This window comes from Rhea pennata, chromosome 1, assembly GCF_028389875.1.
Source record: "Rhea pennata isolate bPtePen1 chromosome 1, bPtePen1.pri, whole genome shotgun sequence".
Lineage (NCBI taxonomy): Eukaryota > Metazoa > Chordata > Aves > Rheiformes > Rheidae > Rhea > Rhea pennata.
Window position 1 is genome coordinate 162,840,587 of NC_084663.1, and position 1,153,433 is coordinate 163,994,019.

The 1,153,433-nt window shown below is 36.5% G+C and overlaps 1 protein-coding gene across 1 annotated transcript; it reads right to left on the bottom strand.

Annotated features, from left to right (window-relative positions):
- Nucleotides 1–21,325: 21,325 nt before the first annotated feature.
- Nucleotides 21,326–723,806, bottom strand: GPC5 (glypican 5). The gene is made up of 8 exons (XM_062575916.1): nucleotides 723,638–723,806; nucleotides 701,541–701,702; nucleotides 593,265–593,959; nucleotides 571,519–571,652; nucleotides 567,354–567,479; nucleotides 469,869–469,989; nucleotides 328,831–328,993; nucleotides 21,326–21,486 (listed from the first exon to the last, which is right to left on the bottom strand). The coding sequence occupies exons 1-8, from the start codon at nucleotides 723,804–723,806 to the stop codon at nucleotides 21,326–21,328; spliced, it is 1,731 nt and encodes a 576-aa protein (XP_062431900.1).
- Nucleotides 723,807–1,153,433: the final 429,627 nt, after the last annotated feature.

Genomic DNA, 1,153,433 nt, shown 5'->3' on the forward strand with positions numbered 1-1,153,433 from the left:
ATGAGGAATAATAGAAAGTAATGAGCCAGAGATAAGACCATGTTCTTGAATCTGGAGGTAAAATAGCCAGTTAAAGATTTCAAAGTTCTCTACAAGCCCTGACATTTAAGAAAGTGGATTTTGTTGAATAACTAATTTCTCTGAGCAATATACTGGGAGATCTCATATCACCCAGACATTGCAGGGAACTTCTTGGTAGGGGCAATAGTAGAGATATATCAGAGATCCTGCTGTTCTGCAGAGCACTAGGTGTATGGGCTCATGAATTACAGATAACAGGTGCCTTTTCTACACTGTCATGATGGTGGACCTCTTCACTCTTATGTGACAGTGAAGAGGATAGAATAAGTGGTCAGTCAAGGTTCATTACCTTACAGACCAAGAAGCTTCAAATTCACATCTCTCACCTAGGGGAGCGTCTTCATCACCTTCATTTTCAAGCTTCAGAAGCTTCTGGGGACCCTGCACACTCTTCAGGCTGAAGCTTGCTCCTGCATGCACCTGCTGCTAGAGCAAGGGGCACAGAGGCTGAAAACAAATGCTGATTTTTGCTGGGTAAATTGCCAGCAGAATCAACAAGCTGATCTCCCTCACTGTATGGTGAGGTGACATGAGGGAGGTGGTGGGAACAAGCAGCTATAGCCACGGGGGAAAAGACTCTGCCCCCATCAGTGTCTCACTGTGCCACATGGGCTTGAGTCATTCCAGAAACCCTACTGCCAGCAATGACAGAGAGATCAGATTCTTTTCTGTCACATTGAACAAGCAGAGAAATGAAAACAAAAAAGAGAAAATGAGAAGCTAAAAACAGAGAAATGATACAAAAGCAAACAGTAGAAACTGAACTATTCTATAAAGGACATTTCAAACAAAAATATTTTGTGTTCTACTGTATTGAAGAGTAATAGAATTACACAAGGAAGCAAGTGGGGTGAGTAGATAGTCACCAGGAGTGACTGGTGCAGCTGCAAGTAGAGGCAATTTCAGACAAGAGTCACATAGCTTGAAATGTTTCATGAAAAAGCCTAACAGAGAAAAAAACGAGTAAAAACCCAGAGATTTTTATATTTATGTATCAGGAATTGAGAAATAAATGCAGAAGAACTATTCCCATTGCTGTATTCAGGTAGATACATAAAAAAACCAGCCAAAGAACAGAGATTTCCTCTTAGGCTATAATAGAGACATACAGAACTAGCCAGCAGGTACGGAAATGTATGAAAGTGCACATATGCAAGTTTGCATCAGTATTTGCACCAGACCCATGAATACTGACTACCTGAGACCTTTCTCTTTCTTTTTTATTTGAAAATCAATTTTGAGTTACTGTGCTTGGTATTTTTTTGGTTTTGTTTTTTACTAAGGCATAAAATCACATATAGGTCATGGAATGTAACATACGATGATAGATTTTTTTTAAAATCCTATACAAACAAACATTTACTTATAGCAGCAAAGGTTACCAATATTTAGAAGAAATCTATCTATAAGGCCCTGATTGCTATGCATAAGATGGATATTATATGACTGCACTAAAGGCTACTTACTCTTTGTGTAACAGGTGCATAAACATAATTTAAATACAGGACAAATTGGAAGCCATTTCAAAAATTATTTTTCAGATGCTATATAGAAGGGCAGCTGTCTTGGAAGTCTTAAGCTTGATGGCTGTTTTCTTTTTTTTTTTTTTTTTGATGGCAGACTTAGTGTATATCCTATCTAATACTCTTTTCCTTTTAAATTTGCCACTTACTTTTGACTTTGTAATCAGAATACAAATTTTCCTTCTGAATGACACTTCAAAGAGAAAAAAAAGCAAAAAGGAAGAAAAACAAACACTACAAACCTTCATTGCTTGCCAGTACCACATCTTGTTTTACATTTTAATTTTTCAGGGTCTTTTAAAGACAGATATGTATCAGCAGAAAATTATAGTTCCTAACACTGAAAGTCGATGACACAAATAATAATCAGAATCTCTTTGCAAAATATACACTGTGCTCATCATCAGATCCAGATGTTTGCATCAACCAGAAAACTGTGTTATAAAGAAAGCAGGCAATCAAACGAACAAATAACCTGAAGGAAAGATCTCCTTAGTTAGATTTATTAAGCAAGATCTTTAATATGCCATATGGCAGCTTGGCTCCTCCAAGAAGCACAGATCGGTGGATGAATGTACTAAAGTGTACTGACCAGCACTAGTGGAAAAATTGATGCCACCCAAGGGAAAGAAGTGTTTTCAGCAGAATTTTTCACTAGTGTCACTGGTGATGCATTTCCAGGTAGTCCGTTTTGCCCCAGTATGCTTTCAATCAAACCAACGATCTCCATTTAGCCTGCTGTTTAGAGGAATCTCTGGACATCTTGGTTACAAGAAATAGAGGGCATTTATAAGATTAATCATGTTATCTAACACAGCTTGCTTTTATCAGAATATTTCATGCAGGAAATCCAAACAAAAGGATTTACACAGGTTTTAAAAGCCATTATTCAAGTAGACAGAAAAAAAGGCACAGCACGAGTTGTTTAAACTACTGGGGAACTCAACAGAAATTCCCCTTTTACCTGAAAATAAGTGAATATAGTTGGTTTTACCTATTAAAGTTTTCTATCATCTGGGGATAAATGCTTTTATTGAAGTGATTTCTGGCAGAGCTTTGTGCTTCCCTTTCATTAAGTCAGTGTAGGATCGTATAGTTGTTTTTAGAAGAGTTTGTAATATATGCTGTAATACATCCTCAAAAATATTAAATATAGGCTTACCCTCTCTCTACAAACTGCTAAAGCTTATTTTGTATTATTTAAATGCCTTTCTTTTTATCACATTTTCTCTCAATGTTATATTACTTGACATATTTCAAAATTAAACAGATAGTGAAGATACAAAGGGGAATATTTAAAAGATGCCACCACATGTTCATTAAGAGGATAATCCTGTGAAGGCAGCAGCAAAAAGGAAAATGGAGGTTTAAATACCTTTTCTGACAGTGCAACAATGTAAAAAAAAATTCATTGCTTGTAAAACTTCACCAGCTTTAAACTCAAGTAAATTATTTTGTTAATTGAATGTACTTTCAGCCAATGGAATTTATTGTCTATAATACCACTAAGTTAAAATCTTACCAAAATCCAGAGAGATCAACATTTACGTGACCAAGAATATTCAGAATTCTGAAATACATGGCTGAGAGAAAGAGAAATGTCTTTTTCTTCCTTCCTTCCTTCCTTCTTTTCTTTCTTCCTTCCTTCCCCCCTTCCCCCCTTCCCTCCCTCTCTCTCTCCCTCTCTCTTTCATTTGTCAACAGCTGCTAATACATGTTACAAGGAAAACACATTCCCAAGTTTGTTCCTTAGCAGTTATGCTTTCCTAAATTTAGACTTAAAATAAGCCATTTTAGTAAAAAGCTATTTCTGTGAGTTATTTTAAACTCACACTATGTTTGTCATCCAAGCTAATCTTGACTGTTTTCAGAAAAAAACTTTGGGGAGATAAAACACAAACTAATGCAAACAACTACAAGGAAATACTTTGCTCACTTCTACTCTGCCATAGTAAAACAAGATTTGTTCAATGGAGTCAAAACTTTCTGCTGTTAACTTTTATATTTTTTTAAGAAGGCTCCTCCATCAACAGAGATAATAGTTGACAAAAAAAGTCCATAAAAATAAATATTTTATTTACCTTTTGAGCACTATTAGAGGATATTTGTATAACCGTAATTGCAGGAAGATTGTTGTGTTTACAAGTTGACAAGACATTAGCTATTCTTCCTTTCAAACAACTAAACTAGGAATCACTTGAAGATCTTACAGTTAGATTCTTTTTATTGCTATTTAGTCCTTTTTATTGTTCATTTCAAAAAAAACCCTCTATATTTTAGCATATGTTTCATATATTCAGTGATATACATAAATTGCAAATATTAATAATCCTGTCACAGAAATACTTAAATTATAACACATTTGCATGCCTTTTATAGCAATTGTTATTTCCCTAGAAACAACACTGTTGGAGTTCATGAGCTAGTGAATGAAGACAAATAACCAACAAATTAGTGGTAATGTAGACTTACTGTTAGCTTTGCCACTGGCAAATGTTTTCAGTAGTAGCAACAGGCTTATTAGCCTACGTGCAACACATCTGTGGTACTGAGTCAGATCCTGAAGCAGCACCACTCTCTGGTTGTGCCTTCAAGGAGGGCTTTAAAAACAAAAGCCTTTTCTTTTTGCCAGTTGTTTTGTTGTATGAGGCGCACTTGGTGCTTTCTGTATCGTGTTTTGATAGATGGAGACAAAGGAAGAAAGACTGGATCGTAGATGTTCAGATCTTCAGATGGGTAGCCAGTCTTAGGTATCTGTTTTAAAATCCATTCAGAACAAGCAAGGAACTTATTAGTCCTTTAGAAATGGATTGCTAATGTAATATTTAATCCATTAGATATGATGACTTTAATTTCATTAACAAAGATCTGAAATGCACCAACTCTCCCTTTTAGGTCCAGACCATCTCCATCAGTATCACTTGGAAATGACTTAGTGGTCTTTGAAGTTTGACAGCTAGTAGCAGAAAGCTGAATTTATGAGTGCTCCTGTCAAACTCAGTTCGTAGCAATGCTAATTATTAGATGGAAGGGTAGGTTGTGATACTTACTGCTATCTAAGACAGTTAGATAGCAGTGGCCTGCTCAAAATCTGGCCTGCTCAAGCCATGGCCCTAGGAATATGACCAGTCTGAAACCTGTTGCCAGTTCCTTCTTGTGACAGTGCTGATCTAGCTGCAGCATTGGTTGGTTGGGATAAACACATCAGAAAAAATAGCTATATTTATAGATTCAGCTAAGCCTGTGCTTTTTTCTTTAAGGGCTGTGCTTGGCTGTCAAATATGAAAAATTCTTAATCCCTAGACCTTGGAAAGGTAGCAAATGTTTTAATATCAACTTGACTTCCTTACATGATAATAATCATCCTCCTAATTAAGTTTTTTTGTTTTTGTTGTTGTTATGATAACTGTATTTATAATTCCTTTGCTTGACAGAAAGAGATGATTAAGACATTACTTCTCTCATTCCTGCTGGACATCTGGGGTGCGGATACATCTCACTATTTGCTATACAAAAACTTTGGCACATAGAGTAATTTAGTCATTTAGACTCTCTTTACAGTGAGTCAAGGAAGACATGCATCTCCAGAGGCAGTTGATCTTTTCTGTCATAGAAGCTTATCTTAAAATGAGATATACTGCATATTTCTTATAGCTTACTAAGAGAGAGCCTGAATGACAAGGTTGAACAAAATACCTTTCTTTTAGAAGACTGAGCTTTGGTGAAATAAATTCTACTTCTGTCTACAGGCTTACTTTATTTTACTTTTACAGAAATGTTGTAGTCTTTGCCTAGAAGTTCACTCAAAGGTTCCAAAATTTAAAGTTTGAAATAGTTTTCTGTGAATGAATTTGCTTCTTTTGAGGATGCATGTATCCTAAAACAATCCAAATCAGCCTTCTTGACATTCAGTAGAAAAGAGCTGTGACTTTCCCTTTTTAAATTGCTTTCTCAAAGCTTTTATTCAATGACTCAAAGTTTTTGTTCAGTGAATGGCACTCCTTCCCCAAGATGCTAACAGACTTCATTATTCTACATAGTTTTTGGATGAAAATCTCACACAATTTATTCATTTTTTTTCTTGCAGATATTTCTTTGAGAGAATGGATAACAAGGGTTGTATCTCAATGGTGGAGCTTCATGAGCAAAGGAAGTAGAGACTGCTGTTGCTTGTGGAATTAATAACAAAATAATTTTATCTGGAACGATATTATTTTTCCTGTACAGTCTTGGCGAAGAAGTGTCATTCAGAGTAAATCATTATTTCCTTTATGTAGAAATTCACAGCTGTCAACATCTTACAAAATGCAATGAATTTCCTACTGCATGGAGTTGGAGGTACATAAGGAGGTACATTCATAGATATTTTATTTTTTTGAATATGAAGACTATCTAGAAGCATTAAGAGCACCTGCCAAAATTTTTTATCCTCTCTCTCTTTTTTTTAATGAAATTATTATTCTGTATTGAAAGATTTCTTCAATCCTAGAGGCTGAGAAAATACTTTTTTTATTATTATTTTTATTCTAGGAGCCCAGAATTAAGAGTCTTTTTAATTTTACTTTTGCAATAATTTTATAGGCTGGTATTTTTTCTTTCTCTTTCAGTAAAAAGAAAAAAAAAATCAGAAGAAGCCCCCCAGCTATCATTTAGCTTGACATTTCTTAGTGACTATGGATCTTTTCATTCATTCATTCTTTAGATGCTCTGGAGAAGCTTACATACATTTGATATTTTTTATACACTGGTGATAGAATAAGGAGAAAGTTCAGAATGAGCTGGGCTGCACACCGCATTTAAGGATGTCTGGATATAATAACATCTGTAAAGATTTAGAGCAGTATGATCTAATGCACATAGGCCTAAAAAACAGAAACTTTTGACATTGATCCTATTACTGTAAGTTATTTATAAAGTTATTTTCAAAGGAAGCAATGGGTAAAGGTGTCTTTAAACTTTAATTGTAGCTGGGAGAAGGGGAATATTTTCAAATTCTGGAATGGACACTCATGCACAATGTCCTAACATAAATGTAAATTACTACATAAAGATAGAGAGACTCGTTAGCATAATTTCAAAGTTTTAATTAGAATATGAAATATAAAATGGATCAGGAGAAAAGGTACAAATTCTGAGTACTGACTACACACAATCATATTAACGATTATACACGGTCTTTCCCATAGAAGCACAAATGACATGTTTTCAATCTTTCCAGGGGATGAACCACCAGGCATTGTGTGCTTATGCCTAAAAATTTAACTAGTTAAGTAAAATCCTAGATCCCACACTTCAGATTTCAGTCATTTCATACTTCCTGAAATCAATAAATCCTAATTCAGGGTGTTGAAAGTCATTGGCACAACAGTTTTCAACCTTTGAACAAAATATCTGCTATAATATTGTGTGTGGCCTTCTGGACTCTTAATTGGAGTAATTATCCAGTTAACTCTATTTTTTTTTCTTTTTTTTTTCCTTCTTAAGCTAGGCATGAGCCTGTATGGCATCCCAGAGTGAACTGCTGATAGTCTCTTCTCTTAGATGGAACAAGATGGAATCTTATCAGGAGGTTTTATCTACTAGACTCTGGCAAGAAACAGGCTATTGCTTACACTGCCGATGGATTTTCTACCTCAAGTTACTTGAGTCCTACTGTGAAAGAAAGAATATAAAATCTCCAATATATATGCTCTGTCATAAAGGGTAGATCAACGTTTGGATGGGATGCTTGGATTTGGAAACTTCAATTTCATGCAGAGATTCTGGTAGTAGTACAGAATAAATGAGATACACCCTGAGGATAGAGAAATAAAGGACAGAGCTAGGTCAGTAAGCAACAGTTTTGTTTTTAACTTCACAATTTGAGAGACACTCCATGCACATATATCATGTAGCAAAGATATAATTTGGTGAAAAAGTCAGTGTCAGACTTTGATGTAAAGCTATTTCAATACAATGCACTGTAGATCACAAATCCTCAAGAACATTTTATTTAAACCAGCTAGCAGTGTTTGAGAAATGATAATTACTAACCTTCATGAAATTTAGATTTAATTTTGCCTTAACATTTGATAGTTTTATGGGTCTTTTATATAAGCCATTTTAGTGTTTGTGAAGTGTGTCAGAGTGACAGTGCAAGAGTCTAATGTCTTTTTTCTAGCCACAGAACACACAATACCCGCAGCAGCACGGCGGGCTTCCTGACATTGCCCTGTCAAAGTGCTGTCTCAGCTCCGTTTGGGAAGAATCAGTGATAGAGGCTGGTGTAGTTCAGCTTCTGCTTGTCCAGACCTCAGTCTCTTTGCTGAAACTGCCAATCAAACACACTGGTTTCAACGTGCTTAGGACTGCAGTGTTGTTCAATATAGAACAGCAAAAATCTAGCAAATAAAGCAACGATGTTGTTACTCATTTGGTTAAAGCTGTAGAAACAATCTAAAACTGAAACATCTCATAACCACCTTATAGTTCTTTGGCTTATCCAGTTCCTGTGATAATTAGGCTAAAGTCCCTGCAAAAGGCTGGCATAACGTACAGGTAAATTGCTCCTTCTAGATTGCAGTCTCTCTGATAATATACGTCTTATCAGCCTAATAAATAGCTGGACAAGGAGGAGAGAGGATTGTGGTGAAGAGGATAGTATATATAAATAGGAATACCAAACATTATTGCCTACAAAGATATTTTTGATGGATCTAAGCACAGTGTAACCTACTTAGCAGCCATATAGAAATGGTTAAAATAATGTTGTCTTCCCTCACTACTGAAAAGTGTTTGAACTTAATGAAATTCCCCAGTCTCACCTGATCTACCCTGAAGAGTTTTATATCTACTTATTTATTTATTTTTAACCACTTATGACTAATAAAATCAAATCTGTGACAGGCATTGTAGAAGAATAGAAATTGCAAAATGTGTGTTTCATCATGGAGTTAGAAGCTGCCAGGGGTGATATGCTCTTGAGAACTTAGGACTGGGAGGAATCCTTTGATTCATAAAAGATGGTCACCTACTAGCTCAGGCAATGGACTCATCTAGGCAAGGAGAAGTTGAGAAGCAAGAAGTCTGTGTTTCAGTTTTTATTTTTTTTACTCATTAGTCAAATCAGGAAAGCGAAGAAATTTACTGTTTTATGAATTAAGAACATTCTTCTAATTTCCCATCTGAAGTTTATTAAAATTACCAGCAGATGCCAAAGGAAAAGTCTGCTTCTGGACGTAACAGCTGAATTAGCTTACCAGGAATAAGAGATCCTGTACCTGAGGTCTTGATTTGCTTTCCCTCATATTAATCATTTTGTTAGTCATAGTAATTAGTGGAGGAGGCTCTACAGACCAGAATAACAGGGGATTCTACTTCATTAGGCCATGAACAAACATACAAAGAAACAGATCTGCTCTAAAGAACAACAGCCTCATTTGAAATAAAATGCTAAAATCAAGAAATGCACAAAATACTAAATAAAATTAATATGCAAAAGGAGGGATAGGCAAATGTATAAAAGAGAGACAACAAAAAGATTATGTGATTGCAGGGATGAACTAGTCAGTGGTTACACGTCTGTATTTTTACCTGTATTGCCAGAGAACTAGACAGAAGTTATATTTATGTAATGATTTAGTGAACATTAATAATAATGTTCTACATGCTGATTACTACTTTTGCCCAGTGCAGTGTAGGTGCAACTCAGGAAAATAAGACCAATTGATATTAATGAAGTCAGATTTTTCAGAGTTAGATGACAGCTATGCTTCGAAATTAGAGATTTCAGTGCACAAGTTATCTGTATTTTTCATTGACTATTTGTATCTGGACAATTGATGGAGAAAGCTAGGAAATGTACTTATTCCTTTAGAAACCAAGAAAGCACAGTGCAAAAAGTGAATGCGTAAATAGTCTTTCTTTCCTGAGAATTCAGTCTGTTTTTTGCCCTTTTTAATACAGAAAGATGTTCATGCAAAATTCTGTTGTTATTTAAAGGACAAGAAATTCTACATCTGAACAAAAAGATGGTGCTGGCAATCTTTAGCTGATATATAGTACATGTTTGTTTATATATATACATGTTTATATACATTAATGTAAGTTGAAACAGTTTTCCTTTTCTGATTTCTGCCCAAAACAGTACTTAGAATTTGAGCACTCGGAATTTTGATTCCCATTAGCAGTGAGTTTCAGCTAGGACCAGGGAAAGTACCGCCAGTCCTGGCTTTTCTTTCCTGGAGATTGCTGCCTTTTTAGTAATGAAACAGAGTATTTATCCTTGCTGCAGCAATTTAGATCCTAATATATTTCTGTAAAATGCTAGGCTGCAAGCTAAGGCAACTCAGGAACAGACTCACTACCTTCTAGGGGACAGCTTCTGTCGGAGGCAGATAATAGAAAGCTGCTTCAGCTATCCCATCATAGCTCACAGACAATGTGGTTTAGTCACAGACAGTCTGAAATTTTATGGTCTGCTCTCTGGACTGTGTCAGTATTTTATCCAGGAACAATCACATATAAAATGCACAAACCATTTAGGGAGCAGCAATGAGATTTCCCAGGACTTTCATCACAGGTTTCTAATTATCAGGCTAGCATCATATTCTCTCTCATCTTTTTTCTTTTCTTTTTTTTTTTTTTTTTTTTCTTTTTGGCTTTGCTTGCATTGAGTGAGCAGCAGTGAATTTGGCTTCAAGTTTTGGTGTTAAATTAACTGAAAAATGAAAAGAATGTCTCAGTAGACACAAGCAAATTTCATCTGCATTTCCTTGGTAAACCACAGAATTTGACATGGTTCTTTACTCTTACACAATCCATCTAAATTTGAAACAAGAATAATCATTGCTCAGATTAGCAAGTAGGTTCATGGAAATGGGTCCAATTATGGGATTATAAATCTCTCAAAAACACAACATAAAATTTCCAGTAGTGTTTCCAGAAAAAAAAAGGAAATAATGATTTTTGTGTGATTTACAGCTTTGCCACAAATATCTTGTGCAGATTTGTTATTGGGGGAGCCTTGGTTTCCTGATCAAATTTTCTCAAAAATTCAAAGATTTTGGAGAGCTAAATGACAGTTTGCTCCATATAGTATGATATTTTCCTAACTCTTCTTGTCTTCGCCTTAATTTTCAAATTTAGGCTGAAAAGAGAATGAGAAGATCTGGTGTGCTTTCTTTTGTTCTCCATTTTTCATTGGTGGAGGTTGTTAGCTTTTACACCTCCTGCTGTCATGTGTGTGAAACTGAAAAGTTTCATTTTTGATACAGTAAATCCCTGAGATTAGCTGTATTTTATCTCTGTATGTACTGGATGTGTCGCTACTGGAAGGAAGGAAAACATCTAAGAAAAACATATTGAAAAGTGTTCTGTGTGAGCACTGAACTGTAATTTACATGGCAGAAGTAGTGAAACCTCATATATGAGGTTTCATTGGCTTTCACTGGTCATCAAAATCCAACACTAGCTAAGGACAACACTTAGAAAACTGGATTAAAGACGAAATTTAGTGGTGAGAGAGGAGGAATTGATTTTAGCATTCATGTTGCTTATAGTAATATGTAATTCTTGTGCAAAAAACAAATTCCAAGCAACAAAGGCCAGATTCAATTTCTAGTACTCTTCATTAAATTCACAAACAAGTGTATCTTAAAACCCACCCAGAAGAATGGAAAATTCAGTCATACTGTTTATGTGCTCAGTGAACAATATTTCCCTGCTAGGAAGCAATAAGTGACATAAAATAGTTTACACATAAATAGGACTTTAACAAGGTTGAGGTAGAAATAAAATGTAAATTATCTGTCAGTTCGGCAAAACCTGAGAAATCTTCAAAAGATAAAGCTGCTGTTCTTCAAAGTAAACATGCAAAGTCCTGACTAAATTCTCCTCCCATAGCAGTGAGTGGTGGCTAAGGCAGATAGCCACTAGTCTCTCCAGCTGGGAATGTCTTATTCATCCAGCTCCCACCAAATTCTGTCCGTCAGACAAAGTAGTCCAAGGGTTATCTCTAAAAGAGGTAGTTTACAGGGCTCTCCTACCAATCTCAGCTTAAACCATGCTTGTCTTCCTGCTGAGCAGGGAGCCCTCGTGGGTGGCAGCTGTCTGAACTGCTCATCCTGGAGTTTGTGCCCTCTCTTGCTCGCATGATCAGTGCTAGCTGTTCTCCCTACACGTTTGCCACTTGTTGCCTTCACTTATTGCTTTAATGAGTTGCATGTCCGTTAGGTATTTTCACTAAATGAATTCTGTAGTTGTCTTTCCACCTAACTTGGCTCCCTTCTGGCCCCATACGTACTTAGCCATGTCTGTGCATGTATTCAGATTTGTTTGCTCCTGCAACAGTATCTTCTACTCTGTTCTAGCTCTGCTCTGCTCACTCAGTCTCCTGCATGCTTCAGTTCTGTTAGGAAGGGTTAATGGATTTACAGATTTTATTGACCCCAAATGGTGCATCTCCACAGCTTTCACAAAAATTAAAAAGAAGTAAAAACTCCCATAACTCTTGTCCCTCAGCTTCAAGGCTACAAGTTGCATAGTTTAGTAAAGATGTTCTTCATCTCAGGCATATTGCATGCTACTGTGGTTTTCTCTGAGTTTTTTTTTTTTTTTTCCTTCAATATGGCTGTAAATGTTATTTCTCCATCTTCACAGCTCACTTGTTCTAAACATAAACGTCCTCAAACATTACAAAGGATGAAAGATGATTAAATCTGTCTCTTCTTATCTATTTAGCACTTTAGGGTGGTTTATTTTTCTCCAAGATTTGAAAAAAGCCTATCTCTGAGGCTCACAGCCAGGCAGGAGGAAGAGACTCCTCTTCTGTTTCAGGGTCAGACCACTAAGTGTGTGCACAGTAAAACTGATTTCCCTATAAGAATAATCAGTAAATCCCCAAAGATTCAGTCTTGCTTTAAGGAAGTATTTATAACTTAAACCTTAAAAGAAGTTAAGGAAAAAAAAGGATTACGGTAATAATATCACAATTCAAAGGAGAGGAAGAAGTGGGCATCCAATTATTCCAGCAGCTAATCTATTTCCTCAAGTCTTTGTAATAACATATAGAGAGCCATTACTGGCATATGTTTTTTGAGAGATAAGAGAAAACCAAAGAAAAAGCAGAGGATAATGGGACCTGAGCAGAAGTTATAATCAGTTCCTCCCAATAAAGATGATCTTTTGCATTTTTATCAACTTCCTGTGAAGTATATTCAGATGGGATTATTGTGCAGATATGCATAAAATTCATAGGAAGTTATAAAATATCTTACTGTAAATCAGTGAAACAAAAGCAATTGGACAGGCTATTAGTGTTTGCTAATGTATAAGAATCTCCAAAGTAAAAGAGCAAAATGATAAATAACTTTAGAATATCAATAATAATTATGTTAATATTTAACACTTCTACGAAGTCCTTCCCCTGCAGATCTAAAAGCACACTGGAGTTGCTAATGGTTTAGACTATACGATTTCCCTATCTACAGTCTCAGTTCATTCTGATAATTTCTGAACTCTCCACACTATCAGGAGTTGCTAAAGCATGCAAACATCTTTTTACACTTTTCAGGTTGGAATGTGAGATTTAATTCATGTCAGAGTTAGATATGATGACATATTTCTTTAATGTGTATTTGATTTAGGTGAATAATCTAGGTCTAAGGATGTATACTATAACGCGATCTTCTAAATTTCAGATCATGTAGCAGACCAGTTTAAATATCTAAGTTGTCTGTGAGGCCAATGAAGAGAAAGAAATACGTTGAAAGATAATTTTCCAGAAGGAATTAGGCAGCCAGAGCTGGCAGGAGCAACATGGGACATATGCTGTGAAGACCCCTGGAAGAAAAGGGGCAGGCAGCTCAGGTGATCCTGGTGGAACCAGGTAGCCCTGAAATATGGTATTACCATTGCTAGTAACAGGCCAAAAGCTTTGCACTGAATTTTCAAGGCCTCAGGATTGAGGCTTGTCCAGCTTACTGTCTGAACTTTTCTTGATCTGTCTGTTGCTTTATTTTGCTTGGTTTAGCTGTAACAGCAATTTTTCTAGCTGATCAGGTGACTACGACAAATTTGCTTCATTTTTATTTATTTTTGTGGTACAACTGTAGTTTTATAGAGATAGTAGTTATTCTACAGGAGAATAAGCAGTTATTCTCTGTAGAATGAGATATTTACAACTATTCCGCAATAATGTAATGCAAAGAAACACAGGCCCACTTCAAGGCTTTGAGAGGTGGGACAGCAGGGACCTCAAAGGGTAAGAGATGGCACATAAGTTTGATCCTGGATAGCCCACTGCTGTAAACAACTCACTCATGGCCAGTAGAGACATGTAGACCTGGAGCTGGACAAAACTGGTTTTCATGGGTAATATAGAGGACAAAGACATAATATCTAATATGCATTTAAAGAGCATCATATACACTAAATTCAGATGTAGTATGGAACTGCAGAGCAATGAAGAAAGTGTGAAGGTGTAAAAGCGTGTTAGCAAACACATAAAAATGACTCAAGGTGAATTCTGGACTGAGGAAGAAGAAGACAACACCACCAACATCATATTCCTCCTGATGATAGGCTCCTGAGACTGGTGGCTCACTGAAATCCCCTCTCCTGCAGGCTGCAGTTACCAATGCTGAGACCCAGAGGAGCAATGGAAGGGTGAGCCAAGAAAAAGGACTAGAAAATAAGAAGTGTGTGCATTATAATTTTAATTGTGTTAGTACTCTTATTGAGGCTTTGAAAGTGTCCTAACTATATTACTTACTATTTAGATCTAGAGCCATAATGATTCTTGAATTAGACTCTTAAGATTTCAATTACACTAACAACACATATTTGGTTTTATATATAGGTGTGTTTCCTCTTTGCCCGTAAACAAGATTTTGAGCATAGCACTAGTTACCTATGTTTAAGCAACTGGAGTAAGTCTGGAATATAGAAAAGGGGTCCATCAGTCAGAATTATAGGTTTAGATGCACAAAGTAAAACAGATGACTTTTTCCCCTGTGCCAGATAGGGCTATAGCAACTTTTAGATTATTTGTTTTAACCTATGTGTTTGTGGTGTCTCCTAGGATCTGAAATCTGATAGATATTTAGTCTTTCATAAAACTGATCTTGTTTGTATTTTATTCATAGAACATCATAACTAAATTTGATGTAGTATGGAAATCTTTTTGCCTGTCAAGAGGATGCCTTAGCTTTCTCACAGAAGTTCCAATGGCTGCAGCTATGCTAGGGCCTAACGGTTTTACAAATTATTATAGAGAAATAGAATTTTCAGGGCAAGAGATGGAAATCAAGCAAATTAAGCCATTATTTCAAAAAGTTTGTTTTAACTACATATTAGTACGCAAATCTACTTACAAATTTGAACAATGATGTAGTCTTCTCTTATTCTTCCTATGTTGAAAATTTTCTGCTGAAAATTTTAACACCAAGCTGCATATTTAATAGGAAAATAAATTTTTCTTTCTTTCCCTGAGTCATGTAGATGAGAGTTCACAATATAAATTTTATAGTTTTATTTGTCTTAGTATACATATAATCATCTTAGAACAGGGAAATACAATTTGTTATCATCTGTAATGCTGTGATACCTATCTAAAAGTTATTGTAATAAATGTATGAATTCAGTTTTACATGTAGATAATACAAAGCCAAGCTATGCTTTCAACTATATCCATAGAATTTAATAGTATCACAAATGTAAAAATGTAAAGCTGACCCATGCACTAATTATCAGTCCTACTGATGCTTTGAAGGTACAGATACAATATTTTTATAGCTTACTAAAGTTATAGATATACATGACAAATATCATTTGCTCTTCAGGATCATGTTGCTCTTTATCAAAGGAAGGTTATCAAATATTTTGATTTATTTGACTAAATCTGTAACCTTTTTAAAAATAATAAGTGAACAACAAGGATTTCACAAACACTTCTGGCTGCCAAAAAGCATGAATGTGCAACAGACACGAAAAATATTTTTAACAGCCAGTACAAAGGTGCTGGTTACATGTAAAAAATAAAAGAAAGACTATATAAGTAAACAGGAAAGTTCTTTCTCCTACTATATAGTAACAGTCCCCTACAGACATAGTTCTAGGGTACAAAGAAGAGAAAATGGCTCAGGGTAAGGTATATTAATATATTTATTGGCTAGTATGTTTTTGCCAGGAGACTGAAAAGATTGGTCATAGTATTTTGTGTGTGGATTATATGTATTGCAATGTTAAGTTGAATGATACAAATAAAATCAGACTTTGTTTTTTTTATGGTCATATTTTAAATGCTGAAGTATGAATCCTTGCACAGGTGCAACTGTGAAGGCAGTTTTTTGCACCACGTGGTGATTTTTTTGCTCTAACTAGCATTGCACCCAGCTGCTACTGAACCTGGGACCGAACTGCCATAAGCGCTGTGACCACTTGCTCAGCTCTCCCAGCGCTGTTGTCTGTGGAGATGCAAAGTGAACTGGATCCCTGAAGCCCTCTGCGCCAGGAGTACCCCAGCCCATTTCACTACGTGGCCCTGATGCGGTTGCTACTCCTTCACCAGCAGCACAAGAGGGAGAGTGGGTGACACAGAAGAAAGCAAGGAAGCTGGAAACTGCCCCTGAGAAAAATGTTCCTGTGGCTTGAATTCAAGAGGCTAGCAATAGATTTGGGCTGTCTGACTAACCTGGAGAGAAATAGATGTAACACTTAAATTAGACACGCACAGTAGGAGATCCTGGCCCAGCACTGTGTGCTGTCAGCAGTGATGAGATGCATCGACCAAGTCCCCCCGACCATGGAAGCTCAGCATGTTATTCCTCTTCAACGTGAGCTGGTAAAAAGAAGTTCAGAGGGTACCAGGTATATTGTCTCTGGTATTTCACATTTACAAGTTCCCAAATAAAGTAGAAGATACAATTTCCAAGAGCCAGACATGCAAATTTTGTCTGGATCTGAAAGTCAAGCTATATCCTTTCATTCATTCATCGCCAGAAAAAAGGAATCAGTAGCTAGAACTTTTTTAGTAACTTGTTCAGCTTTACAAGAGCAGAATCTGTTTTTTTCCTAGGGCTGCATTAGCTTTTTAGCCTAATGGAGTTAAAAATAACTTTTTTTTTTTTTTTTCTATTATCATCAGTTATGACTCAGAACACACAGAAATGGAAACATTTGCTGAATAAGACTGATGTTTAGACAGTCACTTCAGAGTAGAAATGAACTTTAAAAGTTAAGCAGAGATAGCATCAGCCCCTTAAAATTTTTTTCTTCTATTTTAATTTGTGCTTCTGATCTGATATATGGAAATATTAAGATTAGTCTGGAACCTTAAATAAGTTCATCGAAAACAGGTTATAATCTGAAAAGGAATATTATCTTATAAAATATGTAAAATATAATTTTAAAGAAATAAACTATATATGTGTATCTCTCTCTCTCTCTCTCGAATCTGATATATGGCTACACTTACGCTTTACCTTTTAATAGTCAGTAAAGTAACAATGGCACTTGCTTCCTAAGGAGATAAATGCTTTTTGTCCTCTTTCACCAACTGCACTCAGGAAAGCTGTCACCTTAAAATATTTTTTAAAATTGTTTGGACATTATTTATTATGCAGTGTGCTTCAATAATTGTTTTGTAATTAAGTATATTTAAACATATAGATGCATCTAAAGAAAATAAAGATGAATATTTAAGAAGAGTGACTCAATCTTACTAACTAAAAGTATCAGGAATTTATGAAAAAAATATCCTTCTGTAATTATTCATTTTCTAAAATACTGTTTTCCAAGTAAATAACTACACTTTCTTCTAGAAAGCTATTCCATACAAGGCTTTCTTACCTTCTGCTCACAGTTTTTCTGTGGTGCTGAGACTAGATACACAGCTGTAATGTTGATATCCATTGCAAGTTCAGCATTTGAAAAAGTTGTCTATCTGAGAAATGATTTTTAGCATCCCTGCTTTAAACTCTATGAACTGTACTATATAAAGGGCTTAAAAAAACAACAAAATGAAAATCTTGCTCAGCAAAGGTTTTGTGAGATACAGAAAAGTTTTGGACTGTGTAGATATAATTGAAAATATTTAGAGTGACTTAAATGCCATTTCTCCGGTTACCTAGGAATCTTTGAAGCTCAGCAACTGTCCTGTGCTGCCTGTATGCAGGAAATAACATCTGCATCCCAAAGCAGTTGGCCCTGAGTGGCTCACATCTTTACTGCATATGGTCTACCATTTTAGGATGATAAGGACGAGTTTACACTGCATTGTCATGATCTCTGGTTCAGCTCTTTTTTTTTTTTTTTGTTTTTTCTCAGCTCCTAGCTTCTCTAACGTACTCTACATGCCACACTCAACATTTTCCTGCTAATGCTTACCACTATTCCTCATTTTGTTGTTGGCTTTAAGACAGGCAATGTTGCAGGGTCTTTTTTCTCCATTGCCATACCTGGAGCTATACTTCAGCATCCTGTTAGATTTCCAACCGATTTTTGCAATGCTAGCTCCCCAAGGCTAGCCTGAGACAAGTTTCCACAACAGTTTTGAACCCTGTGAAGCTGGTGTTCTCTCTTTGCTCTGAGACATTTTAAACAATTTCTTATGATTCTTTAAGAATCAAGAATATTTCTTTATGACATGTCCAATGTGATGAAAGATGTGAGGTGCAGCCTGGCAGACCCACGAGTCTTGGCCGTGACGTTGCACGGAGATAGATGACACATGAGGGTGAATGAGGGCACATGGCTTATGGGGCTGGTGGGAACTCCAGACTTGCTTTCATTGCATTCATATTGCCTATGGAAGCGGTCTCAACACCTAGATTATTCATGTGTGGTGTCTGAGAAGGAGAGACCTAGTTTTCCACTCCAGAAGGGATCACAGATCTTGTGTAGATGTGGTACAGAAAATAAGGGAAGCAGGGCATGAAAAAAAATGAGGCACAACACATACTAATAACGTATGTCTGAAGAGGCCTTAAATTCTGGTTAATGTCATTATTTGAAAATGGGGCTGTGTTTCCAAGGTGCTGTGGAATGAACTATACTCACCATGAATACGTGGTTCCATCAATAAGGTCTTAAACAATGCAGAAAAGTGTGGATGGAAGCAAAGTGCTTCAGGATATAGCCCAAATTCTAATTAAGGAGTATTAGGGGAAAATTTATTCCATTGATGAATCTTCTATTCAAAGCTTTTTCCGTTTGCCTTGAAGTGATTGGGAACTGATCACTGTTAGAATAAAAGGGGATGGACTAGATGTATTACTGGTTCGAGCTGGTATGAAAAAGGAAAATGATAAAAATGAGATTTTCTTTCCCTGAATTTCATCGTCATTGCAGTGTGTGCTGGGATAGCAACATAAGTGAATATGAAGAACTGATTTACAAAACCCGCAAAAGAAAAAAGAGGTCAAGTAGAATGTACACACTAGCACACATGCCTATTAATGATGTTTATGTAGGCATAGGATTGCTCTTAGGAATGTTTAGCTGCTTTTTTCAAACATTATTGCTGTTTACTTGTATGCTGTACTGTGTACCCTACTGATTAATGAATGCATTTAGGAATAAAATATTTACATACACTTCTTTATATTAGTCTCATATAAAATTAATTATTTTTGCAGTTGAGGAAGAGTTCTAGGTATAGTATGAGTATACATAGTATTACGTTGTGTGTTCCTTTGTTCTCTTACGATGGACTGTAAAGAGGAAATAACCACACTATGCTTTTAAATACTTTCTAGTTAAAATGACACGGGAATTAATCACAGCAGAACAGTCTGACTATAGTATCTTATAATAATAATACATAATGTACCATTAGAACTGTGGAAAATTTTGTCTTGGATCAGCTTACAAAGTTTAAGCACTTGAGCTAGGTTCATGTTGTGATTCAGGCTCTTGTATTTATGTGTCAACATGTGGGCTAAGTATTCAAGCTTGTGGGTTCACTTGCCCACATATGTGTGTCTGATGCCATTTGAGATATACAACAATATCCCACCTAGCCACCAGCTGCCACTGCAGATGACTCCCATTTAAGTAGCTTTCTGGAATTTCCCTTAAGTTTTGCATCACATATGCCAGTGCCATGAGTATATCTTGGATTCAGGGAATCTCTGATGGCACCAGACATTTATTTTTGGGCAAATGAGTTCTTAGGAGTCTGCTTTAATATGAGCTGAATAACTCACTAGGCTTCATTGACTGCACTGACAATGGTCTCATTTCAGTGGCCCACAGACAGTGGTAGGCTGGAGACCAGGTGGGTTTTCTTACTCAACTAGTTGCTTGTGTTTTGGCAATTAAATATTACCCTGTATTTTTACCAACTGCAACAACAGCTTAGATATCTCGCACATATATAAATGCCTATACGCCGACATATAAATTGAGGTATCTTAACCCACAATTGAGTCCTATCCTTGCTGTTATCTCCAAATAAAATGCAACTGCATTGTATATATCTGCATATCTGCATATACATAGGGGTATTTAATATGTAGTTTTTCCAAAGTAGGAAAAGTAATCTCCACTAAAATTAGCTCAGTTTACTCTGTAGACTTCCATTCCCCCTTTCTTGGAGAAGAGAATAAGGGCAAATTCAACATTTTCTGTTTTACAGGGATCACTTCTCTGAAGATAAGCATGGAATGGGTAGAGCAATCATATCAACAGTTGGTATTAATTTTATGCTGGCCCTACAGTTATGGCCAGCAGCTTTAGCCCAGCTGGAGGCCAGTTACTTGTGGTATAACCCAGGGATTCATACTGGGGCCAATACTGTTTAATATCTTTGTTAATGATCTGGCTGATGGGATCAAATGCACCCTCAGCAAGTTCAATGATGACACAAACTGGCAGGAGTGGCTGATATACCAAAGGGCAGCGCTGCCTTTCAGAGAGACTTCAACAGGCTGGAAAAAATAGAGAGGAACCTCATGAAGTTCAACAAAGTAAGTGCAAAGTCCTGCTCTTGGGGAGGAATAACCCCAGGCTCTAGGACAGGCTAGAGGCTGACCAGCTGGAAAGTAGTTTGCCTGAAAAAGATCTGGAGGTCCGGGTGGACAACAAGCTGACCATGAGCCAGCAATGTGCCCTTATGGCAGAATGTTGCCAGCAGATTGGTGGAGGTGAGCCTTCCCTTCTCCTCAGCACTGATGAGGCCGCTTCTGGAGTATTGTGTCCAGTTCTAGGCTACTGGTACAAGAAAGTCGAGGACATAAGGGAACAAGTCTAGTAAAGGGCCACAAAGATGATTAAGGAGCACCTCTCATGCAAGAAGAGGGTGAGAGAACTGGGATGGTTCAGCCTGGAGAAGAGAAAGCTCATGGGGAACTTATTAATATTTATAAATATCTGAAGGGAGAGTGTTAAGAAGATGCAGCCAGACTCTTCTCAGTGGTGCTTAGTTAAGGGATGAGAAGCCACGGGCACAAATTCAAATGCAGGAAATTCTATTTCAAAATGAGAAGAAATATTTTTGCTCTGAGGATGAACACTTCAGACAGATTGTGAAGTCTCCATCCTTGGAGCTATGCAAAACTTGACTGGGCACAGCAAACAATTACACAAACAGTTGTGTTAATATTCAGGCCTAAGATCAGAGGGGCTGATATTACACAAGCTATCATAAATATTGCTATATCCACCAGATCCCTTATTCCAGGCTTGTGAGTGGGGGCAAACATACGACAATGAGACACATATATCTAGACAGAGCTACACAGTTACCAAAGACTGAGAAACAGTGTTACCAAACTAATCAGCATAAATGTCATATAATCAGCCATTGTTAAACATCCTGCTCCAGTTGTGTCTAAAGTGCTGCCATCGCTGGTTTGATGGATTTGTTTTACGTCACTGAGGTTCGTCTTGTCTGGCATCCCTGCTGAGACAAATAAGAAAATACAGTATGATACATGCCTTGTCACTACTGGCAACATGCTACAGCTAGAACAAATTTAAATATCCTCAGCACACAGACTGTCACAGTTTGGTTTCTGAGTCTCATGTTACTGCCAAATTCAAAATCCTTTATAATTGCATCTAGAAGCACACACTATATGGCTATTCATCGCTGAAAGTAATTCAGAGGCCTGCCTGCTCTGAACAAAGTAGTTTTTGTAGAAATATATCTCAGCAAACATTTGCAGACTGAAGTGAACAGTTTTGCAAGCCCCAGTTATACCTTAATGTCCACTGCTCACATCCTTCTTGGATTTGAAGGAAAAAGAAAGTAATTTAATGTGAAATTGCTTGTGTCTTGCTCCTGATATTATTCAAAAACAATGTGTACCTGATATAAGGTGTACAGCAAAGTGTACTTGTTACTGTATAAAACATCTGTTTTGGCACTACTCAAACAGAGTTTACAATATGCTAGTGAAAATGTAAGACTAACTGTAAATAGAAACTCTTTTACTGAGTTCCCAAATGAATATTTGTACATTTAGGGACAGGGATAAATGTTCCTCTCTCTCAAAAAAGTGCTTTGCATGGATTAAGGAGGTAATCACCCATTGTAATTCCTGTGCCTTGTTAAACAAGTGGAAACAGAAGGTCTTGGAGATACATTCAGCTTTGGTAGCATTGTCAGCTGCTTGTATTTTCTATGCATAATTCTAGACTAACTGTTTTATCCCATATAATAACTTGTGGCATGCCGTTATCAATCAAAATTAACAAGTCTAAATTCAATGTTATTACATGCAACAAATATTGACATTGTAATTACACTGAGACTGAAAAAGGCTTCATATAAAGCAAAGTCAATATTTATGTAAATAGGTCAATACATATATAATTCAGAAGGTAAGCTCTACTGCGTTGAAACAGCAATACTAGAAAGAAACTCAGCTCTGCTGAGCTGACATATTGATTTTACAGTCTGAGTTTCTGCATTACTATTCATTGTTTAGGTACTTCTTTCTTCACTGTATCATTAGCAAAGATGAATAAAGTAGCGATTCTTTTTTTTTTTTTTTCCTTTTTTTTTCCCAAAGGGATTGCAATGGAGGATGGATGTTTTAGGCATGATGATATCCCCTTTGTTAAACAAGAGATTGATAGGAAGCCACAGAGAATCATTGTAAGTTCCTGGTTTTTAAAAAGATCAACTTTTTTGGTGCTTGTGTAAAAATACTCTTTTCCCTAAAAGCAGGTTGAAAGCTATTCTTTGTGAACTTACTGTATGTACTCAAATCTCCTTCCTGTGGCTTCAAAAAAATGCATTAAGGGAAGAGTCAGCAAAAGTCAATCATGTTGTCTGAAAAACCTGCTAGAACGAATTCACCTTCTTGGCTGCAGTACTTGTACAGCAGAATAGACTGCTATTTTATATGCATTTATTGATCCAGTGCTCTTGCCTGGAATTTGTGAAAATTAGCTCTATGAGTACAATCAAAGGGGGCAGACAAGGAGGCAGAACACCACCACCTAGTAAGAAGGAAGGAATAGAACTCCTCCTTGTCACGCACATTGAGTAACCTCTCTAGGAAAAGACCAGCCACTCAGCACCACATGGAAGGAAAATGTTTGATGGATCATCAAAGAGGGTAGAGCACATTTTTTTTTCTAGGGAGTATTGGAAGTAGATTCAAATAAATTTGCCCAGGTCATTCATCCAGAGTTTTAGTGAAGATTTCACCTATTTAAAAAGATTAGTTTCAACACCATGGAAAATTCAGCTCTGTTGTTGAACCTGTGCAACAATACAACTAACCAAGTGCAACAGATAGCACAAAGCAGATTTTTCTCCATGTATTTAGAAATACTCTCACAGCAATGATAGAGTGAAATATAAGGCCTTACCTTAAGTATCCAATACCTCACTTATTATGAAAGGTAATCATCATAAAAAAAGGAATATGTTCCTAGATCTTACAGCCGATATTCTGATTGTCAGTCTTCAATTAAAGAATGTGTTCTATATCTGAAAGCAATTTGACTAGATATTCATTGGAGGGTCAACTTTAACACTTTCATTGACACTATTATGGAAAATAGGAAACAGTAGATTTAATTTTTATGGGAAAAATCTATCCTAATATTTATTTTCTTTCCAATGTGAATGAAAACAACAAGTTTTGGCAATTTCCTTGAAAAGAATGTTTTTTAAAAAATGTTCAAATCTAGTGATATGTTTAATGATGTCAAAATACTATAATGCATTGAATATGATCTCTGATGTTAAATGTATATACTGTTAAGCCTGTAGTATAAACATATAGCAAACCTTTGACCTATTAAGCCCCATAGAATTATGCCACAATTCTGACTTCTTTCAAATAGGTAGTTCAAAAAATATTTTTAATATTACTATACTATACTTACACTAATATCGCTATACTAATATATTTTACAATAAAAATCACTGAACTGAAAAAAAATCTTAAAAAATAACTTAACAAAGCTGTTTTTTTCCATAGAATTCTGGTTTTTAATTAGTTCTAATAAATATACATTTAGTTTCTATATCTAGGCTATATTTTCTATTTAAATAAGTAGATTCTGTTGTACATTATATATCTATGTTTAAATATAGATGCCATCTTTCATGTATCATAATCAGTCATAGAAGTGATCCTTTTCTCTAAATGAATTTAATGGCTCACATAAAATTTGCAATGAGAGCTATACAAATATCTGCAGGAAAATAGAACAAAATCTAGAGCAAACTTGACTGGATTTGGTTCCCTCACATACTAGAAACTGAAATTATATTAAAGAAAAGCCATCTAAGTTTCCCATATCCTTTCAATGATCTGTGATAAGTGTCTGGTTTAATATGAAAGTCATACTAGAACTAATATTTTGACTGGAAAATGCTGAAGTTCAGAAGTTTCAGCTAAGATTCAGGGATTTTTTTCTGAAACAAAGCTAGAATTTCAAGGCAGAGCAGCAGATAATTTGGGGGGAATTAGAATCCAAATATAATGCTTGCAAGAACTTATATAAAGCAAAGCTGCCAAGTATCATATCTCTGTGCCCAACATCAGCTGTGAAATCCAGTCAGTGAATGTAATTTTAAATATTACCATGCTCTGTTTTAGAAAAGATTAATCAGTAAAAGAATTTTACCAAACTGTGTGATGAATATTACAGCATCTCATTACAGTATAACAGCTGCAGAGTAAGTTCTAATGCTCTTTAGCATCTTTTAAAGATATTTAAAGCGTATGAAAGGTAACTAGCAGCCTTGAAAGCTAGCCTGCGCTATTCTTCAGAAAAGCTGCAGCAATGACACCATTTCCTTCCAATACCAGACAACAGACCTTAACTCTGATTTGAGAGGTCAGATCTAAAGACATGGAACATTGGCATTTGGCCTGGACCTTTCCTGTTGAGATTGTCAAAATAGCACACAAAGGAGCTATGACTTTTTGAGCAGTAGATGCTTGCCTACAGAAAACTACTCGGAGACTATCATCTAGTTCATTTTAAACAGAAGATCCTGCAGCAATGGCTTAACTTGAACTAGATGAGGAAACATTTGCATATCTGGAGTGTCACCACAAACACCTTGCTGCATTATCTGCTCTCTACTCAGTAATATATGTCACAAATGAAATGGCTCTTCAAGGGAAAATGAAGCTGCCAAATGAGGTTTTTTTTACATTTTTTTTTTTTACGTCACAAACATTTTAATGAACCTCTAATAAGAGGAATAATCTGAGTGAGGAGGAGGTGGTGTTTCAGATAGGAAAAAAAATGATGGGATGTGGCTTTTACTAGACAATGTTCTTTTTAGCATCCTTTCTCCTTATGAACTTGTATACAAAAAATCTTAGCAGGGCAAATAATTATTTCAGTCATTATATCTAAGCAATACTCCAGCATGAGCTCAAGACATGAGCTGTGAAGAAAAACACCAATAACAAGTTGAAAATATGTCCCAAAATTCACAAGAAAGATTATGAAAAACTTATGTGAGGCTAATACAAAGAGATTAGACAAACAGAAGGAAAATAACTGAAGCACTTGTAGAATAATGCCTAAATATGAAGTTGGAAATAGAATTTACAATAATGAGGAGATATCTGGAAAAGGATGATATGTTACAGGCAGTGGGTTATGCATTTATAGATGGTAATAAGGGGGCATAAGAATTTTTTGGAAAGTAGAACAAGTTAAGAGATTTGGATACAGCTGATAAACTAACAAATTTAGAGGCAAAGGCAAAGAGAAGAAGAGGGTCATAATGATTAAGAAGAATGAAGGGTGAGTCATATCAGAGCAATCATCTCAGGAAATTGCAAATGACAACAGTGCTAGGACAATCTCCTTATTGTGTCAAGGAAACACTAACACTGACCAATATCAACACATTTTTGTAGCATTAAGGAAGATATAATATTAATTTGATTCTTTCAGTTCAGAATAATGAAGTCTCAATAATGTCTTTATACAGTTAAACTTGAAAAATTGCAGGCAAGACAAAACACAAAAAGGAATTACTTTGCCTTATTATTCCACAAATTAAAATGACAGCAGTTGTCAAACAGTCTTTAGATTTGACCAGTCTTTTGTCAGCTGAAAATTTTAATTTTATAATGGATGTCTTCTGCCAGGTTTTACTGCAAACTATATAATGTCAAGAAAACATTTTGAAAAACAGTTATGCTACATCAGAGAGCTATGTTTAAATACTTCATTTTATATGTAGCGGTTGCTGAGATAACTTTAATTTTCTATTTAAATAATATGTACAAGCTTTTGTTGAACAATAACTATATCTAAAGAATAATTTATTCAGTATAGGTCATGTCATACCTCATCCAGTGTTTTTAAATCATTAATCTGTTAAAAGTGCCACAAAACACCCTCAGTATCCAGTGCTTAGAAAGAACATTAAAGACAATGGGCAACATCTATTATTATTCGAAGATTTCTCCCTGTGAATTTCATCTGATATGGGCATTGAAGTCTCTATGAGGGAAAAAAATACGGTTGAGAAGAACTACATTTTGCATTAGTAAATGACTGATATCTTTAGGCCGATTTCATGTTTTTCTGATTGCATCTGTGCTTTCAAAAGCTAAGGGACGCCTCCAGTAAAAAAATATACCCTACATTTTGCTTGAAAAATGCAGTTCTTACAGTACACATACATTGCAGAACACATATTTACCCTATTTATGATTTCTACGTGTTTTTATGGTGTTGTGTGTCCTTTCCTTGTCCAGTAAATGAACTGAAAAAGAATAGCAAATTGGACTAGATGACCTCCAGAGGTCCTTTCCAACGTCAGCTGTTCTGTGATTCTGTAAAGTATCAAATGTTTCACAGTTCAGCACTAGTCATAGGAAACAAAAAAACTAACTTTCACTAAAAGTAATACAGACAGAAAGAAGCTACGTATTGCTCTATATATTGCTTCTATTGCATGGCTTTAGAAGAGGTGAAGAGTGATATGAGATGTCTCTGCTGAGAATGAAGTCAAAAATTAACCTAGTGAAAAATACATCTCTGCTTTATTTTGTTTAGTTTTCATTTAATGAAAGAGGAATTAACAGTTAATCCACTGAACCTAAAGAAATGTCAAAATTTTCAAGTATTTTTCATATGAGGCTTTGGGGATTTTTTAGACCATAATATTAAAGAAAAATCAATTATCTGGCATTACACTTGAGTTTTTCATATCTGAATTATAAATCAGTTTGCTCAGCTGAATTTCTTAATACTTCCAGCTTGTTCTTTTTCCATTAAGTTCTGTTTGCTCTGTTTGCTAGAAGGTTCATGAGAAAAGAGCAATGACAAAAACAAAGGCACTAGGGAAAAAAGAATGAATTTGTATGGCAGACTATGAATGAAGACTTTTGCATTATGGAATCTATTGTCCACATGATCATATACAATCAATGAAATTAATGGATTAGCACAGAAAACAGACCTCAGGGATACTAAAATTGTATGTCGTAATATAGTTTTAATTCCTGTCCCTTTTGTCTTCCTATATAATTTGAGTAAAGTATATTATTGTATGTGATTGTGTTAATCCCAATAGACTGACTGTAATGTTAAGGTGAGGGAGGAAAGAAGGTTCAAAACCAAAATAACAAATTTTGCCACAACAGCAAAATAGTGAAGGTCTCCATTTCATTGTTTGATTCTGCCTTTGACTATTGCCTGATGCTTTAAAGGTGAATGAAACAATAAAAGATAGTGAACTATTTAGATAGTCAGACCATTAGGACTCCTAACTTCTGACATTTAATGATTAATGGGCGCTCTGGAGCATAGAAATATATATTTATCATGCTTATAAAGTAGAGTGAATAATTCTCATAATTCACTTAAATTAATGCCAATATACTATATACAAGAAAAAAAAAAAAAAAAAAAAGAAAAGCCAAAATAAAAAAGAACAAAAAACTGAAAAAAAGCTTACACCTCTTCAGCTGCCTGAGACCATGTTTAATTTCAAAGGCTGGAATCCTTAAAATACATCCATTAAAAAGTCAATATAGCTTTTTTAAAATCACAGATGAGCTCATATCTTGTCAAAGCAGAATTCCATCTTCTTTGCTGTATTGGTTATATGGGTCAGTTTGTGTCAGAAACGATAAGCTTCAGCTTGATGTGCCATCCCCAACACAGCGTAGGATAGCAGTATGCCGATATTAAAGTCAAAAGTGATGTGCTTAAGAAGATAATCCCTGATGATACTTAGGGTGAGGTTCATTCCACTGAATTTTAGATATGTGTAAAGTCTACATCTATGAATGAGATTTGGTTGCCTAAATGTAGCTGCCTACTAGGAGAATTTCTTGGGAGAATTATAGGAGTGCAGTGAGAATATGTAGAGATGTTGTGAGGAAGGCTAAGGCCCAGTTGGAATTGAGTCTGGCAAGGGATGTCAAGGACAACAGGAAGGGCTTCTTCAAATACATCAGCAGCAAGAGGAGGACTAGGGAAAATGTGGGCCTACTGCTGAACAGGGCAGGGGCCCTGGTGACAAGGGGTACAGGGAAGGCAGAATTACTGAATGCATCAGTCTTCACTGCTAAGGGCAGCCCCCAAGAATCCCAGAGTCTGGATGTGAGGAAAAAAGTCTAGAGAAGGGAAGACTTTCCTTTGGTTGAGGAGGAGAGGATTAGAGACCTTCTGGGCAGGCTAGACATCTGCAAATCCATGGGCCCAGATGGGATGCACCCACAGGTACTGAGGGAGCTGGCGGATGTTGTTGCCAAGACACTCTCCATCATCTTTGAAAGGTCCTGGAGAACTGGAGAGGCACCCGAGGACTGGAAGAAAGTCAGTGTCACTCCAGTCTTCGAGAAGGGCAAGAAGGAGGACCCAGGCAACTATAGGCTGGTCAGCCTCTCCTCCATCACTGGAAAGCTGATGGAACAGCTCATCCTGGATGTCATCCCCAGACATATGGAGGAGAAGAAGGTGATCAGGAGTAGCCAGCATGGATTCACCAAGGGGAAATCCTGCTTAACCAATCTGATAGCCTTCCATGAAGGAATGACTGGCTGAGTAGATGAGGGGAGAGCAGTGGACGTTGTGTACCTTGACTTCAGCAAGGCTGTTGACACTGTCTCCCATAACATCCTCCTGGATAAGCTCTGGAAGTGTGAGTTAGATGAGTGGACAGTGAAGTGGATTGAGAACTGGCTGAAAGACAGAGCTCAGAGGGTTGTCATCAGTGGCACAGAGTCTAGCTGGGGGTCTGTGGATAGTGGTGTCTCCCAAGGGTCAGTCCTGGGTCCAGTCTTATTCAATCTCTTCATTGATGACCTGGACAAAGGGACAGAGTGCCTCCTCAGCAAATTTGCTGATGATATGAAGCTGGGAGGAGTGGCTGAGACACGTGAGGGCTGTGCTGCCATTCAGAGAGACCTGGACAAGCTGGAGAGTTGGGCAGAGAGGAACCTCCTGAGGTTCAACAAGGGCAAGTGCAGGGTCCTGCACCTAGAATCATAGAATCAGTAAGGTTGGAAGGGACCTCTGGAGATCATCTAGTCCAACCTCCCCCCTCAGCAGGGTCACCTACAGCATGCTAGACAGGGTTGCATCCAGTCGGGCCTTGAAGATCTCCAGAGAAGGAGACACCTCTGCAGCTCTGCAGAGAAAAACCTGGGAGTGCTGGTGGATGTTGATCATGAGCCAGCAATGGGCCCTTGTGGCCAAGAAGGCCAATGGCATCCTGGGGTGCACTGGGAAGACTGTTGCCAGCAAGTCGAATGAGGTGATCTTGCCCCTCTCCTCAGCCCTGGGGAGGCCTCATCTCGAGTACTGTGTCCAGTCCTGGGCTCCCCAGTACAAGAGAGACATGGAGCTACTGGAGAGAGTCCAGTGTAGGGCTAGGAGGATGATAAGAGGGCTGGAGCACCTGCCCTATGAGGAACGGCTGCGAGAGCTGGGCCTGTTTAGCCTGGGGAACAGAAGACTTCAGGTGTACAAGTACCTGAAGGGAGGGTGTCAAGGGGACAGGGACAAACTCTTTTCAGTTATCCCATGTGACAGGACAAGAGGCACTGGGCAGAACCTGAAGCACAGGAAGTTCCGCCTGAGCGTGAGGGGGAATTTCTTCCCTGTGAGAGTGACGGAGCTGGCACAGGTTGCCCAGAGAGGTTGTGGAGTCTCCTTGTCTGGAGATCTTCAAGGCCTGCCTGGATGCAACCCTGTCTAACATGCTCTAGGTGACCCTGCTGAGGGGGGAGGTTGGACTAGATGATCTCCAGAGGTCCCTTCCAACCTTACCGATTCTATGATACTGACATTTTAGACATTTGGGGGGATATTGCTTTTGACATACAACTGCCCTTCCAAAGGAAGCTTGTTTCTTGTAAAGCCATGTGAAGATTTCTTGTGTTTAGACAACTGAATCCTGCCCTTCAGCTGAGCTGGTTACTTCATCTACCATTATAGTGAATGTAGAGAAATAGGTAATTACAGAAACACGTATTCCTATAAAAGGAGTGGAGTACTCAAATATAGATATTTACAGTATGCTTTTGACCAGATGAATCCTATACTTATTCATAGAACAGATTCATTAGTGAATAAGCAGTGAATATTTTCTAGCATACTCCTGCCATTATGTTCTATATCTCTGGTGGAAAAACAAAGCAAAATACTGAATCCTGTAGCTCTGACAAATTGGTGGCATTTAAGGAATTCTAGGTAGGAAAGTTAAAAAAAATGGTAGGGTAGTTCATATTTGTTTTACCATTAGTCTTATGTTTTCAATTTTATACCTAAAATCCTAATTGGAAGTATTTCTTGCTTTCAGCATTGGGCATGATGAATCAAGGGAAAAATGACAAATTTAGGCTGCTATATTGCCATGAAAGCAGTGAATCAGTCTGATGTGTGCAAACATCTCTGAGGAGCCAATACTCCATGTAAGTGTTTCCTGCTAAAGTCAAAAAGAGTGAATGTAGCTATATTTACATAGCTAAATATACATCCCAGAAGGAGATCCTTCAGGCAAAGTGGTCCAGAGTGGCTTGTGTCTAACCTGCTCAGAGCTAGCAATACCTGGAACAAACTGCTGCACAAATCTCTGCTACACAGTACAATGCCTCTTCTAAGCTACACGTGGCGGTCTCCTTGGCTCCAAATACAACTATTGTTTTGTTTGTTTGTTTTTACTTCAAAGTGTCTGAAATAACACGAGGGCTGTGCTCCAACCCACCAGGTAGTGTTTTTACAAAATGAAACTGAGGGAGTGTATTACATGCTCTGGGTTATCATATCCAGGCATGGGAAAGTGTTTTGAAAATAAAAAGCCTGACGTTGAAGGGCTTTGTAGAGCAGAGAAATCTAAGCCTTTGGCCATCTGGTTTGTATTGCCTTTTGGGAACAGTCAATGGAATGAATTATCCACAGAACTTCAGGTTTGTTTTGGAGGGGTGGTGATGGTTTTCCTTAATGCTGAGCCATGGAGTGAACTAACATTTATGCAATGAGGACCAGGAGACAACTTGCAAGCTAAATTACTAGACAGTGTAGATATAGTCAGGGAAATTACTGAAATTCTGAGAACTGATTATTGTCATAGGAAAGATCTGTACTGTGATAAAAATTCTAGCAGCAAAATTCTTAACCTCCATACGAGTCTCACCTCTGGCATTGGCCAGTCGTTTCCTTCAGTGAAACACAATCATGTGCTTTTTTCATGGCTCTTAAAGAGAGGTAGTTCAGACAGTCTGTATCATACCCTAGGAGGGACCTTGGGTATGAATGCCAAAGCACTGAATCTGATCTCTGTTTGCTACAAGGCAATGTGGAATGATGAGATGATGTTCACTTAGCAGCCAAGCCAATTGAAGATTCGTATTCGGATGCTTCTACAAAGGGAGATCATCACTGACTGAGATTTTTGTTTCCATATATAATGTATCTTGATAAGCAAGTTATTATGAATCAATTGATCGCTACCGTGAGAACAGAATGTAAAAAGAAAAATACAGTCTTCATACACAGAGCAGGAAGAGCTGTTTTCAGTAGGTGAATCTGAAACTCTTTCCACACAGAAAGGGGAAGGACTCAAGGAGGCCCTACTAGTATGGTCTGCTACTTTTCACTAGATTACATTCTGCATTATTCCAGTGATTTTTTTTTTTCCCCAGATGACTTCTTTTTCCCCTTCAAAGTGACCTTTGTTATTTCTAGGACTTCTAATACTCCTGAGTAGCTAAATTTATTGAATAAATTGAGTTTTTGAAGTTAGAAATAGGTTTTTCTTGTCTTTAGAGTATCCTTTTTGTGCTTCATCCAGCTTATTCTTAAGTGACAGATCTTTCATCAGTTTTCTCATGGATGGATATGCCGCTGTCCATATTCTGTAGTACTCCTTAGCATGATGCAGCTAAGACCTCTTTGAAATAGCTTACTAAACTGTTATCAGTTTGTGCTCTCTTTCTGTGTACTAAATATAGTATTGTTATTCAAAAGTTTCTGAAATGGATAGTTAGTACTTATTTGGAGGAAATAATCTGATGTAAAACTCTCTTTTTAACATTATATATTTTAATAATAATTGCATTAATATACAAATCAACACAAAGAACAATTACAAATGCACAAAGGATCTCTAGATGCAAGTAATATCACTTAAAAACAAAGGAATAGTATTACTGTTATTGTTAGAAAGAAGTTTGCCTAATGACCTTAGCTAAGAGAATTCTGTATGACTAAACATGTATTAAGAAATGAATCCAACATATCATGTTTAACTGCAAATATTTTCTGAAAGCAGTATATATGAGAACTAGAGTGTAACCAATGATCTTAACATGAGTCTGGCAAGTCATTTTAGCTACAAGAGCAACAGACATTAAGACTGTAGTCTAATATTTGAAAGTTTTCTTTTAAAGTTCACAGTGGCATTTGTTTTACATTATAGATTAATGAAGTCAGTATTTCCATCTAGAAAACAAAGCTTTTATTAGTTAACATAACACAAATAAATGGTGTCATAAGCCACAAAAATTCATTTTATTTCACTCTTTAAAGAATCAAAAATAGATAATATTATTTATTGAAATAGTTAATGTATACTTTTAGATTAACTTCTAAGTCAATTTTAACATATAGCAAAGTATTATGTGTCTAAAATACGTGGTTTTATTTTGCATAGGGAGACTAAAACTTAACTATTTTCTTCTCTGAGCTAGAGAGAAACACAGTAACCTTAATTAGATCTACAGCTATTGCTTCCTCACCCCATCGTCTCTAAATCCATGTTCATTATAAAAATAACTTCAGTGCTCTAGAGGTCTGAAATCAACATTGTCAATAATACCTGTTTTAATTGGAGAAATCCATCTTTTCAATCTTTTTTCACTGTGGAGGAACTTCTAACCATTATCATTAACCTATGCAAAGGTCTTGTAATCAATACAAAATGATAATAGGACTAAAGTCCTATAAATCAGACTAGCTAGAAGTAAGCAAATTCTTCATTCTCTGAATTTTCATCTGATCAGTACTAATTACTATCCCATGAGTCAGAAAACCCTTATAAATTACAGTCTTTTGAAATGATTTACCCATATGACTCGTTTTTAATCTTTTTTCAATCTTCTGGAGGAGGTTTATTAACAACAGTTCTGATTTATATAAAAATGTCATCTGGAATGGGGAGATGAATTTGAACAGAAACCTCTGAAAGTAATACACAAACTTAAGAAAGTTTGGGTTGAGCCAGAATGTTAGGCCCACTAAGAAAATGAAGTATTCTTCTTTTTCCTTTTTCTTAAATCAGTCAGATTCCTAGGACTTATGACCCAATTTCAAAGCAGCAATTCATTATTTTACTTTTTATGCATGTTATTTTTAAAACAAAGGTAGAGATCTAAACTTTTGCAAACTTGAAATCAGAATTAATCAATTAATAATGTTAAGATGCTGAAGTAACTTTTGCAATTTATTCAGGTTAGTCCACCTAGAATTCTCATAATCTAATTTTATTTAAAAGGATATGTAGTCTTAGGTTACAGATTAGATTAATCCTCCAAAAAACTGATACGTTAAACCACTGTTCTTGTTTTTTTTTCTATAAAGCATACTTAATGACATGATTCCAACCAAAATGAGTTAAATTAAATGTTTCTCAAGAATTTGAATGCTCTTGAGTGGAATGCCCTCTGTTCTGTCTGTATAGGCTTAATGAGAGTATGGTTAAAGGGCACTTTCAGGTGACAGCAAGGAGATAATCAAGTGATGGAGCACGCTGCCTTGTGTAAGTTCCCGTAGTGAACCAGTTTTAGAGAGGTGAGGGATCAGAACTATGATTTTTCTTGCTAAGTGCGTTTTATTTCAGCTTAAGCTTACTTTTAGAGCTAGCTCACTGTGGGATCAGATAAGTGCTGGCAAGAGGAAGAAGGATCATGCTGTTATGATCTGGAGAAAGACTTAAACTGTCAGCTAACCATAACATCATAAAGCACCCAGAAGCAGACCGAGAAAAACATATAATCCACTGTTGATTTCTGGCCTGAACCCACATCAAAGACTGTGTTACTGACAAAAAGGAAGCGTGGAGCAATAAAGAACGTAGCTGTGTGTTTCTATTTCTTCCCCGTAAGTGAAAGCACAAGTTTTCTTCTTATAAATAAGAATGCAACATAGAAATTGAGTTCAGTCACTGATTTCTCTTCCTTCCTGGAAAAACTCTCAGTTCCCAGGTATAGGTATTGATAGCACACAAGTCAAAGGGTTCTAGTTCTTGATATCCTTTTAGAAGTGCATTTTATAAACAGATTATGAGGCTTAAAGTAGTACAACTTCTTCATAAAAATTTTTGCTTTCCCTTTTTTGATTCAGAGATAGTCCTTTCTGGCAGAGAGTTTTGATTTGTTTCCTGCTAGATAAAAATTTGTGTTAAGCACAGGGGTACATGTTGATGAATATTGATCATCACCCCGAGTGTGTTTAGTAATGATGTTATGAAGTGTCAGAGAAAGTTTTTTGTCTCAGTGCACCCCATAAGCATAAGATCTTTGATTTAATGCCACTAAAAGCTAACAATGAAATGTAAAAACAAATGCATTCCTTAAGTTCATCAGGCCATTCAAAGATTAAACCCAGTACCTGTAGCAATTTCATCTCTCCCTGGGAATTCTGGTCTGGCAGCTTTCTTATCAATATACAGATTTCACACAAATATACAGTTCCTATTCATCAATCTACAAACTTTGCTGCTTTTGTTTAGCTCAAAAGCATCTGGCCAGGCATAAAAGTAAAGCTACCTTCCCCGTCATGTTCCCACAGCCTAACAAGACCATCATCTTGATTGGCTCTGGTTGACTGACTGGGGAAAAGCAGTTTCTAACTAAAGTCATTAGTCTCCAGACTTGTAACAAAAATCACCAAGAAATATAATAACAAGCCTCAGGGTAACATATGCAGAGAATGGAAAAAAAGAAAGGTTGAGGGAAAAGATGATTTCTTTGTTTTTGAGAGGTAGTGTGGGTATGACGAAAGCCAAAAGAAAAAAGACAGCCAGTGTGGTTTCAAGAGCTTGTCTTTAAAACCTAAGCTATGTCTGCTTCTTATGTCTAACGTAAAGGGAAAGCTCATCTAACTTAAAAGAGAGTGAATCATAAAGAAAGAAACTAACCTGGCATATAGGCTCTCTATTTGAATAACTTTTCCCCAATACTTTTAGTTAAAATTTGATAATGTATACATGCTGCCAAAACAGGTTCTTAGTCACAATACAGTTCTTCAAAGAAAACAGAAATACAGATGGAAGAGAAACAGCTGAACCTTCACAATTAAGCTTTTTAGCCTAAAAATGTTGATCCAAGAGAGAAAGAATTGAGTAATCAATGAATGAGGTCAAATTTTCTCTTTGCAATGAAGCAAAGAGAGGAGAAAAGAGAAGTCTGACCTCTATATAGATCTGTAAACTAAAGATACTGTAAAACTGCAGTCTCCTTGCACTGCGTCTGCAAGGATGCTGTTGTTTGGCTGGGAAGCACTAATTTTTGCCCTAATGCTGCTTCCAGCGGGGAACAGTGAACTAAACTGTAACATTGTCAGGGAAAAGGCAAATTAAAAAGTGAAGGCATGTGAAGCTAGTTTTTCAGGTGTGGGTGGGTAGTGGAAGGTGAGGAGGAGTCATTCTGACTGGAGTCATTCTGTAAAGTTTTTTTTTTCCCTCCACTTCAGGCCACCGTGCCCTTATTCTGATCATTCCCTAATTGTCATTTTCTGCATAAAGTCACAGTGTGTGTCCTTTAAACATAATTAGCCATCTTCTTGAATCTAACAAACTATAAACAGACCAAGGCCACCTCCTAAATGCCTGTTCTCTGTGGAAAATCATAATTTTTGAAGTTATGGCAGAAGAAGAGGGACTTGATAACAGAGTGATCTTGGCAGAGAATGCAGCACTCTCTTTTCTTCTTCTTTTAGAGGAAGTGTTAAGCTAAAGCTTGTTTTCAGATCCCAGAGGCAGTGCAGCAGAGCAAGCTTTGCAAAAAATCTACATGCAAAAGCTTATGGCATCAAACCATAGTATAAGAATGTCAGACTATATGAGAAAAATAATTCGTATCTCAGTCCTTCAAGTATTTTTTATAGCTTTAAGATGAAGTGGCCTAGCTTGGTAAGGCTGTCATTAGTGGAGCAGATTAGTAGTTAGGAGGATTAGTACTTCACTAGACATTAGTAGTTCCAGTGGAAAAGGGCCTGACTGTGAGATAGTTTTAGGCATATGATAGCTCTCTGTGCCCTGAAACTGTTTGTTTTTAAGTCTTCTCGCAGAAACAGAAAGCTGAGCAAGGAGAGGACTGCTGTATAGACTGCAGAGATTATATTTTCATCTGACACCACAGATTTGTGATATATTCACTGGACTAATGAGGGTGAACAGAGAGGTTTAAAGCTGTAAAGTCACTGGGATAGGGTTGAATGATTGTCTATGATGGAGAAAGCAAAGCCTGGTGCAAATTATATCTATATATAGCAATTCAGTAGTTCTTGAAGCAACTTGTCTTCTTGAGCCAGTGGAGCTTTTTTCTTTGGAAGAACTCCAGTTAGCATATATGGGTGCCAGAGTAATACAGTAAAATAACAAGTAACCAGACTGAAAAATTAGAGGTGTTTTTTGAAGATTAACTCCATAGGAGTCCTTCAAGAAAGTATCTTAATGTAAAAAAATTAGTTCACTATACAATGAAAAAACCCTATGTTCTAGGAAAAAGTAAAGTATTTGCTTAGATCTTCTATTACATGCTGAATGTTAAAATAACATCTTGTCAGCTTGAAAGCATTTGATTTTGGGAACTTTCTCCAAGTTGAGTTTATTTTTATTTTACCACTGATGTGTATATTTTTAAAAGTTTATGGCAAAACTGACAAATGAGATCACACATTAAGGTAAGGCAGTAATAGAGACATTAACAAGTAGCATCAAAATCTACAAGCAGGGTAAGAAGACTAAGAGTGAAATTACACAAACTGAAAAGCGGGCATGGGAAGATGGAAATTCTCACACAACTGAAAAGGCAGAATTGGAGCAGAACACAGTCGAATGAATGAATGCATTCAGAAACTAATGTAAATTAAATGACAAAGGAAACCATCTCTAAAAATATTTCAGCAGAATAAATGGGTGAACCAAACTGCTGAAAAAGCTTAGTCTAGGTTTCTAATAAGTCAGTAAAACCGTAAGTCTGATGGTATCATGCAAGTTTAAAGCAGTCATGACACCTCTTTCCTCTCTGTCGTGTGCCTTATCCTTGTGCGCCCTTTGTTTCTTCCAGGCTCATCCATGAGTTATGTAATGGCATCTTCCTCCTCCACACAGTCCCAGAACATGCTGGTCATGTTGCAGTAGTTTTCACTGTCCTCAGGGAATTAGGGAGCAGCAGAGATGCTGTATGTTTATCACAGGGGAAGAGCATAAACATCCAACATCCTCCTGGGCACTAGATCAAGATGGTATCTCTGTTCATTTCCTCAAGACTGACAGCTCTAAATCTGTGAGGAGAGCCACAGTGGAAGGACGAGACATGAGGAACTCTCCAAGAGGTTATTTTTTAGGGTTATCTGGTACTGCTGGCATCTCTTGGACCACATCATTGGTGACACGCCCATGGTCAAGGGAATGTGAATGGAGACACCGAGTGTGGCTGGTCAGGGCCTTTACATCCAAGGTACATCCTGCTTAGAATAGGGCATTGGGCATACCTCTGTGGCAGGTGTCAGAGTTGTTCCAAACTTGTTTAAGTTGCTCAGCACACCTGGGCTCCCAAGCAGCATCTCAAGCCTCATCCATTCTCCGAAGGAGTGCTGTGCAAGGTTCATGTTCTGCTTGTTGCTATGAGTATGCCGCAGGCACACAGTACAGAGAGCAACTGGTACAGTGTTCCTCACACTACACAGTCTTTTCTCATTGCTCCTCATGTCTGCACCCACCTCTCCTGCAACTGTACCAACTATGGGCCTCTGAGCAGATGGATAGGTCATTAGGGCTAGCCCTGCAGAGTTCCAGCTATCATCAAGATACATGCCAGAAGCTGGTGAGCTGTCCTGTCTGAGGATTGTCTCCAACTAGTTTTTCTAGAATAGAATTTGCCAGTGAATGGCTGTAGCCCTGGCACAAGCATATAAACTGTGAACATTGTGTTCCAGATGAAGATACCAAGAAGAAAGTGGAAAGAAGTTGGGGACAACAGTACAGTAGTGTCTCCAGGCATTATGGAAGACTGATGTGCTGTCTTCAATTCTTTAGATATATCTTAAAGGAAAATCATGCCTCCAGCTGTCCTTGGACTGCATCTACATTTCCAGCCAGCATTCAGTAGGTGACTCTGAAGAATATAGTATTTCCAATGAAAATATATTACCAATTTAAGGAATGCATAACTCTCTTCCTCTACGTGAATTGTAGAGTAGTTGTGTGTGGTTCTGTTCTCTGCTGTGAAGAGTGGGTGTACAGGGGAATGGATGACAAGCGTACTGGAGAGGACCATGTCTGGAGATAACATGCATGTGGGGATGGAAGTGCGGAGAAGTGCTAGCTGCCTTCCTGAGAGAGCTGGCTGCCTAATGACAGGAACACAAGGTTGCCAGACTCAATAAAGCAATCTCCTGCAGGAACCAATTTTTTTTTCACTTAAAAGGCAATAGCCGAAATAGTTTCAGTTAGTTGTCAACCTCGTTTGAAATTTGCCTAATATAAACATAAATTGTAAACAGAAGAATGAAGACACAAACGCCTAAATAATTTATACATTTCCAATGATGTTCTTAGAAATGACACATTTGTCATATGTGCAGATATCTTACTACACCATGAAACTGGTGAAATTCGGCAGTTTGCATGATGCACAATGTCAGATTAAATTATAAAACTGGAATTCTTTTGGCTATAAGCCTGCTAATCTATGTGCAGATTGAAATCCTCTTGAATTGGAGTTAATGCTTATTAGCCAGAATTCCACATTAGCTCTCCAAATGAAAATTCTCTAATTATTCAAATTCAGGTATAATATATTTTAAATTGAAAACAATACAGATATTTCAAATACTCAATTTTGACTATAAAATTTCTATATTTATTCACTGTAGCATGTTGTTGAACTTTTATAGTTTGCAAATGAAAATCATCTTTTAAAACCAAGTACAATTTAAAATAAAGTAATTCCTATAATGAGACACTTTATGTCAGGAACACTCTGAATCAGAATGAATTTTTAAGTTCTGAAGTTATAAATTCTTGAAAATGGAGCTTTAACATCTGAACATTGACAGATACTTAACTGAAGCACTGCACTTAGCACTATTATAACTAAGTCCCCAAGCACAGTTTGGACACTAGAAATTCTATACCTCTTTCCAATGTCTCTTTCCAATGCTTTGTATTCATATGACATTTTTCAAAGGGTTTATATTTTCCTCTCTGTAAATACTTTCCTCTGTGCAAATATTTCCGCCAGAAAGATATTGTAATCCTCAGAGTGAAGGTGATTTTTATGCATTTGTTACTGGTGCTGAGAAACAAATGATTAAATATGAGTAGCCTTGCTCCATGCCTATAGCGCAACTGTCCTGTATCTTTGTCTTTACTTTTAAAAAAATATTCTAAAATAGTGCATGGTCTAAATATTCAGCAACATTATTAAAGCTATAGCTATGATGTGCTCAGTAGTTTTACCCTGTGGAGTGAATAGGAAGGAAGATAAGCCTACCTAAATCTTCATCTAGACCAAACTTTCAGCTACTTACTACAGAAAGTAGCTCCCCTCCCAATATTTTGTATTATATTACGGTCTCAGCATATCGGTGTGACTTGGCATCTGGCCATAGTTTTCTGGGAAATTTAAAAATATGCCTGGCTTTGGCTGAAATTTGAAATGAAGCAAAAGGTGATCATCTGGCTTCAGGAGTTTCACTATTGTAGTTACATAATCATTTCAGAGTTCCCAGAGGTATTCCCAGATACTTTGCAGGAGAAGTAAGGAATCATCTTCCTTATTCAAAAAACTCCCCCACAGCTGTCAAAATGTTGATACAAAGTCAAGATGAATTTTAAAGATGAAATGTGGCAGAAATGGGCAAGAGTTACATGCTGATCTAGTTTACTCACATTCAAATCACTTAGTTTAATTCTGGCTACCCCATATATCGCTTCTACATTGTCCTCAAAGAGAATCAGTAAAGACATTTACGGACATGCTGCCTCGACCACTTTGAACGACACCTGAGGGACTGAAAACCCCAAATTTCTAATCCAGTGGTCCCATTGCATGCACTGTTTTTGAGTCTGTTGGTGTTGACAAGACACATTGGCTGCCTCCAGAAAGTGTGAGAATGCTGATATTTTAGCGAAGATTGCTGTTAAGAGAAATGTGTAATTACTCTCAGGTGGAGTGCACTGACATTCCATACCTGAACAAAATTGTAAATTTGCATTGGGACAGAAATTCGGTAAATTTACAATTTTTTAAAGTTATAGGTTTAGTCAAAGATATATCAGTAGCAAATATATTCCTGTGCCACGATACATGGTTTCAATTTCTCCCCTTTTGTAAGTAATATTAATAGTAGCATTAAAATAACTCTCAATTACAGAGATCTTTCTGTACCACAGTTCAAGTTTCTATGTATGTCTATTTGATTAACTTTCTTATATGCTCTGAAAAAAATTAATTGAAAGAATTATCTACTCTTTTCAAAATAAAAATGGGGTATAAAATCAGCATGATAAGTATTGCTGTTACAAATTATTTAAATATCAAACATTTTACTATTTTGACTGTTTCTTTATCCATAGAAATAGTTAGTCTCCACTCTAAACTACTGCACTACAATATATTGTATAATCATTTCTGATTTATGTTCTTCTAATATACATTGTATCTTATGTGTAATATTCTTATGGGGTCCCACCTGAGACATTTCTTTGTGTGTGTGGTTATATGTCAGTATTACGAAACTGAACATTCTGTATCAGTTCGTAAGTGACACTAAAAAAAGGCTACGAAGAGAAAATAGTCAGTTCAAAAATACATGTAAAGTATCATAAAATATAATGATATGGGCACTTTTCTTGAAAAGTATTTTTGGCTTTGGAAGAATTTTTAGTAAACCAAAGTAATGTTAAAATTAAATCTCTCATTGCGGGATTCACTATAGTTAAAAAGTGTGATAATGTTAAATATGAGTAATTTAAATCTATTAGGGATAATGAATTTCTCATATCTCCTAGTCGGACAGAGTTCTTTCTTTCCATGTCAAATTACAAGACGAATACTACTAGTGGAAACTTTATACCAGGAGTATTTCAGCGTTGTTTGTAAAGACTTTTTTTTTTATTAAATGACCCCTTCATCTACAGGACAAGGCCTATCTGAAGACCTAAACCTGGAGCAAAAATGACATTTAAAGAATTCTCTTCAGTTTTTTTGGACAAACTTGCTGAGAAGCTGCCAAAATGCAGCTCAGTGAAACAGAAAACTTTTTTTTTTTTTTTTTTAAGTAAGGTTTTATAAATATTTCCATATTAAATAGACTTCATAGTTTCCTGCCAAAATTTATTTTTGGTTTACACAGCACTGACTAGCTGATGTGCAAGAATTATTAACAGCTGGTCTTTATTTATTTATTTATTTTGAGACTGAGTGATTGCTTTTTTATCTTGCATTGAATCTAAACAAGAGAATTTCCTGACTATAATATTTCTAAGTTAGATGCCAACAAAAGCTGGGTATTTATTTTTAAGAAAACTTTTTTTTACATTGGTATCACTTATATAATTATTTATGAATTGACAATGTTGAAATGTAATGTATTAAAATGAACATTTTCTCTAAATAGTGGCAGTTCTTTTCAACTGAGGTACAGCAATGACTTCTTTCCGTGAGTGGAATTCTTCTATGATCTTCTAAAAAAATATGAAGTGTAGCAAATACCAGTAATGTTTAGAGGCTTTTAGAATTCACTTAAATATTCAGAGAACCATGGTTTCAAAAATGCTTAGATGTTATCAAGTCTGCAGTAATAATATCTAGCTTGAGACAATACTTTGTATCTGTATTACTAATGCAATTCAAGCCACTAAACTATCCCAAAGGGAGAAGAACTGGAAGACTAGAAAACTGTTGTGAAGCAATTATTACTGGGCAAACTGCTTCATATCCATGTGTTCAGCACATCTATTTCAATTTGTTTCTGGCACAGAGTATGACAAAATCAGAGCTTCACACAGAAGAAGAAATAGGAATAATATTCAATCATTTCAAAGTACAAAATAAACCAATTTAGTCAATAGAACAACAACGGATACTTTCAGCTGAATGTAATTATGTCAGAGGATACAGAGGAAAATTATGGGAATAAGAGAGATTTCTAATATTTTACTGAGATAATCTTGATTTTACTTTTGAGGAGTGTATACATATATTTATCTTGCCTTCTGGGAGGCAGACATGTACATCAAGCAGATTATATTCCTGTTTGAAAGATTAATTTATTTTGGGAAAGTTTTTTTTTTTTTTTTTTACATTTGTTTCAATACTAAGTGAAACTGAATGAAAAACCCCTCCAACTAAAATGCAAACTTCATGATTTTTCTTTTTTTTTTCTTCCTGAAGAAAGATAAACTATCAAATTCTTGTAGGAAGGAACTGATAAATGTCTTGTGAGTTTACTGCCAGCCAGCTCTATATGAGTGCTAACAGTCAGACTACACTGCTGGGAACTGGGTAGCCAGACAGAGCGTGGACAACCCCAGTGCTACCTACTGTCTGTGCCAGGCTAATTTTGGGGACAAGGGTCCATCCATTCCATAGGGCCGTGCAAACTTGGGAGCCACCTGAACAGTCTACAAGTTCAAAACTTCAGACACTCAGAGATACACTGAATGACAGGATCAATTGTACCTGGAGATCCTGGGCATTGAAGGCACCCCTGCAGTTTAGAGCAAAGAGAAGTCTCCGTGGTGGAGTTACCTTCAAATCTTGGCCCCAGTCCATGGATTTTGAAGTAGTTTTTGAATAAACTGAAGCATGGCAGACTGAGGTGGACATGAAAGAGACAGAAGAGGGACGCATCCAACAGGATCTCCTCAAATGGAATAATTCTGAAGCTTAACAGCATTTGGCTGTAGGATGTTTCAGAAGCCCAGTGCTGTGTGCCTAATTTCTGGGGAGTGAGGATGGATTAGCCTCCTAAGCAACTCCTAGGTAACTGCTAGGCTAGCCTCCTAGGTAACTTCTGCACTTCCAGCACAGCACACCCAGTCCAGTATCTGAGAATTTACTGGGAGAGTTTGATATAGGCTAAACATATTTTGAGTACTGTTCAAAAAATTTACCAATGTCTGAATTTCAGTACCCAGAAGCATTCTCAATTACTATCGCGTTTACTAGTAGCCCAAGAATCAAGAAAAGACAACAGGGCCTTGAAGAATTTCTCAGAACATGAGATATCTCTGAACATCTCTCAGATTGTAGAGGCAATATGGGAAGATCATCATGGAGATCAATGAATGTAATAAGAACAGATAAAGTGTTATTATATGCAGGAAGTAAATGAAGTACTTAGATCAGAAGGAAAACCTCATTCAAGGAAATACATGTTTGTGAGTACATCTGGGGCTGGAAAAGAGGACATAATAGATTACTGTCACCGGCTATTGCCAAGAGGGTTTGCTTTAGGATGGGAATGAATAGGATTTTTTCTTTTTTATCCTATCTGGCTATTCTAACACTATCACCAAAGAATATTCTGTATCTTTTTACCAGATATCTCTAGCTGTGGAAGTATTCAGGTCTTTAACTGATATTGAAATTGCTGAACAAAGATACTAGAATTAGTGCTTTTAAACAATTCTCTGGGTGTTTTGACCATTTGAACCTTGTCATGATTCCATCCTGTGATTTATATGTGCTTTCGTAATCTGCTCCAGCTTAGTTTCCTTGCAATTCATTGCTAGGTGGCTTTTTATAGTGCGCTCATTCTGTGTTGTTTCTGTAGTCAGTATTCTAATTTCATAGCAAGCTTCTTACATCTTCAAAAAGTCTGTTATAGTTAGAAGGAATTGTGTATTGACTGTTTCCCAAATTTCTTATGTGTTGCAATAGAGGCCTTGGTGCATAAACTAATAAACCAATAAGGCCTTTCACATATTTCTGTAGGAAATATCTGACATTTTCAACCACATAGCAGTCGGAACAATGGAGTGAGGAATGAATCCACTGGAGGAATGAACAGTGCAATAGGACAATGCAAAATTTTGATGTTCTATGAATCCCAGATGAAGAATCATCAGTTTGAAAGAATGGTATTTATTTCCTGACTTATACATATATATGATTCAGTTGCTTATTAAGAGTTATTTTAGGCATCATCAAGTATCATGTTTAGCTGCTCATTGTCACTCCAGAAAAACGAGGATTTCCCATTAGAACTATGTCACGTCTGTCAGCCTTATACCTTGGACACCCTCATATCTCTTAGATGGTGCTGGATATCTGCAAAATAGGTATACAGATATTCCACTCTAGTTGTCTTCCACTCTGGTGCTAACTACAGTTACCTCTGTGTGACTAGCAGTTTGAATTGGCATCGTGATGATTTTTTTTGTCTTTAACATGTTTTTTCTGTGTGGCTTATCTCTAGTTATTGATGTTTATGGGTACCATAGATCTTTCTGCTCATTGACACAATGAGCTTATAATTTGGCTCTTTCTTTGCTTGTAGACAAAGCAATTTCTCTAAATGACTATTCAGTTGAGAGGAAGAGATGTCTCATCCAGACGAATATCCAAATGAACATTTATTAGAAGCAGAATGTATCTAAATTCCTTCCAAGTCTGTCTATCAGATCCAGCATCTGGAGGAATGTGCACTTCTGATTATACGACTGACTGCAATACTTGACTTCCATTAATGGGATCATGATGGATGCTGGTAAAACACCTACTAAGTCATGGGAGAGAATAATGACTGGTTGTCTGAAAGAGCTAAGGTAGATTCCTATTTTTCTTAGTTTCACAGATTACAAATATTAATTTGAAGATACTTTTATCCATATGGAAGAGTGTACAAAGGGACTCTGAATAGCCCATATTTGAGAGATAACAATGCTATTATCTCTCATATCTTTTTAGCTCAAATTTTTCTTATTTTTGGATTGCAATGCATATATATATATATGTTACTTTCTGTATCTATAGCTTGTGTCAATTGCTATAAATCACACATTGCATACTTACAGTTCCTATCCTGTAACTACAGACAAAACACTGATGTTAGAAACTCAGGCTCCGTTGCTTCTTACTAAGTGGTGTGTGATGATGATAAGAAGAATGGTGTTCTAATGTACTTATGTTACTGACAGCTGGATTTTATCACAGCACCCATAACTTGTTAAGTAGATCTAAATTTTTCTAGACAACTATACTGTGTCTAGTAAACACAGCTCTACATGAGGACATGCATTTACGCATAATAAAAAGGACCTGCAGATCCTTCCATTTGTAAGTGAAATGAATCCTACCCAAAAAGGGCTGGAAAGGAATTAAAGAGCTGAAATGCATCCTTTCCTTTTTTTCCCTTTAACCAGAATAAGTGATATATGAAGGAATTGGCTTCCACTAAAAAAAAAGTTTCAAGGATTGTTGAGACCTGTATCTCAGTCATAATGACCTTCTACCAAAGAGACCTTCAGAGGTGGAAAATGGTTGCTTATGCATCAGTCCAATCTTACAACTCATATAACACCTTAAAGTTAAATTCATACCCTTCCACAGACTGTACTTTTCAGAACATAAAAGAGAATACTTCTTTTGCAAATGCTTTCAATTTTGTTTCATGAACACATGTATAGCGTTATACTTTGCTGTCTTACGAAAGATCAGAGCATATGTTGTAATGACAAGACTGCTCTTTTTAGTCTACACTTCATTACACATTCTTTGATAGCTTTATAATCCTTTTGAATTTTATACCTGCACAAGAAACATCTGTTTCTTCTTTTTTTTTTTTGATGTACATTGTGATGCATGTATTATAGTAACTGATTTATTTCTGTCTTTCTCTCTCTATAATGCATGCACAAATATTGTACTCAAGAATAGCGGATAGTACTACTGCTAGGAGCGAGACAGGCATCTAAGGGTCTCATTTCTGCTCCAATTGCTTCCATATACAGGTCAAACCTCTGTTCAAAGCTTCTCTAGTATTTTCGTCAATAGTTCCTGTAAATTTAATCTCCTCAGGGGGTTAAAGTTACTTCATTTTCCACTGTTTTGTACACTGTTCTTTCTAGAATCATAGGCTGATTTTAAAGTGATATGACATCTCAAGTTGAACAGAGCTCCTTTATTGACATATCAAATTTCACTTATTTATTAAAACAGAATAAAAGTATCTTTCCTGAAAAGACACCAAATAATATTTTCTATTTGGAATATTTTCTGAATTACATGTCCTGAAAGGACCTTAATATTTCCTGCCATCAAATGATCATTGGTGTTGGCAATATTGCCTGTAATTAAGGCTTCCTGGGCCTTCCATTAAAGATGACTGGTTTCATTCTTGCCAAAATTTAATTATTTAGACTCAAAATATTTGAGTATCTGCTGTAAAATGAATTTCAACTCATTTATTTGGAAATTTTCAGTTATAAAGATTCAACTTTCTCTGAAAGAGATACTAAGACAAAAGGTACATTCACTCCCAAACACTTACGTCTTTTGTAGATTTTTCTTTTCTAGGATGATCAATCAAGTTGTGGCATGAAGGGGTTCCACTGATTAAAAGCATGCCTTTAGTGACTATATTTTTTCAGTATGCCTTTAGTGACTTGTGATGTCATTTTTTTCCTGCTGCAAATCTATGACTATACCCAGTTGCATTGTTTTCTGTACACTTGTTAGAATTCTTTTTTGTCACTTAAAATTTATGAAGAATCGTTCTCAGTTTCTTCTTGTTGTGACTAAACTGTGCACACACTGTTAAACTCAGATAACTGATGATATTTCCTATATAACACAAGTGCAAGTTCAAAACTTCCCTCTAGACTTTTTCCTTAAATAGCTATTCTGAGATGTCCTATGCAGAGCTAGAATTTGTAGCACGGTCTGGGTTTTGAAGAAGAAAACAAGGTTGGTCTTCTCACTATGCTATTGCCAGCATCAGATAGCACAGGATTGTGGCAGAGGAACAATCTAAATCAAATATAGGGGAAACATATCTTAATGAGAAGGGAATACACTGATTAAAGGAATTACTAAGACTATGAAATTGTGAAAGGAGAAGGAAGGACTTGGAACCTGAAAAAAAAAGACATTCTCATCAATAGAAGGAAATGAAAAGAGATACTGGGACTGAAAGGAAAATCAGACTTCAGAGTGAGGACAATAGCTGAACGAACAGTGACAGAACAAAGTCTGATGAAAGGGAGAAGCTTAGCTCATGGGTCAAGCAGATTCAGACATGAAATTAGAAAGGAAAAAGGAAAGAATTAGAACTATGTGGAACCTGGAAGAGCAGTGCATGAAAAGCATTAATTTTTGAAGCCAGTTGGGAATGAATGAAAGAGAGATCAAACAAAATCAGTTACTGTTGGGCCACATAAGCATTCAAGCTAGCACAAGAAAGGTGTTTTTTTATTTGGAAGAGATGGGAAGGTGGGATTGCCAAACCATTGTTGTGAACAGCAGATTTGTTGATCTGCCGCTGCTGTTGTCATCTCCTTTTGGCTCAAGCAGTAGAGTTTTTGGAGTAGATCGGAAACTTCAGGTCCCACCAGCAGTCATGTAAGTGTCTATATGAAAAACTAATGTCTTTTTAAATTTTATTTTGAGTTGATTTATTCTTTACAGTTTGTTTTTTAGACCAAAAAATGCAAGGAAAAACAAAACCCGGATCAAAACCATTTTGGAGCATTATTACTTGACTGAAAAGTCAGTTTAAATTATCAAATTTATGAATCAAAATTGCTTCTGAAGACTTAATTTAAATCTTTTGTTATATCTTTTTTTGCTGAATTACACAGTGCCAGGAAATGTTCTGAGCTCCAGAAAACTGATGTTTTATCATTCTACACTGTCAGAACAGGCCCTGGCAATTTTTGGCCTGGGCTAACCAGAACTCTCCAAAACTGCTTCCAGGAACAGTTTGGAAGACAACATGAACCAGTGATAGGTATTTTAAGTGTGAATGCTATTTTTGGAAGGTCAGAGGTTTCAAGTTTTTCATGCCAATTACCTTTAGTGCCATTAAAGAGTCCTGTGTGCATTTAATTTAGTGGTGTAGACAAAACCTCAGTGTCTACCCGCAGAGAATATTACAAATTCACATAGTATATTTTTACTGTGTCCACATTCAGGCATACTTAGAATCATCAAATATTGCATATGAGGATAATATGCAATGAGATATTGTATAAACAATCAATTGCATATATAGTTTACCATGAAAATACTTCTAGAATTGCTAACCAACTATTTAAGTTGATTTTTAATTATGAAACATACTCATAAAAGTAAGGGAAAGTATATTTGTAATAATCATCGTATATATGTCAGACTATTTTGTCAGATGCATATGAAGTGTATGAAGTGCCTTAAAGACTCAGATGTAGGCTCAGATTTGGAATAGAGAAGTTCCTTTACGACACTTAGAATAAGTCCAGTCCTCTGTTATGTGCCTTTTGTAACAGTTTTCAGTAAATCATTACAAGGTGACTATCAATGACATCAATCTGCTTGAAAAAACTACATCCAGTTTGAATACACTTTCAGTAGTGACAAATAGCATGGACTGGACACTCTGCAAACGGCAGAAATTGGAAGAAGAGCCTTTTTCTAAACTCAGCAAGGAATAATTGCTCATAGCTGTCCAACAGAGCCAGTTACTCTAGGAGGAAAGAACTCTGAGAATAGGTTTATAAAACATGCAATAAGTCTTCCCTACAGGTATAGCAGAGTTTAGATATCTAAATGTCTAAAAATCTGGCTGTAAGCTCAAAGTGAAGAAAGTAAATGTAAGGCTGCCTCTACAAGAGGAATCTCATTTTGTTTTGAAAAATCCAAGTTTGACATTGTCTTCTCACTGTGCTATGAAATAAATCTGAAGGCTTTGTTGCTTTCCACCAAAAAGAAGAAGAAAAAAAAAAAAACATAAAAACCATAGGTACCAGTCCCAGGATGAATATAGGTAGGTAGGTTACTTGGAAAGGAGGAGTTCACATTTCTTTCCCAAATCAAATACAACGGAGACTTGAATCTCAGCACCCATCAGCCCATACAAAACCCTAATCTATAGGCTATTGTACCTATTGTACTCCTTATTTTTTTTCCTTTTCTAACCCATTATAACTCTAAAAAATCTCCAGTAATATATTTTCTACCATTGTTTTATTCATAACAATATCATTTTCCAGGGAGAAAGACTTTATCAAAACCAAAACAACACAAAAAATCTTAAATCACTTTCTCAGAAAGTAATAGGGATGGCAGGCCTAAATCTCCTGATAAGATGGTTGCCGGAAAAAGTTGCTATGAATAAATCATCAGTTCTTCATTTCATTGCAACTGAATGAATACTTCATTTCTTGCATATATGTACATATATATATGTGTAAAAAAATTTTGGATGTGTATATTTCAGAAAATTAAGGAATATTCTTCATGGCCATTTTACTTATGGCTGTACTGTTTTTATGTATCTATTTTCACATATCTCTTGAAGAGCTGTGTGGATGATTTAATATAAAAATTATAGTTTAGTTTCTCATCTGCAGGCTACCATTTCCCATGTCACCGTGAAAGATATCGTTCCAGAAAAAAAAAATTATCATCCTAAATAGTCGGTCATTCTTAGAAGTAATAGCACAAGCTAAAGTAGCAGCATGTCTAGAAGGAACTAGATTACTTACACAGTTCCCTCAGAATCAGAGTATTAAAACAGAAAAACACTACTGAAACTAAAGTTGCTCCCTACAGAGGGATTGACAGCCATGACCTTGCCATCTTAAAAATCATAGTTAATATAGAGGGACTGATTCTGTTAATCTCACTATTTCTGAGCAAGTTCATAATTAAAAAAGTCCATTTGAAATTGATGACTTTTTAAAACAAGCTAATACTAAATGTAAGTAGACATGCTGGAATCTAGACCATATTTTAATACAGAGATTTTAGGCAACAATTATAGCAACAGTAGATGATACTGTTCACCAGCTTTTACCCTCAATATAAAAGCCAGAACTGTCATGTAAGTATCTTCCTTCATTATCAGCCATTGAGGTCAGTCAATCAATGCAGTTTTCTTTTCCATTGCTTTTAGAATGATGGAGGCATATTTACCCCTCCATATAAGGCTACTGGAATAATAATAACAACAAAGCTCCCAAACAAAAGCAAAGATTATAATAGATAAGGAGTGGAAAGAAAGAAAAGTACTGAATAGGACTCCTTCCTCTGTACTCTAACCCATCATCATGAAACAGTAGAACCAAGTGTTTGAAGATTCAGTGCAGTTTGATGCATTGTACTCAGTAAAATAACTTGATCTCAAGCAAGAATGAAAAATATACACCACTTCACTTTCATGAAAGGAAACTTGTGTGCTCGTAATGAAAGCTTCTTTAAGTTTATGTAGGTTTTCTTGTTATTGTTTATTATTTAGGAAGTGAAATAGGATGCTACAGACAACTGCAGAACCCTTAGTTTAAGCTTTTTATGTGCTCCGTGGCTACAATATTTTGCTAGTGTTTTGGACAAGTACATTATTTTCTGAATTCCTCTTTTCTGTTCTGAGAGGCTCCAATACTTCTCATTCTGCCCCAATCATATTCTTGAATAATGAAAAGTATCCAATATTTATCAAAAATACCTCAAGCTGTTGTTGTCTGCTTGCTTTGCTCATTTACTGAGGGTACTCTACAAAAATATGGCCAACCAGAGTTCTACGCCGTATAAGAAAAAACTATTAATGATGAACACTGAAGACAGATTTTTATACACAGTAATGAAGATCACTATTTCCCTTTTGCAGCTGTGTAAAGTACCTACAATTTATTAACTTTTTATATTTTATTAGACATGAAAACAGCATTTAAGCTCAATTCATTTTACTCCTCAGAAAGAATTCAACTTCCATCTTGAAAAATTAAAGCAAAATATTTATAATTGAAGACAGCTACATTTCTCTAGGTAAACTGAGACATTTATGTGAAAGAAAATTGTTTATATTAATTTCAGTGTTACAAGACCCAAAATGTTTCATGAAGGAGATCTTCAATATCTGTCATCAGAAAACCTCCTTCCAAAATATAATAACTATTTATTTCTGAAATAAATTTTTTCTCTGAAATGTTTTGGTCCAAAATGTCAAACAATATAGGATTCTATGGACTTAAGGATGGCTGCATTTTCTGTCTCTTCATGTTAAAGACTCCTTCTTACAAAATTCCCTGAGAATTTCCCATATTTGTATATTACAGGGAAAGGTGATTGAAAAAGTAACCGGATTTAATGACTAAAGCCTCTCTGTCTCTCTTAGCAATGAGATTGTTTGCATCTGTCTGATTGTATCAAACTCAACTTTTGCTTAAAGTTTTAGAACTATCTGAATAGACAGCTTTTCCCATCTTTATGTGTGATTTGTTTTTTTCTTGGGGGACAGGGAACAATCAATGTTTTCAAAATATATGCTCCTTTAAAGAGGCAGAAAAAGTATTTTGCTTAGTTCGATTTTCCACAAAAGATGTACAGGTCCCCAAAAACTTTGTAGAAAGCACGTCCAATAATGAGCCCATATCTCAGCCAAAGCAAGTTACATTTTAAATGACGTCCAGTTTTATTTCAAATGTCTTAACTAGGTTTAATATTTGTAATTGTAATGGTGATTTTATTGAAATACATAAGCTAGTAGAATAAAATTAGAAAAGAAAAGTAGGGTGTTTGAGAACACTAGCAGTTTGGGCATCATTTCAGGAAAGTACTTAAATGTGTACTTAAAAGGAAAATAACTTCATTCAAGACAGAGCAGACAATGCATGAGACAGTGTAGAAGACTGTCTCAAAAAGTAAAAGGTCCCAAGAGAGTTAGAATTTGGCAACAAAATAAAGTCATGAAAATCAAGTGGATGGAAATTGGCCAAGAATGAATGAGCAGAGTTTTTAGGCAACTAAGTTGTTTGGAAGATTGTAATTGAACCTGGGAGATGTGTTTCAAAGTTTACAACAAATTATGCGGGGAATATTGTAGATGCAGTAATTAGTGTGGAGTCCTAGTGGTTAGATAGGCCACTAGATAATGAGGCTGTCTACAAAATCATGATTAATTGACTAGAAAATGATTGTTCACTGTTCTTGCTAACAGAGGAAGTAGAGAGAATCCAATGAAGTTAGCAATTGCTAACTACAAAGCACGGTAAGAGAAAAGTTCAAGAAGCATCTAGGTAAAGTTGCTCCAGGAAAATCCAGCAGTAACTATTAAATACAATTCTCTCTATTCAATTGCTTGAATATAGGCATTTAGTGTCATTTCAGACACCCTACACACCTCTATGTGGCTATTATATATGACCTTGAAGCTGAAAGAAACTTTTCCTTTCAGAATAGAGCTCGTGAGATGCACTTGGGTATTTCACCCATGCGCTAGCCGTTTATGCTTAAGCAAACAAACCCCAGGTGTTTATTTTAGAATGAACTGAATCTCTCTTGAGATGCTATTGACTATCTTAACTAGCCAGTTCATTAACTATATGTAAATCCATTAACTATAATTGAAGCTTAAACATTTAGCTTAAACATAACATAAGTAGTTATATGAAGACATCTAAATGAAAGTGTATTGCTGCTTAGCTAAATGCAACTAAAAGCATCTACTTCTGTCTCAGGAAATTCTTGAATTGCAGACCTACAGGCACGGAGAAAATATTCCAGGAAATGATCAGTGATCACTATATATTTCTCCTTTCTATAAATCATTGCCTAAGCAGCTGCTGGAGATAGATGATAAATGAAACAGACAAAACTGATGGACCTTGACCTTGAGCTGTCCAAGTATGGCAGCACAGATGCCCTAAAGTTGTTCTCTGGGGACTAAGTGTGTTGTGTATTGCTAGGAGCTAAGATCAAGTTAGCATAGCAAAAGCCAGAACTGTACAACAACCAAACGAAAATCAGATGAGACAAGTAAAGAAGAGAAACTGGTAAACGCGAACTGTATGAAACGAATTGTTCCTCCTGAAAGGGTTGGGGTATTTTTAAAATTGAGGACTACTTCGCTTCAGGTAGGGTATTGATTTATCTGATCTGCTTCATGTGAAGTCATGAATACCTTCAAAATATCAAGAGTTCACCAGGTTTACATTTTAGAAACAGATTATTTTCCCTGTTACATCATTGTATCATCTAAATTACTTCCGTGATGAAAACTTTTGTGTCTTCACATCACAGCTATTTCCAGCACTCTCTTTACATGTTCCCTGGTGATACATTTATAGCAATAATTTACACAGAAAAGGAGCATAAATTTGATTGCTGGCATACGACTGTCCATCCTTGCTAGTGATTAGTTCCTCCATGGAAAAATTTTGATCCTTTTTTCTAAAGAGATCCTAGGCGTGATTTGAAGAACAGAACACACCGCAGACTGTTCCCAAAAGGGAGTGTGAAACGAACCCTTTTCTTCTGAGGGGGAAGTGAAGGAGGAGTTCAGCCACTTGACTTTAAAGTGCTTTGACACTTGTCTTATCAAACTCTCTCATTTACTAATAGAGATGTAATTGAGGTGTTTTTCCAAAAACTGTTTAAGCCACTCTTCAAGCAAGGCTTGAACTACTTGGGGCACTAGTACATATCATAGCAGTACATATCATAGTTGTCTTTTTTTTTTTTTTTTTTTTAATCTTTTTCTTATCTTTGTGATTTCTTTGTACTTATTTTCACATTTATGTTTTCACTATTCTCTCTGCCTGATCCTACTGTGAGGTTCAGGTGGTTAGGTCAATCTCACTGCTCTTACAAAATCTCACCGTGTTTTCTGTGAAGCATCAAGTTCAAATGTAGATCCTATGAATTCTATTACTGTAATTCTACTTCCTCATGAAGATAGACGGTTTTTGTTAACAACTACGTCATGATGCGGTACAAAGACCTTTAGACCTTTACAGAAAGTTACACTTTCTGTAACTAATGTATGGATTCTCAGAAGAGCACGCACCAAAAAAGTTATAGCTTTATCTCCAGAAGTAAAAAGATCAAGCTTTTTTGGGAAACAATTTCTTTTTATTTCCTTTTTTATAAATTGCCAGCACACTGATGAAATAATATAATATATTAATAATAAATAATAAAATAATATAATATAATATATATAATATAATGGAGATGAAATAAATCAATAGAGTGACTGGATTGCAACACTAGTATGTACAGTAGGTTCTATGTCCTATGTACAATATTTGTATGTTACTGTCATAAATCTGATCATTAGCTGCTTAAATGGACTGCCATTTCCTATGAATATTTATGTTGTTACAATTATCATGGACATATCTGACCATAAGAAAGAAGGATTTGCTTTTACAACAAGTTTTGAAAGTGCAAAGAATGAGTTACCCGCCCCCCCCCCCCCCCCAAAACTGCCGTAATGGAACTAATTTCTCAGATTGCTTCTAAGAACACTGCCAGAAGCCACAGGTTGTTCACTTGAGAAACTCGGGAATTTGTGATTGTAAGAAATATGACATCTATATTTAAATTCACACCTAGGGACCTATTATGTGATAATTTCATTTTCGTATAAATTGCTTTTCAAAAGTTCTGAACTATATGCAGTAGTTTCTGTGGCCTTCTGTGCCCTAAAGGAGGAGTGTTAACATGGTCTGTGACTGACCCTGCATGCTAAATGATCTAAACTGAATTTCATGTGATTGAATGCCACAAATATTTTAGAAAGTACTGTACTCAAATGGTGTCACAATACCTTTTTCTTTTATTTCTGGTGATACTTGTTAGAACTACTTGCACTTTCTAACCCAGCAAGGCCTAGAAACCTATGTAAAAGGAACAAGTAGATAGGACTATGAAATGCTTTGCTCGCAGAAAATCTTAGTTAATTGCAAGATGACTTTCATTTCCACTACAAGAATAATGATTTTCTTCGAGAAATTATGTGGTCTGACTAATTAAATGCATTTTTAGATCCACAGGGAACTTTGGTTACTTCTGCTTTCAAGGAATCAAACGTTTTTAGAGAGGCCTAGCATTTTTTCCTCTGTGTAAGTCACATTACAAAAAAAGAGATTTTAAAAAAGTATAAACAGTCTAGAAAAGTAGCTAAATAGTACTCTCTCTAGACAATGTCAAGTCTAAGATAAACAAACAGGAAATGTACAGTTAAGGAATACTCTCTTAACATTCAGTTGTATTATTGTGGTAGGTGACAGTAAAGCTACAACACACAGTGCTTTGTCTTTTAGGTAAATGAATTTCATTTAAATAGTCTAAATGTATCACAGTTAAAAATTATATGCAATTTTAAATATATTTACTTAATTTGCTAAAAAAAAGAAAGACCTAGTTTTAGGTTGTACAGCATATTATTTCTTCTATATGCTGTACTAATTGATCATTCAGTGTGCAGAGTTAGGATATTTTAGAAAGACTAACCTTCTTATCCTCTGCTGTCAGCAGAACTGTCTCAAAATAAATAAGCGCATGGTGGATAAAGGTATCTGAGCTGATTTAAATGGTATTCTCTCAAAAAGTTAAAACTGTAAACAACTAAACATAAAAAAGTATATTTAGAAAAGCATCATATAATCATCATCTCACGTAATATATGATGAAGAATGGACCCCTTGCTTGTCACCTCCAGAAATATCTCTGAATATTCCTTGCAAAATATATGCAGATACAGACACATGCCATTATAAGGAAGTCTGGGCTGCACTTTCTGTTTCATGTCAGGGACATATACGAGTATTTACACTTTGTCTCCCAAGTAAGTGAAAAACAATAACTATTTTTTGTTCCCAGAATGAGCAGAGTGATTGCTTCTGGAATGCAATTTTAATCTGTGTGTCACTGCTGGACAATCTGCTATAATGTTATGGTAAAGATAATATTTCTGACAAAAACACTAGTCCACCTGCTTAATTTTTCTCAAAAGAGGACTTGGGTTACAATATGCAAAACATTATTTGGATTTACTGTGTTTACATAAAATATTATTGAGAGGAACTTTGAAAATGTGTCCATACTAATAAATAAAATAGGACCAGGGCATGGGCTTGAGGCCTAGGTCATAGCTGTTCATATTGTGTAATTCCTAATGTGGTTCCTGTTATTGATTTTGGTCTGTGCCAAATGCTGTGGTCCCAGATGATGTCTGGGTATAGTGCATGAGCTAGGTGGTGCCAGGAACATTTCCCAAAAGTTTGGATATAGTCATCATTCTTTTTGGGTGCAAGAGTTCAGCTGTGTGGATATGAGCCAGGCTGTGAAATGTAACTTTATACTTTGTTCTTATTCTCTTTCAATTTATGTTGTAAGTACAGCTAGAGAGGTTGTCTCATCCATCTTTATACCCCAAAGAAGTCCCATCTGTATACATTAATTTAAACTTTTTTAGGCCCTTCAGTGACAGAATTGTACAAACTCCATAGCAATCTAGATTAGGGCTGGATTTTTAGGAAGGTTTTTTTCTGATATCTATTTTAACTCTTCCTGCTGCAAATCTTCATCAACTCTTGCCATATCCACAGAGAACATGCATAAATTAAAAATTTATTGTTACCTGCTGCAGAACTCTAAAGCTTGGTATGAATAGAAATGCATATTTGAAAGCACCAAGAGAAATAGTAGAACTTGCAGCTCTTTGGAGTTATAAGAATGGCCTGTATTGATAACAGAGGACACTGTTCCCAAGACACCAGTCCCAGCAGTAAGATTGTGCTGCTTATGTTGAAACCAACTGGCTTGTACTATGATAGCACCATAGCACAGATCTCAGCGAAAATCTTACATCAGCGTACACCAGAAGGATGGCAACAGGGTTGCAGTGTATCCCATATGTCAATCCTTTTCTTTCTAGTCCATTAGGAAAACAGATATATTCCCAAGAAGAAAAAATAGGTGTGCCCTAAAATTTAAGGAAGCTGAAGTAAGCAAGATTCTGAGGCCAAGGACACCGCAGAACAGCTGATGACTCCAAAGACTATGAAAGATACGTCCAAAGGTTAGGTTGTTGTCACCAATCAAGAAGAAACTCAGAGACCTGACAAGGACTTTTCCATTGTCCTCTGTCTCCCACACAAGTGATCCTGGACAGATCTCTTGGACACATGTCCTAATGCTTATGAGCATGTGAGTGTGTGAGTGAATGCAATCTATGAGAAAACAAATGTGAAAAAATCATTTTATTTAGAGATTTTGTGAGAAAAAATCAAATTCCTCTTGTGTTTTCTAGAGCTTGATTTCTTTTGGACCATCTTCAATACATCCATGTGCTGTCCTACTCTACCTGTGGTCCACAAGGTACCTGTAGCACAGAGATCCTACTTTAAGCAGCAGGTTAGACTAGACCAGTCTTTCCAGTCTAAATTATCCTGGTATTCTCTGACCCAGGAGAGGGCAGGAAGGAAGGGGAAAACTCCATTAAAAGTATTATGTATGCTTTTGTGATGTACGACCCAACAGAGAAGCTGTTTCTTCACCATGCTGTAATGAATATTGGTAAATGTTTGTTTTGCAGTCCATAATAACTCTCAGGTCTTTTACTGCAGAACTTTTTGGCTAGCTGGTTATTTCCCATTTTACATTCATCCCTGCATAAGTAGAGTACTTTCTTGCTACTAAGTTAATATTTAACTTAAACTTAATACTACAACTGATCAGAAACTTTTTAAAAGATTTTATCTTCCAAAGTACTTACAGACCTACAATTTCATAATACCTGAAAACTTAATAAAGGTGTTCTTTTTTCCACTCTCATGAGTGAAAAATATTATGAAGCCTTGAGTAGACTTTTTTGTTATCACACAATATACATCTTTTCAGTCTGACAATGAGCCATGGATAATCCCTCCCTAAAATAGTTTTCCATGAGTTTTGCCACCATATTACAGTAGTTTACTCTGAACAGTATTTCCTTTGACTGTTTTTAGGAATGTCATGTGATAACTTCCAAAGTCCTTCTAAAATAAAGATATGCAACACTGTTCTCCATCTATCCACAGAATGCATTAAAATGTAATGGATATTTAGCTGTATACTTCTATTTTCTGTCTGTATATATATTGTTGCCAGTTACAGAGTAACAGGGTTTAGTATTTCTTCCTGGAGGTATTTAATGGAATTCTAAATTCCTCCATTATTTTGTAGGGTAAAGAATAATTAAAAGTACTGCCCATTTCTTTGAATTAAAGGTAATTTGGCAGTATAGAGTGCTGACACCACATTAATTTACTTCATATTCAGTTTTCACTTGCAACTAAGTGGATTTTTCTTTATAATATACCTTCAATTTAACATTATATTCTGTGAATCAGTGCTAAAATGTAACTCAAAGTGCATGCTGCCTTCGCTCCAATGCATACTTTTCTCAGCAGTGAAAAAGTTTGTCTGTGCAGAGTACTAGAAGTAAAAAATATCAGTAATTTCTACTGACTCTAAGATGACATTAGTGTCTGAAGGAGAAATTACTGATTACATTCGATATTCTAAGAAAAGTAAAAATACAAAAGACACTCTCCACAGACTCATTTAACAGCAAAATATTTAGCTAAAGGGCTGAAAAAGCTTCTTTCTGTTATAGTAAGATCTGAATTATTTTACAATAGAATACGATGTCATATTCTATCAATGATGTTCTCAGCAAGGCTTTTGACACTGTCTCCCATAACATCCTCCTAGATAAACTCAGGACATGTGGGTTAGACGAGTGGACTGTGAAGTGGATTGAGAAGTGGCTGAAAGGCAGAGCTCAGAGGGTCGTCATCAGTGGCATGGAGTCTAGTTGGAGGCCTGTGGCTAGTGGCATCCCCCAGGGCTCAGTCCTGGGTCCCATCCTGTTCAACTTTTTCATCAATGACCTGGATGAGGGGACAGAGTGCCTCCTCAGCAAGTTTGCGGATGCTACCAAGCTGGGGGGAGTAGCTGATACACCTGAGGGCTGTGCTGCCATTCAGAGAGTCCTGGACAGGTTGGAGAGCTGGGCGGAGAGGAACCTCATGAGGTTCTGCAAGGGCAAGTGCACCTAGCAAAAAATAACTCTAGGCACCAGTACAAGGTGGGGGGCTGACCTTCTGGAGAGCATCTTTGCAGAGGAAGACCTGGGAGTGCTGGGGGGTGACAAGTTGACCATGAGCCGGCAATGTGCCCTTGTGGCCAAGAAGGCCAATGGTCTCCTGGGGTGCACTGCGAAGACGGTTGCCAGCAGGTCAAGGGAGGTGATCCCTCCCCTCAACCCTGGGGATGCCTCATCTCGAGTCCTGTGTCCAGTTCTGGGCTCCCCAGGGCATCTGCCCTATGAGGAACAGCTGCAAGAGCTGGGCCTCTTCAGCCTGGGGAAGAGAAGACTGAGGGGGGATCTTATCAATGTGTACAAGTACCTGAAGGGAGGGTGTCAAGGGGATGGGGACAAACTCTTTTCAGTTGTCCCATGTGACAGGACAAGAGGCAATGGGCAGAAATTGAAGCACAGGAAGTTCCGCCTGACCATGAGGGGGAATTTCTTCCCTGTGAGAGTGATGGAGCACTGGCACAGGTTGCCCTGAGAGGTTGTGGAGTCTCCTTCTCTGGAGATCTTCAAGGCCTGCCTGGATGCAGCCCTGTCTACCATGCTCTAGGTGACCCTGCTGAGCAAGGAGGTTGGACTAGATGATCTCCAGAGGTCCCTTCCAACCTTACTGATTCTATGATTCTATGTGTCACTTTATCCAGCTACATTCATATACCTGAAGATTCAAAGATACTGCATGTCAGAACACTTGCTGTGCATTCACACTATTAGTTATAATGCCAGCTCTTGCTCAAATGCAGCTGGAAGGAGGAGCAGGGGTATGCCTTCAGTCTTTTACTTGAGCTGTTCACAACACAGAGAAGGTAACATCAATAAGAATAAGAAAAGGCAGCCAGGTGCAACTCAGAACAACAGTTTGCTAGAACAAATCCATAATCTTTAAAGAACAAACAACAGAGACCGGAAAGCCAGGCAGTGACTCTAAGCAGAGCCATGATAGTGAGCAAACTGCATCTTTACTCACTCAATTATACTTCAGAGAACTTTTCTGGGCCTTTTTTTTTTTTTTTCCTCTTCAGAGTTGGCATAGGAAAGGCACAAGGAAGCCATTTACTGTTGGAGTAAAACAGGTGAAGAAGGAACAGAACTTGATTATTCCCTGGTATCTATTCCCATACTTCTCTGGCCTGCCACATATACCTTCAGTAGGGATCTAAGATAATCTGTGGTTTGTAGCATGCCTATTGTCAAACACTATGTCTCCAGACGAAGACGTTATAATGAGCTGACCTCTTCAGCCACAAAAACTATGGTCCAGCCACAATACCAGCATGTTCTCCCAGAGTTCTGCTGGAGAATCTATGGCTTACCAGAGCTGTACCCTCCCCTTTTGCTAGAGTTTCAGATGTTGCACAGACAGGGAAGGGATACGTAGAGGTAAGGTAAAATCATTTATCTTTCTGCCAAATGAGAATTTAGTGTATTCAGAAAGGCTTTCTGAGGGAAAACTGTCATTGTAGATAGGACAGGGTGAAAAAGTCAGGACGGAAAAAACACTTTGTGACTGGTGATAACCTGCCTTGTCTGATAATGTAGGATTTCCCAGATTTGCTGTGGGGACATGACTTGTCCCTATGGTAATGAAAGAGAGAGGCCGCGCTCTAGCATAAGCATTTTTAGATGCATGCTGGGAGTTCTTCTGATAAAAATATCAAAATGAACAGCTTATTTTAGGAGATTTTAAAAAAATATGTGGAGAGAACAATTTAATTTTTCTTCTTATTTTCAGTCTGTTTCTATTTAAGAGTTGGCAAGCACAGATCTACATTTTTTTTTAATCAAAGAAAGTAGTTGCCTCTGTGTTTACTTCCTCTTAAATAAAAGCGATTCCTCAAGAAAGGGAAAAGATGCTCCTTTCACTTCTTTTTCAATGAATGCCTTACTTATGTCTCACTAGGAAGAAGTCAATGCCTGCCCCAGGGTTCTCAGTCTCACAGTACAAAATACACAAATCTGAACAAGATGGGTAGCAAGGACAAAGGTACCCCCAAGAATGTACTTTTCTGATGCCCATGGGATGTCTTCTGCAGCTCAGCATTCTCACACATGCAGTTAACAACAGGTGTTTTTTTTTAATCTCTCACTGTTAGAGACAATGATAGATCCAGTAAACAAAGAGAGAATTACTATGGGCAACAATTAAAACCCTGTTCTCAGTGAAAAGTGGAAAAAAGAAGTGATTAGAGTTACATATCTTTTGCTCCATGCTGTTCAATGTGCTTATTAAGAAGAAAATGGAGACTGCTGCCATTTCATCTTTGTTAGGTCTTTCATGACCAGCTGCAACAGCTATAAGCATTTGATCATGTTACTTGGAAATAATTAGTCAGGCCCAAATTAAATACTTCTGTAAGCCTGTTTGAAAAGGTCAGGACATGCAAAAGCATGCCACTGAATTTTTGCTAGCTGTTTAGGGGAGCACAGTGAAGCCCCTTACCCTTTCCTGTTCCTCCCTTCTCTGTTCCTGATACTTCAGGAAATGGAAACTCTTTGAAATCTTTGTCAAGGTCTGAAATCAGATCCATTTATTCAGTGACCAGGTGCTTCCGTGCACTCTTTCCGTAGGTGCCTAATTTACTGCTAAGTTTCACAGGCAGACACAGCCCTGCCTGCTACCTCCTGAGCCACCCTTGCTGCAGAGAACAGGCAAAGGAACTTCCTTAGCAGAAAAACCCTGTTATGGTACTATGTAATGTTAAATAGCGCTTTTGGTAACTGTTTTAAAATTCAGATTTAAATTTTGAGAACCATCTGCTACAATACAGGTGCTTTAGACAGTCCATCCCATACCTCAGTGTCATTACTGAAAGACCTAGCTGTCTAACACCAGATGTAGAGTGCAACTGATTCAGAAATTCCAGTCCGATCTGAGCTTAAATAAAGCTAACATGATAAAGCTAACTTGGAGACATACTCCAAGGATGTAATAAGAAATGAACCTATTCTGAACATTGTCCTGGATTCCAATGTTAGTTAAAGGCCTACCTTTAGGTTACCTTGCTGTTTAAAAACACGCTATCTATGGCACACACACATGAAACACAGTGCAATGCAAATGCAGTCATTAGGAAAAGGGCATGCAACCCAGACCCTATTTCCAGAAGTCGGATAAATTTTAATATTGCACTGGAAGAAGGGAATTCTTCTCCATTCTAGCTGATTGTCCATACTGCTAAACACAGTCATCCGTGAACTCTCCATCTGCTCCTGTGAGTCCTGCATTCCTCTGTGCACTCCTTGCATAGTAGTCTATTGGTAGAAAATTATAAGGACTTGTCTTTCTGACTCGGTGCTCACCTCTCCAGGTTATTCTAGAGAGGGTGTAGAAGTATGGCTAGTAAGGAGGCTTCTAACATCTTGTCACTGGACACCTTTTAAATAGCAACATCAAACCAGCTGAATGAGTAAAAGTTTTTTGCAGCAAATACATACACAAGTCAAATTCTAGTGCCTGTATTAGGAAAGAACTGTGTCATAAACTTTTAAGACTTATTTCTTTCCTCATTGCTCTAGCTGTTGTCATTTGCAGCTCATTTTGCAGCAATGTAGCTGCTGCAAATCTACTGAAAAACACATAATTCTTCCCATTTCTTTCATTAGGAACCCTGGTGCCTAAAACAGGCCTAAAAGCAGCCAGATGCTGAAAAGGCAGGATATTTAGAATGGCACTCCACTTGCTGAATGAAAGTATGAGCCAGAAGCATCATCCAGGACAGACAAGGAAAGAATGAGGCATCCTTAGATGACATCTTAGCTAAGAGGGTTGAATCACACCTCCATTTAGGTTTCTTCCACAGTCAATGGCTCATTAGTTTAGACTGAGGTTACTAGTGTTAGAAAGCTAGTGGTGGGTGAGGTGTCTTAGTATCACAGTGGCCACTCTTCTTTGTGGTGCTCACCCTAAGGGTTTAGTGTTTTAATCAACCAGTTAAACAGGATTTAAATAGTACAGGCTTTTCTTTTTAATAATGTTACTTGTAAAATCTGGGTTGTTACTCGTTGCTGTTTAAAAACACGCTATCTATGGCACACAAACATGAAACACAGTGCAATGCAAATGCAGTCATAAAACCAAACCCTGGAGTGATACTATATTCACCTTCATCTTTTGAAGGACATAGGAAAGAAACTGTTTTGAAACAACATCTGATACAGACCAGAAAAAGAACAATAAAGTGATGGACAGTTTGCAGATGGTGGTTTATGGGGAAAAATTGAAAAAAATCTAATAGATTTTATAAGTAATCAGGAAAAAAAGGAGATATTTTGGTGATATTTATAAATGAAACTGTTAGACTTCTTCAAATATCTCAACACTGAAAAGGAGGTTATTTAATAAAGTACAAAGATACAAGATTATTGTCAATGAGGTGACAGGATAAATTGGGGTCAGTACTGTGGGAAACCTTTCTCATGGATGAAAAGCTTAAAAGAGATAGAAGAGTGGACATAGTGTAAGCTTCACCCCCAGTTCCATTTAGAAGACAGGCTAAACTTCTGTTGTTCCTTGCAGGCAGATGTGACAGGAAAGATGTTAAATGGATGGTCTTGGAGGTTACCAACATGAAGGACACTGTGCAATCAAGGTTTGAATTGTGCTCCCAATTAAACAAGGATAAGCACAGGATAATTCTGGAAAAGTTCACAGCATACGGTAACTTGATTTAGCTGAATCAGTTTTTATTTGTTTGAGACCTAAACCTGCATTATCAGACTGATGGTTTTCCTTCTATTCTATTAGAATTTTCAGCTTCATGTCTCTCTCAAAACTATAGAATACTTCATAGTTAACAAAGAACTCTGTGGGCCAGCACTGTCTTAGAAATTGATACTTTCTCCCCAAAAGTAAGTCACAAGAACTTCCAAGAAGACAGATTACTCAGAGGAAGAGTTTTCCCCTTTGAAACAGTTTGTGATTTTTCCATTGATTTCTTTAGATTTCAGTTCCAGGACTGCCTTTCCACATTAAAAGAACCTTGAAAGAACTGTTAGGTCAAATTGTATAAAATTGTTATTTTAATCCAAGATCAATGATCCTAGGTATTGTAGAAGGGAGACCATAGACATATTATAGAGGCTGAGATTTTTCCTTTTGAGATATACTTGTTTTTTCCCTAGAAGACTGTTTGCAATGTGAAGAGCTGTACCTTTCATGTTCCAGGAAAGCCTGCTTACGTATTTTTTAATAGCAAACGATCCTTTGGCAAATTTGGTATCCCTGATGCTTGTTTTTTTAATTTAATTGTCAAATGACATCTGAAATGGGCAAGAAACAGCTTTAATCATTTTATCCAAGTCATTTAAAAATTATGCATGTTTTGTTCAATGAAGCTGAATTATTCGTTCCTAACCTTCCATCCTCTACTCCTCTCTCTAGTCTGCTGAAAACTATTTATTTTAAGCTAAACCTTGAAGTGACTACTCAAGGTTCAAATCACTTCCTTTTAATTTAAGAACCAGTATGAGGCTTCTTTCAGCACCGTGAGACGAAATTGGGTTTTACTGCCCCCGGCACGAAGGCAAAATAAGCTTTTTCCTCCTCCTCTTGGACACAAAATACAAAGCTATGGCTGTAGAATGGACTTAGAGTTGAAGGGGGGAGGCAAGGATGAAGGATGGCTGAGAACAGGTTTCTAGAGAGGTATGACCAGGTTGAAAATCTGCAGCTGAGACAGTTGCCGGGGGTTTTAGAGGTTATTGATGGTAGGGAAAGAGGGACTTGGGTGCCTGAGGGCATCAATAGGTCTTTGTGGCCCTGGCCACTTTGGGACTCCCACTCATAGCGCTTCCCAGGGGCCCCATTTAAGCTCAGGCCCGGGTACCCCATCCTTGCAGTCCTCACTTTCTGCCTGCCAATTGCTCTTGGCTGCAGGAACAAAGGCAAAGTACCCCAGGCCTGTGGGAGACGGAGACCAGCTTTCTCGGCAGTGTACACGGCTAAAACATCTGATGCACAGCTCTTCTGGCAAAGGCAAAAAAGGCAGCTTTAGGGCACAATTCACTGCCATTGACAGCACATACGTCTCACTATCAGTTAAATTAATGTAACTAGGGTAAAGCCATCACTTACAAAATGTTTTTATTTCCAACATGTGTATTTGAAAGAGAGGTCAGCAGTAGGAAAGAATGGACTCAGAATGTTAAAAAAAATGTTCAGTAGATTAGTTTTAATGGCTCATTTAATTGATAGTAGAAACACTTTTGTATGTATTTTGTTTGTTTTTCTGAGGATATTACTCTAAAGGTAGAAGATTTATACGCATGTTTTCTGTAAATAGTGCTTTCCTAATCAGTGTTTTCTTACTTTGCTACTGGGAGGGTGGTGAGGAAGGGGGAAATATCACCTGCTTTAATACAAACAATAAAGTTTTTGAAAGCATAAAAAACAAATACCAAACCAATCAATACCAGGAGAATGAAGCAAGAAATCAGATCCAAAGTCAACAGAAGGAGTTAACTCTTCACAGTCTCAAAGTGAATCTGATCATAGTGTTCTTAATTGCACATTGTATCATAGAACTGTTATTTTTAAAAGAAACTGTGCCTTTGAATTAAGTGTGTTATATATTGCTGTTTGCCTAAGTGATTTACACAACAGAGTCTGCAAACTGTACTGGTAAAAATACAGTTTCTATAAACATGCCACTTGTGTAGGAAGCTCACTCCTAGGTGTTATTTCCCTAACATGAGACTTGAAAAGCTGCCTTAGCTATTTACATCTATTGACCATTCAGGACAGTACTAAAAGGTTAGAGCATGCAGTCATTTGCCAGTTGCTGCTGGCATCTCCTCTGAAGGTTCCTGCCAGTTCCTTCCTGACTGCAGCTGGTGAAGGAGTCCTCTGTTGCAGATTGTGCCTCTGGTCTGCTATCAATACGTGCTGTGTCCCCTCTCTAAATTTATAACTTCTGACCAGTTCAAAATTAATTAAAGTAATCATACTAAACATTTCCCTGGGTGTTCAGGCATGTTCTACAGCAATTTGTTATTTGTTTTTCTTCCTCATATACTGACGTCAGTTCCACTGCCTCAGTACTTGCCCTGGCACTCCTGCAACCACTGGACAAGTTTAGTTTTGTGACTCTCATTCATCCCAGCGCTCTGGCCTCTGCCTTATTCTCTAGAACTTGCCAAAACCTTGTATGACCCCATGGATTAATCTGTTTGCCAATTTTTTTTGACAGTCTCAAACTTTGATGAATAAATGCTTTAGATTTATAGTGTTCTCAGAAATCTCAACACATGCTACCTCTTCCACGTCCTTGATAAAGGAAATGTGTGTCATGCTCTCAGGTTACAGTAGGTGACTATTTTGATTTGATTCATTCCACCTGTTTCTAGGCACCTACCTAACAGACCTCCCTAGGACAGGAATGCAGTCATTCAAAGCTCCATTTATAGTCCATGGGAGGCAGTAAAGATCTCACCAGGGCAAATTAGAATGCTATAAATAAAGCATTTTTAGAAAAAGTAATGGTGCATTTCTCTCTTCATTGTCTGCTAAGAACATAACATGACTGCAGTCCTGACTGAAATGTTTATGTATAAGTGGAATGAACACCTTAGTTTCTGTTTGATTTCTTTTTTTTTTTCAGATTTGTCTTTGTATGATGAGGAATGACTTTTATGTTTCAAGAGCTAAGCTATATCCATGAGCGTGGACTGTGTTTATTTGGCTGTCAACAATTTTGTTTGCAGATGTCAACCCATATGACAAAAAATACTGAGAGTGTACCGTGCCTTGTTTGACCCATTTCATGCAGATTTCTATAATCTGTTTTGATAATACATGAGAACATGCATAAAAGCATAAAATACAAAATAGTGTATCCATGTATATATTACTTGAGCCTACCTGAGCAGTATTAATATTTATACTCCTATTTGTATTAGCACTGTTTTGTTTAAAAAATTACAGATAAAACATAGGATTTTTATGTTGCTATGTAATGGAAGTAAAACAAGCTATTTTGGATTTATGTTATATTTTCGTACTACAAATGTATCTTAGCAGAAACTGATTCAATCTAAAGTATAATATTTTCAGGTACATTAATACCAGATATGAAAGCCACAATAGTTTATACAAAATTCCTAGTAGAGATTTTGTTGAAACCGTACCTTCTTGAACAGCCCTGGAAGAATTTCCTTGAATATATATTTCCTAAAACAATTTCAGTATTATTACATTTTGATCACACATGAATATACTCAAACACCTAAATCTGTGAGGTGTATTTAACAATACGTACTGACACTGTTCCTCAAAATAAAAAGAGTGAATAAATAGAAGAAAATGTGTTCCCTGGTTCATATCCACAGAAAGACTCAAGCTATATACTATATATACTCCTATGAATATAGCATATATATGCTAAGGAATATGCTTTGACTCATTTCTATTTTTTATTCAAATTATTAATTAATATTTTATTTTGTTAAAGGTAGGATAGCTACCATAAACTGCCAGGCTAAATGCAGAGAGTGACTGGATGTCTTTTTTGTCTTATCAGAGGCATATTCTCTGACTGTCAGCATGTGTTGAAGCCCATAATGTCTTTTCAAAAGCACTAATATGTGTTCAGCAAGTATATGAATCATCTCAGACATTTGTGAGATAAGTTACATACTTCTGTCAAAATATAAGAAATTGAGCAAAAAAAAAAAAATGTATGTATAATTTAGTTTGAGGAAGAGAGGAGGACAGAGGAAGGAGTTTCTTGCAGTGCTTCCTGAAAGCCTTGCTTTAGCTCCTGGTGCAGCAAGAGCTGAAGGGCCAGCCATCAGGTCTACAGCTGAGCTGCTACCTCACCAACCTGAATAGCCTGCTGTGTTTGGGAAAGGGTGTTGGGGAGCAAAAAGGCAAGAAAGGCTTGGACTTGGCCTCAAGCCAGAGGCGAAGACTGACTTGCTGAGGAAAGATGCAGACTTCTAAATCCCATTGCCAATATCCTGTGGTGTAAGTGGGTAACTATCATAAGCTGCTAGACTGTGCAACATGGCTTTCTGTCTCCCCTTTCTATTGGTCCAAGGATGCTGAAGTCCACATGGTAAGAGCCTTGCAGTTACTGTTCCCCTTCTAGCTAGCTTAATCTAGCATGTCTATGCTAACAGACTCTTTGGTCATGCATGGTCACTTTTCTAGATAAGGACTTAAATCCTTTTGCACCAGTCCACCTGTTTTTCTCCCCTGTCCACAGCCCGTGTGTTATGCCTTCTATTCTTATTCTGCTTTCTGCTCTTCTCGCTGCTACACCTGTTCAGCTTCTCCTTTAGCTCCATATGGATGTAACATGGTCAATGAAAATATCTCATTAAGACAACTCAGCTGTCAAATGGACTGATGTTATACTGGCTTCATGTAAACATTATGACTGCTTAGTATAATTACTCTTAGATTTTTCCTTACAGTAACAGGTGAAAAGAACAGAAATTATTTTTCAAAGGAGAGGGGAACAAGTGTGAGAAAGGCTCCCAGTGCAGCTGTTCCTTTTTCTAAAGGGATATGTTTGGTACATTATAAGTAGCCCAGAAATATCTTGTTAATAGAAAATATTTGGCAAACGTTAGTTCAAATCCCTAGTCGTAACATCATCAGTGCTGTTCGGTGAGACTGGCACTTACAAAGAACTAATCAGTACAGCAAAATATGGAGTATCTTCAGTTCCTTTTGCAATCAGTGAGAAATGAAGTTAGCAGATCACCACAGAATATTTAACACATGATATATAAACCCAAATGGAGGAATTTGCACAGATATTGGTGACTAATTTGACTTGTACTAAGATTGTTTGTTACTAGGTACCCCTCAAATGAGCTTCCAAAAAAGCAGAGAATAATTCCAGTTTAATTAATGTCAGTACCACAAAAGAGTGTTTTCAAAAATGTATCAAATAGTTACTTCTGATCCTTTTGCCAATCTATTAATCCTCCAATTAAAAAAAAAAATGCCAGGGTTTTGCTTCCTTAGGGCTTAAAAGCAGGAGAGAAATAACTGCAAAAGAAAAAGAATTGCCTTGAAAATCAAAGACAAAACATTAAAGTAGTTTTTCAAAATAACATTAATGCTCATGAAATATGCTTAAAGAGGAAATTGCTGTGGGAAGTTGGGAAACGTTCACATAGCGCTAGATGTCACATACTAGATGTAAAGCACAATACAGTTAAAAAAGATACAGTGGGTCAAGAACACAGCTAAAAGCAGACCCAATACCAAAAGAGTAGAAAAAAGACAAAAAGCCCTGAAAAAGTTAATTTACTTGCTAATTGCAAGATCTTTTTCATTTTTAGCACAGTTTCTGATTCCCAGCCCCTTTGACCTTTTCAAAACAAATAAATAACAAAAGAATCATTTTAGTTGGGGATTACTCATGTTGGGTTGTTTCAAGCCAGGTGTTTGTTGGTTTGTTTATTTTGGGCAGGAGATGTTTCAGGAGGAGTTTCAAACTAAAGAACATCATTTAAATACTCTCTTTTCTGAGAGGAACGATGTGGGATATTTTCCTTCCATATTAGTTAAAATAACTTAAAACTAGTATAGTGAACCTGCAACACAAATTCATGAGGACTCTGGAAAATAGTTCAAAATCACTGATTGAAGGAGCTGTTTGTGTTTGGCCTTATTTTTCAATTGTAACAGCTGGCTTAATAAAAGATACTTCCCTACAGCCTTTCTTGAGCTGATGTTTATATTATCACAGCTAAAACAACACTATTATTAAAAATATTATTGTGCCAGAAAAGTTATTTAGATTCTCCCTGTTGTATGCTATTTAAGCAGCAGAAAACAACAGGAACTGGTGCAATCTCACCAGCTGAATATCTTTTTTAGTTGTTAAGGGCTTTGGCAAAATGGGTCCTCAGCAGGGCCTTATCATGAGATTGTCGTAGCAATAGAGTGGGAAGCTCCCATTCCTCAGGCACTTCCAGACCCCACCGGATCTGCAGCTTACTGACTGCCCCTTGCTCACTTGGCGCCCGAGTTTCCAGTTCCTAATGAGTTGTGTCTGCTCTGCTGTGGCCGTGCCCATGGGCACTGGTGGGAGTACGCACTTGCTACCTCATCAGTGGTGTCGGAGGCTGCTCTACATCCTGGTTATGCCCTAGCAGCTACCCTTCTGCTGTTACACATTTGCAGCCCCACTTTTGCAGCAGGGGCAATATACCCGTACCCTGGTTCTTGGTTAGTGAAGGTCCTATTTTTGCTGCCTGCACAAGTGCATAAAACTGAACCAGCGCATGGACTTCAGAATGGGAATGTGATCATCCCTACTCATCATTATTTACTGGTAAATCAACAAGTAACTTATAAATTACAAATTATTGGTGTATCATCCATTAATTACTGGTGAATTTCTAGGCATAGGTTTTGACCATGAAACTAGCTGTGTCTCAAAGTGTGCTTAGACACAGTGAGAGCCCAAGCTAGCAATTCCTGATAGCAGTCTGGGTGTAACCCAAAGCATCCTGCTTTGGTAGGAAAGAGAATTTAGGTACATGGGATGTGAGACAGGTCTTGGCTCTTAGGTAAAGCATGGTTCCTAGTCTCTATACTTTTGTAGTTTAGGCGCAGCCAAAACAAAGATGGATCCAGCTAGAGGATGGAGGAGTGAGAGAAGAAGCTGCAGGTTTCCACAATAATAATAAAACTCATGCTTTGCACTAGAAAATTCATGCTGAATTAGCACATGCTGTTTACAGAGTAAGTCTCTCTCTCTCATGCATATAGCACATATTACATTGTGTGATAAACTTCTGAAATCTGTTTGTAGACAGCTACATTGTGCCACCTGGAGTTTTAATAAACCAAAAAAAAAAAAATTATTTTCTCTCTATCTCGTATTACTTTAGTTATGAATAAAGTATTCAGATTTTGAGAATGAATTTACTTCCATGAATCATGGATACAGAATTCATGAATAGATTTGCAAGTGTTTTCAGGAAGGCTTATCAGCTCTCCAGAAAGCACTATTAAATGTGTAATTTGTCAGTATATCTTGGAGGCTGGAAAAAGGAGGAAAAAATGATGTAGAGATGGGTACAAGAGTATTAAAGAAGTGGGTGTTCCTGAATATTTTAGAATGCTAATATTGTGGATAAGAATCACTAGAATTACCATTGCAGAGAAATTCAGAAAAACAAAATACAGTAAAAGTTGCTGTAAAAGTTCAGGGGTCTTGCTCCTCTTCTTTCTTTTCACTCCTGCCTGCCTCAACACCTATTTTGGTGATTTCACAGCCTTAATATATCTTAAGATTTTGACTAGCTGAAGTACATTTAAATAATTGGGTCTAAGGCTAAGGTATTGCTACACTGATCCTGGTGTTAAGGTCCTTCTTTTTGGAACATTTACTCTTTTTCATCATACACTTTTATCTGGGGAAGCCACTAGCTGAGATGACAAAATTTCCACATTGAAAATATATTTACCTTTTTTTTTTTATAAGGAAAAAAATGACTACAGCTATTTTACCAGTTTTAGAACATAGAAATATAAGTACAAATATGTTAATATAATTATATTAATTTTCTTAGTAACAAACAAAATATTGCCATTTTAGTCACTTGAAGAAAGATGCCTACTTTAGCATTATGAACAGCTCTTGATATTGATAAAGGCTTTCCAAGATAAGAAAATTTCCAAATGAACCTAGAAGAAACCCATCCTTTCAGAAAATGAATATGGCTTTCAGCTTAAACAAAGAAAAAGAACTTCTCATGCAGACGGGATCAGCAAGCATAAACCAATAAATTCTTACCAATCCTGTGAGAATCAAAAACTCTCACTTGAACTGCCAATTTGTACACTCTATCCCTTTTTTTTCCTTGGGAAAGTCAAATTATTACCAGTACTGCTAGTTTCAGCAGAGATGTTAAAAGACCATTTTCATTTCTTCCTACTAAAGTAGTGTGATAATTTATATGAAAGCAGAAGGGTTCAAAACTTATACATATAGCTATGATTTTTAAATATGGAAGATTCCCGAAGTACGACTACCATTAAACAGTCTAGCCGAATGACATCCTGTGGCACACAGACAACGTCTGCGAGCACCAGTATCTCATTACAAGATGGCATAGTAGTAAATGAGACCATGACTCTGCTGTGTGCATTGCCATATGGAGTGTCACTGATATGCATATAAAAGAACAAATAATACTGTATCCAATATACAAATTCTCTATTAGAGATATTCTTTTTGTTAAGTACTTGGTGGTGAATCCTTGGTGGTACTTGGCCATGAATCTGTCTCAGGCTTTTTTGGTCTGTGGCCCAGAATGAGCTGGCATAGCACGGCAAAGATAGTCGATAGTTTGCATCCCATCACGTTTGCCGAAGTACAGGCCTTGTGGTGATAGCACCAGTTTATTCTCACAAGGCAACCTTAGCCTTGTGGAACTACTTAAAAGAATGTGTGGATAGGTGACCTCAGCAAAGCTTTTAAATAACTTATTTTTCTGAAAATATGAAAGTTTTTTTTCTTTTATATTTGTGTTCATTTTATTTTAATTGCATTGGAGCAACCTACGTAGAAATCATAAAGATTAGCACAGACTGCAAAAGAGAAGAGTTAGACACAGACCACGAGAAACGTCCCATGACATTTAGCATCATCTGTGTAGACAATTAGCTGGCAAATGAGAGAGGAAACACTATTTCACCTATTAAAAATCATCACAGTGTACCTGGAAGCCTAGAAAGGGTATGCAGCTTCACAGGGGAACAAAAGGTGTGCACTGATTCAAGATCACTCTGTAGAGCAATGAAGAAGTACTGCTTCGTTACCTGTTATGGAAGACTTGGTATCTGATAATCTTTAGGGCACAGGTTCGTTAATGTTATATCACAGAGAAGTCCTGGCTTGCTGGCCAAGATGAGCCTTTCAGTCATGTGACAGACTTTAGCGGGGTTGTAGCCCCAATGATATAGTTATGAATTCCTACGCCATCAGCTTGGCTACATCAGTATTGTCATAGAGGCAATAAAGGCTCCAGCCTCAGGCATCCAGGCCTCACAAAATTGTTTTAGGAGAAAGAGATGGTGAGGAAGAGACGATGAGGAGGGGAGCGTGATGCAGCAACTCAGACACTGCTGTTGGGAGCAGAAGTGTAAGCTGAAAGCACAAAAAAAAAAAAAAAAAAAGAACGAAAAAAAGAAAAAAATGGAGAAACAGTCTCTAGCTAAATTTAAAGAAATCAATAGGGAATAGTAAAACCTAAGGAATATGAAGAGAACCCAGCAAGCTGTAAGAAGACCTTCCAAGTTACATGTACATCTAACTCAAGCACTGAGCCAGCAACTATCACATGCAGCTGTAATATAAAACAGAAGCAAAAAGATAAATCTGAAAAAATAAAGGAAACCAGAAGGAATGTACTAGTCCTAAAATATTGCATCTTTGCCATACATGCGAAGATGCTGTGAAGTGGCTTAGAAAGAAGTGTGAAAGTAGCCCTGAGTCAAAATCAGTAGCCCTTAGCACTTGTTCCGCTCCCGTGCTTGCAGAGGACACATTCCCAGACAGAACTGACCATGTGCTGCACTCACGGACAGGGAATGGCTCCACCAGCCCCTCTGTGGGCACTGCGTTGATGCGCAGGCTGTGCAAAAGCCATTAGAAAACACCAGCGTGAAGCTGCTACTGCATGCACGCGAGCCGCTCTAGTGCTTATCACTGGGACTGAAGACCTATGATCTGAGGATAAAGGCCAGGAAAGTCAGCCCTGGTGGCAGACACTTCAGGCATGCCATAATTTCTTCCGCGGTATTAAGCTGTCGAACGGGAGGGAGGTCTGTCAACACGCCACCAGTGTTGACAGTGTCAACACACCAAATAATTTCCTGTCGCTGAGAGGAGGCAGGCAATCCAGCAAAGCGTCTAGCAAGCCTGAATGTCACAGAGTTCAAGCTTGGTCAAACTGCTGGGAGCAAGTGCCACAAGAGATGAGGATGATGGATGTGTACAAGATCGGATTTTGCTTAGAAGCTGCTAAGGAGAAATCCCATCAGCGTTAAGAGGAGATGGCTACATTGTAGGATGAAGGCAGACTGCTTCTAATGGCTAGCTGTGAGTGAGGTGTTTTGGCATCTGCCAGGATTAGAGGAGCATGAGCTTTGGTAAGGGGGTTTTAGCAGTCACTTATTTTTGAAAGGGGCAAGGCAGAAAGAAAAAAGGAGCCTAAACTATGCCTGACTACTGCAGTCATCTTCCATTAGTGTGTCCCTCTGGATTTTGGAAAAGAAGCTAATTCTCAAGTTCCCTGGGCTGGGCTCCTCCTTCCTTTGGCTTCTCCTCTTATTCCCAACCCCTTTGCACCTAAACACTCTTATACCTCCCAGTGCACTTGGGGAGGGAGGATGCTCACATGCCCTCACCTGGAAATATCTGTGCCACTGACACCACAGCACAAGGTCGCTGGTCCTGCTGAGACCCAATCCTTAGTGAGGCCCAATGACCCTGACTTAGGCAGTGCTGCTGCTATTTTCCCCAAAATAATCTCAGTGTTTCCAAGAAAAAAAACGCAATTTTAAAATCTCCACCTGGAGGCACAGATGCATGGAGCAATCAACTTAATGGTTGGGCGTTACAAGTGGAAAGTAGCTTTTCATCTCTGTTGTGTCAATTTCTATTTTCTCCTGTCTCAGAGCAGCAGTTAAGATATTTTATTGCAAAGGGCTTCAATTAACTTTTTCAGCAGAACGAAAAAAAAAAAGAATTATTTTATCAGTTACATTTAACAGAAAACAATATTTTTTGACAATAGGTCAAGCAAGATATTTTCTTCTTTATTTCAAACACTAGTTATTACTTATAAAAGTTAATGATTTCAAATCTAAAATCAGAAGTACTGCTGAAGTTCTCACTGCCTTCTCATTTTCATTTCATGTTATTTTCTCTGGTGTAAAATGGACAATTAGTTTGGCAATCATTTACAAGAAAAGCGCTTGCAGGTACTTTAGAAGGAAAAATAAGTTCACAAATGTGAAAATATGGGAAGTCTCACCCCTATTTCGTTAATGAATGTGTTAATATACCTTCTTTAGGGAACTGCTCAGGGTGAAAATATGTAAGTTCCATTATTTTAAAAAACACACACACACCCTGTTTTATACTAATAAAAAATAAAATATTGTAGAAAATAATATACAGTTCACTGGGGCATCACTGACCTATTCCTTTCTCACTTATTAAGTGAATCTGAACACTGTGTCTGGATTGTATTGATCATGTTTTAAAAATGACAGGTGACCTCCAGATCAGTTCACACACCAATGTCTTTTAATGAAAAACAGTGTTGCTTGTCAGTGATGCCCTAAGAATTGAAATAGACATTGACAGGCAAGACCTTCAACTTGCTGTGTAAAACATGCAGATTTCACTGATTAAACTGATTTTTTTTGTTTGTTTAATGAGCTTTTATTGATTAGGTGTTTATTGCTACAGTAAGTTTAAGGAATCTACACAAAGCCATAGACAAGAATATGTAATGACTGCCATTATAACATAAAGCTTTTTCCACAGGTTTATAAGCAGGTTAATGGTTTTTTTTAGCCATAAAAAATGCCCTCATTTACTACAATACAAAGTGTACAAGTTTGTTTCTTTTTTCTATTTTGAAAAAACGCATATGAAATTTCTATCAGTAAACAAAATAGGATGCTGTGTTAAAATATGCTGAAATAGCTCACTATTTCTAACATAATTTAGCAAGATTAGTTCTGGAGGAGTCAGTAGAGTCATAGTACGTCAAAAGTTTGTTAGAGGTTTTTATTTTTTTGGAAGATGAAAAGAAAAAAAAATGATCTATCATTTAGGCAACACTTATAATATTGTTACATGCATGTGGGTGGTCTACCTTAAATAGAGCAGCAGTGCAGAACAAATGCTTGCTTTAGAAATAGTGGGTATTATATACACTTTCTCAGTGTGCGATTTTGCCATTTTGACTTCCTTTGCCTGCGTAGTACTTTAGTATGAAGTACTATTCAGAAAATAGAGTCTTAGTCACAAGTACAACAAGAGTTCACTAAATACGAGCAAAGGAGGAAAAATCAGATTACTTGTAATCATTCCCTACTTCTTGAGTTACCCTGTAATGGAATTTTCCTCCTTTTTTTAAAGAGAAAAATAAATATTATAAAACACTCATAGAAGATTATAATTGAATCTAGGTTGAACCACATTAGCAACTGTTCCAGTTTACTACGATAATGCTTTTTTAAAACCTCTATCACCAAAATGATTTGCTTCAAAAATATTTACATTTCCTCTCACCTTCATCTTTCTTTGAATTAGATTATTTTTCTCTATGTTTCACCCTCATAACTGTTAATGCAAATATTGTCTTGTCCTGGACCCAGAGAGTACTCCTGTGAGAGGTCATAGAGCAGCACTTTCCAGATTGACAATTATTGTGTAGAACTCATACTTTGTGTGATTGTGATTTATATCACATATATTTACTTTTATTGCACTGCAGCTAAATCTGAAATAGCTCAGACTCTGTACTGAACTGTGCTTTTTTCCTTTTGTACAACATAACTCATACGATTTCCGACCTAATGTATTCTCACACTATTCCACATAAAACCTATTTATTCCATTTTAAATCCCATATTTTAGGAGTTCAAGTGAGGCCATGCTCATCACGTATTAACTCTGATGAAGGGATGAATTTCACCCTAAAACTCAGCTGATGACATTCAGACCATATATTTCATCCAAGACTAGCACATGCAAACACTGGACACATTTGTCCATGGCTCTAGACAGGTTAGGACAGACAGAAGCCTCCCTCTGGGCAATCCGACCTGGGCAACCACGGACCCACCCAGACGTTGTACAATTGCATTTATCCTGCGCCTGATATTTTGCATCTCTGTTATAGCACTCGTTAATGTGTGTGGAGCTTAAACCAGACCCAGTTTAAGTCAGACCAGCTTAGAAAACAGGCAAAGTAAATTACTGTTTATCTGCGTGTGAGTAACCATATTCAGAGCTGCAGAGGGCAATTCAGACTGTTTACTTTTTAAGTGTCACCACTTGCAATATGCAAATCAGTGGTTACATTACCTTTACCAGTCTTGTTATGGTGCTCACTCTAGAGGTAGAAAATCTGGGTTCCAGACCCACCTCCTTTTATAGCCTAGGAGAACTTGTATTAACAACGAGACTGTTCTAAACTCAAGACTCACAGCTAGAATGCCTTTCTTTTCTTATTCTGGGGAGACATCATTTCAGCCTGGGATGTATCAGTGATCACAAATAAGGAGCTTGTTTCTGTCACCTGGTTAAGACAGGCTACCTGGAAGAGAACAGTACTGGCTCCTGGTCCTTGCTTCAGGTACTACTTTGCATTTTCCTTTGCCACTAATAGGTAAATGGCACTGGGGACAGGAATGAGAAACGTGATATCCCTTCCCTTTATTCTACTGGGAAATATTACCATTTCTGTGTGGCACAAGCAGATTACTTCCTATTTCAATGAAAGAAAAATAATCTCAGTGTATCAGAAAATAAACACCACAGAGAACACAATGATTCATGTGTGATTTGTGTGATATATGTTTGCATCTTTAGCAAACTGTAAATTTCTTGCTAATCTCATAATGAGAGACAGAAGCAAATTCAGGAAGTTTAATAGTGGCCCTGAAATTAAAACTGCTGACAAACTCAGCAATATTAAGAAAGGAAAATGTGCAAGAAATAAACCGTCTCAGATACTGTCAAATGCTATACACAGTCTTGAAAAATAATTCTACATCAACAAAATGCCAAAATGCTGGCCCAGCAAAAGTCCTCTGAGAAAGTTTTGTAAAAGCATATGTTTTTAAGTTTTTCCAGTAATGAGAAAATGATGCTTTAGAATTTATAGGCAGGTGAATCAATTAATTAACAAACTTCTTTCTATCATTTCCAGGTTTAGAGTAGTTTGAAAATTCATTTGAAAAATATTATTTTATACTTGAAAAAGAACAGCATTTTCATGACCTTTCATTATACATTTTTTCAATTTTACTTGTATAATCACCATTTCTAAAGCAAACAATTCCATTCTGCATCTTGGAAGTAGCTGAGAAAATTATGTTACATACTGCTTGATTCTAAGACAATGACCAAAGTTAAGTAAAGGCCCTTAACTTGAACATGAAGGGGGGACTTCATAATGGAACTGTGTACGTAAATTAATTTTAATAGTTATTTCATTCTAACTAGTCACTGCAACTGAAGAGACGCTATCTATTGAATTACTAAAATTAGAAAAGGTAGGGATTTAGAAGGGTCCCTGTCAAAATTCTGATGTTATACAAATCTAACTTGGATATATTTACAAGATACAGTACAGGTAGAAGAGAGGAGGCAAAGTTTCCACTTGGGGATGGAAAAATATTTAAGTACTGATTTCTTCACAGATTTTTCTCTTAACTTTTTCTATTTAAAAATCAAAAATTCAAATTATAATAATTGACCTAAAATTACTGGATATTTTTCAGACTGCCATACAGATGCAACCAGCTGGGAAAAAAAAGGCCTTCCTGGCTTTTATAAAGATCAACACTTGGACTTAGGAAAGCCTAAATCTCTCTGATTCTCTCTCCTTGTCACAATACAAGAAGATTAAGGCTTATTTTCAAGTACATTTCATAGATTTTAATTTTTCTATAAATACAGTAGGTACATTATTTAAATGGCTTCAGAATGTATAAGCGTGCTAAGTCTTTGCACACCACTTTCTGCCCTCAAAAGATTGAAAAAACACTGAGTACACTATGTATGCTGATAAATTTGCAGCAAGTGAAGAAAGAATCATTGGAGCTAACAACTAGGAAGGATCATTGCCATGGCATCTTGAGCTACATGAGGATTAAAAATAGAGATGTAAAAAAAGTAAGACAGGGAAGTTGGCTGTAGAAAGGGAAACAAAATAAATTCCAAGAGGACTATACCTTTCAGCTACAACAGAGTTTGTGAAACAGTGTTAAATGAGTGGATAAACAAGAGCAAGAGTAGTTTGAGCAAACAGGGGGAAAAAAATACTGTTTAGAATTTCAACACTTACACTTGCAACAAACCCTGCTAAATATCTGTATGTGTTAGTATCCATTTCCCCTGCTTCTTTACACCCTAAGCTTCTAACGTATTTTTGCCTGTTTTGTTTAGCTTTTATTTGACACACCAAATGTCACAGGTCTCATCTGGAAAATTAATTACAGTTTTAGACCTGCTTCAAATTGACAAATTCAGGCACTACAGAGTGGCACAAAGATCATAAAATTGTCTTTAAAAAGTCATGAAATTAAATAAATAAATAAGAGATCTCTGTGTTAGTTGCTATCTCATTTTTGAGCTATTATTTTACACTTGCTTTTTACATTAGGCTTTTTCCCATAATCATGACAGCTATTTTTGAAAAATGAATAAATAAATGAAATATGAAACTCTTAGATGAAGTCAGCAGTCAGAGTTTAAGATTTTATTGAAATATTAAAATTGTGAGAGCTGATAATTTGCTTACTGAAAGAATAATCTTTACTTTTATGGTATTATTTTAAGAATTTGAAAATTTTTAAAGATCAGTTGTGAAGACTTTAGCTACGGTTGGCCAAGCTTATTGGTTTCAAAGAACTGAGGTCAACACATATTGCTAAAGGTTTCTCACCCTGAAGTTATTGTATGTCTGCGCATAATTAATTTGAATCACAGAATCACAGAAGAGTTGAAGTTGAAAGGGACCTCTGGTCAAAACCTCCTTCTCAAGTGGGGTCACCTGGAGATAATTGCCAGGAGCACGTCCAGATGGCTTGACTATCTCCAAGGATGGAAAATCCACCACCTCTCTGGACAATTTGTTCCACGGCTCAGTTGCTCCCACAGTAAAGAAGTTGTTCCCCATGTTCAGATGGACCTTCTTGCATTCTGACTTGTGCCCATTGCCTCCCATCCTGCCACTGGGTGCCTCTGAGAAGAGTCTAGCTCTGTCTTTTTTACACTCTCCCTTCAGATATTAGTAACAATTGATAAGATCCACTCCCCCACAAACACACACCCCAAGTCTTTTCTCCTCCAGGCTGAGCAGTCCCAGCTCTCACAACCTTTCCTCATCCTTAATCATCTTCGTAGCCCTTCACTGGACTCTCCAGTGGCTCCATGACTCTCTTGTACTGGGGAGCTCAGAACTGGATGCAAAACTTGAGATGAGGCCTCACCAAGGCTGAGTAGAGGGGGAGGATCACCTCCCTTGACCTGCTGGTAATACTCATCCCAATGCAGCCCATTAACTTTCTTGGACATGCCTCCCTATATGCAAGACTTGCCTTGGCTGAATTTTATGAGGTTTCTCTCTGCCCAGCTCTAGCATGCCCGGGTCCCTCTGAATGGCAACACAGCCTTCTAGGGTATCAGACACTCCTCCCAGCTTCATACCATCAGCTAATTTGCTGAGGAGACACTCTGTCCCTTCATACAGGTCACTGATGAAAACGTTGAACAGGATGGGACCCAGTACTGAGCTCTGGGGGATGCCACTAGCTATAGGCCTCCAACTATAGCTAGTGATTGATGACAACCCTCTGAGCTCTGCCTTTCAGCCAGTTCTCAATCCACCTCACTGTCCACTCATTTAACCCACACTTCCAGAGCTTCTCTAGCAGAATGTTATGGGAGACAGAGCTTTACTGAAGCCAGATAATCTCCACTGCTCTCCCCTCATCTACCCAGCCAGTCTTCCATCACAAAAGGATCTCTGGTTGGTTAAGAATGTTTCCCTTTTGTGAATCCATGCTGACTATTCCTGATCACCTTCTAATCCTTCATGTCCTTGGAGATGGCATCCAGGATGAGCTGTTCCATTACATTTCCAGGGATGGAGGTGAGGCTGACTGGCCTATAGTTGCCTGGATCCTCCTTCTTGCCCTTTTTGAAGACTGAGGTGATACTGGCTTTCTTCCAGTCCTCAGACACCTCTCCTGCTCTCCATGACCTTTCAAAGATGATGGGGAGTGATCTAGCAATAACACTTGCCAGCTCTCTCAGCACTCATGGGTGCATCCCATCAGGGCCCATAGACTTGTGGATGTCAGTTTTACCTGAATGGTCTCTAACCCAATCCTCCTTGTCCAAGGGAAAGTATTCCTTTCTCTAGACTTTCTCCCTGGTTTCTGTGGCCTGATACTCCTGAGGACTGATGTTAGCAGTAAAGACTGAAGCAAAGAAGGTATTCAGTGACTCTGCCTTCTCTGTGTCCTTTATCACAAGGGCTTCTGTCCCGTTCAGCCATAGACCCACATTTTGCCTAGTCATCCTCTTACTACAGATGTATTTGAAGAAGCCCTCCTTGTTGTCCTTGACATCCCTTGCCAGATTTAATTCCAAATGGGACTGGCCTTCCTTGTTGCATCCCTGCATATTTGACAATGTTCCTATATTCATCCCAAATGACCTGTCTCTGCTTCCACCTTCTGTTCACTTCCTTCTTCTGTTTAAGTTTTGCCAGGAGCTCCTTGCTCACCCATGCAGGTCTCCTGCCCCCTTTTCTTGACTTCTTACTCATTGGGATGCACCTTTCTTGAGATAATTTGCATTTATTATGGAATATTGCCAATTATATAAAGATATGGATTATTTTAGAAAGAAATATTAAAATATTGTCTATTGAGATTCACTTTCTAACTACATCTCCCAGAACACAAAAGAATTGGAACACGCTATGCTAAGTGATTTAGTGATTTCCCCAATGTCTTTGTGCACTTTCTGTTTATGGCTAGAGATTACAATAATCAGTCTTTCTTTTTGTTTTCTTTTTTCTTTTCTTTTCCTCTATACAAAAGCACTAGAAATACTGAGCTTTTGGAGAAGACGAGAAGTCATCCTGCAGTCCAGGTTATAAAATTTCTTTAACCATTTACGTTTTATAGAGTTAAATAAAATTGTTTTCAGGTTGTAAAATAGAAGCCCTGAATCCTGCTGTGATGAAACTGCATAGATATCCAACGTATAACATTGATCCATCTTAAACACGTTTTTATTTCTTTATTTAAATAGTAATGTGTATGGTTTCAGGCAACTAGTTACACAGCTGGCTAGGTGGTTATGGAATACCTAAAAAAAAAAAATCTGTCTGGAACGTCAGGGTGACGCAGACTGGAACAGCCTGGTGGGAAATCGGCATTCCACAAACGATACTCACTGGATAGTGGTTGTCTGAGCAGCGTATAAATTTTTGGTTTTGCTCTGTCAATCCCCAAGTGGATTGGCACTTGCTGTTTCATAACTTCCTCCTTTGTACCACAGAAATTGTCAGAAATGGATTAAACAATTAAACAATCATAGTCAAGCTTGGTTCTACTTGCTATAAAAGCAAGCAAGTTCTGTGTGAAGGACTGCTTCATTTGGGATGCTTGTTACCAGAGTTAATTTTTTCCAGCCAAAAACTTATGCTCATATTCTCAGTGGAAAGATCAACAAAAGAAGTATTCTCATCTCTTTTTTAATACTTTCTTTTTTTTAATGCTTTTCTATGCAAAAGCATCAATTGCTGTTGGTAGCATTATGGTTGTGCACTTAGAAATTTATCTGAAGCCAGAACCTAGAGGAATGCATGCGGTTTATAAGCATCTTGAATATATTTTTGAAAGTACAGCTTAGCTTACACAATTTATACCTTATATAAGAATGACAAGTAAATAACTAATCTTGAACAATATTACATATATTATTCACCTAGAGTAGAACCTCCTTCATTTTAATATTAACTGCAGTGGATCATTCTTCTGAGATATACTTCTATTTTCAGCCATTCTTTGTAGTACTGTATGGTTATATCCAATTTAGCAGCACAGAAGGAAACTACTGTAAACACCACAATCCATATAAGAAAAGTAAAAATAATTTACAGAGTTTCTAATCTAAGAAACAAAGCTGCGAGTGACCAAATGGTACTACACATGGAGAGTTCAGCTATACAGGTCATGCTGTGTTAAAGATTTACTGTAAAAAAAGGGGGGGGGGGGAGAGGGAGGAAGGGAAGAGTAAAAAAGTGGTTTAAATATCAGTAACTGGTCTCCTCATACATTCTGCCTGCCAGGAAATTTGTCTGGGGAAGCTGAACATTTTCCCAGTTAAGCTATATAGGCACAATTCCTATCTTTTGAAATAAATCATCTACAGGAGTGTCTTTGCAGAAAAAATCTTTACAGTGATTAAAATGTAATTGCTCACTGGGAACTTGTTGCATAATTCAGTATCTGTCTCAATAATGGGAACAAACTGTATGGTTTGAGCATGCTTTTAGATGCAGATTGAGCTCTTTTCTATATCCAAGATGAAAAGCAGCCTTGGACTTGCCTGATAACTGCATTTGATTTTAGAATGAAAGTAGACAGATAAATTGGGAAAGCAAAATTTCAGGATCAAAGCTCTATCACAGAATCTTTTACAAACCTGAGAAACAGAATACAATGGTTAAGGTGCTTTTATTCAAAGGTTTATCAAAAGTGGATGCTTGATTTTAGAGACAGATTCTCTTTATCCTTCAGCTAGTGCAGAGTGAATGCATCCTGAAGATAAAAACTAGATTAGAAGAGGAAAATAGCCATGCTCAGAAAAGTCTTTTGCTTGCTCATTCCTGAGGTCACAGATGTAAACTTCAAAGGAAGGTATTTATATCTCTTGTACTTTAATATATTATTGTTGTCTTTGTAACCCCTCTGCCAAGGGTCATTAGGAGATCAGGTCTGATGATGCTTAAGGGGACTCTATTTAAAAAACTATTTTATTAGACTCAGTTTCAGTCTATCATCTTTATTTTCTATTCCAAGTCTTTGGAAAAATAAAATAGAAAAGAGAGAAGAGGGAAAAGGGAAAGGTAAGGGATCTCCAGTATGCCCTTTTCACTTCACTGATACATATTATGATTAAATCAGTATTTAGATAACCCTAACCACTCACCTTTAAAGCTATTCTTTCATTGCTAGACAGTCCTAGCGAACATGAAAAAGAAAATAACTTTTTGTTTATATAAAAATGAAAGGGGTAAATAAAATTTCAGAAAAATAAATGCTCAATATCCGAAGTATATACATGCATATAATTATGCAGATCACAGCCTGGTGTTCTTATTTGTAAAATTTTCAGATTCTCAGAAATGTTATGTGAACCACAAATATACAGATTAAGACCTGCAGCTTGGCACTTACAAACACAACTATCACTTTGCTCTAGCCAGGGTCAGTCACACTAGGTCCTCAAAAAGCCAATTCATCAAGTGCAATCTTAGGAGTTACTGCATGCATAGCTGACCTCTAAGCTTATTTCAGTATTCTGAGAAAGCTAAGATAGGTGGAAGAAAATACTTCGGGTTTTCTTACATTTCTTTGGTGAGAAGATATGCCCTAAATTGTGAAGCAGCTGGAGTTTTATATAGGCTGATGGTTTCCTGCCCAAGCATGTTGCATTGTCTTTGTGCAGATGGTAAAACACACATGCCTGGGACCAGGTCATTGTCTGCTGGGCTTTGAGGCTGTTTCATAGCAACTAGATGCAGTGATGTTCCTACAGCTGGTGATATCTATGAGAGAGAACTCTAGAAGCCCTCCAAATTAATTGTGTCCATGAAATGTCCAGCTGTAGTTGCAAACACATCAGATATTTCCTGAACTCTACCTCTGCCCTATCTGGCTTCAATATCAGGTGCCAAACTCTTTTACTGTTTTTTGAGGTCTGGTTTACTTTGGTGGTATTGGTTATGTTTGCTAAAGAAGAGATTGAGTAGTATCAGTGGTATGTAGATGTTGCTGGCTCTGGAGACTGTATCGCTTCATAAACTTATATGTAAATTACGTTACTTGTTATATAGGGCCAGATCTGCACAGTGTCCAACAGTCTCCTCTTGGCTGCCACTCCATATAAACTCACGTTTGTGGATATAGCTGTTTGCAAGTACAGATGGTCTTTAGGAAGAAGAAAAATCTGTGCAGTCCCTGCTGCTTTCTCAGCAGGAAAAGGCTTGAATTTCAACTTCCAAAGGGAAGTCACTGAACATACTAAACAGACCAAGAGGAAATAAGGTAGGGAACTCACTTCCCTTAACCTCAGTGATATTAGGTGAAGGAGTTCAGCAATTGAATAGATAGCCTCAATATATGGAATATGATTTAAGCTAGCCTGAATAGAGAAAGGTATAACAATACCTATCAGCTTCTTCCTTGAGAATTTATTTGTTCCACTACGTGCTTTCAGGCCAATTGATGGACTTCAACAGTTCTGGTCACCTACTGTCTAATCTGAATGACACAAGCAATTTTTTACAGATCTGCAAAAATTTCCAACATAATTATTCTGTGACTTTGCAAATGTCAGTTGTGTTAAGGAACTGTTGGTGTTAGGAGTTCTGAGAAGTAACCTTAAATAATTTTGACAGAATAAAATGAACAATTTATTTAATCAAACAGAAAACAGGGTTTGGATAATACAGAGTTGGTGGTAAACAATATAAGAAATAAGAGTTTTTCCTAAGGAAAATGAATGCTTTTCATCATTTTTTTTAAATAAATCTCAATTTGAAGAGTACTGCTTACCTAAATGTCTCCTCTCCCTTTAGTCTTATTTCTTTCCATTTAACAATAGTGATTTGAGTCACAGCTGTTTCAGTGGAAAAACCTACTCCATTTCAATGCAAAGAAGTAAATCTATTTAAAACAACTTCAGCGGTAGATTAAACTAATCTATTTCACTTTGCACAGAAATGGACGGGAAATTAACATGATCAGTTATGGCATCTCAGCTGTGAGGCTGGTAACAGGCAGCTGGGAGGGATAATTTCATAAACTATTTCAGCTAGAGACATAAGAGCACTTCTGCTTGTACCCTGACATATTGAGAAGTCATGTAAATGCTTAGCGGGAACACTAGTTATAGGGCAAATGAATTTATTTATGTTTACATATAATTAATACTCAAATCACCACAAACCTATTGTGAAAGTGGATTGAATCTTGCAAATCACTAGGGATATTTGGATCCTCAGGGAGAACTTCTAGTGAAAATGCATCTGGTCACAAATGTATATCAAGTCATGAAAATGGAGTGTATGAGGCAGAGAACAAGGTTTACTTGGAACAAATGCAGAAGCACTTTTAACTATGCAAAAAGAGCTAGCACAAGGAGTGTGATATCAAGAAGTAAGAAAAGCAAAAATCAGTGATCGATCCTCTGTCAGAAGTTGAATATGATGTTTGCTTGCTGTAACCAACTCAATGGTTACACAAAAACCTGAAGGATATGGTTCAGTTATCTTCAGATAGCTGATGTCTAATCATAGATGTCTAACTCTTTGGGATGCCCTAGAATATCCTACCTGGCATTCAGCTGCTGCCTGATAAGGGTGCAGATCTCACATGGGTCCTGTGCCATTTTTACTAGTCTTGCTAGGTAGCTTAGAAACACCAAAATATCTGTAAAGGCACTCAGTATATTCCATTTAGACAATTTAGATATCTGAATCTGGAGCTGTATTCCACCCAAATGCCTCTGCCAGGGAGAAATACTGGATAAAACCAGGAGGGAGATTTGGACTCCAGGCAAGGGTTTAATTTTTGGGGAATGTTTTATGAGTGACAAATCAGCTCTCAGCAAAAGAATCCAACTCAGATCTGGGATTGTCTGATCTGTGGAAACAGTCCAAGAGTCAATAGTGTGTTATTGTGACTAAATACTGCAAAGATATGAAAACTTAAAATGAATCTATGAATTTCCAGCTGTGTGAGAAAATTTTTGTTTGGTTTGCTTAATGCATGCACAGTACAAGAGACTCTAAAACCTTGGTATATGCAATCTGAAACAAATGCTAAAAGAGTAAACTTCAAAACAAATAGATGATCACAGAATCACAGAATTACAGAATGGTTGAGGTTGAAGGGGACCTCTGGAGATCATCTAGTCCAACTCCCCCAGCTCAAGCAGGGTCACCTAGAGCGTGCTGAACCTTTAGCTTTTTCCTTCCTTGTGGAGAAGAGGAATTTTCCCCAATACTTCAGTTTTCTGAGTGAGTTTCTCAAGAGAAGATTACCATTCACCTAGAACAGAAGTACTGCTCTGACTGTATTTACACACTTTCAGTTTTCTCTTCACTCCAAATGCTGTCACATTAAACACTTATTTCACCAGCTAAGGTATGTTAGGCAACTAGAATAGGTACAGAGGAATTTAGGGCTGATATTTTACTAAGATGTAAGACTCTCTATAGCTAAGAACTGTCTTCAGGAATTATATTGTGATATCAGTAAGTAAATCATAATTTCATGTAATTGTGTGAAATGATCTTTTGGTATTCAGTAGTTGTACCAGTGGAGATCTATATTAAATGACCTTTGTTTAAGTCAGCGTCCTTCAAATTTGATGAGAAAATTTTGAAAGAAATGCATGTACTTACAGACTGCTGTATTGTTGCAGCAAACCATAGTCTTGGAATTAGAGTGAATGTATATATTTTTAAAACTTGTTAGGATCCATTCATTGATTTGACATCTTTGTCAATACAATGAAACAGGGCAGGGAATTGGCTGCACAGCCTACTTAGATGGAACTTAGTTTGTTGAGTCTTTGGAATGCAATGGGGATAAAGTGAAAAGAAAAGGTGTAGTGGTGCCAAAACATACACAGAAACCTCCTGGAAATTTTTATTCATCCTGAAGAACCACGTTCATTACTGTGGCAAGGAATTCTTCTTGGCTAATTAGCAGCCTGTACAAGGTCAGTTATTCCTGAGCATCACAGAGCACATTCTGCTTGCCAATGTGCCTTGGTTGTTGTAATTATTATTATTACTGCTATTGCTACACCTTTATGCAGTAAAATACACTATTTTTTCTTGAAAATAAAAGCTTTCTTGAAAAGTTGCTGTAACAGTGGGATACTATATGACAAAAACATCATTACACCAGCACATAAAGTATTATTTGAAGCCAAATATCTGGGGTTGGACTAAGCTCTGCAGTGGATATTATGTTAGCTGCTGAATCAGCCTGGGCATTCTTCAGCTTACCAAAATCTGAAATCTGCATTTGTTCAGCTGACTAATTTTCCAGATTTATTGCCTATATTAATTATAAGTCCATTAACTATAATAGACATTTAGATATCTTATTCACATGTAGGAACCTACATTCAAGTGTCCTCAGTTTGGAGTCACTTCTTATCTCTACAAGATGAATATCTGTATCTGATCTTGTTACTAGATTGTGAATGGGGTTCAGAGAAAGAAATATGTAAGGAAAACTAAACTAAACCCCAAACCAAACCAAACCCCAAACAAATTAAGGTAAGCCAAAAATGACTTAGAAGAGCAACTTGCTAAAAATCCTGAATCTATAAATTTGCCTTTTCCATATATAGAATTTATTCCTTTAAAGCACATTGAAAAGAAGGAGGCGGGGTCTGAAGGGCCAATAGATGAACAAGATGTAAAGATAAAGCTCAGAGGAAATAAGGAATAGCTGTGAAGTTAAGTGAATGCATTACATTGATAGTCACCATTATAGAAGTAAGGAAAATGTCAACACCTCACTTTTTTTTTTTTAGTTAGTTAGAGTATATAACTTAATACTTGACGCTACCATTAGGATTAGAAGAATGTAAAGTGGCAAATATAGCTCCACTTTTTCACAGTTATAAATTCAGCAAAATTGAATATTCTTCTAGTATATTAAAAAAAATCTAATTATAAAAGCTAAGTATGCACACAGATGAGTCCTGCTTTGTAGAAGTAGGATATCTCTCATTAAAAATCACATGAACAAGCATATTCTTATTGGCATCATATATTTTAAATTTTTGAAGAGATATTCTTGGGTCTCCTTTAAAAGATCATAGGAACTATATAGGAAACAAACAGTAAAATAAACAGCCTATTTTCACAGTAGGAGGCATTCAAATTAGGTCCCCCTTTTCCCCTAGTGTTTGTTGTTCAGTTTTGTCATTAATTATCTGGAGGAGAGGGTTAGTAGTGGGAATAAAATCTGCTGATCACCTTAAATTATTCAGGGTAATAAAAGTAAAAGATGACTGTGAAGATGTGCAGAAGGATGTCAAAATATTGACTGACTAGGCAATAAAATGGCAAATGAAATTCAGTGTTGATTAGTGCAAATTAGTACACATAGGAAAACAAGCCAAACTATGTACAATGACTGGTTCTAAATAGCTATTGCCACAGAGGGATGAGATCTAAGAATTACTAAAGAGAGTTCTATGACCATTTCGATTTAATGTTCATCAATTAAAAAAAGGAAATCTCAGAAATTATTAGAAAATGAACAGAAACAAAACAGAACAGATTATTATGTCACAAAGTACTGAATCTTGAATGGTATATTGACTTCTGATTTCCCTCTATGAAAAAAATATTGTAGAACCAGAAGAGGTACAGAAAAAGTAGACAATTATTGTTGAAGATTTCTATACGTGGTGGTTTCCATATAAGGATACATTCAATATGCTATACCTCTTTCAAAGAGATAGCTTGAAAATAATATGAAAAAGAATTACCTGAATGGGAAATGGAATAGGAAATTCTTATTCAGGCAGTTGTAGAGCAAGAATTATAGGTCATTTGGTTAGCAGGTATTTAAAAAAATACACATATGCACAAAAAAAAAGGAAAAAAGAAATTGTACATACTTAAACCGTGACATGCATTGAACCAGAAGTTTAAAAATGATTAAAGTCATGAAAAAAAATCCATCAGTAGCTATTAAGTATAAATATGCAATGCTGAAATCAGCTGCAGGTTACTAGAAGCAGGGAGTGTTTCTCGCAGGCTTGTATTACTGTACTGTTCCGATCCTTTACATCTCCCTAAGCATTGCGTACAGGACCCTGCTAAGAGACACGTTACTACATTAGACATGTGATGTTACAAACTAGGCGGAACCAAAGTAGCTGTTCTCATATCTGCACTCAGAAAATAATTAAATGTTGGCATTAATAGTGTTGGACCGAAGATCCATCCACCAAAAAATCCTCTCTTTGAGGGGGAAGCTTCCGAGGATGGGGAGGAGTCTGGGGCCATTTTGGGCTGGCACCTTCTGACTGCTGCAGATGAAGGAGATGCGGGTTTCCTTCTGCCTTTCACCACTCTCCCCAGCTCCCAGAAGAAGAAGAAGCAAGAAGATGTTAGTCAAAAGCAGATGCCTGAGAAAGAAGGAAATAACGGGGAAAGCATTTAATGATAATATTTCTCTGGAATACTCCCTCAGCCTGAAGCAATTTTGGTCTCTAGGATTTCTGAGCAAAAGTAGTGTCTTTCAGTTTAATAGCCCTGACAGATTTTCCTTCTATAAATACATCCACATCCCAGACCAAATCAGAGCTGCACTCAAAACAGGGAAAGAAGGAGTGCACAAGTGATTTAAGCTGCCTTCACACCCCAGTGCCCTGATCTTAAAGCATAAACTCGCACGGCTGAGAGCAGCTGCAGAACATTAGGATCCCCTCCAGCTCCTGCGCTAGTGCTGAGGCTGGGAGGATTGCGCAGCCTCACGCTGCTGGCCGTGTGCCGTGGGAGCAGTTCCCTGGTTAGAGGCCTTCATTAGTTCTCTTTGTGAAAATAAAGAAAAATAATAAAGTGTTTTGGCTGTGATATTTTCTTCTCTTAGGAATGATATCAGAACTCTTATTAGTGATTGTATGCGCTGACCTCTTTTGCCTCTTTGGAGGATGACAAGATTTGCAGAAAGGCAGTCAGTAATAGTGTGCACAGTGGAAGCAGCCCAAACTATAGGAGCAAAGATTTTGGAGCAAACACAACAAAAAGCAGACTGAAAACACAGTGAGAAGCTGCTTGTGGTTGCACAGTTTGTTCTTTTAAATAAAAGGCTAGTTACCTTGTAGAAGATTGAGTTTTCTCACATTATTAACTGAGAGGTGGTACCTGCTGTTGTGTAATATGTTTCACCCAACAGTCCAGGAATTGAGGGACCAGAGCAGTCTTCCCTGCTTCATTAGAACAACCGAGGGCTTTTATTTTTGGCTTGAATTTAAAATGGAAAAATATCTTAACTCATAATTGTTTTAGCTGTTCATATTGAGGCAGAAGCCAGACCAGGAAGGCTTATTCTTGCTTCTGCTTTAAATCTGCCAATTAATTCCGCGTTTCATTGACTCAATTATGTTATGTTTATTACAGAAACACTGTTTTACTTCAAAGTTAATGATGTCCCATTTTCCCACTTTTCCATTTTAGGATTTTTTTTCCAGAATGTTTGATTGTTGAAATAAATACATGGATATATAAAACAAACATAAGCAAGTTAAGCACCAGATAGAGAATCCGCACTCACATTGTATAAATGCTCTACTTTGGCATACTTCTGCAGCAGAGTGGTGATAGAGGGTGGGCCTTACGCTACTTGGCTGAGCTGAATTTGGAGACTAAATTCTACTACTTGTCTATTTCATAGATGACAATTGGTATAAAAGTACCTGAAAAATCTCTTTCTCTGAGCTGCATCTACTTTGGTAGTTGAAAACCTTTGCTGCAGTGCAAGATTTATGCTCCTTCAGGACAAATAGTTCCTTAAGGACCAGATCCTCTGACCTTGCAGTAATTTTGAACTGAGGTTTGGTGCAAAGCTTTTACATGATGTTTCACTTTGGATCAATCTGTTTACAGCCTTACTGGCAAAAGGAGAGAACGACACCCCAGACTGGAAGTATAAATCTGGATGTGTAAAATCCAAACTGTTGCTCTGTGAGCCAGCTCTCATCCAAATATAAGCCGTGCATGCACATTACTCATAACATGATAGTGGCCTAGTGCAGTGACCAGGTAATAATGTAATCAGCAACTTGCTAGGGTGCGGCAACAGGGCTGGTACACCCAGGGTGCATTTAGGCCCATGCTATTAAGTCAGCCTGGCACAGCACCTTGGATCAGGTCTCTGTTAACTCAGGTGCTGTTACACTCAACTCTGTAGTGCAAGCCAAGCACGGCTGATGTCTTTTCCCAACAAACAAGAATTACTTGCTTTTAAAATCAAAGGTAATGTATTTTTGCATCTTTTTTTTTTTTTTTTTTTTTTTGCACCATCTTGCATTTATGTTTATGTTCCTACTTTATGTGCTGCCATAAACCTTATTTGCATTATGAGTCAGTTTTATTCACCAAATTCCTTGTTTATACACCATTGATGATGCCCATATAATAGAATAGGGTTTTATTTTGTTTAGGTTTTTAAATGTTGCCATATAAAACTGAGACAGTCAGGTATTCTATATTTAATATACTCTTAGTTCATCTATATATGCAATATTTCTGTAATTTAATCTCTTTCTTGATATTCAAGTAGCAAACCACAAACACTCTATAAAATATAACACAAGAGCACTCCTTGAATAGACAGTACAGGGAAAAATTTACATTGTGGCACTAAAGAGAAGAGAACATTTATTACTTAACGTTAAGAAGGAAAACAATATTTGAACATGATAGTTAGAGGAAAGCATAGTGAATCCTTTATCTGTGTTTTTCTATAATATTACCTATATTTTAATAGTATTACAGATTCCTGACTAACAATGAAGCCCAGAAAAGGGCAGAAGAGCTCATCTTTTATGTCTTGTATTTCACCAACATTTTCACTCTGAGATGAGCAATCTGGTACACCTATAACGCAGGATGAAGAACATGATGGTATAAAATCTCTCTTCTAAGAACAGCAGTGTTCCCAGATTTCAAGAGGCTGATATTTGCTGATCTCCTTAAAGCCTTAGATTCCACAGTTGTATGAAAATCTCACCTTTCAGTAAAACAAATCCCTAACCTTCATATAACATAGAATCAGAATCACAGAATCAGTAAGGTTGGAAGGGACCTCTGGAGATCATCTAGTCCAACCTCCCTGCTCAAGCAGGGTCACCTAGAGCATGGTAGACAGGGTTGCATCCAGGCGGACCTTGAAGATCTCCAGAGAAGGAGACACCACCACCTCTCTGGGCAACCTGTGCCAGTGCTCCGTCACTCTCACAGGGAAGAAATTCCCCCTCTCGTTCAGGCGGAACTTCCTGTGCTTCAATTTCTGCCCATTGCCTCTTGTCCTGTCACACGGGACAACTGAAAAGAGTTTGTTCCCGTCCCCTTGCGTCAGAAGGATTCTTTACTGAGGATCTTGGTGAGAACTCATGATTATTGTATTCTTTCAAGTTACCAATTCCTGTATATTTCTTTTGTTCTCACTTTTTTTTAATCTTATTATTAGTCATTAGAAACAAAAACTATTGCTGTGTTTTAATTTGAATACCCCTGCACAAATTCAGTCTTTGCAAGCCAGATTCAACCTCAAGAGAAATTTTATGGCTGAGTTGCTTGTAAAGCTCTCAAATAATATTTTTTAGCAGAACTAGAATGATATAGTCTTAATAAAAAATCTGGAAAACAAATGGATAATCTTGTGCCAAAAATAATTTAATTTAATAATGTGAAAGACTTCTGGTCGCAAGCTAGTGTTCCCACTAAATGGCAGATATTCCAGTGGTTCATAAAGCTGTTGAATAGTAAGACAATTATTACTTCAAACCTAGAAAAGAAAGGGATAGGTCATTCTTCATTAAATAAATGGGCAGTTTTTGTGAATAAGGGACTAAAACTGAGACAACAATCTTGCTGCTGTTATTGCTTTAGTGTATCTTTTAATCAAAAATGGAGTAGATGACAAATATCTATAACTTGTCAAATTCTCTAACACAGCTTATAATCAACAATTTTTCTTTTTTCTCACGTAGTATCAATTGTAAAAACAGAATTTTTACATTATTTTTTTTAATTTAAATACCAGCAGCTTCACTAATGAAAATTTCAAATTAAATTTAATTATGAAAGTAAGCTGCATGTCTCTCCATTTTAAATTTTCATAGAGAAAACAATTTAAAACTTTTAGGGTTGTCACTCTACTACAATAAAAAGAGCTATATCAAAAATAGCTATTTTTTGGAGCAAAATATAAATGTATAAAGCTGTTCCCTCTTTCAATCATGTAACAGTATGCGGCGGTGCACTATACTGAAGTGTGAATAAAAATACCTACAAACTGCGCTAATCCTCTTTCAAAGAGTATTGTACCTAACTCCCGTTAAAGAGCAACTAGTGAATTGCATGTTCTATTCTTTTTTAATATGTACAATAGACATTAATTTATTGAGAAATAGTATGCTATTTTTCTCAGTGACTGCCTTAATTTCTGTGACTTACTTTCTACTATGAACTATTGAAACATACTTATCAGAGTTTTAGATATAATAATTCTGCAGATTAACTTCATGTGATGCCTCTGATAAGCCATGAACAACACCTCCACCCCCAAATTTTGGCATGTCTTTCAGCAAAGAATTAAGTAAGACGGCATTAGAAAAAAGGCTTTAAATAGAGGTATATCCAGCTCTGATTCGTCATTGGCCTTACCCATACATGAGCAGCAGAAGGGTAAGTAAATATAATTATATCCTCCCACTGCCTGGTTGTGCAGGAGATATTTAGAATGACAGTGTCTTTGTGCAGTATATTATTGCTTCTTTGCTGAAATATAAGAGGATTCTACAAAATGAGGTAATTGGAGAAGGAAATCAGTTCACAGCCCTGTATTTTAACTTAGTCCACAGGATATCAGGCTTCTCTGTAGGATGAATTCTCCTTCCAAGCTCACAAGAAGCTCCAGCAGAGAGTGTGGCATACAGAACTGGAAGAACTTGCTCTTTAACCTGTATCTCCCTAATCACAGTGAGATGCCTGACCATCTTACGGCTGTTAAGCAGCAACACAGTCTTCTCAGCTTATTTCTCAACGTGATAAAAGGTTTTTATAATGCACCGCATAGTGATAGTGTAGTCTCTACTACTGTGTTCTGTATTTTGCATCCTCAGATGGATTCTGGCAAATGTAAGCAAAGCAAACAAGCAAACAAAACTGCCTTTTATCCTCTGGCCTTTTTCTTTCAATAGAACATAGATGCCACCTTTTAGGGAAGCAAAACTGAAAACAACACGGTGACTAAAGGATGCTGTCTGCAGCAAAGCTCATGGTCTTTTGAGCTAAGTGAATAGACAATTAAAACCCATAAAGTAGTAAAGGAAACCATGGGGAAATCTAACACAAGAGTAAAAAGCAATGCAGAATCTGACATATCAGATTCATAATGGAGATCGCTCTTCTCTTTGGGGGAATAAAGCAAGCTACACAAAACATTTATACAATGTGCTGAAGTTTCTCTCTGGAAGCACGTGTGTGCACATTGTGAGAGTATTATTTTATACAAAACTGCATGAGATTAGCACAGGTCTCTGAAAATGTGCTTAGCTTAGGCAGTATAATAATATCAGAATTTTCATTTTTAAGAGACACTAAAATAACGCAATCAGAGTTCAGTCAAGATTTATTAATTCCATGACTGTGAGGTCTCCTCTGACACACATAGCTCCAGAAGACAGTCCTTCTTACAACGCCTACTGATAGAAATGAATCTGTTTTCAGATTCCTCTATCTATATCCTGTACTTCCTGTATTTGCAGGATATTGTGCTGCACATAGAGAACAAGATCAGCAAAATACAGTACTCTTGCTGAAATATCTATATCATGTCTGTCAGCCTCAGTGGTGTCCTAGGTACCCTAACATATGTCAGATAGCACTAAATGCCCATGTAGTCAGCTGTATTAATACTTTCATCATTCCATGTATATATTAATTTCTATAGTTTCTATTTATATTTCTTAGTCTTTTTTCATACCACAGAAAACTTGAATTTATTTTTGTTGGACTGTGTTTTTTTTCCCATATATTGATATAACATTCATAATTCAATAATAAAGGAACAGAGGCTTGAATGTAGAACAAATCACTTAGCAGAACAACATGTGTGAAGCAGGTCAGACCAAAGTCCATGTAGCGTCAGATCTTCTGTCCAATAATGGCTGGTAGCTGATGTTAGTGGAAAAGCAGGAGAAGAGAGTGATACTTTTCAGATTATTTTCACTGCTTTAAACAATCTACAGTTCAGGGACTTCCTCAAGCATAAGTGAGCGTTGATAGATTTTTCTGCCACAGCTATCAGAGGTCAAGCAATCATTTATTCCAAGTGAGTGACTTGACTGTTTACTAGGAGTTTATTGACAAGAAAATAAATGTTGCTATCAGGGTTAAGAATGAACTAATTGAGTAGTGCTTGCGATCTCACCATCTTCTTGGTACTTCCTTTTACAAAAGAAGGAAAATAGAATATAAAAAAATAAGAATTTTCTGTTTCTGAACAGGGTGGTCTTAGGCAATGTGACTTGGAATGCATAATTTCAAATGTCAGGATGCCATGGTGGTGGGATGTGCTTTATGTTGGTTTCATTGCCCAAAGAAGGATGTACTGCATTTTGTCAGGCAGGACACCAATGCCAGCAAAATGGATTACAATATCTGTTCAACTATAGCCCAGCAGAGAAAGAATATCAAAAAATAATTTGCAGTTGTTATACCGTGTAGCTGAAAGATAAATTGGTAATGATGTACAGCTTCTTTTTTATCTGGAGTCAGAATAATATTTCCTGACTAATAAGGAAATATCAATACCAAAAATATCAATAACTTTAAACTTTTATGGAAATAAAATAGTATTTGTACACTGTTTATGTGTAATTTACAGAATCATCTAATAAAATCATGAAATAATCTTTTTGATTCATTTTTTTTCACGCATTATAGACATTGCTAATGATTATACATATTTTTTTAAATGGGAACTTTAAATCCTCAGCTTACATGCTCTAAAAGCACTAAACCATTACACTTAAACTTACTATTTTTCAATGAAAAATTTTACTTAGCTAATTTTAGATGAATTACTTTGTTCATGCATAAAATCTCACTTTTTCCCTCTTTTCCCCAAGGAGAAGCCTAAGTGTGGCTCATATCAATCTAGCTCGCTCACCTTCATTAAAGCAGAAAGAAAGAGTGAGAGGAGGGAAGTCTACTGTGCTTTTCCATAATTATCAAACAGCACATTGTTTCATCCATATGGTTTATAGCCTTATCTTGGGAACATACACATTAGTTTGACCTCTGGATGACCTAAGATTAAACTGCTATAGGAACAGATAGGCAGCAAGGGATAGCTTAAAACAAATCATATTCCATGCAGGGAGATAAAGAGCCTGGTAACACATACAGTAGAAAAAAGCTGGCTGAATAAACCTCTCTCAGGGAGCAAACTGATGGCATCTTTCCCTCCCCTTTCAACAAGCCACATAAACTTTCCTCGTTCTTGCAGACTTTGCGCTCGTAAGGAAATGAGCTCTTGAAATGTTTCAGAGTTTTTACTGATAGGAACTCGGTATGATATTTATCCAGAGTGTATATACACTGTATCTTAAACACTATCCGACTGCTCCCCTGGAATACTGCACAGTGCCGGCATAGGATTAGCTTCCCATCGCCGTTGCCAGTGACAAGTGAGTAAGAATATATGACAACTCCTTCCTTGAAAGTCTCACAGAAGAACAATGATTACATTTCAGGATCTCTATGCTTGAAATATATGTCATGGCTAAGAAAACCATGTCAAGAGTATTTTTACTGTTGGATTTTAGTGTATAACAGATCATGAACCAACACAATTTGGTGAACTATAGAGTGGTGTCTGAATGTCTAGACTTCACAGTTACAGTGTAAGACACATCAGAAAGTTTCCTTCTGATTCAGATTTTTCTTTTTTTCCTTTTCAAAACTGAACTTCTTCAAGGTTTGAATTATTTGTTTCTTTATCTATTTATTTTGGATATTTTCAACTCTACTTTTTCTTTTCTTCTTTCTTCTTAGTTTCTTATTCTCCCTTTATCTATTTTTTCCCTATTCTTTTTGCCACTGAAACGACAACAGATGACGATGGTAAAGAGAAACAGGAAAAAAAATAGTCTCCTGTTTGAAGAATCAATTCTTTTGATGAATTATTATTGATAATTTTTATTTCTCATTTATATGAAGATAATTTTTATTCCTCATCTTATTTTTCAACAAGTTTTACTAGCTCTACTACTTTTTCCATCTCATACCGTGTGCAATTTGTACTGTGCTCAAATGTCTTTAGAAAAATATGAAGTCTTAAGCCCATATCTATCAAAAATGTAAGCATGCCCAAGAATAAAACTGAAATTATGATGTCCTTATGTTATTTGCTAGAATGAAAACTTTGTTGTTGAGGATCAGCTTCACCTCCAGTTCCATCAGTCCTTTTACGAGGACAGCAATCTCTGGAAGATTGGGCAGACAGTGAAGGGAAGTATTGATGATCCAGCACCTTCTGCCTGAAACAGTGTGTGTTGAATCTTTAAGTGAAATGCTGGCATCATGGAAAAGAACAGTAAAGCTCTTGCTCATTTCTGTGGAATGCGAATTTCACCACTGCTTTAATGAGACAACTAAAGTACATTACATTAAACACATCTTTTTACAGATGCAGGCTTCAGACTCACATTTATTTATCAATATTTAACCTACTCTTGTTTTATCATCTCAGAATATATTTCACTGAATGTAGCACTAAAAAGGAATTTAAATATTGGATGAATCATAAAAGCAAATCTTAGAGAGAAAAGTAATATAGGGAAAAAAAGATATTGATTTCTTCAATATAATCCTATTCACACATCTTTCTCCATATTCCATTTCTAGTTGTGATAGTATAGATTGTTTTACCCTGGTAACTTTTGAAGTAGGAGTAAATAAGTGTGAATGACTGGGAGTATAAAGAACATTATTCCATGCCACTTGATTTTCTATTACTACAGCAAAGGGACCGGGAAACTCATATTTACAATTTTCCATTTGTTCAATGTTTTTAATAAACATACATACACAAAATTAACAGCTCTCATGCTGTTGTCATTAATCTCTTAATAGCCAATATTTTACATAAATAACTAGCTCTTGAAAGAGATGATATTGTAAATATTTCAGATTTCACCAAAGAGGAAAAAAGCATGTCTAATGTGTCTAACCTTATAGCTCTAAAGATGTAAATAGGCCCACCTCACAAGGAAAAATAACAGTGTTTTATTCACAAAAAAAACTCAGTTTTAGACATTTGGAACTGGTAATGCTGAATATTTCAGCAATCTTCCTCTGTGTCGCAAGATCTGTTCAGTTAGGACTCTTGTTACTTAATTCTTCATTTCCAAATGTTTTCTTTTCCTGCCTATAATTCCTTTTTTTCATTTTCTTATACAATTTTGCTTCAGCATAAAGTAATACTTCAAAAAACTTGACTAGGTGTCAGTACTACAACGAATCCACTTATTGCCACAGAATTATTCATCTTCCATTCACACCGGTGTTAGTAAGATATGCATTATGTTTTAGGAGATGACAGCTCACAGAGGGTAGGAACACCCAAACAGCTCATCCCTTTCTGTCTTTGCATCAGTTTATTGGTACTCCAGCTACATTGGGCAAAGGAGTGGGGTTTTCTATTTGCCTCTTTTAATTCACAGGTTACATCATTGTACTTCAAGTGTTTTAAAGCTTCTGTAACCAATAAGTTAATAAACCATCTTCTGTTCCTTTAAATTGATAATAATAGGCATTGTCCTCTATAGAAACTTATTTGAAACTTGGGAAATTTTAAAGATGAACAGGTCTAGAACTTAGACCTTAAAGCTCATTGCAATGGTAGTAAAAATCTAACAAATTAAGAGAAAAAAATCTGTTGTACTCTATTCTCAAATGTGTTTGTGTATAAATCAACAAAAAGAAAAAGCAATTCAGTCACAGGGAATTTGCAATGCACAGTACTATAACAGAATCATCTTACTGTAGATTCTTATTGGCAATAAAAAGGGAATAAAACTCTCAATAAAAGGGAAAATGTGATAAAAAAGAAAAATCTTTTGATGTCTTTCCTTCTGTTATATCTGATCTGATATCATTAGAATTTTCAGTTTTAGACAACAAGTATGACTAAAGGAAATTTTTTCTTTTTGATTAATACTTTTTGTCATTACATATTTATTTGCTGCATGAATTTTTCTATTTTTTTATTAGCTACAATAGCCAGATTACTACACAAAAAGGGCTTCTGCTTTGTCAAATAGTATGTCTAAACAAATAGAGGAGTAATCTTTCAATTTTATGTTCCTGTTGCTATAAATGCATGTATGCATACATGCATACATACATGCATGTATAAACAACACAAATGATCTTCTTTCAATGGCATTTCAAAGCACTACACTGGGAAGTTTGTCTTCTTTACCCTTGACTTATGTTAAGTATTCCGCTCAGGTTAGGGAAGATGGTTGTCTGATTGTCTGCCCTATTTTTCTTTGCCAGAGCAGATAGAGTATGCTTATCTATTAAAAGCACTCCAGAGGTACATTAAGCTTGGACACCTGTGGAGCTTGTCGGCATAGGTTCTCAAGCAGGTCACTGGTTGCTGGGGAAGCTTCAAGAACAGAATAACAAGCACCGTTTGATATGGGAAACAGACATTTTTGTTTCTTTTATGATCAAGATATTTATAAAAATCATTTTTATATTGAAATAGAAAAGTAACACATTAATTTTTTTTAGGTTTGCTTTGTAGTGATTCGAATATCTAGTTATTTAATGAGTATAACCCTGGGCTTATAGTCGTTCATAAAAGTTGATATTCCCAGAGGTATCCTGCCTGATGCCTAGATGCTCATCTGGTGCTGGTGGCCAGGGGAGCCTGCGTCATGCTGACACACACATGTAGTTATCTCATCTGCTCTCGAACACCTCAAATAATACTAGATGCTGATGTGTAGGCAGCTGCATTAAGCTTCTGTGTGTATCTATCAATAAGCCTGTACTCTCTAAAGAAAGTAAAAACTGTGAAGATATAAGTAAATGCTTTCAATATTACACATGAGGATATTCTCTATCAGTCTGAATCATTCTGGAATAATGATAGGTATAGAATACAGTACTCATTTCCTAGGACACTGGAACTTACATATTCTTTCTTAACTGAACATTTTTATCAGTCTTCTGTACAAAAATGCTACCACAATAACCAAAACTGCTGCACTATCATTTAAACATCAGTGTATACATAAATTTATTTTCAAGACATGTCTGAAGTGCCATAAAGTCTTTACTTCATATGTGCCTGCTATTTTAAACCTTTGACTATTTAAAGCAAAAAATAACTGTAAATTTACTTATTAATGTAGTTTCTGGCACTTCTTTTTTAACACAAAACTCTTAATTCCAAACTGTTCAAGTTTCAGAGTGTAACATAATTTAGTTGTAGATAAATATTTATTCATATAGCTATAAACCATAGCAGATGTGCTATTAGTCTATGATGCATAACTCTGGTTTCATACAGTCACCTAAAACAGATTTTCTTCAATAATCTACCATTACACATCAAGCAGTGCCTGGTTATTGTCTGAAAGATAGTCTCTCATTTTGTATGTCTGTTTCTTCACTTTTTAATTGACTCATTTAAGATATTTTAGGAAGATTTTCACAAAACACCATTCCATTAAATAAATTCTGGAAAAAATACAATAAAATAAAAGTAAATGAATTATCATTATTTTGAATCATCTAATTTTAATTTAAAATTTTTAAGTTTCTTATTTTAAAGAACTAGTCAGTCTGACTCTTTTCTCCTCTTCCTTACAATTTGATCTTATCATCTGAGGCACTAGCACTACCACTGTTTATTTTTCAGCTATTATTTACATATCGTATGGATGAGATTAATCTCATCTCCTTTTAGGCACTAAATTAGGCACAGACTTCTCTCAACCACAGACCCATCTTCAGGTAATATATTACCTTCTGCAGGTGCTTACCTCTAAGAATAGATGACTAAGACTTTCCCATATCTAGCTTTCCAAGTGTTGGTTTCAAGTTGGCATTCACTTAGAAGTCTAGATAGATGAGCTGATTATGTCCAGCCTGCTAAATAAAAAAGGAGCCAGGCATCTGTTGCAGGGCTTGGATTCAAGTGGAACAGACTTGACCCAACTGTACTACTATCTGATATTCATACTGTTAAGGGCCATCATAAAAACAACTTCTCTCAAAAGAGCTAGTCAGAGTCAAGACAGAAAGGGAGCTAAGAGTTAAGCAGCAAGTGCTTAAGCTCACTCTCTTATTCTTTTTTACTTAGCCGTATAGGTTCATCCACCCATGAATGCTAAGAAGAAGCTGAAGGCATCACAGATTTGTACTGAAAAAATATGTCAGTGCTTAAGTGGGGAAAAAATATTATTTTGTTTCTTTGTATATACCTTTCCTAATAACTTTATTTTCAAAATTTTTCTGTCAGAAAATTAACTGTTGGGAATAGCTGAGTGTTGATATTGCTGTGGAAAGCAAGGATTAGGGACACTTTTTGGTTCTTGTCCACTCCTAACTTTTATAATGCTATTTTAAATTTAAGGTTCACAATAAATTTCCATTCCTTACTGTTAAGCACTGACCATGTGCTGGACATTGTTTCTGAAGATACAGGGGAAGAACCCTATCACACTGATAGTATAATCAACTTCTCAGTGAAAAGAGAACTAACAACTAGAAGGAAACATATTAAAAACATCATATCTTGAGTAATGCGTAGTTCAATACAGAAAGAAGCATAAGTATTAGCACACAGAGGTTATGGATTATCTCTGTACTTGGACATATTCAAAAGCTGTCTGGACACAGTTCTGGGCAATCTGTTCTAGGTGACCCTTCTTGAGGAGCAGAGTTGGACTAGATGATCTCTAAAGGGCCCTTCCCCCTTCAACCTTTTGGTGATTCTGTGATTAAGGGGTTGTTGTTGCTTTTCCTGGAGTAAAGATTTTTGCCTTACTTCTCATGGTGTTTGTATGACTTTACTTTTCTGAGTAGTTTTTCCTCCTAGCTGGCACACTTGAAGGTCTTCTGGAAGCTAGCCACTTTCTGCACATTATGTAAAGCAGTTTCTATAAGACAGTTTTTACTATGGTGTGTTAAGGACATCTAATAATTTTACCACACATTGAGACATCTATATCAAGTGCAAATATGAACTAAACTAAATATAAACTAAATATATTAAAACATGTTTAAGAAAGGAAGTCTCATAATCTTAGTTCAGATGAAAAACTTCAGGCCTACCAACTGGCCATCACATCACTGTGAGCTTTTTTAATTCCACTTTTCACTTCATAATTCAGAAACATGGGATTTTGACAACAGCGATTCACCTCTTCCTTTTTTTTTCTGGTTTTCATTATCAACCTTCTTCCTCAAGTCTTGAAAGGGAGATCTGTGAGATCTGGATCTGTTTGAGTTAGTAAGGAGCTCGTGAGGTCCTTGGTATGAGATAAGAAGGTTAATAGGGTAGTCATGTGACAGTAATATTTTGTCCAGAAAGCACCTTCATTAGGTGACTAGAGTCAGAAGAGCAGTGAAATGCTCTTAGTAAGCATATAACTTTGGGAGATGCACCAATGTGCACACAAATATAAAGAGCAATGGCCCACGTCGCCGTTCTTTCTCCCCATCATATTCATCTTCAGCAAAGTACAGGCAAAATGCTACCAAATCAGAGCAGTAACAACTAATGCTCTACAGATATTCACGGAAAGAAGAGCTTAGCTTATTCTCTAAGGGCCATACACAAGACAGGCTATGTATACTAACTCTGATGAATCTATTACAAAATTTATAAGACATGTATAGAGGTATACAACATTTTTTTAATAGTCTTAATCTCTGATGAATCAATTTGAGCTGAAAATGTTATGCAAATATTTACATGACCTTATAAACAAATTCTACCTTTACATGCACTTTCATTTCTTCCTCTGAAGCATATCTTTTTGATTCTTTAGGTCCCATATTTCATAAATGTCAGGTCACAGTTTCTAGTGTTCTATTGTCAGAAAACTGTTCACCTTCTATGATGCTATTCAGAAGTGCTTAACACTCAGCTAGAACAGTGTTCATATTAAATTGGCATTAATGAATAATTCATACTGTCCAATTTAACATTTTTTCTGGGCATTAGATGATAATTTAGCATAGGGTATAATTAATGATTTCTAATATACTGACATTCAAGGTTATACTGGTAACATCTAGAAAATGCACAAAACACACCTTCACACTTAATTAAATGCTGTAGGTACCCTTTGTCACTCTTATGCTATATAAAATTGTGCTGTGTGTGTTTATAGCTTCCCCAGACACTTAGAAGAGACTCAGCAATGCTAGCATTGAAATATAAGACGAAAGATTTCTTAATATTCCATCAGCAGGTTTTGACAACTTTGGCATTTCCACATTTGCTGTGAGAATAATTCCAGAATGGAAATTAATTTTATTTTTAGTTATATTATCTTTTTCTTTTTGCTTAATAATTTTATTTGTTACATCATACATGTCCTCAAATTAAGACCTAGGACTGGAAGAAAGAGGTTTACTATGGAATATTACTAATAATGCTATTAAGACAATTTATTTTGGGCACTATTTTAAAATGGGTCAAGATTTCTCTCATGTGCTCTGCCTAAGATACTGTCATAGATTTTGCACATGACCATGGGAAAGTAACTTGGGGTTTATCTTTCCATTTTTTTTTGTAATGCAGTTATTGAGTATGAGAGTATGTGGCTATTTCTCTTGAGGAAAATGATGATAATTCGTTCTCCCTGAAAAGCTATGAGACTTTGGGTGTTTGACATTCACTGACATTAGATTAAACTGGGACATCACAAGGCATGTTTCTCACCTCTTTGGAAGCTGAAAAACAAAGATAAAAACTGATGCAGGCTTATGTAAGCTGCTGTGGCAGGTACATTTTCACCAGCTGTGTGGTTGTCCCTACCACAACGCAGAACTTGGTGTACGGGGTTGAGCAGCTTGGGTGGTAACTGCTCCATCTGGCCTAACTTTTTTATGACACTGAATGTATATTGACTAGACTATTCTGCCACTTTTACTGAATACAGAATTTCACTTTTTTTCTTATGTTTTTTTCCAGATACTCAGAACAGGCTCAGCAGTAGACACATGGAAACATCAGATTAAGGTTCTTGTAGTATATATATTATCAGAAACTTCAGACAACCTTGAGGTTCAGGCATAATGTTCAAAACAGCTTTACTCTATTTCCACAGTTTTAAACCTATCTTAGGTATCTGATTTTTGTGTTCTTGCCGATGAATCCCACTGGTAGAGTTAAGAATTGTGTCATAAAATACACTTCATTATTATTCTCTAAAGCTTTCTATTCTGGGAGGTGGCAGTGAATGAAAAGTTTCTTTGAAGGACTATGCCTGTTGTGTTGCATAGGTCAGAGAATGATTTTGGTTTAGGGAGTGTTGCTGATGCTCATTTTTCTTTCTAGAGACTCATTTATCTTCTAGGAGTCAATCCCTCTCTGAACTAGAGTCAACCCATTAGTGATTGTCATCTGAATGCTGCTGAGCTAGCTTAGATCTGCTATCTCCTTGTTTTACAAACTATGATGAATGAAATGTATTTCATGACAGTAAGTCTAATGATTTAGGGCTGGAACTGCTTTGGAGATTTCCAAGAGAATTTATTTGCACGTTGACTTACACTATTAGAAAGTGTAGAAACTCAGAATTTGTTTGATGCCAAATTCTGTAGTTCTTTATTTTACTCTCAAATAAAATACCAAAATATCATATTTTTCCTTACTCTTCACATTGCATGAAAAGATGGTTAGTTAAATAGAATATAATAATTTGTATTGGTATGGAGTCTGAGAAGGAAGGAACTTAGAAACCTTGCTGTGATTTAGGCAATAAATGAAAAGCAAAACTGAGAACCAGGGAATCATTACTTTTAGCACTGTGCTTAATACAACAATCAAAACTTTCTTTGAAATGAAAGCTGAAACCCTGCACGGGAGGTGAACATATCAGCCTTTCACAGAAATATGTTTGGTTAGATTTTATATCATTTATAATGGTGCTTATCCTGCATTTTGAGAAATTTATTAATATTCCTGCTCAGAATAACAACAAATTTAAAGTGTCATGTGTAGTAAAACAGATTTTCAAAATATGGAATCAAACTAACAAGACTGAGTGATAAACAGCAAAATTAGATGTTCAGTGCATTGGTTGTTTTCTTTTTTTTTTTTTTTTTTTGGCATGTGTTTAAGGTTTTTATTCTGCCTTTGAGAGATTAAAATCTAAGATCCAAACTTGCAGCCTAATATAGGAGCAAGATACCTTTTGTCCATTTGTAGCCCCATTAAAACCCAAGTTTTGACAAGCAGGTCGGATTATGCCTGCGTGAGTCCATTTTCAATACCTTAAATGTAGGTTCTCAGCTCCTGATTCTTCTTAACTCGATGAATCTAGGGAATGTGCCTAATTTAGTGCTGTAGTTGCCTTAAGGTCTATCTATCGTCAATGCAGAGAGACAGGCAGCTTTAACTGAGTGATTATAGAACTTGTTTGGACTATTTCCCTCCATTGGCTGCAGAAAGAGATGTCATTACTTCCACTGGAAATAACAGGGCTTTACTAAGCATTTTTGAAGACTACGGGACTCAGTAGCTATATTGGTAGCCTGGTAGGTAGCTCTGCTAAAGAAAAATGTATTTAAACTCATATAGCTACGGAGAAAGACAACGCGGATGATCCAGAGAACTGAAGGTTTGAATGAAGAATCTCTTTAAAGAGACTGAAGAACTTGATTTGTTCAGGCTAATAAAAGATAGAGACATTTTCTGCCTATGAATATTTTGGAATATGAAAGAAGTAAACACTTCAGATAAAGAAGATTTACTTTAGTTGAAGAACATAAAAACTGGACTGTGAGTAAAATAAATCTGAACAAAAACTTAGAAAAAGCTTTTTAACCTTTAGAGTACTGTGATTATGCTATAGTTTTCTAAAAACCTTGTACTTAAACCTTGTACTCTCTTTCAGAGGAGAAGTACATTCAGGTAACCATATTTAAAGTCACATATGCATTCTTGTGGCACAAATTCAATCCTATCATCTGCCCTATAATCCAAAAAAATATATTGTGGATTACACTGGCTATATAACAAAACAAATGCATTTCTTCCACTGGCAAATTAATTTATGATTTAAACAGTAGTCTTTAGACTATAGCTATGTATCCATCTGTGTATCTATAATATATTGCATTTTTATATGTGGATATATTAAAAATATAATGTTTATAAACAGCTTTCCTCATTTCAGTTTCCTTAATTTTAGACCGTGACATCAGCATAACAAAATTAACCAATGTTTCTCTCTCTGTTGTTCCATCTCTTATTTTTCATACAAAAATATATTAGAACAACTGGAAAACTGGGAGATAAAACTGATTATTAGAGAGCAGAAGAGACTGAGGAGAGAAGATCCAGTTTAATCTGGAAGATTTTTCAAGCAGTTCTCAAGGACATCTACTATTCTTGTGAACCTGCAGGAATTTTCTAACCTTCTTTGAGGGACCAAAAGCAAGTGGAAGTTTATAATGTAAGGTAAACAATGCGACTGTTAAGAAGAAGGAGTAGTATAAATTATGTCAAAAGCAACCAAAAATAATTTAAAAAATAATCAAATTAGTGCTTACAAGTTGAAATATTTGAAGCACTTGTTGGTATTATGTGTCTCCAGTGGCTTGCTAGATCTGCAGCTAGATTTATAAACTTCAGTTTTGGCCCGATCCAACTTTATTCCCTTTTAACTGTTAAGAATTTACAATGACAAAATCTTTCAAAGAGGAAGGGACTGGGGGAAGGTCTTATCATTTAACTTTTTTTACTAATATAAAATAGACCGCATGTAGAGAGTCATATTAAATAGCCCTAAGTGGAACTGTGTTAAGTTACGCAAGCAGACAAAATATAAAATTGCTGTTTGTTTTAATGACATAGTCACAAAACATATATGCCCATCATGCCCTAATCTCCAGGTCAGAAATACAGTCAAGGGTAAACTTTCAAAGCAATCCATGACATTTTGATCACCCATTTTGGTCAGTCCCGTTCACATTAACAGGAGTTGGGCAGCCAGAGCCAGCAGACACCCTGCAGACTGCATAGGGAATGTCCAGAAATGTTTGTGAGATGCCTGCTTCCTGCATTTTACCTGACAGTGGAATCGTGTGACTAAAATAGCTCAGTGGGTATCGTGAGCAGTAGCATTTCACACACTGGTGGACTTCATACATGCTTATGCCTAACTGAAGGTACAAGAGAGAGGAGAAAATGTGTTATAGATAAAGAAGCTTGATCAAAATAGCAGTGACAGGTTCACTGTTGTGAGGCATATTCTCTACCTGCTGAAGAAAATATTTTGAGTAATTCTATACCTTTTTAAATATAAAATACTTTTCAATACTTTTTTCTGTTCAGTAAAAATTTGAAAAAGATATTCTACATACTCACTGGGGAGGCCATTCTTGCCAATTTCTGGCCAGTTGCCTTTTTTCCTTGTTCCAGAAAAAAAATGTCTAGGCACAGAATTACTTGAAGATGTGTCTCATAACAGTATAGATTGTCATTAAAAAAGGAAAATGACATAAAAGGTACTCCTAGCCCATTAGAAATCTTCCTAAGTAATATGCTGCATTTGAACACGTCTAGTGAAAATACAGACACTGAAGTCTGCCTAAAATTAACTCTGATGTAACAACAAGAGAAGTGAATTGTAGAAACCTATGGCTTTGCTCTAAAGAGAATGTGTCACCAGCCCATGACATTTAAATTAAATATAGAGGTTTAAATGTCCCAGCTGATCTCAACTGCTGATATAAAGCGAAGAGACAGAAGAGGTCTCTAAGAGACCTAGGAGTCAAACATTAAAAGGTTTTATGAGCAAAACACAGTACCTTGAACTGTACTTGGAAAAGAATGGGAAGATAGAGAAAATACCAAGACTAGTGCAATAATTCTTTGCATATAAAATACTTCCAGTAGGAGAATAATTGTATTTTTTTAATATACTCTCTGTGTGATTGTAAGATGCAGATTCAGCTTCTATTGTATGCATTTATAAATGGTCCACAAGCAAATCTAGATGCCTTTTGTAAAGGGAAAAAAAAAAAAGTATTTGCATCAAGACCATGTTCATTGTGAACAAAAGTTAATTCAAACATTGAAGATACTTCAGCTAATGCATTAGTATTATTGCTGACACAGTCTCATGTTTTGATATGAATGACCAGATGTGCAAAAAATACTGGCTGTGCAAACATTTAGGGAAATGTCTCTCCATTCCGTTCTCTGAAATCTACAAGATAAATGCCGTGCATGTATAACAAAACATTTTAAATCCTGTGAAACTTTTTGTTTCTAAATCAATCATAGGGAAAGCTAATATATAACCTTTCCTTCAGTATTTTGTACTGTACATTCCAAAAATCATTATCACTTATTGATGATAAGCTTCAAAAAAATGTTTTTTAAGAAGAATTCAAAAAGTCTACTTTACTGGAGGTCAGTATAAATTCATCTGTTATAAAAGTTGCTTTTTTTTTCCTGGAACCACATTATTACACAGCATCTCCACTTTAAAAAGATTTAAATAAAACTAGCTAACTAGCTGGAAGAACACCTCTGAATTATATTTTTGTTTTATTACGAACTCATCACTATCTGATATATTCAGCATTTATGATCCTAAGGTATAAGAACAAATGATTACTCTTATACAACTATGGAATCCCAGAAGCTGCTGAAGCCCAGTGACTTATCTGCTGCTGTAGCCTATTGTAATATTACTGTCGTGAAGGCAAAAGTATTGAGCTGAATCAAATTTCCTGGTTAAAAGGAGATGATCTCCCCCTTCCTAACTTTAGCCCTGAATTATTTACTTAAATGAAAATTTTATTCTCCATAGCCTTCCATCTTAGTAGCTAAAAGGAGGATGTAATTTGTCTACTGATTGGTTGAAGTCATGGAGCATTAAATCCCTCATTTATTTGCTAAACTTCTAAAGTTTGGCAAAAGAAAAGCAGTTTTACTATACTATGATATCAATGTCCTTCATCTTGCTTGTGGTGAGTTCTAATTTCAAAGGAAAGAAAGCTACTTCTGTCTCTAAGTTGTCCAGTGTGTATTTTAAGGTATTCCCCATTTAGTCAAATACTAATGCCAACTCATGGAAGTAGATGCCATGGAGCTTCCTAAGAGCTTTCCTTAAAAATTTCAATCTACTTTTTCACTTGTGCTTTTGCACTTGTTTATGATAAAAAGTGCTCATTTTTTCCGTATGTATTAGCATTCTCCATTTGTATGTGCTTAACAATTAACAGTTCCACTTTTCAGATGAGAAAGGTAAAACATAGGAAAAAAAACTCTCATCAAGTCTCACAGCTTATTAGCAGTAGAAATGAAATAAAAATTCCCTCAGACCTCTTGATTTCTGATCTCCTAATCCAATTAAAAATCGATCTTTGTTTTTCTTTGTAAATATTTGATGAATAGCAAATTACAAATGAAATGAAATGATATGTCTCTTCAAATATCCATACTCTGAAGTATCTAATTTAGAAGAAATTCAGGACTGTATAAAGGTGTATTGCAATTTTATAATTGGTAAATTTAGGTTGTTGTTTCTCTCTGCTCATTCTATTCAGGTGATTAGAGGTCATTTAAATGTTTCTTTCCTCAAAAAAATAATGTTGTCTCCATAGAATAAGTCATGTTAATTCATGGTCATATGGCCTTTCAATCCATTAATTAAATTAATGAGACTTCACTACTTTCCCCCATGCATCCTTAATTTAAAAGGAGGAGAGGGAGAGGGGCACAAAGAAACAACATACGGCATTATCAGTGTCATGCCCAAGAGAGCTATTTAATAGCAACTCAAGCTAATTTATTGTTAATAAAACTTAGGCACTCTCTCAAACTACTATGATAATGTGGCAAATCTGTGAATATTATAGCTTATGGAAATTTTTTCACTATCCACTGGATCAGCTGTGATGACTAATGATTCAAACCTCTCAGTAGCAGTAAGGTGGTGTATTCAAAAGCCACAATGAAAGAGCTGAATCTGACCATGTGAAAACACATTTTAACCTGCAGTCATGATATGTAGCTACTCTTCATTGCTACTGAGGACTTTCAGGTAGCTAAAGCTCTGTGCAAAGCTAAACATATGCTCTATACAGGTCTGCCTGAAATCTACCAAAGAAAATATTTACTCAGTATGGAATATGCTCCATTTCTTACTGGATCATATTTTGAGGATATTGATGTGACCTAAATAAAATAATAAATCTTAGAAACCAAAGGAAAGAGCCCAAAACAAAAAACAGACACATCCTGTGTCATGCAAACAACAGGCAAATGTAGGTATCTGGATAATAACAAACGACCCCTGGAGTTTCTAAGAAAGTGAAACAAATGCCTTCTCTTAAACTAACGGCCTTTTCCCTTCCAGTTTCCCGAGTCCTAAGAGAAATGAGAGTTCTGCACGAGCGCTACTGCAGTCTATCATGTGGGCATGCCCCTATCCTGAATAACTCCTGCTGGGAATCTACCTGGCGGCCGGCGCTGAAGCCCCGCGGCTGGGACCCTTCGAGGCGACGGGCGCGCAGCAGCGGGGAGCCGGCAGTGGCGGCATGACCCTGGAGGTGCTTAGGTAGCCAGAGGAACGGGGACGGAGAAAGAGCAGCTAGAAACGGCAAGTCTTCCACTTTCTAATCTCGACGTTATCTGAACTTGCCAGTTGTTCTGTAGCTGCAGCTAAAGAAATGCTCACATTTCAGTCACACCAAAAATGTTTTGCTCTTGCTTTCTCAAAGCTTTGTAATAGAGGCATAAGTCCCTCCTTTCAGAGACAGCATAATCTGTAATTTCTGAGTTGTCCTCATTCACACAGGAATTGTCTGACTTCCTCTTGGTAGGATTTCCCAGATTTCCCCTTTAGGAACTAAATTAATGCTTTGCAGATGCATTTTAGTGGCCAGATTCCAAGATTATTGTGTTCATTGGCAATCCATTATATCAGTATACATTCAGAATAGCTTCATTCAGTTCTGCTTTAAGAATTCATTGCTGTACTGCATTGCTACTAATACGGAGAATGTGCAAGCTGTTCACACAAGTAAAAATACGTTAATGCATGGAACTGGAGAAACTTAATTAAATAATTAAAATTCTGGTCTCTATATCTCAGAAAATAATAACAATTATAAAAATTAATAATGAGCTCCAGAGTGGATGTATTGCAGAATGATTTGTAAGCTTTTTTCCCTCAGGATTTTGTTGAAATATTTTTTCTTTATTATTAATAAAAAATACAAAGTTAATAACAAATTTTTAAAAAGAACAACAGGAAAATTCTTTTCACTTTCAGCTTACCGGCCAGTTTTCTAGTGGTGGGAAATATCTGTCTAAATATTGCCTTCTTGTTTTGCTTCCTGTTTTTTATATTTTCAAATAATGAAACATAATAAAAATGGTGAAAAGCATGATTTTTATCTACAACCAGGGCAGCACTTTTCCCTCTATCATGCTACTTTCCCTTATTTGTTAAGTTTATTGTATCCTGGATGAGGAGACTTCCTGAAAAGAATCTATATCAATACTTAAGTTCTAGTTGTCTAAAAATTAATACTAAACCATAATTTGTCTCATTAGATTATTCCAAGATGATCTTCCTCCCTGTACTTCCCAACACTATATCTTTTTTGGCCTTTCAGAGTATGTCCTTTTGCTACCTTGCATGACTAGCTTTCTGCTGGTTTAGTTCTCTAAAATAACCAATATTAAGGGCAGAAAAGTGCTAGAGCTAGTGCAAAGGAAGAGTTGGAAGTTCCCAGCCAAGTGTAGGAGAGAAGGTGCAGTTGCAGCAGCTCTACTTTAAATTTACTTACACTGTTGTACAATGATACTTTCAGTCATTTCAAATACCTGTATGTATGTATTTTATATCCACTTTTAATTTCCATCTGGAGAAGCTAAACACATTAAGTCATTTTAATGTTTTGCTCTACATCCATTTCTTCCAAATCCTTAACCAAGCTGTGGTTCTTTTTGAAACTTCATTTTACTTCTTTTAAGAAATCATTGCCTCCATTAAAAAGAAAAATACATTCATTACAGCTGCAGAATTTTCTCTAAAGAAACTTGTAAATATCTATCCAATATGTATCTGTCTATTTTGAATGACATTCAAAATAGACCATCACATTACTTGGGGGTTTAGGATGAATTATTTGCATTACACTAGGAAAGAAAATGAGAGTAAGAGCATTAACTGAATATGCTCTCTATTGCTTTGTATCCAAGGAGTGGATTAGATTATGCCTAGAATATTACTGATTTATTTATCTGATCACTTCCCTAGCACAAAAACTTTAGTCTAACAGTAGTTAGACTGAAAACATTTTGTCACGGATCTTTTTCCCTCCCCTTTTCAAATATCTGTTTTGAAATAATATTTGTCACCTAATGCAAAACAAAATTAGTGACAGTCTAAAAACAAAACTTTGAATAAAATGGCACCATCTGCTTTGGAGACCTAGGGCAGTTGTTTTATGAAAGAACTCATGCTGTACTGTGAAAACCCAGAATAATCTTTCTGACAAATACATACAGTAAATGTTCACGCTATGCAATATATGGGTAAGACAGCAGCCATTTCCAGCAAACACCTTGAGCAAATCAATTGGACAGTACCAGAATTACCTCCTGCTTCACCGTGGAATGAAGCCAGGATCCTGCTACTTGGCTGCCTCCCTTTCCTCCCTCATAAAACATGCACACGCACACCCAGCAGCTCACTGTCACAGGGGCTTCCACTAACATAATATATTTGCCAAGTAAACTAGAAGATTCCATCCAAGTTCTAGTATCTTGAAATATGAAAAGCAGGAAAAAAAGCCAGAAAGAAATTAAAAAGAGGCAAGGATCAAAAGTTAACCAAGGTGATTAGGGATTTCTGTTTTATTACTTGATTTATGACTTGCTTTAGAGCTTAGTGATACTAAATGAATATGAGCTGATATATAGAAGATTCTATATGCCTAATTGTGCATTTATTATATCTAATGTGTAAGAAAAAAGAGAGTAAGTTTTAAATTTCCTCTTCCTCCTCCTCCTCTCTCTACTTTCCCCTGACTCCCCCTCAAAAAAAAAAAAAAAAAAAAAAAAAAAAAAAACCACTTATGATCTTGAAAAGTTCAGGATCACTTTGTAGGGACAGATACTTAAATATGCAAAGTCAGCGCAAACAGAAATGAAAGAGATTTGCATACTAGGAGGGGAAAAGTTAGTCCCTGCAGATTTTCCAAATGAAGGCAGTTTATCTTACTGCTTATAGAAGTAGAGTGTCATATAATAAGACTCCAACGTGTCACTCACACACAGGAGCCATATGTAATATAAAGAAAAGGAGATTAAATAACAGGGTTTTCTATTTTCTACAGGGAGTTGTCTGGGATATGAGAAATCTTGGTTCAGGTCTCTATGTGACTATCAGCAAAAGCGTTTGGGGCTAGCTTTTGACATCCGCTTCCATCAGGCCATTGAAGTTATACAGCACCTAGGAGTACTTGGCTGGCCTGGGAAGTTCAGGCCACTAAAGATAGGTTTCTAAGCTCCCTCAAAAATCGTCATTGATGCTTAAGTGGGTCTTAAAAAAACAAGCATAGATGTTTAGATTAATATCTACGAGTGGAGAAATCTGTACTCTCTTTTTTTCTCATCTTAAACAAGTTCAAGTCCACAATATTTTGGTATGATGAAGTCTAAAAGACTAGACCAAGATGAAGTGTCAAATGAGACTATTTTTAACTCTGTTCTGAAGCTGGATGACTGTATAGAAATAAATGCAATATGCACTAATCCACGGGTATAATAAATAATGGAAGAATTGCTTCTGCATCTCAATTTTTTTTAAAAATAAAATAAATAAAAAGAACTGTTTATGGCATGTGTTCCAAAAGCTCTTTATAAATTTTATCTGGTAACAGATGGTAAATATATAAACAGTACTTATGATATGGAACAGCATGCACAGGATAGAAAGAGAGATACTGAAAGGCCAGATTAAAAGCCTAACGATGACAGTGAATCCTTTTTCCACTGATCTTTCTGAGATTTTGAGTAAGACCCCAAAAGGATTCAAATTCTGTGTATTTAGCATCTCAGATATTGCATGGCTCTTTCTCCATCTTCAAATTGCAAGATATTGCAGTGGAGGTAGAAAACGGGCAATTTTGCTTTTCTAATTATATAAACACTTATCTTTGTGCTCTTTTTCCAATGCTGGCTTTAGAATGAGACATTCATGTAACCATTCACTTGAGCTTATGTAAGGACCTGTTTTACTCACTCTCTTCAGGTGTTAATTTTATATTTAAAAGGTAATTATGATATTCCTAGTCCCAGATGCATTATTTTCTCTCAGTTGAAGATCATAAAAAGGGAAGAGTGGGGTGCAGCAGAATTTTATTTCTTAAATTAAAAACTTAGCAGGTCACCTTTTAATGATTTATCTATGCACAGGGATTTATATATATGCAGTAAAGACACAAAAGAAGAGATAGCAATTAAGAACTGTCCTATGGGATATTACTATGTGAAGCCTTCCTTCCCCTTCTGTAAAGAGCTAAGTGTTTTCTATCAGATGTCAAACACCCTAAGCACCACTGTCAATAGGCATTAAAGGAGCAATCAGTCTGTAAGCTGTTCACAGCCCTATGCAGGAGTGGATCTTAAATAGAATGAGTAACTTTCTCAGGTTTCAAATTATACTCAGGATCATACAAGGAAATCAGAGATTAAATAATGTTTCTTCTACTTATGGGCAAAAGAAAGAAGTGCTGGTACTGCCATGAAAATGCAACTGTGGTAAACCCAGGGATGAGGTTAAAAGAGAGGAACTGACCAGAAGTGTGTTTGATCAAAACAGCCAAGAATAAATGATTCAGCAAAAGAGAGTGTTCAAAAAATCAAATACTTGGGTTTCCTAAAGTATGGCTGGATGACCATACACTGTAAAATAAAATCAGCAAGTTTTCTAGGATAGAGGATGGGAATCATGCATTGTATTAAAACAAACACCCAATTTTTAATTAAGGATAAATGAGGCAAAATCTACCTTGGGAGATTTTCCAGTCAGTAGTTTTACTTTTTATTATAACTTTAGCTTTTTAAATCAGTCTTTTAATTTGTCCTTTGTAAGCATTCTGCATGGTACATCAGACAGGGACTGGACTTTTGCAACAATGCTGATTTGAAGAATGGTAAGTGAAGATATCTAGAAAAGCATTAATATAATCTAGGTGCTCTGAGACTGCAAATTACTCTGACCTTTATGAAAATTATTGTGGCCAACCCTTCATTCTTATAATTACAGGAGCAGGTGAAGAATTGGGCCTTATGACAAAACTCATAATTTCTTTAATCACTGATCTTCAAAATCAATAGTGTTGTTCAGACTTACAAAGGGAAAAAAATGAAATAGAGGTTTATAATTAAAATGCTAATGAATTCCGAATAGGGACAATCAAAAATAATGAAAATGGTACGTCAAAATATTTTTGTTCTTTCTTTTCTTGTTTTCAGAGTCAGCCTTATTCTTTGCTTAGGAGTACTTAAATGCTTATTTTGAATGATTTATATCTCTCTACCAATACATTTGATGTGTTAGTTGCCTCAATATATTTCTTTATAATGTATTACACAAACAACAACCTTCTTTGACTTTTTTTTTCATTAGAGCAAAGATACTTGTATTCATAAAGGCTCCTGAAGTAATTCTGAACAGTAAGTAGATGTACTGGGAGTTAACAAAGAATTGTGAAGTGCAGCTCAGATATAATAAAAGATTATACTACAGTAGATAAAAGATACAGCAGTGCTTTTCTCCCTGGGGTTTTGAAAAGGACTTGAGTTCAATTACAGAGTTAGGCATTTTAATCCTCATTCTCTATTCACTGTAAATAAATCAGAAACAAATTTACTTAATCAACTGACTTACAACATTCATTATTTTAGACTGCATTAACCCCTAAACTTCTACAGGGGTAGCAGTGGTTCTCCTAGATTAGTATCCTACATCCAACTGAGGCCATTACAAAGAGCTTAAGAACAACATAAAAAAGAAACACATATGTTTATGTATGCAATACTTTCTGCTTATTCCTAAATTACACAGAGAATAAAGACTTGGTTTTTGCTCAACATATTTTTTTTTCAAAATTCCATTTCCTGTACCATCATTATGAATGGCTTTATTATTAATACTTTGTCAGATTCACCCTTGGCACTTAGCACTTCACTAAGGAAGCTACATTTGGAGTCTAGAGTTGTCTTAGAGTACTCTTGTGGTCACCGAGAGAGGTACGTATCTCTAGGGTTTAATTTTGAATATCCTCTTGCATTTCCTTGTAGAGATACATATCTAATAATATCAGTGTCTCAGTCAGGGTGTAAAATAAAGTGAAATGAATCCAGTTGACAGTGTTTAGTATTTACATTTGTTTTGAATCTCAATAAGCATTTACATCCTTATGAAGTGATGCATTCCACAGGTTCCTGGCGTGCAAAACAACATCATGCTACACCTAAGGGAAAGGTGAGCAGGTTGGTTTAACCCTTCCTTTAAAACCAGTAAGTGCAGAACATTTCTCCAGAATTTACAAATACCAATGACCTAGCCAGAGAGGTAGCTTCAACTCTGATCAACTGCCAAATATTTAAATGTTCTGAGCAACAGATCGCTGGGCATATGCCGTCAGCACAATGCACCCAGAACACATGGAGCAGACTGTGCACATGCTGGCCATCTGGGCAGCTTATGTGCAATTGCTCAAGCCCATCCTGATGTGTCAGGGACGGTATCTGCCTTGTACATCACATACAATCCATATTTCCTGAAAGAAAGCAGTATTCCCAGCAATGCAAGAGATGCATCCCATACAACCCGACAAGGTTACACCAGCGTAAAGAGCCTTCTCCTCAGGGTGTTATCTTCACTGTACATGCAAATATCTAGCTTTGCTCTACTCTCATGAAAAAGGGTGAAAGACAGCGTAAGAATTACCTTCCTTATAGTTCACAGATCTGTTAAGTTTTGTCTGCTTCTCCTAAATTGAACTATTCAAATATGTTAAATCTTTCCTCCTTTGGAATCTTTTGCATATTTTAAACATTTTTAGAGATTCTTTTTAGATGCATGTGCTCCAGAGAACTGCAGGAAGCCAGATTTCCATGGACAGGGACTTTGTTTTCAGAACAGGCTACTGAGAACATTCTTGTCCTCAGCAGTGTCATTAGGACCCAGGGGTCCCTAATTATTAGGATAAACATTTCACTTCAGAAGTTGTGAACAGCCTGAGAATGAGCAGAAAATACATCATTAATGTATCTTGAGGGTTGCAATGGTTTCTGGATCCATTTACAATGAGGCTTTGGGGCATGATAGGAGATGATTTGTGTGACAATTACTCTTCTCCCCTCACAAATATCCCCTAGTAGACTCACATCCAGAGCATTGCTATAAATGCAATGTATGCATACTGCTACCACAAGTCATTGGAGAGTCCAATAAATACTCTCTTGTAACTAAAATGTGGACACCAACTCATACACTGCAATCAGTGATAAGATCCTGGTCATACATATTCTACTCATGAAAGCTAGTTTATTAAAAGATACATTAAATTAAGCTCTTAAATCTAGTATGCTATACAGCAAGACTCACTTCTCACCTCATGCTTCTTCCTCTCTGTGTGACTGGGTTTCGTTGGTTTGGTTTTCAGCTAGTCTGCTCTGAACACCATAATTTTCTAAAATAAGAACGCTTTCTCTGCAAAACTAATATAAGAAATGCCCACATTGGATCTAGTTTGCGAGACAAAATGATTCTTTAAAATTCTATGCTGCTTGTGGACTAAGACTTTATTACCTTGGATTTGGTCTGTGATTCTCATCCTGGTGTGTCTGTTCTAGTGCTGCTGGGATGGAAGTCACGCTTGTGGGACTCTGCCTGCCACATTCACTTCTTTTTAAAAAAAGAAAAAAAGGGAAAACAAAACTACCTAGATTTGTATTATATTTCTGCTACTGCTTCTCATTATCCATGACTGCTCAAAAATAGTTTATTTGTCTAGTAAGTACTCCAAAATATGCAGTCATTGAGCTTTTGACTATTGCTGACTTGCTGAGAACAAGACACCGCTTGTCCTTCACACCTTTGAAAATCTCTTCTATCTATTAAATGGTTCCATTAATATCCTAGGAAGCACAGCTGGCTGATCTGCACATGTTCAACCTTACCTTTACAGGGTTTTCTTTCCTTACTAATTATTCATATTACTTCTTTTCTGAAGAAAATTTTCAAATGGAAATAGCATGTCAGCTATTTTAAAATTACCATTTGTTTCATTGCCTGCACTATTTTATCCTCTTAATAGATCTGTGTTCTCCCTAGTAATTCATTTGCCACTGATATATTTGTAAAAGGCTCTCTTTCACCTTGACCTCTACAGTTAACCTCAGCACATTTTGATTTTTTGCTACCTTTATCTTATCCTCAACACCAATAATATGCATAATATTACCTGGAAATCCAGATAGCATTATTACCATTACAAGTCAATGAATGCTTTCACCTTAGATAATAGTTTTTGCTGGGGAGTAAATTCAGAGATAAGTGTGTTAAGAATGCATAAATGATTTTGCTTGAAGCCTCAGCAGGTACTGAGTCACAACCCATTAATCTTTCCATATACTTCACAGCACAAACAATTAATATCCCACTATAATGAGACTATAAAAATAACTCAAGTGATGTTAAATATTAAAATTTAAAACAAGCAAACAAAACAAAACTTGAGAGAGTGTTCAGTGAATCTTAAGCATTCCTAACAAGAACCAAAATCAGTTTGGCACAGATACACCGAGGCTTACCATTAACAGGAGATGATGTACTTTCAGCTATGAATACTGTCCCTGAAGAGCTAAATTACAAATATGAGCATAATTCATACTGGCGATAAACCAGATTTATACTGATCTAATTTTACTGACAGCAGTGAGGATACACCTGCATAAACCTAGAGTGATGCAGTATTATATGTCGTTCATTTTACTAGCAGGGGAAGTAGCTAGCTACGGAGCCATTAGTTCAGTTTTAGAAAACAGAACACTGGGAGAATCATATCCAGAAAGAGGATTTAATACTACAACACATAACAACTACCCTTTAAATCTCCCAGTAATCATTGCTGGACTTTTCATAAAGTCCAAACAGCACATTAGGCTAGGGTGGATCAACAGATCCTGTTCCATAAAACAGCTCTGGATAATTTGAGTTAGTTACTACTTTAAAAATAAAGTTATGTATCGTCAAATGTATGTGGATATACAAACCTTTGCAAAAACTTTTTTTTTTAATTAAGTCCATAAAAAATAGTCTCAGTCACTATTCTAAAAGGAATGTAAATCTATCTCCACTTGGTACAACAGTAGCAGAGACACTAGAAAACATGCTCTGGAATTAAATGTTGCCATTTACCCTTATGGTCTTGCAAAGTATTAAACTTTTGGAAAACAGGAAATTGGGTCTTATCTAATTTTGTCTCTTAATTAAATTTGCAATAAATAGATATCATATGAACATGGACAAGGATTTCCGATTGCTTGGAGGCTCATTTGTTTCATTTCGGAGATCATGGTTATTTCAGAAACTGTAAGAAACTTGGTAGTGAAAGTACTCACTGTGCCAAAGCAATAGGAGAGCCTCCATTGCTTTTTCTATGAGAGAGTCGATTTCCTAAGTTCATGTTTTGTAATGCTTATTACATTTTCATTTGAACTATAAAACCTTACAACAAATAAAATGAAGACTAAAAGTGAATAACTTCATACAGTGCTTTCAGTTGAGATAAATTTATACTTCAGGCCTTTTATCTCCTCTGTAAGTTCTTGCTGTGCAGGAAAATGGAAGCTGAGTTCCAGCTCAAAGAATTTTCTTCCATTATGTCTGGACCTTCATTAAACTCATATTAAAAGATTATACTAATATCATAAGGCTTTAGACCAGGTCCATATTTAGGACTGAAAGACTACTTTTCCTACCATTTAATTTCCTAAAATTATCCATTTCCTACAATTTAGGAAGATATATAGCCTTTGGACTACACATTTGTCCTCCTGCCTAGCACTCCTGAATGGCACGGCTTCTGTTTATGAAGCTATATGAAAGCTATGCTGTGGGAGCTATTTGTACTGCAGCAATATGCAAACTGACCTAACAGCTGAAAGTAGATTAATTCTCCCAGAAGAGTGGGCTAGGCAGAAAAATAAGATAATCAAATCTATTATGGGCATTGGAAAAGGGAAGATGAATCAAACACAGCATGGATATTGCCGATCCTACTCTTGCACTCTCAAAAAAATGAGACCATGTTATGCTTTTGTGCAGAATAAAGTAAAAGTTTTGCATGAATTTCACGGGGATGTATTTAAACAGCAACTGAGAAATTTAACTCAGGTATCTACAAGTTACATTCCAGGCTGTTAATGCCCTTTATCTCAATCCAGAGAAAAATGTCTCCTGAGACAAATAATCTCTGATTAGATGCCCTAAGTGCCCTGGAAGACTCCAATGACTGTAGAAGCTTAAGTCAGTAACCTCCTGAAATATGTAAAATTTTATTCTTCAAAACAGAGTGTACTTATAGAAAAAAATACCAAGGGATATTAAAAAATATGTGATTTACTAGGTTTCCTTTTCCTAACAATAAAATTCCTGTTTAAGTAATCTTGGAACATATGACTTTAATCAAATGACATATTAAGTTAGAACAGATGATTCACACTCAAAATATATTCAACAAATGTCACCATTTTGGTGCATGAATCATCTGTAATCCTTTAAGATATAAATTATCAAAATTATCATTCCCCAAGGAACTAAGAAAATAATTCTTGCTCAGCCATTTGTGAGAATTTCAGCACGATTCTAGGTTATTTTGGATAGAATAGTCAGGCCTCATGGAATATTTCTGTTCTCTCATGAGATGAATATAAATCCTGAGATCTGAGGAGCTAACATATCTCAATGTGAATTTAAAACTCACTTCTTGATTTATATGAAGGAGGTCATTGGCAGAAACATGTTAGAAAACATGTTTGCTAAAACAGACATAAAATTCAGAGCATTCCTACTTTTGAATTTGATTCAGTTTCAGTTTAAGCTATTTTTCATTATACAACTCTCAAAAAAGTAGTAGAAAAGAAAGAATCTGTGGTCCCACAGATGTGGCTCATGAGAACAAATACAGTTTAACTCTTAGGTACTGCAAAGAAAATACTGGGTTACTGTGGCTCTTATTCTCCCTTTTTGCTTCCATACCTTTTTAATTCTTTGTGATTCAGTTTCTACCTAGCCAGTGGTTACAGTATGCTTCTGGAGGATTCAAAAATCCAGCTTCCTTTTCCTGAATCCATGAGCTCGCCATGAAGGCTTTGCACAAAGAGGAGCTTTAATTTCAAGCTCCACCAGATAAGTAAGCACCTATCAAAGGAGACTCAGCTCGAGAAGTCCCAGATGGATGGCAGCAGGCATCATTCTCAGGCAAGTACCTGGTCAGTCATGTTTCAGTTCTTACTATTTTCTGTCGCTAAACTCACACTGGCCATGCAGAACCACTTGATAAAGACGCCCATTAACCACACAGTGACAACAGTTTTTTGTCCAGGTGGTAGGCTAGATCTTACTATTTGTGGGCACTAAGACCCTTAACAAGTGACTTCTAATTGGCAATGTGCTTAAGGCCGTATGATTGCATTGGTATTTTCATGGCTTTTTTTTTTTTTTTCAGTCTCACAATTGAGTTGAGTATGCCATTCCTAAGCCATATCCCAAGAAAATCTTAAATAAAAGTAGAAGAGAGATGGGCATAAAACAACAGGACACAGAGAAAACAGATTCATTAGCGAAAATTTGGAAGAACATCAGCAATCCTCTCTGTGCCCAGTATTTTCTTTTTCTCAGAAAGAGAAAGCCAAAGCTTGTCATATGTGGTAGACAATCACCACCCATTTCAATGGACTATCTTGAGTGTATCAGAGGCGAGACTTCGAGTCACATAGTTTAATTTCCCTATAACCTTTGTTTTTAAAATATTCTGTGAAATAGTATATCATAGTCTACTTTCTGCAGAGTCAACACTTAGATTCATTTTTTGTTGCCAACAGATCTTAGTCCAGTTTAAAGCTAAATTATATTTTGAGATAAAACAAACTGAAAATATTAGGGTAATACAAAATCATATGTACAGTTGTAAGTAGGACTGTAACTAATCAGTTTTATAAACTATGTGTTTAATTTTTCTAGAGTTGATTTAGTACAAAAATCAACTGAAAACAGTTCATTTTTGTAAACAATTTGTTCTCATTTGGCTTCTGCTTATTCAACTATTTTAGCCATATTTTCCATAATGTTTTATATTAGATTTCTTTCATCAGCAGGCAGAATCAAAATCAATGTTGTGGGTTTATTAATGTCTGTATAGACAGCATAAACCTCATGAACTAACCATAAGGACTGAATATAAAAGCCATTCAAGACATATAACTGAAAAGCTTTTTCAGGATGAAATTATGTATGTCAAAAGCATTTCAGTGTCTAATTGAAGATGGCTACTTTTAAATGCTATGTTTGGGGATAATAAAAAATATTTATTGTCTTGTCATTTCAAACTCTCTTATGTATTGGAACATAACACAAGAATATCCAAATAAAGGTCACAATATGCTGACAGTTATTTAGTAGGATTTGGATTGGCCTTTTAAAACAACTAGAATAAAATTCACTATTCACAAATGTGGCCATTTCAACATATTTTCACTGGGATTTGAATTGAAATAAACTGATCTTTCTAAGTGATCCCCACTTTTAGGGATATGAACATCAAGACGAACAAATAAAACTTTGTATTATATGTACTGAATCATCTTAGGACACAGTGTATTGGTAGTTCATCCCTGAGCTTCCTCTTTGCCTCAGGAAAAAAAAAATAAAGGAGTTTTTTAGCCTTTGAGCCATCAAAAAATTGCATAGGGCGCTCCACTCTCTCTTTCTCATACAAAATAGGTGATCACCTATAGACCTGTATACCAGATACACACTTTTGATATGCATGGGCAAGTCTTATGCAAGTATTAAAAGTCTTCAGTAGTAACAGTTATTATAATATACAATAGTGATTGGTACATGCTACTTTATTGTTGACAATGCTCCATGGAGCAGAGAGTGTTACTGCACTTCTAGAAAGCAGCAGGGTAAAGACACAAGTCAAAAGAAGATTAACAGGCCTCTCTGCTACCATACGAGGAATTTGTGACAGCTGCAGCGAAATCTGCTGCCACTTTCGGACCAATCAGCAGAACACGGGAAGGAGAAAGCGTGCTGCTCCACCAGAAGCATAAAATCCCAGGGAAACAAGGGACAGAAATACATACAGGGAGCCCAGCTACCTCGCTGAACGTACTCCGTGAAATAGCTATGATTAGTGTAGGTGCTGAGAAGCACCTGGAAAATGTTCAGCAGAGCAGGAGGAAATGTCGCTCATACTCAGCTGTTTACAACAGTACTGGCGTGCCTTCTGCTCACCCTCTCTTTACTCAGGATCTCTCCCAGATTTCTTCAAGGCTACACGTTCTCCTCCCAAAGATTGCTTATGTTCTCAGGTACTGGCACAACATTCCTACCCATCTGTCCATGCTTTCTAGCATCCTTACTAACAAGATCAAGCTGTAGGTGTGCGTTTTCCCTCCGCTGCTTTTCCCATTACACATATGTTTTCCCATATTCACATATGTAGATAGCCCTCATGCTCAGAGTAACTTCAAAACATGTATCCCTTTCTCACATGGGTCCCCATAGAAGCAAATTTCAAACCTTTCAATTAGCTGGTGTAGCTCTTGGCGTTGCTAGTCCTGACCTGATAAATATGCCTAGATTAATCCTGGAATGGGCAGAGAATCTGCTTGTGAAATGGAGAGGACAGTACAGAGTTCGGGCACAAAAAAATACAAGCAAGAACATACATTTTAAACAAAATGTTTAAATGGAAATAGTTCCTGATAATGAATAATGAGGATACATATATTTTGTATGGAATGATTTTCATGAAAGCTCAGTATCGCTTTACAGAAAAGGAGATAGAAGGTGAAAAGGTTAATTATTATGTCTCAGCGCAACAGGAACAAGGGACAGCGTTGAAAATCAGGAGACTTAACACAGGTCTTCTGAATCACTGTCCACCAGTCACACTAGATTGCACTGGCAATGGCAAAGAAGAGAGGCATACACTAATTGGTGCTCAACCGGAATTTATCCCCAGGAACTAATTTCACTACCTTTAAACTAAGAGTAATAATTACTGCTCAGCTCTGACGTACATAACAACATTACACTTACAGAGGTGCATTTGGCTATTGTTAGTGTGTTAAATAGTATGTGGCTGCTGGTACATAGATATAAAATTTCCAGCCTTTCAGGTGGAAAATGAAAATGGAGAAAAAAATATGAAGTTCAATGAATATGATTTTTCGTTCTGTGTTCTTATTTCTGCAGTGATATCAATACAAGATTTGTTTAAACTTTGGAAATCAGGATACTCCATTCATTGGGAAAACAAGCAGAACAATCATTTGTTCTCAGTCTAGGGAATCTATTGTATGGTGACATAAAATTTAAAATCAGAGAGCATTTATAACAAAATTGGAAAATTTTCACTTAATGTATGCTCACAGCTCAGGCCCTGTGACAACAGGAAAAAAATGAGGACATATGTTTTTTGAATATAGCAAAAATAAGTTATGAAAATTTAGGACTAAGGTGATGATAAGAGTCATATTTTTGCCAGTGATATTTGTGCTTATTCCTAAGCACGGTAAGAAATCCGAATTTTCTTCACTCCCCATTTCTTTGACCTGAAGTGCACCACTAAGTCTTAAGCATGAACTGTATAGGAGTTCCTTCAGTACAATGACTTTTGAGGACTTTTCTATACAGCCAAAACAGGAGAGTCCCAAATTAGAGGGGAAAGCTGCAAATGTGAAGTTTCCACAGGAAGGAGGCTGCAATTTTTAAGTACTCTTATTGACAGAATAAGGATCAAATTAATTCAATCACACTAGAAGTACTTTGACTTTGTGGCATCTTTTGGCATTTTTTTTTCTCATAGAAATAAGCTCATCAAAAAGGAGTAGCTGCATCCAGCATGCAGACTTCAGATATTAGAGCTTTTATATAGAAAATATCAGCTTGTTTTCATAGCAGAAAATGACAGCAGAACAACTCATTTTATGTGGTACTCCTAGCAAAATTGAGCACATGAGCACACTGAGCACAAAGCACACGAGACAAGCAGGCAGTGGGGGGTCTCTCTGAGGGCTCTGGTAGGATTTCACCAGTTGCACTTGCTTCCTAGTTTTGCAAGAACATGTATGTTTCAACAAATGTGGAGGCATCCAAAGTTTATATACTCATATATGGATCAATAGAATATGAAAACCCAACAGCCTTGATTGCGACTACATAATTAGCCTTTGTCAAGTACAGGACTTTTATTTCCCTTCAAAACCTCTTCACTCTTTGGATGAATAGAAATACTTTCAGATTAAACTCCCAATCATCCTAGTCTAGGAAAGAAAAAGACTGAATTAAAGAACATTTCCTGTTATCTCCTATATATCAGAAATATGTAAGTGTAGTTCGTGAAGACGAAGCAGTGAAGATAGCAATTAAAATGGAGAACAACTTTTTCCCATCACCTTTTTTAAATTGCTCCTTAAAAATTAGTGGCCTCTGAGCAAAGTGAAAATAAGTAGTAAGAAAACAAGTCCAGATTTATTTAAAGAAGCTGCTTAAAAAAAAAAAAAAACCTGCTTAAAAACAGTGTTATCTACCACAGAAGATGTTGTACTATACTAACTGCTTTGGTCAGTAAAAAGAGAAACACTATTATTTGTTAATTAGATTGTAGTAAAAGCCAAAATGTTCCAGGCAGCTATAGAGTCCATGCCCCAAAGAACTTCCAGATTAAAATTAATGTTGTGACCTCGCTAAACAAATACTGGGACAAATGCATTCTGTGCTGTTGGCTTATACCCGAAGCAGCTGTTCTTGAGTCAGTGGGTTCCACAGGCTGTAATAAAGATATGATATACACAGTCTATTTGTTTATAAAGCTTTGCATAAGTCCCCATTAACTCAATATAAACTGAATTTGTAGCGTAAAAAAATCAAATGTGCACATACACACACTCTCCTCAAAACTGAAAAGGTTTATTAGTGAATCAACTAAATACCTTTCCTTCTGTGGTTTATGAAAGTATTTTTAGAAAACAAGATTGGCTATACAGTTTGCTACAAAATGTCCTTATAACCAGATGCTCTTTAGAGACCAAAGTCCTGCTGACTGGCACAAGAAGCATCTGGCCAGCTGTCAGGATTGATTTGGCTCAGTGGAAACTGGCAGCAGTAACAGAATGGAGAAAGGCTGCAATTACAATAGGCAGTAACCCCTCCAACTCCAAATAAGTAGGGGCACAACCAAATATACTTGACACCTGATAAAAAAAGTGCTGATACAATGCTTGGTTCCTGCATTAGCTAGGAAGACTGCATGCAGCTGGACCAGCGCTACATCATCTGCATCATCTACACCAATCTTGCAGGAGTAAAAAGTGGAAACATTAAGGACAAAAAAGCTGTACTTTCTCCTTAATCCTTTTCACCAGCTTCTCTACTCATAAGCCTCCTTACTATATTCTGCATCTATTAGCAGCTTAGATTTACAGGGTCTTCATAGTCCATTTTTTGGGAACATTATGGACATTGCTTAAGAGCATGACCCTCCATGTGACAGGAAGTCCTGAGTTTAAAAAGTATTGAAGGAATCTTTCTGTCTTCAGCGAGAGCTGGAACAAGTTGTATTCAGCTGGCACAGGACAGACAGGACCGACTCTAAAAATTTGTGTGTGTCACTTGTGTGTTGTCAACTTACACTGACAATATACAGACCACAAGGTAAGAAGACAGAAGGGGAGAAAAAAAGAAAAAGTAACTCCCTTAGTTACAGTGGCGTATTTGAAATATGTCTGTCTGTCACTCTACTCAGCTGCTTCTTTTGCGTATTGATAGGTCTCTCTGGTATTGAGAACACCTGTATAAATATATGGCTATTTCATCTGCAGGGCTGTAAGATGTTAAGGGGATTTTAAAGAAAGAATGGACCTCTCGCAGACAGTGGGGAAGTGAAATACCACTAAATTATCTTTTGGAAATCTAGCTCCATAACCGAATATAGAGTGGACTATTTAATACTTCTCTGGGTTTAGCCTGTCTCAGAGCCAATGGCAGCATAATAACCTCATTGAGAGTATGTACTAAAGTGCAAGAGACTGCAAACTTCCTCTTGTCCTGCAGGAAGGGAGTACTACTCTTTCAGCAGAGTAACTACATTTTTTTATGACTAGTGTAACCTAGAGTATATTCAATTCCTTATAGAACAAGTGGAATTTTAAAACTTCTGGAAAACATAGATAAATAAGCAACTTGAGTAAAGACTAAGATTTTCCCCTTTACATAGCAAGTTTACGTCTTTTTTTTAAAAAATGGATAGCTTTCAATCTATACATATATCACTCTAGAACTATTTCCCTACTGCTATGTACTCAGACTGTTTTAATAGATATATGTCTGTTATGCCAACAGCTACACACCCCCATACATCTCCACCAAATGTGCAAATAATGCACTAGTATTTTTCTTTACTGCTGTTGAATATTGTTTTTCATTAGATGCTAAGCTGGATCTGTTCCATAAAACCTTCCTTTATATATAGGCATGTATCATATTTTGACAGTAATGCTGGAGCAAGCGTTTAAAAAAACTCAGGAAAACAGGTGAAGTACCCTGCATCATTGAAATCATGTGAATATTACCTCTTTGCTATTTATCAGAGGCTTGGAGCAGTAGGCTGCTGCCCTGGCATGACTACATCAGATGGTAGTGAGATGTGCAATGGGGACAGTGTGCTTCACTGCTACCAGTGCCATTGCGATAAACGGTTGGTGTTTTCCATGGCTAAGTGTGAAAGTGCTTAGATACCACCCCAAAACTCCATTACTTTTATTTATTGCTGTTAAAAAAAATCAAAGGAAAAATGACTTTTGACTTATTTACTGCCTTCTCTACCTATGCTTGTTTACTTTAGCTGCTAAAACACTTGTGACAGGACCCCATCATTGCATCTGTCTCTGAGGCAGTGTGCTCTATAAGCTGGGACTGATTCTGTTATGTATCATAACTCATGTGGACAATACACATTAAAGACTTCCCCATTTTGATAAAAATCAGTATTAACTTGCAGAAATGGGCTTTAACCAAAAAGTGACTAGTAATACAAATTCATATTATGTAATATTGAACTTTCATTAACTCCTTAATGTCCTCATAAAGAATATTCTCTGTAACTGAAAAGGATTATTGTATGATTACTGTAGATATTATTACTGATTCATTATTGGCTGGATCCTTAAGGACACAATGTAACATGTAGCATATACAAAAAATATAGTGCGGACTTTGAGTATATAGTCAGAATATTTGAATCGTTACAAAAATAAAATGTATCAATTTAAAAGCTGAATAAATCACCTCAAGTTATCAGACAGACAAGCAAACACACAAACTCAAATTACGCAGCAGCTAGATGAAAGTTTTCTGAAATCTTTTATTGGCCTAAGGTGTCACAGGGCAAAATACAGGTGTAGAAAAGGAAATGACACTATGGTCTATCTTTTCTAGAGTGGATTTTACTAAGCAAAGAATAAAGTGTCTGTTCACACCCTCTTAATGGATTTAAACCTTTGGATCAATAGTAAAGGATAAAACTAAACCACTTAAGAAGGTATTGAATTAATAAAATCCCTTGCACCTGTCTCTGTAAAAGAGGATAAACAGAGCAGAGTTTCAGGGGGTGATTAAGAGAGCATCAGGTTGCAGTGAAAGGCTTAAAGGGGGCAAATTAGCCTTTGCTGTGCGTGGAGATAAGGCAAAGGGCTGCAAGGCTCAGCTACATATTACAAGCTTTTACAGGCAGATTAAAGGTTCTGGGTTTTTTCTAAAGATACCATGGGAATATCATATGACAAAATATCTTGAAGCTGTTTATATAACTAATAAAAAAATGGTAAACTGCTGTGCTGGAACTACCCTTAGGGCTGCTTGTTGATCTTATTTATTGCAACCAGAATTATATTTGATTCATAGCTATTCTTGTATTCATCCTGTCGAATGCCCACTGGGACATGTGGGGAAAAATGTGAAGAATCAGTATGATTTTATTGCATTTTAATAATAAAATGTACTAGTTGTAATACTTTTATGAGCTTGTTAGTTTATAAATACGATCCTCCCTTTCTCAAGCCTCAGTGACTGAATCACTTATGTTCATGCCCTTCGTACTCATTCATTCTCAGATGGCAGCTAGCTTCAGAGGGTCATAAGAAGCTCTTCTGTCACCCACGGTGGACAGCCTCTCAGTTTCACTCCCATCTTGTTCTGACAGACTAACTTATTACTTATGACAAGCAAGTGCTAACGAAGATCTGGGGGACTAGGTGCCTCATCAAAGGCTATTAGGTAAACTGTGAGTAAGAGGTTCTTGCATCAATTTATAAATGATTATAAAAGAGTAACAGAACGTGGGAGTAAATGGCCAGTTTTCACTGTGGATGGAGGTCAGCAATGAAATGCCACAAAAAACTCGTGCTGGGACACATCTGGTTCAATATATTCATAAATGACCTAGAAAAGAGGGGAACAAGTGAAGTGAAAATGTTGCTGAGGATAGAAAGCCATTTGGGCAGCAAAGGCCAGGGACAAATATGAAGGTTTTCTAAAGACTGGGAAAGAAAATGGCTAATGAAATGCAATGTGGATAAATGTGTAAAATGTGATAAAAGTGATGCTGATGGGAAAGAAATGCTTTCATCCCTTAGTGCAAAGATCTTGAAGCTATAATGATACCATGATAATACCACAAAGATATTAGGTCAACTAATTATTAGGAATTGCTTATTAGGAATAGCTACTGAGCTATTAAGAAAGAAATACAGAAGAAATTGGACAATATTATTATCATTATGAAGCTAGGTAAATCATTTTGCTTATTGCTAGTGGTGTAGGTCTCCAGAAAACAGAAGGTTATAGAGAAACAGGAAAATGTTAAGAGAAGTTCAACAAAGAATATGAAAAGTATGAAATAGATTTAAATAAATAGGCTAGGACTCTTCAGCTTGGAAAAGAAATGACTGTGGGGGAAATGATAGAGCATGGAGAGAACTGATCTGATGTTCTCTGCCCTTGACAGCAAATGAAATAGTAGGCATCAAGCGAAGCTGTCAGCTGTCAAGTTCAAAACACAGGTACAGTTAGACTGTGCATCTCTGATACAGAGTGTTGTGGATCATAAATGGGCTTGTAGGAAGGCTAGACAAATTCATGTTGGAAAAGTCCACAGAAACCATTTCTGCCTCAGGTAGTCTTAGAGGCTAGGAGAAGCATTAGTATATGCTGGTTTTATGTTTTTCCTTTGGGCATTTACTTTTAACTGCTGTTGGAGACAAGTTCTTGTGCTAAATTCACCTTCGATCAGACTTATGACTTAGTACCAGTTGGCCCAGTGATGCCAAAATTCACATCTAACAGTGTGCATCTACAAGCAAAGAACGAAGAAGACAATGAAGGCATGTATTTAAAACAAAACAGAACAAAACAAAACTAATATTTTATCCTTTTTAAACCGCATTGGATAAAGTGGTTCACATAAGATTACTTTCAAATGACCTCATTCCCACAGTATTGCCTTAATGTTTGTGCTGTAATGTAGGTAACTCTACTATTACCCAGCCAAATTTTCCAGTCTGTACTGTAGGAATTTGGGGCATTAATGATAACTCAGTGTCCATAGAACAAAGAAGTAAAACATCTAATCTCAACTGTAGATGACAAGGGAAGACACATTTCTAGAAAAATGACTTGGGAGAAAGCACTGAGGGTGTGAGGTTCAACTTGCCTTAATGTTAAGAGGGTAGGTGTTTACACATGAGCTATGGTTGTCTAAGTGACCATTAGAGTCAACAGAGACTCACTCAATACACCCTTAAGGAGTTAGGGAATGATTCAACTAAAGAGAGTTTTCTTCAGATACCTAAGAAAAAGTATCTTGAGCCATTGGATTTGCCCAACAGTACCTGCACAGAGATGACAGATATGATGCAAGACCTACAACAGACCCATATTCTTCTGGATTCATGGCTGGAGGCCTGGAAGCATGTATCAAGGCATCTCAAATGTATAAGATGAGTTATATCCCATGAGTCTACTTGAAGTAGAGGAGCATCTCTACTTGAGGTGATCATTCCCTACACCAAATTGACAGCATCAGATACATCTTCCTTTATTATAATCAAAGCTTATATATCTAATGGATGTGTATATACCTACATTAATATGCCTCAAATTAAGGCAAGCTGGACCCATTTCTGAACTTCCAAAATGAAAGACACTCACAGAGCAAATTTACCTACTAATGTGACCTCTTTTCTCATAATTCTAGACCCTGGTTACAGATCATTTCTCTGCATCAGCTATAGTGTATGCAGCAAAGCCTTCTTTCTGGCATACTTTTAATACGGTGATTAGAAAAGACAAATATTATTGGTAACATGAACAGGTGCAATTAAATTTAAAAGCAGCGAAAAAACTAAAAATTGTAAGTCTAACCATCTACAGTGCACTTAGGGTTGACAAACAATTCCACTGTGATAACATAAAATGTATTTTCATATTTCATAATTCATCATAAATAGCTTGAATATATTTAAAAGATGCATGTAATGAAAATGACATTTTCTGAAAATGAAGTAAGGAGAGTCAAAGTGGTTGCTGGCAGGTTAGGATTAACCATAACACATTCAAAATGAAATAAAGACAGATATAAAAGCCAACTCATAATTCAGAAAGCCATTTGTAATGAAATATGCAACTCTTAAATAAAGAGAATGCATTAGCAGTAGTTAATATGTTAAAATTATTCCTTTCTGTAAATCTGTTGTAAGCTATGCATGTTTATAAAAGTATTAACTTTTCATAACTCGTTGACAGGCAGCCATTTAAAATACTTGGAGAAATGTACTTCTGATTTAAGCGTATTGTCTTCTGTAGTTAAAGTAAGGTTGTTTCTGGTCTAAGATTTCTAAATGGTATCATTATTTGGAACAAAAACACTTTATTTAAGAAATCTGTGAAATATGAAACTTGGAAGACTATTTATTGTAAACATGAAGATAATATAGTTGTAATTTAAAAAAAAATAATTCTTCTGGTATAATTTTCATGTTTTGAATTAAATTTTCGAGTTTCGATGGACACATAGAATGTTGATAAATTTGGGGATCCTGATCTCTGGAAACTCTAGAATACCTCCTTCTGATTCCCTATAAAATACAGAATATTTAGAATGTTCCTTACTTGAACATATCATCTCCCTTTGCCAAAGCAATAAAAACAGAGTATTTGCAAAGCTGCCTAAGAACCTTGGAAAATGATGATACCGAAATCTCAAATATTTCATGTTCTATTAGGTGACTTTGCTGAATATTCCCCTGAGTTCCTGTTTGCTCCTTATGGCACATAATAATTTATGACTTTTGCACTTCTGTGTTATAGGTATTTCAGATTAGTAAGACTGGAGAAGTGTTCTGTGGATCACAGCGAATGCAGAATTTCAGGAACTGGATGCTGTGCAAACACTTTGGGCATTTCCATGGTGTGGTTGCCTGCTGTGGGACATTTTCCTCTGTTCTGACCTTGCCCTTAAAGCCTTGTATCTTGAGGTGCTGTTTGCAAGGCCACGCTTAGTGGCTCTGCAGAAAAAAAGGTTTGCTTACTAGAGCAGCAGCCCACCTCTCACAGACACAAGCATCTTGGAATTAAGGCAGACAAACTTGCAGGAGGAGTACAGGGAGACAACCATTACACCTTATGCTACCTTATAGCATGTAAAATAGCATGTAATCCAGTGAGTTGCTTTTTTTGTAATTTTCCATCTTCCCCTTTCTTTCTGGATTCCTTTTCTTGTCCGTGGGGCTGTGAGATAAAGAACATTTGCTTCCAACACAGTAAGACAAAGACGACGGAAGGAATGGAATTGAGGTTTACATATTGTGGGAAAGATGTTGCTTTTCTTTTGTAGAATAACAGCCACAGATTCCTAAATTAAAATGATAAGAGAGAGGAATATTTCAGCCAATGTGGCAGAAAAAAGGCATGTCAAACAAATATAAATTTATTTTTTTCATAGAGCTCATACTTTCAGCCCTACTCTTTGTTAAACTGTAGTTCCTTAGCTCTACTCTATTATTAGTTTTATATATTTAAGTCATTTTTAATAACATGATTTGCTCTTTGTAGAATGTACATCCTTTATGTTATTCATTTCTAGTTTCCTTTAATAAATTGCACGTCTGATCTTGCTCTCAGCATATCCTATCAAAATTATAGGATTCCTGATTTCCCTCTGCCTACCTTAAAAGGTCACTGAACAAGATGTAGGGGCTTCATAACTTTCTTTTTGCCTTCCAATAAGTGCATAGGGACCCTCACTGTAGTTGTCTTCTAGTACATTGAATAATCAGAGAAATAACTTTCCTTTTAGCTCTCTTCAGCAGAAGAATCAAAATCAAATGACCACAAGCAGATAGCCAAGAATTTTATTACGAGTTTCACCAGTACAGTATTTGCATAAGGACGTCTCATTAATTTTTGTTGTGACAGTAATTTGGGAAAATAACGCCATACTTTTGCCTCTCTTTAGACAGCTTGGACTAGCTATGTATCTCTGAGTTATGAATAATGGCATTTTTACTTTCATTGCTCTTTCTAACAGGAAGATATAATAAGTGCTGAAAATACACATTTATCATGGCTTAGTTTGCAGCTACTTAAAACCTAGAGATGGGGATGGAGTCAATGTTAATTTGTAAGACCTTAATTATGGCATAATTTCATGCTGAACTCCCTTAGCATCAGACACTGCTGTGACCACATTATGGCCCTTTATTATACGTATGTGGCAGGAGGTGGAAAAAAATCAGGTACTTGTTTTATTTCATGTGATATTTTTCTTAGGGAAGGAAGCATCTAAAATGAGCTCAGATTACTTGAGCTCCTATTTAACGAAGATGATCAGGAGTTCTTTGAAGCATGTGAAGGATACTCATCTCTATAAAGTATATGGGGGGCAGGTTTAGCTCAGTTGGTTAGAGCGTGGTGCTGCTGTGTGCTATACGGACTCTTACATTATGAAAGGAGAAACCAAAAAAGGGATAAGGGGTAGACTTCATCTGATCTGTGCTCACAATATACATCATGGACACATTATAGAGATTTACATCTGAGTTAGTTGTTTAGGTTCCATCTATACTCAGTGAAAGAAACACTTCTAGTTGCAGTTCACGTCATGCTAAGATAAATGTGTAACAAAGCTCAGCTGAAAACTGTGTCCTAGGAGTGCTCTTTTCTCCCTATTGGCAGGTAAAGAGAAGCTCGTCCCTTGATACCTCAAGATAGATGAGATGAAGTCTTATCCAAGCTGTGTAGCTAAAAATGTTAGTGATCAATGCATCTTATTAAAGAGGAAGACAAGCGAATGTAGAGAATAAATAAATAAAAAGTAAGTAAAATAGATTGAGGCCATTCTCTCATACTGTGACTAATGCATTGACTCCCCTAAATTCACCTTCTCCAGAAAACATCTGAATTACTCTCAGGAAGAGTCCCTCGCATGTGACACCTCAGTATGTTTGGGAGAATGCAAGCTGGCATGAGCCAAACCTGTTGAAGTGCATATAAATGATTAAATTATATGGACTATCGCTGGACAGTGCTGGAACCCATTTGCTGGCCCTCTTTTATTTCCTAGAATGTGCATAGCTAAAGAATACTCCAAGCTAGAGCTAAACTTCAGAATATATTAAAGTACATTGAAAGAACAGGAGATTTTGAAGATAGGACACATTTCCTTGAATGAAACAAAATTGCAGCCTATACTTATATACCTACATGGAGTAACCAGTTCCCTTTCTCTGGAGTGTAGATGACTTTTCCATCCCTACAGTCCAAATAAATTCCTTTTGCAATGTCCCATTTCTTGGGTTTGCACAGTATATTGTGCAGGATTAGAGGTAAAAGATCTCCGTAAATTATCTATTGCAGATTAATTCTTCTCAGTTATCCGAGGTACAGATAAGTGTGATTACATGCTGCCATCAAGGAAATAAAATTGCAGTAAGGCAATTCAGATTCAGAAATATCGAACTGGGCCCTGCCTACTACCTCCCAAATGGACTTGCTAGCGATAACGCCCTACGGAAACACTGCATTGTTTCCTGACCAAACTAAGAAGGCCACATGGTGCTGCCACATGAATGGTCTGGCTCATATCTGAGTTTAATTAGAGATCTTAATTTCATGATATTATATCATGACAATGGCTCCTTTTGGTGAGTTAGACTCTCTTATTGTTAGTAAAGTGGACTTTGCTTTTAGGAATGCACTTAGGATAAATTCAGATGTTTAAATAATGTGGTCTTAACTCATTCTTTTGGATTCCTCTGATCCTATATTTCATTCTATTTCTTTGACCTTATTTTGCAACTTACCTTCGTTACTTATGCAGTCTCATTAAAAAGAAACCAGATATGTATTTGGAAAATGTTAATGACTAAATGATATTTCTATTTGTTCAATTCTGAAAAGTAGATAAGGAAGAAATAGTGCTAGAGATAATTACGAAATTTCAATATTTATAGAAACCAAGCACTTGTGTAGATAATAAGAAAATTCTCAATGTACTTTGATGATGATGAAGTACCAGTTTTCTGTAAATATTGAAATAAGGTAATTATCACTTGAACTATTCATTATTTATCTGCTTTCAAATCACAATGAATACAGTAAATTTGTCATTTTTTTCATAGAAATGTGAAGCTAAAAATAAGTATTGTATTAACATTTTATGTACTCTCACTTTGGAAATAGCTTAAAAGTATTTTACAAAACATAATGAGAGATAATCTGTGCATATACAAGCAAGGACAAATTTATCCATTTATTCCCAAAGTTAAGATAGCAAGCTTTCTATAAAATAAACAATCCAGTAATTATTATAAAATGGCTAAATAACTATTTTATCCTACAAACACTGACATCCAGAGATAAAGCTATTGGTCACTTATGTGCATAAGTCTAGGTACATGAGAACAGATGAATCTCCTGCATCACTGAGTTCTGTACCTTACATGACTGTATCTCATGATATAATTCAGTTTGGAAACCATCTAGATTCTATTTAAAACCTACTGTCTTTATTGTCTCCACTATTGCTATCAGAATGCTGTTTTAGAATTTCTTTACTCAAAAATTTTTATTTATCAATAAAATTAATCTTGAGTAGTTATTAAGTATTTGTTCTCATGCCAGTCTCATGTATGTTCTCATACATGCCAGTATGGTTAAACATGCATGTAAATGTTTGCAATGAAAGGTCTTGTCTCATACTGGTGTGTAAGGAATATCTTTGCTCAGTTTTAAATACAAAAATATTTAGTAAATGCAATATACTTTTCACAGATACTAAAACATTATTGCTCTGTTTGAAATTTTATATGCATTTATTTTTTAATGTTTCTGATAATGCATCAAGTAAAACATTGAATGAGTCAGAAATGAAGTTTGATAATTTGGAAATATAGGGATATAAGAAGCATTGAAATGGAAATTAGTACACCAAGTGAAAAATTTCACTTATGACAAAATCATGCCTATAGAACATTAAACTTTGTAGTATTTTAGTGTCTTCATGTACCATACTCAGAAGTATGTTGTTTATTCATTTAAAGCCATGCAGAGCATATATTTCTTTAGCCCCTGATTGTTAAGCAAGGAACTGGAACATTCTGCTATGATACCAGGTATACTGACAAAAGAAAAAATCGTTCCCCAACCTCTTGGAAAATCAAATGTGCTCATGTTTACAAAAAACAATCACATTTCCTTCAACTGTGTTGTTATGAGTTAAATCTGCAGCAGGAGGAGAGAGCTGCAGAAGGTAGGGTGCCCAGGAGGTTCTCCCGGGAAGGTATTTAGTTGGCTTGGAGCCTGGAGATGTGGAAGGGTTGTCCCTGCAGGGGCTGCATGTTGGTGGTCTTTGAGGACTTTTCTAAACTCACCAACCTTCTCTGTGTTATCCTTTCACAACAACATGCTCCTCTGCTTTTTAGCCACATCGGTGTGGGACTCTGACCTATTTGTGGGCAATCCAGTGAAGAACCCTTATCTGGGACTTTTTCTTTTTTGGAAAGAATTTGAATTTCTGTCAGGCAAAGCACTAAAATGTTACAAGAAAATCTTTCAAAAAGGAGAAAGTCTTAAATTGCCAGATAAAACCTTGCAAGCCAGTAAGAAACCTAAAGGTTAATAAAACTTACCTACAAGCTCATGGTTATAAGCTCAATCCTTTTCTAAGAAAAGACATCTTCATGTTCATGTACAATCCGGAGACCCTGCAGCCAACTTCTGCAATATGCTTTGGCCAACAGCTCTCTAGGATGCTGTCTGAACAGGGCGATGGATCTGACCGCAGAGATGGAAGACTTAACACCGCAGCCCCAAGACACCTGCACAAAGCTGCCGGATATTGCACAGGTCTTACGGCAAGGCCCATGTGGCAGCCAGCAACCCAGCCACAGCATCTAAAAAAATGGCACTAGATAAATGAATTTAAGCTGAATCTAAACCAGAAAGACATGATCTGCCATTGACATCACTGCCTGGACCACAGAGCAATCAACTGTGTGTATACTTTGGGCTGCAATGAATAGGTTGCTCTGATTGTTGCTCTATCAATGCTACATGATATAAAAATAAAATCCTACAGTTGCAATTTGCAAGTGATTGAAGCTTTCTTGTAAAAAAGCAAGGAACAGATCAAAAAAAATAACATTACCTATGTCTTAAGCACTAAAAAAACTGAGAGCTGGAAGCTACTTATTCTAAGGTTCACTATTTTCTCTCATGTGGATAATAATTACCTATTTTTATATATGCTGAAAAGTATAAATGATTAGTTAGTTAAGCAGTCTGTGAGATGGTATGCAAAATTAAGTTTATGGAATAATTTCCACTTTGTTTCTCTGGCTTTAAACACTATATTTTTTTCTAAGGATGTGTGACTTCTTCATACCTTCGCATTCACCCATGTGCCATGGCTCACAGGCACTCTTGTGTTTGTAGGTGTGCATGGGAGTATGTATACCTATGTAAAAACACATAGAAACCATACAAGAAAGAAATGTATATACTTGGATGAGTGGGAGGTGTAACAATAGCGCAGGAATGCGTAATGCAAATCTAGAAACAAAGAATACATAAGGAGAGTGTCTCAGGATGGGTGTATGAGTGAGTATGAAGGGAAAGCAATTTGCATATCAATATTAACTCTGCAATGTTGCAAGTAGGAAACATTTCTTATCCCTGTTTTATTAGTCAAAATCCTGGTTCTGCTCTGACTGCCTGCAGCCGAACTTTGTGTCAGTGCCAGACCCTACTGTCTTTAGACAAGGATCGTGACTGTTTGTAGCATATTCATAATTTTATAGTTTGCTCTAGTGTGTGTATTGTTGAAGCACACACAAAGTATACAGGATGCCCATTACACTCAGAATCATTATTTTAACAGTGCATTTTTCTTAAGTATGATATGATAAATAATAACTTTTGGATAGGTATAAATAACATTTTATTAAAGCAGATAGGCAAAACTATGACTTGCTCCAACCTGTGCTTCTTTCATTGTTATTAAAATAAAAATGATTTAATAATAAGTCTGCAATTGTACCAAACCTTATAGGTGCCAACCTCCTTTTCTAATTCTGAAATACAAGGCTTAAGAAGAATAGAGTCATATTGAGACTTGAGAGTTTGTATAATACTGAGCAGAAAGGAAATTTTTTGCAGAGTATCCCCAAGATATGTATTATTTAGATGAATCCAAGCTGCTAGATTTACATCACTTCCATTTGCCAGATGCATACTTGACCTTTTGGGTTTGTACACGTGTATATGCTACACTCAAAAATATGAATTTTCTAAGCGTGTGCCAGAGGCAGGAGAGGCACTGTTTCTCTGGGCTCACTCTTGGGCACCAGAGAAATTTTCTGACTCAGTTCCACCCTTTTCAAGTTAACAAATCTTTATGTCCTACATATTGGCCCATCTCTTTCCCCTGATTCAAGAAGAAGATGCATAAGGTAGGCTTACTGTGCACCATTTGACTGAGTATATAGTCCTGCTGCATGCAGCCTTCAAAATAGATATGAAGACGATCTGTAAATTAAATTGCCCTTAAAAAGTGTCTTTGCTTCTATATTAACATCTATCTCTGAAAATTAAAGTGCAAATAGCAATAGATAATCAAATCTTAAATCAAATTGTTCTGCCTCTAGTTTATTGCATCAGAAATATTGCAGGGTTTATATGCTCTGTTTTTAATGTAAAACACATTACACTGACAGATTTGTCAAAGTCAGTTTTTAATTGTAAGTTGATTTTTAAGAATAAGTGCTTGCTGAGGAACAGAAATTTTCTCATTTATTTCACTGAAGACATACAAAATTCAGTAGCTTGTTTATTAGCTTGATATTTTTTCTGACTAATAGCTGGCTGAATTGACAGGCATGTAAAGGTCTTTACTAAGAATTTCCTAAGAATTAAATAATTCAGTCCCACTGAATCAACTGATCTACTCTCCATGTCCCTCCTATGCATTTTGTGAGAGCTAGAAGTCACACTACTCATCTACCTATGCAGACCATGCTGTCCAAATAGTCATAGAAGAGGGAACATAATTGTTTCTGAAACAGTTACACATATTTTCAGGGGCTATTGTAGAAAAGCTTCAAGCTGACTTTCAAAGATGGTTAGTAATAGCAGATAGGTCATTTATGGATTCTTAGAAGTAAAGAGCCATAGATAATGAGAACAGAAATGCAATTGTTGAGAAAGCTGGAAAGGGTATAGTCTAAAGAGTAAATTAAATAAGTTAAGGTGGAAAGGCATGGATGGTAAAGAATTCAGGGAACAGAAACATTTCCTATGGTAATATAAAAAGTAAGACAATAATATTCTGTGTGACTTGACAGATCTCATTTTACTGTGAGGGAAAAGACAGCCAAAAATCTGATAGTCAAGAGGCTGCAACCAAAACATTCATCTTGAAAAATGCATGTACTCGAAGAAGGGCTGATAGAGAAGTACAACTCTTCTGAGCTGGTCCTTGCTATAGTCAGTTTAGCGCCAACTGTAAAATTCTGATTGTAAATGAAGTGAATCTAAGAGTGGGGTTATTGGGCTACGAATAGGTTTGAGTACCATTTTAGATGCAATGGGGTACCCACATGTCCTCCACCTGCCTCTGGAAGGACATCAAAGAAAGAGTCCGCATCACTGCAGGGAAACATTAAAATGAAAACCACCTATTTGCAAGCTTATATAACATAAAGTTCCCACATATGCACATACATTTATCATCTTTAAACTGAATGGTGTATATTCTATTTCTACATGTCTAACTTAAAATCCCAGAAGTTGCTGGAATTGTAACACCTGAATTCAGTATGACCATACCTAGTCACTCAGACCACCTCCCATACAGAATTGCTTTAGGCATCGTGGTTCCCGTGACAGTATTGAGAAGGTTCTTTTAATACGGCATAAAAAAATCACTATCCCCTTGATTTTTATACTACTAGTCATAATGACTGAAATGGTAGGAAGTGCAGATATGGCCCTTTCTGCATTTGCTTCCCTTGTGGTAAAAGATGGGATATTATAAAACCTACCTACTCTGATTGTTACTGTAAAGTTAAACAAATTTAAGTTTGTTTAATATCATAATGGAATGTATGATGTTGCTTTTACATTAATTATACATGGATGCCTTGAGGCCCTTTCAGAGAAGTGGAAAAAATATATGCATAAGCTATTTTTTAGTCAGAAAAGACAGACACTACTGGAAGAAAATTCAGAAGAGGAGCCTATTTTAAAAGTTCTGAATTCTTTCTCATTTAACAAGCTCAATGTCCATACTGACACACAAAAGAGGAAGGAGTAACCTAAGCATGGATTGCCCTCACAGACGTGCTGTCAGTAAGCTGCTTGGCATCGTTTTGACCATGCTCCCATGCTTTCAATATGCTCCCGGGCAATACCCAGGCACAGTTCAAGGGAGTTACTGTCAGTAGACAGTTTTGGTCAAGACTAGTCTATGCTGGGATCCTGCCACCCTTTCCAGTCCTCTACCACTATTCTGGCAGGCTTTGTGCTTTCTGGGATTCCCACGTGCCTGCTGCCACATCTGTGGTGCCCTGTATATCCCTACCCTCACTTTCACATCATGAAAATACCACTATGGTTGGCTACAGAGCAGTCCACATGCTACATCAGACACTGTGAAATGAAGATGCACAGAAAAGATAACTGTCATTTTCATAGAGCCAGAGGAGGCCCAAGGCTAAATCCTATAAAGTGAGAGCACAGCAAGTCTGTTCTCCAGTGCCAGGGAGCAGTCTTTAGGCCTATTTTATTTAGTTAGATAGTCTTTATGTTGTTGATCTTCTCCTTCAGCTTTCAGTCTGTTCTGTTCTTGACAGAACATTGTATTTATATCACGCTTGTGCCAGCCCTATTTATAACAGGATTTAAAACACCTGTGTGGAACTGATTTCAGGTCTTGTGAAGTTTGTAGGAGCATGCCCCAAAATACTTCCCAAATAATTCAGTTGAAACTACTTTCTTATGAAGGTTCGATTTGGTCCACAAACTATTTCAAATTTAAGCTATGAACACGTATATTTGTAAAATCTCTCAGGTCTATGTTCTGAGGATAAATATATAAGTATTCTTTAAAAAACAGGGACAGAAGTCCCTTATCAAAACAATTTTAAAAAGCATAGCAGACCATTCTTCCCCCCCCCCATAATATTCTTTTTCCTGATAGCACATTTAACTGTAAAACACAGATTCTTTTTTGAGGTTTGATATGTTTGTCACAATGGATCTATCAGGAGACAACATTGTCCCCCATCCTTATTGGATTTTTATGAACAAATAAATACACTAACCTGGAAAGAGACAAGACACAAGCTGCACCCTGTAATTCCTCCAACATATAGTTGATTCCCTTATCATCCTCTGAAATCTTCTCTTGACAGTTTGAGCACATCATTACCGATAATCCTGTTTACTTGAGTTTTCTTCTTGCATGACAGTCTCTTCAGTGTCCTCCTCCCCTTTGGGATTTGTTAATTTGGGTTTATCTGAAACTCAGTTTCAGCTTATAGCTCATGAGGATTTTCATTTTTAGCATCCTTCATGTAACACCAAACATCATTTTTCTCCTTGGAAATTAAAATGCTTTTCAAAAAGATTTTAGGACTAAAGAAAAAAATGTGGTCTCTTTTATAAAGTGGAATGTATTGTGTTTACTAAATTCAAAGATTTGTAAGTGCATACAGGTATGTTTAAATGACAAAGCTTTATTTTCTACCAATTTCTGATACAGTTAAATTATGTTTATCTTTATGAGAGACAAAATGTGAAGATAAGATGAAGTGATATATTAACTATCTTTCTCTGCTGATTAAAAATCTGACACAAAACCTCATATTTATCTTTGGGTTTTTTTGCGCATTTTGAAATGCTGGAGTTGTTGTTGTGTTCCTTTATTGTCTCAATGGCACAGTTTTACAAAACTTTAAAGTTAGCTGAGATCCAGCTGCTCATTTGTTTTGCAAGCCCTCCTGATAAGACAATGGTTCTGCAGGATAAGTAACAGCAGGAATTGTATTTTTATTATTTGTAAAATACCACTGCCTTGCCAGAACAGATTGAACTTCAAAGCCTGACTAAAAACACTACACATAGTTTATTTGTTTGGAAGATACAAAAACAAAAGCCAGAACTAGGGTTGCTGTAATGGCACTTTAAATAAACTATTGTGACAACCAAAGATTTGTCAAGGGCTGAATAAGCTTTTCATCAGCCAAACTATTTCTAGATTCCTGAAGTTAGTAATTGATGGCTAACTTATTGCTTTATTGCTGCTCAAACTGTAGTACTGTATCCAGAGCACAGGAAAAAAGAATTCATATTTTTGAATCTATTCCATCTTTTTATTTTGCTCAATATACAATGTTTCTACTAGTGGCCTAATAATAAATTCTAGTCAGACTCTTTTAATTGGTTTTTGACCTACATACTATTATGAGCCTGATTAACAATTCCCTAATCAAGGTTGCAAAACATTCTACTGTGTGTTCAATAATTTAGAGACCCATGTGGGATATGTATTGTTGCTCATGGTCTTAATGTGAATTTAGTTCATTCTGTGTATGCAGTCTTAAAGTTCACTTGAACAAAAATAATTTCAAATTCCAAAAAACTCGAAATGAATGCACTGAGTTTATTAAACTGCGCATCTCTTCTGTTGTTAAAAACACTTGCAAATTCAATTGCCAAGTATTTTACTAATTAGCAGAATGTCATGCTTGTTCTACCAGCAGCTCCTAGGATCAAGTCTTTGTGTGACTACTTTTGAACCAAGGGACCAGAGGGCTTTGGGCTGTAGAGCTGTAATTGGCAGCCTCAGGAAGAGCGTTCCTGTTCATGCCAGAGGCGCAGAGGATGACATACAATCCCCTTTACCACCCTCCTTCCCTAGTGACAGAAAAACAGGAGCAGGACAAGGAAATGTGTCCTGGCCACAAAATCCTGCAGTATTGTGATTAAAGGAGTTAAGGCCAAAGGTCTGTCTCAGTCTCATTGGCCTGTCAGACAGCACGGTAAATCGTACTATTTCTGTAGCCTCTGAAAAACAAGACCATGACGTGTCTACCTTAAAGCCCAGTTAGACTTCTCCCAGAGGAAGAAATGTGCAGTTCAGGAGGGCACAGCCTACAGTGCAGCTGAGGAGAGAGCCGGAAAAAGCACACCAGTGGCTTTGTAGGAAAACACCTGCAGACTCTTCCCGAGTGTGCACTTGTTTGGTTATCATAAGGGCTCTTTCTAAGCTGAGGACTCTACCTTGGCAGGAACCTCCTGCTTTCCCTTCAGTCCTTTTCCTTTCCTGTTAATCCGCACAGACAATTGTGATTTAGATTTGGAGGTGTTCTAAATTTAGGGATATCTTCCAGATCGTGTCTCGGTTTTGTTGCAGTTTATGCTGTTCGGTAAAAAGGCAGGCAAGCACTACGTGCATGATCACAGTCCTCTTATGTGCTTCCAGGGATTCTTTCAAGAAGTCAGAAAAGTTCTTTCACAATTTATTGGAAAAGAAACAGAGATTGTTGTAGCCCAAACTAGGCTTACATACACTAGCAAATGTAGAAACTCGAGGAAATGATAGTACTGTAGAGAAAGCTTTCCTCGGAAGAGGTACACATATGGCTAAAGACAAAGTGTTCCAACTAATTTGCTGATTACCTTAATTATCTGTTTGGTGAGTTAGAAATGCCTAAGCACGCCTAAGCGTGAGTTAGAATACCTCAACATCTTAAAAGTGAAAGATGAGAGAAGAGGGAACATCGTGTAACTTATCCATTCATAAACCAGTGATACCTTCTTCACAGCCACAGAACTTTATGTATCAGAACAGACTTTTTAAGAGATAGAAAATCTACCCTACATGCATATGAAGCCTGATGCCTGATGTTTTGCAAGTCAGTTTTTCCTTGGGGAACTGTGTCAAAATCCTTTATAAATATTCAGCTTCTGACATGTTGGCAGATAAATTAATAAAATCCAGCAGGTAATTCCTTTTTGCATGAATCAGACAGACTATTTTCATCACCGAGAAGACACAAAAGTATTTTAAAAATATATGCCTCTTGAATAGTACGTGAGCAGTAACACAATGTGATTGCAGTTCAGTTTCTTTTAAATAGTTTCTAGTGCAGAACATGAAATCTGAAAGGAGTTCTCATGCCCTACATTTTCTATAATCTTAATTTTCTGCAAAGTTTAAAAGTGTAATGAGCATTGGGTCGTTGTATACTTTTATGTATTTTTGTATAATCTACGATTATGGAAAGGCATTTGGTCCTTACTGTTATTTCCCTACATTATGGGAGAAATAAATTTTGCCACGTTTTTAACAAGCAAAACACATAGGGATTCTAATGTTATTTGTGGAATCAACAGGGATTCAAAATAACTAAGATATGAAATTCAGAGTCAACCTTAAACTCTGTAGAAATAAAACACTAATAAAATTTATACCCGACCAGACAGGAATTATCAACAGAATTGTTATCGCTATGCTGTTTGAATGTTTATATTAAAACCCCCAAACTGCATGCAAATGTTAGAAACTGTTAGAGAAAACAAGTGAAAAACCCAGCATGATATGTGCTTATATGTCAAGGTTATAGGAGCTACTCATTTATGTACCAGATTCAATATGTGTCTGCAATAAATTATATGCTATATAATTTAATTTAAAGCACACATTGTAATTTCTAAATCCTAATGAAGGATTTGAAAAAAAAAATCCTTCAGAGAGCACACTCAAAAATTGCCAAGAAATCAGTAGGGGTCTTAAATAACAGAAGAAATTGAATTGTAATTGTGTAAGATCATTATCTAGATATTTTGTTAAGATAATTGATGAAATCTACGAGCTCAAAACACATTCCTGCCCATTAAGTTTACAGGAGGTAAATGGTGATGGTGATGGTGATGGTGCAGGGTGTGATCACATTGGAAAAGCAACTGCAATAGTATTCTGTTCTACTCAACTGCATGTTAAGAATATATATACTCTGAGGCATGCCAAATTTCGGTTAATGTTTTGCACAAAAATTACTGAGTTCTTCGTAGTTTAACCCTTCACAGGAGACAGTGTCAGTTTTCAGAAAACATAAAGATAAAATGAAATTTTAAAAATATTTTCAAATAGTGAGGACAAAGATGACCATTTGCATCAAAACTACAGGATGCGATTTTATGAAAGCAAATGTTGTTTTTTTTGCAAAAATAAAACAACAGAAGGAAGTACTTATTTTCTCATGATTGTGTTAAAAGAACTTAAAAAAACTACTGTTCTCACTTCCTCATGTATTCCCCATATGTTTTTCCAAGTGTGCCTAAATAATAAATCATTTAGAATTTTGAAACAGTCATAGCTGCTTAGAATTAATATACTAGTAGAAAATGCATGCTCTCTCTCATATTATAGCAAATATTTTATTCTTTCTCATCATCTTATTTTCTTTTTGTCTTTCACTTTCATTCAAATTTCCTGTGAATATTGTAACAAAGTAACTGTCAATTTGCACAGTTACAAGGTTGTCCTCTATTCCTGACCATGTTTTTCAACTATATTACTATCTTTTCAGATGGAGAGACTACAGAAGAAAAAAGATAAGGTAGGTGTAATATAGCACAGATCATCCTATCATTAGGCAGAACTGCCGGCTTCAGGCATAACAGTAGATACTTAAACCTTTTTACCTTTGTGAAGACAGACGGTATCAGTGTTGAAATTATAGAGGTATTTAACTTTAACTGGATTCTCCAAGAGCACAATATCCAATATTATTCCCTTGCCTTTCACAGATGAATGAGGTACTTTAGAGGTAATGGCGTTCTTGGTAGTATCTATGTCAAAAATGATTCCACCTTGTTAAAAGCTCAGATATGGTGCAAGCTGAAACAGCCAGAACCATCAGCACCAGAGATCCTGAAAAGCAGCTGAGACTTCACATCCAGTAATGGAGTCAGGGGCCCTCCAGTGCTGTCAGGCGCCCTTATGTGAAGCAAGAGTCTGCAAGAAGACATACGAAGTTGCTATGCTCCACCTCCTCCCTGAGAGTGTGTCATTTCATGGTGGAAGTGCACCTTCCATCATATGACACAGCGGACATAGAAGACTTTGTGTCAAGACACTTGTTTCTGAAATGAAAAATACATATATATTCCATGACTGCTGGGATTTATGTTAAGTATAAGGTTTATTCTTGTGATAGAACTTTTAAAATTCACCTTTTCCATTTTGAGATAGAGAAAACAATCTTACTCTTTCTCTTCCCCTCAAGTTCAGGCATTCAAGAGATGTCCTGAAGATTTTTTTTTTCCCTTTTCTTTTTTTTTTTTTTCATTTTTTTTAAAGTTTATTCTAAATAGGAGGAATCTAGATTTAAGAAAGCTGGATATAAAAGACCTTTAAATATTTTTCTTAAAGTTGGTGACAGGTGTTCTCTGGAAATCAGTCTTCTATTAGAAATAACACTGAAATGTTTTAGAACTAGTGCTCTGTGAAAAGTGAGTTTTAAAATGTTTTGCTGTTTTGTTTTTAGACTCAATGATTGGCTTTTATCTCACAAAAACTGAAGGATGTAAAATATTTACCACACAGCCCACCTATAGCACTTCTGCCCTGGTACTGTAATTCCTATTGATTTAGCAAGTAATGCTGTCATATTTCACGTAAGTATAGAAATGATGAATAGAAAATCTTCTAGCTTTCAGGAAGATTAAATCATAACTCTACTTGGACTGTTCTTTAGTTCCAGCTATTTCACGCTAATGGCCACATTTTATTAACTCCCAGTAGTCCAGATGGGATACTTCATATCACTGGGATGAAATTGAACATGGACATATGACTGCATTTTATATCTGGAGAAATGTTCTTTGTTTGGGATTTGTAGATACTATGTTTTTCACAGACCACACACAGCTTACGCTGAAATTTTGTCCATATTTCAATTATTTTTCCATGCACTTTTGCATATCTTGTATCGTGAAAGAAGACATTGTGTACTATGAGTTTAAGTGAGAGAGAGAGAGAAAAAAAGACACTATGAGAGTTCTAGACTAAGTAACAGCCAATGGCTCTATTTATAGTTTGATAAAAAGCATATTGGATTTAGTATAATGATGCAATGAAAGAATTTCTCTCTGAATTATAACCCTATAGATCATAAAGTGGTATCTGAGAGTGCAAATAGGAATAAAAAGTATGAAAGATTTACCCAATAATTTAACTAATAGTGCATATTTATTACAGAAATACTACAGCAAATTGAAGTTATGCAAAAACTGTTTATATGAAGGGTATTCATGTGCACAGAAAAGGCCTTCCATGTAACCAAGTTCAATTCCCTGTTTTTAAAAACAAACATATAAAATAATCCTTTTTCCAAACTGATATTTTTTTTTGTTTTTACCATTGCTAAATACTACTCCTGTGTGCAAATTTCTGGTTTCAGATCTAAGTATACATGACTTTTAACATCAGCATTATCTTTTTAAGTTGGGGAACTCAGTTAAGTCAATGGGGAAAGGTATACTTTCTGACCCAGTTTCACAAATTTTTCTGTTTTTTAATTTTAATGTATACAGCCTTCTTGAGGCAAAGATAAGAGTCTACTGCACTAGATATGCTGCACAGATAAAGGGAAGAGGGTCCAAAACAATGTCTTGTATGATTAAACTTGCAGAAAAGAATTACATTTCAAAAGCTGTTGATCTAATAAAGAATGTGGTGTTATGAAGGTTTGTTCTTTAAACATTAAAAGCAAAGCTGTTCAGTTTCACATTTTATTGGCATTTGATCACAAAGCGCATTTGCAGCTAGAGTATTAAAGAACTGGGAACACATCTCTGTGATATGCAACGGTACCTTCAATAATACATTCCGCAACAAAAAGAGCTCTGTATGTCAGAAAGCTTTGTATTCAGAGAGTATTTCGTGGGCAGATTTATTTACAGCAAATCTTTCCCTTTATTGAGAGAACTGTCAATGGCTTGCAGGCAGAAGACAGAGTGAGAACACAACCCATGGAAAGCCATGCATATATTTGCTACAGAAAAAGAAGAAAAATCCTTCCTCTTCAAGCTGCTTCTTGCTTCCCCTTTCCCCTGCCCCTCAGTGTTATATCTCACTGTTCATAGCCCAGTGATGCAGCAGTTAGCCCGACTTAGGTCCAGTTATCATAAGCCAGGGAACTTGAACCAACTTTTTGCTGTAGTAGAACAGAATACTATCAGCCACATGTCCCAGACAACAGAATAAACCTTGACCAGTTTTTGTGTGCTCAAACAAATAGATAACCAAACTATAAAACCACCTGCTGATATCAAGGGGTGCAAACCTGTCCAGGAGTCCCCACAACAAGTGAATTGTGAGTGCCGGCAACAGTGACTTCAAATCAGGAAATGACTACACAATTTGAATAAACAAACCATCAACAAGGCATCTTCTAACTAGTTCTATAACTGAGGACACTAAGTACTGGGGACAACCCAGTGTATCCGAGGGATGCCGAGGGGAGAGGCTCCAGAGGGGACCCAGAAAAAGAACTCGAGAGACTTTGAGGGAATTCCATGATGTTGCACCAGGATTTGGGACCATCTCTCCAAATTCAGAGACCCTGAGAGATCTGGAAAGATCCCTGGGAGATCTCACACCTGGGATCGCTGCCCTGACCTGCTCGATTTCTCTCCCGGATTGTGTTGTCTCTCTTACGGGACAGGGAAGTCATGTAATTTATAAAATTGCAAATATCTGTGATTACAGTGTTTTGGTGCTCCACACTGGGTCTTAGACAGCAACAAAAAGATTTCTGTTTTCATTTTTTCCCAAGAAAGACATTTCAGGATGGAGGGGGTTGAATCAGAAGGGAGTTTATATAAATAATGGTTCAAGATGTTTTGGTCCCCCGTTACGTTACAAAACATGGCCAAAAAGTTCCTGAGAGCCTCAGATGACTATGATCTGCTTCAGATGATGAGAAAGAGAGACTGAGTGGCAGCTTGCAGAGCTACGCACTCATGAAAGCCGCCTGGGAGGCTGTTCTCACTTGAGCAGCCCTCTAGATAACTAGGGCTTCTCCTCCTCTCCTGGGCTGCAAAGGAGTTGTTGGTCTGCAAGCCTGAACTTATAATAAAGCATCATATCACACCATGCAGGGCTAGCTGCTTGTAAGACAGTCTGACTATATCTCCATTGCCCAGTGTTTCTCTGTGGGCCCGAGACACAGCAATTATTTTGTGTACTTTTCTGCATTATCTGGCATTCTAGGAGGAGTGTGTTCCAGCCTGCGAAACTGGATTTTACAGCATGAAACAAAGGTCGTGTGTGGTATATTTGAGATACGGCACAAAGTGATACAGTGTTTTTTGAAGGCCTAGAGGGATATGTTAGAAAATGAAGGAAAGCGGTGCTAGTATTGCCTCATTCATATCAACTGTAAATGCTACCCAGGAACAAAGTATCCTCAAACTGTTTTGGTGCTCTGAATCAGAAATAAAATTAACTGCCCTACTCCAGAGATTGGACCTAGTTATCTGACACATCCAATTTTGACAGAGCAGCCTGGAATTGAGCAATTATAAAGGGAATAGGTATATGATCATAAATCCTAGAGACTATACCTGTGTAGGCATAGCACATAATTTCGCTATGCTTAAAAGTACATCCAACCTTACTCTCATGGAATCAGGTCCTGTCTACACCAAACACGCTATTTAACGGTGGTAGGCTTGGGGCCCTATGACATCTTCTTGTAGTCCTGTATAGTTACCAGGTTAATGTGCTGAATAATTCTGTTTCCATTCGAGAACATTTTTAGGCATTCAAGGCTACAGCTAAGCTGTCACTTTCTATACCGTTTTTTACTGTATAGATTGTAAATTTCTTCCTTAGATAACAGAGAAATAAGTCATATCCTGCTACGTGACAAATTTTCACTTGTTTTTGCAGCAGTATATATTCTTTCAAAAAATAAAAGGGCCCTAAAAGATACAGAAACCATGTCCATACAAAGAAACACCTGATTCTTTCATACTTATTTAATTATGCAATAATCAATATTTCCTGCAAAAAAAACACCAGTTGGTATAACTCAGGCCTGGTTGCTTTTAATGAGTTTGTCTCAATTTTAAGAAGATAGAATCAATTTGCTTAAGTATTTAAGTAGCAGTTGAAAAATAGCAATATACTTATTAAGCCTAGTAAAGAAAACCTGAAAAGGCAAATCATGTTTATCATACTTTCAGAATTTATATAAATAATTAGCAGTTTGGCTATAAAAAAACCCAGCATTATTTAGAGAATTAAAGTATCACAAACAGACAAATACACTGGAAACTTAACTATGAAGCTAATTTGACAACAAAATTCTCCAACAGATGTGACATTTAAAAAGACTAATTTAATTAGGTAAATATCTATTGGAAATGTAATCTGAAGATATGAGAATTTTTCCTGCATTTAGCAGCACACAGAAGCAGTTGAAGTAACTAGAACTTGCTGTAATCATATTTCCAGAGGAAACTTTTCTCAGTTTGAATATCAAGTAAAGAAATTGATGCTTCGGAATTATATTCCATAGATGCATTCATATATTTTGTATCAACTCATGAATATATCATTATTAGGTAGGAAAAGAAAATACGCACATTTATCGTTGCTGTAACTTCTCTGATGTGCATAGCATTATGCCAAAGAGTCTGGATCAATAGGTACAAAAATATCAAAGCTGGAATAGAATTATCTTGGCTAAACTTCTGATCCATGGTTTGATCTGTACTTGAAAGCAAAATTCCTTTATAATGGAAGAACAAAGGGCTATAACCAAAATATGAAACTTGCTCTCTGACGACCTCAACCTGCCTTTCTTTTTAATGCCTAGAGAGCTGAAAACGTAATCCATATATTTTTATGAAATACCATAGTCTGTCTGTTTTAATTTCTTAATAACAGCACAAGACTTTTATATAATAAAAAAAATATTCAGCATGAAGAAACAGCCTTCTCCAAGTATAAAGGTAGAGTTCTTTTGACCTAAAACATTCTGACTTGATTAAACAGGTAGATGAAACATCTAAATTTTGCAAATACATATGCACTCTTTGGCAGTAACTTAGCTCACAGAAGCATAAAAATCAGCCTGCTACTGTTTCAGAGTTTTGGATTGACATGGCATTAAAAGAACTGTACATTTTCCTGTACAGAATCAAAAACACTGTGGATACATGTTATAAATCTCCAGTATTAGAATTTCAAAAAAAAAAAAAAAAAAAAAAAAAAAAAATCAGCAAAAATAACAGTTGGTGGATCAGAGGACTACCTGGGGAGGAGGATAAGAGGCTACTAGTATTCTGGATTTAGTTCAGTGCCTCTGGGATCTTCTTCTCAGTCTTTCACCTCCTCCCTCCTGCCATTTACATATCCAAGAAAGAAAGAGGAGTGAGTTAGAGAGCAGGGACATTACACAGTGGACCAGTAAAAAAAAAAATGTTAACTTATGCTAACTGTGCAAATCCCCTGTCCTGACCTATTAAGCTTGTTATCAACTTGTTATGAGAACTGGCTGTGTGAACTGGAGCTTGGTACCAGGTGTCTCATGTTATGATGTAGAGTTCAAGCATAATAGCAAATGCCTTGAAAATATAGTTGAAAACAGAGGACCCAGGGCTATAAACAACTCACAGATGGTCAATTAATTACTGGCCATTGAAGAAGTACAACCTTGACAGCATACTAAGGAAAAGAAGGAGGTAAGCAAGAAAAAAAAAACAGCTGAGCAACAGGATAAGGCACCTGCCACGGTCTGAGAAGGTAACACCCACATGGTGCAGCACATCGTCCAGGGCAAAGAGGCTAAAACTGCCTAGAAGCTCACACATCCTATAAAATGATAGGATTTTGACTGGGGCTGGGGGGAGGTGAAAAAATAGCTGTCACAGGGATTGCCTTTGTAGAGTTGGCGTGGAGTTGGTGGGGTGTGAGGATGCTCCATGAGCAGCAGCCCTCGCCCCCTCTGCCCGAGCTCCAGCAGCCCTTGTCTCCCTAGCACCTTTTCATCTGATAGGAAGCAGCCTAGGGCTGCGTGTGAAGCTGTGTGCATGTGTGTGTCTCTTCTCCACAAATTCTGTTTTTGTTTTTGTTCCCACCCCCACCTCCTCAAGCATTCCAGGCCATCAGTAAAGCCTTACTGTGTACAAGCTCAAATACATTTTTTTTTTGTTTCCTCCTTTGGCCTTTACCTGACTCTATACCAGTCTGTTCTCTCCGCATAGCTTTATGTTACACAGTTTGACAGTAACTAGGCTACTTTACATCCTAGAATACAAATTTTCTTGACTTGTAGCATCAGTCAAAATGTTCAGCATGCCCTATGACAGGAATTACCGTGAACTGGTGACGATACACCCCTCAGTCAGTATTTTCTAGCCAGTGCTGTAGTAACCTATAATGTCCTGGCTGTTGCTGATGAACTACTTTGAAAAACAGCCTATCTTCACAATCTCCCCTTGAAAATCATGGGTCAGTCAGAGCCAGGACTTTCTCTGTCATATATGGGAGATTGTCCTCACATCTTCCCCCCTTTTATGGGACTAAGATAATGCCTCATTAAGGTTCAGAAATCTTGATACATTAAATGAATCTCTTTGTTTTTAATCCACTTTCTCTATTTTTTAAATAAATCATACTTAAAGGAATTTGACTTTGAGTATTTCAATAGCTCATTTTCAAGGGCAAAGCAAACTTGCAACTATGAAGAAGAAATGCCAAAGGACAGCTAAATGACACTGCCAAGAGCAAGGGTAGAATTTGCCTCTACCTCAGGGAAGGGTGCTGGAAAATTCAGGAGGATTCAAGAGGAAGTGACAACAGTATCATGGGAAGAATGAGCTTTTAAGAGTAGTAGGATCCCCGGTTTGTAGTGAGCTCTCTTGCTCGCTTCTTTTCTAACCAATAAATATTTTTGCTTTTATTATGTTTTCCCCTTTTTCGTATTTCTGTGAAGGTGAAATATCGTTCCAAGATTGAACAGGGTAAAAATTCCCAGCAGTGAAATCTATTACATGGTGACACAGTCTCCAAAGGGAAATAATAGAAGCTTTATTGCTAGGTACATTTAAATCTAGATGAGACAAAGCACTGGGAAATATTCTTCAGGGAACAATCAAGTGAACACAGGAAACAGAAGATCAAATAGATATTTTCAGCTCTAATTTCTACTATTAACATCCATGTTACGGTATGAATTGAAGGTTATTCAGAGATTAATGTGTTACAGAGCTGCTCGATGAGACATTCATTATGTAAAAAATTCTGTATTTCACAACATTTTGCTCATTATTATAAATGCCAGGGTTAGTAATTTAACCATTCTTAAAAGGAAGCATATATTAATAAGGATTGAGCTGCAGCCAGAAATATCCACCTGATTCTAAGTGCTTGCTTTTCACATAGCAACTAGAAAGTCACATTACTAATCTGGCCTTTCTTCAGAATCATAGATGTTGCCTAGTAATAGCAACTCAAATAGCATGTCAATGAATACATCTCCTGATGGTCTAATAGGCTGGAAATGGACAACGGGGACAGAAACAAGAAGACATAGAAAATTGTAGGCTGATTAATATCTACCTAACAAAGGATATTTTTGAAGGATTGTATAGCTGGAACGGTTATATTGCTAACGACTGTAATTAAGAAATATAAAAACTGCGATATAGAAAGGAGATTTTCTCCCTCTCTTTTGATTTTCTTTCACAAATTCAGCCAATCTGGGTAGAAATGAGTGCTCCTGGCATAGCTAAAAGAATTTCCCCTAGTATCTCCCCCTCTACAAAACAAGATGCCTGTCTCCCCATCCCTATGACTTAGAACAGAGTGAAATGGACATAAGACTTACATTTTCATTTCAGATCTGAAATAAACTTGCTCAATGTTAGGAAGATACTTGGTTTTGTTGCTTGCTTTAGGCAGGCAGGAGTGATGGGCAGTTTTGGCCCTGCATTTTCCCTATGGTAAAAAAAATGACTTAATACATGAAAAGAGGCAAGAAAGATCAATCTTGCCTTCTTGGTGATAGGTAGTCAGAACTATTATAGCTTCAGGTGAATAGTAATTCTTGACCATGTCATAAGGAGGGACAGATGGATAAAAATCAGAGCAATGCAGTACCATTATACTGGCTCTGACGGTAAAAGCATGGTATGAAACCATAGTAACAGCATCCTATAGCCTTTCTAACATTCGAGAAGATCCACAGCATGTAAAACCTCTGCTATATCATGTAGGAAAGTTTTAGTGTTTGATGTACAGGACTGCTGGCAGAACGTCAAAGACAGGATGAGAAAAGACGTGGCCACGTGCCATCTGCTGGGAGAACGTGAAACCATTCAGCCCTCAGAGATGACATGGAGGAGGAGCAGAAGGAGGAAGGAAGGAAAGAACAAGCCTAATTCTTCCTGTGCACGGCTGTCTTCCTGACGTCTGTAGTGAGTTCCACGCTGCGGAAAGACTCTGCTGTCCTTACAGCACAGAGAAAACAACAAAAATTTGGAAGGAGTGGAATGAGTGCTTTGAAGCTTTTAGGCATACACTGACTTGCCCCGGTCCCATGTGTTGGCCTTGCTGCTGAACAGATCATTTGGCAGTCTAGGTAATGTCCTTGACTTTAGCTTTTGCCCGTGCCCCCTTTCCCTTAGCATCCTCCTGCAGCCAACAAATGCATATTCAATCAAAAAAATACGCACAAACTGGAAAAGAACATGTTATAGCATAGCTAACCAAGCTGTCTACTTCACGTTGCTTCAAATGTGGCTAGTGAAGAAGAAAGAACATTTTATTAATCCAGACCTAGTAATCAAATTATTTAAACTAGAGTGAAATTTTATGTTTCACTTACTATCATTTTTCTTACAGTTTAATTTTTATTCATTTTTAATGCCTAATTTGCAGTTTTTAACTTCAAAGAAAATATAAAAGGATTATTCTGCACCTTTTGTAGAAAATTGCCTTGGTAATTCTGAAGTTCCCACATATTCTCATTTGTAAAATGCTGTCCATTTATGGGCTGCTTATGATTCCCATAGGAAGCAACGAAAAATCTTTCTATTTAAATAAGGCTCTTACTGAAGGCTAAACCTAAAAGTCTCCTAATAAAAAATAGGCTCTGTTATCACTCTCTCTGTTCCTGGATAGCCTCTGCTTTCAAATAAAACATGTTGATTTACCAACCCAATCCTTTACTGGCAGAAATATAGTGCAGTATTAACTGAAGGGGTGGTGGTGGAGAAATCTGAAAGGAGCACTGTCAGGAAAGAGGTAGATCTCATCCAGAAGGATCAATATTTAAAATTAATCTTACAGTGGGGACTTACCCCTTTTTATTGATTTGTGCACGTGTGAGAGAGAGATTTCCATTTTTTCCAGTATTTGAGAATGGGGCTGAAGTTACTACAGTGATTCATCTAGGCTTATAAATAATAAGACTATGTTACATATAATAAATGGAAAGTGGGGGGAGCTCAACATTGGAAGTGTAACAGCTTCAGTATGCAGGTAAGTAAAAGCCACTGGAAGTGGGTAAGTGGTCTGCTCTGCTGGTCAAGTATTAAAGATTGATCTAAGCCAGTTCTACCTCCCTTCAGGACATCATCTGCAGGTCAGAGGAACTACTGTGTGAATTCCACTTCCTACAATGGGTACTGCAGTGTTTCCATGTCTACTGGCTTCTCATTGCTTTATGTTTCTCATAATATATGGTCCTATATATGTTGATTGTAATATACTATATAATATGCTCCAGGTCCTACAGTAGATATGGGTCCCAAGGAAGGCAAACACTGACTTTTGTAGGGTCCCCGGCACTGTTATTTAAACATCAGCCATGCACACATACCTAGCATTTTCTAAAAAGGAAGGACTAGACTACTGAGACACATCTACAAATAAATTATTTCCCATAGTTCTCAGATACACAACGCACCAAGATCCAAACAAGTTCCTAAACTCAACATATGCTTTAGTCTTCAACCTGAGAAACCAGAGAATTTCTATATCCAGAATTACTGTTAGGGATTTTGAATTTTGCTGGCTATTGTCTTTAGGAAAATTAGAATAAACCTACTTCAGACAGAGACTCACCTCATCATGAGATGGTGGAGAAAGAGTTAATGAAAATTTTATGTCTGTTCCCTGCCCAAATACTGATTTTTTTTTTAATTCATATATATAGGGCTCTTTTGAATTCAGAAAATAACTTGGAATATGCTATAATATTTGCTAGACATTTACAAACATTATCATAAAAAAAAAAAGATAGCTTTTGGCTTTCAAGGACAAAGCAGTAACAGAAGTAGAAGTCTCATCATCCAAAAATTCAAAAGTTTGTATGTGCATAAATTAAGATACCATTCACAATTATATTCTATATCATTTTCCTTCACCTTTTATAGAATGTCATTGTATTTTTTTGGCTCCTTGAATTATTATTATGATTAACATAACCATTCGTCTTGTTGGCATAATGAAAGGTATTACAAAGCATTGCTTAATGTAAAAAGTTTAGGGAAATAGATGTCGCTTGGGAACATGTAGATATTTTAAAGGCATTTGAAAGTGTATAGTCAGATGCCTTATTTTCCTGCTAAGATTTACGTTCAAACTGATCTTTTTAAAAGTTACTGAAAAACATAAGCTAAACAAAGATGCATGCTTTTAGAAGGAAATGATTCTTTCCCTGATGGTTTAGCAATATGACTGCAAATCAAAATGCTCAGTTATTTTTTTCAGATTATTTTTTCACTCTTTTGATTTTAGCTCTGCATGACCATGAGTTTAGTATAGAAATAAAAACTTTTTGCTGCCACTTAGTTAAATCTACATATATAGATAGTTATAATTTTTCAGTTACATTGTAGGAGGTACACTCCAGGAACCTGTAGAGTGCATACATTTATTCTTTTGCACCAAGGGAAATTTACTTTCTTTATTGGTTATATAAAGAAAATCTGAACCCAGAAAATATAAATATAACTTAGGTTATTTAGGCTCTCGCTCTCGTGCTCTCTCTCTCTCTCTCTCTCTCTTTTTTTTTTTTTTTTTAAGTGAATCTTTCAGAAACACTTTTTTATAACTTTAAAGTGCAACATGGTAACTCATGAGACAGGATTAACCTCTATTGAATGGTTAAGTATATTTCACAGTCCTTGGAATATGCACAAATGCAGATTTAAATCTTCCTAGGAATGATAGGAACTATATGTTATAAATTCCTCTAATACTAGAGCTATAAATATTACTTTATGAAGCCTGCTTCTGCCTGTGTTTTATAGCTTGCCCTGATTTGGCTCTTCCTTTAGAGATTTCAGATATTACCTGTGAGAGACATTAGACTTTTCCTTTCCAAAACCATGTGCTGAGAATCATTCCAGACACACAAGTATTTATAAACAGGGTTTAAACATGACATCAGTCATTGCTGAAACAAAGCTCATTTTAAGTCAGAACGGGAACAGAAATAATCAAAAACTAACAACAAAAGCTTCCTGCATTAGAAAAAATTGAACCCCAAAAATGTCATCTGGGAAACAAAGATAGGATATCTCCAGAATAAATCATTTCTTAGATTCTGGGCTACCTCGTCTTTACCAAATAAAGAGTATAAAGCCATGAGAGAAGTCGTGGCAAACTAGGTATGCAGCCTCTAATAGCAGACAATAACTGATACATATAGAAGAATATAAGAACAGGGTATGTACAGAGCCGTTCTTGCGCTTCCATCTTCCAGCAATCATCAGTGTAGGACTTTGAGAGCTAGAATTTGACCTGTCACGTCTGATGGCCACAGATAGACCATTCCTCTGTGAATTTGCTTAATCCTTTCTTGGCTTCTTTGACAGCCATAATATCTTATGCTGAGAGAAAATGTATTCAAGTTGCTTATTTTAAACATATTAGCTGAGAATTTCTTTAGATCTTTCCAAGTTCTCATATTGCGTGACATAATGATAACATTCCTTATTTACTTCCATGATTTATAGCACATTTTTATATACCCCCCAGGGTCATGTAATGTTTTCTAAAGGAGAGATAGAAGATAAATACACTGCAAGAGTTGCAAAATGGAAGCTTTAAACTCCACCAAACAGAGAGATTTCTCCACATGTCTTCATTAGACTCTCTGGGTAGAAGCCAGCTCTAAAAAGAATAAGAATTAACATCTATGACTCGCCAGCATTCTTCATTTAATTACCTGAATGACTATGGAAATGTCTTGTTACGGAAAAATCAGCTGCCTAGCCTAGAAAATATTCAAATTCTTGTTCTTTCTGGTTACTATCACTCCATGAACTCTCAGATTCACTTGCCATTATCCCCTGTTCTCTCCAGTGTTAGGCAATGTATTCTTTACCTGGAGAGTAGATTATATTTTTTTGATTTAGTTGTTTGATAGTCTTTCAGATCAGGACCTACTGGCTTTCCCTCATCCTCCAATATTTTTTCTTCTCTTTCTTGAGCTGAGTTATCAACATGATAGGGGTATATGGTCATCTACCTTAATTTATCTGCACTGCAATCACCCTCAAAAATTTCATAGTTATTCCCATGCATCTCAGGCCCATCCACAGAAATAAATGACTTGCCTCCTGGAGCTTTTCTTAACTTCTCATCTGTTTTTCAGTTTCTAGATCCTAATCTCAATGTATTTGTATCTACTTATTAAACACCTATGAGTTGCACCCACATCCTTCTGCATGGTTCTTTTGTCAAGTAGTTTAGTTATTTTCTTTAAGCAGTGTACTGATGCATGCATATTTTGAAATTATAGTGACTACTATATTCTCAAGCTACAGCTGGAGAGACTGTAACTATTATCCTGCAACTCAGACAATCTTTTAAAAGCCACGTTAAAAGTGTCTTAACAATGAGAATAGAAGAAAAGCGTTTTATTTTTTAAACACATGTTTTAGGGTCACCCTTCAATTTCTCATACAAGCTGAATCATTTTATTTTATATATTCAATTTCTAGTCATTTTGTATTGTGAAATGGATTCAGTACAACAGAGTAAGATATTACTATTCCCTTGTTACAAAAGTTAATTTAAAGAACTAAGGGAATGCATATAACTGAAAAAGGCAATAATATTAAACTCCAAATTTAAGTTCGATGGTATGCCATGCTTTCATGTTTGCTTTGGAAGAAAGTTTTAGATATGCTAGTACAAATAGCCAAAAGAAGAGATGTCTTATTTGAAGACATTTTTCATAAGAACAGAACATGTCTCTGTTCCCTGAGGAAATGTCAGTGTAAGCTATAAGATATGCATTTCCTCTCTTTCCTCCACATTTTTTTCACAGAGTGTTTTCGTTTTTTTAGCCTTCTCTTTTCCTAAAGAAAAATAGAATATTGAGGGAGCTTTATTTCTGCATATTAATAGCTCCTTATTCCCTGGAAATATAGCTGTAAATCACAATAAAAATGGACAAGATCTCCTCCTTTATAATTTCTCGTTTGTCTCCTCAACTGCTGGTCAACATTTTTCAAACAATAGTTGAACTCTTTCAAGTTCAGTCCTGACTCTCGCTAGACTGCCAGTAAGCTTCTGGCTGCCGGCTTTGAAAAGAATGGGATGCATTATTATGAGAGGAAAAATAAATGTCCCTTGTTTTGTAGCTAGGCATGAGAAGAGAGTACGCTGTGCTGAATAAAACACCTGACCCTGCTATTCCTCTTTCTCACTGAATAGTCCCTTATCTGCCAGTAAGGCCTAGGAGCATTGCTAGTGCACGCTACGGCAACAGAGTTGAAACAGATGTACTTTTATAATTCAATCATGAACACCACATTGCTGTCACTGGAAGCAACGAACATAATACCTACTCCAAAGAACTGATTGAAATGGGGGATAGAAGAGATGAAGGCTTACTCTGCATCGACTCCTTTATGCCTCGTTCTGCATAGCCAATTCGCTGAACAATGAGGGATTTGTTCACTCTGGGGAAGATTTTGATGTTTTGCAATATACTGAAATATTCAGTGTTTCAGGGGATTCATAACAACATGTATCCATTCACTTAATTAACAGTGAATTACACTAGAAATCCTATCAAAGTACTTGTGACAATTCCAGTAATACCAAATGAACACATCAAGAGTAATGTTATCACAAGAAATACTATATGAATTAATAATGGTTAGACATTCATTGCTGAATCCACAGAAAGATATTTGAACTGAATTAAAAAAAAAATCCTGATGTTCATTTAAGTTATGAAGAGATCAAATGCCATTTTTAGTTATTACATATGGAGAATGGTATAAATTAAATCTTACCTTCTACACTTATGTAGCAGAATACCCGTACTTCTCAGCGAAGCTAATGACAAAATAGAGAACTTCTGAAAAGCAATGTCAAAGCTGAAGAGAACTGAAGAGATTGATGAGTTCTAAATGTCACTTTGGCATTTGCCTCAAATGGGGAGTGCTTGAGAAAACAGGAATTTCTTATTAATCTACCTCTATTGGTTATAGATATGATCATAAGAAAAGCAGCTGGAGCCTTGTCAATTAAGGATGCCAAGCTTTCTGACAGTGCTTTCAAGTTGGAGACATTTAACCAAGGTTTGATCCGTGGAAAAAAGTTTGTGTACATCGCCTTCCTCTGTCTTTAATGGTGTAGGAAAAACAAAGAAGTTGAACGGTAGGTAAGTAGTCTGCAACGCACACCCTTGATAAAGACCCACGAGAAGGGAAGGTAAAGTGTCAAGTCATCTAAGAATGTAAGTAAGTTTCTTAGTGTTTTATCAACAGACACATTTTTTTATTTATAATTCAAATCTGGTCTGCAATTACCTATGCATAAAAGTTACTCATTCCTGACAATAGTCACACTGTCCTTTTTCAACTTTCTTTATGGACATTTACCAGACTTTTATTTCCTTCTTCTCTCAACCCCCTGTATTAGGAATACAGTATTTAGCCAAGCATTTGGCTATGTAGATAGAGGATGATTTGCTGTAGGGTCATGGGCAGAGCAAGCTGTTGGGAGCCTGTTGTCAGCAAGGAACCGAATTACGGTGAAGTTGTGTGTTACAGTGTGTGTATTGTACAGTAGTTGTGGGAATGGTGAAAAACAAGGTGTAGATTTTTAAGATCTGATTCCCTCAATAAGATCGGTGTACACAGCATATGACCTTTCATAACACTGTGAATGAGGAGTAAAAATCATTCTGCATATTCTTAAAAATAAAAACATCTCATTTAGATGCCTTAGAGACGTCTAACAGTTTTGCATACAGATTACATGCTTTTACTTATCAACAAAGCAAAGAAGGGGAAATGTAAGCCTAAGTTTAAATATTGGAAATTGAAAACATACAACGAGGAAAAAATATAGAATCAAAAGCTCTATAAAACAAGCTTTTAAATGAAAGTTCAGACAAACTAGTGCTTAGCATTTCCCAATTTAAGTCCATGGTAGCATGACGTGCTAACAACATAGTTACTAAAAATGTGCTCAAGAGTTTTGTTAGGTATCTAAATGTAGATCAGGTACCTAAGCATAAATTATTCATTAGATAATTCATTAAAAACTGACATTTCTAGATTTTTTTTTAAAGGCTCAGTGTGAATTACATGTTGATTCTTTTCAAGAATACTGGATTCAATGTATAACCTGAATGTTTGACACCATTTAACTGGGAAAGATCTTAGAAGTTAACTTATCTTTCCCTATTTAGTTTTTTACTACTACTTCAATTACTGCTAAAATATGAGCCAGATAAAAGAGAGTAAGAAGATAACAGAATCTATCTTTGACCAGAACAAAGACTTATAAAGATTTTTAATCCTATGTTGTTGTTGATTTTAGTAAACACGCAGTGTACTTTTTCAAATTTACCATGTTGTTCACATGCCAAAGGAATTGTAGACTTACTAAAGAACTTTTTGTCATGGGAACTCCTACTTATCTTGCAGTATATCATAATTTAATAAAATGATATTTTCTTCTAAAATGTGTAACAGAAACAGTTTAATATGGATATACCAATTAAATAGCTAATATTAAACTAAAACATCAGGTATTTCTTGATAATGAGGACACTAGAGAAGAATTGTTCAGGTCGTTTGTGACACAAAGTACTTTTCTTATTGAACAGACAGAGAATCTATTTCACTCCAATTGATTGACACTGCTCAAAGCGGAGATATTGACTTTTATTAGCCTCTTCTTGCTTTTGGCTTTATCTTTCACTCTCAAAGTCTTCAAATAAATTGTTTCAATTGACACACAAAGAAAGAAATAAAAGTCCCTTGCCTTGTGATGGAGCTTTTGCAACAGTAGTCATAATGCAGAAACTGCAGCAGAATAGTTCATATTGAAGTGCTAATTTCAGAGTGCTTGAAAAATGAAAAAAAATAAAAATGAGAAATATAGAAGAGTCAGAATGAAGAACTGCTGTAGCCAAATGGAGCCCTTATTGAAGATTTACAAAGTTTTTAATACCATCTCCACTTTTCCCCCAGCGTAGAAACAAAAAAGACTGTTTTTTTTTTTTTTTAAATAGGCAATTAATTGTTTATAAAAATGTGTATCCTCATTTGAAAACATTAAAGCACTAAGGAAACTACTTTCAGGAAGCTGTCCTTCTTAAACAACAGTTGGCTCAATGTATATGTTATCCTGTACAGTACAATTGTATCGGCAATGACAGCATCCCTTATGCTTTCTGATCATTCAGAGAATTGAAAAGGTTTCAAAAATGGTTAAAGTTTTCTTTTTAGTTATCCCAATTCATGGTACTAAATAGTTTAAAACAACTACTAGATGTGTAAGGAGCAAATTTTTGTACTCTTACTGATGGTGAATAATTGGTCATTTCAGGGACATTCTTTACCAAGGATAATGTTACTCAACGTGAAAAAGGCTAGAAGAGACTCTATAAATGTATATAAATAATTTCTCTAAAATAAACAGAATTAGGAGGAGTATTTAGAATAAAAATGGACCTTTTTTCAGTATTTCTGATCCTTTCTATACTTATGAAACCCTGTGCCTTCAGGTTTAATAGGAATGAATGTAATGACAGGAGTCAAAAACAAAAACTAATCTTTTATTAATTAAAGAAAGCTGAAAGAGCCAGAAGGTGACAGGAAGAGCCTTAGGAGGTTTGTAGCAGGAACAACAAACTGATACATTTCTGACTGCTTTTTGTATTAGTTTAAATCCTTTCCTTGTCACTGTAAGAATTTATGGAGAAACTGTAGGAATATAAATGACTGGAGATGAGATGACCCTGTACTCTGATGACTCCTGGGGAAAAAAAAAAAAAAATCTTACTTCAGTTCTAAGCACCTTGTTTCCTCACATCTCCTGGAATGAGAAGATTCCTAATGGAAATCTGAGGAGAGAAAACATATTGCAAAGCACAACAATCATTTTAAGTTTAAAGCATATGTGAAATCCTTTCTTTTCTTTTCTTGGCTGTAGAAATGTAGGTTGTCACTGTGAGAATTTACTAAAAATGTAAGTTCTGTGACATAAGAAAAACGTCTGATGAAATCTGCAAGATTATTGAAGAGGATAATAATATTTTTTTCTATTCATTCTTTAATTATTCATTATACTCAATATTCCAAAATAAACATTTAGATTTTGTTTAAATTCCTGAAGATCAGGAGTTTTTGTGATGAATGAAGTATTGTATATAGATACAGCCACACTGAACATTATTCTGAAGCTATCTCAGCCTGGCTTATGCTTGGATGGATACAGTACCAACACTTGTCCCTGGATTTTCCAATCCAAGATTTTAAAGTCTGTATAGGAATAGCAGTACATCAGCAAACCAAGACTTGTTTTGGGGTCTCATACAGTTAGAAGAAACAAGTCTAATTTGAGGTACCTCATTATCACTGGTTGCTTTTTGCCATGAATTTTCTCACTCCCTACGATTCACCTAAGTCCCAGACAACAACGCAGACTAATGTTTCCCTTTTCAGAACTGCCTAATTTTACTTGTGCCTATATTCATTAATTCTTTTCCTACTTCTCCTGAAAGTTCCCCAGGCACCTTGGAGTCTGCTGTACATGATTATATATACCTGTTTTGGAGAGATGCACTACTATCTCCTGCTCAGTATCTTATCTAAATACAAATTTTAAAGCACAGGCAATCAACTACAGTCTCATGCAGAAGCCTGTAAATTAAGCAGGTTTAGGATTACTCCTAACTTAACTGTTGATGAAGCTGTAATTCCCTTTAAAACAACAATTTGGACTTCAAAATAAAGTATTTCTCATTCAAGGAAAGCAATCTAACCACAGATATCCTACCTAAAAGTACTGGAGAAGAGTCATAGAGCCATACAGAGTGCAAAGTTAGTGGTCTGGTATGTAAAAATTGTGTTTTGGAATACTCACTTTTGTGGTATGCTCTACACTTCCATTTTTTATCTATTGACAAATAAAATCAGAACAGTCCTGGACCAGAGCACCATTTCTCTTCCCTCAGAATCAAATGCTGGTGCTACTAGGCAGGGCATTCCTGCAGGCATTCCTGCAAAGTGACTTTTGTTATAGCCTAAACTCCTGCAATCTTGGTTACATACTGGGTTGTCGTTGCAAGATAGGTTAGTAAATATTATTTGACTATAATTTGAATTATTATTTACCTACAACGGTGATTTAGTTGTTAGGACATTTTCCTGAGGGACAGAAAACACAGGATTATGATTCCCACAGCCAAAACAGGTGCAGCAATGCTATCTCCCTGCTGAATCCTCTAACAACATCACTATATAAAAAACCATTGCCGTTACCACTATGGTACCATTGGTACCACAAGTCTCTATCAGTGATCAAAATGAGATGCTTGAAAGGACAGCTTAAGAGTCCATTACATGATAGATTCCTTCCTATATTAAAGAACATTCTAGTTTCTAATAAGTAAATGTAGACATAATCCCCAAAACATGAATTTTACGTACTCCCTCCCAAATTAAATGACATTAATTGCAAGACGCTTAAGATCCACACAACTTCTTTCTGAATCTTACTATACTCTCTTGTAACAATGCATTTCATAGTTTAACTAGATACTGAGGTATGTATTAAAATACTCATAAAATAAACAATTCTGGTAAAAGAAACTTCTATAAAAATATTGCATGAAATTATCCCAAGTTTGTTCTCAGTCAAAGAAAGCAAGAGGCAAGCACCACTTTTCTTTTCTATGCTTTTGCATAAAAAATGTCTCAATTTATCCTCTTTCTTAAGACAGCAACTTCTACTTTTTATTACTAATTTATTTATAACATTTAAAGCTACACAACAAGTTTTAATGTGTTTGCCAGATCCTGGCAGAAGTGATAAATTACAGTTATTTATTTATTTATTTATTTAGCACTAGGGAGCTCTGTAGCTTCTGTTTCACTGGATGTTAAAGAATTCTTCTGGACAATTTCACCCCGTCATCATCAGAGCACCATAAGGCTACAAAAATATTGCTATATGACCTACTTCATAATATAATAAAGATTTTGCCCCTGCAAAAGAGACAGAAATGTACATATTAGAGTGAGAGACTGATATTACCTAGAGTAATCACAGGAACTAGCAGAGTAACAGCAGTGGTAGTGCCAATGCAAATGTAGAGGACAAGGACTAAACTTCAGGTCAAGCTAAAGGCAGCAATGCAGGCAGTAATCCGCAATTGCTTTAAGAACATCCCCGTGGATGGGTTAGGGTTCCTGGAACATAAGAAAAGCAGTTCCTCCATGAGTCAGTTTTACTATTTATTTTTTGTAAAATCTTGCTCTTTGCAACTCTGCAGCTGTCCTAGCCTCATCTTGTCCTCTTTCATGCAGCTCTCACTCTGACACATCAAGGGTCAGGGCTGGGTTCACCTGCTGTACTAGTGTATTTTTTTCCCAGACTTTCCCTATGAGTTTTAAACCCAGTTCAAGCCAAAAAATAGCCTGACTAATGTTGGTCATCATCAACAGATGTATGTTTTTTAAATGAGATCACAAACTCAGTCCAGACACATAAAAAGGAGAAATAAAACTCAAAGGAAAGACAAGCAAGTGTTTCAGGTTCTTCTTTTTACCGCAAACAACAGTTTCAAACCAGATAGTAGCTTATGAAATACCTGTTTCAACAGCCTTATCAGCCGACACTGGGAATGTCTGATTTTTTTTGTCAAAATCCTTTGCCCTTCTCATCCCATAATCAGAAAAGCTGACATTACAATGACAAGGAAGTCACTCCTGCCATTTGAAAACTACTATTGTTTCTCTATAACAGCCACAGAACGATAATGAAATAAAGGTATGCAATTCAAATTTTATTTTTCTTTCTTTCAATGCTAACTTGAGGCTAATTTTATTTAAAATTGTATAATTAACCCCGCAAATATAGCCTCTCAAAACAAGGAAGTAATATTACTAAAATAGTATGCTCAGTTTTATACACTGTAAAACTGTGTCTGTTCAATTGTTAATAGAGTTTCTTGTGGACGTATAGAAAAGTTGACACAGCTGACCTTTTTCAGAACTGTCACAGCTTGCAATGTAAATATGCATGAGATCCACATTTTTAAGCTGATAAAAGGCAAATTCAACATATTTGAATCGTATGGCTCAAAGGTAAGTGCTGAATCAATAAAAAGGCAAAGATCATCACAAAACACAATGAGAAAAGAAGATGCTTAGAATTTGTTCAAGGACAAACTTCCAAATAAAATGAGGGGCATTATATTTGCAGTAGCTAATTATGAAAAGGCAGAAAAAAGAGCAAAAGTTCCCATCTAATTTTGTACACTCTCAGTTACTTAAAATCATCTTAGTAGAGAAGCTGAATACATGAATGAGAAATAATCACAACACTGAAAGTACAATAAAAAAGGAAACTGCTTCACTGAGTAACATGCAAAAGCAGCCATGGTGATACAATAAAACACAATAGGCACCCCAGATATCACTGAATAGCAGTTTTCATCAATAGTCATTCAGTATCATCATTATAGAACTACTGTAATCAGAGAAATAAATTACAAGCCAATCCGTATTAACCTCATTATTACTGATTCCTGCTGAGCTTTGTGTTGTGACAACACCTTTCCTAGGTGTTATCATCGAGTGGAATGTTAGTGACATACCAGGCAGGGAGGACAGTACTTGTCTGGGGGCTTATGTATTTATTTATTTATTTTTGAATTGGTGTGGTTTTACCAATACAAAAGCTGCTAATGGGAAAGTAAAATTTCAGGCATGATGTTATATCTATTAACAGATTTTAGGAAACAAAGCAGAGTCACTGTTCTAAAAACACAAGAAAAAATAAACAAATGAAGAATAAGGACAATCTTTATCTGTGAAAGAAAACAGAGGAGAGGCGATGGAAAAAAAGGAAACTGTAGACTATGGTGAGAGAAAGGACCCCCCCCCCAAAAAAAAAAAAAAAAAAAAAGCAAAGAATGAGGAAAGGGAGTGAATGATGTAAAAGAAGACAGGAGATGCTAAGATATCCAACAGATAAAGGTTTTCATTTTTGCCATGCAGAAAGTACATGAAACAAAATGAGTGATGCTAATTCATATTAGCAATAAAGCAACCATTAAAACAAATCTGTAAACGCAGAGGAACTGTGCTACTGAATCAGATAAAAAAATCTTTCTTTGTCCAGCTGCAGACATGTACGTAAAGAATATAAGAGACAGGGCGTGCATAAATCAATCTTTCTCCAGAGTAACCCCCAACATCTAACAAAGAGATTTTTAAGAACTTCCTGGACAGAAGAAGATGTGTAAGAGTTACATGTAATAAACTATATCTCTGACATCCCTGCTGTGCGAGATGCTGCTGCTTTGGTGGTGCCAAATGATGAAGATACAGTGACCAGCAAAAGGGGACCATGCAAATCTGCTCCTTTAACTTTTATTCCTTCTATAGCTGCTACATAGGAACTGAATTCTGAACCAGAAAGTGGAGCAGGCAACAGGCAACTGACTGTGGGGGGAATAAATCAAAGATGATGTTAAAGCATTATGCTGGCAAGAATGGTGAAGGTATGACGAGAAACTAATTGGCCTGGGATCCATCAGAGTATGAAACTCTGGAGCCACTGGCCAACTTTTTCTTAACCAGCTCATCAGTCCTAGTGGGAAATAAGCTTCTTTCCCACAGTGTTTCTGATATGCATGATTACTATCAATACACAAAGTTAAATTTGGCAGAAACCACACAGATTAACACAATCTATATCCATATGATAATTCTGTGTGTAAAACTCCATAAATTTTCACTTGAGTTTCACACTAGCAATTTAACCTTGCTGTAAGTAGGAGTTTGTTTTTCATTCTAAAAATGTATGTCCTTTACTGCAGAGATAATTTATTCCTGTTTATGAAATTTGCAGATCCAAGATATGGAACAATTTGGGATAGTTTAGAGCAAATCCAGATCAGAGTTGTAGCACATATATTTTAGAGAGATTTAGTAAGCTGGAGTTTTTAGCCTAAAGAAGAGAAAACAGAGTGACAGCAGTCTTAATGTATGTAAAAAGCTACTAAAAGGAAGAACAAAATATTCTGTTCTTCGTATCCATGGTGGAAAGACAAAAAGTACCAGACTTAAGAGTAAAGCAAGAAAAAATTAGGCAGGCTTTAAGAAAGATGTTATCCTGGAAAAATTATGGAGACTTAAACACTGACAACCTTTAAAAACAGATTTAATGATATCTGCTAGGAATGACCTTGCTAGAGTTGATAAAGATCAACTTTATGAAATGAAAGGATTAGATATCCCTCCAACTGCTATAACTCATGCATATGCCCAATAAGCAACCAGAAAAATCATGTTAAACACTTCTTGAAAGACATTAGTGCTCAAATGTTGCCAGACATCCAGATATCACACAGCAGAATGAATATACTTACATAGTTACCTATTTATCTCACTTACACAATAATCAGTTCTCTTTGAAAAGTTGACTTAAAACTTGTAAACAAGCTGACCATGTGGCAAAATCTATGTAATGTAAGGTCTACTTGTGGTATAATGATCGTGGAGTGGTGGGGTGTCAGGGCTATGCCTGTGTGCATACCCAGCACACCCCATCATTAATTCCCTGGCTGGTCCGGGAACCTCATATTAGTGCAGAGGTGGGCAGGATCTGGACTGACTTGAGACAAGGTGATTGCCTGAGCTTCTAGCTGGTTTCACAGCAACACATTCAACTAATTGTCACAGTGCCTCTCCAGGTGGGATTTCAAACAGCCCAGGCAGCTCTGGCTGGCTCTGACCAATTGATAAGCACCATTTGTCTGCATAAATGTACTGAATAATATCACAGATAGAGAGTAAGGCAGTCCCAAGGACTTCCCCAGGCAGTTTCTCCTGCAGAATTGACCAGCTGTACATGGGCAAGCTAATTAGATATTTCTAAATAGTAGATATTTTTTCCTGTAGATGTAGAAATGTTCATGTCAGTCAGTCATTTGTACATAGTTAAGATTATGGTTGGATTATAATTATCAGGCAGAACAGAGGTTTTGGGAGTCTCATGCAATCTGGCTACAAACACAGTTGTAAGGACCCTTGCAGCGGAGACTCCTGCCACATCCCACAGCAGCAACTGACCATCCTGTCTGGGAGATTAGATTCCCCATACGAACATTATCTTCTGCAAAAGATCCCAATAAATTAATTTTCTTTCAGAAAACATTCTGTTCATTATTATCTGTGCAACTGACCTACTAATCTACAATTTTCAAATAAAATTCTCTCTTTTATTATGGTTTAGTTCAATTCTTCTATCAATATTATAATAGGCAATTAAGAAGGAAAGATTCCTACTTAAAAAAAAAACTGATACGTGAGCTATTTTCAAAAACAATAATAAATCTTCTTTTAACAATGCTCTGAAAGACACTTTCAGTTGTCTTTAAATGTATCATGGACCAAAAACACATACCGTTCATTGTTATTTTTGGACAATATAGCCTAGATTAAAAAAAAAAAATAAATGAATAAAATAAAAAAAAAAGCTTTTATCTTAAAAGTTCAGCTTCTTGTCTAAATTTTTTATTTTCTTGTGCTTTCAATGACTCATTCTTGAAAGTCTTCCCCTACTCAAGTGAAGACAAATGTAGAATTTGGCAACAACGTGCTGAACATCTTTTGATTCTTCAGCTACAAAAGGGGGGAGGGCACTGCTTGGCTGACACTAAATGCTGTCATAGAACATTGCCAAAAGAAATTGTGAGTTTGGCAAAAAGTCTGAAAGGTTGTAATGTTGCTACCAAAGGAAGAAAGTAAATTTGTTTAGTCTGCAAAGAGAACCTATAAACAAATCCATATCCTGATACGGTACAAGCTCTCATAAACAATCAGCTCTGCTGACCCAGTATTTTTAGGATCAAAAAAGAAATTTCTATACAGCAAGTAATACAGCAATGAGTACAATAGAAATCAATTATGGAAGCATCTTTTAATAATCCCTTACAATATACTAGACTACTTCATCCCACTAATAATTCCACAGTGAATACCTACAGAAATGGAAACCTGCTCTTAGCTTTTTTATATCTGTGAAAAAAAATGTATTTTTTAATCCCATTCCTTCCTATTCATTCTCATAAACATGTGTGTATAAACATGAAGACTCATCCATACAATAAATAAATAACAAGCATGAGGGAATGGAAGCAACATGCCATCAGTTACCCTCCAGTATCCCTACACTATCACTCCTTTCTCTTGCTCTTTATTCGTGTCACTTTTGTGACCTGTTAACCTTTGGCAGTGTCACTATCTTATGCTGAGTTTGCCTTTATTTATTTAATTATTTTTTAACAGCGCAGCTGGATTTGCATGGTACCACAAAAGATGAAATGAAAGCTCTCTCCAGGAGCGGGCACCTACCTCATTTCTCCCTGGTAGTGCTGTGGCGCTGTGCTGAGGGGCCACAAGTGCATCGCACTGCTGCTGCCCCATGACCACCCCCAGCCTGTCCATGTGCCACCACCCTGCTGGGGTCCTGCGTCCTGGCACCCAGGTGCCACCTCTGTGGTGCTCCTCGGAAGACCAGCTAGGTTGTGTGCATGTGAAGTCACAAGAGGGTCACAATTTGAATACTATGGAAAGAAAAATCCAGGATTGTAGTTGACTGATACTCAAATTTGTGTTAATGGACTCTCTTCCAATAGTGCATTATAATCCTATTGAGAGTTTATGTTTTATATTATGCTTTTCATGTTTTGGCCCTTAACGTAGGACTCACTGGCAGTTCTAGATTTAGTATAGTGACAAAATGGCAGTGAAGAAGTAAACAAGATGTTCACTTTTATGACATATCTATGTATACGTGAATACATGTATATGTTTATGTGTATGTGTATAGATATACAAAGAGAAAGAGAGATTATGACAAACCATATTTTGACATAAACAATGTTCAAGAAGGTCTTTGAGGTCTCAGAACTGTTTGGTAGCACCATTTGTTTGCCTGTATTATACTTCACAGAATCATAGAATCAGTAAGGTTGGAAAGGACCTCTGGAGATCATCTAGTCCAACCTCCCTGCTCAGCAGGGTCACCTAGAGCATGCTAGACAGGATTGCATCCAGGCGGACCTTGAAGATCTCCAGAGAAGGAGACTCCACAACCTCTCTGGGTGACCTGTGCCAGTGCTCCGTCACTCTCACAGGGAAGAAATTCCCCCTCTCGCTCAGGCGGAGCTTCCTGTGCTTCAATTTCTGCCCATTGCCTCTTGTCCTGTCACACGGGACAACCGAAAAGAGGTTGTCCCCAGCCCCTTGACATGCTCCCTTCAGGTGCTTGTACACATTGGTAAGATTCCCCCCTCAGTCTTCTCTTCCCCAGGCTGAACAGGCCCAGCTCTTGCAGCTGTTCCTCATAGGGCAGGTGCTCCAGCCCTCGGATCATTCTCCTAGCCCTACACTGGGTTCTCTCCAGTACCTCCATGTCTTTCTTGTACTGGGGAGCCCAGAACTGGACACAGGACTCAAGATGAGGCCTCATCAGGGCTGAGGAGAGGGTCAGGATCACCTCCCTCCACCTGCTGGCAACACTCTTCCTAATGCAGCCCAGGAGACCATTGTCCTTCTTGGCCACAAGGGCCCATTGCTGGCTCATGGTCAATCTGTCACCCACCAGCACTCCAGGTCCTTCACTGCAGAGCTGCTCTCCAACAGGTCAGCCCCCAGCTTGTACTGGTGCCTGGGGTTATTTCTCCCTAGGTGCAGGACTCTGCACTTGCCCTTGTTGAACCTCAGGAGGTTCGTCTCCGCCCAACTCTCCAGCCTGTCCAGGTCTCTCTGAATGGCAGCACAGCCCTCTGGTGTCTCAGCCACTCCTCCCAGCTTGGTATCATCAGCAAACTTGCTGAGAAGGCACTCTGTCCCCTCATCCAGGTCATTGATGAAGAAGTTGAACAGGATGGGACCCAGTACTGAGCCCTGGGGGATGCCACTAGCCACAGGCCTCCATCTGGACTCCAAGCCACTGATGATGACCCTCTGAGCTCTGCCTTTCAGCCACTTCTCAGTCCACCTCACTGTCCACTCATCTAACCCACACTTCCTGAGCTTATCTAGCAGGATGTTATGGGAGATAGTGTTGAAAACCTTGCTGAAGTCAAGGTACGCAATGTCCACTGCTCTCCCCTCATCTACCCAGCTAATCATGCCATCATAGGCGGCTATCAGATTGGTTAAGCAGGATTTGCCCTTGGTGAATCCATGCTGGCTTCTCCTGATCACCTTCTTCTCCTCCATATGTCTGGAGATGACATCCAGAAGGAGCTGTTCCATCACCTTTCCAGGGATGGAGGTGAAGCTGACTGGCCTATACTGCCTGGGTCCTCCTTCTTGCCCTTTTGGAAGACTGGAGTGACACTGGCTTTCTTCCAGTCCTCAGGCACCTCTCCAGTTCTCCAGGACTTTTCAAAGATTTTTAAGATATTTAATATATTAAGACTGGTTTTCTTGTTCTAAAAATGGATATTACTTCAAACAGTATGGTAATATGATGTACTAGGGACTTTGTACATGCCTATTTTATAGCTATTGTTCTATTTTGTTATATTTTACTTTTTTTTTGATTATTTAACCCTGTTGGGCAGCAGTAAATCATGGCCTTGTTCATAAGATAAAATATTCACATGCTTAACTCTGAGCACAAGTAACCTCATAAAAATCAATGAGCTAAGCACATGTTTAAAATTAATCATGACTATAAATCATTCCAGACTTCAGGCCTTTAAGTTATATGTACCAAAAATATTACAGTAACTTTCAAGGAATTACAAGAATTTTTATTAAAAATTGTAGCAGCACCAAATTACAAAACACTTCTTTATGCATTGAATAACAACTTTGGACATCTATTTTTTCCGTTAAAAATCCTAAGCCTAGGCCAAACCAAATGTAAGTTGTCATTTCTAAAAGGAAGAATTCTAATTAAGGGATAATATGTGGTGGAGAGAAGAAAAAAGAGGGGAATAGCACCCAGGAAGTACTTTCTTGAATTGAAAACAATTTCTTTGCACAATTTTCTTCAGAGACTTTTAGGGCTAGATTCAGAAGTACATTATAGTCAAGAAGTACAGTTTATGCAAAATTCAACACTTAAGTATGTGATCCAGATTCCCTCACCTTATATTCTATTTTGAGTTTTTGCAGATGCCTATATTCCTAGGACATCAAGTTACTTGCATAGTTTGCACAAAACAGACACTAGATAAAATTCATAAATGGATCTAAGGAACCAGACAAACACAGGTTCTTTTCCTGCTCCAAGTATGCCAACAAGACCTGTCTACAAAGTTGTATTTAAGCTTTTCTCCCTTTCCCTCTGGCCCAGACAGTCCTATGATTCCTGATTGCACAGTGTGGCCTGGCTTCAACCCATCTGTCGAAGCCCGCCTTTTGGCTGGAGTGGGAGAAAATGCACGTGCTTGGGCTGATGAAGGCATCAGACCAAGACCTTTCAATCCATGGCAAGAGTGGAAATATAAAAGGTGAGAAATAGTTGGCCTCTGCACAGGGTCCTTCTCCTCTCTGGCCGTACAGTAAAGGAAAGGAGTCAACTATCAGCACCTGAAGGGATAATTTGAAGTACATCAATATGGACTGAGTTAGTTAAGCTGACAGTTGCCCAGACTGGTGGAAGACAAACTACCATCACTCTGAAAACTGTGTAGGTGCATTCCTGTAGACGATAGCCACCAGAATGACCTATTAAGGTCAGGCTGACTGATTTATGCGCATGCACAGACTTAGCTGCTGTATATAGCTCATTTTTGGACTGGATTTATCTGATGTCCTGCCATCTCAAAACGTAGGTGGAAACCATGTATCATGCCTGTGCTTCTCTTTTCTAACATATCATTAAGTACCTGAATTTCCTAGTTTTTCTTATGAATCTCTCTGGACAAAGATTTCAAGGACTTACTTGGTTTTGTGAATTCTACTTCATGAGTCTAAAAATTACAGATAGGGACACCATTTTGCTATACTTAAGACTTCTTTGTATTGAAAGATTCCTTTCTATATGACTTCATGGAAGACATTCTACCTGATCACACTGGGAATTAAAGAGATTTTTGCTGGGACCAGGTACACGAGGAAGACTGAGTTTTTATTTCCTCATACATTGAAAAAAAACTTAAAGCAATAAAGTAGATAGGTTATTCATCAAAATTAGGGAGAGGAAGAAGTCTTGAATTCTTAAGGAATTGCCAGCTCTGGAATGGTTATTTTTTCCCACAAACCTGGTCCACAGCAACTATTATAGCAATGACTACAAGCAGACTTTAGACTACTTCATTATGACTTTCAGGGTGGCAACTTTCCTTTACGGCCCCACCTCCTGCTGTTATGGCAAAAGACATGCTGACATTGGCCTTAATCCCCCAAATAAATCAACAGGCCAGCCTTTGCCATTAAGTGGTGCAGTGTTAATTCCTACAGTCAAGAAAGAGATAAACAGGTACATTTGGAAAGCAGCATTAGGAAAGTAATTTCAAATTCACAGAGTGCTATTTGTCCTTTCCATTGTCAAGGCAATCCTGATAATGTGAAGATGTTTGCTACTGCCCGTTAATCTATTTTACAAAGAGCTGTCCATCCTCTAATCTTGCTCTATTTAGTAAAGGCATTCTGCTACCTGACTCCAAGGATTGCATTATGTACAGACCTTGTAGGTCAAAACAAAGCTCGTGGCACTTTTCAGTAATTTCTGGTCATAATCATGTCCACATAGTTTATCCAAATCCAGCAACACTACTTAAATGGAGAATTAGCATTACTTGATTGTGTATTTTCCATATAATTGCTGGTCACATTTGTTATTGTTGTATTGTTTAGATCTATATGGAAAGCATAAAAAAGAAAATTCTATCGTATGCTGAAAAGCAGAGGAAACTTCAGGTGTCCAAGCTCCATATGAGAGAACTGGGAGCCAAGCTTAAGTCTCTCACGAACTTCAAGGTCCCATATCTATGACAAAAAATGCTCTGATATTCCTGGATATACTAGACCGTTTTACTTCTGGCATCTAATGAGCAGTTTCCCTGACCTGTTTATCCCAAATTGCCTTGCTAGATGGTCTGTCCTAAAGTGATAGGTCCAAAGTTTTAAGGTGTACAAAGCCGGGACTTGTGGTAAACAGACATCTCCGAAGTCTAGAAATGTGGTGGGTAAATACAGAAATAAAATATAGAAATAAAAACGAATTTGAGATTCAGCAAATAGATTTTCTGACAAAAGTTGTCTCAGAAAATTTCCACTTAGTTCTATTCAATATAGAAATTATCACATAGCTGTTTACCTCCCAGTCATGGGAGATACAGCAGATTTGTCTATGCATGTTTATGTATAAACATACACGCTATATGTATCAGACACATTTACCCTTTTATGAAAATTTCCCATGTCTTTTTTGTGACTTTTTGTGACAGATACATAATTATCAAAGTCGGTGGGAACACAAACACATACAGAGAAAGAGATGACTATAGGCAATCAATAGGTTCAGTCAGGAATAAGAATAAATAAGCCAGAACTCCAAAACAGGTCTTGCACATACAAAACATGTAGCAGAGCTCCACTTGACAAAAGGCATTGCAGTGCCCAGCCCTCCTTGCCCAGCCTTAGTACTTACATCTGTAAGTTACAGCACTGAAATAAGCACTATCCTCTCACGATTCATGATTTTAAAAGAGGTTTTAACCGCAACGCTTTGCACACAGGAGGGATCTCTGGGGTAAGCAGACACATAGTAGAAGAATACAATCATGCAGTATAAAATAAACAGTGAAAATAAACAAAACAAAGATTAAATCTTACAGAAAATACTAGCCAAATATTACTGTGGAATTAGGATGATCATCTCTAATAAGAATTGATTGCAATCATTGACCCGTTAGCTAAACCTTACTTAGGCTGACACAGGGTGAACACCACAGCTAGCGGAGTGTGCAGGCTGCAGTCAACAGAGAAGATAGTTCAGGGAATACTCTGTTTAAATTAAAAGTCTGACACAAAGCATAAATACTGTGTCTGAAGACACTGCATGTGGAAGGTTCAAGATAGAGCACAGAATGGCGGGGACAGACTGGAAGGACTCAGTGGGCAGTGTCCTTGCCTCATCTGATACTGTAGCATCATGATTTCAAGGTCTTGATTATGATTTTGCTTAACCCTTGGTCAAGCTGGTCACCAATGGAGATATATTTCTTTGAGCTCCCTACCAGTGGCTGGCTAGCTGCAATCTCAGTAATCAGTAAATACTAATTTCAAAGCTACTAGTAAGGAATATTCTCAACCTTTAATGCCTATCCAGTGTTTGTACTTCATAGAATGATAATATGGCTATGGCAATATTTGCATTTTCTTGAAAGCCTGAAGTTAAATGAATATGGAATACTGTTATCTGCTTTCATTTAGGTAATAATAATAGTATTATTAAAGATCTGGATACCGTGTCAGAATTTCACTACAGAGAAAACAACTTGAATGTAACATAAAATCTTCTGATAATTATCTTCTGATAATCTTCTGAAAATATGTCCCAATTCTGGGAGCTTTTCATCATTAGATCTAAGAGCACTACAGAAAAGCAGCTGTGTTATCTCCAGCCAGAGAAACTGCAGGCATAGTCTCACCCACGGTTTCTTCAGTAGCAGTGCCATTTTATGGAGTTCTTATTCCTTGATCCTGGCTACCTGTGATTGTCCTTCAGAGGCAATATTCAAATTTACTCTGGAGAAAAAGAGGCTAGTTTCACTAATTTTCAGAGGCCCCACATATTTGTGCTGGTTCAAATGGAGCTGGGAAATGGTACCTAGGAGTGGCAGAGGGAGCAAGAACTCTGTAAGCCAGCACAGCTGCCGGGAAAATGGTTGAGGGGATAAATGTCTGACAAGCTGAATGGTGAAATGACTACCTTAACATTAGCCTGCTAAAAAGGAACATAACAGGGAGTAGATCATATAGCTTCACAGAATAATTTTCTCCTGATTGTCTGAAAAAAAAAACCAAGAGTAAACTCTACTTTTAGAAAAATAATAATAAAAAAAACTTTAGTGATTTAGGCTAATCTCTTAAATGCTAATATTTGGGTTTGACGGTATTACTTGCTCTTTGTCAGAGATAACTGACATAGACTTCATTAGAGAAAATAATTAAATCAATGACCTTCTTATTCATTTTTAGAAAGGAAGACAGATCTACTTTATAATGTATTAATTTCTTTAAATTACAGGCCCGCAGTCAGTTATACCAGCTTGCTGCTTGTCTATAGTGCTCTCTGGAAAATGTCTCAAGTAGAAATCCCATTCACTTATATGGTCGTTATTAGGCCTTTTGTCTCTGCTTCTTTCAGGAAGGAAGTACAGCGCATTTGCTCTCTATCTGTTTGGCACAACGTGAAGCACATGGCAAATCTGATGTCATTCAAGGGATTTCCTGTTACTTGTGCCCCAGGTCACACAATGACATACAGATCCAAAGTGGAAAGTTTTACAGATGTTAAGACTCCCTATCAGTGCCCTGCTATACATATGAGGGCTTTTCCAGTATTTTTTAAACCAGGATGTCAGCAAATTTGAAACATCAGACCTCAACTGGCAAACCCGCTGAGTAGCTGTTTAAAACATGTAATGGCAGCCAGCACAAAGGCTCCGATTCCAAACCAAATACAGACTCCTGGAATACGTACGCAGCAGGAAGTCTTATCTGAGCTATCCGAAAAGTGGAAGATCGAGGCTCAGTTCAGGTATCAGCTAAAAATTCAGAATGATTCCTACTTCATCCATACAAGTTCAACCAAGCATAATAGATCCTTCACAAACTGCAAAAGCATTTATAAGCTCAGTATAGTGAAAAGAACAGTATTGCTACTTGTCATCAGAACAGAGGATCATCTTAGATTGATTTTCTTCCTGAAGACTTTGAAAACACATGGTAGCCAAACCTCTGGCTGCTTAATGACAGCATGAACAGCTTGTAGGGAGTTAAAATATCCGCAATGGGAAGAAAGTTGTTAAAACAGTACAGTTTGAATCTCTCAGGCTAAATAAGTAGCATCCATTCAAATCATTTACAGTTCTGTTAATCAGAAAAATATTTTAAAGAAAAAGGTTTATGTGAGCATTATAATGGACAGTTATCTAAGACCCTCAGAAATAACTTTTTCAGCCTTGTCCCATAATCAGCCTTAACGTAAAACTTTTTTTCTTACACCGAAATTTCAGAAGTTTTGTGTAACCATCAGTAAACAATTACTTTAAGCCATAGACAGTGCATAACAAACCCATTTTGTATTACTATAACATTCCCTGAGCTACAGTAATCAATGTTTCCCTTTAGAGTGCTCTCCATGGATTACATCTGAGACATTTACTGTATGCTTATGTAACTAGGAATAATTAATATAAAATGTTATTCCTCATGTAGTTCTTATGTCATGTAATTGTGATTTCTATAACTCCCCCACACAGTTATTCTGAAGTGCAAAGTTAAGTGCTCTATCTGCTGGGTAAGCTAAGAATGTAATACAGTAATTAATGGAGTGTAGGCAGGTACTACAAGTATAGTGACTTAACCATTTATTTTCCCCGCAAATATTTACGAGGTGAAAGGATCCCTAAAGCAGGTGAATCATCATGGCAATGTAATTTTGGTAGCAGGATGTCCAAAGAGTTAACTTGTCTGCCCGCATGCAGGCTATTCTAAGGAGCAGGTTTCATTTAGTTTTAGAAACACAGGGTTTGAATAGTGACACCCAGAGAAATGATCAGTAGCTGTGAAATCAAAACTGTTATCAAGGAGAAATACCAAGGTTGAGGTGGTGTTCATACAGCACTATCAAATTTTGGTCCAGAAATGAAAAAGATTTTATTGTCCAACATCACCGTAAATAGCCTGTAAACATTGGCCTTTATACCTCAATAATTACCCTTAATAACCTTTAGGCTATGATACTAGGATGAAGCAGTATTACAATTCAAAGAGGTGGACTGGGAGATGTACCAAACATGATCAAAAGCCATAAATGGAAATATTAGAAGTACCTACTAGAAGTCTAGAATTTGGTGCTTTCTGCTTTCTGTCTTTACTTTTCCTATCTGTATACATCTGCATTCAGCTAATATATTCCTGCTTGCTAACCTGTACCCAGAGTAGGTTCACATATTTCCTTCCAGTACTAGGTAAATGATAGCGTAGATGACCGTAGGATCTCCTCTTCAGAAGAAAAACTGCCCACAAAACATCTGAAAACAGTCACAGTAAGGTTAAACACCACACTTAGGGACTATGAGTAATCTTTCAGAAGGATCTGCTCCTCTCCCAGCTATGCACCACCAATGCAGGTACACTGAACCATGCCTGTAGTTAGAACTACACAAGATCCAAAAAGAATGAGTACATTCATGGAAGACTCAGCTCATTTCCAGTGCAGAAGCTTGCATCCACTGTATCTCTTCAAATTAAATTATTCCAATGTACACATCCTTAAAGACAATCTGTGAAAAACATTTCGCGTGTTTTGTGGTGGCAGAGGAGTATGACAAGATGGCAGCCTCTACGATGTGCCTTAAAAGACTATTTCCTACCTTCTTCCTTCAGAATATATCTGAAATTGTCATAAACCTCTCCAGATGCTGATATACTCATGCTTCGTATGTTTTTTTTAATGTGCAGCTAGTCTGTATACTTTTTTGCTTCTATTTTCATTTGAAATTACCAACATATTTGCAAAGCCTGTCTACAAACTTTACAAACAATGTATGGAGAAAAAAGTAGATCCAGGCAAAATACGTTAGCTTATTTCACCAAATTGTTCCTATTAAAAACTGTTTTAAGTGTTTCATTAAACAGAGAAGCCTTTCACCATCACATTATTTCCAAGATTTTATAATATAAGGAGCAAGCTCTCCAACAGCAGCAAGCAGTCCTGAGACTGGGGCACATTTTAGCATGTAAAAGCTGTGAAAGCAGACCTTGTCAAGATTTTTTTCCGCTGATCTGCAATGTGTTAACCTATCAGTTTTCTTCAGTTCTTTGGCTCTGTTCTGCCTCCTCTCCGTCCTAACAGCACCTAGCAGAATTGAGCAGCCTTCTGGCCCTCTCGCTGGCTCTGTAACTACACTGCCCTCTGTGTCTTCTGATCTGTTTACTGACCGATAGTATGTGTTGGCATTTTGCGGCTTTTGGACAGGGTTTGTGAAAATATTTGCAAATATTCCCGCATCAGTGTTGCATGGCCAACAGTATGAGAAGCTATTTGCATTTACAGGCAAAAAAAAAAGATTTAACTTGTAACCTTTCCAACTCTCCTGTTCTACATATTCATTAAGGCCATTAATCATTTCTCCCATCTCCTCTCTCTTTTTTTTTTTTTAAGGTCACATTCAGTTTTACATAAAAAGACCCTTTCTTAAATATATATATATATATTTATAATATATATAATATATATAATATATATATTTATTTATAAAATTATATAAACATTGTCAAAGTTTGTAAGTAACATGTTTCATTTCATCAGCTTCACTAGCAAGGACCAAGCAGCACTTGCTTACCTTTCCATTCTCTTTCAGACCGCAACCCTTTTAAGACTGTTTTCATGGTCTGTGTGACCTAACTGACAGTGGTAGGAAAGAATTCACAGAATAACCAACAAGTATTTCACTAATAAGATGAAAAATCAGTTACACGTACAGACCTAAATTTCAAATCTTTTGGGAGCCTGAAATTTCTCTGAAATATATGCAATATACTATGCAATATAATATTAGGAAAAAAAAATCATCAAGCTTAAAGAATTTCCTATTGGTGTGTATTTTTTCCTATAACAAATTATATCTTCTCTTAGCATTTTGTGTTCTCTTTTAAGCTCCTTAGCCTGTGTGCAATCTTCTTAACTGAAGTGTCTAATTGAGGTTCTTAATCACCAAATGTTCTATATATAGTCTGTCACCCATCCAGAGAATAATTTAGCCCATCTTTGGAGTAGTTTATTGCTTCCAACTGACTATTGAAGTATCCAAAAGAGAAAACCTTTCTGAATAACATGCCTCAGGTAAGTGTTTAAGCACCATTCAAAGACAAGCATGAATTCATGCTTTCATACTGAAGGAAAATATGAATCTGTTTGTGTGTTCTACTTAGAAGAGCTTTGCAGCACAATGTTCACCTTACGTTATTCCTTCCCAGCTGGAGAAGGACAGCTTTCTGCTGCAAATAATATTCCTCTTTATTCTTACGATAGTAACTACAAAAGCATTGCTCAAGAGAGATGCAACAGAGCAATTCAGGGTATTTAAGCTAGACTTCCAAATTACCTTCTAGTGGTGCCTCTTTCCTTTCCCACTGACTGGTATGTACAGATACAAATCTTGTGACTGGTGTATACAGACACAAGTCTTGTGACTGAGACACCTGCTGTGGGATTCAGCTTCTGAGACCTGTATTTAAGTGTCTAAACCTTGCACTGAGTGGGAATGTCAGTTTTATCAATGTCATTAGTGCTTTCAACAGTGGTCTGTGGCCCTGCTGCTCCGGGCAGAGACCTGCCAGATTCCCAGATGCCCAGAGCTCAGGCAAGCAGGTTTCTGACAGCCTCAAGTGAGTGGACACAGTGCATATGTGCACATGACACCTTGTATACTTCAGCAACTCTGACTTACAACTTCATTGCACACGTAATACTATCTTGCTATAGGGTCTTCTGGATTTACTGAATTGCACAGGCACTGGGACTGATTGCTGAGGATACAGCAGTTCTATTGCAGTTTAGCCTGACCATGTTGGCAGAACAGTGTCAGGTGCCTGAAGATCTCCCAACACACATGATATGATCAACAGTGGGCCCTGTCCGGCCTACGTAGTCACATTACTGAAATCTGGTTAATTAGAAACTCTCCAACTGAAAACCCTCTCGTCATTTGACATGGACAAACTCTTTTCAGTTGTCCCGTGTGACAGGACAAGAGGCAATGGGCAGAAAGTGAAGCACAGGAAGTTCTGCCTGACCGTGAGGAGTTCTGCCTGACATCTCTCTCTGTGAGAGTGACAGAGCACTGGCACAGGTTGCCCCGAGAGGTTGTGGATTCTCCTTCTCTGGAGATCTTCAAGGTCCACCTGGATGCAACCCTGTCTACCATGCTGTAGGTGACCCTGCTGAGCAGGGAGGTTGGACTAGATGATCTCCAGAGGTCCCTTCCAACCTTACTGATTCTGTGATTCTATGAGTCTATGTTTTGTAAATTAGTTGTGTTTGTTTCTGAGTATGAAACTACAATTTCAAGTTTATTATATGCCCAGAAGTGTCTCTTTTTAATTCAAAATTATAAATTTACAGAGTAGTGTCTTAGAATATGTTCAAAAACTATTCTAAGTTCTCTGGCAGAATTGAGCAAACGGAATCACACGAAATAGGAATATTTTTTGCACTACTTTGAATTAAAAGGAGAAGTAAGAATTTTTTTTAAAAATTTATAGACACAGCCTCTTTCTTCTATTATTTTGGGCTTCTATTATTTTTGGCTTCTCTAAATTCTAAGCAACACTGGAAGTAAGAAGTTGTACTAGAGATTTTATAGGCAAGACTGTTGTCATGAGAGCTGTAGGTCAATCCCGAATTCTTGAGGAACTGAATTTTCACATGTGCTCAGCACCATCAGCCAGGCAAAATTGCCGGTGTCCCTCATTCCATTGCTCTCTTTGGGCATGGTTGTGTACTGAAGCCATAGGGAAGGCTGCCAATTTCAATTAAGAGGCTAAATGGGAAAATAATGGGAGCTTCTGTCCTTTGAAAATATGGCCAAAGAAGCTTAGAAAAATTGCCAATGTCTGGCCTGTGGGACCTTTTCAATTTTATGTTAAAGATAGATGCTATTTTTATATTGTTGCTAAGGAAAAAATATCATTAAAAATTAACTCAGTGTAAAGAATTTGCTTTCTGATGATGAAGTTGGCCATTGTCACTTTTTTGCTCTTGAGAAGAGTTTCATGGATGGTGCTAACCAGAGTCAATTGCTACACACTGTCTTGGGCTGACACACAGTCAACGGCCCAGGAGGACACTTGTACAGAGCACAATTGTTTGAGTTGCCGATCTTTGGGAGCTTCAAGTCATTACTATGAACGATGTGACATTAAACACCTGCAGCCAGCTGCTACCTCTGACAAACTACTGTGAACCATGAGTGTATATACAATTAATATTAGATTATACACCATTAAATTTTCCTGTCTGACTTAGGAATGAGTTCTGCCCTACAGGAGTGGGAAGAAGAAACGAGAACGATCCCGCTCTACCTTCTTTTGATATGTCTTCCCCTTAGACTTATAAAAAGACTGTTAATTACATTGATGATATAGCACCATATTTTTTTTTCTCCTAATAGGGATTTCAGTAAAAACTTACAGCTATTTATATCAAATATTACTTCTTCCGTCACTGACTGAAATTTATGTAATTTAATTAACTTATGCCTCAGTGATATTTTGGAAATGAAGTAGGTCTCTGAAGTAGGCATTGAATGGAAGCTATTTAATATTCCATCAGAGTGTACTGCAGAATAAACCTAATTCTCTCAATAAGATGACATTTTTAAGTATAAAAAGGTAGGAAAAGTGGACCTTTTTATTTAGTATGAAAAAGCACAAGCAATTCCCAGGCAAAGTAATTGTGCTTAACAATAAAGACTGATGAAAAACTAAAGTTTACTTGAGGGTAGTGGCTCCCCTAAAGGGTGCTTTAAGTGGCAGTGGCAATGCTGCGTATTTTGCATATTCAGCTTACTCAGAATTGATAAATTCTCATCATTTCTTGGCACATATTCAATGGCTAATTTCACTACCTTCTTGTTCATCTATGGACACAACTCAAAATATTCTTCTCAGTTTTCATTTTTCTTCATAATTTGCTCTATTTTCTAAACTTAGGCTCAGTTGTACAGGCTGTACCTGCTCTATTCCATTGTTTATGATCTTTTTCTTTCATTCAGTGAAGTCATATTTCTATGACTTTAGATACAACTGTGCAAGACTCTAGATACTGACTACAGGATCAACTTTTATTTTCTTTTTTTTTCTTTTAAGGAAAGATAACTTCTGTATTTCATGAAGCACATTCACAGAATCACAGTATAATTGAGGTGGGAAGGAACCTCTGGAGATCATCTAGTCCAACCTCCTTGCTCAAGCAGGGTCACCCAAGACCATTTGTAGAGTCACATTTTGAATATCTCCAAGGATGAAGAATGTCTCCCCAGCCCCTCTGGGAAACCTATGCCAATGTTCACTACCCTCAGAGTAAAAAAAGTGTTTTTTTTTTTTTATATTTGAGTGAAATTTGGCTGACTAGAGGGGGAGGATCACCTCACTCAACCTGTTGGCAATGCTCTTCCTAATGCATCCCAGGATACAATTGGCCTTCCTGGCTACAAGGACACATTGCTGCCCTGTGGGTTTTTGTCCACCAGGACTCGCAGATTCTTCTCTGCAAAGCCACTCTTTCTTCCTAAGTGCAGGACTCTTCACTTCCCTGTATTGAACTTCATGAGGTTCTTCTCTGCCCAACTCTCCAGCCTGTCCATGTCTCCCTGAATGGTAGTAGAGCCTTCTGGGGTATCAGGCACTCCTCCCAGTTTTGTGTCATCAATGAACTTGCTGAGGGTACATTTTGTCCCATCATTCTGGTCATTAATGAATGTGTTGAACAGTATGGGTCCCAGTATCGACCCCCGCAGGCCACCACTAGTGACTGGTCTCCAGCTGGATTCTTACTTAATTTTAAACTGACTTTTTCTAGAGCAGAATTTTTCAAATATGAAAATGAAGTTTCTATAGCATTGCAAACAAATCACACTATTTATAATAAAGATAATTAAATGGTTCCCACAAAACTAGGAAATTTCAGGAAAAATATACTATGTGAATATGAATAGACGGACACATGCGTAAACAAAGATGATTACTTTTTCTCAGACCAAAAGATCTAAATAATTCATAGAAGGAAGAGTATTAATTAGCACTGTGATGTTTAGTTTGTGCATTGGGGTACAGTGTATAATTTCTTCATTTTTTTCAAAATATATGCAATCTTGCTCAATACAGATTTTTACATTAATATTCAATATGAGTGTCCTAATTAATGGATATAAATGTAACATATACAATATGTCTAAATTAAAGTCCCTCTCTCTTTTTCCTTTCATTATTAACCAACCGCAGATTACCACCAATGTGATGCAATTTTCACCAACAGTAAAGCCTTGATCTTAATTTAATTTCCATGATTTCAATTAGTTATAGTAATGTTTGGGTAAAAATGATGTGTATTCATGCAGACAGGATCAGACATTTTGGATACTTGATGAGTATCAGCTTGAAACATGAAACAAGGAGTTGCAGTGTGACAGATCAGTGAACTGGATCTGGTGTCTATAGAAGACAACATACAGCGCAGACTGATGCAACCCAAGCTTTCTGTTGCCATCGTTCAGAGTGTCAGGCTGTTATTCCATCTTTCAGACATTAACAGGAAGGTATATGTGTGTTTAATTCGAAGCAAGTGCTTTGAGGTGTTTCAAGACCAGATATTCTTTATGACAGGCTTCTTATATATTTTCTTGAATCATGTCTCAAGGTCTGTGACAGTAGCAGAGCAGCTAAAGTAGTAGTTATGGTTGTTACAATAACTGCAAGTATTCCTATATTTACCTCAATTAGTATTGTTCAGTGCCATCTTTGCATCTAAATACTGTATAGAACTGGAGAGGTCGATGGGTTTTACCCTCTCCCTGCCTCCCCAACACACACAACATGGAGAGAAAATACTTCTCTCTTTGATTTTGTAACAGTAATCTCGTATATAACTTGAAACACTAATTACCAGAGATTGAATTTTCAAACTATTCACAATAAAATAAAGAAATTCATTCCAAATAGATTTGAGTAGGAGAAAAGCTGAGCATGGACCGATTATGGGCTGTGTGGACTAGGGAGACTGTCACCCTAGTCCTTTTTGGCACCCATGTTACAATGATCCCTGATGAGTTCATTTTAGTCCATTAAATAACTGGGCAATGGCAGCTTCCTTTCAAGTCAGGCAATAGAGTTAATGAAGTCTATTGCAAAGGTATCAGATAGGTATCGAAGGGTAGCCAGGTTGGCCATGAGAAGAAATAGAACATTAAGTCATCTCTGGTATGACTTGGTTTTTCAGTAATTGGTAGTTACCCTCTAAACTACCTGGCACTCAAAAGGCAACGTATTCTAAATTTCTGGCAGCCATTAGAATGCTAATGTTTAAGGTTGGCATAAATTTCACTTACTCAAGCCAATCTATTTCATGCTGCTCTTACATACTTTGGCTGAGTGGTTCATGCTTTTGTTACTGTTTGTTGTGGATTGCCACTTTTCCTTTATTGCTGTGCTCCAATACAGCTGCATTTTGTTTTAATTAAGTCATTACTGCTATCTTGTGTATTTGCTTAGCACTTTCAATGCTCAGCTGTAATCTACATCTGTAATCTTCATCTCTATAATTAATGTTATTTTTATGATTTTTTTAATGTGATATCACACAATTTCTAAAAAAGACATCCTTTAGGTGCTAATATAAGCTTTAAAGAGATAAAGCTCCACAGGCTGGAAATGACTTTGATTTTCAAGGCTTATTAACGACAGCAACATACTTAGTGTTGTGCTTACATACTCAAATACTTTCAGATAATCTGAGTTACATCTCAGGACTGTGCAAATTTGCATAAATGGTTCGAATTTCCAAAAGCTCAACATAAGCTAGCATCCTATTGGGGCTAACTTGAACTTCAAGTGACACATGAGGGATGATGCTGAAGCTTCAAAAATTTGAAACAACAGTTTGCAGTTGATTATTTTTAACCAGTAAAATGAATGAAACATGGACAATAGAGTATGGGATCAAATAGCTGACTCAGGATCTGCAAAAAAGTATTAAACTTTTGCTTTTGGAAAGAAACTCTTTCACTATGATAACTAATGCAAAACTACACTGCCTCCTGTAACCATCAGCCTGCTTTCCTCATTCATTTATACTTGATTTCCACTTACTTTGTTAACTACCTGGTGGAAATTTGCTGGAGAAGAAATTACTTGCAAAATGACAAGAAACTGGAACTGCATATATGCTCACAGGCATAAATGACACAAAAAGGTGCTTGTGTTTTGTGACTAATTCTTTTGACTCCTTAAGAATTCCTTACAACCACCAGATTCACTTTCATTTACTTAACACCATATGTCTGGGGATCTTTTCCGTCCCCTCTGAGCAGCTGCAATTTTTTTCTTAAAATATTCCCTAGCTCCTTATCTTTTGATTAGATTAGCTATAAAACAGATTGAGAATTAAATCTGGTATATAACAACTGAATGGATTGTGTATGCTGTGTGGCAATGTAATTTCTATTGATTTTATACTGCAGTTGTCCTAGAAACTTTAATCAGATTTCTTTCTTCCATTTGGAGTGTAAAAATATCCATTAATAAATAAAAGAACACCAAAATATACCAAAATCATACGTGGAAGCTCTTCTTTACAACCAACCAATTATTTTTAAAAGAATAGGAAGATACCTTGTAGTATACAGGACTTCTTTTTTTTCTGCTGGCAATTACTATAATACACTTTAAATTGCAATCCACTGTAAGTAAAAGCCCTTCAGCACAGAAATGTTGGGTGTTTTCTTCTGAGATTAATGGATGCATTTTCTAGATCACTACACAACCACTTACTAATATAAATTAATTTAAAACTATTATATATTGTCTATTTTTCATCATTCATATGAATGAAAAAAGTATACACATATATATTTCACTCTGGAATTTGACCACTTATATATATTTCAGTGCAGAACTGAAGGTGAAACTATTCCATCTTAGAATGAAAATGTAAGGTCTGAATAAACATCAGCTTTCTTTCCTACTCCGTACTGCCAGGTGTGTTAAAGCATCATTATTTGATTCCCGAAAAGTTGATTAGATTAGTACAACTTTTAGTATATTAAAATGCAAACACACAAATTATTTTGAGTTGTATCTCTACAAATGTTTTTAACAGCTTATGCAAATGATAGATTTGCATTTTTAATGATTGCTTTATTTATGCACAAGGAAGTAAAACTAAACTTTTATCTGTTAAAGTAGAACAAAAGGACACCTCTGCATCAGTAAATTTCTCTATTAAGCTGTCAGAATAACTGCTAAGGAATGCAGGAACTTTGTAATTGCTCTGTAAGTAATAATGAAGGTCAGATACATTGCCATTTGCTACTCAGATAGATTGTACTAATAATATATTCCTTTGGCAAACAAAAACAAACAAAAAAAGCCCCCTACATTCCTTCATAGGAAAGCAAAAAAGAGGTTTACGTGTAACTGCAGAGCACTATTGAAAGAAATTCAAACAATTTTTAGTAGCACAAAAGCAATTTGCCAGCTGGAGGGACTAGTTCACCATATAAACCTGTAATAGCCGTGTATTTTCTATGTACTATTACTTAACTGTTTTAATTTTAAGTATTTATAGTAAGAAGCAGCGGGTGTGCTGAAAGGCGGGTGGCTCGGGCTGCTTGCTTTGCGCTCAGACGGACGAGACCTCTTTTAGTCCGCCTGAGCAGGAAGCCAGGTCCCTCGGCAAAGGGCGGTCAATAAAAATAGTGCAATAGGTTTTGTCTGAAGGACTGATAGCTGGATAATTTGAGCAAAGGATGGAGAAGAATCATGAAAAGCTTCTGGATCAATGGCTATTAATTTAAGAGCAGCACATTTCCTGGAATGAAGCAGTGGATGCTGTTATGTGGGACAATTACCATTTTCAATTAACTGACATTTCACATGGCTTTGAGACTGGAGGAAGGCAATAACCCTCAGCACCTGATCTCAGCTCTGCTGCGAGGTGAGCCGTTCGTCAATACTTTTGTGGTGTTATTTCGGAGGCAGACCCACCGCGCCGCGAGCAATCGCCTTCTTTGCCCTCAAAGAGGGACGCGGTTCAGAGGGAGTTCAGACGCCGCCAGCGCCGCCGCAGCGCCCGGCTCTCACGCTGACGCGTGTGTCCGTCGGTGCTTGTGGCTTTATGTATCTCTGTGTACGGTGGGTTTTTCTGCGGTGGATTCGTCTTTCCAGGCCATCTCGCTTGCAGGAGCAGCTCGGTGAGCTTGTACAGCTCTTACAGTGTGTCACAATAAAGCGATAAAATATCAGTGAAACAGACAGTTACCTCATTAGAATTAAACGAAGTTGTCTGCTCATCAACAGTAGGTTATATATCCTGCTGTATAAACCACCATTTAATTTCCTTAATTCACTAAATACAATTACTGGGATAATTCAATGAAATTGTACCACACTGCTTTCTTTTTTCTATAGTAATATTGATAATACTTAAAAAAAAACAGAACTTGTGGTTCAAACTATAGATAATTTAGAAAGATAAATACAGTAGAGAGTCAGCAACTTGTACAAAAATATTAATTAGGGTATTAAATTATGCAAATGGGGTCATTTAGTACTGATATCCTATGTAATTATTGTTTATTTACAGCAATGGAACAAGAAATTAATGGTCATTCAGAGAATTATGCATTCAGTAATTCACTTTAGCCTCTAATACAATTTTTAATACAGTATTTGGTATAATCTCTACTATAATTTCCCCAACAAACTGTGTCTAGATCACTCACAAAAGCAAAACCCCAACCCTTGGAGACCAATGTTTTCAACCAGAGAGCAGAGCAGCATTGTGCAAAGCATTCACATGGCCAAAGGGTCTCTTGAGAAGTAACTACAGCCTGTTCCAAGCCCAGGACTGCTGTTTGTTTGTTTTAAGAAAATACAGGGAAGATTCAGACTGCACATTTAGCAGAATTAGGTATCTAAGTCAAAAAAGGAGATTCAGAAAATTTACTTTCTAGTATCCTGTGGTCCTGGAGGAGATTATTTCCAACTGGTGCTAATTTCCTTTGGCAGGAAAACAGCATTGGGCATTTAAATAAGCCCAATAATGTTCAAGAAGGGAGGTGTTCTCATGTGAACAGCAGTGATGTTCAGGCCCAAAGTGAGAGGAAGAGATCTACATCTTTAATTTACTAAGGATAAAGCATTTTTAAAGTTAAGATTTTTTTTTTTCAAAACTTGAAGTAATACTAAGACTATCTTGAAAAGTTTTAAAGGAAATAAAATGAAAAAGTATATTTATTAAATATATATTTCTATACATACTATTTTCAGAACAAAATAAAAATTAAAATATTAAAGAAATATAAGAAATTTCTGAGATGAGTCACAATGTTAAACAAATCAACCAATTTAACAAAATACAAAGCAACAGAAATAATTACCTGGGTTGTAAAATTAAAAAAGAGGATGAGCTGTTTTTTTCAGCCTTTGAATAAAGGAGAATACTGGAGAATTCAAATCTCCACCGAGGTGAGGTTTGACTATCAAGAAACATGATATAACTAATTGATTAATTTAAATATCTTTTTAATATACTGGGTCCACATAAAATCTGTAAGAACACTGGCTCTTGCTGCAGTGCACAAATTGGTGCAGAAATTCATCAGAAAAGGAACAAAATAAAAGATTTTTTTATGTTTAATTTATGTTGTTTTGAGTGTATTCAATAGCATTTTAAGTAATGATAATAACATCTGTCACAAATGTGCTCTTCACAGATGTGGTCTCTCATTCTCTCTTTAAGGAGAACACACATGCTGTTTCATTCTGACTGTTTCTAGTTTTGTTTTGTTCTAAAATCAGTGTGTAAACACACTTTCACAATGGAGAATTCACAGTGGGAGACAGGTGCTTTTTATTTATGAAAAAGGATGTAAGGTTTGTGATGAATCCTAGCTCCATTAGATGTTAGTTCAAAAACTTCTGAAACTTTTATATCCCAGCCTAAATTATTTCCCCTTTGAATGGTTTCTGCATACCAGAATTATGGAAATGTCAACCACAATTTTCACCTGAAAGTCTTTGATACTATTGGTTTGATGCATTGCACAGATCTTGAATATCACTCGGTATTTTTAACAGAAAATGATTTTAGGAAGGAAAAGACACATCTGATGTCCTGTAATCCACATGTAATCCATGATATATGTATCCATGTAACAGTGACATGTAACAGCGTCCTGTGAAGATATATCTTTGTGCAGTTAGTGAAAAAGAATAATGGTCATAAAGTTGTTGGCTTCTCTCACTGTGGGTGGAATTTCTTGGGAACTGGTAGAATTATAGCCCTTCATAGCAAAATTAGGATCCCAGGAGCCTGAGAACTGGAAGACCTCTCTTCAGAGGTCAAGACAGCCTCTAAGCTGTGATATATTAAATATTGAGAACTAAGCTGAAAGACAATCAGATCTAGTGTATTATTCCTTAGCCTAGCATTTCTGTATTCTATGTTATATTTCTACTCCAAACATCACAGCATCTTTGAACAAGTCACTCAGCTTTTACAGTTATTGCTGGTCTTCTGATCCTCCAGATTTATGTAATGGCAGCTATCCATCTGGCCAATGCAAAGGAAATGGGGGAATATTCTATTACCTTGTGAGTTCTCCGGAAAATAGACTAGATAAAATTACTTGTTAAAGTAACTTTTACATCAGATACTTGTCAAAATGTCCCAGGACTCTTGTTTACACATTCTTGCATTAGAAATGCTCTGCTATGTAGTTACAGTAAAATCATTCTGAATTCAAACAAAATTGATGTCAGATGAAACTAAAAGTAACTATTTGTAACATCTAAAATAAACAGTGAGTTACAAATATTTATAAAAGACACAGACGATAAAATGGAAGTCAAATAAATTTGACCTACTTACATAGAAATTAAATTGGAATATTCATTTTCCCCTTATCTATCTGTCTTTCTGCCAGTTTTCATGATAAAGTGGCTTTGAGCTATTCCCTCTTTCTGCATCCTTTGGATCAACTAGAGACAACCCTTTCTTGCTGAATGGTGGTCACCAATCTCCCCTTTGAAATCCTCTAAGGCCTCCTGCCAGATTTAATCTTTCACCCTGAAATGTTTATTTCTCTTTATCCACAAGACAGTTTGTTTATTCTTCTTGATTAAGGTAAGCATTATTTCACTTCCTTAGAGATATAAATATCCCTTTGTTAGATAAGACATCATCTCCTGTAATGTAGTGACTAATTAACATTTTTCGTCTTCAGTTAATAGTAAAAAAGTCCCATTCCTCTCTTCCCTCTTTGCCATTCAAGGTGAAGTTCCCCAAGATGGGCTGAGACAAGAGAAGTCAATGATTTCATATACATCTCATCCAGTCCCATTAGTTATAGATGCCAAAAGGAGGAGGTCCTCCTCCTCCTCTTCATATCCCACCTCCCTTCTTCTCTCTAGCCTCCATCCTTTTCTCTCTAACCTCTCAACCTTGCTTCCTCCTAAGCAATCTTCTTCCTCTCATTATGTTACATTGGCCCTTGTCAGACCTGTCACTGAGCTGATTTAACTCACTAAGGCAGTAGAGAACTGCTATGATAATTTTGCTAGATTAGATCAGCTCATAAGGTGGTCCAGCCAGAAAGTGAAGATGAGGAGAGTGAAAGCAAAGAGCAAAACCTCTTCTTTTTGGTACTGGTGAACTAATAAGTCAAATCTCCGTGTTACAGAGACTCTTTGCTATGAGACTAGACTTTGAAAGCTTGCCATTACTGAAACAGGAAGGTTCAGCTTCTCCATTTTCTGTCCTTTACCTCCACTTCTGCTAGAGGATCTGACTCTTGTTGGACTCCTCTGTGAGATGGTTTAGCTCACTAAACCAGTGGAAAACTAAATTCTAAAAACAAAATTGGATCATTTTTGGATAGATTTGTAATTTGATTCAAATCACCGCAGTGTCTGGCCATACCCAGCAAGGAGGAAGAGGTAAAACTACACAGCCAGAAGGACAGAGGAACAAGGAAGAAGAGAGGGGGAACAAATCTTCTGCTTTTGACCACATGCCATTACACTGACCCACAGAATCACAACTTTAACGTGCTTATTTCAGGAGAAAAAGGCTTTTATATCAAATCTTACTTCTGTATCATCTGGACAAGAACTAATATATCTTATATAAACATCTAAATGGGATAAGCACAAATAACTTAACTGATTCTTGGTTAAGATTGCCCACAACCAACTTGAGGTGATTATTCCTCACTCTCTTTCTTCTAACTTATTATTCAGATTATTACTCATTGTCTTCTGTGGGTGAGATTTGGCCTGCTTACATTTAGATGTCCACAATGTAGGTGCCTACCTAAATCAGTGAGGTGTGTTCAGCCAGCCAATCATAGGTATCTACTACAGTTTCAGATGATGATTCTGTGATATAAGATGCTTGAAATTTTCACAGACTGGCATGCATCACCCAGGACCTATAGAAGATGTATGCCCATATTGTAAGGTTCCAAAAATGATACTTACGAGACTTACGCTTTAACAGCAGAAGCTCACCCATTGAACCCAATTTGGACTGGACTCTCATTTTAGAAATTTTTATTTTGTAGGCTGCTCTAAATCTTCAATTCCTTATAAACAGGGCTGAATTAAACAGCAAAATAGAGGAAGAGATACCAGGTGTCCCTGATTCTCAGCTATCCTTTTTTTACTTGTACTGCAGAGTATTTTCCACTAGCTGGGAAAATTGTTAGCTAAGGACATATTTTTGTGACTATAGGTGTGTGTGTGCGCGCACACAAAATAATATATAAAAAATAATATAAAGATACGCACATACAAATATATAAATATGTAAGTATACAAATACATAAATATATAAATATTGCTCGTGCCAAACTATAGTTCTGAATCTGGCCACTGTGCTGATTTAAGTCTTGATCCCATATACACATATTTACGTTTTATAAGGAAAAATGAGTATTTACATGCTTGAAGCTAATCATGTATACATTACTTTGCAAGATCAAGATCTTAGTTAATAGGCACTATCATCTCAGACTCTGTTTTGCTAATATCCAAATTAGAATAAGGAAACTATCACCTTGAACCATAGCTCTTAAAGGCCATTTTTTTTTATGTAAACATCATCATGTTAAATTATAGGGGTCAAAAGCCTTCCTGATATACTAAAATTTAACTCATATTAGCAACTGAGCATCAGTGTAAAATGAGGCAAAACCAGTTCCCTCTTCTTTTCCTAAACATGAATTTTAATTTTGTATGTTTTGTAATTATGTGAAGTAAGCATAAAAGCGAAGACATCTTTAAATTTTCTCCATGTTTTAAATATATAAATCAGTTTCTTAATAATTTACACAGTCACATATCAATTGGTTTGTCAGGAGGATCTGATATTCTCTGTAAAGCATCATGTACTATTTTTACGATGTAAAATGAATAATAATCTGTCTTCCTATAATGTTATTTAAATTCTTACTTATTTCTCTAAATAGTCCTCTAAAATTCTAGTTGTTTGGATGAATGCTCCTCTGAAATGTTTCCTCTTTGCTGGGACTCATGCTCTATGTCTTTAGTGAAATTGCTGGTTAAAGAATATATATGGCCATTAACATTATGTCACAAAGGTCCCAATTCTGTCAGGAATCCCTCATGGAGTTTACATAGTCACAAATGTTCCACATTAATTAATTGCCTTTTTCTCAAAATTATTCTGCAAGATTTTTACAGGCACAGATGTTATCTTTTCCAAGTACACGCTTTGGGATATATCTTCCATTGGGGCCAAATCAACCAAAATGTTATTACACAGTGTGAATGGAAACAGTTCCAATGCTTCTAAATAATGGTACATAATCTGAACATCAGCAGAATTGAATGTTGTATACACAAATGGTTCCAATAAAAATGTGGAGGCAATTTTTATTATCAGAAGCAGTTACATTTAGCTGCATGAACTTCTCTTAGATGATGTAGTTGTACTGTTGGAACAGAGCCATATCTAATGTTACAAATTCACTCCAGGTGTTAGAGGAAAAACTCATCTCAGGAATTTATCCAGAACTATGCAAAACAAGAGCAGACAGATAATTTCCTGTTACTTGGACAGATGTTTAGGTCTGGCTGTTTTAGAAGCTTGCAGTTTTCATTCTTGCCACTAAAAGAGTTGTTTCCTCAAGGTACACAAGGAATTATAGAGCAACATGAAGGCAAAGTTAACATATATCAATTTTCTGTTGACACAGTAAGAGTTAAAAGTGGGTGGATCTAAGGTATGAGACTCCTTACAGAAGAGATCAACTACCACAAAGAGCCACCTAACAACAAAATTAGTCGGGGAAAGAAGTTGCAAATATGACCCCAAACCAAAAAGAGTCCCATATTACTTTAATACACTTATAAGCTGGGAAAATGGTTTCCTTCGTGGCTTTTGTAAGATTGTGGTTGGTATTTTAGAAAATACGATGCACTATTTGCAGAATAAAATGAAACAAGACAAGGCTTGCTATAGTGCTGGATTATATATAATCTAGAGTGGCTGGGAGGTGCTAATATACAGAGATCGTATTAATTAATGACCAGCTGCTCCATATGATACATTTTACTACAGAAATAGCCAATTTGCACCACCAGCAGCCTCAAGTATACACAGTACATCTAGTTCATAGTGATTATTAAAATACAACAGGCAGAGAAATTATGTAAGGTTCAGCTTATTGCACAAGTGTATACACACAATGCAGTAATGCCAAGGCATACTGCCACAGACACAGACTGCAATGGGGACAGCTGCAATTCACTCTGAGTCTTGGTACCTCAACAAGCAACTGAGTCTATCAATAAACCGTTCAAAAGCAGCTTATATGTAACCAACTACGGTCATATCATTAAACCCATGAATGATTGCCAGGGAAACAAAATGACACCTTTTCTTTCATTTTCAGAGGACAAAACACCCTAGATAGTGTGCAAATTAAAAAAAAAAAAAAAAAAAAAAAAAAAAAAAAAAAAAAAAGTTAAAGCTCATCTTTTCTACAAGCCCCCTATTTTACTTGTACATAATAGTCTCTTTTTTTCTTGTACTGGTTAAGACTTTTCATATCAGTTTCGCAATACTGCAAATAGAACCTGTCAAGGATATTTGTGCCTAAAATCAGAATTCTGCACTAGACTCCCTGAACATTAAGGGAATAAGGAGATAGTGTTAATAAAGGATTTGGAGAAAATTAAGTCCAAAACTCTATCCAAAACCAAATCACATGGAAATCTTTCTACTTATTATGCTCTGATCTATCCAAATTCAAAAGCCTTAATATTTATTTTACATCTAAATGAGTTGCATTGAGATGCAGCAGTGACAGTAGGATGCTCCCTAATTTGTGTCTTAATCTTAGCATTTATTGAGGACAATTATTAAAGTAAGTGTTTACATTTCTTGCACAATCAGCAAAAAGAAACAGCTTGCCTTTAAAGCTTCCAGCAGAAGGTTCTATTTTCCTAAATTAGATGTCTAAGAATAGGTGGACTAGATCCTCTTTTGGGGTGATTTATCGGGTCAACAGAGAGTTATTTTATCATTATGTAAATTATGCCTTTGACAAACTTATTCCTTCCTGGTGACTGCAAAGAGAACTTCAGGTAGCTGGCTTAAATGTGGATATCTAAACTCTAAATTTGGTCAAATGAATATTGCCTTCCACATTATTTTTTCTATTTCTCTTAAGAATGATTAGCAACAGCAAATTTATTGTGGTTGTAGGCATTTTCTTTTAAAAGGAATTGTGGAAAGAATGTTTACCCATTCATTATTAACAGTATAAATTACCATAGCTGGAACAGCAGCCCAAACGAGCCCCAATGCAGCTGTAATACTGACTCTCTTTGACTAACTCAACATTCAGCTCTTTGTTACATCTTAAAGAGGATGGTTGAAGAGAGCCCCATGACCAATGGGAGGTCAAGGGATTCTGGTAGGAAGAAGGAGATGCAAGTTTCCTTCACGATGTGTCTGAAGACAGAGCTGAAGCAGTAAGCGCTCCCTTTCTCTTTCCTCGTGCTCTGACCACTAGGACCAGGCCGCCTTTAGGAAAAAAAGCAAGAACTGCTACATTTTGTGGAATCTGATCATGCATCTTCATTAAGCATTCTCACCATACACAACATGTGAGGTACCTAAGGAGAAAAACTACTGATTCAGACCATAATTTTAACAGTCCACATGTGGCCTAGATATCAAATCTCCCTAATCAGGGAGACTCCTGATCTGGAGTTCAGTTCTGTTGCCTAAATAGGCTATCTGAGATATCTGCAGATTCTCAAGACTGTCCATTGAAGACAGTCCAATCCACTTAAGACTGTCAGGTTTGATACAGGACCTATGTGTCTAAGCCTTTTTGGAATAAGGTCTGAGGTTACCTTAGGTCAACCTAAGGTCAAACAGGTTACCCTATGGTCATATAGGTTATATTAGAGTATCTTAAATGGCCCTAAATGCCTAAATTGAGGCTACTGCATCAAGCTGTAGCTTTCCATTGCCTTAGGCACCTGGTTTACATGTAAACACTTAGATCTGAGTATCAATCTGAAAGCTTAATCTGTCCCTAGCTTCTGAAGCAAAGCAAAGCAGTGTTAAGTGAATATATTGTCAAATAACATCTGAGCAGAACTGCACTGAATCCAATCCTAGGTTCTTGTTACTTAAATTAAAACTTCATATATAATTCCGCTTCTCTATTGAGGTTCGTTTTATAGTCTTATTTTATCAGAACTGTGGATTTGTAAGTGGTGAAAATGGCAGTACTAGCCTCCAAAATATCATAGAATCACAGAATCAGTAAGGTTGGAAGGGACCTCTGGAGATCATCTAGTCCAATCCCCCTGCTCAAGCAGGGTCACCTAGAGCATGGTAGACAGGGTTGCATCCAGGCAGGCCTTGAAGATCTCCACAGAAGGAGACTCCACAACCTCTCTGGGCAACCTGGTCCAGTGCTCTGTCACTCTCGCAGTGAAGAAATTCCCCCTCACATTCAGGCAGAACTTCCTGTACTGCAATGTGACAGTGTTCCTGTACTGGGGACAGTGAGAACTTTAAGGTCCACACTTGCAACTGTAAATTTGATCTAAAACACCATCTTTTTTTAAGGTCAGTCTTTATGAAAGCCTCCACACCCTTCCTACCCACCATTAATAGATTAGTCTAAATGGAAAACTTGGGGGGGAGAATATTACAGAAAATTATAAGAGCAATTAATTTGCAGACACAAGTATCACAGCAAAACTATATTAAACAGCCTAGAAACATTATAGCTTTTATAGGAGGATGCATTACCTAGCCTGAAAATTATATCCCATAAACTGTGTTGGAACTTATTGAGGCTTAACTACACTTAGCCTTAGGGCCACACAGGATGCTTGAATTAATTAAGAAAACAATGCAAACAAGCTGGACAATCACGGATTATAGCTGTAGATGGAAACGCTAGCTTGGCATGTACTTTCTCCTTTTGGCAACAAAGAGTATCGTCATAGTGGCTTTCTATTCCCAATGCTTTTCCTAACTCAGTTTTTGTGTTGACCTTCAAGTGAAATGAATGCATCATGATTTATACAAACATATTTCCTGTCTTTCTCTCAAGGTTAACTCTATAAAAATTTGATGAGAACTGGGCTGTGACTGGCTGGGCCCAGTCTGGATAAAGAAATATTTTCCTTATTTTCATGGTTATTAAAAGATTTCATTTTCATTTTTACTTTTTTCATTTGAGAAGAAAGGAGTCTAATGGTTTTCTGAGGAGAAAAAGAAAAATAGCTTTCTTACCATAGTCTTATACTATTGTTCCCCTAGCAGAAAGTGAAATATTAACACTGGGAACAGTGTTAATGCATTTTTAACACAACATTTAATGTCTCTGGCATTTCACTACCTCTCTTCCCACCAGAGTTAATTAGAATTTGTTAGATTAAGAGAATGGAGAACACTTTTGAAATCTCACTTTTGAACTGCCTGCTATTCTTCCACTTCATACTCTGCTTAAATTATGCAGATCAAACCCTGGCTTTAGGGTCAAATATTCCTGTCAAAACCTCCCTTTGACAGCAATAAAACCTAACTATATTCATCAGGGAGAGAACTAAATACCCTGACTAGAGCCAAACCAGTAGAATCTCTATGTGGAACTCCAGATGTGCACCTCCTCAGAGAGCTCACTCTTAATTATCTTTTGCTCACAAACATTTACAATATATCATCATGAATCTTCTCTACAGTTGGTGTTCAGTGAGGAGGAAGCCTTACATTTTGCTTGCCTATCTTCTTAAGAACTGACGTCAAAAGGAACAAGAAAGTTTGTGTGAGCACATGTGGCATATTCCTTCCTAGGAATCATGAACCTACAGGAAATTCTTGTCTCATTGGTCAACATCTGTGACAAACATATGACATCGCTGTAGTTTCAGCAATGTCAACAGATGCTTGTAAACACTCTGTCCTTCTTGCATAGAATTGCACTGCTCTACAACTTGTTTTTCCTTGAAGAACTGACTTCTATTTATTTGAATATTTGGTTTGGGAATCACAGCTCTTCTCTTGAACAGAAGGACCTTCATCTAAGTAATGAGTGGTGAAACGGAGTAAATATATGCAATATGCACTCCATCACTGCAGTCAATGTAATAAGCATCTGTATTTTAAATATTATCAAGTGTTTCTTTTATAGTCTTTGTAAGTGTTACAAAGCTTAAGATCAATTTTATCCATCAATAACACAATGGAGAATATCAGCTGAATGAAGTAGCTTTTTTTGAGTTGATTTTTTAAAAATAAATGTGATTAAAATCTCTCTCTAGACTCAACTAAAAAAAATCAAAGTCATAGATGACTATATATCCATACTTTCCTACTACAGGAATGAAATCAAGTTTAATCCACTTGTTCCATTTAACTTAATTTCTTTGTGTTGGTCAGTTGTATGACCAGGTTTCATAGCTCTCCTTCAAACAAGCACTATTGCATAAAAACTTCAGCTCCTGTTCCATGTAGTCTTTCAAGAAAGTAGAAGGGTGTATGAAACAGAAGGATGTTCAGGCTTATTGAAAAAAGAAAGAAAAGTATTTGATCATAGCGGTATGTATATTCTGCTTTTTCACTCAACATCCAGCTTGTTGTATAGAAACTAAGGCTCATGCAGTTGTGTTTGTATTTGCGTGCTTTGTGTTTCTGCTTTTAATTGTATTCTCCTTGGTAATCTTTTAATTCAGTCCTAATTTCAGCAAAATGTGGAAGAAATTTTTTAAAAAAAATTTTTTTTTTAGATCTTTTGTTAAAGTAAGCAATCAGAGAGAGAAGACGGAGCCTGTTGTTGCCCTGGCTGTTAGAGAAGCTGAGTCACAGATTAATACCTCATTGAAGAGTTCACACGTAGTGCTGGGAAGAGAGAGAAGAGCAGCTATATCTCAGCTGACCTTCAGATGCACCCTGACATTTACCTCTGAAATTCTGATTCCTTGGTCATTCGTGAGGGAAACTGCTCGGGGTACATAACAGGGTTTCTTCTGAGTGGAAAACAGAGAGCGAAAAAGAATATCACCCTGAGATAGGTGGATGAGGCGCCCAGTCCTGGAATTTTGGACGTGCTTCTGGCTGTTGGACGAGATGTCATCCAGACATAGCCAGAGACACCTTGTAAACACTCCAGCCAACAATGAAAAATTCAGTCAGAAACTGCAATCAACCACAAGGGACAAAATTGCAGGAAATAGGCCTCACTGGTTCTGATGCTCATTGAAAAGAAAAACGTCTGCATTTTCTTTGTGAGAAGTTTGGTACTTCTGTTTTCACAGAAACTTGGGGTGATTTCCTTCTGCCCTGTCCAGATCTCACATAGCTCCTTTGCCATGGGAAAGGAGCAACTTTACTAAAAATGTGGAGCAAGTACAGTAATGTTAGAAATATGGCTTTACTAAAAATGTGACCCAGTATTATATCTTAAGCATAAACCATTTACTCCTCTGGAATCTTCAGTCCTTGCAATATTCTCTATTCACTGCCTTTTGCAGCAAAATGGTGATGTAAGCACTTTACAAAGTATTCCCCCAAACTTCCATGCTTAATGTATGTGTAAAACCATTTTAATTCTAATCAGGATCCTTTGTTTACCTGTTTACAGAAATAGAATTTTGTTCCTGTGCTGAAAGAGGTCAGTTAAGGAGCTTGATTAAGATCATTATTATACAAAACAAAGACAGCTCTTTTTCTCTGTAATAGATATAACAAAGGATAGTAATAGCTATAGAATATGTGATAACAATATAAAACCAGATTATCTGCATATAAATTGTCTATATTCTTTAGAATATATACAAAACAATTTGAATTTTTACTTCCTTGGCTTCATGTGGATATTTATTTTGATTAGAGCTGAATCACTTTCTAACTAACTCTGAAATTCTATTTAGTAGCTTGCATGGCCACCATCAATGCAATGTTTCTGTGCATAAACATTAGCCCATTTATTATTACAAAATCCCATGGAGACAGGAAAGTATCATCTCCACTTTTACAGATGTGCCCAAAGACCACACAGTTGAGGCTACATCAGACACTGGAACTGAACCAAAGACTCTAAGTCCCAGCCCAATGCCTTCCCGGTAAGACTATCTTCATAAATTTGCTTACAGACTCCCTTTTTAGTTGCCATTTCAAGCAACACTCTATGGCATGAAGTGATAATTATGTAACCTTATTTACAGTTCATCAAGAGTTTCCACAACTTGAAATGCTGAACAACATTTTCTTTGTTATAAAGGAAGTCAGTGTCAGATGTTTTCATCTTTCCTTAGATGTTTATCCAAGTAGAAATACTTTTAATATTGCTGTGTGTCATTAATGCAGCCTAGATGATTATTTGGAATGTGTGTAGCACCGTATGACTTATAATAGAAAGACAAGAGAGCATTTTAAAGGAAAAGACTTTGGAATAGTCACTAGCCCTTTTACTTTCCAAAATCTTTCATACCACCTAAGGTGGCTTTTGATGCAATAACTTATATTCCCAGAAAACTAAATTAGATATTTCTTAAAGAAAATAGACTTAAAATATCACTTTTGCAATACAGTCTTTTGTTGTTTTCTTCCATAAAGAATTCTTGTTTGTTTGTTTTTAATAGAAGAATTACATATATATGTACTAAGAATTTGCTAGAATTAGATGTCCAAGTCTGAGCTAGTTAACAATGGGGAGAAATCTGCAGTAGATGATTCATCTGATCTACCTTGGAATAAGGAAAATATGTCCTGGAATTGGGTTTATCTTTATAGTGAGCATATAAAGATATTTTTGAGGACTCAGATTTGAGATCTAACTTTTGGGAGACTAAATTAGGGCAGATTAATTCTAACCCCACTTGTAGAAACAGATATATCTGATCTGGCAGCAACATCCCAAAGCTTTTCCTCTTCTATGCTATTTTCCAGACCAGTATGCCTCTTACTGCTGAATACAAATACAGGTTTTAAACTGAACTGCTTTGTAGCACACACTTGATATTTCAGAGAAAAACTTAGAGATAATTTTACCTATTTCAATTTTTGTATACATTATGTACAACACTTTAAGTATTTTTCATTTTGTAAGCGGAGAACTGGCATTCTTCTTCTTCTGACTAAAAGATTATAGCACTTTGCAAAAGAAAAGCATTAAGAAAGATGGTCCTCCAAATTGTATCTATCATCTAATGTAGATAACTTCATAGTTCATATCTATACCAACAAAAATAAAAATGAGAAATCTTTTAAAGAATGCACTTTCAGAGCAAGACTGGATTTCTGGATTTTATCCTCTTTCTTTAAGAAACGGAATTATTTTGTACACCATGACTGGGGTCCATCTGGCAAACAATGCAGCAAAAATGCTTTCAGGGTGAGTAACTCAGATGATGAGCATATCCCACTGTATTAAGATGCAAATGCGTTCATGTCATTCTAAAGAGATAATTTCTGAATCATAGAATCAGTAAGGCTGGAAGGGACCTCTGGAGATCATCTAGTCCAGCCTCCCTGCTCAGCAGGGTCACCTAGAGCATGGTAGACAGGGTTGCATCCAGGCAGGTCTTGAAGATCTCCAGAGAAGGAGACCTCAAATCTGGTCTGGACTCCCCCATGAATTTTCAGGAGCCCTACTGTCACAACAGAAGGTGAACTTTAAAATATTACCAGTGTGACTGCTCTTCTCTGTTTAGTTTAGAATAAGGCTACTGCATGATCAGAGCAGTAGCAAGGTAGTTTCAATAAACTTTGCAAAGCAATAGACCAGTAAGAAGCCAGCTACTGTGCTTTCAGGAACAGTAATAAACAGATGATGGTATTAAATCATATAAACAAAACAGTAAATAGCATTCTGACCACAGTGTAACCTAGAGAAGCAGGTACATTAGGATGTAAAGTGGCAGTTCTGGGCTTCCCAGTACAAGAGAGACATGGAGCTACTGCAGAGAGTCCAGCACAGGGCTACGAAGACGATCCAAGGGCTGGAGCATCTGCCCTATGAGGAACGGCTGCGAGAGCTGGGCCTCTTCAGCCTGGGGAAGAGAAGACTGAGGGGGGATCTTATCAGTGTGTACAAGTACCTGAAGGGAGGGTGTCAAGGGGACGGGGACAAACTCTTTTCAGTTGCCCCGTGTGACAGGACAAGAGGCAATGGGCAGAAATTGAAGCACAGGAAGTTCTGCCTGAGCGTGAGGGGGAATTTCTTCCCTGTGAGAGTGACAGAGCACTGGACCAGGTTGCCCAGAGAGGTGGTGGAGTCTCCTTCTGTGGAGATCTTCAAGGCCTGCCTGGATGCAACCCTGTCTACCATGCTCTAGGTGACCCTGCTTGAGCAGCGGGCTTGGACTAGATGATCTCCAGAGATCCCTTCCAGCCTTACTGATTCTGTGATTCTATGATTTCAGTCCCATCCAGCTCCTTCTTGGCCTTTCCACAGGAATAAGGAAATATCTATGACAGTTCCTTGAGTAGCAGATTTTCTTTGATTTAGAGCAATCAGTACGTTGGACCTTCAAGACTGAATAGTACCAATAGAAAGCATCCATTAACTCTCAGTTCCACTTTGCTTTTCTCCTTCTGGGTATGTGCAGACATAAACAATGAAATATTCCAGTGGGAGGATCAATAGGAAAACACATAAAGAGACTAGCTTTATCACTTTAAAAGGCAAATCTGAGTATAACTGCTCCCCCAAAACTATGTCTGCTACTCACAGGCATTATATGAAGCTGTGGCGTGAATCTCACCTTGCCACTTTATGCTGTAAAACTGATTGGCTTTGTTCCTAGTGTACTACATATGGATATAATGCTGCCTTTTAGCAACTAAAAGATATTTCTTTTAGAATAGATGCCTGATGAAAATATTAAATGGTCAGCTGATTGATGAATGTTTTCCATATCATAAAATAATATGTCTAATGCTACTTTAGATCAGTGTTTAGATGTATTTCATCTGTCATTTGAACAGCTTTCAATATTTTGTTTTATAGAAAGCTTGAATTGTGTTTTCAATTTCCATATATTTAATATACAATTATATCTATTCTCAATACTGAAAAACTGGATTAGTTTAGTATTTTATTTAATTTCCATTTTGGATTTTTTTTCTTATGACTCACCTGTAGTTACAAACCAGAAAATAATACAACTGCTTCTAAAGTGTAATTAAAAGTAATATTGCATCTAGTAAAAAACAACTGCTTCCAGCTATAAACTTTGCTATATGTATCACTATCACACACTTCTATACTGATTTCATAAATAGTATTTGTAGTAGTGTTACATACGCTGGGTGTCATTACTAAGTATAACTATGAAAGGAGTTCATTAAGTTATGGACGGGTAGGTTTACTGAACATGGTACTTTTTCTTTAAAACTATATTGCAAAAAATATATTAGGATGCATGCTCAGAAGATTGAGGCTTAACTGATTATAAAAGGTAGGCTCCAAAAAGCTTTAAAATCTGTGCTTTCAGCTCTAAGGATGCATCTGCAAAGACATTTAATATTTTTCAGGTGTCCAAATACTAAACAATCCACAGGACCGGCTTAGCTCCCTGCATGTTTTTGCATCCTTAATTTTTTTTTTATGCAAAAGATGTTCATTCAGCAATGTTCTTAACCCATCTGTGTTAAGGAGTTTTATAGACCTGATCCATTAGGGAGCCGCATAACTCTAAGGCACTTCAGCCCTGTGTTAAAGTACTTTATCTCCTTGTAAGACCTGTCATATCACCAAGCTCCATAAAGGAATGTGACTGTGTAATTCCCAGGGATTCCAAGGGCATAGAGGGTCCTGAGGGATTTCAGGCACCTAGGCCTTACTTGGTAAAGCATTTCAGGATGTACTTAAGCACTGTGCTGAATCGAGGCCTAAAGTCTGAATTTTTCCCATTAATTTTTGGGCACTTCAAAGAAAGAAATAATAAGGTGATCCTGACTTTGAGTAAGCTTAATTTTCTTTTTGTCAAATATGGATAGCACAGAAGGAGTCTGAGCTCCTAAAGCAGATGGTCACTAAAGGATCGAAAGCTGGGTAGGATGAACTGAATGAACCTCATGCATGTCAAGCAGTAGAGACCTCCTGACTCTGATATGTTTTTAGGTACCCTCTTCATCATCAGAAATTGGTCATTTTGTTTTGACAAAATAAAATCCTCAAAAACTTCCTTTTGTTGTCTTGTGCAAAACAAAACCATTCTTTTAGGCAAGGAAGAAAAGAAACAGCAAAAGTCAGTTATAAATGTACACCTTGCATAATGAAAAAGCATTTTCTTTCCAGAACATTTTTATTGTAAATGGGTTTAATATTAGTACAGATTTGCTTTGAATAGGTGAATATATCCTTTTTTGCTAACTGGTACTGTATTTAACACGTTCATTTATCCTTTCCAATTTCCTCTGCCCATGGAGTAAGGAGCACCAGATTCTTTTTCCACAGCATTGCATACATGAAATTGTTTTTCATTCACAGTTTACTATCAATATAGTTTTGTGACTTAGCCTCCAAAGAGCAACCTTGGCAATTTATCTAAGAAAATCAGTTTACAGGGCTCATGACAATAATCAGACTATTTAAAAATTAACCCTTCATTCTGAAAAGCTAAATTCCTGTAAGCAGCATATGTTAAGAACATTTTAGCATAATCCACATTAATTTAAATGTTGATGAAGCAAGAACTGAAAAGATACTGGAATACTATAAAATAAATATTAAAGTTTATTGTCTTCTTAGAATAAGATGTCAAACAAGCTTTTATAAAAGATTAAAACGGTCATTATTTGGCTCAAAATGCAGCACAACACTCAACAAATGTTTTATCTTCCAGTATCTGACTTGTGGTCAAATCTTTGTGGTACTATTAACATCAATATTTATTAGACTACACCTTTAAGGAAATATGATATAAAATTACGATCATAGGATTTTAAAGGATCTCACGGATTACTTAATCCAATCTCTCTGGGATGCAGGTCCCCTATCAAAAATTTTCCAAATCTTACCTGAAAACGAATTAGATTTCTGGTTGCTACCATTTTTATTGGAAGGACACAGTACTAGAAATTTACTTACACACCGTTGGCAAAGCATCTTAAATTCTAGACTAAATTTATTCATGTCTAGTTATAAATGCTTCTTCTCATTCAACACCATCCTTCAGCTTAACACCTTCTTCATTCCCCAGTATATACTCCCTCAATGTCTTTATAATGTGACTATATCTCCTCTCCTTACCTTAATTTCAGTAGGCTAAGTAAATTAAATTATTTTGTTTTGCACTCATAAAGTAAAATGCCCTTCATTCTCCTAACTGGGTTAAGAGCCATTTTTTTGCATGTTCCTTCTTAAGTGAACATGAATGGCCAGAAGTAGACACAGGACTCCAGACAAGGTCTTACTAGTAGAATGCTTTGTACCACAGCACTGATGTTTCTAGTGCATATACCTCATCTAATACCTTTAGGATTGCACTTCGCTTTTCCTCACATGCATCACATTGATCATAAACCTCAGATTAATCATCATACCAAATCTTTCTTTGATTCTGTCACTTTCATTTGACAAACTCTCAGCTTATAATAGAACATCTTGTTAGTAGATATTTCTTAGTTGTATGTTCAACATCATCAGTTTTCATAACATTGCCCCTGTACAGCCTTCAAGGACAATGATATTCCTATTGTCTCCTATATAAATGATGCTTCCAATTTAGTCATCAGAAATTTCTTTTTTCCCTTATTTCTTGTGTTTAAACTCTTATTGAAAATATTAAGATTAGTCCTAATACTAATCATAAGAAACACCACTGCTAACTTTCCAGCCCAGTATTTTTTCTGCTGGATGAGTTGTTATCATCCATTTTATCAGCTCTTCACTCATTTTATAATACTTAAATTAATCTCCATTTTTTCACCTTGAGGTATGAATTCTCATGTGGCACCAAATCCTTGCTGAAACCCAGATGATGAAGTCTGGTGCATTTTATTGTTCTGGAGAGTCCATTGACTTATCAAAGAAAAGCATTACCTTATTCTAGAATTATTATTAATTTTTTTTTGGAAAACCAAGGCAGTATGTTATCCTTTTTTATTTCCAGGTTTTTGATTATTTTTTCTTTCCTGACATAATATAAAGCTTATGAAGGTCAACCTAGAGAGCTTTTCTGGATTTTCTTTCTGAGTTCTTAAACATTCACTATTCTCCAGACATATGACAAACCCCTAGATTTTTAGAATATGTATTTAAGCTCCTTTCAATGTCCAATGTCCGTTGTTTCAGAATGCTCAGAAAGAGATTATTAATTTTCCTCTCTTTTAGTGTACTGGACTCAACTTTATTTCTGTGTTGGCAGTAGTAGTTTTTGGTTGCATAAACTCATTCCTCTTAGTTTTACTGTCTTTGTCCCCCACATCTAATAGTAATTCCTTGTGGAGAACTGGGACAAATTTGAGGCAGAAAAAAATGGGCACTGATTTCCAGGTTACACAGCACTTAACAGATCCAAGAATCACCAAAATGATAAGCATGGAGAATCCTGAGGGACCTGAGGAACTGACCAGGGGAGACCATGAGGGAAGGAAGAAAAGAGGGAGGGAGAGAGCATAAACAACAAGTATGCATATAGGAAAAATGAAACTGGTTTGGTGGATGTAAAGAAGAACATCAAGGACAGTTATGATTTACTGGTACGAGGAATAGACAGTTTCGGACACTAAGCAAAATCTTTCAAAGACCTATTTCTAGTTTTGAACTTGGGTAGCTCAGATAGCCTTATAGTGATGAGCATTCACTTTAGATGTGATACTTTAAAAGCAAATAGCAGAAATAATATCAAACACATTACTCTGAAAGAAAAGATAATGTCCCCAGTTGTTAGCATCTAGCAACAATGCACACATTACGTAAATTACTTTCAATTTTTATTATAATTCTTAACAATATTTGATACATTCTACCCTCTGAACAATAGCTTGACAATTTTTTTCCTGTGGTAAATATTTATCCTGAGGCGTATTTATTTCAGCAATTGAACAATTAGAGTCTATCATACACCGCAGGTGGTTTCTTTGCTTGTTTGTTTTTTTCTTTGTCTGATCATAGCATCATACATTAAGCATTAGCAAGTATATTTTGTACAGTATGTGCTTCCTTGTGAATTACCAACGCCATTCAATTCATCTCATCAGCACGGGACATCTTCAGGGAGTGTTTGTACCTGAGCTCATTCCATAAGGAGCCTTTTCTACAAGGGAAGCACACAGAGCTCCACTCACCTGATGCACCCCAGATACCCTGTGTTGGCTGAGATAAATTGCTTGTATCTTTCTATTTACTATAGAACATAGGGGTGGAATACAGTCCTATATTTTAAACACTTCAGTTTAAGTTCACGTGTAGGGCTTTCATGTAGACTAGATGTCTAATTTTCCTTTACAATAAACAGAGATTTAGCCAAGGAGGTCAATGGAGCCCAGTAAGATATTCAGCTGACAAAATCTAGCTGTCTGCTCCAGGATGAACTGAGTAACTTCTACTTTTACTTAGACTTTAGGCTGAGATGTATATGTACTCATAATCTGGAGCAGAAGCTCAACATAAATTACTCCCATGATCAGCTGTATCTGATCAGGTGCCTTCGTGTAGAATTAAACCATTGTTTTGTTTCATTGCATAATTTTGTCTAGCTGTGTTCACATCAATTTGTTGCAGAAATAACAAGACAGGAGTGGAAAATGAAATATTACTACCAGTAGATTAAAGTGCGTGGAGCATCCATGATAAATCCTTAGTGTCAGTGACAAGCCTTACAAGGTTGAATATTTATTTTTATCCTCTAAATGGACAAATGCAGGCTGCATATCTGGATTGACAGAAATAGCTTAGAGCTCCCCAGTCACATTGATTAAAATCAGTTCTTTTAAACTGGAAAATTAGGTTCTGGTAATAGGGATGGATGTAGGAATGATCAATGGTGTGCTAGATGAATGAAGTCAGTAAGGAAGGTCAGGAGCATCATGAGCAAGGGAAGTAGGAGGAGTAGGAGAAATAGGAAGGATTATACAGCTTCTTTGAAGGGTTAACATGGGGATGCAGTGAGAAGTTCTGGAGAGCTAGAAAATAGAACGGAGGCTTTTGGTAGGGGAAAAAGTTGTATGATGCCAGCAGAGAAGAGTAGACGTATGGGACTGGGAAGAATTAGTGTAATCCTAGAATACACCTGCCTCTCCAGGGCTCAAGATGTGCTTCTCCTTCAACTTCCTCAACACGCCTTTCACCAGCTCGCTCTGTAGGTATCGGAATGACTCCCCATCTCAGTCCTGGAGGGTTACTTCATCCCATACATCCATTACTAAGACACTTCCTTTCTCTTCTTCCTTTCTCTCCCTCTCATTGCTGAACTTCCTCTTCAGCAATGCAGCAGAAGCACATGTTAGCACGAGATAAAAATCAGCGGTTAGTTTTTGTGGTGTTAAGCAAATGTGCTTTGTTAGCAGAGACTGTGAGGGTAGTGGGAGTCCAAGTAGCGCAGCACAGATCTCTGTCTCCTCAGACACAAAAAGCAGGCAATCTGCCACTTCAATTTTTGTGCTTACCCTTCTTCACTGCTATGATCAGGTTCTGGTGAGTGAAGCAAAAAATAGTACAAAAATGTGGATTGAGGCTCAGATTCTGGAACCGCTCTCTGCTATTTTAAGTTTATTCCAATAAAAAACAAATAAATAGGAGCTTCCAGCACTATTTTCAATTAAAGTATTACCTCCTCATGCATTTGGTTCCCAGGTTTTATGTAATAAAAATGAGATTTAACAGCAGGATGGGTTATTTTATGTTTGACTGTTAGAGAGAATATTTATTGAAGAGCTTTTTTTCCCATTTAGCATTATTACCTCTTCACTCCACAGTATTCATGCCCCTTATACATCCCTCTCTTAGTACCTTTTTATCTGGGGTACTCCAGTAACTCTCACCATCTGATTTTATCCGAGCTATTGAAGAACTTATTTTCTAGTAGAGATTCTTAAAGAGATGGGCAGGTCATCTTAGTTTAAAGTTATATTCACCTTTTTAAAATATAAATAAAATGTTAAAATCAGAAGCACAAGCAATTAATAGTCAATTCTTCCAGAAACAAGAGCAAAGCAACATTAGGAAGGTGTAAATGAAGGCTGGCGATTCCTTTTTTTTTTTTTTTTTTTTTTTTTTCCCAGTAGAGGAAGCATTCTGCTAGGACAAAATCATTTAATAATAGTTAAACAGCAAAGGCCACAGAAGTTTAACCTATGCAGTGATTTAATAAGAAGTGCATGTGGCCCTATATGAGACAGGAACCTTGATGTGTGAATTAATACAACACAAAGAATCTAACACCAATAGATGATACAATTTCATTTCTCACACATATATGAGAAATATTGAGAAAGAAATAGGGTTTTTGAAAAACAGGATTAAGAGAAAAAGGATATGTATTTAAAATAGCGAATATATCTTATATCTCCAAAATAAAATCAAGTTATTTCATTTCTTTTCACTTGGGGCTGAGTACATTCATACTGTCTTGAGAGATGATACAGTCTTTTTGAAATAAGTGTGAAACACAGGGCATGTCCACACTGAAAATAATTTCATGGTTATAGAAAAATAAAATAACTATAGAGCTCCTAGAACCAATTCCTCAAAGATCATAAGACCTCATTTTACCACTACTTTGGAAACTGAGGAAAAAGAATGAAGCAACGAAACATATTTTTTGTATGTCCATGGTATCAGAAGAGGGACATTCTAAATAGGTAAAATACACTTTTGATAAAGTTAAGAGAGGCCAGCAAAAAAGTGCTCCAATACATCACCAACATAAAGAGACTGGTATACTCCTGCACCTTCTTATGTAACAACATATTATAGATTAGATCTGGTTGTTTTCAGAAGTAGTGTAAGTCATCTAAAAAAATATTTACAAACTAAACTACATAACTAAACATGCAAAATTCATAAATGACATGCAGGTACCTCTCCAGACTTCCAGATATTTATTTGATTTGTCAAAATGACAATAATTTACCAGATTGTATAAGAACCGTAAAAAATAAAGTAGGAGTTTAAACACATGAGGCAACATAATAGCAGAAATTATGCAAGACCCTCATTGGTTGTCAGGATGTTTCCACACCAAAGAAAACTTTTGCTTCTCTTTACTTTGTCTTAACTGTGATCTTTTCTCTGATAGAAAAAAGACCAATTTACTTTAATAAGTACAATTCCCTTGACCTCTGGAGTTTCAGGAGGGAGAAATTGTATCAATTTCACAAACTGAATTAATCACAACAATTTATATGCATAACTATCCTTTAGTGCATTTCAGAACAACATTGCCATTTTTGGATTGGTATGTTTATAGTGTTCCCTATCCTTCAAAATAAGCTTCCGCACAGAAAGTGCTCATAGAACTTGCTGTTCAGCACTTGGTATATTTGGTAGTTCTCTGTCAAGATGTTGATTATAAAATGCCTATCTTGCTTGAATTATGTATCATTTCATCGAAAAATATATACCGAGTTAATCTCTTGGTTCTACTGCATTTATAAACAAGATTTCCACTGTGAAAAGAAAATCAGATGATAGGGATTGATAATAGGTGTTACTTGCCACAGTAAAATGTTCGTAGTATATTTGAGCTTTTTCTATTATTAAGAGGCTTGACTAAAAGATTATCAGGAAGAAATTTTAACACAGCCTGAGGGTATTTGGAGGAAAAGCACAACTTTTTGCATTATTGTCCCTAACTCCATGTTTAATGCTGAACAAACAAACCACTTGATTTTAACTGACTTATAAATGGCTTTGGTATTCAGAGAATTGAATTTTTTTTAAAGCTTTTACATTTTCTGCGGCTGGATAGATCATAAGCATTTTCTGTAATGATCAGTTAGAAGTCAATGTTCATGGTGACGTACATTAGCGTAACCAGTTCATTTAAGCCTGCAATAGGCCCAGAAGGTTCATTAACAGTCATATACTTTATGAAGGCACAGCAACCTCCTCAGACTGTCAGCCTTCCTCATTCTGCCCTTCTGCCGGTTCATCATATACAAACTCACCATATTCCAGTACCCTTCAGTTGTTTTTATAACCCTCTCTCCCTAATGACTCTGCTCCCCTTATATATTCGTATGTCTATGCCTGTCAAAATCCCATCTGTATTCCAAACCTTCCAAAACTTGAGATCTCCTTTTCAGCACTTGTCTGTTCCCCCACACAATTTGTAATTTAGTAGAGGTGATAGATGCTTTCCTCCCCCCTCCCTTAGAGATTTCCTGCATCCATTATATTTTGAGCTCCTTAGTCTGCGTCTTTTGACTTAGAAATGCTGCTCAGATGTTTGAGTTCATGTCGAAGGGACTGCTTTGCACCAGTGATTACTTTTCAAAATAAATTGAATCCCGGTCACTAAAGTCATGTTGCAAATTTGCCCTTTTTGAGGTGAAATGAATTCAAAAAACTCACACCACTTGGTTATAAACAATAGTAAGTCATTAAAAATATAGCACTGAGTTAAGATCAAACTCTATGTAAAGGTAACAAATAGGTACCCTTTGATACAACAGGAAACTCTGGAAGAACTGTGAATATTTTGAAGTCTGGTCAGGACTTTACATATCTCTGTCTGGAGCTAAATCCTACAGAAGAGGGTTTATCTTTTATTAGGCATTAGGTCCAGAATCATTCTTTCTATTTCTAGATATATGATTTAGATAACTATTTGAGGAGCAAATTTACCTAATTATCTTTATGAAGACAGGCACTCTTGATAAAAATTGACACCCCTCTGAATGGTTCAGAAGTATAAGGAATGTATGAAAACACGTATGTTGCTTCTATTTAGTGCCTCAGGTATGATGGGATAAATCTATGCTCTAAATATCATGATGCAGAGAGACACATGCTTGTTTAAAATATAGATTCATTTTTAATGTAGCCTCCAAAAATGACTTTTGCACTAAAGCCTGTCAACTTAAAGTCATGTGCAAATTTAAGTTATGGTATGGTGAAGTGAGCAAGTCATATAGCCTGGTATATAAAAAGAAAAGATATTCTAGCTCTAAAATAAAGTATTTAAATAGATATTTAATCGGGGCAGTTAACCAGTAATGACACCAATTAATCAAGAAGTGAAAGCACATTCACCTTGTAACCCCTCCCCCAAACCAAACCCATTACATTTTGAAAGAGATTAATTATGTTTATAAAAAAGCCAACACTGTAATTTAATTATTATAAAACAATGTCAAACAGCCTGTAAATTCTGTGAGTACCAGATCTACAGTCCTCACTCACACTAAAGTCCTGAACAGTCAATAGAAGTTTTGCTGTGTAAGGACTACAGGATTGGACAGTACTTGAATAAATAGGAGCTATAAATTATCCTGGAAGGACGGGATCAGAAAAAAAAAAAAAAAATCCCCCAAGAAAATGCAACATTAATTGTCTTCAAATTGTCTTTTTAACCATTCTGAAAACAGACTACACAAAACTTCAGCATATGTGCTTGCCAAGATATAGATTTAATCCTGAGACCCATTTTTATACACGTAATCAAAAAAAGATTTTACAGTAAGATAAGATCAATTTTTCTGATCCAAATACATTATGAGATTGAGAAAGCTGGATTTCTATAAAAAGGCAGAACTACAGATGACCTTACTAACAAGGCTGGCATGAGAATACACGTGACTATAGAAAATATGTGGATCACATGTCTCTGACAAGAAGTATGAAACTATGTTAGCATGAATCATAATTTTTAAATTGCAGTTTATTGCTACGGTGACTGCTTGGCTGACACTTTTTAATCCTTTTTCTCCTCTATACATGTTAATTAAGTTAGATTTATTTATTTGTGCCTATCTCCCTTGTAATAGAAACTCTGTGTCAACCGCTCTGTTTCTTCTTCAGTGATTTAATTCTGTTTATAACCATCTATGATCACAGTGTTGCCCTGTGATGACAGCAAAAACAAATACCACACAGGCACATGCAGGATACTGAGAAATATAAGTAATCAGGAAAGGTCACAAAAAAAGAAACAACTTAAAATTGGAATACACCAGGCTGACATACTGGGATGAGAAAAAGAAATCTGAGAAATATGAACAGAGCAATTCTCTCATCCTCCTTTCATTACGAAAAACTCCATAGTGTTTTATAGATTGCAGCACGGTATTCATAGAGGGGGGTATCGGACAGGTAATGTTCCTAGAAGGAGGAAGCAGATACAGAGAACTGATATGAGGTAGTCAAGGTGAAGAACTGAGAGCTTCATTAGAAGATCAGTTTGACCTGCATCTAAAATGCATCCAGTGCTGCAATAAAAAATGGTTGTTTCAGAATTTGCTCTTAAGTGTATAATGTAACAAGAGTACTCAAGTAGTACATATTGCCAAATGATAGTGAATGGCCCTTAGGGAATCATTGTTATTAATATTTTAGATCCTTATGGTTTAAATTTCTAAAAGAATTTAAGATATTTGGGAACTGTGATTTTCAGATGTTAAACTTAACACCTCTTAAAAGAGTATATTCAAGAAGTGTTCACAGCTTCATTCTTAAAATTACCCTCCACATCTTGACTTCATCATAGCAAAAGCCTATTTTCTAAAGGAGAATGTAACCCCAATATAAGTAAGAATTGAAAAAAAAAAAAAAGGCTCCACAGCTCTCCTTTCTTTTATATATGATTGCTTTATATGACTCTTCTTTTTTTATATATATATATATACACATATAGGAGATCATCACTATTCAGTGCAAAGGATCAGAAGGAATGTTAAATCCTTTCCTTTCCCTCACAGTAAAGTTAAGGTCTATAAAATTTGGCATCCTCAATTTGCATGTATGTAGATCTGAAACGAATGACTCTGTTCCCTTGATGGCCTTCCCTACTTCCAACTGACTATGAATAATTTTATAGTAAGTTCTCTGGGAAACAGAATGCGTTTCTTATTCCACCTAGCACAACAAGTACTATAGTACACCACAAAATTAATTTCATCTTTAAATATTTATAGCAGTATTGGTGATCGCTGAGGATGCAGAATCAACCCTTTGAATACAGGTTTACATGTAGTAAGTTCTAAAATTGGCCCAGAAAATCTTAGGAAAGACACTGAACAGACAAAATAGCTCTTTCCATCCTTACAACAACTGACTGCTGCTAAATTTAAGATCATTTGAAGTTTAATAGCTCTTGGCAAGAAGTTTGACATATTCTCCAGCAATTATAGTAATTTAATTGTAGTTATCTTCCAGTATTAAAATGTACTAGGCAGTTTCCTGTAACAAGCTTGATTAAGATACCTCTCATATATCTACTGTCAGACTTTTAAGAAGTCTGCTTTAGAATAAGATGAATCATGCCTCAAAGAACCTGTTTCTTTACATTGACTGTAAAGGTTGTCTAGATGATTAGCTCACAGGTAAATGACTAGCTTCTAGACGTATATATTTGGCCAGCTGGGGATTATCACTCGCAACTACTATACAACAGATGCAATGTTTGCACAGGAAAGATTCTCAAAATTTGAACAAATATTCCGCCTTTCTTTCCATGTAAGATGGCTCAGCATGACACAGCAGTATGACTTTCCTGTTACAGCAACCTACCTATTTACAAACATAGCACTTCAAGACCTAGCAAGTATAAGCCTTAAGCAGGCATAAAGTCAAGCAAAGAAACACAAAGGTGGGCTGTAAGCTTCACAGACTCAGAAGCGCTAGGTAAGTGCTATGTTTGTCGCCAAACATCCCATATCTTCAGAGGCCAGACTTTTTAGCTCTAGTGAAGATCTAAATCATGTAACACCTGATTGAAAGTCAGATCTTTCTAGTAGCTTCAATTACTAAAATGAATTACAGTAGAATTCCAGTCTTGGCAGCACCAAAGGATAATATTTCTGTATATAGAAGTAAATGTGCAGAAAGTTGGACGAATGCAAGTTTTTATGCCCTTTTAACAGATTCCATCATCTACTAGTCAATATAGTCAATTACAGGCTATATAGTAAGCGGAAGATATATTTGGTGAGGTTTTTCTTGACTTTTGTGTTGATGCTTTTTTCTGGCTGAGAGTACTAGGTGAGTAGTAAATCATTAGCAGCCTTATTTAGAAAAGGAAGGGCTCTTTGTTATTAAGGTCTTAAGGTGAGTATCATAAGGTGCTCAAATTTCATTGATTTAGACTGAATGAAAAAGCAGTGTATTGAATTTTTTAGAACCATGTCCTGTATTAAACTAGCTGTGACTATAGGAAGAAGATTTTTTAAAATTCCCTCAGATTTTAATATCCTTGAGTCTGAGCTGAAGTACAACTTTGTTAAAGGTCATTTTCCTATATATTTGCTCATGAAGTTACCTGAAGATTCCTACATTTCTGCTTCTTGTTTCTCATATTGCTATCAATGTTATCAATTTTCTATTATGATTCTGACTTCTGGAGGGTTAATCCTTTGACAAAATTGTGGATATCCTTCACATGTGGAATAAGGAACTATGACTGAGGAAAAGGCTGGCTTTGGTGCCTACACCATTTGTGCTTTGCAGTCATGAAGACAAAGGCTGAAACATGAAAGGCTACAACTGTGTACAGTTGCTGTTAGAGAAATTTAGCTCATGATAGTGAAGTAAAAGAATCGAAGTAGGCAATAATTCAAGAACTAATGTGTTTCATATGTATCCACTGAAAAGGGACTCTTTAGTAATAAGTTAGCTACCTTTTTAGTACTTATTTTATACTTAATGTTTGCCTTTTGATAATGGCTCGGTCTTCCCTAAAAACAAAATGATTTGACAAAGCCCTGAAAGGACTGTGACACAACTATTCTGAAACTATATTATGAGGTTTTTTTATTCCAACTGGAACTGACATATAATAACTGTATAAAATTATGCAAGAGAAAAAAAATCAAGTCAAAAACATTTGGCACAAATCTTTTCTCTTTCAGGTATTGGAGCTGGCTCATCAACTGTTTTGCTTTTTGATTTAGGCAACAAGTCTTTGACAATCTAGGACTTGGGAGCAAGGACACTATCTGTGCAAACGCTATGATCTAGGTTGAGATCTCTTTGGATCTTAGTAAGAAGCTAACGAAAGTGATCTTCCACAAATGAACAAGTTTATTAGCTGAAATCATTTCATTAGCTGTGTAAGCAAGAGTCGTATTTATCACTTGAGTTTTTAAAACTGATTCCTTACAGCCTGTTTGCATCACAGCGGAAAGCACACACTGCAACATAATAGCTGTCCTTCTTGGAAAAGAAGAGCAAAAGAAATTAAGTTTAAGGCATATATAGCACATTATCCCTCTGAGAAATCCTTAGTTTTACTATTGGTCAGCTACATGTTTCATCTCTGATATGTTTCAGCTAAAAGAAGAAAGAAAAATGCCAGTTTCAGATAAACTCTCATAAGCCTGTAAACAATATTACAGTGTACAATATGTACATTGTATATTCATAATGGTAGTGATATTGCTTTATAGTCTTTCATCATACTTCAAAGAAATAGAATAGTTTTAGAAATTAAAAGTAATTTCTGTCTCTAGGTTGCTGTTTCCCAATTTCTGTTTAAGGCCTGAACTGAACTCTTTGAGTTAAAGAGGTTCTCATTAACTAAAGCATTCAGGATCAAAATTTTCTTTATTTTATGATCTATGATTGATTTGTAATAAATATATAAAAGGAGAAGGGTAAGGGAAAGGAACAGGAGGGGGATGAAGAACAGGAGGGGGATGAGGAAGAGGAAGATGGTGTGGAAGATGAAGGGGAAGGAATGGGAAAGGGAAGAGGCAAGGGGAGGGGGAAAGAAGGAGAGGGGGAAGAGGAAGGGAAAGAGAAAAGAGAGATTATATATGTAGTAAAGTCATCTTAAGAAGTACCTGTTTCTTCTGCCTTGAACCACTTCTACCCTCTCCTACACTGCACTACTTTTAGTAGTGTTAGTAAAGTGGCTTTTGAGACCGTTCTATAAACTAAATCTATAATCTTATTAAAATAAGCATTTTAGAAGAGTTCTTTCTAAAAAAGATCATTTCCTTGACTTCGTTATCACGATTGTAGAAATGGTTGCACTGGCAAAACTTGGGACAATAATTAGATGCAAGACTTAAAGATATCTAAATTTAGCCTCTGTTGAATAAAATGTTTGTAGCAGCACAGAATAATTCTGGGATACTGCAACCAACTCGGAGTGCCCACATTTAAAATTTTTGCTAAGAGGAAAACTAATTTATTGGAATCTTGGAATAAAGTAACAATCTCATGCGAATCACGCCAAAAAGTATGCCAAAAAGAGGATTTTATAATGCATAGGTACTTTCACATAAAGTAAGTAACAAACAGCAAAAGATTATTTAATCTAGGAAAGGCAAGTATCATTTTTACTGTATTGGTGATTAACTGTTAGCATAAATTGTTAGGAGAATTGATAGATTCTCTATTCCTTGAAGTCTTCTGATTATGATTTCAAGCCTTCTTGGAATATGTGTCTTAGTCAAACACAGGCTAGTATGTTAATTACTGGTAATAATTAACAGTTAATATACATTGTATGTATAAGAGAAGGAAATTTCAGAACTCAATATATTAAAGAACCTGTGCATCTTTGAATATCCTGTGATATCATAAATATATTCTGGCCTTGCTACCACATAGTATTGAGTGTCATTCATATTTTTTACATGCAAAGTTTAGTACAAAACTTAGGCAAACTTAAACATTAGAGTATTCATACAGATCATCTTCTTCCAGTATCTTTCCTGGGAACATATGTGGGGGGATGAGCACAAGAATAAGACTATCATAAAATAACACTTCTTCAGAACTGTCTCGTAGTCTCTAGAACCATGATTCAGGGAGTTACTATGCTGAAGACATTGTGTTTGTATTTAACATCTTCAGCGATATTTTCTTCCATGGCATTTGCCTAACTGCTTTAAAAACTCATGTGAACTTACTATCATCTACTGTATCCTGTGGTGAGGAATTCCACAGAATATTGTGTGAAGAAGGATCTTCTTTTGGGTTTTAAGCCTGACTTTTGCTAATTTCATTACATGTCTCCTTATTTTAGAAGAGAAAATGAGCAGTCATTCTCTTCCCCTATATTCAGTACTACTCATGATTTTAGAGATCTATTTTAATCTTCTTTTTTTCCTCCTCCCTTCCTCTGCTTTTATGAGTGAAAATCCCAGTTCATTTACTGATCGCCTGTGCAGAAGGAACGCTGTAGCCTTGTGCTAACCGCTTGGTCTACTCGTTTTGCGATGGGAAGGTGGGGAGAAACTCTGTAACTGCACTCAATAATCAAGATGCCAGTGGGTTTATATAATATATTTCTTGTTTTTCTGCTTTGTCCTCCATTGATTTCCTAATTATTTTTAGAACTTGGTTTACTTTTTGTTCACTGCAACCAAACATTGCTAATTTCCTAGAACTGCGTATTAAAATCCTAAAATGTAATTCCTCAGTGATATCATCTACTACATTTTCACTAGTCACTTAATATCATGTGGTCCTTTTGCATTTCTCAGATGTGAGAATAATTTAGTGTTATTTATAAATATGCTCAATTTAAAACTCATGCATTTTCTCCAAACCTTTTATGAATGAACATCATTGGATACATATATTCAGATCCCTAATGACTTCTTCCTCTTGAAAAACTAAACATTTATTTCCTCTTTTTTATTATTTTTATTCTTGTATCTTCACTCTTATACTTTTTTAGAAGTATTTAGTGGGGCATGGTCAAGGGTTTTGAAAATCTAAGAGCATAGATCTGTTGACATCCTCAAAGAACTTGATAGATGTTGTGAGTCGTTCTACAAAGTAATTGTAAATTATATTTACAATTTCCTATGTATCATATCAGTCCAAGTGCTAACTCATCCATTCTTCTGAATCCTTTCTGCATGTTTCCCATCACAGATGCCAGGACTTTTTGTCTGTAGATTTCTGGATTTCCTTTGAAACTCTCTTTACAAATTAGTATCACATTTGCCCCCCGTCTTTACTGCCAAGACAGTTTTAAGCAGAAGTGTTCATGCCTATTTCATCCTTGAAATGCTTTAAAACTCTTAGGTGAGTACCATGTGGTCTTGGTAATTTGTTCTACTTTTTTTTTTTTGTTGATCTTTTCTGCAATGTCTTCCGGCAATATTTTTCAATTTGAAACAGAATCTCTAATGCTTTCCACATTAAGAAAGGTTCTCATCTGGGACTCTCCCCAAGCTGCTCTGTGTTGAACAAAGATTAAAAAAAGTCATACATTTTTTTCTGCTGTGGCCTTGGATTATCTGAGCACTCCTTTGTATTTTAATTGTATATTGATACTAAAGACTTTAAAATGTAATTAGAGTAGCCGAAAGTTATTCACAAGTAAATTTTGTAATGGAATTTGTAAGCAAATTTTTCTTGGTTCAGAACAGGTTAAAAATATGAAAATGAGGGTCATAATTATTTTTTTACAAAGCAAATGTTGGATATTGGCAACCTGAGATAACATAATAATAGTTTTATAAGGCATGTACTTGTATTATAAAAGTTTAAAATGGGACATTTTCTACTGAACTTTTTGAAGGGCTTCACTTTTCTGTTAACATTCTGGTTCAGTACACACAAACCAGCATTTTGTGATTCAGTTTTGGTGGAGAGGAAGAAAATGTACCTCTCAACATTTCATACTCATCCCCAAAGAACATTTCAAGCTGAAATCAGTCAAAAATGCATTAAGAGCACATGCCTAGACAGGAAAATTCACAGGAGTATTCAAAGAAATAAAACATCAGAGCAGGCCCTCTGACATTCTGACCCACATTGGGTCCTGTTCAATGTAAACAAGACCCGGTGGAGGTCAAAACATTGAAAATTCTATTCTGAATAAGCTTCACTTGGGTAAACAGGATGTTTTCTTTGAATGTTGCTGCTAGTTTTCCTTCTTGTGTAGTATACTCTCTAAGCATGCAAATATATATATAAATATATATATATATTCCAATCATCATATGGATATTTTTATTTTAGCTAAAAAAATGTTCTGGTGCTATTTTAATATTCAGGCTCCTCAAGGTAATAAGAACCTCCTCATTTCTATTTATTGTTGTAAAAATGGCTTTTCTAGTCATTTTCCTCCTTTCAGACTGTGAGCAAAGCTGAGACTAGATTCTAGCAGCAAGTATATGTCAGCTCTTTTATTTTGCCAGTGTATATGTAAATCTCTATGCACAAATGTGTCAAATATTGCTATTTTAAATAATGTAATAGAAAAAAGAATGTGCAGTTTCCAGTAAACCTCTATATGCATCAGCTAATTTTCAGAAGCTCTAGCCTTTAGAATTGCAGAATTTGACAGGCCTACTTATCTGAATTAAGTAAATATTTATTTATCTAAGATAAATTGTGAATGTGTGATTTCTGACAACAGATGTGTTACAGTTCAAAAACAATTTCCCATAGGAACTTTTTCAATGCATTAAGACTAATGAGCATCTTCACAGAAATACTTCTTTCTACCTGTGGCAGTAGAAAAGAAATTGATAAAAGGAGAGCTTGTACTCTATTTTGAAAGTATTATTTGTGACTACAATACCAGACCATCTTTAATTCACAGATCTATGACACAGATGTATGATTTTTTTTTAATTCAAATGAGATTTTAAAGATGTTACTGGAAGTCAATTAATTTAAAATAATTCTAATTAAAATTTGATTGGTTATGGTGTGAAAATAGGAAGTCAATTTTTTATCTTCCTGATTTTTCCTCAGAGATTACAGTAATTCTGCTACACGTCATTATAACTTTGAATAGTGCTACAACTCGATAATATTAAACAGAAGATGAAACAGAATAAAATGGAACACTGAGAGGTGTTGTGGCTCAATAAAACAGCAACATTCAGCTAATTTTCAAACTCTTTGAAAAATCTTTTTTAGGAAAGGTCTCAATTGTTTCTCCATTTTTAAAAAAATGCTGACAGATTTTTTTTAAACCATTCAACTTTGAGTTTTACATACAGAAAAAAAATCTGAAGATCAAATTTTTTTCTTAAGATTCCCGATAACTGCTGAAGTAAGTTTTACCTTGACAGATGAGTGTTTTGTAAGCAAGTAGATGAATTTACAGTAGGAGAGCTACTTCACTAGTGCTTTAAGCCAGTAATTCGAAGTGTGACAATATCTGGAGTTTATCCTGAACATTTAAGTAATATCTGTATTACTTTGTGAAGCTACCTTTCTTTATTGACCGCAGAGAGTCTTTGACCTTTTGTCTTCATCCGGATGTCAAACGTAAAGCCCTGAGCAACCTAGTCTGACCCCGTGGCTGGCTCTGCTTTGAGCACTTGGACCAGAGACCTCCTGAGGTCCTTCCAACTAGAATTATCCCATAATTCTGATAAAAGAGAAGAATGATAGTCCAAAACCACATTATGTGAGGTTCCTTATTTCACTTTGATGTTTATTGTGCTTCTGGTTGGATTTTTCAGTTTCCGTCTGGTCCACAGCCACATGAATACTAGTCTGTAAGATAGCTCATTTAAAACGAGTGTTAATGCACTGTATGTAGTCACAGAAATGTGTATAGTGGAAACAATCCCTGATAGCAGAATGGGAAGTATTTGGGGTGAAATAGCTGGCAGACAGTCAGATATTTGGAGCATACTGGGAGTTATTACAAGCAGAGGTTTTGATACATTTTTCCTAACTATATATTGTGCAACTGAAATTGCCCTTAATTGTGAAAAGTTTTGCCACTTAAATACTGAAAATGAGGCAAATATCCTAGAAATTATTTATGAAATCAGAAAATATCTAAAAGTATTTAGTTCACTGACTAGAAATATGACAATCAGATTTTGATTTAGGTACTGCTATTCTGCTAGTACCTAATATCTATTAATGTGTATTACTTCAGTTCTCAGAAGACACATTAAAATCTCATAATGTCTGTTTAAATGAAGACCTATATACAGAACAGTGTGGTGCACTATATGACAAAATTTCACCCTGCTAGGCAATAATTAATTATGTCTACTCATTTTAAATAACTGCCTATGATGGAAATGAGTGATAAACGATGCATGTGAACAGGAGCCAAGGGCTATCACAGTCCTCTGGCAAATAAGCTTTAATTACACGTTTGTTCATGCCTATAGTTTATGAGTTGGTGAAATTAAAGTAAATATGCTGAAGCTGAGTAAAATACTGTCATATAAGACAGAACATAAAACATAATACAGTACATAAAACATAAAATAAAGATCAACTACTACAATTTATGTTTTCAAGTAAAAAAGTAAATGTGGCTGCTCTGGTAATTTTTGGTCATGTATACGCGTGTCTGTGTTTTCGTGTGCATGACTGTGCCTGCATTAGTAACAGCAGCAAAACCACTGAAATCTTGAATCACAGATGCATGTATAAGCCACTCTTTAAGCACCAAATTTGGGGGAATTATCCATGTACACAAAAAACATGCATTTTTGATATATCAGCAGTAGGAGGTTTTCAACCTTCACTGAGTTTTAAGTTTGTCATTAACCTAAAAATTGTCTACTAAATTGTCTAACCTAAAAAATGTATGTTTTGGAGCCTTTATGCCATTTATTCATGTAACAATTCATCCATTATACAATTTTTTGTATAATGGCAATTATAATGGCAAGATACAACAAGATGATCTGTGTATATAGAATCATAGAATGGGTAAGGCTGGAAGGGACCTCTGGAGATCATCTAGTCCAACCTCCCTGCTCAGCAGGGTCACCTACAGCATGCATGTTAGAGAGGGTTGCATCCAGGCGGGCCTTGAAGATCTCCAGCCTCCACAACCTCTCTGGGCAACCTGGTCCAGTGCTCTGTCACTCCCACAGGGAAGAAATTCCCCCTCACGGTCAGGCGGAACTTCCTGTGCTTCAATTTCTGCCCATTGCCTCTTGTCCTGTCACACGGGGCAACTGAAAAGAGTTTGTCCCCGTCCCCTTGACACCCTCCCTTCAGGTACTTGTACACATTGATCAGATCCCCCCTCAGGCTTCTCTTCCCCAGGCTGAAGAGGCCCAGCTCTCGCAGCCGTTCCTCATAGGGCAGGTGCTCCAGCCCTCTGATCATCCTCGTAGCCCTACGCTGGACTCTCTCCAGTAGCTCCACGTCTCTCTTGTACCGGGGAGCCCAGAATTGGACACAGTACTTGAGATGAGGCCTCCCCAGGGCTGAGTAGAGGGGCAGGATCACCTCCCTCAACCTGCTGGACATGTCTTAATAAACTTTATGTATATAAGCACAAAGCCAGGACAATGAATGTGAATATGCTGTAAAAAATTAGAGAAGAATTACAGTTCTTCTTACAGAAGAATTTAAATAATAATGAGAACATCTTAGTATGCTACTGATTTTTTACACAGACCGAATGCCAATATTAAAAACAAAAGAAAATCTTATATTTTATTTTGACAATTACTTTTCTGTACTTCCTACTGTGCTTCATAAGAGATCACTACAATATCTTCTATTCAAATTTTGGAATGTATAGGACAGAAAATAAGTTTTTGTCTCTGTTAAAAATTACTAAGATTAGTGGGTCTTGCATATCATTGCTTGTTTTTTCCAAATATTTTTCCCTAGTGTTTTCCACTACATGTAAAAAACTGGATGGCCAGCATAAATAACTATGGCAATAGATGTCCATCTTATAGATAGCTATTAGAGTCCTCTGTATTTCTGTAAAAACAAAGCAAAATATCCAGATGAAAGGCCAAAAGCTTGTTGTTACTTGAGAAATTGTTATAACATACAATTCGTTTGGTGATGTGGTTCAGTGAGGTTTTTCATAGGTAAATTAGAAATAATACACAGAGTATATCCACACAGCACTTCTAAGTTAATTTTGTTTAACCAGGTTCTTCTGTGGTTTAGTCTATATTACAGGGGTTGATATTTCTAACCCTGAACACTAAAATCATGCAGAGTCAGAGCATTAACAGAAAATGCAACATTGCAGCACCTTCACCTTCAGGAGTAAGTTCCTGCTGGAATCCCTGGTGGCTGGTCATTGTAGCGTAAGGTTGTGATTCATGCGCTGTAAAAATGTACAGTAATCCTACTTTTTAAAATATATATGTTTTTTAATAAGACATATACAGACAAGATCCTTTGAGGACAAATATTCCCGACACATATAAAGATTGACCTTTGGGCCAGTCTGCAGAACTGATCCAGGCTACAGCCAACTCCAGTAAAACAGACACAAAGAGCCCAGCACAGCCCGATTTTGAACTGGATCAGTTCTTTGATCTGACTATGTTGTTGCAAGACATTGTAGAGTGTGAGACAGGAGGGAGAAATCAAGAAGAGTAGGGAAGCCAGGCTGTTTTCTTTTGATACAACTATTGCCTTATCCAAGATTAAATAGATGGTGAGTTGCAGGTTCCTAGTTTTTTAAAAAATAGCACTCTGAGAGGTGTCAGGACCCTTACAGTCTGGAACATACTCTAGAGGTATGTTCTTCATTTTATATTTTATTCAATGATTAGGAGGCAACTCTGGTACTTAATTTAGCTATCTGAAGTTAGTTGAGATGAAACTAAGCCTGCATGATTTGCAGAACTTTACATTTGCATGATGAATTAACTCTTTTTTCCTGAAGAAAGGGTAGATAGCCTGCTGATGGGCAGGTTACCTCAGTTCTCTGTTACAGTGATTGGGTTTATATCAACAATTTACAACATATGCTGTGAATTGTAATATATTATTTCAAATTATGAAGCGGCCATATTAAGAACTTCAGCAAACCTTTAATATTCCATCATGTTAAATTAGCATTAACCTTCTAAAGGATATCTCAGCTTTACATGGCCCCCTAAAGCAAAATATCTCATACTATGTAATAAGCATTCTGTAAAAGCTTGAATTATGAGCAGGGACTTTCCCAAAGCTACAAGTCCATATCTGAGATTCTCTAACATTAATGGCAAGGACAAACTTAAAGTATTCCAAAATTTGTAGTTGTTGGCATCTGAAAATTCTCCAACTTCTTCCCAAACATTATAGCATAAAGTTAAGAGCAAAATTATTCTTTACACATGTGCCTAGAGCACCACCCACTTAAAACTTCACTGACAAAGAAATATAACAAATTTCTTAGACTTTCCAGAGTTCCAAATCCACCAAAACATATTTTGTACATAGTCTCTTCCTCAATTGTCCCAGTGAGACGCTAAACTTCCTTCTCACTCACTCTTTCCTTGACCGAGAAGACACTAAAATTCAGACTTATTTTCCCAAGACAGAGGAGGGAAAAAAAAAACATATTTGAATGAGAAGAGAGAAAAGGTTATTTTAGAAAAGAATACAAAACATAAAATAAGTTAAAAATGAAAATAATACAGGAATAACAATTGTTTAAAATTGTTTAAAAATGTTTTTAAAAAAACACCAGTGTTATTAGTGGCACAAATCATCAATACCCCAAATATAACCATCTTGACTTTCGATTTTTATGGCTGACTGCAGTGATTGTAGCACTCAGCATTAGTTGAAATGTTCTGCACTGGTGAAAGCAGAGATATTCACCAGGAGGCTCTAAGTACACTGAGCAGATTGCGGTTACCACTTAAAAAACTTGTTTTATGGGACTCTCTTCCTCATCATCCCTGCATATTTTAGAAGAAATAAACAAATTTAAACCCTCTCTCTGAATTTTACACTACCATGCACAATACTATCAAGTAAGGGGATAAGACAGAGTATAGGATGACTATGATGGAGATTTACAGGTGCTTCAGAAATGAGAGTCCATTGTGCCCATTCATTTAAGCTCCATTTATGCACCAAGTAGTTATCAAGAAACTAAAAGTGAACAAGCCCTGCAGGGCCGATTCAAAAGCATTAGCAATAAACCAGCCCCCGCAGCATCACTTAAAAGTTACAAGTTTTAATTTCATGTGGGAGTTAGGGGGAAAGTTTGAGTCTATTCATTTTATCAGACTGATTTTATCCCCCCATCACACAAAGCCTCAAATTTTTTTCCATACATAATTGGCATACATCATGGATATGCCTCCAATCTACACAATTATCTACCCACACCGCTTTTCAATTAAAAGATCACAGTATGCACTGTGATAGCATTTTCTTGAAAAGGCAGTCTCTATATGCAAGCTAAGAGTTTTGCTCCTGGAAAGACGGTATGTGCTGATTTTTACCTGACATTTCATCTTTGGTGTAGCTCAGCATGTACAAGAAATATAAAAGAAGCAATCCTCCGTCTCTTTCACTGACAAATATTTAATAGAACAGCAGTAGCTGTAAGTGTTGGTGGCCTTGGCTCTGAATTGAAATGTCAGTAGTAGCACTATAATGCAGTGTCTATCTGTTCAGACACTTCAGAGAATAAAATCTGAGTGCTATCCTTATAACAGGACACTTCAACATTTATCAGTGCACACAGGGACAGAGCAAAGAAACTCTAATGTAACAAAAATGTTTGAATTATTGCAAGAGGTTTTGCAATATGTTATTAGCTACATTTTCAAAGGTCAAAAAGTTATACATACTGAACACAGAATTACAGACTGCAAAATACTACCACAGACTAACCAAGTTGAAGTATTTTTTAATAATGGAAACTTTGTCCCTCCTATGACAAACTCTGTATTCTAGAAAGTCAATAATTACATTATGAATGAACGTGATAATGAATTCTGCTTCATTTTTTTTCAGGAAAAAAAAAAGAAAAAAACTAGAGAAGATACAATTAAATTTTTGGAAGTCATGGTAGAAGAAAGCATTCCAAACAAGCTGAAGTCATTTTAGTACCATCTTGCTTCCTGTGTGATTTTCATCTTTAAGGTCAGTCACATTTTTCTCTATGAAGTCCAGCTTAAAGGTTAAGCATGTGACTCCACTTGCCTAGACAGACCAAGAAAGCAAGGTCTTATCGCCAGTGAAGCCCATCAGAGTCCAGTGTGTGAACAGACTCCATAGGAGAGAGTCTGTCCCGCAGGGAGGAGTGTGTGGGAGCCTGTCTATCCGTTCAGCTGGGTAGGAATAGACATGTGATTGCTCTCTTGTGCTCTTCCTTCTGTTTCCCCGGTTAGTCACCTGCTCAATTCACTCTCCTGCATATGCAATTATTAACGTCTTAGTTTCTGCTTTTTTCATTAACTCATTGTTCCTCTGCTAATTGACATGTTGTATATTTACTACACACTTGTGCTGTACAGGTAACTTCAATTTCTGTTATCCAATCTAGTGTACTCCATTACTCTCCATCTGAGCTTTAACTTTGCTTCTGCAGAACCTCATGAGCAAAACCCTCTTCCTCCCCCTTGCTGACTAATCTATGTCCAAATTGTGTGTCCATTTTTATGTATTTCATTTTTCATGCTGACTGCAATTTAATAAATGATATACCCACATCTTAATTAGTTCTTGTCACCTTTAGCCTAGGCTTAAAGAGGTTTAAGGATGTCAGATGTCAGTGTAGCTATGTACAGATTGGACTAATAGGTGACAAAAAGCCTTAGGCTCCTGCTGTATCACTCCCACTTGCTTTATTTAGCTTGAAGATATGAATTAACTCTGCAATGCAACAAAATGGTCATTCGTTTACTCTTTACTTTATTAAACTATGCCACTGTTATCATTTAACGACTGAGTTTATTCCCTCCAACCACTTCCTGATACAGCATTGCCTATTGTTATATTCATCTTCCTTTACATTTATTGTTGACTTTCTCTAGGAAAAGGTTATAAAACACTTCAGAGTTAAGAATTTTTATTTTGTTCAGCTATATTAAATTAATAGATTTTAGTGCACAGGTAAAAAGAGGGTAGATGTCTTGGATATTCTTCTATTCTTAATCTTATTAGTGAAGCATAATATGTTAATTTAATACCACTCTGGTATAGAATAGGTATAGTTAATGCACATAATGTATGTGTGGTTATTATGCCACTGCAGCTTTTTTCTCTAATTTATTATCCTGCAAATATTGTCATCAGCTTGTAATCAAGAAAGAAAGTGTTGTACAGAATTCTGCTTGCAAAGGTCTTAGTAGATTTTAGACCTTATGGGGAATTCTACCTATTGTCTCCATAAAAATATCATTATATAATTAAAAGCAATATAAAGCCGATTCTTAGGCCCAGATGAACGACAAAGAACCTACAGGGTGAGATTCCATGCTATTTTAGTTGTCTAAATGTCTGGAGATTGACTGTGTGCAAATTATCTATACAGCTATTACAATCAAAAGATTTCTTAAATACAGACATATAGTGTAATTTGTGATGCTTGGCCACCATTCACTATAGCTGTTGTTTCGTATCTAATACGAGGCACTGGACAACAAGATCCTAGCTCAGTTTTGATAAAGACAATTGATCCAAGGGCCTTTCTGAAAAAGAAAAATAGTTATATGTACTGTGTCAGTAGGAGAAATGTCTCTCTGATGCTTTTCCAGTCCCTATTACATGCAATCTATTTAAAATATCTGTTTTCACTGGTACTTTCACCAGAGAAAAAAAAATGAAGAGAAAGAAATAAACATTAAGTTGTTTTAGCAGCAATCTGTCCTAATTAAAGACATCTATATATGCAATAAATGAGTAAAATGGTAAGACTTAAAAAATTGAGTAAACTGAGTTGGGAAGAGAGAGACAAGAAAGCTGCATCTGCTGTACACATCATCATTTTTTCTGATTATTAGATCAAAAGAATAATCACTAACATTACATTTTAAAAGGGAAGTAAGTCCTTTTAATTCCAGATCATTGTCTGTGTAGCTATAGCAGATACAATTATGTAATTGTTCACACTGCAAACAGGGGTAAGAAAATGGGAAGAGAAAGATATTCTCAGGAGAGAAAGATACTGTTATCAGAAAACTTCAGATTCTTCTGTCTTTTTTTCTGTACTGAAAAACTGAATTTTATCACATGGCTAAGAGTATGGTTAGACCGACAAATGGCACAAACTACTTTGTACTGCTGAAAAAAAAATGACTGCAACAAGAACAGAGAAACCTTCATTTGTCCTTGTGACTCTAATAGCACGAGTACTATTCAAATAGTACTCAAGTAATATTCAAAAGGAAACCTTACTAAAAAGACCTGTTGTAAAGACCATGAGAATGAAAAATGTTAAGGAATTAACCCATTTATCTAGCAACTTTTATATCTTTGGCTGTGGTACTTTTCTTTGACTCTGGAAGTGGGATATTTATGACTCTACTTCCAGTTATCTTGCTCTTTTATCTGGTTAAAGATAAGAGACAAGAGCTTGCTGAACAAATCTAAACTGCCCCATTTCAATGATGCATTTAGGGAAAAAAATCATGTCACAGAGTCATTAATCAAAATTTAGTTTTCCTGAGATATTCCAAGAGATTTTAAAAAGTGAACAGCAATATTGAAGTGAAGAAGACGGTGAAGTGAGAAAAGAAAGTCACTATTTATATTACTGAGTGAACTGTATGAACACATTTATTAATTCCTTTCACCTCCAGAACACATTGGAAGTTACTTATCTTTGGCGGGACTCACCTCAGCTAACTTTAGCAGTCTTAAAAATTGGTTATTGCTTCAGCATTCATCTTAGATTCACTGTAGTCTTATTAGGAAATGCACATGTTTCCAGCTAAAAGAGACTGACTGAGCAGGGTCTCAATCAGATTCAATCTGTGTATCGTAGATGGCTTTCAATATCATTCATACAGTTGACACTTTAAGAGCTTACACTTTTGTCTCTTCTGGATGCCCTTCACTTTTTTTTTTTTTTTTTTTTTTTTTTTTTTTTTTTGGTAAGCATCCCCTCAATCTACAGGAACTACTTTAAACTAAGTAATTGTTTAATCTAACCCAAATACCATGATTTTACATATTAATTTCCTGATGAAGGAAATGGCAATGTGATTTCAGCTCACCTGCTAACTCACATCTTAGTCACATCTTTGTCACATTTTGTGACAAAGCTCTTAGACAGCCTAACATGCATTCTAGTCTACAGCAAATATGATTAATGATCAATCAGGAGAACTACCTGGGTTAGTAAACTTGGATTTTTTTATTAACATGTCTGGGTTTGACAATGTACTTTTAAAGGCATATATATGTGTGTGTGTGTGTGTGTGTGTGTGTGTATGTCAATATTCTCACTGTTACATAGAGAAAAGTCAAGATATAAACATTCTTATTTCATGTTAAAAGAAAAAGTAGATAAGAAAAAATAAACAGGCAATTCATAGAAGTTGTCCCAAAAGCAATATGCACTCAATGAATACTCAAAAGCTATATAAATGCTGCAGTGAAGAGGTCTGGATCACAAAACTACAGCTTTTTCCACTTTTTGACAGATCTCAAGCAATAACTGGTGACTGTAAATTTTTAAGACTTCTGTAAAGCTGTTGTGACAAGATGAGAAATTGGAAATCAAAAGGAATTAGACAGTGTCATTATAGGATTTTGTGATACAATACAATTTGCAACTAAATACAGTATTTTTGAAGGAAAATTTTATGCTTCTTAGCAAGGAATATATCTTCTGTTATTAACAGAAAGATATCAACTACATCTTTTCACCTGATGAAATTGAGAAAAGCTGTATGTTTTAATCACAACCCCAACTTTAAGAAAAACATTAATTGATAGGTATGAGTTTTTTAACACTCACATTTTTACAAAATGCAATGTGTGAATCCATTTTGGCTTCAGACTGTTATGTAGCAACCCAAGGAGTCTTTTCTATCTACAGATATCAAAAATCTGGATGCAAACTACTTGTTACTGACCCCAGTCCAGGCTTATTTCACGTTGGATGGGATTAATCTCACCTATATTTAGCTATTGAAAAGTTAGTAATATAATCTAAACTATCTGACTTTTAATTTTCCTTTACAAAAAGAGAAAGAAACACCTCCAGAGAGTGATTCATCCCATCTGAAGATAGACATCTAAAATAGTCGAGATGAATCATCCTCTGAAAGGACCTATTTCTCTCTCAGCTGCTATAGAGCAAGCCTGTATGACCAGTTTAGATAAGGTGCTCAGTTTTTAAATGTCTACAATTTAGAGAAAGAAATGCTAGCCATTGACACCCAAGTAAAAGAATAAGACATAACTCCACGCAGAAGACGCTGAAATACCTGAGCAGCACCATATGGGATTTGTGCCAAGATTAAAGCATCTTTTCTAAACTAGTATTCCAAGTTTCTTCTGTACACAAAGCCACTATTGCTTTTCTTGTCTCAGTTCTGAGGTGATGTTTCTTGATGTGAAAATATTAAAAAACAGTCACAGAACCAGTAAGGTTGGAATGGACCTCTGGAGATCATCTAGTCCAACCTCCCACAGATTTCCTGCTGCTGGTTCCACTGGGGCTTGAACCCAGAACTTTTGGCACGTAAAGCAGACGTGATAACCACTACACCACCCCTCTATTCAAATGATGGTGTCCCATTAATTTCAAAATATCATTATACAAAATCACACTATCTAGGACCTAAACACGTAGGGACTGCTTCCTCTTCCAGAATATACAGCTTAAGTCTAACTAGCATGTGCACAGGAACAACAGTAAGAAGTAAGATGTTCTTGGCATATATCAATTTTCTCCTCCCCCAAGTCTTTAACGATCTGAGCTTAACTGGATCAATACATACCTTTTCTCCTTTGGCTCTGAGAAAAAGTGAATAGACAAGATATTGGTGGTGCAGAATTCTAAGGAATTTGAGTCAATTATTACCTACATTGACATTATTTTTCAGTTACTCAAGGAGCATTAAGTCAGTTCTGCTTTACTACACTTTCCAAACAAAACAGTGAAAAATTAGTCAGTCATGTAATTTTCCAGGTTAAAATATAAATAGCTCTAGGAATAGGTATAGGTGTAGGTAAAGGAATACGCATGTAAGGATTTTCATTCCCTTTCTCATGTTTTGGTAAATACTTAATTTTACATATACACTCACTCAGTATTCAAGACCCAGTTCAATATTTTCTTGAACAGGCATCTGAATTTTAGAAGATTGTTCATGTGAACACCTTCTGTACTAGATTTTTGAAGCCTAAGATATTTGCTAAAACATCTACCACCACCACCATCACCACTATCACCCAGTCTCCAAAGAAACCTGAACTAACTTTTGGTTTTGCAGGGCACAGTTCACCTCTCTTCCTCTTCCCTTCTCCCCCCCCCCCCCCCAAAAAAAAAAAAAAAAAAAATCTGCCTACATTGACATAGCCAAGATTGATTCATTTTTAAACTAATAATAGCTAAAATAATTTCTGTAAATGCAAAATGAAATCTCTTGTATAAGTTTATAAGCAGGGCTGTATATTTGTGGGAAATCATGTTAATTAATGAAGGATTTACTATCTATTTTTAATTCCAGGCAACAGGACAAAACATTAAGAGTAGCAAATTAGACTGTTATATGTGTGATCCTCATACATAAGAAAATCGCTAGACAAGATGAGAAAGTATGAAGTCAGTATTTAGATATGGGTTAAGGAAAAATGCTTCTGTCCAAAAGAAGCATGGCTAGGCCATAATTCATTTTGAGCTTGTGTAGTGTGGCATTCACCTAGAAGCTAGATCATAAGGCAATGTAAAGGGAGCTAAAAATTTGTAACATTAATGACAGGTAAATTTACATACTTGATTCTGTAGTCTTATTCAGTGTGCGCACAGGAGTTTAGAGAAAACATTTTCATGTAGAGGTCAATTTTTATTGATCTTACTTAGCCTAATGAAGTCCCTGCTTTGCTTGAACAAGAAAAGAGATCCAGGTTCAGCCCAGTGTTTCTGGTTCAGAACTGAATTGTAATTACTGTGCACCAAGATAGAGCTCTGGGTTAGTGAGAAGTGACTCTCGGAGAAGTGACTGAATCAGTTTATTTATCACAGTGAAGCCTTCTTTAACTCAATGGACAATGAAGCATTCAGATCATCCAATAATTTGATTGTCTCTGTGCAAATTCAGATAAAATTGGGTAGGTTGTTCTTCAGTTTTTATTTTCAGGGCTGATTTTCAGGAAATCTCAGAAACATAATTTAAAAAAACACTGAAATATGATATAAAACTGAGAAACAACAAGCTTATCAATGGACTTTGATATATTTTGATATGTCGTTATAATAAATTAAAATGATTGTTTTATACTTCACAGTTTAATCTAATTTTCGTGACAATATTTCAGGTCACCAGACATCTCCAAATTTAATTTTTAAAAATGTAGTTTGTGTTGAATACAATACAGCAATAAAATGTTAGCTTACGTAGGGCCTCTATAAGAAAACCATTATTAAAGGAAAATGTGAAATCTAAGAGAAAAAATAAATAACTGGACAAATATATGCAGTACTTGAATATTTGTTACATTAATTGTTTATAACAAAACCAGTCATGTTGTGTCACTAGCAAATGAAGATCAACAGCACTTCTAAGGAAATGCCTGTAAATTAAGATCTATGGATAAACGTGCGTCCAAGGAGTTTCAGTGTCAGAAAAAACATCCAGCTTCTCACACAGCAGGGCCAGAGAAACAAGCTTTCCCTTGTATCACAGACACTACAATAGCAAGAAAGCAAGCACAAACACATGAAAAACTTCTAGCTGGAATCAGAAATAAAAAAAAAAAAAAATCCTTTTACCATCTATTTTGAGAAAGCAATTCTCAAGTCCACACCAATAATGAAACACAAAGTGCTCATTTCCCTATAGCAGAGAATTTCATGTGATCTTCTGAACTGCATCACCAATTAGTAATTTCCTACCTTCCATGGCTCCTGGGAGGAAGAGGCAGACATATTGATCAAAACGTTAGCAAAGCATCACTTGGCAAGAGATGTCTGAGTGGTATTTCAACACTGCCCTTTCATCAAATGGAGGGGGAGGTGGGAAGAAAATGAGTTTTCTATAGCCTGTCATTTTATGAAAATTAACCAGTGTTTTCTCCCTCATAAGTAAGTCAGAAATTAGGTTTTTTATTTTGCTAGACTAAAATCTATTCATTATTTATTATATTTAAAATTTTATATGAGATATAAAACAGCAAAAATTTTTAACTGTATTTTGCACAATTTTCTACTTCAAATTTTAAGAAATATAGCATAGCTTTATAGATACAAATTACAATGATTAGCCAGAGGGGAAAATGTCTTGTGACTTTTTCCTTGCTTCTGACTCTAGAGCCAGGAGCCAAGCAGAACATGTAACTGAGCTTTCTGATAGTACAAGACTCTGCAGCTGTATAGCATGGGAAATATGGTCTGGTCACTGCTAATAGCAAGGACCCAGGACTTCCCAGGCTTTATCTGGACTTTTCTGAATCTGCCTGAAGAACTGGCAAAAACGACTATTACTTAACCTGTTCTAGCTTTACCTTAGCTAGATAATGTGGTATAATGCTTTTTTGTTACAAGAACTTTGGTGAATTTCTGTAACTAACAGACTGTAAAGAACCACTGGTTACTCTGTGTAGTGATAACCCCAGCAACTGCAAAAGTTATAAGGCAACAGCTACCCAAAACAACTGGCCCCGGCCAGTTGTCTTAACAGACCCTGTCTATCACGACATGCATCTCACGTTTTGCATAGCACGTTGTTCTCTTTAGGACAACTACTAAGGTGAACCTCCTGGTCTATTTTTTTGCCTGGGATATTGTTGATGTGCTTTGGACATACTGATGGGGCACATTTAGGGTCCTCTGGGAACAAAGCAGTATTCGATCCCAGCTGTTTGTTTGCACAACACATATGTTACAAGCACTAAATAGAAAAAGTCTGATCATACAGCCATCAGTGAAATCATTCCCTGTAAGTATTTTAATTTTCAATGTGCTAAGTACCTGCTATCTGTTAGGTGCTTTAATAAAGTGCCTGATTATAGGAGGAATCAACTCAGCTTTAGCTGTGTAAACTCCATAATAAGAGAGAGAGACAATTCAGAGACCAGTTCATCCTATCCTAAGATTTGTCTCTTTCTCTCATTGATTATACAGGGACCTACACAAGTAGCTGAGACTGGCCATCTGTCTTTCAGATTATTGAAGTTAGGTAAGAAATATTCAATCCATAAACAAGAGCATTCAGCAGTCAGCTTTCCCCTTCATAAATGACAGATGTTGCAGAGCACTGACTACTTTTGAGTACAGCTGAGTTAATTTTGTTTGAGTATTTTAAACAAATCAAATTGTTTTGCAAAGCTGGCTAACTTTTATTTTTACCACTTGTATCAGTATCACCTATATGCTTTTTCTCTGTAGACATAGGATAGAATATAGCTTTTAGTTCAGAGATCCTTGTGATTTTTGTATTACTATTTTGACAGATTTGAACATTGAGTTTATAGATGTGTTTCTCCTCAGATGATCCTTTCTTTTTTTTTCTTTTTTTTTTTTTTCCTTTTTTTTCTCCACGGAATTTCTTATACTGCTCTGGAACAACAGATTTTGTAGTTTTGATTCTGTATAGAAGCATTAGGAAAGTTGAAATCGCTTCACATAAAACACTGAAAAAAATCCAAAATAGTATGACTGGGCAGAGTCTACTCACGTGTCTATCATTTGGTATGAAATATGAAGTCAAATTCATGGTGTTAAGATAAAGAAATTTTCTGGAATACATCTCATACAAAGTTGTATTGGTATCTTCAAAATTTAGAAGACTGCTTATTGTTCAAAAACTTTGCTATCCAGTGAATGCTCATAAAATCATCATATATCAGAATTAGGAGTTTTCTAATTAAAGTATCATACATCTTTTCTTCTTTTGGGCCCTTTTTATTTTTTCCACAAACTTTCACACAGCTGTAATACAAATGACATTTTAATGTATTCTACAAAAGCCTTATATGAGTTTTATGAGTTTTTAACATAAGAAATAAGAGGGCATAAGATGGAAGCTTATTAAGAGAAAGTAATTATAAATATGAGAAACACATTAGCAAGAGAAATGAAGATTTCGTTCTTAGTTCACAGAAGAAAAAGCTGTGTGCGTATTATTTCATTTTCACTATTAAGCACTCTGTCAGAAGACATTTCAAACCAAAGAACAGGAAAATACAATACAGCAATTTTCTTCCCATTGCTTTCACCTACTAAGCTCAAATTGACCTTTTGTTTTTTTTTTTTAATTCTAGACATTCATAAGCAAGGACCTGATTTCACAAAAATGGCTAGACTATAATTTAGAAGAACCAATACACTCTTGTATTTAATTTCATATTCTGATGGATTGATATCAGAACTTTTCACCAGTACAGAAAAAGAATGACTGTCTGAGTGAAACATACTTGTTACATTTTTAAGGAAATACTAAAATTATTAAAATATTAGAAATTCTGCATAGTATATTCTATTAAATTTCATTCTCTTTTCCCTTCTATAAGTGTTTTGGGTTTTTTTGAACTTATTCACTTAGTTTAGAAAAAATATTTTTAATAGTAATAACTTGCAGCAAATATATAATTTTCACATAATAAAATATGTCTTCAATAAGCATTTCCTCATTTACCAACATATTTAAAATAAATATGCATTTAAAAATCATAGATTACAGAAGGAGAGCTTTTCAAAGTAATTTCTCTTCTGTTTTGGAGAATACATATGGAAAATATGTATGGAATCAAAAAACACTTTTGCTACGCAATTATACTGGGATTCTTGGGGCTCCAGTACTTTCCCCAGAGATATGAAAATAATTTTGTGTATCTTCATTTTATTACCTCACCTGTTTCTTTCTCATTTCATTCTATTTCTCTTCTCTTTTTTATTATGCTATGTTAAAAGTAATCCCCTTTGTATTATGTGTCCAGAACATTTACAGATACATTCAGAACTCTTTTTTACAGTACCTTAAGGATTAGATAGTCTTTTACTTCTGATATTTTAAAAACAGTTCTTTCAATATCTGGCAGATATTCTGCTGATCAGATTCAAGGAAGATGAATAAAAATATTCCCTCTGTTGCAATGACTTACAAGTTTTATCACCTAACTCAATGAACTCAGAATATGTCCTGTACGTTATTGGACATCAGTGAGCTGTATGATATGAAGCGTTTTCTCCTAGTTAGTTTTGTATTATCCAGTTTAGAGACAAGAAAAGTTCAATTTAACTATCCTGGTGATTTCTACTTTATTTAAATAAAATAATGTACTTTAAGAAGAATTCTGCTGGAAAATTTGAAGATACTACAGTCATCTAAAAATAATATGGAAAATGAGAATGAAGGCTGGCATACTTATAAAACTTTTTTTTCTCATTTATCACTCAGCAGTAGGTCCTAAATCTGACCAAAGAATACCATTTTGATTCCAGGTTTAAGTGTTTTCTAAAAACTGCTGAGAAAGTAATACTTAATGCTAGATCAATACACTAAATGATGGATCATTTATCTTGGCACACTTATTTATGGAATTCTGTCTGCTAGGCATATGTATTAAGGCAATTACTTATTCAGCATCAACTATAAAATAATTGTCACTACTCCTGAGAAGTGCACCTCAATAAAAAAACTTGGAGGTGGAGTTATGTCAGTACCTAGAAATCTGGATGCCTATCCATCTCTGTTCCTAAATATACCAAGGCTGCACAGTTGATTATTGAGTTCTTCTTCATCAGTGCAAAATAAATACAAAAAAAATAGATATGAATAAACTCACCACTTTCTCATTCTAGACAGAGTAATGAAAAGTCAGTAAAATAATGCTGTCCAGTTTAGAAGTGGGAAAACCCTATTTATATTCATTTACCTCTCACCATCCATCTGATAGCCTTGTTCTCCTCAGCTCTATTGCAGTCCATTAATGTAAGTGAGTTTGGCAAAAATACAGGGTGCTCTGATCACAAAGTGCATTTGGAAGTCTTCCTCTTACTCAAGCCTATTCATTTTTACCACTGCTTTTTTTTTTTTTTTTTTTCCTTCCCCAGAAATTGGCTAGTCTTCCCACTTCTTCTGATTAAGGGTTAGCAGAAAAGTTTTGACTTCTAGTAAATCTTTTAGACTGTAATTTTTCCTTCTCATTCTTTCATTTCTGATAGGTGAGATGGTACTTTAGGGAGCGGAAGGGTAGATCTCCATTAGCAATTTATTTCAAACCTGGAATGAGCTTTTGCCAAACAAAAAGCACATTTGCCAATCACTGCCATCGTTTAGTCCCTACGGCAGAATAGTTTGGGAGAACAGAAAAACAAACTACTTTTTTGGATGAAACTAAACTGGAAGACTCACTCCAAGAGCGCACCTAAAGCACTTCAGCTGCTAGCAGGCATTCAACCTGCAGGACCAGGCTGGCACAATAAGCTCTCCAAGCTCACTGTTTGCACAGTTGCATCCCCAGAATCCAGCGTTTCTCTCCACGAATCCCCTCTTATGAGGCCATGTTTCTCATTACTTAGCATCAGCTTTCCATAAAGGTCAAATGTGTTCTTGCTGCTGGGCTCAGAGGAAAGGTTAGACGGCTCATGACTCTCAATCATCTGAGCATAAAAGGGCAGGTTCTTTGCCTGCTTTGTAAGAGCTCCTAAACAAACATGCTTTATATTTCAATTTGAAATTGAAAGTTGAAGTCCATTCTCTTTTTACATAAATTTAGATTCATAAGCACTGATGCCCTGGACTTGATTTCATGCAGACACCTACACAGTGACAGTACACTTTCCCATTGCTGGCATCTATTCCTGACTCTATTCCTCTTAAACTGTGACAATTCCAAAGATCATCTAATAAAATTTTAGGCATTTTGTGAATAAATAATATGTTTCCTTTGGAAATAGATAATCATTTCATAATCAGAATGTCATGCATCCATTTATTTTCATATGGAATATTTTTAACTGTAGCAATTACTTGAGCATACACTTGAACCCATCTGTGAAAATATAGTGATCTAATTTACCCCAGAGATTATTCTATTTTAAAGCGAACTTAAAGAAAACATTACAGGAAGACCCCTGGTGTTTTCCCATTGAGAGACTTATCTCATCTATGACATGCTGTTTCTATATGACAAGGTGCTGTACAGAATACAGATCAAAGCTGAAATAATAATGAATCATATAGCCTGAGCCAAATTTAAAATGCACAGCTCTATTATGCAAGAATTTTATATGTAGTTAAATGTGACTCCACATACTCTACACAGTCATATGCTCATAACATCAATGAAAAATGAAAATAGTTCATCTTCTTCACAGATACCAGTGGAACAATATTTGTGCCTATATTAATTCAAGACTCTAAAGACCTTAGCTACAAAACTTTCACAAATTAATTTAATTGATAATCTCTTCTGTCAGTCATATTTAACTAAACATAATTAGAAATTTGGAAAATATTTTTTCCTGCATTTTGATGTCATCCCTACTACTGAAATCCATTTGATCTCTGCTTTTATACTATTCTACATCTTAAGATTCAGTAACTTCTCACCTCTCAATGTCTCAAATACAGAATGTAATCAAAACTTTCAATACTTTATTACTTTATTTCATCTATAGCTCTGATTTATTGTGCTCCCCAAAACACATTCCAGCTTGCTCAACTGTACACTAAGTTTCCACCTCCTAGATTTAGAACTTCAGGTCTTCTACTCTTTCTCTCACATATTTATTGATGAAGACATCCCTCTTTCAGACTTCACATCCCTTCCAAACACTCATTTCTGGTGTATATGACAGAAAATGTGTGAGAAAATTGTACACATCCTAAAAATAAATCACAAAGTGTGTGTTATCTTTCCCACGGTCTATTGCTCATTTTGATGGTGTCACTTCTAAAACTGACTATGTAATCTTCTCGTGAGATATGCCTCTTTGGTCGCTAAAGCATGCAAAACACCTGTGAAACTTGTACACATATGCAAGTCTTTCGAAAAGAAAAAAACAAGCAAGACTATCCACATTTCTCTATCTCAGTACATTTAGAAATAGTGCTTCAAAATATATTTTTGCTTCTTCTTCTTAATCTTTAGAATGTTTCCCATGACTATAGTATATTGCAAATTAAGGAACTTGACTTCAGCATTCATGTTTTGTAATAAATTTAACATTATCAATTTATTATATGTCCAATATTCTTATAGTCTAATAATACACATATGTACATATATGTACATAAAAATATGTATACACACACACACATGCATATATATTTAAAAAAGTTCCATGGCTTGTAAGTAAACTCCTTAACTTGTATTATATGTTTTATAATTATTTTATAATACTTTCCAAATATTTGGTATTTAGGTATACATCCAAATTTACCACTAGAGCTTAATGTTATGCCATCAATATCTCCTTTATAACAATAATTTATAGAGAGAGAAGTTTTCAAGATTTGTTCTAGAAAGATTCTCTTTGTATTTGCAGTTTAGTGGCTACTATGAATTTTACTTTGATTTAGAACTAAAAATACATTGACCATTTTTTCAATCATTTTACCTTCCTGTTATTTAATCGCTTTAAGTTTTATGTCAGTGTAAAAGAAATCTATCCTCTAAACAAAAGATCATACTGAAGTTTTTGTATTTTCAGTACATATAGTTCCTTTTATTCAGAAAATGTAACTCATTATTCTTTCCAGTTGATAACTAAATTATACCTATTACACTTTTCATTCATAATAAGATTACTTTCAAGGAACAAGTAACTACAGCAAATGCTGCATTTAAGTGTTTAGCCTCCTAAGCATTCCTGCTATCTCATTTGTGTTTTCCTCTTTATTCTCAAAAAAATCAGAAGTGTGTCCTGTCTTAGGTAAAAAATGAATGATGTCAGTCCTCTATCATCACAAGCTTGTTCTGTCTACTGAAATACAATTCAAGACTTTCCCTCATGTGCCATAAGGAAGAATTTATGTCCTACAGCAAATGCTTTTGCTAAATCTCAGCAAAGACTCCCAGGACTAACGCTAACAAATCTGCAAAAGAACTTCACATAAAAAATCACTTTTTGAATCTGCCTTTTGTCTTGTCATCATTTTCCTCTCTTAAGCAATGACTACTGGCATCATGTCTTAGGACGAAACTCCAGTGGAATATATTCACCTCTGTTTACCAGTGCATCATTGATCATCTTGGTGATGATCAGTCCTTTTCCCACCTTTTCCCAGTCCTTTGGAGGGCCCTGCAGACCTGGACCTGAGAGAATTGTACTTTTAGAACTGGTCATCCATAGGCAATGAACAGTAACAAGTATGTGCCTATATTTTTTGTTTTACTGAAATATAACACCAAAATGAATAGCTGTAGGTAATGGTATGTTTTGTTTTGACAAGCTTATTTTATATATATATATGTGTATATATATAAAAGACTAAAACAAAATCTTTTGGTCTTTTGGATAGGGTCGAGCACTCATGGTCGTTTTGAATCTGGTAAAGAATAGAATCCCACTCTGAGGAGTTCTGCAGGAATTTTCCATGGACTGGCAGAAGTGATGTTTTTCAGTTCCAAAGAGAAGAAGAAAATGGGAATAGTAAGCTGTGCACATCAAACGATTAAGTCTCACTTTATCTCATGTTAATTGTTACGAATTAAGGAGCTGAGATATTTCATGGTCTGTATAAAGAAGGGTTAGTATGACGCTCATAAGTGAGCTATGATGAAACACTGTCAGGCAAAAGAATGGTTATTATACGATATTAAATGATAATTGCAACGTGCCATGAAGCTGCACAATGACTGCCTAGACTTAAGATTAGTTTTCAGAACAGTTCTGTTTAGTGGTGTCTCTAATAGTGGGAAGCTAAAAGCACTGGAGTAACAAGGGATTTGCTGCAGGACTGCAGATGAAGAAAGCAGGTGGCACATGGACTGGCAGTTCACTCTTTGTTACAGTGTTTAGGATTACACAGGAGATTGCTGCAAAGTTCATCTTTGTGGCTGCATCTAGCCTGAGAAGCACCTTCAGGTACTTCAATAGGAAAAGAGCATAAGTCCTTTTCAAAAAGAAAGTATTATTTTGCTTCTACAATTCACAGTGTCAAGAACTATTTTCAATGCAATTCAGAATTACCATTTTTAAAACCAAAATGTGGAGCTAGCTAATGGGCTTGTTTTAACCCTAAGGACTTGAAATATTCACTGATGTATAGGTCCAAAGACCTTGAGGTTACCACAATAAAAGAGAACTGAATAGGAAAGAGAATTCTTTAGAATAATGCAATTTTTTCATGAAATACTTTATAAGTTTTCTTAGGCATTTTTTTTTATTTGCCTGGCAGGAAAAATGCACAAGTGAAGTAGGTGGGACTTCATATTAAAGAAAAGATCAGTCTGTAAAACCCAGAAATAATCCAGGGTCATGAATTTAGGTCCATGATCCCTACTTGAGGCTTTTTTATAAAGTCAACAAAAAATAAAAAGATAAAAACAGAGCTTATGGACAGAACAACTTGCAATAATTATCAACTCTGTCTGGGTGAATAATGATAACACATCTCAGCTAAGAGTCTATTTACTAGTTAGAGAAACGTTACTTCACGGAGCTTTCCCCATGATTTTGTAAATCTGAAATTCCTGGATGCAAAGAGATCTGCCTTCAAGAGGCAGAAATACAGAGGCTACTCCCATCCACTGCACTTCAATCTATACCAGGAGTTGTGGACTCAGTCCTGATTTAGGCTAAGGAGAGTAAATCTCAGGTCCTTGCTCTTGAGAAACTCTCTCGCCACAAAGCTACTCCACAATATTTTGACAGCATCAAGACCACAAGCTGCCTTTTTAAAGTGAAATATGTCAGAAACGGTAAATAAAGAGCTCAATTGTCTGAATATAGGAGCGTTTCACATATTTGCACTCATAAGTTCAGAGGCTGAGTCCAAGCTAGCCACAACTTCAGAAATACTCCTCCCTTCGGTTCCTTGGGCATGCCAGCTCTGCATGCTGAGTGTTACGAATACCACTCCCTGGTACTCAGGTTACCTGATTCCACTCAATATGTTGAATTTATTATAACGTTTTAACTTCATTTCATAATTTTCACTACCAGAGCCAAATGCTGGAGTCTTATCTAGATTTGGATTTTACAAAAGGAAGTCAATCAGAAAGGCGAGGAAAGGAATTGATATTCTTGTGAAACAGTTCCAGGCATGACAGGCCTGTTTCTCTTACAGATATTAAAACAGGGTAAAGGGCTTTTAATGTTCTTGAGAATTAAGCCATACAAGAAATCATTTTGATCACTGGCCAGCTATAGAAACAATTTTGACACTCCTTCCAACTAATAATTTTCTCAATTATTTTGAAGAGATAATGGGATCTAACTCAAGAAGCGTACTGAGTGCTTCACTGCTCATTTGCCAAAGCACAGTAAGAGCAATTTTAGAGCAGGACATGGTTACATTGTGTAATGAAGTGCTAGATGTTGCTAAAAAAAAAAAAAAAAAAAAAAAAAAAAATTGTGCACTAAAAGTCCTGCCATACAAAACAGAACCTAAAAACTTATAAAATGGTATCATGTGGTATGAGGAAGATGGGGCAATAAATAAATGTAATTGGATATGAATAGGCATCTTTGGGTTGCAAACTTCCTGGGGATTTATCTGCTCAAATGTAGATTTTATATTGTGGATCATTATCTCAGCTGGTTTTGTTTCTAGTCTCTAGAAGAGAAAAGGCCTTTCGAAGAGTGTTTCATCTCATAATGGAGGTACCTAAAAAGGTCGGATGCTTTAAAAAGTCACTGCCTGGAAAGGTGGCCCAAGTCCCTCATGTCAAGTATAGATGTCTACACTTTAAATACCTTAGATTCCAAGAGATTAATCCAATCCATAGTGAATTTGAAAAATTGCTACTGCAGTATCAATGGTGCTGTGCATATTAGAAAGCATTTCATACATTAGAAATAAGAACCATTATTTTGTCTTACCCTGTGCTATAATCAGCTTTTCAAGTGGGCATTTTAAAAAAGTACATACTAAAGGCTTCACTTTCAAGAAGGTTCATATGCAGCACTCTCATGGACAGGATAATTTATTTTTTTGAGACTTTGTTTACATATCATGGCCTAAAGTTCTGTAAAAAAACTCAAGATTACTCAAGACTGGCATAGATTCCTTGGCATTTGACAGAAATGACAACCAACAGAAGAAAGGCTTTTCTTAAACTCTCTGTTAAAGGGAAGCTGAGTGTGGTGGTCTTTGGGACCCAGGGCTATTCTCCTTCCCAGTACACATGCAGGCTGCTGCGGCTGCCCAGCGCTAGGTCCAGCTGACAAGAAGGCTGAGCAGGTATCCCTAATACGCATGTACACACACACAATATACAGACAGGGCCAACTGAGATCTGTAGATCAACACAAATATGAGAATGGTGCCTTTACAACTGCTATAGATACAAAAAGCACTCACTAGTGTGAGGAATACGAATGGCCTGATCCTGTCCTTTCCCGCTGTCTAAGGAGCCCAAATGCAGCCTCACACCCATTCACACACAAGCACAGGTGAGACCAGACCTGTAGTCTCCCCAGTAGCCAGCTCTCAGGCCCTGTTTCTCCGGTAGCTGGCCTCCAGACCTATAGTCTCTCCAGCAGCTGGCTCTTTGACATACTATCGTCATCAGTTTGTTTACAGGCAACCAGTCCCCTCTACTCTTCTCCTCTCTGCTTCCCTACATTTGCTCCTCCCCAGTCAAGATTGATCCCTCCCTTTCCCCTTCCCTGACCTTGGCCATTCCCCTAAACATCCCGTAAGGGATCTTTCACAGTCTTTCACAAACCAACAAGTCCTTCAACTATCTCATCATAAGCCTGTCTTTTCCAGTGAGACCCATGATTATCTGGTTTCCCCCTTTCTATCAGTTACTGAGGGCTTTGAGTGGCTCCTTCAGAGGCCTGTCAGCCAGCGACTTTATAGCTCTGGTCTTCAATACCGTCTCACTTATCTCCTGTTTCTTAAACTGTCTGTACCCTTGTGCTTAATTTTACCTGGGTGCTTAATTTGTTACTTCTCATGCCTCTTGCCTTGGACTGAGTAGCCTTTCCCAAGCTATCCTTACAAACCATATTTCCTTCCTTATATGACATGTTCTTATAGTCAAGCTGCACATCTCTCTGCCCAGCTAGTGAGTCTGGATTCCTACTGAAATCAGGTAGCACACAACAATGTTCCAAATGAGATCTTTTTTAAATAAAATTAAGCCAAGAGAGTTAACAAAATAGCCGGTATTGTGTACAGATCCAAAACCCACACAAAATGGGAAACAAAACCCAAATGCAGCTGATTAAGAACTCTTGCCAAAAAGCTATCCAGCTTTATCCTTACTTTACCCTGGTTATCTGTTTATTAATTCTAAGAGTTAATACAGTCATGGTCAACTAAGATTACCTAAATAAGGCTAACATTAATGAATTGAGAAAAGAAATAAAGAAATGGATTAAATGTTTAAAGATGACTAACAGCCTGGGATCCTAACCAAACACTGCTTTACAGAAGTTCCACCCCTTGGGTCCATAGAATTCCCAATTCATTTTTTGAATATCTAAACTATTTACAATTTTGAAAAGAAAAACTATTTGACCACTTTACTCTGTATCAGTGACCATTTGGCTAACAATCCAAACCGCATGGTAATTAACTTTCGTGTCTTATTAGTAAAGACAAGTATTACTTCACTCTTTTGCTGAAAATTCATTTTTATAGTGTGAATAGCAGTTTTCATAGAGTTCTATGATCAGTGAAAATCATATATTACTCTTTATTGTATATTGTTATTGTGTATACACATATATAAATACATACATACATACGTAAACACTCAACACATATCAAAACACTCTGGTATTCTCATATTGGTGCAAAAGGACCTAGCTGAGCAGAGAAGTGCAGAATAACTCTGTATCTTGGGAGTCCTCTGCTACTGGAAAGGCAAATATTTTGTCTTCTGTCACAAGGAAATCCTTTATGAGACATCAGCAGCAGAAGATACACAGTAGGAATATTGCTATAGCATGGCACATGGAGGAGCCGAAATAGAGGGCCTCACTTAAGAGTACTTCATAACATTCATTCTCCAACAAAATAAGATCCTGAGAAAAAGTAGATAGAAAGAGTGAACACCAAAAAGTGAAGTAAAAATACAAAAAAGACTGCCTCTTATAGATAGTGAGAAACAAAATCCTAAACATTGTAAGCATTAACCAACTAAAGAATATATTGCAAAGAAGAAGAGTAAATAATCAGAAAGTAGACAGGCCTGCTCTATTATAGCTATGTCTATAAATGCCTGTATTTGACCCTTAGATAGAACAGCATGAACTGGCTGGTGTCCAAACTGTTCAGAGTCAGCCTCTGCAGCTAGTGTCTTCTAGAGAGAGCCACTGAAGCTGTCCAAAATAGCATCAGGGAATAACCTAGCAATCAAGCAATGAAGATGATCTTGGCTTCACCTCTTAATATTGTCTCCTGAGCTTTTTTATTTAGTAGTACAGACATGTCTAAAATATTATTCTAAAAAGACTAAAAGAAAAAAAAAAGAATAAAATGACTTTTACAAGCAACCACATTGCTCATGAAACTTACCCCTTTTATTAGATTTTGAAATCTATTTTTCTCTTTAAACTGAAGAATAGAAACAGTAAAATAAGGGGCTTCAAAAATACAAATAGAGCACTGTGATCTTCAGGTATATCTTTTTACAATAGAGTGAAAATTCTAAAATTTATCTTGTCTTTATATAGGTTGACCCTGCAGAAGAAAAAAAATGCTATTTGTGTTTAGCAAAGGTGTAGTAGTATTGCAATAATTTTTTCACTGAAGATGCAAATGCAGAGATACACTCTACCACAATGTTTTAAAAGTAGTTTAAAATACTGTTTCATTTTCTTTTAATAAAGCTAGAAAACTTTTTCAAACAAAAATATCAAGAAGGAGTTCTGTTTTTTTTTTAAGCAGCACTCATTCAATGTGTCTTGCTTCCTCACTGCACTGTATTTTTATGTTATTAGAAACCACTAGCTCTTGCTATCATTTTTTCATAAAATTTTGTTGCCATGTACATAATAAATGGCAACATAATAATGTTTGTACCATGTACATAATAAAACATGAATGTGTTGATTTTTAGTAACTTTGACAATCAGTCTAGGATTTCCACATCCAATATCAATTTCTGTATCTAATAAAAACTCTTGGATACTATAGACACATCATTAAAATGCTTGAATTTAAGCAGTCTCAGCCAGCAGATGAGCTGCACTGATGCACTGAATGACAGTCCATTGATAATTACTCTTATTGGAAGAATCAATACTTCTTATTGCACTTACCTATAAAACAGTTTAAAGAATAGCATATACATAATAAAACATGAATGTGTTGATTTTTAGTAACTTTGACAATCAGTCTAGGATTTCCACATCCAATATCAATTTCTATATCTAATAAAAACTCTTTAGTGTTATGCAGACTATTACATAACATATATATTTAACTAAAAAGTAGTACAGAAACAATTCTTTTCACATTTTTATTTCTCCAAAATAAAAATAATTGAGTACTACCAACCATTAAAAAATTGCCAATATTAAGTATGTTTATATATCTATTTGTGTAGCTAGTTCAAAGTTATTACATGAAATTCTCAGAAATCACAACTTCCTTTTCCTGCTTAAAATGCTCATGATTATGTTTCTGGTAGTTGATGTGCAGAGACAGAGCAGTATCTCTGCACATTAACTTTGACTTGCCTATCACAATAAAGTTTGCTGTACTGGAGAGAATCTAAATAATACTAGATTAAGTTACAGTTTTGAAAAATGGACAGAAGGCATAAGCACAACAGCTGTGTTGTAATAATACTTATATATAGTGCTTATATGCAGTTCACATATAGAACCTACTTTAAAATATCAACTGGATTTCTCAATAAATAAATGTTATTCAACAAATAGTGTTCTGTAGAAATAAGAGGCATTCTCTTTCTACAGGATAGCAGGCTGTCCTTCCAATTCACTATCTGCAAATTAATCAGTGTAGAATAAATGGTAAGCAAATTGTGCTTAATTGCTTGACTCCCTACTAAATTTAGATGTGAAATGTAAATAATAGTATATAGTTTTAAATTGTTTTATAGGTAAGTGCAATAAGAAGTACTGATTCTTCCAATAAGAGTAATTATCAATGGACTGTCATTCAGTGCATCAGTGCAGCTCATCTGCTGGCTGAGACTGCTTAAATTCAAGCATTTTAATGATGCGTCTATAGTATCAAAGTGTCAATTATTTCACAGCAGTCATTAGAACACACCTGCACCCATTTGTCTGTACTGTTACAGACAAAATAGGCATACAGCCTCAAGCTATAGATTTTGAAAATCCATCCCCTAATACAGTTAGCTTGCAGTACAAAAGTGGAAGGTTCCATTTTCCCTTGTTAGGGAAGGATATTATCAGTAAATTTGTGGAGTTTCAGCACTTTGTAGGAACAGGATCGAAGAGCTTTTTAAAATAGTATAATAGCTACAATGGGAAGAGCTCCCTTTTTGCTGGAATGTCTTATGCATCAATCACTATTTACTGAAACTACAGCTTTGAATCAGGATATATCAATGAAACTGAAATTACACGGTATCCTAAAACAATGATGAACTCAACAGAATTTTCATGAGAAATACTTAAGGCACAGGAAATAGTTTTATAGGAAAAATGCTGATTTGAAAGAGAACAGTGGAGCTAGCATAAAAGGTGCTTTCAAAAAATTTCTGTTGCATTAAAGAATTAGGTAGCAAGTTAGAGTCAGCATTGAACAATTTATTACTGTAAGAGAAAAAAAGGCACTTGAGTACTTTATTGGCTTTTTTGCTCAGGGTAATAATTTTGTTTTGGATATCACTTTTTTTTAAACATAAGAATAAGAAATCTGCTTATTCATTACAGAATCTTCTAAAGGTAGCTACAAGTACTTTGAGCAGGCATAATTCAGTGATTTCAGACCTTCTTGTTTAACTGTCTGTGTTTAATTGTCATTTAGTTGGATGTGAGTTGTAAGCTATGTGGTGCTGAAACAAACACCCACAAGCCAGATTTGCTCTCCATCTCCAGGCACTAATAGTCTGCTAGAAGGGATTTGAAGTATCATTTACTGCACGGTTGCTCTTACGGCGTTATACTGGTATAAGCAAAGCAGAAAATGATTAACAGAAATCAGCATGAATTTATTCTGAACCACATCATGTGAACCACATCACAATGCCATAAAGGACAGCTGTGTCTTATGCTATCATTTCAGCTAATAATAAAATATTCAGCTTAGATACTGACAGCAAGGTACCAAGGAGAGCTTGGAACCCTTCATGATCTAAGCTATCATGACTGTCAGGTGGATTTTTAAGACCACATATCCTGATTTAAGGTGTTCTCTAGTTATATTTATTTACATTGTTAGTTTAGCAGATTATCCTAGGATAACATTTTAAGGCAAATCTACATGAGCAAACAGGATAGCCCATTAGGATTGGGATTTCTAGAATGTAGATTTGTAGAACTGGTGCTGTGTATCCAAAGACAAAATTATACACATTTCCTAGTGTTTTATTTCAGAAAAAAAATATTTTATTTTGATCTGGCTAGATGTAATTTGTGATTTGTCTTATTTTCTCAATAGCTGCTGGAATGCACTAGCTGTGCTCCTCAAAAACAACTTTCAATTCAGTTTCATCTTGTCTATGTCCTGTAAAACAACTCCACCATAAAAAAGAAAAAGAAAAAGAAAAAGAAAAAAAAAAAAAAAAAAAAAAAAAAACAGTTACTGGGGCAATCAGGAGCTATGATTTAAAAGTGCATTCTTGATACAAACTAAAACCTTAAAGTAGGTGATGCTCATGACACTTTGCACCTAAAAGCTCGTTTGTATCGTGCATGAGAAGGCTGAAACTTTAGCATAGGAGAAACAGGAGAAAATCAAACTCTAGTCTTATGACTGATCACTTAAAGTCCAATGTTGAGCTGCATTTATTCTTCCCCAGCAGAAAATTCAATTTGGGAAATCTGAGTTTTGCCAGCCTGTGTCAGGGCAAAATTAGCTATGGCAAAAGAAGATTTAGGTTAACCTTGTTTGACTTATCTGTGAAATAGATAAAATACTTCTATGGGCATGAAAGCTGCTGTTAGTTACAGTCTCACAATGTAGAGAAGGTAAATGATTATATAAGTACTTCTAATCTATATCAAGATTAAAAAAAAATTCATTTAAACCAGCTAAATCATTTTTTCTTTCACATGAACAAGGATAGCTCATACACACAGTTACAGAGGAGAGATGTTTACAGAAAATGTTCCTCACTGCCTCTCTGCTATTATCTGTTATCAACTCATAGCTGAAGTGCAGTATCTGAATATTGCAATGTAAATGATTTTAGCAAACATTAACATATTAAATAGGGATACAAATTAGTGCAGTAGTAATGAGTTGTGATTAAAAAAAGGGCAAAAAGCATGATCTGACGTCTGCCTAGATTCATTTTCATCAATTTAAAGTCCTAACTTACAATGTGCCTAAATTATAGATGTTGGTCCATTGCGAACATAAGAAATCTTGCTACAAAACAATCCCAATTTTCTGTACAGTCAGTAAAGAGAAAGAGCCACTCACTTAGATTTCTGGAGAAAAATACAGTTAGCTTAAGCTAAGAGACTACCTCTTCTTGTTAAATGTACAAGTAACAATAGGAAATGTCTACCTTTACTCAAGATTTAAATCTTTAACTGAGAATATGCAACCAATTTAATCAGAGTAGTTCTTTTAGAAAAAGGAGAGAGCAGCAACATTCCCTCTCCACCACATTTGCACAAACATTTATTAGTTGCCATATTCACTCTAGAAGTTGAAGATGACCAGGTCCTCTTTAGCCTCATGAAGCAACAACCGACCTCTGAAGAATCTCCTGCCAAGGGGCACGCTCCTCACACATCTCTGCTAACATGGCCAGCCAAGGGACCAGAAGTAGGGAAATGAAAAGGCATTTGTGAGTTTTTAGAAGGGAATAGACAGTCCTGGAATGTGGATGTGATCCTAGGAGAAGGAAATTGCTGATTTCAGCCAGGCTTCTTTGCACTCATTCATATTCCAGCCACTCAAGCCATGGATTCTTCTCAGCTGTAATTACAGTACTAGCTGTCTTTGCCTGCTGGGTACACTCGTTCTTAAACCCCTATTCTCTGACTTTCTGCCTGAACCCTCTTGCCAGTAGATGCTTATGTAGAAGGGAGGCAGACTATACACACAGGCTTCCACCAGGGCAGACAAGTAGCGTTTTCATGTATTTTGCAGGGACGAAAATGTATTATAAGTTTATCCTTGCCGAAACCTGGGTTGCAAAGGACCAGGTTATATTGGAGATTCCAGGAAGTGTTTAGAAATTTGTTCCTAGAAAACTTCTAGGTCAATGAAATCGGTGCCTCTCAATCTGGAGGTAAAAAGGGATAGTTGCTGGCAAGTAAATAGGATGAAGGGATGTCTGGGACTTGGATGGAAATTTAGCTACCCAGTGTACAACTTAAGCAAGATTTAAGAGAATCAGATTTAGTCCTTCCTTCCTGTAAACAATGAGAACAAAAATCCCACAACTAAATTTCTCACTTCAGTTTCGACACTTGAAATTAATTCTGGCAGGTTTTTTTTCTTTCTTTCTTTCTTTTCTTTTTCTTTCTTTCTTTTTCTTTTTTTTTTTGATGAGTAGTAAATACTTTGATGAGGGCCAAACAGCTAGAGAATCTGTCCAATGGTCTAATGCACTGGCTTCAGGCTGATCTGGCTGCTGATCACATATAATTATTTGGCAAATGACTGAATGAGGAGGCCTCTACTCTGATTAAAGAGAGATTCAAGAAAATGTGGTTTAGTGTGTGTCAAAGGTCAATATATGAGGAAAAAGTTTCTTAGGGCACTCCAGCTGGAACTCATTACAACTGTAATAAAATACTTATGAGGAAAGAAATCTATTCAAGTAAAGACTAAAGTTCCGTAATCTTTTCAATAACTAAACTAACATAAGCAGTATAATTTAAAAATAATATGAAAGAAATAGTAAAGAAGGAAAATTAGCTGGGAAAACCACATATATAACGTTTACCTATACTGGAAGCTTATCCACAAAGATCCAGGGAACTAAAATGTGAAGTATTACAAGTAGTATAATTAGTAGAATGATCATACTTTATGTATTTGGGGCTTTCCATATATCAATAAATGTTTCTTCTTCCATAGAAACTACATAGAAAAGGAACATGTTAAATTGCTCACTGTATTAGAAAAGAAGGTCTTTAAAAGCTCTTTTCCTGTTAGCAGTATGAAAAAGGAAAATAATAACATGACATGTCAGCCTTGCATTTACTGCATACCTAGAAGGAATCACTTTGAGTCCCAGTAAAGGAAAGTCTAAGTGATTCTGACTCTAATCTATGTAGAGTCAAGTTCATTCAGTCTCTGCAATCTTGTCTTGGAAGAATATTTTTCTCCTGAAGAGCAGAATACAGCTAACTAGATTGGAATGAAAGCTGTGTGTTTTCATCTGCTAGAGGAGAACTGTAACTCAAATTGATGTAAGAAAGACTGGCAGAGTAAGTAAAATGAAGCAGGTATGGTACTCTGGGCTGGACAGCAAAACACCAAGAGGCAGCTAGGATCAACTCTTAATAAAATAAAGGGTAATCATTAATATATCAAAAGGGTAATCATTAATATATCGTTATGCAACTACATAGAACATGAACATTGCTCTGAACATGAGAACCATTATTTTAGGGCAAATCAAGCAATATTGATCTATATGCATTCCTGAGGTTTCAAAAAGTAGAAAAAACCAAAGAAATCTGCATTAGTTATGTGCAGGACATTATTAATTCTTGTGATGTTTGTAAACACATGTAAAGATTGTTAGAAGAGAATCTCCCTTTTTACAATGATAGTTTAGCAAAGAGCCATTAATACTATCTTGCAATTTTAACTAAGGACATAATGCTTTTAATTTATTTATTATGTATTGGTATTTATCCACAGGGAAACTGCATCTCTTGTAAAGGATATTGTGATGGGGGGATCTTTGCTATTCTTTCACCATGTATAATATGCTTTTTTATTATTTAGAATATAAAGTAAACGTAAATTAGACAACAAAAAGCAGGAAGGGCCTTGAGAAGAAACAATTTTACTGGCCATTTAGTTGACAAATTATAAATACTTAGTTAGACTTCAGACCGAATGGAATTTCTTTCCAAAAATATTTCAACTTCATACATTTAAGAAACTCTGTGCTTGAAATTCCATACAATAGTTTTTAAAATCGCTATTTAAAGAAAGCAAAGAGAATTTACTATATATTATAAATTTATCACTACCTTAGATTTCATTTTTATGAGTTACTCTGAATTCATATTAAAATTGGTATGTTTTTTTCAGACATTGTTAAGTGGTATATGTTCTCTTTCTCTCACATAAACACAGACCCATACCATTTTTTCTTTTTTGATAATTCTTAGTAGAATATACAGGTGTTCTAGTTTATGGACTAAACGATGAAAAATATTCTTCTTCCCTGCCCTTTTAAAAATAAGCCTAATTTCATGAATTGAAATAGTGTCTAAAATCTGTGATTTTAACAGAAATCTAATTTGATTGAATTTCTCTTCACTTTTATTATTTTACTATTTACATATTTTACTATTTCTGGCAAGCTAAAGCTATCTGCAAATAGAAATAAATAATGAGGTTACAGAATTCATATCTTGCTAAACTTAAAATTCGGTAAGGGAAAGAAAACTACAATAAGGTTTAACAGACTAACATGTTGGCAAAAAAAACCCTCTGTATGAGAAAGAAAAAAAAAGAAGAAATATTGCTCACAAAATTTGCAAAATAATAATAAGTATTCAAGGAAAAAGTTTAATTTGTAGTGAGGCTGTATATATGAAGAAATCCAGGTACAATTACCACATGAATTTTTAACAAATGGCTATATTGTGTGGAGCATTAAAAAGTAGATTTTTGCAGAATGCAAAATTTGAAGAATTTTAGCTCGGTCAACTTGTCAACTGGAGAAAATTGAATGGGTACCAATTTTTCTCTGGTAAATGGAAGGATTTATTAGGATTCGATCTCATCTCCTCCTCCGGTTTCTGCAGTCTAGCTTCACATAAGTGGAAACTAGGTTTAAAGCAATCAAAATAAGACATTATGATCAAACTTTTTTCACTTAGCTTCTTCACATTTGCAGATATACTACAATGAATTACAGTGAACAATGATCACCAGAAAAAATCTGCCTAATCAAACTGTTGCAAATCATTTCTTTTTATTGCGATAACTAAGAAAAAAAAGTCCTAAAAATCTAAAAAGCTATTAAATCAGTGTTTTGGCATTTAATGAGCTCTAAGATGATCTGAAAATCAACGTTTTATGAAACATTAGCTTTTTAAACTCAGCTGTAAATAGTGCAGTCCCATTTCTTACAGAAAAAGAAACAAACAGTGGTCATCATAAGAAACTGTATAAGAAAGTATATCTGACAAACCTCTTTCCAGAAGGAGAATGCTGGGTTTCTAAGGCCTGGGAGGAAAGTTCCTGGTTAAAACTAATGAAAGGAGACTAGAAAGGGTGGAGGAGTGTGGTTAGCACATTATCCTGAGAGCTGGAAGACACAGCTGTTGGGCCCTTGATCTCTCACAGCTCAGTGCCTGCTGTATAAACAAGGATGCCTCTACTTCTAGCCTCCTTCATCTGCTCCTTTGAGGGTATCTTTTAAAATAAAACATTACTCTCCTCCTCTGAAAGCACTCAGATGCTTAAATCAAGGTAAGGAGTAATGGTTATATATCCTTTGCTGACTCAGATCCCTGGAGAGAAGATGCAAACCCTTCTGTCATTATCCTCACCATTTCTATTAAACGGGCTTCAACAGTTCGCTGCTCAGAGCTAGGTATTGCTAATCTTATTCCAACAATTTCTGAGGACACAAGCTAATCTGTAACTGCTGCACCATTTTAGTTTGCATGTGTGGGTGAAAGTGATTTTTCTATTTGTTAAACTTTGGTCTAGAGTAGGCACATAACATCAAAGACAGAGATGTGAGACCAGATATAGGATAAATGATTCTTTCTATGGTAATTGCTCCTGGCTATTCCCAGGAAGTTATTTCACTGGTGATAATACATGGGAAGGTTCTCCTTGGTTATTAATTGGGACTTAAAGGAACTCTAGTCTTGTATATATTTTTTAATTTGAAAAATCTGTTTGCTACTGCAAAGTACTATTCTATAAACTTCTCGTATACTAGCTAGTATAAAATTATTAAATTTACAATAAGTTGCGCTGCACTGGAAAACTGATATGGTTTTAAAACCAGGTATATGAAATTCCTACATTCTGAATGCAGAAGATAGAAAAGCATGCTACCATGTTTTTTGGTGGAAAGATGTGAACACAAGTTGTAATTGTTTTCCCAAATCTAATAAATTAATGAAAATAGCTCAACTCAGCTCAGCAAGAGTGAATAAGATTTTTCACTCTTCTCAAACAATTTTATATATATTTGCATTTATCCTAGAATACTGATTCTTTATGATTTAATCAAAACAGGAAATTTAAGCTATAGTGGTCATTTTTAGAAGCTTGCAGGAAATTTTATTTAAAGGCTGCTGGTCTAAGGCAGTATGGCTATTTTTTTTTCCAATTTGATGTTTTTTTCTGACTCTTTAGATTAATTTGATTTTGATTAATTCTGATAAGAATTACAGTAGACACTTGATAATTAATTTAAAAAGTATATTACAAACATCTTCTGTTATAGTCATTCTTCTTCCATCACTTAGACTTCCTCAGACCTACAAAGGCTGCAGAGGTGAATGACCCTTCCTTTCTGGAACCTGGAATACATTTGGCTTACATTCAGTTCGAAGGCCTACTGCTCCAAAATGTTGAGGATTTATAGCTGAAACATTCTTAAAGATAGTATTATACTGACAACTTAATAATGTTGCTCCAAACTAGATCTCAGACAACTTTTATATTGGTGCATATTCGCAGATATTAATAGAATTGTTATAAAAGAGAGAAAGATTTAAATAAGCACATCGTTAGATGCTCCATAGATTCATTTGATAGAATTGAATGATTGCAGTGCTGAAAAAAACATTAAAAAATATCAGTTACTGGAGAGAAAATATGAAAAATTTTGCCTTGTAATATTACTGGCAGCTTTATGGATTTTGCCACTTTAAACTTGTAAGGAGAAAACCCACAAGATTTTTTTTTTTACCTGTTTGTGAATGTGCTCCACATTTACATAGTGATTTCTCCCCAAAGATGAAAGAATGCATGTACATTAATGTGACCTTCCTGCAAAATGACTTTACCTTTAAAGATGGATCATGTAAGGTAATGCTTGGATGCATACAATACATCAATATTTATTAAGCTGACAGAAAGTCAATTTCACCATAACTTGTTTTGTACTAGAAAGTAACAGTAAAAGATATGTCAGGATTTAAAAAGAAAGATGAAAAAGATGGACATTCAGTTCATACTTTCAGTAGATTTCATTATATCTTTTAATAGAAAACAAGTCTTGACAAACTTTAATGAATAAGTTGCACATTTTATATATATATATATATAATATATATATGTGTGTATATATATAGGTATATAGGTAGGATTCACTATTTAGAAGGAATTCGCCAACTTCCAACCTCAATGATATTATGAAGTCAAGCAGGTCAAGTGTTTTCAATAGCCAGATTTGACTGACGGGAATATGATTTCCGAAACTCCTAAAGTAATACTAGGAGCATGTGAAACCATATTATAGTCATTGCTACTAAAGAGGCATTTAGAAGGAATTGACAACAAAGGGCAGCCAAGATCTTCAGTCATGTGAGTAAATTACTTACAAGAATAAATGAAATAAATAATATTAGAGAAAAAAATATCATGGAAACATTCCTGAAGACAGCAAAAAATGTGCAAATTTATGTGTTAAGAATGGTAACCCAGGAATGAAGAAAACAGGACATTTTGTACTCCAAAAAACAAAAATACTATGTAGATTTGCAAAATTTTTACTACACTGAAATTAATGTGAGCTCAATGTATTTCTAGTAGCTCGATAGTTTTAATTAAACATGCATGTGTGTGGTGCAAAAAGAAGGATGACATAGCCATCAAATTATCTAGCATATTATACTAATGGGTTCCAAATGATGCAAAATACAATACTTAAACCTACTGCTTAGACTACAGTCACGTTATGAAGAAGTTAAAATTAAATAAGTGATAGTAAGAATTAGGCACTGAAATTCGGATCCCACTTTAACTGGTCCTAAAACTATAATCTGAAACGAATCATCTATGTCTGGTCTTGAAATACAAAATTTTTTCACAACTCAGACATTTTTGAATAGTTTGCTTCTAATGAGGAGAGTACCACAAACAGTTCACAGAGATCATGAGAGCTGAGCTTTGCCATACGATAACGTCTCAAAAACACCTTAGTAGGACACGGTCTTCCTGTGGATCCAGACACTCCCTACAGAGAAGAGAGAGAGCAGTCTTTCCCAGTTCACTATGATCAAGAATCTATAAATCTTTTATGGTTCACAGAGCATGGGCATCTTTAGATTTTGAGCTAATGTGATAAACACCATCACAAATATGCCATATCACAGCTGCTACTTGAAGTTTACCCTTTCAAGACTGCTCTTTTGGTGCTGACTTTTAAACTGCTTCCATACTAGTGATACATATGATTACTATTACATTAAACACAAATGATGCAATTGTAGGCCAAAACACAGTTCAGTGGAGTGACATCTGATTTACAGACAGACGATACGGGATGTATTAAAGGCGATAAATAGTGTGAAACTCACTGAACTCAATGGCATTTATACAAAAATCCTGCAAATATTTTTGTGGGAAGTGACAAATCCTCTGGCTTTTATGTCATTGCCAAAAAAGGGCCAAAACACAGTATTTTTTTTAAAAAATGAACAAAAAAGTGTTAATTATTGATACAATATTATAAAATTATATTAGGAATAATATCTCCCAGAAGAGGAAGGTCTAAAGGGGGAGCAGGAAAAAATATTCTGATGGAGTTTTTATGACAGTGCCCCACAAGAGAGACTAAGCTAATAGATGCAATCAGCTTTATTTTAGCAAAGACTTTGTTAAGTTGTCAAATACGAAACAGAACAGTCAAAGTTTATGTTGACTTGTTCATAAGCTTATTTGATGGAAACACTGGAGAAAGACACTAAATTCTTTTCACATTAAAATGAATGTAGCTAATATTAAGCTATAATAATTGCATAACATATTTGTGCTAGCAATTAAGTGCTGTGTAGCTGAACTTCTGGTTCCCCACTATAGTCGAGTAATAAAGGTAGACGCAACACTCCAGCATTTATTTGAGTTTTCATCTCCTACTTGTGATGCACTGAGGTTATGATCCTAAAACGTGCTCTTTAAAGTATATCTTTACTACAGCCTCCAATTTTCATTCTCTGGCTGAAGTTATTAAAACTCCATTATCCATGACTTATTACAAATATAGTATGAGTCCATATCAGTTTTCTTTATTTTCTCTTCATCTGATCTAAATACATCATGAAGACAACTGGGCACCACATGTATGCAAAGCTTTGCCCATAAGTGGACTGTTGGTTCTATTTCTCAGCAACCATTTTTAGGATTAAAGATATTAAACGTTTCTGATTAAATGACTTTGGCACAAAGCATAGGAACGTACTCATGAAATTTGCTGATGACCTTCTCATCAGTACAGAGAACGATTGGAATGTCTTACAGGAATAACTGGATGTTTCTGGGGACTGGAAAACAGTAATTGGATGAAAATCATCAATAGCACAGATTGACTGAAATACTTAGAGACCGAAAAGAAACAATAAAAATATCCGTGCATTTATTAGTTAATTGCAAGATAGCTGTGATCCACTAGCATAACACAACTGCAGAGAATAGTAAGCATTAATCTGGATGCATCACATAAGGTATTTTTAGCACAGTTCAACAGGGCTCTGTAAAACCAGCTCTAGAAGTTTAAGAATTATTACTTCAGACTAGATCTAGTATGGAAATGATACTTCATTGAGGAGAGAATTAAAGAGCTTATTTTACATAAAGAAATTAAAAGAGTTTGGCTTCTTTAGTCAGGTAACAGACAGGCTTGTATGAAATATCATTGTTTTCTGTAAATACTTGTAGTAGATAAAAGCAAGTAAAGGAAAAAATCTAGTCTGGCTTGTGACTTTCCCCAGTGTTTTGAATTGAAACCCTATTCATGTGTTTGGTAGTAAATAAAATGCCTATATGCGGGCAGCCTATTCGGTTATTCTGCATCTGTGCTAACACTCGAATTATGCCCAAGCGTTGTTTAGGAGAGTATTATCCAGGTCGGGCCAAAACTGTGCTAGTTCCATGCTAGCAATTTAATATTATAGACAGTCAAACATCAGTGTCCAGGCCCGAGCTTTGACTCCATCTATTGTACTAATGCAGATGCAATGAGTAGAGACAGTAAGATTTGTAGCTAACACTGCAACACAGAAAGGACATGTAAGTGCGTCAGTGACCTTCTCAGTACAGGTACTGTAAGGTAACAAACACCACACGTCTGTTAAGAAACTCTTATAAAATCTTTCAGTTAAACCTTTTCAGTCACAGAACTTCCACGCACTAAAATAATAGCAAAACAAGCTAAACCATATAGCGTTTGCATATATAAACCACCAAAATTATGGATCCATACTTTCAAAATACCTTTAGCTGACTCATGAGTGGCTTACAACCAAATGAAAGGATTTTTTTAAAAGTATAGAAGATTTTTTTATCTTATTTTTAGTAACTTAGACTAGCTAAAGTAAGAATCTGACAGATTTGTAATTTTCAAATTAAAGCCAAGTTTGACATCAGTTTTCCCTGAAAGGGCAGAAATCATTTTCAGCAAAACTATAGGTATGTGAAAAAATCATTTCAGGAAAACTTCTTGTTGTTGTTGTTAGCACTGTTAAAAAAATGATTTAGTTAAAAAGAAAAAAAATAAACAAATAAATGCAAAGCTTTGTTTTCATCCACTTCTCCTGTAACTTTCTTCTATTACTTTTAGCAGCAGAAATACATCTACTTTCTAGATGTCACATCGACTTAAAGATTGTGGAAGTCAAAAATTGCTAGCTACCGGGTGACCAAGAGCAAAAAAGTATTCTAGGTTAGCCAAATCACCTAAAGGATCCTTCTGTATGGAATAATTCAGAGATTATAAACGTTTACAAGTATATATGTGTTTATATTTGTACATACCCCACACACTTTGCATACAAATGAATCATCTTAGACAGAAAATTCTCATAGTTTTATACAAGGAACTAAGCATTACCATTTTTTACTGTCTTTCTTTCCTTTTAAAAAAGTGCTACAATATGCCACACAGACATAGTTTATACAGATGTTTAGCAAAGAAAATACTTCACTACTGCATTACTTTCAAATAGCATCTGTGATCTCCAGCCATTACATGCAGGTTTCCTGGATGCATTACATATTCATTTGACCTGTGTGCTCTTCAGTACTTCAAGTTTATCATGTGTAGTTTCTTTTGTTAGTTAAAATAATGTGGGGTATGTGCTATTTCACATTTGGTGATGGAAATTTACTGTGACTGTCCCTAATTCTAGGGCCTGTTTAGGGAATATCTCTTCAAAATTACTTCCCTAACATTTTAGGAGTGGTATTGGGGAAAGTATGAGTGTTTCTATATATGGACAATATAGCTTATCAAAGGCTTCCAGACTGATAGAAAAAACTGACCTTCTTCGCAGAAGTCTTTACTGAAGAAAAACCTTTTCTTCACTTTTGCTCATGGAATAGAATATTATTAACAATAAGAGTATTATCTTTGGTAGAAGAAGTAATATTATTAAGTTGACTTTCATAAATGTGAATGCTAATTATAGCTGTTAATCCAATGGGACACATTTCAGAGGTGTGGATAATCACCACATATTTCACCTCTCTGTGAATACACAATGAAGCATCAGAGCCTTATTTCTAAGCTTATCAACTTCTGTCAAGAGATTTTCCTTACATCAAGCATTGATCAAGCTAAACTTAAGTTTACTGTGCTGTAGATGGCTTTGAAGTGCTGATATTTATCATTTAAAATGTATCTTTGCGGAGATGTCTATTACAGTGTATACAAAGAAAGGAAGGGAATATTGCCAACTTGCATAATATATTTGCAGAAAGTTTTTATGCTCTTGTATATTAATTTAAATCTGGAGATTGGGAAAGAGTAGAGCATAAGGAAGTATGGAGATAATTGTAATTAGCACTTTCCATACTTGTTTTCCTTTATAACAAAGAACTGCTGTTAATAAACTAGAAAATACTTGTGCTATTGGGTTCTCTCCTAGAACAGCGTGTGGGCAAGAGCTGATATGCACACATGTACACAGATACAAGGGAATACTTCACTTTAAAGAGAAAGTCTTCATTAGTTTATGCAAGTTTTATCCATTGTAAACAGATAAATGTTATCCTAGTATCCATTCCATAGCTGGAGCTATCTCTGAAGCACACACATATGAGTGGATGTATGTATGTCTCCGTGTATGTGTGTGCGTGTTTCTACTTCCATGGACAGACTAGCAAATTATTCATTCAACCATGAGATATTTAAGGTGAATCTATTTTAGTCTCTGTGCCACATTTCTGTCACAGTAATTTCTGCTTGTTCATTTACTGAATAAAATATATAAAAATTATATATGCCAACATGCTATGTTGGATCGTTATCTTATTTATGATGAAATAAATAAGAATAAAAGCAATTTTTCAGTATTTTCCTGTGCTACATGTGTAATCGCATCTTTCTTTTTTTTTTTTACATTATTCACTTTACTGTAGATTTCAGTATTATATTCAGTATAAATCAAAAACTTCAAGTACTCAAAAATTCCAGTCAATATTTCATTAATACCCACAACTCCTCCTTTCCTCAAATGCCATAAATCTTTTGGAAGAAAATAGGAGAACGATCCTTCAGTTTTTAGGAGGATACTGTGATATGTTAGGCTCATTTCTCACAGAACAGAGAGACCTTCTGCTTTCACTAACTCCAGTAGTAATCAGGAGCACTATGGCTTGCAGGAATCAATGCTGTTGCTGCAGTGCTCATTAAAAACCTGCTCAGTGCAACACTGTGCACTAGGTAGTCTTACAACTCTTAGGATAGATAAGTGGTCAAAATAGTCTTCAATGCATCTGTTGTCAGATTGGGGCCTCGTACGTTACCCTTCATAAGATTTTCTAGCCCCACGCCTGTCACTATCCTGATGAACAGTGACGTCCTCACTAAAGACATTTCTGGTACTTGGTTCTTGTTAGGTTCCCCTTATATTGCAGCTACTGTTATTCTTACAGTCCGGCTCGTCCGTTAGGGAGAAATGCCAAGGTAACTGTGAGGAATATAAGGTATATAACTGGGAGGCCGCATTTTCCAGTTTGACCATAACACAATGGTCTGCAGTGGTGAGGAAGGACATCTTGTAACTTTGAGGAAGGATTCATCTGATCAAATGTACATCTGAGCTGAAAACCTTTACAGACAATGAAGAGAAACGGGCCCTTCCAGGAAATGACTCATCTCAAAGGCAGAGACTCCCATAAGCTGTTTAGTGACATTTGAGGTGATCTGCGATATCTCACCCAGCCTTCTGCTGCTGTGCCAGAAGGGCACAAGTCCATCACAGATCCTAGAATATCCTATTCTTTTTTTCCAGTGTCAGGAAAGCTGTTTTAAACATCTGTGAGCCTCCAGATTTTGGAAATCTTTGAGCACCTCAAATGACATAAAGTCCTTGTATTTAGGCAACAAAATTGAGTTCTAGATGTCTATGTTAGAAGAAGATATGTGGTCCCCTAGAAAAGCCTATTTTTTCCTTCAGCAAAGATATTCAAGGGTAACTAGATCATACACAGATGTCTATAATTAAGTGAGATGAATGCTACTTTCAGGGATAGTCAGATACTGCTTTGAAAAATTCTGACCAAAAAAGGTGTAGGAGCACCTCCATTATTAATGTTTCATCTTGGCTACACCTACATGCTGCAGAATGAAATTGCAGAACCTCCAGGTCATTATATTGGGGAAATCATGGGGTATTTGAATAAACTGGTTTGGGGGTAATTTGCTTCTGAGATGGTATAGTTTTATGCTAAGGATAGGGTAAGACATGTAACTACTGTATTTTTTTTTTTAAGGGCTTCATTATGAGAACTGTATTTGCAGACATGCAAGAATGGATTAAATGTTTTATTAACAATAATAAAGCTAGAAAAAATTAAATCAGAAAATCCCTTCTTGTTTTTCCCCCCTTCCTTCCCTTCTTTAATTTAACTGCAAATCAGCAGCAAATACAATGCTTCTCATTGTTCCTGTGAATCAATACTGTATTTAATACAATTCTGTTGATGTAATAAGACTATCTGACTGCCCAGCAACAAATAATACAGTCAGGAGGAAAAAAAAGGAATTAATTCAAATAGTCCCAGTTGATGGGGCTAATTATTGTGCTTGTAGATAATAGAGGAATTTTTGATTTTCTACTATTTTAAAAATAATATAATAATAGATAAAGGGCTCCTGATGTCTATAAAAACAGTAGAGGGTGGCCTGGAATGATACGTTTATCAAGTCTGTGTGTGCAGCTCTGCAATACGGAAATCCATAATACACACACTTTAGAAACTGAAGCATGCCAGCTGAGCACTGTAATGGAGTTCCACAATCTGTATTATGTTTTTTGATATAATTTCATGTTACAAAGTTTGAATGGCAGAGTAGTTTACTCGATAGGTCATTCCTGCTCCATGAAATGTTGCTGGGGCTGCAACAGATTTTCTAATAGAGTTTCTAAGCTAGCTTTAAAAGTAGTGCGGCTGATGCTTGGCAGAGGAGTTTCTGGAGCTTCAGTACTGTTCTACTTAATCCACAAGTACAGAATCAGGGGACTTTCAGAAGAAATTTCCAAAGCCCATTTACTTTTTTTTTGGACTTTATGGAATGCAGGCCTCTGTAAATAAAGACTATAACATCAATTCTTGGATGTTATCCTGGGATTTCTAATGAATTTCTTGTTTGTTACTATATTCTGTCCTGCCAATCACAGTCCAGAATGAGCAAGTTTATATATTTATGTAAATCTAAGCACGCAATGTGCAATTAAAATTCATGAAAAAAAATATTCTATTCAATCAATAATACCTTACTTTATGAGAATCCACATGACAAGGTAAAGTGCTGAAATGCCCCTTGAATGGTAAAACAAATTTTTTTCACAGAGAGGCAGTACCTTAGAGGATAATAGCTCTGTTAACAAAAAAAGGAAAGATAATTAAAATCTTTATAAAGACTATGACAGCCAGCTATATTCACTAGGGATTATAAAAGACCACAGAAGATAAGAATGAGAAAATCATAAGTTCATTTATAAAAATAAAGTAGAAACTTTAGGGGGAAAAAAGACAACATTCTAACCTTTACATAAATGCACAGATGTACTAACAAAAAACCCTAAACTTTAAGCAAAATTTTTGATGTGTAAACATAACACTCACCATGTAGCATTTACTGAGAAAAATCAGAATGGTGAGATACAGTGCGGATCACAGATTATTGCGCTTTAATTTCTAAATGAGCTTAGACATCTGTGAAATTAAAACCTCAGGGCCGACAATTTATGTGACACTATGTTGAGAAAGGAACAAAGCTTTGAGATGCAAATTCCAGCTTTACATTGCGTCAGAGCAGGTAACCTTGCAAACAACCTTCACACAGACCAGTCCTCTCCACTCTGACTGATGTCTCCCATATGTATCTATTTCTCCTCTCTGTTTTCCAATCAACTTGACAGCAATTCCCAGTTCATTTTCTAAAGAGACTGATAAAAGCCAGGCTGGACCTGTACCTGTTATTAACCTCTCTTGTAACATTATTACTTATTTTTCTCCTTTGAGATAAGCAGTTACATTGCACTTGCTGATCTTTGCATGTGATATGTTATTACATAAAAACAGTACTGCAAATGTCAGCCTATTACTGGGTCATTACAGTCAGGTCATGATATTTGAAAATTTGATGTTCTTAACCTTTTCAGGAGTTAACCAATATATATTACAGGTTTATTTTTCTTTGTTTTTTGTCACTGTTTTTATTTTTGCTGAGGACAATATTTATTCAGGAATACAAGGACATATATATTGCACTAGAAATAATGCCGTGAAAATGTGTATGTTATACTGAATAAACTATGACTTAATCATCAACAATATTTACGTAATTATTTTTGCTGGCCAGTTTGATATTCCCCCTTTATTTTGAAGGAATAACTTGGATCTGTATGTATCCACAAAGAATTATTCCAATCTTTTCCATATATATATTCCACAAATATGAACTCTATAAATACAAATGCTGCTGTTTTTTCTATAAGCAAGTAGGGCTTTCCTGCCTATCAGTCTCATAATTTGCATCTTATCAGTTGTGTACACCTTTATATTTGTTATGAAACAGTACTAAAGAAGATTTTTAAAAAATCAATGTAATGTATATACGAAAATAGGCCAGAATGCTATTTTACAGATATGAATTAACTGCAAATCTCAGCTACTGTCTGAAATTGATAGTATATCGGGGAGGCATGCTAAGATGCCCAAAACTGTGGTACCTTCTTATACAGCCTCAGTCCCAAAAGATGACTACCTCAAAAGTTCAGTGGTTTTTGCAAGACTAACACCACTTTGTGCCGACAGCTGGAAAAAAAAAGGGGGGGGGTCAAATAGTTGCCATGTTTGTCTTGAAATGGTATCAAAATTATTCTGGGAAGCCATTCAGAACAGAGAGTTTATGAACTCAGACTCTATCTTATACTCAGATACTGAAAGTCAGATTCTCTAAATGAATTACTCCAGGAATGTATTTTAATTTCTTGATCATATACCATAGGAGTCTACGATTTCTGCAGATAACATATTAGTATGAGTTATCAGGTGCCTTTTTTAAGGCATCACATTGAAATAAATCTCATATATACCATATATAGAAACCATATATAGAAAATAAAAGTTTTCTAAATGTATACCTTAAATTTATTAGTAAACATTTTTATGTATTCATTCAATAAATTAATGAAAAAAGGTCATTTAGAAAATGTTCTGTGAGAACCTTGCTAGCATAATCATTTTAGGAAGTTTCTGAAGAATCCTATACATATTTTTGTTTTGCTCCTTTTTTATAGATGCTTTTATGGATGAGTAATACCAATAGCATGCTGGCCATCTGCTGTCCAGCTTTAAGAACTAAATTGTCATTCTTTATCTAAGAAGATATCACTCTTTTTCTGATATATTACTAATCATGGACAAATGCTCTTTAAAACATAAAACAACTCCCAGAAGTGAGTTACTAGGCTCACTAGTCACCAGAGTGAATGGGTACAATGTGATAAACTAATTTTGAGTATGAATATTTTTATTGGGAAGCTTTTATTTCATGTCTGCGCAATAGGCTCTTGTCTCAATTGCTGGATGTGACAGAAACAACCAGGAGTAGTTGGAGCTATTAAGGATCTCCATCAGATGGTCATTCATCTGGTAAAATATAGTATTTCCTCAGTGGATTAGGATGGACAAGTTTTCTTCAAAATGCATGCAGTATGGCTGTTCAAGGAAGGCAGACGATGCTTGTTTTTCTAGGGCAGTTTCTGTAGTAAGCTTCTTTTGCCTTTCATTATTATGTTACTCTTATCACTGATATTTGAACTGTTTTCCTTCTTTAAGAAATCATCATCTTTTTTTGCATTGATCTTGTACCTTTATGCTCCCAAGGATCGTATAGTTTACTGGTGGCTTGCTCCCACGTCATCTATGAAAGCTTTTAGACCTTTCAATTTTCGTTAAAGACAGTCTCAGTTTTTACTTGACCTTTACTAGGATAAAGCTGCATAACCTGCCTTACTTTTGAAGTTAGTGTTTCTCCAGAGTTTTGACCCTTCCTTCAGGGAAATATTTTCCTGCCACACTTGAGAGAGAAATTGTTTAAATGAACTTTTTAATAACTTTTTACACAGTATCTAATTGTGGAGTAGCCTAGCAGGCAGCCTCAGCAGGTGCATTTCTATCAAAAATAATTTCACTGTATCTTCTATATAATTGAATTGACTAAATCCTGCTGCATCATGATGTTTTCTCTCATTATAATGACAGCTGTGATATATTGCAATGTAGTTGCTTGAGTAGAAGAAAAAGTAGGAAAAAGTGAGAAGAAAACTATTCATTTCAACCATAGTTCCTCAAACCAAACAGCTAAGAGGAAAAAAAAATAGAAAATCATTAACCACAAGGCAAATGGGAAATAATGCAGAATATTAAATATTTTTGTTAAAAAAGAACCTGGACTGTTTTTGGAACATTCAGCATAGTAGAAGTCAAAAAATTCTTTTAAAGTTACTACCTGCCCTCAAAATATTATTCCTTGTGGGAACAGAAAAAATATTAATGCGTTAAAGAAATTCAGAGTGTTCTTCAGTTTCTCAGCACTGGAATGAGCTCTGAAGTTCTGTCTGGTGATGCAAATGTGTTTTTCTTTCACATTTCTCACCAGGAACACCCATTTCAAAATATTTATTTAATATAAGCAGAAAATATTGTATGAATAATTTGAGTGTCATACTGCAAATGCAACTTGTAACTATTCAGAAAGTGTCCTAAGAATAACTTGCTTTTTAAAGATGGAAGCTTATTCATTAAAAAAACCCAATTAATAAAGTAACTGTTGCTACATCTATTTTCAAAAAAGTACAAGTGATTTATCATCACTAAGAAAAGTGACTGATGAATTAAATCAGTTCTTTGTAGTAACGACATCATAAATAGCTTTTGTACGGCATTACACTGCATTCAGATTTTTAATAACCAAAAATATCCTTCCTAAAATAGGAGTTATTACACTACTGTAATGGTAAATTGCCACTCTGAGTATTACTTTCTCTGTGAGCACATGACCCCCAGAAGTGGCACAAGATGTATTTAGTTGCCCACATCCAGACACTATGTGTTAGCACAACATGATTTTCTTGGGACAACCAGATCAAGGCCCCACATTTAAATTCCTGATTGAAAGCGTCCACTATCTGAAACTGAGTCTTACTTGTGCCATCACTTAATCAATTACTTGATTGAAAACTGATCATAGCTTCAAAAACCATGAAATCTGACTAATATTTCTTAGAATTCACTGAAAAGAAAATTAGAGTGCTATGAAAAAAGGAAGGGGGATTTATTTCAAAGTATCCTTTTAATGAAGGAAACATATTAAGAACAGTATTCTCAAAGGTTTTAAGAAAATTTTATGAAGTATTTAGCCATTTTTTTCCAAGCAGATATGATGTTTTCACAGATTTGGGGAAGAACACTGCATAGGAATCAATGCAAACTTCAGGGTGCACTGCACGACATCCTTGTTATCATTTCTTATAGACAGAAGAATTTATAAAAGGACAAGAATTTAAAAGATTCCACATCATTGCTTACCCTAGCAGATATACTTCTCCCTTCATATATATGTATTTCTTTTTGTTTGATTTATTTGATTTATACATTGACTAGTTGTAGATGAAGAAGCAGAAGTTTAGTGCACTCAAAAACCAGAAAAAATGCCATTTAAAGCATTTAATTAATAAACCTATTTCAATAAAGTTTTGGTACAAACCTTATCATTATGTATAAAATGTACTGTAATCAGAAAACATGTATCATAATTTTAAAATTGTTTCCTGATGTCGGACAGAATGTTAATATAAAAGCAAATAAGCTAATAGATTCTGAGACTTTTCTGACAAGTGCTATTATTGTTGAATCTTGTAAAGAGTACTATCATTCTTCCTCCATCTTCAGCTTTGACTTCTCTTGCTATCTCTAATTCCAGCTTTTCCCACAAGTAAATCAAAATAATTTGTCTGAATTATCAGAATAATTTATATTAATTCCTTAGCATTGCATATTAAATAATCTTGACTAAAAGGGAACATTTATCTAAAGGTAGCATTTTATTCCTACTATTTCTACATCTAATTTTGATTGTTACAGAATAAAGGCATTATCTGAAATACATCTGCTAGTATTATATAATCTTGGATATGTATGTTCATTTATCACTTTTTTGAAAAATATAGTAGTGCTCATATTTGAAACATGCCTTTGCTCAAGTTGTAATCAGTGTCAAGTTCAGTATCCACCTTGCATGAAAACCTCGGACTTCACTCAGCAGTAAAAGTTTTTCTATCCCGAGCTTTATCCATGACCAAGAAGTTTTTTTTATCCAAGAAGTTAGAGGATTATGAAAATTGATTTGTCCCTAGAGGACCTAAAAGCTCTGTGATCTTAAACTGGAAATGAATTTATTCATTAGAATAGATACCAAGAGTGTCATCTTTCAGCTTCACCTAACCTCTCAGACCACGAGGATGTCATCAGATGCTAAGGTCTACAATGAAGATGTCTACATTTGCTTTTATTTGTTTCATTGGGAAGCCTTTCGATGAATAAGACAAAGAAGTTATCTAGGGAACAGCACAAAATTATAGATTTTTCTTCTCTAACACCTGTTTTAGCCAGGTGAACTATTAGGCCTTGCATTTCTTGACTTCTCTTTGGTGCCTTCTTCCTACCATTTTTGGTTGCGCAGTGGCATGGCTTTAACAGAAAGGCACCACACACCCATCTGTAGCTGTAGTCTGTAGCTTGGCTACTGCCGGACTCTCAGGAGAATGTGCATTTAAGCCCCCTGAGGATAAGAAGAAAGTTCCCAATATTCCTGTCCTCAAGCTACTCCACCACTCAAGTAATAACTGTTTATTGAGAAAATTTTGGTATGTCACTATACGTTGTAACTCCTAAAATGCAAATTACATCTTAAAACATGAGACACTGATGAAACTCCCAGAGCGGAGATAAGAGCAAGCTGATCTTTGTGACCCTATCAACCTATCTGAACAGCTGATGTGCCATTTGTTTTCACATTTTGCCACAGGCCAGATGTGCTTTGATATACAACATGTTTGAACAGTTAATTAATATTTAAAAGTGCCATTCTGGCATATTCTGTGCAAACGTAGAGTTGGAATACACAACATTCTGTGCATCAGTAGTACCTGTCAAATATAACTTAAAAATCCCACAAAATCCAGCCCACTGGTTCATGTCAGTAAATTGGCTATGAAGCCTGTATTTTTGTATATGATGCAAATACTTCATGTCTATACAGAGAATTCTGTTTGATCTTTGTGGTTTTATTGTTGAAGAAAACACAAAATTGTTCCATTATTTTTGCTCTTTCTTCTTTCAGAAAACAAAGAACCCATAGATATATTTTCAAATATTTAAAATACACCGCAAACATTTTTATTGGTACAAAACAAATTATTTTCAATTAACAACCGTTGAAAAAATATCAGTTACATCTATCTTTGTTTGTATAAGAAAAGTTTATTTTTCAAAATTAAAAGCCATTTATAGCTGTTTTTTAAAATAGTTATAAAGCCTCAATTATATATAATTTCAAACATTAAACAATCTTCCATTGAGGCAAAAGACAACGTAGTAATAATTCAGCTTTATAGAAAGGTAACCAAAATTACAGCTCTTTTAGTTCTGAAATAGTACTCTATTCAAATAAATGTTTAGAATTGTCTAAGAATTGTCTAAATATCTAAGAATTATGTTTTCAGTAAGCTATAGCTACATGAGCAATTTCTAAAGGTGTTTGACCCAAGGGTACTCTTTTTTTCTAAGGTGTTTGTCAGAAATATTCTTGCTAACAATGTTATTAATACTTATTGAGAAATTAAATTAAATTCCACTTTATCTTAGTGTTACCATAAAAATTGTGTCATCTGCAATGATTTCTGTCAAGCTCTTTGGTTGCAGACAAAATTTACAAAAGAGAATTGTTCAGCTGCCACATTCCAAAACAGATTAGCCTTTAATCATAGCTGCAGATTTTAGAAGCACAGAGAATCAAGGACTAGACACGATCTTCTCTAAATCTGAATCTGATACTGTTTTTATCTGAAGGGCACAATATAACGGCAGGCAAGGCCGCCATGCTCAGGGGTTAGTTTCCATTCAGTCTGTACCAGTTCTTTGGGTTTTAACAGTTCATTAATGGCTGAATATGGATGTTCAATAACATGTTAACTTTTATAACCAACATCTTCAGGAGCTTTTCTGCAACACTGGATATAATACAGCAACAATCAAAGAAGATCAGCCATAACATTTCCTTTTATTTAACTGGCAAACTTTGAATATCACAGAGACATTCCTCTTTTCTCACTTGCTTTCTCAGGTAGTTATATACAAAATTTCAGAATATATCATTAAGATTTGCATTACTATATGCATATGCATAATCACAGGATAAATTTAAGAGGAGTTGGGCAAATTTAACATTTTCATCCAAAGCTACTAATTAATAACAAAAATCTGAAAGATAAAGCATCTAATAGTTTTTAATTCAATTAGGACAGTATGTGGAATTGTACATGTGGAAAATCTACTTTGTAATGAACAGATCAGCAGCATGGGAAATGGGGAGTGGTTTGACTATTTGTTTTAGTCGTAAACTCCTCTCTCTTATTCAGATCATGGACATTGACATTATAGCTGAATGGAAGCTTAATAGTATCACAACTGAATAGTTTTGTAGGCTAAATATTTTCTGCAGAGCCTACACAAAGGTGTTGACAAAGCAAGGTGAACAGAAAATAAATATGAGTTCAAGATTATAATAAACAGTGGTATTTTAACAACTAATCCTAATAACAAGCCTATATTTTTCTAAAGTATTAAATGGTAAATTGTAATACATATCATACTTTGCAAAAATAATGAATGGAAAGTAGTGATACATACTACATTTTGCAGGAGACAAACTGAAGTTAATCATTTAATTTGTCCTATATCACATATAGTATATATAGGAGGTGATGAAGACAACTTGTATGTTTTCAAGTTACATACTAAAAATCTGTCTTTCTCTTGAAATGTTAAATAGGTCAGAAGAATTGTTCTTTAAAATTGCTTATTTATGTCTACAGATTACAAAGAGAGTTGAGGGTGATTCACTTAAAATGTAGATATCTATATTGCAAGCATTAGCTCAGAGATATTAAATTATAATCTATTTTCTTAGGCAGTGTGTTTTATTTAGTCAAAGGTTTCCATCTTATTTTGATTTAACTGTCCAGTTAACAGTCATATATTCCTTGAGCAGATCTTGAAACCATATATGTATCCTCCTTGTCACAATTTCAGTACTTTTCAAAGACCTGCTTGAAGCTGATCATCTGGTTTATAGTTCTGTAAAATGTACTGAAAAATATACTGTTGAGTTTTTCCCAAGGGTATTTCAACAACAGTTTTTCCTACCCAAAATATATTGTATCCTATCAACTTTGTGTGACTTCCATTTTTAATAAAGAACCAGCAATGCACTGTACATAATGGTCAGCAGTAACTTATGTGGATACATTAGAAATCACACGCACTTTCTGACTTTCAGAGATACAGTCAGTTATATTATCATTCATTTATCTCTAATTAAATAGCTGATAAAGCCTCTGCTGTGACTTTTCATTAATCATCAAGCCAGGATTTAAAATAATCTTTTTTTAGGATGCAGCGGAGATCCTTCCAATCATACTTTTTTTTTTAAGTAATGGATTTGTCATTGTTCTTTAAAACTCACAGGCAATTTTTGCGTTGTCAAAATAAGCTTCACATCCTGCATTACCTATTACTTGTTTGTCTTGTTTATTAATTTTGTTCAGATTCATTCAGATTTGTTCATAATACAGCTTATATCAATTCATATTTTGAAATTTGTATCTCTTACTTTTTTTTTAATGAGGAAGGAAAGGGCTACTAGTAACATACATTCAGCCTCTTTCTGAGTTTTTTTTTTTTTTTTTCCCCCCTCAATTGGAAAACTTCCAACAAGAAATGAGGGCAATATTTTTCCCCGAGAAAAGAGAAAAAAACATATATTGCCAATGCATACACATATGTAGACATATCCACTCTGAGGGAGCTATACATCTGGATGAGATGATACAAACAGCATCAATAAAAAAAATTCTCTTAAATAATGCAGCTCTATTTTCCTACTCACTCAAGGAGCTTTAGGTACAAAAAGGCTCTCAACTGTAAATAAGAAAAAGATACATTGCAGCTTTTGATAGAAATTACTAATACAGGAAGAGATTAAAATTGGATCTATTATTATTAATCTATTCTAATTAAAAATGAGTGGAAGACCAGTCCCATTTTCTATGGCATCACTTTGAATATGCTTCATCTGAGCAAATATAATCATGTTTGCTCAAAGTAGACGGTTCTGAGACAGCCACCTTTATAGTTCCTAGACGTAAATAAGTATTGCTAGAGCACAATTCATTCTTATATAGATGTCTGAACTAAGTCCCAGGAGTTAATGATTCTGCAGCAGGGTGAGGCAAAGCTGAGGAAGGCTGGTGTATACGAAATAGTAGACCAGGGACGTGTTTGCAGATTCTTGTTGCATTAGAGCTTCTATAGCAGTCACTTGCAAATTTGTAACTTAGTCTAAAACATGTCCTAGGTTCTATTTGTATAACAAACTCTGCTCTATGAAGCATCCTCAGAAAACCTGAAATACATTTATATATATATAAAAATATATGAAATATTTATATACAGAGATATATAAATTATATAATTATAATTATAACATGTAATTATATACTTATATATAAGAATACATAATATATATAAATATAAATATAATAATATACATAATACACTACTGTGACAAGATTACCTCCGATTTTATCAAGAAATGTGCAATAGGTAAATGCTAGGCACCATGCAGAGCTCAGCCAGAGATCATTTCTCTGTGTATGTCTTCACTTTTCCAATATCGCCATTGTTAAATATAATACAAAGTTGTTTCATATTAAATTTTAGTTAAACTGTTAATTTAATGTGAAAAAAACTATCAAGACAGTTTAGACAAAGATTCTGAAGAGGTCAGACCAGACAATTTACAATATGCATCTAGTATGTCAGGAAAACCTATGAGAGATATGGGCGGATGGACCCTTAAAATTGAAAAGGAAAATACAATAACCTTTGTTCCTCTGTCACCAGACACATGCTGGACATATGACTTTGGGAGATACCCACCCACACTTTAACGTGGTAGTCAGACACCGTGAAGCTCAACTGATCATGGATTTTAAAGAGAGATCTTATTTAAGGAATACAGGCTGAACAGTGTAGAAGCCACTAATTGTGATGAACTTCCCATTCCAAAGAACATGAACCACTTTAACTTCTCATATTATGGATGAGTTTAGTCTGTTGTAAAGCAAAGAACTAATCTTTTAATTTATTGTAGCCAATGAATTCTACCTGCATTATTGTTTATCCTTTTTTCTGTCAAGAGCAAGTGCTCCCAATAATCTTTTGAGATGTGAAAAATAATAAAGATCCCTATTAAAAGTAGTATGAAATGTAGTATGAAAAAATGAACAAACTGATTTAGGTAAAATGCAAGACAAAAAATGATGCTGGGTATATCTTTGATACCCTTCCTTTCATTCCATACCTCACCACATTTTGCAATATCAATAGTTAAAGAATAAATGGGTAAATCTAAGCACTCACTAGTGTTACTATTATAGTAGATTAAAATGACAGATTGAATTTATTTTCAAAACATTGTAAACCAGACCTGTGACTGCTATAAAGAAATTCATATGAATTAATTTTGTAATAGACATGTACCGAAAAAAAAAAATCACAGGATGAGTTATTTCTAGCCATTAAAGTAAATGTGCTGGTAATTGTTTTAAACAATGTTTTCACTGTCATTTTTCCTCCTAACATTTTTATAATGTTTAATATTTTCATAATATGTGCTTTTCCTCCCCAAAACCCCATAGTTTTCCAGCTCTAAAATCTCTAACATGCTTCCTGAATTAGCTCATTTTCTCTCTTAGGTCAGCTGAGATCACTTCAGCCCACCTACCTGGCTGGGCTACTTTGAATATGAGGTACTGCAAAAGCCTTACCTATCTTACTAGCTATGCTTATATTGCTAAATGAAACAGGGACACGGCCCAAACGTAATCAGGCCATGTCCATGCTATATACTGCTTGAGCCTTGCATAGGATCCTTGATCCTATGTGTCCCTGTTGGATTTATTACATAATCATGACTTTCTCTCAATTGACAGAAATAATTTGAAGGCTGTGTTGAAGCCTATCAGCATAGCTTTTTCATAGCAAGAAGCACAATATGCACGAGCACTTGTAGGGACATTTCAAGGTGCAAAACCTGCTGGCATAGGATTAAACAACAGAGTAGGATGAAGTGAGGGCTCCCGGCCAGTCTTTCCAGTCTTGCCTGTGCTATCTACTGCTTACATGGCCTATGAGCCTTATGGATTTCTTTCCAGCCCTATTTTAGCAATATTGATATACTTTCTGAATGCATATTATTTCAGAGTTTGTATGTGTGTTTAGGGAATATAACCTATGGTTCTTTCTTCTAAGATGTTCCAGGTTTTTTTCTCCAGATCGAAAGATCACTTGCAAGATAAACCGTCTGCCCTATGGGAGAAGAGGTGAGGAGGATGCTTGAAAACACATAGGAAGACTGTTAGCAGCTGTCAGTAATCCCACTGATTTGCACCTTCTTTGAAAGTAGATGGCTTTAAAATGAGCTTAAAGTCTGCATAGAAGATAAGCTCTTAACTCATCATTCATGCAGGTAAAAAACAACCAGGTCAACTTCCTGACTCGCAAGACAACAGATCCACTTTAGATCTCCCCACTCAAAAGATCACTTACACACTTTCAGATAGAAATTAAGAAAAAGTAGTAAAATACATAAATAGACAGAATCTATGATAATATCACACTAAAGATTGTCTGTGCTAACTTCATATCTAAATTACATTTTGCAAGAGCATCTAAGTCCCAAATAAAGCTCATCTAGTACTGCTAATGCACCAAAAAACCTGAACCATCTTTTCCATACCTGAATGCAAGTCACTTCTACTACTAAGTATAATTTTTAATACGTAATGGTTTATGTGAGCCTCTGTAGTTTAATCAAAATAAATCTCACAACTAAAAACTCACTGCTTTTTTTGAGTAAGCTAAGATAAACCAAGTTAAATACTTCTGTAAATCTCCTGGAAGCATGATGGTTACTGACTTTCATTGCTTTTTCAAAAAAAGACATTAATGGTGGTGTATTTTTACTAAAATCTGTAAGGGATATATCCAAACTTTAAATACAAATTTGTAATCCTAAAATTTCGCTGGCTTATCTTGTTCATCTACCACACTCTTCCGTGCCAAAATAGCCACTGGCAACTGTTGAGCAAGTGAAGTCAACTTGTAGAATTGAAGCAGAGTATGCTGTGAAATCATACTAGTGAACACATCATTTAATGCTGGCATTTGCACCATTAGGTGCATGAGTTTTGCATGTAATTTAAACAAAATCGTCGCCATTGCACAGGTGGACAGAAATGTATGCCAAGATTTATGATGCATTTAATCTCAGCAGTTCTTTCTTCTTTCCAGTTTTTGCTTATTCTATTTCTATTTTCCAGTTTTTGAGGGCTAATATATCTCATTAACTTAACTGTAATGTAAAAAAAGATTCAGTCTGATGAAAAAAATAAATTTCTCTAATTTCATCTTGCACAGTATATCTGGCTTATTAATAGGTGAGCAGTTATTACAAGATATATGCTCATCATTTATTCAGGAACTTATAAATGTGTATGAATTAAGAAGGAAGGAAGGGAGATAATTTCCATTTCCACATTTTCAATATAGATAATACTTTATCAGATTTTATAAATCTAAACTGTTCCACATTTTGTTTCTGCTCAGATGTTCATCTTTTTCTTGGAATTAAATTTTTATTTATATATGAGCCTCCAAGGAAGTTTTGTTAACTTAAAAAAAATGATTGCTATATGCCTTCATAAACAGAACTAGTCAAACTTTTATTTGCTTTTATTAGTTTTCTGCATCAATACAGAGAAGATTATTTTTGAAAAGTACAGCTTCATACAGCCAAAGAAACCCAAGAGCAGAATATACCATTTCAAGGCTTAAATCCATTTCATCAGGATCTATTTTCAGAACAAGAGTTTGATTATGCAGAATCAACTGCAAATTAGAGGCTACAATCTAGGAACTGTTAGATTTCTTTTATTACATTTTATGTATATATATTTTTACATAGTGTCACCAGAAAAATACGTGTGTATTATAGTAATAAAATACTGAATTTCCTTCCCTTTACTTATTTCACTCTCTGTGGCTGTACATTTATATTTTCAGTGTATTAAACACACTGATCTCGTACTCTAGATTCTGAAAGTTACACAAAATATCTCGGTAAAGTATAATAGTTATAAGTATATGTATTTGATTGGATTTTTATAACAGCTGGACTAGATTTTCAATGCCCTCATCTGCATATAGCTATTTACACAGAATGCAACAATGTTTTATAAACTGGAAAACATTGTTTTAGTGGTGTTTGGCATGATAAATATTCTGACCTGTTTCTAACAGGTAACAGCGATAAATATAAACTATTAATGACATAATTTAACATTCTGATTTGCTAATTTCAATTTATTTTCCAGGATGTACAGTAATATTTACCTTATTATTTTTACTTCTTTGTACAACACAATATTTCTTAATAAGAACAAAATAATTCAAACTTGAATGAGGAAGATATGACATGTCTTTTTATCCTTCTTCATAATATCTTATTCTTAAATGAATTTCTGAGATCCTTAAAATAATCATTGAGCAGGTACGATATAGATGAACCATGAAAAATCACAAGTTTACAGTTTTAAATATTCTTGATACATATGAATTAAACTGAAGCAAGACAATATAATAGACTATTCTGTAAAATATACTTACAAAAAAGAGATATTCACATCAGACCATTATCACAGAGAATAAACTGTACACCAGATAACTTAAGAATTTTACTGTTGACAGTTAATGAAAAGATAAGAATTAGTGTACCAGATCTCCTAAAATTAAGATGAATTAATTTAAAAACCAGTGATAAAAACTAATGTAATAAACTTGAAATGTAGTAGAAAAAATAATTTACTTTTTCTAATTAGAGGTTTTATAAATTAGCATTTTTCTGAACAATTAACAAAAACTGGCCTGTGGCTAGTGGCATCCCCCAGGGCTCAGTTCTGGGTCCCATCCTGTTCAACTTATTCATCAGTGGCCTGCATGAAGGGACAGAGTGCCTTCTCAGCAAGTTTGCTGATGATACCAAGCTGGGAGGAGTGGCTGACACACCAGAGGGCTGTGCTGCCATTCAGAGAGACCTGGACAGGCTGGAGAGCTGGGTGGAGAGGAACCTCCTGAGGTTCAACAAGGGCAAGTGCAGAGTCCTGCCCTGATGGAGGAATAACCCCATACACCAGTACAAGCTGGGGGCTGACCTTCTGGAGAGCAGCTCTGCAGAATAGGACCTGGGAGTGCTGGTGGATGACAAGCTGACCATGAGTCAGCAATGTGCCCTCGTGGCCAAGAAGGTCTCCTGGGATGCATTAGGAAGAGTGTTGCCAGGAGGTGGAGGGAGGTGATCCTGCCACTCTGCTCAGCCCTGGAGAGGCCTCATCTGGAGCACTGTGTCCATTTCTGGGCTTCCCAGTCCAAGAGAGACATGGAGTTACTGGAGAGAGTCCAGGGCAGGGCTACAAAGATGATCAGAGGGCTGCAGCACCTGCCCTGTGAGGAACAGCTGCGAGAGCTGGGCCTCTTCAGCCTGGGGAAGAGAAGACTGAGGGGGGATCTGATCAATGTGTACAAGTACCTGAAGGGAGGGTGTCAAGGGGATGGGGAAAAACTCTTTCCATGAGACAGGTGACAGGACAAGCGGCAATGGGCAGAAATTGAAGCCCAGGAAGTTCCACCTGACCGTGAGGGGGAATTTCTTCCCTGTGAGAGTGACAGAGCACTGGCACAGGTTGCCCAGAGAGGTTGTGGAGTCTCCTTCTCTGGAGATCTTCAAGACCTGCCTGGATGCAGCCCTGTCTAGCATGCTCTAGGTGACCCTGTTTGAGCTGTGGGCTTGGACTAGATGATCTACAGAGGTCCCTTCCCACCTCAACCATTCTGCGATTCTGTGATAAGAAAACTAGACTCTTAATTCAGGTACCTAGGAGAAATAGGGTCAACTGTCCTACTTCCCCAAGTATAAATTTAGCATAGTTAAACAGAGTAAATGTCAATGAGTAAATAATGTAAAAAAAAGTAAGAATTTTGCGGTTTTACATCTAAGAGGCACTCTAGAGAAGCCAAAGGCATAAGTATTTTCAGGTGTGTCTACCAGCAGGAATAGGAATAAAAAATGTTTCTATGTTTTTTATTTAAAACTATAATGCAGGCAGTATCTTTTTTCCCCCTTCTCTTTTTCTTTTTCACTCTTTCTAATGATGGAGCTTATTTTGCTGTTTCCTTCCAGGAAAAGGTAAAAAAGAAATAAGAACATAGTAACATTTTCCTTATTTTGCTGCAGTCTTGCTCGAGGAAATAGCAGTAAACTTTCTATTTAGGATGACTCACTACAAAACATTTTTGTGATTTTTCTCTGTTCATGAGCATCTCACATCTCTACTGTAAAAATCTTCCATGTTTTGCATGAAGAGCTTCTTAAGTTACAGAGGTACCTTTTCCTCCACAATGTTATGTTTAGCTCCTACTAAGACATAAGCAGCAAATTGCTGTTTTATTTCCTGACCCTTGTTCTATTAGAAAAAGTTATCTGTTTGGCAGAAAACAACAAAATATATTAAGATTTTTGAGTTCAATTTGTTTTTTCCAATTTAACAACAATAGTAGTACTTCATATAGTAGAAACTGAGAGAGAGGATAGCAAAGTGAAAAAGGAAAACTATGTTCTTTCCAGACTCATACGGAAGGTCTGACTTTGCCTTCTCCATGAACAATAATAAGCCTAATATCAGTATTTTGGGGAAGCTAGAGCTCCTCTAAATCCAGAGCAGAGAAAGAATTGTCAAACTGAAACTTTCTTATGGCCACCTTGTTGCTAAGATATTCACTTGGTTGTGATACTCAAATGGTAAATGTCATATTTTTGTTTTATATGTGAAAACTACTGTTGTGTGGAGGGCAAGGGGCTACTTAAATTACATATAGGAAATGATTACTTTTTTTCCTGAAAGTATAAATGTTAAGATATTGCCCTAAAAATATGCTGTGTTGTAAGAGCTGTGCAGTACAGTGTAGTAAGTTTCCATTTTATGAGCACTTCCACAGGATCCCGGCACATTCAAGGTCATTCCAGCACCAGAGAAAAAAACAAACAAACAAACCCAAAATAGGTTCACATATAACTTAAAATATGTTATTTCCAAACTTCCAGATGCTTGATTTTGCAAAGCTAAATTAAATTCTTTTAATGTCTTTTTTATATACAGTACATTTTGGACCAAATAACTGGATCAGAAAGAGGTTAATAACTACACCACTGCAACTTCTTTGCTCCTAGGCACTCTTTATAAGTAAAAGTGGAAGCAGTTTAGTTTGAATGTTTCTTTTTTCATTAGAGGATCAGGGACAGCTCATCCTGCTACTGAATGAAGCCCACTAGTAATGAACAATTTCATTGATAGAATTATCATGCAAGCATTCAAAAATCTTGAAATTTGAATTAAATAATGTTTCTTTTATTAGCGGTCTTCTATTTTTAATACTTGAGGGATTATTTTTTCCTAGGTTTTCCTCATAACCATAAAGCTTTTACTACCTCTCCTCCTTGCTTTTAATGAAAACTGAGATCCCCAAGTATCCTCAGCAGATTGAAACTAAGAAAGTACCAAAACTCTGCGAGATTAAATAAACAACGACAATTACAGGTCTTTATCATGCTAGCCTAGCAAGCTTTTTAGACATAGTTTCAGCAATTAGTTGTTTCTCTGAGAGAAAATACACTAAGCACATGAGTTATTGATGGACACTGATCCAGCACAGGTAGACCAATGAACAAAATAAGGTTTTGACTAGACCCATAAGTTCACCATGCTGTCCTCTCTTTGCTCACTCTGTTATCTTAATGCAAGTTAGGATTCACATGCTAAGCAAAATAAATCCACAGCTAGAATTTATTAAGACGGACCTTTATATTACTGTGGGTGACATAGAAGTGACAGCACCAAGGTCTGCTACATATAAGCTTCAACAGATTTGATAGTACTACTCCCTAGAAACAGAGTAGGTGTTGGGGTCCTTGCTTTTATGTTATCAGCCATATCCCAACTAATTCATACCCTACAAAAAAGGTCTAATTAAAGACATCTTATATACCATAAGTCATTCCTTCTGAGGTCCACAGATCATCACAGTTGTCACAAAACTACATGTAGAGAGAGAGTTTTCTTTCAATGAAGTCTGAATGACAATACTTTAAGTAGGTTATCATCTGGGCCCCAAAAACTGCAGAAGGAAAAAAAAAACTGAAAAATATTCAAGAATATTTTTTGGACTAATGTGATCAAGTATTAACTGGGTTATAGTTACTACTATAGAATTTCCTGAACTGGTATCTTCATTTTAAAGGCAGTATGGCTAAATAAATGAGATTGTCTCTATTGCATTAGAAATAGAGTTCTATTCCTATCCTGCCAGAAATTACTTTCTGCCATCCCTGCAATCTATAAAATAAGAGACTGCTACTTGCCTGCCTCTTAAAATGAGAGAAAATGAGATCTTGATGAGTAATAAAAGGGAGAAATGTGAATATAATTTTCTAATCTCCTGTTCTGTTCCAGTCTCCTGCTCCTAATTCAACAAATATTCCCCTGGGCCAAAATATATAAAAGGTATTTCTACTCATGTTTCATCATGTCCTGTGTGGACAGTTAGCTTTGTATCTACATATATTTTAGCAACAAGCCACCAGAAAACTACAGCTAATGTGTGTAAATGCAGTATTAAGGACTTAACGGGCTTCAAGGGTTTAAGATTTTAAATAAGTCTGATCTGGATGGGTTGACAAAAGGAATCTTCTAATAATCAACCCATGAGCTGCTCCAAATTGCGGGGAGTCATCAAAGACCTCTTTAAGGAATAAATATGGGGAAATTGATCTCAATTATTTTCACTCTCTTGGAAATGGCTAGGATGGGGCGTTTTCTTCCTTAAAATTTTCACACACACAGAAAATAAACCTCATTTAGAGAAGTAAAAGGTCTGGCAAAGTTAAAAGGTGATATGAACAATGACTTATAACAGAAATTGTTACATAACGTTGATTACCCACAATTTGCTCAAGTGAAGATTATGGAGGATCTGTAAACATCCAAGGTTAATAAATCCTCATGCTCCCCTCTCCGCCCCCAAGTAAATTCTGAATTAAGAATACACATTAGAAGCAACAAATAGTTTAGATAGTTAAAAACAGTAATCATAACTTTATCCTATGGGAGAGATTTTTTATTCTGAGTAATACCTTCCCCTGGAAATTCTTAAACTGATTTCCAGGGGATTATGGAGGATTAGATGGCTGTTCGAGGTAAAATTGACAGAATTAGGTCCTATGAGATTTCTTATGCTGTGCTGTCATCCCTGAAGAGAAGGAGTAGGAGATCTACTATTAAAGTTACTTAAAGCTAAACAGGATTTATCATTTAATATATACTTTAAGAAAAACTATCATACTGGCATAGGACAGAGAAGATAACTTAAAACTATGTGTTTTTCCACTGCCTAATTAATGTGATACTTTTACCTTGGTCCTTGTCAAAAGTTTTGCTGTTTAATTTAATTTTTATATCAAAGGATGTATAATTATTTCTATCACTGAGATATATTAAAATTATCATCTCATACCATAAATTTATTTATAGTAGACTTTTCTTTTCATGGAGGTGGGGGAAGAGGGATAAAAACATGGAACATATAGTGGGAAAAAGGAGGAAGCGGAAAGTTATACTGTGATTTGTATTGGGAAAAGCAATTGTACTATTTTATTGTACACTGAAAATGAGACATTTGAGATACTGAACAAAATGAATTTTTCTAATACTTCATATCAATAAAGAAATACCAAAAGAAATAACTTGATACCTCAACCACTATGAATATTTTCATTGTTCAATAATTTTCATTTCCTTATATTTTACCTACTTCTGGAATATGAATAGTTTCTTATCAAAATAGTACAATATTCAAAAGTTATTTAAAATGCTTTCAGTAGGATTCTTTAAGAGAACAAGTAAAGCATTGTAGGTGTGCATCTAGAACACTTAGAGACCTTTGTAACTAAATATTTTACCAAAATGCTTCTTAATTTCACTCATATTTCTTCATGATTCTGAATAAAAGATAGAAGAAAATATATGTTGCAGCAAAGATATGTGGAAATAGTAAGTGTACAAACTCAGCTAACCTAAAATTCCCTTATCCTCATATTCTCTCCCTTATTTTTCCTTTATGTTACCATTTTTGTTTTGTTTTGGAATCTGTTGTCATTGTCTGAATTATTGAATTATTTTATTAGTCTTTGAGACTATTTTTTTATATCGCTGGGTACATCTAACAATCTGTTAAAACCTGCATAATTTATAACAACCTACTTAAACTACACTTAAATGTAAATCAGTGTTGAAGGGGAACATTTCTGGAACTACTATGAACTAAAGGGCATTTATTACTTATTGTAGAATTCAATGGCATGACTGAAGAAGTGGAATCTGTGTCTATAAGAAGCCAGCAGGACTGGCATGTTTCATAGCAGATGCTTCTTCAATAAATAATGTGACAGTGAAGAAGTACAAGGATGCCTGAGTAGAAAAGCCTGACCTCAAATCAATTTTATTTTTTGTTTCATTTCCTATTCACCTTGTTCTAGCTCTATTTTCCAAACAATTGAAACAATTATATCTAACTGAAGGAGATTTGTTTAATGCAGATATAAAGCACAATGTATGCAATCACCTCCTCTTGCAAAAAAAAAAAAGTCTTCAGAAAAACTGAAGAGTCGGTACCTCATCCAGCTAGCAATATAGGTAAAATATAGCCCATAATCACAAGTGTATGCCACCTGGTATGTGTTCAGAATCACTGTTACTGCATGCAAATCAGTTATTATCACATAAACACCCTCTTGAGTATGAAAATAACTCACCTGCATGGAAGAACTTGGGTCTCAAACATACAAGACAATTTTTAAAAAAATGCAAACAGGATTTGTGCACCTGCTTGACTCTCTAACCTTTAGAGACCTCTTCCTTTCTTTTTATAGCCCCTGTATTTATTGATTTTATTCTCACTGATCTTTATTTATACTCATTTTCTAGATTTCTTTTTTTTCTGGTTTTCATTTTTCTCTGCTTGTTTGTTTTGCTTATTTATTTTTGCAGCTCCTTTCTAAGAGCTCTGCCATCCCCTGTAACTTCTGCTGATTGCACTTCCCACTTTCCATTAACCCTTGCTTGAGGCATGTTGGATATCGCATGGCTGTGAGAAGTTTCAGAACGGTTGCAGATGCACTCTTTCTCTCTCTACCTATTCCTTACAAATAGCAATCTCAAGCAGCCAGATCTCAGACTGTGGGACTTCTTTCTCCAGGCTGCCATCTTTCCAAGATTTTTTCCATCTCCTCATGCCCTATGAGATATGTGATTTTCTTGCCTTATTCTGAGATCCACTACCTCACAAAAGACTGCTCTTCTCCAAAAACTGGTCTCCTCCTCCATCCAAGTCTTCACTGACAATATTTAGGTTTCCAACACACAGCTTCTCAAATAAGGTCAACACAGAGGAATGATCTGATTTCAGGCTGTTCACTTAAAGAGATGAAAAGGAAGAATAGCCTGGGTCACAGCCCTGGTGGAATCGTTTTCAAAACCCATATGGGGCTGAGAAATAGATGGTGATAGCATCAGCCAGTCACCAACCACCCATCTGTGCTTAGCTGTGCAAGTAGAAGGTGCAGGTCTTCTTTTTGGACAATGAACACTCTGTCCTCATCCCCTTGGACAAAATCGTCAAAACAGGCATTATTGACATTTCTACCTTTACTCAGATCAACCTTTTCCTGTGTAAGCTTGAGAACATTATGCCTCTGCATAGAAAGGCCCTGACTGTACCAGTAATGGTTTGTCACAATTTTAGTGTTTTTTTTTGGTAAGATTAATTAACCAATTTCTGCAGCTGCAATACAAAGAAAAGCTTATAGTTGTTTTACTGACGTATGTGTGTTCAGATATTATCTTCAAAACTGACTACTAGTTTTGACATTGCATTAAAATTTGACTACAAGAATTTTCAGAGAAATCAGACCATGCTCCATCAAATTCATTTTTTAAAGAAAGAAGATTTTGATTAAAAATCTTGTTAAATAAACTTTACTTTCAATAAACTTGATAGGAATTTTAAGTTATAATCAAATCTCTAAATTTCATCATGTTCACAGTCATGAGTGACTGTGCTTCTAAAAGCATGGAATATTTGATTTTACTATTGAAATAGCGATATGATAAAGTACAATTTAAGCTATTTTGGACTTACTGATAGTTCATTAGCCTATGCAAAAGTATTTTAGAGACAGTTTGTTTAATTTAATTTGAAAAAGAATAGCATAGCAACAGACTGCAGACAGATTTTTCTGATTTTCTTTTTAAATGAGGACACAGAAAAGAAAAAGTAATTATTTAGAAAACAGATTTCCAGTCATAACAGCTGGCATAGATACCGGTGAATCAGAATGAAAAAAATAGTTCCAGGTTCCTTTTCATGGTGGGTTGGCATGTTTAGTTTTATTTTACTATTCAAACTATCTGTAGCCTGACATGGAGCACATCCACTGTCCAAACTGAAGATTTAGAAAACAAACCAAGCATAAAATCACTTTCATTCTTGACTGTGTATCAGTATCAGATTATTCCACCCAAATTCTTTCTACACTGTGGAATTTAGAGCAGTCAGAGCATTCCCACTAGCTGTTTCCTCTCCTTTGCTACTTCCCTAAGTCACAATGATGGTAAAGTAAAACTAAGTCTTCCTCTAATGAGACATCAGTACTAAGCACAGGAGTAAAAAGACTAAGACTGTGAGCAGCCTACAGGTATGGAAAACTCACAGAATTTAGTAATTTATTTTAGAGTAAGGAGAAACCTTTGAAGAGAGCACAGCAGCTATGAGGGGAAGGAAGCAGCCAAATAACCTCAGCAAAAAGTAGAAGTTGAATGGGGAAACACAAACAGGGGAAGGGAAATCAATAACAGGGGCCCAGCAGAATGTACAGAAAAGAAATGGATACAAATATTTGAGAATAAATATGATAGAGCTACCATCCTGGCAAGGTGAAAGATAAGTAAAATAAAGAAAAAACAAACAAACAAACCTTTGGGGAAACAAGGCAGAAACTGGGAAGAAAAATCAAGATCCAAAACTAATTGTAAGGGGAGTCACTAAACAGATGTGAACTACCTATAACTTACATGCATCCTTTTCTACACACCTATCTATATATTTTGGCTTTATTTGCCTTGAGAGTACCCATTTTGAATGAGTACAGATTGATTATAATATAAGAATATGTCTTCCAGGAACAATTAAGAGAAATAAAACCAGTAAAATATTTAGGAGAAAACAAGAGTCAGAATAGTTAGGACGGAGCTGGGTTGGAGACACCTGACAATGTGTAAATGGTATGTACCACGCTCTGGAATCCAAACAGATGATTAACAGCATAACTTAATAAAGTGATCTGTATAATTCTGAAGTATTAAGCAGGAGTGGTAATAGGATAGCCTTGTGCATTTAGGCATTGAGAATACAAATTGCCCCTTCTTTGTCGTGTTTTTTTTTTCACCTTTTTTCTAAATAGATCAGTCAAATTTGGATAAAAGGTCATCCAGGATGATTTAAATGCATGTCTCATGCTGATATTCTTTCCTACTATGACTTAAATGCATTGAATTAGCTATGTTAATAGCGACAATTTTTTTTTCTTTCTTTTTTTTTTTTTTTGTATGTGCTAGAGAAGCAAGAACTGTCAGCATATGCTGTGTTCTTCTGACCAAGCAAGCAGATTTAAGGACTTCTGAGAAAACATATTATATAGGATAACAATTTATTTATGGCAAAAACATAGAAGAAGGTTAATGAATAGGAAGAGTACTTACCAGAAAACAATAAAAGGAAGGTCATCACCTAAGCAAAGGTGTTACTGAAATTTGCATGAGTATAAAATTCATAGCCTTGGCCTACAATCCTTGGTCTGCTTCCTTTACAAAAGTCTTAGGAATTCTTTTAAAATATTTTCATCATGAATTCCATTATAATGAAATTGTTCACACTGCTGTAATTAAGGTTGCATCAACAATTTTACCGTAACCCGTGGTATCAAGGGTTCATAACTGTATGGTAAACATGTACTCCAGACTGAAAGTTGGCATATCAAAGTGCAATCATGTAAACACTAATTTAAGTATGAAGAAAAATATGTTTGTTCAGTATCAAGTCCTGAAAGGAGAGGAGTTAAAATAAGTATGATAATGTAAAAGTTATTTGGTTCTTTTAAAACTGAGAGATATCTTAAATTTCAGTGGGTCCATTTTCTGTGTTTTTTCCTGATTTTTAATGAAAAGATGTTTGTCATGATGGACTAACTATATTCTGTAAATTTTCAGAAGTACTGTGAGTATTCATACATGTCCATTAGTTTGTGTCAGCAAATATTTTGCAGTAACTTTTTGCATATAAATAAATGCCCATGTGTACAAATGTTATTTTGTCAAGGTTGAATATAACAGCTTGAAGTCTCTGTTGTACCATTTGTTCAGTTATCCATGAAATAAGATGAATAACAGTAAGTAAAGGCAAAGATAAAGATGTAATACTGCACAGAAGAAATAATGGCCTTTCAAAATGAATACTATTGTTTTGTCATATTGATCCTCACAAAGCTGCTCCACCTTCATCAGATAATAACCGTACCATCTATGAAAATAGAGATGAGAATTCAAAGCAAATAAAGTGACTAATTACCTCAGAAGGAGTAAGACATGGCCTTGAACGCTCACCGAATGCAAGGAGTGGCTGACTTGACTGCAGTACGAGTCCTGCACTGGGCAGCAGGTGAAGATAAAGGGTCTGGTTCTATGCCAGGATCTCCGACAGCTATTAAGGGACCTTATATGTGGCAAGGGACATAATCTGCCAAATCAAGACGTACAAGAAATTCTGCCCCCAAAGAAATACAGGGCTTCACAATTATAACCTGGCTCCTTTCAATTTTATTTTATTCATAGTGTAAGAGCAAAGAATATTTTAATCACCTCACAAATTTTGAAGAACAGACATTGCTTAGAGGAATTTTGAATTTAAAGTTACTTTGCAAGTTTCTGTGTAAAATATAAACTAACTGTCCAAGATTACCACAAGATGCCACAAGATTTCCTTTCAAGTAGCAACACAGACAAAAGAAGCTGTAAAATACAAAGTTAAAAGGACACTGGCTGAATAAATGTCATATTTTTAAAGTGGATGTCATTTCCTTTGCTACTAATAACATTAGATTTATAAGGTTGAAAAAGGAAAAGGTAATTTAATTTTCACTATTTGTGTTGTCTGTTGGCAAAAGGTCAGTTTCTTCACAGTGCAGCCTCCATACATGTATCTGATAGTGTGTGAATAGTTCACAACCAACCCCACCAGCACAAACAAAGAAAGATGGCATTAAAATAAAAATTATTGACAAATTTATAAGCGATAGCAAAGGCACAACTCTGCAAAGCACTGAATTTTGGAATAATGCTAAGCAAATATACTGATTATAGGATACATATCCATACCGAACGAGAATCAATTATGCATTTAGTAATGACAAAGTAAGTCAAATTGCCTAATTTTCCATCTCAGTATGACTACTAAAGAAAAAGAACTCTTGCTTTCCACATAGTAACTGGAAGTTTCCAGAGAGTTTTGAAATGCTGGATTAAGGGTCATACATTCACTCATTCAGTTGATCTCGTTCTAATAAATACATCTGGGGCTGAAGGAAATCTTGTTCCCAGCTGGCTAATTATTAGTAGTAGTTTATTAGTGCTATTATTGTTGTTATTATTATTGTTATTATTGTTATTATTATGTAGATGGCAGTATCTTAATACAAAGAGATTACTTTTGGTGCTTAAGCAGTGCCCCAGAGTAACTAAGATCCATTATAGCAGTCACCAAATGCTTCACATACCATTGTCCAGAATATCACGCTACTATGGTATTAAATATTCCTTTCTCCACTGAAAAATTAAGGCATTCACTACAAGGAGCAGGGAAGATGACAGCACAAGAGAGCAGTGCGAGCTCTTGGCAGCAGATGCACTGAGCTACAAAACAGAAAGAACGAACAAAGGGGACCGATGCTGCTGGCGTGCAGCATGAGTGCATAACGCATTGCACAGAGAGATCAAAGCTGCTTACAAATTGGTAGCAAAGCATAGCTAACTCCAGTCAGAATCAGAAGCTCCAGAACAGAGCAGATGCTAATACAAAAACACAGAAGCAGAGGCACTGCACCAGCCAGGCACCAAGCTAAAAGGGTGAGCTCTAAATAGTTTCTTGACACTTGCATAGCACATTAGTATTTCTTGACACTTGCATAGCACATTAGTATCTCTAGCAACAAATATCTCTACTGCAGGACATTACTGGAAAGCATGCACATTTCTTCTCAGTTGAACAGACTCATAGATTAAAACACTTAAAACATTAGCAGATTTTCAGAACTTCATTAAATGTTATCAAACTTGTCCTTAGAATGATATACCAAATATCTGTTAGCTAGAAAAAGTTTCAAGAGCATCAATGTGGAATCTGGAGATGGAATCACATCAACAAATCCAAACAGAGTTTCATGAAGAAAACTCTTAAAATTCCAAGGAATATATATATATATTTAATTTTAATGAGTTTTCTTTCTATAGATATCTATCAGGATAGATAGATACCCAGGCTAAATGCTGCATAGAGTTAAAAACAACAGTAGGAGTGCTTCACTTCACAAGAGATGTCACAAAGTCATAAGGCTTACTCTCTCTGCATATCCATTACATAAAAACTAATCAACTTCCTGTAGGTTTCAGGTAACTGAGCACATTTTGACCTGTAGCAATGCTATGGCCTTGCACAGAAGGGATGATGAGCTTTATACCTTTATTTATTCCATAGGATCACCAAGAAATTCTGTGACTATTTCCCGGAAGCTGGGGCTGGTGGACTTCTCTGGCAAGTGCTCTGACATTAGATAGCACCTTAGCCCACGCCCTACTCTGAACACAGTAGCAGAACCTGGAAGGAAGATGCCAAGGCCATTTTCTTGTTTTGTCAGCCTGCCTCGGGCAAACAGCTAGCTGCTGTCAGAGTGCATCTGCCTATCCCTCTGCTCTGGGGTTATGTGCACCTGGTGCTGGGCAGGCCACCTTGTAAAACTCAGCTGCCAAGAAGCCAGGCAGGTGAGCTGTCAGCAAACCTGGTAGTCTGCAAGTCTGTAAGTCTGTCTATTAGATGCTGTTGGAACTTTTGCAGTAGTTTCAGCCTTATGCAAAAACCTATTAATTTCAACTATCTAGAGAACAACACAAAAATAAAAGGTTTCCACAATAACCTTTTGCCAAGTTAATGAATTTTGCTTAATAGTAGCTATTGGCAGAGGTTAACAATAAGAGTTAGCTCACTATATCAGCAATACAATATTTATCCTATAATTAAGTTGTTCCAGTCTTCTCAATACTTCAAACCCCTCTCAGTTAGCGTGTAAGAACTGCTGTTTCAGGATCTGAAAATCTTGTTTACAAGGACAGCAGGGGAATAGGTTATAAACTCTGACTTCACTTACTTTTGAACAGGAAAAAAATACAAAAAAAAAAAAGGCCTTAGACCAAGAACCTCCAAGTAATGGCTTATAAAAGTGTATATTTTGTCCATTCAGATAAAGAAAATATAATAAGCCTTTAAAATATAATAATATTAATGTTCATATCTGCACAAACATTCCCATTCTAAACTCAGAGTGTAACTGCTGGTTACAGAAAAGAAATCTGACTATAGCATAAATCATACCTGCATATGGTCTCTATTTCCTACTTTCATCAGAAAAAATTCTCCGAAATTCTGCCTTTATGTACAGATTTCAGCAGGAAAGACATATCTAAACAGAAAAGCAAAATACAGTACTGTATTTTGCAAACTTACTTGTTAACATGAAATTGTATGTAGATGCTAAGAATTTACTGTGTCTATGTAACCAGAAGAATAGAATTTCATTATAGGTCAAGTTTTATGTTCAACAAAAAATCAAGTTTCTTTTCATTGTTTCTGTTAGGCATCCTAGCTCTTAAGTATGATATGACTTTGTTATTTGAGGAACTGTTTTAGATAGTAGATAGCCTGCAGGTAATTGACAGGTCAAGTGTATGGGAGCTCCTCAGAGGTTGAAAATATCCTTCTGTATTTGTAGTATTAATGCCTACTTTGTCCTTTCAAAGAAACAAAGACTATCTTTCCTATTTAAGTTAGAAATCTTTTTTGGATCAATTATGCAAGCACTTTAAGTGCTAAGCATGGACTGGTATTGTCCAGAATAAGAAATGGAACACACTTAACTTGATTTACTAGGTTTTTGTAACAATTGTAGTTACTGGAACGAAAAAGTCTATGCAACTTTAGGCTGTAAATTCAGGCTGAAAAATTATATTAAAGGTATGAAGAAAATGACATGCATTCTTAGATTATATGAGACAGTCTCCAGATATTAATAATTTTCCGTTAGTTTACTTATGCTCTTAGAATTTTCATCATGAATGTATCAGAGAATCAACTCTCCAGTTTTGCTAAAGGAATTTACGTAAAGAGTGGGTTCTAGAAGGAATTTTCAGATATTAATAATGAGAACGGGGCAAGCATATCCACTACCAAAGTTTGGTAAAATAAATATATAGAGAGTTGTTTTCAAAAAGAAATACAAAATGAAAAGTTATATGCAAAGTTACGTGATGTACTGCATGCAAAATATCAGTCATTGTTTTTAAAAAATAAGAATTGCCTTAGACGAAAAACTATAGGCTATTACTAGCCTTGCCATCTTTACTGATGCAGCAAATAGTGCAGTAACACAGATAGTTTTCACCAACATGAACTTCCTTGATTAAAAATAGAAGAAAAAACAGTCATATTTATATAGTTAACCTCATCATACATTCAGAAGTCCAAGTTTCCCAAGACTTTTCTAAAAATGCTTTTCTATGTGATATATCTCTAATCACTCTTTGTCATTGTGCATGCTTTTTTATACATGGTCTTTTTCCTCCCTAAACTTCTGTTAGATTCTTTCAAGACTCCTTTTGATTTTCATCAGAAATTAAAAGAAATAATTTGTCTTGCTTTCTGTTAATTTACTATACATTATGTGCTTATTCACATAAAGGATTTCAGAAATAAGTTTAATTCCAGTCCCCAAAGGTAAATGCAAATTGCCTTTGAGGATGTGGGCTATAAGAACTCTAATTTCGATTAAAAAAACAAAACAAAACAAGCAAACAAACAGAAAAGCTTGGGCACTTAGGAATCAAGAGAACTTTAAGTTTTTTTTTTGAAATTAGGTTATTCTTGAGGCTGGAGATTCATCTGACCAAATTTAGTTGTCTAAGCCATCTAAATTCTCCCTCTTGTCTTCACAGACTAGTAGTTACATATGGAGGGCAATTCATCCCAGTTACCTTCGTTACCTAGCTTATGGTCAAGAAAATTTCATTTGGGGTTGCACCATTCTCCTGATAGAATATAAAGTGAACATAGATGGGTTTGGATTTAAGACCTAACTTTGAAAGTGAGACAGATCCTACCTTTTATCATTTACATTCACTATTCAAACATGAATAGAATGAAAAAGATAAATTTGTAAATCTTGTATACTTTACCTGAAGGTTAATTATATATGAGCTGATTAACAATAAAACTTGGAGGATATATTTCAATTATTTCTTTGGGAAAAAATAATAGTAAAGGTTGGTAAATGAAATAATTCAAATTTGTCTCTGAGAATAAATACTTTGGATTCTTTACAGTGGAATGTGTTGTTATTGTGGACATTATTTCTACACCACATTATTTCTACACCGCTGTTCTGTATACTTATTCATAAGGGCGTAGTCATCCCCTTCTGTGTATGCACTAAGAGTAAACTGCAAAAATATTATAGCACACTGCCTTATTTACTTTTTCTAGTAAACCAAGTAAAAACTACAAGCAGATTATCTTTTTTCATGTACCCAAGGACATAGCACAACATTAGATAGGATCTTACATTGCTCTCTGATTACCCGTGCTTCCTTCTTAATACTAAGAATAATGCAGAGTGTTGAGCTTTTATGCAAAGCAGGTCAGAATTTCTGTTGCTTTCTTGTGGGAAAACCACATTTGCAAGATAAATAATAGCTAAAAAAATTTTGATCAGAAATACCATCACATTGGTTTTTATATGCTAAATATGCATTATTTATATATAGGATGTATATATACATATGTGTGTCTATATGTATATATGTGTAAATGTGCAGATGCATGCTTGGGCTAAGCATATGAAATTTGTGTCAAAACAATTTCCCACTGAAAAACGGAATTTGGCAAAAGAAATACTTTCTTGTTAAAACACATTAACTTGAGTAAAAAATACAGAAATTTACTTTCCTTCATGATTTAATTTGCTGAAAAATTAGTTTTTTGCAACCACTATCTGTGACATATCAAATGATGTCATATTCAAATATGCAATTTTAAAATACAGCTAATTTCAATCAGTGATAAAGCAAATTCATATTCATTTTTAAAGCACTGGATTTTAAGACACTTTAGCATACTATGATACAGTTTTTTGTGTGATGTGAAAAATTGGATTCAGTGAAAGTCCTTGCATGTCCTATTTTACAATATGTGCAGATATGATCTTAAAGATAAGAATAATGCTGCTGTAACAACGTTACTGAACTATACATTTCTGAAATGTGCATTTGGTACAGAGCTAAGAGCTGATAGATTTATTGATCATTTATGTCATGAGTTGTATTCATCTGAGCAAATGGAGATGGCTATAATGTACAATTATTTCTGAGCTAGTCATCCTAAATTCCTTTTGTATTTGACAAAAGGAAATAGGCATTTTCTGAAAGAAGTAGCCATTTTCAGAGGGTAATTCATCTCCTCTTAAAAATAGAGACAATATCTACATTTGCTCGGATGAATCTCATTCTGTAAGTGCATCTCACTCTCCACAGACCCCGCAGATGCTGCAGGTAACTAGATGAAATGCAGATGTTTAAAGTGAAGTGAAATGAATCCCAGTGCTTGTGTCTGACAATGTGTTTAAAATGCTGTCAAGCCAGGCTGCCCCTGCCCTCTCCCGAGTGTGCAGAGTACATGAATAAGGAGAACCAGGTCCACCTCGCCTGGAAAGCAGCAGACCCCTAACACCATGGTCCGTGCTTGAAGTTCTTTCTCTTTCCTTCCTTCCTCCCTCCCTGCCTTCTTTCTTTCCTCCCCTCTTCCTTCTTCCTCCTTTGCTCCTCCTCTTTTTCCCCTCCGTTCTTATTATCTTCCCTCCTTCTTCTCTCCCTCTCCTTTTTCTCTCTTTATTTATGTTACTATTTGAGTCAAATGCAACCTTCAAAAGATCGGAAGGGCATTCAGCTTATGTTTGCAACGATGTGTACAATATACCCAAGAAAGCTAAATACATGCTGATAGAAGCGTGCTGGCAATACTTCAATCAAATCATCCCACAAAATTGCTATTAGGTCACATGTGACAGTCACAACATATTGAAGAAGAAGTAAGCTGAATTCAATATAATAAAGGAAAGCATATACTAGACAGTTTCAACTTTTCTGATGATCTGTCCTCTCCAGCTGACTATATGGATATATATACAATACATATAACTTTTAGTTATAACTAATATAGGTTTTGAAAGTATTTGAGTTTGCATAGATACTATTTCAAATTAAGTACACTCTATTATATTATACTACCAACTATACACCTAATTTCCTTAGAAAATTACTTAGAATGCATAGGTACATATTTGACAATCAAAACTAAAATATGAATGAATGGTTGCAAATGATTTTTTTCATTACTATTAAAATAGCTATTATAAAAGTAGTTAATACTGCACAGATTTTCAGGAAAGAGTTTAGAAATGTTTTGGATAGATTCTATACCTTCTAGTGATAAGAGGAATCACATTTTTATTCAGTACTTCCTGTAATAGGTCATATTTAATATAAAAGTAGATTAATATAAAAACTACATATACCTTCATACATGTAGTTTTTAAAAACTACTTTCTGATTTGTGATTTTTGGTTTCATCTATCATATGCTTCTTGAGCTTTCTGATTTGGGGTTTTGGGTTTTATCTATCACATCCTCCATGGGCTTTTTAACCAGTGTATAGCTTTAAACCACTCTGACACCACACCGTTTTCTTTGACAAGAATCCCAACAAATATCTCAACAAAAGTCTAGGTGAGTATCTAATCAGTATGTTTTCTCACTTCACGTTCAAGGCAGCCTTCTCATTATTGACACAGATGGCTGAAATGAATTTATAATGGCTGCAAGTAAGATTAATACAATGCCGTGGCGGATATGGAGATATTTGGTAGTCACAAAATTCTATTCTTCTAGGGGAGATTTATTTTTATTTCATGTAGCTTTGTTTCCTATACATAGCAAGTGGAACTTCAAATATATTTAGGTTATTTTGGTTTCTTTGCAAGCTAATAGTGCTTTAAGAGTTTGGTAAATCCTTCAAAAAATTTCACCATTAACTTTCAACTCCAAGCCAAAAATTTTTTCAAAAACAAGGATTTAGCAAAGAAACCTAACAAATGTTAAGCAGCAAATAGAAAACTTCCTATAACAGAATTACTGTACTAATGAATGAATAATCTATCCGTTTACTCTTTTAAGGGATAAACAGAAAGAGAGGAATTTTCCAAATAGAACACTTTCAGATGTTAAATGATGTATATTAAGCTGAGACTTACCCTTCTGGACTCCAAAATGTTCTATGGCAAATTCTCCATCTCATTCATATTTAAATTATATGGATTCATAACAACCACTGAGTAATCAGAATTTACTTCTTATTTAATGTCTACAAATTACTTGTTACATTACTGTCCTTAAATCTACTAAGACTACAGATCAGCCTAAGTCCAAAGGACAAGCAATCCATTACACCAAACATTTAAGTGAAAATATGTGATTCTGTCATTGACTTCAGTTTATCATATATTTCCAAGTTTGTTATTACATAATATTTCCTTTGCAGTAGCACCTCTGGCTGATACATATTATGCTATTCACCAGGAAAAATGTAAGTAAATATAAACAAGAATATGGCATTTCTCTAAAATTTTACCAAACATTTGCTTGTGCTTAGAGGTTTAGGACTAAAACACAGACTTTATATAGCCTTGCATAAAACAAGATATTGAGAGTGGCATTTGACATACCACATTTTATGACAGAATCCACTGTACCTAGAAACAGGAGAAGCAAAGAAAATTTGTAAAAGAAAATAAATGTATCCAATCATAAAAATTTCTTTTTGATAACCAAATACTTTATCCTAATATACTTATATTTATATGTTTATTTATAGATTTCTATGTACTTATTTTTTATTTTTATAATTTAAAAGAATTTGTTTACTTATGATTTCTTCTCCAGTTTTATTCTGATTTAATTCTATGCTCAGTTAAAAAAAAGAGAGAGAGGGGGAGAGAGAGAGAAAGATGAAGTTTATAGCTCTGATTTCAAGTTATATAGTGAGCAATAGAACCACTATGCCTGATTCCAATTTTGAAAAGTAATGAAGGTTGTTTTCAAATGATGTAAGTTATTTCATATCCATGGGACTTTGATAAGTCCTTTCAGTCTATCTAGAGTCAATTATTTCTTTCTAAAAATAGGTTTTCATACTTTTAGTAGAGACGCCAAGGTATATGCTTTTTCTCTGTAGTTCCATTCCATTAGAAAGACATGTCAGTGACACTGTCTAGTCCAGAATGTAATTCAGGACCTCAATAACTTCATATATCTGAAATGATACGGATATATAATAAAATTTCTTTAGGGATAAACTATAGAGAAATATATAAAACAAGAGAAATGGAATTATTTTTCACACATGTAACTACATATATTTAGGAGGCTTCTACTGCCTCTCAAACGGATCTTTCTGTCTAATACTCCATTTGCTTGACGATAGGCAAGAAGCTCTTACTGTCACAGAAAAGTATAGTCAGTCCTACACCTGCTGATTATTCGAGAAATAAATCTAAAAGTCTCATTTAGAGAAAACAAATCTTTTAAAACTCCCTTGATCTTTGTTGCCAAATACATTTTATAGAAGCTTCCTTACACTTTTAGACTATGAAGCACTTTAAGAAGGCGCGACAATGTTGTAGCTCTGCCTTAGAGAAGTACAGAAATGTACTCATACTGTCAAAGTTCACCATATGTTTCTTTCAGAGTGTTATAAGTCAGTTTAACTGACTGAGTAAATTTGAAAGGCGGGGTGTTTCCTAGCAGGGGTTCCGTTCCTTTAGATGTTCTTTCTGATTCATCAGTAAAAGTTTACTTCCTTCTTAGGATTCTTTAATTAGATAAGATTTAAATACATACAAACAAACAACAACAACAACAACAAAAAAACAGTTGAAAGTCAAAAGCATACTAGTCAGCTTCAATCCAAGAGAGAAGTCACGGACAAAACAACCAGGAATTCTGATTCAAGAAAAGTCTTTCAGTTGGATTTAAGAATAAGGACTCTTTTGTTAAGAGTAAGCTTTTACACAGAAAAGGAGGTTTACAGACAAGAAAGAAAGATAAGGAAAAAGTCTGGAAGAACAGGGAATAATTAATTAAAGATAAGGCACAGCAAGGCAATGTAAAAGATGCAGGAGTTTGAAGGATTAGATGATACACAGAAGATTAATGTAGAAAATACAATTTAATACCGTGTGAGTACAAGGCTGACACAGATTTATTGTACTTGAAAAGACAGGATAGGAGAGAAAGAAGTTAGTTTTCTTTATTTTTGTGTTCATAGGAGTATGCACAGCAGCCTCTCACCGTCTCTGAAGGACCAGTGTGATTATATTCAGGAATACGGGAAGCACAAATGAGAGGGGGAGATCTGCAGAAGTCATGCAGTAGCAGTAACAACCTTCTTTTCTTACTAGGATGTTTCCACAATATTAAAGCACATTTCTCCACTTTCACTAGTGCACTAACATGCTGTTTTAAAAAAATGAACTGCAAAAGATGGAATAAATAAACAAATAAAAGCAATAAAAAAGCAATAAATAAGTGAAAATGAAAAAAAAAAACTAAGAGATCTGATAACACTTGTTGATTAATTTGTGGAGGCACTTTCTTATGTGGGGGAGCAGACGGTGGTTACTGCACTCTCAGAAAAAGTAGAGTGTTTACTCATCCCCAAAAGCCATAATTTCTAGTCTTTGGAAACATTCATTATTGGTAGCAGATCCAGCTGGAAGAATTCTTGACTGATTGAAGGTGAGATGCCAGAGGAAAGAAGTCTTATTATTTGTCTATTTTATTATTTAGAATCTAGTATTCTGAGAGATAAAGGTAGGTTCAAACCAAGTTGTAATATTTTATAATTAGGGGACAGAGTGCCTCCTCAGCAAGTTTGCTGATGATACCAAGCTGGGAGGAGTGGCTGACACAGCTGAGGGCTGTGCTGCCATTCAGAGAGACCTGGACAGGCTGGAGAGCTGGGTGGAGAGGAACCTCCTGAGGTTCAACAAGGGCAAGTGCAGAGTCCTGCCCCGATGGAGGAATAACCCCATACACCAGTACAAGCTGGGGGCTGACCTTCTGGAGAGCAGCTCTGCAGAATAGGACCTGGGAGTGCTGGTGGATGACAAGCTGACCATGAGTCAGCAATGTGCCCTCGTGGCCAAGAAGGCCAATGGTCTCCTGGGTGCATTAGGAAGAGTGTTGCCAGCAGGTCAAGGGAGGTGATCCTGCCCCTTTACTCAGCCTTTGTGAGACCTCATCTTGAGTACTGCACCCAGTTCTGGGCTCCCCGGTACAAGAGAGACATGGAGCTACTGGAGAGAGTCCAGTGTAGGGCTACAAAGATGATCTGAGGGCTGCAGCATCTGCCCTATGAGATGCCTGCTGTGAGAACCAGGCCTGTTCATCCTGGGGAAGAGAAGACTGAGGGGGGATCTTATCAATGTGTACAAGTACCTGAAGGGAGGGTGTCAAGGGGATGGGGACAAACTCTTTTCAGTTGTCCCATGTGACAGGACAAGAGGCAATGGGCAGAAATTGAAGCACAGGAAGTTCTGCCTGAGCGTGAGGGGGAATTTCTTCCCTGTGAGAGTGACAGAGCACTGGCACAGGTTGCCCAGAGAGGTTGTGGAGTCTCCTTCTCTGGAGATCTTCAAGGCCCACCTGGATGCAGCCCTGTCTAGCATGCTCTAGGTGACCCTGTTTGAGCAGTGGGCTTGGACTAGATGATCTACAGAGGTCCCTTCCCACCTCAACCATTCTATGATTCTGTGATAATTAGCAAAGGCTTAGAGCCTATACTAAAGAATAACTACTGTAACTCAACTGAGAAGTGATATCTTGTCAGGCTCCCAGAATTCAATTATGTGGCTTACATTCTCCAGTGAGGGAAAAGGTGTACAGCGATTAAGTAAAAAATCCATTGAGTATTAGCTTTCTTAATTAACCTCTTCTGTTTCTGTATTTTCCTTAATAAGCATTTTATTTAAATTATTCACTAAGGAAAGATCAGTTCTTAATCTTATATGTAATGAATGTTAAGCTAACATTTGAGCAAATGAATATTTGAAAATTTCTCCAGATCCACATAGAAAAGATAAAAATAAATGTAAAATATATTATTCAAAATTTTATTTATTTAAATATGTAAGTTAGACAAGTACATGTCAGTTTACATTTGAGTGGTTTGGTTAGGTTTGAAGCTCAGCGGCAGAAACAGTCACTTCATTAAAATAAAAGACAATGTGGCCTTACTAGTTCCTCACGTCCATTTTTACTCATCCTCATTTCTAATGATCTCATCTAAATGTCATTTTTTTCTCTAATCATCTTTCTGCCTTGGGACAGCTTAAAAGCATATGAATACCTTCTGTCTGAAGCAAAACTGTATACTATATTTTTTTTTTAGGATCCTGTGAGGAGGTGGTGGATAGCATACCTTAGTATACTTTAAACATTTATATTTTAAGAGTAACATACCTGCATTAAGGAAAAATACAAATTTATTTCCATTGGAGAGACCTGGATTAAGCAAACCTTTCCATTCCCTTTAACAGATACTGGAAGTTCTCTTTAATAACAGCCCAAGTTTTGAAAGAAAATTACAAATTAGGCCTTCATTCTTATCATTTCTTACGCTTTCAAATTACCCATATAAATTTTGCAACTAACTGTGGAAGATAAAAAAAAAATCATTATTATATTCACTAAAGGAGTAAATAGGTAAGATTTTACATAGGTAATATCTTTCATTTTGGTTAGAGCTGTAAGACATTAGAGGAAAGTACATAGTTTTTGTTTGATCCCTGGGCAGTGTAGACATTACTGAAGTCTTTAGCTAAACCATATAAAGATCATCAGAAATACAATTTCCTGCACTTTGGGTATGTGATACAATTCTTTGACCTTAATTTGTAGAAAATCAAGAATTCTACCACACATACTTCCTCTTCCATGAGGAGAGGAGGTAAAAACAAACATGAGACACACTGTTAGCCACGTTGCTGCATGTAACTAGTGATCATGTGGTAATAACTATGATATAGAAATCTTTGTAGAACAGAAAATCATAGAAAGTTCTCCTTTCTATAATCAGCTAGTAGAACAGAATTGCCACTTATCTGCCTCTAGATTCAGTTTCCTCTCATACAGATACTTGAGAAGCTGTGCGGTCCCAAGCAGTCAAATCTAATGCACTTAGTTTTTTTCAGTACCGAATAAGCAATTGTCATTTTCAACCTTTCACTGCTTTCCATTATAAATATTATATTTCATAATATATCTCATCCATATATAGTTAATATGAAATGAATTGCCTCTGTATATTTACCTAAGGTAAATAAAGCAAAAAAAAGGGTGTACATGGCTTATCAGTGTATGTTATTGTATATATGCTGTAAATGACTCAAGTCAAAAACAATGCTATACACAGGATATAAATTTTGATGTAAAATAATAATTTCAATAAATACAATAACTTAGTTATTTTTTTACTGGGCTTTGTTATTAAAGAAGCAAAATATGGTAGCTGGAATAAATTTAATGCAGAAATCAATATTTGGTATTGTGTGCTAAAAAAACTTCATTTGGTTGCTTTTTGTATAAATAAGAGTATTCAGAACAAATGAACTAAAGTTACTATGTTTTTTCTTTATATTATATGGCTCAGAGCCAAATACTTTGATAATAAAAGTGAATTACATGAAATGTCCATCTTTATGAAGACTGGGTCAGTAAAGGATTCCTCTTTTCCTCTTCAATACCTAGCGCAATATCAAAAAAAAAAAAAAAAAAAGACAGTTCATTTGCTCTTTCTTCAGTTCTTGACAGCTACCTGTTATTTTGTTTAAATACACGAAGGGAAGGAAGAGGTTGGATTTGTGTGCTGTATAGTCATTGAATTCATCAATAAAATCAATACACATGAACTCTTTAACCCAATGTTTACTAAAGCTGTGGATGGTCTCCTTGGCTAAGGAAGGAATGGGACTTATTTTCCAGATTTTAGTGCATGCTGATGCCACCTCCTGCTAAGACACAGAAGTGAATTCACCTTTTTCTTTCTTGCCCTTCTCACACCTTGTAAAAGAAAGCCAGTGAATAGGAAGAAGTGAGGAAAAAGGCTATATTACTCTATGATTCCAAAGCTTGATATCTGTTCAAAGAATTTCAGTAGCTGAAGTTGTTTCAGCTGTCTCTTTTTTTTTTAACCACAGTTTCTGGATACTTACTGCCTCGTTAAAGGCAGAGCTCCACGAGTCAAAACATTACAAGAGAATGTCCTTTAGTACATTTTTTACATTCTTCACAATTGTGGAGAAAATGTGAAAAAAAATAGTATCTTAGAACAATAAAAGGGGACTAAAAAGAAACAAAATGCATTTAAATATTCCAATTAAAAAAAAAAAAATCATAGCAACATTGAAACCTAACATGATATTTAAATGCTTGGTACTGATTTTATGTGAGTGTAAGGAGGAAACCCCCTGAAAGTGAGATTTCTTAAAAAGTTATGCTTTGTGGTAGTAAGGCGAGTAAGGAGAAAAAAGTGGCAGAATGAGACAAAGGTCATTGCTATCTCACAAATTTATTCTTACAAGTAGAAACTACCAAATTTATAACAGCACTCTTACTGTTGTCCAAAATACTACCACACCAAAAGAGTTAATGTTATTAATAACACCTAAAAAGTTATTGTCAAGTAGTATCAAGTAGTATTGTCGGGTGGTATAAAACTTAAGAAGGAAATTCATACCTATTAGAATTTCAATTTTTAAATTGTTCTCTTTTGCAATGGATATTCAGTAAAACCTTGTTAAAGCAACATGAGAGCCTCCCTTTAGTTAGGAATAAAAGTACAGAAATAATAAACCTGGATTACAGTCAATAAATAAAAGAGTTCTTGTTCAAAACAGGACCAGGGAGATCATGTCTGAAGCAAAGGAAAGCTAGTAGCTGGCCACAGATTAATAAAACTGAAATGTTTTGTGATAAGAACCATCAAGGAAGGCAGCAGGAAAGCAAAAGATATGGTTAGAAAAAATACTGCTAATACGTTTCAGAAAAAGAGCCAAGAGGTAGAGCCCAGTGAACTAAGAGCAAAGCAAGCAAATAAATCTGATTGATTCCTACTATATTCAAGAGAATAGTAGGATATATGTAGTTCTGCTAATCACAAAAAAAAAAGTTAATAGCGATATCAGTTTGTCTTCCTAATGAAAATGAACTAATAAACTTGAAGAATCACTAAACACCTAGGTCACAGTGAGAAATGAAGCACAGAACATAAAATGAAAATCGATGAGTCAAAAATTCAAAGAAATTTTTCCAGTTTTCCACAGTTAGAGAAAAAAATAAAAGACCCACATTAGAGGCAAGGCTGGAGAACTAGAGAAAGCATATTTTTGCATATTTTAATACAAAAATAGCCACTCTAAAGACTGAAGATCACATGACTTACTAAATGCTAAATCTGCTAGTATGCTGAATGTACTGTTCATTCACTCCTTTGATGTTTACGATTCTCAAGCTTGCTCTGGTTTGTTCCAGTTCAGAATCCTGGATACAATCTCAGGATAAGTTAGTAGGATATCTTTCCATAAAAAGAAAATTAGATTGTTTTCAAGAACAATTGTTTTCAGACATTCTTGGTGAGAACTTAACCTTTACAAAACAATAGGCAAAAGAATCTGAACAAACAGTTTGGTTTCCTAGGTAATGCCATGAAATATTGACTACACAAAACCTTAATAAAATAGGCTATATACTTCTTTTCTTTTTATAAGATTCTCTTATTAATGTTTTGGAAAATAGTTCTCCGGTGAATATAATAGGTATATCTTTCACTGTGTATCCTGTACATAAGCTACTGGGTTAGCTGTTAAATGTCTCAAATCAGTTTGATAAGTAGAATTTGATTCCAGAGCATTTTGGCAAGAAACTGAATGAGTGAAAAAAAGAATGTGCAAAAAACCCTATTCATTTGTATTACTGTATGCCTTTGGGAAGTGTGATTAGATTAATGTAACCATTTGTTCAAAAACAGAACACCTAGCTACCCCTGGACGTTGAAGAGGTCATGACGATAATCTGCTTCCTATTTCCTGCATGTATATTACCTTTCATGTGGGAATGGCTGTAATTTGGAACAAGAATGAAAAAAGGTTTGATAAAATAAGGCAAATTATCTTTTCTTTGCTACAAGTATTCAACCACATTAACCTCGCTTCTTGGGTCTTCAGGTGTTCTACTTTCTATGTCACTTTTGATTCTTTTTATTTTTCCTCTCTCAGCAGCTTGAATGACCTCTAAAAACCATCAAAATCAAAAACTGTGTTAGGAAATACTCAAACTGGAAAATGAATTAAATATATATACAGTGTATATCTTTTTCTTCCTACTTTTCTTTCTACTTTGTATATCTATTGTAATTTAATGAAATATTAATGCTAGTGAAGTGTGGATAATTTCTCAGAAAAGAATATTCTGAAGTGGTCCATCAAAGTGTTTCATTTTTAATTACTTCCAATGTTTTCTTACAATATCTACTAGTGCGGTTTTCCAGAACAATAAAAGATTGAGAAATGAGCACAATTATGACTAAATGCTTCATCACAAATGATTCTGGTTCTATTATACTTTTTTATAGATAAGTATAAAGATGGAAACCATGTAATAAAAGTAGAAATAGGTAGTTTATCATTGCACAATTGATGTGCATAGCGACATAATAATCACTGGCCATCTCACTTGCCCTTCATATGGACCATGAAAAAATTATCCATTGCATAGTAAATTCCTCCGCCACACAGTACTCTGACTCATAGGTGCCTAATATTCGGTACTTCTGAATAATGTATGGATCACATCTCGCTGAACACCAGTGAACGTGGAACACGTGTATTAAGATGGAAAATCGTAGTATTATGTGTTTAGTAGTGTTAGGATAGACTTTGATCTCTATTGTATTTCCAAAATCTCTACTCTTGTTTCTAGACAATTTAAGCTGTACATAAGGTAGCGATATCTTTTGAATTAATCCTATTACACAGACAAAGTTGTTGGAGATACTGGTAAGAGTACCTTATGTTTGGAATGGATGAGTTGCATGATTTATTTACTGTATCATCCTTGCCAAAATACATTTACACTGGGATGTTTGTTCATCAAAACTAATTTCTGCTGGTGCATTTAAGCCATAATTTTTGCCTTTTATATATAAGTATAATTTAACTCTGTAACTGCATTTTACAGCTTTAACTTCAGAAGTATGTGCTTAGAAATCACAAAAACAAAAGAAGAAACAATCAAAAAAAGAGATGCTTTGGAGAGGTGATGAAAAACAAGAGTTACCCAGCTAGCAAGCCGAATAAAATATCACAATTCTATAATTACTGTACAACATAGTGAATCTAATAAGACTAAGGTAGAGTCCATAGGACTGCCATCATATAAGACTATTTTCTATTAGACCAATTCCATAAACGTATTCAAGTAGTGTCATTTGACTGTTTCACCAAAAGTATTGAGTATAAGAATATTTTATCAAAATTATAATGGGCACATAATATGTGAATTGTAGTTGTGTCTTATAGTAATCAACTGTTCAATATTCTCCCAGTTGATTAAATATTCCTTCTGGTTCCTCCCTACTTACTACCGTCCTATTTTTCAAGAAAGTATAGAGTCATCAGCTAGGGTTTTATGAAGACCAGGTAAGAAGGCATCATTTTCCATCATGTAAAAAGCACCTTCAATTTCCACAATACTTGAGAGTACTCAATGTGCCTTTCAAAACTGTGGCACAATGACCAGGCTTTTATTCCAAATAGTAGCTTCTGATTTCTGGTGACAAATTTTACAGCTAAAGAGGTGAACTAAACACACTGAGCAGGCTGAATATATTAACACACTTATCATAACTTTCAACTGACTAAAAGCAACCCTTCCTCCTTCCCTAACCACAAGAGTTAATTTGTGACTCCCTCTAATCAGACCGAAGCACAAAATACCAGTCTTTAGCTGACAAACTTGCTTAACCTCCACCCATGAAGTCTAGATACAATAACTGAAGAAGACATCTTTTTCCCTGATGATACATGAGGACATAGAATTTGTATTATGAGCTACTTGTGATTAATAACTTTTTATGACCATTTTTTAAACATTTCATAGCAGAAAAGCCTGTACAGATTAAATTTTAAGAATACCGTCTGGTAATCCATTTAGCCAGTTTTCAATCCACCTCACTCTCTGCTCAACTAGCTTGTATTTCATCAGCTTGTCTATGAAGATGTTATGGGAGACAGCATCAGATGCTTTAATAAGCTAAGGCAGACAACATTCTCTGCTCTTCCTTCACCTACCAAGACAGTCATTTCATCATATAAGCCTATCTGGTTGTTTAAGCATTATTTCCCCTTTGTGAACTCATGCTGACAACTCTTGATCACCTTCTTGTCTTTCAGTGCCTGGAAATGATTTCCAGGATTAGCTGTTCCATCACCTTCCCAGGGATTAAGATGAGGCTGACTGACCTGTTGTTCCCTGGTTCCTCCTTCTCACCTTTTTGAAGACTTGAGTGACATTTACTTCTCCTGTTTTCCATGTCCTTTCAAAGATGATCGAGAGAGGCAGTGACACTGGCCAGTTCCCTCAGCACTTGTGCCTGCATCATCTGGGCCCACGGACTTGTATATGTCCAGTTGGCTTCAGTGTTTCCTAACCTGATACTGCTCCAGCAAAGGTCTTTCTTTCTCCAGACTTTCTCCCTGTCTCCAGTGCCTGCGATTCCTTAAGACTGGACTTACAATAAAAGACTGCAGAGAAGGCAGCATTCAATACTTCTACCTTTTCCATGTCCTTTTTCACCAGAGCCCCTGCAGCGAGCTCGCATTTCCCCCAGTCTTCTTTTTGCTGCTGATGTACTTATAGAAACCCTTCTTGTTGTCCTTGACAACCCTCACCAGATTAAACTCCAGATAGGCTTTGACTTCCCTAGCCCCACCCCTGAATTATCAGACAATGTCCCTATATTTCTCCCAGGCTACCTCTCCCTCCTTCCAGCTTATATATACTTCTTTTTCATGTTTGACTTTTGCTGAGAGCTTCTTATTCATCCATGCAGGTCTCCAGCCACCCTTGCTTAACAGCAAGGAGCAGGAGCTCATTGAGATGGACTATTCTTGAGCTTGGAGGAGTGATCCCTGAATATCAAGCAACTCTCCCGAATTCTTCCATTTAGGGACCCATTCCATGGGATTCTTTTTAAAGTAGATCCTTGAAGAAGCCAAAGCCTGCTCTCCTGAAGTCTAGAGATGTGATCCTGCTTTTTGCCCTTCTCTCAAGATCCTAAGGCTGACCCCAACCTTCATGTCCCCAGTCAGCTTTTCCTTATCTGTAAGTATAAAGTCCACCAGAGTATATCCTCTCGTTAGCTTCTCAATCACCTGTATCAGGAAGTTGTCATCAGTGCTCTACAGGAACATCCTGGATTACTTGTGCCATGTTGTGTTGTTCCTCCAGCAGGTATCAAGGTGATTGAAGTCTCCCCTGAGGACCAGGACCTACGAATATGAGGCTATTAATAGTTCCCTGTAGAAGACCTCATCTACTTCTTCCTGACCAGGCAGAGCGTATGGTGAACACTCACATCAACGTCATCCATACGGTTCTGCCCCTTACTCCTTACCCATGAGCTCTCAGCTGGTTCATTGTCCACCCCACGGCAGAGCTCCATATGTTCCAGTTGTTCTCCCATAAAAAAGGTAACTCTCCCTCTTCACCTTCCTGGTCTGTCCTTCCTAAAAAGTCTCCCTTGCAGCACTCCAGTCATGTGAGCTATCTTATCATGTCTCTGTGATCACAATGAGATCATAGCTCTGCAACTGCAAATAGTTCTATATATTCCGTTTATTCCCCCATGTGCATCAACATACAGGCACTTCAGAAAGGCACCCAAGTATGCTGATTTCCCAGAAAGTGTGTGAGAGGCTTCTCTATAATGTTGCTTTGTAGACACTTTCTTGCTTACACACAAATGCTTGAAGCCTACTTAAGTCTTGTTCTGTTAATTATGTGTTTCCTTTCATTCACATCACTCCGGAGCTTTTATTGGTCAACCCTGTCTCTCACTCCCTCACATGGCTGCTAGTAACTCTCTCCATCCCCTGCTGTTCCTATTTTAAATGCTCTTTACCAGGTTGGCAACGTGTTAGCAAAGATGTTTTTGCTCTGCTTAGTGAGGTGCATCCCGTCTCTCTCAAGCAAATGTCATGCACATACACATACCCATGCATATGCACATACACTTTTAGTTTTGAAAATATTTGCTTTTTTTCTTATTTAGGCATCACTTTATCTTTTAGGATAAGAATTAATTAACAGAGAGCTTGTTCAAGGGATGTGCTTTTAAATAGACTTCTTCCTCCTATTCTATTTCTTTACAGATAATCAATTTAAGGTTTTTTAACTGTCAGTGAGGCTCCAGAGTCACTTTCCTCTCTCTTCTCCCCTGTCACCAGCAAGGAACATTGTTGCCAAGAGGTAAAATGTTCAAATTGTTTCCATCATAAAATAAAATAAAGCATCTTTTTAGATAGATTGTTGGAGGAAATAATTTTTGGATGTCCTGTTTCTTTATTACCTGGGGAAATGCCTAGTTTCTGAAGCTAGTGATGGACTGCTCACCACTAGAATTCTTTTTTAAGGGGAAAAAAAAAAAAAAAAAAAAAAAAAAAAAAGAACCATGACACCATGACACTGCAGTAGATAGATGATATTAGACCACTCTGTGATTAACGACATGTAGAAGAAGATGAAATAGTAACCTAAGGAGAGTATTTTTTTAAGTGATTTATACAGTATATTATACAATAGGGAAACACTTACTTTCTAGAAAAACTCTTCTAGGACAGAATATGTACTCATGTTGATGTTCGCTACAGTGTTGTTCCCATAAATATCCAAGTTAGAAAATACTGTACTAGGATTTCTGTTAATGAAATCATGCCATAAAATAATTATTTCCTTTAATTCCCAGTATCCAGTTGCTTTTATTTCTTTCTTGCAAAAATTACAAGTACTTCAGAGTCTCATCCTCTTACAAAATTAAAAGTCTTTCCTTTTAGAATACTCACAGTAATACCTATTCAGGAGTAATCAATCAGATGTTATATCTAATAATATTCACACCCTTTTCACTTGCCATCAGTCTTTGCTGTTTGTCAGCGAATGCTACAGTGGCATCTTCTGGCATACAGAAGAATTAATTGCCTTTACACTGTGAAAAAACATTGCCATTAAAAGGGTAAGCTAAAACATAAGCTTAAGGAACTGAGATTAAAAACACCTGCTGTTCTTCACAATTATTCTATTTGGACCAATTGAAATAATGTTGAATTATGAGAAATTAAAATCCAGTTCTTTGATAAGTGGCCATTTGGGCATGAGAGCTATGTGTGAGGTAACTGCTTCTAAGGAGATTAGTGTTCTAAACAATGATTTATAATTGTATGAGTTGACATAAGATGAGAAATGGTAATCAATTAGAAAAGGAATAGCAAAAAAAAGGAGAAAAAAAAAGGCAATGAATGGGACTGAATAAGAGAGAAAAAATATCTAATTACTCTTTCTTTTTGAATCCATCTCTCTAACCCCCCCCTTTTTTTTACATTTTATGACTTACTTACATTTTATAGAAATTGCTGCACATTGTTAATGTTTATGGATTTGGGAATAGAGTTAATGAGAGTTGTTAATGAACTGAATATTATATCTGATATTTTACCAGAAAAGTGCTTTATATCTTCATAAAAATCTTATTGAGTTCAAAGATTTTATTGCAATGCTTTTAATCACACATTTCTTTTTTTATAATATATACTATGACATTATACGTCACACATCTTGCTCACTGTTTTCAAACAACAAGTGAGCCTTGAGAAGCAGAAGTACCAAATTCCTCAACCCACCGAAAAAAGCTTTAAAATAAGATCACTGGGAGTGCGGTTATGAACCAGCATAAATCAAGAGAAGTTACACGTATTTCAGTCTAGCTTATATTGAATTTTTGTCCTGGTTGAGGAAGTTTTTAAAAAATTATCAATTACGGGATCATTTTTCACAATGTGAAATACTGGTTGTAGTAAGTTGGGATTGTCTCAGAAGAACCAGCTCTGCCTGAATCTTTCAAAAACGGTTCACGTAGGAACAGGAGTAGGTGAAGCCCTGACAGGTGAGTTACAAGTAAAAGGTTCTCTCTGATTTTTCCTTCTAAAAACCTGACCAAATTCAAAATACATTGAAATTCATGGACCAATAAAGCCATTAACTTGCTACAAACTGTTAGTGAAATGCCTCTCAAAACGTTAACAGATTTTGCCATCTGACATGCCAACCTTCAAAATGTTGCCTCTATGTAATGTGAGTGTAAGAGTAGACCTGCATTTGAGTCCACAGGACTACGCAGAGTGTTGGCTCAAGAACACAGTTGCATCAAGCACTGAATGATGAACTCAGTACTTCCTCAAACTATTTTCTTGGCCTCACTTCCAAAAGTGGGGGACAAGGACAGAAGAGTCTCATGACCCACCAGTGCCTAATGTGGTATATTAACATATACCAGCATCAAGTTTAGTTTACATTAAAGCATCTTATTTGTCTAAGTCTCTGCAGAATTAGAGACTAATGCATTGTAAACTGGAAACCTATTAATGTTTCTTATTATCTTCCTTAAATATATGAACACATATGTTTAATTATTGAATATAAATTCCCTGCTGTATACTTTTAACTAGCCAACATTTAACACACATTAAATATTTTAATAAATATCAAATACTTTTGCAATGTATGATCAATAGTTTTTTCTATATCTAGCTTTTACTGAAAGCAAACCTTCACCTAAATTAATAATTGCTTCTTATTTTACTAATGACTGAATTTTTCTAGGTAATGTTTCAACACAATATGTACAAAGTGATTATCTTACAATTATTTAATTTGTTCTTAACTTCTTCCTTCCAGAACAATCCAGAACAATTGTTCCTGGTATTTCAGACAGAAAACAGTCAACTGTCTCCACTCAGTGTAAAAGCAGACGTATTCTCCAAATGTCACTCTTAAAAACCATAGGACAGTCCTCTGGATGTTACACTTTCTATACCACTACATCCTGTATAAGTTTCACATATTGGGTTTCTCACACCCTAAACGATTCATCCTTTAGTTCTGTAACTGGAATGTAACATATATCAGCAGTTCTAGTCAGTCTACAAACTTCTCTTAAGAGTTATGGGAAAATGGTGGAAAAACACATTAAATGTAATGAACAAGGAAATTTCAGGCTGACATTAAATGCCAGACTATTTCGCATACACCCTTCTCTATTCAGACTTTTGCCTGTTCAGACATCCTGGTTAGACTTGTCTCTCAAAAAAATTTCCTTTCTCAGGCCAAATTTCTTGTTCTTAGGCATTTCATTTCAGTCTACCACCTTTTACCTGGGCTATACTTCCCCTCCTCCAAGTTTGGTCTCAGAAACATTTTATAAATTAAAATAGCACTGATTGGCTTAAGTTCATAATGATTTGAGTTAACTACCTCTGTAGCACACTCGTTTTGAGTAAGGTAGTTGAAGACGTACCTTTAAATAAAACCAGGGAGTGAGCTAACACTTGAGCTATCTGGAGAATTAGGGCTCATTGGCTCATTCTTACATTTAGCCACCGGCTATATAAATACATCTCAAGTTTTTGTTTTGTTCTTTCCATTAGTGTTTTCAGAGGAAAACGTTATGATATGAATTAAACCCTTCTGTACTTTTATACAAAAACTATTCACTTTATAAAAAGTGAATAAATTCTTAACTGTTCTCTCTGTAGTATTGCAATATAAACAGCCCTGGGTTAGGAAAATGTGATTTTTGTCTAATCATCAGATCAAGTTTAATGGCTTCCACAGTATTTATTGAAATAATGAAGAGCTTTTTAATAAAAACAAAACTTTTTAAAGTTACATATTTTTCTTTTTAATTGTAAGCATTCATTCCAGTAAAAGAATGCACTAGTATTATTTTTCATTTAATGATTGAAATTATTTTATAAGCTTTTATAAGCTTAGTCAACATATTTTTATCTTTTATTTTTATTTCTGTTATTGCTATTACTGCTGTTAAATAGACAGCTGCTAACATTCTAACATCTGAACTAGGAAAAAAATAGTATATCTTTCATTTTCTGTAGGACTCTCAGGTAAATAATCTTTCCAACTGAAAAATATTTATTAATTATTAAAAATAAAATAAACCAAGGGCTTCATGTCCTTCCCTGAAGCCTGGCATACCTTTTCATATGTTCTGTCCAGAATATTCAATAGAATATTGCCTAGAATATTCATAACAGCAAGTCCAAATCACATGTCTGAATGAAAAATGTAACAGCTGCTTAGGGAGTCAAAACAAGATTTTACCCCTAGATTAAGGTTATGCAGTAAAAGCAGTTACCTGGACTGCATACAGCATATACTTGAGAAAGGAAGCCAAATGGGAGAAAAGATCGATGTTACAGGGAACTAATGGATTCAACATTAAAAACACCAGTGATTATACGGTGCCACAAAAGATGACTTTGATGAAGTCTGTGTCTATTCTGCTATTGCATAACCTTCTATGCCTGCAACTGCATGTATCACAACAAAGCAAGAGGTTTTCCCTTCTTTAATAATCACTATTGGCCCTCAGCAGAATCTGCGTATTAAGGCACAAAGCAAGAGAAAGGGCTCACATTCAACATGCATAATCTCCCTACTACTGGCCAGTATCTGGCAAAGAGTTGTTCTAGCTAGCTAAAGACTTTGAAAATACAAGGAGTGTAATTTATCTGCAGATTGAAGTATCTAAATGTAGGTGCCCCCAATACAATGTTTGATGTGAACTAGCTCCACAGATTAACTGTGTGGAGACACAGTTAATACAGTCAATAGAAACTAGAGAGCTCTTCAGCGCATGCTAAAACAGGCTTCTAAAATGATCCTCTAAAATGACAGCGTGTTTAGGCAACGGAGTCCGACACCTACAATTAGACGCCTGATCCTTCCAAGAGGACCGACAGGTAGAGAATCCCTTTTCCCATGTACTCTTTATATACATTTCTTCCAGAGAATACATAACAATACTCCTGTCTATAACCAGGCTAATTATAGCAAACAGCCCAGGACTGTAGGCCAGATTTAAATTATGCAGACATCTAACCATTTCCCCTTAGAACAACAGCGGGAGAAGGAAATTCAGCTGCTGCCCTGCAGATACACTGTTTCAGAGGGTATGGGTCGGTACTGAATACTCCAGAGTAGGTTCACCCTTCTTTGGCAATCTTTTGTAGAATTTTTGTTTGATAATGACACACCTCTTACAGATCTTAAGAACTAGCTCTTGTATAGTCAGAGCTCCCATACAGACTACTTTCTAGGAAAAAAAAAAAAATAAATTTCCATAATATGCAGAAATTTGTTAATTCTATTTTATTTTAAAAGTTGAAAAATAATCTGAATATCAATTATCAAGAAGTAGTTTATTCAAGGCATTACAGTTATTAATAATGGAATACGAATGTGAAATTAATCTAATTTAAGTCTCTGCACAGCTTGCAAAGGGAACTCCCAAGAGATTTTTTTTTTTTTTTTTTGATACAATAAAGATTGGAGACATATCAGGCAAGTAGAGGAACTATCTTTGACTATAAACTGCCTTTGAGTATACAGAAAAGTGGCATTTATCACAGCTGCAATTTGTTTAAAAAGAGAGTAGACTGCAAGACAAAGGTCTGATATGGTTCACAATTTGAGAAAAACGCAGACTGTTTCATAAGCTGACAAAAATATTTGACAGTTCCTTTTTAATTCAGTGAAATCATTTCTTCTAAATATAGTGGTCATGAAAGTTTTGAATTGATGTAGTTTTAACTTTTTTTTCTGTATTCCAGATCTAAAAAGAGTAACTGTTGAAGAGAGTCTGATTGCAAAACAGACTACAGGATCCACAACCATTTCTACATCCTTTTGCATCAGTAACTATTTTCTACACTGCAGATGATGGTAAATGGATTAGTTTATTCTCATAATAAACAAGGCTTTTCAGATAGAGTGAATTCCATTTTACAGGCTTTATTGACTGTATTTTCAAGTAGCTCCATTATTTTACTTTGTTGTAACAAATCATTAGTGACCTTAATGATAAGCTGGTAAAATACTCTGAAAATATTGAATCTCTACCTAAAAGTAAGCAAAATCAAATCAAAACCAAAGCAAAAGCAAAATAACATAACTTTGAGAAAGACTTGTCTACTAAGTTTATATATCTGTAGTGAAGCTTGAGTCCTTTTACAGTCAAGAGAAGTAAGGATTTTATAGTGTAATTCTTCTCATTCTAACAGAGTTGTTTAATATAGTCTTAATGAATTGTGCCCTCACTGAGTTTATTTCTTTCCAATGACTATAAAAGGAGTCTAAATTTATTAGTTCAGGCATGGGTGTTTACATTAAAAATGCCTGACACAAAGTAGGAAAAATCCTGTCCCTAGCATCTATTGTTATTAAAGTAAATTACACTGAGGAAAATAGAGAAATGAGCAGTAGTGTATAGCTATCTGCCAACATTTATAGCTGGATTTCAATAAATGAAAATGTTAGGTTTTTAGTGTAACATTGAAGTAACTAATCTGCACAGTTTAGAGAAATGTTACTAGAATATGATGACCCTTTCAGACTACTTAGAGGATATTTTTTTTTTTGTATTTTTTTTCCCCTCAAAGTAATAAGAAGAGTCATTTGCAAAATATACACTTTTTTTCTGGAAATATTTTCTTCAAGGCTCTATGTCACCAAAGGAGAGAGATGATAGAATAGTGAGATTAGAAATGGATTATAAAAACTATCACATAAAGTACGAGAAATATGACATCAGCTATGGGATACTGCTCAGTTTATTTTCAAAGAAAATTAAATTAAACTATGGAATAAAAATACAGAGCAGCAAACCTCCTAAAGTAAATGTACAGATCTTTGCTAATTTTCTCTCCAATCTCAGTCTCTGAACCATGAATAAGAGTTTAAAGATCAGCTGTGATAGTCTTCAAAGATAAAATTCAAAATTGTGAATTAAAGGAAGATTTCTTAGAAATGATATAATCAGACAAGGGTGACTAGAGATGAGAATGACTCTTCAGCAGATCAGTTTTCAGAAGCACCTTGACTTTTTAATACTTCTCTGAAAGAAAACCTCATAGCCTTTTGTGGATAAGACATCACCACTCAGAAAAAAGGGACTGATTTAAATACAACTGCTTGAAATGAACACATTTTTGTGGGAAGGTTTTGTGCTCATTTTTCTTTTGTATAAAGGAAAGCAACATAAATTTTTCTTCATTGAATTCATGGAAGGACTTGATAGAATGATGAATGTGTTTTGGATGCAGTGATCACAGCATCACCTGAAGAATTATAAAAAATCTTTCCAGATCCCCAATATTTTATTATAAAATACATCTTTAAACAATAGGTTTAAAATGATGACAAGTGTTCATTCACTGAAAAATTATTAGAATGTTATAACTCCTACTAAAATCATTATGTAATCTCCCAGGGAAACCAAACACCTATCAAGTCAATGAAAGGATGCCTACTGATTTCAGAAGGAATTTCATCAGAGCTCATTTAAAACATAACATTTTTCAGCTTTGATACTATAATATATTGCATTTGGGCAGATTTTGCATAAACAGTGTTTTTTGAAGGAAAAAAAAAAAAAAAAAAAAAAAAGCAAAGATATAAATTCCTGTCAAACAGCAGTTAAGTGGTTATTCACTTAGGTTCCGTTCTTCCCCTACATACTAGCTGAATGGTTTAACCACAGTGCTGGAGATTCTGCCTGATTATCATCTCCCTCTACTTTTTACTGCTCTATCCAAATAATTAAAGGCTCATTGGACCAGAGAGAAATAGATTACTATGATGAGTAAAGATGGGAAGCAAGGTATTTGGGCATAATCTGCTACTTTTTGAAGAAGAAACCTAACCAATTTCCCATTGGCTCATTTGAAAAGTTTGGGCTAGTAAAACACACAACTGTGATTGTACTTAAATTGCCTAAAATATCAATAAAGTCCTCACAGGCTAATACTAACTGGGAGGCTACATTTATCCCACCATTCCTTCCCACAGGAAATATGTCATAAAACTGAGCTCTTCTCTCTCTTTCTTCTTGTCTTTTGGGGAACTGAAAATCTTTTGAAGAGAAAGATTTTATTGTAATCAGCACATTTCTGTGGAAAATTTACATTTCAATAAATCAACATTTTCTTCAGTAAAGTAAATACATATTTTCAACACATATGAAGTTCAAAGATTTTTCTGTAAGCATGATCAAGTGTTGGCACAGAAATGCATAAGGATATAAATTACTGAACTGCTAGGTAAAAACTTAGTGTTTTCAAAGTTGACTTGTATCTTATTTTAGCAGAAAGGTGAGACTTGCATATTCATGTTATACATTGGGAAAAATAAGCAAAGACATTCTATTTTTTGGCTCAGTTTCCTATTTAAAGAGTAACCGTTTGCCTTCTCGAACACAATCTCTTGTCAGGAGTCAAGATTTGTGTTCCTGAGTAACGTATTTAACTTGAGTAATGGATTAAAGCTGTACTGTCAAGTTGGATCATTAATTTAAAAAACAAATAAGGGTTGCATAGAATCTGCTGAGGGAATTAGTTGAGAGGCAGAAATAAAGTCAGCTAATGTAAGATCTTGTGAATTTCCACAGCGCACTGCCTCTTATTAACGTGCTGCAGGCAGCAAGCAGCTTAAGTTATGACAGATTCTACCGCAGCTGCGAACAAAAAAGCACAATTACTCTTTAAAGGTTTTAACAAGCATTCTCATTGGCCTAAGACACAGCATAGCAGGCCAGTGTAATCATTACAAATTACCTTAATTAACAATATGAGGTTAAAGCATTAATGGGAATTACCTTATAATAACACCACTAATTCTGAAGTTACTAAACAATTGATGCTTTTTACTACATACATTATTTTTTTGCAACCAGTGCCTAAATGTTACCATACCAGTTAGGAGAGAAACTTTTCAACAATGAAGCAATGTATATTGATTATTCTTTTTTTTTTCTTTTTAAATTTCTGGAGGAAAATGAATAAGCTAATAGCTATTATAGCTATTTATATGGACTGAGAATGGCTTGAGAGCTTTATTTTCACAGTAGCAGAAAGAAAGTAGGTGGTGCCGGCCTTACAGAAGTCTTAGTGTACACCGCCTGTCTGTTGAACAAATTCAAATTTATCACTTCTCAGCTATTAGCAACTTTCCCAAAAGCTCCTGCTTCTTGCTTTATGCCTCCTGAACAGTGGATATGCTTTGGTCAGTACCTTTGTTTGTTAAGAATTCTTTGTTGAAGGTTAGAGTTCTTCAGGAGCTCCTTTTTGGTCATAGAAATATAGAATACAGCATGACGTGGTCAAGACATGATGCAGCTTGTGTATCACCTGAACTGTCTTTAAACTAATTGGCTATACACAGGAATAAAGTTGGCCTTCTGGAGAAAATCGCTTTTTCTGGTATGAGGATTATAAAGGGGCAATTTGTCAGTCTGGAGGACACTGCGGCTCTGATTAACAGGACAGGTCGGAAACCTTACTCCTTTCTGCTGATTTATTCACTTCCTCTAACTTTTCCTTCTCACCAGTAGTGCATCCTTCAAACTGTTTCCTTGGCTAGAGAAAGGAAAAAAAAAAAAACAAAAAAAAACCAAATTCTTCTGATTGGTCTTGCAGATATGTAGAACACCCTTGGTCTGTTTGAGATAACAAGTAACATCCTGAACTAACAAGTAATATACTGTTTGCTTGTTTCACCTAAATTTAGGCCAAAAAGCACAGAAGCAATTATAGAGGACCAGAAAGCCAATTACAGATACACTCCTTGTTCAGTGAGGCAGGTACAAAGCAGAACAGATATGGCAGTTAATAATATGCCAAGTCTCCCACTGCAGAATATAAAATTAATTCTCAATGGTAGTCCTATGAAATGCTGAAAAAAAAATCAAAATCAAATCTCTATGTGAAAGCATGCTTTTGCCTGGAATTAGTGCAGAAGTCATAGCAGATGCTACAGTGGATTTTTTTTTTCTATCATTTCAAAATGGAGTGATTTTGTTTTGCAAGATCTGCTCTCTCTCTGCTATCATCTTTTTAAAATGTTCCCTCAAAGACAACTCCCCCACAACAGATAGAATTAATAGATGGGGAATACCTTAAGTCAATTTGTGGATAATTTCATAAAGTTTTTTAAAAAATCTGTGTTCAATTCTATTAAAATACAGCAAGTACCATCATTAAATGTCAGTTCTTCTAGCTGAACTATAAATGGCTGTATGATAATAATGAATTATAAAAGAAGTCCGCTATTAAACAGCTGTGCTGGAAGCACTGAAACATTTGAAAGTTAGCAGATCGAGATTGGGCTTGGCAAGCAGAAAAAAACTAAAAATTACTTTTGGGTCATTACAACAATTATTACTAATCATGTTTTAGTCTATTTTATTATTTTATTCATATATAAATACATTTCAATCTGCTTCCTGACTAAGGAGTTAAAATACAAATTAAGTTTTTATTTTAAGATTAAATTACAGAATTTTTTTTAGATGTCTAATAAGTCATCTGAGTGCTCTGTATTTCATGTTTGACATTCTGTAAAGTTGTATATCAGTTCCAATTCTGACTGTAAATCCTCGTTACTCATTCCTTATTCATTCCTTTAGTGAACCAATCTCAATTTAGTCTTGTGATTCTTCACTGAAGTCCTATTTACCTAATGGTAGACAGATTTTTAAAATAAATTCAATTCAAGATAAGTGCAGTCATTTTATTATATTTACTTTTTATTGCCTGAAACAGTCTTTGCTCTTCTTCTTTCCCAAATACTTTTTTTTTGAATGAACATTATTTCAGTGAAGTTGTGTGTTATTATAGCTAAAATTTACACTTAACTCAGTTACTTTGTTCAGTGAACAGCAGTTGTTCAGTTCCAGTACTTCTAGGCCAGGAATGGCTGATGGAACAACTGGGAGGAACAGCTGAACAAACCAGTGATACCTTGGTGTCTGTTGCCATTACACTTTCTTCCACTCTACTTTCTGTCATGAATTGATATGACGGTTCTTACTCTGATTTATGAAAAGATTGTGCCCTGCTCTGGGAAGGCTTTCCAATGGTAAGATGTAAAATGGAAAAGCCTCTACAGAATGTGCATATTTCTAAGTATAATATAGTTACTGAAGTTTATTTTCCTTGTATTAATGTAAATAATGTTTTACATGTGCTAAGTTTTAAGCAGTTCTGAAGATGAGGATGAATCACGTTTGTCTTAGAAGGTGCCATTAGAATCAGATTTATAAAAACGAAAAAGAAACAAAAAACATAGTGAAGGGGGTGAAGGAACAGAAAAAGAGAGAGAGGAAGTTTGGGACTTGTGAGTGCATTATAAAATGAGGTAAGAGGTAGAGACTATGGTTTACCTGAATCATAGTATCTTCTTTTTATATGGAGGTGACAACTAGAATCCTTTTCCAAATTATTCCCCTAGTACCACATAGTCCAAACAGGAAAGTAATGTTTAGTTATCTGAGAAATAAAACACTTTGGAGACTTTTTTTTCCCCTCAGAGAGGATGAAGACCGGGTGAGATAACAATTAAACTAACATGTGAGAGAAAAGACTTGCTTGTATATACCATAAGCACAAAGATGCCCTTGATAGTTCTACATATATGAGCCCTGAACTAGGAAGTCTGTGGTAAAAATACATTTTCACTGCATGTTAAAATGAGAAAAGTAGAAGACAGACAAAGCAGTGGGTACAGCACTTTCCAGAAAATTTGTGATCCTGCTGAAAGTCTTACGAGAATTTTCATAGATGGCATTGAGTACCTCAGAGGACTGATATCAGGATTACCTCTTCCTTGCACAGCTATTTGAAAACAGATCCAAACCAATATATAGGTGATAAGTAGTTGTTGTTATTACCTCTTGAATTCTCTAAGTTGTTCTTTTTTGTTCTTTTTTTTTTTTTTTTTTTTTTTTTTTTTTGAGGAGGAGGAGGAGGTAATTCACTGTGACACGTGAAATCGTCCTGTGGGAATTGCTGGCATAGTGTAGAATAAAACTAGCAAATGAAGTGTCAAGACTTTATACTACTGTTTATTTTATACATTTAAAGCATACTATCCTTTCTAGTATCATTCCTTGAAAGAACTGCATCAATTTGCTGTATTTTAAGGGTACTCACGAAGAGCAAAGCTCTCAGAACAATTGTAGGACTTAGAAACATTAAATATAATTTAAGGATTCAATGTTTAATCGGAAAACTTAACAAGAATTTTTCAAAATATTAGATATTGTAAGCAGTAGTGCAATGTTAGTGCCCTCATTTCTGAGTCAGAAATACTGTTCTCCTTCCTCTTAATCTCTTTATTGGCTTTGTGAAGACTAGAGCTTGTCACTACAGATTTGTTATCTCTAACATCTAGTGAAAGCATTTCTTACATCTGTAACATCGAGTGGAAAAATAAGTCATTTCTAACTTCTGAGGCTGTACATTCACAGAAAATTGCTAGAATTTTATCCTGGCAGAAACACATCTCCTTCCTTCCGCTCTATTCTTCCCAGGCCTCAGGATCATTCACTTTCTCGGAAGTGATGTAGCCTCAGAAGAGAGATTTGTCTTTATACTTTTTATTTTTATACAAAGCAATGTGTTCAAAAGAGATACTTCTTTGTCATCACACTCTATCAGTTTATTATTATAGACTTGCAGATGGCAGGACCATTTCCTTACTGCATGTGTGTAGAACAGCTAACAAAATCCGCCTTGGTTTTGGTTAGGACTTCCAGACCATACTACAATATAAAATAGGTAGCAATTCTCTTTCCTTCCCTGGCTAGTTATGAGAGAAGAAAAAGTTGCCCAGAAAAAAAAAAAAAAAAAAAAAAAGTGTAAGAAGTTTCTTTGGTGAGGAGAAAATCAGGCTATCTGTATGGCTTCATGGATCAAAAGAGTATAAGGTAATGTGAACTGGTCACGTGCATAAGGAATCCAGCTAGTGTATATTACTAAATCCCATAAATAATCTTTTCCACTCATTTTAATATGACATATTTAAAGGAAATAAGTATGAAATAACTTCTTCAGTTTATGTCACAATTTTTTTCAAGCTTCAAAAATCATAAACGCATTATAACATCTTATAATAACAATGCTTATCAACAAAATAAGTTTCTGGTTCCTGGAATTTATGAAGTTCCTTTGAGACAAAAAGAGTCTGTAACAAGAGCATGTGTTTAAAACTGCAATAGTAAAGGTTGACTCCATATTCAAATATTCAAACTATTTGGTGCTTCAATTCAATCTTGGTATCATTTAAATCTTTTAAATATCTAGTTACTTTCACTCATTTATCAATACAGATGAAGATTACATCACTGTACTAGAAAAAGAGAAAAAGGAGAGGAATTAGAGAAAATAAAGAGGAATGTGACCCACATTTACATTTTCTTTGCCCTGCATCATATCTGTGTTCTGCCTTTGTGGCTTCCTTACTGTTTTTCACAAATTAAAAGTTAATAACAATGAAATACCAAATAGCTAATAGATAGGCCATTGATATTTCTAATAGAAGTCATTTTTCTTATATTTTGCTGTGATTCCTAATTTGGTGTGTGGACAACGTCCAACACAATCAGCTCTTTTTCTACCTGCCTGATTCTACTGCAGCTGAGGTCTGTTTTTCTGTTTGAAAATATGGTCGTGTTACAGGGATAAGCTCATGTTTTACAATACATACAAACAGCACATAATAATGAACAAGTGAAAATCTGAACAAGGATCTGTTATATACCAGAGGGAACAGAGTAATATTGTACAGATGTCCAGCGATTCCTGAGTTTGACTTCAGAGTGAGACTGCAGTCGTTTGCAGATCTGAAGCTCAGAAAGGGTTGGACTAATTTCAGTTTTGTCCACTCTGCAAGTGTGATTTGCTTCTTTCTATATTAGTTAATTTAGACCACCAATGTATATTACTATATCAAAAATCAAATTTGATTAGCTTTCCATGACATAAGTGATGAAACCCAAACTAGATCTAAGCCCAGCTGAGTGGTCAGATAACATTTCTGACTATCTGTATGCAATTTTTAAATGTCATATGTTCAGAAATATGAAGCTACAATGAGTACCAAACAGATTGTAGTCAACTTCCAGACTACAGCTGATGTGCAGTCATCTTTTTCAAAACAGTAAAAAACATCATCAGAGTATATCTAGCATTTCAATTTACAAATAGATCTTGTAGATTTTCTTCTTTTAGAAAGAAATATGAGTCAATTTCAGCACTGAATTCAGGATCTGAATTAGTTTGTAGTTGGCTATCTTTTTGACATTCTGAAAAGATTACTCCAAGTATATCAGTATGAAGAAAAATCTAATGTGGTAGAAGAGGGTAAAAGAAAATGTATTATTCTTGCAATTCCTTTATCATTTAATACTTGCTTAATAGTTTTAGCCATTTCCTAAGACTATTTTACAGTCTGTCCATACCATAGAGTGTCATTACGGCCTAATATAATATGTCCAATATCCCAAAGTACTTCTCTTTTTAAATATTTGATCTCCAACTTCTTTTTTCAAGGTTAAATGTTCAAATGCACTCTGCGGAAATAAGTGTCCAAACGTCTTGCAGATCTCAGTCTTTTAATATCTCATTTAAGTAAACTATAACAAGACTTGAAAATGTATAAACTAGGCAGCAGCACAACAGCATCTCAGGCTGCACCCAGACTTGCCTGCTAAGGCCCCTCTCAGCATGCTCAGGGCCTCCATCCTCCAACTGTTTACATGGGAACTGTGTGACCATGCACTTCAGCTTCTGTACAGTCAAATTTCTAGGTTGCCGCTTTACCTTCTAGTAAGATACTAGACAGATCTAGGAATTCTATGCTTGGAAACTTGTAGCACACTCTAAGTCAGTAAATATAAGTAAATTCAGGGATCAACGTCAACCATGACTTCTTTTCTATCAGCACTGAACATTTAGAAATCTAATTTTGGTGATACCAGGTGTCTCTGTTCTCATGGTCTCTGCCCTTTATTCTACACTGGGGAAGAGAAGTAAGAGATGCAGAATGATGTCCTGATTCAGAGAAGTAGCTAAATTACTTATGCTTCAATCCAATTGCTCATGCTCACAGTTCAATGTCACTGAAGTGCATAAACAAAGGGTTTTATTAAAGAAAATTCCTACAAACGTGGTTCAGTGGTGACTTCAGAAAAAAAAAACACTAAGAAAAGCAGAAGGAAATATAGTGGCATTAAAGCTTAGTGGGCTACATTACATTGACTACAATAACTCTCTGCCAAATTCAACTACCACAACATAATGCTATGTTTTTCCCATAGTTCCATGACAAACCGGAAAAAATTTCTCTGCTTAACTGCCAAACATTACCTTTCATGTTAAACCAGTAACTCACAGGGGCAAGATGTTGTCCCTGTGTTATCTTTTAATTGATTAAAATAGTGTGTTGCGGTCAGTCTACAATATGCCAAATGCATATTAGCATGTATTAATGTTAATATCTTACCATATTCATAGAAATCCTATTATTGCAGTCCTATTTCTGTAAATCTGGGAATATTACACTGACAACTTTTCCATATCTTTTCCAAGAAAATTCAGTGTTCTTTCTTAATGAAAAATATGACAATTCACTTGAAATGCATGAAGGAAATAGAATCATGAACTTACAGTCTGTAATTTTCACAACTCTTTTTACTTCTCCACTTCCTGATTCTTCACAACCGTCTTCATCATCACAATCTCCACTGACTTGTTCATCCACACTTCCACCACTGCCTGTTTGTCGTAGATCCCACTGGTCATATTTAGGAAATGATTTGCCCTGCAACAGCTCAAGACAAGATATATTATGCAAGTTAGCAACATAGACAGGAGAACTTCAGTGAACACTTGAAATTTCGTATATGTCTCTCTAGTGCTTATCTGATTTAAAAAGAAATCTTATGGATCCACAGAAAGAAAATTCTGCCTTCTTTTTCCCCAGACACCTGAAGATTATTTGTTGCTTGTATATCTAGCAATGATCAGGATACCAGGATTAGCAAAAAGAGTTGTGCATGGAGAAATATACTTAATTTTTAATTTAAAAAATAATACATAACTACAGTGTCTATACTGCTAAATAAAAGAAGATCAAGCACCAATCCCTGGTCAAGAGATCAAGTGCCACAGATGATTGACTAGTCCCCTTTAGAGCAGATAGACTGCATCCATGCTACGTAGATCTTTTCTATGCTGTGTTTTATGCCACCTGGAAGACAACCTGCTTAAGAGAAAAAAATTCCTTTACATAGCTCTCCTACTACCTGCTCCTGGTCCCATCCATGCCATACTTCTGCCAACACAGTACTTGTGGAGAAAAAATATAGCCAGTTTAATGAACTACACCCAATTAAACAGAGTCACTTTCTTTTTTTTGCCCAGTTCAAATCACAACACAGCCCCACAAGTAACCGTATGTTAGGGTATTCTCTATCCCTGAGCTCAGAGGTATCAGCGTGGGAGTGAATCTCTAGTGAGGCAAGAGTTCTTATACAAGTGTTGCTGCCAAAGATTCCTTAATATGGAGACATTTATATACAAATACATTTTTCCAGTTTAAAAACATTCATTCCCCTTTACATTTTGTATCTCTGCCTCAGTCTTCTTAACTGTAGAAGAAAAAGATCTCAGTGTTAGTTCTCTACAAAGCATGGCTTAGCTCTTTTATAAATTCTTTATTAAATTTACACAATCATCTATTTAATTTGTCAAATATAGATTGACTCAGACTAGAAACAAAGATAAAGGTATATTAAATAATTATTCTGTTGCGCTGTTGCAAATTTTATTAAGGTTTTATTTACTAGGAGAGGAAACAAAGGTTACTCCTGCAAGTTTTTTGTTCCATACACGTTCCAGCTGGATAAGGAGGATTATTATCTGGATACTATGTGCCAGAAAAGTTAATACAAGAAATTCTCTTTCCTTTGTATTACAGATAAAACAATCTTTCTTTCAGCTATCCAAAAATATTTTCAGTTCTATAAAATTTGTCTTCTAAAAAAAAAATAGTTGCAGATTTAATCATCCTAAAAGAATTGTGGTCATTCAGTTTTAATAAAAATTGCAATAATATTTCTGACAATCATATTAGTTTTCCTGAGTTATGGCAAAGGGTGTAGCTCCAGTTTTCTGGACATGCAGTAGACATACTGGAAATCCAGGCTAGATTTGCTGGATCTTTTCCTTAATTATAGTGAAATTTTGTTGAACTAATATTCCAACATCAAAAACTTCTACTACTGCAAAATGCTACTTCTGGTAGCGTTTTGTTTCTGCAGAAAATGTACATCTTCTTACCACTAATGTATCTTTTTTTAAGTTGAGCATATGTACACATGAATGATTTAGTCAAAAATGAATGGAGAGGTCCTCATAAGATCCTATTCTATTACCTGTCTACAAAGCCTAAGGAAGTTGAGCCTCCAGCTTGAATCTCTCATCACCTAAATGCCCAAAAGCAGTTCTGGATTTTCACTGACGGTCTAGTGAAATGTTTTCTTTGATATGAACAGGAATTATGGAAAAAATGCTGAACAGTACCATTAATAACTTTTCTTAAATTTCACCTTTTAGGATGAAAGTCAACATATAACTTGGTACATTTAATATGCCAGTTAAAAAACAAGAGCAGTTTATAGCCGCTACATATGCATCTATGTATATGTATATGGATAGGATAGGATAGGATATGAAACCTGCAGACGAATCTCAAAGTGTAAGTATAATTAGGAAAATTATCAGTAAGAACATATGTGTCTTGTACAGTCCTTTAAGAACGGGCAACAGTCTCCAGACTAAGTTTTTCATCAATGACCTGGAAAGTGATATAAAACAGTCATGATCAACCTTCCACTGCTACAAGGACTGGAGAACTAGTAACAAAGAGGATAGACAAGCTGTCCAGTAGGATACCTTATCTAGTGAGCCAGACAACAGAGTTAATTTTTTAAAACATACTGCAATAAAATACAGACAAATGTAAATTTGCAAGTCTAAATATTGCATTACATGTGTATTAGAAGATAAAATATTTTATTCTGTAAAATAATTGTGGGTGTCCTGGATAGCCAGCAGAGTATGAATTGTCAAGACTAGTGTTCTGGCAAAAGTTTTTAAGGGGAAATCTTTGGAGCCAGAAAGAGCAATATTGTATTACTCCCAAGTTGTATTACTCTCAAGTCCAGTTCTTGTTCCTTCAGTTTAGAAAGGATGGAGAGCAAAGAAGTTGTTCTATTAGAGTGGTTAAAAAGTAAGAATATACTCTTGTTTTAAACCAAAGGGTTCATCCTTTAGTATACTGAAAAAAATCTCTTTAACCAGCCCTGTAACTGCTTACATAGGAAACAGATTTGATAGATCTGTGTAACAGACAAAGGCATATGAAAAATAAAGTGAATTAAAATTTTTGATTTTCACATTTACTCATCACACAAATCCATGTTATTAAGATCACATTAAAAAAAAGAAAAAATAGGAAAGCTTGTTCTCTATCAGTAATAATTTATTAATATTTGGGGTCACATTCTTTTTTAAAAACAATAGTTTGTATGTTCTGATTCAATCACAGTTTTTGGTCTTAAAGCAGAAATTAATTCATAGGTTCAAGACCATCACATGCAGGAGGTCAGAATAAATAAACAACATGGTTCCTTCTGGCTCTAAAAATATCTGTGAATCCACATAAGTAAATCTCATTTAAATGAGAAGACTGGATTCTTTTTGACTTTTCTGTGCTTGCAAAAAGTTACAAATGATTTCATCCCTCATGAGTGATGAACACCAAAAGGCAAAAGAACTTCTGTTTACCCTGGTGAAATGGATGTGATATTTGTTTCCTTTCAACAAAAATCTAGTATCTCATTACTTATCTTACACTTCATATGAGTTCATATGAGTTCTGCCATAAGCAATGGCTTTTCCTTCCAGTCATTACTGGTTCTGAGTAAAGAAGCAAAAGCTTGGCTCTCGTCCCTTGGTACAATCCCCACTAATGTAATTATATATGCTATTAACTTGAATTGTTCACGAAGTATTTAATTTTTTTTCTTTTAAAAAAAATGCCTGTTCTGCTAACATCTAAAGATGATTTAAATCTACAATGAGAAAATGAAGTAAATGAGTCAGGCATTTCTGAGATAACAAATGAGAGCAGAATTAAACCCCAGAATAATATCTTGTACACTTCTTTCTGTCCAGGTAATTGAAATAACAGAACAAAGTGACATTATATATGATTAATGTTTAGAAATTAATACTTTGCCCATTTTATGCATTCATGAAGATAGCATAGCTGCCTACAAAAAAAAATGATAAAATATCAATAATGAAAACATACAATTTTCAAAGCAAAAACAGGCCAATAACAATGCAGAAGAAGTATCATCAGTAAAATTTCATTTAAAATATTTCTAAAGCTATACTATGAGCTTTTTTTAGCCTCTGTTCTGTATAGTCATAGATCTGCTTTGATTTTTTATTTCACTGTTCATTGCTGTTCAACTGTTTTAATTGTATTCCTGTGAAGGTTATTAGAATACCCCCCCCCCTCACCAGACATCCCAAACAATTTTGGTTGTCAAATTTTATCTTTTATTTTAACTTTATGCACATTTTTAGACCTTTCTCCTTTGACAAGGATGGATACTAATAGACATGGCATGTATTAGACCAATTTCTTCTAACATAATAGTAGATTACAATAGCATCCCTCTTCAGAAGCTGTATTTCTGTCTTTCCAAAACCAATAATGTGAAACATTAGAAAGCCTAATATCAAATGATTTAATGAAAAATTTAATTCTAACAACAAAAGAAAAGATTTAAATAACAACACATACTGAATGTGATCAGACAAAGCTCAGTTGAACAAGCTCACCCAAATTTTGGGTAGCTATCAGCTCCAGGTTCAGATACCTCAGTGCCGATATCTAAACTTTGCGTGTTCACCTCTAAGTGAGGTGTCTAATGTCCTCAACAGTCATGATGAATTAGATATTAGAAATTTGACCCACTTGTGCAGACATAAGTGTCTATGGCCATTTGAGATGGCCTAGGTTATCTGGAACATTATACAGGATGAGAGATCAGAATCTGTACAAGACTCTCTGGAACAGCAGCTGGAGGCCAAGGGACAATGGGCACATGAAATGGCTCCAGATACCTATGTTTAGGCAACTGAACAAAATCCTATCAGTAGAACGAGGGAGCTCTTCAGATATCTGAGACTTACATAAAATAAGCAGATTTCAAAAATGTTTTCCAAGTGAATTCTTAATTCTTTTAGCCAGGCATCACATTTTTTTTTTTTTCGTAACAAGACAGTGTCTTGCATGATAGGGCCAAATAGACAAAAGAACATTTGGACCCCAACCATTAAGTAGTGACTACATCAATAAAATGGAAGTGTTCTTTTTTTTCTGTATGCCTTTTGCTCTTGTTCACTATATTCTTCTAACAATAATAAAGTTCAAATTGTGGGAATAAATGCTAATTAAAACTTAAATATAAAATTTTCTGGGGGTCTGAAAACAAGTTGCATACCAAACGTCTTTATTGCTAACTGGTAGAATTTACAGAACCTCAAGGAGAATTAGTCACAATTACACATATTGAAGTTAGACACTTTCAATTCATCTGATGACTAACATTATGCAGGACATCATTTGTTTCAAATAAGGGAAGAAACCCTTAAGCATATAAATTAATATTATATTTAAGCATATAAACAAAGCTGAAGAATGGAAAAGAATTTACAAACTTGCAAGAATACATGTATTAATATAAGTACATGAACATTATCTCATGATCATATGTTGATTAATATTAATATTAGTTTGGCTGTTTCCTAGAAATAAAAGCCATGACAGTAAAAAGACAATAAATATTTATTTTATGCTGTCAAGAATAAAATATGCAATTGGCTTTGCAATAATGCTTTCACAGGCATGGTTCCATAGAATCATAGAACCAGTAAGGTTGGAAGGGACCTCTGGAGATCATCTAGTCCAACCTCCCTGCTCAGCAGGGTCACCTAGAGCGTGGTAGACAGGGTTAATATGTTACTGCATAATAAGTTAGAAGAGGATTCTATAGCAAATTACCTCCGCTAAATCACTTGTCCATGTTGGTGCTCTCACCCTTTGGCAACTCTGAGAAAGGTTATATCCACAAAAGCAGAAGTTCCTCACTTTTATGACAAGGATTGTTAAGAAGAGTTAACGATCTGTAAACCCTAGTTTCCACTCACTAGCACTTGGTGAAACATAACACTCAAGTCACAGCTGAAGTGAATTAAACTTCTTAATAGATAATGAAAATTGCAGACACCATTTTGGTGTCTTACTTCTCCGAATACTTCATAGAGTTGCACGTGAAAGGGCATGCTATTAAGCTAGTTAAAGGAAGAATTTAAAAAATATCAATACCTTTTGGATTGCTTTTCACTTTAAAAGAATAACATGATACTTGAAATTTCAGCTGGAGAGCAATTCAGAACATATTATTTTAAAAAATGGCATTACAAAATGAGAGGTGCCATCATGAGCAAAATTATTGCCACATTATTAGAGGAGCAATGGATCTGCATTCTCATTACATTCCCTATTACTATCCTATTATGAGTGAGGAAATTGATGATTTGTCTAGAGAATCGATTTCAGTGAGTGGAATTCACTGAATCCTAAACACACTTCCATTTCCAAAGATTTTCTTTGTCAGTTTTTAACTTTTCCTTTTGTCTCCAATGCTGCATATTCCAAATCCATCTTAGCCAACCTATTTAAAAACTTAAATTTTTTATTTAGAAAGATTTCACTTTAAGATTCACTCTGATTTTTTTTTCTGAAATGAATGACTTCATTTATTTCTTGTTCCATGTAGAGCAAAGATGGAATTTGCTATTTTCCAATTTAAGGCCATCTTTTGTGTGTTAAAAGACAGTTAAAATGTCTCCATCTAGATAAGACTGGATTCTCAAATTATCCTTTTTTTTTTTTTTTTTTTTTTTTTGATTCCTTTTCTAGACCACATTTTAGATCTGTAGACTATTTGCTGTTTTCTTTTGGGCATTCACCACTAAATTTACATCTTTCATTAAACGTACTCTCCAAAATTGGAAATAGTACTCCACCTGAAACCTTATCACCATCAACAAGAGCAAAATATTTATTTTATAGGCTATCAACTATTCAAAGCTTTCATATTAAATCAAATTTTTCAAACAGTCTGATAACACCATTGACCCTTGTTTAGGTCTATTCCACTACTGATCACTTCTAGTGTTTTTTTTAATGCATGATAAGAATACATGAATACAAAAGTAATGTACAAACAAACAAAGACGTAAGCTAACTAGTCTAGTACACATTATTGGTTCTGATGTCAGCCAAATCCATCACTTGCGGAAAAAAATCTGCAGAATGTATTTTGACCCACTTTCTTTATGATGCCATAGTTTCTCTGTAAGACAATCAAACATTAAAAGACCTCAATCTATCTAAAAGGTCACTGCCAGGAACGGTCAGTAGAGGTGGCTCAGCAGCAGTACTGATTCACATACTGTTATTATCCATCAGCAGCATGATGAAAGCTACTTCCTTCTCTCTCTTGACAACATTACCAACCTTCATGTTAATGAATTTTGGAGCAAGTGACGAGAAACAATAGTTGATGTTTAAAATCCACAAAAAGTAAGTTGCAAGCAGGGCTAACATTGTATTTAAGGAGCTGTCAGCATGGTAACAACCATGTCTCTAACTGTTTCTGCTCTAGCATCCAAACACAAATTTAGAGATGAAAAGAAGAACAAATTTTAGATATTTCTAACTGAGTTACTCAGCCAGATATCCCCTGTAGTCAGGGGATAAATACAAATCCTTAGGGCCCCTCTCCTTTAATTTGCTTTAGGCTTTTCTTCCGATGAGATAGACTGCATCCTAGAATTTCTTCTCTCCTTTAGGTAGAAAGACTAGTTCAGATTTAAAAGTCTACATCTGGTACCCAGAGTCTAAACCTGAACACTGCTGAGAGGAGGTGCAGTGCAAGGAAAGCATCTCATAAGGGATTCCATCTTTCTGTAGCATCATGCCAAAAGATACCCACAGCTGATCTGGCTGGAAATTAGTTCTGATCATTTGATTTGGGGAGTCAGAGACATTGAACTTGGTGATTTTATTCTTTTGCTCCTGGCTTTAGAAATTCATTGAAAGCCCTGTGAACTGATTTAGCTCTCAGTGAGCCTCCCCTCTTTGTGCTGCACCGCATAGAACTTTGCCCTGGAGCAAAAAATCCACAAGAATCCTTTCTTTCTGTACCATTATTTGGTTATATGATAAATGTACAAATAGATGTAAGGCAACAGAATTATTCAGTTTCTCTCAGACAAAAAACTAATTGTATTTCAGTTAAATAGAGGACTTTGCAGCTTAATTTAGGACATTGATTGACTTATTAAATTCTTCTTAATTACTGTATATAGTTTGGGGAATTAAGTCATTTCTATCTATTTTGACATTATAATTGAGCCTTACATTCACCATTCTATAAATTGAATAAGCTCCTGAGACAGAGCAAAGTTTTGTTGCAGTTTGCTGAGAAAGTCTCTGTGTTTAGCATACAACAGTGATGAGGTCGCTTGGAGCCTGGAAAGAAAAGTAAAATCTGGAAAATAGTACAGCTATGTTAAGGAGGCAGTCACAGGATGGGTTCCTAACGTTTGTCATTTTCCAAAGTAGAAGTTCTTTCTACAGTTTTATGAGATATCTTCAGAGATAAAAATTATCCAGATTTTTGTGACAGAAATAGGAAGTCAAGAAACAAGGAAAACAAATATTTTTGTCTAAATGAAATGGAAGCTTTTCTTCCAGGAACAGAAGATGATCACTCATCTGAAAGCAACTTCTTTGATGCTAAAATGTGGATAATTTCACTGGAACCATGACTGTTAACATAATGCAGTATGAAGGACACAAGCATAAGGAGTACCAACACTTTCTAAGGAACAGTATAGGAAAGGACTACATAATCCTGTATCGGTCATATAGGGCAGTCAGGTCCATTTCGTATTTCTCAAACTATTAACCGCTTTCTGGAAATAAAATTATTAAAATAATAGTTCAGCAGGAAGAAAAAAGAGTCAGAAACTAGTAAGGAAGTCTGTTCTTGGACATGTATAATACCATATGATGCCAATATGCAGGCTGTATGCAGGTGAGTTATTCTGATAGGGATTCTGTACATCATAGTTCAGTTACGTGAATAACTCATGAAGCTAATGAATGGTCATAAAGCTGTTCTCTGCCGACTGATGATGCCATCATAAAATAATTCATCCTCGGTTTATCAGCATGACAGATGATAAGAATCATTATCATTTGTGCCTAGTATATAATGCAGAATAATCAACAAATTATGGACAAAAGGAACATCAGTAAATCTTTTCTATTCCTCGGGGAGAGTAAAACATCTTTCTTTTAGCCCTGGATAATGCAAACTGGAAATAAGTCAGTATGGCAAGCGACATAAGAAAGGCAGACTTCATGTACATACACACATACTACTGATATCCACAGTGAAAGTGAGTAGCTCAGAACACCAATGAACTGGGCCATAAGAGAACAGAGAGATTCCTATGTACACTTACCACTGCACTAGTAACAACAAAGACAACTTCATCTCATCCCATAATTACAAAATCTTATAGGTTTCTAAGAGAATGGTAATAGTCTTTCATCAAGAGAAAAAAAAAAAAAAAAAGAACAAATATTTCAAACTTTGTGCCTTTATATAATTGGTAGATTCCCAGAAACATTTGAAGCCAAGTTAAACAAAAAAAAAAAAAAAAAAAGGAGAAGAAAATAGAAGAAAACCACCATTTTGCATTCAATATTGCTTTTTAGATAATATACATTAAAATTGGTCGTTTATACTTAACAGAAGGTAAGCATTAAAAATAAATTTCCCTTATCACCAGCTGCACATGAACTTTTTTCTTTATGTGGAAGCATTTTAAATTGATCTGCAGGATGATGTGGGAGTACACACCTATAAAATTTAATATAGAACTCAATTACTATGGAACAAAACCCTTTAATATTCATTTATCTCACAATGAGCTATAACAAGGTTTACAATAATACCATTCTGGTGGGGAGGGAGTCGCTACACAAATGTAATTTCCCCCTCTAATACAAAGGAAATCAAGCAGAACCATAAAATAATTAATAAGTAGCAACCTCCTTAGGTTACCTAGATCAAGTATCAGTTACAAAAGCATACCACCAGCCCTTATCTGTGACTAGGTCTGGCCCAATCTTATAATAAGAGTGCAGCGTTTGTCTTCCACATAATGCCAGAGCAGAAAGAGATCTTCTGCATTATTTACCAAGTTTTTTTTAAGATCCTATATATCATCTTTCCATTTCCAGGATATATCCTTTAGACAGAAAATTAGTACAAAGTCTAGTGTATCATTTTTGTCCCACCTAAGTCTTACACTGGAGGTGTGTGAGTTGTGAAGATCCTGTGCTGGCCTTCTTCAGAAGGTGACAGAATTCTCAGCAAGGCCTTCCTGTCACACAGTTTGCCTCCCCCCCTTTTTTTAGCTGCTATTAGTTTTCTTGGCTTCTACATAACTATACTCTGATTATATTCATTGTGTAGTAAGGCTGTTTTGCATAAATTGAGACTTATCATGCATGAAAGGCTACATTTTTAAATCCTCTTTGCCTCCAAACTATTGTTAAAATAGTTACAATTGCCTAGTCTTGTCAAAATGCATCCTGCCTGTTTTTCAAAACTTCAAGAGAACTAAGGTATTCTTCAAGTATGGAAGGTGTGGAGGAAGGGACATTGTATATTCGTTGAGAACAGCTTTCTTTGTATATAAAGAATTGGACCATTTACAATCACAGCCTTCTCAGAATGGTTTGATAGAACTATTCTTCAGATCACACAGGCACTTTCTGTCTGTGATAAGATTATAACTTTGCTCAGAGAAGCTGGCTTCCAGTTCAAGTAGCAGTCTATGCTATTTGTCTGCAACATTACTTATTCAGATGCAATCAAATATCTTGCAAAGTATTATCAAATAGAAGAAGCCTTTTCTGAAATTCCTGAGAAAGCCTGGCTCATCCACCCTGCAGCTGTAATATGTGCGCAACATTCTAATTATAGTAATCTTAATCTATGCAGAGTATGCTATTAAATGTGACATATACTTTAATTGTTGACAGATGGCTTTGAACCTCACATAAATATTTATAAGGTCACATGTATTACTATAGCTAGCACACACAAAAATTCCAGGTATTTTAGTCTGTCTTTTCTGAATCCTTTTTATAAGCACATACAAACTCAAGATTTCAGGTATCATAACCATTCTACTGTTTAGGTTATCTGAAGTCTTTAAAAGGACTGTCTCCTTCTTAAGAGAGAAATGAACAGCACATCGATTACAGACAGTTTTGATTACTTTGGAAATCAGATAACTTTTTCAGCAGTACATTCTACTGTGTTAGCCCATATGCACTCAGTAATTAAAGATCTCCATTGTGCTGTTTATTCCTAATTAGCCCTGGCTTCACTGATCATCTATATAGAAGACATCAACAGAAACTTTCCTATGTCCAAGTGCAGTTCAGTAAAACAAGTAGGATCAATCCAGCAGCACAGATCATTGATATATGCATTTACTGCACTGGTTCTTCTTTTGTTAGAATGTAAAAATTCTAGTTTAAGCCACATATAGTAAGAAAATTGTTATTTGTGCATTAAAAAAATAAACAACTAACAAATAGGCAACATTTACAGAAGTTCAAAAGTTGTACCTATAGTTTTCAAAGTTGTCCTAGGGTAGGCTTAAACTAAAAGATAAGGTGAAGACTGAGGGGGTTTCACAAGTCAAAAAAACTGCTGAAGTATCCTTCATCTGTTAGGGTGGGTGTCACTTCATGTAACTTTAGCAGTCCAAACTTAGGCACCTGTCTTTGCAGAAAGACAGGCCCCTCAAGGGACCTCATCTCAACCTAAAGTATACTGAAAAAGACGATTGTCAAAGTCAACAGTCGGATTCCCTGCTCTATCCTCAGTTTTGCAAAAGCAAACATTTGTGCAGGAATGAGATCTACGATTTCTTCACTGTAGAATTTGTCTATCCAATTTAGACATCTGGAGGTTAGTTAAGTGTGTACTAATCACCTTCTAGAGTCACTAGACCTTTTATAGTCAATGGAAAAAACCAAGCATCTTCAGAAGAAAATCTATCTCATCCTAAAATAAGCTTCAGATAAAAACGTATGGACTTACTGATTTTGGAAGAATATTAGCTACATATTCCAAAGAGGATTAATTTGTTCTCTGAATTCTTACACTAAAAACTTATTCTGCCAAAAGTAATTCTTGGAAAATATGGGGGGGGGGGGGGAAGTTAAGAAGAGAGGAGGAAAAGGGAGAGGAAAGATTGATCATTTTAAATAAGAAAGCCAAAATGAGAAAAATAATGTTTTTTTCAGAACAACTATAATCATAGAGTGATAGAAACTAATCCAGTCAAGTGGAACACTTTCTTCCTTGAAATTCTGGTGATGGGATCAGTCAGGAAGGAAGGAAAGAAAATGTCAGCCTTATGATGGCAGACTCCCTATGCTCTTAAAAATGGAGAAAAAAATGGTTTAAAGGTTCTATCTGAGTGTAAATTATAAAAGAATTCATTTTATTCGTTTTGCTAACAATTAAGGATTTTTATAGTAAGTTTTATGCATTGCAAAAGCACAGCAACAGTAAGCTTTGAATTCTTTTCCTCATCTGGAAAATATTTCACACAAAGCATGCTAACAAATAAAGATCAGAAATAGATGAGTCAGCATTCTAAAGCTTTTATGAAACATAAAAATCTTTAATTCCTTTGAGATGAGCTATGTTTATTGCATTATATTTTCTCTCACAAAGAGCATCTAATGGGGAAAATACTAGAAACTCTTATTTAATGTAGTTACATATTTTTCCTTTTTATTGGAAGTATGAATTTCTAGCATTAGACTTTAATACAAAATTAAGAAAATATTGTTAAAGCTTAGAAGAAATATAATAGGACTTTCTGTAAGGCACTTTAGGGTTTTTTTTCAATTTATAATAATCCAATTACATATGTGCTTGTCGTAGCTGCTCTGAGGATACTATATGACAAATGGAATTTTGTTTCAACTGCTAGTAGAATTTATATATTGCACTTAACCTGATGAGGATTTCATTATTGCAATGTATTCATTTCAGTATACTTCTGAAGTATAAATTTCTATAAAGATGAGAATCATTAAGAGATTAGATCCACAGAAAAATCTGGAAGGTGTTTGATACAGTGTGAGTCTAAAATATATAGGTTAAATCTGGGGGTTAATTTCTAGAGTTCATTGTTCCCATTTCTTTTTGTATCTTAAAAATAAAGAATGTTTAATAAATTATAAGCCTAAAAGCTGTTAAAGTCTGTATCATTTTAATAATACAACACTTGGATGCACATACTATAAATGTTAGCACAGAATACAATACATTTGCATTTAGAAACTAAATCTCATTAACAAATCACCTGATCCATCAGATATAGTAAAACTTGGCTTTTATAGTTTTTTTTTTTTCTTTTGCATCCAGTACAGGGTTGTACCAACCCATAAATTACAAGGAAAAGAAGCCAAAGAAGCCCTGATTTGAGCTGGTACTCTGTTGTGCAGCACTGGGAACACTTATCAGGCTGGCAGCAAAATAATCCTCATGATGCTCCCAAGAGGCAAATTTTATTAATAAAAGCAAAGTGTTAAGGAAGAAGACATGGCTTGCAGCCCAATGTGACCTATAAGTCTCACCCTTCCCTAAAATTTAGGCAGTGGAAGAAGAGGTGTTGCTCGTTATCTATAACATAGTAGCTTGATTATGAGGGTCTTCATGCAGAAAATGGGAGGTTCAAATTGAAGCCTTTCCCCTGCCTCCTGTGATTCAGATCCATATCTTCTATTGCCCTAACCCTCATGCCATATTCTGGTTTGATTAAGAATATGCATTCTCAAGCCATTCTTATGAAAACATATCAATGAAGAATGAATTATCAGGATTTTCTGGGCCAAAAGTTCTGAAAACAAAGCATGCATTTGTAGCCTTAGAGTTAGAGATCTGAAATTTACATTTATGGAAGGAGAAATGTGATAAATGGTTCTTCTCCACCAACACAGAGGAGCACAGAGGCACAACAACAGGAAGGGGAGCCCCAAAACCTGGTCAAAGAAATAAGTTCGTGTCCTAGCCCTTTCTGGGATTGCTACATAAGCCCTATGGGCTGTGTGTGGGGGGGAGACACCCAGCACCATGACCAGACAGAGAGGATCTCCCTGCAACACCTCACAGACTGAGAGGGGTTACCGCATGGGGGTTACGGGGCAGACTATAGGATACAGAGGAAGAGCATTCGGGGTTTGTGCAAGACTAACTATGGAACATTTATGAGAAGGAGCAAAGACAAGCAAAGGAAGGATCAAGAGTTTGGGGATGAACAAGAGTGGGAAAACAGAGGCACAAAGACATAAAGGTGGTCAGTCATACACAAAGAGGTTGCTGGTCATTATGGTCGTCTGGTCATGCCCTGTGCCTCACCCATGCTGTCCATTGGGAATACATCCTCAGCCTTGCTACTGGCTGGACCTGGGGACATGCAGCTGCAGTAGTCTCACCTCTGTTCGACTACCAGATTCAGAAACCTCTAATATAGGGCAGTTGTATTCACATTCTTCAGGCCACTTGACTCTCAGTCTGTGTGTGTTCAGCAATCTCTGAGAACGCTTGCTATATTTAGCTTCCAGGACAGTTATGCAGAAAAGTGTCTTGTTTCTGTATCCTCATTAGCAAAATTAGAGTTGCCACAAAATTCTTCAGAGCAAGGCAATTTCAAAAACGCATAAAAACATAATCTTGGAAACCTAGGGAACTTCAAAGTGTCAATACAGCTTAGGTGTTTCTGAGGGAAACAGGAATTGAATTGGGGAAAAATGTTTTATTTCGATTCCTCTCTCCTGTGTCACTCTTGTTTGGGTCTATCACCTAGCAATGACAAACAGAACACTGATCACAACAGATATATTTATTTGGTCAGCAGTCAATGCAAGTTCTGTGGTTCTGTTAGTGCCTTGTGTAAGTCAGTGAGTACAAAGTGACCATACAAAATCAACATCAGAAATATAGCCATCCTTTGAGAGTCGCATAAACTTCCCCTTGGCTTGAACTCTAAAGATTTTGTCCAAACCAGTTCCACAGAACAACCACTTTGTCATCTTTTTAATTTATTGTAGTCTGACATATCAAATTCCATGATGAGATTCAAATTCAGACAATTTTCCTCCTTTTTTCAATTAATATAAACACATAGTAAGGGCATAAGTAACCTCAAGATGAAATCTGTGTGCAAAAGCATATTTCTGAAGAGTTCATACAAAGTATTAGAAAATTTGTTGTATGTCAATGATAACATATTGGTTGGCCCACTACATACCTTGATATTGCTCTGCTGGTTTAAACCAGTTTGATATAAGCTATCACACTTACACTATCACTCCCTGTAAAGGGTATCATTATCCCCTCTTTGTATAAAGAACACTGAAACATATAGTATAAAGTAATGTTGTAGTTTTAAAATAATTTTTCCATTTCTTTTTGCCTGGGCATGTACTCGAGATTTTCTTCCTAGTTCCCAAGTAATATCTAGTGTACATGATATTTGGTACAGATCATCAGCTCAACACAAATTAAGGTTAGTATATGGCCAATTAAGACCTAGAATTAATAATTTATTGGATATATTTATAATTAATTTTTAAAATGTAAATACTGGCAGAACTGACTATATTTACTGCACAGGTCCCAAGGACATGTTTGAATTTCAGCCTTAATTATTTGAAGTTCAACTTCTCATAGCTCTTTTTAATCTGAAACAATCAAGTCTATTACTGAGAATTTTCTGATTTTTTGTCTATATTCTGTACTGTATAACATCCAGATAATGTATTCTTCACTAAAAATAAGCTGTCAATTATGGGTAAAAAATAAACTCTGTATAAACAAATTGAAATCAAACCTTGATCTATGTATGATTTTTGCAACAGGACTATTCCAAAAAAAGGATTTTAGCACTCATTTATAGCAAAGATATAATATTTTTTTCAGTAAGTTTACTGGATAGTCTTACCAAAAACAAGTACAAGAACAACATACCCGCACACATTCAGCACAGACTCCTTCAAATATTTCAAATGAAGATTCACAAAACATCTTAAAATATTTGCCAGCTATACTTTCCAGAAAGAATGTAACTTAATTTTGACATAGTATCACCCCTCTGTTTCTGGCTGTATAGGCTAAGTCTTAGTTATCAAAATTAGGTGTAAAATATTAAAAAAAAAAAAAAAAAAAAAAAAAAAAAACTAATTTCTCTGGTTTTCTGCAAAGTATTCTTGGCATGAGCAGCCTGACAGATTTCCTCCTTAAATAAGAAAAATCAGTTTGGTAAGCTTAGTTGTGCCTATACAAATTTCCTGTGAGGGCGTGACTTCAGCAGAGAGCCAGATGTTTACAACTGGAATAAAAGAAAAAAATTATACATTTCACTGTGGAGTAGGATTTCGTTATCACTCCCTCCTGCATTAATGAAACTGAGCTCTGATTAATTAGAAGACGATAGTGTCTGGATAAAGGATGGAGAGGTTAAATCCTTTTCATACATACCTAGCTCCTCGTGTTCCTTTCCCGAGAAAATACGGACAGAGGCTCCAGAATTAGCATATCACTGGAGTAAAAGCTAAAAATAACAGATTTTACATGCTTAAAAGTCTAAATTTTGCCCTTTTCCACTTTCCTAATGGATCCTCTACTTCTCGGCTATGAGCATCATGATTGTTTCCCCTCAACAGCTGGAAGAAGTATTCTTTACCCTTTTCACTTTACTTTTCTTTGTATTAATTTTAGCTGAAGGGCAGCCTCCAGGTTAAATATTTCTGGCAGAGGTTGTAAAGTAAGGCAATCCCTGTCTTCAGTGTAGACCATTAACCCGTTGTTGCTGCGGGCATGCAGTCCTCTCCCCATGTGTATTACATTACTCTCTGGAAAACATATGTAACAGGATCCCTCACAGTTTCTGCTGCATGATTCCTAAATAGTTTGAGCAATTTAAGTATAAAAATGTATTAAGAGCATTTTGGAGATATGGTATTACACAAGAAAATCTACTCCACATTCTACTTCTGTGCACAGTGGCTACCCTTTTATTCTCCTATCTATAAATTGGACAATTTGCCTCACAGTTGGGTTCCTAACAACTACCACAGATTCCTTTCCTTCCCTCCCACACAGGGATTTAGCAGATGTAGATTAAGGTAAATGTTTCCTAAACCTCTGGAGTTCTCACAGTTCTTAAAAGCTTTGCCCATCAATTAACTTTAAGTTATAGTGCTAAATATATTTCATAATTTTTATAGTTAAATCATAAATTTGCAAAAAAGAAAATGCATTTATCAAAGTATTAAATGGTAAGTTATTTCATACATAATGGCAGGTATACAATAAGAAAGTCATTAAATAATAGTTACTGGTGTGATCAAAGAAAGCCCTGGTTTGATAGGATGATACAAATTTTAATTTAAAGATTTAGAGATGACACAGTCAAGTGCACAGATTCACTTCACTGCCCATGACTGAAATATGTATTCAATTTCTAAATCAAGAAAATGAAGAGCAAAACAATTACCAAGGACTCCAGAGGCAATGCATTTGTATTTGCTGTCTAATTAATTATAAAAGAACATATTAAGATGTGAAGCTGTGTTGTTCAGCACAAGCTTTCTAGCCCTATAATTTTGCTAGTGTCTACAGCTCAGTTCAATCACTGTTCGATATTAGTAATCTGAGGTAATTTAATATACAATAATTTGGTATTATTTCTGCTCTGGAGAGTTCTTTGATTATAGAAATACAAAGAATTAATAGTGGTGGATCCTGACATAAAAAGAAAGATTCCTCCAGATAAAGACAAAATCTGAAAAGGGAAGAAGCCTGAACAGCAAAATTCTTATTGTACCATCTTTTTCACAACCATCCAACTGACAGGCTCCATAACCATACCTCTCATCCATCCCTTACATAAATAACCAGGCTATGTTTCTTGAATAAATAAACAAGAAATATACAATATCAACATTAAAATAATGGCTACTTTAAGATGTGATTTAGGAATAATCCTATTTTTAATAAAATATTTGAAAGCCTAAAAATATACCACTTTCCCTTAATCATCAGTAAGGCATTGAAAAATAGGGCTCTAGACACCAATAAATGGACAAATGGCATAACAAAATTTCCAAACTTAAAGATATATGAACAAAAGGTATTTCATAGAGTAGACCTGAGGAAATCTTTCTTTTCTCTGAAAATGCATTCCACTTTAAACGTCATAACATCTTTTATATTTGTTACCTGTGAATGCCTCATTTACTGGGAGAATATCATACATTAAACATAATGTAAATATGCAACAATGATCACAGTATTTTTTTATTATTATTTAGAAGGGCATTAGCCCTTCTAAGCACACAATGAATGTTAACAAATGTTGACAACACCTTATAAACTCTCACAAGCTCTGAAAGACCCATTACTGCTGCATGTAAACCAGGACTTTAATCCCAGAAGCTGCTTCTAATCTGCAGGGAAAACATACTCCACAATGGATTTTACAGTCCTGGAGCCATGACTGTCCAGGTCAGGGGAACAACAGGGTGCAGCAGAGCCTCTTCTGTGCCTGTATGTCAAAGATTTTTCAAATGAGATAAGAATGCAGGGAAGACATAAAGTAAGAAGTTGAGCAGCCAAGTTTCACCCTGAAATGCAGTCCATGGGTAGCAAGAATGTGAATGTGATCTGTGACTCAAGCAAGCCTTTTCTAGATCTGAAATTTAGATGCAGCCTACAAAAATCGACCACAAACTAAAAGTATAAATCAGTTTCCAAAAGGCAGTAATACCTCACTAATATTTAAAAAATAAAAATAAAGGCCACTTATCCAATAAATGTTCTTTATTAGAGTCAAAATCAGTTCTCTTCCTAGAGGTTTTCATAACAGGTGAAAGAGTCCACTATACTAATCAGCTTAATGTCTACCAGAAAGGAATCCAGGTGAGCCTGCATTTGTTATCCTGCATAGGGAGCAGAGATAAAATAAGCTATCAGGCAGCACTTCAAGACTACAGAAACCTGCAAAATATGGGGAGAGATCATTAGTCTAATGCTCTATAGAAGAGTATCTTTCTCAGTGGATTCCAGGAATATTACTCTGACCACAATAACTGACCTAAAGCATCTTCGCTAGCCAAGTTATGTGCAAATTTTGCAACAAAGGCTCCTTTTTTCAGAAAGCAATATAGTGACTAGACATCTATCACATGGAATTATTTGGACTTGCAGAATCACAGGATCACAGAATCACAGAATGGCTAAGGTGTTTCAGTTTGTGCCCGTTGCCTCTTGTCCTGTCACATGGGACAACTGAAAAGAGTCTGGCCCCGTCCTCTCAACACCCTCCCTTCAGGTACTTGTACATGTTGATAAGATCCCCCCCTCAGTCTTCTCTTCCCCAGGCTGAAGAGGCCCAGCTCTCGCAGCCGTTCCTCACAGGGCAGATGCTCCAGCCCTCTGATCATCCTTGTAACCCAAAGCTGGACTCTCTCCAGTAACTCCATGTCTCAGTTGTACTGGAGAGCCCAGAACTGGACACAGGACTCCAGATGAGGCCTCCCCAGGGCTGAGGAGAGGGGCAGGATCACCTCCCTCCACCTGCTGGCAACGCTCTGCCTAATGCACCCCAGGAGACCATTGGCCTTCTTGGCCAGGAGGGCACATTGCTGACTCATGGTCAGCTTGTCATCCACCAGCACTCCCAGGTCCTATTCTGCAGAGCTGCTCTCCAGAAGGTCAGCCCCCAGCTTGTACTGGTGTATGAGGTTATTCCTCCATCGGGGCAGGACTCTGCACTTGCCCTTGTTGAACCTCAGGAGGTTCCTCTCCACCCAAATCTCCAGTCTGTCCAGGTCTCTCTGAATGGCAGCACAGCCCTCTGGTGTCTCAGCCACTCCTCCCAGCTTGGTATCATCAGCAAACTTGCTGAGGAGGCACTCTGTCCCCTCATCCACGTCATTGATGAAAAATTTGAACAGGATGGGACCCAGTACTGAGCCCTGGGGGACTCGACTAGCCACAGGCCTCCAACTAGACTCCACGCCACTGATGAAGACCCTCCGATCTCTGCCATTCAGCCAGTTCTCAATCCACCTCACTGTCCAGTTGTCTAACCCACACTTCCTGAACTTGCCTAGGAGGATGTTATGGGAGACAGCGTCAAAAGCCTTGCTGAAGTCAAGGTACAAAATGTCCACCGCTCTCCTCTCATCTACCCAGCCAGTCATCCTATCATAGAAGGCTATCAGATTGGTTAAGCATGGTGTCCTCTTTGAGCATCCATGTTGACTACTCCTGATCACCTTCTTTTCCTCCATATGTCTGGAGATGACAACCAGAATGAGATGTTCCATCACCTTTTGGTCCTTCTTCTTGCTTTTCTTGAAGACTGGAGCAACACTGGCTTTCTTCCAGTTCTCAGGCACCTCTCTTGTTCTCCATGACCTTTCAAAGATGATGAACAGCAGCCTGGCAACAACATCCGCCAGCTCCCTCAGTACCCGTGGGTGTATCCCATCAGGCCCCATGATTAGTGGATTTCAAGTTTTCCTGGAAGATCTCTAATCCTATCCTCCTCAATCAAAGGAAAGTCTTTCTTTCTCCAGACTTTCTTTCTCGTCTTCAGACTCTGGGTTGCTTGAGGGCTGCCCTTAGCAGTGAAGACTGAAGCAAAGCAGGCATTCAGTAATTCTGCCTTCTCTGTATCCTTTGTCACTAGGGCCCCCACCTCATTCAGCAATGGGCCCACATTTTCCCCAGTCTTGCTACTGATGTGTTTGAAAAATCCCTTCTTGTCGTCCTTGACAAACAAATCTGCCCTTGCCAGATTTAGTTCCAAATGGGCCTTAGCCTTCCTTGTCACATCCCTGCATACTCTGACAACATTCTTATAATCCCCCTAAGTAGCTTGTCTCCTCTTCCACATTCTGTGTACTTTCTTCTTCTGTTGGACTTTTGTCAGGACTCCTTGCTCATCTATGCAGGTCTTCTGCCCCATTTGCTGGACTTATTTCTCCTTGGGATGCACTGCTCTTGAGCCTGGACTCATATACTCATATAACAAATACTCTTCGTTACATGGACACATGGGAACAGGGAAATTGCCTATCAAGTAGGCCTTAAAAACAGAGCAAAGCTAAAACAGTACTTGACCTAAACTTTCGGTTACTCATATATCTCTTTCTATTAACATAATTGCAACTCCTCTTCTTTTACACAACTATTTTGTGACCATTAAGGAATCTAATTCTACATCTAATATCCTTACAGATGATTCAGGCTTGACATTATATATGGAGAAAATTCCTTTGACATTAAGTCTAAGTAGTTTGAGGTATTAATACAATCATTGGTTGCCAGTATACTACAACATGTTTTGAACTTACAGGTATCTAGCAGAACTAACACTAAGGCTTCATCTCTGCTAGTAGTCACCTGTAGTATACATCTAAGCATACACCTTTATCAGGAAACATTCCTAGGCACTGGAATGCAATTGTCTTACACTAATTGTTAGTATTGCTTTGGCCCATGAAATTATCAAATATCCTCTCTGATAAGAGCTTGAATCAACTCTAGGGTTGATTCGGGAGCTAGAAAAAGTCAGAAGTCAAATCACAAGAGTCATTTGGGGTGAAATCTCCTTGTTTTGAGGAGGACAAGAGTATCTATATGAAGCCAAGTTGTTCCATGGCAGCTAGTCTCAGCACCAGGAAACAGGCCCATGCATGATTATTTTATTGGCATAGCTATAGCCTGAGCGTCTTTCCTGCTAGCTTCAGGTCTGCAGAACTCCGATGACAACATCCTCTTCCTAAAAACTTCTTATATTTGAAAACTAAAACCTATCTCCCCACTTTTCAGTATTAACACAAGATCTCTTTAAGATGTTCACAAGCTTCTTTCATTTCAAGCGACATCAACATAGTAAGAATAAACAACATTAAATCCCACTTTCGTTAGATTGAGTCAGCTCACTTTCTGATAAATAAGCACATACATGATAAATAACTTCTTGAAGTTTTCCTTCTTAGCACGGATGTAATAATAGATCAAAAAAGTGAGAAATTATCTTATTGAGATATGCAAAGTGGTAATACCTGAATTTTGCAGATTTGTATCCTCATTACACATATTATAGAAGTAGCAAGATCATGAGCTTCAGCAAATGTAGAGGTCACATCTGTTTTTCTTAAATAGTAACTGCTACTATAATCAAGGCCTCTATCTCATAAAAACTGCAATGTACTGAATTGAGATGAATCCCACCCTAAATATCAGCAGATCTGTGGTGTTAGTGTGAATGATTTTAGCCAAAACAATGCTGCTTCAATTAGATAGATAATCTTACCTATCACTCATGTCCATACTAATACATTTTATCCTCCTGTTCTCTTGAATTAAGAGTGTATATGCTGACAGTCACTGTAAACAGTAACTAGTTCAGCTGACGCATAGCAATTTGTTCCTGTGTTTGAGGTCTACATACCTAACTTTCATTATGGATGCTGCTGTAGGGCTATGCCTGCATTAGCGAGTTGTGTGCATCAACAGAACTAGACCCACATAGCAAAATATTTAGTGTTGAGGGTCTGCTCCTCACTCTATGTACTTTTTATTTTCTACTCCAGCGTAGCCCCTTCAACTGAATACCCCTTTGTGGCTGCTGTGCATTAGGTTTGCTCCAAAAGTCTGTTTTTCAGTTTAATTTCATTTAAAAGGAATCAAATTCATATGCTCTAAGACTGCTCTGCAGTATGAAATTGATTGTGTTTGTTAATTTATATTTATTATGTTTTATTTCGTTTTCTTATATATTTATTATTTTGTAGATTTATTGATATAGATATATTTATTTATATTTAAAAACTATGAATATCTATCAGATAGATATTTGATAATAAATATCTATCTGATAGATATTTGTACATTTTTACAGAAGACTATCAATGCTGGAAGAGTGTAGTGTTGTAACATTGACTGGATGATGATGAGGAAAGCAACAGAAGAAGCAGAATAACACAATAATAAAATTTTCCAATTCTTATCTATCTTCCAAAAAGAAAGGTACAGAATGGAAGGAATGAAAATGTGTTGTCTTCTTTTGTTTAAATAAAAAGCATTTACTTTCCAATCTGGACTCACGGAAGATGATGAGGAGATACATGATAGAATGCTCAAGCAAAGTGTTCATTTTGGGGAGTTTTAAATACTCAACTCCAACAAAGTAATGAGAAATGTGGCAAGGAATGCAGCTTGCAGCAGCCCACCAGATTTGAGATACGATTTATTATTCTGGCATAATAAAAAACATCTGTTTCCACAATATTACCACTTCTATTATTTAATTGAGTCACAGCCTTGTTTTCTTTTATCAGACCATTTTTCTCAGATTCACAATCAGCAAGTAGCAGAAGTCAGGAAAATCAAAATGAAGGCCAGATATTACAGCAGACGTATTTTCTACCAAGAGACCTCAGAGCAATGGATGATCTAGGAGAACATAATTTCACCTATGTAGTTTAGACACTAGGGTTTCATTTTATGATTTTAATTATTCTGTTTAGCTATTATAGTTTTAAGTGTTTTGTGGTAATCAGCAGAAACTAATTAGACATAAAACTATAAGACATTCATTTTCAAACACTTTATCTTAATTACATTGTAAATGCTGATATTAACAGATTACACAGCAGTTTGTTTGGCTACTTCATTAAATGATTGCTGGAGAGTGTTTTAGACACAGTAATAATGCATACCGGTACCCTAGGAGTCCACAATAGATGTGGACAATTCAGAGAAAGATACAGAAATTATGTACCTTTACTTTCAAGCACAACAGACATAGAAAAGACAATTAGTTTCCTCCCAAGGCAGCAGAGTGAAAGCAGAGCCACCTTTCATCAGCAAGGACAAAAAAATGTCCCCTGACATGAATAGATTAACAGGCATCAGTCTAGTATATTAGCCCTGAATTGTTAATCCTCATAATTCAAAGCAAAACAAAAGGAAATCTAAGCAAACAGAAAAAAAAGCCTAAATAGCAACCAAAGTCACCAGTAGAGTAATTCTTTCAGCAGTGGTACTGTTATTTAAAGGGCAAATGCAGTCCAAAACTTGGAAGAATATATATTTTAATTATGTTCAAGTATTTGTAGATAATTTTCTAATTTTAAAATACCATCAATTTTCTTTGGTAAGATCTCGCTGCCAAATTACTACCCTGCAATTCAGATTTCTCCTTCTGCAACATGATTATAAAAACAAAGCAAAACATACCAATGTAACAGGCTATTAGGACAAAACATACAGGGAACCTTGACTTAACCCATGCGAATACCTCTTTGGCATGTTCTGTTTATTTCAGAAGTCCTGGTTTAACAAAAGAATAAAATTTTAGCAAACAAAACAGAAGACAAAACAGCTGGCTGCATTCCTTCCAGGCAGTTTCACAGTTCATAAAATCCAAAAAACAAATGAGATACATCAATTTAGAACAGTTCTTACATTTTACCAAAAAGCTTTACCTTCATATTTAAATTCTAGTGTAACTCCACTTTTCTGAAAAATGACCCACACTCACTTCAAAGTCTTTCTGCAAAACAATTAGCATGCTGAAAAGTTCACTGAAAACAGTAAGTACATGACTAATTTTACTATTTCACTGCCACTGGAAATCATGGGAAATCATTACAGACTGCAGTCAAAGTCTGAGCCACTTTATTTTCTCTGTTTTGAATGCACAACAGGCAAGGGATTTATCAAATTTTTGTACAAGACAAACATAGGAGATGTAGACAATGACAGTATGTCTAGAATTTTGTGAAAAGTTAGTACTTGATAATTGATACTAAGCAAGTACACTATTTGTAATTCTACATATAGAAGAAAACTCACCACATGATGACAAAGCTGAATTTTAACTATATCAATGATACATTAAATAAGAGGACACAGAGATCAGCTGGAATGAATAATAATAATCAGAACAGTTTCAAAGACTGTCAAGCACTGGTAAAGTGAATATGGGTTTCTGATTTCAGTAAAATGGGAATAACTACTGTGATTTAACAAAGAAATATTTGGAAGACTTATCACATTTGGTCTAGAAAGGAGCCCAGGCAAATAGTGCGTTAGCAGCAAAGGTAGTAGTATGGTTTTCCCTTCTTATTGCACAGCAATGCTTTTAATTCTGGTGAGATCTTAAAAGTCATTACTGTAAAGAAAGAAACATCTCTTTTAAGGTCGATAACTATTGTATTTAATTTTCATTTGATTGTTCAACCCTACAGGCTTTAATACCTCAAAGATATATTAATGTTGCCCTTTAATGATAAAAATACAGTTTTTCAGAGATCAGAATTAGCTAATCTATTTCCTAGTAAATGCAACATTTCTCTCTACGTAAACATATATACATACAAATACTGAGAAAGACTTAAGTACAACACAGCAGAAATTTAGACAGATATGATAACAGCATGGCAGAAGCATGGATGTAGTAACAGCAGATGCAGTTTTAGAGCGTAACTTTAATAAAAACAAAATCACAGTTTTTGCTTTATTAAAACTTTAATTTTTCATATTTCTACACAAAGTAACATATTACAAAAAGGATATTGACAAACAGGAGCATGAGATAGTCAACCAATATCATGTAGCTGTAGATACCCAGAATTAGATCCCCAAAAGTATCAAATTTCAAATTCACACAAAAGAGGATTTGGTAAAACTGATTAACAAAGTCTACACCTGTAAATCTTGATGGTCTACATCGCAATATTTAAGTCTCATTGAGGATTTAATCCCAAAACATTACAAGCAAAAGGCTTAATACAAAGCTTGCTGAAATCAATAAAAAGAATTTAGCTGATTACAGAAGCTTGTGAATCAGACTCCAAAAATGTGAAACAGGTGTAGTCTGACAGTGAGAGTTATAAGAAGAAAAGTATAATTGTTTTAAGTCTATATGGAGGCTTGAAACAATAAAGGCAAATGAATGATTTAGCTTGCAGGACTCACTCAAAACTAGAAGTTATTTTCAGAAATAAAAATCAATAGATCACAGAGGAATCACAGATAGACATTCCAGCTTGTGACTTACATTATATTAAAAGTATGCAACTCTCTCCATGGAGAAGAGTTGAAAACTAAATTATGTAAGACCTTTTTATGCAAAACATGAGGAAATACCAGTGCTAGCTGGACAATCAAACTTATCTTTTTTTTGTTTGTTTTCAAATTCACTCTTTGAGCTTTAGGTAAGCCAGAACACAAACTCATGATTCGTGATTCATATTGTTCTCAGTGAAATATTCCTAATCAGGCATTATTACCTATAGGCATGAAGCCAAAGAGATCAGCAGAGTAGCATGCATTTATTTATTTATTTTAACCAATGCAGCTAACGCCAGGACCTTTAAACCATCTGCTTCAGTTAAGGAAGAAGTATGGACAACTGGTGATGTTACTACTGGAAAAACATTTAGAGGAGAAACATATGTTCCAATGGCAATTTGCCTGCTGAGTGTAAATAGGCAAACATTTAAAATGTGAAGAGAACAGGCTCTGTGGTTATTCTTCCAGACTTCTGAATATTCTGAATTGCTTCCAAGATATTAATGTTTTTCAACATGTCTGGTAGCATTTGGTGGGGGGGAGGCGAAGGAACAACAGAAAACATTCTGCAATCTAAAATTCTTTTATAATGTGTATATAAGTGCAAGTTTCAAAATGAACACAGACAAATTCACATGCTCGGGACTGAAACAATTATCTAGTTGCTGAAACACATTCAGAATAGAAACTCTGGGAAATAGATCTGACAATTAACACTATGGTTTAATGAAGATGTAAACCTTTAACTTAACCTCTGTCACTGCTACTTTTATCATTTCTTGGTTTATCCACACTTCAGGAATTCCTAGGTAAAATGTCTGTATAATGCCAATAGCATGAGTAGAAGGTATAGGCTGTTTGTCAAGGCAAACAGAATTACTTTCTTTCCTCCATTCTGAACTGCCTTGGCTCAGGGCACAGACAGTGAAGTATAATGTGGCCAGCTCTCATGAGATGCCTTGCCTTGCCAGCATATCAGCTACAATGCTCTTGCTTCCCCTCCTACCTTACTGTAGCAAGAGACAAGACTGAGAGCACTTCTGCATTTCACTTGAGATGACACTGAGGTATGTTGTTCCATATGACATGTAAAAAAATGATAGGAGAAGGAATCTCCCATGGAGAGGGAACCGACTGGAAAATAATCTGAAAAGGTATTTTTCTATATCCATGTTATTGCTAGATAAATGAGGACCAAGAACAAGAGCCAGTCTGTCCTCTGAGCTTCACGTTGCTTTCAGCAAACTCACCTTTGACCTCAAGACATAACAATTCTTTTATGAGACTTCATTTTTATTCAATGTCTAGAATAACGCCAAGGGAGGGAATTGTGGTAGCCCATCAGGTTTGTTTTTAATGCATTTAAAAGAGAATGTATGAGGCAAGCTTCTGGCTGTGGCATGCATGAGTTGGTGTTGCGTGGTTCGAAGACTGCTGATGCATTGCCGAAAGACTGCAGAGACCCAAGGAGCCAGACTTCAGGGAATGATCAGTACTACCTAATATCACACTCCCTAGAGTGAGCTAATCTTGCTCTATGTCTAGGAGAAAGACTGTTATATTTACCTATGTACAAATACATTCACACAAATGTCATTTACACATTTATTGTGATTAGCAGTCCTCATAGACAACTACAATAATAAATCAGGGTACACTGTACTACTCTCAGCTGCCTAGCTCAGTATAACATCAGTCATCAAGAGACCATTCATGTGGAAGGCAGAACACTCATACATGGGATATACATAAAATAGTATACTATACCATTTTTAAATAAGAGTATCTTTTGACTTCTCAGTTTCTACCGATCATGAATGCTTTGAGTGGAGAATAACACAGCTGGTATTCATTCTATATGAGAACTGAACTGAGATGATTGTATGTCTTATGAGGATTCATTTATGACATGAGAACTGTCCTATCTTTTATTATACTCAGTAGGCATAATATGAAATAAATTAAAGTAATATGAAATAATTGAAATAATATGAAAAACATCCTAAAAAGAATTTTCAGACAAAAACACAATCAGAATCCTAGCTACAACAATTCTTGTGAAAAGTTCTAAAGAATATGGTCCTATCAAAATTAAAATTCATCAAGTGCCATAAAAACTCATTGGAAGAGAAAATATACTCATGCCTGAAGTATAAAGCCAGAATGGTGCATTTGAGATTTACCAGCCTGTAAAATGAAACAGAATTCAGCATTTATGTATTTAAGAATCATATTGCTTCAACAAGCCATGAAAATACAGGTGTCACATTACTGCAGAAAAGCAAGATTTGGGGAAGTTTGGTTTTTTTCATTCAACTGATTCCTTGAAAAATAAATAATGTAAGGGCTACTTTATCTTCAAGTCTGTAGATAATAACAAGTTCTTTCTGGCAGACATTGACATTGCATGACAAATTTGTCATGCAATGTCAATGGCAAGGCACTCCAGAATGACTTTACAAGACTAAGTTGGTGGCATATGAGATTTAATGTGGGTAAAAGAAAATAATGTCTCTAGAGAAGAATCATCTAAACCTTGCCTACGTGATGCTCAGAACTGGCAGTTACAGCTCAGGAAGAAAATTTTGAGATTAATATCGACAGTTCTCAAAGACCTACTACCTCAGAAACACAAGCAGAATTGGGTGCCATATTGAGACCAAGGAGACTTTCTGTTGCTATGTCAAATGTTGGCTCTCTGACATTTTGTATGTGTGCAGTTCTAGTCTCCATACTTCCAGAAAAAAATTATAGAGTTAGAGAAGTTACAGAGATAGGCACCTGCCACACCAGGAGACACTGAGTAGGCTGGCACTCTGCAATTTGGAAACAAAGGAAGAGAGATATGACTGAGGTGCACTGAGGTGGCAGAAATTGAGGTGTGATTGAGGTGACAGAAACATAAGGGAGGTAGAAAGCTGAATGTAGAGATGATATTCACCAAATCCTGCAATACTGCGGTTGCACAAAAATGCAGTCAAAGGAATGAGTGAGAGAGAATTTCAGACAAGTAAAAGAAAGTATCTTGCCTACAGCAGGTACTGAATTTGTGGAACTTTTTGCCGTAGGATATCGTGAAGGCTTTACAGAGGAACTAGATAAATTCATGGATGACATGAAATGGACAGCATATGCATGAGTACATACGAAAAGGAATAGGAATTTATCTTCTAACAGCTCTGGTATAACAGCTGTAGATGCTGGAAGAGTACAAGAGGAATGGAGCACAGGCAGTGACCAGAATCATGTTCTCCCTAAATATATCTCCTATTGCTACTGTCAGGGAGAGACTGCTGGACTCAGCGGACAACTGGCCTAAATGGAAAGAGTATTTCTTATGTTCTTAATCATTTGACATTGAAGCAATAGGCATTTGGAGAAAAATAACATAATAGAAATTCCTATGGATAGGATGAATTAACAGTATTTTTGTTTGTGGTGAAAAAAGTGGATGAGATAGTCACTGAAAAGCGAAAGAGCAGCTCTAGTTTAGGGTGAGAATAAAGGTGATGCAATATTTTCGTATATTTTTGTATATTTTCATATATTTTCATATTTGAAAGTTGTCACTGTAATTTGTCTATGATTGAGTAACATCTCATCCTGGTTCCCAGCCTGGGAATACGGACATAAATATTCTTGCTATACTGTGTTCCTCCAAGTGCAAACAACATCTGATGACTTAGATGTCATTATTGCATAAGCACCTTACTGAGCTGCAGACATTTGAATTAAGGTAGATAGGACACCTGTATAGAACAAAAATTTGCATAGAGGTGACTCAATTAGAACATTTGCATTTGAATAAGATTTTGAGAGTTTGGATTAAGAACCAAAACTGAGTGGGAGGGATGAAAGCAGATTAGATCAGAGGCAGTTGTCCTAGAGCACTATGCCTTGAGATGGGTAACCATAACATTTGTGAATTGCAAGAATATTTCATACTTAAGACATTTTCTCTTGAGAAGATTGAAAGAAAAGATCAGATCTCAAGAATAGCTTTCTTGATCCTTCACATGTTTTTCCCTGCTCTAATTTTTCTATCTCTAGTTTTTAATCTGATATAAAAAAGTAATGAGTCATTACACCAGTCACAACTACACTAATTAGCAGAAATGTCTTTAAGAAAGCACCACTCATTTACCTCTTTGGACATTTCTTTCACACAAAAAGTATAAATTAAAGGTCAAAAGAAGTAACAAGATAAAGTTCAAACTGCCTGCAATTTTTAAACAGGGCCAGATTGGGTGGTATTTTTCTACATAATATCTGACTACTTAAACTCAAAAAAAAAAACTTATTTTCCCACAGAAATGCCATGAATTTATGCAATACAACAGTAATACAATCCCTGCAAGAATTCTCCCATCTAGAAACAGTTGTTATGGTACAATAATCAGGATTTACCATTTTCTCCCTTCCCTTATATTTGGAATAATGAAGATTCAAGCACAATATGCTACAACACACTCCTCTAGATGATTCAGGTTTTTGGCTGCAAGGCCAAGCACACTACAGCCAATCCTGTGTTAAGTCTTCCTAAGTGCAGTATAGATATACTTCAGCAAACTTAAAAGCTAACAATATGGTTGGAAATAATTTAAACCTCGAACTCGGCATCTTTGAGCTCATCTCTGCTCACTGTCTTCAGTAACAGTAAGCATACAGCTACTCACAGAAAAATGTATAAAACCAAAATCTTTGCAGTCTAAGCCTTATATCCTCTATGGTGTTATCTTTAAGGGCTGATAAAGGCCTTTTAAAGGCAGAGGATAACCTCTGATATTGATAGTAGTATTAAACACAAAAATAGAACATATTGTAACCGCGTATACTAAAATACTGTCCTAAGTGAAGCAGGTATTTCAAATACTCTACTAGGTTAAAGTACCTGGTATATAAGGCAGAAAATACATCTTTACTTTTGCTAAAAAGGTGTTTAGAATTTATAAATGAGAATATATTCCCTAAAATATTTTATTAATAACATTGTAGTGATAGTATCAGTGGGACTAGTAATACTACTAACGTAAATAAAAAAAATTAAGAACAAACACCTGCTTTTCTTCAGACCAATCCAAATAAATAATTTTCTGAATTCCGTGACAGAGCTTTCATTGTCTTTAATAATGAATAAATGGGGCCCTCAGTCATAGAAAAAAGGCCATGTTTCGGTGTAGTACGAAGAGCGCATTTATGCTGAATCACCCTAAACAATGTTCTTTGTACATAATAGTTTTTATGAAAAAGACCTACCACCTAATTTCATTTTGACAGAAACCACACAATGAAATGGCCATCTGAGGGCAAATATTTCTATTAACATTTATTTGTGCTATTAACTTTAATTCTTAATGTAACTTAGTACAGTAACTTAGTTAGTATAATGAATAGTCTAAATATTTTGAGTCTGATCCTCAGTAAGTGCAAATTGCTATTACTGTGTAACTTTATTGTGACTACATGGATTTACAGCAGTTGAAGAAATAAGAACCTAAAATTGTCTAAACACAAGACATAGACGAAGGTCAACCATTTAATTATTATTTTCTCTAGAAAGCAGAAGGATTGTTTACAAAGTGCTTAGTAAGGTCATGGTTACAAACTGCTTTGTGATAATATTTCATTTACTTACAGTGTACAAGGTATCTCAAATATTTAAAATTAAGCTACTAGATGCTGTTAATCTTACCATGTAGTAAAAACAAGAAAAAATAGTTTAACTACTACCAAATTGTCTCAGAGATTTGAAGACATTCAATGAGCTAACAGGATACAAAAATCAAGGAATTTGAAAATGACATTGCTTAAGCACTGAAATAAATCATGTGCAGCAGCCACAGTTGAGAATATAATCTCGTCTGAATTTATTTCTTTCTTATTTTCTGATTAACTGTAGGAACTGGCCTCTACCAACATTCTCAAATGCTACTTTTAGAGTCATGCTATGGTTTAAATTATTCTAATTTGAATGAATTGATTCATGACCAATTTGTCTGATTTGCTTCACTGCCAGATGGGTACAAAGAGACAGGAATGTTCTGTGTCACCAGCTGTGCTACTGGGACTGGGTGAATGACTGGATTACTTTATGCAGGGCACCTGTAGTGGTTTCCAGTAATGAGAACTCCGTAAATTAGCTTAATAAACAAATTTAGCATTTAGTTTGCAATAATTATTGTTGTTTAGACTAGAGGAAAAGAAAAGTGTTTCTTGATTTGTGTTAGCAGTTATGGGATTACGCATTCCCCTCCAGGTATCACGAATGTACACTTCAAACAGAGAATCTCATTTACTGTGATCAAATATAAGAATGTAAGGAAAATCCTAATTAATGGTATCTAATACTAGATATATAAGCTTTGAAAATTCCAAAAGGTTAAACAAAAAAATTGAATCTGGTTCAAATTCTGCATTTCAATATGCAGTTTGGGAGAAAGCTTAATCTGACACCAGTTTTAGTTCCATCACAAAACCCCTTTTACTAATTATCTCTCACAGAAAAGAGAAATGCTATAAAATAGAAAATTCATCCAAAAGGAGAACACTAAAACTTCATAGAGTAAAACATAGATTTATTTTTTCTCTGTTTGTCTATTTTCATCATACACTGCTTTATAATAATTTATAAAGTGAATACAAGAAAGACAAAACCAAGATCTCTAACCCAGAGAAAATATAACACTTCAACATTTTCCTTATATCACTATCTCTGTGAGTAGTCTTTAAAATCTGCAAATTTATCCTTAAAGCTCACTTTGGATGCGCAACGTACAAAACATGGGGTCAGTGGGTGGCTGATTAACACAGAGTGATTCATTTTTATTATCTTAATTATAATTTTTTGTTCTCACTCTTTGCCTAATGTATAAATTTGGCATCTTAGTTTTATCTGTAGATTTCAATACTTTTAAGAACAGCATCTTCCCTTGTTGTACACATAGAAATGACCAAGTAAAAATGTAGGCATTACTACTATATAAATAATATTAGTAATTTTAATACAACTTTCATTTTCATTTTCTCTCAATTTTGAGGATCTTAGGATTTATCTTCTTTTTTTTTTTCTAAGTAGGGTACTTTCTTATGTGAAAACAATAATGAAAATCAGAAGATCAATAAAATGAAAATACTATGTTGGCAAAGAGAAAATCTAGAAAGAATGTGTAAAGGACTTCCAATAGCCTAAAACCTAAAACTGTCATTGATTTAGCTAGATGAGTCCACAAGCCCTGGGGAAAGAACAGCTAGTTAGAGTGTTTTGGATACCTCATCCATTCAAAACATCAAAGAGAGAGTGGGTTTTTTTCTAAAGCCGTGCGTAAGTGGGCATCTTGCTGGCGTAAAGGTAAGCAGAGAATATATTCATGCACCCTGTGGTCTAGCCAGGGAGAGCATGCTGCACCCACAGCAATCCCCTCTCAAAGAGTTCAAGGACAGATTCTTTTGCAGTGCTATTTATTAAAAGCCCTTGCTGGCACATGCCAGAATGGAACTGCAGTAGACTTGAAGTCAAAATCTTTAATACATGTAGTGAAAGGAAAAAGGACAAAGTGTCTTTATGTGTAATGCTCTCATTTGGGTTAGAAAAGCATTCTGTTCTTTATTTATAAAGTGCTACACAAATTTTTAAATGAGCTGAAGGAGCAAATAAAGTCTTGAGGTAGATCTGCTAGTATGTAGAATTGAGTTCTGTAATCATCACAATTATTATCTTCATCATGTGTGATTTATATGGTTCTCCAGAGCCAACTTTTTTTTTTTCTTTTTAATCTAAGAAAGGGAGAGAAGCACTGAGGAAAAAGTAATTTTCTGTTGACTCCTCCACCCACAACCTGAGAGCAGTGACGCTTTTGTTCTCCAAAAAGTAAACTGAATAATGAGCAGAAGTTGGAGGTGAAGAAAGCAACAGGTGAAAGGCAATCAAAGAAGAGGAATCACCTTGAGAGATCCACAATGGGAATGAAAGTGTCTTATTATAGCTCTAAGTAAAGTTGAAGGGCTGCCACTCATCCCACACTGGGGATGAAAAGGATATATTTCTGACATGAAAGCATAGAGAAGCAACCTCTGAAATGGGAGTACAGGAGTATGCTCTGAGGTATATTCTCATACTGAAACTAATGGAGCAGCAACTAAGCAATGTCAGAAACCACGGACAGAATTACGATTATTGCATGACTGTAACTTAAGAATGCTGCACAGTTAATTCCACCTAGAAGGTTCAGATGGTTGTTTATATGCAAAAATTAAAGCACACCTACATGTCATATATACTCATCTTTAAGAATAGGTATGACTCACTATCTTGGCAGTTGAACTCTCTAACCCATTTTTTAATCCCTTACACTTTATCAGATAAGTAAGTTGAAGAGTAAAAATGTTTTGTTTATACTATCTCTTCAGCATATTCACACACACACATCTAAGCTATATCTAGACTATATAGCATGGGAGCACTTTTGATTTCTTGGATTTAGGCATTAACATTGCCATACTGGCTCCATCCTTGGGGATGAAAAAGGTCCACATACAAGAGAAAACCTTTTCAAAGAAAAGAAATACAGGCATACAGTCCAAACTGACCTGTGCCATTTTCCAAAAGGCTTTCAAGTTGGGACCATCTGGCAACAAAGACCTAGCCTGCCTTAGCTTCTCCCAAAATACAAGCATAGCCATAGCCTAAATTTTATTTTGGCTTTAGACACCACTCTCAGTTGACTCAACTGATACTGTTGCTGTTTGTATACAGTAACAATACAATAGGACTTGGTTTCAGTGAATTCACATGTGCTTGTAACCGTCCAAATGCCAAAATTCTAGCAAGGTATACTTAGAAATAGTATTGAACAGGCATTTACTTTAATATCCTAACTATTTCTTCCAGATACTCTTCTTAAAACTGCATACATAATCAATTTCAGAAGAGAACAGTTTCCACATTTCACTGGCAGAGTACAAATTTAATCCTCACGATACATGGATTGTGTTCAGTGATCTGCCAAGGAACCATACATCAGGATTTTATTTTTACAGGTTACAGTTTGTTTTAAACTTCAAATAATCCCTATGATTAAACTGCTGACTTTCTGACAATGTACCTCTGATGATTGTATGTTTCTTCCTTGGGTTTCTCTGGGTTTATAAAGTATATCTCAATAAAGATCTTAATATGATCACCGTTCAGAAAACTAGTAAGTCTAACATTTAAAAAATTCTAAAATGATCCATTAACAACTATTATAACATTTTATTTACCAAAATAGATAGATTTTTTTTAATTATTATTTTACTTCCAGTTACTTCAAAGACATGGAAGAAGAGATCTGGTCTGTTAACTCAGCTTATGCAGAAAACTGTTCTGCAACAGATAGCACTCCTGTGAATTTTAATTGATTTAGTCTACTGTACTATCTGAAGACTAACACTATTATACTGATATTTTGAAGAGCAATCAATCAACCAGTGCTCTGAGTGAGTAGGAGCTGAGCTCTGGAATCCTTCCCCAGCAGGATCAGTGCTCCTATGTTTCTAAATTAAAGAATGGTTACTACTTTTCTTGAACAAAATGATGAAACTAAAATATAAAATATGAAATATGAAACTGAAATCCCTGTTGAAGGAAAGAGAAGAGAATGAGTAGATTCTTCATTGAAGTTCTCCTGCTTACATCTTTTTCTCTCTGAACAATGTAATCAATCCTCGGATTATCATATTCATTTTGCATTTACACATTTGACTGATTTTGAAATGGAATCGTTGTCACCTAAGAAGACTAGGCAGAATTACTATGCCTTTTCTGCTAGCTCCTGTGTTACATTTATTACAATGTCTAGCCATCATTTTTTCTTTTTTTTATGTACTTATTTTAGCTTGTCACTGACCAGTGCACCACTATTCCTAATTGCACTCTATCCTTTGCATGGACTTTCATTGTTTAACAGTAACTTATCTCCTAAGTGCTGATAATTCACAAAGTAACTGCACAGCATATTGCATATACATATGGGAATAGAATAACACCCTTTGAAATCCTTTGTTCCTGTCATATTCTGAATCTTACTCCCTGTGACGTCTTTGCTGCATTATTCTTGATTCAGGACAAGAAACAGCCTGTGCTAGTCTACCTACCACTAACACAGTTTTTCTGAACTTCCTCTTATTCCAAATAGCATTTGAAATAGTTGATTTTAAAATAGCTTTTATAAAGTGATGAGCAGCTTTTATACATATTTATCTTATTCTGCTTTGTTAGCAAAACTGAAAACTGAGAGGCTCAAATTTCAGCATGTCAAAATTATTTCTGATGCCAAGCCATGAAGTTATCAGAAAAAAAATATAAAAACAGAGCATGTTAGATTAAATAATTTCAACAAATATTTTCAAGTTTTCCTCTAAATTATAAAACCAAGCTAGATACAGTATTTCTAGGTAACATTGATGCTAACAGCTGTTGGTACTGGCAGGAAGTGAATGGATGGTTCCCCGATCTGTACCTCCTCACATGCACAAGAAAACCTTCACTCTCCTATCCTGTGCGCTCCCATTCCTACACAGGGACTCTACCCATGCCTTCATTTTATATTCCTCAAGTTTACGACAGGAGCTTAATCCTTCGCTCCCAGTTTGTTCTCCTATTTCTTCAAAAATGGTACTCTCTCCATCCTATTAACTTCCTACCTACATCCTTGTCACTGATCGGTTATAACCATGCATGGGAATCTTACAGCTAAAGTCAGCACCTACACCCAGTCTACTACTCTGAGGTCACTGAGTCTCAGAGCTTTAGGTTCAGGACCTCCACAAACACAGTTTTTGACCACTCTCTATTATCTATGTGATCCACCCTGCAGCTCAGCTGAGCTTCTTCACAAAGGCAATGGGGTCATGTGGACATGTTTCCTGTAATACACCATTTCAGGGCAAAAACAGACTGAGTAGGCTGTAGGGTCACCAAACCTTTCATAAATGATTTACAAATCAGTGGTGGTGTATGGTGAAAGTCATTTCCAAGGACTCCCAAATGTAATCAGGAGATTGTTTGAGACTCAGGGCTGGATAAGACTAGTGAAAATAAGAGTTTCTTAATGGGGGTTTTGGTATTGCATTTGCACATTTTAACTATTCTTCAAAGACATGAGAGCTAGAAATTTACTGTCTTTTTCAGGAGCAAAAAAGAAGATCTTGCGGTCTCATCATCAGACCGCCCATACACCCCTAATAATTCTAAACCCAATTGTGAGTTTCAGACAAATTCGATAGAGATACAACGGTTTAACCTTTACTGTGCAAGTCTTTGGAAAATAGTGACTAAGAAAGACATTCTAAAAGGCAGAAAGGAGAGTTTAGTTTTGGTTGACCATGATCAGTAATCACCTAGGGAAGCGGACACGTAACACAGGAGTGAGCTGAGAAGAGAGGGAGTGTTCAGAGGACATCTACCGTAATTTGCACTGTACGCTATTAACAGGCTTGTGATGGTCATGGATTAGAACTATGCCTGTATTAATGGTAACAAGTTCTCAAGGATCAAATTAAATGTCTAGAAATCTAGAAACTTTATCCAGCCTGATGAGCCAGATATACCTGTCTTATTCCTTCAAAACTTTAATCTCAAACTAGAAACTACAAGTTTGTTTACCTCTCTCCATTTTGTTTTGCTTTTTCTTTCGAATTTAGTGTCTAGTGTTAGACCTGGAAAATGTGAAGTGAAAGCTCAAATACACTTTGAGAATGGGCAAATCAGGTTATACATATCCAGAAGAATTATAGGGATTTTTTTAATTGCTTTATTCAAAAGTCAGATACTAGAAGGAAGAGAAATACTCTCTTTCTTCTCAAGAGAAGTATATTGAGCAGCTGGAATTCAAAAAATATCGTTATTTTTTACTTAATAATCTAGATTAGTACTGAAATACCATTTTCTCTTGAATGAAATATAAAACCACTCTGACTTGAAAAGACTCACAGAGCTTTGTTATGCATGGATGCCACCTACTGGAAATCAATAAAAGGACAAAAATTGAGACACCTCAAATCTGAGCAGTCAGTGCTTGTATATCTAAAGTGAAAGGGGCAAATTAATATCACATATAATCTCTAAATGTAGAAGCCTGTAGTCACCATATAGGCAAACACACTGCTAAAAATAAAAATATGATACTATTTAAGTCAGTAACCTAAGAGAACACTAACAACAGCATACACAGCAAACAAACCCGTCTGTTCCCAACCTCAAACTTAGCTTAGACTAAATGACAAAAATGATCATCAGTGTTTACGGGATTCTGCCCAGGCCAGTGATTCAAAAACTGGACACCAAATTTGCTCTAAGCACTTCTGTACAAGAGACAACCACACAAAAAATGTGACCGCAGGAGAAATTTCCTTATAGCCTTAGCTTAGCAGCAAAGAAATTTTCTTTGGAGAGGGTTGAAACAGACCTTCCAAACACATTTGTTGAATAAACCAGCAAACATACATTAGCTCAGATATAACTTAATGTCCTTCTGTAATAACATAAAAAAACCACACTGCAGCAAACTCTGTAAAATGAAGTCACAACATTATATCAAGAACCTAGGTAGTAGTTTCATTAGCTTATCCCTAAGTAGCAATTAGAGCAAAATTCAAATCTACTTGAACATTATTTATTGACTTGAATGGCATCTAGTATAGGTACCTAAGCAACAATTTATGTTCTAGAACAAAAGGGTAGTACTCCCATTCAAACAATTAATGTCCTTTGTTCTTTCTTCCTCTCACAGAAAAATTTTACACACACACACACAAAGAAACCCACAAACACACAGCATTTTAGGCACACATACCTTGTGACACTTCAAAGTGTTTAGGAAACCAATTCTATTCCAGGCATCCCACAATCACAAAGTAGTCTAATAATTAAAGCTATTCATCTCCTGGCTGGCAAATATCAGACTAATTTTTAATGACTGAGCAAAGTGTGAAAGTACAGATTATAATGGAATAAAAGCATCTTTGATGTTCTTAAAGACAACCAATTTGGAGTCAGTGCTGCAGCTAAAATAATGTTGTATGTTTTTGTGTACTGCACTCTGTAATAAAAATAAAACTCAACGGTCTTGCTTGGTTCTTAGTGTCTCAATTCTTCCAGTCACTCAGGACTGTTATAGATAACACATACAAACTCTGAACAAGTACATAATAAGCTACAAACAGGAATGACGAGAAGCAAGAAAAGACTTAGACTGTGTAAACTAGCTATAACAGCTCGAGTAACACATAAAATTCTAAAAAGTGAACAAAACAAAACTCAACAGGAGCAAATCCTGTATCAGATGTTTAATCAGTTGAGAAAGGGTTAAATTTATTTTAATAACGCACTAGAATTCAAATTTTAATAATAAAAAATATCCATTGCATGTCAATTCCCTAACAGATCCATCTAGAGGATTCCTATCAAACAAGACTTTCACTAATTTAATATAGTACACATTTCAAAAAATAAAGCCTAGTTCTGAAGAGAACTCTTGCTCTCTTAGTCTCATAAAATTTCAGCATTTCTACAATGCCATAGGCAAAGGCAGCAGTAAAATTTAGGGGAAAGATCTGGAACATGATAGTAGGCTACTAAGCTGTAATCAGACTCCAGTGAGTATTGCACAAGAAAAAATCTTTTGAAGGGTTACGTAAGGCAGAATAGAAGGTGTAAAAGCAAGAAGTCTGCTTCTAAAACTGTGGAGACTCTCTTTTATAACGATTAATTGGTCTCATATATGCAGTCAAAGTGCATTCTTGCTGGAGTAACAGAACAGACAGAAGAGGCAGAGGAATTGCTAGAATCTTAGAGTAGCTATAGCAGTAGTGGAACAGCTTTACCGAAAGTGCAAAGTGAGAGAGTCTTTTTCTTTTCTCTCCAAGCTTGCGTTCTCTGTGCATCAGGTTTCACTGATCTCAGAAAGAATTTTAGAAACGTAAGTGCAGCCAAGTCAAGCCCCATGCCTCCCTGTATAATGTTTTCAAGTATTACAGAACAGCAGAGCAGGTCTGACAAAGTACAAGTACCACTGAATATAGGGAATGCTCTGCGGCATAAAGCAAGGTCACTGTAGTTCAGAAAATCCAAGCAAACAATTAGCTCTGCAAAAGGAAAGGTAGGGAAAAGAAAATTTCAAAAAAAAACAAAAACAAAAAACAAACAAACAAACAAAAAAAACAAAACCAAAAATGCAACTATTGGATCAGGAAAAAATTGGCAGCTGCCTGCTCTCAAGCCTCAGCCAGTAAGTTCAAAATGTAGACTTCTCCCATCAGTAAACATTTTCATATCCTTGAACTTTTATAAATTGTACATAAAACTTTTTATAATAAAATTATTAATAAACCTTCTAATGTTTTTTTAAATATAGCTGGACGAAATAACTACTAAAATGATGCAATTTGATTTATTAGAGAATTTCATAGAACTGCAGTGCTCCATGTCATCTTTCTCCATCTAATTAACATTATTACACGCAGCTTATGACCCCACTGTAACTCCCTAACAGTTAGTAAACCTGCATTTACTTACACCAGAATAAAACTGAGCCTAGGAGTGCTCTTGCTCTTATTGTTTTCTCTTGCCCTCAGCCTACACAAGAACGTACACACACTCCGTGCAGACATCAACTCATGTCCTTTCTTCTGGGTCCTTAGCACTCTTCTCTTCGAAGGCTCCAGTCAGAACAGTCCAATCATCCTGAAATGTTTTAATGTTCCTAAGTCTTTGGTATCTTTTATTCTTCTCGTCTTTTCCTATTTCTATTTTTCTGCATTTTTTCCTTTTTTGATCTCTCATTTGATTCCCCTTTCTACCTTCCTTCCTGCCATCCTTCCTTTCCCCATTTTCTATATCAACTTTATCTCCCATGTGTACTTTCTCTCTCCATTTCATACCAATGTTTCTTTTTTGCGCTTTGGAGAGAATGTTTATAGTCCCAAGCTTCAGTCACTGTAGAAGACACTTATGTTAATCAAGACTTTATAACATTACTGATATATTGCACACAGTATTAGCTCTCTCTATAACAACCAATATAAATTCCAGTAAAAATATCATAAAGGAGCAAACAGAAATTGGCAACTTACTTTCAGTGATCATATGCCTGCTTCAGGCCCTCACTGCATATTCTTATCTGCATAACCAAAGCAGGATAGAAGGGACTAGAGAATAGTGATTTCTTTCATCAGCCCTTTCGCAAGGTAGCTGTGGCTAGCCTGCTTTAAACTTTCTTTCAGGAAGATGAATCTACAGCTTTCTCCCAGGGGCCAGCTGTAACAATACATAAAATTAACATGGCATAATCTATTTCAGGAAGAGTAATACTGATACTTTTGATCAGATAAGATTCATGACTTGAATAGTATACATGCTGCAAAGTGAGGATAGAATTTCTTTGCCTGAGCTGTTTGAGAGAAACTAATAAATGTATCTAACTGCAATATCTATGTTTTGAGGTTAATTTCCATAACTTTCTCTTCTTTATAAGACACTGTCTCTATGTTTAAAATGAATCACTGTCATCTATTAAAAGAGCATTTTTGCAGCAAAATAATTAAAGAACATTAAATTAAGCACATTTCTCTCTGTATCACACACACACACAGAGCTCTAGGAAAAATCACAAAAATAATAAAAAATATATATTTGTAATATGTATGTGTATATTATATAGACATTTTATGAATATATTGCATATATATTATATATAAAATAGTATATTATAAAAGTGTCCATTTTAGATTCTCTCCTGCATTTTATGTTATTTCACATCTCATTCTGTTTCTGTTTCTTATTCTCAAATTCTTCCTTAAATACACAATTTAACAGAAAATTACATTTTTGACTAACATATTTTCAAAGAAAAAAGATTTTAGCCTAGCAGTCTAACAGGCTTCTGTGAGAAGTAGTTGGAAGCATTTGTGAATTATTAAGAGAACAATATTCATCTCATAGGGTTCTTCTGATTGTAACATAAGTGGAGATCTGCAGACTACATACAGGACCAAATCAAATGCAGATCCCTTAAAGTCAGAACCCACCTCTAGCAGAACGAAGTTAAAGTTAGATAACTGAGTTCTGTATGCAGCACATGGCAGTAATTTGGTATCAGTATACTATGCTTAGACCTGTCTAGAATAGCTCATAGGAAACGCTGTGTAGAGAGAAAGGGAGGAGTATAAAATATCATAATTTTTCCAGAATTGCCCACTGGAGATTCTAACACTGAGGATCACCTTTTTTGTAAGTACTCCTCCAGATAAACAATTAAGTAAAACATGCACCAACTCATAGGATTCTGACTACTGTATCACATTATATTTTTATGGTACTCTTCATTCTATTTTTTGAACATTTTTAGTTGCTCAGCAAAGAATGTATGTTTCATAAGAACAGGGAGAGTTAACATATGAGGAGGTTGCTTTGGTAGGCAAATGGTTTCAGCCATTACTTGGTTAAGCAGATACCTCATATGAGTTCTTGGTTCAAGAATTTTTAGGTAGTGATGTTTAAACAAAGACTAATTATTCTTGAAAGAAAATGCCAAATATTTGTATATTGAAATGTTATTTAAGTGCCCTGTGGTACGATGCAACTGTCTATGGCTCTTAGGCTTGATTCCCCCCAGCCCCAGCTGATATCCAAAATCTATGAATGTAGGACAGAAACACACTTTAATTTTGTTCGTAGAAAGCAGTATCTTAATGCTGGAAATTTTACTCCATGCCATTGTTATCTCTATCTTACAAATGAAAGGCTTCTACATTGTCCCCTTAAACTAAGCAAGCCTGGTCTTCCATGAACTTAGGTTCACCTTCCCATTTGCTCCCTCTGGTCATGTTCACTGGAGTAAAACCAGATTTTCCCTTCGCCCTGTTCTTATCCAACCCCACTTCAATTCTTCTAGTCCCCCCTGCCAGTTCCCTTTCTCAAAACAGTAAGTCAGGTTCTCCCCATACCCTCACCTCCTGCTTGCCATATCTTTTCCATCACCAAATCCTCCTTACAATACTCCCAGCTCCCTCTAGCAGTAGGTCCTTCTGCTTTAATACCTCCAACCCCCTTCCTTTTTTTTTCATACATGAGTAAAATAATCTTTGCAATGTCCCATGGCTGAATGACATCTATTCCTTTATTAAATATGATTGAAGAAGGCTAATAGGTCTGGAGTTATCAAAAGTACTAGCAGACACACGGTGTCACTGCGTAAGATCCAGTTTCCTAGGAAGCGAAGAAAATGTTCGTGACTGATTAGCAAATCCATGTTACTGGTGGAATCAACATTTGTAATAGACATTTATTAAGGCAAAATCTACCTTTTGTTGTAAAAATAAACTTATGCACGTTTAGATGTAGTGCTGCTGAGGAACTCTTCATTACATTGTATTTAATTAGGTCAATGATTGACATGTATCTGTACTGTAGTCAGATATATCTGATAGTTTTTTGTATCTCAGCCATAATTGTATGCATCTTGTATATAACTGCATGTATCATATGCATGTCAGTGATGCATGCTCACTTTCCACACAATAGGGATGCATGCTACAGACATATCCATATTAAAGCAAAAGAAATCAACAAATTCACTCTAACTTAAATCCAAAGTGGTACTCAGACATGTTAGTCCAGTTATTAACACTGCCTGTTGTGCAGGTTCATCCTGCAACGTGGTTTTGTGCAAATTTAACCCACATCTTTCTCTCATTTTAATAGGCAGTTTCTTCATCTGAAAATAAATTATTCTTGGAGATATTTTGTTGAGAGAAAAAGTTTCCTAGCATTTCTCATGCATAAAACATATCAAGTCCATGTGAAATGCCTCAAACAGAACATTCAGCTTGTAGCAGAAATTTTCAATTTTACCTTTTATTCTCTGTAATAGTTACGAGCAGTTTTCCCCTTTTTTCTGTATCTGAATGGCATATTTCATTTCACACATCCATTGCTTTCTGCCTAGCACTGTAATTCTGCTGAAGTAAAAAGCTTAGTATTTGAAAATGTCAGCTGCCCAAAAGATATTTGGATATCTATGAATGTTAACCTTTCTAACATTTGCTTAAAGCCATCTGAAATTAATTCTCCTTTCTGCCTTTCCATATCTAAATAAGGAAAAGGCACTATTTTAAGATGCCTATTTAAGCAGAAACTAGTACAAAATGTATGATCTCTTTAGGGAAAATAGGCCTCCCAATACATGTAAATAACTCCCATTCATGTTACCAGAACTGTAAAGGGAAGAGATTATTGCATCTGAAGATTGTTATCCAGGAAATTAAAGTTATGTTCACACTTCAGTTCCTCTTACTATTCTTGTAAAAAGCATTTCTTTCTGATGTTGGTTCTAAGAACACCTTTCTTATTAGCTCATTGTGTATAAAAATAAATAAACAAATATTGATTTTTAAATATAAAATAAATAATTATTAAATAATCTTAGAGCTTAGGATATTTGTTTTAACTACTGCTTATCAATCATTGAGTGAAGATTGAGAGAGAGAGAGAGAGAGACATAACTCCTGAGGAAAGCGTTGAATGATTATCTTAGCAAATAATTAGGACTTCAGTTTAATCACAAAACACAATGGAATAACAGAGTAAAATACTTCAGTTTGTTGGCTCTCCTGAACATATATGTTGTATGTTTGGCTGAATCCTCTCAACATGAAGTAAAATGAAACTGCAGGTCTGATTTTAAAGAACCACCATGTAATTATCTCAAAGAAACACAGCAGAGATACAATTGTTTGTAAAGAACAAATAATGATCTTAAAATATTTTATGCTTGAAACAACTAACTTTTTGTTATTGATACAGTTTATTCTATCACTCCAGGGTCTTTAAAACTCTGCTTCCAAAAATAGATACAATTTTCCTGACATTAATAGGTCCCACTCTGATAAAATGATGAGTTTGTAGTCTCAAATCTGAAATGTTTAATTTTTTCCCCCCTCTGTGGTCTACAGAAAAAGAAAAATCACAGTCCTGGTGACATATGATGATAGCATCCTGTAGAAAAAGTATTCAGGGCAACATAAACAGAAAAAAATGACCATGATGTTCAGGACCAACAACATGAGACTACACACAAGATTGATATAAAGCTCTAAATTTTTCCTTCTGAAATCTTCCCTTTTCTTTTCAAAACCTAAACCCCATCTAGATCCTCACACAGCCTCTCTCATTTTCACATATAATTATTTTCACAAAACATAATAAAGTTTGGTGTCTCCCTTACCACCTCCACTATCTTACTTCAGATCTGTGTCCTCAACTCAGGTCATCTACATCCCAAGCTTTACCTTAGAAAGAGCAGGGCAGAGGATTCCCCTGTGCATAGAGGAGTAGTTTGGTTGCTAGGCTGAGCTTGCAACCTCTGGTAGCTGTACTCTCGGTCAGTAATAATCTATGGAAGAGAAGTATGCAGGGCAGGTAATATCTACGAGCTACAGTGTGCAGAACAGATATCTTGTGGTCATCTGACACTTGGCATGCAACTATAAACATAGCAGAACTTTTGTATATATAGTCTTCACCTAGTAGGTGACATAGTCCTATAATACCAGGGTGAAGGAGACCCCACATCTGAAATGAGAGATAGATGGTTATTGTCTTCCAAACAGAGAAATGCTACATCTATACTGTCTTGTTTTTTTTGTGCTAGGGAGCATGCCATTGCCCCTAAGCCTAGGGGCCAGGTAAAACTGGATCCGCAGGTCTGGCCTCCCTATAACCATACTGTATTTTGGAGAGTAGGTACTAGGCACACCCTGGCACAACAAAGAATCTAGTAACACTGCACACTGACATAGCATAGGTATTTCTATTATATCACAATGTCATTATTCATCTCTTTTATGTGCATCATATGATCTCAACCTCATGCATCATACAGTGATCCATATATCACATATGCTTCTGTTCAACATGTACTTTGAATACATCTTCTTGCTATTTCTACTCTTATTTTTCTGCTGTTTCTGTTATTAATAGTTATCTTTGCCATGAAACCAGAGCTTCCAACAGCCGCAGTCCAGGACAAGCCTTTAATGAAACAATGGATCTTGCATCCTGAAGCAACTTACACTCTGAGACAGGAAATAAAGGAATATCTGCCTGGTTTTAAATTGAAAGTGGCAACATTCAAGGTCTTTTTCTGGAACCACACTCTTCAACACAAACTTTCTACCTTCCAGAAACCTTTGTCTATTTAGAAAATGATCCCACTATTGCAATATATCAAACTTTGTTTCTTAGCAGGCAATGGACAGCCTTGAGGAGTGACCAAATTCAAGGTGCCTGAAGTCTATAAATACTGTCCGTCAAGTCCTTATACTTACACGATCTGCATCAATCACATTCTCAGCAGCATACCAAATGGAATTCCTAAACTCCAGACAGGACACTCAAAGCAATTTGCCTCATGAACACCATCTACTACCAGATTCAAGATATCTCAGTTTCTTTCACCTCTCAGATCTTCCAGCAAAGGCACATGAGTTTCCATTTCCCTCTGAAAACATCAGCCTTCCTGTTATCAGAATACCAGTGTACACTGTGAGCAGTACCCTCCTGCTGCCTTGTGCATATAGCTGTATCTAGATATCTGCAGTTTTCAGTCAACATGAAACTCATGTGAGGCTGTGATCTTCTATCCTACTTCCCCAGAACAAAAAGTCCTCCATACTTTTCTCATCTGCATAGAAAAAAAACAAGCTATCTATTAACAGGTCCCCACATCTCCCAAATTTCCATAAGGCAATTTTTCATCAACATACACACGTGTATGTAGATAGGCAGATGATATAAGCAAGGTCCCTGTAATCCCCCAAACATGTGCAATGTAAGCTGGGGCCCTCTCCCAAACCCTAAAAACCTCATAAATGCTGTCTCTTTTAAATTTAGCTACTGTTCTTACCTGAAAAAGACAATATTATTACCCCTCTGTACTGCTCCCAGGGGTTGATCCACTCAGACTGGGTGGTTCGGGACAGTGTGATATGAAAAATTTTGATCACATGGCAACATGCCAAATCAGAAACTCCACAGACAGGCAGAGAACACTTCTTTGTAGCTGCTTGCTTCTACTGTTTATGCACCTATGTAGATGTCAGGCCCTGTGACAGTGTTAATCTCTGTGGCACGTCTTCCAGGAAGGCTGCCAACCAATACAAAGAAGAATAACTTCAGGAGGAGAAAGAAATGAGTCACACAAGTTTCTAGAGAAGAAAATGATAGCACAGCACATACTATCAAAATGCAAATTGATTTAAAATAAACCATTCTAAAAGGTCACTCTAGCTTAAAATTAAGGCACTAGTTAATCTGACATTACCTTAAAGGATCAGCGTGTCTGGCTGCGGGAAAAAAAGAGGAGGGGGAGGGGGAAGGAAGGCACAGCCTGCCTATCTACATCAGCCATATGAAATAACAGCCTGACTGCTAAAACTGGATAAGCAATGGCATTCTTACCTCTGTCCTGTCCCCGGATTTCATGTGAGACTTCACTTACATTCCCAAATGTGTGTAGGCCTTGCTAGGGCTTTGGCAATGATTTTACATTCAAATATCTGGTGTAGCTTAATAGCATATATATACCTAGCATATATATATATATATGCTTGATAGCATATATACTTATATTTCCAAGTCAGATTTTTTTAGAGACTTCTTTTCTGCAGTCTTCAACTCTTTTATAGATTGGAAGTAGAACAGCTCATCATTTGGATAATGACTGTCAGGGCTGAGCTACTGGCTGCCAGGAAATCTCCCACACCATGAAGCTTGGGAAAGAGTAAGATTTCATCCAGGAGAAACCTGTGACTTGGTTCCTTCTGGCTCTCAGTAGCTTCTCCTGGGCATGACACTTTTGAATAAAGTTTTCTTCTGTGCTCAGGTTTTTTTCCCAAGTGAATTAAACAATCACTCCAGACTGGAGCCAGGGATGAAAACTAAAATATCTATACAGTGAATGGTTTGAGCCCCATATCAAAAAGTAAAACAGAATGCAACCCAGCTTGATAGTATAAATATTCTTAAATCATCAACCACTTAACCTGAAAATGGGAAAGACCCATATCTAGGACTTCAGCAAAGTCTATCTCTACAAATTTCTTGAGCTATGATGGCTCGCAGAAAAAAAAAAGTATTATCCAGTGCAGCTTTTCTTTCCTTCTCATTCACTCCTTTTCTCCCTCAATATAGCTAGATCTTCTGAACATATTGCTAGTTCTTTTTCCTTTTTTATGAAGTTTCAAATGATGGTGTCTAAAATAAATATTATAATTCTGTTTCTGGTTCTTTGCAAAGTAATTGGTGTTTAATAGTTGGCACAGATGATTTGGCCCGACATTTTCAAAATTGATTTATTGCACATCTTACAATAAAGTCAGCTCAGTTCTAATCTCACAAACTCAATAGGGCCATGCTGCACTAGTGATTACGGTCATACAGCCTATATGTTGCAGCCTTCTTTGTTTTTTATAATTATTATTTATCACCTATTTCTCAGAGAAATCACATCCCCAAAGCAATAGGCTCCCTTCATCAGGATCTTGTATGCTACTTCAAGAGCAGAATTCAGTAGCAATCATAAGCAGACACCATATAAAAAGTTATTGTCAAAATCCCTTAAGCTGTACATGGCAAGTAACTGATAAGTCATTTACATTTTCTCTATGAAATAGACAAAACTTCTACTTTGGAACTTAACCACCATTAACCTAAGATGTTTTGTATGCATTCACTGCATTTGAATAGGTGTAATTAAAGTCTCACAGAAAGATCTTGTGTAGTCATACTGCTACAGATATGCCTATCAATCAAATGGTAGTATGAAACAAATATACTGGCTATTCTACCTCAATAAAAATGAAAATACTCAAGTCTAACTATAGCTCTTTTTAAGATTGTTATCAGTTCTTTACAAATTGTACTGATTATATTTCTGTGTTATGACTACCAAGCTTTTTAAAGCCAAAATTCTCTGTGTCAGTTTTGTTCCATACTGGACAGCTTCAAGCCCTACAGCTACTTTATTCAGTACAGAATAAAATCTTCATGTGCAGTTTGATAACTGACACCATACTCAACTATTTCATTGTTAGTATGAGAACAGGTTGATTTTGATTTACTGTGCCCAGTTTTCATGTAGTCTTCAAATATGTGTGAAAAATGAGAAATGCTTTCTTTTTGTATGACTGATTGGAAAACAAAGTGAGTTTCTTTGTTGTGACACTACAACATCACATGACAACTTTGAAATTCCTTTCTGGTCGTAATGAGACCAAACATAAATTATGATAAAATTCTGATATAATTTAAAGAAAATTCCAATATCTTTTTTTTCTTTTCTACAGGAAATGTTAAAAATCTCATAATAGCAAATATGTACTGAAACAGATTGCAGACACCAGATGTTAAAGTATATTCATATGCAGGACTTTAGACAAATAAAATCCTTTACTTTGCATATCATTATTGTAATTATTATTTTATTCTAAAAAAACACAGAGGCTTATCACTCCTGACCTCATTGTTTACTTGCTTCTTTCTTGAGATATTAAGTCAATTCTCAGCCTTTTAGAACTGAAGAATGAAGGTAGTATTTCAACAACAAAATTATACTGTGATTATTTTTTCTTGTTCCTTTCTAGGAAGAAATTGCAAGTTTCGTTGACCTCTTTACAAAGTCTAATCGTATTTCAAATACGTTCATGGCTGAATACACACTAGCATGGCAAAAATGATGAGGTAGGGTGCACTTTGGGAAGAGTAGGTGGGATTCTGGCAGCTTGGATTTAGAATTGCCAAAGAATTGAGCTCTCAGGATGTAGTCTAATGTTCAAGTTACAGTAAGCGCTGTGGCCTAAAGGGGAGCTCCTCCTCCCATCCACTCCTCTCATGAAGGTTCCCGCTGCCCTCCTGTGTCAGATCTAGCTTCCATGCAGCTGAAGAGCAAATTAACTCAATCGGCTCAGCCAGCAGAACCTGTCAGAGCCTTTCTCTTTTGGCCGCTAGTTCCACTCACTTCATGTTGATTCTGAAGTTTGCTGTGTCCCTATATAAATTGATATAATTCTTTGTTCAGTAAATGCAGGAGGAAAGAAGGCAAGATTAATCTAGACCTTGCAGGTTTTCATGCTGATACCAGTTTCACAAATGCCTGAAGAATTATAAGCTTGCACTGCTACTGAAAGATGCAGTCTTGTTGCTCCCTTGTCCCTGTGCCCACTTTTTTGCCCTCACAAATGCTTGTGCAGGCAGAGAGCTGAATCTGAAAATTAGTGCTATAAGAAACCCTCCTAATATGTCAGTTTTAACTTGCATCTGTTGCCTGACTGAGTTTGTTATGTGTCTATAGGAATGTACATGCTGGTACAAAACACAGAGCTATGTTGGGCAAGGGAAAGGACGAAATGTCCCTTACAGAAGCTGTGTCAGTTGATATCGACTTAAAATGTGACAACCCAGTGAAAGTAGGAGAAGAGCGCTCGCTGAGTACTTTCGAAGAGAACTGGAAGGATACATTCATTGGTTTAGGAAAAGGTAGCTAGCTATCTGCATCTCATTACAGGGCAGCCTACTGAAAATGATATTTGGTTGCTCTGACATCCCAGTAATAATAATAAGCTCAAGTGTGTATTACTTTATTCACTGAGTATGTAATAAAGGTTGTTATGGACATTGGAAAACCTCTACACTATACTACCAAGATAATACTTGTAATGGTGATGGAAGGCACACAACCTTTTAACCTCATTTGGCTGCTCTTGCTCAACTGACTCACATTTTGAAACACTAGACTTTGATGATAACAGCAATAAAAAGATGTTTAGAGCACTACCCTCCTTCCTGCTTTCTTATGACAAAATTAGATTTTCTACAGATGACTTTGGCAAGATTTTATTGTAAAATGTAACTAAAAAGCTCTCAAATTCCTTCTTGAAATCATTTCTTCTGGAAATTCTCTCAATAATTTTTTTCATCTGACTTCCATCAAATGCGATTCTGAACCCTTTCAAATACAGTTTCTTATATGGCGACATGTCTGTCAGAAGACCTTGTCTTTAAATAGTTCGCACATAATTCTCATTTGAGATTAGTGTATGTTCTACTGTGCAGACGAGCGTAATGAATCAGATTCTTAGATAGTAAATTCATAGAAAAGAAGCACTCACTGTGTCATTTTGAAGTTCAATTTTTAAGGAAATATGCTATATATAATTTTATGGAGATATGATCTATAGAGCTGGGCAAGATTTTTAATGTACTTTTTTGGTGATTTGGAAAATAAAGTAGTCTTAGAATGAAAACACTTAAAAACAATTTTTTAAAAAAGAAAGAAGACTGCACTGTTTATTTAAATATACTATTTGGACAAAATACTGTGATCTGTCTCAACATTATGTTTTTTGTTAAAATTAATAAAATTATAGCTATGAAATGAAAGTCAATTCAAACTTAGAAATGAAAATCTTTCATTTTGAAAATGTTAAACTTTTTTGTCAAAATCAGAAGTTTAACGAAATTCAAAACTATTCATGAAACTGACTACTGATAACTTTTCATATTTTGTCAGGAAAAGTTTGGTACAAAAATTGCATTGAGTTTTAACAGTCTGCTGTAACGAAGCCATTAGGTACAAATGACAATCTTGTACACTGCAATCCTCTGTGAAAGAAAGATGTCAGTAAAATTGAGATGTAAAGTATATATTATGTTCCAAATGATGAACTCATTTATATATCAAAAGGTGAATCAGTAATTTTCCATAGAGGGTACGATTATACTGAAAGGGATAACTGATTACACTCGTGAAAACAGAAAATAAAATAAAACATAGAACAACCTTATAATAGATTACTCCAATTTCAGACATTTTGAAATAGTCTTAGCTACAAATATGGGCAATTTTCTGAAGTTCTGAAATTATACTGGTAAGGTAAATCTTGCAATTACAGTGGAAGGGGGAAAACTGGAAAGAAGTCAAGAGAGAGAAGAGGAAGAGCTCCGGATGACAATGAACTTCGCAGATACCACTCTACATGTCTGTTTGGCTCATGATGATGGGTAAAACTTAAAAATTTCTAATTCCAAACAGCGAATGGAAAGAAAAAAAAAAAAAAGTAGAGAAGCAAGAGGATGCTTTAATATTGCTACTTCAACATCAAAATGTGTGTGGACTCAGGGGTCCAAACATGTTTGAAAAGATAAAAATTCTATCATACTTGACATTGAGTGCCAGGGTATGTTCAAAACCATGAGGGAGATATTAGTGTAGCCGCTTCCATTTGCCTAAGAGTTCCATGGCACATCCTAGAAATGCAACACATTATCTCATCCAAATCAACTTCATTTTCCAGACTTCTCTTGATATTCTTTTATGATACAAAATAGTTTCTTCTTCTTTGAATTTTCCATTATTAGTGAAGTTCATGCATTGTTAAAGAGTTTTTAGATTACTGCAACTTAAAACTCATTGCCTACATCATTGGAGTGATGACTTTCTAAAAGTCTTGTGCTAAAAAGCGTGCAGCAACAATATGGCAACAGATTCATTGGTAACAACTGAAGAAAACCAGTAAAACCTTGGGATTTATGTGATCTTTTGATTTAAAATATTCCTATTATGGCAATTAGCAGGAAATCTGCATAAACCCATGTTTCTGAAAATGATAGAAGGAATTTCCAGCTTGAAAGATAACCATAAATTATTTCATAATATATACAAAAATATAATCTTTTTATGAAGTCTCATTTCAGAGTATTCACTATGTTAGCATTGTATTTAGCATCAAATTCTTAGTCTCCAAACTTATGATGATGATGTCAAGCAAAGAAAAACATATTAAATGTCAGATGTTACCAGCTGTTGCCTGAAAGGATCACTACTAAACATACTGAATATTTTAGATCATGAAAAACTTTGGCAATAAATTCATGCACTCACATACTCAGAGTAGAAGCTAGTAATTTCTGCTAAGCTTTTATTAAATTCCTCTTTGAGAATGAAAAGAAAGAAAAAGCATTTTGAAGAGAAATGAGGCAGTCCCCATTTGCATTCACATATCTGTGAATGTATTGCTTTTCTATGACTGACTACATGCAGATAACAACAAAACGAAGCAATCAAAGCTTTCCCAAATGAGGATATCTCATCTGAAAAATTCCTATAGATTGTGCACAGCCACAAGTCAAGCTCTATGCTAATAAAGCCATCTTGGTATACCCCACCACTGGTACTGTTGGGTATAATGTTTGTGCTTACAATTCCTGTATAGCATAATGTTTTATATTATGCAGTTAAAGATAAAGAAGACAAGCATCACAAGAGCTAAAAAGTGAATTTCCTGAAGTGATAGAAGCTTTCAGTCAATCATAAGAAACCCAATTCACTTCCAGGTACCAGAAATACGTTTTTGTTTTTAATGGCAGAATAATACTAGCTCTCCTCAGAGTTTTAGGGAAGAAAATATTCTCATAGGGTGTTGTTATGCTGTGGTGGATGGAACAGCTGCTCTCTGAGATCCTTCTAATCCAGGTATCTGTTGTGCAGCGGAGAAGAAGTCTCAGTGAACAATGTAACTGCTTCCTATCCTATGTCTTCATCCATCATTTGGATGTGGTGGATGAAATATACTTGCACATTTAAATGTTGTGCAAATATTGTTTGTGAGTAGTAGCACCAAAGTTTATCTTACTGCCGAAAAGATGCAATTTATGTAAATTTGGCTATCAACAAGGAATGGCATAAAGTTCACATAAGAAAGATATGAAACACTTTAAATGAGCACACACGAGAGAGTCACTTGTGAATAAGTAATATGTCTGTTCTGACTGTCAGCCTTTGCGTAATATATATGGAGTACAGAAGTTTTAGATGCTTGTCACAAGAGATTAAATCAAACATAACATATTCTTTCCACCATTTTTTTCCTTCTTACTGTTCTTTTTACCATCACTAAGAGATTAATGTAAAGGTCTATAAAGACATGTATTTTATATTATGGTTTCTGAACACTGAAAAGAGAAAATTAGAGGTCAGTCCTGCTGATTTATTTAAGATAATACCCATTTTTTATCTACATTAGTATACAAAAATCATTTCTATTAGAGACATAATCGTAATGAACAAAATAATAAAGTGAATTCAGTGTGAATGGAAACAACAATTAAAATGTAACACTTATAGGGAACTCACAATCCTCCTGATGAAGCAATTGGAGGTATTCATATAAACTCATCTTTATTTGAAGACCACTATAAAAATTTGGTTATGAGTCATGAAAGTAAGATACAGACTTAACTTACACATTTATTTATAACTGTTAGTTAAATGCTGATGTCTAATAGACATTCATCTGACATCAATGAGTCTACATTTTCAATTTAAAAAAGGCAATACTTTTAATATTTGTTCTGGCAAAGAAAAAGAGACAGAAAAGCAAGCTTTATTTTATTGATGGATGAACTCTGAGAAGTCTAACAGAGAGGCCTCCACAAGGCAACTAAAGTGGTGTTCTTGGCATTCACAATTGTGAATGCCAAGTCACATTTCTCCTAACAATTCAATTACAGAAGTGAACTTGTCAAGGAAATTCAACCAGAAGTGGAACTACCAGCAGAGAAAGTTCAAGCAAGTTTGCATTATAGGATGTTTCAATGCAAGAAAACACCTTGCATGTCTGAAGTAACACGCAAGGACTGGAAGGAAAGGTTAAAGAAAAAGGTTCCCTATGCAAGGCAATGGTAGACGTGGGTAGGTATTCTGATTAAATCTTAAGTAGATGCAAGACTTACTTACTTTTTCAGTAAATTATTTTGTGATCTAATACACACTATTTTTAAAGGGAAGGATGCTCACTTTTTGATGTACACTTGATATGCTTTTGGAAAAACAGTCCTATAGAATTCCACTTGAAGGGTTTGGCTAATGAAATCCAAAAGAGAGATTGTACTGTGCAGATCAAAAAGTTTGATATGTTAAAAAAAAAAAAAAATCAGTGGGTACCTTACCCACTATCCACTGAGAAAATCAGAACAAAGCCACAAGAAATCTCTGAGGACTTTGTGGGTGTATCTAAACTGTGCATGCTAATTTTATCTGCCTGCACATGAAGCATGTACCTGTACACTCTCCTTTCCTTCAACATGAAACCCAGGCATGTTGGCTAGAAGGGAGTCATGGTGCAATGCCATGGGCATTGGATACATGGTGTGCATAACTTTATTACTAATGCTATTGGCCACTCTGTAATGAATACCTTGCCCCCAATTTAGACATCATCATGGGTCGTAACCAATTCAGTTCCTGATCTTTGTCAGAATCCACCCCTACTCTAAAACATATATTTGGCTTTACAAGGAGAAATAAATTCTTCATAAATTAAGACTAGAAATGTAATTTGGCTTTTGTATTTCATCAGCACTTGTCATCTGTTACCAAACCAGGGAATGGCCATTACTTAAGTGTAACTTAAGCCTGTGTTAGGTTAATGAACGATATACTGAATAATAGTAAAATGAGGCTAAATTGATAAATGATACATATCACTTAGTCGGCTTGTAGCTATTAATAATGATTTTTATATTTTAAACAAGTTTTATTTCCACAGTGCCAAATTTCAGACCAATATTACAACTCTCCTTTCAACAAGGAGAAAAAAAGGAAAACCTAGGGAAGTATCTAGCAATTGATGATTTGACTTTTCAAGATGAAAGCTAGTTACCTATAGTATAATTTGAACTGAACACTTATAACCCTTAGCCTTCAAAACTGGCCTACAATATATCAGCCTGAACATATGAAAAATGTAAAATTCCTTAATCACAAAGAAGCTAAAAGCAGAATGACATTATAGAGTAGCAATGGGTTTGCTTGGGGCCAAAGAGAAATGTCACAGCTAAGCTGCTGAATTCTTACTCTTGTCTCTTTGCTAATTATTTTCTAACTTCACAATAGTTCTGTGCTGTATTCTTGAAGGCTTCCTAGTGGTTTAAAGTTCAGTTTAGAATACCACATGCTATGGAAATCATAGTTGCCATGGGCTTTGCATCTGTGATAAAAGAAAAATAGTCAGAGGCCATCACATGGAAGGCACTGGAGGTCAAAGCTGACCTGTAGGATACCTTACAGGCTAAATATGGCTTATATGTTAGATTTACGTTGAAGAATAAACTGGCACTTATTTCTAATGCAGAATCTTCTTCCCTTGACTTTAGACTTGACTAAAGTCTTGATTTGGAAAACAAAAGCAAAAATATCACAGAAATCTCAGTTTGTTCTTAGGTTACAAAATATTTTTGTATTTTCTTTACATGACAGTTAACAACAAATAAATCTTTACAAAATATTTTCCTTAAAAACAATTTGTGCAATGAAGCAGTTAGCTATAACAACCCCTTAGCTAAAGACAGCTGGGACTCAGGCTCTGCAGTTTTAATTAATAAATTAGCAAATGTCATATAAAATACATTTAAAAAGACATCCTGGCAATTAGAAGTAATTGCTTTTATTCAGAGGCAAAAGCTACATATTAATCCTTAGCTGTTAGAGGAAGTTTTTAAGTTAGTACACTAGCTTAATATCATCAACACTAACAATGTTAGACATCATGAAAAATGATGTGCCCCATTCACTTGCAGTAGCTATTTGCACAAATCGGTTTTATTTATAAGAAAGAAACTAAAGTAGCTTATAAGAGCTCTTTAAATGATTACAAGAAGAGATCTCCAGCTACCCCTAGCAAGTTTTGAGGCATAAAAGACTCTCCAGAAGACATAATACTTAACAGTTATTTAGTTGTGTGTATATAGAAGAATCAAATACAGGCTTCTACAGCAGTATGTCCAGTTTAACTAGAGGAAAAAATGAACTACTGTACTAAGAAGCCATATCACGGGTTATTTGGGAATAAGGAACATTTACCTCTGATTTTCTAACAGAATCATGCCAAGCTCTCAAGAAGAGGCTAAGAGAGCCAAGAGAAATCAAGAAAAGGTACCTCTTTAAAAAATGGGAGAATCAGAAATATTTTAAGGCAGCTCAGTGGGTAAGATCCCCCACTCTTTATTTCATATTTCTTGATCCCAATCTTATGACAGCGGTAAGAAACCCTCCAGACATTATGTCAAGTTCATTAACTTGAATCACCAATTAACTTGACGGACCCAGCTAAGGTGCCCTCTGTCCTGGTTTCCCTCAAAAATCAATCACAGGTGAGAAATGTTCAAAAGCAAATAAAGATGGTGTATTGAACTGCCTTCTGAAGATGTCCGTCTCTCTGTATAGGCAACTGTATTTGCCTACTTAAGGAGCAGATATAGGAACATTCCTGATTTAGGTGGTTTGGTTAATTATTTAAGGTAAGTGGAACAGAGCAAGGCCCTAGAATATACAGTAATTTTATGCAGGTCCTTTGTGATAGTATGCATAGGTACCTGTCCTAGCTCTAAAGTTGTCTCTAGTGCTTTATGCAATATAAATAGCACTGTTAAGAAACACGATATATTACCTGAGACAGAGAATCATGCTAATAAGGCTGGACAGCTGCCAGTAGAGGAGCCAATTTCGTATAAAACATAGTTATTGCTATGCTTCTGCACTGTGTGATATAGCATAACCCTTCTGCTTATTCTGTAAGTTGACCTTTGGTTTCCTTAAAAAACTCCACATTTTTACTTGAGCTGTAAGACATGTATCAGGCCCACCAGCCAGCTCTGCTCTTTGAGGGTCTTTTAAAAATATCTTTGTCTCAAATAACTCCATCTACTCCACAAACAGTAAGAGGCTTCAAAAATTTATTACACTGAAGACCCTAGACCCGTGTAGGTTGTATGTACAGAAGGAAACCATTGAGTTCCTAGGTCTAGGATCACGTTCTGAGTACATCCACATTCTGTATCAGCTGAATCTCTGCTCTAGAGCACAGCTTGCCATCCTGTTGCCAGTCTGAAGCCACAGTAATCTGCCAGATGTCAGCAGCTATTTGCTTTGGATGTCCTTGGAATGAGTAAATGCCATCGCAGATCTGAGCAGATGACAGAAGCAAACAAATGTAGCCACTACAGTGATCTTAAGATGGCTGCATAAGACACTATCTGTGTGCCCAGGATTGTTCAGAAGCCAAAAGCAAAAGGCACCAATTTAGCCCTGAATAATATTTCTGTTACCTCCTAACAAGGGAATAATTTAGTCTAAATCTCCATCTTGCACCTTAGGATGCGATTAGTAAGAGAGTAACTTCTTAATTTATGAGATGAGTTCAAAATAAAGTGACACCTTCTCAAGAGGAAAGTTTGAGTCGTTCTAAAATCACAGTTTCTTGAATGTAGGGAGTTAACCTAACTTACATCAGGTCAGGAATTTAGTTCCTGTATTGCAATTAAGAAAAAAAGAAGTATTAAGTTTGGTAAAACCAATAAACAGTGTCTACTACAGTAGAAAAAATATTAAAACATATTTAAGAGATATATTTTTGATTGTGACCTACAACTAGTGTCTTGCTGTTACCAGATTAATATACTTAATGTATTTAATAAAAAAATCTTTTAAAATAGCTACAAGAGCAACAACTACAAAGATAGCTTAAAAGATTTTCAAAAGATAGTTCATCTAACTCTTCCCCTCTCCTGAAGTCAGTAGTGAATCCCCCAATAAGTAGGTTTGCCCATATTACCCGAAAATGAATAATTTTAACAAATTTACAAAAATAAATAGCAAATGGATTTTTCAAAATAAGTTTACAGGACTTTTAAGTCCCACTGGAAGTCAATGGGATTTGAGCTTTCCAGTTGCCCGATTTTAGTAAAAGTCTTCCCAATCCAGTGGGGAAGTGGGAACAGTGTCCCTGCAATATGTGTCTCCTGCCATATCTATACTTTTCCACAATAAATTGTAGAAAAAACTTGAGGAATGAAAAATAATCTAGATTATGGATTGGTGGTATTATATTTATACCATCATACTAATATAGTGCATGCACTCCAGAGTAAAGCAAAATTGAGTCATGAATAGTATTTTTAAACATTTACTTTTACACTGCATGCACATCAAATCCTAAAATCCAGTTGTTTAAAATGAGTTTTCATCTATGACCTAATCGCCAAAAGATTATATTAATATTATGCTCAAACTTATCACTCCAAAGAGAGTTGGCTCTCAACTCAAGCAGCACATATAATCCAACTTTCCTCCTATAAAAGTTGCAATTGATTTGTGTATATAAAAAAGACAGTCCTTTTGAATTTGAATATATAAGTAAAGTAAATTTAGGTCTAGTGTATTCATATATCAAACTGGATGTTTTTACTTAGTTGGCTTGGAAATTCAATGACCACAGACATTTCCAGCCCTTCTCCAACCATCTTCCATCTAGAAGGAAATTTCATACTAGCAAAGCATAACAGAAATGAAGTTTCTGACTTCAAAGAGATTTAAAGAAAAGGTTTATTCAAAAAATGCTTTGTTTCTGAATTCAATAATGAAGGCGCACAGTTTCATAAGTGGATAACAAATTTTCACAAAATATATTGCTTCCACAAAATGTATTGCTTCCCTAGTTACAGCTATATCTATAGGTGGTCTATAATGAGAGCTATTTCCTCTTTTTCAATGAATTGCCAACAAAAAAATAACAAAAAAAAAATTATTGCTTTTATTCCAAAGCAATACATATATCACCTACTGTTACCAACAGCTTGTGAAATTGAATATATAAAGGAGTTTTGGGCATCACTCTCACCATTCACTCTGCTGCAGTTGTAGATCAACAGCAAAACTATGCATAGTGCTGAAGTAAATTTAAACCTTATCAGTGAAAGGTAGTATTCTTGTTTTATTTTAGATTTTCATATTCTACATTTATTGCAATACCCCTCCCCCCCCCCCCAAAAAAAAGAAAAACTGTAAAGGAAAACCCAGGTTTCATAAATATATAGCATATTTTAAGGATTTGAAAGGTATTTTTTGAAAGGTATTTCCCACAAATGATCTCCATGCATGTGGATAAAAGAGATCTGGAAACATGATATCATTTCCTGAAGGTAAATGAGGCTACGGAAAGAAGCTCTACTCCCTTCTTCCTGGCCAGAGAGAATGAAGAGTCAATCTTTTTAAAAGGACAATTATGTAATGTGCAGGGTCCCTCTTTTGCTGCCAAGATTGCTAAGTAACTTCTTGGGGGGGGGGGGGAGGTTCTGTCTATGATTTGTAGTAGTCCCTGTAAACTCAGTGACAGAATGATACTCCTTTAAATCCATCTCATAGAAATGTCAGTGAATCATATCATATCTTCTAATGATGCATGTTCTAACCTCAGGGTATTTCAGTTTTCTGCAGAGACCTCTTCTACACAGTATACTTCTTTTAGAGGCCTCAGCATATACTAGAATTTATAGCAAAATACTAGAATGTTTTTTCTCTTAAAGACCACAGCCTGTGAAAGAAAAAATATAAGAAAAACACATTACAAACTTGTGCATAATTGGGTGCTGTGTTTCATTGTCTATAAAGTCCAGACTAAAAAAAATACCCATACTTTAAACAAAATTATAGTTTTCATTAGAATACAAAGAAAAAAAATGTAGACTTGAGTCTTAAAACTTATTATACAGGAAACATAACAGTGCATAGTTTAAGAGGTCACTATCACACTTCTTGGCTGCTGGATGAAGCACAGGGTCAACTTTCGACCTTGAAACATTCATTAACAGTAACATAAAACACACTCTGAAACATCTCCTTGCAATTATACAAAAATCTCCTTCTATTTCCCCCCCCTCAGAAAAATAAATAAATAAAATTGTCCTTATTAACATAATAAGCAGACTCTTTCTAAAGCATGCTCTGAACTCCTATTAGTATTATTAAAATTTACACACCCCGGTGTGAGGCATTACAGAAATTGGTAGAGACTATGTTGGTAAGGAGTATTCCAAATACAGATTTTCACTTTAATCTGTGGAATATACAATGTGCAGTACTCAGTGATGTTTTAACTTCAAAGCTGTATTCTGGATCAGGTCATTCCTTTCTTTTAGTGGATATGGTTATTTTACACTATAATACATGACAGAAGCTCTCAGGTGTGTAAAGGGAAGCTTGGGTTTATTCTGTGCTCAGGGAACAGGCTATGTGCTTTCTCCAACGAGTATATAACCAGTTTCATGCTGAGCCCAGACCTGTATGTACATGACAGGCATGTTCTGAGGATAATTTTCAGAAGAGCATATTGAAGCTTTGAGCATTGAAGCATGAGGCTTCTGCCAGTCCATCCAAAATCTATATAATTTCAGCATTGACAGAAAAAGTAGTTTAGGTTAGACTTGGATTTGAGGAGAAAATGCATGGATTTAGGTGTCTAAAGTGTACCTAAGTTACATTTAATCTCTTCATTCCATTTTCAATGTGAATTTTAACTTTGGTGACCCATCTCCTGAATTCCAAACAAGTATTTCAACCACAAAACCCTTCTCTTTTCATACACAACCTAAACACCGTAGATAGTGAATGCACTTGATGTTAATATCTTTGATGTCCATGGTTCCTTAAAAAGCTTTATAGTTGCTTTCTATATGTACGCAACTGTATGTTATGTAGAAATCCCCTCCTCATCAGACAACTGCTGGTTTTTTAAATGAAGAATCAGCATAGCTTGTTCCAAAGGAAAACAGCCACCCTTCTGTCTTGCTGAGACATCTCATCATCTCATTTACGGAAGGGCAGCAGAGGAAGGTTTACCATCAATGGCTGTATTAGCATTTGTTTTACAAATAAAATGTCTTCTTCCCCTCAGATCCAGTCACAATCAATCACAACAGTGCTATTGATTTGTGGCACCACCAAACAAACACAGTACAATAAATAAGCCAACTGCAGAAGATTGCCAATTTGTACAGTTAACAACAGAGCATACCAAAAAACCCCAACACCCCAAAGCAAACGTACGGGAAAGGGAGTTGGCAAATACAAGTGAGGTTTTCATTTAAATACTATGTACTTTGTAAAACTTTGCCCATAGATCACAGCTTTTATGTCTAAATTGTGCTGAATACTTTCTTTATCACCAATTCTTTCTTTAATGCTATATGTTTTCCTGCTAACTACAGAAAATATTAAAGAAAATTTTTATGTTTTTAATTTGTGATAAATTTATCACTTTACACAAGAAAGCAATGCTCACGGATTCCCAAATTACTTTAACTGTGTAATGATTACCTTACCTACTTCTATCTTTTTCTCATACAATGTCCATATAATATCTCAAAATGAAAAAAATAGCAAAAATCCATAGAATCACTCCATTAAATGTGATTGTTGAGAATAAATTCCATTTTTACTAGGAGGAAAAATTAAAATTAATGCTATGAAATCACCTAACTCTATTCCATTTGATAACAGCAGACCTTATTAGCAGTTTCAACTATTATTCAACTGTGGATTAAAAATAAACAAAAAAACCCAATATATATAAAATATATATAAATATATATATATAAAAATATATAAAAGGTAGTACCAGTGGATGTTGCCTAAGCATTCCAGATTAGGTGATTCTATTTTTGTACTTGGAAGAAAAACAGTTTTCCTTCTTTGAAAGGTAGGGATGTCTGGGCTGATAAAAATTCAATTACTCAAAAAGAAAAGTGAAAGAATAATCTTTTTTTCAATTCATACTATTAACAATTTTTAAAAATGTGCAACTGCTCCTTGGCTAAACGTGTACAGACATTTAGTACTAATATCAATGATTAAAAATTGTGCTTCTATATGCAGAAGGGCAAGAAGGAGGACTCAGGGAACTATAAGCTATTGAGCCTCACCTCCATCGCTGGAAGGGTACCTTATCCTGGAAATCATTTAAAAGCACATGAAGGAGAAGAAGGTGATTAGAAGTACTTGGTGTGGATTCACCAAGGGGAAATCCTGCTTAACTAACCTGATAGCCTTCTGTGATGGAATGACTGGCTGGGTAGATGAGGGAAAGCAGTAGATGTCTACCCTGACTTCAGGAAGGCTTTTGAAACTGTCTCCCATAACATCGTCCTAGGTAAGCTCAGGAAGCGTGGGTTAGATGAGTGGGCAGTGAGGTAGCCTGAAAACCAGCTGAACAGCAGAGATCAGAAGGTTGTGATCAGTGGTGCAGTCCAGTTGCAGGCCTGTAGCTAGTGGTGTCCCCCAGGGGTCAACACTGGGTCCCATCCTGTTCAACTTATTCATTAATGACCTGGAGGAAGGGACAGAGTGCCTCCTCAGCAAGTTTGCTGACACAAAATTAGGAGGAGTGGCTGATACCCTTGGAGACTTGAGACTTTCTGAAGAGGCAGTTGGAGATGAGGAAAAATACTCTAGGGCTTCTGAGAGAGACAGAGATGCTTATTTTTAGGCAACCGAATCAAGCATTTGGGGCAGATTAAGACACTCAAATTGAGGTGTCATCATGTAATCTTCGTGAATATTGTCTCAACCAAGACATCCATGTAGGGCTAAAAATGTAACACGGGACAAAAGCATCATGCACTTTTTCATCAGCAATGATAAACTAGAACTTGTACCTAGAACATTTCAAACGTTATTGGATGCCTACATTTAGGCAGCTGGTTTGAACTCTTAATCGGTACCTCAGTACAGTGGAGTCTAGAGAGCATTCATCTTCCCCACAGCGGACAAATGATCTCTCTCACTGCACTCTGCCATCCAAAAGTCCTACAAGACAAGATAAATCTCAAAGGAACCAAAAATCCCACTAAAAGGAATTTTTAAAAAGGTTATGGGAAAAATTACAAGTGGTCACTGGCCAGATTTGAAGGACTAGGTGATTACGTCTCTCACAGGAGTCAGTAGAAGCTGTGGTACCTCAAAAAGTCAGGCACATATTCTTTTGAGACAGAACTGTCAGGTATGTGGTGCCATATTTTTCCTTTTTGTCATTCTGAATTAAATAACCTTATAAATACAGGTTAATTTTTGTAACAAGAAAATTTGTAATTATTTTCAGCCCCACAGTAGTGATATTTGTTGCAACATGTGAGCTTTGTGAATATGCTCCCATTACACTGCATAGAGATTTAGAATCTCATTTGAAATAAGCCTTTAATGACATCTGACTCTCTTTATTCCATTGACTGCACTGATTTAGTTCCTCACACATTTTAAAAGCTTAATGATGATTTTGATGCTTGAGAGTATTCCTCTGGTCTCCAGCTGAGGCTCTGGAATAGCATTAGGTTTTCACAAAACTTGTGTCCTATCTGCCACGCCTGTGTAGATATCTTGGACACACTGGAGTGTCTCAAATAGCACTAGGTGCTTAAGTGTGGGTAACTGCATTAAGTCCTAGATCACCACTGACTATAACAGGAACTTAGGTACTTAGTTTATCTGTAGGTATCTAAATTGATGGGTTTAATCTCAAGGTGAACAGTATCCCATGTTCATTGCTCAGTTCAATGTTGAAATTATTTTCCTGGTCTTCTCAGTGGTCACCGGAAATGTTCAGGTATTTCTGACCACAGCTACCTCTGTAAGTTCAGTATGCTGACAAAACTATTTCTTTCACAATACATTTAAGTCATAGCACAACCAAAGAAGTATGATGTATCAGAAGTAATACAATTAAATAAGATTAGCTTGCACAAAAGAAGATGCAAAGAATTCAAAGCACAATGACATGCTATAACATGACATGTCATAACAGCTCAGCGGAAAAATCAAACTAAGTCCAGTTAAATCATGGGAACACAAAACACTAGATGGGAAAAGACCTCCTAGTCATCAGGTAAATTATTATCCTCTTAAATAATTATAGCTTATAAATCTTTTTGGAGGAGTCTCTTGCTATCATTTAATTAAAGGATAGTTTTGCCTTATTTTTATTTATTTCTTAAAGTCAAGTCCAACTGAAGAAACAGTTAGAAAACCTGACAGGGCAGTTTATTTCTCTGAGCAGAAAACAAAGAGAATCCTCTGTGATTTTTGATTCGTTTGGTGACCAGGTGGTAAAGAAATCTACCAAACAGAGAAATTGATATCAGTGTTTGTCTGTCAATTTATACCTTAAAATACAAAGTTTCCTATAAATGGGATAATATTTTCAGTTCTTTTTGACAAAACAGGAGGTTTAGATTTAGATCAACTTTATGAAAATTGACATTTTTATTTTTCATTTTTCTCATTGATAATGAAAAGCATTACACACCCAAAGCTTACAAAATACCAAAAAAAAAAAAAAAAAAAAAAAAAAAAAGTCTAATAGATTGAAGCTCAGCACTCTTCTTCCAAGGCATTTTTTTCCATATGATGCCTGCACAATAGAGCTGATGTTAGAATGATGGTTATGAGACATAATCACTATGCACTGTATTTGTATTATCAACAAATACTTATGAGCAGATCAAAGATATAACTCTGAAAAATCACATGAGAAATCAATCAAAACAGAATTGTATTTTTCTTTTTTTTTTAGATGTTCAGAAAATCTAATCAGGATAGTCTACTTTACAGGACAAGTAGATTATCTGCTACATGGTGCTCCCTGAAGATTTGTTCCCAGAGACGACCTTTTTGGAGACACTGGGCTACACTCCTTTCTCTTATATATCTGCATTTCCTTTCAAAAAAAATCTAGAGTGAGTTCAAACAAGCAGGACTGTAAGAAGCAGGACTTACAGAATCAGTAAGGTTGGAAGGGACCTCTGGAGATCATCTAGTCCAACCTCCCTGCTCAGCAGGGTCACCTAGAGCATGGTAGACAGGGTTGCATCCAGGCGGGCCTTGAAGATCTCCAGAGAAGGAGACTCCACAGCCTCTCTGGGCAACCTGGTCCAGTGCTCCGTCACTCTCACAGGGAAGAAATTCCCCCTCACGGTCAGGCGGAACTTCCTGTGCTTCAATTTCTGCCCATTGCCTCTTGTCCTGTCACATGGGGCAACTGAAAAGAGTTTGTCCCTGTCCCCTTGACACCCTCCCTTCAAGTACTTGTACACATTGATCAGATCCCCCCTCAGTCTTCTCTTCCCCAGGCTAAACAGGCCCAGCTCTCGCAGCCATTCCTCATAGGGCAGGTGCTCCAGCCCTCGGATCATCTTCGTAGCCCTACGCTGGACTCTCTCCAGTAGCTCCATGTCTCTCTTGACTGGGGAGCCCAGACACGGTATTTGAGATGAGGCCTCACCAGGGCTGAGTAGAGGGGCAGGATCACCTCCCTTAACCTGTTGGCAACACTCTTCCTAATGCACCCCTGGGATACCATTGGCCTTCTTGGATATAAGGACAAAAGTACCACTAAATCTGTAAGACAAAATCAAGCTGAAGATAGATCTAATTCTTTTTTTTTTTCCCTCTTACACAAACCCAAGAAACCACCTGAGTTTTCTATTTGCTATTGAAATAGTCTCTTAGGTTGATCCTGCAGTTAGTTTTGCTAGGACCTTAAACTATTAATAGGTAAAATTCAGAACAGCATGTAAAATTTTAAGTGTGTTCTAATATCTTCAGTGCAGAAGTCTAGTACTCCTGTGACAGCAGATCTTGAAACTTTCAAAGGAAGTTTCACCTCCGTTGATCTTTCAAGACCTTACCAGAAGCTGCACAATGAGGAGCAGGAAATAACCTGATCTGATCTTTAGACTTACTAAAAAGTTAAGATAAAATTGATTCAAACTGCTAACGTAGGAGACTATTCCAGCATAAAAAACAATAGTTAGATATGATTAAACTCTTTCAATTTGATTCTGTAACAATTCTGTAATGCTGACATTTAACACTGACATTATCTAGTGAAGGCTGTATAAATTCAGTATCTTAGTTCTGTGACAAATCTTTAATATTTATCCCACCTGGGATCTGTGTTCATGTAAACTCGTTTTTCATTAATGCTGCACAAAATATTTTTCAATAATATCAATTGCTATAAAATGGCTGATCACCGCAGTGACTAGTTCACTAACTCAGCTGTGCTGGATCAGGCCCTAATTAATTTCTTAAAACTCTCTTTTCAACCAGAAAAAGTAAAATAATTTTGAGGGATGAGAAAAATTGCCATGAGTGCTGTAGTTTTTGAAATTAACATATTAACCAATTAAGAAAACACTGCTGGAGAATTTTAACTGCTAATTCATTAACATGAAGACAGTGAGCAAAATTCAGAGTTCTTGATGAGTTCTTTTTCTGTCTGCTTAAATTTGCAATGATTAGTTGGAAATGCAAACATTTTGCCTCTGAAATGAAATTTCATTGCCTTCAAGACGATAAAGGATTAAATTTAAAATCTAAAAAGCAGAATGGAAAACAAAATACGTCACAAATGTATGATAGAATTTATGACAGAATTTAAGATGTTTCCCCAGCTCCAGCTAACTTCTTATTCAAAAGGGCAATATACAGATTGACATTACGTACGTACTTCATTTAACAGGTTACAGTTACAACATATCTTTTAATTAAGTTTCCAGTTCTCATTTCCTCTTGACTCATGCATAGAGGCAAGAGGCAGCAGGAAAGCATGGGAGCTTTGCAGTTATAGGAGCTGTAGTTCTGTATTTATGTCAGACAGCACGTCCTCTTAATTAAATAAGCCCTTCGCAGTGAAATACCTGCACTGCCCAGTCAGTTGGTGATTTGTGCCCTGCTTTCCTCTGCCTTCTCCTCCCTGAAAAGAATTACTGAAAAGAGAATGTATTTATCCAGAAAAAGAAAGGAATACAATGAGCAACTTGAAACTGTTCAAAGTGATCACCTTGGCGATAAGCTTATTGACATATTTCTTGCACACTGAAATTCAAGATTTTTCACATGGTTTAGAGCTAAAATAATGAGACATTATTAAATTATTCTAATGTAAACCTCATATAAGTTTCAAACAGCTTTATTTTTAATCATTTTCTTCTGAAAAAGTAGTAGTCTTCCAAAATGCATGGAATTTTTTATTAGAATGTCAATGTATACGATAGAAGAATTTTTAATAGTGTTCCAGTTAGTAATGTTGTACTGTCCCCTGTGAAGATCTGTGTGTTGGGAATAACGACACTGCAATATGATTATATATACGGAATTTACTATTATGAGCTGTTTAATCATACAGACCTCTAACTCTTTCAGGCAATCAGTTCCAGAAATTCCTCATCTTCACCATTAAGATATTTTTCCTAATGTGTAATATGAACCTTCCTTGTAGGAATTCTAAGTTATTATTTCTGTTTCTATCCATCAGGGCAATCAGGACTAAATTATTCCCTTTCACTTTACAATATCTTTCTATAAACTTGACGACTGTTTTATTCCCCCTTACTTTCCCCTGTTTAGCCCACATACATCCACTTCATTCTTAGACTGCATTTTCATAAAGTCTACATACTCTTCTTGATGTGTACTTTACAGTGGTACTCAAAACTTGTCACGATACTCCAGCTGAGGCCTTATCAATATTTATATGAGAGTCTGAGCTAGAAAATCTTTTGCATAAATTCAGAATGATGAAGAGCTACAGGGTCTATGTAAATAAAACTTTGCGATTTTCCCCTTGCTATTTCTGCAATATAGTCCTCTTATGTTGTTATACAGTTAAGAGGTTATATTAAAAGCAGTGTGCATCAAGATGGAACTTCACATTCAAAGGATACTACAAGTAAAAGGCAATGAGTATATTAATGTTTATGGAAATATTCACTTAGAACTACCATAGTAAAATTATGTAAAATAAAATTATTCCCAAGGGGCATTCTATACTGATTGTTAGTGTTTGGGAATTTTGTATGAGGCTGTTAGACAAACAAATTCTATACTGTAAATATAAATGGCTTCTCTTAGTAGATATCATTAAGTCCAATTACTGAGCTCCACTCGCGAAATATTGTTGAACCAGCTGGCCCTTGTTCTTTTTAACTATATCTATGTCTCTATTGATGATTTATGATTCATTGTCTTTTTTTTTTTTTTAACTAGTGAGCCATAAAAAAACAATATTTTCTGAGGAGGAAATCATAGATATGAATTTATCATTCTACTTACCTATCTGTTACTGTAGGAGAAATATACCTTGGAAATTGAAAGACAAAGATCTGTTTTGTTTCTCTCTGACAGTTGTAAAATGTCTTCCAAACTAATAGGTATAAACATTTATTGACACCTATCATTACCGATTTTAATCTTGACAAATAAATACCATATTCTGTATAAAAGTTATCCATGAAAATCAGTTTACTAAAATACCTGAAGAATCTTTTTTCTTAATGTTTAATTAACGAGTGTAAAGATTTTCCATGTTTCTATTTTGCCAAAAGTGGGACAAATACAAAACATTTTGCTATGCTGTGACTCATGCTACTGACTACTTATCATGTCTACTGCTATGTCAGTAGTAAAGACAGAATGAAATATGCCTTGGCAAGTCATATATGTACCAGTGTCACAAAAGCCTAACTTTCATGGCTTTCTGAAAGCTGAATTGGGTTATTTACTGTAGGCATTTAAACTTTCACAAGAGTTTCACTTCTATTCAAATAAGAGCCATAAGAGTCCAGCGAAATCTCCACTCATAACAGCTTTGGAGAAGCAGCAAGAAATCCTGCCAATTTGGAGCATGTTCCAATTCCTGCAAAATTCTTGACCCACACACAAGCTTTGGCTTTTATATATATGTTATATAAATATATAATTTAAACAAATACGCAAATATATGATTATATATAAATAAAAATATATGAATACAAATAAATATATGATTTAAATAAACTATAAAATGAATATATTCTTGTTTTACTTACTGATTGTATTTTTTCACATAAATTCCACAGCTCAGCCTTTGAGGGAAAATTTTATTTCATATTTGCTATTAAAAAGCACTTAGTTTTTGTTCATGTTGGAAGATCTGGAGATCTTTTAGTCCCTCCTCAAAGCAGGTCCAGCTAGAGCAGGTTGCTCAGGACCATGTCCATTCTGGTTTTGATATATCCAAGGATGGAAACTCCCCAACCTCTCTGGACAACCTACTCTGCTGTTTGACCACTTTTACCAAAAAAAATTGTTTTTTTGTTGACTGTTTTTTCTTATGTTTAGGTGGAATTTTTTGTATTTCAATTTGTGCCTGTTATCTCTCATCTTTCCTCTGGATGCTGATGAGAACAGTCTGTCTTCTTTACTCCATTCCATCAGGGATTTATACATACTGATAAGATCCCCCCATGAGTCTTCTCTTTTCCAGGCTAAAAAAATCTCATCTTCTCCTCATATGAGAGAGGCTCCAATCCCTTAATCATCTTTGCAGTCTTTTGCTGAACTCGCTAGGATATGGTTTTGTCCTTCCTCTACTGGGGAGCTTCCAGACTGAGATTGCAGGTGTAGTCTCACCAGGGCTGAGTACCTGGCGACACTTTTCCAACGCAGCCCAGCACACTGTTGACCTTTGCTGTAAGTGTACAATGCTGGCTCATGGCCAACTTTTTGTTGCCCTTCCAGGTCCTTCTCTGCAGAGCTGCTTTCTAGCACTTCAGCCTGTACTAATCTGTCGTGTTATTTGCTCCCTGGCTGCAGGAGTTTGCATTTGCCTTTCTTGAACTTCATGAGATTCCCGCTGGCCTTTTCTCCAGCCTGCCGAGGCCGCTCTGAATGGCAGCACAGCTACACGAGAACCAGCCACTCCTCCCAATTTTGTATCATCATCTCAGCAGAAAGGCGCTGCCAGAGGCAGCTCCTCATATCTATCTCAGAACAAAACAAACAGTCCCCTGAAGATACCTGTGTCTCACCACTAATTATTGCAGGAGCGTACTTAACTAGCACATACTATACACAGAACTTTTCAACTGTCAAACTTAGGCAAGATGCTAGGTGCTTGCATTAAGTGTCAAAATAAAGAACTATGCGAAATCAAAAAGTGATAGGTATCCCATCAGAGAAGTTTTGCAGTTTTCTCAGCTTTGGCTCTTTAGTATTGGAGGCTTGGATTCCTTTCCAGTACAGCATTTGTCACATATAGCACCTTTAGATGTTTCATATAGTAAAAGAAGAAAGAAATATCCTCTCATTCTTCTTTACCTTGTGTAGCTTTGCACATTAATTCAATAATTCTATTTAGCTCCTTCTAAATTTCATTAGGGTATTGGCAGACAAATACTTACTTACCGAGATTTCACTTCCTGGGTTAGTCCTTCAGAGTGGGAAAATGATCCTGTTTGAGCAGGATATCCTAATGGAAATATGCAAATGTATCTGCAGTGTAAAACTTATGACAGAACGAATGATCTTCAAAGCAGCAGGCTTGCAGAAATGCAGTGGGCATATATGGTATTCAATACAGTCTACCTATTCCCACAAGCAAGTAAATTTTCTGTTTAGATATCTGAATTACACCTATTCAATATTATCAATATAAGATTTGGCCTCATCAGATGCTCCTGTTCTGATTTTATATCATGTTTTTTCAGTGACTGTAACTTTGAAAAACATCAGTCCTTCAGACTAAAAATTCCCAGACTAGATACAATACTGTCAATGTCAATCATAAAAAATGCCCAAGTTAAATCTCAGCATATCACAGTGAGGCTTACAAAATTTGAGATATTTTAAAATTTAAATCATAAATATTCTTCTAATCTTTAGTTCACTCTCCCATGTATTTCTGCCACATTAGAATGAATAATGTAGTATTTTCTTCTGCACTTCCCTGTCAATTCATTCTACAACCTCTTTCACAATACATGAATAGAGTGGCCATCAGTCCATCTATTTTATAAATTTTACGTCCCATCCAGCATTACATTTTCTCCTGGCCTTTCTTCATACCTCTTCTCTTTCCACAGCTCTGAAGGTTTCTTCATTCTCTCATGGTAAAAATCACAGTTTGGTGATTAAGGACAAAAAAGAGGAAGGTGGAAAGAACATCAAGTAACTGAATCATTTTTCAAAAGATGGACAGGGAAAAAAGAAAAGCTACAGTGCTGTATTGGGACCTTGTTGCTGCTCTTTTTCTAAGAAAAAGGTTTTCAGCTGCTCTGCCCGCATACCTCCCTGTTCAAAAACTGCATGGTTCCCAAAAGAAGAGTTTCACTTTACAGGATGTCTGTTCTTTTCTGTGACGTTAAAAAAGAAAGGCAGTTCAAAGATGGTTTTCCTCCTGATAGTCTAAAGATCGTGTTCAAGTTTCTAAATTCAACTGAAATTTAATGACCAGATGCATTTGAGCCTCTGATCAATGCCGTATTTGTCCTGAGTTAGGAAGAAGCTAGGGCAGCTATAACTTCTATCATTGGCATTGCCTAATATAGTACATGTGTTACCTGTTGCGTGATAGGCTTGTAACCATGCATCTACACAGCTTCCTCTTCCCACACAGCAGTGCCTGAGACCTTGCTTCTTCTACAGAAACCTTAACTGAAAGGCAGCATTCCTGGTCATAACTTGCAGGCTCACTCATTATCTGTGAAATCATTTAGCAAAGACTAAATCTTAAATGATATGCAAGTGCTCTACAGAGGATACCCTACTGCTGTCACCCATTCAGTGCACTGCATGACAGAGCTCAGTAATGTGGGCTGAGAAAATCCAATGTTGTTAAACTTAGGTGATTGCTAAAGAGACAATGAATTGAGCTGCATGATTCTATTTTCTTTCTTTCTTTCTTTTTTCTTTTCTTTTCTTTTCTTTTCTTTTTTTTTTTTTTTTTTTTTTTGAAAATAGCCATGCTACAAAGCACTTTTTCAAGAATTGAAAAGACAAGAGAAGTCAGATTTAAGATTGACACACAAAAGTGTGTCAATCTTGGAGGCAAGAAAATCAGCCATGGCAAAGGAAAGCTAAAGGGTTGAGACAGTAAGCTTGGGCAGAAAGGTGAGCGCTGTAATAAAGTGTCCATGTAGCAGCAAGGAGTGATCAATCAGCAGAAGAAAATTTGCTCTTTGTCTTGGATTCCTTTTGTTTTGCCCTCATATATTTTGGATACCATGTCCATCTCTAAGAATCTGGGAAATGGTTTTTGTTCAGACCACATTTCTGAAAACTCTTATGAGAATCACCACTCTAACCTAGTACCTGTTACCAGTCTTTAGGAACTGTACCATAGTTACCTTCTCCAGGTATATTGAGCAGGGGGGTTGGACTAGATGATCTCCAGAGGTCCCTTCCAACCTTACTGATCTATGATCTCCTAAAACAGGTCAAGCTTCTTTGGAAGACCTATTTTCACTCAATCCCTAATAACTGATATAAATAAAATCACTTATTAATTTTTTTACTGTCTATATCTGACTTCAGTCTTTCAAGTCTTTTGTCCAAGCTCTGTAACCAGAGAGTTGCCTATACAACCTAATTTATGTTTTTGAAAAATACTGGTACAACATTATCAATTTACTATCCTCTTCTAATACAAAAGGTAGGCCCTTAATATTCAGATAGTAGTACTAATACAGGGAAAAACAGTTGAGACAGTCAGCAATTCTGCATCATTTTATGACTGGGGTGATTGCCAGCATACATAACTGCAGTGCTACATGGCACGCTAGTTCATATAGATCTATTTGTGATCATCTTACAGTTTTTTATTTTTGCTTCTTTCTGGCTTAGTCAGATCATTTTTTAGCTGAAGAAGCTTTCTTACCTGAAGAATTGAGATTTTCTATTATATAATAAAGTTTCCTTAAATTAATTTTAAAATTCGTATTTTCATGATATATCTTTTCTTGCTCAATTTTGATCATAGTTCTTGGCACTCTTAAAATACTTAAATTTGTGGTATATATTTTTTGTCTTCTTTCTTGTCATTTGCCATGCCAACTTTCACTTATATCTCAATATCTGAGAAGACAAAAGGTTGATCTGTGAAAGTGCTGTATTTTCTTGCTGGAAATACGTGTATATCTTCTATTGATTAATAAAGCAGTGGACAAATAGTAAAGAAAAAAATGCTCATGACCTTCCAACAGTCAAAGAAGAAAGATTTAGCTGTTTTAATCAACACAAAAATGTATTTTTGGATTATTCAATGAGTGAAAGTAAATAAAGGAGATTTATTTTCACTGGAGGCAAGGGTAGGGAATGACAGCTTGGCTACCCACTTGCATATATATCCACCTAGCTGATATGCATCTGTCTAATTCAGATGCAGGTCCTTTTTCTGATAGTATATTTTCTTTGTTTTTGCAGGTGAAGGAAATCATAGGGGAGATGTTTAATTGAACTCTGGTGTGGAGGACAGACATGGGAAAAGCAGAATGGCTTCCAGCTTTCACTTACAAATTAAACAAAATCCTCAGGGATCTTTAACTGTCAGACATTTGGAGAAAATTAAATGCTAATGTGTGCAGTTGGACTTTTTACACCCACAGACATCAAATATATAAAGGCATTAACTTCTCTTCTGTTACAGCAAATTCATAATATATGCACAAAGTATAAGGTTAAATCTTATGAAGTAAGGTAGGAATTCAATATCAAATCATGCATTTGCTATATAACATGGGACCAGCCTTAAACTGTTTAAATAAATGACAAACTTTTTTAGTTGCAAAAATATGGCACTACTGAAGAATTAGAGAAGGTCCTTGTTGAATACTAGAATGTGAATTGTGTCCAAGAGAATACAGTAAATGAGGTTCTGAGAGGGTATGAAAGTTCTTATGCATAAGCTTTCAACAGCTACATCCAAAAAGAGAAAACCCTTTAAATGTTTCCCACTAAGAGAATAACAAGAGGCAATAGGCACAGACTGAAATAAAAGAAATTCCATTTAGACATAAAAAAAAAAACAATCTTTTTTAGAATGACGATGATCAAATGCTGGAACAGGTTGCCCAGAGAGGTTGTGGAATCCCAACCCGTGGAGATATTCAAAGCCTGACTGGATATGACTCTGGGCAACGTCCCTGGGCAACCTACTCCGATTGATTCTGCTTTGAGCATGGCTGTTGGGCTAGATGACTTCCACAGGTCTCTCTCCATCTCAACCATTCTGCGATTCTTCGAATAAAAGGTAATAAGACAGACAGAGTGTTAATCCAGACATTTAAGTAAAAAGCAGAACAGATTTTATTTGAGACTTCTCTTGCTGCTGAAAGGAGTTTCTTATCACACGTGATCAGACTTGCAACTGTCTCAGTGGAACAGTTTTCACTGAATCAGAGCAGGACCAAATAAGGCTCCATTTATCCTTCCTGAGCTTAATTCAATATCCAGAATGAAGGCTCTAAGTGCACTGGAAGAAATGTATTCTGCCACCTGAAAACTAGACCTATAGCCCTACTGGCTTGTGAAAGCTATTGTGAACTGGTAGGCCAGAATGAGACCTGTACTCATAGTGACATGAAGAGATAAGGACAATTATAACATCTCTGAAGATAGTTTGATTGACTGGCCAGAATTTATCTTTCCCTTATTGGCAGGACATCTCTTACTGTGGCCTCCCACTCCTTGCTACCTGGCTCGGTTTCTTGCAGTGTCTGGAAACAGAATCCTTAGGGCTGTCATTCTTTTTGCTCTTGTTTAAGAACGTAAAGTATTCAGTTGTTTGAAGTGTTTAAGGTAAATTTAGAGCCTACATTTAAGGTTGAAATGCACTAAGAAACAGTGCTACAAGGAAAACCACTAGGAGAACAGTGCTACAAACACAAATGCTACTAAAACCAAAACAACAACATTTGTATTTCTTGCATTCCTAACACGGAAAAAAAGGATGCAAATCTAAAGCAAAGCAACAAAGAAAATAAACTGCAGAGTACTTTTCCCCTGCCCGATACAAAATATCAGGGATCTCCTTTTCCTCACTAGCCAGGACACTGAATGGCAATGCTCATTTACTGTCTTTCAAGCTGAGAATTCTGAGAACAGTGTTATCAAATATGGTTAGCAACACAACTGAATGAGTGTTAAAACCTTTTTTAAGAATACTCTTCATTTTGCAAGCAAATTAAATCTCCTACCACAGCAGGCTTCATCTCACTTTCACGAGATATGTTTTAAAATACCAGACCAAGCTGCTAAAATAGGGGGCTCCTATTACTTGAAACTGAACCCTAATAAGTAATAAGTACATCTCTCAAATTATTGAGCATCTTTAATAACTTGAATGTAATCAGCGCTTCCATAATTAGGAATCAAAAAAAAAAAAAAAAATCTTTGCTTGAAGAACATTTGTGGGAGGAGCAAGAAAACAGTAAGGCTTGGTACGTTTCTATGGTATCAAAATATCTTCTGGTTCAGAGAAAGATATTTGCTTTACTAAAAGTTTCCAGAGTCCTTCCAGAACATTCAAATTATTAAATACTCCTATTCTTGAATAGTATTCTCTCACAATCATAGTGAATTAATGTCTTCACTGAAACTAAGATTCTAGCCAGACTGGATAGTCAGCTATCCAAAAGCTACATAACAGAACCCAGAAAAGATTTATGAAAGAGGACAACATCCATTCCTAACAAATGTCACTGAACTATCTGGTCTATATGAGAAATACATCATCCCATAACTATGGTATGTGAAATTCATATTCCAAGTCACAGTATATTTTAGATTTAGTTACAGCCATGTACTGACATACATCATCATTTATTTTCAGACCAGACATACATGCATTGGCTTTATTTTTGTTTAGGGATCTTACTTCCCATAGTATTTTACAGTTACTATAGAAAAGCATACAGTAATGCTGAGGTTGTGTCATGAAGTTTTGGTGGTTCATGTACAATTTAACTACCTTTTAGGAACCTAAATACTAACTTGTTGCAAACCTAGTCATGAAGGGTACAAAGAGCACTTCTTAAGATGACCTTTCCATATCAGAAATTTCTATTTCTCGAAATTCAAGAAAACTCTAGGATTCAAGATTTAAAGACGCTTCAATACTTACTTATTACCCACTAGCTCTGAAAAGAATAAACATTTCTCTGGACAAAGGATATTCGCAGCTGCAGTACAGTCAAAGTACAATCACAGAACAGAGTCTGCATGACACAGCATGCAAAAATGAGTAATTCCACCAAAACACATCTGATTAAAATGCAGATAAAGCGAAATGTAACTTTTCATCTTTGCATACGGCAGTGAGTTTTGTGATCCAGAGGATTAAATAAGAACTTGGCCTACAGAACCTTATAGGTGAGTCGCACAGAGGCTGAGCAGCTGAGACGCTGTCCCTTGAAAGAAAGGAAGGACCAGCTCTCTTTCTTAACTGGAAAGACAGGATAAACATCATCTCCAGGGCAGAGTTTGAAACTGTGAATATGGATCCCCAGGCTGTGCAAAACAGGAGACTGAAACCATGGTTCTGTCAGCCCACACATTCTGCTCTAGGTAGTTTGTGGCAGTTCTGCTGTCTCTACGCTGCACATAAAAGAGCTTATTCTGACATGCTTACTTATCTATGGGCAATATATTTTGCCCAATGATGTAAAATTTATAAGTTGCAGTGTCACCTCAGGATTCCTCTCTCAAACCAAAATAAAATTAATCCTTTCTGTCAAAATGCCTATCTTGATATGAGCTTTCTGTTTTAATTGAATCAAGAATATGAACCAGTATTTTCCATTTCCAGAAGAGTATTGTAGATTCTTAGTCACTGAGCTCTGTCTTTTCTGTTCAGCATTTCCTACCTCTGCTGGAACAGGGATACACAGTTGATTTGCACACTAGCTACGTAAGTGAGCTAACTTCAGCATGGTAGAGTGTTTTGCTCCCTCTCTAACCCAACACATGTAAATGGGATGGAGACACATAAATGTACACACATAATTTCTGACCAAGCATGAAAATAAATCATTTTTTTGCTTTCAAAATTCCTGCTGGATCAAACTCCACTAATAAGAAATCTAAAAAGATGTACAGACTGGGAATGGTACTGTGGGCTTATCTGTTTTTATATAAGCTTTAACTGTAGTTATTTGGCATGCTATTAACTATTTATATAGGTCTACTGATTTGGGGACCTAACCTAGAATTTATAGGGGACTCTACACGGCCCCCTGCTGCATAGATTTACCAGCCAAGTCAGAGATCTTGGAAAAACACTGCACGGATGTTATCTTTCAGTTTGCAAAATATCATTGTTTCCACTATTAGAACTGCAAGTAGAACTAGCCCTAGCACAACGAGATGAGCTGGGGCTGAAGAAGTGGCATGACTGTAACTGGGAGCTCAAGCAAACCAAGAGATAAGGGGAAAAGCACTGAGCAGAATCTGACTGTGGTACTGACTGGGCCTGAGTATCACAGAAGAAGATTTACCTCTGGAGTGTCTATGTATAGCAGTGTTGTGACTGGGGAAGAAAAAAAAAAAACGAAAAACATAGCCCTTGCCCTTACTAACAATTGCACTGTGTGTAGGAACAAAGCATATTTATAACAGCATACAGCACTATTATTAGGAAGGAACGAACTCTAGTTTCAGGGACAAGCAGAATCCTCTTGCTACTAGATAATTTGAAAGTAAATTATAATCAGCATGTAAGAGTTTCAGGGTTTGCGTTGTAATGCTGAGAGTGGTTATTTTACCTCAGAAGAATGAGAGTTGACTGTAACAGATGCTTGTACATACTGAATTAAACATTTTAAAATGTTTCACATACTTATACATTACAGGGGGAGGAAAATAATACAACTTCTGTTGTACTATTGTTTCCATAAAATATGACTGCTAATCTCCTTGAAAAATCTTTTGTCCTTTTTAATAACACCTTTCATTAAAAAATATCTTTGAAAAGGTATAAACCAATTGTATTTTTCAGTCCAACATTTTGGGCTTAGTTCAGCTAACGTAAGTGACCAGTGCTACTTGAGAAATCCCTGGTATCCAAGACATATTCCTTGGGCTGGCAGCTCCTGTGACACAGGAGCCACAGGAGACTTGAACCCTGTTGTAGGGACAGCTGGAAGCCAAGCAGAGTACTCGGAAGTATTCCAGATGGATCTGGATGTCCTTGTTAGGGCAAACAAATCAGTCCCGATGGAGAACACCACTGAGCAGAATACAACACTTCATTTACAGGAAAATACATTAAAATCCATTGCCATTCCATTCTATAGCAACTGCTACTACTGCAGTTGTTTTTGCACTGCTGATGTGTTTTACATTGTCTAAAATGCTTTTGGTAATTTTCCAAAATTCAGAAATATCTTAAATTCTTAATTTGCCCTGTTAATTTCCCACCTTGTTTAATAACTTAATTTAAATTGCTTTGCTCTCTGTGGTTTATGGGACAACTGTAATTTAAAATGGAAAGAACAATAATAAATTCTCAGACAGTAGTATGATGCTGTCTGGCTATTGAACTTTACTGGTTACAAAAACAAACAAACAAACAAACAACAACAAAAAAAAAAACAGTTAGCCAAATTACAGGAACCCATCATTAATCAATTGGAAAAACATTCAAATAAATAATTAATAACAATGCATGCTATTTCTAACACCTATAGCTTCTGTTATTTCTTAAAATTCTCATACTGAGCTGGCATTTAGTTCAGTACAAGTTCATTGCACAAAACTGTAGCATGACTGGATCCTGAAATTTTTTGCTCTCTTTTTTTCCTGTCAGAAATATTAGACAAACTGGATTGTAATTTTAGTATCTGTGATTCATATCTAATTATCATATTCAGTTTAAATCTCCTTATATATAAATATATGTATACAGAATAACATAATGACATTATATGACACTCAAATCTGAAATGCTGTCAAACAAGTTTCATTGTTTTTTAAAGCGATTTCTGTCAAAAAAAGAGCAAATTGAAAAAAAAAAACAAGACTGTAATATGTGTGACCATAATTGAGTAGCAACCATTTGCGTTATTTGCATCTTTTTGCCAATGTATTTCAGTGGAAATTCTCCAGAGTCAAGTTCTATCTGGAATAAGTAGACATAGAAGTATCTAATCCAATCTTCTCTCATTGAAACTGTAGACAGACTATTAATTGGGAAATCATACATTAGTCTATATTAGCAGTAGAATTTTACTTAGGTTAATCCTTTTTTATATAGTTTACTCTTCATTGCATACATTTGCTGCAGCAACAACAGTTCTAAATGTAATAATAACAAAAATATCTGGTTTTATCTACCTTTTCTATAATAAATATTCAAGGGATCAAAATTAAAAAGAAAATACAGAAATGTGGAATAGTGATAGCTTAGTAGGCAGAAGATGAATTACTGCATTGCTCTCTAAACCTCAAATTTTCCACATCAATTCTACTTCCAACTATTTTGCAAGTTCCTTCAGCATTCAAGTCACTCATGCACTCCAATACTTTGTTTTTGTGGAAACCTGGTAAGAGTTATCAAAATCATAGAGAGAAAGAAAAAAATATTTGTTGTCTGAGATTTCTGTAGGGAAGACATGATCAGAGAAATATGCAATAAATATTTTTTCCAGAAGTTGCAGTCAGTGTTAGCTTAATGACAGGGAACTGTCAACAACATACATCATCAATAAAAAAAAGAAGCTGACAGCGAAGTGTCTTCAGTCGGTTATAATGCAACATGTTGAAACAGTTTACCATTACTTCGATGTCTGGAACAAGCCAGGTGCAGTGCTCCTGGCTTAAAGTGATAAGAAAATACTTTCTATCCCATCACTAAATAAAAAGACCTTAAACTACAGCTGTTTAATGTTTTAAATTCAGTTTAGATCTTATTTTTAAATGATAAAATATAGGCACTCAACTTCACTACAGAATAAATTGAAAAACTGTAGTAGATAAGTATATATGTGTGTATATGAGTGTGTATGTATATATACATATACATATATATATTTATATAAAAATATGCACGCTAATCAGAATAACTTGCAGGTGAGAACATTAAAATAATGGGTTGGAGAGCAACCCATTTGCAACCAATTTTTTTTTTTGAACAAATTTCAGACTACAGCATAAAGGCTCAGAAATCTGAACAAGTTAACATTCTCCCCAACATTTTAAAAGACAAACTGGTTTACTAAGGCAACAGGGAGTGTTTTACCCTCACATCAATTTTATAAAGCAAAATTTGGTCTGGGATATAATCTATAAATACTTACCAGACGCAGTACAATCAAAACCAATTTAGGATGGTTTCTATGAGAAGGAAGCTTTGTCAGGTAAGACTTAAACCTATGTGTGTGTATATACATATACACTGCACTGAATGCAACCCTGTCTAACATGCTCTAGGTGACCCTGCTTGAGCAGGTAGGTTGGACAAGATGATCTCCACAGGTCCCTTCCAACCTCAACTATTCTGTGTGATTCTGTGTGTGATATGCAACAAGGTATTTATGCATGTAAGATTATCATCATTCCTTTGGATTACTTACTATTTGCATATAGAATTAAGAAGAAAGTTAATCTGTTTGTTTTTCACCTATCATCTCACACAGATCCAAAATCTTGTCTCATTAAAGTAGGCATTAAGTCACTGTTCCACTCAGAACAAGATTTGATCGATAAAGTTTGGGAGTGGGAGGGAACGTAGCTGAAGAAACTTATGGAGAGATTGATTAAATGATCTTTACTATTATATGCTTTCCCTTTTAATAGGTTTTGGTTCAATAGTTGCTCAACTTAAAAAAAGTCAATATTTAGAAATCAAAGTATTAATTCATATTTAAGATCGTGGTGTACCTGGGGACAAATGTACTAGTATGACATAAGCCTGCAAAAAACTGCAGTCACATACATTGCAGTGTTCTTATGCCTGTAAATCCCATGTAGAATGCTGTAGTTTGTTCACCTCTGAATAAGTGAAGTGTATAACAGAACAGTCTAAGTCTCAAAGGTAGTTTAAACTTTTTTAGGGAGTTGAGAAACTGATCTTTGAAGGTCCTTAATGAGATTACACTCACTCATAATAGCAAGAGGACAGATAATGTTTTCCAATTTTCCCTTTGCAGTCAACAGATATTTATAGAAAGCAGAAAGGCTTGTTCATACTATGCACATGGATTTCAAATTTTATCCTTTTTAGATAAAATGTAGATATTACTCCTAGAGCTCTTCACCAGGTGACTGGCAAAATAAATACATCTACTGAACAACATATCAAGTTGTGCGTAGTGTAACTGCAGTCCACACCTCAGTATTCTGCTTCAGAATTTTTGGAGGAAAAGCAGAGATGTCAAGGACTGACTGAGTTCAAAACATGTTTTCAATCAAACATGAAGATTAATCTCACATGCCATAAATTTCAAAACCTCTTATTGAGACTGAATAAAAACCAAGTTCAATTCTTCAACTTATTCAGTAATACACAGTAGTGCTTGAATTTATAAAATATGCCTATTTAGTCTAGTAAACTCTCTTTAGGTTTGTCCATTACTACATGTGTGAGAAGAAAATTCCTCCTCTCCTCTTCCTGTCAGTATCATTAAAAGTAAGATGAAATCCCCATGTATTAGATTAAACAGAACTTCAGAAAATCTTTTTAAAACTCCCTTTGTTTAAATAAATATTAATTTTGCTTTTGGCTTGGACTGATTTTTAGTTTCTTTTACTCTATCTATATTTTCACTGTGATCTCTATAGAATGATCTCCTTTTTCCAGTTCACCTGGTACAGACTGCTTCCATACTACCCACTGTTAGACTCCTCTATGCAGATTGACTAGACTCACACCAGGACTTGGAATTATTCTTAACTTGATACTATATCCACCTTACAGACCTTCATACTCCCCAGCGCCTTCTGCATGCCATGCACAATACATTCCTGTTCCACATATGCGACAAAATGTGCCACTACTTGTATTTCATTTTTATTTCCAGCTGTATTGCTCACACAAGTCAGCACCAACTTCTGCAGATGTGAAAGGAAATTCTTGAAGTTGTGAGCTGCTGAACTGCCATGAGAATGAGTGACAACCCTTTCTACTCTGAGACATTTTAAGGATTTTTAAACTATTTTAATAGCTGTTATTATTAAAAAACCTAGCACATCTGTGCTTATACAACATTAGTATAAATGTTCTGAGATTTATATGAAAGCATGGGATTTCACAAGGCTTAGTACTGGGATAATGTTAGGGTTTAGAGGGCAGAGGATTCTATTTTTTAACTTGTATCTTAGGCATAACTGAATATGTTGGACTGCTAACAATGTCAAACTGACAAACACAAGTCAAAGTCCTCTGGTAACTGCAAACTTTGAAGAAGTACAAATGCTTTACTTCCTCTCTTCAAAATTTGTTACTTCCTCTTCTAAAATCACACTGCGTATAATTTGGAGCTCCATAAAGATGGAGCCATCCAACTCAAAGTCAGATGTTTTGAGCAGCTTTCAAATGGAGGAGTCATTATACTGTCAAAAAGATATCTAACATAAAACAAATGACATTGAAATTAAGATAGAAAACAAGCCATATCCATTTCTAGATTAAAAAAAAAAAAAAAAAAAGGATTAAGGAAGATGCTCTCTTTTACTCATGCAATAATTTTATAATACTATTTTTTGCAGGACACTAAAACACTTGGAATAATATAATCAGAGATCACTAGAAACACAAAAATAAAATGACTACATTTAGAAATATAGATTAATCCTTCGACAAAGCCTCCTAGACAGTGCTCAGAGGAAAACATTCTCACAGCGCAGTGCTCTTGTCAGCCTACACTTGCCTCTTTCCACTTAGCTCACTTGAACTGCAGCTCAAGGCTTTCCCTCTCTCTGACCTAACCCCAAAACTTTTCCTAAATCTGTTAATTGATGAAATAGGTGGGTTTTAACTTCATCAGGCAGAAAAAAAACTGAACTGATAACCTTCCACTTCATCAGTCTGGGAAGGCCTTTGATAGTTACAATAATATGGGCAATACCCTTCCCTCATCATTAAAAATAGATGATGGAAAAAGCTGGGGGGAGGTATGTGAATGTTAGGTGTATTTTAGCATTTCTATTATATTAGGTCCTCAAAAAAACATAAGGAAAAAGATACTAGTTTATGGCATCAGTTTCCTTTATATCCAGCATAAGGCTCTATATGCATTTACTGATTCTTCACATTTGTATCATCTGCAGATTACTTTGCCTGGCCCCTTGTCTCTTTTCTATATCTTTGCTATATCTGTATATCTTTAGCATGAAGTCAGGCATCCAGGTGAGAAGGCAAAGAAAGAGTTTGTCCTTAGGAATAGTACATTGTAAGAAACAATTAGGTGGCTTATTAAAATGTTCATTTATATCAGATTTATAAAGGGGATAATTAAAATCCTAGTGACTGTATCAGTGGATTCTGTGTCGGCACATAATTTTATAGGCAAGGTTACTTAATTTGATTTGATAAAGACATTCTTGTTAAAAGGTGATTTTGATAATGTCAGTTCAGATTTTGCAAATCTGCTTCATATTGTGAAGGGACATGGAATATCAAAGACTTGAAATGAAATGATACAGTTTAATGTCAATATTCCTGAAACAGCAATTCTGCATCATTATAAAAAGCCCACATAGCAGTTTCTCCAAAAATATAGCAGTCACAAAACAGGGAAGTCAAAATATATAACAAAAATGGTCATATTACAGTATTTTATTATCATCAAAATATCAGAAAAGAACTCAAACCTCTTAGTTTTGCCCAAAATATTATTAGGACTTGACATAAAGAACTCAAATTCTTAACTCTGTATACCAAACAACTTCAAAAAATAACAATTTTTCACATATGACAAAAGCATTCTTTTCTCCCATATCTTTTAAAATCTTTTTCGGAAGAATGGAGGAAAACCTGATGGGGATCATAAATCCATAAAAACTGTAACTATGGTAAGTGGCCCACACTCAGGCACAATTTCTGTATTGTACTGACTGTGGACAGAGACTAGGAAGGGGTAATGCAATAAAAATATTGATATCTTCTCAAGGGAATTCTCCTCGCCAATAAGTAAATGTTCATAATCATTACATTACAAGGAAAGACAAATCTTCATTGCTACCATGGTAAGTGATAGGAGATTTTTACTGGAAAAGGGAATTTGTATTTTCAATAGATCGGCTGTAAAAGGATTTGTAAAACAACCACACTTTTTAAGGATTGCTTTAACCCTGTCCCCCTTTTTTGAATATAGACAATCATGAATAACGATGGAAAATTCATTGTGGCATTGTACACTATGAATTAGACATTTCTTTCTACTGATAGAAGGGAAAAAATCAACTTAATTAAGGATTCTAATATTTATGTTGAATAATGTAATATTTCACTCACTTGCATATCGCATTCAACCACTTTACCCATTAATGATTCATTTTTCATTTCTAATGCATACAGTATTTCCTAATTCACCCTGAAAATATGAAGACAAGAAATATGCGTGCAGGACTAACCTCAGTGGTTTGCCAGTAACTCAAGCAACGACATCGTTTAATGGAGATGCTGCTTAATCCTGTCACTGGGTTCTGATCTTGGGCTCACCTCCCTGAGGACAGCTAGCTACACTGTGGCTTACAGCAAGCATTCAGCAGGGACTCTCTTAAATTAAGCAAATTAAGATTGGTATTTTGAAAATATCACCCTCTTCCTTCGTATATTCCTGCTGGTATTTACAAGATTTTTAACAACCTCTTAAAACTCCACGAGTTTGCTTGATTAAAACCAACAAGAAAAACTTAATTGATCTGAGTGAACTTAAATGAGACCACGGATAAGAGCCCAGGCAACGCATCACGTTTTTCTCAAAAGTGATTTCTTCATTCAAAAAATTGGGAAAGAATATTTTGATAGACATAAAACCATGATGATAACTATTTTCCTTAAAAAAAATCTGTCAGAAAAAAAATGTTGTTTTGGATAGTGTCTTTTACCCCATTTGGTTTCATTATGCCGCAGTTTGTTAGCGGTCAGCTAGATCTTTTGCTTGTTATAGCAAATCAATGGGAAATGTATCATTGATTTCAGATAGAAGTGAGGGATAGCAGGGAGTCTGGGCACACAAGGGCAAAAAGAGACTTAAACACATTTGTTTTATTGATTACTGTTGACCACAACTGCAAACCCATTAACAACTTGATTATAGCAGATGGGGCCTTTGCTTTCTCCTTGTGTTGGAAAGAAAAATAGAGAGAGTGCACACAAAAGTGAAAGACAGTCCATTACAGAAATGAACTGTGGTTGTGAAAATTATATTTACTGAATGAGGGCAAGACTAAACAAGCATTACATACATGAGAAAGTCAATGCCTGTGATTTGGCAGGTACATTTGCTTACAATAGTCCAGTATTTTAAGTATAAACATACTTTTGTACATTTATACCCTTCAGGAGAAAGTAGATAATGAGATAAACTGTTAATGTCTGGTTACTGCTTCATTAGGCAGTATTATTCAATTTCTCTTTATAATGAAATTTTTGTAACATAATCGACAAAATAAAGTTATATAATACCTTGTATGATAAAAATACTGAGATTCTGATTAGGGAACTAAAACTTGGAAAGATTAACCCTTATGCAGCCTAGTTAATTAATACATTAAATGATAATTGAGCACTTCTATATACTTTTATTTAGTAAGTTAAAATGCCATAGCAGACTAGAATTTAGCAAATGACTCAGAATAGATATTCAGATAGTGTTTGAAATTTCAAAAGCAAGATTTACATGGGGGAGAAAAATAGATGGAAAAGATCTCCTTTCTGGTATGTAATCCTTAAGCAGTAGTCAAAATGTGGAGGTGGGAAGGGCTGGTAAATCTGAGATGAAAGCAAGCTGCAATTTTGGCAGAATGTTTTGATTGGTTTGCAGGTGCAGCTGAGAGATGGCTATCAGGAAGTAAGTGAAAAAAATGGTAGGGACATGTTTCCTTAATCCACATTGCACAATTAACTTTTGTTCTGCATGGAGAATTACTGTTAACGTTACTTCTGGATCAAACACTGCTCGTAGTTTCAGCAGCCTAATGTTAAATAACATGGCCCATGTTAAACCCACTTGGATCTGTATTGACCAGCAGAGGCATAAAGGTTAAAGAGATATATAGTTCTGGAATAGAGTATGAGCACACAACTTGAAATGCTCAACTTTAAAATGGGCTGCTAAGTTGAGAATTCTGTTCTGCTTTTATTTAACAGTGTAAAACAGGAAGGCCTAAAATACAAATTCTGGGGAAAGCAGTAGGTGGATACCCCGTTGCTCATGCTGCCCTGTAGCACCTTCTACCCTGCTGCTCAAACATCGCCAGTCCTGGACGCAGCCACAAAGTTGTACAGTTCTGCCTGCTTTTATTTGAGCTGAGTTTATCCTGAGCAAAAAGGAGCAATTCTCTTGATTCACCAATCTGCCTTTAAAATATATTCAGTGTCATGTGTCAAAAATAAAGAATATAGTACCAAAATGTTGTGCACACATGATACTCACAGAAGCTCCTATTGTGTATCATTAGCATAATTTTGTGACACAGGCTGAACAATGAGGCGATTGCTGAAACCATCTTGCATTTCGCAATCACCACTTCAGGAAACGTTTTGTATACACAGTCAGTCATAGTGTTTGGAAAAGAACTTACTCTCAGGAGAGACAAGGGCTGATTGATTGAAATCTCTGGTGAGAGTATTCTAACCAAGCACGCCTTATTACAGTTTATTGCACTGTAGTTTCTGTTTATGAACACGCAGTGCTGAGCATTCCTTGATAGGCAGTGATGGTGTCACTGCCTGACACAGCCAGGATGTTTTCTACTGCTGAAATCACTGGTAGCAAATCATGCTATTTGTAAAATGCAATTTGAATTTAAAGTTATCGTAAACATCAAATTAATTTAAAGTTAATTATAGTTTAAATTCATTTAATAGTCTGTAATAAATGTTATACTTGTAATGGATAGGCTTGGCCCATTAAAACAATAATTTTTTTAATTGGTGAGATGAGACCAGTTTAAAATAAAATTAATCTGTGGATGGAACAAGGACTGAATTCCAATAGTTTAATATCTCAGACACAATATATATTTGCCAAGGGCACCTCTATCAGTTTGCACCATATCATTCTACACTGCAAAATACACTGGACTGGAGAACCTTTTTTACTATTACTATAGCCTCCAAGCACTGGCCTTGGCTTTTGATAGCATAAGAACTGTTTTTCATCAAGTGGAATTTAAACATGAAAACCAGAGAATAAAAAAAAAAAAAAAAAAAAAAAAAAAAAAAAAAAAGAAAAGTTCACTTTTGAAAAAGTTTATTTTTCATTTCAAAAAGTTTCAATGAAAAATGATAGCCAGGTTCTTGGCCTGCATATAATTTATGTCAACTCATTCAGGTGAAGTCTGTGTTTTCTAATACATTTGCAGAGCACAGTGTACCTATTGTTGCAACACATAAACATTTTTAGTCTGTTTTTGAGAGAGGAATTAACACTGCTCAGCTTTTCTGCTGGCAAACTTCCAACTCTTTAGGAAAATGCTAAGAGAATTTGATGCATCACTCTTGCTAACTGATCAGTTCTTTCAAGACTGCCTCTACTGCAGAGTTTGATAAATATTTCACATTTACAAATTAATGTTTTTACTACCTAGCACCTCTCCAGAATTAGCAGTCAGGTATTTCACCTTCTTTTATAACCAGTCTCATATATAAAACTACATATCAGAAACCTTATTCAAATGTTACAGTTCCAAAATCAACCAGAATTAGGGCTGTCACATAAAATTATTTCAATTTCTTAGCATGCATGTTATGATCATCTTACCAAAATTAAAGTCCATTGCATAGGCAAGAAGACATCACAACTGTATAGGTTTCCTACGCTGTATCTGCAGCACCAGAGAACACAATTTCCTGTCTTAAAGCACACTAGCTCACTCATTTTGACCTCTTGCTCATCTTCAGTATTGTCCTTGAACAAAGGCATATTCCCCAAGGCTCCAGAAAATCCTGTTTTCCTGCATGAAAGTTTCAACTCAAAGCCCTTAGCTGGATTTAAGTTAAGCTTTTTATTTCACAAAAATAATGTTCTTTGCATCCAGAGCAAATTGTTAACACAGGATGGTTGCTTGTATGAAACTCCGTTGCCAATTTGTATCCTAAATCCAGAGTTATGTGATTAAAGAACTCCTCCACCCTGTGTGAAATGTTGACTCAATTCCCCTCAGCCTCAGGGTTTTAAATCCACATTTGTTCTAAAGGTGCTGTAACTATCAGGTGTAAGTATTTGGAATGGGGAAGACTGAGGGAAAGGTAGTTTGTACTTCCAGAGTTGAAGCTCATCTCACACACACAGGCACATGCACCCCTAAAATGAGCATGACTCTTTCCCAGTGATTAACATACTCAAAGGGAGAAGCCTTATAGCACAATCTTTTCTATATCTGTTTAAATGGGATAAAACCAACCATAATTTTTGTTTCAAATGCTGATTTATTTCATGGCCACGACCAAATTAGTTCTTCGTTCATGACTGACCTCATTCTAGCCATTCTCCTTTATTTTAGCCCTTTCATTTTTAGCTTTCTGGATAGGTTAATGTGTTATAGCATGTATTATGCAAGATGTTGGTACATCAGGAATAGGTGGTTTGTATCACATGGGCGGGAACAAAGAAGAAGAAGGTAAGAATAATTTTGATCTCTCCTCTCTTTTATATAGACAATGAAGCCCTTAATAAATCAAGAATACTTCTAGGGCATTGGACAAATACAAATTATCCTGAACTGATCTGATTCAAGCTTTATCTGATCATGTGATCGTAACTCTCAAAGGAGCATCCAAATATTCTTTGAACTTGTTCCTTCGGCTGTTTTTATTTGGTTATTTAAGTGGGGTTATTATGAAAACTTCCATGACAGAAAACACCCACATGTTAGGATGGGAATCAAAGAAAAATACTGTGTTTAAATTTTCTATTATACTGAATACACTGTTCTGCCTGTACTGTTCATCTATGAGACGTCTACCATTTCTTTGGCAGATTTTTTTTTCCATTCTCATAATGGTTAAAGTATCAACAACAGATGCTTCTTCTGTCTATGCCAGAATCAACAGCTCTGTGTTAGATAGAAACTATTACCTGGCTAGAAAAAATACTGAGATTTTTTTTCTCCAGACTTGAGTTCAAAACCTGTTTATGACAAGTTATCAGTTGCTCTTTTCCTTGTTTGATGTGTTTATTTAATACATATTGTTTGTGCTGATATATATTATAAAGCATTTGTTCTACTGAGGAATAGTACTGTAAAAATCAATAAATAACCAAAAGCTTTAGGTGAAACATATCAGAAACCCTTTTTATATATTAAAAAAAAAAAAAAAAGTTTAAAAAGTCTTTATTTCATTCCCTTTTACTCAAACATGCACACTTTCTCTGTGAATTTTGAAATGGTCTATTTCTGGATCACAATAGTTTTACTACAGTAAATAGCAATGTCTACTGAGTGATAGAGCTTATACTTGCATGCATAGCAGTGTTAAAATATCTCATGATTTACTCTTTAAACTACTTTCATTAAATTATATAACTATGTTCAAGACCAGCACCACTGAAACTAAAGAGCTTTCAAAAAGCAGATTTAACTACACAGTTGAAACTGTATTCTGAATTATATTCACATTATACAGCAAATTGAGTTAAAACACTAGGATGGACTGGTCTGACTGAATGCTCAGATCTATATCTCTGCTAGACATCAAAGTTATTTTTATATTTAAGCGAAGAAAAAGAGGGCTCAGTCCTGAGCTGTCAGCACCAGATGGTATTTACCAAAGAGATTTAGAAGAATACAAGGATAATATGGCTGAATTAACAAGTATGTATAATTTGTTACCTAAAACAACCCTGGTACCTGAGGATTGGAGGGTGGCAAGTGTGATGCCAGTGTTGAAAAAACAAGATTCTGGGGGTGCCTGGGAACCTGAAGCCTGTAATCCTGATTTCTGTCCAGCCTGTGGAAACTATAGAACAGAAATGAATTAGTAGGTACTTGGATAATCTGTACAGAAGAGTCATTTTGGCTTTTTTACATGGAAGTTGCATCTTAAAAACTTGCTAGAGTTTACTTCAAAAGGGTCAAGAAGCTTGTAGATAACACCGATTTCCCAAAGGCTTTTGACAGATTCTCTCAGCTGCAGAGACAAAAGCCTTGGCCACACAAAGTAGGGAGGGAAGGACAGCTGGAGGCCATGATCACACAGGTAGTAGAGGATGGGCTGTCAGGGTTGGGAAGGCTTGTGACTTCTGGCAGCAGGGTGAAAGTTGCTGCTCCACCTGCAGATCTGCAACTGAAAGATGCATTCAGTGCCCTGTGCACTGGGGAGAACAAACAAGACCTGTCACAGGGTTCTTCAGAGCTGGCTGAGCCAAACCTCATGTCCTCATGAAAAAGAAAAGGCGAGCAGTACTTACTGGAGACTCCCTCCTCCAGGGGACAGAGACTCTAGTCTGCTAATCAGATAGAGATGCTGTAGGAAACATTTGTTGCTTGCCAGGATCTGTGATGTGGCAGAGGGCCTGCCCAGGCTTATCAGGCCTTTAGCCCCAGGCATGAGCAATACTGCTTGGGATAACTTGGAGTGATGATTGCTAGTGGTAAGGATGAAAGGGCCCAGGTGGTGGTCTCAAACTTCCTAGTGAGGGAGAAAGGCTTGAGCAAAAGCGAACTAATTGTCAATACTTGGCTGTGTGATTGTTTCACAGGCAGCACTTTAGCTTCTATAATGATGGAAGCCTCTTTGAGAAACAAGGGAAACTAAGCAAGAATGGGAAACATCTGACACAGGCAAGAGTGTATTTTCAGACTTGCTAATCCAGTGAGGAGGGCTTTAAACCAAAACCAAGGGAAACCAACCTGAAGGGAAATGAGAGCACAAGAGGCAGTGTAGATGTGTCTGGGGGACAGCATGGCACTTTTATAGGAAAAGTAGTATAATCTGAGGCCCATCTCAAATACCTAATGACAGCCATGACGATAAGGGCCCATGACCATGAGGTGTCATGTAGCATGGGGAACACACTTGAGAAATTAGAAGTCCAGCCACAATTGCAGGGAAATGACCTCATCAAGCATGGGGGGATAGGTCCCACAACTGGCATACTGCAGTGGAGCTTTAGGCTCTTTTGGGTGGGCAGGTGGGGACAAAGGGTTGTGCTTTGTACAAGAGAGTGGCTTGAATGCATGGACTTTCACTTCAGTGTAGGTAATAAAGAAGTTGAGAGTTGGTAAAGATTAGAGGACGTAGCAGCACAGGTGATATCTGCTAGTAGATGTCTACTGCAGACCTGATCAAAAGGAGGAGGCAGATGAACTCTTCCTTAGATACATGGAGAAAGCCTCATGGTCATGGGCCCTTATCCTCATGGGTGTCATTAACCACTGGAAGGGTAATACAGGGTAAAACATGTTGAAGACACTTCTTGATGCAGATGATTGACAAATTGACTACGGAGGATGATCTGTTGGACCTACTAATCACAAACAAGAAAGAACTGACTGAAGATACAAAGGTCAACAGCAAGCTCAGCTGCAGCAAACACAAGGCTGGCTTAGAAGCCATTTCAAAACACCTGAAAGACAAGATGGTGATTGGGAACAACCAGCATGGATTTACCAAGCAAAGCATCCCTGGCCAACCTGATTACTTTTTATGACAAGGTGACTAGACCTGTAGACAAGGGAGCGGCAGCAAATGTTGTATACTTTGAGGTTAGTAAGACCTCATAGTCAAGTCATCATCAAATTGGTGAGATACAGGTTGGGTAAATGGGCTGTAATTGGGTGGAAAATCAGCTGGACTACCAGGCTCAAAGTGCTGTGGCTAACCAGAAGTGCGAAGTGCAGATGGCAGCCAGTAACAAGTGAGGTCCCTCTCTCAGAGATCAGTGCTGGGGGCTATTACAGTTTAATGTCTTCTTTAATGACCTGGAAGTTGGGATGGAGTCCACTCTCAGCAAGTTTGTGGTTGACACCACAAACTGTCTGGTGGAAGCAGACAAAATGCTAGAGGGCAGGGCAGCTATTCAGAGTGACCTCAACAGGCTGGAGAAATTGCTTGATGGGAACCTCATGAAGTTCAACAAGAGCAAGTACAAGTGTTTGCACATGGAATGGAGCAACGCCATGCAATAGTGCAGGCTGGTGGGAGAATCTAGGAGGCAATATGCAGAAAAGGACTTGGTGGGACTTGGTGGGACTCAGCAACGCTCCGCTACAGACAAACAAGGCCAAATGCATCCTGGGCTATATTAGTGAGAGTGTAGCCGGCAGGTCTGGGGAGGTGATATTCGCACTGTATTTGGCACTTGTAAGAGTATGTCTGGAATTGTGTGTCCAGTTTGGGGCTCCAGAATACATGGAGGACACAAGGAGTAAGTTCACCAGAGGGCCACCAACATGGTTGAGGGGCGGGAGCGCATGACATATGAGGAGAAGATGAAAGAGCTGGGCCTGCTTGGGGATTCAGAGAGGTGGAACCAGACTCTTCTCAGGAGTGCATGGTGATAGGATAAGAAGCAGCAGTTGCAAATTGGAACATGGGAAATTTTACTTAGAAATTATGAAAAAAAAATATCATGAGGGTGGTAAGATACTGGAATAGGTTTCCCATAAAGGTTGTGGGATATCCATCCTTGGAGGTCTTCAAGATATGGTTAGATATGGCCCTGAACAACCTGATCTAATCAGACCCTCTTCGAGCAGACAATTGGACTAGATGATCTCTGGAGGTCCCTTCCAACCTAAATTATGAATATGTGACTTTTCAGTGTATTCATGAAAACATACTGTGAAGAGGATGTGAGCAATGAAGAAAAGATTGTTTATGCTAAGAAGTTATTCAGAGTAACAAGGTCAAGGGTCAGCTATGATGATCTATATAAGTATCTTATGAGTGATTTGGTGATAAAGTGACTGGTGACACTTAATGTGGTCAGATGTAAATTGATTTGTATAATGGAAAAAAAAAAGAATCCTAACAATGTATAGAACAATAGGCTTTAATAGCATCAGCAGGAGCAGGATTTTAGAGTTATGACAAATAATTCCATCAGAACATCAGATCAACAAGTAAGATAAATGAAAAGTACAAAACAAATGCTAGAAATCATTAGGAAAGGCTTAAAAGACAAAAAAGCCTTAAAAACATGGCTCAATGCTTACAAATTCATGAGTCACTCATATCTTGAATGCAGCATGCGGTTCCTGTAACTACAACTCAAAAAAGAAAAAAACTAGAACTGTAAGAGATTCAGAGAGGGTAATGGCACGATCCAAAGTACAAAAAAACTTCAGTGTTATGAATGATTACTTAAGCTATAAGATTTTAGTAAGGTAAAAAAAATGTACTGGCAGGGGAGGAGATACAAGGAGACTTGTCTAAAAATGTCCAGTATGCGAGGTGTGGATAGAAATAACTTCGTCATCTCTTCCAAAGCCAGAATCAGGAACAATAAATTAGGTTAGGAGCCAGGTTCATAACAAGCAAAAGAAAGCACATCTGGGAATGAGAAGAGACCTTTAGGGCTACTTGACATATGATGTTGTGAATGCTAAAAGTTACATGGGTTGAAAGAGGGAAGACTTGATCAGTTAATGGTTAATGAATATATTTTATAAAAAATTACAGTTGAATGAGTGTTAAGGGAATATCTTTTTCTTCTTTGGGCATCTCTTTTAGCTAGTGCTGGAGAAGTCATATGAGTTATGTCCTAAAATATGGCTATTTCTTTCCATTAACTGTAAAGCAATCTTAGAGCTAGTAGCTGAGATGGAGCTGTATAAAGGTAAATGAGGTGATGTGACAGTGCATATGCATATATATCACAAAAACCTAGTGATAGAATTAATCTTAACTTTTTTTCCCAGTATTTTAACTAAGAGTAAAGATTTGGACTGCATCCTGACTCCATCTCAAAATGAGTTCAGACTGTTGTCTTCCTACCTGTCACTGTCTCCTCCTATTCTTTGATTTCCACAGAAGGGAATGTATCCCATAATTAAGCTGAAATTTCCTCCAGCAGGTGCCTGATCTGTATGCCATAATTTACCCGCTAAAACAAGGCACAAAACTGAAAGTACATCACTCTAAAGCAATTATTGTGTTTACTTTTGTTTTTATATTGCATCATAGTGAATGAGAAAGGAAATTTTCAGATGTCTGTTTATGCTGGATCACCAAAGGATGTTTATTAAATCATTGTAACTTAAAATAAAGCACTACAATGTTCTTGTTCAACTTACTTTAAAAAAAAAGAACTACTTATTTTACAACTAGAAACTCCCCAAGGGATTATTCCCCATGGAAGGGAATAATTTCACTGTAATCCTTGGATGGATAAATAAGAGCTGACAGATGATATAATATAGAATAAAACTTTCTATTAAATTCAGAATGCATATTACACAAACACAATACACATGTTTGTATATTCCCAAATGTCCTGATCTAGGTCCTAGTGAACTCAACAAGACTATTTCTATTAAATCTGTTCTATAGCATAAGAAATTTAACTTTTCTCATAATTTCATATTCCTAATAGAAAAAATGAATAAAATGTATTTTTATTGCTTGCACAGTGTATTGAGGTGCATTCCTTTTAGCAATTTATGATCCCTCTCTCTGTGTTTTATGCTGTTCAGGCTGAAACCACCTGATTAAGCTAACTATATATACACATAGTTAGGCCAGCCAGAATGCATAATAGATATAGTAATAGCAAAGGAAAACACCATATTCCTTTTAATCTGGCTCCTTAGGCATATATGAGGTGTCTAGAGGAATCTAAAACTTGTAGATCAATAAAAGAGCTTAAAAAATTAGATTAAATCAGTCACGGTTAACATGATAAAGAAGGGGGAGAGAAGGGTAGAAATTTATCTGGGGGAAAATGTCGAATGTCTTGAGAATTTAACCTATCACTACAACTTCTGTTCTTCTGGAGTTTAGTCACTTGTACATTGACTGTAAGCTGAACTTGATTAAGCAATGAAAAACTGGAAGATTTTGCTTTTTATACTTGGCAGAAAAGGGCATGTAAAACTAGCTATTTGTATTAAGCTTGATAGCAATGAGTGGGAAAAAGATTTCCTCAGGAAAAAAAAAAATATTTCTTTTCCTAGAAAAAAAGATTTTATTTTGAATAACCAGAGTAGAATTAGCAAGTTCAAGTACAAATAATAAACAATCATATGACAAAGATCTGTTAAGTTAAAACAGTCAGCTGATATACTGCATGAATGATAAATTACCAAACAGACTTTGCAATCAGAATGGAAGGGATGGATTGCATAATAGAAAGGAGAAAAATTAAAACAAGTATGTGCTTTAGTTGATAGAGACCATTTTAACAAAATACAATATAATCTAATGTCCTGTAATGTTCACCAAAAGAATTTGTGCCAGTCATCTTCAAAAGGTAACATTCATTGGAATGTTCCCCTCCCTCTCTTTCACTTACCTAATTCCATAGCTTTTCAAAAATCAGGAGATCCTTTAGAAAAATGAAATCGTTTGATATGACTATTTCAGCGAAATGCAATATTTAGCTCTATGTCAGAGTGCAGTGCCTTTCAAATGTCTACTGTCTTCTCTTCTTCTCTGCAAGTCTGTGAAATGCACTGTAAGAATTCTGTCTTTATAAAATAATTTAAAATAGGTAGAGCTGTCCTAGTGTGCACTTAGCTGTGGAAACACCAGCTTTAATGAAAACTCTTTTCTCTTGTAGCCAAATAGAGTAAACTCCCACGGGCATCCCCTATGTGTCATCCTGAGCGTGCTTTCTGATCTGAAAAAAATTAATTTTTCATGCTTGCTGAATACACAGGTGGTGTTTTGTAAAGTTGCCTGCTCCTTGGATTTTCTGTAGCTGTTTCTATGACTTATGCTTTCTTATGTTTTCAGTGCCTGCTGGGGCAAGCACAGCTCTACCTAGTTTAAAGTATTTTATAAGACAGAATTCTTACAGTGCATTTCACAGACTTGCAGGGGAGAAGAGAAGACAGTAGATATTTATAAGACACTCATTCTGGCCACTGAGTATAAGTGCAAGCTCAAGTATTTCATAAAAATGAAACTGTGAATACGTGAAAAAAATGCAATATCTAAGAGATATGTGAATATTTAAAGACTTATCATTAGCAGTGTTTCAGAGATGTACCTCTTTATACATCAATCTGTAAAGAAAACAGGTGAACCATTCCAAAATAAGATGGCCATGAAGTAGGAGTGGAAAAAAATTCTAGTTAGTTTAAAGAAGGTAACCTGAAAGAGAAAGTAGAAAACATAGACCTTGAAAAACTTACGTATTATGGTACTTAGAGGCAAAACAATCACTGAACTTTGAAATTGCCAGGAAGAGAATTACTAAAAAATTCTTCTGCCAATGCTAATTTCATTTTGTAAAGTTCTGTGATGCACTTTCTTGAGAAAAAAAAAAAAGTGTTTTATATTTTAAATTAAGTATAATAAACAGTTTTCAGAAGAAGGAAAGGGTTGTAAAAAATTTTGAGGGAAAAAATAACATTGACTTAGAGCAACTACTGATCCCCTCTTCGTGGGCTATTAGATTAACCTTTCACATCTTACATTTTTTATTCCTCAACTAAATACAGAGAAATATATGGGTGAGCTCCAACTCAAGGAAAACTGATCTCAGAAGGAACTATTCCATTTAAAGATTTAAGAACTCCGAACATTTTCTCAGTAGGACAATGAAGGTTGTTGGACAGTGAGCCAGCACTACTGGAGAGAACAAATTCTGAAAAAAGGGAAACTAGTAAAACCAAGATAGAACAGATCTCTCTTGAGAAGTTATTTTACACTGCCATCTCCACAGGATCTGGCAACTAGTAGTTACAGTATTGTAATGCATAGCTTTGTAGATAAAAAGCTTGATTTCCTCAGGCTTTTCAAGTGCAACTACTCAAGCTTGAACTGAATCCAATAACTCTGGTGCGACTGAAGCACACAATGCAGAAAGGCATTTCCTCTTGATTTACCAATCTCACAGGATGAAGAATTAACTTTCACTTTTTTGCACTGGTCAGTCACTTTCACTAATAAATGTTATTTTCCCCTCAAACTTTTCTAGCTCCATTTTCCAATCTTTTTTTCATAAATTTCTAGACTAAAGTTTAATTTCCAGGGTTTTCTTCTGAAAATAATTATAAACCGGTAAAATAATTCCTAAACTATCCTCATCTCTACTTATTTAAGTATTAAATTCAATATTTAGATTTCTCACTGAGGGTGATCTTTTCTAAACTTAGTGATTTATTCTGTATTTTTCTGTACTTGTCAACACCCCTTTTCAATGTTGACTTCAGCTTTGTATTGTAGAATTGGTCTCTTTAATGCCATGTGCAGATGAAAAGACTGTTTCCTATCTATACTATACACGCTTTTGTGTATTATTTCAAGGATAGCATTAAACCTGTTCAGAGCATCACTCTGAAAGCTCCTTTTCAGTTATTCATAATCTAAGAATTCTAAATATTTTTCAGAGGTACCATCAAAAAGGCACAGTTACCTGTTCTCTGGACGAACTCTACATTCTGTGAACATATACATCTAGTCTTACATTTAGCTATACTTTTTTTTATAATGGTTAGGCAATACCAAATTGAGACACTGGCTGAAATCAAGACACATCAAGGAACAGTTTGGGAGTTTTCTGCATGTTAGCAATGAAAAATCAACCTCAGCTAGTTACAAGGCAGAATTCCATTTTCATTTCACAGAATCATAGAATCACTGAATGGGGAAGGTTGGAAGGGACCTCTGGAGATCATCCAGTCCAACCTCCCTGCTCAGCAGGGTCACCTAGAGCATGGTAGACAGGGTTGCATCCAGGCAGGCCTTGAAGATCTCCAGAGAAGGAGACTCCACAACCTCTTGGGGCAACCTGTGCCAGTGCTCCGTCACTCTCACAGGGAAGAAATTCCCCCTCACGGTCAGGTGGAACTTCCTGTGCTTCAATTTCTGCCCATTGCCTCTTGTCCTGTCACACGGGACAACTGAAAAGAGTTTGTCCCTGTCCCCTTGGCACCCTCCCTTCAGGTACTTGTACACGTTAAGATCCCCCCTCAGTCTTCTTTTCCCCAGGCTAAAGAGGCCCAGCTCTCGCAGCCAAAATTTGTGGATACCTGTAGCAGTAAAATATAAAGGCACATGCTTTAAGGTTAATGGCCTAATAACTAATCTTTTTGCAGGTGAAGAAGCTGAATTTAATACTTTGGTTCTGTAAGTTTAAGGGTATTGGCGGCTGGATAAATTATTGCTTAGGACACTATGGCATTTTAAAAAACAAACAAAAACCTTACTTGCAAACTAATATGCAAAGATTTTCTGTCTGTTTCCTAGGCAAAGGAAGAAGAAGGAAGAGATGGAAGGAACTACTAATCTGCATCTCCCAGCTCCTTGCTACAGCACCATTTCCTCTCCCAGGTCAGAAATCAGAATTTTTCTCAGGACACTCAATTTAATCTACAGGATTTGGATGCCACTGAGAATTTTGTGAAACTATTTTAAAAAGAAGCTCTGCTTGTGCTACAGCATGATACGGACCGACATAAGAGGCCAATGCATTCCCCCAGCTAGAGCAGTTGTCTTCACTCCATTATCCACATGAGAAAATTCACTTGTAGCAGGATTCAGATCCAGCTAAAAATACCTAAACTGACACGTCTACAAGCACGTATTTAGCTCTGAGCTAAGTACCTAGACTGTTGTTATAGACAATGAAGATCCATTCAATACAGTCAATAGAGTCTAAAGAGAGATTTGTGTCGGTGTAACACCAGACAGTGACATTTGGTCAGCTACTTCCCTAGACAGTACTCTCTGCGCTGACAAGGGCTTCAATTTGGTTGACTGCAGATATGGATCTACTGTCATTTGAGATGGCAAAGTGTATCCTGCCTGGCCTCTAGCTGTTACTTGGCTATAAAACTCATAGTTCCTGTGACATATCTGTCCTCCACACGCAGGTGTCTTGAGATATTCTAAGTCATCTCCGAAGCCTGTGTGTGAGCAGCTGAATCAACCCTTCAGTGAGCATTTAAATTGTGAAGTAGGTGAATTCTGTGGCACATCTAGAATTCCAGCCTTTCCTCATTCTTTTCTTCTCCCCTCCCCAGCCTTCCAAACCAGACGATTTTGGGATATAGTGTCTTTCTTTCGCTATCAAGTACTGCGGTGGAAAATCGGAGGTTGGGAGACAATGAGTTGTATTCAGGCTACAGTCCCAGCACATACTTCTGATGTATGAAACTGAAACATAAGTACCGTTATTTAGACATAGCCTTGGAAAGCAAAGTCAGTGAAACTATTCATATTTGCCTTCATTTAGTCTGAAGTGTTCTCTTAGCATGCTACTAATGTACTTAGGATACAGAAACAGTCACTACAGGCAATTAAGTAGTCACAACAAAAGGCAAGACTAACTTACATCACTCAAAATTGTGTGTCTTTGCAGTGGTAGCTATTCAGTTAAGTAAATCAGGTATTTGAATTAGTTTTACTCTGCAGTGTGCTTTGGAATATACAGAAGTATTTTATTAGCTATTTAGCTGTTGTGAATTATGATGTACACATTATATGAGGCAGCTGTTTATCATTAACAGATGGGAAGCTTGGGTAAATTGAGAAAAAAATATTCTAAGTGAAAAGTATAAAAAAATGAGCAAATTTTCATTCGGAGGCTTTTAGAAAAACAGTCTTCTATTGTAAATTTCATGACTTTAAGTTTTAGTTGTGCTTTGAGTATTCAACTTTTTAAAAACAGCTATGTAGGACTAAGCACGACTAAATTAATCTACTCTGACAAACATCCATTAGAAACAAAATACAAATTCATTATAATTTACAAAATCTAACATAAAATATTAAAACAATATAGTAGACACTTTAGATTATTAAAACTTAAAAGAACTTCAGAAGCCTTATTTTTTCAGTGTTAGTGCAATTTGTGATTCACTTTCTGACAATGAAAATAAACCAGTCAGTTTTATTTTTGATTATATGTATTTGAGTCTTATAATTATTAGCTCAGTGCCTCATTGTTCCAACTGCAAAAAGGCATTAGAATAAATATGGCAGTACTTTGACCTTAGGACCTCTGAAACTGTATTTTTTTTCATACAAAAGCTGGATTTTGATATAAATTGTACTAAAAATTACAGTTTAGTATTTTTTTTCCTAATTCAGTATTTGACCTTGTAAAAACAGAGGCAGAGTCTGGAAATAATTTAGAAACTTAATTTTTAAAACATAAGCTGTAAGTTGTATTTCTATTGATACCAGTAAAACAAGCTATACATTTTTATATGCATTCCATTACGGTGATAGGGAGTTATTTGGATTAGGTTTGAATGTTCAGAATTATCCAACAAACTTGCTTCTTGGAACATGAAAACCTCATTTTATCAATTCTGGCTTTTTATCAATGAAAGATTTCAAATATTTGATTTTCTCTCTCTCTCTCTCTCTCTCAAAAGTTAGGAGATTGGGCCAATGTCTTTCTAGGGCAAGATAACATTGCTGTAAATGGATCATCTTAACGAAATCTTCTATCTCATTCAACTTCTCATCTTAAAAGCTGACTTCCATGTTGGCCTTTGACCTTAGGATTTCTTTTCTGGGTGATTTCTCAGTTCTGTAAGACCCTGCTACAAATACTCAATAGTTTCCTGACTTTCTGACTTTATGGAAACTGTTCAGATTTATGGCAGTCTAAATATTGATAACCTCATCTTTTTTTTTTTGCTATTTTATACTGAAATTATTTCAGCTGGAATGCCCATATCAAATGAGGGAAAAGGTTACTATTTCCAGAACCAGTAAGACTAACTCTGGCCCATAATAGCTCCTATATTCATGGAGTCATATCGATTTCTAAGCTGGTTTACATGCTAGCACTGCAGATGTTAACCTAAGCAATTTTTTTTTTAATCTACAAACAACGTTCAAACATTTCTAGCTTTCTTCTGAAACATCCATTTTCCTACTGCTAGCAATGCCTGTGACTTTTTGCCCATATCCCCTTTGCTAGAGTAATAAAAATTTCAATGAATGGCAACTTGTAAATAGTCTTAATCTAATATTGTTAAGCAGCATATCCTCTTTTCAATTATGTTTTTAGAGGAAGGGACAAAAAAAGCTATGAATAATTTCCACAGCTTTTCTCTAGACATGATCAGGACTAAGACGATCACCCTGGCAGACTATATTCTTCTGGTGGTTGATTTTCTGTTATTGAACCTCTTAGTATCTTATTAAAATTCTCTGTGGGTGTGCAGAGATATTTCAAGGAGCTTATTTCTTCACACTAATGTCTATCTGCCTGATTATCAGTTCATTTATGCTTTCCAAGGAATCATTTATTTTTCTAAGACAGTGTAATTTTTGTGCAAGCCTGACTGTTATCTCATTTGCTTGCAAAATGACAATTAATTCCTGATATATAGCCTCTAGTGTACCGCCCCTGTCAGTTACACAATGAAATGCTAAGTCATTGATCTTGAAATCTGTAGCAAAATATACTAAAACTTGTATGAGTTTTTTTTAATACAAATAAAATTAATGTAGCCACATAGGATTATGTATTATCTAGTGAGAGACAGTCTTCATGAATTGCATTCGCAACTACATTACGCTGCATCTGATGCTGCTGCTTCATTTTCTTCTTCTGAAATTTTCAAGCAGAATGTTTTAGGCAAAATGTTCATGTGTGCACTTAAGATGTTTGCTACAGAAATTAACTCTCAAACAAATGGTCATGTTAGACAGCTACCTGAGGTAGCAAATTTCTTTAAAACAGCAAATTATATTTAAAATCTTTAAAAATGTATAAGAAACTTCCTCATCCACTTAATTACTCATTAATGTGCTTATTTAGAACTCAGTGTGGCACGACTGAGATTAATAATTCTGCCTTTGACATCACTGAAAGCCAGAAAAGACATTTGGAGAAATCAAGGAGCTAGGAGTGAATCAGCAAACACAGCACTCATCTTTAACTGGATTGCCTGACTGACAAACTTTTATGCTAGGTAAATGAACTGCAACAATGTGAAGGAACAAAATGTGAGTATTGTTTTCAACTGAGGAAGAATTCCTTCAGAAAAGATACTGAGGCAGGCAGGCAGCCAGAAGGCAGCCTAAAGGAGCTTTGGCATGTCATGTAGAATAAAAACAGCGTGTGGAAAAGGAGAATGTAAGGTTGGGTGAAACTTATGAATTTGCACCAGTAGGAATAGTCCACACTGAAAAGACTGGAAAAAAAATTAATACTTTTCTGCAACCCTTACCTGAACTCTGTCCTTATCTTCACACCTGCCTGTGCATTACTCCTGTTTGCACACTGGAATTAGTATATCCTGACAGTTTCTTTTTGAGCCCCATCCCTTTCTTTCCGAGGCATATAGTATCTTCCATTTTTTTTCTTCTTGTCTGTTTATCCCATTAAATATTTACTAGCATTTACCTCATATTTCCCTTACTCTTTTCTTCAGATCTTCAGGTCTGTCTTGCAACACTTTTTATTCACCTTTTACTGAATCTTTTTCACATCTGTTCATCTTTTTGCTTTTCTGAACCCTCTACTCTTTCTCCTCCATTCAGTTCTTTAATTATTTTTAATTATTTTTATCCAACCTTCCACTTGTAATAGTCATATTTAAGGCTTTTATTTAAGGATTTTTTTTTGAGTCATGCAGTTCTTCCTGTGTGTTTGTGAATTACGTATAACACAAACTTACAAGCACCGCATGATAGTTTGTGAAGTTTAAGTTACACTTTAATTCATTTAAATGTGACAGCAATAGATGAGACCAGGCAGAAATATAATTCAGCCTCAGCATATTTGGCGGTTGAAGTGGGGGATATATTACCCTAATATATGATGTATTTCATTCGGCTGCAAGCATAGTCTGAAACATGCCCCGTTGTTATTCTGTTCCTGCTCTGCCCAGCGTACCGCTTCTTGCTGATCTCCGAGACAGTCAATAAGAGCTGCCGCAGCGCTCCATAGACCTTCTCTGTCTTTTGTTTTTTGCATAGATATCAATTTGTTAAACAACCTGAATCTTTGACGACTTACACAACAGTTCAGCTAATGGTCCATGCTGTAATGCATCTTATCAACTGCAAACATCTGCCTAAAAATGGCTGTGCTTTTATGACTGTCAGGCTCCAGGGGAAATGTGAAGTTAGATGTCATCTTGTGGATTAGGTTTAAAACAAGGACTAAAAGATAAAGATTCATGGCTTATAAGCAGCAATTCTATGTAGATAATTTATAGTCCAAAAATAATGTGTTATTCAACACAGGAAGGAATCTTCTATGTTTGTTTTATAACTGTTCCTTTAGAAGGATTCCAGTTAATATTCAAAGATTATCAACTTCCTATCGATAAATGGGCTGCTTATTAATATTACATAAGCTGTCCTCCTTTCTTCTGATGAGACAGAGCACAACTTGCTGTAAACAGTATTGACAGGAAAATACATGGCCTGGAACTGAAGTCTTTCACCATTCATGAAGTAATCTACTACTAATATTTGGCTGTTTGTGAAATTCTCAGTATGGTGCTGAAAGGAAAACTCTAATGTTAAGGTTTTAGCAGGACACTAAGTTCAAAAAAGAATAGTAATAACTTAGAACTGAACTCTTTTTGATATAACTACATAGAATACCATGCTCATTTTGAGTTGCACATGCACTTATAACACATGCACATTTTACAAACATATTACAAATGTTATCTACTGGCCTGATTTATCCAAAAATAACAAAAGGGCATCCTTCTACCAGTATGTCTTTGGGGGAAAAAAAGGAGAACTTTTACAATAAGAGAAATTTCAAACAATTAACAATACCCTAATTCAATGGGCAAAAGCTGTCCAAGTAAAAGGCTGCATTTCATGATGATTGTTCAACTAAAAGTAAAACAAAACAAAGCAGCCTACATCAATTTGTCCAAAGCATATAAAAATTAAACACAGTAGCAATAACTGTAAAGCAGTGACGTACTGAATGCAACTTCATAACTACATGCTGATTATTTTGGCAAGTTCAGCTGTTTAATATCGTGCCTGACTGCTCCTTTATGGTTGGTGGTTTTCTTTTGTTCAATATGACAGGTCTAAATGAATTTGAACCCAAATGAGTTAAAACTTTGATTCATTTACCCTGGATAAAATCGCTTATACACAAACCAAATGTATGTTTTTGCTTCTGTTAATTCATTGGTAGAAACATGTGACTATCTGAGTATATATCTACTGCATATGCCAAAATTCTTGTGTACAGGCTATGATAGGAGCTGAGAGACTGAGACATTATTATACATAGGAGTGGCCAATGTCATTTTATACCCAAGACATGTTATTTAGATAGGTTAAGAGTCAATAAAGTTTTAGTCTAAATTCAAATATGTTTTCGGGATGGTGTTACAATATCGATAAATATAGAATCATAGAATCGGCAAGGTTGGAAGAGACCTCTGGAGATCATCTAGTCCAACCTCCCTGCTCAGCAGGGTCACCTAGAGCATGGTAGACAGGGTTGCATCCAGGTGGGCCTTGAAGATCTCCACAGAAGGAGACTCCACAACCTCTCTGGGCAACCTGTGCCAGTGCTCCGTCACTCTCACAGGGAAGAAATTCCCCCTCACCTTCAGGCAGAACTTCCTGTGCTTCAGTTTCTGCCCATTGCCTCTTGTCCTGTCACATGGGGCAACTGAAAAGAGTTTGTCGCCATCCACTTGACACCTTCCCTTCAGGTACTTGTACACGTTGATAAGATCCCCCCTCTGTCTTCTCTTCCCTGGGCTGAAGAGGCCCAGCTCTCACAGCCATTCCTCATAGGGCAGGTGCTCCAGCCCTCTGATCATCCTCGTAGCCCTACACTGGACTCTCTCCAGGAGCTCCATGTCTCTCTTGCACTGGGGAGCCCAGAACTGGACACAGTGCTCGAGATGAGGCCTCAGCAGGGCTGAGTAGAGGGGCAGGATCACCTCTCTCGACCTGCTGGCAACACTCTTCCTAACGCACCCCAGGAGACCATTGGCCTTCTTGGCCACAAGGGCCCATTGCAGGCTCATGGTCAATGTGTCATCCACCTGCACTCCCAGGTCTTTCCATATAATGTTGATAATAAAAATGAGAATATTATCATTAGAATAATGCTGTCTGAAGTATATGAAAGGTCTGCAAAGCGATGAGTAGTCTCTGTTGAGGCAGGATCAGTAAACCATGTCAGCACAGTTTACTGAAGTTAACCAATGCCCTTTTGGGACGGGATGGGATTAGTGATGGCATTTCCTCTACTTCATAGAAACTTCAGTTTAATTCCTCTTAGAATTATCTCCGCTACAGTGCTGTCTTTCAGAAGACTTCCAGCATCAAAAATAAATTGAATATGGTCTTTAATATGGTCTTTTTTTTTTCTGAAATTAAAACTTTCCACAGTAATAGCAGACACACTAATGTGAGAATAGCATTGTTCTCTAAAGCAGCTCTGATTTTTGCCCAGTTTTTCTTATGTAGTTGATCTAAATGCTCATCTCTGTACACTGTCATTATATCACCTTCTATATTCCTTCTACATATAGCAAAATCTTGACTGAAAAAATGTAATAGGAGGTATAAAACAGTCATAATAAACAAGAATCTGAGAAAGACAAAGAACTAGAGGTATAAGGGACTGGGAGGTAGAACATTATGCAAAATAAAGAGGAAAAACTATTCTTTTTGTGTGATAATCATTACACAATTTTCAAGCATACATAAATATTCACCTAAAGCCAATAAACACTCCCAAATAAAAAAGCATAGACACACAAAGATGCATTAAAATGTTCCTATTTTGTTTTGTAAAAGAGCAGTGTTATCTTCCAGAAACATCCAGCAGCATTATTGACCTAAGTTAGACATAGGAGTTGGCCTAACAAAGAAAATTCAATTGTCAATGATAATCCTCCACAAAAATCCCTATCCATCTATCCCTTTCTTGCTCTCCTCTGAAAAATCTTCAGGTAGATAAATACACTTAATAGTGGTTCCTGAAGATAAGTATCTCAATCCATTTCTGGTCAAGAGGTAGGAGACCAACACATGGAATACTCTAGTCTCTGCTGACAGTCAGCCATTCCCATACCATGTGATCAAACTGCAACTTAGACTAGTCTTGAGTACTGTCAATTCAGTGTCATAAAACTTAGAATAAAAATATCAATTCATCTGGGCAATCGTTTTATTTTTTCTCAGATTTAGTCATGAAGGTAAGAAAAAAAAGGATGACAATAATAGCAGCGAAGTCTTAATAAGAAAAAAAAATCTCATGGAGAAATTCTGCACTGAATCTTGGAGATATTTTCTCTCCAAGCAATTTTAAAGCATAGTAAACATATGGAACATCTGCATTAATCCATTGTGTGATTGCTCATTTTTTTTTAATATATACTTGAAACAATATGGAAATGTACTGCATCAGGCATCAGCTCAAGCAAGGCGTTTTAGAAATAACAATATTTATTTAAAATACTGACATTCCAAAGGAAGATTATAAATTCTGCCATCTGACAGAAGCTCCTTCAGGAAACATCAATAAACTGGCATTATTGAACTAAAAGATTCTAAAAACAAAGAAGAATTCTTCAAATATTTTCATTTTTGGAAAGTAAATAGTAAAGTACTTCCTGCTTGTTTTTTTACAAAGTTTCAAGCAGTAAGATTGTTTCCATTTGTTTAATCTTCCCCTCCTTTCTGAGGAAATTAAGAGTTTTTAAATACTTTTTTGTGGGCTACATATCACCAAGAACTTTACCTACAGTCTTTCATTACCAATATATCATAAATGCTCTGCTATCATAGCCCCCTTTACCACCCCACGTTGCAGATGATTCCCAGAACTCCTTCTAATAAAGCACTACTCCATGCTTAGCACCATGACACCACGCAATACTACTGTGTGAAAAAAGCAAAATTCTGTCTAAATTAGCCCTTTCTTCTTCACTTTCCTCTATTTTTTTTAATTTGAATGTGAAAAAATGCAAAAGCAATCATATTGATACCATATCACATGCAGGAAGGGAACTACTCAGTAGAAAATATACAGATGCCTGAACAAAGGTACATTAAAAAAAAAAAAGTCTGTCTTTTGAGCTGCCTAGAATTTGGAAATCAGACATGCTTTTCACTCAGTAGAAATAATAGATAGTTTTGTTTACCTGAATAGCAGTTTCCTAAAGTGTTTCAAAAACATAGAAGGCATGGTCTTGCTCATCAATTGTATTCAGAAGTGCAGCTAGGTGACAGACTAATTGCTGCAACATGGGATTCATTTGTGCCCTTACAGAGCAAAGGGACATCTGGTATATATTTCTGTCACTTCCTCCTTTAACACTGTAATGAGCTGTGTCATCAATAGCGCATATGCTTGTTCCTAGGTTACAACTTTGTTTCTCCTCTACGTGGTTTCTATATCCCGCAAGTTATATAAACACATTTGGATGCAGAAGACAGCAAACTCATGTATAATGCTGGCAGTACTCCTGTGATTCATCTGTATTTGAACATATTGACTGAAAAACAAATGTAGTTTTGGGGAATTACAATTACAACTCAGTACAAAATGAAAGTGAAAATGGAAAGAGGAAAAAAAAAAACAAGTGTTCTTTCATACATACCTTCACTGCCCAGCCAATAAATAGGGAATTAACTTTGCATCTATTTACACAAACCTCTGATCTTGCAAATACTCTTATCACAGGTCAAAAAAGTCTTAGGTTCTTATCAGTTTGCACTGGGCAGACCCCAACTGATTTTAATTAGAGTTTTATTGACTGAGAATTAAGTAAGGCCCTCACATTTTAGCTTTATACTGTCCTGGAAAAAGGCTGAGTGTAGAAGCAGGCCCTTACAGGCTAATAATTATGTTAATAATACCGTAAGTGCTGCTATGGTTTACTATTTCATATGATAGAGACATAGATTTTTTGCTATTTCAAATATGGAGAAAGAGAATTTTGATAAGGTAGTTGGAGGGGCATGTATACAGAGAGGTGTAGATGTAGATGTATATACCTACCAATATGTATACCTATATGCACATACACAGAGAGAAATACATGGTACCATTTAAGAAAATAGAACACATTTGTCATACTCTGTCTTCTTCAACCATTCCAGATAAGCCCACCGGAGTGTTCAAGGATATTAGGTCCTGAATACTAAAAAGCAGCTATTTTCTTTTCTAAACAAATTTAAGAGTCCTAAGATTCCACGAGGATAGAAACAGAAGAAACAGAATCCAGTTGCTGTGTAAGGAATTATGCTTTCATTGTATGCTTTTTGCTTGTTTTTGTAGAGAAAGAAAAATAAGGAGATAGAAGGTCCATACAATTGCACCCAGGGATTCTTGAAACTCTGGTAAGGCTGTGCATTTCAAAATTCCAGTTAAAAGAAATATTATCAATCAGCTGCAAAATAATTTTTACTTGCATTAAATGAAATGACTTCTAAATGTCTTCTTTTAGAACTGGTGAAAAGATACTAATTTTGGCCTTTTTGATGTCTTCGTGAAAATCTCAGTGCCTGTGTGAGTGGACAAGAAGTAGAAGACATTAGTGTATTCCATACTGTTTCTCCCAGCTTCAGACCTGAGAGAGTTAGCATACTTAAATAAAATTAAGAAGTGGACGGGATGCTTTAAGTAGTAACAAGATGAATACAGTTTGTGCTGTCTTACTCAAAAGCATCTGCAGTTCACTTGAGAAGTCACAGCCTTTAATCAAATCAGATTAAAAATCCTATAATTCCCACTACTTGCGGTTTTTCATTGCGCGCAGGATCCATTAATTGTGGTTTCATTTCATAGCACACTGCAGGAAAACTAACTTTGGATGCTTAACTGTGTTTCTCATTCCTCAAACTAGAAAGGCTTAGGAACACAGCAGAAATGGTCCACTTACATCCTGGGGAGAGGAATTTCATTTTATTTGAAACTGACACTTTCTGGCCATTTGTAAGCAATATGACTAGACAGCTGAAGTGTTCACAGTACACAAGGAGAGAATGTATATGCATTCTCTGAAAAAAGGAGACTGGCCTTACCCTAAAAATAAATTTTTACCATAATATAAGGCAAAAAATTATTTTGTTAAGTAATCATATATCAGGAGGCCAGAGTATTTCAAAGTATTCCAACTTTAAGTGCAGTATAGGCATATCAGGACAATAATTACGTCCGTATGTTTATTTGGTAGAAAAAGTAGTCTATAACAGCTTATCTTAGCCCAATAGAAAGAATACGTGGGGCCAGCAATGAGATGATCCTTATGATAGGCTCTCCTCACATTCTACTCTGGACTCCTTGTCCCCATATACTCTTGAAATAATGTAAAAGTAAAGCATTACTTTCACTATTACTGTGAGAGAAAAGAGAATATACTTAAAAAAAAATATCTCTGAGACTTCAGGGTATCTTTAAATTCTACTAGTAAATGCAGCAGTAAGGTAATAGAAAATATCCTGGATTTTACTTTTAATTCTTAGCTTTTTCCTTTTAAAGAATCATAATAAATAAGTAAAATTTATTAATGCTAACATAATAATATAGTTGTAAAATAAGTTCAAAATATGTAATTAATTTTTGGATGAATATAGCATTTTAATTCCTCCTAAAATCATAATAGCTCATAATCGTACATGTGAGATCATGTAATATGCTATACCACATATACACATGAATTTAGGACACAGAGATCTGCATTACAGTGTCTCACTTGAGAAATACTCTAACACATTGTAGTATTAAAGATTGTAGGTCAAACTCACTAAAGTGGACAAACTGGAACATTTCTAAAATCAACACATTTTTCACCTCTAGCCAGTCAAATCCTTCTCTGTTTTATAATTAATTCTATTGTTGTAGAACTAACAAATAAATTTCCATCTCTTCTGATTTTTTCAGTGGAGAAAATAGCAGCTGCTGTCTTGACTCTCTGCAATCCAGAGTTTCCATATGTCATAAGAATGTCAGAACATCATATGGAGAACACTAAACATGAAGATACATGTAGGGAATGACATAGATATGATAAGGCAGGAAAACAAAAAACAAATCTGTTTCCAGAATTAGTGGTATTTTGTGGATATGTGGAAGGTTTTACATGTGACTAGTAAGATAAGGATAAAATAATTAGAATCCTGAACTTCGATTAAAACTCGTAAAAGTTCAAGGCTTCTCCTCAGCAGGAAGTTATTCTATTTTGTGAAGATTTTTGTCATTAACATTGGAGAAAAAATAGCACTTTTTTGAAAAAAAGAATGCAAACATATAATGATGGCTGCATATAAATGTAACATCTAAACATTTTATTTCCATTTTTTACAGTTCAAGTATTTTGATACTTTTTTTCATTTCAGCCTAAATCAGTATCTTTGAAGCCTATCTAATAGTTTGTATTATCTGATCAGTCTTTTGGATACAAGAGTATTATAGGAGACAGTGTTAAAAGCCTTGCTAAAGTAAAGGTAAATGACATCCACCGTTCTCCCTTTCTCCTCATACCCAGTTATTTTATTATAGAAGGCAATCAGGTTTTTCAGGAATGGTTAACCCTTGGTAAAGATGACTTGCTTCATGATTGTCCCAGAGACTGAAGTAAAGTTAACCAACCTGTAGTTCCTGGAGTTGAGCTTTTGGCCCTTCCCCCCCCCAGTCACTGTGTGCATACCCTGATCTCCACAACCCTCCAAATATGGTAGAGAGCAGCCTTGCAAGGATATCAGCCAACTCCTTCAACACTCTTGTGTGCAGCCCATTAAATCTCATCAACCTCTACAGATCAAGTTCTCTCAAGAAATAGCAGTCTTCATCCCCTGCTGATAGTGCTCCTCCTTGAGCACATAGAAGACCTTTTCAGTGAGAGTTAAGGCAGAGAAGGCATTGAGTAGCTCTGTCTTATCTGTGTCTTCTGTCACTAAATTCCCATCCCCATTCAGCATTGGTCCCACATTTCCCTTGATCAGCCTTTTACTACTAATGTAGCAGTAGAAACTTCTCCTATTGTCCTTGACATCTCTTTCAAGTCTCAACTCCAACAGAGCTTCAACTTTCCTAACACCATGCCCAGGTAATGTTTCTGAATAATTCTTCTTTTTAGCTTGTCCTTGTTCCTATTCCCTGTCTTTCTGCACTGGAGCTCTATCATGAGTCTGCTGTTTAGCCAAGACAGTCCATCAGGTCTTTAACAACAGAACAATGACACAAAAAAAAATGGAAATCCATATTATGAAAGAGGTCCTAAATCAACCCTTACTGATTAGTTCCCCCTTTATTCACAAAGTCTAACTCTGATGTACATACTGATGTGTGATGTATGTACTGATGTGCGTACTTGTTTTCCTGAGTATCATTAGGAACTGGTTTTGTGCTAAGAGGATTCTGTTCTTAAACACCTGCCAGCTTTCCCAAGCTTCTTTGCCCTTCAGGGCTGCATCCCATGGAATCCCACCTTAACAGTTTCGTGAAGAAGTCTGCTCACCTGAGGTCCAGGGTACTCTGCTACTCTCCTTCCTCACTCCTCTCAGGATCCTGAGCTCCACTATTTCATAGTGACTGTGGGCAAGGCTACCACTGATTGCTGTATCGCCAGACAGTTCTTGTTAATGAGTATCAGATCCAGCTGTGAATCATACCTAGCTGTTTCATATACCTGTATGAAGAAGTTATCCCTGATACCCTCTGTAAATCATTTTTACTGTTTGTATCTTAACAGGTTGCCCTTTCAGCAGCTGTCAGGGAGTTTAAAGTTCCTTATAAGAGCCAGGGTGTGTGATAGACTTCCTCTACTTATTTAAAGAAGAATTTATCTGCTTCCTGGCCCTGATCAAGCGGTCTGTAACAATTTCCCAACATGATGTCACTCTCACTGGCCTCTTCTCCAATACTCGGTCACCATAAGCTCCCAACCAACCTGTTTGCTGCATACAAGAGCTCCATACTTGCAAGATGCTCCTTCACATAAAGGGCAACCTCTCCTCCATTTCTTCCCCGTCTGTCTTTCCTGAGGAGTCAATATCCATACATTTCAGCACACTAGCTGGGCAAGTGGTCCCACCAACTTGGTTCTGGGTCTGCATGTGGAGTTTAGTTCCCTCTGCTTGTTTCCCAGGGCATGTACATTTTTGAGAAGAGCCTCCTTTTGCCCTATTTTGTAATTCCTGAGGTGTCTCTCATTCTGGTTGCCCTGCACCTTTTGCTTTCCACCCCTGTTCACTGCTTCCACGCTTAACTGTGGGTTGTAACCTCCTTCCCCCATAGTTCTTAGTTTAAAGCTGTCCTCACCGGCTTGACTAGCCTGTTGGCAAAGGTGCTCTTGCCCCACTTTGTCAGGTGAATCCTATCTTTCCTCTGGAGTCCTCAAATCAAAACCAAAAAAACATGGTTACCTTTACTGTGGTGTTGTTAAAAAATAAGAATGATAATATGGCATATTGTACAGAAGGAGTTCCTGTAAAATCATCAATCATAAAGGAAGTTGTCTCAGGCACAGGAACAGAAAAGCACATTCACAGAACTAATAGTAATCCTGTTATTGAAGTAAAAGAAACCGGGGAAAAAAAAGGGAGGACAAAGTTGAAAATTACAAAACACTAAAAAAATATACAGGATCAACAAACAGAATTTTGCCAACTATAAGAGTTTTTGATAAATCTCTAGCCTGAGTAAATGGGAACTTTTATTTTGGTAATATATTGCATCTTAAAAATGAACTCAGTTTTTATTGATTTTGAAAGCAACACTTGCAAGTATGAAGGTAATAGCTTTTTGATTGATTCAGTCAGGATGAGTTAGACTTTGTGAATAAAGGGGGAATTAATCAGTAAGGGTTGATTTAGGACCTCTTTCATAATATGGATTTCCATTTTTTTGTGTCATTGTTCTGTTGTTAAAGACCTGATGGACTGTTTGCACTGAGGTGAATGATTAAATGACTATAACTGAGAGTGACTGAAAAGTGAGGTCATCTCACAAGAATTAAAGCCTTCCTGAAATTAAATGCAACAATCAAACCTACTCTAAGAAAGTCTGCAGGCACCTATATAACAAGCAAGCAGAAAAGGAAACCTTTTCCATCCCAGAAAAAGAGCTCAGAAAAGAGGCAGAATAGAATCAGAAATCAACCTACAGAGAGAGAAAGAATTGCTAGGAGGCAACACATAAAGACATGTATTGAGGTATTTATGACAGGCATTCTAACAAGTAACACACTTCTAGGGTACATAATACTATTTTGACAAGAATCACCATATAAAGTTGTTCCATATTGGCATCTGAGTTTCTGTTTTCCCTCAGGGTGTAGATAAATGCTATCTTGGAAAGGTTAAAATATCGATATTAGGCTTACTAAGCAAATCCATGGCTGAAACAGAGGTTGTTGGATACTGAGCAGAACAAATAGACAAAGAGGGTTTTTTATTTGTCTTTTCTGATAAATAATTAACTATTCAGGAAAAGCTCAGCTATAGGAACTGGATATTGGTTTTAGGCCAAAATTCCTGAAAACACTTCGCCTCTTATTCTATTTGATTAGCTCTATTACAGAACAGCAGCCAATATAGGTACAACAAATAATGCTGATATTTCTCCCCTTAGAAAACAGAGGTGCCTGTCATCTGCTACCTTTCGGCAGAGGACAATACCACCATAGCTAGATATCTATAGCCATAGAGACATAGAGTGTATATGTGTGTGTTTATCTATGGGAAAATATTGATATACATATGCTCATCTATAAACACATACACATGTATATGTATACACACATAGAATATTCTATATATGTATATGCACACACACACACATACACACAGAGTATACCATAAAAGTGAACTCATTTCCATCTTACTAATGCCATTACTAAGCACAGAGCTGGAAGGGTGGACTCTTATCCCTCTATCCAGTGGCTTCTAACTTAAGTAGTCTATAAGGAAGCAGCACAAAGATTTTGGTGGTGAGAGATAAAGAAGTGATGCAACTGTAGTTATCCTTCAGCCTTCTACTATTTTCTTCACAAAATCTGATGGAAAATCTTAATAAAACAATGTTTTAAAGTCTTTTTTTTTTCAATCTTAATAAAATTCTGGAAATCTAGTACATTCTAGTACATATACTTTGCCATTTTCTTTGGTGTAGCACTGTTTGTGAAGCCCTCAAGGTTGTAGGCAGGAGTATAGACAGAAGTAGATGGAGAATGTTTCAGATGGCATACTCCTTTGTTGCTGACTCATTCACTGATTTATCATTCATTAGAACTATTTTATCTTTTTCTCTCAGTTTCTCATAAATCAGTTCTCTTCTACTTACTAACAGAAATACTTACTGAGATTAATGTGGAAATAAATATGATGGACCAGAAACATTGTCTAATGAGTACAATGTTATGTGCTCACTAAAAATCAGCACTAGATGTTTCAAGGGAAAGCTGCAGCAACCCAACCACGGGAAGAAATTCCACGATAAGCAATTTCAGACACACACTTAATTCTGTATATGTGTGTGTATGTGCACATATTTACAAAGTGTCAGATAAACCCACTGTAGTTTGCAATGTATGCATGATATTTGTACAGAAATTACAAAAGCTCTATTTCCTGGAGATAACTGCTGATTGACAATCAGTTCTTTTTAGTGGTCAGTCTCCTTTAAATCAATATATCCTAAGAAAAACAGTAAAATACAGCCACAAGATCAGGAGCTGTTGTGATATGGTGACATCAGATCATCTGAACGGAAAACTTGCTCCTGGCAAACAGCCTACATCACACAGAGAAACCACCCAATGTGGCTATATTATAATGGGGATAGTTCAGCCACAGAGTAAAATAGCAAGAAAGATGGATGATAAAACTTTTTCTCTTGTTGTGATAGATGGAGTAACAATTTCCTTGGGGTGTTATTTTGTTTTGAATTTTTGGCTTTGTTTTGTTCTTCCAGATTACTGGATAGTTACTGCAAGTTTTATTCACTACATTCTATTAAAAAAATCGTAGTTAGGCTGCTGGGAGGAAGTCAGCTTGTTTATGTTGGCTGACACCTTCCAGGCCAGCTGGATATATATGAAACAAGGCAGATATACAGAGTTCATACACAAGCAGAAGAAACATTGGCATAAGGATTTGCTGGACCACTCAGAGCTGTTTCCTGTGAACCAAAGATGGGAAAAATCATGAACAGCACTCTCAGCAATTATCATGGGAAGACTGCAGGAAGAGACAAAAAAAAAAAAAAAAAAAAAAAAGGAAAAAAAAAGTGCAATTCTTCACACTCTAAAAGAAAGTATTCATATAAGTAACCACACAAATGCAAATGATAAAGGTTCATTTTTCCCCTGATATTTTTCTATATGTTAAATAATTGTTGATTTTGTCTTCTGGATAGCATTACTCATATTTGGCACTGCAGCTGACCAATACAAAAGGGGAAGTGGGTTAATACAGAGAACAAATTGCAAATGCAAATAATGAAAGATAGGCCTTTAGAAGTTCTATTTAAAAAGTGTCAATACATTTGTTTTCCTAGAAGGTAAAATAAGAACCAGTATTAATTATTACAAAACACCAAGATAAATCTTAGATCATTCCTTGTTTCTAAATGCACTGGAATACAGATATATCCAGCAATTAAATTATTATAACTCTTTTCTCCAAAAAAATATCAAGGTCTATGTGAAGATTATGGTATGGTTCTTTATACACTGTCAGGGTGTTTTACAGCTCTTGTTCTAGTCAGCTGAGCTAATTAGGAAAAATTATACATAGGTTACATTATGAGTGACAACATAAAAGGTACAGAGAGCTCCTGAATGAGGCAGAGGAGTAATTTAAGCATTCAGCAGGTTTCCCTCCAGCTACCTCCAGATCCCTGCTACTATCAGAGTATGTTGAGTATGACTACTGAGAAACAGTCCTTCAAAATTTAGGGGATCTTCCAAATTATAGATCAAAGTATATTGCTGGTAAATGTCCAAGCATGCTCTTTGGACAGGAGCCCTTTTCCTCTCAATATTCTGTCACCTCAGTTTCCCAGGATGTGACGTTGCGCTGTACAGCACTCTGCAGAGAGCAGCTGCATTGGGAAAATCACCGCCTTGGTCCTTGCAAACCGCTCTCCAATCTACCACTGCTGATTATGTGTGGGTTTGCTTAAGTACCTCCCCAACACTCACTGTAGCTTGATTTCCCAAACAACAACATGTGAAAAATGAAACTTATATTTTGGGAAACTGCTTTTGGATATGTTATCAAAAAAGCATAAAACCAGTGCTAAAATCATAGAAAGCTGGCATGACCAGAAGCTAATACCTTTTTTGCTGAAGCAGGCATATGTTTTATGAACATTTTTCTAGTTACCTGAGGTATTGAATTAGTGATTTTTCGGATGGAATACTTTTAAAGCTCTTTTTTAAAATAGCTCCATTGTCTTGTTTGTTTTCTACTCTTCACTTTATTCTCTTTTTTTTTTTTTTTCCTTAGTAACAGTAGACTATTCTCTGTGACTATTCTAATAAAGGTCTAATGTAATAATTTTATCTGGTTATTTCTAGGAAAGAGCTGTGTTATAAACACTTGGACATGTACTTTTTTTCCCTCTTCCTGCCTAACAGCATATCATAGAGATAATAGTTTTACTAAACACTTCTTAGGAACACTTCTCAGTATTTTCTATTACTGATAGACTGGAATCAAGATAGGCTTTTTTCTTTTCTTTTTTTTCTCTCCCCCCCCCCCCCCCCCCCAGGAAACATGGGAGTGCAGTGGGTTGGAGAAATGTAGCTCCAGTTGTTCTGAGCTGGTGTTATTTGTTTTGAAACTCAAGGGATTGAAGACTGACCTAGATATTTTTCTCTTTTAAGGTACAACTTCTATGTTCACCATTTCCAAAAACATTTTAATGTATATTTTTAGTTGACTTATAGTCAGTGTTAAAGTATGTGTACTTACTGTCTATCTAAGTATGTGGAGGCTTTTCTGATAATAACGCACAATTAAACACATTTCCAAAAAAATGACTATATGAACTCCCTGAACTTACAGCAACACACTGCTCCAAAACATTTGTGAAAGTTACAGTCCAAAAAATATCTAAGAAAAGCAATAGTAAAAGTCAATGCTTTTGGTGAGAACATTTTACACTTAAACAGAGGGACTTCATTAGAGCAAGGGGAGAACCACACTAGCTGAGGACTGTGATCAATGATAATTTGTCTTCAGGTCCCATTTTTTTTTTAGTCTAAGTTCCACTAGCACAGTGCATATTGCTGTGATATAGCAATACAGTTTGAAGGATGACTGTGGTATCTAAGAGCATATTTTTAGCATTTTACTTATTTTGTAATGTGTTTTCCTTTCTTGGTACTTTTCTGAATCTTGTCTAATACAATCTCACTAGTGTACACATGCCCACCTTAAACATAAATCAAAGTTTGTCTCTCATCTAATGAACATTTGTCTCACTTCTTTTGCTCATATGTTAATGAAGTAACTGTTTTCCAAGCTGTAATACCATCCAAAATCCCAACAGAAATTCAAACAGCAGAAACACATAATCCATAGTCCAAAGAGATTTAATACAAAAAACACAACAAATCAAAACACAACTAAGTTGAAATGAAAACCTATGGCAAAAGTTATCAAAATGCTACAAGAAGATAAACCAAAATTCCAGAAGCCATTAAGAACCTGTAAGTCTTCCCTGTCTTCCAAACCTTATTAAGACTAGTGTCCTTTGGTAGCCTCTTTTCATCACATCCATATCACCTTGCCTTACTGAATACGTTTGACTTCAAACTTCCATTAAAGTCTAAAATGCAAGACAATCACTGAGTCTGTTCTTGAGAGTAAACAACTAATAATGATAAATAGATAAGAAATTGCACATCTTTTCATAAATAACAGGTTCATGTTCCTATTTATAAAAATGAAAACAATCATTAAAAGCACTGGATTTTCTAATAATAAGTGACTTCTGTTAAAGTGAAATATCAGTTCAAATATTGTTTCTCAAGAGAAAAAAAAATCTGATGAAAGTACCATGATTAGATTTATCCGTATGAATCATCCTTAATTCCACATGAATAATGCAAACAAGCACAAGATGGTCTGTACATATTAAAATAAATATTACAGAAAGAACCAAATTTTCACTTTCCTTCTTTTATTTCACTTAAGGGTTTGAAAATAGCTTGCAAACCTAGCCATTTTCAACTATGTTGATTTTATCATTGAGTAGTTTGGAGACCCTCAGTGGCAAAGAGATTTCTAAATGAAGTTCACATAGATTTTATAACCAAAACTTCACCAGCAGTTTGAAAAAGGTAAAAAGATATAATGAAAATTAGTTTTAGCAGGAACTGTTGGCATTCAATGACCACTGATATTCTATATTGTGTAAAACTGTGCCTAAGGAGTAATTACTACAACATCAATGCTTTTAATTCCAGTATTTATAATAATATTTGTATGAACCTTGCAACAGCTGAAAAATCCATCATCCAAAACAATTATTTCATAATTTCAGTTTCAGTATTTATTTATATAATATTTTCAGTAAAAGTAAATTCTTAATTAGTAGAGCTATCCAGGCTTTCGAAAAAAATAATTGAAACAGATTTACATTAAGCACACTCCTTTGACAAATAAAAAAATCACTGAGTGCCCTAGCTAAGTAGATATTATAATTAATCCTTTCCATTCTTACCAAGTTTTACACTCAAGAAGGAGAGAGAAATACAAATTTTTGATCAAGTCTCTTTTGAACGCGAAAGGCACAAGAGAGAAATTAACATGTAAACATCTTATTCAAAGCCTTTTTGCACTTCTTTTCCATTCACAACCACTTAATCACACAACTAAGTGCCAGAAAGTGCTCTAGGAGTTCTACTTTTTTTTTTTTTTTTTTTTTCTGATCATCATTGTATTTCTGAGAAGAAAAATAGGATTTTTATTTGAAGTTTTTTAAATAGTATTCAGTTAGGAAAAACTGTATATAGGTTTACCAAGAAATGACAAAAAAGGGAGATGAAATTTTTGTGATTTTGCAAAGTCTCGTATGTAAAGCTTTTAAGGAAACATGGCTCAAAATTCACCACTCCTATAGCTTAAAATGTTTCTGGCCATCAACATAGCAAAAGAAATGAAATCTATGCAAACATCTTTGATAAGAGGTTTTTATTGCAAAATTTATCAATGAGAAGTTCAATAGAGATAGAAAACCAATTATAGTTTAATTCTACTTTTCTTTACTAATATAATTGTAAAATTACACCTCTAAAGGGTTTCTGGTTATTTTGATGAATAATGCAGACAGCTGATAATCATGTGCAACCATCCATAGGCTAGAAAATGATTGAAATAAATGTACACATATACCCAAGGATCAGCAAATACAGAGCTTTCATAAGATTTTTCTAATATTTTGGAGGGGGGAGTTTGGGGAATTCGTATTTTACTGAATTTACTGGTAGCATGATTATTGACTCTGTCAAGGCAATAAACTCTGAAATAAAATCAGTTCATCAATAGCATTTCAAAAACATTCAGTAGAAAAAGGAAGATACTATTACAGTAATTTTTTAAGGTAGTTATTATTGATTTTTTTAAAGTCTCAACCATTACTATCATTTTGATTTCATGAATAGCCCCTCAAAATAACACAACCATCACCACAAATAAACAAGAAATTTTTTTCATCATTAGTACTGGAAAGCACATAAAAGATTTGTAATCTCCCGTTTTCCAGAAGCAGGCTATCATAACCAACTTTTAAACAGACCAAAATAGTTTAATATTTATATGTTGATTAGAAATACTTAAATTTTTAAGTGAAATTCAAATAAATGTGAATGTATACATTTGCACCAGCATCTCTTCCTCTTAATAATATGAAACACTGAAATTAAACATAGAATATGAAAAACAATTAGGAAAAATTGAAAGGAATTCTGTAGTTCGACTGGGTTCATGATACAATCAGATCTAACGTATTTACCTGAAGGTTCATCTGTCACGCTGACAGACACTGCCATATTAATAATAATACTATCTAAGCATTTAAAAATAAATTATAAAAAATAAAAAGTAATAGAGAATAGTATATTGAATTTGCAGATAAAATTTAGGAAATGTGATTTTTGTGTGATTTATAATTTTTTGGACTATTTAAACTTGCAGTAGCTTTACAAAAAAACAGTAATGTTACTTCTATCTAGTTATTCTAGTTACTTGCCAAATCAAAAAGCAGTGGTCTTATGTTGAATGCATATGTCATCATATTTGAAGAATGTATAGAAAATAGCTGGGAAGAAAATGAATGCATGATAACCATCACCTGGATCTATAGCTTGGTTATACCAAGGATAATAACCCTCCCACGAATCCAAATTACTGGGGAGTGTAGGTGGCTAAAATTCATTTTCTGATCAATTACCAGGCCCAGGTCTTACCTTTCTCAATTTTTTCAGCAGATGAGCTTCAACTGTGTAGAAATTCTTACTGCTAACTGGAAGGCTGTCCCTTATGCACAAGCTGAGGTTTCACATTTTATATTTCATCTTATTTCTATTGCTGCAAGCTTCACAGTCACTTAGTTGCTCCTGTATGATCTGACTTGTTTCTTATTACCAGTAATAAAAGTGGTTATAAAATATCTCCCATCCTCATATAATTTCCAAATATTTATCACATTTTCTTTTTAAGCCAAGGTCATTGACTTAAAAGTACTTGCTCAAAGTATTTAATATGACTAGTTGCAGTGTCAGTCTTTGAAGAACTCTGTTAGTAATCTTTCTCCAGCCTAATAACTGCTCTTTAAATACATGCTACTCACTTTTTTCTTTTGAGATAATTCATTAACTACTAGCTCTTTAATCCCTATCTTTCCATGCCAATTAAATGCATTTCATATAACATTATGACAACTGTCTTACTGACACCCAGATAAGTGTTTATTTTATGCTATGTCAAGCCTTTTGTTTGCCAGGAATATTACATTGCTCTGTCACAAGGAGATCTCTGTAAACTCCTATTGTCTCCTAATACATTTTCTGTTTTCTCCCTTCCTTCTCCATTTTTCCCTAAATTGTTTTATATTGTTGTGATCAGTGTACTAGGTGCATAGAAGTCTGAATAGAGACTTAATTTTTTTCCTTTCATTTTGATTACCCAGAAGTTATTTCTATGACCTCATTCCCATAATTCACCCTACGTTGCATTCTTTATTCATCATCACTTTTATTATTGGTTATACAGAAGTTCAGTTCTCTCTAATTTGCTTTTTATTAATCTTACTGAAGACTTTGATCACTATTTGTGGCTATTCTACTATTGTTTACTAGTTATTTACTACCTTCTGAAGGTTTAAGTCAGCTTGACTTTTGGCAAGTCCATGTTATCCCTGCATTTTCTAACAAAAAAAGATGTGTTTTTTTCATATCATCAGTCTTCCTTTACATCTTTCATTTCTTAGACTTTTGCATTTTTATTTATCCATTTTGATTTGAATACTCACTGTTATTTTACTTTTTCCTCTTATTTTTTGACATTCCAATTAGAGATAGTTGCTACAATTTTGATACATGCTGTATTTATAATCAAAATCATGAACTTCTCAGAACAGTTGCTTTCATATCCCTCACTTTTTCAAAATTTGCCCTTTGAGATAGAAGAATGTTAGCTACAGAGCCTTTGTCCATAAATGTGTCCAATCTTTTTAGCAGTATGTTAATTTAAAATGTCAGAAAGCTTGTTAAGGTGACTAAAGCTCTTCAGTAACACAGGACCCGATGTTATTGCCAGCAAAGCACGCAGGGCTACATTTAGTCCCTTCTAACAAAGAAGAGTCCATTTCGAGCGCCATCTCTTTAGGTGAGTAGGGTTTAGATTGTACAGAATTCTTCAGAGTGAGGCAACGTTTTCCCTTTTCTTACTCTTTGTCTATAAAGGAAGTATTTTTCCTGAGAAAGAGATGACACATCCAACTCTAAATAAGGAATAAATACATTATTGGACTCCTATTATAAACTTCTGCTGCTATAAATTTTATCTTTTTTTTTTTTTTATAGCTCAGTCTTTCCATCGATTCTATTTGGGAATTACAGAATCCCAAGCCTTTATGGATTTAGTTTGAGGTTCATTCTTTCTCTACTGTACAATAACCTAGAACTGAGGTTTTATGTTTCCTGGGCAAGCACTACAACTACTAAATTATTGGTAAAAGTCATCTAAGATGATGTCAATACTTTCTCCTCTTCTTTGTCTGCTTTGAAATTACTTCATTGCAATCACAGGACATAGTATACAACATTATTGACTTAAAATAATTGTGTCTTCATGCTAGCGGTCCTGCAATAGCTGTTTGGGGAGCTTTACTGTGGAGCAGAGCAGAGTTAGGTAAAAGCAATCCTCTCTTCCCTATCCTCTCACCAAAATTCATAAAAAATCTAAATAAAAAACTCTGCAAGTAAGAGAAAAGAAGAGCAGTAAGGTGTCTAGCAGATGGGACTCCTTAGACTGCTTTTTCTACTGAAGCCTTGTGTCAGGAAAATACATCCTACATTAATTAATTTTAAATTATTCCCTAAGGAATCAGCATTCGGGGGGCTTTGACGAAGTTTAGGTGCCTGGGAGCTGCTAATATGTTTTTAGAACCTACAAGGTTTATGTGGAAAAGTAGGCAGTCAATCTGTTCTTACAAGATAGTTGCCCAAGGTCCACCTAAGCGAGATGCAAACAGAATTTGGCATTGCCCACAATGAGTGAGATTTGTGCTATTGATTGTATTTATTTGATAAAAGAGGTAAAAGATTTCCTGATGTTTAAATTCAGACTGTGATCATTCTGGAATCCCAAAAAAGAAAAACGGGATATCCTAGAGTGTGATTCAAGCCATCTCAAGTCTGAATTGCCTGTAGAGGTCCCTTTTCACTTTTTTTTTTTTTTTTTTTTTTTTTTTTTTTTTAACAGGGAAAGTCTTAGGAGTCTTATGGGAAAGTCTCAGCACTCTTTTTTATGACTCAAGATGGTTTGTACCCAGGCTAGAATGTTGCCTTCAACATCAAAGGAATATCTAGCTATTCATGACATTTTTTTTTTCTAAAAATGCACACAAAACAAATATACTGTTTTCCTATCCTTGAAAACTTGCATATTTCACATCCTAAATAACGGAACTGTCATGCAAGCTAGAAGGCAATAAAGGTAGGAAATAATTATTGTAGTGCATGAAACTTTTATTATTTTAACTGCATTGGCAGACAGAGTAGAGAGGAAGAAGGAGGGGAAGAGGGAGAGGAAGAAAGAAGTTGGACAGCATTAAAAAGAATTTCATAAACTTTAGCTGAGCCACTCATCCCTGTACAGTACAGATATACAGCGGTAAAGATTACAGTCTCATGGTTTGTAGATGACATTATACCTTCTACAAAACTAGAATGTCTTACAGACAGTAGCCTTGAATGTAATCAGATGAGTTTTTACCTATAAATTCTAGGAAAAAAGTAGTAATGAAAATAATTTCCTGTGATTTGTGGTATTGATTCCTATAAACAGACTCAAGATCTCTATCTCAGAAAAACTAAAACATTTTAAAACTGTATTACAAGACCTATGCCCTAAATTTCATGACTGCAATCAGAATCCAAAAATTATACATACTCCCATGAACTTTGCTCTTAAAACAGGTCTCTTCCGTTATCTCACAATATTTACAGCCATGTTCATCTGGACAAATGACAGCAAAATTAAATAGAAACTTATTTAGTAGCAACAACAGTAACAAAAATGAATAACATATTTTTGGCCCAGCATGGAACATCAGCAATTTCTGAATCAGAATTTTCTGAAAATTCTTTGAAGGCTTTTGTTACAAATAATATCTAAGACTGCTATGGATGAAAAAGAATATATTCCACTTTCTCAATGTTTTTTTTTATTTTATTTTACAGCCTAGGTTCTTAAGAGAAACACTTCTTTCCCCTTTCTTCTCCTTCCCCTGCAATTGCAAAATTAGCTCAGCCAGGAGAATGCTCTGTAGGAGGTGCCCATCAGTACCATGGAGAAAGCTGCATTTCCTCCCACTGCATTTCCTTGTGCTGATTATGCTCTTCCCACAAAAGCCTATTTGTAGTGGAAAGGAAAGGAAAGTAACTGGCTGTACTGAAGATGAGAACCTGCTGACACCTGGAGTGCAGGGGATTTGGGATGAATTCTGAACAGCATTTGCAGGAGCTGATGAAGCAGTAAAGAAGCAAAAGGAATCTCCCCAGGAGGTAATGCTATCAGTTCTCACTGCAGGGTAAGCTAAAGCATGAGGTGAAAGAGTTTATATCCGAGGCATAAAGAGACGAGTAAACAGAGACTGCTACATTCGAGGGACAGTATGGTTAGTATGGAAAGTATGGTTAACATAGTATAATGTGTAGCATAACATAAGCATGTAGTGTAAACTTACTGGCATCTCTGCAGGCTGGGCACTTCAGAAAATTTTGAATAGGAATGGAACAGACAAGTTGGCAAAACTCAAAAGACAGATCGTTAAGCTACGCACAAACTGGAAAAATGTGGAAATGAAAAATTCGCAGCACATAAAAGAATAGTAGCAATGAGATTTTCAAAAGCTCCAGAAGAAGATACCTGACAGACATTCTGTGAACTGCACACACTATGTTAATATAGTCTCAGCATCAAATATAGTGTCGCGATAGCAAGCAATAATATTTTTCCTGTAAATGTTAGTTACAACAAAATAAATACAAATATTTGAAACCTTTCCTGGAAGTTATAGAAAGCTTTTTTTTTTTTACGTATTTCTTACAAATGAAAATTCTGGAATATTCAAAAAATTGCAAGTGATTTATTTTAAAAATAATAATGAAAACACAGAAAATTAAAGAATGAAACCCACATGCAACTAATTATAAGATGAGATATACAAATGTGTCAAAATTAAGAATCTTCAATTATGTCTCTTTTAAAACTGGATACTGAATCAAAAATCTAAAGGATGGCTGAGAGAAAAAGTTTTGAAGAGAGCCTATTGTACAAACATCAAATAAAAGGGAAAATATAATTGTAAATATTCACAATTTCTAATCTGTTTAGATTTTTCAATTATTAACATTTTCACTTAATTTTTTTTTCAAAAAAAAGAATATATTATTTCAATTCAATCATTTATCTTCCATGGGTTTTTTTCCTCTCTGTTGAAAAACAGTGTTGGGAAAAATAAGAAAGGGAATGAAATAGGAAACAAAAGAATGTAGTGGACAGTAGACAATAAGAAAAAAAAATCTTTTATATTGAAAGTCTCATTTAAGACAAATACTTTCCTCTTGGAAAAATTCTAAATAAAAGCTTCTTTAAAATATTCCAGAACTGAAATTTTTCATTGTTTATTGTGTTTATTCATACAACATCATTTCTCAATCTGGTTACCTGCTTTAGGGCAGGTACCAGTTTCAGTAAGCAGCCCATAATCCTAATAAACAAAATTTTGACTCCAGAAACCAAGATGATGTGCTGAAGAATTTCGGGAAGCACTCACAACAGCACTCTTTGAATATTCAAGGTAGCATCTCCACTGCTGTTGAGGAACAGTTTCTTATAGGCGATCCATAGTGGAGACCTGGGTAGAGCAATTGCCTCTGAGCTAGCAATGAACTATTACAGGCAGAAATAATCTCAGTAATAGACACCCCTCATCCTCTCTCCCTGATTCTCTCCCTGGGAGAAGAGATTCCTACTGTGGAAATGGTGGGCAAACAGACAGTTCAATGTGTGATGCTAGAGAAGAACTTACGATAAAATTACCTAGTTGCAGTGAACCCTATGAATTGTCTAGACCCGATGCCTAGGCAAGATACCTGAAAATTTCTGGTGAAGAGCCATTATAAATGATCCCTGTAGATACAAAAGAGAAATAAGAGCTCTGGAGACAACAGTTAGACTATTAGGATGAAAATTGAAGATCGAGCCCTCCACAGCAGCATTCACTGACATACTTCTGTATGTATCACACAAGTAGAGAGGCAGAGCTTTCCTCCACAGCTGAAAAAAACAAACAAACAAAAAAAAACAGTGCAACTGAAAAAATATCAAATTAATCAAGAACTAGAGACACTTCAGAAATGAAGGGAGCAGGTACAGGAAGGACTAACTGCAGCTGAACCATGAGGGAACCAGATGGCTGGCACTTCACACAAGGCTTCAAAAAGGTTGTAAAGGAGTTCTTAACAGAAGAATAAGGCAAAGCTGATAGCTGGCATAAAGTGTATAGTCGATGCAAAGTGAGAGTGGAAAAGAGAGAGAGAGGAGGACCTCTGGTCCTCTAGATAAGATAGAGGATGGCAACAGTCAAACAGAAAGTGGAGAACAGGCAGAATGGATTGAATTATTCTAACGTATAAAAGCATTTTCTGAATCAATACTGAACGTCATGCTGCAAGGTTAAGCTAATGCCTAACTATGCAAGATTAGCATGAGATTTACTTGGAAAACAAATTACTACCTCTCTGCCTATTACAGGGATCTAAAATCAGGGACTAAAGAAATGAAGAAAGTAGTGATGGTTACTATTTTGAACAGGCTATTGTATTTCAGTCTGATATGGCAGCTTGTAAATTTTCATCAAAAAGTAACATTGTTAAATTTGTATTGTGCTGCAGTTTTGTGTTTGCACAAATCTGTGTGCTTTGATGTTAGAGTCCAACAGAACAAATTTAGCATAGATTTTAGGAAATAGTTTTACATCAAGACAAAGTCAGAGCAAAACAGCTAAATTAAGAAGGAAATTACAGTCTATCTGTCTATATCTTTAGGGTGAGATTCTGCATTTTCATAGAGCAAAAGATCTTGCTAGAAGCTAGCTAGGATGCTAGAAACAGGAATTTGATCTTAGATCTTTTCTAACCTTATCGCTATGTTTTTATCATAGTCATTCATTATTTGTACTTTAAAATGCCTCCCCATCTCTCACTACAATTGAAACAAAAGTTTTGACAGAGGCTGTAACACACTTTCTTCCCTGGGTGCATCTATGAAGAGTTATTATCTGACAGCCACACCTTGACTCAGCTATTTAATCCTAGTTCTTTCTGTTATAGCCACAACTTACTCAGAAGCAACGTTTCCGCGTCCAAGCTGAGCTGTCGCTGCCCTGACCTTCGTACCGACTGGAAACACAGAAGGGCAGAAATCCACTAAAAGATATGCTGAGTAAGACAGTGAAACATGACGTGGAACTGGGTGAAAACCACAGAACCCTTTAAGAAGTCAGGATGAGGAACGGGGAGGGCAATTAAGAGGGTCGGAAACAAGAAGCTGAACAAGGGGAGACTCGTCCTGGGAAAATAATACTTTAAGGAATATGGAGGAAAGACGGGACATTTCTCTATTCCTATTTAGGGACAGGTTGAAAAGAGAGTGCAATGGCATAGTCCATTAGATCAAGCTGAATTGCTCCCTGAGAAAAAAAAAAAAGAAAAAAGAAAAAAAGAAAAAATGTTGAGGGAAAAGAAGTGGTGCCTCATCAGTATCCCACTACCAGAACAGTGGAGGGAAAGAAAGAGAAGGAGCTACATCCATTTGCTCTAAAAAGCATGATCTACAAAGAGCGAAATAACAGACCTTGCAAACAAATGAAGGTGGTTCCTTGGCAGCATGGGAACGACTAGGTCACCCCTAGAACTTGCATCTTTCCCCTTATAAAAAAAAGGGTCACCAGCAACAGGCAAAGGTCAAGAAGGGTAAAAGACAGGAAAATTTATGAACATTAAGGAACTGACAAATAAGCTGTCTTCATGCCAACAAATAAGTTGAAATTAACTTAGGATGTAAGGTCTTCGAAATTCACTTAAGGCAATGTATGCATTAAAGTACATTTAAATGAGATCTGTTTAATAAAGTTTATCACAGCTCATTTGGTAAAATATTTTCAGACATAAAATTTGAAAAAGATCTTTCAAAAGTAATAACTAACCTGTCATGTTAGTTACTAGTCATGAAATATATAAATATGAATATATAATTATGTATATATATATATATATGAATAAATATATATATGAAATATGTAAATTTAGTCATGAAATATATAAACATCTTTTCAATCATGTTACTAGAAAAGTCGTGACTTGTTATATAAGTAACAAATCTGGAGCAGTTTTCCTCTGTGAATGGATTTTTTTGTATGTGCTTATTTTGGAAGAAATTTTGAATAAGCATGTTTTGTAGTTTTTTTTTTTTTTTAATTGTGCATCAGCTGAATAAAGAAGCTGAATAAAGAGCAGTTTTCCAACAGGGAGCTGTTCCACCACAAACCTAAAAAATATCCCTCTGTCAGGAAATATTTGTATTCTTCTATATTAAAACAAACAACATAACCAACAAAATTGCATAGCACAGGTTGTTTCTGACATTTCACTTTAATCCATAACTGATGTTGAATAATTTTGTGGAGACTTAATGCAAGTCCTTCCCCTTGGGCTTCAAACCTTCAACCACTTGCAGGCCAGCTCCCTCAAGATAACACCAGGGTTGGGATAAGCAAAAAGTGTACCATTAAAATATGTGCTACAGTTTCTTATACGGATTGTGTCATCCACATAGATTGTACATGAACACATGTACTTACTATGCTGCTGTTTTCTGTAATTTCTTGCAGTGATGATGAAGAAAGAACTGGATGGGTGAGTTCTATGGAGCAAAAAGCAGCCCTCATAGATAACATGGGATATTCATTTATACAATTTCAGACTAACCAATTGTTTTCCAGACTGATATTCTTGTTCCTTCAGAAGGCATTGCTTATTGTACAGAAGTACAAGGAGAACAAATTATGATGATGCCTACAGCAAATGACTTGCTCTGTATTGCTGTCCACATGCCACTGACTCAGAGGATCTCCCAGGGCTGACTAGAATGAAATAATCTGGCTCAGATAGGATACATTCAATGTGCTCAAAAAGGATATATCACTTTTCAGGCCAGAAAGTCTGTGAACTTCAACTTTTGTTTCACAGCAGTTGACTATAGGATGATATACTGCTGCAACTCCTTTTTGCAGACTTTGCACTGCAGTGATACCTGTTTTGTTTTAGATATCATAGTTTTGCACAGTAAGCATTATACATACTTCAAAAATAGTTTTATGAGCACTGATGATAAAGAAGGCTTATTCCTACTGCATTGTGTTTTGTAGTTAATGTCAACCTTTGCTCATGGTCACAGCATTTATGAGGACTGTTCCCACGTGTGTTATCTGCTGTTAATAAATGCAGTGGCATTTTCCTCAGCTGTGTCACTTAGACTGACAAGAGGTAATATATTTTCACTTTATCAACACTTACAGAAATTTGATGATCTTTGCTGCTATACAGAATCCACACTGAGTAAATCAAAGTGCGGAAGGTATAGATCAGCAAGACCTAACATACAAACATACACAGAACATCACAGTTATCTTGCTTGTTTCTTTACTGCATCAGCCAAGAGGAACCACTCGCTCAGCAGTTCCCACAGTGCTGGTGAGACCTGTTTCTTGTCTTAATGGCACCTACTGTACCATGGTACCTTCGAGGTACTGCTCCACTCTTTTTTCCTTTTTACTAAGTTTGCTTGCATATAGAGTATTCTGTTAATGCTTTTGTGTTGTTTACAGGCTTACATATCTGACAGTAATTAGTATGAACAGGATTGTAAACTCAATTTTTTGTTGATACTCCTCCACCCTGATGCGATATTTAATATCTGGGCCTCTACTCAGAAGAGATTTTCAATGTAGTTAACTATATGATCAGTTTGTGTCAGATTTCAGTAAGTTAGAACTACTAATATAATTTTCAGTCCTGATTAGAGAGCTGATTTCTTGCTTGACTTACATCTTTTTAAGTCTCTTTTGATATCAAAGTCTGTAATTCCCTTTCTACCACATATATTGTTCTGAATATGTTAGTTTGGGAAAATTCTTCCGTCTTTTATTACTTCAACGTAATAACAGTAATTATTGCTTTTCACAAGGAGATACTGTAAGGTCTTTGCTTGGATACAAATAATGCCTTCAATTAGTTCAACTTCCTCTAAAAACACTTCTGCTAAGATAATAATTTGCAATGCAAATCTAAAATACCATTTCAAAGGCAATGACTGATTAAAATCTTATGCATAAAATCATCATAAGATTAATCCAACCTTTTTAGTAGCAATCAAGCTTATTCAAAACTTCATATAAAATATTTCCAAAACAAACTAGTCTAATACTTCAGAAGATATTTAGGATAAATGTAGTTTATAGCAGATTTCATCCCACTGAAAATACATTTTATACAGAAACTAACTAAGTTAAATGTAATTCTACTAGTCTAGAGGCATAACACAAGCCAGTATGAATACAATGTAATAGCCAAACAGATATTCACCTTTACTGGACATGTATGTATTCCAATATAGTTAGTAGTTTGTGGCAAAATGAGCTAGGGCAGTCCCAAAACTTATTTAAGTGAGATTCATTCTATCATTTATATCATTCAGTCATAAGACTTATTAGATTAGTGGTATTCTTATCACTGCTAATGTGATAATACCAGTGAATATGAATATCATTAAAAAAACTATTAATAGGATATGTTTTTTTTTCTGTTTTGTTGCTATATCACTTATATTTTAGGTCATTGTCAATCACATCTGTGAACACAGAATGAAAAACGCTGTATGCCCTGTAAGCAGCTGCGGCGTGTACGTATCCCTGTAAAGTCCAATTCGTGTTCCACATGAGAAAAAACAGATATGGTTCTTCAATCATAAGAAGAAGGATTCTTTACACAAATCTAGATCCCATTAGTCAGGTCACTTTCAAACTAAATTCCTAAATTCATTTCCAGTTGATTATACACTAATTGGCATGCTTGACTTTGCCTGACAATTGATTCTCTAAATGGAAAGGCCACCAGCAAAAGTAATCCAGAATACTACATGCTCCCTAAAACAGTCTTCTACTGAAAGTGGTCTGAGACAAGCCAATTGTTACACTGGCGTTCTCTCATAAATAAATGCATTTCCTACACTACTTTGCTTCCTCCTCCTCACAAGATATCATCAAGTTTAAATACAAGATATTATCCAATTAAAATGTGAAATGAGGCAGTGATAGCTTCTTTAACCTGTAAGATGATTTTAATATACAAGAAAATTAAGGAGGTTTTTGCCTTTTTTATATCTATGAAAAGACACATGCCAAAAGAAATCCCAAGATGTTTTTGATGACAGATTCTCCCAATTCAAGTAGCTTGTTAAAAATCTGGCAATGTATCTACTGTCATACATTATGCAGTATAAGTCACCATTTACACAACTAATGAGGTGCTGCCTCCTTGCCAAAAGAAGGGCTTTTCTATTCTTTGATGAAGTTACAGAAAGAAGAAGAAATTTCCAAGCTTCACAAACTGAGCCCTGAGCTTCTGGGGACTTCCATCGAAATTAAGAGGAGTTTGAGTGAATGCAATTATGACTATCAGATCAAGGCCCTAAAGCACTTTTGAACTCTCTATTCTGTCTCAATTATCTATCTATCTATCTATCCCTTTTCTTTCCTAAATTGAGATTGGGAATGAAGCGCGCCACATGCTCCTTTTCACTTTCAGCATTGCGACTGCTTTCCATGAGGTAAGTGGAGAAACCTCTTCTTGCTTTCTTAGAATAGAATAATAGATCTATGGCCACAGTTATGGGAAATTTGAAAGAAAAAGTATTAAAAATATTATAAAAAAAAAAAACAGTTTTAAGAGATTCATGGAACATAAATAATAAACTACAGATGGGAAAAATAATTTCCCTTCTACAGTTTCCATAGTAGAGCAAATAATAAAGTAGATCAGATTTTCTAAAGTAGGTATCAAAAAAAAAAAAAAGTGTTCCAGATTATATTGTTTGTCAAAGCCATAACTCTCATAACTGATCTGAAATCTCAAAACCCTTCCTTTGCTTCATACTGTATTTAAAAACAAGAAGCCACAACAATATTTCTCATTTGCTGACAAACACTAATGCAAGCATTTTGAACCAACTATAGCAGCAAGCAATTTAGGTGTAAAATTGGCTTCTGCAAAGAGCATCTGTACCATAATGAATACTTCGGTTAGTGTTACGAGTGACCTAAGTATCTAGAAAAGTCTGTCTTGTTTTCTGCGTCACTGTTGTCTATGGTTAAGATATCTCCCTGTCACATCAATATGTATGCTTTCTCAATATGAGCTACATGGTGCTTTATAATTGAAGGAAGAGAGAAAAAAAGGAAAAACACAAATGTTAATCTTTTTTGGCAGTTAGCTCATCATTTAGAGTTTTAGTTGAGTTTGGACCTTAGTCTTTTGTCCAGAAAGCTCTATACAAAGTATAGTTTTTCTTTTGATATTCAGATTTGGGAAAATCAAAAGCTTTTCATGTAAGCATAAATACTATTTAAAATATATTATACAAAGTAAGGATCATTTGAGCTAATGAATAGGAATCTGATTGACCTTTAATTGCTTTGATAACTAGTTAATGAAAAGTAAAACCAAAGAGAACAAAGATTACTGGGATTTCATTAAAGATACTGACAAAAAGGAATCTATGTCTGGTGACCTGCTGTGTTCAATATACCTCCTAGGAAGCTGAACACAGGGACACAAAGGGCTTAAATTTGTTCCTCCTCTGCCTTCCACCTGCAGATCACATAGTTTTGAGTTTACACATAATTTTTCCAGGGCATACAGTCATTTCAGAAAGTTTGTATAACTTTTACAGTTTTGACTTTCAAGCTGAGAAAGACAGACCATATTTGTGTGCAACAAAAAGGGCATATACCTTCATTATCATCACAGAACCATTAAGAAAACCTTTTCACTCCAGAGAGATACAAAAGCATCAGTAACAGCGCATTCTGATCTGTATTTTTGAGACTGGAATTTCAGGATTTGGAGGACATAGCTCAGAAAAGAATTTCCCTTCTCATTCCTATCTGTTGAGTCTCCCCACAGAAATTAAATCAATATCTTACATGCAATAGTAGTTCTCACAGTAATTAACATATCTTTGGCACTAGCTAGCAATCAGGAGCTCAGGTCAATACTGTGTGATAAGCCAGTTCTCCACATATGTGCCAAAAGAGAGGAATAGCTCATGCAACAAATATGAAATAGACTTGTCTGCAAAGGAGGAATATCCTAACAGTGGCTAGAATACTCTGCTATTATGCCTTTCATGGATGGAGTTTGTCCCAGAGTCTGAGTTCAAAATAATAATGGCATTGTATTAATTCTGGATGTAAAATAAAAGCAGGAGCCAGTGCATCTAACAAAAAAGGAGGAACCAACAAATCATTGGAAATAATTTAATTCAATTAAGATATTGAGCTGTCCTGTATTTGCAAGAGAGCTTAATCTGCTTCCAGAGAAAAAGTGAAAAAAACAGTCAAAAGAAAGAAAAAAAAAAGAAGTAAAATTAACAGTTAGATATACACATAGACTACTGGTGAGACAGTCCTTCCTATTTAAAAATAAACAAAATTAACAAATGGGTGGTTTAGGAGCAAACACAGTTGATAGAAAATCTAACACAGGTGAATGTTGAACGGTTGTTGCACAATACGCACTGAAATTTTACTGCCCAATTACCTCTACAGGGCGCCTATTATTTAACTGCAGCAAAGTGCCAAATACAGTATTTCAACAAAATACATTTGAGAATAGAAAGGAAAAAAAATTTTCAAAGTGAGTCTCAACAGCTTGTCACCGTTACTGAAGGCAATATCAAACTAAGGCCCTAAGTGTCTGAGACTGTTAAATGCCGTACTCTTAAGAATTCGCCTGTTCCGTGATAAAGAACTACATTTCAATCATGAATAGAGTCATCAGAATGTATAATTTCTTAAATTTATACAGCAATTTGAACTCTCGTAAGAGGCAGAAGGGTTTTAACTATTAGATAATCAACTTAATACTACAGAAGGCACAAACATGATATCAGTGATCAAAGGGAAGTGTAACTGCAAGTACAACATCTTGCATATGAATAATTTAAAAATATTGTTCTTGTATGTGCAGCTGAGAACTCAGGTAATGTATTCCATCACCAGTTCCAATACATACTTGAACAGCTCTTTTGAAAATATGTATTAATTTGCCTATGCTGCTGTGCATTGATGAAAGCTTTTAAAAGCACAGCTGGGAAGTCTAGTCGTTAGTACGACAAATCAGTGTCAAAACAAAATCCCATCTCACTGGTTTTGTAGCCTTTCTGAGATAGGCAAATGGGCAAACGGTGGTATGGTGAAACACAGTACTTACAACGCTGTAGTAATGAACACTAGAAGAGGAAAGATTAGTTTGTCGCCCTCATGAAGTGTTTTATGAATTCATGGCATCTATTCGGCTAAAGGATTTAGACATCGCTTTGTTCAGTCAAGACCCATGTCTAATGTGCACATGTAGTCAGAAGAAAGTTAAGGAGGAAAAATTAACCTCCTCTCTGTCACTCAGAATTTCTGAGATGTACCTAGAAATCCTCTGACAATAAATCCCAACCAAACATGACTCAATTATCCATAGGTCTGATCCCATGTAAAAAGTGTATATTCTTACAATTCCATACTGTAATACTTTTCTATTTGGCACAGCTGAATTTGACCCAAAACTTAGGGTTCAACTACTGAAACATAATTTTTAAAATTCTTTAATCTGGCATGAATTGTTTCATAAACACATTCAGATTTTTAGAGAGTTATAAATTAGTAGCTAGATATTGGTTTTAATCTATCTTTGGCTTCGAGAATTTGTATCAATAGCAAGAATATTATATTGGATTCTCATTTCAGCATAGATCTGACTAATTACAATTAGATAGCATTTCTATTAGTGACATTTTTCAGCCCTTTGCAGTGAAAACAAATACTATGCCAAATATCAGACAAGGGATATAGCAATATAGGATGAGAGCTCTTCTGGATAAGTTCAGGCATATCTTTTGTTGCACCTAGAACTAGGATATTGTTTATCCTAAGAATTTAAGTTTCCAGTATAGTCAGTGAAGAGTAGCAGGAGCCTCTGAAGATTTCCAGAGGAGGATTTTGTTGGCCAAATTTAAATGGAGAGATATAGTGGAATTTTCTACTATGGCAGGATATTCTAAAATTAGGAAAACTTTATTTCACTTATAAAAACCAGTTCCAAGAAATTTCTATTATTTTCAAAAGCATTCTTGGGGTTGTCTTTTGAAATACGTTGAAAGAATCAAGTTCCACATCTCCTGTAATCACAGTACCGAAACATCATATTTACTTCATAACCTTAGTATTTGTACTTGCAGGAATGACTAAATGAATCATACTTTTAAATTATTGGGGAAGAAGGAAAAATAATTACCATTATTACTTTTGCCATATGCAACTGACTTTGCTTGTCATGATTGCCTATTAAACAAGAGTGACAGTTTCAGATTAGAGTACATATGAGAATATGCACTGAAACCATTATTTGCCTACCGTGAAGAAAAATGAATGAGGAAGAGCCCATTTAAAAAGCTCTCCAAAACACTAGTCTGTACAAATAAGGATTTTTTTAAAAAAAAGAAGGTGACTTTGTCAAGCCATTTTCACCACTGACTGTCATTCAGCAAAGTTCATGTTAGTTCCTCTAATTGCACTCTGTTACGAGAAATATGAACCCATGGAGTCAAGAGCACAGATTATAGCAGTCAGGGTCCAACAGAATCAGAAAGTTATATTGATTTTTGGTAAATCTGCTACTTACAGAAAAGAAGGATTACTGTGAGCCTCTCAAAAAGGAGAAGTGTCATATGGGCCATTGAGGCATATAGTAAAAAAGTCTTTGTTGAAAAGTCCATTAACTCTCTTGTGCTAGCTTAACCCTAGCACAATAGCCCAGAAACCATAGCCTACTGGGAAGAGACACTTTAGATTATGCAACAAGTTTTATTGCAATGGTTTAAGTTTTTATAGACTAGAAAATAACAAATTAAGAATATGTTTAAACATCATATGTTTAAATATTTTAGAGCAGATTCCTTGCTAGAGATCTGTATGCACCTGTATATATACCTAGTGAGAAAAGAAGAAATATTCAGAGGCCTGTTCTTTTCTGGAGGCAGAATAGTCTTTAATCCATTCACTCATGTGCATATTAAAGATAACCAAAAATGTATTTTTAATGCATCTGTCTGTCTTTTGCTACTTGATGATATTTAGTCATGTGTACAATAAATATGTGCAGTCTGATTTTCTGATTGCTCACAAGGGTTAAGTGGTCCCTCCCTTTTATCTCAGCGGATTCATTTCCTTACCCTCCTGCCTGGATTCTTGAAAGTAAAAAGCATAATTTATTGCAGTTGGCAAGAAAAGTGATAATAGATATCTGCTTTCATTGAGGACAAAGGAAAAGGAGAGTTTTAGAGAACAAAGATTTCTAACACACTTTCTACTCTGGACATAGTAGAGATAAATATTGTTTCTGTTCTGGAAGGGCAAAAGTTAATCAGGATATATCTCTATCTGACATCAGTTCTGTAGTCTCAATGCCAGACTGGCCATCCGCATTGAAATAGTTCTATCATAGCTTGATCATCTTTTTTTATAATCATTGGAAAGAAATATTTAACCATAAAATTAAAATCTTTTTAAAAGCTCCCCAGATATTTGGATGTTTCTTTACAAGTTCCTTGCTGTCTGAACTATTTTCAAGATCTCTGAGTTGGAAAGAGTAATTTCAGAGAAATAAAAAACAAAAAGTTATTCTATGTATCTATACAGCTCGGATATGTGCAAAAGGATAAAGCTTCATTTTGAAGTAGAGACTTTAGTTTAGCTTATGGTTTGATGATCCTATGATCTGACATAACTCTTTGAAAAAGCAGAAGGTAGCAGTATGAGAAGATTCAGTATATTTGCTAAATATTTCTCTTTAGAAAATGATGCAGGGGTGAAATCCTTCAGTTCAGACACCTACCTGCAATCTACATTGTAGATGCCAGCATGTGGGCAATGCATCATCAGCTCCTTTTAGATTCTATATTGTGCCTAAAGAACTACTCTTCTCATCCTGAAGCAGACGCTTACATTTGGTCAAATGAACGGCTGTCTAGGCTCCATGGACTAGACTTACATATAAGGGAAGCTTAAATACCCACATGTAGGTGTCTGAATACAGAAATGAATCCCACCCCTACAGTAAACAAATATCACAAGCTCATCATTGATTACATTACATTTCAGTGCTTTTCACCATGTTGATTGTCAATAGTGCCAGAAGCGAAGATCCTGATTCTGCTGGAGGCTGTTTGTAAGTGGCACGCACCCTTGCGTCTGGAAGGCCTTAGTACAATGATGGGCTACACAAGCAAAAGAAAATCAGGCTGTACTTACCACTGATTCACAGACCTCTGGTGTGGCAGAGAAGGAAGGGCTATATCCTACGATGGCATAACGATAGAGAGAGCAATGCTGCTTCAGTATTCTATGTCTTCAAATGTTTAAAGGCTGATGTGAAAAGTCACATAAACCTGAATTATCACTCTCTTCCCTTCTCCTAGCACACAGCAAATGGCAGCATTACGTGCTCCATATGAATCACAACTAAATAACATAAATTAACTTGTTTTGCAAGCAAGCTTACAGGAATTACATATACATGGAGTTTACGGACAAATAATACAAATCATCTGTCATATGAGAAAAGAATGAAAGAATTGGGACTGTTCAGCCTGGAGAAGAGAAGACTGAGGGGGGTTTATACACATTATCAATGTGTATAAATATCTGAAAGAAAGGTGTAAAGAGGATGGGGCCAGAGTCTTCTCAGCAGTGCCCAGTGACAGGACAAAAGGCACCGGGCACAGAATTTGCACAGGAAATTCTGCTGGAATATACGGAAAAACTGTGAGGATGGTCGAGCACTGGAAAAGGCTGCACAGAAAGGTTGTGGAGTCTCCAGCTTTGGAGATATTCAAAAGCCATCTGGACATGGGCAAGGTGGATATACCCAGCCTGGGCAACCTGCTGTACATGACCTTGCTTGAGTAGGGCGGTTGGATTAGACCCAAAGGACTCCAAAGGTCCTTCCAACCTCAACCATTCTGTGATCCTTTGATTCTGTAAAATAAATGGTTGCTTACAGAGATGGAAAGTTACATATCACTGCTAATTTGTGTTACCTTAAAGCTTGATTAAAGCATACAAACCTCCATAGATTTCATGAATGATTAGTTCTGAAAATCAGAGCAAATATAATTTTTCTACCAAATAGGCTCTTGCAGTGCATTAATACTGCTTGGCTAGCATGTTGAACTTCAATTTGTAGAGACCTGTAAGGTCTCCACAGTACACTAAACTTTTCTTTATTTAATCTCTTAGGCTGGTGCATAGTTTGCTGAACATGTGATTCATCCTTTTCATATCACAAAGGACAAAAAGGTGATCTTTTGAACTTGAATCTCCAATTTACCCTCCACAACCTCCTTCTCCAAGCAGTAAATGATAGAGAAAAAAAGCTTTTCTGCAGTTTCATCAGCCTTTTTATCTGATAAAAAACATTTATATATTGAGTCTCTAAGGTATTTGATGTTCCCTTTATTCCCTAACCCTATTTCAATACTCAGATCTGAAAGAAAGGAAACTATCCCATAGAAAGATATTATATTTGCAGGTTAGTAAGACTTGCAGTATGTAAATTTTAAGTCCTTATGACCAAGATTTGTTCTAGTCTTTTGGGATGAGGTGAATAAGCTCTCAAAATGAAATACCTTATAATGGAATTGTTCTGTTGCATCCTTTTTGATCCTCATCTGAAGAGGAAACAACACAACTCCTAGTCTCGAGGGGAAAACAACACAATAAACTATAAAATGCAGTTTTAATATCAAAGGATGGCATTCCTGGCAGATGAAAGACCTGGAAGATTAGCCAGAAGGATTTACATTCTTTTTTTTCCCTTTGGAGGATAATTTGTAGTTCTTAATTAAGCCCTAGCATCCCTATGGAAGCAAAACTATGCTCACTCTCATATCATTTTAAGAAAGTAGAGACAAAAGCAGCGTGGTTGGAAGGCTGAAAAAGATGTTTGTTTCTAACTGGAAGAAAAAAAGATTCCTTTTCAGATCGAATCTGTATGCCACTTCTCCTAGAAGACACCCTGACCAAAGCAAAATATTTTTTCTCTGTCTTGTCTACTTCATTCTTTCATCTGTTGTCAGAGAAAACTTATTTTTCAAAAACAGAGAAAGAAGAACCAACAGAGTTCATCATATTAGAATGGCTTTCTTATTTCAACTCCAGAAGCTACTTGGGGAAGGGAGTTCAAAAGGTGCCAAGAAGATGGAAAAACAAAATTAAAGTCAGTTCTTAAATAGAACTAAATGAACCAGTCCAGGAATAACCCTCTAATATCCCTAACTCTCAAGCCTGAGGAATGCTGTAGAGAGGAGAAAGTTGCCAAGCTTGTTGCCATTTCTAAATAGCCTTTCCTTTTAACAATGCCGAATACAAGATATGGAACCAGAGGGATTACTGCCAAGGAGACCAAAGCCATTAGAGCATTTCTTTTATACTTAAGGCAGCTGAGTCTTCAGATCAAAGTAGAAACCTGTATTTTCTGACTGAAATATGGACTCATCAGCAAAACTCCTGTTGATTTCAATAGGGTCAAATTTTTATCCTGTAGTTCTGGCAATCTACATGTATCAATATACACTTTAACCATATAACAAAAGACAGCTGTAATACCTCTTAGATATATTACAATACTACAGTTACATAGAAACATATTGGAACTGGATGGCTTGTAAGTCTTAAATTCAGTACATCACACACAAGTACAGTAGGTCATGTACACCAACTTCTACAGCAAGCCTGCTGCTCTTGTTCAGACTTCCTAGTATTCCTGCTTGTCCTACAACAAACCGTTACAGCAAGTCTTGTTTAGAAAGACGTCAGATTTAGAAAAAAGGCATGGGGGAAAATTATTTGTTTTCAAACACCCACACCCTGCTAACACTCCTAAATTATACTGATTGCACTTCCATTTATTGCAATGACAAGCTGTACTCATAGGTACAGATGACTCAGTTGCCAGAGACTTACTTTCAACATTTAGCTACCATACACAAACCTTTTAACTATATAATTGTTAATAATTGGAGCTGAAATATTTTATGCAGAAAATAATAGTTTTTTTGGTGTGAGTGTGCATTGAACAATAATTCGAATTAACAGTTAACTTTCACTACCATATTAGGTTTTAGTGCTTAACTATAATAAATAGTACATATCCATAGGTAAAAGCAGCTTACCTGAATAATATGTTTCAGCTTGTCAATAATTTGACTTATTGCAGGATCTGTTCCTTTTACTTTTACTTCTGGATTCCCGGACTGAGCTTTGATTCCACTGCCAACCACACGATGAGTGTAGCTAGTTTAACACAAAAACACACACAAAAAATGATTAATTAAACTATTCTACTCTAAAAGAATCATCTTCTAGTCTAAATTATTTCAACCCTCATGGCACAAACGTTCCATTTTAATGAGATACATTCTTTTTATGCACATATTTTTAATAGAAAAGAAATATAGCACAGTATAATTAGTACACTCCATAACATAGTATTATTTATTATAGCTTTAATTTTACTACAAATTTTAACAAGAAAGTAGTTATATAAATTTTGAAGAGGTAAACATTTAGGAGTAAATGTGTTATACTTTTTGTGTGAAGGCCGTCTTTGTTAAATACAAACTGCACAGTGGTTGACTAAATGCATGACATTTTAGATTTCCATAAACTACAGATTCTACATACACTGTATATTCAGCTTACTAGATGTTTTTATGTGCACAGGCAACATGGCATGTTCAAATTCTGCAGAAACTGAGTTTTAGGAAAAATTTTGCTGGTCTTCTTAGCACCCAGAGAACCTTCTGTGCATGAAACAACCAGAGAAAAATTGGTGTTATTTGCTGCCTGAGTTTGCAGATAGCTGGAAAAAAAAATGTTTCTGAGGGGCAAGGACACCTCTTCCTTAGGCCTTAGGTCATATATCGACTGCTAAAGAGGATACTTTACAACATTGCTTATTTTATCACTGATTCTTCTGGCAAGTGAAATTGGGAAAAGGGGGAGGAGTCAATCAGCTGAATTACAGCTGGTGAAAATTAGCATAGAAAAAGGACTATAGAGAGAAAATCAGAAAAAAATATACAATGATAGAAAAGAAGAAAAGAAAGGACAGAAGAAAAGAAAAAGGGGAGAAATATCACTAGAAAAGAATGAACATGTTTTCCCCACTTTATAGTACTTAAGAGTACTAAACAATGAATGATGTTCATTAAACTGATATGGCCACATAGCAACAATATATTATCTTTGATATCTGCTTAAATATCAACTTGACTTAAGTAATATTCAGGGTAGTCCTAAGGATGCATACAATGACCCAGATGCCATTCCTAAACTGGCTCTGGTCATCCTCACAGAAAGATATTAACCCCTTTGTACAAAATGACCCTGTCTTCTTTAGGTGTCAGAAATTACAATTTGCATTATATACATGTGACAAAAATTGTTAGCTTCTTTACGCATTATAATGAGATATTTCATTCTGACTATAAGTTCTGCAACATGCTTGAAAAGCCAAATTCTGAGGCCCAGCAGGGCTTTTGCTGATTTTAAATAGATAAAAATCCAGCAGTCTTTCTTTGCTTAGGTCTTTTAAACATTCAGTTTTGCACAGAAAGTACTAAAATTTGAGACCCTCTACATACAGCTTTACACACACTATTTAGGGCAAGTGTACTCTCTATTTCTTCAGCATTCAGTCAAGTTCAAAGGAAGTAAACATAATATCAAATTTAAATTCAGTTATGCATCAAGATATTGCAGCAATGATCACCTAGGAATAGTCACAAGTCAAAGTTTAAAGGCCCAAGCTTTATTCATTCTTCATTAGAGAAAATACATTATCAGCTGTATTCAATATTCAGGACACACTATATCAGCTAAAGGTAAATACTAAAAATAATAAGCCTATTACTAAGGCTATTACTGAGGCCATTACTGATTCACTAGTCATCCTATTACTTGAAATAGATGTTAATGCTGCACAATCAGGAAAGCAAGGCTTAATGTAGTTAATGTAGTTCATTAGAATGTGGCAGTTGAAATGATTTTAAAAAGAATCTTCATAGCAGTATTGGATATACTGAATATATGAATGCTTGATGTACTCCACAGAGTGGTTTATAGCGGACGCCTTTTTTAGCCCATGTTAGTGATGGAATAAAACTTTTTATTGGGATGTGTACAGAATCTGCAGCCTATCTGCTAGACATGAGAGAACATTTAACAAAGCTATTTCTGTAGCATCCACAAATCTTTTGGGAGCTTCTTAAAAGAAAAATAAATAAATAAATAATAAAAGCCACATACTAATTTCCCTAGCTCTTATCCTCAGAAATCCATCTTTCATAGTCATTTATCTAAATCAAAATAGATAATTTGATATAGAATTCCTTATTTCCTTCCCCTTTTCAGCTGAAGTATACGGCACTATAAAGACAACCGGTATGGCAATTTCTCTGCATACTACAACAATATATAAAAAAAAAAATCTTAAAAGTTTGTGGGTGTTCATCGTTCACTTCTCTCGCTTTTTATTTCGTAGGATATAAAACCTATATTCTCACTTTCTGTCACTCAGAACTCCTGGATTAATACCTTTTCTCAAATGCTACAAAACCAACTATTACTTGCCAATGATCTTTAGAACTGTTTGGAAAAGAATACCATTTTCTTTCTGTAATTCAGTTGACCACATCCATTTCTCTAACCATGCTGGAAGAAATAAACCATACAGAAGTAAACTATATAAAATTTGAGATTTGACTAGGCTACAATTTAATTAATTTATCTCATTGGAGATGACCAGCTCATTCAAGGCTGGTCATCATTCCTTCCTCAGTTATTTCCACGTGGTAAGCGCAAATAAAGAAACTTTTGGATTCAGGATTGGTACAGTCATTACTGGTTTCCAAGGCCTCTGGTTTATTCTGAAGTCTACTAGATATTCCAACATGTTTCCAAGCCTACAGGGGTTATTATATCTTTCTCCAGCCTAAACAAAGTTCTCCTGCTTTTCAGGAATTGGATTATTTAAGATTTACAAGAATTTTACTCCTTCGAGACTTTTTAATTTTGTGTCAGGGAGAATCTGACCTTGGAATTAATTCTCTAGGATCTGGATGCCAATTTTCTCTCAGGAGCATCTCTTATAAAGCATCACATATGGAAAGTAAAAGGGTAAATGACAAATAAAACCTAATACTCATTTGCATGGAAAAGGAAAAGGAATGTAATACAATTTGGCGTTTGAAAGCAAAAATCCTTCTCCTCAAATTTTGTAATATTGATTTTGTGTATCAGTTCACAGCATAAATTTTGAACAACTCTTTTCATGTGATGCTGCATGGCTAAATGATACAGGTTGCAGTACAGAACCCTCAAGTGTTAATACATCCCACATACTGCAGTAAATGAACCCACTTGACGGCATTTTTTCCTGGCATTAGAAATCCTAACTCATATTAAATTTTCGTTCAATGAAAAGTGTTTTGGCTTTGAGCAATTTACATTAAAAACTATCATTTAATTTTGAGGTTTTTGTAATTACAGGAACTGACAAGGCACTAGTCAGGTCGAAAACACTTGTTTCTTCAGGTGTAAAATAAGGCATTCACAAAGCCTTATGAAACATAGTGTTATTGATTCTTACCATAAAAATAAGTTTATGAAAGTCAACTCTTCCTGCTTAATCTGCTCTTCTGATGATTGAAATATGGCATTTTTCTGCACACAAAAATTCTAACTTTATATTTATGTTGTTCTTTTATTTTCCAAATTTCATTATGTTTAATTAAGAAATGTCTACAAATATAACATCTTCAGACTTTCTAATGTGGACTAAATGATCTGTCAGAATTAAATGAGCTATTGGGAATCTACATATGATACATAAAACTTCATCCCTGTTGACTTTCATTTACATGCAAAATATGTTTCTCTTAAGATGGGGGAAAATGTAAAAATTTCAGACTCTTGGTTTGAGAGACTTCATTCATTATAAAGTTTTAATAGAGCATTAATCACTTTCTGCTTCTTTTACTCCTAATGTACAACCAATGGAAAAAAAAGATTTTAAGGATCCCCACAGAGGTAGCCTGACTTGAGCAAGTGTTGCTCCGATTTGAATCCCAAAGAAAAAAAAATGACAAATTTCTTGTTAGAGAAGTAATAGACCCGCCATCTGTGCTCATTTCTTCTGTGCAAGCATAGTAATGTATCACATCTCTTTAATAGGCAGTCTTAGTCCCCAAGTACTATTCATTTTCATCAACACTGGAAAAAAGGCAAGCAGTGATATATTTGTACTCTAGAAACATGTTTTAAATGATGATTAACAAGTTTCCTATTCTCTGAGTTCAATATATGAATATTCATATAAATTTCTTATTATTCTCTATTGTATCTATGAACATAGTTGTTATTTTCATTCGATTGCATTAATATCTCTGTTAAAAGAAAAGGTCATGTTCTATGGCTATTGCTGATTTCTTGGTTCATGCAATTTGAAAAGCTATTAGAAGTAATAAATATATGAATCAGCCATTTTTTGATATAGCGCTTAAGGCAGAGCTGTGTCTGTATACTACTTCAACATTAATAATCTATATTATATTGTGAAGACAGCAAAATACTGATCAATCACATTTCCTGTCAACACCTGAGCATGATTTTTTACTCCTTTATACTAGATTCATGGAGTTATATCAATGTAGAATGGATACAGTGGGTATACAGTAGAGTATAAAATCAGTGCTAAACATGGGTCTGACCCGCAAAGTTTTGATCCAGATCCACCTTCCCCAGTGGTGGCAGTGTTTTGCTTCAGATCTGTCACTGTTTAAATTTGGGGCTACAGATCTCCACATTACTTTAGTATTACTTCAGTAGCAAATAAATTTCAAGTAAAGCCAAATTTATTTAGGGCAACCTTTTGATAGGTAGAGCTGATAAAGGACTCTTTTAAGAAGCCAATTCCGTAACTATGAAAGGAAGGAACATAGGAATTAGGGAAATCAGGACAGATTTTCCACCTTTCAAATGGAAATTTCTGAAATTTAATTTATGAAAGTGTACAGATGTGCATTAGAACAAGAGCTCAAGCAGAAATAGAAATACATTAAACTTCTGTGCTTCACCCATACTAATATTTAGAAACAGTATAATCATTTCAGCTGAATCTCATTATACTAAGAGTTTAGCCCAGAAAACCAAATAAACAAACAACAAAAAATATTTCAAAATAAGTACTCCCAAGAGTGGAAGAGTCTGCATGGCACCAGGGCTTGCCAGAGACAAATGTGTATTAGTAATGTTTATAGCTTTCTGATGTAGGAAAGGGGAATTAAGTGTGTCTGGTGGAAAGAATTGAACAATGTTTGCCTGGAGACTAGTGATGGTGCTATCCTGAAAACAACATGAAAAAGTAAACAAACCAGTCTGGAGATCTTAACATAAAGAACAAATCCAGAGGAGTAGAAGAAAAGAGTGCTGTTTAGATGACATCATCTAAAGTATTATTTGATTAGGCAACCTATGTAATGCTCAGACCAGAAAACTGGCAGTATAAACCTGGAGTGGTAAGGCAAACTTGGTGGTGGGGAAGTGAGTGAGATATGTATGAGATATCCACATGGTGGGAGGGGTTCCTCCAAAGACCTGGATGAACAGCCACCAGAAGCTTTAAATCCGGTGTGGCAGCACTGGGGCTTCGCGGAAGGAGGCGCTGGAGTCTTTGCCTTGTTGCTGGACCTGTGACAAAGCTACACGGTGGACCCTGCCCTGGACCATGGTGAGCATGTCCTCATCCTTGCCAGCGGTCTGAGTGAACCACAGTTCCTCCCCAGCTGCCCATCAGGACGGGGGCACAGGAGCAAGGTTCCCCAGCACAGGCAGGTCAGGTGCGAGTGAGGTGTGTGTGTTGTAAACGTCATTTGCCATTGTTCTGATTTAGTGTTCTGCTCAGTACTATTGCTTTGATAGCTTTAGTTGTTATTACCTTATTAATCTTAGATAATAAAATAAGTATTTGAATTAAGCACAGGTTTATCTGTTTCCCTGCCATAATCACATTAAATGATAAACCATCACAGCCCCTCTCCAGAAAACTGTGGGGGCAGAAGGCATTGAAGGTAAGAGAGCTGCAAATGCTTGTGGTCCAGTGCCATGGCTGCACTGTGACAAACTGGTGGAGGATGTAGACAGCATGAGGCTGCCCTGCGAGGCCAAATATTTTAGGAAAAAAATAAAGACAAAGAATCATTTTGTTGCTGTTGAATATGCGTGTCTTTGAACATTTAATAGTAACAGACAATATTATCTATCGAAAAAGCCAGTGACTGACTATCTCAAAGACAGATTTCCAGCTTTAGAACTGCCCTTTCTTTACCCGTAGAAGGGGAGATACTCAAGCTATATTAAATCCAGACATAGAATCCTTCTTAAAACTTGCAAAGTATCAAGCACAAGAGCCTGGACTGCATACCTAGACCTTGCAAAGTCAAGAAACAGTCTGGCTGGCCCTAGAAGAAAAATCCTTCTAAATACTTGGACTTCCTGAGCAATCCTTCTACATAGAAAGAAGAAATACTTTAGAAAAGCAATCACAAAGGTGTACTTGTTGCCCAGGGAACTGCTTAGAGCTGGACCTGTTAGGAACGTGTGCTGACTGAGCTTTCTAAGTATTTGAGTGTCCGAGTTTGGAGAGTCAATAGTTTTGATAGTTGGTGAAAATGGGTACAAGACTGGCATGACCTAGACATGCAGTGCCGATAGCCCATTATTCACCATCAGTGGGGATATCTTGAACATCCAATCCCAGGTACTCCTTCTGGGATTCTGAACTCCTTTTCCTAAACTGTGTCCCCTTTTTTTTTTTTTTTTTTTTGGTTTGTTTAATTGATTTGTTGCTTGTTTCGTTTGATTACAACCTGAAGTTAAGCACTGAAGCAAAGAGCTGGGCTTTCTAACTTGGTTGCAGAGCCAGAGTAACACAGCTTCTTGGTCACAGCAGCACAGCATAGCCCAGCTGCTATGACATTTTACAAGTAAAATGAGGGCACACACCTTTTAGACTTATCTGAGTCTTAGGGACATTCAGAGAGTGCAATAATTCACTGGAGACTGAAAGCAGAGATATCAGTAAAGGGAGGGAGGATATGGTTAAGATGCACTGGTTTCTAAGAATCTGACATAAAGTAAATACATACTTCAGTGTCCTAAAAAAAAAAAAAAAAAAAAAAAAAGAAGAAAAAGAAAGAAAAAAAAAGAAAAAGAAGGAAAAGACCAAAGAAAACCTAGGAGGAAGGCCTCCAACTAGACTCCATGCCACTGATGACGACCCTCTGAGCTCTGCCTTTCAGCCAGCTCTCAATCCACCTCACTGTCCAGTTGTCTAACCCACACTTCCAGAGCTTCTCTAGGAGGATGTTATGGGAGACAGTGTCAAAAGCCTTGCTGAAGTCAAGGAACACAACGTCCACTGCTCTCCCCTCATCTACCCAGCCACTCATTCCATCATAGAAGGCTATCAGATCGGTTAAGCAGGATTTCCCCTTGGTGAATCCATGCTCGCTACTCCTGATCACCTTCTTCTCCTCCATATGTCTGGAGGTGACATCCAGAATGAGCTGTCCCATCACCTTTACCAGGGATGGAGGTGAGGCTGACTGGCCTACAGTTGCCTGGGTCTTCCTTCTTGCCCTTCTTGAAGACTGGAGTGACATTGGCTTTCTTCCAGTCCTCAGGCACCTCTCCAGTTCTCCAGGACCTTTCAAAGATGATGGAGAGCAGCCTGGCAAAAACATCCGCCAGCTCCCTCAGTACCTGTGGGTGCATCCCATCCGGGCCCATGGATTTGTGGATGTCTAGCCTGCCCAGAAGGTCTCTAATCCTTTCCTCCTCAACCAAAGGAAAGTCTTCCCTTCTCCAGAATTTCTCCCTCACGTCCAGGCTCTGGGATTCTTGGGGGCTGCCCTTAGCAGTGAAGACTGAGGCAAAGAAGGCATTCAGTAATTCTGCCTTCCCTGTACCCCTTGTCACCAGGGCTTCCGCCCCATTCAGTAGTGGGCCCACATTTTCCCTAGTCCTCCTCTTGCTGCTGATGTATTTGAAGAAGCCCTTCCTGTTGTCCTTGACATCCCTTCCCAGACTCAGTTCCAACTGGGCCTTAGCCTTCCTCGCAGCATCCCTACCTACTCTGACTGCATTCCTGTAATTCTCCTAAGTAGCCTGTTCCATCTTCCACAGTCTGTGTATTTTCTTCTTCTGTCTGAATTTGGCCAAGAGCTCCTTGCTCACCCATGCAGGTCTCCTGTCCCTCTTGCTGCATTTCTTACTCATAGGGATGCACCACTCTTGAGCTTGGAGGAAATGATGTTTGAATGGTCATGTTGATGGTCTGTAGGTTTGACAGAATTCAAACCTACAGGACAAACCTATAGGGCCTATCTAAAAAAAGAAAAATATTGTCTAGGCAGTTCCAAAAGTTGGGAACCACAGTCTTTGAAATTCAGGGGTGTCTCATTATGTTGACAAGGCTTTATAGAATCTGAATGAGGGTCTAGTACTCATGTTCTTTTTCTAATTGTTCTATTCTATGTCTTCCATGTTTACAGAATCATAGAAGGGTTGAGGTAGGTAGGGACCTCTGGGGACCATCTAGTCTAATGCCCCTGCTCAAGAAAGGTCACCTAGAACACATTGCACAGGATCACGTCCAGGTAGATTTTGAATATTTCCAGAGAAGGAGACTCCACAACCTTTCTGGGTAAGCTGAGCCAGTGCTCTGTCACTCTCACAGCAAAGGAGTTTTTTCTCAAATTCAGGTGGAACTTCTTGTGCTTCAGTTTGTGCCCATTGCTTGCATACCACTTGTCCTGTCGCTGGGCACCACAGAAAATAGTCTGGCCGTATCCTTTTGACACTCTCCCTTAAGGTATTTGTAGAAATTGATAAGATCCCTTCTCAGTCTTCTCTTCTCTAGGCTAAACAGGTCCAGCTCTCACAGCTGTTCCTCACAGGGCAGATGCTCCAGTGCCCTAATCATCTTCTTAGCCGTACACTGGACTCTCCCCAGTAGCTCCATCTCTCTCTTGTACAGGGAAGCCCAGAACTGGACCCAGTATTCCAGATGTGGCCTCCTCAGCACTGAGTGGGGGGGAGGGGAGGGGAGGGGATAACCTCTCTTGACCTTCTGGCTACGTTCTTCCTAATGCACACTAAGATACCCTTCTTGGCTACAAGGACACATTGCTGCCGTGTGGTCACCAGGACTCCCAGGCCCTTCTCCACAGAGCTGGTTGTACAAGTACAGTCCTGGTTGTACAAGAGTTCAGCTTCACCAAGAGGAAGACAGTGTGCCATCAATGATGTTTGCAGGGAACTGCATACCACCAAACTCCATGGTTTTCTATTTTATTTTTTAGTGAAAATAATTTCTTTTAATGAAAGTAACAAAGCTCAAAGCCAACAAAGACTTGAAATTTCTCTTAATTAGACTGTAGGAGAACTTGGGCTGTACCTATCTATCTTTCCAGAAAACTATGTTTCTGCATGTGCTCATACTCCTGGAATCTGCAGTCAAAAATGTAGTTATCAGTTAAGATAGTCAGTTCTTCCACTTACTGGCAGAAGTTCAGTTTAAGAACAGTTTATAATAATAAAATTCATTTTTATACATCTAAGCTTGAAACACTGTACAAAGAAGCAGATGAGAACTGCATTCTTCCTGATGATACTGAACAAAAAGAACTGAATGACAGACAGGGTAGCTCTGCCTTTAATGTTCTTAGGTTCCCTGAGTATGGTCAAAAGGACATCAAGCAAGTAAGTCCAGCAAAAGAAGACCTGAGGATTCAACTGAAGAATTCAAACTTGCTGCTTCCTCCACTGCGTGGAAGAAATGATGACTAGCTTCTTTTAGATATTTAGAACACATTCCAAGTGACTCCAAGTGAGACATTAAGGTAGCAAAAGGTGTGTTATCACTGCTAATCTCCAGCACAGTACCAAATATCTTGGCAGTCAAGCCTTTCCTGAGAAAAGTGGTGGTGTTCTGCACCTAAGAAATTTCAGCTGTTCCCCTCATCCTGATGTCTCTCTAGCAGTTGACACGTCTACCGCCACCTTCTTGGGCTTCGACAATGCTTGGCCTGGCTGACCTTATCAAAAGCTGCTCAGGTATAGCTATGTTAAGTTGCTCAGTGCTCCCTGTTATAGGATCAATGTTTCGAGACAACTGCTGTGGTTTTGAAGGGCTCAATCACTGGGTTACATTGCCCTACATCTGATATGTTCATGTGTAAGAAGTCACTGCTGTAGAAGATTCAGGTTGCTCATAGCTTCCATAACTGAACAGAGACACTGCTTGAGGAACAGGGGTTTTGAGGGTCATTTGGTGGCAGTAGGATTCTCACTTCCATTTTTAATATTTCATCTCAAAGTGAAATCTTAATTGATAGCATTACAGTCATCTCCATGACAACAAGCAGCCATCAAATATTAAATCCTTATCTGCTGACAATGGAGAAGTCTCTCCCTTGACTTTATTTTCTGCATTTGGAATTAATTAAATGTAAATGAAGCAATGCTTTTCATCAGCTGACCGTTTGGCACTACCTTTTATGAAAAATCAAGCAGGAGAAGAAATTGGGCAAGCACTGAAATCCTAGTGAAACTATTTGGAATTAGTTGTTTCTCTCTTGTGAATTCTTATGAAAATTCCAGTCAGAGAGAATATAATATGCAAGAGATCAAGCAATGCACTTTTAAAAATAATGTATTTACTATATTTGTCCTCATGGTAAAATATTGTATTGCTCTTATTTTGTCTCTTTTACTGGCACTCATACAGTGACCAAGATACAACTTTTGCAACATGCTCCTTCATGAATTGGATTTTTTTGTTTTTATATTCTAGTTTGGAAAACTAGGCGTTCATGTACAAGCATTGCTAAGGGACTCGTTTTGTTCAGCTTCTCAATTTGAGTTCTGAATTATTTCACAGCTTAGACTGCACTCACAAGATACAAGCAAATACCTGTTTGTATATAATTGCACTGTACTAAAGAATGGTATGATAGCAGTGTACCTACTTCATTTTACTTTATTTCAAAGTTGTTTGTTTTATAATTGCTGTTTTACACTTGCTGTTGCTAGTAACTTCATTACTGCTGGACACTTTAAAATTCCAAATAATTGTTAACAGAGAAACTAACAATTACCTGAATATTGTTACAAAGGAAATATGTGCAGTAACAAATGAGCAAGGGTGTTTAGAGGGGAAAATTTTAACTGACAAGCTGAACAAATCAAAGAGGTGTTGTGATCATCAAAAACACTTGGCACCTGGACAAAGTTGTTGGCTAGTTTTGTTTAGTGTATAGGCTAAGATCCATAGGAGTAGATACTATTACAAAGTAAACATCAGAAAAAAATCTAAATTTCAAAAATATTTTACACTTAGTTATCAGAGTAATTGTACTATTTCTAACGCATTTAGCACAGAAATAAACATTTCAAATACTTTTTCATTTTTAAAATAAAAAAAGGCTTTGCATTTTTGAATGAGCAATTCTTTTTAGATTTGAAATTTGTCAGATATTTAAAGAAAAGATTGCATACACCCCTTAAATTTATGGAAAATATTAAGATATTAAGTACAGAAAACAACTTACTAAAAATTATCTTGTTTTAATTTACACAAGAAATATTTTCTTCTAATCTTTTGGGCTAAAATGTATCTAATAAAAAGTATCTATGCATTTTTCTTTCAGTCACGATAACTGCCTTGTTAAAGGAAAGAATGCAGGTCAGCCTAAAAGCTTGTCTACACTTGAAAACTAAGTGTTGTGTGTTTGAAATACTCTTTTTCAAACAGGTATTTCAACTTGTTTATTTGATACTGGAATAAGGAAAACTTCACTAGTGTATATAATAAACTCTTGCAGATTCTTTCAGAATATATCTCTTAATGAATTTCCAAGTGTAATCTAGCCCAGTGTATCTCTTACTGAATTTCCAAGTGTAATCTATGCCTTAGTATTTCACATTGAATGAGAACAGTCACATCAATAATTTCCTTTCTGTTCTGATCCTAGAGCTGTTCTTCTAAAAGCTCAGAAAATAAATAAATAAATAAATAGCATACCGGATCTCAGTCACCAAAAACCTCAGAGATTTTTGGTGATTAGAAGCCAGTTCATCATAATTTGGATGCTTAGTTGCAGTCTCTGAAAATAAATTCCTAATAGTCAATAATAAGTGCTAACAGACATAAATAAATGTGCCTGAAGGCCTCGCTAGGCAGACTGGTCTCCACTTGGAGAATTCCAAAAGCATTAGTTTTTCTTCAGTCACTATGTATGGAACATGTTTAAAAGGCTTGCTTTAGTAGGCACCTGAAATTCAGTGCAAGATGTGTGCCTAAGTTAGATAAACTGCATCCTTCTCACAAAGACCTTGCAACTCCTGTTAAAGCAGAAACTACAAAAGCTAAATTTTCTTCATCAGGATAATATATTCCACACACTGAAAACTCATGTTTTGAGGCTCTCTTTTAGCACAATAAATAAATTCTGCTCACACTTTACATTGATGCAATATCACAGTTGTGACAGTTTTCAAATATACCAAATTTGACAGGATCTGCATAACTCATTAAGATACTCTATTTGAAACTAAGTTTATATAAAATGTTTTAAAAATAGAAACTTTTGCTGATGATTTTCCTTCCTCCTTTTCTTGGACATCATCTGAATAAAGCAGTCCACATTAATTCAAAGAATTCTTGAATAATTCTGCTAAAATACTTTGAAAGCTTAAATATATTTCATTATAGCTGCTGTTATTTTCAATTGTAAAAACAGTACCTGTTTAATGTTAGGATTATACAGGGATTTTTTTTATTATTACTGTTTCAAAATTGTTTCAAAAGTCCAGTAACTGGAAGGATTCTCACTGAAAAGATACCATGAAAAATAATCATCATGTCAATTAATGACTACAATAATTTATTAGTTATCTAGATCTACATTTCTCAGTATTATGTTCTTAAATTCTTTATATGTGATGCAAAAAGAACTCTGTAAGGAACAAGATAAAATGGCAAATATCAGCAATATTCTGCCAAACAAAGACATAAACTAAGAAAACAGAGTTTGTCAAGCACCCAAAATCACCTTAGGAAAATGGGAAACTGCCTCCCTCCAACGATCTCCCAGTTCTCCACAGAGGCAAGAGAAAAGGCATCCGAGAGGGAACTGCTATCAATCTGCAGTGCTCCTTAACAAATAAATGTGCTCTAGCAATTGCAAGCTCCACTGAAGAGAACAGAACTGAAGGTGAGCTCTGAGACAGATATTTCATTTAAACTAGGTGCCTTGGGTAAGTCACATGTTTAAAATTGAGAAAATAAATTCTTATTACATTAGAAAATAACTAAACCACAGACAAATACAAGTGCACTAAATCTAGATAACTAAGGACAACAACATTTCCTTCTTCTTGCAGTATTCTTGAAATCTTCTTACAGCCCTAATAATTCTACTGTACTTCTATTTAATGGAGCAATGAAAGGAGAGATATTAGTTATCATAAACAAGCACGTAAATGTTTATTGGGGATAGCTGGCAAAACAAAAGGAATTATCTTGGAAACAACACAAACAACTTGAAAATACAAAGCTGTCAAGCCTAATTAGTTTCAAACAGAGAAATCTGCTTCTTTTATTGGACACTAAAATATTTCTGCTTGAAATTGGCCGAAGTCTCTCTCTCTCTCTCTATCTCTCTGGAACTATTTAGGACACCAAACCTTGGAGGCAGTAGTCTTACATTTCACGTTTTCTCCAGCATGACACTTCAAGGTATAATCCAAGGTATCCTCTATAGACTTGGAATTTACTTGATAGTTTGGGGATTGGTACCTGACACAATGCTGACATGGTCAATACTCGTCTCGCAGCTGTGCGGGAACCACCGCACTGCAAATCACATGTCAAAGGTGCACTCTCACAATCCATTCTTTGTTATTGAGTGGTTTGTGTTTTCTGAGGTAATTTATGAAAATTAGCACAAAATGACAGGTAAGTTATGGTGAAGGACTATCAAGCAAATAATAAACTTGAATATCATTACCCACAAAAGAAAAGAAGTTCATTCTGCAAATAAAGGTCAAATGAAGGAATCGGCCTAAGTTGCTGTGTAATACAAGTATGAAATACAAATGCACTGACTGAGCCATTTCACAGACCTGTTCCTATTTATTCTCAGTTGTGAAATTCCCTGTAGTGGTGAAGCTGCTTTTTACTGACCCTTTTGGTAACACTCAGAGTTAGCAAAAGATCGATGGATTAATAATAAATACATTAATTAATTCATAAGTGGCCCATCTATCCATCCCTTTGGCATTAGATTCATTGTGTCAGACTAGTTTATTTAAGTTTACATGAAAAAAGATACTGCAAATTGGGAGCTGATGTCACATATCCAGCACATGATATTTTTGGTCTAAAATGCTTTATGAGTCCTATGTGCTTAATATTAATTCTCTAGATTTAGTTTTTTACAAAAAAAAAAAAAAAAAAAAAAATCTTCTGAACCATATCTGCTTTCAATACTTTAAACCCCCACAGAATGTAACATTATCTTCAGGAGATACTAGGTATAATTCTTGTATTATTTAAACCAGTTTTACCCCTGTGTAAGCATGTTGACTTCATGTACATATGCATGGCAGGAAAATTAGTCCCCTGCTATATCATTACACAGTTTGGGTCACTTTTATTTTTCTACAGAGAGTATCAGGCATTTTGCTGAAAAAGAGTTTTCTCAGCAAGCAAGCACAAATTTGTTCAGATACCAACCTGTAACTGTTTTCTGGTTTGTTATTCACCACACCTTCCCAGATTGCTTTTGCGTAACAAGAGCTGCATTGCCACTTTGCAGAGCACAGTAGGTAGCACATGTGAAGAACAAATATAGAGTTATGGGTCAGAAGCTCTGCAGCAGTCTGTACTCTAGCAAACAACAGGAGAAGAGCATTACAGTAAAATTCCAGTGCTACTGCTAGTACTACTTAACCTTTATGGGAAATTAAGCACACTTTTTAGCATATTTTATCAATTACAGTTATGCAACTGTTTACTCTGCACTGATCCTTAACTAGCCTTATACCAATCATAAATATGGTTGCCTTAACTTTTGACACTTTCCACCCTTCCTGATAGGCATGGTAGTTAATTTTTAAAGTGTTTCAGAACTGAGCACAAAGAATAGGCACTTTAAACAAGGTTGTTCTCAAGGATAGTGGCATATGTATGAAGAGCTCTGATTCAGAAGCCTCTCACAGCAGAGTAATCATCAGCTGAAGTGTCTAGAGGAGTCTGAAGGGTTGTGTGTGGAGTCGGTACAGAGGTAGTTGAACTGACCTATTAAGGCTTGTATCTTTTATCTCAAATTTTATTAGACACGCATGGGGAAAACATACTTTTAGATTATATTTTCTCAGAATGGGAATGATGCAGTGACTACGCACACAGTGCATCACAGTACAGGGGACATAAGAAGGGATAAAGACACATCTGAGAGTCTTTGAATGTTTCCTACTACACTTCCACCCAACAGGATACACTGGTTTTGGACATGTGTATATTGTATATCTCTTCATGTTTCTTAAAAAGAATAACTCATTCTTTGCCGTTTGTAGACATTACCAAAATATGTATGAATAAAAATGCTTCCACAGCCAATAGTACATTCTTTAAAGATAAGGATTATAGGGAGGCTTAAGAGCTTTAATATACCTTTTTGTTTTCCTTTTCTTCATAGCCTCCTCTTTTTGTGTCTTTTTCTATATATTTCACTCAGTACAGTAAGTTATTATTTTCTTTTAGATGTGAGTTGTTGTAGTTGAATGCATTTTCTTTTTAGTGGATAAAAGTTCAGTGGACAGCAGTAGTAAAAAAAATTTGTACAGAACAGCAGAGAAGATAGTATCTCCGACTCCTAATAAAAACAATGGTTCAATCTGAAAGTCACATTAACCTCATTAATTTTTCTTTCGTTTACTCTGCTGTGACAATATTACAATGAAAATGTGATAGTGATTCAGTTTCACCCTCCTCTTCCTGCTCCCTCAAAGTTTAACTAAATATAGACTTTATACAAATATGACTCAGCTTTCCCCTAAGAATACCCCCTTACAGGAGAAAAAAGATGATAAAATGATTATCACTGGGATTCTTCTGACCTATCTTTAGCTGTCTGAAAATAAGGAGGCTATTGCCTAAGTTTCTCTTACAGTCAACTCAGAGAAACAAGAGCCTCTTGAGAGAAATTGAGCACCTACTGCAGGATGAAATGATGACTCTCCATCTTCACTGACTAATGACAGTGCCCAGACAACTCGGCTAGACACAAAACCAAACTTTTAAATTACTAAACTGAAAGGAAATTGTATTAGTCTTGGGGGACTTGCATTCAAGCCGTGAGTTCACTGCAACAAGCCCATTACTCTCTCTTTCTGTTGTCTGTTTATCAAGTCATAATAACTGCTACATGCCTGCATCACAGAAGGCACTGTGAAAAGACAAGCTAAATATTGTGATGCATCTAGCTATTATCACAGTGGAAACTGTTATACCTGGGCAGCAGCAGTTGGATGTCAAAGAACTTTGAATTTTGGGTTTTTTTTTTTTTTTTTTTTTTGAACGTGCAGTTCAATATGTGCTAGAAAACAGTGTAGCTAATAACAAGTTTATCTTTCTTTTTGTTCCAAACGAAGCTCAAAGTATTTCACTTATGGAAGTATTTGGTAGATACTGACAAATTGAAGGAGAACACTTACGAGCAATTTATAAAGATTATAATGGACTGCTGGAAGCTAAAACTCTTCCCAATAAAAGAAAGGTTCCACCTTCATCCTTTAGGATCAAAAGGAGAGGAAGTCTATTGTTGGTTGTAAGTTTGGAAATGTCTGCAGTGAAGCTCTGTGTGACTGCTTAGTATGCAGTCTAAAGAGAGAATCAATCTAGGCAATGCTGTTCTCAGAGATTTCATTTTTAACTTCACTTGTGATATTGCCTTGGTTATAGAAATTAATGTCAAGTAAGTAACAAGGGGTTCAAAGATAATGTAAGTCAAACAGTCCATCTTCCCTATGGGAAAAGCTGTCAAGAGAAGAGAAGAAAATAGGGTCAAAGTGTTGCCAAAACAATTCTTGCTTCAGGGAAAAGCACCCTGCAGCAAGTATTACATGTCTGAAAATATTTAATGTATTTCGTGTTGCAAAAGTATATAATTCTACTCTCTCTCTCTCTTTCTGGGTGTATATATATATATATATATGTATATGTATATATGAGTATATATATGTACAGACATGCAAACATTTTTGTTATGATCTACAACCATTAGATTTCACTATTTCTGTCCAGTAGCATAGATCCTAACAAAATCATCAAAATGTTTAGGAACAACGGCTGGATTTTAAAACCATTTTGATAATGAAAAGGCTGTCACTGAGAGAAAAAGACATAGTTCAATATCATAGGACTTAAGAAAGCACAGTTTCCCATAGTTTCCCTTATGTCTATACATATTCCTGGTTTAACGCTGACCAATTAACTGGAAACTAGGTCCATAACACCATAAAAGTGTTGCAATGGTATTTCAACCATAACTTTTAGGCCACTGGCCAATGTCAGGAAAGCCACAGCCTAACTTCTTCTACAAATTCGGTGAAGAAAGAGTAGTATAAGAAAGGGGCTCACAATAGCCAGCACAATCAGTTTTAGTAAAGAGGAATTTATAAGTAAGACTTTAAATATAGGATCCTGTGAATGTTTAGTTAATGTCATATCATCTATTTTCTACAGAAAACTACTTCATCAGGCAACTTTTGTTCACATCTATATATCTATTTATTGCTAACAACAAATCGATTATGAATAATATCTTAGGTGCATGAAGATCTTAGGTGCATGAAGATCTTGGTAGACGGGTCACAGAGAGGAGAAAATTATAGTGTCAGCTCTCCAGTATGCCTTCAAAGTTGGCTATTAAGTGGGTCAGACCTTGGGGATGAAGTAAGAACAGTATCTTTGGCTGTGGGTTAACCAAATATTCAAACACCTGAAGCTCAATGTCAAGCATAAGTCTTAAATTCTCATTACATTATCTAGTTTTCCTTTATGTTGTGAAAACCTACTCTATGTCCTCCAGCACAGCAGATAGGAAGCTTGATTCAGTCCATCTAAGTTGAGAACAGTTTCCCTGGTAGCAATAGAGACTAATAGCAAGTGCTATATAAACACGATGAAAAATCTCAGAACCCAGAAGTATCCCTAATACATTGCAGCTTGCTTTGTCTATATCCTGAGGATATAACTTTATAGTTACTGCATACAGTGAATTAGAACAAATTCACTAAAAAAATCATATTAAAAATGGATTTCTTTTCAGAACCACTGGAATCCCTTAATCTCAAGCTTGTTCTCAAAACTGCAGAGTGCATATTCTTTGGAAAATATCTATGTGCATGTTAGTAAAATGGTCCCTGTCTCAAGCCTATTAATATTTTTCCAAGAAAATAAGTTAACAGTGAATACTTTCTACTTGTATGCAAAGCATTGACTGTAAATAAATCTTCTGAATAACTTTCAGAGTGACTAATAGCTTCTCAGAAAACTTCATAATATTGATGTAATAATTTTCAGAATGTAAATATGGAATAAAAAAGTCTCATTTCTGATTCATTCTCATACACTGGGACTTCAAAACTGCTTCATAAAGAAAACATGTCCCTCAGAAAAAAACGTAGCCTTGAATTCTACATTTCTTCCTCAAAAAGCTCCCAAAGGTTCTGGTTATTACTTATTTTTGATACTTTTGAATATGCTCCATAGAGATCTGAATTATAATTGCTAGTTCTGTTCAGTCTTTTGTTTATTTGTCCCATGTGGCTATCTCCACCTTTTTAGAAGCATATTCTCCTCATTCCTTCTCATGAGTGTGTTCTGTATTTCATCCTTGGAAATAGGGTGGTTTTTTTGTTTATTTCAGGCCACCTGGTTTTTCTTTCAGTGCATGAATATTTACCAGTCTTACTGGTATAGCCTTGAAATCCTCCCATGAGATATTTTCTCATATTGTTTAAATACCATGGTAACACTTGTAACTCCACAGACAACCAAAATTCATGATAGCAATCTTGTCTTATTTTCAGTTCAGTAACTGAGGAAAAATCCAATCTTGTTGCCCAAATTCCTACCTGCAGACCTGAAAGTACTTGGAAGGCTTTCACTTCCGAGATCAGATTTTTGCTCTTTTCTGAAAATTGTATCAGCATTGTTCTTTCCCAAAATGTAACATTTTCCTTTTGGTTGAAAGAGTCTAAGAAAACTAGCCTTTTAGCCTTTTCTCATACTCAAAGGACATTTCTTCTGACTCCTTCAGGAGTTTAGCTGGCTGTCTATTCTTGCTAAATAAAAGAAGGTCAGGACCGATTGATGGTCACAAGCACAATGGCACTTATTGGATTTGTGACCAAAGTGCTAAGGACTTTCTCTAGAGCAGGTTGGCTAGGTCCACATCACACTGAACTTGATCCTGGAGTCTCATTTTGCCCTGTTAATGTCCTGTGGTCCTCAAGTATAGTTATTATTTTCTATGATTTTTAAAATAAGTTGGAAATACTGTGAGAGAGAAGTGGTAACCTGCCACAGACGTGTTTTTATGGCATGAAACTGAGGGTATGCACTGGGATGGACCATGAGGGGATATGGAGGCATTTAAAGATGTGATGCCTCCTGAGATAATTCTGGAGGGGTGTGCAGTGTGGACACAGCGAGATTTACTGACATATTATCTTTTGGGAATACTTCCTGGAGTAAATTTTGTCACAAACTGTGCCTAGCATTGAATGGTTCAAAATAAAGCTAACAAATGACCAATGAGAATGAAAAGGGGAGAGTGCTTGAGTTTGCTGCCTAGATATCTTTTACTTGATGGTGTAAATGTACTCTTGCTTATTTTTCTGGTAGCTTCTTATTCTTCGATAGCCTCTGCAGACTGATGGTTTATCTGTCATTTCTTTTTCTCTCTCCTGACTTCGGCTCACTACCCACTTGTACATCTGCACCAATATAGGCTTTTCAGACAGGAGCCACACTGCAGTCACAGCACATGAGAAGGAAATAAAGTAGCGCTCTTTTTCTTTCCTTTTTTTTTTTTTTTTTTTTTTAGGTTACTTTAGTTTAGTTGTTGTTTCCAAGCTTATTCTTCTAATTTGGATGTCCTTTTTTCTGTCTGATACTGATCCATCTGTTGATATGCTTTCCTCTTTCGATGCAGTGCCACTAAGAATTTTTTTCCTCTCTCTGAGGGCTAGAACTGTTGTAGGATAATATGCTCTTATTTCCACAGTCTGAAGGCCATATTCGGACTTTGAGGTTTCCTCCATTTCATTTATATTTTTCTTTTTTTCCTTTTCCTTTTCCTACTCTTTTTTTTCCCTTTCCTTTTTCTTTGCTAGTAAAATGCCTGTTGAAACAACAGTATTCAGACCATTTAAAAATATATGTACATAAATGAAGAAATAAGGTCTTTTTCATGAGCATCCTCCTTTTAGCGTGAGATCTGATTCCATTGATTCTGCTGATTCCAACACCAACATGAGCTGCTAGGGACCCATTGTAACAAGTACTGTGAAGCACTGGAATAGGTTTTGGAGAAGTTGTGGAGTGCCATCCGTGATTTTTTGCTTGCAGTCTTGTATAGTCATAGGTCTGCAACAGATACTGCTATGAGGCTTATAAGCAGCAATTCCATCTGAACGCATAGCTACTGTAGTGGAAGACAACAAGGCAAAAATCTGCTGTACCCCATATCATAAGAATTATAGTAATGTGGTTTATTATTTTGACCTTTTTGACCACTTCCTAACTAATTTTGAGTGATCATTAGGATATATTTCTTGCACTAGCTTTTCAATCGATATAGAAGAAACACAACGAATATTTCACAAAAAGAACAGCTATGGTCAAAGTATTCAGGACACATCTCAGGAATATTCATTATTCAGATCTTCGATTCTGATACTTTGTTTTCAGAATGGATGTGAGCAACCAAACAACAATGGATAATTTTTAAGATTGTAGCTCTCACAGAAATTAGTATTAATGCAATCCATATTTTCTGACACAATCAAGACCCAATTTTGTGCTCCTTATTCAAAGGTATATTCAATTTAAGGCCCAGATCTTTCAATGAGTCTGTTCAAAGATGGCTCTCTCCTTGTAGATAGTGAAAAACGCAAAGAAGCAAAGAATTGAAGCCAAACTTCTCAGTTCTGATAGTGTTACCTAATATTTGGACCACAATTACCGTTTTTATGCATCATTAGACTATTGAATAAACAAATAAATAAATAAATAGGATTAAAACTACCATTTGTTAGTGCATCTTAATCAAATGTAAATTTTTTCTCTAGAGAAAAAAGTGCCATTGTAATTTTTAGATTCATATAAGATGACAGAAACATGAACCTCAACAGAAACTTTTTTTTTTAAAAAAAAATGAATTATTTTAAATATTTATCAAACATTCAGATAAAACTGAACCCTCAATAAAAGTTAGATATAGGGTCAAGATTTTGTTCTCTGTTATAGCTACAGTAAATTTACTTTTTCACTTGGATCTGACTTTATTTTTGTAAATGAAAACAGAATCTATCATTAATAAATGGGTCTCCAAGCTTTCTTTTTTCTGTCTTCAAGGAACCTTGTCATTTCTTTTTCATTTTTAACCTGAAGGTAATGTAATTAATTCCTGAGAAAATAAAAACCATGAATCAAGATTTTAACAATGTTTCTTGGCTGCAATTTCTGGCACAATTTCTAAATACATTTTAACTAGGTCAAGTTATGTAATAAATTACAGGAGTATTTCATGTATATAATATGTCAAATATATATTAATTTTTCTTTGTTGGTTTCCTCCTGACAAGGATGAAATCAGCTTAATGAGTATAATTTATACTTCATATTTGGCATGATATTTTTATCTTTTTTTCAGTTTGTTAAGGGTCACCACAACCTTTGTATGTGAAGGAGATCTGTCATATCTGAGTAAATATCTGGAAAGATGGAAACTGATGGCATGGCAAGGTCAGATTGACTATATTTGTCTTTGAGAAGTGTATTTTGAAAAGTTTGTTTATTGAGGGACTGACTGGAGAAACCTGTGATAAGGAAGTGCTTATTAGCATAAACCTTTCTTCTTGACCGCTGATGGTGGACTTCTGCTTGCATTTCTCTAATCTGTGGTTATTTATTAGTTTTTAATTGCCTCTGGAATGGTTTCCGACACCTGTGTTGCCTTACACTATTATAGCCTACACTGAGATCTATGGAAAATAAAAAGTCATGGGAGACTATTAATTACAGAGTCTCTTCAAAGTTTGGACTCACAAGTTTAGCTTGTAAATAGCATGGTCATTCAGTCATAATCTTGGTTACCCATTCGACCAGCATCTAAACAGCTAACTTCTTTCTGAACAGCCTGTAGATCTTTTAACTTAACTATACTTGAGCTAATTGCTTGGCCTTCTTTTGTAACCAAAAGATAGGAAGAGGCATTTCTTTATTTAGAAAGAGGTCGACCATATCTAGAAGTGTCATTTCTCTTCCTCAACTATACAGACAATTCAGACTGACTTAGGGTGAGTAGGGGAACATCTAGTGTACAGTCCAAATCCTCACGCATAAGTCCCTAGTGTTATTTCAAAGTTTGGATAACTTAGATAGACAGGACACATTTCAGATCTGGCAGAGGAGCTAAAGGATATCTGCACCCTTCTGGCATGACATATGAAGGCAGAATACTCAGCGTGTCCACAGTGGCACATAGCTCCTGTGGAGTGGCACTGATATTTAGGCTCCTCAAGCAACATCCACCCCATGCAGGCCATGTAGCTCTTACCAATATAGACAATCAAGTCTAGAGTACTATTCAGCTGGCCAAATGGAGGGGTCTACATTAGGATGAGAGAAACAGCTTTCTAGAGCTTAGGTTAGAGATAAATAAATCTATAGGTGACATCTCCCCTGACTATAATAGGAGATTTGATATCCACCTCAGATTAAGAAATCAGAGGCTTCATTCACTTGCCTAAAGATAAGCAACTCATGTCATTCGAAATGCTGCAGACATCCCACCTGGCTTCGAAATGCCACTCCAGATGGCCACAGATCTCTCCTGGCTCCTGTGCCACACCTGGGCAGACATTTGACTTCTAGAAGATATCACCTTACTTTAATACTCTGCAGATGCTGTGTCATACACACTTACACGTCTGAACTGAACCTTTACTCCATACTCTTACAATGAAGTGCCTGAAGGTGAGCTGACATAATGTACAGCGGAGAGCCAAAGAAATTAGTTCATTTCAAGTTAATCCAAAATGTTCCCAAATAATCCATTTAGTTACCCCTTTGAACTAGGACCAAAGAATTTGCACTGAAAATAGAACTTGTAATATAAAATATCTGTATGAACTAAGCATTGTTTGCTAATATAATGATTAGATTGCAATTTTAAAATATTTAAGTAGAGTCAGCCCTGAAGACACCCAGATTTAGATATGTATAATATCTTCCAGTTACTGCTTCAGGCACATCCAAGTACTCTGTAGCTCCAGTGCCATATGTGGTGGCCTGTGCATATCTCCAGTATCATATTGTTGGGGAAATGAATCACATCCTGCAGATCTAGTGACACTGTCAGTGGAGTCTAAAAAGCAGAAAACTACATTTTATCAGCTGAATCACTTTGTAAACATCACTAATTGTACTGATTAATGACTTGATTGAATTGTCTAAACATGGTTGTCTAATGCTGTTTGAGATGCCATCAGGTATCACACCTGGTCAACAGCTGCTGCTTCGGAATCGTACAAATCTCCCTTGTCTTAGATACTCTGGGATATATCAAATGGCACACTAGAAGCATTGTGTCTTATTCAACTAAAAGATGATGTTATAAATCCCTGAACTATAGTTGGGAAACAAAACATATTTAGCCATAGTTGTAAACTAATATTAACATGACTGTATTCAGCTGTTTTTAACATCTATATTTAATGGGTAGTTGATTTTTACTTACTTAACTAAATAAAGGTCATGCTCATAACAATATGAGGCAAAGAGGCATAAATTTAATCCTTGGATTTGGGTTTTTAATGCCTGTGTAAATTCCATATGTGAACTTCACTTATTTTTAATATTACACTCTGGGTCTTTTGCACCTCTTTTGCCTGTGCAAAGTTGGATTGTTACCAGCCAACTCTAATCCAAAGGTTGTGAGTTCAAGCTAATATAGTAATCCTAATGAGAGTACAGTACCATGCTAACAGAGACACACAGCTTTCGGATTGAAGCTGGCTGGTTTTTAGCCAGCTCTGAGTACAAGTAAAATGAGCATAGGCTTGCCAGCGAAAGACCAGGAAGATATGCTGTAACTTGCCAAAAAGCAGATTCCCAGCACTTCATAGAACGATGAGCTAATCGGCATAGCCAGGTGTCGAAGGGCAAACTTTCCAAAAACTTCTGTGGCTAATGTTTGAATAAATACGGTGTAAATCAAGAGAGTTTTGTTTTGACATAATAAGACTTTTAGCTTTACAGAAATCCAAGAAGGAAAAAATAAGTTCCTGTGAGATCTACGAAACTCAAAAGGGTCTATTTGGTAGAGGTATAAGAATTACACATACAGCTTTTTCACTCAGAGGGACTGGGCGTGTTTACTGGGGATAAGGTACAAAGACAAAAATGCTTGCTATTAAAATGTGTAGACCTGATTTCTGGACTATTTTGCAAGCTGGTATTTGGATAAGCCATTTAGTTAAGTTGAAATAATGATGTAAAGAGATTAGACAAAATTTTATATAGATCTGACAAAAAATATTGAGTGGCCTGTTTAATTAAGGAGAATGTAATTCTCTAATGCAATAACAATATGGTTCACAAACGTTTGGAAAATGAAAAAAACTGCAGTACATAAAATATGATAGGGGATGTTCTTAAAAATTGTATTTATTAGCATCATGCCATTTTGTCAAACCACATTAAAAGAGAAAACAAGATGTTGAGTATAAGCATAAATAACATGACTGAAGAGATTTTTTTCTGTTGCTGTGTGTTGTTCTTTGATGGAAGATACCAGTTTAAACAACCAGTAAACAGAAAAATGTTAACTCATGACTTTTGATTTCTGAAGTAAGGAACTCATGATTTCCTGCAATAATTTTAGACTGACTAATAAAATGATGAATCCAGCAAAAGTTCTCAGTTCCAGCTAAACTAATCTGAATCAGCCAAAAACTTCATCAATATTACTTCTATTGATGTTGACACTTGGGTAACATAGAAAATGGCAGTTTTGCTCTTTGCTGTTGATTTGACAGTATATATGTCTGGGTAGTGGGAATAAATGACACAAGTTCTTTTCTCCTTACAGCAGAGAAGGAAAAATAAAAATCCTAAAATATGTGCCTCCAAATTGTGTTCTTTCTTATACTTGTTTTTAAACAAGAACAAAACTAACCTGAGATAAAGGAATTTTGAAAAAGTACAAAATTTATCTGAGTATAAAATATTATGAGCTACTTCTGCCACAACTCACTCAAAAATGGCATAGAAGAACATGATAAACAATCAACTGTATTTATTTCTCACTAATTACAACACTTCTGGTTTTTAGATTTTCACCAAACAGTTGAGTAGAGCTCCTTATGTTTACAACAAAATTACATAAGCTGATGCCAATCAACTGCCTAATATTTAGTAGGCAAAAAAAAAAAAAAAAAAAAAAAAAAACAAACGAACCCCCCCACACACAAAAACCTACTTAAATAAATAATCCCACAAAAAGTACTGAACAAAAATATGCATCTATTGTAATAGGAGAGATACTAAAATACAAATATACATGCAGATACTAAAATCCTTTTTGTTACTCTTCCCTCGGACAGTGAAGCTTGTGATATCTCGTGATATCTTATGATATTTTCACTATCTAGCATATACAAAAATTCATCAACACATACACATGGTGTGAAGACATACATATTCAGAGTATGTATGTTCTTAAAAACACATCTGACAAAATGCAAGCAGGACTATTGATCACATCCCTAGTTGGAGAGACAGGTAAGATTCTTAATTAAGTTTAGATGAAAGAGGGCCAAATAAGACATTCAGAAAATCAAGGTCACTGTATTTTGAGTTAGCATGGTGCCTAACAGGTTTTCAGGGACCTACATGTATACAGATTTCTTCAGTGCAAAGCACTCATTTAGGAAAGAGGATAGTATAGTTACACCTTTAGCAGTATTTTCCAAACAGGTATCTTCCTCTACAGTGGGTACATTGCCATATTTTGGGATTGTATGATGTTATATATATGAACATCTTTTAGTAAATAGTAAATATAGCCTAAAAAGGCTAAGTGTGTGTGTGGGGGGAAGTCTCTTTTTCTCATTTGGGGCTTCCCCCTGTGACATAATAAATATATTCCCCGTACTGCTGTGAGCAAAATGGTGGACAACACAAATGCCAGAGAAGACGCAACTTTATGTTAATCACTTTAAAGAAAATGCAAGTGCCACATGTTACAATAAAAAAAGGGCAGACGTTACTGCTGGAACAGGAGTTGCACTTCCAGCCACTTCTGGCCATCAGGATGACTTACTCTAATAAGATTAAAGAGAGGAAAGAATATGCAACCATATATTATGCAGGGGAAAAAAAAATCATCACAGCATCATGTAATTTACATATCAATGAACTGACTGCCCTAGGTTCTTGAATTTTTAATTTCTTCCTTAATTTCTGCCAGTATAACTTCTGTAGTTCATGCCAGCAGTACACATATGCCACTCCATTAATAGCTACTACATACTTTCACATAATTAAGATCTAGACAAACTATTACTTCCTCTGCTGAATCAGCTGTATGGTTGAAAAGAACTGGCTCTGTATGCACATGCTTTTCTGAAGATTGCACTATGATTATGAGCAGGCTCTACCTATTAGGTAGGCAAAGAGATGTGTAAATGATATATTCGTGCTTATATATTCCCTTGAAAGAGGTTGAAAGAGGAAGAAATAGATATAAAATCTTTTCTAGGTAGAACTGTGTTTTCACTTAAAAAATACTTTTAGAAGCCATTAGAAATGAGAAGTAAGCAATTTAGCCAAAATAATAACGAAAACAAATATACAATATTGATTTTTTTTCTTCATTATGATGAACTCTAACATTATACAGAATTTTAAATTTTTATTTTAAAATAAACTCTAAAATATAAATTTTAGCATTAGTGGAAAGAAGGCTGGTGTGTACAAGAACTCAAAAGCCAAACAAACAAACAAAAACTAAAACAACTGTAATTTGTACTTGAAACTGATTTAAAACACTTGAAAATACATGGCTTCAATAATGAAAATTTTAAAATTCTCTTATCCAAAAGCTACAGAAAGAGATACTTACCTGCAGTATTATCATGTCTACATTTCATATCTATAATTATAAATTTTTTAAAATTATAATTTTATTATATTCACTTCAGGCTTGTTAATGTTTAAGCCACAGAAGCTATTTATCTGTTTGTTGATACACATATCTATAAGTGCTTAGGTATATATACTATTTCATACATATTTTAGCAAGTAATTTTCAGACTGTCACAATTTGCTCCAGCAAACCACTTAGAATCCAGTAAATAATTCAATGTAAATTGGGTCTTTTTTTCTGTTGTATAGAACATCTAACAAAAATAAAGCAAGAATAAACTTTGCTTAAAGATATTTTAAACCATCACAGAAAACCACAGGAAAAATACAATAACTTTTATTTCTTGCCTAGAAAAGGGATTTTCATTACAGTGCTAAGCTATTCAGCAATTATTTTAGAGAACGGAATTAACAGGGCAAGAGGCAGTTATCGCCATTTTTTAAAATAAAAGTGACTATTACTATTATGGTAGATGTGGATCTCATCCAGAAAGTGTTTGATAGATGTGTTGAGAACACGCCTTCAGATAGGGCTCCTAGAGGATTTAGTAAGAAGAAAAATATAATTTAAGGATCATTGTCGGGATTTGACACGACATAATCACTTAGCTGCTCAGCCTGCCTGAAATTGCCTAAGATAATTTTGCCTACGTATAGAAGCAGAATTTCAGGATCCCAGTTAAATTTTCTGATGGCTGTCGGTGCCAAGGTAGGTATTTTGATGATTACAGTTTCTTATATGTGCTTATAAATCCTTTTGTGGAGCACAGCCAAATTTATTAGCAGATTTGTGATGCAGCAAATCTCTGGCAGAGACAGGGATTGACTGGGTATCTGGGGGCAAAGGCAGTCCAGGATTACAGACCTGATCTGGAATTAAGGGAATGCTTGATTTAATTCCCTGCTCTGTCACAGACTTTCTGCGACCTTCACCAGGTCCTGCTGGATACATCTAGTTATTCATGTTGAAATACTCAGCTTTCTTTAAAATGAGTAAGTGTGAGCGTCTGAAGCAGTGTAGTTACACATACACAGACAAACCTGTGAAGTGCAAAGCCCTGTGGAAGCTAATTTGCTCCATTTCTCTTCCAAGATTTCCTTATCAGCCAGATTGCAGGAGTGAAAATATCTAAAATAATTAAGTTCCAGTAGCTATGAGATCTTTCTCAATCCGTATGAGAAAAGAAGAAATTCAATTAGCTTCTTTTCTTCTCAACATGAACCAAATAATTATTTGAAGAAACTTCCATCGTTCTGATTCAGAAACACAATCCAGATGTTTTTTTTCCAGTTAAATTTTACTTTTTACATAGCAGTTACTTCAACACTGTAAGTATGTTTAGAGAATGGGATATCGTATAGCTTCACTTAATCCCATGCATCAGAGAAGTAAGTTGTTTGTAAGTAGATAGCCACGGTTCCTGTGGTCTTTAGCATGACTGAATAGGATTGATCTATCAAGCTGCAATTCCCTGTTCTAATATCTTTAAATAAAATTAATGTAGTAGTATGACTACAATTTTATTTTGTCACATCTTCCATTTAAAGTTATAAAAACCATTACATTGCGATTGAAGGAATGACAAATTAAACATTTCAAAAAAGGCTGAAGAGGTTAAAGTGACAGTACAGATTTTCAGAAGATAGTACTGCAAAGGTGTTCCAATCAAAGGTCTTATAATCAAAGATAAGATTATCATAGCATTTCTTTTCCTACTGTATCATCTACCTTTTTTTCAGGCTCTAGAAGAGTTGTACAGCAAAATAACTGCGTAAATAAACCTGTCATTCTTTTCAGCTGTGTTTTCAGAAAAAAAAAATCGTGATAGTGAAATTGGAAGACCTAAGGAAGGCCACTTACGTTACCCAGAAGAATACAAATCAATAAAAGTTCATGGCTCAGAGGTTCTCATTGATTGAAGCATACTGGTAGCATAGTAAATTCAAAAACCAATGTAGGGTTTGCCAACCACACCACATTTTCTGATTGTACACAATAAAGCGTTATAACCTGAAAATAGCTCTCTATAGTTGAGGCCTTTAAACATCTTAATGTGCCTGACTCCAACATGGATCAGCTGAATACTGTCCATTTGAAATGTATTGCAGAGAATTTAAAACTCACATAACATACAATGTTAAATAGAAAAAACCCACAAAATGTCGGCTGAAGAGCACAGACATTATGAAGACAAGAGAAGAGTGTTATTTCAAGGAAAATTGTATTTTGTAAAAAGGCAGTTTAATACCACGTAAAACCCTGAAAAAAAAGCACCTAGCTAAACTTTTCTGCTCATTCATTAGCAGTTGAAGATATTATTGCCTGGCACAGCCTATTTGTACATGTCACCATGCCAGTAATTAACTTCAAGCCAACAAGGGCCAAGAGGGGAACAACCACTTCTATTCAGAGGCATAGCTCAGTTAAATTCACAAACAAAAATGGCCTACTCTGTCTCAGCTGCTGCTGTAAAAAAAGTCAGTGCATGTCTGAGCTGTATTGTAGCTCATTCTGACTAGTGGGACACACTGTGAATACAATGTTCACAGTTCCAAAGAACAGAGTTCTGTATTGTATGTTCACTCCTGTGGAATGAAAACGTATTATGTAGTTCAAGTATAAACAAATAATATCGCATTCTTTTTCCATTTAAATTGACTACAAGTTTAATTGTTTATGAGTCATTATAAAATATACTGCTTGGTAGTAATAAAAATTATTTTATATATTAAAAACATAAAAGTGATTGTAAAAATATAGGATATGGTATCTTTATTATTCAACTTTACTTCAAATTCAGACTAAATGAGAAGATTGTTGATTTTCAAACAAATTCTTAGTCTTGGTTCTTAGATCTAATGAATGGGTCAACGCAAATTCCAAGCAGTACAGTACGATTACTCTACTGAGAAACCTCATGACTTCTCTAGTAAATCCAAGAATGTGACTTTACCTCATTTTGTTTCATGTGTTCTTTCACCTTTGAAGGTGAACCAAAGGATATTGAAGTTAAAGAGTCTGTTTTCATTGGTTAAAACTTGCTTTAATAACACTGCAAGCAAAATAAGTGTATAATAAAGAAGAGAATAAAATTGTTTATAGAGCATAAACATCATTAGGATGGATACTTTGAAATGGGATGTTTCACTTGGGCCCAGAAAAAGCACTCCTAAGTCAGTCAGTTAATGGTTTGCAAATTACCTAACTACCTTTTTCTTTTTATGTTCAGTCCAAACAGTCCACCCCAGGGAGGTTATGTATGACACTGTGCGACAAGGAAGACTTTCATGGGATATTTGTAAAGAATAGTTAAACAGGTAAAGGAGCAGTCCTCTACCTAAGCCTGGTTACCCGTTTGAAAGCTCAGAATGGTGGTCAAGCATTCAGGGTTGCACTCCTCACTTCCTGGGAGGAAAAAATGAACAACTGTAGATCAGGAACCCAGAACTGTTGTTTTCCGTCTTCTATATACGTTTTTTGTCTGAACTGGCAAAATTAGATTTTGTATAGACAGAATATGGGAGTCCCCATCATGACATGCAATTCTGTGTAACCTGATCCTGCCTAACCTTCACAATTAAAAAGAACTCAGGGTCATGGCAATTCTCCCATATATTCCTTCACTCTCTTCCATCACTTGTGCCATCCCCACAATTTATATTCATATGAATATTGATGTTCTGCAGCCATTCTAAGATTAATTCCCAGATTATATCTGTGCCCAGACTAGATAAATGGCTTTGTAAGCTCCTTCTCCAGTAAAGTGCGCACCCTTAAGAAGACCTGACAATGACTATATCTTGTTTCCTTTAGTGTTTTTAGAAAAATGCAACTATCAGATTTCTTCTAGATACCTCACACTCCACCTATGTCTCTACAGCCATATAACAGTTGGAAGAAATTGCTAGTGCCCACGCATGTATCTACTGGTGAGTGAATCTGTTTTGCTTCTTATTTACTACCTCCACATCCCTCAGTGGAAGCACTGGCTGCCAAAAAAGGCAGATACTCCTAAAACATTCTGGCCTGATTTGTTTATTCTTCCTTATTTCTTTCAGATGAACATTTCAGGCTATAAAATAGCACAGTCTTACATAGTATACTTGTTATTTTTGTGTTTCACCCTTCTCTCTTTTCTTGCTGTTTACAATAATGAAATTGTATTTGTACGTTACCTAAATACACATTGAATCTTATACTTCAGCAATGTGCCCAAAGATTATTTGACTTCAGGCTATGGAAACAAATATTTTGATAGGTTTTTCCAATTAGTTAACTGACTACTTTCTATGGTGTTTTCCTCTCATCTGTCTGAGATGCCTTCTCCAACACATGTGGGTCCTTTCCTTGCACTGTATACATAGTCCAAATGGTCTCCCATCTTTCATCTTATTTTCACTTCCTCCTCCCTAGGACCTTTCATGCTTCAGAAATGGAAGACTGTGTGATACCACCTGACCCATAAGTATAGCTGACATTTTCTAAATTATATTGCAGAACATTCAAAGACCAGCAGAGATGCTGCCAGCAGAGTTTGAGAAGTTCAGTCATCTACCTCATTATGCTGTGCCCATGTGGCTAACCTGAGTGGCATGGATTTTGGCAGTGATCTGGGTGCACTTTGAAGAGGGTGGAAAGCAGGGCAGAAGGGATACGCTGTGCCTCAGTAAGAGAGAAGAGAAATAAAGACAAAAATAAGAGGGTTTTTTTTCTGTTAGTTCAAAGGATAGTATCTACAAGAATAAATGCTTTTTTTTTTTTTTTTTTTTTTTTTTTTTTTTTTCCCTAAGGCAAGTATGAGCATTGAAAGGAAGAAGATGGAGATCATAAGGTGATTATCTCAAACCAAGACATTAGACAGTGCAATTTATAGTATACATCTCCTGTAAGCTGATGAAGTGGAGGTGTTATGAGGCAACTTTTTAATATTTGTATATGCCACGTCAACTATTCCTAATAGTTTGTGAAATCTACCTCTTCTGCAGAAATCTCTTATTGTCCCATTCAGCCTCACATTATTTTACCATCATCATCATTATCATCATTAAAATATCTGTGCAGGTACAGAATGGCACTACATGTCTTCCCAGAATCACTGATGTTGCAGTTGGGCTGACTCTAGGATCTGAGCAGTCAAATTTTGAAAGAGACTTCAAAGAGAAGGTCCTTAGCATCATCTAGGCTGAGACCAAGCTTTTCCATAGAAATCCTGTATCTAGTGGATAACATTGATTCTAAGCCAGTACTTTCTGATGCAGGCTTTTCTGTGAGGATGGCAAACCTGAGCAGGCCTGGCAGCCATCTAGACACATCCTCACAACTCTCCCAGATGTCAGTGTCCCTAAAAGCAAACATTGACTAACTGAGAAAGCTTATCTTCAATATTCTTCAGTATAACCCGTCAAGGCAGTAAGTTCTTGCTACTACTTCTGTCTTACAATGCATTCTATGTTAAAAAAAAAATTAAAGTAAAAAAGATTAGGTTAGAAAAGGTGCCATCATCTGCAAGCACAAACTCAACATCCTGCAAATCATCCTTTTTTGAGTTTTTTTAAGCCAAAAGAACAACATATCCTATAGGATGCAAAGATATCTCTATTTCCAGAGTTAATTGGCTACAAGGTATATGGATTCCCAAATTAATCATGAACAGTGGAGATTTCCTTGCTCCAAATAATTATGACTTCTAATTACAATAAGGCTTCATTTGCATACACCCCAGCCTTACAGTGCAAACCAAGAACAGTTAAGGTGTGCTGCAAAAAGATATGGCTAAGAATAGACATCTAGGAAGGTAATTATAAAAAAGTGTTTCCGTATTGCCTGTCATTTCAAAGCACCTCCGCAGAAAGTCATGCTTCCTTGTGTCCCATTGCTCTTCTCATGCTCATGATCTCCTTTCAGGTCCTCTCCACAGTTACTTATGGTTGGAGCCTGTATGCATGGTGCAAATCAGCCTCTAAACTGGTCCTTTTATGATGCCTCATGCTGTTGTTGATCTTCTTACATCTTCTACTTCTGATGCTGCTATTTTGCTGTTTTACAGAACAAAAATGGTAATACGAATTTTGCAGACTCATCTGTTAATAAGTATTTTTGAAAAAGAGTGCAAACCTTTAAGAAATCCACTTTCAATGATACTTGTTTAGTAATTTCCATAATAATTTCCAACCTGATAGCCATTTTAGTCCTGAACGCTCTATGGAGCATTATTTTGCCACTGTAAAGTCATACAAGTTGCCAACAGTAACCTGGTATAATTTTTCTGTTTGTAGTTGAATTTCACATAGGAAACAATTTTACTGTTGTGTTATCCAGTATAATCAAAAGGCACGTGTTAGCCTCTTTATTATGCAAAAGCCATAGCAACTGGATCTCCTTCTACACCCAAATTTAAGTTTGGAGGAGAGAATTTGTCCAAATGTGTCACCTTTTTCTCGTGAAGCAACAACTTGCCACAGAACAGCCATCTAGTATTCTTGCTGTTATTTCAACTAATAGAGCTATTTAAGATGGGATGATAATTGGGCACATCATAGAGTCATCTGCTCTTTATTTCCAGTACTTGAAAGATTAACAAAATGAATCCAACTGGTAATAAAATCTTTAAGAGCTGAAACAACTGTTTGGAATATCGCCAGAAGTAAAGGTAGTGTATCTCTCATAAAATGCCTCATTTGTAAAGCAACTCTATCTTTACCTGAATGACATTTATCACATGCTTCCCATTTACATACTCAGAAAAAAACATGTTTTCTTAAAAGAGGCCATGCTCCTTTTTGGTTATGCAGGTATTTGGCTTTGGCCTCATCTTTTATTCTGCATTCGTAACTCAAGTAGAAATCTACATGGGCAGCTGTTTAGAGCCAAATTCATAACGAATTGCACCAGCTCTGTTTTAGTAAATCTTAGCTAAAAGAATCTTTGTGGATTGGTCTAACCTGAAGTAAATGATTTTTCACAAACAAAACACAAAATTATTTTTAAAAGAGAAAAAGAGAATCAAAGTACAACCAAAAAGATAGGTCTACCGTAACATTCAGTTTATTTCCTATTTAATGCAAGAACGTTCTCTTTTATATAGTTTCTTCTTCTGTTTTGATCCTAGTTAATAGGATAGTACTTGAAATTTCTCAGCTTTGTTATAAATTATAACAAGATATATCTCTCCAATAGGAATACATTTCATTTTCTTAATTTTATCTCTTTATATTCCATGTGATACACTGAAAAAAATCCTTCTTTTATCTTTAAATAAAAAAAATATCGTTACCACATCCAATTAATCAAAACTACATTGAATTTTCTGCACATTGGTCATATCTTTCTGATGTCTGAGCATTGAAAACTGAACAAAATATCCCTAGACTTTATAAAGAGGAATACAGCCTCTCTGCCTGATGATCATATTCTCTTCATGTGCATTTTAAAAAATCACAATAGATTTTTCCATCTGTCGTGTCAAACTGCAAGCAAATGCATAATTAGCTAGGTAGGAAATGTAACAGAAAAGAGAATATTTATATCCTGCAGGGTTAAATCACATTTTGAACTGTTCCTTGGCAAGGACCTTGAGTTTGCAATCTTCTCTTTAGTAGACTTCTAATTTTCCCCTGTCCTATTCATTTCAAATTCCTGCAGAGACCTTTTTTAGTCTTTAGAGAACAATTGAAACTTTCCATCTTTCATCAGGAGTCTTTGATGGTGCATTGACTACAATGAGGTGCAGAATTGTAAAGGCTTCTTCTGTCCTTCTCTGACCTATTCATTAAATGAGATATCACACAAGCAGCCTTTGGAACTCCTTCTGAATTTCTGACCACACAGGAAAGAAATATGGTCATAGAGAATAACAGTAGCTTCCTGCCTAGATGATCCGTTTTCAACCCACTCCCCTAAGGTTTTTCTTACATATCTATTGTAGTTGAATGATCTCTCTGGAATTTATTTTTCTCTATTATATTCCTAAACCTTCAGGCCCCACATTCTGCTACTGATCTTTGCCTTGAGAACCTTTTGCATTATTCTGCTTATAAAAAAATATATATTCTTTGAAGCATGTTGAGTGATAGTTTTATTGCCATAGTTTTTATATGCATAAAAATACCTTCCATCTAAAATATCATTCTTATCATCAAAACCAGTCCAAACTTAATAAACACAGAATTGCCTCTTTCTGATTATGATCCTTTCTCACCCCAGATTCTGCCTAGTGTTTTAAAAGAGTATTTGTTATATAATGTAAGACTTTTAAAATTTCAGCTTTGTGGAACGATGGTTATATTTTTGTTTTTCTGCACATGCTGGAACACAGCTGTAGGTCCTGCATAATATCTTACATAATGAATAGATGTAGGATTTATATTCTGCGTACAAACCATGAAATACAGTAGTGTTTATCGCACTGTGGGCCACAAATAAAATCACCACAATGAATGAACAGCCAGCTGAAAATCAGGATGCTATAGATCATGAAATAGAAATAAGGCCATTATAATGAGCTTTGTTCTATTTTGCTCCATTTGATTTTATAATGAACAATAAGAAAAACTATAACTAAAGAAAAACTAATAAGCAATAAGAAAAAATAAGAAAAAGTTTTAAAATTTGAAATAAAAAGTTATTTTAAAATTAAAATAAAAGTTCCTCCTTTCCATAAATATAAAGATTTTTTTTTCTTATTTATAAAAACATTTTAACACTTTGAATTTGGCAAGAAATGGTGAGTTCTTGAGGAAGGCTTCAATTTTCAAAAAGAAGGTTGGTAGTTTAAACTGAAATAAACTTCTAGAGAAAATTTGCCTTAGTTAGTAATCATCTATTGCATATTACTTTCCATAAGCCATGATATGCATATTTATAGAGTTTAAATATACCTGAATTAATTATAACTCTTTACAATGCAAACTCATTATATATGATGTGTTCATCATTTTATATTTACAAATGAAAGGGTTTTCATGAATACATATAGTGATATATTAAATCTTTCTGTTGATAGAGGATAAGTGCACATTGGTCTTGGCATATTTTCCCACATCCAAAAATAAATTTGTTCTCTATCACAAATACAATTTTGCAATCCAATAGCATATGATTTTTATCTCTCCACTTCTGTGTAAAAACTATGGTCATCAAAACCCAACAAGGTCATTCTGCATTATGGAAATACAGGAATTTAAATTCCAGCTGTATGTTTATTACACAGGTAAGAATGAACAAATGAATGAAAATAAATACATTAATACCTTTAAAATATAGCTATAGGTCCTAATCCTTAAATTTATACTAGATTCAATTCAAAGTAAAGGCAAGACTATCTTGTTCTATTAAATCAATAGCAGGATATCCTCTTAAGGAAAGTAGGATCATGCCCTCAGTAGTCAGAGAAACGAGGCATTGAACAACCTCATTTGAAATCAATAGAAATAAATGATGTTTAATTTTAAAGAAAATCAGACTTTTCTGAGACAATTCTATTCTCACTAAAAGACAAAATTCTTAGTTTGAAATTTGGAGTCTTACTCGACTGCCAAAGCTCTGTATGTGTGTATATGTGTATAGGAAAGATTTCTTAAATACATTTTTATAGATTAAACTTCTGTTGAATAAATGAAAATGAATTACTGTATGATAAGTATTTCCCTGAATGATCTGCGGATTAGATTTAATAGCACACTTTGTTGACTTGCTAATAAAAAGTAAATTCCAAAGCTTGAATTTTTCCAGCTCTTTGAGGAATATGTTAGTTGCCAGCCACTATCAGCATTACAGGGCCTACTGACTCTGTAAGCAATGCCATGCTTGTACTCCTGGACATGCCGACTTAGCCATTTTCAACACTGACTGCTCCACCGCATATTTTTAATCCCACCACTTTTAGGGAAGAGATTCACTTAGTTCAGGAACATAACTCATTAGGTCTGTCACAAGGGTAGGATTCAACCTGAGATGAGGACACCTAAACTTAATTGTCTCTATGTCGGGTATGTTATAGATAATGGGAGCTCCATTTACTTGCCTAATTATTATCTTTAAATACATTTATCTATAGATCTCAGTATCTATTATATGATACCAAGAGTATCCAGTATATCTACTGACAGATGTGACGTGGAGCCTAAATGAAACCTAGAGGCTAGGCAGGAAACCCAGTACCTCCAACAGCACAAAACAGCTCTGCTTGGACAACTCAGCAGAGCGATGAGTGTGTGACCAGCTGAAGCATTTTCTGGCACCACTGACTGGGCTGACAATCCTGCAGAAGTCCAGGTACTGAACTTACACAGAGACATGTATATAGCTGCCTAAATTAAGTATCATATCAAATGGCATCTCAGCCACAAAATTCCATATTTAGGGAGTATAGTTGAATATAGCAAGCACACCACTGTGTACTGAAATACAAACAGTAGGTGATGAGAGGAAACCTCAAAGCAAAGCAACCTCAAAGCGAAGCAACCTGTGGCTGTTTTTTTTACACACACACACATACACACACACACACACAAGTATATATGTAGGTATATAATCAATTCCTTGTAGTATTCTATAGGTTATTATGCTCATTTGAAAGTTAATCATTTTCCAATTGATTTGTTAAATTATCCATAAATTTAAGTATGCCACAACCTTGAGTAATAACACCACACATGCGGCTCATGCTGTTTATCTTGAAGTAGCCTACTTAAACTTCCCTCGCTTGTATACCCTTCTCCATAAAGTACTATACATTTCTGGTGGGCACCCCTGCTGGCTTTTGACGAAATACAGTCATCCCGTTCAAAAGCCCAGGGTTCAATTGCCTAATTAGCCTTAAGCTCATCATTATTGCCATTCTGTAAGTACAGTGCCACTTCCACTACCTAAAGGGGAGTTACAGCGAAGACAGAGTCACGTCGTTCTCAGAGGTGCGCAGCAGACGCGCAAGAGGCAGCAATCACAGCCCACAGCTGCTGTATCTGCATTTCCTCAGACTTGGTGCTGTGGTGTCAGTCATTTGGAAAGGCTGGAGCAGAAAACGCAGACACATACACACTGTTCCTTATAACTCTAATTTTCTTAACACCATTAAATAATAAACGATAACATTTTGCATACAATTGCTGGGTAGCAAATTCTGGCAAAAGGCAACTCAAAAAGCAGTGCTTTTCTCCCCCAAAGGTGAGGGAGGCCCTGCTGTGCTGAAGTAGGAGCATTGATCAGGATTGTTATCCTTAGCCAGGGAAGACAATGTGGGAACAAGTCCTTTTCTGTTCTTCCTCTGCTCTCATTCTTGAAGGCACTCTGTGTTTTATAATTTCTTTTATCTGCTTTGCATTTTTACCATACATGTGATTTTTTTATATACCTTTCATACACATTTTTTACTGTGTCTTAAAACTGGTCCTATCCAGTTTTTGCTTAGTGACCAGTAATTAACTATTTATGCTTGGCATTTACACACTTGGGACTCTTGGTATAATCACGTGACTGTACTTTAAAGGCTTCTGTTACTACCCACTGGCTACACTCTTAAGAGTCCCTACTACAAGCAAGGCATCTTACAATTGAATTTAAGGAAAAAAATAATTACAATGAGAATAGTTAAATTCTGGAACAGGTTGTCAGAAAGACTGGAAAATCTCCATCCTTGGTGACCTTCAAAACTCATCTGAGCAAGCCCTCAACTAATCTAATCTAATTCTGGAGCTGGCCATGCTGTGAGGACTAGTTTTGGACTAGGCGACCTCCAGAGATCCCTTCCAACCTGTTATTCAACGATTCTGTGGGGATTAAGAGATCCTTTTCTTGAGTCTGCATGATATTACTTTAGCCTATAGCCTGGAATAATAGATTTTCCCTGCCTAAATTCCAACAACATCCCAGTCCAGGCACCAACATTTCACACAGTATCTTCTACCGTTCTAAAAGTTTCTAAATTAATCATCATCTCTCTTTGTGCCTGATCTCTTCTGCTTTTGCAGTATTTATGGGGGATTCTAAACAACAGTAAGTAACGTCAAATTTAAGTGTAATTATGAGCAATTGTATTCATTCACACTTCAGTGCATTCAGTTAAAAATAGTGGAGAAAAATATATCATAGTGTCTGCCAAATATTAAATAGTAGACGTGTCAGATCCCTTATTCAGGTTATGGGAGCCCAGATTTCTGGCCTTATTTCAACATAAGGGACTTGAACCTACAGGTCTCTGAGCATATCTTATCTAGAGAAGGCAAAAGACTCCAAGAAAGTGTGACACTATTCGTCATTTCTGTTTCAGCTAGATCACCATTTGTTCAGGTACAGAAAAGCCATTCACCTAAAAATGTAACACATAGGAACAACTGATGAGAAGGAAAGCTCTTCAGTCAAAACGTAAGTTTTTAGACTCCCTTTCATAGGACAACCCTTGCTGTGCTGGTTACACATTAGAGGGCTTTGCTGGCTTGCCTTTTCTCTTGTTCTCTGGGCAATACTCTCTTTTGTCCAGCTTCAGCAGGACAAATGGAAATTTGACTTTCTAACACCAGCTGACAAAAGAATTGCAGGGGTTGTTTTTGCTGTACTTTCCTGGGAAGTGTGAGTACTGGAAACAAACCCATACAAGCTAGTGAAGGTCTACTGTTTCACCTAGGCTTCATCTGCTGAATAAAATAAAATAAAAGTACATTTCCTCTTCCGTTTGTTTTGTACAGGTATGTTTGGAGCAACACGCTGCTGCCAGCCAGCTACTAAGGATTTAAGCTATTTATGGTAAAAGCTAATGCCATTGGGAGCACATTAGATCTGAAGTACTTAACATTTTTTTTTTTTTTTTTTTTTTTGGCAGGACTTGTAATCTCAGGGATCCCAAGTAGTTCTTTTTACTGGTTTTACCTGATAGAACCAAGAATAAAGTATCTCTATATGTGTAAGGTAAACATGCTACCTGGCTCCCTCCAGCTCAGGATCTGCTGAAAGGAAAAGATTTTGTGCGATATTAATAAATTAAATGTCCTGACACTTACAGTACAGTGTAACATATCCATTGAATTTTCTACGTGAATTCCAAAATCCTCTCTGCTAAATATAACACATTTTTCTTTATCTACTATGCTTACTGTTGCAGAACTCTATTTCCATTTCACCTACTGCAAAGCCTGGTTAGATGTGCTTTGCATGTAATTTATGACAGGATTCATTGAATTCTACTGCCTAATTTGTGATTTAAAAAAATATGTATTTTCCAACTCTTCAGTAAAAATCCATTTTTCTTATCCGAATTATAGCAACAATCCTGCCAAAAAGTATCTTAATTCATCTATTTCTGTGAGAAGTCCTGTGCATATGTTGGTTCAGACTACCTGTATGGATCATTCTGTATGCATAACCATGTTTCTCAAACCTATCTTAAAAACTGAAATATTTTGTAGTTCCCCTGCTAGATGAATTCCATCTTGTTCATTTTTCTTACAAAACTAGCCCTATAAGAAATATATGAATATTGGACTTAAAAGAAGTATGACGTGTGCACCTATTTTAAATATGAGCAGTTATTTCACAGTACTTGTCTCCAAATGTCAAATTCATTCCTACCACACTAAAAGCTAGAAAGAGAAAATGTTGGTGATATTTGACAGGAGAAAGACTTTATTTTGGGAACCGGAAAGCAGATCTCAAAATGGAAAGGATTTTTCCAAAAAGATGCAGTAGTGTTAAAAACAATCCCATAGGGGGGAAAAAAAGTTTGTTAAATGCTTCTACGGCTTTTTTTTAAATAGATGCATAGATAGACAGACAGAAAGACAGACAGACAAACATATCTGGTAAATATTGACCTATATCAAGAATATTCTTGACATTTTGTATAAAAATTTGTATACCTTCCTCTGAAGGTATTTCTGGCTATTTTATAACACAAGTAACTCCTAAAAATCATAGAATGATAGAATCAGTAAGGTTGGAAGGGACCTCTGGAGATCATCTAGTCCAACCTCCCTCCTCAGCAGGGTCACCTAGAGCATGGTAGACAGGGTTGCATCCAGGCAGGCCTTGAAGGTCTCCAGAGAAGGAGACTCCACAACCTCTCTGGGCAACCTGTGCCAGTGCTCTGTCCCTCTCAGTGAACAAATTCCCCCTCACGGTCAGGTGGAACTGCCTGTGCTTCAATTTCTGCCCATTGCCTCTTGTCCTGTCACCTGGGACAACTGGAAAGAGTTTGTCCCCATCCCCTTGACACCCTCCCTTCAGGTACTTGTACACATTGATAAGATCCCCCCTCAGGCTTCTCTTCCCCAGGCTGAAGAGGCCCAGCTCTCACTGTCGTTCCTCATAGGGCAGGTGCTCCAGCCCTCTGATCATCCTTGTAGCCCTACGCTGGACCTCTCCAGTAGCTCCATGTCTCTCTTGCACTGGGGAGACCAGAACTGGACACAGTACTCGAGATGAGGCCTCCCCAGGGCTGAGCAGAGGGGCAGGATTACCTCCCTCCACCTCTTGACAACACTCTTCCTAACGCACCCCAGGAGACCATTGGCTTTCTTGGCCACAAGGGCACATTGCTGGCTCATGGTCAATGTGTCACCCACCAGCACTCCCAGGTCCTATTCTGCAGAGCTGCTCTCCACAAGGTCAACCCCCAGCTCATACATGTGCACGGGGTTATTCTTCCCTAGGTGCAGGACTCTGCACTTGCCCTTGTTGAACCTCACGAGGTTCCTCTTCACCCAGCTCTCCAGTCTGTCCAGGTCTCTCTGAATGGCAGCACAAAATATAAGGCTAAAAAATAAAAGGTTATTAATTTCTTTTTAAATATATAGTGAGAGATCATTGAAGATTTAATGCTGAGTATTTTATTCATTTAATAATAATTAAGAATGTTACTGCAGTTTGGGTAGTGTACATACTTGAAAAAAAAAAAAAAGGATCATTTTGCAGCAGTAGCCTGGCAAAGGCCAAAGTAGCTGGATGAGTATCAGCCATATTTGTTCTGTGGAGGAGGTCACAATTTCTACTTGACCCACTGTTCCAGATCTATACCAAAAACACCTGTCTATGTTTCCCTGTAAATAATTTGATTTAATAAAGCATATTACTTCCATCCACAAACTTTGCCTTAGAAATATCCTGAATGATATTTTTACCTGTTCATTTGAGATAGTTTTAATTTGTAAGAGGCCATGCACAGGACAGTGAGCATTAAAACGTACATCTTCTGATTCACATTAAAAAGAAGAGTCGGTCAAACTAGAGTCTCCCTAGCACAGGCATTTTAATTATTAGCCCAGCATGTTATGGTTCACACACAACTCTGAGGAGAGTTTCTAAAACATTTGGCCTTTTTCTGAGTGAATGTATTTACTCCATTACAGTATGTGGACTGCAGTTATTAGGATGAATTCTCTGAGTCTTTTTACCCCAGAGGCCAACAGAGGCATTTTTTCTCTTGGAGTTATATAATCAATAGATGTATTTCTTAGCGATCTCTTTCTTACACAGAATGTTCCTCACAATTTACTCTGCCATTTCATAATCTTTATTATTGTAAAAAAAAAAAAAAAAAAAAAAAAAAAAAAAAGATTGTGGTTCTTAGAGCACTAACTTGAACCAAACAGAAATGCCATACTTTAAATTGCTCTAATTTTTGCATTCTCATCCATTAAAGCTGCATATGAAAAATAATTATTAACAGATTTCAATAATGGTTTGATAGAGTAAACACAAAGTTCAGATTTCATCATTACATAATGCAGTACAGTATTACTCAGTTTGGCTTTCTCAGTTTCCAAATAAACACCTCCAGAGTGCTGTATGAGGTCCATAAAAGAGAAAGATTTTCTTAAAAGTACTCTTTCCACAATAACTTTAAATTTCATAATTCAACAAGGGAAAAGGGGAAAGGGAAAGGGAAAGGGAAAGGGAGAGACTGATGGTAAGGGTAAGGGAGAGGGAGAAGGAAAGGATTTTGTTACCTGTGCAAAACAACATTTTAAAGTTTTTTTTATATATATCTTTACTGTGTGTAAGCAAAACTCCCACTTAAAAAGTAACAGTGTTTGTATATTCAGTTCTCCATTTTGAAATACTTGCCTTTAAGATTCTAAAATTATATATATTTAAAAAAAAAGAAAGAAAAAGAAAGCAAAGCTTTGACTTCCTTAGGACAAAATTACATAGTAAGCCTGTTTCTCATTTATACTGAAGGCCATTCACACATTTCTGGCAGGGTTAAGGGGACTTAAAGTGAGTGTAAATATAATTTATATTCAGCTAAAATTGAAGAGTTGATCTCTCTCTGTTCTGCAGTTACATTCTAGTGCATAATTTAAGTACAGCTGAAACATTAAGGTCAGCTGAAATAATTAATTTTCTATATCCTATATAAACTCAGTATCAAACTTCACCCTTAAAAAAGTTGCTAGATGGCCTCTAATTTATATGATGTATAGTAACCTTTTCCACTGGTAAATCTGCAGTTTGATCTGTCAATTAAATTTAAAAGCTGTTCATGCCAGGGAAAATGCTCAAAGGATGAGTGCCTTCCTGACAGGCATACCTGTAAAACTTCTTTTCTTCTCAAAATGTAACAAGATTACATTTCATCAGTACCTAGCATTAACACCATTTTTTTGTTTAACTTTATCCAGTCCCTTAGCAAGTATCTCAGAAAAGAAAACAGACTGATAACAGATCATACTAACCACAATACTATCTAAACCAGACTGGTACTTGAGAACTTTCTTAAGTTATCATTACATTATCATATTTTATTAAATCAATTGAGTTCAACATCAGAAGACTGAGAAAAAAAATCAGCTTATTACTGAAAGAGGATGCTGGCAGTTAAAAATAAGAAAGAATAAGTTATTCAAAGGGGTAATATATAAAAATATAAACATAAATAAAAAATTAAAGTAAATTATGAAGTCAGTTTTTTGTCATCAGTATGGTAGGCCTCAGCTTTGGTCTCCTTTCTAAATCACAGCTCTGAGCATGTATATGCATGTGCACACATTTGTATGCCTTGCTCATTCCTTAGAGATCTGATTATTGAATTAAGAGAGTAAAACATCTCTAGAACGGAAATTTTTGTTAAAAAAAAAAAAAAATAGGAGACATGCAAATTCAAGAATAATTTTCCGACATGCCTAAGTGACAAGCAACCACAAGTAACAGTTTGGAAAATGACCAGGAATGCTTAAATGAAGCTTTGCAAATTCATGCATTAGTACCGTCAGTCAGTTCTGGACAGAGAATTCACTAAGTTTGATCAACTTTGATACTTTTATATTTTACTCTGGGTTTCCCTTGACTAAATTTTCAAAACCATGAAAAGCATGAAGGAGCCGAAACATGTACACTGAGATTGATCTAGACTTTTCCATGTTTCCAGTCTCAAAATTATCTTTATTGGCAACTTGAAACAGGGCTAAAAAATCCATTATATAGTGCAAATATTGCTGAGTAAAAAACGAACAGGTGCAATTTGTCTCTTTGTTAAATAACTGTGAGATCTGCCAGTTAGCATTATCTTTACAGCTTTTGACCTACTTCTATAAATCAAAACAAAACTGGTCAGAAACTATAAAAAAATATTTTGGAAGAGTAGATGAATACTTTAGAAAAGTAAATGAAAAATATAGATTTTTTTCTCTCATTTTAAGACAAAACATTAACTCATCATAGAGCCTTATTAAAACAGTACACCTAAACACAGAATTTTTCTATATTGCCAAAAAGAATTCATTCACCACTAATGAAAACCCCTTAAATATTCATAGTATCTACCTTTTAGAAGCACTCACACCTTTTTCACAAAACACGGTCATGTCAGTGACATTGCAGAACGATAGAGGTTTAATTTCTGGGAGGATTAGTTGCGTTGGTGTTCCTTACAAGACTGGAACAGGATGCAGCGCCAACGTACACCTGAGCCATCAGTGCTGGGAGTACCAGCAACGGCACCCAAAGGCATTGTGCACCACTGCTATGATCAGGCAGGGAGACCAGCAGACCCCTGCACGTGTTAGCAGAGGTACCGACATTGGAAGCCTAGATTATTTCAAGCAGCGTGCCAGATATGTTTTATTTAAATATTTCGGTACTCTGCTAAAATCAGCATGTTCTGTAGTGCTATAAAATTGCTAATGAACTTATGTATTATCTGAGAGGTGATGGAGAAAGCGGACCTGATGCAAAGGCAGAAGACCGAGAGAGTGTGACCAGGCCAAACGAATGAACTAAGAAAATGATCTTTTCAGAATGAATAACTGAGGCAAAATCAGACTTGTCACCCCAGTGGCCCTAGTTGGTATAGATATTTTATTGAGTATGTCATTAGCAATCTGGAGCTTTTTTTTTTTTTTTTTTTTTTTTTTTGAGAGGGTGGAGGGGGAAGAGTCTTGCAATACTCGGGCCAGTTTCTTACCTACTGTAAATTCACATTGCTGGTTTATACCAGATGAAAACTTGGTCTATTAGTTAAAGCAAATCCTTTCTACCTAGCTAATCTAGTCTGCTCTATTGAATGTGTTCCATTCCATTTATTAATAAGAAAAAGAAGATCTATGACCTTGGCTACTTTCCTAAGAAAACAATCCTTTCTCTCGGGATACAGAAAAGAAGTGTGTGATGTGAATAAAGCTGGTAAATGGAAACCTGAGCAAGAAAGTGCTAGATGGAAAACGTGGAAGTAGAGCATTGGGAAATCCCCTATGAGCTTCACAGACCTTCACAGCAGGTGTGACTGAAGGCCTTCTTTCTCCCAACTGGTGACTTTCTTAAAATCCTGAGTGTATGGAATAAAGTAGGCAGCTTCCAGGACAACAGTATTTTGATAGCTGCTAGAAGGTTAAGGCTGCGACAAAAGGTAAAAAAATAATAATAATAATAATAATAACAACACACTTATTTAATTTATTTTTGCTCCTAATGTTCTGAAAGCTGTGACTAGAATACTTGTTTCCATTATGCTGGAGTGTGTACAGGGATTATACAGAAGCTGTGTGGGTTTTTTTCTATAAAGATTGCGGCAATCTCTGTCCCAATTACTTGCTATAAATTTATATAGCACAGCTGGTGTTCTGTACAAGCCACTGGGCATTTGTTGACACTACACTGAACAGGTATATTTACAGTTCTCAAGAGCAAGTGGTATGGTATTTGTTTTCAAAAACTCCTAAAACATCTGCGAGGTACAATGAAAAAATAAATAAAGTCTACACCACCTCACTTCAATCAGCAAATGCTGACTATTAGGAATTAATTTACCTTCTACTATGCCCTTGATAGATTATAGCTATTTATCTTAACTGTCAGGTAAGGGAAAAGCAAAAGCAGATTAAAGTTGCTCCAGCAATCCAGGCATTTCAGGATGGTAAAAACTATATGAAAGTATAAATGGGAAATTCTAGCACTAGATAGTATAGTCCATCCTGGGATGAAAAATGAACCGACGCAATCCAGTACACTGAAAAATGGTAAGACTAGGAGATGTTATGCATCTACTACTTGAGGAAGCTATTTTAAATATCACCAGCTGAAATAGCACAAAATATCATCTTAACCTATTGAAAATGAGTGATGCCACATAAACTAAAGACATTTTTATGACTTGCATCATGTTACAACCCTGACTATTCAATAGTGAAGAGAAACTGTTAAGTTCATGTTTGCAAAGGAAGTTAATCAAAATGGTGGTAGAAAAGCTTAGTGCCCAGGAGGCAAGAAGCCCTATAAACATGAGTACTTCCGATCGGTCAAATGAACATCAGTCATGTTGTGTTTTAGTATGCCTAGGTTGGCTGAGGGTAAATTCTTTGTAATATTTTCACTTTACTTTTCAAGAGAGCAGAGGAATAAGCAGCCTATCCACCCGTTACACAGAGTTGATAAACATACAACAGTGATTACATGCTGTGACAGCATGGAGCTGAGGTTCATTACAGAGCGGACCTCTTTCAATCCTATATTCGTACGTCTGGCTAGTAGGGGTCTGATTAATCTGCCTAAAATAATAAGAGTTTAGTGCCATTAGAGATACCTACCTTCCTACCTTTTAAACTTTATCCTGATTACAGTAACTTGACTTACTGAATGAATTTAAGGGGAAAGTATGTGCTCCTTGATGCAGTTGATGGCATACAGAAGCTCCAGTCATCTCCTGCTAAAAGCTAAGCAGTAACACGGATCACATGCCAATGTACCTGCCCTGCTCAGCTGCCTGGTAGGGATGTGCCCAGACTGGGTATGTAGCAAACCCGAACCAAAGGGCATACCACTGCTACAGCACGGGAACTGATCATTACGGCACCAAGGAAGGGCCAGAGCCAACAGGAAAGAGGGAAATAAGCAACAGGCCGGCAGGGTGGGCACGGAGTTCAGCGAATTTCTCCAGCACTTCTTGGCCCCTTGCTATTACTATACTAGGTGGAAATAACTTGCTATACTAGCCTTACAATTTTAATAGGTAGGATCAAGGCCATTTTGTGTGCTTTAAGTGTATTCAGCCTAATACAGAACAATGATAGTATTGTGAATTCTGGTCTGAAAAGCATACAGGATTGTTTAAGAAGATTCTTCAAATACTCCTGTCAGTATAAAGGGATTGATTATTTCTTCCAGTATTTTGCAGTACCTGTCCTCTCCCAAGTCCTTGCTCATCCCAACATATGAAAATGACTTCTTGTGCATTAGCTATGTGTGTTAAAGAGGCACAGCAAACTTCTGTTCTTAAGGAAACAGATTCTCAAAATTATCTTATTTCCTTAAGAAAAATGGGACTGTATGTCTCCCTGGGTATACCATACTATGAGAAGCATGTAAGATGAGCTGCACATTCGTGTATACTTTTTCCAGATACAATTTTAGGGGTCATGTTCAATGCTCTTAAGAGGTTAAACAGAATGTTTCAGCATATTTTAAAGCTTGCTGATCTTTTTGTTGTTGCACTGCAGGTCAAAAGTGGAGCCTGACTGATCCCTAGTTCCCACCTGGTGGTATGCTGTAGCATCCATTCCATAGGAGATTTCACACCTACCAACGGAAAAGACCAATGCCTGGAGCCCACTTAGATGGACAGGCTCCACTATGACATAACTTCTACTGTTAAAAATGTTTAAAATATTATTCTTTGATATTTTACTCATTTTAAAATACATTCACTTTTGTGAGGGTCAGAAGAGCAAGAGCAGCATTTCTTCTTCCCTTTGAATTTATAAGTATGCTTGTATAGTTTCTAGTTTAGAGCAACAAGTCCACTTTCAGCTTTTGTAAATCAGAGTCCAGGAAGAATTTACTACTATAACCCAACATGAAAAAAATCAATAAATATTAAACTTCTGGGTGCATGCTAGACAACATTTATGAAAAATGCTGACACCAACAATACAGAGGGAGTCCATGTTTGTCTATAAGAAAAAAAAATTTTTTTTCCCCATTGCCTTGCATTCTGTTTCAGAAAATTGGTCCTCTGGATGTTAGAGCACTTCCTCAACTCCTCAGGTTGATTACTTGGTAACAGAAGTCAGGAAAGCAAGATTTATCAGCATAATTAATTATCTTTGCTTGCATACGGTACACTGATGCCATCTACAGACATAAGAGCGTTCCTAAATGCATCCAATTCACTCTGTGAAGCTTCTCTCCTTGATATTAATTAATATGTTTATTTCACCACCTATGACTAGCATATTAACAGCTTAGCCACTGGAGATCAGAATCACCTTGACTGAAATCAGATAAAATGCTTCAGCTGAACCTGAATCAGGCCTGAATCAGTACTTCAGCCATATAAAAGCGCCCCCATCCTCTGCAAAAAAACAAGTTATTTCCCCTAATTATACTGTAAAAAACAAAATGTTCCTTAAGGAGATGTTTCATTTTGTTTGATTCTGACAGACTGACCAAAGCCTTAGGAAAGGTAAACTATTTTGTTATATCTTATATATCGTTTTAGGAAACTGTCACTTACTTGCAATTATCCCATCAAAATACTGTTACCTGACAACTTCCAAGAAAAGAGTAGCATTGTAATGTCTAACCTCGGGCATGGCCCTGCCTTGCTTTTGTATTCACAGATCATCCAGCCCTTTGAAAGGTTCTCCTAACACTCACTTATCTCTATTTTAAGATTAAACAAATGCAGTTTGATCTGGTTTGGATTTTGTTTTACTGCTTTTTCTTTTCCTTTATATTGGTCAAACCTAGAATAAGTAAGGCCTTTTAACCTTCATTACATCCCTTGGGGAATTATGTTCTCATCTGTCACTAACATTTTGTTCAAGATAAACAGTAACAGTTTTTGCAGTACAAAGTGTATTTCTGGAAATATCATCCTGAATACAGACATAGTCAGCAGTTTGTTCCCAGCATACATGCATTTTTAGTGAACTTTGCATTGGAAATGCACTATCTACTGTATATTTCTTTGACAGCAGAAGGAGGCTCTAGGTGACATCTGAAACAATGCTATGAACTGCAGTGTTTTCTTTGAGACTGTGCATTCTTGAAGAAAAGATTATAAGTAAATTTAGCATTCTTTATTACTAATGATAATATGAACTATTTAAACAAAGCCAAACCTTCAGAAGTCCTTGTATTCACAACTTCTTTCTGGATGGGTAGAAACATGAGAAAGGAGCAGTAGTACATCCAGCATGGATGTACCACAGGCAGATTGTGCCTGACCATCCTATTAGTCATCCAAGATAAGATGACTGGGTCTGTGGATGAGGGGAGAGAAGTGAATGTTGTATGCCTTGACTTTACCAAAGCCTTTGAAATGGTCTCCTGCGGTCTTTCTTGGTTAGCTTTATTGCCAAAATGATGCCAAATTGTGGGAGAGCAGTCAGTCTGCTGGGGAGTTGAGAGATTTTGAGAGGCCGAAGAAATGGGCCAGCAGGAACACCTTTAAGTTTGAGAAGGGCAAATGCAAAGTCCTGCATCAGAGATGGAACCCACACAACAGTATAAGCTGCTGGACAACTAACTCAAAAGAGGCTTTAGAGAAAATCACTTGTGGGTGCCTGTGGATAACAACAACCACCTGAACATGAGCCAGCAGTGTGCCTTTGCAGCAAAAAAGGCTAGCAGCACCCTGGTCTTTGTTGGCAAGACTATAATCATTACAGCAAGGGATGAGATTGATCCTCTCTATTCAGCAGTTGCAAGATCACATCTAGAGTACTGTTCAGTTTGGGGGTCCCCCGTACGCCAGAGGCAAAGACATACTGGAGTAGGTCCCGCAGAGGGCCACCAAGATGGTTGGGGGATGGGGCACAGGACCTAGGAGAGACTGAAGGCTGTTTGTTCAGCCTGGAGAAGAGATGGATGGATCTTCTGGACCCAAAAACTTAAAGGGATTTTATTGTTGCCTAAGCTACCTAATGGGAGAGCATAGAGAAGACAAATCCAGTCTCTTCTGTAAAGTGCATAGTGTAAGGTCAACAGGCAACAAACACAAATTCTAATGAAGGAAATTGCAATTAGACATAATGGAAAAAATAGTGAATGTGGTCAAACAAAATCTCTTCTAGTCCTATTTTGGCTTGCCACAGTGGCTCCAAAACTGAAGCCTTATTTTATTCTAATTCTTCAGAAAGGAAGGAGGTTACCATTGCTGTACCTGAGGGAGTGGTTTACACTGGAACAGGATCTCACAGATACACAGATTGGTTTTGCAAGGATGCGTATTTTTAGGAGTTATTAAAGGCTCTTACAAACTTCAACCACTATGGAGTAAGATCTAAGGATGGAATCTGCGAGACAGAGCAAGAATTTTCTTAAATAAAAAAAGCCCTCAAAAGAGAAGGAATACAAGGAATTAAGAAATAAATGTCCAAGACTAATAAGTACATGAAGGTAATGCTTTTCTTTAAATACACTTTATGTAACACACAGAACTGATACCTACTGCTCCAACCTAAAATAGGAGCTATCTAGGCCTTACCACTGCTAGAGGCACTAGTTGTTCCACCTCTGCCCTGTTGTCCCTCATAGGGTGATGGAGATGACAAATACATCATCAGGAATTCTTAGAAAGAAAAAAATTCTTGCAGCTGGAAGAGTTAAGTCTAAGTCAATACTTAGACTGTTATGAAGCAAGTTAGTATTATTCCAGTGCTATATATCATGCTATTATGAAAATGTGTATGCTTTCTTAATGCACCTCTCTGGTTGCTAAATGATTGAGATATGAAACAAGCTTTTTCTTTCCTTTGGCAGAGCAAAGAAGAAAACAGCTAAATTTTCCCAGTTTGGATAGCTTTTGGTGAAGATTTTCCAAGTGAATGTGTGTATGCAGTTGGAATATATTTCAATTCCAATTGTGTGTGTGTGTGTGTAAAATGTACAAGTATATGTAAACTTTATACTGTGAATGAAGATGTGAACATAGCTGTCAGATACTCAGATGCAAAATGAGCAAACAGATAGCAAATGTGCAGAGCTCCAGCTCATATGAGTCTAAGCAACTAGGATGTTTTTTGATGAGACAGGCAGAGAGGCTCAGCTGGTGCACATGTGTATAAAAACTTAGTATAGCACAAATGTCAGGTGATTGGTTTCATTAACTGCACATTCAAAAAAGAAAAATAACTCCAAAATATACCGGCTAATCAGTTTGCTAAAAAGCATATTTAAAAATATTATTTTAAATTGCACAATTCAGACAAAATCTTGGTAAGGAAACATATTAACAGGAGAACATTGAAGTGCCCATTTGCACCGTGAAGTCTGTAAAAAGGAAAAGAATCCAAGAAACTACGGATGAACCTCAGAAGGAGTTAGCCTTTGATTAAAGAACTGGACAAAAGGGCAACATAATCATGTGACTTCCAGAACTATAAAGTGAAAGGTTGAAGTTACTATCTTGAATAGACCTAGATTTCAAACTGACACTTGTTGTGGTCAAATTGTCCTTGTGATGACAAAAGCAGAAGCAAGTGTGATTTATGAATTTCAAATGATCAAAATTGCTATGATATTTAAAATAATGATTAGTATCATCTTTTAGGCAGAAGATGATGAGTCCTTGATCAGCTAATTATGAAAGGTGACTTGGAAAGTTTTCAATTCAAATTTGTATGACAATTAATTTGCTAATGAAAGAAAAAACAGCAGAAATGCTAAAAGTACAGTGAAGCATGTATGTTACAAAAAGAGAAGATTAGTTTAAAAAGTCTACAGAAATTGAATAATTCACAAATCTATAAATACCAACAGATACATATATGCTTGCCAAGAATTGACCATAAGCAACATATTCTATCAAAATCAAAGTATTTATACATTTAAATGGAAGACATATCTCTAAAGTTGGACTTCTCACAACCGTGTTATTATATGGGATCCTTTTACTGTAAACATTCAATTATATTTCAAATTCTTTAAGAGATTACTTGCATAAGTATAGCTTTGGCACCAGCTATTTTCAATCTTTAGCAAACATGATTCAGCAACATCTTGAAGCTGGATGTTATAGAGATTGAATAATGTTTAGAAAAATCATGCAAACACTATCAGGGTCTGAAAGTCATTTTAAGCCATTCAGATGAATATGGAATAAAATGCTAAAAGTTCAACAGTTATTTACCAAATCCTCTCTTCAATTTCTTGGTTATAAACCCTGTAGAAATCAAAGCGCTTCAATAGGATTTCAGATTTATAAAATACTGGAAAAGATATATTTTTAAAAAGTTTACATTTGTGTACCCACTAAAACTATTATTTGAAATAAAATAAAATAATTCCCATAACCATTCTTTCTAAAGTCAGTTTCTCATATGATTTCTGAGAGAAAAAAATTATATTTATAAACACAAACATACAGTAGTGTCCACTAATGGCCGTAGTAATTTCTGTCCTTGGAAAAAAATAATCTTAACTTAGATTATCCTCATTTATTATTATATAACCATATTGGTAAGCTTGGGAGCAATCTATAAATGTCATGCAATACAACCTTAAAACCAATTTAGTAAGATTGTTAATGGTTTTATTTATCATTTATAGGTAAAATATTTCCTGCATATAATTCCAGCTGAAAATTCAAATTGTAGTCACATGATTTTCAATCCAGTCTTCAAAAATATCATCCAAAATTTAGCTTTCTAAACTCCAGGAGCAAGAAAATCAAACTGATGGCTGATTAGTACACAAATATTGTTCTATAACATAAAATATTTATTGCAATGACTTAATCGATATTAACAGGAGTACCTAAAATACTGAGAAAATATTAGCATACTCTGAGGAAATATTAGCATGAGTAGGAAGAGACACTATCCTAACTACTGTCCAAAAAAATCATGCAACACAAGTGAGTTCATGAAATAAAAGTGCTTAATCTACTTCTACATTATCTATATCAGGGTAAATTTAAGCGTTAAATATTTCATTCTTAATAAATTCAAGGACATTGTATATCATATATTTTTGCATTCATATACTCTTTTTAAAGATGATGTGTATGACCTCACATCAGCAGAGTATTTAAATAGGCGTAGTTTTAAAGCACAATTTAACTTAGCCTAAGATAGACTTTAACTTAGACTGAGGTAGTATTACCTGGGCAACAAAAAAATTCCGCTTAGCTCCTCATTGTCCAGAAAACCCAGAGACAATCTTTAAAACATTATTTTGCCCCCAGTTCTAATGCTTAGACCTTTACCTGCCTTCTCCTCTCACACAGCACTGGGAATTCCCAGGGTAGAAGCAGGATGACAAGGAAAAGATGCAGGCTCAGCCTGCCTCTTAACTGCAAACCCTTATTATAGAAGCACAGTTCAGCTGGTTGTAGAGCTGAGTATAGACCATAACAATAATTTAAACCCTTTTGTTTCTGGATTTTAAATAACAAATGAGAAATCGCCAGAAATAAAGAAATTAACTATCTACAGAGGAAGCATATTTAGATGTATGCTAGCTGGATTTTGATGTAGAATATAAAATTTTGGTTTTGATCTATAGATCCCCTAATGGCCTGCAATTTACCCGACAGACTGCTCTTCACCCAGGTTAAAGCAGTACTGTTACACTAAGCAATGGATATAACAGACTCCCTTTATAAGTAAAAGATTAGGCAGCATCACACACAAAATCTCCTTCCCTTTAAAATTATCCCTTTAATCCATCCCATAATCTTTCAAACATGCCACACAGTCCATCTTCTCAAGCCAGCACAGGGATGAAATTCCTTTTGGGTAGAAAGAAGGAATGCAGGAGGAGTTTTCTTAAGACTGCTAATGAGTGCCATCTGTAGCTGGAAGGCAAGCAAAAAGCTGTTGGCTTGATCAATTTTGTTTTGTACCTGCTTTTCCTTGTGTTTTGAAAATGGATATACCCAAAGCCTGGGACTGGCAATCTCTAGAGGAGAACTTCAGAAACTAAAAAATAATAAGTTTAAAAAATGCAGAAAAATAAAGGTGCCCTTCTTGATAGTGTTCTTAATAACAGTCACTTCCCCAGGGTACGTATGTACCATATGCAAGGTGATTATTATCAATAGTGTTAATCCTTCTGATCTACAGATGAAGACACCGTGCCTGCACACCTCATTTCCTTAGCTGCTCCTCCTGTAAATGCTGTCCTGCTCAAGCAGGAATGCAGCCCTGCTCTAAAGTGCGGTTGTGTTTGCTCTGCATAACAGAGTACCGCCAAAACAACTAGGCAATGAGGTTATAGGGAGGGAAATCTGCATCTGCTTTTTCTTAGTAGGTAACTACCTAATCTAATATTACTTCTTCAGTGTAAGCAAAGACATACCCAGAGCTCGTACAGACTAAGATGACTGAAATCTTGACAGTAATATATTTCTGCAGATAGGAAGTTAACTATTTATCTGGGTCTCTAGTCCTGGACTCCATGCTATCTAGTTCTATACTAGTTCTATATATGTGTGAATATCTATATGTGTGTGTGTGTGTGTGTGTGTGTGTGTGTGTGTATGCATACATATAAATATACATATAAATATATTATCTGCATATATATTCTGAATTAAAGTCATATATTTCATTGCGATATAAATATACTCCTTAATAACCCTATTGGCATTATTCATTCATTCATTTCAGGAAGATGTTTAAATACAATACTAATTCAGTGCTACATACCACATCCTTCCCTATTGTCGGGCATAATCCCTTCCATTTTTGCTTTCCTTTGACTTCCAACAGAATAAAACTGGTTTCAGTCACTGTTAAATCCAATGGGGCTTGCAGGGGGATGGGTTTTTTTTTTTTTTTTCAGAAGCTAGCTCTACTCCCACAGTAACCCATTAGTCCCCACTGTGCCACTAGCTCCTATGACGAATCAGGCAAGGGAAATGTTCCTAAAGAGTGCTGATATCATTGCCCCATTCTGCAGCTTCTCTCCCTCTGATCTGGAGTCTCAGGGCTGGCAGTACAAGATACTGCTTTAGCATCACCAGACTACAGCAGCAGAAATCCTGGCAGCCAGACAAAAGCTAATGAAAATTTCAAAGGTACAAGGCTCTTCCTGGAGCTGCAGAAAGTGACAGGGTTGTCAGAGGAATGGTAACAGGAGCATCGGAGTAAGAAGGAAAACAACTCCAATAAAGAAAGTCTTCTTTTCCAGAGATAACTAGAAGCCAAGTTTACAAATACTGTATATGTATTTTAAAATGAAAAAGTCCTTCCCAGTGCGCAGGAGGCGGCTGCTGTTAAAGAAATTGGTATAGGATGCAACGTGAATCTTTTTTCTATGGGCAGAAGAAATACCTCTCACATTAAACATTTAAGATCCTATCAGGCCTGAAGAGTAAACATACAAACATGGATGGCATTCTGTGTCATGCAGTGTAAACGTCTCCCAAACCACAGATATTTAGCTGTTCCACTGTCTGGTCTTAAGAAAGGGAGGTATGTTTTCAGCCTGTAGACCCAAAAGGAATTGGACACAACACTTGCTTATGTAATGTATTGTATTTTTTAAATTCCCTGTGCACTGCTCAGAAAAATTACTTTAAAATATTGTGAATTTTCATATAGCTGTGAATTAATTTTTCATTATTATTTTATATTTCTTAATTTATTAACCCCCAAGAGAGCCATACTTGAATGTGCTTAAGAAAATGAATTTGTATTACATACACTGTATTTTGTACAAAAAATGCTATACCTAAAACAGCATGTCTCAAGCTTAACAAAGCAAGCACAGTGTATCCTTTTGAAAAGGAAATAACAAATTACAAACAAAAATCAAAACCAACGCTTTCAGTTCTGTGTATGTAGGTATGTTTTATACAATACTGATAAAACTAGTGAGATGAAGGAAGCAACTCAATACAGAGAGAAAACTCAATTCTGTACGGCATGCTTCACTCTGGTCTAAGATGTCTTTTCGAGCATAAATCTCCTTGTAACTTCAGCAAGAGCAAAGCGTTGGTTAGAATAGAAGGGACGAGAAAGATCTCACTCAAATACCCTTCCTAAATCACCCCTCTGCCACTATAAATAAGCAGCACAAGGGATCCCACAGCTGCCTCTGCAGCGTGCAGCAAGAGCTCCCCCCTTTGTTTTCACAGGTTTTAACCACTTTGCTCACTTCTGAGAAGAATCTAGACAAAAAAAGCATAAAGAAGTTACTATGCCCTATCACAGAAAAAAAAAAAATATGCCCTGTTATTTATTTCAACTGAAAATACATAACCTGTATACTTTGGGAGCGTTACCTCAGTAGCAGCTTTTAAAAAGCAGGTGACTTGAAGCCAAGCAGGGCTTGCTTAGGCAACAGGTTGTTTTGAAGTGGTCAGCCTGGGGAGAAACCGTTTTTATGGCAAAGAGTTGAGAAAGCCTGTCTGATAAGTCAACATCACTTTGTTCTCCTACGATTAGAATGCAGAACCTTCTGAAAACAAACACCTGGCATTTATTAAAAGACCTGATTTTCTCCAAGCTGCTATCCCTTCAGCCAACAACCTGGCCACTGAGCCAGGGCCTCTCAGGTTCAAGTGGCCCTTATTGAAAACTGAAGCTGATGTTTAAAGACTCTGAGTACATACTGCAAAAATCAATAATGTGCATATATTGAAAGGAAGTAGAATAAAAACTGCAAATGATTCCGGAGCATCATCTAAGACATTATCTCAGAAAAAATTCTTAATTCTTCTCTAAAAGTGTGAATAAATGTTTGACTAAGAGCAGTAACTGTAACTCCAATACCTATAGCAATTACAGCAAAGGCAGTTAACTCTCCTTCTCTGGGCATAAATTGATGACAAAAAGGAAGATTTCCCCTAGTAGTATAATACTGCCCGCTCAAGGTGACTTACATTATGCTTGACCTCTTATCTTTTACTACTGCATGTTAGGAGAGAAGCTGAAGTGGACCTTATTTTTCAGGAGGAAACATTCTCACTGTCTTGTATATTCAAAATAAATAGACAATGCTTATATTAGCATATGGTTTTAAAGAAACAAAATCTCTCCTAATCAGTTTAAAATGTATTTGTGCAGCCATTACACTGTTTCATCCACTGGCTCAGCTGCTGCTTTTTCAGTAAACCTGGCAAGGTGTCTCTAAAAGTTTCTGACTCATTTAGTTGTAGCTCCACAATGTGGCCAATCTGAGAATATGTTGAAGGAAGAAGAGAGATTTCCAATGAATTTCCAGTTGTTATGTGCATGAATTCTCTACTTTGGCATCAATAGCCACATCTCCCACTAGGAAAGATTATAGGCTCATATAATGTTCTAATAGGCTTTTTTTCCAATATGAACTTTAGGAACTTAATATTATTAACTTCAGGAAGATTAATGTCTCGTATACCTTGTAAGATGATGATTTCTTTATAATACATGATACAACTGTATATAAATAAATATAATTAATATAGTACTAACCAAGGCAAAAAGTATATATGCCTAGTAGAGCTCTTCATTTTTTAGGTAAATTCATGGAGCGATAAGAGAAATTGTAGATATTTTAAGGTAGTAAACATGACTGCTTTTTCCTCTGGAACAGTCTGCTAGGCAAGATAAATATATTACTTTGAATTACATGTCATTGATCATTAAATTCTCTTACAAACAATTATCTTGTTATGGTAAGGTATTTCTTTGAGAAGCTTAAAGGTAAATCCACTGAGATGGTTTGTTGTAGTATCTATGTGTGTGCACAAGCTTGTTTAATTTAAAGTTGGACCACAGATCTAGATTCAAATATTCCCTGAGGGTGCTTGAAGACAATACAGATCTATTGTTCATTCAATATAAGTAATTGTTGAAATGAACTACTAGAATAAACACATTAAAAGTTCCTTCACTGTTAACTGCGAAAGTGATGAATGTTCTGTGGATTTAGGAATATGGTTAATTCTGTGCCACTATTGCTGAATTGATTCATTCAAGCAAGGATTTTTTTAAATTGGCAAAGTACAATGCAGTTAAGGTTGCCAATTTGCATTATTTTATTCTAGCTAAATTTTTCAAGCATTCATAAATTGACCATAAAGATTTGCTCTGGCCTGGGGCTGCTGTGATGTATATTAGGCTGACAACCTGTTCGTTATTCAGCTTGCTAAGTCCAGATAAGAAATATCTCACATTATTCTGAGTCTGCTTGCAAAATCTGACAAGGGTATGAAGTTAAGGATTCAATGACAGATTTTATCCCATCTTTTCTTATATCAGTTGCCAGCGGTCACATAGCTTGGATTTGGTCACATAGCTTGGATTATCTTCATACTAATTATAACAGTAATAATAGTTTCTTAGAATACTCTGCAAACATGATTGAATTAATATTCATTATAACCCTATGAGGCAGATAGGTAAGCATTATTATCCTTATTTAGGGAAATGGAGAAAGGCAAAATGATTTGCAAAAGGCTGTATAATGAATTAATATTAAGTCAAGATTGAGGTTAGGGTTTTCTTGATATAGTCCTATGCCCATTTTTCTAGATTTTACTTCCTCCCACATTCCTTAGTCAATCACATTTTTAATTCATAACCTCTAATATCATTTTATTAACATGCAAATAATTTTACAAAGCAAATTTACTTTTGTCATTTATGCTATTAACTTTTTGCACACTAATGAAATTATGCAGAACAGTATATTTCACTTTCTGGCTCTCTTATAATGTAACACAATTCTTTCATATTAAAGTCTTTCAAAATTAGGAATAATATTGAAACAACATATAAGCATATAAACATTATTACTGAGATCATGGCACCTTTTTGTTCATATTTGGTTCTACAATCTTTATTGATCAATAAAAAATTGGATGTGTATTACAGTTTTTGATATGCCTTTTGAAGGCTCACTAGCAACTTAAAAAAAGGCACTATCCTATCATTGAGCATCTCAAATAACTTCCTCTAAAGAAGACAGTTAAATGAATAGTGTTGGTTTATTGGTACCATTTATTGGTATCAATGGTTATTAGTTTAATAAATAACATTGGTCTTCTAAATCAGTTCATTCATTCTAAGAGCATTTTGGGTACCAAAAGTTCAGCTATTGTTACTGAACCTGCTCATGTCTTTTCAATGACTGAAAATGCCGTTTGTAAGAATGTTGTAACAAGATGCCTCTTTTTCTGATGTTTTTGTTATTATGTTGTATTTTATACTGGAAATGACATCTGAGATCCTAAAACATGAACTCTCCCTTAAATGTGCCCAAGCGTCTCCGATCCATTTAAAAATATGAATAAAAAACATCCATTTGTCAGTACCAATACAGACTACACAGATACAGTAACAGGCTACAGTTCAATTCAGTTTAGATTATTCCGCACAGACCAAATACGCACTGTCTGGCGCATGTAGAGAACTGTTGTCCTCTGTGTTGCAGCATGTTCCTTGCTATGACCTCGCTCACTCTGCAAACCATCATGATTTAAGGGACATAGGCCCATCTCCCTCCTGCTTCACTTAGAAGAATTTGCTTGGTTGCTTCTTTTAGAAAGACTTTTAGGAGAACTTAGTATAGCTAAAATGACAATCAATTTTTTGAAGGAAGAGGAGAGTCTGAGAGAGAATCAGCTTTAAAATAAATGTTTTGGATATTACTTTCGAGGAAGTAATGCTCAGAATTATGTACTAATATTTTGGGGGGATTTAATGGTTGCCAAAATGATCTTTAGCCAAGCGTGCATGTAGCCTTCTTGAGTTTTTAAATTATTACTATATATTTATCTGTGGATTTCCTTATCCAAGATAGCTACAGAAGTCACTGAAAAAAAGAGTATCTAACCTTTCCACAGATAATTGCAGCCACACATTTCTTTATTAAGCACTTCCTATTCCCAACCTTGTCGAGACTATCTTTCAACGGCAAAAGGTGGATCATTTTCTTTATTTTCCATTGTCACTTCTTGCCTTCAAAAGTTGTGAATGTACCTTGCATTTAAGTTTTCATAACTTAGCATTGCTTTTGTCTGAAAAGAAGAAAAAATATCAATTCAGGCTTTCTTTGTGTCTTTAAAGTTCAGACATTACAGAAAAAAGTTCTAACTAACACAGCAAAAATAGAAGAAAAAACCTTGATTATATTACAGGAATAATAGCACAAAAACAGCATCAGAGGAGGAAATCTCTCTAATGCCTTTAAAGGCTGTGCCCAAATATTCCGTCAATAAGAAATGATGAATAACAGAGGAGAAGGGAGAAAAAGAAATACCCCACATGGCTGAGTATTCTCATTAAATTGAAAAATCTGTCAATGAATATTTATCTTTGTTCTCCTGCCCAGAAGGGAAGCTGCAGAAAGACTGAGCAAAAACACTTATTTCTGTCAATGAAGCTTAGTAATCAGCTCCATCACTAGAAGTCCTCTTACTGCCAGCTGTCATTCAGATGACAGGTTATTTCAATATATCAGCAGAGGGCCAGCTGGCAGGGGGACAGAAATGACATCCTTGCTTGAACTGTGAAAAATGTTTTCAGCAGAATTAGCAAGGCTGAGATGTCTGCGTATGTTTGTGGATACTAGTGGGGCTACAGGAGGGTTATTAGAGCAAGCAAGCATATTTATTCTCTGTTGCTGGTTAATGTAGAGAAGTATTATTTTCCAAACAGTAAAAAAAGATTTCACACATAGGACACCTAATGTTTGCTCTTTTCACAAGATTAGCCTTCTCTTCTCTGTGTTTATCCTGTAGTGTTATTCTCTGCTCTCACATGCTCAGCTCTTACAGGTTTCAGCTCATCCATTTCATTACATGTCATACAGTGGTTACTTTGGACATTTTTTCTCCTTTGTGATTTTCCTTTTCCTCCTTTTTTTTTTTTTTTTTCCTAAGTCTCTAACTCTCATTTTCTTCATTAGTTTAGATTCTTCTCAGTCTCTATGATTTTCCCTATTGTGGATTCACCTGACTTCAAAAGCTCTTAGAGATTTAATTCCAGTTGGCTTAAAAATTATCTGCTCATGGATAAAACTCATGTTTGAAGAACTTCACCACCTGACTTTCAACATCTGCTCTGCAAACCATACAAAACTTCCACTGATTTGCCTGAAGCTGAAGGTATCAAAAAACTCTAGAAAATTAGATTCTACTTGTGTGTATAGGTAAATTAAAGCTTGACTTCCTTGTTACTCATCTTGAGCATTTGTTTTACTTCTCTCTTGTATTTCATCATACATGAGGTAATGAAAGTCTAAGTTTATAGCCTTGTATGACTTTTTGAGATGTATCAATTTTTGACATTTTCAAGTTTGGAGGTGTCTATGGAATATTTCTATTCAGTCCTGATTTTTTTCCATCAAATCCTTCACAAATTCTTTCTTCACTGGAAGCTTCCATTTTGACAAACAGAATGTGGATTTCAAGTGACAAAGTGCAATTAATTGGAATTCTGCATCCTGCTTTCTGATTTCAGTTATGCTATGTCGAGTAACAGTTTTCACTAATAAAAATAATTTGGTAGAATTCAGCATGAACAGTATAGGATAAATATAGTTCTATTTCCTCTGATTCCCTCAAAGTAAAAATATATCCTCTCCAAAATAAGCATTTTCTATACCTTTAGTCACCTGAGTTTGCTGAACTATATATCACATATTATAGAAAAAACATGAAGTTTTTGGAAATTGGTAAAAAGTAAGCACTGATCAGCACAGGTTGGACTGTGAGGAAATAACACCCATGTCTAAGCAGCATCTGGATTGAGACTCAATATTGCATTTCATTTTGTTCCCCCAACATCAGTCTAATATGCCATTTGTATATTCTTTAGGATGCCTCAAGGCATGTTACGTTAGTCTATTAACATATGCCTTGGGTACATTCAGAGACATACGGCAACAAAACAGCTGCCTTCAACCATCCTTAGAACATTAATAACCAATTAGAAATGCCCTGAAGTGTCTTAATGATACTGAGGTATAGGTTTTTAATTTTAAGATGACACTTCAATAATATACTATTTAAAACATAACATCTTTCCATTTTTAGAATACCTAACAAAAAAAAAAGTATAAGATAAATACCAGTACTGACAATTTTCCTTCTGCCATCTAGGAGTCTTGGGCTACTGAGTATTAACTTTTGGAAATGTAAAGCTGATGTCAGCAAAAGTCTGAATACACTTCAAAGCTGATTTCAGAATACACCCTGTGGTATCATTAACCAGTTTTTGAAGTTTATCTTCCTATCTTTTTCTTATTCAACATTCTCTTTATACACAAAAGTAAATAATAAAAAGAGATGTGATTCAGATGCAATAACAAAAAAGATAGTTACTTCTCTGTAGTATTGGACTTACATACTACAAAACCACTCAAAGTATGTCTTATTCAATGTGTCAGTTGAGTAAGCAGCAAATGACAGTCTGCAGTAGAAATCACAGAATTGTAGAACGGCTGACGTTGAAAAAAAACTCTGGAGATCATCTAGTCCAAGCCCCCTGCTCGAGCAGCGTCACCTAGGGCACACTAGACAGGATTGTGTCCAGGCAAGTTTTGAACACCTCCAGAGAAGGAGACTCCACAGACTCTCTGGGTAACCTGTGCCGGTGCTCCGTCACCCTCACAGTAAAGTTCTTCCTTATATTCAAGCGGAATTTCTTGCGTTTCAGTTTGTGCCTGTTGCCTCTTGTCCTGTTGCTGGGCACTACTAAAGAGTCTGGCCCCATCCTCTTGACATCCTCCCTTAAGATATTTTAGACACTGATAAGATCCCCTCTCAGTCTCCTCTTCTCCAGGCTAAACAGGCCCAGCTCTTGCAGCCGTTCCTCACAGGCTCCAGTCCTCTGATCATCTTTGACGCTCATGCTGGACTCTCTCCATTAGCTCTATGTCTCTCTTGTATTGAGGAGCCCAGAACTGGACACAGTACTCCAGATGCAGCCTCACCAGGGCTGAGGAAAGCGCTCGACCTGCTGGCAACAGTCTTCTAATGCACCCCATGATCCCATTGCCCTTCTTGGCCACAAGGACATGCTGCTGGCTCATGGTCAACTTGTTGTCCACCAGGACTCCCAGATCCTTTTCCGCAGAGTTGCTTTCCAGCAAGTCAGCCCCCAACCTCTACTGGGGTATAGGGTTATTCCTTCCTCGGGGCAGGACGCTGCACTTGCCCTTGTTGAACCTCATGAGGTTCCTCTCTGCCCAACTCTCCAGACTGTCCAGGTCATTCTGAATGGCAGCACAGCCCTCTGGTGTATCAACCACTCCTCCCAGCTTGGTATCATCAGCAGACTTGCTGAGGAGACACTCTGTCCCTTCATCCATGTCATTGATGAATAAGTTGGACAAGACTGGACCCAGGACTGACCTCTGGAGGACCCCACAAGCTACAGGCCTCCAATTAGACTCTGTGCCACTGAGCACAACATTCTGGCCTTGTGGACAGTTCTCAATCCACCTCACTCTCCACTCATCTAACTCACACTTCCTGAGCTTGCCTAGGAGGATGTTATGGTAGACAGTGTCAAAAGCCTTGCTGAAGTCAAGGTACAGAATGTCCACTGCTCTCTCCTCATCTACCCAGACAGTATCATAGAACGTTATTAAATTGGCTAAGCATGATTTCGCCTTGGTGAATCCATGCTGACTATTCCTCACCACCTTCTTATCCTTCACATGCTTAGAGATGGCATCCAGGATGAGCTGTTCCATCACCTTTCCAGGGATGGAAGTGAAGATGACTGGCCTGTAGTTGCCCGGGTCCTCCTTCTTGCTCTTTTTGAAGACTGGAGTGACACTGGCCTTCTTCCAGTCCTTAGGCACCTTTTCTGTTCTCCATGACCTTTCAAAGATGATGGACAGTGGCCTGGCAATAACATTCACCAGCTCCTTCAGCAGTCATGGGTGCATCCCTTCAGAGCCCATGGATTTGTGGGTGTCAAGTTTTCCTAAATGTTCTCTAACTCAATCCTCCTTGACCAAGAGAAAGTCTTCCTTTCTTCAGATTTCTCTCTTGTCTCCAGGGCCTGGGATTCCTGATGGCTGCCCTTAGCAGTGAAGACTGAAGCAAAGAAGGCATTCAGTAATTCTGCTTTCTCTGTGTCCCTTGTCACCAGGGCACTCACCCCATTCAGCCGTGGGACCACATTTTCTCTAGCCTTTCTTCTGCTACCAATGTATTTGGAGAAGTCCTTCTTGTTGTCCTTCTCATCCCTTGCCAGAATTAATTCCAAGTGGGCTTTGGCCTTCCTCATCACATCCCTGCACACTCTGACAACATTCTTATAATGCTCCTAAGTGACCTGCTCTTTCATATTCTGTGTACTTTCTTCTGTCTGAGTTTTGCCAGGAGCTCCTTGCTCATCCATGCAGGTCTCCTGCTCTCTTTGCTGAACTTCTTACTCATAGGGTGAGCTTAGAGGAAGTGATGCTTGAATAACAGCTAGATTTCTTGGACCCCCCCTCCCTTCTAGGGCGCTAACCCATGGGATAGGTTAAGTAATTCTCAAGTAATTCTCTGAAGAGGGTAAAGTCCTCTCTCTTGAAGTCCAGAGTTGCAACCCTACTTATTGTCCTGCTTCCTCCATGCAGGATCCTGAACTCCACCATCTCATGGTCACTTATCCAAGGCTGCCCCCACCCTTCACATCTCCAACCAGTTCTGCTTTGTTGGTTAGTACAAGATCCAGCAGTACATCTCTCCTCACTGGCTCCTCCACCACCTGTGTCATCAATACTCTGCAGGAGCCTCCTGGACTGTTTGTGCCTGGCTGTGCTGTCCTTCTAGCGGATATCAGTGTGGTTGAAGTCCCCCATGAGAACAAGGACCTGTGATCATGCGGCTACTTCCAGCTGTCTGTAGAAGGCCTCATCGACATCCTCTTCCTGATCAGTTGGCCTGTAGTAAACTCCCACAATAGCATCCCCCATGTTAGCCTGCCCTTTAATCCTTACTGATAAGCTCTCAACTTGCTCCTCATCCACCCTTCGGCTCAATACATTCCAGTTGCCTTCTCATGTAAGAGAGAGATGTCCTTGAGAGTTGCTCTCTCATCTCGCCTTCCTAGTCTATCTTTCCTAGAAAGCATGTCTACTCCTCCTCCTATCCTTTCCCTTCACTGGTAGGATTGAGGAGAAAATCACCTGGGCTCCCAGACTCTTGGCCACCATCCCCAGAGCTCTGAAATCCTGTTTAATGGTTCCAAGTTGCCATTGGTATCATTAATACCCATGTGAAAGAGCAGCAAAGGTAATAGTCCAACACATGAACAAGCCTTGACAGTCTTTGTATGGCATTTCATATTCAGGCCCCTGGCAAGGGGGAATTCATCAACTCATCAACAACAGCACACAGACAGATGTGTTTTTATTTTCAAGAGACTATTTTATTCTGCTGCTTGACAACAGTAGCTCCTTATAGTATTGGGGGGGGGGGGGATGGTGGTGTTTGTTTTGTTTTGTTTTTGTTATGTGAGAAGTCCTCTGAGGCTCTAATAAAGTACCTCTAATATGGTATTTGACCTCAAAATTTACAAAGGGTATGTTTCTCAGGGGGATCAGAACTGCCTCAGCAGTACTTTTCCCCCAGAAAGTCAACAGAGGAACCTCAAAGCCCCTAAACTACCCATTTGTGCAGAGCATCTGTGATACACAGTGAAATTAGTGTGTCTGAAGTCAGAAGAAGAACGAGTAGAACAGAAGAAAACAGCTGAACGTCTGCTAAAAAGTCACTCCTTAGGCATTTTACAATAAGAAGTATTTGTTAAAACAAGCAACCAAAGAAAAAATAACCCAATATTGCAGGATTCTGGTCTTCTCATTCCTAAATGAACATTCTTATAATGCAATTATGGTTATTTTCTCCATCTCTCCTCTGGCCTTAGAAACTTACGGATTCTTTCTTTTTCTTTTTCTTTTTCTTTTTCTTTCTCTTTCTCTTTCTCTTTCTCTTTCTCTTTCTCTTTCTCTTTCTCTTTTTCTTTCTCTTTCTCTTTCTCTTTCTCTTTCTCTTTCTTTTTCTTATTATTTCGTTTTCTTCAGTTCCAACACAATAATGGACAGTATCTGTAATCTAGTAAATTTGCAGCCTGCTGATTTAGGGTATTTTTCTTGTAAAATAAAAAATAAAAAAATAAAAAAAAAAGAAAAATAGGGCTGAAATTTCTGAAGCTAAAAAGAGGATTGAACCTGAGTAAGTGCTGCAAGTGTTATATGTCTGTATAGAAAGCCCCCACAGCACCCCCACTATCTTAGAACATGAAAGTGAGGCAGAATAAAAATCTTACGAACTATGAATTCTGACACTAGACCCCAGCAGTACAAATTTAAGAAAACTCAAGCAAATTTTCATGGTTGATGTTAGGTTATGTGATTAAAGGTTCATTTCGACCAACACAAAGGAGCACAGAGGCACAACGGGAGGTGGTGGGTCTCCAAAACCCAGTCAGAGGCACTAGCCCCTGCACTGGCCCCCTCAAGGTGATCCTGGGAGAGCATCAGCCCCATGGGCCAGGGAGACACCTCTCACCAAGAGTTGGGAGGAGAATCTTTCTCTGGAGCACTACACAGACTGGAGGGGCTTGCTGTCTTTCTGTAGTAAAAAAATCTCTAATTAAGGTTTTCACATGCATAAAATATTGTAATTCTTGAGTGTTTTGGTAAGAATTATATAACCAACAGAAAATTCTAGTACATGTTTTAGGATGGACAGCTGAAAAAGTAGCAAAGCAATTCCAGATGCCAATGTGATCAGAAAAGATTAATTGTAGAAAGGTTATCATAAAGCTGAGTAGTACTTGACAAGCAAAAATGTAAATAACTTACAAAGGAATTTTCACAGAGATCTCCCCTATTAACAGAATCTTAACTGGGAAATATCTAGAGTAATAATTGCAGTGTACCTCAAACACTTTTCTTTGTGCAATGAATTTTTTAATTTAGATTTTAATTTGATAGCCTTTGAGATAAAAATGATTGAGTACATTTATTTTGAAAGCAGCTCTGAAGGAATGAACACAGGTATCACTTAATATTCAAATCAAATGTTTTATTTTAAGAGGGAGGATGGATAGCTCAAATGAAAAAATAAAAAGCAATATAACAGATAAAGACTTTATTAGGTTATCTTGATTAGTTTTCTGCTATTGCAAGCCTCTTCTCTTTTATCAATTTATCTTTTTATGTGTCTGTGAAACCATAAGAAGTCAAAAATAACTTTTTTATCATTTTGCTTAGAACACTCTTCTTATCAAAAGACATTAAGATTTCTCAGAATTCACATTATTTTTTCCTTTGTCATTTTCTTACCACAGGAGTAGCTCTTCCCTAATCCTGATTGCCTCTTCTGCTTTCAGGACTATGAACTTCACCATTGGAAGAGGATTTAAAAAAAAAAAGCGATTTTAAACAACCATCTGCACAACTAAAGGCTTCCCAGAAGGTTTTTTAAAAACCTAATCTTTTTTTGATTTTTTTGTATTTTTGCATAGTGTTTACTTGTTATTAGCTTCTACATAGTGAATTCACTTGGCAGTTCCTCCATTTCGAGGCATTACTATATCAATATTTCCAAGAAGCTCAGTACCGGTACCTATTTGTTCATCCTTTCCGGGAATGCTGACACTGAACTCTCGCTATTCAGATTTACTTGCCATGATTCTATAAATGATCTGCACTGTAGAGAAGATGCCAGCAAACTGAAGCTTTTCTCAGTAAACTAATGAGCTCTCTTCCTAGGTAGAGGGAGGGTTGAGAAATCTCTAGGTTCCTAGAAAGGCCTGTTGCACCACACTTTTCCCTGCTAAATCCTCTTTGAGAATGGCCTAACTATATATTCTTAACAAACCTTTTCAAGCTAGCTTTCCTTCATGAGAGCAATGCTCCTATTTTAAAAAGTGAAACTAAGCAAAATAGAGGCACAACCATCCCCTGTTTATCAAGAAGATGAAAATTCTGCTTCTACTGCGACCTGCCAGTATTCAATATTGTTCAGTAGTTTGGCAGCAGAATGACAGATGTGATATAAATATTCAGATTTGAAAACAAACCATAAAAACACTGATCCACACTATATTACTAATAAAGGCACCTTGGAGATGATGTTACTGAAAGGTGAGACAAGTTTTGAGAACCTTGTTCCAGTTCTCTTGAGAATTTGTTACATTACAGAGAGAGGGAAAAGGTGGACTCTTCTGAGATTATGTATTTGAGATATCCAGGCTGCAACTTAAGGCATTGTCATTAGCATGTTATTTCAGGTATGAAATAAATATTAGAGAAGGATCTTATAGGAAAAAAAAGTTCTTCTACAGATGAAGTACAAAACATGAAATTAATTTTCGCTTTCCAGGAATGCATTTTTTTTCTTTTCCTCCTACCATCTCTTTACTAGGATTATCAAAGACTGCGTCAAGTCAAAACAAAATAAGACTAAATTTGATATTTGGGGCTGAAGTTAGCCTCAGTCTCACTGGGACAGCAACATATCATCTGTTCATCATGCCTGTTTCCCAGAAAGTGTGCTTCTACCACATGTGTACTATGTTACAAGACTTAAAATTCACATAGTGATACCTTTTGGGTAACAAGTGAAAAATAATACAAGAGAAAAAATAACTGATGTTTTTTATGAAAGTAAAAAATAATTATGCTTAGCAAAAACCCAAACAACAAAAAAAAAAGTGCTGTGGAAAGAACTAGATGTTCCAAGTCTTTTGAAGGAAATGACAAATAGATCAGTGAAGATAAACTTCAAGACTATTTACCTACCCAAGTTATTAAAGGTCAGTAAAAGCTGAACTTCATACTTTTTTTTTCTTTTTTTACAAACACAGACTTCCTTAAGCATTCTAGCGATCAGCAGCCATCTATGAAAAAGCATACCAAGAACATGTCCTAAGCCCATCTCCACAAATACACAGAAAAAGTATTTTAATCCATTGTCATTTAAACTGCTCTACAGAATGTGTCTTGCTATATTTAGGTGCAATAGTTAGAACTACTTAATATTTTTATATCCTTAAAAACTTCTCACAATATATATTTTTAAAAGCTGATTGAAAAATTATTCTCAATGATTCATGAAGGTCTAAGGCAAAAGCAGATATTACCAAGCAAAATGGACAGGCACCTGCAATGCTGGTATGACTGTCAGGAAAGCAACTTCTTAAATACATAAACTGGCAAAGAAATTAATAAAATTGAAGTCAGTAACCAAACACCTTCATATTTCACAGTAATGCACAAGTCTGCATTCACTGACCTAACATAAAACAGTTAAGGTACTAAATGCATATTTAAATACATTCTGAGACATATGTTCCTGTTTTTTATGACTCTGATCACAGCAAGAAATAAAAACAAGTTATGAAATATTAGTTCATGTAAATATTTAAGGAAAAGTGTATGTATTTGGTAATCTGCACATTATAGGCACTGTTGAATGCTCATTCAGGGAATTTGCGTAAGGACTTCTGCATTTTCTGCATTTCTTTTATCTGTGATATCCACAGGAAAGCAATAACATATAAATTACATATTTATTAAATCCACCAGATGTTAAAAAATTGATTTAATTTCTTAGAGTCTGCTGTAGTTTTAAAAACATGGATGTAGTCTCCTTTTTCACATTTCAGAGCAGTTGCAATTGTGAAAGAATGTCTTATTTATAAAACTGAATTGATTTACAGCTATATAGCGGCCATCAACACACAGGCTGACTTTCTGGGCCTTTTTCAAATTCACTTGCTTTCCTCCTCTTTCCACATTCCATATAGTTGGACGATCTGTCTTGTTAACAATTCACCTCACTGTATCTTTTATGTTTTGTACCCCTGTTTGAGCTGCAGTGAAAATCTAGACGTGGCATTTTTCCTGCCTGCTACAGCATGACCATAATCTTCAATTCTGTCTTTGCTCTAACTCCTAGCCTGTAATTATCCCATACATCCTGAGTTCTGCTTCAACTCAGATGACGCCTTTTTCCATTTCCCATGCCTGGACTGAAGCTGGAGCACAGGTGACCCAACTGATCAGATCCTCAGGTGCTGGATTCCTTTATGGGACCGGGTTTTTACCAAGCAACTGCACTGCATTGTGCACCTGACCCTATTCCAAGGATTTTGGCAGTGAACCAGTGATATTTGAGCTCAGATATATCTCCTAGTTACTCACACACAGCTAGCTATGAGTTTCATATTTTTTTTATGATGTGAGTTTGTAAAACTCATGGGATTATTGCTTAACTCTCTACTAATCAATGCTGTTTTGTAATGTCCCACAAACTCCCAAAATTATAATATTAAATGCAAATGAGAAGGCATGTGACTAAAAAACAAATCTGAACATAAAACAGCTTCTTACAGGGACTCCAGACAAATGATTCCTTAAGAGTGTGCTAAGGCATTTTTTTGTCTGGTGATGTTTCTGTGCAGATAGGATGCAAGACTATATGATTAGGGTCTGATTATATACCATTTGCTGTGTTCTCTAATTTCAATCCTTTCCTAGGCCCAGGCAAGAAAACAGTGTTTCTGAAGAGAAGTAAAAAGATCTTCAGGGTTCTATGACATTTTATACGTTAATCAAGGTATTTCCATTTTCTTTTCAGTGTACATTTATATGGTTTGACCAGTCACCACCTGACTCTTACCTTCTGACATAATCTGATATTTTCTATCCATTGCCCTTATGTGGAAAAGCCTAGATTTATTAAAACCGTTTTTAACAGCTTGTTTTGTATCAGACTTTTCCAAAAGATATTGTGTGTGGTAAGATATTCAGCAATCAAAGTTATGGAGAGTTCAGTAAAAGTAATTAAAAAGTTGTACACATAAACACAATTTAAATAAACTCATGTGATACAATGTCTAGTTGTACTTTGTACAAAAATCTTCAATGATTCAAGGCCTGAATTACTGCAGATAGATACAAGGACAGTTTTGCTGCTTTGTTACAGCTACACAGCACGAATAATTATATTGGCATTTTATGGTATTGTCAAGGAAGTAGAAAACAGCTGATATTTACAAATGAAGCTAGGAGACATATTTATTCATTTATTTTTCCAATCGATCGATTTAAACCAGAGTTCATCCAGTAACTTACGCAACCCAATGAGGTCCCCATTCTGCATGTTCAACAATTAAGAGCTTAACTAAAAATACTATGTAGATAATCTACATACAGGTATAAATGCATAAATAATTACATTTTGGCCTAAACAACTAAATTTAGATGCTCAGCTATTTCAGCTGTAAACATTACTGTTTCATAATACTCTTATACACATTCATAATGTTCTTATGTACCTGAATATACATATCAACACTATAGAGATTTATAATTTGCACGTGTTTGATTCTATTTTGATCTTTTTTTACCTTCTGTACTTTATTATTTGAACAATAATTAGCCTTTTGGGGTAAAGAAACAGGAAATATTAGTACATACTTTTCTCTATGTATATTCTTCAACAGGTAAGAAGAATGGGAGGAAGATAAGGGAAATGGGTTTAAGAACAGAATTTATGACTTAATGTTTGCCTTAGTTGGCTTTGTTAAATTAGTGTTTGATATTTATTCCTAGAATGGAGGAAAACCTATAGCTGAAAACTTAATGGCAAAATATAAAAAGCAATGATGTACTGCAACTCAGCACAAAAAGATTTTAAACTCATAAAAATAGATATACTGAAGAACAGAGTTTAAAATTTTCAAAGCTACTAAAGTATTTGAACACATAAATATTTTAATAATAATCCTGTGAGCACATTTGAATAACTCATGTAGAAAGTTTTAAATAAAAACTGTTGTCCATTGGTTGACATATCACCCTCTTGAATATTAATATTCTGAAGCATGTGGGTTTGGGTATAATTTCCCACTGCTAGTAATTTGTCAGGTATTACTTTTCTACTCTGCAAACCTCAATCCCTGTATCTGCATAACAAGTACTTAGAACCACTTCAAGAGTGTAATTGCATCTTCACATGAGTTAGTATTTTTACTGTTTCATTCCTAAGGAGAATGACATTTAAACTCCAATTTTTTTTTGTGTTGACTTCATTTGTCTTCAAAGATGTTTATTCTCTTAATATTTTCTAGCAAACAGTAATTCCAAAAGTCAAATAAATCATTCTTTACTATATAGATCTCATCTAACTACCAGTAAGGGTGGTGAGAAAAACTCATGTTGCTTTCTGTGACATCAGGAATAGCAAAGAATTTTAAAAGAAAGATATTCATTCTCCTAAGGAAAAAAATTAAGTTTTTGGTCCTTTATTACCGTCATCATTTTGAAATATTTTCCATCTCCTTCATGCCTTACAAAATATAGAGGACATACTTTCAGAACAAAATTCTGTTCTTGATTTTACATATGACAAGTGTATCAATACAATGAAAAGTAATTGCTCTATTTGTGAAGTGAATTTACATTGAAATTAAAGAGCTTGTGAAGAATAAATGGGTACTGGAGTCCTGCAAGGCCTATTTAATCTATAATATAAACAAAAATCTTTGAAGTGGTCTAAAATTGTTTTGACAGAAAGGCAAATAGGTATTTTTTTAGATAATCACAATCAGATCATGCCACACAAATATTATTTCATACTGGAAACGTAAATATTAACTTTATTCGGCCTAACTTGCCTGTATTTTGTCAGATATTTCTACCAGAGGTAATCACAGGTTATTAATATGGGTAGGGTAGAAGATACCAGCAATTGAGTAATGGAGCTCTACATCATTGTATTTCATGTCATTTCTACATTTCCCAAGATTAGGCTCATGTACTTCTTTTTAGGTCCCTATTAAATGTACTTTCATGATTCAATAAATCACACGAGCACTATAAACTATCAAATGTCATGGCCAGGAAAATATGATCTTCAGATATAACAGTAGATGGAACATTGCTAGGCATGACTTAATTTAAGAGGAATGCAGTATAAGGGGAGTTTCCAGGGACTGATGTCTCCAAACAGTGCCAGGCAGAAATGCCAGCTTGGACTTTGGGCTAACAGGAACTTTATGAAGTTCAACAAATGGAAGTGCAAAGTTTTCTTTTCTCTTCTTCCTGGGGAGGAATAACCCCATGCACCAGGACAGGCTGGGGGCTGACCTGCTGGAGAGCAGCTGTGCAGAGAAGGCAATGGTGGTCCTGGTGGACAAAAAGTTGAACATGAGCCAATAATGTGCACTTGCAGCAAAGATGGTCAGCAGACTCGCAGGCTCTGTTAGGAGAGCACTTCCAGCACAGGAGATGATCCTCTCCCCTCTAGTCAGCACTGGTGAGGCTACATCTGGTGTACTGTGTCCAGTGCTAGGCTCTCCAGTAAAAGGGGGACATGGAAATAACAGGATGAGTGCAGCAAAGGGACACAAAGAAGGGACTGGAGCATCTCTCATAGCAGGAAAGGCTGAGAGAGCTAGAACTGTTCAGCCTGGAGAAGAGAAAGCTCAGAAGGGATCTTATCACAGTGTATAAATACCTGATGGGAGGCAGTAAAGAAGATGAAGCCAGACTCTTCCCACTGGTGCCCAGTGACAGGACAAGAGGCAAAGAGGACAAGAGGTACAAACTAAAATACATTTAAACATAAGAAAAAACAATTTCACTGAGAGCGGACAAACATTGGAATAGCAACCTATTCTATCTTACCCTACTTTGAGCAAGGGAGTTGGACTAGATGATTTCCAGAGGTCCTTTCCGACCTCCACCGTTCTGTGATTCTGTGACCATCTCAGGGTGCAAACCATGCTGTGAGCTCCATGACTCATTCCAGACACCCAAGGACTCACAGGAACTGCTGACAGTGCAGGGTTCCTGCTGGCTCCATACTATTTCTGAACAATAATACTAGTACCCCTAAAAGATGTACACTTTCTATTGTAAGGAAAATGTGAAGAAACAGAACAATGATTTTCATCCTAAATTAGCTAAAGACTTTGCTGACATGCCCAAATGCCTGTGGAATAACTGACTTCCAGAGACAGCAAATTGCACCACTGAAGTTTTGAACACCAGAGAACTCAGAAAAGATTTCTGCCTTATTTACAGTGGCTTTACACCTATTGATTCTATTATATAGAGACGTAATTTACTATGAATTTCTGCAAAAAAAGGGAAAAAAAAAAGAAACTAAGGTATCTGAAGCCTCCATAAATCACTATTCTTTCTCAGACATAACTGGTATTATCTATCTAAGAAACAACTAGTGTTTCTTGCCGTCTCTTTCCTTTCCTTGCTTAGCTTGTGAAAACTTCACTTGTTAGTATCTACAGTGGCAATATTGTAATGAAACGACATAAGGACCTAACTGAATATAAAACAGACTCAAATCTCTATCAGCATACTGCATCTTGCCATTGTTGTATAAACACTAGTTCTTCAGGATTTCAACAGGAACTTGCTCTTTTTAGAGTTTAAGCTTCCTGCCCTATTTACCATTGACACAAAGTGCAATTTCCTTCCTCATTCTAAATGGCTTTTATATGTTGCCCATTTTTTTCTCCTTTAGGCTCCAGTACCTAAGCCTGGCCACCTTATCTAATGCTTAATGGGATGGAGCACACAATGCTATTTATCATAGTGAGATGATGCCATTTTCCACAACAGCATGCCATTGTTGACACTTATTTTCACTGACACAGTGAAACTTCTTTACCTTTTCTTGGGGAACTCTACCAGTTCCTAACTACCCAGTAAATGTACAGCTGTTGATTTCTGCCTACCTATAGTTCCTTGGACTTTTCTCTATTAAATTTCATCTTTTGTTTTCCAAACTATTTCTCCAGTATGTCAAAACCACTTCTGAGTTCTAGCCCTGTTCTCTACTGCATGGGCTAGTAGGGATCCTACATAATTATCCAAAGTATGGACAATGCAAATTAATACCAGAAAAAATTAAGCTGCATCAAACAAAGCCTGAAGATTTGGAGACACCACCTTACCTATGAAGAAATTAGCATTTGAAAACTAAAGTAAGAAGATATCAGCTATTAAATTCCTTTCTGAAGAGAGAGCTGAGATAGGGTGAAAAAAGAATGTCTGAGAGTGTAGTAGTTAGGACTGCAAAAGGATCTCATTCTATATTATGTTTGACTTGTATTGTGACCAACAGTCATTAAGTGATATGTCTGATATTTTTGAGAAATAAAAGTGCATGCAGTCCAAGTCTGCATAGACTTCCTATTTCACTATAATGACTTAAATTTTCCTTCCTATCTTTTGTCTCAACAAGCAACCCAACTATTGACTAGACCTACAAAATCTCAGTCCTGCTTTCATCTCCTGGATGAAGCTCACGCCAATAGCACAGGATAGAGGATGCATTTCTGCGTGCATTTTGTGAGTAAATACCAGAATTTCAGTTCCCAGGCTTATGAATATGGCTCCTTTTGTGACTACTAATTTCACTTCAGGAAAATAAAAGTATTTAGAAAAAAAATGCATTAACAATAAACCATTTTTCTCTCTCTCTTTACTTTTCATGGGAAAAATACTTTCTTTCTGTGTCACATTAAGACTTAATTTTAGTTGTTTTACAGCCTGCTTACAGCACCCACTAGTTCCAATGAGGATATTTAATAAACTGAAGAGTAAGTAAATCAGTATGGAATAAGAAAATAAAACAGCTGAATATATGTGTGTGTGTGTGTGTGTTGTCTGTGTCTGTGTGTACATATATATATGTATTTTTTGGTATGGGCCCACTTCTACAGTCCTTGCACTAGCAAAACCTCCATAGAAGGCAAGTTTCAACACAAAGCTATTGCCCAGAAATGTGCCAATGCTGTGTCTTCTATCCTGTTCCAGGGTGCCATTATACAGCTTAACCTGTGGTTTCTGTCAGCAGGTTAATAGCTGAGTTACCCATTCAAAAGAAAAAAAAATGGCACAGAACCTACGCTAATTTTATTTGAATAACAGAAAAATGATAATAAAAACAACTATTATTTTATAGAAAAAATTTTCCAAATTGACAGTAATCCCAGCTCTTACAGCCTGATTGAGTGCCTGACCCTCTCTCTCTCTCTTGAATAAGCCTTTTTATAGCTTTCTTCTAGGCATCCATAAGCAAGAAGGAGGGCAAAACCTGCAGTTATTCACCTTCTAGAGATCAGAAATAGGTCCTGCGTAACTGTCCAATATCTGAAAGAGTACAGTTGAAAAAAAAAAAAAACCAAACAAAAATAATGTCTCTAGCTATATGTATGTGGATGTGGCAATATAGTTGAAAATTCTTTATAGATACAGTTGTATCTATGAAATGCAGTAGCATATTTCTCTATTTATCATAAGACCCTTTACACAAAAGTAAAACTATAATCCTCTGGTGGAAAGCACATATAAAATATTTGAGTCACTGTGTGGCTTTTAAAATTTCAGTCCATCTTTGGAAGAGCTTCAGCATAAATACATTTTTTATCTAAACATAAACATGAAAAGAAATACTACAGTTATTGATTGCAAAAGTAGAGCCTGCTAGTTACTATTTATTTAACAGATAACTCTGCCAAACAAACTGAGGGCTTCTTCCTCAAAGGCTTCATTATCTACCACCCCAGCTTTGCAAGCACTTTTTGTATGTGCTTACACACATAAGTAGCTCCTTTGATTTTAGCAGTATTCCCTTGACTGCATTTACCTTCCAAAATGCCTTTTCATGGTCCGAGTTTAAGCAGATGACAAAGTCAGGGAAAGGGAGCCTGCGAGGACGGAAAGGCAAAGCAGGGGGATTTGGGCAAAGCTTCCTATATTATCACGGCAGAGAGGTAGGTGCTTCATCAAAAGAGCTGTTTAGAGAAAAAGCTCAGTTCAGGTTTCTGAATCTCCTTCCGTAAGAGCCTATCCAGCTCCATGTGCTATTTGGGGAGCCAAAGAGGAGTAACCAAGGAAGAACGACAAAGCCAGAGGCCTAAGGCACAGGTTAAATCGTTCTCCCCTGTGCCTGCACACCAGGAGCCAAAGCACATAAACAACCACATTGTGGCAGCACTAAAAATATTACTTATCAGGCTCTTAGTGCACTTCTCTGACTAGACTGAGGATGTACTGTCTTAGAGAGGCAAATGCAAAAGTCAAATTCACCCTCAACATATCTGGAAGGGGAAGGGGGGGGAGAAAAAGAGATCTGCTTTCTTTTTCTTTCTAGGCTGGGCATGGAGAAATGCTAGATTGTGAAATGCTTTCTTTCAGAATGAGAGTTCATTCTTTCAGAAGTTATAATGTATATTAATAGTGATTTTTGGTGCAGTCTAGTTCTCAAAACATGTCTATAACTAAGAAATACTGCAAATCAAACATTATTAGTTTTTAAAAATTACAGTGTTAGGCAATTGTAGTTCCTGCATGTTGTAGGCCAGGCAAATTTACTACTTAGTCTTTAGCACTATCCTAAGTAGACACACAAACACACACTTGGATATCATATTCATCTAGTAAGGTTTTTGTTGGTAAGTATCATGTTAGATCTCATTTTTATACTATGCCAGAAACTCGTGATATAATCTTACTTTCAGTCAAGTTGGTGAACATTCCAATAGCTGGAAAGGCTATTTCCAGCCTTTTCTTAATTCTTAAGGCTAATGATATCCTGGAGTGCATTGGGAAGAGTGTTGCCAGCAGGTCAAGACATGTGATCCTGCCCCTCTGCTCAGCCCTGGGGAGGCCTCATCTCGAGTACTGTGTCCAGTTCTGGGCTCCCCAGTGCAAGAGAGACATGGAGAGAGTCCAGCGTAGGGCTACGAAGATGATCCGAGGGCTGGAGCACCTGCCCTGTGAGGAACGGCTGCGAGAGCTGGGCCTGTTCAGCCTGGGGAAGAGAAGACTGAGGGGGGATCTTATCCATGTGTACAAGGACCTGAAGGGAGGGTGTCAAGGGGACAGCGACAAACTGTTTTCAGAGGTGCCTTCTCAGTTGTCCCATGTGACAGGACAAGACGCAATGGGCAGAAATTGAAGCACAGGAAGTTCTGCCTGAACACGAGGAGGAATTTCTTCCCTGTGAGAGTGGCGGAGCACTGGCACAGGTTGCCCAGAGAGGTTGTGGAGTCTCCTTCTGTGGAGACCTTCAAGGCCTGCCTGGATGCAACCCTGTCTACCATGCTCTAGGTGACCCTGCTGGGCGGGGAGGTTGGACTAGATGATCTCCAGAGGTCCCTTCCAGCCTTACTGATTCTGTGATTCTATGTATCAGCAGGCACTCAAAGAATATATGTACCTGAATGCCATTCTAGCTCTAAAATAAAGCATATTTTCATTTTTTAAAAAGAAAGACTTTATAGTCTTTACTATGTGCTTCTTATGGCTTAAATAATTGTTTTACGTGTTTTTATCTATAATTGCATAAATTTAATAACTGGTCACTTTTTGTGTCTCACATAATTTTTATTGCAACAAAACTCCCATATGCACAAATGCCTTTAAAATAGATTTTTTTTCCTCTTTGAAAACTACCTGTCAATTCATTTCTTTTTTCATGTTTTCAAATTATTTTCAAATCTTGACACCTTCTTCTTGCAAGCGCAGCCTGAAAGAAAAAATCTTATTGCACAGGCTTTACAGTCATTAAATTTGCATTTATTTTAGCAAGATACTTTCACTGAACAAGTAAAATAAAGAAAAGATCTAAAGAAGAAACTGTTCAATTCATATTAATCCAACTGAAAATGTAGCCTTATGAATGATGGCTTTTAGTGATCAGTCGTTAATTCAAAAACAAAAACAGGTAACAACGGTGACTGATGCTTTACACGGCTTCACTAAGAAGTTCAGGTTGTCAAAACTGAATGAACAGGTGATATGTCACTTCTTCTCTTAGTCAGTCACTTGCTGTTTCTACCAAAGTGCTCCTAGTATAAAATTTATTTACTTTTCTGGCTGAGGCTTTTTTCAGCACTGAGGAAAACACTGGAGAGTTTAATCCAGTCAGAGAGTTTTTTTCCCTTTCAAAGAGCAATGTAATCAGTAAGACTGCAGAAATGCAGAACAGCTGTATCAAAACAAGGCTAAATTTATTTGTCAACCAAAGTACTGCAATAAGCGTCTTTTCAGTAGTGGCAGAAAGCCAAATCTAACCTGCCCTCACAGCCCATAGCATTTGGCCATCCTTCTGTAAATCTCCTGCATTTCATCTTTTTATCAATCTGTAACAGAGTACAGCATCATCATATTTATTTGTGCAGCTGATTTGTCTCCTTTATTTATTTGTTTGTTTATTATTACATTTACTTTTGTTAAAGCAGGCAACCTTTTGATACAATTTAGTGAAATGAAAGGACTAGAATGATTCTCCTCAGTGTCCCTCTTCCAAGTTCATGTTTCCTCCAATTCCAGGCAAGAATTTGTCTGTCCCTCTGCTAGGATGATCCACTTGTTCTAGATGATCCTAGTGGTAGGATTTTAAAAAAGTTCTCAGATCTTTTATTATAGTAAAAGAGAAAAAAAGGAGGCAAATCTCCAGAGAGCAGTAAGCACAGACAAGATTCTAAAAACCACAGGTTTTCATACTAGTTACAACTTTCGTAATAACAGTAATTTTTTTAACCAGCACAACTATACCAATACGGCACCCACTATGGCTGCAGCTATTTCAGAGAAAATGCCTAATACAGGAACTATACTATAGTTTAAAGGAATAAACCCTTCTGCTGCAGGAATCCTTATACCTGTAATACCGAATCCACACTGAGTAACTAAGTGTACCCAGGGAGTATAACAAGTAAACCATAATAACAGACTCAGCAAGAAATCTCAGTCATCCTGGTATCTTTCTGTGCGAGACAGGCTGAGAATAAGCAAGGAGCAAAAGCCACAAGCAATTTGTAGCATTTCACAGTTACATTAACACCTCTAATTGTAACTGACAGAGCAATTAGGGCTGAAAAATATCCCAGTACAGTGGTTTGTACATGATGATTGTCCCACAGAAACAAGAGATCATGTATTCCATTTGGAGAAAAAGTGTTTCACTTTATTTTCCTCCATTGAAGTAGATGTCTCAGTTTATCATGTCTCATTAAGGGACTTCCGTTGCTATACACATGATTATTTCAAACAATCCTAAGCATTTATATTAAGTATATAATTTAACAATGATTATTTCAAACAATCCCAAGCATTTATATTAAGTATATAATTTAACAATTCATTTTTTGACTGGAATATCAAAATGCTGAAAAAAAGAGAAAGATGTTAATTGTTATATATAATTCCATTCAAATAACTCTTAAAATAATGAACAGTCAATATTCCACATACAAACATATTTAGGACATATTTCCCATTTTTTCTTTAACTAAATCCAGCCATGTGCCTGGGTTGTCCAGGTTTTGCACAGCAGTTTCCTCCTGTGGAGCTGGTACAATACTACCTCCCATCTAATTCATTGAACTGGCAATTCCCCCTGCATCCCTTCCTCCCACACACATGCACTACTCCACATGGTAAGCGTTGATGTCCAACATCAGCAAGTTAAATCCACAGAGACCGATTTACAGAAGGGTTTGCTAAGGACTAAGAAGTCCATTAGTAGTTAGGGTGTGTTAGGTGCAATCCCCAGCTACGTCTTCTAGTCAAATGTCATCTGAAAGAAATGCAGTTTATTTGCTCTAAGGCTGCTCCACAGCATGAGCTGAAGTGCAGCAGCTGGGGATGATTGAGAGATCTGCTTCAAAAGCACAGTCCTGCTCCAAACTAAAATGTTAATGGACCTACATTTGTATCTGCTTCTTCAAGTAGAAAACAGGTTGGTAACTTCTCCATAATTTAGGAGGAAATAATTCCTCTCCAGTTTCTGCACATCTATTCAGGATATTAGATGGATTAGATGGGAAAGTTTTTTTTTTTTTTTTTTTTTTTTTTTTAGAACTCTCCTACCTCTTAGCAGTTGACCATTTAATTTCTCAGTTGCATCCTTCTAATGATTTACTATACACATTTTATATAACAAACATTGTAATATGTATATCTGCCCCCACACCTTACACAGATGCTATTATAAGCATAGAGAGGAAAAACAAAACAAAATACTAAGTCCAAATCCTGCAATCCTGCAATCCTGTGTTGTAGTACAACTTTCAAGAACATATTTGAAAAAAAAAATTCTGAAAGCTAAATAATGAGATAAATACTTCTGACAATTTATAAAATAGATTAATAAGAAGTCTTACAAGAATATTTGGATCTATGGCCAAACTGTAACTGAGGTCATTTTAAAGGTTTCAGAATGTACTTTTGTAAGCTTTCTCAAATTACTCTCAAAACAGCACATCTAAGGGAAAAAAGTCTAATTGCAAAAGCCATGGCACCATCCAGACATTTACAGGCCTGAAAAACAAGGTAATCGTATTAAGATGTCACCAAGTTGATTAGAGAGTTGGGGAACTGGGTTTGTGCAGCCTAGCTGAAGAAGAAAGGCTAGGGAGCAGAAGGGTCTCATCACAGTCTTCTGTACCTAAAAGTAGTTACAGAGAAGGTGGGGATACTCTCTTCAGTAGGAGGCACAAAGACAGGACAAGAGGCAATGGACACAAGTTGCTTAGAGAAAATACAGTCTGGTGATAAGAAGAAATTCTTCACCGTGAGAACAATTAAGCACTGGAATTTGCTCAGAGAAGTGGTGGAGACTCCCTCACTGGAAATATTCAAGACTCAGCTTCACCTGTCTTCAGGTGAAGATTGGCTCCAGATGTCCATTCCTAACCTAGACTTTTCTATGATTCTAAGTCCTGAATAATGACAAAAGCTCTACACACAAGGTGAAAAAAGACTTTTTTTTCCCCCTTAGAATCCAGAACTGCTTCAGCTCACGTCTGTTTTTATTTTTAAAAGGCTAAATAGCAGTATGCATTTTTGGGACATACTGTGAGCAATGAGAACAATACTGAAGCACAGAGCTTATTTCCTCCAAATTTTCTACTTTATGTACTGCACCTAAGTTCCATCAGTAAGATTCAAAGGTATACCAAAGGCTTTAAAGAAATAAAGTCTCGTAAGACGATTTGGAAGCCCAACATGAGCCACTGCAGTCTGAACCAGCCTCGCCCTCCTCTCCTTCTCCCTTCTCACAAAGAGGAATAATTTGGAGGAAGAATAGGAAAAATAGAAATGCCAGTCATCTGGTGACATGTTAGAAATGGAGGCTGCATTTCAGCTGCAAATCTGTGAGGAAAAACTTGAAGAGAGTTTGGTTGCTTTTAATCGTTCTAAAGAAAGAAGTCTTTGAGATCATGCCGTGGAACTTGGCTTTGGTAAAGAAAATGACCTGCTAGAGCCTTCTAGAAGAAAGAGGGTTTGGCTATCACCTTACTCCACTTGTGTTTGTTCTTCTCTGGACTGACACCCTTAGACTCGTGGAGCTATGCTGAGTGCTGGCTACTCAAGAATTACTTCTAATATAGAAGCTATTGGTCACTGTCTTCTATTTCCTATGTTCCTTACAATGCTCATTATTCTTGCTTTTCTCCATACTCTACTTCGTCCTTCTGCAAAGTATCTGTACGTGTTATTGGCCTCCTTCCTTTAAATACTCAGTGATACACTAAAATACTGGTGGTTGCCAACATTAGCTTTCTATAGCTAATAGATAATTCAGTGAAATAAATCAGAAACTATTTTTTTCTCAAAGCTGTGAACTGCTTCTTTAAATAAAGCTAAGGCTACTCATCATTTTTGCTAAAGTGATTTTAACAGCACATGGCATAACTAATCAGGAGTCGATATTAACATAATCTTTTTGTAGAACTCAAAATACTGTTGCAAATCACAGCTCTAGTTTGCTGCCACATTAATCAGTTTTTATATTAAAATAAAATGGAGTTACATTGTTGCATTAGACTTTTCTATGCCACATAACACTGGTCAAAAACAATAACCTTCTAGAGAATACAGGCAAACCCCAGAGGCTTATACTTTAAGATTTTGTACTACTGCTAGTTGATCGTTTTCATCTGAATTAAAGCTAATAAAAACAATAAAACCAAGCACTGTGTTTACAAAAAGGCTATCCACAGGCTTTCCCTTGTAAAATAAAGTGCTGCCTGGTGGTAACAGGCTTCTCTTTTTGAGTATGCAACAGCTAGAATTTATAGTCTTCTCCACTGGGTGGCAACCTAGGATGCAGCAACAGAAGGAACAGCTTCTCCAGAGAACCACCAAAAAACCCAAATCCTCCACTGTTAATGTTTACCTAAAGTTTTTGCTTCTATTGGTGTTGTAATTGGCAATACTATGATCATGAGGAAAAGAAATTTGGAACAAAAGTGAATAATTATTGTCTAATTAGATTAGATGTTTTTCAAACAAGTATTAACTTAGCCCTAAAGAAATCCTATTTTTTGTTTAACTATTTTTCTTTAATCTTTTTAGGATCATGAAATGTGAACTACAATTGTCATTAGAAATGTTTGAAACTAATGCTGATTTCAGACAAGTTTTTTTTTTGCATAAATCATGACAAAAGTTCTGCTATTTTTTAGAAGGAATAATTTTAAGTCACTTGAGTTTATATTAATAAAATGTAAGATCTGAAAAAGAAAAAAATCCTGCGTTTAAAATGCAGACTGCACTTTCCTTGTCAATGTTCACTAGAACCAGAAGGCTCTTTTCCAGAGTACTTGTAAATAGACACACTTTGTTTTCTTAAGTTATTTTGAAGCTACCAGAATAAAAAATCAGGCATAATAAAATGACAAATTCCACTTTGTCATTGTTGTATTATGATTAATGTGACTCCAATGAAGTGAAAATAAAGAAGTGAAGTGCGAAAAGGAAAGGCCTGAAGTGGGAAAGAAAAGAGACAAGAGAAAAGAGAACATGGAAAACAATGGAAACTTGGAAAAAGAAAAGTGTGAAAAACATTGGATGGGCAAGATATGCAAAAATAAGGTAAACTGAAAAAGAAGTTAGGAAAAATGAGAGGAAGGTGTATTATAAGAGAGAAAAAAAAATCACATCAGTTTTTTTTTCAGAGAAATAATAGGAAATTACATACAACTTCATTCAGTTTGAAGAGTTCTAAGAAGAAAATCTAATCTATTCATACACTAGAGAAGCACGTAAGATTTCAAGCATTCCCGCTATGATCTCTGGCTCTCATTGCCTCGTTGTAAGCGATCGTTGAAAAGCAGGACATTGCAGGATCCACAGTACACAGGCCTAGAAGTGAACATGCCAGCACGAGTGCTCATTAGATTGTGCCTGTTTTCTGTTCATTTGGGTGTCCACCAAAATCTTTTTTTCTTTCTGTGAGAAGAAAACAGTTCAGGAATACCACGTCCAGTATCACGGACAAGGAGTGACATTAATTCACAGAGAAATGTCTCCACTCAGTGAGTGCCGATCCAGTTGATACTCACCACTCTCTAGGATTAGCCAGCAGGGACTTGGAAAAACATGCAATATTACACATTCTCATATAGCCTGATTGAGCATCTCTGACAATTCTTTCAAGAATTTGTCCAGCCATTCTTTGAACCTAGGTATACTTTTGGCTTTCACACTAACTTGGGACAGTGATCCTGTGATCTAATTATACCTCGTGTGAATAAGTACTTTTGTTTTTCTTAGTTGGCTGGCCAGAGGTCTTTTATTGTAGGTGACTCTAAATGATTACTGCCAATTCACTTTCTCCTGTTTATGAGGTGGAAATCGTTTTTGGTGTTAGATTTCCAGATGGTCCAGGAAAGTGACACCTCATTTAAACAGAAGACCATAGTCACAGCAACACATATCATTGCCTATGTTCTCTTGCTGTGCCATTTTGGGAGGATGAAAAGTGTCCCAGGACAACAGAAATGCCGGTTTTAATGTTGCACAACATAATACTTTGTAATGCGGATTTGCCATGAGTTATTTTCATTTTGATTATTCTTGTGCTGGATTTTTTTCTGAGACAAAATTTTGCAGGAGAAATTTTAGCTATTTCCTAAAATTTCTGACATTATCATAGTATTATAATTAATTTAAACTCAAGAAAAAACATGAAGATAGGAGAAAGATATTTTAAATTTATTAAATGTGAAGTTTTATAGAATAGCAATTATATTTGGATAACAATGTGGGTAATAAAAATATTATACCTTTCAGGAATTCTGGATTATTTTCCAAGTACTTCTTTGTTCCCTTCAATTACCAACTGACCTCAAGCCTTTTAACACAAATTTCCATAGCTGGAATCTACTGATTTGACAGTGTCTGTCCTCAGCTTAACTTCCCCACTATCTCAGTGGGTTTCAGTTGATGGATTTCATTTATCCCCAGGGTTTCCTAATCTCCCAATAATTAATTCAATTAGGGCACTAAATTGTCTCTCACCTCCCATATTCTACACTTCAGGAATTCATTCTGATCTAGCTTCACAGGTGGCCTAAAATACCTTTGAAAAAGCTCCTCTGCAGGGCATCCTTTTAACTATGCTTAACACCTACCTGACCGAAAACAACCTGACTGCAGTAGGTACACGTACCTCTTTGTTGCAAGCAGACATGTGAGGTGAGGTTGCATTACTCCCAGATGCCCACAAGTTTGGGCCATGAGCATAAGCTCAGGACTATTTTATATGCACATATAAATAAGAAAAAAATGAATGTGGTACATTATTACACTGCCTATTTATCAGAGAATGAGATTTTCTAGGAAATCATTTTTCTGTCCCTAAAGAGAGAATTTGTTCTCTCCTTACAAAATGATAATCTTGCTTATGCACAACAATGTTAAATGCTAACTCTTCTATTTTCAAGGTATCTTTCCTGTTCATGCAAAATAGAAAATGAGCAATATAAAGCCTAAAGAGTTTAAAATTTGTTACATCCTTTCTGGAGGTGATGGAGGTATTAGAAAACTGCTCATCCGAACAGCAACTGTAGAATCTCTTTACATATGGCTTCTCTTCGTGTACCCCACTACAATTTGTGTACACAGCTGAGAAGTGAAATTTTCTTGTCACGAGCATCTGTTTGACTCATAGATATGTGCTGTATCTACCGCCAAACTGTTCCAAGGGCAGTGTTGAAGCATCTGCCATGTAGGCTCTTTCTCTACAGCAGAGTTCAAAGTCTAGAGTAATCTGAAAGAAGGAAGTAGGGAAATACAACTCAGTGAGCTTCAGCTAATGTTCACAAAACTCATTTTTCTTCATTCTTCATTGGTTATCTTCTAGCGACAGTTACCTATGGATGATGCAGAGTGTGTGTTGTGGCTACAGCTCCCTGAGGCACAGAAGTGGCACATTTCTTTACTCTCTTTAATGTAGTTGTGGCATATTTTTGTCTTATGTCAGTATACTTTGTCTTGTACTTGTCCTCCAAGGGTGCAAATCTTCTTCCAGCATACCTGCACATCCTTGAGAGTAAAATTCAGATCATCTAAGCTAGGTATTTATATGGCACTTCTCATCTTGGCTTACTCCATAACCATGGGATAGAAACAGCAAGTCTGCCAGCACTAACTAGGATGTGTCACTCTCCATCACCTATACAGACTCAGATAGTCCAGATTAGATGCCTAAATTCTGTATAACTAAAGATAGGTCAGTTGAATCTTTGCCTCAGATGAAGTAAGTCTCCCTTGTAGACTTGTATATGGCATTATAAGTATATAAATCCAAAAGAATCAAGTGTTTACTGAAACATGAGCTGAAATTAATTTTTTTAAAAAAATATTTCATGAGTGTCTAAGTAAACAAACTTTTTTTGCTGTTCTATCAGACTTTTTTTATTTTTGCAAATGAACTTCTTTACTAAGCATCTAAAAGTGCAGAACAGAAACAGTGGCAAAGTATAACTATCAATTCTTGAACTGGCTGGTAAAAAAATCTCCTTCAAATAACTAATTCTCTAGATTAAAAAAAAAAAAAAAAATATGGGCTTGAAATGAAATGATTACTGCCAAGATCTCTGCAAATCCAATCTGTACTGTCAAAAGGCTGAAGGGCAGTACTCCAGAATGAGCTTTCATTGGTTTGGACCACAGTCAAAGCTTTTCTGTGTTAGACATATATGCAGTTGAAAGCCAGTTGCCCTGATCTTGGAACTGCTGTTCAAGGAATTGAGGAAAATGAAGTGACTATCTGAGAATGCAGGAGATCTTTTCTCACAAAATGGCTATAATGGTTTATGCAGTCTTTTTACTTTAGTTGCCCCCTACAACTCCCCTACCACTCAATCATGCAGCATGTTGTCTGACCACATTTCGAATATTTTCAAACTGAAAATAAAATATTCTTATATCAAAAAGTTTCTCTGTTAGGATGTTTTGAGTATTGTTTATTTATTTTAAACAGCTGCTGTACAAGGAGTTCAGTAGGCACTAGTAATATAGATATTCTTCTCCCCTAAGCAGAATATAGTATATTACTTTGATGTTTTTGCTGAACTGAAAGCAATAATCTTAAGTATCTGCCATGCTATCTTTGCAGCTTCCAGAAGTATTTCATTAAAAAGACAGTTTTATTAGACAGTAATAGGATGAGCTTATTACTTCCTCTATTACTGCTATCCTTATGTGTGATTCAGGGAAGGTTTTAAAGACATCAGGATATGAAATTGAGGCATAGTCAAAGTAGGATGAGTAGAAACATACCTGTGAACAGGAAGATAAGTTTCCCTTAAATTTTGTCATCACATTTGGAAAAAGAATGCAAACACACCAATTTTTTACAATAGTTTATAAACCCTCAAGATTTAAAACCTAGAGTTTTAGGTGTAATAGTACTTCTCTTACAGTGAAAATAAACTCAAGAAAAAGATGGGAGATTAAAGGAAGACTTCATATTCTTCCCATAACAGCCCTAAGTCTCTCCAAATTCATTCCCAATTTTATCTAGCTTTTTAAATCAACTTTAAGAAACTATGCAAAACAAAGTTTGATACCTTATTGAAGAATACATTCTATCTTCTACCAAAGACACTCAGGAAGTGCTAGAGTGGCAGCTGGTCCTGCACAGTCCTTTATACCATTTATCTCACATTCATCTTCATATGTCACTTTGACTAGAAGACCACCACTAGTAAAAAAAAATGATCACTGCTATATGATATTACTTCTAGTATATCAATCAACATACTCTAGTTTTCTGGTGAAATGACTCAGACACTTAGGCATAATGCTTTTGGATCAGTCTCTCAGATTTAATACTTAGTGTTTGAGGTATTTTGTTTTTTAATATCAGTGTAAGTATTCTGGTTTAGTTATTTAAATACATCAGAGTTTCTAGAGAGAAGATAAATTCTACCACTACCTCTAGACATCTACATTGATGACCTGTAGAGCCAAAGGAGAGAAACAAGCTGTCCTAGGAACGTCTATCCAAGTACTTTAGGATTGGATGAACTGAGCCCTACAAGGGCCCATTTATCTCCTCCACTGAAAAAGAGGCCAAGCTGAGACATGCTTTCCTTCACAAGAAACATGGAGGTAGGTGAGATGAAGAATACCTCAAATTTCAGTGCTTTAAGCTCTTATTATGTTAATATTGACAAAGCATGTGTTTAAAAACTAACATGAAAGAGATTCAAGTCTCAGTCTCCTTTGACAAATACTATTACGTAGCAGGATGCTACATATAATGCAATCCTTTCTCCTAAAAGGCTAGGCATGGGCTTTCCTCAAATACACATAACAATTCCTAAAAAAGTGAATGAAGAGCTTGCTGGTACTCCTGTCTATTGCAAGCCATGCAACAGAGGCAATCTGAAGCTCACCTCTGTTACTATGGAAATACAATGTATTCTCAGTATGGACTGTGTTTTATGCTTCCTATTTTCTTTCTCTGCCTTATGGCTACCAGATCTGTATTTGGGGAGAATTTACACATCCTCCTGTTGCCTGAGTGTAACAATTTAATTCTGCTCCTTGCTTGCACTTCACAATAATATTTTATATGGTATATTAGATGCTAGCTGAATGTGTAAGGAACACCTTTCAGATCTGGACATGACCATTTACACTAGTGCTTGATTAGGTCAATTACTAAGCCTGAAGTTCGGTATGTCTAAGCATATATATATTCATGTTTCCTTTACCGAGTCTTTTTCAGTAATAGTTCTCACTGAAGCACTCTTAGCAGATATTTAGTTGTCTACATGGCTAAGCTGATAAAGTCAGTTAGAAGCTACTAAAGATGTAAATGTATTAAGTGGGTTAGCAAAATATTGTTAAATTTGTATGGGGTACCATATTCTCATAATTAAAATTTTCTGAATTAAAGTGGCTTCAATTTAGTTTATTCATTCATTCAGCTAAGTCAAAATGAACTAGCACCACTAATTTCTAAATTCAGTCTTTGTTAATTCAGCCTAATTTTCCTGAGTGCCCTCATGTGGACAAGTGTTAAAAAACTCAGACCTTGTGAATGTAACATTAGAATAGGAGCAGTTAGAACAAAGCGATCATTTTAATGAACATAAGCCAACTTGTACCTCCCATTATATAACTCTAAAGGAATGCAAGAAGAAGCTGAGCTGCCAAGAAAGATAAGAAGCCTTACTTTTATTAAAAGGAACAGATAATATTGCATTTTGAAGTAGATGCCAGTAGATTCACAACCTGTGAATGAAAGATTAGTTTTACTCCATTAAAGATGAAGTAATCATTGTTTTAACTACAAGAGCAGCAAGAAGAATTTGATATAATTGGAAAGAATAACACCCATTTCTAGAAAAATGAGTGAACTGTCATTCTTTGAGTATGTTAATAATATATATGAATAACAATTTATCGTCTGTATTACAGAAACCACATTAACAAAATCAAACTACTCTACTATACACATAATAATTAACAGAATATCCACCAGAATAGGACTATATAAAAGCAAATAGTTCCTTTATAAAAAAACCAGCTTACCGCATATTTTCACAATCAGAGCCACAGGAAAATCGGTTGTTTACACATAAGACTCCCAACCCATTTCCAGATCTCTAAAAATATACTTGAGTGTAATGGAAGTATCTGAGCTTGTTGGGAAGACGCAGAAACAAAACGGCTCCCCAGCAGGACCTGAATTTCGCTAGTATAGCTCCAGTCCTTACAAGAAGCTCAATGAAAATCCGGCCGATACTTCTGTCAAGAGCCAAATCTTCAGCAGATGTAACGTGACAATACGAAGGGAGGTAAATGCTTGTAAAAGCTGCAGCGCTGAACATCTGCGCAATTACCAGGACACAGTAGTTTCCTGTCAGGGCTGATAAGCTTGCAGTGCTTATAACACCACAGAGAAAGAGGACCCCTGAGAAGAACTTTAACAACCCCAAATATTGTTTAAATAATTCACTGAGAGCCTGTGTATTAAATTTCTGTGGTTAGAGGTAATAAATATTTTTCCTTTAGAAATGTGAACTGTTTCAGAACCTCACTGTGTGCAAGGAGTCTCACTGCAAAATACTGCAAAACACATTATTTGACAGGATCCTGTATATCAAAGTTGAATCCAATTAGGTCATATTTCTTTTATAAGAACTTCAGTCAGGCATGAATGCATATATCTTCTGTCTACTATAATCTGTCATGATTCATAGTTATTTATTTTATGCTATGCTTGCTTTTGAACTATGCAGCAAATTCTCTTCCCTGAGTTTTCTTTGGTTTTAATGTGAAACCTCACTGTTTAAAAAGCAGATGACAGATTTTTTTTTTTTTTTTTTTTTTTTTTTTGCCTCTATTGTTTCATGTCATAAAGTATGGCAAATAGATCAGAATTCCTTTGGAATGTCTTTAAGAGTTGTAAGAGCAATAAATTCTATAATAAAATTATTTTTCTATGATTGTGTAAAATGAAAAAGAATAAACATGACAAAAAGGACAAACACTATAGAAAACTATATATAAGCTCATGTAATCAAAAGGAAAAAAGAGCATTTGTTTTGAAGGAATCAAATGTAATATATGTTTTGCTGCTTTTAGGTATTTGCCTAAATATTTTTCTGAAATGTCATGTGATTTATTTAAGCGTACACTGAGAACTGATGTTATAATTACAAAACTAGGAATGCTTTCATTTTTATACTTCATGATAAAATAGAGAGCAAAATTTATAAAACAATAAACAATGGAATTGTGTTTATTTTTTTTCCTTAGCACTAGACTTGGACTGACTAAAATCAGCTGACAAACGAATCAGAATTTCAGCTTTTATATACCAGACATGGTTTTTATGCAATCTATCTTCAGCCTGGTATTTTTCTTCTGTCTAATTTTTGTCTTTCTCTGGAATTAATACTTCAGATGATGTCCTCAAATATAGTTCCAAAATTCATTAACCTAACAAAAAATAATGTCTAGTATTTCTCAAAATAAAAATAAAAGATGACAGAAAATTATTCGTGAAAGTAGACTGTGTTTGCACACCATTTTATTAAAAAACATTGGAAGTAAATTGACCTATACGTAGAAACTTTTCAGTAATTTAAGTTTGATTTTCTTAGCAAAATATAAGCCTGCTTTAAGGCTTCTCATCAGCTCACTGCAGAATGTTATGTGTGCTAAAATTTTATGGGTTCAAGGGAAGACTGAGCATTTACGGAAGATAAACCCTTTGAGGACTGCTAACTGTAGTTTGGGTCCAGACATTTCCTAATTTGCGAATTACAGATTATTGTGAGGAAACATGTTTATGATTGCTCTTCTCCAAGCATCTGTTGTTGGTCCTTGCTGGCAACAGCATGTTGGGCAAAGCACTAACAGCCAGCATGGGCTATTCTGACATTTTAAGCTGCTCAGGCAAATCTATTGCATAGGTGGAAAGTGGTGCCTTTGACGACAGTTTAAGCTCTGCCTCATTATAAAATGAGGATTAGCTCAAACAGAAGAAAACTGGGAGGAATTCATTGTATCTCCTTATATTACCATTTATCTTCTTTTGTTGGCTAAGAATTGATTCAGAATTGTACTCTTGGTCCAAAATATTTAAAAATCAAAAGAGAAGAATTTCTTTCCTAGTCTAAGAGCTGTACTAAAGCAAAACATTTATTTGATGATAGATGCCTATTATAATCACTTTCTAACAGCTTGCTCAGCAATTAAAATCAATCATGCTGTTTAATTTCTCTTAATTTGGATACTTTCAATATGTGTTTCATACGAAATTCTTCCTTCCAAACTTGATTAGCTGTCTTTAATAATCCCCATTACTTTTGAATCCTTCAATATACAATTTCACTATTTCTTTTTCTTGCATCTATTTTTATTTCAGAGGAATCGCTGGTCTCAAGTAAACATTCTGCTCTCCTCTGTGGATTTTTAACCTATCTCTGTTTACATTCTAGGCATGTGCTTTGGACTACGAAATCTATATAAATGTCAATTAAACCACTTTATTTTCATGCATGAGAACGTTTCATTCTATTTGCACTGTTCTTGTTACTTTAGCTTTAATGTTAAGACACTACTGAAATTCTGAACTGCTGCATGCAATTCTTTTCCTAATGATGTGACAGTACATAGCTTTTTAATTGCAATTCCTCTTTTTTCCTATGAGCCTAATAAATCCTATAACATTAAAGTCTAGGCCCTTCATTATGGCATTCAATTATGCCTTTAAAACTAAAGTGTGAATTTAATGCTCAGTCACTGTAGTCTGACAATTGGGCAAAATATTTGGAAGGGCTGAAGGTATCTCTAAGACATCCTCTCCCTCGTTCTGCAGTGGCATGGACCTTGGGAGAGTGATCTGGTGCTTGCAAGTCCTGCCTCCTACAAATCTTATCTCACACTAATACAATAATTTGGAGATTCGTGTCTCGGTGTTGATAAAATGACCTGTGAATCTACACCATGCAACAGATTAGATTCAAAACAATACTAGTTTTGGAAGCAAGGACTACATTACTGTGTCAGTGTGTTAGGAAAAAAAAAGGGCAAAACAAAATTTTTAAGTCAGAGAGGAAACAGCTGAAGATGCAAACTCTTAAGTAAGATTTTATTTCAAAAATATCTTCTTTTCTCTTTTTCTAACCTTTTTCCATACAAGTTTGATAATCTTTCAGGTGGTATTAAAGATGGCAAAAACTATAGGATGTACATGATATATGATATTACTGCTGTTAAAATCTTAAACTACTTCAAGAAAAATGTGCAGAAAAGGAGAAAGAAGAACAGAAAAGATTTTTTAAAAACATATCTATCTTTCTCTCAAGGGTGTATTGCAGCTTGCAGCTGAAACACAGACAAAGCAAACAGTAATCTCTTCAGGTCCTGGTTTACCTGCACCCAGCATTACGTAGCTTATGGTATTGCTTTCAGCAATCCCTCCCGTGTCAGGCCCAAAATTACAGTCATGGCCAGCTAGGGCATACTGTTTTTAAACAGAAGGCAAAAAGTGGGAGAGACTGTGAAGAATCTCAAACTGGATAAAATCTATTTATCCTCAACAAATTTAAACAATATAGATTTTCCTCTCTGAGTGGCCTGGAATACCACACAGATGAATTCACCAAAATTTTTATTTATTACTATAGATAGGGGTCATGGGGGGGGGGGGGAAGAGAGAGAGAGAAAGAAAGCACACAGGTTTAGTTGTTCTGCAGGATTTACACAAAAAAAGTGCTGATGTCTGCTCAGGTCATTATTTGTTTCTAAAATGCTGCAGTATCCTGGGACCATGACAATACAGGCTGAGCAACATAGGATTTAGAAAATCCATCAGAAGGATGGAGGAGATCTTACGAGATCACCCAGTTCACCTCTGTGTCATCAGGTATGATCAGCTTTTGTTACATGCTTTCTGACAGTGATTTACCTTGCCTGTTCTCAAACATCTTCCAGCAGGAAGATGTCATGCCCCAAAACTATCCATCGCAGCACTTCACTGTCTTAACCACTGGAAAGCTCTCCCTAACATTTAATCAGAATCTCACTTAATGCTAACTACTAATCTTAGCCATTATGGACACAGATAGGTGATGCCTTCCTTCCCCTTAGCCTGTTTGTACGGTGGAAGACTATTACCCTTTTCTTCCACCAGGCATTCTTCTTTGGGTTAAGCAATTCCAGTTTCTTCAGTCGTTTTTTGTAAACTGAGTTTCCTAGATTCTAGTTTGATCTCGTTATTCTTCTGGGAATACTCTTCAAGTTTGCAATATTTTTCTTGAAAATGCTCAAAAAGGGGTTCAATCTGAGTTCTGTCAAGATGATTTTGAACTGTTTATCATGTTTCCTGCACGTTTCTAGTCCCTTTTAATTTTGTTTATCTGTACCGTAGTTAGGATCACTCCCTCCAGTCCACATTCCCAAGTCTTGATATCTTGATCGCCCTTTCAAAATATCTCCAGACACAATCAACTCTGAGGCTACTCATCTCCCATTAAATCTCTTTTCCATTTCAAAAGCTAGATCTAATCTAGTTCCAAATTTAGATTAAATCTAAACTAGATCTAATAGAGTTTTTCAACTAGAAAGATCTCTTTTCTAGATGACTAATACTTTGATCCATTTCCCATATGATTTTCTAGCACAATCCACAGAGCAGATCAGTAGCTTTGCTTGATCAAGTACAATCTTCTTGTTTTTAAATTTTCAGACTCTGTAGATGCATTTCTATGACTAAGTCGGACTTTTCATAACCTGAGACAAATCTCCAGTCTCCACACAACCAATGCTGTGTTGTTCCTGTCCCACATTCTTGTGTCCCCTATGCTTTACTTTCAGATAGGCACGCAGAGGTTCCCAAACACAAAAAGTGTTTTTCCTTAGCATAACAATTCTTAAGTCATTAGTAAAGTCCAAGTGCAGGGCAGGAAAGAACTTTTCTCCTTCAGTGATTTAAAATTACAAAAGCGCAAACATAAAAGAATAAAACTGAGCAAAGGACATCTTAACTGAGTAACGAGGCAAAATGAAGGGGGGGGAAGAGAATAGATGTGAGCACATTCATATAGTTACTAAGAGAATATGCACCAAGACATATCTTTTGTACAAACAGAGGTATTAAGATGTAGGAATTAACCACAGGTCTCAACTGCAGGGGATAAACTAAAGCAACTCAAAGTATCCTACTCCTCTGTTGTTAATCAGCAGTCTTTGTACTTCTAGATATTATATTACCTATATAGCACTGTCTAATTTTTTTTCAGAAAGTTAAACTAAAACTTACAAACTTAATTAAAAAATAAAATAGTTTAATAAGGAAGGTTAGGCATTAAATTAAGATCAAAGGGATCCTACATTTAAGATATGGAGCTTTTGTCACCATTTATATCTTTAGGTTGAGCCCAAAATAAATAAATTGCACTAATAAATTATTGTTAGTCAAATTAAAATATTTTTCAAAAACACTGTGGTCTAGAATTTAGTATTCCAGAATTCCATTGCTATGTGAGGACTGAAGCTTCTAATCATATTTCTTCTTAAAGGATACTATTATTATAGTATAGGACTATGCTATTGTAATAGTAATAGTACTATAGTACTGTAATGGTATAGTACTGTAATAGTATAGCATAGTACTATAATATAATAATAACTAAAATACAATACTATGATATAGTATAATGTAGCTTCAAGAAGATATAACGTTAATAGTGAGAAAGTAAGCAGTCAAAAGTAACAATGCAAGAAATTATTTTTTAGGAAGTCTGTAATTATAAGATACCTATTTCAAATTCTTAATGAAATAATGGCAGGAGTAACTTTTAATTCATCTCAGGAATGGCAGGAAAACAAAGGCCAGAAGGCAAGGTTCAGATGAAATGTGAAATATGGATACCTAAAGACATACCATCTTGAGAAGACTGTTGAAAATTAAGATCGAATTTTCCATTGACCCTGTTTAAAGTGAGTCAACCCCTCATTGGGTCTCAATGCTGCCAAAACACTGGACTACACAGGCAGATAGAGAAAAGCAGGCCTGCAGGTGTTTGCTGAATAGGCATTTATTAAAATGTCTTTAAATATCATTAAGCAATGAATTAATTCCTATATGGCATATATACGGACACCTGAGAATGTAGGTTGTCACCCCACCTTCTACACAGTACCAGCTATCTCCTGCTCACCTTTAGGTGAGTCTTCAGCCACCTTCTCTAGTACTACTTAAGTTTGGTATTAACAGTATTATCTTTTTAAAAAAATAATTAAAATGAACCTTTTTGATATTTCAGTCTCTTTCATCACAAGGACTCCCTGCTCAAATACTTGCTTTGGTGATGAGAACAATAATGCAAGAAATACAGATATCCCCTCTCTGAAAGTCTTTCTGACATCAAGAAATGTTAGCGTTTTGTAAACTGTGAAGGATATTGATTCCAGAGGTACACATGCACAGAGCATGGCAGTTTGTAATAATCACTTCTTTGCCATTGCTACTGAATGATGGCTCCCAGGCCACTGCTTCCATAAAATACACTTGTTTCACCTTTAAGGCAGTTTATCTTAGTGTTTTAACTTTTAGTCCTCCCCTGAGAATCTATATATATTAAGAGATTAGTTCACTCTTCAGAGGTAGAGAAAGTTTTAAGCAAAAAAGCTTGAGTTCGTTATCACACAGTTTGTATCAAAAGGAGCTTTTTATAAATACTAAATTCGAACAAAAACACAAATTCTCTTTTTCCAACTGCATTTTGTAAATATCAAATCTGCTTTTTTTCCTAACCAATGCAAGGTTAAGCTTCATAAGTTTGAAGGAGGAATCTCTGAGGAAGAGAGATACAGTGAGATTTTTTCTTTTTTATTGCTTATAGGTAAAGTCATTTTTAGAAAAAACAAGGAACACAAGAAAAATATAAAAGGGAGTAAAAAAGGTACCTTCTTACAACGTCTTCTCCATTCCAGCATGGGAGTCCATCGGCAGCTGCTAACTCGTTGGCACACAGCTGATCAGCCAGGCCGCCGTAAAAAGCTCTGTAGAGCCGGAGGTGGCTGATAAATTCCCTGCACAGAGGAACACAGGAAATAATTGACAGTGTCAATCAATAACATTAAACAGTACAGCTTTCATGTGTTGCTACAAGTAGATGAAGAATGTGCTGTTTTTAATACTCACTATCGGTTCCAATGCCTTTCTTCATCAATTTGTCAATTTTCCTTTTAGATAAACATGATTCTCTCAGATATATTTCAGGATTTTACAAACCTGATAATACCCTTAGTTAGACAAAATAATTTACTCATGCTCTGGAAAAGGAATTATTTTCCTCCACTTGAAATGTTCTTGCTTAGTTCTGATACAGCTTACAATGCTACCTTTGTACAAATATACTAGTATTTCCAAATAAAGCATAGCAATTATGAAAAGAGGCTTCATATGACAATAATTAGGTATACAAATAGGTTGTCTGTTTTTCAAAAGCTATCAACTAGATCCCTACAGAGTGTTACAAATACTACAAAGAGTATTTGTTAGAGTTATGGAACAATTCAAGGTTTACGGTGTAGATCTTAAATAATAGATATTTAAGCTACCATCTGAAAAATGACATCAATTTTATCGTGTGCTGTGCTAGTAGAGTATACTTTTATTTATATGTTGATTTTTTAAATAATTCTCAAGGTGCCCAGAGCTAACAATAGTTTTTATATTTAAATCAAAAGAAATGAATGCCTTTTCAGTTAGTTTGTTTGTAACTAGACTGTGATATTTATGTTTCATAAAGTGTTTGCTAATGTATTGAAAATCCTGAGAGACTAATTCCCGCTGTGAAAAATATAAATATTTATTTATCCTGGTCTAAAACATCACAGTCTACTGAGTTATCTATGACCCACAGGCACAAAGAAGAAAGACATCAGCAAATGGTGTACTCATTGCTCTGTAAGCCAGAAAGCTTCATGTAATGTTAACTTCTTGTCTAGTGTCTGGAACTGGAAAAAAGATGCTATAAATATTCTATCCATTTCCCAATGTTTAGCTAACATTAGTCTAAGGTGGCATAAGAAATTAAATTAAGTAATGCTGACTTGAAATTAGAACAGAAAAAATATGAGTCTATACACAGTCTGTTATTTAAAATCCGCATGTTCTTTCTTGACATTCTAGAGTAAACACTTTTACACAAAGCACAATGATTTAAATTTAGTACTCCTATCAAATGCTATTAAATGTAATATGAACACACTACTAAGTCTAAAACTGTAGTTCTGAAAATCTCAAGTAGAGTCATATATTGCATATGCAGAATATATTTTAAATACATGAATATGATACATCTATATTCTTCCAACCATGAATTCTGTATTACTCCAGCCCCAAACTGCATCACTGTGCATAGTATGTTTGCAATTTTCCTCCATTTTTCATCAAGTGGGATTTTATTTTAACTGTGCCTGGTGTCCTCTGGGTTTACATAGTGGATGAAAACTAGTGATTACAGGCTCTTCTTATAGTAAATAGTAGGAATTTCTTTCGCACAATCAGTCTGAGTATAATGCAGAAATGGAAATAAATACAGCTGCTGTAATATCTTGTGACAAACTGTATTATAACAGAAAGGTCAGTCATTCAGTTTATTAGTAAATATATCCTGAGGCAAAGCAGAAGTTAATATAGAAGTAATAACTGATTTCAACCCCTGTAGATATCTGACCAAAGTAGTTAGAAGGGCAGATGGTTTGAATGTCAATTTTCACATCATCATCTTCTAGACCAGATAGCATATAATTATAGGCAGCTGAGCACAAATGTGCAATTATAGTCAGCAGAAGCTACAGATATTTCTTATCTGCTTTTTTGGAAATGTTCACTTTCTACAGTTTTATTCAACTTGCTAAAAGCTTCCTACAATGTTCAATTCTGGAAGAAAGAGCATTATAATTTTTTAAGATTGTATACTATTATGGAAGGTTAGCATTCCTTTTCATTCATCACACAAATTCTAGCTTCAAAAGCACAGCAACATTTCCATTTCTTCTTGTGCCACACGGCACTAGAGAACATCAGCCAAGGACAGTGCTGTTTAAGCTGTCTGATTTTGAAAATAATTTAGGAAAAAGTTTAGGCAGAGATAGCCCAACACGTACTTCAAAATGTAAGACTTCAACTGAGGATACATTTGAAAAATATCAGGAAATTATGGAACTTTTAGGACACAGATAAGCAACGTTTTTAAGGATAACAGCCATTGACCAAGTCCTACACAGTTTGGGAGAAGCATCCTCTTTTCTGCTAAAGCTCGTGAGATCAGCCAAGATCCAGCTGCTGCCACCAGTCCACGGGCAGTAAATAAAGCGGAGTTTCACTCAGAGACTAGCGCTTCCTTAAAAGCAGGCTCTAACCATTTCCTGAAGTTACTCTTCCATCTGAGGAATTGTTACGGTTGCCATGGGAATGGCAAGCGGAATAGAAAGCGACTGTGACTAAAAGGGAAGGAGGTGATCCAGGAGGTAACGAACATGGAGACGGCGTGAACAGCGAAGTTGTTAAAGTGAAATCTGTGCCAGGGGATCTCAGACTCTTCCTCCTCCGCCCCCGCCATGCCTTTGGTGCAGGGCCTGCCACACTCCACAAGGTGGTCCCAGCACCTCAGGCGGAGGGACAACAACTGCTTTGTGCTGCCACCCGCTGCCACGTCTCCTGAGGTGTCTCTGAGTGCTGGTGAGGTCAGTCTGTGCACCACTTATTTGGAATCGGGCTACAGCCCCGGATTAAGTGAGATTTTAGAATATGGTCTATATTTGCAGGGCACTGGCAAGAGGAGGACAAATGACAAATGGATAGAGGAAAATGTGTCTGTTTAATATGTGTTGCCTGAGGAGCTTCTACGCCGGCTAAAACAGACCCCTGTTTTGCATCTCTTTCCCTCCCCACAATGTTCCTCTAAATCTCACTTGCTTTCACCACTATTTGGAACATGAAGGACCTTGCACTAGCTAGATTAGTGGCCTTTAAGCATATAGGTACTCTTTACTTCTCCAAAATCAATGCTGAGCAATTATTCCCTGCAACTGTTTCACTTCTTCCTTCTGCACTACAAACTGAAGTGAAAGGAAAAAGAGGACAAAATACTTTCTGTATTTTAGCAAATAATAATAATAAATGTCTTTAGTTTCAATTAAGACTCCTTAAGGCTAGTTACTCCTTATAGTCATTAAAGACTTGATTCATTTCCCAAAACGTAGATATCTGGTGCCCTGTGAGATGCTCTCAGGCATTCCGGGTATCTGCACAGTGCTGAAGCACACAACACAACTTGCAGGACAAATGCATCCTTCCTGGCAGCAGCAGATCAGCTGGGGTCACTAACGTATCCCCAAACAGTCCTAAATGCTTGCTTCTATGTGGGCAAATGAACCGAGTCCTCCTCTCCACTGACTACAACACAGCTTAAACACCCAGCTCATATGCAGACATCTGCATCTTTAGGTAAATTTTACCTTGTGATGCTGAACTGGGTATAAATCATAAAACCATAGACCAAATCCCAAAGTCCTTGCTGTCACCTGAATTAAACATATACTGGCAAAAGAACTAGTGAAAAATCAAAAGGATTTGCTTGGAGCAGGATTTCAAGATTTTAGCCCTAAGTGCTTAGTTGTCTCATTTTCAACAGAAAGGTGAGTATATAGGAACAAAATCATTCATTCTTTTATGTCTGATCAATTTGTACAAATAGTCTTGTGATAACAGTGGCAATCACTTCTTGACAGATTTAATAACACTTACAGATGTGCCGATTAAGTATAATCTGAAGACTAGCACACAAAGATATAGCTAACATTCATATTTTAGCAACACTACCCATTCTTTTTAAATCACCCTGCTCCTGTGTCCATTATTTCAGAAAACTTAATCTAATCATAAAACAACTCATTCAGAAACATACTAGAATAGATTTTGTTGTTGAAATGCTTTATTCCTTTCAGTCTCTATTTATTCTCCACTAATGCATGCCATTGCATTGAATATAATCTATTCTGTTGTAAAATTGATGGCTTACTTTATTCTTTCTTTCTGGTTGTAAAACTAATGCCTTACTTTCTTCTGTTGGCAAGGGTTTCTTCGCTGTCTCTTGAGAACATCTTCAACCTTTGATTATCTTTGTTCTGATCAAAGGAGCAACCTGGTGACTGCGTCAGCTTTCTTGCAGGAGGACCACATATCTTGTTCACCTAAAAGGAAAATAAGACATAAGGCAGAAAGAACATACATAAACATAAATAATTCTCTAGTTCTCAATTCAGTTTAAGTGCACTTTAATAAGAAAGGAAGCCTGTGGACAGCTCATGAAGATGAACTAAAAAAGTTTCATTAAGTATGACACTTGTCAACATTGATGTCCACAATGAATGCATTAAACACATAATTAGTCTTTATATAAAGAAACAATCAAACAAAAACATCTCCTGCTTTTAAAGGAATACAAAGTGTATAAGTAAGTCACCACATGCATTTTATTGATGGTGTGTATTTTTATTCCTATCAGGAAACTGTATTATGTAGATAGTAACAGCAACCTAAGAGATCAGGAAGTGTTGTGAACAACAGTGTATTTCCATTTTTCTGTGATGTACCCCAATCACATTTTTAATATGCATTGAACTTTGTGATTTCTTTCACAGTTGATGAATTATTATGGCGTGTTCAGCATAGTTACCCAGAGCATATAGTGAACACTTAGCATGATAGAAACTTGCATTACAACTTTGCAAGATGTAAATTTAATGATCCAAGATGAAAGTTTAATGGTTCAGACCATAGATGTTGAAAATATCAAGGGATTTTATATGTCTGGCTTTCTGATCTCAGTATCAATAGATACAAATTTATATCAACTCCCATTTTCCTCTTTACAAAATGCTCAGTACCACATTTTATACTATAGAGGATATCAATTCATGATCACAGCTCCTTATTCTTCCTAGTCACTGAAGAAAAATAATTAGAGCCACACATTTTTATTAAATAAGATATACTTCATGGTAAGGATCAAATCTGACCAGATATTAAGCAGTGAACAGCATATATCTTGTATAAGCTAGTACACATGCACTACTGGAAAACTAATATTGTATATGAATTGTTAAAACTTGGTTCCAATATGTAGTCAACCTTCTTAAGAGGAAGAGGGAGAAAGGAGAGCACTTTTGGCTCTAAGACAGGGATCCAATTTCTGAAGCAAAAGTATATTCAGAATGCTCCCACAAAAAAGAGGAAAGGGTGTGTGTGTGTTACGCAGCAAGGTTCTTTTTTTTCCTCTTGCTTATGTCCTCACATGTAAGAGCAAAGAAAATAAATCTGTTTCAGCTTATCATCACTTACATTAAAGTCTTACATAGAATACCTGAAAATGCAATAGTATTGGCTCAGAAATATAGTTTAAATTTAAAATAAAAGGAATATATCCAATCTTCATGCGTGTGTGTTTTGTTTTGTTTTGTTTTGTTTTGTTTTGTTTTGTTTTGAATGCATGGTTGCGTGGTGGTGCAAGCAGTGATAACCAAAGACTTGTAGAGTGTGCTCACTTAGGCCAGACAAAGGAAGAATGGATTCACATTTTTAGTTCCTACAGAAGAAATGTTCATTGTATGAACTGAAGAGTCACACGAATTTGAGATTCACATGTCTAAGTACAGGTGTCCAAATTATATTTTGAATCTCGGAATTCTCCACACACTCTCCAGGTTTCACCTATCCTTGTGCAAACATGCCAGTTAAGTGCCACATTTCACCATTTCACCTAAGTAACGATCTAGCCTTTCAGCCATTCTGTACCACTCTGATCTTCCACAGGAAGAAAATTGCTTTTCTTTTTACTTGTCTCACTTTGCTCCTATTGTTCCCTGACATGGCACATATTACACATGTGATCAGAGTTATATGACAAGGAAGCAACTGATGTTTTAGGTTACCTCAGTATGGGCTTGCCTTAGGGGGTTAGTCTTTGTCTTCTCAAGATTGAAAATAAGGGTTTAATAGACAGTGAGTCAGATCCAGATGTTTGGGAAGGAGGATCTTTGTCTTGTGACAGACAGGGGATAGTTGTGTAAATTGTATAGACTTATGTGCCTTGTCCAAGCACTCGCAGAGACTGACTGCAGGGTGGGAGACCACGAGAAATGGAGCAATGTGATGCAGATGTTCCGCTAGCTAATACAGCCTTACTATGCTCTAAGCAGATGAGTACCAGTCCTTTGGGTCAGGAAAAAGAATAGAACAGAACAGAAAAGAAAAGAAAAAGGTCTGGTTCCAGTTATAGCAAACTGAAAAAAAAAACATATACATTTAGATCTATTAAGAAGGCAATAATATTAACATCTATCTATACTTCTTGAATTTCTAATAAAATCTCTGTATATTTTACTATGGCTAGAAGGAAAAAACAAAGAAACTCAGTAAATTTTACAGGCATAGTGGTTTGGAGTATGGGCTATTTTGTTTTACATATTGTATATTTGTTTCAAAATCACTGTCTAATGCCTTTTTTATGTATTTATTTTCTTTAAGTGAAAGTCCCAGGAAAGGCAGTATGCAATATTGGGAATTTTGCATTCACTGACACTTTTATAAGAAAACTTCTGTTTCAAACATTTTTTTTCTTTAATCATAATCTTAGATAAATTTTGCATACATAAATACTAAGAGAATCTAGTCATTATCTGAAATATCTTTTTAAGAACTATTTTTTTTTCAAAAGCCATCTATAGAAAATTCTTAAAGCAGAGCTGCTGAAAACAGCATTAGTTAAACTTTTAAAAAGTGTTTGTACAGCACCATGTACACTTCCATCATCCCATAATGAAGTACTCGACAGTAACCATATGGCCGAGAACTCAGTTATATTAATGATATATGTGAGATGTGCTATGTTAATGGTTTGTGAGAGCTTTCAGCTCATTCACCTTTAGCAAAGTCACTTTTACTTCTTCAGACATAGTTTCTGCAGGATGAGCTACTTCAGTATGTACAAGCATGCACTCTGACAACATCTTCATCTCTGTCCTTTCTCAACTCTCTTATACTTAAAATCCTGGGACCACTGTCTGACTGACTGGCATCGTGTGATGCTAGTTCTCCTTTTTATGCTTTGATACATCACACTCGTGTTATTCACCCAGCTGAACCCAATCTGTCCATTTTTTCCAACTGTTCACTGGTGGCTGTCACTTTTATGTCATGTTTAAACCATTAAATGTATATGCATGTCAAAGGCCTCCCTCACTGGCTCAGTCTTCATTGTCACCCAGTTTTGTCATTAAACTGTTGCACACATAAAAAGGTCATATAGTCTTATCTTGCCTCGGGTGCCTGTTCTGCCTGTGAGCAAAATCATTTTAAAGGAACAATGTCTGAATTTCACTTTCCAGTACAGAGCAGGCTATATTCTAAAAAAAAAAAAAAAAAAAAAAAAAAAAAAAAAAAAAATAGACACACTTTCCCCTAAAAGCTTCTACTTTTCTGATGCACTATTTAGGTCTCTGGGAATGACTATATGGCATAAATGTAATGCCACTTAACTGCATTTCCAATGTTTTCATGAGGACTATTACATTCATTAACCACATCGTTTCTTTATTTTTAGCCTTTGGGCTGCAAATTTAACCTTCCTATTAAAAAATCAGTCAGTGCTATCAGTGTCAGTCTTCAGAGACATAGACTGACATGATAACTTTGAGACTAGGGGAATGTTCTCACTATGCTTTTGAGCTAACAAATGATCATTTTGCCATAGTATCCGATCATAACGCATTCTTACCCTCCTCCAGTTACACTGGAAGGGTATTCCCATTGAACGTTTTCACAAACAGAGTGTTTTCTTGGCTTCAAACATAAACCCCTACAAGAGCATGTAAAATGATTCTTTAAGGGGACTGAAAATTCCCTGAAAAAAGAGAGACAGAAAAAATCACCAAAAAATTACATAGGAGAGAATTAGATTTCAGGAAGATTTAGAGATGACTATAAAATCTTAAAACAGACAAGCCTAATAAACTTATTAGTGTTTTCAAAAAATATTCCTGTTTGATTGTTCTTAAACAAATACTACCCAATGTTTAGGGGCATAAAGACAAACCTCAGAATATGATAAAACTCCTCATTTCCACCATTCAGACAAACCTATTGTCATTATACTCAGCATGCCGTTATTATGCACAATTTGTATGCCACAGTATGATGACTGGGTTAATTAAAATCTCTTGTAATAACCATGCACTTAAATTGCAATTAGTGCCACATATGAACTTTATGGTAGTTTGATTTTGCTTGGTGTAATTCTGTAGAACTTCTGTGGTTGCTTATACTTTGTAAAATTGGAGCATCATAAACTTTTACTTTTACTAGATTTACATTTACATTTCCTATGCTGGATAATGATGTGAGCATCACAACAGTAATGGTGGGTAACTATCCTCTAAGTTCATATGTTCGATAGGAAAAACCTGTTACATTTTATGGTATTTTTTTCCTACTACAGAAATGGTTCTTTCTGACCGCAGCATTAGCACTGAAATGACAGATTATTTCCATTCTGAACATTTTTTCCACTCTGAACTGTGATGATCATGCCTACATTTATTTTAAAGAATGAAAATAAAGGTGGCATTTCCTTTTTAAGAAAAGAGCAGAAGGAAATATATATATATATATATATACACACATATATATACACACAAGCACACACATACTGATACACATGTGTGTATATTTACGTATGTGTATGTATGGATGAACATTCACATAAATATATCTTTTCCACTGCTTATGTTTGTATCTACAGCATGGAGACACACAGAGGAGCTACAAGCAGGCTGGGTTACGTACCAGAAGCGGTCTTGCTCCAAACCTTGAGAGTTTAGACTAACTTTACCAAAGCTAAAAAGCCCAGTTGGAAAATGATTGAAGTAAACTGGATGCCCTGTGCTACTGCACACTTCAAACTAGCCATGCCAAGTCTCTGTGATTAACTATACCATAATCTTTTAACCCCGCCACTGTGACAGAAATAAATCTCAGGAAGCCTGAGAACCATTGCTCCGGTTTGGGTCATGAGCTGATGTGAACTACTCTGAAAAGATGACTATCTCCTAGTCCTGCAGTGTTTCTGGTATTTAATTGTTAACACTTTTTTCATTAGGTTAATAACCTTTGTATATTTTTGACACATGCATCTCTCAGCTCTCCCATAAATAGGATATATGCCAAGTATTTGCTAGATTAGGACACCATGTCTCAAACCTGCAAGACATTATTAGTGCGACAGACATCAGTGTATACAAGCATTTAAAACTACTTGTATTTAATGCGTGTTTCCATTCAGTGTTTAGTTTGGTGGCCCTCAGTTCTAGCAATCACATCACAATTTTTCCAACATCTCTTATAGTTAATGAGACAAAACCCTTCAGATATTCAAATACTCACGAACAACTGGACAGCTGAAGTCCAGCAGTTCTAAAACAAGTCTAGAGATGGCAGGGAAGCACTGGATGATATAGATAGATAGAAAGGCAGATAGACAGAAAGAAAGAAAGAAAGAAGGAAGGCAGGAAAGAAAGAAAATTTGTGAATAAGTTAATTTTATTTGGCTTTCTAGGAATAAAAAAAAAAATGAGTATTTTCTTCAAGAGATGTATTCTTCATTAGCCACAAATATTTCTAGTAACAGACTGCTAATCAAAGAACCCAAAATATTTTTCCAGAAAAAGTGTCTTTAATGTTTATGAATTTTTCCTTGATTCATATTTAATCCTAGTAAGTGGATGTATAATATTTTCAGATAGATTGGAACGTGTCAAACAGAGGAGAAAAAGAGTAATACACCACACACTTTTCCAATAGCCAATCTTTGAGAGTAGCACAGGAAAGGATCGTTTCTCCGTTACCAGGCACCATAGGGTCTTGGCACTTTTTGATTGTCTAAGCAGGTGAAAATGAAGATGTCTCAAAGTAAGATTTGCTTCTCTTTTTAACTTCTAATAATCTCCAGCTGCGCTACGGCTACAACAGGCAATATAGCCCCACACTTAGCTCTGCTTCAGCTGATTGTTTTCTTTTAGTTAAACCACAAGAGGGAGCACCACCATTTCAATATCATTTCCAAGTGCTCGAGGTAGCTTCTATAGTTTGTTGCTTGTAGCAGACTATTTAACGTGAAACTTTAGTTGAAAAGCAAAATGTATTCTGATATGTGAGAGTGTGCATACATATGAAAGACAGAAGGACTTAGAATGAGACAAAATTCAAGTTTTTGAGTACAGGGACAACAAGAATTAATTTATTACAATGTGCTGTTTCTTCTTCAGAAGAGGAAAGAAGAAAGGGAATGGGACTGTCTTATGAAAGAGCAATGGAGTATCACCAATGCTGACAGTGCAGAGGAGTCATGCAAAAATAGGGTAATGTCCTTGTTTCCCTTGTAAACGTTGTGTGCTTTATTGTTCCTAAACTAATTGTTTCTTTTTCTCCATCATTGTTTCACAATTCCTGGCAATAGGTTTTAGATTTCCAGAATTCAAAGTTCTATAGCAATAGCAGTATATAATTTTACAAGCTTCATACATAAGCTTCATCATTTTACAGAATTTATGAGATGAGTCCAAGACAACTTAAAAGAGAAAAACATTGTGAAACAGCAGCCTAGAGATTTACAGACTAAAGTTGATACTTAGAATGATATTTTTATAAATTATTAAACCCTCAATTTATAATCACCTGCAAGACAAATCTTAGATGGACTTGCCAAAGAATGATCATTTCAAACCTTTTTTTTTTTTTTTTTTTTTTTTCAAAATTGTAATTAAAAGCTTGGCTGATACATTGAAAAGTACATTTATAAATTTTCCAACTGGGATGGAGCTGTAAGCAGTTTCAAGCATATGAGAGAACTGATCAAATTCAAAACAATCTTGTTACATTTAAAAATTTTCCCACACCCAAACAGATGAAATTTAACAAAGAGAAATACACAAAGCAAAAATACAAGAGGAAGACCTCCCAGCAAGGTAGTAAGTGCCTCATCAGAAAAAAAAATACCCCCACAAAAATACAACAAAAAAGAACATTGCAAAGAAAAGTAAATCCCCTTCATACACACACATGTATAAAGCACTATACTGGAGATACTTGAATTAATCATTCCACTGCTTGGCACTAGTGCAGCATCAGACTGACAGGTATCTTTTGGGGGACCAACTTAAGGCAAGACTTACAACCCAAGATGAAAAATACTAAGAGGCTGCAAAACAATTTTTTTTAAACAAATATTTTTTGAGGAGGGTTTGCAAAACATAGCATCCAAGCTCTTGTGTTTTGGGGGCCACAGTCCAAAACTTTGATGTGACTGGGACTCATATCCTACTCATTCTGTTATAGCTACCAAAGCCTAAGTTCTTGAGACTGCTCTCATATCCTGTGAATCTTTAATTATCTCTGATTTCCTTCATTGTTTTGCATGTTCTGCTTGTAAAATAAAATCTAATAGCCCATTAAATGTTACTTAATATAATTTTAATTTGCATCTTCTGCTCTTTAATTACCCAAATCTTCAATGTTTTTAATTCTGCTGCTCCTTTCAGGAGGCACTAACACTCAGCAGGTCTGGCAGTAAAACTAGTTTCTTCTTCTGAACGGGGGTGGGAGGGAAGGAAACGATTTTTTTTTTAATGGCTTAATGTTAGGGGAAATCCTAGTGTTCTTGGCCAAGTCACCCTGCAGCCAGAATACAGCACTGCCAGTTCAAACTCTTCAAAGGCAGTTCAACAAAACTGCTTCTTGTGAGAGGCTGCCAGCTCTCCTGATCCAAGTCTGCTTCAGTGGATGCCAAGGTGTTTCATTTACGCTCGGTGAAAACACTTTGTGGTTCTCCTCTGAAAAGTAATTATATAAAACCAGCAGTATTCCTATTCCCAAGATCAGCTCCCTCTGTATGCTCAGACTGATGTAGCTATGCTCTCTAGTGGTTAAAATATACTTTATTGCTTCTTATTTCTGCGCGCCCTGCAAGTGCAGCTCTGAGTTGGAGGGCTAACATTATGCCTTCTTGTCTGCTACTGGCAGAATTGTTCATTAAACCTAACTATAAGTCTATCCAGCGTCACCTGTGTAAACCAAACGAAATTCAGCAGTGTTGCGTGACTGCCAATGAAAGCAGAAATGGGGCTATATAACCTTTATCAGGCATGTTACCCACTTAAGACATGGAACTTACTGTAACTTACAACTGATAGAGCTTGTAGAAGCAAAATAAGTTGACTGTGTCAGCATATTTTCATGACGTGCTTACGCTTTCTGGCAGCCTGTGATTTATGTTCCAAAACTGTGAAGGAGAGAGCAGTTTTGTAAGTAAGAACTGTTATGAAAGCATGTAAGTCAATAAAATCATGCCCACTTACAATGGTGGTCATAATGCATTATTTCATTTACTGTAGGACACTATCAAGAACTTTAGATAATTGTAGGGTCAACTTCTCATGATAAGAAAGAATCAAAAACCATCTGGGAAAAAAATGAAGAAGATAGCCGACATTTCAGAGAACCTGGAAGTTTCTCCCCTCTTCCAGACTACGTTTTAGGAGACTGGTATTTTGCTTCCTGCGTCTGCATACAAACCTTCAGTGTTTCCTTGTCCTCTTATTTGAACCTAGACAAACCAGTTTTCTATGAAGATCTTGTACAATGTACAAGGCAGTCACTTATTCATATGTATCTATCATTTCAGGGACCAAAATAGTCTGAAAAACTCATTGGCTTCAAGACCTCCATATTTGCTCTCACCTAGTTCCTCTTTTCCAGTACAAAGAGTTGTTAGTGATTTAAGGGCTGGCTGAGACACCAGAAGTCTGCTCAGCTCTGTTGCTCTCTCTCTCTTGCTGTTTCACAAGGGAAAATGAGGAGCAGGGAAAAAGAATATGCAGACAGAAAGGAATCGTAGCTGTCTCTTTCCATTACACTTGTTTGTTCCTCCTTACTTGGCTGCTGGAAATGTGTGAGAATGTGTCCTTTCTTCCTCTGTAAATATGCAGAATCAGGCCACACCATTTTCAGCCTCTTGGAGCATCTTCCTTTCCTGCAGCTCAGTTCCCCAGTGGACACATTCAGACAGCTTGCCGCAATGCCAAAGCAGAGTTAGACATCTAGTATGCCATCTAAACTCAGAATGTGATGGCAGCCTAGACTGCTTATTCCAAATTTATCAGATCTTGGAATCCTTATGCAGTCAGTGGAAAGAAGAAGGCCATTTGGATCAGTGTTTTTGCCTACATTCTCTTAACTGCAAAAAAATTTAGGAAGGTGTGTTAAAGACTGTCCTCTTTCCTGACAAAACAGACTTCAGCTTTGGGAAGAAAGTGTGGCAAGCTACAATATTTAAGAGAAATTCTACTTAGTTCAAATTGTGAAGTGGTTTTGCTTTAACACATTGAATAGGATCACATTCCTACCTTATTTACTTGGCAGTCTAAGTAGAACTTACCTTATGCAGACCACGCTACTCAGCACTGCTTGCCAAAGCAATATCTGTGTTGACAAGTAGCTCCATTGTCAGAGTTTTAAGAGAGGAACCTGGGCAATGAGGCAATTGAATTGAAAAAAAGCAGTGTGCTTAGAATTTAGAAAGGTGTGCGACATTGACTTGAATCTGAGCTGCTTCTCACCACAGGTGAGAAATATGTCTACTCTCATTTCCACAAATGAAAGGGAGATTAACTGAAAGAAGAAGAGGAATTGGAAATGATGTATCTTGAAATGAACACTTGTGCCACCATGCTTTGAAATACTGAGATGCTGAGAAATGAGCGTAGCAACAGACTTTATTTAAGATAGACTTATTTAAGATAGCTTCATGTCCTACTATTACACTTAGGAAGTTCTTGGCAGAAATTAGTGTCTCTCCTGTCTACAACACAAAATCTGTCACATCATAAAACTTACAATATGGAAATTAACAGTATTAATAAGGAAATGGCCAGCAATAGTCATCAGTTTTATTTTTTTCTTTCTAATGTGCACTTGAGAGGTAATGCCCTGCTAAATGAGAGGAGCAAATGTATATACACTCACATATACTTTTTTCCAGGACGTCTGTATACTTACAGACATATTATTGCCTCTGTTAATATTCCATCCATGCTTTGAACACTTTTTTTCTAAATATTAAAAGCAAATAAACCAATTATACTGAAAAAGAACAGGCATTTTTGGCAGAATTCTACAGCACAGAACATGCAACAGGGATTCTGACACACATGAGATGCTGAAGGACATATTTATTACTATTTTATTGTTAAATATTATAGCACTATACATGTCCATGCTGTTTTACAGTTTTTGTAACTAGAATTGTTACAATTTCTAAAAGCGTTGTTCAAAGAACAACAATATCTGTAAAACAGCATGGACTCTTGTAGTGGTAGCATGTAATGTACCGTGCAGAGGGTGACACAGTAAGAAAGAACGAATGGGAAAATGGACAGAGTCTCTGGGAATTACTTTCTCTGTAAAATGAAATCGCATTAATCTACTGGATTACTCAAACTTTATACAAAAATCTTTCAACTAATGTCTGACATACGACTTTTTGTTAATCATTTCATACGATCAAAGAATAAACTTCAGAGTATATTTTCAAATTGTCTTACGGTAGATAACAGAACATTAAAGATATAAGAATGTCACTCTGGTTTCCTCTGTATTTCACTTTGGAAGTGGGAAAGCCCCGTAAGTCAGTTTTTATACCAGTACCAGACTTCCAGCTTTTAACTTTTATCATATTTTTGATGCTTTGGATAGCTTATAGTCACCTAATAAATCAGTCAATTGTGTGTCAAGAAATCGACTCCTAAAAAAGCTGAAAGTCAGTATGGAGGCATTTAAAGATGTTGTGTAAATTGGTAATACTGACAGTCTAATGGGTATAAAAATTAATTGTTATATTGGAACATAATATGCTTGAAAATGACTTTCAGGAGCTGATTTCTTGACATATAATCAACCGATTTGTTAGGGTACTATAAGCTATCCAGAACATCAAATGTAATACAAGCTAAGTCCTTTTCAAGCATGTTATGTTCCAATATAGCAATCCTTAAGGCTGCTGCAATCAATTTATTTGTGTATAGTAACCAGAATCCTTATATTTTGACACACACATATTTATTAAATATATATGCATATATTATCAACAATCATAATTTTCTATAATCCTCACAGTTTATGCAAAAATGTTTGTCAAAGACTGCCACAGGATGTTTGTACCCCAAAGAGGCTTGTGTATTGTAATTGCAAACTTGTAATTTATTTTCCTCTTAAATGCTGATTTTCTGTAATGTTTCTGTCAGATATATCCATGTTGTATCTGCATTTATTTTCCCTAACGCTTGCAAGTTGACTGTGAATTAGTTTACACATTGCTATATAAATATTTAGTGTGCACAGTTTCCCATTAAAAGTCTCTGTTTTCCCAGGTAATATTGTCACCTGGCACTGTTCATCACCAAACACCACAAAGTTTCAAAATCAGACACGAGGCTTTTCTTCTTGATATCATTTGGCACACTCCTCTGATGCTTCATAGGTTTTCTTTTCTTTTTAATTTTCAATTGGAATCCTGATCATAGGTTTTATTCCCTTTCTTTCCTGGGAAAACTCAATATGCTTCAAAACTTCCTTCAAAATTCTCTTCATCTGGGGCTAGTTGAAAAGGGTTTATGTGCTTCAAGCACCGCTATGAATGCAATGATGAGAAATGAAGCCTGTGATCACTTGGCCGGCCGATGACTTCCTCTGCTTTTATGTCAAGCATGAAACATTGCTTAAACCTTCCGCTCGCCCCGTGCTGCTCACCGGCTGCCTGCGAGCTGCAGCGGTGGCAGCAGCCGCTGTGGCTCTCTGCAGCGCTGGTGCTGCGAGCGCGCCTGCCCTTGGCATCCTCTGCTGATCTCTTCAAACCTCCATGATGTTCATGGATATGAGCGTCTTTACAGCACCCTGCTGTGCCTCTGTTTGGGTGTGTGGTAATGGGACTTAATCCTGCTAAAAACCACGGGAAGGCATCGAACTGCTGCAGCGACTCCACTGTGTTTCTCAGGACACAGACCATATTCCCAGCAGCTCCCTATTTTGGGTATGTTCTGGGGCTGTTTTCTGACCGAGCTGTGAAATGCCTGCTCCTGCCGTAGAGGCTCTGGGGCCAAGGCATAGCAGCCTACATCAGTTCTCCTGAAGAAGCAATGCAGGGAATAGATCAGACCTGAGAGTCAGCGTGGACTACTCACGGGTTTCCCCATAGGATGTAAGGGGTATGCTCAGCGCAAGTTACGGCTTTTGCTCTCCCCTGTAAATTAAACCTCCATTTCCTCCAGACTGAAATGGAGCATAAGGCTGAGAGACCTTGTTTGGGGCACTAGCTGGAGCATCTAATTTCATAAAAGCTAAACATTATCCTTGTCCTTGCCCATTTTTGATATCTTACACTTCAGATCTCAGCAGGTGCAAGCTACTGAAATATACGGCAATGACCAATCAAAATAGGAAAGATGGGAAGAGCAGTCAAACCACTAGGAAGGGTTAGGTGAGAAGATCAACCTACGCTTTAATGGAAACAACTTTTCACTAGTTACAAGCAGGCCAGAAGCCCTTGCTTTGCTGATTTTCTCTTTGTTTTCAAAATTTGCCACTCTTTTTTTCTGATGATTGAAACAGTTTAACCTCAGAAGGAGGCTTTTCACAGAAGCAAGAAGCATTTCCAATTTGAAAAGATGGAGAAATGAAATATGACATCACTGGAATCTGAATTAGATAGAGGGCATGACCGCAGTGCACTGCTATATTCAAAAAATGACGGATGTATAAAAGATGCCATACTTTATTATGTAAGCACCACCGGTTTTTTGCAACTACAGTAGGATGTGCATCTGTGAATGGGAAGGAGGAGGGAACCAGAAAGTGAGGGCGTTCAATGGCATGTTCTGCTGGATATCAAACCTTCTTTTACAACACAAAGAGATTAGAATACAACAGTGTATAAGAAGACTTTAAATTCAATTACTGTTTAGCAGCTTCCACAAATCAGTTTACACTGATCTTCTGAAGTAATTTAAATTCAACAAAGTAATGACAGCAAAGACATATGCCATAAGCTTCAAGCAGAACTCTAAAATTTTATTCCGGTCTGCTCTATTGACAATCATGTATTACATTTTTTACTTTTTTTTTCAAGAAGAACTATATGTATGTGGCTTACTTGCGGATTGTTTTACAAATTAGTGTTGGGAATATACACTCGCTTAAAGTTAATGGTGTACATGGCTGACTCCAGTTAGGTAGCCTGGTGATAGGAATAATATAATGAATAATATAATTCATTTTGTCATGGAATAATATAATTAATTTTGCCACAACATCAAGCTTAGGTTGTATTTGTGCAGTCTCTGAAAGAAGGTTCATTTCCCCTCCAGAGCTTATCACCAATACCTCCACTTCTCTTGCGATCAAAGGATACACAGGCCTCTGCGGAGTCAGTTTTGCAGTATACTGTGGTAGAGGACACCTTGCATGATAATGTTCCCCAGCCACCAGATGAAGCCAGTGCCCACACTCCCCACTAGAAAAATAATATGATGAACAGGTACGAATAGGTTCTTGCCTTGTCCATGATGCCAATATGTGGTTCCTATCCCACTTCAACTAATAATTCAGAGATAACCAGTTCCTTGGCCATGTTCCCCTGATGCACCCACCTTGTTAATGCTTCTTCCAAATCAACATTTGCAGCAAGAAAACCCTACCAGGCAGCACACCTACTTTCACCACTGCTATTAGCAGGATACAGTGCCTTCTATCTACAAGTTCTCTCAATTTTTTTTTCCTCCTCTTTTCTTCTCCCCATAGAAGATTGCATCTATTCCCTCCAACAGAGATTCTTCACCCTCTTCACCAAGTGTAAAATGAGATGGCAACCTGGCCCACTCATCCCATAATAATGAAGACTTTTGGCATCTTGAAAATATAGTGACACTGGGTCCATCAGTCTGGTAGTGCCAATGGTTAAAAGTGTCTTGCACACCTAGTCCCAGCAACAATAGGAAAAAGCATTATCTCTAGAGAAAATGAAAAAGGCCAAAGAGAATGGAGTAAGACCCAGGACAGGTTAAATAGGAACATTTGTTCCTGGCAGTCCTAGTAGATCCTGCAGCAGAGCACTGGTAGTAGCAGCACCACAGCGCTACTCAAAAGCTGGTATGCTGGATGAGAAGAAAACAGTGTCACACACTTTGTCATGGAAACTGGGCATGAAAACAATGAGAAAATGACTGCTTTTGAAGGAAGCAGCACAGGCAGAGAGAGAAGTCAAAAGCCATGTATCACATGTCATCTCAAAAATTGTGAGAACTAGCTAATGAAGAAGATACAAAAGCTCTGAGCTACTGTAGCTGTCAGATCACCCTTTGTCTCTCTGCCCGTGGAGGTTAGAGTTTGTCCTTGCCAGGGCTCTTCTGTGAAGAGCAGCGGTACCCTCCATGGAAGCAGCATGCTCTGGCCTGGAGGTGAGAACCTGGCATTGGGTACTTTGCTGACCTCCTGTTACAAACTGCTTACCCTTTCTGCCCTCCTCTACAGTGAGAGAGGTTTCATTTTGCCAGTGGCAGATTCTCCTTGGCTGATCTCTATGAGGTGCTTAAGAACAGCTGTAACTTCCCCCAGCTGCATTGTGCAGTGTGTCCTCAATACGTTGTGGATTGTTGTTGAGAGTCAAATCTGGCACTGTCATGGCTCTTGTGCTTTTGCTGTAACCAAAGCCTCCTGACAGGATGTAGGCGACCTGCATATCTTCCCCAGGACACACTATCCTTTTCCCTTATCCATCACATGCCCCTTCTCCCCAGTTCCTATATCTAATTTCAGAGGAAAACCTTCTTTGGGGTTAAATGTACTTGTTTTCCTTTTCAGCAAGAAGCTGCAAGGCAGTAACCCACCATATATGCAGGATGACTACATGCTACATAGTCATAGATCTATATGCATGCATGTTTGTGCACATATGCAAAGTTTGGCTGTTGAATGCCAAAGAGGAGTGTGTTGTTGATGTCCTGTTTCCCTGACATCTCTCTGACTGCCAGTGGCAATAGGACCGAAGCTTGGGAGAATAATTGTGATCTAGGCCAGCTGTCCTTAGTGGAGCCATCCCGAGACAAAAAGCTGTGCCTCTGTTTCCAGCACTGACAACACTGCTCCTTTCTGTGCAACTGGAGCCTTGCATTAGAGCATATCCCTTATTATTTTTTTTAATCAAAAGCCAGTTTTGATAAACACTACATTATATTTTCTTCTAGGCACCAGATATAGAAGTGTAACAGCAACTGGTCTGAATACAACTCTATGTGATAGGAATAACTATGTTTTTGAGTGCTCAATTTCAGATTTCTTTCATGACCTGATTTATCCAAAAGATTTATAGTCAGCATTTTCTAATATTAAAATTTCTTTAAAATAGAATGACAAAGACTTTTTTTAAGATTAGTTCAAATAGCTTGTGAATTTAGTTCATATGACTAATCCACTCAAAAGCAAGTAACTAAAAAGCAGTAGTTATGAAGCAGTAATTTATAGCCATATAATCATGTAAGGAAACAAAAGAGATTTTAGACACTATGGCACTGGGTTCACAGGATACTTTCTTCAAAAGATGATGATCTCTCATATCTTTTTAAGTTCCTCAACATATAATGCTATGGAAGTTGTTAAATATCATGGCATGGCACTCACCGATTAGAAATACAGCCAGTCTGGCCTTTTGTTGACAGTCAGGTATACTCCTTCTTCAAAATAAAAATGCAGTTGTATCACAGCTTGCAGGTATACAAAGTATTTGAGATAATCAGAGTATATTTTTCATCACCTGCTTTCCATACCTCTTTCAGAGTTACTTGGTTTAATGGACTTCTATTACACTTCACTTTCTGGAATTGCATGGAATATCTATAAGGGCTGTGTGATTTTAAGCTAGAGAAGCCCCAATAAAAAGTAACTGTATAAAAGAGATCCTGAAAGGAGTAAACAAAATTACAGAATATTCTATTTATAACAATATCCCTGTGTGAATACTGTGTGTTATTTATGACTCTCCATGGGAATATTAAATTCTACATGTCATTGCATTACAGCAATTTGAACTATTTAAGTGTTTATAGCTAGTTCTTTCAAGCAAAAATAATCAATAAGGAAATAAAGCTTTAAATATAGCCCATTAACTCCTCCTCACTGCTAGCCTTCTACAACACAAAAAAGATTTTTTTTTTTCAAAATTAATGATGGTTAAGAAAAAGAGCAAGACAAAATTCTCTTTCCATACAATATAATTATGCATATTTTTACAGAAAACGCATAACTTAGACCTGCTTTCAGGATTAGGCTAAGACCAGTGAAAGCAATTGAGAACTTCCAGAAATTTGGCATTTTCAGTATCATCAGCTATTTGGAAAACTTATTCTATTAAAATGACCATGAGTTAGAACATAAATAAGACACAGTGTTTTCGAACATCCCATTCCAAATTATTGTATGATTATATTAACTACAAAAATTCATAAATACCATTCATCACTTAACAAAATTAGGAAATAACAGAATTTGTCTGAACAATTTTAATCTTTTTTGTTGTGTTTCTGATTCCAGTATGTTTATAGCCATACACCGCTTTTAATATCATAGTCACATACTCCATTTTCATCCAGATCGCCAAATGATCAGTGCTCAGAATATACAATAAGCAACTAATCAATATTCTTTTTCATCTCTTTTATTCAGTATTAATCGCAAACACCATTGATCTTCTGGGATTTGAGAACAATAGTTTCATGTAAAGCCTGGAAGACAGATTTTAATTACAAAACCTTCTGCCTTTGCCCTTTCTTTCCTGTTCCCTCTCTGTTTTCCTTCAGCTCCTGCTGGCCCTTCTCGCCTCCATTCACTTCCTCCCCTCCAGACCTCTCAGCGTTGCATTGCCCAATGCATGGTAAGTCTTCACACACCAAAGAAAGCACATCTAAAAGAGGCTCCTTCCAAGCCGCTCCCTGACCCAGCGTCCCATTCACGCCAGGATGCAGCAATCACTCCGGGAAAGAGGTGGACACACATAGCTGAGGGCGGTTCCAGAGCAGGACTTGGACAACTGTGGCAGAGACAGGTGTACGCCATCGCTGAACCATGCTGACTGACAGAGGAGTTTGCCTTGGCAGGGCACGGGACCTTGCCATTCACCCACGCTTAAGGGGAACAAAATACTCTCTTTCTTACACTGTATTGTAGGGTTTGTATTGTAGGGGACTGTAGGGTTCATTCACATCAGAGCTTTATAAATCTCACTCAAATCTTTACTTCTCCTTCTGTCTTACTACCGTCAAGCAGTGGCAGCATGAAACAATGGAGGTAACAACAATTTATTACAGCTTGTCAAAAGTTACCATGTTTGATTTTTTCCAAATGTTTTACAACATTCTTGTGCGTTCATTATCCTGCCTAGTAGCCCTCAGTGGAGAGTTGCCTTGCTAGATGAAGCTCAGGGAGATAGGCATGTGGCAACACATGCTGAGCACAGAGAGACGCATAGGATAGAGTTACAAGGTCCTTCACAAAGTCGTGGTCATTTTTACCTGTTATCCAATACATATCAATTACATAATCTAATCTTTTTGGATTGTCTTAATTACCTATACTTGTACTGTTCTTGTCTTGTACAACGCTGTTCCCTTAAGCCTCTATTGTATTACAGATGAATGAACACAGACACAGAAGTTTGCTAAAAAATCTTCTCTTTTGATGCCTAAGAAATCATTGCACTGAGCATAGATGATATGCAAATGGATATATACAGAGTTCAGGAACACAGAACAGAGCTGACATATATGTCAATATATACAGAGCTGGCATGCATATCAATATATATGTGAACATATATAAATATGTGAATAGTTGCACAACCTATGTATCTCCAGTAGATTCTGCAGAATAGTGCAGAATAACATCCTGGTATAGAGATAAGAACTGGTGCTACACTTAGTCAGTCAAGGGAGTCGTGGGAGGCAGAAATTAAAGGGCTTGAATCTGAAATAGGAAGAACAAAGAGAAAGAGAAATTGCAACTTGAGACAGTGTGGCACTGCTCTGTTGACCCAAGGAGCTAGGGTATACTGAACAAGTTGTAAATTACTGGAAAAAGAATCTTGTACTGTGAGATCATGTGGTCCTTCCACACTATACAGTTCAGCTTAATGTGCTAATATATATTAAATTTGAATATAGATATCTCTACAACATATTAGACAAAATCCTTTAAGTATATTTATATACACAAACATACATATTATTAGAGAGACATATACAAATATATGTACCATTAAGAAGGATACACAGTTTTATATGAACATCTACATACCCATATTTCTATACATTTTTTTTTCTCTTTCTGCTTCTTTAAAACTCCAGTAAGTACTTTCCATGATGAAATTCAGTTCTAAAACTAGAGAGATTGCTTAGTGCCTAAGCGAGCCATTATCTGCTGGCTCATAATCATCTTTTCTGTATCTGTTAGAATCACTGATGCATTAATTGCTTATCAAAATTTGAAACAGTTCATGAGTCACTCTGAAGATAAAATAAAGAAATATTAATGAGCCAATTTCAACAGAATTCAAGTCTTCCTCTAAAAGCTGAAAGACTATTTATTGCATGTCAGAATTAACTCTTGATATTGAATATCTTGGCAAATTTGAAATACACTCAAGCTACACTCTGCAGATGAGAACTGACCAACTAGATGATTATGTTTCAAGGGATCAGTGTGTCATAGTCTTATTTGACAGAATTACTGATCAAAGAGAAAAAAGATCGATCGGCTGTAACACAGAGATTATGTAAAAGATGCCATAGGGTTAATGAACAGCCTAAATACATAGGCCTGACCCAGATTCAGTGGAGACTGAAATTTTCTTGTTAACTTTTACAGTTTGAAAGTGATTCTTCTATAGGAGAAGATCTTAACCTCAAAGCAGTATTGTAAACATCTGATCTTAAAACAAACATACTGGCTCCTAATATCACAGATAAAAAAAATTTTAGCGTTCTTTATATCTTTAACTTAGAAAGCTATCGTCAAATCACATTTTCAATATTTCTTTTACATACACGAAAATGAATGTGAGCATATTCAGTGGCATTGTGTATAAGGTTAGAAAAAGATGGTTTTTTTTTTTTTTTTTTTTGTTATACAATCTAAACTGGTGACAAAAGAGGAGGAGAACAAAGGTAAAGAGTTTTCAGGAATATCAAAATAAAACATCAATCAAATTAATCCAAATCAATCTAAAAATTTTTATTAAGCTAAAATGACAGGGAGGGGAGTTATTTAACTTATTGTTAAAATTGAATGACAGCAAGTAGAACTTTTCATTTGAAAAACATCAAAATGAGAGACTGTAAGCCTGAGGCAATGCCTGTACACTCTTCAAAATCCAAAAGTCTATCACTTGGGAGGGGATGTCTTTTCACACCAAGTGACCCAGGATGAAACAGGAACCAGAAGGCCTTTCCTTGTGCCTTTACTTGCTTATCTCGTTCCAGAAAAATTGTAGGCAAAATAACCAAAAATACCTGAGAAGGAAGAGGTAATATCTCTAAAAGGCAAATGTAGCTCTGTGACCAACCAACACACACCAGCAACGGAAGACAGCTCAGAGGAGATGGGCAAGGGCAAGGTGCTCGTGAAGCTTGGGAACAATGTAGGTGTGACTGACCTCAGCTGCTGCACAGAAAGTTGACTTCATCTCAACACAGAGGGGACTAGAGGATGGCCTTCATCTTGGATAAACAGCTACCTCTGCTGAGTGGATCAGCTGGTGTAAATGTTGCTCCCTGAGTTTATCAGAAAGAGTGGGAATGTCTCCCTGAGTATGCCAGACCAGCACTGGAAAAGTATATACACGGCTTAGCCCAATACAGAGTATAAAAACTGAACAAAGAAAAGAATTTTGAAGAGAGGAACGGGCTTGAGCTGGTTTCAACCCATGTATTCCTTCCCAGAGACTGGGGATGCCCAGCATCATGACAGTGAGCATATTATAGAGACCAGTAATGGGAATCATACTGGTACTGCAACTGAACCGCATAATGCGATTGCTATATTTTGCTAAGCGTATACACTTGTATTGTGATTTCAGTATATTGCTGTATCATGCTGCTAAATCAAGAATCCCATATAACATCAAATATCTTCAAAGAAGTGAATTTTGATATTAGACAGTGCACTTTTCCAGTGTGGAATATCTAAAAGAACCTGGTCAGAGAGTATGGGACTCTGACAAACACATTAGGAACTGGACAGACATCCGTGAGACACCTTTGAACCAACTATTAGTCAGAAACCTGTTTTAAAAAATCACATTTTTTCTCAGGAACACTCAGTAGCAGGAAATCCTAGCTAAAGCAACAGAGTGTATAAAGCAGATGAAACAGGAATTTCATGGAAAGGGTCAACTTCCCTATTACTGACTACAAGTAGGAAGAACTCTTAGCATAGTAAGAAATGCCACAGCACAGTGACACCCCACCACAAATTGACCTGTGCACTCTCTAAAAATAAAGGTATCTCCTTGGATCATATATATGTGACCCAGCTTAAAGTGCAGAATATGGCACCATCAGTGAAGTCTGTATATAAGAATACAGAGAAAAACATACTTGCAAAACACGTTGTGGATTAAATATAAAACACAGGAAGAATTCAAATCTTGCTTCTTACACAGCCTTCATAAATTTGCAGATACACTAGCTTTCTTTCTAATGTGTAGCTAAACACCATGCGTATTTTCTCAAACTATATCTAAAAATTCTTCACTTCATGCATTCACAGCTAAGATAGATCTCAAAAGACTTTTTTTTCCCCTGAAGCGTGCATAAGAAAATCTCCGCTCCGTGTTACAAACAAAATGTACAACGCTTCCTCTGAAACCTATAAAATCATTCAAATAATATACCTAAAGCTGCAGGTCCTTAAAGCAGCCCATTGGTACCAATAAGGAGACTTGCCTATGGCTTCTTATTCTTTGGTGCATATAAGGTAACAATCACATGATTAAACAATTTTCCTGTGAGGAGTTCATGAAAATCAGCCTTGCATGCTCCTAAAAGTTATATCCAATATGGCATATAAGATGCTTCTAATCTCTAAAGAGATATTAATGTTGAATTCGTATATTAGACTTAGCACTCGCATTTACCTAAACCTCTGCTTATTATTCTATTTTTAAAGAATATTTGTTGAACTGGCTATTCAGTGCATCTATTAAAAATATCAACTTGTAAACAAAAAGGGTAAAGGAGCAGAAGTCTCCACTGGTTTGTGCAACAAAATTTTCACTCATTAACATTTTGAAAAAGTTGTGGCTTCATGTGAAGTAGGAAACATTTTTCAATATTACTTCAAATGTTTAGATGATTCATGTAAAAATTTACACATATGAAAAAAGCTTTCCATTTTGAAAAGCCTTTTCTGTAAACGCTACCAAAATGTTGACTCCTTACTTGTTGTTAAACTTGTGAATAGAATATGAAAAATTAGCAATTCATGTGCATGATTAAAATAAAACTGACTGTGCTGGAGAACTACGTTGCCAAATGCAGCTGAGCACAAATGTCTTCATCAGCCTAGAAATGGCCAAACAACTAGTATTGGTTATCATCGCTGCTTTTCTGGTGTTATATGTTTGCACCGAGTATGGATTAAAAACAGCTTCCTACCTGCTCAGATAATTCTGGTCCGCTGATACGGGCTTGTACGAGAGCGTCATTAACAAGCGAATGAAAGTTTAAAAGCACGTGCTCGATGTCGTATGTCCCGCGCATGGCACTTGAGAGCTCCTCCAGGGACTGAATATATCCCCGCCAGTGACGATCGACCTCTGCCATGTTAGCCAAGCAGCCTCGAACGACGTTGAGGCAGTAGCCCATACACGGCTTGCTCCAAGTCAGCCCTCGGCAGTAGGGGCAGTACTGCATCCGCAGCAAAGCTCTGCTGCAGTCTCCGGAGAAATGCAGATGGTCTGTTGTATTGATCACTTCGATCCCCAAATTCAGAGCCTGCAGGAAAGTCCGGCCGGGCAAAAGGGATCTCCCCATCTGTCTTGCCGCTATTTTGGGAACGTTACCAAAGGGCCTGATGTCCCTTGTCGCCATTCGGAGGCACTCGGCGTACTCCAGGGAAACGTCTGTCGGACCGGGGTTAATCATGTGACTGTAGACTATTGGGAACAGGGTGTCAAAAAACCTGTTGACAAACTCCTCTGTGCTGATGTCTGTGCCAAACAGGAAAAGCCCAACATCAGTGAAAAGCTCCCGAACGTGTGTAGCAGCCTCAGCAGCCATGTTTCTATATGTGTTGCAGAAAAGCGTGCTTGTGTAATTCTCAGCCAGTTTGATAAGCATTTCAAAGGTTTCTGTAATAAAAAAAGAATTTCATTATTTTTAAGATTAAAATCATTAGAAATTAGAGTAAGAATTTAAACCAATCATATCAGGATATCTTATGTTTATCCTGAATGAATTTTTGCAAGGATTATTAGTTAGAATTTATGAAGCAATAAACTAGTCACAAACTGCAAAAACTATCTTTCTTTTGCAGGCAATATCTAATATCTTACAAATTACGTTACAAGATAGTTAATAATCCATGTATTTTCTTGGCCGTAGGAAAGGAAATGAATTGTATGCTATTAAGCTACAAAATACAACAAATTATTGCCGATCCGTTTGGAGCTATACCTGTATATACATACACACATTAGCTCTCATCTCTCAACTCATTTTGCAGGTCATAATAAAAGTGAAATGCCCTTAGTCACTCTACCTCAAGTCATTCCTTTTCTCTCTTACCGCCTTTAATGGATGGGTAAAAATGACATTAAACAATTGAAACAACTCTCCTGTTTCATTAAAACCGAACTTTTTAAAAGCAGTTTGTCTTCTTATCTTCCAAAGGAAGGAGATGTATTAAACACAGGCGGGAACTTGCTTTTAAATCATGCTGGTTAGTCTGGCAATTGCTATGGCCAAAGTGACGGGACTTGAAGAACTCTCTCACCAGGCACTGTGCTTGGATACACCCTCTCCAAGCCTCAACATCTGAATTACCTGTGAAGACTGAAAGGACAGGCTTGTACGTAGTTCTGTGTGTCAGGCAATGTTTAAACAATGCTTAAGTACACTGGCTAGTTTTTATCATGATTTTAAATATACTAGAGAAGTATTCTGTCCTGACTTGATCTGTTATTTACAGGTATGAAAAAATGCTTGTGTTCAAAACAGAACAAAAAATCTCTGTATTGAAGTATTTCCTAGATCCGCCTGAGAAGCTTGCACACCAGGGAAGGCAAAGGCGTAATATATAGATCAAAAGGAACTGACAATGAAAATGCATAGAAATACATTTTAAACATATTAACCCATTCTATTCACTGGACAATGATGACTTGGTAACTTTTCTTTTGTGTTCATTCAATATGAAAGCTAATGCCTTAGTTTTAAAATTCTATATAAAAACAAAAAGAAGGCAACTTAATGCATCTGATGTCCTGTATATTTTTGCAGATCAACATTTATTTATTTTTCACATTTGTTTTTTAAACTGAACTCTCTCTAACAATAAAATGAAGGAAAGCCTGAAGCAGTCAATATTGTCCAAATATCATTGGTAAATCAGGAAGAATCAAACTGTATTAATCTATGTCAGCCAATTATTGAAGCAATTTGAAGTCAGATATTAACTCACTAACTGAAAGGAATAGTGGAACACTCAGAATTATTTTCATCTAATGAACAAGACCACATCTTTCATATATATCTATGCATAAGAATAGATGTCTTATTTGTGATAAAAATCTCGTTAAAGTCAGTGAAATGATTCTCACTGACTCTGGTCAGTTCGAAATTGCACTTTTGTGAAGAGAAAAGATCACAGAGACATTCCCCTGATCTTATACTTTCTATACCTTCTCTGTTTCCTCCAATAAAAATGAGACACATGCTTATAATTCAGAGTGACATTATGTCACTGCCTCTATTCCTTTGTTATCTATTATCTATTAACCCTTAGTTTCATATTTCACATCACCCTGAAGACTGTGGAAGGATTTTTCTACCTTTCTTTTTCATTCTCCTATTATTCACATAAATGAGAGAGAGAAAAAAAAAAAAAAAAAGTCTGTTGACTGCTTACAGCAAAGAGAAGGGAAGTGCAATCAGTCTAACTTTCTTTTCATTTATCCTCCTGCTAGATACAAAGGCAGACCACTCTTAAAATGAATTTCACTACAGTGTTTGTATGTGCTCATTACCATAGTGATTCAGCAAAGAATATGATTTGTTTCAAAAGCCAAACTTAAAAAGTTAGAATTCTGCATGGAACTAGGCTCCCATCTTACTCAAGAGAAACCTAACCCATACCATAAAGGACATTCAGTTTATCTTGGTCGACACGTAGACGTGCCGGTGGTCTAGCTCCGTAGGCTACAACTCCCTGTGTTGACTGGGTGCTCTGTCAGTTCTCTGAACCTCGGCACCTCATGCCGTTTGAGATGCCTCCTCAGATCTGAGCCATCTGTGCATAATCCCATGTTTGCAGGAGTGTGGATGTGTACAGGAGACCCATATTCTTCTGGACCCACAGATGAGATAGCATATATCCAGTTGCCCAAGATGCCCACATTAAGACAGCTAAACTGAGCAGAGATGTCCACTGGCTGAAATGGCAGTTTGGATACTAGCTCACATGTAGGCACCAATATGTGGACACCTAAAATTCAGCTTTTAATATCCTACTGTAAACTATAAGAATGTGTCTCATTTTTATTAGAGGAAACAAGGCATGCAAAGAAAGTACAATCTGCTGTAGGGGCCTGATCCAGTTGCCTTAAGTGTTTGGTACCATTTTAGACAGTAGATGCCATTTAACTGCCTGTCCAGAAGGGTATGGGTATCCTGGAGGATTTGTGTCACATCTGCCAGCTTCATGTCGATATTTTGTAAATAGTACTTGTACTATTTACTTGTACTATATTTTGTAAATAGTACTTGTAATTGTAAATAGTACTAGATGTATTTAGACAACTGAATTAAATCCTAGATATGCACTTATGACAGACTAAAGAATCCTTCATTCAAAAGCTTGGCGCAGCCAGAATAACAAAGACAAAAAATATATATATATAAAAATTTATATATATATAAATACTATATATAAAATATAAAATACTATATACTATAAAAAAACTATATAAATAGTTTAAAATAATAAAGTACAAAAATATTAAAGCCCTCTAGAAAAGTGATTATTTTTAAAACTGTAGATTTAGTCCTTTACAAGGAATTCTACCAATGCTTCAGATGAAATTTATTAAAGCAGGCAATGTTAGTAAAATAATGATGTTATAATAATCTCTTTAGAATGACATAAATAGGAGGTTTATGATCCCTTACAATTTTTATTATTACTTTTTTCATAGATAATAACAATAAAATATGTGATTAAAATTCTGTTACAATCCATGGCTGCAGTATCCTATTACCAGGAGCACAAATATTAGATGAAAGAATAAATCATACTGCACATGGATAATCAATAGATTTTACAATGGAGCCTAAACAATAAGAAACCTTCAAGATTGAATTACATTGCTGGTGCCCCAGCAAACCATAGATGAATGAGTACAATACCTACGGCATGATTTATTGACTATTTGTGCTTTTCTAAATAGCATATGATAATATTGGCCACTTATGCTTGTAACTCTGCATTATGCTGTTTAATTGTCAATTTAGGATTTTTTACAAAATCTAATTTGCTAATCAGGTTTAGTCTACTGGCACCTTTGTTGCTAATTACTGCCAAAAGTATTTTAGAGATTTGTTTTGCCCTCAGACAGCTTGAGGAATGACAGGCAGCAAAGCAGACCTATGTTTACTTGGAATATTGAACAGCTCCTGTGAACATCTTATAGTGGCAATCTATGTCATTTACTACACTTTCAGAGACTTCAATGACAAATCAAGTTATGTTGGTTCAATACTGTGAGCATATCATAACTTTAACAGTGGGTTTCTGTATCTTGTAATGCCATAGGTAGTGACTAACATCACCAATCTTAAATTATTCTACCACAAAATAAGTTATGAGTTTTCAATAAGTATAAATCCAGTACATACCAAAGGTATTTTAAATACAACAAAGATGAGCCAGACAAGCTCATTTTATTGTTTTTAAATGGTCACTTGTTTTTTAATTGATTTTTTAATTTGTATGCACACAAATGCTCCGTGCCTTTTGTCTCCATCTTTTACGAGATTTGTGTGGTAAGAAATATACCAAATCCTAGAGATATCTTTAGCAGCACGACTGTGGCTAAAGACAAGAGTTTATCATAGGTGACATGTCAACATTATTTTTCTTTGGCTCTACTTAAAATTATGATTTGCACACTCCTAAGTCAAAAATCAGAGCTGTCAACATATTAACTGTAGAAGCATTTAAAGAACAGCAATATCTTTCTTGCTGTCTTTGCTAAGAAACATCAAAACACAATTCTAGAAAAAAATAAATGAGCATTTCTTTATTACACATTGCATTTGCTCAGCTGATTCTTCATATCAGTACTTTTTTTGTTGATAACAGTACATTTAACAAAGTGACCACAAAACAATATAAAATAATTATCAGGGTATTGTTTTTAAAAGAAATGCAATCTTTCATTCACTTCCCTTGATTTTCATATTGCTGAGAGCCCATAGATCATTCTAAAGTTATATAGATACCATAACATATCAGTCCAGTGGTTTATTGGTTTCTAAAGTGGATACGTAACTGTGCCTTGTTTACAGTAACAACTAGCAAAGAGAGCCTAAAGACATCTCTGTTTTTACTCCTGGATACTAATCAAATTTGAAGGAAATCTTACACTGAGTGAAATGGATTCGGATTGAATTTTAACCCAGTCCTGGAATTCTCATCCTTAGTAGTTTTGGGGAAGTATCTAATATAGCTTAGGCTTCTAATATATTTCTAACTAATCTTAGAGATTTAATTTAAAACAAATTTCTATGGAATCATATTGTTATAAAATTGATTGCATCTTCTAAAGTTTACCCTTTCTTCCTACAGATAAACTTTCTGTAGAAACTACCACATGAGAGGATGTATGGTGCAAATTAACTTACTATTATTAATTTTCAAAACATTTATACTACTTACCACAAAGATAGTCTAATATATTAAAATTGCAGTATTACTAGCGGGTCAACAAATTGCAAAGTCTTATAATTCAGTAGCAGTTCAACAGCCTGTGTTATATATAATGAATTAATTCACAGTCAGTCAGACTAAGATATAGAACTTTAATAAATTGTAATCAGACAGCTTAAAATCCCTCCTGGAACAAAGAATATATTTTACAAGAATACTTCATACTCCACAGGCGAATCCAGAAATGACCAGTGAGAATTACCAAAGGTATTAGCCCATAAGAAACAACAAACCAAATGACTAAATTCAAGTAAAAACAGAAAAACCTAAATGATATTAGGAATTAGATTCTGATTTGAAAAATCCTACAGAATTGTTCTAGTCTGGCCTTTGCATGTTGCCAGTTGCTGTTACTGTTTGATGATCTAATATATTTTCCTCCTGTTTATGGGCAGTCCAAATAATCCTAAAGCGTCAAACTCTCTCTTAAAGAGTTATAGTCCAGTCAAGTGTTTCTTGCATATGCAGAGTCCTACTGTAGCCTAAGGGAATTTTTGAAGTACAAGTCTCAGATCAAATTTACAGCCTAGAAAACAGAAGTCATTCCAAAATTGCAAAAACTGCTAAAATAAATCAGTCTGTCCAGTTTTATCTCTTTATTTAAAACACATACAATAGAGAAATACATACAGGAGGGGAAACTCAAGGTACACAAAGTAGTACAGAGTACCAGATAGACTGTAAAATCCCCTGATCATTTATCATAGAAGAAAAAAGGAGCTGGAAGAATAATGTCCCTGAGACGTATAAATGAATTATAAGTGATGAACTCACTAGGGCATTATTTGTGAAGGTTATATGGGAGACAGGTCTAAACAGTAACTGCCATCAGAAAACATTCGAGGCTCACTAAAACTACTCCTCATTAACACATATTTCAAATTAACCCACCTCACAGATTAATTGATTATACAGTCACCATTGAAGCCAGTACGACAATAGAACAGACTAAACCTGCAGCCCTGTGGCCCAAATAATTTTGTGCTGACAAGTGCTAGGGATATGCTTCAGGATTTACAGCCATAATTACTCATAACCAACTTCAGAATTTGTCAGGTCTGGTCTGGACTTGTCTGTTCCTGAATTTATTTTAGCTTGATTTTAGCTCCATTTAATTCCTGTATTGTTTAAGAAACTAGTATTAGGACTAGTAGACCACTGCCTAGCTTGTCCTGTCTTCAGTGGTAAATTGCCCAGTTTTCAAGAGTTTCTTACTTATTCTATGATTTCCATTTTGTTTTAGTTATAGTATTATTGAACTTTTTTAAAGCTTTTGTTTAGCTTTGCATACTTTTGTGGCTCTACCCCTTAAAAAGTACTATATGGAAGACCCACAGACCTAAACAATCATGCTGTAATGAAGCCCTTGTACCAAGAGGAGAGGGAAGAATCTACCCCATTAACAAATACAGGAAATATATATATATATATATATATATATTCAGCTCCAAGAGGGCCCAAGATTATTCCCCATCATCAGCATCATACCATTCCCAGTGAAGAACTCTAGAGTACTGATGATTCATCTCTCTCACACACACACACACACACACAAGACAGTATGGAGTTGGTGCCTGCACGTTTTAGTTGTAATATTAATGGGAATTAGCAATAATCAGGTAATTTGGGCTATAAGCATTAGTGTCACTATAATTAGGCTAAAAATAACTTTTGCACCTTGATTAGGCTGTTAAACATTAATCAGACAAAAACTAAATTCTCTTGAATCCAGATGTAAGGAGTGTTTCTCTTCTTACCAACACTGCAATTGTATGAACTCAGAACTCATTCCTGCTTGAACTAGAATGTTTCTTTTAAAAAATCAAATAACTTTTATTTGAAAATTGAATATGCTGCAGAATCTAAACCCAGCTTTGGCTAGTTGTTTCACTGCTAGAGGAGCATTTTTAATCTGAGTGTGATTATTACCACTTTTCAGTCATTATGGTGATATTTCCACGTCCTAATTCAGACTTTTGAAAGTCAAAAATCTAAATCTGGGCTGATCACTTGCATTCTAGTGGAAGGTAAGACAATTGAATTTTCCTCTGAAGAGGTCCACTTTCTTCCATGCACAACAAATTGAGAGCTGTAGCATGTCTAGCTCAAACTTACATGTCCTAAAGTCAGGCGAGATGAATTATACTCATGATTACATCACATCTTTTCACGAGTCTAAATCAATAAGCATATTTCTTATTTTTATTTCATAATCTACTTAATATTATCCCTGAGAGATAACCTTTTTTTTAGTAACCTAGATTGAGATAGCTATTTTACTATGCAGAATTTGTTTCCCAAACAGATCCGTTTTCTCTATTTCTTCTCCATCTTCCTATTTACACATTCAACAACAAACCCAGTACTGCAATAGGACACATGTTCAGCCAGTCTGACACCAGGAACTCCTAAGTGCTGTATTTACTTATTTTAATATTGGAATAAAATTATCTTTTTTTTTTTTTTTTTTTTAATAAATTTTACAACTTGGCAAAAATCATCACCAATGGTTTAGAAAATTCAAGTATTTCTTTTCAAACTTTTCAGTGAAGCTTATTCATCACTGATGATGTTAAAATATGTAGGCTTAGAAAATGCTATTTAATGTGCTTCTAAGCTGTAACTGGAATTTGAAATAATTAATCAAACCTTAATAGGTGATATTTTCATATTGAATGACAATATCGTATGATTACTATTTCATCTAGTTAAAAAACAGTGATTCCACTTCTTTCACAAGCCTTTTTTTTTCTTTTTTTCTTTTTTTTTTTGGGGGGGGGGGGGAAGGGAGGAGTTGTCTTTAGTCTTTGTTCCTGGCCCTGCCACCATACAAAACCTGTATCTGCTCTGTTGTTTCCAAAAATGACAAGATCCATGTTTCCACAGTCATCATTACTGAAAGGAAAACAACAACCAGCAGTATTTTCTCAAACACTTCTGAATTATCACTTATATTCTTCTACTTGAATTCTGTCCCACGAGAATGAGGAAATGGGATTTATATTTAGGCAGGTAATAATTTTTTCCATTTCATACCTTGATTGATTTTGTTCCCATCACCTAGATTTCATTTTTATAATTTGCTAACTTCGCCAGACTCTTTTCTGTAAGATTTTTCTGATGATAGTAAGACCATCCATACTTTTTGAACCATTTCCTAATTTGAGTGTGGGTTTCTTCTCCACAGAAACAAACCCCTCTATTTCATACCACTTCCTTAGCTTAGTTTATTTTATTGATGGATTATTATTGATAGATTATTACTGATAGTTTACTATCAATATTTATAATTATTCTTTTCTTTATAATTATTCTTTTTATTCTTATTCTTTTCTATTCATTTTCAGTAGAGGAAGAATTTTTATGTCCACCCAATTCTCCTCCTTTCATATATCCTTCCAGGAAGTTGTTTGTAAGCTGTGAGGTATTTCATAATCATTTTTTCTGAAGTTTCCACAATGTAAATCTGTGCATAACTGGAAACATTTAATTTCTCACATTCCTTCTCAAATTATCTTTCATAGTGAGACCCTGTGTGTCATATGCTTAGAGCTCTACCAAAACCTCTTTACCCTCTTGGATTCTGCTTAGCTTCTTTCTGATTTCATATTACTCCCTTTACTACACAGGAAAATCTTTCTTTTGTGAGGAAAACGTTTCTAAATTCTGTACACATCGTGTATTATCATGGAGTGAAATATGCTTGGAGTAACAAGTAGAATACTCCAGGGAATCACATATCTGACCTCCTTTTTGTCTGAACTGTTCCCGATAACTTGCTTATACTGGCTTATTTGCATTTCATAAAATAAGAAGAAAATAAATTGAACCACCAACAGCAACTAGCCAAAATTTGGCAACGCACCTATCAGCTAAATACCATGCCTACACGCTTTACATTATTTTATCATGAAAAAGTACCCCAGGCAATTTTTTCCTCTAGGTCTAAAGACAAAACATATTTTTGAAAAATCCCAGTATAGAAAAATAGCTACTAAGAAAACCGAAATACTTATCATCATCTTATTGTTTTTACTAGTACAACTGAAATTAACAGACAAAGCTTTTTTTTTTCAATACCTAATGAATTCATGAAGGAATTATGGTAAAAAAGTTTAAGATGTTACTTCAGCTTTCTTTAAAAATGACATCACATAATGAAGTTGTTTGAAAATCTCTAGATATAGAATGCTGCACATCATCTACAAAAGTTTGATAATGATTTAAAAATTTTTTTTAAAAATATTTTATTTAAATAAAATAATGATTTAAATAAATCATTATTTAAATAATGATTTATGATATGCATTTTTACATATTTGCCATAACAAATAGAGAAAGCAGGTCATCTCACATATATAAGAAGGGCATTTTTCTTTTAAGGGAAACTTAGAATGTAGAGTAAGATGATGTTGAGATAGGAAGGCCATAAAATGAATGAATTAGTAGGGTAAAATTCATCTCACATAACTTTAGACATCTATATGTGAATTAGTCATCCGAAGCTCCCTTTAAGTAAAGGGAGAGGAATAAGCACTTCTGAAGTGCGATTCATCTGTCCAACTTTAGATGTCTATTTTTGGTTGAGATTAATTGTTCTCTGGAAGTGCCTGATCCTCTCCCTTAACTATAAAGGGATGTTAGAATGAATAGCTCAGATGTAGACATCTACGTCTAGTCAGGGCAAATAGCTGACATTTTTATAAGGAACAGATATTAAGAAAAAGTGTCATCAAACATAACATGATTTATATGAATAAAAAGCCAAGATGATCATGCTTTTACAAAATACTCTTAATGGTAGATAAAATGACAAAGGTCTGATATATTTATTGAAAACTTTCCTTCTGCACAGCTGGGAGCATGTTTTTCCTAAGAATGAAATAAAGTATAGCCTTGGTTTCTAGAGGATTGCAGGAGCATCTTGAGTTTATATGACAGCCTTTTAAAAAATAATTATCAGGAAATCACAGAGGAATCACATATGAAAATAGATAACAGTCTTAGGAAGATTACCATGATCATTAACATCAGATGAAGATTGACCTTTATGCTTGAAAGTTTAGAACTTGATTTTTCTCTCACTTATCTTAATTTTATGCTCAACTTCAGTCAACCAGCTTTTGATTTATACAGGTACAAGTGAAATGATAATCAGATTCTATCAGATGCAACATTACAGATCGATATTTATTGCACATCAAACAAGTAAATATATTCAATTTGTATCACTGAAAATTTATTTTGACAGCTTTCAAGTACAAATTCCTGCATCTGAGAGGCTGAGAGGAATTCCACAAGATGATATTAACAATTGTCAGACTAACCAATCAAAGAAATATGAGAGGTTTTGTTACTTAAGATATTACTGGATGTCATAGATTTCAAAGAGCCTCCAAAACAGATTGGTAAGAGACTTATTCATTATCTTTCACGTTTTCCCTGGAAGATATAGAACAAGGAAGTTTAATTCTGGACCTGTATTTTAATAACATGCTGATATTAGTTTTATGTTCCCATTTAACTATTTGACAGAAGATAGAAGATAAAGATAAAAAATAAGATAAAGATAGAAGATAAAGAAGAAAAATTATGTGCCCCTCTGTATAGCTCTAGTATAGACATTATTATGACTGATATGTGCAAAATTCTACTTAATGTAGATGATAGCAAAAGTATTTTGTTTTATGCCACGTATTTCAGTATCTGCTTTACAGAATGCTGTAAACAGTAAGAAATGCATTTGAAGTATGCGTTTTCAAGTTTCAGACAGGTTAATAAATGTACTATTTTTAACTTGACGAGATAGAAACTCTCAGGAGGTGGATAATCAGGAAGACAAATATGCCCTTTCTCTACAAGAGAAAAATAGCACCTGTCAGCAAAAAGAAAAAAAAAATCTCTACATTGGTTAGAAAAAGACATACAAAAAATCAGTTTTATTATACAAATTTATCAGATTTAAGTGAATTTAAGAAGAATATTTCAAAACAAGGATCTCTCAGGAAAGAAAATATTTGCAGAAGGGCTTTTTTATCTCATTTGCACGTAAACTTTGTGTAGCTGCTCTTCATGATAACAGTTTAGGAGCAAATATCAATATGAATTTGAATAGTCCATTCTACTTTGATTTATCATTTCTTACCAAGTATTATTCCTGATTTTAACAAAACTCATTTCTACACTAACTCACAATCTGTTCTTTAGGAACTAAACAATATATTGTAAATGATCCGTGGTTGCTAGTAGTTTTGGCACGTGCCTCTAGCTCTACTTCAAATTCATATACTCTTTTGAATGTAGACACAGTTGAGGACAAAAACAGATGAGTCCCCTTCACTTGCATTCTGTTTGTTCCCTACTACTGACACTTTTCTATGTTTTTTTTGTGCCTCACTCAGGCCTGCAACAGAAACTTTTGAGGTGAACTATAAAGTTCTGGATATGCTCCATAACCTGGAAGCTATTTAAATAGAATGCCTTTTACCATGAAAAAAGGTAAAAATACACTACAGAATGCTCTATTGTAATGTTCTCACACAGTCTGTTAAGATTACTGAGTATACCCCCACTGAACACACCTACAGAGGTCAAAAAAAGGTGGCAGAGGGATGATTCTCCCTATATCTTCCGTAGGAGCAAGGCGTGAGTTAAGACGCTTCATTTCCAAGCACCTTCTAACTTGCATCAGCTAGAATGGCCATGGCCAAGTGGAAATTCCCAGCTGACTTTTCAGACCAGCTCTATGGCATCATGGCACCAGAGAACAAGGAGTCAAGATCTAGATATCTGCATGCAGTCCAGGTATGTGGTCAAAATGCAGTCTATTCTATGAAAATTTTGGAAGACCTCCTCTTTAGTAGCAATCCTCTTTAATAGCAATTTTCATTAGATTATCTCATGAATGATTATCTGATATTTGACAAAATGCTTTTTAATTATTATTAAAATTTAATTAGAGTTCATGTGATGGACCCAAGAACAATAGATGTGAAATTTAAATGCAAACCAATTCTGTTTACCAAAGTGTGAATAATTATATAAAATACAGGTTTATGAAATTATTACATAGAGCTTTATATTTTAATATGTCCTGCTGAACTCTTGTTTCACAGCTCCTGCAGCAGCATTCTCAACTTATGTATTCTTAAGGCATGCTATGGTTTCCAGAAAGGAGCTGGAGATAATAGCTGCTGGGAACACGTGCCTCTTCCAAACTATAATCTCACGGTTATTCCCATTCCATTATGCAATTCTGCCCCATCATGTGATCTGACAAGGATCTCTTCTGCATGCTTCTCTTGTATGACTCAAAATTGAGTGTTTTTTTGCCCACTACCATAACTGCTGTGTACGCCAGATTATGTAGCACTGGAATATCTTTAGCTAAATAATGAAACTACAGAAACACAGGGCTAGGAAGGATTCGAGATGTCCTCTAGTCCATCCTTTAAACCTAGGGAAGTTTCAATTATGTCTATGATTTCATATTTTAATATGTTTGTCTAACGTGTTCTTAAAACAATGCACAACATACAGAGACCACAACCTCCAGGAAAACCATTCTGGTGCTTCTCTGTCCTTGTAAGGAGGACAAATTATTTCATTCTTCCTTCCTTCAGGTATTTCAGATGAGATCCTCCTCACCTGACTGTAGACATCTCCAAAGTCCAAATGCAACTCCTGAATAGATGTCTACACCTCAGCTAATCAGTAGAGAGGAATGGGGATGATTCACCTGCCCTACTTAAGATGTCCACATGGAATAAGATGAATCATACTGCTTCTCTCCTCTAATTATAGAGGGGAAGATGGTGATTAGCTCAGAGAAGATATGTAAAGTTAGGTGATGAATCCCACTCATGAAAACTGTTAAAATTTCCTTTCTCTCCTGTTTTAAAAGGAACATTTCCGCTCCCTTCAATTGTAAATAGAGTCCAATCTGCCTGTATGTAGTCAAAGTTGGTAAGCAAGTCACCTTGGTAAGCACTGAGATCTCTACATCATTTCAACAGAAATACTATTGAGCCAGTCCTCTTAAACTCTGCAGTTGGTTATTTCTACCTAAATGTTGAATCTTCACAAGTCCTCATCAAATGGTATCCCATTATTTTGAACTCTTGTTCTATTTTCCAGCCTGCACCCAGGCCCTTATTGTCCTCTCTCATTTACTGAGAGTGCACTGCTCATTTCACCATTCAACACAATAATGAACACAGCGACTGTATACTTACCCAAGAACTTCAACTGAAGTGCCTAGTTTGACTGTGAACTCCGGTTAACTAATTATATGCAGGTTTCCAAAAAGTTTTGCATCTGGTTAGTGATAATCTAATCAATTACTACCTACTTAATAGTATAAAAAAGTGAACTTAGTGAAGACAAGTTACTTAATATTTATGCTCCTTCCACACACACAGTTTGATTATCTGACACACAGAGAATTTAGAGTAGCTTGACCTAACTCAGTAAATATTTATCACTGTTGCCTACCATCTTGATATGTTCTTGTATGTGGCTTCTAAGTATTTCAGTATTTTTCCCCCAAGAACTGAAAGTACACTCATCAGTCTAAAAGGCTCTAGCTTTCCCCTTTTCAGTTTAACAAAAACAGCAGTCATTTTCTACCTCACATATCCAAAGAAAACTACTAAAAGCACTTCTGAGAATGCAAATTGGCAAAGACAGCAATTAGCAATGACATTGCAGACAATAGAAATAATTTGGAAATGAAGATTGTAACTCTGCAAAGAGGTCCTCCATCTATTCATAGTTTTATCAACATTGGTGATATTTGGGCTTGTGCAGAGATAACTATTTCCAGTGGAACATGGCAGAATATGTGAGAACATTTTATTCTTGTCTACATTTTTGAGTGACTCTGCCTCAGAATCTGATTTATATTATTAAAATTTTAGAATAACATGTATTGTGATGTCAGGTATTGCTACATATCTTGTTTCTGCAGTACAACGTATAAGGCTCATAATCGTGACATTCAATTTATACCGTTTAATGCATATATAATCTTGACTGTATGCATGTGCCAATACTAATGAAAACAGTGATGTTTGCAAAATGGTGACAATGCCAAACACAAAACCTACAAGAAAGAGAGGAGCAAAAGATCACATCACTCTATCAAACGAGCATACAGGACTCATCCCACCTAAATATCATATTCTCTAATTTTTAACTGTAAAAAGTAACAGGGACTTTTAAGGCATGATTCATCTGACCTATTTCAGATGCTTATAAAGGGATGAATCATGCCAAAAAAGTGTCTCTCTCACTTCATTTACTAATAAAGAGAGATGATGGTGACTAGCTCAGCAACCTATTATTCCAGCCATCATTAGTTTTATTATTTCACTTGTAGAGCTTAGTTACCTTAGTTACATATTTACCTATAACATCTGTACATTTTACCTGTAATATTTTTAACTGAATTTGCACTGTAGAATACAAGATTCAACTCCGTCTCCTCCAGAGAATTATTTGTCCAGAGATTATTCCCTTGTAACTATATCTGCTTTTAAAATGTTATATTCATCTAACATTTTTATAGATGAATTATATTCATCTATATTCAACTGCAAGAATGCAATGTGAGTTAACATAGAGCAAATTTCTGATGATAGGAATGAACTTTTGGAGAAAACAAACATCCCGCACAGGAGCTGAACAATACACGTCAGAAATTTGGAAGTGATATTCCACTTCTTTATCATCTATAAAGTCAGCCAAATAGCCACATATTTTTACATACACAGGCTTGTATATCTGAAATACCTATATGCTATTCCTTTACTAAAGGAGCAATATTGAAAAAATGTAGTGAACTATTTTTTTTAACTTTCATTTGCGTCTCTGTCAAATTAGTTTGATTCTGTGTTAATAATTCAAAAATATCAAAAGAAAAGTGTTTTAAGACATAATGGACGCTATTTTTTTGCCTTTGGATGGATGAATTTCAATGTTTTTTGAACATCAGTGACTCAACCAGGAGAGAATCCCATATTTTTAACTGCTCTTCATACATAAAATGAGCCTTCAAAATGTGTCTCTTTTTTTCAAAATTTATCTTCTATGCACTCTCATCTCTGAGCATGACTATATTCCAGAACAACACCATGAAACACTCATATATTAATTACACAATCTAAATATGAATACATGAATGCAATAATAAGATCAAGAAACATCTAAGGTGGAATCCTGAAAGAATCACATGCTCGAAGTAATTATAAAAGAGGCATGCAAAAATCACTTTCCTTGGGGAAAAAAATATGTTTTCTGAGACACTGAAGAAAGCTAAAGTATTTGTATGATTCAGTTACATTGCACTATTAGCATTTAACACACTCATAAAGCTACCCACTAATTATGGATAACAAGACCACTGAAAAAAATAGGTTTAGGGAAAGAACTGACCACTGGAGCTTTCTCCCAAACTCTTTGTATCATTTCCACTAGCTCTTTCCAAGACAACCTGTGATAGATCATTACAGGGACCACCCCTAAAACAAAGCATGCATGAAATTGCACAAATTTTGGCTCCCTCCACAGTCTTCCAATATTGCTCCAGGAAGCCCTCCATCTCCCGATGACATACCCCTGGGTATATAGCATATTACCTTAGCTTTATGGTATTAAGAACAACATTTTGGTGGGTGCAGTGCATCCTTCATATTATCTCAAACAAATTATAAAAAAGCAAAAAAAAAAGTATTTTAAAAGCATCAAGAGCAGACTCAGAACAAAGTGCCATATGAGAAGGATGCAGTCAGTCTGCTCCACAAGGAGCTAGCCTAAAATGATGTGGACATGAGCCACACTGTATTATTTGGCCTATGTAATGATATAGCCTCCCTAGACCTCTGCAGCTAGCAATGCTGATATAGCTAATATGGCCAGTTCTGATCAACTTTCCTACTGTAATTTGGATGGGAGTGCAGTGATGCTCTATCCCCCTTTCGCTCCTTTCCTCTCACTTCTATGTTTTCTGCTTGGTTCCAAAACCACTGATAGGGCTCCATCACCCTCTATGAAGGGAGTTCAAAGACAAAGAAGTACAGGGTGGAAAAGTGATAAAAGTGGTGTGTCTCTACCAGTCATTAAGAGTGGCAGCTCTATTCTCTACTTCATTTAAGAGATGTCTTTTAACTCACTCCCAAGTACAGTTTCTCAAGGACAAGACCACATATTAAGCTATTTCCTGAACTGGGCACTTGTCTAGTAGCAATAAAATGGATGTGACCACAATTCTCTCCAGTGTGTAGTCCACAGAGAACAAGACAGAAACAAAAAAGAAAACTAAGCCCTCTAATCTGTTATGACGATCCAAGAAAAGAAACATTCCACTTCAGTTCCAGTGGTACATCTCTTATATGAAGACATATGCACATAAATCAGCCCTACTTTAATCCTAATTGCACCTCTTGATAATTGCACCTCTTGAACACGTTACTTTGAACAAAGGATGTTAAAAAGATGTAGAAGTCCTCTCCATGCTATGTCTAATAAACAAACAAACAAACAAACAAACAAACAAAAAACCCCTCTCTCCTCATATCCAAAGCATGTAGGAACTGTATGTTACCAAATTAGCAAATAAAGTACAGCAAAAACAAGAAAAGCGGGAACAGTCAGGCAGCTTCTCAGTCTGCAGTGACACTCTACCTTGCAAACTTAGTTTCTTGAGACTCATAGCAGCACTTGCCCCACTCTTAGCAGCACTCACTCCCTTCTCTTCTGTGAGCAGGTCGTATCAGAAGTTTGTGTATGTTAAATGTTATAGGAATGTTCTGCTGTGAGAAATAATTTTCCTTCTTCCTTCATTTGTGGACCTTACTGGGATGACATTTATAGTTGAGATACAGGAACATCTTGCTCTTTCTTAAGACTCCTGTGTGCTGTTATCAGTGCAAGAAGAGCCCTCAGACCACCATTGTTGCTGGTGCTGGACTCTCCTTGAGGAAGGGATCTGTGTCCAGAAGCTGTCATTTGACTAGGGGGCAAATGACATGGAAAAGTTTCCTTTCTGCTCTATCCGGCAGCTAATGCAAATTAATATACATAATGTTATTCTATAATAAATACATGGCCAGTCACATGCTAGGAAGTTCAAGAATAGAGTACACATGCAATAAACAGCTATTGAAGTATGTTTCTGAAGATGCAGTATCAGACCATTCTTTAAACAACTAATTCTTGGGTTTTATGGCATATTCCTCTCATAAGGATTTTTTTCTTTCTTTCATTTTTTTTCTACTTGACATCTTTCTGCATCGTTCGTTTCAGCTGTATAAATTAATTGGCTGTCTGTATGGCATGAGCAATAATCATCGGTCATTTTGGAACCACAGAAAAAAGTACCACTGCAAGAACCATCATGGATCAACTGGAAAATGAGACCCAGAAAACTTTCATCTACAGAGAGAAAAGATGACACCCATAACTACTTTTTGTGGAAAAATGCACCACAACATAAACCATCCTACTGAGCAGACACAGGTCTGTGAACACTTGTATTATAGTCATCGGTCTTTACAGATGGCACATACAAAAAAGGACTTAGAGGAATAATGGAAAAAAAAAGGTTAAAAAAAGACTTTACAAAAAGCAATATTGTATTTTTATTTTATTTTTTCTTCTACAGAGAATGTTTTCTGCTTATTAGGTTTTGTTGGTTTTATCTTTACTAAATTTACAACCAATAACAGCACAGTTTAAAAATTGCAGAGTTCTGACTTCATTGTGTCTTTTAGCTGCTGATGCAGTACGCTATATTTCATGCATCATTAATAACGTGCCGCTATAATCCAATAAAATCTGTAGTCTTCCATAAAAAAGTCTTAGTTTTAAATTTCTGCTGGATAGCTTAGTTTACATAAGTATGTATGACAATGCTGCAATTTGAATTTTCTGTTAATGATGTTTTGAGATGATAGAGGGAAAAATAAAGTGGATAATATTTTATCTTTTCCATTTGCTTAAGAATGACAATTTATTATATTATAATAAGGAGACAAATTCTGCAAAAGTGTTGTCTTTTTGAAGTATAAATCAGGATTCATTTCACCTAACTTTAGCCATCTAAAAATTAAACACTCAGTCTACCCTAGTTATGTGGATAATCAGCGGGTTCAGATAGCCACATCGCCATATTATATCCCTGAAGGAAATCTAGGATTACTGCTTAATTAAAAAGATGTTAGCTGTGCAAGCCATAGCTCCCACTCAGACAGACACCTTCAAAGGGCAATTCATTCAGATTACGGCAGTTATCCACATTAAGATGGGCTGAATTGCACTCTGGAGTTGCTTTTCTTTCTTCATAGACTATGATGAACCTAAATGAGGAGATAAGATTAGATGTAAATTTAGCAACTTTTAGATAACCAAAATTAGAAAAAATGGATCTCACTCACAGGGCCTGTAAACTCAACGATGTTTAGTGCTAGGTAAAATTTAATACTAAGTTTACCTACCTCATAGGTTTTCAAATTGTTTCCAAGGGATTTTCTTTACATTTGTGAATGAAATAAAAGTATGGAACATCTTGTAGTAAAGATTCTCAAAATTCAAGAATCCTGTGGAAAAAAAAATGGTAAAATCTGCTCCTACTGACTGCACCGATTTTGTGAAGCACTAATGAGATGGGCTGCCACTGGTAATTTTGTTCAGTCAAAACCTGAAACACTGGATACTACTGGAGCAAGGACAGAGGAAGCTTTTATGGATATCTTATTAAATGTATCCTATTAAGTCAGTTATATCTTATTAAATAAATCCTAGTAGGTGTGGAATTTTGTAATCATTTAGTATCATCTATCCTTAATATATTTATATCTAACTTTAGTGACTGTGTGTTGTTTGATATACAGATCTGTTATCATTTATTTCAGAAGCGATTTTAAAATACCCCTTTTCAATCTCAAAGGTACAGATATAGAATACTGTTATTTTATTTTTTCCTAAAGAATACTTGTACCATAATGACATGATTTTCTCCAGTTCATCCCATAGTAATAGGTAACTGGAAAACAAATACTTCAAAGGCAACAGTTCTGTGCTTACTTTATTTAGGCAACTTTTTCCAGTAATCAATCATTTCCAATGCAGTCCAATATGAAATGACTTTCTGAACTATGTTTAGCTCTAAAAAAAAAAAATCCCAAATAAAGTATTCTGAGTAGATTTTGTCTCCATGTATATTACAAATGCACAAATAATCCCTTGGGTCTGGCTATGTGGCCTTATTACACCTGTTCATTTCCTAAATCTGTGTGGGACAAAATCCAGGCATGTAGAAATTCCCTATTCCAGAAAATAAACTTCAATTCATGTCACTAATAATGTCCATGATCATAACATTTGGGGGATCAAGGCATGAAGGTAGGTGGCCACTGATTATTAAATAATACTACTTCATTTTTTCAAGGATGCTTGTATGTTGAGCAAGTTGGCTATACAGATTTCTAAACAGTGTTCTAGCATCACGAAGGTGAAATAAAGCCTTTTTTATGTAAACTGATGCTATCTGCTCATTATAACTTTGCAAGAAGTTTGCAAGTTTTACTAAAGCTTTGGCCAGCAGAGGCTTTTCCCTTCCTTGGAAAATGGAAAAAAATCAGCTCGCCTAATTCTTCAAAGCATCTCCTTTTCTGATCATCGCTTGCTTAAGTGAATGTTTTTTATCTAAAAGCCAATATCCCGAAGATACGCTGACCGTTAGTTATGTTGCTTCAGTTGACAATACGGCACAATGATGTAATGTACTGTTAATGTGCAAGTGTAGCCAAGGTTGTGGCCTCCATCTGTCTCACACAACGGTCTCCTGAACTGTGTGGGACAGGATAGATAGCCTGGTTCCAGTAGTGCTCCACAGATAATGGTCTTCAGCTGGAAGAAAAATTACCTAGTAACAGTTTCTGAGTTCATTTGGAGAAAAATGCTGGAAGCCACAGTTGGGTTAGGTCATCTATTTCTGCTTCATCATGTAGTCATTTTCTGATCCTTGATCTCAAAGGCCGTAAAGGAGAACAAACTTGAAAATCTCATACTTTTCACGTTGATAACAAAATTGTTGTTTATTGATGCTACTGGCCCTTGCTCTTTCTTGGTGCTGTGCTGTGGTCTGACCCTTGAAACGCACAGGAAGTTCATTCGTGCTGCATGTTGTTGGAAGGCAGAAATTACTTCGTCCTCAATTGTTCTGCCCAGGAATGAAAAACTGCAGATGGGATGGTAGCTGGAAATATTTTGGATCAAATGCTGACCAGAAAAACTATTGTATTTTCAAATAATGCTTTAAGTGTGTTTCCTTGACAGAAGCATCAATTATTTGGATTAATAGTGAATTCAGTGTTCTCTTACTCAGCAAGCAAGAAAGAAATCTATTTCAGAGTCTGAAAAGCTTTCAGAGCTGTTCGAGTTTCAGCCTGAATTTTCATGCTGGATTAGTCAAAAATAGTGTAAGAAATTTTTTTAATTCCCTCAGGCAGAAAGCAACAGTAAAAAGATCTACATTTTGCACGATATTATAGATTACTGGATACATTGGGATGGTGAGTACTGTAGGAGCTCCAAGAGAAGCCAGGGTTGCTACAGTATTTTGTAGTAAGCCCAATCCTGCACACTCTGTGAACATCTTTGAGATTCAGTATCTGGGGAGATTTAGGCAGGTTGATAGGATGACTGCTTGTAAAGACTTGGACGAGTCCTCTAACTCCCTCTATTCCTACTTCTCCATAATGTTGGAATGATATATGTACTTGCATGAGAAGGATGCTATGAGGATTATTTATTATTTGGTGATCACATGTCATATGTTAAATAATATAAATATTCTAGCCACTACTGAGATTATACTAGGCCATTAAGTCTGTTTGAAACATCACTGATATTACAACTTTGTTTTCACATTCAAACAATGAAGGTATATGACCTTTCATATGTCACTATTACGTTTGCTATTATTGATTGATTATTCTATTATTTGTTATCTTCCACAGTAATGAGGAAAGGAAGGTGGTGGTGGTGGTGGTGGTGGTGGTGGGGACTATTGCACTAGTGCCAAACCAGAAACACTGAAGAGATGATGATACTTCTTGTAAGCATTTAACAGAAATTGCCTGAAACATAGTAACACAGATAATTCAAAACTGAAACTAACTAAACATCATTTGGGAAAGGAAGACAGTGAACTACAGACTATCCAACAATTTCTTTGGTATGCTGATTATAATTTGTTACACAAAAGACAAAGCAAGAAGGACCTAAGCATTAAGAAAGAAGAAAGATAGCAAGAGATTCAGGTCAATGTCCATACAATTGTAGTATTTCCAATTATTAGAATGGGAAGGAGGAATAACAATAAAACAAATGCAAAAAACAAGGGATTTCCGAAACTCAAAAATGACAAGTAAAATCCCATGGGAAAACATTCAACAAGGAACTTCCTTAAAGAAACTGTAGTAATAATGTGATTGTACACATTACCTAAGAGGAGAGTTGGAAGATGTGTGAGACCAACTTTATAAAATCAAAGTCATGAATTATTTAATATATAAGAAGAACATGTAGAGAAAATGAATACTAATCAAATCACTAGGATGAGAAATGAAGAACAAAATAACAGAAAGGACAAAATCAGAAAAGTGGAGGCACGGAATGTGAAATACAAGCAAGGAACATGCAAGACAAAAAGACAATCATTAAGTACAAGCTGCAAGATGGAGACAAAAGAAAGAGATGGTCCACTACTCAACAGAGAAACAAGCTATCAAGAGATGGCACCAATAAAAACCTAAATGTTTAATGCATTTTCTGCTTCAGTCTTCACTAAAAAGGTTAGAGGCAATCAGGCAGATAATGCAATTAACAAAGCAGTAAGAACTTAAGATAGAAAAAGGAAACAGGTTAGAGAATACAAATGCAAGGCAGTCATTTTACATCAGCCAGGCTTGATGAAATTCGGATAGTTTTAGAGAATTTGATGAAGCATTTTCAGAAGCTCTTTGAAAACTCATGGATGACGGGTGAGATTCCAGAAGGCTGGGAAAAAAAATCAAACAAATTATCTATCTATCCCTAAAACAGAAAATAAAAATAGCTGGAAAGTTATTTACCAGTTAGGTTAAAACTGTCTTGGCGCCATGGGGGGCACATGTGCATGAGGGCCAGGGGGCCCCAGGAAGGGGCAGGGCCATGGCGGGGTAGCAACTGATGGTCCCAGGCTGTGCTGGGATGGATCTGGGACTGGGCTGGGGAGGAGAGGCCAAGGGGAGCAGGGACAGGGGGCTGGCGGCACCCGTGGGGCCCTGACACTAACACTTATTTTCAGAAAAATACTGCAATATATTATCAAACAAAAAGCCTGCAGCCCTCAGCAAAAAACTTTTGAGGACCAGGAGCCTAAACAGACTCTTGAGAAAAATTTATCAGTTTTGTGCGTGTGTGAAAGAGAGAGAGCACTGTAACAAGATTCGTAAAGGTTGAAGATCTCTTATATAAAGGCCTTTAGTGAGGCATCTGATATTAATATAGCATTCTCATAAATTGACTAGGAGGCTGGTCCAAATTAACTTACTCTTATATGCAAAACTACTTGGAAAAACAAGAAGAATATACTGATTTGAGCTCCCTGAGGATCTATTGTAGACCTAGTGCTAATCAATATATTCCTTACTGAACAGTAAGACAAAACAGAAGTATGCTTATGAAAATTGAAGGTGTCGCCAAGCTAGGTATAAGCTGTAAGCAATCTTACTGACAGAACTGAAATTCAAAATGACCTCAGTATATTGGATACATATATCCAATACAGAATATTGGGCACATATTCAGTAAAAGCAGGATGAAATTCAAGAAGGGAAGTGAAAAATACTATAATCAGGCAAAAGTAATCAATGGGACAATACAAGCTCTGGAATAACAACCTGCTAGAAAAAATATTTGGGGGTTTTACTGGATATCAAGTTGAGCATGAGTCTGTTCAGCCATGTAAGAAAGACAAAGAGTATGCTATGGTGTATATATTAAAAAAAAAAAAAAAAAAAAAAAAAAAAAAAAAGAGAGAGAGAGAGAGTATAGGATATAAAATATGTGAATTACCATTCTGCTGTAGCTGGCTCTAAGAACTCTTTGGCTGGAATATTATATTTGATTTTGGGCACCAGAATGGAAAAGACGTGTGTTATATAGAAGGAATAGAGGGCAAAGCAACAAAAATCATCAGAGACGATGATTTAAACATGACTTGCCATTAAAAATTTAAGTAACTGGGTTATTGAATCCAGCCTAGAACTGTGGAAAGTCATGATAAAAGGTAACTGTAGAGAGGAATAGAATAAACTATTCTTCATGTCCACCGTGGATAGGACAAGTAATAACAAGCTTTAACTGTGGCAAAGGAGATTAATTTAGACATAAAAATACACTTACTATAAGTGATGTCTAAGCTTTAGAACAGATTGTCTTATGAGGTTGCAGTGATATTCATCACGGGAGATTTTAACAAACAAATTAGACAAAAATTGTCTATTTTTGTCTGCTGTTTTCTGTTACCACTGAAATTCTGAAAAATTCTGTCTTGAAAATATTGCTCAGTTTTTGCTTCCTGGACTGTATGGTTTTCTGACTTCCTGAGCTTGTTGACATGCTTGGTGCCTCATGACCAAGCAGGTGGGAAATCTGGTGACCCACAAGACTATTTAGGGCTAGAAAAGTTGAGAGGAAATTATATTGGTCACACAGTGAAGGGAAATAAGAAGCTGAGATTGGCAGATGGATTAGCCAACAGCCTAGCAAATACAGACAGTGGTCTAAGCTCAGCAGTCTTTGGTAGGCAGGACACCTGAAAAAGTGGACAGTTAAGCATGGAGAATCAAGGGATACTGAGGAGTTTGAAAGACAGGTCACCATTGGACAAGTAGGAAATTAGTCATAAAGTATGAAAATTGAAGTTCTTGCAGACTTTAGTAGGCTAGTTGAAAATGAGACAGAAAAACAGGTAAACTGGAGAAGGATACCTATCGAGTGTTTCAATTAATTCATGTGTAATGTATAAATTGCCACTGGATCAGCATTTTTAATTGAAAATGCTCCCCCCACCAAACTAAATTTCTGTAATAGAACTAGATCTCAAAAAACTACAAAGGAGCTTTGTTGTTCCTGACAATAAAAGTCAGGATGAAGTCTTTCAAAAAACATAAAATGAGATAAAATATTTCTCTTTCTTAAAGATAATATTGCGTATGTGCTTATATAAAACTTGTGCTAGGTGGCAGTCAGTAAGTTTTTATTCTTTTCATATATGACATGAATCTCACCTAGGTGAACGAGAGCTATACTTGATGAAAGAAGTAAGAAAAAAACCTGTGACATTACAGATACGCCTATGTATCAGGGGTTCCAAAGAAATGAGATGAGCTCTTGGGACAGAATCTAACCAGGAACTTGGTGTAGTTAAGGTTGGGCAGATGTCAGGTAGAGCTGCAGTCTCAGTTAGGACAGAATTTGGACCAAGCTGAGAGAGAGGAGGGTTTAAGAAGAGTTCTGGGGCTGGAGTACAGAAAGATCTACGATTGAGAGACAGCAGGCTAAGAATACCCAGGGTTATGGTTAGTGGACCTCTGTGCTGAGAAGTTCTCAAGGATCTAGAGGTAGCAGTTTCAATTCAGGACTGAAGAATTAGGGGATGTGAAAGGCTCTGAATCAAGAGAAGAATGAGTTTTACATATTTCCTCCTCCATCTAATCATCTGTAAGAACTTTGCTATGTGGAGGGATAATAAAAAAGCACTGCTCCCCCACCGGCTGGCACAAGGCATCCTTTTACCTCCCTTCCACATTCTTTTCTTTTTTTTCATTTTTTTTGTTATTTTTTCTTTTTCCTTTATTTCCTCCTTTTTTTCTTCTTTCTCTTTTTTTTTTTCTTTTCTTTTTTTTTTTTTACAGGAATATGATAACTTTATCTCACAAAGGGCTCTGAATTTCACTCTGTGAGGGAGGCCTAAATTTCAAGAGCTGCAGTGATGAACTATAACGTATTTATGAGGAATATTTTTCTCCCCTAATTTTATGCATCTACAGTGTAAATATCAAGACATGAGCAAGTTGTCTAGTCTCTCTTTATAGAGAAAAATATACATTCTTGCATTTCTCCCACCCTAAAATATACAACCAAAGCAGAGTAGATAAGTCATGCTCAACAGATGCCCACTTCTCTCACCAACTATACGAATGAATAGCTTGACTGTAAACACCTACACCAAAAACATTTATAATTTGATGAGATAAATCCTAGGCATTTGTGCTACAAAACCACCTTTAAAAATTTTACTCAGAATCATCCACATACATTAGTAGTGAAGTCATTTGTCTAAAAAGTGTATGAATTCATGCTAAGATTAAATAGGTATATTTTCATGCTTGCCATAAGTATTAAACAGCACTAGGTCTCTTCAAACATATGATGAAGGATCACATTTTTTTCTGAAGTTAAATATATTATTATGCTCATATTTCTACATGAAAAATTACTCTGATTGCTAAATATAATAATATGAGCATAAGTAGCTCCTAGGACTTGTTTAAATGTTTACCAAAGAAGAAATTTTTTAAAAAGATGTAGATGGGACAGAGGCTGGGCATTTTTTCTATCAAGGAAAAGAACTTATCAGTTATATCACAAAAGCAAAGGATGTTTAAACCACTTCAGACTAGCCTATTTCATTTTCTCAGAAGCTATCAGCAAGAATGGGATAGAGACTTACTTACTGGAGTAGGTAAATAGATAATAAAGGCAGAATGCAATTTTAGTACAGATGAACTTACTAGTTTTGATATGAAGAAGAAATATACTCCATTCTTTTTATTCACCATTTCAATCCGTAAGAACACTATTGTTTCCTGTATCTGCTAAATTGTTTAATCATTTTTCATTAAACCTGTAGAATTACACTAGTAAGATAAATCTGACTTATACATAGTTTTTTTCATGGTAAGAGAATCTAAAGAAACATGAAACTATTGTGCACCTCTTGAACAAGGAATATACCATATTTCATGCAACACGGATTCAACAAAAAGTTTCAAGTAAGTTAATAAGCAAGTGTTTGAGACCTTTTGTCTCTTAGGCTTAATTTAAAGTTTAAGAGCAGATATTAGTGGTAATATTTTCAAAGTCATCTCCATCTGGTCTCCTGTACTATGTGCAAATTTTCTGTCCAAAATGCATATACTTGCTTGTACTTTGCAGCTAGATACGTAAATATTTTTGGATGTAAAAACTTATGACAATAAGGAACGTACAGACAGAATATCTTCTATTAAGCCAGCTGGAAATAACAGACAAATTTTCAGTCATACAATCTCAGTTTTATAGAAATAATGAGGTAAGTATTAATGATTTTTTAAGAGTAAGAAATATTAATCATTATTGTTTTTAAGTCTTCATGAGTTCTGATCATTAGCACATTATGTAGCATTAGCACATGTATATAGTACAGATTCTGGGACACCTTGGAAATGATGAGGGCATAGAATGTATACTTTTCTCTTAGTTATGCAGGCACAGTTCATAACTATAAAAAGATGATATAGATGGGAAAAATGATAGGAAAAAATGGAAGGACAAACTATAACAAACAACTGAACATATGCTCTATGTGATAATTATTATGTTAAATTGGGTATATTTAAGACTGGGAAACATATGAACATAGAACAATTAAAAGACCAAGGCTGAAAAAATATCAATGGTCTGAATAGATGAAATATTTTTTCAAAGTCATCAAGGGAAACAAGACACGCTCATCTCTTTTCTATCATGTCCTGATAAATGGAAAACAGTAGGACATGTGCATGAACGCACACATAGACACACACAAACTGAATATACATGTTTGTGTATATAAACTATTTCTTACATTATCAAAAAATGCTAATGAATCAATGAAAGATAATGTCAAATTTAATACACTAATGGCATTTTGAAATTTGCCTCTAAAAACAATCAAATAGGTCTGTCTAGATAAGTACTAAACTAAGGATACTTTACATATCTGAGAATGACTATTTGTACTCCTATGCAATGACGATGAGCTTCATCATGTAAGGAAAGTGTTGGCTATGGAGAACATGGACCCAGAGCCTGTAAAGTCTTTCTTTCCACTGATAGCTGCTGAAATTGCAGGTGAAACCATCATCTCTGCCATTACTTTTTTCAAATTACAGAGCTTATATTTATGCATTTCCTCTCTATTCCTTAAATAAACATAATTATTTGGTTAAATGTTTTGAATTGAGCTGTTATGAAAGAACCTGTAACAATGCTTTGCTTCTCTTGATTTTGTTTTCCCTGTTTTAAAATAAGCTCCTTCTTTTAGGTATTGTTTCTTATTTACATGCTACAGATTGTGTTCTGTAATGTTTGTCCAAAGAACTGTGGACCCACTAAAAACAAGTGCAGCACAAATTAAATACATTATATAAGAACATAATATTTAAACAGAAGATCATAAAGTATTGCTTTTGAACATAAACTACTTTCACCTATTAGTGCATGTACTGAATAACTACAAAAAAACATTAATTCCTCAGCCCTATTCTCCCCTTCTTTGAAAGGGAAAGCAAACTGTGACACTATCAAAAACACTTTTTTTTTGTTCAGTACTGTCCATGGATAGTGAATATTGCAGATAACTGCAAAGTCCATACCGATCTTGTGGAGGCCATTCTTGCACAAACAAGTAAGTGCTTGCCTTCAGCCTTGGATATCCACAATTCATACTACCAAAGTTGATTTTTAATTTTTTTTAAATGCTGTTCTTTGTCATACACGTCATTTGTCATCCAATACAATCCATTTGCATTCACATTGCCAAAAAATAAATCCCCATGAGATGTCTGGAGTAGAGCATAACTTCTGCATATTGCAAAAACCTAAGCCTGATGACAGTAAGTAGATCATGCTTCAGAGGCTGTTCTGTTTTGCATTCCAACAGCAGCTGTCAGTGCTCCCTCATGCATTCCTTATTACAATACTGGATTGAAATCTCTCTCATTAAATAATAACATTATGTTGTTTGTTTTATTACTGTCAGTTAGAAATACTGCTCTGCTGTGCTTTGCAGAATCAGTCATGTATGTAAACAGTTAATCAATGGGTGGCAACTATTTTGTAATGCTTGATTTCTACAGTTCTTCTATATCTGTTCCTTTTTCTTGTCAGAAAATGTCAAAAGCAATTATCAGCATTGTTTATGAAGGCCTTCGGCTGTATTTATTTACATTTTTTACTAGACATTTTCTATCTATTACTTACCTTGTACTTTAAAAATCCAAGACAATATCTTTCATGTGAAATCACTGCTCTCCATTTTGAAAGGAAACATTTTAGATTCACAAAATTGTACTCCTAGAACTTCTACATAACAGGCATAAAGCATAGTTGCTATTTATAGAAAACATTTGTAATATCATACTTGGATTTTTCGCATACTGAAAAATTCTTTGTTCATTTCTCTGTGTCATACAATCATGTTCTTGATGGCAAGATATAACAAACACTCACAGTAAGAACAATATAACAAACTATTAAAAACACCATAACCTGACTTTTTAAATGTGTGTGTGACTCAAAGATTCTAATTTGCTTCAGAAGTAATATTCAGAACATGACAAAATTAGCTTTTAAAATAATTAGATTACTAGAAAAAAATATGCAGGATCTGTTTTCTCCTTCAAACTTGCATGTAATTCCATTAGTTGATATAACGTGCTTGAACATAGAAGTCGTTAAGAGTTACCAAAGATGCCAATACCAGAAGCATTTCCACTACTTCCAGCTACTTCAAAACATTCCTTAGGTCTCCCAAGATGGGGAATGGGATGTGTACTGTACTGGATTTCAAGGTCAGATTATTATGAATTGACAAAGCCCTGCACAAATTCCTAGGGAAAAAACTCATGCTCCTAGAAAGAATGATTTGAGTAGGGTTCCTGTAGGCTATATAGTCAGATTACAAAACATATGTGGAGGAGGATCTGCCTCCAGAGCCCATGAAAGTTAATGGAAGTTTTTCTACTGACCTAAATGGACTTTGAATCAGCCCTTAAAATCGCTTGTATATACACTGAATACATAATATGTACATATCACCTTAAGAAATACTATTAGGAGAAGACTGAATTTTATTTTAAGAACATACTTCTAAATCATTTTCCAAGTGCCAAGCAGAAATTTCACACATTAAACTCATTTTCATGTTCAGAAAAGATATATAAAAATATATAGTTTAGGATTTATGTTACTGACATATCCTTGAACCATGTTATCACTGGAATGTGTCTTCATTATATGAGTCATGTAGTGAAGATTCTTTTGCCCTTAAATTCATATATCACAACTGCTTCATCAGTGTCATGCATTTTCTCGCATGACCAGCTGAAGAGCCCAGAGCAGCCTGATAGACACTGAATATGAGCAAATTTACATTCACTTTCTTCTTACCTAGCTGTAGCAGGCAAAAGGGATTTATCAGATGAAAAGTAATTTAGAATCTGGGCATATATGATTATTTTGAGGAAATGGTTTGCTATATGAATCTTTTGAATGACAAGAAACTTTTCAAGGTTCTTGAAGATTTGTTCCCAAGGAAGGGATTTTTTTTTAACATACTTGAAAAGAAAATAGATGGCCAGTTTAATAAAGAACATAAGTGATGGGGTATCTGATCTCACTTTGATTGTTAGAAAATGCAACAGATGAACAGTTCTATTTCATATAATGTAATATTTCCTTTCTTTCCTCCCAAGAAATAGTTTTGTAAGTCTAACTTCTACAGCATCTGGAGATATTACTGTACACAAACTCAGTGGAAACACATTCTGTAACACTTTATTAACTGAACTAAAACACCATCAATGTGATGAGCACATTAACATTTACATTAAGAATATATTTTTGTGAATTTTAGTTATTTTGATTCACATTTTCAACAGTGGTTTCAGGTTTCAAATAGTCTAGAAAAAGAAGATATAAGGCAAAAACTAAAAATGCATTCAAGGGTTTCAGAGAACTGAAATTTTTATTTATTTATTTATTTATTTTTTTTTTTTTGAGGAATGTCTTGGTATATATGCTGGTTACGCCAACTCTCATTTCCATAAATACTACCCTTATATGAAAGGCTTCACTATGCATAATACATTTTTCTTATTGAGAAATTCTATTAGCTTGCAATGCTATTGCTCTGAATAATTCCCCTTCACCTCTGGTTAACAGATGCAGCTAACATTTCCAGTCCTTGGGTTTTGTTAGTGGTTGGTTTTGATGGTGTTTCTTTGGTCAGCTTTCTAGTTTATCTTTAATTGAAAGCTTTCTTGATTTTTCTCCTCTGCTTCAACTCCTATCAATCTTTCTTTTAACCAAACAGAATTTCTTCTATCAGTACGTAGTATCACAGATAGAATTTCCTAGTTCACAAAATCAAAGGCTCATACAGTGCAGATGGACAATGTACGGCCTCTTCCTCTGCTACTAAAGGAGCAGATTGATCACTACAGTCTCAGGTTTGTAATACTGAGAAGATCAGGTATAAAATTCAGTGGGTCATTCTAGCACCTTTCTGGTATCCATATTATTCTGCATTTTTCCTGTTCCATATTATTTATTGTGCATAAGTACTTCTGATCTCTACTCACTATATGTTCTGGTATCTTACAATCTATAGGACCAAAATATTTTTAAACGGTCAGTATCTGTAGGCACATTATACAAAATTCATGAACATTTTGAGTGCATTTCTCAATAATGTTAAAAATCAATGTCATGTCATTATAAAATTGAATGTATACCACTCACAGTGGGATTAATCTAAGCAAATATAGACATCTGCAGTGTAGACATCTGTATGAGCTACCAATTCTAGATTTTTCTTACGGTAGTAAACAAAGAAGTTCCAATGGAGTATGCCAATAATGTGCTTTATTTTTCCCACTGACTACAGAAGAAGCAGGGACTATTAACTCAAAAATAGCTGTTTACATTAGAAACATGAAAGGCTAGATGTGAGAAATTCTAGACTAAGTTCTTGAGCATTATTCTTCCTATTGCTTGCTCTAAGGCAAACTTTCTGCTCAACACTCAGACACCTGTACTTCCATGCCTCTGTATATTGGAAGGTTTGTAACATGTTGGAGATAAAATGTGCTACGGTACACAAAGTTCTACGAGCCTAACCTGAGCTTTCTGAAATTCCAACATATTTCACTTTCTAGAGTTTGCTATGTGTACAATAAAATGACTTTAAAGGAAATTCACAAGAAGAATGAGTAAACGAGTATCAGTGAGATACCAATAAATTTAAATGTGGGTAAAATGTGCAGCAGCTCTAAAGGCAGTTTGTGTCAATAAAGTATATTAATTCATTCCAAATGTTATGCTACACTAAGTTATATGATTCTGCCAGATGTTTCTCTTTACATGAATTTTATTATGCCACAGAGGGCAATTTGTTTTAATGAGAATATTTTTTCAGAATAATATTTGTTCTGGAAAGCAGCACTTTTCTAGCTTCACATTCTAATGAGAAAAATTTCCTTTGATTCATTGGTGTCACCAGTCTTTTGTTGACTCAACTGAAACACTCATTAGCTGTACGCATGCTGCAAGAGTGGGAAAGCAGGAAAGTGCTGATTATGGGCCCAATTCTGAACATACTTGAGTGATATCGTTAACTTCAGCGCAGTTCTTTGAATGAATTTATTGCAAGATTAGGAGCTTAAAAAGTGAAAAAGTAGTGTATAACTCTAAGGATAATTTCAGATTCTGTGCTTTTGCATGGGAATATACTTCTCAAGTTCACTTGATAGCTATGTTTTTATGGAAAAAGTGTACCTCTATTATCTCACCCCTATTGTTTTGTATTTAGACTATTGCATCACCTTTAGCTTTATAACTTTCCAGGATTACCACTGCTGCAACCCTTTTTGTTCAACATTGCATTACTCAGGTAGTGCTTCAGATTTAGAATTTGAACTCTCTTGGATAGAGAGCTGGCACAAAGCTGAAATATAAACAATTATATACAAGATGCTCCATTAGGTCACCCACATCTCCCTGGATTTACTTGGGCTCTTTTGAGAGCACTAGCTCAAGAAGTCTATAGTAACCTAACTTACAGGCTGAAGAGCCAAAATGTAAAAGAAGTGATTTTTCTGAAGAAAATGAAATTATTTTTATTGTGCTTTAGCTTGCAGGTTTTTTTACATCTCCTCCTAGTTACTTGGGCCAACATAGGTTTTCTCAGAGAAGAATTAAGTGGGTGTTAGGTCTACAGAGATTCAGATGTTTGAGCAAGTAAAAGAGACATGAGTTTATCCTTCAGTGCAAAAAATGATTCTCCAGAATTTCTGTATGTTTTATGAAGTTTCTCCCATAAACTGGGGTCCTGCAAGATTTATGCAGCACATCTATGATGCATAAACTTAGAGATTTCACTCCTTGATTTAACAGGGAAAATAAAATTATTTTGTTGCTTACAGTGACTCCTAAAAGTAAAGCTGATGATAGTTATTAAAATTATATATTGAAAATACATTATACTTTAATAAGTAGAAAAACTTATTTTGTCACATTTTGAAATTTGATTTCTGAAGATTCGTCTGGCAAAACCGCATAACATCCACTTCCCCCAAATCTGGTCCATGTAAGAATCTTTTTGGAGACTCAAATTTGGCAAACAAACTTATAAATAGAAATAAAAATTATGCAGGAAGATTTCAGAATTTTTTTTCATTTTAAATTCCACTAACATTCATCAAATAGAAAAGAAATATTGACTTAGTGATGTTTTAGTATACAATAGCTCTGAAGCAATACCTGTAATAGCTTAAGACAGTTAACAGCTTTATAATAAACTTCGTAACATTATTATAATGTAAACAAGTTAAATCTGTTATCATGAATACATTAAAGTTTATTAAAAAGAACACGAACTTCTAGCTTTGGCAACTGTGATTTAACAATAAGATTCACTAAGGCATAATTTGAAAAAAATGATTTTTACTTCTGTTTTATCAATTTATTCTTTTCTTCAATATTCAAGATTAAACTTAATTCATCTTTCTCACTCAAAATTGACAGTTTTTTCCTAACTAAGTAAATCTTAATTTATTCAATTACAATAGCACTCATTCATTCTAATCAGAACATGAGACTTACTGTGCTAAGCAATATTAAATATACATTAGACACAGTTCATTGCCCAAATATTGTGCACTATACAGTCTAAATATATCACTTAATTCTATGCTTCTCTACAACTCCTTACTGAAGTAAATGGCACGTAACAGAATTTATGTATTCTGAATGGACTTTAAGCAAAGTAAACTTAATTCATAAAGGAAAACATGCTTAATAATATACTATATATATATATATAGCATGTGTTTGCTGCATATGTTATGATATGCAGAAACCTACATATGTGTGAAAATTTGGTTGATGATACATAGAATGTAGTTTTAAATTAAGAGGAATATTAATATAATTTCACAAGAGTCTACAGACACACTATATATTTATGTTAAACACCATATTTATTTTAGGTAATCTTTTCAGATAGTATATCTGTGCTGTCTATCTATACTATATGGATAGATAGTGTATCTGTACTAGCTATCTATACTATATAGATATATTAAATAGTCTTATAATATTAGGGACTTATGCTTTTTGAACCACTGGAATTAAGAATACAATAATTTCATTGTTTCTCTGTTTATCACATCAGATATAAATAACTCTGAGTTTCTAGTCTTCAGAAAGACACACGCTTCCCCTAGGCTTGTATTACACTTGTCATCCCACATGGATGCCTGAGCTATCTGAAACAATACGGATGCCCGTTGTTAAGCAATTCAACACTGTCCTCAGTTTCTAACCTCTTTCCTCTTCTCTGCTTTAATAGCATATCTCTAGTAGAAGGAACTATGGTTTTCCACTAGCTGCATCTTATTACTACCTCTCAATGGCAGCTGCAAACAGAAACTAAAAAGAAGAGACATCAGAAGCTTCTTTTTAGATTTTTTTTGTGGAAAATGAAATTGTACCCTCACAATCCTGCTCCAGGACCTCGACAGCCAAATATTGGTGCCTCCCTGTAGGCACCCACATAACGTGAGCTTGGTGTCCAAGCTCTCCAGGTAGCCAGTGAAAGTGCACCCCACCCCGGATGTCCTCGTTCTAAGCACGGCGCTGAACAAGACGGGCAGTCCTTGCTGTGGCCCTATAGTATAAGAAACTCTGAACTTCTTTGGCCCCGCAAAAGGGGACAGAGTGATGAGGAGCTTTATATAAATCTAATGTGATTTACATTTGTGGAAAAAAAAGCATAATGTACAGGGAGTAATGGGAAAAGAAATAGCACAGATGCAGCTTTGACACAATTCTTAGAGTATCCTTTTTCTACTCTGAGAACTGTAAGATGTTTAGAGCAACAGCTGATCTAAATTACATACTTCCTGCTCAGTACAATAAATTAATACAGTAGTATAGGGAAAAATTTTAACACAGACTTGTTTAACTTTGTAATATTATTCTACAGTGGCCAGACTGCTGTTTGTAGAGTATCTACATAAACTTGTCCTCAACCTGGTATCCCAGTATGCCTTTTCTCAAAGAACACTGGATTTTACGCATTTTTTTCTACAGGAAAATCAGCATCTAGAAGAATTTTTCAATATGGAAGACAAATGGTATATTCTTTCTAGAGTTACTTCATTGTGCTTCTTTAACAGTTAATTACATAATTACAGCAATTTTCAAAAATTATGTCTAAAGTCCATTAAATACAAAGATAGTTTATTTTAACGTCTGATGCTGTTCTCTATTTTCATCTTTAAATCATTGGGAACACAGATTATAAGGTAGTGACTGTAACCGCCAAGTAAAACTCAGAAGTAACCACAGATATAGACAACTGATAGCAATCAAGAAAGGTAACAAGAACCAAGTGCCTGAAGGCTTTTCAGTCATTAAGTACATATTTATAATAGTCTAAGCACTAAATATATCATGTTGTTCTTTGAGGTAAGGTAAGTCTATAATACTGCTACCTTCATTAGTACCTGCACTTGCTGTTTATTATGAGAGAATTTCCCACAAAAAGCAAAGAAGGAAGTAACTGGCAGGATAAGTCTATTTTCTACTTCTATCTGTGCTACTCAAAGATAAAACAGAAAGAAAAATACTATTACTCATACAGCAGGGCTGACCCTTAAGTAGCTGGCTAGTTGCTGTAGTTAGCATTTTCCCTAGTGTGTCATACGTTTGGCTGGCTTAACTAGAAAATTAGAAGTACATCCTTGTAAAACTTGGCACTGAGAGACATTCTGGAAATTTCAGACAGATATTTGAATTTATAACACTGATTTCCAGTATATTTGTCATTCTTAGAAACATTCCTCAATATTAATAAAGTCTGCAAAGAGATATTCTTTAATAGAATTTGCTAGAAAAGTAGTGTCAGTTTAAATATTTTTAAAGATCAACAAAAATATTATAGAAAGAAATGTAAGTTTAAGTTTTTTAAAACACCAAACCATATGACATAACTATAGAGGAGTTTATGTTGAAGGAAAGGCACAGTTCCTATGCCAATTCCAATAAAACTATTCTGCTTTCCAGATTTCTCACTCCTGCTGTGTTTAAGATTTTCTTTCCTTTTTTTTTGTCATTCAAAAATAATCTCTTTTAGTGCTATTGCAATATTGCTATCCAAACACACTCTGATCCTAAATATTATTAAATATGTCAGATAAAACTTGACCTAACACAAACTCACCTCTGTTATCCAGTGCTCCTCCTCACTACACGAGTAGGTTATTTTGACCTTTTATTAACACTTATTAGTCTGACTGTCCCATTTCAATTGCATAGTTTGGGAAATGTTTTGAAGAAAATATATATATACACATATACATACAAAGGGAAAGAGAAAAAATATAAATATACAGATATACCATGCATGTGAATGCAAATATATATACACGTATGCAAAATTAACTAGTACTGAAAAGAGCTGTTTTGACTACAGGGTGAGAGATGTCTTCTGGCTATTTGCTTATGAACTGCTTAGTACTTTGAAGAGAATGACCAGTACTATGAATGCCATCCAAGCGTGGAAAGAATTGTAAGTACATTATTCCCAAATTATCCTCTCCCTCTTAAGTCTTTTACTTTTTAAACACTGATAGCAATAACATTCAGGGAGCATGATTCATTACTTATAATATCATGCTACTTACTGCAGATGCATCTTTTTTGAACAAGATGCATACCACACTTTTTATTTAGCATTTTTTTTTTCTCCTTATGGATTTAATTTAGACTGACAGAAAGGATTTACGAAGATCATTTTCCCTTTATCCCCTTCTCTTTTTGAAGATACCCTAGCTTGCTTTCTTAATCCTCTGGGGACCTTCAGAGGTCTTTACTTTTTAGAATAAATTACAGTTGTAATCCACTATGCATAAATGCAAAGGGGCCTTTTATATTTAGACAATTTGCAAATTTCTTTTGGTCTGACTTGCTTTAAATCCAGCTGTGACTTATCCCTCCTATTTACTAATGGCTGGATCATGATCATGGCTATATTAGGGAGTAAAGCATCCTCCTGAAGTAAAGGTATCTCCTGATCACAGGCAAACAGGTATCCAACTGCAGTCAGTTCCTTCTGAGCCACCAGTTCCTCATCACCAGCCCATGGTACAAATCAGTGTAGCTGCAACAGGATGGATTAGGAAATAAACTGAGAGAGAATGATTTAAGAACAAAAAGAAAGCAAAGGCCACACTGTGGATCTCAATCTTCTAATCTGATACCTGAGATACCTAATTTGCCCTGAGATGTTACACCTGGGTCATGCCTGAGACTCAGGGTGGATTCCAGTGCAACAATCTGCTCATGTTGGCCTGTGACTCTTTTTTTTTTTTTTCCAAGATTGATTTTTTAAAAATCACTTAGACGCTAGGCCATTTAGAGTCATTAATGATTAATTTAATCTACCTTCTCTTTTATTAATAAGCTTACTTGCTCTCAAGTCCTTCATTTTCCCTTGATATTCTTGCAAAAATCTTTTTTATTGACCCCAATGCTTTGACTGACATTTACTCTTGTGTTTTGCTATCTTTACCTTCTCTCTGAATTTTACATGATCCTATATCCACATTTATTATGAAATCCCACTAGTTTGTTCACCTTTCTTTTGTGAACAATAAAAGATTATTTTACAAATATTTGTACTGAATCAACAAAAGATGCTTTCAGTTACTGCATTTTTACTCCTGATTCAATACTAAATTACAAATAGACTACAAAGAAAAGGAGAAAAGGAAAGAAAAAGATACTTTGAAGGAAAAGGGCTATTAGAGGATATGGCAAAAAGTTACAAAGATTTTTTTAATGTGACAGTTAAACATGAAAACAAAATTTTAGAGTAAAGAAAAAGATGTTCATACACTACAGGACAGTCATACTAGACAACATCACACTAATGTCACGCCATGGGAATACAGGTCCATGTTACATTCTCAGAAATTTCATAATAAATCTAAGGTAATTCTACCAACTTCAGGATCATCAGAAGAGCAGAGCTGTTTAACCGTCTTTCCCACTTGGATAACCCAGTGATGATATAAGACCTATAAGCCAGAGCAAGCGTCAGTAAAACCAGCGTAAGCAGTTGGCTTAGTCTGGGTATTATTATTATTGGCTGGAAAAGTACATCTGGCTAACCACAGAACCAGCTAGGAATAACTTCACTGCATCTCAGAAGAATATTATTCTAGCAAACGACTATTTGAGGCTGCCTGGTCCATTCAGAGGTACTGCAAGCAGTGACTGGAATAAGCAAATACCATTTCCTTTTGCATAGATTCATGCTTCCACGTTATGTAAAAGGGTGAAAAACTGCATTTTAATTACTGTAGTGTTATATACATTCTGCACCAATCCTTATTATCCACCCAACAAAGTGACTGCTGACTTACCTGCAGCCTGAAAACTGGCGGGGAACAGCAGATGAAGGAGATAGAAAGGTTTACGATCAATAACCTTGTTTTGGGGGAGCAGAATTTTTTAAAAAATTAGATAGACTGAGCCATATACAACTGAATCAACAAAAGATGCTTTCAGTTACTGCAGTTTTACACCTGATTCAATTATGTCTCATTCTTCAAGCAAGCTATAAATGAACAGGTAGCATGTTTTAACATACAAAATGTGAAATCAAAGTGATTTCAGTAAGAAAAACTTACAGGTATGATAAACTATAAAAATGATGAAAAATTACATTAAATTCATGCAGATTTCAGCCCTGCAGGTGTAAAAGTATACTGGTTCTAGGAATTAAGATACAATTTCCGCAGTAGTTCTTTGAAGTGAATTCTTTTATCTAGAACACTTGGGGCACTGAACCCACATACTCATGTAAGATTACATTTCTTTTCTTCCAAAAGATTTTTCTTCTTTTTTAAGGCATTCTCACATAAGGTTACTTTCATACAAATGAGATAATAAAATCACTATTTTCTCTTTGAAATAAAGACCTCAGCATTGAACTTTAAATGCACTAAAGAGTAAAAAAGCATTTTATTGAAATTCCTACTTAGTTTATTGGTTTATTTTCGTTTTGAAATTATATGCATACAGAAACACACACATATAGATATATATGTATGTACACTCACATTAACTTCATTCAATATAGTCATATTATCTTCAATTTAAACTGTTTCAGGATGTTTATGTCATCCCTGAGTGCATCACTAGGTCTTACCATCCCTGATGGCCCTTGGGACAACCCCAGGATAACATTGCCATGTTAACCTTGAACAAGAAAAAGGCAAAAAAGAACATGAAATTTTATGTGCAGAAACAAAGCATAAAAGATTCACATACAGGTTCTGAAACTACAGCTCTTCTAAAATATAATCCTACTAGAAAAAACAATTCTAATTTCTAGAAACATGACTGTCATATCAGCATCTTCAGTAGAGCCTGCCTAATATGAAAGGGAAGAGAGACACATTTTGGTGTTGCACACAACCTTGGCCTGGAATTTGGACTTGAAATTTGACTGTACTGAGATCAGCAAATAAACTTATAACAAGGAAACTATTGTTAATTTCTAAGAACTGATGAAGAAACAAAACAGCAACAAAGCATAACAGCCATCCTTTGTTTACATAAATATTTCAGGACCAGCTGATGCTGTTCCATGCTTCCAATGATCCCATAGCTTCCATGGATGTTCTACAAGATCAGCTGTTCTTTCAAAAGTATGAAATAATTTTTTTTCTCCTACTAGTTATAGTTACTATTATAAAAAACTTAAACAAAAAAGAGATGAGATTCGTTTCTTTGTTCCGAGAGCCTGTATGTCAAGTAAATATTAACAAAATTATATTGAGTTTATCTGAATGTTATCATCAGTGTCAATTCTAGTCTATGTTTTGAAGTAAGCAGCAATACTGCCTGCTTAAATTCATCACTGTTGCCAATGAAGCAATTTTTAAAAGGAAACAATTACTGTCAATGAATAATAGGCTAGCTGACTATGGATTTGTTTTCTGCTGCATTTAACTAATTTACTTAATAGTAGAGCTGAATTTATTTATCACTGCAAAAAACACTGACATGATATATTTTAGACTTTTATTTGATCCTTCTGCATATTGTTTTATATAGAATGAGAATGAACTGTATTTTTTTTTATGCCTTTGAGTATGAGCCTGAATTACTTGACCCTTTGGCCTTCTGAAATTTAGCTTTGTGCTGTATTCAATATTCTTGAGTTTCATCCTTATACAGATTTTAGAACAGTAATATATTTTGGTTCTGTTGGCAATCAAAGCTATGAAATGTCTGTGAGAGATGAGAACTACCTAAATATGAATTGTTATTTTACTGATACTTCTTGGCATAAAGGAGAATTATCATAGTAGGTCCTACTCTACTCAGTCAGATTCAGTTCTAGAGTCAGCAGTGCTCTGGAGCTGCAGTGCCTTGTAGATAAGCATGCAGGGATGGGAAATCTCATTGTACCCTGAGTCCTCCTGGTGGGGCTTCAAAGCTGTAATCTGTTCTTTTCCAAGCAAGCACTAAGTATTTATTTTTGATGGTACTATGTCTCACTTCTGTTCAGAGACTCTGATTTCATGCATTTTGTTTAAAAATTTCATCAAAAGCATGTGGTAATTTTAGCAGAAAGTTACAGTAGAAGTCACAAATGAAAAAAGAAAATCATGTTTGATAGTGCTACCTGAGGACAAGAAAAGGAAATGTAACATTTTTTTTGATCATAAGCAGGCTGCTATTACGAGAAGATATGAAAACAGTATAGGATAGCTGTGTGGCAGAGGGATAGGAAGGAATTATGGCTAAGAGCTGTATTTAGCTGTACAAAAGAAATGTTAACATGATGACAGAAAAAAAATGAGAGATAAGAGTACACACAGAAGTAAGAATCTTAAATTACTCGTGCAGCTGGACAATATAAACTATCCATGTTCTTATCGTTTTACTTCATAAAACCAAATTTTGATACTGCTTTTACAGCAAAGCCTCACTTTTTATCCTGTGGCTTCAAGCTTACGCTCTTTCATCTCTCCTTCCAGTCCTGGGACTGCAGAGAGTTTGTCCTTATTGTGGGGTGCACTAGTGCCAGACTGTCTGGACTGAGCACCGCATCTGCATTCAGAGTACCTACTCATATACCTATGTAGCCATAGCCCCTACAGATACGTGCCAGGACGTATTTTGAGGTTCCTGGACCATACTAAAGTAAGATACAACACCTATTTGGCCCGCAAGCCTGGGTTTCTTTTTTTGGCAGGTTGGGCCATGAGGGAGTTGATGGGACACAACCCAGAGCTTACCTGGTGAGAAGTTGGGACCGCAGTCAGGACCCAAGGTCCTCAGCAGCACTGACAGGTGTCTCAGTTTAGATGCAGATGCTAGTGTAGCCATTATTGATGTTACAGTTTCTAGGGGCTGTACACTGTATGGCTTGATGTTTCTCTGGCTTGGACCTCACTAGAATATTTTTCATTATATATTGAGGAAGAACTTGTCAAGTCATACTGAATTCTCTAAGGAGGTTCTCTTAGCCTAATAATACATTTTACTGAACAAGAGCTGACTTTTTATGTCCTTTCACTGGCAGGTCAACAACAGTTCTCCTCAGAAGATTGTAGCTGATATTGGAGAAGTTGCACACACTCCATACTGATCTGTTCGAGTGCAGAAGCTGTTAAAGGCTTCAAGCATTGCAAATTGTCAACGGTGCTTTTGCTGTTGAATAGCTACAGTTTTCTTGCATCTCAGAGTTATGCAGAGATGCAATCACCACCAGCAGCTCCTGAACTTCCACATGAGGAACCTGAGGGAAAATCCTAGTAGATAGCTATCACAGTCTCAATATTCCTATACATTCCCTTTTCTAAACTTTTCTTTCTAACAGTTTCCTATTTTCTGTAGGTAAAGCAGCTTAGAAAGCATAATTTTATATCTTACAAAATGTTTCTGCTAGACCTTTCAAAGTTGTCCACAGGAAATAAATGCATTAGATGAACTTGAATATTTGTCATATCAATGTGTTTGCAAAAATGCAATATTGTAAGCTAATAATCTTTGTTTTTTATAAAATGAATCATATCTGACTACTGCAAACCTTATGATGACAATTTTTTTTTCTTGTCATTGAACAAATTCAGTCAGTCAAATAGGTAGATTTTTGAAAGTTGTCTTCATTTCCTTCACTACTTTCTCCAATTACAGCTTCAGTCATCAGGATCTGCTATGCTGTAACAGTAACATTTTGGTAGCTTAGGCTGCAGTTTCACCAAAGAACTGATACTGTTGTAAAAAATAATTTGTCCCCAGATTCTGAGTGTTTAGGGCAGAGTCTGAAGCCCTGGGTTTGGAACCAGGGCCTGGGAACTAGGGTACTGCACACCTCTGGTGACCTCTTGGGACTGGTAGCTTTCATGGACTGAGGTCTTGGTAAATTGAAAAGACCTTCAGGTTTGTCCTGTTTCTGGCAGACTTCACCTGGTTATAGTTTTCTGTTCTCTGAAGGACTGGAAAGAAGCTGTTGATTAAATTAGTGAAGCAAAAAATTGCACTGAACTCTGCTTAAATGCAATGACAAGATCTACTGTATACTTCACCAGAAATTTTTAGATTTAGTGCTTTAGTTATGGTATGCCTCAGTTTGGAAATCGTACAGAAAATGCTTTCAGGGACCACATATCCTTCATCTGAAGCACACTGCAATTTTTAATTAAGATGGTTGTATCAGTTCTTAGGAGTTGTGTCCTATGAGTGATGTGGGAAAAACAGAATACTAAGTCTTCACAGAATCCAGGAGATGATAACCTCCACCTCTAAGAAAGACTGTAGTGGTCTGCAGAAGACATGCTCAAGGATAATGTCGGAGCAAAGGACAAAAGCAACCAGAAAACAGTGACAAAACTAAGGACTGAAGAGTAGGATTTGAAATAATAAATTCAGTCATAAAATGTCATTTGCATAATTGTAACACTCTTAGAATAATATATATGCATATCAACCTGCGGTAAGGTATTGGACCTTAGCATGTCCAAATGCATGATTAACATGCAAAGAAAGTTAGAATGGGCTTGTGGCATATCACTTAAAAAACAGGCCATGATTTATATGAGTTTCAAAATCATCTCAGAATTTTGATGACTTTTATCTGTCTGGCAAATGAGTGCACATGAAAAAAGAAAACATGGTGATAGACTTAACTTTTATTCGTCAAGAACGGAATATTGGAATCACTGTGATTCACTTGCCAAAAGCTTCAGCCAGTTTCTTGGCAACTATTGAAAATGAAATATTAAGAGTGACTGTGAAAAAGAAGAAAACAGCTAATATTGTAATTTCATGGCATAAGTGGTTAGGTTATGAAGTATTGCATATAATGAATACCGTGCAGAGCTCTTGCCATCATATCTCAGAAAGAATACAGTAGGATGGAAAGGGGTAGAGAGGAGGGCAAGAATGAACAAATCTGGAAGAGAAACCAACACAGTGACTAAATAGACTGGAAATCTTCAGTCTGGGACAGAGGAAGGAATGAACAAAGTTGTATAAAATCACGAAGATGACAAACAGAGAATGATTCTTCATAACTTCTAACACCACGAGGGGTTACCCAAAGAGGTCCCCACAAAGCGTATTTTAACTAATAGAAACAAATTTTTTTCAAACAGTACGTAACTAGATCTTATTCTTACAGGATACTGTGAAGACCAAAAGTACAAATGAGTTCCAAAAGCTGTTAGACAAATTCAGGGAGGATAGGTCCAGCAGCAGAAATCTCTGGATGCTGCCTTTGACTCATTTATCAGATGGCCTGAGGCTACAATATGAAGACTGTAGAATAATTTTATTTCTCATATTCTTTTCTGAAGCATACAGGAACAAAGACAGGTTACAGGGCTCAGCATATTTTTGGTCAGACTCTCTAGAACAGTCTTGATATGATTTCTTTATCACTTCGAGTATTTTTTGTAATTCATTATAACACTTCCTTTAATTTCAGTTCCAATACTAGAATACTGATATTTCATGGCTGATGAGAAGTTAACAGCAGAAGAGGGATAATAGTTTTGTAACACAAACACACGAAATGTTACCAGCAAGTGAAAAATGATGTTATTCTTTCCTCATATTTCTATTATGAAAACTCCACGAAATTTTTATTTCCAGCAATATAATTTCACATTAAAAATAAAAACTGAAAACAAGTCAAAAGCTAATTATTTTCACAGTCACAGTGTATTTTTTTTGTTTGTCAAATCCAAATAGCCTACAACAGTCTAGGTAAATCAGCTAGATCTTACAGCCTAGCATTTCATACATGGTTAAATAATCTTTTATTAAAAATATATTTGTATTAATCTGAATTTCTATATCTTTGCAGTCTCAGTGAGTGAAAATCTGATGTCTTGCAAGAAATAGGACTGGCCAGCACTGCAGGTTCCCTTCCAATGAAAGAAGGATACGTGCTGTGTCAGGACATAAAAGATAACTTGTTATTTGTTTACTGGTTGCTAATATCACCATTTTCACTGCAAGACTTTTTTTTGTACTGACAGAGTCACAAACTGTTACTGGAAATTCTCGTGATTATTCATGGTGATGTGAATTTTTCTACTATTCCTGGGTATTGAACAAAAGTTCCTGGTTATGCAAGGAATTCCATGCTCAACAAAAAAGTCTCAAAAACAAAGGAATAAAAAACCTCAGCCCGACACAGTTCAAAAGATGGAAAGGAATGCTCAGGGATTCTGCAATATTACAATGATGTCTTTGCTGATCTACATGAAGTTTGACAGGTATAATCCTAGTTTCAACAGGAAAGATTAGCAAAAATCCTACCACAAAGACATGCAAAATACCAAGCTATACTGCTATTACAACATCCCTTTTTAATATGCATGCAACTACCTTTCAAAGAAAGTAAATCACTAGTGGGAAACTTTACGGCATTTCTTGCAATATTACGTAGTTCTTTAATAATATGAGCTGCAGAACAGAATAACAGCAATACAGTATATGCAATGAAATCTAAAGAATGGACACTAGATTGAAATTTAGAAAAAGCTGGGTTTTGTTCTTTAATTTGCCCACTAACAATGTGTGGGACATTTTAGGAAATCACTTTACTGCTTTGTGTTTCTGCTTCTTTCTTGTTTATTTACATTGTGAACCTTTTATGTTTGAAACTTTCCTTGTTACTTGTCAATACAGAACCAGAAGCAAGGGAGTCTTTGAGAAAAGGTTACTTTGAAGTGACCCATTTTAGTCCTTACAATGAGCCATGCCATTTATCTTCCACGACAGCCTAATCTTACAGGTCCAGATATTCTATTAGGTGCTTCCTTGATTATCCTAAAAGTTTCCTGGACAGTAAACTTTGATATTCACATATTCTAAGTCAGAGGTGTCCTGAGCCAGGATCACAGTTAGCTATTTCTCTCTTAAACTCCAACATACTCTAATGACAGTTCAAATGATTCTCTTTTTCCACCTACAGGCCTGAAAGAACCACCAAAGTTAACCATGGTCTTGACCACCACTGCCTACATCACCTGCAAGGAGAGGCAAGATAGACATCATTTTGAATAACAGGGAAGTTGTTAGATCATTTTTCCAGAAGACAACTGTAATCCAAACTCGCAGCTTAATAAAGTCTGAACACAGATTTTCCATTATCACGTGGATGACCTAAATGCTGATTTGCACATGATACTGATCAAGAGGAATCTTCAACCTTCATTTTCACATTGGAAGTAAAGGTAGAAGTGCAAGAATCATTGTGGCAAAGGAGAGTAAGAAAAATGAGAATGTAGACAACAGTGTTGTAGTTAAGGCACTAAGGCGAAAGGGAGAAAACTAGAATTATGGTTTACTTTCTATCTAAAGATAGATGTAAAATACTTGTGCACTCACAGAAAGAAACTGAAGCACAGGCATGAGTCAGCAGCTTGCTTGCTTGCCTGCCTCTGGCTTCACAGAATCAGTAAGGTTGGAAGGGACCTCCAGAGTTCATGTAGTCCAACCTCCCTGCTCAAGTGGGGTCACCTGGAGTATGGTAGACAGGGTTGCGTCCAGGCAGGCCTTGAAGATCTACGAGAAGGAGACTCCACAACCTCTCTGGGCAACCTGTGCCAGGGCTCCGTCACTCTCACAGGGAAGAAATTCCCCCTCACGGTCAGGCAGAACTTCCTGTGCTTCAATTTCTGCCCATTGCCTCGTGTCCTGTCACACGGAGCAACTGAAAAGAGTTTGTCCCCGTCCCCTTGACACTCTCCCTTCAGGTACTTAAGGGATACTTAAGTATCCCTTCAGATACTACTGACTTCATGATTCCTTTTCTGATTGCATGATATAAAGCATTTTGCAAGCTATTACTACAGTAATTCTTCCTCACAGACTGGAATAAAAGGCAGCTAGCAGTAATGCATAGCTACAATGTTTTTTCACTTTTCTCTGGCAGCAGTTTTAAATTTTAGATTTTCACATTTTCATTTCCAATTAAAGTTAATTGCATATTATTATAGAAGTTAATGATTGTTCATGACAAAAGATAAAATGAATTTAATAAACAAAACCCCTGTAAGTTGTAAGTTATAACATATACAAAGTGCATTTGCAGCCACTGACAATTTGCTGGGAGAGGGAAGGAAAATACTGATTCATCTTTTTAGCCTAAATGGAATAAAACGAGTCATATGTAAATGAGAAATTGTGTATCTAATTCAGATAAGCATAGATGATGATCAGCAACTGAACCCCAAATATTTAAAGAATATTTCAAAAAAATCAAAAGCAAAATCATGCAAAAGATTGTCTAACAATGATTTTGAAAACATAACCCTCTGTTACACCTTGTATATTGCTGTGAAAGTTCATGTTATATATGCTATATTGCTAAAAGCTAAGTAAGGAAGCCCAAGTTCACCTTAGAGGTAAAAATTAAAATCTGCATATATAAAATCAAGGTTTTCCTTTACAGTGTTTATAGCAGTTTAATGCTGTTATTTTCTGTTTCTTCAAATATTCAATGCTTTAGAAAAAAAAGATGTTTTTAATTTTTTTTCATGTCAGTCTCAGGAAAAAAATTGCTGAAGCTCTACCATTTATCATCCCGGAAACCCTGAAATATGTTTATATTTGACATAACTATAAAATATCATGTCTTGTTTGATAATAGAGTCATTTTTAATTTGTATACTGTGCTTAAGATCCTGTGATGTCTGATGGTGACTTGGATGAGGTCAAATAAAGCAACAGAAAACAAAGAGAAAAAGTGAATTAGACAAATGCTAAGCTGGTCTTCAGCCGGTGTTAGAAGTCCACCAGTTTTAAATGACAATAGTAAAAAAAATGATCCTTTTATGTTATTTTATTCAACAATTTGACTTAATAGTGATTGAGAGACACTAGGCGAAAGAGGCTCATTAACCATACTCCCAGTCAGGGCAGAGAGCAGAATCTCACTTTGAAGATCACCAATGCTCAGGACTTTCTGAACTGTGTCTGGAAACTTCCTTTAATTATGTTCTGGTACATTAATTCTATTACCTTTCTTTCCTGCATTACATTAGTCTTACATTAGTCTACTAAAGTCCTTGAGTTTCACATAGAATCACAGAGTCAAAGAATGGTTGAGGTTGGAAGGGACCTCTGGAGATCATCTAGTCCAACACCCCTGCTCAAGCAGGGTCACCTAGAGCACGCTAGACAGGGTTGCATCCAGGTGGATTTTGAATATCTCCAAGGAAGCAGACTCCAAAACCCCTCTGGGCAACGTGTGCCAATGCTCTGTCACCCTCATAGTAAAGTAGCTTTTTCTCATATTCAGGTGGAACTTACTGTGTTTCAGTTTGTCCCTGTTGCCTCTTGTCCTGTTGCTGGGCACCACTGAAAAGAGTCCAGCCCCGTCCTCTTGACATCCTCCCTTAAGATATTTGCAAACATAGATAAGATCCCCTCTCAGTCTTCTCTTCTCCAGGCTAAACAGGCCCAGCTCTCGCAACCTTTTTTGGTTTGTAAGATTTAGGCTACAATTCAACTAAGTATTTAAATGCAGGTTTATATATATATCTATATTGCTTCCCAGGAATGGATTTAAGCACATGGTTAAGTGCTTGGTGTGTCATGCCATAATCCTTACAAACCCAAACTGTTGTGTCATTTTTATGCCACAAGCTCTTCTATATATTTCCAAAATCACATATAATAACCAATTGTTGCATTATTATCATTGGTTTCTAGCTTCCCTAATCAAGGGGATATAATGTTCTAAAGAACTTAACTAAGCGTCAGACTCTACAAAGTTCTATCAGGATAAAAACATGTAAATGTGCAGCTCTCCACTCAAACCAAGAGGCTCACTCCTTTCACAGTTTAGCCCTCTTCAGGACTGAGCCTAAAATGATTTAAAGACACAGTGATAAATCCACAATATGGATTCTTTTGGCATCTTTTATTTATTTAGTAGTATTATGGTTTGTTTGCCTAAAAAAAAATGCTTAAGAGAAAACCAAGACAAACAAACACTCCCAAACTAGCAGCAAATGTAGCTCATCTCTATTTACCTTGCTAGGTCACAAATTAATGTACTATCTTGCCTCTTGCCATGATGATTAGCTGTCACCTTAGACAGATATATAAGATAGAAATCTTTATGAAAAAAATAAAAACAAACTTACTAAAAGAATTAAGTGAGCACTACACAAAAATTCTCTCTTCAGAAGTTCTCAGGCTTTTTAGCACAATCTACTGGGCTTTGTAGTATTCTAAAAATCCACCTTCTTTTCCTGGAATACATCAAGCAGAAATTTTTCTAAAACAAGCAGGCATAATGCATGCTGTGATATGTTTCTCCAGGATCCACTCTACACAACTGTCACAAATTGGAGAGACATTGCCTCAGTGGCTTCCTATCTCCTGAAAAGCCAGATTCCTGCCCAAACACTGTGCAAGTCTGCCCCTTCCCACGCTATCTCCTGGTGCCTCCAGACATTTATCTGAAGCACAGAGTTGCCATCTGTGCCCATCTTCTTTCCTCCTGAATTCCCTCTCTCATTTACTGCCAAGAGGTCATTCACTCCGCTTAAGTGAGGTGCTAACTTGTTCCACCAAGACTATAGGGAACAAACAGGAAACGTCATACGCCCTCATTCTCCTGGACCAAATTCTGTCTCCCCTCTCATCCTTATGGGATGTCAGGGAAAAAGGAATGTAGACATCATTTGCATAGTAATAATAATATTTCCCTCATAATAAACCTTTCATAATTCAAAGCAACTCTTTCACACAGTATTTTTCAAGTTTAGAGCATTCAAGACAGAACAGAGCCGGGTTTGCATTTTTGCTCTTTGAATGCATACACTTTCAGTGCAAACAAAAGTATTACTTAGAGCAGAACCCTATCCTCCCTTTCCAAACAAAATGCATTCATCTACAGTGAAATCAGATTCTTACCTAGGCATACTACATTTGGGCTCATGACATTTGTATGCCTAGCTGGATAACAGCTCAGCTTCATGGCGAAGGATAAAAAAGGAGTGCCCTTCAGTGTAAGCCAGACCAAGGGTTAGACAACTCTTCTAGGATGTAAATACAATAAAATATTGACACGCTTGACCTCATTTAACTTACTGGCTTTGCAGATAAGAATTGGTAGAATTCATATGTCTCTGCCTCAGGCTGCATTAAAAGACAGTAACAGTGGGGCACCTACTTAGGCAGTGCCTCTTCTAGGGAATAAGATATGTGCCTTCCTTCCTGGGAACAGTCACTTATTAAGTACCAGATTAAATTTAAGCTACCAAGAGATTTTTCAGGCTAAATCAGAAGGTACTGAGTGAATTGGTCAAGTTACTGTTGGAAAGTAGGCAGACCGGACTGCTGTATGGGATTTAAGAAGACTTTAGGTGCTGAAGTCCCAGATAAACAAGGTTTAGGCAGACTGGGATACACCTGAATCTTGTGGAATGTTGTATTTCAGAGGCCTTCTAGCAAGCTTTCTAGAAAATCTAGAAAATCCTGCTATCGCAGAACGTCCTATACAGTTAATAGACTGTACCCTACTCTACTGTCATTCAAGCATTTAATCTGTGTACTTAAATAAATTGAATACATTTACACCTAACATAAAGGATTTGCACGTGTGGAACTGAAAATTAGGCTTTCTATGACTGTTCTGAGCTTTATCATTGTAAATCTCATTTCCTGCAGGACCATGGAATGGAATATTAAGATATTTTGTAATTTGTGTCTAAAGGGTTACTAAAGGCTTAAATAAAACCAATTAGAATGATTGTGAATCATTGTACTGAATATTGTGTAGGAAATGAAACTGTTCGTGAAATGAGAAAAAGTGGAATATTGATGCACATCCCTTGCTGTGCCACTGATGAGCTCCTGAGCATGATACTGCTAAGCTTCTGTGAGATAACGCATGTCTATCATGCTTGTTTGCTGGTATTCAAAATTAAAGATATAAGGATAAGGCACATCTGGCAATCAAGAAATATCATTAATGAATATAGGGTGAAAACAATGCCAAAGTCAAACAAAAATTCTTGAAAATGAAAAAGAACCCAAAGGTTACTACTGGTAAGAATCACAATAGCTTAGATTTGATAGGCAAAGCATAATTATGTAGATGTGTGCAATGTTTTATCCATTATATTTTACATTCTGCTGTCATTTTATTTCACTTCTTACTTTAATTGACTCCTTTTAAGTAATAGCTCCTGTGTCACTATGTGCTTTCCTGTAACAGACCTAAAAATGAGACAAGTGTGAATCAAGTAAGAAGCATCTATTTCATGAAGGTCAAATACCTGCCCATGGAGTCAGCATCAGGAGTGAATTTGCTCTTAGGGTGTTTTCCATTCCAACCCATCCTCTAAAGCTACTCCTTATAGATAACAGCAGAGCACTGAGTAGAAAATGGCTATGAGAACAGAAACAAGTTTCATTGTTTTGTTTGTATTCGATTTGCAGCCACTTGTTTTCCTTATAATTATTGACCTAGTTTGAACCTAGCACACAGGAATCAAAAGTAATAGGTCTGGTTAAGCTCTAAGCATCACTTACGACATCCCTACTGAATGAAACAAGATCAAGTTTGATGAAATATACTTAGAATAACGTATATGACGTAGAACTAGATCCATATACTATGTATACACATAAACATTCTTACACAAATGTCTTGGTTCCCATTCTTAATTTTTTTAAGTTGAATTACCATAATTTTGTGTAGTATAGATATTAATGAAATAGCTATTTTTTCACAAAAGGAAAGATAAAGCAAGCAACAGGATAAGGAACCACTGCTGTCACACCATCTGTACTGCACCGTAGAGACTGTTCTACGCACCAGAAATGATCCTTACAGCAACCCCAGACAACAAACAATACTTTAGGTAAGTAGCAGACAGATGTGCACAGTCCATTTAACAGTTCTAGGAGGCTACTTTGAAACAAAATGTTACCCTTACTTTTACTCACAAAATATACTAACTTTTAGATGGCTACCTAAAGAAAGAGAAGGTTCAATTAATACTGAAAGCCAGCTACAAATATCTGCATGCCTTAATTATTGGGAAAGGCTATACTATACCCCTTTCACAAGCAGTACACTTTTTTATATCCTCCATGAATATGCCACAAGGCTTGGCATCCACACTGGAGAGAATAATTTCCTGAAGAACTTCACAAATTGCCACAAATATTAAAGCAGAAATTAACCTGTTATTCAGTATAACTGACGCTGCAGTGAAAACACCTCAATTTGGATGCAACATGGGTTTTGTTTTATTTCAAAGTGTTATGTCAGTAAAAGACCACCTGAGGGGCATAACATATATACATACACACACACAAATATGTATACTAATACAAAATACATCTGGCAACTAGTTAGAATTTTTTCATTGAGAAAATATAAACTATTTGTATTCACTTTCCTATGTCCTTCTGCCCAAACAGTGACTGAACAGCTCATAACATACGCCTTTTTGGAAGAATGAATGATTGAAATCATTCAAATTTTTCAGATCAAAACTCAGATATGTACATGTTAATAGCACGTGGGTTACACAAGAAATAGCAAAGATGCTGTTTAGGAGACAGTGATATCAGGCTCTATAGGTATGGGTAAACTGTGGGTAAACCCAAGAGCATATCCAGCTCTACAGTGACATGCACTGTGGCTGCATCCCCGGCGCACGTTGTGATGACAGCTAAGTGTGCACTTCTTGGTTGCCCTTACCACCACTACCTGCTTCCCACTGGAAAAAATCACTAACATGCAGGCAAGAAAGGAGCCATGGGCAAGCACACCTGTCCTAAATTGAGATACTGACTGTGGCTATCAAAGTTCCAACACTACTCTGGAGAAATTTATAATCATCTCTTCAGTTTTCCCTATGTAAGAATTCCAGATGAAGAAGACTAGGAAGGTGAACATTCTTAAAAACATCAAAAGTTTTTAAACGTGCAATTCTCAATTGGAATAAATGCAGAAAATAAATCTTTCATATTCTCACATACTTAACAATGGATTAATATGCTGCTTCTCATCTTAAATCTCAGACATCTGTAAAATCTGTAAATTCAGACATGAGGAATTTTTTGCTTGATTTGCTACAGATTTTTTGCTTGAAAATTACACAACTTGAACAGAAGTTTCTGTTTAATAAAAGCAGCTGCTACTACTATCCTTATTGTTCATACATATGTCCATAATGTCTCTTTGTCTCACCAGTATATTGTATTTTCAAGTTTTCATTCTAGAATATTATTATAATCTGATTTTTTCAAACAGTTTAAAATCATTAAAAACACCCCATTTCTTAAGACTAATTTCCCACAAAATAAAAATGAATAAATAATTGTATACTTTCCTTTTGCAGAATGATAGGGGAAACTGAAAGGTGAAACAGTCTTTCTTATTGTGAAATTAATGATGAATAGTACAGAATGTGCACCAGCAAAAATGTTATCAAAATTATGATACCGTAATAACTGAGAGGCCTACTATGATTCGATCCATATTATTTTTCTTTACTGCTGCCATTAAATTAGCAGAAAATAGAAAGAAATAAGGTGATACAGCTGCCTATTAACAAACACTTGATGTAAGAAGTGGTGTACTACTTCAGTGAAAAACTACTAGACTTCTTTGACTTTTCTTTCATTTTTTATTAAATTAATTATTTCTGCAGCATCTAAATCCTTCTGAAACAATTTCCCTCTGGTTGAAGCAAAACCCACTGCTGGGAGCAGAATCACTTGATCCTTTGAAAGCTGCCTTGATGTTGAACATAGACGGTGTGCTGCAAAATTCAAGCAGATGTTTTCAGTTTCTTGGATTAAGGAAACTTTATATTAATGTCTTCTAGTGCCATTAGTCACAAAACCTGCCATCCTTCAGCTTCAGTGGGGTCTGAGGTCAGCAAGAAAGTGATACAAAAATACTAGGCTTGTTAATCACAAACAAGTAAACCTATGAGCTAGTACCAAACCCTGAGAGCACAGTATTTATATTGCTGCCTAACCCATTATTTTTACAGTGCACCAAGCTGAAAGTCTTTTGTCATCATGGACATTTGGAATGCACTTTTTGTAACTTAAAAAAATCGCACATTATATACCGAAAAATGAAAACTGAGTGAAAGTACTACTAAATATAACAAGAATTATCGTCAAAAACTCTAACAAGGATATATATGAAACTCTACCAAGTGAAATATTTTACATAGATCATTCTAATATAATCTTGGCTTTTCTCTCTGTTACATTTAGCTTATGGCAGCATACAGGAAACATAAATACTGGCATGGTAAACTTTTATCCTAAGAACATTGTGAGCCAAGTGATGATGAGGCATGATGGTTGCCACAGATAACTGCAGATCAGTCTGAGCAACAAAAAAAAGGAAATTGTAGCTTGTTCTCACTATAAGGAATTTTTCATCAAATTCTTTCCATAGTAGAATGTATTCTTTGCTTCTTGATGCATTTTCAATATTTAGAAAATTGGAAAGGAGGATGGAAGGCAAAAAGAGTGTGAGGGATGTTGTTTTCCATCGTACTGTCGTCTTTGGAAAGCAAAAAATTGTCACTTACTAGAAGGATGGCCATGAATACTAACTATTGATCGTATCAGCAAAGTGACAAGTCCTGAAATGAGAGCAAAAAGCCTACAATATGTGGATTCATTCACTGTTTTTGTAAGAATTTTTTCTTTGATTTTATGGTAGAAAATGGAGATGTTTATGTTTCTACAAGGTTACTAAAAAATGTCCTAGGCAGACTTTCTAGGTCTGCCTAACTTTGTGAGTGCCTAATTCATGTGACTTCCTTATTGCTCTGTGCTCTGGAAATTCATTTGTCATTTAACTGCAATCAGCTGCACTTGTTTGTTCCAGAGATTTGTGCTTGTTACTTACCCAGAAGGACTTTTCAACATGTAGGACCTAAGATCCACAGGGATCCAAAGATTCCCCTTGGGAAATCCAAAACATTTAAGCCATTTGCAGCAGGATGGGTACTGTTATTACCTACATTTTTCATAGTATTTTTGAGGCCAGAAATAGGATTTAACTGCTATGCAGACTGAAGGAATTTGAATCTTTTTGGACCCTAAACACTTAGAAGAACTTTGATCAAAGAAAGGACCTAAATTAGGCAGACTGGACTGCTTGCCTAAGGCCACTGTCTCCATTAATTTTATAGGAAACATACACAGTTTTGCACAACAGACTGAATTATCCTGTCCCTAGGGCCCTAAACATGCCTGGAGACACTGCCTGGATTAGTATCTTAAATTAGGCAAATTGTATTCCAACCTGTATTTCTTTTCTGACCTTTTTCTTTTCCATAGTTATTTTATTAATTAAAACTTCAAGCTGTGTGTGAGTTGGCCTTACGGGAATTGAAGGGATTCAAGTTCATTTTGCTATCCTAGGAGTGTGAATCAGCAGTTCAATAATTCAGTGTTAGCAGGAGAAGAACAGTAGGCAAATACCTTATCTTTTCCTAGCACAGCTAAAGACTATATACAAAGGTAAACATAGAGATTTGAACATTTGGTTTTATTTTGTTTTATAGAAGACACTATTTCTGCAAGAGTTCTTGCTACATAGGTCAGAGTGCAACCAGCAGCCTTTTAAAATCCTAGATTAACCCTTAACTTCTCAAAGAGTGTCACAGGAGATGACAGACAGTGAGAATTAAGTTTGAAAATGGAGAAACAAGAGAACACATACATATCAAAGCTACAAATTTGGACAAAATAAGATACCAGCATTATTCTACTGTCAAATTAAGTATTACATATCTGATCTATAGATGAAAATTTAGTAGGGACAACATTTAACATTTCCAGCCAATTTTGCAACAACATAGCATAAATCTATTTATTGACCAAGAATTTTTCTTTTAGAGGGAAACAAGTGACCTAATGTGGGATAATCTAGTCCCCACTATGCAGATTCTGCTTGACTTCTAGGGAAGGGAGATGACCCATAGTTAGCAAGAGTTTTGAGCTGGAACTGCCTGCACTTTTACCATAAAGCAAACACCTCAAAGACATTAAAATCTCAATACCTCTGTTTTATTAAAGCAGATAACTTTTTCAAACAAACATTAGAGTAAGGCACAATAGCACGAAAGGATTTGTAAACAAAGTGTTGCCACTATGGTTCCTCAATAAAAGTCTCTCTCTCTCTTTTTTTTTTTTTTTTTTTTTTTTTTTTTCCTTTCCAGCCCTTCCCTCAGGGCAGGACTAATCTCTAAGCATGCTTCTGATGGTTCAGCCTGACCTGATATAAAGCACTCAGAAATTCTTTTATTTTATTTTGTAATACAATCTGAGAGGAAAAAAAACATAATAAAATTGGGCTTAAATGGATTGTTGTTTAAAAAAAAAAAAAAAAAAAGTCAAATAGTTAAAAGGTTCCTCCTGTTCTCTCTAAAGAGCAAATAGAGCATCTTCTAGAAATCTGTATTAAGCCCTATTAAGCAGACAAATACATGTTGACCTCAAAAAATTTAGGGAAGGATCTTAAAAATTTGGATTCTCCTCAAAGTTACACAATAAAGCATAGTCCTATTATGACAATAAGAAACTATGTAACTATATAACAAATTAATACTGTCTCAAGCTAATCACTAAAACTAATACAAATTATACTACATGTTAACCAATAATGAGTTTTAATCAAACAAGATTTTAATTCATGCTTGCAAGTCATGTTCATAAAGTATTTCTCCAAAGCCAAATGAGAAAGCCAAAACTAAAGCAACATGTCAGCTATAAGAAAACTGCTTATTTTAAAATCATAAATATAAATATATAAAATACAATTCTATTGAAAATAATGTATTTGACATTTATTGAAAGTTTGAGGATCACAATACAAAGCAAATCTGAAGTAGCTTTAAATATAATTTTTAAATATAAATTTCAAATACGTAATAGTTTGCTACTTTTGTTTGAAATAGTTCTTTACTTTCTTTTACTTTTTTATCAAAATAAAGAAATGAGGAGTAAAATAAAATGAGACTTTCAGTTTTGATTTTTTCCCATTTTAATCATTTGATATATGCAGGAGTTTTATTTTATTTGTATTATCTTGAAACTCCTACAATGCAAAATTCAGAAACCATCACTAACAAAGAAAAACTAAAGGGGGGAAAGGAAATGATAACACTTATATCTGTGTGATATTCAGTGCTCTTAACTCCTTCCAAAAGATTTTTTTTTAAGTGGTTCAAAGCATTTCCCAGATATTTTGTACTATAAATACCTATAAAATCAAAGTACTAGAAGATTTACTTTTTTTTTTTTTTTTTGTAGTCTCCACTAAAAAATCTCATTGGTTTCAAAGTTTGCTTTTGCTACCTTGGAATGAACTGCAGTCAAATAACAGTAACATCAAACATTATAAATTCCTTTAATTACTTGATTCTGAGTTCATTTGAACTTTTATCTTCTACAGGTCAAATTTTTATTTTTGTTTCCCTCCATATAGCACTGGAAAACCTTAATTTATCATACAAATGAAAGGATAAGACCACCAACATGAATTAAAAGGTGACTTTGCTGACTAATTCTTGCCAAGTAAAAAAGCAGTATTACTTATCTTTTCCATATACATGCTTGCTAAGGTAAGTTAGTTTTCCGAAGAGCTGCATGAGCCAGGTTCTCAGCCAGACCTTTACTATAATTACCTCTATTTATAGCTACCAGGTGAAAACGGAGCCCTTAGTATTTCTTAAGTTAGTGAACATGCAGCAGAGGTCCCTTTAACATCAAGAAGTACAACAAGAGCATGTAATACAGTAAACCTTTTCCCTGAGCTTCCAGTTGAGAGCAATTATCTTTGTTACCAGCTGACAGCAATTGATTTACTGTGATCTCAACACTAATTATGCCTGTAGGGAGTCACTGTTCTGATAAATTACTATTTACCATCTCATGTGGATTCTAAACAACATGATCAGAGTTTTCTGAATAGGAGTGGCTTTTGGTAACATGCATGCACATTTTGCATCCTTGTGCACCTGGGCGAGGGCACCCAGAACAGATTAATTATGACTGTCCTTGTCATTATTCAAAGCCTTGGTGATGCTGGACATGGAAAAACATGAACAGAGGATCTGCAGTGTGACAGAACATGTAATAATTTTACCTTCCTTGAGATATACTCAGAAAGTGTAAATTAGTACACAGTATCTGTTAAATACTAAAATGAAGCTGCAGCGGTTTGAACAGTGAATTTCAGATTTTTTTACAGAGTTTTTACACTTGCAACTGACATCACAGTTGAAATTCAGTTTGAGTTGCTACTTGAGGGAAGATGCTTAGAAGCAAGTAAGATTAGTTAGATTGCAAGTTATATTGTAATTGCCACTATCACAATCCCCAGTGCCATGATCTGACCTTCAAAATGTCAGCCTACAGCTAAAAGCTAGAGTATGAACTATTGAACAGTTTGGATCCTTTGACCTTGTACCATAAAAATCTATACACTACCAGGACAAAAAGATTCTGTCTGCACAGACAGCATAGCTTCAAAACCAATGTATGAAACTGTATGTTTCAGATGAACCTTGGTGATCATTTTGGCAACTGATTTTAGATTCATTGTCAGCACTCTCTCATCTATGTGAACTTCTACGTAGGGCAGATCAGCTCTCAGTGCCTCTAATCTTTGATTGAAATAATGACAATTAAGAAAACTGTGAAGTAATACACAGAATATTTATTGCAAACAATGTAATGAGCTATGAACCTCATGAAGATTCATATCAAGATTTCTTGCAAAATTGGACTCTGATCTACACACAGAATGTGAGAATCCTTTAGAAAACTTCCATATCATTAGATAAGAAAAGATAAAACAGCATTGGTGACTAGAACTTGAAACTTAATGTGGAAGCCAAACGATCTGCAAATTTCTCACCCGAAATTATCTGCTCAAAACCTTGTCAAAATCTTTGACAAGCTTCAAATTTGAACAAAAAAATGAGTTTTTAACTAATGAGACAGAAGATCCATTTGTGGACTGATTAAAAATGAAAGTGCCTTGGAAAAAATCCATTCCCTTTTAATCTAAATCCTAAATAGCCTCCTATCTCAAATAGTGCATTACCAGGCAGGTAAAGGTATCTTTAAGATGTAAGAATCAGTACTTGCTAGAGTACGTTCCTTTTTTAAAAATTCTAGACATGCTACATCGCCAACATGGCCAATATGTCTCAGGTCTTATTAAAGAAACATAGTGAGATGAATGTCACTTAAACACTCCAGGGTTAAATCTCACAGCTACTGCATTCTGCCAGTGTGCTTTTCATATTTCCTCTCTTCACACAGTAACACAGAATCTTTTCACAGGTTTATATTAAAGGTGACAATTTAAATCACATACAACAGAGGATTTAAAACACAGGATTTTTTTGTAGCGAACATATTATTTAATGAAAAGCTATTATTTACTTCTAATAAGCTATTAAGGTTATTATTTCTCCAGGACACCCACAAACATCCTCTAATGAATAAAACACAGTATTCTTCAAACTAGAAGGGTAAATGACACACAGGAAGAAATTTATCAGCACTTAATGAAGGTCTGGCCTGTTTCAAATGAAGAAAGAACTTAATGGATCTTGGGTATCAATGATAGCATCCAATCCAGATCCTGCCTGGCAAATTATTTGGAGAATTCTAGTTTGAAAAGTGAGTTATTCTGGTCAATAATTTTTTTCTGTATAACTGTCTTGACTGACAAATAAACTTCTGTCCATGACACTAAACAAATTAACGTCCTGCCAGAAATAACTATTCTGTCTATAAAACACTGTTTTGCAAATCTAGGTCCCAAAAGCCTAGCAGAAGAAGGTGACTATAGAATAACATCAAATAAATTTATCATGGACAGCAGGAAACATGATTAATTTTATTCTAACTTGCAAATATCAATGTCACCTTACAAAGTAGTGTAATCACTGAAAGTCTCATTTCCCACCCCTAACCAACTTCTGAAATCACAGAATCACAGAATCAGTAAGATTGGAAGGGACCTCTGGAGATCATCTAGTCCAACCTCCCTGCTCTAGCAGGGTCACCTGGAGCATGTTAGACAGGGTTGCATCCAGGCAGGCCTTGAAGATCTCCAGAGAAGGAGACTCCACAACCTCTCTGGGCAACCTGGTCCAGTGCTCTGTCACTCTCACAGGGAAGAAATTCCCCCTCACGGTCAGGCGGAACTTCCTGTGCTTCAATTTCTGCCCATTGCCTCTTGTCCTGTCACACGGGACAACTGTCCCCATCCCCTTGACACCCTCCCTTCAGGTACTTGTGCACATTGATAAGATCCCCCCTCAGTCTTCTCTTCCCCAGGCTGAACAGGCCCAGCTCTCGCAGCCGTTCCTCATAGGGCAGGTGCTCCAGCCCTCGGATCATCTTTGTAGCCCTACGCTGGACTCTCTCCAGTAGCTCCATGTCTCTACAGTCCTTAATAGGCATCCGCAACTGAAGTAGTTTTGCTTATTATGCCATGAAAGACAGATGCAATAGCCATTCTTAATAGGTGACAGACCCACTGTTCAGATACATATTAGTTTTTTGCTCTTTAGCAGATAAAGAGTTATCACAATCATCTCATGCTAGGGATCCAAAGGATACCCGATCTGGAGATCAACACTTCCACAAAAAGGGAAAATAAGTGAGATCAGAGACAGTACAAAATTAAATCCCACACAAAATACAAAGTTACACAGACCTACTGTGACGGTCTGACACTCTGTGAGAGGAATACCAAACTGGTTTACCTTAATCAGTTAAAGAACAGTATCGAAAACCTTCCAAAAAACCTGAAAGGAAAAGTTCTGTTTTAGAGCTAGAAATTAAAACCTATTGTGATGAAGACATTTTATTCTACGTGATAACCATGCTAAGTAGCAATATTACATTTTATTAAATAAACACTACTACATAATATTCATCCAAGGTTGTTATAAACTGCCTGTGGAACAAATTAGTTTAATTTTTTAAAAAATATGTGATTCTGGAGAATTTCTAAAAGATTGAAAAAACTAATACTCTGATAATAAAAAAAAGTCTGAAAGGGATAAATAGCTCAGTCTTATAACTTATGCTACCTTAATATTGATGCCAGGCAAAATGATGGAATACTTCTAGAAAAAAAGCAGATTCAGGATGTTTTGAAAATATGTAGAATAAAAACCTAATTAATCTCAGTCAGCATGACTTTGTGGAAACTATATCTTTTGAGAAAGCTTGCTATTTTTTAATGAGATCACAAGACCTTTTAGTTGATAATGGTAAATGAGATGACAAACTAAAATTCTTGACATTATTAATTCAGACAAAGAACAGCAGTCAAAAAAAAAAAGAAATGTCATTTTTGGATCACTAAAATTAGCTGTGAAGTCCTCTAGGATCCTATGTAGTGACCATTTATTATAAAAACATATAAAATCATTGCTGACATAATTTGAAGATTACATAAAATTGATGGAGAGAAAATAATGATGTAGTTAGGCCAATAATACAGCTAAATCTTGACTGTTTGGTATTACACAGCTATTTGCACAACCTAAGACAAAACACAGGTGTCAAATGCAAGGCCATCGGTATGCCAGAGAAATAATGAGCTATCTTGAAATACACTGATACTGAGAAGGATTTAGGAATATTGGCACTCAGTGATTTGAACTTAGATTCCTTTTATGATAGTGTAATTACAAGGAACAACACAGTCCTTGAGAAAACATCAAGTCAGAATAAATGCACCCATACATAAAACCAGTTAAACAAGTATTAAAATCATGTGTCTCTTTTTTAAAGAGGTTAGAAAGGATTTCAAGAAAGTTAGAAAGGATTCAGAAAAGAGCGACAAGATAAAATCAAATCCACAACCCATGCTTTATACCGAGATATTTAAGCTCAGCCTAAATTAAGAAAGAGAAAACACAATCATGAGTAATACATTTCCATAGGAATTTCCATATTTTTGCACATTTATCTGCACATGAATAGTGACTCCTATGCCTCTTGAACTCATATTTAATGAGCATACACAGGTCAAGTGCAAGACATTTGCAGTAAGTTGTCACAGTAACTCATTACAAAGTAAATACACTCACTACCAGAACATTAAAAGTAGTTTATTTGCTCATGTAGAATGGACATGTTACTGAATTCCAGATACCTGAAAACTGTGCTACAGTTTTCAGTACAGAATATTGAAAACTGTTTGTACAAAATTTCCAGGAAAAAATCCTGGATATCTGGACATCCTGGATATCCTGACCTGCATGGGTAAGAGATGCCTCACCCATAACATGACAACATCAAGTGAATAGATGCTAATACTATCATAGATTAGAAGTAAGATTTCTTTTTTTTTCTTTTTTTTTTTTTTTTCATTAGAAAGGAAGATAACATTTTCATTACTCTCCTGCAAAGTTTCGTATTTTCTTTGTGGCGTTTAACAGTGACAGCAACCTCTACGGCAACCACTGTCAAAGATGTACAGAAATAAGACAAGAGATCAATCGGGCAGAGATTACTCTGTACAGATGACAGTAACAGATCTTCTCAATATCTCAACTACAAAGAAAATAGTAAGACATTTTAAGTCATCACTCTTTGTGCATGTAGTACTGGACAGGCATTCAAGGACTGAGGTAACATCACCCGATGAATCTAATTTTATGCATACTTTTTTTTTTCTAATCTCTTTCCAGGTTAAAGAAGCAAGCTTATTTATTTTCTTGCTGCTTTCTATTATTGGTAAATTGTTAATTTAACAGCAGGGTTGCTTTTTTTAACAGTGTAAATACATCCCACGAAAACAATCTTTATGACAATCACTCTGTCCAGTCAATTTTTATTCAGCAAGTGAGATGATTAGGATCAATTTGTTGGGGTAGCTGTTGTTTTATGAACATAACCCGATTTGGCTTGACCTTTTACTAGTTGGTCAGAGTGTATTTTCCGAAGTATATGAATACTTCATATTTTAATATTAATTGTAAGTTATGTAAAAATATTGTTAATAAAATGTAAGAGTTCAGATGTTCAGATGCAACAATGAAAGTATGTTATAAAGAAGCTAGTAAACAGAAAGACCAAATTACTTACATCCTACAGGCAGTACATGTATATAACTAGTTTCAAGAATGCCTAAAATATTTATTCTTATTGTACATTTAGACAAGTTATTAACATTCAATGAGACATTTTAAGAATCTCTCATGTGACTGCAAAAATTTTCAGTTACATGATTTTCTTCATTCTAAAGAACTGTTTCAGAGAATACATATTTTAATTTTAAATAAAATGTAGAGCTTTATTTTGCATCAGTCATTTCCAGTGCTTCAACTAACTTCAATAAATATATGCAAATACGTATCTTTTACATATGTTTGTGTATATATATATACATATATATACAAACACACATACACACATATACCACTATAGATCCTACGCCTGCTAAAGCTAAGAAGACTGACTACACTGATATATGCTTTCTCTTTATGCACATTATAGAAGTGATGGAAAGCCAAGGACCTCTCACACTTGTTTTTCCACATTGTCAGTGCAATGTAAGTTTTTGAGTTTTCCAGCTGTGTGGCAAGACTGTAGAGTAAGTTCTTTATCATTACACAGACACCATTTTCCCAGGAGGCTCATAAATCACCTATCCCATCACTTAATCATCAAGAAATAATTAAATAATTATTAATAATAATTTAATAATTATTAAATAAGCTATTAGACTTCCAAGAACTTACCAAGAAAACAAGCCAAATGTCCATGTACTTTTCTCAGTCACAGATGACTTTTCACTTCTGAAGCAGATACAATTCAGCACTACTGTTAAAATACTACTTTTTTATTAGGGTTAAGTTTAAGAATTAGTTGCTTTTATGTTAGAAATGATAGGAGGATTATACTTAACTTACAGCAACTCTGAGCTATAGTTTATCACAGGCTACTTAGCAAATCTTTTCTGAACAATGTCAGATTTATTTTTGGATTGGGGATAATTTTAAAAGCCTTTATGAAATAACAAGCATATGATTCACTATATTTCAACAGTGATTTCTTCAAATAATGACAAACTCCTTGCAGAGCTGTTCGTTGTTAAGTAACTTTGTGAACCCTTCATGTTTACTGAGAATATTCTTTTGCAAAGTTTGAGAGATCGATCTAATAGACCAAGATATGGCTAAGTAGCAGTTTCATAGTTTGATTTTTTTACCAGGAAGATTAAAACTATAGTATTTCATCATTGTAGTCAATTCCCACTATAGTGAGTCAAGAGAGCAAGGGCAATGAAGAAAAGAGCTAATCTGAAATTCACATTAAAACAATTGCTAATCAGATGCAGCTTCTGATAAAAAACCCCACATGAAAGCTTTTTGCTTTATATATCACAGGGAAGAAGAAAGCATAGTTCAGCACAATATTAAAATATGACTTCAAACCTCCTGCGGCTCAGAAAAAAAATGCAAATACTGATAGTTAAACTTTCTAAGAATTTTAATTATTATGTGCTGGCATAACAGTATTTTATTAAAAGCAGACTATGAACACATTGATCAGAGTGATGCAAGAGCAATTGCCAGAACCTGAAGTCTATATTCACCATCTACAGGTATCTGTGACACTTTAGTTGCATCTGTACAAATAAATTAAACATGGCTGTGACTGTCCTTTGTCACTGAAGCCAATTTTCATGAAATGACCCACATCCACCCCATTGCAGGGTACGTTCTTGACCCAAATTAACTGCAGAACTACGCGTAGGAAATTTTTCCTAGCGTGCTAGGTGAAATGATTCACAAGCAATCCAGGGACTGTTCTGACAACTGAACAGCACACAGTCTGTTCTAGCACACAGGCATGTGCCCTGACATTCTTGGATTAATTCATAAAAACATTGCTTTAATTTTCAAAGACTTTAAAACCTTTAGTTGGGACTTTGATGGAGAACAGGACATAAATGGAAAACAAGTAGGAAATATACAGTGATGAAGAATCCAGAGACACCACTTTGACATCTTTAACTTAGACCACAATACTTGTAAGTTAGGTCCCTGACTTTAGAAAGGTGTTTCACATAGAAATAGAATTAAGTGTCTAAGAGCCCACACAAACAGTGGGGTTAAGTGAACACTTCTGAAGGGAAAATAACAATAATTATATGGGTTCTTCTGTTGGGCAACCCACAAAAAGTGACAAGCTATCTTCAGTAAACATTGGAAAATCCTGAAAGCAAAAATATTTCTGCATTCCTGTCTCTCTGTGGAGTTTAGATGCCTGACTCAGGACTTAATATTAAGTATCTCCACTTTCTTGTGGCCCATAACCAAAAATCACTTTCTGAAAGTCTAAATCAAATGGATTAAGCCTCAAAAGGTCACCAAAAGTGCTGTCGGTGGCAGTGTACAACACCTCTGTCTTCTTTAGGAAAGACATCACATGGCATTTATTCCCTATGTTCAAGAAAGTAAAAAGCTTGTGCTTCAAATTCTTAGCTAAAAGAGAGAACCTCCGACATAATAAAGAGAGAAGTCATGCTTTGACAGGTTGTGTTACAAAACAGCATCTTGATAATTCACAGTAGTATCTAGCTTACTAGTTATGAATACCTAGAACTGTTCAAATTAGCATAGGAATGTCACAGTAAGTATGATTCATCACAATTCTCCTTTGAAAGTTTTTGAATATTTGTAAATATGAAGTCTTAGTAACATGACCTATCACTACCTTATTCGGCTTTTAAAAGCTCAAATAAGGTCTTCAGTGAAACGTATGAAGTGCAAGTTACGGTAAATGTCCATTCTATTAAGTTCCATGTGAATTCATAAAGTTATCCCCTAACAGAATATAACAGCATTAAACATTTTTCAGTGCAGTGCTCAGAAGTGTAATAGTTAAAGAAAAATAATGATTTTTCCATTCAGAGTACCATAAATGGCATCTTGATTCTATTTCATCTCCTAACAGTCTGGTTGGCTCCAGTACTTTTCTATCATGATCAAGAGGATTGTGGAACACTTAATTTACTAACAAAAATGCAACACTTCTGTCTTCCTTTCTCTTTTGCACATTTGCGGCCAAAATGTTTTTCCATCTTAAGATACTCATACAAAGACATTTGTGGGGACTTTGTGCTCTGACTCTGCTTTGTGCTCCGGCATGTGCTTTTTGGCTGAGATAAAAGCTTTGTTGAAATGCTTCCCTTGCTGCTGATGTAGAGGTCAAATAGAATAATTAGACTACCCAGCCTTTCCAACGAAAGAGTTTTATGAGCTTTAAAGGATATTGCCCAGATCACCAAGCATAAGTTCAACATCTGGCATGTGATCCTTCCCATAAATCTGTGCTGACAAGAATGATCCTTCTTCAATAAATTATCACTTCCCAGGAAGAAGCTAATGGGGATTCCTGTTTATTAAGTTCTGTTTAGCAGGAAAAAAAAATATATGAGATCTATTTCAGACTGGCTACTTCATATTAATTTAAGGCAAGGATATGGATGAAAAAAAATTCTGTATGATTTGAAAACATGTTATCTCTGTTAAAACCATCAGCAGAAAAGCAGTTAATACACTGGTTTTAAGTATCAATGCTATTTAAATGTATAAGCTAACAATCACCTTATGATGAAAGGTCAGCTCCAGCTTATGAAGATACTGATTTCTGATTCTCTACAAGTCTATTAGAAAGCCATGTTATTTTTGATATACCAGTTACAATCTTTGTTCTATTAAAGCTGATGACAAAATCTACAGTAATTTCTCACACCTAACCTTCCTTTATTTTGGAGAAAGGAAAGGTGCGGGTGAAAAGTGAAAAGCTCATCACCATTTTGGATGGAGCTTCAGAAAGGAATAAGAGATTCATGGACCAAAAGTAAAAATACAAGAGATATCTGTGCCTAATGATTAGGGCATTCAGCTGTAAACCAGAGTACCGCGTCTCCCTCCCCTCAATTTTTTCGTTTATTGTTCTTTAAAAAGAATAGTGAGTTTTTAGAAAAAGAAAACAAGATAAAGATTCCTACGGTCAAGAGGCATGTCTAAACTACATTTTCAGGAGACTGAAACATCTCCTTTCTGTTTGGACTCTAGCAAACACACTATGAAAAAGCAGGCGATCAGATATACCTTTTTTGTATTTTTGATATCTTTTACCCATCACAGTAAAAAAATACCACGCAGCCCCCACACTGTACATGCACTTTCAGAATTAATTTCTTCAGACACCTAAAGTAATCTGCATTTAAGATTCTACTTTAAGGACCAGAGACAAAAAATTTACCAACTGCACTACCTGATTTGTGAGTAGGTGCTGCACACAGTATTTGATCTGACTCCACAAATTTAAATTATTTTTTCTACAGCTCATATTCAATATTTTAATATGCAAATTCAGCAGTATTATACAATGTCAATGCAAAATAAGTATTAGCAAATCCTTCATGTCATAATTATAATTTACTAAAATTTCAGTGTGTTGTAAATTGGTGGAGTTTATATTACACATGCATGACAAAAGAGTTTCACCCATGCAGCAAAATGCAAATAACAATAAATATCAAATATCTTCACATCTGGAGTGTGAACATTCCAAATTGTTATGGCTCAGGTAGAGATCTGCTTCTGGGCGAACAGAGTGTCTTAGCAAACAAGGCTCTAACAGACATGGTCTGTTCAAGCTTGGGAGCAATTAAAGATGTTAGAAATCCCAGCAGTTCATCTCATTCTTTTGCTGCATGCTACCCCTTTTGTAGACCTGCGCATTAGTTTAAACTGCTGAAGATCAGTTTCCTTTAAGAAATCAGGCTGTCAAGCAATGTGGTTGAAGATCAAATATCCATTTGTTTTTCCTCCCTACTACTCAGGATAGTCATCTTTAGTAAAAGGCTGAACTGACAGCTGAAGGCGATAGTGTCTTAAATCTATCCATAAAGATTTAGAAGCAACAGTATATGAAAATCTTATTGCTTTAAATAGAAATTGGGTCATACCCTATATGTTTGTTGTAAGCAAGAAAACACTAGAATATGCAGCTCTTCAGCCAGCTTGAAAATATCAACTTTATTGTTAATATATTAACATTAATTTTAACAGATTTGTAGCTATTTAATATTTATTGTTAAAAGTATACCTGCAAATGCTCTGAATATGTATTAAAAATAAATTTGGTGTCTAGAGCTGTACGAATACACTAGGTTGTGCTTAAACTCAAGAAATGCCTATGTAGACTGCTATATTTTAGGATCTCTAGTTCATTTAAAACTTTCAGAAGTCTGTCCCTCAACATATACTAGATGCACACTCAAGGCCGGGGTCTTACATGCCACAAAGTGGCAACACCCAATAGCAAAAATATAGTTATATTCTGGTGTATTTTTCACATGAGTATCAGCAATGAGCCATAAGGCAGGGAATGACAGCAATTGTAAATAGCACTAGCCCTGTTTCCCAAGCCCAGAGCAAATTAGGCTTGCTTGGAAGTACTTGCAAGGAATAAACTCCTGCCTGGACGGAGCAATTGCATGAGTTACAATTCCAAAACGCCATCTTAAGGGTCTTACAGTGTGATGAATAAGGTCCAGATGTGAGTTATGTTGCTTGACCCCATACCAGTCTAAGACTTTGAGCTTCGCAACTTATATCCATGCAGGTAGAACAATAGTACTTCTTTTACAGAAAGTACTTTTCATACTGTGACAAGTATGCTCAGTTTTATTATTGTCTACAAACCTGTATAAAAATTTCAAGATATATGCTGGAGAGATTCAAAATTTCTACAGAATCTAGGGCTACCATAGAATTAGTAGACTCAAATCTTGGACACTATCAAAAGTTTAATCTTTCTCACTACAGAATAGAATCCTTTCGGAATATACTAGCATAAATCATCAGCAGCTGAACTAAAGTTATTTGCATTAAAACAGCATGACTCAGTCTCCTCGTACGCATGCACAACTACTGTAAGTACCTTCTTCCAAGCTATCTTGAATTTACACGAGTATTTTTGAATGCAATAGTATGATATGGCTCAAAATAATTATTTTAAATTGAACATAATTGAGCATGAAGAGGCACTACTATTCTGAAAACATCCAAATTTCTACTTAAGCCATGGGAACTGTAAGGATATAAAAGATACTTCACACATTATAGAATCAATTCTTTTTAACAGATATTAGCAATATGCCTGTGCAAGATGTTACATACCTTGTTATTGGAATAGACCAGATCAGGCTAGAGATTAGATGGTTTTGCATGTTGTCTTTCAAGACAGAAAGCAATAAAAATATCTGGTTTTGGAGAAAAAGTAACAGTGCTTATAACTTAAAAAAGGTTATTCTATTAGGTATAAAGATTACAAAGCCCTGCTGTAAAATAAAGAGTTTTTACAGCCAGCAAAAGATTGGATAATGAATATACAAAGTTTTCTTTTGTATCTAATGATAATTAAATTTTATCCAAAATGACTAAACCAAAAAGGTAGAATCTTTATTATAATAGCAAAAATAAAAAGCGTCAGTAATTTTTGTTACATAAAAGTGCAAAAGCAAAAAAATAACTGTGATGAATATATTAGAATTTTTTATTTCCCTGTCTTTAAATAGTTGAGTTTAAAATTATGAGGTTATTGCCTTAATGTTATCTTTAATCTACTTAAACTTTGTGTTATTTTATGATCCATATCAAACAAAGGATATAATGACATTAGCTTATAATACTATACGGACAGGCATACTAGATCAAACAAATACCCATCTAAACCAATATCTTGTCTGAGGTGGTAGCACTGATACTTTCTGAAATGTATCAAAGTAGAGCAAACATCTTCCAGAATACATTGCAACTATTTGAGACTTGGAGACTTCCTTAGTGAGAAGTGGTAACTGGGCATTTCCTAGCGAACTACTCTATGAAACTGAACTGATGTTAAATTTTTCAGGCACTCCATCCTGATGCAATTAGTTTCACAGCTTAATTATGTGTGGTGAGACCTGCCTTCTAGTAAGTCCATTTGATGCCTCCTAGTTCTTGCATTAGAAGAAAGAGTAAAGAATGGATCTCAATTCATGCTCTGCATGCCAGTCAGGATTTTATAGATCTCTATTGTAAAGCTTTTTCCAGGCCAAAGAATTATTATTAAAGACTATTTCAGGACTGTTTTGTCATTCCTCATATAGAAGCCTTTCTGTACCTTGTGGTCATCTTGTTTCTCTTTTCTGAACCTTCTCAATTCTCCAATTTACACTTCCCATCTGGATGGAAAAGAACTGCAGAGTTTTCAAAATGCAAACCCACCATGGTTTCTATATCATGTATTCTAATATTCTTTGTTTTCTATTTTTTTCCTAATTCCTAGTACTCTATTTTAACTGCTACTGAGCACTGGACTGACATTTGTAGAATTATCTATCACAAACCCAGTGTCTTTTTACTTAATGGTAACAGTTAAACCAAAGCCACCACTTCATATATTTTTTTCTTTTTTCCATGAATATTACTAAATTTACCTTGAATGTCTTTTGGCTTTCTAACTTACAGTTGCTCAGTCTCTCACAAGATCTTTCTGCAGCTTTACACAGTTAATCTTTATTTTTACTACTCTTGAAATACTTAGTATCATAAGCAAACTTTACCACTTTGCTATTCCCCTTCTAGATATAGATAAATATGATGAACTGTATAGATCCCAAAACATATCCATGTGGAACAACACTAATAAGCTTCTTCCAGTCTGAGAATAGAATATTTATTTTATCCTCTATTCCTTATCTATTAACAAATTATTTATCCACATGAGATCCATATCCATATTTATCCACCTGCTTCTCATCTTATGGCTGAGTTACTTTGTGAAAGATTTTGAAATCCAAGGAAATTATATCCTCTGGACCTCCTTTATCCAATTACTTGGTGATTCCTTCCAAAAACTGCAACAAATGTGAAGAATGACTTCGCCTTACAAATACATGTTGACTCTTCTCCAGTATGTTTTAATAACCACGTATCCACTAACTCTACTCTTTATTACAGCACCTACCAATTTGCCAAGAAAATCTTCTCTCAGATGGAAAATATCTGCAAACCCTCACCTGACTGGAAAAGACTGTGGAAGTCTCTAAATATTACACAGAACCTTCAGAGCTCAGTAATATGATTCCTGATTTGCTGTGTAAGAAAAATGATACTAATCCTGGTGGCAAACAGAACAAGCTGAAAAACGGAAGTGTGAGTAAAAGCTTGTTACAGAGCCAACATGTCATGTTTGTATATGTACCCTTCATACAACTATATAAAATATTTACAACACACTAATTCAAGGACATACATTCTTCTTGTATTTATTCGTTAAAAAGAACAATATGCGGAAGCCATTAAGTATTAAAATGCAGTGTGGGGTACTCATTTTTGTAGCACAGCACCAAGCTTTTCTCTGAAAATATCCAGGATTCTCATTACACTTTGATGTGAAGGGTTTGTTTCTTGAAAGTGTTCTGCATTGCGCTGATAACACTATATACTATTTGATGCAAGGTTGGTTATATAAGTTGCCCTTAACGAATTCCCTTAGGGCAGCTATAACCTGTGCCCTCTTATTAAAAGAACAAACTTCTCAAACCAAGATGTTGAAACAGCAAATCAGTCTATAAGCAAAATAGTATATTACACTGAAAAACGTTCAATGATTTCAAATTTCAGTATTCTATCTTTTAAACTAACAGACTCTCAGCAGTAGTTTTGTCAGAAAATCATAGTACTTGGTACAGCACAAAGACATGGACAATTTTTCACATGTTATTTTACATAGTTCTAAAATATATGTCAGCACTTGGTCATACTTTCATTAACTGGTAATAGCAGCCAGCTTTCCAGAAAAAGAGCATCCTATAAATCACTGAAAAACATTGCAGTGGATTTCCAACAGACGCCAAGTGTGTTGAAGATTAAAACCAGAAATCAACAAGAATTTTCAGTTCTCAAGCAGTTTTTTTTTTTTTTTTTTTTTTTTTTATAATTCCTCACAGTAACTTCTTGATGACACCCTAAGAGAAGAACAAACTTCCCTTTTGTTCTGATTCAACACTGTAAGTCCTAGTATGTTTTATCAAAGTTCATATTATATCTTCAGCTCGAATCTCCACCACATTCCTTTGCAATAGTCTCTGGGAAGCTAAACTACATTCTGTCTTATGTTGACAACTGGGGTATACTATCACTGGTTTCACAAATCCTGTCTTTGAGTCAAAGTCATCCCCTCAGTATTGGAAAATATTACAGTAATTTGCCAGACTTCACTGAGTAGATTTTCATCAAGATGCAACATAACTTTATTTATATCATCTGTTATAAACAGAAAAATTCACAGTATGATACTTGCAGACAAATGATGGTCCTTTATACTATAGAAAAAGTAGGACAAGCACAGATGAATTCTGAACTAACGATCACTCCCAAATGCCATGAGCAACATTTCTTTCCATGCTTCAAGCACTCGCTTCTTTTACTATGCACAAATTTAAAAAACTTTGAAAACAGTGACAAATTATATAAAATTTGTCTATCTTCTCAGGAAAAACATCTTCTATAAACACTGAAACTGTGCTAAAGCAGATTTTGCTTAGTCTACTTGTTGAAAGGGACAGAACAATTATCATTATTGCCTGAGTTTTCTTTTAACTGTCAAATGAAAGGAATGTCCCTGAATAGTCAAAAAACAGTCATTTCAAGCGCACACAGTATTTCAGAAGGAAGATAAAAATGCTAGATGCCACAGACAGACTTTTTTAAGTTATTAACAAGTATTCAATAACTTTTGTAACTTTGATAAAAGGTCTATGGCTTTGAATACCTAAAGACTCCTCCACTGTTATTCAAGGCACAAGTATGAATGCCCTGTTTAACATACGATCCTTACAAAATGGTTATTCTTTGTATGAGTAGGATTCTTGGAGGTACAAGCAATTAGGTTGCTGTAAATAACCTAAAATGTAAAAAACACTTAAAAATAAGTATGCATTTAGAGATATCAATTAGTTGATGACTAAAATTGTTTCTAAACCATTCTGCATCTCACAAATGAATACAGAATATTACAAAATTCAAAACAAAATTACTATGACAATGTTTTACACACAATTGTAAGCTTGTTATAACAGTACTCTCCTTGGAGGTTTAAGCTGTCAGAAAACAAACTGATCTAGCAAGACTTTAATGAAAATAAAAGACTATATTTTCCCAAAAGAATTAGAATAGCTTTGTAAATTAATAAATAGAAGACATTAACATTAGCCTACAAAGGAAAGGTTTCTTTACTACGATGTATGCATAAATTTCTTTTATTCAGATTGTTAAAGGAAGATAAGCAACAGTTAAGAGTAAAGGTTGCACTTTCAAATAAAAACAAAGTGTAAACAGATGGGAATTAGATTAAGGAATTAGATGAAGTTGAAGACAGAATACATTCTTTGGAGAAAAGCTTGTAATAGGGATCAAAAAAAGAGATCTTTTAGCGGCCAAGCAACATCAATAGATTCATAATTGTCCTAACAGAGGCAGACAACTTCCAGTCTTCCAGTCATGGAATAAATCAGTGTGCCAAATTCAGAGAAGGAAATTATCAATAAAAAGTTGCAAATATTAAAAAAGATCTGTGAGAAATACAAATTAAAGGCTAAAGACCATTAATTTTTAGCCTGTGTAAAGCAACTGATCTGCAAGGAGTAAGTGATGTCGATAATACTAAGGTATCAATAAAATTTAAGGGGCAATAGTTAAGGAACCGTCAGAATAACCTGAATCAAACATTAGCTCAACCATAACATGTCAAGAGGCATTAGATCAATATTTTACAGCATATCCCACTTACTAGAAGCCAAAAATAGAGTTATAAATCCTAGTCAGTGGTCTGGAAAGCTTGATAAGGGTTACATTGATTGTCATTCAAATCGAAACAATGGGCATCTATAACACAGAGGCATATAGGAAAAGAATATGACCAGATTTGACTTAAAATGAAATTTCTCAAAAGAAAACATCGTGAGTGTTAAAATGCACTTCTGTAAAAAAATGGTTAATAGTTATACTGTTGTTACATAAAAATGAGTAACTTTTCTTAACATATCTCAGCATTTTAACAATGACAAATTCAACCTGGAACTAGAGTTCCTTATTCTCCCATTGATGATGCTCCTGTAAAACTGGAATAACACATTTGAAACATAATATAAGATCAGAATTTGACTGATGACGTAAGGTACTTTTCATTGCGTCCTTTGAGCAAATAAAAATCCTTGTGGTCACTGAGCAGAGGAGGAAGTCAAATAACTCCTTTGTCTGGAGCAATGAGAGTGGTCCACACAGGAAAAACACAGCTCTCCTGCTTCTGAACCCAAACAAATACACAGAAAGCTACGTTGTGTGCCTCGACACCGTGGTATATTTGATGTGTCTAGTTTCAGAAGAGCTTTCCCATCCCTGGGGCAGTGCTGCATAAATGCACAAGGTCAGTTGGTGTTCAGGAGCATAATTCATCACCCACGACTGTAACCAGACAAAGCAGAGCTGGCTTGCATGAAATCAGCTGCAGTGATTCCATGGTACCCTCAGATGCACTCACAGCACATAAAGATCAAGATAATTCATTTAGGAACTATGATGACAGAGAAGATACCAGTGGCTATAAAGTCACCACTATAAATTGACACAGTGAAACAGTGATACATCACACCTTTTGCACACACCATCCAGGTAACATTCGCCAAGGGGCAGCCAAATCTTAAGAAAATACGCCCAGACAGGAAAACTTCTTTAATTACGAATCAGCAAATTCCATAATATAAGGTGCAACAGATCTGAAAATAACTTATCTCTAGACATTCTGGCTCTATCAAAACTAGCAAACTAAACAGGTCAGACTTAGCCTCAAGCACTGGAAAATGACTATCCATAGCGTTTGACTGTGAGTGCAGTTCCTTGGACAGTTTTGCTCTCTGATAACTATTATTCTCCCAGAGAATATTCAAGCATGGTCCACGGAGTGTTCTAAGATGACACTAGGGGTAAAACTACCCTGCTTTGTGGGAAGAGAGTTGGGACATGGCTCTAAATTGTACTGTGGCATTTGTCCTCAGAGAAGAGGTTCTCCCTACCACCTTCGCTGGAGAAAAAAGGAATATGGATACCAACATTTCCTTTACATCTCAGAAATGCCAGAATTTTGTTTCGTATTTTCCAGGTAAAAAATCCCAGAGAGATTCTCCATCCTGTGCATGGGACGGGTAGCCTTATTCTTTCCTCAGGCCTATTAGAAAAGAGAATGTGGGCCTGATACTTCCTCTTCAAAGAAGGTTGGAAATCCTGGAAAAAAACAGGGAATTCTCCTCATTTTCTTGCCACCAGAAGATGATGGGTGTAATACAGGCACAGACATCCTCATTTCTTACAGTAGGGAGGGATGACGGGGATCATCATGCCCAATGGCAGTGAGAAGACACTGTTATTCCACCTGGCACACACCCCGAAGACACAAAGGTCATGACCATTTTTCCACAAACCCATAGTCTCTTGTTTTCAGGTGTCTTACAATTTTCTGGTTACAGTAAAAATTCACTATATTGGACTTATGACGACCATTTTATTAGTATACGTAATTTAGATGGGTTGGGTTTTTAGACTTTAGGTTCTCCTCCTGTGACTTTCTAGCCATATCAATTCTACCTTATATGGTTTCAGGACTTGTTTTAATCCAGTGTGGAGCAAAGTGACCTTATCTGTAGATTGTAGGTTTTTCAAACCATTGCTCCTCATAATTTCTCTAGAGGCTTCACTTGGTAGGAGGTGAAAGCTTTAAGTCTTTGGGACAGAAACACCATAGGTGACTCTGTGGAGGAAGAGGTACAGTAATCCCTCATTACCATATCCCTCTATACTCTGCTAATTCTGACAGGAAAAGTTGCAATACAAAATACAGTAACAAGTATTACATGTAATAATACAAGCAACAAGAGTAAAAAAGCAATAGACATGAGTTCTCAGTATGAATCTTTGACCAAGAAAAGCTGAGGTGATCACATGGCTTATAAAAGAGATACAAACGTATACAAACAGGTATTAATTAGTATGTAGTAGAAGTACATAGATAATTTTACCTCTAAGTATGGCACTAAAGTGACTGATTCCAGAATAATATATCTAGTTTTATATAGATAAATAGATACAGAGATAGATATATTTAGTTCTAAAACTAGAGATCTTGAAGGAAAGACACGGTAAAACTATTTCAGGACTGGATAAAGTTTTATAGTGAGGCACTTAAAGAATTCCTGAGCTTCCTAAAACAATTACTAAGCATCATTTCATTACATTCATATGAAGAAAATTTTATACATTAAAGGGCTTTTTAATTTAGTATAAAAAAACCAGTAAGAACCACTGTCTGGATGCTGGAAAATATACTGACATGAAGTGTGATCACCCACTAGGTCAAATTATCAAAGAACGCAGTGGGTTCATCATCTCCTCCTGATGTCTTCAAAACAAAACTGGATACCTCTCTGGAAAATCATTTTAGACAAATTTTAGTTATTATGCTAAATATAGAGGTAAATAGATGTTGTTTGATTAGATATTCTACTGATCATCTAGTCAAACCCTCAGACCCCTCAAAATCTGATGACAAGCCAGAGAGGGCTCCAGTTGTCAAAAACTACAAGTAAGGAATATATACAAACAGGTCAGTGAAAGAATATTTTTTTTTCTCATGTGCAGCTGGTGAAAGTGATAGTGATTTTCCAAAACCTAAAGAGGGTCATCAAAAAGTAAAACTTGGCTACACACAGCAGACATGCATTAGTAGTGGAGCAATACAACCAACTGACCAAAAGAGCAGTTTCAATATGAATCTGAAAACATTTGGATTTCTGCAGAAACAGTAATGGGCACTAAATGAGTAACTTCAGCCTGGCATGCTTGACCTCATTTATCATGCACCACCTTCCAAATTCACAGTCCAGAAGTTGTATATTAACACACTATGGCTATAAGTGAGTGAATACTGTGGTTATCACAAAAGGAAATAGAAATTTGCTTCCTCCTTCTTATTACATTTAATCTATCTCATAATGTTTCTTTTAAAGTTGATTTTCTCATATATTGATATTTCATCCCTTGGAATACTGGCTCATTTATTTTATTCTACAACACAAGAAAAAGAGGGATTTCTGATATTTTTAGCTATTCTAACAATATTTTGTGATTTGAACGGCAGATTTTAAAGCAATTTCTGCAATGTGCATGTGAATATACCTATTACATAGTAAGACTAAGAAGTTTAGTATTCTAGATTTCACATTTTTAATGTGCACTACCAGAGGCAGCATATAACTACGAATAGGGGGAAAAAAAACTTTAACCAAAACAAAAATAAAATATATCCCTTTTAGTGTGGCTTTATGTAAGGAGAAAAGGATAGTACAGAGCAACTGCAAGGGACTGTATTATCCTGATATTAAAAAAATAGTATTTAAAAGAATACTTCAAAATATACCATGCACCAAATGCAGTAAGCATAAAAAAGATTTGGATCAGGTTCTCTCTTTATCCATTGTGTACAAGCAATTTTGAGGTCCTCATAGTGCCTGATATTTACCACTAATTATTTTTTAATTTTATCCTCACCAGTATTACTCCCCTGGGTTTACCAATAATTTTCAACGTTTGTATTTTTAAGAGCACAGAGATTGCCTTGAATTGGTTATTTATTTATTAATTTATGAGACTCATTGTGATAGGGTAGTCTCTTGAGGAGATTTGATATCCAAAGTTAAAGACAAATAACATGTAACTATTGCCAGTAGTATTGCGAAGTTATTTAATAATAATAAGTAATTTAATAATAACTGCAATCACAACAGCAAACTTATGTTATCCACAATGGAGTGTTTTTCTCTCAGACTGGCAGCAATATGTCCAATGAGATGTCAAGAACTTATGTCAAGACATATCCTGTGAGATTCCTCTCATCTGATTTTAGATTCCTGGAATGCAGCCAACTATATCCAAGCTAGCAATTTTAGACTTCTTTTAGAATCAGTGAGAGATATAACCACACACCTTAGCTATAGGTGAGAGAATCCAGCCTTTTTTGGCTTTTGGAAATGTAAATAATTGCTGTTGAAATCAAATTAATGTGGTTGGCTATTCCAGTTGTTATTGCCTCATGCACAGATCCTGAAAAATGGAGATATTTATGATACTTTCACTTCTCCAGTTGATACCTGAAGTCCAGACCTCTATGCAAAGCCAAAAAGTTCTTACACCTGGTAGAGTGAAAGTACAGACATGAGAAGTCTACCAGTATCACTTAATCTTCCACTTTTTGTATACTCAAGAAGGTCACCATAGAGCTTAACACATTCAGACACAATAAAATCCAGACTAAGCTCATCTCATACTAGATGTTTGGTTCGGGTACCTAAATTACAATCATCATCACTCCAGTCTGCCCCTGCCATCAATGAAGGGAGAAAGGCACCTTGGAAAGCAAGTAAGCCCTCTGGCGTCCTTCACCAGTGTTCAAGGTGCAGGCTCTGCCCACCAACTAGCTATGAAATCCTATGGCATTAACACCTCATTTTCTTTTCTTTTCCTTTTTTTTTTTTTTTTTTTTTTTTTCACTCAAAGCATCAGAAGGAGCCAGTTGAAGTGGTTTTCTCTGGCTTTCTCTGGCATTATACAGAGGGTATCTCTAAGGACAACAATGCCTGTAGGGTGAAGACAACAAAACTTACTGCAGTCCCATCCAACCTGCCTTCAGTGATTAGTCCATGACATGAACTGTTTCAGAGAGTACAAGTTGACAGAAGCTAAAACTTTGCCAGAGAACATACTAACACTTTGGCAATACACGTGAATAATAGTTTGAATCTTTCTCCCGGTGTGCGTGTTATTTATCAGTAGAGATAAGAGATATAGATAAAGTCGTCGACCATATTTTCACCCTGGATGAAAGTACACAGATGCTGAGGTTATGGCCATGGTGTGGAGTCACATTTCTATGACTTCACCTCTGTGACTACAAGTTCAAGTCACACCTCTCTCTCACTGACAGCTGTCAATATAAGTCTGCCCTTGGGCCCTCCAGAGGAATTATGCTGCTGCATTTTTTTTTCTGAGAGAGAACTTGCAAATTTCCAGTCTTACTCAGTTGCTATATTCTTGGTAAATAGCTGAGAACTGGTGTATTTATAAACAACAGGGGCTTTTTTTGCTGGAGAAAAAAAATGCCTAGAAGGATGTGCCATATTCGGATCAAATAGAATGTTTACGACACTAGCGAACAAAAACATTGCCTTACCTGTTTCTCTTTGAAAATCTCTCTAGAAAAGGGTTTGCCTACCCTGCATTTTGTTGGGATTCTTGCTCCCTTGCCAGAGAAAGACATCTTTCATTTATTGGAATTGCAACCTTATGAAAAAAAATGATACTAAAGCCCAGCAGACTTAGGATAGGACATTACCAAGAAGCTTCCAGTCAGAGACTAAACAAAATAAAATGGACAGTAGTATTAAAAGTATTAAGAAATTGCCAAGAGACAGTAACTTTATGCCATATAGGTTTAGCTCAGTTGGTTAGCGTGTGGTGCTAATAATGCCAAGGTTGCAGGTTCAATCCCCATACAAGCCACTCGTTTGAGAGTTGGACTAGATGATCTCCAGAGGTTCCTTCCAACCTTACCAATTCTATGATTCTATGATAATATAGATTGATTAGTACAACATACATATATTAATTTACAAATAAAAATGAGAATACAAGAAAGCTTTTATATCCTGGTGCAGCATACAAAGACACTTCAGATACCCTTTTTAAAGTTTCTGCTGTCCAGAAGTTCCCCATGTTGAGTGTATGGGGTGAACCAAGAATGGGATGGAAAAAAAGAAGATAAATCTATAAAAAAAGAAACAAAAGTCAAAACAAACCAGCTTTGTTCATACTCAGGCTAATTTTTATATATGAATTTATTTATATGTTAATTCCTTGCTTCTCAGGTTTTGTCAGTCAACAATAAAAGGAAACCATTTTCTTTTTCCTGTAATTAATAACTGTCTTCTGAATTATTTACTGTTCATCACATTCATCTCCACTCTCTTAAAACACAGCATTTTGGTTAAAGAGAAGACCAAGAGTATGAAGGTCTAAACATGCTAAACTATTGCCACTGCTTGGTTAGTATTCTTTTATGAATGTTCATGTTTAGACTAATCACTACATTTGGGGTCAGGAGAGTATTTCACACTTAGTCAGACTGTCGTGACTATTCTGTCTTCTTCTTGTGGATATCTTTCTCCCTGCTATCTGTGATGAAGACAGCAATTCATTTCCCTTTTATTCTGAAAATTTTACCAAATCCCCTTCCTGTTGCTGCAAGAAACCAAATACACTGGCAACTCTTGCTCTCTCCTTCTTTCTTTCTGCAGTATATTATAACTGTAGCTTCTATTATTAAGTTACAAATTTTTTTAGGCATAGTATGTGGGGGGCATGCCAGATTCATGTTCTGTGAAACCTCTGTTGTATAACGACTGTGAGTCAGGATCTAAATTCTGCAACCTACTTTCCTCTATCACTTTTATGCACTTGACTAGTTATTTTTTGTATATATTGCTTCTTACCAATCTAATTTTTGGATCACTTGCAATTTATTCTAGAAATATCTAGTCAAATAAACTGTATTTTCACTTGTGTCTGTGTCTTGAAAGTAATTTGCATATTAAATTAATATATTTTCTCTACTATACAGAACTCATGCAATAAATGTGCAATGAAACTCTTATGAAGGAGAATACTGTTACTGATGCATTTCATTTCACATTTACTTGATTATAAACATATAACAAGAATTAAACTATTCTGGATAAATTGTTTAAAAATTTCAATTAAATACATTTTAGACTTACTTATACAAACCACTTGAAGTGGCAAGACTACACGCTACTTCCCTTGCCTAAACTTAACATAACCCATCTGATTTTCAGTAAAACTAACCTTATTAATAATTAGATCTCTGGGTGAACATAAATATCTATTCTTGCTGTATTATGTATTAAGAGAGATTGTGAAAATAGAAATCATGACAAATATGTAATCATAGCTGCCTTTTAATTATAAGCAGTGGAAGTAGCTCAAAAGCATTGTGTCTTAGGCCATGGTTTCACAGATCTTTGGCTGCAGTACCAGACATGCAACTGTTTGTGCAGCTGCTCCATGAAGCAGATCAGGGAAAGTATCCAATTTAAAAATAATCTAGAAGAAAAAATTACCCAGCATCAGCTTCTCAATCTAGATCATAAAGCAGCCACAACTGGAGGAGACAGCACAGGATGTCAAAGAGACAGGACACCAAAGCAAGAAATAGGAATACCTTAAAGCTCATATTGATGTTAAAAATCAATCAATCAATTAATTGAGAAGAGCTTTATGAAGAGAGCTTTTGCAATAAAACTTTTACTCTACCAAAAAAAAAAAAAAAAAAAAAAAAAAAAAAAAAAAAAAAACAGTCAGAGCTATCCTATCTTGCCTTTACAGAATGCTATTCTTCTACATAAAAGTTTCTGCCAGCAATCAAGGAAAATAAAGTGGCATAAGTCAAACCAGACAAATCTATCTGCTTTTCTTAAGAGCACCTCTGCTACTCCAATGCCTCACAAGCCCCTGTAAGTATTTTATTTTCCCACTACTACAGGTACTCATGAGGTAAGGAGGGACTATACACAAATGGAAATTGAAAATGTTTTAAAGGCAAGCTCACAAAAGCATGATACTCACACTGACTAACTGTAGGAAGCTCTGTTAAATGAGTAACTTGGGAATGCAGGGCACCTCACATAGTCAATAGAGAGAAGTAGATTCCTATTTGAAATATTTGAACCCTTATTTACACAGGGAGTCCAAACAGAGATGTTAGAAACCAAAATATTTAAAGAGAGTACATATACCTTCTTAGAACCTGAATTCACAAAGGCAACCAGCTCCTATCGCAATCAACAGGACTTGATGCCTATTACCTCAGTTGTCTTGTCTAACTTCACGTGCCAACTGAGGCATCCAAGAATCTGGTCTATGGAGAAAAAGAAGCAAGCTAAACCTTCCTCTGCAGATACCTTTCACTGTCGAAAACGAAGAAGCCCAGAAAAACTAGATTCCAAACTTAGGTATCTCAGTTAAGTGGAAAGAAGTTGGGTTTTGAAGCCTGTCTGGAATTCAGGCTTGCAGCTGAAATGCACTCTGCTTAACCACAGACATTTATGCATGGAGCCTTGCAGTGCTAGGCTCCTTCTGCGGCTAACGGAGAAAGGTATCTCCAGAAACTGATACAAGTAGGAGCCTGATTTCGGTGCACTGTGTTATCCTTTCTCTCTGCAGATTACATAGGGAGCTTATACACACAATTTAGGGCAGAATTATTTTTAAATAACTTTCTAAAAATTAGATCACTAAGTGAAGGAAGCTACCTCACAGACAATAGTAAGAAATAGGCACCGTCAAACACCAAAGCCAGATGACATGCCTCAGAAAAGTATTTAAGTGTATGCCAATGATTCTGCCACTGAGTTGTCTTGAGGAACTCAATTTCCTATCATCAAGCTATCAAGTTAGTGAGTGAGTTGAACCCTCAACTTTTTACCTTTCAGCTGAAATAATACAAATTCTGGACTTCAAAGTTTTTACACGTTCAGTGTACAAACATGGAAGTGAGAAAAACATCCATCCTTTCTTTGAGCGTTTTTAAGAAAAGATGTATATACAATATAAATATATACATATATACATATAAACTGAACAAAGTCATGCATGCTGTAAAAATTCCTGGATTTTCTGTACTGAGGAATATCACATAAATCAGAACTTGCTGGGTAACAGTTCTTGTAGGTTTCAGAGCTACAGTAGGAAAAAGTGTTTAGCTATAAATTGCTCCTCATATTATTTTTCTTATATTATATAGACTTATATTATTGCAGACATTCAATGCAAATATTTCTAACTTTTGAAGTAAAATGTAACATAAGGTTTGTTTATTCTTTTCAAAAGAGAAGTATTAGAGAAACTATATTAAAAAACCATTAAATGCAATCTTTCGTGGTTATTTTTAAGTGAGCTTTAAGTGAAAAATTAATACATAACAGAGAACACCAGCTTTCACTTTCATGTATTTATAAGTGTGAAGGAAAGGGTCAAAAGCAAGGGTAGGGTTTCACTCAATACCTTCGTTGTGAATAACAGCTGAGAAGTTTGGAAAGCAAACTAATTGCTTAACTTTCACATTATCTACAAAGCTGCCTTTTGAAAGCTCAGTTAAAATCTCAGTCATTTGTTATGTTTGATCAAGTTAGTTTTGACCGAAATGCTGTCACTGTCTAAAAAGAGTCCTGTTTATTTTCCTTAAAGAGTTTGGGAGACTCAAAAAAAATCCTGTTTTGACTTCTAAAACTTTATGGGAGAGGTTGCAGGAACAAAGCAACCATAATTATGCCTATCACATCAGCCTAAATGATGAAACAAAACAGTGTCAGACTAGACAAAAGTACATTGAAACAATGAATGCACACTTCTTTTGCTATCTTATGTTTCTGACATTTTAACATTAAACATCTTAACATCAAGCCTCTGATTCTATCACTATTGTAGGGCATGTTAATTAGAACTAATATTTTAAGCTCTGATCCACACTAAAGCATTGCCCAATACTACCCTGGACAGGGTCTGAATTGGGTTCCATAGGTATTTTAATGAGCAACGGTATCTGGAAACGGAAAAGGGAAATTGAGTTTCCCAAAAACATCTGACAAACTCTGCATAGGTCAATCTCTCAGAGGTCACTTCCCCCCCCCCCCACCTCTGATGCCCAGTCTCCCTTTGGAGATTTGCAGGAATCAAGACACTCTCTGGTGATTATGGGCCTTTGATTGCTGGCCTCTTACGCTGGCCAGAGAGTTGTGTAATTCCAGCAAACACCCTAAAAATATGCCCTTGTATCAAATAACTGCTTGCTATTACCTGCAAAGCCAAACTCTTGCATGCATTCCAGTGAACTACAGGCATATCATAAACTTTTCATTTCTGCTCAGTTGACGTCTTATTTTCCCAATTTCATTCCATTCATGTAATTCTTAAATAACAATATTAACAATGGTATTGTCTGTCAGTTCCACAACCAACCAAACTACTGTCAACAGAATCTGCTCTAAAGCAGATTTCTGGGTGGGATTCAGTTACATATACACAGACATACAGTGTCACTGGAAAAGCCACAGGGTAGCTGAGATAGCCAGGAAGATATGGCAAAGGATCAATGGGCAGACCTTCAGTTCTCCAGAGCAGCTATTAAACCCAGTTAAGATATTTCAGGTATCTGATATCATTATGTTATATATTAGATGTGAAATACTATGATAATAATCAGATATCTAATATCAAATATGACATTAGAGGCTTGTGTTTAGGAAACTAAATCCCAACAAATGTTTAATTTGACTAATATACAGGAATGGAATAGTTTTGCTTTAATACTATTGATTTTAATCTCAGACTCAAATGAAAGTATTAAATAGAAATGACTCAATTTTAAAAACATTAAAAATATAAAAACAGTTATGACTGTAAAAAGGCACACCACATAGACAGGAAATGTACATGCATGAATAAGAGAATGAAGTATTCAAGTTGAAAAAATGCTTAACTGATACAAAAGAAGCCAAAAGAAGGAAAAAAAGAGGACCTATGACTCCACACACTCTACAAGTCAGTTATGAACCTGTTATCTCTTTATGATTGGCTATGTCTTGGAATTTGAGTCGTTTAGTAGGCATTTTTCAGGTAAGGAACTCAGTACATCTACCAAAGAGGACACCAAGGATTCACTCTAACCTGAGAGTGACCACCATGTGTGTCTGGCAATATGACAGGGTTTATCTCTGCAATAGATTTACTTTCTGAAATTGGTTTAAAGATGATGCAGAGTATGATCTCTTTAAAAAATGGTATCCATAGATACAAAGGAAAATTATTAAAACAAACGGTCTGTACATACACCGTAGCATTATTCTAAAAAGTTACACATGTTGGAGCTTCCTAGTACTGGGAAGCTATTGTGGAAAGTATTTGGGAATTAAGTTTAATTTCCTTCCCTGCAAACATATCTTTCCCTCCAGCTTAAGCAACAGGCTGTTGCATCCCTTTTTTCTCTTTGTTCAAGCTCTCCATTTTGTAGGGGTCTGGCTTTGCCCTTCGCTGAGACAGTTGTCTGTGGCCTCCTCAAGCAAAGGAGAAAATGATGCTTGTGCTGTGCTTAGATAGAAAATAAGCAATGGCAGGTCTGGAGCTCTATGTTACAAAAATATCAAATATCTAAAACATTGCCTGTTTTCTTGAAGACATATTAAAAAAATTAGAACTGAACTCTTTGCACACATCACTCAAACAGAGGAGCAATAAAAAAAGATTAAAGCATGTATAGCATCAATTAAAAAACCTTATTTTTCAGAAAAGCAAAACAAAGGATTAGTGTTCTGTTCCCTTGTAGGTATTTTACAGTTTTTTTGATCATTGTCACCTCTTTCTCATACATTATTCTTTCTTGATAGGTTTCCACCTGTCCGTAGGCCTCACATGCCTTTTTCTTATCATCTTTGATATAGTAACCCACCATCACATTTGTGTTTTCCCAAAATGACAGTTGTTATAGGTCTCTGTCCTATGCTTTCTGAAGCTCATATTACTTCTATTCTCTCACTAACTACATTTTACAAGATTCCTTTATTTTATGCTAAACTAAGCCCAACCTATACTTAGTTGTGAGTCTGTTCTGAAGAACTAATGCTTGGATCAGGAATATGCTGGTCTGCTTTTAAAGGGACTTGCATACACATGTGCCATGTTAAGAACAATCTGTGCTCAAAAGGCAGTCCATTAGGATAACTTTCTTCCAGCACTACTACAGTCAATTTCTGATTTTGTTTCTTTTTCAATGGAGGTAGTAACTTTATTTACCATGGAAATACATTACCTACTTTTTCCACCATGCTTAATCACTAGATTTTTGCAAACCCTCCATATTAAAGTCCATCAGAAGATGGCTGAACCATAATGATAGATCACATCACGTACGTCCGGCCCTCCTTCACCAGCTAACTACAGTCAAACTGTAACAGTGCTTAAAAGACATACTTCTCAAGCATCAAAAGCCAAAAAACCACCAGTATCTCCCTCATGTTTAAATGACACACCTGTTCTGAAGGGAATCCCAGCTAAGAAGAGCTGCATGTTTTCTGTGAGCTCAAACAAGGATGCACAAGGCTAGGTGAAAGAACACAAGGCCTACTGGGGACTTGCACAGCTAGTCTATCACAGCTGGGTTAGGAGGCACAATGCGGTACATGAAATTGCCTGCTGGGCTGGTAATCTCAGCGGGGCAGGGAGAACAGGCTTGTGTCTGGTTTCCCATTTCATGAATGTCTAGGGAGTATTAGAGATCAGGAGCTTCGGCCATACAAACACAGACCTGGCAGTTGACGCAGCAGCCACTAGGGAAGACGGCTCAGAGGCGCCCAGAGGCTGCATGGGTCCAGGGAAGCCAGCATAACGATGACAGTGATGCTCCCCAGCACGCAGTTACCAGCACAGGGAATTTCCTCAAGAGTCAGAGACTTGCCACAGACTATGTGAAGCTGTGCGATAGTGGAGAATCCTCAGAGCACAGCCTGATGAACTCATGGGTAGTGGAGAAGGTTACTGAGGGGGTTACGAAGAGAGAGAGAAAGAGAGAGAGTGTGACACAGAAGACCCATATTCAGACAACTGAATCCCACCCTTATGCTTAGGTGTGCTAGCACACACAGATTTTGTACAATCAGCAGTGATTTTATGGAAAGGATTCACTTCCTCCAGTTCTCAACCCTTAATAGTATGCAACACTACAACAGTATTAGCTTTGTAAGAAGATCACTGCGGTTGCAATACATGCAGTCCATTTATATGAAAGCCTGTGCTCCCTTGGCAATGTGTTCCCATCAACTGGTCTGTCCTCCACTGAAACAGAACCACTATAATTAGTCAGTTCGTATCTATATTAAAATAGAGGATGATTCAGGTAAAATTCAACAAACAAATGGGAGGGGGAGCTACTCTAACACAGAACAGTGATATGCTAAAATGTTCCTTTACACTGTTAGAAGAAATGCTTGATTGTCTGCCCTGTCATTAGGCTTCTGTGTATGCCTGCAAAATTTGGCTGCGTAATATGAATAACAAAAAAAAAAGGACCTTCAATACTTTTAAAATAATAACAGAATATAATAATTGCTATGAAATTCTCTAATATTTGAAATGACATAAAAAGTGAGGAAAATAGCTTGTAGTGTTATAAACAACAGATGGATTTTTCTAACCTGTAGTTTTTAAGAAACCAAGTAAGTCACACATATTATTTTAGCAAAATAAATGTTACTTATGAACTAGTAAAAACAGACTCCCCCCCACAAAGAGACAACTCTTTTCTTAAAAGAAAACTCACAGGATAACAGAATCACAGAATAGTTGGGGTTCGAAGGGACCTCTGGAGATCATCTGGCTGCTTAAGCAGGTTGCCTAGGACCATATCCAGATAGCTTCTGAATATCTCCAGGGATGAAGAATTCACAACCTCTCTGGGCAACCTGCTCCAGTGCTCTGTTAACCTCACAGTATAAAAGTGTTTTCTTAGATTCAGACAGAACTTCCTGTGTTTCTGTGTGTGCCCACTGGCTTTCGTTCTGTCACTGGACACCACTGAGACGAGTCTGGCCCTGTCTTCTTTACACCCTCTTTTCACAAATTTAAACAAACTGATAGGATTGCCCCTACCTCTTCTCCAAGCTAAACAGTCTCAGATCTCTCTCTCTCTTCTCTCTGACAGATGCTCCTGTCCCTTAATCACCTTTGTAGCCCTTCACTGGATTTGTTCCAGCATGTCCGTGTCTCCCTGATACTGAGGAGCCCAGAACTGGACCCAGCATTCCAGGTGTGGCCTCACCAGTTCTGAGTAGAGAAGAAGGATCGCCTCCCCCAACTTGCTGGCAATGCTCTGCCTGATGCAGCCCAGGAGGCTGCTGGCCTTCTTTGCTAGGAGGGCTCATTGCTGGCCCACGTTCAACTTGTAAGCATGGCAAATTGCTTGCTGGATGGGGATATAAGTAATCTACTCAAAGTCACATAGGCTCGTGTAAGTCACATAAGCCCTGCACATAACAGAGATGGAGCTATAGATTGAAACAGTTGGTGCTGATGATTCAGTGTTCACATTGCTTGAAATCTGAAGAGACAAGTTCTAGTCTGATCCTGCAAGTCCTCTGCCCACTAGTGGCTGGAACAAACTGGATGAAGCACATCTTTCTGTTTAGATTCATCAGGAAGGTGACAAGTTTGTGAACTATGGAACTGTTCTGTAACACGATCTGAAGTAGAATCCATGAGGACAAGTGGGAGAGTCATTTTAAAAGAGCTCTCTTAATCCAAACTAAAATGCTACTGTAAACACACCCATAGATGACTACAGAGCACGCTTTCTGAGTTCTCTTGTCCTCTACTCTTATCAAGCCAGCTTTGCTTTCTTTCCTTCTCTCTAAGCAGAAACACATACCAAGAACTGACACACCTACCCAACTTAGGCTCCTACTCACTAAAATAGTGCTGAAAAGTAGATGGTCTGTATCACTTTTAGTTGCTTAACTCAAAGTTTAGGTAGACCTTATGAAGACTGCATCTCCCCATGGTAACTCTGAATCACTTAGTTTATATCAGAAACGTAGATATCATAGTGTTATCTATGGTAACACTAAGAATTGAGCACTGTGACCTAGTCTAGTACCTTACCAAAAGATAGTTACTGGTCTGATTTGGTGTGACTTTAAAAGAACAATTCTCAGATCCCCACATTAAACTAATTAAAAAAATGTGTTGCATTAAGCTTATATATCTATTATATATTTATAATCAATAAATAAGCAGATATATAAATAGATGAAATTACTAAATATACATACACTGACATATATAAATCCAAAAATTAAGTTCCTCTCACTGGATTCTGCCTGGAAACATACAAATTCTCTCCTCTAGATTTGGAGAGAGCCAGATGGGGCTCCTGGGTGGGGCTATCAAGCACTACAGGAAAAAATACCCAATCCTACTATAGTGGAAAGCTCAGCCACTCTCTGGCCTGGAATGTAAGATTTTTGTGGCCAGAAAGAAGGCAGGCAGAAGAAATCTAGCTGTAGCTTAATGATGAGAAACTTAGTTAAGAGCAGAAACATCTACTGTTTTAGTCCCTGCCTCCAAGACAGAGAGCAAGGATGTCATGTCAGTGTTGGAATCACTCCTAGTAGAAACTACTGTTGCTTTGAGTTCAGTCACTGTCCAAAATAAAATATATAAATACTACAGAGAGTAGGGTCCAAGTCCCCCTCTGGCCCATTTCTGGGTAGGTGCTTTTTCCCTCCTTGAATGCAAAGAGATGAAGTGTGTGTTTGCACCAATGTAGCATAACCAAACAAAGCATCATCAAAACCCCAACCACATCATGTTCCAAGTCCAAAGAAGATTTTTTGCACATGTTGTTCCCATCAGGTACATAATTAGAAGCAGCTGCTACATCTGACTTTTTTTAAAAAAAATAGTAAAGCAACAAGACAAAAAATTAAACAAGTTAAAATGCTAGTCTTTTCACTTAATTTATATCACAAAGGTCCTCAGATATAGAATTTTACTATGTTGAAAACAGCACTAGAGTAGAATAGCAACTAGGTCCTGGTCTTTATTTGGCCTCCAGATATTAGTATTGAAATAGATTTAGGGGTGGACAAAGAAAAACACTCTTTGAAGAAACTCCTGAAGCAGAATTAATCAAGACAGTATTGAACACTAGGACATTGTCTTTAGATTAATTTTCATACATACGAAGTATTCTATCTAATGTGGTACTGTTCTTATAACTCTGATGACCTAACAACATAGACAAGGCAAGAGTTTTCAGAGAGGCAGTATCTTTTCATAAACTCAAACAGTAGAGTGGTATGCTTGTACACTCTAAGCAGATCATAAGAAACAGTATCTCTGTCTACAAACATTTACCTACCATTTTTTATATAATAAATTTCTGCAGAAATTAGAATTATGAATTTACTATGACATAAAAGTTATACTTTCTCATCCTAGCATTTGTTTACCTCCTTCAACTAAGCATGTTCTCAATCCTATATACTTACCATAGTAACACTGAGTCATGAATCACAAAAGATAAAGTGGAAAGCAAGAAAGAACTGCTCAAAATTATATTCATTAGAGGATCATGTGCAAAATAACCAGGTTTCCCTTAATACCTGAGCAACTTACAATGCTTGTTAAATTTTAGCATGCTCAAAAACCATTTTGATAAAAAAGAAGGAAGTATTATTTCATGCAGAGAAAAGAACCATTTAACAAGCAACAATAAATCATAACTACTTGCTTCCAAGTTTATTCTTTTCCTGTATTCCTATACTGAAATCCTAAGAATTTCAACTGATAGTCTGAAAAGGACCCAGGAGAAAAAAAAATGTTTATAGTGAAATAATGTGACAATATTTCAAGATGTTGAAAGTACCTCAGCTTGGCACTGAGGAGCAATTGTCATGCACAACCTTCCTGCATTTGGGGTCAATAAACACAATTTTGATCTAAACTTTTTAACTTCAGTTTTCTAATAAAACTTGCTGGTTTGAAGTTCTATTGATGGATCCCAAGCTCTAAATTCTATTTTCTCAGAAACCAGAGCCAAATTCAATTAGGAAATATAAACCATGGTGGATCATGAAAAGAGAAATGTAGGAATTTAGGGGTATGCAAAGCCATTATCTGTTGTGTTTGTTTTTTTTTAAAAAAAATCTTATTGAATAATTATATAAAAACTGACAACAAAAATGTCAGTGGTGTGCAGGTCTGTGAGGCTCAAAGAAGTGAGGAAGCTTCAGGAATAAAACGTGTAACATAGTTTGATAGCTGTAAGACTAGTAATCCAGAGAGATAATTCATTTACTATGCACACAAAAATGCATAGGTCCCAAAGGCCTAAATAATAATCAAAAAAAAAAAAAAAAAAAAAAAAATCCAAATAATCCAAAGCAACCATAAACACTCTAAATGAAATTTATACTTGAGAAGAAGTTGTTCATGATACATATACCACACTAAATACCACTTAGCTGTAAAACTGCTTTGAGAATCTGAATAATTCTCTGTTTTTCCATTAATTCTCTGCATGAGGAAGAACACTGCAGGGAGCGGAGACTGCATTTAGTTTTTGTGATAACTGATAACTACTCATGTTTCAGGGAAACATTTTAGTGCCAGATTATATTGCTGTGACATTCACCATTTATAATGGTAGAGTAAGATCATAGAATCTGACTGTTGTATCACACCTCGGGCCTGCAAAATATTTCTTTACAAAATGAGGCCATTAGCTGGCAGTTGATTACAATACATCTTCAAAAAGTTTTAACTAAACTTGAATTGAAGAACTTGAGATGGGGATGATTCTCTATCACCCTCAGAGATAGTCTGTTCAGTGGTTAATCACCTTGACTGTTAACATTTACGGCTTTTTTTCTAATTTGAGTCCACCTGGCAGAGGTCCCAGACACTGCTATTGTTATGGCTTCAATTATTAAAGAGCTTTGTAGTACTCAGAATATTGTGGCTACTGATAAGTTTCAAAAATAAAATCCTAGAACAAAATATAGATTGAAGCAACTATGAGAAGTCATCAAGTCTCTCATTCTTCCCCAAAAGGATAAACCACCACCATAACTTTCCTGATACATGATGTTGAGGGTTGGTTTGTTCAGAAGTTAGAGAACTGCAATGACAGAGATTCCAAAGCCTGTCAGTTATCTATTGTGCATAGTGTTCAAAATGCAGAAAATAGATTTACATAGTGACATATGATGATTTCTGCTTTGCTATTTGTTCCTCTTCAAAAATGCGTAATATGGTATTAACTTATCTTAATTTCTACTGAGTATCAAGTTGTAATTTTTATGGAACTACCTATCATAACCATAACATTTTATTACTGGTCAACTCAGAGGCCATCATTTTATCCGCGAAGTGATGATTTCTTTTCCCAATATATATAACTTGATATAAAACTACAGTGGATTTCATTTGCCATTTTAACTCCTGTTTACTCAGTCTCATAAAGCCTTCCTGCAGTTTTTCATAATTGGCACTCATCTATATTACCCTGTATAACTTTTGATCATCAGCATTACTTTAGTTTTCATTCCCTTTTCCAGATTACTTTTGTTATATGTTGAACACCACATATCTTTGAAGAACACCTCTGGTGATTTTCCTCCACTGTGAGAACAAGTCATTTCTACCTGTCCTCTCATCAACTTGTTCTTTCTTTTAACAATTATTTACCCATACAAGGACTTTCTCTTTTACCTTGTCTGCTAATCACCTTTGTTAAGGAACCTGGTCAAAATCTTCCTGGGAAACTAGACTATAGCTATGCCTATATTGTCATGTAATTAGCTCCCCAGTTCATTATCATTATTCAGGTAGCCTTTGACACTCAAGTACGACCACCTAGCATGCAACACAAATTTCACATCATGGTATAAAAACTCTACTCTGATAGACTAACACTACTATTCTCAAGCCAAACAGAAAACCTGTAAAAATAGTAATTATGTCACAAAATAAAGGGCAGCACGTGGTCCAGAAGAGATCCAGAACTCAATGCTATGCACAAGGGTAAGACTAGTCTACTCTTGGAGGACAAGCTGGGATATGCATATGCAAGACACTTTGACCTGTCTGAGTACTTCCTCAAGGCCAAGGATCACCTCCCACAGAAGATGCATTTAACAGTGTAGATACACAGTTCAACAGGATCCATATGCTAATTAAGTCCTTTAGCTAATTGAATATTTAACCTGTAAAAAGTAGACACAAAATGAGAGCAAAAGAATATCACTAACATTTCAAAAGTTTAAGGTAATGGAAAATCCAGGTGTAGTGCTGTACAGCAAAACAGTATATATTTTTCCAGAATTTGTATAAGTTCTGTGAAGTTTTGAATTAGATTAACCTCTTCCTCTTTTCTCTGGGTAAATTCTCTCACCTTTATGGGAACAGAAGGAGGTCTGCAGTTTTTTGGAGAAATTATTTATACCTTGATTTAGACTTGGCATAGTCTATGATCTCCAGAGGTCCCTTCCAACCTTACTGATTCTATGATTCTATTCAGTGTGTTATTTTGATAGAACAGCAAATTAAATTTTAATTAATTTACTTGGTCTTATGAATCGTGATTTCAGTTTCTCAGGAAAGTTTTGTAATTCTGTTCTCACATTGCATAAGACAAATGCTAAGTCAAAAACTATCAGTTGCTCTGAATCCTCAACACCCACAGTGAGAAGATGCCATAGTTGTTCCTTTTCAGCTGTTACAGAGGATATTTGCATATAAATTGCCCAAGTCAGCGAACTATTCCTTACAGCTTCCAGTGATTATGTGTTTCACTAGGATTTAAAGCTAGATGACTCAGAGACAGGGGGGATTCATAGGATCTAAATTACAATCAGATTTGCTTCAAGTTGTAAGTAGTAATACCACCACGTGGAAGGTAGAAGGAAAACTTTCTGGATTCTCTATGACAACCAGCTCATTAAATCAATACTGTCTTCTACTTTCTCATTCCTCTCTGTTACTTAGTGTCAAGTTAGGTTGTAATCTCTTCAAGAAAGGCCTGTTTGTTACGGCTGTACACTGCACAGCATGAGAGAACTGAGGATGTGAAGATCTACAGAAAAGAAAAGAAAGAAACTGATCACATCTATCTTCCCACTTTCTCTATTCTCCTCTTTTCCTCCTAATGTCCTAATTCTATACCTCTCTCATCATTTCCATAAGGTTTTGCTTTACAGGATTTATTCATTTCTCGATTATTTTTTTTTCTTAATCTGTTTCCTGGCTGATTGCCTTGAGCAGTGCATTGATATAGGCTGATGCTTGCATATTTTTAATGATCTTTAATTGACATGGATATTTTTAATTATTTATGTCACTAGTACAAGTGCTCTTGATTAGTTTTATGAGATGAGCTGAATTTTGAGAACAGAAACAAAAAGCTTCAGTCAGAGTATATCTTCCCAAATCAGTCTGACAGTATGGTCCTGTTTCAGCTGCATTAGGTACCATAGCAACTGCAGGACAGAAAGCTGAGTTTCAAAGAACTACTTCAGCTCAAGAAGCACATCTGCAGTTAGAAGTAAGACTTAAGAATATGTTTTTTTTTTCCTATTACTACCTTGTCTGCTCTAGATTCAATTCAAAAAGCAGAATGTTCTTGATAAGCAGCAATTTGGATGACAATTTTTTTTTTCCTTTTTCCTCACAGGTTCCAATGATTTTTCATTGTCTAAGGCATTAATATAACTGATTCCCTTACTTCTAAAAATATAAATATACACTGGCCTACTCTGACAGCCTGTTTACTGACTAAACATAAGCTATTACCAGTATTTAAAACCCTCTACTAGAGACGGTTTCCCAGTACTTACAAAAACAATTTTCAAAATACAGCCCTACAAAATGGAGAAATTCAGCTTCAGATTAAGATACTTAAATTCAGGCAACTACACTGAGCATCAAGGTAATGCAGTTGCAGCCAGGGAAGTCCACAGAGCAATTTAACTACATTTAAAACAGACATATTTGATCGTACATCCTTTGACTATTATGGGAGCTCACATATAGACACCCAATGTAGACATCATAGTCTGAAAAAAATTGGCTTGAATGTGTTGTCCAGAACAGGCATTTGCTCTTCCCTAGGTTATGCAGGATGTCCCCCATAGGATCAGCAGATATGACACAAGACAAACTGGAGGCCAGCAGCTTTCTGGAGAGGTAGGTCAGGAGGACAGCCAGGAGGCCCTAGGACATCTAAAATAATATTAGACACCTGCTAACGCAACTGAATCAAGGGCTGACTCTCATCCCAGTGATTTGTTGTTGACATCTTTGTCTCTGGGAGGCTCATGCTGTTTGATATGACTAACACTTTTTGTGCTGATACAGTTATCATCTCCTCATATTCCCCTTCTAACTTTATTTCTTGTTGCACATTTTTGAACATTTCCTCTCACAATAACATAGCATAAAGAGGGCTGGGGGTATAGGGAAGAACTTGCTCCACAGAGGAGAGGAAATTGTATTATTTCCATTTGTTCATACATTTGGCAACTCAGAAACAGAATCCAAAAAGCAAGTCTGAATAGCACAGTATCATCCATTGGAAGCTTGCCTTTAAGTTTTTGAACTGTCATTCAAAAATCATTGAAAGTTTCTACGACAAAGCAAAGCAAACAAATGAGAGGAAAGAAAATTAAAGCCCTTTAAACCAAAGAGGTCATTAATCTATTTCACAGTAAGGACTAAGTGCAGTGAGTGAAAGAAGGGCTATATTTAAATCTTAAATTATAATAAATATCCAAGAAAACATTATCTTTAAAAGAAAACAGCAGGCTCACGATCAGTAAGTGTAAAAGAAGGAAAAAAAGCCAGCTTAGTGCACTATTAAATATAAAACGGAAATATTAAACAAAGAATTAAATCTTTCCCAAAGGGGTAATCACTGGAAATTTTCCTTCAATATTAGCCTCTACCTAATAGGATAGTAAAGTAAAAGCTCTTAAATGAAAGAAATTACAGCTCTTAATCCGTTACTCTAAAGGAAACACTTAAATTAGATGGCTGTTTCAGTTTATTTTTAAAACAACAAGAATAAGTCATGAAGAATTAAGTCCCTCATGGGACTGATCAAAATTGCATTTGCAGTCTTCTCTACTACATTGACAATCATTTACAATAAAATCAGAATGAGAAAGGAAAATTGTCTGTAGGGACGACTGAGCCAGGTAATAGCTTTAGTCTAACACAGTCACACAGCAGAAAGCAAATTAAAATGTAAATAGAAGTTTAATATAGTCTAATTAGGCCTTACCTTACTTACGGAATTAATGCTTGCTGCTTTTAAATGATGAATCAGGAGTGACAAAACTAAATACTCATTGGTGATAATCAGATATTTTATGTTTGCCAGCACTTTGTTTAAAATAATGTGAGCAAGACATGTGAGCAAGAAAACAAAGTAAGATTAAAACTGCCCCAAAATAATGGGAGCACAAAGCAAAGACATGTTATAACTTCAAATTTTCAGTTCCTCTCTGTACACATACAAACCTTGCAAATTATAATCAGAATCAGAGAAACTGCACACCTTTTAAGTGCAACATAAAGCATATGAAATAATTATGTTTATTTTTTAGATATCTAGCAATAATTAAATATATTTATATATATATATAAAATGCATTTTTACATACAAAAAGAACAAAGACATGCTATATTCCAGTATAAAGATAATAAATTAATTTGATTTCATGGAGTTTCTTCAGCCACCTAGTAAGCATAATCTTGCAGAACATCTGTGTTATACCTGGCCTAAATTTATCTCATCTAAATGAAGTAGCTGGGCACAATTATCACAGAATGACTATTCAGAATTTAAGTATATCTCTCTTAATTTCTAAAGAGAAGTTAGTTAACTGGCTCCCACTTACAGCATAATTCCTTTGGGGGCAGGTTTAGCTCAGTTGGTTACAGCGTGGTGCTGCTAATGCCAAGGTCACAGGTTCAATCCCTGTATGGGCTATGCTGAGAGTTGGACCAGATGCTCTCCAGAGGTCCCTTCCAACCTTACCATTCTATGATGATTCTATGATTCTCTCCAAAGTCCTGGTGATGCTGCAGAATCCATTGAAAAGCTCAACAACAAAATTTATGAGATCAGGACAATCAGAAGTATATTCAGCCCAGAGTTCATACATGCCTTGAAAAACTCTTGTTCTGAGATGACCCAGGCCTGGCAGATGAAACCATGCCAGTACAGCCTATATTCACAGACTGTATAAATAATTAAAAATATTCACTGGAGCGGGGACACACAACCTTCCTATGTTGCAGATGAGTACCATAACCACTAAACTACAGAGTCAATTTTTTTCCTTTGCTTCTGTCCCAGTGAATATTAACTAGTTATACAGAACAGAATAGCTGCAACAGGAAAGTCTAACAGTCATTCATCACAGAGTAAGACTTCCGCGGTGGAAAACTTTCAGAGTTTCCTGTTGCAGCTGTTCGGCTCTGTACAATGATAACCTAGGAAATAGCCCGCTCTCCTCAGTAATCTGCTGTATTTTCAGACATTATCCAAAAAAATCCCATGAAGTGGCTACAATATATGTGATGAACAGTATGCAGTTTAGGTACACTAAATCTGTACCATTATGTCCTATAACCTGCTATGCATGTGCAATTTAAATACGCTTACAGAGTGAACACAATGTCCTCTTCTGGACTTTTGAAAGCAGCAGAACTCTTATCGTGGCACCCCGCTAGTCAGTGAAAACTGAGTTCAAGTCCTTAATCCAAACAATTGGTTGTGGATTTGTTAAAAATTTATGCTACTTGTATCAATAGATTGTTTAAGACTTCAAGTAAAGCTCCCTAGGCCCGCTGACAAAGAACCACCTAGCATCAGTAAGGGCTTGGTTCCTTATCACTGTTAAAATCTCTGTGCCAGCTCTTCATTACATGGGATGGACATGTCTTTTTGCTTCATTCCAGAAAAATAACAGAAATAAATATAGATAAACATTTTCTATTTTGTATATAAGCAAGTTACCACATGATAAGCAAAAAAGTAAAAAACAGATTATACATTCCATGTATACAGTCTTAGTGAACATTTTTATCTCTCTGGCAGGAGAAGTATAGTTTCCCCTGTGAGCAGTAAGCCACCTTTCAATTACTTCAGGATAAAAGCAATCACCTCAAAGTAGTTGATAGGTTTAAACTTAAATATTAGCTTATTCCTCAATAACCTGCTTGTGTTCCCAGACCCCAATCATGTCCTTGAGCTACAATATACAGGGTGTCCACAAGATTTCAAAAAGTCAGGAAGTTCTGAGGGTTTTTATCTTGGAGAATAAGGAATATAAACACCAGGGTGCAGTTCCAGGCATCTCAGTGTACTTATCTAAATATCTCATATATAACTCAGTCTCTAAACTTCCATTACAGTCCAGGGTGACACAGGGCTGAGTTCAGTTGACCAACCATAGGTGTCTAGATCATGTGAATGTCCTATGCTATCTAGCAGTAACTCTGATTTTTTTTTTTTTTTTTTTTTTGATCCATTTTTTTTTCCACAACAGCAAAATTCTCTGCTCAGGTTTATGTTTGATGTTCACTTCATTTTTCAGATTTCCAAGATGAATTCTGTATTACTCATGATCTGATTTTTAAAGTACCAATGCAGTTAGTTACAGGATAAAGTCAATAATTACTTCTAAATTTTGTAATAATGTATTTTAATGTTTATTTGATGAATTCTGATTTGATGCAGTTCTACCCTCTCTCAGTTTTCTTTTTTCCCTTTCTTTTCTGTTTTGACAAAATAGTTTTCTAATTAGAGATGTAGAAATATTATTAAATATATCTGCTTTAGATATAGAAGTACTTTTTACTAAAAATTCCAACAAAACCAGCCAATTTTAGTTTAGTTTTCCTAAGAGAGATCTGTGAAAGAGAACTGTTTTAAAATCTCACAAAGCTTTGGTCAATGCAGTACATGATTCCATTTGCCCTAAGCAGTATGCCAAGTTCACTGAAATGCATTTGGAAAAATTGAGGACAAAAATAAGACTGCCTGTATTACAAAAAATGCAAAATTCCTTGAATTTCCTGTGTGGAGTATGAAATTTGTAATAGTATAATTACTATCTATTCAAGTGAAAATGTATAGGCTTAGGAGCTCCCAGTCTGTGCTCTAAATGCAACAATTCCGCTGTGAGAATAATAAATAATTAAATTATTTGTGTAAATTTTGGAACAGATTCATGTTCTTTTAATACTGAAATATAGAGTTCTAAATTTAGGTTTTATTACACTAAATTTTAGTATTCTAAATTTAAATTAAGTAAGCATCTTTATATCTGAAGTAGTCCATCTGATTATGTTATGGTAGAGGACAGTGTTACTATCTTGGGGAGAAATTAAAGAATGCTTTTTTTGTTAGATCACAGCACCACTGACTAAGCTTAAAGCTAGTTAAAACATTCAATTCCTTTCACTTTTCTTTGTAAATCATATTTTAACATCTATTGTAAGGCTGAGAAACCTGTAAAACAGTCTAGATCACCCTCTTGCCCCAAAGTAGGACCATTCATATCTGCAGTACAATTCTTGACATGTCGTCCTGTCCAGTTCGTTTCTAAGAACGAACATGGGGCCCCTCCAAACAGTTTAATCACAAGATTTTTTTTTTTTGTCATTGGAAAATATTTCCTTGTATTAAACCTAAACATCCTTTGCTATAGTATGAAACTACAGTATGAAAACATTGCTTTTTATCTACTATATGAGAGAGTACAGATAATTCCTTACTTCTAAGTACTTATCACTCGCCTTTTTGAAGGCATAGCATAATTCTTCCCCAGGTTTCTCATTTTAAAGGAATTAGGGTTGTCTATCTTGTAAATTATATTTTTATATCTCAGAATATATCTTTGCTCTTTCTCTTCCAATTGATCCACATTTTTCTTTAAGTAAACTACCCGAAAATGAACATAGTACTCTAGCTGAAAATTTATTGGTGCCAAACAGAAGTTTTAGTTCACAAATCTTGTCTGCTTTCTGTTTAAGAATACTAAGATGTTAGTTGCCTTTTTCACAACAATACGAAACTGCTGACTCTTGTCAGCTTTTGATCTGTCATTACTCCCAGATCTTTTCCCACAAAACAGATCCATATCAAGATATTCCATATACAGTCATTTTCCCCAGTTAGGTGTGCCTTGTACTTGTTCCTTCTGAACTAACACCATGTTTTTCAGACCTTGTCTCGAGCTGGTCAAGAATTGCCTTCTGCAATACTTGACTTAATGCCATTTTTTTGATTTTCAGTTTCTTAACAGAAACAAAAAGATACTAAATGGAAACTTAATTTTTCCACTTCTGATTTATTATATTGCAAATCTAGAAGTCTACAGAAAACACTGTCTCTAAAACACTAAACATCTGTTTCTAAAATACCAACTTCATACTACCTTCTTCTCTTGGAGTTTGGTCTTCCTTCAAACTCTTCTACATTTTACTATCAAATCAGCTTCCCAAATTTTTCAGAATAAGCAGGAAGCCAAACAACCACAGTTTTGTGAAAATACAAACTTCACAGACCCTTGTTCAGAAGGGAAGAACACTTTAAATTTGCACTTACATTTTTTTTCTAATGACCACTATGTAAAGTATAAAAACTCTAAATTAGTGTATGCCTACACTGACCTCTGTGTTGCATGGACTTAAACCAAAACAGTAATTAGCTAAATATGAACAATACTATCAGTATAACAATATCTTAGAATTTACCCAGTATTTGAGGTAGACACTTCATGATGACAAGACGACATAGGCACCAGTGTCAGCTTAATTCTAACTCAGGTATCACTGCAACTAGGATAAATAATTAAGGGACTGTATGTAAATACAGTTTTAGACATGAGCATCAGCAAGTGTGATTACACACTGAAAATGCAGAATGTAATAAAAGACTGACATGGTGAAAATTGTTATTATAAAAGTCCCTTAGTCCTTGTTTATATATACTCCAGAAATGCCTGTAGCACAGCATATATCTATGCAAATAAGTGTCTAAAAGAGTGAGATACAATGGAAGTAAATCCCTCTAGAATTATAAAAGACTTGTTTGCAATGCAGAAATAAAACTAAGGATTAATAATGAAATTCTAAGTATTAATCTAAATCTCCAGATTTCTGCACTTACAATAGCCCCTTAATGTTCTGTTTTATGCCTACATAGACATACTACATCCAGTTCTAATTTATACTAACATACTGCTTATGTTGCTTTTCACTATAAAAGAATCAAAATACCATCTCAATAGAGGACTTCTGAAGTTAATAAGGTTTCTTTAACTGCCTTGCTTCCTAGACCTACTAGTGGGTATAATCAGTTTACTGCATTATTAAAATTCCCTACTTCTTGAGCCTATAGGGGAACATAATTGTAACTCTGGGGGAGGTCTCTGCACAGTAACAGAAAATAAGCAGCAAAGCTTTGGTGAACCAAAGACATTTCTGAGACCCTCATCCCTCGGTACGATAACTGAGTGACTGACAGTTTGGTTTCTCAGTCTTTCCAGTGTTCCAACTCTTAATGGAATCATTCATTTTCATTTAATTAACAAAAGTTGAGATTCACACGTACTTGGATTTTAGCTTATTTATATCACATCTTAAATATAAGGGATTACAGAACAGAGAGAGAAAAAAAATGCTGGGACTTCAAAGGAGTTTTTTGCATTGCAAATTATCTAGAGGGCAATGTATGATCTGAAACCATAAGTGAGATACAGCAGCTCCTGCTGAAAGAGGTTTCTGATCTTCAAATCATTCTTCAGAAAACTTCACAAATGGAAAACAACTGAATCAATGCCAGAGCAGATCTAGTTTTACAAGGATGAACACATAATCCATTATTTGTTATGGCTTAGTATGCCACTAGAGAAAGCAGCTCAGAAGATTTCAACTATTTTCTAGTTCAAATAATTTATTTTAGCTACTGATTACAACTTTTTCATATTTAAATGTGGTAATTGTACCGAGACCTCAAATAATATTATATAACAATTTGACTTTACTTAATTAATTCTAGTCTAGACTTTGAACTATTGTGTAGTAATAATTTTACAGCAAATCATGAAGCAGTATTAGGACAGTATGATTCAATAAATTCCAGAACTTATATCACTCCAGAACTTATATCACAAAAGCATTAGAGTTTTCCTACGTAAAGTGTCAGGAAATGCTGCATTCAATAATGCAATTTATTACTGCTTTCTTACACAGGCATACTTGCCAAATCCACTGGTTTGGTGTCAGGCTGCCACATTCATAAGTCATCTAGAGCTCCATTTTTTAAATCAATTTTACAATAGTGGAGTTGCCAGATACAGTAGCACAAAACAAAGTCCATTTGCTTTCAGATTCTCCAACATAATTCTTACTCTCTCTAAATTTCCCATTCAAACCAGACAAGCTGCTATCTTGTTTTATGTCATCTATTGCCATTTTAAGAGAGTTATGCACTATCTGTGTGAAAAAAAAAACAGCATCAGCAGTGTGACTCAGGATCTATTACCCTGTTGCATGGACGTCTATGCCACTCTGAATTACCAGCTTCCTAAATGCCTATTTAGTTTTCTTCCAAGTTGTAATAAATGCTTGGGATTTTTCCCCACACATAAGCTGGCATTGCGTAGTGACTATACAAGGGCTGTAGATCCCTGGCCTGCTATGGCAGATGTCGGGAGAAAATCCTTTTCACAGGCATAAGTTCTTTCCAGTCATCTTTATTTGTCACTTCTGCTTCTTTATTTCAAATGTTACTACGTGTGCATTGGTGTTATGCAATAAAGCATTTTATTATATGAGACCTTGTGTTATTTACAATATACCATCAAGTATGGAAATATTAAGTTTCTGTTTCCTATTCATAATATTGTTTAGTATCAAGTTCTAGCGAACTCACCTGCAAGTATCATTTGGGGGACAGGATATTTTCCTCACCTCATTAAAAAAAGCCTGAAATATAAGGAATTTAAAACTTTTACTGCCTTCTCCTGCTGTCAAAAATAGCAGAAAGTCATCCTAGAGTAATTTAGAAATCACTTTTAGAAGACTCAGTGATAATCACTGATAGCACCTGGAAACCAGTATTTCTTATAAATCAGTATTTCAAACCAAGTGTTCACATGCAAAGAAGCCTTATTAAAGCCTTATCATTACGAAATCAAAATGCATTTTCCTCATAACACTAAAAAGGCTCTCAACTTCCTTAAGAACTACTTCAGTGCTAAAATTTAACTTCCATTCCCAAATCTTTTAAATATTAGAACTATTCAAGTCTTGAAGAAGTAGTTTTCACAGGAGATAAGTGATTTTTTAAATCTTTTGTTTTGTTTTTACAATGGCCAGGCCATGGCTAGGCTTGAATTAAACATACAAACTGTATTAGAAGAAAGCACTAATAAATCAGCACTTTTATCTTTATAAGAATGGAAAAATAAAATAACTGGAATTTTCAGACTGGATCCACTACAGTGTTACATACCTGATTCCTGAAATTTAATTCACAATTCTGTATTCAACATTTCTGTTTCCTTTACAAGGAATGAATGTAGGTCTCTCAATAGCCCTCACATTAATGGTAGGCAATAGCGAGACTAGTCAATAATAAACTTCTACAAAGTGATGGCTGAAATCACTTTTAGGCCCCAAACTTCAGCACTGTTTATCCAACAACTCTTTAATGCAAAATACATATGCAACTCTATAAACAGTGACTGCTAACAGTCTGCCCCTGCCTGGGCTACATCCGTGTTGCATTCAGCCTTAACAAAGCCAAGACATTTGGAGGTGGACAGTTTGTTCCAGCATCTTTCCCCAAAAGACAGCACTGACAATTCCAGTTTTGAATTCCTCCATCGTACACAATCTCAGCAGGCCTAGTTACAGAGTGTCTATAGCCCCATTATACATTTGCAGGTGTGCCACACAAGCCCTCATTTTGCACTATTTTGGTGGGCAGTCTTCAAATTGCTTCACATTACTATAGGCACTTTGAATGGAAAAAAGGAAAAGGAAAAAAATCTGCCTGCATAAAACTTGTCCCCGTGGAAACTAGGACATCAGGGCTCAAAGGAAATCTTTGGCTGAGTGCTGCAACAGAATATATAGTGTGGCTGCAAACCCTTTGTCCTACAGCAGCTAGCTCTCAGCAGGACAGACACAAGCCAGACCATGATAGTTGATCCCCAGTGACTCTTCATCCTCTTCTTTTTGGAGGGACAGACACAGATCAATTTGAACCTCTTCTAACATTTAAGAATTGTGCAAAATCAATGTATACATACTTAAGTTTATATTAATTATAAAATAAATGTTAGAGAAAGCAATTATTTATTTGTACTTATAGTTTTCACTAGAATGGAGATGCTAGATCAATCCCTGTACAGCATCCACAGAAATTTTCTCACTTATTAACATTAAAAAAGCCTAAAAATTCAGAGATGTACACGAATGTCATCCTACCAAAATAACTTGAAACAACATTATCATACAGTTCTCTAGCCAGCTTCTCCAAGGGAAGAAGCATTTCTTGCTCCCCATAATTTATCTCCCACTCATCAGATTAATATCCAGGTTAGCATATGTTATCTTATTTCACTTCCTCCTAGCCTTCTGTTGCCTCATAATTCCTCAAAGGTATTGAATCAAGATTCACAATGAAAAAGTTGTACACATGCTGCTATGTCCTAAAAGGTATGGGAAACATTGTGACAATACTTGCTTGGAAGCAGTACACAAGCATTTAACTTGACATGTTCTAAAAGATTTCAGATTTTTTGCAATATTTGAAAATTATCAATACATATTTTCGTTACCAGGCAACACTTACCGCCATATAGAATCACAGGATTTTAACAAACATTAAAAACCTCCCAGTCATGAACTTTTCCATCTCTTTAGCTCAACTGCGGACAAGTATTTCCCTTCTCTTTTGGAGAGAACACACGTTTATAACAAAAGCACCCCATAAGGCTAGAAACAAGGTCTATTACTATAATAGGTACTGGGGAAGCACACATGGAAGCACATGAGGCATGCTCAGATTTGAAAACATGGCTTTATTTAAATATGAGAACTTGGAAAAGGAGCTTATTTTGAAGTACAATGTAAGGAGATGCTTTAGTAGAATAGCCATTCTTTAGACTAAGTATTAAACAAGAATGATTTAGATTTTATACCTAAAATAGTTTGAAAAATATTTAGTGGACAACTACAATTTCCTAACAAATATTCCACTTGCCTCTAATAGAGCTATGGATTTATGTTGCCTGTATTTTGAAGCAAGAGCTGTCATCACCACTGTTATGTGGAAAGACTGGGCAGAACTGTAGCAGAAAAGTCATAATTTCTTTCTTTAGTTACTTTTAATTCTTTTAGTTACTTTAGTTCTTTATATGAGTGGCCAGTTGTCATACAGCATTAAGTAATTCTACATAGCTGCTGTCCATGATGAATTGCTCTTTAAAGGAACAGCTTTTCAGTTTGTAGAGCATGCAGCGTGACCAATTTGCATGAGCTTTAAAATTATAAAATTATTAAGTAGGGGCAGCTTCTATAATGAATATAAAACTACAGTTGTTACAAAGACTCTAATTTCAAATGAATATGCCTTCATAAAGTATTCAGGCCCAGACACACATGACTGGTAGAACTGATATAAGAATACACACAGGTGCACGCACATACAGATAGAAAGAGAGAGAGAGATGCTTCAGCTCACAAACAAATGTAGTCTTCCTAAAGTACTTAGGATCTCTAGACTTAATTTAATACATGAAGAACATGTATTTGAAGATCTCCAGAGAGAGAAACAAATGACTGAAGTTAACTGTGCCTGTTCCTCTCTACTGTAAGGAACTGAGAAAAAACATTAGCTATTTGTTCCATTTGGATCCAGTCCACTAGTTCCTCTTTTAAGTCAAAGCATCAAACTTCAAAAAGAAAGCAGTGACAACAGTGGCAGTCCAGTGGCCGTGGGAAGTCCATGGCACTTGCTACCCTCTCCACACACCGTGTAATTCCCCTTCACACTTTTTGTGTAACTGCTGAGAAACTTGAGCAGTTGCCAGAGTAGCAGGAGAGACGGGTTAAGTTTTCACTTTGAGGCAATTACATCCCAGGCCGCGCAGTCCAGCTTCATCAAGGTGAAAGGGGAATGCTGAAAGATTTCATCTTTAAGTGGTGAATGCTGAGATAATCATATAGTCGTAAAGTAATTCAGATTTAGAAAGGACCTTAGGAGGTCTCTAGAGCAAACTCCTGCTCAAAGCAGGGTCAAAACTGAATTCAGACCAGATTGCTCAGGGCTTTGTTCAGTCAGAGGTGTAATGTCTTACTATGTTTCTAGATTTCAAAACCCAAACAAACATCAGCAACACCTTTTCATGATTTCTGAATCTGAAATTACTTAGCTTGAATTAATTCTTCAAAAATGAATAGTATGCGCAACATCATGTTTTCTAAAAATTACTACTTCAAGGTCAAGTAAGGTTTTAAATCTCAACAAGTAATCTTTTAAATCTAATTTGAAATAATACCAGAAGCCTCAGAATATTCTCTCTCCATTATCCTTCCTTAGATAAAAGGAAATTCAAGATATAAGTACTAAAGCATATACTTTAAAAGCATGTCAAGTATATAGCATATATAAAGTATATATACTTCCTTTGAAAAATACTTGTTTAAAGAGAAATGATGAGAGCAAGCCAGTGGGATTTATAATTAGTCGTTATGCTACATATCTGGGAAAGAGGGCTTGGGTTCCTGCACCAAAGACTGCTTATGTACGTTGCATTGAAAATATTAAAAAATGTAATCCTTAAGCAGTCCTTGAACCATCCCTCTGTTTGGAGGCTATAATATCACTTGGCTATATAGGCAGAGTACTTTTTTTTGGCTCAGGGCTTTTTCACTGTAAATGGCTTTACTGGGAGTGTAAAGAGTGCATCTTCCACATGTTAGCTAATACCTTGGGAATTAGGGCATCCTAGGTAGGATGCAGGAGATAAAATCCTAGTTTTTACAAGCTAAGAAGGGCCTAGAACTCAGTTCACTCACTTCCTGAATAGCTGCTAAGACATAAGGAGGCACATAAGTGTTTCTCCTCGAAGTCATGCATTTGACTGTCTTTTATAAACAACTCACCTAGAGAGGTATACATTAGGCGCATACACTCTGAAAATAACCAACAGGTTGAGTCCCTCAGGTGATAAAAGCATGGAAAACACACTGTTTTGGGGTCTTGGTTTCACTTAAGCATAACTTAAGCCCAGTTCTTGACAAGATTGAACATCCTGGGGATTCAAGAAGTATACTAGCTAGATATCTGAGGTTTTGGAGGGTTTTCTTTCCTCTCTTTTCTTTGTTTTTTTCTGGAGGTGGCAGAAAGGAAGGGGTGATAAAATCCTAGCTAGCAGAGAATATAGCTTTCACATAAGGCAAGTACAGCTCAGTTTCTGAGCTCTGCAGAGTCTACAACTCCAGGCTGGCAAAGCATTATAGCATACGAGACCACTCCGATGCAAAACAGAGGGCTCATATACATACATTAGAAAGAGGGAGGCAGAAAAGATGGAGGGAGACCTTGTTTTGCACATTTTACCAACGATCTCCTGACCATGACAGCCATTCACAGCTATGTTAGGCAGGCTACACAGCCCTCCGAGCAGGTAGAGAGAAATTTATTTTCAGCATAATATAGAGCCTAAATTTGAAAAGAGGAATCATAGGGGTTTAGGACCTCAGAGTCAACTCTGCTACCCACTTTATCCCTAGACAGTCATTCACAGCTAATCATTTGAGCTTCACAGTTTAAAACAAGAGAGCCATCAGAAGGACAATGTCCTAACCCTGTAAGGGGAAGTTAATATTCTATTCTACCCAACTGAGTGATCATTAAGGCCATACATAAATATACATTAATGGACAAATGACAAGATCTAAAGACTTTGCATTCAGCACGTGTGAACTATATATCACTTTCCTTCACATACAATCACGTAGTCTCATTCTGCCATCTTCCCAGATCCTGACCAATTTCTGCCTTAATTTATGCCTTATTAATTCAGAGGAAACTCAAACGAGTATGCAGGGAAATTGCTGAAAAGATATCCCTCCACCAGCCTCCATAAATATTAATGACAACATCCTGTTGTGCATTTACTCCACTGAAACTCAACCCCAATGCAAAACCATTTAAGCCCATAAAACTGGAGCAAAACTTGACCCCAAAATGTAGCTCAAAAACGAATCACCAAATATTTTTATTAGAACAAGACAAAAGAATGTGGACAGAAATACTAGAATAACAAAATCTTTCTTTTGTAGCATTACATGCATTAATTTTGCACTTTAATATCTGAATTAAAGACATTTAAGAAGAAAGCCAAGTCAGTGGCTTACAGGTTTAATCAAAGCATCACCTTATTAGAATCATTCATTAATTTTTCTCAAAGACATTTTAAATAAGCCACAAATTCAAAAAGCAGTGCAGTTGCCAATCACCAATACGATTTAATACTTCTTCTCTGAAAGCATAAAAACATCAGGAGGAACTAAAAATTAAGAGATAAGTTTATCACAGGCTCAAATTGATCAAAAATGAAAATTAAGAGAAGTATGAACAAGTTCTGAAATAAAAGCGAGATTTACCTTGAAAAGCAGCTGCATTACGAGATATCAAAAATTTTAATGTAGTGCTTGATGTTTGAAGGACTTGCTGTATATCCTGCTTTGCTGCAGTCTGGTATCTTTCTTCCATCTTTTTTGTACAGCATGTTGGGTTTTTAGAAGAACAAACCTGGAGATCAACCCCTAGAGAAAAAAAAGAATACAATGATTATTGGAAAACATAAATACACAATGTACTAAGTAAGACATATAAAATAGTTGAATTCTTTTTTTCACACAGGTATATACCATAAGTAACTACTCATTGCTTTCAAGACACCTTGTCTTGTTACACAAAAACCAGATGGGGGTAGTGACTAAAATTCCATTGGTCATATAAAATGTCAGAAAAATGGTATTATAATGATGGAATCTCATTCCAGTTGGGAATATTGCTAACTAATGGGGGTAAAATACGCTGGATATATATTGTTCCTCATCTAGAATACTGAACTGCTGGGCTAGTTCATGACTGGTATACTCATTTCTGTATAAATCCAGGACTGAATGGAATTAACTACTACAAAATGTTAAATTACAAATATAATAGTGGAAAGTTTAGTCCTGATAGGTAATAATAAATACTCTCATATTAACTTTTATATGTCCTAAATCTGTGTCTAATCTCTCTTTTATGACCATTTACTGTTTCTTTTTCTAAGGTCTATACACTCCTACATACCAGATAACACGTCGATTCACTACATCACAAACAGGTTGGAAAATATTCATAGAAATGAACATTTATTCAAAATTTTGCATGCTGAAAGTCAAGAGGGGCAATTCATGACCATTATGACAGCTATCAATTTCATTTTTTATAATTGAAGTATAATCAAGCATGAAAAAACCTTATTTCTCACCCTTTATTATGACGTGGTATTTAAAATCTTCTTTATAGCATATCTAAACATTGCTTTCTAAAAATGAAGAAATAAATATTCTAAGAAAGAAGAAAGAAGTCAGAATTCAAATCACATTAATGCTAAAATTTTATGATCCAATTCAAATTCTGTTCTCAGATATACTGTTTCACTGATGAGTTCAGAAAATTCCTAGCAGATAGCGTAACTTTTTTTTTTTTTTTTTTAATCTGTTCTGTGGACAAAATTCTAACTCTGTGGCTGTGTACATATACATGGTTCTTTCTTCTTAACAGGTAAAAAAAAATCATGATGGCAAGAAAAAAAGCATGAAGTTCTGAAGATAAAACTTACACCTGCCTAGCCCTCAGCTCTTACACTCACTTTCAGCTACTACCCTATCTCTTTGTTTTTACCTTTTATTTCCCTAGCACTAAGTCTACAAGATTAAACATTCCTACCTACCTTTTAAATCATTTTTTCTAATCCTCGTGATAAATCATTCAAAGGTAGTATGAAGACATTTGGGGGAAAAGGAGGCCTTGCACATTTTGCAGTCTGAATAATCCATTAGTTACCATATGCAAATTCGATGTTTTAAATAGTATGTTCCAAAAAGCTGAGAAAGAAAAGTTAAGTTACAGAGGACTAGATCAGAGTATTCTGAAAGGATGGAAAAGTGTTTAAATTCATTATATCAAATGTACTCCTTTTACACCAGAATGAATCAAGGAATGAGTCTTCCGAAATCATTAGATTTATTCTGGATGTGCATTAGTGGAACAAAAAATTCACCCAACACCTTTAAAGTACCTATGTTAAAAACTAAGTAGGCATCAACATACATTAAAATATTCCTTGAATACTATGGAGTCGAACCAAACAGTTTAGTTTATCCCCTTTCCCTAGCGCAAATCAATACTACACTGGATAAAAGATATATGCAAAAAAGGGTTTTAATTGTTTTAGTTCCCTCTAAGAAGAAAGATGGATATTATCCATGTGGGAAAACCTGTAGTATCAAAACACGCCAGCTTCAATGACTACAGTTCCAGCTAGTTGCAATCAGGCATATCTCTCAGTTCAAGAAAGAGCAATTGTGTTTGTTTCCCTGCCTGTCAAATATACTACAACAGTAAGCTGAAGACATTCAAGCTCTCAAAACCAAGAAAGTATATTTTTTCCAGAATGAATTAAATCCACCTGACCCCATCACCACGCTATTTCCTAACTGGAAGAGCAGAATTTTGGTTGTTCTTAAATACAGCCTACATACATACAGTTTCTCACAATCACTCAGCACACAACAAACATCCTTCTTGTCTAACCTGCCTTCCTTTGGATCACTTGTAAATAGCTACTGCAGAGTAACCCATCATAATTCCTGGGTCCCAAACAGCTTGTCATTCCTGCTGTTCAAACTTGCACTGATAACGTACCCCACGCCATATCCATATGCCTACCAGAAAGAGGAAAGCCAACAGCAGAGACTCTGAAGCACAGTGAAGCCTCGAGTGGATCTGCTTCCACCACTGTTAAACAGATTTCCTACACACACAAAAAGTGCCGGCTATTGAAGAAAAGACTTGACAAGCAAATTTTGTCCCCTTATCTATGTGCTGATGACTGACACAGGATTCCCTGGCCCCAGGTTTTCACTTCAGCTACACCATGGGAAAATTCCTACTGTTTACACACAGCAATGCCAATTCTGAAACAAGAGTTGTTTGCATTATATTTAGACAGGTCATAAAGCTCCAGAAGATCCCTTAGAAGTTACGTTTAGAAAAGCACAACACCTGAATGAAATAGGTAAATTGTGTACCATAAGTAGTTTATTCAAAGCCCTAGATGAATATTTGTCTCTACAATACTCAATACTACACAGAGGTAACTTGATTGCCATGACAAACATAGAAACTTCCTTTGCTAATTGCAGATAATATGGGAAGACAGATGGCAGAGTGGCATGGGTAATCTCCACTGTTACAATTCCTTGTCTGTCCATCCCAACGCAGGTGTGGAAGGAAGATACACTTCAACCTACAGTATTGAATATTGAAGGGTTTCTCTTCATTTGTAAAGAATCTACTCTTCTTCATGCTTTAGGTCATATGGTGTGAGTTTTTAAGCAAAACTAATTCATTTTAGTGAGGACTGCTGTTCAGAAATTGATAATCTGATATAACTTTATGAAGACAAATGTTTTACTCCATATACACAAGAACAGTTTATTGCCCACAGCAATAAAATGTATCTTGAAGTAAATCTATTTCACAGACGTAATCGGAAATAAAACTCGTTATGCCAAAGGAAGAACACTGGATACTGTAAGAAATCCTACTCCCATACAGAATTCACACCTCTGAGGTTCCCTTCACGGTAGCATAAAAATGTGAGAGTGTAACCTCTAGATGCAAAAACAGACTAAGGCAAGTGACATCCCTGTAAATCTCTCTGAAGTGATTTTCAATTGAAAGATTTTCAATGAAAGGATAACACACGGTGAGTAGTACATCCACAAGCCACAGTCCAAGAAGCTAGAAACCTTCACTATCATAAGAGAAAGGTAAAATTTTATTCCAATGCAGATACGAATCTCTGAACTTCTGCAAATATTAAGAAATATTATTTCTGAAGCATTCTAGTATTGGTACAAGATATCTTTTCCACAATACCTTTTCATGTTTTGGAGGGCTGTTTATCTTCATTTTAAACATGTAATTTCCATACTCTGAAATATGACTGAGTACGTAAGTCCTCCTGACCTCCTGACAGCTGCCTCTACAAATCTCTTGCCTTGTGAAAATTTAAACATCCCATCTTCAGATATTCTGATTCAGCGGTGAAAATAAAAATGCAAAAATTAACGTGGTCTATTACATTATGTTATTTATTAGCTACTCTAGTATCTATACTCTGCATGCCAAAGAAAACAGTTAGGGTCAAAGTCAGCCTTAGACAAAGTTGCCTCCCACCCCAACAACACCGAAGAAGATCTTAAAACAATTTTTATTACAAGTAGTAAAAGGCTACCTCCTGCTCTACCATCTCAGAATCCTTGTAAGTGCATATATACAGTTTCCCTGTCCTCCATCTCTTACTTCTTCATGCCCTGCACCTTCACACTTCAAACCAGATTTAGACTTCAACCTCTTCAGCTGACTGCAACCTCTTAATCTGTACCAGCTCTCCAAACTGAGTACTGAGCTGCTTATCACCACCGTCCTCCTACAGCATCTGCACCTGCTCATGCCTAGATCACCCTAAAACTACCGGAGACTCCTCTCTTCACATCCCATTTTCCCTCTCAGGCCAAGCCCCGAATATGGCAAAGCAGATGTAGAAACTGCAATATCATATATGAAAACTATCCTGCGATTCTCATGGAGTTTTAGCTGCTCTGTGGCAACTGCCATCCGGAGAAAGCCCTGTACCCACAGCAGCTAAAACTCCATGAGAAGTGAAAGAAGGAGAAGCAGTGGGAATGGACAAATTCATGGGACCTCAGGCAACCATTTGAGATTCCTGTGCTTAAGGCTAACCACACCTAGGATTGAAAATAAAGCAGACAAAGCTGAAACTTCAATTGCATGCAAGTCTGTTTGTCTTCACCTATAGTTGTAACTCTTTCTAAATAAATGATACCAGTTAAAAAGTAGGGGGAAGGGAGGGGAGGGAGAGAGCTTTATCACAGTAGTGGTGATGGCTTCAGTAAACTTTCGTCCTGGAAAGAGACAGAAGGTTTCCCAAGGAAATGGGTCAAGAGAACAGTTAAGTGATGCACTACACAACTCAAGAAATTCAGGGATTACAGCTATGTTAACACAAACTCTTCCAGGAATGAGTTTTGTTATGCTGCATGTATATAAAACATACATAATTTCATGAGCAATAACCTCTAAGCAAAAAGTGTCTAAACTGACATTGTTTAAGGAAAATAAAACGGTGCAAGTTTATGTTAATCCTTTTAAACCATCTTGCTTATGATTAGATAAATTTACTGTCGTACTGAATACTAATTAATTTAACTACATTAAGTGAGAATTTTAAAATAACATACTGTGGAAACTGCAGTAACAAACTGGACTAATATACCACCTACCTGCAAACAAATTAAAGGAATGAAATAAGCCTGCAGCAATATTTACTAATCATACCAGAAAGGTCTATCCACAGGTATGACACACGGTTTGGTCCTTCCAATTTCATTTTTTTATTCACAAAGAAATTATCACACAGGGCACATCACAGTGGAGACAAGTCAAGGAATACTCTGCATTCTGCCAGCAGCAATACACTTGACAAGCATCAAGAAAAAGAATGTTCATATTGATAGTAATATTCACACTATTATGTTACAATGCTCTTTTCTTTTTTTATTGGTTACTAAATATTATCTCCTGTTTGTAACCAAAACCAAGTCACCATTGTTGAAAAATGTCAAACAGTTACATAATCACGTGACTGACACTCCCTGAAAATTGAGTGTCAGGAACAATCTTATTAAGTTGCTTGGACACATTTCAATACCATAACAATTCCAGATTTTCTATATTCTTTATTTATTCCCCTATATGCATTCTTTAGGCTCTTTACTAAAAGAAGGGGTTTTATTTATGTTTAGTTATTTAGAAATTGATTCTGTATTTAATTTTTTTAATTAATTTAAAATTAAAAACTCATATTTAGTAATATATCCATTTATTTAAGTACAGCTGAACCAGGACCTGACACAGAAACACTCTATCAAAAGAATATCTTTGCCCCAAGAAATAAAAGCTGAAAAGTCAGGCACAAATTCATCATTTTATCAATTCACCTGATCAGAATAACATCTGGATCAAATTATGACCGCCTATGTTGCAGAAATACCTATTTCTATTAGAAATTATAGAATGCAGTATGTGTTAAATTCATGTTTGACCTTGTCTAAAGTCTGTAGATAAGGCATCTGTCTTTGTCAGGAAATGTTTAGCACTTACTTAAGAGACTGACATAGAAGCCAACTCAGAACAGCCTGGAGCTTGGATTTCCCTTGAAGTTGCAACAACTTTATGGGGACAAAAATGTTAAATAAGTGGGTTTTTTTTCTAGATACTCAGAAGATAATCTACTACTACCACACTGATCAAAGACAGTTGTCTCCATTCTCTTGGCAGTTTGGTTCTCCAGCTTATCAACAGATCTGAGATTCCTCATAATGGCTTAGACTTCCAAAATACTTGATTTTATCAGATGCTGGAAACAATCACTCTCAATGTGCTCTTCTCAATTCCAGATTCACAAAGCAGACTGAGTAATAACTCTGGTCTACTCATCTCATTTACCATTCTTTCATATACATTGATTTTTTCTAGCACTTTAAAACAATTCTTAGTAACTTCCACATTTCTTGATACTTTTGTAATATTTATAACTATATTTTCTTTTTGACTACAGAATATTTAAAGTATGATCATAAGAGTCCACCAAATTTGTCAGAAGAAATATAGGAGTTGCTTGAATTAGAATTAAACAAAGAAGAGGAAAAATTAATCTAAATCAATTTTACTAAGCACTGTCTACACTTAGACTTTCCTGTATTTTTTTCATGTGCTGATACTATAACAGCAAAAAGGTGTAGTAAAACTATATACTGCCAAACTAAAGATGCATGCTTTCTACTGTGCTTTTCCTAACTTGTTTCTCTGCAGTAAAGCAGTGTCAGATATACACATTTTCCTCATTCAGATGCCCTTAAAGAAAAAAAGTTAGTAAATCCATATGGAATAAATTTTCAATGCCAAAAACACAATCAATTAATGAAGCCGATATAGTTTTAACAGCAGAAAAATACTGAAGGTTTAACTATTAATTTGCAGGTGGAACATAATTAATACACTTCAACTCTTATGTTTTTCAAGGCAAGATAAGCTGTTTTAGTGTAGTTGAAGTGCAAAGCATTAAGAAATCAGATGTATAATTAAAAAATTTAAAAATTTGATACCTTTCTATTTTCACCATTTAAAAGAATATAGATTTTCTAGATGTTCTCCAGAGGCACATACATAGAGATCAATCACAGCCTTTACTGACTATAGTTTTGAGGTAGGTCTATGCTTCTAAATGCAAGTGCATCTTTTTTACACCATAACAGAACTGCTTCTATGGTATTCAGACTAAGTATTAAAAACACCTAGTATTTCTTTATAACATATGCCACTACATCTGTTGACAGTTTGGTTTGTGAGTTGAAGCAACAAAGTTTCAAAGTGGTCTGAGTAAGTTTGATCCAAATGGAGCATGGAAAACGGTTTTATCCTGGCTTCTCTTTTTAACCCTTGTCAGTGCCGCCGCTGTGGGATCTCATGAAAAATTCATTCTGATATTTTCAGGAGTAGGAATAGGATTATCTTATGTAATTACTGCTACATGCTATGCCTGGGCCTAGGCATCTCTTAGCCGTGGGACGTGGCAGCACTTCGCAGGCACAGGCTCCTCGGAGGCCTGTTGGCCGCGTTTCGGTTCCACGCTGAGGTGAGACCTGGGCACTCAGCTCTCCCGTCTGGTGCCAGGGGTGGGAAGACTGAGCCACGCCGGCCAGAAGGGCACTGTGGTAGACCACTTGCTGAGCGGGAGAACAGGACTACAGCATCTTGCCATGCGAGTTTCAGATAGCCTCTTTATCTCCTAATGTTAAAAGGCATAAGTGCTATAGTTTCCAGAACTCATCAAAGTTAGAGACAATTAAATACACACAGAGCTGTATTTTTCCCCCGTTCCTCATAGTATAAAATGTTAAAGAGTATATCCTCTTGTTTGTCTTTAGGGTCTGGATTTCTTAACAGAACTAATTTTAGGTCTCTTTGACCTTCATTTGAAAGAATATTTATTTTTATCAAAGCAAGGTTGAGAAATAAAAAACAACACATTTTCCTAACACTATCTTCAGTTATAAAATAAACTACTTGATTTTATTAGCAACATAAAGAAAAGCATTCATATTTTGCAGCACTGAATCAGAGTTGTTAACTTTTAGAGTTTTTTTTTCTTTTAATTAATCCATACAAATTCATTGAAACTACAGGTTTTCTCAAATCTCACATAAAAGAGAACAGCAGTGCAGAAATTGGGCAATATGTGATGTGCTCTAATTTAAGTTAATGTATTTTAAAATTATTTAAAATTAATTTATTCTTATCCCTGTTTACTAATTTCAAAATGCAATAAACTATTCACTTCTTAAGTCCTCTTAGATATTTCATTTTTCATAAGCACAATCTACAGATATTTGTTTTTTGCAGCCACAGAATTAAAATAAATTCTGTGGTTGCTCTTTCATGAATTCTTAAGCGGTACAGTTAATTTTAGCAAATCACTGTATTTTAATATCATCAAAGAAAAGTGAGTGGCAATTAGAACTATTTTTTCTAAGAGAAGACCAGAATTGTTTTTTAATTAAGATACTGTTCCTTTTTACTCTTCTCAGACTTCAGTATTCCCACTTACCCTTATACCAAATGCTGTATCAATATAATTTTATAACACTGTGGCATATCAGTCTGTTTTTCTTTCAGCATTTCTCATCCTCTTAAAAAAGGACAGTGATCATTTGCTATAGCATTGTAGTAGCCTTTCAGCCTTTCCTCTGCACTAATTCCATTTTACTAACATTTCCATATATAATTGCTTCAAGTGCTTATTGAGTTTAGATTTTTTTTCTTGTAGATTTACTTATTTCCTTTCACAATTCTTCCATGGAATAAATTCTTTTACATGGCTTTTGTAAATAATTGGAATACAAGAAGACTAAGGATAGTTGCTTCCTTTAACTTCAGTTTTTTGTGATGAGAAACAAGGAGCTTTGTTAGTGATCTGTTTTAAAATAATTCCCTGAATTTACATAAGTTATAAAAAAAAATCTAGCAAATATGACAAAACTGATAGCTATAAATACTTTATTTAGCAAGCAGTGATGATGGCAGAACGCATGGGCTGTGTCAATGCTCCTAATTTTCAAGCCACATCTGTGGCTTAAAAGTCAAATGACAGGTTAGCTCACATCCACACTGCTGGGAGTTTGCTCCCCTTTTAGCAGGTTTATCTTGAAGAAAGCTAGTTGGAGATGCTTGAAACAGGTAGCAAATAAGTAATTAAGCAGTGTGAACAGTCAGTGGTCTGATGCCACTCACTGGCCCTTTTCTATTTAGCACTCTCTCTACTAAAGAGTTCACAAACTTCCCAATATTATATGTAGCAGTGCAGGTGTTAGTAATCCTGACTTAAAGATTCAAGCTGCAATTAATACTCTTACCCATCAAAAGCAAAAACATAAATCTGCAAAACAGTATCAGACCTACTTCTTGAAAACAAAAAAAAAACAACAAAAAAAATTACGTTGCCACCACTGACTACAAGGACAAGCAAGTTTTATCTCATATGGCTGACAGACAAAACTTCTCAACCAGTTATGACAAGAGGGCAACTGTTATAGGGATTTCTGATACCATTTCAAGAACAGGGAATATTTAATTTTATTATAATTTATTTGACCTTGAAATAAAATTTGTTAGGACAAATAACTAGGTTATATCCCATAATAGAACATCCAGATGATTCAAACTTTGTTCAAAGAATTTATCATACAGCAAACTCTCTCTGGCCAGTCAATAGTTTTTCTCAATAGAAGAACAAAGCCTTTCAACTCAAAAATAACTTTTCCTTACTAGACTCCTGATGTGCATGGTTTGGTGGAAACTTTCTTCTACAGTGATTAAGTAACAGCATTATACTGCAGTTCCAGTAGTTAGCATACTTGGTCTCAATTAGGAAGCACATATTTTTTAAATTAAGTTCCTTCTAGCTGGTCGTGATGTCACACCTGAGCACCTGCGTTTGAGACACACTAGAAAAATTCTTCATTGCCCAAGTAGAGAATGACAGTTCTGAGACTGCAAGGAAACTTACTCAAGGTTTAAAGGTAGAAAACCCCCTACGTCTACCTACAAGCAATTGTGACTCTCCAAGCAGAGCTGTGGTATTTAAGTGTTTCTCCTCAGGAGCTTGGACAAGTTAGCAATATGCATCTCATACTAAATGAAACTCAAGACTCAGTGATCTAGCACTGATGGATAATGGCAAAGTGATTTCCCAAAGTATCTTTATACCCTACTTTGAGAAACTAAATACCATGACATGAACGTTTGGCACTTGACATTGAATCTGTACAGCTAAACAAACCAGACCAAGGAATAGGCGATTCCATGATTATTCATATAGTTTTACTGTTGGCACACTCTGGGCATGGCTTTGACACATGCATGGATAAAAACAGTCAGCTCTAAAGTGCTAGCCTTAAGAGATATGGACCGGTTTCATTTAGCCTCAGAGACAGGATTAATGCCTGGTCACCTCTTAAAATTTAAGAGTAGTTTCCCATTTACCTGTCTGGTAGAGCACCCCGAAAGCAAGGGAGGGGAGTGGGCTCCAGAATGGCACATTTCAGAGCAGCTGGGCTGGCACCAAGCACCAGCACCAAAGGGAAGCAGGGGGGGCAAGAGCAGCAGAAGCACATTCAAGTGACTCCCAAGCACCAGGCGTGACAAAAGGACATGAGAACAGGGGGCTGCACTAGACCAGCAGGGAAACCCTGGTGCAGAGAACACCACTGTCCCAGCAGGTCTGCAGCTGCTGGCCCCGCAGCCCCCGCACCCTGCCTGGGCAGTGTCGCCTCCCCATGGGGCACCAGAAGCAGCCAATCCCTGGTGCAGGTACCAAGGTACAGAGCCCATGAACAAGGGTATGGAGGACGTGAAAGTGGCTTGTTTGTTACACTATCTAGTTAAGGACTATTTAGTATAAAAGAAATAACAAAAAACAAGGAAAGTGATAAATTAAACACAGACACAAAACCTAACAGGCAGATAGAAGGCAGTAACGAAGACCAGAACTTTTTAGCCTTTGACTGATGAGCTATTAAGGAACGACTCAGGCAAAGCCCTGGTGAGAGTCAACCTCAACCTTGTAACTGACAATAAGGGGAAAACAAGAGTAACATGAGTAGTATGGGATACTTGAGGGGGCTTGCGGGACTGCATGAAACTTATTAAGGGATATCAGAAGTGGGTTGTGGGATTCAGTAAAACTTACTAGGAAATATTTAGAGAAGGGTCAAAGGCAGACAAAGGGAGGAATCTGGGTGAATCAAGGAGGGATAAGCACAGGAAAAGAAAGGAGATAAAAGGGGTAACATGTAGGACATATAAGGAGATATGACTGAGCTCTGGGCCTGATCACTACAGTCTGTCCTATCTTATTAGATCTTTTTTTCTTAAATTTTTGTATGTGTAATCTCTCTTTTCTGTTTGTCTGTGCTGCAACTGGAGAAAGAGCCATGGGTCATGAGGCCCATGGGCCAGCAACTGGAGAGACCAGGGACTACGATGTGTGTTGTATGTGACAGGTTGAAACATCAGCAGCTAAAGCACGTTTATATTTTCCTGGTGAATTTAATCCTCTGCATATGTGTAATTCACTAGCAAACTTCAAGCTGGACTAGCCAGCAAGTAGCAGAAGACTTGCATCTGGAAAGACTCAAGGTCTGAGCCAGTGGTGGGTGAGGGGCCCAAGGTCTGGGTGTGGAAATCAAGCAGACTGAGAGCTCATGCTAATATTCAAGGGATCTGCAACTGGGGGGATGTTTGTGAGACAAATGCATGAGAGCACACATCTATTTGCTGGCAAACATCAAGCTGGACTAGCCAGCAAGTAGGAGGAGACCAGCATGCCGGGTAAGGAGACTAGGCAGGGATATTAGATGAAACAAGAGGTCATGTTGATATTTGGCAGATCTGTGAATGTGCTTGTGAATCTTGACAGTGAGAGAGTTTATGTTTCACTAGTGAACCTTGATCAGTCAAACAGGAAGAACCGAATTAGGCTATCTGTACCTATGTTTTAAGCAGCTTCTGGTAGTGATGTATGTGAGTGCTTGGTCTGCGGCAGTTCATGTATCCAGCCATGTTAATGTCCTCTGCATGCACATGTGTATGCACCTCTGGGATACATGCTTATGTTTGCTACTGGTTGAACCTGCAAATGCAAACAGTATCAGCTGCATACATTGGACTGGAACAGAAAGCAATATAGCTATCCCAGAGCACACCTGGCTGGACTTCAGAAACCAGGAAGAAGTCGTCCCTGGGTCCTGGAGTCCACTGGATTTTGAAGGTCTCATAACTTCCTTAACACTAGGAAATAAACACAAGGAGCTGGAGGACTGCATGTGCACACACAACTGTGACACTGTTGGAACTCCTGAGACAAAGGACAGATCAAGTGACTGGAGTGCTCTAATACAGACTCACCAGGAAAGCCAGGCAGGAAAGAAGAAAGACTGCCCTTTAATTTAAGGGTCAGTTTCAAGATACACAGCGGACAATAGGCTGCTTAACAGTTTGTAGTGATCCAAGATAAGAGAAGAGACCAATTAGGGTAATGTCATGGTGGCAAATTGTTACAGGATGAGGTCAGGATAAAGGACAAGAAAGTATTATCTTTAAGCAAGGCCCTGGTTCTCATGGGAGATGTTAAAACCCACAACAGTTGGTGAGGGGATGCAAGCAATCCAGGAGGTTTCTGGAGGGTATCACAGGTTCTAGATGTGCCAATTAGGTATGGTGCTCTTCTGGATTGATACTCACAGAAAAGGACTTAGTCATGGAGGCTGTAATCAAGAGCAGCATTCAGTGTAGTGACCATGAAATCACGGAGATTAAATTCCTAAGGGGAGTAAAGACGGTTAGCAGCAGAGTACAGATCCCGATTTTCATATAAGCAAACTTCCACTTACTCTAGAAACGGGTAGACAGGATTATCTGGGAGGCAGCTCTGAAAGATGTGTTTGCTTAGTAAAGTCTTTAAGGACAATTCCTCATCCAACCAGTCAAATAGTCAATCCCGATGCTCCAATGAGTTCTCAAAAGACAGGCCTGAATAAACAGGGAACTCATGACTGAGCTTCAGTGAAAAAAGAATGCATATGGCAAGCAGAGGCACCAGCAGGTTACAAAGCAGAACGCAGAAACATCACCCAAGCTTGCAAAAATGGTGTTAGAAAAGGCAAAGTTCAACTATAATTGAAACTGGCAAGAGACATCAAGGACAAGACAACTTTGTACATTAGCTGTGAACAGTAAAAGATTATACAAGGGAATAGCTGGCTTGCTGCTGAAAGGGACAAGTGATTTAGTGACCATGGATGCAGATAAGGCTGAGGCATTTGGTTCTTTTGTGGCCTCTGTCTTTGCCAACAAGGTCTCTCAGGCCTCTGTGCCCACAGTTGTGTTAAGTAGGGAGAGGAACTAGCAACAGTGGAAGAGGAAAGAGTCTGGGTTTTCTTGAAGAATCTTGACAAAAACCATCTCATAGAACCAGGTGGGATGAATCTGAGGGTGCTGAGAGAGATGGCTGAAGTCACTGAAAGGCCACTATCATTTTTGAAAGGCTGTGGACCCAGAGGAGGTCCCCAATGAAGTAAATGTTGCACCCATCTTCAAAAGGGCAAGGAGGATATTTGAAGGAATTGCAGGCCAATTAATCTTGCTTTAGTGCCTGTACAGCAGGTCTGTTAGACTTTTACATGGCCAAAGTTATTCAGCTGCATTTGGAAAGCTTGCTTTTTCTACTCTATGCTAGTCCACACAATACAGTGGACGAGTACTTAATTCCTCAGCAAACCTTTATTTCAGAAACTAGATACTAAAACACTTGAGAACTAAAAGCAGCTCTGAAAAGGCCAAAAAAAACCATCACAGCAAGATATTAGATGCTTTTTTTTTTTTTTTTTTTTTAATGTCACTGTAGTTTTACAGTTTTCTGAGTGGCTTATTGAAAGCCAATATTATGCATTAGTCTCCCCAGTAAACTGTTCAATCTTCAGCATAGCTTGTATACAGGTCTGAATGTCATCAGGGGATTTGGAACTATTCCCAGTGAAAAACATAGTTGCCTGTTTTTTTCTCTCCTACAAATATTTTTAAAAAGGTTAAAAAACCCTACGATTGCTATCTTTGAAAGATATGACAGATTATGTGAATTGTGTTTTTCAGGATAGCACTTTATTGTTACTCAGCTCTGTATGTGATCTGCCTTACTCTTCAAATCTTGGCAGGTAAAAACTACATCTAAATGATCTCTCTCTGCTTGAAACTGAAAATACAAACTCAAAGCTGCCCATGTACCAGTACAGGGTGGGGTTGACCAATTGGAAAGCAGCTCTGCAGAGAAGGACCTCGGAAGTCCTGGTGGACAAGTTGACCATGAGCCAGCAATGTGCCCTTGTGGCCAAGAAGGCCAATGGTCTCCTGGGGTGCACTGGGAAGAGTGTTGCCAGCAGGTGGAGGGAGGTGATCCTGCCCCTCTACTCAGCCCTGGGGAGGCCTCATCTCGAGTCCTGTGTCCAGTTCTGGGCTCCCCAGTGCAAGAGAGACACGGAGCTACTGGAGAGAGTCCAGCAGAGGAGTACAAGGATGATCCGAGGTCTGCAGCATCTCTCCTATGAGTAAAGCATGCAAGAGCTGGGCCTATTTATCCTGGAGAAGAGAAGACTGAGAGGAGATCTTATCAATGTCTACAAATAACTGAAGGGAGGGTATCAAGGGGATAGGGACAAACTCTTTTCATTGGTGCCCAGTGACAGGACAAGAGGCAATGGGCACAAATTGAAACACAGGCAGTTCCATCTGAATATGAGGAAAAACTTCTTTCCTGTGAAGGTAAGCTTGCACTGGAACAGGTTGCCCAGAAAAGTTGTGGAGTCTCTTTTTCTGGAGACACTCAAAACTTGCCTGGACGTGATTCTGTACAACATGCTTTAGGTTACCCTACTTGAGCAGGAGTGTTGGACTAGATGATCTCCAGAGATCATCCAACCTCAGCCACTCCGTGATTCTGTTATCAGATTGTCTTGCACCCAAATAACACTAAAACAATGCTATATGCAATACTTAGTCAATAGCATTATTGTATAATACATCATAATTCTGAAATCAGAAGTGTGTAACTGAGCTGTCAAGCCAAGACAAAATTAGAACTTGCACCATTCCTGCTTCTGCTACTGACCTGACATGCATCCCTTGCACAGATAAACAGTAGCTTGATTTTTCAGAAGCAATAACTACCCACAGTTTTCATTCATTTCCTTTTTCCTAGGAGGTTAAGAAAAACAAATCTTGCACAAAAAACCTCTGCCTTTTTGTATTTTTTTTTCCAATTTGTAAAGTACTGACCTCACAAGCATTATTTATTAATAACTAAAATACAATATACAGAGCATCTCTTCACAGGCAGTTCTGTGCACACACGTAAATTGCTTGTTCAATATTAAATTTAATAATATTACTTAGATAATTAATCGTATTATCCAAACTGTGCTTAATGTTTTAAATAAATGTTAGGCATTACTCAGCTTTCAAAGCTTTAGCCACTTTCCCTCTGGTGAAGTAGGACCTAATCAAAACTTTTACGTAAACTTGTTACAGGATCTTATATAGCATTAAGAAAGCAGAGCAAAACTCTAAAATAATAACAAATATTTGTTTATGGTTTCAGCTGACTTTTTTTTTTTTTTTTTTAAGAAGTGGCATCTTTTTAACATGGATAACATTCTCAATCCTATGGGAACACTGTTTTTACTTTAAGACTGCTAATCATGTACATATAAAGTACATTTTATTGACCTACTTCTGTTCCAGCTCATTAAACCCAGCTGCTTTCAGTAGTTGGGGAAAAGTAACTGAATGCAACATGTAAACTAACCCAACTGACTAAAAATGGAGTGCTTGCTCAAAATCTACAGCGGGACTTTGTACTTGTTCCTCTATAGAGCTGCAGAACATGCAGCAGTTTACAGACAATATTTTAGAAGAGCGTATGTGCAACAGCAAACGAAACAGGTCACTCCATTTTTGTACAACTAACATTAAAAAAATCCACACTCATTTTCTGTGTTTTCACATCTCAAAATCTTCCTAGCCTCTGCAGGAATTATTTTGTCAATAGTCAATTATATTGAAATATTGTGGGAAAATATTTTCAGCTCCAGGAGAAACACTGGCTCTTTTCAGTACCAAATTCTGAAGGCTTTACACTGCAACCTTTTTTTCCCCCCTTCTCTCTCCAACACAAGAAAGAAAAAAATGAAACAACTTGGCCTGCAATAAATATATATTAACATATGCAGTTGTAGCCTTGGGAAAGTTCTGCAATGGAAAACCATCTAGATGGTCTAGAAGAGTTCAGAAAGAATAAAATGCAGTTATTCTGAGGTATAGGCTTGCTTAATTGCAGAAGAGCTAGAACTGATTCCAGACTTTCCATTCATTTTCCAAGTCCTATAAGCCTGTACTTCCCATAATTTTAGATAAACAAGTGCTGGATGAGGATGTTAACTGCCAGGAAGAAAAAATACTGGTCGCTATTAGACAAATAGTTTTATGAGATCAAACTAGAATCTGAAAAATCCCCAAATCTCCTAGGATTGTCAAGATAACTAGCCTTGTAAAAGCCAGCACTGAAATGCCACTAGTCCCAGAAGCAGTTGTTCAAACCAGTTGCTCATTACAAAATGGATTTGCAAGCTATATCAGATATGAGTCCTTCTCAATCCTTTCCCTTCAATATCTGTTTCTTAACTCATCTTTGTTAAAAGCTGTAATTCCTGACTTAAAATTTATCATCATAAAAAGACTGCTGTGCCTACACTGCTAAATAAAAGACAGCAGGATTCAGACTCAAGTCCTTGACCCTGACTGTCCACACTGTTATCTCTTTCTGATGTTCTGTTTTGACGGCTCCACGATTTCTCTCAATATAGTGCCCAAAGGCACTTCTGGAGATAGTGAATTTCAGACACTGCTTTCAAAAGACACCATATACAAGACTGTATTAGGTTTGCCTCCTTCCTAATGTCATCCATTACCGTCCACCTACTCACAAGCGCCCTAGCACAGTATAGGCCTCTCTGCATGCTCTCATGCAACACCTCAAGGCCCACAAAACCTGCTTTCACCATACACTGTAAAGCCACCACACCGGCCAGCTGCAAAACAACCCTCCTGTTTTTAAGACTGCTTGAAACAGATGGGAGAAGGAAACCAAAAAAACCAAGTGTGCCATAGCATTACAGTGGATCTAGAGGAGACTCAAGGGCAAACCCCAGGTAGTGTGGACACAGGCATACCAGATACTAGCCTTAAGCAACACAGACATGAGCTAATCTATTACGTGCAGCACAAGAACTAGGGATTCAGCCCCTATCCTTATTCAGCACTATGGACACAGCCCTATAAGGATATCCTAGCTTGGTCAGGTCCTAAGGCTTCTGGGCACTACTGACTTCCTAGAAGATATGGAAAATTTGTTGCCAGATATGGAAAAGTTGCTACACAGCTAAACACATTTCATTTTTTTCTCTTATAATTCTAAAATATTTTAAGAATTTTCTTTCATCCTGACTGCTTCATGAATCCAAAGGTGAAATATTCCTTCAGGAACCAACAAGATACACACACACACACGTACCTGCGTGTGTGTGTGTGTGTGTGTGTGTGTGTGTGTGTGTGTGTGCGCGCGTGTGTAAAATATGAATGAGGTAGTAAGCAACAATCCTTACAAAATAGATGTGATAAAAAACATCAAAGGTAATATAACAGAGCAATTCAACTCTTACCTTTGGCTAAATCTTTTTCTGGAGATTTGATTCTTACCTAAGTTCTACATTCTTACATCACCTGAACTACCTGATTTGATTTGAAATTAAAAACAAATATTAGAATTCAAATCAGTTTACAAACACAGCTCAAAATTTAAGGGAGAGTTTGGAGTAGCATTAATCTGACACAGATTTTAAATTAACTTCTATTGTTTAACCTAGATTAGCAATATTTTTACTTGAATTAGCAGAACAGTATTACACACCAGCTTCTTCAGAGATTCTCTCACACTTCAAGTATAGATTTTTGCATCATTTTTCCAATTTCACAGGCATAACAGTTCTCCATCCAAAAAGGCTTTGCAGTAAAGTTTATACTCATCACAGAGCCTTCACTTTTACTGTGCTTCTTGTTCTCAGAACTGCATAAATGACCTCCTAAAGGTTGCTGAAAATAAGCCAAAACAATGACTCCGGGGAGGGGGAGGAATCGTGCTGAGGTTGGACAAATATCTCCAGCACTTAATCATCTTCTTGATCAGGAACTGATGGATTCCACAAGTCCAGGAAGTGTGACATTTCTCAATAAACCATGCAATTCAGCTTTTTGGTGTAAACAGAAGCCTGACAATTTTTTCACTGGCATATCTATTGAGACCTCTTCCTCAGCAAGGTGAGGGTGACAGGTTTATAATTCATCCCACTCCACTGTTCCATGGCATTTAGAGAGCAAGAAATCAGAGAAAAATCTTATTTGCAAGAAGAAGAAAAAAGGAAAAAAAAAAAGAATTGAGACACGAGCTTCCCATTTAATTTGCCTGGGAAAAAAAAAAGGCTACTAAATTCAGCTAAAAGCTCTAATTTTATGAGTCTTTTTGGAGTAAAAAGTTGGAAATCTTGAAGTGCCTTAGATAACAATACCAGAAATATAGCCAAAGGAGTAAAGAAAGTGTTTTGTGGACAATGTGGGGAAAAAAGCTTTTTTTCTTTCTTTTTTTTTTTTAAAAAAAAAAAAAAAAAAAGAACAGTATTTTTAAAAATAGTACTATATCACTTTTCTTTAATTTGATTTTGAGGCCCTTTTTATTTGATTTTGTGCTGTATACATTGCTAGGTCCTTCATTACAAATGAGAAGAGTTTTCTATAGAGTCTCACCATCAAGAAAATTAGGCATAATCCTAAAATCTTCTGGTACAGAACCAGATTTAAAAAAAAAAAAAAAAGAAAAGAAAAGAAAAAAAGAGTGTTCTGACAATTATTTAAAATGACTATGTAAGTTACAAATATTTCAACATAACATGTGATGGCTAAACGCAAGCATATACTACAGTTAACAAATCATTATTACCAAAGATTGAGCACACTTAGTCAAGATTTGCATTATTTGGGCTTTCTTTTCCCCTAAAGAAGCAATAAAAATCTTATTTTTGTAAATCAAAGAGATAGCAATTTATCTATTGTCAATTGCAATATCACAATATCCTGTGTTATGTGAGTGATAATTCAATACAAACTCAAATGTGTGGTTCCCATAATCCTCATAACTGTCTTCCTTGAGCATGTATTTTTGTATACAGGTATTTTTGTTCCTTTACAGACACATGAATTCTATACAATGGCTGCAAAACTAATACTTTTTCAAGCTAGCATACATTTGAAATATGGACAAGTAGCAGTCCCTGAATAAAACAGAATTACAATTTGCATGATCTGTAGATATAATGCTGCTTAATTTTTATTACCACTAAAAAGATAAGGAAAAAATACAAGAGGATCCTAAAGGCTTTCATCTGAATGCGCACAATGAAAAGAAAAACAAAGTAACTCAACTTCCTCCTTCTAATTTCACTGAATATAGAGGCAGCCTTCCACTGCACAGAATCTAAACTACTATTCCCATCCTCTTTCAGCAAGATATTCCTCTCCACGTGACAGCTGTGATACTGTAATTCATCTTCAGACATTTAAATGAAGATGCCCATACACAAGGTAGACCTCTAAGCTCTCATTACAATAAATGAAATGCAGGTAATACAGTAGTGGCAAAACAGGGGCTCAGCCCACTCTGAAGTTGACACCTAATGTTCAAACAGCTGAATAGCTTCTAGGCACCCCCGCCCGCAGTGATTGTTCAACTCCATTGCTCACATGGAGCATTTGAGATGCCAAGATCTTCTGCCTGGTATCCTACTGCCATTCCAGAAAGATGCAGGTCTCCCTGAGGCCTGGTATCATACCTGCCAGCCCTCTCAGATATCCCAAAGACTCTAGGGAATCTGAAGTTATGCCAGATTCTGCTGTTTAGGCAACTGAATTAAGCTCTATAAAGGCAGCTTTGACACCTATTTAACATGTAGGCATCTATATGAAGTGGTTTATACAAAACATACGCACACACACACAAACACACACCTCAACGTCATCAAAAGAGGTTTTAAAACATTTTCCACTTCTTGCCTCAAAAGGATGTCTTAATATAGAAGTTCAACAGAAAGAGTGAAGGTGACATTTCTTTATTCTTTATATTATGTTTCCAGCCTATGAGTATCTTTAATTACACCTGAATCTTCTAAAATATTCATTTAATCCCCATTTTCTTGTCATCTCCAATTGTGAACAATAAAATCTCTTCAGAATTATTTCTTTCATATACCTCTGGGAGCAAAAACTCGAAGTGAAAACTTTAGCACTTGTACCCAGCTCACTGCAGGCTGGTTTTTTTGGCCTGCCCACAGCAAGGCAGTTCCTAGGAAGACTGAAGACCATCCCGTTGTAACACATACCTCCTGCTGGCCCCTGTTTGTGGGAGCAGCAGCACAGAAAGGAATTTCTATCCTTATAATTTAAAACCAACTTGAGCTTCAGCAGCAACAAAAAAATCAGAAAAGTCAAAAGAAAAAAAGATCAAATAGAAACATTGCAGGTGAAGAGGGGAAATTAGAGAGCAGAGGAGGAGAAGAAACACTTGCATCAAAACATCAGCTGTTTCCTCTTCAGGCAACATGTTTCCTCCCCCTCCTCATTGACACCATACATTCACTTGTGTACAGTAAATTACAATAGCAAAGAAAGCTCCTCTTGGTTATAGAACAAGAACAACATCACTGCAACCGATGTGCCCTAACAAATAATCAGCACCAAAAAATTAAGCCACTGACAAGGCTTTGGCCCAGATCTAACTTGCAGAAAAAGTATTTTGATTTCCATAGTACCCTATCTAATCAGGCCTTCAAAATAAAATATTTTCTTTTTATTGAAGATTTTGCTATAATCTTTAGCTAAGGACAATATACAAAAAATGCTGTTAAATGTATTGTTAATTAAATACAATTCTTCAATTTTAAACCTAATAGCTATCATAAACTTATCACACTTATTACAGTACACAATTTACAAATTAGTCTCATTAAAATACTAAACTTTGAAATGATTTAAGAATAAACACAATCTGTGTCCTACCTCAACTTGCAGAGTCTAAAAACACAGATCAGCTTGAAAAGAAGAGGCAACTGATACTTTAAACGAGGTCTCTAACCATGGGAATACTGGGGTATACTGCGTTTTTATTGAGTAGCACCACTGAAATCAAGTGAAGCATTCACAAGACTGAAAACAAGAAGGGAAGTATCATTTACACACCTGATTTGCCACATTATTTGGTAACCACTTAAAAAAAAGTTTCATTGTTACTACAAACACTGGATGTACTCAGCATTACAGAAATGCCACTGAGCCACTACTTCCCTGGGAATTTCATTTAATTACAGATATAGGCAGACACCCATTACAGAGAATGGGCAGATATACCACTCGCACTGGTGTAAATCATTCTCATTTCATACAAGAGAAATTCCACCAGTCTAAGATACAGTTCAGTGAGTTCCTGCTTTTAACTACATTCAGGGTTTGCACGAGCACCAATACATCTATATTCACTGACAGCTGAAACTAGCGTAAACTCCCATTTCAAGCTGCTTCTTTCCATCTATCCCACGAGCAACACGGCCTGGAAGAAGGCGCATGGGGGCAAGAGTTGGAGAACTCCCTTTTTTTGCTGAAACTATTTCCCATGGAGACTATCTTCCCTCCTGAGGAAGGGGCCAGAATTTAACACCTCCCCTCCGCCCTGCCGAGAACTAGTCGAAATCCCTGATGCTGCTATTGAGCTATCTTCTACACGCTCCCCTTCCAAAACAACTGCGCACAGTATGGGGAGTGGAGGGGGGAGAGGGGAAAAAAAATAAAGGAGGACCGTATTAGCTGTCCAGCAAAGTTGCAGCTGGAGCAAGCGGCCGCACACGAGAGCAACCCGCGTCTCCCCGGCCCTGGCACCGCAGCCAGGCGCGCTGAAGCACCGCGGGCGAGGCGAGCGCGCCCTGCGCGGGCGGGAGACGCGCAGCGAGCGCGGCCGGCGCTCGGTCCCGCCCGGCGGGCAGCAGTGCTTCCCCCGGCGGCGCTCGGGGGGTCGCCCGCTCTCCTCCGGCGGAGCTTCCGCCGCTGCCGAGACGCCCCGCGCCCTTACCTGCCCGCGGGCTCTGCGGGAAGCCCCTGACAGGGCCGAGCTGCCGCAGCTGGAAAACTTTCCGGGCATCCTCGCAGCTCCGCAGCTCCCCGGCCCCCGCCGCCAGCAGCAGCAGCGGCGGCCGCAGCAGCAGCAGCAGGGCGCCGAGGCAGAGGCTCTTGGCGCCCATGGCCCCCGGCAGCGCCCGCCGCCCGCTGCCGCAGGGAGCGCGGCCGAGCCGCCGCCACCGCCCCCGAGCCGCCTCCGGGGCCGCGCCCGCCGCCGCCGCCGCCGCGGGGGGGCTGCGAGCGCCGCCCGCTCGCTCGCTCGCTCTCCGGGGGGAGACGGCACCTCCCCTCTCCCCCCCTCCCTTCCCCGCCGCCAAAATGAGAAGGGAAGGGGAAAAAACACCCACACGCGCGGGAAACAAACCCTCAAGTAATAACCCACGAGATAAGTAATAATCCCAAACCAGCATGAAAAGACACGAAACAACTCGCGGTACTCTGAGACTACTCACAACACGCTTGCAAACTGGAAGTAACGTCCACGGTTGGATTTGGTGGGTTTGACTTCAAACACCGATCTTTTGCTTGCCTTCCTTTTGCTTGATCTCCAAAAAACCAGTATCAAGTTATCGTCACAAAACTTCAGTTTTCATAAGCAAAAGTGGCAAAGGACTGGCTTGCAAAATACACCGATTCATAAAAACCAAAGTCCAATCGTGTCTGTCAGAACAGCCACGGAGGCAACTTGGATTCACTTTCTTTCAAATAGACTCCTTGACATCAGAATTAACAGTCCCCTCCGTGCACAAATTTAAATGGCACACACTAACCCCTTACAGTTGGAAATTCTTCCTACTAGGTTTTAAATCTGTTGGTACGTGGTCGGTCATCCAGCAACTTACAGCATTAGTCTAGCCCAGCTTCCACTTAAAAATCCACTTTTATCTATGGCAGCATTTTCAACATAAGCCTGTGAAAATAGTTCTAAGAAGCGTGAATTAATTCTATGCATCCATTTGAATAAGGGTAACAGACAAGTGAGTTATTAAAAGCTGCACTAGAAATCAACTATTTTGCTGCAGAACAATGCAGTAAAGGAATGGCATTATATCAGTATTACCTAGTCTACTGAGTGACAATTCAATTTGCAACAAGTGGAAAGGACTAGAAAGAAACACAGCACTTCCCCGTATTTCCTTTTTGGAGTCATCTGTACTCCACGATTCGACAATTTCCTCTGTCAGCAACTTCCAACTTATATTACTTGAAGTGCCCTTCAAGTGAAATATGTTTCCTACTGTTGTTACACTGGTAAAACAGGATCATGGAATTATATAAAAGAGTGAACATAGATGGCATGTTAATCTTTTCTGATAAAACAAACTAAAGCAAAAAGATCTTAGGCCTTTCATGAGGAAATAGAGGAGGATAAGGGAGTACAAAGTTCCATTGTGAATAAAAATATTTGTCTTACTTTAAAAACTAGTTTTAGAACTTGGAAGTAATTAAAAATATAATACCTTGTCAGGAAATTGTTATTAGACAGCAAACTCCTTGTCAGTCTGTGAAACACTCATTCTTAAAGCACACTCATTTTTAACTAGCAAAAAATATCACTGGAGAAATGATACCAATACGTGACTCAGAAATGTAAGATCTTATTCAGCAACTTGAATATGGCATAAAAAGCTTTGGGAATCATGAAATACTAACCTCAACCAGTAGAAGACGACACATGCAGCCCTCACAATAAACATATGAAAAAGTTATTAGATAACAGGGAAAAATTCTAATGAACTGTGAGAATATAAAATGTTTTGCAGGCTAAGAAATATACACAAATATTTTTACTTCCCCCCCTACAAAAAAAAAAAAAAAAAAAAAAAAAAAAAAAAAAAGAGCAAGTAAAAAAAAGCAAGTTCCTGATTACCTGACAATCATACAGAAGTCTGCAAACAACAAAATATTATCTAGAAAAGATTCTGGAGTTCCAAGGCTTTAAGTTCAACCAATACTACATCTCATCTGCTGCTAGTAGCAATTCAGAGAAACCTTTACTCTCCAACTCTACAGGTCAAGGAAAAAATGGAGTTTTTTTGTGAACCATTAAATATACATATTTTAACCAACTCTTCCAAGATTAAGTTTTTGTTTTGTTTTGTTTTTAATAACTAGCTTGGGGACTGGGATGGGAAAATTAACAACTTTGGCTTAATTAAGAGACTGAATTTAATTTTCTTGCAAGTTTTATGCTTTGAAGCTTCTCTGATGTAAAAAGAAATACATTCCAGCTCCCAAGTTTTCCAAATTAGGAGTATTCTGGAGAAGTTTTCTGCATATTTGCAGCTATATGCAGGAAAAATGGAAATTTCTTTTAAGGTAGAGAATATAGATGAACTCTGTAAGGGAAAACATCAACACTACTGTCAGACGTGTCTCTTGTCTTGACCAAAGTCCTGACCTGTCTCTGGCATCTCCTTTACAGATGTCTAGCTGTCAGTTCAAGAGGACGTAACAATACCACATCCACAGATTTTCCCTTTGCCTTTTGTTTCAAATCAGCATGGACAGTATCACTACAGTACCTGACACTCTGGCCTAATGCCAGAGGAGTTTCCACCTTCAACTGATCTCTGTTCTAAATCACATTAAACTAAAATGAAACTTTTTATTAATTTTGACATGCTTGACTAAGTTTTCTGCTGATCTACATAACTAAAGTTCTCCTTCAGACTATCATCTTTCTTGCAACTACTTAAAGCCCTTTATTTAACTGGGTAAACATGATCTTCAATGCTCAGATCCCTGTAGAGAGCTGCTACAAAAATCATTTTTGTGGCCATTTTGACAAAATCCACTTTTTTTCCTCTTCATTCTAGGCCACATCAAACACAAGACCTTGGCTTTTATTGGCAGTCCTTCTACAGTTTCCTCTCATTCAGGATGAGAATGACAGTTTCTGCTTCCAGTGGACTGCAGCACCTGCTGCTTCCATCTCCAGCTTCCAAAATTACCAAATACTTGCATGCTATCTCCTATTTTGTTTCTTGTGTCTGAAAGTAGCTCGTTGCAAACATCCATCAAGTTATCTCAGTTTTAAATCATTCTTTAAATCACTTTGTGACTCTATTGAGACTGTGAATCTTTCATAGTAAGCAAAAGTGTTCTATATTTTAGGTTTTAATTAGGCTGATAAACTGGGACTAAGAGCTATGCAGCATTTGGATTCATACCACTATCACACACTGCTATCACCAACTCCATAGTCTTGCAAAGAGATCAATAAAACTTCATACACACCTCCAAACTCATCTTGTCTAATGGTCCATTAACTACAGCACTGAAGGAGTTCATACTAGCATTCTGAAAGTGTGACCTGTATTTGGAGGCAAGTTCTAGAAAAGTGTGAAATTATATTCCTTTTCAGAAAGAATTAAGTTTTAACCCCCGATATTTAATAAAGTTTTAATGAGAAAACCTTGTTTAATGTTTGCAACTACAAAGAATTACCAGCCAAGATCCCTGTAAGGGTCTAGTAAGAGACAGTAAGAAAGCCGGAAGAAAGCCAGAGTGATGGCTACTAGCAGGTCACAAAGTGGCCTTGTGGACTATCAGTATTTCCTACTTCCCTGTCCATTGTTTGGGGGGAAGGGGAAGGGAAGATGTTTTTCCAATATTCTGTATTTCAACCTGAACTTTAATTAATGCTTACCTCCTCGGTGCTATGCCCCTAGCATCCCTTGTATCTTATTTCCCCAACTCTGCATAACTGCTTTCATGTTTTTCATATTCCTCGAGAAATCAGCAAGCCGTTATCTGCCAAAAACAGGTGGGGGTGGAACTGGAGAAATCTGCCCCTTCGCTCCGCACTCGGTTAAGAGACCTGCTGCCCCTTGCGAACGGGACGCTCCCACGGAGGACCCCGGGCGGGCGGGCGGGCGGGCGGGCGGGCGGGGCGGCAGGGCGCTGCCCCCGGCACCCCCGCGCCGCGCCGCCTGCTGCCCCCTGCCGGCTGTGCACCGCGCTGGCCGCTACACCGTGCTCCCCCCAACCCTTCCCCACCCCCCGCCTTTCCCTCTAATCTAGATCTGCGCACGCAGATCCCCGAAATTAGCCCATCAGACCAAAGCAAATATTCTACCAGACTCCAGGACAGAGCGCTCTGCTCAGGTGAGGGATTCCTCCCTCCCCGTTTCATTTCTGAATTTATACTCCCCAAAGCTCTGTATCACTGTCTTTTCCCTAAAAAGGAAAATGCTCTTTAAAAAAGTGCATACATTTAAATCTGCTTATGTAAAATAAGCTTTATTTCTTTGAAGTAATTCTAAATTCAGTCATTCACTCAAAAATATTGTATCCTGAGCACAACTGTATGCATTTTCTCCATAAAGATTTTATTTATTTAATAATTTACACTTAAAGTGTAGCTCAGTAGTCAGCCATTTACTTTCTGAAAAGTACTTTTCCTTACTGCTAGGTATACTGTTTCCATGGAGACCTCCTCAGATAGTCTAACATGCACATTCTTAATCTCTTCTTTCCTTTCTATTAGTATCACTTGTCTTGCTTTCAAGTCATTTAACTCAGCCTTGTACAAGTAAGACATTATCAGTCAAGAACATACAAAAGGTTACCCTAAGAAGGAAAGCCTGGTAAAGGAGAGTGCAAAGGCAGGCTGCAATTTATACAACACACTAGGATGCAGAAAAGACCCTGTTATATAGTTGGAAGCAAGTATAGTTCAACCTGAGCCTAATATGGAGGGAAAAAAGCCACATTCAGTATCACTGTTTTAGCATTATCAGAATTAAAAACCCAAACAAAGCCCTCTGTTGATATTTAAATAAGTTGCTGTTTCAAACAAGAATAAGGTTAATGTACTATTTTGGTCATCACTAAGCACAGATTACACAAGTCTCTCCTCCTTTCTCTACATGCCATAAAGTTAATTTGCCCATATTTTATAAAGTGATCTTGAAGCTTAATCCTGCCTAAAAAGTGAATTAGTTTGCGTAAGTAATATTTACAGTAATTTTTTCACTTCATCAAAACAATGATGTTCCAGGAAACCTGGCAATCAGAAGCTCTCTGCACGAGAAGAGAACCAGGCACCATCCGAACCAGTCAGCAGACAAGTCAACGTGCGTATGTATAGAGGCTCTTACTGTACGTAGGCATTACTCACAACTTCTGTGTTATTTACTATTCCTTATGCCCTCACAACTTGTGAGGGATCTCTAACTCTGTGAAGCATCTAACAGTTTCTGCTGGTGGGCAGAACACACAAGAACTATTTCTAAGCTGTACAAGCCAGATGCCTTACATCTAAACAGAATGCGCTAGATATTTTAGCCTTCTTCAGCTGGGACCAAAGTCTCTGTAAGTATACTGATTTTCAGTTCATCCAAAAAAAGAGGAAGACATCCAAAATAAGCCCCACAACAGAAAATTAACCTTTATTTTATTAATTTACTAAGTTAAACAACCATAAATCTCAAATGTCTCAGTTTAGCCTTGCAATTACATGGGTGAATCTTATCTATACAAGCTCCAAGTAACTTAACAAGCTGAAGTTTCATTCTACTTAAAACAACAGTGAGTGCAAGAAAAAGAAATGCTTCTCAGAATATTCCTGTAGTATAGTACCTCAGCTTACAGGGTGCGAAGGAGACCATTTTTACAGTACATGTGCTACTTTCACTAATCAGTCTTACAAACTGATACTCAGAAAGGTATTTCTGCTCTTTCTCCTTTAGTGAAAGTCTCTGCAGCTCTTAGTATACTGCTACCCTGAGTAGCCAAGTTTAAAGACAGTGTTTGCCTATAGTGACATTCCACTTCTCAAAGAAAAATTTACCAAGTTACAACCCTTACTTGGTATTTTTCATACCACTCCTACTTTTCTTAAAAAAAAAAAAAAAAGTGTGGTTTAGCACCTATAGAACAGAACTGGACATGATCTAGTCATGGCCCTCAAGTTTAATCCTGCAGTGAATGTTACCCTTAAAGATGAATTACTTCCCCCCTCTCCAACTTTTCTCCATTGAGCCCTGGTTCCAGACTCATGAGATTTCAATTGAGGCAGTCTGAGCAACTGACTGATACTAAATTCATAATTTAGTCCTTCAAAATCAAGGCAAACAGGGGCACTCCTGAAAGTAAAAAAAAAAAAAAAAAAAAAAAAAAAAAAAAAACACCACACAGGCATTTACAAATAGGATCCATAGTTTGGTTGCATCTTGCAACTAAGGATCAGAAGAATTTGAGTGCAAACACTCATTTCTTTTAATAATATTAACACATTCAGAATTCAAGAGACCACCTGTTTGTCTTGTTGACAGATTCAAACTGTCCAAACCTCCATCAGCTGGACACATGAGAAGTATTTTGAAAGTAACAGAGCTAGACAAAGTCTCTTTTTGAGGTTATTATAACAGTTGTAGCAACTGGTCTGGGGAAGAGCAGAACTTCAGTCTACCAAGTTGGGGTACTAGGAAGAGTACTGGGCTCCTATCTCTTTCTCTACTGACGTAAAAGTGTTTTATCTTAATGTGCTAACACAGATGTTTTTCTGCATTGTAACTACACAGAATATAGAGCTGTAACTTCCTCTTGAAGGGCTCTCAAGCATCCCTAACTACATCAGTTGCTCTCTTTATAGATCACTGTATATTTAGCAAGATGCAATTTGCAGCAGTACACAAATCCTTTATGAACTTGAAAATGAGAACCACAGTATTAGATGTCAATTGACAACATTATGTTTCATGAAAAACTCACTAGAATACTGTAAATGCTTATCTGCCTAAATTAACTCCCTTATTCCTCTATTGTTAGAGGTAGGAGAGATCAGAAACACCCCAGTCACAGGAAAAGCTTCAGCTGAACTTGGATCATTTTGGACACCAAAGCCAATCACAAGACAGTAAGGTTTCATGAATTCTGCTGCTCATGAACTACTTAAGCTGTATTTCAGCTTTACTTCTTCATTTCCATTTACTACTTCTGTTTAAGAGTTAGGCCCTGGCTCACACAGGCACACAGCGGTGCTTAATATACTGTGCTGAGATACTTAGGCACCACTGATTTTCATACCACACCTTACTATCACCTAGAGAAACCTTTATTTGCTCTTACATTAGAGCAGTCTTTTACAAGCTGAAACCGCTCCCAGTAACAAGCCAACTAGTCCTAGCTCAAGACATACCTTGGAAGACAACTTGTGAACTGTGCATTTTTTCTAGCATGGCAGTAACATGAGCACACATTTCATGGCAACTGTATTACATTGGAGGGAGAATATCAACTTTGGGGCTTGGAAGTTCACTTCACATATGAGAAATAGACATTACAGCATGTAAACATCTCTGGAAGGCCAGCCTGCTGTGATCGACTGACAGTTCCAAAGCACTATAAAGACAATATAAGCATATAAACCTAATCTTTGGTTTCAGTAGGATTTGTGAACATTCAGTTTTTTAAACTACAGAAATAACTAGGCAAAAAATGAACAAAGAATGTCTTTGAAGTGTTTTATCCACCTAGAAGATACAGTATTTACAGGAATCCTGAAGGAGAGTTGCTTTATCTCTAATTGCATTCCACCTTTTTTTACACTAAGTCATCTAAGAATTGCATTGGAAGACAAAAAATTAAAAACTTTTTTAAAAAAAGAAAGATGTGAGGGTGTTGGAATGATACTTTTTATTTTGCTGGAATCTACTGTTTAATGGAATACAGCAAAGACAGTATGATGATATACAGCAAAAAAAAAAAAAAAAAAAAAAAAAAAAAAAAAGAAACAAAACGAAGAGCCTTAACACAGAATTTTGTTTGCCATGGCAATGGCTTCCCCCCCCCCCCCCCCTTTCTCAAAAGAAAGCTTGGTCAGTGTATGACAGACTGCACTCATACAGTTCTGGGTCACTACATAATTTCATTGGCCTGTATCTTCTCAAGCTGCTCTGCCTCACACTAATTCTGAGGGCTGAGTTGTATTTGCAAGGTTACATTCCCCCTGATTGTCCTGCAGTGCAGTTCCCATGATAAACTACGGAAGTTTGAATAAGGAAACATGGTAATACAATCCAGATGAGGAACAAGGCATAAAGGAAAACAGGAACACAAGGTACCATATTAGTTCAGAATATCGTAATACAGAACTTTCAGTTAAAATAGGCAAACTAAAGTGTATTTTTAAGAAAGATAATTCACATTTTCATTTTCCCTGAACACGGACAATTCTGGGAGTGGTGTTCCATCTCTCCAATTTTACTTTCTGAGGCTAGAAACTTTAAAAATATGAGTAGTAATAGTATCATCACTGAAAGTCTCCAGTCTTATTTTTAGTTTTAGCCAAACTAGGCTTCTCTAGGCTTCAGGACTAACACCTTCTACAAAATTGGCCACTCTATTCAAGATCTGTTTACTATAGGTTCCTGCAGAGACTGAAATTGGCAGATAATCAGCACTTGCTCTTTTGTTAAGCAGTAATAATCTTACTTTGCCAAGCTCCAATGCCCACTAACCCTTTACTACAAAGTCTAAACAAAAGCGCTTCTCATTTTAGCATATAAGTAGCCAACTCTCAGTTTAAGTATCATCTTCATGGTATTCACTCGCCTCTCCGCCTCCTTCCTGTAAATGGATTCTCTTGACTGTTGCCCTCCCCCACTCCCTCCCTGTAGCCAGGATAGTTGTCATCAGTCTTGCCTATATAATCCTGCAATATGGAGCAAGAAGCTATGTGAACTATGCTTGTTTGAAGAATATTGCTGATTCTAAAGTACCAATTTGCAAGTATCCCTGTGTATTGTATCTTAAGCTTGTTAGCAATATATTGAATTTATACTTATTTAACTACCAAGATGGTGATTTCCATAGTAGCTAAAAATTCGAGTTGGGAGTGTTTGGCTGTTTACATAGGTTTATGATTCCAATTTTAAATTTCTGACTAGTTCAATACAACTAGAACTGAATTAACTTGCTTTGGCATTATGTATAGTGACAGCTGCAAAGCATTGGAGCCACCAACTGTTCAAACATGGCAACAGCTAACCAACTTCTATTCCAGGATAGTTTATACAAAATAAAACATGCAAAGTAACTTCTGTCATCACTGAGTTTCCTTCATTACCTATAACACATTAAGATATTTATCCTATTGAGAACTTCATATTTGATCAAAGAAAGCTGCATATTCATTTCAAACAACCATACTGTTACCTGTATTAACACAACATGAATTTGACAATCCAGAAGCTCTTCCAGTTCTGCTATTTTGGGTGTCAACTGAGGAAGAGTTCACAGAGAGAGGAAGTATCTCACTAGATCAACTCATACAAAAGTTTCAGAACACAAATCTTTCTTCAGATATTTAAGCTCTCTTAGCTCTACTATTGTATTACTATCTATTCCCTGATGAAGAATGTAACACCCCTGAAAATATAACAGTGTCTATGCCAGGGTCATACTACAACTCTATTCACTCAGTATCCCATCTCCTAGGAAATTGCGTATTTCCCCTCTATGTCCTATGTCCTTCCAATAATCTGCAACTTCAGATTAACCTGAATTCCCCCCCCCCCCCCAAATCAAGGAACATTTTCATCAAGTTTATCCAGTCGTACTGCCTGCCCCTACCAAATACACTTGCACCTCTTTCAGTGTTTGCATTCCCACTAAGGCAAAAAGCCTGCCTGCCAATGGTTAAGAGATTTCAAAAGGAGAAAGGGAAAAAACCTTCCACATACCCTCCAGGTTCAGCACCTGTACTATCCACAGCCGATTTCAATCATCAGAAAATGCATCCAAGCAGAAACCAGTATGTCTCCCCCCAACAAACAAGCAGTTTCTCCCGGAGTTCAGCTCCCTAGACATCACCACCAGCAGAGGACACATGACATCAGTATATTGTCAGGCTACAGGGATTCCTTCTCCTTTTTCTCATCATTCCTAGCAGGTGTTACACAGAAGTTACAGCATTAATGAGGTCATTTTACTAACCAACTTGTGCTTTGCACAACACAGGGCAGACACAACTGTTTGCACCCCTTTTGTATAGCAGTAACATTCCCACATGCATATATATAAACAATAAATGTGTATACATATGTGTGCAGAGGTGCATCAATTATATGACAGAAAAAGATGTTGACTAGGAAACAAGAAGCAGCTGTGAAGAAAGAACATTTCCTGAAGTTTTAAGAAACTAGAAAGGCTCTTGGTTTAACACATTTTTCAGCCCCGTCAAGGACAAAGCTGTAACGTCACTTGTAAATGTAGTTGGCTGTTGGCCTTGTACACTCAGAGAAAAAGCCAGGACTATCAAAGAAACTAAGTATCTGTAGCTTTCTTAAAAGCATCCCAAAATTTTCTCTAGAATAACCAGTTACATGAACTTTACATGTAAATTGTACTTAATAAAATTCTAAATAACATACAGCAAGTTAAAACTAAACTTAAGTATGAAAAAAATTAGTAATCGTATAAAAGGTTCTTGATTACTTATTCATGAACTGTGGGATGGGTGACTACAGACAAGGGGAACTTCGGCATTTACTTGCTTCTTGCAATGACAAATTTTTGTGGAGAAGCATGATCATGGTATGATTAGAAGAACAAATCATGGCATGAAAAGTTGACACTGCCTAGACCCAGTATTTTGACTTGATGATATTTGAAGTCATCTTCCAAAGCTGTATCCACATTTAAGAACAGTATCCCCAATATCTGTCAAAAGCAGCAGGATGTCAGAAAATTTCCCACATACTCCTAACCTCAAGTCTGGAATCCTGAAGTCACAACTGGAAAAAAGACACCACACTTTTCCCCAAAACTAGAGCAGTCAACACCTCCCAGAACCGGATAAAAAGTCTTTAAACCTACAACCTTTATCTTCATTGCCTATTAATTCTACAGATTAACATAAAAATAACCTGTTTGCAGTACTGGAAAACTTTTGATTAGAATATGATCAATTTGGCAGATGTTGCTGAATAAGGAAGGAACAATCTGTATCAAGTCTCTTCACAGCTTCAGTGTAACTGAGTTCCATTAAACAAAAGCAGGTCTATGCAATGAACACTATTTTCATTGTTTTTGGTTTATCTTCATTATAAATCAGGATCAGGGTATGTTTCTGGAAATACTTAGCTTACATGAAAAAGGCATTTGTTTTGTTAATCTTTACTTTTTAATTACGATTGAAATAATTAAACAACAGTTCATATTAAATACTGCATTTCTTTTATCCCTCTGGTCAAATTAGTTGAGAATTTGAAGGTATTGAATTTGAAGAACTTCAAGGCACTGGGGTTGAAGTGACATGTTGGATGGTACCAGTCTGTTGTCATAGCACCAGCTATCCTCTGCCACACTCTTATTTTATATTTAAAGTTGTCTTTACAAACAGCTCTACAGCACTTGCGAAAGAAAAAAAAAAAACACACACACACAACACATGAAAAGACTGTTTTCCCTTCAGCTTTACCCAAGTATGTTTAATATTCTGGTATTTTAGGCAGAAATCTTGTTTTTAAAAGCATTGCATACCATTGTGGAATAGAAAATTGAACAAAGAATGAAGCAACACTGTGCTTTCAAACATGGCAGATCTAAGAAAGGGAGTCCGAATACTCTTAGCAAAACATATAATCCTGATACTAGCATAGACACACCAGGTCAATCAGGATCATCAATATTATTTAGGAGACTTTCAGAGCAAGACTGACAGGAGATTAACTTCTCACCTATGGCTCAGCCACACTGGAGAGACCTGGACATGAGTAAGTTCTGATTTTGTTCAGGTCAAAAGCCAATAGATTAGGATGTCCCCCCCACCCTCAAAAAAGTCAAGATACATCTCCTATTGGTGAATGAAGAGTAAGCAGTTAGCTGCTGCTCTCACAGGGTGTTCAAATCATATGGAAAGTTAACCTGATTAACATACCAGTTCTACAGGTCAGAGCTACCACATGAAAGCACATCTCACATGCTCATCTGTCAGTGGATTACAGGGTGGTGATCTTGCCCTATAGAAGTGGCACTCAGGTATTCTGAGCACACTGCACACCACCTCACACTCCGGCATACTGAAGCAGTGCCTTCATTTCTCTGAATACCAGTCAACTTTGATTTTAGGCCAAAATGGACATCCACAAACTGGAAGTTCACCACAATCACAGTGAGCAGGAGAATTTGAAAGGTCACACTTCTGGACACAGGGCTAGTCTTATCACAATGGCTAGGACCACTTGATCCTAAGAGCGCTGCTGCCACAATAACATCATGTTCCAATCTGAAATTGTTAACTGCAAGAATCAGCTGGTAAAAGCCAAAACAAGGCATCTTATAAGGGTGATTAATCCAGAGCTTTCTTTCCTGGGCACAAAGCAAGAAAAAACCTTTTCAGGTTCCTCACTGTTGTTCATTGTTTGAGGCCAATATAAAATATCCGTTCTTCCTCAGTTTTTTTTTTTTTTTTTTTTTTTTCCACTCTCAGCTTAGGTCCATGCAACTTGAGTCTTCTCCTTTCAATTTTTAAGGTCACTTGCTGTTCTCAAAAATCTAGTCTTTACCAAGAAGAATCATTTGAAAGGCACAGTTAGGCTCTGCATAGATCATTTTAAAGACTCTGGCTTAATCACTACACTGGTAGTCTTTGCTACAGCATCTAGCCCTTAGTCTTTCCTTTTCCTCTCTACTTCTCAGCAAACAGTTATACTCAGACATTTTTGCATGGCTATTAACTGGATTTTGTTCCACTGCACTTCTTCCAGAACCTCTCTAGGGAATCCCTGGTAAACAATTTTTTCCTCCATGTTTGTTATTTAGGGCAGATTTTCCAAACCCTTCAGGCTACAAAGACTCAGTTTATCACCACCATATCTTAAGAAGATACATGCTCCATATGTTTCATGAATAAAGCATATCCTTTAAATCATTCCTCAATGCACAAAGTTTTGTTTTTTTTTCCAGGTTCTGCAATGGCTATAATACACTTAAGTTTGCCCCTCCATGCTTCTTATAAATGCATAAAGTGAAATATTAGCTATTTAAGCATCCTCTGAATCTACAGTCTTCTAGAAGTAGCTGATCCCTACTGCACTGTAGCCTTCCTTTCCCAAGAAAGGAGGTAAATTATATATACAAACATACTCTAAACTTTGAACTCGTTTAGTACTAGACAGACGCTTATCTAGCGAAATTACATATACGCATGAGTGGATTATTTTCAAGTGTAGTTCCATGCAGATGTAGATACCTGACTGTTATTCCAAGATACTGGATGCCTCAGTTCTGTTGACAACTCCAAAGAACCATTTCCCCAGGTAATCACTCATACATCAGAGCACGAAATATTTCTGTCAAGACCAATGATGCTGCTCAAGTCTCGATGGGAACTGTATTGGTAGATGAAGTATACAGCTCAAATTCCAGGTTGTATCCAGCCATTTGACAATCTCCACATGAAAGCAATCCAGAACAGCACCCTATCACTATGAAAGGTTAGCTTTTGACATACCAGACTACATTGGCAGAAAGCAACCTTAAGATTCAGAGAGAAAGAAGTACTCTCAATACAAAAGGGGAAGAAAAAAAAAAAAAAAAAGCCATCTTCAATAAGAATCCAGAAGTCTTAAAAGGCATCATCTTAAGATATCATATAATGGATCACTACAACTATGCAACTTTGATTATCTTTTAAACCATTATTCTCCACTCTCACAAGGAAGTTATCCAGATTGATGTCTTTGACTTCCTGAATATTGTTTTTTGTTGGTTTGGGGAGATGCGGGTTCTGTATTGTTTTTAAAGGTCCAATAATTGGAAGTAATGGTCTATAGGATTCTCAGTATCCAAAAAAAGTAGAACCAAGCCATGTCACATGAAAGGGGAACTTCTCACTCTTTTCACTGTTCCAATTCAAAATGGGAATACTTTCATATTTTCTCCTGTAAGTTTGAAATGAATCGTACTGTCACTCAACACATTTCATCACCACAGGAGGACTGGATAACTTCAATTCGTAGTTTTGGGCCCACTGAATATCCATGCTGAGATAACAAAATGGATAAGGTATTGAGAATAGTCCATTGGTCCAGCAAATCAAGCTCTGTAGGCTTTTTGAGGGAGAGGAGAGTGGAAAGGGTAAAAAAGAGAAGGGGAGTCGAGGTGGGCAGTTTTCCTCAATGCAAATAGTCTTGCAATATGTGTCACTGCTGTAGTACTACAGACTTGCTTATCACTACAAGTACAGTTCATCTTGATGGAGTTTTTTGGACTTTACAGAAAGCCTAACTGTAACCTCCCCAACATGCAGGCTCCTTATTCCAGTAGATATTTTCCTCCTCTTCCCTTCCCTGCTCTAGCCCTCCCTAAAGTTTCATAACCTACATCCATTTCAACCTTCTGTCAGGTTTAGAAATACTTGTATAAATACGCTATGAGTAAATAACCTGTCCAAATCGTAAGGGTATTACATATTTGAGACAGTTTATAGCAATAGCTTTCTACTGAGCAGCTAGAGAATTACCAGCTAATTAAGAGGAAAAAAGGCAGATCTTAAAGCAACAGAAATAACTTGAACAGCAGATACAAATAAGTTAACATTTGTTGTCAAAGCAATCTATAATCCTTAGACATAAACTGCAAGGAAACAGAAGTTAAAAAAAAAAAAAAAAGACACACACACACACTCTAATTCAGAATACAACTTCAGACAGGAACTGACTCAGGCCTGGCTAAAGCACATGCTCATTTTATTTGCCTTGATCTGCGTAGATAACCTGTATTGAGACTGAATGAGCAATCTTTACTCTCAAATGTTGCTGATTAGAATATGTTCATAATTCAACCATTTGCTTTTACTGGGGATCACTGGGTCTTCTGCAAACGGACACATCAGAGAGAAATAGAAAGAACTACTTCCCCTGACTTTTCCAGTCACTCAGATATTGAAGTACAGCAACTGAGGCAGAACAGACTCGAGACACTGAAGTTTTTATCAGTATCTCCAGTGCTATTTTCACCACAAAGTTAGGAATGTTTCCAGCTTACAGTCTTGACTGCTGAAAATACTCCTGTAACTTCTGGTATATTTGTAACTCATAACTAAATACATTCAAATGTTCATTATTACAAGTATGTCGATAAGCATATTTGGACTTTCCAGCACCTAGACAACTCCTACAATGTAGTCATCTATAGAGAAAACCTGTTCAGCACTTTTCAAAACATTAGTGATCTGCTATGGCAAGATCAGGTTCAAACCTCTAGTAGAAGATGCTGACAAAGAGCTTGTATTTAGTGACAGAGGAATGCTAAAATATAAATGTATGACCTTCATAGTGGAACCAAGTTATCTGAACAGGTCAGAGGGCAAAGCTTGCTCATGAAAGATAGCCATCCTGTGCAGTATTGTAATACAGTAAGATCTTGCAGAATTTCTATGGGACATTGAAAGGGGCATTTTATAACACACTTGAAAAAAAGTGCTATGTAAGAGAGAAGATTGCTTGCCACAGACCTTGAGAACACAGCATAATGTAATTTTGAAGAGATTACATGACTTGCTGGCAGAAGCTGTTTCGATAGACACAGATACATACTCATAATTTACTTGTCTTTCCTTTGGTAATAGAATAGATACCAAACTATTACACAGTTCCACCCTAGATGCTAATACTGTGTTATGAGTAGTTAATGTCTCAATTACTGTTTCAAACAGTAATTTTCAAAAGCCTTTAGTAATTGAGAATTAAGGAGTTTTTACCTAAAGCAAAGGTTATCATCCTACCCACTAGCGATTTACACACACTGGCATTCCATTACCCCATTATCTATGTTCTTTATCTTTTCTTTCGCATTTTAAAAATTGTTCCTAAGCTAGTCTCGTATCATTATGAAACTCTTCATTTGAATGTTTTAACTGAATAGCAATAAAAACTCAGCCACCTAGTAATGCCAAGTTCTACAAGTGTACTATTAAGAATCAGAAAAAAAAGCCTCTTTTCAAGCCACAGCATTTTTTGCTCTTTAGAAGGAAAAAAAAAAAAGACAAAAAACATCTTAAGCTTTTAGAAGCTTACAGGGCTTACAATGTAAAGATTTTTTAAGTTGAAACATATCTTTCTTAAGTATTACAGCAGGATTTTAGAGCTACAGAGTAAAGCTTGGTTTCCCAAACAATGGACCTTTGCCAACATACTGTGGAAAAACAAACAAACAAAAAACAAGTATCAAGACACAACTTTTACCCTGGTGACTCAGTGCTTCCTAAGTGTTCATTTTACATATCTGCAGAGAAGACAGTTAAAGAACTAGAAGTGCCTAGAAGAGTGTCAGTCCTGTACAACAGTAGGAACAGCCTTCCTTCTGCACTGAGCATATTAAGCAGGAACTAGTTATATTTGTTCTGTAATAGGAAAGAGTACTGCCCATAAACACACTTAAATGTTAGTATCTTTAAAAGATTCCAGATACATGTCACCCAAAGGGGTTCTCTTATTGTTTTATGTCTTGTCCATTGTTAAATTCCAGACCATTTCTATCCAAACTGATGACGTGCCCCACAGCAGGACAGTTGCTCTAACATTCTTGTCAGTCACAGCAATGCATAAGGCATAGAAAATACAAATTAAGTAATCCAAGCTGTACTAGTCTCCTGCTTTAACTGAGCCTTCTATTCTTTTCTTTCTCTCCATCTATTCTTGCACAGATCTTTTGCCATGTAATCTCCCAATCTTCAGGACATTCTTCACTTCCTTCCCTCAGGAAGTATCCCTACATTTTCCAGCAGGAAACAGTCATGCAGATTTCTACAGTTAGTAGAACACGACCAGCCAGCACTTATCTGCAGATGAAACTCCATGAAACAGGCTTCTCTGTTCAACCGAACTCGAGAGCAAGGACATACTTTACAATACAACTACAATATACTAGTCTTTGGACTAGTACCAAATCATGTCACAGACTTCACTATTTCACTACATTTTTTTTCAGCCACTGCTTCAATTACAGTACAGAATGCACCATTATACAAACTCAGCTGACAGTAATCAAAACCACAGTCTCAACCCTGGATATGCATAACCCCACCACCAACAACCAAAAGAAGCATTTCCTCTATTGTCCAACAATCCTATTTCACACATAGGATGCTGACAATACAGAAAAGCCATTACGAAGACTGTTTTTACAAACTACAGAAATACCTCCCTTCAGCAACAGCTTTTCAATCTCAGCCAGGTCCTAAGGTTGGTACACTTTGTGATATTTAGAGCAAAGGAGGAAAGAAAGTTCTCAGTAACAAGATGCTAATCTCAAATCAGAAAATCCACCTGAAGCTACCCAGACAATATATAGTTACACCTACAGCCTTATTCATACAGCTTGCTAATGATTTACATAACTTGACTGAGTTTCTAGAGAGCCTTAAGAAGTTAGTATATGGCTGTAACCAAGTATTTTGTATTCAAACACTTGAATTATCCACGTGTCACTCGTCCCTCAGTGCAATGCAGGGACAAGATATTTTTGGAGCAAGTCAGCAAGTTAAAGCTAACACAAACCCCCAAAACAAAACATAGTTGAGACAGAAATGAGATTGAACTCAAAGCTGTTTGACCATAAAGTAAGTCACTTTTGAGAAGCTACGCAGAACTAAGTCTACATAACAGTAAGAATGAAACATTGCGCAGTTCTTTTCTTAGAAAGATGAAAAATTTAGAGTAAGTGAGGGAAGACCCATTTTACAAGTCTCAGTCTCTAGTTACAAGGCTGCTAGTTCCCCCTCCCCACCCATTAGGGATCCTACTGGTTGTAGCAACTAATATCCTGATACTAAATCTGCTCTTAAAATTCCAACTCACTCAGTTTACACAGTCTATATACCATTTTTGTTTGCCCTCCATGTTTCAAAGCATCTTTAAGAACTGGCAGCATGAAAAGATCTTAAGATGTGAACACATTTCACCCTTACCATTTCCAGGCTGACAATTCTGATGCATGATGATAAAAAGATATCAATCTCAACCCTTCTCCTGCTGACCAGGCCAACTGAGAAGTGTTTTAACTGCTGCACAGAAGTAGAAGAAAAAAGTGTAGTGGAGAATCCACCAGTATACAAGAATAATACATAGTAAACAATTTACAGCAGAATCCCACTGACATTTATAATTCTTTTCATTATCTTCTTGTGTAGACCTCATCCAAAAAAAGCGGACATGGTCAATGACCAAAAACGAAGATTCTCTGAGAACAGGACTGGAGACTTCATAGCAAGCCTATGCTGAAGTGTCAAGACAGTTCATCACTCCATGATCAGCTGCTTTATCTCCTTTGATTAAAATGCATGGAAATATGCAAATATATGTATGCATATATGGCTATAAAAAATTGTTTCTATCCCCAATTTAAAAAAATGCATGTTTTTAAACACTATTTTGGAGACATGACCACTTATGAGCTAAGCAAGCAGAAGGGATGTAGTGAAAAGCAGAACATGAAGTGTTGCATTCAGTTCTCATGATAACATGTTAGCAACGCAAGTGATACAGCTCTGTGCTGCCACAGCAGGGAACGTCCCCTTCTAGTTCTCTGTTCGTTTGATGCCTATGAACCAGCTATTACTCAAAATGTCTGCTCCTGACAGTCATCTCTCACTACTTGCTTTGATATTTTAAAGTCAACATAAGAAAGCCAATTCTTTAGAATTGAACTGGTTTTTCCAGTATCATCCAGTGACAAATTAGTGAAAAACAACTTCATAATTTCCCAGCATGCTTTCAGATGCTAGGAGTGCAAAAAGAAAAGTTTTCTATGGTTAATAGACAAGATTTCCTTATAAGGTTAACTATAGTAGAACTTCAGACAAGTATTAATACTTGTTTTCTGTTTAGAAAGAAGGACTAAGTTATGCTCTTCCTACATAATGCAAATTCAAGAGCATCTCCTTTCAGACACCACTACTAAAAATATGTGCATGCTTACCTTCATTACTGCTAAGCTCACATAAATTCATAGGGTTTAGACTAATTCATAACAGGTGCTCACTTGAAAAGTGATTACCTGTATCAGAACCAACAGTAAGAAATCAGCTTCTCATCTACTGGAATGCTTTAACAGGTGCAGCTGAAGGCACCAGCAAAAAGTGCTCCTTGGTATTTTTGAAGTATTCTGGCACTTGTTTCAGCTATCTAGACACTCTTGGTCAACTTACTACAAATACCAGTGACAGGAGGTCAACCCATTCAGAAAAACCAGCTGAACTTCACAGCAGCATTATTTCTCTCCCTACTGTCTTCTGTCAGCTAGAGACCATCATCTTGACTTCACTAACATATGAAGAATTAATGATACTTTCTTAGAAAACACTGAATACAAGAACACACCCATTTACACATAATTTCATATACACGGCAAGACTATATCCACACATTATGCAGCCTTGAGAGAGCTACAGCCAGGCAAGAATGAGTTCAAACTAACTGTTTAAAAGTATTACAAAATTTTTCAAAAAGCAAGAGTAGGCTTCATTAGCTTGAAACTTCTAACACAAGTCAGTTAAAAAGCCAAGTCTGTACCAAACACATGTAAAGAATAAAACTGATAAAAGCTGACAGGCACGTTTGCAACTGTCCCTAAATAAAGTGAAGCTTACTGTGTCTTTGAAATGCTTAATGACAGGTAAAAAAATTACTTTTCAAACTTAAAGCCTGCAGGGTTTTTTTTTCTGAGAGATTTTTTTGAGTCTAGACAATCAAGATGCTAAAGCGAACACTAATAATTGTGATACAGTTCATTTTTACACAAAAGCTGTAAAACTAGTTGCTCTCCAACATACTTAACACACAATTTAGGACTTTATACCTATAAAAACCACTTCTGCAAGCACTCACTTGAACAAGCTTCGTTTTCTAACGGAAGATACATCTACAGGTATTTTGAAATGTGATCCTAATATGGCAGTGTAAAAGTGATCACACACTTACTTCCTGTATCTTAACCTTTCAAGACAACAACTTATATATGCAAAAATGAAGTTTAACTTGCTATCACTTGCAGATTTTTCCAGAAATTTATTGTACACAAACTAGGTCAGGGAGACAGACACCTGTCTTCTACATCTGCTGACTTCAGAGACAAGCTACTTCTCATACGAAAAAATTAAGAATTCTGAGCTTGGCAAAGAATACTATGTGAGCAATACATTTTGAAGTAGTAGCAAAACAAAAGGGGCTGAAATAAAGTAGCATACAGTAAAAGCAAAAGTTGTTCTGGCTATTTTGAAAAGAACCCTATAGAGATGCTAAATCCAGCTCAGAATTTTCTTCATTTGCTTGAGGACAAAGTAACATTCTGAGGCAGCATCACTATATGCACTGACTGACTTAAGAAAACCACCATTCAACAGTCCCAGGAACAAAGACGTGCTTAGCTCAATTTAGACCAAGAATAGCAAGGACAACATTGATCCAAATATTCTTATTTTTGCTACCACGTATGTGTTTTAAAATACAATGTAAAGCGAGAAACCTATAACTGGTAAACTAAATACTTTTTTTGGTCCATAAGAACCAATGGCTTTTTTTTGTCAGACATGCTGTTTGAATCACCAGGGGTGTGGCTTACTAAAAAAACAGCTTATTCAAAAAAAAAAAAAAAAAAAAAAAAAAAAAAAAAAAAAAAGTTTTGAATACTCCACTTCCAGATCTTACATTTGTACTTCCCTGTGAAGCCATGTTTAATTGTTTTACTAAACTAACCTTAGCTTCTTTTGAAGTAGTTACATGGATAAGCTTTTCCTTAGGTAAGTACATTTCTTGAGCTATACAGCTTTCATTGCCGTATATATGTTGTGTTAAGTGATCTACTCCAAAGCTTTTGAGTAGACCAGTGTTACACTTGCTATGAATCCACAAGAATTTCTTGCATTTTACAGGAAGTGTACATCTATTAAAGATTCCACAGTTCACAAATGATTAAAACCCTGCATGTAAGCTCATTTACTACTGAAGTTTGAGGAATTCTGCACACAAGAAATAGGCTCAGACTAGTTCTATTACCAACAGAATTGTAGAGTTTGAAGATAATCAGAAGTCATTATAAAAGCTGTAGAATTCCTCATTTAATCTGAGATGCAAGCTTAAGTTGAACAGATGACAAAGTTGATTAGAATTTGACATGCATCATTTGACCCATTTCAACAAATCCAATGGAGAAGTTGCAAACAAATATTCACCCCCACTTAATAGAAATTAGAGAGAATATCCTTAAAAAAAAAAAGACTCAAAGATTTCAGTTAATACGTATTATCAGCAACAATATCCAGTACATCTGTACAAATACAGCAGATACAGAAAATGAAAGTCTAGTTATACATAAAGTTACATGACACTTTTCAAGAAGAAACTTATTAACACTTAAGTTTCCTGGATCAGTCAAGGAGAAATTCCTTAAAGCTACTGAAGGTGTTTCAGCCTGTATCCCCACCAACCTCAACAGGCCGGGACAAGTGCAATACCACAGACACACACAGCATTGCAACTGATCCCAACCTGTGCAGAAAGGGGTACAATTTTCCACACTTACTGACTGACTTGTCACTGCCACAGTCAGTTTTGCATGGATTTGCACAGCAGAGTATCATACAGCTGGATGCAAACCTGCAAAACTAACCAGAGAACAGTGTTCAATTAAACAACAATTTATGACATGCTGCATATGTAGTTCCACAGCTAGCAGTACTTTAAGTGCTCATAATGCAGTAGATTAGTGAACACTACCTGCACTATAAGCACTTTAGTGCTACAAGAGCTGTCACTCACTAGACTGCTGTTAAAAAAGAAAGGTCACAAGATATCCCATAGCCAGCAGAAAGCATTCAAACTCCTTGATGTAGATCATAACAGGCCACCATCAGTTTTGCATAGATTTGCACAACTACATTCTTCTTGTAGTGCAACTATGCAAAACTAACAGAAGACTGCAAAGCAAAAAACTACTGGATCATCTATAGTCTTAACCTGATTGACTGGATGAAGACATAACTTCTTATGCCAGAAGGAGCACTTAGGGCAGTAGATGCTAATCTACTTCACTATCTGCACTAGATGCACCTTAGTACAAAAAGCACTTGATACCACCACACTGTACCTTGCCAGTTTCTGAAGTCCCATAACATCTCCTGAGGCAGGTGTCAACATAATGCTACAAGTGCCTTCACTGCAGTAGGTTCTGTATATCACTACCTGCACTGTAAGCACTTTGACATTACTCTGACGCAAACAGCATTTTTAGTAATTCAAGATATGTTGTCCACTGTGTACCTGCTGGAAGAAAACAACAAAGTGAGTATTTGATCTTTTTATGAATTGCAATGCAAATATCCACACTTGGTTTTCAAGTTAAAGACCCCCTTCAGTGTAATTTGAAGTGCATTTATTTGCCTAATCCAGGACTCTCACACACAGTTTTAGAAGTGTCAAAATCAATGCTGATGAGATGACAGCAAAAAAAAGTCTTGTTACAAGAATGAATCAAATACTACTCCCATATTGTTCTCACACTGCCACCATAACTTTCGCAAGTAAAAATAACTATTAGTTTTCAAAGATTAAGCTGATGCAAGAAGAGGGGGAAAACTTCCACCCTCTAATCCTAAATCAGAAAGAAGGCCAATACATAAGCCTGGTATTAGTTTATGCTCAAAGTAATTATAAATTTAAAAATTACTGACTTTGCTAGCAGATTTTAACATTTACTGCTGCTGCCACGAACACCTTCTCTCTCTCAAAAAAAACCTCCTTCCATTGCATTCATATTGGTCTGTCTTGTAATGAAAAGGAGTTTCTAATGAAAGTTGTGTACTATATTAGAACAAAATTATAGCTATTTATTACAGACACAAAGTTCAATAAAGCAGTAAGTGCTATATTCAGCATCAGAAAGCTCATTTTATTGCTTCTTTAATATGATGGTGGACTTAAAGGAACATATAAATGAAGTCTATCTCATCTGATAGATGAAGCAAGCTAAATAGAGTATTTTGGAAGTACAGGACAAATAGAGCTTCAGTTACACTGGAAAAGGAGTTTTGCTCAAAAAAAAAAAAAAAAAAAAAAAAAAGACAGTGCATTAAGAAATACTCTCAGAAATGCAATTTAAACATGTCTAAGACTCCCTCACAGGTTACTTCACTGTTTAGTAAGGGAGACTCCCTCCACACACTTTCCAGCTCCTTCAGACAAATTAAATGCTTGAAAAACTGTTATTCTCCTACCAATAAGCAGAATTGTGAACTGCTAAACATGCCTCCAAACCCAACCATGCTCCTAAGCAAAGACTCAGGCTCTGCCCTAATTCAAGAATAAAAGAAGAAGAAATAAAAAAAGGAAAAACTTACCATGAAGAGCAGCTTTCTCCACGAACACTCTGCTGCAGCATCCACAGAAAGATTCCTTATTTTCAGCCAAGCGCCTGGGTACGGCAAAAACATCACCAAGTTACTCGCTTTCTGCTCCCGCGGACCGAACAAAGTCGCACGCCGAGTTCCCGAACCCCGCGGCTCCCCCGGCCCGCGGGGCAGGGCCGCAACGCCCCGGAGCGGCGCGCAACGGCCACGAGGCGCCCCGCGGCGCCGGCGGGCCCCGCGGCGGGCGCCGGGGCCATGTGCCGCAGGCCGCGCCGCGCCGGGCCCGCGCCCCTCATGGAGCAGCACGTGCTCGGGCGAGAACACAGGGGCGGCCGCGCGCCCCTCGCCCGCCAGGGGGCGCCGCCGCCGCCGCCCGCGCCGAGGTCACAGCCCGGCTACGCCGTGACGCCCCCCCGCCCCCCCCCCCCCCATCCCCGGCCGGGCCCGCCGAGCCCCGCGGCCCCGGGAAGCGCCGCGGCCGCCCGCTCCGGAGGGCCGCCCGGGTCGGGACGCGGGCCGCGGCGCGGAGGGGGAGCGGCTCCCCGCGCCGCCGCTGCCCACACGCGGCTCCGGGCCTAACAGGGAACAATCGGCCCCAGCACGCAGCCGCCGCCATGTCCCCCGCCTCCCCAGCAACATGGCGCCGCCGAGGCCCCGCAGCTGCCGCCGCGCCGATTTCGTAATGAAGCCAGCGGCTCCCGAGCGGCGGCGGCAGCGCGGAGCCCGCCGCCCCCCACGCCCCGGCGGGCGCGCGAGGCGGGAGCGCCCGCGCCCCGCCGCCGCCCCCGCCCCGCGGGAGGGGGGAGGAAGAGGAGGACCCCGCCGCCCCCGCCCCTCCTGCGAACAAAAGCCCATGCGGAGGAGCCCGGGACGCGCTCGCCGCCGCCGCGCTGCCCCCTCCCCGGGGCCCCGCGCCCCCTCCCCCGGGACGGGAGCGGAGGGGGGGGTCGGCCGCGCACAAAGCGCCTCGGCCGGGAACTCCCCGAGAGCCCCCCACCCCGCTCCCCTCCCCGCCCGCCGCCTCCTTTTACCGCCGCTGCCGTTCCCCGCGCTGGGCGTGGGCGGCGAGCGGAGCCCCCGAGCCGCCGCGGCCTCTGCCCCATGTGCTGCTTTGTTCTGGTGCCGCCAACTCCCCCCCCCCTCCCCACACACACACACTCCCGCCGCCGCCTCCCCCCTCCCGCCGCGGCGCGCGCGGCACAAACTTTCCCGCACGGGCCTTCCCCGCCGGGCCGCGGGGCGCCAGCGCGCGCCCGCCCGCCCGCTCCCACCCGCGGCCCCCAGCAGCTGCCATTGTGCCGCGCGCCGCGCCGCCGCGGGGGGGGGGGGGGGGGGGAGGTCCGGCCGCCAACGGCCGCTCCCGGTGCCGGGCCGAGGCGGCGGGCGGCCGCGGGGGGGGGGGGGGGGGGGAAGGGGGCGGCGGGACTCACTGCAGCGGCGCGCAGCGCACACGCTTTTCAAATCTCCCTCATTCCGGCCCCTCCCGCCCCGTGTGCGAGCGCAGGAGGCGCCGCCGCCGCCGCGGCGGTGGCTGCCATGCGCCCTGCTCCCGCTTCCCCCCCCCCGCTCCTTCCCCGCCACCCACCCACACCCCCTCCCGCCGCCCCGGCCACTCACAGCGGCCCGCCGGCCGGCCGGCCGCCCCCCACCCCGCGCCGCGCTCCCGCCGCCGCCGCCCCGCTCACAACAGGTTCCCCCCGGCGCCGTGCGCGGAGCCGAGACACTCACCCGCGAGCGGCGGCCGCCACCATCTTCCCTCCTCCCGCGGCGCCCTACGCGCGGCGGCCGCGGGGCGGGCGGAGGGGAGCCGAGCCGAGCCGCGCCGAGCCGCGCCGCTGCCCGGCGGTTGGGGCGGGAGCGGAGGGGAGGGAAGAGGAGGGGTGTGTGTGGAGGGGGGTGGGGGGGGGAAGTGGCGCGAAGGCAGGTCCTGGCGGCGGCGGCGGGGCTGGGGACCATGTGGGTGAATGAAGGGCGGCGGCTCCCGCCTCAACGTAAATATCCACAAGCGCCGCTCCGCCCTCATTAGAATAGAAAACAAAGTGCTTCCGAGCGCCGCGCCGCCCAATCGCCGCCGCAGCGCCCGCCCCCGCCCCGCCACACACCCGCCCGCCGCTCCGCCAGGCGGCCGCCGCTCCGCGCCGCGCCGCGCCCGCCCCGCCCCGCCCCGCCGCCGAGGCGAACTTCAGCCGCGCCGCGCCGCGCGGGGCTCCCGCTGGGCCGCGGCGGTGCTGCGCGCATCCTGCCTGCGCAGGCGGCGGGGAAGGGGAGGGCAGGAGCGGCCCGCGGCGGGAGGCGGGGAACACACGGGCACACGCACATGGTGGCCCCGCGCCTCCTCGCCGCCCCGGGGGGCTCCGCGGGGCGGGAGGCCGCGCCGAGCCCACCCTCCCCCTCGCCTCGCCTCGCCTGCACTTGTCCCGCGCCGGCGTTGCGCCCGGAAAGGGTCTCTCATTTCATTTTTTTAATTCATATATTTATTTTGGAGGAGGAGGAGGAGAGGGAGCGAGGATGCGGATGGGAAACTCCTGTGAGCCCGCGGCGTGCCCGGTGCCGGCCGCTCCCCTCCGCGGCCTGCTGCGCGCCCCGCTGCGCAGCCGGACCTCTTCCCGCGGCCACCATTAGCCGCGGGGGGTCCCGTCCCCGTCCCCCGCCCCCGACACACGCTCACACTCGCTTCTTACACGCGACGTGAGCCGGAGCGCCAGGAGCTTGCGGGGATGCGCTTTGTAGCACAGCTCCGCAGCGGCGCGCAGGAGTCTTCAAAAACAACAGGCGCTTTAAAAATACACTTTTTTATCCCGTGGCCCTGTGTCACCGCTGCTTTCGTAGCCTCGAGCAGCCTCGTGGACCCAAGGTAAAAAAAAAAAAAAAATCGTGGCTAGAGGTCAACGTACTTTCTCATGGCAAGGCTGCTTCCTGATTTTACAAAGTTGTGTTCAGTGTTTCAGAAGGTGCAAATGCCTTTAGTTTCTTTATGCGTGTTTTACACTGCAGAAACATTTTATAGATCAACATTCCTGAAGTAAAATCCTCCTGTTAGTTGTTACAGGTGGAGGGAGAAATCACTTTATCTTCCAAATAAAAACATCAGAAAATTGCATACCAAATTTGCCTTTCCCGAAGTACTTCGAGTTTATTTGTTTGATATATTGCTACAGTGATTTCCAGAGAAAATAAAATATTTATTCTAATCACTTATTCTAGTTATCTTCAGTGTATGTCAGGAAAAGGATGCTTGTGCTCACTTTTTCTACTTTTGTAGTGGTTCAAACAGTACGTGTAATTTCAAGACTAGTTAGTACACTTTATAAAAGCTACATTGTATTTTAGATCACTTTACTGTGTTTGAGCCTTTAGAAAGTAATAAGCATTGAGAGGTGTTTTTTTTTAGCATTTATACGGGATGTTGAACATCAGAGAAGTTGGCTGTGGGTTTTTTTTAATCCATGTTCTTTAGTCTGATCTTTTTAGCTTGAATATATATTTACAGATACACTCACAAATTCATTTTAGAAGATTGTATTTGATAAAGGACTTTTTCAACCAAAAACCATAGCAGATTTTTAAAACCACAATGATATAAAATGTAGTTGTTTTTATATTGTATTTTAGTGATACTGATGTGGCTGTCCTTCCCAGATGAGATGTCCAGACTTCTTTCCCACTCCTTAACCTTACTTTTCCCCTCATCTCCTTCGTTTCTTTATCATCCCTTTTTCTCTTGCTCCTTTCTTTTTCTGTTTCTCTATTACTTTTAGCAGAAAGACCAACAAAAGGTAATCAATCAAATGCAAATGTAAGCATATTTTTGTTCTTACTGCTTTGGATGAAATCCAGGCCTTATCAAAGTTAATGGCAGTATTCCTGCTCATTGGTAGGTAGCATTTCAGTCCATATCTTTTATCCAAAGATTTCCAGATCACTTTTGCAAACCGGGACAAGTCTTATCTCAGAATCTAAAGTAAATGAACTGATAAGGTGATTAAAGTCACATTATAGCTTACTGTCCACTGGGTAAAAAGACCCCACAAAACTAAATGAAAAAGAACACAACACTGATTTTTTCAGTTTTTGCAGTTCCTGCATTTGCAACATAGGGAATATACTGAATTCAGGAACTAGATTTCTGTGTCCCTGTCATCACACCTGGAAGAAACATGCCTTGGATGAACAGAAAGAAATGTCTTAGTTCACTTATTCAAGTGTTTGAGCCCATTTAGCTCCCTCTGAAACTGGTGCAATGGTCTCCTGAACACACAGATCATCCACCAGCACATGTGCTCTTGTATTTTATTTCTCCTAGTTCTAGTGGTTTCTCCTACCCGTAACTTTCTTTGAATGTCACTTTTGAGTAAAATCGATTAAAATGGATTTCCTCAGAGGAAAACTGACAAGGCTTAAAGACAGTCTCTTAAAGTGGATACGTATGTTAAACAGCACGGTTCTGTATCTTGTGGAAAATGCTTAAAAATGAAAGTCCTAGGGTTTCTTTTAGTATGTACTAACTCATCTTCTGGTCCTTTATGGAGTGCTGCCCATCTTTCTTTTCCGTTACTATAGTAGCTGAGTGCATCACATTTGTCATAATATTTACATTCATAACACAGTTGTTCTCCTGTTACAGATGTAGAATCTGACAGAACAAAGTACAGAACTTTGCTCACTCAAAACCAGGGCTAACACCGTAATTGTGGCCAATTTGATCTGTTTTAATCAATATAAAGAATATAGAATAAATCAGTATCCTTTATACATCACGAAAGATCACAGGTAATAGATACATTAAGCAATATACACTATTAAGAAATCCTAGGAAATAAGAAATTTAGCAAACACTCACTACTCCTAAATACATACATACATATATATATATATATATACACACACACACACATACATACATATAATCTGTGAAGTGAAAAATTTAAACATAACATTTTATAACAAACACATCATTATTAAAAGTTCAATATTGATGCCAGTTTCTTGTCAAAATGCAGTTCCTCAACTAGAGAAAGTCGGGGCTATTCAATGAAAGTCTTCTTGGTGATTTTAGTGGTTTCTAATAAAAATAAATGAACCAGGTACTGACACGCTCAGAGAAGTGCCATAGTTTGTATTGTACTCCCAACTTTGAAAATTCACCTACTTTGGATTTATGTGATTTTTTTACATACTTTTCAAACTGTTTATCTCTTTGTATCTGTCTTAATCTGTAATCTGCAGAGATTACAAATTCAGTGAATTTCTATCAGAAAAACAGGAGAAAAAAATTACAAAAGTACCTTTTTATCTTTACCTATCATTGTTAATGTATGAGTCAGCTAAAACTGAAAAAACTTGGCTAAAATAAATGTTTTGGAGTTGCTCATTGTTTTTTCAGAGCTAATACTTGTTATTCCACTCATAGTTTTACAAGCACTAACTAAAACTGACTGAATAGCAAGCGAAATAGGTGTAAAGAGGTTTTTCTGGCTTTAGGATTCAAATATGCTTTTTTAGATTTTTTTTTAGACTCAAGCCTTTAATTCCTACGCATTTTGTCATAGTGAAGTGTACATGAATCATAATTTCAAATATTTATATTTAGAAAGAGTCACATACTCTGTAAGGAGGTGAGCTATAACAAGATGTAGGAACCCTCAGTCACAGACAGTTAAACATCTATATCTAATTATTCTTGGGGGTTTAGTGCTGTTATCAGTCACCATTAATTTTATTTCTCAGTGTTTATGATGTTATCATATTTGTATGCTATCTGCAAATAACTGTTTGTACAGACTCTACCTATTAATTTCACTTGTAAAAATGTTCCCCTTCAGATGTTAGTGTCGTTAGAGGTACAGAAGTCTTAATTTGTGGCTAGGGTTCATTTTTAGCATCTGTGGACCCATGAAAATTTAACAGCTGAAACAGCATGGAAAGAGGGAACATATATAACTGGAGAGTGTTACATCCGAAGCTTTGTTTCCATTGTTGCTGTCCTCCTCCCGAGCTGAAGATTTGCACGCTCTGAGCTGGGGTGGCTGCGAAAAGACAGGAGGAATCTTACCCCCACTCGGTCAAGCTGGCCAAAACTGTCCGCTTCTGTGATTTTTATAGAGCCAAGTTTTGCTACAAGGTGAGCTTTAAGCTTCTCGAGAATGCTAATGGGAAGCTGGAAATATGCCTTCTTGTTAAGAGGTTGGGCTATTCTGAAATACTTTGGAGAGCTGTTACTATTAGTGTGGTCTAAATTCAGCTCTAAGAAGCAGACATGTTGCTGGGAAAAAGCAGGACTGTTAGTCATAGCTGCCTAATCTTCAGCTATTCTGTCCTCTGTCTCACAGTTTTACTTTCTTGGCTGTTGAAACTCTCTCAGTTTGTACTGCTTCAAGTCATTCACTGCCTTTCCTTTTCTCAGTTCTGAAGCATCTTCCCGGGGCTCTCTTAAACAGGCGGTCTGGAGGGAGACGGCAGTGAAAAGCATTGAACAGCTGGAAAATAGGAGAAGCCACAGGATTTACTTTTGGGCAAGCAGATATAAAACTGTGGGGGGAAAGAAGAGTACAAGTGACAGAGTGGTCTTTAAAAAGAAGGGATTTCAAAAGTAAGAAAAAAGATTCTAAAGAAGCAGCCGTGAAAAAAAAAAAAAAAAAGAACTACAGAGAGAGAGAGTCTCTCCAGAATTGTGTCCAAACACTTTTTATACAAATCTCCAGCAACATTTGTCTATACTTCAGTCTTTCTATGTACTGCTAGATCTAATTCTTGCCTTCTGTTCCCCATTGCATCCATGCAATAAATATGCACTTATTTCTGCTTTGTGAATATTTGCATGACTGAGAGCATGGTTTCCAGCCTAGCAATGCTTTACTCAGGCTAAATCACAGAACATGCCATGAGATACAAAGTAAAATCACTGGAGTACTGATAGTCTTAAAATGCCTTCCCCGAAATCCCTTCTCTGCACTTCTTGGGATATAGTTTATTCCACTATTGCATAGAAATAAATCCTGAAGCATCAGCACAAATAGTTAACACATGAGAATGATTATGGAAATAGAAGTAGTTACAGAGACGTGGTTCTCATGTAGTGATTCTTGTACCTGGGTTAGCTAACACAAGTGCTTCATGAACAATTACCCATCTCCTGGGTTAACTTGACAATGAAGATGGACAATGAAGAAGTGGAAAAGGATGACAATGGTGGGTGGATGGACAGGACAATGTACTGCAGGGATTTGGGAGCAGGATGATTAATGGACTGAGGGAGAAAATTAGTGTGTAAGAGGGCATTATTGTATAACAGATAGAGGGAAGAGGAAATTACGAGTGTGAAAAAAACTGAGAATTGGAGAGGCTTTGTACGTTCATGTGAGAGCAATAGCTGTAAGACAAGGCACAGTGAGACCTTTAGAATTTTAGAATAACATCTGTAATAATATCTATAAATATATTTTGATATTTTTATTTGAGAATTTTGCACCTGTGGTAACTTCAAGGCTGTTCCCTGAATCTGCAGTACTAATGTAAAGCTGTATCTCAGATCTTGTTTTGAGATCCCTGCTCTGCTGGGGCCTTTGAACCTGCAATTAGTCAATGTATAAAGCACCAGTACAGCACCGGAACCAAAGTCATGTCTCAGAGCAGCCAATGTTCGCGTTTTTTTGAAGCACCATCAAGTTTGTTGGCCAAATATAACCCCATTGTCCAACCAGAGGCCCAAAGAGGTTGTACAATGGACCCAGATGACTTGAGAAACACCCATTTGTGGTGGATATGCAATAATAAAAGCTATACCTGTACTTACTGCCTGCTTCTCTAAACACGCATCTAAGTCATCCAGATAGCTTCTCTTCAGTGATGCCTCAGGAGCTGGGCAGACACACGGCGTCTTCATGCCAAGGGAGAACAAAGCTGCTCAGTCTCTGCAAGCTGTGGGCTCTGCCTCACAGCACCCTATGCCCTTACTTCACACTTCTGTGCCCTTCTTGTCCTCTGCAGTGCCATCCTCAGCTGCTACAAAACCTTGCAAGGCAATAGTTCCTTCTTTGGAGACAGGGAACTATGAGAAGGATATAGATAAGGATATACATAAAATGGTATTTTCTTCTCATTCTAAAACCTATGGAAATTAATTTCATTGGTCAAAGTGGGAACAAACTTCAGGTATTTCTTTCCTCCCCTTTTAATGTAGCCTTAGCTCAACTGTCCTACTTTATCAAAAAAGAGATAGTAATTTCATCCTTTTCAGTGTTACCCTGGGCAGCTGTACTAGCTGTGTAGTCTTTTAAAAAGCACTCTCTCTTGTTAGGGTGAAAAGGGGTTCGGTAGATTCAAGTAGATAGCTGCTCATATCTGTACAGTGGAGACCACAGTGACTGCTCATCACTTTAGGAGTAATCTTAAAATGCAACTCATGCATACACCAAAAATATGACTCACGTGTACAAGCATGTATACACCAATAAAAGTAGCAGTTTTTAGTAGTGATGGCATAAGCATTCAGGTTACCTTAGTCTACTGCACAATATTTGTTTAAGTTTTTAGATTTCTCTGTAGTTTTGTGTCAATAAGACTAATAGTTCTTGCTGACATCGATGTGCCCGTAGATGAATATCTTTTGTTGGATCAGCAGCTTGCGAGAATTTATGACTGTTTCAAGCTGTGTTGAACAAACTGATTCTAGAAGAGTACAGCAACAGGATCTTTTAAAAGAAGAAACTCTTCTGCCTTGCTTAACCCCTATTTTAAGTGGCTTCAGGTATCCAACTAATCTTTTGTGTGTGTGTGATTCAAATGATTATTTATCAACTAGTTGTTGATAAAAAGAAGTTGTCTGTATTGCTCTTGCATGCTGTTCAGCTAACATTAGCTGACGAGTACTCTGTTGCTTGCAAGGTATTCTTAAGAAGCCCGCAGTCCTCAATTAAAGGAGAGAGTCTGGGAAAGACTGAACTTGTATTTGTGGGTGAATGTGTAGCAAGTAAAAGTGGACAACTACTTCTCTAATTCTGTGATGACTCCATTCCTGTTATGGAAACAACTGAGAGGTTTAAAACCAAGATATTGGACCAGATGCTGTGACTTGTGCTGACAATATACAGCTATCTATTCTCCATGTCTCCTTTTCTATGATTCATATTACTTCAGTAGAAAAGATTATTTAGTAGCTGCTAGAGAGGGAGGCTTGGCTGAGAGCTAGCTGGTGGGCTAACATAGCAGTATAGAATAGGGAAAAGAGAAAAAAATGGTACTGTGTCTGTACCTTTGATTAATGAGTTTGACTACCATTTGTGACAGACATATTTTACACATGCAGTTAAATCTAAGACTACTCATGCATACTGATCCATAAGTAATAGAAGCAAATAAATATATTCTTTTTAACTAAAACTAGGCAAATTGTATCAGCTTTTGTCAGCAAACTCTTCTCTAGTTGTGCATATCACTGTTGTACCTCAATTACATTTTTGCAATACAGTCTGCACTGAGCTACTCCAAAGCTAGTCCAGCTTCTTTGTTGAACAGAGATCACTTTAACTGAATATTTGTGTTCCAAGAGCTGTGCCAAATAGTTGTGTGGAACTTAAAATATTAAACTACAGCAAAACAAATGTCACGTTCCACAAGCTTTCAGATACTACAAGTCATTTTCACGCCCTTTACATATGGTGTTTATCAGCATTTGAAAAAAAATTTGAATCTGGCTCTTACTGGTCTTACAGAACAAAATAAAACGTTTTTTTCATCTCATAAATTTATCTGAGAATAACACAGTATAGGAACAATTATAAGTATTAATTTCTTGAGTGAATGAAAATACAGATATAATAATACTACAAACAAATGTTGTTTTGAAGGATTCAACAAATACTAAAATTGAAAAAATCACAAGTTTTATACTCATGAAGAGTATGGGTTTATTTATTAAATGATATAGTAAAACTTGATTATTTTAAAAATTCTTTCATTTATTCAAGTATGCTGTTAACCACTTTGATTCAAAAGACTCATTCACATTCTATTGCAAATACTTTATAGGCTTAAAATTTAGCATTTGAACATAACATGCTTGGCTCCAAAGAAAATGAGAGTCCACAGTTCAATTTAGTGGAAGGAAGCAAAACTCTGTAAAGCTTAGGGAGTTCTTCATATTACAATAGGACTGAACTTGACCAAGGTATTTTATAATGTGAAGTGTTACTATAAAAATAGAATTTGCTTATTCAGTGGATCTGCTCCTTGCATATAATCTAAGTTGTATCTACTCACTTGATTAACAAATATGCTTGATATAATATTTACTCATTAGATCTGCAAAAAGAATGAGGCACCAAGAAGGGCTGTATTTTTCCCTGTTTTAATTGAAATTGCTTACTTCTCCAGAGACATAAACTAACACCACCGAGAATCCACTACCTTAAGATCAGGCTGCATTTATAAGTTGGTAATTAAAAAAAAAAATCTCTTATGCAACCAATTATATTTGATATGCTGATCTTTTCATTCAACAAAATTCAACTACCTATATTTTAAGTGATGAATTTGCCTTAATGAAAGGAAATATATGAACAAAGTTAGAAACTTGCAAGACATTTATGTATTTTAAATGTTAATCTTAACTGATGAGTTAAAATTAAAAGCCAGCAATGATGAGCCACCAGCATTATGTATGTTGGGATATAGAAAGAAAGATACAGAGGCTTTAAAATGAATGAACTGTGGAAGGTTCAATTAGTTTTTCTGCTCATTTTTTGTAACGACAAAGCATCTGACAATAATGTTTGATTAGCAGAATATGATCATTCAGGAATATTAAAATGAAAAACCCTATAGATGTTAAACAGCGAAGAAATCTGACATCTCTTTCTCTTTGTCATGAGAAAATGTACTAAAAGTTAAGAATGCGCCTTAGCCCAAGTAATTTGAAATACTTTGATTTTAACCTAACTTTGGGATTTAATTGGAGCAAATACAAGACAAATGCAGAGGCAAAACCAGACTTTTTTAGGAGGAGAACGAAAGAAAAATAGCTAAGGAAATTCTTGTAGTCAGTAAGTCACATACCAGTTATGACTGTTAGATATATATTTAATAAAATGGTTTGCACAATTCTAGATTAATTAGGCTTAGTTATGTTCATTTTGCAGCAATAGTTAAACTACTTTTGACCTCAGCTGCACTGATTCAAAATGTGAGCAAAACAATATTTTATTCTATTTTATGAATGCTGGTGGAAAGCTAATTGTCCCAATTTTTCCCTTTTTTTTGGAAACATTAATCAAAACAAGTAAGTCTTGTTTCACCTTGTAAGATAAAGTGTTTCAGTGAACACATTTTCAAGAAAAGTTTCAAATATGTACTTCCTCTACTTATTCTCAAAATATTCTCTCATTTTATTTCATTCCATCATCTTCTCTTATTCCATCTGCATCACACTCTCTAGGTTTTTCCTCAGAAAGATTTTTCTGCTATAGCCCTATAATTAGCCCAAGCATAATGAACAAGATGATACTGTTTCTGGTGCACAAACTAAGCTCACTAATAGCTAATTTAGGTATCAGAGCATCACACTGCATTGTAATACCCTGCTGACACACTTGCAAGGCACATTTTTTTTCAAAAGTACTGAACACTGGTAACTTGCAAAATGCTGAGCACCCTGCTCCTGATTGCTCACGCTGCAGTGTAAGCACATTGCCTCCCAGTGTAACCAAATGAGAATAAATCCTAATCCTGAGCACAACATTTTGGCCAAGGCATATTACTTCAGAAACATACTTAGAATATTTATCATATAGTTTTATTTGCACACTGATATGATCACATGATCAGTATATCTTACTGCGTATTATCTTGATGAGCAAAAGTGGTGTTTCAATGTAACATCAAAATGAAAAATATAAGAATTTATTTTAACAATGTGCATATGTACCTGTTACATGCTATTGATTAAATAATATTGATGACAAGACATATGCAGTGATAATTGTGGTTAGAAGGCTAAATATTTCTTTAGAGATTGCCTCTTTTTCCCTGATGAATGCAACACACAAAGATTTCCATACTTTTTTATTTTCAAAAAGTGAGTTCAGCTTTGGTCAGTTACACTGGTTAACTTCCTTCATGGAGTAAGTGGTAAGTCGAGACTGGTAAGTCAAGAACCTATGTTAACAGCTTAAAAGTAAACTCAGCTTACACTCTTGGTTTTGGTCTTGGACTAACTAGATGTATTTGTATTTTGAAGTTTACACATCCCATTGTGGTAGCTGCAAAGATTCTGAAAGTTTACTTTTTATCACAATGATCAAGTTTTTCAGACCTCTGAATGGAGAACTTGAGGCTCAAACTTTTGTAGTGAATAAGTAGCGTAAATAGAATTAAATATGATTTTGTACAAGATGTCACTGCCAAGACTACTGATCAATTTTTTTTAAGTTGCTAATTTAAGCCATTTTAAGATACTGCTTTCAAAAAAGTTGTACAGCTGCTTCTTCCTTTTTTTTCCCCCGCCCCCCATAGTCCAGTATCTAAACAAAGTATTTGATGTAACACTGATTCTTCTCAATAGCTTTTTCTGGCCAGTAACCATGGGACAGATTTATCAATAGCATAAATTTAGTAGACTTGTGTCACCTTATGGTAGCTAACAACTTGATCCAACAAACGCAAGACTGAAGAGAAAAACAAATTCGTTGCAGAATGTAGCAAAGGGTGTAGTCAAACTGATATTGACAATATAAAGTGAATTATAGCCCTAGTCCTTATGCTCTATCAGACTGAGGAATCAACTCATAAACAACATAAAAGCATGTTGTAGGTTTAATCAGAATATAAGGAGAACTAGACAGAACAATAGGAGAAATGTGATAACATTTAAGTATATTTTGAAAAGATACGAGGACGTTCTGTTAGTTCATCTTTAATATCTTTGTCTTTATTCTGATTTAGAAGATGATGGTTAGTGTGAGATATGAGTTCTCCCATTTCCTTTCCATATGCTCCTAGACCAAAAATAGTTTCCTCTCTTCATATGGATTTTTCCAAATAAGGAGTGAAGAAACTGTAAATTAACTTCTCATTACTACAGAACAAATGCATACTTCCAATATGCTTATTTTGGGGGGAGAGGAGGAATGAGGAGACAGCTCTTTGGAAAACTCTCTTGAAATCTGTCTTCTAGAAATTTCCCCCTTAATTATAGATTTTTTTAATAACATTTAATTATTTATCTTATACATATGAAAGCAAAAAATCTCTCAAACTGCCAACTTCAGCAGAAGGTCAATAAATTAATTAAATTGGATTTTCTGATAGTTTCATTACATTAGTGAGTCTTTGATTCTGATTAGAATGTAGTAAAACAAAGAAGTAGGATGGTATCTGTGACCTCAAAAATGCCCAACTATGGACAATATAATTAAAATAGCATAGCAGATAGGAAACTAAGATAAAAATGTCAAGCGAGAACTGAAATACAGACTCTGTTATATAAAGATCCACAACATAAAGCTAAACAGTTTGCTTGGCATTTGCTGTTATCCTATGCTGTTACACACCTGTGGATCTCAGGAAATAATCTTTGGGAATGACAGACTCTACCTCCTCCTTCTGTTTTGATGATTTCTTTAGTGCCACTTGTACTTTAATGTATAAGAAATACAGCATCTGTTACAAGGTGTAATAACATCTGTTGTCAGCTATTGAAGGAAAATAGACAGGGCTAGGTGAGCCAGATGATCCAGAATGACGGCATTTATGGATCTCTAACACAAATATATGCAATTAAAATTCATAACAAACATAGACTTTTACATATACTAGGACATTAATTTCTACCATTCTTCTCTGAAAACAGATGATACATGGATGGATTTTTTTCAAACGACCATGCTGTAAATTTATGGAAGCCAAAATCCCAAAATTCAATCAATTCAGGAAATTATGTATGCATACACATGGATATCTTTAGATTTAACGATGTTAGTATATTATGACAGTGTAGGCTGTAATGTTATTATCTCCTAGAAAGTACTAGTAGTATTTTATTCCGTCCATATATAGATAGATAGATAGATACAAACTTAGGTAAATGAAGTTAATATTCAAATGGGTAATCATAATTTTTTCTTTTTAATTCAAATGTTTTGACCTTTACAAATAGTCTATTTTCCTGACATTCTGGCTTGATATTCCAGTTGAGTTCAAAAACAACATCTGCTTCCCCATTGTTTTATAACAAATCTTCCGCAGAACAAGTAAGTGCTACATTCATTGCAAGCATAGAAGATAAAAACAAGTTCCTGACCTTAAAAGTCAGTAAACAGTTATCTATTATAGTCTGTTATTTTTGTCATCTTTCCTCACATCAACAAAAAGCATTTAGTGTCTCATCTTCTTTAGTGCTTCTTGTGCTTCTTGTTGATGCTGCTACCTTTCCTGGTATCTTTATCTTGCCTATTTTGATACCTTCAATTTTTTCAGTATTAACACCTGTGTACTTTTCAAGTTTTTCAACACAAAATTTTCAGACATATATTTTAATTTCCCAAGTATAAGATTTGCTTTCTTTGTTCTTGCATCTTATTTTCCATAATCATCAACCTATCTCCCTGAAATGTATGGAAGTTGCTGTATATAAGCTGTTGCTTATGACATATCTCTGGATTAACTGTTTTCAGATCATGTTTTTGAGAATTAGGAGTTCTCAGATTATCAATTGCTACTAAATAAAGCTTAATATGAGAATTATATAGTGTCCTATCTCATTATTTGATTCCCAATCTTACAAAATACTGTCAATTTTTGTGGGAGTTCTATTTTGGTGCCTCTTCAGTCAGATGATGGCTCAAGTTTCATTTTAAAAGGTTTTAACTTCCTTGGATACACAGTAAGACTTTAAACCCTACATGCTATAAAACTGAAGGTAAATAAGAAAACAATACTTTTTATTACTTGTATCAGTGGGTTTTCTTTAGGGGACTGATTTTTAATTTTTTAACAATTTGGACTTTCAGTGTTATTTCAGGTTTTGACTAATGTTTTAGCCTTTGCAATTCTGTGAGCTTGTATTTTTTATTTAGTACTTATGTTCATGTCTCATCTCTGCTAAATGATGAATTATGTGATAAGAAAAATAGGTATGCATATGTAACTTGACGTAGCTCAAAACATTTATAAACCCTGAAAATGGGAGGAAAAGGGAGAAAATTACTAATTATGATACTGGGGACTGTGTCATTAAGGATTGAGCTTCTCAGACATGCTGGACAGGCTGCTTTAATACTCTGTCCTTCTGCACCCCTAGCTGGAACTAGATGGCAAATAAAAAAATTACCCTCAATCACTTCAAGCGATGAGTGTCATCAGCTTTTGGATACTACATTCAAATCCTTATAATGTTAGATTATGTAGCAAAATTAGTTCTATTAACATAGGCATTCCAACTGGCAATCAGACATTGTTACTGTGCGAATATATCCAATGAAAATGAAATGCAAGTAGTAAGATTCACATCTTCAGCTATGAAGAGCTGTTTGAGAAACTGAAGGCATAATTTAGATGCACCAATGCTGACATAATAATAAAATATACGCAATTTTAAAAGTTGCTCCTGGATGACTCTGGGAATGTTTAGAAACAGTCTTCGTTTGGTCCGGATGAAGTAGAACAAAAATGGCTTATGCATTAATACTAACAATACCTGAGCATCAGGTAAGCCAGATAGAGAATTTATTTTTTATTTCACGGATATTCATTTTTTTATTTCATGCATATTCATTCATGTAAATTATCTTTATTTCTGGAAGGGCATGTGCTATTAATTGACGTTAATCATAAAAAAGTTACTGCCATTGCCAAACAAGCTGTATCAAATACTTTGATTCACTCTGAGAATATGGCAATAATTTTTTCATAGTTCCAAACACATATGTAAATGCCAACATATGAGTGAAAAGAGGTGAAAGAATCCATGTAGATAATAGAGGAAAAATGCTCTGAAAGCATTTGCTTGTGTATATTTTCTGGAAAATTAAAAAGCTATTTTAATTGTTTTTATTATGTGATATGAAATAGAAGTTTAGATCTGAAAGTATAAGACCACATTTACCCTGTCAATAGGTAGTCATCATTATCAAAGTGCTTGGTAAAAGAAGTGATACCAAAGCAGTTTCTAATCCATACTTAGCAATTTTTATTTGTGGAATGGCACTTAAAAAGCATGGATTGTATTCTCTTGACATTTGTTTAACAAAAGCTGAAAATAAGAGTACCAGAGTCATCTATACTTGTGGAGAAGTAACTGGACAAACAAAATATGATAGTGCAATCTATGTTCAGGCACTGTTAGCAAGATTTGATTTGGGCATATTGTGTTTTTGTTTGGTACAAAAGACAGCATGGCACATCTCATGGCCAAGGTTTAAAGATGGGAACCTGCAGATGTCAGTATGAGGATTGTACCTTCATCCACTTGGAACAAAGACATAGTAAAAGAGAGCTCTTGCAAGTACCATCAGTGATAAAGGTGAGATACAAGAATGTGTTTTCATTTTTGTTGCTAGGCATGCTTATATAGCTGAATTTCTAAAGCCTGAAAACCCTGAAGTTCAGGGCAGATCATTTAGTCACCTACCCTGTCTGCAGCTATTTAAGACTAATAAACAAAATATCTCCACTGCTACATGCCAGAAGAATACCTACATTGATGACATTACATTTAACATTAATCATTGCAACCCTGACTTCTGTCATTCAAAATGGTTGCTGGTTCCTGTCTTTTGTGAATGCTAAATTATAATACCACTAGCTAGGGAAGAGAGTCTTGGGTTCACTTTCCTCGTTAAGCCTAACAAGAATATAACCCTCTGTTTTTTTAGAAAGAAAGGGAAAAAAAAGAAAAAAAGAAAAAGAATTACCAGATAACTGAATAGTCCTGTCATGAAACACCTCCCCCTCTTTTATCAAAATGTCCCTTCAGTGTATTTGATAGTTGAGCTCAGTCTTAGGAACCTAACACTGAGGCAGCCTAGTGTGGTTTGTTAATTCTATACCATGCATCCAAAAGTTAGACATGAAGATGTTAAGTTTTGCCATACAAAATTACTTTTTGGACATAGAATCAGTGAACACTACACTGCCCATTTTTTATCTCACCACACAAACTGGCAACTTGTTTTTGGATTTGTGTGGTTCACTGTCAGGTGATTAAGGCATACTGAATCTCTGGGAAATTCCCATATTTTTTGTCTTGGTGTCTGAGCAGAATTCACCGTAAGTTTTCCCTAAAGCCTATGATGTTTATTTCTACCTTATCTATAATCTTATTATGAAGTTAATTTGTTTATACATGCCAGCTTTGTTGATTCTTTTGCAAGGATTATCTATCCATGTTCATACTGCAAACTAGGACAAAAGAATTGCTACATGTTTCCTGTACCAAAAAGTAATCAAAGAGTTAATGAGAAATCCAGGTCATTTCTTCATCAGTCACTAACTGAGAAACAATTCCAATGTTTAGTTACTATCAAGTGGTCAACCAATTAAGTCAATATTTCTGTTGGCCATAGGTGAACTTAGGTCCAACACTGTTGTTGGGATTCACTTTAGTAAATATATACATAAACTGTAGGTGTCTACACCTGAGCTAGTCACCGAGGCTCCCTTTTAGACAGTACAGCCAGTTTCTTCCAGAGTAGACTTTCTACATCCTGAAGTAGAGTAAAAAAAGATCCTGAAAGTGCCTATTCCTCCCCTTTGATCAGAAAGGAAGTCAGTGATGGCTAGCTCAGGTTTAGATACTGTAGGTACCTAAACTTACATGAGATATCTTTACTACTTCCTGGCAGGATGCTCAGCTATGCTACTCCACTAAAAATAATGTGTTCATATATTTACATATCAGCAATCAAGATCTAATCTAACAAACAGTAGCTTTCAGCCCTGCAATCACAAGTAGCTTTTATCACACTTTGATCCCCAAAGGTGAACACTGTATAGAGACATTCATAATAACTGAGGTAGTGGATATCCGTATCTATTGAACAACATTTTTCTACGTTTTGCCATATAATATAATGCATGTAACCTGAACTCTGACTAAATATGATCCAACTTCTGGACTTTTCTTAGTGTTTACATTCATGTTTTGGTTGATTTTTCTTCAGGCTTTATATCTCTAGAGTTTGAAACACAGAATTATTGCCTCTACATTAGTGTATCAACTGTCTAAATACAGCAGAATTTTGTAGAGCTTCAAAATGAGGTAAGAAAACTGTACAGCTTTAAATGTTCAAAGGGGAATATTGAATTATGTCAAAATATACCTTAGCAGCTCAGTCTCAGGATTTCACTCTAGGATTACACACACAGGATGTTACTGTAGAAAAAGAGATAAAGAAGCTCAAGGTATGTTACCAAAAAGGAGCAGAGATGGAAGTACTGATCTTTTGGTGCCCTACCACTGTTAGTTTTATAAGTACATTCTGTACATTGATGTGAGCAGAGAATTCCATTTAAATTGATAATGCTGGGAAATACATAACTTTGTAATTTGTATGACTGTGAAGATGCAATACAACCTAACTTTTTAGAAATTGTTCAAAGAGAAAAAGAAGGCAAGGGCTTAGACTCATCCTCATAAAAAGAATATGTTTGCTTTATAAATATTATGAAGAGTTTTATGAAAATTTTGGCATATTATTAACCTGCGATCTTACCATCAGATGAGGATGGATGAGGTACCAAGGAGCTTGTCCTCCTCCTCTCTGTCCCATTTCTTCTTCCTTTCATTTCTCTTTCTTTCAGCCATACTGTTCTGGCTAGAGAAAGAAAAATATATTCAAAAACTACTTGGAAACTGAAGACAGCAATAACACATTAATGGAAAGAGCATCAATGCTTACATAAAAATTAAAGCATATATGGCTATGTCCTTAGCAAACAATAAATTACAAGAAAAGTGTGGTTAAATAAAGTCAAGCCACCTGAATAACAGCAGTCTCTCATCAGCATAACAGTTGTTCTTTGTTCTCATTTTGGCCAGTTTCTGAATGGTAATTAAATATGGTTTTAACTCAGTAAGAGATCCACGAGGGGTGAGATTATTTCATAAAACAAGCTTCCTTTTGCTTGAAATCCTTACCTGTTATTTATTTTTCCCAATACTCATAGAAGATGTCTAGAATAATTACTCTTGCTTTTGCTGGTTCTTGAAGTAGAACATCATGTTAAGGTTGCAGATGCAACTAGAATTATGTATTAGTTGCCTAGGTTCCCTTTATAGTCTCTATACAGACTTTATATTATGTGTGATTTTTCAAATAGTTGATTACTGCCTTCTAAGATAGCTGTTTAGGGTAGCTGGCACACAATACCTCTAGATATTCCTGTGCTGTACACTGACAAACCTAGATTACTAATATAGGCCAGCTACAGATTTAGACTGCTACAGTTGATTTATGCTAATTCCAATCTCATAATTTAGACTCCCATTAGTTATCCTTCCCAACCTTCTTTTCCTCCAGAAATATTCTGGATAGACGGAAGGTAAAATAAACGTCCTATGTCTTCATACTGTTTCTGTGGAGAATGACCATAAAACTCTTTTGTTCCAAAGCACCTACCATGCATATGACTCTGCCATCAGAAACAAGTTTGACAAGTTTGTGAGGATCATAAAATGAAGGTTTGGCCACTGGATCATCACTCAGTTGCAGCGACTGGATAATGCACTCACTTGCGTTGAATGGATAATAAACTAGAAGCACAGCAATAGAGGAGGATGGATGACTTGACAATGCTGCCAGCAATCAGACAAGCCAATAAGATAAGAAGTAGTGAGGGAAAGAACGAAATGTAGGAAAGAGGACCAAGAGATTGATCAGAATCACAAAAAGACCATAAAACTCTCAGAATATCCTCACCATTATTATGAAATGAATGGATAAGACAAGGATCTTTTGCGGAACACGCTTAAGAGACCATGTAGTTAGAAGAGGGAAACCTCAGTAATATAAACATCTGTGGTTTTGCTTCTGCACAATCATGGACTACAAAATATGCAAGCTGCATTTTGGAGAGAGAGAACCAGACAATGAGCCACAGACCAACAAGCCATTAGCAATATAGGCTTCATTCTATCTTTATTCAAGATTCCCAAAAAAGCACAGATAGAGTATAATGTTTATAGAGCCTCTAGTTATAAGGTTTTGTCCGAAGATTTGCACATAGTGACATGAGTCTAGCATACAGTTGCCCACTTTTCCAGCTTCACTGAATTTAGATGCAAGTGAAGAGAAAGGAGGTTTTATTTCCTTAGTAAGTAAAAAATATTTGAGTTAATATAAAGTAGTGGACTCAATGTACCATAAACAGCTCAAATCTGTAATGCCACCTGATTATTCGACCTGATTATAGTCTCCAGGCATTTTGTACCTAAGACTCAAAAAAGGATCTCTTATGTCTGTGTAGTTACAGACCATGTCAGGAAGAGATTCAGCTGGTGGTAATTTTTATGTAAATGATAATTTGGTACACTCGTAACATCCTAACTTTAGGGAGGTGAACCACCCTCCCTAAAGATTGTAAACATCATGATGTACATACCATGTCCCGATCAAATGAAAGACAGCAATAATGCTACAATTCAAACGAGGCAATTAGAAATGTCATCTTGCCAGAGGGCACCTTTCACTACAGTCTGCACTGCTCAGAAAGCAGTTCAATTAGACAGATAATGCAGTCCAAACAGAAAATTTCCCAGCTGTCCTGTTAAGGCCAAATTTAAAATTGGTGTGCGTATCTCATTTTAGATATGTTTCTAGCATGAATTTCTGCTGAAAGGCATGAAAAGTTTGTGTTAAGGAAATGTTTCAATGATATATATTCACTTTTTCCAAACATAAAGGACAACATGTAAGAAACCACGAAACTGAAGGTAAGAGCAGGAGAAAGTGAATTGTTTTAGACAGAAGTTTTATGTGGAGGGAATGGAAACAAACAAATTCTCTTCCATTCTGCTTATGTTAAGATATTGCTGCTTCCAGCTGGTTACAACATTTTTGGCCTTTGGTCTTATGAAATGGTAAAAACGAACTAGCTGAAGTTGAAAGGTCTCAAAGAGAGTCAGTAACCTCACAGCATGATAAGCTGGGAGAAAAGCACATTTTAGGGCTTTTGTGTGTTTTGTGATACGTGAAAAAACTACAGTTGAAGCTCCTATTTTGCTGTAACATTTGAAAGAATTTTACTGCTGTTTGGGTCAATAATCATCCTGTTGGGCTCTCACTTGCACTAGTCCACAAACACTTGGTCTAAATGAATATATGTAGAAAACCTTCCCAGTTACATGGCTCTTAAGGACAGAGATGGCTGATAATCACTTTTGACAAATTACATTATATTTTGTTTGATACTTTTCTGTATATGTCTTATTCCAATCGTTTTTCTCTTTCAATTCTTTATTAATATACCCCATTTATAAAAATATTGATATAAGTAAATGAGCAGGGCACAGGGTAGTAAATATCAGACCAATTGTATATGCATGTTCACAAAAGCTGCAGGCATCTTGAAAGAACACAGTTTCTTCAAAATATCTGAAATATACTATCAATAAACAGACAATGCCAGAAAGAAAGCTGACAAAGGTCATATGGTCAACTATGGTCAGTTATTAAGCTATAACATTAAATTTTAAAGTTTGCAAAGTGAACAAGAGCATTTATACTACCACAGTAAAACAGTTGCAATAGTTAGCATTGTCATTGCCTTTACTGATTATTTGTAAGGAGTCTTTAGATGATTTCCTAAGGAAGTAAGTGATCACATTCACTGTGTGGGTATGGTAGTGTGTACGCTGCTAAATTCTAAACCCACTACTAATTTCAGTCATGTCTGACAGAGAGCAGGAAGTGTCAAAAATAAACTTAAGTTCTTACAGGTTTCATAAAAATAGGCATTTGGGGAGAGAAGAGAGAAACCATATCAGCCTTATTAAAAGAGAGGCTTCAGCATGAACTCAGCCCTTCACAGAGGCCAGGGAACGTACAGGAGAAAAGGGTGTATGAGTGGAGATGTATGTAACACTGAAAAAAAACTTCAGAAAGGGCTCCCAATTCAGAGACACAAATTCATTAGAAGAGCTGTAGCAGGATTCAATTTACCTGACTTAGACACCTTATTTCCACCTGCAACATAGATAAAGAGTTATCTCCCCAGCATTAGCTATTTGAAAGTTATTTAGCCCAAATTAGTCATACAGATTCTGCCTATACTGCTAAATGAAACAGGGATACGGAACAGCCCGGGTCTGAACAGAACTGTGCTGAATTCCAGTGACAAATAGCACTATAGACTAGCCAGGAAACATTGGTATTTGTTTTAGGACAGCTTCTAGAAACACATGAAACTTAGGTGTAAGATGTCTAATCAAGGTGGAATGAGTTCTACTTTGGATTTTATTAGTCCTGTTGCTTACTAAAAAACTTTAATATCATTAACTGCATTCACACTCTTTGGTGCTAACCTCTTGCACAGTGGATTTGCCTAATAGAAAACAAGATGTGGCAATCTAAAGCACAGGTAGAAAGATAGTTAGCAATGAAGTAGCGTACAAAATAAGTATTCAGTGGTTGAGCTCCTTCCCTTACCATCTTTTATTTGGCAGCAGGGTCAGTGGAGCTAAGAGGCATCTCCAGAGGATCATAGCAGTTATTCTCTGGGTGTAGACTTACCTCTACTGTTGATCACAGTTGAAATCTGGGCAATAAGCTTACATTAGACAATTAGCTTTTAAACAGTTTAAATTAGGTACAACTAATCCTGTAAGCTACTGAACTGTTCTCAGGGCACCTGCGTTACTTGTACAGTCAATGAGGAAGGCTAGGTGTTTTTGAGGTATCCATAAGGATATCCAATTAGCCTGTGGCTGTTAAAGATAAGCAGGCAGGATCACCCTCTTGAGCCTTCAAAAGAAACAAACTCTTACTACCGACTATCCATGAAATTTAGGCACCTGTTTTAGGACTGCTTCAACAAACACATGAAACAGATGTAAGGCATCTAAGGTATCTAGACAAAGTTCTCATTCAGATTTCACTAGTTCTGGGGCTTAGTGAGCAACTTTAATATCATTACAGCTGTTAAACTATATTATTTAATGTTAAAATTTATGTTGATACTGTCATCTTTTAGCATCTGTTATCATGATGGCAGAAGATCAAAAACTAACAAAAAGCATACTGGAGGAGACAAAGCACTCTAAATGCTAATTTTTTACCCATATTATTAACATCATCTATATTACTAACATTATGAACTTGTCTAAACTGAGAAATGTGGGAACATTTCCCAGCTAGTAGATCCATGTGTATAATCCAGCTGCTTCTTAATTGCATGACAACAATTATAGCCTTCCGAAAGCAAATGTGGGTGCATGAGTAGGGTAGGAGCTGAGGTACATTCCGAAGACCCCTTACTTTGCACACTTTCCTCATAGGTTAGACTGTGAGGTTTTAAATAAGTTAGAAGAATGTGAGTTTGGTAAGACATATAAAGAGACAAAATATTTCTTTAAATGTATTCATAAAACACTAAGAGTTTTGAAAACATTTTGTTAACTAGAAGGTCATTTAAGCTGGAAGTGATAAGCTAATAAATATTACAATGGGAATCAATCTACCTCCCTGAAAGTAAGATGGTCTACATGATGAATTAGCTTTGAATAGTAGGCTAAGTTGGGCTGAGAATATAAGCAGATGAAAAAGACATAGGATACATTTGGGACAAAGGGAAGAAAATTGCTCAAGGCTGCAGCACTGTGGAGGCTTAGGAGAAATGGGAGTGTTTTCCCAGTCCTTAAGTTTGGAATTGATTCTAAAAGGCAATACTCCCGGATGGACTACACCTGAATTGTCTCCTCAGTTTTTATAGGTAAGATATACATTAGGGAAATCTTTACTGACAGCCTTTAAGGTGTTATTTTAAGGCATATTCTAAATTTGCCTTTTACTGTTTTTAGGATTTTTTGTAACTTTGTTTCCAACTCTGTCACTGAGAACTTTATCCTTTCTCTTTGCTAGGACAAATTTGTCTTCTCCCTTAAGCTTGTCTACAGTATTATGAAGAATCCCAGGTAACAAACACGAATCACAAGCATCCCCAGTAAAGCAGTGGTGCTTTATGCAGCTACCCTCTGGCTACCAATAATCTAGGGCACACCCTGAGGCTATGTCTATATAAATAAACAAAAAGGACGAGGGGCAGTCTGCTGGCCCTGATAGCAGTGGCAACACAGTTCACACTCATAAAGCTAAAACCTTTTCTCATTCCAATATGGAATGGCCTCATCCTTACTGCCTAGGAGAGAACAGTCTGTCCAGTGGCATTTCCTGGACAGCACCTAAACATTACCTGACAGAGTGTTAGTTAACAAAGACCAAAATCATGTGAGGTTATGTGCTAACAACTGATTTGCATGGGAGATCACGCTAGTAACACTTGATATGCCATGTGCCCTCAACCTGTTTAATATTAATAGACATAGCAACAGGGTCCAGATATGATTCGGAAGAGGGCATTTTTAACAATTCTTGTTCCTGAAGTTGTTGTAGCATTTTCATTTGTTCTATAATAGAACTTATTACTAGAAGCTGAAAAATAGAGCTAAAGGAAAAGTAACAATAAGCCCCTCCCCCAATATTTCCCTTCCAACCCTTTTCTCCCCTCCATCGCCCTCCTCCAAAGGCATAGTAGAAAATAAAATGGAGGACAACAGTGCCCTTTAAGACTAGAGCCACTGTTTCCAATATAAAACAAAACCCAAAGAAGAACAGCAATGGAGTTGTGTAGAAAGTACTTGCCTTTTCACACACAAAAATAATTATGATCGAATTAACTATTGTTGTTAAGCAAAACCACATTAAATTACATTATATTACAGAGAGTTATCTCCTTAAGCTATTTAGAGTAATCAATTACTTTGGTTACTGATGTACGACAAATTACTTGTCTACAGTTTGTCACAAAATTGGTCAAATATTTTAAAGTAGTGTTATTCACAAATAGGTGTCTTCATCAAATTCTATACTGAAGGAAAAAATAATGAAAAGCACAGAAGAATAGACATGTTTGGGCCTATGTTTTCAACAATGTATTTTCAGTAGTGCAATTTTTGGCTGCAAAGATCCTCATAGGTTTCTAAAGAATCTGTTTCAGATAAGCTGCCACTGTCAATGCTATTTCAAGGCAGAGATTCTAACTCTCAAACCAGGATTTCATCTTATTAACTTATAAAAACATTCAGTAGCTTTGTCAGGCTGTACTATTTGGGATCGCTTTTTTACTTACTGGAAAGGAACAGCTAATAAACAGTTCAACTGGAATCCAGTTTGGATAGTAAAGTTTTGTCTGCCGTGTCATATACACAATATTTTCTTTAATAAATTCAAACACCCTTAATAGATACATGCGATATAGGCAGTACAGTTCCTCTGCCAACTGCTTGACATCAGCAAATCTTAGGCCACTGTGTAAACTTCAAGCAGCCTAAAATGTAGTAAAACCAATCCAGCTAGTTTTTGGTTTCTGCACAAGTATTTTTTTTAAGAATGAAGAAATCTGAAGGTGAATGAAGTATGTAGGCACAAAGCCAGACAAATTGAAATGACTTTTCCAAACAGGCACTGCACATACTTTGATGGTTCTATTATTTTACTTTCCGAAATCAGGAAAGCTGGTGAGTCAAATAATAAATTTTTTGAAAGTTTCTATTGACAACATTTTGCTAAAGATGACAAGGGAAAATGATAGTGCTACTGAGAGAGTGCTACTTAGAATTACAAGAATGTGAAATTAAAGATTCAGCCTTGGAAAGTTGTATTTATTTATCTAGGAAGCCATAACGTCCCAGTCTTTCCTTCCTATTGATATTCAATCCATACCTGTTATGACTATCTCTACAGTAGATTTCAGTCAATAATGACCCAATATTGCAGGTTTACCACTAGAGGAAGTAGTAACAGAGTATATGTGATGTATTATCAAATGAAGTCTAAACTGGCTTCTCATGCTGATTTAGTAGATACTTAAACACGATTAGAGTCTCCTACAAATTTGAAGGGCCAGAAAAATCATTCAGAAGATGAGTACTTATCTGAACCCTTTGCGCCTGGAAACCTGGGTTAGAGATTTTATTGAAATAAATCTGATGTAAAGGGGATAAAACAGAAAAGCAGCTAAAGAGAATGCAGTCAGAATCTGCATGGATATAGCAGATATAGGGAGGAAGGAGACAGTAGGAAAGAGAATAATGTGAGTTTCCTTTGTTGTCAGGCAAAAGTCAGGTTTACTCTGCTGAGGATTCCTCTATTTTCTCAGTACTGCTCTAGAAACACAGAAATGGGTCTATAGAATCTAGTCAAAATGAATCAGGCTAGAAAGAAAGTCAACTGACATTAACCATAGGGGTTTTTTTTAAGTCAGTGAGCATCTTACTATTTTTTTTTTTTAATTTTGGTGGAGTAGATTTTCTAACACAATTTCACATCTATACTAAGAGAAATCTTCTATCACATTTTTATTTTTCAGCTTTTTCTACAATAAATGAGATTTTGCTGATGTACAATGTAATGTTGATTCTTCACAAAAGCTGTCATATATAACTCCCCTTTACCTTAACAGTCTGAAATAGCTTGGCTCATATTTTTTAGCTTTGGCTGCAAGGTAGTTATAAAATAACGTTCTATGAACTGCTATATGTGTACTTTAAAGATGCCAACAGTGAGTGTTGTACTGTTTTTATATATGTTTTTGAAGTAGTGAAGACATTTTCCAAGCACAACAGTACTCTAGATAAATTGAACCTTCAAACACTACTTTGTTACACTATGACTTTCCCAAACCTAATATTTAGTACAATGCATATTCAAATGCTTATACATATAGCACAATGCCAGTTATATACATAGAATATATATATTGCTATTCAGCTGTCTCTGTGTGGATTTTGGTTTCCATGTATGCATTCACTCTTTTGAACTAATGAAGATTTCCATAAGAGACATACAGATGTAGACACAGAAATATAGAGACATAGGTTTTACAGTATCTGTAAATATTACAAACCAAAAGGTAAAATATCACAGGGAAGAAAAACCTCAAATCAAGGAAAATTAGAATGCTAGTATCCAGTAATCCAAGGTACTGTAGATTAAATTAATACTGGTATATTTTCACAGTGAGTATAATTAAGGCTGTGATAGACTTAACTCAAATGATGATGAAGCTAAGACACTTAAAAAATAAGTAATCCAAAAAACCTAGACTTCTAGGAATGCAGGCAAGGTCTACTCCACTGATCATATTTAAACACAAGGCAAAGATCTAAAGGATGGTTAGCGTGACAAAGGCTGGGATCTGTGCTAGTATTTCCCTTGGCAATCAGTGGAAAGCACTAGGTGTTCCTTAAGTGTAATTCATCACATATTAATGAAGAAATCTAAAGCTAGTCAGATGAATTGTACCCCAAAAGTACTTCTCTTTTTTGATTATAAAGAGGGCCTAAGATGACTAGCTCAGATGTAATTGATTACACAACTGATGTCTAAAGTCTTCTGATAGGAATCTTATCATAAAAGTCACTGTAGAACTAAGCTTCATCTACTGTGTATATATGGAGGTTTTGAATGTAAAAAAATTCAAACCTTTTAATCAATAATTCAGAAATTAATTTAATGTGCAAAGTAACCTATTTATGAAAAGAATAGTTTCTGTTACAGTTTTAATTTTAAAAAGCAATGTGAACTGATGCTATTTCCAGCTGGGTCTTAAAAGTAATGCTCATAATGTATGGAGTGTAATCACGCTCTCTGTAGGGCTGGGATAAAGTGGGAGTATTAGCTTTGTTTTATTTACACAGACATGAACAATGCAATGTTAAATTTAGCTAGAACAATTTCTCCAAATGTGTCTTCTTCAAAATTCCTTTCTTAATTACCACTTTGTCCACATAATGGATAAGGACTGTTTGGTTCATTTTCACGAGGACTACATACATAACACAGTCTGGAAAATTATTTCTACTATTTAAAATTATTATAATTCTCTTTATGTTCTAAAAAGATCCAAACTAATATTTTACTTTTCATTAAACCTAATTTCTTGCATCTTTATATGTAGATATTTTCTTTTAGTAAACTTCTAACAAGGTACTTTTTACATTAATTTCTTACACCTTAAGCATAAGGCCTTTGGCATATTCTGAAATATAAAAAGTAACCCTTCTGATCATCAGAAAATTGTTCAAATTTTAATATATGACAGATATTGCAATTATTAAGTAATCACTGAGAAGCTTCCAAGATAAAACTACTCTGCTTATTTTTATGGACTCATGGATTCAAAAAGTACATTCTCACATAAACAAGTAGAAGCAAACATTATTAAAGCAAACGTCCCCCACCTGAAGAAACTGGGAAAGTGATCTCAGTCAAGGTGTCATTAAAAGCACTGGTCTAAGCTACTCAGAGGTCAGTTACATCTAATTCCATGAGCGCTCAGTCCATTATCCATTATAAAAGTTAAGTATTGACTTGATCATTCCTGTTGTGGTATTTTTCTTACCATTGTGAAAAGCTGAAAAAAAAATAAATCATTCAACTTATTTAACTTTCATTTTGGATATTTGTGGAAATCTTAAAAAATCTCAAAAGCTAAATCTACATTGTCAAATGGCATAGCTCCCCAGTTGACTCCTGAGGCCTACTCTCCTTCATCATTAAAAAAAATGTAAATGTTAGTTCAATTATGGGCTTTCTTTTGGGAAAAAAAAAATCACCCCTTCCATACTTTCTTCTGAAACAAAACCAGGTACAGTTTTGTAGATAGTTCCCCTTGTGGCAATTCAAATGTTTTTTAAGTGATAAGGGACTTGTCTATACATGCACACACATATCACACAACAGAGATTTAAGAGAATAATACTATACAAAACTAACAGTACTGGTCAGTCGTTATCAAGATAATACTAGCAAAAAGATTTTTATGTTAGAAAACATAAAAAATGGCCCTCATCCTGCAGACAGTCTTTCAATCCTCTCCTATGCTCCCATTTTCATGCTTAGCTTGAGTTGCCACAGGCCTCTCTCCGTGACTTTGGATCTAGCCAGTGAAATCTCTGCTGAAGACAACAACTCAGTATACGCCCTTTTTGGTGTATATATCCCATTCTGGTGGTCTTGTTGTGCTAGGCTTGTTCCTAGTGCACTGTCTGCACATAGCACAAGAGGAAAATAAGACTTGGAAAGATTTTATTAAGGTTTATGAAGGTCAGATGTGGATGACCCCACCATATCCAAGGTTAAAAACACCCTCGATTCAATCCAGAAGTGGTATGGATGAGGCCACAACCCTTCCACCCTCTATACTTATCTAATGTTACTCCAGCAGACACTGTGATCTCAAATATTTCCATATACCTCCATGTATTTCAGGGATGCGAACAGTTTTGTCTTCTGTCTACCTCAAAAACTTAATGTCACTAGTAACACTTGAATAAATTTCATATATATTTTTTATGCTTCAGTACACGACTGTAGAACAGTAGTAAGAGCATTAAGGTGAAGAAAACTGTCACTCGCAGTGTTTTTTTCTGTCACCACTTTGCTTTCAGAGAGGACTAAGAATTGCCATCACTTCCATGGTAAGGAATTCCCATAGGTCATCTTTCACCTTATAGAAATGTGTTAGTACATGTTCCTTGGTTGGCTATATTACATCACTGAAGAAGGAGATTGCATAGGTAACATCTGCTTTCTAAGGAAAACTTCATGTTCACAGTCTTTCATTGATGAAGTTGACAGACCAAGTCATGGCACTCATGATGGAAAACAGCTGCTAACTTGGAGCGCAGAGAAGATGTAGAACGCAATAGTAAACACTACATGTTTGGCATGAGATTTGATGTAGGATGAATTCATTCTTACCTCCAGTCATTTCCAGTGAAACAGAGAAACTAATACTAAAAATTTCAGGGGGTATCTTCATGTTGAAGAAGCAGGTATTGCAAGCTGTGTTATGTCACGCATATATATATGATTTCTGAAGAATGAGAAAAATACATTCTGAGGTGTAAATTTAATTTATAAGGTCTTTTATTAAATCCTTGAAAAGTATATTTAGTCCTTGACTGTTGAATCATAAAAAAGAACTTTTCAGAGCAGATCTTTGTTACTTCAATCATAAACTCTTTCACACTTTTGAAGCTTATAGAAGGCACCTTTTTCCTTTGTATAATCTAAAATGAAGCAAAGTTGGGATGCTCTGTTCATTACCTTATTGAGCTGTAATCATTTGTGATTAACACTCTAGTTGCAGAAATGTAAGATTTCAGCACTTACTCTTTCTTTCCTTGTTAAATATTGCAGTTGTTCATATAATATTTTGCATTATAGCTGCCGTGTTTATTATCCTAGTAAAGCTTCAAATCTCTACTGTTCACTAAGGCTATAGTTTCTGAGGAAGCTCATAATCATTTTTGCACCATAAGATGAAGAAGTATAAAATAAAGCCTTCCAGGACTAGAATGAAATTTTCAGGATTAATTTTTTGTTGTTCAAGACTCATGCCTGCTTCTGGAGGTGACCGTTTGAATATGGTCGGTTGTATTACCACAGATGAAATTAATTTTATGATTTATATGACATCTTGGTAAGTTAGGCTCTGTGGTCAGGAGTTAATAGTTACACTTTTCATTGGTATTGCTGGTCCTTGGTGATACCGAAGCAAAATTTCCTTGTAGTCTAGATTCAGATTTGCCATTTGAATACTCCCAGTATATTCTCTATTCAGAGATCTACATCTTGTAACCAGGAGGCACAATGTAACACCTACTTCACAGAATTATTATCTTCTAACAGCATGTAGTGTCTGAGGCAAAGTTATGATCTTTTTAATGCTAAGATTTAAAGTGCTTTAAAAACCTTACCCATGCCTATTGAGCCAAGAGATTCAAAATAGGTCAACTAATTTATTTCATAAGTAGTTGCAGGACAGGAATGCTTATGAGCCAATAACTCCTGTGTCAAGGTTTATCCCAAAGGAATTTTCTTCCATCACAGGAACAAATGAATGCTTAATCTCATTCATCCAGCTATAAATGCTTTATAAATGCAGTAACATAAAGCTGTACTATGCAACAGTAATGAACCAAGTGTAGTACCATGTTACAAACACTTTGTACAACAAAAACACAAAAATTATTGATAAAATCTATTTTTCTCCTACAATTTTGTGTAGAAGGCCAGAATTGTTAAAGATGAAAAGTATAAAAATCATAGACTCACTAATTAACAGAAATGTTCATAGGAAGAGGTTCCTGGGGATTACTGAGTCCAGCTGCCTACTTCAGATGGGACTGTCACTCCACTCTCAGGTCAGCTGGGGCTTTGAGGTTTGAAAACCTCCAAGGACAGATTCTCTGATCTCTCTGAGCAACCTCTTCTAGTCTTGATGATATTTTTCCTGACGATTTCTTTCCCCTGAACCTCCCAAGATGAAATCTGTAGCACATTGCCACTCATTATATCACCTGGCACTACGGTCCTCTTTGTAACTGCACTTTAGGTAGTCATAGGCTACTAGTAGGTCACTCCTTAGCTGCCTTCACCAAACCAAAGCCCAGCCCCCTCAATCCTTGTTTTGTAGGGTATGTTTAAACCCCTGACTATCTTGGTAGCCCAGCACTAAACCAGTTTCTCCTTGTCCTTCTTTCACTGGGAGGCCCCAACACTGGATGTAGTACTCCCAGTGCTGCTTAACAGAGACAAGCAGAGGGAAACAGCACCTTGCCTCAATCTGTTGGCCATGCTTCTCATAATGTCACCTGGTCTGCCTCCTTCACAAGGAAAAAACATGTTCACCCTGGCACTCACTGTAATGCCCCAGTACTTTTCAGCAGGGCCAGGACTGAGCCAGTTTGACACCATCTCAGGAGCTTAACATGGAGCTTTTCTGTACCGAAGCCCAGGAGGTTTCTGTCAACCCCACCACTCTTGGAAGTTTTCTGGCTCATGACCTAACACGGGAGAAATAATTATTCTGGCAGTATTAACAGATGGAAAATATTCGAATGATTATTGTCTGAAAGTAAAAGTCCTTTGTTCTTAAAAAAGAAAGTAGTGTGATGTCAGGATATTGGTGTGCATCAACGAGTAGTATTTTTATAGATTTCATAGGCTCTACCTCATGAAGCAGATGTAGGAATTGCTTTTCACTCACATAAGGAGCAAACCTGCCACGGCTTGGAAAACACTGCCCACTGCTGACCCCGCAGAAGTTTTCCGTCTGCCTAACAGACCCACCAGCGCGCTGTGCCAGCGTTTGCTCCTCCTCGACGGGGCGATGACGCAGTGCCCGTGAGGGCTCGCTGTTACCTGCTGGAGACGAGACAGGCATCAGTGCCGTGCCCAAGGGGGTGCGAAATGGCGGTCCCTAACCACCCCCCGGGGCCGGGGCTGGCGCCGAGGCCTTCCCCGCCGCCCGGTCCAGTCCGGCCAGGCGCCGCGCCCTGTGCTGCCCCCCAGCGGCCCGCCGGAGCCCTGCCACAGCCGCTGGCCGGTCGGTAGCCGCCAAGCCCGCGCTGCTGCGGCTGCCTCCCCGGTGCCGCGGCCCCGGCGGCGGGCGCTGCCCAGACCGGCGCGAGGGGAGCGCGAGAGGCTCGGTGTCCACGCCGTTACGCCGCGCCCGGACCGAGGGGCGACCGTTAGGCGCGGCGTCCGAGCCATCACGCCGCGCCCGGACCGAGGGGCGACCGTTAGGCGCGGCGTCCGAGCCGTTACGCCACGCCCGGACCGAGGGGCGACCGTTAGGCCCGGCATCCGCGCTGTTACGCCGCGCCCGAAGGACCAACGCTCCTGCCTGGGAGATTAAAATCTCCTTTAAGGGATGCAACAATAAACCCCCCTTTCCCCTCCTCATCCCCAGTGAATGAAGTGCTACAATGATGCTGGGCTTTCCTCAAAAAACAAAAGCAAAACCAAAAAAGCAAAAGGAAAACCAGAGGGCTTGAATAAAATGGAAGAATTAGGCTGAAAAGGAGTTTTGTCTGCAAATTGTGACTGTCGTTATTCAGAAGGAACTCAAACCACTGGCAGCATAATAATCTATATACTGATTTTATATCTAGATTGGTTGATACTGAGAAAAGTGCTGGTGTAGTAATACTTCTTATTTATTTATTTCAGAAAAACCTTCCCCTCACCCTGATTATTTAAAGGGAGGATGCAATTCATTGTGTACTGCCTCTTTAAAACGCTATATGTAAAGTTTGGTTGCCAGGTCCCATCTTTTATGGGTGCCAGATGTAGGGATAAAAGTGGTTTATATTCCTGCAAGTCTACAGAATGCATGTATGCTTTTTAGCTGTTAGGAAAACACTTGCTAATTGTAAAACTTATTCCTTCATTCTCTGTAAAAATGTTAAGATCTTACAGAGTGTGCTTTTTGCTTAACTGTAACTGGACATCAGGATATCAGTGCTATTAAAAAAAAAAACAGTTCAGTAAATATTGAAAATTCAAATAAATTCAGTAAATAACTTAATTGAGATTGGGAAGAACAATTTTTGTTTTTGTTTTCCCAATCTGAAAGCTAGAGAAAACGACATCCGAGTTGTGAACAGATGGCATAAATCAGTCAACACAAATCCTGCCTAACATTGATGTTATCATATAGTACTTTACTCAAATTAATCTTAATTTTGCACATTGAAATGATTTTTAAGGAAGTTTGCAAGAGCAGATTTCTCCACTTCTGGTATATTGCTTCAGTTATTAAACATTTTTATTTTTGGAGTGTCTGAGTAAACAAATAATTATTAACAAATATTTACCATTTTCAAATAGATGGAAGTTCATGTATCGTTTAACAAGCACAAGTTTTAAATAAAGCATCTGATAACTATATGGTAAGAATTAGCAAATGGATCATCTCTATTCTTCCCATATATGCCTGATCATGTACACTAGACAGACTGGTCTATCTTTACCATCGGTCTAGCTGTTTTTTTTTTTTTTTTTTTTTTTTTGGCCCTATTTATCTTGCCTTTTCACTAATGTATCAATCAGTCTTTCTCCTATTTTTTTCCCCATGCCAACCCACCCTCTGCCCACATGCATGGAAAAGGGGAAAATTGCCTTGCATATTCTTGTTCTCCCAGCAGGCAAGTAGGAGGTGTTTTATGATACCTTATTCCTCTGTAATAGGGAAGCCATATATTTGCCCTACTACCTACACTCATTTATATCTGGTTTTAATCCAGAAATGTGTATATACATTTAGGGAAAAAGCTAATTTTTAACAAAATAAGCAAAATGTGTAATTTTAGTCTGAATCTAGCTTGCATATACATGATTTAGGGGTTGTATTTCCCCTTTTGTCCATAAATACTTAAAAATAATTGCAGTAAATGCTCATTGTGCTCTGTTTTATTTCCCATGTTAGCTTCTGTAGGCTGCTAAACAGCCTATTAACATTTCTCCTCTCAGAGTCCTTCTCCAGGACAGGGGGAATTCATACAACTTTCACTGGCCATGGGACACAGCTTAATACCCTTTTGCTTGTGCAAAACAGTGCTTTGTCACCACCTGGTAACCCAGAGAAACCCCAACTTTCCTTCTACTCCAGCTCCTGGAGCTCTGTAATCAGAGTTGTCATCTACCCTATCCTCCTGAATTGCACCATCTCACATTTCTCACAGCAGCTACCATCACTGCTAGCTATCATGTTTTTATTACAAGTCACAAGCTACTTGCTGTTTTCAGTTATTGTGACCAGACCTCAAGACTTCCGCTTTCTCACAGAATAGCAGTAGACCAAAGAAAGAGGCTCCTTCTTGCTTGCTTTTTCTCTCTAGCTTATTGTATTATTTCCTGTGTGGTGGCCTCACTGCCTTTTCCATATATGCTGTTAGGGTGCCTTCCAGGAAAACAGAGTTGTTGGCTGAAGCATCCCCTGAGTGGGGCTGGCAGTCTCCCAGGTCCTTCGTTCCTGGGTACATGCTCTACCTGGAGGGCTGCAACCACCCATGCTCCTAGTCTTCCTTCCTGAGGAGAGGATTTTGCCATCTGAGTGGAGAGAGGACTGGAAAGCCTTGAATCAGAATCTTTCTCAGCTGCACTCTTGGCCTGTTTTGGGGAAGTCACTGTGCAGTATGACAGCACTGTACCACTCTGCAGAAACATCAAGGCTGCATAGAGAAAGACCATCTCCTAACTTAGAGCTTTGAACTGGTTTTTGTAGGATCTCAGAGGTACCTTAAGAGGTCTACAGACTTTTCTTCACTGATAGACGAGTAAGAAGTTTGAATTAATATTTTGAACTCTGCTGAGTGTTTCATAGAACAGCAGGTAGGAGAAAAACATTCAGGAAAAATGGCTTCTGAGGGAACGAGAAGGATGTCTCAATCACCTTGGCTTCTAACATTAAGAAACAACAGAGAATTTGTTATAGATTGTTCTAGTGGGTGGTAAATTTCAAGCAAATATCAAGCAAAGCTCTTCAGGAACTAGTTACATTGGGGGCTTTTTTTGCTACTGATTATATATAGAATATAGACTTCTAAGTTATGTGCTAAGAATCAGGTGGCTGGGTTTAGATGGCTGCCTTTTGTGTCCTGCAACGCAAAAATAAAGAACCTAGATGAGGAAGTTTGAACTTGATCCTGTGGCAGCTGGCTATTAAAGAACAACCTATTTAGATCCTCTCCTGGCTCAGTATTCTTGATACTGTATTCAGCTCCCAGTATCAAATACAGGTACCATATATAATACACCTAAAAAAATACCAGCTGCACAGTTATTATACACAACAGTCTCATCATAAAATTACACTTGAGGTTCACATTTGTGGAATTTGAATTTCAGAATATTTTAATAAGAGAGAAAAAGATTTCTTCTTACAGTATACTTGTTAATGTGGATCCAGACTAATGTTAAATGACAAGAGGAATGAGGATTTTAGTGGATGTGACTTCTTTAGGGGAAGTTGTAATACGCTTGATAACACTTAAATAGGAGAACAACCAGTAATTGCATTTAAAAAGAGTAGTATTTTCCCCTTCAGATGAATAATCTGAAAAGGAAACAAAGTTAGAGAATGAGAAAAACAATTCAGAGTGCTCGACCATAAGCAAGCAAGAGGCCATACATTTTTTTCTGTGTATTCCAGATGTTACTGTTGCTCTAATCCCACATTTCTGACTACTGAGGAAATAATCTAGTCATACTTCTTCTGTTTTGAAGCTGTTCTTGACCAATCATCAACCCAAAAGTTTTATTCCGTAGCAAATGATTTCAAATTGATTTGAGAACACTAAACAAAAAGCTCTGTGTATGACAATACTCAAGAAAATGATTAAAATGAAAAGGTTAGAATAAGAGAAAGAAATTCTTTTCCATAACAATGACTTCTACTGTGAACAGGGTTTCTTCTCAATTGTATAATATACATGTATATTTGTGCATACATGTGTGCCTGCAGACATGTGCAATAACTATAACAATGGAAATGCATTTTCATTTATGCTGTGAAAGGATAAAATAATGTTTCTAAATTGCTGGTCAATCTAGTCATCTGTGTTGTAATCTAAAGAATATGAAAATATCTAGACTACAGTAAAAAAGAATAATCTAGAAGGAAATATAACCATTTTCCTTGTATATCAAAAAAGATTATGTATGTATGTTTTGTTTGCATTAAAGCTAACCTTTTTCTATCTACAAGAAAAATGCCAGTAAAATATGCTAGAAATAAGAGCTAACTTCTATGGATATTAGCAACCTACCACATTTTCGTGGATCTACAATAAGATCAGAAAGAAGGAGGAATCTGAAGGAGATTTTAACTTGCACTAATAATAACCTGAAAATGTTGAAAACAAGTGTTTTAAAAATTGTGGGTAAAGCTTATTTTTTTATCAATCACTCCAAAATGAATGTGTCAAATTGAACAGAAATTCCTGGAACCTAAAGTATCTGAACATGATGTAGGTAGAACAGATATATTCTTACCTTCATTCTTAAGAAGAAACAGTCACTTTGATAATGTTCTTCAAGTAGTAAAGTAATTCAAAACCAACGTTCGCAATTTTAACACAAGAGCTACAACTTAGCTCTTTATTGAAAACACAAAGTGAAATGGAAGAAGAAATACACTGGTGCAGCAACAATAGCAGGAAACCAGAAGAAAAAGGAGGGTGGGTTCTACCTCTTGATCTGAATATAATCAAGATAAAAGTAAATTTGATTTGCTATGGTAAGTAATTGCACCACAGATGTCCTACCATTTGGAATATTTTTTTTCAAAGTGTCTAATAGTTAAAATTTGGCTTTTTCAGCTCTTTGGCAATTTTTATTTAGATCTGGACTGATCTGGTATCCTGAGCAATAGGACTTTAAGTCTGACTCCGAATGGAAGAAGCAACAATTGAAGTGTCCTAGAAAATGATCATTATGGTGCTGTCCCAGTTTACCTATGTCTTCAGGCCCCTGAAGGCAAACCTTCTAGGGGCCATGGACATCTAGGAAACAGTTCTCCTTCCCCTTCTTCTGCTTCTTCTCAAAATTCTCAGTTCACTGGAAATTTGGGAAAGTTTGGTCTTACCCCAGTTAGGAATGAAAACAAATATTAGAAAAGTGCATTCTTTTCCAAAACTAGAAATTGGTTCTGTTTAAGGTTGGGACTATAATCATTTCCCTAAAGCTTTCCAGTTACTTTAGAAAGTATGGCTTCTGCAGTTATTTTAAAGAATGGCAGCTATGTAAAAACTGTAATATTACCTTAAATTTAAAGGTCAGTTTTGATGTTGCTCATTTCTTTTGGGCAAAATCTTTTTTGGAGGATATACAAGAAGTGTGTAAAATGGGAAAGGAGAACATATCTGTATCCTTCACGCTCCACTGCTGGTGGATTAAAAGTTTGTTAGATTGCATGCTGTCTCCAAGCTGTGCAGGCCATGTGTGTATGTAGGAATGTGTAAGGTATTAATACTCTTTAAACTTCAGAGTTTTGCTGTAAAGAAACATATATTCTTCTGACACTTACCTGAAGTTATATGTATATAAAAAAAAGAAAGATGTCAGAGCACTTCTCCTTTTCCTCCACTATATTTGTGTAAAATGCTCAAAAACATGAAGGACTGAGTCTCTCCACACCTGTACTATACAGCTCCAGCAATTCATTCTATCTTGACCAAAAAGGAATAAGGATAGAAGCTACTGAGGTTTGGTCACTGTTGCTATTTTGTTTAACTTGTGCAGGTCAGGAAACTTGGGATCTAGAGAACAATCTGGAAGAGTTTTGGACTGGAAGAGCTAAGGTTAAGTTTCTACAGAATTTACAGGATAGCATTCCTCAATGTTCTTGACTACCTTAACACTTAGAATAATATTAATTATTTATTTTGCCATACTATTTACTGAATTTTCCTTGAAAAATATTTATTTTACCATACTATTTACTGAGTTTTCTTTGAAAATATGACCACATGTTTAGCTACACTAGCTATGGACAAAGATGGCCTGATTAAATTATTGCAAGTGGCAAATTAGATTTTCCTGAAGGTTTCAAGAGCTTCCATGAAGTGTAAAGTGTAACGTGTTAAAACTTGATTGAAGGAAGGTGTTGACTGACAGTTTTGGTTTCATGTCTTTAAATTGGTTTTCTGTCATCTCTGTTGTGGACTTCTCTCTCTCTCTCTCTCTCTCTCTCTTTTTTTTTTTTTTTTTTTTGTGTGTGTGTGTGTGTGTGTGTGTGTGTAACTACTAAGCACAGGAAATCTAGTCTTCCTAGGGTTTCAATCTGTGCTAATTGTCTCTCGTCCTGTCACCACTGGACACAGCACTGAGTGTCTGAGTCTGACCCTGTCTTGTTTACACCCTCCATCAGATATTTGTGCACACTGATAATATCTCCCTTGAGCCTTCTTTTCTGCAGGCTGATCTCAGCTTCTCCTTGTATGACAGATGCTCCAATTCCTTAATCATCTTGGTGGACCTTTGTTGGACTCACTTCAGCAGGTTCATATCTTTCTTGTACGGAAGAGCCCAGAACTGGACCCTGCACTCCAGATGTTGCTTCACCAGTGCTGAGCAGAGAGGAAGGATCATCAACCTTGACCTTCTGGCAGCACTATTCCCAATATAGCTCAGCAGACTGTTAGCTTTCTTTGCTACGAGGGCACATTTTTGACCCATATCCAACTTACTGTCCACCAGGACCCCCAGGGCCTTCTCTGCAAAACTGCTCTACAGCTGGTTGGCCCCGTGTATGGGTGCCTGTGCAAGGTACATGACTTTGCACTTCCCTTTGTTGAACTTCATGAGGTTCTTGTCTGCCCATTTCTGCAGCCTCTAAAAGTCGCTCTGAAAGGCAGCACAGCCACTCCTCTCAGTTTTGTATCATCAGCAAACTTGCTGAGGGTGCCTTCAGTCCAATCACCCAGTTATTAATGAAGATGTTAAACAGTACTGGACTCAGTATCCACACCTGGATAATGGAGGACACCATTAGTGACTGGCTTCCCACTGGACTTTGTGCCACTGATCACAGTTCTCTGAGCCCAGTTCAGCCAGTTTTCAATCCATTTCACTGTCTGCTTATCTAGCTCGTACTTCATCAGCTTGTCTATGAGGATGGTACGGGAGAAAATGTCAGTGTATCTCTAGAGATAAACAACATTCATCCATGTCTCTCCCCTCTTCCACTAAGCCAGTCATCTCATTGTAGAAGGCTATCGTGTTGATTATTTTTGCTTTGTAAATCCATACGGGCTACTCCCAAGCAACTTCCTGTTCTTTAGGTGTCTGGAAGTAGCATCCAAAATTAGTTGCTCCATCACCTTGCTAGAGATAGAGGTGAGGCACACCAGCCTGTAGTTTCCCAGATCCTTCTCCTTGCCCTTCTTGAAGATAGGGGCAATATTTGCTTTCTTCTAGTCTTCTGGAATCTCTTCTGCTTGACATGACCTTTCAAAGATGATCAAGTAGCCTCACAATTACATTAGTCAGCTACCAGTTCTTTTCATGGAATACACAAATATAATAGTTAACTACTTAAGCAATGGTGGGGATGAGTTCAGTTCTAATATTTAAATCAATTCTTCATTGTTCATTTAAAAATGCAGTTAAAATGACATAATATTAAATAAAATAGTAAAAATATGATGAGTAGTTTCAAAAATATATATATGTATCTGCCTAGGAAATGTTTCTAATTGTATTTTTATATTGATTATGAAATTTAGTGGATTTTTTCTGATGCTAGCAGTACTTACAATGTTAGTAGCAAAAGAATAAAATATAGGTGAAAAATGGCCAATGCTTCAGTGTTATTGTGAGTGACATGGTTTTATGTAAGGTTTGTGTGTGTTGTTTTTTTTTTTTTTAACTTGATTGTAGTAACAGAAGTGACAGGATCTCTCTCCTGTATGCCTTTACTAAAACAGATGCTTTTACAGCATCTTCAACTGAACTGAAACTAGGTTTCAGATAAAACTGACACCTTTTTCCCACTTCAAAGAAGCAGCAAATTGGGTTTCTACTACGAAAAATGGCCACTACAGTAAATTGTTTCCAATAAGTTTGCTACAGACTGTCCCTCATTACAGATGTACAGTGAGGGCAGTGAAGGAGCAAGACAGCTGGAATTTCCCAGCAAATAGAGTCATAGGGGAAGACTGATGGTGTAAAGAGAAGGTGGCATGAATAACATAAGAAGGATAGAGAAAAGAAGTCAGAGAACAAAATACAATTTGCCATGAAGCACTTTGAAGAAAATACTGCCGGAACAGCAAGAAGGAGAAGATTACTTGTTGTGACATGCAGGACTATATTAGGAATAAAACCTCATGGGAGTCTTAGAAAGGTAGCTGGGGTTGAGAAAATATTTGAAGTTCTCGGCTTTCACATCTTTCTTTGGAGCCCTACGTGAAAGTCAGTTATTCATTATCATATGGTTAATTATGCTTATAATCTATACTGAATTTAAAAAAGACATTACCTCCATCCTAACCTAGATGTAGTATGATGAAAGAAGAAACATATAAAATACAGTGCATGAGTGTGCTTTTTATGATGTAAAACATGCTAGTTCTCACATTATTTCAGAAAACTAAGACAACTGATAAGGAAGTAGGGGATGCTTTCAGAGAGTTTGTGAACTGATACAGGTTTTGTGATGGAGTCTGAACAAGGAGAAAGAGCATAGATTGCAAGTATTCCGAGTGCACTTCAGTCACAGAAAGCTATATTCATCTTTGCTTTCAGGCACATGCAATTTGTATTTATATCTGTTTTTCAAACTCTGTGCTTATCCTGATCTTTTCCCATATTGCCCAGTGCTATTATTCCATCAGTCTTTGATTTGTGTTCTCTAGAGCAGTTTTCCCCTTCTTATCTCTCTATTACTTTTCCTGTGAAATTTGGTCACCTTTAAGTCCTTTCCATCTTTTCTTAAGCAGGCTATTGTCCCAAGATTTCTGTCTTCCTCCTCTTCATTTTGCTCTTCCTTTTCCTCTTTGTCTCAAGAATAAAGCAGATTAAGTAGAGCAATATATTTAACTCTGACTAGTGACATTTTCCTTTTTTCTCAAATTTGGTTGCCTGCCTGTGGCCGTATTCTGATTTTCAAAATTAATTCTCTATCAGTTAGTTCCTGTCACAGCATTTCAGTTTTGATATTGAACAGCCAAGATACTACAGACAAAAACTTCTGAAAAACTTGAGCTAAATTAAGCTTCGAGTGGCTGAGATTTGATTTTTATAAAACATCAGTGGTATTAAATTTAGGGAAAATATCAAACAATATCCTATCTTTGATATTAAATTCACTTGCCATCGGAATATAAATGATTTATTTTTCTTCATGTTTCTCTTCATGTGTATAAATTAACAGATCCTGTGTTGTTGTTAACCAGTCTTGGTGGGTTGAGGGTGTGTACAGCTAAGACCTGAGTGTACATTACCCTTGACTTCTGCGCACCCCTGAAAAAACTACAAGAGTGAAAGCACGCTGCAGCAGACCTCCTGGTCTAGACAGGTCAGGACTGTAGAGCACATTATGAGTGCACTTGTCCATCAGTTTAGATGTGACTATATAACTGCTATATGGCAATAACAGCTACAAGAATAAATAAAGGATCTAGATTCATAGATCAACATAGTTTTTGTGATATTTATTTTCCAAATAAGGGCATAGTGTTGCTGGAAATTTTAAAGAATCACAAAGTATGGCTATTCCAGCTTTTCAAAACTGCTGTTTTGCATGCTTAAGCTAACTCCTAGCAATGTCCAAGCACCTACAGGCAAGATAACAAACCAAAGCTGACCATTTACAAAAATGCATTTTTTTGTCTCTCTGTTTAGGTAGGTACTATGTCCATTTATATCCACAGAACAGTAGCAGAAGCTATAGTCAATATATCTAAATACACACAAGTGCTAACAATTAGAAGAATGAAAATGTATTTCAAACACATAGTGCTTTTCATTAGTCTCATAACCTGCCTGTTTATATTAATATATATTAATTACAAGAACTAAACAAAAATATAGACTTTTATTTGCTTTAAATTTTTCTCTTTTTTTCTGTTCTTTTAACTAGCTATACCACTAGCAGCAATTTTTACTGACAGAAAACTGTTATTACAATTTATAAACTGTATAATTATTTATTACTGTTTATAATTAACTGTATATTATACAGTTGAATTATAATCTCAAAAAAGTGTTATTTTTTGGATTATTTTAAGTCAATTAGACTTAAGATTTGATGTTAACTGACTGTTAATTGAAAGCAGAACACAATTATATCTTTATGATTAAATTTTCTTACATTATTAAAATTAATATTACTGCAAATAGATACTGGAAAAATTTAACAAAAATGGATATCATTGTTATTTTATTTACCTAAGTTATCCTGAATATCTTAGGAAAATATAAGGAATATCTTAGTAAAGGTAGGAAAAGTGAACAAAGTATAATTGGAATAATTTAGTTTCCAGAAATCTTACAAATATTATACTCCTGCTTGCAAAGGAAAGTCTTTTTTTTTTTTTTTTCTTAATTCTAAGTGTTTTAATCCAAAAATCATTCAGTTAAGCTCCTGTTAAACTACACAGATGTATACTCCTTTGTGGCCCTTTTTTTTAAATTTTGGAAGTCTAATAGCTTCAAGTGCAAGGAAACACTCCAGAAAAGACACCTGCTTTGATCACTTTGTGTTTTTCAGGAGCAAAATGACCTCTGACCAGACTCCTTGCTGTGAATGCATAATTTTCTCTGTTTCATGACAAAATATAAAATCATATGCTTGTATTGCTTTGCCTCGGTGGAAAAGAATTTCATAAATTTGTAAGGTAGGTCTCAAAAGGAGACCGGGAGTGAAAATTAATGAGCTCTCCATCTCCTCTGAGAGAGATATTAAGACAATAATAAAAAACAATGGAAGCTGAGGTTTTCCCAACTGTCTGCAGCAGTTGTCAATAATTTTTTTTCCCCTTCTTGAAGTGGCAGATACTTACTCTCTGTACTTGTATAGTAGTGTCTGTATTTTTTTATTGGTACAGAAGTAATGCAGGTTCTTGCTTTTTTGAAATAGTTAATACAATTTTTTTTGCCAATACTTTTTGCCTTGGTTTTGAGTATGTGTTGGAAAAAATGAGATCACTGTTTTGCCTGTGCAGATCTGCCTGTACTTACTTGTACTTTAGGAATTTGCATTAAAACAGAGTGAGTTAGCTTGCAATAACTGGCCTCATACTGGATTAGGGTTTCTTACACTAAATTTGATATTTTCTTAACATATTCTGTTATACCTGAGCTTATTTTTAAGTCATTTAAAACAATAACTAGAACCTATAATACAAAAGAAATTGTAAATTATACACAGAAAAATTCTTCTACCATTAGTTAATATCTAAATATAATTCATGTAATCATATCTATGATCAAGAACAACAATGGAAATTGAGGTCCCAATTCAGCGAAGTGCTTAAATACATAACTTAATTATGATGCTTTGATAGTCCCAATGAATTCAGTATCTAAACTGCTTCAATACTACAAACAAGTGTGAATTAGTTCTGTATGTTATATGAAAATCAGAATAGGTAGCTCCTACTTAATATGTTCAGATATCTGGATTGGATTTGTATAGCCCACTTATTTCTGTATATAATAAATTTCATAACTATACAGCTAACCTATCCCATTTCCATTCTTCTAAATAGTTAGTTTAATATTTTGGTGCCACTATCTGAAAAGAATGCTACTTAGCCTAAATTAGAAATTCAGTTTTAGTTTCTAGATGCACAAAATGAATTATTTTGAAACTCCTTCCCTTTATTTCTTGCAAGAGACTGAAAATTCCAATAAGATTTGTTTAGCTGGTTCTGGGTCTTATACAGTGCTCAGCATATGCATGCATGTCTGCATACATGTTATTGCACTGTTTTATGCTTACACATTTAGGCTTTTTATTTCTAGCTGATTTTGTGAGTAAAGTACATCACATTGTCTAGGAAATACAATGAGTGTTTTTCAATATAAAATATATAGGGATTACAAAAAACACACCTAAGCCCTTATATTTATTTTACAGCAACATACATTTTTTTCCTCTAGATGGCAATATATTGCAAGAAATATTGTCAATCTGTTTGCAGCAGTTTTAAACATTGAATTTGACGGTCTTCAGAAGGTATTTAAACTGCTTTATGTTTTCCCTTAATTTTTTTTTTGAGGCTGATAAGTATACCACAATAAATAATGAACAAGATAGGAAAAATTAAATAAATTAAATAAAAACATCAGTCATAGTATTTATACTACTTAAATACTTACCTAAAACCAATGGTCACATGGACTTTTATACAGAGATATCCAAAGCAAGTATTTCCTAAGCAAGTCAGTATTCTTCATATACATTGTTGTAAGAAATGAACCTTTTACATTTCCATATAGAGACTTCAGAATTCCATACTGGCCCAATAAAATACAATATAGCAATATAATATTCCAAAAAATGTGATCAATACTTATATGGAAAATGGCGCACAATATATTGTGGATAATGATGATGTTGTATATCTGATGATTAAAGAATATAGCAAGACCTAATCTTTTTCATCTCTAAAAAATCTATCTTTTTTATACCATTTGACATAAGAAGGGAATTAAAATAGACATGTTTCAAGGTACCTCAGGTCTTCATCATAAACATTAATTTTGTACTTTCCCTTTATCCATACATTTTTAATCCTGACTTTTTTTTTCCTAGTCTAGCATAATATAATAAAATGATAAACTATATTTTCTTGGAAAGGTTAAATAGAAACTCAGAGCTTTCATGATAGTGATGCATCGATGTATAGAGATCTGGAGCTTATATGTTTATATGTGTGCTTTTAGAAAATAGTTTGTGTATCTACTGAAAAAGAAATGAACTGAGACATCATTTAGATTCACCTGTACCAATTCATTTGATATACAATTTCTCTATATGCACAAGTTTGTTTTTTTCTATATAAAAAGAAAAATAAACACTGATGCTTTATCCGAAAGAGTTTTTGCCTTCACTCTTTTTGGTAGAATCTGACAGAGCAGTAAATCAGCTCAGAAGATTTATTCACAGTTTATCTTCCCCTGAAACCTCTGGCAAGAATTCTTGAGGAATTACTCAAAGAAATATTTTCTCCTACATTGAGAGTATGGATGTTGATATCACTTTTGTTAAATGAACAGATCAGCTGGTAGTGTGATCATAATGAGGACACCCGGGATAAGCTCTGTAGTTAGAGAGGTTACCCAGCTGTGAAGTATGACGATAAGAACAAATGGGAAGGGGCAAGAAATAATGACTGAAATACTCAGTTTTAGGGCAATGTGTCTGCAAATTGTGTAAGTTTATCATATCTTTGCCTGAGGAAAATTATGTGGGTTTAGGACTAGATTTCCCATCACAGTATGGCTGTCATCTTGAAGAGGATGTGTCTCCGATATTGTTTACCTATTAGATCTCATTAGGAGAAATAACTGATTCTTGCAGCTGATAAATACAGAAAGGGAAGGCACAAATAAAGACAGCTGGGTATTGGTAGGATATTGATAGTGAAAAAGCTGTGTGTATTTCCTTTGAAATGGCAAAAGGATAGTGAGGACCTGACTGTTGACTTTCCAGATTTCAAGATGACTCAAGCAAGGAAAAGACCAGAAAAAGGTGCTAGCTGATTTCACTGTAGCAAGCAGATAAAAGCTGCAGATAGCTGAGAGCTAAGAGTGCAGTAGAGGAGTTTGCTAGCTGGTTTCTTTGAGATAAAAAGCCGAAGGTTGAAAGATTAGTGAAGGGGCTGAGCTGTTGAGGATGAAACATAAGTTGCATAGAAAACATTATACATCTTTCTATGGAAGAAAAAAACACTGATGGAGAAACAGGAGAGTTAGTGCTGGAAGAAGCAAAAAGGGCAGAACTCCAGAGTCCCTCTTACCTAATTAGGATGGAGAAATTTTGAATGGTGGCAGTTTGAGGTACTGTGGAATGTAATGAGTTAGTTCTGGTTTTCTCAGACTTCTGAAGCCTGTTTCAGGTGTTCAACAACAAAGTATTGCAAGAGTGGGCAATACTGGAGCTAAGCTCTGTGGTGAAATCCTTGCTGGGCTATACAATGAAAAGCAATGTGACATTGGTGCAGCGTTGCATCTTTGGCCGGGGCGGTTTGGCCAGCAGTCTGAATGTGCTTCATGCAGTAGTTGCCCTTTCTTAAACTCCTCAAGACTCTAGGCTGGTACTTGAGCAACACCACTTGCTGTTAAAAGCCAATGCTATGTTCTCATTGTTGATCATAGGAACTGAAGATCTTCCATTAATCAAATCTGCTGGTTAATCAAATCCTTGATGATAGTGAAAGATGCACATTTATAGAGAGAGCAATGAGACTCTTTGTATGACTCTCCAAGTTTGCAATAGTATAGGCATGTCATACACTCTACCTTTGTGCTGTAGCATCCATCTAGTGGAGACTTCTGGTTGTGCAATATTATTGGAGAGGGACACAGGGTAAAAAGGGCTAGGAGTAAGGAAGTGTCCAGCCCATGGGCTGGAACAGAAATATGTAACCGCTGGAAGCCTGTTCTTCCTGTTGGCTTCTTTCTTCCTCCTGTGAGTCAAGAGACTACTTTCTTCAGGACTTAGTGCAATGTAAACACTGAGGTGTGATACAGTTCTTACAGTATAGCCTTTTTTCATTCCTAGCCTAAGTGAAATGAACTTGGAGTTCTGCCATGTTCTGATGATCTCTGGCTACTGGGTCAGCCCTGAAGGATAACTTACAAATCTCAGGATTTTCTGAGCTGTACTGAGAGCTGAACACCTTTCTCTGTCTTTGGAATTAGTGAGCTGTGTAACAAAAGCATGAAACTTTCTTTGCCACCACCATCTTTGGGATTTATGCTGCATAATGGAGTTAAGATGGGGAACTATTAAGCCAAAGTGTTAATCTGTATTTATAAAAATATATAATTCTTAATGTGTATTCTTAAAAATTTGCCCATAAATCAGAGATAGCTGCAATAGATATAATGATTGAGATTTATCTAGCTAAACTAGATTTCTAAGAGTTAGTCATCTATCATCTGAACTGTCTACCTCAGACTTCTTTAGTACTAACTAGGGAAAAATAGGTAGCTCCAAAAATTATTCATCTCATCCTAAAATAAGCATTTAGGATGGATCTGATGAATCATCTTCTGGAAGCGACCATTTCTCTTTACAGTCTGGCTTAGTTTTTGATATCTAAATTTAGGTGAGGTGATTGTCACTCATTTTCAGCTCTGAAAAGCCCAACTCTGTGACATCAAGCAAAACTCTACCTGCTCTAAGATCTCTCTCTATATAAGGGCTTCTATTAACACTATAATGAATTTATACCAGCAGTTTAATGGGGGGAGAGCTGTCTTGCAATGTTATAATGTTTGCTATATTATACACAGTCATCCTATTTTACTTGTAATAGTACAAGTTCTTAATACATACCTGCTAACCTGTTATAAATTGGGGGTTGTATTAAGGCAACTGAATTTGGTAGGCATTTTCATGTGCAAATTTCTCTAATGAAGACAGACCCTTAGATACTGTAAAAATAATACTCTGTTGCATTGAAGCTTTTACACTCATTTCCATCTGTGCTAAGTTTGAATGTAAAATGCTGTAAAACAGCAGTATCTATTCACTTAATACTTGTTTTGAAAAGGGGTAATAAATTAGGCAAAAGGCAAGAAAGATTATAGTAGTGATATTACCTTGCATTCACCTTGTATTATTATTCATCTGCAACTATTTGTACAAATTTAATTAATTCAATAAAGAATTGGTTCTGTACTCCATATTCAGAGGAAAAGACACTATTTATACGAACTGTTCCTTAAGAAATTTTATTTTTGATATAATGCTAGAACAGTTATCATGCACTTATTCCCTGAGAAACTTGTCTCGTCCTTTCTTTCCTCTTGAAACAATCCATTCTCTTCACAATATCCTGTAGATTCCCTCTCAAGTCCTGTTACGTTTCTTGTTTCACCTCTGGCTGATGTAACAGCGAGTGTATCATTCTTGAAATTCAGAATCTGTTGTCTATATTTTTAAAGACCGCATCTATACATACTTATACCCCATCTGTACATATTTAGGGACCTGTTACAGTTTTTAAAAAGTAAAAACCATCTTTAATTCGTTTAGAATGAAAGCAAGATGGATGCCAGAGCATTTAGAGAACAGTAGCATATGGATGAAATAACAGCAAAAACTCCATATAGCTAATATGTGTATTCTGGATGCTTAAATCTAAAATGTGTTTTGTGCAAGTTTTAGGCTGAATTGTGAATGATTTCTTCTTTAACAAATTTCATGTGAAAATGTGATTAATCATGACAGCTTTCCTCCCCCAAAACTCTAATGTCTGTCCTCTCCTGCCTGAGCCACATTTTCTACTACTTGCTTTTCCTGGTACTAACGTTTACAGGATCATTATCAGATCAGGCAAGTACTCTGGCAGAGAATCAACACCACAGTAAAAGAATTTGCCAGCATAATTCAAAGTTTCACATAGCCAGTGTATGCTTCTCATCATATTGCTGAAAATCCTTGTGGAAAAAAAGTGTTAAAATGTTTAGAATAATGTTCATTCACACATTTAAAGGAAGATAAATCAGCTAATAAAACATTCTGACAATATACCTTTAATTTCAAGAAAAGAACAATCCCAGTGGGTCAGACAGCATTCCCTGCCTTGTTTTCCCATTTGCGTCTGTCTACTAATATTGATTAGTACTGTTACTTTGCTAGGGTAATTATAGGTGACAGATCATTACAGCTGTCTATAACGAGTGATGGAAAAAGTTATAACTTCAGATTTTTTTAAAGAAAATATTTGTCAAAGTGTTCTGTTTCCAATACTAAGAGACAGATAATAAGATACAAATTATTCTGCCGTCACACAGAGACAATAAATAAAATGTACTGGAATAGTTCAATTTATTTTTGCTGAAATGTTATCAAATGCTGCTTTCATTCTTAATGGAGAAAAATAAAATTCTCTTATTTTCAAAACACAGACTTAGGATACTTGAATTTGTTTCTGTAACTTTCTTGCAAGGATCTTGGCCTGAGTTTCCTCAGCTATAAAATGAGAATATTTTTTTCACAGAAGTAAAATGAAGCTTAGTTAATTAATATTTAGGAAATACTTTGAAATGCACAGATGGAAATTCTTTAAATTATAGCTATGTGAATAATGTTCCAAAGAATTGAGTACACTGCCTCTGCCAAATATGTAAGTATCAATCACTCTTTAAAAGTGAAAGCAAATGCAGAATTACTGAAACTCTGTAGGTCGTGGAAACTAATTATATTAACAGAAAATGAAATAAGATGTTTCTGATATGGAACAGAAACTACCTGACTTGTGATTATTGTAAAAGAAAATGCTTCCTAAATATGCTGAGAAAGATTTTTCTTTTAGAACACAATAACGAAATCTAATGTTTTGTATTAGAGCAGACCATTGCAGAAGATTTGAACACATAATTGTAAAATAAGGGTTTTACTTGGATTAGCAAATAAACAGGCATTTTGTCTCTAACAGTACTTAAGTACATATCGACCCATCTAAATTTAAGAGAAGTGCCTAACTGAGAGTGTAGTTGTTCAGACCTCCCTGGGTACCCAATCAAGAGAAGTAAACATCTCCTCAGGACAAGGGTGATTGGAAATGGGCTGAAACACCCTTTGAAACTGCCTATTCCTCTCTACTACGTGGATTAGTCTGATTGTATTCCTAACATGGTGCCTCATTTAGTTGCTTAAATCTTTATCTTGAAAGATATCACGTATTAAAGGAGAGGAAAGCAGCATTAGCAACAAGTCTTACTATTCCACCTACTTGCGAGAAACAAAAACTAGAAAAAAGCAGAATGTAAAAAAATTAAAAAGACAATGTCGGCTTTCCTATTATTGAGAATCTACTTTATTTTTACAGTGTTGTCCTGTTCATGACAGGGAAATCAGTAAAAAATATTAAAAGAACCAGACAGAGTATAAGCAGTGCATGAAATCCTGTGCCAAAGTTCCATTTGGTATCGTTTGATACATATTGGCATACCACATCACAGTTCAAAAGCACACTGATGAGCCCTTGGTTTGTCAAGAGTTTAGGGAATAAAAAAGCAGCCTGCAGCTAGCTTATTCCACCTATGTCTGGCACAAACACATTAGCTACATCCTGAATTTTACTGGTAAATAAAAAGAACCAAACAGTGAAATTTCAGCAGCAAGCAAGAGCTAAGCCTGGCAGAAGAAGAAAAACAATAATATTCAAAGAAATAACAGCAAGGAGGGGGTAATATGGTCCAAAAATGAATAAAAGAGAAGGGATCATGTCCAAGAAACATAGAATAGGTTATAAAACGTGGTTAAAGATAAAGTGTTCCCAGTGGAAGTAAACAGGAGAGGCAGTACATCTCATATGTGGCCAAATGAGTATTCTGCAGATCATCTTTTGTGCTGCCACCAAATACTACATTGTCCCTTTACTTTTAACCCTTTTTAGGTGCTGTATATTTCTTCCCATATTTTTCCTGGGGTACTATTTTAACCTTTTTTCTATTCTTTATAGACTATTCCTTTCCTTGACCGTTACATTCATTTCTAACGTGCAATTATGAGCAAAGATTTGTAAGGTGGCCGCTTGTGGTCTGATGAATCTGAGCACAGTTAATTTTGAATATGTTAACCTACACTGAATAATGTGTGTTTGTGAAGCCATTGTCCTTCATTTAACAGAGCTTTAAATCTCTCATAAATTACTTCTGGATGATAAAGCAGAAAGAGCCCTCAGTTAAAATGCATCTGCATGTCAGCATCCAGAACGGACACAAATGTGAGTAAGTTGCAGAAATATGAACAAGACAAGCATAAAGACTTTGAATATTATTTTAGTGGAAAATTTTGCATGTGCGCAGAGGCACTTCAACAGAATAGCTAATGTAACATTCAACTTTCACCAAAATGAGATAGTTCTGCTCCTCCTCCCTTACTGATTACCCTGCATCCATTCTCTCCACTTATCAGACCTTCTGCTGAACAGATTCAATCTGATAAATTGACAGAAAATTAACATGATGAAAAAGTGTCCAGCTCTTTAGAGGTTGGAATCAGCTAGGAGAGCACTTCCAGGAAGAGCCAGAGACATGGCAAAAGAGAGATGCCAGCTGCACAGCTGGATATGCAGGCAGAAGTAGAGGACAAAGACTTTGTGTCCACAGCCGCCTCCTTTAGCAGCAACTGGCTCAGCTCTGTCACTGAACTGCACCTTTAGAGAGAGAAAATCCCCAAAAGAAGTAAGTAACAAAGCATGACATATAACCTTGATAATGTAACTGACATTGCACAAAAGCTAAAAAAAGAGCACTTTAGTGCTGGATGCTAATATTTCCAACTTTCCAACTCAGCCTTCTCTTTAGCTGATTCATCCTGTGATCTAGGAAACAAGACCTGGTACATCCTTTATAAGAAAACAATAGGATTACACCAAAGAAGTGACCGATTCTACCATCAGTTTCTTTTCTGAAAGGAAACAGCTCTATGTTTTGTGAATTTTTGCTGTCTATTTAGTTCACAGAGGTGATAACAACAGTGTTACCAATTGGACTTCATTTAGAAAGGGGACGTGTGTCGGAGGCGGGCTTGCGGAATCATAAGACGACCCAATATGAGCTAGCAATATGATCCGTTTATTTCAGCAACTTAACCTGCTTATATACCATCGTATGCTGTTCACACACTCAAGCATCCAGCTGGCTATATCTAATTGGCTTACTACTATAGTTCACGCTGCAAAGCTCTGTGCTATTGGCTATCCACATATTCACTGTCCCGTCTCGCCAACCCCTTCATCCTGTTTTCACACAGCATTCATTCTTACTCCCTCATTACTTGTCCTTCAAGGTGTCTCCAAGGTTACTCCATATCAGCAAGTCAGGGTTGCTCATTTGCACGGCCTGATATCCATGCTCAGGCAGCCAATTCTCTACAGACGTGGAAGCAAGTTCTGCTGAATCAAGATGGATAGGTGATTCAGGGAAGGTGTTTGGGGAAAGGTAAGACAGTCGAAAGAAGCTAAAACAATATTCAAAATGGAGACTAAAATGAATTAAATGGGTGCAACAAAGTCTTTGCTGGAACAGCCTGTTGGATAGCATCTGCTTTATTTGTTTTCTTGATATATATTTTATATTCTGTCAAATAATTGCTCTGAGTAGGCAGAAAGACTAGTTTGCCTCTTTGCCTTGTCTGGGCTGGAGCACAGTGGGTCAAGGTAAATCCCAGGATAACAGGACAGAGAGCATGGTCCCTGAGAGCAGCTTGGCAGGGCAGGACAGGCTGAGGGTGAGGCTTTTGCTCTACAGTATTATGGAAGTGGGGAATGACAGGAAATAAATACGGAGATTCGTGAGAAGAGAATAGATGAGTTGCTCAAAGGGAGCAAGAGACCTGTCCAAAGGATGAAGACTTCAGATGAATTGTGTATGATTTGTAGTAACCCAGGAAACAACTGAAAGTTGCTACATTGAGAAAGGAGGTATATTGTTCTAGTCAGTGTGTCAATAAGATCGGGTATGTGTTTTCTTTAGGAAAAATTTCTCTTAAAAGTTCTAGCTCAGTGGAAGTATTTTGTCTGGCTATCTAGAGAAGTAGAGCTGAAAAGCTTCAAATAGAAGTTCCAGCATCCTAACTGCCATGAAGAAAATGTTTTCTTCAAAGAAAGCTTTGGCCAACTTGCTAACAAAGATGAGTGGCAGCAAAGACTGAAAGAGTTAAAAGTTTGGACAGTCATAGATCTCCATGGAAAGAGAACCACTTGGATTTACAGTTGGACCAGCTAAAGAGTTTGTAAAGGATTGGATGTTTTTGCAACTGTTTTTGTAAATTCCGATATCTTGCTGTGGAAGCTTCAATTTACAGTGAACCAGTTTTAAGTATTTAGATAGAACTAGAATTCCACTTCAAATTGATAGAAAATAGAGCTAGGTCACTCTCTGAGTTATGAAATTTGCTAAGGAATTCAAAACTTCCTTGGACCAGGAAAAGAAATAAATAGCCAGCAGTAAAGAAGATGGAATCTAATGGTATGAACCTTAGAAATACAGCTCTGTGGCAGAATATGATTTTTTTTTTTTTTTTGAATGATTAGAAGAATCGTGTTAAATTCAGTTTGTGGAACAAAGGTGTCTAGAAACAATGTAAAATTAACATTTAAGTGTGGATAAGTGATGAAAATGTATTCCCCAAAAGGGCTATTGAAAACATGAAGTCTACCAGAACAGAGCACTATTACTTTTTAAGAAGTCTTCCAGCCTCAAAAACTGAAGGAGCAGAAGTTGGTCAAGAATTTTCCTTCTGTCATTATTTATTTATTTAAGATCTAGTAGCTGAATGATAAGAACATGTAGCAAAATCTCAGAAAACTGCAGAAATAATGAAAAATCAAGGAAACTGAAGTTATTAGACTACAACTTATTCATAAGCTATTTAATAATAGTTATGAAACAAAACCGTTCAACTGGTCTCAGGTGGAAAGAGCAAAGGAAGAATGTGACCTACATGAAAGTTTGTTTTGCAAATAGACCTTAATTTAATTTGAAGGGAAATCTGGATAGATGAGATAAATAGTTTGACAGTCTTCCCTGGGATTGTCAAGGTATAATCTTATGCCCTAGTATCTTACTGCATGCTAAGAGTCCAGTCCTTGCCATAGTCACTGGAAGACACTAGTACCTTGTCTGATTCTGTTCTCCTACTGCTCACCTGAGATGTCTCTTTGACTATGGCCCATGATGTGCTGGAGAGCCGGGGCACCCTGCATGCTGCTCTAACTCTTCTCAGTGGATAATGTTTTGTTATTATCTAGTTATTTTAAATCAAACTAGGCTAAGGAAAAAGGCAGATAAAAGCATTTATTCATAATATCCAAATTAAAGTAACATTTTTTTTTTGTAAAAGACATAAGCAAGGAAATGAAAAAAAATATGAATTTAATCTGATTATACTAAATTATATCAGGAAAAATCTCTGCTTTAATAACATATCTTCTCAGTTTCAAACTTCCTGATTACTGCCTTCCTCACAGTATCAAATATTCCAGCTCCTACAGGCAGTCTCCTCTTCAAAGTATTCTAAGGAGTGCAAGCAAAGATAGCATGACCATCCTGCTAATTAGGGTTCTTTTCCCTTTTGGAGATATGTAAATCTTTCTTCTCTTCTTCCTTCCTTCCTTTCCTCCTTCTTTCCTCCTTCTTTTCTTCCTTCCTTCTTTCCTTTCTCCCTCCTTCCCTTCCTTCTCTCTTTTCCTTCCCTCTTCTCCTTCTTCCCTTCTTTTCCTTCTTTTCCTTCTTTCTTTTTCTTCCTCCCTCCCTCCCTCCCCTCTTTCACTTCTTTCACTCTTTCTTTCTCTCTTTTAAATAGCAAGATTTATCTCCTAAACTTAACTGTTTAGTAAGCATTTTTTTTTTTTTGCTTAAGGAGAGGTATATATTCTCTTACCTTCCTAAATTGATGCCAGGATAACTGAAACTACCATATATTCCATATACAAATGATGAACTCCTAGTTTAAGGATCTTCTTTTTAAAGAATCTTTGAGGGTCTAAACTGCCAAAACCTTAACAGATCTAAAATGGGGAACAAGTTACACTCTTAGTTTGTCTGAATATTTTCACAAGATGCAGTTATTTATAAAAAGAACATTAGTTGCAACTATCAGATCATACAATATTGTTGGAAAAGAACTGCTAGTAGTAGCCCACTTTAATACCCTACTGTTAATCACAGACAGTTTTCTAACCTGGAGTTAAACCTCAAAGCGTAAGCTGCTGCAGGAAAAGGAACAATCTATGAGAAAGTCTTTTTCACCGACACACATAAAAAAAAAAAAAAAAAAAAAAAAAGAAGAAGATGGAGGTTTGGCAGACCAAGTGTACTCTCAAATACTCTAGATATGAAGAGTTTTGTAGAAACTGTTACAGAAACGGACTATATGAATTTGTCCATATTACAAAACTACCTCATGGGCTGATCTTCCATGTGTGGGAGACAATACCTTTAAAAGATTAAAGTAATATTTTTAGATTTGAAAAGGCTATCACTAGTACTCTTGTCTGTGTTTTGGGAAATTGTTTGTATTGGTAACACATATTATTATTTAAGGTTTGAGAGCACTTCCAAGAACGATGGATTTTTATAGCAAAATTCTAAATTATCCTAAAATAAATGATTATGTTATGGAATAGAGTTCTCAGCAGGTCTGAAAGCTGAGGAACACTCTTTTCACTGTCTGCATGAGAGGAAGCTTGTGGTGAGGGGAAACCGTGCATCTCAGCATGGATCTTTAAATACAGAATTAATGAGAAGTGCAGCTTACGAAGAAACTGGAAAAAATACAGTTTAATGATTAAAAAATTATATAAAAACCTGATATAAGGTTAATATTGTTAGGACATTAATTATAATGCCATAAGCAAGAAAAGCAGGTAAAAAAAATGCTGAAAGAGATATTTAAAGCTCTTGATAGTAAAGCTCTTGTCTTAAAATTTCAGAATTGAAAAAATTTCTGGTTTATCTTACTGATTGCAGGAATGGTGTTCAGAGCAATCAACCCTAACCAAAGGCAGCACTTTACTAGCAAAACTGTATGTGATTGAAGGGGTTTTGGTAAATAGCCACCTAGAAATCACTAGAGATTTTTTCACAGGAAGAAATTTTGCCATTATAGTGTGATGGCGCTTAAAAAGGTTCAGCAGGATTTGAAGAGTTGAGGTGACCCCTTTCTCTTGGAGAGAGTAGAAGGTACTAGGACCAGCACGCTGCGTTCCTTGTCATTGTATTTCTCAAATATAGTCAACAGGAACAACAAGTGTGTAGCACTCCACTGCCAGTCTACAGGTTTGACTGAAGAAACCCATCAGCTCTGCTGTCTGGAGATACTGAAGGGATCAAAGAAATAGAGGCTTTGGAAGAACCTCCTATTTCCAGTCAGAAAAGTTCATGTTTTTGCCAGAGATTGACGTTGATCTATTAAGGAGAGATGATGAAAAACTTTCAGAGGGAGATAATGAGAAAGTTTAAAAATAGGAGACAGTCCGGCCATTAGCTGAACAAACTTTAGAAGGGACTGCAAACACTATCGATCTGAGTATGTAAAGTGACATTACAAGAATGGATTGGACCCTTAGTTTAACTCTGCAGATCTATAAGAATTATCTAAATGATTGATTGTCAGCATGACTGAAAACATAGCTACAGGAACTGAGATTAGCTAAGATAGGACAGGCTTTATTTAAAAAATAAAAAATCTGTGTCAATAATTGTTCAGAAATTGATGAACATATCATATAGACTTGTTGCAAGGAGGCTTCTCAGACCATTGTCAAGGAACGACTCCGTGAAGATTTTAATGTTATATGATTGTTATTGACGAATGGTGAAAAATGCCCTTACAGAAAGACAGTATAGATCTGTGAGCAGTTTAGACCAGAATTTATTAGGTTAGTCCTTCTCTTTTTGTGTGTAGATCAGAAAGGGCAGTTTTTCTCAAACAGCAAGTCAGGACAGCTTCTGAAGTTGCTGAGAAGTTACAAAGTGGTAGAAAACTCTAGATTATTTTAAGAGTCAAGAAATAATTATAAAAAATATAGAAACAAAAACCAGAAATAATATTTTCTGATTTATTTCTAGAATAAGGTTCAGAGTGAGGAAGTGAAAAACAGCTTTAACTACTGGCCAGGGTACAGCTAATCACTACCAGCAGTATAGCTACTTCAGGGAACGGAGCATTTACATCTGTAGTCAAGAATTACAGTTTCCCACTGTGGAATGACTGACTTAGCACTACTTAGTGTCAGCTTTCTGATTACAGCATCTTACTCTTAAGGATGCACCAGATGCAGAGTAGTCCAAGAGAGAATCATGTCTGAGCAATGTCTTAGACCTTCCTCTTTGCGAATGAAGACAAGCTGACTTGTAAGCGAAGCTACTGTGACTAAAAGATTAAGGCCATGTGTCTATGTTTTGAGCTTTTCTCCTCATATTGTGGTTATACTTTGGTGCTTTTCTTATGATATTACAAAACAAAATAAAACATTTCTATTGTCAATGATGAATATACTTTCAATATCTGCTTTAGTCACAATATTTTTTGGTTGTTATAAAATGAACTTTTTCTGATTCATGTTATAGGGAATAGTAAATGTCACTGTGGTATTTATCTTGTCTATTTTTTTCACTCACATAATCTTATTACTTTCCTAGATCTAGATAATTCTTCCTCAGATAAGAACTGCCTTTTTTGTAAGCAATCTCTTTGATTACAGTGGGACCAGTACTATGTACTCAGTACGAGTAAGGGTGTTGCTATCTTGTCCTTAATGTGTGTCCTTTCCATAACTTCTTTATACAAGATCATGTTATTTTTTTTATTGGTGTCTCGGGAAAAATGAACAGAGGAACAATTGTGTATATATTAAATTCTTTATGAAGTACCTAAGAGAGAGAGGAAATTTTCTAGCATTGTTTCTTTATGTGTTTAGTAGACATAGATTTTCACTTGTATTTTTCTAAAGCAGTGCTTTATTCTATCATATTTGGTTGATATAGTAGTTATTAAAAACCAAAATTAGTGAAAATGTTAATGTTTTCTAAGTGACTACTTAGGCAAAATGCAAGAACCATTATTGTTAAAGCTTCTGCATTAGCAGAAAGGATGGCAGATAAACTGGAATGTGTCAGTACCTCGATTCAATGAAACTGAAATGTAAAGAGTCCAAAAGAAGCTTTGTTAGAGTTTTAAAAAGCTAGCACTTGGGTTCATACCCAGCTGCAATGGCACAGTGCAGCACTGTCTATTACTAGTGACAGTTAAATGACATTGCGCAAAAAGGTTACTGAATATTCCTAGCATCATTTGGTCTGCAAAATGAAGCCCTCACTCAAATGAACATGTCTTCTCTCTTTGTTATGCAGACAGTACAGTCAAAACATTTACTAATTCATTGTCCTTCTGTTGTGCTTAATTATCACTTTCATTCTTTTTTTTTCTTTTGTATTTAACTCTATTTTCCTCTCCATTTTATACCTTAAACATAATAAGGTTCAATGTGATAAAAAGGTGTTTATACGTATTACCCTCCAATTACACACTTCACACACCAACATTTACTGTGATAAATTTCTGCTTAAGTCATTAAACTGAATGGTAGTCTGCATATTATGGCTTTTAAAAAAGAAGCCTCTGGCTCCATGCAAGAGAATGAGGATAGAAGAGATTTAATTTGAGTTCTAGAGAGTTAGCTGTACCTTCTAGGACAGTGACTCAAATATTGGGGGGGAAGTGGCTAGGTTGGGTCTAACTCACTCATTTTTCCCAGAGTCTGCTGTTCTCATGGCATTGTACTAAACAGAATTGCAGTTGTTCCTGAGCAGGTGCAGTTTACAGTCAGGCATGTAAAACAAAAAACACAACATTTTAAGTTCAAGTTCACAGTTATGTACACTCAGGAGGCATAATTTACCCATATTGTTTTCTCTTACAGGTGAGTGTGGGTAGGAGTGGGTCATTTGCTTCTTGTATTTCCCTTTTCCAAACAGCATTCTGCCAGCAAAGAGCAATTTTGAGTTGTAGTTGGATCTCATTGATTTTGGTGAAACCCCATTTGTCATAATGAGGAAATTCAGTTGCAGATCAAGCTCTATATTCTGTCACTGAAAAATTCAGAGTTGTCTTGCTGTACAGAGCAGGGAAGTGTGGAAAAGCAAACTACAGTTTATAGGGTGGTAAAGTTTTTAGGATGTTAAAAGAACAACTGCATGACTTTAAAGCAGTCTCAACATTTGAGAGTATTTCAGATGGAGAGAAAATACAGTATTGCAGTAGAATTTTACAGTAGAATCAAGTGCAATAATGTAACTCTATCTGAAATACTAACAAAAGAAAAGTGCCTTAAAAATTTATGAAAAATCTATTTCTGCCCATAGATGGCTAAATGTAATGAGCTAGTGGTAAGCTAGTTTTCCCATGATTTATGTTTCTCAATAGTATTGTTGTCAACTGGAGTACATTTATGATTAAAAAAACAAGCAAACTGTTGCGAACAAAACAGTAATCTGTTTTCAGTGTAAATCTCAACTATGCCTTTAAGTGAGTTCCAGCCTTATTCTCTGGAACATCTTATGTGATACCTCTGGTTAAGCACAGGCTATGGACAAACTCTAAATTGTAAATTCCTAGCAGTAGAAGCTCACATGAGGCTTCAGACTAGCAGATTAAATGAGGATGTATGTATGTCATTCTACTAAGGTATATCATAACGTTATACTCTCTCAATATTTTTATATTTGTGATTTTTTAAAAAATCCTGTTACTGACAAAACTGTAAATACCCAAAATGAGGAAGTTGGGAGGAGTGCCCTTTGCTTGCTTCTGGGGAACAAAGATATGCCTTGTATTTTCTTCTATATTTATTGAATACTAAGCACAGTGGGATGCTGATCTTTTGTTGCTACCTTCTATAAGCAATTGTATTTATTTCAGTATGGACTGTTTTGCTTTTGATGATATAACTTCTTAGTTTATATTTATGCTCACATCCTTACATGAAAGGAACACTGAAAGTCAATAAGAATTGTATGGTCTTTCTACATATATGTATATATACCTAGAATAAAGTGTGGGTTTGTATTTTGAGCAGAATTGTTCTATTGTTGTATCCAAATTATGTAATTTTAGATGTTAATTTTGGTTAGCTGATTTGTTAAGAGTTTAAGTAGAACAGTTGCTCATTAGTGTGTGAGGCTGTGTAAACAAGTCAATTGAAAAAAAACTACTCAAAGAAGGCAACTAAGTCAATGTATTTTTCTCTGCTTTTATGTAGTTTGGACATATTACTGTCCGAAAGCAAAGGTAAAAATTAAGTTGGATTAAATGCTGATTTGTTTGGAAAGGTGCTCTACCTACCCCTCCTCCCCTCCAGGCCAAAAAGCATTGATTAAATATATTGAAACAAAAATCTTGACAGTTCCAGTATCCTTTAGGGAAGTTCCTATGGAAAGCATCTATGAAATAATATAATTTATTTTTTTCTCTGTAGCTCTGTCCCCAAAGTGGGAAATCCCATCTGTGCATATCATCTGCTGCCTGTTAAATTACTTTACTCAAATTGGTTTTGGTTATATCCATCAACCACAGGCTTAATGTAATTCCTGAGGAGGTGGTTAACCTTAATATCAGCTACTGGCAACAGTTTAAATCATCATTGTTCACGAGGTACTAGGACAGATTATTCTACAGGAATATTGTAGGTTTATTCCTGCTACATTTAATACTGAGATATAGGTCCACACCCACTGATTCAGGAAGGTACAAGTTCACCTCAGTCGCAGCAAAGAGTAATAAGACAATCTTCTCTGCATTTAGAACAAGATAGAAATCCTTGAAAGGATTTATGTAATATTAGCATTTCAAGTTTTTAAAAATCACTCTAAGTTGTTGAAGTACAAGAACAGGTATCTCACCACCCATAGAAAATATATTACAGTAATTTTTAAGCAAAGAACCATTGGTGAATCTTACGAGAAAGTGACCAAAACCTGACTTTATTGAACTAACAATGACCAAAGTTCAACAAATATTTAACGAGGGCCTCTAACCAGCCAATACGCCTCTTTGGATCAACTCCTTCTCTCAGGTAACCCAAAACTGAACTTCATAGCAGACCCTTATTTTAAAATTTGATCTGATCGGCTAGGATGTATTCATTTTCAGATATGGGCTGCTATCAAATCACAGATTTGAACCCCCTCATACCACTAAGGCTCCAGTGAGCTGGCAGTGACAGAGTTCGTTACTAGTACATTTTGTCAGTAGCCCTCTATTTTATTTTCAGATTGTAATAACCATGAGTTCTAATGGCAACACAGAAAGTAGAGGGTATAAATCATTCCTTTTCCTTCCTGATGAACTTTTTTCTTATTTGTCAAAAGGCTCGTATGATCGAATAATTTACTTACTTTTTTACCTGTGTATTAAAAAGAGTTCCATTAAAAGAGTGAAGTTTTAAGATAGAGTATCAGATTAGGAGTAGGCAGCAAAGGTGATGCCAAATTGTAAAAAGCAAGACAGTTCAAGTTAAACATGGACTGAATGAACAGTTATTTAAAATAAATCAAAAACAAAAGAGAAAAATTATTCTAACTCTATTTCATTGATTTTAAGAATGACTTAAAGGATGATTTAAGGATGACTTAAGGAAGATTGTGTTGAAAATATAAAGTTTTGGTTATTAACTTGAGATAATTGCGAGAAATAATTTATGAAATTGCAATTTCTTCAAGTTTACTGGTCTTCATTTCCAAAGAACTCTGAACAAATGTATATAAACAACTACTCTCAACAAGTATATAAAACGTAAGAGACTGGAAAAGGTAGCATGGTAAAATTTATGAAAAAAAGTGCACAGAGCATACAGATTAAAAAAAGACAAACATCTACATCAAACTACATAGTGCTCTGGAAGGAAGTTAAACAGTGTTGAGGCTCACCCAGAGGGATGTCAGAGATGTAATCTGATACATACTAAGAGGTCTGCCTCCACAGAGGCCTTTGAAAGAAAATGTGTTTCCTCTCATTCTCTCAAGATTATACAATATTTAGAAACAGTCAGCAGTTCCAGCCTTAGTACTTCCAGTTGGTCCCTGATGTGGGTTAGTCATGTATTATTTAAGACTTCCAACACTGGTATAGCAAAACTCTGAAACAAATTTGCAGGATAATAAGTAGCTAATGTAGGCTTGAGTATGAATGTAGGCAGAGCTGTACAAAAGATTCAGTTTGAAACTGAAAATACTCAAAATTAGTCTTTAACTTCTTGACAGCTAAATGTAGTAGACTTTGGAACAGTCTCTCAGGGGAAGCAGTGAAAACTCAAATACATGGGTGTGTTTAAAAGTAGATTTGGCAAATACTAGTAGATGTTAATAGCAAATAATACTGCTTTGGCAAGCAGAAAGACTACATAACTGTCACCAAAGTGCTATCTCATAAGCTTGAAGAATTTAGTTTCTGTTAACATTGGCCCCAGCATGAATCTGTTGCTCAACTAAGAGCAAATAATGCAATCCTGAGACTATTATAATGAGTTCTGTGGTTTCAAAACAACACAGATAGAATTCATCAGATCCAGTGGAGCAAAGAACCTTTTTTATACATGTGAAAAAACTTGCAGAATCTGCCAGTATGTTACTTTTTTTACTCCCTCTAGGTCATAGAACAGATCTTTTTTTGTTTGTTTTCCTAGCTCCACAACCTTGAGGTTTCCTTCTGCTCTGCTAAGTTTGTCCCTGTGATGTTTTGAGAATCCGTTTATGAAACACTTCTCAAACATGCATTTCAAAGACTGACCCTTGGCATTCTCATAGTCAAGACATTGAAACTTTTTTTTGTCTCATGCCATAGGCAGAGCAATGGGAATTACCGTCAGCATACTCTTCCGCATGACCATTGCTCAATAGGATATATCAAATGAAGATCTTACAAGTGTCTCCCTGTTGAATTGCATTTGACTGTAGGTCAGGGCATATATTACTCCCAAGAGGCAGCAAAGTATAGACAGTCTTTGGGCAGCTCCACAGATTTTTGTTGGCCGGTTTGCTACATAGGTAAATTGAATAGTTAGTATCCTTTCTTGATTTAATTTTAGGGGTGGCTTGAAACTGTCACTGTTTCTCCATAGTGAGGCTTATGTCCCTGTCTATGAGAGGACAGCCATCAGTTTCTTTTACCTGGTACCAAGACCCAGTTTCTCTGACACACTCCCATGGAAAAGCACCAACAGATTCCCTGCTGTGATCTCATCTGGCAGGTCTTTGCCAGCTAGCCAAGGCGTAAGCAATTATTTGGCATACTTTTGCAACTTGCCAGCTAGCTCCCTGTTTGCAATGTACTCCCATGCTTCAATTGCACTGTCAACCTTTTTATGTCTGTTTTTTCTTAGTCACTCCCCAAATGTCCTCTTCTACACTTTAGATAGAACTGAAGCTTGCTTACAGGATTTTTAACAATCTGCAGTCAGTCTGCAGTTTTCTAACACAGGGATAATGCAACACGCATAACTTCAGGAGAAGCCATAAGCAGTACCTGTTTAGCTGCTTCAGTCCATCACAACTGTTAATTCATAAGATACTTGTCTCTTAGGCTTTATGTCTGATAAGAAGGAAGGCATAACTGGCACTGTCTAACTTAATGCCTTCAGCTGAAGCTCTATTATTAGCATCAACAAAGATTAAAAATTTTAGTGTTTAACCATACATTGGGGTATTACAGGCAGTCTTAGGAGTCCTGCTGTATTTACCAAAACAGGCAGTCTGTTGTACTGAGAAAAGATGAAGTTTGTGGGTAGAGGTAATATATTTTCTTAGACTAGCCAGTATAGTTGGAAAAAGTACATACAAGCCATTCTTAAGTCTGGTATAAAAGCAAAAGACTTCAAAGCTAAATATGAGTTGACAATACTTGCTCAGAAGTTTAATATGTATTGTTTTCTCTTTACATTTGTGCCAAATTACTTGCTAGCAGTGGCAGAAAAAGAAAATAAAAATAAAAAAAGAAAGCTCTCTCCTTTTTAAACAGTTTGTTTGTTTGGTTGGTTGGTTTTTTGCTTTTTTGCTTGTACCTTCTTCTGTTTGTCTCTCAACTTCATTATTTACTTCTCCCTTGTGCATGCTTTAGCATTTTGTATTATTGCAGCAGATTCAATTCAATAATTCTTGCCAATCTCCATCCACAACCCCTGATACTTAGTCTTTTCTGCAAAGTTAGCTTACTGCCATGTTAATGAAGTGAATCAGTTTATTTTGTGATCACGTTAACACCAGTGCCTGTCCAAAATAAGCTGTAGGAATGTGGGATAGTGGAAACAGAAAGGAAAAACAAAAATTTCTCTTTTGAGAACAAAAAAAGCTGTTCAGTTTAGGCTACAACGTCAAACAACACTGAGATATGTTCTGCTTGATGTTTTTCCTCAGAGGCAATAGAAACATTTCTGAAGCTTATGAACATAACTTCTGTCATATATTCAGGATATATGTAAAAGCTAAATATTTGTAGATTAGATTACTGGAAGAATAGGAACAGCCACTCAAAATACAGACCAGCTGCCAGAGATGGAGTTAAATTGTGCTGTCAGAAGAGTTTTCCTTAACACACAGATTCAAAGGGGGCACTGTCCCAACAGTTGCTGGAGCTATACATGCGAGAAACTAGATGGACACATAAGCCCCCATCCTCTAACCCAGTGCTTAGCTAGGAATGGCTAGGGGGGCTAGGAAAAAATAGATTTGGGATTATAAGTATTGGTGCTTCTTTTATACTGTTGATATTTAGAGAAACAAGTGATAATTTAGATAATTTAGAAATAAATAAATATTGTATTGTATCACAAAAATATCATGTTCTCCTGCTAGAAGAAATGTAAAACCCCAGGTATTGTCTAATATCTCAGGTAATAAAAAGAATGAATTTTTGTTATGGCCAAAGCTTTGGACTCAGATCCTGCTAACTAATACTTATCTTCGCAAGACTTTTTTGAAAAACAGATACTGTGATATTTCAGAATTTGTTCATCTAATCCCTGGCATCAGTATCCTCCTGAAAATTAAATTTCAGCAGATCTCATATGGGGAAAAGTATATAAAATAAATTCTCTCTCTCTCTATCTTTTTCTCTGACTCTCCTGATTGTAAAGTAGTTTTGTTTGTTCCTTCAGGAACATATGTTCTGATCAGTTGCAGATATGAATGTCATTGGAATGAGCACAGTAGTATAAACTGGATGAGAATGGTAAATCATATCAAAATATTCCAGTCTTTTTTTTTTTTTTTTTTTTTATTTAGATGGTAAATAAACAATATTTTTGAAACAGAATTAAAAATGTAATTGTTTTTAAAATCACAAATTTCTTGGAAATTTTCACCTTTCTATTGACTCCTTTGTATCTTGTGATTATTTTTCATTATCTTAAAGAGGAAGCTGTATTTGTGGGAGAAAGTAACAGAAACAATTGGAGATTTTAGTTGTTCTCTTACTTCTTCTTTCCATGTTTTCATCTTTTCTCTCTATACTCTGGAAAATTGATTCAAAAATATTCCTTTCAAATCCTATTTCCATCCTTTAGTTCTCATCCTTGTTCTTTGGTCTTTGTACTTTTCTTTCTCTTACTCGCTTTTTTTTTTTTCTCCCCTCCCAATAAGCAAAATGGGAATAGGTAAGTGCGTCTTTTTTTGTTTGGCTTTCTCTAACTTTATTTTTATTAAACTTGTCTTATAGTTTCCTAATGGAAAAGTGAAAGTGAACATGGAAGAAAATAAATTCTCTTTTAAGCATTCTCCTGTTGTTTCATAATTAAAAAATATTAAAATCATGCTTACATCAAAATCTTTCACAAAGTTATTTTGTGCAATTCCTATTCAGCTATATTACCTTGCAAATGAAAAAAATATTTTCCCATTTTGCTCTTAACTTTTTCCTGTGTTTAGCATGAGCATCACAGGTCAGGTAGTCTTATTATTGTATATGTATAGCACCCGGCACAGTGGAATCTGGAGGATGTTTTGAACCTTAGATATGCCAGAGGTGAATGGCTAATAAATGGAGTAACAAAAAGAAGTACAATCTTTAATTATTCTCTAGAGGACCAAATTTGATAGAAATAGTAATATGGAAGCTATATATTTAAAATGTGTGAAACTATCCATATAAAAAGTTTTGTAATACTTGAAATAAATTACAGTTATAGAAATATCTTTTTTACCTAAAAAAAAAAAAAAAAAAATTGGCAGCAGTAGTATTTCAAACCACTACATTTTTATAACAAAGTTTTACCCTTGCTTTAAAAGAAATGCCATCAGTTGGGATATATGATGCTAATTACAGAGAACTGAAGAAGCATACCCAGAACTGATTTTTTTTCTTATCAAATAAATATTCACAAAAATTAATATACAACCATGCCTGAGAAATGAACATGCTGAATTTCTTCTCATCAAAACTTGGTGAGGTGAGCAGTTGTTCTTAATGCTGTAAAAGACTTACTTAACACATTTGTCTGAATTTATATGCAATATTTTAGTCCAAAATCATAAGTGCTTTAGAGTCATATTAAAATTCTGGCGCACTCTGTTGCCACTCAGAGCAGCACTGCTCTGCCCCCTGCCCCATCCTGCTCTGTCAACAAAGAGCTTGTTTTTTCTCCTCAAAGCAGCTTCCTGCTTTTCATGAAAGCACTTCTTTCAGCTAGCACCTTAATATCCCTTTTTCTGAAATAATTTGTATAGAGTGTAGAGTTCCTTTGAACAGCAGAGAGAAGCTATACAGAGAGCAGGGCTGCGAGAAGAACGGAGATAGCTGCCATCTGCCACTTTAGCTGAACTGAAGCAAATTGAAAAGCCTCTTCAGCACAAGTTCTTTTTATTTATTTGTTTAAATTCATCTTATGGAGTAAGAAACAGAACCCCTTCAGTAAAAATATGCCTTTGTCTAGCACTGCATCTAGCGTTTACCGACTGGGCAGGGATATTCCAGGGAAAGAATGTGCTGTGCATGACACCAAATGTAGCTGCGACTGGGAGCAAGGGGCCTGATCGAAAGCCCACTGACACCAGTGAGGTTTCTTTGCCAGAATTTAGAGGTTTGCTGAACTGTGTGCAAACTCACTCCCAAAGCTCTGTGTTCCTAATCTGAATATCACAATGATGAGCACCAAGAGTAGCCCTGTAAAGTAAATGCATATGCTGCTGGGTTAACGTAACGAGAGAGCACTAAGAAACTCTGCAGATGCCCATGTTAACCTACATGAGTGGTCCTATTGTGCTCATTCTCCTCGCAGCGACTAGGAACACAGAACATATTTATGCCTTTGCAGGAACGCAGGGTGTTGGGGACTTCGATCAGCCGCTAGCCATTGTGTGAGGCTTTTGTCCCTGCAAGCCACAAAGACTAAAATGACTGAAGGTAAAGCTCAGGCTTATTCCACACGGTTCTGAAAGAACTGTAATTTTTACATCATTATCCTTTTCAAATTTGTACTTTGTATCTGAAGAAAATTAAGCTAAAGGCAAATATAATTAAGAATTTATTTCCAGAGTTTTATTTCATATATATTGGCAAACATTAGGCAAATGTATGGGATCACAATAATAAAATAATAAGATGCAAACAAGTAATAATGATTTCCAGGGAAGTGTCTAAGAAATATTCTGTTTGTAGGATAATCAGTTTAGATGTCTGGATAAACTTGTACATATAACAGGTCATTAACATTAACTTTGACACTTATGAAAGAGTGAAAATTTTAAAATAGGAAGTATATTAGCTGATTCAATTTATGTAGCTGATAAATTATTTAATAGGAAATATGATCTTTTATGTAATATTTAGCATAATATACATTTCCTTTCTGACACATTCTCTTATTTTTCAGGAGATGATATCTGCAGAAGTAGTATAAGTCTCAGAAATATGATTCTTGATCTGAAGGTCAAGCATTAAATATAATATGGGCTATATAAAAATAGTAAATAATAAACCATTTAAACTCTCGTTATATGTAACAGCGTGACCTTAGAAATACAGTTATCTCTGAAAATCCCAGGAGTAATGGGAAAAATCTTAATTTGGAAGAACAATTCAATTTGTTATATAGTGAGTGACTGCAAGGTAGTCCACTTGATATCTCTCTAGGTGTCTTGAGAAGGCAAAGAGTAGGAAAATTGTAACTATCGTACTTTCTGGTTGCAGAATACTTTTTAACCTGTCTGCATCTCTGGATATATACATTTTTAATACTTTATATAACTATCACCAGAAAGAAATGCAATATGTTATGTCTTTCTTCATTGTTCTTAAGTTTGTGTGTGTGGGGGGGGGATAACTTTTTTTTATTTCCTGATGCAATTACTTCCTTATAGAGCCAAGAAGACTGGTTTCTCTTAGGAATATTTTATTTGCCAATTTAAACATATTTGTATCACACTACTTTTAAGAAGGAATGATAAATGTGAAAATTGAAGATAAAATATGTCCTGTCATTATCTGCAGGATAAACTCATTTTCAAGAAGATTTCTTTGAGCAGGGAGACAAATAAGACTATTTTTAGGATAGTCATTTGTAAGGCCTTACGTGTGAACACAGTGAAGAAAATTTCTATGTTGAAGACTCTAAAATTTAGATAAAATGTAGCTAGATAAAAGATGTTTAGAAAGGTGTAGGTAGCATGGCTGAATTTACATTCTTTGAGTAGGAAAAAAGTAGGAAAAACAGACTTTCATATTTTAAGAGATCTTATAGTCATAAGCTGGATGTAAAAATTTGGGGTAAACGGAGGGAATAATTTAAATACAGCTAAGTAATTAATAGGTACGATTTATTATTAGATTTTGCATTTATAGAATTTGATAGAGTACAATACATACAGTCAAATACATGCTTTCTGTTTTATATTGGGGCCTGTGGATAAATTCCTTTAATAACATGAATAGGCTAACAGATCTTACTAGGAAAACCTGTGCAGATAAAGTGTTTGCATTTGATTGATACCATATTCCCTAAAAGAGAATTCAAGCTGATTCTACAGACCATTGAAGTCAAGCTATTCAGCGCCAGTTGTGGAGAACATAAAGTAAAAATTTGTGGTGCATTGAAGTTATGAGCCTGACAGGTTTTTCGGTAAAAGTTATAGATCACAATAATATGAGAGGAGAGCAGTCTGAAAAGCTAATCATTATGGACTCAATATGACTTGAAAATGAACCACATGGAGAAATGTTAGTTAGTCACAGCACACAGACACTGGCAAACAGCAGGGAAATGGGATTTTTACATTTTTTATAGTGAAATCTTTGAATAGAGAATTAGTTAACACTTTTCTAACAAAATTATAATAGTCTTTTTTTTAAGTAGTTGTTAAATATTTTTCTCATGTGATAGAACAGGCTTGCACATGCAGGGTGGAATTTGCGAAGGGCTCTTAGTTTTGATCTAACTCTGTTTTGCTTGTAGTCAGTGTAGATTCTATAATCTGATTTCAAAAGCAGCAGTGATAAGCCATAGCTCAAGGCTTTTAAATAAGTTCTGCACAGGGACTTTAACACATGGGCTAGAATTTTCAAAGTAGCTTGGAGCATGACCTCCAAGAGGAAATCATGGGTGACAGAGGTTTGGAGAGTTTGAAGGCTTCACAACATCTAGGAAAAGACTGCCAAGGCTTGTCCAGTCCTTGGATAAGCCCTTGTTGCTTACCTATGTGGCTGTTACTGATGCTGCCAAGGAGTCCTGGAGCAAAACAGCCTGTGGAGCACCTGGGTGAACATGGGAGTGTTCCCGGTGATATTGTTGTCCTTCCTAAAGAGGAAAAGTGAGAAAAAGGTCTGAGGAAGATTGGGTGCTTCCTGTGAGTTAACTGTTTGCACAGCTAGTGTTGCAGGCAATGCTTTGGCTTTTATGATGGTAGGTCATAAAAATGGCTTTTATGACCAAGGGCCCCTCTTTAAGGAATGATGAGACAGGACCCATTTGATAAAGTTTACTGACAGGCTGGCCAATTGGTGATGAGGGCTTTAAACTAGCTGTGTTGGGGAATGCTGATAACAGTTTGCAACTAAGTGAGGAAGGGAGGTCAGGGATAGTACGTACACAGTGCAGGGAGACTGGAATGAGGAAGCCCTTGGGAAAGACTAAATACACTGAAAGCAGACCCATCTCTGCGCAGATACACAGTGACCACAAAATAGTGGAGATCTGAAGGGAAAGATAGTAGTGGAGTACAGATCCTGGACTTCATGCAAGCAGACTTCCCCTTATTCACGTAACAGGTAGAGGGGTTACCAGCTCTGAGGAATAAGGCTGTTCAGGAGAGCTGGCAGGTCTTTAAGGACAATTCCTTGTCCAAGGAGACAAATATTCCATCCTGATATTCCAGTAAGTAGACTTATCAATGGTCAGGCTTGAATGGGTCAAGATTCCTCTAAAGATCCCAGATTCAATCCTCTTCCTCTACTGCTGGCTTGGCACTAAATAGAATCATAGAATCAGTAAGGTTGGAAGGGACCTCTGGAGATCATCTAGTCCAACCTCCCTGCTCAGCAGGGTCACCTAGAGCATGATAAACAGGGTTGCATCCAGGCGGGTCTTGAAGATCTCCAGAGAAGGAGACTCCACAACCTCTCTGGGCAACCTGTGCCAGTGCTCTGTCACTCTCACAGGGAAGAAATTCCCCCTCTCGTTCAGGCGGAACTTCCTGTGCTTCAATTTCTGCCCATTGCCTCTTGTCCTGTCACATGGGACAACTGAAAAGAGTTTGTCTTCCTACCCTTGACACGCTCCCTTCAGGTACTTGTACACATTGATAAGATCCACCCTCAGCCTTCTCTTCCCCAGGCTGAAGAGGCCCAGCTCTCACAGCCGTTCCTCACAGGGCAGGTGGTCCAGCCCTCTGATCATCTTTGTAGCCCTAAATAGAGAACTTATCATTGAATTTTATTGCTAAAAGGATGTATAGGGAGATGGAGACATGGACAAACTTCAAGAGAGTATACAGAAACATTGCCCAGTCATGTTAGGAAAGCCAAAGGTCAAACAGAGTTGAGACTGGCAAGAGACATCAAGGACATGAAGAGCTTGTACTTCTATGTAAGCAGTACAAAAATGAACAAAGAAACATAAAAGATAATAAAATCACATAAAAGATAAAAAGATTAATTGAGATGATTTAATGTCCATGGACATAGATGAAATGGAGGTACTCAATCCCTTCCTTGACATAGTCTTCACTGACAAGGTCTTCCAGGGCTTCATGCCTATTTAAGTAGGTTTAAACAGGAGAGGAGCCAGCAGTACTGCAAGAGGATTGAGTCTGGGATCTATTGAAGAATCTTGATCCATACAGACCCTTAGGTCCAGATGGGATATATCCAAGGGCCCTGAGAGAGCTGACTGAAGTTATTGTGAGGCCACTCAGTTGTCACTCAAAGATGTGGAAATGAGGGAAGGTCCCCAGTGACTGGAAAAAGGCAACTGTTTCTCCCCCCTTCAAGAAGAGAAAGAAGGACAGTCTGGGGAGCTAAAGGCTGGTCAGCCTCCCTTTGGTCTCTGGGAAAATCATGGAGTGAGTTCCTGTGCAAGCTCTAGGTGTCCAGGTAGCAGTGAAGGTGAACAGCATACTGGGATGTATTAACATGACTGCAGCCAGGAGACTGAGTATTTCCCTTTGCCTTCCCCTTTCAGGCCACGTACAAAATGCTGCATGCAATTCCCCCCACAGTTCAAGAAAACCATTGACAAACTCGAGCGAGTCCAGTGGAGGGCCACCAGGATGGTTGGGGCTGGAGCACTTGTCCTCTGAGGAGAGGCTGATGGACTAGAGCTTGTTCAAAGTGGAGAAGAGACAGCTGCAAGGGATTAACAGCAGCCCGTGGCATCCATCCCCTTCCCACACCAGGGCAGCAGCCATCCCAGCCCGACAGGGCCCTGGCAAGTATCCACGCTAAATATAAGCTGCTAGATTTTCTTACGTCTATGATCTGATTATCAAAAACATTCAGTCAATTTTTAACTCAGCCCAAAATTTACAGAAGTAGTTGGCCTCCTTAAGGCACACAGATTCAGTCTGCTCCGCATGGAGCAAATGCAGTCCACCGGGGGGCCAGAGTTCCCCGGGTGGGATCTTGCCTTAGGGTCCGAACGCTAAAGAGTCAGCTCAGGGATGTGTATCTGGGCAGCCCATTTTCTTAGGGAAAGAGCCTGTTTTGTGCAGCATCAATAATAAAGTTCAGTCTGTTCAGTCTTGGAACCTACAAAATGTTTGTTCTTGTTCAAACAAAGCTTCACTTCATAAGAATATCATGTCTAAATGTGTTTTGCTTTGTCTTACAATATTAAATCTAGCAATGTCTTTTTCTGGCATTAGAAGACCCTTTTAATTCCATTACAAATGTGATGGAAGCTTTGGAAGAACTTATACACAGAATTTTTACATGAATTACTGATGATTTGCTTATCAATTTGCTTATAATTAGTTTTCATGCAGAAATAAAGAGATAGAAAGTATGTCCCACACATACATCACGCACCCATTTTTGTTAGCTTAAATTAATCACCTATGTTAAGCATTTCAGCCTGAAAGGTTAAAATGTAAAAAAAAAAAAAAAAAAAAAAAAAAAACCTCTGGCCTTTCTTTCTGGTTCCTTCATTAATTAATTAGTTAAAATCCAAATGGCTATAGGTTATTGCTTAAGATTTTGTTGCTTTGCACATAATTAAGAGTTAGTTATTAAGAGTTAGTTGCCTATGGACCATGATATAAAAATTCCATACAGGGCTAACCCACATCCTGGAAGTGTTGTAGGTAGTTCCTCTTAAAGATTTATTATGGCTACTAACAGTATACCACATTGACCTGTGGTTTGCACTGAACACCAACTGCCATCTGCTCTGATGTATTATCTGCTAGCATCACTGTCTCCAGATAAGATAACACATCTAACAGAGAGTGGCAAGGCATTTCCTGTTTATGATATTCCAGGTTAAGGAAACTTATGAAAAGGTTAGAAGAAATAACAGGCAGTTAGGTGGAACTGAATTTTATTGAGCTGTGAGTTGCGATGAGAATAAAGAAAGCAGAAATATCGAAAATCTAATAATATTTTAATTTCTCTTTCACAAGTTCTGTATTTCTTGGGTTTGGCTGCAAAAAGAAATGCTGCAATAAGATGAGAGTTACATAATTGTGGTATCTCTGATTTAACTGAACAAAGAAACCTATATTCACACAAGACTTTTAGATTTAATTCCATGAGTTAGTTTAATCATTCTGTAATGGTGGTAGATTTACTTGGTCTTCATATATTAATGGCTAGTTAAAGTAAAAACAATGAAGTCAGTTGAGAGTGGATCGAAGGATATTACTGACTGAGCCACAGAAACCAGTACAAGCTCTGTTTATGCTCAGCCCCACTCCAAAAGTGCTGGAAAGAGGACCAGAGACGCCTGAAATTTCTTTTATTTTACTTTGGGCTCAGCCTGTCCCATAGTAGCAAGGTACTGTGCTGTAGTGAATTAAGCAATCAGGTTTTACCAACTTATGATATGCATTGAGTTTCAGCATGCTTTTGAGATACACCTTAGTTAATGAGATATAGGAAGTGCAGAGAGATGCTATATTTATCCCCATGGGGGCATAATTTAATAGACTCTGGTTTCCATGTGTAGGACAGAGTGCCACGGACTAAGACTAGAGCATTTCCTGTGAGATTTCCAAGAGGGGAATAGTGTGAATACTTTATAAAGTTCATGTGCAGTAAGTCTGAAATCTACAGACAGCATTAGCTCAGTGTGTGATAGTGTATATGCACCACATGGGGGCATTTCTTCGTGGCTGGCAGATCCAGCAAGAAGTGCTGAACTTCCAATGCGTATGTGGACAACCTGTGCACTGCTCGAAAAAATTTCATTCAGAACTTCTTTGGAGAATCAGACCCTCTGTATATATGCAACTTATTCCCCTGCACAGCAAATCTGATTCTTAGAGGACCTGTATAGTAGAGACACTTACCTACTGTGAACATTTGGGTTTGCCATATACTGTTGGAGCTACTGTGCATTTCCTGCACCATTTCTGGAATCCTATTCAAATATAAAAATCCTCCAAATCTTCCTGAGCGAGATTATAGGGAAGATCTGCAGCAACTAATCTCAGAAATTTGTGTTCTTCACTGGCTCTGGAGTCTCATCACACCCATCTTTCTACCTTTCAGGTAGAGTTGCCTGGTTGGGTTTTCTCTGACCTCTATTAGTAATCCAGCTGACTATCTGTTGTCAGGCATGGGCCTGTTATTCTTTTGCATTTAGAAAAATACCTCCCATTTCCACCCTTTTTCTAAATCTTGCTTTTTTTTTTATCTTATATGCATTTTATATGCATTATGCATATATTTATATGCATCTTATATGCATTTGGATCCCCAAAGAAGAGAAAAGCTAATATTTTGTGGGCTGATGCAGAAGAAAAGCATTTGGGAACTCAGAATTTTCACACTTTTTATACTGAACCAAGATTTCACCTTTGAATCTTTTTTTTTCTTTTTCCATTTAAGTTATTTTGTGTGGGGGAAAGGTGAAGTAGAAGCTAATATTATAGGCTATTTACATTGTAAATCTAAAATAAGAGTAAATGGAGAATGCAAATGAAGGTTTCCATAGCAATAGTAGTATAGCAGCATTGTAAATCCGAAGTGTTTGCAACTGTTGACTGGACTACTGTGTACTTTGGTGAATAGTCTGTGCGTTTGATAACTTAACAGCACTATGGGAACCTTTAGCTGTTATGTTTACTGACTGTAGTGAAACAAATTTGTTCATTTCCAACTTGGCATTGTTCTCCATCAGTTTACTTGCCTGGAAGAGCGGGGTGTATTTCCCTCTCTGTCTCCAGAGACCTTGTGTTCCTACCTTTCTTTTTCTCTGCCTCTCCCACCCCAAGTCAGTATAAATAGAACTAGTTGAAAAGACAATAATGGGCTGCTCTCTCTTCTCCTTAATAAATTAAAGCTAAGCATACTCAATTGGTCTTGTTAAACAAGTCTCCTCTATTGGTATCACAACGTTTAGATTGTTTTTGAAATTCATATGTAATATATATATTTATGCATACATAAACTGTTTGGTCCTCTTAATTATGGTCATGTTAACAACTATCCATTTAGCATCTCCAACTAAACTAAACATACAGGACTTTATATGTTTGTGCTTTAATTTCATCATCAAAGGAGGGGAGACATACATTCTCCCCTTATATGATGTACTATATCCCCTATGTTTTTACATTAACTACATATTCCCTTATATAATATACCATGTTGTATAAAATAACTGAACAGACAATCCCTCAAAACTAAGTGATTTGATAACCTGGGAGGATCCTCAGAGGATGTGGAAGGAGGCACATCAGCTACCATCAGAAGATGACTGTTACCACCACATCCGATTCCTGGTGGCTGCTGTCTCCAGAGGAACAGGTTGTTCCAGCTCCGCTATACACCATGCAAGCCATATCTCACAGACTCAGAGAGGAACCTTTTAAACATACAGACACTTTAGTCACTTAATGACATTTTAATATCGTACTGGTGATGAAAATGTTTGAGAAACTGGGATATTTAACCTTAAACACTTTTAAACACTTTTAAACTTTTTAACTCTTTTAAACTTTACAGCTGAGCATAGCATAGCAGCAACCACTGTTTGATTTTTAATGCTGGAGGAATGGAAGTATGGACAATCACCTAGAAACACAGAATGAATTTTCCAGAGACTTTCACTGAGCTGCATGGATCTTGAAGAAACATGCTTTTCTTTTCCTATTTTGTGGAGATTTTAGTTTGCTACTGTAATGCTCCAAACTACTGCTGTGTGTATGTATATGGACCTCTACATGCTGTTGAATGAATGAATAGAATATATTAGATTGTTATTAATTTTCTAAACCATATATTATCTCTCAATAAATGAAAAAATAATTTGTATTTTGAAGTACAGCCATTAGTTCATATGTATGAGCTCTTGAAAAGTAAGAGAATATTTTAAGTCTCTAAACTAGAAAAATGAAGAGAATGAAGTTTAGGACCTTTTTTGCTAAGCAAACCTGTTAATGATAATGAAGTGGGGGCTCTGAGTGGTATCCAATACCATGTTCCTTTTGTATTTCTGGCTGTATTTTGAAAATTAGACAATAAATGTGAACTTTCTATTGATATACTAAGTAAAAAGAAATCATGAGCTATTAAATTAAGAAAAAAATATTTTGTTTCAATATTCTTTAAATAAGCCCTTTGATTTTTTTTCCCATTGAAATAATCTTAATCTGGAAATTTCCAAAATGTAAAACAAAGATTTGATTTAAAAAATCCCTTAAATGAAGAATGTAGGTATACTTTTGCCAAAGCAAAATTAAAAGAAAAACTGAACAATTCTAAGTAGAGTTTAGAGAGACTCTCTTTTCCTTTTTTCCTTCTGTTGACAAGTCCCAGATGGAACTCAGGACTGTGCTTTCCTAGTAAACCAAAAGAGCAGTTATTTCTACTTGACTCATCATGAGTGGCTAACAATTACATGGCTAGTAAGTTTTTAAGAAATGTGTGTTGTATTAACTGTGCATAAAATAAAGCAAGACTGCACAAGCCATTATTAGTTTGTCCAGCATTCCTCATCCCTTTATTAAAATGAGTAACTCATACATCCTGTATATTTAGTTAATAAGAAAGAAAGCAATATCATATTTAGTCTAACTATATCAAATTAACTAGTGGGGTATGGATAATGGATAGTGATTACTCTTGATGAATATGGCATCCAACAGCTGCAGCAACCAAATTAATGCTTGTTTTTCGACAGCTTAGGAAAAATTCATAGCTTACTGCTATTGGTTCAAAAACAGAAAGAGAAGCTGAAACTTGTAAAAAGAAGTAATTTTATGTTCTATAAACCACTAGGAAACCACTAGGAATAAGATGCTGAATTTTTCTTCTCTGTACGTATTTTTATTCATAGACAGACATATTTTATGTATGTGCATATATATATATATATATATATGTACACACACACATATATTTGTCACTGGTAAAAGGCTGATAACAGCAGTATAAGGACCTCATTGACAAGGGCTGCTCACAGTAATTTCATTTACTTTTCTGGAGTCAATGGCTCTTAAATCAAAATAAAAATATAGAGGCAGCCTTAAATTCCCAGTAGCACAGGAGATAAGAAGATATTACTTCTCCCATTTTGCAGACTGAAAAAAACCCTCTCTCTCTGTGTATATGCACATAATAATGTATCCAAAGATACGCAAAATGATTGACAGGACAAGTTCAATGTATTCTTAACCAAAAATGTATCTGTAGAACAATCCTAATTCCCAGTAAACTTAAGGGAAGGATTTAAATTTTCTTCACTGAAAGTTGGACAAAATGATCTAATGTTCACGCGCTAAAATTACCTGTACTGATGTGACAGTCTTCAATGACTTAAATATTATAGTCATCATAGAATTCGTATTGACTACTAGAAATTCTGCTAAATAACTATTTGTATTTTTTATCTTACTGGCTCTGTCTCATTTTCTTAAAATCGACTCACGAACTTCCTTATTCTACAATAGCAGTGCTAGCCTAGCTTCTAGAAGACAGGAAAAATATATTTTAAGTAAGAAGAATAAGAAGTAAAAATAAACTCAAAGTAGTACTGAAAGACCACTGTAATGGGAATTTTTAGATAGGAAGAGTCAACAAAGGCACACGCTTCAGAGGAACTCAGTTAGGAAGAATGTATTTGAGAAACAGGCTGACAGTTTAATGTGAAGAGTTTCATTAATTTCCGCGATAACTTATTTCACTATTAAATTCTCTATTAATAATTCATTATGAAACTCTTACAATAAAAACTATGGCCATAGTAGGCTGAACTGCTAAACTGAGGAGTCCAAGAGCACTTTTGAACTTCTTGGTCTGAGTGCGCGTGGTGGTACAGGGAACTCTGTGGGGCTCAATCTGGCACGTACGCTTCCCGCCTATTCTCCCCTTCCAGGTGAACCGAGGGGTGCTCTAACAGTCCCAGTCCCCATGGCTGATTTTTGGAAGGCTGGGGACTAGCATTTGTGAAAATGTAAGTCTGTATATGTGCAGCCTAGGTGCACTGGTCTCTAAACAGACTGGGGCCCAGATGGGCTGCTCTCTAGCACCATAGTACAGGTACAAATCGAGTGTTGTGTCCAGGCATCAAGTAATTACTAGATTTTGGAAAATGAATTATTAGACTTTGCAAACTGACCTTTTTTGGCTAAAATGATGTTTAAGAAAAGAGAAAGAAGAGTTTAAAAGGCAATTCAATGAACTGGAGGACGAATTATTTTAAGATCTCGAAACTGAACGGTAACAGTTGTCTGAAAGATTAAGTTTGTGCTCATCTTTGGTTGGATTTCCCCAGAAGAGTGATACTAAATACAATATAATAAACATCAATGGTGGTCACAAAATTAAAGGTATTTTGTATGGTCTTTGCTAGATAACCTGTCATAAGGAATGATTGCTATGAGTTCTCTTTCCAGCAAGAAGTTGTTTTCCCCTGACGTAACCAAAAGATTTTGACTGGTGCCAAAGAGAACTTATCTTTCCAGAATTTCTGAAGCACAAGCTGTTATAGGAAGTATAGTATTACCTGTAGACAGACTACAGAAGTGTTATATTGTAGTCTACTTGCTGTGAATGGAAAATCAACTCATCACATGTTTTCAGGATATCCCAAGGCTCCGAAAAGGATAAAAACAACTTGCTGATTGCTATCTCCTTCTTGATTACCTGCTAATTATCTTATCTTGTCTTTCCCTGCCTGGCTGGTTCTTCTAGACACAGTGCAATCCTCATCCATGTTTTCTAATCCATTTTTCACAGTTCTCAGCTGTAGATCTGAGGCTGTGCTCATGGACATCCCAGAGAGGAGAGCTGAGCATGCACTAGTGAAAGACAGGAAGAAAAATGTGATGAGAAGGTGAATATAACAAAAGGTACCTGTCTCTTGCCATGAATCCCACAGTATTTTGTAATAAGAAAGTTTTGGTATATGGACGGAGATTTTCTGGAATTTGATGTCTAAAACTGTTTGTACTATTTGAGCTAGAGAATCTTGAAGGTCATCTGAAAATTCAACTGTTTTCAACCCTATGATCAAGAATCAAAAATAATATCAAAATAGAGGGTTAGAGCTAGAACACTGGTAAGGAAATAGTTTAAGGCTGCAACCAAGACTGAGTACTGATAAAAGGCTTTGAAGAGTAAAAAATTCAAATAGCCCTAAAAATGAATGAGCCTATGTTAAAGTCAATTATGCAAGTAATTGCATAGTTGCAAGTAATTTCAGGCTCTAGTTAATAGTGTTCTTTTTTTTTCCTTCCCTCGTTCCTCCCCATTTTCCTTTTCCCATTGATAGCATTAAATTACCTTTTTTCCCCTTGTTGTCTATGTCTTAGTCCACCTTAATCTACAATACAGAAGATTATTTCCTTTCTTCCTCAGAAGACATAAAAGTGTATACAGAGTCATAAAGACAGTACTTCAGTGGGGCTGGGCTGAGAGAAACACCCGCAAATCAGCAGATATACCCCGATCCAGAAACTGCCTTCTGAGGAGGTGCAGGGGCTTAAGAGGTGGGATGAAGTTGGAACCATGACAGCCACATTTGAAAACAACCTGCAGAGAAGAGGGATGGGACAGCTGAGATGTGCCCTCAGAACTGTGTTGCATTCCAGGCATACATACAATCATCATAGCAAATAACTAATTTGTAGTAAAAGACTAAGGCTAAAACCAAGTGACAGCTAAGCAATGTAACAAATAAGCTCCTTGTGACCCTTTTTTCCACCTTTATTCCACAAAAGTAATGAAGAAGACAAAGGAAACTTAGAGATAGATTTTTTTTTCAAGAAAATACCCCTTTGTCCTTGCCAGTAGATCTCCTTTCCTTTTAATGTGCTAATGAGATAAAAATTAGAACAACTATTTTATTGTACGCTGGTTGCATTTCACACTTTTCACACAGAGACATTTGATGCACCTTGCAAAACAAATAAAAGATTTTAAATACATGGCTTCAGGCAGATTTTGTAGAGAGATTGTCCTGCAAACAGAAAGATGAAAATCATGGTGTTAAAAGATTCTACAGCCAGTCTCAGGCATGGAATAAATTGTTAATTCCTGTTTTATTCAAATTATATGAAGACACAATTAAATACCCTTTCTTTACTGGTGCCTGAAACGCAAGGACATTTGTGTTCAGACAGAGATCAGCACAGGGAGCTAGGAACAGAGCTGATCTAAGTAGCTGAAGAGGTTTCCTGGTGACCATTTGCAAATATGAGCATGATAACTGCAATATTTGAATTCAAAGAGGAAAAAGCAATGCATATGCTCACACATCCATATCTATGTGTAAGCAAGTATGAAGACAGAGAATATTTATGTGGCTCTGAAAACAACTCAACAGCGAGGGAAACAGTGTGAGTGTCGCTCTGGGAGGAAGCCAGAAGAGAGACAGAGAGAGCTTCTTTTAGGCACAGAACAGACTGGAAGAAGAGGCTTGGATTTCTGAATAAAGAGATGGCCTCCTACTGTTTATTCTGTTTGAAGAAAGAAGACTCTGTAATCTTCCTTCGCAAATAAACAGAGTTGTACTAAAGAGACACCTGAAATAAGATTGTCTGTTTCTCTCAAATTTTTTGTTGGGAACAGCCTGGTAAGGCAATTAAAATTGGTTCATTTCCAGCTGCAATAGCAGCTTGGCTGAGATGTTATCTTTGTAAATAGCTTTGCATGTCTTGAGATTATCCACTCACGGTTGAGTCAAGATGCAAAAGAGCACTTTTCATGAATAAGACTTGAAAATAATTTATATTAAACAACACACATTTAATCATTGCACTTAAGCATAGTACATTCTTGCTTGTCATATGAGAATAAACAATTTATTTGAATAAACAATCTTTTGTTTCTGTACCTTTTTCCTTTCCACTCTGATATAGATCCCACATCATGCTTCTTTAAAGAGATATACATAGTCATCTGAGGCGAAATAAGCACGTCAGTCCAGCTTGCATGCAGTTCTTACAAAGATTTACATGAGAAGATCCATACAACAAAAGATTAGTATCTTCACTGAGCCATGCAAGTGATGACCTGGGGAGGAGGGACTGCTGACTCCTACCTGCCCTCAGGAAAGGAGATGATCAGAGATAAAACCGGGCAATAGAAGGAAGAGGACATTAAGAGAGGTAAAGTATACTTATGTAAAAGTGCTAGAAGACAGGTGATTTCTTGAAGGTATGGCCACTTGTGGGTGATGCTTGTGGTAGTTTGTCACCTCTGCTGATATGTCTACATGTATGTACACACCACACAAGCTTGTTCTTCCTGTGATTCAATAAAAAGACGAAGTATAACCTGGGCATATTATCCTGTTAATGATACAGGGTTTTCACTCAGTTCTAGTCATGCTGCTTGGCTGAAGAAAGTGTTGAACAAGATTTGTGGTAACTCCCAGGAACGTACACCTGTATATTCCTTCACATGGATAGAGCTGCTTGGGCAACACTGGCCAAGACTGGTGGGACGCTTCTTTTCTACTTAAACATATTGGGTCAGACTCTCATCTCACTGATAATGTTATAAATCAAAAGTAATTTCTGCTATCAGTGGAGCTAGATAATTTTTAAAATGGGCAACATGAAACATCAGAGCCACGACCATAAATCTTTGTCTTTTTCCTCAGCTGAGCAATAAGCTATTTCTCATGGTAATTTTGCCTTTTTTGTATCTGAGATGCTTATCCATTTATATATTCAGTGTAAATTAAAATGTTTCACATCATGGAAAAAAATGAGAGAAGAAGATGGAAGCTTGGAATCACGTAGAGCAGACAAGCTAAGATCCCTTTTACACATTATTAGTGCTTCTCTGTTTAAATTGTGTTTGCTATTAGCTACCACAGTGCTAAGTGCTTTAGATAATGTACTTTTCAAGGAAATTAAAAAAAAAAAAAAAAAAAAAAAAAAAAAAAAAAGGCTAGGGAGTGTGTAGGTAGCTTCCATTAGCAATAATGGGAGTTTGGGCACATTCACAACTTACAAAATACTCAGTTTAAAATCTGTTTATCAGATAATGGTTGCAGGCCTGGAGTGGAGGCCTGGGAACACTAAATTAACACAACATCTTTTCAGACCCCTAGTCTTCACAGGGAAACAATTTATTAGTGCTTCTCTGTTTTAATTCCAGAACATGCTTTCTTTTCAGGATTTTTTTAATCCTGAAGAACGTTATAGAAATGGACACAATAGTAGGACAAAAGAGCTTTGCTCCGGCTTGGTCTGTTCTGTTTTTCCACCTAACAAAGTAGCCACAGTTACTTTTACTCTTCCGGTGTTATTTAAGGCCAGTGTTCCCACACATGAGAATGAAAACCGTTACCGTAATGCTGAAAGTACCTTCAGTCTTTTTAAGGGTAAGACTGAATATTTTGTGTAAGACATAGTAGAGCGTGTGTCCTTCTGCACAGGAGTTGTGAAGCGGACACGCACCAAAAACCCGCTAGATGTGAGGAACTGTCTTGGGAGGTTACTCTGTTGAATAATTCACAGTAACCTGGGGCTGCGTATTCATAAATTGGTTCAGCTTAAGTGGATGTCTTAAAAAATTATTTACATTGGGTATTTGAACAACATTTTATGTAATAATGAAACTTTCTGCCCTCTGAAATGAGGAGCCTCTCAAAGCAGAACCGCACGAGTCTGCCACCTAGTGAGACAGAGGGAAAATACACCGAATCACACAGTAAGGTAATCCACCGTGTCAAAGACGTAGCTACTGAAATTTTCATATTTCAGGACAGATTAGGTGCATTCCTTTTCCTGCCTTTAAATTTAGGCATCGATCTTGGAATATCACCGATGTTTTAAGTCTTTTTGTCGGAGCAAGTCTTTAGATTTTTCAAAAGACGTATTTACAAAATGCCAGTAAGGGATCCACTTTTCTGGAATTATTGGGGTGTGCTTGACTTCGTTAGGAGGTTTATTTTGGAGGTGCTACTTAACAAATTTCTTCACCAAAAAAATCACAAATCTTGTTAAAGAAAAAAGTATGAGGTGGAGTTATCCCAGATTCAGTTTAAACAGAATTGAAAATTATGGCCATAGTTCAATTTTAAATTCTTTATCAATTAAATAAACCATTACTGAATCAACATTACTGAGAGTAAAATCAAGAGAGCAGGTCAGACACTTGAAAGTAGAGGCTATTTCTAATTGTTAAGGAGATGTTGAAATAACTGTTTAGAATTTGTGTTTCTTCCATACTCTTTTTCATGTTTTTCTGATTTGTCAAAGTTTTTCAAACTAGTAATTTTTTAACAAAATGTCATTTATATATTCTTGTAAAAGGCAAAAGGATGCCTTCAGTGTCATTTAGAATACAACTAAAACAACAACACAAATGGGATTTTGTTGTGCAGAAATCCATCAACGTACAAGTCTGTTTTCATGGAAGTTAACGTAACCGATGGGCCCGTTACTCTGCCTGTGATGCACGAGCTTAAACGAAGTCAGAGCGGCTGGCGGCAACGTGACCCAAAGCGTTAATTATCTTCTTTCAGATATGTATGATGGGAGGTTCTTCCCAAAACTCAACATCACAGCGATAGAAATTAGTCCACCTGCTTATTATCTCTGCATCAGAACTACGCAGAGAGGAAAAGGGGTACCCCGTTCGATTTTTGTCACTTTGCTTCTGCTGGACTCCTTAACAGCAGCAGCTGTTACTTGTCTCCACTGTTGTGAAGGTCAGGGAACAATTTCCACGGTATCCCAGCGTTCTCACAGCTTTCTGAAATGTCTGCCTTTGGAGCTGAAGTGTTTCATGCTTGGTGTCTGTACAGAGAGCAAAGACCCTGCAGTTAGTTTAAACTCCTAGGAGAATTAAAAGGAACACATTATTTTCTTTATAAATTGTCATTTTTTTTTTAACAGCATGCCAGGGAAGTTACACTATTCAGAGCAGCAGAGGAGCTGATTATGGATTCTATGGAGTGAACATTTTCTGTTATCATAATTCTATATGGGTACTAACTGTAATAGAAGAATATAAAATGTTAAAAAGTATTAAGAGGAAAATTACGCTCCAGAATATTTTTTTCCAATTTCTACCTAACAATGCATTAATATCTTGTGAGAGGAAACAACTAATGTACCTGAGATAAACTGTGGAGTCGTTATGCATATGGCCATTTCTGCTGTAAACAGGCACTGTGTACTGGCAGTCCTGAGAGCACTGAATTCTGCTAAATTATTCCTGACACCAGACTAAATAAAACTCCCACTATATAAAACAGTTATACTTAAAAGCTAGGTGCTTTTGCATTATGGCTAAAAATAGACATTGGATCCATTTGCTGAACCATTTTCATATTTTATCTCAGAGGACTTTAAAATCACATTTCCAGGTGTGAAAGGTTGGTACAATAATTTGATGCTTGAACTGGATGATTGTGGTTGAATGTGTTAAACCTAATTTCCAGCTGTTGCAAGCTGTAAATAAGAATTGAAAGGAAGCTGAGAAAAGGCAGGAAATTAAGTCTTTCCTCTTTTCCAAACCAAGTACTGAAAAAGTTCACATACGTTGCTTATCACCATGTTAACTCCTGGCTCATGTTCTTTGATGAGACACATCACTGGCTTGTATTTGTTCCTAGCTATGTAGTTTCTATACAGGGCAACTTGGGCAAGAAAGGAGATCAAAGAGGATTCAGCTTAGGCTTCAGTTCTGCTCTCATAGGAAGTATGAATGCAACTGATTTGATCCATAGTTTATTTCTTTTTCTTCTCATTATATTTTAGAATTACCCTGCTGTAACTTGGAGCAGCAGTGCAAAAGCAACAGTGTAATGTTGGAAGCTAAATAATACATTGCCTTTTGTATGAACCACAGTTTTATTATTATACAATTTAGCATAAAAATAAATTTAAGATATGTCTATAGCTTTAGTACAGCCAGCTTAGGACATCAACATGTAAGTTTATCAATTTTTATTTTCTGTGATGATAGGAATCTTGACTTGTTTGCTATTTAATAAAAGAATTAGAGAATAATTGAAAAATTTCCTAAATTTCTTCCCATTAGCCACCAAATACTTTATGCGACCCCCCCCCCCACACACACAAGTGCGAAATGGTATTCCTCTTAAAAATTAAAAAGAAAAACCTGCCCAAATCTGTCATCCAGCATCTTAATACAACAATGTCCACAACATAATACAACAAAACAATGACTGTTCTTTCTGAGATGCACTGAACATTACAAAAAATTAACTCAGCAAAATTAAACCTCTTTGGCATATTCATGTACCGCTCATGATAGAAGGTAAAGAGTTAAGGTCTAGAAAACTTGGCTTTACATCTGAAAAATCTTAAAACACTTAGGTAATGCAGAGATAACTACTTTATAAACTTTGTCCATGGGTATATTTAATTGGATATGCTGACTCCATAGTTATAATGGCGATTATTTCTTTTATATTGAATTCAAATATCAAAGTAAAATTCCAAAATTTCCAATCATTCAAGAGTTCCAGTGTCCTACACGCTATAAATGCACAACAGGTGACTGCTAGTTGTGGATAGCTTACAAAATACTCACTGGCTATATTTTTCAGGATTTTTCTTTTTCATCGTAGATTTGACGAAATAGGTCTTAGTAGCAGAGGAAAAATTTTAATTTATTCGCTCATCTGTCAGCTTGCACTCATTAGCATTGTTGCTTACACTCGGCTAACAAAAGGAGGTTAAAAGTAATTTACAATCGCAACTGCACACTCAGAAAAATGTTCTTTCCTTTGCAGCCTTTCAAAGAAGGAAAATATCAAAAGCATAATCTGTATGTAATGGGACTGCAAGGACAGAATGTGTCTATAAATGAAGTTAACTGTGCGGTACTCATTCTCGCTCTTCACACTGTTTGATGGCATTTCAGAGCCCTGTGCAGAGAATGGTGAAGGCCGTTGATTTTATATGATGCTACAAAAGCCAGGCTGTAAACAAAAATTATAAAAGGCAAGATGCAGTCCCAAAGCACATGCCTGGCTACGTTCATTGCTTCGGATTTGCTGATTCATATCAAATATGATTTCGGTTGTATTCTCATGATGATAGCTTATGATGATAACAGGATTCCCCCCAAAATTTCAGTCCTTGCATTTGTTCTGGAGCTTCCCTCCCCTCCCTCGCCCTCGTGGGAATTGTAGATAGCATTTGCAGTACTTGCTCCGATACATACGAAATAAATGGCTCAAAGCACAGCTGTTTGGAGTTCATTCTGCATCTCTGCCACAGATTACCTTTAATTTTCTCCTGAGTCTGTTGCACTGGGGATTGCAGAACCCTGCACAGGCTGTATTTTAACATGTGTATGCTAGAAATAGGACTGAGATTCATCTCACCTGTCATATTTTAGAAGTCTTTCTTGGCTAATCATTCAATATACACTTCTGGGATGCCATTCATCTGTTACTGCACTAGACATTTAAGGAAATTTGATGTAATTACACATTTATGTTGTGATTCAGCTCATGGTAGGCAAAACTGAAGAGTGAAAACCCAAAGATCCTGATAGTACAGCACAAAAAGTAGCTTTACAGGAAAGCTACAATTAGTTTTAAAGAGATGCCAGGTGGAACTGTTGTCTAGGCATCATCCTGTCAGGGCAAAATCACTTGCCTTTTACTTCCTCTTCTCCCCTTGAACTCGCTCTCCAGGAGAAGATAACAAAGTAGAATAGGTAATATAAATCCGGTTTTAATCACAAGGAACGACACTCAGCACGAGTCTGTTCCCATTGCTCACTGTTTCTGCCTAAAGAAGAAGTAAAGGACCACACATTATACCTGTCCTAAGCCCTTGTTTCTTTAAACTAGGCAAGCCCTGTTCTTTCGATCTTCTTTGTCTTCCTAAGCACAGATGATCTCCTCTGTATCTGTCCAAAGATTTGTTCCTTCATCTTCAGCAGGATGATGAGAATTATGTACAATACCCCAAATTAGTTCTCAGCCAGAGAGCAGAACTAATAGTTTCCTAGCTGAGAAGGATTACATTTGCCTTGGCTATACTACATTGGCAACTCACAGCATCCAGGGACATCTAATTGTTTTTTTTCCTCCTCTGTCATTTTAGGCTGCTAAATTTGCAGTTCACAATATATATTCCTTTACTGGTCTCTAAATCCATTATGTAACACTTTTCACTTTTATATTCCTTCCCCTTTCACTAGTCCAGCCTTCAGTAGCCTCTGTTTCCATAATACCTGTAGCTATTATAGCGCGTTCAGATTTTGCTGGTAGTGTTCAACTTTTTGTGTGAAGCTTTTATGATTAAAATGTTGAGTGAGATAAGTCTCAGCATTGATCTGCAGGAATTTATTCTTCATCTATTTTCTACCTGGCTGGGGAAGCTTCTCCTGCATAACCTGTTGCTACCTCCCCTTTTGCCAGTCCCTTAGTCAATTTACAAAATTATTTACTAAGCTCAAATCATTTACTAATTCATTTACTAATCTCAGCTTCTTCAGTCAAATGAATAACTTTTCACTGTGGCACCACATCAAATGTTTCAGAAAATTTGAGATAGATGAGATCTATTTCATCCCCTTCATCCAGTCCTCTGTCTGAGCCTGTCATGATCTTCTCATTTGGCAGCTGATTTTCATTACTTTGTTAAAATGGAGGAATTAAGTGTAGAAACAACCATTTTTCCTACCAGAACTTTTCTATGAACTTCTCCTTATGCTGCTTTTATTTTGATAGTTGTCTGGATAGAAGGAATAAAACACCATATTTAATGAAAGCCTATTTATTAAATGCAATTGACTATTTTACCCTCTATGTTTTGTGGGAGCTGTTTAGCACGCAGATAACGGTTCACAGCATTATGAATAGCTCTAAAAGTATCTAAAACATTTAAGATTACTGCTAAATTAACCCATAATATGACTCTATAAAACCATTCCATTGACATTACAGCAGTGTATAAAACTAAGGCTTTTGGAAAATAGATACCCTTTCCATTCCAAACATATATGAATTACATATAAGACAGATGACTTTATGATGGCAAGCAGCTGCACTGGCAACATTTATATTGTTTACTAATACGATGTTTGAAGTAAAGATTGGATTTCTAGGGAAGTCATCACTGAAATTTAGAGGGATAATCCTAAGCGATAATGTCCTTAGTGACAAGAAAGTTCTGGAATAAGCAAATTATAACCTCTTTAGGAGGAAAATGAGCATATTCTGCTTAGGCTTTTCATATTCGTTCAGCTATATAATTTTTCTATGGTCTCTCAGGCAGTTTATGCACAGAAGAGGCTCAGCAATTCCCATCTCTCTTTATTCCACCAAACTTTTGGCCTGCCAACCCATGCACTGACATACAAGCACTGACTGGTAGGGAAATGCTCTTAATCTATTCCAGAGCCTCTGAATTAGTGATAAAACCAGTGTAGCTGGGATTCAGTCTGCCTGAATAAGGCACTTCAAGCTTTAGCATCCAGTTCTTTTAAATCACCTGTGCTGTACCTATGCCTAAGTATCTACAAAATCAGTGAAGAAATACACATGTCATTGAAAGACTTCTGAGAGATATTTGGGCAATGTAAATTCAGGAATTACAATATTGCATTAGATCAGTGATCTGTATCATTCAGTGCTCTAACTTTGAGCGTAGACATAAGTAAAGTAATCCTGGGAGATTTATTCTCTTGAATGTGATTCATGAATATTTAAGACAGATTTTTTACCATGAAAGGTACATTTAGACTTATTCTAAAATAAAAATACATTAATTGAATAATTTTATTGCTTTTGAGATGAGCCTAGTGTCAGCTCCCTGAAATCAATGATATTTATTTGTCTATAATTTTCTTTTCACAGCCTGTAAGAAAGAAAAATCCTTTCTTGCATAAACTGTTGATGGAAAAGACAGATATTCAAGAAAACTAGGTATATACAAAATATTAGGATAAACATTCATATTCTCATTACATAGAAAAATGTTAATTTCTATTATTTTTTTACCTATATTACTTTATGGGAGAAAAAACATATTTCTAGTAATTTAATTATTTGGCACAAAAACTAAAGTCATGACATGAAACGAGAATATAATATTAAATGAGAGTTTTGGAGCTAATTCTTTACACACTTCACTGCATGTTTGCACTGAAGTAATTGAGTCTAGGAAAAAGCTAAAAGGGCCTTTCTCTGTTAGGGGTTTGGAAGACTAGGTAAATTTCAATGAAATGTTTTTGAATTTCTCCAGTGAACATTAGATGGCAGCATTAATCAAGATATTTAAGACTGCATTACATTATGGTATTTTACAAAGGAAAAAAAAAGAATTATTGTGTGAAACATTTGTTTATTGGCTTTGTTTTGCCATTCTGCAGGAGAATTCAGATTAAATATTTATAGTAAATAAAGTGTGAAGGTTCTAGGGTGTATGACTTCATAAAATAGTGTCTATTCATGTAAGAGATGCAGACAAGGGCAAAAAATGCTGTTATGGTGGTAAATGGAAAACTGAGAATAAGAGAGAAAAGGGGGCAAAGTCCTGATACAAGAAGTTGAAGGAATAAAGGATGTACAAATTACAAAATGAGAAATAAAGTTGGAGAGGTCACAAAGAAGGTCAAGTAAACAGTGGAGACTGTGAAAAAAAAACATGGAACATAGAGTTTTGAGTAAAGGGTTGGGATACGAAAGCAGATTTCATTTACTAGGTATTTGAATTATTGAGCTATTGATCATTACACTGACTTGCCTTCAGTGACTTACTACTTTTTAAACAACTTTTTGTAACCTTCATCAGTCTTTTCTGAATTCAAACTTTACATTTGTTCTATAATTGGCAATGATCAAATCGTAAGCTATGCAGTAGTTGCCCAGTGCCTGGCTTTTCAAACTGCGTCACTATAATTTATTTGTTTGACTCATGAGGGATGATGATGCCTGATGGCAGAACAACTCACCCAACTGAGTCACTCCCAGATCTTTCCAAACTTGCTTCAGAAGAAACTTATACCCTTAGATCCACTTAATTACATACCAATTATAAAACTTTGTCAAATTTAATTTCCCAGTAAGACATTGGAACAACCTTGTAAGCAGTCAATTGCTGAGCAACTAAAGCACATTAAACTGACCAAAACCTCTGAATTTCTTACAGCAAACAAGTATAACCTTCTCTTTGACAGCAGTCTACTTGTTCAATATGGAATAAGCAAGAAATGGGCTTATCTTGACCTAGTAAGGCTCTTTGTTTCGTCTCAACAACAACAACAAAGGGAATACTCCTTGGGTGAAATCATTTTACAATCTTGGTTGTAAAATTATACACAGAGAGAGGTTTCAGATCACCTATGGTCAAACTGGGAATAGATTTTAGGTTGGATCCCGGAGGAACATGTCTTAGGTTCCAGATCTGATTGATGTTGCCTTGTGGCCCTGCTGTAGCCCCTGCCCCGTGAAAGGGGTCTGGTGGCCAGTGCTGGTGGCCAGCTCTGCTTCTGTGGCCTCAGAGCAGACCACTGGGACAGCAGTGGAGAGACAAAGTTAGGAGAAGACTGGCTCTCCCTCTTCCCATGGGAGCTGCACCACAGCCAAGGCCCTGAGGCACACTGTGGCCATACCTCCACCCAGCCACAGGCCCTGCTGATCCTGACCACAGCAATTTAGTTATTAACATGGATGATGGAATAAAAAATACTCCTTAAAATTTGTGAGGCTACAAGACATAGAAAGCTTTGGAGAGTCATATTAGACATTTGAGTGACCACCATAAGGACAAGAGTGCTTTGATTTGAGTAAGGTGAAGTTCAGTAATGACCTTTAGTAAAGATATCAAATATAAAAATAAAAGAATGAGGAAAACCAGGCTCAGCAGCAGTACTGGAGAGAATAATTTTGAAATTATGCTTGAATACAAATTAGAAATGAGTCATCAATATAGTGTGCTGCAAAATAAGCAATTCTCATTCTGAGATGCACGAGTAGAAACATTGCATATGAACCATGGGAAGAAATTCATGATCACACTTTAGTCAGAACGGAATAAGCTTCAGATGGAGTATTTTTTTCTGTTTTAGGCACCCTAAATTAAAAAAGACGTGGACAGTTTAGAAATAAACCAGAAGACAGAAAATAAGTACTAAAGGGTTTAGAAAGCATTAACTGCGGAAAAAAGCATAGCTTGCAATGACAATCATTCAGATGTTTAAGAACATCATTATGAAGAAATGATCAGTTGTCCCCTCTATTTAGTAAGTAGGTGTAGAGTAGAACAGTATGGCATTAGAAAAAAACAGTTCGATATTTAATATTAGCAATATCTTTCTAATTTTGAGAACACTATAAAGAGGATGTTGAGGAGGCTGTAGAATGTAACTTGTTGAATTTTTTTAACATAAGTTTAGAAAAAAGTTTGCCTTTAAACTCTCTGGTCTCATGAAATATCTTCCAGACTTTCATTTCTATGATATGATAGATTTGAATCTACCTTTTTTTGTATATATATATTTTGTTCATATTCCAATAACATCAGTGGGAGTTCTGCAAGCATAAGGTGAGCAGAGCTCTGGAGATCCTTTAATACAAATCCTATGGTGGAATTTTGCCTTACAATGCATGCACAGCTCAAGCCCTCAAGTGCAAGGTCATCCATAATTTCAAGTCATTAAATGCTGTGTAAGTTCCTCTAGATATTGCAACATAGGTACCAGTAGCATTGAGTAGCTATCATTATTAGACACTCACTGAATTACATGAACTGCACAGGTTACAGCATGGAATTATAATAATTAGAAGCTCAGAGATACTTTATGGGGTCTGGAAATATACATGTGTGTTGAGTACGCTAAAGAGAGCTAGCTTGTTTAGAGGCTGAAGGTTATGTTTATAGCTTCATAAAACATGGCATGGAGCTTTATTACAGTGATCATTCTTGCTTTTCTTTGTGACTACAGTTTATATTTTCCTATGGAAAATAAAACTATGCAGTTCAAGAGAATCTTTGTATCTCTACAGGTTTTTACACAGCTCAGTAACAAGAATACTTCATTCTGGCTTAAAACTCCATAGGAAGCCTTTTGTCCTTTTTATTCTTGACAATCTTACATACTGCAACAGAGAAACATTCCTGCTGTGGATTTCCTGCTGTACAGAAAGGTTGTTTTTCTATATTAAATCCCATGAAAATCTCTATCACGAAAATGTTGGTGCATATGTGTATGTTAGGATCAAGAGAACGTAGGTATACTAGAGTTAAGGGGAGAGAAAAGAAGAAGCTAGAGACTGAGGGGAGTAGGGAACAAATAACAGTTCTTTAGTTATAATAGTTCAGTTTTTACATTTAAGCTAAGAATAGGATTAAACGCTGTAATTCAGCTGTTATCTCTGTTTTCCTGCTTTGTAAGTATCTCCTCCATTCTTCCATTCCATTTTATTTCTTGATTATGAGATCAAGAATATTTTTACTATTTTTAACTATTTTTATTCTTTTAGTGCTGAAATGCTTATGATTTATTTCTGAAACAAATAAATATCTGTGTATTTGTTTCATATGTAAATCGAGTTTAATCCTCAACATAAAAATACGATCAGTGCTTGAAAGGACAAGTTTGTACCAAAAACATGATTTCTCTAAATTATGACAATGTGTGATTCTACGAGTAAGTGTAATGTCAGTCTTCTTAATAATCATCAGACAGCTGCTCTGCCACAAAATGAAAATGCTCCACAGACAGTTTTGTGAATACTTGTGCCAGTTAATCTCAAAATAACACTAGGTGGCACTGTTCACATGAGCGTACCATTGCAACACTGCTGGAAGCTTTAAGGTATTGTGTATTTCTACTCATTCATTTATAGCTTATTTTAAACATAATTGTTTTATCAAATTTCTACTTATTTTTGTTTTACATTACGAACAGAAATCACACATAAAAGCCTGAGGATCCTCTTCCTGTATTGTTATCCACTGCACCACTGCTTCATAGATTTAATTTAATCTTTATTATCATAGTTCCCCTAATAAACCTTCATTTAAGTAATCAGGGCAAGGCCAGGCAGACTATCAGGTAGTGCAGATTAATGCTCACCTTAGCTGTTTAATGAGGCATGAAGCAAAAGCACATTACCACCTCATCTGATTTGTTATAATGCAAATACAATAACTATTTTAGAAAATAAAAAGTAGAATTCTAATCTTTAGATCTCAGTATGGGCTTTAATATTCTTTTTAAAATGAATTATTTTACATTTTTAAAATGTGATAGCAAATAGCAAATAATCAAATTTTCCCACAACTCTTAAATTCTTTGATTACAATTTATTTTCGAGTGAGTTCATATTATTAATCCATTGATTTTTTTTAATGTTAAAAGTAAAAAGTTTTATATTAGACTGTTTTGTTGTTTATTTCTACTTTACACAGACTGAAAAGGCCAAAGATGTTATAGCTCTGATATCAGGCTTCATAATGACCTCACTGTCCTGATGTTACAGTGGTACTTCTGGAAAGGACTTTTTATCTTAGGTCAGTGGTCATGTTAATCTATAAGGATGATAAAATTTGGCTGCTACTAGGCAAACAAAATTTTTCTTAATTAGTTTTGTCTTTGGCTCAGATTGAATTTCAAAGGAAGCAGATAATTCACTGCTATAGAAAAAAACTGTCATCTTGGGAGAAAATATCTGAGTATTCTTCACAGTGATCGGAAGAGAATCATATAAAAAGGCAACATTATGAATCATTGAGAAAGCAAATACTCTAGAATCTGAAAATGAGATAGAACATTTTAAAACAGAAACTACTAGAACAGCTATATGTTGTAAATGCCAAAGATTGCAGTAAAGTTTTCTCCATTAAAAATGATAATAGATCTGAAGTATATAGCAGAAAATGAATATCTTCACTATGTAACCAAGTTGTCTTAAAAAGTACGAGCATTTCAGTTCTTGACTCTGCAGGGTTCTTCTGACTATGTGTAGATGTCCACAATATAAGTGTCGAGTTAATCATCTTCGGATCGTGTCTTAGACGTCCTCATTTCTCTTTGACTTTAGATGACTAACTCGGATATAGAGAGCCACATGGCAAATTACTATGTTTAGATTAAAGAATCCACCTTTTATATCTAAATTTTAAAATTTAGATTCAGTTTTAGCATTTTCATTCAATCTTGATTACTTTGTGAAGAGGAAGACAATCCATTTCATTGTTTACACCATCTGTCTCTATTCAATCTTTGGCTAAGAAAAACCTAGAAAATGTAGTGAAAGCAAAAAAATAAGAATTGAGGCTTTTCTTTTCCCCTACTGAATCCTCAATTTCTTATTTTTTCCCTTCTTTTAGTCAATCTAAGAACTTAGATTTACCTGTGCAATTGGTAAATCAGTTTGCTACATCATAATTCCCTAAAAAAAGGAGAATGTCAATCTTTCTTAAATGAAAAAATGTTTACTTTTAGTCTATTAAATTGAAAACACCTAAGCAAAGTTTCTCATAAGAAAAGTATATTAATAAATGATCTGTCACTGAAAAGAACACTCACCATAGATTATGCAAAGCCAAGACAGACATCTATCAAATATAGATTTTTTTTAACACTTTGGCAATATTTGCATAACTTGTCATGTCAATAAAATTTCCTGTCATTTAAATGTACTTGAATATCATTAACTACTAAGAATTGCATAGACTTCTCCAGACTAATAGACTTTTCATTTTATTTTCTTAAAAAGAAAGTCTTGATTAGGTGCACGCCACAAGCTTCTGGCTGATACTTAGCTTCCCTTAGCCCTCTAAGGGGAGAGTAACATTTAACATTTTTTTTTCCCCTGAGGATATTTCATCTATCAGAATAGAAAATACTCTTCTGTACTAAATATGTTCAAATGAGCCTTCCAAGTCAAGAAATAAAAACCAGCTAGCTACATTCTTCATTTCTCTAGAATTAATTAATCTCTTTAATCTCATCTGGTGTTAAAGCCTCCCAAAGCACATCAACCTACCCCTACATATGAGTTTGGGGCTTTCTCTTCCTAAAGGCCTATAAGAACTATTCAAATGAGTAGAAAATTATCCATTCAGAAGTATAAGGAAATACAGGGTTCAACCACGCTACCAACATATTTACTTGAAGCAGCTCTTCTGCAGCTGTAAACTTGTTTTTTTACTTATTGTGTAGATATGACAGTTTATGCCAGTCAACCATTTACACCATAAGGTTCTAGTTTTATTCATGAAGATTTTCTATCATTGTCAGTTACAGCTTTTCATGGAGATGTCAAGTATGAATGAAAGCGACAACCACAGAGAAACTGAAAAAGGTCTGGTAGTCTGCCTCTGGTAAGAAGTCCTCATATTTTTCATATAATGACAGGTAATAAGATTCTTTTGTTTTGTTTTGATTTTTAGTGCATATCAATACTTATCATAGAACTATGTTGGAAAGTGGCTTTTAGTGGTAAGTTTATACTATATGCACTTAAAGTAGCTTTTTAGTTCATTTAACTTTGAAGTGCTTGTGAGATTCAGCCTTTAGAAGTTAGTTTTGAAAGAGGTGGTTGAAAACTCCTCAGGCTTTCTAATGGATGATTTCCTTGGCTGCAAGTTGCTCTAGCACCTGCTGCTAGGGCTTTAAAGAAGCAGTCTCAGACAAGAGATAGGAAGAATCTGAAAGTGTAATTTTCAACAAAAAAATTAAGAATCATATTCTGCACCTAGTTTTCATTTCATCTTTGCTTGTAGAACAAGAAAGGCAATGCAATCCAGAAGGGAGGAAAACCTAAAATGTGATCAAAGCTACTGTATTCCACACAGAGAAGGTTATTAACTTAGTTTCCACAGTTTCTCTTTCAGCAATTTAAGAAAAAACTAATAAGATCCCTTGGCTCTATTTCACCACCTTTTTAGAAAATAAATCAGAGGAGAAAAATGTATGCATATAGTGTATATTATGCATTCAATTTTATTTCTTTTGGAAATAATACTTTTCTTTACTAAAATTTTTATTTTTTAGTTATTCCATAGTAATTTTAAATGAATGACCTATTCAATGGCACTTGCTATCTTTTAAACGTTGTTTTGAGAAAATGAGAACAGGTACAGCATAATGAAAAGAATCATTTACATTTTCTCAAATGAATAATGAAAACAAATGCAATCTATTGGGACCCTATCACACCTGGTCTTCTGAAACAACTATATGCTTGTGGAAAAAGAAGATGGGATAAGGCTTGTTAACATTGCTATGAACATTGTGGTCTTTGGGTGAGAGATGCTTCTTTATTTTTATTTTAACAATTTCATTATATGTTTTAAATTTATATGATTTGATTCTTGAAGGACAACTGCATAGGCAAACGTATTGCCAGGAAAGAGAGATATAAGTCTTAGGGGAAAATATTTCTAGTGACCTCTCTGTGATCAGAGGGACTGGAACAGTTTCTTTCAGAAAGAAATAACAAAAACCTAACTTGAGAAACATTTCTTCTCAACTTGGTCTACAAAGCAGACATAGAAATTTGAGCTAGTTCATCCTAGGTCACCTTAGTGATCGATGGAGAGAAAAAAGTCTCCTCCAAAAGACAACATTTCTATCTCACATACCTGTCTTAAAATTAGATGTATCTAGAAAGTGCTTATTTCTCTCATTTGCTAAAAGGGGTGCATGTGGTGACAAAGGGAGAAGTGAAGTTTTACTTTAAAATTTCCACGTAAAAACAGGTTGCTTATACCTTACTAATTCAGTCTTCTGTGTTATTCAAAGTTCAGGTTCACTTCCAAGATATGTTTACTTCAGACCATGTGTGGCCAAAGCGATGAGATTTTTTTTTAAGGACTTGACAGCTTATAATTTGCTAAAATGTGACAACCATGTTTTGTTGGTGCAGTTATCCAATTCCAGATGTGTGCTGGTGGCTCACATACATACAGCTCAGATTAACATCTCTTACTCTTGAGGCCCATGCAGTGTGGCTGTTGATTTTCATTATGTTATGATTATGTTGATTTTCAAAATGGAGCTTGCCCCAGTGGCCTCCTTTGAAACCGTCCCATATTGAGGAGTAAGACAAAAAGGTTTGGAAACTGCTTTGCTGCCTTCCTTGGAGGTCCTGTCTCCTACTTATTTCTGTATGCCAGAGAGGTCCCAGTGCCCATAATCCTGAAATACTCCCCTCAGCCTGCAGTACTCCCTCCATAGCTGAGCCATATATTTACTTTTGTACTTCCACCTTGTTTTCTGTATGGAGTTCTGCTCAGGAACAGAGGTGAATTATACTCTTAATCTTCTCTAAAGCTGAATTCTAAAAGGAAAAACATTATTAGTGCTTTTAGGTAGAATACATTTCCATTTTTTAATTCTCATTTTTATTCATACTGCCTCTTCTGAATTACATTAATGTTACTATCAATCTCTTTGAATTACATTTAGGAACACAAGAACTGCCATACTGGTGTTTTGTTTCCAGACACAGAGAGAAATTTTCATTTTGTAGATAAAATATTTTCAAATCTACTTTAAAATAACCCCCACTTTCCTCTATTTTTAGAGAATTTTTTTTTCCCCTGGGGAGTATATCCCTTTTTGGAAGTTCAAAATATAAAGTAAAACTCTTTGAGGTTTCCAGAGAATTGACGGGAATTTTGCAACTAGCTTTTTGAATCACTCTCACTTAACATTGTTTACTAGTTTAGTTCAATGCTGTTTGGCTTATGAGCTTACTATAGGACAAGCTTTTCTGAAATATCACATTAGATATGGTATGTTTATTGTCAGTTGTTACACAGGTAATAGAAAATTTAACTCCAGTAAAAGAGAAATAAATCTGAGTTCAAAAACTGTCATGCAGATCTATCCATGGGTCATTAAACTCAATAAAATGCATTCATAACATGTCAGCACACTTAAGAGATTTAAATCTATTCTATTTTATAGTTATTGTTGCATATGTTTCCTGAAAGAAATGAATCTACTCCTTACCCAAACAATTTTGGGTAATTTTGGGTCATTCCCCCTCTTAAGTACTACCTTAATATTTTCTCAAGGAAAGTAAAATGGACCTACACTCTGATACAGAAAACAGCTCACTGTGTAGCAAAGCAAGATCATTTTATTCACTCCACTAAGAAAGACCGGGCACAAACTTATTGGTCCTGAAGAGCAAAAAGTTCTTGAACTTCAAACCACGTTCCTCCGGGAAGGTGTGTAGGACCGGGCACCCTGACGCAGGAACAAATGCAGCGATAAGCAGCGCTGACCGTGCTCGTGCTTAGCGCTGCTTACTCAGGCACGTGAAGCAAGGCAGCCCGCACTCCGCAATATCTTACTGGAGATGATCAGGAGAATTCAAGTGAAAGGGCAAGCAGAAGATTTTAAACAGCAAGAGAGGTTGAATGCTAGAATAAATGTCCAAGGAAGTGGTATAATGAAGGCAAGCTGTTAGGATCGATAATAGCTATGTGAAAATTAGTGGTCTATGCTTAAGACCAAAGCTATGCCAACTCATCAAGTGTATGGGCTTAAAATACATTAATAAGGTCAATGGAAAGACTCTTGTCAGTTTTAACGAAACCTGCATATGACTTCTATAGCCTTCTTGAAAACCTTAGAATTTACCTATTGCTGTAAATCTGAAAGGTTTCCTGCTCACCGATGTTCTAATCTGAGTCAGAAAATGCAGGCATCCTTAAGAGAAAGCCTAGAGTGGCCCAAGTAAAAACATAAGGGAAGCAATTAAAATACTGTTACCACTTTTTATGCCATGTTCTTAAGTACAAAAAACTACAAGCGTTACCTAATGCCGAATAATATAAGAAGTAATTGCACTTTGTACTGAAAAAGAGAATATAGCATTTAGTGGCTATTGTCTTTTACAGTTCAGGGAGGATCTCAGGTGATCCAAAAAAGTTCATATAAAGTAGTATTTCAAAGAGTTTACACTTTGTTGGCTGAGGGATCTTGAAAGACCTACAGGAAAATGTCCCCTGCTGCAGTAGTCAGTGAAAAAAAAGAAAAGTTTTTATTCTCCTTATCACCCAACGTGACCATTGTCGCTTCAGAACTTTCAAGTAACTGAACAATCCACATTTCTCTTTTTAACACCAGCTAGATCTCTTTTAACCTCAGTGGGGAATAAAAAAAGTTATCCAAGGCTAAAATGGGTTGAAGAGGAAAGTGCAGCAGAACAGGTGAAGGTGATGATCTCTAGTGAGGTTCACCTGCATTTTCTCAGCCATCCTTTTCTGGATGACTTCTGTCTTTTGTGATGTATTATGTTCAGTGCTTCAACTTCTGATAGTAGTTTCCTGACTCATAGGTGACACTCCAGCAGAGGGTTATTTCTTTTTTGGGAGAAAATGATTGGCAGGCCACAGGACACTTTTGCTCAGCTGGTTTAATTCTGATACTATAAGTACAAAGTTCCTCCTACTATGTTTTTGAACAGAGTTATTAAGGTAACAAAAGCAGATTAAAGTTTATCAATCTAATCTCTGAAGCATAAAATTCTCTGAAATAGTATTTGTATTTCTGCTTTGAATTTGACTGCTCCTGACACAATGGACTCCATCCTTCATAACCCCTTAGAGAGATTTGAGACACTACAATAAAACAAGTAATTAATTATGTCCTCAGAAGTATAGCCATTGGAAAGCTTGCAATATCACCAAAAGTACTGACTCTGCTTCATTTCCCTGTCTTTTCTGGAGGGTTTAATTCATCCTACACAATTTATACTCACATGTGTGTGTCTCTGGACACTGAGAGAGCTGCAAATCACTAATAAGAAATAGATTATAGCCAGAGTTTGCTCTGCTAATAGAAGCCTTATTTCCAAAGGTGTTGATCACCTACCTTTCACGTTATTTGGCTGGAGCTTCTGCACCATAACATGTCTTAAGATCAAGCCCTAAACTTGCGCTACAAGTATGTGCTGGAGCTGTTTTTCTAAGATACTCTTTCTGGGGGGGGGACTGGTCAAATTAAGGCTAATCCTGAAAGGGTAGAGGTCACGTATCTGTAACTCTTTAAATATTCATGTCTACATATGAGGAAATCAAAAGAATCACATGGCACAGAAGAATCCTATCTACATTTTACAGATGTTTTCCTTTGAAGTTGTGAAAGTGTGAAGAATAGTAATGATTACCTAAATACAGGTCTTTATTGGATTTTTCAGCTTTGCAGTAGTTTTTAACTTTTCTAATATGGATTCTCCTTTGCAACATCAAGGAATGTGATACAAGTACTATGTAGAAAAACCTCCCTAAATTCTTTAGAATTATAATCTTCTGACCAGTTTTAATAATGCATATTTTTTTCAGCTTGGTTATATAAATGTGCACATATACACATGCAAGTCTAAACCTTTTCTTTGTATCTGGAAATAAAGACTGCATAGAAAGAGGGTTGTGAGAAGGAGTCTCAGAATAAACAACTCATAAAGAATTTCAAGCCTAACTGTCATGGGAGGAAACATTAAAACTGTCAGCCAGTTTCGCTTCCACTCCTGGGAGTAAAAGAGAAATATTTTTCGAGAGTATTAATTTTTTATCAAATAGTGGCTATGGATAAAGATATGTTCAAAAGCTGAAGGAATGGTTACAAAAAGAAGCCGGAATCAACCCTGCAACAAGCCCTACATAGACAAAACCTGCAGAGTCTGCCTGTAAATGGTTTGTTGCAGAATTAATGCTTTATTGAACCCCAAAACTATTCAGCTATTCAAGAGGTCCCTAAAAAGACCTACATAAGAAAGGCTTTTCATCAAGCATATCCAAGAACTGATTCTTAGAATTCTAGATCGTTCTAGAAACAGAGATAAATAAGACATTTTTAAGTATGTTTAACAGCCTGCCTTAAAACACTTTGTGCAAACTCCCTCTAGTCTCCCATGCACTCTTTCTCCAAGTTTCAGTGTCCTCTTACATAACAGAAAATAATCAATTATTTTAAAAATGTATTGTCTTGGTGATGAGAAAACAAAAAGTTGGCTGTATGTTGATCACAAGACATGTAGAAAAGTAATTTGGAGCATATCTTGTTTCACTTATCCTGTAGTCACCAAAAAATACTATAGAATGAAATAGTTACCCAATCAGTTGCACAATGGAAATTTTCCATTTAAAAAAAAAAAAAAAAAAAAAAAAATGTACACAGAAATTGATTTTTTTCGTCAGTTGCATTATCTTTCTTTCTAAAAGAAAAGAATTGGTTTGGGAATATCTATGTTTCAAAGCCTCACACTGATAACTTAAAAGATATTACCATGAAACAAAATTCAAACTTAGAATATCTGCTGTTTCTCATGCTCCTTGTAAGAAATTTCTCTATTCAAACAAAAAGTTTCCAGATGCCTATAATGCTATGGAAAGTATTTGTTAAAAGGAATCAAACTATAGTTTCTCAGATGTTATGGAACAGTCAGGCAGTCCTGTCTTAATTTCAAGAAAAGCATGCTTTCCTACTCTTAACCCTGTTCAGGGAAAGTTATTAGCTTTATCAGAAAGAAGTAGCACAAGTGACACATCATGACAGTGGTGAGGATCACCCCTGTGTGCCTTTTCTTTTTTTCTTTCTTTCTTTCTTTTTTTTTTTTTTTTTTTTTTTTTTTGATATAGGAGACAGTATTCTCCCACTCCAGGTGATTCTAGAGGATCCCTGTGAGGATATCTTGGTCTTTCTCTAGATTTTTTTTTGTTGTAAAAAGGGATGACTCCAGCCTATCTCATGAGATAAAGAATCTATCCATTTATTTTGAGACAGATTTCCAGTATTCCCAGCTTTTAAATCTTTGGGGGAACCTTTGCACCTTAATTATCAAACTATTTTTCTCAAAGAAATATTCTTGCACATTATGTCCTTTAACCTTTGACCAGATCTTTCAAAATGCTAGTGCTAGTGAACAAGATGCTTAAATTCATATTCCTACTTTTTACTAGTCAGACTTGTTCCATAAGGACTCTTCTGAAATGAAGGAGAATTTAGTCATTACTGAAGGAGAACTGATACTGGACTTTCTCATTTGCTTAGAGCATCTTTTAGGGCTGAGTTCAGTGATAAGCTCATTGAATGAATGGTGTAAATAGTTAAAAATCAATAGCAAGCAAGTCCAAGAAGAAAATACACAAGAAAAGGCTAAGAATAGAGAAAAACAGAAATTCTATTTGATTTGTTTTCTGTAACAGTTCATGGGGCAGATTTCTTCTATATAGCAATATATTTCAAAAGCATTTCCATTTAAATTATATTTACAGTTTTGCAATTCAGATTAGAATCTCTGCCCTTTTCATATTAGTAGCGCTCTATTTGCTAATTGGAAGTTCACTGTTTTCCTCAGTCCTATCAGTGAGGGGGAAAAGTTTGAGGAGGAGTGGATGGATCCTGTGGGTCAACAACTGGTTGCACAGCTAGTATCTGCAACATGAATATGGTTTTTGGAAGGATGGGACCCATCTGACCAAATTGGGCAAAAGCATTTTTGTCAACAAGATGGTCAATCAGGTGGGGAGAGCTTTAAACTAGGAGCAATGCATGTGTCAGATGATGACCCCCAGCCATATGAGGAAGTGGTGGATCTGGCTGGCTACCAGGTGGTGAAGGGTGATGTGGATAGGCAAGACCTCATAGTCAACAAAATAGGGTTGAACAGTGCCCATCTCAAGGATATGCACACAAATGAGGAAGTGTCTACAAGATAGCACAATGGGTCAAACTTTCATACGGTTTCTGGGAAATCAGTATGACTAGATGTCTCTCTGAAGTGCCTGTACACTAATGCAGACAGCACAAGGAACCAGCAAGAGAAATTATAGGTCTACACACAGTTGCAGGGTTATGATCTCTTTGGGATCATGGAGTTGTGGAGGGATAGCTCACATTACTGCAGTTCTGTAGCAGATAGCTACAGGCTCTTTAGGAAGGGCAGCCAGGAAGGCAAGAAGGAGAAGTTGTCCTTTGAGAGCAGCTGGAGACTAATGGATGGAGCTCTGCCTAGGGACAAGTGACGAGCCAGTTGATCATAGATCAACTAGCCACAGATCAAGATTAGAGAGCAGGCCAATGTGGATAGTATTGTGGTGGGTGTGTGCTATACACCATCTGATAGGGAAGAAGTAGTTGAGGCTTTCTTCGTACAACTGGATGAAGACTCATATGTGCAGGCCCTGGTCCTCTTGGGGGACTTGAACCACCCTAACATCTGCTGGAGGGACAACACTGCAGGGCACAAGCAAATTTTTTTGGAGTTCATTGATAAATTTCTGACAGAGGTGATTGAGGAGCCAATGAGAAGAGGTGCTTTGTTGCACCTCATACTTACAAACAAGGGAATGTGAATGATGGAGGCAGCTTCAGTGATAATATTGGAAGTCAGGATCTTGCAAGGAGGAAATAAGACAAACAGCAGGACTTCAGAACAGCAAACTTTGGCCTGGGACATACTTGGAGGAATCTGAGGGAATATGGCCCTGGAGAGAAGAGAGGTCCAGGAGAGCTGGTTGATCTTCAAGGATTATCTTTAAGCTCAAGAATAGTCCATCCCAACAAGCAGGAAATCAAGCAAAAGTGTCAAGAGACCTACATGAATGAACGAGGAACTGCTAAAAAACCTCAAACACAAAAAAGGAAGCATCCAAGAGGTGGAAGCAGGGTCAAATAACATAGGGGGAATAGAGAAACACTTTGATTATGCAGAGTTGGGGTTAGAAATGCCAAAGCCCACTGGAATTTGGTAATGGCAAGGAATGTGAAGGGCCTCAATAAGGACTTCTATAGATATTTTAGCAGCAAAAGGAAGAGCAGGGAAAATATGGGCCCACTACTGAATAAGGCAGTGGATATGGTGACAAAGGATATGGAAAAGGCCAAGGTACTCAATGCCTTTTCCTCAATCCTCCAGAAATCCCAGGCCCCTGAGACCAGAAGGGAAAATCTGGACCAACGAAGACTTACTCTCGGTGAAAAAGGATCAGTTTAGGGAATATTTAAACAAACTGAACATACACAAGTCCATGGACCTGATGGAGTGCACCTACAAGTGCTGAGGGAGCTGACCGGTCTCATTGCAAGGCCACTCTCAAACATCTTTGAAAGGTCATAACAATCAGGGAAGGTCCCTGAGGACTGGAAGAGAACAAATGTTACCCTTATCTTCAAGAAGAGCAAGGAGTAGGATCTGGGGAACTAGACTGGTCAACCTCAACTTGATTTCTGAGAAGGTGATGTAGCAGCTCATCCTGGATGCTATTTTCAGACACCTGAAGGACAGGAAGTTGTTTGGGAGTAGTCAGTACGGATTCACAAAGCAAAAATTACGCCTAATCAACCTGAGAGCCTTCTATGATGAGATAACGGGCTTGATGGATGAGAAGAGAGATATGGGTGTTGTTTATCTTGACTTTAGCCCTTACTAACAAACTGGATAAGTATAGATGAGTATACAGTGAAGTGGACTGAAAGGTGACTGGACTACTGGACTCAAAATGTTGTGACCAGTAGCATGAAGTCCAGCTGGAGGCCAGGCACTAGTGATGTCTCCCAAGGATAGATACTGGAGCCAATATTTTTTAAATCTTCATTAATGACTGAACGATGGAACCAAAGACACCCTCAACAAGTTCACAGATGATTCAAAACTAGGAGGAATACTGCCAACCAGAGGGACTTTGACAGGCTGGAGAAATGAGCCAACATGAATCTTATGAAATTCAACAAAGGCAAATGCCAAGTCCTGCACTTGGGGAGGAAAAAGCGCCATGCGCCGGCACATTCTGGGTGCCAGTCTGCTGGAGAGCAGCTCTTCAGAGGGTCCTGAGGGGGTGGATAGGAAGCTTACGATGGGCCAGCAATGTGCCCTTGTGGCAAAGAAGGCCGATAGTATCCTGGGCTGCATTAGGAAGAGTGTTGCTAACAGGTCGTGGGAGGTGGTCCTCCCCTCTACTCAGTCCTGGTAGGACTCAGGCCACATCTGGAGTGCTATGTTCGGCCCTGGGATTCCCAGTACAAAAAATAAACTCCCCAGTCATTGGCTCCCCAGTACATTGACAGGCTGGAGAAAGTCCAGTGAAGAGCCATGAGGATGATGATGGGACTGGAACGTAACATACGAGGAGAGGCTGAGAGAGCTGGGACTGTTTAGCCTGAGAAGAGAAAGCTCAGGGGGGATCTTATCAATGTGTATAAATAGCTGATGGGGGAGATAAAGACGATGGAGACAGACTCCTATGAGAGGATAAGTGATGGACACAACCTGAAACACAGGAAGTTCCATTTAAGTATAAGAATATTTAAATGTAAGAAAAAACATTTTTACTGGAAGGGTAAATATGATTTACTTAGAGATATAGAGTGTCTATCCTCGAAGAGCTTTAAAATCTGACTGGACATGGACCTGAGTGATCTGCTATAGCTGACCATGCTTTGAGCAAGAGGATTGGACTAGGTGCTCTCCAGATGTCCCTTCCAACATTCAGCTATGCTGTGATTCTGTGAGACAGAAACAAAGATTCTTCTTCTTCACCACTCACAGGAGCCCTGTGCAATTGAAACGGTACACACTGAAAAGCATGACAAACTGAATGACAAGGTTTCACAAGAAATGAACACTTTTAAATTACAAATAAATTAGCTCAGGTTTTCTGAAGAAGTAAGAACCGAATAGATGAATGATTTTGAACTTAACTGAATGATCTTATTGAAAAGCTGTTTGACATTTTATTATTTTTTTTGTTCTTACTAGTCACAGTTTAATAAATCAAAAAGACAGATGAAATTAAACAATACAAACCAACAGAGTAATTACTGAAGTCAATCATAACTTTGGCATTGTGAAATAAAAGAAGCAAAATATGGAATGTTCTTTTTAACTTGAATTTAATTCAAACTTAATAAAAATGACAGGAGCTCCATTTGAAATTGTAGAAGATGTGAATGAAATGTTTTGTACCTTCTAAGCAGTGTCTGGGAAATAACCTAATCATCTCAGTTCAGTTGCAGAGCGAGTTCACACTGTAGAAATCACTCACGAATGACTCTTTCCTGTTTCTCTGGGCCAGGGATTATCAAACAGAAGGTCTTTCCAAAACCTACCCATGACTGGATGCTCCTGTTGAGCCATAAGTAACCACCCACAAGCTGAAGTAGCTCACAAACTATTTTGAATTATCCTGGAGACTGCAGCAGCTCTCAGTTGCTTGGCCAGTTTTGCATGTACTTGTTTTGTGCATGTCTTCCTGGTAATGGCTAATCCTTCAAGATGTGGAGCATTTCCAATGGTGTACATTTCACACGTGTAGCTTGAGTTGGCGGTATTATATATATGTAAAACAGCAATGACTGCCAACCCACAGAGGAATAAAAAATCCAGATCCTGAAGGATTACAGAATCCTCAAAAGCTAACAGTAAGGGTAGACACCTTCTGTTCTTACAGCTGACCTACCTATTTAATCCTTGGAGCAGCATCATGAGCTTATATCAAGCACTAGTGATTTAAGACTGAAAGACCTTTCTCCATTCCAGAATGGACATTATATGCAGTAAATGTGCGTATAGTAAATGTGTGATGCCCAGTCATGGCAAGGAAACTGAATGAACTAACAATAAAAACTATTACCCCTATATTACCCATATATATGTGTGTGTATATATATATATATATACACACACATATATATATATATATAAAATATATGATAATTTTACATTGCTATTCGCTTAGCTGTAGTCAGATGACTGAGCGTTGTATTTGTACAGACATGGGTGATCTGTAAGGAGTGGTTAGAAGGACTGTGGAGACAATTTAAGCTTTCTTCACACTTGAGGTTTCCATATTTACCCAAATCAGCTGGGTTAGAATCTGAGAACTGGGAAAGCAAAATATGTGGTCTAGAAAATTGTGTTGCTCTCTTCATTCTGATAGTTTTCCCTGTGACATTGGTTTAGATTTCAAGCATAATTTTCAAAGCCTTAAATCATAGAAACAGATTTGAGAATATTTCTCAGACTATTTCAAAAAATTACATGATTTTCTGAAAAAAACTAATATTTTTTTTCAAATAAAATAAATTCATCCATTGTTAGGAGAACCAGGTCCAAACTTGAATTGCAGTCCAGTTCTTCAGACAGCCAAATAATTTGTATGTTATTTTTTTCTGTCATCTTTCATGATACACTAGCAGGGAAAAGAACATTGATAAGAAAGTCCACCAGACACATCTGATTTCAGTAAACAGCTCCTCAGGGCTACTAGAAATGTAAAGATCTGCTCAAATTCGGTACTGAAGTCAACTACCTTTGGAAAATCAGTAAGAGAGTCAGCAAGAACGTAGACAGTAAAGTGAGTTACTAGAGCAAGAGACTCAATCTCGGATTCAAGGGAATGGTTCTTTTGTTAAAGTGTTCAGCAAAGGTGTTTGTCTCATATTACTCAGGAATTGTGGTCAGAGTAGAGACAACAGTGGTTTCATTTGGCCTACATAACACAGGAGATGGAATAAATATTATACTTTGCAATCATGTGTGCAGCACATAAAATCAAACTGATAATTTGTGCTTGAATGACTTCTGTTAAATAATGGTCATTCAAATAGTCTTCTGTCAAACAGCAAAATCATGAAAAATATTGGGGAGATGTCTGCAGAATACATTTCTAATATATTTTTTTTTGTGAAAAAGGAGTGCTGGAAATAAGGAAGAAAATTTTTCTCTTAATTGAAATATTTCTATTTTTGTTCCTTCTTGAACTCATAAAATGTTTTAATTTTTTTTAAGAAATCCCAAATTTTACCAAGTTTTGATTATCTTTTTCATACACACAATTCTTGATCCTACTGTAACATGTCGCTGACTGAGGTGAAATGTTCGTGCAAGTGATTTCAGGGAAACTGCAGTCCTACCCAGAAGTTTTAGATACCTCATCTAAGCACTGAATTTGTTATCTGCATCTAGTATTCCCATGTAGATTTCTCTATTACATTTTCTTTTAATATTTTTACCCTGGTTTGGTCAGGATGAAAAATTCTAAGGTTAATGGTTAAACACTATGTGCAAAAAATTTTTTTTGTGAGGGTGTCAGCAACTCACAGTGGCTAGTCAAAATGTGAAGAAGTGCAACAATACAAAGATAAATGAAAGGATCTTGCCCGCTTCATGCTAGCTGTATGTCACTGTTTGTGATTTTGTGAAATAAGCAGGAGCAAGAGAGCTAATAAAGCACTCTCCTCTTTTCAGAATGCAGCATTATTCTCCCACTAGACCTGGAAGCTCCCTCTTAAATAATAAGCAATCGTTTGCTGGAAACTAAGCAGTGACCTTTTATTTATTTGACAGATGACTTTATAAATGCAATTTAGTCTTGGGAGACATGACACTGACAAGCTCTCTGGAATCTGAACTGGAAAAAATTACACTAAACGAAATAATGCTTTTGTCTATAAATGTAAAAGTCACCAAAAGGCTGAGTGCTGCAGAAACCTATACCAGCTCAGTCATTTTTAATGAGTAACAGCATTTTCCTTATATACATAACCTCTCTAATTATGGATTTGGAGGTTACATTAAACTTTTACTTTATTTCATTCATTTCACATTGTTATTTGAAATGAGTGCAAGTTCTGCAGAGGTAACAGTACGGTGAAGAACGTAAGCTGTAAAACTGAAGGCTTCCAATAGCAGCACATGAAAATTCCTTTTAGCTTCATTTCCCTATTCAGAATTAAAGTATATTAGAAACAACAAAACAAGCAAGGATCTAATTCTGCATGACTAGATTGCTTTTCAGTTAGCTGTATTATGTGAAGTTTCACATTTCAAGACCCTTCAGTTTTGCACCAACCTAAATGAACAATTACAGAACATACAATTGAGAATCAGACCTCTAAAGGGCTTGGAGCAGCAGCTGATTGCTATGTAATTCTTCAAATCTTCAACTGAGAAACGAAAATCCTTCTCATCGTTAAGTGCAAATCAAATGAACACTGTAAATACATACCTTTACAAACAGAATTATTATATATATCTTCACATATATATATAGGTATATATAACTCTGAGACATCACAACATGTCAAATTTTAGTTACAGGTCATTACCAGAGGTTCAAGATGCAGGTGGATTTCTCCCACTGAAACCTCTTTTTTTGCATTACAAAGAAAACAATTTTTTAAAACTCTCCTTCAAAGAGAGAGCACGCATTGCTCATTTGTTCTCAACTGTGATTTTATCACCTATGTAATTCTTTGAAGGGGCAATTTTGAAGTACTTCTGACCAACAAAGTGAGATGAAATAATATATTTGTGCTGCATGTGAAACTGATTTAGTAATTTTCTTCCTTTTCTGTTATAGTCTGGTAATTGCAGTGTATATGTTACTGGAATAAATACTGCAGTTTAAAAACTTCTGAGATCTATAATAATTTCTGATATTAGTAAACATCTTAGTAAATACTTATCTTTTATATTCCCTCCATTAATAATGTTGTTAAACAGGTATATAAAGTGAAAAATGAAAAATACTTTCTTCTTCAGAGATCTCTCCTCACCATACTCCTTTTCCTTTTAGAAACCCTAGGACCTCCATGACCTCTTGCCACCTTTACTAAAGAAGTATATATATTACACGTAAAAAAGCCTAAGGTTTATGATAGGCAAAGAAAAAATGAAACACATCTTGTGGACGTAGGCAATATTTAAGACCTGGGATGTCTATGGAGAATTTTCCGGTTTTAATGGAGCTCGTTGTCATATATACACAAATAAACTAAATTTCCTCACTCTTACTGTTCTTCAGGTTTCAAAGGACTGTCAGTGTTCTTGGTCATTTCTTTATAGATCTCTATACCGTCTCTGTAGAAATAGCCACAGTATCTAAACTGTAGAAAAATGTGCCAGTTTACTTTTCAACTCCATTGGTTCCTAACTTTTCATGAGCATTTAATTCCTCACATAGAAGGAAACAGTCACGCTGTAGAAGCCTGTGGACCATGAAGGGTAATTGGATAACATCTTTTGAAAGATTTACAAGCCTGCCGAGGATTTTGACAGTTTTAAAACTGACTGATTCAGTGTGAAAAGGTCTGAACAATTCTGACCTAAAGGTTTAAAGAGAGACCTTTCTGTGAAAGTATAATTTAAAGTCTGTAATAAAAGTGTATTGAAAAGCACCACAAAGAATAAAACAGCCCTAAATTGTACAGGTTAATTTTATTATTAATACAGGAAACTTTAAACGATGTATCCTCTTGTCTTGCAGTGTTGCTGTTGTCTCAAGGTGTTTTTAATTTAAATAATGGTAGCTTGTCAATGAGATAAGGAGAAAGGAATCTGTTTAATACAGCTGACAGTATTGTCTTGCTTTTCCTCTCCCTGTACATAAGCATACATGAAGGAAGAACAAATAATTGTACAGTTCAATAAGCAAGAAATAAAAGATAGAGCCATGAAGATAATTAGGCAACTTATGTCCAAGATGTTCTCAAAATTCCCATTCAACCTACTGTGCACTCAACAGTAAAACTCTCTGTGCTCCTTCATTTCTATTGCTGTGCAGCCATAACCCAGTACTGATCAGCCCAGTATCTACCTCATTGTGCAATAAGGGAATGTGACACTTTCTCCACTCTTCTTGCCTGCAAAATCACATTTAGGGTCATTCTCAGCACACCTCTCAGATAAATATGAAACAAGATCAGTTCTTCCTCCCTTGTGTCTTCACAGTTTCTCAGTGGAAGAGCACTAAAAACTGATGTGAGAGATCCACTAAATATCCTCTTTCCTCTTTTTCTGTGGCTGAATTGGAGCACTGACCTAAAGCCAGAGACAGGAGTACACGTGCATGTTGAGTATCAGGTTTTCCCCTTTTGAATAATCCTGTTGAAATTTTTCTGTGATGTCAGTCATGAGGGCATTTTCCTGGAAAGTCCAGGGCCAATTCATTCCCACAAATCATGGTATGAATCTCAACCTGTATCTTCTGTGTCCACCACTGCCTGCTACCTCCCTGCGTCTCTAGAAGAAAGCTCGTGACTGTGAAATCCAACTGAAGGGAGAAAACTCCCTCAGTGTGAACTGCATCTCTACCTGGTCCCAAGGAATGAACTGCAGAAGACGAATCTTCTGGAACCCATTTTCAAGAACTTAATTTATCCCTACCTTGTGCAGGTAGGGTGCCTGACTTAAGTTTCTACACCATTGAATCCATACTGTAGAAGGCATTAAGTCCGTCAAAGAGAGAAAATAGAATATTTTGCTAATCTTTGATTGCAAAAACTTCATGCATAAAATAGCTTTGAAGCTTTTACAGCCAGGTTGTATTATATCCAATGAGAAATACAATATAAATTGCCTCTGTAATTTCTTGGAGGTCTTCAAGTATGCTTAAAATTATATATATAATTATATGAATTTATATATTTGTAAGTATATATCTCCACGGTATAATCTCTTAATTTCCACTGGTTATTCATGTAATATTCGGATAGTTTACAATCCTGAATTACACTTCCTTGTCATGGGTTTTACAGAAGGGATCTGATTCTCGATTTCCTTTGAGATCCATGGTTAAGTCCCTCCTGGGCAAAATGTATGTGCAGGGATAGTGTCTCATCTGAGAAACTTTTGCACTGCTTTGCACTGTTCAGACACAAAATAACATCACTTTCACCAAAATCCTAGCACTTTTCTTCCATAGCTTTTTATTGCTGACCTTCAAACTGTATTTCCTATTTTCCCATTTTTCTTCTGGTTGTAGGACTTTTAGGGTTATTATTTGTGTTTTCTGCTTTATGATGTGTGCCCACGAGTAGAATTTTTGGAGGCATGTTACAGGAATATAGAAGTGAGTAATAACTTAATCAGGCTTTACAATTATTGAATTTCAAGCTAAGATCTACCCTCAGGCTTCTCTCTGAATTGCGCTGGTGTGAGTAACATGCCTCCAGGGTGGCCAGGAACAATCTCCACACGGCCACCATGGGAGCAATGTGTCCAGACACATCACAGCCGGGGCCTGCAGTGCTGCATGAAGAGCTGATCCTGTGAGGAAAAGATCAACGAGTAACTGTGAGGTGCAGGCCTAGGGGAGTCTCGGGGCATGTCCAATAGAAAAAAAAAAAAAAAATCAGAGACAACTTCACCAAAAGTGTTAGAGAAGCACCAGGAGAGCCAGTGAATCTGCTTGAAGAGGACAGACTCAGTTCATCTGTTTGTACATTTAGACTTTGAAATCGGAGATGGGAAATCCAGAGTGGTTGATTTGGTGTTTCCTACTGTTTTCTCCACCAAAATCAAGAAAAGTAGACTTCATTCTGATCTGATTTACACTAGTGTAAACTTGAACTACTTCCATTAAATCAGTACAGCTCCACTGGTGTCAAAAAAACTGAAAGTCAAATTGGAAACTGAACACACTGTTGAAATGTAGCAGTTTATTGTTTTATTGTTTTCCTGTAATAAATATAGTATCTATCTATCTATCTATCTTACCAGGCACATTTTTCTAAGCTACTTGAATCTACAAAGGCATGAAGGGAATTAGGATTAGCACTGTAAAAGATCAAGTCACCTCCTTATTTTTATATTCTGGCAAAATTTAGACAAAGTGGCACAGGGTAAAGATGACAGCTAAGCATTTTGTTTTTTGTGGATAAGCCTTCAGAGTGAAGGATTACTAGAGTCAAATCTGAGAAAAACTGTCATGGAAATAATTAGAGTTTGACATTTTACAGGTATTATATGACGTGAAGATTGCTGCTTTAGGAATGTTCTGAAGTGCATCTCTCAACAACAGACCATAAATCATTATCCATAGTTCAGTGGGATATTTCCAGATCATGCATTTTAGTGGAATTATTGTAGTTTGTCATATTGTGTACCTTTAGGGAGCCCTTAATCTTTGTATAATTGCAGTGATAATTGAGACGAGACATACTATCAGACACACTTGATGAATCAGGTTATTGATACTCTGAATGAAAGGAATTATACTGTATTGTTTTCATGATGTTTAGGCATATTTGCAGTAATAAAAATACGTTCTGCTATGCAATATTATTCAAAATAGTCTTTATTTACAGTCTTTGACTTCTGAAACATTTTAAATAACTATACTATGTATTACAATGTATTAGCTATAACTCTTCTGCTCCATGGATCATAGAAGTAACTATATCAATGACATGCGATACTGCAGATGTAAAACTGCGTTACTAAGCACTGTAAGCCTAATCCAGCTATCTCTTCTTTGCACTATTATAGTAAATGTGTTCTACCTCATTTTAAATACTGTAGAGAAAATTTACCTTTTCTGAAAATGAATCCCAGGAGGCAAACATCATATAATCAGTGCCTTTTTAAAATTACGCTGGATGCTAGCATTCAGGTTGACCGAACTCTTTATGGAGACTCCTAGCTAGCACACAGCACCACAGGGGACTGAGAATACAATAGTGAGCAGTCACAGGCTGCTCTGAAGATGAGCAGGAGGGGTGGAGTGGTGAACACAGGGAACAGAGGGGCTGGTTGCTTCCAGAGGCAGTAACTTGTAACCGATTTCTCTGCAGTCCACTGTTGCGCGTAGGGGAAACTGGGGTAGAGAAGCCTGAGAATCATAGTATCTGTAAGTAGAGAGATAACATAATCTTACATGTACTGAAAAAAGACAATAAGTAAATTCTCAATTCGGATGGTAACATCAAGTGATTCTTAATCTTCTGAATGAAGCGTTTGGGGAAAGTATATACAGCTTCCACTTTGGTAGTACATTTGCATTATTTATTGAACTGCAAAATGCTTACAAATTATTGTTTCTTTATGAACAATGGGGTCTTATTAGATATACTTTATGACTGCATTAAATACGAACATTCAAAACCGGGAGTTTTCAGTGGAATCATTTCAAAGCTACCCTACTATGTTAAACCACATATGCACTGCCTATTCTTCTTGTAAGCTTCTTGCAAATAAAAATCTGGGTGCAACCAACCAACTATCTCCAAATTGTGCAGAAGACTACCAGATGATCCTGACCATAACATTTAAAAAGCCCTATTTTAATTTCTTTTACAGGGCCGGTCCAGGATTTTTACTAGAGTTTCTTCTCTAAGATATTTCCGATTAAAGGTGAGAGTATACCTAGTCCAATAGGCCCCCCCCTGCTGAGCAGTACACAAGCAGAAATGCACAGAGAAGACAGGAAGCACTGAAAGATCCAGAGGATGATCTTAATTTATGGCCAGATTGTAGAGAGAATCTTGCTAAGCAAAAGAAGTGTTTGTTAACATTTCTTTCATTTTACTTTAATAGGTAGTAACAAAAAGTTACAGCAATGTTCAATCAGAGAGGCATTTGACAGAGGTTAACAATCTCAGAAATCACAACATTTGTAAAGTGTAAAAATATATAGATTGAGATGAGAAAGTCAGTCGTTTCCAAGGAGCACCATGAACTCATTTACAATTTGGGGTGTGTGTGTGTGGAAATAAAGCCATTTACACCTTGGTGACTTGATATTTCTGGGGAGTCACCTCTATGCTCTATGCTATGTTATATTTTGCTGAAGAAGAGCGAGTGTTGATATGCCCAGCTTGAACTTCAGGGCTGCCCCTTCTCAAAGTCCTCTAAAGGCAAAGAGGGAATAATAGGAAGCTTTGACAGATAATCAATAGAGATAAGGCAGAAAGAAGCATCCTAGGAAATTATTAGAAAAAAAGGGATTTAAATACCGACATATCATCCTAATCGTACTTCCTAGCCTTCTTTCTAGGACTTCTTCCCCATATTTGTACTTAAAATTTAAAGCTGCTAGCTACTAACTTCTTTTTCTCTCTCTTAGCAATTGTTTCTGATATTCTCTAGTCTCATCAAAGAATACAGTATATTCGTCCATAGTCACATGTGTGTAATTAGATGTCTGAACATTGTCGACTGCTCATCACAACAAAACACAGAGAGCCCTGTATTTTGTCATTCCCTGAAGGCTGTTCTTTCTCTTGTTCATTTCCAGTAGACCCTACTAACTAAAAAAACGTGCTTAAATACTACATCTCTTTGGGGTTATGACTTTCTTAGTAATCATTACTATTACACAAAAACTCAGAATAGGAATTATGCTCATGATTGGGGAGTGTTTTTAAAATGTAAATTTGTTTTCCCTGTGTTTCAAAATCTGAAGATTGCAGTAGAATCTTGCTCTTTCACAGCCCTTAGTTATAGTGTGTTAAGTAGAAATTTCTCTTCTATTTTTAAGTAATTATTTTTTATTATTATTCAACTAGTGAGTTTAAGACCCTTCTGAGACATTTGTACTTATTTTCTTCATATTTTTGATATATTTGGGCCCATTCTTTTTTCTCCCATACTTGAAGAATCCTATTGTCCTGGCAAGGACAATCCATTGGGACATTTCCAATGGGAAAACCCGCGCCCGGCACGCTGCGCAGATGGGTTATCTCACCTTGCAACCTGTCACGTAGATAAACGGGTAACGTCGTGAGGTGGCTGCTCTCTGGTCCTCTGCTCCCATGAGTCTGTGAAATAACAGGTCTGCAAGATACGCTAGTGACTTTGTGCTGTTTCGGTCTTCTGGTGAACAAGTCTGGAAATATCTTGTACAAAACTTAATTTGTGACAGCTGAGCGCGTTCTTCTTGCTCAAGCAAAGGAAAGCTGTGATCAAAAAAGAAAAAAAAAGAAGAAGAAGAAAAAAGCCCTGATCTCTGCACTGTGCTCAATGTCTTAAATGTATCCGGATGAGAAGATTCATAGGAATAATAATAATAGATTTTGAGGCCAGCTAGCCTGACCCCTTGCACAGAGCAAGTCGTAGGATTTAACTCTGCAATTTCTTCAAAACCATAAAATGATGTTGGTGCTGAACTCCTATGTGAAAGATTTTTGAATTTTTGAATTAACTGTCACACTTTTGCATTTCCTTGCTGAAGTTAATGCTGCTGACAGGGAGTGAAGGATAAGATGGGAACTCAGATCAGTGGATGTCCCAGGGCTGAGGCAGGAACGGGGACTAACTACATTGTAGCACAACACAAAAAGTAGCAAATCTGAAGACTGTTATCACCCTGGTGTCTGGTTTTCTGCTGATTTTTAGGTTCCTACCAAGCACTCATTATATGGCATTTAAGAATTTTCTGACTGCTGTCCTGAACACGTCAGTTACTTGGATGGGAACTAGTGTTCTCAAATACTTAACTTTATAAAACTGCACAGTTTACACTTTAGTTTTTAGCACGTCAATCCAGTTGCTCCCCGTGTACCAAATAATACACATTGATAAATTCTGAACCAGTATGACAGCTGCATGAATGAATACATAGAGTGCTTATTTTTTCTTAAATAAAATAAGTCCACGCAGGTTTATTTAATGGGCAGTTCATTTCTGTGTATGGTCCCAAAGTGCACAAGAATAAATAATGTGTAAACTGTGTAGGGAACAGGTATGAAAAGTAAATCACATGCTAGTTAAAGGGACTTTGAATCTGTAATCCACTATGGTTTTTACTGTACACAGTTGCAAAAAACACAAATTTAGACCACAGAGAGTATCAATTAAGTTTTGAATGAACTCTCAAAACAGGTTCTCTTTCACTGAACACATTTAGTAAATTCCTTTTCCATTGGTGGAACACTGAGGCATACATGAACTGTCTTTTAATTGTGTCTATTTCATTAAGATTTAAATCCTAAAGTTATATATTAATAGTACAGGTCATTTATCAGCTACTATTGCAAACTCAATTATCTCCTTTACTCTCTCAATCAAAATAATTTCAGTAAATTAGAAAGAAATCACAAGCCAGTTAAAATATGCACATTGTCCCATTATGCTGCTAAATGACAGAGGTGCTGGCCTGAAGGTCACACTTCCTTTGGTGATAACTTTCTGCAAAAATCTGTTTCTTATTGCCTTTTCTTTGGTTGTCACTAACTCCAAGAGGTTGTGTATACTTCCAGTTGCACTCCCACAGTTTTCTTCAGTAAATACTTAAACATCTGATGCTATTCAAGTGTGAAATTAATAAAGAAACTGAGTGATTTGTGTGGTGTTGGAGGAGGCATCGCCACAATAGGAGGAAGTAATGGGAATTATATTTGCTACTGAAGTCTGTCTGGGAGGATTTTAGGGTTACCTCAGCTTTATTGCAGCATTCTGCCCTATTGATATAAGTAAGCCACAGTTTGCTTTTTATTTGACTGCTAAATGATGAGTGTGCATGCATATACATTCATGCCCTTTTTATCCTCCATTCAGAACTCTCTCAGTTTTGACCTGTTAACACAAAAATGACAGCTATAATCAGAATTTGCTTAGATCTCCTGTAAGAAATCTTACAGAATTTTACTGCAACTTATACCACCTCTTAAAGGTTGTTGGAAAAAGCATCAAGAGAAGGATTAATCAAAATTACATTCTTAGTTATACTACCGAACTTGAATTGATTCAGTGCACTTGATGAAAAATAAATTCTTTTTATTTCTTTGAAATCAGAGAGAAAGTTTAAACATTTTTTTCTTCTTTTTTTTTTTTTTCATTATAGTTTCCCTATTGGAGATATGTACTGTTCATATATTATCTTGCATAATTGGATTATCAGTTTGAGCTCTCTTGCAGAGTTTGGCATCATAAACTAAATGGGGCAGAAAGCTTCAACCTCTTTAATAAACAAATAAACTTTAATAGTCACTTCTCTTACTGATGCAAGTTATAACTGTAGAACTTCAGGAAAAAAAGTATTTCATGGAAACTCTCATGCATCCTCTCTTGTACCCTTTGTGTAAGTTATTCCTTTCTATCCTAATACTGTAGCTGCCTTGTCCTTCCCTCCAGCTCCTCAATATTTCTTTCTCCTCACGACACATCAAATCTGCAAGTAGGAGTAGATTCTTTCTCTGTTGCTTGTACCATATTTCTCCTTGTCATCTCTTCACGCATTTGGCTCTTTGCCTAGCTGTACATAGTCATCTAAGTCCTTTCACAGAACGGGTAAAGTTGGAAGGGACCTCTGGAGATCATCTAGTCCAACACTCCTGCTCAAGCAAGGTCACCTACAGCATGTTATACAGGGCTGCATCCAGGCAGGCCTTGAATATCTTCAGAGAAGGAGACTCCACAACCTCTCTGGGCAACCTGCTCCAGTGCTCTCTCACTCTCACAGTGAAGAAGATCTAAATTTATGCTCTTTGGAAAGCTAAAGATACAAGCCCCAGTAGGATATAGACTATTATGATTGTGATTCCTTATTTTTAGGAATTCCTACATACAGAAATGCTATGGAAAGATACACAGGGAATTCTGGTCAAGAAGCAGCATAGCCGTGTTGCTGCAGTGGTTAGTGCAGGCTAACCAACCCTGTGAAGAAAATTGTATGAATCCAAATGAAAAAAAAAAATAGCTGCACTTCCAGCACTCAGCTTAGCTAGGCGTGGCAGTGCATGGAATCACTGGAGTGAGTTCGCTGCCGTTTGAAGTCTCTGAGGTATATCTGTGGCTGGAATTACACCTTCAGAAAGGCAGACTCTGAGGATAAGCTTAGCAAAGGTCATCACAGTGAGAAGGAAGAGATGTAAATTAATCAACAGAAAATATTAGAGAAAGAAATAGGCCTCAGGCTTTTCCTCAGTGAAACAGCAGCAAACAGTATTTAGGACAGTCAGTTTGGAAGATCAGAAAACTGGTTTTCAGTCTTTTCATTCCTTTGGAGTAGGTTCTTGAATCTCAAGATTCTTCTTGAATCTCTGGCATTCCAAAACTGCTCCTCAATTGCTAGGTGATCAGGTGTTCTGGGGCAGTTAATTCTTAATGCATCCCCTTGAAGAAATTAATTCCACTTTATATAAAAATGTAGTATCAGTGGGACATGATTTGAACCCTCTCTCCTAAATTCCAGCTCAAGCTTGTTAAATCAAGGACAAACTGCAAGACTATAAAACCTGTTTCATGTTTCCTTTCCCCTTTTTTTGGTTGGATGAATCTTTATTTCTTTTCCTAACAAGCAATTTTAAGAAGGACTGAGCATTCCTGCCTTAAAATAACCTGTATTTGTGGGTTGAGGATAGTCTGCATCTCTTCAGGTAGAGCTGGGAATTAAACCTGAGAATAGATTTAGTCTCACTGGTTATGGCTAGTCAATGATGAGTTAGGAGCCTCTGATTTACAGGACAGATGGCACTGACAGCCTCCAGGCTAGTGAGGATAGATTTATCCCCAAGCGGGTTAGGTGAGATGGTCTAAAATATGGCCAGAGGCAAGCTAGTAGGTAGTCCGGATCCCTTGGAGTGCAGTGCTGGAGCTGGTCCCCTGTGCGGCAGCAGAGATGTCTCCAGAGCACATCCTTGCTTGTGCCTCCTCACTCACCTGAGGAGGACCTGGTCTGTAAATCCCTACAGGACTTAGATGTCAAATAACTTTGGTAAAACCAGGAGTAGTTTGTTGCCTGAGGGCTTTGTAGGCACACCTAGGAGCAGAACACCTGCTGTATCTGTTTGGATGAGAAATGCAGGAGCACAGAGGATGCCCTGCAGCTGAGATGGGCTCCTGAGGACCCACCTTTTAGACTTAGGCAACTACTGCAGGAGAAATGACACTTATGTGGCTTTACGAGCCCCAGGTACCATCTCAGATTACTGCGGGCTGAAGCTACTAAGCTTTTCAAAGAATCTAAAATGGGATTTGACCACCACTAAGAAATCCCTAGAGATGCCAAAATATTTTGAATATATGCTTTTTAAAATGTTACCTTAATGTGAATTCTTATCAGCAGCAAAGAAATGCAGCTTTTTGACTCTAATGTAAAACACATGTTATATTTGATTATTCTCTAAGAATAAAACTCAAACCAGAAAAAATGCTTTTCTGTTTCAAACACAAAGCCCTGCCAGTCTGAGGCTGAAGTGAGTGCAAGGTATCCATTTGAGCTTAATTACCCAACCAGGTTGAGCACAGCCAGTCCAACAAAACCCCAGCTGTAGATTTTAATTGCCTTAAATGAGCTCCTAAATAACTATATGGAGTTAAACCATAGAACAGAGAACACAATATAAGTACATAGAAACTCTGAACACCCAGGGCTCCAGAGTGCTCAATTAAACTTTTCTTGATTATTCAATAGAACAGAAGTGTGCAAATTAAAGGCTTTCATGCTACAGCAGGCTACGACCTCATTCTCAAGTTTCAATATTGCAATGGAACTTAATTAAGATATTCCCCACACAAAGCATAACCCTAGAGGTAAGTTTTGTTCCAAATACCTCATACAGACATCACTCCTGCTGTGGTGGCTCTTGGTGGATCAAAATAAATATTGTTCTGGCATATACTTTCTTGCTGTGTACAAAATAAAAGTGAGTAACAGTTTGAAATCATTAAGACATTTAACTCACCATGCTGAAATACAGTTGCTGAAAAGCTTTGTTCTCTTTGCATTCAGACTGTAAAATGTCTTAAAAATAGTTTGGGGGAAGGCTTATACTAATTCCTAGTTTTGTGATAGGTGTTTGAATAAGAATAAATCGTATTTCCCTATGTATGGATAATAGCAGGTGTCAAATTTTGTCCCCATTTAAGTTAGTGGTAAATACACAGAAAAAACACTATTCAGTAGAAACAACAGTTTAAGCCCAGGATAGTTCTAGCTTCATCTAATGTCATGAAGTTTGTTTTTATTAACAAATGCAAAGTACACTGGAGTGTACATGAAAGTACCTTTTAAGTTCAAATGTATTATTAATTATAAGAACAATGCCAAACACATTAGATATGGTCATATAAGTATGCTGGTTCTGCCTTTCATACATTGTTTAGAACCACTGGGATATACTACTCTATCTCTTTTTAAACCACACTATTAAGATAGAAGTCTTACACAATAGAGCTATTTAATCTTATTGCCAAATTACTTTTCATACCAAAAGACTTTTAGTACTATTGGAACAAGTTGTGCACCTCTAAATGTCTGAATTATGTCCCAGCTCACATTGTTAATTACGATGGAAAAAGTATACTGCTGTTTCTCTTTAAACAACGATTTCTGAATAATTATTAGCTAAATCAAATATTGAAAGCAAAGAGACCCCTTAATTTTATTATGCATTTTGTTTGACCATGTTCATCTAATCAGACTGAGAAAGCCACACCACTTTAATGTTTCACTTCTGTCATTAGGTAAGTTTATTTGCTGCCTTAAGTTGTTCACAACCGGGTGGGCTTCAGAACTATCTTTTGCACATCTCTTGTCTTCCATTATCTTATTGTTGCCTATTATCTCCCATCCAAGAAATGACGCTAGAAACTGGCGGTTTCGCACCACTTGTTGATTGAACTGATCATTTCAGGAAATTAAAAAATAAAACAATTCAGCATCCATACAAGAGTTATTTCCTTTGAGACAATAACTTTCTGGTGTGGTATATTAGCTTAAACTATCTCTGACGCACCTAAACAAGGCACTGATTTTTAGGTACCCATATATTGTATTAGATCTAGCTACTAGCACTGGAGACAGAAGAGTCTCAGTACTCAGCTTAGTTAAAGTTCCCTTCAACAGCCTGACTAGATACAGACATTTTACTTTTGAATATTTTATGTTTCATATGCTTTGTAAAAAGAATAGTACTCTTTTTCTCAAACTGGCTGACAAATGATAAATTGCAATTGCATGAAAATATGTAAATAAATAAATTCAGATATCATTTTGTGACATTTCTCTTAAATTTCTGAATAGCCACTCCAAAGAGGCATAAAATCAGTAATTAAGAAAATAATTGTGATTCAAAATCAAAAAAATCAAAAAAAACCCAATCCAGTCATTAAAGTAAATGTTACAGTATGTTACATGAGCTCCACAGAGAAGAATATCAACTTTTTCATTAGCAGAACACAAAGATCAGAGTTAGTATCTCTTATTATAGAGAAAAATGTTTATAATGCTCATACCTCTCAACACTGGAGCAGATAAGAACACCTAGAGTAGCGTGTAGAAAAATGGTAGGGAACACTGTCCTGGTAAGAGGTGTCCTTATGGCAACATCAAGTCAGAGGAGAGGCAAAGAGTAGCTGTTGTGGTCCCACCTGAACCCTTTTCTTTGGAGCTACCAGTGCAATTAACAGCTGACAGCCATACTCTCTCACTTACTGTTTGGGTGTTAGATCATGTTATCACAGAACAGCACAGGTCTTTTCACAGTCTGTTCAATCATGCCAGTATAGTTCACACACTTTTTGAAAAGCAGATTGGACAGGGACACCAAAGGTAGAAGAGAATTAGGTTACAAAAAGAAAAAAAAAATCTCATAAAGTACAGATAAATTTCAGGTGAATATTTTATTCTGTGCAGATATTTCATAATTACATTCTACCTCTTTCTTAGAATAGTCTATCTGATCTATATCTATGTTATCCACCATATGAATTCTGCATGTAGACATAGGTCTACATAGGTCTTCTTTTTTTACAGAAGTGGGAGATCTTTCTTTTCAGATCACTGTCAGATTCTTTGGTGATAGGGTAGTCAACCAAAGGCACAAAAGAACGGCATTTCGATCAAACTGTGTGAGTAAAATGGCCTTTGCAAAAACAGAAAGCTAAGGCTTAAAAATTATCCTTGTATCTGCTATGGATTTAAATGTATATAATGCCAGCATCAGTCATTAAATAACTTTTCCGAAACTACCCTTTTAAGATGAGAATCATCCTTACAAGCGTAATTCCACGAAACATGAGACTGCCAGAGTGGCAATATAGTTCTTCTAAATGTTTCACCAGTTGAAAAATAATATAAAATAACAGATCATTAAAATATCTTCTGGAAAGAGAGAATAATACTAACCGAGATATTGTATCCTTAAGACTTGCCTAGGCCAGAAAGAAAAAGGAAGGAAAGCATATTCATTAAGTCTACAGCTGATTCTCTAGGAGGCCTTTTTTGTTTCCTTCATGATATGATGATTTCTTAAGAAGTTATAGCTGAGAAACCTTGTTTAATGTTCAACCAGTCTAACGAATAACTAGGCAATAGCCACCCATTTGGTGCTTCAAACCAGTGCACAAATGTTTAGAAATTATTTTTATTGTACAATTTTATATTATCATGGAGCTGCTAATTAAAGTATTATCACTAGCTTCTGATTTCTTTTATGAGTTAGCAGTAATGTAATATTTTCAGGAAAGCAAATGAAAAACAAGCATTCTCTGTTAACATAGAACCAATATAGAATTAGTGCTAAGGAACAGCTGCTCTTCTACCATTTCAGCTGCTCCAGTTACAACAATCATCCCTTTTAATTGCTAAACACCTGCCTCTTATTATATTTGACAGAAATTGTTAATTTCATTTAACTTCCAGTCTCTTTTATGATTTTTAAAATGTTTTATTTCTCTAATGTACACTTACATGGTTTATTACCTTAATTCTTTTATTTAATCTTGAGAACCCTAAAAATTATGGGGAGATTAATTGTGCGGGGAAGTAACATTTCTCACTTATAGCTTAACTCAGATACTTGCTCGACAGCCTTGCTGGTACAAGAAAAAGAAAAGAAAAAGCTGTCCTTAGAATTAACAATTTACTTAATTCCCAGTGATAAAGCTAGATTATTATGTAGATAAAATCGGCTCCTGAAACTAATGCCACCATAACATATCATTGACAAATTCACAAATTTAGAACTCCTAGAAGAGGTGTTTAATACAACAGTCAAGAAATAAAATTGGAACAAGATGACCATTTCGTTCAGTAAAGAGCTGCAGTGAAATAGAATCTATAACATCTTATTTTCACTTACATAAACTTTCTGTCACAGACAGACCATGAAACAATTTCTGTTTTTTCTATGAAAACCAATGACACAGTACCCATTTTTGGTATTTTGAATGACATTATTTTAAGAGACACAGCTGTTTCTCCACTGTACCTGAGTGCCCTTTGGTATGTGCAGAAGAAACCAATCAGTTATTTGCCCTTAAGTGCCCAATTTTAAATCTTCCATACGCAAATGTAGAATTAGGGTCATAGGAAGTGTCATATTTAGTTGTACTTGCGATATAGCCATTACTCTGCCATGAAAGTTGGCCATATGAGATACTTAGGTGAAGCTGCAGGAAATCTTTCAGTCACCAATTACAGTGTGCATAAGGGAAAAGTTTCTCCTCGGTCCTCATGGTTATTATATTACCTGAATAACAAAAGTTGTCATCTGTTTTAAACTCTTGTTTGTTTCTTCTCTTTAGAGTGTGGTACTGCATCCTCTTATGCTGCTGGCATGCGTGCATGCAGGTGTTGATGGGAGAACTATAAAAACAGAAGTGACAGAGTTTTCTTTCTTTATATAGGTAACTGTGTGATGATTAAACAGTAAGATACACACACCAGTGATGTGAAGAAAAGTACTGTATTCAGATCTAAAATTTTACAAGTTGAAAAGAGTTAAATACTAATATATTTATTTATTTGAAAGACTGTTGGATCTCCCATTATCCTTTTCATAACTGTGGAAATTTAAAATATAGAATAGCAAAAGCTCATTGGCCGCAGTTGCATGAAACTGTACTATTTTCAGTGCTATGTGCACTTTTATCTCCTCAGTGACATCTCTGAGATATGTGCTGTTAAACTTAACCTGAATAACATCATTATCTATTTATATAGTTGCTTGTACTTGTATATCTCAAATTGCTTTATTAAAAGATGACATAACCTTTGTATTATACATGCTAAAGGTATGCTAAAAAATGTTAACTTTATTGCTCTAAGACAAGTGGAAAAAATGGTAGAAGAGTGTTGCTCTCTAATCTGAATAATTTGCAATTATGAGTCTTCCAGTGCCAGCTGAATGCATAGACAGAGAAAGCACTGCTGAGAGCAGCGAATTTCTGGAAATAGCCTGGGAGCTCCTAGGCCAGCCCACCAAGGCCCGTACATCTGTGCCATCCCGCTGGTATTCACACCTTCCTGGAAGTCCTGCAAGGTGGAAACCGCTACCTACTGACTTCCAGAAGCATTTGTACCCGCTGCAGAATCCATATCCTGACACTCTCTGGCCCCACAAGTGTGGCAAGAAATTTGGACTATGAAATTCTCCTGTCATGTTTCACTTTCCCTGTACAACAGCAAGAGATATGGGATGAACTAGCCCTCAGAGGTGAAGTAAGCAGGAGCCAGCTTTTGCGATGAAGAAGCTGTGTCACATGAAGCTACGCACATGGTCACTTGTGTCTCTGAGGTCCCACTCATGCACTGTTACTGGACCTTGACCAACACGTCCTTGCACTGCAGCCAGCAATGTTGGCAAAATCCTTCGGAGAAATCATAGCTTCTCTGAAAAATCACTGATCCTTCCCACATCCTAATATGTGCAAATATCTTTAATCTGAGCACCGTCGGTCCATTAACATGGAAAATGACAGACAGCTGAGGCCTCACAATAGTAAAATGAGAAGAGAAGGCTCAACTTTTATTGAAGAATAAAACCATTTTTGCAAATCATCCTTCCTTGTTTTGAATACTCTATGCACTTTTTAACTAGAGCCTAGAATCAGTATCTAAATTCTTCCAGCCTCAATCCCAACACAAAGGTTTGTTTTGAAAACAGTAAAAGCTCATAGCATAACACTTTTAACACTTTTAAAATCTTCTCTCCAATTGTTTTGTCTCACAAAAAGAGAAGGCCTTTCGTGAGACCAGTTTCAGTCAGCATATAGTTGTGTTTATAGCAGCTAATAGCATTTTTTTATGTTACTTTTGCAAGATTTTTTTTTAAAGATTGTGAGACCCTAGAAAATGAATTTTACTGAGAGTAACGTGGCCTTTCCTGACCTGTGGGCTTTGTAGAGCTGCATATGTGGAGATAAAGCAAGTCACAGACTGCACTGGACCCTGCTCCTGGGCCTGCAGCACGCAAAGGTGTTCAGATGTCGTCACTGGCGTCAAAGGCAGAATTACAGTGGAGTCAGGATTTCACCCGCTTAAGTTCAATAACTGGACTAGTTTCATATCTTAACTGCTTCTTCTTCTCTCATCAATAAATGCCAATAAAATGGTGCCCTTCACATTTGATTAGGGAAAAGAAAATCACTAGTAAATAAAATGAAAAAAAAATGCTAATTATTTTCAGGGCTTTTATTGATGTTCTACTTTCCTAAATTTGCAATTGAATGTATAGAGTGTTTATTTCTTTTCTACTACTGGCAACCTGTTTTTGAGCTTTACTTTGTCATCATTACTGCAACCTTTTTTGTTCAGTTACAGACTTTCTTAGTCAACCTAATAACCATGAGTTATACTTCATTAACTGAAACTTCAGTCTCAATGTTTTTAATAAAAAAAAAAATCACTTCTTTAATCATCTTCAGATGTAGTTAGTTCCTTACAGAGGTGAATTTGTTCCTCTTCTACTGTCTTTCCATGTAAAATGTTAATGGTGATTTCATTATTAATAACCAGCAAATTGAAAAATGTTTAATGCTGTTTTAGTTATGGATGGCAAGTTGAGTGTATATCACGGCTAAAGTGAAATCTTAATCCTAGGCAAACTCATAAGGCTACAGCCCATGGTTTACTTTAAAAATACTTTTCTTTGGGTTATTTTATTTTTTCTCCTTCCACCACTTTTTGTGGCTTTTCCTGGTCACATAGCTGCTAATGAACTAAATGGGAGTTCTTCATAAATTGATTGGCAAAGCCCACTTAATTTAACTATTATCAGCCTGCTCATCTAAAACAGAAAGTAACAAGTTCAGATATTCACATGTTTTACACTCCTAGGTATTGCAAAGCAAATACAGGATGGTTCAGCTCTTCAGTTGCTCATTTGAGCATACTCATTAACTTATAAAGAATACTAACTAATTACCAGGAACAAGGTACCGAATAAATCACCAACATACTGAGTACTACCTTAGTCATCTTGCCTTGTGGGCTGATTTTGTTCTGAAAAATTTAAACAACAAACTTCAGAAATGTCTAAATGCATAAGCAGATATATTTATTTGTCTGAACGTTTTCAGTAATTTTAAATTTGCACATCATTTTTGAGCAACCAAATTTCCATTTAATTAAGAATTTGTGGAGTTTTGCATGTGATTATTTCCAAGAAGAAGAGAAGGGGAAGGGTGGAATAGGAGAGTGGGAGGAGAGACAAGGAGGAAGTGAGAAATGGAAATTACAAAAAAATTCTCGCAGTATATTTTCTCATTCCTGCTTCTGAGTAACACAGTTTGGCTTTGAAAAAGTATATTTTGAACAAGTGCACATTGTTAACTGTGATTAGTGCTGCCCAGGAGGTCTAGCTAACATTCTGGGTATTGAAAAAATGGAGTAAATTTAGTGAAAAGTTGATGATGTTGATAAGTTTTCCTGTGACTCAGATATGTGTTACAATAGCAAGTTGGTTAAAAATGATTGAGAAATTATTTTACCCTATGCTGGGTTCTAAGTACAAATGCTTCCAAAAACTTGTTATCTGCTGTCTTTTAATATGCTAATTATACCTAAGAAGTCTCTTTGGCTGTTACTGTTTTGGCCTTGAAAAGCCTGGAGTCAGTATGTAAATATGAAATTTGCTAACTGGGGTCAAATAATTCACTCATTTCACCTGGGGGAAAACTGTGAAAGTTAGGACTTGGTTCAACAAACAAAGAAGAACATGGTGTCCTTTACATAACAAGGTCATAGCAAACTAGAGACAATTTCTTCCCGATCTTAGATTTGAGCCTGCAACTTTCAGGCAGCGTGAGATTTACCATCTCGGAAAGATGTGTGTATATGTTTAGAAGGAAAAGGTGGATGCAGGTGGCATTTGACAGTCTCTCCTATTATGAAGAGATTGCAGAGAACATTGTACAGTGTTTTTCTATAAAATATTTAAATATGCATTGGTGAGAGGCCTTAAATTTAGCCTAGTAGCAAAGCTAAAGAATCAATCTTAATTCTTAACTACATGTCACATGATTGCTACACTCTCACTGGTAACTTTTCACTGATTGAAAAGCTCAGGGAATGCTGAACTTAATAGGAGGGCATCCCACTGGTTTTAATGAACTCTAGATCAGGTCTCTATCCACCAAATACATAGAGATCACTCGCATGAAACATTTTATTTTTTGTTTTCCAACCAAGCCACGTGATGCACTGCAGGCAATGCAAGTGTTGGTATATGTTACATAGTCATAGCTTACACATCATCAGGGAGAAAAGGCCCTCTTATGTACCTTATGAGCTTTGTGTTGCTTAACTTCACTGTCATGATTCTGCTTTAATTAGATTTACACTGTTACACATGTCAAGAAAAAGTAAGTTTTCTGATCAGTTAAAAAAATGAATTTTAGTTGACTGCAACTATCAGCTATCCAACTGGCATGACCACAAGAGTGGCCCTCTCTCCAAAAATCAGCTATTTTCAATGCAAGACATGTTACTTAGTCAGCTCCTTGTCTGAATTAGTCTTTGGACACTATGCAGATGGTTATATTAGAGCTGAATAAAACCAAACTGTAGAAACACAATACACAGGCCCTGAAAGCACTTGTATAATATGAAAAATGAGTTACTAAGTACAGATAGTTATTGCTTGATGGAATGTAATTCAGTAGAAAAGAAATAAAATGAAAGATGATTTTTTTTCCTTGTTTTCCTTGTTTCCTTGTTTTCCAAGTTTCCTTGTATTTTACATTTGAATTATAGGTTCAGAATAGGAAATTATAGAGTTTGATTAGGAAAGAATTTAATGAATAATTAATTTTTTTTTTGAGTAATGATTGAATGTTCTCTCTTTTCAGTTACTTTAAGTACATCTTATACTACTGATGTCTCGTAGGAATTCACTGTATGGGTCCTTAGGGACTTCTTTGGTCCTCCTTTTGGGAAATTGTCACACAAAACTTTGTTATTTTTTGGCTTTTGAACTAATGTTTATATATAAACCTCTAAGTCAAAAAAAAAAAAAGTAACAAGAAGAAGCCAGAAGATGCTGACTAAATAATACAATAGTTCTTTCCTTGTTCATACTAATTTAAAAGGAAAATCTTTTCTCCGTGCAATCTCCTTTAATATATATTTATTTTTTAAGTTAATATGTTAATATTGCTGATTTTAACCATCTAAAATGAAGTTATGTGGGTCAAAAGGCTTGTCTGGTACCATCCTGCAGGGCACATAGGAAGAGTTAATGAGAAAAGGAATGTTGCATCATGTCTTGTTTTTTATGAAGTTATTTGCATGGGTGCGAAGGGGAAAAAATGCTACTGTTTTGTTATGAGTAATATAGAGAAGTAAAAAAGGTGCAGCTGCACTATTAATGGTGGAGAGTTTTGCTTCTGCATAGCTGCCATTGTACTAGGTAACTAGAAGCTTATAGGTTGTATTGACCAGTCTGATACCTCTAAGTTAATCTGCTCCTGATTTATAGAAGGTGAAAATAGTGCAGAATCAACACCGAAGCATCAGCACAACATGAGATCATAGACTTGGAAGGTTAGAAGTACAACTGCTTAATGAACTAAAGTGTATGTTTCATTCTTGTAGATAGTTATTATTTGTTAAATGAAGTTACTAGGATGAGAAAAATCTATATTTTTGAGATAAAGATATAATCTCCTTGTACCTTGAGATTAGTTTCCTGGGCCTTTGCCATTCAGGTTACTAAAAAAAGGTCAGAAAAAGCAGATGGTTGATATAAAATTATTCAGAGTACTCAAAAATAGAATACTTTCAGAAAGATCTTGAGCTACTGAGTGATCTAATGAAATGTTAATAAATCCAAAGTAGTACATGTAAAAAAACCAAAACCAAAACCAAAAACCACTTTTCATATGTATACAGTGGATGAGTTATAATTTAGCTACTCCCTCTCAGAAGAGATCTTGGAGATGCTGTGGATAGTTCTGTGACAGTATCAACTCAATGCTCAATAGCAGTCAAGAAGGCAAATACAGTGTTAGGAATTATTAGAATTATTAAGAAAGGAATACAGAGCACTGTTTCGTTTTGTTGCATCCGTGGTGCACCCAAACCTTGACAAATGCATGAAGTTGAGAAGTTAATATGAATCAAAAATGACACAGTAGAAACAGTGACGATAAGACACATTATGAAGTATAGTCTAATGTATGCAAGAGTATCAAAGAGACCAGAAGCTACGTAGATAAAATCTCTTTCATGAAAAGAAAATGCCAGGTGTCAACCACGCACAGTAGAGTCAAAACAGGTAGAAAGATATCTTGTTTTCTACACTAAGAAAAACTAAATCATGGTGCTTATATGTGATAATCATTTTGGAAGCCAAATATATGTGTTAGTCCAAAAAAATGCACTGAATAAATTCAGCTATCAAATATAGTGATCTGGATACAACATGTGGACCTGGGAAACTTAAAACAGAGGATTACCACAAACTGGGAAGATATGTTTCTGGAAGCTTTTTATACACTTCTCCTCCAAACATCTGCTACTGGCTACTGTTGAAGAAAAGATGATAGGCTAGATGGATGCAATAAGTGCATCTCTTGTGCTAAAAAAAAACATGGCAAAGGACCATTCTCTGGCCTGAGGCCAAGTGTTACATCTTGCCTGTAACCAAACGTCACTTGGCTCTGGGTCTCCTCTGGGCTTCATGCCATGCTTTTTCATTCCTAGAACAAGGTTATCATTTTGTGTATATATATGCATTTTTTTAGTTCAAAGTGTTTGAAACAATATGAGGTCAGCCCACTGGATTGGCATTTTCGTAGCATAAAACCGACAATGCCTGTTCCAAGCTCTGAGATGTGGCATGAGGGCCAGCAGGGATGCTTGAGGCTGCAAATCCTGCTCAGATAGTGTTGGGATATGAAAGAAGCCAAACCCAGAGCAGTCTTGTTCAGATGACACACTGGGACTGGCAGACGACATGTACTGTCCCCTGAACTGTGCCCAGGCCTTGTCCCAGCGACTACTATTTGTCATAGTCCAAACTAGACCTCCAATAGCTAAGAGTTAAGTGGTTTAGATGATCAGTGGACCATTGCTCAAACTTCTTTCCTTGTGTGTTTTTATTTACTGGCAATTTATAGGCATAGACAAAATGAAGCCTTGTTTTCTCACTAAGGTAATAACATGGCTTATATTCAAATGTCTGGGGAAGATAACTTCAAAAACTGATAGACTTAATTTTTTCTGTAGTCCTTTTTTTCCCTTTAAGTTTTTTATGTTTAGTGAAGGATGGCTGAGCATGCTATTATTCATGAAGGCATGTTTATATTTGAAAGTTATTTCAGGTCTGTGTGCTGCTTTGAAGTTATCTGGAAGATGTAACAGGGTGCTGCCTAATCCTGACGGAAAGGTCCCTTGTGTAGCTGAAACAGCACATTACATAGGAGAATATAGACTGCTTGAGCTGTTGCTTTTGCCCCTTGCTGTCTGTTGGTAAATCAGTACCTGGCAAGTTTTGTGCCCAAACCAGTATGCGATCGTGTTTTTAAGCTCCTTTCAACCTTGCTCTGAAGCTGGCAAGCACGGAGATGGGAGTCTCCCATCTTCACTGCTTTGTTGAATTGTACACGTTTTGGGATTTGTTTGTGCTCTGTGAGGCGAAATCCTTCCCCATCCCCTCTCTGTTCCCTAGCTGGTGAGAAGCACCTGAGTTTCTGGAAGAAATGAAGAAATGCTAGTGATGGTCAAGAATAGCTCTTCTTGAAATGCTACTGTGTAGCCCAAGAACATGATATCTTTTCAGTATGACTTCAGAACAGCAGATTCAGACCTAGGACAATACTTTTGCTTACTTCAGAGAGCTTTTGCCCTAGATTTTTAAAATTTTTTAATGTGGATTCTGCTCTAAGCCCTACTCTTTCACTGCTTCTTCTTCTCTGAAGTATATAACGTTAATTTTATTAGTCTACTGTGTACTTTACAGTTTGTCTATAATAGCACATGAAAACAGGAATTGTGTATAGCTTGTCAGTAACTTTCACTGTGGTCTCTTTTTCTAACCTCTTGCATTTTCAGTAGTTATTTTATTCAGTGGAAGAAAGATTTCAGTCAACGGTTACAATTGCGTCTTATGCAGAACAAAGATGGGGAAGATGTTTAACAGACCATATAAGTGAAGCTGTGAACAAAATGAATCATTTTTCTGATCCATTTGTCCAATCCTACTTGTTTTAGGATATGATTGAGAGGGAGAATTGTAAAAAGGACACAACAGAACAAGATTTTGCAACCTTCTGAATACCAAGAAGGCTGGTATTCAGAGAAAAAGAAAAGAAAAAAAGAAAGCCAAATATTTGTATTTGGCTCAGAGTCTGAAAACACCTTCCAGGTGCTGAATGGAGCTGCAGGGACCCTGGAGATGGTGACAGGTTCTGAAGGAAGGAATCTAGTCCCCTCCAAACATGGGCTAGACCCTGACCTCAGGGAGGTCTTGGCCTTCACCCCCTCTGTACAGACACATGGCTTGTGCCAGTAACTTGCCTTGTGACTTGAACATCCCAAAGGCCAGAAGATACTTGGAGGCCAGAGACTCTCCACCCTTGTGTTATGAGAAATACAAAAGAAACAGATGCTTCAGAAACAGCTCTGGAGGCCAGTCCAGAAGGCTGCAGTCAATTCTTGCTTGCACTGTGCAGGAACAACTCAGGCTGAGAGCAATGTGTTAGGAATCATAACAAACACAAGAAAGGCGAAGAAAACATAGGGAAATAAAGAAAGAGGCAGAAATTTGAAAGAGACTGTTATTTACAGGCTATAAAAATGATGGATTTGTATACAGAAAAAATCCAGCATCTGGAAAAAACAAACAAACAAGCCCCCTGATGTTAAAAATTAGCCCAAAAGACTTGGTGTTTTATTCCGGTTTGAATGGCTTAGTTTTGAAGTGCGAGTGTTAGAGTGAAGTGCAGTACACAAAACAGTACCTCTTGCTCTGCAACAATGGGAAGTCTCTGCGGCAGCTCCCTCAAAATCCCTCAGTTCGCCCCGTGAAACGGCTGTCGTATTGTTCTTAGAGCACATTAGTTGTCTGCAGGCTCCATCTCAGCTATTCTTTGGATTCAGCAAGGCACTGAAGTACTACCCCAGGCCTTTGGCTGGTGATTCAAGACTACAGCAGGTGTAATTAGGCTCAGGCATGCTGTTAGAAAACCCAGGACTGCTCTTACAGTATGCACGCTCTATAAATGAAACTCCTGTTGTTATAAAAGAGTCTGTTTTCAGTTTCCTGCCATTCCCATTGCAGCACATGACTGCTCTGCAGCAGGAAATCCTTTTAGATAAGGGCAATAAGAAGGGACTACTATGGGTCAGCCTGACATGCTTTTGTATGGCCTGGGTAAGTAGTTCAGAAAGTAAGATTACAGGTTTTTGAAGCCATGAATACCTAACTTAACTCTTTGATGCTTATTGTGAGGATTTTCTCATATTTAAACAGTACCAAAATAACTCGTGTTAACAGTGGGATGGCTGGTATCCACAAAACTAGAGTTTGTACGTGAGCTACTGGACTGTATCAGTATGCTGTATCAGTGTGCACTGTCTGAGGAACTTAATGTTGAGTTTTTGTCTAAGGAAAGCCCTAGCTGCACGTGTCTATAGACATATATCTAAAGTGCAATTGTTCTAATTTAAATAAGTAGCCATTTACAGTAAAGTTAATTCTGTCAATTATGCATACTGATACAACTGTGCTGTACATTAAACCTAAAATCTCCTGACACACCAATTTAAGAATATAATTTGAAAAGCTGATAATTTGGTTTTCTTCATGAAAGTTCAACCATAGGATATTGCTATCCTTATGCTATCGCTGTCAGCAACTCTGATTTCAGATTTTTTAGAAGAGCTGTAATGTTCCCCTTTTACTCTGTGAATGCAACATCCAATAAATCGATCTTAGAGAGAGCAGAATATTTCCCTTCTTCAACCCCCCCCCCCAAAATTCTATGAGGATGCATAATAACCTTGGCATAATCAGTTGTATAATAACCTTTTATTCATTTAGGTCCAAGTTCATTGGGATGCTGAAGAAGGTTTCAAAGATGCACAAATGGTCCCACTGACATTAAAAAGCGTGTCCCTAAAGTTAGCTAGCTGCTAAAATTCCCTGGTGAGTAAAACTTTAGTATATGAACTGCTTTTATAGAGACTTGTTATTTAATTAACTTAACCTCTTTTATGCTACTGTGCAGCTTTAGAGCACTATTGAAATACAGCATTTGGATTGTGCAGACCTGAGAAAATAATTTGATTGCCATATGATATGTAGCATGTCAGTAAGAATTCAGACTTATTCTCTTTTCTCAGTACTGGACCAAAACTCCTCTATCCTCTGCATCCCCAAGGTGATGAACATAGAGCACTAAATATAAAATACTGTATATACAGATATACATTTTATATGTGGTTAAAAATACCAGTAATGACTTTGCTGCTGAAGATTGTATAGAAAGCAAGAGTGTTATGTTTTGCTCTCAGAGGAATGTTGTTTTATTTAATATCATCATAAAAAAGCAATCCTACAGCAATAGTACCTACTGCTCCCAATAAGTACATTAGCCACTGCTTTTGAAATAGCCTTATTAAAATGGAATAAACTGTCTAAAATGGAATAAACTTCTAAAATCAATAGGAAAAAACAGAAGCAGTCAGCAAACTACACAGGATACTCCCTGCTATTCTATTTCCTACGCAGAATCTCTATTAAAAATTTGGCTGTCTGGATCCAAAACTAGATTTCATCTATTCCATTTGTCTGGAACAAAACTACTGTCTCAACATTAGCAACAAATATAACTTCTGATCCTCCAAAGAGCCTTCAGTGTAGAACGCAGCTCTACATTTTGCAATCACAGGAATAGATATCATTCTTCCATGTACTCTATCCCTGCCTGTCTATCACGCTCTGATTTCATTTGAGTTCAAAATGACCATCAGAATCCCCAAATCCCAGACTTTTTCATTTGGTATCACTCTATCACTTTCATGATTAAGGCAGTTTGCAGAAATAGTTTCTGAGATGTTCTGAGTCTCCCAAGAGCAGGTAAATTGCAACCTTAATGTTCCGGTTGTAGAGAGGTAATGATAGTACAAATTGTGAGCATATTTGTAATCTGTCTCTACAGCTGCAGCAGGAAACAAGCCAGCTTGGAGCAAAATTCGAGGCAGAGGCTCTTTGATGAAGCATAAAGATGGCTTTAGAGCACAGGACAGCTGTAGAGATAATATCAGTTTATTAGGAGTTCTTATTTATTTACTTTTGGAGTTGGGACAAATTCACTCATTTAAGTTGGTATCTTTTAACTTAAATTAATAAGGACGCTATGGGCATTAGAAAACCCCAAATACCCAGTGTTTCAAGTGTACAGAGCAGCGAGTTGTAGGACCACAGATCTATTCCTGGACCTGCTATAATTTGTCTGCGCTTCAGCCCTCGCCCTTTGCCCGCCTCGTCTGTCGAGACGACAGGCCTCTGGAGCAGACAGCGTGGGTGGGAGTCATTTACTACATGTGGACTTCTGCGTCTGATCTAGTCTCCCTCAGTCCCTTTATAGGGTGCAGTTCATCTTGTCCTAATTTGTAGGTCTAAAAGAGGTCAGAGGGGCTGCTTGCGCTCTGGCACTGCCTATTTATCTCCTTGGATTATTATATACGTCGCCCAGAGTGCCCGGCTCATGCTTCTCCAGCTTCTTTGGTTAGGTGAGCTCAGCCCCATACCGGCTGCACAGTGGACCATAAGGTGCAGAAGGGCCAGCTCCCAGAAAGGTGGGGTGAAGGAGCTGCAGGGTTGTATGGTAGTAATATGGTTTCCTTTGTGATTTGTTGCCATTGCTGCAGGCTACATAGAGTTTCCTCTGCCTGCACTGATTTGCTCTTGCATTTGTGGAGTGAAATAAAGCCATTTTCTTTTTGTGTAGCTTTTTACATCTATGCTCACCAGCAGAGTCTCTGTGGGGCAGCAAAACATGTTGGTGTTGCATCACTGACTTTTAATCAGTAATGACAATAGGCAAGCAGTAGGCCTTTGGAAACGCTGATTCCAACACAGAACCATTTACATAGCATTTCTATCCAGCAGCATCATCTTTCTGTTCAATATAGTACTAATAATACCATTTCATGTCATAATTCTCATCTTTAAAGTAGAAACAACTGTAAAAGATCACTTCAAGCAGAGTAGCATCTTTCGAAGGTTTTTAATCCATGTAAATGGCTGCGTGTAGCTGCATATCTCTTTTTAATACACCATTATCAGTTTGATTTGTTCATATAGTAGATTTATGGATCTGGAGCGGAATCTGTCTCCTCTAGTCTCCTTTTTTCAGCATTGAAAATAGTATATATTCTTGTCCAGAACTGCCAACATGAAGTTGTACATTTATCATAGAGGTATATAGAGAAGACTCCATTGGCTGTATGAACTAATTAGTTTTACAAACTTGTTTTTAACAAGTTCTGCAGTGTTGTTTTCATCCCTAAAAAATAAAAATGCACACCAATTGTCTGTATTTGAATGTCCCTTCCTTGTCTTGCCCCCTCTGCTGGTTGATAGTTATTAACAGAAATAAGCACTGAGGACACATATCAGATGACCTTGGTCTTAAGCGGGTAGTGTTTGATATCTATATTTCACAGATGAAAATGCTATGAAATTCAGAGGAGTTTTGGAAAGCCTGTGTTTAAATGACATTCTTCTATTTTTCCTATCCTGTGCATTTTCACAGTAAATTTCCCATTTAAATGCAAGGCAAACCTTTAGTAACGCAGCTCATAAACTCCAGATGGTGAGAGCCTGGCAGTCTTCTGAGGACCAGCCTTCTCTTTGAGAGTATTCATGTTTTAAAATAAGGCTATATAATCAGCTGGGTTCTCCCCATAGCGCTGACCTCACCAGATGGTTTTGTGGTACAGGAGTAACAGCAAAAGGTATATGCCACCCATGTAGCATCCAGGGAAGGGGGCTTAAGGGTTTAAGCCCCTTAAGGGTTTCACTGATTCACTGACATAAAATCTATTTGACTTCAAAGGAGTAGCAAAAATTGGCTTTTTTTTTTTTTAGAATGGAAACTGTGATTCATGTGTGTGTCTGTGTTCTGCCTGAGATAATTCATTTATATCCTGGTGATAAAATACACACGTGGATTCTAGGGGAAAGTATCAGCATGGCTTCTTTTATCAATAGATGTAGAAAATAAAGTAAAGCATTCAACTTTTTAACTTCTTTTTTATAGTCTCATATTACACTATGAGGTGAATGATCCTGCTATGTTGCCCTGTAACTAGGAGCAAGAATGTTTCACTGACCAAGAGAAAGAGAAGAGAGAGTGGAGGAAATAATTAGTCTATTCTTTGGAGCATTTTTATTTCCATGGGATCTGTGTCTTTGTTACATTCCCCAGTAGTAACCCTGAGATCTGGTAATTTATTAGCGAAGAGTCCTTTTATAATGTGGTCCTGTCTTTGTGAGGCCATGATGCTCAGTGAGTTGATCTACTGCTCATGATTTCCTCAGTTGTAGGTTAAATTAATTGACATATTAAAATCACAAGTTGATCTGGGAGTGAGGCTTCAAAGACCTGATCAATTATTTTCATGTCTTATTTATTTATAATGTACTACTTATTTATTTATTATGTACTACTTATTTATTTATAATGTACTACTAAATGCATGTATACCAATGCACGCAGCATGGGGAACAAACAGGATGAGCTGGAGATCTGTGTGTGACCGCAGGGCCATGATCTCATTGCAGTCACGGAGACATGGTGGGATAGCTCACATGACTGGGATGCTGCCATGGATGGATATGTGCTTTTTAGGAGAGACAGGCCAGGTAGGCGAGGTGGTAGAGTTGCTCCTTATGTGAGAGAGCAACTGGAATGCATCGAGCTCTGCCTAGGGGTGGAGGAGGAGGAGGCAGCTGAGAGCTTATGGGTAAAGATGAAAGGGCAGGCCAACATGGGGGACACTGTTGTGGGTGTCTACTACAGGCCACCTGACCAGGAAGAGAAAGTTGATGAGGCCTTCTGCAGACAGCTGGAAGTAGCCTCATGATCACAGGCCCTGGTTCTCCTGGGGGATTTCAACCACCCTGACATCTGCTGGAGGGACAACACAGCAAGGCAAAAACAGTCCAGGAGGCTCCTGCAATGCATTGATGACAACTTCTTGTCACAAATGGTGGAGGAGCCTACAAGGAAGGGTGTCCTGCTGGACCTTGTCCTTACCAACAGAGAGGGACTGGTTAGAGGTGTGAAGGTTGGGGGCAGCCTTGGCTACAGTGACCATGAGATGGTGGAGTTCAGGATCCTGTAGGAAAGAAGTAAGGCAACAAGCAGGATTGCAACCCTGGACTTCAAGAGAGCAGACTTCGGGCTCTTCAGAGACCTAATTGGTGGAGTCTCATGGGTTAAGGCCCTAGAAGGAAGGGGGGTCCAGGAGAGATGGCTAGTATTCAAGCATCCCTTCCTCCAAGCTCAAGAGCGGTGCATCCCTATGAGTAAGAAGTGCAGCATAAGGGGCAGGAGACCTGCATGGGTGAGCAACGAGCTCTTGGCCAAATTCAGACAGAAGAAGAAAGTACACAGACTGTGGAAGAGGGGACAGGCTACTTGGGAGAATTATAGGAGTGCAGTGAGAGTATGTAGAGATGCTGTGAGGAAGGCTAAGGCCCCGTTGGAATTGAGTCTGGCAAGAGATGTCAAGTACAACAGGAAGGGGTTCTTCAAATACATGAGTAGCAAGAGGAGGACTAGGGAAAATGTGGGCCTGCTACTGAATGGGGCTGGGGCCCTGGTGACAAGGGATACAGAGAATGAAGAATTACTGAATGCCTTCTTTGCCTCAGTTTTCACTGCTAAGGGCAGCCCCCATGAATCCTGCAGCCTAGACATGAGGGAGAAAGTCTGGAGAAGGGAAGACTTTCCTTTGGTTGAGGAGGAAGGATTAGAGACCTTCTGGGCAGGCTAGACATCCACAAATCCAAGGGCCCAGATGGGATGCACTAACAGGTACTGAGGAAGCTGGCAGATGTTATTGCCAGGCCGCTCTCCATCATCTTTGAAAGGTCCTGGAGAACTGGAGAGGTGCCTGAGGACTGGAAGAAAGCCAATGTCACTGTAGTCTTCAAAAAGGGCAAGAAGGAGGACCCAGGCAGCTATAGGCCAGTCAGCCTCACCTCCATCCCTGGAAAGGTGATGGGACAGCTCCTTCTGGATGCCATCTCCAGACGTATGGAGGAAAAGAAGGTGATCAGGAGTAGCCAGCATGGATTCACCAAGGGGAAATCCTTCTTAACCAATCTGATAGCCTTCTGTGATGGAATGACTGGCTGGGTAGATGAGGGGAGAGCAGTGGACATTGTGTACCTTGACTTCAGCAATGATTTCGACACTGTCTCCCATAATATCCTCCTAGATAAGCTCAGGAAGTGTGGGTTAGACAAGTGGACAGTGAGGTGGAGTGAGAGCTGGCTGAAGGGCAGAGCTCAGAGGGCTGTCATTGGTGGTGTGGAGTCTAGTTGGAGGCTTATGGCTAGTGGCGTTCCCCAGGGCTCAGTACTAGGTCCCATCCTGTTCAACTTTTTCATCAATGACCTGGATGAGGGGATGGAGTGCATCCTCAGCAAGTTTGCCGATGATACCAAGCTGGGAGGAGTGGCTGATATACCCAAGGTGCTGCCATTCAGAGAGACCTGGACAGTCTGGAGAGCTGGGTGGAGAACAACCTTGTGAGGTTGAACAAGGGAAAGTGCAGAGTCCTGCTCCTAGGGAAAAATAACCCCATGGATCAGTACAGGCTGGGGGCTGATCTTGTGGAGAGCAGCTCTGCAGAGAAGGACCTGGGAGTGCTGGTGGACAGCAAGTTGACCATGAGCCAGCAATGTGTCCTTGTGGACAAGAAGGCCAACGGTATCGTGGGGTGCATTGGAAAGAGTGTTGCCAGCAGATCAAGGGAGGTGATCCTGCCCCTCTACTCAGCCCTGGGGAGGCCTCATCTCAAGTCCTTTGTCCACTTCTGGGCTCCCCAGTACAAGAGAGACATGGAGCTACTGGAGAGAGTCCAGCATAGGGCTACGAGGATGATCAGAGGGCTGGAGCACCTGCCCTATGAGGAACGGCTGCGAGAGCTGGGCCTGTTCAGCCTGGGGAAGAGAAGCCTGAGGGGGGATCTTATCAATGTGTACAAGTACCTGAAGGGAGGATGTCAAGGGGACAGGGACAAACTCTTTTCAGTTGTCCCGTGTGACAGGACAAGAGGCAATGGGCAGAAATTGAAGCACAGGAAGTTCTGCCTGAGCGTGAGGGGGAATTTCTTCCCTGTGAGAGTGATGGAGCACTGGAACAGGTTGCCTAGAGAGGTTGTGGAGTGTCCTTCTCTGGAGATCTTCAAGGCCCACCTGGATGCAACCCTGTCTGACATTCTGTGGGTGACCCTGCTGAGCAGGGGGGTTGGACTAGATGATCTCCAGAGGTCCCTTCCAACCTTACTCATTCTGTGATTACATGACTTGTCTTGCATAGGCAACTTGTTTTATGTTTGATTTCAAAGCTGTGGTAACTCAAAGAAAAAGCTCCCAAAATATAGATACCAAGAAGTTTATTGTCTATTCTAAAAATAATAGTAATAATTTGGAACAAATCTGGACCAAATTTAGCCCTGTTATGAATAGAATGGATCTCTCGGATGAAAGGATAGCCAGATTGAATAAAATCTAATTTATATGTGGACATAAGATACCAATAGGAGTTCTGTGTCAGAAATAGAGAAGTCAAGAGCTGCATCAATATTTAGGAGAGAAAAAGTAAAGCTAACTTTCCTCTCTACCTACTACCAAAAATTAATAAAGGTTATATTTCTATGACTTCATGAGTATTTCTTAAATATGTATCAGATAGCATTTTAAATATTTTTAAAATAACTTTGTATTTTTGAACTCTTTGTCAGTTATTGAAATAAGTAGCAAACCACACTTCATTTTCTGAGAGTTACATCAATTTGTTCTTGTTTTTAGTATTTAACTCCTTCAGTTATTATGAATTTTAGAAATTAGGTTAGCAAATTAGTGCTGCTAATTTGCTACTTTAAGGGGACACCGTGCAGACCAACAAATACAAAAAACAAATGGTAAGTGTGATTCAGACTGAGCTACTGAATACCCCAAAGTCCTTGTCACTTTATAGTACTAAATATGCTATAAAATTCAGTTTGTGTAGTCCGTCGATTTTAACTATTTTTTTTGGAGAGGAAACTGTTTTTTGGGGGGAAAAAAAAGAGGGGTACATGTACTCTGTTCACAGAACACTGGCAGTGAAAAACTTCATATTGTCAAATGTCTTTTCAGGTTTTTTATATGTGAAGGGAGAGAAAAATTCAGGCATATGCAATTCCTTCAATATGCTACCTTCACTTACATTAGTAACAGTGCGAGGAATCGCTTGTCCGTGACACCGGCTGTTTCAACTGCATTCAGCCGTGATTTTCAAAGCAAGAGTCTCTGTAAGTATTCAAGCTCCCGAAGTGTCTTGTTCTAGAAGAGAGGTTAGACTATAGAAAGGTTTTTTTCTGAGATACAAAGAGCAGATAGAAACAAACTCCTAATAAGGAAAACTGAGAGGTTATTTTTTAGGTGTTACATCTCCTGGTAGAGTAGTTTTCTGTCGAAATGAGTGTCTGCTACTTTAAATACGGAGGTCGTTAGTGGTGTTCCATTACGATGAGTTATGCTATCTGCAATTCAAATGCCATTCCCCAGGGAGAGAGGGAGAGAGAAAGAAATTCCTGTGAATGCAAAGCTTGGATAACAGCCTCATATGTAGTTATACAGGTCACTGCCTTCTGCATTTTTATGGTGGCAAATCTTTATAAGCCATGCTGTGCTTGCTCTCCTGCTCAGAAATATATAGTAAATCCCCTTGAGTCTACAGGGAATTTTTAGGACAGGTATGCTTATTGCAAAATATGATTGAATTATGAATATTCTCAAAATCTTCTAATGTACTTGGATTAACACTGAGCCTTTTTGGACATGTCTGTATGTTATAGACGTTAAATGAAGCATTGTATATGCATATATTAGTCCACGCATTCCCCTGGCTTACCTCAGCTGGAATCCTAATTATTCGGGTAATGTAGCTTCCTGTCATATTTGGGAGGGATTCTTGTCATGCAAAATTAATTCAGCCTCTCTGCTCATATTGCAAGAGATGGGAGAGAGTAAAAGATGGGCCTTTTTATGTCAGTATGATTTTTTTTCTGCATATCCTTTTTCAGTAGAAATGAGTGCAATGGAGTGTAAGAGGGGTTAGGATTTCGATGAGTACCTGAGAAGAGGCAGCAAGTGTAACAGACGTGTTGCCAGGCCTGAGACTACTTTTTGAGTCCAGGTCACTGCCTCTACCATGTCCTCACTTTGTATGTAAGCATGATGTGCAGTACACCTCACCTTCTGCTCTCCTGTTCCTTAGTCTTCATGGAACAGAAAAGGATGGATATCTAAGCTAGGGAGGAGTGGCAGCATCTCCCTGATCCAAATGAGTGGAAAACAAGGGCCTCGGAGGATGGAGAGCTATCAGATAACCTTGTCACGTTGGTCTGCCTTGTTGCCAGTAGCGCTAGCAAAAGTAAAATCTTTAATGTCGCTTGCCTTCCCAGGTGAATTGAAGTAAATAATGAAAGAAGCTTTGTTCATTTTGATGTTTCAGTGAAGTCTTATTGCTTCCTGAAAAAGGAACAGCGTGATAGTTGGACTTGGAGGGCGGGAACTGAAATTTAACCAAGAACAGAAGAGGAAGAGAACAGAATAAATTTTGCTTGATGTAATCCCCCCCAGCTGGCACATTGTATGTTCATCGTTGCAAAGCACTTCTGAGCAATATTTAAAAAAAGAAAAAAAGAAGCATAAGACTTAAATGCTCATATATAAATATATATATTCTATATATATATGCTTGAAACAGTTGAAATTTTTCAAATGAAACATCTTCCAGGAAAAAGTTGCTCTTTTTGTCATAAACATAAACATCTTTTTCAAGATAAAGGGCTCATCTTTCACCAAGCATTTACGAGACATCCACGTATACAAAAAATAATATAAAAGATTCAAGACCGCAGACTACCTGCAATTATTATTTACATAAGAAATACACCTTGAAAATGTAAAATATTATCCTTTGAGGTGAAATAGATTAGAAGCATATTTTGTGTGTTTTCTTTAAATTTTTGGTTATCTGCAATCTGGAATAAGTTTGATTCAACTAGTAGATGCTCTTTTTCAGTATGTGAAAGGGTAGCTTTAAAATTTGTAATGTGTGGTAAGATGAAGATGTCAACCTTTGAAGGCTTCAGAGAAGAGAAACTGAAGTAACATCTCTGTGAGGACTTGCCACAGTCTTATTCCAGGTTAACTTGATTTCATTTTGATGCTCTACTTCCGGTCAGATTCTAAAAATTGGCCTTAGAAGCCTAAGAAAGTCATCTTGGTTTTCCCCAGAGACAACAGTGAGAAATCATCGGGAGGAGCTGACTTCTGAAGGTGCTTCTTCACTGAACAGGATCCATGTTCCTTAATGGGTAAGCAACAGGAAGCATCCCCAAATCTGGCTGAAGTTGGGCACTAAAATTTTGCATGGACTCAGAAGAAACCTCTGCTAATACCGTGGCACTCTGGCACCTTTGACACCATCTCCTTTTCCAGCTGGTGTCATGACTGACCTGCCGAGGTGAAAGAGGTTGATTACTACATGCCACTGCAGTCAGTTCACACTAGGAGCAGTTTCATACGCACAAGTTGTGTCTCTACTGCTGAAAAAGAGTCTGAGCCAGATCCACAACCTCAAGGCCTACACTGCCTGGGCCAGTCCCTCTAAAGTAATTTGTCCGTATCCACAGCATATAATGCCTGGCTGTGGATATCTTCCAGTGGAGTGCCCTCATGCCATGGATCATGACATTATTATTTTTGTTATTGTTATTATTACCATTGTATTTTTTTCAGGTCACAGTGTTTGCAGCAAAGCAAGAGTGGTGTTGCATGTATCTCACTGAGTCTGTGTGGCATAAAAATGGATAAATGTAATGCACTCATAAGGCGTGCCATAAGGGGACACAGAGGTATTTGAGGTTGCAAAACCTAGCAGAATAATTTTGGATAGCAACATAAGATGAAGAAGCCAAACTAAGCACTGTCTTGTCCATTCAGGCTGTTTGAAGAAGTCCCTGAAAGATACTATCCTCAGGACCATACCCACTCCTTGTCTTGCAGAGACATAGCTGGACTGATCCAGCATAGATCCTGGGAGAAAGCTAGGAAATGATGTGGATGATAAAGAAATCTTCTCCTGGGACCTTCCAGTGTGGATGTATCTATTGGAAGTGCCCAACAACCAAACAGCTTAAAAAGTTTAGGTTATTTTTGCCCATGCTTTCTGGAAGATGGATGTACCAATGGGGTCTGAGGCTACCAACGTATACAATGAGAGCTGCACAAGTGTTGAAGAAAAGGTGCAACGGTTCATGCTTTTGTTATGAATCTTGTAGTGGTTACTCAATCAGTGTATCTCAGCAGTGCCACAGACTTTCAAACAACAAGCTTATTTCATTTGTGCTGGTTGAATCTCCATTTTTCCATTTACAACTGAACTGAAAATTTGGTCGGTTTTTGAAACAACGGACTTGAAGATATTTTTTAACTATATCTAAGCTCACATCCTGCCTTGTTTTATCTGTATGTATCGGAGTAAATGTGATCTGATTGCAGAAGTGGGTCTGAATGTTAAAGATAATCTAATAATGCAAGCAGGATAATATCTTTTTGTTTCAATTTTTGTCCAAGTAGAAGCTCTGCAGTATTTTCTTCTTACAGTAGATGGCAGACATAGACTACATATTCCTTTATAATTTAGTTTTGTTAAAATCTAAACAGGAGGGTTATCTTATTTTCTAAAAATCTATATTAGTGTTTAGGAGCATCTGCACGTTAAAAATCTTATTTCTTCTTAAACAGGCTGTTTTAAGTACAACTACATAGTTACAATGCTGAATAATAATAATAATAAAGCTCAGGTTAGAATGAGAATAGATTGGAATTAAATCATTTCTACTGCATTAACCTTGAAGTCAAACCTGTTTGTTTCTTATGTTTTCATTTTCCTGGAGTTAAACAAGAGCAAAAATGTTTCTGCAAAAGAGTAGCAGCTTTTGTACACAACAAGCAATATGCTAGATCTAGCATGCAAGAGGTTGTTTGAACCTGCTTTAATTTCTTCTGGTAGCTTTCTATAAAGCATTACAGAACATCTATTGATCAACACAGAGTTACATAGGAAGAATGTTAAAGAATAGATAAAAGTATTACAAAGATATTTTCACTGATAGCTAATGGAGATATGGCAGCACTGGAGGTGTCTTGCTGAGCCATAGATGATATCACAGAGACATTAATTCTTATGTGCTCTTGCTAAAAGCACAAGAAAAATTGAATCACTCAAAAAAAAAAAAAAAAAAAAAAAAAGCCTTGTGCTAGTACGAATGGCAAGGAAGAGGTATGGACTTTAAATTTTCTAATTTTGTTAAAAAAACATTTTCATGTAAATACGTTAACACTTACTTGCTGCTGCTGCTTTTAATTTATTCCAGTTTTGTCAGACTCTTGCAGTGTGGGTTGCTCTATTATTTTTTATATATGCTCTTACACTGTGCTTATCATCGTAATACCTAAGCGCCTTATGATAGTGCATTGAATAATTAACATCCACTGCATATTTGTACTGTTAGCTTCTCCCAAGGAGACAAGTGTGTGTGTAAGAGAGTTTCTTTTGGCAATTAAAACAATGCAGAGACACACAGTGATATGTGCTAGAGTAGGTACACTCCAAGAAATACGCCTTGTAATTACAGCAGTCTGATGAGCCTTTAGCTCCTGTGGTAGAGTAGATCATTCTTGTTTTCTGTTAGCTCAGGCTTTTGTACATTTGCTTTTGCTGCAAAAAGGTGAAGGGCCGTTGTTTCATGAGAACATGTTTACTGGGACTGTAACGCATGCATGTGATTACAGAAGGCATGCATGCCCATTCAATAAGTCTGCAATAGAATCAGTACAGATACAATGGGAAACAGAGGGAACTTTTTTACTGCTCTCTACACAATCTATACTCCATTAATTGTTGCAGTGTTGCTGTGCCAGTATTCTTGACAGAATTCTTTAAAATTCTACTGCAACAAGCAACTACGTTACCTTGAAAATGCATACTGTTTTCTTTTTTTGTTTCATCATTCCTCTGTCCTTGCTAATCAGATTGTTATATTGTCACACTAGCCAAGGGCAATACATATTTGTGTGACTGCTGTTGCTGAGAATCAAGGATATATATTGAAATACGTATGCATGATAAATTCTTCTTGTTTAGCTAACAGCTTGGTCACTTTATATAACTATTACCACTGTGAAAGGAGTGGATGAGAACTCTCTTCTTACAACCAAGAACAAATTCTGTTAAAGTGGTAATGGTGGATTGTATCTGAAATTGTTTCTTATATTACTTTAATTAAATAAAATTATTTAAAAAGAATACATTTTCTGTCCCTCTCTAGATTTTTTCCTCACCAGTTCTCCTTCCCAGACTCAAAATAATTCCACTTGATTTGACTTCTGATAATATTAGTTAATATTAGTTGCATATACTTATCTATCAATTACCAATGTTTTGCAATAGCAAGTACAGAGGAATAGCAAATTCTGTGATTATTTGTAAGTCGTATTTCCATTAGTGGCCATTTTGCAACCCAATTATGTTGCTTCAGCTAAAGAACAAAGAAACAAGTCTTTTGTTTGTCCCTTCTAAGAAAAATGGAACAGCTCAATCAAGGTTTTCTGTTTTCTGTTTTTCTTACTGATGATCATTTGTATTCTCATAGAATCTAAGCATCACAGTCCCAGTATTCCCATTTTGCACCCTGCCATAAAACACAGAACAAAAATCAGTCTCATAGTCTCAAAAATGAGTCTTACAATCAGTATAAAGAATAAGGTGCAAGATGTGGATTTGCATAAAGGTTACATTTTGAATGTCAAATGATCTTGACTTTATGCTCTGTGAAGGCTGACTTAGAGATTTATAGCTTTTAAATCACATTTTAAATTTAATTACTGTGAAAGTACTGCAATCCTGCCTTTTCATTCATCCAGGGAAGAGAGAAAAAACACACGTAGTGGAAACGATGTCTGTAATAATGTTAAACCTACTTCCTTCATGGGCCACTAAGGCTGAGACATCTCTCGTTTCTGTTTCTTTGCACCTCTGCTGACTCTTTCAGGTACTAGTTTCTTTACAAGACAAAAATTTCCATGAGCAATAGTGGAATAACTAGATCTCTTTTTGTAAAACATAAAATGGCCTCAATAAGAAAATAAAATAATAATTGCATTCACTACTTCCATCTCATTATCTTTTATGATAATTGTAAGTAGTTGGCTTTAGACTTGTCTTGAAAAAGTGTAGAACTAACAAATGTTTATTTAAAAGCTTTTCCTTATTTTTGAATTCTGAATTCTAGGTTTCATTAAAACTGAAACTTACACCAATTTCTCCCTAAGCTAGCTGAATATGGTCTTCAGTCATTAACACTTTCCAGTAGTGGTGAGTCAAAATATAGGAAAAAAAGGTTAATAATAGCATTTTCAAAACTAGCTGCAGATTTTAGTTACATCAGTTTCTATTTGCCTCAGAGAAATTTTCTCATGGCCAGCTAATGGCAAATGCATTAATGATTGTCCACAAAGAGAAAGAGATTTGACCTAGTTCTTGGACTGGATTCATTCTTATTTACCTCGTAAAATACATGGTAAAATTGTGGAGCGTTATTTAGAACTGCATTCTACTTTTTTCCCTTTGGATTACTATCCAACTGTTTCTCATTTTTTATTTTTTCTGATTCCAGTTAGACCCTCTGTTCATTACTACAATGATTACAATACATTTGTATCACGTATTAAAATGTTACTGCCAACATTTATATAAAATTGTTAGAATAAACTGAAAATATGTGATTTATTTTAAATTAAACAACCAGATTCCTGTGAATCTAGTCCATTTGGTTTGAAATCTCTGTGTGACAGAGTCATGCTAACTAATTTAATCTTGCTGACTGTATTTAAATTCATGAATGTATTTCGTTCATGATCATCCTTCAAGAAAGAAGATAATTGTCTTGTGAATTTGAAAGCATCTGTGGCTATTATTCTGAATTAGGTCTTGGGAAGTGCTTTAGATGTTTACATAAGTTTATTTTTTAAATACATATTTTGCAATGCTTTCTGCCAAGCAGGACGGTTAATACTTGCACCGGAGTGACCTTATAGTGAAAAGCTGTGCTAAACATATGCATACTGTCTTAGTTTTAGGTTTGGTAATATTTAAATACACTTTCAGAGGCAACTGCTAATGTTGGGTATTAGCTGTTATCTCTTTACCCCCAAACTTATGCAAAATCATCCATTTGTGATCACTTATTGCTGTATTTATCCCATTCTTTATCACTGGACTGTTATATGAAATGAAAATAATGTAACAGTCCTACAATTCAGACACCTATGGCACAGTAGCCTGTGATGCTCATGGTCATAGCTTCAATACACCAAAAACTGTTCGGTCTCCTTCTCTCCATAAATGCCTAAATTTGCATGTGCTATTCAGACATTTAAAAAAAATATCTAACTCATCTAGAAAACACTAGGAATAACTAGGAGAATTCATTGTCTATGCTATGTGGGAGGTGGGAGTAGATTATCTTAATACTAGATTATGTGACACTGAAATCTAAGACAGTTATGAATTTTTTCAGACATTCCGAACAAGCTCAGGATAGTTGAACATAGCAACAGCATGAGAGCTTCATGTTTAAATTTTATTTAAATCTATTGACCTGTTCACAGGTCACATTTAGTACATACAAACTGAGGCCAAACATATCTTATCTTAAATTCCTTTACTTTTCAGAGTTACTTCATTCCTTGATATTGTCTGCTGCATAAGGCTCTAAATCTATTTTATCAGGAATAAACTAGGAAAAATCTGAAGGGCTAGGTGCTTAATTGTAAATCACTGCAGCTTCACTGTATTCCATCAACTGAGAATCTGATTCTAGATCTCTTGATTTATAGCAAAGTGGTTGAAATATTGGAGTATGTTAGCAATGTATGACTTCTAGTTGAGACATCTCAGAGTTACTTTTTAATTTAAGGTTATAGTCCCTGTGTCATCATCTCTCCTGTACCCACAGAAAATATCCTTATACATATGCCTGAAATTCCTGGTATGTAAGGTTATGCTTTGAATACTTGTCCAGTTGTGATATTTTTATCTTTTTTATTTCCTCCCCTGAAAAAAAAAGGTCGAAGAGAATGAGGCTTGAATATTAGCTTGAGACTCAGTAGACTTGACTTGTGTCTTGATCTCCCAACTGTAGAACAAAGAAAATATCCAGTTTGCTATGAAGTCAAGTACTCTTAGAAATTGTGGTTTATCTTTTTCTAGTTAGAAAGAACCATAGATAGAATGTCTCTTCTGTAAATCAGTCTGTTGGAAGTCATACTGAAGAGTAGATTTATAATAACCATATAAGCTTGCATCAGGAATTGAATCCCTATAACTGCCTGTAGCCAAGCTCTGGGGATTGGGAGTTAGGTCACAGAATAAGACATCTACATTTCACTGTCTGCAATGTAGGTGTGTAAGCTGTCAGTCCACTGAGTAGATGTCTCCTCAGTATGATCAGCTCAGCTGATTGAAAGTAGATATCTAAATTTGCAGATAAAAGTAGTCTTTGACTTTCATTTAAGGGCCAGATGAGCCTAAATTGCACAGCACCTTGGTTTCTCTACAGTTCACAGAGGACTGTGGGCTTGCACGGACATGTTGTGAATATGAAGTGAGTTCAAGGGTAGTTCAAATTCAAACAGTCCATTTTGGGGATTTAGGGAATATATTTTAAGAAGTTGTTCTTTTTACTTGCCTGTGAGTATATTTAGTATTCTGGTTACCTTTTTATTTAAAAGTAATTTTTATTTAAAAGTAAGCACAAGAAATCTTTAATTAAGTAAATTATGTTCAGCAAGACCCAGTTTAGCCTATATTAGTTAGATAACTAACTTCTGGGTATCAAGGGTGCTGGTGCATAATCTCTCTAAGGGCACAAGAGCAAGGCATTTTCAGAGAACAACTCAGCACAACTAAAATCTGAATCAGCCTACAGAAATTCCTCCCCACTGACAATAGAGGAAATGTGTAATGATCACCCACCTAAGTTTAGGAGACTGAAGTTAAGTGGAAGGAATGTGAGTGTGTATATATATATATATATGTATATTTGTATATATATATTTTACTATGACTGTTATGAATCACTACTCCAGTCCTGGTTTGAGTTGAACATAATCTTAGTTTGATCAGAGCTCAATTCCCTAAGAAAGAGATGAGAAAACAGTCTGATTAAAGAAAGAAAGGAAGTCAGTTCTTTCCCTCAGTGCTCTTAGATAACTTCTGTAGATTGCTGATGCTCTCCTACAAAGTTCATCACTGCTAGAAGCAGCAGTCTTTCTTAGTAACCAAAAGTCTTTCAGTGCTTTTGACAGATAGTTAAGTCACACACAACATATTTATAGAATTTTTAAGTGTGGCATCCAGAGACACATTTGTGGTTGTTGTTTTTGTTATTATTATGTGACTATTATTAATTATAAGAAGGGGATGTAATATTTACTGAGTTGTTCTATATCTAGAGACCTCACTGGCATCAATTATTGTTTATTATTATTGGCATCATTGTCTTCAATGATTATGGTCAATGGTAGGTTGAACATTTCAAGAACGTTTGGAGTCCCCAGCTGAGCTCGTAATCTCATTTTGCCAGGCACTGTAAAAACACACAGCAACAGACTACACCTGTCTTCAGCTGTAAACAGATGTGGAGTATAGAAAGCAATTGCAGGCCTGATCTCAATAGCAGAGGGAGCCTTCTAAGTAATATAAAATTAGTTTTTTTCTTTTTTTTTTTTTTTTTTTTTTAGTTGACTGAGAATATGATCTTAAAAATGCAAGTCACTGGCTTCAATAGAGCTTTGTCTTTTCTGCATTGTTCCAGAATATAGGGGATAACTACTATCATGTTTACTGTTCTACTCATTAAAAAAACAAACAAACCAAAAAAGATCAGAAGCACAAATTTATTTTGGAAGCTATAAAGGTCCGCTTGTAGAAGATCTAACGATTTTCAGCAGTTGAACTATTGATCAGATGCTGTAGAAAGACAAGCATAACCCTGTAGGACCATCTGTCTTGAAGTGTTCTGATTAGATCCTCAAGTGATATAGTATGAGTTTATTGGAACAGAGTAAGCCAATGAAGGATCTAGCTCAGTATGTTTATTTAGGAAGTCAGTGGTTTTTGTCAGGTCTTTGTGTTCACAAAGTAAGAAGACAGAAAAAAAGCTTAAACCTGTAATATCAATACCTATAGTGTTGCTTATACTCAGAAGCACAGAATCAAGCAGTACTAACTTAAGATTCTAAATGTAAACCATGCCTAATGAAAGCAAGATCTTTCGTCATAGATTGGTCATGAAGATATAAATAAGTGGTTAATCTGACTCCTTGTAATATAAGAGAGGAAGTGGAGTCACATCCTATCAGACATAAATCAAGAAATGTTTCCTTTCTCTGCTCCTCAAGAAGTCTTCTCTGAAGATTTAAAAAACCCTCAGGTTTGATCTTGTGTTTATCTGCTTCTTCTGCAATGCCTGCCTCCCTTCGCTTCCCTTTTCACTTCCATCAGACCTCTGAAAATGAGCAAATGCAGTTTTTAATGATTATTTTTATATAGGGTTAGAAATAATCTGTTATTCATAAGATTAAATTCAGATCATTTCCTCGACTATAGCAAAGCACAGCTTATTTCAAATTATTTCTTTATTTAATAACATGGTCTGGAAAAGTAAGCATTTGGGAAACACATTTTAACAGCAAGATGCTGCAGCCTGGATTGTCTGGGTAAAGCTTGTACAGTGACATTCTGCAAGATACGTGTCTCAACTCAGCACTCAAATGTTTTATTTTCATAGACTTTCACCTTATTGATTGCAGTAGAAAACAGCTAAATATTATAAAAGTTATTGCTGCTCAAATGAATACTTTCTAACCTGTGTGAAAACTCAGTTACAACTTCTGTAATAGGGTGGTCTTCAGAAAACATGTATATGTCACAAGCATGTATATCTTACAAAGAAGCATTTTATAGAATATTTGCATGAAGTGGTATAGAAAACCAAAGGAAGTCACAGCTTTATACCATGACAGTGAGACAGCAGTGAAATCTGAAAATGCTAAATGCAATTTAGCTACCATACTTTACAGATATCCTGGAGCATGCCATGTGCATTTTCAGTATATACCATAAGCACAGAAACTTTACATTTTCTGCAGATTTTACAGCAGTCAGATACCATGCTTTGTCATGTGCCTTGCTGTCTTTTATCACTTTATCTAGCAGTTGAAAAGGATATTCTGTGTTTGTACATATAACAGCTTTCGAATCTTGGATTCAAGTAATCATCCTTGGAGGATATTGGATAAAATGATCATTTACGTATGTTATCACCTTTGCCTCTAAGATTCTTAATGACCAGAAAATAATGCTTCTTCCATTACACTCTTTTTAGGTGTTTCAGTTGCAGTAATAGTGCCTACTAAAGCCATAGACAAATAGGATTGGCTTAATCTGTCCTAATTTAAGCATCTGAAAGGTTCTAAAATCTGCGCTAGTCACCCTAGACTCCCCTGACGGCTGTGAGGAAGATAGGTGCCTCCTAAGGGGTTTTCGTCTTACTCTCAGGAATGTTTAAAGCAGCTCTTTTGGGTAGAATTACCTCAAAGTGTGTCTTTCTTCCAGAAAGGGAGCCTCTGGCATCAGATCAGTGTCTAACTTTTAGAAGTCCAGAATCAGTTATGCTGAACACTTGAGCACTTCTGGATTTAGCAATCTGAAGACATCAGAAACTTAAGATGGTACAAGGGATCATGTGAACACTCTTTGCCTACCTCACATTAAAGACAGCTAAGTTTCAAATACTGATGAAGATGTTTTGTTTGTGTGGTTATTTTTTTTCTCCTGAAGTGTGATATGGAGGTCTCAGAGTGAGCTCTCACCATCTCCCTTGTGGGGCTGTCCGCAAATAGGTGAGCGCGAGTGGTGAGCGCTAGTACTTATTAGCTGGTGGGGATTTCAAAAGAAAATGTTGTGGAAGGTGTGTGCGTGTGTGTGCATGAGTACAACGCAGCGGAAGTTTAAGAGAACGGCATCTTACAAAACAAGAACAGTGTAGGTTACATATGTCGTCATGAAAATGCTAACAGAAGGAGAACACATGTTTGAGATATGTTGGAAAACAAACAAACAAAAAAAAATGTCCATGATCAAGGTTAAAGGACCTTGTTACTTTTGTCTGTTTGCCTCTTTTTGTGCTCTGCCAGTCGCCACATGTTTGCTCCTGCAGATTTGAGAATAGCCAGCACCAGGCAGCACTGTCGTCTGCAGGGAGGTGCATGAAGGCATGGCAGCTCTGTAGTGCCCTTACTGAACTTGTTTTTTAGCACCAAAAATCTATGTCATTCATCATCATCATAGAAAGGAGGATCAGAGCACACAGTTACCGACTAAATTCTCGCTACTCACCTCATGCATGAAATCACGGGGCAGCTGGGGTGCTGGGACCATGCAATTTTCTTTCACACACTGTTTGTCATGCTCAGCCTGACCTGCCACATACGCATCGCTGTGACTCTGGGGGTAGCCAGGGAGATCCCCAAGGAAGGTCTGTGTACCCTGTGCATCTTGCTCTGACGTGTCGTGATGTGGGGGCTGGTGCTAGCGTGTGCCATTTGCCCTTAGCGTGAGAGGGAAATGAAACTCAGAAAGCTTTTACTGAAGGTTTTCAGCTTCTGGTGGGGATGGTTCCCACTACTCCCAAGGTAAGAACTGCCTCGACTGACAAACGATTGGATGGTAGCAGCATATTTAAGTGCTACAGCTGTTTCCAACATACTGATTTGGGTGCAACTTTATCCTGGATGTCATCGTGATAGATGCATTACCTGCAAGCAAGGGCGCATGGCCTTAAGGTTTGCAATTTAAAAGGACAATTGAAGCAATGTTATGTCAACTGGAATATAAAGGACCTGATCCAGGGTTAATTCTTGGAATATTCTTGCAGAATTCACTGGAGATTAGATCATGATTAAATTAACAAGGCTATGAGTAGAGCTGAATTCAGAAATTAAATCCAGGTTTTCTAAATTCCAGCTTAATGTCTAAACCGTAAGACTTATTCTTCCTTTCCAATTAAGCATCTGTTTTCTGCAGCTGGAAGTATATTTTATTGGTACCAATGAGAAAAATTGGTAACTTTCCAACACTTTGCTGTTTAAGAAAAAACAGTGAACACAATAGATATTTCATACTTATTTTTTCCAGTTGTCTTATCCTTGAATATATGTCTGCTTTATGGTAAAGTCAGATATTAAAATAACGTGGGATACAAGACTTTATTACTTGTTCTGCATCAAGAGAGAATGCTATACTGACATAAAAAGTAATCTTTATTTTTATAAATCTGTCTATCTCACTGCTCTGCTTATGCAACAGACTGTCGGAAATACACTGAATTTGATGTTCAAAAGTAAAAAACTAGAGAAAAGGCAAAATATTTTTTTTATTCTTATCAAAATCTGATACCTCTAAAGAGATGTATCTTTTTAGTATGTGTATATGGGTTTCTTTTTTTTTTTTTTTTTTTTTTTTTTTTAAACTAGTCTAGATTTTACAAACTCATGATTGAAGCCTGTGGAAATCTTCAGTCTTCAGTTCTGTTTATATGTTCCTGTTTAATACGAAGCCTGTTTTTAAGTGTAACAATTATGAATAAAGTAATTATGGATTGTTATATAAACATCACAGATATTACAGCTATTTAGAATGTGATAAAAATCTTTGTTCTCCTTTTCTTTTGCAAACAGAGAATGCATCATATATTACAGATTCAAAAGGGAGTGAGTGTATTTAACGTTGAGCTTTCTTGAGATTACTGTGAAGTGTTATCATTTTTGACATTAAGCACCATGATTAGCCCCAAAATAGTTTTCTTTAGAAGTAATCTGTTAGTATTTATGTTAACATGTTAAAATGAAGGACAGCTAGATTTATTATTAGTAAATGAATATACTGCTAAATGTGCACATTAATATTTTCCTTGGAATCTTATCTATTTTAAATATTCTGTAACATAATTATATAAAAGCAAATTCAGTTTTAATATGTCAGATAGTGTTATCATCTTGCAGGCAGCACTCTGAGGTTAATAATGTCAGGAAATATAAAATGTTTTTGACTATAAGATTAGACTTCTTATTTGGAAAAGGGCTTTAAGTTTCATTTCAAAAGTAGATTTCATGCCCCATGAAATTTAAACTGTGACATTTAGAAAACATTCACTTTATTGTAATGCAGTAAAATATCATAGTGTACATGTTTCTTGCTCAATCCATTAAGACTGCTTCTTGATCAAGACTGGAAATCTTTTCTCAGGTAAAAATGTGAAATTCACTAAGTAATCTATGCCACCAACTGCTCATGCTGAGGAGACAGATAGTTAGGCAGAAATTATTACTTCTTTAACAGTGTTCACTGAACTTTGAAAACAAAACCCACCAATGTATTCAAACATGTTTATGTTTAGTAACTTTCTCCTGAAAAGGTTTCAATTTCAAAAAGAAATTCCAGCAATATCCAATAAAAATTTAGCAATGTTGGTTACTCTCACTGTATGAATAGTTAAGATTGCTTTAACTTCACTAGATAATGCTGTGATCCTACATGATCTTTCCAGGAAGTAAGGATCATCTTATACAAGAAAGATATGTATTATATTTTTGCTACTTTCTCATACTGTTACTAAGACTTTCTGATTCTTTTTACTCTTTCCTAGAGAGTTCTTTGTTCATTGTAAGTCTGCATTTCAATCCCTTGAATCACTTGGAAAACACTCAGCATACCTTGTCAGTAACTACTTTTATGGGCTTGGACAAATTATCCAAATAAATTATTATTATCATGTGACATCATTTTTTTCAGTCTTTATTTAGAATTTTTTCTTCACATGTCCTAAGATCTCAATGGGCTTTTCAGAGACTCATCTGACTCATGATTCAGGTTTATTTTTTTTTGACCATGGCTGTCAACAACAAAAAAAAAAAAAAAAAAAAAAAAAAAAAATCTAGATTTATCATTTGATATTTATTGTTCCTCCAGATCAGTATTTATCATAATCTGCTTATTGATAGAGCTGAGATGTATTCTGATTTATTACTAGAATAAGACTCCTCATCTATGAACTAGTTTACCTGCAAAGTCCAAATAAGGGCAGTAGCATTTTCCCAAATGTTCTTTGATTTCTATATTTGAGGATCCAAGACTGCAAGGGATGACAGAGCTCATCTATTCTACAGTCTAGAAACAGTCGGACCAGCTATCAACATGCTAACGTTTGTAGGAGAGCCAAATGCCAGCAGACAAAATATTACCTATAGAACTGATGTATTAATGATATTTCTAAAGAAGTGTAGAGAACAGTATTCAATTATACCGACACAAGTCTGGTCACGAGGACTTAGAAAAGATGATTTAAAACCAGAAGAGATGGAGGAGAGGATTACTAGAATGGTAAGGAGAAGCAAGAGTTCATCTCTGAAGAAGTAATTTAAAGAGAGTATCTTTTTAGTGCAGATTGAGAAGACAACTGACTGCTGTCTTATACATATCAGAGACTTACTAAGGAAGCAGAAAACCTACTTAAAGCTATGCAATGGTTTAAGAACAGAGTTGAAAACTGCCAATTAATATATTTAGACTGGAGATTAGTAAGACTGTAATTATAAGTTGAGAAGAATGAAGTCCTGGAAAAGCCTTTTAATAAAAATATTAGAAGCCAAAAGCTTGACTACTTCTAAGAGGATCTTAGTAAATTAACAGCTGGATTATACGATTTGTTTAACATCAGTAACAGAGGACACAGGAAGTCTTTCCTTCAGGTCTGATGCTAAGGGTAAATGAATCAGGCAAGTGCTTATCCAGGAAGAAAGTTGAGAGTAGTTTTTTAAAAAAGTGAATTACGAAATATTAGAAATATTAGTAATACTAGTTTCCTATTAAAAATGAGACATTTTGTTCTTAAAAACTTTATTTTTTTAGCAGGGAATAAGGAGTGTTCTTTGTTTTCATAATAAATGTATCTGAGCACCAAGTAAGTGATGTAGTTAACTGCACTGCCATTGCCACTCTTTTTGTGGGAGTGGAGAGCTGCACCCAGCAAGACTCTGGCCGTTCCTCTGCCAAAACGGAGAGCAGAGGAGGAGACTACAGAGGAAGCACAGTTAGAAATTCTGCTTAGTGAGCTATCTTCAAGAACCATTGCTAAAAAGGGATTTGGTGGAAGCGGGAAAGAGACCAATTTACTCCTCTTCTTGTACCCTGGACATTCCTTGCATAGAGATGCATACTAAAAACTAACTTACAATACCAGGCTACCCTGCCAACAATTCATTTGTGTCAAACATGTAGAAACAATGCAGCTGTGTTCTATGATTAATTAGTTTTGCAGCTGAATAGATATATGAATCATACTGCTTCACTTAGCATCAAGCAGCAACTGACCATTCCTTTCAGGAATCAATGCTTGTGCCTCATGGGCTATTACTGATTACAATTAATGTTAAGTAAATGGCTAATAACAGCATATAAAAGCCTTGGTAGACATCGTGTTTCTCACTAGGCTTTGTGTTTTTTAAGGAAACAGATCATGCCTTAAAGGACTTTTTGATATGAATGAGAAAAATAAAAGGCAGAAGACTAGATATCTTCATCTGAAACAGAAAGTTCAAGACGCAGACCCAGTTAAGAACATAGATGTTCAGTCGCACCTTTTCCAGCCTTTTGATAGAGGGTACAAAAAGGAGAACGCTGTGCCATCCAGTAAGAAAGTGAAGAGAAAGGTTTGTTTAAAATCATCTCTTCTTCTCAGATACTACTGAGCTGAGAACCATGTGAGACTGGATTCACATCTGGAGCTGTCTGTTGCCCTCAAGAACACATTCCTTTGAATCTGAGTAATACATTCACTCCTCTGTTTTAAGACTTGTTTCTTGTGGTGTTCTTAGATTGCTCTTCTGTAATGGTCCAAATTACACCACAGTCAGAGATATGGAAAAGGTGAAAACTGGAGATTTGAATTCAGTGCCCTCCTAAGCATGAAAGTGTCTGACGACTCATCTTTACTAATAGTGCATTCGGTACTAGGTTATAAGTCACTGTGCACAGAGCTGAAACATTGTGCAAAACAGAATTCAGGACTGATAACGCCAGAGAGTAAGCGAGAATAAAAAGCAAGGAAGAATGAAATATAGGTCATATGTTCATTGAATAAAATACATGAATAGAAATGCCATGCGTTGTCTGGCCATAGAAACTGCAAATGAAAAGGGGGTAAACTCTTATACTTGCTTCTATTGGTAGTCAAGAGGAAGCTTTAGGACTGCTGAGGATCTTGCAATTGAATTACTATGTTGAAACCTCCATGTATAATTTTGATTGAATCAGTTCAACTGAGCATGAATATACTCCCCTGTTCCCAAAAGACAAGAGAATGTCCTCACTACTTTCAGCAATTTGCTTCAGATTATCTATGGCTAGATTGTCAAGTCAGATACTTTATCGTATAACAATAAATCCAGAGGGTTTGAAAATAGGAATAAAATTTTCTAGTTGTTGGCATAAGACTTTTATTTTTAGTTGTTTATTCTGTGTTCTGCATTTGAATCACAAGAGTGAAAAAATGAGGTTGCTGAAGAAGAATGTGATATTGCACATTTGATTTGACACAACTTGTACTTGAGCTAGAATTGTAAGTTAAGACCTCCAGTGACCTAGGATAATTAAAAACCTTTAGTGACAATAATCCTGATACTATTGATTCTCTGAGGGCAAGATAAGATTTAGAAGTAATAAGACTGTTCACCAGTCTCCTTCTAAGTTTATTCAAATGGATGTCTAGCTTCTGCTTGTCTTGAATCTCATTTTCTTATATATCTTCATTCTCAAATTATTGAATGAATGTTTTGTGAGGATGTATTTCACCAAACAAAAAGTTCTGTAACAGCCTTGACAAGAACAATGCTGCATTTTTGGTTACCATTCCTCAACTTTCTAAGTGTTTTGACAAAAATCACTAATCCAAGATTTCATTTTTTTATTACTATTTCACCATAGCTACATGAAATTTATCATTCATTTACCACTCCTGTTCAAATGTTTGATTTATATTTTTCAATCACAAGTCAATGTAATCCAGCACAATCTAGCATTCTTGTAGTCTGTTCAAGTCTAATTTGGATATGCTGTGCTTCATGTTGCTTGTCTTGAAAAATGACTAAATTTAATCACCTTACCACTCCTTTTTCTTTTTTTTTGTCCTGACATCATTTCAGCTCTCTCAATTGGTTTTTGTTTTTTATTAGTGTTGCACCTTTAGTAAGTGCTCTGTGCTAGTTACCCTGAGAATTATTCATACTAGATATCTTATGCACAGATGTGAAGAGATTAAATGCCTCTCCAATACTGTTATATATCAGTGACAGCATTGCTGTTGTCTCTTTGAACATCAATGATCTACCGTGCTCTGGATATGTGCTTTTTGTTTTAGTTAAGTGTCAACACTTTAATTATACATTGTTTACCTGGAGTGAACTTTATTTGGTGTAATTTTCAGCAGATTAAAAAACAACTAAAAAACATATCTTCTACTGATCAGATAATATTTACTACAGAAGATGCCAACTAAAGCATGGAGGACAACAACAATTACAAGCCCTAAGCTGGAGAGTGATTTGTAATAATAAAAGTCATTAACAATAAAAATCTTACCAAATACTCTGTTTAACAGAGTATAGAACAACACAGACAGAGTCCTATCTTCTACATACTGGGTTGTAAAAAAGGAACAATGAGATGCTTCATGACAGAGAAATCTCATCAAACCCATATATCATAGATATACTTCACTGAATTTTCTTCTCAAGACAGCTGCTTTGCAGCCAAGAAAATGATATACTTGGTTCTTTGAGTACTAGCTGGTTTTGATGCTTTTTTAGTCTACGCATTTCTCTCTCATTTTATTGTGGTTTTACTCTTGATATAAAAAAATTACCATCCTTATCACTTTGGGAAATTAATTTTTTTAAAGCATGGCTTAATAAAATATGGGTAAAACCCACTATGGTGTACATACAGCTAAAGTGAAAGGAAGTAATTTTACTCCTGTAGACTTTTTAAAGCTGCAGTGCTATTGGCTGTCTCACTCTCACTGATTTCCCTCATGCAAGCATTGGGGGTTTTGTGTTAGTAATGAAATGCCAAGGTTCAGTGTAGTGAATCTTTCATTAAATCTACAGTGATGAAATCTGTTTAATAATGTGTATGGCATCCTTCTCCACTCCCCCAGCTTTCATCTGGGAGAGAGATGCAATTGAATTGTGCTTCTTTCTTATTTTCCACACATAGCTAGTAAAATCCAAGATGTTTTTAAGACATTGTGAAATTCTACTTTCTTATCAAGTTACTGTTAAAAATTGGCTTTTTCATTTTTGTGCCATGTGGCTTAGTAAAGATATCATTTAAAACATCAGATTAGTAGCTGCAAATAATAAAATAAAAAGGAGAATTATTACTGAAAAATTGTAGACTCAATCTTCAATCCTAAAAGCACTTAAGCGTAAGCTTGTATATATAAGAATAATCTTTCTGAAGTTCATGAGATCATTCCTGTGCAAAAAATTACTGGCTTGCCTACGTCAATAGTGAAGTGATTAACTGTGAGTAAGTACACTACAGTTAAATCTCATGGAAAAATAAATAATTTTGTAAGATAATGTCTTCATAATAATGGTTAATAATACTTCATTTCTTTTTTTTACTGAGTGTTGGGAATATAAGCAGTGTTATGCAAAAATATTCAAATTGAATTTACAAAACAAAATTCTGAATCTTGGTCAGTACTTTAGATCAGTGATCATGTATTAAACAGAACTAGAACTTAGCAAAGACTTGAGATAAAAGCCCCTTTGCCCTAAATGCCCAAGTATATATTAGTCCAGAGAGAGGATTCTGTTAGGTAAAATACTTGAGCTCAAATATATTTTTTCTAGAATATCAAGGAATTACAGTTAAAATCAAAAAAAGGTTTTCTTAGAGTAACACAAAAGTGAATAATTTGTTTAAATATTGACCATATTGACTTATTAAGCATGTTAAGTGTATCCAGTTCTCCATCTTCCTCTAGTCTGAATTAACTTAATTTTCAGTATCTTCAAAGATAGCTCCACTTGTCCTCTCCTTTTCTACTAGTTACAAACTCACTGAGGTGATACACGTCTGGAAAAGTGGTCTTGTAAACTGTTGATGTAGACTGAAAATGTGGAAAAGCACATGGTTTAATCCAAGAAAGAAGAGCTGTTGCAGGCCAGGGGTTTTTAGGTGAAAGAAAGGCATTACATTACAGCACAAAATCAAAGAATCACAGAATGGTTGAGGTTGGAAGGGACCTGTGGAGATCATCTAGTCCAACCTCCCTAGAGGGGTGACCCTGCAGGGTCACCTACAACAGATTGTCCAGAACCATATGCAGTCAGCTTCTGAATACATCTGAAGATGGAGCTCCTACAGCCTTTTTGGACAACCTGCTCCAGTGCCCGGTCACTCTCGTCCTGTCACTGGGCCCCACTGAAAAGAGTCTGGCCCCATCTCCTTGACACCCTTCCTTCAGATACACACACCGATAAGATCCCCCTCAGTCTTCCCTTCTCCAGGCTGAACTGTCCCAGCTTTCTCAGCCTTTCCTCATAGGAGAGATGCTCCTCTCCCTTAATTATCTTAGTAGCCTTTTGCTGGACTCTCTCCAGTAGTTCTACGTTTCTCTTATATTGGGGAGCCCAGAACTGGACCCAACATTGCAGGTGTGGCCTCATCAGGGCTGAGTAAAGGGAAAGATCATCTCCCTTGACCTGCTGCAGCTTCCCTCCTCCTAATGTAACCTAGGATGCTGTTGGTCTGCTTTGCTAGAAGGGCACATTGCTGGTTCATGTCCAACTTGTTGTCCATCAGGACTCCCAGGTCCTCCTCTGCGAAGCACAGATGAAATATTAAAGTAGTTGTTTACACATTCTCTTCAATTGCATGAACTGCAAATAAGACAAATGGTCAGCTCTCTGACTTATCCTCCACAGGATGTATGTGTTCTACTGAAAAAAGCGGGGGGTCAGAGAGTGGACCCATGACTGCTCTCATTGCATAAAATTTAACTCACTCCGTAGCACTGTTCTGGGCTGCTCCAGCTAGCTCTCTGCAGGACAAAACTGGTCTACAGGGTATTAAAACTAAGCAGCATGGATATCAGCTAGTGCTACCAGGTTTAGGACCACCACTTGCCCTTTTATTATTACTGTAGATATAGTGCTGGAGGGTCTTCCAGCAGAAAGCTTGTTTAGCTTGCCTCCCCAGTGCTGAGGGGATGACACAAGGACAAGCCGGTAGGCATCGTGCAGTGAAGGAATTCATGGGGCAGCATGGACATACCTGAGTCTGTCGTTTCCATTTGTGAGTTAATGTGTACCTGGGCTAAGGGCAAATATCTAGTCACCTACCCTGTTCCTTACAGCTTGCTAAAGGCTTGAGATTGAATGAGTTTGAGTTTGGGACACAAGCACTCAGGCAAGTGCATGTAATACAGGATGGACTTATTCTCTGTATCTTCTCTTCAAGATTTTACATAGCAGCTCTTTTAAAAGTGGACTCCTAGAAATGTGATGAGTCTGAAGGCAGGAACATGTATGTTGTACATATCTATACACTATAAGTTTATTCCTCTGTGACTGATAATGCATAAATATTTCACAGAAACACAAAATGGTTGTTCAAACATAAGTGTAAATATTTTGAAAACATTTTATAACCTTTAAGGTGTTTTCTCTGTAACTGTTTCTGGTGTTAGTATATAATAGCCCTGACTAGGTTATGAGTAATTTCAACTGTTTTCAAAATTTTGTCAGGATTAGAGTAGGCCAACCCAACATTATTTTCCTATACAGACTTCTAACTTTCAGAATAGTTATTATAAGAGCCTGAGTTCTTATATTACCCTTTGTGCTCCCTACTGTTACTTTTTCTTTCCAGTAAACTCTCTTCAGAAATGACTAGAAATATGAATAGCACTTGCAATTCAGCCTCATTTAGAAGAATATCTTACTAATTTCTCTCTATTTGTATGTACTTATGTATTTTATGCACCCTACCATTGTTTACTTTATTACTCCTGTTAAGTATCACACTGCAAGCTTTGGAGATTTCTTCTTTTGCTTGTGTCATGAAAAGCCTGTGTATGTATTCCTTTTTCTCGGCCTTGGGTTTTCTTTTTTAATTCTTTTTTTTCTCTACATATAAGCCACTTATCTGAAAAATCTGAAGGTATTTTATACAAGCACAATACATACTCTAACAGTTACATCTCCCCTGTACACTGAAGAAACAATCATGAGAACAAATGTGGTTAAAAAAGAAAGAAAATGGTCTATCTCTATGCCTAGGACAATCAGTATGTTAAAATTGCTTGTAAAAGTATAACCACAATTATAATAACACAGAAATGTCATCCAAAGAAAAATGACTGCTTTATTAATCTTGAAGATAATCAACACAACTAGTTAGCAGATAATACATAAAACCCAACATTTCAAAAAAACTATGAATTTCAATCCCAAATCCTTCGAATTTCAAATATGGAATATTCCAGTATTTTAATCTGAGACTCTTACATGCTGTTGGAATCAAAATCAGAAGGACTCATTATCATGGCATTTAAAATTCAGCAGTATTTACTGCTGTGTTTTATAGACTTTATAGGAATGGCAAGTTATCAGCATTTACACATACCAAGAATTATTCTTTGCTGGTAACAAATCCAAATTGCAGCCTGACTCCAATCTATGTAAAATTTGATTGGAGAGACAGAAGAGTAACCAGCTGAAACAACTACCTCTCATGCAAATGAGACATGCAAATACATCCACACTTGGCATATTAAATCAATTATAATTTTGAACGCTGATTTCATTTCCATGATAGCTTGATTTAAAAGCCTTCTGTTGCCATTTTCCTTTTAGAATGAACTGCAGGTTAGTGGTGATTTTGGGAGCTTTGTGAGACATACCCCTGGTACTGATGGAACCAGAAAGGTACAAATTCAAGTTCCCATAAAGCTTAAATCTGCTCTGAAAGCATCTGAAAGAATCTGCTCTGAAAGTCCCTTCCAGAAGGTTTTGCAATGTGGTTATATGCAGCTCATGTGCTGGCTAGAATGCCCAATCAAAAGCTGCTGGTAAAAAAAAAAATTTTTAATCAAGCAACACAGACCCAGATTCAACAAATAGGTACAGTCTTGGATTTCAAGTTCCAGAGGAAATACATGGGAGTCAGGAACATGAACTCTTTGCTGGAGCTGGATCTGATATAGATCCTGAGTAAAGCCCTATATATTGTGCATCATTACAACTTCTGGCGTCATTTGGCTCCCATGTCATTTGAAGTTGTCATGTTAAGTTCAAAATTTCAGAGAGCTAGTGTACCAAATAGTTCAAGAGAAGCAAGAACAAATATGAGATTTTTGCTAGTGAAAGGGAAGGTTTTCGTGCTCTTGACAAAGAGCAAAACAGTTATGAATGAACAGCTTTTTGCTGCTGAGAACTTCTTTTCTGGAGAGGCATTTTGTCTTAATGCAATCTTAAGAAGGCACTATTGACACATGCCAGGATAGATGGCTAGAAGGGGGCCAGATCTTCATGAAGAATTTGAAATAATAAAAAGCAAAGAAAGTGAGGTTGAGGGGTGTTTAGAAGGACAGTATGTGTGACTTCTGCAAAAACCTGCAGTGCACGTCAATGTTTATTAAATGGAGGTGACTGTTTTGGATATCATGAAGCTCTGTATATTTAGAAATCTCAGATAGCCGTTGGCTTATTAAATGAGGCCAGGATTTAGTCAGAAAGATCCAGCCTTATACTGAAGGTAGGACTGCCTTTGGGACCCATGGCGCAGCTCTTAGCACTTATTATTGGTCGGTCTGGTAGGGCAGCTGGATAATGGTCAGTTTTCATATGCTGAGGCTATAGTGGAACAGGTGGAAGGCCAAATAGTTTGTCTCAAAATGCTAGCAGTTTGATGTGGGTTTTAACCCCTCAGTTACGCAGATGAAAATGAAGACCAAATGTGTTAGTTCCTTGTCAGAGGAGGAAGCAATACGAAGAGGACCCTGTGGCTACAGGAACTGAGTTTGTGTGTAGCCAAAGGAAAGCAAATGTTGCCACTTCACACCAAAGAGGACAAGAGCAGGGTAAAGGATAAACAAAAAGAGGTATGTTGCTGCTGAGCTGGAACGGAAGCCATTTTAGTTAATAGGCCAAACTATTACTGAAACGTGTATTTCTTGCTAATTTTGAAAGCTGAGCTGTGATAAAATAGAGATATTAAAATAAGATAGTCTGAGAAGTCTGAGGTAAGAAATTTAATATCAAGAGGTCTTCTGGGAACACTAAACAGTGAGCAAAAAATTTTGCATATTACTTTAAGCAGGGCTAATGTAAAGACTTAATTTTTCAAATTGCAAGGACATTTGCTGCACAGGGAAAAGCATTTGGTGATAAAGATATTCTTTTTATTTCTAAATAAAAAATATTCTAAATAAAGAATATTCTTAGAATCTGTACTTTAAGATTTGAAAAATAAGGGTGAACTTTTAAGGGAGGTAAAAGACTTGTAGCGAAGTAATGATACTATGTGTCAGCAGATCTCTGATCTTTCAAAAAACCTGAATGCACAACTAAAATCAAAGGTTGTTTTTACTGCAGCTGTCAGCTTAACATTTGATGAATCAACATGTATTAGATGTGTGGATCAGCTTTTTTAGGATTTGTTCTGTCGGTGCTAAAAGCTATAAAATCTCCGAAGATCTATTGTCTTTGCAGACTTTACACGCTAAGAGCCTGCAGAGAGGATATATTCAGTTCTATCCAGCTGGCTTATAGCAAAGGGAATGTCCAGCTAACCTCCACAGCTACTTAAGTCCAGACAGAGCCTACCGTCTGACTGCAGAAGTTTGTACCTTAGTTTTGTTTCACTGCTGTGCGGAAACAGTCAATCTAGATGGGCTAAGTTTACTTGGTTTATAGAGGCTAGGTGTGAGCCTCTGATCCAGACCAAACTCTTTTCATATAGAGACCTGTATAAATGCAGGAGTGTAAGATGGAGGATATCCTCATCAGAGAAAGAGTTTGGACTTGTCTTGGACCTCTATTACCTCTTAGTACAAAAGGAAATGTGTGCTTATGTGCTGTAAGCCATGAGTACTGCTGCCTACACCAGCCACCGTAACATCAATCCTTTGGTTTAGCCTGAAATCTCTCCTAGAATGGCAAGGTGTGTGGGTGTGCTTTTTTTTAAGCTTTAAGAGGAAATAGCATAAGGGCTCTGCTGTCCTTCTTACCTGAAATAGGGTAGCTCTCACCAGCTTTTTCTTACGGCTTCAGAAAACCACTTGCTGGCTGTGTCTCTGTTAATAAATAAAACAGGACAAGGACATGGTCTTCAGAACTAACTGGTGATTGTTTGGACTGTTTAATTTTTAGTATGATCACAGTTACTGTGACAAAAAGCATTATTTCGATTTTCTGAGCACAGCTTGAGAGGGCAGATGCCAAGGAATGCTCCCAAAAAGCTTTATGGACAAGACTGCTTCATGTTTGGATCCCTCTGCTCTGTTTAGTCCTACAGCACTATCTCATCAGATTTTGCATCCTCAAACTACACCCTCCCCCCATACTTATGCCACACTGCAGAGCTTCAGTATTATATAACGTCAGTTTTAGAATTGTTGCAGAGACTTTGAGCAGGAAAAAAATAGAAAAAGAAAACAGTCAGGTCCTGTTTTCAGAAATGCACCACATAAGGCCTAGAACAGATCTGCAGCCAGCTGCTCTGCTGTGTAGAGGTAGCCATGCCACACCATGCAGCCTCAGGGCCAGGGAATGGTCCCTTGCTCTGTTTAGTTTACTGATATTGATGCGCCTATGTCTGTTCATCTGCTGGCCACCTAACGAGCATTTGCTGTGTGTCAGCTCTCTAGAGTGGAACAAGTACTGCGCAAGTTCCCAGCTCACTTCCTGTGACAAAACAGACATTTGGTGGAGACATTTTCTATTTTTTTCTTTCTGGCACCCGTAACACCACACTGGTGGTGTTACATTCTCTTCTGATGTCCACCATTAAACATAAATAATTACTTTCTTCACCTCAGTTTAAAAATATTTATCCCAAACTGTAACAAATCAGATATGCAAGCAATCTGATGTATCCAGTCAATAGTCCTCACAGAGGGCTCCTTCCTTTCTGGAGTCTTTAAGGACTCCTGTTTCACTCTGCTACCCATGTAGCAAGAGGGACAAAAAGGGAGCTCTCCACACCTAAATACTTCAGGTCATAAACTCCAGAGTCTTGGGAGAAGGGACAGACTTTTCTGCTCAAGTATGTATAATACATACTGTTGATGAAACTATCAGCCATGTATTTCCTTTCTGTCTTCTTTTAGCTCAGTGAATCATCATTTTTACTCAAACTGAATCAGCTATAACATTAAACCAGAATAGCTGATAGTCAGGGTATGCCCCTAGGAAATGGGAAGCACAACCATCAGTCCTGTGAAGTGACAAAACAACTTAAACTCTGTTTCCTGCATGCTGGATTCAAACCACTGAGCTACCAGAGACTGGCAACAGCTCCTCCTCTGGCAAGGGAAAGTGATAGGCATCTTTTGTTATTGATGGAGTCTGATCTGGTATTTCTGTTTAGAAAACCTTCCTGACTGAGCTTCTTTGGGAAACTTAGAACTAGACTGAATTTGTGGAGAACAAAGAACTTATGTAAGAAACAGATGTCAAGACTGTGGGTTTGCAGAGAAATAAGATTTGACTGTTGATATCTTCAGTATAGAAGAATTAGGTGCCTGGAAGTTTTGCTAGATCTGCTAGGGAGTTTAAATCACACTATGATCATGTTATGATCTTAGGTAAATACATTTCTAGGGGCTAAACATAACAAAAATTTAGGCTCCTAGGTCCTTTCAGGGGCATGGACAGTAAAAACACACACTAGAACTTCTTTATTTAAGGGGGCATACAAAAGAAAGCCAAAAGACAGCCTCTATTGTTTCTCCACACTGAGGAATGTGAAGCCTATAATAAATAACTAGTTAATATCTGTGGAACACTCGTTTAAAGCTAAAATCCAGTAAAGTGCACAGAACTCCCATGACTGCAATCTATTTATGGGTTAAGAAGAATGAACTGGACTGGCAATGCATTTTCTTGAAAAAATGAATTCAGGATGTATTAATGAGAGGGTGGGGATTTTAATATGTATTTAGTGCTGGAAGTACGTTGTGGAGCCATCATTATGTAATTAACATTTACCAGTAGCAGAGCTGTTCAGAGCAATTAGTTAACAAGCAAATAAAAGAGTATAAGATGAACGAATTAGTTGCCCAGCTTTTCTGAGCCCTACTTCTCATTGCAGTGGCAAATTTAAATGGCAAATTAGTTTCATTCTTGATTTTTACTTCCTTTTTCATGTTAGTATTATTGGCAAGTGCTCAATGCCTAATTGACATTTTGCTTCTTTGGGAGAAGCAGTACTAAGAGAGAGATTAAACATATGTTAGTAAGTTAATACACATAAAACTGCTATGCCATTCTGAAAATTCACTGTTTGAACTACCAAAGTCTTTAAAGTTTAAAACAACTATCTGTTAAAAAAGGTACATAGCATTTCTAGCAGAAGGTTATTTTTATAGAGCAATAGGAAGAACGTGAGAGCACAAAAAAGTTAATAACCATTATCTCTTAACAAAAAAGTCTGAATTAAATATTGTTTAACATTCTGCTCATCTAATAGAACTGTTCTGTTCTTGTCAAGTTCACATTAGCTGTATAAAATAGCTAGTATTGTTGGTTTACAAGTCTGTGCTTTTTTCCCCCCATGTTTTTAGTTTTTGAATAAGATATAAATAGTTGTCTATCTATTTACAAGTACTAGGGACCCTCAGACCCTCTTCCATTTTATTCACATGAGAATTAAAAAAAAAAAAAAACTCTAGAGTTTTAAACTGTAAAGCATGAAGGACTAAATTTTGATATCCATACTCATAAACAACTGCATCTTTTATGTAGTCCCCCTGATTTCCAAAGTAGAGGGTGGAATTAGATTCAATATGATTATGAAAATGTCAGTCCTGAATACTAGTGTGATATGACTATTATAAATATCAAAACTAGACACAATAAGCTTTGTTCTAAAGACTCTGAAGACATGGAAAATTTTACTCAGATTTCAGGGGTTATTTAACTAAACTTAGTAATAGAGAAGCAAGAAATATGTATGTTTTTGAAAATTATTTTCTCTGTCTCTTTCATTTCAGTGCTTAATCTGTTAGATTCACAATGTGTTTAACTTACTACAGCTTTCTTACTTGCAGACTTATTCAAATAAGGTTTGCAGATATATGTGAACCAATGACAAAAATTGAAAGCAAACTGCATAATTGGAAAGAGAACTGCGTCATTCTGGACTGTTACTTTTAGGTGAATGTTCCAGCAGACAGTTTAATACAAAACTGCAAAGTTTTGGTGAGCTTTGAAAATCATTGGAAATATATATGAAGTTTGCAAGCTTCACAGAGTTTCATGGGATCACCTTTACATGGACAAAGTACTGAAAGTAAAGCCACCAATCCAGCTACTGTGGAAGGAAGGAAAGAATGGTATTTCATCATAATTTTAAAGCCATAAAAAAAACCCCACAAACTTTACTTATTCAAAAGACCAAATTAAAATTTTTTAAAAAATAATTTTGAACAAAATGGTTCAGATTTTGAATTATGTCTCTGCAATGTTTTTCTCTAGATTATATGGAAAGAACAGGGTGTTTGTGCTTTTTTCTTAAAGTATATGTTTTGAACTTTGAAATGATTAAAAAGATTTTGTCTGTATCATAAACAAAGATATTTCCTTGTTGAGTCTAAAAATAGAGAGCTATTTTTAAGTTCTCTATTTTTAGACTCAACATCCCACTAGCTAGTTTGACCAAATTATGGATTTTTTCCATTCATGGCATAACATAATGGCAGTGCAGAATGTTATGATCTGTGCTATGCTAGGAAGAAAAAAATATCGAAGAAAATTCTGTTCTGCTGAGAAGTAGTTAAAAAATTGTAATTTCAGTGATTGTTACACTAAGGATATATATATTACTATTGGGTTATGTTCATATTACTCATAAAAGACTCCAAACATGTAAACACAAAAATGTGTTTACTAAGAACTATTGAAACCCTTTTGTGATCTGTTGTTTTATCTCTTCACTCTTTCACTGTGTAGCAACTACTGTCTGGATGTTCAGACTCTTAAGTGTTTTTTTTTTTTTTTTTTTTAACAGTATTTTCATTACAAATGCCTTTTGCAATGTCTTTGTCAGACATAAAAATCATTGTTTCTGAGTACGCTGTCAACATGTTCCTGCTTGTATATAAAATCTTACAACTTTGAACAGCATGTTGCTTATATCCTGCCTGATTCTTCACACATATGCTTTCATTTCATATCTGCAATTTAACATTATTGCTCAGTCTGCTGTCTGCATTAGTCAGGAATGCAATCATTCCCTGATGTCCACCATCTGAATGTACAAAAAAAAGGTGATTCATGTTATATACAAATTTAGGGGAAATTGACATCATATGTTAGGTCTCAATCTGATAGTTAATAAATATCTAGTTTTTCTCCCAGATAAATGCGTGGAGATCATTTTAGAAATGTTTTGTCAATGTTCCCATGACAATAGTCCATAGAAATTGTATTCATAATCTATATAACGTATTATATTTAAGTGTAAATACTATAGAAAATATGCATGAGGAACAGAGAGCTTCTCTGCAGTAAATTATTAGTGTTTTGAGTGTGTCTGCATTTGCCAGCTGGAGTGAGTGACAAGCTTTATTCTCCAACCACACCCAGCATCCCAGCATGAGGACAACACCGGGCTCCTCTCTGCTCTGCACACCCAGGTTTCCAACCCGTGAAAACAAGGAGGGAATAGATGTGCATGTCCATGTCTCACATTAGTATCTCATTTCTGGGAACATACACATGTATGACCTGACAAAATCTCTTTGGGTCACCTGTGTTCATCTGAAGCAGTAGCCAGGAGGGTACCCTGCAGTATTTCAGATGACACTGAAGGCTTCTGCTTTGGACCCTTTCTCTCAAAATGGTTGCTCCTATCAGTTTTCCTTTAAATACTTTTGGGATGGGATTTGGTTGCTTACACATAGGTACTTAATGTAATTTGAGATGCAGAAAGTACACTACCTGGCCTCCAGCTGCCACCCAGACTCCCAGGCTGGGAGCTCCTGCGGGTCCTCTGTCATGTTCATCAGGCCCATGCAGACATCTCAGACACCTCAGGGCATTCCAGGTGGAGTCAGGAGTCCATATCCGAACAACTGAATCGAGAATCAGATCTCCACTGACTGTGGTAAGTGCTTATATTTAGCTATCTTTATGTAATATCTTCATACAGGTGTCTCAAGCAAATTCCATCCAACTTCCACATGCACGCACATGCTGAGAAAATAACCTAAAATAGAGGGCACCTTAAGGAAAAGATGGTCTATCCTTGGCTAAGAAGGTAATATTGCTGAAATGAAACATACTCTAATACAAATAATGTCAAATGTGTAGGCAGAAAAGGACAGTTTTCTGAGAACTATGTGTTTCTCTTTATTATTTCTTGTTAATATTTTGAGAAACATTATGAATTAGACTTTGTGATCATTCCACTTATAAATACCAAGCCTCATCCTAGCATGATTATAATGGGATGTACTCAGACTGTGCATATCAAGTACAATACTGACTGAAGACACTGCAGAGTGATGCTGATAACCTTATACAAGCAGCACAGCTATTAGGGATCAAATTAAATTTGATACTGTTGGACTGTCTCTTCACTAAATATTTTCTACATCTATACAGCTTGGGTTTGCATTGCCATACATTTACATCTATCAAGGGACTGCTAAGGCTGAGTCCATCCTTTCTGAACAGTCTTGTTCTGATAGGTCAATATACTGCTGATACTGACTGACATTTATGGAGTGAAGACCTATGTAAAGAAAACAAAAGTATCCAAGTCATGCTTCAATTGTGTGTCTTATAACAGGACCATTACACTTTTGTGTTTAATAAATGATATGATTAAATTGCAGTTTGCATGTTCCAGTTTTTCTACATAATGTTTTGAGTATGTTCAAGGAACAAATGTTACTTGAATTTGATGAATGCCTTGCAAATACTCCAGCTACAGTTACATAGTATGTTTCATTTAATATATTCCCTAGAGATAAGCTAGGGATGGTTTTTGACCCATGCTCCGTTTCTTTATTTGTGGTGACATTGACAAATGAGTTTACGGCTAAGAAGAAATGCAAAAATAAAATCCAAACCACATGGTAAGTAACACATAGTTTTTCAGTCAGACTTGAGATGTACTAACAGCTCTCAGCCTGGAAGAGATTACTATAATCAGTCGGCAGAGCTAGCCAAGCTAGAGGTCCTCCACCCTGAAAGAGGAGTCTTTTAGGAAAGTGAGGTAAGATTTTGGTCTGAGGTAGTGAAACTGGATAGAAGCTGCCGTTTGCAGAGGTGCAGAGCAGCTGCAGCTGTGGACAAATGTCAGTTCTGCGAACATGCTGGTCTCTGTTTCCAGTAATCCTATCTCCTTAAACTAATTTTCTACATTAAAGCTATTAGGTAAAGTGGCAGTAAATTCTGTATCTTGATGAAAAAGATTTGGAGCATTTCCCAGTTGTTACAGAAACTGAATTAGGTTGTTTCCTTTCAGCTTCACCTTTACAGCTTTGCTGAGAGAATGCCACTTCACATATATTTGCAAAGCCAGAGTATACATATACATTTATATATGTGCCACTGCATATGTTCATACATATCAGCCTTCAGCTTGGCAGATACTGGGAATCTGAGCTGGAGACTTCCAGAAATGGGAGCGTGAGTTTCTGTCACACAAACTCTAGAACTGTATGACTGAAATCAGATCTGTGGCTGTACTCTCTGATGAGATAGAGAGGTGTACAAATCAACATTCTACATCTGTATCTGAAGAAAAGGAACTTTCTTCAGCAGCTAAAACCCCTTTGGGTATCATCCACGACTTGAAATTGGATCACCAGCATTGATTTATTTAGAATTAAAAAAAAATAAAATCATGAAGTTCTGCCTGCTGACCAGAAGAATCAGTCTATCAACTTCAGACCCTGAAGAGCTGCTTTTTTATGCACGTAAGGTGAACAAGCCAGACAAAGCACATTCTAAGTGGAAATTAGACTGAGAGGCTTTGCTATGCCTCTTGTAATTTAAATATTGACTTACATCCTTCCATTCTCTCTCTTTGCTGAGGTAAAACTTGCAGCTAGGCTTGCATGGAGGTTGAGATTCAGCTCTACCCTTTAGAAACCTGATGTAGATGTCTTAAATCTGGAGCTGACCTCCATCCCAGATTATAGCTGCTAATAACAAGTTTGAAGAACTAAAATTTTTACCCTATGTTCACATTCCTGTTCTGATTTTGATATCTATGATTCTTGATAAGATTGTGACATTTGTCAGTGTCCTAGCTGTCAGACAGGACTGTAGATTTTGATGTATCTGTAGCAATATGTTTCAATTATTTTTGATTTTAAAAATTCACTAATCATCTATTTCAGTCAATTCAAAGTTCATTAATATCTTTTTCTTTTTTCCCTATATTTCTTGTTTATTATGGAACAAAGCTTATTTAACCTCTTTAAGATTTTGTGCCTTTTCACAACTTATTTAGTTAATTCATTCTATGCTAAATTTTGTTGTAAATCATTTGTTCTTTAGTATATTTGAAAAAAGGAATTGTATGTTGCTGTGAAAAACATGTTTTGTTCAGATTTCACAGAACGGCAATTCAGAGAGAAATTTTTGAAATATCCAAAAGATTTGTTTCTAAGACTCCTGTGTGAAAGTAGTAGCCTGAGAGCATGTGCATTAAAAGTTGCTTATGTACTGCAAGTGCTATGTCTTTCTTGAAATCTGTTTTTTTAAGCCTTTAAAAATGTCCAAATTGATTGGACAGTCTGAGCTAAAGAAAAGAAAGAAAGAAAAAAAAAACCTAACACGGAGAACTTTAACTGAGTATTGCTGTCTTTAAAGGCTTTGCAAAAGCCTGTTTTTGAAAAATATATGCTGTAACATAAAGCAATGTTTTCAGATCACCTCCCATAGGTGGCTCAATAATCCTCTTCACTAAGCATGACGACTTATCAGCATCTCTTTTGTGCAATCAGGTAAATTTTGCTCCCTTTGCATTAAATGAATGCTTCATAATTTATTCTTAAAATATACAAAATCATAAAGTGATGCCTATCCGAAGCATTAGGTACACCAAAATACTATAACTAAATAAAGAACCTGCAGACTGTTCTGAATATGCAAACTTGTGTAATGGCACATTAAGTAACAGCTGATGTACAAAAAATATGACACAACTTCTAGCAAATGTCTTTGTGTAGCATCATCGTGTTTCCTTGAACTTGAGGTTTTTTTATGTTTTAAGGTTAGTGTGGTATGTTTATTCACAAAAATTCCAACATAGGCTTTAAAAGGTACTGTCTGCATCATCACATACATTAATAAGTTAAAAAGCTTATAAACATGGCACTTTAAATGATATAAATTCAGTCATAGGGCATCATTTCAGGTGACAACTGCATGAGCTATTCAAGTAGTTTTGTTTGTAAGGTTGCACAAAATATGATGAATATTATAGTATTTAAAAATAAATGGATGGGGAAATTACCCATTTCTGTGGATAAAGACTAAAGGAAGACTACTACATAGTCTTCCTACATACTACAGTAGTGATGATGTTTCTGAAAGCACTAAAGCCTAATATAGGCAGAAGATCATAGAGAACATTCAAGGAGGACTCACTGAACCTTAAAATATGTCAGCGACATTTACTGTGTTGTGTACAAAGTAGCATATTTAAATTCACAACTGAACTTGGCTGTTTAGTATGAGGCTACATTTTTGCAGCTCACTGAGCTCTAGGGTTCAAAGGAAAAAAAAAAGCAACAACAGAATGGACAGGTTGGAGGTGCTAGCAAAATATGAAACACATATTTGAATGTTTTACTGTGCTCAGTGGTTTTTGTCAGCACTGTACACACACTATGCTATGGTGGTAAATCCAACATACTGAAGTAAGCAATAAACCCTTTTACCAAATTACATTCCACAAGTAAGAGGGAAAAATCAGCATAAAAGAATGGTTGGTAGTGTAATATTAAAACATGAAATGTATTTTAACTTCATATACCAGGATAAATTGGGAAAGTTGACAGTTTAAAAAGAAAAGAAATTCTCAGAAATGCTCTCTTCCTTAAAGAAAATAGTAGAAAAGTCTAGTGTTTTTTTTTTCATTTGGGACCAATATTACAAATTTCCTGGGCAATCTTAAGGTTCAGACATACTCTGTAGTATCCAGATACATGTTAAGAAGTCTGCATTTAAATTTAGTCACTGAGAGAAATCTCTTTAACAGCAGCATGTTCCTATTTCACAAAATGGTCCACGGTGATTATCAGAGGAGAAGAAAAAAATTATATTTAATGATTATTGTATGTCCTGGGTAGTGAAAGATGATGTAAAACCTGTATTTTAAGATTTTTTTTTTTTGTACATTTAGGAATGGAAGGTACCATTTTTTTTAATTTTATTTTAACCTCAAATTATGCTCTGCATCGGACAAACATGAGTACAAATAAAGCAAAAAATTTATTCTACATTTTGCATGTGCACAAAATAGTTACTGATTTAGAGATATGAACAGAGGAAACTCAACTTTATACCTGCATGTGCCTTATCTCAGCTCCACATTCATTCAACAAGCAAGTAACATAACGATGACAAAAACTTGAGACTGGCACCTACTGTCTTTGTCTTGAGTACCATTTCACTAAGACCTTGATTGAGGACTCATATATCGTGATATGCACTATTTTATGCTATTTTGTTTTTGAGATGTACTCAGTTTATGAAATCTGATTTCCATAACTAAACCAGAATATCTGGTCTAGCAGTCTTTCTGAAAGATTATTGACAACCATGCTTACTTCTTAGAAGTGATATTTTCTTTTATCTGTTTCCCACACCATTGCCATGTACACACTGGTGAAGCACATGCTGTCAGTTAGGTGGACTGAAAACTGGCTGAACTGGTTCAGAGGGTGGTGACCAGTGGCACAAAGCACAGCCAACCCATGTTATCTTCCCCCAGGGGTGGACACTGGGGCCAGTACTGTTTAACATCTTCACTGATGATCTGAATGAAGGGACAGAGTGCACCCTCAGCAAGTTTGCTGACACAAGACTGAGAGGAGTGACTGATATAGCAGAGCGCTGTGCTGCCAGAGGGCAGCCTGAAGAAGTGGATGGAGAGAACCCTCATGAAGTTCAACAAAAGGGAAGTGCAAAGTCCTGCCCCTGGGGAGGAATAGCTCCCTGCACCAGGGCAGGCTGTAGGTTGACCAGTTGGTGAGCAGCTCTGCAGAGAAGACCGTTGTGGGGGGGGTCCTAATGAACAATAAGTTGACCATGAGCCATCAATGTGCCCTTGTGGTGAAGAAGACCAGCAGCTTCCTGGGCTGCATTAGGAAGAACGTTGCCAGCAGGCTGAGGAAGGCGATTCTTCCTCCTACTCAGCCCCAGTGAGGCCACACCTGGCATCCTGGGCTGCTCACTACAGGAAAGACAGGGACCTACTAGAGCAAGTCCAGTAAAGATCCACAAAGATAATCAAGGGACTGAAGTATCTTTTATGCAAGGAGAGGCTGAGAGAGCTGGGACTGTTCAACCTAGAGATGAAAGGTCTCCAGGGGGATCTTATCAGTGTGTATAAATATCTGAAGGGAGCGTGTAAAGAAGATGAGGCCAGACTCTTCTCAGTGGTGCCCAATGACAGGACAAGTGGTAATAGGTGAAAACTGAAACACAGTTTCATCTGAACATAAGAAACTGGAGTCTCCATCCTTGGAGGTATTCAAAAGTCATATACTGAATTTGAGATTTACAACTCTAGCCTGGTTTTTGAGAGATACTATCAAATTCTCAAAATGTCATAATTAAAAAAAAATCTCATCTGGAAATGTACTATACAATAAAAATAAAAGCTGAAAAAGTGCTAGAAATATAATTAAATTCTGTAAAACCTGGTGACAAATGGACTAATTGTTTAACTTTATTAGCTTACTAAGAAGAAACTAAGTCATAACAAGATCTATGCTTTGCTCTACTCAGATTTCAAAAATCAAACCTAGATTTCAGATTTGAGTTATTACTGTAATATAGATCCATATTCCTATAGAAAAAATAATGACTTTATATCTCTAATAAGCTCAAAGTTTACTTGGTTCTGTGCCAGAATTACATATTTTCTTTTTCTCCTGAATGTATTCATTTCTCTTGACTGAAAATGCTACTATAAGTGATGTATTGTAATTGCTAGCTGAATGATTTGGATGTATGGTTTCACTCATCAGATCTTTCAAGTTTGAGTTAATGAGAAATCTTCTGATATTGTCAGAGTCACACAACAGCTTATGAAGCGATCTCTCATACCCATAAGCGAGTATAAATACAGAAGAAGTTCCATTCTGTTCCATAAAATGATTTCACATGCCATTACTGCAGTTAGGCCATGAACAATACTCAAATGAAATACTTATTGACACACTAATCAATACTAGCACCACAAGAGGCTTTAGAAGTAGTCAGAAGTGAGGGAGAAATCATTTCAGTTAAATGACTTTTTTCCTTTCCTTTTTTGTGTCCTTTGTGACCTCAGGACACAAAGTTGGAGGAGGGACTTTAAGCAGGTCAAGGAAGGCTTTATCAAAGAGATAGCAGACCATGAACTTCTGCTCCCTGCTAAACGACATGCTGTTTCTGAGGAGAAATGTGTATTTTCTGGGATATAAAAATCTATCACTTGGTAACCTGATAAAATCAGAGAAACTATACTCAGGTTGATGAAAGAGATGCAGAAGACAAGTAAATAAAAATGTTGACAACATGAAATCTTTTCTATTGCACAACCAAATCTAGAAAACTAAGTTTTCACTTCCTTTTAAAAAAATGAATATCATAATGAATACTTTACTGTTGATGACAAGAAAAACATGGGCTGTATTTGATCGATTTAATTGAAATGAAAAGAGTTAATATGTTGAAAAGGCAGGTTCTGCTAGACACGAACCACCAAGTAGCTGAGCCTGCTCAAACTTCCTTTGTCCTTGCCTAAAGAGAGAGAGTTTTGTTAGATTTATTCATTGGCACAGCTCCCAGCTCACTGATTAAGGCTCGAATCTTTGCTCACTCTTGCTGTATTTTACAAAGGATCATTCCTGCAAACACAACTAATCTTATGCATTTAAGAGCCTATGCAGTTCTAACAGAAGAGATCAATGGAAGAGTAAGCAGTACCCAGACAAACTATGGTTCCTCCCTGCATTTAACAGGGTCCCTCCCCGCTTAGACCTGGGAAGAGACGGTGCTCTTGATGAGACACAACAGCATGAGTGCATGGTGCTTTTCCACGCGCGGTGCAGCTGGCTGTATTCTGCCCAGATGACACGATATTTTCTTCAAATTGACAACATTCCAAGCAGTTTTTGAAATGTCAGAATGATTTCAGGAAGTGTGAAAGAGTATTGCTGAATGAAGTGCAAAATATATAAAAGTAAAATACAATCCTGTATAAAGTTCAAGTGCTCCAGAGTTAGTGGGCGCATGCATTAGGGATTAAATTGACAATGTACAGCCTCAGCATTTCCCAAACAGAAAGAAACACAGAAAATGTTCACTACTAAAACTTACACTAATATTTTCAGAAACAAAGGGTCCTAAGAAAAGTAGTAGTTCTGTAGCTCAAATAAAGAAGTCATAACTGCCATAATAGTTCATATCAAAGTCAATATTTTAAAATTTTCAATTTATAAAGTCAGGTTGCTCAGTAACTATTTTGTACTAGCTAGAAACTAACAAATTACTTGCATGGGTAAGTGTTGGCATGATAAGAGTCATAATTTTTATTGTTATCTTTTTGGATCGTGCTAAACATTTCTCAATGTTCATCTTGAAAGGCAATAGAAATTATAAGTCTTAAATAGATGAATAATCAAAAAATTGCTGTATCTCAGACAATCAACACCTATGTATGTTACACAAGTTGTTAAGCCATATGCTAGCAGTTAAGAATTAGATCTAGAATTAAGTGAATCCCTTCTCATGTTGTTCAGAAATGGTTTCCAGATCCTTTCAAATTCATCTAATTTATTCTCTAAAACATAAATTATCTCCAGATAGACACAGTGGGTATTTCTGTCAAATCTGCAATTCATTGCTTCTTGCTTAACTCCGTCATGTCTGCAAGTGCCTGAGCAAGATTTATATTTTCGACTCTCATAGAATAATTCATTTACCAACTCAAGAATATCTTTAGAATTTAAATAATATGTTAATGAAAGCATATTAACACTGTAGGTCTCCTCTTGTGTAGACTTTTTTTTTTTTTTTCGTGTGTGTGTGTGTGTTAAGGAGCTTCCAGTTACCTTTACTGAAATTTACTTTTTTTTTTTTTGTCTCTGAAATTTGTAGCAACTTCAAGGTTCATGGAAAATTAATGTGAAGGGAATCTTGGTTAAGTATTTCATAAAGTATTTTTACATTCAGCAAACCTCTTTTACCTTCCACTGAAAATCCTGCCTGAGAATCTGGTATATTAATATGAGGACAGTACAACTATTTTCTGGCTTTTTAATAGCTTTAATTCTATGAACTGAAATGCATACACCTTACAGCGAATCTAGACTGTGATATAGACTTTTATATGATTTATACGTGGTCAACTATTAGGACTTCAGGATATGATAAATATCTGTCTGAATTCCATTGACTGTACTTATTAGATATGCACTGAGTATAATAGCGGTATAACCACCTATATTTAAGCAAGCTGAATCCTACCCCCAAACTTAGGAAAGACCAGGCTCAGTTGCTAAATGTTGTTATCTTATACGGCACAAAGGCACACAGGCTACTTGCAAGCACCAAGCTTTCTGGAACAACATTGGAGAACTACGGAGGATAGAGGGAAGCAAACCTGGGAGATAAGCTTTTGAATTGCCCAGTACTGAAGTTATCAATCTTATCTACTAATCTAAAGCCTACTAAGACTACAGAAAGCTCTCAAAACCAGAATGTCACCATTCAGCCACAAAAGATCTTTTATAGACTTGCAGAACTTAGTTTATTCAACATTGCATATATTTGCATTTGAAATTAATACAATTTAGCCTATGGGCCTGATTAATGAAATTTAGTTATACTGACACATGGCTCATTCCTGCAGTTTATGCACTTAGCTACAAAAGGCACATCAAGTCAATAAGATTCTTTGCTATGCATATGTCTAAATCTCTGATTTGCTTTTGTTTTTGAATAGAGAGGGCAGCCTAGGATCTGAGTATACAAACAAAAATGTCTTTGGGGCTGCCACTCTGAACTGACGTGTATTGGCAAAACGTGCAAGGAAAGCTTATAAAAGAGCTACCTACTTTAGCAAGTCTCAAGACAGCATTGTTTAATTGCAAAACTACTAAATTCATATCGATTTTATAAGCAACAGAAATGATTCACTAGTCAATGTTGGTAGTTTAGTGACAAGAATGGCTGTTGTTTTATGCATGTAATTTTTTAAAAAGTTAATGCACAACATTGTATAAATTAACGCATATACACTGTTTACAGAACATTTGCCATCCCTTATTGCCTTTTCTCTGTAAGAAGACATAAAATGTAGAATAAATAGCTAACTAAAATGGTTATATTTAGCTTAACTATAAGAAATGTTTCCCACAGGACTTCAAAAAATTATAACAAATTATGCTGAAAAAATGATGAAAGGTATATTCTTAAATAATATTATTTTAAATGACCATTTGCTTATTTATGCTGTGTCCATGGGATATGCAGTACAGATGATTTACTCTGACAGAAAAAAGCACAAGAGTGTTTGAACACCCATGCTGAAGGAGTTTCTGTAATAGAAACCCTCTACAAAATGCTTAACTGGCAATTTTGAAGCTGAGAGAATGGTGGTTACTGCATTATCAGTCTAGCAACTACTGTAGCTTATGGCAGAAACCATTCAATTTAATGACTTAGATTAGTAAGTCTTATTTCATTAGTTTTTCCATGTTTCCATCCATTGAAAATACTTAAATGAAACAAAATTATCCTTTCCCAAAGGCTCCACAGCTCATATAGCAGCCATGTAAAATGAAACATATCACATAATTGAAATGACACTTTTAGTATTGAAAAATGAAACTGTGACATTATTGTGACATAAGTAAAACTGAACTTTCAGCATCTGGCATAGTGGCATGGACAACTGACCTGGGAATCATAATCATGACACTAATTACTACTAGAAAAGGAATGCAAAAAGAAAAATGGCGGTTTAAGGTAACATGCTTACAATCCCATTATCTCTTTTCCAGAGTTTACCCACACAGTGTGCCCCTTACCTTACTATTCCTCTATTATATTGTTACCCCTGGCATGTAATGCCAAATCATGTATTTAGAAATTTTATTGCATTCACAATCATAGAATCACAGAATCAGTAAGGTTGGAAGGGACCTCTGGAGATCATCTAGTCCAACCTCCCTGCTCAGCAGGGTCACCTAGAGCATGGTAGACAGGATTGCATCCAGGCAGGCCTTGAAGATCTCCACAGAAGGAGACTCCACAACCTCTCTGGGCAACCTGTGCCAGTGCTCCGTCACTCTCACAGGGAAGAAATTCCTCCTCACGGTCAGGCAGAACTTCCTGTGCTTCAATTTCTGCCCATTGCCTCTTGTCCTGTCACATGGGACAACCGAAAAGAGTTTGTCCCCGTCCCCTTGACACCCTCCCTTCAGGTACTTCTACACATTGATAAGATCCCCCCTCAGTCTTCTCTTCCCCAGGCTAAAGAGGCCCAGCTCTCGCAGCCGTTCCTCATAGGGCAGGTGCTCCAGCCCTCGGATCATCTTTGTAGCCCTACGCTGGACTTTCAATATTTGAATAAAAAAGGACTATGTGTTTTTCTTTAGAAATATGTGCAGAGATTGTAGAGAATAAGTACTCTGAAAATAATTTCTACCAAAATTTAATCCTAGAGTTTGAGATCTTCATCTTTCCTGTACTATCTAAAATCTCTGATTTGGATTCCATAGGATCCTAAGAAAAGGTCAGACTCTCACAGATTTTTAAAAGAGATAGGGAACCATAGGTCCCCCCAAAAGTCCTATTTCCTTATTTACTGGTCAGTGGCTCTACTGTGAGAACTACTTGTTCTTGGAGTACTATTATTTAGTGTTTCATGAATACAATTTAGAAATAATGATCACTTTCTTTGAAATAATTTTCCTGCACTTTTTTAATGCACAAAGGCTGAAGAGTCTGCACAAGAACATAAAAATAGCAAAGTCAGATCAAAGATGTCTCAAGTGTAAAGATAATGAAAAACACTCATTGTTCCTCGTCTTTGTGCCATTCATGACTACAAATCCCATCATCATCATCATCATCTCTCTCTCCCTCTCCCTCCCTCTCCACTTTTCACTTTTCCAGTCTAAAGAATCTTACCTCCACCTTCCTCCAAATTTTTCTTTGATCATCCTTTTGTCCTTTTCTGAACATTTTCCATTTTATTATATCTCTTTTTTGAAATGGAAGGACAAGAGCTTTATGATTAAAAATCAATGTGCACCACAAATTTGTTGTGGCATTCTTTTTCTGTTGTTATCTGCTGCTTATTTCCTGATAACTCCTAAAACACAGTTAAAATTTTGACTACTACTGAACACTAGGTTGATCTTTTCAGAGAACCATGCTTTATAATCCTGGGGTCTTGATCCTGAATGGCAATCATCAATTTAAAGTTCATCATTTTATAAGTTAGGATTTTTTGCATATAGGTATCATCACTACATGTTTGTCTACACTGAATTTCAGTTCAAATACATGAATTGAATCTGAGTGTAAAGTTAAGTACAAGAGCAAATGTTCTGAACAGAGAGAAATTTCTCAATAACATCCTTGTTTCCATAAGGGCAAAAAAGGACACTAAACATTTATCTCTACAGATACTTTATGTACTAACTATAATCTTAAGAATAAATACAGCTGCTAAAATATATTGCAAAACCAGAAGAGTCTGACTCATAAGAGAGTTGCAAATAAACTTTCACAAGGGATTGATTCATATCTATTTTATTATTCAGCTAATTACAATTTTAAGAACACATTTGATTTTTTATAGTCACGTATAAAATGAACTCCTAATTTTTTTCAGTAATAAGTCACGTGGGATTCTAATCTTAAAAATACAAGAATAGTTTTCAATGTCAGCTAAGCTTCTTTTTTTTCTCTACTCTTCTACGTTTGTCTAATTAAATCTAGGTGACATGACAAAACAATTTCTCAAAGGACGATCTGATATCTCTTCTTTATCAGCATAATTTCACTGCATAGTACAACTCATCTTCAGAGAACAAGGCATTCCAAGGTGGTGACCTCAAATCTATTCAAACTACCCATATACCCTAGAGAAGAAAAAAAATCTTAGCTGGAATAAATCTGGAACTCTAGAGAGCATTATCTCTATTGATGTTAATGGATCATGATGACTTATATCAGCTAAAAATCTAACCTATTTTCTTTTCCAAGATCCTTCTTAACTTGAACTACAGCTAAGTAATTTGAAATATTATTTTAAACCAATCTCAGTTATTTGCACATAGAGCAGTCCTAATTATTTATATTGTCTAATTATCCTTAAAACTAACCAGTAAAAGAATTCCCCTTAAACAATGTTGCTTATGTGATTTTTCAAGAACTTACCTATACCAGGGTTTTGTCCTGGCCTGCAAACTAGACTCTGATAGTAGACTCTAGATTGACTCTGATAGCAGTAATTCTGACATAAATCCAGTCAAGCCACTGGAGTTACAGAATCACTGTATAGTACTTCTAAATGCAAATTAACAGTCTGTTTGAAGAAATCGATTAGACTAGGATGACATTTGATATGTATTAATGAATAGATTAACTGAAAGAAGTGGTAGCAAAAAGTATTTCAGTGAGATACATGTAAATCCCAGGATATGATGCCTAGAAGGTACGGATCTGTCTGTCAGGGGCTCACCAATGATGTCTTTGGATGCAGGGATGAAAAGCACCTCCTTAAAATCTTGATGTAATGACTCCCCTATGTGAGGAGAGAAGGCAGCAAGGCAGGGAAAACACCATGCTGTTGTCCATCGGTTCCAACAACTGCTTTGAACCAGAATATTCCAATTTCTTCAAATGTTTGATGTGTGGATCACAATTCCCAACTGAGGTTTCTGTGCTAACATGGCTGTGTACTCATGCTGGTAATTTTCCAGATGTCTAAGTGGAGGCTCAAGTTGTTTAAATGTTTACAGAAAGAGCCCTTGGAAATTGACCCTCAGCAATGTGGCTGTCAGTCAGAGTTTGGCAGAATGGTCAGTCATGCTTGTCTGTTCAGTTGTCTTTCCGTAGGAATTGGTCCCTCTGTAGAATCCGAGCAATCTAATCCCAGAGCCTAGTAAAATGGATTCTTGATAAAGGAGAGCCAGTGAAAAGAGGCGAGAGGAGACCCCAGTAATATGAGCAACTACAGAAGTATTCAAAACATTCTTTTTCACAATCAAATCCTGACTTAACTATAGGCCAGTGGTTTTGTTCAAAATATACCATGGCTAAAAGAATACTTGGATTTATAATCGCAGAGCTTGGAGCCAAGTCTTCTGTTGTGACTATGGTTGTCTGAACCTATTTTATCCTGTGCATAGGATATTCTGTAATAGTTTTATTATAATCCAAAGTTGTTTTCCTTTTTCTGAAACAATTGCAGTGCGATTTCTTTGGTTTGGGTCCTTGTGTCAATGGTGAATTACATATTTAATCAAAGATCACTATATGTGTGTTTGCATGTGTGTGCATATATGTGTCTGTCTATGTAGCTAAAAAGGCAAAGCTACTTATAGGGCCAAACACTGGAATTGAAATCTTACTTCTAGCTGCTCCTGTAATATTTTAGAAGAATATTATTGATATTTAGAAGAATATTTTAGAAGAATATTAAAATATTTTGTATTTTAAAAGAAGAGACTGAGATATTAATTGCATAGTATTTTTCTCAAATTTGTAAATTCTGAATAAAGACAGAACATGTTGTAAGGTTCATATGAGTCCTCCTCTGATCTGGTGTCTGAAAGTTAGCTCTTCCTTTGTATTCAGAAGAGAGAAAGAGCCACCCTTAGGAGGCGATTCATTGCCTCATAAGATAAACACCTGAGAAAGGACAGGTGAATTAGCCTCTGAACATATCTATTTCTCTATAGTGATTACAGTGGGTTAGTAGCTCTGACAAAAAAGCAGATGAATTCTGTCCCCACTGTCCACTTTAGGTGACTCTCTCATAGCATGCAGGCTCTTGTGAATTCCTTCCTTAGTCATTTAACCCTCTTCATGCACAAAGTGCACAGCCTGACTATCTAACCTAGGTGTTCCAAAGTCCACTAGATGAAAAAAGTACAGCATGTGGTAATATATCCAAAGAAATCTTAATCAAAAAGGGGCAATTTGCATCTAACGAAGGTAGATCTAAAAATTTCTCAGAGAGCCCAGAACATCTACAGGCAAAGCATTTCCAATTCATTGATTCTAGGTTAGCCATCAAATACCACTGAATACATAAAGAGATAGAACTGGGAATTACAGAGTTCTGGTTGGTTTTATGCAATAAGTGCTACTGTCCCAAAGCTCCAAAGTAGACTACATATCTATTGGGAAAATATGGTGGAGCACAGTATCAGTTTGCTCTGGTACTAGTGATTTGTTTCTTGAGCACAGCTACTTTGGTGAGCACCTTCACAGAGCAGTGAACAAAATAAATAAATAAATAAATAAAATAAAATAAAGGGGAGAAAGTACTAGTCTGAAAAATTTCATCTATAGGCAGAGAAAATACTGTTATATATGCTTTTAATTTACAAAGTTGATAATTTGGTTATAAAACTGTACCAAGTTTATAGCTGAGTTTATACAGAAAGTATGACAAGTTTAAAAAGACACGTGTAATGATTGTTTCTGTTTGAAGCAGTAGAGGCTTACTTTGTTCCTCAGTTAGCCTTTACTGCCTTTGATGTGTTTGATGCAGGAGGGGTAGAGATATTAGAATGGTAATTGCTTCACTTAAAAACACCTATTGCTAGTAGAGGCAGGTTCAAGCAAAGACTTGGGAGAGGGTACACAACATGGCACAGACAGGGCAAAACCTGTTCCCTGCTTTCTGCATTGGACCCAGAACTTTACTTTATAGGGTAATACTTTCCTCCATCCCCTTCCCTACAGTGCAAACTATTGTGACTGGAAACAAGAGCCAAAGTGATATTTGCTGGAGATGGCTGTGGAAAAGATTCCAGTAGATAAGTATATATATATTGTGGAATTAGCCAAAACAGGATACTTTAGATATTCAAGGAATATGTATAGTCTTTGCTGGATTAGCTCGTCTTGATCAGCTGTTTGATCCACTTTTTTCTGTTACTTCCCTCACATTTTCATCTTATTTTCACTCAGCATCTTTGACCTGCTTTCTACTTTGTTGTCATCCTCAACTACATTCTTTCTTTTCTTTTTCCAGTTTGCTTATCCCCTTTCTCATTCAAATCCAGCTTAACTCATGTTATCTATGTCGTCTAGTATGCCATATGCTGCCATCAAGTTGTTTGCTGTTGCTTCTGTTTTATACATCTTCCTTTGCTTTGAGTGAAATTCATGCCATTTAGCTGTAGACATCTGCATGTGAGATGCCTACATCAGAGCTGGTGACTTCCCATGCCCTTTGTATTCAATTGAAGAAATAGGATGCAAATCATCTGACCTGTTTCAGATTTCTATATTAAGGGGAGATGAATCATCCCTTCAAAATCACCCATTTCATTCCATTTAGTCAGATGAATTCCATGTTTTTTGTCAGTAAGTGAGGACCAGATTCAGTAAGGGTTCAGCTAAGCAAGAAACTCAAGTATAAGAAATTTATGGCTTAAAGAACAAACTAGGTAACTGTAGGACTGGATAACTTGGATTGGCTTGGAGAATCAAAAAGCTGACAACATTATTACACATCAGAAGGTTTCATTGTGAATGTATACTTAATAATTAGCATTAAGCCAACATATTTCATAGTTTTCTGTTATGTGATATCTAGAGTGATTGCTGAAAGTCTTACGGTATTCCGTTGTGGATAGGATATAAAATAAAATAAAATAAACTCAGTTGAGAATGAATTAATGGGCTAATTCAAGCCAGATGCCTCATTCATAAAAGTGAAAAGGGGAAAAAAATTGTAGTAGAAGCAGATGACCCTGGAGGAAAGATGCTAAAATCATTTATGGAGTATGAATGGCAGCTGAGGTGCCATACAATAAAATAAATGATTAGACTAGAACTAAATACTCCTGTAAAGAGCAAGAACCGTTATATAAAGCAGCAGAATAGAATATTCACCGGCTACATTTGCTGGGCAGTTAAAGGATATAGTCTTAGTAATAGTTACTTGAAAGATTCTGTGCAAAAGGTGAGTGTTTGGAAGCCCAGAGTGGAGAAAAGGAATTATAAGGGATTAGATTTTAAAAAGTCTGAATAAACATCACATTTTACAGATGTTTTAAAGTAGAATCAACTGCATATCATGTAGGTATGTAAGTATTAATTAAAACTATGTTCTATTTAATTCTTTAGAGATTTGCTATTTCATGGCCAGCTGCAACATCTGTAATATGATATTGACAAAAATCAGTTGTTCAAATTAAAAGTTAATTTAAATTCTATTAAGACTATACTTCTTTAAAGATTCCTATAATTACCTTAATAATATGATATAGGGAAAAATCTATTTCAGTACCTTGGCTATATTTAACTGAAATGAAGTCAACAGCTGCAGGCTTAGCATGAAATATTATATAGTTCAGCATACTAATTTAATTATAATTGCTATTACTAAACAAAAAGTTAATTATAGAGCAAAGGAATAATGTTGGAGATCATTCACTGGAAAAGTACACCAAAGGTCTGTAAATAGATACTTAGGTATTGCAAAGTGTAAGCAAAAGGTAGATGAGATGTCAGAGAAATAAAACACTTTACAATCGTATTTGCTTTCTTTAGCTTGTGGCTTGGATTAACAAAATTATATGCTATTTTTAATATTCATAGCAGAATACATCTATTTTGAACAGAAATAATATGCTATACTGTTTGCCTTTTAACTGCAATAGAATGTCTTGTACTTTCCTCATGAATTCCTTCATCAAGCTGTTATAATAACATCTGCCAATGCACTTGCATTTCAAACATGAAAGCTGGTGGCACAACAAACGGAGTGCACTTCTTGGCTTCTCAGTACTTAGCTATAAGCAATAGGATTGCTTTGCTGTCTCAGACCAAATATTGGCTTAATTTATGTAGATTTCTGACAATCGTCAGGAAGAGATGTTTAGGGAAGAGTATAGCAATATGGTATCTACTGTGAAATGTTAATTTTATTACAACACTCTTATTTGGAATATTAAGAGTAGAATATGGAAAAGGAATGAGAACTTTTGCTTTGCTTTCTATTGCTCATGAACCTCATAATGGTTTTCTCGGTGACTCAAATTCCATTCTCAGCTACGCACGTATGACTTCTTCTTGCTGCAATAGAAATTCTCCATCTGCATCTTTAAGTTGATTTTGTTCCATTGATTTTTCTTGGCATTTTGCTTTAAGCCTACAGGAAAAACAATAAATACAAACTTAAATGTGAGCATACTTGTGAATTTATTGGCAGTGTGAGACTTGGAACTATTCAAAGCAATTTTCCACCTTCGCAGTTATTTTTGAGGAGAGGGCTCTTTGAATGCTATTAGACTAACTGTTTTTATTTTGGAGAAACGGAAGCCATGGAAACCTGCTTTTAAGATGATCGTTAAAGAATTTATCTTAGCGTAAGTTAAAACATTCCAACAATGACATTGACAGTTACAATGAGATACTTCCAAGATGACTGTTGAAAAATAAATTTCCTTTTGAGAGCATCAATAAGGTCAAACCAGTAAGAATATTAAAAACACAACACAACACAAAAGCCCCAAAGGAGCCTAAAACTCTTCAGTATGTCTTGAATGTGGTATTTTGGAGAAACAGTTGAAGCTACAGGTCTGTCCAAGGTATTATTTTCCATTCCTTAAAATTTCCTTCCATAGTGATTAGTTTATTTGCAAATAGACGCACTTGAATTAAAATAGATAATATACCTCAGGTCCTTAATTAAAAGAATTGCACTGTCAAGTATCACTCATGCTTCATTTTCACTCAGATGTTTTATAGTATCGAGAATCTTTTTCTGTATAGACTGAGGCTACAGAAAGATGTCATGTGCATTTTCTGGGAAATTTCCCATTCTTTGTTATTATTTCCACCTGTTGCAGATGACAATAGTATCCCCACGGAGATAAACAGAGGAGAAATCCATGGAAGCAAATCTGGGAACTGGAGGAAAGCCACTGAGAGTTTTAGACAAAGACTGTATGATATGGGCTGGGCAGAAAGCCTGGTTAGAATTAAAGCAGAACAAACCTAAGTGGAGAAAAACACCTTGGACAGACATTGGATAAGAAAGAAACAGAAGAAAACAGACTAACAAAGAGAATCAGTTTTACAAAGAAGGAAGGTGAAAGTGGAAAAGGGATGGAAGAAGACCAGCATCAAGTTTAGAATTTCCTACTTTTCACCCCTTGTCGATTTTCACTGTACACTGTAGGGTGTGTTGTACAGTTTTTTAGTGCTATTTATTGTTAACTTTACCCTAGAATTCTGTAGGCTCCTGAAATCCAAGGGATTACAAGAGAAAGGATTTCTCAATATCATTCAAATAGTCAGGGAGTACTTTAACTTCTTATAGTAATGCTTCTATCTTTCTTTGCCCTTGTTCTTACTGCCTTGAATATTCCGAAAACTCACATGGATGTAAAGAATTCTAATTATGTGCATATATCTCTAGCCACTCACTACTTGCTATTGATTTTGACATCTTATTTTGACTTGCTAATGTCATCCATTTCCACTAGTATTAAATATTGCTAGACTTCAAATTTTACAAATTAAATTAAAATTGAATTTTAAAAATGATGCTTTGATATTATTGAAAGGATTAATGAAACATGGAAGTTATGGAAGAAGCTGGCAAGAGTATAAGAGTTTTCAATTCAGAAGTGGACACTGCTGACCTTATTTGCACATGGAATTTACACTGGCTTCCCATAGACAAGTTTTAAAAACAGTTTAGTTACACTGACAGGAAGCACTTTATGAACACCATCAATTCTAATTAAGAATGCCTTTTCTGCATTTAGTTTAAATATATTTCTGACCTAATCTAAATGAAATGAAAATAAAACCTTCTTTTCAGCAAATGTCTACCTGGACAGTTGTTCAAGTTAGTAAAGCTACTTACCTACGATAGGACTGTTTATTCAACTGTACTCATGTCAATCTGTTGCACTTTATATCCCACTACTCTTCTCAACCACCTTTTAAAATTCTCTACTTTTCCATTTGATTTTCTCAAATATTTCATACGCATGAATTATGCTTCACAATATCCCTTCAAGATACCTAAAGAATATGTAGAAATAATGTGATTAGTGAAATTCAGCCTCAGTAATATCTACTAAATAAGGCCAGTAGCATAATTATTTAATATTTCAGGGAGGGAACCGAAGAATAGTGACATCTAATAGAACTCTCAGAGGAAATTTAGGTGTATGTAGGTTGCAGTTGTTTGAATTAGGATTTAGTTAGCTTAATGACGTTGCTTGAAAAATGTTGCAGAATCTGTGACAGTCACCCAGGATAATATTCATTGACTGAACTTAAGCTGTCCAAAATTTAGATGAATCCTGCCAGGTGTTATTAGCAATGCAATTATGCTAATAATAACACTTTTTGTAAGATCTCATTGTGGCAATCAATTCAGTTCAGATTTCTGGTACCATCTTGCTCATCCTTCCTTATCTGCTGGCCCAAAAAGGCCTTAGTCTTCCATAGGAGCCATGGGCTTCTGTCAGGATACTTGGCCTTATGAAGAATCTCATTTAAGCTGTTCCCTCTTAGAGCACTGAAATATTTCTTGCACTTGCTTAGATCTCACCTGTTAGATGTAAAATGTAACATGTAATATAGATGCAAAAAAGCTCATCCCTTATTCATCTCCCATACTTGCTGGGCTTGTGTGGATGCCTTCAATACCATGAGCATCCAAATGAATCTAGATGCCTACGTTTACACATCTGAAGATGCCAAGCCCTATGTAGATGGCCAGAGTGAGATTCAGTTCCACATTAGAATATCTAATGTAGGTGACTTTATATGAGCACCTATTTGTCAGTTTGGTATGTAGGTTCTTATAGTTATTGGAAATCAAGCGCTTAATTCACTTTTCCAGACACAGGCATTTAATACATTTTGAGAAACCCCAGAGTATTCTACTCCTCTTCTAACTCAGACAAGCGTAACAGCATAAGTCTTTTCTTGGTCCTGGGTTGTATCTGTAAATTTCTTTGGTTCCCCAGAGTAGTATACACAGGCACTAAATACTCATGTGAGAGGAAATAAGTCCTAGTTAATATAGTCGATGGAATCTAGAGAGATATTTAGCTGACAATCTATGGGTATTCAATTTCAGATGCCCATAATCTGGAGCAGAATTTTACCCATAACATCTGATGAGATTAAACTTACTAATATCAAGAATTTGGGCTTTGCATCTCTTCTGGAAGTCTACATATTCTGTCTCCTAGAATTATCCTACTAAACTGGTTAGTACAATTTCTCAAGCAAAAACATCCCCTACCCATCCATTATTCATTACAAGTATTTTCCAACATTTGCGAATGTCATTGTTGCTCAGTTCAACTTAATAATAGCCGCAAATGGCTGACCACCTCGCTAGTCACTTAGTGTCATATTAATAGGGTTTCTTAAGGGCAAAAGAAACTTGGGCATGACTTGAAAAACTTCCAACTTCAACCACCTGAGGCCAGCTGGTTCAGTGCAGCTCACCCACTCGCTGTATAGAGCTAGCGCAGTCTAGACCAGATTCTTCATGTCTGTGCTCCATAATATTTGGTCCTGGGTCTTTTCTGGGCCCTGTGTGGTATCCTTCTGGCCTTAGGTCATCATTATCAGTGTGTGTGTTTATGATTTTTCTTAGTTTAAAGTGCTTGAAATAATGTAGGACTATCTTTTGGCCTATCAAAATTGCATTCTTACAATATGAAACTGAAGGTATTCCTTCTATATGCAGAAGTGTGGCATAAGGGATAGGAGAGGACATCTGAAGATGCCAAGTCTTCTTTATGTCCTCACTTTTTTTTGGGGGGGGGACTGTGTGAGATGAAGGGATAGAAATTGGCTGTAGTTTTGTCCGTATCTACTCTCCTCTCTTTTGTCCACATCTATTGAAAATTCTTGGGAGTGAATTCTCCTTCGAAATACGAATTTGTTTCATCTCAATAAGAACTAGTCTCCTCCAAACGAGAGGCTGGCAGTGAGTCAGTTTTCAGCAGAGAAAATTGTGAGATGAGGACTGAGGGGATCAGGATTCTCAATTAAAAAGGGAATTAAGTTATTTGACAGACTAGACATGCCCCAAAATAATCACAAGAGTGATTAAAAAAGACACTGAAATTTTGGGATTAAAAAGTAATCAAGTATAAAAATGTAGACAGTGTTAAAATAATGATATAGATCTTCAATTAATGTCACACATGGAATATATTTTTTTCAGTTGTTATAGTTTATAGACTAGAAAAAAGAAATGAAACAGTATTTGCCGAAGACAGGAATGTATCTCTCCCTGTCCTTCTTAGTCCACCAGATCTCATAGACTATATGAGTTAGAAGATTTAAAATACTAGAGACAAGAATTGTTAGGACATAGTACATTTCATATATAAAAAATTGGAAAAGATTCAGGGTGTTTACATTACATAGGACAGATTCAGAAGTTAGACTAGACATTTCTGCTCACTCTTTCTCATAACAGGAAGGGACAACTACATAAATTGAAAGTGAAAAATTTGAAATCAATACAAGAGTATTTTTGTATTCATGGACCATAGTACATTCTACTAAGACAAAAGGTTCAGTAAATTTCTACAGTAACTGGACAACTGTACAGATAATGAACATAGTCATAGTAACAAAAACAAGAGCAAATGTAAAAAAAATTAATATTTCTGAAGAAATATTTCTCTACTCACCTTGATACAGTAGTAGAGGTTAAGAATCTTTTCCATGGGAATATATTGCCCCATAATGGCTTATAGAAAGCTTTTTTGCAGATTTCTTTGAAATATTTGTTATGGGCTTCTGTCGGGATACTTGGCCTCATGACAAATGTCTCTTAAACTGTTCCCTTTTTGAGCACTGAAATATTTCTTGCACTTGCTTAGATCTCACATGTAACATGTAAAATATAACATACAACACAGATGCAAAAAGGATCATCACTTTTTCATAATTCCTTTTTTCTCGTCTGAAAGATATTATTAAAAATAATTCTCCAACCATAAAACAAAAATATTCTAAAATCCATGGATTTGCCTATCACTTTCTTGTTAGGATCAGAGTTTGTCTATTTATGCAGTAAAGTGAACAATTAAACACTGAAATCACCATTGCCTTTAAGAACTCAATGATAAAAAATATTATCTGAATTAGAGGGTTTTTATGTATCCAGATTTTGTTTCAATTCTCATTTCTACAGGTGTAAACCAACATTGACTTTACTATCCAGTAAGAAAGTTTTTATAAAGCCAGGTATGTTAGGGCGAGAACCAATCTAAAAAGAGAGGAAATGAGCTACTTTGTAGTGATACAAGGGAAAAAGAGATCTTGCCTGTGGTAATAAATCTCTCTCTTACCTTTACAATTATAATTCTGGATGGATCTTCTCTAAGTGGTCTATAATACATGGAACAATAACCATACATATTGTAATTTGTGCATATGTCACTGTAAATACTACAACCAATCAACATGCCATTTTTTAAATTTGTATTCAGAAAGATCAAAAAAAGTTTTAATGATGAGGTAGATGAATAAGTATATCACATTTTTATTTCTGTTATCATTCTGACTTTATAAAAGGAATATAGTAAAAATGTCTGCCCTACTGGAATGGGAGGAGAAAATGTGGTGGAAATGTAAAGACTAACTTAAGATTGGAATTTTTCGTTTGCATTTAACTTATCACTAGCATCTAAGAAACATTATTTTTGGGAAAAATTCAGCAAGTTTTCAAAAAATATAATAGACACTTTTGGGGCTCTAGGGGTAGAAAAAAGGAGATAGGGTCTTAAAAGCAAATGTAACTCAGAAATAAAAAAAAAAAAGGAATAACAAGTTTGCAGGAAAAGAAGTCAGGAAAATGGACTTAAAAACCAGCCACCTGAAATGAGGGAGATCATATACACAAAAGGGAGGATAATCTAAAAGGCTTCAGAAAAAAAAGTGTGAGAAAAGCAGAATAGCCCTCCTGAGAGAAAAATGTCAAATGCAAAAAATGGCACTAAAGCCAACTGTCTATTTGTACTGATTATGGCATCAGAAAGACAGTATTGTGCAGTGCTGTCATATAATCAAAACCGGACAAGCAAGAGATAAGAATTGGTACTTACATGCACCAGGCTTTGATCCAGACTTCAAACTACCTGAAGAGCTAATGCAACAGCTGTCTTGGGAGGAGAGACTCTATCAGAAAATGCCTCTTATGTTTCTACTGCAGAATGTGGCTGATTTGATTGTTGCTTCCATCATTATTTTGTACAGCAGGAAAGAGGATGGGAAACCTATGACCCAGTGTCAGAGGTTGCTTTGACACTTTAAAAGCCTGGGGAACAGTGGCATCCATAAGGTATCTACTGATTGTGTCTGCTGCTGACTTTAATGTTTCATATCTTGATAATGTGCATATGCTGAGACTCCCTGAAGTTCGTAGGCTTCCACATATGCTCAACTGAAACTTTGATCCTATGGATGTTATACACAGATTATAATCCCATCATTGTAATCCCAGTGCTGAACCTTTTCTGAAGTGATCTTTGGAACAGAATTGGAGAAGAGAAGACTGAGGGGGATCTTATCAATGTCTACAAATATCTGAACAGAGGGTGTCAACAGGATGCAGCCAGACTCTTTTCAGTGGTGCTCAGTGACAGGAGAAGAGGCAATGGGCACAAACTGAACCACAGGAAATTCTGTCAGAATATGAGAAAAACTTCTCTGCTGTGAGAGTACAGAGCATTGGCACAGGTGTCCCAGAGAGGTTGTGGAGTCTCCTTCTCTGGAGATATTCAAAACTTGCCTGGATGTGGTCCTGTGCAAGGTGTCCTAGTCACCTCTGTCTGAGTAGGGAGGCTGGACTACATGATTTATGGTGGTCCCTTACAACCTCAACCATTCTGTGATTTTGTGATTCTGCGATTTATTAACACCTCCTCTACAATTCCTACAATGCATTTGCATCATTTCATACAGAAAGAAGTGGCTCTACTTAGATGGATTCCATCAGACCTTACTTTAATTCCCTGTGACTCATTTGTTTTCTTCATTTAGGGATTTAGCGACAAGACAGAAGTATTATGCTTACCAAATCTAACCTTCTAAAAAGAAAGTTTAATCTTCTTGATTAAAGACTGACCCGCCGTTTCTAAGGTCAGTCTGACCTTAGTTAGAATGTCGATCACGTTTGCTAATTAGAAATCTTTCTGTTGGACTCTCAGTGTGGTGCTCTGAGTAACTATAAATGTGCAGACAGGCAACACTGTATTAAAACTAGGAGCATATCATTAACACTGTTCCTGGCTCTAGAGTAACTATTCCAGGGGCATATGTGAAAAAATCTGGAATAGATATTCTGAACACCAGAAAACTTGCTTCATATAGACAGAAAGAAAACCAATCTGCTTAATTTATCTTAACAAGATAAAAAAGTAATTTGATCAGACATACTTGCAACAAAAGAATATTTCTGATTGCCTGCAGCTCATTGGTTTCAGATACTATGTGGTGTTTTGTGATTTTTCTTTAATCCATGACTTTGATACATGTGTTAACAGGCTAAAGAAAACGATCATAAAATTAAAATGATCATAATTCCTTTCATTGAGTGACATGGTGAGCCAGCAAAAGACTATCTAGTTAGTTTATAGTTGATAAAATAGTTCTATAAGTTTATGAAAATATTTCTTATTTTCAGTAAATAAAGGATCCTGCTTTTCATGTGCACATTCTGATTTTGACATGTAAACTCATATTTAAGCTTCTAAATAAATAATTTGATTTTCTTAATACTGTAACATAACTACAATCTCTAGTAGCTTTACCTTTGCTGACTGGATAGTTTGCTTACAGATCCTAAATATGTCTTTAAAAGCTTAAGCGTAAGCATCTAATTTACAATTATAATGAAAACTTATAACGTATGCTGTATATTACACCTTCAACCTATTGAAGCTCTACCTCTTGAAAAAGAATACATGTAAGAATAAAAATATTTTTTGAGTTATTGCTTAACAGAAGTTTAAAATGCTAAATAACAGTTATTAATTAAACCACCGCACTTCTAAAGATGCATGGGAAGGCAGAACCTGGGAGAAGTAGAAATATGACCACACATATTTAAAAAGAAAGTTCTAGCATGAATCAACTTTCTGTTGGCCTCAGGAAGGAGTTCAGTGGAAGATTTCTTATTAATATGTATGGATGTAAGGTATGGCTTATGGTGAGCAATTAGGAACATAGCAGAAATTTTTTCTTTTTTATTTTGGGGTAGAGATGGAAAGGATGTGCCCATGGCTGGGCAGCGACAAGGCCATGGGGGGGAAGGGGGGCGCTGGAGCCAGCACTGCTGCAGGGCTGTGACATATTCCTTCCTGTTAGACATTTTGCTTTGCAAACCCAATCCTTCAAATTCCATCTAATCTCACTTACTTCAGCTAGGGTTTTACATACATAAGCAAGGCAGAGGTAAATACTGAGATCCCAGTACTGAATTAATTTCCATACGGACCACACTCTGCAAAGGCACAGCTGTTTCCAACACATTAGCTGGTATTTCACGAGGACATGCTTGATCCTTTAAAAAGGAGCTTGTTTGTGCTTTGTGGTCCTCTGATTTTTTTAAAAAAGTACAGACTGCTGTCACTTTTATAGACTTAGATTCAAGAGAATGTCTTAATGCAATAAATTGGTCAAATATAAAATGTATTACTTTTCAACCACTGTGTCTGCTCAGGTCCTTTATAATCATAGTGCTAAGACTACAAAGAATGATGGATTATATAGTATGCAGTACACAGTGCTGAATATGCATAACTAATCATAGAATCATAGAATCATCGAATCAGTAAGGTGGGAAGGGACCTCTGGAGATCATATAGTCCAACCTCCCTGCTCAGCAGGGTCACCCACAGAATGTCAGACAGGGTTGCATCCAGGCAGGCCTTGAAGATCTCCGGAGAAGGAGACTCTACAACCTCTCTGGGCAACCTGTGCCAGTGCTCCGTCACTCTCACAGGGAAGAAATTCCCCCTCACGGTCAGGCAGAACTTCCTGTGCTTCAATTTCTGCCCATTGCCTCTTGTCCTGTCACATGGGACAACTGAAAAGAGTTTGTCCCCATCCCCTTGGCACCCTCCCTTCAGGTACTTATGCACACTGATAAGATCCCCCCTCAGGCTTCTCTTCCCCAGGCTGAAGGGGCCCAGCTCTCGCAGCCGTTCCTCATAGGGCAGGTGCTCCAGCCCTCTGATCATCTTCATAGCCCTACACTGGACTCTCTGCACTAGCTCCATGTCTCTCTTGGACTGGGGAGCACAGAACTGGACACAGGACTCGAGATGAGGCCTCCCCAGGGCTGAGGAGAGGAGCAGGATCACCTCCCTCCACCTGCTGGTAAGAGTCTTGCTAATGCACCCCAGGAGACCATTGGCCTTCCTGGCCACAAGGGCACATTGCTGTTCTATGGTCAATTTGTCATCCACCAGCACTCCCAGGTCCTTCTCTGCAGAGCTGCTCTCCACAGCGTCAGCACCCACCTTGTACTGGTGCCTAGGGTTATTTCTCCCTAGGGGCAGGACTCTGCACTTGCCCTTATTGAACCTCAGGAGGTTCCTCTCTGCCCAACTCTCCAGCCTGTCCAGGGCTCTCTGAATGGCAGCACAGCCCTCAGGTGTGTCAGCCACTCCTCCCAGCTTGGTATCATCGGCAAACTTGCTGAGGAGGCACTCTGTCCCCTCATCCAGGTCATTGATGAAAATGTTGAACAGGATGGGACCCAGTACTGAGCCCTGGGGGCCTCCACTAGCCACAGGCCTCCAACTAGACTCCACGCCACCAGTGATGACCCTCTGAGCTCTGCCTTTCAGCCAGTTCTCAATCTACCTCACTGTCCACTCATCTAACCCACACTTCCTGAGCTTCTCTACGAGGATGTTATAGGAGACAGTGTCAAAAGCCTTGCTGAAGTCGAGGTACACAACATCCACTGCTCTCCCCTCATCTACCCAGCCAGTCATTCCATCACAGAAGGCTATCAGATTGGTTAAGAAGGATTTCCCCTTGGTGAATCCATGCTGGCTACTCCTGATCACCTTCTTTTCCTCCATACGTCTGGAGATGGCATCCAGAAGGAGCTGTCCCATCACCTTTCCAGGGATGGAGGTGAGGCTGACTGGCCTATAGCTGCCTTGGTCCTCCTTCTTGCCCTTTTTGAAGACTACAGTGACATTGGCTTTCTTCCAGTCCTCAGGCACCTCTCCAGTTCTCCAGGACCTTTCAAAGATGATGGAAAGTGGCCTGGCAATAACATCCGCTAGCTCCCTCAGGACCCATGGGTGCATCCCATCTGGGACCATGCATTTGTGGAGATCTAGCCTACCCAGAAGGTCTCTAATCCTTTCCTTCTCAACCAAAGGAAAGTCTTCCCTTCTCCAGACTTTCTCCCTCACATTCAGGCTCTGAGATTCCTGAGCAGTGAAGACTGAAGCAAAGGAGGCATTCAGTAATTCTGCCTTCTCTGTATCCCTTGTCACCAGGGCCCCAGCCCCATTCAGTAGCAGGCCCACATTTTCGCTAGTCCTCCTCTTGCTACTCATGTATTTGAAGAACCCCTTCCTGTTGTCCTTGACATCCCTTGCCAGACTCAATTCCAACGGGGCCTTAGCCTTCCTCACAGCATCTCTACATACTCTCACTGCACTCCTACAATTCTCCCAAGTAGCCTGTCCCCTCTTCCACAGTCTGTGTATTTTCTTCTTCTGTCTGAATTTGGCCAAGAGCTCGTTGCTCACCCATGCAGGCCTCCTGCCCCTTATGCTGTACTTCTTACTCATAGGGATGCACCGCCCTTGAGCTTGGAGGAAGGGGTGTTTGAATACCAGCCAGCTCTCATGAACCCCCCTTCCTTCCCGGGCCTTAACCCATGGGATTCTTCCAGTTGGGTCTCTGAAGAGCCTCAAGTCTACTCTCCTGAAGTCCAGGGTTGCAATTCTGCTTGTTGCCTTACTTCTTTCCTGCAAGATCCTGAACTCCACCACCTTGTGGTCACTGCAGTCAAGGCTGCCCCCAACCTTCACACCTCTAACCAGTCCCTCTCTGTTGGTAAGGACAAGGTCCAGCAGGACACCCTTCCTCATAGGCTCTTCCACCATTTGTGACAAGAAGTTGTCATCAATGCATTGCAGGAGCCTCCTGGACTGTTTGTGCCTTGCTGTGTTGTCCTTCCAGCAGATGTCTGGGTGGTTGAAGTCCCTCATGAGAACCAGGGCCTGTGATCCTGAGGCTACCTCCAGCTGTCTATAGAAGGCCTCATCAACTTTCTCTTCCTGGTCAGGTGGCCTGTAGTAGACACCCAGGCAATGACTGCTGATGATGTGCTACTTGTTTTTATTAGTTCCAGATTTTGACTTATAATATTAATCATGCACAAACATTTATTATCTTAGACAAAGGTATCTTTTTGTAGGACTAAAACTTTCCTTTTGGGTTTAATAAAGGCTGTTCTTTTAAAATAGTCTTGGAAAAATGTCCACTCCTTAAAATTCCTTTAAAATTCTCCAAAAACGTCAGAGAAAATGACAGAGGTTTTAATCTTATTTTAACCAAATTATATACTATTTTAAAATATAGACAACCTGTCTCTTTTTCCAGTAAATGTTGATATGTATTCAGAATCACTGCTATTTTGAATGCATATCTCTACCCCTTGGGATGGTGAAAATCTTTGTTAAACATATTATTCATTATAGGAACAACTAAAATAAACCATTCAATCCAATAACTCCAATATCCCAAAATTCTTGTGGAAGCTACTCTGCAACCTCTCCTATAGCAGAATCAGAGCTTTCACGTATGTGTTGAAATAGGGTGGATTTAGACTGCAGCCATTTGAATAACCTAAATCTGGTTTGTCTTTAGCTGGTGTAGCAAAGAAACTGCTGAGTGGCAGAAAACCTCTATATATGTTGGAAGAAGGTGCTTAGATATGGTTAGAGATGTCTGCAGTATAGGCATAGGTTTGCCTCTGTCTAATGTATTTGTGGAATGATTGCAACTACGAAGACATCTGGAAATAGCAGAGCAAAACATGAGATATTTTGGTAGGTAGAAATATTTGGGAGGTAGGTCTTTTATGCAGAAAGCCCAAATCTGGTGAAACTTACTAGCAAGTTATAAATTTGGGAGCAGGGTATTTGAAGAAAAGGGTATCCTTATCCAATCTAAGCATATTTTCCTAATTTTTTTCCAACTTGTTTGGAAAATGATGCGGGCCTTCCTGATTTTACTTCCCTGATTTCGATTGCCAAAAATCTATTTTGGTTGAGGAAATAGAAATTGGGGAGACACTTTTTTTCCCTTTTTTTTTTACTAAGATTTGAAAACAGGAGTTAAAAAAATCAGATATTTTCAGTTTGTTTCTTTATTACCATAAAGATATTTTCCCATTCTTTTTCTGGGGCTAGTAAAGTGTCAGTGAGACTGTTTCTGCTACAGATTTGAGGGCTAAATATGTGTTGCATTTTAAATCAGATTATAAATCTTTTTCAAGAGCTGGAAAATAAATGACAACCTAGGGTTTACAACAGCTGCTGTAGTTGAATAAACCATGAACTTTATATTGTCAGGCAAGTATCTCTGCTGAGGCTTTAGGCACATCTCAAAGCTGTAGGATATTAAAAAATAATTTGTTTTTTATTAACCATGCCATCCTACTGAATAAATTAGAAGTAACTTTTGATGGATGCTGTATAAGAGTTTTTGCTGTGCTTTAAAATGCATCATGCATTTCTTTCAGATTGACGGGGTTATACACTACCTAGTTATCATATATGTCAGATTAGTATGCCTCATTGGTCTTACTAAAAATTAGAATTTAATTCCTCATTAGAAAATAATGTTTATGCTTTTTTTCCCCCTGAAAGTACAGGTACCTGTTTATCTGTTCATTCTTCATGACTATAATTCACAAAATGATGGGGAGGCTTTTGCAGAAAGGCCCAGAAGAAGATTTGTTAAGTTTTTGAGATCAAAGCAGAGGTACTGTTGATGCATTTTCCATGTGTATCACAGACAGCAGGACTGATATTAATGAATCTAAGGAAAGTATGTCATACTTTTATTTGCTGGGGAAGGTAGACTTCCACTACAAGGTGAAATGTTTACAAAAAAGAAGACTAAGTAAAGATGATGTAAGGACTATTAGCTTCTGACTGTCTTTCCCAGGACATATTCCACAATTAATTATCTAAAACAATATAATTCAGTTGGAGACACATATCTCAGAAATTAAAGAATAAAACATAAAATATAAAAATCCACAGAAAGAAATAAAATGAACACTTACTGTAAGACATCAGTACAGTAAACTAACTGAACAGTTCTCAGAAGCCATCACCATAATCTTAATATTTCTAATAATATCTTACTATAATCTCAAATCAGAGTAAATATTGAATCATTTGCTTTAATATTTTACTAAAATTATAAAAAAAAGATAGGAATCAGCAATTTCATGGATGCACCTACATGTGTTTGATCTTTTAAACAACCAGCTAATTTATTCTGGAAGAAAAATCTGTGGATAAAATACATGATTAGCCATCAGTCTTCTTTGAATTTTCTCAGAAAGAAGTGTCACTCAAACAAGGACAATTGTCAAATACTCTTGTGATCTGCAAATAGATTAATATTTTATTTTTCAATAGTCTGGTAGGTTAAGTACATTTGTCAACAGTCTTACTGTGTTACTTGTGAGATACAGGTGAGAGTTGTGCATATATATTCATATAAATGCTTTGCAACTCATGATCATTTATGTGTACATGTATATGTTTTTCCATATTTACTTGATAGGTCATATACCTTCTGTTCCTCCATTTTATTCACAAAGTATTTGCTGAAGTGCTGTTATAGATATTGCTGTTACATATGCTATTTTGCTGTTTCAATGAAACTGTGAAGTACAAACAACGCTAGATACAAAGGCATTTTGTCTATGGTTTTAACATGTGGCTTGTGCAGTTTCTGAATTATTAGGATCCAAAAATCTATACAAAAATTTCCATATAAAACATGAATTTCTTCATCTTAAGCATATATTGTTAATTCTTTCCTATAAAGCAATATATAGCACAAGGAAGAAGAAATTTCCAGATTTCTTTCTTCTGAAATATACCTAAGATTTAATGATATTATCTCTTTTCATAATAACCCTCTAAACAAATATGGTAGAGAAGACTATCTAGTAGAATTTTTTGCCATGAATGTGCCACACTACTCAGCTCTAGAAACAAGTGATATGGTTTAGTTTTCTCTTATGATTTTCTGAGCCAGCTGACTGTCATTTATTTCATAGCATACTAAATTAATCTGGCAAAATGCTGCTCAGAAGTTTGACTTTTAGTTCAGTTTTTGTTTTTGAAGCAAAAATGTTAGTACATCTACTAAATTAGGACAGTTCCTGGCACAGTAAAGGAAGCAAGAACAGTGCCCTTACGCTGCATCACTCATTCAGTTTTATCACAAAAGAGCTCTCTCACTGTCCAATTAAACCACATGAGAATTAGCAATCTCTTCTATATGGCCTATATTGCCTAGTCCAATAGTCTGCAAGTGAGCTACACGCATTACCCATTCATTGGAAAATCTAATGTCAGGAGCAAATCACTGTACCTCTGTATGGGAAAATGCAGAAGACCGTTGATGCGACAGGCGATGGAAGCTAGCCAGACCGTTCCATGGGAAAAAAGCATCAAGAGGGCATGTTGTCCCATAGCCATGGTCACGCAGCTGGGCCTTTGCCAGTGTGGTGCTTGCATCAAGGGCCTTGCATTAAGATTAGTGATGAGCTCAATATGCTCACTGCGCATCCGTATAGTACATAAAAATCTCCTATAGTGCCCCCTCCGCATTTCTTGCCACGCTCAGTGGTGCCAGGGACTCTCCCGTGCTTTATCGCCTAGATTGGAAATCGCTGGGGAGTCCTGCTCAGTCACAGAGATAAATAAACATTCAGTATCAACCACAGTGCACCTTGTGTTTGCGTATCTGTCCCTGCTGAGGGTCCAGGCATTGCCTTCGCTTCACCCTTACAACCCCTGATCCTTCAGATCATTTTCCTGAATGTTGCTTGACCCAGTTTTGATCTTCCAGTTCTCCTCATTGCAGGAAGTTTGTTACGGCTCTTTAAGTGCTTGTGCAGGACTATGGAGATAGCGCTAAGCTTCATTGTTGTTGATATTTGCAAATGAAGACTGTAGTACCCCCTCCTTAACTTGTACCTGAGTCATTCATATAGGTTTGATGCTACCTATCAGTTCCATGCTAAGCGAAACAGTCACATGAGAACTTGACCTGTTCTGTCCTCAAATGTTTGACTATGCCAGGACAAGTAGTTCCAGTATTTTGCTTTAAGATATTCCAATAGTTTTATCAATATTTAAGCCATGTGTGTCCACAAAACAAGTATCAGTTTTAACCTTGTCTAAGATTACCTTCAGATCGAAGCACAAAGGTATATTTGCTGGCAACTTGCAACCTCTTCTGGCTCAGTATGCTCTCAGGTCATCTTGACAAATAGCTCTAGCATCTTGATACCCATTTAGAAAATTGAAGAAAATTATACATAACTGTAAAGCAGACTGAACTTCTTCCAGGTACAAGCAAATTGAAACTGTGCATAAGCAAGTCTAGTTTTATGAAAGAGTAGTATGGTGAGCATGAAGTTAGGAAAATATAGCAAATGTACCATATAATGCCTTACTTTCCAGAAAATGTGGCCATAATACATTTTACCTTCTTGATGTGTGGTTGTGTGGCTCTTCTTTGTGTCTTTCCTGAAAGCTGCAGGGAAGCCACTAAGAGGTTTCAGATCCCCGGCCGCCTGAGGATGCCTCTTCATGGTCAAATAACAGCTCCCCAGTTCATTGGACCCTGCTCCTTTAATTATCCTTGTTGGGTACGTGTTGGCTCACTTCTGGCTTTTCTTTTTTTCTTTTACATTAGCAAACTAGTTCTCTCTAAAAATAAATCTGTGCATGGCATAGGGATGTGAATACATTACTCTGATGGACATTACTTTATTTGAACATCAACTTGAAAACACATCTGTGTAAAGTAATAATTGTGCGAGCACCAGGAGAGCTGCAATCAAGAGCTGTGCAGTGTGGACATTTACAGCAGCTCCAGAAGGGGCTAGGCCTGAGAAATGTGAACACAAGCTACCCTGCACCTCCTGGTCTAACAGCAGTGGTCGTTCCCTCGATGGGAGTCATTGCCTTTCTGATCACACATGTTCACAATAGGCTGAACAAAAATTGAACAGGGAACAGGAAGATCAGAGAAACAGGCAGCCAGTTCTATAAAAAAAAAGACTGAAAGAGTTTGGTTCATTTTCCCAAGAAAAAACAACCCTGTCAGTAAATGCATTAGGAGGGCAATCACCAGGGAGCTAGCCTGAAGGATAACATTGGCAAAAAAAGAGCGGTTACAAAATGGCCCCATGGTGGATGGGCTCTGCCTCAGGCTCTCGGCCCTCTCCACCACGTCAAGACGTCCATGTACGGAGATCCCCGCTCTGTACCGAGGAGATGTTGTTTTGACTACTTATTGCTTTCTAGGTTCGATTTAGGTTCGAGACCTCACTGACCATGTAGCCTCAGGTGAAGCTCTTGGGCTTTCTCCATATCTATAGCCAATTGTCACTGGAGTTTTTACCACCCTCTTGGACTCCTGCCCCAAATGTCTTACAAAAAGCATGAAATTAGCAACAGTTACATAGCATTTGTCTATTGCTGCTTTGTTTTCAAGCACATATTGGACTAATCCAGTCAAAGCTACGTGGATGTAGTCAAGGTCTCACTGAGCTGAGCTGTGCTTTTGGGTAGGTTTCATGTCATGACAAATATTAAGATAAAAATGAAAAGTAAAAGGGATCCAGTAGTGGTCAGAGGAGTCAGTTTTTAAAACAGCCTTCCAAAAGCAATGGGAGAAGGACAAAAGATAGGGAAAGCTAATGACTGTTAATATGGAGCAAGGTATGTTTACGGAACTGGCTATATGATGTACTGCCTGCAGTAAAAAACTCTGAATTGATAATCCCGTAAACCCCTTCTAATTCTACACTCCATTTTTCAGTGTCATTTTATAATTCAGCAATTAATACTTGCACCTTAATGAAGAATTGAGCTGCTTATGGAGGCTTTGCCTGTCCTCCCCAGGCACACTCATGCACAGACTTTCCAAAACAGTAGTTTATTTTCATTTTACATAACTTATATTTATGCAGTCTCAATAATAGTGTCTATTTGAGAGATTGCCTATATTGGGGGGGATGTAGTGTTATCATAGAATGGCACTGAGTCTCTTTCTGGCTTCTTATTTTATTCAGTCTGTGCACTTCCTTGGGTCTCTGCGGGTTTTTCTTTAGCAGAGTGATAATTTTTCTGTTTCATAGTTCAGCGTAAAATAAAAAGGATCTTGAAACTATTACTACTCTTATTCTCCATGGAAGATGAACATTATTCACTGTATGCTGCCCCACCATCTGTTTTCAGAGTCCTTGTTTTATTTGCTTTATCATTTGTATTGTATAATATTTACCAGCAGAATTTGGTCTTTGTAAAAAAATCTCAAAACTATTGGAAAGATATATGCTTATAGATTCTAGAAAAGATTTATTTCCCCTCTCCACATTTATTTTTATATGTGAAGAAAATGTAGGAAAATAAAAGGTAAAATTTACTTTCAAAACATAAGATGTAAGGAATTCTTCTCAGATGCAGGATTATATAATAACTTCTGTTTAGGAAAGACTAGCCAATGATTTTTTTACTCAAAAACCCAAACACTTCTCAAAGTTGTTTGCATGCATATAAAATTAGCATCAACTTGTGAATCCCATCAAAAGAGAAAAATAACAGCAACCACTTGGTGCCTAAAAGCAGGAAGATGAATGCATGTTATAAAGTACTTAACTTATTTAGTAGGGACTCCGTTAAGTTTCTCGGCAAGTCTACAGAGCAGCAGAGAAGCAACAGATTGTTACTGGTAGGGGGTTCTGGTGATACCACTGATTTTGTTCATCCTTATCCTTTCCCTGACAGGAATTGTCAAAAGTAGATACTGCAGGATTAGTGCAGACTCAGGCTACTTAACAAGCCTTGGAGAAAAATAAACAAAGTTAAGCAAGCGGTCGTACGTTTGCAGTCGCAGCTAATCTCCCAGGTCTTAAGTCCCTACTGAAACAGCTCATCGGCTTAAGTGCAAGTGGTTTGTCAAAATCCAGGCGTGGAAACCACAACTTTCTTACTATATATACCTTTCGACACTGACTGGAGGAATTCCTTACTGTAAACTTCCAACTTTATAAAACCTTCTCTAAAATAATTTGATATATTGAGAAAGTCACACAACAATAAACTGATTAGCAATCAAACAGTTTGCATTTGTTTGCATACATGCCAAATGATTATTAATTTGGGAGTCTCACTGAAATAGAAAAAAAAGCAGGCTCTGGCTTTAGTAGAATAGCCTCTGTTTAGAAATTTCTGGAATAGGATTTTTCTGGTACATAGGAGACCAATAGAATGTAATAGATATTTTTTACACTGCTTTCTAAACATACACACAGATTTTGAGGAAAAAGGACATTCTTACTACCAATGCTATTGGGTTTTATTGCATTACCCAGAATGTTTCATAAAGGAGAACTCTAACATAAAAAGTTTAATTAAGAATGCCAATTAGCTGAGCTGTCCTGTGGAAATGCTCCTCTCTCTATTGACTTATTCCAATTAGTTGATTAAAGTTAAGAGATGTGAATCAAAATGATCTTTAAAGGATCAGCAATACTCTAACTGAAGATGCACAAGTGAAATATTGCATTCACTCCTTAGAGAATGAGGGGTCACAATTCTGTTCTATCAAGTTAAAACCAGGAAGTTTCATCCTTCTGTGTTCAACTCCCGCTTTCGAGTTCAACCCTAGCTGCTTTAGATTCAAGTTTAAACTTTATGACAATTAGACAGTAAAGAGATTATCACAACCAGACACATATAAAAAGCCTCTTTGAGTTCTCTCTCTTCTACAATGAGATTTTAAATTCAACCCATAGAGTATGAAATTAGTGATACCCCAAGTTCATAGCTATCAGCTGGAAAGAGGAGCACGGGTTTAAGTGAAGGGCAGAAGGGCATGGCCTTCATAACACACATCAGTGCGTCTGCATTTGTATTAGTGTACTGTTCAGCAACATAACAGCAGTAAACCATTGCTACGACACTCCTGCTTAATGGAAAGAATCTTTTTATAGTAATATATGGTTGATTATTTTCAATACACACCACTAGTCATATTTTTATGTGCTAATGCATACCACACTAGTCATGACATAAATTGTACATTGTTTCATCCAAGCTGTTCAGTAAATGAATTGTGAATATATTCATGAAAATCAGGACTCGTTTGCAAACAAATTAATAAGAGAACAAAGAGATAAAATTATCGAAAAGTTTCTTCGCAAAGAATAATACCACAAGTACAATTTTAGTTCTTTTTATTCATTACCTTTTATTATAAATGATTTAACAGCGTTTAAATAATTAGTATGCAAATATTGATAACATGCTAAAATGGAAATTTATCATAGATTGTGGCAACTAATTTTTGTTTTTCAAATGAATATAAATAATGCTTTATAATTTCTAGTGTGCAGCAGTCAAAGATTCTAGTGATTAATATGAGCTGGGAATTGTTCTCTGGTTCCAGGGCCAACTGACGTGGTGCGGCTCATATCCATTTAGCTCATGGATATGCACCATGTTCATATTTTCTTATCTTCCCCAAACAAGGCAGCTTCATTCATATTGCCTATTAGTACTGCTCCTATCTCAGAACTACCTGGACTGCTTTCTATTTGAGAAAACAATTATGTTGAAGTTGCATAGAGTCCCCATCATCTTGATCACATTGAAGGTTTTAATTACTTTGGTTTATTAAAAGTGACAGTATTTCAAAAGTCTGATTTACTAATATTGTGAGTGCTTCTCTTCACTGAGTAGCTTAAGTCCTAGTGGCAGACAATCCTTGCTGGGAGGTAGTCTAAATATGTGCTCTCTTCAGCTGTCTTCTCACAGCAGTCAGTATGCTTCAATTTCTAGGAATTGTTTTGAGTAACTCCTCTGACTATTGTTAGATTCCTAAATAAAGATCTTGTTCCTCAGACATAATAATTTTTGCATTTACTTTAGGGAGGAACCAAGCCTTTAAGATTATCTTTCCCTTAAGAAAGTGCTTATTGTTGTGTTAAATAAGGAAAAAGAAAATAATTATGCAGGAGAAGAATACACAGGAGATGTGGCTTAGTCTTGCTCTTGATCAGGGTTCAAAACCACATTGACTTCAATGAGAATTCTACATGGAAAATTATTATACTTTTGGATCTCCAGGATTTCTACGTGCAGAAAAATTATTACATTCTGCCTCAAATCACAGAATGTAGACACTTTGCCCAGGAGACCTAGTTACAACCCTACTATATTTCTGAAACCTTGTTAACTTGTGCACTTTTTTGTAAGTCTGTTGAAAATGAAAAGACTTTTTTTTTTGAAAGAATATCAGTATTTAATTTGCAGAAATAGAACAGAGAAAGTCATTCCAAATGGTTGGGACATGCAGAATAAAGCCTTAAATATCTGGCTTTCAATTATATTCACAGAGGTGTGAAAAATAATGTGTCTATCTCTGTTAATTACATCAAATGTATTCTGAATCATAACAAAAACCTCATTTTGTATAGATATGTAATTAATGAATAAAACATAAGTGAATTTGTGTCTATCAAATACAGTCACTAAGTTTAGAAACTGGCTAGTACAGAAGTCAAACACATGTGCTTTTAGGCTATCTAATTACCAAACAGCTCCTACCCTGTACTTAAGTGACTGAAAATTATTTCCTTCTGATGTTGTTAAAATAGCACTTTGCATCCTAATGTATCTCACATTATATGTTATATAGAGCTTTTGATCCTTTCTTTGATGATGACTAATGTGGCAACATTCACCCTTTCACATCATGAGATTCTAAGGCTGAGAAGAGAGAAAGGAGGAGCTAATTCACACCAACAGAGCTAGTCCCAATAGCTCAGTGATAAAGTGTTTTGACAGGATGGTTCAAAAGTCACATTGAAGCAATTTTTCATTGCATGTTTTATGCTTTATAACCTATCAACAAAAAAGGTTAGAAATCTTTAAGCTCATATATGATAAATTGCCTTTAAGATACATATATCATCACTGAAGCCAAATAAACTTTGAACTGTTAATACACTTCTAGATTAAGTAACACAAGCCTTAAAGAAGTGTGCAAACAACAAACTTCAAACTGGGCAGAAAGAAAAAGTTAAAGAGAATGGTTATACCTGAAATCCAGACATTATTTTGTATAGTCCCTTCCCAGTATATTATTCATCATTTTTTACCTTAGCTTTGCAGCAGTTTTGTTTACTGTTTATACACCAAAAACAAAGCAACTCCCAAAGGAAACACCTAATTTCAAGATTAACATAAAAGCTGAGAGACAGCAAGCAAGCACTGAATAAAAATTATTTTCCCAAAACTTCAGATAAACAAGTTGAGACAGATGGAATGAGAGTCAGCTACTTAAAGACAGACACTGAATGTTAGTCTAAATGCCTAAGGTATCTGAGGAGTCCACACAGGGCTCACAGCTATGGACTACAGGAGACTCACACCTTTCCTGGAGAAGCAGCTAGCAAGGCAGTCAAATACCTTTAGACAGCTAAAATACTCTAGTCAGGCCACTGAATCACTCCAGGAGTGTCCTTAGGGCCCAGCTGCATGGTAGGACCTGTAAACCTTTGCTGGGCCAGAGGAGCCTGTGCAAGGCAGAGTCCCTGGAGAAGTAAAGTTCCCAGCGAAACCCCAAGAATGGCTTTAGCAGCCAGGTTGTGCTCACAGACCTGGCCTGAAGGAGGGAGCACGTTCTGTCTCTGGAGTAGCTAGTGTTGCCAGGGACGATGTTAGGAGCAATGCTGGTATTAAAAACACAGCAAATGAGACTAGTGGCATTTCTTGATGTCCTCTCTCTCTTTCAATGCAAGTAAATGTTGATCGGGCATTGTCTGTCAATCAGTATGGGACATGAAAAGTTTCATGTAATGTTTTTGCAGATTGCCAGACTGACAACATTCATGACTGCAGTTCTCCATGTATTTATAGAGTAATTATACTGAGGGGATTGCACTGCAAGTTACTTAACACAAAGATACTTTAATGCTAACGCTGGCTGTAGGGGTTTGCCTGCTCATCCCTAATCCCCCTGATGACACTGATGGTAGCTTTAGTTTTTGTGGAGCAACAGTGCTGCGGGAATTGAATTTCAGTCACTAGTTTGTTTCACGCAGATCACTGAACAGCAAAAAGGCCATCTGAAAATAAATGATTCTATATTTCAGGACCAGTCCCTTGAGCTAACTGAGTTTTTGTGCTGGAATGAAGACAAAGTCAGGGAATGGAAGGAAATATTTAAGAGGATATGAAGGGCACAGCCTGGATACCCTGTAATACTGGAAAACTATTGGAGTGGAGAATCATCCTAGGTGGTGGTGTGCAACCTGCATCTGCTCTAGAGATAGAGCAGGTGACCACGTCGAAAGAAGTGCTGAAGCTACCATGAAAAAGAGAATCTCAGTCTTTGCACCAAACTGGTTACAATGCATGTACTCAAAGTGCTAGAGCCTCTATAGTAACTAGAACAGAACTAGTTAAAATTAGGGCAGGAGGAATAAAGTTACATTTCAAACTACTTATACTTTTCAGTTAGAGATCATTTTTATATTCTTGCTCACTGTAGACCAACTGGAGTTAGCTGCATTGAAATGCAGGACCACTCTCCAGCTTTGTCCCTTATGCCACCATTTTGGAGAAGAGTGTAAGAGCAGCTACATCATCCAGGCATAAGGATTTCTCCCATGACTTATTATGTGATCCTTATAGTTATTTTGAACTAGTGAAGAGAAGCCACAGAATATCCAGACCCTCAAGCCTTTTCTTTGGGTTTTTCCATTTTGCGATGTTATAGATGAGTTTCCTGAAGTGATTCGCTCTAATGCTATTTTTAGATCACAGCTTTGTCCTTTTGGAAATTGTATGGTTGTATTGAGAAGATACTGCTATGCCACTCTTTCAAGGAAATCTGTTCTCATCCTGCTTCTCATCTAACACTTCCAAGTGATAAGTCTGTGCAGAGGTTGTGTGTCAGTGATTAAGGGCACATCCATTAACAGTCTAACACTGAGCAAGATTAATTTTGGAAGTGAAAATAGTAACTCTATTTGACCCCACAGAGGGCATTTTCTTGTGTTGATTCTGATCATCCATTCTCAATGGGAGATAATTATTTTGATAACCTGTCTAATAAATACAGTCTAAAGCAGAGAAACTTCTGCAGTCTCACTTGCTGGAAATAGCACGCACTGTAATTATATGAGATACAAGATGATAGTTTGAAAGATCATTTATTGTGATTGCTGAATAATGGTTTGATAAGTATACATTTGGTTACAATTCTTTTTGTCAGCATCTTCACTTGCAAGATTGAGCTCATTAATCCATATTGATGTAAATTATTTTTGTTTTATTTTTGACCTATACCAACTATAAGGAGAAAGTTACTGCTGCCATAAAATTTACCACAATGTAGGTCAGATATTTTTTGAAATAATAAAAAAAATAAAAGCTCTGATAGATTACTTCTTTCAAAAGAAGCATCTATAGAAAATTAGTATATTACGAACTGAAAGACCACCTAATAACGTGTTGTGCCACAACTCTATTATTTCTATTGGTGGCTAGAAAAGTATTTTCAGGTGTAGAACTTAAAGCTCTAACAATCATGGCTCCTTTAATTCCTTAAATAAATTATCTGGTTCATTTTGAATTTGTATTTTTGTACTTTGTTTAATATTGTTATCTGAAAGATTTCTAACATCTTTTTTGAATGGCATGTCAGTTTTGAAATACTGATATTTAAGTATGAAATTCCTTTATTCTTATTTTCAAAATGGTCAGATGTAGATATGTATATTTAATATAATTTACTAAGAAGCAAGAGTGATCATAGAAAATCCAGGTGTTTCTTTTTTTTTTTTTTTTTTTTTTTTTTTTTTTTCAAATATTTTTGCAAAGACTTTTTATGGAAGAATTTCACATCTGTTAAGATACTTTTGTTTTTTTATTTTGACCTTGCTCTCCCTAAAATAGAACTGACAGAAGCAAAATTTTATTTGACAGAGAAGAATGTTTAGCAAAGGCATGTTTACGTGAAACTTTATTTTGAAAAGAATAGCAGCCATTTCTGAGCATGTTGTCACCTAGCAACTGCAGCACGCTTAGCAATATTAATCAAACAAAGCATATAGTCAGATAGAAATATAGGGAGTTAACACTTAAGTTTAATTTCATCTACAGGTTGAAACACAAGGACTTTTTAATATAGTGTCAATGCTCTGTAATGAATAGACAAAAATACTGAAGAAGAGACAACAAGACAACATATAAATAATATTTTTAAAAAATAAAAAGAATTTTCTAAAGCATACTTTTTAAGCATGGATTAATAGGGCAATTGTTATGAATCAACATTTTGAAGTTTATTTTTACTTCATTAAATATTATCTATGATCCAAATATTTTCCAGAATTAGCTCAATAGATTTCCATTAATTCTACTGAGTCTCTGTACAGCTCTTCCAATTATTGTTTGGGTTGCTCAAGTATTTTCTGTCTCTTCAAATTTAAATCTTGTAGCAATTTAATAGCTATAATTAAAGTTTGATTCTAGTTAAAACATAGTTTTACTAAACCTGTATCCCTTCTGGTGTAGACACAAAACAATAGGATCTACAGTGCTGTAATTTGGAGACATCTTGGAATCCTGTTTTAGGTGGCTTATTTAAGCACACATTACCTAACTAAATGGCTTATTTAAGTACACATTGCCTAACTAAAATGTTAGATGTGACGCCTGAAGGGGGTCATCCATTCTACTTAAAACAACCACTCAAACCCTTGTAATATCCAAAGAAGGAAGAAGGTATCTCTAAAAGCAGAGAGGAATAGCTCCTTAGGCAACCGCTCTCCATTGACTACTAGGAACACAGATGTGTCAGGATGTTCTCCCAGACACGTTTAAATGAGTCCTCCTCTGAGGATGAGCATCAAATGAAGCAGCATACTGACAGCATTGCTCATCTTTTATATAATAATCCAGTTCATTGAAACTTTCCTTCTGACAGTGGAAAAAAATCGAATTCTGCATTGTTTTCTACCCAACAGTAAACCAAAACCTCTGCTGTAAGCAGGTATCATGGAGTCAAAACAAAACAGAAGTGTGGAAGAGCCTGTAGCATGTAGGTCATTCATCTGGGCGGTGAAAGAGGCCTAGGCTTCTGCTTGACTCCTGAGAACATTTTTGCTCTTCATTCAGTTATCATACAATGCAAAATGCATTCAAGGGAGTGCTGTCTGGAGCTCCAGGTCACTGTTCTGCTGTGTGTCTTCAAGCACGCTTAAAGGTGGAGGAAATCTTGTGTTCCCAGTACTCACAGTATGGGGACTCCAACCATAAGACTTTTTTTCGCAAAAACATGGCACCGAACATAGGTGCCTCCCTTCCTACAGCTGAATTTCAGCATAGTTCTCTCTAAGATACAGATACATCCATCCCAGAACAAGTGTATCTGAGCCTGGTGGCTGGCAGCAACTAGCTTTTAGCTAAATGGAATAGGGGGAATTAATAGCATTTGCTAACCTGAAGAAGCAGGTAGATTGACCTGCTGTTTGACAGCAGCGGAGCTTTGGGCAGCCTATGCCTTCCTATCTCTACAGGATGACAAATTCATCAGGAGACTGGAGAGTTTTTAGGAATGGAGAGATTTGGGGAATGGTAACTATTTTTTTGAGATAGAAAAAAGCTGCTTTATTCTGTTAATTTGCTGCCCCAGAATCATAGCTGAATACTTATCAGTTCTGTACTGATATTAGTGATGGAGATATAAAAACTTCCCAGGGCCTATTCCATTTGCTTTGACAGTGAAAATAGATATTCACTGGAATTTCATTCTGTTTTCTAATTCTGCCTTCATTGGTCAGGTGTTGTAACAATATTGATCACAATGAACTTACCTGATACTAATACAGATATGTAAAACAGACTTTTCACTTTAATTCCTAATTAAATGAATTAAATATTAATTACCATTCCATAAGAGCATAGTTAATTTCTGAAAACCTGTCTATAAAAAGCCACAAAGAATGCATTTGCAGCATATAAAAAGGAGAAACTATGTTTTTTATTTATCACAGTTGTGGTTGGAAGGGTCCTCTGTAGATCATCTAGTCTAACCCCCCTGCTCAAGCAGGATGACTTAAAACACGTTGAATAGGATTGCGTTCAGATGGATTTTGAATATCTCCAGAGAAGGAGACTCCACAGCCTCTCTGGGCAACCTGTTCCAGTGCTCCATCACTCTCACAATAAAGAAGTTCTTCCTCATATTCAGGTGGAACTTCCTGTTGTCCATTGCCTTTTGTCCTGTCACTGGGTAACATTGAAAAGAGTCTGGCTGCATCCTCTTGACACCTTCCCTTCAGATATTTGTAGAAATAGAGAAAATCCCCTCTCAGTTTTCTCCAAGCTAAACAGGCTTGCAGCCTTTTCTCATAGGGCAGATGCTCCAGTCTCTTAATCATCTTTGTAGCCCTGCACTGGACTGCCTTGTCCTGGGGAGCCCAGAACTGGATGCAGTACTCGAGATGAGGCCTCACCAGAGCTGAGTAGAGGGGCAGGATCACCTCCCTCTGCCTGCTGGCCTCTCTCTTCCTAATGCACCCCAGGATACTGTTGGCCTTCCTGGCCACAAGGGCACATTGCTGGCTCATGGCTAACTTGTTGTGCACTCGGACACTCAGGTCTTTCTCCATAGAGCTGCTTTCCCGGAGATCAGCCTCCAGCCTGTCCTGGTGCACGGGGTTATTCCTCCCTAGGGGTAGCACCCTGCACTTGCTTTTATTGAACTTCATGAGGTTCCCCTCCACTCAACTCTCCAGCCTGTCCAGGTCTCTCTGAATGGCAGCACAGCCCTCGGGTGTGTCAGCCACTCCTCCTAGCTTGGTTTCATCAGCAAACTTGCTGAGGAGGCACTCTGTCCCCTCATCCAGGTCATTGATGAATAAGTTGAACAGGATGGGACCCAGTACTTACCCTTGGGGGAAGATACATAAGAGATACGTATATCCTGAGTGTTATTTTTTTGTGAATTTGCACCAGTAGCTTCCATACAACAGTCTGTGCTGTACAGAATCTTATGGAAATCTTTGTAAGACTAAGACCTTCCACATTACCGATTGAAAGAGAGTCAGGGAAAAGTATGCAAAAATGTAGACTTATTGCTGAGACTTATCCAAAAATGTAAAGTGTAGTCTTGTCTGCATATATCAGTGGCTAATTGTTTGTAGGGGGAACAGTGGTATTATCCAATGAACAAAGACTCTGGACATTTTATTTCCAGTTCTGCTACTAGTTGGCTATCAACCCTTGAACAAATTTCTTAACCCCTCTCAGAATCTTTTTTCTGTCTTTAGAAAATGGGGATATAATCACAGGGTTTAATTAATTAATTAATATTTGACAAGTATTTTTTTATTTTTTTTAAAAAAGAAACTACAACAAAAGTAGGAAGAATTATTGTTAAAACCTCTTTCTGTAATTACATTAAGTAAACAGAATTACATTAATTCACTTTTCCTTTTGAATTGTATGTTATTATGTCATTTAGATATCATTTGTTCTCATTTTAAATATTGAAATATGATTCAGTTATCCTGAAGGGCTGAAAATATTCAGTCATATATCTTACGCTTAAGAGTCAAACTAATATACAACTTCATTAGAAAAAGTTGATTCATACAAAGGAACTGGGGTTTCCATCAGGAAAAGCCCAGTTCAGAAAAGCATGCCAGAACACAGCATTAATTTCACATGATTACAGATTCAAGTTCAAGGGGGAAATTAGTGTAGTCTAATCTGTATTTTGAAGTGAAAATGAATTACATAGATTTTTTTCTATTAGCTTTGAGAGAATAAAAGTGCCTACATCTGTACCACATTCCCCAATCTTTAAATCAGCTAACAAGAAACATTCTTTTAACTAGTAAAACAATCTGTTAATTTGTGACATAATTAAGTATGAGTACTCTTTATGAGCTCAAAATTATAAGCATATTTAATGAAATTTGAATGGCATTTATTTTGCAACTCTAAATATGTTATTAATAAACCGAGTGATTTAGAACTAATTTACATAGTAAGCGAATATAATTAAAATCATTAAAGAGTCATAAGAAATATTTAATCTCTAACATATTTGTAAGGAAGTAACCAATCCAGATTATTTCAAGAATAAACCTAATAGGGGCAATTAATACACATAGGAGTTACTGACTTTATGCTGCATGTGTCAAACTATGCTAACTACGGAAGATACACGTGATCATAATTTTTACTTTCTAGAAACATTCTAAGATGTTACACAAACACAAAACTAAATTTTTTGATTTTGTAGTTGAGATGCATTTAACCATAGAATTGAAAATATCAAATAGTAAGAATGGTCAATTTGTGAAATTTCAAAATATTTTTATGAATGGGTAATACTTGAAGCACTTGATGGTTCTTACAGTCCAGGTATTTTCTTTGCAGCTATGCCATTATATTCCATTAGAAAAAGGCAAAGAAAAATATGGAGAGTTTTGAATTTTCCCAAAATCCAAGGAGGTTGGGCTTTAAGAAAAAAATATTAAATGTACTGTTATTCACAATAAGGACATACTTTTTCCCAATATAGGTAAAAGCTATATGACTGCTCTCATATGTGTAAAGTTACTATCTTCTCACTATCATTGTTAAGGAAGAAAAATGAATTTGGTAAATAGTTCTTTCAAACCATTCTTCAAACAAATTAGACGAAGTAAATCCCTTAAGTCAGTGAAATTCTACTGGCTCAGTCAAAAAAGCCTAATAAACTACTTTCCACTCACAGAGATAATGCTTCCAAAGTATGAGCTAATACAAGGATATCCAAGCTTTCCTTTTTAAGTGCAATAGGATTCATTAAACTCCTGGAATAATGTTTGCATACCCTTCTAGATGTTCCTACTACTAGTGCTCTATGTATAAGAGATTGGAAAGCCTAGCACTAGTTCTTTACATGGCTCCCTAAGAGGAAAAAAAATAGTGTCTGTGCATTGTTTGCTTGTTTGTTTTTCCAGGACCCTGGACAATTTTGTGCTTTGTGTATTAAGCAGGCAAAAGCTGGAGGAACTCGAGCTTCAGCCGTATCTCAAAACAGCAGTGGGGAACAGGAACAGGCGAAGCAGGCTGGGAGCGATGGCAGACTAACGGAGAAGTGGAACCATAGCGCACAGTGTGGGGACATCATCAGTTTATGAACATTTTGTGAACAAAGGTTCAAAACCGTATGCAGAAGTTACCAGTTAGGAAGGTGCAGCTGAAGAAACTATGACCCCTATAAACTAACAAAACTATTCAGACCTTTCTGACTTCTGCCTGTTCTGTTCCAGACTTGGATCTTTACTGGCTCTGTCTGATTCAAGGAAGGTTTGGATAATTAATTTCTACCTCCAAAAGTTTTTCAGACCTCAAAATGAGAAATAAAATCACTGGAGACTGTTGGGATGAATCCTGGAGTCTAAACACTTGCGAAGTTTTTAGTTTGCTCCAATTTATAATATTGCTTTGGGCTTATCTATAACATCAAATAGTATAAAAATAAAAGGGATAGCAAACTAGCTGCCTTGATGTGATTTTATCTTTTGGTTTAATTTGCTTCCCTTGCAGTCTGGATATCAAATTCTCTTTTGAAATGGAGACGGGCACATTTCAGTTTCAATAGATTTATTTTCTATTGTAATACTGTTTGGCACAGGGCAAATGATTACTGAGAAACTCTAAGAGAAAAAGAGAGATGCCCAACAGCACCACTACATTTAATGGTCTTTCAGCATTTCTATTATAAACCCTGTATTTGATGCTTTCCTTACAATGTCTTACAAGAAACTGAGGATGTCAGCTCAGATGTAGTACTTTAAAACAGAACAAAAAGCATGATAATTGGTAAATTGATTCTGCAGTTAAAGATTCAGAGATAACAACATTATAAAATGATTTAACTAAACCTTTACCCACTAAAAATGTCATTAAGGTTTATTTCAGAAAACAATGGCAATGGAGACAAAATGTACACTTTTCTCATCTTACTATTACCCATCATTATAACTGGCATAAATAAACCATTATGGAAGTAGAAAGTGACTTCTACCTCCTGTAAGATAAAATTGGTGCGGCAAGCTCAGTCTTGCAGCTACTTTCACATGTACTTATCTTTACTACCTGGTGAATTTACTTTCAACAGTAAGATTAAGTACCAAAAAAAAAGTTTGCAAGACCGAAAATTCAGTGACAGAAAGGTATAGATAATGCAGTTACCATGTAAGAATTTCTATCTGCCTAAATAAAGTATGAATATCCTGTAAATCAGTCATCATTAAAACCAGGAAACACTGCTGCTGTTTATAAGGTAAAAGCAGATTTTATTGTGGTATTGAGGTAGAAGTTGTATAATGTATTTATATATGAAAATGTAGATTATTAAAAGCATTATTATGGTATTTATTTTCCTGAAATTTTTAATATTTTAATATTTTTATTCCCATTGTCCACATAGACTGCAGGAGTAAGAACTGAAGGTCATAATTTCCTCAGGTTTTTCCCCTTGTATCTATTAACACAGTACTAAAGAGAGTATTTTATCTGAGTTAAATACCAGTGTTTCTTGCTTAACAAAGTTTAAATGTGTGGACTCTGGAGCCTCCATGAATGGACTTAAAAAAGCCCAAGAGTTACATACGGATATGAAAATAAGAACCAAAAATAAAATACAACTATCATATGCCTAAACATCATATGATCAATTTGTTTGGAACATTATATATTTAATATACTATTCAAATTGCCATTTATCACAATAAACCTTTGCTATAATAACACTGATTATCTCATATGAAATCTTCTAAATTTTCTAGAATTTTGACTATGTTTTGGCCAGTGCAACAGTGATATTAAATCATGTAACATGTCTTACTTCAGAAAAAAAATCAAAATCTAGATTTTTTTCAGAATATTGAAGAGGAGAATATGAAATTAAAGAAAGACTGAGGTTTTCAGATTTATGCATGTAGATCTAGATGATTTCTATTCTAGACATTTATGTTCTATTCTTTTAGAAATAAACACAATGAGTAAGATCAAAAGTCACTGGTAATTCTGAGTATCTGAATAACCTAAGCTCAGGGAAACTTGATTTGCAAAGGTCAGCTATTAACCTATTCCCAATATCCTTTAAGAAAAAATCAGTTTGAGTACCTGAAAACTGAAGTGCCAAAAATAAAGATTCTTTAAAAAAATGTATTTGCTTTTATATCAATCTATATATTATCTTTAGAACTCCAAACTTCATCAGTCTTGCTGCATTTAATGGCATCAGTTCATATGTAATTTAAAAAACTGTATAATTGATATGATTTCAGTAGTGTTTCTTTAGAGAAAGTATATTTTCATTTAAATATGGTTTTCAGATTGCAGTACTGTTCTGAACACTTAAGATGAGACTCATGACACCAAATTTTTGCATCTGACTGAAATGCATAAATTTGTACAGATGTACTATATTCCCGGTATAGTCAGTTCAGAGGGCTAAAATTCTATTAAAATACACAGTTCCTCATATTTCCACTGGGAGGACTCAAAATCAAGGGAAGCTACTAATAGGAAACACTAGCAGAGACAACACAGGTAGAATTTAAACCATTTGAATCAAGATATGTCTGAGATGATGTACTTAGCATAGAGTTACTTGACCTTGCTTTAAATTAGTTTGCAAGGACATTGGTAGTTATTCTAGCTCTTGTGGAACAGTCATTCATATTACTATAAACTGCGACAACCAACACACATACCACTTTTTATTATTTCATTCATCATTAGGAAATGGATTGTAGCCCATAAAATTCTTATATTGTTCCAGTCAGTAATGCTGAAACACTAACTTACTACGACACTTTTTATATTTCTGGCGTAAATCAACTGTTTTTTCCTTGTAATACCACTCTAAGACAATTACTTTAACCCATTTTATGGATGGAGAAGGTGTATCCTATATTTCTAACTAGTAGCTTATGATGTTATCATTTTTATGTTTTGTTTTGTTTTTATGTTGTAATGTGCTAATTTTTTTCTCCTGTTAGGAGGGGTAATATCTTTTAGATTTGCAGTTAGTTATATTAACATTTGTAATCTGAATAATATTATCTATTTAATAATTTGCAAGAGTAATCAGTAAATAGGACTGATTCATTTTACTACAGAGATGCTGAAAAAAGAGTTTCACAACATAGTTATGAATTCACTTCCATACCTGCTATCTCCTAGTTATAATGTTAAATTAAAATGGGAGTGTTCTACAAATATTGCCCTTGAAAATGTTTGCAGTGTCCTTCATTTTCAGGCTGTTAACAATGACCTTTCATGGCTCATTTTACTCTATTTAACATCTTCTGCAGATACCATTGACCCTGGCATCATTTTACATCATCTTAAGTACCTTGTAAGTCTCACTAGAAGTGTTTTAGCCTGGCTGATATCTTTATCTAACTTGACCATATTGCTGTTAATTAATTATTGTAGGTATTTTTTTTCCTCAGCTCATTTTTGATTGCTTCATGGATTTAGATTGTATAATACATTTTTTGTTACATATATATTCCTTCCTCATATTTTTGTAATGCGTAATGGCATGCTAATGATGAACCAATTTTTTTCTGAACTTACCGTTGATGCTTCTTTAACTTAATTGTTTTACTGTACCACCTTTGAAAATGGAAAATGATATAACTTAAATTCAACATAATCAGATATTTATAAACTACATGGAGTATTTCAGTTAACAGTTTTCATTTAGGCTTGCTTTTTTATCTGGTATCTGTAACTAGAAGAATATAATAATGCAAAAGGAGACAATATTCTTGAGAAAACTGCACGGCATTATTTGATGCTATCTATGAGTTATTTCCATGATAAAAAAAAATCTTTGTGGGATTTAATGGTTCACCAGAGGTCCATTCAGGTATGGATCCAGGTGTGGCAGTGTATTTTCAGAATATTCAGTGTATTTGCTGTCACCCTGAATTTATAGCTCCTGTAGTCTAATCTCTAGTGCATAGTGATGTATCAAGTCTTTCTGTTACATTGCTTCTTCCCATTCTTTCTAATTAGGTTCTCCTGTGTAGCACATTCCCTGCCCAGGAAGATACCCAGATACTTCTGCCTAGATGATGGAAGATTTTTCTGAACCAGCTTCAAAGTTTGATTAAGATAGAAGTATCTCATTTCAAGTACAAACATGCTTAATAGTTAATAAACCTGGTCATAGGATCTTGCTATGCTTTTGTCTTCAAGACCAGAGAATTCTCAAATACCAAATTCCTTTTTCCTGTGCACGTATTTGTAAAGAATAATCATTTTCCTGTTAGTCTTTTTTTAGTAATTAGGTCAACTGACTTTCATAAGGCCCGACTTAACCTCACAGAGATCAATGAGGTTTTTGACAAGACGACTTGGCGTAGATGCCACTGACACCTTGAAATTTAAAATCCACTCTCACTGAACTTAGTTCAGATGCACAGGCTTTCTGGCTAATTTAAGATATATTTATGTTATGTTGCAGCTCTCTGAATTTCACCCTTGAAAACTTGTTAACTGATTGGTTACCTTGCCTGCATGCTAGTTCCCATCAGTTGACTTCTTTGGTGACAAGCCACAAGAGCAGAACAGAGGTGATTCACACTCAGATGGGATCTTTGCACACTGTAAGCAGCCTGGATGTGCCCAGTGACTCAGGGGTGAAAGCCAGAGACAGCCATATCCACCACCGTCCTTTCCTTCCTTTGTACTCCCTTACGGGCTGGTTTACCGAGTTTGCTACTCCCAGTTCCTCAGGATCTATCCTTAGCAGCTTTGCTCATATGACATACTGAATGCTGAGACATCTAACTCAGGATTTGGACTATATCTATACCCGTTTCTATATCAGACTCTGTATCAAGAATCTATATCAGTTCAACCATCTGTTGTTTAATCTATAATACTAAGTCCTTGTTTTTAGACATCCTAGTATACTTCTGAACCTTCTTCAATATGAAAAGGTGTAGGAGAAAAGAATTTTTAAGGGAAAGAGTGATACAGATGAACAGGAGGAATTACTGGAAAGAAAGAAAAGGAGGGAAAAAGAAATTGATATAGAAAACCATGAAATGAAAAAATAAAAAGAGTATACAGTTAAACTAGGCAAAACAGAGTATTTCTAAGGTAAATCAATGATGATTAAAAAGAAAACAGAAAGATTAGGGAAAATCAAAGGAAAAAAAATCTCTGAGAACCAAGAAAGGAAGATTATTTGCAACAAAGAAGTGCAATTTATATTAAAAAAAAGTTTAGATAAGTAAAAGTAATTAGGAAAGACAAAGAAAGAAAATAGGAGCCATGTAACTAGTAATAGTTGTTAACTGCATAATTATACTCATGGAGGACTTTTGGATTAGTTGAAATACTGACATTAAATGGGATTAATTTCTCTCTAACATTCAGGCATTATTGTCTTTTTAGTGTATTCACGTTTGTGTTACATGCCAGTTTCAGGATATCTCACTCTGCATACAGATCCTTGCCTTCACAACTTTCTGTTTTATTTTTTTCTCCTTCCATCTTCCGAAGCTTCTTATGTTTCTTCTGTTGCCAGCTAACCCAGCTGTCTCCCTGTCATCCCGAACAAGAGAGGTAATGACAATGTGGGAGGAATAAGGAAAAAAAAACACTCTGTGGGCAGGGAAAAGAGAAAAGAAGAGAGTAGAAGCTGTTGTTACTGGGAAATATATATACCATGGCACTGAACCCATAAAGTCTGCCTTATCTAAGCTGCAAAATGATGAAGCAGCTCAGGTACCGTTGCACTGTGCAACTGCAGCTGTGAGCACTGCAGAGTATGATGTAGAGGCACAGAAGCAGTAAGCATGAAACCCAAACAAACTGGTAGCACTTCTGCCAATGTGTGTATTCATTGGGGAATGGTAGGAATGAGTGCTGACCCTGTTTACTAAGGGAGGTGCAACACAATAGGAATGCAGCTTTATAACTTCTAGACATAGCTCAGGTCTAAAAGCCACTCTTATACCACTCCAGATAGGTTCCCAGAATGAGGAGCATAAAGGAGAAGAGCAGAGAGAGAGAGAGATCTAAGCACATCTCAAAGCTGCACAGCTTACTAGCTGTGGTTCTGTATCAGCCGTGCTGCTCCATGATCTCCGGAGTGTGAAGTTCTAAGCAAGTTGATTAGGTCAGTCGCAGCACTAGGCAGGAGCTGGCTCTGCACATTTTTGCCATGTCCCAGCAGGTAATGTGCTCTGCTGGCTCTGTGGAGCTTAGGAGAAATAGTTGAGTTGCTTTGCAAGAAGCTGTTTGAGCCTTGCATAGCTCTGAGACAGAACTAATAAGCTCTGCTGAAACAAAGATGACTATGTGTGCTAGGATGTCTCTGTACCCACTGTGCAGTTCTTTGGGGTTTGAGAATGTAACAAAATTCTCTTCCATATGGTGATGGATGCTATAGTAGCTTTATTCTCTGCTCATGGCTTATTACTTGCTTATTGCACAGCACATTTTCTTACAGCAGGATTAGCTGGGCAATGGAGAATAAGGGTGCCTGTTTTGTCTCAGTGTAGCTACAATAACACTGTGTGCATTTGTCTCACAACTGTTTGGCACCCATGTTGCCAAGAAGGTGATTTTTTCTTCTTCCCCTTTCTCAGCCCTACATTTCTTTCTTTTGGCACTAAATGTTTCTGTGGCTTCAAAGCAGTTGAATCGTGGAATATAATATATATATATATATATATATATATGTATATATTTTAGCGGGCCAGTTTGCAGCTAGATCTGCTCCTGGATTTCATGCCTACATAATTGCTGGTGGTAGTGCAAGGAAAGCAGATAGCAATATAAAGCAGCATAAACTTTGCTTGGCTTGATTTTTGCTTGATTATGAAACTACCCTTTTGGCTAACTGAACCTCTTCTGGTTCAGCTGAGAGCAATTGTATATGTTAGGCTGGTGGAACCTCCTGGAGTTCAGAACAGATTGAAATGCTGCAAGTGAGACAGCAGGCAAGAAATCTGCAACACAAGAAGGGGCCAGATGGCTCTCAAAAGTGACCAGTAGCCTATTTGCATTAGGAAGTAGTCCCAGAGCTAAGAAGTGTGTCTTAAACATGACAATAACAAAGATCAAGGCACCTAGAGAAGACTACATGGGGTTTATGCAGCCTTGAAGAAACCACGGAAATTGCTAGACTGAGCACAGTTGAACAGAAGGATCCATCCCAAGAAGACAGAGTCAGCAGGAGGAGGAACTTTGTTTTCCAGTCTTTTATCTTGTCTCATGCAGATCTGAGCTGTCTCAGCTTTAAGGAGTTCTTTTGTAGCCAAAGTAGAAGCCTCTGCCATCTATAAATTAAAAGTACACTAATCAGAATATAATTTAGTTTGCCTTGAAACGAAATACAAGTGTATTAAAATAGTGTAACCACCAAAAAATATATGTGTTTGTTAACACTGTGATGCCAGGCACACTGTATAAGCATTTTACATAAATACGTAAGTAATGCAATCACAAAGATGCAGTCATGTATAGTTGCATACAGGAGGCATCCAAGTAACAGAAGCTGCAAGACAGAAGAGACTATAAGCACATGGGATGGCAAATACACAGGACATGCTGCTGAATACCCATGAAGGATGACTAGCAAAACCCAAACCAAGACAAGCAGTATCATGAGCAGTTAAGATCCCCCTTTTTGAGGGTGGGGAGGTGAGAAGCATAAAACTCTAAGGATGACCCAGGAAATCTGGAGAAGAACAAAGTTTTTAATTTTCTTATTAAGCAGCTTTCAGGGCTGAACACCTTGGGTTGACCGTCCATGCCAACTATATGGCATCAGCTCTGGGGTACTGTATAGCCACCTCTAATTTGGGAAATAATTATTAAAGACAAATAGTTTTTTACATATAGAAATTATGACTAACAGCATATGAGAAGGAAACATTAGCAGAAGTGTGCTATTAATGAATTTAGTATTGTTTTAAAGTTTAAAACTTGCCTGTTTTCTTGTCTCCAAAACACTTCCCTCAGAGTCATCTCTAATTCCTTAACTGATACATGTATACAAACACATATACGCAGCTGTAAAACCTTGTTCTAATTTTGCTATTCAAAAAGAGATATTTTAAAATAATTAAATATATTATGTAATTACATAAATTAATTATTATATATGAATGTTTTGATTATCTATTTCATAGCTTTGGAGATTGTAAGTTCATTGGTATCTCTTGGTATGATCATTTTAAATAAAAAGTATAGCTAGTCATATATGTGTACTCCCACACTGAATTTCAATACTCCATTTTTGGGAGCTACCATTGGGCTGAGTACATGTAATGACACACACACACTCCTTGAGGCCAGATATATGTTTTCTATGGCTGTATGTAGTCTCTGAACTATGACCAGTTGGTCAACTCTCGTTTAAAGAGCATTTCAATTCAGTCCACATGTCTGAACTGCTGGACAGGTAAAAAAAAAAATGCTAAAAATACAGTAGGTATCAGAAATAAACTGTCTGCTCTGTACTATGTTATTTTACACTCTCTGCAGCTAGGTATTAATAAATATTTACATATCTCCATCACCTACTATCTGCCTAACAATTTGTTCTTTATTTATTCTGTTTTTTATTTGTTCTGTATCAGGTGGTATCAGCATAACCCTTCCCTACAAACTTTTTGGTATATAATCTTATCAAAGGAACAAAATATCCAAATTACAAACTTATGATTTTTCTCTTTGCTATTTCTTCAGTGGTAGGAATGATAATTGGGTTACTGTAAATCATCCCTAACCCACCTAAAGAGAAATGTTTGTTTTTCCCCCCCCCCTTTTTTTTTTTACAAATCAGTTTCAAAAGTCAGCTATGATGGAGAACATATATTAACAAGAAAGGCCACAAGAAAGTAGATTTAAAAAAAGAGAGAAAAAGAGTCTTTCCTTCAAGGATTGATTGTAAATACAAAGATTTGTGACAGCTACAAGACAAAGTTTTGAGGCTTTTCTTTGACAGACAGTGTCCCAGGTCAATCTAAGATCCAGCTGGATAGAAGCCCATCTCAGTTGTTGATTTAACTATCAATTTTTCCTACTGGCATTAACCACTGCAAAAAGCACTTGAAAAGAATCAAAAAATCAAAGCTTTATTCCAAGACTGCCTAAGTTACGCTGTTAAATCTGGCAAAAGCCCTGGCTATTCACCCAAAAGACTAAGCAATTGGAGAGGAAAATATGTTTTTTGAAATGGAGAGATAAAGAACAAGCATAGCACAGACAACTGAAGGAAAAAGTAAATCGCTTCAAGCTACTTGATAGAGATAATTCAGCAGAATTTTATGGTTTTGTTGTTTTTTCTTCCTCTCACCCTCTTCCCATGAAGATCTAGGTCAATTTCAAGTGAAGATATGGATTTCTTTATTTTAGAAATATTAATAACTAACTGAAATTATGCAGCTACTTGACACTTCATCAGAGAACTGATAGAGCTCCTGTTATACCTATGAATACATTTCAGGAATCATAATAAAACTCTCTGGAAGGTTAGGGTGGTGAAGGAATCACAAGATCACTGGAGACTGATGAGAATGCCATGGGTAGTGGTTGCCCTAAGCTGTCAATGAAAAGAATAAACAAATCAATGAGGTATAGTTGGTTAGACCTGGGAAACTTCCAGAAGGATAAAAGATCTTAAAATTATGTTAAAAAATGTCTACGTAAGTTGTAACGTTTAGGTGTTTTCAGAATAAAAACTATAGGATGCCATTGATTTTATTTTAACTGATAATTTTTGCATTCATTATTCTGATTAGGCAATTTAATGACTACCATACTATCAGAATTATAGTTTACTTAAAAATAAGTAAAACTACTAATGAAAATATAGATGTTACTACTCAGATTCAGGATTAAGTTTCTAACCATAGCCAGACAGATTCCCTCCAATTTGCTAATACCTAATTCAGAACATGGGTTTGAAATTCTGCTTCCTGTAGCTCCTCAGCTACAGGCTATTTTGCTGCTTCTATGCATGTATGTGTGTACCTGTCAATTCCATCAAGCTTTCTCCTGTGCTAACAGTCAGGCAGGTTGCTACTTAAGAGAACTATAGGGAAAATTTCTGTGTTTGCATCCAGTCTCAACAAATATCTTGATTTTCAGCCTGAAAAGTCTGTTCTAACCTCAATATATCATATTACACGGTAAGGCTAGGTCTATGTTGGTGAGTAGAAGAGAGACCAACTCCTGACCTCAAAGTCAAAAAGTCCAAACTGAGTACTAGCTCTCTGGCCCTTTTTGTTTAGTAGTGCAGGCATTTCTGTGTTTGTAAAATAGGTGAAAGAACTTTTAGAAGGATTATAGACTGACTGCCTGATACTCACAGCCATAAATAATTCTGACTTTGTTTAATTAGCTGCAAAGAACTCAAAATGGAAATAAAACACGGAGAAATAAAAGCCTTTGAAAGAAAATAAATAAGAAAGAACAAAAAGCAGGATTTGGAAGAATCAAATCCTGAGTTGCTTTATGCCATTTAAAAATGGAAACAGATATTTTATTTTAACAGCACATTATTTACATTGCAACTAAATGACTATGCAGTTGGAAATGGTAAAAACCATGACAATTAACTCAAAATGTCTTTTTTTTTAATTCCAGTCTCATTCATTGATTTGATCCAAATGCAAACTGCTATTGTAGGTTTTGTTTGCTTTCTTCAATATATTCAAACAAATTTGGCTAAAAATTTATGACTGATTATGGGTTGTATTTACTACAGGCAGTTGATAACCCTGAGTCACTGAAGCAGTTCTTGACCTTTTACACCTCAAGAATATATATAATCCAAAATCTAAATTCTGCTGACTACCTACCATATTCAGCACATGAGGAGGGTTACATGTCTTAAGACTCGTGTCCATATGACTCACTCAGTTGGACTTTAGATGGCTAAGAAGTTGCTGAGAAGAAATGCTTAGTATGCAGATTTGTTTGAAATCCTATCTTTCCTGAGAGCTTAGGTATTTAAATACCTGGGATGCACACTCCTGAATCTTTTCCAAGATGAGCACTTGCAACCATTCTTACAGAGAATTTAAGAGTTTTCTCTCAGCTTTCAGAAAAATATATATGCCTCTATTTTTTCTCATTTTTAGTACCAATGTGAGGAAGAAGTGCAAGGTCTTGATTAATTGCCCCTTTTCCCATATGTATTAGAAAATGAGGGATTCAAGGTCATGCCAAAAGTTTCCCTGTTTAGGCTGAGAAGAGCACAGAAGAGCTGACTGAGGACTGGCTACCCCTCTCATGTTGTAGATGAACATTCAAAATTCATAGGTCTGTGAAGAGAGAACACAAGAAAAAGTCTTTGCATAACCTAGTAGGCAAGGCACTCACCTGAGAAATAGGTGTTCTTATATTTACTCTATGAAGTTTTCTTTTTTCTTTTTAATTTAGTATCTGTAGAATAAGAAATGCAGTTTGTGTCTCTTATTGTGATCAGAACAAAAATACTTAAAATGAAAATCCCCTGTAACATTCCATTTCATAATGCCTTGAGAGTTTTTTCAAAGTTTTGACTCTTCTGGAAGAACAAAGGTGACCTACTGGGTCAGGGAAAACTACAAAAGCTACACTTTTATGACAGTAAAAACTGTAAACATCCTAGTGTACAGTTGCTGGCTAGAGAAGTGACTAAAACAGTATAGTTCTGGCAGGCTTTGTTTTGGGATTTTTTTGGGGGGTGATGCAATAAAAAACACATTTGAAGAAGAGGGGCCCAAATACATATATTTTCAAGCAAAAACTTAATTTGGGTCTGGAGAGGTTAGAGAGAGAAGAATTATAAGCATTGTAGGCCCAAGTAAGCAGAGTGCATGCTGACAATTCCAGTCAAGAAGAATGTAAATGAGTGAATTGGTTTTCTGTTAATAATTACTTCTGTTTAAAAACAACAGACAAATATTTACAGTTATGTATTAGATGCACAAGTAAGTATACAGAAGGGAGTTTAAATACAAGGTCATTTAATGATTTAAACATACACTTGCATATTTCTTGCAATCTCAATTTGATTTTGTTGGGTTGTACTGAGCAACAACATTCAGTCTTGCACAGATTAGTGTGCTGTGGGCCAAATGTTACAAAAGGTTCCCGCAACTCAGAAGTGCTGAGAAGATGTTATCATCACTCTGAAAAATAATACAACTGGAATACATCTAAGCATTGCAGATTGAAAAAAAAAGAAAGGATAAACCTGTTTTCAAGAAAAAATAAAGAACCACACATATGAGATACATGTGAAGGGTAGATTTTCTCATCTATAATTAGATTTTTCCTTGTATTACGAGAAAAAGGAACTACTGTGAAGAATGCTCCTCACTCCAAAAAACAGTTGCAAAGTTTAGTATTTTTTTGGATTTATAAACTATTCTATTTCTGCCAGCTCTTAAAAAATTCCTTTACCTACTGTTTCAACTATTCTGGAACTGGAGAAAATGACAAATTAGAGCTTGTTCAAAAATATAACAAAAATCCAAACTGTATCTGATTTTAAATGTATTGCTCACGAAGAAAATGGTCTGGCATTCCCCTGAGCCTTTCTTGGACAAGTTATGCTTCACATGCAAGAAGAGTCCTATTTGCATTTCATTTATTAACATCATCAGCTAAAAATAAATTATGCATGGATAAAGAGGTCCTGGGTTTGGGTTAGAATGCTAAAAAATTTCTGGAGTATTGGAAAAATGTTATTCCCTTCCCCTTCCCCTTCCCCTTCTCCTTCCCTTTCCCTTTCATCTTCCTCTTCCCCTGTCCCTTCCGCTTCCCCTTTCCCCTTCCCCTTCCTTTTCCCCTTCTAATTCCTTTCCTTTCTACCTTAATAATGGACAATCACCTTCTGGTGAGTGCACTCACTGGCAGAAAAGGTGTTCCTGAAGTTGCCTTTATTTTCTCTGTATGCAATTACATTTCTGACTGCAACTGAACATAGCAAAGCACATGGAATGACAAAACATGTTCACAATATTATTTTTTATAGGTTTGGACAGCATTGCTGATGAAGTTTGTCCGAGACTGGTTCTGTGTGTGCACACTTCATAATTGCACCTGTTAACAGTATACAGATGTAAAAACACTTCGTTTTTCACAAGCATCTCTACAACTTGCAACTCTGTAAGCAAAGTATAAATAACAGGAAGTAGAAAGCCACTACTGACACTCCTTTGACTTTTTTCTGTTTAAAAAAGTTCATGATGAAGTTATAAATGCTCCAAGATTTTTTCATATTTATTTATGATTTATACATTTATATATACATATGATTAACATATGATTTATTCATATATTAGTAATCAGCATAAATAATCTGAAACTGTCTATGTAAAGAAGTCTTCTTCCTATTTCATAATTTGTGAATAATGAAAATATGAAATAGTAATATTAAGGACAGTGAAAAGCAACTGTTATAGCAAAGAACAAGGAATTCGATACCAAAAAGCTCTACATGCCTATTGAAATGCACTAATAATTCACATCAGCTCTTCTCTGATTTGAAGTTTGAACAGGCATCACTACTCATTATATCTAAGTAGTACTATCAGTAAGGAGCATCAAAAATGCAGGAATTAAAAAAAAGAAATTATAAACGTGTTAAAGGTGACTAGCATACATATTAATTGCATTTAATGAAGTATTTAGCTGTAGGATAGGAAAGCATTATAGTTACCTTGTTTCCTTACCTTTTCCACATGAAAGTTTTATTTTACATGCATTTTTCAATCTGGTTGCAAGCAATCTTTTATTCTTACAACTTTTATTATTTACAACTTAATGTTTCGGTTATTTTATCAATCCATATAGCCCTATGGTGCTTTAAGGGATCTATTAATAGCTGATAAAACAGAAAATATTGTCTGTTCATAATTTTCCATTTAAATAACATGACATTATCTAGCATATAATCTGGGAAATGCACATTGCAGTAATAAAATGGAAATACTTTTTTCAGAAGAAAACCTTCTATTGGAATTTTATATGGAGATGAATCAGTAAATGAAATCCAATCACCTCCTCAGAAGTGAAGTCTCTACCTTGAAGGTAGCCTAAAATATCGTCACAGAATGTTAACGGGAAGTAATGATTGTTTCAGAAACTCCTACAACAGAGCAGTACAAACCACTCAGAGTTCAGCCATCTGTAGCACTAGTCCTTGAAAAACTCTTTTACTTGTCAAGAGACATGACATAATCAATTTATGTTGCACCTACAATTGAGATTAATTTAAAATCAAATGAAGTATTTCTCTTTGAAAAAAAAGATGGGGGAAGCACTAAGTGTGACACAGTTTTGGTGTCAAAAAAATGTTGTCACATACTAGTTTTGAACACATAAATACTTGTACTTCAAAAATATGAGGAAAAAACTCATTCAATATAATATTTATGCACATTCTTACATTGTAATATTTGAGCAGTCTCACTGAATTCAACAGAAATGTTCATGTATGTTCCTATTGCTCAAAGCTGTTTTTGTTTTGTTTTGTTTTGTTTTGCTTTGTTTGTCTATTAAGCTTAAGAGCATAAGAACTGGCACGCTGGTAAGATCAAAATTCCATTCAATCTTTTACTGTTGTTACTGGGAGACAGTAGCAGATGATTAGAGAGTAAGTAACAGAAGCTAATACAGACTGATCATCACATACATCCTTCCTTCTGGAAGTTAGGGGCTTCCTGTTCTGCTGAGCAAGATGTTGTGTCTTGTCCATTATGTCTAATAGGCACTTGTACTTTTTAATTACTCCTTGCTTGCTCTCTTGTATACTTTGAGTTCACAACATCCTGCAACTGTTAATTCCACACAAATTAACTCAGAATCAGTGTTTAGTTTCTTCAGTCTGCACAGAAATCTCATCCCATGTACCTAACTGAACTGGAGATTGAATTTGTTGGTCTTTGCTGTGATTTAGTAAGCTGGACCTTTGACAGTATTCTATACCTGGATAAACAATATATATGGAGGGAAAGAAATATAAAATGTACTGTTTCTGAATATAGGCAAGATTGAAAGCACCTTGAACCCGTATATATTCATATATATACGGAACTGTAATTATCTATTTCTTCTTAGCATGGTGCCTTTTTATATTATTAATACTCAAATTGTGACAAGCTTTTACTGGTAGAAGAATGCTTGTACCAAGGTTTCTAAACTGGCTGCTGATTTGGGGTTCCAGGTGTTTGGTTGACAAATATAAGACATGAGCATCCCAGTGTGATGACCAATAGCCTCCTTTCCTCGCGGTTGGCAGAGCCTGGTGAGAGAGCCCCTGGCTGGACCTTCTTTTGCTCACACCTTTCTTAAGTCTTGCAGGCACAGGCAAATGGCAGGACAGAACCAACCTGATGGGGCCTCAGATCCCCATAGAAGACATTTCTCCCAAGAATTTCTTCCTGCCTTTATACTGGGGGCACTAGAATAGGAGGAAGGAAGCACAGACAGCCTGTTGCTGCAAGTCACAACCAGTGTGAGCAGGACACTGCTCACAGCTGGGCACCTGCCATGCTGAAGGGGTGTGGAAAAAGCCTTGTATCTGGATGCAGCCCCAATGGAAACATGCACGGGTACCCATAGGGCACACCAGAGTGTCGTGGGAGAGCTTTTCCTCCAGCTACTCCAGACAAATAATACAGGAGGTTTCCCCAGCTTGCTCTGTCTGCACTGTTCGTTCTGGGAAATGTTCCTGGCAGAAGGACCTGGACAGAAGATGGAAGAGGTGGATAAGTGTAGGACATGCACAGTCCTTCCACTTTGTGGACAGGATAAAAAGGATGTAAAGGCTGGTTGCTCCCCAAGCAGGGTGTGCGTATCTCTCTTCCCATCCCTTTCCTCCTCATAGATCTGACATCTAAGGGTCCCAGTATTTATGGTTGAGGCCCAAGCAGCATCCATTGGAAGCAGGCCCTGTGCACTTGTGCCAAGGTGGGGACCATGCCTGCAGAGTGAAGATCTGATCAAGACACTGGTTTTGCAGCCCAGAGTCAGGAAGGTATGCCCCTGCTCCCAGGGATCCGAGAACAAGGGACTGCCAGGGCATGGCTGAGGACAGACCTTCAGACTGTGCGCCAGCACCTCGAGAGGCAAAGGGACACCAAGAAGTCCTCCATGTTCTGACTCTGGCAAGGCTCTCAGAGGATCAGTCCAGGACAGAGTAAGCAGCTTCTTTGTCGACTTTGCCAGTGCTGGCAGGAAAGTGATGGAGGCAAAGGCCGCCAAGCACCAGGGTTATCAGCTTTACTGTACTGCTCAAAGAACTGAGAGACACATCCATCCCTGCATTTGCACCACTTCTGCGAGCAGGTAACAGTGCCCACCCCTTTATGCTCACTATAGACACAACAGATCTGGAAAGAGCACAGCAACCCTCCATTAGAGACGTGCTCAGGGGCCCCAACGCCTGCCCTACAGCTTTGGGAATGGCACGGGCATCTAGGCACTGCTTGGCTCCTGCAGAATCACCTCTGGGACTGAGACGCCGCCTTATGCTGGAGCCTCTGAGTAACTTAAGTAGCTTGCAGGATTGTTGCCTGGAGTTGATGGAAAATATAGGGATTTCCTTCCCATGCACACGCTGAGCTCACAGAATCCCAGTCTGTCAAAAACCTCCTCACACCCCTATTAGGTCTTTACTTAGCAAGTTGTCCACTTCACTGCATGCCTGATTTCCTCGAGAAGTTACTCATAGATTCACAGAATGGTTGAGGTTGGAAGAGAACTCTGCAGATCATCAGTCCAACACCTGCTTGAGCAGGGTCATCTAGAGCATGTTGCCCAGGACACTAAACAAATGGCTTTTGAACCTGTTGAAGGAAAGAGATGCCACAGCCTCTCTGGGCAACCTGCTCCAGTGCTCAGCCAGTATCAGAGTAGAAAAAAGTTTTTCCTCATGTTCAGATGAAACTTCCTATGTCTGGCCATACATTCTTGGCACTTTCCCTTCAGATATTAGTACACATTGATAAGATGCCCCCATAGTATTCACTCCACCAGGCTAAACAGTACCAGCTCACTCAGCCTCTCTTTGTATGAAAGATGCTCCATGCCCTACATGCCCTTAATAGTCTCCATGGGCCTTCGTTGGAATCACTCCAATACATCCATCTCGTACTGCGGAGCCCAGAATTGGACAAAGTATTCCAGGTGTAGCCTCACTATGGCTGTAGGAGAGGGGGACGATCACCTCCCTCAGTGTGCTGGCAAGGCTCTTCCTGATGCAACCCAGGATACCATGAGTCTTCTTGGCCACAATGGCACACTGCTGGCTCATGGGCAACTTGTTGTCCACCAGGACACCCAGGTTCTGCTCTGCAGAACTGCTTTGCAGCAGGTCAGCGCCCAGCCTGCACTGGTGCTTGGGGTTATTCCTCCCTAGGTGTAGGACCCTGCACTTGCCTTTGTAGAACTGAGGGCCCCCTCTGCACATCTCTCCAGCCTGTTGAGGTCCCCTGGAATGGCACCACAGTCCTCTGGTGCATCAGGCACTCCTCCGTGCTTTTTATCATCAGCAGACTTGCCGAGGGTGCACTCTTTCCCCTCACCCAGGTCACTGATGGGTAAGTTGAGTAACATTGGACCCAAGACTGACCCTTGGGGGACACTGCTAGCGACAGGCCTCCAACTAGACTCTGGGCCGTGGAGCACAACCCTCTGAGCTCTGCCGTTCAGCCAGTTCTCAGTCCGCCTCCACACCCACTCATCTATCCTGCGCTTCCTGAGCTTGCCTGTGAGGATGTTACGGGAGACAGTGCCAAAAGCCAGGCTGAAGTCAAGGTAGACAACTTCCACTGCTCTCCCCTCATCTACCCAGCCACTCGTTCCATCATAGAAGGCTATCATGTTGGTTAAGCATGGTGTCCCCTCGATGAATCCATGCTGACTATGCCTCACCACCTTCTTATCCTTCACATGCTTAGAGATGGCATCCAGGATGAGCTGCTCCATCACCTTTCCAGGGATGCAGGTGAGGCTGACTGGCCTGTAGTTCCCCAGATCCTACGGCTTGCCCTCTTTGAAGACTGGAGTGATACTTGCTTTCCTCCGGTTCTCAGACACCTATCCTGATCACCATGAGTTTTCAAAGATGATTTAGAGTGGCCTAGCAATGACGTCCGCAAGCTCCCTCAGCACCCGTGGGTGCATCCTATCAGGGCCCATGGACTTGTGGATGTCAGGTTTGCCTAAATGATCGCCAACCAATTCTCCTTGGCCAAAGGAAAGTCTTCCTTTCCCCAGACTTTCTCCTTAGCCTCTAGGGTCTGGGATTCCCGAGGACTGCTTTAAGCAATAAAGACTGAAGGACAGAGGGCCTTCAGTATCTCTGCCTTTTCTATATCCTGCGTCACCAGGGCCCCTGCTCCGTCCAGCAGCGGGCCCGCTTTCTCCCGAGTCTTCCTTCTGTTACTGATGTATTTGAAGAAGCCCTTCTTGCTGTCCTTGACACCCCTTGCCAGACTCAATTCCAAATGGGCTCTGGCCTTCATAGTCCTTGAACAACGTTCCTGTAATGCTCCCAAGTGACCTGTCCTTGGTTCCATCTTCTGGGCACTTCGGTCTTCTGTCTGAGTATTGTCAGGAGCTCCTTGCTCTTTCATGGAGGTCTCCTACGCTATCTGATGCCTGACTTCTTCCTCGTTGGGATACACCGTTCTTCAGCTTGGAGGAAGGGATACTTGAAAATCAACCAGGTCTCTTGGACCCCTCTTCCTCCCGGGGCCCTATCCTGTGGCATTCTTTCAAGAAGGTCCCAGAAGAGGCCGCTGTCTGTTCTCCTGAAGTTCAGGGTTGTGACCATATTTTGTCCTGCTCCTCCTCGCAGGATCCTGAACTCTACCGTCTCATGGTCACTGCAGTAAAGGCTGTCTCCAACCTTCACATCTCCAACAAGCCCTTTCTTGTTTGTTAGTACAAGGTCCAGCAGGACACCTCTCCTCGTTGGCTCATCTGTCTTCTGCATCAGGAAGTTACCAGCGATTCTCTTTGGGAACCTCCTGGATTGCTGGTGCCTTGCTGTGTTGCTCCTCCAGCAGATACCAAGGTGGTTAAAGTCTCCCATGAGGGCCAGGCCCTGCAAACATGAGGCTGTCTGTAGAAGGCCTCATCTGCTGCTTCTTCCTCATCAGACGGCTTGTAGAAAACACCCACAACAGTGTCACCCAGGCAAGCCTGCCCCTTAATCCTTACCCATAAGCTCTCAGCTGACTCATCACCCACCCACAGGCAGAGCTCCATACATCCCCCTGCTGCCCCGCGGAGAGGGTGATGACACCCCCACCTTGTCTTCCTGGCCTGTCCTTCCTAAAGAACTTCTAGCCATCCATGGCAGCATTGCAGTCACATGAGCTATCCCACCACATCTCCTTAATCACAATGAGATCACAGTCTGCAACTGCACACAGGTCTCTAATTGCTCCTGTTTATTCCCCATGCTGTGTGCATTCATGTACAGGCACTACAGAGAGGCATCCAAACATGCTGATTTCCTAGGAGGGGTACAAGGTTTCCCCACAGTCTTGTAGGCACTTCTTTGCCTGCATACAAATGCTTGAGGTACCCCCCACATACACACCTTGAGGCCTCTTTTGCTGCCTGCATGGCCCCTATAGTTCTCTTCTTCCCCTGTCTTTCCGAGTTTAAAGCTCTCCTACCAGGTTGGCCAGCCTGTTGCCACAGACGCATGTGCCCTGCTTAGTGAGGTGGATCCCATCTCTCCCAATCAGCTGTCAATCTTCAGAGTCCCATGCTCATGGAAACCAAAACCCTGTGGCCGACACCGGCAGCACAGCCAGTTGTTTACTTGGTATGTTAGTCTACTCCTCCTCACATCCTTCCCCCTCACTGGCAGGATCGATCAGAAAACCACCTAGGTCTTCATGCCCCTGACCACTGTCTCCGGAGCTCTGTAGTCACATTTGATACACCTTGGCAGTATCTTCGGTGCCCACATGGAAGAACAGCAAGGGGTAATAGCCTGAGGGGCGGACAAGCTTTGGCAGTCTCTTCAAAACATCCCAGATCCAAGCCCCTGGCAAGCAGCAAACCCATCTAGAGAGGAGGTCAGGTCAACAGATGGGTGCCTCTGCCCCTGCAGCAGGGAGTCATCCACTAACATCACTCCCATTTTCCTTTGGTGCTTCTGCATGGTTCAGGGTTCATCGGCTCAAGTGCTTCACACGAAAGGACGCCAAGCTCCTCCTCAGCTTGGAGGGCACTGAACCTGTTCACTAGCTGCAAGCCTTCAGGAGAAGCTGGAGCCTTATTCTTCACACAGCAAGTGACCAGCTTCTGGTCTTCAGCTTCCTTTGGGTTATCACTTACTGTTCCATGAGGCACAGACTGCCTGTGTCTCCACTGCTGTTGCGAGTCGGGGCTCTTGAAACTGTAGGGTCTCTGAGAAGATCTTCTCTGTATCTTGCTTGTCCTCTCTGACTCTACACCGCCTAGTGACTTCCTCTTGTAACTCCTTTTCCTGGCAACACAACCAATCCAACAACAATAGCACACCTTCCACAGGACTGTCTGCCCCAACCTCAGGCAGAACCTGCAGCCGAAACTTGAAGAGCTCTTTCACCTCTCTCACTGCCTTGAGCCTTCACCTGCCCACAGCCCATGGCCTTTTTTGTACCACCTGGCTAGCTATGTCACTGACTGTCACTGTGACATGCCACTTCCACCAGGATGACACAGACCAACACTACAACACACTGCTGCTGGTGGTCAGGATAAAAAGCAGGTAGGAAGGCCTTTGGCTGCCCAGTGGGGTGGTACCTCTCATTCATCCCTTGGGTCAGCCCTGTCCATATATTGCTAACATAGAAGCTTGACAAATAACTATTTTTGCCTTGTTCCAACACACAGCTAGGGGCTGTTTTACAAGCCTGCTGCCCACACTTTGCCAGAGAATAAATTCCCGATGAGAAGTAGGAAGCTGATATATTTGGTTTTCCATCAGATATGATCCCAACTGAGGATGAGCCCTTGAATAAGCAGAGAAGAAAATAATCATCTCTGGCCAAAAGAGTATACAGCTTTAACTTGCATATCTCAAATTATTTCTTAATTCTCAGACTGATTTTTTCTGCAAATGTCCTGCATAGGTATTTCGGATATTGTGTGCTTCAGACATTATTTCTTCTCATTGTTCTGGTTACATGAACAACCTATTGCAAATCATCTTGTATGTTATTTTAATTATTTCTTGCTCAACTGGAAATGTCAAGTTGAAGCTTGAACATATGGTAAGATGAAGAGATGAATGAAAGGGCTGTTAGGAGATACAGCAGCAGCCAGTTTGGTCAAGTGAGCTCTCTCCATTTTGCATTATGAAGCGCTTCTGTGCCCAACCAGTGGTCCTTCAAGACCAAAGTGCCAATGATGATAATAGAATAATCATACTGTTCAGAAATAGTATACACACAGTGCTCAGTTTCTGCTCTTTTTCTATCTCACCTTTCCCCTGCTCTAGCTCCTAAGGTCAGGGATTTCATTCTGGAGGTGGCAAGAAGAAGGACATTATGGTGAGCTGGCAGCAACCGGAGTCTTTGGACCACAGGACTCTGACGTTCATGCTGATGTTCCTTCTTCACACCAGGATCCACTTTGTGCCACTTTGATAGGTTTGCTAATACCCCTCTATCAGGCCATTGTGCTAGAGGTATAAATGTGGCTGTACCATGCAAAGATATGCACAAATAAAACAAATTACCATAGCTAATGGTAGCAGTAGCGATGGCAGTGGCAGTGGATAGTCAGAGTGTTGGTCTATGTCACTTTGGCAATGGTAGCATGTCACAGTGGTGGTCAGTGATGTGGCTGGCCCAGGTGGTCCAAAACGGGCCGTGAGGCAAGGGCAGATCCAGGCTGAAGGCAGTACCTCCTAGCACAGGAGAGGTGAGGGCAGGGGAGATACCACTGCCCCATGCAGAGCCAGGCACGGGCCACTGCTCCAGCTCCACTGACCTTCAGGAGCCTCACTGCCCTTGCGCTGTCCCACTCCTAGGCCCTGCAGGAGACATGGAGACCCACAGTCTGCTGGAGGTAGGAGAGCCCCAGGACAGGGGAGAAAGGGGCTAGCCTGGGGCTGCTGCAGGAGGTGCGGGACCCCATACCTTGGGATTCTGGGGCTAGGATGGAAAGTCACCCTGGTTCTACTGCTCCCTCACAGCTGGTGCAGCAATGACTGGAGGGGAAATCATGGCGCAGCAAGGGCAGGGCTTTTTTTAGAGCACTCACAGTCAACCTGCACTGTGTCTGCCGTAAAGCTCAAAGCCTCCGGCTTGATTGAGAAGGGTGAAAACAAAGTGATCCCAGAGCTTCCTGCAGCCACGGCTAGGCAAAGGGTTTGTGGGATGGTCAGCGATGGCCAGATGGCTACGAACAGTGGTAGGAAGGCAGGAGTTGTGCAGTGTCCCCAGAGCAGAGCCTCCCCTCTGCACAAGGCCAGGGGGCACAGAAAGGGATATGCTAGGAGGGAGGGCTGTGTCGGGAGGAAAGGTCGGGGTTGCCCAAGGCTGGCTGGGAATGAGACGGACCACAAGAAGGGACAAGAAGGGCCAGGAGAAGCAAGGGAAAGGCAAGAGTAGGTCATGCATGGGAGCCCCTGAGGCTAGACAAGGAGCATTCCTTGAGCTAGCATGGGGTGTTCAGGGACCAGGGGGACAGCAATCAGTACCAGAAGGGCTTTGGGGCGGCATCAGGCCCTGCTGTGGGGCAGATGGGGACTGCATATGCAGGCAAAGCCTCAAGCAGTGCAGGGAAGTGCTTTGGCCTCAGAGATCCAGCAACAGCCACTCATACTCACTCACTGCTGTGCCTCACATTTGCACTTCTTGTGCCACATGCTCCTGCTATGCTCCCATCCTCTCCAAAGCCACTGAGCACCCTTCCAGTTGCTCCAGCCCTGTCTGTCTCCCAGCAAGGCAGGGACAGATCAGGGCACTTGTAGGGAAGTCCTTCGGGACACTTTCCCAGGCTCCAGCGAGGTTCTCAGTGATAGTGGCCTTTGCTCTCCTCACCTTGCAGCATGCATGCTGTGTCACCAGGCAGATTTGGACCCAGATATCTGTAAGAACTGCCTAAAGCACAGCTCTCAGAGCAGTGAACAGAGGCAGTAGTTTGTGCAGAAGAGTGAAAAGAAGGTGTCTTTGTCTCCATCATAGTAGTGTACACTACCTCAGATATGACTATGACATGCTACAGATTACGTTTTCCAGAAACTGCTGGAGTTGTTGCATGTCAGAGGCTTCCACTCAGACAGACCATTTGACAGCAGACATAGCTCTCTGGGTCTCAGGCTGCAGGAAATGCCTGGTGCCATTCTGTGAGGCTGAGGTGGACAGTAATTTTTTTCTGCAGAAGGTATGCTGCTGTTGATGGATTGTGTTGCCAGGTGAAGGAATTATGGGAGGAAGTCAGCAGGCTGTGTAGTATCAGAGAAGATGAATGAGAGATAAACATGATATTTTCAGAGACCATAAAACTTTAAGAGTCTCAATCCCCCCACAGTAGTGGAGATGTAGCTGGCCCCTGTATCACGTGGAACAGTAAGTGATAACCCAAAGGAAGCTGAAGACCAGAAGCTGGTCACTTGCTGTGTGAAGAATAAGGCTCCAGCTTCTCCTGAAGGCTTGCAGCTAGTGAACAGGTTCAGTGCCCTCCAAGCTGAGGAGGAGCTTGGCGTCCTTTCGTGTGAAGCACTTGAGCCGATGAACCCTGAACCATGCAGAAGCACCAAAGGAAAATGGGAGTGATGTTAGTGGATGACTCCCTGCTGCAGGGGCAGAGGCACCCATCTGTTGACCTGACCTCCTCTCTAGATGGGTTTGCTGCTTGCCAGGGGCTTGGATCTGGGATGTTTTGAAGAGACTGCCAAAGCTTGTCTGCCCCTCAGGCTATTACCCCTTGCTGTTCTTCCATGTGGGCACCGAAGATACTGCCAAGGTGTATCAAATGTGACTACAGAGCTCCGGAGACAGTGGTCAGGGGCATGAAGACCTAGGTGGTTTTCTGATCGATCCTGCCAGTGAGGGGGAAGGATGTGAGGAGGAGTAGACTAACATACCAAGTAAACAACTGGCTGTGCTGCCGGTGTCGGCCACAGGGTTTTGGTTTCCATGAGCATGGGACTCTGAAGATTGACAGCTGATTGGGAGAGATGGGATCCACCTCACTAAGCAGGGCACATGCGTCTGTGGCAACAGGCTGGCCAACCTGGTAGGAGAGCTTTAAACTCGGAAAGACAGGGGAAGAAGAGAACTATAGAGGCCATGCAGGCAGCAAAAGAGGCCTCAAGGTGTGTATGTGGGGGGTACCTCAAGCATTTGTATGCAGGCAAAGAAGTGCCTACAAGACTGTGGGGAAACCTTGTACCCCTCCTAGGAAATCAGCATGTTTGGATGCCTCTCTGTAGTGCCTGTACATGAATGCACACAGCATGGGGAATAAACAGGAGCAATTAGAGACCTGTGTGCAGTTGCAGACTGTGATCTCATTGTGATTAAGGAGATGTGGTGGGATAGCTCATGTGACTGCAATGCTGCCATGGATGGCTAGAAGTTCTTTAGGAAGGACAGGCCAGGAAGACAAGGTGGGGGTGTCATCACCCTCTCCGCGGGGCAGCAGGGGGATGTATGGAGCTCTGCCTGTGGGTGGGTGATGAGTCAGCTGAGAGCTTATGGGTAAGGATTAAGGGGCAGGCTTGCCTGGGTGACACTGTTGTGGGTGTTTTCTACAAGCCGTCTGATGAGGAAGAAGCAGCAGATGAGGCCTTCTACAGACAGCCTCATGTTTGCAGGGCCTGGCCCTCATGGGAGACTTTAACCACCTTGGTATCTGCTGGAGGAGCAACACAGCAAGGCACCAGCAATCCAGGAGGTTCCCAAAGAGAATCGCTGGTAACTTCCTGATGCAGAAGACAGATGAGCCAACGAGGAGAGGTGTCCTGCTGGACCTTGTACTAACAAACAAGAAAGGGCTTGTTGGAGATGTGAAGGTTGGAGACAGCCTTTACTGCAGTGACCATGAGACGGTAGAGTTCAGGATCCTGCGAGGAGGAGCAGGACAAAATATGGTCACAACCCTGAACTTCAGGAGAACAGACAGCGGCCTCTTCTGGGACCTTCTTGAAAGAATGCCACAGGATAGGGCCCCGGGAGGAAGAGGGGTCCAAGAGACCTGGTTGATTTTCAAGTATCCCTTCCTCCAAGCTGAAGAACGGTGTATCCCAACGAGGAAGAAGTCAGGCATCAGATAGCGTAGGAGACCTCCATGAAAGAGCAAGGAGCTCCTGACAATACTCAGACAGAAGACCGAAGTGCCCAGAAGATGGAACCAAGGACAGGTCACTTGGGAGCATTACAGGAACGTTGTTCAAGGACTATGAAGGCCAGAGCCCATTTGGAATTGAGTCTGGCAAGGGGTGTCAAGGACAGCAAGAAGGGCTTCTTCAAATACATCAGTAACAGAAGGAAGACTCGGGAGAAAGCGGGCCCGCTGCTGGACGGAGCAGGGGCCCTGGTGACGCAGGATATAGAAAAGGCAGAGATACTGAAGGCCCTCTGTCCTTCAGTCTTTATTGCTTAAAGCAGTCCTCGGGAATCCCAGACCCTAGAGGCTAAGGAGAAAGTCTGGGGAAAGGAAGACTTTCCTTTGGCCAAGGAGAATTGGTTGGCGATCATTTAGGCAAACCTGACATCCACAAGTCCATGGGCCCTGATAGGATGCACCCACGGGTGCTGAGGGAGCTTGCGGACGTCATTGCTAGGCCACTCTAAATCATCTTTGAAAACTCATGGTGATCAGGATAGGTGTCTGAGAACCGGAGGAAAGCAAGTATCACTCCAGTCTTCAAAGAGGGCAAGCCGTAGGATCTGGGGAACTACAGGCCAGTCAGCCTCACCTGCATCCCTGGAAAGGTGATGGAGCAGCTCATCCTGGATGCCATCTCTAAGCATGTGAAGGATAAGAAGGTGGTGAGGCATAGTCAGCATGGATTCATCGAGGGGACACCATGCTTAACCAACATGATAGCCTTCTATGATGGAACGAGTGGCTGGGTAGATGAGGGGAGAGCAGTGGAAGTTGTCTACCTTGACTTCAGCCTGGCTTTTGGCACTGTCTCCCGTAACATCCTCACAGGCAAGCTCAGGAAGCGCAGGATAGATGAGTGGGTGTGGAGGCGGACTGAGAACTGGCTGAACGGCAGAGCTCAGAGGGTTGTGCTCCACGGCCCAGAGTCTAGTTGGAGGCCTGTCGCTAGCAGTGTCCCCCAAGGGTCAGTCTTGGGTCCAATGTTACTCAACTTACCCATCAGTGACCTGGGTGAGGGGAAAGAGTGCACCCTCGGCAAGTCTGCTGATGATAAAAAGCACGGAGGAGTGCCTGATGCACCAGAGGACTGTGGTGCCATTCCAGGGGACCTCAACAGGCTGGAGAGATGTGCAGAGGGGGCCCTCAGTTCTACAAAGGCAAGTGCAGGGTCCTACACCTAGGGAGGAATAACCCCAAGCACCAGTGCAGGCTGGGCGCTGACCTGCTGCAAAGCAGTTCTGCAGAGCAGAACCTGGGTGTCCTGGTGGACAACAAGTTGCCCATGAGCCAGCAGTGTGCCATTGTGGCCAAGAAGACTCATGGTATCCTGGGTTGCATCAGGAAGAGCCTTGCCAGCACACTGAGGGAGGTGATCGTCCCCCTCTCCTACAGCCATAGTGAGGCTACACCTGGAATACTTTGTCCAATTCTGGGCTCCGCAGTACGAGATGGATGTATTGGAGTGATTCCAACGAAGGCCCATGGAGACTATTAAGGGCATGTAGGGCATGGAGCATCTTTCATACAAAGAGAGGCTGAGTGAGCTGGTACTGTTCAGCCTGGTGAAGATAAGGCTCGGGATGGGGGATTATCTTTTATATGTTTATCAATATCTCATGAGAGTGTCATAAATTTCACTCAATCAGTATAGCCAATATAAGAATTTTATTAATTACAGCAAGCAAGATATAGGCAAATATCAGTGCTGGGCGACAGGGGAGTCTTCGCTCTGCCAACTGCCGCGCTGGGTGGGTCCCAGTTCCTCTTTTTATATCATTCTGTCTTCCTGTTGTAACAGCATTCTGCGCATGTGAGTCCTGTTGCTAGGGTTCTAGTTTCTTCTCATTCGTTGGAGGTCGATCATTGACCTTTTAGGGTATAGCCAAGTGATTGGCCAAAGTTCCTTTAACTTCTCATTCGTTGGAGGTTGATCGTTGACCTTTTATGGTATAGCCAAGTGATTGGCCAAAGTTCCTTTAATCTTTTAAACCAGTTAGGCAAAGCATCTTTTTCACAATATGTATTACTAGGTTCTTTGTTGTTTTACAAAATGAAAACAGGATACCTATCTGGTTCTACTACAAGAGGGTGTAAACAAAACAGAGCCAGCCCCTTCAGTGGTTCCCAGTGAGAGGACAAGAGGCAATGGGCAAAAACTGTAACAACTGCTGCTTAAGGAAAACATTATCTTTTTCCAGATTTTTTTTGAAAGCTTATTCATAAAATATGTTGTTTTGTTATTTGGGACAAAGGCAGCCTTGTTTTGTACCTCTGTGTTCTTTAGGAAGTACTTACGAGTTCAAATCACAAGTGGTCATGCGAAGGGCCTCTCTCCCAAGAGGGTTCCCAATGAACAGAAGGCATGCCTCCTTCTGAAAGCTGGTAGAGCTGCCAGCTCTGGGAGGCACTGTTTCCTCTGCTGGGTGCTCTTTATCCTGTGCAGCTTAGACTTGAATGTCACCCAAGATGGTAAAAGGGGAAGTCATTAAAAACAGTGCAAGGGTGTTGACACAGAAACAAGAATAAAATATGGTACTTATTAATTTCTGCTCCATGAAGAAGTGGTGACCAACACACAGCTCCAGGGCTGAGGTTTGCTCTGAAAAGTCAGTACCAGTACTTAAGCGCAATTATGCTACAAAGTTTCCGAAACACCTTGTGTTGTGTTGTGCTGTGCTGTGCCCTGCCCCTCCATCCCCTCCGTCCCCTCCCAACCGCATGGCACCTGGGCGGGGTCTTTCTGCAAGGTGTGTGAGTCTGGTCGGGGCCGGTAGGAACCGGCCGGGGGCGGTTGGGGCGGCGCTCACGTGACCCCGCCCCGCCCGCCCGGCGAGAGCTGCCGCTCGCTCCGCTCGGGGAGCAGCGGCCCAGCAGGCCCCGCCCACCCTGCGGAGGGGGCACAATGACTCTTGGCGGGGCGGGGCGGGGCGGGGCCGGGGGGAGGCGGTGTCGGGAGCCTCCAGCGGCGCGGGCCGGGGCGGGGGAGGAGGCCGCTGCCGGCGCGGGGTCCCCGCCGCGGCCGTGCTGAGGGGGGCTGAAACCCGGCGGAAGGCGGATGCGGAGAGGCGGGAAGGGAGAGCGTCGCGGCAGAGGGAAGGGGTGGGCACCAGAAAGGCTCTTTTCTGTAACAATTCAAAAGGGATTATTAACGTGCCTTTCAATGATGGGACAGCGCGACCCTTAAAGTGGGGCTAACGGTAAATTCTGGGCTCCGGGAACATGGCGAGCTCCCTGTTGCCGGCACCAAGGCCCCAACGGTGGCCGAAACCGCGGCTCCGCTGCAGTCATGGTGCTGCACTGCTGTGACGGGCTCTGGCGCAGGCGCATCACTGGGAGCATCACCCCAAAATAGTGCCCTGATTACTTGTTAATAAGGAAAGAAAAGGGATGGTAAATATTGCTGGAAAAACCTCATGCACCTACGTAGTCACCTAGCAGAAATACAGCTGATTGATAGAGTTTTCAGATTCTTAAGCGAATGATTTCTAGGAAAGTAGCTGACAGGGAAGTATGACGTCTTATATGTAAATCATTGTGGTGAAATATTCTTTAGATAAACATCACAGGTAAGGACAGAGGAGACTTGTATGGATTTACCATCCTCTGGGAACAGCCATAGGTATAAATTAAAACAGAGTTCAGAATTTACAAACCTCTCAATTAAATGGTCATTAACTTCAATCCTTCAGAATTCTTTACACAACTAAAAATTTCAAGATAGTTTATTTTTTATATGTCATGCCATTCATTTTGAAATAGGAAACAACATATTACCTGAGTTTGATGAGCTTACAGGCAGGAGGAAGAAAAGGTACATAACTCTGTGGAATGATCACAACAGTCTCCTTTGCAGTAACTGTTGATATTATCTCAAGTTTTTAGAATGTAGTAACTCTACCTTACATATTTAGCAGCCTGAAACCTATCCATTTCCATGGATGGTCTTACACTTTCAAGCCAGCCTATTCCACCTGAAGAAGTGACATATTTGTAGCTACTATGTAAGCACTGCAATGACGATGTAATGTAGCTGCTGCATGTTTAAGTTACCTATGTTTATTCTTGAGATTGTCGTGGCAACAACATTCAAGTTTCTATCAGAATACTTACGTAAATTAAAAAAGAGCACAGTTGCCTTAAGAACTTGTGGTTTTGCTTGCTTACTAATTCCCCATGATTGGGAATTATGTTTTGCTTTGAAAATACCCCAAATGCTTCAAATTCCTTTGAGGGGAATGTTAATACAGTGAAGGCACCATGGACAGAAGAGATCTGCTCACTGTGAAAGGTCTCTCTCTCTTAAAACTTGCTGTTCGTGTGTCTATGTCAGATTAAGTATGGTTAAACCTTAGGGGAAAGATGAGCAAAGACTGACCATTTTAGCTTCAAGCAGGGCGGCTCATTCCTCTTGTGACCTCACTGAAAAGACCACATTGATCAGAACTTCAGCTGTAAGTTTTGAGTAGCACTGGTAAGGCAGCTTCTATCACTTACTTGTGACTGCCACCATGCTTTTACAATTTTTTACCAACCTGAGATAGGATTATAGTTACTCTTTTATCTAGAAGATACTTCCTCATCTCATAAAGTCATGAATTCTCTTTCACCATTGCTTATGAATTCATCTTGAGGGCCTGACAGTCCTTTTCTAATATTATACTTTCCCTTTTCCCTTCATTCTCTTTAAGCCTTGCTTTCTGCCTCTGCCTGAGGTTGTCTAAATGCTTATGGGCTATGTAATTCTCTTCAGCAAACTCACTTCAGTTGCATAAAAAAAAACATTTTGGTAGTCTGCTTCATCAGACCAGTAGTCAGGCAACTGATTTTCTTATATTTTTTTTTTAATACACATTTTGTAAAGAGAAATTTGTGAAAGATGTTTAGTACGGAGTCTGAGCAAAACTTTACACACAATTTTATCTGGAAAAGGCAAGACAATTAGCTAATGCAGAAAAGTTTCATTTAGATATTTTTAACAACCTAAAAGGGCAGTTTGGTTTTAAAATCCACCTAAAAATTGACTATATTTATCATCAAAAATAACTTGCAAGTGGAATTGAATGTTTCATTTTTGATTAACATAAGATGAATAATGATTTTTAGAACTTGAATTATCTGAAAGATAGTACTCTGATTTTTAAAGAAAGATTGAGGACTAGAGAAGTACACAAGTCTTTATGTTCCAGGAGCAAAAACATTATGTTGATTTATGCAAAAAACCTATATATTGAATTTACGTTGCACTTAGGATTATTTGACTGCTATTTATCAACTTGCTTTTAGAAAATTCTTTGTAAGGTATATTACAATCTGTGTTAAAAGCTCTGAACAAAATATTTATTAGCATATAATCAGCCCACAAGGGGTCTCCCTTGCTTTATTTTTCTGTGTTTCATTCTACATTAATGATATTTTACACAACCTAGTTTTCCTTGGAATTATTCAGGACTTTTTTTTTTAATACATAATGCTGATTGAAGGGTGGGTTATTCTATTCTGAAGGAGAGAAATACCATCTTACCATTTATTTCCTTTGTTTAAAAGAAATCATTTTTCTTAAGTTCAGCTTGCCACAAAACAATTACAAAAATGAAGTGCTGTTAACTAATATATAATAATCTGGTTTGTTTGAAGACTTTTAATTTTACAAATCTTTTTAGCCATATGGATGAGGTTACTCTGATCTTGACAAACATGTTCTCTTAGATGTATGGGCTGCCTTTGCCTTATTACGGAGAATTCTGCATTTGGAAAATGATAATAGCTTTCACCAAAGTAAATAGAGTGGATTAAATAAAGCACTCCATGATTACTTGAGCAAGATTGACGCCTCTTTTATTTTAGAAAAATAAAACCACAGCTATTGAATGACATAGTTACTCAGCCAGAGGAAAATAGCCAGCCACTTTCTGTATATCACCTGATTGCCTGTGTATAAACCCAAGATGTCTTGTAAGAGGATCAATTGAGTGTCTTTTGGTTTTTATTATTTTTTGCATGAGTCTGTTTTAAGCATGCAGTCCTTTTGTTTCTTTGACTTTTTGTACCAAACAGAATTGCTCTTTAGTGCCTTCTTTTGGTTCAGATTCTCTCATATTTATTTAAAAGGGCACAATATGTCATTTATCTATTAGCCATATTGCTCTGTGCCTTAATGTGACCATGAAAGAGCAGAACAAATTTCCGCGTGTTTCAAATTATCTCTTCCTTAGGAAGAAGCTTAATTATGCAGATTTTCATTCAGAGTATTTTCTGTGTTTTGATGGAAATTATTCTATAGATTGTAATTACAGTTTTAAAAATAACTGCTACTTCTGTAAGAGGTAATAAGATGCCATTTGCAAAATTCTGTGCCAGCTCAATGACAAAAAATACCATGTTTTCCCTCTTCTGCTCTTGGAAGTGTTAGTTGACTGATATTATCCCAGATAAATGCTGACATTTTCAGTGATGCTGAGTGAAAACAAAGATGTTGAGTCACGGTGAAGTGCTTCTGAAATACATGCAGTGAAAACAACTGTATCCATTTTAGGTTTACTAGATAAGCAGAAAACAGAACGTACATTTGAAAAATGGAAAAGGATAAAATCAGTATTAAGAAAAATATTTGCAGGACTCCCGGATCAAAAACAGAAGAGCAAAAATAAAGTTGAATTTATCCAAGTTTTAGAGAGATATTGGAGAATTTATAAATTTGAGTTTGATGATGAACTCATAACTTGTTTCTAAAATGCTCACACTTGTTGAAAACTGTACTTCTCTTTGAAACAAACCAGCTTCAAACAACCTACCTGTTGAGGTGCTGTTTGGTTTGATGCATCTGTTTTTGCAAAAGCTCTTACAAGTTTTAGGTTCCCTGGAGTCTTATAGTGAGATGGATAAAATATTTGAAACTGAGAAAAGAAATGTAGTCTATTAACAGTGGTTGCTAGGGAAAGACATGATTCAGCTAAGGAAAATAAGCTCTGAAAAAAAAATACGGCTAGTCTACTAAAATAAAAGTATGCTATTGTATTATCACATCCCCCTGCCCACCCAAGTAAGGTTAATTCTATCAATAGACAGTAGACATATACATACCAATACATCATTTAACAGCTTACTGATTTAGTTTTTCCATATCGAGATTCTTCAAAGATATTATTTGTATGTAGCTACAAAGGTCTATCACTGCACTTTTTCCTCAGGACATTTTCATTGGGTTCGTGAGACATTTTGCCGTAAGAAGGAGTTCAGGCTCCTGATTTTGAATACTCCTTTAGTTAAAATTTACAATTCGAAGTCTGGATAGAGGACCAAATGCTGAAAGTGTTACTCTTGATAATTATCTTAGCGTGAACATTGAAATCTTTCTTTTTAAACATTTAGAATATAGAAAGTCTGCACTGAAATGCTGTAACCTAAACAATACTTACCCTTTTCACAGCAGAGACTATGACTTTTATCAGGAGTTTCTTTGGTTCAGTAAGTACTGTACATCTGCTGGCAGAGAATGACTGCCAGAAAAATAAATGTAGTTTAGCTGATTGCATTCATACATTTGAGCATGCCAAATACCTGATGGTAAAAAAAAAAAAAAAAAACAAGAGCATAACAGATTCAGCTCAAATGCCTTACAGAGTTAAAGTAGATGGTGATAGGAGATTTGACTGAGCCCGTGGGACTTCCCCATCACATATCTATATAGGTCATCAGATTCTTCAATGATACATAATAAAATCTTGAGCTATCTGTAGACAACAAGAAAGTATTTTATAAATGATCTTATAGAAATAAGATATGCATGCTAGTGGGGAAAGAAGAACATTGGAGGACCCCTGCCTTCGCTTTCCTGGCTATTTACTTACATAATTTGACACAGAGATGACAGTGTAGCTAAGTGTCCTGCTAATTTAATAATTGCAGTGAGGATAGATTTTATGTCCTCAGTTGCTGTGCTCCCCTCTGAGATCTCAGGCACTGACAAAATCTAATGATTGGACTAATCCATCTGCCAGCTGAAGAAATCGCCCAGGTTAGAAGTGCTAATAAGAATATCTCATGTTTGTTTGTATTTGGTACCATTTATTTACAATCTACTTATCTAGTGAGCTGAAGAAGCTCCAATAGACTAAAGTCAAGCAGCCAAGCATACCAGTTTTCAGATTTTCCTCATAGATGACCCACTCATAGTTCAAACCACTTGGCTTCCTCTATACAAAAGCAGTCGTGAGCTGTTTGAACACCAATGGCTCATCAAATGTGCAAGGTTCTCAAAACAAAAGAAACTTCCCACTTAGCTCTGTTTTCTTCTTGCCTGAAGTTTTCCCTCCTTCCTCCATTACACTGTTCTTTTTTTAGGACTGTGTTTCAGCCTTCTCCCTGGTTACTGAGAACCAGGGGTCACTGGTAGTTACAGAGAAGAAGTACCAGTCTGGCAGTGTCAGGAAACTTTGATCGATCTGTTGAATTTTATTACTATAGAGATAAAATAAGTTCTCAAGAGAATGGACCTAGGTATACTTAAAAAATACTTCTAAAAATAGTTTGTCTGTGAATGATGTGCTTAGGCGTGCTCTGAAGAGTTCATAAGAACTGTCAGCCAGAATAAAAGAAATAAAGGTGCTTGTAGGAGCAGATGGGCATCCACTGAGATTTTCTATAGTGTCATTGGGATTTGGAGGTTTATACTGTCTTGAAAAATCCTATTAGGCACCTCTTTATGACTTTAGTCACCTGTATGTTTTAGAAAATTGGTCATGGATTACTTACTACTAGAGGCCATTGTCCTTACATTTCAATCTATGATAAATCTCTAAAACCTTTTCAATACTTTATCATCTTCTAATTTCAGAGTCTCTGGTTCTGCAGAATGTATTATGGTAAAGCAAATAATGCTACTGAAAAGCATTAGCAGTGTGTTTCTAATTTTGGATTCCTAAAGGAAAAAGTCCCTCATTTAATATTATGTAAATTAGGATAAATGCCCAAGTGTATATGTTTTATTGCTCTTTCAGTTGGTGAAGGACAGAAGTTGATACAGCTCTATTGAAATCCAAAGAGTTATTTTTATTTATGTGAGTTAAGGACCTTAGTTTAACAAGCATGTCGACCATATTATACTTTTAATTCCCCTGGTAAACTCAGAATGATGACATAGAACATGTCTACAGAGTGAAGTATAGTAGAAAAATCTCTGAATTAGTGAAGAGCTGGTAAGTATTAGTTGCATTGCACAGTAATGTCTGGACTATCAGAAATCAATATGATTGCGATTGAAGTGGATATGGGATTGTACTGTACTTATGTAGGCTTTCCCTCTGAATTGGTTTTACCAACTTCAGCACACTGTTATTCAAATACAGGTGTAGTGATTACAGGACTAAGCTGCCACATAGGTAGTTTGGAACCATTGTAAGTGTCTTCACACCCAATTACACACCATGCCTGAAGTATATGTGGCCTGAACTTCAGAGATGTTTTTATATCCAGGAACACAAAATAGATATTTTTGGGAAGTGGTATGGGAAGAACTACTGAATGCTTCTCAAAACATAAAGGTTAAAATTGTCAGATGCAACAGGTGAGAGTGTCATTAGAATCTTCAGTGATGTGTGAGAGAAATTTTGGCAGTGTATCAGAGAATGAACAAATGGTGATTCAACATGCAGATTTTGGAAAACCCTATCTAAACTCTAAGCTGCTATACTACAAACAAACTTTTGTGTGTCTGCCAGGTCTTAGAAAATAATTCTTTTGGAGAGCTAATCTGCAGACATTGATGACATAGTCTAAAGTAATTACATAGTGTTACAAAATTGCAGAGCAAATTTGTGCACTTTGTGGCTTTCAGATTCCACAGTTGCAGTGGATATCAGAGTGTTAGAGTAAACTTGACATGTTCTGCATTATAGAAAGTTGAAAATGATGTAGACTTCTCATCTGATTTTCTTGGCTCAATACTGCAGACATATTTGGGGGTGAAGGGGAACCCAAACTTTTTTTAAAAATCAAATTGATCAAATCCTAACAATTGTACTTCCTTGATGTAGTATATTTTTGTAATGCACCAGTGTGGCAAGATAAAAACATAGTTTGTAATTCTGAGGAGAGGTATCAAAAAAAATAGAACTTGCTTCAAAATTATAGTATTTATATTGCAATATGAAATTTAGAACTTGGTTTCTACAATGCAGATGGCAGGTCCTTGGAGGACCATAGCGTGTGCATGTACTACCAAATTTTTATGACCAACCCATTTTATGGATCACACTGAAAGGATATTGCAGGTTAACACTATCTGGAACATTTGTTGGTAAGCTGTAGTCAGTCTATGTATTTCTAGTAGGTATTACCATTTAGCATTGTTATAGGTAACTTTTTTAGTGTGCACATGAGCAAGTTATTAAGCTTAGAAAGATGTTCTTGGAAGGCTATTTGTTTACCTAAAAGTTTCCACACAAAAAACAACTAAGGAAATTATAAGAAAGAGGTTTTACTATCTGGTTAGAATCAATTTTTGAGAAGTGTTTCTTGGGAACTGATCATTCATGTTGGCCTGAGATCCCTGCAGGAGCAGCTTCTTTGCTCTGTATGTTATTTGGCTCTACCATTTCAGGAGTAAAAACATAAATACATCAAGGTAGCCTTAGTTTGAAACAGCCTGTGACATTGGTTGTCCTGTCCTTTGTAGTAGTGAAAAAAATGTTATGGTACAAAGACTTACTTTTAATCTGGAGTAAGTATGTGCATTCAGATATATATGGAAATAACTAAAGATGTGAATTACAACCAATTCATTATTTTAAAGGCAATTAGCATGTGGCCAATAATTAAATTATAAATCAACTCCATTGCCTTTTTTTCTTTTCTGTAACCACAGGACCAATAATTTTACTTTTTTTGGAATTTAAGTGTAATATTTATCAAACAGTTTTCTCTCTCCCTCAGCTCCCCAGGTCTGACTTATTTCCCTTTATAAGAATGCATTTTTGCTTTGAGAAATTTAATCCAGTGTTCGCCATGAAAGGTGAATACTGTAAGCTTAGTAACAGGTTTTTAATTTCCTGTATATCATTGTTTATTTTTTCCATTTCTGGTAATAGCTTTACATTACCTAGCTTGATATAGGTAAATTACTGCAACATTAACTAGAAATGAGAGAATTCAGTGTTTAAGCTAGATGGTTCAGCTTCCTCCTGCCTTCTATTCAGTGCTGTATAATCTGATATTTTCTCACTGAGAAAGTTAGAGTATTCTAAGGGTCCCAAAACATTTGAGTGTTTCAGGTGAACTATATGGAATTCTGAAGAGTTGGATTTATCCTTAGCTAAGTTATACCCAGAATGTTTTACATGCATTCTGTAACATTTACATTTTTAACTACTTCATGGTTTTGTTACCAACCTTTTTTATTATTATTATTTGAATGGATCTTGGACATTATCTTTCCAGAATTGCAGAACAGTATATTCTGCACCTCCAGAGAGGAATAATCCCATGCACCAGGACAGGCTGTGAGCTGACCTGTTGGAAAGCAGCTCTGTGGAAAAGGACCTGGAAGTTCAGGTGGACAACAAGTTGCCCATGAGCCAGCAATGTATCCATGTGGCCAAGAAGGCCAATGGTATCCTGGGGTGCATTAGGAAGAGTGTTGCCAGCAGGTGGAGGGAGGTGATCTTCCCCCGCTACTCAGCCATAGTGAGGCCTCATCTCGAGTGCTGTGTCCAGTTCTGGGCTCCCCAGTACAGGAGAGACATGGAGCTACTGGAACAAGTCCAGCAAAGGGCTCCAAAGATGACTAATGGACTGGAACATTTCTCCTGTGAAGAAAGGCTGTGAGAGCAGGGCCTGTTCAGCTTGGAGAAGAGAAGACTGAGAGGGGATCTTATCAATATCTACAAACATATCAAGGGAGTGTATCAAGAGGATGCAGCCAGACTCAGTGGTGCCAAGAGATAGGACAGGAGGCGACCGGCGCAAACTAAAGCACAGTAAGTTCCACTTGAATATGAGGAAAGTCTTCTTTACTGTGAGAGTGACAGAGTACTGGCACAGGTTGCCCAGAGAGGTTGTGGAGTCTTCTTCTCTGGAGATATTCAGAACCCACCTGGACATGATCCTGTGCAATGTGCTCTAGGTGACCCTGCTTGAGCAGGAATGTTGGATTAGATGATCTCCAGAGGTCCCTTCCAACCTCAGCCATTCTGTGATTCTGTAATTCTATGTGCAGTTACTCAACAGATGTCATAGAATCACAAAATCGAAAAGGTTGGAAGGGACCTCTGGAGATCATCTAGTCCAACACCCGCTCCTCAGCAGGGTCACTTAGAACATGTTAGACAGGGTTACATCCAAGCAGGCTTTGAAGATATCCAGAGAAGGAAACTCCACAACCTCTCTGGGCAACCTGTGCCAGTGCTCCGTCACTCTCACAGGGAAGAAATTCCCCCTCACGGTCAGGCAGAACTTCCTGTGCTTCAATCTCTGCCCATTGCCTCTTGTCCTGCCACACAGGACAACTGAAAAGAGTTTGTCCCTGTCCCTTTGACACCCTCCCTTCAGGTACTTATACACGTTAACAAGATCCACCCTCAGTCTTCTCTTCCCCAGGCTGAACAGGCCCAGCTCTCGCAGCCGTTCCTCATAGGGCAGATGCTCCAGCCCTCTGATCATCTTTGTAGCCCTATGCTGGACTCTCTCCAGTAGCTCCATGTCTCTCTTGGACTGGGGATCCCAGAACTGGACACAGGACTCGAGATGAGGCCTCCCCAGGGCTGAGGAGAGGGGCAGGATCACCTCCCTCCACCTGCTGGTAAGAGTCTTCCTAATGCACCCCAGGATACCACTGGCCTTCTTGGCCGCAAGGGCACATTGCTGGCTCATAGTCAATCTGTCATCCATATGTCTGGAGACATCCAGAATGAGCTGTTCCATCACCTTTCCAGGGATAGAGGTGAGGCTGGCTGCCTGGGTCCTCCTTCTTGCCCTTCTTGAAGACTGGAGTGACACTGGCTTTCTTCCAGTCCTCAGGCACCTCTCCAGTTCTCCAGGACCTTTCAAAGATGATGGAGAATGGCTTGTCAACAGTTGATGATTCATTACCATATGCTATAGTTTGTACAATTGCTGGAGATACTATTAGCAAAAAGTCTCGATCCAGTCCTGACAGACAAACGTCTGAGTTTATATGAGCTCTGAAAGCAAAGACCGCAGGCAGGATTCATCTTGCCTAGCATTAAGCATCTGGATCTTTGATGGTTGCCCGAAGCAACCTATTTCTTCAACAGAGAGAAAAACGTGTATCCATAGTATGGTTCAGCTGACCAAATGTAGATTTCCCCCTAGATGAATTGCACCCTAAAAGTTGTAATTGCAGGTACAGAGTGATGATCCAAGATGTACGTGTCCACACTATGAAATATAAAAGCAAACAGAATCCCTCATCTCACTCCCATTGCAAAGCTTCTGAACTTACTCTTTCAACTCGCAAACATTTAGAAGCACTGCTGGTGCTAGTGTTTTCAGCTCTTCTTTTTTTAATGTGGAGAATGATTTCTTACTATATCAGCTCTCAGTGTGATTGCAATGAGAAGCAATTCTTTGTCATTAATTAAAACTAATTGAAGAAAATGTGTTCTCAGAAATTCCACAGTCCCGTCTGCTGCTATCTGTGGCATCATTGGGAGACAGCATTGCATATTCAGGATAGAAACTTGAAAAATTTGATAATGTGATTGATCTTCCAAGATGCACCATAACTTTTCAGTGCTTTCTAAATAGTATTTTTAGAGAGACTCCAGACGAGTTTGATGTAGGCTGTGTCGCTGTCTCAGTGGTGTGCTCATGTTTTCAGAGGTCCAAATGAATGACTCAGTTTGTCAGTGCAGTCTATGAGCAAATTTCAACAGCAAAAATTATTAAACTCAGTTTTACTTACTGACAAGGTAACTGACCTGTTTCTATGACCCGTGAGATCAAATGTCCAAAAGCAATCCTGTTAGATTGATCAATGCTTTTAAATCATTTTAACTTAAAATGTAGCAAAATAAGAGCTTCTTGTCTCAGATTTCGATACCACCACACCAAGATTTAATTATAACATTATGACTGTGTAATCGTGTTAAAGGTCTGACAGGGAATTCAAGATATGGTTAGAGATAAATGATTACAGTTACATTAGATCTGGATCCTCTCTATTCCTCCAAAACAAAGCTAATGCAGAAATCTTCTAGTTTTGCCATGGCTACCCAGTGGTGGATACCTGATAGAATTTTCTCTCTTTCTGTGGTGTATTGGATCTTGCACAGTCTCACATTAAACTTCATGGTTCTGTGAAGTATGTGGTCAAAAGACTCTTACTGAACTAAAATTCTTAGACACTCCTAAACCCACCTGGTTGCCCTACCTGTGGCTTCCCTGTGGAACTTATCCTGATTCCAATGTTCTGACCTGAGGATCAGACTTAATGCCATGAAAGGATTTCAAAACTGTCATGATCCATCTTGGGCATATTTTAAAACCCTGTGGGTTATTCTATACTATCATTTTTAAAGGTATGTTTTTACCTGATTTTTTCAGCTTTTATGATGTCTGATCCCAGCTTTCCCCTCAAAAATCAGAGGTAAATTGAGTAATTAAACTTGTGAAAAAGCAAAGTACTGCTTCAAAGTTTGGTTCATTACCAAGATTCCTCTCCTCAATAGGATTCCTCTTCTCCTTCTCTTCTTGCTTTGATTACTAGAACTTTCTTCTCTGCAGCCCATAGATCTTATCCAGTATGTGCACCATATCTGTGAACAGTCAAAGGCATTTTTCATCTTCCTCAAGTTTTGCAGAAACACTGGATGGTACTCAGAATTGCCTTGAAACATCTGTAGATCACAATTGTCTTGAAACATTTGCAGATCAGTCTCTTGTCAATGACATAATGGTACTATCCACATACCATTTTACTTCCTAGTCTGGTCAAACCCTTGCATATTTTTCCTGGACTATGCAAAGTTATCAGACTCTGTCACAAAAAGAAGCCTACCCAAAAGCACCATTCAGACAAGTGAGACCTTGACTATACCTGTCTAGCTCTATGACATTAGATGATTCTGGTATGCAATGTGAAAACAAACCAAGCACAGACACCTGTTAGAGGACAGACTTACCAAAAGCTCTGGACTATATCTGCCTTTCTGTAATGGTTTAGGTACACCCAGGAGAAAAATAAAGAAGTGTAGATGAACTGTTAACAGTTTTGCAGCCTTGTAACACACACAGATGAGATTAAAAAGCCAGAGTGATCCTGGTGACAACTGGAATTGGCTTTAAATACGGAGAAAGTCAAAACTATGTCTGGGGTGATGTGATCAATGAGGCCATTGACAGCTTGTGTCAACCATCTAAGTTATACAGCAATAAATAGTGAAGAAAACTGCTCCTTGATGGGAACAAATCAACAAGTGCCCAACATCATATTGTAGCCTGAGCCTGAGGCAGAACTGCTGCACATGGAAGCCAGGCAGTGAATCAGGATGTGGAAACTGCGGCCAGCTGGAGCATCCTGTTTCCCAGAATCTGTGGTGCTGGTCACAACTGGCTAGGGAGCAGTAACTTATTTGATGTGAATATATATTCTGTACAGAATGTGTGTGTGTGTGTCATAAAACAAAAACCTTATAACAGAAAGTCTTCCACCTCCTATTCCCAGCTGTGTTAGTAAAATAAAATCTAGAATTTTTGTCACTGAGCAGTATGTTTCTGCTCTTGTGGCTTCTTCACCATTAACTTCCTGTGACATGCATCCAACCCCATTTATGTAGTGACCATCAACATCCACATAAAGATCCACCTGTATCTTACCTCTTCACTGAACTAATACTATTTCAAAGATTTTTAGATCAAACAAAGATACTACATCCATCAGTTGTAATTTATCTCTAGAAAGAGTTTGTATTACACAAATGGACACAAAACAAGCTATGGAAAGCCTTCTGTAATTAATAAACTAGGAAGCTGAAAATGTCCACAATAGAAATATCCAGAGGATGCTCAGAAGGAAAATAAAAGGGTAAAAAGTGGCAGATATAGACAGTAGCTGTGAGAAATACATTAATATCTGGAAAGTAGAATCATGTAAGTATCACTTGTGATTAAAACTATTGTGTAATAACTTCTACTTGAGATGTGTGTGTGTCCAGGCTGTAAGAATAGACCATGGGGGAATACAGCATGTAAAGCTCCAGGGAACTGCTCTGCTGTTTGTTTTGATGTACTAATGCCATGGAATTGGCTGCACACAACCTTCTGGTTTTCTTATTAGGGAATCCATGTGGTTTTATTCAATTTTGAAACAGAAGAAGCGAGTGAATTTGCCAGGAAAAAAATGATTAGCTGCAAATTGTTTACTCAAATTTACTACCAGGGCAAACTGTAATAAATGATTTTGTAAAGCAGTCATAAATTTTCATTTGCCTTCAAGCTCTGGACACTTAAGAGTTTCCTCTTTTTAAATGTGTCTGTTTAATTAATGTGCATATCTTACATATATGCCATAAATGGTTGGCTTCCTTTTATTGGACACTGCCTGAAGTTTATTACTTTCCAGTGCAAAAGTGAAAGGTCATCACTCATAAGTTAAAAAGAAAGTGAAATGAAATTGATGACCCAGAGACATATAATTTAAATGGAAACAGGGCAGAAAATCTAATTCTGAAAGTTACTTCATAAATAATTCACGAATTTTCGAGAAGTAGTCCATGAGCTTTTTACGACATTTGTAAGCCCTAAAGTTTTTATTACCATGAGTTCTATACTGCTGTGCTTGTGAGCTAGTATTGCAAATATATAAAATACATAATTGGAAGAGCAGTAAATACAGGGATCTTTGCCCTACAGCATATATTGGCTTAATTTATGTTGTATTCTCAGGCATTTCTAATTAGCTGACACATTCAGCTTAGAACTTAATTGCTGGTATCTTTGCTAACTAACTAGGAAAAAAATGATTAAATGAACTACATCTGGAGAAAGGCATAGAACTGATAGATTTGCACTAAGAATTCACAAGAAATAACAGATACAATTAGTTTTCAGATTCTTTTTCTTATCTAGCTTATCTAAGGCCAGAGTTTGATTTTGGAAAACCAGCTCTCCACTTTGTGTTTTATCTTTTCAGATTTATTGTGATAATTCAAAGCTTAATTCCTATTCCTTAACTATGATTGAGCAGATAAATTAAATAGTTCTGTGCCATGACTGGTTAAGCATAACACTCTTCTGACAGAAGTACTGTTCATGTGAATTTAAAATGAAGTTCCTGTGAAAAGCCTCATGTAAGATTTCACTGCCTGTAAACATTTTTACTAATGAAATTTGAGCTTTAGAATACTTGCAGAAATCAAACCTGAAAGAGGGAGAGAGAAAAGGATTTCTTTAAAAGTCCCCCATCTCCCTTTATTTGCCCAAATTCCAGTTAACAACAAGAAGATAGTTTGAAGAATCTTACAGAATTATTAGTGCTTTCAGGAAATAGTAGTAATAATATAGTATTCTCATTTGAGACATGCAAAACCAGGAATTCTGCTTAATCAGGGTATCTAATCTAAACTCAAAGATGCTGGGGCACATGTGGTAAGTTACCTTGGATTCATGAGCAGTACTTCAGTATTTTCCCAGACTTGCTTGCCTTGGGAATCCATTTTGAATTTTGCCCAAATTACATGAAGACCTACAGTTTTAACTGTAAAATTATAAAAGGTCTCCTCTTTTGTTTCTTAGTGTTGACAGAGAATAAGCCAAATTTCTCACTTTCATGGATTAATAAGGAATTGTGCAGTAAAGATAGAGTGTTCCAAGCTAGTTTTCCCCAAGCCAGTCTCTACTGGCTCCACTTAATTATTTTCTCTTAATGCCATGTCTGTTGCTTTGATATTTTTTCACTGCAAAGCATTCATATTTTTTTGTTTATTCATAGATACAATACATGTACTCTTTCTACTTTAGTTGTAAAATCTATCAGATGCAATTCAAAAAAGAACTCAATTTGGAAGACTACATTCAGTGTTTAGTCAATGGAGACAGAAAGATAGCTCTAGAGATAGGATAGATGAAAATGTGAAAAAAATTTAGAGCACCTAAATTTGGTGTATCATATTAAGGGCACTGCTTTTTGAGTATTCATCCTTCCCATATACATTTCTGAATGCAATCTGTTCCCTGTGCATTGCAAAAGAGTAATGCCTAGCATTTTTAATGGACTCTTCAGACACTAGCCTTAGACCTCAGTTTACTCATGGCTTTAAGCATTTTACTAAATTCATCCCTGTTAAACAAAACACTATAACCAAATTCTCAGTTCTGCTGAGAACGTGCCCAGCACAAAATAATGAATGCATCAACTTCTGAATTGTGACGTTAACAAGGATAATTCAGCTTTTCAGTTTCTCGTAGGTGATTTTTACGAAGATTCTTTTCTTTTATTCATCACTTACTTTCCTTACAGTGTACTTTTTTGTTCCTGGGCTTTGGCTACTGATTTCCCCTTTTTCATGTAAACCAGAAGGCTAGGTCCAGCGATGCTCTATATCTTGCAGACCCTCCAGCTGCTTGTGATGTTCAGGCAAAGGGGAGCAGAAATAGGTTCATTCTTCACATTCCATTCTCAGCCCATTGGCATGGCAGCAGATAAATAGCTCTACGTTTAGGGCTAATCTTTTTTTTTTTTTTTTAAAAAAAGTAACCAACCTCTTCATGTGATCATATGATTTCTGGTATAGAAATGGAATAGTTTCTTTCGTTTGGAAGAACAGCTTAAGTTCTGAGCAGAGTGTCTTAGAAAAAAAAAACAAGTCATAATGTGCTGCGTGGGCACTTAAGAAAATCTGTCTTATTTTCTATGGAAAAAGAGGCATCAGGTAAAACAGATGAAGAAAAAACAGTAAGAAAGATAGGAGATGACAAGATTGGAGGTCAGTTTTCAAGCCATCCAGGTTGATAGACAAATTAGATTTTTAAAAAAGATATGGAAGATAAAATAGTAACAAATTTAGTGAAATCTGGATGTGAAATAAAGAGAAAAATCAGAAATAATATCAAGGCAGTATGAGCCTTAAATATGTAAAATTTATAGTGTAGTCACAAGTAATGGGAAAGGAAGATTCAGGGAAGAAGGAGATATTTTGGAATAAGTAGAGGAGAGCAGAACTGAAATAGCAATGTATTTATTATTCCCTCCATCCAGCTGGCAGTCCAACCTCAGTGTGAGCAAAGCAAATCCTCGCTCACAGTAAACATATTATCAAGATCCGACTCAGAACTACATGGCCTAAATCTACACTTTCAACTGTGAGGAGCTGTCTGGTGGTAACTTAACTCTGTATGCTGTCTGCCTTGCCCTTTTGTTAATTCTTAAGCCCAAGCCTTTATCCTTTTTCACTCTGTCATCCCATTCAGTATGAGAGCAGCTGACTGTGGACATCCAGAAAGCTACCTCAGTGTTCCAAAATGAAGCATGGAACCATTAAATTCTCGTTTGCAATAGTCTGTTCCCAAAGCTTGAGGATGATTTTGCAGGTGCACAAAACCCAGGGCTTTTTGTGTTCATTTTTCATGTGTTATCAAACTGATGCACTTCCCTGTTTGTTTACTATTTTCGCTATGCCATGTGAGCAAAAACCCTTTACTGTTAGAGTTTTCTAGCCATAGATGTGTTTGTACAATGTGAATAAACCTCATATCAATTACCTGTTGATAGACTAGAAAGACTGATCTCCTATATATATATCAACATAAAGCCTTTCCCCCATTCTTTCTTCTCTTTCTGCTTTGTGCTAGCATCCCTTTGAAAATGGCGACACCAGAACGTTATTCCCATGCTGTCTCATCAATTATGTGTATAATTCTAAAATTCTTACTTTTTCTGACAGCTTTAAATAAGATATGGCATTTACTTACATGGCTATGGCATTGCCCTAGCAACTCATGTCCTGTTACATAGATAATTAGGGTTCCAGAAGACATCCTCCATTAGCTTGCACTGTTTTTTCCTAAATACACTGATTTGTGTCTTGTTGTTTTAGAAATAATTTTGTTTCAATGGGTGAATTTGTCTCATTTTGCTCAGTCTGACTTTTTTGTTTTCACTGTTGTTTACCTTTCTATCAGTCTTTTGCCATTTGGAAATTCTTTGTTACTGTATTTTCTTCCTGGCCACTGCTAAAAACGTAGTTACTCTTCTGGAGCCCAGGGAAATCATCTATTTGATGATGATTTCTCACTGATGACGTTAGGAGACAGCAGTCACTTCTTAATCTGTTGGATATAACATATATTGCATTTTATATTGAGAGAGATTTTAAATCAGTATGACTCTTTTGTAATAAGGCCTTACCAATGCCTTACAAAACCCAAGTGTATCTATGCTTATGTGACCTGCTTTTGATGCTCCCAAAGAAGAAGGAAATGTCAAGATAGAGCTTGCAAAAATATATACTAAAAAATTATTAGAGATAGTAGAGAAATCATTACAATAAGAGAGCAGACAGAATAATAATTTGCAATAAAGATAGTCTGGATCTGGAATAAGCAATGGCTGAAAACTAAGAGTGATCTCTTTTATGGTCAATTAGAGAGGAAGAGGTCAAATACTGTCCAGGGAGAATTCTGTTCAAGAATTAGCTGTAAAGGCCCTAACTGAAACATATCCAGAGAAGTCTGAAGAGATAAAAGACAACAGAGGCCAATTTAGTTCAGCAGCAATATCAAAAGTGATATCAAGCTGAAGACTCCTAAAAATTAAAGAACATGCTAGTGGGGAAGGTTAATGCAGAAACAAAAATAAATAAAAGCAAGTTTCAGTACCAAGTCACAAAGAAGAATGAATGCCTTTTTGCAAAATATTGTATGTTAAGTATTAATTTTTTTTTTGAATATATACTCAATAACTGGCATATGTAATATTTTCCTTCCTATAAATGTCAAGAAAATGGTTAGAGAGGGGACAAAGAACTTGCAGATCTGTCGACTAGCTATTTAAATCTAACAAAGTAAGAAACTAGCAAATTTTTCTGTTAAGAAGCATATTCTTCTCTCATGCTATGGCTCTATTAAGATTTTCATGTAGCTGCCAAGGAAGAAGTTTAAATCTTGCTTTGCATGCACCTCAGCATTTAAGTCCAGGGACAACCTAAGATCAGGAGTGTGCAAAAGATGACTCAAAACTCATTGCCATTTTCTCCTTCTCTAGTCTAAACTGACAGTTCTTGGAGGACTGCTCTATACATCTCTCGGGAAATCTCCTGATCCATTGCTGAGAAAACAGAGCTCAGCTTTTAAATTATGAAATAGAACATGTTCATAAAAGTGTGTTGATGATAACTGAAGAAATATTGTAAATGTCAGTGTAACAGCAATACAGTAAAAAAAGCGTAGAAGATTAGAAGCTTGAACATAATGTAACAGAAGTAACAAATGAGACTTCATCTTAAAACCAAGAATTTAGGATTTAATTATCTATTCTAAAACATTGATATTCAGTGTGAAAAAAAAATTGAAAATAAGAAACATGAAAAGATATGTTGAAAGATTGTACAGTAGAGTACAACTACAAGTACAAGTAAGGTGCACATATTTAATAGAAAAAAGATAGCATTCTTTTAGACTACTTTAGAGGTACAATTTTCTGTCATAAAAATAAAATGTTCTTCTCCAGCAGATTTTTTTTTTTTTTCTTTTTTTTTTCCCTGGTCCTGAGAACCTCTTTCCAGAATGATACTGACAAGTTAGACAGAGTTCAGAGTACAAGAACACAATCACTATCAGGAAACATGAAGCAATGACTTCTGAGGAGGTAACTTTAAGAAAAGAGTAAGATTTGATTGCAAGTGCAAATATTAGAAGACTAAATTCCAAGAAGAAAGTGAAATGATTTAAGGTGATAAATGAAGACTAATTAGGAGTAATAGACCAAAACTAAGAAAAGAAAAAATGAGAGTGAATATTATAAAACGTTTTTTAACAGAGGAATCTTAACCTCTGGGCTAACTTTCTAAGATAGTTGTAGAAGCTGATTTGCTCAAGACTGTTAATAAGTGCTCTGAACAAAACAATTGTACATTGGCAGTGTAATACATTTGATGAAAGAAGGGAGAAGGGGAGAGTCATAGAGAGAGGGTAGTTAATAAAACACAGCTCGCGTTGGGCAGCTTCCAATGGGTGCATGCGGCTGGGGATGTGTGTGTGGGACATGGCCATGGGGGACCCCCTTACACCCTTCCTGAGAAACCTGCAGACATGACCACCTCTTTGAAATGCCTGTACACCAATGCACGCAGTGTGGGGAACAAACAGGAGGAGCTGGAGATCTGTGTGTGATCGCAGGGCCATGATCTCATTGCAGTTACAGAGACATAGCTTGCATGACTGGAATGCTGTCATGAACAGCTACATGCTTTTTAGGAAAGACAGGCCAGGAAGGCAAGGTGGTGGAGTTGCTCTTTATGTGAGAGAGCAACTGGAATGCATCGAGCTCTGCCTAGGGGTGGAGAAGGAGGCAGTTGAGAGCTTATGCGTGAAGATCAAAGGGCAGGCTAGCATGGAGGACACTGTTGTAGATGTCTACTACAGCCCACCTAACCAGGAAGAAGTCGATGAGGCTTTCTATAGACAGCTGGAAGTAGCCTCATGATCATAGGCCCTGGTTCTCATGGGGGACTTCAACCACCCTGACATCTGCTGGAAGGACAACACAGCAAGGCAAAAACAGTCCAGGAGGCTCCTGCAATGCGTTGATGATAACTTCTTGTCACAAATGGTGGAAGAGCCTACGAGGAAGGGTGTCCGGCTGGACCTTGTTCTTACCAACAGAGAGGGACTTGTTAGAGATATGAAGATTAGGGGCCTTGGCTGCAGTGACCACAAGATGGTGGAGTTCAGGATCCTGCAGGAAAGAAGTAAGGCAACAAGCAGGATTGCAACCCTGGACTTCAGGAGAGTGGCCTTGGGGCTCTTCAGAGACCCAACTGGAAGAATCCCATGAGTTAAGGCCCTAGAGGAAAGGGATGGGGAGGTCCAGGAGAGCTGGCTAGTATTCAAGCATCCCTTCTTCCAAGCTTCCAAGCAGTGCATCCCTATGAGTAAGAAGTGCAGCAAGAGGGACAGGAGGCCTGCATGGGTGAGCAAGAAGCTCTTAGCCAAATTCAGACAGAAGAAAATACACAGACTGTGGAAGAGGGGACAGACTACTTGGGGGAATTATAGGAATGTTGTCAGAGTATGTAGAGATGCTGCGAGGAAGGCTAAGGCCCAGCTGGAGTTGTGTCCTGTAAGGGATGTTAAGGACAACAGGAAAAGCTTCTTCAAATACATGAGTAGCAGGAGGAGGACTAGGGAAAATGTGGGCCCGCTACTGATTTGGGTGGGGGCTCTGGTGACAAGGGAGACAGAGAAGGCAGAATTACTGAATGCTTTCTTTGCTTCAGTCTTCACTGCTCAGGAATCCTGCAGCCTGGATGTGAGGGAGAAAGTCTGGAGAAGGGAAGACTTTCCTTTGGTTGAGGAGGAAAGGATTAGAGACCTTCTGGGCAGGCTAGACATCCACAAATCCATGGGCCCAGATGGGATACACCCACGGGTCCTGAGGGAGCTGGCGGATGTTGTTGCCAGGCCGCTCTCCATCATCTTTGAATGGTCCTGGAGAATGGAGAGGTGCCTGAGGACTGGAAGAAAGCCAATATCACTCCAGTCTTCAAGAAGGGCAAGAAGGAGGACCCAGACAACTATAGGCCAGTCAGCCTCACCTCCATCCCTGGAAAGGTGATGGAACAGCTCCTTCTGGATTTCATCTCCAGACATATGAAGTAAAAAAAGATGATCAGGAGTAGCCAGCATGGATTCACCAAGGGGGCTTAACCAATGTGATAGCCTTCTAGGATGGAATGAGTTACTGGGTAGATGAGGGAAGAGCGGTGGACATTGTGTACCTCGACTTCAGCAAGGCTTTTGACACTATCTCCCGTAACATGCTTCATGAGATAAGCTCATGAAGTGTGGGTTAGATGAGTGGACAGTGAGCTAGATTGAGAGCTGGCTGAAAGGCAGAGCTCAGAGGGTCATCACTGGTGGTGTGGAGTCTAGTTGGAGGCCTGTGGCTAGTGGAGTCCCCCAGGGCTCAGTACTGGGTCCCATCCTGTTCAACTTCTTAATCAACGACCTGGATAAGAGTGCCTCCTCAGCAAGTTTGCTGATGACACCAAGCTGGGAGGAGTGGCTGACACACCTGAGGGCTATGCTGCCATTCAGAGAGACCTGGACAGACTGGAGGGGAACCTCCTGAGGTTCAGTAAGGCTGAGTGCAGAGTCCTGCACCTAGGGAGAAATAACCCTAGGTGCCAGTACAAGCTGCGGGCTGACCTTGTGGAGAGCAGCTCTGCAGAGAAGGACCTGGGAGTGCTGGTGGATGACAGGTTGACCATGAGCCAGCAATGTGTCCTTGTGGCCAGGAAGGCCAATGGTATCATGGGGTGCATTGGGAAGACTGTTGCCAGGAGATGGAGGGAGGTGATCCTGCCCCTCAGCCCTGGGGAGGCCTCACCTCAAGTCCTGTGTCCAGTTCTGGTCTCCCCAGTCCAAGAGAGACATGGAGCTACTGGAGAGAGTCCAGCATAGGGCTACAAAGATGATCAGAGGGCTGGAGCACCTGCCCTATGAGGAACGGCTGTGAGAGCTGGACCTCTTCAGCCTGGGGAAGAGAAGACTGGGGGGGGGGGGGGGGGAATCTTATCAATGTGTACAAGTACCTGAAGGGAGGGTGTCAAGGGGATGGGGACAAACTCTTTTCAGTTGTCCTGTGTGGCAGGACAAGAGGCAATGGGCAGAACTAGAAGCACAGGAAGTTCCACCTGAGCTTGAGGGGGAATTTCTTCCCTGTGAGAGTGATGGAGCACTGGCACAGGCTGCCCAGAGAGGTGGTGGAGTCTCCTTGTCTGGAGATCTTCAAGGCCCACCTGGATGCAACCCTAACATGCTCTAGGTGACCCTGCTGAGCAGGGAGGTTGGACTAGATGATCTCTGGAAGTCCCTTCCAACCTTATTGATTCTGTGATTCTGTATTTTTTTTTCTCTGTAATGATTACAACTTTTCGTAATTTACTCTCTATTTATGGTAACTGTTTCAAAAATAAAATAGTCTTCTATATTAGACATTATTCATCCCAGATACAGGAAGAAATTGAGGAGGGTTATACAGAAGAATAATAGAATGAATTGACACAGCAAATGTCCAAATATACTCATTCTGACTCTAGTTTAAGCAGTAAAAGACAATAACAATAATTCTCTTTGATAAAAATAATAGATACCTGGAGTAACCAGTATACTCTCCTGCAGACAACAAGAAATAATTGCTCTAAAGCATCACAACACTTTAAACAGAAAGCAAATGATTTCATGGTCAGTAAAACCCACTGAACCTTGCTTACCACAGATTCTTGTTCTTTATCCTTTAGAAACCAACTTCTTAGCATCTTCATATGTCTCTGTGTTTTTAATATCATTTCTTCGTGTCTACAGTTGCTGTCCTGTCTTTCTTGAACCCTTTCTCTTTCCTGCCTACTATTTCAGTCTGCCTTGATCACATCTGGTCCCACTGATGTAAGGACTCAGGTTCCTCCAGTTCCTTAATTCTCTTCTAATCTTCCCCGGTAACAACAATAAACTCCCTTCTAAATCTACTCTTCCCCTGCCAGTATCTCACATGCCCTAATTAGAGATTTGTTTTCTTGGGTGGACTGAAGGCTGTATACCCTCTCGTTATCTTGCAGCTTTGCAAGTGCTAATTGGGCAGCTGGAACAAAGGCATGTTACTTGGTCACTTGGCTGCTATAAAATGCAGTGGGTAATAATGGAACTTTTCATGCCTTTCTCTCAGTGGGGTTGTTACTTTGGACATCTCTTTTCTGCTTCTTCGCTTACATTCATGACACTTGTAGAACCTTAATGTCTTTCAGATCTTTACCGCAGGTCAAATAGTCATACTCAGTTGTCATGTGGAACAGAGGCAGGTGAGTGGAGTGACTGAAAGAAGAACAATAAGTAGGTAATAGATAGCTAAGTAGTTTGCATGTTTATTCCGTAACTTGAGTAAATCAAGTCAGTGTATTAAATTTCATATGATGAAATTAGCTACAGTTAACATAAGGAAAAGAACTTTTGTTGTTAGCACTCACCTAAATAATTTAAATAGTATTATATAGCTGCAAGGCTCCATGAGCCATTTAGAGGGAAAGCTTTTCAGAGTGATCAGTCCATCCTACAGAGGTTAATGCATGGAATCTGATACATCTCACCCAAAACCTTTTAAGCAGTGAAGCCTGTCATTGGCATTCAGGTATGCTGTCTCCTTCAGGTGAAGGGTTCTTAAATGAGTGGACCTCCACTAAGTTCATATTCAGCAACACTTCAAGGGGTGTGTATGTGTGTGCACGCACGTGCATGCGTGTGTGTGTGCACGTGTGCGCACATTGAGGTTATGAAAGCAGAGAGGCCTTTCTGTTTTCCCACTACCAAGATCTGTGTCTCATACCATAATCCTAGTCAAAGAGACACATAGTGTTTTAAGACAATCTCTCTTAAAACATGGATATTAAATGCTTGTGAGTCATTATATATCATTATATAATTTAAGCAGATTACCAGTCTAGACACAATGTAATTTTTTTGCTGAAGACATGTTTGTTTTATCAGAAGAACACCATGAATAAAGTGAAAAAAAGTTTTCTACATAGGTTACTTATACTGTAGTTCATTCTATTGGTATTTGCTGAAGAGACATGGATTATGAATAATTCATTCGATGCACACCTAGATACTGCCAATATGCATTCCTATGGGAATTCCCCTGTAGGGCAGCATCAGGTGTTCCATTAGGTTATAAAGTTTTGTTCAAATCTTGTACTCTCTATTGCATAAAGACAAATGAAGTATGTCTTGTTTTTGCATAGGAAAGAGTTTAATTCTATGAACAAAAAAGTAAACTTGTAGTGAAATAATTATTTTAATTTTTATTATATTGAGTACTTTTTAAAATGATTTGGGATAATATTTTATTATCCTAATTACGATTGGTGATGATAACCATAGAATTACTTAACGTTATCTACACAGTTGCTGTGGGTTTGTGGGACTTTGAGTTCTTTTTAGTTACAGCAGCTGCAAAAGGGCAGTTATTTTCTTGTTTCAAACTGAAGGTCTGATTCACCAAGAATTATTTATAAAAAATTGCTGTGATGTCAGCTGTATAAAACTGTATTGTCTGAAAAACAATAGATTCCATAAATTAGAAGGCACAATTACAATTACCTGCTATCACAATATATTGATGAGTTCTATTTGCAACGTTTTCTTCTACTTGTGGGCTGTTAAAACTGTTAGTTTATATTGTGATGCTCCATATTATTTGACTGCTGTAAGATTAATGATCATATCATTGTGTTAATAAAAAGTTGCTGATTTTAATTCCATGTGTTTTTTTTTTAAAAAAGACTTAATCTGACAAACAAATCAGTATTCAGTTCAGTTTAAAAACAACATTCTTGAATAGCCTATTGAGTGAAATTTGTTCCTGCTAATTCTTACAACAGACGCTTTATTGAAACAGTGGAAGTAAATACAGGCCCCATAGCAACATCTACAGAAACATATACTGAAAGAAGTCTTACTGGGGTACTATTCCTTTTGCAAGTTTTTCCACTGTATATTTTTACATGTGAACAATGTAAAAATTTCCCCATGGTGAAACAGAGCATTTGGTTCCTAAGTGTACTGGATCTTCCCAGAACATATAAGTCTAAAGGAATTGATTAGCACCTCTAACTCTAAGTACTTTGGTATTTTTAAGGTCTTCTCCAGCACAACTCTTCCCATTAACCTCTTATCAAAAGAAGGACAGAGTCTTCATATGCAGTTTTCTAATTCTTCTACAGATTCTTTGAAGAAATATATGGAGAATCAGATGGATAGAAGAAAGGATAAAATGATTGCTTATAAAGTACTGGTGATTCTACTCCTAAGATGTTTATAATGAGGAAGTCGTAAGAAAGGAATATTTTCAGTGCCTAGAGGCCCTCTTCCCTGGCTCCCTAAAAGGAAGCTAAATTTGTCTTACCAAAGTGCTCTGTGTGAGAGCCATCTTTCCTTACTGTTCTTTTCAGAAAATACTCTCACTCTAAGGATGCACTTTTAGTGGGTTATCCCTGGTATTATCTGCAGGAAGATCAAACATCTCCATTAGGACTGGAAATAACTGGATTTCTGGATTATTATTCTCATGCTTGCACTGTGCATTTGTCACACTGCAAGCAGTGTCACATAATGAATACTATCTACTTTTTAATTAATGCCAAGGGTCTGCTTTCCAACTGTTGTTACATTTCTGTTCTGTCTGCTTGTCTTCACTGGGCTGGAGTATAATTATCCTCATTGCACTAAGGGTTAAGAAGCTTAATGAAGAAATGACCAAGGATATTATTTTAGCAGACACATATTGCTTGATTGCCTGGGTGGTACTGAATATGGAGCTGACATTTACATTATTACCTGGTGTAAAGGTGATATTACCTAATGTCAACCTAGTTCTCTAAGCTGTAACATGGCTACAGCTTTCAGCAATCGGTATTTCTGTAAACAATAAGCTGACCTGGGACTCTCTTTTTTACAAAACTTTGCAACAGGGAGAATACTGGTTTCCCTGGGAAAAAAAAAAAAAAAAAAGGCAGAAAAGATATTCTTACATTCTTGGAAATTCTTTCTCTATATTAATATTTGCTCTATTAAAAAATCAATTCTTATGCTGTATTTTGTGTTTTTGCCTTTAAGTCTCTATTTAGTGATTACCATTATTTAGATATAGTTAATAGCCATTTTTCATCCTATAACAAATTAAATATTTATTCTTTAAAGGTGTTTTCTTTTATTGATAGCTGTTTCCAAGCCCTACAGTTCTTTCCTCCAGCTAGAAATCATCCTACGTCCTCCTTTTCATGAAAACATTGCAAAACCTTTAGGTCACTTAAGTGGAGAAGAAAAAGAAGTTATCTTTCTTCAGAAAGAGAATTTTGAGAAATTGACTCCTTTCCAAAAGAACAAGAAAAATGAGCAGAGAAAAAATAGTTCTGTAGTAAACTGCTTCTCAGAAATAGAGTGGGACGAGAGGTCGGAAGTTTGAGAGAATAAACACTCTTCTTAAATGGAGGATGTCATTCAGCACTTTGTAACTGAGCAGAGACTATGAAACAGAAGTCTTTAAGGACAGTTGCTTTGTTTTTCTGATAGTATTTTTTCTCTATTTCCTTACTATGATAATGTAATGCCGTATAGAAATTGAGCTTAAAAAGAGAAGGAAAGCTTAGTGTTGCTACCGTCTCTTTTTAGGTCGTTTTGTCTGGACATTTTTGTCTGTGTACAACAAAAGGATATAGATAGCTATAGATAGCTTAAAAGTATAAAACAATTATTTATTCATTAACATACGTAAAACCAGGTAGGATTTAACAAGCTAAGCAGGCTAAGTATTTCTATGGTTGTCACCCTAATTAGACACCCAGGAGCCTTTGCGCCTTTGACAAGGTATGTCCAGAGCACTTTCACTTCTGCCTAGATGAATCCTTAGTGTTACTAATTTTCCATCATCCACTAAATTTTGGCACTGATAATGCTGATGACACTGATCAATGACTGACTAACCCTCTTTTTCTTTTTTTTTTTTCTTTAGGATTTTGTATCTTTCCATTTTGATGGTTTTCCTTCTGAATCCTTGAGGTTCTGATGATTCCTATCTCAGCAATCCTACTTCTGTTTGTAATTTTACCTTTCTTATCTTTCCGCAGACTTTCTCACAGCTCTTTCTCACAATTTAGCAACTTCCTCAGAAGTCTGACTCAAGGTACAGCTGTGCTATTTCAGTTTTGGATCTTGGATCCTTCAGACACAGACACTGGCACTCCTAGAAGAAGATGGAGTGGGGGGAGGCCACAGAAAGGACTGTAAGAGAGAGCATTAGGATGTTAATCAGAAGCTAAATGTGTTAACTTCTTAGATAAGGCAGTGAATTCTGCAGTTTCTCACTGATGAAAAGGCAATGTTTTTTGTCCTGAGTGCTTGAATGTATCACTGGAGACAGAGAGGAAGAGAAGTTTCTTGTGCTGCCAAATCTGAGTTTTAGAGTAAAAGAATTCAGTTTCCCGAATAGCTGGAAAGAAAGCCTCCTTCTCTTTGACTCACAGATAGGAATTCGTCTTCATAAAAAGCTCATGTAGCTAGGCTTACATGTGAAATCATGCAAATTTGCTTATATATAAATATGTGACATGGCTGCTGCCTCATCTGGCTTGTATGACAAAGATAATTACTGAAGGCAGTCCTGTTTTTTCTTCTAATTCTATGAATTTTATCTCTGTTTATTGACAGGTACATGAAGTCAGCATCTAGAGTCATAAGAGGAGAAAAACTCAATGATATTTCTATAATGATTTAAAACAGTTTACTTACTTTCAAGCTCGATAGATACCCGTTACAAAACCAGTGTCAAAAAGAAGGCAAAGAGAGAAATCTGTTGGCATCTGGATTCAATTAGCTTGTATAGCTATCTGGTATTTGGTGCTGTCTATTGTGCTGAGAATTACACTTTTAACTGATAGAGCTTCACATCAGAGAGAAAGTCACTGAGGAAGGGATACTGCAGAAGCATATGTTCTCTTAAAGCAGTTAATACTGTCTGACTGTAAAGATAAAGGGGATCTCTGTGAAGTACCTTGAGCTAGAAAGTGATTAAAGAACACAACATCACTCTTCCCAGTGGTGAAGGTTGCATTATGTTCATTGAGTTTCTGAGTGAAAATCAGGGGCCGATATAGAAACACATTTTTTTTTTCAAGGATAGATTGAAGTACTTTGCCATTCGTCTTCATAAAAAGGAGAGGGACTCTATGAGAGAAGGAAACTATGCTGGCTCCTTTCCTGGTATCAAAATCAATAGTGGTGGCCAGAACTGTATGGGAATCTCCACCCACATACTATCTCCTAATAGCTTACTTTCTAACTCTTTAAAGCAGCTCTGATGAGGGTAGTCTGATGGCTATACTGTATCTGAAGTCACCGAAGAGCATCTAACTGGATTTTTGAAACCTCAATACAGTTAGTGGACCACAAACTCAGATTGGTCTGTGACCAAAGTGATGCCAAACATTACTTATCTAATTTCCTATTTATATGAACAATTACGCTGAAATTTCATCCTTGTCTTTTTGTATGGTAAATCATTCTTATTCATGTATGTGATCCTTCTTATTACAAAGAAGGTAGTCCTTTTTAAGTACTTTCCATGTTTAACCATGAATGTTTTTCAAGATGAAAAGGTAATTTTCTTATGCTGGCCAGAACAGAAACAAAAGAAAGGAAGCTGATTTTGTGCATATTTAAAAATAACTGCAATAGACATTGTGTTTGTAGCTGGTATTTGATTACTGTAATTGTATTCAAAACTGGACTGGTCACCCTGAGGAAAGCACATGAGGGCACTTTATTTAGACGACACGGTCTCTAAGATCTCTAAATAAGCTTTTTACTGTTTGTGAAGCCTGAATTAAATATAGCATTAAGGAAAAAAAGAGCTTGTCTGCAGTCATCTTAAAAACTTCTCTGTGGGCAAATAAATAATTGTCCTAAATATCAATTTGAAACGAACTAAAATACACCTATCAATTTACAGTAAATATCCTGTCCTTGTCAAAGAGTGATGAGTGTAATCTTTATCACTAGATCTGTTGCCATAGAATTTTTTTCTTTCTCACTTATTATGGGACACAAATCATCCTTCACTGATTCTCCGGAACTGTAAGAATATGTGGTAGCTTGAAGAAGAACAGATTTTATCCCTATTCAAAATGTTATAAATGTCCGGAGCACTGGAGTGTTTGTTATTTTATTCAGGAGTGTTAAATATGCTAAATGGCATGAATGGATTTGCATAGAGTGAACCCTTTTCCATTCTGGCATAAAGAAAAGAGACAACAAATCCAAATCCATAACCTTTATTTGTAGTCTCCCCTAAACTGCCATTTGAGGAACATGCAGCTGAAAGACAGGAAGGTATTTCAAAGGATCTTCTAATCCAAACCCCTGCGTTAATACAGCATCCATGCAATCACCATCAGAGACGTTTGACTAATCTTTCTTTTAAAAATGGCCTAGAAAGAAGACTAAGATACACTCTGCCAGTATTTCATTACCCTTTCCATTATATATTTTTTTTTGTATAGTATTCTATAAGCCTTCACTGCTGTCTGTCATCAGAACCTATGCTCTGTCAGCCTTTGCACTGAGGAAGCATGGCTGCACTACTCAGGCTCTAATATCTAATTTAAAACAGTATGAGAATGGGAATGAGAATTTCTGCCAGAGTAAGAGAGTTCACAACCAGATAACCCCACGAGGGATTCACCTGCCTAAGCATATATTGTCTAGTATTTTTAGATGCCCTAATAGTTTTTGAGACACCTGCAGGTTTCAGAAGATAAAACACAGAATTTGGGGAAGACCTGCAACTTTCTGAGTGGCAGCTGGGAACTAGGTAGGATATCATAAAGTGCATAAAACGCATAGACAGCAATTTTTAGAGAACTGAAGGTGTCTAAAATGTGTTTTTGTATGAGGCTAAGAATCTAAGTTAATGGAATCTAGAGAGGTGATTATTTTATCATAAATTTAGACTACACTGACTGCATTGATAATCTCCATTAATAGTGGAAACCCAGATGGTTGCTCAGATATAAATAGACATATTCTATTTATTTAATTTTAGGTGGGATTTAGGTGAATCCCACCCTAAATGTCCAAATCCTAATTCTTTAGTATGTGCTAGTGAGCATGCACAAATCATCTATCTCTTAAAATTATTTCCTAAGACTCAAATTTAATGTAAATCCCAGACTCCAAGGTAGGATTCCCAAACTAGGGAGTTTATTTCTCATGTTATAGGGCTCTTTACTGTATGAAAGTACCTCTTTACCTAAGAAAGCCAAAGCTGGTTATAGCCCATATTAATGGCTTTTGAGAATGAATATATGTAATTTTTCTGATTAGTCTTCAACTGGACCATGGAGAGCAATATTCAAAATTTTCTTTGGCTGGAAAAGAACATGAGCATGGATGCAGACTTTCTGAGGCAAGTGCCAAAATGTTGATAGGAAAGGCAACTATTTCCAACTGAAAAACAACCCAGTGCCCGGTATTTACATATAAGAGATACAGATCTAAATGATTGCTCTGAATCATCTAAAATACAAATATGACTGATGAAATTAATACCTATAAAGTCCAGTCAACTGAGTCTATTGAACAGCTAGTATTAAAACTGAATTAAAGACAATTATATATTATTTTGTCCTGACCGTGATAGCCTGTTACATAATTGTTGATAATAGTTTTATATCAGCAGTCCAGCAATTCTCCTCTCTGTTTCTTCTGAAGCAAATGTAATGATCACTGCCAGGTAGAAGCAATATCTAATGTAATAAACAAGTGTTTATTTAGTGCCTTCCACAGTGATGGAGCTTTTCTTCAGAAAAATACATCAAAAATCCTACAGAAATTCTTTAGACACCGCCTGTAAAGAATATCACAAAAATGGTCTTTTTGAATATTTTATAGTTTAGTAGAACTAGTTGCCCTTAAATTATATGAAAGACTGTACAGAATTTCTCTAAAGAAATTCTCTAATTATTTTAAATATGAACTATAGAAGTCTATTTATACTGATTGGTAAGATAACGACAGGATTGATAAGAATGATAGGAGACGTCTTTTTAGTTGAAAATGACTCTGAACCTAGCAGTTTATTGAAAAGTGCTTTACTTATAAAATTTCCTAAATACAGCATTATTAAGCCTAAAATAGTCACTCTTGTTCCACTACACAATATGAAAGCTTACAGAAAGCCCCACTAATCTACCTTTGTGAAGGTTTTTTATTAACATGGTTGTCCAGGGTATACTGTAGACTTAACTCCAAGTATACAGGACTACCCTGTGCCCTGAACGAGTGATGAGAGATGCAATGAAACTGAGGCCTGAAGCTAACTCACCATATTTAACAACTAATAGTTAATAATCTTCTAGATTGCCTCTAAATGTTTGCTGACTTGCATTTTCTTGATGGTAGAGCTTATAATAGCTTTGACGTGTGCCAGCCACCTGTTTGTTCTTACATGTAAACTATTTCTGATTGTATTTTACTTTGAAACTCCGTATGCTTTGTATCCCATTTAATCACCACAGACACTTCTGCATAATACAATGGCAGCTAATAGCAAAGGGAAAGACCATTAAGAATTTTTCAAAAACAACATTAACTAAGCAACAGGAAATATTTATTAAACCAGTAAAATTTTTCAAGTTGGTGAAAGTGTTTCAGGTACAAGTGTCATAGTCATGTTTTCTAAAATATAGTAAAGCAAATATTTTCTGACAGTGAACATGCTAAATAAAGATGATTGTGTCAAAAAATGTAGCAGTTTAAACAAAGGTTTTACATTGCTTTTTATTTTACTAACATGGGATGGCTTTGAAGAAATGTAAGAAATTCTGAAAGCATATTTCCCAGATTTTTAAGAAAACATCTTAGATCTGGTGTTCTGATAGAAACTCAAACTTTTTTGTAATTAGATGCATTGTAGCATAATGTTTGTCAGGTAATTCCAGGCAGAGATGTTGCAAGAGTAAGATGAAAGGGCTCCATAAACAGAGGTAGATATGAGCAAACCTTTGTAGGTAGAACTACTATTTACGCAGCAAAGAAGGAAAAGGAGAACATAGGTTCTAGAAGAAGGGGCAAGAGATGAAGAAAGCAAGCTATTGCTTTCTTTTCTCCCCAAATATTAGAGTGTTATATCTGACTGCAACTTCTTTACATGAGACTGATTAATTTAACAAGTTAACACTTAATTTAACAACTTGATCTGAAGCCATGGAAGTCTGGAGAAAATTTTAGGACACAAAACTATGCAAGGCCAAGTTATGGATGAATACTGGAAGTAGAAAAGTTGCCTGCAAAATGTGTATAGAAAATGGATAGTAGAATTAAAAGGGCAAAACGTCGTCCTAACGGAAAAAATATCACTTCAGTTATTTCCAGCCTAGACTTCTTGCAGGCTTTGCAGAAAAGAGATTGTCTTTGCCAATGGACTTTATCAGGGAACTCAGATTGCTGCAGATTAGGAAAACTGTATTTAATTCAAAAGCTGTTCACAATTTCCTTCTTTTCTGTGAGATAACTCTTTTGTCCAGTCTTCCGTATTTGAGCATATACACTAGGGAAATATCTTTTTCTATATAACATCACTATGGCTTCGTATGTTTATGTATTCATCGATATTCATCATGGTAGCAATTTAGATTCATATTTTACATTTACCCTTTTGGGAGTATTAAAGGTTTATTATGCTTCATGGATCAAAACCATAGCGATGTCTGATAAAAAATTACTGAAGAAGAACTCGTAAGATTTATTTTCAGTAAAGTTTTGAGATATGAAAAAGAACTTCACCAGAACCATGTGGTAGGACTGCAGATAAATTTTTACAAGAGATATAACAGACATGATTCTCATCCCTTTGAGGCACATAAGCATATAAAGATTAAGCTCTCAAAATATAATTCTAGGGGAAAAATGCGTTTCACACTGACTTATTTAATATCTAACATTTCTGCTGGGTTTTGTATGTCAAGCATACTATTCAAAGTTGAACTGCTCAGTTCAAAACATAAAGGAGAATTAGAAGCACTTTTTTGTACAAAAAGACTATCCACCTTTATGTGCAGCAGAATGAATACATAACTGATGTATTCCTCTAGTTTCAAATTTTGCTAAATTTCTATTTTTAAAATTGTTTTTAATTTTGAAATTTGAATTGAGACTTTCACAGAAATGGAAATAAAGACTAATTATGACTTCCAACATCTTTCTGGCAGCTAATTTACTACTGAGGCTGGCTTTGGATGTATATGGTTTCTCACATAAAGTGACAGAAATAGGAAAGTTTTTTTTTTAATAATGAAGTATTCTTCTGAGAAATTATGAATATGAGAAGAGTGCTCCCACTCCCTTAAATGTCTCTTAAAGAATTATCAAGGAGAGAAATGAACCAAATTATTGTTTTAAAAAATGCAAGATGAAATACAATTTGCAATTAGCAAATGACTTGTTTGTTTTGTTTTTTTTTTTTCCCCATGCAACGTCTTCCACTCTCTAGCATCACAATATCACTGTACCTGATACAGAGAATTGTGGTTTTTCTGCACTGTCAATGGGCAATTGGTGGGTTCAGCAGGTTAGGCACTGATAGGTAAGTAACTTCTAATCAGTCAGGAGGCTCTTCAGGCATTTAAATCTGGAGCTTTTTAAATTGTTAACTAAAGATCCTAATTATCAAATTCCTGAGAGTTAACGAATACCCCTTTGTATCCAAGTTGTGACCAGTGTTCTGTAAAGGAACCAAACTTTCCGGATGTGTTTTGTTTCCCAGGCATAGTTAGCAGAGAAATGTATCAACTGACGTACTATTTACTGCTTTGACAGGATTTAGCCTGGAAGTGATCTGATTCATCCTTCATTATCCTGTGGCTGGAACTTTCCTGTATCATGTTTCACTGGACTGAAAATACTTTGTTATTTGGAGAACTAATAGCTAAGCAAAACTGCTGCAATCCCATGGAGCTTAAAGTATTAATTTGGAAAGGATATTATCAATCTGATAGTTGGATTCATTCTGTAATTTGATATAATCCCTTTTCTAAAAAAAAAAAGAAACACGTAACCCTTCTGCCAAAACTTGACAGGCAGCAACATGGGCCAGAAAAATATTTAATGGATTGTTTCTAAAACACTGCTCAAACCTCTATCCATAATCATGGGACATTTTACCATGTGCAAATATGAGTTAAATGCCTTAATAAAGAGTATTTTTATTAAAAAGATGCAATAAAACTCTAACAAAGTTGTAAATAAATAGGGTAGTAATAATTAATTCTTAGAATATAATCATAATGGTTTCATAGCCTTTCCTCTGCAGAGCAAAGTGCTTGGCCATCCAGTTGACTTAGTCTTTCTGCAGTAATCTTCATTTATATATTAAGATTTTTAAGGCCTACTAGTGTGAATTGCTTTTGTTAGCTGTGTCTGCTCACTTAGCCTCTTCTGCCTACTACCAGAAGTTCCTTGCCCTACTAGCTATTCCTATTACCCATCCCTTACACTGCTCCTACATCTTCTAGCCATGCTTGTATCTACTACCTCTCTTCCAGCCACTCTGGAGAACTCCAAAATATGTACTAACATTTTCACATCAGCTTAGAAGAACATGCACAGAATCAGAAAATAAATGCCATCATCTATCTCAAAGGAGATGCTTAAACAGTTTCTTACATTTTCTGTTAGCTTAAAGGGACTTACAGAAAAGTTATTGCCTTCTTTCTCTTCCTCTTGAATTTTTGCACCTCAATATCACAAGCTATTTTTTTTAGGCTGGATAATACTTACCCCAGAACCATTAGGCAGAGTAAGTTGGCTTCTACACAATGCAAACACTTTGCTGTCAAACATAGTAACGAGTAACATGACACAATCAAAGCAACTGTGTTTTAGACCCAGCTACTGGCCTTTTCATTTGTTTTGTTTCCACACTCCCAGTTGTCACCTAAGTATCTCCCTTTTGGGGACTACTCTCTTCTCTACAGTTCTCTGAAATGAGAGTGGAGGATGGGAGAGTTTGTATCCAGTCTAGACCCTAGCCATCAAACTTATATATGTTTAGTGTTTCTGGTGATCATTCAGCTGAGATAATAAAATCTATAAAATAGAATCCTCTATGGTAAAAGTGCTCCCTTGACCAGGTCTGAAGAGTATTGAAAGAAATAAAAGGCAATTTTACATTTCATAGGCATTCAGAAATATTTCATCTAGAGATAGAGAAGTTTCTCTGTTACCCACCACTCCCCGCAAGCTGCTTTCTTTTCATGACAGCAACTTAGTAATATGAGTTGGTCAAGCTGAAGATGCATAATCAAAAGTCTATGTTCCACAGTCTCAGAGAGGTGAATCAGGAGAGTCTTCATTTAAATCAATGTAAAATTGATCTAAAATAAGAAGATAGTTTTAATGCACTTGATTCTCTATTTCTTCTGAGGCTGCTTTGTTTCCTTGGAAGCATTTGGCAAGTATGTGATTACCTCTTTCCCAAGCTGAAATAGGGGTCTTTGGGGTTGCTGTCTATCAGCCTGACTCTTCTGTAGGATCCTTAAGGCTGTGACAGCTTGCAATGTATAGGCCACTTCAACCACACTTTTACAGAATGCTTTGACAGATTGTATGACATTACCACAGAGAAGGTAGTGTTTAAACAAAAGCTGGCATTTCAGAAAAGGACCCACTTGTCTTTGATCATAGGTATATTTTAATAGGTTCAGTTCTGTTTTTCCATGATAAAAGATGTAAGCCTGACTTGTTTTGTTATATGATTTTCTGCAAATATACGTCTGCTGGATTCAGCCCAACACTTACTTGTGTAAAGTTGGAGTAACAGAGTGAAGGATCATAGTATTTTTAATTTCTAACCTATCAAGTTGCTTTTACATCCTCAAGCCAAATTCAGATGGGTTGTCAGCTGAATCTGCATTGTTAGTTGTAGTGACAGATGTAATGAGAGCTATTACCACCTCTCAAATGTGACAGCCATCAGCTCCCAATCCTCTAGTGCATTTATAGTATACTGAATGTGAAGTAACTAGAGCAAATGAAGAGGACACTACTGAGGCTTTTAGCTCAAATATTTCCATCTAAAAGGTCAGATCTTACCTAATTTGCAACTTGAAGCACAACCTGAAGGACAAAAGTCCAACCATTATGCTATGGGCTTCCCTGAAGCTGTTTTGGGTTGATCCTTGAATGTAGAGTTAAGACCTCTCTTACACTGCTTTAAATTTGTGTATTCCTAAACCAACATATCAGAAGAGAGCACTGTGACTGGGTCAGTCATAGACTAATTCTTGTTTGAGTGCAGTATACAAATAAGAGTGAGGGAAGATCCTCATCCAGAAACATCTTATTTGATTGTCAGTAATGGGAAACTGATAAAAAATGGTCAGGATTTTTCCAATGGACTAATCAAAAGCACAGATTCAAGGCAATAAGTAAGAGAAACTTCAGTTTAGGCTATTAGATTAGAACTTCAGTTTAGGCTATTAGATTAGAACATTTTGGTTATCCAGATATATGGAGGAAAAGAAGGTGATGAGGAGTAGCCAGCATGGATTCACCAAGAGGAAATCCTCCTTAACCAATCTGATAGCCTTCTGTGATGGAATGACTGGCTGGGTAGATGAGGGGAAAGCAGTGGACGTTGTGTGCCTTGACTTCAGCAAGGCTTTTGACACTGTCTCCCATAATATCCTCGTAGAGAAGCTCAGGAAGTGTGGGTTAGATGAGTGGACAGTGAGGTGGATTGAGGACTAGCTGAAAGGCAGAGCTCAGAGGGTTGTCATCGGTGGTGTGGAGTCTAGTTGGAGGCCTGTGGCTAGTGGTGTTCCCCAGGGCTTAGTACTGGGTCCCATCCTGTTCATCTTCTTCATCAATGACCTGGACAAAGGGACAGAGTGCCTCCTCAGCAAGTTTGCTGATGACACCAAGCTGGGAGGAGTGGCTGACACACCTGAGGGCTGTGCTGCCATTCAGAGAGACCTGGACAGGCTGGAGAGTGAGGTGGAGAGGAACCTCCTGAGGTTCCACAAGGACACGTGCAGAGTCCTTTCTCGAAGGAAAAAATAACCCTAGGCACCAGTACAAGCTGGGGGCTGATGCTGTGGAGAGCAGCTTTGCAGATAAAGACCTGGGAGTGCTGATGGATGACAGGTTGACCATGAGCCAGCAATGTGTCCTTGTGGCCAGGAACGCCAATGGTCTCCTGGGGTGCACCAGGAAGACTGTTGCCAGGAGGTGGAGGGAGGTGATCCTGCCCCTCGACTCAGCCCTGGGGAGGCCTCATCTTGAGTCCTGTGTCCAGTTCTGGTCTCCCCAGTCCAAGAGAGACATGGAGCTACTGGAGAGAGTCCAGCGTAGGGCTACGAAGATGATCCGAGGGCTGGAGCATCTGTCCTATGAGGAACGGCTGCGAGAGCTGGGCCTGTTTAGCCTGGGGAAGAGAAGACTGAGGGGGGATCTTATCAATGTGTACAAGTACCTGAAGGGAGGGTGTCAAGGGGACAGGGACAGACTCTTTTCAGTTGCCCCATGTGACAGGACAAGAGGCAATGGGCAGAGATTGAAGCACAGGAAGTTCCGCCTGACCATGAGGAGGAATTTCTTCCCTGTGAGAGTGACAGAGCACTGGCACAGGTTGCCCAGAGAGGTTGTGGAGTCTCCTTCTCTGGAGATCTTCAAGGCCCACCTGGATGCAACCCTCTCTACCATGCTCTAGGTGACCCTGCTGAGCAGGGAGGTTGGACTAGATGATCTCCAGAGGTCCCTTCCAACCTTACTGATTCTATGATTCTGTGATCAGTCTGGAAGGGTTCAATATCAAGCAAAAATTCACTCTTGGTGTTCTTTTTAGTTTTTATGCAAACTCACACAGGATTGGTTGCTGGGACATGAATAATGCTGTACTGCCTTTGGGGCCTGCTCTCTGAAACTGTCGCTCTGTGTTCCTATAAGCATGTGCATTTGCATGTTTGTGTAAGCATGTGTATTTGCATGTTGGGAGAAGGAGTCTAAAACAAAGCATCATGGTATGATGGAAGAGTATATTCTTCTTTTTCAATTCTTTCAGTAAGGATAAAAAAACAGCATTCATTAGTGCTAGTTCTTCCTTATGATATTGTGCTTTTAAAAAGAAAAATCAGGAATAATTATCTCTTCAGTGCAATGACAAAATGAGCAGATATGTTAATTAAACCTCATCCAAATTTTCATTAAAAGTGTCAATTCAGCTGAAGTGAATATAATATTGCACCATACTACTGAGACATGAGAAGAGTTTTACCAGAGGCAAAATTTTATTTTAACCAAAAAAGTGTATTCTGTTACATATAATGCTTGTATTAGTGCACTAATTTAGGGCTACATGTATATGCGAAGTACTGAACAATACAGAAAAACAAACAAGGAATATTTAATACTTTCTTCCCATAATACTTGTAACAAATTTACAGTTATCTCTATAATCTATAAGAATTTTCTCTCTATTTGTATGTGTATGTATGTGTATAAAATATATATCATATATATGTGTATATATATGTGTATATATATATATATATACACAGTCACATGCACAGTTATTACCAGCTTCTTCTTCTATAGATAAAACTTTTCCTACTTAGTGTGAGGAAGAAGTGAAGCACTGTCAGATTGACAACTTCTTGAGACAACTTGCTAGAAGTTTCAAAATACTGTAAAGATCAAGGGCTGGGGAGAGGTAGAGAAAAAAAAAAGAACTTGTAAAATCTCCAGTTTATTGATTTTCACAAATGTGGTTATTCAGCATACGCTGAAGAAAAGATAATGTTTTGCCTTTGAAACATCATTGCAGAGGAGCCTGATGGAGAGCAGAGCACAAAACTGAATTCTGAGTGTGTTAGTCAGTAATATTTTGCCTGTTAACATGCCATTCCAGGAGCAGTGAATTTCACAGGTGGCTTTTTTTTCACCACGTTCCAACATCTTTGTATTTATTCTAGATTCTAGATGTAATTCACCATCAGATAAATCCCATTTTCATATCTTTCTATAAAAAGAAAAATAACTGATCATATAACACCAAGAGAAAGAAAAATTCTTGAGTCACCCTCTAGTAACTGAGGCGAGGGTGAGGAGGTGTATGTTTGCATGTGTGTGTTAGGAGGCGCAGTTATGTGCTGAAACACCATAATGCGGTGCATATCTCAGAGACAGCAGAACCCTAAGGTTATGATTATACTGCTAAATAAAAGGGTTAATGATTAATCCTCAGTCTGAACCCAGATGAAACAAACTGACTTGCATGCACATTGCTGAGGAGTAGAATTCTCCATGGTATATTTGTTTTGAAGAGAACTCTTTGGAATAGTAAAAATAAGCAAACACCTAAACCACAGAAGGGATTGGCAGGGACCTCTGTAGATTATCTGGTCCAAACCCTCTGCTCAAGCAAGGTCACCTGGAGCAGATTGCCCAGGACCATGTCCAGTTAAGTTCTGACTGTCTCCAAAGATGGAGACTTCATAGCCTCTCCAGCCAATCTGTTCCACTGTTCAACCACCCTCATAGTAAAGAAGTTGGTTTGTTGTATTTAGGTGGAATTGCCTGTGTTTCAGTTTATGTACATTGCCTCTCACCTTGTCTCTGGGCATCACTAGGAAGAGTCCGATCCTATCCTTTTTATACCTACTCATCAGCTATTTGTACACATTGGTATGATCTCCCTGAGCCTTCTCTTTTTCAGGCCAAACAGTCCCAGCTCTCAGCTTCTGCTTCAGGAGATGTCCTCCTATTCCTTAATCAACTTTGTGACCCTCCATTGGACTACTGCAGCTGGGCCATGTCTATCTTTTACTCTGGAGCCTGGAATCCTCTCCTGGAATTCTCTCTGGAATTTCCCTACTGGATTCCCTCTTCCCTCCAGGGACATATCTCATGAAATTCTTCCAAGCAGGTCACTAAACAGGCCAAAGGCTGTTCTCCTGAAGATGAAAGTGCAGCTGACAGCTCATTAGCCACTGCTGGAGTGTCTCAGGAGAAGTCAAAGCCTCCTGTGTCTGCCCTTCCCTGGCTCTCCTACCTGTCCGCAGCAGGCACCTCTAGTTCCTCGAAGGGTTCTCCAGAAGCCCCTCCGTAATCTCCAGCAAAGTCTCCAAACAACCCATGATCCAGAGGGCAAGCTGACTGTTAAATACTATGTGTAAGGGATTCAACATAGGCAGCCTAAGAAGCCATGTCTGTGGTTAATTTTGGGAGTGACCTAGGAAAAAAAAAAACAGAGGTATAATCGAATTACTACAAGAATGTGGTTAGTAGAAAAAATGTAATTCAGATTCACACAAAGTCAATACCAGTATTGGTTACTGAATGTATTATTAGGTGCTATTTGATATAAGAAAGTCTGGAATGTTGTGATGTGTAGGGAAAAAAAAAAAACTCTCTTTTCCCAGGTGTATTCTGATTATGTTCTTTAAAATCTCATTTATTTATTTATTTATTTTATGAGGATAAGCATTGGATCAAACTTTTGAACATGTTATTGCTGAGCTCAGTCAGTATTCAGTATTAATTTTTGGTGCCAGTTTCTTCTTAATGTAATCTGTTGAATGAGTGGGACTTCCATAGTGTAATAGTTATCACATCTGCTTTACACACAGAAGGCCCTGGGTTCAAGCCCCAGTGGAACCAACAGGAAATCTTTGGGAGGTTGGACTAGATGGTCTCCAGAGGTCCCTTCCAACCTTACTGATTCTGTGATTCTATTAGATAAGATTATTTGCTTGCATTTGAAATTGCAGTTTGGCAGGAAGGTCCCTGAATGGAAACGCAAAAATGTTAGAATTAAGATGAAAATTATTATAAATCCTTTCACTTTTTGCTGATATTGACTTCCTACTAAATGTATCAGAATCTTAAAATTGGCTAATCCATTTAACAATTTACACAGTATGTGGATTCACAGATCAGTGCTTCCTGAGGTAGGTACCACAAAAAGTGACACATTGATGGAACTGTCAGATTTATGTATATATATTTTTTCCAAATAATGACCTCTCTTGTTTCAGTAAATAATATTTTGACAAATAACATATTTCAATGTGAGAGTGTCATTTATTATTTAGAAATAATTATAAAAGGAATTTTTTTATAGTAAGTATCCTGAACAAGTCAGATGAATTCATTTTGATGTTGCTTGCCTCAAGAACTGAAAATTATTTTTCACATGGGTTCATGTTGTAAAAAACAGATTTTCTACTAAGTAAATTAAAGTCTAATTCCATATGCTGCAGTATTTAAGAGGGCTTCAATTGCTGATTCACTGCTTGCAATTTGGAAAGAGGAGAATATCATGTGTGAATCCTTGAGTAAATCATAAAATATTTTTTAGTAAGAGTTGAAAATATAAGAAATTTATTTCCCAAGTTAATTAAATTCACATTTTTATTCATTTGTATGTAGAAATAAGGATGATCTGCTTAGAAATGTCTTGCTGTTTTCCTGTAGGTAAAATTTGGTTATAACTCATTATGTAAATAATATTTCACAAGAAGAAAAATAATATTTTCAGTAAGAGTAGTGTAAATAAAAAGTTAAAATGTTGAGAATTCTTCTCCTCTAGTATTACAATATTCCAAAACTGAGTGTTTATGTTTTCTACATAATGAGTACTGAGTTAGCCTCTGGTCTTTTATCTGCTTGCAGTTAAGAGACCTCTGTAAATTACTGATTACAGTGAAATCACATAACTTCCATTCATAGGCCAAAATGTAACATTTGTGTATATTGCATATCCCAAATTCTTTTCAGATTCAACTAAATTTTAAGTCAATGTTTGTATTTTCTGAAAATCTTGACTTGATTAACACCTTCTTCAAGGGAAAAAGCTTCCTTTCAGCTATTGCTATTTGTGATCTTGTAATTTCTTAATTTTGATCTAAAATACCTTTTGCATACAGTGTCAAGCTAGTAAGTAATAGGATAGAATTAATTTCAGATGATTTTAGCTATCTAAAAGTTAGGCATCTAGTCCAAATCAATCATTTAGGCTTTTTCTATAGTCAAAGGAAAGAGAGAAAGAAGAGAGAAAGAAGTATCTGTTGGGAGTAATTAAAATCTGTTTCTCTCTCTTTTGACTACTAAGAGCTTAAACGGCTTAAATTCATGGGCAGACTCTGTAGAACTACATCCTGGTGAGGGGATGCCCACCCTAAATTTCTAAGTTGTCTTTAGAGACTATCTCTAAGTAAAAGTGATCATATTTTTTGTGGTAATGTGGCATTATGTTATGAAGGATCTACTAGGAAAAACTCCATTATTTCTCAGTCTCCAGAAGCAACTAATTGTTCTTCTAACTTCATTGTATCTAGATTTTGGACTGTAGTTCAGTAAAACAAACAAAAGTTAAAATAGATCTTACAGTTGCTGAACACATTCATTAATGAAACAGTTGTAAACTTCCTTATGAATGCTATTTCTATATCACAGTAAACTGATTTCAGAAGGATTTTGTATGAGTTGCTAAGGACATCTTGCCACCCTGTAGTTCCTAAGCACTGGTGATTATAATATGATGATTTTATTATGTTCTGCACTGTGGTAGTTTTCCATTACAGAAATTAAGAAGGTTTGGGTTTTGTTATTTTTTGCAGTCAATGTGCTTCATTCTTTCCCCATTCTCCTTATTTTATTTGAAGTACTTTCAGATTTGGAGTACTTTGATATATATCTACATTTTTAGAACGAAATCTTCCAACAACAGACTTCAGAATTTTCTAGTAAATAATAGGTTGTCAATTTTTTTCATATCACATGCCTATCCTTTACCTTCTCTGTAGTTATTTAAGTTGAGGGTCATTGTATTTGAGTCTGGGTGAGAGTAAAAGGGCTAAGTCTTCCTGCCAAGAAACAAATTAGCTTTGTACATTGTTTAATAACTGCATCCAATTCCAAATGCCACCAAACAGCTATTAAGCAGCAAGCCCCTTGAACAAAAACTCAATGGTGCATAACACTTCTGATTAGATGCACTCTTTTCTGAAAGGGCCATTATTCTTAGCAGGCATATTTCATTACTGTTAATCTGAGTCTGAGTCCATGTACCCATAACCTGCTAACTCCATCTGAAATTGTCTAATGTTATCTGGCTACCCTTAGGATAAGTCTTCTAATGTACATGGGTTGTCTTGAAGCATTTGTGAAAGGCTGAAGTACTGTACTCGATGTTCTCTGTTAGTATTTCTTAAAACTAACATCAATTGCATCTAGGAAGAAAAAGGGTTTACTATTTAAATGCCTACTTTATATTTCTATTCAGTTGAAACAAAGCAGTATTCTCAGCAGTTTCCAGGCAACACATCATTTTCAGTTACTGCTTAGTATTGGATTCTGTTCCCAGATTGCTGAATGCCTTTTTCTTAAGTCATTCTTTGCCATTTGCAAAGAGTAACACAGTTATATTACTCCGATGACATAATCTGATACATGTTGTTTGTATACATCCTTCAATAAACAATATCAGTAAAATATATGTTCTAAAACAATATCAGATTGGATGAGCTGTTTCTCCTCTGAAAATAAATTAGTTTCATCAATTGAGAAGGAAGACTTGCTGCTTTTATTGGATCTTTGATTTAAATATATTTCCTGATTTGTTAATGAGCAAATACAAAAAATTCTCTGCAGTTAATTTTATTGAGCCAGCCAAACTCCCTAAGACAATCTTACTAGCAATTAAAAAGTGGTATGTTGTTATAAAGCAGTCACGTACAGTTTGTTTTAAAGAATAATTCGGCATTGTGTGAAATTAAAAAAAAAATCTACACTTTGTTCACATTGAATTTTTGATAAATTAATTTAGAACCTTATTAAAAATATAGCTTCTATGCAATGTTGATGTTGAGAAATAATGCACTAACAGCTGAGAAAGGCAGACTCTAGGGTCAAAAGATCGTCTGTTACCTTTCCCTATACAGCAGAGTTCACCCAGTACATGATTTCTAGAGGGCGTGTGTGTACATTTCTGTATCCACCTGGCTGTTGTTATAGTACAGACTTCCCTTCATTCCGTTACCTTCATCCTCAAAGCAGATTGAATCGACTTAGTTAGCTGAATCCCTGTTGTGAATATAAGTGAGTGCTGTGATTTTTACTTTTCTGGAAACTTTTAACGTTGTTAGTAGTTCAGTGACCCAACAGGCCTTATCTGACAGAGTGGTTTCAGAGGTGAAATCTGAATTATTTATTTAGATCAGGAGGAATGGTCACTATTAGAGAGAACTGCAGTATAAAGTGGGGTCTTGGTAACATGTTTCTGTAGCCTTTAGAAGCTTTCAGTTTGGCAGATGGGGGTTAGACTTGTTGGTTCTAAATTAATTTTCTTAACCTTGCTTCTTGGTTTGATTTTTTTTTATATATATATAATTCTCATTAGCGGAAAGTCTTTTAGATTTAGTTCATCTTACTTTCTTTTAGCTGTTCAGAGTAAAAACATAAAGTTTGAACAAGTTGTCTGGTCTTCTGTGATTAATGTATTTAGTGAGTCTATCATCTTTAGAAGGTCAATCATTTCATCTATGTAGACAATTATCTTGGGATGGAGGTTCCTATTTCTCTCTGATTTAGGAGAGAACCTAAGGACTTTATTCCTCTACCTAAGAATAAGCCTCTAGTGCTATGGATGTCTAGTCACGTGTCGTATTTGCCACTTCTGTCAACTCCGATAATATCCATGCAGTCTGGCAGATATGACATAGGGCCCTGGGGAGTCTGACATCTTTATAGACAGACTCCTGGATGCCAATATATATTTCTTAGAGCATCATCGGTGAGTAGTCATCTGAAATGATCTCCTGAAGTCAGGTAAGATATTTTTTTCATGTATATATTTAAGAATATTTAGACTGAGATTGGTCATTATGCCTCAGTTTTATATACACATAATGGAAGACAATCATTCCTCAAAAATTATTGATTACATAAAACAACCAAGAATATAAACAGAAGGAGAAATACCAAAGTATAGGATATATTTTGATTCAGCCTGTCTCAGAAATTAAGATGAAGATTCCTAACATGGACATTGAAATCAAAATTCAAAATGAGTACTTTAGACCATCCTCTGCCCGAGCTTGTACAGTCAATGAAAATAATAATTAGTCCTATATTAAGAACTTTTAGGATATCTCAATACTTGCCAAAAGATACAGTTTAACAAGTTTAATATCAGACATCAGTTTAACGGAGGAGTAGGCACTGGGGCCACATAAACCCTAGACTTACTCACTTAATGCCTCTTGCATGATTGCATAAACTGTACTCAAAGAACTGTGTATATCCCAAAGAGGGTTTGAATCCACAGTGTCTGCTTTACAGCCCATTAGGCCAATGAGGCTGCACAAAGAACTGAAACGCCTTTTAAAGCTTCATGAAAAACAGAAAGAAAAGAAGATCTAACGTGTATTAAAATCATAGCTGTACACTCTTTTTTATGTGTCATTTTATTTTAAGGATGACGTTTTTAGGCAATATTGCCCAGTACAGAAGTTTTCAAACCTTTTTTTTGTGGCATAAACTGTATTTTGTTAAAAAATATTGACTTGCAGAATTTTATTTACATTTATGTGAAGCTTCCATTGTAACAATGATGAATTTGGTGTATGCAAGAGTGTATTAGAAAAATATTTACGTACTCAGGACAGAGAAAAAATTGAAAGGTTAAATTAAATAGTTATATATATATATATATTAGAAAAAATTATATGTTTTTCTATGTCTCAAATATAATTTAATGCACAGAGAAGGGGAGGGGTTAGGACTATGTGGCCAGCCAGCTCTCTATAAACAGCAGACTATACTTGAAGCACAACTGAACTGGCCAAACATTTTGAAAAAAAAAAAAAAAACACATGAAATCTGGAAGGAAAAGGTTAGAACCCAACTCTTGAAGCATTTAAAACAATCTTCTGACATATATCTTCTTAGATATTTTGTAATACTCATACATGTATTGGATGGTTTTCATTAAGGGATAAAGGGAGTGAAAATCAGGGAATTGTTGGAAGTCACTATTAGCTGATTAAGAATGTTTTAAGCCACTGTAAGATGATCCTTCTACACTGTGAAATAGATTAATTTAATAGGAACATAATAAAACTTTGTCAAGGCCCTGATCCTTGATTAAGTATGTATGCCAAGTGTTCACTCCTGCTTTTGCTTCACATGTTATTTCTGTAATATCATAATTTGGTAGTTGCTAAGGACCTAATTCTACAGCTTACTCCTTATTGTCAAGAGTAGAGTTTGGGAGAAAGCTAACAAAATGCATCAAGGCAACAAGATGATAGTGACCATATTAAGAGAGGTTTTAAGGACCACCACCTTCAGCGGGCTTCAGGACTGGGAGGTCTTCCTGTCTCAGAACGATGTATGCTCTTCTGTTTGCAGGTTCATCCAGCAGCAAGGCTGAGCAGATATCCCAGAGACAGACAGACACACACACACACAAGACACACACAAGACACACACATGCACACACACACGGCACTGACACGGCTGGCTACGCAGACTGCCACAGACAAGCAGTTGCCTTCAACAACACCCGCACACCCCACCAGACCTCGCGTAAACAGGAGCACGGGGAGCCGAGTCTCCTCCTCCTCTCCGGCTGGCAGAGACTGAAGTTTGCTCGTGAAAGCACACGTGCCCTCGCGCTCCGGCTCTGACCGCATGCACATTCGCGGTCCCTCAACTACCAGCACGGCCCCTCTGTCCCACTGATGTCCCTGCCGCCATCCTTACTGCTCTAGGGACCTCCTACTCACCAGCAGTCCAGCCTGAAGTTTGTTGGCAAGTTACACTCAGGCGCCCCACGCACACCGGGCGAAGGGGATACGCAGACACGCGGCTGTCCCTGGCAGGTGTTGCCCTGGCACGCAGCCTGCAACCTGGGGTCCCTGTCCAGCTGCTGGCACTGAGACCCTCTCTTCACTCGCCCGGCTCCCAGCAGCTGGCCCACGGGACACAGGGGATTTACAAACCCAGGTCCTGTGCCAGGGCCTGGCCCACACTCATTCCCACACTCATTCTGGTTGGTGGCACCACAGACACGGTGGCCACCACCGCCTGAGGTCTCACTCCAGTTGCTGGTCCAAATTCAGTCACCCATGTCTCTCCACTTGCTGGCGCCTAGACCTGACTGCACTTACACGTGGGATAGAGACTGATACACTCTCTGGTGAAAGAGACTAGCCCTTTTTATAGTTTCTCCTCTTTATTCTCTTTTTTTTTCTCTTGTGGATCCACTTCCCCCAAACAATCTTTAGAAAAGTCCCACATAGTCCCAGAGTACCCCGTTTTATTGAAAAATCCTCATGTTTATCTTGTTTCCTCTTATCAGTTACAAAGCCCAGGTTGGTCTGCACTTTCTTAATGGCCAATCAATTAGCGACTGAAGGATTTAGTCTTTGCCACTGTCTTTTTATCCCTCCTCTGTCTGGTTTGTGCTTCTGTGTGTTTTGTTTCTGTCTTTTCCTGCTACTTATTATCCCATTTGCACTGGAAAGGTCCCTGAATCTGAACAGTGCAGGCAGTCTCACATTCCATGGATCTTTTCAGAACAGTGTAATAAAGTTCAGTGATTTACATGTGTCTTCCCCTACAAATATTTTTTTAAAACTGAAGAACCGAAAAATAAAATAGGAGGTGATGATCGGCACCAATGTTCTGAGCTCCTCTGTCTTTTTCATATGCTTCTCAGTTCTGTAAAACTAAGACTTCCCATATTAGGCTGCTTTTAATATTTTAACATGCATAGCCTTGTGGTGCGACAACTGGGCTACTTTTGTGAAGCTTTGTACAGGAGGATATGTGAGCTTCACAGCTTTTACTGAAATGTTTCACATGACTTTCATTTCCTCTTCCTTTTCTCAAAAAAATGGTTCTTGGTCACTCAACCAAATCAGATTTATCAGTACATAATATCACAAAAACAAGATATTTGTGGGTCTTAGATTTTTTTAGTGGTTAGTAGTAGCCAAAGTGTAGTTGTTTCTGAATGCAATAAAAAAGGTTATAAATATTTCTCTTGGCTCCTCACTATGTGAAATACTACTATCTTCCAGGCATACTTGGAAGTATTTATTCTGAGGAGATTGGTGCTTGTATATTCCTGCCTTTAACGTGATCTAATGAAGGCCACCTGAAGGTCAGCTAAGTTCCATTCAAAGCATAAAAAAAATGGAGATATAATTTGGCTAGCAGTTATATAACTCATAGAGCAAAAGGGAAGTCTTTGTTTGAGGTATTACCCACCTACGGAGATTGAATTAATTTTCCAAAGTGGTACTGGCATAATTAGGCTTTAAATTATTTCCTGGATAATTTTTCGTCCTTCCTGTTGAACCTTATGAAGACAAAACCAGAAAATATAAAGGATCCTGAATCCAACTGGGCTGGAGGAGAAGTGCTATTAGGATTCCTGAGCTGTTGTTCTGGTTTTATTTTGTTATTTGAAATCTTCTAAGCAACTGCTGTAAAATGACAATAGATTTCAAAAAGGAACATCTGAAATCTTAACTACATTCCTTTCAGCTGAGTCCCCACTAAATTTCATTTAATATTGTATAATAATTGCATCATTGCTAAGAACTGTAGAAACACATGATGAGACAATTCCTGTCCTTGAAGACTTTATATTAAAACAAACAAACAAACAAACAAAAAAGCACTTGAAGAAGTAGGAGGGAAATCAGAAATGCAGCAAGTTGCCAAAGATCACAGCAGAGGACAGTGGGAGAACCTGGCCTGGAAAAGGACTGATACAGCCTCCTTTTGAGAGGGAAGGAACACAGTGCTTTGACCTTGGCACATCGCACATAGCATTAAAAGGAGGCATCCACTGCCTTTAAGTAGTAATTCTGCACCCTTAAATATCCTTTGGCCTCAGAATAAATTTCTCTTACCATCAGAGGAATTACCAACAGAAAAAATGTTACTTATCTCTTATAGAACCTTATTACACGCCTCTAGAAAATAGCATGTCTGTATCCAATCCATATAATATATAGTGAGATTTTTCCCTCTGTTTATTAAGAAGTGCTAACTTTCTGTGCAAAGGAAAAAAAATGACTCCCTCCCAAAAAATTTTGTCTCAAAATAAGAAAAAGGTTATCTGATATTTATATGTAAACAAAATCTAAATGACTTTGACAATAGCAGGCTGCCTTCTTCCTTATAAATTTTTCAGGGCAGAGAAGAGAAGTCTAGCTCATTCTAAGTTTCACTGGACCTAAACACTGTATTCATGCTGTTCTTTTATCCACTGCAGCCTCATAGATAGCATGTGTGAAATTTATTTTTCTTCAGCTGCTTCTCAGTTAGCACCATGTTAAGCAGTATACCTGCAGCAGCTTTTGTCCTTCATTTTTTTTAAAATTGTAATCCTCTGTTAACAATGCTTGGGGAGAGTGGAAAATAAATCAGTAGTGGTTTGGTTATTGAGGGCAATATCACTAGTTGCCAAGTACTGAACAATCACGAAGTTGGAAACTTGTTTGGGAGGGATGGAAACGTAAGCTTGCAGTTGTCTTTTAGGAAGCTGGGAGTGTACAGCAGGCATGGTGGTTGGGTGGGAAAGACTTTGAGAGGACCTTGGGAAAGGAGACAGTTGGTTTTTTAGAGCACAGTTGAGGTTCTTGCCTGTAGTACTAGAAGTTCTGTGTGATCTTCTTCTGACAGATGAGTGATTTCTGTCAATAAACTGGAGGAAATAATAGGGCTGATATACCAATGCCAAAGCCACTGAAGGTCTCATAGTTGCAATTAGTTGAACACTGACCATATAATCATGGTTAAAGATATACCTGTACAAGCTCAGCTTGGTGCTATCTTTTATGACCAGCATCTGCTGGCTGACTCCGAGAAGGGGTAACATGATGTGTGAGGGAGAGAATTTCTTTCCCTGGTCTGCACTCCCCACCAAGGAGCGGGATGCCACCACTGATCAGCAGAGGGTTGCAAGTCCTTTCAGCTCTTCAGTTCTTCGACTCAGATCAAATCCACACTTGATTGATATGATTTCAAATACAAAAGCAGCAGAGAGATGTGCAATGGATTTGTGATCTCAAGCTTGTGCCTAGAGAGAAGGTACTCACACCACCATTGACACTGGCATTAAATATTTTTACTTAAAGGAAGAAAGGGAGGCTCAGAGTAGAAAACAGATAATATTGCTGGGAGTCCTGTTTAAAAACCTGAATAAGACTAGTCAAAGACTTGTTCATGCTCTTAAGCATGCAAACTTTGACTAGATCCACTGACATCAGTAGAACTACTTGGAGTATGAAATTAATTATATATGTGTATAAGAAGACCAAAACTTTATTTAACACGCAGAACATTGCGAGAAAGCTTTCGCTATGGATGCGCGTGTACTCCTTCATTAGAGAAAGAACATGGTTTTGGACTCCAAATCTAGTGATGTAGCACTTCAGTGATGTTATTGTTGGAATTAAAATGTCTGGCAGATTTTTAAATTTTGATAGGCCAGATACGGAGTAAGCTAATTTGGTGCCAATTATATGAATGATGTTATGTTGATTAATACAAGGTCAGGAATTTTTAAAGCACACTAAGATATACATAAACATATATATTCTCATATATGACTCATACTTTGCTGAGGCCTGCTAAGCAGCCTGTTGGATTCATTCAGAGCTTTATCTGCATCTACACTAACACCCATTAATTTTAGTAGGAAAATGATTATCCTTTTCCAATCCATACTTATAACTGTATAAATACAATTCCTATTAATAAACCAGAGAAGTAATAGCTTTAAAAATAGCTGATACTAAAGTTCAGTACTTTTCAAGGTCCTAGTTGAAATTTCTTACTCATAATACATTCAGGTGATAAAAAACTGGCCTGACTGCCCTAAGAACTAAATGGTAGGTAAATCAGTTTATCAGAAAAAAAGGAGAGATCTTTTAGTTGAAGCAAAGAAACAGGAAGAATAGAAAATGCTAAAAGAACAGCCTGCACTTTGGATAGGTCTTGAGAAAACAGCAGAACTGAAATGATAAAGACAGTTTTTGAAGCAAGTTTGTCCGCTTAATCCCCATATCTCACATATGAGGTTTTCACAATATCCTCTATATTTTTTTTTGAAATTCTGTACATACATATTTCTGTCAGCTTATTTCAGCAATCTCCTATTTTTTTCTTAAAGAAATGGCATGCTGTTATTCTAACTGCTTCTATACTGGGCATATCAGTATATATTTATTTAGGCATATATATTTATTTTAGGCATATTCTGTTTTTCAAACAAAGTTTAGTACATCCATAAAACATTATCTTAATAAAACTCTTTTAAAATGACGTTATTCACCAATTTATTATTTTAGTCTCATATCAGTGTACTGCAGTTGATGTACAATAATTTAGTTTGATTGCTGTTGGTGAATAAAGAACACTTTTTATTTGTAGCAGTTTAAATGACTTAAAAACCATCAGACTGATTTTTATCATGTCTATATTTTTATTTCATGAAATAATTGTGCAACTTTATTTTTGTAGCATTAAAGAGAATAAATAAAAATGATATTTATGAATTAATGTTTCCTATTCTTCTTGTTCTATAACACATTCTTTTCCATTATGATTTGGAGAAAATAAAATGTAAACGGAATTTACATATTCAACAGATTAAATAAAAAAGTTACAGATTTTTTTAAGTATTCAAGGGTTTGAATAATTTCTGCATTGTAAAAATAATACAGTTCATGCAACTCTACACAGCTGTTGGAAAGGAGCCAAATGTCAAAGTCCTGCCTGTGGCAATTGGGTTGACCTTGTGCCCATTCTTATTTACAGTGGAAGATACTTTCACATGTCCTGAGACATAGGCTCATAAATGTGGACGAATCATATATAACCTTCCTAAAAGCTAAGCCTGAGGAGAGGCTGATAATAATAATGCTTTCTTTTTTCCTGATAACCCAAAGACATAGCAGAGTCAGAGTTCAAGTCTCCTTTCTGCCCATAAAGGATGAAATCACATCTCTCATCTAGGAATGCCTGTCTCCCAGACTGGACGTGGTGGGACAAGGCCTTCTCCATTAAAAAAAAAAAAAAAAACACTTTTTAATTGATTTTTTTTTTCCAAATAGTGGGTTGCACAGGAGGGAGGAACAGATTTTTTTTTGAAAGTATTCACCTTTAAACTCTCTCAGAATGATACTGTTTAGCATGGGCAGAAAGGGAAGTACTGCAGCACTGAACTTCCAGGCAAGACAGGTAGAAGTTTTATGTGAGTTTCAGGTGTTACACCCCATTTGCCAAAGTAACTGTATGTAGGCCCACGGCACTTAAGCCCGTGAAAGACAGTTTTTGAAACATCTCCTTAGTGCCTAGTTTTACCTGGTTAGGCATCACTCACTGGACGTTACCCTTCCTGGATTAGCAGTCTAACTGCCTCCTATTTCACTTATGGTCCAGTTCAGACTTGTGGAATCTTCTCCTGGGCCAACTTTCAGACTTGGAGACCTGACTATGATGATGCCAAATTATGTTCCCAGAATTTGGCCTCAATTTTAAGAAGTCAGGCCATGTAGAACTAAATCACTTAAGGTTTAAAAACCGTAAAAATTTGGAACTATCTTTTCTTGAGACTAAATGGAAAAGGATTTTGGAGTGTCTTGAGAACGGGTTTATCTGGGAATGTTATCTTTGAAATTTTTTACAGTTCTCAATGTTTGGATTTCATATGAGTTTAGCCCTTTATTTTCTTCAGCTTTCAAGGCTGCCATATGCTTTGTTGTGAAGTTCTTCAAAGAAAAATTAAAAAAAAAAAAAAAAAAAAAAAAAAAAACAAGAAAAACCAGGCACAATACAGAACCACCAACTTTAACTTTTGAATACTAGATTTACATTCAGGTAGGTAGAATGTAACTAGAACTGGAAATGTTCATGTCATTGTCTCTTTTTATTTCTTTTACTCTGGTCAGAAAAAAAGAAAGGTATCTTCAAAATCAGATCAGATTGCTCATTACATCTTGCCCAGTAATCTCTGGAGAGAGGTACTTAATGGGTCTCAAAGAAACTCAAGGAAATGACCAAGATATCGAAACCTCTGTTATATAACGGATATAAACATATGCAATACCTGAACTTGGGCCAAAGTTCTCCTAGGAGAAGGTGATAATGTTACCCCATAGAAGCAACTGTAACTCTTTTGTTCTGGAGAACAGCATGTATTTTTACGTTACACACAAAGCTGACCCAGCAAACTCATCAGGAAGAGATGTTAACTTCTTTGGCTGAGCCCCATGACAGGATGCTTGGTGAGCTGTTTTAATACCTTATAATTTACTTTTTTATTATGTGGATCATGGATAAGGTGTTTGAAGGAAAAAAAATCAATACCTCTATGCAAAGAGATATGGAAACACGTTTTCCTAAATAGCTGAAAGTATGTATCATACAGAATTATGTTTTAAATATACTTATTTACAAGTTTCACTGGTGTTTTTTAATAGCTGTATTATCTGGCAAATCTTAACTTTACTAGATAATTAGTATTGTTTTGAACTGCAAAAATAGGTTGGCAGATATATATATATGTTTATGTCTATACTTACATATTGCCATGTCCTATTCCTTTGCAAAAATGTTTACTAAATGACAGACTCCATGGACAGCTATCACATTGCCAAATTATTCTAGTCTATCTTTTGTCCTTTTGTTATAAATCTACTCTCCTCTTCAATGGGCTTTCTAGTTAGAGAGATTAGAGTGCCACAGTTCTGTGTTACACGGACAAGAATGCACATTCTTTAGAATAAATATTTCTTTAATCTGTTCTTATCTATAATGTCACAAGTATCATTATCATCTGAAAGACAAGGAAATAGATCTTCGTACACACAAGTACCAATGGGTTTACTGATACCTAGATACCTGTTCAAAAATTTAATCAGCAGTATAGAAGATGAGCAAAATGAAAAGTAAATTTACAGACCCTCATGGAGTTTTTCTTTCCTAGTCAATGTCACGATATTCGTGTCATCACACAAACATGTTTTCTCTTTTCAATTTATATATTTTTCAGCCTTGTAAAAGCCTCTTTTGTATTTCATTTGCAAATTTTGAATATTGTTTAAAAAGTAGTCAGAACTTTGTAATTTTGTGTCAGGTATCACAAAATCCTTTCTAAATAGAAATCGATTATACCTGTCCTGTGAGATAGACGAGTGCTAAAGTGGGGTCATTTTGCTCAGCATGGTGTAGAACTCAGCAGCTGTGTCACAATCTGCGTTTACATAGTTTAAGACATTCAAGGATAATATCATATGTAATTGCAGCTCTAAAGTGGACAGAATGGGTTGTAAATAGAAATGATCCAGCTGGAATTTATAGTCGTATATGAAAACTAAATTGCACATTACTGCTTCAGAAGTGAAAATGCGAGGTCTTTAATGAAAAAGGTGATCAGAATCTCTTTCACATGTCTCCTAAAGACAAGTATAAAGCTACTTGCCATAACATAATGTGCTAAAAGTTCACTTTGAGAGAGGCACATCATCTTTAGAAAAAAATTGACTTTGTTACTGCAGTCAGGTGCTCATTGCACTGACCCCACTGTTTATGGAAAATGGATAAAATCTAGAAGAGAATCCTATATTCATAGGGTTATGCAACTCCCTCCTAGAAAGCCTTATTTATTATATGATTTGTATTTGTCGGATGTAATTTCGTTGGTTCCTTCCCTCCTCGGTGGGAAAAAAAGACAGGAGCCGTTTATAGCTACTATTGCTATATCCAGCTGCAGAATGGCAAGATCAAAGACATACGCCAGTCACGGAATAGAAAATGGTGGCAATCGAGACAATTTTTGGTTCCTGAAGCACTGGCCCTACCAACTTGGGCCAGCTCAAGAGAAAGACTTGTCTCCTGCCCAGCCACATGTTAATCTTGCCATAGACAGATGTATGGGAATAAGAATGAGATTATATTGCACTTTTCAAGGCAAAACAGGGAAGATGGAGAGAAGGGAAATGCTGAAACAAACAAAACCAGGGCACTGTTTTCCATGCTGAAGTAAAGTATTTTAGCTAAAGAAAAACAAATATTGCAAATCCATACATTTATATTAAGCAAGTTGTTCAGTAGTATCCCTGAAATTTTCTATTTAAAATATTCCTTGGGCAAAGCTTAGCATTTCCAGTAATTTGAATACAGATCAGAAAAGCTGATTTCATCTGTGCATAGGATATTCTTTTGGTCCTAACTAATCACTATAATTTTGATTGTTAAAACTGATTAAATTCTCTAAGAAGATATCCAAGAAGAACATAAGAAAATTACAGAGAAAATAGATCTACATTGCATTATTATCACCCTATATCAAGAAAATCTTAAAGAAATAGATATATAGCCCAGTGAAGATTACTCTCTGAAGTTCAGACTCCTAATTTGCCAATGTTGGAAAGATAACATTGTTTATCCTTTTCTTTTATTTTTCTCTGAACAAATAGATGAACTCATACACATTGATCCTTTCTTGTTCTATAGTACAAGGTCCTGAAATGGAATCAATTCATACAAATTCATTATTTTACAACTGAGTGAGAGGAGACTAAAACCATGATTTTTAAAGGTAAAAATGATAAAAATCTATTTATTCTCAGGCCTCCTCACATACTCCCCAGTTAAATTTGAATTATTGATGGAATCTTTCTATCATTTTAAATATCTGTGAAGAGAAACTAGGCATTTGTTCCAACAGTCAGTGGAGCTAGGGGAAGTGATAGCATTCTTTGTTAGATTGCCAGAGATGCTGCTTATGAACTACTGACTTTGGATTTGTTTCTCCAAATTTTTACTCTCTGAATAGTAGAGCTATTGGTAGCTTAGTACATTTTCTATACTAACAAATACCATCTTCCTAAGAATATTTTACATTTATTTCATGCAAGGTTATACATCTATTGATATATCCTTTATCCTTTCCCTTTGTCTTCTTTGTCTAAATCAATTTGAAATAAAATAATCCCCACAAAAATATTCCACTCCTTCACCGTCACAGAGATACTGGAGAGTTTATTCTGATTTTGTGTATTATTTTAACATAACACATAACATTCCCAACAATGAAAAAAACTTGAATTTGCATTAACAAAGTACATTATGTAAAAATAGTCCTTTCTTTATATTCATATGTGCTGACTACTTCATTAGAAATTTTTGGTTTTAATTACAATACTCTAAAATAAACTTAAAAAGTTTAAAGAACCACTGGACAATATAAAAAATGCATATCAGATTATGTACTTCTGTACTCTTCAATATTCTCTTTTCTGAGCATTATTCCTATTCATATTTCCTATTTTCCTATTCATTCTTGAAGATATAAAATATCTTCAGGATATTTTTTAATGCTAAAGGACAGTGAGAGCTGAGAATACACTGAAAGATATATAATAAGGATATACTGAACTACAATAGTAGGGCTGTTGACTTCAGCTTTATTAAGAACTCACTTAGATGAGACTGATAAGTTAAAATCATAGCCTACTCCCAAACAAAGGCGATATTAGCATGCTGTGAGTAAAAAAAAAATGATTATAGTAGTTCATGTCCTGCCTTTACTTCTGCTCTGAATATAAGTGCTTTAAATTAACTTAAGATTTAGAAGCTCTAATTCTCATTTTCATTACTATACTTACTTTCACTTTCAAGTTTTCTCAGGTTTCCTTTCCCACCAAAGATACTGAGGTTTTTTTGGTTTTTTTTGGTTTTTTTTGTGCATGTGTGTCTGTGTCTGTGTGTATCTGTGTGTGTGTATAAATATGAAAAATGTAATCATGGGTAAAACGAGTTTCAGCTCCAGCTGAGTCCTTTTTTTCCTACAGCCATCTCTGCATACTTGGACAGTGACTCTGTGCTCCTCTGGGGTAGCATGTCTGCTTCCACCTTCTTTATACTTCCTTTTTTGCATTTGAGCTCAGTCAGGAATTCCCTCGCCATCCCTGCTGGCCTTCCTACGGTGGGAATGTACTATTCTTGTGCTTTGAAGATGTCGTCTTTGGAGATCAAAGAGCTCTGCTGGGCTTCTTTGCTCTCCAAGGCAGTCTCTCGGGGGATTCTGCCATGCAGATTCCCCGAAGAAGCTGAAATCTGTTCTTCTGAAGTCCCCGGCTGTGATTCCACTAATTGTCTTGCTCACTTCTCACATTACTTTAAACTCCGTAATCTCACAGTCACCACAGCCAGCTCTGCCCTTGACCTTCGCACGTGTAACTGGTTCTTCCTTATTTGTGAGTAGCAGTTCTAGCAGAAGAATGATCAATGCTTCAATCTAATCATGAGCTTCTCAGACCTAAGTTGTCACTAAAGAAGCAATCTAGTGTTATCTTCCGCAGGCTGATGTCTGCTAAGGACAAGTCACGGGTCTTCATGACATTACTAGCAGAGTTGTAGCCAGGACAGTCTAAACATACAAAGGAGTAAAAGTTTGAAGAAATGATTGATTTAACTGGAAAGAACAGTGACATATTTCACCTATAGTCTTTTCACTAGGTCTGATAAAGAAAATTTTTTTTTATTAAATATGAAATATTTCTATAAATATTCCCTGTGATTCTCCCAAGAGAATTTAGCATCTGTGAAACAGAGTCAGGTCAATAATAACTGAGGGAAGAGGAAGAAGTAATCAGATATCAGACTTACCTCTCTTTTGTCTTATGTCTCCTGTGTGCCAGATTATCACTGTCAAGGTAGAATGAATATGACAGTAACCTCTCATGTCAGAGAAATTAAGTACAACAAGAAATTTGAGGACACTATATTATTTCTTCCATTTCCTTTAGTGGATGTTTGCCTAATAAGAATTCGCTTTAGCATTAAAGAATATTGCTATGAATTAGTGTTAGCGTTAAAGAATATTACTATATAATACTCTCAGTAAATCTTATTTCAGGATAATGTAACTCTCTCTAGTCTTTTGAAAAGTAATTTAGATGTATTGTAAACAATTTGTGATCAAAAGAACATAGATTATAATAAAGTGGGAAAAAAAGCAAAATTTATGTTTTTATTTCAGACACTTGAGTGAAAGCCTGTTCGTCAGGCTTCACTAACCAGTTTATGTTGATATCATCTCCAATAATTGTCATAACTGTCATTTACATAATAATTGTCATGGGGACACTGAAATTTAGGTGGCTTAATCTTGAACAGAATCATATTCATAATGATTAGAATTTGAAATTTAGTTCATGTATATATGAAAGTTATGTAAATATATTGTTAAAAGTTTTGATTGATTATGTCTGTTTTTTTCCTGAAGACATAAGATTCTCTAAGAAGTGTAATTTAATATAACAACATTACTTCAAGAGTAAGTTTTATATATCCATTTGAACACTGAATTTATGACATATTAGTATGAGAACTTGAGTTTGAAATGTCTGGGTCTATATTTTTTTACTCAAGCAGTAATGAATTCATATTTGAATGTGAACTGATGAAGGAAATTAGACAAAAATCTTCACAGGAATGAATTCTTCATTTTTAATTCTCTCCAGGCTATTAAATCTAACAAATAACACAAAAGATAATAACTTTAAACAATTCTTACTGTTTCTCTTACATGATGATCGATGAAACAAGTGTGTATATGTGTGTGTGTGTGTATGTGTGTGTCTGTATTTGCAAGAGGTCTGACTTGTTGAAGTAATACAGAAAAAAACACTCAATGGGTGGTTGCACAGATGAATATCCTCAGAGGACAAAAGCCAAATCATTCAGTAAGCAGTCTACTTGAATGCTCATGTATGTAACTGGTGATGTAATGGAGTAGATGATGAAGGTTGCAATGGAAAAAAAAAAATAAAAAACATCACTTTCCCCTCAGCTTATGGCAAACTGGAATATTCCACTGTTTCTACTGGAGACATTTGTCTGCCTCATGAACGGGCCACCTGTGCCAGGATGACAGATTTCCGCAATCCCTAGCAGAGCTGTTCCTTAAAGCTGCAAAGACACACTGAAGACCAATATACAAATATACTGATTATTTCTTCTATATTCTTATGTAAGAATTCCTTTGCATAGATGAGGAATTCAAAGCAGAGAAGTCAATAACAATATTTATCATAATTTTTAACTGTGAAATCTGAAGTGAGATGATTTGCTTATACTTTATCTCAACGTCACACTAAGGAGCTCAATATTTTCATGGCTTTTTGCACACTATTGAAAGAGCAGCATGTGTGGTTATGCAGGTCAAAAATATGCTTCCACCAGTGAATGACGAAAATCATATTTTTATTTCAGGACACAAGAAATCCATTCCCTCATGGTTGTTTTATTTTGATTTTTTTTAAAAAACATTCCTTATCTTGGAAATTGTCTTGGAAATAAAAATTGAGTGATAGAAATGTTTGCATTCTTTGCTTTATTGAATAACTTTTTTGGGTAACTGAAGCTCTCTTTAACTCAGCACTCTATTTATTACTTACATAGATTAATAAATTTAAACTTTCATTAGCACTGTTTAACACTGTTATTATTAATTATTATTAATGATTATGTTCACCATTTAATGCTGTTTTGAAGAGTTATACCTGTAAACTACTTTAAGTTCTTCAACTGGAACTTATACATCATTTTGTCATTCCATAGTAAGAACATGAATAAATAAAAAATAATGATATATAATGATACATAATGCAAACTTCAAACTTACGTAAATGTCTGTTTGGGGATTCTTATGAGCCAAAAATCTACACATCAAGTGGCTTATTAGACAACATAATGGATTTTGCTGTCTTTTTATTTTTTATCAAGAAAATTTAAATGTTCATAAAAATAAATTACCAACCTCTTGGTTGTACTAATTCCATTGCGGTCTCTGGAGAAAAACAAAATTATACAACTGTATTATAAATCTGAAACAAAGTTTCTAGTGATTGTCAGACATCTGTTGCAACCTTGTATATGTATATATAAAAAATACACACAGGACAAAATTAAGTTTCCACAACTTTCCATCATTATTCCCACCATTCACGCATAAAGGATAATCTGAAATGATGAAGATTTAGTGCGGATTTCATGATATGTTCCTTTATTGAGTATATTTATCAGTCATACACTCTAGAAACGGAGATTCTTACCAGTTGAAACTATTGAAGTTTTTCAAATCTTTGTGTTCTGCAGCAAATGAGAGTCAAATTCAACTCTTCTCATCAGTGTTCATATTTTTTGATTGAGAAGGTACCAAATTCAATTTGACATTTTATAATTGCTTATATAAATCAGTATACAAGAAATGTATAGAAGTGAAATAGAAAAGCATTCTTTTTAAATGTAGACTCCCAATTTTACTAAATTCTAAATTAGATGAAAAATGTTGACATTCACAGATTTTTTTTCTTTTTTTTTTCTTTTTTTATGACATGTAACCTCAGGTATTGAGGTTAGATATCTAAGTATAAGAATATAGATGTTTCAGGTTGTCTGCAAAGTAAACAGAGAAAAATGCACAGGTCTGGAGAACAAATGGAATCTTAGAGGGACTGAAATTGCTTCTGAAGGCATTTCTTTCTCTCCAGAAAAAAAAAAAAAAAAAAAAAAAAAAAAAAGTATAAGGCAAAAAGTGTCCAGTACCTCATGGGTGAACCTAAAGTTAGATAAGATTAATCTAAGTCCAACCATCTCTAGAGCAAAGTGGTTGTTCTGTATGTAGGCTGCAGAAGGACAAAATGTCTGTTGCTTGTGTTTTCAGTCACTTACCTAGAGTGCATATTGTGAACACCCTGGATTTATGTCATGTTTCCCTTCTAGTATGGCTTTGTGGCAGCATATTCCAGAGATATATACTTTAAAGAATTCCCATTAATGTACCCAAAGAAGCAGAAGGTGAGGAAGTTTCCGAACCTGTAGTCTGGTTGTAAAATCTGATGTAGAGAGGGTTGTGACTGGTTTCTTAGTGACTGCTTATCTAACATACTGCACGCAATCAATGACCGTCAACATATGAGTAACCGAAACTGCGGCACTGCTGGGACCCTGAGTACCTTCTTGGACCTGCACCTTACCTCCTGCTGGGGACCCTGCCTCCCTTTAAAACTCCCCTTAAGAGTCAGGCATCTCTCCCCACACACAAATGCCCACGCTGAGTATGGTGCCTAATTTGAAATGCAAGTGAAAATATTTTTAGGAACTTAGGCAATACGTAGGAACGCGGTCCAGATTCAGTGCTGCAATTCAGTGGAATTCACAATATTGACACTGGTGTCCAGATTCTTTATACACAGATGACAGGATTTTTAAGGTCCTAAGAAGACACTAGAGTTAGATTGCTGCCCTGCAACACAGAAAATGTCAAAGTCGGTGTATGTGTGTGTACGTTCTTTGCCCAGGTATGGACTTTGGGTTTTGTCTCAAGGTTGTAGTTATTTACCTCGGGAAAACTAGACTTGTTTGAAATTACTTCTTGTATTTTTCAAATCTGCAGGCCCAGATTCATGTTATTTAATTGTCGGCAAATAACTTAGGAGAGTGGTTCCCCTTGAAACCCATGAAAGGTAATGGTGATGCCTTTCGTCTACTTGAATGAATGATAAAATGAAATGATGAAATCAATGAAAGATTCAGCAGGCATCTGGGAAAAGCCATTCCTCCTCACTGAGTAGCTTACACTCTTGATGTAGGGACCCCCGTCAGGAACCTGGGGTACCTGAGCTGGGGTGACTGCCCACAGATTAAATCTCTCTCCAAACTGTTTCATTGAAAATCTGCATGTCCATTAAATCACAATAGGTAAAATTCAAGGTAGAGTTGCTTAGAAGTTAACCATAGTTTGACAGGAAGATTTTGAGGTTATCTCAATCAAATTTTCTTTCATAAAGCACCCAGAAGATATTTGTGCTATAACATTCTTTCCTCTTGTCCATTTTTTAAAGATGAAGGGAAATATAAAGCTTAATTTTTGTATATGAATCTATATTTTCTTGAACAAACAAACAACCTACATTACATTGCTTTAATGCCATAGATTTTGAACTTTTTAAGTAGCTCAATTTACAAGTTTTCTTAGATAAGAATAGACAAAACAGAAAAGTAAAACCAACACTAAATTTTAAGAATAGCATCAAAGTTTACTTCCATTTATCTTTCTTTTCATGTGAACATTGAAAATACATTCCTTCATTTCAAATTCTAGATGAAATGCATTTCTTATAGCTACAAAGATGCACCAAACTGTGAATTCAATATACCAAGTTTTAATTCACTTTGCTTTGCTTTTCATTCAATACAACATGCTGTGAGTTCATTGCTGAAATTACTACACTGGCAATAAATTCACCTTTTGACAGTGTCTATATTAATACAATTACTACTTGCCATTCAAGGAACTAATAATCATCTTTTCTATGTAAAAGAGCTGAATATTATTATTCAAATCAAAATAATGGCCCAAATTCTGCAATGAGTTTAATTATAAATGTTTGTATCAAGAGGCAGTCTTAACTCTAATAAAATTTTTGTATTCCCATTACCAAGAAGGCTTTTTTAAATGATGCTACATAGTCATACTGATATACTGCTTGTAAAATGTTCTTGTTAAAAAAAAATATATATTTACTACCCTACATAATATCAACAGTTTTCTGAAAATTCCATCTTTGATAAAGTTAGTTGCTCTTTTTTTTTTGTATTATTACTGTCTTTGTCCTTGGAACTGTTTCTGCCCATTAGCTAATATACCAGCTGTTAACTGCTAGGAACAGATTTTGAGAAGCAATTTCTTAAGAGGGAAACTAATAGTTAATTAATTTACATGTTTGTTAAGTAGCTGAATGTTCTTTTATATTGATGTTTATTATCACCAACTTTTAATCTTAGGCTACAAAATGAGGTGATTAAATTGCATTTGTTTGTAAAGCAGAGGACCTGAAGAGAATTCTAGAGCCATTTTCTTTTTCCAGACTACCTGTGTTCTCCAGTGTGATCTTCAGGTATTGAAAGGTCAATGAAACACCAAAACTAGCTTATATACTTTTCAGTAGTTCTTTCATTCCATAAGAAAGTAAATCATCTTCCAAAGCTGTCTGAACAGTTTTTGCAAATAAAATTTACTGCATATTTCATCCATTTTCTCAGTAAATGTCTTGCAAATTCTTTCTAATTTTCTTTGAATCCACCATTCAATATTCAATGGATAGACTAGGTCAATCATTTCTAACACAGAGATTGTTTGCAAACTATTAATTTAGATTTGGCACCATTTAGAATTCACATGATGTTTGATCACTTATGTATTTTTTGTGCACTGCGATTAAATGACTGGAACATTTTAATGAGAGAAGTAATTAATATCAAACAATGAATTGCCAATAAATACACTTCTTTTTGGTCCAGGATGTATGAAACTTTGAGGATTTACAGAGTATTTTTCTGATTTTTCTGAGCTGAGTAAGAGCTATTGAATCACAAATTCAATGATATTTAACACAATAGATCAATCTGTATTATGAGTTTCTTTTTTAATGATTTCTTCAAATTTATGAAAGACATTTATGCATAATATATGACAATAAACACCAAATGAAATAATAATATATCTGTGTGAATAAGATACTTTAATGTAATATGTGTGGATTAGAAACTTTAGTATTTACATTGCAGACTAAATGCTTAGGAAAGCTCTGAAGGACCACTTGTACCTTTTCGGTATTTAAGTATCAAATTCATATCAATTTCAGAACAATTTCAATACATAGTATCTTTGCTGATGTAGGTATAGTTAACCTACCTGAATGTTCACATACTCATATTCCTTTGAAAAATCTAACTTAAAACTCCATTTAATTAGAATAGGATTGTAGCTGACTTTTAACTGATTTTTGATAGTGAAATTGAGGTTCAAACCCCAAAGAAATGTAAATAATGTAATGTTAGTATCGCAGTTAAGTATTAGTTACCTGACCACTGGATCGGGTTTCTCACAGAGAAATCTCACTCCTATCTTCAAGAGGGACAGGAAGGAGGATTCTGGAAACTACAGCCCTGGGAAACTATGGGTGAACTCAGTCTGACCTCGATCCCTGGAAAGATGATGGAGCAAATAATTCTGGATACTATTTCCAGATACCTGAGGGATGAAAAGATGATCAGGAATAGTCAACATGTATTCATGAAAGGGAAATCATGTTTAAACAGCCTAATAACCTTCCATAATGAAGTGGCTAGGTTGGTGGATGAGGGGAGAGCAGTGGATGTTGTTTACCTTGACTTCAGTAAGGCTTTTAACACTGTCGCCTATACTGTCCTCATAGACAAGCTGATATATGTGGTCAGTGAGGTGGATTGAAAACTAGTGGGCTTAGAGGGTTATGATCAGTAGCACAAAGTCCAGCTGAAGATCAGTCACTAGTGGTATCCTCCTGGGGTCGATACTTGGCCAATGCTGTCTAACATCTTCACTAATGCCGTGAGTGATGGGACCAAGTGCACCCTCAGCAAGTTCACATTTGGCACAAAACTGAGTGGCTGATATATCAGATGGTTGTGCTGCTATTGAGAGTGACCCTGACAGGATGAATAAATAGGTAGAGAGAAACCTCATGAAGTTCAACAAAGGGAGGTGCAAAGTCCTGCACTTGGGGAGGAATAGTCCCTGTACAGGCTGGGGGCACCAGCTGGAGATCAGTTTTGCAGAGAATGATCCTTGTCCTGGTGGACAAGTTTAACATGGGCCAGCAGTGTGCTCTCGTGGCAAAGAAGGTCAACGGTGTCCTGAGCTGCAACACAAAAAGTATCACCAGCAGGTTGAGGGAGATGATTCTTCCCCTGTACTCAGCCCTGGTGAGACCACATCTGGAGTGCTGGGTCCAGGTCTGGGCTCCCCAGTACCGTAAAAAACATTGACTCCCAACTGAAATGTGAAAGTTGTGTGACGGTCTCCCCCCATCCTCCCTCGGCATGCAGTGCTGAGCTTTTACCACAGAAAACATGAGGCTTAGGCTAAAACAGCTTAGGCAATAGGCACTTGACCTCTAGACAGCTGTGGAAACAATCTAAACCTAGCTTGGCCCAAGGAAAGGCCAGACAAGCCCTGAGCCATTGGGTGAGAAGGTGGGTGCAGAGCTGGTGGGTTGCAGTTCTCTGCATCTGGTGCGGCAGGCTGGACTTCTAGAGCAGAATATCTCTGGGTTAGGATGAGGACTGAGGAGTGAGCATCTGAGGAGTCTCAGCTGCACTGGCTGAAGTTTTTCCTATTTGTCTAAAACATTTCTGGATTAACTGCTCTGCAGAAAAGGAGATTGGATAAACAAAAAGTGAGTGAACAAGGGCTATAATTTAGTGCTTATGAATTTCTTCTGGGACATCTGGGGTTTGGATTCATCTCCAAGGATTCATTAAGTATTTGAAATGTAAAGTGCATGAATAGAAATAGTGTTTTTCAGTCTCCTCACGCAGAGGAGCAAATTAAACCAAGACTACTTCACATCCTGGATGAGTGTCCTAAACACTAAATCCTTATCTAAAGGACACTGACAATTCCTCTGGCCTCTTTTTCAGGAAAGCAGTAGTTAACACTGTTCTTTTATGGTGCTCAATCCATCAGGTATATTCTGTAAATGACCACTCATCTTTGCTTTTCTCACTCATCTGACCTTGACAGTGGAAAAAAAAAAAAAAAAAAAAAAAAAAAAAAGATGTATTTTGTGGATAAGAATCCTCCATGGAGGTTAGGTTTGATCCAGAAGGCAGTAAATTATTGTCAGGATCAAAGTGCCCTTAGACAAAATGTTAAGTGGAATTTTGGGTACCTGAGCAATTTAAGCATCCCAAGGACTCAGTAGCAATAAAGAATAAGGCTTGAGGATCACAATATAGATTTAGGTCCCTGTATTCCATTTAAATTTGACTGTGGCCTTGTTTTTTAAATTGCTTAGGCCTTGGTGTGTTAAGTTCCGAAATGACTAAATTTTTTTGTTTAGCTATGTGATTGGAACTGAGGCATTTTCATCTAGGGAAATGATACTGACACTGATCTTCTTCTTTCTTTTTTTGTATCTCTTCTTGCTACATAAACGAAGACTATTGTGGATGCCACTAGAGGAGTAGGCTTCTACTACAGCATAATATATGCACAAAATGACTAATTTGAAATAGGAAATAAATGTGCACTGACGTCTTTGGTAATTTGAGGTACATGATTACAATATACCTTCTTTCAGATCATTGTGTTTAGACTTGCTACATAAACAACTTTTCTATCTTTTCATCTGTATTTTTAAGTTATTTATTTAGTAGAAAGAATCTCAACTTACATTTTAGTGGCTAAACTAGCAACTTTATGTTGGTGACGGCTAGTTAATCTAGGTAAAATTTAAGTGTCTTTGCACTGTTCAGTAAGAACATTTAAATATAATATAGGATAGCTTACCAAGGCTCCATCTAGTCAATTTTGTGTCATCTGCAGTATTCAGACTCTTCATTCATTACTCCTAGAATCTGTATGAGACAGAACACCTGATTCTTTTCCATGCTCTTATAACCACTCATAGTTTTGCAAACTTGTATAATATAATCTTAAGTGAGCTCTTGTTGCCCTTTAAAACTCTCCCAGTTCTATATCCTTTACTGGGTTGAGAGGACAAGAACTCCACAGGCTGTGGGCAGACCCTGAGTTTGCACAGTGGCATAATGTTGTGGTTTATGTACTTTATGTCTTTCCTAATACTTCTTTACACTTCACTTGGTTTGTTTTGACTTCTGCCAAGCTCTCTCTGATGTTTTCGTGAAACTCCCAGTATTTCTTTTGAATAGTAATGGTCATTTCTAAACTCAGCTTTTTAATATATGAAGCTAGGATAGCTTCTCCATGTGTACAATATTTTACCTTAATCTATGATGAACTTTGTCTTCCATTTCATTGACTGTTAGTCAGCCTTGTAAGGTCCTTTTGCAATTCTTTACAGTCTGACCTGGTCCTTACTCCCTTGAATAACTTTTTCCTCTACTTGCTTGATTTTCCTCTACTTGCTTTTCCAAGTGTTTTATATGTGTGTGTGTGTGTGTGTGTGTCTGTGCACGTGCGTGTGTATGTATGTGTGTATATATACTTGTGTGTGTGTGTATATACATAATGTTATATATGTATTTGAAAGGCTTTGGAGCTCTTCTGGTCATTTTACTCACTGCAGTAAGTAATCTTCTACTCCTACCCTCTCTCTGTTTTCTGTCTTTCAATCATTTTATCTATATAATGGTGTGTGGTACCCGGCCCATTCCCCCATGACCTTAGTTCCCAGTTGGCAACAATGACACTGTCTCCATCACAGCAGTCAGCGTAACGTGTGGGAGCACAATAGTGCAACCAAGTGCTGTCCTGTTCTTGGATGAGGCTTAAGCCTGGGTGCTGCAGCTAGCTCAGCTGCCAGGATCTCTGCTGAGATCTCATAGTGCTACCTGATGCCAGACAGACACTTCAGCTTGGTTCAGCATGTTTCCAAGAGAGTGGCCTGTTGCATTTGTCCTTAGGTTGTTCAAAGTATCTCACAGTGACTTTAGATGCTGCTATTTGCTAGTGACTGTTTCCCTTTACTAAAATTCGACCTATTGATTATAATCAAGTCCAAACATTGAATCGGTTGTTTAATTTATGTAACAGGCCCATTTTTCAAAATAAGAACTTGCTTGTTGTGAGATATTTCTTAATTAAAATGATTTATAAAGTCTAGCATCCTCACATAAAGATCAAAAACTTCAATATAAAACTATATACATAAGACAAGGTACTGAAAGTTACAGCTTAGTTTATTGGCACATGTGTACTCTTTTGTCTTAGTTTATATGCCAATGTTATTACATTTTGGCACAGACAAAATAGCAGATGCAGTTGTTTTACTTCCTTTACTTCCAAGTATGTGCATGGTCAACAGTAAAATTGCACCAATATAGGATTTTACAATTATGAAGATTTTAGAGGGATCATTCCCACCATGCAGAAGGAGAACAACAGTAGCAAATTCAGGCATTGACTACTGTTCATATAGCAATTATTATTTACATCTAAATGTATTTCTTTTTAATGTCTTACTCTGTGTTTTGAAGCATATATTTCTTGTAGATGCTGTAGGATAGGTTTGAAAATTAGACTATTTTTGAATCATCAGAGTGTAAAAAGAATCTGAGCAATCATATTTAAATGTGAAAAACACATTTTCATACTTCGACAACTCAAAGTAGGTAACTCATATTTTCCTACACTTCCAAAAAATTCTCTTTTAAGTTGAAAATGAGTATGATAAATTTTAGCTCAAAGGGTTTGTAGTTTGTTTTGAAAAGCTATAAGCAACAGCAAATAATGCTTAAAAGGAAAGTGAGTCTCCTTTTAGGGCTATACTACTGAGATCATATTATTAAATGTACTGGTTCTACGTATAGTGATTGCAGATATGGTGAGTCTATTTTTTTTTTTCCAAAAACATAATATGGAGGACAAAGTGCAATTCTAGAGCACACTTGAGTTCTTTGTCCCAGATAAGCTAAGCATTCGGAAATTATACCCACTGGGGCTAACAATATTCTTATTAATGTCTTTCACAAATGCCAAATAAATGCAGTGATCTGAACATTAGGTTTATTATACTCTATTTATTCTAGAATGCTTTTTTCCCCATTCACTCATATTTTTTCAGGTATCTTCTCATCTTCTCATTTTCAGGAGTCTTCTCATCTTTGTCTAATGGGAAACATTCCTTTTACGTTACCTTTTTTCTTCTCATTTACCTCATATACCTGTAGGTGCAATATTCTTTGCTAGACCAGTAATATCAGAGCACCGTTACCTTTTAGGATTGTCTTGGCTTTACTTTTTAAAGCTAACTTTTAGACAGATATTAACTCTGAGTCAATGCTGAGATGAACAGTATTGGGAAGCTAATTTGGAGTTTGTTGTTCTTGTTGCTGAGTATTTAGTATCACTGAAATTTCTCAATAGATAATCAGTTAGTTTTTAACCATATGTATTGGATTTTTTTTACAGTATATATTGGAATTTAGTAAAGACGCTGTACGGATTCTTTTCTTAAAGATCAATGCTTGCAGAGGTCTCCTGCTTCTCACACAACCTTTTGTCCTAGAGTAGCATAACTTAATGTGGGCTGGTATTGTTGTGCATCACAACACTATTAGATGAGAAAGATGATTACATCTCTTTAACACTTCTTATGTGGAGGTAAACTCTTTTTGCTCAGAAATTGCCCTCCTTCAGCAATTTGGGGAAAAGCCCCTGGCCTGTGCTACCCCCTGAACTGTGTCCAGCTGTTGTCTACTGGTTTGTTAAACTGGCACAGAGCAAAAAGTTAGAGCATGGTAAAAATTAAATACTATGGATCACTGTGTACCAGTGCTGTGTTGTTAACCTTGTTTATTTGCTAGCACAGATGTAACCAGGCTAACCACTGAATGGTAACCACTCAGTATCCCTCAGGAGTCTGTGCATGCGAGAAAGTTATCCAGTTTGAGCAGTGAGGGGACCTAGCTGCTGCCTGAGCTCTGTCCTGTCTCAGACCTGAAGAGAATACCTCAACTTTTTCTAGACCTCTGAAACGGCCAAATTAATTAGACTTACTCTCACTTTGCCCAAAACACACAGGCTATGTTTACATTAGCAAGTAGGCTGGTGCAATAGGAGTAGCCCTGCAGAGTAAACCAGTTGGTGTTGAGGACCTGATGTCCACACTGCACAGTTTTCAAATATTTTACTTTGGAGTAGCTCTTGTCCGATCCCATAAATTGAATGTCTGTAGCAACTGAACCATGTTAGGCATTCTTCTAGAGTGTATCTTCTCATTCCACTTTGAAAAGGAGCTCATTTCTGCAGAATGAAACAAAGTTCAATATGTTGGAGCAGCTAGATCTGTTTCAGAATAATCTTGATGGGAACTAGGACTCTAATGCAGATGTGCCCACAACAGGCAGCAGTGAGTTCAGCACACAGTCGCAGCATTGACTGTCAGTGCAAAACAAATATGAAATGCTGCTGTACGACTCTGGACGTGGTAAGAATGTTTTCCTGGGAAGACAGACAGCTTCGGTCTATCCCCGCATCATTCACTGCCAACCTCCCAGAAAGACCCTTGGCAATTAAAGGACCTGTCTTACGCAGAATAGTCTCCTCCCTTTTTTTCTGTAGTGAATGATTGTAGAATTGCAAATATAAGAACAATAGGATCAAAAGGAGAGCAAGAGATCGGGTATATTGACCATATTTTCCTAGCAGTTAAGGCACAAGCAGAGGGAAAGGTTTTGAGCCCTCCCTCTGGGTTTATTTCCCCTTCCAGTCAATGACTGTGACTCTGGAAAAATCATGTGTGAAAGGTCTACATGCATTTGTTCAAAATGTTATTGTGTCTGCTGCTTGCGACTTCATGTATATACATATATATACATACCAGGCTTTTATTATCTGAGTACCTGGTTAACTTTTCCAGTTTCATAAACCACTATGTCTGATACATGCTCCAGAAGCTAGACGAGTGCCTTAGGTGTGCAATACCTGTAGCAGGTACCCAAGTGAGCTGTTCTTTTTGGAAGCTGAGAATCCAGTCAGCCACAGAAGAAGAAGGTGAAATCTCTTACTTCTAATTTCTGTCTGAAAGCAATTTAGATTATTTTGACTCTTCTTTTAATTGTGGAAATATTCGAGAAAAATTACAGAGATGTTCTTTTCCTTAAAGAAGTTTAGAATCCAATGATATCTTATAATATCAATGTGAAATAGATATTAAAGAAGATGGAAAGTTATTTTTGCTCGCTTCAGGAGTGCCTACCCTCTTATACTGTAGTCATCCATCATTTCAGTGTCACAAAGTAGATATTTTCTATCAACCTTAACTGATTTTCTTTTGCTCTGAAGTCCTTGACCCACTATTACAGGAGACAGGAGGTTCAGTAATGATCTCTAGAATATCCTGCTGTCTTTTTATTGTGTTGTCCATCCTTTTGTGATCATAAGATCTCAATTAACTTACCATTTGTGATTCAGCCCTAGACTATAAAAGCAATACTAAACAGGCTACATTATCTGCAAAAAAAGGATCTAGCAACAAATAGCTTTAAATGCCTGCTAGCTTATGAACGATATAGATATTTTTATTTCATTGTTTATTATACTAGTATACAAAAGTAGGAAGAATAGTAAAAAATGCTCCTAGTATTAGTGAATTTTATTTTTATCACATTGTACATCTTATTTTCAAGTCTGACAGCAAGATGGATTTTTATTTAATATTCATTGCTATTCCAGTACAAAGTAGAAGATACTTCTTCATATTATTTAGGAAACAAGAATATATGTATTTCTCTGTAGTATATAGTTTCCAACATTATTTTGAAAGCTACTTTTTCTGTAGAATGGAGTTGATGCACTCAGACTGGTTCTGAGAGTATATTAGTTCTAATTTGGAAGTATAATTACAAATGCTGCTGGGAAGGTCGTGTTTAAAAATGATGATGTTAAATCTTTCCTGTAGAAAAGATCTTATGGTTTGAGAAACTCTTTTCTTCTACTTAGCTGATTGGTAATGCTTTACCATCATTATGAACACATGAGCACTGCCTGGTAGCGTGATAAAATATTCAAGGCTTTTGGCATCAACAATTTTCTGTTACTTTTCTTCTAATCTAAAACAGAAAGTTGATGAATGTCAGTTCTTTAGTTTTGAGAGGTTTTAACAAACAAAAAAGAGGTGAAAGGCTCAATGTCATAAGCTTAGTAGGCTGATACTAAATACTAAATACTAAAATACTTCTCATGTCTTAAGACTGAAATTAAGCACAAATCTTTCCTTTTGTTCAGAACACTATTTAATGGAAATCTAGATATAAAATATTCCTCTTTGAGTTTTAGTTTTAAGTTTCTCATACTTTCTCTAGTCCTTCACTCCACCAAAAAGTATGATCAGACAAAGTCGTTACAAAGATGTCATTTTTGTACAGAACTCAGCTGTCAAGGTTTTATCTAGGAGAAAACTGACAGCTAGAAAACTTTTCAAATTTCCTCACTTTAGATCAAAGGGGAAAAATGAGTCATCCTCTCACAAACTATTCAGAATATTTTCATCAGAATTGTAGCCGTATTAAAATAATATGTGTTATCTCGCTACTTCTTTCCAAGAAATATGACAGTAGTAAACCGCAATAGAGACTGCTTGTAAAACATTGGTTACCTTTTACTCAGCCCCCCAAAATGAAGAGGCTTATAGATATTACATTGTTTTTTAAAATAAAGTGTAAAATACTACTGAGGTAATTTTCTTTATGCAATTTCTAGGCTGTTTTCATTGCTATTATGGTAAAATTCTTTATTTTGTAGAACAGAAATAATATTTAGGATGTTAAAATGCAGAAGTAAATCTGAACCTTTTTCTAAAGCTTTCTAGAGCAAAGTGAAATCCTCAAGTAGTTTTACAGGCACTAACCTTTCTTAATATAAGCAGAATGTGAAACTATATTTATATGAGCTCATGAATGTTGAGGCTAGTTTTCAGTAATGTAGGTGAATATCATTTGCATGAAAGCTTATATATTCTTGTATCTCCAAGGTTCTCCTTGTTTTTTAGAAGGGACAGAAGGGTGCCAAATGTTATTTTGTACACAAAGATAAGAGAGAAATTCATTGTAATATCCACTGAAAAGAGTAATGATCAAGCAAAAGAGCTTGAAGTTGTCCACTGATGTGGAACTGCGCCCAGAGGGACTAACAGAAGGAATAATACTGTGAATACACAGGTAACTATGGCCCTCGTGCAAAGCTCAAGGAAGGCAACGAGAAACTTTTATTTACTATTCTGTGATTTATACCAGCCTCTCTATCTCTTTCGTCCTACATTCAATTCCCTTTCCCAGGCTGGAACAGAGGGGTTTCTAGTATTTACAATATAAACTTCTGCTTTTGACCTTTTTGATGTCATAGTTTATATATTTTCTGACTCTTCCCTAATGTTCAAAGGTTTTTGCTCCCTGGGGCTTATGCAGAAGGTGCATCCTTGAAAGTTTTTTTGTAAGCATCCTGTGAGATCTTCAGGGCAAACATTTTTCTTGGTTCTGCCTGTGCTTAAAGTACACTCTTCACACCACAAAAATAAATCTTCCACCTCACCATCATCCTTGTTAGGTACCTGGACAAATTTCATATTAAGTAATTGCTTTTGGCTTGCTCCTTCAAGGTTCAGAGTGCCTTCAGTTCATACTGAATTTGAAGAGAGGGAGAGAGGTTTCTCAGCATCTCATTATAAACAGTCAGCACCCTTCATAATTGAGTGCTCCCCAATAACATTTTATTTGCATGAAAAATTACTCTTTATCTCAGTTGAAAATATTTGAGTCATTTGTGGAATTTAAATATGTATTTTAATCACTCTTCTATTTTTATATGGCAACCAGCTTTAGACTGCTGAAGTGGTATCCCTACTATATTACATTCTGTTTCTTCCTTTCTGAACATACAAAAGATGTTTGAATGCATCACACAATGTACTGAATGAATGCATTGCAGACTATTCTTCCTGGATAAATTAAAGCTTAATTAGAAATCTGAAAATTCTTAAATATTGGCCAAATACTGATGCTAGCATTACTGAATTTTAATAGGGGATAATATAGGCTTTGCATAACATTCACATTTCAGCTTAGAAAGTGCTTTGACATTGCTCGTGACATTGTGAAATCACTGTTAATGTGTGTACTAAGTGTTAAATCAAAAGAAAATGAGGCAATAAAAAAAATAGGTTTTACTTACAGGATCCACATCACAGGAGTCTGTGACCTATGGCTGACAGTGAATAGAAATCCTTTCCTTTCTTTATCTCAGAAAGAATATATATTTTATATATAAAAGTAAGACCTGAAATAGAGATTATAGATAAATAAATAAATATAGATTTAAAATAGTCTTTGAAATAAGAAAATAAGGCTTCAAAACATACAATTTTCATTGGCATATATATTAAGGAAGATATTCTACAAGACTATGATAGTTTCCCAGTCAGGACTATTTTCTCATACTTATCAACATATCCTAGTGGCCAGTCTAAATATACACAATTATATAGTTTTTGTGAATATAGAAAGTAATCTGAAAAGTTTAAGAACATTTGAGCACTTATGATGAGATTCAAATAGTATTTGAACACACACATTTCAATTCAGGCAGATTTTAGGTGAGACAAAAAACCTCTGCAGCTTGTTTTGACATCTGAAAAAAATTTCTGGTGGAAATTTCCTCATATGTTTAAAATATTGCTTTTTTTTTGTAAACATAGCCTCTTTCTGAAATGAATGGAGATAGCTGGACAAATATGCTCCATGAAAGCCTGTTTGGGAACCATAGAGTAAGGGCTCTCCTTTCTAGGTCTTTGAAGTACCTGACTGATTGAGCGTGCTCAGAAATACCAGCCAGAAATAAAGCAGCTGACAGTACCTATGTTTTTTCTAGTGTGCTTTATAGGATTAAACCCTGCACATTCTCATTTCCTCAGTTGTCTTCTCACCAACAGGGAATATCCAGCGAGACTCCAGTCCTTCTGTTGGAAAAAGGCCACTCTGATGCTGAGAATGCAAAAGAGCTACTTGTCCAAAAGAGTAATTGAGGAAAACTGTGACAGTGCAGAGAAGTTTCTAAAGAATCCTTTTGGGTAAGCTTAAATCCACATCTTGTGCTTCTTCTCTAATTTGTTTGCTTATGTGATTCAAGAATAATAATCACTCCTTAATTATTTCACCATCTTTTCTTTTGGATACAAGTATTTTTCTTGGATGTTATACACTTATAGATCTGCCACCAGAAATAGAAGTAGTTTAGGTAATAAAATGATAACCTCTTTTATTTTATCTAAGCTAAACAACACATCACACGTGCTGTTTCCCGTAGACTTGCTCATACGTAGTCCAGATGAAGATTTGTGTGACCTCTTCAGCAGTCAAAATATTGAGCTCTGGGACATCTTAATACGTGTTCGTGGGAGTCAGAGGATGTCAAATAGAAAAGAGGCCAGGATTAATTATGATATAAATGGATTAGATGCATGTTTTGGAGTCAACTGAGAGAATGGGAAGAAATAGGAAGAATCATTGATGTTGCTTCTCACTGTACATTCAGAGGAGTCTGAAGACTGCATTACTATTGCTACTAAATATACCACAGCTTCTGGATTTGTCAAAGTAGCAAATTTTATAGGTTTATTTTGCATAAGCAATCACTCTATTTCCTTTTCAAAATACAGTTACGTTTTTTACTCTCTATATGAATTCTCAGGCAGGATCAAAGTCTTCAAGTGCAACATGTCGTAGCATGATCAGGAACACTATGTACTGCTACAAGAAGTCAGATTAGTAATTTGTCATATTCTTTTATACTGTCCCTAATTAGTCCTGCCAAGCTTCTCAGGCATCATTTGCTCCAGAATTTTCAGTCACAGGAAGAAAGGGGAAAGGTGTTTCCCTTTCAACTACATTTCAAAGGTCCGTTACTTAAACAGCTGATATTTAAGAGTGATGGTTCCCTCTGTGATCCCTCCTTGTTCACTGAGGCCAGTGAAGGGGTCATGAATTATCTGTGGCAGTTCTTGGCTGTTCAGCAAAAGAACTTGTACCTGGGCTTTAGCTGCTGTTTTGGAATTTCTACCAAAACAGCCAGTAATTGTTTTTCAGAGAGAATGTTAAAAACGCCTCCAGAAACTCTTAGCCCTCAAATAAATAATGAGTATATACTATTTGAGGAGATGTGTATAGACACATAATTTTGATTTTGTTCTCTGTATGATTCAAATACTATGAAGATTAGACCTAGGAATGACATGGTGTGAGAAAGAAGGAGAGAGAATTGGTAGTTGAAAAGTCAATAAAATTAAATGATTAAGACCTGTATTAACCTAATCAACCTGCATATCAGTTACATGCTATATTGTGTTGTATGTGCAACTCTCATATATTTTAGCCACATAGTGGAAAATTACAGTCATTAGAATGCTACTATGATTATCAATCTTTGTAGTCCATTAACTTAATATTTTCCTAAAGTTCAAAATTAACTATTTCCTATTTCTAAATAATAATATATCAGCAAAAATTCTAAGATCACAGCTCCTACCAACAAAAAACAACAAATAAATTATATATAATAATTTAATGCAATCTATCAATACATAATGCACATTATCTAAGCAGATTATAATTGCTGAGTAAGAAAAATGTAACTGCTTTTTCCATAAAATCAGATCATCAAAGTGGGATTACACAGCTAGAAAGGGTTACTAATTTGAAATGTAGAGATGTCAAAACAGAATTGGAGACCTCCAGAGGGATAGAAGAAAGAAATTAATGTCACACTGCAAAATTGAAAACCTTTATTTCAGCCATAAATGTGGATCTTAATACAATATTTACATTTGACAAGTTGCCCATTGCTGTGCATCAGGTAGCTTTTTTTTTTTTTTTTTTTTTTTTTTTAATTAGATCAGGAAGATACAAAGTGAATTGAAAATCAGTTATTGCACTTCAATGTTTTGAAGATACTAGGAATCTAACCCCGACATGACTCCCCACTGATAGAAAAAGAAAGCGAGACACTGGCTGCTTCTTTGGTTTCCCACTTGCAAATGCCTACTAATTCAGATGTGGTTTTAGGACACAAGGAGGTGATTAGACAACAAGATTACTTAGATTGCAACTAATGTCTTGATACGAATTAAGCAAATTTTAAAAGATAGTGACTGCAACACAACCTGAGTCACAGGTCTATATATGGATATACCTATACACACACATGCAAATATACATACATCCACATACATGCTTGCCTTGCAATGGTGTCTCTAGCAATTCTAATGACTCAGGTAACGTGGGAGGGGGGAGCACACCACGAAGCTGACGTTCCTTCAAGATCTGCTATCTTGCAAAAAGACGATGTCGGGCTCTGTGTGTGAAGCAGCATCCCCAGCACTTGCTGACTGGTGATCAGCCTATGGTACTATCCCACCTTGTCAGACTCCTGCTGAGCTGTTGAATGTGAGGAAACTGCTGCCTTTCATACCACCAGCTGTCAGCCCATGCAAAATGGGGGCTTTATAGAAACTGTGAGATAGGAGCAGGTGCCTTGTTAGATATTGACAGTCGTCTCTGCCTGGCTTCCCACCTCGCTGAGTTCCTGCAGGTTCTGTGAAGCAGTCTGCCCTTCTCTTCAGGAGGCAAAAGCTGGGTGCTGTCAGAAAACAGAAACAAGGAAAAATACTGATATTGTCATGAAGAATGCAGATCTTTGTTTGAAAATGTAGTGAAATGACACATAGCCTTGTTTCACCTACTGTGCTGAATCCGTTCAGACTTTTCTAGGCTTTCACATCAAATTTCAGGTCCTTTTTGTAATTCTAAATATAATATACAAGTTTTTTCAATTCTCTCTTACCATATTTTTGATGCCCTCTAATCCTCCACCCAGCTGTAAACTAACTCTCCCCTTAACGTCTTTTATTCTTGCTGATGCTAGAACATTGTTCCTCGAGCAGTAAGCAGACATTCAAAGGCAACTACCACTTCCCTGAGGCCTCTTAAAACCGGAAGCATTCTCCCCAGGCTCTGGACCAAATGTATAGCCCACATAAAAATGATGCAAGACTTCATGCTTCTTCAGAAATAGAAAAAAAAAATGCAGTTAACCTCACCTGGTCTTATCCATAATAAGAAGTGTTTATACTCTGCCTGTTTAATAGAGAGAAAGTGTTATGTATTTGTTGTCATAAAAACAATGCATGTAAACAGATTAGTCTTAAATTTGAAGTAAATTGCAATAAAGATGTTGCAGAGTTTTTGCCTGAGAAGTTTATCCCATTGAAGACAATATTTCTTTCTAAAGCAAACAGAAGGATTGAATATGGGAAGTTTTAGAAGATCCATGTTCAATACTTTAAAATAATTTTTCCTCATTTTGAGTTTTTATCTTGGAAACGAACAAGCCTTATTTGAAGGCAGAGTGGTTATTAGTAAGGACAGTGTTCATCCATCTCTAACTGGTGAAACTGAACATTGTTGCACTAGGTACAGCATGTTAGTAGTCCAAACCAGTATGGCATGTAGTCAGTCTGTTTTTCAGTCCTTCTCCGTTGTAGACATTTCTTATTACAAGTCTATGAACTAAGACTCTCAGAGGGGATGTGCTAACTTATCTGCTTACTTAGAAGCTTTAAGAATTGAGGTGGATTGAGAACTGGCTGAAAGGCAGAGCTCAGAGGGTTGTCATTGGTGGCGTGGAGTCCAGTTGGAGGCTTGTGGCTAGTGGTGTCCCCCAGGGCTCAGTCCTGGATCCCATCCTGTTCAACTTCTTAATCAATGCCCTGGATGAGGGGACAGAGTGCCTCCTCAGCAAGTTTGCTGATGACATCAAGCTGGGAGGAGTGGCTGACACACCTGAGGGCTGTGCTGCCATTCAGAGAGACCTGGACAGTCTGGAGAGTTGGGCAGAGAGGAACCTCGTGAGGTTCAACAAGGGCAAGTGCAGGGTCCTGCAGCAAGGGAAAAATAACCCTAGGCATCGGTACAAGATGGGGGCTGACCTTCTGGAGAGCAGCTCTGCAGAGAAAGACCTGGGAGTGCTGATGGATGACAGGTTGACCATGAGCCAGCAATGGGCCCTTGTGGCCAAGAAGGCCAATGGTCTCGTGGGGTGCATTGGGAAGAGTGTTGCCAGCAGGTCAATGGAGGTGATCCTGCCCCTCTCCTCAGCCCTGGGGAGGCCTCATCTCGAGTCATGTGCCCAGTTCTGTGCTCCCCAGTCTAAGAGAAACATGGAGCTACTGGAGAGAGTCCAGCATAAGGCTACAAAGATGATCAGAGGTCTGGAGCACCTGCCCTATGAGGAACGGCTGCGAGAGCTGGGCCTGTTTAGCCTGGGGAAGAGAAGATTGAGGGGGGATCTGATCAATGTGTACAAGTACCTGAAGGGAGGGTGTCAAGGGGATGGGGACAAACTGTTTTCAGTCCGTGTGACAGGACAAGAGGCACTGGGCAAAAACTGAAGCACAGGAAGTTCTGCCTGACCGTGAGGGGGAATTTCTTCCCTGTGAGAGTGACGGAGCACTGGCACAGGTTGCCCAGAGAGGTTGTGGAGTCTCCTTCTCTGGAGATCTTCAAGGCCTGCCTGGATGCAGCCCTGTCTACCATGCTCTAGGTGACCCTGCTGAGCAGGGAGGTTGGACTAGATGATCTCCAGAGGTCCCTTCCAACCTTGCCGATTCCATGATTCTATGATTCTGTGAATGTGGAACTAATACAGAATGAGTATATCCTTGTAATTTATTCATAGTGCTTACAACTGTAGTTCATCCTCCATTAGTTGTGTCTAAAATGCTAATCTAGGTTAGAAGTATTGGAGATAAAGACAGTGAGACTTATTCTTAATCTGCTGCCGTGATATAATAGAATACTCAGTGCTTTTTTTTTTTTCTGCAATATAACCCATTCATTATAACTTCTAGTAAAATGGATGGAGACAAACGGTAACTTGGACTTTGTTGCACACCTTATCCCCAGCTACTGCATTAGTCTTTGGGGATGCTTGCAAATGTTTTTTTAGTAGTGCGCTTGATGTCCCTACACTGGAGGACCACAAAGACAATTATGTTTTTCTCTTCTAGTAAACTCTAAATCAAACCTAATCATCTGGGCCTTCTTTCAATTCCTGTTTGTATAATATCTACTACATACTATATAAGCAAATACACAATTAAAAATGTCTTCCTATCCATATAGTATTAGAGAAGCTTAACTTTGCCTGGGAAGGTGTATCAAAATATGGCAAATATTATTTGAATGATTCTCAGATACCTTTTTCGGTCATTGTGTCTGTCTATGCACCCAAGATCAACGATTCCGTAAGAGTTTAGGACTATGCATAACCTTGGCAACCCATTGGCAGATGCTTTTAACAGAAAGTGCAATCATGGCCATCAGCTACTACTACAGAGGATTTCTCTTGCCAGCAAGCATCCTAGCTGCTAATCAGGATTTAGCCTAAACCATTTCACTTTCCCTCAGGACTCTGTCAATGCCAGGCACAGAGTTCCTTGAAAATCAGCTCTTTTGGGGGTTTGATGTGGAAACAGAGAACTGAGCATCACTGGAATATTGATAACGATAAAGTTCATTGCACCTCACGTCTTTGCCAGTTGTGTTTTCCAGACTTGTGCAGTAAGTTACAAGACTGAAAGCTACACAAAGCTACTTGTATTATCCGAAAAGTGGAGAGGCGCTGAATCAGTGTACACACCTCTGATTCAGTACGAAAAGCTGCAAATAAAGCCACCCCACTACAATTCCATAAGCCTATGTCAAATTGGTAACTTCTGTCTACATGACGCGTGATTACAAATGTGAACGGTATTGCATATACTATCATTGGTACAGCTGCCACTTCTGGCCATTGTGTGAAGGCATCTACCAAACCAAGTTACTTCTTTTCCATAGTCAAATCTGAAATATTTGCTTAGTTCTGAGTGTTCAAGTTTGTATGCAAACCTCTATTAAAGATCTTATTCACACATAAAAAAAAGTAAATTTGCAGAGTAAGAGATTATTAGAAATACTATTGCTATCTGAAGACTAAAATTTGAGCATTCAAATGTAATGTGTTAACTTTTAATAGAATTGTGTTGTGGATAGTTCTGACCAAACAACAGTAGATAGCAGAGATGAAATGAAAGTGTCTCATAAAAACTAGGATTAGGTGACATTTATGCCCGCTCTTTCCCCAAATCAGGTTATTTCTGACAAACTATTTCATATTCTTCAAACCTGTCTGACTCGTTCTGTTACCAAACACATGGACATGAAGTATAGATGTGGCTCATCCCGAAAGTAGATAAAAAACAGTTCTGGTGTTAACACAGGGTCCAGGAACTACGTGCTTGATTTTACTGGTTGTGAAAGGCATAGATTCAGCTATTTGAGCAGAGATGCTTTTGGGAATTCAGAATCTCTAATTGTGTTATTGAATGAAGGTGAGACAAGGACAGCAATGCGTTAGCTCTTTCATGTTCTCATAAAGCTTTGTGACCATTAATATATTATACCACATTTGATGGATTTCTCTTTTGTGCACATGAAGACATTTGCATATTCTCTTCATTTAGCTGTGTTAATATAGCATGTAATTAAATTATTTAGTTGTTTTTCAGCATATATTTATTTTGCACTGTACAAAATCACACTTTAAATTAACTAATTTTCCAGAATTTCTAACATTTTATTTATTGAAGACATGCCTGAAAGCAAGGCACGTCATGTAAAACAACAGAAAGGCTTTCCGTTCTTCCTCTGAGAGACTGCGCTTATTCAAATACTGTGCTTCATTAAAAAGTCAACAGTTTACTGGTTTGGCCTATGCCTCAGAAGCATTTCTATCCAGCCATAACTAATGTGTATTCATACCTGCAATGCTGGGAGTTGAAGTGCTGTCAGTTTTTGTTGGGGCTGCCCTCCCTTATCCATTAAATTACCCCAGGGGAAGCTAGCACTTCTGAGGAAACTAAATTCCAAGTGAACTTCTGTCAGGCAACTTTTGGTAAATGCGGTGCGACCAAGCGCTGGGCAGAAGACATACTGGGTTTGTCAAATTTTCTCCTGGTTTAGAGCAAATGTACGGATTCCTGAAAATAGCAGGCACTGCTGTCAACATTGTTCTACTCTGAATATAAAGGAAATATTTTTGCATGTATTTCCCTTCAGGTCCAGCCACAGCCTGCTGGATAAACTGTAGATTTTGGAAACTATGTATTTGCAAAGGTCAAATATAATCCTCCTCTTTCTCTTCTCTTCAGTCTTCCAGCATTGCTGGTGAGCTAGAGAGAACAACAATAAATTGTGAGACACTTTAAAGACTGTTCTTTTAGAAGTCTTATTTTACCTGAAAATGCTTACTTTGGAAAATGTCATTTCATATACTTGGTTTCATAGTAGGATTGATAAAACAATATAATCCCTTTGAAGTGAAAATAGCCAAAATTAAAGCTTTTTTCTGTTTAACCCACTTTTTAGAAAACATTTCAAGAGACAAAATGGCTTAAAAGCAGACATTTTGTCAGGAGCCATGAGCTTCAGAAAAGCTGAACACCAACTCTCCAGCACATTTCTAATTAAATATGCAATTAAAAAGCTTTCAGTGACCCCTAAGGCTTCCCAGCCTAGTTAATAGAAAACTTCTCATTTTACTCTAACAAGTAAGATAAAACTTCTTTTTAAAAAAATGCTGTTAAATAAAATGCCTTCTTGTTTTATTTCCTCACTGTGCTTCAAGAATTTATTGTATGTTGAATCACATGGCTCAAGGTTTTAAAAGCAAAAACCAATAAAGTATTTTGAGAAGTTACAATAACACAGACTTAAGATTTTTTTTGGTGGAAAAAATAATATGTTAGTTGCATTAAAGGCTACTGTGTATTGTGACATATAAAAGGTCTGATTATTTTAACACATTTGAAGATTTGCATTTTAGTATAAAAATTCATATGAACTCTTTTCACTTAGAGAAATTTTAATTTTAGTTGGATTATCAATCTTGTTCCACCTCCTATTCCATGGGACAGGTATGGTATAGATATTGGAAGCTCAATTACGGTAGCACAAATCATAGGATGTTTTTCTTTTAGCTTGTCCTTCTCTGAAGGCTTTTTTTGTTGTTATTGTTGTTGTGCTGTAATCCTGGGGTTGAGGCAAATAAGAAAGGTTTATGTGGAAAGGTGCACATGGACAACTATGTTGGATGAGAGGAGTCAGAGTATAGGGGAGGAATGGGCACAGCCCTGGTATCAGAGGAGGATCAAAGTAGGACAGTGTATAGGGGAACTCTGGAGAGGAAATCCATCAGAAATGAGCATGTGGAAAGTGCCCCGGGGGCACACTGGATATGCTTTGTGCAGCCAAAGAGAGGATATGGTAATATCAAAAAGAATAAAATTTAATATGAATCCGTACTGGAAAAATTCCTATGCAACAATACTGCTACCTTTGAATTATGATGGTTGGAATATTTCTCACGCCTGCATTAATTAAAATAATCAAGGCAGCTAAGTTTACTCGAGAGTCATATGTTTCATTTGTCAATTCCCCATTTGCACCACTAGTACTTCATCACTTCATATGCAAATCTATTTTTGTTTGTGCTTAAAAGTAGTAGCCATCACCTCAACCCACCATATCTTGATGGGGCAGAACAGTAGTAGAACAGCACATATATAGCTTTTAAATTCTTCATCTCATAAGGAAACACTTAAAATAAGTTCATCTTTTTAAAAATACAGATTTCTGCCTTTTCTAGAAAGCTGGCTTGCAAAGTTCCATCATCAGCAACTACTCCACAAACAGGTATTGTGCTGTCAGAATAGGAAACTTCTGTGAGAAGAAGAAGATTTAGATTATTGACTATGGACCTTCCCATTTTTTTATAGGTCTAAATACTCAGAAGATCTGAAAAGGCATACTATGATCTCATTAAATGAAAATAAGGAAGTTATGTTAGAGTAAATGTAGACTCTCACATTCATTGTAGTCACTAGAATATTATAGTCTCTTTTTGACAGTATTTCTCTCTAGAACTTTAATTTAATTTAAATAATTTTTAATTTCTAAAGAACAAAAAAGATCTTTGCTAACAGATTAGTTTAGCATTGTAAATATTTGAAGGTGTTCTTCACTTGAAAAATAATCAACTCATTTGTCTTTCTGCATCTCTCTTTTGGAACGTGAATAATTTGAAAATTATATAGAAAACTTTTTACTATTGTTCTGAAACATAAGAAAATAGATTACACAGCAAACAGGTTTATTTGTCATTTATAAATGACATCCCCACATCTATATTTCTCAAAGCTCCTTTTTAGGTTTTTAACTTTGCTAGGAGTGTTTTTTTGGCAAGTGATTCATATCTTCATGACACTTCATTTCAATATCTGAATGTAATATAGATGTATGTGATAATAATTAATTTATTAATACTAAACAGCAGCAACAGAAATATCTATCTTAAAATATAAGTATATTTTCAATCAGTGGTGACTGTGAAAAAGGAACTACATAAACACATTCAAAGAAATTCAACAGAAGCAATTTATGATGCCCTCAAGGAACGATGGCAAGCTAAGTAAGCAATTTCAAAGATTTAATTTCCTTTTACTTTTCTTCCTGAACTATAGTGCCTTGCCCAAAAGACATCCTTCTCCTTTGTGGCTTTCCTCTTATGGAAAATCTTTAGGCTTCCTTGGCTTTGCACATGCAAAAGCTGCTCTCTCACCCAATGGACGTGCTACCTATGATCAGTCTTTGCAAGAGTCAGATTTTGACTCTGTTTCATGCTTTTTCATTTTATTTGTAGTTTTGTTGAGCGGCATAACAGAGCAGAAAATCATGTATCCAGAGTTCCTTTTTACATCCTCACATATATATTTGTATATGATGATGTGGGCAGATCCTGCCTGGCTCAGGGAGTACCACACAGTCAGGACACAAGTGGATTGAATGCGAGCCCATTGCTGACTGAGATATTCTGGGTTTTACCCAGGGAGAATAAATACCTTGGAGTTAAATGAAAGTTTTCAGTTGCGTAACTCTGAATTCCTTAGCTAAAGAAACTTAACTAAATTCTTCAACTAAATAAACTCCTGGGATTATATGTCTTTAGTAAATATTCATGTTTGAGCTCAGAATCTGTGTTTTGGCAGTATTTTCTAAAATTCTGAGAAATGTGCTCAGGCTCTAATCATTTACTAGAACACTAGTATCAAGCAATGAAGTCATCTAAAGCAAATTCCTTACAGAGCTGAACTATTAAGATGCTAGGGAGAAGGGAATGAAGTGTATTTTACTATGTATCTTGATCAAGACTTACTCTTATTCCTGTGGAATTTATGTTTTGGATTTGAAGAGACATCTAGGGCAAGGTTAATTTTACATAATTAAGAGCACTGCAGATTGGGAACCGGTATCTCAGTGACTCATTAAAGGCCCATGTTATTGCTACTGTATGGAAATAAATGCTTCTAGAGTAAGTTTCATTTGACCTATATTTATTCTAGCAGAAGGGGGAAAGATGTGTGGGATTTTAAATATGAATGGAATAAAGACACATAAGCAGAATGAGAAATAGAAGTAATCTACTTAAGAAGGTGAAAACTACAGATGAGATTTCCACAGCAGCAACAGTGGGACTGTGTTATCCAAATGGAGAAAATAAAAATAGTAAAACGGGTAAGAGTGGAAATATGATCAATGTATCTGAAAATGTATCTTCTGCGCATACATTTCTGTGCCTTTGAGAATAGTTACATGTTGTCTTTATATAGATGGTGGTGTACAGCAATACCAAGAAATTGTTTTAGGTATAAGGAGATTGATAACATCAGCTGAGCTGTAGTTAGGGAAATGGCACAGGTATAAATATTGCTGAAATAATCTGAAGTTCATAAAATCTGAAAGAAGAAAATGCATTGCTTTTGAGGCACCTCCAAGATTAGCATTAGAATGCAGCCCAAAAATGTGCAGTTTCAAGTATCTATGTTAAAAATAGAGCATAATAACAGGTAGTATTGATCTCTAATGTTGGCTAGATAAATACATCAACTACTATAGTTTCAATATTACTGAGAGTATTCAAAATCGATACATTAGATACCAGGTTTCAAAACTGTGGCAATATGACAAAATAATGTCCCACAGTTGTTAGAAGTTTTCTTTGCTGAGTTGACCTGAGCTACTTGACTGAAAAAACTGGAGGGCCACAGAATTGTAAGAGTCCATTCTAACCATGAAAATGACATAAAAACCCCCCACCTTTTCCTCAAAGTCTCTTATTTATTTAACAGGAATCACAGCCTGATATTATTTAAGGATGGTATAGAGATGCCTAGACAAAGTAATGCTTTCTTAGTTTGCCATTACCTTAATCTTTATCTTTAACATTATTTGATTTATAATCATAAACACTAGATTAATTTAAATGAAATGCCAAATTCTGTGATCAGTATAGAGTGTTTCGCACTGACATGAATCACAAACACATTAAAATAATTTTTAGTATGGATTTATAAAATATAAACATCATTTGTACTACATAAAAACAATTCTAGAAAATTGAACAATCTATCCTTCACAAAATTGTCATTTTTTCTTGTGTAGTAAAAGGAAAAAGTAGGTTTAGGTCTGCTCACTAAGAAGGTCAAATAGCTTAAGCCATTTATGCATCATAATATCTATGGCACTACTATGAATAAGAGCTTCAAATACCTTTTCTTCCATGCCTTAATTTTCAAGGGGATCCATAGAGATTTAGCAGCATGATTCCCATTAGAATATATCACATATCTAACTGAACACACTGTACTCTGAATATTGAGATGTTAAGGCTCAATTCAGCAAACATATATCCAGGGCAAGTAACTTTAGTTACATTTGCATTCTCATTACATTCAGCGGAACTTTTTAGTTCTGTTAGTATTTGCAGGATCAAGCCATTGTATTTAGCACAGGAAAATGAACAACTTGTAGTCCTAATTCTAAATAGAAAGATTGTTAAATACAAATATATCAATCAATAATTTATTATAGTATTGTGGATCCATACTTTCTGAATTGAGCACAGCATAATTTTTCAGTCACTAGAAAATTAGATCAACTTCCTTATGTTGAGAATTAACTATGTTTTCTCCCTTAAGTTTTTCTTACATAATCAACTGTCAATTATTTGCTGTTTTGTATAAAATTAAAATTACTAATTGTTCATTTTGATCTTCACACAAAGAAAGATGCTATAATATTTTGTGAGACTAGAAACTGTAGTAACTCTAAATGTGGATAAGATCTAAATAAATTAAGTAATATATCTGGCATCTTCACCTCTTGTAAATTATTACCATGCTCAGAAGATTTAACTTAATGCTGTAGTTCCTCATAGGTGCTTAAGTTAAATTTAAAGGAGAAATTAATCCTTATGTAACTATAGTTTGGATGCTAGCATTTCAATTCTATTCAAAGCTGTATGCCTTTACTGGCATCTTTGCTTTCAAAGACGGTCATAGAAATCATCTTATTCAATAGCCATATGAGACCAAGAAAAAGATGTCGTAAGGTTAGAGATCCCATTAGTGCACATATCTTGACAGAGTGGTGGAAATTTCCACTAATACTACTATTAAAAAAAAACGACTAAAATAACATACCTTAAGTTAGAAAGGTTAAAAGAAGTTTTGTTGGTAATTCTGTGGCTGTTTTATTATGTGGACTTTTTTTGAAAAATAACCATATTTGTTTTCTCTTTACTGGAAGAACTTTAGCAGAACATAGATGAATCATGTATGAATGAGTACACATATTTCCTATGTTAAGATATTCCTGCTTATTCTGTAGTCTGAAATCAGAGAAGAATTGAAATGGTTTTGCTAAAATTTAAGGTGTCCAAAGTAAAATGAGATTCGCAGGAAGCAGTAGCATTTTTTATTATAGCTTCTCAGCTAAGTCCAAAGTTGTTTGCTTAAGGGTATAGTACAAACTCATCTTGTTATGATTCTTGCAGAATGTGAAATTGAATGTCGATGTGGATGAACATAACTGTGATTAGGATGGATCTCTCTTGGGAAACATTGCTGTCATACAACTTACATTATGCCTTGACAGAAAATCAGAGATCTTTCTGGTGTTTATGACAAGCAAGAAAGTAATTTATTTGAAATAAATTGTTATTTTTTAAAGTAAATGTGTGTATGTATCTGTGTTCCTACAAAACTATATGAGAGTCTGATGAGGCAGAAAAGAACTGTATTGTTGAGAATACTCTTTCCATGTGAATATTTATGTTCGTCTCAGATTCATTTCCCAACATGGAAGAGTACAGAGTGGGTACATTACATCTGGAATACTGTTCCTATTTCAGAGAAAACTCCTGAACAACTCAACAGTCAGGATTTTTTTTTTCTCAAGGTTTCTAGTGGTCCTAGTTTAAATATCACTGAACTAGAATTTGTAAACTTTCTGGAAATGAGACTTTGAGTAGTGTGCACCAGAGTTTAGCAACTAGGACTCAGGAAATCAAGTTTAATCAGTTTTTTCTACTTTCCCTTCTTTACTGTAAGTACTATTTGGACACTTATTAATCAAACTGACCATTTTTCTACCCAGATGTAATCTGCTAATTTAAAAGAAGGAAGCTGAATTGAACCTTAAACTATAAAGTTACTCCTTTGCTAAAATGATGATTCTGGTGAGAAGTGAAAGGCAATAATACCATCTCTAAAATCTAGGCTGGGTGTCCAGTCTTCAAAACAAGCATCACAAGAGAGTAGAGTAAAGTAATGGCTAAAGGGCACAGAAAAAAATGGAAAGCTTTTGAAAATGTGAATATAAGCAGCGTATGTGCAATTTATCTAGGATTAAAAGAAAAAGAATACTCCCCCCCCAGCCCTCATCCCACCAGAAGCACCAGCAGATTTTAATGTAGATGAAATAATCAAGGGTAGAACAGAGCTATATAAGTGATATAAAACACAAACGTTCAATAATGAAAAGAAAGGATCACAGAATGAAGCTGAGTGTAAAAGAAGATAAGAAAAGCAAAGGTGGAAAAAAGATTACACAAAAGGTTATGATTAAGAGAAAAGTTTTCAAGTATATGAGGAACAAGAGGTCAGCAGGAGAAACAGCACATCCTTCGAAAGATGACAAATGTAATTTATTGTCAAAAGAGGTAGATATCACTTAAAAAAGAGGATATGCTTCAGTGTTTAAAAGGGATGACGAAGGATACCTGTAAGAAACAGACATAAATTTCCCAAGGGTGGAAGAAGAATAAATAGTAAGCGTAATCACATCAGGAGAGCTGATGAAGGAATTAGGACACCTACCAGTCGATAAAACTGTAGGGCAAGAGGAGGTCCACTGAGGAATGCTTTAAAGTATGTAGCAAAAAAGCAGAACCAGCAACAGCTGAATATTTTTTTTCCATTCTTTAAAAGTCCCGAAGAAAAGTAGCCATAATAAGCATCTGCATAACTAAAACTACAACAGCAGGCAGAAATACAGTTTTCATTTGTAATTGATATTTTCAGTAGTAACCCACAAACTATTCACATTCAAAGTCAGTTTTGTTTTCATCACTAAAATGTTAGGCAGTGTTAACCTGAAGTTGGAATCAAAAACCTGCTCATGCCTTCTGAGAATTTGATGTAGGCGCCTAGAGAAATATATTCTGAATCTATGAATACCAATTTCCATAAAAATTTAATTAATTAATATTCATTTAGTTATAGAGATTTTCAGCTTTTATTTTCTTCTGTGTGCAGAAATTTTTATGATCACTATCTTTACCACGGAAAGCAGAAACCAAAGAGTTAAAATTTGAAACTGTATGGTTAAAATTGTGAATTGCCTGGTTTTAGTGAGGGTCAGAGTTAAATATCATGAATGCCCGTAGTTTATACTGGGTGCTTTTTCTCCTCATTCACCAAAAGGCCACTGAAGGTGGTGGCATTGTGTCCATTAACTTCAGTTGCCTTTCAGTCAGATCACACTGCACAGGGGAGTATAGAGATACTTTAAAACATGCTGCAAAATTTTTCAAAAGTTTCAGTTTCAAAAGGCTGGTATTAAAGAACCACAAAAAGTCATAGACAATACATTTTCAAAGACACTTTGTTGGGATTAACACGCCAGGAATAGTCTTCTGAGTTACTTGGTATCTCATGTCAGTCTTATGCCAGCCAAATGAATAAAATACTGCAATTAAAGAAATATTGCCATTATATAGAAAATATTGAATATGGATCTGTTTGAAAAGTGTGGAAGTCAATAGCTATTAAATTATTAAATTAGTTGTTAAAAACAAGTCAACTTCCAGCTGATGCATGTATATTCTACAAATATATTTTCTAATGTGTTGTCCTGTTTTATTTTAAATATTTCAAGAGATGTAATATTTATTTTTTTACAATCTTTGATTCTGTACTCCCCTACTACTGGTGTCAAAAGGAGTATCTGCAGGAAATATGCAAACCATTCTTTTAAAAAACACACAAAATACAAAATATTCTTCTCCCGGATTATCTGTTTAGTAGCTCTGAGGAGCTACTCATAGGTTGAGGGATCAGCTCTGGTGGAATACCTTCGCAGGTAAGGTTTGAAGCAAGCAATGGTCACCTTTCCTCGCATAGTTTAGAAGTGGCGTATTTTCTTTCAAAATAGGAATCCTCCCCCTCCCCCTTTCTTTTTTGTCATGGAACTTGTCTCTTTCCAAAATTTTGTAGAGAATGTAACATAGTTCACCTTTATGGATGGCACTATTGTTAGATATGAAAAGTAATTCTGGAAAAGCAACATTTTGGCAAATTCCAAGTAGTCTTAGTTATTCAGTCACTCAGATGTCAGTGACATTGGAGTGTTCCCCAAAATGATAGCATGCACATGTGAAAACACACTAGTTTATAGCTATTAAGAAGTTCTTATTTTGAATAAATGGACTTTGAATGTTTTTTAAAACAAATGACATACACACTTATTCTGGTCTGCTGTACAATAAGAGCTGGATTAATAGTTCAGTAGCCAGGAAGGTACTGTTTTCTGCTTATATATGTATGCATATGTCCTGAAACTAACAATGTTATCCTAAAAGTATCAGTGCATTTCTCATTGCTATTCATAGTTTTTACTTATATTTATTTTTGTGTCTGTAATTCACAAACAGGTTTTTGTAAGGACTAATGGGAAGTCTGCTTTTCCTGTGTTATAAGAGCTAGTCACATCCTAACTTAGACAATGTGATAAAAGGATTTCATACAAAAATGCCTGCCTGAAATTTAAGCAGAATTTTATCTCAGGCAGACATTTGTGTGTTGAACTCATTTATCAAATGGTTCTTTTTCTGTAACAGGATAGGAGAGTCTTTTTAAAGAACTATATATACCAATATAGTACAATAAATAGAATGAAAGAATATTGCTTTCCTTTAATTATCATTTTATTTTAATATCTTGGCCATAATAGTTGCATTGCACAAAGAGCAAATGATCATGGGCTCATCTATTTTCCACAACTGAATTATTAATTTTTTTTGCAAAATGCAAACAAAATATAAAGGGTCATAATCAAAACAATTGGCATAAAACGGTATTTGTTATTCTTGATTTATGTGCCTTCATCCTGCATACTAAAAATTGATATTTAGTCTGTGCTGACTCTTCGAAAAACTACACACACCACTTTTTGCTTTGTGAAGACTAAGTTTTATTAACCTCTTTCTCCAACTTCTCTTCTTGCTTCTCATATCAGAATTCCCAATGCTATGCTTCAAATGAAGCTGAATAGATCACTATAGATCTTTTGTTTTCCTATTTATTTTAGGATTTTACAGGATTAAGTAGGAGAAGATGAGCTGTGAATGAGCAGATACAGAAAGAAGTACAGTCTCTTCTGAATATAAAATGCATCAGCACTACAGACATTTCCATGCATGGATGGAGCTTGCAGCATATTAGCAATTGAGGTGAGGAAAATGATTACAAATAAGATTTTACCTTAATATACTTGAAAAGTCTGCTTCAGCATAAAAATACTTGAAGAGCGTTGAAATACAGTCCTCTTGAACTAGACTCTGTCACTTTAGTCATCTTCAATAGCATTGCTCTCTCCAAGCTGCCCAATCAATGCTGGCCGTATTACGTGCAGACAAATGTGCTACTTAACCGAGTGTGGAGAATCTAGTTCTTTTAAGAATTACATATTTTCAATCACATTGAAGACAATGCCTTTCTGTTCAGAAATTGCACATCAAAGCAATTATAATACATTTTTAGATATAATCAACATAAGTGATTTCTTTCCTAATAACACTAAAGCTATATATTTAGAGGTTGTCTTCTATATGGAAGCATGCTGAAAAGAGCTGACAACTCACTGAAATTTTTACATATTTAGAACGTAATATGATATTCATCAGCAAGGAATCTGCAATTAGCATATTCTAGGCAGAAACGAGGGAATGCTATATTTATGCTGGCATAAGGGTTGCTACAATTAATTTATTTTAAAAACATTAATGTGAAAACTCGTGCCAATTCCCCCAGGCCAGGCACAGAAATGAATACGTCATCACATTTTCTCTAGCAATAACATTTACTACCTAACTTTCACAGCTCCACTGAAAAGCAAGTCTGTTACTTTTATAGAGTTCAAAGTTCTAATATAGAGCAAAGTAAAGATTAATAAATAAATTATATTTCAGTAAAGTTATTATTGGCTATATTCAAGCATTTAACACCTTTTTGTTTGATGAACAGCTTCAGGATTAGGCCCAGCAGTTGCAATAGAGAAATGTGCTTATATTTTTTGTATATTTTGAAGAAGTCTTCTGACAGCGGATGTTTGCATTTATATAAAAGACCTAGTTCAGGTTCATTTTCCCATTTAAACACTTCTAGCAATTGTAACAATAATTTTTGCTGTTATTACCTGTACTTGTGCAAAATTTAAAAAATATTACAAGAATAGCTGTTTGTAAATGTGGCCAAATATTTTAAGTAATATAACATGAATGAGTACTGTAAATATAGTTACTTTTATGAAATATAAACTCAGTTGTTTTTTACTTAATGAACTTAGCTGCATTACACAACTACAGAAAATTTTAGAGACTGAGAGAAGGTAAACAGTGCTTTTGAAACTTTAAGATTAATGATTTTTTACTTACAGGTAGTTCAGCTCAGGTCTTTATTGATGCCTGACTTAGCAAAGTCAAGCGTGCTTCTTACTGCCTGCTAATGTAGTATTAGTGTGCTGCTCTACGTCCTAAAGTATTTATGGCAATAGTGAAATCACAAAAACCCTTTCTTCACGCTGCTGAACAGATTCATCTGCCTCTCTGCTTCCTTTGGGAAACGAGGAGTGAAACAACTGAGAGAGGACCAGGAATCTCTCTTCTTTTCATGTTTTGATGATGGGAAAGGAACAAAGGACCGCCCCCTCCTACCACCGTCCTGTCCCTGTCCCCGTTCCTGGCTCCCAAGAGCAGTACGAGTTCCTCTTCCTGCTTGAATCTTTGTTTTCAACTTAATATTTCAAGACCCCACCTAACTCTCAGCTGGCAAAATTAATCTAGCTTCAGTTCTGCTTTGAATACTAAGCTGAAGCTCTAAATATTATACTATTAAAAAATTAAATGCAGACTTGAGTTCTCTGAACCTATTTGCCCCTCCAACAGGGCAAGGCAACATAGATGTGCTCAAGTAGGTGACAGCTGTCTACCCCTACTTTTGGCTGGTTTAGACTTCGGAGGAAACTGTGATTTCCTGCTTCTGCTATGGGAGTTCGCTGCCTCACTCAGTCCTCAGCTCCCACTTCACAAGTTGTCAAGCAGTAAGAAAACACATCTCCTCCGTTGCACCTTCTCTAATTTATTGTTATCTAGTAGCTGAAAATTAGCCTAGCCCATGTATGCAGAAGGCAGTGTAAGTTAACACTTAACTGATTGCTGAAAAAGCTGACAATATTAAATAATAGAACAGTCAATAATTATTCAGAAATAGGATAGTGTAGTAAAATGAGGTGCAGTTTTGTCTACAAAGCAAAATTACCAATTAGGTTAACACAGCTGGAAAAAATCAAGTTGGTAGCAAAAGACTGAAAGAAAATTGGCCCATTGCCATCACCATTAGTCAGGATCAATGAGCAAAACCTTTTCCTCTAGCACAGGGTATTTCAGCGCGTTCACCTTCTCCTGGGATCTTTTTCCAATTTATCCTCCTCCAGCTTCCTCCAGTTCATGATTACGGCAGATGGTTGTGCCAGGCAGTTCGGCTGAGGAGCAGCCAGATGCTGTGGCTGGGCTGGGATCCTGTTGCCACCAAGGGGAACTGGGCCGAGTGGCCTGGGGCTCCCCGACGTGCAGGACGAGGGGACTGGCATGCGTCCTCCCACCAGGTCATGTCATGTAGTGGCCAGAGAGCTCCAATGGCAGGAGCTTGGAGGTGTCCTCAGGTCCCCACTGAGATGAAAAGCGTCTAGCCATCTCAATGAAACTCATACGACCACAGGGACTACCTGAGCCCTTTCTTGAGCCTACGTCTTGCCTCGGAGTATGGCTGCCACACATCATTTGAAGTCATGCACTCTCATGCACTCTGTTCTCAACTTTGACTGCATGATATCATGTCTTCTTTCCCTTTTTGCTTGCTACCTTTTTGCCTGTACCATCTATGTGATAGGGAAGTCACTATCCTGTTTCTAGAAGAAGAGGTGGAAAAAGGAGAGCAAAAGAGAGGATGGTTCAGAATTCAAGGGAGATCTGGAAATATTCTGCAAAATTGGATTCACTCTTTCACAAAAGGTGATTCTAGACAAATCACTGATGTTTCTCCTTCTGCTTCAAAGAACTCAGAAATACATTTTCAAGATGAAGTACATAAAATATATTTTTAAAATGTTCCATCTTGACAACTATAATCTTAAATCAGTGGGAGCCAGAAGTTCTCAGTAGCTCTGAAAATGTGTGTTGAAGCCCCCTTAAATAGAATGGTTTTTAATGAGGATACTCCATTTCTCAGAAGAATCCCTAACTACAAAATTATTGGTTAAATGAGGATATAGTTATCCTCCCAGCTGTATTTTCTGTGAAGTTAACTATTTTTGAGAATATCTTTTATTTTTTTTACCATAGGTTACATAATGGTCAAAAATCTTAATTTTAACACAGTGTTGGCTGAGAAGTTGGCAAGGGCAATGCTGTTCAGTGCTGACAAAACACAGTAATTTGACGCATGATCAGAAGTGGATGCTTTAATACCCCCTAGAGAAAACTTTACAAGTGAAGTTTAGGCAACTCAAGACTGGAATGGCAACTGAGCAGATGATTTGAGAATTTTGGACTTGGGGTGTCCAAAGAAACATTTATAGTTTACAAAACAATAGGGGACAGAAACATTTATTAACTCCAAAAACAGGAACTACTAGGATTACTTGTCCTCTTGAAAACCAGGAATTAGTTGCTCAGGAGGAGTGCTGTACTATTTTGGAGGATACAACTATCATATTTTCATGGCGTTTTGCTCCTTGATTTAGAAAATATCAGCTTGGGTCTCCTTAAACTACCTCTGTGTGCAGTACAGGTTACCCTAGGGAACATTCAGACCCATGATCTGCAGTCCTCAAAGACCCAGCAGTGTTTCTTTTCAGTGTCTTGCTCCCACTATGCTAACTTAGAGTTGGAGATTTAAATACCTTTGTGTATCCAGCCCTTAAATCCTTTTGAGGATCTAGCCCTTGCATACAGAGACGAGCACTATCAAAAAGCCTGAGAGGAAATGAATAATTCCTTAGTGCAGAGTTTGCATAGCAGGTAGGCACATATTGAAGGAAGAGGATAAAAAGGAATATTGAGCAGCTGCTGCCTCATTCTCAGTGCAGTGACCACCATCATCGTGTACAGAGCAAAGCAAAGATCCTGTGGGAAAAACACCATATTAATGCAACACCACAGTATTCCACGTAATAATATGAGTGCTATCCATAATACTTATTCATAACAAGTTTGAATTTAACCTGAGGCTAGAATTAATCTAAGATCATTTTATGAACTTATGTTTCTTGATTATTTGATATAGTGCATTTTGGCATATATATATTTTTTGATAGATAACAAGAATATTTACACCAAATAACCATTTGCTACATTAATACCTGCATGTATTGAATAAGCAGCCTCATAGTTCACTGCAGATATTTTAGGACCACAGAAACGACGCCAGAAAACAGTTTGTGCGATTGTACAAATGTATTCTCAGCTTCTTACCTTCCTCTTCCTTCTATTTGTTTATCTCAGACACTTTTAAAAATTTCTTATAGTCAGCTCTTTTGAGCTGAGGGGCAATGCCAAGCAAGTTCATTCATTTTCAGAGCCTTAAGGTATTATTACAGAACAAATGAATAATATTAAGTATGTAAAGTACAGAAAGAAGGAAGTTAATAAAAAAGTGTTAATTTCTGTAGAGCTTGAGCCAGCAGGAGTCTCTCTTGCTCTATTCTTCACAGAAGCACACACACTGTTTCAGAAGAAAGAGTTTCCCAGATGATAAAGAACAGCAGATTTTAACACATTTCTTATTGCAGAACTAATTACAGCCATTTTGATGCTGCTTATACATGTATATGTTTTCTTATTCAGCACAAAAACTCATAACTGCAACATAATGGATGTGCTTTTGTTTCTTCTTTTTAATCTCAGCATTTTAGGGAAGTTAACTTGAGGCAGGCTACATTAGTCATAATCATACCTGCTCTTACAAGGAAAATATATGGCATAAATGAAGGCCTGACAAATCTTATTTAGGCATGTCTTTGTTTGACTGAAGGTGCATAATGCATATAAGAGAAGATGTTAGGATACTGCTCTATTGATAATAAACAGATATTAGCAAACTTCCAAAATATTGAGTCTACATAGGTAGTGATGCTGGTTATTTACAGTTAAGCTGAAAAGGAATAAAATAATAAAAGTAGTATATTAAGAAAGTGGCTTTTCTTCTTTTAGAAAGAAAATCTACAGCAAAAATGTCATGCTTAGTAAAAATAGTGCAATATATATCATTTTCTGTAAAAATCATGTGTAGATTAAAAACTAATATTGACAAATTGGTGCTACCATGCTACCAAGATGTTTTTATGCACCCATAACTTTGAACACTTTTTAAGAAGTGTTATCAACTTACATGAACTTTTCTGAGAGTTTATAGATGTGAAAGTGAACTCTTAGGCACTTATTTACAGGTGCAAGTCAGTGTGGGATTCTCCGATTTTTTTTTTTTTTTTTTTTTTAATCCACTACATGTTATGGAAGAGACCCAGGCCTTTGGAAGAAGAAAAAGGATATAAACAGGAATGATCTGGACTTAATCAGTATTCAAAGTGCATATCAAGCATGTATAAGCCAGAAGATGCAATATAATGCCAATGAGACTCTTTCCTGAAAGTGTATATCCAGCAATGATTCTCCAAACAATGTAATCCCCCAATAAAGTACTGACTGAAAAGAGAGAGCCCACACACTTTTAAAATAAGGCTTTGAAGAAGGCGAGGGACAGGAGATTGACAGGATCAGAGAACTATAAAAATAATGGCAGGGGACTGCATTATAGTTATGGCCACGCTGGTGCAGAGCGCGATGGCTGAGGGGCAGGAACGAAGCCATGGCTGAACACAGTGAAGTGGCATATGTTTGCCATGGTGTAAGGAGCGGCTCTCCAGAAACCTCTAGTCTGCATTCATCACATATCTGACAGACAGAGAAGCTTTTTCTTAAATCATTAAATTATGGTTTGGGATGTGCAGAAGCCTTCTGCGGCAACGGAGCACCTCACATGGCTGCATCTCCTCCTTGACTGGGGAAGCATTACCACCCTTGGGAAACTGTCCCCATGCAAGACACTTGCCTGGGTGAGCTAAACATCTTGGGCCCCATTTTCTTGCTGTCCTTACCCATGGCCACCGCATCTGAAACAGGATCAGTTCCCAGCTCTTCCCCCCCCCCCCAAAGGCTTTCGTGGACCTGACACCACTTTCCCCCTAACCTCTCCAGAGCTGTGCAGCTCTCTCGAAGCTACAGCCAGAAAAATCCTCTGAACGGAGTTGAAGAAGCCATGCAAAACGCCAAGGCAGCATTGTGTACACAGGCAGGAAGATTTGGAGTAAGTGCACTTAGCTGATTAACAAAGTTAATTGAAATCCAGTTACGCCAGCCTCAATTCCTTGTATGCTTAGCCCTGCAAAAGAGAAGAGTCACAACTCGCAAGAAATCTCGTGTAGTAAGGAAAAAAGCAGGTGTTCATATTAGTGTCAGAGTGAGAAGGAAAGGCAAAAACAGCCAAGTTCACAAGCTCCCATTTTCTGAATAATCATTTCTGCCTGCAAAAGTCACCTTGGAGTTTTCAGAACTGAGATGATTTTTAGGAAAAAAAAAAAATCAGACAAAAAAGCTCCATGATACAAGAACACATTAGAAAATCCACCACTTGTCTAAATGTCCAAATGAGCCAGAATGGTGTCCACTTAAAATTTCTCTGCTTAGGTTTATTCTACTACTCAAATTCTACATGAGCTGAAAAGAGACCAGATAAGGTCAGAAGTAACTTCCCAGATGCATTTCTTTTCACTGATTTGTACACCCTTCCTTTCACTTTGCGTTAGCCCTTTCTGTCTGTGAGTAGGTCTTACTCAGTAGAGACTACAGCTGCTCATATTTAAACCCATTCTATTGTAAAAAAAAAAAAGAAGCAAAGGGAAAGTACTGAAGGAATTTGGGGAATGATGGAATGTAAGGCATAACAACAGAGACTTAGTGACAAAGAAGCTGTATCGCAAAAGCATTACTCATCTGAATCGTTGGAGCCTATCCATACTAGATACAACTCTGAGCTTTTAAGTGTCCACCCAATACTAAGCTGAAACATGGGTTTCCAGAACAACATTATATCTTGCGTCTGATATATGTTACAGACTGATTTACAGTACCTACTTATAACGTAGATTGTAGCTTTGCTCTGCAGAGAGTCCTCAGGTCTCTGATGAACTGTCTTAATAAACTCGCTAAGCATACCCTTTAAAGCACCACATCAGTTTAAAAATGAATAAAAAGCATTATAAAATCAACTTGATCCCAGTGGCACTAAACATTGTAGATCTAGCTTCAGGTTCAATTCTGTCTGCCTTCATGCAGTTTGCAGGGATGCAGAAGTACTGAACTACCTGTGTTACTTGCCTTTGCCCTTTGGGTAATCACTATCATTTTAGTGAACTTCTGACTGTACTCCAGGGTATAGGTAATGAAAACCAATATCAGATGCATACAGTGTTAGACAATATTATTGCAGTGCTGCCATCACACATCATTACTATCAATTTGACCTTGTCATCAAGCTGTGCAATATGTTCATTGCTTTAGGTTTTATTACTACTATTCTCACTGTCTGCAGGAGTTGCGTGATCTAATTTATCTCAACAACACACTCACCCATAACTAGAATAAGAGCTCTGTCTTCAAATATATTATTGCAGTGATTTCTTGCATTTTTTCACAGCTCATATCTGAGCAGATCCGTTACGTGCATTATTATGCGTTGTAATGTATTTTGCCTTTTAGATAAGATCTTGTACTTCCTGTCATTCACTCTCCTCTAACATGAGTAAAGAGCTTATTAGGGATGCATACTTCATCCTCTGAGATTAGCTGTTGTCAATGCAGTTATACCATCATTTATTTTGAAAATGTTTCAGGGAAAATCCTATGCAAAAACATATAGCTTTTACATGCTTACTTCCAATATATGGTGAGTATATATTATTCAGGCCATTGTGTCAAATTGAAGAGCTCCTGAGACCAGATAGACTCAATATTTTCCAGTTAATAATAATGTAATATGAATAAGAAATTACAGACTTGTAATACATAATTATAAAAGTGATATCAGTTTGTGGAATTGCAAGAACTAGACTAGCTGTTGCAGCATTTGGAAAACTTTTCAAGGGATAGAGGGCTAAAGACATATTGATAGAAATAAAAATCTGCATAAGTTAGTTACCTGTTTGGAACAGTAGAAAATGAAGAAGGCTGATGAAGAAAAGACACTGAGTCAGCTGAAGGGGAGACAGAGTTTTAAGCATGAAAACAATAAATAATGAAGAGTCATGTAAGGAGTTAGGATAAGAAATAGAGAGGGTTAAAAGTAGACAATTATGGCAGCTTTGTCATGAAGAGTCAGTGGGTCTGCTTTAATTTACTAAAAGTTAGGCATTTGATCTAACATAATCATCTGGACTCCCTTGATAGTATGTGGAGATGGGCTCTTCCAAAGGCTGAGTCGTGTCCTCTCTCAGTGACACCTACTTTCAAACAAGGTGAACTGGAGACTGTTCTCGCTCTCCCTTTCTCTTTCTCACTCTCTCTCCATTGATTGTGAAGAGACTAAATTGAATATCCAGCTTTCACACGGCTTCAGTTAGGAGGGATGAGTCTCCCCCTCAGTACCAAGATTGCTTTACACCTGCGGCAGAATATCGTGGAGGGCAGGAATGCCAGGGTTGTCATCAAATTTGACACAGAACGAGAAAGTCAAGGATAAACTTAGCATGAAGCTGACGTGGGGCAAAAATCAATGAAAGGATGATTCTTCTTATCACCTGCAGGTGAGCTTGGTAGTCAGAAATAGAAGATGTTGCCTGATGCCTTCAGCTGACTTGCTGCTGAGTTATAGTTAGCTGTTAATTTTGGTAATCTGTAAATAGCCTTTCACAGTACAGGGGAAGATACAGAGTGCGTTTATTTCGTCTCATTTTGTTTTAGAGGAAATATAGTGTTTTCTCTTCACAAACACCCTCCTCCCTTTCAGATCAGCGATTTTACACCCAAATTGCAAGTGAAGCAATTTGGTAGACACAGGTAACTTAGCACTTTTCCCCTGGTTTCTAGAGGTAGTGAGTGCTGGCAGCCTTAGGCAAGGACAGCTGGAGGGATGAGCCATGCTGGCTGCCTATTCAGCGCTCTTCCTACATTTCCACTTCCACACTATCATGATTTTTTTTTTCCCCCAACTTGAAAAACATGAGGACGTAAAACCCAATAACGGGTGAAAAAGAAGGCATCCTCATCTTCTTTTTATGACAGGCAGTGTCTTAGGGCTAAGTGAATACTTCTGCACTTCCAAGACAGAAGTACATTTAGACTGTACTTTTTTTTATCTTCCCTTTCTTTTTTTGTCAGTATAAAATAGATTTAATTTCCAGATGGAAAGAGGAGAAAGAGTAATGAAGGGCTTCCTAAGTAACAGGAAATCAATAACAAGAGAACTGTGACTCGTGACCTTGACTCCTGAGCCTTTGCCCTTATTTGAAATACATAATATTCCACATCTTGTATAATTTGTGCAAGAAAACATATAAAAATACCACAATATTTTTAAAAGTCAAAATTAGCATTTTACTAGCAGGTGAATTCATTTCATTCACATATTTCTAAATCATTCTTTCTGACGATTTGATGATTCAGACACGTCTACCTGTTCAGGAAACGCCTCCTTTCAGCGCGGGGCTGTGCTCTGAGGGCCAGGTCCTTTCCCCTGAATTAAGGCTGCACATTAGGGTCTGCGCTGGTGGGATGCAGTGTAAGCGAGGTGAGTTAGAGCCTCTGCAGCGCAGGCTTCCCGGGAAGTTGCTCCACAACAGCGGGACCAACGATCGGTAACACAGTTCAACATAGGAGGAAGCCCTAGCTATAGGTATGTCTACAGCCTGAGGTGTTTCTTGCTTCTAAATCTACATAATATTCACCAATATTATTTTCACAGGCATTGGAATAACTAGCAACTAAATTGTCTTCTAGGATTAAGCTGAAACACCTCAGAAGTGAAATATTTATCATGAAATTATTCCATTAACATAAACCTTATGGCAAAAAAATGGGAAAAAAATCACAAAGGGATCATAGTCATAACCAGTAGGTGAAATAATAAGAAAAAAAAGCAAATTCATACAGAAAAGTATTTTATACATTGTTTCAACAAGCTTTGCTGTTGATAAGTTTTGAAGTGCAGCTCTGTCTTTAATATTTAGATCATCCCTGCCACTGTGATACATTATACTTCATACTGATTTTTAAGAAAATCATCCAAACATAAAATTTTGTTTATTGATGAGAATTTTACATTTGTGTATTTCTTCAGTGCTGAGGCATAATATATTCATTTATAGATTATCAGCAGAACAACTGTGTACAATGCTACTGGAGTGTCACTTATGTAGGAAGCTAATTTAGACATATAAAGCAATTTAGGAGGTGTGAAATTAATTTTGTTGTAGATGTATGCTATATGTCCTGTGCTATAGTTGAGTAACTGAGGCTTTTCTAATGTAATTTCATTAGTAGTGCTGGGATGCTGCACAAAGGAGTATACAACTTTGTCTTTAGCTGAATAAAACACAGCTCTATTTGAAAAGAAATGCGTTCTATGATGAAAATTCATTTCATCTTTCAGAGCATTGTTATAATTTTTGTCTACACGTTCTATTCATCATATGTTAAGTATTATTTAGGCAATGTTGAGCAGGACTCTCTTAATACAGCCCCAGTTATTTTCTAGTTAGAAGAAAATAAAAAATGTCTGTCAAGATATAAAGGTGCGCTTAATCAGCAGAAGTTAAATTATTGCAAAAAGCTGATGAATAACTTAAAAAATTTTTTTTTGTGAATATTTGTTTAAACACTATGTGGATCTTCTGTTCAGCTTGGTTCACACTGCTTTTAGTTCCTATTAATGAGGTTCCTGTAAATGATGTGTATTTCCACTAGTATTTGAGAGATAGTATTTTTTGTTAATAGCCTACCCTTACAGGCAAAAATTACTCACATACAAGCAAGAACACCTACTATCATCTGCATCCACATCACCACTTTTGACAAGAGGAATAATGAGACCATCTCCACTTACTGAGTATTGATCCACTTTTAAAGTTATTTTTATTCGTATAAGCCTATTGCTTTTGGAAATGGAAACTAAATTGGAAGCTCTGGATTCTTCCAGTCATAAGGGTGATGGGGACATTTGTCCAAGGGAACAAGCTAAATTTAATTTAAAGAAAAAAATCCTGAACTGCATATAATGTCAATCCAGTTGCTTTATCTTAGGTCTTTTGATCTATTGATCCTCTCTTATGGTGCAAAATTGCTTTTTAAGGTGTGCATACCATTTTTCATGTGTTGTTGTTATTTACTTCTCACCTGAAAAGGACAAAACAGAGAGGATCAAAAACAATTGAACGTAATTTGTCTTTCAGATAACAATAACATGCAATAGTGACTGTAAATACTTGAAGTGAAGAATATGTGAAGAATTCCAAACATGAATTTTGCTCATTTTGATCTATTTTGTGACCAATTTTGAATGGCCAACACTTATGGAGAAACCAGAATCATTCTGCAGCTCTTTGTAACTAGGGGAAAAAAAAAAGAAAAAAAGAAAAGGAAAGTAAAGAAAGAATGCTTGATTTACTTGTAATGGATACTTTGAGCAGTGTTTATATAAACAGCTCTACTGACAACCCTAAGGGATGGAATTTCATGTGCTTTTTCCCATAGAGGAGGCTGAGTCTACCTGATATCGGCATGCCGCATCTAATTATTGTGGATCAGCAACCCATAGTATGCGGTTTTCCTACAGATATTGGATTGGTTTTAAGGATTTTATATGCTGGCTCAATGTCAAGGACTAAAAGCGAAATTAGTGTCAATAGTATTCTATGCCAATATATCATGTTTAATTTGTAGCTCCAGTCCTGCTTCCCCAGACGTCTCCGTCTCTTTCCATTTGCAAACATCCACATCCCTTTCACTCTGCACTCACCTTTGCTTAACCAAGCCTCTTCAGTACAGGCATTAATCTCCTTATCTTGAAACTGAAGTGGCCCTCATGTTACAATCTGCTCTTTTATTTCAGAGAAATGGGAGGCAAGTCACAATAACATAGATGGAGATGGTTTGTTCGAGCAAGTTTGCAATACTGAACTTTTCCTGGCAAGAGGGAACTCAGGGCACAAAGAGTTCGTTGTATGTGTCTGAACTGCACACATCCTATCCGCATGATCCTTTCTCCATTACTATTTCCACTCTCGTCTGGAGAAAATTCTTAAACTAATATGATCATAAAAAGATGCCCAAATAGAATACAGATATAAAATAGCCCTTGTTAAACTGGGTTAATTGTGACAAGATGTGCCAGATATTGGCTGTTTCTGTGAACCTTGTTTAAAGAGATACAGGCTGGAATTGCTGTACCAGAATAGCTCTGTGCAGCTTGAATAGCTAAAAGGGACTAAAAGGGAGAGTCTTTTTTCTTTTTTTTTCTTTTTCTTTTTTCTTTTTTTTTTTTGTACATTGAGAAATCTATATATTCCACAGTAGGAAAGCGGACTGTGTAGTGAAACTAACTGCAGTCAAAGTAGAGGCCTGTGAAACCTAGAAATTATTAATGTATTAATTAGGATATAATTAATACTAACACAAATATAAGCAGACTGAAATAGCATAACCAGTAACGGTATATAAGCATTTTTTAATATTTTGAATGTATAGCCAGAAACAATTCTTAACTATTTTACATGACTATGGGAGCATTGTGACCACCACAGGGGCAGAAAATCTCCATTTAGGAGGCATTCACATAAGAAAAAAAATGCAAGGCAGAGGGCAAGATAAGCACAAAAGACTGCAAATACACAAGTCATCCTACTGAATGCACAAGGATAACTGGAGGGACAATTCCTCCCACCCCAGACAAGCAATATTAGGAGCAAATGAGATCCCACCTTTCAAAGTAGGGGGTAAATAGCACAAAAACTTTAAGCATAAATGAGGAAAATTATAGAGAAAGACAAGTTCTAACTTCCCCTGTCAAAGAGCTCTTGAACTTGTTTCCCCTGGACCTCAGCAACGAAGGACCACCACAGACCACAGTCATCACTGCTAATTACATGGCATCAGGTCGATGCTGTGGTTTGTTGCACAGCAAGTACAGAATGCAAGTGTTAAAGACTGGCCATTTTGTATACACGGCGATGATTAATAATATGGAAGACCCAAGCATTTGTGCAAATTGCTTCTCCTGACTTACTTCTGGGGAAAAAAAAAAAAAAAAAAAAAAAAAAAAGACATCTCCTAATGGTTCTAATGGTTTTAATGTAAAGGCTATTCTGACTGGAACTAGTTTCCTGCTTAAGACATTTCATAAACAAGTGGAAAAGATGGTAAAGAAAGTAGGCAGTTTACATAATGGTACCATGTTCCCCTACTACAAACAGATTGTGGGGATGTGATGTGAAGCATGAGATCCCAGAGCAGATAAAGAGAAAACAACATAAATTTAGCAAGTAGAAATTTATGAAGAGGTGCAGTTCAGCTGGTCTAAATTTCACTTAAATGCTTCCTTTTTTTTTTTTTTTTTTTTTTTTTTAAAAAAAAAAAAGAATTATTTGGCCCTAGGCTTTCAAAGATGTGAAGTACAGGGGACTGTGGGCAGATTAAGGTCTCTGTAGATCTTCAGGGTTCCATATACCTCCTTCCTAGGAGATACTTTAAGAGTGTTAATATAGTCAGGAAGGAGAATAGATCCATTAATAAATAAGAAAATTTTGTGAATTAATTATTTAAAATAGCATGAGGCTAGAAACTGTTCAATACTGCAGAAAGTTATTTTTTGATATCCATCTGATTAAGTCTACAAATTCACTAATCGTTAACTCAGATAATGCTTTTACACTAATATCAAAAAAAAGGGGGGGAAATCGGACATCAGTTGAGAAATTCTTTATCTGACCTATGAGGTCAGATAAAATAATTCATATAAGCAAGTACAGAAATATAGCAGGCATTCACAGGTTTTAATTTTGAACAGAAAGGTTTTTTGGTTTATTTTGTTTTTTAATCAAATTGGTAGTGACAGTATGGTCACAGGTTTTAACTAGTTTGGCTCTAAGAAGTTACATATAGAAACCTGAACTATGTATAATATTGTATCAGGTGCAATTACAAACTTCTTATCAGAAATTAAAATAAAACAACAAAAAAAAAAAAGCTAAAGAATTGAAAGACAGAAGCATAAAACTAAATTAGGAAGAGGAAGAACCCCTCTATTCAAACATCTTGAGTTAGACATTTGCTTTTGTGCTAGAAATACCAGATTGTTTTCTTAACTAGAGGATAAAGGTATTCATTTAGAAAGATTTTTTTCTCATCCCAAAGTAAGTGTCCATCATGATAGCTCATTGGAGAAGATTCTTCCCCCTCCCCCAGCAGATTAAATGTAAGACATGGAGTAATTAGCACATCCCAAGCTACCTCTCCAAACTCTCTAGACACCCAAAGGCAGGTGAGATGGATCCTCATCTAAAGGTCTATCATTTTCCAGGTTCTGAGTTACAGCAGAAAACCCAGGGGAATTTCACCAACTGATTCCAAAACAGATACAGAGATGGTGAAAAACTGCACAGAAAATGGGAAAGACGGACGGGACTTTGAAATGTAATACTTTGGTCCTTGCTTTGCACTCTACAGAAACAAAGGCTCCTGCTGTACTGCCCTTTATTCAATAAACAGATGATTTACAAGCAATAAGATAGTTTAAAGAACAGAAGCTCAAAACCCTGCACCTTAAAGAACAAAAATCTTATTGTCATTCCTGCAGAGGACTGAAAGAAATGGAAACTATTTTCTGAAAGAGTGCATCAACACTAAACAAATGAATCAGTAACAAGAGGTTAATAAATGGCAGGGATTAGTGGATAAATTACTGATGAAACTGAGGATAACATCAGACAATCCGGACAGGACGTGTGTTGCCAATGTTTCTGTTTAAAGAATCGAGAAGTTGGTAATAGAGGAGTGAAAAATGAAGGCCCAGCCAAGTGATAATGTGGAAAATGCCAGATGTTATCAAGGCAGTGGAAATGTCAGCTGCCTTGTCTCTCATCTTCTCAGGTGCAATAAAGAATTCTCTAAACAGCTTTGCACCTTGCATCTCTGATACTATTCCTGCCCCATCTGGAACATAATAGTATTTTAGAATGCACTATCAAACTTAAACAAAAAAGGCACATCAAAGTTCTTCATGTCAAGCAAAAGTTTTTATTTATTTATTTATTTTAAAATATAGATGCCAAATACAAATTTGTCTAGCAACTTAATTTTTACAGTTAATGAATTTTGGTGGCAGCTGTTGTCTGATGACTAGTCTATATTGCAGATGCAAAAACATAAACATGTATTTATTGTACATTTTGTGTATTTTCTTTGAAGATCTTCATATAATGATGGGAGATTGTTATTACGCAACCAACTCATGAACTTCTTAAACGATATTTTTGACATAGTGTACATGACATATGCTGTGTTCTTATAGAAGGTTACAACTTATATTTAAATATGAATTTGGATTATTTATGTTATGGAGTTTTTATTACCCTTGAAGCTTATATGATTTCTTCATTTCCTTATTTCAAGCAGGAAATACTATTTTTAGGTGCATCCTGGAGGGAAAATAATAATAATAATAGGTCCTGCTTATAGGAATTCTAGGGACAGTTTTGCTACTGATTACCAGTGCTCAGTTGATGTAAAATGTTATACCACTGGTACATCTAGAATCTAATTTTAGATCTAGGTGATAGATTCTGACTCAGAAGTTGTTCAAGAAGTTTTCTTTGAGTGTTCTAATTTTATATTTCTTCTTCCCTAATATAAATAACTTTTTCCTTGCCTATTCCAGAATAATTTTCATGTATTTTGTTTATGACTATGGTGAAATTGTTGAAAACTGAATCCATCAAAAAAGGTAGTTCAATATAATGCAGATGTTACATCTTCTTCTCTTTCTTCCCGGTAATAAAATTATTTAACATCTCTACTATTGTAGAAAAATCTTGTGATCTAATGAAACAGAAGAAGAAATTTTGGCAGTGAGTGATATATATTAGTACTACCAGGCATGCAACTCATATCATAGTTAAGGTGCTTAGTTCACTGACTCCAACCCCCTAAAAAGCACATACTTGTATATATTTCCTAGATTTTATGTACAACACAAAGTGCTTCATATTTCTTACATGAAAATTTCTGTACAAAGAGTACACACAGCAGTCTCACCCAGCATAGAAATGTATCATTCCCCAGAGCTGAAAGTGTCGAGTAGAAACAATTTTACTAAGCAGTTTAGAACAGGAGATGGTGAATAATAATGGTGAAGGCTTTGGGAATCTGAATCTGAAATGGTCTACTCAAGGATAGTCAAGTATTTCATTTGACCATAGAGAAAAAATACGGTGTTGAGATTGTTAACTTTTATTTTAAAAAGTGTCAAGAACTTTGGCGTACTTGGTTGTAGAACCAAGTGAGTTTTCTTGAGTGATTTTAAGGCAGAGCAGAAATAGTGAAGGCACAGTAACAACTTCATAAAGGGATCTTGAGTTTATTAAAATAAATCAGAATCTGTACTGTATATTAATGTATTGTCATGTAGAGGTCACAAAATATCACGAGATTGTGGAAAAGAGAAGAATCTATACCTGAAAACCAGACTGCTATAAAGAATGAAAAAAGGTGGGAAATACAGCAATGACGTGTAATGATGATGGTGATTTCTCCCATCAACATATGACATAGAAACACTTTTTTTTTTTTCTTATTGAAATCTCTTTATGGACCAGCAATACCTAGTGTTCTTTATATTACATTTGTGAAAACAATATTAATGTCAACCAGTGTTTCAGAGAAGAAATACAGTAGCATGCATATTTAAACAGATAGTACATTCACAGCATGCTGCCTGTGAAATCTAAAAGGATTTTTATATTTGTTAATGAATACGTATAAGGAGGAAGGTCCCAAAGGAGATACGCACCTAATTGTCATTGTAGTTACAACATTCAAAATGTTTATTTTCAAAATCTCACACAATTGCTATTTTAATATTGAAGGTGCTGATTGGTTTCTTAAATCTCAAACTGTCTAGTGAACTGCTCACAGCTGCCTAAATCTTGTCTGTGGGGATTGATGCTATGTGATTTTAGAATAAATATGAATTTTAATTTATAACATAATATGAAAAACTTTTCAATCTACAAAATGTAAAAGATAAAAAAGAAGTGAGGGCAGCTTTTATCTCTTGTAGCCTGGGGCATTAAAGCATTCACATAGGATATGGACAATGTGGATTATTTAGCCTATTAAGTAAAAAGGTTATAACCTTCTTATTTTCTAATTTAGAAGTTTTTACTCTAAATGGAGAGTCTCTCCTGGTATCTTTATGAATATCCTTTTCTTAAAGTATATCTATTTCTAAATGCTTGATATTTCTAATTTGCAAAGTGCCAAGCTATGTGTTGGCTTTGTATCATTATATAGATGCAGCTTCAGTATTCTTTTTTATTATCAACTATTCCTAGGAATCCTGATCTACACAAACATAAAAAAATCAAATGGTACAAATACCAATCACATATCCAATAAAAAAATGCATATATTTACTTTTGAGGAAAAATTCAGAACTCTGGTATATCTTGCAAGAAAATCTTATGTTTTAGCTTTTGTGCAGAGAGGCTTTGCCTTTTGATTGACTGTCAGATCTTAAACTAGTGCATATTAGCAGTAAGCTCTTTCATTTTGTTAGAGCATGCTGCCTTTGCTACCTGAGGATCCAATAATACAGCCTTGAGGACTGCAATGTGAAACCAGTCATACAACCATTTCAGAAAAAAAAAATGTCTGATAAGTGGCATTTAAACTGTGCTTAAAGTTCTTGGTGTGGCTGTTCAGAATAATCTCCACCTCAATGTTCTTGTCCATCCCAAGCAGAGTGCCTCAACTTTTCAAGATGTGCAGGGATATTTTTTTTTGGCTGTTTAAAATCCAAGTTCAAAGTTTTAAAGTTGTTCAAGCATTCAGAAGTATTAATAAGGGGTAGGCAAGTTTGAAATTCTGCTCTACTGTCTGTTTAGAAGCCTGCACACTTTTCAGAACTGTGGAAGCTTCAGTTGGGAAAGATCCTTTAAATCACTTGAAACACCTCACCTAAAAGTGAAACCAATATATTTTTACCTTAAAGATGGAAAACTTTTGCAGGGAGAATAATAAGCTTCTATTCAATTAATATTTATACCTTTTGCCAATTACATATATAGACATAAAAATGATAATACCTATTTGTATACTTTTTTATTTCTATATCTCTATCATATAGCTTATGATATAATATGTGATAACACATCATACACTATCTAGGTAAGTTACAATGACGTTGTTTTGCAGTACGATTTTTCTGCTTTAAACAATGTCAACTGTTTTCCTTTTACAGTGAGAAAAAATGTTTGTAATAAATATTACCAGAACCAATAAACCTACATTTTCTGGAAGGTATGGAGTATAAGAGCTTGAGTGATCAGCAGACTCAGTCAAGTGTATTGATTTTTTTAACAGAAGTTTCTTAAGATACACGGAAAACATCATCTGAGGAAGGGAACAAAAAGATGCACTTGACAAAAGCATAAGATCTGCTTCTGGTCTTGCTATCTTCAGTTGTAATTTGTGTAAATCCACTGACAGCAGCTGAATTACTATATCTCTGCACATTGACTTGAAATGGAAGATATTCCCCGATCCTTATGTAGTTCTGTATTTTCTTCAGTAACGCTCTAACAACATTTCAGAGAAGTAAAAACTGGAACCTAGGTCTTCGTAGCTAATGGTCCTATGCACTACTCCAGCGGCCGGACTCCTGTTGACCGTTCCCCCTTTAGGGCGCAGCCCTCAGTGTAGATCCTGTAGCGTTACTGTGATTCTTTCCCCTTATGTTATTAAACATAAAAACCAAATATTTTTCTCTGAAGAATATGGTCACTGTAATAGAAAAGCTTAATACTCTTTTCTTCCCATAGGCTACTCAGATGCTAAGCTCTGGCTTGATTCAAAACCATAAGGATTTTGCTCCCCAGGCAATGTCAAGGCTCCAGACATTCCTTGAAGGGATACCAGCTCTCTTAACGATACTCCTGATTTTTGGGCAGCAGCTGCCACGCACTGCTGTATGCCTAGATGCTGAAGAAGAACATAGTGCTATGGACCATCTTGACAGGGTTAGTGCAAACACACTGCGTCATACGAAGCGGGCCGTGACTAAATTAACAAATAGACTTCAATGAAAGTACTGTCTTCTAGCCTCCTGTGCTGTACAACCACGCTTCCCTTCAAGAAAAGAGAAGCCTTCCCTCTCCAGTGGGATTCATGGTAACATTACTCAAAGCTTTCCACTTGTTAGTGTGAACCTTCTTACAACAACACAGTTGAAATATCTAACATGGGTCCATGCTCCAGGATTAGCTGTGCCTTTGTTTACGTGGTTGGGTCTGTTTATAGTCTTAGGAATGATATGGATCCTGGCAGGCGAAGTAAAGTCGGAGGCACAAGGGTCAGGCATGGTCCTGTGACCGTACGTATTCTTTAACCACCAGTGAGCCCCCCGGCATCGTTTTGGTTCCTGTCAGTTAGCAGTCTTGCAGTACGTACATAAACTTAAGTGTTCAGGAATTTTTTCCCATATGCAGTTTAAGTAAAGTCACCTTAATTTTGGAGAAAGCGCGTCAGGGATATAGTCTGTGCCCTGCCACGTTGTCTCATGGCCAAAAAGTAAAACCTGATCTGTTTCATTTATATGAATTCTATTCTCTAGAGCTCAGAGGAAAGATTTTCTTCACAGACCCCCCCCCCCATACACACACATTTTACTTACTGAACAAGTAAGTATTTACAAGTAATACAGAGATGCTTAAGATATACTATTGTTGTAGTGGGTAGTGGGCATATAATAATTTGGCTGATTGCACATAGATGATGTTTTGTAACACACATGCACAGTAGAAAAAAAGCATTATCATTCTTGCTAACCTAGAACCTCTGATTGCATTCCAGATACAGCTTGTTTGTTTGTTTGTTGTTTTTAAATCGACTGGTCTTTTTGCATGTGGTGCCCATGTGTTAAGAGTTGCATTCTCACCACTGATATGAAACCCCATCGAGACAAACACAAAAGCCTGATTTAGTCAGGAAAAAAGGTAGATTAAAAATGTTTTTTCAGCACAAGTTCTAACTCCATAGCTAACTCCAGCTATGTCTGTTAGAAGAGAGAGTTCTTATGAGAAATTCATCCCGTGTGTGAAAGGTCAGATTCAGAGGCTAAGTGCTCTACAGCAAGCCTGTAGGCTTGTTGTTACAGAAGCCCAAAGGAGCAAAAACATGTTCAAGTCAAGCAAAAATGGGAAAAGAGAAAACAAAAAAAGCTCTGGAGAAAGAATAATCCCCTCTTCTGTGTTCTGAGAGAAAGAACAGACTGAAAAAATATATCTGGAGAAAATAATCTTTATTGTAACAAATTTTAAGAGCCTGTATCAAAGAATGTAATCAAATTTCTCCCCCCCCCAAAAAAATCAAAACCTATCCCTCCAAGATGATTGTTTTAATATTGTTGAATTACTCCAAGTTAAGCAATAGAAAAGAGTACTTAAAGATTTCAAAAATATTAAGGTGTGGAAAAACACAGTGAAATTATCCGTATGACTTAACCTTGCCCAAAGGTGAGATTAACGCAAAAATCCTATAATTATTTTTTTATTTGTGGTCCCGGGTGAACCTGAGGAATCACTCTACTTGCGAAAATACTTTGTCTTGCTCCTTCCCACTCTTTTTGGACAACAGTGACTAAAATCCAGCCCCACATGAAAAAATTTTGGCTGGAGTATAGGGCAGAGAAATTGCTACCAGCCAATATTTGCTATATATACTTAGCTGCAGATGCAAAGATACAAGTAAATGATTTCTCTCTCACACAGACATACTGTCTGTCCTTTTTATTTATTTTGAAGTCAGTTCTCAGACCTGTCCCTTCCTATTCTCGCTTTTCACTCATCCTCTCTCCCCCAACACACATCTTGCTCTTTACCTTATGGATTAGAAAATACAATATTCAATGATGGTGTAACTGCTACAGTCATTTACCCAAAGGGAACTTGGCTGGTTCATATTACTGCTTCTCGAGGAATATGAGGCATTTTTACAATATGATACTACATGCCCAAGCATATCTGCAAATGATAAATTGCAACCTGTATACAGTGAAAGTGAGAGCAGCCAAAGGAGAATTAATAAAGGATAATATCTGAGTTTATTACATAAAAATAATTTTGGTTACTACTGCAGTTAGCATTCTATCTGCCCTAAGGATGACAGCAGCACTTGTCAAAACACTAACAGTATAAACAGCATATAAGCAGCTGTCAGTCAAACTAGCAAGAGCCTGTCCACTGCTAATAGGGCTTACTGCTGGGTTTTGTTGTTTGTTGTTGTTGGTTTTTTTGCTTAGAGCCAAAGTTATTTTACTTTGCCTTTGCATATGATGCTATGTGATAAGTATTTCCTTATCCTTATAAGTGAGAAAGCCATTATAATGGCTGCTCTGAGTGCCATGACATACATATGCACTAGTTAAAGTACACGAGTACACGAGTAAACAATGTGGTTCATTTATTTCCTAAATATAAGACTAATTTATATTCATTTATACTGAACGTAGGACTTATTTGACAACTATTAATCTGTACAGTAATTAGCATTAGTCTTGCAAACTGAAGATAATGTAAAAATGTATGCTGAAATATAAAATGTTTCAGTGGTTCATAATTAACAAACAACTTCAATTTTTGGATAAATAATTCTCTCTATTGTTGTGCCTAATTATTGTGAATGAATAAAAATTGATTAATCCATCCAGATCACCTAGCAATGTTTTTGACACAAACACTTTTCTTGTGTACTTATTTTCTTTCTTTTCTTTTGTAAAAAAATTTCTTAAATATCCTTCAGCACTGATAAGAAATTTGTACTTAGTCTAGGTTATGAAAACCTGCACAGAATACAGGAAGAGTAATGATACTGCAACTATTAATAGAATAAGTTAAAATATCATAAGTAAGTTCATATTCTGGAATATGAATTTGTATTTTGTAATTTATGAAATGTCTGGATACTGAATTGTTTACTTGGAAGGTAAAACTGTTGTAAATCTAGCTTCAAAACAGTCTTAATTCTTCCATCATTTTCTGATGGCAGCATGACTGTCATTTTGCTGTTCTTAAAAGCAAAAGGTGGATGTAAATCATCATATCTGATGAAAAATGCCTTTAAAAGGCAGATAGAATATTTTCATTATTATTTTGAAAGTGTGCCCTGATAGGAAAAAAACTCTTGAGTAATTCATATTTAATTCAGTTTCGAGCCACTATCTTAATTAATAATTGCCATCTCTGTTATATATACTTTGCTTATGCAAACCATATATATGCATTATTATATATTAATTATATATTATATATGCAATATATATATGCATATAGATGCCTTGCCTGCCTCATAAATAACAGTTTCGGGCTCAAAAACTACTGTTTTAAATCACTCCTCAAGAAGTAGTGGAGAAAAATATACATGACATCATTGAAAAATACTCTGTACACACGTGAAAGCAAGCATTCTGCATGTGTGTATTATGTATTGACATCTTGCGCTGAACTATTGCACTTCAGGCCAATTTAAGTTAACGCTGTCACCATACAAAGACAGCGAATCGCCCCAAGGGCTGTTGTCTAGATGAGGCCGTTTGTATGTGGTTACCAGCAGGATATCTGAAAGCCATGATTAACTCAGGGCTCAGTATGCTGAGGTAGAAGTCAAAATAATGAAAGGATCGCCCAGAGTAAAGGGCTGGCTTGTCTGCAACGCTTCAGGAGGCAGCAAAACTAGCTGGGATAGATGACTGGCTAGAGTGAATTACATAAAGTGCTCTCCCTATGTAATCAGTCTTCTCAAAAAGTTAATTTATCCCATGTTGTTTTCCTTAGAAATAAGGCTCAAAGAAAAGTGAAAGGATTTTCTATATGAATAATAAAATCTACTTAAAATTCGTTCGTTCTATCATGACCTTTTATCTTTAAAGAAGAACAAGAAATTGAAAGGATCTACCACAACCCCGTCAAATAATCTTCCTTCTGAAAAGTCAGTACATCTCTAAAACTATGAAAATAAGCTTTATCACCCATGGAAGCATTACAGGCTGCCATAAAATACAAACCAGTACATGATAAGTCTGTAATTTCTTCAGTGGGTCATACGGCCTTTTTTCGGTTGAAACACATCAGCTAGTCATGTAAGTGACAACATTTTTCTTATTTTGACTCCTAAATAAGTGATTAAAAAAAAGCACTCTGAAACCTCTCACTTCTTTTGAAGAAAAGGCTTATACATGGTACTATTTACCCATTCTTCCTTATTCTTTCAATTTAGCATAGTTTAGGGAAGTCAAACTGTGGATTTACATTAAGAAGTCGTCTTCCTATTACTTCTAAGACCTCTTTGATAGAGTTGAATGTGGTAGTATACTGTTTCTTGACTAGAATTTGTAATATTTCTACAATAATATGCTGTAGGCCAACCAACAGGCTCATTAAGTTGCCACAAGATCCATGATGTCATGACAATTAATGAAAAGTATCTATCCCAGATATCCAACCTGGCACAACTGAGAGTTTGGAAAATACAGAAAAATGTAAAATAGCACCTGGCAACATAAAGCAGCTGAAGACGTTGAAATAAAACTATGGCTGGGCTCTACTTCTTTATTGGAAAGTACTGGAAAAGATTTGTTCTCTCATTTGGCCACTGTCACTTCTCCTTCCCTCCTTCCAAGACAACCTTAAAACTTACAAGACCACTAGAGTTCAAATCCCCCCCCCAATGCCAAAAGACAAAAACCTAACTCTATAATAATTAACTCTGTCCTTTCTTTACTTATGTTAGTCTTCTCAGCTCCAACTTCAAGAGACAATCTTCAGAGGAAATTTGAAATTTAATTTTCTTTTACTTTGGTTACATATCAGCCTAGAGCATCATCCCCGTGAGCCTCATTTCCTGAACACGGGACCCACCAACCCCATGGCCACTAGGATGGAGAGAATTTCTTAACTAACACCCTGGTCTATGACTAAAACGGGAAGGTTCCCCAATTTACCAGCCACATGTTGTTAAGCGACTTTTGGACTTTGTTTGACATACAGAATGTCGGTGCTGCTGCACTAGGCTCTGCAGTGTGAGCCATGAGACTTTCCATCTACTGTCTTGAACAAGAACTGAAAGGTTCAAACAAAAATTACAACATTGTAGGTAAATAACAGGAATCATAGGATGGTAAGGTTGGAAGGGACTTCTGGAGGTCATCTAGTCCAACCCTCAGCATAACCTATTTGGAGATTGAACTCACAACCTTGGCATTAGCAGCACCACACTCTAACCAGCTGAGCTAAACCTGCCCCCTGTGTATACCCACAAATGAGCAAAGGAAGACAGAGACATGCTAAGCTGTAAATACAGAAGTCATTTCAGAAGAGAAAGAGAAGAGAAAGGGAATGGATGTATATCTTTGAGAGTGTTAATATCCCTCGCATAAAGACACAGAGAATATGCAAAGTTATTTTATTTTTCTTTAGAAGTTGGTCCTTCTAGACAAAGAGTGGTATCCCTTCATCTTTTTTGAAATACTTCAGATGTGATCACAAAATACAAACGCACATGTGTATATACAGAAAGGCTGTCAAATTGTTTCTTTCAAAAGGAAAAATTAATTTTGGAGTAAATGAAAATTCTTATAGAAAGTCCTAATGGCAAAGAAATGCTTTTGGATGAAAATTTAAAATTTTTTCTTAAAAAGCAGGAAATTATTATTCTTAAGATGGCATATTAACCAGACCCATTTTAATCAGCAGAGTGACAGATACATCCAGGGAAAAGTTCTCTTTTATTCTGCAGAAGTACTTGTCTCCCTACACTGAATATATATGGAGGCTGATGAAATCAGTAAATTTAGTGGAGTAAATTTATATGCCAAAATTAAGTGAGACTGATCCTACCTTATGTAATTATTATGAGGAAATATTCTTGGGGTAGTTTCTATCAAGATGGAATAAATAATATGTTGATGAAGTTTTAGTGATGGAAAAAAAAAGATAGAAAAGTAAAGAAAGCAAGCAGGTTTTGTTTTTAAAATTTGATTAAGAAAATCACTACTATATTTAAAATGTTTTACTGTAGCTTTAAAAATAATAAAATAAATTGAGGGTGTCATTGATTCTCAAAATTAAATTCATTTTATTGCAGAGCCAGGGCTGTCATCTCATTACCTGGGCATTATTAGGTGCAAAATGTAAGAAGTCATTTACAAGGATTTTTTAAAATTTAGCTGGTTAAACACATACCTAAAACTTAAAGTTATGCAAAAGGTCACAACTATAAATTACTTTGAAACATTTGAGGACTAGAAAACTGGGCAATGAATGTTATGTTCTGACCTTTTGTGATGATTGGTGTTATTAGAAATGACTCCCAAATATAGCTATAGCTTGATGAATATGAAATTATTTCCAAGAGTTTTTGATCCAATGTGAATTTTAGCACATAGCCATATTCATACAATTGCAGTTCAGACTGTTTTCGTATGTAAATTGGTATGTTTTCTCGGCTTAGTTCAACACTTCATGTTTTCGCTGTCATGTGGGGTGCATGGAGTGTGAGTGAGATCCATGTAGCCTGCTGAACAGAGTACAAACAAGTAACTTGTAAAATAGGGCCTAAAAAAAAGAAATAGAACACATTCTGCAAAATGTTATGGCTTGCCCATGCAGGAAATATTTTTATCTTCGTCTTCTATTGCACACAGTTTACAAACTCCATTCTATTAAATTTTTTATGCTATCATAATGCAATCTATTTTTGTTTTTATTTTGTGTTCAGTAGCCCTGTTGCCCAGTGTTGCTAAGTAGGCTCATTCCTCATCAGCATTGACAGGAGATAAGGTCATTTAGCTTTATGGGAAGCATTCACGCTTGTAGGGCCTGGAGAGGAGAGCTGGGGCAGATGTACACTTCTTTGTCTTCTCCTTTATGTGAGGAGACGGTGGCGCAAGGAGCATTACACTGGAGTTTCTTAATATTACATAAACAGCTGTAATGTTTAGAGGAGAAGAAAAACTGTAATGAATTATTAATACAGACCCATTTTAGTATAGATCTAGAAGACCCATGTGACATCTGCTGAAAATCCAGGTCCTTGGGTTGAGCAGCATCTCTGTGAAGATAAGTATCTATTCCTACATGAGATATCAACTCTGAAGGCACCCCTTCCTCCACCAGTTGTTCCCTAAATAAATTCTCATCATTTTGGCTTTAAGTGTGAACAGAAAATGCCAATCTCTCTTCTGAAAAATACATATATTCATTATAGTTTGGCTAGATATTTAGATTTCAGTCTTGCTGGTTTAGTAGAAATATAACTGAATATGGAAACTTTTTCTTTTTGCTTTCAGCTGTGTTGAGCAGACATTTTTCTTAAAAAGATAAGATTAGAAAAACCGAAGCAGAAAGCAAAAAGCTAAGTGGTAAAGTATTATTGAGGCTTTATATAACATGTTCTGAAGTTCTTGAGTCTGATAAGTACAGCAAAATCAATTTTGTCCATAATATAATGGAATCATACTGGAATTCTAGAATAATTGGTGTGTTGGGAGCTGCCGTAAAACCACATTTATTTAGGGATAAGAAGAACTACCCTTCTTAGAGATAAGGAATATTAATTGACCTGGCAAGGTTTGAAGAGCAAAAGGGATAACAGCACAGAACTCAGAGGCAATAAATAATCCTTCTATGCAGCTTTCATCACAAAAGAAATTCAGCAAACAGCCTCAGATGCTATTGAATGTTTCAAATGTTTAGAAATGCAGAATTATAGCTACCACTTAATCCTTGATGAGGTAGTATCAAAGAAACTTTATTAACTATTATATATTTATAAGTAAAAGACTAAGTCCATGGCCCCACTGTCCATTTTAGCAAGTACATATCCTGAACATAGCAAGTTAATGAGCTACATGTACAAACACAGGTATTCCTATGTGTAATCACCATTGAAATGCTCAGATCAAACCACAGTCCATCCCAGATGAGCCTGTCTTTTCAGCCTGTGTTGCTGCTTATGACTGTACAAATGAGTGTAAAAACCTAGCAAGTCAGAGTTTTCCACTCTTACGTTTTGTACAGTTCTGCTCAGCTATTGGATGACTATATAGGTTACAAGACAGTTAGAATTTTATGGCTTTGCATATTTAATTTCTATAATTTCTCACGTGCCTTACCACTAAATTGTGCATATAGTTAATTTGTTCTGATCAGGTGACCTAACACCCTGAATTTTCATGAGGCAGATATAAATTCCGTCTCTGGAAGACCCTAACATGCTACTTGCTAGAAGCTAGGTGGATATATGAAGAAAGGCTCATTCTATACTGAAAGTTTGATATTGAACATCAGTAAAGTTTTACTAAGTAGTCTTAGAAATCTCTTTAGATTACTTAAAAGAAAATTAATTGATTTTCAAGTGAAGTGTTGGGTATTTGAATCTTCAGTTTACCAGCAATTATCAGGCAGCCTTATCTGGCCACTTACCCATGTGGAGCTAGAAGGCAGCAAAGCATACCTGGGACATCATGAGACATTCTGTCCTCTAAAAAGCCTCTAATTTTTACATGGTTAAAAACTGTACAGCAAAGCCAAGGAGGAGTAGGTGTAAGCAGAATGCTCGCAAGTTCCTAGTGAACAAGTGATAGCACTCATCTTGCTAATACCAATTTTGTCCCTTCTTGTTTCAGTCAGGCAATTTAGTTAACAATTTCTTGACTCAACCAAAAGAGCAAGGTAATTAACAGAATACAAATCATCAAAGATCAGAGGGAAGCTTGGAAAAATAGTACAGTAATACATCTCAACCACCAGCTGGGGAGGTAGGCTATAAACGATGTAAGCTAAGAAAGAAAAGCATGTTCCCTTCTTCAGTGGCAGCATAGTTGAAGGCAAAATGACCTACCCACTGTTTGTGGTTTTCTTCTAATCAGCGGTGAGGACCTTGCAGCAGCTGTGCAAAACTGTTAGACACTACACGTTTTTTTTTTTTTTTTTTCTTTTCTCTAATTAATTTTTAGCATTTGAGTATCCTTGTTATGCCACTGACTGCTCTCAGTAGTCTTGGGACCATTAGAGCAGTCACCAGTGCTATCACATCTATCTCTATTATTATTTTCTTCCCTCCTGAATCCAAATTTCTCTGTTTTCTTCTATTTATCTACCATTTTAATCTCTGAGCACTGTGGTACTGTGTTGTGTCACATTAGCAGAGTGTCTAGAAGTTCCTACAACTACAGTAAAGGTAAGTTCTGTCTCTTAATTGTGTGATGATGCCAAGTGTCCTTTCCTTGACTTCAGAGTCTTTATGTGAGATTGCAATAAGTAGTAAACTCTTACAGTAATCAGTTATAGTGCCTTGACTTCATAATGTCATGAATATTCAGAGCTCCAGGCTCCTTTTTTTTTTTTTAAAAAAATATTGTAATAGGGTTTATATCCTCATCTTCAACTGTCCACAGTACTCACACTGACAGTGTCTACATTAAATTTAAAACTGGAGAATCTGATTTTACCAGATATACGATATTCTTGGTTGTATCCTCATTCCAATGCAGTCATTGTATGAATTGTCACAGTTCCTGAATTTTCATATAAATTACCTTCCTTTATCATTTCACACCTTCTCAGCTCTGTTTTTCAAAAAAATTATGGCATTCTATATATATTTAAAGACTACAGCCTTTATCAAAATATCTGAATGCCTTCCTGGGCTGGCTGAAATACTGAAAAGTATTGACTATGTCTTTATATCGTGTTTTCCCTAAATGCTATGCCATTTATTGTGGCAATCTTAACTGTAACCTAACTCAATTTATTGGTTTGGAAATTATAAAAAACCTTTTATATTTTGTTTTATAATGTAAACAAATGCCTTGTTATTTAAATTAATTGTTCTCGGCTGTCGTAACAAAAATAGTATACACAAATAACTTAAAGCATTGGATAGATCAATAATAAAGCACATTTAATTTATTCTAAGTTCAATGTAATTATTATAAAATTAATTCTTTCTAGAGTAGCCGAAGGAGGAGGGAACAATTTCACATAAAAATTTTGTTCTGAACATTCATTAAGGTAATCCAACTCAGAAAATATAACAGAGGTATTTAAGATAGTTTATACAAGTAGGAAAAAATGACATCAGAGGAATAAATAATAATTGCCAGGGGGAAGAAAAAGGGTATTTGCTCATTTAAAAAAGCTGTATAGTGTATAGCTCCTTTCCATGTGCATACAGAAAATACATACATACATACATATATACATATATATATATATATATATATATATATATATAAACTGTCTTAAACTGGCTGTTAAGCATTTAAAGTAGTTAGGTATAAATGTACAATATCCTGTACTTCAAAGAATAAAAAAAGAAAAAAAACAGAAATAGGATTATGACTGTTAGATGTTGCTGAAATGTTACTTTAGTAATTATTTAGTAGGATGCTTACATTCAAGCATGAGAGATGTCTAAGAGAATTAATGTACTTATTGTTAAACAAACGTCTTTTGGAATCAAGGCCTGAATGCTCAAAAATGTACCGCATCATTTTTAAGCAGTGATAACAAAAACATTTGATTTTAAATAACGTGCTAAATAATTCCTAGAGCTAAACTTTTGTAAATGTTAGACGAGATAGTACTGAAAATAAAATTGAAATATTGGATCACCTCGTTTCTGAATTCACAGAATATCTTCCAAGAGCTGGGTGCCCTGCAAGTTGGTTAAATATCAGAAGCTTCAATTCAGAATCCGAAGACTCTGAATAAGGCAAAAAAAGACAATTTTTACCTAGTGTTTTAAGTTACCTTGCATTTATGAAAAGTACACATACCTCTAGTGCTGTGATGTGACTTACCAAAGGGAACTCCTTTTCAATATCAGAAATTTTGAAGATCTGAAATGTGCTGAAGATATTTTTCCCATTGGATGGTATCCTTGACTTAGAGAAAGGAAACCAGAAGATTATGCATATACTAAACACATTAGAATGAATGTATCTCTTACAGAAATTATGGATTCAATTGAAAATTGTTTATATTTAGCTGATCAGATTTTAGTATGATACTTACAGATAAGCATAAGTAAGTTTGCCCATAGCATGCATAAATGTTTGATAAAGTTTTGAAACTGGGGTTTATTGCAGGTAAATGTTTTAGTACAAGAGTACTTCGAAACTTCAGTCTTTATTTCCCTCCATTTCCCCCTAAAATCAATACTATCCCATAGATCTGCATTTTGAATATAACAAAAAGGACTCAATGGTTTTATCCTATTGCTTTCCATATGAAAACCAAAAGCTTTGCATAAAATTCATTAAGCAGAATACTCCGAGCTGTTGAGCTAAAATTTGGTTCTAGCACTTAAAAAAATATATTGTGACTATATAATACAAAGTGTTAAAGAGTATAACTGGCAAAGTAATGAAGAAAAATTGTGACCTTATTCTTTTCTACATCAAAGCATAGAGTTACTTGGCTAATGAGGTTTATGATTTCTGGTTATATTCTGTCTACAGTCTTCTCCAAGGTAAGAGCAATAGTAGAACAAAGGTATTGCAGTGAAGGTAGGGATCAGCATAATTCCCTACAGCTGTCTCTTGCCAGACACTTTGGAGCAGACTGTCAGCTTGTACGAGTCAACAGAGCACTAGCGTAATTGCGAAACGCTGAAGATGATCCACTAAGATGAGTCTCTGCTTCACCAAAGCTTCAGTGGGCTCTGAGACTGTGATTCCACATGATGAGCTTCTATAAAATCTTTCTGAAATAAAAAAAAATGCTTTGCATGGTAGGAGGAGCTTGTCAGTGGTACTTCATTTTTCCTCTTTTTGTATGCTAAGTTAGAATATGGAAGAAGAGTTAACATTTTATCACATGCAGAGGCAACTGTAAAAATGAGAGAAATAGTATCTTGCAAAGATGATTTCTTTTTCATCCAACATGGATTTTTTTCAGACCTCAGACACATTTGTTCTCCTCTATGCTACATATGGTGAAGGGAAGCTTTTATGAATATTGTCATGTTCCCTCTTCAGTCACAGATGGTTTTCAGGGTTTTCAGCTCCAGATTTAGAGCTGGAGTCTACTCTGTAATATAACTTCATGTGAACTATCACTATAATTTTCCACTGTGGTCTGTGGAGACTGAAGATTAGATTCATCTGTTGAAATCATACAAAGGAGTAACCAAGTTATACCTGTTGGCAGATACGACACATAACCAAAGGAAATCTGCGTCTTTTTGGAGGAGCAATTGAACATCTGGTAGAATTTCCTGGCATGCAGGTAAATCAAATGTTTAGGGCACTCTAACTGAGCCCTCCATGAAGTGGAGAGCTGTGCAGGCAGCTGAAACACTGCAGAAAAACTGGCATTTATTGCTAATTGGCATGCAGAGGCAGAGCTACACCCTCAGCTGGAGGGCAGAAGGGATAGAGCTATCTCAGGACTGTATTCTTAGTGCCTATTTTTGGATGAGGTAGATAGCTGTGCAGATTTGAGTGATTAATATCGTCTAGTAACTTAATGCAGTTACCTGCATATAGGCACCTGGTGCTACTTGAGATACGCTGGAGTATCTGAGACCCATCCACATGAGGATGGCGGATTTGACATAGGATTTAGGGACTACCCCTGCAGTGCTGGAAGGACAGCTGGAGGCCAAGCAAGATATCCTCAAATACCTCTGTACACCAGTGTACGTGCAAATGATACAGTCCTGGATCCTTGTAAGATGATTCCCATCCATAAAGTCTTTCAGTAGATTAACATACTGGAAAAAAAAAGAGCTGCTATGCACATAAGCTCATTTGCAATTTACTTCACCATCCTGAGCTTAAGCCAACACTTCCAAAATTGACAGAGCTCAACATACTGCCTACAGAAGAAATGCTCCTGAAATTCTCAGTGGTTTCTTAAGATGCTACATGTTTTACTGTTTCTGTCAGTTTTTTTTTTCATATAGGGCACCAGGCATAGATCAACAATCATCCTCAACACTTGTTTCAAATAGTAGCACCGAATGGTGGGTTTTTTTATATATATATATATTAAATGTAAATGTACAATGCATACAAAATAGAATCTGGTGGCTTTGTATACACTACTAAATAAAAGAATACTGGGGATGTATCCTGAATCTGAGGTCAAGAAGTAGAGACTAGAGAGTGCACACAGTGCATAGGCTAAATAGGCTTAGCCTCTTTTACAGCAGGCTGGTTGTGTCCACCTGGCCCTGTGTTCCTTCTGCAGGGGCAGGAGACAAGACCCTTCTGTTTGGGTGGGCGGTGGGGGGAAAGCATTTAGGAGGCATGAGTGTAAGCCACTGTCTTTCAGGGTCAAGGAACAATTCTTGGCCTTTTTTTTTTTTTTTTCCATAGTATAGATACAACTATAGAAATCAGGTGTGATGGATAATTGTATTCCAGGCCTTTCACTTAAAAGCCACTGCAAAGACTGACAGTAGCAGAAGTGGTGAGTCCTTACTGCCACAAATTTATAACTCCTGTTTATACACCAAAATGCTTCTTCCTCCACATTCCAGAGTGGCCAAAAGGTGTCCTGCTTCTACCAGGAGCCAAGGAGGATGAAAACTGGAGCCCTAAAGGACAGAGCACTCTAGATGAGGCAGACAGATTGCTGCTCAAAGGATTTATACAAAACAAGGCTTGGGCTCTGTAGAAAAGATTTTCTTCCTCCTCCTCAGAAGCTGCCAAAACATACAGAAAAGGTTTCTAAGACTGCATTAACCTACATACCAGTCTGGCCCAAACTTTTTTGTCAAAAACAAATTGTCATGAGTATGAATTTACCCCTTTGCAAAGATAAGTGCTTGTAATAAAAAAATTAACCCAAATGATGTGAGCAGATGACATACTTTGTTAGGATGATCTAAACTAACAGTAATGATCCCAATGTTCTTTTTTTTTTTTTTTTTTTTTTGCCTTGTAAGAAAATAAACAACATATAGAAAAGCAAACAAAGAGAATTGCATTCATTTCAGAAGTTCAATTCCTAAAGTTAACTTTTTAGTACTCAAAATATTTTATGTTTCTAATGTGGCAAATTTAATTAAATCTTTGTAGAATCAATATATTCTTTGAATAGTTGGGACCACATTGTGGAAGTTTTATACATGCTGAGCAGCAATTAGCTCAAATAATTAGTTATATTTCTTCCAAAGATGTTATCCTCAAAAGGCACGCTATTCAGTATGATTAGGGTATCAAGCTATTCTGGAAGTAACTACTAGCCTGCATTCATATTTTCTGCGAGGTTTAATACTTTCCAGCATTTCGTTTTTTTTTCCAGTATTAAATGAAAGGTTATCTACACAAAAAGGTAGAGGACTGAAATAACTTATTTTTATAACTTTTGTATTTACTTCCTTAATGTCTCAGACCCCTATATTAGTGTCAGGAGAAAGCAGAATCCTTAAAAAAAATGTTAATTTAAAGCAGAATCATACAGTACATAATCTCCACCCTAAAGAGAGTTATATATAAGTTCTTTAATTAAATTCTAGGCTGTAACTATATGAAACTGGTGAAGAAAGGGGTCTTTTGTCTAACTGAACTGTGGGTTTTAGGCAAGAATGTTAAATATTCTTTTAAACAGTACTTGAGTATGGGATAAGAATCTTTGCTTTCTCTTGTGATTGCTTTATCACTCTGAATATATCATTTCCCAAAATGTCCTGAATTGTTCTCTGCATACGGCAAAGATAAATTGCTTGTTCATTTGCTTTAAACAGAAGCTCTAATGTTTGGAATCTATGCAATCAATCTAGTTGCAAGAGAAACATAGTCCCATAAAAAACAGAATATAAACAAAAGCATAATTTTTTTTAATGCCATGTCTGTCTTTGGTGGGTATGATTTGAATCCTTCTGAGTATATTTTTCCAATATTTTCTCACTCCACAATAAAAATTAGAGTTGAAAAATCACCAATGTACTTAATATTGAATTTGGAGTTAGTAGTCTCCTTTTTCAAAGTCTTTCACAGTACTTTTAAAGACTATTGCTCCCATGATTTCTTATGCAAATTACTTAGGTAATAGACAAATTTAAATGTTTAATGAATCTCTGTTTATCCTTAAAATGAACAGTTCCCAAATTTTAGGAATAGCTTATTTTTATCTTTGGTCACAAAAACTCTCCATGCATACACTAGATTTTCTTCTAACTCATTTGCTTTTAGGACTGGATGTTTTGCATGGTAGATCTGAGTTTCAGCACAGCACCTCTGAAGCCACCAATGTATGCTAATCTGCAGCAGGCAGTAGTCTCAAACTCTAATGTCTGAACATCGCTGACATACACAATGTCCTTGCCAAATAGCAGTGAATAAGGACAGTGAATATTGCAGTGAATATTGACCATGAGCCACCAATGTGCCCTTGTGGCCAAGACGGCCAATGGTCTCCTGGCATGCACCAGGAAGACTGTTGCCAGCAGGTTGAGGAGGTGATCCTGCCCCTCTCCTCAGCCCTGGTGAGGCCTCATCTCGAGTACTGTGTCCAGTTCTGGGACACAACCCTGTCTAACATGCTCTAGGTGACCCTGCTTGAGCAGGGATGTTGGACTAGATGACGTCCAGAGGTCCCTTCCAACCTTTCCCATTCTGTGATTCTGTGATTCTAAGACAGGACGGTGTTACACTCAGAATTGTGATGTGGGCTAAAAAGAAGCACATCTTTTATGTGAAGTCAAGAATATTATTACTCCACATATAATTATTATGGGGAAGGAAAAAAAAAGAGTTCCTAGCATCAACCGCTTTTCCTGATGTCATGTTCACTCTTCCACTGCTCCTCTGGGTGCTAAGGTCGACAGCCTCAGCCTGTGTGTGCATGAGGGGGAGGAAGGTGATGTTAGAGTTAATGGATTCTTCTTCCTCCTTCTAGGGTTCCTTTGAGGTCATTTTATATATTTGATAATGTGCTTTTACATCTTGCTCTTTCTTTATTGATCTGGAAGTCCTGGAATTTAATGTATGTGGTGCATTTTACTTAACGCCAGATTTTTGTTTGTTTTTGTTATGCCTAAAAACAGTTGTCTAGATCCTGGCCTGCATTTCCTTAACGCAGAATTAGAAAGGCTCTAAAGTACTCTGGTTAGGCATGGTAATAATAAATATATACATAAAGATTTTTGCTATAATCCTCTTTTAAATATATGCCTATCAAATACATTACCATGGGTGCTTGAGTGGCTCGCAGCTTTTTATGTATTTATACATTGGCTACCATGTCTTTGGCTTACAAAGCAGCAGCTAAGCAAATATCCTCTAGTCCTTTACTTTAAGATATTAAACCCATGCTTGTGACTAAATACATAATCATTCATTATGAAACAAGACATATAAGCTACATTTTCAAGATACCTGAAGGAATTATCTTTATAAAAATATCAAAAAGAAATATATTGTTCACTCAAACAGCAAAACTAGGAAAACAAATTAGACATAGTAGTCACATCCTGAGTAGGAGGCTACCTAATGCTAGGCAGTAGAACTACTGAATATTGAATATTCCTGCAGCCTCATCTTTTCTCATAGCTTTAGATGTTTATTGATGTGGACAGAAATGTTCTTCCAACAGACTCCAGGTTTCTCGCATGACAATAGACATATCCTTTTGTTTGTTTGTTTGTTTGTTTGTTTTTGAGGAGCAGAAACTGATCGCCCTTTCTATTTTAAGAGAGGTTCATTATCTAACTTTATTGTAGCAGTATAATAGCACAGCATCCCCTGGGAAGAGAGGCATCATGTATTATTCCGCTCCCATCTCTGGGGGAGGGTGGATTGAGACTAAGGGAGAAGGGACTGAGACTAAAGCCCTGTTCAGTAGTGTGTAAACTGGAGTAAGATATAGCAGTGCACAGGCTGCATCTAATTTAATTTGCAGATATGTGCCACTGATGTCCAGATTTGGAATGGGGACAAAGCACTTCAAACCCAACCTATGAACTTATATTTCCTTGTTTGTAGAAATAAAGAGAGAGAAGGGAAATGCTGGTGAACTCCAAGGGTTGTCACGATACGAACAAGATATGGTTTCCTGCATTAACGAATGATCAAACTGTGAAAAATCCCTCTAACAGAGGCACTACTGAGTTATGAATGAAGTTGTAGGAAAATATTTAGCCCCAGAAATGAAATTTCTGTTTCTTGCTTAAAGTCATAGGACCTTCAAAGCAGAACAGTACTGTAGATTCTCACAAGTGACAGCAAAAGCAGGACATATATTCTGTCTAGAACTGGATCATACTGGTGTGATAGGATGCTAATAATCTGGACACAGTAAGATATCATATAGTAATTTACGATTATTTTTCTTGACCAGAGGTACCACTCTGTTTAGAGCCTATAAGCTTATCAACTTAAAGATAGAATAGGTATGGTTTTTACGGCCCAAAGACTGATATGGTTCCTGTCTCAAAGAATTTTTTTAAGTAAAAAAGATAAAAACAAGCTTAACAACTTAAAAACAACTTAAAAGAGGAAAAAAGACCATATGCATCTCATATGCTTGTTCATTTTTTGTTTAGTGATTGCATAATAATCAGTTCTCCCAAGCTGCCCACTTCTAGCTCATATATAGACTGACTTTCTGTAAAAGTTACAGAAAAGTGGTACTTTAGAAAAGATTGAAAGCAGGAATGTAGTAAACTAATCAGCCAGTGCAAGTAGGTTGTCTCAGCAGGAAGCACAGAGATATTTTGGGTGGGTGTAAGAAACATACAGCTGAGGCTGGCATCATCTGCAGAACAGTGGGACTGAATTGATGGCAATTTGACAAGAGATAAATATTGAGGAATAGGACTGGAAAAGGACTTGAAAATGAGAATAAGACCTTAATATAGTGAAAGAACGAGAATTTCCTTAATATAAAGTGAAAAATAGTTATGTAGAAAGAATATAATACTGACAAATCTAGTTTTAACCAAGAATTTTCTCTGAATAGATGACAAAAGACTTCAGTAATACTATTCCAAAGATGAAGCACTGAGAAATAAAACAGATTCATGGCTATTTCTCTACTGGTAAATAAACATTTCAAGTCTATTATCTGTATTATTAGTGCACCATGTACTGTCTCTAAAGAATGTTGAAACTGTGTAGAAATATTTATATTTATCATAGTTAGTAAAATGCATGTACAAAGACCAAAGAGAGATGCTGTCTTCATTATATAAAGGAGAAAGAAGTTTGATCAACACTCTCAGTCCCTAGAATCCTCAACTAAGAAGAAACCTTTATTTTAAACAGGATCTAGAACTGAATTTTGTTCAATGTACACTTTGAAATCTTGCTCCTAGTACTGCAGTTAAGAACTTTCCTAAAACAGACTAATGCCAGGTTTGTTTGTTGTCAGACATCAGTCTAGGCAAAGCTGGTGAATTAAGGTTACATCATATTTCTGAAGGTAATAAACTCCACCAAAGTGGCAGCCAGGTACTTGCTATAGGGCATGTGATTCAGGATGTGTTCAGCAAACCCCACAGGCAGCAAGAAGTATGCCTTAAATCTCTCTGCAGATCTCTAAGCTATCAGAAAATATCATTAACACAAATGTAAGAATTACAGAATCAGAGAATCACAGAATCACATGATGGCTAAGGTCGGAAGGGACCTCTGGAGATCATCTAGTCCAACTCCCCTGCTCCAGCAGGGTCACCTAGAGCATGGTAGACAGGGTTGCATCCAGGTGGGCCTTGAAGATCTCCAGAGAAGGAGACTCCACAACCTCTCTGGGCAACCTGTGCCAGGGCTCTGTCACTCTCACAGGGAAGAAATTCCCCCTCACGGTCAGGTGGAACTTCCTGTGCTTCAGTTTGTGTCCAGTGCATCTTGTCCTGTTGCTGGGCACCACTGAAAAGAGTCTGGCCCTATCCTCTTGATACCCTCCCTTAAGGTATTTCTATACATTGTGACAAAACTCAGGTCAATTAGCATAGCCATCTAATTTTTTTCCCCCAAAGCTGATGCCTATTTGGCATTTTTACATGATTTTCTGCCTCCTTGTAAGAGGCAAGAAAGCACCTGTGACAAGCATCACTATGACTTACTTCAAGACCACTATGGCTTTCAGAAACATCTGAGAAGTGTATTGGCTTGGAGAGGTGAAACACAGATGGATAATCATATCATTCCTTTATAACTGGACTTCTTCAGGGAGTAGAGACTGAAGCGCCATCTCTTCAAGTGTCATTCTAAACATAGATTCTCTCATAATTAATGTTTCAAGGTTTAATGATTTTTTTTGTTATACCTAATTAAGTTCTGAACGCATAATTCAAACTTGAGTGTGGTGCAAACACCAATTATCAAACCAACTTTTGATGCGCATTCACAGAATAAGAGTAGAAGAGATTGTCACGGACTATTTTTACTTGCACCTCAGGGGATAAGCTATTAGCTCTTCAGTGTCATCATTTATCCACCTGGGAACTGAATTATCGCTTAGTTAAAAAGGCACAGAACTAATATTATCCCTTAATCATATCACTGTTGTGCCAAATCCTGTTACTTTATATCCAGTGTGACATCACATGGCAAATAGTACAACAGTACATAGCTTCAACCAGCAATTTCTTTTGTGGTGCCTGGTAGCTTAAAAATGCAATAATATTCTGTCCTTGATGATGTAGTTGTCATTCCCTTGCAATACTGTCTTTTCAAGAAAATACTCAGGCCCTGAGACAAGCACAATTTTCTATAAATATGATTTGATTAGGTGACAAAGGCATAGTTCAATTAAGGTTTCTTGTCTGTTGAAGATTGTAGATTCCCTTTTAATAAAACTGCACTGATAAGAATAAAGTATCTTTTATGGAGGGCATTGTAATTAAACAGTAGGTTGTTTGGAGAGGACCTAAATTTTGCCCAAAAGAAAAATACTGCTAAGTACAAGCCATACAGGCAACCCCTTTAGTTCTAAGCCCACCTTATTGCTCTCTAAAATGAGAATCACCTGGGAAGGCAACATCAAATTTACTCTCATGAATACTGGGGAAAAAAGATTTTAGATTAGCTGAAGAAAGATTAGAAAGTTTGTTTCTTTCATCCTTAGATAATCAAGAAATGCTATGGATGACAATGCTGTGGCTGATACACTTGAGGGCTGTGCTGCCATTCAGAGAGACCTAGACAGGCTGGAGAGCTGAGTGGAGAGGAACCTCCTGAGGTTCCACAAGGGCAAGTGAAGAGTCCTGCACCTAGGGAAAAATAATCCCATGCACCAGTACAAGCTGGTGGCTGACCTGTTGGAGAGCAGCACTGCAGAGAAGGACCTGGGAGTGCTGGTGGATGACAAGTTGACTGTGAGCCAGCAATGTGCCCTTGTGACCAGGAAGGCCAATGGTCTCCTGGGGTGCATTAGGAAGAGTGTTGCCAGGAGGTCGAGGGAGGTGATCCTGCCCCTCTACTCAGCTGTGGTGAGGCCTCATCTCGAGTCCTGTGCCCAGTTCTGTGCTCCCCAGTCCAAGAGAGACATGGAGCTACTGGAGAGAGCCCAGCTTAGGGTTATGAAGATGATCCAAGGGCTGGAGCACCTGCCCTGTGAGGAACGGCTGTAAGAGTTGGGCCTGTTCAGCCTGGGGAAGAGAAGACTGAGGGGGGATCTTATCAATGTGTACAAGTACCTGAAGGGAGGGTGTCAAGGGTACGGCAACAAATTCTTTTCAGTTGCCCCTTGTGACAGGACAAGAGGCAATGGGCAGAAATTGAAGCACAGGAAGTTCCGCCTGAGCGTGAGGGGGAATTTCTTCCCTGTGCGAGTGACGGAGCACTGGCACAGGTTGCCCAGAGAGGTTGTGGAGTCTCCTTCTCTGGAGATCTTCAAGGCCTGCCTGGATGCAACCCTGTCTACCATGCTCTAGGTGACCCTGCTGGAGCAGGGGAGTTGGACTAGATGATCTCCAGGGGTCCCTTCAAACCTGACTGATTCTGTGATTCTATGACATTTGACTGAGAAGGGACACTTGTGCAAAGAGCAAAATAAGGCTACACTTCTGGAATAAGTATTAAGTAGGCAGTTTTTCCTTTTTTTCTGGAATGCAAGGGAATAAGGATAATGAAAAGTAATTGTATAATTCTGCAGGTACTGGGATCTTTCCTTTTATATAAATATATCAGATTATTTCCTCCCTTCTGACCCTTCTTCTGCATTGCATTCCTTACCTCTGTACTCAGTTTTTTTCATGCAGTAATCTCTTATGTGAATTCACAGAATTAAGCAATATCTTCTATATCAAGCCACAAATGTCTTGAGTTTTTATGCCTGGCTTTGAAAAATCCCAAGTTATGTGGATTAAAAAATGCTTAAGAAAACAAGTCCCACTGAAAGTCATTTAAGCACTCTGGGAAATAGCCTCTTTATCAATTATGGCTGAGTGTTTTAATAACATTTCACACAGCTGTGATTGCACATAGAAGATGAAAGATGAGTTGGCTATTGAGAAGAGGTAAATAAACTGGAAGTGTGTATCAGTCGGATAATTAAAACACTGACTTACAATAGCACGCTACGCTGTGATAGAAGTACTTCTGACATGACACTTAACCTTTGTGAAAAGGTCAGTCTTCCACTTTCTGAAGCAATTAAAGTGTTTTATCTTGGTAATGATTATGCATGTCAGACATAATGTTCTTGGTTTCCCATGTTTTTCTATCATTAATTGGTACAGGAAATATTCAGGGTTTGATTCAGTTGCTTTAACACAAATGTCTGGTGTCGCTGTTGCACATTGGCATACCTGAGATATTTAAACAGAGTGGGAGATAAAACATAAGACTTCAGACCTATGGTTTCTGGGCCAGCAAGTGTATGCCATGGAGGATATGGTAGGGTAATTCAAATAACACCAGACAAGAGAATGCTGCTCCCAAATACCTTCTTTAGACCCATAATAATTTTGTTCATAAATAAATAGTACCTATCTTCCGTTATCTTTATTTTTTTATGCAGAATACAGAAGTTCAACTCTGTATTTTTATTATAAGAATTAATATCTACTATTTCTCCAACAATTTTATTAATGTGGATGGAAATCTCTTTGATTGAAGTTTGCTTTTATTTCAAATTAGATTCCAGTTTTATATTATCTAGTGTCAAATAAAAAGAAATACTAGAATTGTCCATTAAGAATCAAAATTTTGCACTTCAACACCATTTTACCAACTTTTTTTTCACTCCATAAATGACAGTTTAGAAAGATTATTTTACATTGTCTTTATCCATAGCTCTGAAGTTTGGGATCAAGCTTGAATAACATCCCTTATGTAGCAAAATCTTAATCCATTTCTGATAGATTTTAATATTTTCCCTATAGCTTTACATGCCTAGCTTCATGAATGTCCTCTACCTTTTACTTATTTCCTAACTCCTTATATACAATTTTAATCCTATAACTTTTATCTTTGAGACCTCCAGTTCATCTTTTATCTTAAACCAGTCATGTAGAAATGGCTGATAGTATCTCTGCAACTCCATGTAAATTATTATCACTCTCGCTTACAAGCTCCAAAAAAATCTGTAGGTTATTTAGTTAGGTAGGATTTTTCCCTTTCTGAATCCATTCTAATTATCTTCTATTGCACTCTTTTATGCCAATACATGAATCCCTTCTCTCAATTCCCATCAGAATATTTGTCTTATAGTGACAACTTTCCTTTAGCTCTCCTTTCTCAAGAGAGGATGTTCTCATTTTATTTGAGTTTTTATTCTGCTTCTGCTTACACAGATAACAGATTCCTTTTATGCCTCTACCATTCTGGTCATGCTTAGTTCACTGACTATTTTCTGTCACTGACATCTATATCAGGGCAGTACCCTTGTATGGGCTTCTGCCAACCGCAAACATGTTGTCAAACTGAGCAGGATATGGATATTCAAGACAATTTGCATCTCTTCATTGTGATGAATAAAATCTCTTTTCTATGTTGAAGTTGCCCCCATGGCATGTCCTTTTTAGCTATCATTACTTGCCCAGACAAATGCCTTCTGAGTGAGAACTCCAAAGCTAGTCACACAGGTGTGAAGCTAATATCCCTGAGCAGGAGCAGTAACTGGGGAGAGCTTTGACTATTGGTTACCTTAGTAATATATAAACTCAGGCTAGAGTTTGCACACACAAGTATTTTCTTAACGTTCAAGTTAAAACAAAGCTTATTTTTGTATCATTTTAGATAATCAAACACTGACACTGTTCACTTAGGAGGTGGGGTCAATGTGGCACTCAGAAACTTGCAGGGTGAGAGAAGGGAAAATGCATCAGTTAACACGCCTTCTTCCCTGAACGCTCTTTATGTCATCTCTGTGCTACTAGAAGACTTCTCTTTTGAGTGGTTTTTCCACGCTTGCATACGCGTGCATTAGGGAGCTTTGCCCTGGTGTCCCGGGCTACAGTCCAGTGGAGGATGTTAGCCAGTAAATCTAAATCACTTTGTCAAGCATAAGCACTAGAAAAAATGCATCCTAGAATATTACAGGACAAAAGCTAAATGCTACATTCAGAAAATCTGGAGAGCTCATTTATCATGTCATAATTTTCCTTCTGTTGTATGTTTCCTGATTTCAATAATCTCTTTCTAATACTGTTCATGAACAAGTTCTATTGACTTTTTCCGCCTCTACGTTTTCTCTTTCATTTTGAAGTTGAATTAAGTAATTTTGCCAGAACATGTCCTTAAAGTTGATCTGAATGCTTTAGGCATTGCAGCTTTTAAATAAACACATTTGTATTTATACGGGAGAAAAATACTAACTGACAACATCATCATCATGTTTGTTTTCCTCCTAACTGAACTGTCAAGATGCTAATACAGGCTAAATTCTTTCCCCTGCTGTAAGTTTAATTCTGACTCTGACTTCTTTCTTCAGCAAGAATGGCAGACAAGTAATAAAAAAATGACAAAGTATTCAAAGTATTTGAGCATTCTGTATTTGATCTCAATTTTTTAAATATCACTGTAGCATTTACACGTTTAAAAGTTACATACCTTGGTGATTAAATGTGCACCATTTTAAGAAAGCTAGAGTAACAAGGCTGCCTTGCATGGTGCGGCAACTCATCCCACTCACACCATAGCCACTAAACAGTACTGGCTCCTCTGTCCCAGATATATGCAAATATATGCAGCTATCTAATCCATCCCACAACTATTCTTCTCATAGTTTTCTATTCAACACTCTAGCTGCTATTTAGATTTTATCATGGCATTCATAGGTCTACTCAGGAATATCTGTTTTTCTTCTGCCTACAGTCACTTTTGAATTAAACGATGGAGAAGGTCTACTGCTTACTTTCTCCATGACTGCTTTTTTATCTTAAAAAAAATCAAGATGAAAAAAACACTTTTGAGTGCATCAAAGAGGGAGGTACATAAAAGCCACCTGCTGAAAAGTCATTCTCTTGTCCTAGTTCACCTTTATATTCGATATCTCTGAACCTGTAAGTTTATTATTATTATTGTTGAGACGGGAGAATTAAAAGAAAGTGTGGATTAAACCTCCATACTTTAATCCTGAGTTAGATTAAGAAAGAAATATGTTTGGAGCTATGTGCTTCATTTTTAAACTTTTACATGGTTCAGAAAAAGAAGTCACTTTGCCTAGTCTGACACTCTGCATATGAATCAGTTGCCTAGACACTAGTGTTTAATATGATCTGTGATGGCTGGGGTCCTGCTTGGCTCCTAATTGCCATTCTAAAAGGGCATGGGGCTATGGCTGGTCCAGAAGCATATCTACCAAAGTGATATAGATGTTTTCAGTACCTTCTGATATCTCAAACAGCATGAGAGGCATGTAAATTGAACTGCTGGTATCTATTGACTATAACTGGAATTTCAACTCTAAACTTGTGTGTACATCTCTCTGACCTCTGGTGACATTTTGAGTATTCCTGAACTTGAACTGAATCTTATTTTCTTACTCCTATGGAGCAACACATTAGTTCCTAGTTGAACAAAGCATTGAGACTTATATCTAAATTCAACATTGCTTAAGAAAGCATTTATTCATATTCCACTCATAAAGTATATGCCTAAAACTAAGTACAAACTTAGGAATTTTTTGATGTGATTAGACTATGTATGCCACTCTGTGAGAATAAATGGAATAATTTGTGTCAGAAAGTACTACTAAATTTGAGCAAAGGTAGCCAGATTGCTACCTTGACTGGAAAAAAAAAAAAAAAAAAAAAAAAAAAAAAAAAATCCTGGGACAAACTCTTTGTACGTACAGCTTTATTTGAGTGATCTTATTCCTTTCGAATATCAGCCCCTTTTTTTCTTATGTTTGTGTGTTCCTTACTTATTGCTTCTTTAGAAATAGCCAAAAAAGAAAAATCCTATAATTTAAATGTGTTTCTGCTGCCATAGTTTTCTTCAGCAACAGTAAGAAGTTGCAGTCAGAAGTAGATCATTAAACAGATCAGAACAGGCCTTAAGACTTTTCTGTCTTTATACAGCAGATGCATAACACTAATCAACAGTCCACCAAAGCCAAGTATCTATCCTACTGATGCCCTAAATGCCCTTATTCCGTGTCACGAATCTCTTCATTTTTATTGTTTTTCTTAGAAATTTGGAGGAAAACATTACGTTTACTTCATTAATTGTGCTGAAATTCATTTATATACTTGGTTTATGAGATTCTTTAACAAAACCTGACTTATAAATAAATTATCAGATTAGAAGTTAATGCTTTATGCTAACTTGAATTGCGAGCATAATATTTTCTTTTTAAGAAAGGAATGAAACCATTATAAATGAAAAAAACCAGACATCCTTAACATTACTTGAATATTGAAAGATTACATATATTTCCTTTAGTTTTTAACTCTTCTAGAGAAAAGAAAATGAAGGGCACCTACTAACGAATGGTTTATTTACTTACTAACTTATATCGAATATGTCTTTGTGAGCTGTCATGTCTCCAGATCTTCTTTAAGTAAATATACAATTTAATGACTTGACACAGTGTGAAGAATTCCTTTTTTTTTTTTTTTTTTTTTTTCCCCCATTTTATGGGACTGCAACACATTTCAGAGAATGGTGCCATTTGTCAGATGTCTTTGCTTCAGGACTCTAAAGTGATAAGCGACACATTTTCATGTCCCTGCATTCTTTCTTTCTTTCCTTTGTGGTTTAACTGATATGTCAGACCAGCGCAGACACAGCTGGGCATTACCCTCAATTCTGAACTATAGATCAGCATGCTAGGATTACATCCTATTAAAATTGATGCGACTTCTGGCATTCACTTCCCTGGTACCTTCCTCTGACATATGCAAGTGGCACAGTATGTCAAGTGCAATCATAGGCTGCAGTGAATGATCTGTTGTGATTAGCATCTAAAGCGGTTGTGGCCTTTTGCATGTGAGAAGCTCACACAAATACCCCTGTCCCCTCTCCCGTTTCTGTTGCTTTAAGCTTTGGAGACCAGGTGGCTGGCAAAAGGGTAGGGAAGGGATGAGCGTGCAGACCGGCATACAGAAAGGGCTGAAGGGAAAGAGGAGAGCATTTAATGACAAGAAAGGAGGAGAGGAAACCGAGGAGGAGCTAGGGATGACAAGGAGCAATAGGAACTGAAGGGGAACAGAAGGGAAACTTTTGTGAAAAAGAAGAGAAGAACATCAAAAATGCAGGAGAGGAAAAGGAATATGAAAACATTAAGAAGTTTTACTAGACAATATTTGCTTTTTTAACTTTTGATGAATAGCTTATTATTGATATCTCTTTTTGAATGATATTAAATAATTACTTCAAGAAACAGTACTGTGAACACCAACAGTGTTCACACAGTTGAAGGCAGTACCGTCATTCATTCACACTGCATTAAAGAACACTCCATACATATCCATAGCTGGAAACGAAAGTGGGACATCCTAGGGAAGGAATAGGAAACATGTATTTCTTATTTAGGAGCATATTTAATTTTATTTTACTCAATTTTAGCCTAAACCAGAAAGAAAAGCACAATTAGAAAAAGAGCAAATTCCATAATTCCTATAAGCCAGCATGGTTTTACTGAAAAAAATAGGACCAGTGCTATTCCAGCCTTAAAAGTTAGAGTTTAGAAGTTTAAATTTTAAATGGTAAAACGGAGGATTTGGAATAATGAACAATATGTTTTTAGAGATATATTAGTGCCAAAAGCCATACATACTCATAACCATAATGAGTAATTGCTTGGCAATTTAAATGGAAAAATTACATTAAAATACAAGACCTAACAATTTCATAATGCAAAAATGTTAAAAAGAAAAATTCATAAAGAGGAGGTGCATGATAATGATTATATAAATTATCCTAGTTAACACTTAGCTTTGGAATGAATGTATATTCTATGTGTTATATACTATTTCAGCACAGTTTGTTCAATCAAGTTACTTTCTTATTCTTCAAATTTTGAAATGTAATATATAATTATGTTCTACTTAATATCTTCTATTTAGCTGTTACTGTAACTAAGGCCAGATGGACTGCAATTAGATTTCAAATGGGAACATTCAGCACTTTGAGAATTAAATTGGTTATTCTAATTCTTCATGAAAGTGATAAAAATAGGGGAGAAAAACAGGGAAAAGCCTTAGACAAACCACAGTACACTTATAAAGGAAAAGGTGGCCCTTCTGCAGCTGTTCTCATAAGAGCAGAAATCTTCCAAATGATGAGCTATTTCACTAAAAGATAAATACAGACAAGATACAATAAAGCACCAGAACAACTTGTTTCTTTAATGGAGTATATTTCTATTGCTTGCTAATTCTTGTAAAATGCAATAAAGGAAGCAGAAAATAAAGGTGCTGGAATGAACCAGGCCCTATTACACATCATTTAAGACGTGTGCACTCCCTGCTGATGAGGTAACCTAAGGGTCCTCTTACATCTTTGTCCCTCTGGTCGTGCACCTCTGTTAATGACAGAGTATAGATGAAGAAATGGAGAGGTGGAGTTCTTAGGAAGCTGGGCAAGCAAGGAAGCAGTGCCTTGTACACCGCTCATGTTCGCTGCTGTTTGACACTGTTGAATCAGACCATTATCTACCTTTAGACACTAAATCTAGCAATTAAATTTTTGTGACCTTTTCATTGTTCTAATTTTATTCTGTCTTTCCAGCCTCCTATTTGTTTCATTGTGGTAGGTACAGGTGGGTGTTTAAAAGCTAAAAGCCATTTTATTAGCGTTTAGAATTCCTATTGAATCAAAGTTGCTGTATAGCAAAGGATGAAAGACTCATAAATGAAAAAAAATACTATCAATAACTCTGCTGACAGACAGAAAGGAGTCACACATGAGAAAGAGAATTTATAATTCTTACCCTTTTCCCTAGTTTGTCTATCCACATTGCAGTCAAAAAACATTGGGAAAAAAAGTGGACTATATTCCAAATGTTGCAGAGGTTCACACACCTGTTTGGGATAACTGAAATACGAGACTCCTCAGTCTGAAGAAGGTATAATTCTTGAATGAGTATGCCAAATTCTGTCAATGATCTACATCTATATACCTCTATTTATCTATGTACGAATACAAAAATGGCATTAACAATTGGCAATTCTTTTCCTAAGATATGGGATTTTCTTTCACACTTTCAAGCTAACTGCCCAAGCATTGCTTAACTTTGAATTTTGGATTTAATATTAGGGAAGAATTATATACGATTAATTTGAGAGCACTACCTTTTTTGTGGACCTGGGCTGTGGGTGGGGATATGGATGGCTGATCCAAACCTTGTCAAGGGAATTCAACATATCAGTGCTTCACCTGGAACTTCCTTTAGCTTCATATTTAGCAAAAATATTTAAAGAACTTAATGATATTACATCATTTACAAACAGATTTGATCATTCTAACAGTATCCCCTTCTGTTTGTTTTTTTAAAGCTTTTTAATAGTGATGTATGATTATTTAGACACTCTACCCTCTTTCCCCCCCTTAAGAATTCCTGAGAGCAAAAATATTATACTTTTATCACCTGGACAGATTTTGTCATGCTTACCCTTCAAAAGGTTTTGTTTCTTTCAATTATGATTACATATTGGATAGGATGATAGTAAGGCCTAACCAAGGACTCATGGTCTTAACTAATTTACTACTACTATATATCACAAGCATAATAATGACTATCACTAATTATTTTCAGTGTTCACATTACACCATCCCTATTCAAAGCCATATTGAAACTGTTACTCATGTTAAGAGTTTTTTTGTAACCTTTATAATTTAAAACCACTGAAGATGCCTGTAAAAGCAGGAATTGGCTGAATTAAGCCCTGAATTTTTCAGCCAGCTGTAGTGGTACTTCAGTATGTCTTGAAATAAAACAAACAGAATTATAAACAAGCTCTCAGGGTGACCCAGATAAGAAGGTTATTCATTAATTCAGAAACAAATAATAGTCAGCACTGATAGATTATTTCTGATTTTGAACTCTTGTAAAAAATGCAAATGTTGTTTAAATAATATTTACTCTGATTTCCTCTTTTGTGACAAAGCAGCCCTGTTAGTGGGGAATCAGAATCTTTAATTAACCCAGTGAAAAATGCAATGCAAGTCACTAATTTATAGCTTGTTTGTAAAATTAGATCAAAGCTGCTATTTTGATATATGATCCTCAGTTTCTGAAATTCTAACCCTCCGGAAGTAATCATTTCTATTCACTCACTGAGAAATGAGCCTATATGACCCGCACAAATTTGATTATCTAAGTTATAGATGTCTATAGCTAAAGCAAGATGAATCTTTTCCTAGGTGTATACGTGGCCAACTAGAAAATTCTGAAGGCACCTAAAATTATGTTATATATGGTCAGAAAAAAACTTTAGGAGTAAAGATTATTTTGGCATTTCAGAACAGGCATTCTTCATTCCCCTTGTCGAAACTGGGCCGCTTAGCAGCCACAGATGGGTGAACCCAAGGGTATAAGGCAGACCAGACAGACAACGACCCAGCGAGCCCGCTGCAGCTTTTCTGAGGGCCTCCTTGATGCTTGTGAAGTATTGGAGGTGGCACACTGAGAGTCAAGCTAATGTGTCTGCTATGAAAGGAAGGAATGCAGATGATACGAGTTGTAACTTTTAACAACTTCATACCTGCATAGCACATTTAGGCACTGTGATACTGACCCAGGTAACAAATTGTCTTTACGGATGGAAACTCCCTGTATCCATGGTGGAGGGCTAAACTAGGCCAGAGGGGCTGCAGCCTTGATTTCTGCAAGAGTTATTTGTGTGCGTGTCATGCAATAGAAATCTTGGAGAAGAAATCACTAGCTACCTGCTACATTCATCCTGCTTAGTAACACTTGAGTTATATGTCACTTAGTGCTGTGGTTCTGTACGTATGCGCTCGGCACCCAAATTTCCACGTCGGATAGGTTCTACATTTTACATAGGATCATTATTGAACAGAAGATAGGGATGAGATCTCTGTATGGATCTGTTACGAAACTTAGCAAAATTCATCACTCATCTTTATTATTACATTATTATTATTATTATTATTATTATTATTATTATTTATTATTATACATTATGGCAAAGAAACATACTTTTCAAATTGCATACAGAGGGTAACTTTTGCTTTTCTATAGGTGACTTTTTGAACAGACTTTCAGTATTTGCAACATTCAAATATTTAATATTCCTCTTTTGTTTAAGCCAGAAAAAAATAAAGGGAAATAAAAAATTCCCTTAGCTATTCAAAAGCATACCAAACCCAGGTGGTTTGGAGCTTAATGCATTGCTATTACAAAGCCTCTGGAGGTGTTAAGGGAATAGATCTTTGCAATAAGTAGAACAGAAAATATCTTATTATGGAGGAATCTTGGAGAGACAAAGAAATGTAAAGATGCATACTAATAGCCTTTTGTTTTTGCCTTCAATTTATACTGAATAATTGAGGATATCCACTTTTCAAGAAATTCTCATTAACATAACTGTCACATAGGGGCTGATCTACCTCCTAAAGGGCAAAAGGAGTGGAAAGTTAAAGATCTTTAAATATTATTTGACTTTGTTCTGTGGTGGGATTTTAAGCTGTTGGGTTTTTCATACTAGTGGAAGGACTTTTGACCCTCATGAATTAATGAATAATAGATAAAACATGAAACGAGAGGAAAGTAATAAAGATCACATCTGGCTGGAGAGACTATGCAAGCTGGACTTTGAGAGGCATTCCCATTTGAGGCTCCTCATATTTCAAGTCCATTTTGAATAAGGAACTTTTATAATTCATTAAAATTGTTTTTTAAACAATTCATCATAGAATCACAAACTGTGACAGAAAATTATCACTTGCTCTCTATGAATTTATTATTTTCATATATGGACCATTTACTATCTGCACATGAACTCAGTTGGTGGCTACCTGCCCCAGGTTTTCTGTTCTAAATACTTCACCTACAGCCTGTAAAAAAATAAAATTTTTCTTTCAAGTTAAGAAAACTGTAACTGTATACTTCTTATGGCATATAGGCTTCTCATGGCTTATAGTCACACTTGTGACTTAAGCATTAGAGAAAGCATTAACATAGAAAATGGAAAATTGAAGAAACAAAACAGTTTCCTATATTGTTCACTTCTGTCTTTCACATTATTTTAAAGGTGTATCTTACAGAAAGATTCTCTTAATTTTCATTCTTTTTTAAAGTATCACTGATACTTTGACATAATTTTCACTGATGTTCATGCAGTATCTTAACTGCAGATTCATTCAAATTTTGCCAAGGATTTTCCTTGAGCTTTCAGTACATTTGTCAAAGAAAAATACCTTGCCATATGGAACTATTTATTCTCTAAGAAATATATAAAATAGATTACCCTCTAGATGACAGTTGTGCTTGTTAGTTTGTATGTTTCCTGTTTGCTGGAATAACACTTTTCCCTCTGTCTAGTTACTAGTTTCCTAATATCCTTTAACTTGGATGGTTTGCAGCAGCTTTGCAGAGCAGTTTTGTGGAGCTTTGAGTTCTTAGGGTATGAGGTATGAAAAGGTGATTTCAGTTTAAGGTAGAGTTTTTGCAGACAGATGTAGATCTAAGTGGGGACTCAGACAGAGCTTCATGCCATTTTACTTTAAGCACTCATACGTGACTCATAGCATAAGCCTAGCTCCCCATAATGATTACGGAGAGTGCTGTATTTCTGAAGAGCAACTGAGACTGGAGAATCATAGAATCAGGAAGGTTGGAAGGGACCTCTGGACTACTCCAACCTCCCTGCTCAGCAGGGTCACCTAGAGCATGTTAAACAGGGTTAGATCTTACATGTTAGATCTTATGGAAGCTGAATAAAACTCTGAAGGTATCTTTTCTTCTTGGCTGACTGCAGTGGGAAATTAATAAAACTATGCTTGAAGCTGAGATGTCACAGGCTGTGTCTCCATTAGCAGTGCAGTAGGAGTGGGTCTATAAACCCACTGTAAGCTAGTTGGTGTGAGGACCAAATGGCCATGCTATGCTTCTTTTGGGGACTTTAATTTGTACTCATTCTAGTCTGGTCCCATGGACTAAATGCTGTTTTGGTGCTGGAATGCATTAAGAGCTCTCCAGAAATGTTTTCCTGTTTAATTTCATCTGGGAGGAGTCTAGTTTTGGTACTCCAAGACTGTTCAACTGTGAAAGTGAGGGAAACTGAGAAATTCACTTTCCACCATAAGTTTCTAAAATGAGGGTGGAATGTACTCATAACACTGAAATTCATGTAGCTGGGCAGTGGATCTAACTCCTTCTGTTTCTTCCTGAAACAGCACTGACTAACTCCATCACCCAAGAGACTCTCTATGCGTAATTTTGCTGAATTTGGGGATTATAATTGCATCTGACTCAAACAATCACTCTTCCCCCAATACTGCTGTCACCCCATACATCAAACTTGACCAAGAGCAACTTTCTGACAGCCTTGTTCTATTTCTATATAAGATCTGTTGAGGTGGATCTTACTGAAATGGCTAAGCAACCAGGAAAGAAACTGGAAGAAAGAGAAATTAGGTCAACAAAGAAACAGAGAAAAACTTTAGATTAGAAACACGCAGTTATCCACTCTATTCTCTTTCATAATATGTATTTTCACAACTGAATGACTACCAATTCTTTGCCTGTACTTATCTGTTGAATCTCTAGGCCATCTGAGAAATAATTAGATGCTTGTAATTCCCTGTAATACTTCACAGACAAATGACAATGTAACTTTACTTTAAGATGCACCGTTCAGAGTAGCTTTTCTTCACACAATTATCATGAATAAGGTAAAAATTCTAAGGTTAGGAAGTCCTTACAAATATTCTTCAGATATACTCAGAAGAAATGGGATGGATTTCATGTGGCATATTACAGATACCTACAGGGCAGACATCTTCAGCCAAGCTAGTAACCCATAGTTCTTTTATAAGATACTGAAAGGGACGGAATCTTTCTCATCTTAATGTCAACATCCCATGGGTATAGGATATAGGCTATATCACTCAAGTCTTGTAATTATTTCATGTCTCTCCATTGACAATAAAGGGGTGACTAACTCAAATAGAGGTTTACATTGAAAATACCCCAAGTTAGGTCAGAAGAATATCAACCATAAATTTAGAAAGTACTTTGATGTTCAGGTCCTTGAACTCTCCCAGGATCTGAAAGAAGCCTATCTCCATTAGTCTTCTTATAAGACTTTATTGAAAAAAATATATCTATTATATTTATATGCATACATATGTGTATATTCTTGATTAAGGATAAATGGAAATGCATACATGTATATGTGCCTCCACATATATGTGTGTTTGATGACTGGAGATAAAGAATGAATAACAGAGAGAACCTTCTAGAGAGAATCTTCTAGAAAAACATAAAATACTTTTGGAAAAGATTTATAATATTTTTACCCATGAATTTATTTCTTGTGAAGAAGGTAGTTGAAGAAGAGCCATGAAGCAGCTTGATCACTACTTATGTGAAACATACATTAATTGGATTTCTCATTCAAATTCAGATCCTTTGTGACTATGACAATTTAGAGCCAAATAGTTTCTACTCTCTTCTTCTAATTTAACAATCTGGACATGAGAAAGACTTCTTCATCAGCTTAGAAGAGAGGGATCTGATCCATGACATGATCCTGGGGAAAGAATCCTTCTAAAACATCATATATACAGTATAAAAAATCTTCTGCCCCTTTGGCAAATCTCTTTCAAGAGTATATCTTAAAACAATCTGAAATTATTGCATGTTTATGAGGACTTTTGCATAATGCAGACACCAGATTCATCTATGAAGGCAAAAAGTTTCTAAGAAGACTCACATAGTTTCTGGATCTTTGAAAGTTTATTTTCTGTGTTTCTGAGGATGATGCTAAGCCACCTACCTCCCATTAGCATTGACAGATTCAAGAAGGAATAGGAGACAGGCGTTTTGCTCTAAGGACCATATTCCTTGTGGGTGAAGCCTGAATTGGTTACATTCTGTTGCATTTTAAAGAAAAGCTTCTCGAAAAGTCCTCCTGCATATGTGTAGGTGGGTAAATACGTATATCTCTACCTGTCAGTCAGGAATCTGACATATATTTGGGGAATTTTTCTGTTGCAAAATATGGTGGAATATATGATGCAGCACATGCAGATTTTACTATAATGGTAAACACTGTCCCACTGTCATTCAAAATCACGACTCCTTTTTTCAAAATATAAGTTAGGGGTCTACCTTCTGATTTCCAGTGAAGCAAAGAAAGTGAATGAATGGGCTGGGAAGACATCATACAATGTCCTGACCATCTGTGCTTTATGCAAGTACATTCATTGCCATCTTGTTATTAAGGCTTCCCCAGATAATTTTCCTTAGTTAATTTTTCTAAAATATATTCCGAATTCCTACAAATGTTTCACTGGTGTCGTAGACCCAAGTTAGTGAACTTACATTTACTGAAAATAAGCTTGTTTTTTAAAGTTATATTTCACAGAATTTTGAGAAATATTTCGTGGCTATCCACTGATTACTGTGTTAAAAAACTGCTCCAGTATTTAGGTTCATGAAAAATTACAGCAATCAGTATTCAGGATGGCATATGTCTAATTTCACAGTTTTTGCCTTAACAAAGCATTCTGATAAAGGTATAGTGTAGATAAACATTTGAGATGCAAAATGGCAAAGCTTTATTTAATAAAAGAAAGATACCAGCTCCTAACCTCCTCCATTCTCATCCAGCAGTTCCTTCTTCATCTTCCTAAAAAGGGAGGAAAGAAGAAAGAAATGCTAAATAAAACATTAATGACAAAGAGATAAATATATGGTTTAAAGGAGATTGTAGACGAATCAAAAAAAAGATAAAAAACTGGCAAAGCTGTTGTGTCCACTATAAAAATGCTACCATTTCCTAAATTCTTTGGGAAGGGAAAAGAGAGAGACAGAGAGATTATGTGAGATGGGATAAAAAATGATACTTCTCTTACGATGGAAATAACAGTATGTATTTAATTTTCCCTGTTAATAGCCATCAAATGTTGGCAATTGTATCAGACTGAGCTGGAATTACATCATGCTTGTTCTATGCAAACAAAAAAATCCTGAAACAGATCTCATTGTCACCACAAGCTTTTGAAGGGTATTTAAGTCAAGAGCAACACTTACATTTGGTCAAACTCTACTCCCAAACCTGTCACTTTGAGCCTTTCTTCTATTATTTTAAACTCCTAATATGATATTCAAGTTTCATGACTGGCTGTTCAGGCACCTCTTACTGTTTCTGTTCCTGCAGTGCTTATAAAGCAGAAGGCTAGCCAGAGCATTGCAAAAACACATAATATCTGGTTACACTGATGAATCACGGATTTTTTAAAAGGTGGTTTCTTTTCTGTTTTGAGAAAGGCTGATAACCCCTGGAAAGAAAATAAGCTAATTATTTATCAAAGTTTACATTTTCTTCTCATCATGTTACTATTAAGCATCTGAATAAAAACATGATCAGCTTTCATGTATATGCATCTGCACCATCCTTTGTTTCACTTAAAAATTTTACTTCCTCCAGGATCCTTGTGAAAATTACTTTATTCAGAATTACTTTATTAAATATCATTCCACAAGTACCACAAGAATGTCTGTCCAGGGCATTGACTGTCTTCACTAGTTTGCATTATTCAGGACAGACTACATTTCAGAACAAATGATTTGGTAATTACCTGTATATTTGTGTTTCTCTTTCCAGAACGGAGGATGCAAGTCTATCTGGCCTCTGTACATGTGCCTGTAGGATACGTGTTTGCATGCAATCTGCTAGGGAGAGTCTACGAATGTAAGAAACTTTACTGGAACAGGAAAATCCAGTAACCTTCTTACTTAAAGAGAAGATTTTGAATTTTACATTTGCTGTAAGATTTCATATATTCTCCACTAAACATATCAAAGAATCTATGAATTTTATAGATCACAGATGCTTGGTTCAAAATGTTTGATGATCATGAGAATTTGTATTCCTTAGTTTAAGAAAGACATGAATTTATTAAAATATTTACAGAAATATGGTGTTATAAAAAGCTCTTTTATTAACAAAAAGCACTATACACATTTAGCCTAAATGTAAAACAATGTTATAGAACAGGTATTTGTAAGTGTTTCTTCCCTTGAGCAATCTGTCACAAATAAAAAAAGTGCTAAAACAACAGATGCACTGTAATCAGTAGGAACCAGATAAGTGTTAGCTTTAGCAATATAAGGATTGCAATAAGCAAATCTTGTTTTTGATAAAGCTCTTTCTTTCTATTTAAATATGGGACTGTATAATTTGTCTCAAATGTTCTCAGTTATGACAAGTTTGAAGAATGAATCTTGTATGGAAGAAACATATAAAATATAATGCGAGAGATTTAAAAAAAAGATGCACTACAATTTGAAGGCTAGGTCCCAGGGCTTAAGATTAGTCATTTAGGCATGATCTTGGGATGAGTGAAGGTCTTCTGGGTTGCAGCTTCAGCTTTGCATTCAGCTATGAGGTTTTTCAGCTGGGAGTCTTGGAGGTAATGAGGTGATGGGTAGGGGAAGACCATAGGGTATGATGTAGGGCTTCATGGTGCTGGTTGCATGCAGAGGAGCAGCCTGAGAGAAATGCTCTCCCAGGTACTGTCCCAGGGCATTGCCATTAGCAGAAAGCCCCTTACCTTCCACAAAGACACATATCTTTTGGCCCTGATCCAGAGCTCCTTCCTCTCCTCACATCCTCTCCATTTCTCCTGCCACTCTGGTGCTGAAATACATCTGCCCTGGCCAAACACCTCTGAGTGAGGCTTGCAAGATGGCTCCAGGGCTGTGGGCTTAGAGGGAGGTCGATGGCTCTTAGGGTGGTAGGCATTCCTCTGAGGGTTTAGGTTTCAGGCATGAGGTGAGCCTCACTGCTCTGCAGTTTGAGCTTGGGGGCACACTGGAGCTCTTGTTTGCTCTAAGAACGAATCATATAGATTCTAAGAGTGAATGCAGCTCTTTAAGTTTCAGCTTGCAGGCAATGCCCAGGGCCTTACATGAGGGTGTAAACTGTCAGGTTTGGGTCTAATGTGCACTCTTTTTGATAATTTTTGTTTTGACGTAAAGGAGTCACATGAGGAAGTCATCAGGCTGTGTAGCACCGAATAGGATCATCTAGAGATAGATGTTTCTTCTCAGAGTGCCAAGAGCTTCCAGCATCTCAACCCATGTGCATTACGTTGTAGGTCAATAAATGGTAACTCCAGAGAAAGTAAAGTTTAGAAACTGGTCACTTGTATGAGGAGAAAGGCTCCTGCTCCTCCTGAAAGGTTTCAGCTGATGATGAAGTTCACTGTTCCCCTGGCTGAGGAGGATCAGGGCAAAAAGGAAGATTACAACCCTGGTGTTCAAGAGTCAACTTTAGCCTCCTCAGTTACCTACTTGTAAGAATCTTATGGAATAAGGCCCTAGAAGGAAGAGGAATCCATGTGAGCTGGTTGATATTCAAGAATCATTTCCTTCAAGCTCAAAAATGGTGCATCTCTATGAGCAAGATATCAGGCAGAGTAGGAGACCTGCATGGATGAACAAGATGCTTCTACAAAACTCAAATAGAAGGAGGAAGCTTACTGAAGGTGGAAGTACGGACTGGTAATTTCAGAGGAAAATAGGGACGTCTTCCACGTAGGCAGGAATGGGGCTAGAAATGTCAAGGTCCATTTGGAGTTTAATCTGGTAAGGGATGTCAAGGACAACAAGAAAGGCTTCTTTAAATATATTAGTAACAAAAGAAAGACTAGGGAGAATGTGGGCCTGCTGCTGAATGCTCAGGGCCCCTGCTGATGAATGATACAGAGAAGGCAGAGATACCGAATGCCTTCTTTGCCTCAGTCTTTACTGGTAAGACCAGTCCTTAGGAACCCCAGATCCTAGAGACCAGGGAGAAAGTCTGAGAAAGGAAGACTTTCCCTTGGTCAAGGAGGATCGAGTTAGATATCATTTAGGAAAACCTGATATCCACAAGTCCATGGCTCTGATGAAATGCACCTATGAGTGCTGAGGGAGCTGGCAGACATCATTACTAGGGCACTCTCAATCATCTTTGAAAGGTCATGCTCATCAGGAGAGGTACCCGGCGACTGGAAGAAAGAAAATGTCACTCCAGTCTTCAAAAAGGGCACAAAGGAGGAACCAGGGAACTACAGGCCAATTAGCCTCACCTCCATCCCTGGAAACATGATGGAGCAACTAATCCTGAATTCTATTTTCAGGCACACAGAGGACAAGAAGGTAACTGGGAGAATTCAGCATGGATTCAAAAAGGGGAAATCATGCTTAACTAAGCTGACAGCTTTCTGTAGTGGAATGACTGCCTTCGTAGATGAGGGTAGAGCAGTGGATGTTTTCTACCTTGTCTTCAGCAAGGGTTTCAATACTGTCTCCCACAATATCCTCATAGGCAAGCTCTGGAAGTGTGGGCTAGATAAGTGGACAGTAAAGTGGATTGAGAACTGGCTGAAAGGCAGAGCTCAGAGGGTTGTCATCAGTGGTGCAGAGTTTAGTTGGAGGCCTGTAGCTACTGGAGTTCCCCAGGGCTCAGTACTAGATCCTGTCTTGTTCAACTTCTTCATCAATGACCAGGATGAAGGGACAAAGTGCCCCCTCAGCAAGTTTGCTGACTATATTAACCTGGGAGAAGTGGATGACACACCAGAGGGCTGTGCTACTATTCAGAAGGACGTCAATAGGCTGGAAAGTTAGGCAGAGGAGGACCTCATGAAGTTCCACAAGGGCAAGAGCAGGGTCCTGAACCTAGGAAAGAATAATCCCATGCATGAATGCAGGCTGGGGGCTGACTTGCTGGAGAGTAGCTCTGCAGAGAAGGACTGGGAGGCCTATTTAACCCAAAGCTGACCATGAGCCAGTAATGTGCTATTGCGGCATAGATGGCCAATGGTTCCTGGGGTGCATTAGGAAGAGTGTTGCCAGCAGGTTGAAGGAGGTGACCCTGCCCCTCTACTCAGCCCTGGTGAGGCCACATATGTAGTACTGGGTCCAGTTCTGGGCTCCCTTATACAAGAAAGACATGGAGCTACTGGAGCAAGCACAGCAAAGGGCTACTAAGATGATTAAGGGACTGAAGCACCTGCCCTATGAAGAAAGGCTGCGAGAGGTGGGCATGTTTAGCTAGAGAAGAGAAGACTGAGGGGGATTCTTACCAATCTTATCTGAAGAGCACTTGCAAAGTAGATGGGGCCAGACTGTTCTTGGTGGTGCCCAGCAACAGGACAAGAGGCAACGGGCACAAACTGAAAAACAGGAAGTTCATGTGAACATGAGGAAAAACTTCTTTACAGTGAGGGTGACATAGCACTGGAACGGGTTACCAATAGATTGTGGAGTCTCCTTCTCTGGAGATATTCCAAAGTCATCTTGACACTATCTTGGGCAACATGTTCTAAGTGATCATGCCTGAGTGGGGGGGGTGTTAGACTAAGTGATCTCCAGAGGTCCCTTCTAAACTCGACCATTCTGTGCTTCTGTGATCCTGTGATGCTCCGTGATACCAATTACTCACAAACAAAAAAGAATCAGGGTTCTTTTGCAGATGTGAAGGCTGAGGATAGTTTTGGCAGCAGTCATCATGAGACCATGAAGCTTAAAATCCTGAGAAGTGAGAAAGATCAGTAGCAGCATCACTTGTTCAAGAGAATAGGCTTCAGTTTGTTCACAGAATCTGCTTGACAGGATCCCATGCCTTGGAGAGCAAAAGGGCCCAAGAAAGCTATTTGATCATCAAAGACAACTGCTATATATGTAGTACAAAGACTACATGCATGTATATACATGTACATATAGATGTGTACATGTGCATATACACATATATATAAAACTTTCGCAATCTGATTTGAATTTTCAGGGAGAGAGAGGTTGGAAATACTAACTGTGACCATGGCCTACAAAAGACTTAAATCGCATTTGGAGAAAAAAACATTAGTAATATGCCATATCATAAAAGAATGCACTTGGAGAAAACTATTGCTTCTTATATACAAACCAGATTTCACATCTAAATCTTTTAATGCATGTTCTTCTTTAAGAATATCTGCGTCTACCTGCACAGAAAGACTAGATACTTGGTCACCTGATCTGTAATGGTAATTCATATATTTTTGATAATAGGTGACATTTACATGTGGCGTTCTTATGGTATCATCTCTAAGTATTTTACATAATGCATAAATTAGTATTGACCTGTGGAGGCAGAGTTTATAAGATTACATACAGTACAGGATGAAATGTCATAAACTCCAATCTAGGTTAGAATTATTAATGTATTTATTTAGACATTTCCTGATGTTCTTGTTTCTACTGGCAAAATAAATTAAAAAGTTGAGGAAATAAATTCTGAAGTTCTAGTAGGGAATCTAGGAAGTTAACAGTGAACATTATTGCAGATGTTATTTCTTTTTCACCTAAAAAAAAAGGTATCTAAAACTGAATTCAGTGTGAGTTTTGTAATAAGTTTATAATAATTTATAATAAGTGATTGAGTTGTTCTGAATAGCTAGCCTAGAAATCTTCTCAAAATTCTGTCTAATTTAGTTTGCAGTAAAAGTTAGTGTTATGCAGATTAGTTTTATTTTGTTTTCAGGTAGGGAGTATGAGTTTTGCTTCCTGTTGACATAATCAGGTAAAAAATAAATACGCCATCTATTAATCAAGGATTCTGTACAGCATAAGCAGAATCAACTTTTAGTGCTTTAGTGAAGTCTGTAGGCTCTGTAGGATATAGTTACTATTTAATGATAGATAACATATGTACTTGTGGAGATAAAACACAATTCCATCCCATGCACATGAGGCTAATTTATACACAATTGGAGTAGGAGACAACCAGGGCAAAGATATCCACTACCTTAAATAGTCTGAGATCAAAATTAAAAAATAACTTTCTGGTATTGTTTAATGAAAAGATCATAGAGAATAACAAGAAAATAGTGTGAACTTCAAAGAAAGACCCAAAATATGCTGAATTACACTTCCGGAATTTCTTTCTAAGCTAGTTTTAAATTCAAATCCTCCTTAAGTAATTTTTAGATACTGAATAATTCTTAGACAAGCTTAGAAAGGGCAAAATGCTTTTATGAATACTAATAAAAATACAAAAAATCATGCAAGATTTTTTGTGAAGTCTAGCTCATACAGTGAAAACTCAAAATGTAGTATTACTCCTATACTGGAAAATGGATTAAAAGCTATCTTAACAAAGCTTGTTACCATATAGTTAGGAAAAATAGGATAAGAGAAAGTGTAGCATGGCCCAGTTAGAGATTATATTCTGACTGTTGTTCTTAATGATCTCTAATAAAGCCATCCTTGGTGATTTCCTCCAATGCTTTTTTTTTTTCTTTTTCTTTTTTTTTTTTTTTTAATTCTGTTATATTTTTGGCCTGTAAACACACTACGGCAAATTTCACAATTTGCCAGTTTCACAGTTTTGGAGACCACTATTTCCTATGTGCAGTTAAGACATTTTTCCCCATGAACTGCTTTGCATTTATCAATATACAATTTCATTTTTATTTACTTGTGCAAATGCCATTTATCCAAGGTGATTTATGACTGTTCATTCTAACAATTTGTTTTAAAATCTCTCCTACTAAGATTTGATTTGCAATCATTCCTCTGATTGATCCTTATAAAGAATGGCATTGGTGGGGGAACCTCCCATAGTGGTGAAAAATAACTTTTGTGTTTTGGCCCTTTTTCTTCCTGGAGTGTTCCTTTTACATCCCATTTATCTACTGGCAGCACAAACTCATTGGCAGATATCCTGCTTCTGAAGCACTTAAGACATTTTTACTATTTTTTTATGCTTTTGGCAGACTGTTGCTCAAAAGCTTTCTTTCTTGGTCTATCATAGTATAATTTTACATTTAACCTGCTCGAGTTTATGTACCTTTCTACTTTCCTCATTTGAGCAAGACTTCCAGTTTTTACTTATAATAGCTGTTTTTTTTTTTTTTTTTTTTTTTTTTTTTTTTTTTTTTGTCTCTTGTTCAAGCATACTGGCTTTTGGATAGATTTTGATAGGTAGCATACATTTGTTCTGAATTTCTAATATTGCATCTTTAAAACATATTCATTCTGTCTTTAAGCATGTTAACCTTTCCGATATTCCTTATAACTTCCTTGGTTTTACTCCTTTCAACTGAAAGATACTATAGGGTTTTTTTTTTTCTTTAAAGAGTAGTGAATTTTAGTGCATTATCCTCATTGTGTAGATTAAGTACAGAGTATCACACACTGCCCAGGACTAAGTTAAGAACTGCTTCTCCTCCTTCTCCTCTGTGAATCTGCTGACTATATTCTAAATAACTGTTATTTCATTTTGTTTAACAGTTTCGTCTCTGCACCTTGACATTAATGATGCAGTAATGAAAGTCTCATACTAATTTGTTAAGGGCCTCAGAAGAAAATAAGTCAACAAGCTAAAGGAAATTTTGGCTGAACAAGAAATTCAGCTTTGGGAAAGGAAGATGTCTGGCTATGGGGAGAGAAACCCCCAAGAAGTCCCCAAGTCTATTTAAAATGAAATAGATCATAACAGTAAATAAATGAAGAACAAAAGAAAATCAGATGATAGCAACAAAGCAGAGGGTCTCCAGGAAGATTCTGAAAGTGAAACCCTATGTCTAAGTAGGGATAGATCTACTAATAGGAATATATCCTTGACCATTCACTTAAAGTGGTTATAATGACTGTTAAACACTAAGAGAGCTCAAAGGAAATTTGAAGTAGGAAAATATAACAATGATTGGAGAAGGAGAAGAATCTTAGGTATTCCCTCTCTCCTTTGATATTTATAGTTAAGATTCATTGGTGCTACTGAAATTCAATATAATAATAATGAAGAACATAAAAATTCAGCAGTCTTTCTACAACTGGAATTCCAGAAAAGATTATAATTCAACTTATTTTATTTCTATGTGTTTCTATATTGTGTGCCAACTATAACTTTTACATTGCTACTTATCTGGGTGAAGCTTTCTTAGGATGCAGGATGCATCCAATCCTATCCAGGCCTTTCTGCTCCAACCTGTAAGAAGGGGGAGAAAAGCAGGTGTTTTCAGTTGAGCTGGCTCTGAAACCTTACTTAATGGAGCCTAACCTTCCTCTTTGGCTCTTTAGGCACTGAACTGATTCTGTAAACTCAGCTCTGAAGCTGGAGACTTCTTCCTGCTGCCAGAAGTCATCAGCTTCCAGGCACTCCCATCTTTGGGTCTCCATCCTCCATTTGTTCTAGCATAGCCTCTTGCTGTCCTTCCCTCCTTGCACTGCACGGTTCAGGCTCTTGCCTTTGCAAGGTCTTTGTAAAGATCCTGTCAACCTCCCGTTTGTCTTTCATAATGCTACACAGCCTGGTCACCTCCTCTCATAGCTCCTTCACACAGCAACTCAGAACCTGAATCACATCCCACATCCCATAGGCAATGCCACTGTTGATGCAGTCACAGGGACACCTACAGCTTGAGACCTGGATGGTGGCTTCAAGATGCAAATTGCAAAGAAGTAGCTAAGCAGCTGAACAGAATTGTGTGGGAAGGGCCTACAGATGGTGAGACAGAAGCAGGAAAGTACTAACATGTTACTTTACCTCTCCAACTTTTCTTCTTGTTGTACTAGATCTCTGTATTTTCCTTTACCCTTGCACAAATATAATAAACATGTAATTTCCCCTCTGGAGCTTACAGCCAGAACCTTACTAAATGGTTCACTTTCAACTGTAAATAATCAGATTTGCTACATTCTATGAAGCCTTTTATTTCTAAATATACAGTGCTGCTGAGAAATTCAATGCAACAGGAACTTAAAATTTTTGTTTTTGTTACTGAAATATGTAACAAAATATAAATATTTTTCAAATATTTTTCCAACTTGGGCTAAATCAGCAAATGTCTTTTTAATACTTTTTAATAATATATTTGCTAAAAAGACGGAGTAATTAAGTCCTTTGTTTTCAAGTGTCTGTCTTTAAAACTGGCTGGGTAGCACTGCTTGTTTGTAACTAAACTTTTAATGACTTCTTCAGAATGCATTTCGGAGAGCTGACCATTTTACACTGGCAGAAACAATCAAGGGGCATTCACCACTGATAGCTCTGCACTTGTTTCCTTTTTTGTTGTCACCAATGAAATGGTATGTATGTCAAAATTTCTCTAGAGGATCGCAGAATTGCAGCAGCCTTTGAATGAGAGCACATGATCTGTTCAGTACCCAGCATTACTTGTTGTTTCTGAAAGGAAGTTAGTGTCCAGTCAAAAGTAAAGGAAATGAATGCTTGAAATAAAGCTGCCAAGAGAAGCCAGAAATGTAGTTGTCTAGATAGGAATTTAGTGAAGATGTGTGTTGTGAAAACTGTGGTAGTATCAATACAGCAAACAGTAATCCAAACATCAGTTTTACATCTTATCCACAACTAATAGGAGAAACTATCAGATGATGGGGAAGCATATCACCAAATAAATATTTTATGGAAAAAAAATGTCTACAGATTTATTTGCCTTTAGGGTTTTTCTCAGATTTATGATTGAGTGCTGCTTGACAAAAGAAATATGAAAGTAAACTTACTTCGAAACACTATTTTGCTTCTTTCCTATCATAACTCTTATCTTTTAATTTATTGATATGGGACATTATAATAATGATTATATATTCAGAATGTAAATCTAATACATTTTGTAGTCAAATGACATCTATACTGGAGGCAAAATGCTTATCATGCATGCACTGTAAAATATGTGTTTGCTTCAGTCTGTTGGGATTCCTCAAAATATAACCCAGATCTTAGCTGAAAAACATAATAGAAATTTCATTTCATAGCTCTCACCAGGGAGAGAAAAAACATGGCTGGCTGAATAATATTTACATAGATTTTTCTTTTTCGAATGCTTCAGCTCTTTGAACTTGTCAAGTAAAGGCTTAATCAAGGACTTAAAAAAGTTTGTTAAGACATGTCCAGATGCTATTGTATTTGAAAAGCCAGTAGCAGAGAGAATCTCAGGTATATTATATTTAAGACTTCTTGCTGGAATTAAAAATGAAAAATTTTCAAATAAATATAGATGATCAGAGTGAAAATTTAATTTACTATTTTTCTGAGCTCTTTGACTAGTCAATTTATCAGGATTGCTTTGAAGTATTTAACAATTTTAATTACATGTGTCAGATTCTGTGCATTTCAGAAATAATAAACATTCTAGCTTATAATGAGAAAATTGGTAAGTTTTTATACCTGAACTATAGGCAGTTATGATTTTTAAAGATGTACAAGGGCATTCAAGGGTAGGAGAAGGGGCCCTTAAATTTCGTGTACTATTAGAAATAGTACAAGTAAAAAGTCCATATGAAGAAACACTGCCACAAAGCTGGGAGATAATGTCAACACAGAGAACTGGAATATCACATGGGAGGAATGTGATATCAAGGACAAATGACGTTGATGATTGTAAATCAGGGCAACATGCAGACACACAAGTGCCATGGTCAAATACAAAATGCATTTCTGCTATAAGATGGCAACTTATCACTGGATGCAAATGATTTGAAGGAAAGAGAATGCGCAGAGGATATTATTAATAGCACAATGAGCCACCCACAGAAATCAGATCTGAAAATGATAAATGCAACAGTGAAAAAGTTTCAGTTGAGGTATTTCCAATAGAGAAAGTGAAATAGTAATTTCTGAACCATGGTGAGTCTTTACTTTGTTTCTGTAAACCATGCTGATCATGTAGGTTCAGGAAAGATTACCTGAAATTAAACAGAGGCGGAATATTATATGAATGCAGATCTTTATAAATTAATAAACGTTTTTTTTTTTTTTAAAAAAAAAGTAGTAGTTATCCTAACAAAGCAAAAGCTGAAGGAGATGATGGATGATGGCAATAAATATATTAGGAGAATATACACCTGTTAAAGAAAATGAAATCTTCTAAAATAAGCATGGCACAAGAAAAGTATATAAAGTAGTCATCTATTAGAAGAAAGTCGCTGTAAGAGGTTCTGGACCACCTTTGGTGGCCTTTTTGACTTTCCCTCCCTTTTTAAGATAGTTTCGTGGGTTAAGCACTTTTTGAAAAAAGACTATCATTCAATATATGTATGCAAAAGGCCCAAGATGACTGATTAAATGACTTCAAGTAATATAAAAATATCCAGTTGTCATCTTCATAACTTCTTTGGAAGAAATGAGTCTTTCTTATTCTTTGTAGATTTTGTATAGAAATGAAAATTAATAGTGTAGGCTTTAGAATATGAGTGGTTTCCAAATCATATTCTTTGTTTTAAAAGCTGACAGCATGCAGACTTGCACAAAAGACCTGTTTGATATTACCAGTATGGTCGATCTATCTCATGTTCATGTTCTCTGTTGCTACAGTCAGATTATAAAATCATCTCTTTACAGAGATATTTATATACTCATACACATACATTTTCAAGTATGTATTCTATTTGCTTGTAACCTTCACAAGCACTGAGATCCTAAATTAGCTTGAACAGATGTGCATGGGATATTCCGCTGCTGAGAAATCTGGCAATAAAGCACAGGAAACGATTTCATCTCTTCATCCACCTCATCTGCTTTCACGATGTTTTCCAAAATTTTCTGGGGAAAAGCTGAGTGTTCTGCACATAAAAAATCTTTTGAAGAGTGGAGAAGTAAGACAAGATCATTAACTTCTGCCTCAGTAGACTTTTAAATTAAAAGGTTTGGGGAGGAGTCCATATAAATAGTTTATGTGAAATACTTTTTGCATCACTAGTCCACTCTGTGACCATACAAAGTACTCTTCTTTCTTCACTGTTGACTATTTAATACGAAGAATTTAATGTGTCTGTTTTAGAAACAGCTTCATTGAAACATTAGAAGATTCAAAGGTTCATCCCACGCATCTATTTACGTTCCCTTCATAATGAAAGTGAAAAGTTGTCCCCCGTAAAGACTCAAGAGAGAGAAATCCTGGGAATTCCTTCTTTACAATGAAAGTATAGGGAATTCAGCCACTTAAAAATTGTTTTAATCTACTGAATTCAGCCAGTTCTCATTCCACTGAGAATATAAGAAATTCTTAAAGTATCCCCATATCTAGGATGTAGCTAGTCATACCCAGGCTCTTAGCTCTGCTACTACTCAGCTACAGAGAGAACAAATGTATTCTCTGACACCTTCCATAAAAGTATTTTCAACAGTGGTACATCTTCTGACACTCTTTCGATCTGAATATATATCTAGAAAAGATCCAGAAGTAGATGTGAGAAGAATTCTAGCTCTAAAAACTCTTAATGCTTGAGGCAACTGTAGGATCTTGCTGTGCATAATAAATATGCCTTGAACTGGATTTAAAACAGTAACAAAACAAAATGTAAACTATCCTAGGATTTGGGACTACATATTCTAGTCACTAAGCTGAAGTTGTTTGTCTCGAGTATATTCCGAGCTGTACATCAGCTTCAAGCATAGCCTAGCTCTTCTCTCTATCCAAGGCTACCCCTGATAGTTACTCTGTCGGGATGTGGGTACAATTCCCTTCTTAGTCTGGAAGGGAACTGCCCTAAGAAAAGACTGGAACTCAAGTATCCTGGATAAGTACTCTAAACTATGGATTCTCAGACAAAAGGTGGATAACATCCTCAATGACGCCAACTGTAGATTTGACAACAGCTAACTTTTTCAATTTCTCTGGCAATGTAAGGAAAATTTAGGTGTCTATTCAATGAAACTTGATCTGCAGTAGTGACTTATTTCCTCAGAAGAGGCATTTTTGGAGATAGAGAGGTTTGGGCAGTGCAGGGAGTTGTCTACAGAATGACTTTAATGGTAGGGAACTGTGTTTTGAGAGTACATACTTCACTAGTAACTTTGATAGAATTGGGGTAAACTTGGCTCCCCCTGAATTTCTTTTGTTTGGTTTTAAGTATATTATATCCAATGTATTAAAAAAAAAACCCAAAAAACACAGACTTTTTTTTTTTTTTTTTTTTTTTTTGCTTTGTGTTTTTATGTGCAGATTTATTTTCTTCCATTCTTCTATGTATGAGGGCAATAAGGCACTCACTGTCCCATCATACAGCACCTACACAAACACACACACATACACTTGGGGAGGGGGAGAGGGAGGGAGGGAAGAGGGGGGAGGGAGGAAAGAGGGGGGGGGGGGGGGGGAGAGAGAAAGAGGGAGGGAGGGAGGCAGGGGGGGAGAGAGAGAGAGAGAGATGCACACACCCTGCAAAGGGAAGTATAACCTCCCAGTTTCAGGTTGTCA

Excerpts from the sequence above, each read along its gene's own strand:
- GPC5 (XM_062575916.1), bottom strand. The coding sequence starts at position 723,806 with ATGGGCGCCAAGAGCCTCTGCCTCGGCGCCCTGCTGCTGCTGCTGCGG. Across the intron at positions 701,703-723,637 it reads CCCGCAGAGCCCGCGGGCAG|GGGTTGATCTCCAGGTTTGT; the intron begins GTAAGGGCGCGG and ends TTTTTTCTCTAG. Across the intron at positions 571,653-593,264 it reads GACCAGAATTATCTGAGCAG|GTGAACAAGATATGTGGTCC; the intron begins GTAGGAAGCTGT and ends TTTTCCTTTTAG.